Raw genomic sequence first — 1,153,433 nt, forward strand, 5'->3', positions numbered from 1 at the left:
GTTCTCTTTTTTTTCTCACTTAAGTTTTTGCTTTTCAAAATCTGGAGAGAGTATTTTGTAATTCATACATCAAGAGAGCTATAATTTTCAATTCTTACCAAAACTCATATACAAACAGCTTTTGCAACAGTAATACAGATTTTAAACATAAGTTGTTGAAATTCTAAAGTGATTACATTTAAGATCACTATGGAGAAACATTAATCAAAATATCTTAAAGGACAAAAACTTATTCTGCAGTTTTAAACACATTGTTCCAATTGGGGTGGATAATTTTTAGGGAACAGAATACCAGCAGAGAATAGGGAATTCTAAAATCTGGCTAGGAGATCTTATAGTTCAGGAGTGGGGTGAGGGGTGGGGGGGGATTTTAAGGATAATAAAGAAGTAAACTTAATGACTAGCTGGTGCTTCTCTGAGTTACAACAAAATTTATTTCTGTACTCAGCTTCAGTTAGTCAGTTCTTGTTAAATTTCTTTTGATTATCATGTCAATAGAAAGGTACCTTTCTTTTCACAGTAGAAATTTTTGAAATTTCTTTTGAAATGCTTTCATAAATGATCCAAACATCTTTTGGAATAGAGGGTTTTATTGCATAGCCTATTGTGAAAAATGCGGAAGATTCTCATCTTTCTTTTGTCTTCTGAAACATATTTCAGTTTTCTGGGGAAGTTGCACAAACGTATCCATACCCTCAAGTAAAAATCATCTGGCCTGCTGCAATATCATCAGGATTTTTGGGGTCCCCTTGTGGATATTGTAAAGGGCAGTTAGAGAGTCCTCCTTCTGTTGAGGCTAATGTATCAGTTGCCTCTATGACTGCCCATCTTTCACTTGGGGAGAGCAAAGTCACCAGTAAATCAGTTATGTATTTTCAGTCATTAAAATGATCTATTGTTGCTCCTGGATTCTCTTCAGACCTAGGGACATTATTTCTCCAAGTAGAGAGAACAAAGGAAGAAAAAGTTTTGTACCTCACATTAAAATCACATTATCCTGACAAGACAAAGGGAAGTTTTTAGTAAATCTTCCAGTTTAAGTTAAATTTAGCCAAAATTCCCTCCTGAGGGACCATTTAGCTTACAACTGGTGGGAGGCTATCAACGTCATTTGAGACTAAAATGAACAATACTGGGAGGGAGAGAAGGGGCTTCATCTGGAGGTCTCCTCTCTTCTTAGCTATGAAATAAAAAATTTTAATCTGTTACAAAAATTCTCATATAATTTACAGCAAAATTTCTAAATCCACAATAGACACCATTTCAAAAGTTATTCCTAAATCAATTCCTTCTTCACTTTAATTTGCAAAACTCCCACATATGAAAATGAAAATTTCTAACATTTCTTACAAACTTATTTTTCTTTTGTTAATCCAGTCCTTACGTTTCCAAACTTGACCACATCTTCTTGAAAGCTCAGGGTATCCAGAGTAGCTTACAAGTGTGTAAAACACAGAGGTTCTGAGAGTCACCCAGTCACAGAGAAACACACAAACAGAACCACAGGTTAAGGGACAAAATAAACAGAAAACATTCATAATTGTGCGACAGTGGTTTCAGGAAAGGGTTAGTTTGATTTTAAACATAGATAACGCGACAAAAGTGTTAAAAAAAAAAAAAGACAGGGGTGATTTGAGTTTATACCTTCAGAGTCACCTCTATGCCAAGATGAGCTGCCACAGGAGGACTCTGGGAATCAGTCAGCCACATCTTGGCAAGAACCAGCTGAGACTGGATAATTTATATTTGTAGGAGACTCAGCTAGCGATGCTGCGTGACTTCCCTCCACCAGCATTCATCTACAGGGCAATAAAAGGCAAAGAAGGAGCACAGTCAAGGTTGGGGCTTGTGCCTTCCCTCCCTAACTACCTTGTGTTTAACTACTTCATTATGACTTGCCCTGGGACTAGTTTTGTAAACCATTCTTTGCATTTTCAGCTCTCAGAGCAGCGCCTAGCACACAGTAGGTGTTTAAGACGTGCTCGTTGGATAGCAACCCTCCCCGTATCTTTCTGTAAGTGTAATAAACTAGCTCCGCGTTCCCTGCCTTGGAAGTCAACTAGGGTCAGAATGCGTATCCTGAGCACCTACTACGTGCCAAGCCTGCGGCGAGCGCCCCAGGCACCTACTACGTGCCAAGCCCGCGGTAAGCACCCCGAGCCCCTACTGCGTGCCAAGCCCGCGGTAAGCGCCCCGAGCCCCTACTACGTGCCAAGCCCGCGGTAAGCGCCCCGAGCCCCTACTGCGTGCCAAGCCCGCGGTAGGCGCCCCGAGCCCCTACTGCGTGCCAAGCCCGCGGTAAGCACCCCGAGCCCCTACTGTGCCAAGCCCGCGGTAAGCGCCCCGAGCCCCTACTACGTGCCAAGCCCGCGGTAGGCGCCCCGAGCCCCTACTGCGTGCCAAGCCCGCGGTAAGCGCCCCGAGCCCCTACTGTGCCAAGCCCGCGGTAGGCGCCCCGAGCCCCTACTGCGTGCCAAGCCCGCGGTAGGCGCCCCGAGCCCCTACTGTGCCAAGCCCGCGGTAAGCGCCCCGAGCCCCTACTACGTGCCAAGCCCGGGACAAGCGCCCCGAGCCCCTACTGTGCCAAGCCCGCGGTAAGCGCTTGGGAGACAAAAGCAAAAAAAAAAAAAAAATCCTCCAAACAGCCTGCTGCACGCTTGCGGGGAAGTCGAGAGCCTCGGAGAGAGCTCCAGAGACGAGGGACATTCACGGTGGGGGGCCGCAGAGCGAGCGAACCAAAGGCTCTGGCGCTCTGCGCGGGGATGCAGGGATCTCCGCCGCCGCAGCCAAGCGTTCAAGTTCCGCGCCGCCGGGGGCGGAGCCTCGCAGTCCCGGGCCATGACACGCCCTCCGTGGAGAAGTTTGTCCCTCGGAAGCCGCCGTACAGAGGCAGGTGCTTAAGGGGCCGGGCTGTAATTGGCGCCCGGATCCCAGAAAGCCGAGGCTCTTCTCGCGATAGGTGGACTCGGGAGGAGAGGAGGGAGATCTGAGCGGCGCCCCGGCGGCTGGCAGCGGGCTCCGGCTGTGTGGGTGAGCGCCTTGGGCACAGCCCCGCGGGCGGGCGGTGGTGGGCGATGCTGCACCCTGGGCCCGGCCCAGCCAGCTCGAGCCAGCCCAGGGGGCCCGTAGATGTGGAGGAAACAGCACCATGCCTCCCTCCTCCTCCCTCGCGGCTGTGCTGGGGTCCCCGCTGCCCCGAGCCTGGGCAGGGGCTCGGTCCTCCGGGCACCCAGGGGTCCCTGAATCTCCAAACCTGGGCAGGGGCTCGGTCCTCCGGGCACCCAGGGGTCCCTGAATCTCCAAACCTGGGCAGGGGCTCGGTCCTCCTGGCACCGAGGGGGTCCCCGAATCTCCAACCTGGGCAGGGGCTCGGTCTTCTCGGCACCGAGGGGTCCCTCAATCTCTAACCTGGGCAGGGGCTCGGTCCTCGGCACCGAGAGCCCCGCATCCCCAAACCTGGGCAGGGGCTCGGTCCTCCGGGCACCCAGGGGTCCCTGAATCTCCAAACCTGGGCAGGGGCTCGGTCCTCCGGGCACCCAGGGGTCCCTGAATCTCCAAACCTGGGCAGGGGCTCGGTCCTCCTGGCACCGAGGGGGTCCCCGAATCTCCAACCTGGGCAGGGGCTCGGTCTTCTCGGCACCGAGGGGTCCCTCAATCTCTAACCTGGACAGGGGCTCGGTCCTCGGCACCGAGAGCCCCGCATCCCCAAACCTGGGCAGGGGCTCGGTCCTCCCGGCACCGAGGGGTCCCTGAATCTCCAGCCTGGGCAGGGGCTCGGTCCTCCTGGCATCCAGGGGTCCCCGAATCTCCAACCTGGGCAGGGGCTCGGTCTTCCCGGCACCGAGGGGTCCCTGAATCTCCAACCTGGGCAGGGGCTCGGTCCTCCTGGCATCCAGGGGTCCCCGAATCTCCAACCTGGGCAGGGGCTCGGTCTTCCTGGCACCGAGGGGTCCCTGAATCTCTAACCTGGGCAGGGGCTCGGTCCTCGGCACCGAGAGCCCCGCATCCCCAAACCTGGGCAGGGGCTCGGTCTTCCCGGCACCGAGGGGTCCCTGAATCTCCAACCTGGGCAGGGGCTCGGTCCTCCCGGCACCGAGGGGTCCCTGAATCTCCAGCCTGGGCAGGGGCTCGGTCCTCCGGGCACCCAGGGGTCCCTGAATCTCCAAACCTGGGCAGGGGCTCGGTCCTCCTGGCACCGAGGGGGTCCCTGAATCTCCAACCTGGGCAGGGGCTCGGTCCTCGGCACCGAGAGCCCCGCATCCCCAAACCTGGGCAGGGGCTCGGTCCTCCCGGCACCGAGGGGTCCCTGAATCTCCAGCCTGGGCAGGGGCTCGGTCCTCCTGGCATCCAGGGGTCCCCGAATCTCCAACCTGGGCAGGGGCTCGGTCTTCCCGGCACCGAGGGGTCCCTGAATCTCCAACCTGGGCAGGGGCTCGGTCCTCCCGGCACCGAGGGGTCCCTGAATCTCCAGCCTGGGCAGGGGCTCGGTCCTCCTGGCATCCAGGGGTCCCCGAATCTCCAACCTGGGCAGGGGCTCGGTCTTCCCGGCACCGAGGGGTCCCTGAATCTCCAACCTGGGCAGGGGCTCGGTCCTCCCGGCACCGAGGGGTCCCAGAATCTCCAGCCTGGGCAGGGGTTCAGTCCTCCTGGCATCCAGGGGTCCCCGAATCTCCAACCTGGGCAGGGGCTCGGTCCTCCCGGCACCGAGGGGTCCCGGAATCTCCAACCTTGGGCAGGGACTTGGTCCTCCCGGCACCGAGAGCCCCGCATCCCCAAAGCTGGGCAGGGGCTTGGTCCTCCTGGCACCGAGAGCCCCGCATCCCCAAACCTGGGCAGGGGCTCGGTCTTCCTGGCACCGAGGATTCCTCCGGGGGTCCCTGCATCCTAGGCAGTAACTCCATGATTCCCGCACCTTGCCCTGATGGACCTTCCGGCCCCAGCTCAGGGTCGGGATCTCTCCTCTCAGTATGCCGACTCAGCCCTTGACCCCAGGCAGTAGCACCTAATGGTCATCGTCTGTACAGTCTGTTCCGTTTAGGCTTCGTGATTTAAGTGGGTAGAGACACCCCCTTGCAACCAGGAAGATCAGGGTTTGTTTGAATCTTGTCCTAGGTGCTGCAGATGTGTTGGAGACTGAGAAACCCACTAATGCCCCTGAGCTTCAGTTTTCACATCTGTAAAATGGGCATCATAGTAGCACTACCTCCCAGAATTGTGAGGTAGCAAAAAAGAGTAACTCCAGCTGATGCTTGGAACAGAGCTTTTTGCATGCTTGTTGAGCCACTGAATTGTAAAAATCTTGGGGGGCCTTGATACATGTGATCTACTGTTATAGCCAAGTAATCTTTCCCAGACTGCTTAAAAGTTTCCCCTTTCCTTCTACATCCACCTTAGCCTTTGTATAAAGAAAAGAGCATTTGCCAGCTCTCTTGCTTTCATTTCATTGGGCCACCAGGCTCAAACTCAACACTCTTTCCTGTGTCACTATCTGAATCTTGGAAAGTCTCTTCACAACATTTAATATGAAGGTCCTTAACCTTTTTCCATGGAAGGAACTCTTTTAGAAGTCTGGTGAAGCCTATGAGTCTCTTCTTAGAATAATGCTTTTATATACATAAAATACTTCATTAAACTAATTAGAAGTAGGACTACAAAGGAAATCAGTTATATTGAAAATAGTTCCCAAAATATATATGTGAAAAAACCAAGTGGATGTAACACCCCCTATCGCCCCTTTTTTCATTGATTGGGAGATTTCCTTTGGTATGATTGATCAGAAGGGAGCTACTTAAACTAGCTCCTCTTTTGTTAGATAGTACTAACCCTAAGTTATGAATGACTCCCTTTTATCTGGTTTCCTAAGGCTAACAAAGCATTTTTCTGACAAAAACCTTGAGAAGTGTCTAGTTTAAGTATTGTTAGCTATGTTTTACAGATCGCAATAAAAGACCTTTGAAGCTATCTAGTTCAGTCATTCCTGACAAAGAATTGCCTCTTAATTGAAAAGTACTCATTCTGCCTAATGGGGGATAGATACCCTTCATGGATGAGGTAGTCTGTTCCTCTAATTGTGAAGTTTTTCCTTACAGACTGACTTTACAGTTCTGCAGTTAATAACACCTGTAGCCTGAAGTTCTGACTTCTGGGGCCAAGCAGTGAAGTCAAATTATTTTCCCACATGATGTTTTATCATGCCCTTCTTAAGTTCTCTTTTCTAGATGGTTCCTTTAGTACTTGAATTAATGTTTCTTCCTTCTACTGTCCTGCTTGTCCTCTTCTAAGTGTGTTCCATTTCTTTAGGTCCATCCTAAAAATTGGTATCCAGAACTGAAAATTGTATTCTAGATGTGGTCTGATTGGGGGATGGTATGATGGAACTGTTACCTGTCTTTTTCTTAATGTGGCCTAGGATGCTACATCATACAGCTGACTCACAGAGTTGACAGTCCACTAAAGTCCAGAGATTGTTTTCATGGTCACTTTTGCCTGGCTATAGCTCCCTTATATTTTTGAAGTTGATTTTTTTTAACCCAAGTGTAAAATTTTACATTTATTCCTGTTAAATTCAATTTTATTCACTTCAGCCCATTTAAGTCTGAGAAGATCTTTTTGGATCTTAATTCTTTCATACAGTCTAGTAATCCTTTCTTCCAGCTTCACACCATCTATAAATTTGACCATCCTGATTGAAGTACAGTCATGTAAGGGAAAGAGCACTGGGACTTTTTAAGTCAGTGGCAGCATCTCCTAACTTTATTCCTTAGTAGTTCTGTGATCCTGGGTGAGGAAAGTGTATTGGAGACTTTCCTCTAACTTAATACCAAGTAGTTAATAATTACTTTTTTGGTTCTGATTATTCAACCATTTTTGAATTCACCTCTCTGTGTTATTTTCCAACCCACATCTCTATTTCGTCTATGTAGCATGAGAAAAGACTGTTAAATACTTGGCTGAAATGTAAAACTGCTCTATCTTGATTGTTTTCCTGATAACTAAGTCTGTTACTCCTGTTGAAAAGGAATTGAAGATGTCTTTTAAAAAATTTTAATATTTTATTTTTCCCCAGTTACATGTAAAAACAATTTTTAACATTCCTTTTAAAAATTTGGGTTCCAGATTGTCTCCCTCCCTTCCCCCCATTTAGAAAGTAAGCAATTCGATATACATGTGTAGTCATGTAAAACATATCCATACTGGTCATGTTGTGAGAGAAAACAGACAAGAAAAAATCCTCAAGAAAAGTAAAGTAAAAAAAAGGATGCTTCAGTCTGTATTCAGACTCCATCAGTTTTGTCTTGACTGCCTTGTTATCTTTGTTTTTAGTGTTAACTGCTTCCCTTTTTAAATGCTCACAAACCTTGCCAGTGTGTAATTTGTAGACTCTATACCCTTCTCATTTTTGGAAAATCTTGACTTTCTTGGCTCTTACCCAGTCTTGTGACATTTGGTCTTGTTCTCCAGAATTGTTCAAAACTTATGCACTGTGGTTCAGATGTGTCTGTTCTTTCACTATTCTAGCATATAGTTTATCCTGGCCTGGAAACTTGAACATATTGAAGTCAGCTAGAGGCTTTCTGATAGTTTATTAATCAGCAAGCATTTAAATGACAACTGTGCTAGGCATTGAACACACAAAGGCAAAAATAGAAAAGTTCTTGCCCTTTAGGATCTCATATTCTGACAGGAAGAGACCATGTGTGTATATAGGCATACACAGACACACGTATATGATGTTAGTTTTGGGACAGAGTGCACCATTTTCATTTTAATCTTCTGAATCCAAATACGGAAACAGGCTTAGAGACATTGATTTGCCTTAGGTTGTAGCTTATAAACTATCCTTTCATTTCTTCTTCTTCTTCTCTTCTGCATCTTTTGTTTGTCCTGACTCAACCTCTGCTGCTTGTTTTCTTCCCTTTACTAACCAAGTTCAAGTGCTTATTGTTTTGTACCCTGAAATCCCTTGTCCTTTGCCTTATGATGTTCTTGCCTTGTCATTTGCCAGCCTTGGCTAATTCTTTCTGTCCACCTCCGTTGCTTTTATTCAGATATTGCTGATGCTGGTGGAAGAAATCACACAGCGTTGCCAGTTGAGTCTACTGCAAATTTATGTTACCCCGTCTCAACTGGTTTTTGCTAAGATGTAGCTGACTAATTTAAAAAGCCCTACTGTGGTACCTCATCTTGGCATGGAGGCCACCCTGGATTCTTGAAGGCTATACCTGTTCACACTCTGGAAGTAGAGAGAGACTCATTTTCAGTAGGTGGCCACTTGTTGATGAATTTTATGGCAACCAATAAAACAAAAAAAAAAAGCAGAGAAATACAAAATTTTTAACTGGCAGAGTAGTGAGAAATGGGATAGAGAGCAAAGAATCACAGTTTCTTCATAGTTTAGAAACATTACTTTAGCTATTAGAATTCTAATGTGAGATGCTTGTCCAGGATCTGGGCATAGATTTACAGATCCATTCAGTCATGGTTGGAAGAGGAAACTTAGAGGTCATCTTTGTTCAACCTCGTTTTATGGATGAGCAAAAACAGAGCATTCAAGTCTGAATTTGAACCAAGATCCCTGCCACCACATCCATCATATTATTTGTACTTTGTCTAGAAGACAAATGGAAAGATGGGTCACAGGCTTTCTTTGGAGTGGCAACAAACAGATTTAGCAAAGTTACTTTTAATTTGCGGCCAAGGGGAACAAGAAACTTAATTTTATGGCATCTTTGTTATTTTGTATTGTAGGGTCCATGGTAAGCATTTGTAAAAAATGCCATCAGCCTATCAGCAAACATTTAATAATCTACTGTGTGCTGAGCTTATGTGCTAAGCACTGAGCATACAAAGACAAAAAACAGTTCTTATTTTCATGGATTTCTTCCCCTCCTTCACTCTATGATCCTGTCATATGGGTGTATTTGTTCTCACATGTGGACCTGAATCTCATCTCTGCCTTTGGGCTATCTTCTATCCGTGTCTAGAATGTACTGTCGTTTTACCTGTGCCTTATAGGCAGCTTCTCTTTCTTAAAGACACAGCTCAAACAAACCCTTCCGTTTGAAGGCTTTCCTGATCCTCACAATTGTTTGTGCCCTCCCCCCAACTACCTTGTATTTAACTACTTCGTAATTATGTATTTATTCCTCTTATTTACTTGTGTAGCCCAGTGAGACAAAATGTACTCATGCAGGTATTTACAAAATAGATACGAAGTGATTTTGGAGGAAAGTCACTAGTAGCTGAGGGATGTAAGGAAAGCCTGATGTAGAAGGTGGTGATTATGCTGAAACTAAGGATTGCAGGAAACGGAGCAGATTCTGAGAGAGAGAGAGAGAGAGAGAGATGAGGAGAGAGTACATTGCAGGCCTGGGGACAGCCAGTGTAAAAGCAGGAGATTGAATGCCATATATTGAGGAGCAGCAAGAAGGCTGGTTTCCCTGGAATGTACTATGTGTGTGTGGTTGTTCAGTCATTTTTAGTTGCGTTCGACTCTTCATGACCCCATTGGGGTTTTCTTGGCAAAGACAGTAGATTGGTTTGCCATTTCCTTCTCTAGCTCATTTTACAGATGAGGCAGTTGAGGCATACAGGGTTAAGTGACTTGCCTAGAGTCACACAAGTACTAAATGTCTGAGGCCAGATTTGAATTCAAGCAGATGAGTCTTCCTGACTCCATGCCTAACGCTCTCTCCATAGTGCCACCTATTTGCTCCTGTATGACCTAGCTGCCCAATATGTGTAGAGGAGGGTTATATCCAGTAAGTCAGTTGGAGCCAGGTTACAAAGAGCTTTAAATGCCAAGCAGAGTGGCTGATCTTTATTCCTGAAAGTAATAAAAAGCCACTAGATTTCATGGTTTAGGGGAATGAGCTCATTAAATTTGCACTTTAGAAAAATCAGTTTAGAGGCTGGGTAGAGGATGGATTGAAGTAAGTAGAGGCACCATGAGAATAACTGTACCACCCTCTGTTTTAGAGGAAGAATAGGTAGAGAAATTCTCTGAAGAACTGATCAAGACTCCAGGTTAAATCAACATACTTTAATATCAGGATGGCTAGTGGAAAACATGGTTGTGCTTAAAAAATGAAAGAGGCCAAGAAGGCTTGTAGACTGCACAGAAAGCTTATGAGTATATGTCTTCAATACCAATGTGACATTTAAAACTGGATGTTCAGGAACCATCTCAGATTTGAATATGTAAACTAGAGCTTATTCTCTTTCCCTCCCTTCTTCATGCAGCAGCCTTACAGCATCACTGTTCTAGTTTCCCAGGTTTGGAACCTCACAGTCATCCTTGACTCTTTACCCCACATAGCCAGTTGTTTGCAAAATCTTGCTATTTCTACTTCCACAACATCTCTTGCATCTAAAACCTCCTTATTCACAGAGCTAACACCTTAGGCCATGGCCTCATCTATTCTCACCTAATTTATTGCAACAGGCTCCTAAATGATCTCCCTTTAAGTCAATTTTCCTTAGGCACAAATTTCACTATCACTCTCCATAACAGCAGGGACCCCAGCATATACCAGAGGGCCTGCTGTACAGGTTCTTAGATCTGCTTTTCTAAAAGGAAAGGCAACTTTTGGGGAGTCAACAATCACTTTAATCAAGCACATATATCATTCACTTAGTTCAGGGGGAAAAGTCAACACCCTGAACTTCAGAGAAAATACAAACAGAGAAATAAAGACCAACCAACAGGGCTTCCAAATGTCTGACTGCAAGTAATACATACATCACAGGTCAACAGACAGATCCAACTGTCCGACCATTGCATACATACATAGTTAACAGAGAGAGAAGTATCAACATCTGCTTTTTCAAAGCCGGGGCTCCTTAGCGGCTCCTCTGGCCAAACAAACACCTCCAAAGAGTAAGCCCCAAAGTCAAACCTCACCTCCGAGTATTTATACACTTTTCAGAGCTGCAGGGCAGGCCCCTGTGACCCAGTGCCTCAGTAGAAATTAACAAAACGTACTGAGGCCTCTTAATGGCCAGGGAAGATCTCCACCCCCCCCACCCCATTAACCTTACATTAAGATTATACTCTCCTGCTGAATAAACTCCCTGGGGAGCCTCTAGGAAAAATATAAATTCCCCCATTTAGCTTTGAAAACCTTTCATAATTTGGCCCCCACCTATTCTCCCCCCATTATATATGACTTCCATGTTTCATTCTGTGATCCTGCTAAATTGGTGTCTCTTCTTACCAGTGGTACTGAATCTTATCTCTGCCTTTATACTACCTTTTCCTCATTCCTAGAATGTAGTCGGTTCATATATTCCTCACAGACAGCCAAGCAACCCCTAATGTCTGAAGCCTTTCCTGATCCTCATAATTACTTGTGCCCTTCTCCCTAACTATCTTGTATTTAACTGCTTTGTACTTATTTGTGATTTATTCTGTGTTGATGCAGCTCAAGTACCATCTTCTACATGAAGCCTTTCCTTCTCATTTCAATAGCTTGTGTTCTCCTTCCCAGACTACATTGTGTCTAATTACTTTGTATTTATTCATATTCTCTTTATATTTATTTTTATGTAATAATATATGTATATGTACATATATATTTGTTGTCCTTTACAATGGAATGTAAGCTTGAGAGTATGGATTATTTATTTCTTTACGTTTATAAGCACAATCCATAGCACAGTGTGTTCTGTGTAGTAGGTACTTAATAAATAATAAATGGTTATTGATTGAGAAAAGAATTTGGAGGCACTGGACATAATTGAGCACCAAATAAGGTTAATGAAATTGAATTGGTTATATTTTAATAGACATCAGGTGACTACTAGTGTGGGAGTCCATTTAAAAATTTCCCAGTACATATCAACCCTTTCTCAGCAGGGGGGAGTTATACCCTTACATGTGGGTGCTCTGTCCAAAGAAATATAATTTTTGGTCACTTATATTTTGTAAGATATTATGGGGTTTGGGGGCTAGATAAAAAAAAAATTCTTATTTGATTTTTTGTCAAAAAATTGGAAGAATTAACTCTTTATCTTGCTCGCTTTTCATTTATGATTTCTTGAAATATAACTCTGCAATAACAGATTTTTAAAAAGAACATTGTATTTCAAATGGAGTTACCTGTCTGTGCCTTTAAACCCAAATCACCATGGCTTTCATTTAATGACCAATAGTACTTCCCAACCCAAGTCTTTCCTGCTCATTGTTTGGGTTTTGATGGCTCAGAGTGAGTGTAAATAGCAGTTGTTTTCTGGCCAGAAATTCTGAAGGTCTTCCCTTCCTAAACTGATTCTTTTGTTATGGCAAAGTGGGCCATCTTTTGTCTCAGTTCTTACCTAGCCCTTAATCATTGAATGGGCTTTGCCTCAGACAGACTGAGACCTGGGAAAGACCTTAGATTAAAAAGGCCAAAGTCACCCACTACATCTTTGGCTAACTATCTTGGCTTTTGCCTTGCCGCTGGACTCCTATGACTCTGGAGGGGAAGGAGTGAGGCAGATGACTTTGCACAACCCTGCCTCACTTAAATCAGATTCGTGTGCAAGTTAAAACATTACCCTTTTGATGTCATTGGTCCCCTTTGAGAATGAAGGATGAACAGTGTGACCTTTAAAGAGATTTGAGAGACATAATTTCTGGTTAATTTAATACTTTCATTAATAATGCCAGCATTTTAATAAAAGGATGATCGTTTGACCATTTCTCTCTTAGATCAAAGACAGTCATGGCTGGCAGGTTCAAGGAAGGCTTAAATGCCCTTTTGGAAGAGGAGTGTTCTTGAGCTTTGATTGGCTAATTATTGATAAGAGAATGAATATTACAGTGAGGGGCTGGACCTGAACTTTGATCAAGTCATTCACCTATTAAGTTAACCCCAGCCTTTGGCAATCTATTCTAAGAATTTGTTACACAATTTATCACATAATTTGTCACACCTGGGTGGGGTTTGAACAAGAAAATTAGTCCAGTCTTATCAGCAATGTCCTTCAACAGATTAAATTTTTAAAGTCAGTACTTTAGAAAAAAGGGGGAAACTGTATCTCCCCAAATTATTGGTTATTCAACAGCAATAGCTATGTATATATATTTGACCAACCAATTTCTTAGATCAAAGATCAGTATTGAACCAAATGAGAAGAGAGATTATAGAAATAAGAACGTGGGGCATGCAAGTATGGTAACTCTACCCCGAGTTACTTAAAATGGGAGCAAGCACACAGCCTTGGTTTATCCATTGGGAGTTTTTTTTAGCATAACATTTTCAGCCATGTTGTCAGATACTTTTAATGAGGATGAACACAGCATCAAGGTCAGCTACTGCACTGATGGTAAATTCTTCAGCTTGAAAAGGCTACAGTAGAAGACCAAAATGGAGGGAGTGTTGGTGCATGATTTTCTGTTTGCAGATGATGGAGCCTCTGAAGCTGAGATGCAACAGAGTATGGATCAGTTCTCTGCTGCCTGTGCTAATTTTGGCCTAATAATTAACACCAAGAAAACACAGATGCTCCATCAGCCACCTCCACACCATCCATATGTGGAACCATCAGTTACAGCAAATGGAGATGTTTTGAATGCTGTGGATAAGTTCATTTACCTTTGTAGTGTACTTTCCAGGGATGTGCACATTGATAATGAGGCTGATGCATGCATTGCCAGAGCTAGCTCAGTGTTTGGGAGGCTCTGAGGGAAAGTGTGGGGGAGAAGAGATGTTAGACTGACTACCAAACTGAAGTTCTACAAGACATTGTGCTGTCCTCATTGTTGTATGACTGTGAAACCTGGACAGTAAACCAGTGTCATACTAGGAAACTGAATCGCTTCCATATGAATTGTCTTCGGAAGATTCTGAAAATCACCTGGCAGGATAAGATACCAGACACTGAGGTCCTTTCTCAAACTAAACTGTTGAGCATTCAGACTCTGCTTCAGAGAGCGCAACTCTGATGGGCTGGCCACGTTGTTCTGATACAAAATGTACACTTGCCAAAAATACTTGTTTTATGGAGAACTCACACAGGACAAGTGTTCACATGGTGGTCAGTAGAAGTGATAGAGTGTCACTCTCAAGGTCTCTCTTAATAACTTCAGAATTGAATGTGTAACATGGGAAACAGTGATACAGGACTGCCCAGGATGGTGTGCCTTCATCAGAGAAGGTGCTGTGCTCTATGAGCAGAGTTAAAGTAGCTCAAAAGAAATGCAGGATGCACAAATTTAGAGAATCCACCCCAAACATTCACATGAACTATTTGTACCTGACCTGTGGTAGAACATTCTGAGCTTGTATTAGTCTGATCAGCCACAGTTTGACACTGAAACTTGACTCTAACATAGTGATGTCATTTTGATCCCCTTCATGGATGAAGGACAACAACCAACCAACTTAAACAAATAATTGATGAAACAGAATGGGAAATGGATGGAAGAAACTTTGAGAGATCTCTCTATTTCCCAAAGTTTAACAGGTGTAAATCAGTTGTAACAGTGAGGATCCTAAAAGATTCTAATCTCCTTGCCAAGCAAAAACATATGACAGCCAAGGGCAATGTAATTTTGGGAAAAAACTCTTTAAAAATAATATGTATGGATTTTATAAATTGCTACTTTTTGGTTTTATGTCAGATTTAATTTTGAATAGATTCCCCCTTTCACTTCCCCTGCCCAGGAGTTCTTCCCTTACAAGAAAAATTTTAAAAGGGAGGAATAAAAGGTAAGAGTTTAGCAAAACTAGTCTAAATAATGATTTGTCTGTCAGTGTATGTCCTCTTTTATGTCCATAGTCACCCACATCTTCAGTGAAGGAAAAGAGCTGCATTTCTTTACCTCTTGGTCATTATAATCACATGGAATATCACCTTATTTATAAAATCTAAGGGAACAAATCTGTTAGAGGAGAAAGTATAATTGTCTTGCTGAATAAACAGTCATGCACTTACTATGGCTTCTGAGAAAAAAGGAGTTGAAAAAGTTTGTAGGATACTTACAAAGCTTGTGTATGTAATAGGACACATATCATTGAGAGTGAAACTGAGAAGTAGCACATTCATACTCAACCAATAACATTTCCAAAAACAAAGCTAAGTAGAGGGGTGAAAAGGGAGATTTATTTCATTAATAGTAATTTTATTTATTAATTTTATTAATTATTGTTTCTCCTATAATCTAGGTTAACCTTTTAATAACTGTTGAGAAACAGTGATTAAAAAAGGGGAGAATAAGGGATTTGCATGAAGTGTCAGCCAGAAAGCATGAAATCATATTAGGGTAATTTAATTGTGCTCTAAACTAAATCACTCTTTCATGTGTCCCCAAGAGGTGTGCATGAAACCATGCCATGAATTCTATTCCTTTCTCTCATTGAGCTTCTTTCTTTGATCAGTTTTCTACTTACTAAAATGCCTGAATCATAGGAATATTGTGATGAATGCTGGAGTAGTTTTTGAGAACCTTGGAATATCGGAATATTTTGAAGCTGTCCAAAGGCAGTGCATATTCTTTTCATTTCTATATAAATCTTGTGGTGTTTATGAAGGATGTCCTTTACTTTTCTTTTATCTTTTTTGTAGGACAGAAAGTGACCATGGAAAACCTTGAGGAGGAAAATACTGCTGTCCTTTCTTGCCTGAGGACTTTGGAAAACTTTCTTTCAAAACCAGATGTGGAGGAAGGATCTAACCTGAATGTGCAGTACCAGCAGAGCATTCAAGTGAGTATATGTGGGAATTGTGGGACCATGCAGTTGAAGAATTCAATACTGCTTCAGGGTCAGCCTTACTAAAGGCTAGGCCTCTGTGCCCTGGAGTCTACGTAGTCAAGAGAGTTGTAGGAGCCCTGTGTCAGTCCTACAGAGACCGTTTTAACTCTGTGGCTATATTAATTGGAGAGTATGGGGGCTGTGTTTAGAAAGGGAAGGAAGCAATGCCAGTACCTTATCCTAGTCCTCACTGCTTCATGTGTTTTTTAATTTTCTTTTCTTCAGTTAACAAAATCTGTTTTCTCTCCTTCCTCCCTTTCTACCAGTTGAAAACAAAACAAAAGACCCTTGTAATAGATAGAGTCAAGCAAAACAGGTTCCTGCATTGTCCTTGTCTAAAAAAATGCCCTAAAATATTTGCACCTTGGCTTTTCTCACCTTCACTAGGAGTTGGGCAGCATGCTTATTATTCAGAATCTTTCAAAGTTGTTCTGACTCTGCTCCCTTCTCTCTCATTCAAGGCTTCCTAGGTTTCTCTGTAACATCCCTCACATTATTTCTTATACTAATAGTATTTTATGTGGTATAATTTGTTCCGCCATTCCCCCATGAGAACGCCCTTAATTTCCAGGTCTTTGCCACCGTAAGATGAGCTACTGTAGATATTCTGTACATACGGGTGCTTTTCTTCTTTCCTTGATCTCTTGCCTTGTAGTGGCATTACTAGGTGAAAGGGTATGCACAGTTTGTTAACTTTTGGGCATGTTCCAAATTGCGTTGTAGAATGCTGGATCAGTTCATAGCTATACCAACAGTGCATTAGTAGCCTGTTTTCCTGAAACCCCTCCAACACTTGTCATTTTCCTTTTTGGTCAGCTTTACCAATGTGATTGGTGTGAAGTGGAATCTCAGAGTTACTTAGTGATTTGGGTAACTTTTTCATATGGGTTGGATTTCTTCCCTTGAAAACTGCTTATTTGTATTCTTTGCCCATTTATCATTTGCAGAATGACTCCTTTTCTTATAAAATTGAAATTGCTTCCTTCTGTATCTTTGAAATTGGAACCTAGGAATTGGGAATTTGCTGCAAAGGTTTTTTTCCCAGTTAGCTGGGAATTTTAGCTACATTGGTTGTATTAATGTGAAATCTTTTCAGTTTTATGTAGTCAGAGTTGCGCATTTTATCTTAAGTGATCTTCTCTGTTTTGTTTGGTCATGAACTATTCCTCCATACGTAGATCAAAAAGCTTATACGTTACTGTAATAGCCTCCTGTGTCCCAGGCATACAAGGAAAGGCAAAACAAAGTGTATGGGAAAGGAGCTCCCAATCTAATGGGGAAGACAATAATGCAAATTACTGTGTACAAACAAGCTATATAGAAGATAATTAGGAAATAATCAACGGAGGGAAAACACTAGAATTAAGGAGTACCTGGAAGGGCTTCTTGTGGAAGTTGGGTTTTTATCTGGGACTTGAAGGAGGCCAGGGAAGCCAGGAGATGGAGATAAGAAGGGGGAGCATTCCAGTCATGGGGGACAGGCCTGGAATTGGGAGATGAAATATCTTGTGTGCCGCCTCCAGACTGATTGAAAATAAAACAAAAGACTAAAAAATCCTGTCACAGGAACTTCTCTTCAGAAGCTCCAGTACCTACAGAATAAGTTCAGACTCACAAGCCTGTTATTCAGGACTTTTCACTGTCTGGCTTCCACCTTGTTTGAACAATCATCCCTTTCCAACATGGACCTTCCCCTTTAGCCAGAACAATGGTCTCACAGTCCGTAGCATGTGCTATGTAGGATGAGTTTCCTTAGGTTGTATTAATCACCTTTCTCACATTCCTGACCGGCAGCTGCTTGAGCCCTTCAGTGATGGCAAGGTCACTTAGAAGTCAGCATGTTTGTTGTCATATAGCCCTATTATTAGAAGGTTTTTCCTCATAAATATCCAAGCCTGGCATCCCTGTAGCTCTTACCCTTTGGTCCTAGTTCAAGCCTCCAGAGCGACATAAAATAAATCGTATTTCCTCTTGTGCATGACAGCATTTGAGATATTTGATGGTAGCTGTTGTGCAGATTTCCTTTTCTTTCCTGCTCTCTACCTTTTCTGTAGGCTTGCCATCTTCAGGCTTTCATCTCTTTCATCATGTGATGTGAAATGATTTTGAGTCCTCTCATCATCCTAATCGTTTTTCTCTGGCCAAACAGAGTAGGTCTAATTCCTCTTTCACACAGCCCCCCTGCAAACACTTGAAAATATTTATCATGTGCCCTGTAATTCTTCTTTTCTCGAGGTTAAACATGCCTGTTATTTCATCTAGTTCTACAACTTTTTTTGTTAAAATTTTCTCTGTCATCCTCTGAAAGATAACACAGATTCACGTCTTTAGAGCTGGGAGTGTCCTTAAAGGTTATTTGACCCAGCTCAGTCTTTACAGAAAAAGAAATAAATTCAAAAAGATGAAATGTCTTGCTAAGGTCATATAGGTAGTAATTCGCAGTACCAGGATCCAAAACTAGACCCTTTGACGCTGAGTAAAGTGCTTTATCCACTACTCCATGCTGTCCTTCTGAAGGGTTTTTTTCCTCTCTTTTGTTAAGGACACAGTCACAGTCTGAACCCTAGTACTTTACATGCTTAGGTTTAATCCCAGTGAGAAGAGGGGGAATGGTAGGGGATGAAAAATACCTTTTTTCATGAAGGAGATGAGTTACTGTCCCTCTCTCATAGGTATCTTGTACCCTCAAGGTCTGTACATTGAACTTCATTGTAGTCTTTTTGTTTTTGGTTGTAGGAAGCACTTCTGGATTAAATGATGTATCTGGTGAAATATTTATTTTTAGGAAGACCTGAATTCAAGTCCTGCCTGGGACATTTACTACCTGTGTGACTTTGAACAAGTCGCTTCTGTTAGCCTTAGTTTATTCACCTCTAAATTGAGGATAATAATAGAATTTACCTCCTAGGGTTCCTGTGAGAATAAAATTAAATATTATATGTAAGGCATTTATTTTGTCTTAAACTTAAAGAACTATTATAAGGATAGCTATGCAAATATTTCACTTCTCCATGGAGAAAGCTGAGAATTGTTCTTCCATTTAGCTGCAGCTTCTTTTCGTCTGGTTTCATTTATTTTTGTTTTTTATTTTTAAATAATACTTTATTTTCCCCCCAGTTATATGTAAAGACAATTTATAGCATTCATTTTTATAAGATTTTGTGTTTCAAAGTTTTCTCCCATCCTCCCCTTTCCTTTTCCTAGGATGGTAAGCAGTTTGATGTAGGTTATACATGTGCAATCTTGTAAAATATATTTCCATATTAATCACAGTTGTGAAAGAAGAAACAGACCAAAAGGAAAAAAGCCACACAAAAAGTAATTGAAAACAGTGTGCTTCAGTCTGTATTCAGAGCTCATCAGTTCTTTATCTAGATGTGGATAGCATTTTCATGTTAAACATTTCCACATTAGTCATGTTGTGAAAGAAGAAACAGAACAAAAGGGGGAATACAGGAAAAAAACAAAGAACATGAAAATAGTATGCTTCAATCTGCATTCAGACTCCATCAGTTCTTTCTCTGGATGGTGGGTAGCATTTTCCAACACGAGTCGTTTGCAGTTGTCTTAGATCATTGTGTTACTGAGAAGTCATTCGTACTCGATCACCTACGTTGTTGCTGTGTACAGTGTTTTCCTGGTTCTGCTCATTTCACTTTGTATTAATTCATAGAGTCTTTCCAGATTTTCTGAAATCTGCCTGCTCATCATTTCTTATTGCACAAAAGAATAGTATTCCATTATGTTCCTATACTGTAATTTGTTCAGCCATTTCCCAGTTGATGGGCATTCCCTCAATTTCCAGTTTTTTACCACTCTGAGAAGAGCTGTTACAAATATCTTTGCACATATGGGTCCTTTTTCCTTTTTAATGATCTCTTTGGGATACAGACCTAGTAGTGGTATTGCTGAATCAAAGGGAATGCACAGTTTGCTTGCCCTTTGGGCATAGTTCCAAATTGTTCTTCAGTATGGTTGAATTGGTTCACAACTCTACCAACAGTCGTTAGTATCCCAATTTTCCCATATTCTCTCTCATATTTATTATTTTCTTTTTTTGTCACCTCAGTCAATCTCATAGGTGTGATGTAGTATCTCAGAGTTGCTTTAATTTGTATTTCTCTAACCAAAAGTGATTTAGAGCAATTTTTTATATGATTTCATCAGGAGTATTATGTTTGATTCTGAGCACTACATTTTAGGAAGGATATTGATAAGCTGGAAAGTGTCCTGGGGAGGATAACCAAGATGGTGAAGGGTTGTGAGTCCATGTCATATGAGGATTGATTGAGAGAAGTGGGGATCTTTGACCTGAATCAGAGAAGACTTTGGGGGATGAGGACTCTCTTCAGGTACCCAAAGGGATGTATGTTGAACAGGGATTACACTTCGAAACTTCTTCCAGAGGGCAGAAACAAGAGTGACCGGTAGAAGATTAAGAGTCAAATTTAGGCCTAATGTCAGGAAAAACCTTGTAACCCTTAGAGCTGTCCAAAAGTGGAATAGGATGCCCAAAGGAATGAAGAGTTCCTTGCTCCTTGCAGGTCTTTGGGAGTTGGAGTAGAATGGGGAAACAAGTTTGATATAGTAGGATTTTCTTTCATGTATCAGTTGGACTAGATGACCTGTGAGGTCACTTTCAACTTTCACATTCTGTCATTCTGTGTTTTTGTGCTGTCCACAGTTGGAGGAAAGAGCTGAGCAGATCCGTTCGAAATCTCACCTTATCCAAGTAGAACGGGAGAAGATACAGATGGAGTTGAGCCATAAGCGGGCTCGAATTGAACTTGAGAAGGCAGCAGCAACCAATGCCAGGAATTATGAGGTGGGTATGAGCTAGAGGCTAAACCATATCTAGACAAACCTCTCGAGAGAATTAGGTTCTTGTGTGATACCTGCCAAATTAAATAAGTGCCCAGTCAGCTGAAAAATCCCACAGTGACATGACAGCCTGTAGCCAGAGGAGCGTTGGGTCTGGAACGCTTAGGCATTCTTCCTCTGGGCCAATTATTTAAATGGCTTAGGTAATTGGAAATGCTTCAGATCCTTGACAGTGATGGGTTGGAATGGTGACAATTCCAGCACCCGCATGAGAGGAAATGAAGCCTAAATGATGACTTCGGAAGTTTTTGTGTTGAATGTGCTTGTGGTTTTACTGAGCTATATTGCTTAAGTAAGCAGCCGTGTCTAGGATTTGACCTCCTGGCATTCTTCCTTTCTCTGAGAAAATAATAGAAGTACTGGCAGATACTGAGCATGTAATAGAGGAATTGAGAGAGGTAGATGCCTATAAAGGAAACTTCTCCCTCCCCCCCGCCCCCGTCCCATCCATGGACAAACTGCACAGACTAGGTAGGGTCTTGTATTTTGCCTGAGTGGTGACAGAACCCTGCAGAGGAATAGCCTGGGCTATGATTCCTCAGCTCCTCTGAGGTGATGTGGCATAATCCTCCTTTACTATGTAAATCCCTGACCTGATTTGCTTTGATTAGCAGAGCAATTTGCTATGCGTTTTTCAATAAGTGCTAATCAATTTTAGCAGAAATGTCAGGGTTTAAAGCTGAGAATTGGATTACAAAGCCTTGGTCTCTTCCCTCTGCCTCCCAAGCCCCCTTTCTCTGAGGAAGCTTTTGCTGTCCTTTCTAGAGTGAATGTCCTTACCTTTTTTCTTGCTTGGTCGCTATGAAAACAGTGGAGATAGTCTCAGTGTGATATTAATTTGATTTTTTTTTTTTAAACCCAGATGATGAGGTTCCCTGGTAATGATTTGTTATGGATTTCAGTTAGTGTGAATTGGGATCAACTGTGAGTCCTAGACTAGGGAGTGTTATGCCTTTGTGTCATTCCCCTGGCAGGGTCTTGCTTTCAGAGAAGTTTTAGCGTCAAATGGATTTTCCTGGCACTTTGGTTCAATTTTAGCAGTTAAGCTGTGAGTTTGCTAGTTGAGTGCCTACTGGGAGGGTTCAGTGTTGGAGTCTGGAGAGTGGGACTGAAGAGCTTGACAGCTGTTCTTGCAGTCTTTTTCCGATGGGGGGGAGTGGAAAAGGGACTGGACTGGAAATTAAGAAACCTGAGGTTTTGTCTTTTCTCTCCAACTTTCCAGTTAGTTATGTGATGTTTCCCAAATCACCTAATCTTACAGTCTGTTTTCCTCCTCTAAAAAACACCAGATTTTTTTATAGATAAACTTTTATTGATGAATTTTTTTTTACATCATCAAAATTTCCTCTCTTCTTCTTCCTACAGAGTATTCCCATATAACAAATATTTTTTAAAGATTAAAAAAAAGGAAAGGAAAAGAAAAAATCAGCAAAAATACCTTATTGATGCATTGAAAAAGTTTGAAAATAATGTGTGACGTAATATAATATGGACATCCCACCTCTGTGAAAGGGCAGTGTGGAGGTGTCTTCTCATATCTCTTCTTTAGAGAAATACTTGTTTTTTGTGATTTTTCATTATTCACTTTTGGTTTTTTTTCAGTGGTGGTTCTTTCCTTTTACGCTGTTGTTGTCATTGTATATATTGTTTTCTTGGTTCTTACTTCATCATCATCGTCACTTCATAATGCATCAGTTCATATAGGTCTTTCCATGTTTCTCTCTATTCATCACACACATCATTTCTTACAGCACAGTAATATTTTGTTACAATTCATGCACCACAGTTTGTTTGGCCACTTCCTAATCTGTTTTTAATTCTTCACTATCACAGAAAGTGCTGCTATAGTGACTTGTTTCTCCTTTGTTGTACACTGGGACACAGACTTAGCCCACCCTATTTCTCCATTAGACTTTATTTTGTGGAACTGAATGGAAGTTATTGTTTCTCATTTATAGAGAGAGGCTGACCGCAACCAGGAGCTCCTGACCCGTATCAAACAGCTGCAGGAGAGGGAGGTGGAAGCAGAGAATAAAATGAAGGAACAGACTGAAATCAATAGATCATGTAAACAGGATCTGGACATGGCAAACAAGAAGCTCCAGGAGAAAGAGAACAAGTTAGCTGAAGCGAATCAGGTGAGTCTTTGAAAAGCATCAGAGATGTTGCAATTGAAGGAAACTTAGGGATTATATAGTTCATTTTACAGAGAAGTTGAAGCCAGGACAGATTAATTTACTTTCTGATGGTTACACAGAACCGAGGGTCCCTCTGATCTTTTTTTCTTTGGGTTGGGGGTGGAGGCTTCCATTTCTTCTGTTCACCTGTGATAACTTACAGCACCAAGGACTCTAAAACTAGAGCAGACACTACATTCATACTTAAGTGGTTCATCATCATGTTATTTTGCAAGAAGGAGCTGAGGCTGAGGCCTGTTTTCATTGATGTCCATGATTATTGATTCTGAAGGGAGATAAAGGGGGAAAAAAAATCAAGGAAAGAAGAAGGGGATGGCAAGCCATCCATGTTCCTGCTGGCTCTTTTCTTTATGGCTGTTTGGATGCTACCTAAAGGTTATTTTAGTTTTGGCACAGAAAGAGAGTATGTTGAGCATTCATTTTTCCGAGTGATTGTTAGTGTAAGAAGAACAGGACTGGAACTGGGGGGCGTGATATTGGCTTGGTATGGATGAATGAGCTCTAGCTCTGCTTTTGTAGTGGACACTATTGATTGTTAGTTACTTTCTTTGGAATTCTAAAACAGTCTTATGATGATCATTGGGTAGAGAAACTGGTTCCTTGCGTAGGGAGCCACTTCATTCTCCTGTTGCATATTCTGATTGAGAAGAATGCTTTTGACCCTGCCAGTGAGAGAGGAAGTCATAAAAATGTGAAGTCAAGTGACAGATTGAAAATGATGGGCCTTTCTTGATTGCCTCTTGTTTTGGGGGCAGGAATGGGTCTGCCTGGCCTTTTGGATGAGTGACTTCGCCTTTGTTTATCAGTGTTTGATATCACCACGTTCTGCCGTAGGATTTACTTAACCTGATGGACTTGGCATTTTGTTCGTCTTTTTCTCTCCCTCTTTCTTTTGGATCCAGACCATCACTGAGTTAAAGGGGAAAATTTCTGAGTTGCAGTGGAATATAATGAACCAGGAGATGCAAGTGAAGAACTTGGAATCTCAGAAGCAGGAGCTGATGGAGCAGTTAGATGTCCAACACAAGTGAGTACAGCACAAGTGCAGCCCTTTCAGGGAAAAAACCCAACAACCCAAAACCTGTTGCCTCTTTGTAGAGGGAACTTCTTTCATGGATTTTGCTTTCTTTTGGTTAAAGAAGCTTCACTTTTTTCTAGCTCTGCTTGGAATAGGTCTATGAAATTTTGGATGCTACCATTGTATCGAAATTATTGTAAGTTGTTTTTCCATTCTAACTCACATATACAGATGATTCCTTCCCCAACTGTTATAAATGAGCAAAGCCCACATGATTTATTGAAATGAGGTTATGGAAATCTTATAGTATATTCATAGGAAAAGCTTAAAGTTAGATTATTATTATTTATTGTATTAATGATAACTAATCTTAAACTTAATCTTCTGTTGTCCTGATTAATAAGTAGCTTCATAGACTAAAATGTAATATAGTTATATAGTAGGCTTGAAGTTTTTTTCATTATGAAGATTCCACAAGTGTGAGAACTCAGTAAAATGATAGAATGGAAGTAAGCAATTCAGCAAGCATTTGTTAAACACTGTGTCAGGCACAGTGCTAAGTGCTGAGGATACAAAGAAAGGCAAGAACAAAAAAAGTCCCTGCTCTCAAGCAATGTATATTCTAAGAGAAGAGACAGCTTGGGGCTTTAGAGATTATTGGATCTAGTTCAGCCCCTCAGAAAGGGGAAGGGACTTGTCCATTGTCTGGAAGACAGGAGAGGGCAGTTGTGTGCCTTGAACAAGTTTGCAAATGTTCTTATTCCCTTTTTTTCCACATTAAGGCATGCACAGTTTTACTTCTTAAGTTTACTTCAGTTTAGATAAACAGCAGTAGAAGCACAACCAAATTAGTTATAGTACAGTCACAAATTAGTGATTGTAATGTCTCTTTTTATCAGTGGATTTGCAACCCATTAAAGAGCCATCAAAATTAAGGTGCTTTTGTTTTATTATTTCATTATTATAATTATTTAATTATTATAATATTAATTATTAAAACTATTATATTAATACAATACATTATTATATAATAATAATAATAAATTGTTTTATTAAGTGGAAAGAAGATTTGACAATTGATCTGCCATTGATAATTGATAATTAATAATTTAAAATTATTTTCAGTTTACTGAAGCCCCTTTTCTGTTACTGTTTTTAAAAAATTTGGATAGCATCCTTCAAGGGTATACTTGTGGACTAACTGGCAAATGTTGAGTAGCTGCTGATTCTACGTAACTCAACATTGCTAAACAGAATTTTAGCATGTCAAGATTGTAGTTATATTTCACATCTAAATTACCTGAAGCCCTTTATAATTCCATTCATTCTAGAATTCAAAAGCCCTTGTGGTTTCTTGCAAATTTTCACATTTGTGAATGCGTTGCTTTAACATCCCGTTAGAGGACCAGTGTTTCAGAGTGAGTGACCTTTAAGAGACGTCTGTAATTTGTTCATTAAAATTTTCTTCTGGGTGGTGAAACCTGAAAGGAATTGAAAAGCTTTTTTATTAGTCTGCAAAACTCAAGAACTACCTCATTTAAAGAAGCTGCATTCCTATTTGTTTACTTCATTAAAACCTGTGTATTACTACGTTACAAATTGGTTTTACTGAAGAGCGTTTTGTTCTTTATTTGTCTTTACTCACTGTAAGTGGAGTAGAGGATGCCACTAAAGAAATTTGAGATCAATAAAGATGGACTTGGCAGATGATGAGAACCATGGATAACTTATGTGCTTCACTGGTCCTGGAGATGTGAAGAGGATAAGGAAGTCCTGAGCACACTAGGAATTCTTCAAGGGATTACGGGAAGACAGGGCAAATGTCGTGCAGTGTCGACAGGGAGGGGTGGGTCAGCATCGATGGGAGGAATGTATGCACACATTGCCAGGGTTATAGATTGTTTTACTGTTTGGGTTTTTGCCATAATGTCATAACCTTAGCCTCATGTGTTTTTACTATCAATCTCAAGCCAAAGTAATTTATGAAGATATTTTATGCCAATTCAATCTGGTGACAGTTCAGTGTGTGTGTGTGTGTGTGTGTGTATATAATGTATATATGTACATACATGTATACATACATACTTGTGTGTATATATACACACATATCTATATATGTATATATACATATATATAGCTGTATATATGTACACACATATACATACATATCTGCATGTATATATGCACACACACGTACATATATGTACATGTATATCTGTGTATGTATATATACATACACATATCTGTGTATGTATGTACATGCATATATACATACACATATCTCTGTATATATGCACATATAACTATATATGTACACACATATATGTATACATATACATGTGTATGTCTATATGTAAACACACATGCATATATACATGCATATGTATGTGTGTGTATGTGTATATATATATATATATACATATATATATATATGAAATGTTCATGGAGAATCCTTTCGTTGACAATATTGACATGGAAGTATTGGACTCATCTTCTAGGATATAGCATCGTAGGTATATTTGAATAACAAATATTTTTGAGAAATGATTTCAACTTTAATGTCATTGACTCACAAACCAGTAATGAAGTTTTGGATTTTATTATATAAGTAGTTCATCGGAAAAGTGTTTTGTTTTGAAATTGAATTGATTCAATGTTATCTCTTTTTGTATTTTGTTATGGTCATTAATAAACTCAATAGCAAGAAAACTCATTATGCAGACTTCTAATTTTACAGTCAAAACTACTGATTATTCTTTTTTTGCACAAAATAGAATGGGCTCTGAAATACATTTGAGAATTTCCTGTTGCTTTTAATTAGGTTGACTGATGAATGTCATCACCAATAAATAGACTGAGGTGTGAGGGTCTTGGCACATTTTTGTAATTGAGAGGATCACATGGTCCTGTACGCACCACGTCATAGCATTGAGGCCAAGTTGTGAATGATAAGGTTGGTTTGTAAGAGAACTTCGAAGGATGCTGCAGATAATATCTTCATCTATGCTGATTCTGGAGCTGTGGATCTGGAGACTTAAAAGCAAATAGGACAGTTTCTATACAAGACAGTTTTTCTTCCCTTTGTGGTCAAGATTAATGCCAATGTCTCCTAGATATTATTTTTCCTCTGTTGAACCTAATAATCAGTTTGATAACAGCAGAAGTATGGGACAGCCAAGTGGTGCAGTGGATAGAGTGCTGGGGCTGGAGTTCAAATGTGGCCTCAGATGCTTACCAGCTTGTGTGACTCTGGGCAAGTCATGTCACCCTGTTTGCCTCAGTTCCTCATCTGTAAAATGAGCTGGAGGAGGAAATGGCAAACCAGTCCAGATTCTTTGCCAAGAAAACCCCAAATGGGGTCACAAAGAGTCAGATGTGACTAAGATGACTGAATAGCAACACGGTGGAAATTAGGGACCAGGTCTACCCTCAGTCTGGACGTAGTAGCCTGGAATGCTGTTTGTGGTGGGTGTGGGATTATATGATCCTCTCAACTAAGGAGGAGAAAGCTACTGTTTTCTGTGATGCTTCTTCATGCCAATTAGAGCTATCCCCTTTGACGTATCAGTGTGGCTTGATTCTGTTTTGTTCTCGACTTGCCTTCATTTGACACAGTGATGATATTGTTCATGTTCCTCCATCTCCAGGCAAGAGCATGTTCTTGCTTGTGCGATTGATATTTATTTAGGATACTGTCTTATGTTGCAGTGCCAGGGAAGTGTGCCAGTATATAAGCTCCTTCAGGATTTACCATTCTACCTTATAGACTTCCTACACTGTAGCTTCTGATCAGGGTGTCCATTTTACTGTGAAACATTTCAAAGATTGGGCGCACTGCCAGCACATTTGCTAGGTCTTCTATCTCTGTCATCTGGTGTCATCTTCAGGCATCTGGTATTTATTAAACACTGGAATGAGCTATTGAAACAGCAGCTCCAGCATCATACCTTGATTATTGGGGTTGGGGGTCTCCTTTTCCAGAAGTTGCATTTGTGATGGATGAACTAGTGCTGTGCTTGGAAGGGAGATTGCTTTCTATTTCAGTGGTTTCTGGGATGTGTCGTTTAAGAAGGCTACCCCTATGAGGATGAACTACTTTTAGGTTTGATTTTTTCTGTTTCTCCATCTCTGGTGTGAAGTCACCTGGCCCTTTAAGTTCCCAAGGCTGTTGGGTTCAGGGTCTGTCGGGATCTGAGAGAAGATGCTAGTCAATAATGTGCCAGGAACTGTACTAAATGTTGGGTGTACAAAGAGAAGCAAAAGATAGTTCCTGTCCTTGAGGAGCTCACAGTCTGATAGAACGTGGTAGTGGTCTGACTTGCCTAACGTGTTGCCTCCTATCTCACCCTTGGAGGGCCCTGCTGTTTCAGCTAGGCTAGCTTGTCTGCCCTGTCATTGGCCATTGGTGGAGATGGCAGACTCTTTCTCCATAGGAATTGTTTGTGCAGATTATGGCTGTAAAGGCAGGACCACAGTTAGGGTATGCCTATCTGCATGTTGGTTGCTGTTGGTGCTTATGAGAAAGGTGGGCCTCTGCTCCACAATGATTTTTCTTCTCTGTGGCTGTGAGTGCTGGGCTAGAAGCAGATGTGGTGGTTTAGGGCTGGGTTGCTGCTCTTTCAAGGATTTTGAGCTCAGGGGGTTGGTCATCTTCATCAGAATCTGAAGTGAGATAGTGATCAAGGTGGTGGTGGTGATGGTGGTGGTTTGATTTACCTGGCACTTGCTCTTTACCTTAGGATACTTTGCTATTTCACTGTGGTTTTCTTGCCTGTCTTGCGTGTGTATTTTTACTAAGTTCTTCATCCATTGGACTGTATTAGTTTTCTTCTAAGGGCAGAGTTGTTTCAAGATCAATTAAGTGGTAGAAAGTCCCCTGGAAGATTTTTTTGGACCTTTCCACCAATGGGGTAGCATGTGGTAGCACCAGCATTTATTTTATGTAGCATAGAATAGTTTTCCTTTAGAAAGGCAAGGAAGCTTCCTTGGGATTTGGTTGATATAAAAGTATAAAATTCCTGCCCTTTCTGAAGTCTGGTGGAATTTCTATCGTAAGTTGTTGTTTTGTGTTGCTGCCCTGACAAATGTGAAGGTTGGGGGAGTAGCATCTATTTTTTAATAATTATATCCTTTTAAATTCTTTAGTGTTACTTGCTACTTTTATTGTGTGTTATGGTTGATGAGTAGTATTTCATTACATTCTTAACCCAAGGCTGAATCTTTGCACTGAGCTTAGGCCATTGCTTAGAAGATGTGGCATTTGATAGCCAGAGACAATTATTGATAAAGGCTATTTCTTTTCATTGTTTTATTCCTTGAAAGATTTCTTATTGTCCAGCTATGGCTTGAGTAATCATTGTAAAGTATACAGATTAACTAATAACATGCTGTAAGTAGAATTTTTGGCATTAAAACGTGTGCATTTATAAACTATTAAAAAAGTATTTTTTTGTACCCAGTAACTGCTGCTTACTGTACTTGCCCTTAGTCCTGACTGCCAAAGATGTACAAATCTTATTAATATACTTCCATTGAATGGACTTTCATAGTTGGGATTATGCTTCATTTGTGAAATTTCCCCATATATTCGTATGTTAACTCTCTTGTCTATTCAACAGAAAATGGCAGGAAGCCAGCCAGAGAATCCTGGAGCTCCAAGAAAGCCAGTGTCTTATAGCTGACAGTGAAAAGAAAATCAAAGTGAGTAGTATGTTGGTTTCTTCCTCCCTACAAGTTAGATAGAGGTGTTTTTGTTTTATAGACATTTCAAATGGTGGATTTGGTATTTCTGAAGGCAGAATGTGTTTGGGGATGGGAAGGTGTGGATACTCTTTAACTAATTAGTTCTGTGTTAGATTGGGTCATCTCAAATCTGTGGTCCCTGGCATTAGGTTAATTGCAATTCCCTTAAATGTGTTAAGTAACTCTTTGCTTAGACAAATATGTAATCGATTAACATGTCTTTTTGAAGGGAAAAAAATGGATGAGTTTTAATTTTATGGAATGCATGAATTTTGAGTCTGTGGCTGCTGAGTTAAAGATCTGGCTAATGAGGTTAATTTGACTAATGAGGCCATATTTGCAGTCTTTGACGGACCATTTCTCTTTGCTTTACTAATAATCACATATTATACCTCTAACCCTATTAAGGTATCTAGAAATAAGTGGGTTAGGTGTCTGTAGCCGCATCAAGATAGAGACATCCCCATTGTTTAAAAAAAATGAGTCAAAATTTCTATCCTTGTTTTGAGTCAGTAGCACTATGTGATTTTATGAAAGACAGCAAATTTCATTGTTATTGGAAAAGGAATTTGCAGGCCTTCAGTGCTCCCATGTTCCATCTCTTTTGGGTCTCTGCTCTTCTTAGGAATTGGAGCAGAAGCTTTCTCTGCAGGAGCAGGATGCTGCCATTGTGAAGAACATGAAGTCAGAACTTGTACGTTTCCCAAAGATGGAGAGGGAAGTGAAGCAGCTAAGGGAGGAAAATGTCTACCTGAGGTAAAGGGGGAAGAAAAAAAGGGTCTGTTGTTCACAGAAACTCAAGAGCCTTTTGTTTCTCAAATTATTGTTTAAATTTCCTAGAATCCCAGGTAGGACCTCTGAGGTCACCTAGTCTTATGGACACCAGATTAGGAGATCCTCTTCAACACCCTACTTAAGTGTTTAAGTGTGGTGTCTGCTTGAAGATTTCCAGTGATAAGAAGCTCATTACCTTGGGAGGCAGAACATGTCACTTTTAGACAGCTCTAGTCATTAAGGACTGAAATCTGCCTCTCTTAATATCCTATTCGTTCTTCCTAATTCTGTTCTCTGGGGTCAAGAAAAACTAGTCTAATTTTCTTCCACATCATAGCCCTTCAAATACCTGAAGACAGCTATCATGTCCTCCCTGAGACTCCCCCCACCCCATTCCCCCTAGGCCAAACCTTTGAGTCATCCTCGATTTTTCCCTCTCTCTATCACCCGTATCTAATCAGTTGTCGAGTCTATTAGATTATGTCTTCCTAGCATCTTGAATCTTTTCCCCTTTCTCTATTCACCAATCTACACCCTAGTTCAGGTCCTGAATTGTACTTTATGTAGGATAGACACTTAAATGCTTGTTGAATTGAATTAGTATGTTCTTTCTTCTAGTGTCTTTCTTCTCTAATTCATCTTCACTGCTGCAAAAAAAAACCTTCTTAAGGCACAGGGAGAGAAGATAGAATAAAATAAGGCATCCCACTGCCCTGCTCTGTGATGAGGCAGAAACATCTAATTCTGACGTTAGAAATACTCTTCAGTCTGACTGTTTTCTTAATTCTTTTCATATTTATTCCTTTCTTGACAAATTCTGCATTCTGACCCAGATGGCTTCCTTGCAGTTCCCTGAACCTTACATTCAGATTCCTCCTTTTGCCTTCATGATACATGCTGGCTCCTGTCTCTGAATGTTCGTTCCCCATCATCCTCAGCTTTGCCTCTTGGAATGGCTTGTGGCCTTCTAGTCTCCTAGGTGCCTTCTCCCGTGTGCACCTTCTGGTGCCTCCATCTCCAGTTGGCACTGCTTGTCTTTTCTCATCTGTATATATGAGTTACGTCCTCTCCAGTAGATGTAAGCTCCTTGAAGCCAAGTTTCATTTTTGTACCCCTAGCACCAGGTATAATGCCTTCTACCTTGTAGGTGCTTAGTGCATGTTTCTTGAATTAGAATCTGTTCCTTCATTCAGGTAATGATAAAAGTATGAACCAAGCAAGACCAAGGCCATAATACAGTGGCACTCCACTAGAGGAAATCACGTTGATTTTATTTACTTTGTTGTCATTCTGTATTACATTCACCGTGCTTCAAGTAAATACAAGTCTTCCTGTTTTTCTCTTCTTTTTTCCTTTCCTTATCTAGTAATATTATGTTACATTCATGATCATTGATTTAATCAATTTTTCTGTAGTCACTAGGCAAACATTCTTGTTTTCAAACTTTTTATTACCATGAGTAATGCTGCTAATAACCTTGTTGTATTGGAGACTTTTCTTTTTGTCAGTAACCTATTTGGGATGTAGTTCCAGAAATGGGATTTTGGTTGTGTTCAAAGGTACAAACAATTGAATAACTTTATTGCGTAATTCCAAATTGTTTTCCTGAGTAGTTGAAACAATTTGTAGATCCATCATCAATGAATAGTATGCCTATAACCCATCCATCAATGAATTTTCCTACGTTTCTGTAATTTTTATTATTTTGAGTGTGAGCTGAGTTACAGGATCTAGATTTAAAGATGGAGGGGACTTAGAGAACATTTAGTTGAATTGTCTCATTTTGTAGATGAGGATACTGAGGCCTGTGGAGGTTAAGTGATTTGCCCAGAAGTCACTTAAGTAATAGTAAGGTCATAGAAATAGTAAGTGCCAGACCTGGGATTTGAGTCCAGGTTCTCCAGTAGGATAGTTTTAATGTGCATTTTTCCAAATATTTGTGATTTTTAAACATTTTAAAAAGGTGTTTATCTTTATTTTGTAGTTCTTTTAAAAGCTCTTTTGTTCATGTCCTTTGACTACTTGTCTATTGGAGAATTGCTACTGAATTTAAAAGTTTGTGTTAGTTTCTTATAGATTTTTGGTGTTTGGCTTTTAATAAGGTTATTAAATACAGCAATTGTTTTTGTCAATCCAGTATTCTTGTTCTAACTTCACTGATTTTATTTGTGCAAAAGGTTTTTTAAAGTTGTTTTATCACAAATGTCTATTTTTGTCTTTTGTGACTTTGTGTTTCTGTTGTCTGCTTATAAACTTTTCTCTTATAATTATGGACAATATATTTCAATGTTTTATCAATTTCAGATTGATAGGAGATGTGAAAGATGCTGACAGCCTATTTTCCAAAATACTTTCCAGCTTCCCCAGCAGTTCTTTAAAATGCATAGTATCTTGGAGTATTTTTATTTCCTTTGCTCCAGAATTTGTTTTGAGGCATTATTTTATATTTTTTTTGAAGGGAAATTTGAGAGAGCTCAGGCAAGTCCCTGCCTTTACTATCCCATTTTATGTATATGTATATTTGTCAGAAACAAGCTATGAATGATATGAAAGTTATCAGACCCTCCTAGAATAGCAAAACTTTGATAGGGAGAGTTAGTTTTCTAGACTAGGATGAGACCAAGTGTCCTCTGGCTTGGTCGACACTGTGCATTTGCTGATCAAGCCTAGGAGCTGGTTCAGGACAAAGGATTGGTTGCTTTATAAATTGTTGGTTGTTCTTTCCCTGCTGCCACCAGAGAAATGAAAGAGAACAATGGCTTGTTGAAAGAAGAAGTAGAAGGACTTCAGAGAAAATTGGAACGTCATGAGAAGCTACAGGAGGACATGGTGGCCTTGGAGTTGGAGAAGGAGGTGAGGCCTGATGTCTAGTGAATATTGTTTCGTTACCTACCTGTCTCAGCTTTCTTGAAGGATCTTAGGACCTTAAGTCCAGTTTGATTTATTTATTCAAACTGGCCATTTTCACTTTTTTTCCCCTCTTAAACTTCAATCTTTATTGTAATATCTCTTCTAATAGTGAGAATAGGAGAATGCAAAATATTTGTTCTTTGGAAGAGCTTTTTCCCCCATAATAACATACATGGACCATACAGACCTTCGGACTGTACCTTCTTTTGTAATGCACATCCAGATTTCTGTTTGAGGATAGATGAGTCTCAGTTTGAAAATCTTCAGCTTGAAGAGACCCTTGTTACTGTACATCTGCAGTGTGTGTCCATGGTAGATCTACTCATGGATGGGCTTGATCAGCTCTCCATGCAGCTACAGAGCAGAAGTGTTACAGAAGATCTTCTTCATCATCTTTTATTTTTCCACTTTGTTGGTGAAACTCTAAATTTTTATTAATGTCTTTTGTTTTTTATATCCTTGTGGTATTTTCCATCATCTGCACTAGATAACCTTCCTAGAGAGTCATCCCATAGAACAATTAGTATTTTTTTAAAGACAGAAAGAAAAGATGAATAACATGGAAAAAGTCTGAAAACAAGTGCTATGTGTGACACTTGTGGGCCTCCCACCTCCATGAAGCCTGGGCTGGAAGTGTCCTCTTTGTATCTCGCTTCTTTCAAGTCATGATTGATCTTTATAATTTTGCTGTGTTACCTAGTGATGTATCAAGTGGGGAAGGGACTGGAACTCATCCTGCTTCCATCCTGGTTCTTTTTTCTTTTTGATGATGTTTCTATTAAGACTATTCACTTTTGATAAGACCAGTTATGTAAAGTTTCTTGAGATCAGGGGCCTAATGCAGTTGAAGGGCACGTACGAAATAACTGATGAATAGATTTACTTATTTTATTTTTTTAGTTTGATTATTAAAAATCTCAGTCTCCAACAAGATGGCTAAATCATTACAATACTTACTTGGCGGCTGTAAGGGGAAGAACATGTTTCTATTACCGTTTCTTCTGGGCCTAGGAATTAGAATCATACAGTGAATTCCTCAGGTCAAGAGACAAAGAAAGAAGCTGATGGGGCTGAGTTTTCTTTTTGGGTGAGCTGAGAGGAGGTAGTGAGGAGGCAAGCTTGTGATTTCATCAATTGGGTAGAGCTCCTACTAGGAACTTCTCTACTAGTAGAGATTGTACACTTTATACACCTGCCATGCAACCTGCAGAGAGAGTTGTGGGGGTGGGGAGGGACATTGAGAGGTTAAGGGTTTTGTCCAGATAGCTCAGTAGGCTTTGAACGACTTGATCTTCTTGTGCTGAGGCCCGTTCTCTTTGCTCCACTATGCTGCCTCTAGGGGGGCAGCCTTTGCTCATGGTTTTGAATTCTTTGTTTGGTTCATTGTTTTGCACTAAGGGTCTAAGGCTACTTCATGTTACTTTTTGCATTTTGGGGTGTATATTTTCAGTGATAGGACTAGATAAGAATGAACTAGGGAGACATGCATTGGAACTATAGCAGTTGAGGAAGAAAGCAAAGTGTTTTCAGAAGAGTCTTACTTACAATTTTTACATTTTTCTAAAGAGGTAGAAGATTATAAAAAAAAATAAGGAACACTTCATTTACTCTCATATCTTAGAATCCATTGAATCCTTAGATTCAAGGAGCAGTTGTGATTTGGCCTTGAATGTCATTGTGAATCAACGCCCATCATGCTTTAATCATGAGACTACAAAAGATTTTGAATTTTAAGGGAGATTTCCTGAAATTTGAGATTGAAAGAAACAGTTTTAATACATTATGATTTCTTTGATTTTTTCCTTTTTAATTTTTTTAAAAATTAATTTGCTTTCCATTTTCTACAGTCACTTCCATAATTTCTTTGACTTTTTAGAAACTACTGGAAAAACTGAAAAGCTGGGAGACACTGGACCAAACCATGGGCTTAAATATCAGGTATGTCATAAATGTGTGTAAATTGTCCCCTCGTTCAGTTTTCACAGCTGTGATATCAGGCTTAAACAACGTTTCTTTTAAAGAACTATCCCTTGATTTCTCTGAATCAGTTTATCTTAAGGATCTGTCTTGATTTTAACTGATTTGTGTGTGGTGAGTTAATCATGACCTTTAAAGACAAACTCAGTTTGAAGTATCAGAATATTATATCTTTGAGGACATGAAGGTCCAAATTAAAGGGTTTGGTACTAGCAGAAGGGTAATAAATTCTATTTTGAAGCCTTTTTCATTAGTTTAAGGACAGAATTTGTAGCTTATGATATTAGATAGAGTAAATGTATTTTAACCCTTCAGCATATATTGACTTTGATTTGTTTGTGATCTCAGAATGTGGCTACTCCAGTGGTACAGATTTTTGAGACACATTCATACTTCCTCTTCTTATGTGATGATTATCTAAGTCTTCCCATAATTTTTTCACAATGAGTCCACCCAGCATGTTTGTTGCCTTCCTATGGTTCTCTTGACATTGCACTCTTCCGGTTCAAAATGAGCATATCCTTGATAACTTGGGAAAATAGGATTTATTAACAGTGTGGTCTAGTGTAAGTAGTACCAGATTGACATTCAGAGGATCTGGTACAGATCTCAGTTTTGCCATTGTCAGGCAAGCCATTTAACTGATCTGGGCTTCAGCTGCCTCATCTTTAAAATTAGGGACCTGGAATGGATGATTTCTTAAGGTCTCTTCTCATTTTAATCTATGATTCTGTGTTCTGAGATTCTAAAAATTTGATCCTTTGATAAAGATTCCTAATTTAATATCTGTCTGCTTAATCTTTTGACCATACCTTTGTTTTCATCATAGTAAGGAGTTCCTGGTAAAACAATCTTCCTCTGCTAATGCAGATGTCCATTAATTGCTAATTATGGTCTTAGAAAGTTGCCTGAGGTCAGGTGACTTGCCCAGGTTCACATAACCAGGGTGTGTGTCAGAGGGAGGACTTGAACCCACATTCCCTTGACTCCAAGGTCATGTCTCAATCCACTGCACAGCACTGCTTCTCTTTAAGGAGTGCTTAAGAAGAAGTTGAAGAATTCAGAAAGATGAAAAGATAGTTTTGTGCACAAATGCTGGCAGAAGGACTTAAGAAAGCTTTCTATTGTTTCTTCCTAAAGTTGGAAAAGATAAGTATGAGGAGGAAAGACTGGAAGGGAATTTAATGACTGACTCTAAGACTAAGGGAAGGGAGCATTTGGAAATAGTGTGTAGGTTTGGTATAGTGAAACTTGAGGCTTCATAAATAAATTTGAGATTCCACAGAGATTCTAGTGCTGCTATACTCAAGCCAAAATACAGTAAGTGCCCAAATAACTCCTTATCAACATGAAAAAGATGAGTTTCAGTTTAATTTTTAGTTATTTCTGTAGGTTAAAAATTAATTATTTGTTTTAAAAATTTGAAGCCCATTTGCTTTATATTTATAAATTGTCCCTTCAATTATTGTCTCCCCTTTTCCACTTGACCTGTTTTGTTCTTTCCCTCCCATTGGGCCCAAGACATGCTAGCAGAAGAGCCGTTTTGATGCATTCCAGTCTTCCCCTTTAGAAGAAAACAGGTTTTACTACTCAGAATTTGTCCCAGCAAAGTTTCTCTGTCAGCTTTTGGTAGAGAAGCTTTTACTTCCTGCTGTTCAGGTTTAATGAGGTAATTTCACAGTGGGGGGAAATGGAACCAAGTGACTTTTCCTGCTGAAGTCTAATAACATCTTCATTTAAAATCAGAATATTCACTACAAAGTGTTAGCAAGGTATTTGATTATACCACATTGTTTAGTGTTGTTAAAGGGTTCTTTTTTTTTTTTTTACATATATACAGAAAAGGTAATTGCTCTCAAGAAAATCATTTTTTCTTTGTGATTATAACGAGTGGAGTTGGGCTGAGTTTTTAGGCCTGCCTTTTATGGCTTGAAGAACATTTTTTTTTTCCCTCCAGGTCTGGTAAAAATATAATTGGAAATTGTTGACGTAAGCAGGGCCCTGTAGTAATCCCCTTTGCCAACTTCAGCCAGCCTGTTTGCCAGCTCATAAGTTGATGATAGGCAGGATGGGGTCACAGCAGATTGGGCACTGCTGGATGGCACATCTTTTGATGTTTATCCTGGAGTCAGTGTGATATGAGCTGTACCTCTTTATAAGTAAGAGAGAGGGGAAGAAGCAGCAGCTCTGAAACTTTCCATTGCTTCCTGTTTCTATTTCTATCTACCTGTTGCTCCAGGGCTCTCTAGGGGAGAGTTGTTCATCTTCCTCTAGTGGTTCTACAACTCTTTCCGTTACTTGTAGGTGCCACAGCCTTACTGCTGCCTCATTTCTAATTTCATAAGCCCTCATCTGAATATCATACTGAATGGCTTTTGCCATATATACTGTTGTCTAAATCTTTCTGGAGAGGCTGGACTTAACGTTTTCAGTTAGTCATGTGAACATCAAGAGGCATGGAGTGTTTAAAGGGCTTTTTTATTTTTGCATGCTTGTTGGATTTTAAGACAGGCAGGGATGTGGAAGTCTTTTATACTGTTCTACACAATCTATCCCAAGATTGAGAATTTTCCTTAAAGAGTTGTCCTTTACTTAAAGAGTAATTTAATTATGCTATCCAACTGCTGGCTCTGGAATCAGCTTCCATTTCAACCAGTTTTATTGGCTTCATTTCCCTCTGCAACTTTAAAATGCTTCTTGGTTGTTTTTTTTTTTTGCCTTTAAAAGTTACAGAGGACAAACTAGGATGCTATTTTTTTAAAACTTCACCTGAAAAACCCAAGATTGTGTTGTGTGAATCCCAACAGAGCTGTAATCTTCAGAGAGTTCCCCTTTTCCAGATTTATTAGCCAATCAGAAAGCATCTCTTCTCTTCCCAGCGATTCCTTAGGCTAATCATAAGCATCCATGATTTCTCTAGAATGAAGGGGATTAAATGTTCACTTGTATAATCAGTCAAGCTTCTGCTGGAATGGGAGAGTACCTGGTATGTGCTAAAGGGCCAACAAACTGCATAGAACAAGCAGAGCACATAGAGCAGAACTGAACTTCTGTCCCAAATGCAGACTAACATGTCTACGTTTATTTATTTCACATCCATAGTGTGTGTTCCCCAAGTCACTTTCACTTTCTTGGGTTGTTCTTTCTTTACTTGGTGTTCTTTCACTTGGTGATCTCATCTATTTCCATTGTTCATGTCATCTTTGTGCCAAAGATTCCCAGATCTAGATATCTAACCCTGATAGCTAGTTGGTAGTGTTCAAGGGTCTGTCTAGTTCATCCATCATGTTCAAAGCTACTCGTTATCTTTCTCCCCAAACTTGCTCCCCTTCTAAACTTCCTTATTACTTGTGAAGGCGCTAATATCCTTCCAGTAAGCCAGGTTTAGAACCTGGTTATCATCCAAAGCTCCTCACTCTTCACTCCTCCCTCCCCTCCCCCATCATCACTTCTGACATAATCTCTTGTAGTAGCTTCCCACTTGGTTTCCCTTCTTCAGATCTCTTCATACTCCAATCCATCCTTTATACAGCTGCCAAAGTGATTTTCCTTAAGTGAATGTGGGACCATATTAACTTTCCTCTGTCACTCCACTCTGCTCCTTATAATAAACTCTAATTGATCCAGTACCCATTACTCTATTTGATCCTAAATCAGTGAAATAGTCATCCTCATTTGATTAGCCAGCCTAATCAGATATGATCAGATGTCCATAATTGGTCTTTTAGAATGTTGAGGCTCATATTTATCAAGAACAGATTATAACAAGGAAAAGGCAGTATTTGACTAGATTTTCTGACTCGGATGCCTGCTCTTTTTTCACTACTATTTTATATTTGTATAGGTCTTTTCAATTTACAGTTTGCTTGTTTGAAGGAAAGATTATACATAGTGTATTAATTAAACTGATTCTAGAACATTGAAGGTTTTTTAGGGAAATGTTTTATGAAATTGTTTGAGACTCTTGAATGGCATGCTAAGGAGTTCAGATAAATTTTTTTAAGATTAAAAATTTATTAAGATGTATAATAGACTTATTGAGATGACACTTAATCTTGGCTATAGGGGGCAACAGATTTCAAAGCAGAAATGCAGATGTCTCAAAGCAGGAGAAGAACTAGCTTAGGAAAGTGTCTTTTTGACCAGATTTTTAAATTTTACTACTGGGAAGTGATCCCTTCCTATCAGCTTTTGCTTTGAATTCTTGCCGTTTTTTCCTATTCTTTTTGTTTCAAAGCTAGATCTTCCTTGTTGTCCTGAACTGCTTCAGAGATGTTTACTTGTTAAGTTGAAGACAAGTACCTTTTGGTCACGTTTGTGTGTGTGTATGCGCACGCGTGCGTGCATTTTGAGTTTAGAGTTGTATTAAGGGCTTACTATGTGTTAGGTACTGGCCTAGGATTCGGAAATATGCTAAAAGTCTGACTATTCCTATTCTCAAAGGGCTTACATTCTAGTGGAGATAGATCTTTAGGGAAACCTTTTAGGGAAGCTTTTAGCATTGGACAGAATGGATAGAAGAACAGAGAAAGAAAAAATATATAACAAGGGAACCAGTTAGGAAGCATTAAAGTAGCATTGGGAATGAGAAAGGAATGAATAGATATGACAGGAATAGGGTATTAAGAGCTCTAAGAGGCACTTATTGCTGTGATTTCTATTTTGAAAACATTTATCAATTTTCTCTGGGTCAAACACAGCCTGCTAAGGCAGCAGAACAGGATTCGTAAAATGTTTTGTAAAGATTTTGTCAGTTCTGAGTATGTAATAAACACATGCTTGGAACAGCTTTGAATTTTGTTTGGTTTCTGAATATCTTAGCTTTTATGCTGTGAAATTGCCTTATGAAAACAAAACAGAATAACTCCTAGACTTTAGCTGCCTTATTTTAGGGCCTGGTTACACAATTTCTGAACCCACCTAATTTAGCTTTGCAGTGTGATTGTGTGAAGCTCTGTCTTTCCACTAGGTGGCAAACTTCCCTTTGTAATTTTGAAATCTAGCCTCTCCACTTTGGACTGTTGCAGCCTTTGAAGGGTTATGGGCATCACCAAACTAAAATTGTTCGTTGATATTTTTGTTTTATATGCATTTTAATGCCAGATCCAAGAATTCACTCCCACTGGACCAGTACTGCTTCAGTAATGAGAATCTTACACTTGGTTTCCTGTTCCTGTCTGGGAAACTGTGGATCTAAAACCTGTTCCTTTACCTCATCTGCCAATAGACATGTTGTGCCTTGTGCATTTTATTCCTCCTAAGCAACCCTTTCTTGGATTGTTTTTTGAATCATTATTGTGACTCTAGCTGAGACTTAAATTAATTTGACAAATAAGCACCTTCTTTGTGGAAGGGATTATTTTAAAGTAGTCCATTTGAGAATGAAGGTGAAGTCAAGGTCCTGAATTTTGGATGTCTCATGATAGGACATTTTCCAGGCAGAGCTGCAGTGTGGTGGAGTGGGTTTAAAGTCAGAGCCTGGACTCTGATTCCAGCTGTGTCACTTATTTTAGTCAGTCAGTAAACATTTATTAAATGCCTACTACGCTCCAGGCACTGTCTAAGCACAGGGGATTCAAGAAGAGTCAAAAGACAGTCCCCGCCCTCAAGGAGTTTGGAGCCAAATGCTACAATTGAATAATTGTAATTAAATAATGAATCCAAGCTTTTGTTTGGGTTAATGATACTCTAACATGATGATAATTAATGATAATCTAAACCTTTATGATCTTGGACAAATCATTTAATCCCTCTGGACTTTGAACTGGATGACCTCTAAGGTGTGTTCTACGGTCCACTTGAGTTTTGGCCGTATTGCTGCTTACGTGATGACAGAGAGGCCTGTGCCCGGGACAGTCTCACTAAGAGTTGGGGACCGGGGCCCATCTTTGTAGGCTCAGAAGCTGTCTGTTGTTTATGAAGACAAATATCCAAATTTATAGAAAACGGAGGTATACAGTATTCTAATTTATGAATTTACAGTGGAGAGTATGTGGAGATGCAGCGCCAAGTGCCAATTATCTGTATAAGGTAGTCTGTTCTGATAAGTTAACTCAGGAGACCAAATTAAAAAGTTAGAAGGTTGCTTAGTGAACGTAGAATAATAGCTTGGTGAATTGCCCTTCCCTCCCCTCAAGAAATGGTAGTGTTTCCAGCACTTGAGTCCATACAGTAATGGAGCTGTAGCTTGGTGTTTCCCGGACCTGCTCAGCAGCATGCTTGTAGGGGACATTTTCCTTTTGGTTGTTATTTTTTCAGCTCATTTTGTACTGATTCATTTTGGCTTCAGCTAAAATCTTATCACCAGATACAGGGCTTGTTTTCTTTGGAAAATGGGTGAATTTTAGCGCTCTGTACATTTTGTAAGAAAATTGACTTTTTTTGGCTTTAAACTCACAGCATAATCTGTAAAGTCTGGACAAATTATCAGGATAATAGTGCAGAGTGGCCAAAACATGGCTCTTAAGGATGAAGAAGGTGTTTGTACAGGGAAGAGGTAGCTATCTAGTTCTCATTTTCTTAACCAGATAGAATGTGCCAAGTTCAGTGCTGAGTGATTGGAGAAATTCCTGGGACTTTTGCAGATTTGAATCTGCTTTGTTCATGCTCTTTTTTACATATTCCTTGGGACTTGGGTATGTTCTCTGTGGAAGGCATAGAGAAACTGTAGTATTAGGACAATCTCGTGGCTTGTTGGGGGATACACACTGAAAGACAAGGCTGTTAGATATCTGCTCCTTGCCTTCTATCACCAACTCATGCTTTTATCTTTCTACTTTTATCCAGTCAGACAGCTAATCTGAGGAGATATGGTGATGCAGTGGAAAGAGACATGGCCCTGGTGGCAGAAATCCTTGTCTTCCTGGTGCCTGGGACTTGCCAGCCCTGATAAATATTACTCATTTTTGAAAGTCCTTGTGGGGACAGATAATAGCGCCAGAAAGGAACTAGAAAGCATCCGTAGGAGTGATAACATCCTAGGCAAGAAACTGAAGATCTTAGAAAAATGGGTGTTTTTTAGGGCTTTCACAAAAGAAAGTAAATGTGGTAAGTGTAATGTTAATAGAATAGGAAGCTCTTCCCTGCCCATTAATAGGCTTACACTTGGAGCTTAGACTGGGAAGAGCTTGCCCAAGGAGGAGAGAGAGAGAGAGACTGAGAGCAAACATAATCAGGGAGTGAGAGCAGGCAGAGCAGAGAGACAGAAGCAAGCTGTGAGGGAGGGAGGGAGGAATTTGTCTAGGGGAGCTTGTTTTGTGGGGAGACCTGACAGAAAGAAGGTTTTTAAGATGTCAGTGTTCCCTGGATTAGTGATATGTACCCTGTGAAGTTTTACTTCCTGGTATTCTAATGATGTCCCAAATAAATATTTTGGTTTTGCCTTTGAGGAAGAGAGTGTATTATATTTTTGCGAATTACTCTGGAAATATGCTTGCATGTTCATAGTGGCTGCATTGGCGTTATGGTGAGCAGCTGGCTAAAATGATGCCGTGAGAAATCAGGAGTTGGAGCTCTGGACCAGGTATATGAAGATTGCGCTCTTGGCTACGAATGGATTCCATCTAACAAGGACCATGAAAAATGTATTTGCCTAGTGGCTTGTACATCTCATCTAGAGGACTTTAGGTTGAAAATGAATAGAGAAAGAGAAAACTAACTGCATGCTTAATCTGTTTGGATACAACAGAGAGTAAGAACTATGTAGCATCTGAAGAAAAATATCAGTGGAAAGATACAGAAATTTGCCAGAGACAGTATCAAGGAAGAGGTATAGTAATAATAACTTGTGGCCTCAGGGCTGTCTACATGATTTCTCAGACTATGTATGATAAACGGAACTAGAGATCTCAATACAAGGAAATGGATTTGATTTCATATATATCATGTACATCCCTGAGACTTATTGGACTCTGATTTATGACTGTCACATAAAGAACAGACCAGATAAAAAGCATTGTATAGTACAAAGATCCAGGCCTGTGAAGACATCCTCGAAATGGAGGAAGAAATGAAGGCAGAATTGGTGATATCATTTTGGGAATGTTCTGTTGGCCAGAAGGAGGAAATAGAGGATGAGCTCTGGAAGCTGAGAGTAAAACAGTAAAGGGTGTGATGGAGTAGTAATAGGGGGATTTCATATTTCTTCTGTCTGCTGAAAACAGAGGAGTTGAAAGTTTTTTGAATTGTCTCTAGGAACTTTCATATCTACTAAGGCAATAATGACCTTCCCTCTCAGAACTCACCTAGCCGTTTGTTTTGTTATTTTGTTATACGTATAGGTATTTGTATTGGAGCCTTATCCCCCTACTAAACAATAAAGTCTTTGGGAAACATGGGCTATGTCTTTTCTAAACTGTATATTTTCTTAGAACCTAGCACAAGTTCTAAGATAGAGTAGATGCTTAATAACCACATAATGTTATGTTTAATATCAATTGTTGTTGATGGTGATAATTTCATTCTTCAAAAAGTAGAGGAAGTGAGGAAAACTGCTCTTTTTGACACAATTCTGACTAATAAGCAAGAACTGGTTGCCCATCTAGGTAATGGCAGGACTCTTAGGAGAGAGTTTCCATACAATTTTAAAGTTTATGATAACAAAGGAAGAGTCTGGTATATGTCCTAAACATTGTCCTGTTGAAATGAAGATGGATACCCAAAGAATGGCAATGGATTGGTGACAGCTTGGAGGGAGGTCTGTTATGGAATGTCACAAAGCTTTGTCTGTTGACCTGTGGTAGTCAACATTTTTATCTTGCTCCAAATAGTAAAAGTAGGAGCAGTGAATGGAATTTGCAGATGTAAATTTTAGGTTCCTAACTTTTTCATGATTTCTCTCTGAGAAATGGAATTGGCTGCTGTGGGAGGTACTGTCTTCCTTCTTAGTGTAGAGCTTCAGGCCGAGACTTGAATGAACACTTGTTGGGATATCATAGCAGAGATTCCTGATAAGGTATGGGTGGGCCTTGATGATCTTTGAAGTCCTTTCCAGCCTTGACATTCTGTGATTCTAATTTGAAACATACTGGGGCTGGTGCAGCAAGCTTGTTGTCTTGGTTAGCTTAGACCTGTCAGGGGAAATGCAGATTTGATAGGAATCTGGGCCAACACTGATGGACCATTTTTGCTGGCTATGAAACCTGCCAGCTGTAGGCAGCCCACACCAAACTGCTGACCTGACTCTGAGAGCCAAAGATGGAAACCTGTGACTGCTGACCTGGTTTTCTTCCTAAAAACATCTGTGGACTGGCCAGCTGACAAATGTTGGGAACTAGTTTCCCCTGATATGTCAGGCCAATTAAGAAGGACAGTGAAGGGGTTGCATAATTTCTTTCTAAGGAAGGATTTAATTGACCATTCTAGATGTTTTTATTATGCTAGTTATCACTGTTATCATTTGTAATTAGTTAGGCATTGGAGTTGATCAATATGGCAAGCAGCATTGGTGCTTGAGAAAGGTGAATGTGCATTGTCAGGTGTCTTGTCATATATTTAATTAGTTAATTTTCTTTTGGAGATATGTTGTAGGAAGAAAAATGTTTTATTTTTGAGTTTTTGTGATGAACCTGGGCTCTTGTAGAGGACTGATTATTTAGTGTCTTTTTGTTTTCTACCATCTTCATTTCGGTCATTCCAAAATACTTGTATGCAAAGTCATTTCTCCCAGTTATTGGGAGTCATTTTGAATTGAAAGAATTTTGGAGCTTGAAAATCATCATCCCTTCATTTATAAATAAGTAAACCAAGGCCCTAGGGAATTATAACCCCATAGCCAAACAGTTAGTTTGGTGCCAAAAGTACAGGAAAACCCAGGTTTCTCAACTTCTAGTATGCTAGAGTTTTTTGTTTCATGCCAAACTGTTTCTTATTGAACAGATTATGAGAAGGAATTGAGTCCCCAACTTCTTTCAAGGGCCAGGTCAAATGTCACCTCTGACACGTGGTTTATTTTGATTCCCCAGTTTTTAGTACCCTCCCTCTCTGAAATTACTTGGCATTGATTTTATATACAGTTAATTTGTATTGTCTCTTGCCCCTCCCTCCACCCCCAATAGAATGTCACCATCTTTTTCATTTTTGTCTTTGTAGCTCTACCACTATCATAGTGTGAAACTCAGTTTTTAATAAATGCTTGTCCAATGAATGAATGATACTGTATTCAATGACATCTAAGTTTTCTCAGTTCTTAGATACTGGGAACAAATGGATACTTCTAGATTTTGTCTTAGGTTGATCTGATGTGACCGAACTAGGCAAAAACCAGATGTTTTTATATGCCAACATATTTGAAAGGATTTTCTGGCTTCTGCCATAGCAGTGGGTCTACTTTTATTTTCCAGTTTTGCTCACAGCCTTGACCCTTGTAAGTAAGCTTTTGTGTGTGTGTGTGTGTGTGTGTGTGGTTTTAAATTAAGCTAGTTTTGTATTTTTACAGTTAATATTTTATAGCCTACAACGGTGATGTATGGGTTGTATCTTTTAACTTGTCTAGGTGCCAAGAGATTCCTCGTGTTAAATGAGATGCTTCAGAACATGAAGCAGAAAACAAATAGACACAAAAGCATTATGACAATTGTCACACTTTTATGTGTAGCATGGCCCAGGAGGAAAGGGTGATCTCCCCCACCCCTTTTTCTGTAAAACACATTTGAATTTCTGGAATCTTTGATAGACTTCAGAAACGAGAGGTAGATTTGGTCAGTGATTTGTGGATGAAGCGGTGTCACTGACAGGATCTTCTTCTTTTCTCATGTCCCCAATCACAGCTAGATTCACTAGAGACAAAAACCATACAACTGGAAAGTAAATTGCATTCTTGCCCTGGGTTAGCTCCAGGCAGGTTGGTTTTCTCAGACCATCAAGTTTGTCTGGGGATGTTGCTGCATGATCTTACCTGCCATTTTTTTTTTTTTTTTTGGCAGCAGCCCATGTGGCGATTGCAAAGTTCAGGAGAACATAAAAGACATTTTTATGAAGAGAGAATGCTTCTCCTAAGGGTCTCAAGAGCATGTATTGTGAGAGTGCTGCAGTGTTTTCTTAGATCTTGCTGGAGTAGACTTTTTCAATGAAATCCATCCTTGAACTTCTGTTGTAAATTATTTATTTATTTATAGCCAGTGAAAACTTACCTCTTCTCTTCCCCCTTCCCTCACACCCCTTTGAGAAAGAAAATAAAGTAAAATCTATGTTGGAAACATAGAAAATACCTTTCTACACTGACAGCATTGAAGAAAACGGCTTGTTCTGTCCTCCTTTACCTCTGGTAGTGTATTTCATCCTGAGTCCTCTGGAGTTGTGGTTGGTTATCGCGTTGATCAGCGTTCTTAAGTCTTTTATAATTATTCTTTATAATGTTGTTGTTTACATTATTGTTCTGGTTCTGTTTACTTTATCCTGTATCCTTTCATACAGATCTTTCTAGTTTCTCTGAAATCATCTCCTTCATCATATCTTATAGCAAAATAAATTTCATCACATATTCCGTAACTTCTTCAGCCATTTTTCAATTGATAGAGACATCCTCAGTTTTCAGTTTTTTTTGCCATTACAAATGAGCTGATATAAATATTTTTGTACATCCTTAGAGTTCATTTGACTTAGGATTAATCTATTCTTTAATATACCCTGCCCTCCTCTCTTCTTCCTTTTCCTTCCTGTTTGTGAATAAAATGTATTTCTGTACCCAGTTGGTTATATGCGTGTGTGTGTGTGTGTGTGTGTGTGTGTGTGTGTGCGTATTCTTTCCACCTCTGACCAGTTCAGATGAGAGTTAGATTCACTTGTACCTGTTATCCCCACCCTTTGCTCCTTGTTGGTATATAGATGCTTATTAGTGTTCCCTGATTATGTGAGTTTTTCTTTCCCTTTCTCCTCTCTTTCCATTCTTCCTTTAAGATCATTAAGAAACAGAAGAACTATTCCCAGGCACTTTACTTAATTGAACTTCCCCCTATGACCCTTAATGAGGATGGGGTTCATGGGACAGATGTAGTATCAACTCCTCATATTAGAATGTAAACAGATTATCCTTGTTTAGTCTCTTAGGATTCTTCACTTACATTGACCTTTTTATTTTCTCTTGACTTCTGTTTTTGCTAATCAAAGATTCTGTGTAGTTGTGGTATTTTAATCAGTAATGCTTGGAAGTCCTTTATTACATTAAGGGTTCGTCTCTTTCTCTCCACTCCCACACCCCTACCCCTTCATTCCACGCCTGTAATATTATACTGAGTTTTGCTGGGTAAGATATTGCTGTCTATAAGCCTATTTTCTTTGCCTTCTGTAACATCTTATTTCAAGCTCTGCCCTCATTTATTGTGATGGCTGCCAAATCTTGTGTAATCCTGATTGTGGTTCCTTGGGTACTTGAATTTTTTCTCTCTTACTGCTTCTAATGTTTTTTCTTTTACTTGAAAGCTCTGGATTTTGGCTATGATGTTACTAGGAGTTTTCATTTTGGGATTTGTTTCAGGAAATGTTATTATCACTGTTCAGTTGTTTTTCAGTTATGTCTCAGTGTTCATGACCTCATTTGGAGTTTTCTTGGCAAAGATATTGGAGTGACTCATATTATAGATGAGGAAACTGAGGCAAACAGGTTGAAGTGACTTGCTGGGGGTCACATGGCTACTAAGTGTCAGAGGCCAGATTTGAACTCAGGAAGATAAATTTTTTTTGACTCCCGACTTGACATTATCCACTATGTTACCTAGCTGCCATTTAGCAAATGACTAGTAAATTATTTTTATTTTTCCTTTCCCTTTTGGTTCTGAGAGAGCTTGCAGTTTTAAGTTTTTCCAAATATATACTATCTAGGATTTGTTTGTTTTTTTTTTGTCATGACTTTCATGTGGTCTAATGATTCTTAAATGTTTTCTCTTTGATCCATATTCCATGTGAGTTGTTTTTAGTATGAAATACCTTAGATTTTCTTTGATTTTTTTCAGTCTTTTGACTTTGTTTTTAATATTTTTAATTGTTTTATAGAATTGTTAACTTCTTTTTGAACCCTTCTTATTTTCAGGGAGTGTGTTTCTTGGGTAAGGTTTTGTACCTCTTATACCAAGCTGTTAATTCCCTGCTTAGTTCCCTGTTTAGAGGCTTTTTCCTCTAGTGTTCTTGTTTCATTGATAAACACATTTTTAAGGCTCTGTTCTTCTTAAACTCTTGCTTCACCTCTTCCACATGTTCCGTGATTTGTCTCCTTGCTGTGTTTTTGTTTGGGGCTTTTCCTATAAATGTTCTGGAGTCATTTTCTTTTTCCGGTTTTATGTCTTCAGCAGCTTCATCACCATAACAGCGTTTAACAGTGGGATTCTTTTCTGGTTTTTTCATTCTGCCAACCTAGTCCCTGACTTCTAATTTGAGTTGGAGACTAGGCTCTGTGGACTTCTGGAGGGAAAGTTTGATCTGGTCCTTTTTGCTGCTGTCTTGCGTATTGAATATATAGTGTTTCAGGATCTCAGGAACAATTCAGGCTGGGAACCTGCAGGTTCTGTGATCCCAGAGTGTTCTGATTCACTGTAAAGTTTGATGGGTGCCCCTCTTGTCTGAGTTCTGTAAATTCCTATCCTGACTTTGGGTCTGAGCAACAGTAGACTGTCCCTCATCTCTGCTGTTATCAGCCAGTTGCCGAGTTCTGCTAGTTCAAAGCGAGAGAACTGTAGATTTCCTTTTATTTTGGGATTCCTTCCCTACTTATACCAATACAGGCTTCAGAACTGAGCCAGAAGCTGGAACTGAGACCCTGTTCTGCCCCTGGGATCTGAATCCCACAGCAGCTGCTTGCTTCTCAGTCTGTTTCTCTCTCTTCCAGTATACTGACTAGGGCCTGGCTTAGAATAAAGTCTCCTCTCTAGATCTGTGACCTGGAACTGGAAACTGGGCAGGAAGGGAAGATAATAAGCATTTATATAGTGCCTACTATGGACCAGGTACTATGCCTATACTTATCTCATTTGATCCTCACAGCAGTCCTGCAAAGTAGGTGCTGTTATTATCCTCATTTTAGTTATTGAAACTGAGACAGACAGAAGTTAAGTGACTGACCCAGGGCCACACAGCTAGGGAGTATATGAAGCTGCTTCCATTTGGCCCCTGTTTTTGTCAGAGATCCTGATCTTTATCTGGACCCTTCTCTTGTCCTTATACACAGCCTTTCCCTTGTGTTGGAATGCTGTTTGGGACCCATTCCTGTCCAGACTCCTTATCCAGTGTTGAGACTTCAGTCTCTGTCTCAGATAATTCACTGTGACTTTGTCTTGGATTTCCCATCAGAATTTGGTCTGGTGCATTTTCTATGTCTGTTTCTCTGTCATATTGGCTCTTCCTCCCCTAGCTTAAGCAGAGAGAGACTTATTATTGCTGTGGGATGGATTCTTTGGCCCCTTCAGAACCTTTTCCAGAAAGGTTCTGTCTGTGTGTGCACCTCTCCCCAACCCCCACAAAAAACAAACAAAACAAAGAAAACCAACTAGATTTGATTCCTGCTCTGACATCATCTCTGTTTCTGAGGAAGTCAGCTAAACTTGCATCCTTGCTTCCTCATCTGTGAAATAAGGTTATTAATACTTGCCTGTCTGCTTCCCAGGTTGTTGTGAGAAAGTCCTTAAAGACTACAAATGTCGTATTTTGCTATTACTGTTATTCTCATTGATGACTCAAAGATCTGCTCATTCAACAACCCTTATTCTCAGCTGTAAAAAATAAAACCCACTTTTTGTGGCAGCATATATTCCAAATACTATCTTTCATTGAAGTCTTGCCTTGTAAATACTTTCCCTTTCATTTAATTTCTTTTTCTTCCTTTTCCTGATGCTTTCCTTGTATCTCTTACCTCCTTCCTCCCCTCTAATTTAACTGTTCTGTTTAATTCAGGATGTCTGGCTGTGCATACTGTACCCAGCCTTTGAAATCATCAGACTTGCTTAAATAATAAATCGAATTTCTAGCAGCTTGTCTTTCTAAGTGGTTCCTTTAATATTGTCACTGAGATGATCATACCCAAGCCCATGTGCTCTGTCCACCTGTTCATCTGATTTTCTCCCCAGTCACAGGATAAGAAGACTGAAGTCTCCCATTTCTACAAATTCAGTTCCACCTTCTGTGGGAGGTAATGTATATGTAATATATATGTATATATATAATGTATTCATATATGTATATGTAATATATCTATAATATACACATATACATGTATGGATATGTGTATATTATATAGTATATGTTTTATTGTATATTACATTTTCTATATATCATATAACATTTTACATTTATATATATATTACACATGTACACACACGCACATACACACACACACACACACACACACACACACACACACACACACACACACACACACACACGATGGTAGTACCCTCCTTAAGCCTGGCAGCAGTAAGGGTTAAAGTGCAGCCTGTGTTCTAACCAGTGTTAAGAAGTGCTGTTAAGTACCCCTGTTTAGTGAATGAACGCTTCTGGTGAATACTGTGTGGGCCGAGTCTTTTTGAAATGAAGGTATTGGAGAAATGATTATTTCACCCCATCAAGACACGTGCCCTTTTTGGTTCCTCTACTTTATAATAAATGGACCACATTATCCTAAGCCTAACAAGCTGAGGCAATTCTAAACAATCTCCAATAGAAACTGAAAAAGCAGATTGAGTAGGATGGAAAGCAGGGCCAACTAAGAGACATAGTCAGAATTAATGAGCAATCAAAGATTTTTCTTTCTCTTTTTAAAAGTTAAAGTGGCTTAATGATAAATTTGTTGTCCTTGCTCCTAGGCACTTTGTGGTTTTAAGAGATCTGGGCACTTTTCTTTTAAGATTTCACTAAATATGATGCCTTGGCTCTTTTTTTGGTTATGGAGTTGAGGTAGTCCAGTGATTCTTAATTATTTTTCCCTCAATCTTTTTTTTTTTTTGTCATGAGAAACCTTGTATTTTCTTCTATTTTTTCAATGTTTTTGCTTTGTATTACTCTTTCTTGTTGTCTCATGGAGTCATTGGAGTCTGTTGCTTGAATAAGGTTTTGTCCCTCTTTTGCCCATTTTTTACTTCACTTTCCAGTTCTTTCTTCCATAGCTCTTTTCACTGTTCCAATTTTTTTCTCGTGGTCTCATTTAATTTATAAAAACCTTTTAATCTCTTAATATGTTTTTTTTACTTCCTTCTTCCAGGCAGTCTAATTAAATGTATCCCCAAGCTGTGTTTTCCCTTGAAACTCTGCTTTGTTTTGGAATCATTCTCTTTTTCTGGGTTTGTGTCTTGAGCATCCATGTCAACACAATAACTTTTTATAGTGGTATTTTTATTTTGTTTGATCATTCTTCCATTCTGTTTTCTGATTTTGTGTTAGGGCAAGACTGATCCCTTTTAGAGTGAAGGTCTGGGCTGGTCCTTCTCCTGCTGCATTCTGGGAACATTGAATGTTGTGTTTGTTATCCTGTGTTTTCAGGAGCAGCTCAAGCTGGGAAACTGTAAGCTTTTAGTGCTTTCAAAGTAGTCTGATCCAGGGCAAAGTCTAATCAGCTGCCTGAGCTCTGCAAATTCCTGGCCTAGTCTGAACAACAGGGTTTTTGGCTTCTCTAGGCTTCTCTTTGCCAGACTCAGCCACTGCTAGCTTTTGGAAAACTATGCTAGCTTAGAATTATAGGATTATAGGCTCCTTTTTGGTGTGGGATTACTTTCCTGGTTATTCTGCATAGGCTTCAGACTTGCCTAGGAGCTGCATTCCAGACTGTGCTCTTGTCCTTGGTTCAGAGTCACTTACATTCTTCAGAACTTCCTCCTGACTTGGCACACAGACAAACCCTTTTCCCCCTTCCTCCCCAACCAGATAGTAACAGAACCAGCAGTTGGCATCTATACTCAAGTACCCTGCACAAGTTTATGCTGTTGTGTGTTATATTGGAATCTTGACTTGCTCTTGTGCACAGCCTCTCCCTGTATTGGAATGCTTTGCCTAGCATTATTGGGAATGCTGTGTTCTAAGGTTCTGTAGAACTTTCTTTGTCCCTTTGCTGCCTTGGGTTGGAAAAGTGACTTGTTATGATTTTTTCTTAAGAGTTGCTGATCACAAGTCAGTCCGGTACAGTTTCTGGATTTCTGTGTAGGAGTTGTAGGGTAGACCCCTGCTGTACTTTTTCTTTATACTTCACCACTTTGGCTCTACCTCCTTTATCCTTGAAATATAAAATATGTGAAAAAATTTTCTCATCTGTAGTCGCAGTTATATTGTTGGTGTCTTCCCACCACTTCCAGGATAATTGTTTTCATGCAAACACCTTTTCTCTTTTGTTCACTCTTTTTTCTTGATTTCAAAATTTAAATATAATTTATATATTTAAAAAATAATTTTTAAAAAGACATTCATATATGAGAGATTTATAACAGGATGTTAAAGAAAATTTATTTATGTTGGGAATGGCATTTCTTTTCCACAAGGTTGATAGCAGTTGATATTTCTTTTTATTTCACTAAAGTAGTTAATTTTATTCTGGATGGGTCTCCCCAGAATGGGAACTTTGATGTTCTTATTGACCACTGTCTAAATATCCAATTTCTTCATGTTCAATTCAGATTCTTAATGTAATTGTTAATGAATATTTATGCATAAATTTTATGTACAATATTAACAAGGAGATTATAATAACATCGCAGACATATATTATGATGCCATTGGATTTATACCAGGAACTGAGAGTTTGTTCAGTATTAAGGAAACTATAAATGTAATTGACCACATTAAGAGCAAAATTAAATGAAAAATAAAGAACAACCAAAATCACAGCTGTATATCCAAAGAGGAAGAAAAACTTTCGATAAGAAACAGTTTCCGCTCCCATGAACAGCATTGGAACATGTAGGAATAGATGGATCTTTCCTTAATGTGGTAGGAGTATTTATCTAAAGCCAAGAGTTAGCCTTGTTTGTAACGAAGATACAGTATAGACTTTTCCTCTCTAAAAATGTTTTAAACTCTTTTTTGTTATTGAGGGTTCATCTTTTCTTCATGTGTGGTTAAACTGAGATTTGCAGGGTAGGTCACCCCAGGCTGCATCCTCATCTCCACTGCTCTTCTGAACACATTCTTACCTACATGTTCTAGTGGGTCTAGAACAGCACTTCTTTCTTGAACTGTGGTCACGACCCTATAAGTTGCAAAAAATTTGACAAACAGTAAAAGATTTCTGAATGCATAGTGACAGAAAATCAATTAAAAATCAAATACATAATGAATCCCACGTGTTTTTGGCAATACTTGCCTGTGTTGTGTTGCATCATGCAACTTCACTGCTGACTTGGTTCTGAACACAGAGCATGCTTACCTTGCATTGCACATACCCTCAGGCCATGCAGCGCTCCTACAAATGCTGGAAAAAGTTTAAGAAGGCTAGTCTAGAATAGTATTATGTTTTTTGAATGACATTTCCTTTGTATTTGAAGGTTGTTCTCCTGATAGTTTGTAAAACTTGTTCTTGAATTGTATTGTTAAATTTAATTACTATTATGTTTTGAGTTTGCAGCCTTGGGTTATTTTATGGAAATGATCTGTGGATTCTTTCAGTTGGAGTTTCATTTTCTTTATTCGGATGTTTTCATCTTTTATTATTTTCTTTATTATGGTTTTAAGGTTTTTTGTGCTGTCATCTTTTGGGAAACCTATGTTCTTTTGGTTGTCTCTGTGCATTCCATTCTGTCTTTGAGATCAGTATTGTTTTGCTTGCATAGTGAGCATATTTTCTCTCACTGTTTTTTTTTGTTTTTGCTTCTCTTATAGATTGTCCTTCACATCTGTGTATTTGCATTTCCAAATGAATGTTCTTTTGTTTCTTTCTTGAGGCTTGCCATTGCAGATTCCTGTTTTTCTGTTTAAAGTCTCTGAGTCTTCTTCTTCCTGAGATTTTTGTTAATTTCATTCTTTTTTCTCCCATCTTATTTTCCCTATCACTCGCTTTCTGACATTGTTCCCCTCTGAGTGTGGTTTCCTCGGGGATTGAATTTAGAGTGTTGGCTTTCTTCTATGTTCAGAGATTCATAGCTGACTAGTTGAAGTCTCAGCCTCACCTGACTTTTGTGTGGTTAGAATCAGTCCCAGCTGGATGCTGTGGTCTTTCCCTCAGGCTTGATGGAGGGCTGTACTCTCCCTTGCCCCCAGCCTTCACTTTCCCCGCTAGTATTCTGTTCTGGTGTCTTGTCCTGTTCCCTCTGTGTTTTAGTTATCTGGCCCAGGGTTGTGGACCCACCTAGCTTGCTTCTTGGGCCTGTGGGCACTTGGCTGCATTTCTGTAGCCTGGGGGTGGGATCTCCATATCACAGGAGAGGGAGAAGGGGACAGGAGGAAGGGAGTGAGTTTTGTTGTAGGCTTGTGTCTTGTTTTTGGGTCTGGTAGTGTAGTCTCGCTGCCAGTATTGTGGCAAATAGGGAAAAGAGGCTGAGGGAGATCAGGGCCAGCAAGTGCCAATTCATGGGCTTTTTTTTTTTTTTTTAAACCTTTTGGATTCTGGGTGTCCTAGACCATGAAGACATCTGAAATTGCTTTATCTTTGGCTCATAATTTCTGTTTTGGAGAAGTTTGAGAGGTTGTGGGGATCAGAGAAAATGTCTAGTCCTCCATCTTGTTTTTCATGTGACTTACAAGTCTGCCTTGTAAGCCTTTTCTTATGAGGGGTAAAGGAATAAATGAGGGATAAGGTAAGAATGTTATTGTAATACATTACTATGTGATATAAGCCTAGAAATGGTAGCGACGGCTGTAACACTAGAAAAAGAAGTTGAAGGGATAAGCAGAATCTGAGAAGCAAATATATTGCTTTTGCAGGTGATGTAATTTACTTACAGAATCCTAGAGAGTCAATTAAAAAATTAACTGAAACAATAACTTCAGCAAAGCTGCACTTTTAAAAATAAACCCACATAAATCATTAACATGTCTGTGTGTTACCAACAAAACCCAGCAGAAAGAACTAGAAAGAGAAATTCCATTTAAAATATCTACAGACTATGTAAAATACTTGAGAGACTGGCTGACAAGACACTCTTAGGAAATGTATGAATATAATTATAAAACACTTTTTTACATGATTAAGAAAAATAAATAATTGGAGAAATATTAGGTGCTCATGGATAGGCTGAACCAATATAATAAAAATGACCTAAATTAACTTATTTAGTGCAAACTACAAAAGAATTAGTTTATGGAACTAGAAAAATACTATTGAAATTTATCTTCAGAAATAAAAAATTTTCAGTCTCAGGTGAAAAAATGAAGAAAAATTGGACAGGAAAGGGGCCTAAGAGTACTTATCTCAAACTTCATTATTGTGCAGTAATCATCAAAACATCAGATCATCAAAACAACTTGATATTGGTTAAGAAATAAAGAAACTGATAAGCAGAACTGATTAGGTATGCATTATATAGAAGGAAATTAGTCCACCCACATCTCACCTGTATGTATACCACGACAAGCTTCACATGTGAACAGAACTTAAAACATAAAGGGTGACATCGTAAACAAATTAGAGGAACAAGGAAGAAATTACCTATCAGATCCATTGATAACTAAATAAACTAAATTGATAACTAAATAAAGGAGTAAAAAGGATCACAGAAGGTAAAAGGGATCAATTTGATTACATAAAAGTAAAAATAATGCAGCTAACATTAGAAGAGAAGTAGATGAGTGGGGCAAAAATCTGCATGAGATCATCTCTTATTTCTACGATATGTAGGGACCTGATTAAAATTAGTAAGAATGAGTGATTCTTCAGTTGATAATGGTTAAATAATATGGATGGCCTGTTTTTAGAGAAGTATATGCTATCAGTAGTTATATGGAAAAAGTTCTGTGAAAAAATCAATAGCTATGAAAAGCCAAGTCACTAATAATCAGAGAAATGAAAATTAGTGTAACTCTGAAGTGTTCCCTCTCTTAGATTGGCAAAGTTGACACCAAAGAAAAATGACATCCTGGCAGGGCTGTGGGAAAAGAGGTACCTTAATGTACTTGAGCTGTGAAATGTGATCCAACCATTCTGAAAAGAAATTTGGAAGTACACCCAGAAATTTACTCAACTCTGCATACCCTTTGACCCAGTGATACTACTGTTAGGTCTCTATCTCAAAGAGATTAAAGAAAGAGGAAAAAGATCCATATGTAAAATATATGTGTGTTTTGGGGGCATGTGTAGACATGTATGTATACTCAGACTCCTTCTTCTCCCCCCGCCATATACATATTTTATAGGATCTCTCTTTGTGGTGGCGAAGAACTGGAAGCCAGTGGGATCTTTATCACTTGAGGAGTAGATAAACAAATTATGAAACATCATTGTGCTGGGATACTATTTTATTTTCAGGAATGACAAATGGGATTGTTCTAGAGAAACCTTGGAAGACTTTTATGAATTGATTCATATTGAAGTTATCAGAATCAAGAGAGAACAATTTATAAATGATAAAAATATTGTAAAGACTAACATCATTGAAAGACTTAAGAACTCTCATCAACTCAATAACCAGTCATGATTTTGGAGGACTTATGAAGAAACATTCTGCTCACATTCTGACAGAAAGGTGGTAGAGTCAGGGACTATGAGACATCAATTTGTTTTGTTTGACTCTGCCTGTGTCTTACAAAGGTTTTGTTTTCCTTCTTTTTTATTGGGGTGAGGGTGTGATGGGAGGAAGTTAGATTTTCAGTAATTTAAAAAAATTAACAAAAAATTCTTAATGTAAAATGTCCTTGGAAGAGAATTGCCCAAGCAGTTTTTTGATGTTTCATGTAAGAAATATTTATATGTCAGAGTTGTCACTTTTATTCAGAAAAAAAGAGTTATAATTGTGTCTTGAAGGGGTTGAGGGACACGGATGTTGAGACTTCTGGGAAGGACCTGAAAAATAATTTTGAGGTCATTTAAAAACTTACTTAAAGATGTTAAAATAATTTTGTTCTCAGGGGAAGTTGGGTCTCAAGTGAAATAGAAATTCTCAAGGTTTATAGGACTCAGTTTTGTAAACTTCCAATCTTTATTCTTATCCTTCATGGAAGCATACTTTGTGTTGCTTTGCATTAGAGGGAAAACTAGGAAAAATAAGTGTGAGGAACCAGGAGGCAGATTTTGCTTCAACATAAAGATCTTTAATGCCTGGAGCTGACCAGCAGGGATATATGTTGTGTCATTAAGTAGTAAACACCCTGTCACTGCAGATATTCCAGTGAAGCATACTTAGAAACACCTTCAAGAGTGTGATGGAAGCAACAATTTCACTGTGTAGAAGCTTGGAATAGATGATTTCTAAAGTTCCTTATAACTCTGAAAAATCTATTTTTAAAATTCTCCATAATCAGTGCCTCCATTTTTACAGAATTTCAAATTTCATTTTTTTAACTTTAACTTTTTTCTTTGGCTTCTTCTTTTTTTAAACTTATCAGCTGGTATACCCGCTATTTCTTGCAATCTCTGGCAAAGGGTTTCTCCCTTTCTAATTGCTTCTTTCTTTTCAGAATAGACTGAATTAGTGAGCAGATTGTATCTCAAGGAGTCTCTGATAATTATGTTTCCATACTTGATACCCATTTTATCATTGGTTTCCTGTTTTCCTTAGAGAAAGCCTTCTAGGGTAAAATTCCAAGTAGGTAGAATATTTAGGGCTTGATATTGTCTGTGACCTGGACAAGTACTGTTTTCCCTAAAGGTGTGTTTCCTGGGAACCTGTCAGTCAGCTGTTGTTGCTGTTTGTTTCAGTCGTGTTTGACTCTTTGTGACCCCATCTGGGGATTTCTTGGCGAAGATCCTGGAGTGTTTTGCCATTTTCTTCTTCAGCTCCTTTTACAGATGAGGAAACTAAGGCAAACGGAGTTATATGACTTGCCCAGGGTCACACAGTAAATATCTGAGGATGGATTTGAACTCATGAAGATGAATCTTCCTGATTCCAAGGCCAGTACTCTATCTATTGTAGCATCACCTAGCTATTATTTTTTAAGTACATGACCTGGCATTTCTGAATCTACTGAGATGCAGATCAAAAGCTTTTAATTAGTTGGCATAGTAACCTGAATTGAGATATGTAGCACTTTATTTTACCCTGTGATAGTCTTACATTTTGAATTTTCTTTGTGGAATGTGACTTCCCTGGGTTTTTGGGAAGTGGTCAGAGAGTTTCATTGCTTGTTTGAGGGGTAATTCAGAGCCTTTGAAACTGAATTATGTTATCAAGGCTTAAGTTCTTTTCTACCTTTGGTCTAATCACTGTAATTTCTCTAAGGGCTCAGTACAGTGGCATTACACTTTTGGTCATTCTAATATTTGGTTGTCAAAATTCAGGAATAGGCAGAAACTAAATCCTCAGTTCTTGATTCTTCAAAAACTTCAATAATATCCTGTTTGATGTTCCTCAATACTGTAGAGAAGCTAAAGGCAGGAATTTTGGTTTGTTTTTTTTGTGGTAGATCCCTTGTTACATGTAAATGGCTCAAACTAGAGAGTTCACTCTTGTGTGAAGCAGGCAACCTTTGGAGCATAGCCCTTTTCAGAGAGCTGCATCAAGAAAAACAGGTTTGTGTTACTGGAGGAAAAGTGAAATTATCATTTAAATAGCTGAAACTAATCAGTAAAGGGCTTTTAATGCATCTATCAGTGGACTCAAATGATCCCATTTTATTCAGGCTTTTATTTTCTGACATTTCTGTAATCATCCTTGAGGTAAAGTTCTGAACTTTTTATAATCAGGAAAAACTATTTACATTTGAGTGTCTGAGAGGAAAATATATACAGAGATGTCTACCGACTTACCTGAAAGTTACATTGTTGTGACTAAGACTGTTTCTGTAATGCTTTATGGACAGTTGTTATCTTTGTGGCATTCACTAATATTTCTTTTTTTAATTAATTTTTATTTTTTTCACTCAGGAAAAATGTACTCACTCTCTTATGGCACCTTTTCCCCCAAAATGAGAACAAAAGGAAAACAAAAACCCTGTTACAAGCATATGGTTAAACAAAACCTATTTCCACGTTGGCTGTGTCCCAAAGACACCACACACACACACACACACACACACACACACACACAGACACACACACACACACACACACACACACACACACACACACACACACACACACACCACACTGCATTCTAAGGCCTTTACCTCTCCATCAAGTGGTAATGGCATCATTAGTCCTATAGAATTACCCAATTAATGAACAGTTTCTTAGATTCCTAGATTTTTGTTTTTGTACCTCATTAGTTTGTTTTCCTTAATTGAGCCTCCTTCTATTTCCTCCTTGTCCCTTCCTTTTTTCCCCTTGTTACGTGAAATGTAGTGTGCGTATTCTTCCATCCTTTGACCAGTTTAGAAGATGGTGAGGTTCTGGTGTCAGCCACTCCCCACTTCTTCCGTCTTGTTTGTGTGGATGTTTACTCTCATTGTTCACTGATTATGTGGTACGATTTTCCCTAACTGTCCTTCCCTTTCCCCTCTTCGTGTATTCCTCTTGCCCTCTCTTTCCTTTCTGTACTGAGACATCACAGAACCAGACTTGTCTAATTGTGCTCTTTTATGTACCCGGTGATGACAGAGTTCATGAGACAGCTACATCAGCTTCCCGTATTAGAACGTACGTGTTTATCTTTGTTTAGTCACTTGGGAGTGTTCCTTTGTGTTAACTCTTTAAAAATTCTTGGTTCTCTATTTTTAATGTTCTTTTCTGTTTAAGTTTTGAGTTCCAAATTCTCTCCTTCCCTTCCATTGCCTCCTCTATCCACTGTGAAGACAAATATGATACCAGTTACCCATGAAATCATGTAAAATATAGCTCCATGTTAACCATATTTAAAAATCAGCAAAAGTAAAATGAGAAAATTATATTCTAACTTGGACTGGAAGTTCATCAGTTCTCTCTCTGGAAGTGGATTGCATTTTGTATCATGTGTCCTTTGGAATTGTCTTAGATCATTGTATTGGGCAGAGGTAACCAAGCCTTTGCCAGTTAATTATCATTATAACAGGGTTGTTACTGTGCACAGTGATTGCCTGGTTCTTCTCATTTCTCTGCATCAGTTCATGTAAATCTTACCCTAGTTTTTCAAACACCACTCCCTTCCTCATTTCGTTTAGCACAGTCGTCCTCCACCACAATCATACTCCACAACTTGTTCAGCCATTCATTCTCCAGTTGGTGGGCATTCCTGTTAATTTCCAATTCACTTCCACCACAAAAAGAGCTGTAATCAATATTTCTTTTTCTTTCATCTCTTTGGGATACAGATGTAGTGGTGATATTGCTGGGGTTTTTTACAGCCTTTTGTGCATAGTTCCAAATTGTTTTCTGGAATGGCTGGAGCAGATCACAACCTATTTTTCCCTTATCCTCTCCAGCATTTGTCATTTCTGATAAATGCAAGGTGATATCTCAGAGTTTTTTCAATTTGCATTTCTACACTCAATGGTGATTTGGAGCATTTTTTCATAAGATTGTAGATGGCTTTGATTTCTTCTTCTGAAAACTGCCTGTTCATATCCTTTGATTGTTTATCATTTGGGGAATGACTTTTATTTTTATAAATTTGACTCAGTTCTGTACTCAGTATATATTTGAGAAATGAGGTTTTTATCAGAGAGACGCTGTAAAAATCTTGATATTATTTGTCTGTGGTACCTTTTAGCAAAATGTATTTTCCCTGATTATCTCTTTTAATTAGTCTATTTTAGCTTTTACTTTGAGATCACGATCGCTACACCTGCCTTTTTTACTTAAGCTGAAGCATATTAGATTCTGCTCTAGTCCTTTATTTTAATTTCTGTGTGTCTTTCTGTTTCAGGGGTCTTTTGTAAGCAACATATTGTTGGATTCTGGTTTCTAATCCATTGTGCTGTTTGCTATCCTTATTTAGATGAGCTAATCCCAATCACATTCACAGATAGGATTACTGTATATTTCCCTCAATTCTATTATCTTCTGTTTCTCTCTCTCTCTCTCTTCCCCCCTCCCTCCCTTCCATTCTTCCATTATCAAAAGACTGTTTGCTTTCTAACTACTGCCTCCCTTAATGTGTTCTCCCTTTCTTTATCCTTTGCCTTTTCTCTTATCACCTTCCCCTCCTATTTCCCTATGGAGTAAGTTACATTTCTATACACAACTGGGTGTTTTATATATATATATATATATATATATATATATATATATATATATATATATATATATATATATAGATAGATATATAGATATATAGCTATAGATAGATAGATATAGATATAGATATATAGATATATATGTATATATACTTCTTTGAACCAATTTTGATGAGAGTTGAGGTTCAAGTGTTGACTGTCATCTTCTCCTCTTCCTTGTAAAAACTCTTCCTCACGCACCTCTTTTATGTGAGAAAAATTTCTCCATTCTACCTCAAGCATGTGAAGACTTCCCCTGGCTGAATGGGTAGATGAGAACAGTTTGTTCCAAAGGCCATGAAAGTGACTGAAGCAGGTCCTGTGGAGCGCTTCAAGCTTGCGCAGACATCAAAGACACCAAGGACATCCACTGTTTCCTGGGCCATTGCCAGTGGTCCTGATTATCTTGTCCCTGAAGTTTGAGGATTCTGAGAGTGAGGCTGATGATTATGCGCAGCTCTGCCTCACTTTGCTCCAATTCCTGTGCAGGTCCAAACATTACCCCGTGACACCAATTGTCTCTTTTGAAATGAAGGGCAAATGACAACACTTTTCCCTACCTCTTAAATTTGCTTAGGCTAGAAAAATATCTCACCCTATGAAATTTAGTTGAATTTGTCCCCTAGCTCTCTCTCTGTCTCTGTCTCTGTCTCTGTGTGTGTGTGTGTGTGTGTGTGTGTGTTAGAGTCTTTTTTGTTTTCTGGGAAATCAGATGAGCCACTTAGGGGATATTGCACTTCAGCTCGGTCTTCAAGGAAAGCTACAGTTTTTCAGAAGTAGAGTTAAAGAGGAGATGCATTTCAGTAATGGGAACAGTAGTCTTTGCGAGGGATAAGGAACGGGAGATGAAATATTGCATATGTGAAACAAATGGGAGATCAGTTTGGCTGGACCATAGAATGCATGTATAATAACACTGAAATGATAGATTGGAGCTGGATGGGGAATGAGTTTAAATACCAAACAAAGGAAATAATATTTTATTTTTAGAGCAATAGGGAGCCACTAGAGCCGCTATTGCTACTTAAAAAATTTTTTAGATGCTCTTTTATTTTTTTTTAACTATATTGTTGCTTCCCTCTTTCTTCCCTCTTCCTGCTTCCTCACCCGCTCTTTCCCCATCCCTTCCTTTTAGTAGAATCCTCTGCAATAAAAAGTTTAGTCAAACTAAAGAATACAGTACATTGTACCATACAGTACAGCCATCTCCTCCAGTGTATGACTTGTTATATACCTATAGACTACCACCTCTCTTCTGAGAATTGATAGTTTGGTTTGAACTCTAATTCTATAGTAGAAGCTGTTTCTTGTCTGCCTTCTTCTTGCTTGATGATTTTGGCTCCCATGGATTGATCATAGCCAAAAGGTCAGACGTGTGCAGGTGAATTCTGCCTCTGTTGTGTAGGGACAGGTCTATATTAGGATTTCCTCACACTGATTACCATTAGTTTTAGCAAAAACACTAGCTAGAGCTTGGGTATGGTCTTAACTGCCATGTGATTATTTCCCTTGTAGTTAGGCATTAATGTATTTGAACAGTGGTGTTTGATACCATTTTTAGCTCTACTATTTTGGGTATTTCAGGGTATAATTTCATTGGAGTGAGCTAAGTTGAGAGATATAGGAATCCTTGTTTTTGTTGGTAAGGTGTCGGTATTGAACCTAGAAGGTGAGGGTTTGGGCCAGTTTTGATGTCAGTGACCAAATGGTCTCAGAGCAAAGGATGTCAGTAGAAGTCATGTTGTCACTGCTTTGCTGCAGAGTTCTTTTGTACCCTAGACTTTCTCTCTTACCCCATGCCTGCTGCTTATTGGTATATTCTTACTACTTCCCATGTTCATTTGTTAGAATAAAAGTTATGATGATAGGAAGTAGCTTGGTAAATCAATTTATGTCATGTCACAGCAGAACTATGCTACTAGTCTATCAAGTCAGCAACGTAGACTTTGTCAGGACATGAGCCAAAGACAGTAACTTTCCAAGAGCCTATAAACTCATTGACCTGCCGTGTGTTCTTCCTCATTAGTTTTGAGAATTGCTACCCATTGCCATTTGTGAAAACTGTTGTATCTTGCCCAGATCTACATGGAGCTTCTACCCCGTGCTTCTCCTGGACATCCTGGAATAATAGGGGTTTAAATTACAGCATGCCGTTTTTGAAAAGTTGGCTCTGCCCAGTTTTCATAGTGTTCCTGAGAAAGCCAAATTGGAGCTGGATGAGGGCTTTGCTAAAACCTTGAACTTATATGTGGTATATATAACAGACCCTGAAGAGGCAGTAGGTGAACTAGTTTGCTCAGAGTACAGGTTTTTCTCTATTCCAGAGGTCCAAGAAATGACCATATGAGGCATTAGTACTTTTAATTTTAGCAGCTGGCTTTGCAAAAACATTTAGAATTAGGAAATAGCCACTTTAGCTGTGTATAACCCTGGCACTCAGGATTCCTTACTCTGGGGTACTTAGGGTGTGAAGCATCTGTGTATGCTCAGTATTGTTTGGATCAGTGACCAGGAACAGTTCTTCTTCTGGAACAGAGGAATTTTATACAGGAATGCTAATTGAAAAATACAGTTTGGTTGTTCCTTGACTTGGGCTGGGATTTTTTCACCATGCTCAGCCTTTCTTGTCCTCTACAGTGTTCTCCCCTATCAGAAAGTCTCCCCTTACCTGATACTGTTCTGTCCCCTGAGCATGTTCTTCTCTCAGGAAAGGTATGCATTACAGTCCACCTAGGGCAGTAATGGTGCTGGTATGCAATTCTGGCCTTGCAGGGATGGTTTATAGACTTATTAATACACAACTGTCTACCACATTGGGTCTATTAAGAAAGAAATCGTGAGGAGTGCAAGATATCTTGTGATGGGAGAGAGAAGTCACTGGGCAGAATTACATAAACTAAGGCCTTTGGAATGGACTTTTCGATTTTGAATGAAAGAGCAGCCTGAAGCTTACATTAGGTAGGCCAATGGAAGTAACTGCTGTAGACTTTTGTTGGATACGTAATGTCAGATAGAAATTATATGGTCTAGTCTCAGCTGATGCCAAAGTGTCTGTCTTTATGGACACTGGATTCTCATTAATCCATAACTTGAACCAGTCACATAGATAGCATTTGTACCTGATTTTGGGGGAATTCCAGGCTCTTCTCCTGTGGATAGCTGACTGACCTAAGCATTGCTTAGTGCCAGTCAGTTGTGAGTATAATTGTGGCCAGACATGTCTCTATAGGTGAGAATGGTTCATCTTCACCAGAGTAGCTTTCAAACCTCTATTGTGATGGATCTTTTTATTTCTTTGTTTTTTCATTGGGTCTGAGAGTGTGGGAAGACATTGTAACATCATGTCCAATTTTGGCACAGCTTTTGCTAAATTTACCCATGTGTGGTTCTTTGTGTCTGTCTTCCATTATCCATACTGCTAAACTTGTCATCTAGTCTGCCCAGATGGTGTGTTAGTTGAATAAGGGCACTGGTTGATAATTTTATGTGCTGTATATGCTTTGATGTTAATTGGTTATGTGAGAGAACTGAAAATGTTTGCAACTAAATCTCTTTGATGCAGATAGCCATTTAATTACTTATTACTTATATCAGCGAATCAGTGACCCTTTTAATTATTTTTAAATATGTAGCAAAATATTCTTAAAATTCCACTAATACTAAAACTAGTTTGATGGTATTAAAGAGATTAAGTCTTAGGCCATAATTTCAAAAATTGAATTTATTAGTCTTTTGTTTTCATATCACCAACAGTTTAGTACCCTTGCCTTCTCAGAACACCTGTCTTTTAGAAAAAAGACTAAAAAAGAGGTAAAAAAACCCCAGTTCAGCAAAAATAATTTGATATTTTATGCAATGTTCCACACACATAGTTCTCTTTCCTTCTCCACTATCTCTTCACAGAAGGAAAGTGCTTTCTCATGTTTCTTCTTTGGGGCCATGCTTATTTATGGTAATTTTACAAAATTTATTTTCAAGTTTTTGTCATTGTTCACTGTTATAGTCGTTGCATATGTTGTTTTCCTGTTTCTTTACTTGGTGTCAGTTCATATAAAGCATTTCACGCTTCTCTGTATTCATCATACTCATTTTGTCTTAGAACATAATACGAGTAATATTTCAGTGCCATAATTTGTTTAGCCATCTCTTTGATCATTGGGGTGTGACAAGAATCCAGGGAGTGCATTTTGTTTAGTCTGGGGATTCCTGGATGAGCTGAGCTCTGAGAAGTCAAGAGTGTAGGGGACAAGGAGTGTGGCGGGTTGGAGTTTTCTGTAGAAGGTGGTGGAGACAGAAGGTGTGTACCCTGAAGTTCTGTAGCATAGTAAAAATACGGCCAGAGGGTATTATGGTGGGTCTGGTTTGCCTAGAAACAATGAACTTTCTGTTCTTAGGAGCATGAAGTTGAACCCTTGAGTAAAGTAGGAAGTTAGACTGGAGTGCATTTTGGTGGATCTGGGGGAATTCTCTTTCTTTTCTTAAAACAATCCTTCCCTCTTTCCCTCCCTCCCTTCCTTCTTTCCTGTTACATTTAGAACAGTTTTTCTTTGGGAGAGTCTGATTCTATTTCACCCAGACTGTAGGTGGATTAGTCATTCACTGACCAGATCCCACCCCTGATCTGCAAGGAAGCTTTGACCTGCCTTGGTTCATTTCTCCTTAGGCATCCTAGTGGCCTTCCACTATTGTGGGTTGCCCATATGAGTGCTAGGCTTAATACAAACACCCAGTTGTCTTAGCTCTGCTGCAGTTCAGAATTTCCGAATTCATGTGCTTCACCAGTCTCAGCCTCTCTGGTAGCAGTGATAAAAGCATTACGGGCATTCTCACTGATCTGATATTATGTCCTCAATGGGAGGAGGGAGAGGAGGAAGAATACTCCTTGAATTGAAATGGGAGTTTTGTGCTCTCCATTCTTTTCCCACCCCTGCCCCTATCACGTTTGTAGATAGGTTTCTTTTTCTTATTTTCTCCTTCTGTAAAATGAACCTGATAAAGGAATAGTGAGAACTAGCTGTTAAAGGAGAGTGTTTTATTGATGACAGTTTCCTTTAACTCTTGTTGACTTGATAAAGACCTCAGCATATATATCAACGTTTACAATCTTCTGATGTTTTTAACCTAAAATACTGTGGGAGAATTTGAGAAGCTTTTCAAATGAAATAGAATTTTAAAAAGATTATCAGTAGCATTTACAAATTGGTATATTAGTGCTACCTTTCTTGTTAACTAAAGAGTTCTAGTAATGGTAATTAAAAAATAAATTTCACAGCTGAGCTGTTCATGGCACCCACAGAAAGATTCTGTATAGCATGAAGTTTTACAAGTTCTTCACACTCAAAGAGGAGGGTAGAGTAGCGTGTTTAAAGTTGACTTGACAAACCATTCAGTTTGTGGCCAGTCCCTTGCTTATTTCTGGAGGAAGAGTGGCCATAAAGTTGATTGTTCTCTTTTCCTTCTCCCCTACTTTTTTGCTTTATGTGCATTCTAGCCTAAGGCAATAGCACCTTTAATTTTCACAGGCTGATGATATTTTATATGATAATAATAATGTGTTATTATTCATTATTATTATTTTTAAGCAATTGGATCTCTGTCTTGCCCAAGCCTGAAGTATAGGGGCTATTCTTGGGCCTGATTCCACTATCGATCAGTACTGGAGCTTTGACCTTTCCAATGTGGACCAGTTTGCCCCTTCCTTTGACAACTTGGCAACTTGCCTTCCTCTCTTCCCTGTACTGATGTTGACCGTAACAAGGACACCTGATGTACATAGTTCTCTGCAGCACAGAACTCCTGAGTTCAAGAGATCACCAGTTTCAACTTCTTTGATAGTGGGAGTTACAGGCATGCACGACCATGCCTGGCTCTATTCTTCTTAATTGTCTAATCTAATGGCCTTTTCTCAGTTCTCATCCTTTTTGACCTCTGTGCAGTCTTTGACAATGTCCATCACCCTCTTTTTCTTGATACTCTGTTTGTTCTTTTTTAGATTTCCTTGACTCTATTTTGTTTTCCTTCTATATTCCTGACATCTTTTCAGTCTTTTTCCCCCATTCTTTGTTTAATTCATGCTTTCTAGCAGCAGATGTTCCCCAATGCTCTGTCTTTAGCCATCTTTTTTTCTTCCTCTTTATATTTCATTGGTGATCTCATCAGCTTCCATGGATTCAGGTTTCATCTCTGTGTTGATTATTCCCAGATTGGCTTGTCTAGCCCAGACCCTTCTCTTGACTTTTAGTCTTGAATCTCCAGTTGCCATCTTGGACTGGATGGCCTTTAGACTTTTTACACCCAACATATCCAAAATAGAATTCATTATCTTTCCCTCAAACCTTCCCCTCTTCCCAGTTTTCCTTTTACTGTGAAGGGAACCACTCTCTATCCAGTCACCCAGTATTGCAGCCTAAATGTCACTCTCAACTCCTCTCACTTTCTCAAGGTGCCAGTCTTATTGTTTCTGCCTTTGCAATGTCTCTCGTATATTTCCCCTTCTTTCTTCTAACACTGCTAGTTCACATGTGAACTATTATGATAGCCTGATGGTTTATCTCTCTGCCTCACTCTCACATCCCAAGTTGCCTTTTGAACAACTCAAAGTGGATGTTATATAGGCATCTCAAATTCAGCATGTCCAAAGCAGAGTACAATACTGGGCCCCACTAACTCTACCCTCCTCTGAACTTGTCTCATTGCTGTCTGTGGGGCCACTCTCTTCCCGTTTACCAGGTTTGTAAACTTAGTGTCATCCTTAACTCTTTACTCTTACTCACACCTCATATTCAATTTGTTGCTAAACCTTGTCGTTACTATACCTTAATATTATCTCTCATATACATCTCTTCTCTCCACTCACACAGCCACCACCCTCATATTCTTATAAAGACTGTTTTTTTAGATATTAATTTTTAAACATTTTGAAATTAAATGCTATCCCCTACCTCTGAACTTCTCAGTTCATAATGCTTCCATATGAAAGAGTTAATCTCCAGAGTTTGATTTGAGGCTTTTTTAAAAAAGTTATTTGGAGAGGAATGTTAGGAGAGTTTAGCCGAATGGCTACCTCTTATCCACCATCTTGGCTTTGCCTGTAAAAGGGAAGTTCTACAGTGGAGGGCAAGCCACCAGTCAAGCTTGTGGAGCAGGGGAGTCTTTGCAGATGATCTCTCACTCATATAGTCTTCATATCTATTGGCTGAGGATCCACCTGGTGAACATTTGAATAGGTTCCACTGAATCATAGATTGGTAGCACTTTAATTTTTGGCTGCAGAGATGCTGTCTTATCAGGTTACAGGGTTGCTATTGTTTTCATTGATGGAGGAAGCACCCACCTACATTGATGAAATTACAGATCTTCTTGTAATAGCTGGAAATAGAAAGATCAAAGGTAAGTAGGCCCTGCCCTCCAGGAGCTTACGTTTTACTGGGGAGGATATTAGATCTGCACAGAGAAATAGAAAGGGAAATGGCATACATCATTATTTCTACTATTGACCATGGTTTATTCATTATGTTTTATGTAATAGAAACATTGAAGACTTACTGAGTGAATTTCAAGCATCCATAACTGCTAAGGGTGTAAAGGGGAAAGTTATACTAATTGTTCTGCTTTCTGTCCCTAGTTTAATGTTCACTTCTGGTGGAAAAAATAATAGTTTCATGATATAGTTCAGTACCTTCAGTAAAATGAATCTTTGTGTGAAGAAATATCATTATCTATTTTTTGGATCAATAATTCCATCTTTTTTATTGGTAGCATGTTTGCTCTTATTAATCTTTTCTTCTGAAGAATGATCATGGAATATATTACTGATTGATGTTCATATTTTGGGTCTTTCTAAGCTTAATTTTAATTTGATAAATGATATTATTACAGCATTTCTGGAGTAACTCAAAGGGTTTGACCAGCATTAAAATGATCTAGATTAGAATAACTCTGGTGTACATAAAAAGGTGAGTAAAATTGAGGAGTTCTACTTTGCCATAATTTTTTGTGCCTGTTAGCACTTGAACTTATTATTGGATTCTCCTGTGTCTTTCTAGACTGTAGGTAAGCTTCTTTAAAAAGGAGGATGCCCACAATTTCCAACAGTCAGAATAAACAATTCCTTGGAAAACCCTGCCTTGTAGATGACAGGACAGCACTGTGTTTCTTTTTATGTTCAACTGGTGATGAAGGGCATATAAACTTATTCTTCTTCTGCACTTTCATATTTGGTAGAAAGGTGTAGGAAATAGAGAAGAAAGCTGAATAGAGTGAGTGAGATATTGTACTTTTCCACAAAGTAAGAACCATCAGACAACGCTTGGGGGATTGTGTCTGTGAAATTTGCAAAGGTTCATGTTTTGAAAGCTGAGAGAGAAGGTGAAGAGGACTCAGTGAATCTGTATATTCAACAAATACTTGAAATCAATTAGTTTTCAGTTGTAATTTTGAAAGTGCTGACCTGAGGTACTACAATGAAGCATTTGGGGCTCCTGTTTAAATGAAAAGGATTTCGGAGTAACTGGTGTATATGTTAACAGCATGTTAAAAAAAGCCAAACTTTCTCAGCAGCAGTTTGATAAAACCTATAAATAATCGAAGTGTAGCTAAATCACTTAATGACAGAACAATAGGAGTGTCATGGTGTCTTATGGATTGAGAGTTATGAATATTTTCATTATCTATCTGGTGGCCTGTCTTATTGACTTAGACCTGCTTGTGATTACTGTTGGTCAGTCCTTCCTCCCTCCCTCCCTCCCTCCCTCCCTGCCTCCCTCCCTCCCTCCCTCCCTCCCTTCCTTCCTCCCTTCCTTCCTTCCTTCCTTCCTTCCTTCCTTCCTTCCTTCCTTCCTTCCTTCCTTCCTTCCTTCCTTCCTTCCTTCCTTCCTTCCTTCCTCCCTTCCTCCCTCTCCTTCTCTCCCTTCTTCCCTTTGTTCAAAATTATATGAAATCTTCTAAGTAATTTGCAGTGAGATCCATTTTTGTCTTTGCTGAGGAATATTAGTAGTGGAAAACCTCCATTGATAGAAATTGTGGTTGCTCGCATTGGAATTTGGCCATTTGATTACAGCAGATGGTTGATACTCTCCTTAGCCTTCAATCATTTGTGCAAATGAGGCCAGACAGTGAGATTTTTTTTTTCTTTTTAAAATTTAATTTATTTGTTTTCCGTTTTCAACAGTCACTTCTATAAGTTTTGAATTTTCTCCCCCTTCTTTCCCCCTCCCTCTCCGAGACGGCATGCAATCTTGTATGGGTTCTGTACATACATTCTCATTAAACACATTTTCACATTAGTCATGTTGCATGGAAGAATTAAAATGAATGGGAGAAACCATGAGAAAAACTAAAACAAAACGTAACACGAGAGAATAGTCTGCTTCATTCTACATTCTGATTCCGTAGTTCTTTCTCTGAATATGGATGGCATTTTGCATCAAGAGTCCTCTGGGAAAGTTTTAGTGGACAGTGAGATTCTTAACAAAGGTAGGAGATTTGATTTTAAGTTCTGGTATTTCAGTTCTTGAAGCTCTTGATAAACCAACCAGAGAAAATCTTTGCTCATGTTGGAAGGTAAAAAGATGAATAGAGTTTTTTTCTGGAGTTAATTCTTTTTCTCTTGGTAATTTTTCAAGGCAGGGTGGTGCATCTCTGTAAGTTGACTCTTAGGATCAGAACTTTTCAGTCTTAGCATGCATCTGTGACCTCCTATGTTCAGTAGTTCCTGGAATGACTCAGATTTTAAGCCATCATGGCCACACAGTGCTCTTTTCCAGGGAAGTCTGCCCAGCGTCCTAGAGTCCTTCCTCACTTTCTTTTGAACATCATAAGAGTACTATTGGAACACTCTCTCCATTCATTCCTTTCTCCTTATGACTTGTCTACCTTCTTTGTGTACTCTCCAGGATTCTGTTCTGGGTCTTCTTATCTCTCTATTCTATTTTTCTTAGTGATCTCATTTGCTTCCATAGATTCAGTTATCATCTCCATGCATATGATTCTTAGTTCTATTTTTCCCATCCTAACCTTTCTCCTGATCCATAGTTTCACATTGCCAGCTGCCTATTTGACATCTTGAGCGGGATGTCATATAGACGTCTTAGACTCAGTATGTCCAACACTGAACTCCTTATCTTTTTCCTCAAATTCTCTCCTCTTCCAGACTTCCCTCTTACTGTTTAGGCTACCACCATCCTCCCAGTCAGCCAAGGTCAAACCTAAATGTCATCTTCATGTCCTCACAGGCTTTCAGCCCCCATATCTACTCTGTCAACACTTGTTAATTTTACTTTTATAACATCTTGTATACATTTCCCTTTCTCTCCTCCACTCAGCCATTGCTCTGGTGCTTACCTTCCATCACTTCATTCCATGGACTATTGTAATGGCCTTCTTGTTGGTCTCTCTGCCCCAAATCTCTTTCTACTCCAATCTTTCCTCCACTCAGCTCTAATGTTAATCTTCCTTATATTCAGATCTGACCATGGTATTCCCCTACTCAATAAATTGCAGTGGCTCCCTATCACCTACAGGATCAAAACTAAAATCCTGTTTCCCATTCAAAGCCCTTCTTTCTCTATGCTTACCCCCAACTTTTCTAGTCTTCTTACACCTCAATCTCTGACTTGTGCTTTGAGATCCCATTTCACTGACCTTCCTTGGCTATTTCTTGCACGTAGGACGCCATCTCCCAACTCTCAGCATTTTCACTGTCTGGCTTTGTTTTAAAGCCCAAGTCTCTCTCCCCCCTCATCTCACCCCCTTCTGGCTTCTTTGGCTTCCTTTGACTCACAGCTGCAAGATACCTTTCCTGCCACTTCTGAATGCATGTGCCTTCTCTTGGTTGGTCTCCTGTTCCTCTTGTGTTGATCTTCTTTGTACCTGTTCCTTTGCATGTGAGCTCCTTGAGAACCAGGACTGTTTGTCTGTGTTGACCTTTCTTTATTCCCAGTACATGGTATAATGTCTGGCACGTAATAAGTGCTTAACCACTGCTTATTGACTGACTAACAATGCTGCTTCTCAATGCTCTCTCTCCTAGGCTCATCTCCTTGTCCATCTATGTTATCTGTCCCAGACACAAATATTGTTTGATATGCTTTACAGTTTATGTCTATTAATATGTGTGTAGAAATCTGTGCCCTGGATAAAAGGGCTGTACTCAATATGCCAGCACATTTGGAAAATACAACAATGGCCACTGGATTGGGAAAGATCAGTTTATGTCGTAATTCTAAAGAAGGGCTATACCAAGTAATGTTCAAATTACTTAACAACTGCACTCCTTTCACACGCCAGCAAGGTTTTGCTTATGATAGGTAGGTTTCAGCAACATGTGAACCGAGAATTACCAGAAGAGCAGGATTATTTTTGAAGAGGCAGAGCAACGAGATCTGAAATTGCCAACGTTCACTGGGTTATGGAGAAAGCAAAGGAGTTCAGAAAAATGTTTCTGCTTCATTGACTACTCTAAAGCCTTTGGCTTTGTAGCTCACAATAAAATTTGGCAAGACCTCAAAGAGCTGATCATCTCAGATCGTCTTACTTGTTGCATGTGGGCCAAGAAGCAACAGTCAGAACTGAACATGGAACAGTTGATTGGTTTAAGATTGGAAAAGGAGTACGCCAAAGCTGTATGTTGTCACCTCAGTCATTTAACTTACGTGCAGAGATATGAAATGCCAGGCCGGATAAATCAGCAGTTGGAATTAAAGTTGCCGGCAGAAATATCAACAGTCTCACATGTAGACAATATCATTCTGATGGCAGAAAGTGAAGAGGAATTAAGAAGCCTCTTGATGAGAGTGAAAGGAAACTGTAAAAACTGGCTTGAAGCTTAACCCCCAAAAACCCTAAGATCTTGGCAACTGTTCTTATTACTCATGGTAAATAGAGGAGAAGAAATGGAAGCAGTGTCCGATTTTATATTCTTGGGCTCAAAGATCACTGCAGATGGCAAGTGCAGCCATGAAATTAAAAGGTGCTTGTTCCTTGGAGGGAAAGCTGTGGCATATCTGGACAACATACAGAATGTCACCTTACTGACAGAGTTCCAAATATAAAAGCTATGGTTTTTCCGGTAGCAATGTATGGCTTTAAGAGTTGGACTATAAAGAAAGCTGAGTGCTGCATGACTGACAGGTTGAAATTGTGCTGGAAAAGAGTCCCTTTGGACAGCAAATAGATCAAATCAGTCAATACTTAAATTCATTCAGACTCTTTACTGGAAGGTCAAATACTGAAGCTGAAGCTTAAGTACCCTGATCAGATAAATGAGAAGATGGGACCCACTGGAAAAGACCCTGATGTTGGGAAAGATTGAAGGCAAAAGAAAAAGGGAATGTCAAGGGATGATATGTGTCATGGAAACAACAAGCATGAACTTGGACAGACTTTGAGAGATAGTGGACACTAGAAGGGGCAGGAGTGCTGTGGTCCATGAAGTCTTGAAAGTTGGACATGACTGAACAACAACATCAGCAACAGTGATAAATGAACAGACATTTGAGTGATTCCAGATCTTTTCCAGGAGACTCTGCAGTGTATTGAGGCTTGATTGATCAGTGCGATATCATCTGCAAACAGTCTTAGAGTGTTTTAAATTCTTTGTAAGTATGTGTATATATATGTGCACACAATTACATATTATTTTGCACACATATGGATTTTTGAAGTTGCTTGTGACTTAGAGTGGTTGGGGAGAATATTTTTCTAGTCATTATTTCCTCTTAACTAGAAAGGGGGATTTATCTCATTTAGTGAATTCCTGAAGCTGCAGTTTTTTCCTTCCTTCTTTTCTTCTCTTTTCTCTTTCTACTGTAGGTGGTCATTTCTTTCTTTCTTTTTTTTTAATTTAATTTTATTATTATTATTTTTTAATGTTTTACAATCACTGCCATAAAATTAAGATTTTATCCCCCCCACACCTACCCCCCACTACCCCCCTCCCTCCCCACGACAGCATACAATTCTGTATAGGTTCCACATATACTTTTCTATTGAGTACGTTTTCGCTATAGTCATGTTATGTAGTCGAACTAAAATAAATGGAAGAAATCATATAACAAATCAAAACATGATACACAAAAACACACGCACACAAACAGGATCTGCTACATTAGATGGTCATTTCTTGAAAAATCAAGAGAAACAAGTCTGCCTTGTTGGGGAACAAAGTTTTATGGCCAAGTAGAATCATAAGTTTCAGAGCTTGAAGGGACATTAAAGGTCTTCCAGTCCAACCCCTCAGTTTACAGGAGTGAAACTGAGGCTCAGAGGCTAAGTGACTTGCTTAAGGTCATACAGCTTAAAATGAGCAAAGTCAGGATTAGAATTTAGGTCTTCTAATTACAAAACCAATGTTCTTCCCATTGCACTGCCAAGTGGATTCCTGGCATCTGGGTAATGAATTGAGTGATAGAAACTAGGCATATATAAGACTCATGTCTGTTTATTGTGATTATGGCCAAGTCACTTTCCTATTTCAGTTTTCTCATTTCCCCTTATCTCACACAGCTGTTTCTTTTGAATGCTTGGAGTGTTGCGAGAAAGGTTGTTACCTTTCATTGTTAAGCTCTGGAAAAAATCCATCTAGTACCAAGCTTGGGGATGGTATTTATATACAGCAGTACTGGTTTGGTGGGAGAAAGTAGGCTTGAAATTTCCTTTAGTCTCAGAGTGGTTGGCTTGGATGGAGCTAGAAAAGAGATTTAGATAGATCTACATTTGATGTTCAAAGGTAGTTACTGTTCCTTAGCTCTTCCCTGTTTAGAAAGGCCATTTTTGTTGTGGGCACAACAGAACCATCAGAGACTGATACTTAGTAGAGAGTTTAATGAGGAAATACCCATAGAACAACTTTTTTTTTTTTTATATTAACATTCAAGCCTGGAATTTGAGAACTCTGCTGCTTATTTTGTTTTATCTATTATCCTGGGTAAGGAGGAGGTTGTGGATCTCTCTCCATTCCTTTGTCAGATTGCTTGGTTGGAGCCTGTGGATGGTTTGGAAGTATATTGTGTTCCATCTTGTGTGGCCCAAGTCCATCCAACCTACTAAATGATGCTGCCCAGTTGGTGCCTATATGCCCTGGCCCCAAGCTTTAGACGGTTCCTTTGGTAAGTTGCCTGTCAATTTAGCATCCACCAAGCTTAGCACATGTGCAGGCAGCATGAGGCCCATTGCTGGCTAGTATCTAATTTGGAAATGATGGCTCCCAGCCGAACTTTGGCAGTGACAGCCGTCCTGGCCTTCTGGAGAGATGACCTGTTGGTTGTTTTTGATGGAGCACCTGTCACCTCATTGGCTGGTGCTTGGTAGTGCCCGGCAGCTCATTTCGTTTCTCTGGAAGGTAGCAGAAGAGCTACAATTACTTGGAGAGAAAGCATTTAACTTCTGAGGAGGAAACACAATGCTATCTGTTCATGGAGGTGGCTGAGTTAGAAGATTAGCAATTAATTTTTTATTCTTTGTAAATTACTCTTCATTTTCATGGAACCAAACAGTCCTCCTACAGCTAGGAAGGAAGAGGCCTCTAACCTCATTTGATTTTGCACATCAGGATGTTCAAATTCGTTTTGGGTCAGCTGGATTAGTAGGTACATGTGAAAAATAAATATGCACATATCATCCTGGATCAGTGTTTACTCCCTCTTCCTGGATTTTTCTCTACTCTTAGTTACTGAGATTTGTTATTTTTTCTTCTAGTTCACTCTTTTTAAATTGGGCATATTAAATTTGTAAAGGGTGACTTCCCCAATGTATATGTAATGTATGTGGGCTGCCAGAGGTTGTTTTCAAATTTCAGTCACAACAAATGAAAAATTTCATTTTATATTACCTTTTAAATAAAATTGCATATGCAATATGGAAAAAATTCTATAATTAGACTGAGTTGTACATTTTGTGTGAGGGAGGAATCCCATGGCTTACTTGATGTTAAAAATGCTCATTGTTCTCTGTGAGTGCTTTGAAACAGTTTTAAGAATATTATAGTACCCACTCAACTTGGAGAGTTATAAAAAAAAAAAATTTCCTTTTTCTTCTAGCCCTCACAAATGTTCTCTTTTGCCTAGGAGTCACATCTATGAGTCTGGACCCTATTATGCCTACAGCTCTTAAGTAACTTTTTGTTTCTTTATTTACTTTGGGTGTTTTGATTGTTTTCTAGAACCTGATTGCAATATGATTCATCAGTTAGGTATCTCTAAAACTCAAATGTAGTACTCCTGAAAATGAAATAAATTGCAGTGGAAGTTACTTGCCAGAGTCCTAAAGTCAGTTAATTAATGAGATGGAACTTAGACCCAGGTCTTCTGATTGAGTCTGCACTACTAGTAGGACTTGGAGAAGACTTTGGTAGTATGGCATCTTAATCGTCATTTTTAAGTTTATTTGGCAGACATTTCATCACAAATTTACCTTCAATATTGTATGAGACTCATTACATGGAATATCCTTTTCTTGATGACTAGAAAGTTCTCAGAACAAGGGCGCCTTTACAGTTGTCTATGTCCCCTTCACTGTTGTCCCTCCATAAGCTCAGTGACTAGACCTGATTGTTTCTCTGGCTGGTTTTCAAGGCTGTCTAGGAGTAGAGTGGTTTGTTTCTTTTACGTAGGGTTACCCAGTTACTTTAGGCCCTATGGGCCAGGGTCATATTCTTCCCATTGCTACAAAAAGACTGTATAATTCTCTCCAATATGAACAATAAGCCTTGTATCTGTTTGTACAGTAATGAGCTGCTTTTGTTTCCATCAGAAATGTATGCCAGTGTCTGGAGCGTTTCCATTTACTGACAACCCTTGCCAAATTAATTTTATTTAATTATCTCCCAGGGCTAAGCTTGAATACATTTTGTGTTAAATTCTCCGTTTCTCCCTCTTCTGAACGAAATAGACTTAATATCCTTGTTAAAATCTGATTAAAACTAAAATTGAGTTTTTTGAAGTCTGATTATCCCATGAAATGGAATTTTTAAACCTAATTACGAATGGATTTGCATATATTTTTCAGCACCATTGAAAAGAAAGTCGAAATAAATTTATTAATGAAATCCTTTTCTGTTGTCGTCTTGGGACATGACGTGAGTGTATGGGAATGGGGAAGGGAGAAGAAGAAAACCTTTCTCCACCCTCCTCTTTTTCTCTCTCTTCTCTCTCCTCCTCCTCTCTCTCTCCTTTCTTTTCACTTTCAGTTTCTGAGGATTCTGACTTCAGATTCATTTTCCTTCCTTTTGCTCCCACTCCCTCAGTTTCGGTAATTGGGTAATTTGGAGAATTCTTCTTAGGACTGCCCTATATTGCTAATGTCTTTTCATGTGCTCAGATTTCCTGATTTTTGAGAACAAGTATGAGGAGAAATTACACTTGACTTCAGCCTTTAGTATCCTCTCCTGTATTTTGGTGAAGATACTATAGATTGGAATTATAATGAATGAGGCTTTTGAGTCCTGGATAGTTCTAAGATTTTGTTTTTATAGCATTTCACTCTAGATTTAGAATTAGAAGAATGAATGACTCCTAACTCTCCTGTACATACTCTGATGTTGAGCATGGCACTTAAGAGATAGCTTTTTGGTACAGTAGAAAGCATTGCATTTAGAGCCAGAGGACCTTTATTCAAGTCTTGACTCTGTACTTACTGTCTTTCTGCTAGTTGACCTTTCTGGCCTCAGTTTCCTCATTTAAAAAATAAGGTTGTTAGATTAGATGACCTCTGAAGTCTTGTCAAACTCTCAATCTGTTAAAACATGAAATGTGACCTTTCTAAAACTCAGTTTTCTTATCTGCAGAATAGGGATGAATAATATCTACACTATATATCTCAGACTTTTCATGAGAAAGTATTAAATCTCATATAAAATGCTGTAGAAATGTGAGTTACTATTAAAAAAAGCTTTACTCACCGTGGCCTCCATGAAATATGGAAAAATGGTACTGATCCAAGAGGAAAGATTTTCTGTGCTGCATGCCGATTCCTGTAGTCAGTGTGCTGTGCAGTGCTGGGGGCTGCCTGCTGGTGATGCTCGGGCTTACCTCTAGGGTTTTTACTACATTACTTAGATTCTTTGAGTCTTAGCTTGCTTTCCATGAAATGAATCATGTTTGTTCAGTCATTTTTCAGTTGCATCTGAGTCTTTGTGATCCCATTTGAGGTTTTCTTTGCAGAGATGCTGGTGTGGCTTGCCATTTCCTTTTGTAGTTCATTTTACAGAGGAGGAAACTTAGGCAAACAGGGATAAATGACTTGCCCAAGGCCACACACCTATTAGGTGTCTGAGGCCATTCTTGAACTCAGGAAGAGTTGTGCTGACTTCAGGTCCTGCACACTATCCTGTGGGCCACCTAGCTTCCCAGTATTTTCTAGAGGTCTGCACCAAAATAAATTTCTGCCTCCTTTTCCAAAAGGCTTTATATTTTCGTATAGTTTTATCCAAATGAGAAAACTCATATCCTCATTTGCATGAAGTGAAATTATGAAAAAGCATTTATTAAGCACTTACTGTGTATAAATCACTGGTCTGGGAATACAAAAAGAAAAGCATGATTCTTGGGAATCCTACATTTTTATCAGATGAGGCAACACATGGGAGGTCTTGACTGTGGGGCAGTTGAAGGTGTGCGTGGTCTGTAGGATGCAGTGCCCAGCTACATGCCAATACATCTTCTTTAGTGCCATTTCTATGGGTAAAAGCATATCTTTTTCGCATTGTGAAATGATTTTTTGAAGCCAAAGACTTTGGTGGCAAGGAATTTCTTTTCTGAGTCTTCAGTAGCAGTGTGTGCTGGGGAGTTGGTGATGTAGCTTCTCAGAGGCAGTTGCCAGGTCACATATCCACAAATGATGGCTGCTCACATGCACTGGAGGCAACACTGGTGGTCTGGGAGATTGGGGGCTCAAGGTCCTGGGCTGCCTCCTCTAAGGTCTGAAGGCAGTTTTAGGTTTGCTGCATCTGGCATGTGCCATCTCCTGTCCCTCCTATCCCTGGCATTGCTGCTTCCCACTGGGTTGATTTGTTTGTCTATCTGTTTGATGGTTGACTGGTTGTTGGTATTCTTGGTGGAAGAGATGGGGGGCCATCATCTCCCCAGAGGATGCTATCCTGAATGGTAGCTTTGGTAATGGTCTGACGGTACGACTGGTGAACTGGGATGCCTTGCTATTTCAAGGGCTATTGGGAATATGCAGCCATACATTTTGTAATCTAGTGAGAGAGAAGAACAGTAGCAGTGGACAGTCCACAAGCAATTCTTAAAAACCTAGTCTGTGCAAGGTATATGCTGAGGATACACAGGCAAATATGCAAATAGCATCTAGTGGGAAGGGTCGCATTAGCAAATAAGCATGTGCCTAGGCTTTCTAGTAAAAGGCAGAATTTTTTAAAGCTATAATAATCCTTGCCCTCTGTGTAATGCAGATGTTTTGAGTCTCTAGAAGAGAGCATTTTGTAAATGTGAGATGGTATTAGACAGGTTACTCACCTAATTCTAGCATTAGACTTTAAATGACAAAGAAAATCTAGCTACTCAGATCTCAAATCATGTTTTTTTTTATCCTCTTCAGATACAATGTAAACTTTTTATATTAGACTTCCTTTATTTCCATATTTTCCTTGGTGTTTTCTTGATAGAGGTTGGTTGGTGAAGCTTCTGTGATCGCATCATGAGGTTGCCCCATTCTCTTTTAATGAGCTACTTAGAATCAGGATTATAAGGATGAGAGGCTAACTTTAGCTGGAAGAAAATAATACAACAGTCCACTTGTGGGAGACAGTATCTGTCAGAGAAGAGTCCAGTTTGGCTGTCTATTAGGAGAGGTGAAGTACAGATTTCCTATTAACAGGATCCATCCAAGAGTCACTGTCGTAGCCTTCTCCGTGGGAGTAGCTTGTTTCTGAAAGATCCTTTACTAGTGCAGCTAGACGCAGATGTAAGAAAATCTTAATATTGATTTGTAAGCTCATATTTGTATATAACTTATGGTTTTGAATTACACAGTTGTCTTCCTTCCTTCCTTCCCTCCTTTCCTCTTTTCTTCCCCTTTCCACTCCCTTCTTCCCTCCTTCCCACTCCCTTCTTCCCTCCTTCCCTTTCTCCCTCTATCTCTTTTTTCCTTTCTGCATTTGTCACCAGTTTCTTTGGGTATCCTTACTACTTTTCAGTTGTCATCTAATTTTAATATAATTTTTTAGGTATATATATGCTTCATAAATAAATATATATCTGTGACCTTATGCTTTCTTCTTACTGTCATAGTTGAGAATAATTATCATGTAACTTTACACAGTGTATTTCAAACCCAGTTCAACAAAAATGATCAGTCTCTAGGTGCAGAGCATCAGTGCTAGTCACTGGAGGGAAGGGAAGAAAAGGAGAGATACTAAGATGGACATGTTGCTCCCGCCTTCCTGTACCCGTTTGATATGCAGTTTGGATGTATCACGTAGATGCATGCTGGTTCTTCTGTTAGAATGTAGCATTCTCCTTCTTGAGGAAAGGGACTGTTTCCCTTTTGTTTTTGTCTCGCTGGTGCCTGCCATGGGGCCTGGCACATAATGGGCACATATTAGTCTTATTGCTTGATTTAAAAAGTCACAGTCCCTGGTCTTAAGTAAGGAGGGGCAGCAAACACAAATACAAATAGTACAAAATGGAGCACAAGTGCATAAGAGAGGGGTGATGAGAGAACAATGGAGGGAGAAATCATTTATTTCTGACTGTTAGGAAGGAAGGAGAAGGAGGCATTTGAGCTAAGCATTAAAGGATGGGTGGGATTTAAAAAATGTTTTTTATTATGAATTTGAAAATATCAATAAATGTGAACATCATTAATATTCAAAGAACATGAATATGTTCTTTATTAATATGCAAAGAGCAGAAAATAAATGGATATGAAACTCAATTTCTGTTATGTAGTTTCTTTTCAGTTGTATATTGAGTTGAATATTAAAGTAACAAAACTTCGCTTGCCTAGATCCCCTTCTTCAACTTGCTTCTGTCTTCTGTGTGTATTTACATGTTTTATTGATGTTCATTTCTTTTTTTATTTATCACTGTCTCTGCCAACTGACTCTGCTGATCCACATATTCTCCCTTAGAAATCATGTCATAACAAATAAATATATTCACGTAAAACAAGTTTTGTGATATCTAACGTGTACCTATGTTCCATCACTTTTCTTCTAAGAGGAGGGAAGTATACTTATTATCAGTCTTATGAAATCATGACTGGTCATTTCATTGATCAGTCCTTCAGTCTTTCAAGATTGTCTTTTATGTTGTAGTGATGGCAGAAATTGTTCTGGTGGTTCCGTTCACCCCACTCTGAATTAGCTCATACAAATCTGTTAGCTTTTTTGGAATTTCCCTTTTGTCTTCTTTTGCACTGCATGGTTATTTCATTTACATCTGCTTGGCATATGTATATATATATATATTTTTAACAGTTATTCCCCTAAAGATGGCCCCTCACTTTGTTTCCATTTTTTTGCTACCAAAAAAAGGCTGCTATAAATATTTTTTGTGCATGTGGCTCTTTTTCCTTTATCTTTCATTTCTTTTGGACACATTGGATCATTGGGTCAAAGGCTGTTCACAGTCTAGGCACTTTTGGGGTATGGATTCCTAATTGCTTTCTGGTACATGTAGACCAATTTACAGCACTGTTGGCAGTGCTTTACAGATGGTGCCTGTATTCCCATAACCCTTCCAGTGATTGCTGATTTCCCTTTTTGTTACCTTTGCCAGTCTGATGTACATGTGAGGTGGAATCTCAAAATTGCTGTAATTTGCTTTTCTCTTATTACAATGAAATTGGAGCATTGTAAAAAATGTGTTTGTTGATAGCTTGTATTTCTTTTTAAAAAATCTGTTTATAGCCTTTTGTGGAGTGTTTTTATATAATTGTATCAGTTCCCTATGTATTTTGATTATTAGATATTTATTCAAAAAATTTGCTGCAGATATTTCCCCCACAGTTAACTATTTCCTTTCTTATTTAAATTACATTGATTTTATTTGTATAAAATCTTTCTGTTTTATATAATAAATTTGCCTGTTTTATTTCCCATTATCCTTTGTATCCCTTGTTTAGTCAAGTACTCCTCTCTGTCTACGTATTTGTGAAACTTCTTGTTCTCAGATTTGTTTTGATTTGACCTTATATGTTTAGACCGTATATCTGCGTAGTGTTTATTGTAGTATGTTGTGTAAGATGTCAGTTTAAACTTAATTCCTCTCAGATTGCTTTCTAGGTTTTCCAGAATTTTTTTTTTTTATATCAGGGAGTCCTTGCTCTAGTGGTTGGTATGCTTATATTTATTGAACACTATAATACTAGGTTCACTTACTTCTATGTCTTATCTGTTCCGCTTTAGTGTTTTTAAAAAATACCAGCAAATATTGCTTTGTTGTATATTTTGAGATCTAGCCCTCTAAGGTCCCTTACATTGAAATTTTTTTCCCATTATTTCCATTGAAATTCTGGAGGTTTTTTTTTTGAAGATAAGTTTTATTATTATTTTGGTTTCTTTAATAAAGTTTGATAAAGTAATCCTTTAGAAATTTGATTGCTGTGCATTGAATCTGTAAATTATTTTAGTTAATGTTTTCATTTTTCTTAGCGTAGCCAAGCTGTGAGAAGTTAATATACTTCCAGTTATTTAAACATGTGTTTACTAATGTAAAGAATGCTTTGTAATTATAGTTATATAATTCTCAAGTATATATCTGGTAAGCAGACTCTCAAATATTTTCTACATTCTGTAGTTATTTTTTAAAATAAATGTTACTGATACCTTTTGTTTTTCCATCACCTAAATTTTTTTGTATATCTATCTACCCTCCTCCCCACTCTCAGAGAGAAAACCCATACATATTTACACACATACAAACACAGAGTTATTTTTAATGGATTTTTTTCTTGCTGAATTTCATTGTTATTATACAGAATGTTAAAATATTTTGTGACTTTTTAATATCCTGCTACTTAATGTGAGGTTATTATTTCAATTAATTTTTTAGTTGAATTGCTAGTTTTCTGAAGTAAACTATCATGTCATCTATGAAAAATGATAATTTTATTTCTTCTTTCCTTCTGCTTTTTTCCTCCAGTTTCTTTATGGGGTCTTATTGCTACAGCTGAGGCAGCTGGGTAGCTCAGTGAATAGAGTGCTGGGCCTGGAGTCAGGAGACCTGAATTTAAATTTGGCCTCGGACACTTAATAGGGGTGTGACCCTGGTGAAGTCACTTAATCTCTGTCTGCCTTAATCCATTGGAGAAAAAAATGGCAAAGTACTCTGGTGTCTTTGCCAAGGAAACCCCACGGACAGGATGGTCTATGGGGTCACAAAGAGTTGGACACGACTGAATGATTCGCTACAGTTGCTGTGGCTAGCTTCTTTGTAAGCTTATTTGATTGGCCTCTAGCATTTATTTCTCCATTCCAGATATTTCTAGCTCTTATTTTCAAATAGACACTGTTTATCATGTTAAGGAAAGGCCCCTTTCTTTCTAGTGTTTGAATGTTTGTAAGAGAAATGGGCAGTCTCTTTTGTCAAAAGATTTATTTGCAGTATTGATATATTCCAATAATGTTTATTATTGTTTTATATGGTTTATTATATTACTATTTTTCCTTATATTGATTCCTGGTATTTATATTTAACCTGATCATGATATATGATTCTTTTAGAATGTTGCCTTAGTCTATTTGCTAATATTAAATTATATATGGATAGATAGGTATTCATTAGAGGTATTTCTTCATAGTTTTCTTTCTTTGCATCATCTCTCATGGGTTTCAATATCAAGACCTTATTTTTCCCATGGAAGAAGTTTTATAGACTTCCTATTTCTGGATTATTTCCAGAAATTCATATAGTATTAGAATTAACTATTTTTTGTATATTTGCTAGAATTTACTTGTAAATTCCTCTTCCCATGTCTCTGCCTCTACCCCCATCCTTAATGGTTTATTCAATTTATAGAGTAAGTTATTTAAATTCTGTATTTCTTTTTGCTTTAATCTGTGTATTTTGTAGTCTTGTAAAAAAAAAATAAACAAAGCAGACATAAGCCAAAAGATATTTTGCCAGTCTAAAAAGGAGAAACAAGGTCAGATTGCTCTGAATGCTGTTTCCATTGTGCAAAGGACAGCTCTATACTTTTATAGTAAGTGTTATCCCAACTATAGGGAAATTACAGTTACAACTAGAATATTCTGTGGAGTTTTGGTAATATCCAAGAACTGAGATGAGGGACAGTTTCTGGTACATTTTAATTCATAGATAATTTCTATAGGAGATGTTGCCACAAGCTCATTTTTGGCAATGCAACTTTTTGTTCAACATGGATCGTCTTCCTTTCTCCATCTCCCATCTTGTCCAAGATTAGAGAATGAATCACTTGTCACTTTGACAAGGACTCTTGACATTTCTACACCTGAAGTTTCATCAAGGACTTGGGGATGGGAGTGGGGGAAGTTTTTAGAACCTGAATAACACTGCAGCCAGGATTCCATCACTTGTACACTGAGTCTCAGTATCATTTGATAAACCCAGAATCATTTATCCACAAACTGAAAAAACTCCCAGAGTTTCTTTTCACTGATGAAAGTAGTCACTATTTTAAATGGAAAGGCCTTAATCCATCCTGAGAATTTACAGACAACAACTCAGAACACATTCAAAGTCCTTCATAGCCTGGTTCTTTCCTGCCTTTAGAGACTGGTACTTTATTTCCTTCTATAAGCTGTGATTCATCTTCACTGTACTGCTTATCGTTCCTCACACATCAGTGCTGGCCTTTTGCTTTATTCCCATTTTCATCATCATCTTCCGACTTTATCCTCATCCACTTCTGACTTTAAGATCCTCTATTGCTTCCTCATCACCTCCATTTGTTCTTTGTGCTTCAGGGTAGAGGTTGGCATCACCAACTTGAACAAAGGCCTCCAATGGGTTTCAGTTATAGGGTGGGTAGCCAGCTTCCCAAAATAATACATAAGCACCTAAAACTCCACAGCAGAACAAGTGGAGGGATTTAAAACCCCAGCATTCCCTTTGTTTATGAACCTCAGTTGTGTCTGATGATAACAACAGTAAAATTCATCAAAAAACATTCACGGTTCTAGATGATCAGAGGAATTTGAAAGGAGCGTGGTTGCAGAAATATCAAAATTACTTTGTCAGTGCTAGGCCTGGAAGTCATAGCCTGGCCTATTATTGGTATGATGGGATAAAACTTTTTGTTTGATGTTAGGCAAACGTCATAAATACTTTTTGGAACAGCCAGTTCATGCATCAGAACTATATGCAGTCAAAGGATCTTACAGTCAGGCCCATCATCTAACTGGTGGGAAACTTTCCTGCTTAAAAGGAAAGCAGCACAATGGGGAAACTAAATCAAGAGGATCCTGCCATTACCTTCAAAAGAATGTTATGCATTCTAATAGATTACATTATTCATTGCTAAAATAAGGAACTTGAATTTTATTCTGTAGACAGTATAGAGTAATTTTGCAGATGAGTGACATCAGTTTAATTGAACTGTTGAATTGTAAGAATGATAAGAAGGGTGAAGGTGACACAGTGGGTACAGTGCTGGGCCTGGGTGAGAAAGACTCATCATTCTGAATTCAAATCTGGCCTCAGACACTTACTGTGTGACCTTGAGCAAGTCACTTCACCCTGTTGCCTCAGTTTCCTCATCTGTAAAATGAACTGGAGAAGGAAATGGTAAACTACTCCAGTATCTCTGTCAAGAAAAACCCCAGTGGGGTCAAGAAGAGTCTAACATGACTGAAAATGATTGAACAACGACACCAAATGAAGGATGAAGGAAACTTGAAAATGCAGGTAGTTTAAAAAGACAGAAGCAACAAATACTATTACAGTGAATTGGGAATGTAAGGTAGGGCAGATTGAGTTGACTGATAGGCCCTGTGAGCCTTCAGAGAACATTTTTCTTCAGTTAAATGTTACATCAAATGATGAGGATCTTGTAAGAGTTTTGTTAATGTGAGACAGAAAGAGTGCTGCTCAGTTATTGCTGTTTCCTTCCTCAGAAAGTATTGATTCACTCTCTTCTAAGCCACTGTTTATGACTTTTGAGTCCTGGTTTTTCTCTAATCTCTCTCTGCCATGTTCTGTTTATGTGGAATATGCACATATTCTGATCTGTAACACTTAGTTCCAAGAACTCCTGATCCCTCATCTTAGCTGAGCAGCTGGATGCATTAGAGTGAAGCCTCCCATATTGTCAGGTAGTATGTCTGACATGGAGCCAACAGATGTGTGAGAAACCATTTTGTTGTTCCATTGCTTTGTTTCCTGTTTGAATGTCTTTTCCCCAATATAGTTGAGCCCTCTTTTTGTACTTTCTACTTCTTTTGTCTTCATTGAAAGTCTCCAATACAATGATGATCACAGCAGAACTATTTATCGTATTTGTTGAAGTGTTTTTACCTTAAAACAAAGTGATGGTCTTCTGTGGTAGCAGGCCAGAAGATTTGAAATTTCAGAGAACTATATGAATAAAAGGTACTCTTCTAGTTGAAATAGACATTTTATATATGGTATTGTGCTTGGGACCCCAAAATACTGACACCCTGGGTCCTGCCCAAATGAATTCGATTCAAGCCTTCTTTTAACCAAAGAAAAACAAGGTTTATTTAAGATTTACCATATTGGGTTGACTCCTAAGAAGCTTCACCATTTGTGATGCTTGTATTGACAAATGGGCTAAAGAGAATATGAATTAGATTCAATCTGAGCTGTGTTGAATGTGAGTACCTTCATGGAACCAAGATGGAGTTTATATACAGAAAGACTGTGAGAGGGATCTAGGGGTGGTCCAGTAGTCTGGAAGGAGGGGTCTAGGAAGGGTCTTGAGGAGGAGTCTAAGGAGGATCTCCTTAGATGGGACTGGGATGAGTAGAGGTCAGAACCAAATGAGTGAGAGAGTGGGATTTTGATGTGATCAAGGGTGGGAAACTGCTGAAGGCAGTTGGGAGGTAACCGGCAATGGTGGACTAGGCTAGGTTAAGGGCATTTTGCTGGAATCAAGGATGGAAAGCAGCCACAGGCAATTGGACAAAGAGATAATGAAAGGCTTATGGCCTCAAGTGAATCCCAGATCAAGTGCGAAGATTCAATTCAAGGGGGTTCCCAGAATTTCCCCTTCAGTATCTTCTTGACCAAAATTGCTGACTTGATCATTTGGTTTAATGCTGGAAACATTACCTGTGATGTAACTCGCCTTTTTTTTTTTAATGAGTAATTTTTATTCCATATCCATAGATTAAAAGATGACTCTTCCATATACTGTGTCATTCTTTCACGTAGGTGTGATTTTTAGTTCCTTATGGACTGGCTTCAGGGTAATTAGTGGTTTCTTTTTCAAGTATCTGACAGCTCCTTGAAAAAATATTTTCTCTCCCTTTCCTTCTTCCTTTTGTATATTCATGTCCCCCTTTTCAGGAATCCTTTGAATATGATGGGCCTCTGAGCTTGAGCTGTAAAGAAACTGTCCTATGATGTATACCCTTCTCTAGGAAGGGAAAGGGAAAGCCTGTTCTAAATGGGAAACAGACCATCCAGCTGAGTGCAAGGCCAGGAATCTGGGCTTGGATTATACCTTTTCTTTGCCAATAATATAATGTTCTAAAATCTCGACCTGGCTCAGCTACTTGGCAAAGTTTCTTGGTAAATGCCATCAAAGTTTGAACTCCAGAGGGATGGAACCAACCAGTGAAAGCAGCTGTGTTCTGGTAACAGAGCCAGACCTCCTGCTTTGGGGGCTTCTGGGACTTTGCCTGTTGTCCTGGTGTCACAGCTGAATCAATTCTGAGAAATAGAGAAACTAGTGAGGAGGTTCAGTTTTGAAGTAGCCAATTTCACCTCAGCTCTAAGTTCTTGGGAGTTTAACTGGTAAATTCTCAGGGGTTAGGAGGAAAATGAGGTGTTTGTTTTTAATTGAGCAGGAACACTACAGGGTCCATATCTCTTATGAGTAGAGAAGATTGAAAAGAGTTGCTTATATTTAAGGCAAAATTGTCAGAATTTTTTTATTGGTCAGTAAGATAATAGAGAACACAAGCTTCCTGAGGAAGAAAAAGACCAAGATATTCTTTTTATAGCAACAGAAAATATTTGAGAACTTCCACCTGGTTAGATATTGTTGGGATTACCAGAAAAAAAAAATGTGTGGACTTCTGACCCCAGGTACCTTTAAAATTTCAAATTGCAAATGTTTGGGCTTAAAAAATACCCTCAGTAAATGTATATGATAAATGTGCATTAGTTGATGAAAAACCAGGTTACTTTTGTAGATTTTCTGCCCTGATTTGGTTGGACTAAGATCAATAAGAACGAGAAAATATTACATAAATATTGAGTTTTAGTAGTTTTTACTGTCTTGAGGTATCTGTCTCCCTTTGGCCTCTTCTTAGTCTAATAGCTGGAGGTTTTTGAATTTATAACCCTGTAAAACCTACCTCCCACTTTGGCAGGTTTTGAAAGTAATTGAAACTTTATATTAGTTCAACCAAAGTAGCTTGTGATCAGGGTGTTTATGACAACAATCCCTTCCTTATCTTAATCCTATACAAACCTGTGGCACAACTTCTTGAGAAGTTATAATTACTTTTGGCTGATCAGAGCCAGGGATTTCATGAAGGTAGTGAAGCTTCTCAGGCTTTTTGGAGAGCAGAACTGGTAGCCAAAGAATAGTAATTGCTAAAATGCTCCCATTTATGTCGTTAATGAGATTATACTCCTGCGCTTGTACTTTCTGTGAAAAAGTGACTGAGTTATCTTTTCTTTTTTGGCTTTTGTGGAAAGTTGGGATCATCTCCACTGGACTGAGGAAGACTTGATGTTCTCTTCGTGTTCAGGGACTTCGGTATTTATTATGCCGGTGAGGTTCCCATACTCTGAGGAATCTTAGATGAGATTGGAAGATGGGAGTACTTAGGTTTATTAACAGTAGAAAGACCAGAAATTAAAAATGCCTTGAAGAAATAGGCTGCATCATTTGACTCAGTATATTAAAAAAAAATCAATAAGGCGAAGAGACTAGAAATAGGATAAAAATTTTTATTTCAAAGTAAAATTTTTAAAAAATATTTTTTGCGTTAGTTGACATGCCTAGTTCTTCTGCGGTTAGATACATGTATAGTCATGTTGTACCTCTTTACAAAAATAATTTGGTTCCTCTTTCAGTTGAGATCTCCAAATTCTTTGTAAATTTATTAATTCTTGGGCTACAACCAACCTTTTTTGGTCTAACATCTTGAAGAATCTGAAATATTATCATGTAACCATTAAATCCTTGAAATTATATAGAGTCTAACAGACCAGAAGAAAAACTTCACAGAATTAATATGATTGGAAAACTTGTCAAGATTTGATCACTCATCATCGTTTTGAGCTATGTTTATGTTGTAGAAAGTTGATTTTCTAGGTGATGAAACAGAAGATGAAAACCATCGTTATGGGATAAAGAGTTTTCAAAAGGCTAAACATAATTCAGCCTCTGGAATGTTCTGTTCCTAGAACACGATCAGTTTTATCATTTTTACTACTGTTTGGGGATAGAAGTGTAACTATTGTTGGATAATGACCACATGCTAGCTTTCGTTTCTCAGGGCTTAAATAATGGATTTCAATTTAGTTATCTCTATCTTTATGCTGTACTCCTTCCATTCAAGCTTCTACATTTGAACCACAATGCTATGTCTGATCCTGAGCCCGATTACTTTCACAGGTGAGAAAGGGAGAATTCTGGGAGTAGAATGAAGCTTGTTCTCTGAGTCTGGGCCACTGTGGATACTAGAAATTTTTCTTACCACATTTTGTTTGCTGGAGAGAAATGGAATAAGGACGTGAGTTCCTATTCCATTGAACCAGTGACCGTTATTCCTCCCTTCCCCAAAACCACCTTATTTCTTGGAATATTGGCACAGATGTAGAAGGTAAAACTTTTATTGTGGCTGTTTTGAGAAAGGTCTGCTCTTTAATAAAAGACATTCTTCAAATGTCTGCTCGTTGTCTTAAAAAATAAGCATATGAACAGATCCTTTGGATTTATGTAACTTTTTATATGTAAAGTGCTCTTGGTTCTGCTCCTAACATTTGGATTGGTTCTTCTCAGTCTCCTTTGCTGTCTCATCAGCAGCTTGATGGTGCAGAGGCTAGAGTGCTGGATTTGTAGTTACGAAACCCTGGGTTTGAATCCTGCCTCAGACATGCACTGCTGTGTGATCCTGGACAAGTCACTTCACCTCTCTTAGATAACTTATCAGTAAAATGGAGGTAGTAATTGCACCTACACCATCAGTTTGCTGTGCTGATCAAATGAAATAACACATATAAAGTTGCTTTGCATACTTTAAAGTGCTTTATAAATATATAAGCTGCTATTATTAGGGCTCTGTCCTGAGCTCTCTTTTATTCTCCCTTCAGATAATAATAACAATTTTCATAGGTTCACTTGTCGTCTCCATGTTGATTACTTCCAGACTTACATAACCAGCCTTAGTTTCTTATAACCTCTAGTGTCATATCACAATACTGTCTTTTGTATATATTTTTGTTTTTGTGAGGAAAAGGTAACTTTACATTTTTCTTTTTTTAATTTTGAACTTGACAAACATCAACAAACATGAACATTTTCATATACAAAGAAGAGTTGAGAAAGGATTTATATAAAACCTTGTATCTCACTCATGTACTGCTTTTATTTAAGTATATATTACCTTGAACATAGTAGTAGGAAAATTGCCCTATGTGGCTTTTTCTCTTTCTTCATTTCCTTTTGCTCTCGTCTTGCTTTGAAATCTTCTTTGCTCCTTGTGCTCCTTCTCTTCTGGGTGTCAGTTGTCCAAAGAAGCTTTGATTCCCCTCTTTCTGAGGGAGGAGTAGTAGCGTCTCTAAGTACCAGATTCATTCTAATGTTCCCATCTTCCTTTATAGAATATCTCTATTTTCCCATGGGAGCATTCATCAGTGGTACCCCCTCCCACCACTGAAACAGATTTCTCCATTTTTTAATCTCTTCCTTGGTCTCCTTTTCCATTCTACTGTAGGAGACTTCTTCCTGAGAGAGTACAGGAGTTATTTTCCCTTCATATTAGCCCTTGACTTAATTAGGGTACATCTCATGTTCCCCCCTGTCTTCTTCCTACCCTTCTCCTTTTTATGCAGTCTCCCATTTTGTAATTTAGTCCCACAATACCTTCCCCCCGCAAAAAACCGTACCCATATTTCAAGTCACAAATCAAGTACTATCTCCATGAAGTTTTCCCTAATCTCCCCAAGTTGAAAATGATCTTTCCTTCCTGGGGAAGACAGAAGATCAGAGGTTTAAGTGAATTGTCACACGTAGGTTGTTAAGTGTGAAAGTCAAGTTTTGAATTCAGATTTCTGGATTTTCAGACCTTTCCCCTTTGTACTACATCATGCTCTTTATCCCTATAAACTTCCCTTCTGTCATGCATCAATTGATTTGTGTCATAAAAACAATTACACGTAACAAGAAATCATGAAAATGATTAGTTATCAAATTGATCAGACCTAGGTTAAAGATAAAGAATTCAAGGGCCCAAAGTTTAGTATGTAAGACTGTTAGAGCTGGAAAAGATCTTTAAGATTATATGCTTTAGTCTACTGAATTTGCAGACGAGGAACTTGACTTGCCCAAGATCAGTCACAATCTAGGTAGTGGAATTTTGTGTTTAGTTGTTCAGTCATGTGCAACTCCTTGTGACCCCGTGGACCGTAGCATGCCAGTGCTGTCAGTGAGATTTTCTTGGTAAACATACTGGAACATGGTTTGACAGTTCCTTTTCCAATGGATTAAGGCAAACAGAGGTTAAATGACTTACCCAGGATCACACAGCTAATAAATGTCTGAGTTTGGATTTGAATTCAGGCTTTCCTGATTTCAGTTCCAGTGCTCTATCCACTGGGCCATTTAGGTGCCTCCAAGTGGTAAAATAGCCTCTGCTAAAATCTAAGCCTCTGGGCCCTGATTAGCTCAGAGTGAACAGCAATATTTCCCTTTTGCCCAGAAACCCTGAGAATTTTTCCCTCCCAGATTGATTTTTTTTAAAAAACTAGGTAAAGAGACTATTCTCTGCCTCATTACTTACCTATTCTTAGTTATTGAAAGGCTGTTGCCTCAGTCAAACAGATCTGTTAATGACCTTTAGCTTAAAAAGGCCAAGGTCTCCCACTGCACGCATGGCCATCTCTAGTCATCCAGATCTCACCAGAAAGTGAGGTTGGTGATTCTCTATAGCCCCCCCTCCCTTCAATCCAATTCACTTGTATGTCATGGCCTCCCTTTCCTAATGGCATGGTCCTCTTTGATAATGAAGGATGAACAACAAAAACAACAATTTCTATTTTAATTTATAGTAGTTTTCTGAAAACCTAACTGCTTTTATGCATAGTGGCCAATACAGAGTTGTACATCTCGTCATGTGAGCGTTTGACCACTTGTGAGGCTGGTCAGCGGGAGACTGAATGGAGTGGAAGTCGATCTCAGTGCCGTCATTTGGGTCCAGTTCTTTTGGGATGGGAACATAATGTGACATGATGTGTTCATGATATGCCATGTCCTTTCCCCAGGCTTGTGAATTACATACCCAAGCCTGTTTCTCCTTGCTGAATAAGTGTAAAACATTCATTCATATCTCAAATTTGTTGAATATTGTTCACGAATGAGTCTTTCTTGACGTTACTTTTATTTGCCCTTCACTTTGAACATTTAAAGTGATCAGTTTTTCCAAAATGGAAAATAAACAAGGAGTAAAAATTATGGCATTTGTTTTACAGGTTCTGAGAGCTTTTTTTAGCTCAAACAGTTCAAAGAGTGCATCTTGCTAATCAGAGAAATGTTCTAGCATCCCTGGGGTGGTCATAGTGGTTTAATAAGAACTCAGGCTGCTTTGAAGTCGTTTTAATCCTTCCTGAGCTAAAGTAAGCGAGTGAGTTTGAAGGCAGCAACTGTAAATTTGAAATTTCTTCATTTTATTTACTTGTGTCTGGGGATCCATATAATTCGTGTTTCTGAAGCACTTAAGCTGAGTTCTGGGCTTTTGGACAGTTGCTTGAGAATGGGGCTTTGATTAGAAACTTAACTCCCTTCCCTGGCGCTAAAACTTGCCAGGCCTGTTGTACCCAGAGGTTATGATACATATGGCACCTGTTTTTAATGGCAAGAGTGTGAGACATTAGTAGTGACTGGCTTCTCTTTGCCTTGCTTATAGGAATGGTAGTACTAAATTCAAATCTTTAAAGGGTTAAACACCAATTCTTCTGCCATATTATGCTTCCTGAATGGATATCTCCCATGATATTGTTCCCCTGATTAAATGTGCTCTATGTTCCCAGTCACCTAAAATATAGAGCTCAAATATCTTGCTCAAAAACATTCAAAGCCATTCACCACTTGACACCACACCAGCTTTCAAGAGAAAGTCAGCTACTCTATGTCCTGGGAAGATTCTTCATCCTTTCTAAACTCCTTGCATTTTGTTCATCTTGTTCCATATTTCTAGCTTATTATTCCTGACTCATTTTCCCCCCTTGAAACCCACCTATATTTTAAGACTCAGATCAGTTACCATCTCTACGAAGAAAAAGACTTGAGATAACAACTCCAGCTACATTATTTAGAATCATAGCAAGAGAAATGGTTTATGTACTATTGAAATTGAGGTAGCTGAACGATGTATTTAAGGAAGTGAACGGGAAACTTGACTAAGTAGAAGAAGTGGTAGAAAATCTCAGAAATCATTGGATTCCCAGATAAATAGAGTGGCTTGGGAGAATGAGAAAATACAGTAAAAGGTAAGCCTCTTGAAGGCAGAAACGATATTTTGTTTTTATTTTTATCCCCTCAGTACCATATACGTAGTAAACTTAATATGCTGTAATTCTATATTTTTTGTGGAATTAAACCTTTGAGCAATATTTTTTAAAATGGCAAAATTTAAAAAGGACTTCTGTGGTAGGAATAACATTTGTTTAAGGTATTTGTCACATTGGATAGGTTAGTTTTTCCTAAATTGCAAGGAAGCTATCCCTAAGACTTGTTTGAACAAGGGGACTGGAGTGACAGCTACTGATGTTGCTTTCTGATTGCTTAAGGCCAAAAAATCCAAATCTAGTGGAGTTGAAGTCCCTCAGATTTGATGAATAGTCCGTTTCCATTCAAGCCAACTTCTGTCCATACATGGTTCTTTGTCAATAAGGAAAGTTTCACTCACTTGAATCAGTTCTGTATCCTTGCTAAATATCCTTTCTATTCCATTGTTAAGCAAATTTCCCTGTTATTAAATGTTAGATCATCAATGAGCATTTCATTTCATTCTAATACTGGCCTAAACCATTAGACTAACTCAGAATCAGGCCTACCCCTTAACAAGTTCAGATTTCTCTAAACAAAAGAAAGTGGCAGAGGACTGAACTAGACCAGACAATTTCAGAATTATTGTACTTAGAGAAAAGTACAAAGAAACAGAGTTTGACTATCATGTTTCAAGAAATCATGCAAAAAAGATTCTCCAGAAACACTGACATGAAATCAGAATGAATATTGATGGAATCACTACAATGCCATCAGAGAAAATCTCCAAATTTTACTCAACCAAAAGTACAATCACAAGTTCAAAGCATCATAGTCATAGACCTAGAAGGACCTCATAGTCCACTGCGTCCAACCTTTTCATTTTACAGATGAGAAAACTGAGGCTTAGTGATGAAAAAAATGAAGTTATTTTAAGGATGAGGGGATTTGGGTGTATTTTTAGCAAGCAAGTTATGAGAGAGCTTAAAAGTGGAGAGTATTGTAGTTACAGCTACAAAGTTGTGCTTTGTACAGGGGTTTGGTCTGGGTGTTTCTTGAGTGGTATTTGCTGTGTCAAAGCATAGTGTTCAGTCGTGCATAAAAATATATATGAATAATAAATAACTCTTTGCAGAACTGTGAATTGGTTCAGTTCTAAGGAATGAGATTCTTGAGAGGCATCTTCTACCCCACCCTTTCCTCCATGGTTTGCATAATTTTCTTCTGGAGTAACACAGTAATAGGAAATAGTACTTTTTTCACTGTTTCTCTTTATTTCTTCCACAGTATATTGCTTTCCCAATTCCATTATTTTCCTTCTCTTTCTAGCAACAAAACAATCTTTGGCCTCTTGGTGGGTGCCTTGTTGTGGGCTGCCTGGTAACATCATCATTTCCCTCCTATACTTGGAGCTGGTCTTCTTTTCTTCTGAAAAACTTGCTTATTTTAGACTTCTTAAAGGGCACTGAGGTGCGTACTTTCTGTTCAACTTAGTCTTCCTGTACAGTGATCTCCTGGGACCTGGCTCCACCCTCCATTGGCACCAGTGTCAGGCCAACAGTGAGGTCAAAGCTGTTTGGCTCTGCGCTATGTCCCTTCCTAGAGTACCTGCAAGCTTCTGGCAGTCTTCTTGTTTAGCCTTGGACTGGATGAGGTAGTTTCTTGGTGTTTCCCTTTGGTTTTAGTAATTCTTCTTTCATCTGGTGTCCATCTTTGGGGTACTTGTCAGGGGAGTTGGGTTTTGTTAGGACCCTACGTGTAATTATCATAACCAAAAGTCCCTGAAATAGACTCTTGATTAGTCTGATCCAATCCTTTTTTACCCCCCTTAGGAGGTCTCCATTAGAAGGGCAGCATTATAGTTCCTGTCTGGCCAGCTAAGGTTCTATCCTAGACTGTCTTAGACTTCTCTCATGAAACCTATAGGTTTTTTGTCTTTGGAAAAGCAATAACTGAGAGAAGAGTTGGTGGTTTCTGGGTTTTTTTTTTTTTTTGGTTTAATTAGTTTGTAGGTGATGGTTGTTTCATTTATTTAAAAAAGGAGTCCTCTCAATCTGATATCTCTCTGCCCCAATGAAACTAGCACTTTTTGCTTTAGCCAAGAGCAGTGACATCTACTATTAGCAACCTCAAAATAGTTGCTGATTAGTTGGATTGAAATTGGTTTTAACTCAAAATAAATCACTGGGTTTGACTCTCTACAAGTTCTTTTCTATTCTCTATGCAGCTGAGTTTCAGTCAAATTCAGCTGTAGCCTGAACATTTTTTTTTCCCTTTTAAACCTACAAGTTTGAGTTAAAAGCCTTTGAAGCTCACGCCAAAGTTTTAGTGGCAGATGTCACAGCTTGGGCCATAGCTAGAACTGTTACTTTCCTGTCACTTTTGGAATTTTAGGGGTCCAAGACCCTGAATACTTCTTCATTCTTATTTCCACATTTTAATTTGCACTGTGGAAGTTTTTGAATGGACTAATTTTTCCGCATGTAGTCTTGTTTTATTTTGAGATTACAGTAATTCTTGGCATTTCTCTTTAAAGCAGTTAAAGACATTTAGTTAGTCCTTGAAGTCATCTCAGTAAATAGGCCTCAAAGAGCAGTAACTGCACAAGAGGACGTGAGGTTTTGGGAAGATATATTCTCTTCCTTCTGGTTGGAGGCATTTGTTATGTGATGGAGGCCCACTGCTTCCTAGTCTTCATTTTCCATGCTGTATTCTTCCTGTCCCTAGCTTGACTGCCTGTGGGCTCTGCTCTTCTAAAAAGTTATAGGGGAACATACTTTTGATCAGTGTGGGGGTAGGACCGATTGAAAGGAGGTGATTTGGTGTCCATATTTTACTTTCTAGGGAACTACTTTCTTCTGTTTTAAAAATGAATAGCATGCCCTGTCCTGTCTCCTTTTAATCCCTCACCCCAATAAAAAAAGAAAATCCTCATTCAAAATTGTCATTTTTTGGTTCTTAGCCAGAAAAGCATGTGCTTCTCTGGAAAAATTTTTTTTTGCCTGTTTTTCTTACTTGGTGAATAAGAAGGGAAGAGAAAATGGAAACTGCTGTTGGTCTAGATTTGAAGTTTGTAGTTAGAATCACTATCCTGTCTGCTTGAGAATGATGTCATAGATTTCTTTGTTGTGTAGGAAGTTCTGTTAACCATGACCTTGAGAGAGACTGTTTTTGATCTTCATTGAAATTAGATGATATTGCTTTGAGCAGTGTGATTTGTGTGTGTGTGTGTGTGTGTGTGTGTGTTTGTGTGTATATACATATATATATGTCTATGAAGTAGAGAGACTGGCATCCTTCTCACCTTCCCTCCAACTCTCTACTTCATTCCAAGAAAGACTAAACCTTATTTGTCCAGATCAAATGCAAGAAACCTTTATTAAGCTTCTACTGTATACAGAGCATTGTGTGATAGATGTTTAGAGTGATAAGAAGTTGATGTAAGATTTGGTTCCTGCCCTCAAGGAGCTTCTAGCTTAGTATGTATTTAAAATGTGGAGTATTCCATGGTAACACTATGTAGTTAAGTGCACTATGTGCACGCAGTGTTCTCTGAGGTGTGAGGGGCAGGGTTGATACTAAGCAGAGGACTTGGGATGGGAATCAGCGCAATCTCATGGAGAAGCTGACATTTTAGCAAGCAGGCTTTCCAGAGATAAGGAACAGTCTTACCTAACAAAAGTGCTGTAGAGGTGTTAGAACACGATGTGTATTTTGGTATCAGATAGTTGTCTAGTTTGGCTCAGTCTTACTTAGAGTCTGTGAAGATGACAGTTTCGAGAAGAGGCTATACGTAATGCTGTGGTAGCACCAGGTTGTTCAGGGCCTTGCATGCGAGACAGAAACAGCTTTACTTAGTGCAGTGCAAAAGGAGATACTAATAATTTTTGAGGAGAGAAATAATGTGGTGAATTCTGTGCCTAAGAAAAATTATTTTGTAGCCTGTGAAAGATGGTTTGGAAAAGGTAAGAGTAGAGTAGGCAATTCTTATACACTCCTTGGGTTGTGTTCACATTTAAAAGTATTTTTTCTATCAGAGTATTCATTCTGCAAGTCCATAAACTTATTCATGAACTTTATTACCATTACTCAGGAGTAGAATCTGAACTATGAGTAGCTAATGTAGTCAGCTACCTATGTGTAAAATGCCAGGGTTTGCAATGAAGGTCACTTTATAATAGTACTTTTTTACAAATACATTTTTTAATGTCAAAATATTCCACAGTAGGTAGACAATTATTTTTAGCTCCATTCAACAAACATTTATTAAAATGTTGAAGATGCAGGGCCTTTTAGTAAAGTCCTACTCACATCTTGTCATGAACTTGATTATAGGTTTCAAAGGCTGTGGGAGTAAAATATAAGCTTTTGTGGGTCTTATCAAGGTGGAAAACTTTTGACTATGGGCTCAATAATGACATGTATTTTTTTTTTTATTTGAGGACCAGCCTAGCTAAGTCCATAGAGTGGCACATTATGAGAAATGATAAATTTCTTTTTGTCCACAGGAACTCATAATATATCTGGCTGAGTCATAGAGGGCTTGGGATAAGACTTAGCAAAGGAAATGAAATTTCAGTTTCTTACTGTGTTGGTTTGTACAGGGCACCGTGCCAGCTGTTGGTATACAAATAGGAGATAACATACTGCTCCTGGTTCCAGGTGATGGCCTTTTGTCAGTCTTTATCCTTTTTATTTCTCCTTTGCAGTTGACACTGTTGACAACCCTCTCCTGGATGAGCTCTTTCTTTTGGATTTTCATGACACTTTTCTCTCCTGGTTCTCATCCTACCCATCTTCCTACTCCTTCACTGTCCCCATTGCTGGTTCATTTTCCATAGTATGGCCCCTAACTGTGAGTGTCATCTTTCATGGTTTTTCTCTTCTCCACTGGAACTCCTTTTTCATTTCCCATGATCTTATTTGTCATTTCTATGTGGATGACTCAAGAGTTCTACCCATCCAACTCCAGATCCTCCTTGGAGCTCCAGTGTCTTGTCACCAAGTGCCTATTGGATATTTCTAGTTGGAAGTCCCAGAGAGACCTCAGACCTAGCATATTCTGAGATCCAAGTCCAGAATAAGATAAAGGTCTAGAACGAAACTCGATGTCTTTTCCCCCAAACCTGCCTCTCTTCGGATCTTCCCAGTTGTTGTTGAGTGCCTTATCTTCCAGAATGGTAAGGTCACTATTCTACACTCCTCCATCTCTCTCACTCCACATATGCAGTCTTTTGCTACACTGGGCCATTTCTCTCTTAACAACTTTTCTTGAATGAATCCCTTTCTTTCTCTTCACAGAGCTATCATCTTTCTTCAGACTCTCATCACTTCTCACTTCGTTTATTTCAGTGGCTTCTTAATTAGCCTCTCTGCCTCAAGTCTCTACCCACTCCATCCCCCCTTCCCCTATAGCTGCTAAATTGAATTTTGTTTTTAAACCATAGTTCTGACTGTATGTCATTTTGCTGCTGAATAGAATGCAGCGGCTCCTTATTGTCTCCAGAATCAAGTATAAACTCCTGTTTAGATTTTTTTTATTAAATTCCTTTATTTGTTTTCAGTGTTCTACAATCACTTCCATATATCTTAGGTTTTTTTCCCTCCCTCCCTCCCTGAGATGGTATACAATCTTATATAGGTTCTACGCATACAACCTGTTTAGATTTTTAAACCCCTATTTTTTTAGTCTGATTATTCATCATTTCTTGCTTCTGCAAACTGATCTGTAATCCATGCTTTCCTGACCTGTTCCTCTTTTGTCATCAAGTGGTTAAGTTGTGTCCAAATCTTTGTGGCCCGCTGGACCACAACACATCCATGGGCTTTTCTTGGCAAAGATACTGGAGTGTTCTGCCATTTTCTTCTCCAGTCGATTAAGGCAAACAAAGGTTAATTGACTTGCCTAGGGTCACCCTGCTTGTCAGTGTCTGAGGCCAGATTTGAACACAGGTCTTCCTGACTCTAGGCCCTGAGCTCTGTCCTTGGAGCTACCTCACTGACTATTGAAACTGCCTCTTCCCTATGTGATCTGTCTTCCTTTAAGAGAGCTGAAGTGCTATCTTCTACATCACCCTCCCTATGTTATCTTTGTCTACTTTAGATTTATTTTTTCATACTTTTTATTTTTAAATCACATACATTTTCTAATGTTTTTCTTCTCCTTATCCCTAGTGAGCCATCCATATAATAAAGAGTAAAAAGAGAGATGGGAAAAAAAAACCTAAGTAAAAATAGCAAACGCTCTGATGTTACACGCTGTCCCACATCCAGAGCCCCTACCTCTGCAGAGAAGGGGAGGAAGCTCTCTTCTGACCTATCTCATCTTTGTGACGCTGCTTGTTCATTTTAATATCATATCATTTGTTGGGTTTTGATTTTGTTGTCATTGTGTGTGTGGTCTTCCTGATTCTGTCGACTTCACCTTTGCCAGTTCGTGTAAGGCTTTCCATTTTTTTCTGTTTGCATTATAGTCTTTATTTCTCACAATAGAGAAATATAGTCATTATATTCATTTACTATAATTTTATTAGCGATTCCTGAATTGATGGGAGACTTTTGTTTCTGGTTCTTTGCTATTACCACAAGCACTGCTTATAAATAGTTTTGCATATGGGGCCTCTCTGCCATTAACTTTCTTGGGTATATCCTTAGCATGAGAATCTGTGGGTCAGAGAACTTGAACATTTATTCATTTTGTTTGTATATTTCCATTTTCCAGAATGGCTGGATCAATTCATAGTTCTTCCACTGATGCATTAGCGGTTCTTGTCTTCCCTGTTACTTCTGCAGCATTGACAGTTGACATTTTGTGCCATCTTTCCCACTTTTCTGGGTGTAAGATAAAGCCTTAAGGTTATTTTGCTTTTTATTTTTACTGTTAGTGGTTTATAACATTCTTTCATATTTTTATTCATAGTTTGGAATTCATGTTTTGAGGACGGTTTGTCAGTTTCCTTTGACTCCTTATCTGTTAGGGATTGGATTCTGTGCTGATGTATTTCTGTTTGTTGTTTACCGGATAAATAGCCCTTTTGAAGTATTTACTGGAAAGATATTTATCCACTTGACCACTTCTCTTCTAGTTACATTTTGTTTATGTAAAAGATTTTTAATTTTGTATAATCAGAATTGTCTACTTTATTCTTTGCAATCACATCTAACCTTTGGTTAAGAATTTATCCCTAAGATCTGTTTATCTCCCATTTTTTATGGTATGAGCTTTAATATTCATATTGCATATTCTTTTTTTGAATTTTTTGTGGAATATGGTCTAAGGTGTTGATCTAAACCTATTTTCTCACGTATTGCTTTCCAAGTTTTTCTAGCAACCCTTCTTCTTTAGTAATTTCCATTTTCAGGTTCATCAAACATTTGATTATATAGTTGAGTTATTTCTTATTCTTCCCTGTTTAATTGGTTTCAATGAACAATTTTCTTATTTTTTAACCAGTACCAAGTAGTTTTGATGATTACTATTTTAGGATATAATGTGAGGTTTGGAAATGCTGTTCCCCATTCTTTCTTGTCTTTTTTGATGATTTCCCTTTGTAATCTTGGTATTTCATTCTTCCAAGTGAGTTTTGTTCTTGTTTTGCCTAGCTTTATAATGCATTGCTTTGGTAGTTTTAGTGGCATAGCACTACGTCCATACATGAGTGTCAGTTATGTTCTCATTGTTATTATATTTTCTTGGCTTAGCTGTGATGAGCACTGGTTATGTCTCCAATTATTTAGAACGTCCTTTGTTTCTTTAACCAGTGTTTTGTAATTATTTCTATTCAGGTATGAAGTGTGCTTTGGTATATTGATTCCAAGAGATTTTATACATTTCGTAGTTATTTTGAATGAAACTTCCTTTTCTGTTATTGCTTTTTGTATTTTGTTAATCCTATATGAAATCTGTTGATTTTTCTGTATTTATTTTGTAAGTTATAACTTACTGAAACTGTTAAATGTCTCAATTTATCTTCTGACTCCCTAGGATTTTAATTGTAAAGTACTTAGCATAGTGCCTGGCACATATTAAGCACTATGTGAATATTAGCTATTATTGTTATACTCCATGTCATGTCATCAGCAGGATCATTTCTCTTCCTCTGTTTTCATGCTTTTAACTGCTTTCCCTTGCCTTACTCATTGCCAGCATTTCTACCACTGTATCAAGTAACAGTGATAAAAGGGGATATCCTTGCTTTTCTTGTGAATTTACTAGGAAAGTTTCTATTATTCGGTAATTTAATATGCTATAATCTTTTGGTTGCAGGTGGATACTTTATTTTGATATTAAACCAAATTCCTCTGTGCCTATAATTTAAAAAAATCATGAATGAATGTACTTTGTTAAAGGTTTTCTATATCTCTTAATATAATGTACTTTTGAGTATTTTCATTTTCATTATTTTTTTTAATGGTGATCCATCCTTTCATAAATGATACAAATCCAACTTGATAATGAATGATTTTTTAAAGATAAATTTTGTAATATTTTTGCTGGGATTTTATTGAATAGTTTTTGTATTTATAGTCATTATATTATTAATGGTATTGGTCTATATTTCACTTTGATTTATCCTTCCTGTATTTAAGTAGTAAAGCTATATTTGTCCTATAGAGCTTTGGTAAAATGAGCTATTTCTTAGTTTTTAAGAACACTGTATGTATCATGAAATAATTTACAGATACATTCTATAAAAGTTTGATCAAATTATCCCGCAAACGTCTAGTTTTTTACTTCCTTCCCTTTTAGTAGTTCCTTTACAGTCTTCTCTAAGACTGGATTATTTAAGATCTCCATTTGATGCTCTGTTCGTTTGTAGACTTTATATTTTCATAGATAATTACCTATTTATTTTGAATATTTTCCTTGACGTATAACCACAGATGTTTCTTTTTTTATTTCTGTTGGGTTTGTTGTGATTTTACTTTTTTTATTTTGTTAATTTGATTTTCATCTCTTTTTAAAATTAGATTTTTTGTTATACTTTTCAAAGTACCAGCTTTTAGTTTTGATAATCATTTCTGTAATCTTCTTGGCTTCCGATTCTCTAATTTCAAGATTTTCTCTTTTGTTCTTAATTGTGATTTGTTGTTTATTTGTTATTTTTCTAATTTTTAAAATTACCTATTTAATTCATTAATTCTTTTGTGTTATTTCATGTTGTTAGGGATAGAATTTTTCTTCTGTGAGCTATTTTAGCTCTTTTTAGAAAATGTGGAATGTCATTACACCATTTTTGTAGCTGCTGTTTCTGGGATTTATTCAATGATTCACTCCTTGTTCAGGATTTTACTTTTGTCTCCACTTATATCTTTTCTGGTTCTTCTGGAATTGGCGACTATTTTTATTGCATTATATTTAATGAAGGAGGTACTTGTTATTTATGTTTTTTATATTAATTTTGAAAATTCTTTGTGCCCTAATATATTGACTATTTCTTCATAGGTGCCATATAGCATAGAGAAAGATGTATATTCTCTAATGGTCTCGTTGAATTCTAAATTGTCCAGTAGTTTATTCAGTTCTATATTTTCCTTTAAATTTATCTTCCTATTGGATTTTTCCAGCTCTGAGAGAGATACTGGACAGCCATTTGAATTCTTTGAGCAAAGGAATGCTATGGTCAGAGCAGTGGATTAAGAAGATTATAATTGTATTTAGTATTCACAACTTTTCCACTTTGAGATCTTCTAGGTTTTTGATTTGTCATGATCTTGTGATATCACCTCTTGACCAAAAGACTAGGCTGTGAAAGTATTCATCTTATATGGGATGGAGCATTTTCTGGAATGTCAGGAATTTGGCTAAAGAAGCAAAAACTTTACAGATAAATTTCATTTGCTGGCTTTTTTTTGCTTGGGTAGGGAAAGCTCTTCCAAAGTGAAACTTTACTTTGTGCTTAACCTAGACAGAGAAAAAGTTCTATAATTTTAGGACAGAGTGGAGCTGTGTGACCTTGGGCAAGTCACTTAATCTCTGTTTGCCTTAGTTTCCTCATTTGTAAAAGGGGTGTAATAATGTACAAACTACCTGTAGTTTGTTGTAAGCATACAATGAGATTATCTTCCCAAAGCCCTTCTCAGACCCTAAAGCACTGTATAAATGTTAGCTATTGCTGTCATTATTAATAATAATAATTTATGTCTGCAAGTAGTTATAGGAATTCTGAAGAGGGTTTCTTGCACAGTAGTCCCTACCTTAATATATGGGTGAGTTATTTAAACCTTTAATGAATTTTGTCTTCTAATAGTCATCTGTTGGGCTTTAATCAACTGTTCCAATGCAGTACAAAATATATGAATAATTTTTATTTGAAAATATTTTATTAGTAGGATATTTTCTAAAAAACCTGCAGAATTTAGTGTAGTGAATATAAATCATAATCCCATGCAATCATTTGAAGAAGTAAGTTATTTTTAAATTTAGTCAACACAATTACTAATTTGTACTGACTCTCTATGAATGTCAAATAATTAAAGGAACACTTTTCAGTATTCTGTTACCTGCTGATTTAGTGTTACTGATTATCCAATCCAAGTAATACTCAATGCAATAAAATAATAAAGTAGATATGGCAGAAAATAAAAGTACCTATTTTTAGCTCTCAAAACAAGCATGTAATTTTTTTCACAAACCTCTGTAGGAGTTCAGAGGAGGTAGATGTAAAATTGGGAGTGGATTGTATTTACTCAAAAATATTGATTTCAGAATTATTTATAAGATAGGTGAAGAGAGCCATTGCTTTGTTTAGTATCAGTAAGAGCTTCATCAAACTGAAAATAATTTGAAATTGGACATTGCTGGCATCTCATGTGCCCTGGAATTAAGAACAATTGGGAGGAACCCAATTGAGTCTCACAGCTCTCTTTTATAAATCACTGAGATGGGTGGCTGATTCTCAGTCATCTGGAGACAGTCTCTGTGTGAAGCTCAGTCAGTTTAGCCACAAGCCATACTTGTACCATAAGAGCAGGTGTCTCAAATAATGTTCCGTGCCTTGGAATCTCATCAGGTTATTCAATAATTGTTCATATTGATCATTGACTTCTCTGATTACTCTCTGCCCCCAATGATTTAAAATCTATGGCTCAGATGCAACATTCAAATCAACATGTTGTTGAATACCGACTTGAATGGTGCATTGATTTTGATGGGTATGCCTGATGACTTTGTGGCTGATAAAGTAAAAAAATTTGTATTGTAATCATGATTGGATTCATAATTATGCCTGTAGATAAATTTACTTGGTTTTATTGTGCTTTTGAGGCTACACAAATGTTGAAATAATCTCTTTTTAAGAGATAAAATTATGTTCAATATTGCTTGAGTGAATATGTGTGCACTTTTAAAACCTGCTTAGGATACGTAAAGGTTTTGTTGCTAATCTTCTCAAAATATGTTTGAAATTCCTTTCAGGGAGTTTCTTTTAAAATCATTTTACGAGCTAGGTAGGAAAATGTCATTATTTATCATTTAAAAGTATAAAATGATATTTAAAATTTCCATTTCTGGAATGCGGTAGTTCATTTTCGAAAGCTGAAAGGCTATTTATAAAGAATATAAATGGAATTAAACAAAAACCTAAGTGACATTTCATCATGTAGTAGACAAATGATTTTTTAATTTCCAATTTTCTTGATTATGGGGTTGTAGAGTTAGATCTGAAATCTTATTTGATTAAATTTCATAACCATGCATTAAGCTCTTACTTTTTTGTAGAGTATTGTGTGTGTGAAGGTATACGTGTGAAATATGTGTGTATATATACATATATATCATAATACAAAATTAAGCATAAGAAGTACAAATATCATATGATAAGAGGCCTTAGGAAGGAAAGTTCATTGATCTGGATCTTGAAATGTGGGTAGGGTTTGTTTGTTTTTTGGGTTTTTTTTGGTGGGGGGAGGATAGATCAGGAATGATATGCTTGTAATAGGGAATAGCCTAAGCCAAATGCCAGGGGGTTGGAAAGGGTAGGGGGTCTTCCAGGGACTGAGAGTTTGTGCAGTGTAAAGTGGTGAAGGATTGGGAATGTTTTAGGGTAAGCCAGATGAACTTTATCTTTTAGGTAAATGGGAACATGTAGCATGATGTCAGGGGAATGACATCATGAGAGGTGTCCATTTAGGAAACTTAATTTGGCAGAAGAATGTGGAGTGGATTAGAAGGGGAAGAAGTTGGAGTTGGAAAGATCTGTTAGGAAGTTGTTATGATGGTTTAGGATCTGCACTTGATTGGATATAATAGAAGAAAGGGACAAATCTGAGAGATTTCTGGGGTAAGATTTTTAAAAAGTTATTGTTCATTTGCGAATTTTAATGAATAAACAGAAATAAATAGCCTACTACTAGAATGATTTATATTTAAAATATTTTGTCTATATAAAGTTTCAATTTTAAAATAATTTTAGTATGTTTATTTGCTTTTGTTTTTGTCATTTCATATATGTTTCTGCATATTTATTTACATATTTTTATGAATTTTATTTTATTATTATTTTTTAATGTTTTACAATCACTGCCATAATATTAAGATTTTATCCCCCCCATACCTATGCCCCGCTACCCCCCTTCCTCCCCATGACCTCATACAATTCTGTATAGGTTGTACATACACTTTCCTATTGAGTACATTTTCACTATAGTCATGCTGTGTAGTAGAACTAAAATAAATGGAAGAAATCATAACAAATCAAAATATGATACACAAAAACACACACACACACAAACATGGCCTGCTACATTCTGTGAATGACTTCCATATTTCTTTCTCTGAGTGTGGAAGGCATTTTGCCTTAGAAAACCACCATTGGGATTTTTTTTTTAATAAGTTCTTGCATTATTATGAAATTCCAAGTCTACCAGAAAAAACTCTTGTACACTGTGGTCATTGCTGTGCACAGAGTTCTCCTAGTTCTGCTCCTTTCACTCAGCATCAGATCATATAAGTCCTTCCAGGCCTCTCTGAAGTCTTCTTGTTCATCATTTCTTATGGCGCAATAGTACTCCATTACATTCATATACCATAATTTATTCAGCCATTCCCCAATTGATGGGCATCCCCTTGACTTCCAGTTTTTGGCAACTACAAAGAGTGCTGCTATAAATATTTTTGTACATGTGGGACCCTTTCCCATTTTTATGATCTCTTGGGGATACAGTCCTAGTAGCGATATTGCTGGGTCAAAGGGTACACACATTTTTGTAGCCCTTTGGGCATAGTTCCAAATTGCTCTCCATAATGGTTGGATGAGCTCGCAGCTCCACCAACAATGAATTAGTGTTCCAGCTCTCCCACATCCTCTCCAGCATTTATCATTTTCTTGTTCTGTCATGTTTGCCAATCTTATAGGTGTGATGTGGTACCTCAGAGTTGTTTTGATTTGCATCTCTCTAATCAATAGTGATTTAGAGCATTTTTTCATATGATTATAGATATGTTTAATTTCTTTCTCTGAAAATTGCCTGTTCATATCCTTTGACCATTTATCAATTGAGGAATGACTTGTATGGTTATACATATGAGTCACTTCTCTATATATTCTAGAAATGAGGCCTTTATCCCTGAGCTTAGCTGTATGTTTCTGTATATTAATCATTTTTTTGATGGTACAGAATTTTAAAATTACAATATTAGGTGTCAGAACTTCTTTGACAGTTCTTCAGTTATTGAATACTTAGGTTTGTTTTCAGTTTTTTTCCTGTTATTTAAAAAAAGCAGCAATGAATGTTTTTGTTAAAACAAGTCTTTTCCCTCCTATTGCTAAGATATTTGATAAAGTCATTAATAGTGAAAAAACATTGTATCTAAAGTTATCTTCGGTTTTATAGCACTTATTGTTCATTGCCAAATTACTCTTCAAAAACACTGGATATATTTGCATTTTTAAAATCAGAGTAGTAGAGTGATTCCCCTCCTGCTCCATATCCTTGCTAATAGATGATGATTCAAAATTATCTTAATTAGTATGTCTCTTATTATTGCAGTGACTCTCATTTCTTCATGAGTTGGTCATAGTTTGTGTCTCTTTTTTTTTATATCCATTGACCTTTTGTCTATTCAGATGAGTCTTATGGATTCGTATCAGTTCCTTAGATTCTGGATGTCAGAATTTTATCTGACATTTATTATAAAGATTTTACCTTAATTTATTTTAAGTATTTTAGTTTTCATTTTGCAAAATCTTTTTGCTTTTATATAATCATGTCTATGTATTTTATCTTTTTAAAAGTAAAATTATACCTTTTCAATTAACAAAATATTTCTTGATCCCAAAATGAAACAAGAAGAAAACCAAATCATTTCTTACTAATATGAATAATTAGGAAATACAAACTCCCATGTTGACCATGTCCAAAAATGTCTCATTTTTCATGTTTAGGCCATTCCCTCTCTGTCAAAGGAGGTGAGTAGTAAGTATCCTTCATCATTACTCCACTGGAATCATGGTGGATCATTTCATTGATTAGAGTTTTTATGCCTTTCAAAATTATTCATATACAATGTTTTCCTCAAGGTATCATTGTTTTCCTAGTCTTCCCACTTCACTCTTTATTGGTTTCAACTAGTCTTCTGATGTTTCTCTGGAACAGTTCCTTCTATTGTTTCTTATGACATAATAGTGTTTTTTTACATTTACATACTTTGTTCAGCCATTCCCCAATTGCTGGATTAATCTCCTCTCTCATTTCCAGGTCCCTGCTATTACAAAAACAACTGTCATTATGAATATTTTTGTACATATTGGACTTTTTTCTTTTTTCTTTGACTTCTTTGGGTTGTGGGCCAATGGTGGCATTGTTTTAGTGTGTACAATTAATACCTTTTGGGGTGTTGTTGCAAATTTTTTTTCTTAAATGCCTTGATCAGTTTATAGTTCCACCAGCAATATCAGTGGACCTTTTTTCTCCACAACCCCTCTAACATTTGTCATTTTCCTTTATTGTCAACTTTACTAGTCTGATGTGTGTAGGTGGAATCTCAGAGTTGCTTTAATTTGCATTTTAAAAAACATTAGTGATTTGAAGCATAAGTTTTTTCATAAGTCATGTATGGAAACCTCATGTGTTATATAAGCTTCTTGTAGCATTGTATTTAGTGTGAGGTCCTGATCTAAAATTAATTTCTTCCAGACTACTGTCCAGTTTTCTTGTCAATTCAAAAAATATTTCTTTTTTTCAATCAGTAGAAATCCATATTTTCTTCTTCCTACCGTCAACTCCCTTCCGTTGACTTGAGAACAAAAGAAAAATAAAACCCCTCCTACAAACGTACAGGTAGAACAAATGTCTGCGTTGGCTGCATTTTTAAAAATGTCTCTTACAGCCCTCGGAGTCCCTCATCTTTCTGTCAGAATGTAGGCAGCTTTTTTCATCACCCGTCCCCTGGAATCATGGCTGTTCATCAGAGTTCTTGAGTCTTTGGGTGTTATTTATCCTTAGCATATTGCCGTCATAAACATTTCTTCCTGCTTCTGTTTGTTTTACTCTACATCAGTTCACTTAAGACTTCTCGTGTTTCTCTGAAAACATCTCTTTCGTCATAATACTGTTTCATCATCATCATCATCACCACATCCACTCCCCCATACCCCCCCTTATTTATCCATTCCTCAGTTTATACGCATCCTTTCAGACTCCCATTCTTTGCCATCTAAAAAAGAACTACAAATATTTTTATATATCTTTAGAATTTGTTTTACTTAGCACAAACTCTTCCCTTAATCTACTTTCTGTTTAATTCTCCATTCCCCTTATTTCCCTTTGTCTCTTATTTCCTTGTTGAGTGCAGTCTTCCTGTACTTCATGATGTGCATGCATATATGCATGTGTGTGTGTGTGTTCTTCCTTTTTTTGACCAGTTCAGATGAGAGTGAGGTTTCTGTGTTAGCTCCCTCCCCAGCCCCTCACTTCCCCTTGTTTGTATAGTTATCTCCTTGACTGTACAATGATTACGTGAGAGAGTTTTTTCTGATCTTCCCTTCTCCCCCTATTGTGTTTCTCTTTCCATTCTTAAGATCTTTAAGACCTAATACAACCCTCTCCATGCGTTGACTAAATTCCCCCTATGAGCCCTGATGATGATACAGTTCAGAGAGGACATGTATTGTCATCTCCCCATAAAAGAATGCAGACAGTTTTTCCTTGGTTAGCTCCTTATGATTGCTCATTCATGTTTATCTTTTAATGTTCTTCTGTTTGTCTTTCAAAGTTTTCATACAACTTTGATCTTTCCATCAGGAATGCTTAGAAGTCCTCTATGTCATTAAAGATAATTTTTTTTTTCCTCTGTAGGATTATAGTGAGTTTTGCTGGGTAGATAGTTTTGACCATAAACTCATATTCTTTCCTTTTTGGAATTCCATATTCCAAGCTCCCTGCTCCTTTCATATGATGACTGCTAAATTGTGTGTGATTCTCATTGTGGTTCCTCAGTTCTTTGACCTGAAGCAGGTCTTAGGATTCTAATGCTCTTTCCACTCTGCCCCAACTGTAGTATGGTAAAATGGACATGTGCGACATGAAAGTGCTAGACTTTTGTCATGAGCCCACCTCTTTCCACTTTGAAAGCTTTCCAAAACTCTCATTGTCTCGGATGGTAGGAGTATCTATTCGTAGACAGTGTCTTGAATGTTGGCATTTACCCTCCTGTGCTTTGGATTTTTAGGAGAAGTCTAAATGTAGTGTATGTGGTACAAATAACAAGATGAGGGACCTAGTGAGTCTCTATTAGCCAGACTATAACTGTAGGCTTCTTAGCCCCATGAGCCTCCTCAAGGAAAAGATTAGCACATTACCTTTCGCCCCTTAAGCATCTCCTTGAGGCAGGACAGAAGCAGAAGTATTAATTTGAAACATTTGTTTTTAAACTTCCTACAGTTCTGAGTGTGGAAGGCTCAGATTTTGTGGGTTAAAAGCAGAGTTATGTGAGATTTATTTTATTTAGGCCAGATTTAATATGGATATTTTGTATTTATTCTGAATGTAGAATAGAAGGTGGCATCTGAAAAGTTTTTATTTTAGGAAATTTCAGCTGGCCAAGTATCTTTTCACAGTCCTTGTTCTATAATATTTTAATAATATTGAATCCTGAGAATGGACAAGTACCATTGAGCAGTATTATAGTATTTAGTGCTGGAAGGGGAGCCTTAGTGTTCATTTTAGGATCACAGATTAATCCTGAGAGGGGGCTTAGACATTATCTAATCTCATTTCATCATTTAAATATTTAGAGGCAGCGGGTGGCACAGCAGGTAGAGCAGTAGGTCTGAAATTTGGAAGACCTGTCTTCACATCTCTTAGACAGGACACTTAGTAGCTGTGTGGCAGCCTCAGTTTTCTCAGTGATAAAATGGGGTAATAATACCACCAAGCATGAGGTTGTTTGAGAATCAAATATGGTATTTGTCAAAAATGCTTAGCACAGTGCCTAGCACATAATGGGCTCTACAGAAATGCTCCTTCCCTTCTCTTTCCCTAAATATGAGGAAACTGAAGTGTAGAGAAATGAAAAATAACCCCATTTCATTTCTTTGCCTCTTTACTTTGCCTTCTGATCTCATTCAACTGAAATTACCCTATCTAGAGCTACCAGTAATCTCCTAATTGTCAAATCCAGTGGCCTTTTCTCAGCCCTCCTCCTTGCCTTCTCTGCAGCCTTTGATCCTCTTGTTTATTCTCTTTAGATGGCAGGTTCTGCTGTTTCTTCTCTGTCTCCTTTGTTATTGTCGTTTTTGTTTTTTCTCCATCTTAGAAGAGGGCCAATGACATTATGAGGGTGATGTCTAGACTTGATCATGACTTGGATTTAAAGTAAGACAGAGCCATTGACGTCCAGTGGCAGGACAAAAATCAAGTCAACTGGCCATGGCCAAGGATGCCGGGGTGTGACCTTGGCCTCTCTGAGTTAAGGTCTTTCTCAGGCCTCAGTTTGTCTTGGGATCTTCCTCTAAGTTGTGCCTGCTGAATGTGGGTATCTCCTAAGGGTCCATCCTTGTAATCTAGTATGTAGTTTGGCTTATAGAAATAATGTAACATACTTTCTGCCTCATTATTAAGTGGTATAATGAAATGTTAAACTCTTGAATTTCAAGAGTTATGATTGGCTGATGAAATAACTAGCTGTCACTTTTCTTGTAAGAAATTGAAATTAAACATGTGAAGTAAAAATGTGTAATCTGCTTTATGCTTATTACTAAGATTTAAGGTGAGGGTGAGCTGTATGCCTTGCAGCCTCTAACTGAAGCAGAGTAATTCAGATGGGCAAACTATTAAATGCATTTTTCACCTCATTTAAGCAGTTTTGGGTATTTTTTCTTCCTTATTAAATTGTTACATTTCAGATTATCTTTACTTCAAAGGGAACTGGAGTGCTTTGGTTAACAGTCATTTTTGCCTCTTAACTACATTACTGTAGTTTGGAGCTTTGCTGCTCTAATTTGTACCCTAGGGCAAAAACCATGTTTCTGAATTGTTATCAGATATGTCTGACTGTTTGGCCAATGCTCTTTGGACTCCCTCAAAGAAGAATTTATTTGGAAGTTATTATAGGTGATATTCATCTTTATACTAAAAAAATTTTTTTTAAGTTAATTTGGGTATGGAGAAATATTCACATTTTCAAAACTGTCTAGTGTGTCTATTTGTCTTTCACTTTGTCCTTTCTGTTTTTCAAAGTCTGGATAAATACTACCAAGCACAGGTAAAATAAAGACTCTGTCATGGTAGCATAGATTTTATTCCATGAGCCTTGATTTTAATGCATCAGACATTCTTTAGGTGCCTGATACTCTTCGTTATCCCTTTTTGAGGTGTTCTTGGAAAAGAAGCTGGAGTGGTTTGGGATTTCCTTCTCCTCCTCATTTTTTCAGGAAACTGAGGCAAACAGGGTTAAATGACTTGTCCAAGATCACAGAGCTACTGACTTTGAACTCTTCCTCACTCCAGGCCTGGCGCTCTTCTACTGTACCTCCTGACGCTAGGTGTACCACCTAGCAGACAGAAAAAAGTGGAGATGTCCTTACCCTTGACAAGCCTATATCAGAGTGATACATCAGGTACACTGAGAAGCAAATACAAGTTTCGTTGAGTAGGAGAAAAGAGTACACCTGGAGAAGGAAAATGGATCAGGAAAAGCTGAAACCACATGATAGGCAGTTTTTATTTTCTTAATATGAAAGACATGATCCACTATTACGAGGGATGGGAGTGTGTTTGTTATCAGTATTTGAGGAGAGAAGAGAAGACTTTAAGAGCTGCTGCATGGAGTTTGATAATTGGGAAGGAATGAAAGGTTTGCTGTGTAGCAAAGAGGGCCTGGTTGAGAGTAAATGTTGTTCATCCTTGGTATTTGAAGAGGACCAAAATAACTTCATGATGTTGGTGTCAAGGTGTACAGTGTGTTCGGTTGTGGCTGATCATACCAGCATGAGCTCAGAAGGCTCTGCCACAGATAGGACACAAATAGTTTGTTTGAACATTTGGGATGGAGATGACTCCATCTCATCTCATGTTTCTTTTGAACTTTGTCCACAGAGCATTGCACCATTTTTAATGCAAGCACACTGTGCTGGGGGGGTCCTGTGCCAGTATCTCCTGTCCCCAATTGATACTAAAGTTCTTCAGAGAGGCCTTGAGAGTGTCCTCCTATTGTTTCTTCTAACCTCTGAATGAGTTCTTCATAAAATAGTCTTTTAGATTTAGCCTTCAGACAGCATGATCAGCTAATTTGAGTTTATAGGAGAGTTTGAATGGTTGGCAGTTAAGCTTGAGAGAGGGCCTCGGTGTCTTGTATCTTATTTTGCCAGGTAATCTTCATAATCTTCCTAAAACAATTCAAATGGAAGCAACTGAGTTTCTTGGCACGTTGCTGGTATGTTTTCTAAGTTTCACAGGCATCCAACAATGAAGTTAACACAAAGACAGCCTAATACTAATACTACTTTTTTGTCCCACACTTTCTTTCGGAGCCTCCCAAACACTGAGCTAGCTCTGTCAATGCATGCATTAGCTTCATCTTCTATGTCGATATGCTGGGAAAGTATGCTGCCAAGTGAACTTATTCACAGTATTCAGAATTTTTCCATTTGTTGTAACCAATGGTTCTAGGTATGGGTAGTGCAGTTCCGGCTGGTGGGGGACCTCTGTTTTCTTGGTGTTAATTGTCAGGCCAAAATTAGCACAAGTGCCAGAGAATTGATCCATACTCTCCTGCATCTCAGTCTCAGAGACTGCATTGAGTGCACAACCATCTGTGAACAGAAAGCTGTGTACCAACTCTCCTTCCATTTTTGTTTTGACTTGTAGTCTATTCAAGTTAAATAATTTACCATCAGTGTGGTAGCTCACCTTGATGCTTGTCCTCAGTGGAGGCTTTTTAAAATATTGCTGAAAACATCATGCTATAAAAGCATGGGAACAAGCACACAGCCCTGCTTTATTCTGTTGGTGACTGGAAAAGCACGAGAAGATCATCCATTATCCACTACCCATCCATGCAAGCATGCCATCATGAAATTGTGGTCAAAACTGATGAACTTCTCTGGGCAATCAGATTTTGCCATGATCTTCCTCAGGCTGTCACAACTGATGGTATGAACGGTCTTGTTCAAGTGTATACAGAACTGTTCTGCTCCTGGCATTTCTCTTGGAGTTGTTGGGCAGCAAACATGATGTCTGAAGTCATACTGACTCTCGGGCAGATGACCATCTTCTAAATGAAGGATCAGTCTATTGAGAAGGCCTCTTTCAATGATATTGCTAGCCATGACTCAGAGAAAGGCGCCTTTCTGATTGTCACAGCACAACCTGTAAATCAAAACTTTGTCATGCAACAGTGAGGGTCTGACTGAGATTAAATAGAATAATTATAGTGACACAGTCTGTGTGGAACTAGACAAATGTAGAGATTTATATAGGTTTAGAGTTTTTCAAATACTTGAAATAGTATCAGGATAAGGGAGCAAGGGATTCAGTGATAGAAGACGGTATATAGTTGATCTGATCAAAATTGTAAAGGAAAGAAATAAAACCAGAATAGGCATAATGGAATAGGGGGACATTGAAAGATGGGAGGCTATAGAGAGGATAAATAAAAGCATTAGCAGGGGATTGAGAAAGAGGGAAAAAGAAGAAATTCATGATTAGAGAAAGAATTCTAAAGCTTAGGAAGTTGGTAGTGGCATTTATGAAGGATGTTAAGATCTAAAACATGAACATTCCTGTTGTCATGGGAGCTGTGTAGACTGATTAATGGGAGATGAGAATGTTTGAAGGTTCATTGATGTTTATATTGAAGTCTCTGAGTAAGAACAGGGGTTGAGATAGTGAGCAAGTCTTATGAGCCGGTTATTAAAGTCTTGGCAAAGGGAAGGAAAATGGCTGGAATGAATGAGAATTGTGCTCTCATTCTCAAAAACACAGTGGAGCCTAGGACAAGACAAAAGAGAGATCAGATTAGTGAATATTTGGTGAGCAGGTCCCTAGGGCCCTCTCTTAACTTGAACTTAAACCAGTCCCTTTTTGTCTTATCCTAACACAGCTATTGATGACAATTCACTGAGAAGATACTCTATATATGGAATGCTCAGTGGTTCCCAAGAGTGATAAAGTGGTAGTGTTTTTCTTACATAATTTGGTGGAGTGAATTTAGATAGTACCTCCAAGTATCAGAGTACATTTCAAGGCAAGAAGAACTCCAACTCTATTCTGCAAAAAGGAGAATTGCAACTGCCACCAGTTTAATAACGAGGACAGAAGAATTGTTTGTGGGTTCTAATTCTCTCTTCCTAAAGACACCTACACACACCTAGGTGATTGATATCATAGTGGGTGTTTGCTTTGTATATAAACTTCACTATATAGAATATACTTCCCATCTACCCTTCTCCTGCTGGAATGACACACTTATACTTCCTAGGTTCTGATTTGTGTGGTACAGTCATAGATTGTCAGAAAGAGCTGTGATCGGACTTTGTCTTGTTAGTCCACGTGTTGATTATGTTGTAAATTAAGGGTATCTTCGTTCTGCCTTGATGCTAGAGAGGGGATTCAGTTAGCTAAAGGTCAGGCAAAACCTGTGTACTTCTCAAACAAGAGTGGGGAATCAAAGATTATAGCTGGAAGGAACAGGTCTCTCAGACTGCCTTTAATTTCCATCCTTTCCTTTCTTGGGAATTAAATTCCCAGGGTCACAGTTCTTCAGAGTGTCTTGTATTGCTTCCATTCTTTTGGGATTTTAATTTCCTTTCCTTCTTCTTATGACCTGAAAGTCATATTTACATTACGGATGATTATATTTACTGAATGGCATTGAAAATAATACATAAAGCATTGAACTCCAGAAGTTTGAGTAAGCTGACTCAAAGTCCTGAAAGCTTCATTTTTCAGCAGTTGTAGAGATTCCTGACTACACTTTTTATTAAGGATGTAGATTTGCCCTTGGGCCATTTGTAGAAGACTATTCTTTCATATCAAAGTCACAATGTTACCCACCCAGATTTTTGTAAGAATGGCATTTACTTCCTGACTGATTGCCATGGAAAACTATGCTCCCTGAACTGGTCAGAATTTTATGGCCAAAATTATCTCAATCTTCTCTTTCTGATCTCTGATGTGCCTCTATAGTATCTCTATGTAATAATAATCTCTTTCATCTAAAACAGTAACTTCCACCATAATGCAAGTTCATTGTCCACAGTAGGCAATAAACTTTTATTTAGCACTTCTGTGCTACACACTGGAAATACAAATAAAAAAAGATAGCTCCTGTCCTCAAAGAGCTTACAATCTAATAGGGGAAAGCAAAAATATATAGTGATGCTGAAAAATGGGGTGGAGGGAAGAGTTAGAGAAGTTCCAAAGTAGTACATTCAGGTGAGAAATGAGAAGATATCTGAGCTGAAGTCTCTCCTTAAATGGAAATTTGGAGTTCATGGTCCCACTCTCAATCATAGAGGCAAGAAGGTAGTGATGAAGTAGAATACCAAGACTGAAGAGAACTTGAAGGAGGATGAGGTTATCCCAATAATGAACTTCTTAGTGTGTATGGGAGAATTCACTTAGAGAAGTCCCATAGTAGCATAGCCAGAAAAGAAATGTGGCATGTCTCATGTATTCTTCCTCCTGATGTCTTTCTAGTTTTAAGTGTTTTAAGTGTCGTGTTGTAGCATAACATTTAATGATCTTAAGCATCTCCTTTACTCTAAAAGTTTTAAGCAATTCAACACCAGTTCCCTTAATTTGTTTTTCTCTGAGTCATAAAAATGGTATTAAATAAAGGGGGTAAAATCTAACAACTGTGCCTAAAGGCTGACCAAGCCAGATGTTATAGTGTGATGTGACCTTTTCTATTCTTCATATTCTGGCTTAATTAGGCACAATGAAGAAACATAAAATTATGAGGATTTTTATGATCATTTTATGTGATTATTAACTGTTTACATTTCTTCCTTTGACAAATGGAAATTATTACACTTATAGATATGCTTCAGTTCCATATATATATATGTATATAAATTGGGTAATAGACCTTTATGCAGTATGCTTCAGATATTTTCCCCAATGTGTTTCCTTCTAAATTTTTTATCCAGTGTCCTTTACACAGACCCTTGGAATTCCAGTTAGTAGATTTTCTTTGAAATCCTGTTTCTGCTACTTCTTAGCTGTATATCCTTGGACAAATCACTCAACTTTTCTACCTTAGTTTGTAGGTTTGCTGTGATGCTCAGCTTATAATGAACATAATTCATTTCATAAATCTTAAAATCCTGTGTAAATATCAGTGCTATTATTTTATATCATGGCCAGTATCACTGTTTCTGTTTCAAAACCCCTAAGCATGGTATAATCAACTTAATTACTTATTCGTTCTTTGGTAGTTGTACTTAATTATCTTTCTGATCTTTCTTTTCCTTAGAGTGTTTCCAAGTCAAATATTCTGCCTGCATATGTCTATTTTGCAGGAATTCTCAAATGTCTCTTTTTTTGAGGGGGAATGTCCATCTTTTTATTGGTGATTTGGTTCAGTTTTTCATTTTGGATTACATCTTGAGCTCCTTTGCTTTTTGGAATATACTGTTCCTTTCTGTGATTTCTTATGACTGTAGAATAATCTTGAGTTATTTGAATTTTTAAATTTTATATTTAAAGTTCATCTGACTATTTACAAAACTTGTTGGTTTTCATTCAATTTGTGAAATTTAGTGACTGTATTACTAAATTTTTTTTTTACTGGAGGTGATTCTCTGTATTAGTGCTTTGTTTTTTAAATTGAGAGGGTTATCCTCCTGCATCTAGTTTTTGAGGCAAATCACTTTGGTTTGTATATAATGTATATGTTCTCTTAATATTCCTGACTTTTACTTCTTTAATGCCATGTGTTTTTTTTTTCTACATTAGTGTTTTTTTTTTAGGTCAACTTCCTTCTGTTAAAAGGCTTACAATTATTTTTAATAGTTTTTTAATTTTTTCCCCAGTTATACGTCAAGAATATTTTTAGCATTCATTTTAACAAGATTTTGAATTCCAAATTTTTCTCCCTCTCTCCCTCCCTTCCCCTTTTCTGAAAGTGATAGGCAGTGTGATATAGTTTTATACCTATGCTATCATGTAAAAATTATTTCCATTTTAGTCACAGTTGTGTCAGAAGAAAGATTTTAAAAAATGAGAAAGAATAATGTAAATGAAAAAATATTCTTAAGTCTGCATTCAGAATCTATCAATTCTTTTTTTGGATATGAATAGAATTTTTCTTCGTTAGTCCTTTTTATTGATCTTGGATCATTGTATTGCTGAGAAGAGCTGACTCATTCATCGTTGATCATCACACAATGTTGCTGGTACTGTGTACAATGTTTTTTCCTGTTTCTGCTCATTTCACTTTGTTTCAGTTTGTACAAGTCTTTCCAGAATTTTGTGAAATCTGCCTGTTTGTTATTTCTTATTGCACAATAAAATTCCATTATATTCATATACCACAGCTTGTGTATATTGGTATATTCCCCAAATAATGGGCATCCCCTCAATTTCTAATATTTTTGCCACCATGAAAAGGGCTGCTATATATATATTTTTTCACATGTAGGTCCTTTTCCCTTTTTTTATGATATCTTTAGGATATAGACCTAGTAGTGGTCTTTCTAGACCAAAGGGTATACACAGTTTAGTTGCCTTCTAGGCATAATTCCAAATTATTCCCCAGAATAATTAGATCAGTTCACAACTCCATCAGCAGTACATCAATGTCCCAATTTTACCACATCTTCTCCAACACTTCTCATTTTCCTTTTTTGTCACATTAGCCAATCTGATAGGTGTGAATGGTGTCTCAGAGTTGTTTTAATTTTCATTTCTCTAATCAAAAGTGATTTAAGGCACTTATTCATATACTTATAGATAGCTTTGATTTTTTCTGAAAACTGCCTCTTAATATCCTTTGATCATTTATCAATTGGCGAATGGCTTGTATTCTTATAAATTTGGCTCAGTTCTCTGGGTATTTTAGGAATGAGGCCTTTATCAGAGATACTTGCTGTAAAGATTGTTTCCCAGCTTTCTGCTTTCCTTTTGTATTAGTGTTCTTGTGTTTCAAGTTTGTCAGCACCCGCTAGGTCATCATTTTGGCTGCCCTCATCTAGGGAAGAAGCTCCTGTGTAGAAGGGACCAGCCATCTCTACCATTTATCCACCAATTGCTACATAAAAGCCAAACAAGCCAATGTAGTTTGAGTAGCAAGGCACCCTGAGAAAGAGACAGAAGACGTGTTCAGGCAAGTCAGACTGCTCCCACCACCATCACTACATTGACACCTATCTCCTCCCAGGTCCTGATGGTCATCACCCAGGACCCTTATCCCAAGAATCCTGCAAATAGGAAGGCTTTTATCCTGGGAAGCAACCTTGAGTCAATGCAGCCTGGCAACTATACCTACAAGTGTTAAATCTGAAGCTACTGAAGACTTGGATATGAAAGTTCTTGTCCTCAAAGTCCTTGGTGCTACCAAATAGTTCAACATATGAAATGGATAGGACTTCGCCAGTGGTTATGACATCGTAGAAGGGCATTACCATCCTATTTGCTATTGTTCCCTAAAGAACATGGGACTTTCCATCTGACTTGCAGCTGAAACATTGTGTGTTTTGTTTTCTTCTTTAGAGTAGAAGGTCCTTTTCTGTTTGTATCTCTTGTGAATAGTACAGTACTTTATGTATATTCAACACTTAAAAATGCCTTTATTCATAATGATCTGTTAATGTCTCTTATTACTTCAGAGAGAATCTACGTCTTTGGGTCAGTTTTTATGAACCTGTTAATTAAATTTTTTAAAAGCTGCATTGAAACATCTAAATTTTAACTTCAAATTCTTAATTTCTTCCTTAATGAATTTCATTTCTCTTTTGGAACAGTCTGGAGTTTCTTATTGTTGATTCATACTCTCTGAAAGTCCATAGGATTTGCTATTTCTTTTAAAATTGGTCCACTTTTTTTTTTTTTACAAGTAATGTTTATTAAGGGAGCTTTGTATTCTCTTTGAAGATTTACTACTCCTTCTGCCTTTTGATTTTAAGATTCTCTGTTGATTCATCTGTTTGTGTTTTTGACTGTTATTAGGAAGTTTTCTTTTGAAATATTTAGTGTTTTAACTTTTTAAAAAATATTTTCCTGTAATTAATTTTCTAGCTTTCTCCCTTTCCCCAGAATTGGTAGCCTCCTTACATATTTGGGGATATAGGGTAAACTCTCCTAGATCTTACCTTGAGAGCCCTCTGTGGGAAATTATACTAGTCGCTACTGGTTTTCAGTATTCTTTCCTTCTGGCCTAGAACAGCCATGCGTGTCACCTCAACCTCAGTTTTCTGTTTCTCCTTCCTTTCTAATGGATGGGCAGAATAATTTTTTGTCAGTTCTTGAAGGGTGAGACAAAGGAAAAATCTGTGTCACTGGTGTCTCTGCAATGGATTGTGGGGGATGTATCCGGTCCTTGTCAGAATGGAACATGTCTTCAACTCTCTTGTCTCCCCCTTTTTCTAGACATGGTTGTATGTATTGGTTCAAGGGAAGATGTGCCAATAGAGTCTCTGTAGTCGTGGGTATACTCCAGTGGCCCCTTCTAACTGTCCTTGATTTGTGTCCCTTCCAAGTGGTGTGGAATCTTGGGGGGGAGGGCTGCTAAGGATTAGACTTCTTTGGCTTTAATTCATCAAGATTTTACCTTTTCAGTATTCTCTTTTCTTTGACTTTTGAATTTAGCGATGATTTTTCTATATCTGTCACATAATTCCTCTTTGCTCTTGGAGGGTTGGAGTGTTAAAGGGACATGGGGAAAGTGGCTACTTTCCTATCTTGCTGGTCCTGTGACACCAAAACCTCTTAACATTATTGTTGGTGATGTTTATTAGTAATATGTTTACACTGAAACAAGAAAATCCGTGTTATAAACGGTGTAAATATATTTAGGGAAATCTTTTTTAAATATGACCCTGATGAAGATTATTATCCATAAGTGTGATCATGCATGATTGGGTAGAGGTGTGTCTTTCTGTCCTTTTTTGCTTTATCTTTTTCTGTTTGTTTTTGTATTTTTGCTTTTACCTGGTCTCTGATTTGGTCTATGGAACAAATGGTGTCAGTGAGGTTGAAACTTAAAGACTTCAGACTGTGCATGTATACTCTTCAGTGTGCTTTGGTGGTAAAACTGAAATTTCCAATGAGAAGTACTTGATTCCTAAAATCAGTCTAAACAACTTTCTGATTTTCAAGTAGTTTTATCCTCTTATGCTGGATGTCTGACTCCTGCAGTGTTCTTCTTTGATCTGTGTATCATTCGGCTCTTTGCCTCCATTTGCAAATGATGTACCTTCAGTTGAGTGTTATACTTTTATATATCCCTATATCTGACTCAGTTTATTGGTTCTTCCTAAGGTACAGAGGGGAGATGCTAATATAGGTGGTACTTCTTATAGAGATGTATGTCATCTAGATTGGTGAATATGATGTATACCCCAATAACTAGTTATAAATTAAACACTTTCAGTGTTCAAAAGACAATATATTGTGTCATGCTATTTGGAAGATAGGGTATATACTGAGAAATTAGGGGTTTTGAAGAATCAGAAGAACTTGTCAGGTAAATCATAGATTTAGAACTAGAAGAGACCATAGAGGTCATCTAACCCATTTTCTTCATTTTCTAAATGAGGAATTGCAACTTAGGGAGTGATTAAGTGATTTAGCAGAGGTTACACAGATAGTAAATAGTGAAGCTCTTTACTCTAAATCCAGCCCTCTTTCCACAGTTCCATGCTACACATTGGAGAGGGGAAAGAGAAGGAGAGAGTGACATAAGCAAAGGCATCTGAATAGAGGAGCACAAGATGTGCAGAGGAGAGAACCAAGGATCCTAGTTGTTTGGAGCATGGTCTCCTTGGAATGGAATTGTGTGGAAAAAGACAGGAATGACAAAGGGATGCCAGAAACCATTTCTTTATTAATATGACAAACTCCTTTTCTGATGGCTGCCTGCTGGTTTTCTTTTTTTTCCTTCCTTTTTTTTTTGCCTATGATTTCCCAGTGGTCCATAGCTTTGCTGCATTGCTTGAAGCCTTGTTGTAGTGTGGAACATGGCTGGAATACTTTGTGCCCTCATGAAATTCATGGCTTTGTAGGAATAGGCTAGAGTAGGTTCATTTAAAGGTCATAAATAAATGTTGTTTAATGTGCAAAAGTTTTTGTGTTTTCAGTAGGGTACATGTGACCTAGTTCATGAAAGACTTTTGAAATCACTTTAAGGCATATTTTATAGTTCTTGACACTTATGGTTGACAGCGATTCCCCTGTAAACATCATATTTGAGTTTTTAACCTTTTCTTTTTGTGTTGTGTTTATCCCACAGGACCCCTGATGATCTGTCCAACTACATTGTGTCCCTGCAACAGAGGGAGATTGAATTGGCAGAAAAGAGCACCAGCAGTACAAGCAGGTAGGGATGATGATGCGAATTGCCGTGAGCCTAATTCTTGGTTGTAAATGACACTCTCACTCCAAGATATTCTCAGAGACTTTCTAAAAGGAAGGTTGTCCTCTTTCTACCTTAGGACTAACCAAAATTTATGCTCTTACAAGACCATGGTCTTGCTTCTACTCTGTCTCTGATTTGGCCTGTGGTACAAATGGCATCAATGAAGTTAAAATTTAGAGTTCATTCCGTGGACATGCTGTTTGATGTCCTTTGATGGTAAAACCCAGATTTCCATTGAGAATTACTTGATCCCTAAAATCAGCTTAAAAAGTTTTTTTGATTTTCCAGTAGTTTTGTCCTCTTATGCTGGATGTCTGATTCCTACAGTGTGTTCTTCTTTGAGTTGTACCTTCCAACTCTTTGTGGTAGTGTAATTCCCATCTCTTCTCTCTCATGACATGAGTATTGAAACTCTTCATGAAAGAAATGTATTGGTTTAAGAGCTAAAGAAAGCCTAGTAATCATCTTGTCCATAGTTGATCCAGTGATGGGAAGGGAGAGAAAATGCTGAGCCTGGTTGTGGCTCATTGATTCTCATGTTGCACTCCCCATTGTCCCTGAGAGATGGCTTTTCTATACTTTATTAGTAGTTGGAAGGAAATTTTTTGTTGTGGTAGTGGTAGTGCTGCTGCTGGCTGCAAAAACAGGCGTTTAGAAACATCTGGTCCCACCACATGTAATTCCATCCATGTAGTTTTGAAATGTCAGATGATAATGATTGCTTTTTGACTTCTAATGAAATTTGCATTGTTGTCAGTGACCTGAAATCAAAGCTTGAACATCTTGACAAATTATTCCGTTCATTTACTTGCACTTGAAAATAAACTAGATATTAGTAAAATGAATGATTTTCTATTTTTTTTTCTTCTGTCAGTCAGTTTTCATTCTGTTATTTCCCTCTATGGCTTATTTAGACAAAATGGAAGTAGGATGGCAAATCTCTGAAAAAGAGTGTGAGAAAAAAGTAGATACTCCCTTTATTATCTCCTTCCCATGTACCATTGTTGTATTTTGATAGCAATAGTTTGATCTAGAACTCAGGCTAGAAGAACCCTAATCTTTGAGGAAATACAGTATAGGGGAAAAAGCCTTGATGTGGAAAGATAGAAATTCTTTCCATGATACTGCCATTGATAACTGTTGTTTTGGGTAATACACTTAACAGTTGGATTTCTGTGTTGCCAACTATCAAATGGCAGTCAACTTAGAGCATCATAGTCATGTCAGTAAAGTACTCTGAGGGTTTCAAAAGAAAGATATGCTCCAACTGATGCTTTCTTACTTCATAGCAGTTACTTGGAGGCAGATAACTAGGTAGCCCAGTGGATGGAGTATTGGTCCTGCAGTCAGGAAGACCTGAGTCAAATCCGGCCTTGGTTACTAACTAGCTGTGTGAGAGCCATTTCATGTCATTAGCTGTTAACTTAGGTGCTACGGTGTGAGAGCATAAGAGCAAAAATGAGCATCTTTCTCTCATTTTACAGATGAAGAAATGGAAGTCTAGATGGGTCAAATGACCAATCTAGGTCATAGTAGGAAGAATGAAACTTGTGCTCTCAAACTTCAGATGCGTTGTGCTTGGTACTATACCATTCTCTTCCCCCAAGCTTATTGATAAACTGTTGCATCATTGGAGAGTTCAGTTTTCCTGTGATCTTAGGGAATTACTGGGATTGTTGGAAATCAGAAACTTTGCTTCCTTGTTAGTACAGTTCTGGCTAGATTTTTTGCTCAAAGACCAAGCCTTAAGCCCAATTCACTGTGGAGCTCATAGATTGGACAACAGGTCCATGCCCTCCTAGCACAGAGTGAATGTAAATACTACGTAGTAACTGTTTCTCTTTTGCCCAGGAGCACAGAGGGTTTTCCTCTCCCAATTTGATTTTTTTTTTTTAATTAAAAGGGTCATCCCTTGATTAACTGCTTAAAGAAGCCTATTCATTGAATAGGTGTATCTCACTCAAACTGAGAATCTGTTAAGACTTTAATCTAAAATGGCCAGGGTCTCCCATTGCATCTTGGACCATCTCCAGTCATCCTGATGAATATCTGGCCACTGGACCCAGATGGCTCTAGAGGAGAAGGTGAGCTTGGTGACCTTGCACAGCCCTCCATCACTCAAATCAAAGTCAGCTGCAAGTCATGTCATCATCTTGATGTCATGGCCCTCTTGGAGAACGAAGGACACACACAGCAACAATCCAATCTCCTTTACTATCTACCTCTTTAAATGTAACCTTTCAGCAGGGATTCTCTGCATCCCCATGACTGTGAAATGTCCTCATGGTTATATTTATTGTTTTAATGGATTTTTTTTTTCTTTTTGGCCCACAGACTTATTTCTTTTAGGTTTAGCATGATACCTTATAGGGTAAGAACTAGTTTGTTAGGATGATCTATAAATATCCCTATTGTGTCATCTAATTGATACCTACCTTTTTTCTTTATTTTAACAGCATTAAATTTAGGTGGAGTTCTCTCTTTTGTCTTGCTTGTTTTTTCATCCAAATTTGTATTGCCTTTTTGTGGAACTGAATAGGTATTCCCTAACAAAGTCCATAGTTGTGATTAGGCAAGAGTCTTAAGAAATAAACTTCTTCTAGAAAGGTAGTAGAAAAGAGCAGTTTTGGTATACATTCTTTCTTCTCAACCCTCTCCTTCCCTGCTTTCCTCTTCCCCACTTCTGTAGACTGTGCATCATCAGCTCTCTACAGACTTGCTGTGGAGATTGCTTGGGGCTATTTAGCTAAAGAAGAGAGAAATTCGTGCTCCTAATATCATATTGCTTCACTATGGAATACATACGCATGCAGATCTGCTCTCTGCACTTTAGCATTGTTTCTTGCTCACCTTCAAAGGTCTTTTTATAATGTTGCCTTTAAGAACTCCTGTAGTTATGCTTTTGTATTGTGCTTGTCTCTATATTGACAGCGTCTCTGTATTGACAGCGTCTCTATATTGACAGCTGCTAAACATAGATTTTCATATATATATATATATATGGAGTAATAATATTAACCTCCAAAACAGTAAACTTTCTGATTTAAAACAAAAACCAGCAGCAACATTTCAGTATTAAAGCTAAGCCTTTGTTTGTATTTTGGAAAATCTTCAAAAGGTAAAAAGATGTATGCTGCTGTTCTTATTGAGATAAAGACTGTGGAAAGTGTCAGGTTTTGAATTCCTTATTAAATAGCTTAAGTCATCCTCTGTTGCTCAACCGGTTTATATACACTAGTTGAGCTATTTGGATCCTTGAATATTGCTAGTGTGTTTTAGACAGAGGTAGAGGCGGAGAGATATGGCTCCTTTCTTTCTTTCCACATGACAGGAGCAAAAAGAGAAAATGAGTAAAATCAATCTCAGTCTTCTGGGTAAAATCGTGGAAAATGCTATTAATAGCACGTGATGGATTGCACCAAAGTTTGCATTCTGTGACTGCAAGTTGCATGAATGGAGCACCAAGTGGCAAGAGCAACGGGAGGTATTGCTGAATGAGGGAGCAACCCAAAGAGTGATAATCATGAAAGGGAGGACAACGGAGCTGTCCTTAGACAAGTGTGCAGCCCTGCCTTACAGGGTGTGAGAAATTGGTGTTCCTTTGGAAGACTGCTGAGTATGAAATGAAGGGAGACTAGTTTAATGATCAGTTCTATTAAAGTGGCTTTGATTACCTTCTTCTGAAGATCCTCCCAGGATATATTCCAAAACAGTGACCTAATATCTTAATAGCTTACCTACTTCTATGCATTCTTTGTTCTGAGGATCAGTTTTTATGACTATGACTTGGATTTATTAACAGCTAACCCAGAGAGGCTAAGTTACTTACCTGAGGTGTTACTGCTAACAGGTATCTGAGTCAGGTAAGACCTTCTTGATTCCATATTTAGTGCTCTGTCTCTTATACTATCTAACTGGAGTCTATCTTTTTGTCCATGAAGGAGTCTGTGTGCTGCCATTAACATCATTTTTTAAAAAAGACACATAAAATAAAAATGATGTATATGAAATGCCATTAATGTATATTCATATTAATAATATGCCCCAAAAGGAAAAAAGGTCAAGAGTGAGATAACGTCAAATTAATTCCATTGAATGAATACTAGATTTCTTTTCATATTGAGGTTGTCTGAGGTCTTTACAATCAGTCTTTCATTTTGTTAGTTCAGGGTGGGAGTGGATGGAATAAGACACAAAAGGAAATAAAGGAAAAGAAGTAGCTGGTATTGAATACTTTGAGTAATTTGTGCACTTTTCCAGACTTTACCATATATTTTTTCTATAGAATAAGATTGTGGATATGCTCAATATGTCCCCCTCAAATTATTCTCTAAAAAATTAGGTCCACCTTGTTATTAATTTTCTTTTTGCTGAAGATCAGAAATCAGATAAAAATAAAGCTACTTATTGCATTCTTGTAAATCTCTTAGGTTCAACAGAAGCAGGAATTATAGATTGACATCAAAACTATTTGTAATGGCTAAGAAATAGAATGGTAGGTCAGTGGAATAGGTTAGGTAGTAAATGACTACAGTAATCTACTGTTTGATAAACTCAAAGACTCCAGCTTCTGGAATAAGAACTCATTATTTGACAGAAATTGCTGAGAAAACTGGAAAATAATATGGCAGAAACTAGGCATAGACCAGTGTCTCACATCATATACTAAGATAAGGTTGAAATGAATACATGATTTTGATATAACAGATGATACTAGAAGAAAATTAGAGCAAGGAATATTTTACTTGTCAGATCTATGGAGAATGGAAGAATTTATGACCAAACAGGAGATAGAGAACTTTGTGAAATGAAAAATGGATAATTTTGATTACATTAAATTAAAAAAATTTTTCCACAAACAAAAGCAGTGCAACCAAGATCCGAAGGAAAGCAAAAAGCTGGGAAACAGTTTTTACAGCAAATGTTTCTGATAAAGGCCTTATTCCTAAAATATGTGGAGAACTAAGTCAAATTTATAAAAATACAAGAATGGTCAAAGGAAATGAACAGGTAGATTTCACAGGAAGAAATTAAAGCTATCTGTAGTCATATGGAAAAGTGCTTTAAATCATTATTGATTAGAGAATGTGTAGTACCTCACACCTATCAGATTGGCTAATATGACAAAACAGAAAAATGATAAATGTTGGAGAAGAAATGGGGAAATTGGAGCACTAATGGTACAGTCACAAGTTGGTGGAGTTGTGAACTGATCCAACCATTCTGGAAAGCAATTTGGAAAGTGTGCATACCCTTTGATCCAGTATTACTACTATTACTGTGTCGATATCCCAAAGAAATAAAAATGGGAAAAGGAACCACATGTACAAAAATATTTATAGCAGTTCTTTTTATGGTGACCAAAAATTGAAAATTGAGGGGATGCCCACCAATTGGGTCATGGCTGAACAAGTTGTGGTATATTAATGTAATGAAATACTATTGTGCTATATGAAATGATGAGCAGACTTCAGAAAAACCTAGAAAGATGTACATGAAGTGATGCTGAATGAAGTGGGCAGAACCAAGTGAATATTGTACACACAGCAACAGCAACATTGTGGGATGATTAACTATGATTAGAAGGAACTTAGCTCTTCTCAGCAATGCAAGGATCTAAGACAACTCCAAAAGGCTTATAGTGGAAAATCCAGAGAAAGACCTTTGGAGTCTAAATGCAGATCCAAACACATCATTTGCTCTTTTTTGTTTTGTTTTCTTTCTTCTTTCTCATGGTTCCTCTCCTTGGTTCTAATTCTTCTTTACAACATAACTAATGTGAGAATATATTTCATAGGACTATATATGTAGAGCCTATATCAGATTTCATGCTCTCTTGGGGAGGGGGAAGGGAAGGGTGTGGGAGAACATCTAGAACTCAACATCTTACGGAAGTGAATGCTGAAAAATTAAATAATCAACTAAAAAAAAAAGAAATGATGAGCAGGCAGATTCCAGAAAAACTTGAACTTACATGAACTGATGCTGAGTGAAGTGAGCAGAACCAGGGGAACATTGTACGTAGCAAAAGCAAAATTGTGGGATGATTAACTGTGATTAGAAGAGACATAACTCTGCTCAGCAGTATAATGATCTAAGACAAGTCCAAAAGACTAATGCTAGAAAATGCTAATCACATCCAGAGGAACTGTGGAGTCTGCATGTAGATCAGAGCAGACTATGTTCACTTTTTTGTTTGTTTTTACTTTGTTCTGGCTTTTCCCTTTTGTTCTGATCTTTCTTTCGCAACACGAGTAATGGGGAAATAGGTTTAGCACAGTTGCACAAATATAACCTGTATCAGATTGCCTACTGTCTTTGAGAAAAGGCGAGGGAAGGGGAAGAGGGAGAAAAATGTGTAACCCCAAACTCTCTTTCACATGTAATTCGAATAAAAATAATGTACTGTGTTTTTTTATACACACATATATTTAATTTCTTTTAAATACTCAAATAATCTTTGCCAACAAGCATGACTTACATTTCCCTTTTTTGCTGTTGTGGTCTTCTATCCTGCCTCTCTGCTGATGAATTTCAGCTAACATTCACATGACTTTAAAGTTAGCAAGATAATTTATATAGATTTTCTTATTGGGCCCGACAACAACTCTGGGAGATAGATTTGCTTATTGTTCCCATTTCACAGATGAAGAAACCAAAGCTGAGGCTCTTGCCTAGATCAAGGCAGCACAGCGGACAAGAGTCCTAGATTTAGGCCGAGGAATATACAAATTCCAATCCTGCCCCAGACCCTTGGTAGTCATGCAGTCCTCGACAAGTCACTGATGTTCTCTCAGACTCAGACTCCTGCTTTGTAAAGTGGAAACAACAGTAGCAACTCTCTCCCAGGATTGTTGTGAGGGTCATAAGGTTGATTATTTGTAAAGAGCTTTGCAAACCTTAAAGTGGTAGCTGTATTATTATAATTTTATTTGTTTTCATTATTCTACAGTCACTTCCATATATTTTAGATTTTCCCCCCTCCCTCCACTTCTTCCCCCCCAACTCCCTCCCCAAGATGGCGTGCAATTTTATATAGATTCTACATGTACATTCCTATTAAATACATTTTCACCTTAGTCATGTTGAATAGAAGAATTAAAATGAGTGGGAGAAACCATAAAATAAAGCAAAAGAAAACAAAACAAAAACACTAAAGTAAATGGTCTGCTTCATTCTGCGTTTCAGTTACATAGTTCTTTCTCTGATTGTGGAAGGAATTTTACCTCAAGAGTCTGTTGGGAATTTTTTAAGTCCTTGCATTGCAGTGAAGTGCTAAGTCTACCAGAAAAATTCCTCATACACTGTGGTGGTTGCTGTGTACAAACTTCTCCTGGTTCTGCTCCTTCCACTCAGCATCAGTTCTTATAAGTCCTTCCAGGCCTCTCTGAAGTCCTCCTGCTCATCATTTCTTATAGCACAATAGTATTTCGTTACATTCATATACCACAACTTGTTAAGCCATTCCCCAGTTGATGGGCGTCCCCTTGATTTCCAGTTCTTGGCTGCTATAAATGTTTTTGTACATGTGGGACCTTTTCCCATTTTTGCGATCTGTTTGGGATACAGTCCTCGAAGTGATATTGCTGGGTCAAATGGTATGCATATTTTTGTAACCCTTTGGGCATAGTTCCAAATTGTTTTCCCTAATGACTGAATCAGCTCACAACTCCACCAACAATGAATTAGTGTTCCAACTCTCCCATATCTTTTCCAACATTTATCACCTTCCTCTTTTGTTATGTTAGCCAATCTGATAGGTGTGATATGGTACATCAGAGTTGTTTTGATTTGCATCTCTCTAATCAATAGTGATTTAGAGCATTTTTTCATAAGATTATAGATAGCTTTAATTTCTTTCTCTGAAAACTGCCTGTTCATATCCTTTGACCATTTATCAATTGAGGAATGACTTGTAAAAAATAATATACTGTTAAGAAAAAAAAGAATTACAGATTGAACTGGAGAATTCAGTGCTGAATTGAAGGCTAGCAACATGGAAAGAAGGCTCATTACTTGGTAGGTTAGGGTAGTTCCATGGAACATTGTGGGTAGGTATCCTAAATAGTTTTCATGATAGAGGTTACATATAAAGGTGGAAATATGCAATATAGTTCTGAAACTGGTTTAAGAAGCAGTTTGTGTTGCAGACTTTGAAAGTGAGAGAACTTTGTGTCATTATAACTTCTCCTTTATATTTATAAATGTTTGCCAGTGTGTAGTTTTCAAACCTCCATAAGCTGAATTTTGTTCATTAAGTAGGCTAGTAGTCAGAATATTTTAGCCTTCCTAAATGGTGGCTTTGTGGCCTAGTTTTGGCTCTGTCCTAGGCCCATCTGTGTGGTATAGACAGAATTGTGCATTCATGTTATGTTGTAAAGACTTCTTCCAAAGAGCCTGATAACGTCCAACTCTCAGATATCCTTGGTGAAAGTACAATGATAATCTTAAAAACTCCTCATAAAATAATTCTTTGCATTTTCTCCCAAGCTAAATCTTTTAGTAGAGCTAAGAAGAAAAATAGATTAGGTTGAGTTATGGCTTTGAATAATTTCATGAATCAGCCTAAGTCCAATAAGCATTTATTAATAAGTACCTCTTGTGTAGAAGGCACTGTACTTGGCATTGGGAGTACAACAACAAAATGAAAAAATGCCTGTCCTCAAGGATGTACTGGGGGGGAGTAAATCATTTATATAGAAATGTACAGTACATACAGTAATTTGAGGAGATACTGAGCACTAATTGAGGTATCAGGAAAGATTTTTACCTAGAAAATGGCACTTGGCCCTTTTATGAACCTTTTATGAACTCACCAAGGTAAGCAGTGAGAAGGGAGTGTGGTTCATTTTCAGCACAGGGAACAACATACACACCACCAAAGAAAGAAGCGATGGAATGCTGAGGCCCAAGTGTAAGGGGAAGAAATAGCTAATAGGCCAATTTGGATGGAATGTAGAGTGCTTAAAGAAGAGTAATTTGTAATAAGTCTGGAAAAGTAGACCAGAGCCTAATTGTGAAGATCACTATGACAGCTAGGTGATGTAGTGGATAAAGTGCTGGATCTGGAGCCTGAAAGACTCATCTTTGTGAGTTTAAAATCTGGTCTCAGATACTTATTAGGTGTGTCACTTATTAGGCAAGTCACATAACTCTATTTGCCTCACTTTCCTCATCTGTAAAATTAACTGGAGAAGGAAATGGCAAACCACTGTAATAGCTTTGCTAAGAAACTCAACTGGGGTCATGAAGAGTCAGACATGACTGAGAAGGACTGAACAACAGTAACTAAGGCTCTATAAACCTTGTTTATAGTTTGTCTTAGAAGCAGTTAGGAGCCAGTGAAGATTACAGAGCAGAGGGAATGACTTGATTTGTGCTTTAGGATGAATATTCAGGCAATTGTGTGGAAGTTAGATGTGAAAGTGGAGAGACTGGAAGTTGGGAGGCTTTTGCAATCATCCAGATGAAAACTAGTGGTGGTCTGAAGAAGAGTAGTTGCCTTGTGAGAGGATAAAAGGAGGTGAAAAAAAGAGATGTGGACATAGAAACAACAAGGTTGATAGCTGTTTGGATGTGAGTGCTCAATGGGAGGAGAGAATGGAGGATGTCTTTGACATTATGAATGTAGATGATCAGTGGGATGCTAGTGTCTTTCGGGTAGGTAACAGAGTGGATAGAGTGCCTGGCATGAAGTCAGGAAGATTGATTTTCCTGAGTTCAATTCTGGTCTCAGACAGACTAGCTGTGTGACTCCGGGCAAGTCACTTAACCCTGTTTACCTCAGTTTCCTCATCTGTAAAATGAGCTAGAAATGGCAAACCACTCCAGTATCTCTGCCAAGAAAACCTCAAATGGTGTCACAGGGAGACATACATAATTGAAGAACAAGGGGAACAATGAACAAATTATTGTCTTTTTATTTGTGTCTAGTGTGTTTTGGAGATGTATTGAAATCATTTATGCATGATAATTTGAGAAGGGACAGTAGTAAATTGGTGAATCTGGAATGGATTTCCATAGCTTTTTGGATTGTAAGAGTTAGAGTTGAGTAATGAATGCATTCCAAGCATGGGGGGAACCGTCCCTGAAAATTCATGGATGTGGAGCTGAGAAATTATATATATGAGAAGCAGCAAGTAACCCAGTCTGGCTGAATCATGAAGTGCTTTTTGTTGTGCACATACTGATTTTGAGATTCCTCCAGGACATCCGTTTGTTGATGTAAAATAGGCAGCTGGTGGTGTGGACCTGGAGCTGAGGAGAGGGAGATTATATCTGGAAAATTAGAACACTAGGATAGAGGGTATAATTTTGAACACTTGTCTGTGCTTGCACAGTTTCAATTTTGATTGACATTTGTATAGTGATGTAGACTGCACCTTGTGCTGATAAATCAAAGAAATATACAAGGATATTATGAAGGAAAACCCTAACTTAATAATTATATGACTATATAACAACTGTGTATCCTTGGAAATAAGTCAACTAAAAAAGACTATTGCAGGTTGGATTAGAAAAATCACCTCTACTATATGTTGCCTTCATGGTAGGGACACAGACACATTTTAAATGAGAAGCTCGATAAAATTTATTACAATTTAGTTGAATCTAAAACAGCAGTTGCAGACATGATTTTAAATAAGGTAGAAGTCATAATAGATGGCAACATGAGAGACAGATAGAGAAGCTATATTATGATTAAAGGCTCCGTAGACAGTGGCATATTATTTGTATTAAATTTATACACATGGAATGGCATAGCATCTACGTACCTAAAGGTAAATGCAAAAAGACCCAGGTAATAAGATACTGAGTAGGCAGCTTTAATGTTCCTGTCAGTATTTGATAGAACCTGTATAATAGAAAGATATGGAAAGAAGGAATTATCTACTTTAACAAGATGTTGAAATAACTGGATTTAGGAGGTATTTGGAGGTAATCAGATCAGTATCTTAGAGTATACTTATTTTTCACTCATAAATAAATTTGGATAGATTTTTCTTTATAAATTTTGGGTTAATCTTATTATTTTGAACCATCAATTTCCAATTTTATTTTTCTGCTCTTTCATATTCTGCAAGCCATCCCCTGTAGCAATGACCAGAACAGAAAGAGGAAATTAATTCAGCAACATGTCATCTGAGACTTGATAGTATATGAATGTTACATACAATAAACCCTCCACTTCTAGGTGGGAGTATCAGAGAAGCCTTAAGTGAAGAGATGTGGGTTTTTGAATGGAGTTTTAAAGGAAACATGATTCTAAGTGAATAGTGGATAAGAGAAAAATTGATTTAGAACTGGAAGGGATTTTTGAGGTCATCTAGTAAAACTCCCTAATTTTATATATGGGAAAACTGAGACCCAGAGAAGAGTGGTAATTAGCCTTCTATTGGCAGAAGCAGTAAGTGTCAGATCTAGGAATTGATTTAATGTGCAGGCCTAATTACATTACACTGGGACTTTCTTGTGCTTATTTGCAAAGTTACAGGTGGGTTATATAAATATTGTAGACTGAAAGGGGGACTAAAAATGATGTGCTAAATTATGAGTGGTTTAAAGACAAAATGAAACAAAAAGTAACATTTAGAGAAGACAATGGTGATAACGATTTACCAAACTATATATGATATGCCACTTAAGTAGTCCTATCAGGTCAATTTATATCTCATATCATATTAACAAAAGGAAATATTTATAATCTTAATTAAATATGTACTTTTAAAAATTAACAGTTAGGAAATGAATAAACCAAAATAAGCACAGAAGTGGAAATTTTGAAAGTTAAATGTGAACTAAACAAATTGAAATTTAAAAAATTATACCAATAAAAAATAGAAATTTTAAAAAAGGAACCCTAAATTTCTTAAACTCTTTGTTAATTTAACAAAAAAAGAAGAAAACCACACTACAAAAACTTACTTAAAAAATGGGAACAAGGAAGTCATAGTTCACTAATGCTTCTAGCTTTGGTATAGAGGTGAGGAAGGCATTTATTATTATTATATATACTATTATGCTCAGTTATATACTTAAACAATAAAAATTTAAATAAAATCACTGAATATCTACTCATATATTCTCATGGAGCTGTGATCTCATTGTTTCTGATGTGTTCTCAGTTCAGATACCAATTCAGTTGCCAACCCATCCGAGCCTGTTAGTCCTATGCCATTTTGTCCATGTCTTTCTCCCAAGGTTTTGAGGACTTGGTTTTCTGCTTCCTAATACCATGTGTGTACCTATGGAGGCCTTGGGCTGCCTGTTACCTTTCCCCTTGCCTTGTGATGAGCCCATTTTTGTTATACGTATTCCCTTGCTATGTTTTTTGCTTGTTCTTCTAAAGGTCCTCGTTCGTTAAGTGTTGCTGCCTATTCACACCTACCACCTGCCTCTCAATTTCTTATTTGTGATGCTCATTTTTATCTTTTTGGACACTATTGTGTTCCATGTCTACTAGTCATACAGCACTGGTGGAGTTTTAATATTAAAGAGATAGACTTTGATTTTTGGGAAAAGTTTAGTGTCACTAAATTTTTAGTTTCCTAAAGGCAGCATCACTTTTTCTCCTCCTGTTTAATTCTTCGCCCTTTTTATTGTACATTTGTACTCCCTGTGTAGGTAGGCATTCAGACAGACAAGTGCTATAGGCTGTGAATCCCATTGCATGTTATCATTGGAGCAGTAGGTATTCTTTATATGCATGTTCCTCCCTATTTTGATAGGGTAGACTCAAATGCTTACCGATTTCTTCTAGAAGTCTGCATAATTTTTAAGGACTTGATGCAATCTGCATGATGTTATTTACAAAGAAAAGCTTTTGGAGACTTTACCATCCATGGGAATTCACTCCTGTTAGGAATTTGGTAACATGCTGCATCATAAGGATTCCTGAGACATTTTTCACAGGAGTTGTTTTTCTTTACTGTGCTGTTGTCTTTGTAAAATTTGTTCTTCTAATTCTGTTCACTTCATTTCTGTCTCAGTTTATATTACTCAAGTATCAGAAATCACCTTTCATCATTTTTATGTCACAGTATTATTCACTGAGATTTATATACACTATGTTAGGCATTTCCTAGTTGGTTAAGAGGCAGTTTAAGGCACCTCCCCTCACTTAGTTTCTTGTCCAGTTTCTTCTTCCTTTTCCTTGTTTATTTTGCTTGTGACTGTTACTACCTCTTTTAAACATTCTCCTCAGTACTACTTGCTTCCCTGTTGTGTTTGATGTATTTTAACATCAGATTCTTCATGTGTGTGCTTACACGTGTGGGTATGTATTCCACTCTTCTTTGTGTGTTGTAGATGAGAGAGGTTCATCTGATGCCCATTCTCCCAACTCTTCCTTAGTATTTCTTCCCTTAATATAACGTGGCCCTAACTACCTTGAGTCAGTCTTTATCTGTGTACAGTTTGGGTAGGCCTCATTTCTTGGCTTGTGTGTGCGAGTGAAGTTCGTCTCTTCATCTGAGCAGAATGAGACTGAGATCACTTGGTGCTAGTGAAGCAAAATATGGAACTTGTGTTCATTTTAGGAGTCTCTGTAGCATATGTTATCACCAAATCAATAAATGTTCATTTTTTATTTAAGCTTAAAAAATTAGTAGGCATTTATTTTCTCTTTTTCCCTTCCTCTACTCCCTAGAAAGTAAAATGAAAATCAGGCAACAAATATGCTTAGTCAAGCAGAACGTATTCCTACACTGGCAGATACATCCTTGTTAGAATTATGAGTTCCTTGAGAACAGGTAGTTTTATTCTTTGTATTTGTGCCTATAGCACTTATTACTGTGCCTGGTAGATAGCAGGAGCTCAGTAATCTCTTGTTGATAATTGGTGGGAATTGCCACTATGGGATAGGGTCATCACCATCATCAGTCTGTGTAATGCTTACTGTGTGCCAGGCACTGTGCTCAGCACTTGACAATTATGAACTGATTGGGAAGTGCTATTTTATACTGTGCCCATTTTACAGATGATGAAACCGATGCACACAGAGGCTAATTGACTTGCCTAGGATCACATCACTGCTAAATGTCTGAAGTTAGATATGAACTTCTTGACTCCAGAACTGATAGCATTCTACCCACTGTCCTACATAGCAATTTCCAGTACTCCTATCTCTCAGTGAGCTTATATTCCATTGAAAGAGACAAGATGTACATCAATAACTACTTACAAAATGAATACATTCTTGTATTTATTAATATGAATACTATATATGTTTATAATTAAGACTGTAGTTAAGTGAGTCTGAATGTTTTTCATTTGCTATAGATTCAGAATTAGACTGATGCATTCAGTAGATTTAATGCGTTAATGTGAGTGCAAGGATGGTTAGAAATTAGGAAAACTGTTACCATAATAAATTGTATTAGTAATAAAAAGAAAAAATTTATTTCATTTCCAATAACAGCAGAATATTTTTTGATTAGTTTCAACCCTTTTTTATGTTAAAAACACTAAAAAGCAGAGGAGTAAAAGAATCCTTTTCTAATATGGTAAAAAGAAATCTTTTAAAAAAAATAAGAGATGTGTAATTGAGTAATGCTATGAACTAAAGAGTAAAAGCTAGTCCTCAGGTGATATGTAGTCCGAGTACATGAATGGCCATTTTTAAAAAAATTAATTTATTTAACTTTTAACATTAATTTTCACAAAATTTTGGGTTCCAAATTTTCTACCCATTTGTCCCCTACCCCCACCCCAAAACACCAAGCATCCTAATTGCCCCTATCACCAATCTGCCCTCTCTTCTATCATCCCTTCCTTCCCTTGTCCCCATCTTCTCTTTTGTCCTGTAGGGCCAGATAACTTTCTACACTCCTTTACCTGTATTTCTTATTTCCTAGTAGCAAGAACAATACTCGACAGTTGTTCCTAAAACTTTGAATTCCAACCTCTCTTCATCCCTCCCTCCCCACCCATCCCTTTGGAAGGCAAGCAATTCAATGTAGGCCATATCTGTGTAGTTTTGCAAATGACTTCCATAATAGTCGTGTTGTGTAAGACTAACTGTATTTCCCTCCCTCCTATCCTGCCCCCCATTGCTTCTATTCTCTCTTTTGATCCTGTCCCTCCCCAAGAGTGTTGACTTCAAATTGCTCCCTCCTCCCATTGCCCTCCCTTCCATCCTCTCCTCCACCCTACTTATCCCCTTCTCCCCCACTTTCCTGTATTGTAAGATAGGTTTTCATACCAAAATGAGTGTGCATTTTATTCCTTCTTTTAGTCGAATGTGATGAGAGTAGACTTCATGTTTTTCTCTCACCTCCCTTCTTTTTCCCTCCACTAAAAAGTCTTTTGCTTGCCTCTTTTATGAGAGATAATTTGCCCCATTCCATTTCTCCCTTTCTCCTCCCAATATATTTTTCTCTCACCCCTTAAGTTCATTTTTTAAAGATATGATCCCATCCTATTTCATTCACTCTGTGCTGTGTGTGTGTGTGTGTGTGTGTGTGTATGTAATCCCACCTACTACCCAGATACTGAAAAGTTTCAAGAGTTACAAATATTTTCTTTCCATGTAGGAATGTAAACAGTTCAACTTTAGTAAGTCCCTTATGACGGCTTTTTGCTGTTTACCTTTTCATGCTTCTCTTCATTCTTGTGTTTGAAAGTCAAATTTTCTTTTCAGCTCTGGTCTTTTCATCAAGAATGCTTGAAAGTCCCCAATTTCATTGAAAGACCATTTTTTCCCCAGAAGTATTATACTCAGTTTTGCTGGGTAGGTGATTCTTGGTTTTAGTCCTGGTTCCTTTGACTTCTGGAATATGATATTCCACGCCCTTCTATCCCTTAATGTAGAAGCTGCTAGATCTTGTGTTATCCTGATTGTATTTCCACAATACTTGAATTGTTTCTTTCTAGCTGCTTGCAATATTTTCTCCTTGACCAGGGAACTCTGGAATTTGGCCACAATGTTCCTAGGAGTTTCTCTTTTTGGATCTCTTTCAGGCGGTGATCTGTGGATTCCTTGAATACTTATTTTGCTCTCTGGTTCTAGAATCTCAGGGCAGTTTTCCTTGATAATTTCATGAAAGATGATGTCTAGGCTCTTTTTTTGATCATGGCTTTCAGGTAGTCCCATAATTTTTAAATTATCTCTCCTGGATCTATTTTCCAGGTCAGTTGTTTTTCCCATGAGATATTTCACATTATCTTCCATTTTTTCATTCTTTTGGGTTTTTTTTGTTTTGGTTTTGATTTCTTGGTTTCTCATAAAGTCATTAGCCTCCATGTGTTCCATTCTAATTTTGAAAGAACTATTTTCTTCAGTGAGCTTTTGAACCTCCTTTTCCATTTGGCTAATTCTGCTTTTGAAAGCATTCTTCTCCTCATTGGCTTTTTGACCCTCTTTTGCCATTTGAGTTAGCCTATTTTTCAAGGTGTTATTTTCTTCAGCATTCTTTTGGGTCTCCTTTAGCAAGGTGTTGACCTGTTTTTCATGCTTTTCTTTCATCTCTCTCATTTCTCTTCCCAGTTTTTCCTCCACCTCTCTAACTTGATTTTCAAAATCCTTTTTGAGCTCTTCCATGGCCTGAGCCCATGGTATATTTATTTTGGATGTGTGGGATACAGAAGCCTTGACTTCTGTGTCTTTGCCTGATGGTAAGCACTGTTCTTCCTCATCAGAAAGGAAGGGAGGAATTATCTGTTCACCAAGAAAGTAACCTTCTATAGTCTTATTTTTTTTCCCTTTTCTGGGCATTTTCCCAGACAGTGACATGACTTCTGAGTTTTCTTTCCACCCCCACCTTGCCTCCAGATCTGCCCAGACTGCACTTGGCGTCTGAGATTCAAATGCTGCTTCCCAGCTTCAGGGCTTTGGGTGGGGGTAGGGCTGCTATTCAGTGTGAGATTAAGTTCAGGTGCTCAGGTAGGGGCAGGGCCACCTCACGGGGCTCAGTTCCCTCTGGGGGTTTATGCAGAGACCTTCAACAATGGATCCCAGCTCCTGCCTGCTTGGGGAGCCCTGGTCTGCTGCTGCCTCCTGAGGGGGCCTGAGTTATGGGGGCACCCCATTCCCCTCTCGACCATCCAAAGAGACCCTCTCACCAACCCTTGTCACCTGTGGGTGGAGGGACCTGCGTGACCACTGGAGATCCCGTCCCTGAAGCCTTCTTGGATCTGCTCCTCTTGGTGCCACGCGGCCAAGGCAGGGCTAGGCTCTGCTCTGGGTCTGGTGCACGACGGACCTTTCGCGTCAGGTTTTCAGGGCTCTCTGGAACAGAAATCTCGTCCACTCCATTGTTCTGTGGCTTCTGCTGCTCCAGAATTTGTTGGGAGTTCTTCTTTACAGATATTTTATGGGCCGTGGGTTCGGAGCTAGCGTATGTGTGTCTTTCTACTCTGCCATCTTGGCTCCTCCCCTCCATGAATGGCTATTTTTAAAGGAAGAAATACACATTATCAATGTATACCTATCACAATTGCAGTCTGTGGGAGAACTTGTATGAAGTCATATGAAACACCAAATCCAGAAGCAATAGAATATCATGAATAAATAAATATATGTGCATATGCAGATATTTACGCATGTGTATGTATATATGTGTATGTATACTTATATCGTAAAACACATTTATAATATATACATCTGTGTACATGTATACACATTTATATATACTCCACACATACACAGTGTAATAATATATAAATGTTTATGTTTGTGCTAGCTTCATTTTGGTTGTTCCTGGTATGGGAACTAGCTTTCATGTGCTCTGAGGACATATCCCCTAAGGACTGGCTTTTGATTGTTAGCTTATAGTGTTTCTCAATTACAAATATCTCTTGACTCTTTAGAGATTTCTTTTTATCATTTTAGAAAAGGATTCTCTTATTCCTCTGCTTTTTAGTGTTTTTAAACAAACATGGGTTGAAACTAATTAAAAAAGTCTCCATTTATTGGAAATGAAATAATTTTTTCTTTTTATTACTAATACAATTTATTATGCTAAAGTTTTCCTACTTTCCGACCATCCTTACATTCACAGCAAAAATGTACATTGATGGTTTTTAAATCTACTTAATGCATCAGAGTAATTCTAATTTATTGCACAAATTATTTATGCCTTTGTAAATATAGGAGTTATTTGAGATGTAGAGAGGTTTTTCTACTTGCTCAGAGTCAAATAACTAGTAAGTCAGAGGTGGAATTTTTTTCTAATATGTTTCTAATTCTAAACCAAATACAGTATCCAGTATGCCATGCTGATTCAGAGTTTAAATGAAAATAACACTGATTGGCATCCCAAGTCCTCTAAATGTAAGGACCAATCCTAGCTCCACCACCCAGCAGGAGACGGCAGTATTTTGGTAATTATTTTGTTTTTGGAATTAGATGATGAGTAGTGTTTAAGTGCTGAATTCTGCTTACTTTCGAATGACTTCGAGTGAGCATAAAATACATACTTTTCATGTATTCATTCCTCAACTCTAAAATGAAGGTGTTGAAATAGACGATCTTCCAGGTCTCTTTCAGCTGTGTTCTTTTTATCCTAATAATTATATACTCTTCCCTCTTTTCAATAAAGAAGTGTGGTAATAGGGTCAGAAAATTACCTATAGTTTCATTGACATCTTGTTTTGCTTAATTGATTTATTTATATATACCTACAAGCAAATGTTATTGCTAATTGGTAGCAGTTTACAAAACAGAAAACTTCCATAAAACATTTTGTAAAAGTGAACTTTGAGTGATATAAGAAATTAAATTTCATTCATCAAATTGATATAAATAATTATAGGTGGAAAAAATTCAGTCTGTTGGTTGTTGAAAAAAAGGACACATTCACAGATTGACTTTATTATTTTATAAAATGACATAGAATTAAAATATAAAATTTATAAAATTTTTCATATCCTTTGACCAAGAAAGTCCAACTCTGTTTATTTTGTGAGGAGTTGTTTAACGGGAAGATGAGACCCAGCACTAGAAAATTTTCATTAATGAATGTTTATAATAGCAAAAAGTTGGAAGCAGACTTTGCTCAATGATTGGAAAATGGTTGAATACTGTGATATGGGAATGTATTAAATTTAAGGAATGAGGCATTCTTCAAGAATTCAAGAAAATATGAGGAGACTTTACATGAAATAATGCCGAGTAAAGGAAGGGGAATCCAAATGAACAGTCCCTCCGACTACAGGCACTGTCAGTGCCTGATATTGGTCCTACAGTCAGTTGTAATGGATTTTTGTTTGTTTGCTTTGTTAAACTAATTTCACAGACAGTTTTCTTTTTTAGTTTGTATTTGTTTTATTAAAACCAATCAGTTAAAATAAGAAGATAAAGAAAAAACAAAGAATAACAGGTAGCCTGAGTGCTACGCTGGTATTTCTGGAACTTTAAAAATTCTAGGAGAACTGTTTTGGTTTGTTGAGGCTACTGCCTAATCAATTCTGGAGAATTTCTGATGGGCCATGGACAGTCATCTCACATGGTAAAGATTTGATGAGTTGTAATCTGCATTATTAGAGGAGCTACATTCATGGGTGATAAGTAAAGTTCATTCATCTATTGAAGTTTGTGGCTCTAATATGATTAGTCTTGTTAAAAGCACACTCCAAAAATATTGTGGTTGGAAGTTTAAGGTAGAAGATTTTTAGGACCTCTTGGACACAGAGCAGAGATCTTATAGAATAGTAATGAGTGAAAGGAAATGGGAGCTATTTATCTCAAGCATTGTTCTATCATGTACATGTCATAAACTACAAACCCTGATCTTTGCGTATGTTGCTTTTTCTTTATCCTTCTTGGGAGAGTGTGATGAGCATCTATCACTAATATAAATAGTGCCTGTCATTCTGTTAATCTTCCTTAAATTTGGATAGGAATTAAAGTATAATGGAGAGGCAAATAAAAAATTCAATAGTTGTTTTATCTTATTTGACTTGCAAGTGGATAATATGTCTTATGGACATATGGACAAGGATATTTGTGAATCAAAATGTGGCAGACAGAGAGTACCCTCTGTTTTGTACCCTTTGAGGGGTTTACACAGACTTTTAGGATATTTTCTCAACTATTCTTAGGCTTTCCAAATGAAATCTAATGATTAGGAAACCATGAGGAAACATCAGAGACATAGGAATACTGATTTAGTAGAAAATTATTAGTGATATCGATCTTATAATCAGGTAACTCTGTATGTGCCCTGTGTAGGATTGTAGTGTGTTAGAAATCTCTCCAGTTTTTAATGGTTGATTTCAGTGTCCAAGATCACGTGTGATTGAGATCCAAGGGGAATCCTATTCTTTTGATGCCTAGGCCAGTGGTCTTTCTGCTCAGCCTATTCAAAGCAATTATTATCCATTGTACTTAGCAGGGAATGCTCAACCCAAAGATTTGATCCCTACCTTCTCAGTTACTTTGACTGTACTAGTTTTCTTTCCCCCTCCCAGCCTTTTTTTCCCCATGGTCACAGTTCTTATCGTGTAGTTGGTGCTTAATAAATTCTGTTGGCTTGGTAATATTAATTTACCAGCATCTTTGCTAGCTGATTATGTGCTGGTAGTAAAGAGATAAAGAGGTGTGTGTGTGTGCGCGTGCGCATGTCCTTCATCACCGAAGAAGACCATGCCAACAGAGAAATGATGACATGCCTTGCACTTGACTTTGTTTTGAGTGAGTGAGGGCTGTGCACTTCTCCTCCATAGCCGTCTGAATCCAGTGACCATATGTTCATCAAGATGACTGGAGATGACCCAGGATGAGGCATTTGGGGTTAAGTGACTTGTCCAAGGTCACACAGCTAGTGAGTGTCAAGTGTCTGGGGTGAGATTTGAACTCAGGTCCTTCTGACTCCTGCACGGGTGCTCTATTCACTGCAAAACCTAGCTGCCCCAAAGAGATAAAGGTAGGGAAGGAAACAAGCATCTATTACGTCTCTACTCTATGCCAGCCTTACAAATATAATCTCATTTAATCCTCACAGCAGCCCTGGTGCTCTTATTGTCCCTATTTTCAAGTTGAGGAAACTGAGGCAGACAGAGGTTAAATAGCTTATCCAAGGACACAAGGCTAGTACATTTTTGAGGCTGGATTTGAACTCAGTTCTTCTTGACTTTGGGCCTAGCGCTATATAGTTACCCCTTAAATGAAAGGAGATAGAGAATGTGCAGACCTTGGGATGCTGATGAGTAAGTATTTATATAATGCCTACCTTGTGCCAGGCCTGGTGCTAAGTACTTTTTCTTTTAAACAAATATCTCTTTTGTTCCTCACAATTTAAGCCTGAGCAGTAGGAGCTATTATTGTCCTCATTTTACAGTTGAGGAAACTGGGGCAAACAGAGGTTAACAGATTGCTCAGGTCACAGAGCTGCCAATGTCTGAAGCAGGATTTGAACTCAAGTTTTAATGATTCCAGACCTAGTGTTCTAACCACTGTGCTACCAACTGCCTTATACCAAGTCTGACTGGTTTTATATTAGTGGTTGCTAATTCAGTTTTATTCTCTTCTTCCTAAATCCTTGAAATTGGTGTGAAATTTATATGGCAATTCAAACATTTACTAAGGACTTACTTTGTGCCAAGCACTGTTTTACATGCTAGGGATACATAAGAAGGCAAAAGCCAGCCCCTACCCTCAAGGAGCTCATGGTTTAATGAGTGAGAAAACATGCAGATAACTAGGTACCGACATATATACAGGGTGAAGTCAAGATAATTCCAGGGGGAAGCATTAAGGGGAACAGGGAAAAACTTCTTGCACAAGGTGGAATTTGATCTGAGACTTGACAGAAACAAAGAAGTCGAGATGAGGGAGTCAGCCTAGTCCTGGAGTCAGCCAAGGAAAATGTATGCAGGAGATATGGAGTGTCTTGTTCAAGTAACAGGTAGGAGACCAGTGTCCTTTTGATCATAGAGTATATTGAGGAAGTAATGTATAAAAAGATTGGAAAGTCATTGGGGGGCTAGCTCGTTTTCTTTAAAAGTCAAACAGAAGGTTTTATATTTGATCCAGCGACTTGTGTGGGAGCCACTCCATGTCCTTTACATAGATCACATTGATAGCTGACTGGAAGTGGGGAGACATTTAAGATAAGGAAAGCAAGCAAAAGGAGTGTGGCTGTGAAGTGATGAGAGCCTGCAATGTGGTGGTCGTAGTGCCGGAAGAGAGAAGAGACTGTTGTGAAGGTGGAGTAGAGATGACTTCACCACAGATTGGGAATGATGGTGGAGAGGGAGAGGGTAATGCACAGAGGGTGACACCTTGGTTGGGGTCCTTAGTGACTGAGAGAAGGGTAATGTTCTTCACAGTAATAGGAAAGCTGTGAAGAGGGAAAGATAATGAATTCAGGCTTGTACTTTGAATTTATTGTGTATGGGACATCCAGTTCGAAATGTCCCTTCATCATCTGTAGCTCACTCCATTCTGCATCTGCTGTTCTGCTTGATTTCAAATCCAAGAACAAGATGCCTTTCCCAGGTTAAGCTTTGTCATTTCCAATCTCATTACCATGCTGCTAACTTGAGCCTTGATTGATACTACCTCCTTCCCTCTCCTCTCCCCTCTAATTGGAAGACTGAAGGGTAGAGAGCCAAATTTGTCCCAGTTCCTTCCTTTCTAGAGGGCAGAAACTGCTCACTTCACTGCATCTGCTCTGCCTGATTTCAGCTCCACGGAATATGATGCCCCCTGTGTTGGGCACCTCCTGGTCTCTTGTTCCCCCCACTGCTTTGTGCCTCTTTTTGTGTATAGATTGTAAGCTCCTTGAGGGCAGAGACTACCTTTTTTATTTTTTGTATCCCTAGCACTTAACACCATGCTTGGCACATAGTAGGTGCTTAATAAATGTTTATTCTGTTGGATAAACAGATCTGAGACATAGAGATGATAATTCAATCCATCAGAATCTGATAGAACAACCAAATTAAATAGTATAGAGGGAGAAGAGAGCTAAGATAAGAACCTTGGGGACCACACATAGTCAACAAGAGACCTGGATACAGGATCAGTAAAGGAGGCTTGGTTTTCAGTGTGATTTCCATCCATTACCTCATTTCATCTTCATAACCATATGTTAAGTATTATACTCATTCTATAGATTATTCCCTCCTAGTACTTCTGCTATGATTGGTTCTATCTTATATCTTACTTCAGATTTGATTGTGACCTGTCTCTGTGCCACATTGCTATACTCTCTCTAATTGTTCTTCAACACAAATTGATGTACCTGAAGTACTGGTCTTTCTATGTTATTCTCCTCATATCAAAACTACAGTGATTCTCTCTTGCTCCTAAGACAAAATACAAATTTTTCTGTTTGACTTTTAAGGTCTTGACAGTTTGGCTCCCTCCTCATCTCCAGGCCTGTTATACATTCCTCTCTTTAATGCAGTTTTCTTTCCAGTTGGAATGACTTGCTCTTTGTACATGCCATTCTGTATTTCATCTTTGGGGCTTTTGACATGCTCTCTCCCCATGAATTCCTTCTCAGTGATGCTTCTTAGAGTCACCAGCTTCCTCCAAGGTCAGTTCAACTGCTCCTCTTTCAGAAGCAAAGTTATCAAGTTGTGAGATCCCTTTCCCTGGAACTTACTTTGTATAATTGTCTATGTACATGTTCTCTCCAATTAAATGCCAACTTCTTGAGTTCTGGGACTCTTATTTATTTTTTGGTATCCTCATTGCTAAGCTCATAGTAGATTATTTGAATCAAATCCTGCTTTGTCCAGTGGTTACCTAAAAAGGGGGTTTGTTAAATAGTATGGGCAGCCAGGTTATCTATTGTATATGGAGACTGGAATGTCATAGCATGTATGTCCACTATTGATGATAAATTATGGTTACTTCAATAATTATCTGAACTAGTGTAGGTTTATTTTAGAGTTCTCCCTCTCTTACAGAGTACTGTTGTACCCCTCATCGAGTACCTAGCTTCCTCTAAAGCCCCAGGTCTCTCAGATCAGACTTGTAAACCATTTACATTTTCAGTTTCAGATTCTGGCACCTATTTCACTTGGTATTTCTTTTGCAATATTAATTCTTACACTCAAGTGTAGTCTTTCTTTGTTTCTTAGAAAACCAATGAATATTATTCCCCTTGCAGTTCTGTGACCCTTGATGAGGAGACTGATTTTGTGAAGATCTCCTATTTTAAATAAACTCTTTTCCTGTTGAACTTAGACTACCTCTTTAAGATGAACTTGACTTCCATTTGTGCTTATCTCCCACCGGGTCTCATGCTTCTCTTAACATATTATAAAGTGTAGAAACAGTAAGGTCCCTTGGGTCTTCATCCATGTCTGATCTGCTTTCTGTTTAATTTGACATAAACATAATTGGACATGCTGTGTCTAAGAGAACCTGTGTCTAAATGGTTGTCTGACTGAATATCTCATTGATGAACCTTCATGGCTCCCAGATTCCACAACCATGTCAAAGTCCATTTAGAATGAGCTTTAGGAATTCTCTTTGCCAGCCTGTGATGGTTTCAAACTAGGAGGTTGCCAATTTTACAAGTTGAGTTTCCCAGTGTTTCTTTTTGGATCATCTTTGTATACTGACCACTAACTATGTGTATCAGATGTTGATCTACACAGAATCCTGTATCAGGAAGGAACTGCCTAAAGTCATAACTGGTCCTTCTCTTTTTTCCATGGTATACTGCATTAAAATAATCCTAAACAAATAAGTTACTCTTGCCAGAAAAATTGATCTGTGGCATTTCTTAAGAACACATTCTAGATTCTTACCATTTCTTGTTTCCAACTTCCCTGTAAACTTTTAGGTTGTTCTTTTTTTTGCACTTCCTACTGAAAGGCAACAGCTGTCAGTCCTTCCATTAAAGCCTTATTTAATTTCTTCTTCTGTTCAAGTTATTATTCTAGGTCTTTGACTCATGTTGATGTGAGACATAGTCTCTATCTGTAAACAGCTTATACTCCTGGAATGACTGATAAGATAAATCACTATACGTTAAATTTTTAAGAAAGCTACAAAATAATAACATCATTCAGAGGCTGGAAAGCTTACGTTGTTTTTGAGGAGCAAAAAAGGCTTCATTTCATGAAGCAGATAGTATTTTATCAAGAACTTGTGGGATATAACTGATTGTGCATTTTGGAGAGTAGTAAAATGTTTAGTTCCTTCTCTTGTCCACTCGTTAGTATTTGTGATTTAGATATGTTGTCACTGTTGGTAGTGGTAGGAGTATCATTTATAAGAACCTGGTATTTTACCTTCTTCCTCATAATTGTGTACATGTCCCATGTACAGTCACATTTATATAGCGTGGTAAAGAATACAAAATGCATTAGTTATCATGTCAGAAATGTAGGAATGGAAGGGACCTTAGAGTTCATCTAGTCTAGCTCTCTCACTTTATAGACTGGTAAACATAGGTTGAATAAATTCCCCAAGATCACTCAGATAGTAAGTGGCACAGCCAGGATTGGAAGCCACGTTTTTGATGGCAGGTCCAGTACTCATTTCTACTATGCTTCTCCCAAAAAACCATACTATCATATTTGAAAGTATAGATAAATTGACCATGCCTGGGATTCTAGCTACCTAGAATGGATCCTGGCAGATTGTATTTGACCACTGTGATCAGGAAATTAGATAAGGGAAGGAGGAGCTGGCATTCAAGCTGGGGTCTAGAACCTCAGAGAATATGAGGAAGAACAGCCCTAGTGAACCATATAGCTTTTTCTTTCTTTTGATCCTAATGACAATTTTTCATTTTATTCTACCTTCTTGGTGAAGTTACTCTTATGTGTATTAAATATGTCAGAATCAATATTCATGTTTATTGTCTGAAAGGATAACAGTACAGGCATCCCAACTGATTTTCACAACAGTCTTGTCAGCTCGGTATTACAAATATTCATACCTCAGTTTTATTGTTAAGGTAACTAAGGCCCAGAGAAAGTGTGATTTGCCCACAGTCCCAAACTTAGGCATTCTCACATGTGGGATTCAAACGCAGTTCTCTTTTGAATCCACGTTTAACAATGTTTTTAGTGTATTCCCTTGCCTCTCTGTGATCAAACAGAGCTCTTTGGAACTGGTTGGAAGGACTGTGTTAAGCCTAAACTGTTTGGAAGGAATTGAATTACTGACTTGAGTGTTATTTTTAAAAAATTGATAAATGATCTTTCAACATAGCTTATAAATCATGACAAACCCACAATTTGCTCTCCTCATTATCCCAATATAGGGCCTTAAGTCAGTTCAACAAAACAGCATGAAGGAGAGATTCCTTCCATGTTCTTTAAAGGCATATTGGGTTAGTGTTTTCTCTTACTATCTGTTAGTTTTAGAGGCTTGCATTTTTGCTTATGCAATATCTTCCATTGCTAAGGTGGAGCAAGTGGGGGAAACATAGTAGTAGCTTGCACAAAAGCTATATTTGCCTTTAGGTTCTGTTTCGTTTTTTTCTAGGCAGAAATGGGGAGCCCCTTTATTAAAGTGATCAAAGAGTCAATGCCCAGACCTGTGGTGCTTGTACTTTGCACCCCTGAATGGTAGTGATTGAGAGCAAAAGAATGGGTATGGTTGGTTTCTGTTTGCATAGTTTTTGGCTCTGTCCCTGTCGTGGAGAAGCAAGGTCCCAAAGCCATCCATATACTGACTGGTTTCAGGCTGCAGCAAATTGCTGTTATGAAGCTTTTAGCACAATACCTCACCAGAGAATAAACTTTTGTGCTTTGCTGCATAGTTATATGATGACTTATCTGATTTCATTTCATTTAGCAACACCTGGAAAAGCCATGTTCATGTTTGTGACTGTGCTAGACCTGAAATGACAATAACGTGATCTGATTTAACAGTTAATATGTCATGTGCAGAACAAGTAAACAGAGGCTTTTGTGGAAATATCCCTACCTGTAAATTTCCCTGAGCATTATTAATGCTGTAACATTTATCTTCCCCTAATTTTGATGCTTGAAGCAAGATTGCCAGTTGGATTTTAGAGTATTGTGTAGTCTCTATGCCTAGCATATCCCTAGTGTTTTAAGTGGAGTTAAGTTTCACATATTTCACTGAGATTTGGCTAATTACTAGTGATCTTATAGTTGAAATTACAGAATTCTCTCTAGATAAGTTCAGGATGGGGATATCAAAGTCATAGAATTCTATCCAAAATCTATATGACTGTGACCTGAGGTAGCAAAAATGCCACAGTTGAGAAGGTATGGAGCATTACGTTTTGAAGGGGAAGAAAAAGTTAGTCTATTACTCAGTGTAGATCAAAATAAAAGACTGGAATGATCAGTAAGAGGCAATGATGAGAGTACTGACTTTGGAGTCAGAGAATCTGAGTTGGAATTCCATTTCTGTCTCATATTATATTGGATAAGTAAGTTAGTGGGGCCCTTTCTCCTTCAACTTCAGTTTCCACATGTTGAAAATGAGCGATTTGAACAATATGACTTCTGTGGCTTTCTCCATCTCTAAATTATAATATCTGTGTTACTGAGAATAAGAAATCCTATTTACATAGACCAAGCATTTTCCTCACCATAACCTTGTGGTTTAGATAATTAATATATTGTCCCTATTTTGCAAATGAGGAAATCAAGTATTAGAGATACTAAATGCCTTGGCCACAGTCATACCCTGTTAAATAGTTGGTCTTGGATTTGAACCTAAGTCTTCTGACTCCATATTCTGTGCTTTTTACTCCTTGATACATCTTCTTTAGTTTGCAGTGTGGCCTCTTATCACAAGGGTTATTGGATGGGTTTGGGCATGAATTGCTGAGGTGTTGTCTTAGGTGGTTTTCATCTGTCTTGTGTTTAATAGGATAGAAGGATCATTGCCACTACTTGGATGTCCTAACTGTCCCTGACAGAAGAACGTCAGGAAGGCATTGGTTCCTTAGATCATAGCTGAGAGATGGGATCAGAGAGACAATACAGTGGAGTGGGAGGAGCCTGATCACCTTGGCTTTGACTTACCTTGTAAAGTCCTTGGTGTCTCTCAGCTTCAGTTTCTTTATCTACCTCTCAGGTGCCCCTAAAACTCTCACCACATCTCTTGTTCTACTAAGTAGAAGGCCCCAGTTGTTAACTAATGGTTGTCAGCAATTTGCATTGTTTCAGTGGAGTGTACCATAGGGGATCCTCATGAAGAAACCCGTGTTTCTTAGCACCAATCCTTCATAGAGATCCACAGTCAGCCCCCTCAGAAAATAGCAGGTATTTATTTGTTGCTAAGTCTGTGTATTCACAGACTCATAGGAATCACAGAGTTGGAGCAGCCATGTAATCTAATCAGTACCTCAATAAGAAAGACTTCTCTGATGTATGTGAAGAGTTGTCAAACAATCATTGATTGAACTTCTGGTAAAGTGGCACGTCATCTCATCTTTGATAATTGTGATTTTAGGAAGTTTTTCTAGACATCAGACCTAAATCTATTTTTTTTTTCCTACTCTGACATACTTGTCTTAGTTCTGTTTCTGGGGCCAAGTATATGGTAGTTCCTCAGATACTTAAATATAGTTTTCATGGTCCACTTACATATTTTCTTCAGGTTAAATATCCCCAGTTTTTTCAGCTGATCCTCAAATGGAATGATCTCAAGTTTCTTCAACATCCTAATTATTCTTTACACCCTCCATTTTACCAGTGACTTTCCTATAATGTTCTGTAGAACTGACCCCATGTTCCAGATAGATTCTGATTTGACCAAGGCACACTGCAGTAGGCAAGCCACTGTGTATTGAACTCAGAGTTTCTGTTTCTTCATATATTAGTAAGAATATTAATATTTGATTCAAGTGTGACAATGTATAGTAAAGTGCTTTGTAATTGTGAAGCATTATATGAATATATATTGCTATTTTAATTATGGAATCTCTGAGGGAAACTTATATTCTGTTGTGAAATGTTAAAATGTAGGATGAACTTGTAAGAATAAGATTGTTCTGAGATGGCCACGAATGAAAGTTGAACCCAGTACTCAGATGCATCAAGACAGTGTAATTTTCTTGAGTTTCAGATGCTATCACCTTACAGTGCTAATAGCGCAAGCACAAGACTTTGGCTGTAGAAGGATGATGACATTCCATTGTGCCATGATTGGATTCTGGCACGTGACGATTAATGTCTCGTATTTACTTAGGTATTTTCGTTCCTGATTGTATCGTGACTGTTTTTTCTCCTCCTCTCCATGATGTTAGTGAAGTTTATTTCTTCTTCAGTTTTAGCTTAAAAGTTTTTATTTTTAAAAACAAAAACAGTAAGCTAAAACTACCAAAAAAAACACTAACTCAGCACTAGGTTGTGAGAGGCATGCATATAATTTTGGATTAAGGAGCCTCTAGGCTCTTCATTTCTTGGCTGTCCAAGAGAGAACAGCAACGGCAGATGGAATTTTAGCAGTTGTGTTGCAATGACCGAGTTTGGACATAAGATGGTGCCTTCAGCCTTTGAAGTCATTTCCTTCTGCTCATCCCTTCCCAAGCTCCTTCCCGTAGTCCTCTCTATCCAGTGCTTTCATCAGGATTATAAATTTTGTGGCCAATTAGAGAGAGAAAATGAGAGTGAGTTGGAGAGTTGCTAATGAAAGAAAGCAACTTAATAGCTAAGAACTTCTTGAGGTGAATGGGTCTTTCTCAGATATATTTGGTTAGGAATTTTTTGTTACCTTCCTTAAACAGTTGCTGTCAGGCTTTTCAAAACCCTTGAAGCAGCTCTGGCTAAAAGAAAGGAGTTTGTTCTTCGTTGGCAGGACTGAAAGATGTACTGAAAGATGAAATTTTAAAGCCCAGAAGGAGTCATGGCACTTGAGCAATGGAGAGCTCACTACATGAGTTCAGGTGTGTCTTTGTTGGTCACCTATAGGAATTCCCAGCTCTGTTTTGGTTAAGGTTTGCTTTTTTGGATTTTCATTCTGCCTTTTCCTTCTGTTACAAAGGGACAGTAATAATATATTGGAAAACACTGAGCTAGGGAATCTTGAGACCCAGAATGTAGGATAAGATCTAGTCCTGGGATGTTCTTTAGAGATGACCTAATCCAAACTGCTTCATTTAATAGAGGACAACCTTGAATAGAAAGGTTCAGCTACTACCTTAGGTCATGCGGGTAGTATTTTGTATAGCCATGTTTTAGGTCCAGCTCTGTTTTGTGTTCTTTCTTGGTGACTTTGGACAAATCCCCTTTATCTGTGCCTTTTCCTTTTCATATGGTGGGGACCTGATTCTATGTAGGATGAAAATGGTGTAAGTAGCAGACTGATAATAATACCATTTTGACTATAAAGTAATAAGACTTATGTTCAGGTAGTTTATGGAAGATACTTGTTACTTTTATGTATGGATTCATTATTATTTAGGCATCATGATGCATTGGAGTTTTTTTTTTTTAACTTAGCAACTAATAGAGTTCATAGAATGGTCTTGGGATGTGCTGAGAAATGATTTCAGATATCTTCACTTCTGCTACTGTAACAGTGTGATGTAGCAAAAAGAAGACTGTACGTAGGAATCAGGAGGACCTGTATTCTAGTCCTGACTTGTCATCTTGCAATTTTTGCAAATCACTCCCCGTCTCTGGACATCAGCTTCTATAACTTTAAATTGAAAACAGGTTATTCTTAACAGCTCTAATTCAAATGAATGAATTTTCTAATTGAATTCTCTTAAGCAAGTGCATTTCATATTGCCTAATGTGCACCAGTAGCTAGGAATACCAAGCTGAAAACTGATGTAGTCTCTGCTTTAAAGGCAATAACAAATTAACAGAAATTCTGGGACTCTACGAAGTCCTTATTGTAATGGAGTCCTAGCTAGATCCTTATCTTTTTTCTATTGTCCTTACCATGTGTCCAAATCTCCAATTTCCTTTATGAAGAAACAGTTTGGCTCTTAAATTCTCAAAACTCTGAGTGGGGTATTTTAAAAATTTTTTATGAATCTACCTTTACGTCAGTAGCTTTTTCATAGACTGATAGAATTGTATTGCATCAATATTGATGCAAGCTTCTTGATTGTCATGTAGTTCAAACACTTCAATTTACAGGTGAAGAAATTGAGGCCCAGAGAAGTTAGGTGAATGACTTGCCATGGGACCACAGGTAGTAAGTAGCCCAGCCAAGTTTTGGACCCAATTTCTCTGATCCCAGGCCCAGCAGCCTTTTCGCTGTATACTTTTTTCCTCTGAAACTGAGAAAAGTTTCTAAAGTCCATCTGGTTAGAGGTACTTGTCTGTGAAAGGAATATAGTGCCATCTCCTGGTGACTTTGTGTGACCAACTACCCAGTTGGAAATATACTGTTTATTTAAATAACAACTATACCTTTTTTGGATATAACTTTTTTGAAAATTTGATATAATTTTAAGCAAGTTGCTATGTCCATTCTTTGGGAGCTAGGTTATCCTTAGGAGATGCTACCCCGATGCCTGCCCTTTCCCCTCATTGTGTTTATACAAATGAGATGAAATTATACTGAACCTTTGTGGTAGCCCTAGGAAGGGAAAGGATATTACGGAAAAGCAGCCTCAGGGCTGCTTTTGAAGGAGAGAGGTCACCACTTGTCTTGCTGACATGAAACAAAGTAGAATGCTACTTAGGGTGTGCATGAAATCGAGAAATCTTTTTTTTTTTTTAGTCATTAGCTGATAAAGTAAACATGCTAATACCTGCTTTTATGCATCAGTGCCTGTTTGCCACTGCTATGGGGACTCTAGGTAACCCTTCTGTTTTTTTAAAAAAAATTAATTTATTTGTTTTCAGTTTTCAACAATCACTTACATAAATTTTTCCCCCTTCCTCCCTGAAATGGCACATAATCTTATGGGTTCCACATATACATTCTTAATAAAATTGGCTCGGTGGGCTTTGTCTTTTGAGGAACTGACATTTGAGATTGACTATTTGGTGAGGATGATTTCTAATGACTGTGGTTTAGAGATTTAGAGCCAGAAGGCATCTTAATGAAACCATTTAGTCCAATCCCCCACCTTCCCTTATTTCACAGGTGAAAAAACTGAGACTCAGAATGATCATGTGACTTGCCTATCACACACTAGATGAAGTAAAGACATGATATGAATCTTTCTCCTCTGTTTGCAAATCCACAACTGTTTCAACACTGGCTCTTGCTGTTTCATTTGTGGTTCCTTTCTACTGTAACAAGTTATTTCTTGACCTTGACCACAGATTTCTCTAGTTGATTGGTATTTATTTCTTAAGACTTAAGATAGAGTCCTTTAAGTGGGATTTTTTTTTTTTTGTAATCCCCTAGGTTGCTCAGCCGCCTAATTTTACAAATAAAGAAACAAAAGTTCAGATGACTTGTCTGCCCAATGTTAGAATGGGAATTAAATCTAGGTCTTCTGATCCCAAGTTCAGTATTATTTCTTTATAGTCTCAAAGAAAAAGCTAGTAAATATGTTTCTTCAAGTTAAAATAATTGTTATCTTGCTTATCTACCACATTGTTGGCTTTAGCCTGATTTTCATGGTCTAGAATGAAAATTCAGTTCATGATTTTCTAGCTTTTGTGCTACATACATTTTTAGAGGTCGTCATTCAGTGGAAAGTCTTGTAACATTTTTCCTGGTGGGGTCATTATCAAGAATGATTTTTCTGGCTTTTCTTAATATAGCAAGAAATGTACGTTGTGATTTGGCAAATCCAAGGGAGTTTGGATTGGAATCCTAGGTTTTCTCGACCTCATAGTTCATTGGAGCTTGGGATCTTCTTTCAGCAAGATGTGATTCTGTTAATATTTCATACCCATAGTTTGCTTGCATATATTGAATTTCTATTTTAAAATTATATTTACATATTCATAAGAATTCTAAATAAGTTTTTATTGTTAAGGGAAGTGGAAGTAGATAAAAGGATAAAATAAAAAATTGCTTTTTTATTCAAACAGTGGAAAAATTCAAATTCCCAGGAGTGAAATCAACTTTCAAATGATTGTTTATTTTCTTCTGATGCTACTATTGTTTATGAAAAGTGATCTGGAAAGTGTTCATTTTTAGAACAGTCATTCGAACAGTCTTTGGTGCTTAAGAAATTGTTTGATGATACACACATACCCATAATTGGAAAACATAATACTTAATAATCCAAACAAGATTGTTTTTCAGTTTACATTTATGTAGTTGTGTGTGTCTGTCATTGGAGTTTCTGGACACCTCCTCTCATTTGGAGTTCTGAATCTGACTTTCATCTTGTGAGCTGGGGAGTTAAATCGACACTTGTTGTTTTCCTGGTGCCTCGCCATTGACTATATCGAGGCTTGTTTATTCACTAAATGTTTTAGTGCCTTCTGTGCGTAGGTTATTGGGGTAGACATTTTTAGTGATGCAGAAATGATATTATCTCTGTCTTCTGGAAACTTATCATTTGTAAGGAAATACTTCCTAATAAAACTCAACATTCAGTAAGGAAGTTGACATGCTAATAATAAAACTGAATAGAACTGTGTCCAGCTCTCAAGTCAAAGAGAGTCATGCCAAAATGTATTCATTACTTTCCTATAATGATGTTACTTAAATCTTTTATTTTTACTTTTTTTTGTTGGTTTTAAATTCTTTTTTTAAATGAATTTATTTGTTTTCAGATTTCTACAATCACTTCCATGTATCTTAGATTTTGCCCCTCTCCCTTCCCTTCCTTTTCCCTTCCTGCCCTCCCTCCGCGAGACAGCATGCAATCTTATGTAGGTTCTACACATGCATTCTTATTAAATACATTTTCACCTTAGTCATGTTGCATAGAAGAATTAAAATGAGAGAAACCATAAAACAGAACAGAACATAACACAACAGAATAGTCTGCTTCATTCTGTGATCCAGTTCCATAGTTCTTTCCCTGAATGTGGAAGGCATTTTTCCCTAAAGAGTCCATTGGGAATTTTTTAGGTGTTTGCATTGCTGTGAAGGACTAAGTCTACCAGAAAAATTTCTTGCACACTGTGGGTGTTGCTATGTACAAAGTTCTCCTGGTTCTGCTCCTTTCACTCCGCATCAGATCATATAAGTCCTTCCAGGCCTCTCTGAAGTCTTCCTGTTCATCATTTCTTATAGAACAATAGTATTCCATTGCATTCATATACCACAGCTTGTAAAGCCATTCTCCAGTTGATGGGCAACCCCTTGATTTCCAATTTCTGGCCACCACAAAGAGTGTTGCTATAAATATTTTTGTACATGTGGGACCCTTTCCCATTTTTATGATCTCTTGGGGATACAGTCCTAGAAGGGATATTGCTGGGTCAAAGAACTTATTCACATTTTTGTAGCCCTTTGGGCATAGTTCCAAATTGCTCTCCAGAATGGTTGGATCAGCTCACAGCTCCACCAACAATGAATTAGTGTTCCAACTCTCCCACATCTTCTCCAACATTTATTATCTTCCTGTTTTGTCATGTTAGCCAATCTGATAGGTGTGATGTGGTACCTCAGAGTTGTTTTGATTTGCATCTCTCTAATCAATAGTGATTTAGAGCATTTTTTTATATGACTATAGATAACTTTAGTTTCTTCCTCTGAAAATTGCCTGTTCATATCCTTTAACCATTTATCAGTTGGGGAATGACTTGTATTCTTGTACAATTGACTCAGTTTTCTATATATTTTAGAAATGAGACCTTTATCACAGATGCTAGTTGCAAAAATTCTTTCCCATTTTTCTACTTCCCTCCTAATCGTGGTTACATTGGGTTTGTTTGTGCCAGAACTTTTCAATTTAATGTAATCAAAATTATCCGTTTTGAACTTCATAATGTTCTCTGTCTTTTGTTTGGTCATAAATTTCTCCATAAATCTGACAAATACACTTCCTTGCTCCCTTGATTTGTTTATAGTATCAGTCTTTATACCTAGGTCATGTATCCATTTGAACTTTATTCTTGTGTATGGTATAAGGCATTGGTCTACATCCAGTTTCTGCCACACTGTCATCCAGTTTTCCCAGCAATTTTGGTCAAACAATGAGTTCTTATCCCAGAAGTTGGGGTCCTTGGGTTCATCAAACAATCACTTGCTATATTCATTAACTACTGTGTCTTGTGTACCTAAGCTGTTCTACTGGTCTGCTTCTCTGTTTCTTAGCCAGTACCAAGTGGTTTTGATGATTGCTGCTTTATAATACAATTTGAGATCTAGTAGGGCTACGCCACCTTCCCTAGCATTTCTTTTCATTAGTTCCCTTGATATTCTGGACATTTTGTTCTTCCAGATGAATTTTGATATTATTTTTTCTAGCTCTAGAAAATAATTATCTGGTAGTTTGATTGGTATGGCACTGAACAAGTCAAATAATTTAGGTAGAATTGTCATTTTTATTATATTAGCACGACCTACCTGTGAGCAACTGATGTTTTTCCACTTACTTAAATCTGACTTTATTTGTGTGCAAAGTGTCTTGTAGTTGTGTTCATATAGTCCCTGGGTTTGTTTTGGCAGGTAGACTCCCAGATATTTCATAGTGTCTACCATAGCTTTAAATGGGGTTTCTCTATCTCTTGCTGTTGGGCTTTGTTAGTAGTATATAGAAATGCAGATGATTTATGTGGGTTTATTTTGTAATCTGCAGCTTTTCCAAAGTTGTTTGTTATTTCAAGTAGTTTTTTACTTGATGCTCTGGGATTCTCTAAGTATATCATCATATTATCTGCAAAGAGTGATAATTTAGTTTCTTCCTTGCCTATTCTAATTCCTTCAATTTATTTTTCTGCTCTTATTGCTAAAGCTAACATTTCTAGTACCATACTAAATAACAGTGGTGATAATGGACATCCTTGTTTCACCCCTGATCTTATTTGGAAATGCATCTAGCTTATCGCCATTACATATAATGCTTGCTGATGGTTTTAGATAGATACTACTTATTATTTCATGGAAGCCTCCATTTATTCCTATGCTTTCCAGTGTTTTCAATAGGAACGGGTGTTGTGTTTTGTCAAAAGCTTTTTCTGCATCTATTGAGATAATCATATAGTTTCTATCAGTTTTATTGTTGATATGATCAATAATACTGATAGTTTTCCTAATTTGGAAGCAGCCCTGCATTCCTGGTATAAATCCTACCTGATCATCATGTATTATTCTTGTGATAAGTTGCTGTATTTTTTTTCTTACATCTTATTTAAAATTTTTGCATCTATATTCTTTAGAGAAATTGGTCTATAATTTTCTTTCTCTGTTTTGGCTTTTCCTGGTTTAAGAATCAGAACCATATTTGTATCATAAAAGAATTTCGTAGGACTCCTTCTTCACCAATTTTTCCAAATTGTCTATATAGTATTGGAATTAACTATTCTTTAAATTCGCTTGTAAATCCATCTGGCCCTGGAGATTTTTTTCCTAGGGGGTTCATTGATGGTTTGTTCAATTTTTTTTTTTTCTGACATGGAGTTATTTAAGTATTCAACTTCCTCTTCTATTAATCTGGGCAAGTTATATTTTTTAAAAATATTCATCCATCTCATTTAGATTGTCAAATTTATGGGCATACAGTTGGGCAAAGTAATTTCTAAATATTGTTTTAATTTCCTCCTCATTGGAGGTGAGTTCACCCTTTTCATTTTAGATATTGGTAATTTGATTTTTTCTTTTTTTAAATCAAATTGACCAAAGGTTTATCAGTTTTATTGGTTTTTTCATAAAACCAACTCTTAGTTTTATTTATTAGTTCAGTAGTTTTCTTAATTTCAATTTCATTAATCTCTCCTTTGGTTTTCAGTATTTCTAATTTCGTATTTACTTGGGGGATTTTCAGTTTGTTCTTTTTCTAGCTTTTTCAGCTGAATGCCCAATTCATTGATCTCCCCTTTCTCTATTTTATTGATATAGGCATTCAGTGATATAAAACTGCCCCTAAGAACTGCTTTTGCAGTATCCCATAAGTTTTGGTAGGTTGTCTCATTATTGTCATTCTCTTGAATGAAGTTGTTGGTTGGTTCTATGATTTGTTGTTTAACCCACTCATTCTTTAGGATTATATTATTTAATTTTCAGTTAATTTTTGCTTTATCTTTCCATGGCCTTTTATTATATATAATTTTTATTGCATTATGATCTGAGAAGGATGTATTGACTATCTCTGCCTTTCTGCACTGGACTGTGAGGTTTTTATGTCCTAATATATGGTCAGTTTTTATATATGTGCCACATACTGTGGGAGAAAAATATATATTCCTTTCTATCCCCATTCAATTTTCTGCAAAGATCAATCTGTCTATTTTATCTGTCCATCTACTTTGTCCAGAGTTTTATTCATCTCCTTAACTTCTTTCTTGTTTATTTTGAGGTTAAATTTATCAAGTTCAGAGAGGGCAAAGTTGTTGTCCCCCACTAGCATAGTTTTGCTGTCTATCTCTTCCTGTAATTCCCATAACGATGTTACTTAAATTTTGTAGGAAACTTTCTCTAGTGATTGAAAATGTTGTTTAGTAAAAAATTCTTAACATGCATTAAGAAAGAATAGAGACTATTAAGCTACCAAAGAATTATTTTATAGAGCTAGAAAAAAATATTAACAAAATTCATCTGGAAGAGCAAAATATCAATAATATCACAGAAATCTATGAAAACAAGGGCCAAGGAAGGCAGCCTAGCAGTTCCAGATTTTAAGCTATACATAGTTAGGGTACTAAGTCACATTTATAGAAATAAGAACCATTTCATAGTTCATAAATAGTCAAAGGATATGAACAGGCAGTTTTCAGACAAAGAAATCAAAGCTATCTCTAATCAGGTGAAAAGAATGCTTTAATCAATAGTGATTAGAGAAATAAATGCAAAATGAAGCAACTCTGAAATATCAGTGCACATCTATCAGAGTAGCTAACATGACAGAAAAAGGAAATGCCAAATGCTAGAAGGGGTGTGGAAAAATTGGGACACTAATGTACTATTGGCAAAATTGTGAATTAGTCCAGTCATTCTGGATTTGGAACTAAGTTCAAAGGACTATAAAACTGTACGTACTTTTTGACCCGGCAATACCACTACTAGTTCTGTATCCCAGAGAGAACAAAGAATTTTTTTGTAATGGCAAACTACTGGAAATCAATATAAAACCTCCCAGAACAATTGCAGAGAAACCAAAATATCATATAAGAAGTTGAAAAAGGATCTTTGAAGATAGGGTTAAAAATTTAGTGGAAACCAAATGGATGAATGAACAAATCAAAGACATCGTATAAAAACATTTATGACCCAGCTAATGCACACCTTGGGGGGGGAAATATATACCACTACACACCTTAATTAACATAAGAGGGAAAGAACTAGTTGAGGAATTGGGCATAAAACTTTTTTTTTTTTAAAAACACCTAGAAATCAAAAATACTTCTATATGCACCAAAACAGAAATCTAATAAAAGCAAAAAAAAAAAAATTAAAATTAAAAAATTAATTAAAGGAAAGGAGGCTATAGAAAAATATTTTAATGACTATTGATGCAAAAATGGCAGATACAAACTTAGGAAAAAGAATACAACAAGATATTTTTGAAAGTATACACTATGACTCGGTTACATTTATTCCAGAAAGGCAAGCTTGTTTCATACAATAAGGTAAAGTAAAGCATTGTACAATTATAATAAAGTATTATGAAGCATTAACAAGAAAAAAGTACAAACTATAATATTATATATAAAGAAGCTGAAAAATCTTGATAAAATTCATCACTCATTATGTTTAAAAAAAAAAAACAAAACACAGCACTATAAAGCACAGGAATAAATGGACCTTTACTTCCAGTGGGAAGTTGTATCTATCTAATGCCAAGAGACAACATTATATGTAATGAAGATAAATTAAGGTCTTTTCCAATAAAATCAGGGGCAAAACAAGGTTGTATGATGTCACCATTACATTGGATATTTCCCTAGAAATAATAGCCACAGAAAGATGACATGGAAAAAACTCATGGAAAAAATAGGAAAAGAAGAAACAAAAATATTGCTTTCTTATAGTTGACATTGATGGTCAAGAATTCAGCAAAATTAAATAAAAATTGATTTTAAATTATTTTTGCAAAGTTAAATAAAGAAAATAAATATAATTTAAAGTAAAATAAATTCACATTATCAGCATTTTAATATCAACAAAACCCAGCAGGTAGAGATAGAAAAAGGAATTCCATTAAGCACACACACACACACACACACACACACACACACACACACGAAATATTTCTTTACATTTTTACGTCAAACATACAGAAGAAAACAAACCTGGAAGCCTAGTGTTTAATAAATCAAATGAAGCTACTGGGGGTGGGGTGGGTCAGAACACACTATTTGACAAAAGCTGCACAACGGTCTGTAAGAAATCAGGCTTAGACCAATACCTCATAGCACATACCAAGAAAAGCTCATTCCACCACACACACATACACATACAAAAGGATTGGACTGATTCAGAGTTCTAACTCTACACTCATGTGTCTGTCTTTGCCACACACGCTCTCACATAGATATACATTATATATACATATACACATATTAATATGCCTATCTTCACCATATGAAAGAACATATTAAATCATTGTGCAAAGTTTTAAAGACTTGCATACACATCAGTTAATGCTGACATCATCATCTCAGCTTTTTTGGTGAAAGTCAGACAGAAGTGGTCTCAGGACAAGGGACAATGCTTTATTTTTTTATAGTTCATTTTCTATGAACTACTAATAGGTAAATAAAATTAATGCATTTTGAGAATGAAAAAAAGATGATTGGAAGATAAACTTCTCTTCTTTCTTTGTATTCACTAAAAGCATCCATGGAATAAATTCTGTATGCAGTGAACAAAAGGGATTGTAGTTCATCCTGTTCCACATGATTTTAACTTTCTTGCAGTAGGTGTCTAAATTTTAAAAGATTTTCATGATGAGATTAGGAATGAGCATTACACATGGGGACACCTAATAAAAATGTTATTCTTATTTTTTATGGATAAACATCATGCTAAATGGTTGTGGGAAACAGTTCTGTCTATAATGATAATGTAGCACCATAAACTAATGCAATTTATTTGTTCAATTATCAAGGATATTTTGAAGTTTGTATCTTCAGTATAGGAATGAGTCATTTATTAGTTTACAAACTATTTCAAGCTTCTGGTCTAGCCTTGTGACCATGATGTTCTAGGCATCCACTGTCACTAAATCTTTGCAGTTTCCAACATTTCCCTGAACAATTTGCATCAATCAATAAGTTACTTAGTGCACTGTCACCCACAACATTCCCAAATTGGGTCCAAAATAGATTAAAATATAATGGGGAAATATTTAACAATAAATAAAATACAACAGAACACAAGCAGTGTTAAAATATGGCTTTCTAGGTTGGCTAGGTTGGTTTCTATGGCTCACGTTTTCTGTATCTGTATATGTCAAAGGAAGGACTAAAGCCCAAGTCTTCCTGCATCCATAGTCAACTTTGTACTCAATATGCGATGCTGCTTTTCCTAAAGATTCTCTTCCTATAAAATTTCTACTGTCACTGACATGATCCTGAATTGCTATCATGAACACTTTCATTTCAATAAACAAATCCACATGACTCAACCATTTTTTATACTTTAGTGTCAAAATATTGTTGATTAAGTTTATGTGGATTTTACAGAGCACCTTTTGATTCTGCTTCTGACATTTTATACATACAGTGTCATATACTTTTGTTAGATTTTACTACTACTTTAATAAGGGAAGTATGTTCCAAAATAATTTCTGTAAACTTTTATTGATTTATAAAGTGTTCGAAGAATATCCTTCAATGTCTATATACTTTTTGGAGAGAAATTGTTCATTGTTCCAGAGCAGCTTTCTGAAGATGAGTACTGTATCTTGTCAGTTTTGTACACGGTTTTCTCATTTGTTTTACTATTCTAAAAACTATTACTGCAAGGGCAGAAATTGAATGAGTCAATCAGACAATCAACTTTCTCCACTTAAAGTAAGAAACAATATAGAGGTGGTTGTACAATGGATAAAAGGTTGGGGCTGCAGACAGGAAGATCTAAGTCCAAATGGAAATCAGTCAACTTTGGTTTGATCATTCCTTCCCTCCCCTGCTCTCACTAAGAGAACTTTATGAGGAGAGAACTCTATTGAATCAATCAATCAAGGCAACAAACTACTGTATGCCTAATCATTATGTGTGGGTCCTCAATAAAATATCAAGCCAGTTCAGAACTCAAGGTGATTCAAGTATCTGACAGCTAGAAGGGAACCATTCCAGCAAAGCCTCTGAGAAAAAATTCCAGGGGTGGAGGTTGGAGGAGAGGACACATTGAGCCTTGGTCTGCTCCTCTTCACCCTTGAGTAGAAGAAGACCTTGTGAAGTTTGCAGTTAGGAAATTTCCACTTCTCATTTGCATACTTAAAATTTCCCCCAAACAGGGGTGACTAGTGGCAGTGAACCATGGAAAAATCAGACACAATGAAAAGTCAGCTTCAAAACTCTACAAGGAGACTAGAAGAAAGCTAATCTATATCTAAGAAAATCTGGGGGAGGGATCCATGTATCAGCAAGGACCCTGGCATACACAGGAGGGCCTGCTGCACAGGTTCTTACATCTGCTTTTCTAAAAGGAAAGCAACTTCTGAAGGGTCAGCAATCTACTTTAATCAAGCACATATATCATTCACTTACTTTAGGGGAAAAGGCACCCTGAACTTCAGTGAAAATACAAACAGAAATTTTAAGTAGAAATTACAAACAGAAGGACCAACGGACAGGGCTTCCAAGTGTCTGACCATAGACATCATCCATCATTACTAGTAAGAGAAACACCAACATCTGGGTTTTGAAAGCCAAGGGACTTCTTAAAATGGCTGCCCAGAGTCTCATCTGGCACCGGAACCTTCTTCCAAAAAATAAGCCCCAAAGCAAAACCTCACCTCAGAGTATATATACTCTTTTGAGGATTGGAGGGCACAACCCTTGTGATCCTGTGATAAATGCAGCCATTTATCACAGTGAAAAACTCGCAGCTCACGGGTATCCTTTTGCTGCTCTTCCTTTTCTCCTTTTTGTGGATTGTAAGGTTAATGTAAGATTATTGATGGGTGGGGGAAAGAGTGATAAATGTGCCTTAAATTTGAGCCCTTACTACCTTATATTTTGTATGTACTTCTTGGAAAGTATGCCTCTGATTTAGGGAGTGAAGATGTTTCTTCAGGTTAGGCTTGCATAACATACCAGGGGCCATCTCCAGCTGTTCTGAGCTTTATCTGGCCACTAGACCCAGAGAGCTCTGGAGGAAAAAGTGAGGCTGGTGACCTTGCACAGCCCTTTCTCACTGTAATCCAATTCAATGACTGATATAAGTCATGGCCTAATCTTCCAGATGTCATGGTCCTCTTTGAGAATGAAAGACAGACAACCACAGCAGCAGCATCACCAACATGATAACATACCACCTTAGTGAAAACTCGTCTCTAAATGTCTGACTAGCTAATCGTTATCAGCTGATAATCAAATGGAGGAAACACAATCAAATGTGTAGAATTAGGGGGTTTAAGAACCTAGGGGACTACTAAAAATTACCCTCCTAAAGGATGCTATCTTAAGTCTTAAGAAATGAATACCAATCAACTAGAGAAGTCTGTGGTCAAGATCAAGAAATATTACAGTAGAAAACCTATAAATCAAATGAAGAGGGCTCCTGAGCATTAGCCACAGAAACAAACATCCAGCTCCTCAGGAAATATCCCAAGAACCCTAAAGGTGGGGTATAGCAGTTATGCTCTGCCAGTGAACAAGAGAGTTGGCAAATAACTCATTGTGTGCTTCACTTATGTTTAGATTGATATAGTTAATTATTGATCCCTCTGACAGTGCCCTTCCCCTTCATTTGGATGTCAGCAAGTCTCCCAACAGTCTCAGAATTTAGATGTTAGGCCATTTGGTGCATATGTTTAATTTTAATATTACTTTATTGTTCATCTTAACTATTAGCAAGATGTAGTTTCCCTGCTTATCCCTTTTAACTAGGTCTTGGTTTTGCTTTTGCTTTGTTTGAGATCATGGTTGGTACCCCTTCCTTTTCTTTTTACTTCAGTTGAATCATAATACATTCTGCTCTAGCCCCTTATTTTAACTCTCTGTGTGTGTGTGTATTTTATAAGCAACTCATTATTGAATTGTGGTTTTTAGTCCATTCTCTTGTTTAAGTGCATTTTATGGGTGGGATCATCCCATTTACATTTATGATTTTTAACTGTGTATTTGTCTCCATCCTATTTTTTTTCTATTTATCCTTCTTCCACATTTTATCCTGTTCCTCCTCTAAAGTCTATTTTGCTTCTGACCATTGCATTCTTTTATTTGCCTTCCCTTTTATTTTTTTCCCACCTCTCCCCTTATTCTCTTTCCTTCCTACTTCCCTGTTGGGTAAGATTTTTATTATTGCCAATTGAGTATATATATGTGTGTGTGTGTGTGTGTGTGTGTGTGTGTGTGTGTGTGTGTCTATATATATATGTAAATATATATATATATAAATATATATATGATTTTCCCTCATTGACCCAATTTAGATATAAATTAGGTTCAAGTATTGCTACCACCTCCAGCATTTCACCCTTCCTTGTGTGCCTCTTTTATGTGAAATAATTTTCCTCATTCTTTCTCTTCCTTCCCCATATTCCCAGGGCATTCTTCTTTCTTGCTTATTTTTTATTAGATTTCACATGCTCAAGTCTAATTTTTACAGAGTTGTTTTCTTCAGTGAGCTTTTGTGCCTTTTTTTCATTTGAACATTTCTACTTTTTGAGGAGTTATGACCATCAGTAATTTTTTGTGCCTCTTTTACCAAACTGTTGTCATTTCATAATTTTTTACCTTTGCTTTCATTTCTTCACCTATTCCTCCACCCCTCTTATTTGATTTTGAAAATATTTTTTTAAGGTCTTTCTGGAATTCTTGTTGGGCTTGTGTCCAGTTTACAGGTTTTTTCCTTTGAGGCTTTGCTTGTAGCTGTTTTGACTTCATTGTCTTCTTCTGAGTTTGTGTTTTGATCTTCTCTGTAACTATAGTAGCTTTTTTCATGGCCAGGTTTGCTCACTTTTTCACCCTGATTCTTGATTTGGAACTTTTTTGGTAATGTAAGGTTTCGTTCTTGGCATGATGGGATTGGGAGGGTTACTGTTTCACTTTCAGACTTTTTAGTATTTCTGTTTTCAGATCTAGTTCTGGGGCTTTGGAAGTTTTTGGTGCTTCCAACTTTGTGTGATCTGAAAAGTGGTATGGTCACTGTTCTCCTAGTCTGCACTGTGGTCCTTATCCAGGAAGGGCCCCTCCCTGATTTTGTGGGATAGCAACTGATACCTTTCTTCAGTGCTCCTCCTCCTTTGGCAGAAATGATGTTGGTACTGTTTCTTAAAGTCCCTGATCCTCTGGAGCTGGAGGTGACACTGCCCTTCAGGTCTTTCACTCCCTAAGATGCACTTCTCCGCCCTTGAACTATGAGCCAGAAGTGGGTATTGGCCAAATACCTTCTTAACAAAAAGTGCTTCTTTCTGCCCAGCAGCATTTGGTCCTGTATCCATCACTAGCCCAATGGTATCCAATAATCTCTTTCTGATCAGTTTCCATATCCCCTTACAGTCTTTGGCTTGAGAATTCCTGACGCTGTTGTTTCTGTCACCACTATTTAATTCTAGCCTTGGTCTCCCACCACATCCAGGGCAATCTCCAGTCAGCCTGATCTGTATCTGGCCACTGGACCCAGTTGACTCCAGAGGAGAGAGTGAGGCTGGTGACTTTGCACAACACTGCCTCACTTCAGTCCAATTCACTTGCATGTCAAGACATTACCTTCCTGATGCTATAGTCTTCTTCAAGGTGGAAGGACTAACAACAAGGAGCAGCTACCACCTACCCCACCACTGGTTTTTCATCCATGTGGATGCAGCACCAGCATTTTCCCCTGCCATAGATCTCTCTGAACTTTAATGTTGTCTTAGGCTGGAAGAATGTCTCACTCTGACCTTTTATTGGCTCTGCCACTCCAGAATTCAGTTTCAAGTATTATTTTAAAGTTGTTCGGAAGAGAATGTTGGGAGAGCTCTGCCAGGGCATCATATTGGTCAAGTATATTTTTTATTAATAAGATAATGTTTGATTCTGATTTCTAATACTTTCTGCTATGCTCTTCTACTTTGTGGAAAAAAGTTTATTCTTTTCACATTAATGTTTACCACTGGTCTTATATTTACTTTCATCTTGTTAGCAGGAAGCATTTATTAAGCATTTAGTATCTGCCGCTCACTGTGCTAAGCACTAGAAATTCAAAGAAAAGTCAAAGCATGATCTCTGCCTTCTTCAATAGCTCACATTCCAATTTTAGAGAAAGCATGCAAGCAACTATCTGCTTATTTATGTATAGGCTCTCATTTACTTTGTGTATATATGTCTGTCTGTCTGTCTACATCTAGATAGATATAGACATAGAGATATCGAAATTGAAATATCTTATCTATTAGATATAGATTGTGTGGATATAAATATCTCATAAACGACATTGCTGTATGTGTGTTTGTGTAGATTTATATAAGCCCATACACAGATATAAAATCTACATATAAATCTTTGTGTGGATGAGCGATCATTTCAGAGGGAACACGCTAGCCGTGGTTGGAAGTGGTGATGTAGGGGAGTGGTAAGAGCATAAATGGCCTCTTGGAGAAAGAAGCCTAATTTGATCTGGGTCTTGGAGGAAACCAGGGAAATCCGGAGACAGGGGAGTTCTTTTGTCCTTTCCCTGTAACACCGCTCTTCATCAAGAAGAAAAAGGTGAAAAAGGAGTTTGCTTAATATTAGTAATTTATAATTGAAATAGTCTTTTTTATTCTGTTGCCTTCTTTTCCTCTCCTTGTTCTGTCTCTGTTTCTTTTTCCTTTCAATCCCCTCTTCTTGTGCTACCCTTTGCCTTTCCTTGCTCCTTTTCCTAGTAAGCTTTTCTTCTTAATGGGTCCTCTCCCCACTCACCCCCTTTTCTACCTATCTCCTTTTTGAGTTCAGTGTATTTCTTTACTAAAATCTTTTTGTGTTTGTATGTGTGTATTAGTTTATGTGAATTTGCTCAGCTTTTTTTTTGTTAGGTTCAGATGAATTTAAGATTAATGAGATTCCCATTTCTCCCTTTCCTCCATGTTTTTATACCTTTAAACTTGTGGATACCTATAATGGCAAAATGTTACATTTGCTCTCCTTTCTCTTGTTTTTCTTTCCAGCATATTTTTTTCTTTTCTCCTCATTTTTTTCTATCTCCTGGCACCATTAAACAATAGCATGTTCATCCCCTCTTTAGTATTTTTTAAGACTGGAACTCGTTCTGTCTTATTTAAAATTCTCTATTACCCGTAAAGATATTCAAATTATAAGAAGCCTTGCTTTCTTCTCCTCCTGTTAGCATGCAAACAATTTATGCTTATGTAGTTCCTTCCAAAAGATCAAATGTCTTTACCCATTTTTGTGTATGTTGACTTTTTGTATTTGCATTTTAAATACCCTGCTTCTTTCTGGCCTTTTTATTAGACTGTTGTTAAGTCTTCTGTTTCATTAAAGGGCCTGAGGCTGAGTTCTTTCTTAGCCTCTGTATTCTTGGAGGTTTGAGCAGGCAAGAATGGGGAATTGAGTTGTGATATAGTGTCCTGACCTTGCTTTGATTTTCTGCTTTTCTGCCAGCTCAAACTTATCTTAAAAGACTATAATGTCACTATAGTATTCATGCCCCAAATCTACTAGTTCAGTTTTTATTTAAACCATCATCAATAAAATCTTTTCTTTTCTTCCCATATTGGAAAACTTGTCTAACCTGGCCCTTGCTTTCATGAGCCAGACTAAACCTTCATCATTCGTTTCCAAATATAACTTAATTAATTTGGGCTTGATCTAGGATGACCACTTGCCTGGAGAAGAAATGTTTCAAACTCAAGTCAAGTATGGTAATGCTGATAGCAGTATTGAAGATAGAAAATGTCAGTCATAGAGTGAGGGAGAGTAGAGTTTGAGATTTATTATGAGAGAAAAAAAATAGGAGAGATAAAATGAACCCTTTTTCTGTTAGGGTGCATATTCGCTGAACGCACCATTTTTGTTTGGTTAGGATTGTGGGCTGCCATGGAAGGCTGAATCAGAAGCTGCTTTAGGATTATAGTGTAGAGAAAGATGAGCATGTTGTTGGCCTTATTTTTCAAGCTGGGAGGAACCTAGGAATAGACCAGTAACCCAGCTTCTAAGCTAAGCACTATGCATTCCATCTCCTTTGTTCTCTCAATTATCTGAGAAAACTTGACTGAATGCAAGTGAAGTAACTGACACAGGGGCTTTTCCTTAATGGCCCAACTCAGGCTTCTGCCTTGTCTAAACCTTTATTTCAGAATCACATTAATAGAATGTTCAACAGGGAAAGGGTTCTAGAGGTCATTTTATCTAATTTTATCAAAGAGGAAGTAGAGATGCATGAGCACAAGCAAGTGGTAGGTGGACACACAGCCAATTCAGGGCAAGGCCAGGAGTATATTATAGTATATACTTTCCCGCATAGTCCTAGGATTGTTGACACAAGCTAGAAGGAACCCTAGAGATCTAGCCCAACCCCCTTCTTTTACTAGGCAAGAAACTGTTATGTGACTTCTTCAAGGTTATCCAGTTAGTAAATGGTGGATGTGGAGCTTGAATCTGTCTCTGACTTCAAATTCAGAACTCTTTGCATGGTACTATGTTACGATTCTGTCAGATTATTTACATTTATTGACAGAGTTGCCCCTCTTCATTGCAAGGGTGTAGAAAATAGGAAGAAAACATGGCAGATGTCATCTTGGTTCTCCACGACATTAAGAGCATAACTTCCCCAAATTCCCCTAACTCTGCAGAAATGCATGTTTTAGTAAACAATAGGAGAAGAACATTTTTAAAGTCATTTGGTAACTTTATTAGATTAGAACAAAATGACTTTCTATTCAGCTGTGAACTACTATAGCCTCTGGCTCAGTGTAATGAATGAATGGAGAAAAGCACACTTATTGATTCCCAGTGTACAAGTGGAAAGAAGAATTTCTCTAATTCCATAGTATGATTTTATTGTATTTTCTTCCCATGTTTTGTGAAATAGAAATGCTCTCCTGCTCCAGATTCCTGTATTCCAGGAGGTGCCACCATGCCTGAGGCAAAGGGGAAAAGTCAGCCAGCAAATGTGATGGCCACCCTACTGCCCACTGGCTGTTGTCTTTCACATAAACACCTTTACTGTGATGGAGCCACAAGGCCATAGCAATGGCAATTAGCAGAACTCTTGCCAGGACTTCGAGAATTTCAGTTGGTAGCCTTTGTAAAGCAATAACAATGAACCAAAAGAATCAGATACTACTGATTAGACATCATCTAGCCTGATTGATTTTTGAGATTTTTAAATCAGAGTGATGGTTGTCTCTTGTACAGTATGACAGTTTAAACTTCTGTGTCCTTCTAGTAGAACTTGGATGCTCTAAGACTATTCATAGGAGAACTCTAGCATAAACACTTGGTTTGTGATATGGCATCACCCTTTTGCTGTGTGCCTAGACCTCGTTGGAGCTTATTGCCATGACTAGTATCTGTAGATTTTATCTAATTCTGCCAAGGAGGAAATGGAGATCCACGAGCACAACTAATGGGTCAAAGAACACAACACCATCACCATTATGTCTAGCTCCTTTTCACTATTTAGCTTGTCAGAATATTTATTTTTCCATTTAACAAGTGTTGGTTTTCTCTTCCAGGAAATTCTTTCCCCACCATCAAACAAAGGAAAAAGAAAAGAAATGGAAAAAAAAAATCCTTTTAACAAATACACAAAGTAAAACAAAATATTTCCACATTAGCCATATCAACAATATGTCTCATGTTGTACGTATCTTGAGTCTGTTACCACTTTGCCAGACAGTTGTGGATAGTGTATATCACTCTTTCTCCTCTGCAATCATGATTGGACATTGTTAAAAATTTTAAGACTTTTATAGTTGTTTGTGTTTACAATGTTGTTATTGCTATAGAAGTTGTTTTGTAATTTTGATTCTGCCCATTTGATTTGAAGTCTATTCATATAAATCTTCCCAGCTTTCTTTGGCACCATTTTTTTCATTATTTCTTATGATGCAATAGTATTTCATTATATTCGTATAACATAATTTTTTTCAGCCATTCCCCAATTGATGGACAGCCTCTTAGGTTCCAGTTCTTTATTAACATAACAATAATGACTATAAACATTTTTATAAATATGTATCCTTTTTCTGCTTCATCCTTTTGGCCTAGTTTCTTGGTCATAAGATATGCATAGTTTGGTAACTTTTTGGCCAGTTTCATTAACCACTGTTTTCCTTAGTTTTCTCAATTGTAAAAGAATGATAATACCAGTACTTGCCTTCCAGGGATATTGCAAGGATCAAACTTGATAGTATTTATAAAACACAGTAACTCCTGACACATAATAGGCCCTTAATATATACTTGCTTCTTTCTTAGTGAAGGGGAGTTGATGTGGGAATGAAGACATGATTTCATGTTTGGAAATTAGCTTTTCAGTGATGGCAAAAAAAAAAAAATCCAAGTGGAGCCATCCTTATGGTAGTTCATAATGTGGGAGTATGATATGTGATGAGGCCTACAGATAGATTTGGGATTTATTTGTTACAATGTAATATGAAGGTGAATAATCTTGCCAAAGGAGTAAATGTAGGTAGATAAGAGTAGGGTTTTCGGTCAGAGCCTTGCTCTCTATCTGCAGTGAGGGAATAGGTTGAAGAAGAGGAGCCAGCAAAGGAGTCGGTGTAAGAGTAGTTAGACTTTGGGAGAGTCAGAAAAGTGCCATGGAAACTGAGAGAGGAATGTGTTGCAAGAAGAAAGTAAGCACTGATGGTGGAAGGTGCCATTTGTAATCTTCAGGACATCATATTTCATGGGATTGAGAATATACTGTTTAGATAGAGATTGGTATGAAAGGTGTATTGGGGGGTATTTGAGTTGAGTTTTAGAAGATGCCACGGTTTTTTAAGATATGGAGGTTGGGAGGGAGGGCATCTAAGACACAGGAAACAGCTGGTACATAGGAATGAAAACAATTAATGGAATGTTTTATGGGAGGAAAAACAACTAGAACAGTATGGCTGAAGATTGAATACACAGAGAAGAATAATTTGTCAGATGACTGGAAAGAAAGGAAGGGTTCAGGTTTGGGGAGATTTAAATGCCCAAAAGAGGACTTCATATTTCATCCTTGTGTTAATAGAGAACCACTGGAGTTTATTGGGTGGCGAGTGTGAGTGATAGAGTCAGATCTTAGATTTAGAAAAATCAATTTGATGTCTTTGTCGAGGATGGATTGAAGTAGGGGAGAGATTTGAGAAAAGGAGACTTAAGTAGCGGGCTATTGTAATAGTCCAGGCAAAAGGTAATGTAGGCCTGAGCTAGTGTGGAGATTGTTTGAGTAGAGAGAAAACGATGTTTCTGGGAAATTTTGAGGACACAGAAATGACAGTATTTGGCAACTCATTGGATCTTGGGGTTTCTGGGAAGAAAGAGTTACTGATGACACTAATGTTGCACATCTGGGTGTCTGGTGGTGTTACCCTTCAGTAATGATGTTCAGAAGAAGGGTGGGGGGGAGTATTTTAAGGGCAAAAGATAACGTTTGGGATATGTTGAGATTGAAAAGTATTTTTAATATTCACTTTAGAGCTCAGCAGAGAATTTGTGTGTGTGTGTGCCTGATAGTCATTTTTATGCAGATAGTAATTGTGAGGAAGTCTGCAAAGAAAAGACAAAAGAAAGCCAGAAGAGAGGCTTTGAATATACCTTCAGTTAAGTGCCTGTGATACTGATGAAGATCAAGTACAGGAGACTGAAGGAATAGGAAGAAAGAGGGAGAGAGGGAGCATAAGGGAGAGAGAGACAGAGACAGGTGGGAAGATTGCAAGATTTCCCCAGGTCAAGTAGATGATCTTTTTTCTTAACTCTTATTGTTGTCAGTTTCTCTATAAAGTATGAATCTGCTTTCATGTGAAAATGCATGAGTCTTTAATGATTTTGGATATTTTACTATAGGTTCCAACATTTTTGCCATCCTTTCACCCACAATAGGCTGCCCACATCCCATCAGGAATACCTAGTATCTTGTGACCAAGCATGACTTCCTTCCCCTTTCCATTCTCTTCTCAGAGAGAGAGGATTGAGAATGAATGAGTATTGTGGTTCATCCTAAACATTATTCTGGACAAAAAGTCCCTTTCTGTAGTGTGGGTTGGTACTTAAGAAGCAAGCATAATTTGTTTCTAAGAAGGAAACTTGGCTTCACTTTCAAATTTTATAATCTGGGTGAGCCATATGGGAAGTTCATTTGATAGGATGCCATCGTTGAACCCAATTTTCATTGTTTCCCTATGGTAAGCCTTGAATGTTAGAGATTATAGAAAATAATTTTCTCTCTGTTTTGCAGAAACATCTTAAAGTTCTCAGAATACCCAGGTTTATGGTCGTAGGTGTTAAAAACAACAGCAACAAAGCTAGCATTGATGTAGTGCTTTAAGGGTTACAAAGGGCTGGACATATTATCTCACCTGTTCATCATGGCAGCCCTGTGAGGTAGACGGTAGATCTGGTATTCTCATTTTTATTTTGAAGAAACTAAGACTTTGAGAGGTTAAGTGACTTGTCTAGTATCACACAGCTAGTAAGTGTCAGATTCAGGTCTTCCTGACTTGAAGTCCATTACTCTTACCCACTGTGTCGCCATACTTCCTCTGGTGCTTTCAGAAGAACCAGATTCTGTTTCCTATTTGAGGTAAAGAGAAAACTGTTCCTTTCACTCTTGTAAGTAAGCCTACCACATTAACTAAGGACATGGTAGATGAGTTGTGAGAATAAAAATTAGAATTCTTGAGACCATTTCATTTAACTGAGTGTCTCCTGTATGCTCAGTACTGAAGACAGAAAGCCACAAATTAGATCACTCCTGCCTTCACGAAACTTACATTCTTTTTCTTTACGTGTGTGTGGGGAGCCTATCTTCTTCTTGGAACAAATAACATATACACGGATAAATAATGTATTCAAAATTTATACAGAATAAATTTAAAAAGCAATTTTAGAGTGAAAGGATCTGAGAAAACTAAAAACTAGGGATACCAGGAAAGAAGGTGACCCGTTTGAAGCAAGCTTGAGATTCTAAGAGATAAGGATAGACCAGCAAATTCCCTTTATCTCTATCCATTGGACAAAGTTTTCAGCGTTGGCAAGCCACTGCTGCGCCTTCCTTTATCTCTAAGAAATTATAAGACATGCAAGATTTGTCACTTCACGCTAGTATTTATAATTTTAACACTTTACCGTGTATTCTTACTTTGAATTAATTTCTAAACTAAATAGCCATTTCCTTAATCGATATTTCTCCACAAATGGAATTTACAGTAACTGTGACTCTGTGATGTGTAAGATTGGGATTTATTGTATACATGACGTAGTTTTCTTAATACAAAAACATTTATTTTAAAGATCCCTTATTTCATTTCCCAGCTGGATGCTTCCCTTTTCCCCTACTCTGTTTGTCAGGAGTGATGCTATATATGTAACCCCCTGTTTTTTTGAAGTTGATTACTCTTGTTCACTTTTTCAACATGAGGCTGATGTTCGGTTACTCAGGATAGAAGAATATTGGGAGGTACATGGAAGATGGGAGAAATTATTTTAGATGGGTGCTGGTGTTTGATATTCTTTTTCCCTTCAGAGTTCCTTTTTGGGAAAAATGGGTAGAATGTACATTGAAACATTCACTAGCTTCATTGATCAACACTGTGGGGCTGGATGAGTTTCAGCACAAATATTTCAGGCTACCATTTTGTAAGCACATTTCAGAAAATAAGTTTGATGAGCTTTGGAAACCATGCCAGGCAAATGTAAGTGCTTAATGTTCCTTGTGGGGGAGGGGGAGTACTATGTAGTGATGGAGAAATGGTACTTTGGATTTTAAAGTGGTTTAAATTTCTTTCTGTTTTGAAATCATAAGCTCCTTGTCTCTTTCTACTATAAAATTCAGAGACGTTTAGAACTCCTTCATTTTTTATGCTCTGCTAATTTTATTGTAATTTCATATTTTCTTGCTAAAAATGTTATAAATTTTATTACTTTTAAACTAGTTTTAATAGAACTAGTCATAAAAAAGGCAAAAAACCCATGAGGGACTGTGAATTGTAGTAATGTACCTCACAACATGATCCTTAACAGTTGTCTCTTGAAACTTTCCTGAAAAGTATGCTACTGAAGATGCCTCTGGGGTATAGAAATGATTATAAAGCAAATTTTTATCAAGCACCTACTGTATGTAAGACACTGGTGAATATTATGAGAGGTAACAGTCCTATTTAGAGCACTTCAGTCAGCTGATAAGCATTTATTAAGCATCTGTTATGTGCCAGGCAATACCCTAGTCACTGTGAGTACAAAGAATGAAACAATTTCTACTCTGAGGAGTCTGACCATAAGCAGACAACATTTTAAAGCAATTTATGTTAAGTGGCATGTGATTGATACAGACTTGATGTAAGTGCTCTAGTAGTTAAGGGGAGGACTTTGTCACTTTGTTACGAATGCGGAAAGTTTCCTAGAGGAGGTATATATACATAGATTTCTCACTGCATGCATTTTTTTTTTTTTAAAGTTCTGCCTTTTCCTTTCTAGTGTCCTCTGTCTCCTAAACATAAAGTATGGTTGTGGGCAGGTTTGAGGGACATGGTTGAAGGTGATGTAAGTAGAAACTGCATGGGCAGTGGAGGAAGAATTTTATGCCTTTTTCCCCCCTCTCTCACCTCAATTACTGTTTCATAGTTTACTAAAAACTATTTGTTTGATCATGGTGAATACTGCTACTACAATTTATTTGATAGTTTCATGAATTTTCATTCTCCTTGGTGTGAATGCTTCCTCTAAAAGTACAAATCATGTTATCTAGGGTTTTTTTTTTAAATCTTTGCAATTCATGTCCATGTCTTCCTGTACATTTTTCTTTTGGAGGGGTAAGGCATGGCAATTGGGATTAAGTGACTTGCCCAAGGTCACGCAGCTAGTAAGTGTCAAGTGTCTGAGACCAGATTGAACTCAGGTCCTCCTGACTCCAGGCTTATACTCTATTTACTGCGCCACCTAGCTTCCCCAATTCTGGTAGGCAGAGACCTGTGGAAGGGCAAGCCCTTCCAGCTTGGAGACAGTGCCGCATGTTGAGGAACAGGACCCCTGAAGCCCACTCCCCTCATCCCAAGACCACAGAACCTAAACATCAGCCTTGGCAGTCCTGGGTCCTCAGCTCCAAAGCCTACCCTGCTAAGTGAGGTCAGACCATCTTAGTGCACATAACTGCTTCCTGGCCATGATACTGTGGTGGGAGAGGAAGCACTCTGCTCTTCTATCCTCTAAGACACCACCCCTTTGCTTTGGGGTGACAGGCCTAGGCTTTGCTTATCCTTTGAGATCTGCCTTAGTCCTCCCAAAAAAGGGAGCAGAGGCTGGCTGGGTTGAGGGGACTTCATGCTGTTCCCCTGGTAAAACATCCTCAGGTATTGGAAGCTGTATGTTTCAGAGTGAATGTCAGCAGCCTCTCCTCTAGACATAATTTCACCTCACCCCTCTGTGTCTCCTGCCTCACCCCCATGTCTCTGAAGGAAAGGGATGTCCATTCTTAGATCTGGTTTGAGGTCCCCTTGCATAGCCCAGAGGGAGTGGTCATGGTGACTTCCGGGCCAGGGGAAAGGATGGAGAGAGGGAATTGGGGGACTGGGGAAATGAAACAATCGACTAGAAAAAAGAGGAGAGAGAGAAAAAAAGAAGTCCTATTTTCTTCCACCCCTTATAGTCCATCATGTCCTACACCATCATCTCTCTATCTCAGAACCCAGAGAATCAAAAAGTCTTCATCCTCATGTTTGCGTAGTAAATTCTTTACAAGGAGATTGCCCAGTGTGCTGGAGGCCTTCATCAGGCTCTGCTGCTTTTGGTTGGTATACCACTGGCTGTCCATTGGTATTTCCTTGATTCTGCCACATATTCTACCAGCCTTTTTTAGTGATTCATTTATCTTCTATGTCTTTGCAATGCTAACAGCCTGTTCTTGGCTCCCTTGTATGTCCCTTTGGGCTTCATTGAGAAGTTCTGGATCATTTGAAACATTGTACTGTTTCTCAGAGGTCATACAAATGGCTCTCTTTTTATTTAGTACTAATCTAAGTATATTGCCCTTCCATGGTGTTTGTCCAAGGTAGATGTCCTGAGAAATCAGCTGTATGCACTTATATACTGTTCTGCATCCAGTAGGTTTTTCTGCTATCTGTAGTTAGACCACACTCTGATGTATAGCAGATCTTATTTAGGAGGCTTGACAGGTACTCTTTGTCTTGATGCTATCAGTACAATGGGTAAGTAGATAAAACTGGAGAACTAATTCCCACCTCATTTAGAATTCTCTTAAAAAAAATTTATTTGTTTTCCGTTTTCAACAATCACTTCAATAAATTTTAAATTTTTCTCCCCCTCCCCATGATGGCATGCAATCTTATATGGGTTCTACACATACATTCTTATTAAACACATTTTCACATTAGTCATATTGCATAGAAGAGTTAAAACAAATGGAGAAACCATGAGGAAAACCAAACCAAAACAAAATATATGGAAATGTTTTAGGTCCTTGCATTGCTGTGAAGGGCTAAGTTTGTTAGAAACAGTCCTCCAACACTGTGGCTGTTACTGTGTATAGTGTTCTCCTGGTTCTGCTCATTCCACTCAGCATCAGTTCATGTAAGTCTTTCCAGCTTTTTGTGAAGTCCACCTGTTCATTCTTTCTTTTAGCACAATAGTATTCCATTACATTCGCATACCACAATTTATTCAGCCATTCCCCAATTGATGGGCATCCCCTCGATTTCCAATTCGAAAAAGAGCTGCTATAAATATTTTTGTACATGTGGGTCCTTTTCCCATTTTTATGATCTCTTTGGTATTACAGGGTCCAAGGGTATGCACATTTTTGTAGCCCTTTGCGTATAGTTTCAAATTACTCTCCAGAATGATTGGAGCAGCTCACAGCTCAGCCAGCAGTGAATTAGTGTTCCAATTCTCCCACATCTCCAACATTTATCATCTTCTTGTTTTGTCATGTTAGCCAATCTGAAAGGTGTGATGTGGTACCTTAGAGTTGTTTTGATTTGCATCTGTCTAATCAATAGTGATTTAGAGCATTTTTTCATATGACCATAGATAACTTTAATTTCTTCCTCTGAAAACTGACTGTACATATTCTTTGACCATTTATCAATTGGGGAATGATTTATATTCTTGTAAATTTGACTCAGTTCTCTGTATATTTTATAAATGAAGCCTTTATCACAGATACCAGCTGTATAAATTCTTTCCCAGTTTTCTGCTTGCCTCCTAATCTTGGCTGCATTGGCTCTGCAAAAACTTTTCAATTTAATATAATGAAAATTGCCCATTTTGCATTTCATAATGTTTTCTACCTCTTGTTTGGTTATAAAGTTCTCCATTCTCCATAAATCTGACAAATTATTCCTGGCTCCCCTAATTTGTTTATAGTATCAGCCTTTATACCCAAATTGTGAACCCATTTGGACTTTATTCTGGTATATGGTGTCAGGCACTGGTCTGTGCCCGGTTTCTGCCACACTATTTTCCAGTCTTCCTAACAGTTTTTGTCAGACAGTGAGCTCTTATCCCAGAAGCTGGGGTCCTTGGATTTACCAAACAGTAGACTGCTATAATCATTGACTACTGTGTCTTATGTGCTAGCCTATTCCACTGGTCTGCCCCTCTATTTCTTAGCCGGTACCAAGTGGTTTTGATGATTGATGCTTTGTAATACGATTGGAGATCTAGTAGGGCTTGGCCACCTTCCCTAGCATTTCTTTTCATTAATTCCCTTGATATTCTGGATTTTTTGTTCTTGCAGATGAATTTTGATATAATTTTTTTCTAGCTCTAGAAAACAATTTTGGTAGTTTGATTGGTATGGCTCTGTTCTTTAGAACTCTTTGGTGGATATTCTTCCTAACTGTGGCAATGTTGGTGAACATACATTTCTTTTCTGTTTTATGCCTAGCTTATCATTTGTAATTAGAGGGTCGTTGAACAAAGTTCTCTCTGTCACATCTTTCCAGGATCTCATATGACTTAAACATGACATCAACACTAGAAGGAGGGAGAGAAGTTTTGTCAATGTTTTTCAATACCAAATTAAATGCTTTTTTAGTCAAATTATGATAAAATAGTGATAGCTTTTAATCAGTTGTGAAATAAAAAAAAAGATGTAGTCTGCTAAAGAATGTCATTTTGGTCTTGTATTCTGCCGTGTATTTATTTTTTATTTTTATTTTTTTTTAATTATAAAGATGAAAGTAAGCCTATGGATTGTTTATTATTGATATATTTTTAAAATCCTCTTTTTTGGTATCATAACAATATCTACTTATCTTCAAATGTTTGGTGTCCTTCACTTTTTCAAATTTTTTAAGAATTTAAGCCATAGCGATCTTGAAATTGTGTTGCCTGAGACATTGAACTTACCTGTATGTACTTATTCTAGTTCATCTTATTTTTCTTTTCTGTGTGTGTATGTGCTGTTTTTCCTTGTTGAACAACATATTAGGGACCATCAATTAACATTTATTAAGTACCTATTATGAGCCAGTCACTGTTAGATGTTAGAGTCCGCATGTGTTCTTTTCACTGTCATTGATGGAGAGAACATTTTGTTGTTTTAATCTTAATGGGTCTTTAAAAATGTTCATTTGTTTGTTTTCCTCACAGTTTCATCCTTAAATTATCTTGAGTATAATCTAATTTAATTGAGCCTTCACTGAATTTTTTGTAGATGTTTGTTTTTCACTTAACTGCTCACTGTTTTTATAAGATACTATTCACAATCTTCTATACTCCTTTCCTGAAAGATGAGTTTGAATTCTAAACTAGTATTGCCCTTTGCTGTCATATCTCTTCCTAGCAAGGAAGTCAGTGTTTGCTGGTTAAGCAAAGACTCTTTATTAGTTAAAAGACTTTTATTTTCCTCATTCTGACATTTGATGTATATTAATAATACGTTACCATTTAGAAGTTTTAATTGTCATATTTTGCTTTAGTGTTGTCTTCTCTTCCCCCCTCTACTAGAGGACTGCCCATTGTAACAAATAAGAAAAAATAAAGTTGGCAAAATCAATAATCAACTGAACTTGACAGTATACCTAGTATTCTGTATCCAGAACAAGGTCCCCAACTTTGCAAAGAAAGGGAGGAGATACATTTCTTATTTCCTTTCTGGGTTCAAGCTTGGTCATTCTAATTTATTGGTTGCACTTTAATAGAAAATCATCATAATTTATGTTAATTTTGTGTTATATCATAACTGTGTGTCCATTTTACCCCCTTTTAAGGTAGCAGTTAAATTATCAGTTAAATTAATCAATTAAAATATTTTAGTAGGCTACAATCAAATTGGGGATTACAATAACTACCATTTATATAGTCTTTAAAGTTTACAATTCACTTTACATACCTTATCTCATTGGTTATTATCTCCTTATTATACTGTGAGCTCATTGAGGGCAAGGCAAAGCTCATTTTTGGTTTTCTTTATATTTTCGTTGCTTAATTATCACAGTGTCTGGCAGTTAGTTAAGTGCTTAATAAACACTTTTTTAACTTGAAAGGTAAAATTAGAATTGTTTTAATTACATACAGTATCATAATTTCATCTCTGTTCTTCTAATTTCGTATAGATTTTGACACATACTCTGATGAGTTGATGGTTTGAATATACAGTCAAATTTAGGCAGCACAAAGTGGCACAATGAATAGAGTGCTAGATCTGAATTAAAATCCAGCCTCAGACCCTCCCCAGCTGTGTGACCCAGGGCAAGTCACTTACCTTCTGTTTGCTTCAATTTCCTCAGCTGTAAAATGGGATAGTAATAACATCTGTCTCCCAGGATTTTTGTGAGGATAAAATAATATAATGTTTGTAAAGTATTCTGCAAACCTTAAAATGATGTTATTATTATTAATGTAAGCTATTATTATTGTTATTATTATACATGGCCAACTCATGTCATTAGGAAATAGCTCCTATATAGGTGACTCCTGTATAGACTACTCCAAGATAGCTCCTATCTTTTAGGAAAAAAATCAGATTTTGGGGTGGTTTTTGTTGTGAACAATGCCTCCTGTCTCCATTGTTTAAGAAATATTCGTGATATATGGGTCTTAAGATTCTGTGATGTATTCAAACCTTTGGACCTTTTTTGATCTTTTATCCTGAATCATAATTTGCACCATTTTTTCCTATGCTTCCCTATGCCCATATTTGCACTGAAGTATTATACCGAAGTAGATCTTTATTTAATTTAGAAGATCCTATCAAGTATCTTGTAGTATTTCTCTGCCTTGTTATCCTTTCCAGCAGATGTTGTTGTGTAACATCCCCTTTCCCCTTGTCTGTATCTTTGCTGCTCTCATTGCAAAATAGATAGTTTGGGGCTCCATGGCAACATCTTATATTTCTTTGACAGTATATCACCATGCACATAAGATATATCTTACCATAGTCTAAGAATAACAAGATACTTTATAAGCAAGTGTTACTGCATAGTTAAATGCCGTTTTCAATGAGATCTTCAAAGTAGAATCATAAATATTTGATTAGATGGAAGAATGGAAAAAGTCCCAAATACATGTGTCTGTCCCATTACAGGATACATAGAGATCTCAAACATCCTTTAGTCTAAGTTAGGATGGTCATCCTGGACTTAGAAATTAAGAATAAAGGAGAAGGGACAAAAACATGCCCCAAATGTACCAGGATATTTAGAGTAGCACACTTTCTGGGAGTTATGAACTAGAAATAAAGTGAATGCTCATCAGTAGTAGAAAGGCAGAAAAAAACATAACCTATGAATGAATGTCTGACAGTCAGCATGGTGTTGTGGAAAGAAGACTGAAGTGAGTGAACATGATTGGATTGTTTATTGTGAAGTAGAAATGAATATGGGGAATATCAAGAAGCAAGATATGAAGAGATATAGAGAATTAAATGAACAGATCCAGAAGGACAAAAAGGAGGAAGGAAGAAAGAAGGAAATATAATTCTGAGAAATGAAAAACAGAAAGGAGTAATGCTTCCAAAGAACAGACAACAAAACACACATACTTCTCATGGAGAGAAGTGAGTGAATTCTAGGACAGAATATTGTACACATTGGCAGATAATCAGTGGATTGCATGTTTTTCATATAACTATTAATTGTTCCTGTGATTTTATCTTTGACTTACTTGTTATTTTGCATTTTATTAAGTCTCCATTTGCGATTGTGTTTTTTGTTTGTGGTCCCTGAACCAAAGACTATTTCTAACATGTTATGATTTTTAAAAAATGCAGTTTTATTTCTGTCTTTTCACATTTGTTTTCTATATCTTTATGCACTAATTCATACTAATTTTTTGGCAAAAGTTCCAAGTGGTGTTGATAAATATACATATTCTTTTGCAGTCCCATTTATGAAGACACCACACATCTTTTAGTTCTAGTTTCTCCATTAGATTTTTAGATGAAGTTTCCATTTTTAAATGTCTTTCTGTTAATGTTCTCCAGGACTGAAAGTGAATTGTTGAAATCTCTTATTACTATTTTAATACTGTCTATATTCTTTTAGCTCAATTAATGTTTCCTTAATGAATTTAGATTGTAAGGTATTTGGAGCATATACATTTAAGGCTGATATTGGTTTGTTATCTCTGATTTCAGCATAATGTAGCTTCCTTCTTTATCCCTTTTGAATTTTTGAATGTGTGTTTTTGCTTTCTAAGACAACATGATTGCAGCTTCTGCTTTCTTAAAAATTACTTGATGTCTAGTACATTTTTTAGATGAAATCTTTTTGTTTCATTGTTTTGCTTTGCCTTAAAGGGAAGAAACAGAAATAACTATAATGTTAAAAAAGAAATCAAAGTTTACTTTTAGAAATAAAATATTATTAAGGAGAGTAACTAAATTTAAAAAAAGTTTTCATTTGTAATATTTATACTTAGTGTGTCCTTATGATGCAACCTACTAAAACTGTAAGAAGCCTATAACTTTGCAGAGAAGACAATTGTCTTTGTACTGGAAAGAATATATCCAATTTGTTAGAAAAGGAAGTTAGTTTTATGGTTGCATCTGTATCTGTCTGTACCATACAGGTGTAGGGTAGCCTATGCATTCAAGTTTATGGTTTTCATAATAAATTATAATGAAAACAGGCACTTGACATTCCACTGGACAAAAGATTATATTGGAATGCTGAAAATCTTTGTTAAGTTTTGAGTTCATTAGGAAAGAATTGACTAAGGATATGAAATCAAGTGATAAATATCCCAAAAAGTTACCCTCGAAAATAAAAATCATGTGTTTGGCCAGTAGGTTTTAAATTGTACTTTTAATTGTTTCTTATGTCAGTATTTTGAGTAAAATGTAAAGCTAAATATGATATAAAGACTGTATATTTGAAGGATTACACAGTTCTTAAAAGATTTTTCCTTGTCTTACAGATCTAACTGTAAAATAATGCAGATTCTTGTACAGCACATGTATTTTGAGTATAGTTATTTTCTATATTTAATTTTTAAAAATTTCTTGCAAATAAAAAAATAATGTATCCTGCTGTCAATGTTTAGGTATAGGAAAATACCACTTTTGATAATAGAAGTTAGTGGAAACAATATGATCGGTCTACTTAGAAGTTTGTTTTGTATGCAGCATTTCACAAATGACTCAATTATGTTAAGTGAAAAGTACATATGCCTTTTTTGTGTATTACAATCTATGTAATTTGTGGGTGATAGAGAAGTGTACTTTATCTGCAGTGAGCTAAGTTATCTCAAGGCTATACTGTAGTACAAATAAGAGCCTTCCTGAACAAAGTGTCAGAGAGATGACCTTTTCCCAAATGGTAATTAAGGATGCCACTGAGAGACTAAAAAATGTTGTAGACACTTTATTAAAGGACAGCAAAGTATAACTTTTGACCAGCCTGTATAGCTGTGTTAAAAAGATCATTCCCTCTTCATTTAGACTGTGATAAAGCCTAAGGATGGTGTGGTATAGTGGAAAGGCTATGACATTGGGAGTTTGGAGAGTTGAGTTCACATCTCAGCTCTGCCAACAGCAATATGAACTTTGACAGTCAGTCTGTCCGCAAGCATTTAAGAGTTTCTTATGTTCCATGCATTTACTGTGGAAGGGAAAGGTTGTATAAAATGATCTTTTAAATCCCTTTGTGTTCTAATGTTCTAGAATAGATCCAGTGATTTGTTGCACTCATGTGGCTAGGTGGATTAAGATAAGTTGGTCAAGGAGCCTTCTCCATTTTTCTCCTACCAGGCCACTTCACACCATGGAACCTAGGCCTCATTGCAATGATTGTCCATTAATAAAAAAAGACAGGTGGTGATTGAGCAAAGAACTTAAATACATTCCTCCAAGGCAAAACACTGCCTTTGCTTCATGCCTTGGTGCAGTCACTCCAGGATAATGAATATTATCTCCTTCCCAGAACATTGTAGCCGCCAGGTATCTGTTGCTAAGGTTTTAATCTCTGATCTAGTACTCCACTGAAGGAAAAGTTTAGGTAGCTTTGAATAGGGAAATTTTCATACTGGTTTCAAGAGGGTGATAATGAGGCACACTGTTTTATTTGTCAGCTAAGGTTCAAAAGGGGCAATGTGACTGAATTATCATTTTGGTTCAACATTTAAAAATTTCTACTGTGCACAGGGAAATAATCCCTGACTCTTTGGACCTTACATCCTGTTGTGTTTGGGGGCTAAAGGGCAGGTGAAGTATGTACAAAGTGATATCAAGAGGGAAGGTGAACTAACAATTAACAATTTGGAACATCAGTAGGGGTCATAGGTAGGAGGTGATTCCTGAGCTGTGGCTTTGAAGGATGCTTAGGATCCAAAGACATAGAAATGAGGAGTTCATTGCAAACATGGCCAACTGACCACTTTAGCAAAGGCATGCCAATGGAGATAGAATATTGTATACAAAATAGAGCTGGCAGGCTAGTTTGATTGTGAAATAGAATTCATGAAGGACAGTAATGTAAAATAAACCTGTAAAGGTGGGCAGGCAAGAGACAGATTGTGATGGCCAGACCGAGGATTCTGTTTTTCCACCGTAGAGCCACTGGAGAGTAGCATGGGTTAGAGCTATATTTTAGGAGCATCAATTGGGAAGCAGGACACAGAGAGGGGAGAAAATGAGGGCAAAAATATCAATTAGGAGGTTGTGATAAACCTCTGAGAGAGAGGGGAGGAGTGCCTCAATGGGGCCATGAGGTGGGAGACAATCTTCTGAGTTGGTCTGACCAAGTCTAGGAAAATTGATTTCAGTGCGAGGAACAACAGTAACTAACTGACCCAAGCCCCTTACAAAGTCAGTTAAATATGAAGGGTAGGATGGTCTATGCTGTCATTAATCATCACAAGTCCACACTTTGTGCTAGATTGTACATCCTTGCCCCTCCCACTAGTCCCAATGCATAATCTTAGAGGAACATCATTCATAGCATAACAAGAAACAGCTGATAGTCAATTGTTTTGAGGTTTTGTAAAGCAATTTATAGCTATCATTTCATTTGATCCTCACACCAACCTTTTGAGAGGTTATTTTTTTTTTCCCATTCAGCAGAGGAGGAGTCTCAGAGTCAGCAAAGTTAAATGACTTGTCCAGGTTCACATGGCTAGTAAATTTTTGAGGAAGGATTCAAACTCAAGGCTTCTTCATTCTAAGTCCAACACTTTCCATTTCAGTGTTTCTCAAAACTATTTATGACATCGATAATATGACCATGGTCGTTGTACAATCTCTCAGTTCTTTAGGCAATTTTTTAAGTATATAGGGTGCAGAGAAGGTCCTGAATTGAGATTGGTAGACAACGTTTCCTCACCTGGGAGTTCTAAAGCAATAAAATCGTGGACCTAGTTCTTATTCTTATCCCTGTCTTTATGTGATATTTTAACTTTTCCAAAGTATTTTCTTATAAGTGCTCTTCCATATTATACTTATTTCCATTATTTGTGTATATACCATGTCCTTTACAACTAGTTCCATTCAGCCAAGTATTGTATCCAATCAAAATAGTATATCTAATCAATCATAACACAGTATTCTACATATATTTGGCACTTAATAAATGTCTATTTAATGAATTCACGTATTTCATCTCTTCTTATCAGCTCAATGAATGCAGTAGCTTCTTTGAATTTAGGAAAGCAAGCAAAAGACTGTCACTGGTTCATATCTCCTGTTTTCAGATCAGAAAAAAAAGCAATTATTTTTAAACACACAAGAAGAAATGGATTTGTGGTTACCTCAGAGAAGAGGAATGTGGGAGGAACAAAGACTTGCAGTGCCATGCTCTGACCAAGGGCTCTACCCGAGGGTTTCTGCCTAGATGTAAGGAAATTATTCAGCACAACTCCTCATGGTAAAGATGTTCAGACAAACTGCTGATCTGGATCAGATGTGCTGGCAGAGAGTTCATCAGGATTCCTGCACAGTTTCTACTGCTGGGATAAAGTCTTTGGTGTGAAATGGTTTGTCCTTCATGGACACCTCAGGCTGGGGATCTGCAAACTTTCAGTGATCCCAAAGTGTGATTCAGAGTAAAGTCTGATTGCTGCCCCCCTGATCTGAGCTCTGTAAATTCCTGGCCTGGGTTTCAATATGGGCAGCATTAGAGTATAGTTCATGTCTGCCACTATCAGCTACTTTTAAAGCTGTCAATTGAGGATGACAGAACTGTAGATTTCCTTTTGTTGTGTGATTCCTTGCCTAATATTCCTTAATAGGCTTTAGACTGAGCTTGAAACTGGAGCTTAGCCTTTGCTCAACTCCTGGGGTCTGAGCCATGCAGGAGCTGGGCCTGTTTCACAGTCTGCTTCTCTTTTCTCATATACTGATCAGGGCCTGCCCTAGAAGAGAGTGTTGCCCCTCTATTTGTGGCTCATAAGGGAGTAGGGAGCCACAAAGTTTCCAGTAGGCACATTTTCCTGCTGAGGGGCCCAGTCGGGGCCTTGGACCTCACTTTGTTCTAGTACACAACCTTTCGCTTGTGCTGGGCCCACTCCTGGCCTTACTCAGTGATCCTAGATTGCTCTGTCTCCCTCAGCTGACCTGGGCTAGACCAATGAATCATTGTGGCTTTGTCCATGATGTCCCCATCAGAATTTAGTCTGGTGTGCCTTCTAATACGTTTGGAGGAGTTTGGGCTGGTGGTGGGTAGAGCACTGTACTGCTCCCTTCTATTGCTGTCTTAGCTACATAGAGACTCATCACTGCTAAATGATGAATATTTTTGTGACCTTAACCTTTCTGCATTAAGGTTTTATCTATATGTCCAGCCACTTTGCAATATAGTTTAGTGAAACTGAGTATTCTGTGCACAGTTTTAAAAACATAGAACAGATCTGATTTTTGACCCCTAAACTTATCAGTTCTGTGTTCCTCAAGAAGTCAGCTAAACTTCCATACTTTTTTTCCCATCTGTGAAATAAGGTTATTGCCTTTCTCCTTCATGGGGTTGTTGTGAAGAAAGTACTAAATGCTTTATACAAATGTGAGATATGGTTATTACTATAATCTTGGTGATATCATTCTGCAGCCTTTTTTCTTACCTGTAAAAAACAGAATCCAGCTTTCAAAATCTACTTCTCTTTTTGGGGTATCATCTGTTCTGAAAGTTCTTTCACTCAAACTCTCGTCTAGTAAATCCTTTCCATTTCTTTTACTTTCTTTTCCTTCCTTTTCCTGCTGCTTTCTCTGTATCTTCTCTTTCCTTTCCTGCCACCACCCACTCCAGTTTGTCAGTTCTGTTTAATTTTGGTTGTCTGACTGTGCATATGCTAGCCAGTCTTTGAAATTATCAAGCTTGCTTAAATAATAAATTGAGTTTCTAACAACTTGCCTTTCTAAATGGTGCCTTCAGTATTGTCACTGAAATAATCATACCCAAGCCCATATGCTCTGACCAAAATCTCACATTTCTACAAATCCAGTTCCACCCTCTGTGGGGGCACTGTGTGCATGTATGTGTATTTATTACACATTTATTGTATATTATTATTTCATTGAGTCAGGACAGATGCCCTCTTTGGTCCCTCTACTCTTATTTTATAGTAAATTGACCATATTATATTCAGACTAGTAAGCTGAAGTAATTCTAAACTATCTCCAGTATAAATTGAAAAAAGTAGTTTGGGTGGGATGGAAAGCACACAGACTAACTTAGAGAGTCAGAATTAATCAGCAAAAAGTTTTTTTTATTTTAAATTTGAAGGTGGCTTAATGGTAAATTTGTTGCCCTTGTTCCTAAGCTTCCCAGGATTGAATTATTTTAATTTGCTCTCTTATATGCTATTTGAGTTTAAATGGCTGGTTCCAGGTAGGAAAATTAGTATTTGTATCCTGGCTCAATGCCTGGGACTTGGGTTTCAGCTCTTGGAGGCTCTATGAGGTCTACACTATGGGTTTAAAATTACCAATTTCGTTTTATGCCTTGAGATAATAGATTACAAGTTAGACCCAGAATACAGTGGCATCTCTAGTGCCAAGTGTCAACATAAGAGAACCCTATTGATCTCTGCTGATTGCAGGCCCAGTCTACTCATAGAACCTATAATATAATTGACATTGCAGTTGCCATGGCCTAGAGCCAGCCTTTTTTATTGAAATTAAATTTTTTTCAACTGGTCCTCCAATAACTCATCATATCAGCTACACAACAATAAGACAATGTCAAAAAACATTATCCATTAAGGAACCCATGATTAAATGGTTCCCGTTAGGATGGTTCGAATAATGTAAAAGTAGTTTGCAATTCTTTCTAAAACGTCTGCTTTCTCGAAATAGCCTTCACACTATTCTGCTTTCCATGAATTTGCCTTTGATTAATTGTTTATTCAAATGGAGCCCTCTGCTTTTAATGACTATGACTTCTGGAAGCAAAGTTTCAACAGTGTAACTCTTAAAATTATATTTGTGGATTTGGCAGTCAAAGTGACTGCCAGTGTGTGAGCAGAACTCTTTAGAATTAGAAGTCTCTTAGAGCCCGCAGATGATTTGAATCTGCAGATGACAAATGCAAAAATATAAAATAATTAGTCTGGGATCAGAGAACTATAAAGAGTATATGCAAAACTGGACAATCGTCTAGGACACTGAAAACCAAATTGGTTTGGAAGTAATTTGAGAAAATGGCTTTAGCAGTCACCACAGTTTTTTGCTGTGGAAAGCTCAAGCCAATTCTTTTACTCCAGCTCGATACTGCATTTCTTATTAAATGACCAGTGAAAGCCTTTCATGCTTGCAGTTGAAAACGTGGTAAATATTTCTACGTATTTGTCCCTGATGAAAGGAGTATGGGAATGGGGTATAGGATGCTGGGTTATCCTTTTGGAAGGTATGTTTCTTATTTTCTTTGAATATTGCTATAAGTGTTCTTGACTCTGATACATCCTTTTGTCCTGTTTTCTTCCTATGACTCTTCCTGAGCCATTTTTGTTTCTTTTTTTTGATAGTACCAGACAGTTAGGGACCCTTGTAGGTCTTTAGACCCTTGATTTAAGCATCTAGCTATATCTAGGACTGCACTATATTTTATATCAACAAGTAATTAGAATCACTGAAGGGAGGTCTTGAAAAGATTCTTTTCATGAAGTAGCTTTAAATGTTCCCTTCACATTTATATTCATTCTTCCCTTGAGATGAAGTCCTCAAATGTGCTTTTTTAACCAGATCATTACTCAAATCGACTTCTTTATTATGTATTCTATGTTTTAATTTACAGTTGTTTGAGATACCCTATTAGATGCACAGTAATACAATTTATCAGCTGATTTCTCTGACACTGTTGAGTTATGATTATTTATTTTGAGGTCTCTGGTTTCTAATGAAGCCAGAAACAAAATGGAGCAACTAAGGGTCAGAATACTTGTTTTGCCAAGGTAGATTATTCAGTATGCTGCTGATTACAAGATTTAAGAAGGACTTGACTGATTATTTTATTTTGTTACTTCCTTGCAGCAGTAATTTATTAAGCCCTTGTATTGTTTTTGTTTTTTTTTAATATGTAAGTGTTCCATACAATTGATCTGCAAAAGGGAGGTATATAATGAAGATTATGCCTTTCTTGAAATGGCATACATAAGTATAGCATTTATCAACAGTAACCCTTGTGGAATCCTTGAAGTTTTAATGCATATGTTTCTTCTCACAAGATGCTCTAGGCTGTCTTACAGCATCTATAGAAGACTTCAGATTACTAAGCCAGGTGATAAAGTAGATATTTTTTACTGGTTTCTGACATCTTTGCAATGAGTTCTGGTGAGACAAAGTAGAAAAAGGAGCAGTTTGATCAGATGATTTCTCGGGGTTTTGGGGGATTTTCCATAAATAACTTCAAATCTGCCACCATAAGAAAAGGACAAATTGTCAGATATTCTGACTCAGACCAGGCTTCTGCAACATAGGTTCGATATTGGAACAAAAGGAGTGAGTTCTAGGTCCTTCAGCAGTTCACAAAAGGAACTTTGCTTAGGTAGAACAGTCGAAGGATATTCAATATTAATATGTATTGAGGACACACTGAGTTGATTCTGAGGAGTGTGACTTCTTTGTCTGTGTTTTCTCTGGTCTGCTAAGCAGAAAGTGCCCGGAGCTTCTTGTGGACTTTCATTTTCAGATGTCAAAGAAATGATATCAGTAGTCTGAGACTTCAGTCCCTTGAGCTGACTCAGTTTAGAGAGTGGTATCAACACATTTTAAGGGAAAGCAAGCCCAACTTGCTTGGGGGTAGGGGTCAGGATATCGCTCCTACTGCATTAGCAGCCAGTGAGTGAATCTACTGTTATGTAACTGCCCTTGGACCTAGGAGGATAGGAAAGGCTGATAATTAATCATCTCTCAATTGCTGCTCTTCAACATTTCTGTGTCATCATTGAGAAGAAATACTAGACATCAAAACAGAAATTTTTGAAGTGTCTCCAGATTACTGAACTAGTTCCATAATTTGTTGCACTAAAAGATTTGTTAAGAACAGCTTCTTGGTGCAGAAAACCCCCAAATTATCGACAGCTTCTTTATCATAAATATGCATTTTATGGTAAAATCCTTTTAAAAAATATATGCTCAAAAGGGTTCTAATGAGATTTATGTCCGTCAGCATGGATTGGACCATTGTTATTAACTCCAGAGCCTCCTTATTAGAGATATCATTCTATAGATGGTCAGAATTTCTGGGGTCTGGGTTCAGATATGGAGAAGTTAGGAGATCAGTGACACCAAGTGGTAGGTGGCTTAAGAGAGTTTCTTGGCTTTCATTCTTTTTCTTTTGTTGAATTTGGTGATTAAGGTATTTATTTGTAGAGTTAGTAGTAAAACTGCCAGATCTGCTGGGATAAGCCTTACTGTTCCCTCTATAACTCCCACCGTAGGGTTTACACTGACTGAGGTTGTCTTTAAGGCATTATGTTATGTTCATTAGAGCAGTATTTTTGTATAGTTTTCCATTCCAACTTCAGCACGCCGGTATTTTGTGTAACAAATAATTTCTTAGCCTTATTAACAATACTACTTGAAAATGGTAGTGGTTCTCTCCAAATCTCTTGCCACAGGAGGACAATAACAAGATTATAGTGGTATATAGTGAGTGATCCTTTTTTCATCTAAAACTGTAGATGGAGTGTTAATTTCCTTATAGTTCCATATTCATATCAATAGTTTATGTTCTGGCATAGAGCTTTTTTTTGAGATAAAGGATGTAATACTTTAAAGTGGTGGCTAGGATAGGGTGCTGGACCTGCAATCAGAAGGATCCGATTTAGCCTCAGACAGACTGTAACTAATGCCTACTTCCTAAGGTCATTGTTTGAGCCACAAAATTCCAGTCTAGAGCTCTGAGTGTATTCAATTTATTGGGACTACCAGTTGGCCCAAATTAATTGGGTTCAAACTCTTCCTCACAATCAGGGTCCTCTCCCCTTGGGTGCTCCCTATTTTTATACACTTGGGTGAGCATTAAAAATAGGCATTACAATTCACTGTTTGACCATTTGCAGAAGTGGGAAAATCTTATGGTCAGCTCAGGGAAATGTCCATCTATCATAACTATTTTGTCAACAGACCTTTCACAGTCATCCACTTCAGGTTATCTCAGCAAGGGCTTCCCAAAGGTCCTAAACCCTTTCAACAATGTCTCAGTGGCTTCCACAGATCATGAGACCCTAGTGTTTAACTTACAGTGTGCTAAGGTCCAAGGAAGTTGTGGGTTTGAAGCAAAGGTCACAAGGGAGTGAATTGTAGTGAATCATAGGGATAAGGGGTATTGCATCAGTAATTTATCACTTATAGTGTGTTACAGAGTAGGGGATGGGGGACAGTGCAACAATTATATTCCTATTATCTTTCTAACTAACATTATTATTCTAACTGATAATTGTCAATACATGGTAGATTAATAATTAGTAACTCTTAACCTAATAACATTTACATAGGTAACTAACTTAAATTTGATCCTTTTCTGCTTTATTCACTAACACGACTGGTACTCATCAAATGACAGTAAACTCAATAAATACTGATTAATTTGAGTAAGGGACATGATAATTATCATAATTGTAAGAATAAATGATATTATATTTGTAAAACACTTTGCAAACCTTAAAATGCTACTATAGATGCTAGTTATTATTTATTATTATTGATTGCTATTAATAATAGTGACGTGAAAGAATCCAATTAAACTCTTTTGAAGAGATCACTTTACAAAACTGAAGCTGCTGAGTTCTGGGCATGTCTTCTATTTATTTATATCATTACCAGGTTCCTACCCCATTTGGACTTCTCATGAATTTTTTGTTTTGTTCAGACACCACTCCTTGACAGTCTCTTTAACAAATCAAAATTCTCTACTCAACGACTTCTTTATCTATCCCTTAGTATTAACAACATTGGCACAATATAGTTATCTTTTTTATCAGTTTTAGAGCTGAGCATGAAACTTAGGCCTTTTGACTTCTAGAGGATAGGGAAAGGAAAACTGAAAAAAATAAAAAGCAAGGGGAGGACATGTGACATACTAACTTTTAAGATCTTGACAAAATTCCTTTTTGGATTCACCGTGTGGTAAATGTCAGCAGGCATGGCTATAGTTTAAAAGGTCTCAATTGCCTACTTTCTTAGGACTGACGCTTTAACTTTTCTTTTTTAATATATATTTTGAGGTGGTTGAAGTTATTTTTTTTGGAATTTCAGAGTTGAGCAAATGTCAGAATTCATTCTTGATATTATTTCCTTTGTTTACTTACAAAAATTAGCAATAAAAAGACCCAGAAAAGCATTCAATAGAAATAAATTCAAGAATTCAAGCCAACATTCAAATAATTTCTGGAGGACTTACAGTTTTCATCTACTTAGCATTTTAATGTTGTTTCTTGTCAATTTGGGTGAGAAGATTAGCAGTTAATCATATTCCCTGTTTGGAAACATTTGGAAATCTTGAACTGGCTGCACAACCAATAAGGAATTTCTTACTTTTGTTATGATTTGTAGCTGAGATGAGCTAACCAAACCGGCCCCTTGGCTGAGATTTATTGCTAGTCCATAAATAGTCAAACTGAAAATCTATTGCATTTTTTCCCCCTTATGAATACAAGCAGAATTTTATTGAACAAACTTTAGGAGAGAAAAATCTCAATTCTTTTTATAAGGAGTCTTAAGTGCAAGGAGGAATTATGCTTGTGCTATCACTTCCTCCTAATGAAGAAATCCCTGAGTGGAATAAATGAGGGATTATTGTTGATGGCTGTTGAGAGAAAACTCAGTTTTCAGGGAGGTCTGGCTGGTCATATAAAGGGGTGTCAGCATATGGCTGCAGCACCCATATCCTGGAAGGTAGTAAGGTGTACTGCTTGGGAAACTCTAACCTAGGAAATTATGAGTTAGAAGAGAAAATTAATATGGGAATATAATGAAAAACATTATGACATGCAAATGTTTTGTCTCCGTACCCTGGGCCTTTGGAAAGCAATTCTGTGGAGTAAAATCTTATAGCTTCTACCAGAGTGAGGAGGCCTGAGGCAGATGCCTGGAGATGGATTGTATGTTTCTTGTCTGAAGAACAGTTTAGCTAAATTCAGAAAGACTCATAAGTAACTGATTGACAAAATTGGTGTGTGTGTGTGTGTGTGTAGCATTAAGAATTCAAAACTATGTGTTGTAATCTCTTGAAGTATCTACCTTTCAGCCTCAGCTCAATATAATACATCATTATACTGGACCTTCCAGTCAGGTAGCTGATCTTGAGTTCTCAGTTACCTTTTAGTGCTTAATTACCTGAAAAATTCTTCTTATTTTTAAGTATAAATCATTTTGAAAGGAAGCACTAGATATTCAGCAGCATTGTTGCCTAGTGCTGGTGTTAGGTCGCGTAAGAAACGCGTTATCTTGCTTGTATTCTTACTGTAGCATGGACAAATTGGAAACTGTCTTTAACGTCCTCTCCCAGGGTTTGATTTTTGTGTGATTTTTGAGGGGACACTTCAGCCAACAACATGATGTTCCCACGTAGCATAAATAATTATTTGCCCTGATAATTAAAGATTTAATTTAATTTTTTAATTATAAGAATTATTAATTATATTTCCTTGACACAACAGCCATTTTCCACAAAAAACCTCAAAACAACCCAAATATAATTCTTGTACTAAATACATTCTCTGAAAAATAGTTTTTTATTTGTTAACAGAAAGGATTAGTGTGTCTTTGACTTTCATAATATGGTACTAACGTTGGTGATGGCATTTGACTTGAGTTTGTTGTCATTCCACAGTGACTTTATATCACTGTAGTTCCTCTGCATACATTGCCTCTTAGGTTCTGCTGTCTTCACCGTATCTTTTTATGAGTCTTCCCATGTTTCTCCAAAATCTTAATATTCAATGCCTTTGCTGTATATGTGTGTGTGTGTGTGTGTGTGTGTGTATTGCTTGTTTTATACTTATTTTGATATTAGTGATAGAGAATCCTCAAAGTTATCTTTTATCTTTCAAGAAGTCTTATGATTTTGGCATATCTATCTGAGATACCTTGACAGGGATCAAAGTGAACTTTGTGAAAACTCAACACATTTTGGTAATTAATGAATTAGAAATAGTGACTTCTTACATTCTTTACTTTTTCAATTAATTTGACACTGATAAAATCAGGTCTAATATAGAATATCATTTGTGGATATTGTTGACTTAGAAGAGCTTGTGTTCCCCAGAGCAAAGGTCTAACAATGTACCACAAGAAACTGATAAAGAATAACAGAGAGAATCAGCTATAAATTCCTCCACCCAGCCCAGGACTGTATAGAAAATGTACTAGAATCTTATACAAGTAAGGAGCAGAGAAAAGATAAAGGTGAAAGGCAAAGGGTAAAACATCCCAGTCTCACAAAAGCAGACAGGATCAGGCCAGTATCTAGGAAAGTTATACCTGATCCACTACCCAGATAACCAGTGCCCAAACCCACATCCAGAAAACCTGGGCCCAAATGGCGGCAAGAGGCAAGACCAGGAAATTCATTCCAAAAATAGTACATAATCCTAGCTACTGAACTTCGAATCAAGAAAGCTCTATACAGACCACCATCTAGAATTAAAGGAACAGAGTTTGAACTAAACAGAACATCCTACATTCATAATTGAGCGTAGAGATATGTTAAACAGAAGGAAATACCAACACATTGAAGAAATTCCTTGGACTAAGAGGAAAAACCCAGGTATGAGAGTTACTGTACAAGAACTACATGTAGAGCCTCAGAAATAAGAAGGTCCTGATCTCAAGTACTACAGGGATATCTGGACAAAATGAAAAAAGAAATACAAAATAGAATCACTAGGGAAGAAAAAAAGTTGCAGAGAATTAATACTTTAGGATAGAGGGTGGCAAACCTTTACCCAAGAATTACCTAAAAATGAGAAGGGACCAATCAGAAGACAACATGACATGACAAGAAATATTAAAACAAAATCATAACATTAAAAGGCAAAAGAAAAATTGTAAGGTATAGATTAATAAAAACTAATGAGCTAGAAAAGAGGTCGAGAGAGGGTCTTAGAATATCATCAGTCTGTATAAAAATAATGATCAGAAACAAACAAAAACTTGAATGCTGTATTTCAGGAAATTAAAATTGAGAATTGATCAGTACTCTTAGAGGGTAAAAGAATAGAAAAAAATATATAAGGAATACACTAGTCAGGAATTCATAAAATGAAAACTCTCAGTTATTTAAGAACTAAATTCTCAACCATTCACCTTAAGGAAAAAAATATTGCACATAGTCAAAAATAAAGTTTGCAAGTATCAAGGAATCACAGTGAGGATAATGCAAAACTTGGCAGCTACAAATATGTAGGATAAGAGAGCTTGGAATATGATCTTCCAGAAGACAAAAGAGATAGAGTTATAACCTCTCCAGTAAAACTAGTTTTAAACTCTTTAAAAAAAAGGATCTTTAATAAAATAGGAGATTTTTAAAGCATATCTAATTAAAAGGCGAGACCCAGTTACTTTAAAGTGGAAATGTAAGAGACAAGAGAAACAAAAAAGGTAGACAAATTTGGTTAAATGGAAGGGTTTATATGAAGATAAATTGTTTAATTGAGAATAGTTGTTGTTTAGTTTCTGTCACGTCCAATTCTTTATGATGCTTTACAGGCAGAATGAAATATCTTCAGGAATCATTTAAAAACTAAGAGAGACAGAGGGTCTAGGGTTGCTTTTGTTCTGTTTTGATAATCTTAGGAGAAGGGAATTCGAAGGATCAGAGACTCTTCTGGGGAAGAAATTCAATATTCCAAATGATAGAGCTGCATCATGTGAAGCATAAACATACGTGCAGAGGAATAGCCAAAAAGCATCCATTTCATTTAAACCAGATATAAAAATGGGGTTTATCTATTCTTAACGCTTTTCCCATAAGGTTGTTGCCTTACTCTCTGAAATTATACAGTTGGTTCTGATCTACCAAATTGGGTGACCCAGTCATAGGTTTGTTTTGGTTGGAAAAGAGACCTCAGAACATTCTATGAAATCTATCGTTTACTCAAAGGTAGTAATGAGAGGAGAATAAGCCATCATTAAAAAAAAAAAAATTGGAGCTACCCACCTAATGCTCCTTATTCCTGATACTGTGTGTGTGTGTGTGTGTGTGTGTGTACATGCATCTACCCACCCACATCTGTGTATGGGGCCTGTCCATCCAGTGTTTATGCTTGTTTCAGGGGAATTAACCTGCATGTGTATATCATGAATCAGTGAAGACTTTAGGATTTTTTTTTTCTTGACTTAATGGTATGTCAGTGTTAGAGTTGTACAATCTTAGGTTGAATGAATGCAATCAGAAGAGTCATTGTGCTCCACTTTCTCAGGTCCTGGTTTCATTCTTTGTGTTTGTATTCCTAGCACTAGAATGGTGCATCACAAATTGTAGGTACACAATAAATACTTGTTTGATTGGGGTTCTCTCTGACAGTTTTACTCCTCATCACCTGTTTCCCATTTTGACATATGGGGACATTTCTGTTCTGTTTATCTTTTAATGAAGGGCAACAGCCAGGGGCACTGACTTTTTCTATGTAACTAAAAGCTTTCACCAGACAAGCAAAGGGGTGCTGACTAATTGGAGTTTTTATTTATTTTTGGGTCTTAAATGGTAAACAGATTTGATTCCTCTGTGGGAGCAGATTGCAAGGCATTTGCCTGATTGATTTGTTTCTTGCAGGGACACACAGCTTGGGGGAATCTATTGATTTGGCACCTTCTGCCAAACCCACTCTGAAGTGGTCTTAATTGCCTCAAGGCTAGCTTTCCTGCACCAACTTTTCTCAGAAATCTTGTCTCAGAATGTTAGTTTAGTGAAGATTTCTCTTGCTAGCACATCGCGGCTCTGGTGCCCATGCCCTAGAGTAGTTTTCAGAACTATTCATAGAATGGGCAGTTTCTAAAAGAATTCAGCATACGATCTTTCACTCTGTTCCTACAGCCTTGAATAACTTTGCCAGTAAGTTTTTGTTCTGAAAGTGCCCGCTCTTATAGTGGTTTGCATTTATTTCTAGGTTACATTGGTTACATTTGGTTATATGTTGTTTAGTTAAGGGTTCCTAAAATTTTTTTGAAAGGAGCTACTTGACATTTTCCAATTACTTTAAATTCTCTTTTTGGGGTTTGGTAGTACAGTTGTGCTGACAGTAATGTATGTACACTAACAGGGTGTATGTTATTTTTCTGCTTCTGCCTATAACTCTGATCCATGCTAGGCGTTCTGGCAGACTACAGAGAGGATATGACATTGGAAATCAGTTTAGAAACTTACAAGGTAAGGCTTTATTGTCTACCCAAAGATCCCAGTTTACCAATTGTGTACCACTAACACAGATTGAATTACCAGTAAAGAGTTGAGTCCAGTGTCTTTGAGATAACTCAAATGGAAGACACTTTCCTCAATCCCTCTTTCTTTTTTTTTTAATTGTTGAGGGGAAGGTGTTATTTTACTTTTTAGAATTTTCCACAGATTCAACTAACAATTGCATGTTCTTTGACAGCTTACTTCCTATGTGTCACAGTTGGTCTACTGCCTATCACCAGCTCCCCCAGTAGTATACTAGATGCTCTCCTGGGCAAGACAGAAGCAGGAATAAGTCATTAAGTACTAGGTCAATTTTAACTCTCAGTTTAGTTTATCATTGCCAGATCCTGGAGCAAGAATCAGGCATGACTCTGCTGCCAGACTGCAAGACCAGACCAACTGACTTTGTTATCCTTTCTGGTTTTCACATTCCTTTGTGTTGGCACTTAGTACCCTGATCTTAGGCGTGAGTTTGGTTGGACTGGTCCTGTTCATTGTTCCTTCAGTGAACAAGGTTTGGCAGTGAGTGTAGAAACTAAATTAATTTTGATCTAAGGTAAAGGGGCAAGGGCATATATTTCAGGCAGAGGCTTCATTACCTTGCTACTACACTCTCTGCCTTTTATTACTTCATCATCTTTTTCGTTATTGGGCTGTGTTGAATTCCAAATGGATAACATGGCATTGATTACGGTGAAGACTGTTTCTTACCCCCAGTTTTTCATTAGTTTTGTGACCTTCCTCTTATTCCCTAGGATGTAACCCTGTGGGGGAATCTCATCCTTCTAAGTTAAGGGTTCTACTTTTTTATTTAATGGCTTCAACACATGTTCATTTACAAACTGAACTCAAAAATATTTTGGGAGAAAAGCTTTTTTTGAGTTTCACAGTATACCTTTACATTCAATCATTTAATCAGCATTTATTAAGTGCCTTTTATGTGCCTAGCACTGTGTTAATTGACAGAAGTAAATTTTTAAGCTCTTATCTTTAATCTGTTCCTCCCCCTTCCCCTTTTGGTTCTTCCTTTGCCACATAATTGATCATACGTGGTTGGCTTTGCTTTTGCTGTTTTGAGTCTTGAGTTCCAGTTACAGCTTTATGCATCCTACTGTGCTTCACAGACAATCTAGTTTGGCAAAAAAAAAAACAGTTATTGGAGTGCCATAATCTGCAGTTTAATCTCTTGCCCCTTTACCCCATGTTGTGCTGATAGACATTTTCCCCAGAATAGCAAGAAGATAAATGAATTTGCTAATGAGCTTCCTGCTTGGAAGAAGGAAGCTATGCCAACTCCCACATTGAGGAAGCTCTGAGCAGGAGGGTAACTGCTCCTTGGCATTGCCTGTAATAAACGGCATGTGGTTTGTTTACAGCTTTTCTATGATTCCTGTCGTGCTCTTGTCAGTGTTTTGTAGAGATGCGTCTTACAGTGTCTCTAAGGAATAGAGTGGTTGGGGACTTCTGCCATGATATTAAGTATCCAGTCTGAGGAGAGTCTGACCCCAGGCTTAGGAGCAAACACAATTAAACCATTTTTCCTCAGTTCTTCTACTTCATATTGAAGGATTTATCATTTTTGACTACACAGCAAGCCTGTATTTGATTTGAGAGTAGTGCAAGCTTAATAAATTTTAAGGAGCAAGTTTGGTAGGCGATTTTCTTCAAAGCTGGTGGCAGGTTCAAGGTTTAATTGGTTCCCTGCTTTATTAAATGTGTTGCATTTTTCTGAAAGCACATTTGGTTTAATTCCATAAATATTTGTTAAATACCTACTATGTGCAATTCATTGTGCTTGATGGTAGGGATACAAAGACTAAAAAAAAAATTGGTTCTTGGTCTAATAGAGCTTACCTTCTTCTGGGGAGATACCTGTACAAAGTTAAGTTAGAAGGTAATTTGAAGAGAGAGCTCAAATCTAGTGGTGTCTAGGGAAGTAAGGAACTGGAAGAGTCATTCTTGCATGAATTGTGAGGTGACCTCTGAAGTCCCCTTCAGCTGGAAGATTCTATTTTGCATAGTCCTTAAAGGCACTCACAAAAGCAAACTGTTATTATTATAAATAATTATACAGTGGAATTTCTCCTGACTTAGTTTTCCTCACCAGAATCTACGCTGATAGGTATGGCATCATATTCTTTCTGTTTTGTACAATTTCTTTTTTGGCTTATTCTCAAAAGGCCATGGATGTGGCCTTTTCTTTTTCTTTTCTTTTCTTTCTTCTCAGTTTTGCACTATGTAACATGCTATTGACCACAGCTTGAAAACTCCAGCCACAACCAGGACGATGCCCTCATGACACCGAGCCACAAAATATGTTCTAAGTGATAGTTGGTATGGCAGTTCATTGTTAGTCACAGCACATGAAATTTGAGTATTGAAAACCTTGACTCCGGAAGGAAAGTCACCTTTTAGTTTCTGGACCTTGTCTAGATTGTAGGTCTCCCAAATATCTTTCTTTTGTTTTTTCCAACCGCCCCTTTTTAGTTTGCATGTCTTTGTTTTTTTTATTATGTTTCTTGTAAGCAACAGATTGTGGGGTTTTGTTTTATTATCTGTTCCCATTCTTTTTTGCTTTATTGGATTGTTTAATTCATCCATCTTTTTCCCATTCACATTAATATTATGAGTTAGCTTTATACTTCCTTCCATTTGTCTCTAATATTGTTTTTCATTTCTAAATTAGAATTTTTTTTGCCCTCTCATTGCGAATAATACTATGGTGGTTCAGTACTTATGCCTCTTTAGTTATTTTGTTTAATTGTTTTAAAGTAGTTTTTTCCACCAGCTCAAGAGGTGAAGGCAAGGAAGAGCATTCCAAGTGAGGGCCAGGCCTAGAGCTGACAGATGACATCACATATATTGCTTTGGAAGAGCAAGGACACAGTTTGTTTGGAGTGTAGGCTGTATGAAGGATAGTGATACACAGTAATCTTGGAAAAGTAGACTGGAACCAGATTGTGAAGGACTTTAAGATTTACACAGGGGGGTTTGTATAACTTTTGTGTATCTCTAGGATATTTTGTTCTAGAGATGAAAGAAAACTATTAAAGCTTCTTGAGCAGGGGAATTACATGGTTAAGCTTACATTTTAGGAATATCCCCTTTTCAGGGGGATAGATTCATGGAGGATAGATTGAAAAGGGGAGAGTCTAGAGGCAAAGAGCCCAACTAGGGCATTATGACAGTAGTCCTACTGAGAAATCATGAAGCCTGAACTAGGAAGGCAGCTGTTTTAGTGGAGCATAGGGGACAGATGGGAAGGAAGTTGTGGATGTAGAACGGCCAAGACCTGTAAGCTGGTTGTATGTGAGGTGTTAGGAAGAGGAATTAAGGGTGGCTCTAAAGTTGTTAATACTGGTGAGCAGAGGGATGGTGATGCTCTCAACAGAAAAAGGGAAGCTAAGGTGAAGGCAGGATTTTGGAATTGTTGTGAATTCTTTTTTGGAGTTGTTGAGTTTGAGATGATTGATGAACATGTCATTGGTGCTGTTCATTAGAAAACGGGTCAAGTGGACCTTGAGTTCAGAAAACTGACTGGAGCAGGATCTATGGTTCTTGAAATTGCCTGTATAGAAATCATAGTTGTATTCCTGGGAGCTGTTGAGATTGCTGATTGCCGGGAGAAGAAGTTGTTTATTCAGTTCTATAAATGCTTATGCACAGCCTGCTCTGTGCCAGGTACTGAAGCTTACAGTCTACTGTACATGCACATAGGTAAGTAAATACAAATTATGATAGTCATACAGTTATTTCAAGTGGCATAGAGTACTGATTACTGAGGTCAGAGTGGCCTTAAGGAGGAGGTGGCACCTTAGTTGTGTTTTTAGGAAGATTGTTATTCTGCTAGATGTATGTATAAAGAGAGCACACTCAACATGGAGGGTGACATGGACAAGATTGTGGAGATGGATGATATCATGATTGATAAAGGAGAGTTTGTAATGGAAAATACTTCAAAATAAGACAGAACACAGTAAAAATTGCTCACATTTTCGAGGTCATTTAGGGCCTGTAAAGTGCTTTACATATTAACTTATTCCATCCTCACCCAGTGAGGTAGGTTAAATCAGTCAGGTAATACTAAGTGTCTGAACTAGATTTTGAACTTGGGTCTTTGACTCTAAGCCTTCACACTGCAGCTGGGTTGTATAGGAGTTCATGTGCTAGGCTGCAGATTTGACTTTTAACTAAAAGCTACAGGGAATCTCTTTTGAAACAAGCAAGTGACACAATCTGATTTGTGTTTTAGTAATATTATTTTGGCAGCTATTTGGAGGATGGATCAGAGAAGGGAAAGACTGGAAACAGGGAAATCGGTTGGGAGGCTGTTTTTATAGTTGAAGTGATGGGTTCTTTATTTAGAATGGTAGTGTTCTGAACACAGAACAGGATGGATGGGAAAAATGATGTGGAAATAGAAACAAGACTTAGCAACTTGATTAGATGTGGTGGTAAGGTAGAGGAGGAGAGAAAAGTCGAGACAAGAAAATTTTACAGCTGTGAGGTTATACCTGGCTCCAGGAAAACTAGAGGGAGAAGGTAAGAGGACATTAATCATGCAACAAAAACATCTTTTCTTCTAACAAGTACCAGCTGCAGTTCAAAGCCAGATGATCTGTAGGAGGTCAGTTTAACTAGTTAAATTCTTGATTTGACCATTCTGTAAAACTGACCTTATTTAACATGGGTTTGGATGAATACAATCACAGTCCAGCCCTGTTGTCCCATCTTGCTCACTTCTCCATGCTGTTGTCTAAGTTCTCCACAAAGGGTCTCTTTGGTATGACAGTATTTTTCTTTGAGCTTGCTGCATTCATGGGTGGCAGTGTAGCTAGGACTCAAGCTGACTTTCTCTTATCCCTCACCCTTCTTATATGATCAACCTATCTTCTCTTCCTTGATAATATCCCTTTTGCTACTTAAATTATTCATATCATATAAGTGCCTGTTAAGATCCTAGAAGTGTACTTTATGAAGGCCCTTTCCCTTTTTTCGTTTTGATCCTCCAGTTCAGATTATTGCAGCTCTTGTCATTGGTCCCTGCCTCAGCTTGCTTCCTACTCCAGTCAATGCTCCAGATATCTGCCAAAGTTATTTTTCTTAAGGACAGATCTGAACATACCACTCTCCTCAGTAAGATCCAGTTGTGTTCTATTGTTTCTAAGACAAAATATAAATTCCTTGTTTAATTTTTAAAGCCCTTTGCAACCAGGACTCAGCCTCTGCTTCTGTCCTCAGTGCACCTCATTCCCATTCTCGGTGTCCTCTGACCTCTGTCTTTTACACGGCTCTCACTCTCCCATCTTTGGACATTTGAACCAGCTGACCCTCATGCCTGGAATCCAGTTCCTTTTCATAGAATCTTTTTCTCCTTTTAAGACGTAGTTTGAGGTCCACTTTCTATATGATTCTTTTTCTCAGCACCTTCGATTACCAATGAATGCCCTTATTTCCTGATGATTGCCTTTTATTTAACTATCTTGTATTTATTGTCTCCTTATTCATTCTGAATATTCTTATAGATGTGCTTGTTGCCATCCTTACTAGAATGCAAGCTCTTTGACAACAGGTATATTTTATGCTGTGTATTTGTGTGCCTAGTTTAGGAGCTCAGTAAATTCTTGTTGATTCATTGTTTATGGGAGTTGCCAGTATGAGACAGTGCTGTTGTCATCGTTGTAGTTGTTGTCGACGTCGTCGTCATCATCATCATCATCATCTATGGTATGCTTATTGTGTGCCAGGCACTGTGCTAAGCACTTTACAATTGTTATCTTATTTGATCCTCATGATAACCCTGGTAGGTAGGTGTTATTATCTCTATTTTACAGAAGAGGAAACTGAGGCAAGTAGAGATTAAGTGATTTGTCCAGGGTCACACAACTATTAAGTGTCTGAGGCTGGCTTTGAACTCAGGTCTTCCTGACTCCAGGCTTGGCATTCCATCCATTGCACCAGATAGAGAGTTTAGGCACAGTGTTTTAATCACAAACTAATGTTTCCATTGACTGCAACAGATGTGACGTATACATATATATGGTTAGTATTTGTGAACTTTTTCTGTAGCTCTTCTAGGTAATGGTCTGTTTTAGGAACATCTGGATGAACAAGATGGAATGTGTTGGAGGAATCCTCCTTCCTTGGGTGTGATACTTTAAGTGCAAAGTAAAGGATTTACTCTTTGTCCTCTTGACTCTTTCCATGGTTTTGGACTATACATTTGATAACTTTTTTCAGCCTTTACATTGATTCAACTTATTTCATATGTTCTTCCCTCCCCCCATTATCGCCTTTCTATCATTTGATTTATGCTATCCTTTTAGATTTCCCAGTTTTTCTGCATAAATGTTAAGTTATAACCTCTCTAACGACATTAAATAATGTCTGCTTTCCTTTTCAATTTTCTCATGCATCATGAGAAATGAAATTTCAACACATTTTATTTCATTTTGTATATCTTTGAATAGTTTTCAAAATCTCTAAACTCACTTATCTTTCCTTTTTCTTCAACCCCATCTTTTTCATTTACTTCATTTCCGTTTTGGCATTAGGGAAAGAGAATACATAGCTTCCAATGTTGATATTAGGTATTGTTCCATTGAATAATGGGCAGGCTAATGATTGTGCTGTGTTCTTGCTTCAGTGCTTTCATTACTGACAGGTTTTGTCTTTGTAGTTAGTTTTTAAGGTGCTATCACCCTAGGATTTGAACTTTATGTCTTTCTTGGCACTCTTATCCTGGCCCTAATACTTTGTACAATTACTTGGTTTGGATGAAAATTACTAATTTCTTCCTTAATTTCCTTTGGTCTTTTGAGAAATTGTCTTTTAAGTGAAACATTATAAAAGAAGGAATGTCTTTTTTAAAAAAAATGTTTTATCGATTTTTTTTCATTTTTGTATGTCTGTCAATTCTTATGGTTAATTTTTTTCATATATGAAACACACAAAGTTTCACAGAGGAGGCATAATGTTCTTATGTCAAAACAGTTTTTCCTCTAACCCTTGTTTCATATGATGTGAATAGAAATTCCATGAGAATTTTGATGCTAGCAACATTTATCCTTTAAGTATTTAAAATTAAACTGTATAAAAATTCTCCTGTGGTCATTTTTCAGTATAAAAATCAGCTATTTCATTTTTTTTAAACAAAATGTTCTTGGCTTTATTTTATTTTTGTAGTATTCCACATTTCTAGATGAATATTTATCATTATTACCGATATATTTCAAGCACATAAGTGTTTCATGTCCAAATTTTGAAAAGGGTGGCCTAGAATGAACTAACTATAGGGAGCAGTTCTTCCTGATACTGATTGATAAATGCTTCTGTTAAATCAGGGTTTCTTAAGTTGGGCTCTGTGGAATTATTTTTTTTTAAAAAGCTCATTTTGATAATTTTATTTCAGTGTAAGCAATCTTTTACAATCCTATACATTTTTATTTTAAATACATTATTAGAAGGTATATGTTGACTTCCTCATTCAGATGGTGTCATGGCACAACAGAAGTTAAAAACCCTCATGTTAAACCAGTCACAAATATGGTCATATAATTTTTTGTGATGAGATCAAGTTACCAGGTTCAGAATAACTATCCATGTTGCTGGAAGAATTCGCAGGTGTTGTTGCAGAGTGAGAGTTAAAGATTGCAGAGGACTTGGAAATGAGATACAGGATTGTACAATGATCCAATTTAGAAGAAAGGGGAAGTAAATGAAATTACTAAACTATAGATAACTTTTGCTAAAATTCCGAAGTGTGTAATCGAATATTTAGAAAATGATATTGTGACCATGAAGAACCAGAATGAATGACCCTTCAAAAATATATTGTTCTCATGCTCTATTAGCTTTATTTTCTTTTGTCTCAACAATGCTAAAATAGTAGATAAAGACAGTGTTGAACCCATGTTTACCAGGACTTTAGTAAATCAGTTGATAAAATCTTTCTTGCTATGTTACATGTGCTCTGAATTGTTTAATTGGCTTGTCCCAAACATTAAATTGTTAATGGTTCATTAGCATTAAAAGGATGGCCCTGATGGAGTGCCTTAGTGATTTCTGCTTGACCCTGTGTGACTGAACATTTCTGTCAATGACTTGAACAAAGTTGTAATCCAGTAAGATAAGATTTATTTTGAAGCATAAATGTAAAATCTTACACCAGTTTAGAAAGTCATCTTGGCAGTAAAAGGTGGGAGAGAGACGCCTAGACAGAAGTTCATTGAAAAATGAATTGAGATTTTTAGTCAGCTGCAAGATCTATGAACGGCAATGGCAACTAAGAAAACATGTGATTCAGACTGTATTAGGAGAGGTATAATGTTGGTACTACTGTATTTTGCTTAGGTAAGACCATTTCTAGATATAGTTATTTATTTGTAAGTGCAGCATTTTTTGAATTTTATGGACAAGCCAATGAGAATCCGTACCAGGACAACTAGAATGGCAACACCATTCTACCACATGATGGTTTGTGGCAGGAATTCAAGGTATTTAACCTGCAGAAGAGAGAACTTTAGAAAGGTATAACATTTTCCTTCAAGTATTTGAGGCTCTGCAATTTGAAGGAAGGTATAGACTTGTTTTGTTTTGCCCTGAAGTGCAGATATATGAGAAATTGGTAGAAGTTTGAAAGAGCAGTTATTTGGCATAATTTAAGAAGGAACTGTTTTGTTTTGTTTTGTTTTCCAGGTGTGGGTTGGACTAGATGGCCTTCAGTGTCTTTCATGTCTTTGATTCTGTGCATATGTAATCTTCAAAGTCCAAATATCAGGATTGTTTTTATGTAGCATGTATTACGTTAGTGGCTCACACAGAAACTATGGTCTAAAAGAGGAGATTATGGTTGCCAGTAATGGGATATTTGATTTGAGAAAATATCAGAATGGATGCAAGGGAATAATTATCATATCCTGTGGGATGTGAATCTTAATTCCTTAATTACATATTTAGCAGATCGTTCAAAATAGTAGTTGCAATGATAATATTCGATTAATGAGTTTAAAAATATGTATATTATTGTAACTTTCTTAGTTTTATTTAAAGAGTTCTAAATATAGATCCATGAAAACATAGAAGCACATAAAACTATTTGGATCCATATAGTTGCACTGAGCCATATGGTAAATTTCATTTCTACCCAAAATTTGATTTTAGAGAAACTACTTTTTCTCTAAAAGTGCAAAAATGAGAAAGTATACAATTCCTTTGGGTTTTCCAAAGGTCTCTCTGCTTACATTTCCACATAAATTTTGCCATATGGCTCTCATGGTCAGTAATTAAGTTTGATTTCTGGATATTTTATTATAGATCCTGTTGGTGGGATAATCCTTTTTCATATAGTCTCCCTTTCTTCACCTTTAAGTGAAATGATCAAACACATTAGCACACTGTTGCCTTTGTTATTCTAGATCTCTAAAGTGATGAGTTTCTCATGAACTGAAAAAGAGAAAACCTAGAGACAAACACACAAACAAAAAAACACCAAAAAACAACCCCCCCCCTCAACCCAACCCAAAAACAAAACCAAAAAAATCATGAAAACACAAATCCTGGATTACTTTGAAAAACAGGCCTTCCTGGTAATCAAGTGTTTACAGAGGGATTCTTTGTTCAAACCCTTTCTAGCGCTCTGTATGTTTAAACAAAGAGCTTTTTAGACTTAAACACAGCTGTTCATTTGAAAATAAAAAATCAAATTAAGCGGAACCAGCTTTTGAAAGTTAATGCCCTATAGCAACTGAAACAAAGGAAGAAAAATACTGTGTTGTAAATTTCACTTAAATAACTTTTATTTTAAATACAGTTTTAAAGTAAAAAGTGTCGTTTGAAAGCAGCTCATCTCCTTCTCTATCCCCCAATAGAACATCTGTGCTCATTCTGATGAAGATGAATGACATGAATTAAACCAAAACCATTGAAATGCTCCTTTTACCATAATTACACCTTGTTCGTTTTGGAGACACAATACAGGGATGAAATGCCAATTAAGCCTGGTATGTTAATGAGATTGAGGCTGAATAGTGGATTAGAATGGACACAAATCCCACCGGAATTGATTTGATATAATCCCTGAAGTTTGTTCGGTTTTAATAGAAATGTTATCATACATATGAAAATTTCTGTGCTTGAGTTTTTATTTTAAAATGATCCGTTTTGGGAATTTTGGTCATCAAGTTTTAAAATAGGTGTGTTCTGAACACCTGGTTGCTAGTAGGAAAAGTCTTATGGAGATAATTGGCTCTCTCTCTCTCTCTCTCTCTCTCTCTCTCTCTCTCTCTCTCTTTCTCTCTCTTTCTCTCTTTCTCTTCTCTTTCTCTTTCTCTTTCTCTTTCTCTTTCTCTTTCTCTTTCTCTTTCTCTTTCTCTTTCTCTTTCTCTCTCTTTCACTCCTTCTCATTTCTTCAGAATAGAAAGTTCCACTCTCTGAAACTTTAATTTTTAGAACACTAACATGGAGATGCCAGAAGGGCTTGACTCCAGCATGGTTGGGGAAAGTAGCCAAGACGTGGCATCCTGAGATCAGGTTTTAACTCAGTTTGAAACTTACTGTGTAACCACTGGCTAGTCACTTCAGCAGTCTACACTTTAAATACAGATAATAAGTGGGCATGGAAGATCATAGCATGTTAGAGTTGGAAGGGGCATGAGAGATAAGCTCCTCCAATTCCCTGAATTGAATCATGAATCTTCTTACTGAAAGCCTTATGAAGTGCGGTGATATGGAACATTACATAGTGATTATTGGTTATACCAACACTAGAAATTGGTTTTGCTTACTTCTACATCAATATTCTTTTACCAGTGCCACATTGTTTCCCTAATTGAAATTAAGATATTTATTCTGGCTCTCCCAGGGGTCCCAAGAACTTTCTATAAAGTGTGTTGGAAACACCATAAACCTTATACAGTGATTTCTAGTGATTTATCTGTAAAATCTTTATGTTAACTCTATCACACAAGCTTGTTATGAGGTTTAAGTGAAATTAAAATGTAAATTTAGGATGGGATTGATCCCCACATTGTTTTAATCGCAGAATTCGCTGGCACTTCATTTGAATCAATCAGTTTAATAGTATAATAATCAGTTTGCTACTTTACATTTAGAAATGGAAGCAAGATGAGAATAAGTCCTTAATCCATTTAAAAGGAATATAATATGTTGATAATTGGACCAAGTCAGTTGAAGCCATGCCGGAAATATTTTTGGTTTGGTCAGAAAAATCAGACTTCAGACTGTGTATAAAAGTGCCAAGATAGTTTGGAAGCAATTTGGATTCCTGAGCAGCAGTTTTCCTTTCTTTCTGCTCTGCCTCCCCATTGACTACTTGATGGCCTTGGGAACTCTGAAAGATCAGAATACCTGAAGTTCTCAGCAGGTTGTTGGCAGATTTGATTTTTTCTTATGAGAACTGCCTGGTCCTGTTCCTTGACCATTTATCAATTAAAAAATGACTTATTTTTATAAATTTGACTAGTTCCCTATGCATTTGAGAAATGTGACCTTTATTAGAGAAACTTGGTGTGAAATTTTTTGTTATTACTTCATTGTCCATGATACCTTTTATTAAAATATAATTTCCTTAATTATCTTTTTAAATTAGGTTCAATTTTACTTTTGCTTTGAGGTTATGATTATGCTCGTGCCTTTTTTTTACTTTAGCTGAAGCGTATTAGATTCTGTTCCAGACCTTTAACTCTGTATGTGTCATTCCGTTTCAGGTGTCTCTAGTATGTAGTATATTTCTGGAATATGGTTTCTAATCCATTCTTCTGTCTGCTTCTGTTTTATGGGTCAGTTCCTCCCATTGACATTCACAATTATTATCTTTAACTGGTATGTCTCTCCATTCTGTTTTCTTCAGTTTATCCTTCTTTCTTTTTTATCCTGTCTGCTCAAAAATCTGTTTTGCTTCTAATCACTTCCTCCATTAATCCACCATCACTTTTATTATCCCTATTCTCTCATCTCTTATCCCCTTCCCCTTCTATTTCCCTATTAGGTAAGATATATTTCTATACCCAAGTGAGTATGTGTATATGTATTTTATATATGTATATAATATATTCATATGGACGGATATTCTTCCCTCCTTGACCCAGTTCTGATGAGTGAAGTTCAAAATTTCCTACTCCAGTTTTTACCTCGATTATGCAAGCTCTTTCTTTTTTATGTAAGAAAAATGTTCACATTGTAACTCTCCCTTTTCCCTTCTCCCAGTGAACCTCACTTTCTCACCGCTATATTTTGTTTTGGAGATCATTCCAATGAACTCACACCCATACCCTTTGTCTTTATTGGTTTCTTTTAAACTGCCTTAATAATGATAAAGTTCTTAAGGAATTGGAAGTAGTTTAAATTTATTGAATCCTCATGATTACTCTTTCCTGTTTATTTTTTTATGTTTCTCTTGAGTTTTCTATTTAAATGTCAAATTTTCTATTTATCTGGTTTTTTTGTTTGTTTGTTTGTTTGTTTTGTTTTCCATCAGGTATGCTTGGAAGTCTTTTTTTCATTAGCATCTATTTTTTGTCCTGAAGGATTGGACTCAGTTTTGCTGGGTTGGTTATTCTTGATTATAATCCTAACTCCTTTGTCTTCTGGAATTTCATATTCTAAGCCCTTTGTTCCTTTTGTGTGGAAACTGCTAAAACTTTTGTGATCCTAACTGTAACTCCATGATGTTTGAATGGTTTCTTTTTGGCTACTTGCAATATTTTCTCATTGATCTGGTAGCTCTGGAATTTGACTGGAGTTTTCATTTTAGGATCTCTTTCAGGAGGTGATTGATGAATTCTTTCAGTTTTTATTTTGCTCTCTAGGTATGAGATATCAGAGTAGTTTTCCTTGATAATTTCTTGAAATATGATGTCTTGACTTTTTTTTTTATCTTGGCTTTTAGGTAGTCCAGTAATTCTTAAATTATCTCTCAATGATCTGTTTTCCAGGTGACTTGTTTTTCTGATGAGATGTTTCACATTTTTTTCTATGTTTTCATTTTTTTTTTTTACTTTATTTGTGATGTCTCATTAAGTTATTTGCTTCCTCATGTCCAATTCTAATTTTTAAAGAATAATTTTCTTTACTGAGCTTTTTTAACCTCTTTTTTCATTTGGTCAGTTCTACCTTTTAAGGAGTTCTTTTTTTGTTAAATTTTGGTGTCTCTTTTACCATTAGGCCAATTCTGTTTTTTAAGTTTTTGTGACTTTTTTTCCCCTTACTAAGCTGTTAGTTCTCTTTTCATAATTTTCTTGTATCACTTTCATTTCTTTTCCCAATTTTTCCTCTACCACTCTTATCTCTTGCTTTAACTCCTCCAGGAATTCTTTCTGGCATTGGGTCCAATTAGCATTTTTTCTTTCAGGCTTTACTTGTAACTGGTATTGTCTTCTTCTGAATTTATATCTTGCTCTTCCCTGTCACAATAGTAGCACTTTATGTTCAAGATTGTTCTCTTCTTCCCTCCCTTCCTTCCTTCTTTCCTCTTTCCATCATCTCTTCCTCACTTTCTTGTTTGCTCATTTTCACACTTTTCACTTTCAACTTTATGTTAAAGTTGGGCTCTGCTTAACTGAGGGTAGGGAGGTACTATGCCAAACTTCAGACTTTTGGTGCTGCTTTTCTCTTGAGCCAGTCTGGGGGGCTCTACAAGTTTTTGGTGTGTCCAAGATAATATTATTTTGGGATAAATGTGATTACTGCTTTCCTGGTCTGTACTCTGGTTTTTATCAAGGAAAAGCTCCAGCTTCTCTGCAGTCACACGTACTAATGTTCCTCTTAGCCCTGGAATGTGACTAGGGTCCCTGCTCCCTTGTGACAGATCACAAGCTTTCAGCTCTACCCTGGAATTTCTATCCAGTGCTGCCTATGGGCAGTGTAAGCTGTACCCAGTACCAGAAGAGGGACCCCTTTAATTCCTTTCTTGTCAGTTGTCCAACTCCCTAACTATCTCTAGGCTGAGAGCTCTCAAAGGTACTCCTGCTGTCTCCAAGTTCTAAGGCTGGTCTTCCTACCACTGTCTGGCCTTTACCCAGCCTTTGTCCACCCTGGTGTTATAGACCTCTTCCTTAGAACTCTTGAATTGTCTTAGGCTTGATAATTGTCTCCCTCTGTGCTTTCTTTCCCCTTTGCTCTGCCACTCCAAAATTTGATTTGAGGCATTATTTTAAAGTTGTTTGGAGGGAATATTGGGAGAGTTCAGCTGGGTTCTGGCCTGTTCTCTATCGTCTTGTCTCCACCTCTGATGAATTAGTTTTCATTCATCAGCCTGTTATAAATAAGAGTTGAGGACATAGCCCTAAAAGGCAAAGATACATAAAATAGATTATGAAAAGCTCAAGTTTTATAAAAAGATAAGATATTTCTAATGCCTATTTTTTTCTATTCCCAAGTAAAATGTGGACCAACAGTAATTATGCATCAAAGAATGTATACCTCTGAGTACATAGGAACAAGGAGTTGGTTGTGGAAAAACTTAATGGTATGATACGGTAAATGGGCATGACATATACTCTTTAAATTTTTTAGTGTTTTAGTTTGGAACTAGAAATATTGCTTTCAGGCAGGGTCCATTTAAAATATCTATTCCTGTTGTCCCTTTGGCTGCATACTTTTACTGTGTGTGAACTGGAGTTCCCAGCTTAAGAGTTCCAGCAAGGGCTGCTGCAGTTAAAGTATTCTTTTCTTGTTTTGTTGAAAAGATGCTAGTGCCTTCTCTGATATCACCTAATAGTGCAGGATGATGGTATTTTTTTTCTCCCTCTGTGCTTTAGATTCTGATGTGGTAATCATCTGTTTGTTCTAAGTTGGTTTTATGGGAGCTGTCCCTGAAAGATAACCCCTTAGTTCTGAATCTTGTGGGAGACCAAGAAAGTCTCATGATATTTCATTGGATCATTCCTGTGTTAAGTATCTTGTCATTGGGATAGCTTTGTCAGGCAGAGATGTTAAGGTAGCTATACAAGCTATCAAGGTGCAGCTTTGTGTTCCTGAGTTTGATTCATCCAAGAATCTAGTCTTTGACTTCAGATATAACATATGTTCTTTGATTTTGTTGTTCCCTCCTGTGGTTTAAAGATTGTTCCTGGAACAGTCATTCATCTTGTTATTTAGAAAAATGGTAATGTCATTTCCCTGCTTAAGGTTGCAGCCTCAGAGGAAGAATTCCGGTGCTGGGATTTTAATAATACAAAGTAGCTTTCATTGTTACTGTGGGCTTGGTACTTAGTGACATCTTGACCATCTGTATTACTTAACTGAAATGAACTCTAAGCTGAAAGCCCTGGCTCCTTGACAGCTAGCAAAAGACGGTGATATAGGGATGGCAGTGATTTATATAAACTGAGCAAATTGTGGCTCACTTGTATATGGATAATTAAAGTGGGGATTCAGGAGTACCACCTTTAATATAAAAGCTGTTAAGGATGTCAGAATGAGACATGTAAGTATAAAACAGTTATGTTTGGGGGTTAAGAATATAACGAAGAATATGTTCATTTAAACCATAGATTTGGCTTCGAGGGGGATCTGGGGATGCACTCAGTGTCCCTGACATTACATTCTTTCTAATTTACATTTCTAGTCATTCCTTTGGAGACAGAGGGCTTTTCTTTGAGTGTAGCCATGAATGAACTATCTGTTTTTTGATTAGTATTGCTTCTTGTTGAGGAGTTTATCCTTAAGTACCCATTGTTCTGCAGAAGAAGAGGGAGCCGTGACTAGAGCCTAAGGACTTAGTTATGAAAGGTACAGCTTGCAGCAGGTTCCATGAAGGCCCTTTTCATTGTAATTCTTTTAAATATTCCATTTTAAATTTTAGAATTTTCTATTCTTCCTGGAGTGTAGGCATTCTTTTTTTGGTATTTGACACAGCTGACTAGCTCTTCTTTTTTTATATTCATTCTCCTCCTCCCCTACATAGTGTAGTTTTTTGATGCTTTTCTGACCTTTCTAGTCTCTTATGTCATTTACTAGCTCTTTGCTTTCCACCTGTTCCTTAAACATTGCCAGTCCTCAAAGTTTGATCGTTGTTCCATCTCCTTTTTTCCTTATATAATCTTTCTGATCCTTTCTGTTCCTATGCCTTCATCAATTGCCTGCATACAGCTAACTCGAAAGCTCCAGCTAACTCCAGCTTTAAAGGTAGTACTACTGTTATTTTTGTTATTGTTATATCTTGGTAGATATAAAAGGTCATAACACAAACAAATGAGAAGAACGGAGAAAGTGATAACTTCCACAATTATGGATAAAGGAATAGTTTTTGAATAATTAAGGGATAGAAAAATGATGCTTTTTATTTTGGGCCAAGGTGAATTGAAGGAACTAAAGGATTGTCTTGGTGAAGATGATCAGTAGACAGTTATTGTTCAGTTGTTCAGTTGTGTCTGACTCTTGGTGACGCTATAGACTGTAGCATCCCGTTTGTCCTCCTCTATCTCTCCAAGTCTGCCCAAGTTCCTGTTCATTGTTTCTGTGACACCATCTATCCATCTCATCCTCTGCTGTGCCTTTTTCATTTTTGCTTTCAGTCTTTCTCAACATCAGGATCTCTTCCCAATGAGCCCTCCCTTTATTATGAGGCCAGAGTATTTAAGCTTCAGCTTCAATATTTGACCTTCCAGTGAACATATGAAATTAATATTTTTAAGTATTGACTGATTTTTATCTACCTGCTGTCCAAGGGACTCTCAAAAGTCTTTTCCAGCACCACAATTTGAAAGCATCAATTCTGCAGTGCTCAGCTTTCCTCATGGTCCAACTCTCAAAGCCATACTTTGCTACTGGAAAAATCATAACATTGACTATCTACATCTTTGTTGGCAAGGTGATGTCCCTGCTTTTTAGTATGCTGTCCAGATTTGTCATAGCTTTCCTTACAGGGAGAAAGCATCTTTTATTTCATGCTGCAGTTACTGTTTACAATGATCTTTAGAGCCCAAGCATATAAAGTCTGACACTCCTTCCATTTCTTCTCCCTCTATACCAAGACTTGAGGCGGGGACATTACTTAAAAGGCTGTTGAAATAACTCAATCGTGAGGTGATGAGATTCCAAACTAGGACCACAGCTGCATGGTTAAGCAGATTCACATTAGAGATTTAGTTAAGGTAGAAACCATGAGACTTGACAACAGATTAGAAGTGCTTTTCTTTTAAATTTGTTGTGAGCCTTTTGATTTGTTGCTTTTCTAGATTTTTTTGTTCTTTAAAATTCTTGAGTGTCCCAGTTTTCCTGTGTAATGTCTTGATTCCTCACAAAAAATAAGGGTGCAGGTTGTATTATTTCTGGGAATTAAAAAAAAATAAGTGGAGAACTATTAAAATAAAGTATTGACTCCTTTTCCGAGTCCTTGACAGTCTTGACCCAGACTGCCTTTCCAGCCTTATCATACATTACTCCCCATCCTATCTTCTCTGTTTCAAAAAAACTGGATTGCTCTCCACTCCCTGTTTTGTCTTTTCCACTTGCATGTGTTTTTTTTTTTTCATAACATTTCTTTTTCTTTGTAGCCCAGTTACAATTCTACCTCTTAGTGGAAGCTTTGTCTGAAACTTTCTCTCTTCTCACATTTTTTTGTGACATGTTGTTTGGGCCTCTCGGCTGTACTTAACTAGCTCCCCCTTGTGTTTTAGTTATTTATGTGCATTTCTTTTCTTTCTGCTATTAGATTGTAAGCTCTTTGAAAGAAGGGACTTTATTATATTTTTTGTGCCTTGTACATGGTGGCTTAATAATCCTTGTTGATTTGTATTGTTGAGTTAAGTGTTTTATAGTGAAAGTGCAGTGCTTTTGGTCACTGGTAACTCAGACAGGGTGTAACTTTCCAACCTTGACTAGGATACACACATATTTTGTTCTGATCCAGTCTATGAAATACAGTTTAAATATTTTTTCTACTTCAGAATTCAAGGTGGTTTTAATGCTCTTATAAAAATAAGGGACACTGCATTTTCATTCACATGTTTCATCTTCCAAGTTTGGTGTGAACATAAGAGGTATAATTTATAGCAAGCTTGAATCTGCCGTCGAACAGCTTAGGCCAATTGCTGCCCTATTCAGCAGTTTTATGCTATTATCTACGGTATCTTTGTCCTTACTCACTGAAAATGGGGGAGGTGATTTCTTTTTGTTTCCATAGACAGGTTTCTGGTAATCAGACCTCTACAACTTAATAATAGATAGTACTGTTAGACTATAAAGCTGCGATCATTACTTATCTGACTAGTGGTCTTTTTTTTCCTCCTAAGCAATTGAAGCTAGGAATTTTTATTACCTGGTGATTCTGAGATACTAGCTGGTTATTCAGTTCTAATTTCTGTTGTTTGGTGGCTCTTGACTCATAACAACCCAGACCACATGGAGTAGTGTTTTCCATCTTTCTCAACCTATCTCATCCTTCAAGGGTCTCAGTGAAGGCAGAGTTTGCACAAATGTTAGAAACAGCTCGTGCAGTATTAGGGACTTATTGGAGGGATGAAGTCAGTCAACTCTTAATGGGCTGCTCAAGAATACTGTGAAACTGACCCATAAAATTGTCATTCTATATTACAAACATGAAGCTTTCATATGACTTTCAGACTTAGTTTAATTGTGATTTCCCTTTGGCCACAGCAGTCTACTTTTTGATTTATACTTGAGGTTTTGTGGTGCAGTTGCTTCTTTGCCTCTGACTTATTCCTTTGGGGAAAAGTTGCAAAGTAATTGGGAGTTTTCATTGGGATTCAGAAATCCTTAGTTTCTGACCATCTTTACTATGATAGATCCATTTGAACTTGGTTGAGGCATCTTGTAAACACTGGCACAATGTGATAATAGGCCTCAGTAAGATGCTTATTTTTCCAAACAGTTCAGGGGACAAAACATTGTTCTTATGTTATTTCAAATGAAATGGCGTTTTCTTAGAAATGGGAAATGTGGTGGTACAGGAGAGGGAAAAGGGGAATCGTAAGGCTCAGAGAAGAGTCCAAGAGCTGGCATGTCGGGGCATCTGGTCCTTGGTATGGGGGTGAGTTGATAGTAACACAAAGGAGTCCAGGAGACAACGTGTGGTTATAGAGCCAGGTACATAATATCTGGATGAAGGTACTAAGGAGACACAGGTGAGGCCAGTAAGTATTGCAGGAGGTTGTAGGCAGATACTGGAACATAGGGAGAGAGAATTTAGGAGAAGCAATTAGGACTGAGTGATGTTAGGTTGAAATCAGGATAGTCTAGAGTTGAGCTAAGTGGAGTAGAATTAGAAAACATAGTTAGAGGAAGTATGTAAATACTTGGTCCGTGCCAGGAATGCTGATTTATAAACCTTGTCCCCTATCCTTGTCTTGCCATCAGCCATACCTACTGTGGTCCTATTTTCCCAGTGTTCCCATTCAGATCTGCCAGTGCCTTGTGCTGTGCTCTTTGGCAGACCTGATACAAAATTAATAGATTTGCCTTTGTCTTCATCTTCTTTCTTATTCACTCCTTCTGTCTTCTGGCCTTTACTGTGTCTTCCTTCTGACTATGCTGTTTTCTTCACCAGCCTTTTCAATACTGACTTCAATTGCATACTGTCTCTAACCTCCTTCCTGGGGGGCCCTGCCTTCCTCTCCCATTGGTGGTTGTGGGGAATAGTCCTCAGTCTTCACCATTCCCACCTCCAGATAATCCTTTGGTCGTCTTCACTTCTCAACTTGTCCTGCCAAGTTCAAATTCCTACAGTCCAGATCCTTGTGGTTGGTGTCCATCAGCTCTGAGGACATTCTTCTTTATTGCTCCCTGATTTCAGTGCCTGGTTCACAGCTTTTTCTCTTCATTATCCCTATGTACTCCTCCATTCTACCAAAGTTGCACATAGAGTTTGCTTAACAATATGTTGCCATCAACCACCAGCGTTCCACTTCTGTGTTCACGTTTTCTGTTATTATCTTTTATTATTCCACTGAGGGTGGAAAATAGTGTTTGTAGGAATTTTATTTCAAAATGTATTTTTAAGTTTTTATTTTTAATTTTTTTCAATTAACTGTTCATTTCCTCTCCCTCCTACCTCTCACTTTGGAGAAAAAATTCCCAGGAAAACAAAACTCATATCAAATATACCTACTCAAACAAAATCAATTTCCATGTTGTCCATCGATGTCCAAAAATATGTGTCATTACATATGTCTAATCTTTCCCTTCTCTGTCACAAGTTGGGAAATTTGCATCTCCGTGGTCTTCTGGAATCTTGATTAGTCTTTGCTTGGATCAGAGTTCTTAAGTCTTTCAGAACCTTTGTTGTAGCAGGAATGTTGTTATGGCTTGTTCTGCTTCTATTCACTTGACTCTGCAGTGGTTTCTTTGAAACCATCTCATGCCTTTCAACATTTTCATCAACAAAAGCAAAAGAACAAATCATGCAATTAATTGGAGATATATAAATAAGAAAACTAATAAAAATTTAAAAACTGTAGGTAAAGATCAAAATAAATATTCTGAAAACTAAAGAACGGAATAACAAAATCGAGAAGTGAATATTTATTAAGCACCGACTTTGTGTGCTAGGAGTACAGAGGATTGCTAAGGTGAAACCAGAAATGTTTTAACCCCTAAGTGATTTATGTCCAAGCAGAGCGGATAAGGTAGATACATAGGTCCCTAAGATGCCGATTCAGTGCATGGGGAGTGCTTATGAGCAGTACAAATCATGTACTATAGGAACTTACATGAGGAGATCCCAAGGACTAGGGCTGTGTTCTGGAAAAAACACAGTATTTAAATTGAACAGTGAAGAAGAGATACAGTTTTAACAAGTGAAAATGTGGGTAGAAATCATTCCAGGTGGAGGGAATAGTAAGAATATTAAAGGCAGTCATTCATGGCTTTTTTTGTTTTTTAATTTCAGAAAAATGAAGTTCTTCAGTTTTGCTGGAGTAGAGAGAAGTTACACACCATATTGTAGAAGACCCTTGAATACCAGTTTAGTGAACAATTTATATTTTTAAAAGGAGGTGACATGATTGAAGTTGTGGTTTAGAAATCTATATCTGGCAGCAGTGTACAGTGATTTCTAAAGGAGGAACTAGTAGGCCTTTTAAAAGTTTTGACACCCATTAGTCATGAATGGAAGATGCCAAGTCTGTATATTCTTCAGATTCAAGTTAGAGAAATGAACCTAACATACTGAATGATCTTTTTTCCAAGTGGCAAGTATAAAATAACTTTACAGAAAACCAACAATTCCATCTTGACTTTAAAGTTTGATTATTTAGGTCAAGGCTTCTACAGTGGTGGCTGATGGTAGAGAGACATTTCTACTTCTTGCTTGACCTTTCGGTGTCATTCTCATTGTGGTCAGAATCTAGATATGTCTTTGGAAATAACTTTTGTTGTATAGAAAGGCAGCTTCAATTTTATATTGACTCTTTTATTATTCTTAAGTGAAGATATTTCTATTGGTGCATTAAAAATTCTGTTAATTAGATGATATTTCTAGCGCCTTCATGACAGAATATTTTCCTGTTAAAGGGGAGAGAGTTCGAAAGGTAGAAGAGGAGTTGAAAACAAATTGGCAGTTTTCCTCCCCCCTCCTTTTTCCTTTGCTGTTGGGGAAAGTAGTTAATTAGGTGATTTTTCTCTTTCTCTGACATGTGCAAATGAGACTGTGCTAATAACTGAGCTATTACGTAAATGATAACAATTTTAAATACAAATGGCAGCTTGTCAGACCTAAGATTGAGGTAAATTCTGTGGAGAATCTAAGTGCAGAGGACTCTGACATGGTAGAGCCTAGAAGGGTGGTCAAAACCAGAACCAGTCTTTTCCTCAGATATCTGCTGCTGTAACTTATTGGGATTTTCCTGTGGTTAAGATGGTAGCAGGCAAAGAAGCATTTGCTTCTTTTCCCCTAAGTCCTTCAGGGCCAAATTAATTATTTAAAAATTATAATAAAAACAGAATGACTTGCCAAGATGAAATTATAATTTCTACCAGGGGCTCGAGGCTAAGGCAAGCTTAGTTTCTAAATGGGAAGTTATCTTTCTTCCAGGGCAGTGTTCTGAAAGATAGAATCATCTTTTCATGTCTACACCTGAAAACTTGTGTGATGGGAATGCCTTTGGCCTTTTTTTTTTTTTTCCATTCCTATATTTTATTTATTTTATTTTTTTTTATTTTTTTTTTTAGCATTTATTTTATTTTTTTTTATTTTGTAATGTTTAACATTCACTGCTATACAATTGCGATTTTATCCCTCCCCACCTACTCCCCACTACCCCCCTCCCTCCCCACGACTGCATACAATTCTGTATAGATTCTACATATACTTTCCTATTGAGTATATTTTCACTATAGTCATGCTATGTAGTCAGACTAAGATAAATGAAAGAAATCATATAACAAATCAAAACATGATACACAAACACATACACATACACAAACATGATCTGCTACAATATGTGAGTGACTTCCATATTTCTCTCTCTGAGTGTGGCAGGCATTATTGCCTTGAGATCCTCCATTGGGATTTTTTTTTTTTTTTTTTTTTGGTAAGAAGTTCTTGTGTTGTGTTATTACAAAAATCTAAGTCTACCAGAAAAAACTCTCACACACTGTGGTTGTTGCTGTGCTTAAAGTTCTCCTGGTTCTGCTCCTTTCACTCAGCATCAGGTCATATAAGTCCTTCCAGGCCTCTCTGAAGTCTTCTTGTTCATCAATTCTTATGGCACAATAGTACTCCATTACATTCATATACCATAATTTATTCAGCCATTTCCCAATTGATGGACATCCCCTTGACTTCCAGTTTTTGGCAACTACATAGAGTGCTGCTATAAATATTTTTGTACATGTGGGACCCTTTCCCATTTTTATGATCTCTTGGGGATATAGTCCTAGTAGCGATATTGCTGGGTCAAAGGGTATGCACATTTTTGTAGCCCTTTGGGCATAGTTCCAAATTGCTCTCCAGAATGGTTGGATGCGCTCGCAGCTCCACCAACAATGAATTAGTGTGGCCTTTTTTTTTTTATTCTAGATGCTAAATTATTTAGCACCTACTGTTTGCCCAACATTGTGCTCATTGGCACAGAAGATAAAAAAGAACCACACATCAGTTTTCTGTCTTGCTGGGGATTATAGTTTTGTGAGATGAAATGTATTAAAAGCTGAGTAACACAGTAAACCAGTAACATAGACAAGAAATATCATAGATATTTTACTCCTTTTCAGTTATGTGTAGGTGAATACTGCAGCTTTGTGTTCTTGGGTCATAGGTGTCCAGAATGAAATCAGACCAGGCAGCTCCTAGGATAGGGCAGAAGCGAGCGGATGTTGTTACACAAGATCCCTTACCGTACTCATGTTGACTGTATGATCAAGCGCTTTGCATGAGTAATTGCTTTTTGCAGCCAAAGTCAGCAGACTTCCATGATGTTGGTAGGAGAGTTCCCCTTGAACAATGTCAGATAGAATTTTGGAAGGAAGGAAATTGGGTCTTCTGACAGAGAATAGTGGGATTTGGACATTTCCTAGCCAGTAATGTTTAGTTCCTTTCAGGTTCCTGCCAGGCCTAATTATGACAGAATATAAGTGCTCAGAAGATTGGTACCTGTCACTCTTTAAAATCTAAAATGAGATTTCATTTTGAAATAATAAAGAAGAACCTCAGTTTGAACATTTGCAGCTGGGAGATGGGAGAGATTAGAAATCTTCATTATCTGTGGAACACAAAAGAAGGCACAATGGAGAGGAATAAAAGGAATGTTGAATATTAATGAAAAAACCCAGAATATCTTTCTGTAGGAAAGATTCCTGTTGTTCAGAAACTAAGAAATAAAGTATATTCTACTGTTGTGCAGTTCTTGAGAAAGTGAGGAAAGATGAAGGGAGCTAATTTGGGGTTGAGAATTATTGTGTCTTCACTTGGAGGGGTTTACAGTTCTAGAATCTTCATACTCTGTACAGTATACCTCATTTATCTGCCTTCTTTTCTCCCCTCTTTTCTTCTTTTTCCCTTGTTTAATAGATATTACTTTAACTTCTCAACTACTAAGTATTTTTTGGGTAGCTTATTTATCCCACTACCACAATCAATGATCTCAATTTTTTTTTTTTTAAAAAAAAAGATTTCTCTGTACCTATCTAAATAGTTTGGCAAAGCTTCTTCTCATTTGAGCCTTATCTGAAAATGTATGCCTCTTCCTACATTTTAGGTTTATCACCTCTCTGTCAGGAGATTGTTCTCGTGATTTATCATTACAGTTCTAGAGTCTTAATAAGTTGGGTTTTTCCTATGATGTTATCACTGTGTCATTTCCTTCTCCACCTCATTTTACAGAGGAGCAAACTGAGACAAAGAGAGTTAAGTGATTGCCCATGATCACACAGCTAGTGAGTGTCTGAGGTTGAATTTGAACTCAGGAAGAAGAGTCTTCCTAACTTCTGACCTGGTACTCTATCTTCAGTACCACCTAACTTCCCCACAGTTTGTTTAGCCATTCGCTAATAAGATAACAGCCCCTTAGTTTTCAATTTTGGGCTGTCATAAAAACAAGAGCTATAATTATAAAAAATCTGCTTTTTACCGAATTACAAGTGATTTCTTTTTTAAAAAATTCAATTTTATTTTCAGTTCTATATTCTTTCCTTTCTCTTCTCCAATTGAGAAAGCAAAAAAAAAATAAAATCTGTTATATCCATGAATGATCATGCCAGACAAATGGCTACTTTGGTTATACCTTCTCTTCCTTCCCCTTGTCCTCCAAATATGCCTCAGTCTGCAGTCAGAGTCCATTACCTCTGTATCTGGAGGTAAGTAGCATGCTTATATCATGAGTCTGCTAGAATTGTGCTTGGTCCTTTTGTTGATCAGAGTTCTCAAATATTTCACAATTGTATTTTTACCATATTAATGTTATTTTATAAATTGTTCTCTTGGATCTCCTCACTTCATTTTGTATTAGGTAATAGAAGTTTTCTCAGTATTATTCAGTAACCCTGAATAAATTAATTTAGGCTATCTGATTATATTTATTATGTGGGCTCAAGCTATCATATATAAGCAAATAATTTTTCTTCAATAATTTATATCTGTATTTGTATAGTGAGTGTTTTGTAATTGTGTTCATATGGTTCCTGAGTACATCTGGGCAGGTAGATTCCCAAATCATTTATACTTTCTTTGTGTATTTCAAATTAAATTTTCCTATCTGTGCCTTACTGCTAAATTTTGTGGGCAGTATACAGAAATGCTATTGATTTATGTGCATTTATTTTAAATCCTGTAACTTTGCTGAAGTCATTAATTCTTTCAGTTGGTTTTTAGTTAACTCCAGAATTCTCTAAGTCAACCATCAAATCATTTGCAAAAGTGATAATTTTCTTTTTTCTTTGTCCCTGCTTATTGTTTCAATTTGTTTTTCTTGTGTTACTGCTGTAACTGTCATTTCTAGTGCAATATTTAATAGTAATGCTGCTAAGGAACATCCTTGCTTTACACCTGACCTTATTAGAAAGGCTTCTATCTTGTTCCCATTACAGATAATGCTTGCTTTTTGTTTTAGATTTATATTACTTATCATTTTAAGGAACTTTCTGTTTGTTCCTATGCATTCTAGTGGTTTTTTTTTTTTTGAAACAGGTTTGACTATTATATCTTGTCAGAAACCTTTTCTGCTATTAATATGGTCAGTTATATTTATAATTTTCCTAATATTTAACCAGTCCTGTATTTCTGGTATAAATCCAGTCTGGTTTTCATATGTAATCTTTATGATGTCTTCATCTTTACAGTGTAGCTCCTGTGGCAATAATTAAAAAAAAAAGATTCCAAAAAAAGAACATTTTGCATCACTATTCATTAGGAGAAGGGAAGATAATTAACATTTATATTAGTGCTACATGGTGGCATTGTGCTAAGGAGTTTACAAATATGAGTATCAGATGAGTTAGACAGTTATTATCCCCATTGTACAAGCTGAGCAAATTGAGGAACATAGAGATTAAGTGTTTTGCTAAGGTCTTACAGCTTTTATGCATCAAAAGGTGGATTTGAACGAATGTCTTCTGAGTTACAGTCAGAGCTCTTTTTGCTGTAGCACATAGTTGCCAGTAGGGCTCCTGATACGTAGTTCCTTTCTCTCTTTTCATTCTCAGTTGTTTAGTTATCAAGACCACAGGAATTTTGTGGACTTCCTGATTTTCCTATCTTTTCAAATAATCTATTTAGTATTAGAGTTAATTGTTCTTTAAATGTTTGATGGGATTCAGTAATAAGTCACCCTGAGCCTGTGTTTTTTGTTTTTCTTTTTCTTTTCTCTAAGAAGATGATTTGTGGCTTGCTTTATTTCTTTATCTGGGATGAGATTATTTATTTTCTGAAGTTGGACTATTTACGTCCTCATTTTCTGTTTCTTTTAATCAGGGCAATTTATAAAATTTAGTAAATGTTCATCCATTTAATTTATGTTGTTAGTTTTGTTGGCATTTAACTGAGTAAAAAAGGCCATAATAATTTTTAAAAATTTCTTCATTGCTTGTAAATACACATTTGTAATTTTTATATGTTTTATATTATTTTCAGCAATAGTCAATTCTTTATTTCATTGTTTCCTCCTCCCCTTGCCTGCAAAGTTCCTAATTTTTCCCCCCAATTTATTTATTTATTTAACTTTTTTAACATTCATTTTCACAGAATTTTGGGTTCCAAATTTTCTCCCCCCTTATCCCCTCCCCCCACCCCAAAACACCGAGCATTCTAATTGCCCCCATCACCAATCTGCTCTCTCCTCTATCATCCCTCTCTGCCATTGTCTCCATCCTCTCCTCTGTCCTGTAGGGCCAAATAACTTTCTAAACCCCTTTACCTGTATTTCTTTCCTAATTTTATTTATTAGTTCAATGCCATTTTTACTTTAATTTTTTGCTAATCTGTCCTTAGAGGTTCAGCATTTGTATTTTGTTGTTTAATTGGATGTTTTATATTTGTTGTTTTTTTAGGTTTTACTTATTGCATGCTCAATTTGCTGATCTAGTCTTCTTTAAAAATAAAATGTATATTTTATTATTTTTTATATTTTAAATAGAAATATATTTAATTTAAATATTTAATTTAATTTATTTAGCATATTTATTTTTATTTATAAATTAAATTATAAATAAAAATTTAATTTAAGCTTTATATTTTCAATAAACTAAATTTATTAAAATATAAATTTCCTCTTATACTTTGGTTGTATCCCCAAAATTTTTGGTGTGTCATGTCTTTGTTGTCATTATCTTTTAATGACATTGTTGATTCTTTCTATAATTTGTTATTTTACCCACCCATTCTGTATGATTTCTATTTCGTTTCCAATTATTTTTAATCTCTTCTTCAAAGATGTTTCATTGACTATAATTTTGTTGTATTTTGCTTTGTAAAGTATTTGTTTAGTATTTTTGCCCTTCTGCATTTGTTTGTGAGAGTTTTATGCTATAATATGTGGTCAGTTTTTGTTAATTGCTATGTACATCTTAGAAATATGTATACTCCATTTCTTTCTCTTACATTGTTTCTCCAGAAGTCTAGAGTATCTAGGGATTTCTTTTCATTTCTTTAACAATATTTTATTTTTTCTAGTTATGTGTAAAAACACATTTCAACATTGATTGAATAACTTTGAGTTTCAGATTTTCTCCCTCCTTCCTTTACTTCTCCCTTCCTTAAGATGGGAAGCAGTTTGAAATAGGTTATATATGTTGCAGTCATATAAAATATAATTCCATATCAGTCATGTTGTGAAAGAAGACAAAGACCAAAAGAAAAAAAAAACACAAAAAGTAAAGAAAATGAAAATGGCTTTGATCTGCATTCACATTCCATCAGTTCTTTTCTCTGGATGTGAATAGCAGTTTTCCTTATGAGACTTTGCAATTGTCTTGGATCATGTATTTCTGGGAATAGCTAAGTAATTTATAGGTGATCATTCTACAGTATTGCTGTTACAGTGTACAGTGTTCTCCTAGTTCTGCTTATTTTCAGTTCCAGTTGTCTTGGACTGGAAGATTTGTTGCAACCTGGTTTTTTTTTGCTGATTTTGCCTTCCCAGAATTATTTTGAGGTGTCATTTTATAGTTGTTGGAGGTGAATTTGGGAGAGTTTCTATGATTTTAACTTTATTCTGCCACCTTGGCTCTTGGGAAGTCTAGACTTTTCCAAAATTCTCTATAGCCCCTTCATTTTTTTAGATCTCCCCCATAATATCTGTTTCTCCATATTACTTACTTAAATTCATCTTTAGATGCTATACCATCTTTAATGTATATTTTGCATCAGTTAGCATTGCTTTTCTATGGTATCTTTCAGAAAAATGTAATTTCTCCATTTTATGAGGCACATTTGCTTGTGTGTATACATTTCTCCATGTTTTGACCAGTTTATAGGAGTGTGAGGTTCAAGTATTGCTTACTTCCCCCTCACCTCCTTCTCCTTTTCTACGGACCTCTATTTGAGCACCCTGGTAATGTGAGATAATTTTCCCCATCTTCTCTCTTGCTCTGTTCTTTCTCCTTTCTACACTTGTGCATTCTTCTTTTTATTCTCTCTTCTATTTCTTCTTATTAAATGCTCTGAACAGAACGGATTCACCTCCATATCTTTTTTTTATTTAATTACTTAAATACTATTTGAAGATATTAAAGTTATGAAGGAAAACTGTTTTCTCCTCACCTTATTAGATTTTTAGCTTATATAGTTTCTTCTAATTGGCCAATTAAATTTCTCTAGCTTTCTCTAAAATTTTGTGTTTGTATCTCATAGTTCCTAATCAGCTTCAGCCTTTTTGAATTAGAACTATTTGATTGTCCTCTACCACACTGGCATCAAATAGAAATAAATCCCTGCAGGTTCACATATTGCCTTTGAAAACCACGAATTACTATTACCTATGTGTTTTTTTTGTTAAACATTTCTCAATTATACTAGTTCAGACTGTTTTGGGGGCTACAAATTCAACACCTCTGCTCTGTTGTGTTAAAATTCCATTTCCTTCTGATTATACTCACCTTTACAAGAGTTATTATTTTTGCTTGTAAAGTCTATTCCCCTTTTACTCCTCTTTTGTCACAAATTGGCTTTTATTAGTTTTCAAGCTTGATTTTAGCCTCCTGAAATGTAAAGTCTTATATTTTGCTGCCTTTACAGAGTTTGCAGTGTTTCTTGATTAATTCAGTTCCATTCATCCCTTTTTTAGATTATGTTCAAGGGTTCTTTTTTCCCATCTTGCCAATAAGTTTAATAGTGCCTGTTATAATGTACCATTTTCTGCTGAATAAAGTTTATACTGGCCTAGGGGGAGATGATATAAGAGACAGCATTGTAGGTTTTGAACATTAATCACGTCCTCCTTGAATTAGGCTAGCAAATACCTGTTTTGGACTTAACTATGAGGTCAGATGATCCTGTGTACTTACTGGAAAAAAATCATGCTTTTAACCAGAAGGGATAGTTTTTCCATTGTAATACAGAGTAAAACCACGCATCTAACCATTCCTTTATGTTTTTTCATACACTTTGAATTTTCAACATGCTAATTGACTTGTAACCTGCCACATATATTTAAGTTTCTCAACTCAGTGAACTCCTCTTTTAGTGACTGTAGCTTGCATTCTACTTTAGCTATTCTGTCCTCTGAAGGTCCCTGGCTGGTATAGCCTTGGTGTATGAAGCTATCCTGAAGGCTCTTCAAGTACAATGAACCTTTTGGATTTCTCGCTGTTTGTATCTAATGAAAAAATGGTTATCATAAAAACCTCAGGAGGAATGCTAAAAAATGTAATAAAATTTCACACTGTTTAATGCTTATCACCCCTGGGTATCTAGAAGCATTTCAACTAACCAAATATGAATATGAATTCTGTCTTAAGAAATGAATATATTTCATGAGTAAACTCTCCATCGGTGACATGTATCCATGGAATAAGAGAAAACAGAAAAATATCACTGCTTTGTCCTTCTGAGGTACATTTATCTGTGATTTTCTGTTCCTTTATTATGTTTTTTCTTTCAAAATTAAAAAAGTTACTATTTGTTTTTTTCTCTATTGATGAAGTTTTAAAAGAAATATGAAATCTTCCTCAGAAATATTTTAAATGTCAACTAATTCACACATTGTCCTTGTTTACAGATCCTGCATCTTAAATCCTTCACCTCTTTCCCACAAGGTGGATAACATTACTTCATTATGTATTCTCTGCTTCACATAGTTGATCATTTCATTGATCAGAGTCATTAAGTTTTTTAGAGTTGTTTATCTTTATAATGTTATTGCTGTTGTATAAATTATACTCCTGGGTCCACTCACTTTACTCTGCATCAGTTCATACTACCAGGAGCATAATCTGATCTTAAACTTAATTGAACAAGCTCATAATGAATTCCCAAAGGGAAAAAAAAATCAGGTTTCACAAGTGAATTTGATCAAACATTCAAAAAACATTTAATTTCATTATTACACAAACTGCTTAAAAAATAGGGTAAAGAAATCCTCTCAAATTCTTTCCATGCTGTATACTTTCTCTTGATATTTGAATGAGACAGTCAAAATGGAGAAATAAAATGGTAGACAAATAAAAGTAATGATTATTGGCACAAATTTTTTTTAAAAATTGTAGGTATGAAATTACACCAAAATATGCAAAAGATCATATACTATGAACAGGAATGTAAGTTTGGTTCAATATTAGGAAAACTACAAGTGTAACAGACTGTATTAATCTGTACAACAAAATCAGTATGTCAGTACATGGAGGAAAAGATTTGAACTCAATATGCCATTGATTTTTATAAAAGCTCCAGAAATCATAGGAATAAATCGACTTTTCCTTAATGTGGTAGATGGTATATATATCCAAAACCAAGGGGACAACATTCCGTCTAAGAGACATAGAAGTAAATAAAGGCCCTTTCTATAAGAACAATGGTAAAAGCATGGAATTATCTTTGAATTGAAAATGATATCCCAGAAATAGTTACAAGTTCCTTAAAACCTAAAATAAGTTGGTAGGTTGTAAGAGAAGATGTTGCTCTCTTTCTTGGATTCAAATTACCATACATACATGTACTACATCCTGAAGAATTATCCACCTCTAAAGTCTTATTGCTTACGAAGTTCTATATTTTTTTTCCTCCACATCATATCTACTTCTTCTCTACATCTACTGATACCACCTAAGTATAGATTTTCATTTCCAGTTCCTTAACCATGGCAAAATGCTTTTAATTTACTCTTTTCTCCTTCCCCCCATCTTTTATTTTATTTTATTCTTCAAGTAACAAGAATTTTCTTTCTCTCCCTCCACACCTCAATTTAAATGAGAAAAAAAAGCTCTCAATAAATGTGTGTAGTGAAATAAAATTGAGCGCCTTATTGTTCATATATAAAAAATTCTCATTTTCATGTTGAATTCATTATCATTCTTTCATGAGTTGATAACAGATCATCAGTCCTCAGGAATGATCTCTGCTCATTTTATTGATAGGCCTTCCTATTCTTTTAAAGTTACTTGTGTTTATAGTTTTATTTTTCTATAAATTGTTGTCTTCCTACATTGACTGCATCAGTTCATATAAGTCTCTACAAGTTTTTCTTATGGAGCAATGGTGTTCCACCACATTCACATAACAAAATTTGTGCAGCCTTTCCCCAATCGACATGCTCATCTCTTCCCCAGTTCCTGCTTCTTTGCTCTTTCACATAAAAACGCTGCTGTTGATATTTTTGTAAGTTTTTCTTCTTTTCCTTGTATCTCATTGGTATTCTGGCTTATTTGTGATATTCTGGATTAAAGTTTATATGCTCTTTATTGAATTAGGGGATATAGTTCTAAGTTGCTTTCTATAATGGCTGGTCCAATTCACAACTCCACTAACAATGCTTTAGCGTGCCCCATATCCTGTATCCCCTCTAACATTTATCGTTCTTTCATTTTGTCATCATTTCCTAGTTTGGTCTGAGTGAAACCATGGAGTTGTTTCTCTAATCATTAGTGATTTGAACATTTTTATAGGTGTTGAAAGGTTGGTTTTCTTCCTTTGAGAACTGTCTGTTCACATCCCTCTATGACTTATCTTTTGGGGACTGGCTCTTACTCTTATTAATTTGAATCAATTCAATACACATATACATATGAGATGAGATATTTTTGAGAGAAACTTGCTGCTCACTCTCTCCCACCCATTTACTATTTCCCTTCTAGTTTTAGCTGCGTTGGTTTTGTTTTAGAAAACTTCAATTTTATTTAATCAGAATTGTTTCTTTTATCTTCTTTTCCTTCTGTTATTTTGTTTTTTCATGAATACCTTCCTTACTGATGTGTCTGAAAGGTCATTTCTTTTTTGCTTCTCTGTTTAAATCTTAGTACCATAATATTTAAATAATTAATATAATAGTTACAATAATTAGTAATATTTAAATTAATATTTAATGTTTAAATATTAGTACCAAATTTAATATTAGTACCATTAGGTACTAATATTAGGATGTACTATGAGGCCTTTCCCTAGAAATTGATGTCTTTGAACTTTAGACTTGTATGTTCCAAAATACTTACATTGTGTACTCAGTCTATTCCAATCATCATACACTTGCCGGTCGATCTTAACCTTTGATGTCCATCTAGTATTGTTAAAATGAAAATGTCTCCTTCTGTGATTTGAAATACATATATTTGTATGCCACGTATTTCATATTGGTGAATCTGTGAACCCGAAGTGGTTTTCAGATGCTTATTTGATGCCCTTGCATTCAAAGTAGAAGGATCTATGTAGTCTTATGACATGTTTTTATCTAGATTGCTTCAAAGTCTAGAGAAATGTGGTTTAAAGGAAAGAGTATTGAACTAGTTAGGAGTCAGCATAATCTTCTGTCCTGCTGATAATGAGCTGAATGACCTTCAGCAAATCATTTGGGGGTTTGGGGGTAAGAGGGAGAGCAGGTGTGGATAAGGGGAAAGAAACAAGTACTTACTAAGCACTGTTTTAAATGCTTTACAAATATTATTTAATTTGAATTCCACAACAACCCTGTGATCCTCATTTTATATTTAAGGAAATTGAAACAGATTAGAGGTTCAGTGACTTGCCCAGGTTCATATAGTAAGTGTCTGAGTTTGGGTTTGGATGGGGTTATCTTATCTACTAGACTACCTAGCTGCCTCATATTTTACTTTCAGATCCCTTAGCTTTCCTATTTTTGAAATAATGAAGTTGCACTTCACTGTATGATGTATAAAAGGTTATTTGAAACTTTAAAATTCTGTGATAGTATAATTATCTCTATTTCTTTTAATTCAGCAGCTTCTAACAAAAATTTTTTTTATAAAGAAAAGCAGTATTTGAAGGACAGACTGAAATACAAAAATAAAGAAGAGTAAGTTTCACCCAGAGTGGCAGAGGGTTCAGGGATCTGGTCCTCTGGCCAGGAAGACTTGCCTTCGAGTGCTCCCTCCCACACAGCCTGTCTTGGTGAGCCCAAACAAGTTGGTTAGCTGCTCTTTACTGTCTTTACCCTGGGCAGCACTCTGTGAATGGTCAGTGCAGAGTGTGTGCAAGGCTGCATTACTAGAGGGAATTCCTCATGTTGGATTTACCTGTATCAAATGAGATCACAGAAGGATCCCTTCATTCTCTTCTCTAGTCATTCCATTTGAAAAATAAGATAATGATGCAAATACTTTTTGCTACATAATCAACATGAAAAATATAAAAAAGATACAAAGTGAAATGATGGGTTTGTAAGCATGAAGCATTCTGTAGATGTTAGGTATTCTTATTTTTATGGGAGCACACCTTTCTGATGACCTTAACTCCTATGCCAGAGGGACTGGATGTTTCATCTACCCCACATTTCAATGGCCTACCTTCTTTTCATTTTGCTTTTTCCATCCTAACTGATTTGTGTCTTTTGGATTAGGAGAAAATCACTTGTTCAGGAAAATGAAATGAGGTGTGAATCCAGTCATTTGTCCTCCATGTTGAATATCCATTGGAGTCCAGTTATTAACTCTTAAGGGCGCCATCTAAGAGGAGGGATGAGCCCATTACTATCGGAAAGCAAGTCTTTAAGTTCTATAAAAACTTTTCCATTAGGGTAAAATTAGTTATGAGGGAGAGCGCAAAACTGTAGTACAAACGTAACAAAATAATTTTCAGTGTACCATCGGTGACATCCCTTCCTCATTTGAAGAATTTACTATGGTTGCTCTTGATTATTCAAGGGCTTATTATCCAGCTTGTGAATTACCCAATTAGGAAACCTTGTTCATTTTTCTTTTCCTTTGCAATTCCATTGAAGGATATGAAAGGGAGCAATACTAGTCATATCAACTAATTAGCTTGCCCTGAAGGTTTTGGGAAACAAACTTTTGGTTCAAATTATAGTCATGTCAGTTCAGCAGCATTAAGTGCTGAATGCAAGGTACATTATATTGTATATAAAAAGAGAAAAATGAGTGTGCCTGTCCTTGAGGATTTTACATTCTACAAGGTATATGCATACAACATTTATGTATATAAGTCAGTACAAAGTATGTACAAGTTTATTAAAAAAAATTCAAAAGGAATTCAAAATGTGGGAAGTTTGGGTGTGTGGGAATTAGGTTACACCATTTCACATCCTTTTTGAAATGTATCTTGAACTAAACTTTGAAGTAGCCAGGGAGTGTTAGACACAATTGAAGTGAAAATACATTCTAAACATGGGGAGCATTTCCTCAAATGCTCAGAGATGTGAAATGACCTGTTAGCATTCTGTTCCCTATACACAATGTTCCAGCAGGTCATTTTGACTCTTTATGGATTTAATTTATCCTTTTAAAAATAGCTTCCACTGGAACAATTTGAGAAAGTAAAGATTCCATATCTTTTTAATTTCCTAGAGTGGGTGGTTTGAAAAGTGTTTTCCTATCCGTGTTTTAAAATTTGGCCTGGGTTTTCGGAATATCTTCTAAGTCCTTTTCTCCTTTAAAATTTGGGAATTCAGTCAGTTAAGCCTATCCCTTGCTGTCAGCTCTCCATTACATATTGGTATGTATCTTGTATGGGTGCAGTTATTTTTATTTTGTATTTTCCACGGAGAAACCAAAATCCTTCCTTTTTTTTTTTATTCGTTTTAAAACTTAAATACAAAACAAGAAAAGGAAAAAAAGAACATTTTCGTGCATACAGCAGAACGCAGGAGAGGATTCAATGTAAAAAAAAAAAATTTCCATTTTAAGAAAACCTATCTCATAAATACTACATATTGTTTTCAAAGCTACCCAACTTTTCTTCTTTTCCTTCTAGGTTTTCTTTTGTTCTCTACTGTGTGTTTTTTACTTTATTTTTTTCCTCCCCCTCTACCTTTGCTCCCCACCCTGAAGACTATAATTAAATATGAGTCTCTCTCTCTATAGATATATACTCGTACATATACGTAAAACTATACTGTGTGCATTTCTACTTGTCAGTTCTTTCTTTGAAGATGGATAACATCTTCCTTCATTAGTTCAAGTCTTTCCATGTTTTTCTAAATCAACCAACTCATCATTTTCTTCACCACAGCAATATTCCAACACAAATATATCTGGTCTGAGAGATTCTCTATGTTTAAAGTTTGTTCCCAATTTTCTGCATTTTTTCTCTTCTTGGCTACATTGATTTTATTTATGCAAGAATTTTAAATTTTAAATAGTCAAAATTATCCATTTTATACTTCAACAGTACTCTCACCTTATAATGCAGTTTAAGATCTGATACTGCTGAATCTTCTTCCTTCACATCCCCCACCATTTCTTTGAAATTCCTGACCCTTTGTTCTTCTAAATGAACTTCTTCTTCTTATTTGTTTTTATTATTTTTTCTAACTCAGATAATTTTTTTAGTAATTTAATTCAAATGGCATTGAATAAGTGGATTGATTAGGTAAAACTGTTTTTTAGAAAATTATATCGACTTTACCCATGAGCAGTAAATATTATTCCAGTTATTTAAGTCTGACTTTATTTGTATAAAAAGCATTTTATGTTTATGTTCTTGTAGTTACTATGCCTCTTTTGGCAGATATACTCTCAGGTATTTTATACTATCTAGTTATTTTAAATGATCTAAAACAATATTGAATAATATTGGTGACATTGTATAGTTTCCCTATTTTTCTCTTTTTATATTAGATCTATTTTAGCTTTAATTTTGTCTGAGATCATGATTACTACCCCTGCTTTTTTTTTAACCTAATAATTTCTACTCCAGCCCTTTCTTTTATCTTTGTGTACATTTCTCATTTCTATCGTGTTTCTTGAAAGCAACATAATGTTGAATTTAAATTTTTAATCTGCTGTTTCCATTTTATGGGTAAATTCATCCCATTCACATTCTAACTTATAATTACTTTTTATGTATTTCCCTCCTTCCTATTTTCCTCACTTTCCTTCTCACTCTATTTAATCTATCCCACCTTACTCCTCTAATTTGCTTCTACCTGCTACCTTACCCCTCTCCTATTCCTTAACCTACCCACCCCTCCAAGAGTCTCCCCCTTGTCTTCTCCCTTCACCCTGTCCCCTAGTCCTCTTTTTTTCTTTCTGAATTTAGACGACTTTTATACCACTACCCCCTCTCTCTCCATATTATTCCTTTTTTACCCCATTTCTGATGAGAGTAAGGTTCTATCACTACCTGTTCCCCCTCACTTGCTTCTTATGTATCAGTTCTTCCTTTTGTGGCTCATTTGTATGAGATAATTATTGCTTTTTATCTCTCTCTATACAGCTTTCTTTTTTTAGAATCATCCCATCATATACAGCTCATCCTAAGCCTTTCTTCCAAACTACCCAAATAATGATGACAGTCACAAGAGTACTGATAACATTTTTACATATAAGAAGTAAACGATTTGACTTTGTTAAGTTCCTTTTAATTAGTTTGTCTTATATTTCTCCTGGAAGTTATATGTTGAATTTTCCATTTAGTTCAGCTGTTTTTGTCACAAATACCTGAAAGTCTTTCAGTTCATTAAATGTCTTTTTTAAATTTAGGATTATACTTAACTTTGCTGAGTAAGTTACCCTTGATTGTAACTCTAAGCTCTTTTGCTCTACAAAATATAGCATTCCAAGACCTAATAGTAGCTGCTAGATCTTGTATAATCTTATTGTTGTTCCATGGGGTATAGATTCTGGGAGCCCCCTTGAATTCTCTTTGAATCTTCCCACTTAATCTGGCCTTTGCTTGAGGTCATAATATTTCTTTGCCCAAATCTCTGTTGCCTCAGATTGCCTCCACATGCTTCCTACCCTTGATCCTATTAAATCCCATTCTCTTGGTTCCTGGGGTCTGACTCCTAGTCACTCCAGTCCCATCAAGATCCTCCTTAGATTCCTTTTCAAGACCCTCCCGGAACCCTCTTCACCCTGGACTACTTGGCCACCTCTAGATCCCTTCCACAGTCTTTCTGTATGTAAGATCTGTCTTTCCTTCATTAAAGGGTTCAGAGTTATTCTGGCCTGTTTGTCAATGTACAACTATCACAAATGCTCAGATTCCTTAAGAATCTACCCAATATCGCAGATTTTTAATAAACTTGGTTTTTCTTTGGCTAAAAGAAGGCTTAGGTTGAATTCATTAGGGCAGGACACAGAATGGGGGTCAACAGCTCTGTGATATTGAATTTTTTTTTCTTTTTGCTTGCAGTGTTTTTTCCTTATCCTGGGAACTTTAAAACTTAGCCATGATATTCCTGTAAGTTTTTCTTCTGAGATCTTTTTCAGTTTCTGCTTTGCCTTCTTGTTCTAGCACTTCAGGGCAATTTTCCTTGATGAGTTTTTGTAATATTGTGTCAAGATTTTTTTTTAATCATAAATTTTAGGTAGTCTGACTATTCTTATATTATTTCTCTTCATTGTGTTCTCCAAATCATTTGTTTTTCTGATGAGATATTGTACTTCCTATTTTTTCATTCTTTTGATTTTATTTTATTATTTCTTGGTGTCTTAGAACACCATTAGCTTCCCATTGCCCAATTCCAGTTTTCAAGGAATTATTTTCTTCCTAAGTTTTTGATTCTCTCAAGTCAGTTGACTTTCTTTTCATAGTTTTCTTGACTTTTCTTGGATTGCGCTCTCTCTCTCTCTCTCTCTCTCTCTCTCTCTCTCTCTCTCTCTCTCTGTCTCTCTGTCTTTTTTTCTAACTTTTACTCCATTGCCATTTTTAAAGTTCTTCCAAAAACTCTTTGTGCTTGGGATCGCTTGATGTTTCTCATTGAAAAAGGAGTGGCTCTTTTTGGCTCCATTATCTTTCCCTGAATAGGAACCCAGATCTCTATTCCCATAATCACTATCTGTGGTTGGGTTCTTCCTCTTTTGCTTACTCATTTTTATTTTTACTTTGTTTTGTTTTGTTTTATTTGTAGCAGCTATTAATATCATTGAGTTCTAATCCTGAGGCACTGGGAATGATACCCAAAGCCTCTGGTCCTTCATAGTGTTATTTCCTGGGCTCTGTCCCAGGGCCCAGCCTTGGACACTCCTCTGCACCTGCCATAGGTGGGGCCCATAAGAAGTAAACAGTACTGTCTTGCAAATGATCTTAGAGCTCTCTTCAGTCACTGCGGTGGCTGCAAATTACAGCTCTCCTCTCTGCCCTAGAACTGAAACCAGGGTCCTTGCCCCTCTGCTACAGCACTCACCAGTGGGTGCTAGCTCCTTCTTGTCCACAGTGGCAGCCCTGGAGGACATCAGATCAGCACAGCAGTGCTTGGTGTTCCTTGATTGTGGAAAGTCTTTCAGTTTTCTCCTGGTTGGTTAGTTGTTGTCCTTCATCCTCGAAGAGGACCAAACTGACATCACCATGATAAAGTGTATCTGACTGTGGCTGATTAGACCAATACGACCTCGGAATACACCACCACAGGTTGGGCACAGATAGTCCATGTTAATATTTGGGGTGGATATCCCAAATTTGTGCATCCTGCATTTAAACTCTGTGCTGTCTCAATTCTGCTTTCCTCAAAGAGCACAGCACCCTTTCTGATGTGGGCGTTATCATGCTGAGTAGTCCTATGTCAGTGTCTCCCATGTGGCATAGTGAAGTCCAAAGTTCTTGAGAGAGACCTTGAGAATGTCCTTGTATCGTTTCTTCTGGCCACCATGTGATTTCCTGCCCCATGTGAGTTCTCCATAAAACAGGTTTTTTGGCAAGTGTACATTTTGCATTCGAACAATACGGCCAGGCCATCGGAGTGGTGCTCTCTGAAGCATAGTTTGAATGCTTGGCAGTTTAACTTGAACAAGGGCTTCAGTGTCTGGTACCTTATCCTGCCAGGTGATCTTCAGACTCTTCCTAAGACAGTTCAAATGGAAACGATTCCGTTTCCTGGCATGGCGCTGGATTCAGTCCATGTTTCACAAGCATATAACAATGAGATTAGCACAACGGCTCTGTAGACCTTCAGTTTGGTAGTCAGTCTAATACCTCTTCTCTTCCAAACTTTTCGTCTGAGCCTCTCAAACACTGAGCTAACTTTGACAACACGTGCATCAACCTCATTGTCAATGTGTACATCCCTCTGAAGTACTCTACCAAGGTAAGTGAACTTGTCCACAGCATTCACTACTTTTCCATTTGTTGTAAGTGATGGTTCCATGTGTGGATGGCGTGGTGGTGGCTGATGGAGCACCTGTGTTTTCTTGGTGTTAACTCTTAGGCCAGAATTTGCACTGGCAACAGAGAATTCATCCATACTTTGTTGGTGAGGTGAAAATTCCTGAGACTGAGGTTTACTCCCAACCCCAGCTGCCCCCAGGCCTTGTTGTTTGTTGATTCTGCTGAGGTGGCCTGGAGGTATTTGCACTTCACTCAGGTGGAACCTCTGCCTCTAGAGGTGGGATCTTTTCAAGTTGTTTTAGGAGGGCAACGGCTTTACGCAGTTCTTGTTTATTTCTGCGGCTCTAGGTTCACTCTGAGGTGATCTTGTTTCTTTTTTTGTGGGGGAAATTTGGAGAACCAAAAGTTTTCTGACCTACTCTGCCATGTTATGAGAATCCTCTTCAACCAGGATCCTTCCTGAGAGCATTTGTTCCTAAGATCTTTTATTTCCTACCCAGCTGTATTCTTTTGGACTTTGTCACCATGCCTTAATAATTTTACCATTCTGCAGGATCACTTCAACCTTGGAACGCCCAACTCCTCAATATCCCAAACCCCTTGCCTTTATGTTTGACTTTGCTCTTGGTGTACCCTGCCTCTCTTTCCATCAATACATGTTCTTGATATCTTCTATTCTGATTTTTGCAGTCAAAAGTCATTCTTGGTAATTTGCAGCAGTCTATTTATACTCATCATGCACCTTTTGCCGGCATTTTTGGCTAGCTACTTCTTTAATTCTTATGAAATAGTCATTTTCCACAGTTTGTAATTATGTAGCATAATTGAGAGAATACTAGTGTTTAGAAGTTGGTCTTTCAAGACAACAAGCAGCTAGACAGCATTGGAATCATTTCATAGTTAACCAGATTTGATCCAGTTTGGCCTTCTCCTGTTCAACTGTGAATTCAGGTCATTGTCCATCTGTGATTCTTGACTAAGACTTGACATGATGGGGTAGCTCAATGGTTTGTGCATACAGTCATACATAATAGTTTGGCAATAAGGTTTTTTCCCTCCATTTTGTGATTTTAGTGTTTAGGGCAAGGCTGATATCTTTCACATGAAAATGATTAAATTGTGGAAACCTGTTAGTGTTGTGGAACTTAATGCAGTTAGTATAAAAATATATGTAAAGAGGATCATTTGGCAAACTTCAGCATTATCATTAGGGAAATCTTTTTATAAAAATGATGTTCAGGGTATCCACTATATGAAATATATAGTGGAATGATATAAGGAATATATAGTGGAAAGATATATGGAATATATCTTTGGGCAGCTTGTTTCCTGTCTTAATATTGATGTTTAAATGATTGTTTAACACTGTTAGCTCTATAGTCACATGACACCTCGCAGTAGGATCTTGCATGAATTTTGTATGTATGTAGGATTCGAAGTTCTCTTTTGTTCTGCCTAGTAAAATGTTTTTGAATTCCACAGTTGATAGATACAACAGTATCAGCTGTTCTCTATGTTTCTTAGCCATTTGTGTGATGCAAGAGATGATCTGCTATCAAAAATCATATTCAAATGCCTGACCCTTCCTTAGATTTCATCAAGGACATCCTTAGTGCATGCATAAATCAGTCACATAAAAGTTGGCTTAGGGGTCAGTAGATGCTAATGCATTCTTTATTTCCACTCTCCCGTCCTCCCATTTTTTTTTTTTTGACCTCTGGGTGGTTGAAATGGAGGGATCTTCATTTGGGATCTTCTGCATTATTTTAGAGTTTTCCCTCCTTTTGAGATATCTCCAAAGTTGTTAGTAAACAATTCTAATAGTCCTTTTTAAATAATCATCTTCATTATGAATATTGTTTATGTGTATTTTGTCAGGTCCAGTTTCCTTTGCCTGTTGCATTTTCTTCAAGATGTGTAATGTACATTATATATCAGGTACTGAAGAAGTAGGGTCTAAATGTGGTCAACATTTCTATTCATTGCTTATTCTTTTGGAGACTATCACCTCTTTAATAAGTCAGGTTCTGGTTACTGTAACTGCAGACAGTGTTGGGGTCCACATCTTAATCCTTTTTCCTAATTTAGCATTGATTTTGACTTCTGTTCTACCCAGTCAATCTGACAGCACACTTAGCCAGTTGGTTCTAAAATTATTCCTGTATTGTTAACCAGTCATTTCTGTTGAGATATGATAATTTTCTATATTTTTATTGCTTTTCAGTACTCTTCATGTCCAGAACTTTCATTCTTGAAAAAAATATTTATGGTATATAGATGTGAAGTTTCTGAGTAGTTGTTGATTCTGAACAACATTTTCATCATTCCTCCCTGTGTTAACCTATACAGTTAACCTATACCTCCATGTCATTGCATATATTGACTTTGTTTGGGGGAGCTTTTAAAGTTATTTAGGTAATTTCACTACTTTGGTCTTTGGAACAGAAATTGGTGCATCAATGCCAGTTACCTTCATGGTCATTCCTGTTGTTCATTACAAACACTGCAAAAGCAAGGTGACCAAGTGTTTTATGAAATGATCATATCTATATCCTGGTATAGCAGGAATATACCTGTGCAGAAAACTTTCTGAGGAGCAAGAAGCAGCCAGAGCCAAGGGGAGCTTTGGTGAAAGGATGATGAAAGCAGAGGTAGAAAGCCTGAGTGGCAGTAAGGCTGGAGATTTCTGTTGCTTGTCCAACTCCTGTTCTTAGGGTTTCTCATATCTAGGTGTGGAAAGCTATTCTTGCTCTTGTGCTTCTCTTTCCAAAAGTCTCCTCTGGGGCATGAGAGAGAAGGGAGAGTCAGAACTTGAGCTTCCTAAGGTCTCGTGAGTTAAAGGTCTGCTTCTTTGCTCCTCTGAGAAGGGATAAAGATCCTTCCCTAATTCTGGCCCCTGGATGGCAGGCAGTTCCTTTATTATCAATAGTGGTGGTCTCAGCTCATGAGCAACAGGGCAGGAGAAGTAGGATTTGCATGTGTGTGAACCTTGTGATGCGTACATCCCTGCCTACAAACTCTACAGGGCCCAAGCCTCTGTTCCTCCTCAAGGTTGCAGCTGGGCTTTCCTCTTGGGACCACAACGTGTCCCTGCTTCTCTTCTTGTCCTTAAATCATGATACCTGGGACCAATGTATTTGAATGAGCCTTTATTGTTTCTCAGCAGTCAGCTTTCAACAGCCTGGTTAAAAGACTGGTGAACTAGGTGTCAGAGGACCTGCCTTCTGCTCCCTGCTGCCACACTCACTTAGGCTCTCTGTTTCCTCCCCTGGAAAACATGGAGGTTGGGCAAGATTGCCTTGAAGTTCCCTTCTAGATTCATCTGTATATAGGCTGTGAAATTTGTGCTCCATTTCATCCCATCTCAGCTCAACCTTTTTTTCAACATAGAATTAGCCTTTCTGTGTGACAGCTCATCTCTTCTAGAACATCAATTTCTTTTCTCTAAAATTAAATTGTTGGGTTCATTCATACTGTTGTCTCTAATGTTCTGTCATTCTGCGTTCTAGGTTTGGGGGATGTAAGGTTGGCTGTGAGTCCTCTTTTTAGATACCACCAAAAGCCATAGGTTTGCTTTAAAGGTCATGGTGATGCCTCAGGCAGCAGTCTGCTTGGATTTCAAGTCTGAAGAAACAACTAATCTTAATAGTTAGTTTAAGTAGGAATAACTGTCTTCTTCTCTGTGGGAATGGCCTTGTGATGCTTGAGGTTTCTTCCCATCAAGTCTGGAGACTAATTTCCACCATCCCTGAGAGCAACTTTCATGTCACTTGTCCTGAGTGTGATTTGTGGTATTTTTCCTTAGGATCAAAATTCCCAGTTACTTCTGTTATGAAATGTCTTTTCTTCTTGTGTTTTGGCATATGACGAAACTAATTCCTAAAGTAGCTAGCTGCTTTATTTACTTATATCAGGGAAAACTGTATAAGCTGAAACTGTACCAAAAACTATGTGATTCTTAGCATCCCCATCCTCTTTTTTAGTGATTTTGCTACTGAGACTGAGGTATTTGTGAAATAGGCCAATGCTAAGTAATATTACCTAAGCCCACCCATGAGACTATATCCTTAGCTTAACTTGTCTTCGTAATGTGCATGATGTTTGTGTTAGGTTTGTCTTTTAGAGTTTAGGAAATAGAATACACACATACACATACATGCATGTGTGCTCTCTCTTACAACATGTATACAAATACATGTATGCAAACACATATAATATCATAATTACATATGTAGTAAGCACTTCTTTCTAATGATAATGTCATTGCCTATCTTTAAAAAGTCATTATTTTGCTAAGCCATGTAGCAAATCCACATGTAATCCACAAAGTCTGTCTTCTCCTTTCTCCTGCATCCTGTGACTTGGTTATAAGCACCACTCTAACAGATAAGCTTTTTCAAATAACAGAAGAGCTAAAGAGCAAACAACACAAGTTAATAAATCAACCAAGAAATATTTATTGAGCACCTGTTATGTGCCAGGCAAATAAGGAGGTGATTTTGGTTCACCCAAATGTTATGATCTTGTAGACCTTCTCCAGTCTGGCACCCGTCCAGTTTTCTAGTCTCAAGTCTCATTATACTTTAGTCAAACTGTTCTGCATGCATGTTGATATTTCAGCACATCTTGTGTTTTTTCACCTCTCTGCCTCTCCTCACATCCCAAGTGCCTGGCTTATAGTAGACACTTAATACATGTTTATTGACTTCCCTCCCCTCCATCTTCACCTGTGAAAATCTTAACCTGTCAACTTAGATAACCTGTATCCTTTGAAATCTTCCCTTATATTCCAAAACCAGAATTGAGCTCTCACCTTAAAGGCATTTTTATGGTGCATATCAAATTATATTTTGAATTATAGCTCTGTACTTTCAGAACAACTGTAGAACTTCAGATTCTCTTCTAATTTGCTGTCTCTTGAGGTAGGAGAAGCGGGGCACCTCTTAGAATACACAAACCTTTGTCAAAAAATATTTTAAAGTATTTTTACCATTGGTGTTACAGAAAAATCAAAATGTCTGAAACAAGAGACAGAAGAAAAAGCATTGAAACCTTTTGAGGGACCTCATTTTGTTATATTTTTGGAATGATCCACAAAGAATTTGATACAATGTCTTTCACAACGGAGGTTACTCAAAAAGATTATTTTTTTGTTGTCTTGACCTATTAAACTGGGGAGAACGGAGCCCCCTGGCAGGAGAAAAGAGACAGCATCACCTGGAGCACAGCAGAGAGTCAAAGAAGCAGAAGAATACCTTTACTTTTATGACACAGCTACATAGACAGTCTTTCAGGAAATATTTTCATTAAAGAAAATATGTTGACTGTGTCTTTGTAATTAGTGACTCCAGACAGATCTTTCAGTCAGAAATGAACGATGTGGGTAAAGAATGAGCAGAGGAGAGCAGGAGCCTGATCCGTGTGCCTGGACAAACGGTCTGCAGCTCTTCTCACAAGACCCTCCTGAATTCTGTAAACAGTATGGATCAATGGCACTAGATTTAAAGAGATAGTTGGTCAGGGAACAGGTTCTGAACCAAAAATAAATATAATGTTGGACATTGAGTTAATAATTGGAAGTAAAGGGAGACGTCTTAGGAAAAGAAAAGATTATGAGAAAGCATAGGAAATAATAGTGGCCACTAGGCCATACTACCCTCTGTTCAAAATGCATATAATTCCATTCCATAGACAGTCATGAAGTCATTGCTATTACATAGAAAGCTGTGACTGGTGTTGTGGGGAGACACAGGTCAGTAATACAAGTGTCCTTGCCTTCAGGGAGCTTTTACTCTAAAATCAATAACTCCTTTATTCTTTTTTCATTGTCACATATTACAACTGATTCCTATGTCATCTAATGAGACTCTTGGCCATATCTTCCTATCAATTTCCCTTGAACATGGGGGTGCCCTAAATGTATGTGGGGCTCAGCAGAGCCCATGGGCTGTCCATCTTATTGATTTTGCTACTTATCCAATCTTCCTTCTTTTCTGGCTCTGTTGGATATTATGTATCCTGCTCTTGATGCACATTTTTTGGTAGAATCCTTTAGGCTAATTGGGCCTACAACACATCCCCCTTTTGCCCATTGCACAGCCTGCAAATGTAATTCTTTAGAGATTGTGGTACATTTTCATAACCATGTTACATCCACAGAATCATACTAGTGTTTAAAAGATGGATCTTCGTTTCAGAGAGATTGGGGGTCATTTAAAAACACTCTACAGTTTCTCAAATGTAATTCTCTCCTCCCAAAGTTAACTTTGTTGAATTATCCTTTTAGTATAAATACTAAACAAAGCATAAAAACGGAGAAAAAAGTTTGCTCTCGTAGTTTGCCACTAATACAGAGAGTGTCTCACCCAGAGTCCAAATCAGAAATCATGAGCTTTTCCAGATTCTTCTGTTAGCAGACGACATTATATCAACTATATCAAATCCTGGAACACTTCAGTCTTTCCTAAATGAGATAGGTATTTACTTTAAAAGTTCAGCATAACTCTCCATATAAAAAACAAGTTGATAAAGTTGCACTAGCATTGTAAATTCTAAGCAGAGCAGAAATTGAGAACTAGCTTATTGGAAATGTAGCTCCTTGGAGCCTTTGATGATATTAAACAGTGCCGATATTGTGAATCTATGACATAAACCATAGTGCTAGACTTATCCAGAATTCTTTAAAGTGTGATATCCAGCTGTCTTCAAAGAACTTTCTTCTAAATACATGAATCAATCAATCAGTTGACATACATTTATTGAGCATTTACTTAGCTTCAAGCAAAATTTCTTGTTCTTCAGGAAGTCCCATTCTAAAGTGTGGGATAGCATAGATAATTATGTATATACAAGATAGAAATAGTGTAAACAGAAAGTAATTTGGGGAAGGAGAGTAAATTGACTGGGAAAAGGCCTTCTACAAAGATGGATTTGAGCTGAATTTTAAAGCAAGTCTGGGAGACCAATCACATGTCTGACTAGACACAAGGAGAGAGCATTGCAGGTGGACTCAGCTCTCATTGCCAAGGCACAGACTTGGGAGACCAGAATAGATGTATTTGGAAGTATGTAAAAGGAAGTAAAATGAAAGAAGACTGTATAGGTAGGAAAAGGTCAGGTTTTGAAGGACCTGCTCCAAAAGATGCCAGTTGAATTTAGTCTTGAAGGAAGCCAGAGATTCCTAGAAGGAGAGAGAAGGAGAAAATGAATCAAGGCCTAGGGCACAATGCACAGAGCAGATGGATGAATCATCCTGAGCAAGGACATAGATAAGGCTAGGCATTAGAGATCATGAAGAGGAGCCACTGCTCTGGTTGCTATTACATCGCTGACTGAGAAAGCCACTCTCAGGTTTCTGGTCTTTGAAAAAGGAAAAAAGAATGGTAAAAAGTGGTCTAGAACTTGGTGTCCAAGGGCACTTTCAAGCTACTTGAGCTAACTTCTTGTCATATCTTTCAGCAAAAGATAACTGTTGATGAATAACATGAAGGACATTGCGCTCTCTCTCTGTCTCTGTCTCTCTCTCTCTTCCCCCTCTCTCTCTGTTTCCCTCCCCCTCACGTTTGTCTCTGTCTCTCACACACATACACACACATATACACACACCTTCTATCACTTTAGTCTCACAATAACCTCTGTAGTGTTTTCTTTCTGGGAATCTTAAGGGATTGGACAGGTGGGGTTGCCTTGAGCTTTTGGTGCAAACCTGCACTGATTACATTCCCTCCTGCAATTTTAGGGATCCAAGCCCCTACTTCCATTTTATCACTTAATATTCATATTAACTTTTATAAAAGGAATATTTATTTTAACAATATCACAAGAACAAACACACAGACATTCCTTCCAACACCTGGTGGAAAGTTCCCTCATATCCCTTGGACTCATCATACGTGATGGGGATTAGGCTTACGGTTTAGCTCATTTCCTTTATAGCATTAGTTCCACCAAGCTCCAAGTCCAAAGCCACCGGGGCTTATGAAAGCAGCTAGGTGCTATAGTGGAGACAGCATTAAACCTGGAGTCAGGAAGACCTGAGTTCAAATTAGACTTGAGGCATATACTAGCTATGTGACTTTGCACAATTTACTTGACTTCTGTTTGCTTCATTTTCCTCATCTGTAAAATGGGGATAATAGCACCTGCCTCCTAGAATTGTGAAGATAAAGTGAGAAAATATTTGTAAAGCAGTTTAAATGCTCAGTATTGTTATTAATAATAAGAATTTCCGATTTGCAGACTTGCTAAGTATTTGTGACTGGAAACCTATGTGAAAGTCCTAATTGAGGAAGAAGCGTTCATTAACTGAGACTAATTAATTTGCCTATTTTCCAAAATAACTAGCAGCAAAAGAGGCATTGTAAATTAAATCAACTAAGCCATCTAATATACTCAGGTTGGTATATTATGTGTCCTCATTTTATACCTGGCTATTTCTGCCGAACATGACATTGGACCTCCAAGGTCCATGCTGGAGAAGAGCAAAAAGGCTCGGCTCCTGAGCTCTGTGGGACAGTGTCTTCACTGCAGTCTTGGTGATCTTTGACCCTGTAAACCTGACCCCCTGAATTGTTCTAAAAATGATAATTAATCAGCACTACCATTGCCTGCAGAAAGAAAGTGCCATTCAGCTATCCGGTGGTTCCACGGACCATCTTTGTGCCTTCCCTTCCATGGTCACTTGTTTGGATGCATTATCTCTCTTCACTGTTCATTTGTTCAGTCAGGTCTGACTCTGTGTAATCCTATGGACCACACTGTCTATGGGGTTTCCTTAGCAAAGATATTGGAGTGCTTTGCCATTTCCCTCTCCAGTCTCTCCTTATTACTTATAAGATTCTTAAGGGCAGAGACTGCCTTGCTGTTGTATTTTTGTCCTCAGCCTTTATCCTAGTCCTTGGAGCAAAGTAAGTTCATCAACAGGCATTTATTCAGCACCTATTATGTGCTGAGAATATTAAAAAAAGGCAAAAATCAGTCCCTACTGTTGAGGAATTCACAGTCCAAAGGGGGGCCATACCATGCAAACAACTAAGTACAAATAAGCCATATGCAGGATAAATAGGAAATAATTAACAGAAGAAAGGCACTTGGATTAAGAAAGGTTGGGGGAGATTTTTACCTCAGACTGGGAGGAAGCCAGGGAGGGAGGCCAGGAGGTGGAGATGAGAAGGGACAGCATTGCAGGGATGGGGAGCTGTCATTGAAGATTCCAAGTGTGGAGACCAGTGTCACCAAATCTCAGAGAACTTGGGGGCATTTACTGAACCCTGAAATAAATGCCTGGAGTGGAACCAGCAGTAAGTTAAACCTGATTTGATTTCGAGCCTTTATTCTGAAATTATGGATCTATCAGTCTTCACTTCAAAAAAAAAAACCAGCATAAAAATAAATCTAAACCTTTTTTTTTTTTTTTTTGCCATACTGTTAGAGCTAAGTCTGTCAGATATCTCAAGGTTGGGATGATGCTGGGATTTGGGGATAAAGACTGGTTATTGCAAATGGTATTAAATGAAATTGATGTATGGGGTGCATTGATGGAGGTGATAGTATCAAACATCAATTCATGGTGAACAAATAAGCTGATATGTATCAGGGGAACAAGAGGAGAAACACAGGCCATTAGTGAATAACCTTCCAACTTCAAGCCAGAACTGTGTCTCCAGTTGATTCATGTTATGCCTGCTGTGTGTGTATGTCCAAGGGTCTCAAAGAGGAGTTTACCATCCTTTGTCCAAGGTTACTTAAATTCCAGCACCATTAAACAGGAAGTAAGCTGTGCAGGTATTTGTAGTTGTGAGGTAAATTGTGTCTCTCTTTTTCTAAGAAAGTTATTACAGCAGAGAAAAATTAACCATTGAGTAGAGAATAAGAAGGGATGGAACTAACCTTACAATGGTTCAGAAAATCTGTTCTTTTCTCTCCTGTTCCACTGGCTGAGCTTCATTTCCTGTGTCTTAATCTGCTTTCCAGCAGATGGGCCAATCTGAGGTATCAGCAAGGCAGCAGCACTCACTGAAATGGACAGTATCACTACCCTCACTGTTATTTTTTTGCTTGTTTAGGGAAAGAACACGTGATGGTCTGTGTGTGAGAGAGATATGTGGCATACACAAGCATACTCATCTCTATTCTGAGAAAAAAAATTAGCATTTCAGAAGTACCCATGGATAGTGAAGTAACTGTGTAAAAATGAAAGGTGATTTTCTTGAGAATTTAATCTTAAGCTTTTTTCTCTTGACTGCTCTGGTTCCTCAGAAAGAGGACTGTGTCATCTTCCTTTCTCACTCATTCCTCTCCGTACCCACCTACCCACCTTCTCTGTACAGGCTGCTTCTTCTTATAATACAGATCTGAGCTTTACCTCATTAGGTAGGCCAGGTGACTGATTCATTTCAATAAAACATTTATTGAACAGCTGATTCTTCATATTTGTGAGCCAACGTGACTGTATTTGACATTGTCGACTCCTTCCTCTGGTTTCTTTCACTTAATGAAAGTTGTGGCTCCTGTGTCGTCCAAGTCTGTTCAGAGCCACAGCTTTTAAGAACTTTTTTCTGCCTCCAGAGACCTGTGCAGAGAGATTTTGATTGGCCAGGTCAGTATATTCCTATGACAGCTTTCTTTATTAATGTACCCAGTAGAAATTTTCTTAAAGAATTTTTTAAATAAACTTCCCACACTATGAGTTTTCAGTCATTTTGGAGGCTCACTGTTTCTTCATTACTTATAGTTAAATATTAAGTGAAATTTAGAGTGTGACATTGGTGCTATTATTGTCCAGTTACTCAGGCAGACACTGAATTCTTATTGATGCCTTTTCCTTTTTTGTTTGTTCATTTATTCAGTCAGTTCTTAAGTTGTATAAGCTGTCCATTAAAATGGAATTATTATTTCATTCAACAAGTATTTTTTTAAATGCCTGCTACATACCAGGCACTTTGCTAGGCACAATAGGTACAAGCAGAGAATGGAACCATCCCTGCTCTCAAAAAGCTTGCATTCTATATGTGTATGTGTGTGTAGAATGTTTTCTTATTCACACATACATATACAAACATATACATGTATGTACCTATGTATACACACACACAGAAAACATAAGGAGAATGTATTGTCATTATGTCATTTTTTTCAGTTCTTTCTGACTCTTTGTGACCTCATATGGGATTTTCTTGGCAAAGATACTGGAGTAGTTTTCCATTTCCTTCTCTAGCTCATTTTACAGATGAGGAAACTGAGGCAGATAGGAATCAGTGACATGCCCAGGGTCTCACATCTAGTAAATGTCTGAGATCAGATTTGAACTTGGGTCTTCCTGACTCCAGGCCCACCTGCACTACCTGCACTATTTTTGGATAAAAATGACTAATATATTGGAAACCAAAGCCCAGGATATAGGGAAATATAATAAGAGTACCTAATTACTTTGGATGAATTCAAGTCATTAAGCTCAGATGAATTACAGTTTTGGGATATTAAGATAATTGACAGATGGGATTGTGTTTTTACTCAGTGATCCATGACAAATTAGGGAAGGCAGGAGAGGTACTCGAAGATGAGAAAAGTACAAAAATTTTGATTTTCACAAAAGGGAAGAAACTAGATTCTTTAAAGTATAATCTGATGAAGTTCATTTCACTTCTTGGCTAAATGCTATTAAATTATTACAGGGATGATCACTATGCATCTAGGTCAGGGAATATTGATCAGTAAAAGCCAGCATGGCTTCACCAAGAAGAGACTATGCAAAAAGAACCTCATTTCTTTTTTTTTTTTTTTGACAAGATTACTATGTCAGGTCAATGTATTTTATGAAAAATTTAAAATTTAGAGTCTTTCATGCTTCTTGTTTGACTAAGAAGATTCTATAGCTAGTTGAATTCTAAACTAATTGTATGACCAGACCTAAAGATTATACATTGATAGTTCAGTGTTTGTTTGGAAAGAGATTTATAGTAGAGTGTCCCATAGATATACGGTTGGCCTACTGCTGTAGGCCAACAGTTTTTATCAATGACTTGGATAACTGTATACATGCCACGCCTATCAGATATGCAGAGAAAGTAAGTTAGAGGGCATAGCTAACACTTGAATGATAGTCAGGACCCACAGTTAGCCCTTGTTTGAGAGAAAATGGACTTTTCCTGCCTGGGTCCTGAGCATAGGGTGGAAGCTGTGGAGAGTCATATTGAAACTTGTTTTAAGAAACCCTTCCTATCAATGAAAGCTGTCCAAAAAATAGAGTGGATATATTGCTTCAGAAGTTAGTGATTACCCTCTTCATTTGAATATTTTAAGTGGTCAGTGCTTTGAGGGCTTTTAAAAGCAAGACCACTTTTCCAGGTATTTTGGAGAGACAGGGTTCCCCTACCCCCATTCTTGATTATAATCTGTAGTCTTAGATGTTCCTGGTACTGGAAAGTTTTACAATTCATTAATATCTCTAACATCTTTTTATTTCTTCTTATTTTTCTTGTTAACATTTTGGTTCAGACCCCAAACAGTATTTGCCTGAGTTTCTGCAAATAGCTTCATAACTACTTTTCCTTCTTTAGTCTCCACACTAGATCCAGCCTACACAGTAGCACCAGATGAATCTTGGAATCAATTCATTTTTACCTCCCTGCTGAGAAACTTTCAACTGGTTGCCTATTGTATAATTTCCAAACTCTTCAGCCTGGCACAATCTGGTCCCAGCCTACCTTTTCATTCCTATCTCCTCCTACTTCCGAACATATTCTCTCAGATTCAACCAATCTCACTGTTTCCCTAGGCCTTTTTACTTATGAATCTTTGCATATTGTCTTTTACCTTGGCTGGAAAGCTGACTCACTTCTCCTTTGCCTATTTATTCAAATCCTACACATCCTTTAAGGTTCATCATAAAATGTGCCACTTTCTGTTAGACTTTGCTCCATTATGCCAGTCCCTGGTTACCTCCCCTTCCTCTGAATTCTTAAGTATTTACTGGATGCATATATATAACCTATATCAAATGCTTACAGTCTTAGGGAGGAGAAAGAGGTGAGGGACAGAGGGAGAAAGAAAATTTGGAACCTAAAAAAATGAATCTTAAAAATTGTCTTTGTATGTAAATGAGAACAAATAAAATATTTTTTAAAAAGTATTTACTATATGTTATTTATTTGGTGCTTATTATATAGTGTCTTAAATTGTCAATTATCTTATCTCCCCAGCTAGACTGGAAGCTCCTTAAGTACTTAGTGTGGCTCTTGGAGGTACTCAATATTTATTAAATTAGCTGTCAAAATTTGTTTTTAGCATTCTGTTTGAAAAATGTTACGTAAGACTCACTATGAAAGCAGTATGTCTGAGACTTCCCTCGTCCTGGAGACAGCAAAAGTCATTTCTGGTTATTGTGTTAAGAAAACAGCTCTTCTTTAAGGGTGACCGACTGTTACTTTGCCCAAGTGACATCTACATGAAGCTTTTCTTGAACTCCTCAGCTGCTAGCATCTTTCCCCTAAAACATTTACTTTGTATTTGTCTTGTATCCATTCGTTTCCGTAAAGCTTATCTCCTCTGAAAGATTGCAAGCATCTTGAGGGGGAACACTGATTTTGTTTTTGCATTTATTTTTTATCTCCCACTCCCTAACAGCCTGTTTAGCACACAGTAGGGACTTAGTGTTTGTTGATTGACTGATTATTTCTTCAAATTTTGAGGAATCTTTTTCCATTCTAAATTTGGTTTCTGGGATTATACCACACATAAGTGATCTGTATCCTCTCATCATTCTAGCTCCCATAGTTTATTCTGCAAATTGAACCTTGAAAAGCTTGAACCCTCAGTGATTTTCCACCTGTCCACCTGTTGAAGATGGACAATAACATTGGGGGAGTTTATTTAGCACCTCTCCATGTTGTGTAAGCAGAGAAGTGCTCTCAGCAATTCATACAAGCTCTAACCCTGCCTTTTAAAGGTCACTTCTGTCTGAGTCAGTTCTTAAAGTTCAAGAGGAAATAAACTGCTTAGAGTTGGCATTTTTCAAGTCAAGTGTCAACTTTCCAAGCCTCTGTGCCCGAAGTGTGGAGGGAAAGAGATTAATAAGTGAGTTGCACTGTTGACATAGTGATTGGTGAGCAGATGCTTCATTTGACTTTTCTTTCTGGGGGTGGGGAGGTGGGAAAGCGGAAGAATGCAGACTAACTTCTTAAAATATATTTTGTTTTCTTTATTTTAATCTAACTTCTTTCTTTTCCTTTGCATTATATAAGCACATATAAACTATTTAGAATTGTTTAGTAGTCTCATGACAGCGTTAAGAGAGCTTGTCAACATCAGTTAAGTAGGACTCTTGATTTACTTTGTTACGGTCTCCACCTCCCTTGCTCCCTACTTCACAGGGAGCCCTGTCACAAGGTGAGAGTACAATGGGACTCCAGAAGTCAGTTGAATGCAGAGTCCCCAAGAAAGTGCCACACCTAACTGCATATTGACTTTTCGTCTTTGGGTAGAAGACAGAAAAATCAATAAGGAAATAAACAGGAAGAATGGGCTTTATTAATCAGGTACCGCACAGGCAGCTGGAAGTATTATAATGGAACACAGGTGTCGATCGAAAAGAGTGTTGAGCAAAGACAATCTACTCTTTCTTAGCGAAGTGCTATTATTGATTGTGGGCAATCTTGGGTACAGCAGCATCAAAGCTGCTAATTGGGCTATTGGGTAACTCCAAAGAGCAAGATGTGGGTGAGATCATTCTGGCTCATCTTTTAACTGCTTACTTCTCTTAGCGTGCTATCTCAGTATAGTGCTACTGATAGGAGCACCATATTTTCTTGCTCTTTTCCTCCTTATCCATCTATGTATCATCCACCACTTTTTTTATTCTTCGTCCAAAGTAATATGCTTCTATAGTTTCTCTTTTTATTTTGAGAAGGACTTATAAATCAGTTCTTTAATTAGGTTGATGTTTATCTCATGGGTTTAAAAAATCAAACCTTGGTCAAAAATTGTATCAGATTTCTCCATTGCTTTTCAGTATGTACCAGTATCCAAGCAGATGACACCTCTTTTGTCCAGCCAGTCCTGTCCCTTCCCTTTGATCAAACAGACCATCCTTCTTTCCATTTATTTCATCTTACATAGTCTGCCTCCCTCCCTCCCTAGATATCACCCCACCAGAAATGGTAGTTGTCCTTTCCACCAGAAGTATCATTTCTTCAGTGACCAGCTCATGCATTTCCTGCTCTTTGAAGCCTTTTGTTACTAGTCTAGTGTGCATCAAACACTTTTTTTTCCTCCAGACTCTGAGTTTTATAATGGAAAGATCAGTGGATGAGTGTGAGTCAGGAGAGTAGGGTTTTCATTCCATTTTTATTTCTTAGCACTTGTGAGATCTTGAGCTGGTCTTCAGCTCTCTGATCCTCATTTTCCTTCCCTGGAAAATAGATATGATAATGCTAGCATTACCTATACAGAATTCTTGTGAGGCAAGTGGTAACCTTAATATCAAGTGGTAAATAGTAAGCATCAGTTACCCTTAATCACCTTCCCTGACATTTCTTTTTTTTATTTTTTTTATTTTTTAATGTTTAACAATCACTGCCATACAATTGAGATTTTATCCCCCCCACACCTACCCCCCACTACCCCCCTCCCTCCCCACGACTGCATACAATTCTGTATAGGTTCTACATATACTTTCCTATTGAGTATATTTTCATTATAGTCATGCTATGTAGTCAGACTAAAATAAATGAAAGAAATCATATAACAAATCAAAACATGATACACAAACACATACACATACACAAACATGATCTGCTACATTTTGTGAATGACTTCCATATTTCTTTCTCTGAGTGTGGAAGGCATTTTGCCTTGAGAACCACCTTTGGGATTTTTTTTTTTTTATAAGAAGTTTTTGCATTATTACAAAATTCCAAGTCTTGCAGAAAAAACTCTCGCACCCTGTGGTCGTTGCTGTGCACAAAGTTCTCCTGGTTCTGCTCCTTTCACTCAGCATCAGGTCATATAAATCCTTCCAGGCCTCTCTGAAGTCTTCTTGTTCATCATTTCTTATGGCACAATAGTACTCCATTACATTCATATACCATAATTTATTCAGCCATTCCCCAATTGATGGACATCCCCTTGACTTCCAGTTTTTGGCAACTACATAGAGTGCTGCTATAAATATTTTTGTACATGTGGGACCCTTTCCCATTTTTATGATCTCTTGGGGATATAGTCCTAGTAGCGATATTGCTGGGTCAAAGGGTATGCACATTTTTGTAGCCCTTTGGGCATAGTTCCAAATTGCTCTCCAGAATGGTTGGATGCGCTCACAGCTCCACCAACAATGAATTAGTGTTCCAACTCTCCCACATCCTCTCCAGCATTTATCATTTTCTTGTTCTGTCATGTTTGCCAATCTTATAGGTGTGATGTGGTACCTCAGAGTTGTTTTGATTTGCATCTCTCTAATCAATAGTGATTTAGAACATTTTTTCATATGATTATAGATATCTTTAATTTCTTCCTCTGAAAATTGCCTGTTCATATCCTTTGACCATTTATCAATTGGGGAATGACTTGTATGATTATACATATGAGTCAGTTCTCTATGTATTCTAGAAATGAGGTCTTTATCTCCGAGCTTAGCTGTAAAAATTCTTTCCCAATTAACTACATCCCTCCAGATTTTGGTTGCATTGGGTTTGGTTGTGCAAAAACTTCTCAGTTTAATGTAATCAAAGTTATCCATTTTGCATTTCATAATGCTTTCTATCTCTCCTTTAGTAAAGAATTCTTCCCTTCTCCATAGATCTGATAAATACACTATTCCTTGCTTCTCCAGTTCTTCCCTGACATTTCTGTAGCAGTTGTCATATTTTCTTGCACTAAAACTCCCTTGAACATCTTTTCCATTGGGGTTGATGGTATTGCTCTCTCTTGAAATTTCAAACCTCTCTGAAAGGTCTTTTTCTGTCTCCTTCTACAGTTCTCTCTTCTTACTCCCTCTTTCGACCACTATGCATTTAATAAGGCTCTGTCATCAACCTTCTTTTCTTTTCCCTCTATACTTTTTCTCTCAGCCTAATTACTTTCATGAATTTTACCATCATGACCATGACTGAGTCCCAGAATAGTATCTCTAGTATTTACCCCTCTTATAAACTCCAGTGATAAATTATCAGTTATGGGATTATCAGGTACAGAAATATCAGTATTAGACATATCTATAGTTTTTCTTTTTGTTATTTCAAACAAATGATATATAATAAATAATCAATCATCTCTCTCCGCTTTCCTTACCCCAAAAGTCTTCCTCCCATTTCTTTGCCTCTTTTAACTGTACCATCTTTCTTTTAGTTACCCAGCCTCCAAATCATGGAATTATCTTTGTTTCTGTTTTATCAAGTCATTCACCTTATTCTATAGAGTATCCCTTCACAATATCTGTCACACCCATCTCCTTTTAGTTCCATTAACAGTTCACTGTTTTCACGAATTTGCAGATTCATGAATGATATATAATCAGCTATTCCCTAAATATGTTCTGTACTGTCTCATTTTCTTTCTTTTGCTCATGTTATTCTCTCTTCCTAGAATATTCTTTCTCCAAAATGTATCCTGTCAAATAGTCAATCAGCAAATACTGATTATGTACCTAGCATGTACCTGTCGGATTGCTGGGGTCTAGGGACTCAAACAGAAGATGAGACAGTCCTTTGCCCACAAGGAGGTTGCTGTCTACCTGGGCCCTACAGTATATATTGGGGGCAACTAGGTGGTGTAGTGGATAGAGCACCAGTCCAGGACTCAGGAGGACCTGAGTTTAAATCTCACCTCAGACACTTGACATTTACTAGCTGTGTGACCTTGGACAAGTCACTTAACCCCAATTGCCTCATCCTGGGTCATCTCCAGTCATTCTGATGAATATCTGGTCACTGGTTTCAGATGGCTCTGGAGAAGAAATGAGGCTGGTGACCTGCACAGCCCTTCCTCACTCAAAACAAAGTCATGTGCCAGTCTTGTCACCATGTCTCTGATGGCATGGTCTTCTTTGGCAACGAAGGTGAACACACACAGCATATATTAAAAAGTGATTCCTGGGTAACGGAGTTTGGTGTAAGAGGTTACAGGGATTGAATGGAGCCATATTCAGTAGATTGTTGGGCCCTTTCTAGTAGCAACAGCCCTACTGACTTCACTGTTGTTTCCTGAGCGGGAAGTCAAAGCAGATAGATTGTGCAGCAAGATGCGTGTTCTCACCAGGCCCTGGTGTCTGAAGTAGAAGCTGTTTGGCTTTAAGCATTGTCTGAGAGTCTGGGGCCAGCTAGAAATGGAGAAGGAAGATGAGAATTGGCTCATTTTCCTTCCATTCCCGAGCAGCTTTACCAAAGGGCTGGTCCCATTTGTCAAGGCCTGGCCTAAGGAAGTGTGCTGCCTTTTTTTCCTTCTCTTTTAACAGAAGAACAGTCATAAATTTAGAGTTGCTGAGAGCCTTTGAGGGTACCCAGTCCCCATTTTACAGAAGGTGGTTTGTGGCAGAGCCAGGATGTGAATCCAAGTTCTCTTCGTCTAAATTTAGTACACTGCACTTTGTACGTAACCCTCTTATTCCATTAACCACATTCCACTTTGTATTATTCTGTGTAAACTCCATGAACCAGAGGCTTTATGTCACTCATTTTAACTTAACTCCTACCCTCTCCCAGTGGCCTTCCCCAACCTCTCTTAATTATAGTGCCTTCCCTCTTTTACTTACTTTCTATTTATCCTGCATATAGAGTTTGTTTGTACATAGTTGTTAGCTTGTTGTCTCTCCCTTTACATCATAAGCTCCTTGAGGGCAGGGGCTTTTTACTCTTTTTGTAACTCTAGCATTTAGCACATTGCCGTGTACATAGTAGGTGCTTAATAAATGTTTATTGACTTAGATTACTTTATAATGAAATGAGCAAAGGAGTAAAAATGATGAGACTTGAGTTCTAGTTCTGGCCCTTAGAGTTTCCAGATGGGTCACCTTCTCAGATCCTCAGATTTCTCACAAGTTAAGTGGTAGTTATTTCTACAGGGTTGTTATAAGGAAATTTTTTTTTTTTGTAAAACTTAAAACAGCAAATAAATTTAAATATTATTTGTAGAGAATTTGTCTTTTTCATGGTTCTCTTCCCCCTTTTAATAAGTATTTATTGAAAAATGTAAAGGCCTCATTTCTAGATATATAGAGAACTGAGTCAGATTTTTAAGAATACAAGTCATTCCCCTTAGTTGATAAATTATCACACGATTTGAATAAGCACTTTTCAGATGAAGAAATCAAAGCTATCTATAGTCATATAAAAATGCTTTAAATCACTGTTGATTAGAGAAATTCAACTTAAATAACTCTGAGGTACCACCTCACACCTATCAGATGATATGACAGAAAAGGAAAATGATAAATCTTGGAGGGAATGTTGGAAAATTTGGACACTAATGAACTATTGGTGGAGTTGTGAACTGATTCTGCCATTGTGGAGAACAGTTTGGAAATATTCCTCAAAAGCTATCAAACTGTGTATACTCTTTTATCCAGCATTACCACTACTAGGTCTCTATCCCAAGGAGATCAATAAAAAGGGGAAAGGACCTATTTGTATATTTATAGCAACTCTTTTTGTATGGGCAAAGAATTGGAAATTGAGGAGATGCCCATCAATTGGGAAATGATTGAACAAGCTGTAATATATGACTATAATGGAATATTAGTGATGAGCAGCTGGATTTCAGAAAAACCTGGAAAGACTTATATGATGCTGAGTGAACTGAGCAAAACCAGGAGAACGTTGTACATAGTAACAGGGAAGCCTTAGTTATTCTCAGCAATGCAATGATGGAAGACGTTTCCAAAGAACTCATGATGAAAAATGCTGTGCACCTCCAGAGAAAAAACTGATGGATGTTGAATGCAGATCGAAGCATACTAATTTTTACTTTTTGTTTGTGTATATGTTTCCCCTCCTTTGAGTCTCTATCTTCTTTTATAGTATGCCTAATATGGAAATACACTTTGCATGATTGCATATGTATAACCCTTATCAAATTGCTTTAAGTCTTAAGGAGGGAGGAAGGAGAAAATATAAAGCTGAAAATAAGAAAAAGAATGTGAAAAATTGTTTTTACATGCAATTAGAGGGAAATAAAATATTAAAAAAATTAAAATTTCATTTGACTCCGAGCATTGGAGATACACGTAATTGGCATTATTGGGTTGTGGTATATCACCAGTAATAATTTGTGTGTGAAAAGTGGCATAAAAGTTTTATTATATAAATTATAGGTGTATATCTAAAAATGAAGTGGTAGCAATTCATAGTAATAATGAAAGATGGCATATATTAGCATCAAGAGTACTATACTGGTCATGTTAAAAATGACTAGAGAAATGTTCCAGTACATTGAGTGATGCTCTAGGAAGAATTCTAGCATCATAGATTTAGAGCTGTGAAGGACCCCTAAAGCTATTCCAACCCTTTCATTTTACAAATGAGGAAACTGAGGTATAGTGATGTAAAATGACTTGCTAGGGATCACACCTAAGATTTGAGATTTGAAATTAAAGTTTTCCAAGTGTAATGAATAACAAATGAAATGGTTTTAAACTATAGTTATATTAAAAAAAACTTGTTTTTGTCTTGAAGACTGAAAAGGGTCAGCTTACAGTTCTTTCATGTGTTATAAGTGGTTAAAAATCATTATTAATTAATTAATTATTAGTGATACCTTATTATCACATTTGTTTCAGGAAGTGAAAATTCAATCTTTTTTTTTCCCCTCAGTGAAAGTTTCTCAAACTGGAATAGCATAGAGATTGAGTGTTGTTTCAAATGCCTGATTTCTCTATTAAATATTCATTTGCAGGAGACTTCTTGTCACATCATGATGATGTTTTTAAAAATTTAGAAACATTGATATAGTGAGATTGATGGTATGATGCTTTGAATTTAGTCACTTCAACGGTTCTTTCATATTTGGGGAGGTTATTGTATCTTATTGTTGGCATTTTCGTTGATTTGTGAGATGAACAGTTTTGGAGGCAAGAGCTAGAAAGGCCAAGTTGTGTGATGCAATGTAAAAACTTTTGGATTTGGAGTCAGAAGATCTGCCTGTGTTTAGAACTTGCCTTCAACCCTTGCCTTTTTGACCTTGAGCTTAACTTAACTTCTTTCCCTCAGTCTTCTCAACTGTAAAACATGGAAGTTGGACAAGATGGCCTTAAGTTTTCTTCTGTTTCTAAATCAATGACCTCTGAACATTTAGAGGCCTGATTGGCACCTGGTAGGAATGAGGCAAGAATTACAGATGTATAACTTAAAGTTGCTATTCAATGACAGAAATGAATACTGTTTATTCATTGTTTAAACATTCAACCCCATTTCGCACCCCTGCCCTTTTCAGTGAACTTTAGTGGTCCCCTATTATGTCTAGTATCAACTATTAAATTTGATCACATCTTGTCTTCTAAAGCTTTCATTACATGGCTTCTGACTTTTTACGACTCGTTATATGTGACTTCCCTGCAAAGACTCTGTAATTAAGTAAATACTAGCCTCCTTGCTAGTTCTTGAACACAATATTTTCTCTCCCAACTTATGCCTTTTCAGTGACTCTTCTCTATGCCCGTAATTCTCTCCTTTCTCATCTTCATCTCCTGACTTTGTTGGCTTCCTTCTGGTTCTGGTTAAAATATCAACTTCTGCAAGAAGCCTTTCACTATTCCCCATGTGTTAGTGCTTCCTCTCTAAGATTGTTTACCATTTCCTCAGTCTATATGTTGTTTATACATAATTTTTGCATATTGTCTATTCTATTAGGCTGTGATTTTCTTCAGTACATGGACTACTTTTTATCTTTTTTTCTTTGTATGCCTAGCACTTAGCAACATTGCCTAGCACTTAGTATGTGTTTAATAAATGCTTTTACCTTGTGCTGTCTTGGCATTTATTATTCCTTTACTGTATATATATAATTTATTTACTTATTCCCAAGACAAGTTGAGGCTACCATTGAAATGAACTTTATCTTTTCTAATTGTGTATCTGGAACAAAAAAGTGATTGGCCAATTATACAAAATTAGATGATGAAAGAGAATAAGAAGGTATAACCAATTCCTATTTTGTTTCCATCTTCTTTGGTAAGAGAGTTATTCTTCAGAAGGAAAAAGGTAGAATGAATTTAGCTAAGAGGAAATTGAAAAGATAGAAAGAGAGGACCTAGCAGCTCTAAATTATTTCACCTCTTTCTTACCAAATAAAATACATCCTAATGTAATCATTGAACTGTAATGTTTGTGAAATTGTGGAGAGTGAAAGACAGAGGACTGAAGGAAAAAAAAAAACACCAAAACCAAATTACATTTTTCAGTAAAAGAAAGGAAGTAGATTGTGGAAACTATAGATATAGATCAGTGAACTTGATCTTGATACCTGACAAAATTCCAAAATGCATTATTCATTCAATGACCTCCAACCACCTATGGAAGTTAATCACTAGGAGCAAGTGTGAGTTCATTAAGAATAGATAATTCCAGATTAAATTTATTTTTAAAAATTATATTAATAAAGGGAAGTAGGTCCACATTATAGATGTAACATTTAGATTTTTTGGAAGGCATATCACAAAGTATCTTGTAGTATTCAGTAGGTGAATGATAAAAGCATTTATTAAACACTATTTATACCAATAGATAAGTAAGACAGTTTTTGCCTTCTGGGAGCTCACATTTTAGTGGATGCGACAACACATAGTGATGGTTTTAACTGTAAGTTAGAGGAAAAGTCCCATGGTCCTTAGGATACAGTGAAAATGTTGTCATTTCCACTGATAAAATCACATGTGTTTGTGATGTACAACCTTAAAGTTCCTTTTAGGTATAAAATTTTGCTTATTAATATGACAGATATATAACATAACAATCTCATGCTTCACTAATCAATCAGTGTCCAAAATAAAGGAGTAATATTTCTGGTGTATTCCGACTTGGTCCCATCATATCCGAACTATTATGTTTATTCCTCAATGCCACAATATAGAAAGAATATTGGCAAACTTGCACATTCAGAGGAGAGTACCCAGGGCATGAGAAGGCTAGTAAAATGGTGATAGAGAAGCTTTTTTAAATCTGATGAAGGGAATAATAGATATCTTTCAGTATTTGAAAGAATATCTTCTGGTAGAAGGATTAAGGCGCAGATACAAGGTGAGTGAGGCAGACTTTGGTTCAATGTAAGAGAAAACTTACTAATAATTAGAAAAGTCTAAAACTAAAATGAGTTACTTCAGAAGGTAGTGAGTGGGGTTCTCATAACTACAGGTCTCACGTAGATGGCTGTTGTGGAGAAGATTCCTATTCAGGTCTGGCTTTAATGATTTCAAGATGATTCCTGGAGCCTTGTCAAATTTTGTGATCCTCAAAGTTGGAAACAAGCAAATAGATATGTGGAACCAGTTCTCAGAAAAATATCAACCTACTGCCATCTGCTTCTCTATAAATTCAAACTTACTGACATTCAAATCTTCCCTGCTGGGTTTACCCTCTGCATCCTTTTTCAAGACCCTGAAGAATATAGACATCTTGCCTTTTTGTACAAAACTGGAAAAAAATGAAACTTAGTTATGTTTTGAAGTAAACACTATGCAGAATTTAGATTATGTTAATAACTCCACAGTGCCCATTTTTGTTTCAAAAATAACTAAATATATACAATACCCTTTTTGCTCTTCAGGTTCACAGAGAGACAGAGGTTGATGGAAAATGCTTTGGAGCATCAGTAGTTGTTATGAGGTTTGAAGATTTGATTCCGTAGGAATGAGTCAATGAGAGATATAGAAGGCTGTTCTCAGAGAGGTGAAGCTCTGTGGCAAAATGGCACTGAGAAAATCTGCAAGTTTGTCCCCTGTTATGTTGGACAATAACAATATTCTATAGTAATCAGTTCTGTGTGAATAGGGTCATTTCATACTGCCTATTATGATCTTTGTGAACCAGAAATGAGACATGATTCATGTCACTTACCTGTCATTAAATTCTGTAGATATCTTTAAATTATTTATCATGCCAACATTATCCAGCCTCGTTCCTTGCTTGAATTCTATTAAAATAATTGTTTTCTGTTTAAGTGCAAAGAATCTTACCAGTGCATGGGACATGTCTGTTGCTCTTGGAGTTTTCTTTTAATTTTCGTTTTTGGCTTTTGTTTTTCTTCTGTGTATATAGTGTGGTGAAACACTCCCTCTTCTCCTTAAATATATATTATCATTGATATCTGGGATGTCTGTTTAGTTCAACAGAAATCTATCATCATCATTATTATTTGTTGTTGTTTGATATTTTCAGATTCTTTGTGACCCCAAGCCAGATTTGAACTGAGGAAGATAAGTCTTCCAGGCCTTGTGCTCTATGCAGTTCACTACCTAGCTGCACATCTATTGTTAGTGCTAATAATTAAGATCATATTTAAAAAACACTAAATTTTGCCCATTATTTTTCTTTTTTTATAAATAGTATTTCATTTTCCCCCACTTATATGTAAAAATAGTTTTCAACATTTAGTTTTCATAAGATTTTGAATTCTAAATTTTTCCTCCTCCCTCCTCCATAAGATGGCAAGCAATCTGATATAGATTATACATGTGTAATCATGGTAAACAAAAGGGAAATACCTTGAAAATGAAACCCACAACCAAGAAAGGTATGCTTCCATTTGCATTCAGTTTCCATATTTCTTCTTCTGGATATGGATGACATTTTCCATCATGAGTCTTTCAGAATTGTCTTGGATTGTTGCATTGTTGAAAAGAGATAAGTCATTCATAGTTGATCATCACACATTGTTGCTATTACTATGTAGAGTGTTCTCCTAATTCTACTCATTTCGCTCTGCATCAGTTCATGTAAGTCATTCCAGGTTTTTCTGAAGTCTTCCTGTTCATCATTTCATAGAGAACAATAGTATTCCATGACATTCCTATACCACAACTTGTTCTGTCATTCCCCAGTTGATGGACATCCCCTCAATTTCCAATTTGTGGCCACCACAAAAAGGGCTGCTATAAATATTTTTGTACATGAGGGTCCTTTTCCCTTTTTTATGATCTCTTTGGGATAGAAACCTAGTAGTGGTATTGCTGGATCAAAGGGTATGTACTGTTTGGTTGCCAAATTTTTTTGCCCTTTCTTTAAGACAACTCAGTGAGGTATAGATAGTACCCAACACGTACAAAGCACCATGTTCTTTACTATAGTGGCAGTGCTGAAATAAGAAAAAGTCCCCACCACAGAGGATCTTATAAAATAATAATAAGAATGAAAACACGATTGTGACTTACATGTATTTCCTCTTTACCTGTTTTGTGTCGTGGACCTCTTTAGCATTCTGGTAAAGACTTGATCCCTTCTCATGGGCTAAATTCACAGAATAAAACACATGGCATTTTAAAGGAGATGAATCATTTTGACATCCAGTTTTTAAAAATTACAACAATACAACTAATTTCATGGATCTCTTGAAATCTGTCTGTGGACATTTGTGAATCCAAGGTGTAGAATCCTAATCTACTTTCATCTTTTTCAACCCTCTTGAGTACAGTTGTTCTGATCTCCACCTTACCTATGGGAAACCTGATGCTCAGGAAGGTAAAAATCTTTACCCCCAAACCCCAAGATAGTTCTGCCAGTGTCTGGACTCAAGCTCTACTTCAGACTCCAGCTAGCCCTCTTTCTAGTATGCCCTGGTAACCCATCAGACCTTTGGAAAGGCAACCATGACAATAGATAAGTGCTAGGTGTTTGAATATTAAGATACACAGGACCCAGGCTTCTGTGAGGGAGCTAACAGTCTAATGTCTTGGGGGACATGGATGAGTATAGGTTGTCAACCTTATTTCAAAAGCTATAGGATAGGAGTCCAAACTCCTTTGTGAGAGGAGAATTAGGAATGGAATTGTGAAGAGAATGAACTCTTCAAAAACAAAATCTTTTATCCATATAGCCAACTCTCAATTATCTTACCAGGGAAATTCTATCTGGAGATGTGGGAGAAGATTAAATCCTTATGAAACTCAATGCTACTTCATATTTTGCATATGGCTTTTGTTCCTGTTTACATATTAATTTAGAAGTCATAATAGCACTAATCAACATAAGGTTTTGCAAAGCACTTCCCTTACATTTTCTCATTCGTTCATAATAAGCTAAAATTCATATTGTATTCTTCAGGTTTGCAGATGATTTCCACATATGATCTTATTTAATCCCCTCAGTCTTGTGAAGTAGATATCATCATCATCATCATCATCATCATCATCCCTGTTATGCAGCAGAAGAAACTGACGCTCGGAGAGGTTAGGAGACTTGCCCAGAATCACCACAAAAAAGACATGTTTGAGGCAGAACTTTCCATCCACATCTTCCGAACTCCATTTCTGGCTTTCTGTCAGTTATGCCATGCTGCCTGCCTCTCATCATCATGGAGAATTGTTTGTTAGGTTGCTTTTTCCTGATTTCCTCAACTGCTGCTGTGGCAGTGTTCATCATCCTTTGGGCACTGGCCATCATCCTTTGGATACTGCCCTACAAATCTTTATTGGGTTACATACTGGTAAATATTGGGTTTTAATTTTACAGATTTCATGGGCATATCCTTTCTTCTGAAGATGTTTGGTTTATGATTCCATCTTAATGCAATCTTTTCTTTCGTCTCTGTGTCTGTTTTTTTGAGCTTCTGAACCTCAAACCGTATGGATAAATTTTAGAGCAGAGCTCAGAGTAAAGTGAAGATAAAAGGAGATGAAAGCTAGAATCGAGGATACCTTCCAGTAATGTGAAAATCTGCTCCTCTAGAGTGATTACTGGTTGGTAACTGATCAGGTAAATTGGATTATTCATTAGGGATGAGATTGAATTGAAATTGCAAAGGGTAATTTTCCTTTTCTCACTTCAAGGTCAGATGAGAGTATTTACTGTATAACTTCTGTTTATCTGGGAATGCAAATTGAATTTGGTGGTTCAAAATGATGAGATGTTAGAAAAATAAAACTTATCAGAAGCAACATGGAGAGAAATTATTGAGTGGAACTGGACAGTGTGATTTCAACGTTTTGCACACTGCCCTTTCCTTTGATTGGTAATTATTTCAGTCTTTGCTTTTTACATTTTCACTTTTGTTTTTGCTGTTTTGATATTTTTTTAATTTGGCATATTTTTCACAGGACACACTTAGAGGCATTTGGTATCTGTTTTGTATGGCATAAATACAGATAGCAGCACTCGATCCTAAGAATTTTGTAGGGGTATTTTCATGTTCCTCACCTAAAGTTTGACCAAGCTCTTGAGAATTTCAGAGCCTCCATTAATGGTGAAAAGGATGCTAAGGAATGACATTAATTCTACTCTTAATTTCTTAATTTACTTTTTGTGGATCCCTTGCTTTGCTCTTTGCTGTAGTAGAATTTTAAGTGGCAATTGACATTGAGATTAGCTCAAAGTCCACCCACTCCATATTTTTTTAAAAATAATTTTTAATTGACTTTTTCTAAACATCACTATAATATCTCATCTCTCCCTCTCTGAAAGGCATTTCATGTGAGAAAGTGTTTTGGTTTTTTTGAGAGGAAAAAATATTAGCATACCTAATAAATACATTGAGAAAGTCTCAAAAAAATGTGTAATTTGTAACACCTGACAGTGTTTTCTAATATTTCTTCATTTGTATCCGGCTTGATCTTGATAGTTTTATTGTGTTTGATTTTTCTGGTGTGTTATACTTTCCATTTGCAATACTTTGTGATAATTGCTGTGCATATTGTTTTCTTAGCTCTGCTTACTTCACACTGTATCATTTCATATAGATTTTCCCCTGTTTTTCTGTATTCTTAGTGCACATCATTTCTTATAGCAAAGTAGTATTCCATTACATTTATGTATTACAATTTGTTTAGCCATTCCACACTCAATGGGCATTTATTTTGTTTATAAGTCTTAGCTATCACAAAAAGTGCTGCTATATGGGGAATTTTTTCCTTGTCAGTGTCTTTCTTGGGATATATACCTAGTGAAAGAGTCTCTTGTGCAAAGGATATGGGGCATTTTAGTCACTTAATTGCTTAATTCCAAATTGCTTTCCAGAATGTCAAATTTCACAACTTTGTCAACAGTGTATTCGTATGTCCATCTTTCCACCATCCCACCAACATTGACTACTGCCACTTTTTGTCATTTTTGCCAATTTGTGTGTTTTATTCCAATTTCATTTCTATTAAATATTAGTGTGGAGCATGAGTATCCTTGCTTCACTGCCAAATTTATTATAAAAGGTTTTTTAGTATATCCCCACTGCATATAGTCCTAGCTTTTGATTTTAGTGATATGCTTTTTAAAATACGAAAAAAATCTTGGAGCGGAACCAAGATGATACAATAGAAGGATGGACCTACTCTTAGCTCTACCCCTAAGACCTAAAAAATATCTGTAAAAATGACTCTAAACAAATTCTAGAGTAGCAGAAGCAACAAAACAAGAGAGTGGAAGAGATTTCCAGCCCAAGACAGCCTGGAATCCTGACAGGAAAGGTCTGTCACACTGGACGTGGAGTGGAGCACAGCCTAGCTTTAGCTACACAGTGCACCAGGGACAGGACTGGAGCAGGTGGAATCTTGCACAGCAGCTACTGTTCCCATATTTCTCAACCCATAAACGCTAAAGACAGTTTCAAACATCAATGAGAAAGCTCTTTAACCTGGGTGAGAAGGAAGCAGAGTCTGGCCCTAGCCTTGCACCCAGGGCAGCAGAAGTCACTGTGGCACAGCATCCATTTTTGGAGCCCTCTGCCTAAAGACCCTGGGGGAAATGAACCACTGATCTGAACCAGATCCAGGGTGAGGAGGAGCACTGCCATGGTGGTGCTGGAGGGGGTTCTGGATAGGGAACCCTACTCACAGATCCTGGGCAGAAAAGCTAGTGGTTGCTCCCAGATCAGAGTGCAGGCCAGGAGAGGAGTACATTTATCTCCCTTGATTGTGCCACCTTGGAGGAACTGAGAACTTGCAGGTCCCTGGAGTATACCTTCCTCTTGACAAAGGACTCAAAAGTCAAGTAATGGGTGGGAAAATGCCCAAAAAGGGAAAAAAGATAAGACTATAGAAGGTTCATTTTTTGGTGAACAGGTATTTTCTTCCATCCTTTTGGATGAGGAAGAACAATACATATCATCAGAAGAAGACATAAAAGTCAAGGCTTCTGTATCCAAAACCTCCAAAATAAATATGCAATGGCCTCAGGACATTGAAGAGCTCAAAAAGGATTTTGAAAATCAAGTAAGAGAGGTGGAGGAAAAATTAGAAAGAGAAATGAGAGTGATGCAAGATAATCATGAAAAGCAAGTCAACAGCTTGTTAAAGGAGACTCAAAAAATGCTGCAGAAAATAACACCTTTAAAAATACAGTAACCCAAAAGGCAAAAGTGGTCCAAAAAGCCATTGAGGAGAAAAATGCTTTAAAAAGCAGAATTAGCCAAATGGAAAAAGAGGTTTAAAAGCTCACTGAAGAAAGTAGTTCTTTAAAAATGAGAATGGAACAGATGGAGGCTAATGACTTTATGAGAAATTAAGAAATCACAAAACAAAAGCAAAAGAATGAAAAATTGAAGACAATGTGAAATATCTCAGTGGAAAAAAAACTGACCTGGAAAATAGATCCATGAGAGACAATTTAAAAATTATGGAGCTACCTGAAAGCTATCTATGATGAAAAAAAGAGCCTAGACATCATTTTTTCATGAAATTATTAAGGAAAACTGCCCTGATATTCTAGAGCCAGATAATATTCAAATAAATATTGAAAGAATCCACCAATCATCTCCTGAAAGAGATCTGAAAAGAAAAACTCCTAGGAATATTGTAGTCAGATTCCAGAATTCCCAGATCAAGGAGAAAATATTGGAAGCAGCCCGAAAAAAGCAATTTGACCCCAATTGATAAATGGTCAAAGGATATGAACGGGCAGTTTTCAGAGGAAGAAATTGAAGATATCTATAATCATATAAAAAGAAAATGCTCTAAATCACTTTTGATTAGAGAGATGCAAATCAAAACAACTCTGAGGTACCACATCACACCTATAAGATTGGCAAACATGACCGAACAGGAAAATGATAAATGTTGGAGAGGATATGGGAGAGTTGGAACACTAATTCATTGTTAGTGGAGCAGTGAACTCATCCAACCATTCTGGAGAGCAATTTGGAACTATGCCCAAAGGGCTACAAAAATGTGTATACCCTTTGACCCAGCAATATCCCTTCTAGAACTGTATCCCTAAGAGATCATAAAAATGGGAAAGAGTCCCACATGTATAAAAATATTTATAGCAGCACTCTTTGTAGTTGCCAAAAACTGGAAATCAAGGGGATGCCCATCAATTGGATAATGGCTGAATAAATTATGAATGTATATGAATGTAATAGAGTACTATTGTGCCATAAGAAATGATGAACAAGAAGATTTCAGAGAGGCCTGGAAAGACTTATATGACCTGAAGCTGAGTGAAAGGAGCAGAACCAGGAGAACTTTGTGTACAGCAACGACCACAGTGTGCGAGAGTTTTTTCTGGTAGACTTGGAACTTCATAATAATGCAGGAACTTAAAAAAAAAATTCCCAATGATTTTCTAAGGCAAAACGCATTCCACACTCAAAGAAAGAAGTATGGAATTATTCGCAGAATGCAGCAGATCATGTGTGTGTGTGTGTGTGTGTGTGTGTGTGTGTTTTGATTTGTTATATGATTTCTTCCATTTATTTTAGTTCATCTACACAGCATTACTATAGTGAAAGCGTATTCAGTAGGAAAGTATATGTAGGTCCTATATAGAATTGTATGCCATCTTGGGGAGGGAGGGGGGTGATAGATAGGTATGGGAGGGTAAAAATCTAAGTTTTTATGGTAGTGATTGTAGAACATTAAAAATAAATAAATAAAAGAAAAAAGAAAAAGAAAAAACAATTTGAGTATTGTGGAAATACAGTCAGGATAACACAGGATCTGGCAGCTTGTACATTGAGAGATTGAAGGGCTTTGAGTATGATAATCCAGAAGTCAAAGGAACTAGGATTAAAACCAAGAATTACATATCCAGCAAAACTGAGTATAATACTTAAGGGGAAAAAATTGGCATTCAGTGAAATAGAGGACTTTCAAGCATTTTTGATGAAAAGACCAGCGCTGAATTGTAAATTTGACTTTCAAACACAAGAATCAAGAGAAGCATGAAAAGGTAATCAGGAAAGAGAAATCATAAGGGACTTACTAAAGTTGAACTGTTGACATTCCTATATGGATAGATAATATTTGTAACTCTTGAGATTTTCATCAGTATTTGGGTATTTGGAGGGATTGCATACATAGACAGAGGGTACAGCGTGAGTTGAATAGGAAGTGATGCTATCTAAAAAATAAAATTAAGGGGTGAGAGAGGAATATATTGGTAGGAGAAAGGGAGAAATGGAATGGTGCAAATCATCCTGCATAAAAGAGGCAAGAAAAAGCTTTTTCAATCGAGGGGGGAAAGGGGGAGATGAGAGGGAAAAATTGAAACTTACTCTCATCACATTTGAATTAAGGAAGGAATAACATGAACAATCAATTTGGTATGAAAGTCTATCTTACAGTACAGGAAAGCAGGGAGAAGGAGATTAGTGGGGTGTAGGGGGGATGATAGAAGGGAGGGCAAATGGGAGGAGGGAGTAATTAGAAGTAAACACTTTTCCAGAGGGTCAAGAGAGAATAGAATAAATGGGGGACAGGATAGGATGGAGGGAAATATCATTAGTCTTTCACGACATAACTATTATGGGAGTCTTTTGCATAACTTCTCATGTGTAGCCTTTATTGAAATGCTTTCCTTCACAGTGGGGATGTGTGGGGAGAAAGGAAGAGAGAGAAGTTGGAACTCAAAGTTTTAGGAATGAATGTTGAAAATTGTTTTTGCATGCAACTGGGAAATAAGAAATACAGGTAATGGGGTATAGAAATCTATCTTGCTCTGCAAGAAAAGAGAGAAAATGGGGATAAGGAAAGGGAGAAGTGTGATAGAAGGGAGTGCAAATTGGGGGAAGGGGTATTCAGAATGCACAGGGTTTTGGGGTGGGGGGAGAGGAGAGATGGGGAGAAAATTTGGAACAAAATCTTGTGGAAATGAGTGTTGAAAACTAAAATAATTTTTTTAAAAAAAATCTCTATACTTTTTAGTATTTTAAGATAAAAAGTGTTGTGTTTTGTCAAATACTTTTTTTGGATTTCTTGAGATGATTAAAACTCAAATCATCAAAACCCATATGCTCATTCTTTTCCTAATGTTGATCTGTTCTTGCATCCCTGGTAAAAACCCACTTGATCATCATGAGTACTTTCTTGGTTAAATCATTTTAGTATGTTTGATAAAATTTTTGGTTATATTGTAAAAATAATTTTTCATTAATGATATTCATCTGTAATTTACGTGTTTTCTCCTGTGGTTTAAATATTAGGACTACATATGTCTCGTAAATGGATTCCTGCAGGGTTCTGCCTTTCCCATTTTCTGAGACTTTTTGTGAAGCATTTGATGCTAAGGCACTTGGAGTGCTTAAGTTTATTACTGATATTGGTTTTTACCTATATTTTCTTTCATCACAATTCTTTGTTTATCCTTTTTGGATCTTTTGAAAGTTTGGTTTTTCTTTTCTGATAGTTCAATGGAAACTTCTTTTTTTTTGGATTCACTTGATGTGTAAGAAATTCTTTATCCATCCCATTTTATTTTGTGTATGTCTTTGTTTTTTAAATGTTTCTTATAAGCAACAGATTGTAGTGTTTTGTTTTCCTAGCCAATCTGTCACATTTTTCCTTTTATTGGATTATTTAATCCATTTACATTTAAAGTTATGAGTTATATTTTCCCCATCCGTTTCTAAAAAAAATTTTTCCCCTGGAGTTATGATTTTTCCCTCTCCTCTACTGTAAAACTCGTATAATGTTTGTTTAGTTACTTTACTTTCATCTTTTTTTTTTTTAAGGTGGCCCTGTTCCCACTGGGCTGCTAGGTGCACAGTGAATAGAATGTTAGGTCTAGAGTAAGGAAAACTCTCTTCCTGATTTCAAATCTAGCCTCAGACACTTACTAGCTGTGTGATCCTGGGCGAGTCATTTGACCCTGTTGGCCTCAGTTTCCTTATCCATGAAATAAGTTGGGGAAGGAAATGACAAATCACTCTAGTATTTTTGCCAAGAAAACCCCACATGGGGTCATAAAGACTTAGACTTGACTAAAAATTGCACCACCACCACCACAACGACTGGTTCTCACTTGTGAACAAAGGAGAGAATACAATAAATGGAGAGCAGGATAAGATAGAGGGAAATATGGGTAGTCTTTCACAACTGTTATGGAAGTGTTTTGCATGACTGTGCATGTATAACCTATATCAAATTGCCTTCTCAATGAGGGTGGATGGGAAGGGGGAAAGGAAGAGAAGTGGAACTCAAACGTTTCAAAATGAATGTTAAAAATTGTTTTTACATGTAACTAGGAAATAAGATCTATAGGCAATAGATTATAGAAATCTATTTTGCCCTACAGGAAATAGAAGGGAAAATAAGAGGAGGGACGATAGAAGGGAGGGCTGATTGGAGGAAAGGGGAATCAGAATATACGTTATCCTGGAGAGATGAGAAGAACATTTGAAATTCAAAATTTTGTGGAAGTGAATGTTGAAAACTGAAAATAAATAAAATTTTAAAAACTATACTTTTACTGTGGCCCTCCATCTGAGACCACTATTTTCTGCACCTGGCCCACCCCTGGCTACTTACCACTCCTTAATTCCATCCAGATCTTCCCACAGTCTTTTTTTGTATTTTTATCAGTCTTATCCTCATCAGATTTACAGATTTACTAGGAATCTTGCCCTCCTAACAGGTGTTATAATAAAACCTCTCTACTCTGACTGAATGAAGATTTGAGTGGTTGAATTCTTTTGAGACAGACCCCTTTGCCTTTTGAGGTTCCCAGCACCAAAACCCACAACACCCAAGGTCTATTAAAAGCATGAACCAAAGGCTGATCTAGTCTTAGAATGAAAGGAAATGTCCCTCTTTGAGATGTGCATTTTCCTAGCTAATTTCATATTCAGAATTCATTCCATTAAAACTTGCTACGTTTAAGGCTTGAGGTGAATTGATGTGAGGAAGAGAAATAATGTTGCTTAGTTGTAGAAATGTATACTTGAGTTATGACTGGCACCAACAAAGGGCCCATTAATAGAGACGTAGCCATAAGTAGTACTATGAGAATTCAGTGATCAGCAGAGTCCAAGGTAAAATAACCTGAAACTGAATAAGCCATAACACTGGGGTTTGTGTGTGTGGGCTCAGTAAAGTACTTAAATAAATCTAGGTTAACCCGTGGTGTTCCATGGCTTGGAGGCTACCATGTGTTGGACAGAGAAGAACATGACACTTGAAGAACTCAGTCTGTAATTTAATAGTTAAAGAACTCTATCTGGGCTAATGACCTCTTTGTACTGTTATCAGTTATTATTTGTTATAATCAATATTATATATTTGTTAATATAGCTAATATTTATAGTTAAAATTTCTTCTCAAATATTAACTGTATCTTGTGGACTTTAAGGAGAATAAAGTAAACCAGTATATCATAGAAAGGGTCATTGAGTTACAAAGATACAATTTTATTGGTTTAGTGAAGAAAATTTGTTATAATTTATTTATAATTTCTTTTTAAATTATAGTCATAGATTTCCAGAAAGCTTTTGTTTTGTTTAAGGGCCAACTTTTAATAAGGTTTGCTTAACTAATCTAAGACTCTCAGTGAGTCTGTTGTAGAGGTCTGAGACATCACAAGCTTGGCCTTGGATAATGGGATCTTTTGCTGCTTACCAAAAGTAGTCCATGTTTCAGCCGTGCAGTTTCCTGAAACTTGTTACTGTTTTCTCCCTCTCATACCACTCTTTATACTGCTTCATCTGCTACAATGTCATTCACATCAGTTTTATTCATCTGCCTGATTCCCTGCGTTATAAAGCCTTCCATGGTTTTCTTAGTCAAATTATCTTTCTCTGCTGTAATTTTCTGTAAGACTTCATTTACATCACTCGTAAAGTTTTGAAATCGATAAGGTCCATATCAAGAGAAGCAGTCCCCATAAAGAAAAGGTCTTTGGGGAATCCTTGATAATTTTTATGAGTGTAAGGGGGTCTTGAGATGAAAAAATTTGAGAAATTGTTAATGCAAACTATTATTTTCTAAAATTAAAGCCTGGAAAATAATGCAAATACTACATTTCTGTAACTTCCACATTTTGCAAAGGAGTAAGGTAGGGTTGTCTTCTCATTAGGTCTTTTGGTCACACCAGTTCTTTTTAATTATGCAACATTGATTTTTTATTGCTTTGTGGTTCTTTTCATTTGCTTTGTTGCAGTCATTGTGTACAGTGTTGACTCTTCTCACTTCACTCATGAGATCATGTAAATCTTTCCAAGTTTCTTGGTATTCCCATTTTTTTTAAAGGCTTGTAATAATATTCCTTGTTATGAACATACCACAGTTTGTTTAGCTATTCTCCTATAGATGCACATCTACTTGGTTTTTAGCAAAAATTGCTATTGTAAATATTTTGGTGTATAATGGAGATTTTCTCTTTATCCATGACCACTTTGGATTATATACCAAGTAGCGCAATCACTAGATCAAAGAGTCTAAACAATTTTGTCTGTTTATTTTCATAGTTCAAGTTGTTTTCCAAAATGATGGTACCAATTTATAGCTCCATCCATAATCCCCTAGTGTGTCTGTCTTCCTACAATCCCTCTAGCTGTGGCCATTCCCACAATTTTTCATCTTTGCCTATTTCCAGCATGTGATGTAAAACACCAGTGTTATTTAGATTAGCATTTCTCTTATAATTCTTTCATATGATTTGTTAATAGATAAAATTCTTCTTTTGACAACTCTTTGTTCTTTATTTACCTTTATCTGTTGGGGAGTGATATTTTTTTTCTGCTTGATTTGCTAACACCTTAGGTCAGGCCTTCATTAACTCTTACCTGGATTATTGTTTATTTTCCATTGTTTCTTGCCTCCCCAATTCATAACACACATAGCTTTTAAAGAGATTTTCTTTAGGTATAGTTCTATCCATGTGACTCCTCTACTCCTTAAATTTTATTTGTTCCTGTGGTCTCTAGGATCAAATATAAATCATGTATTTTAAAAGCCCTTTACATTTTGGCTCCAGCATGTCTTTCCAGGCTTCTGTGTCACTCTTCTGCCTGCCATACTGTGGTGGAGCCCAACTTCCTTGTTTCTCAAACATGCTTTTTTTTGTCTCCCATCACCTTGCATTTGCTTTCCTAGCCTCTCATACCAGGAATGTACTGCTTATTCTTCCCCCTAACCTAAGGTGAATACAGAATCCCTTATTTTTTTCAAGTCTTGTTCAAGCACTGCCTTCTATGTGAAACCTTTCTGATGGCTTCAATTGTTAGTGCCTTCTCTTCCAAAACTACCTCTGTTTATTTTATATCTATTTTGTATATTGTTTCCCCTGATAGAATGTAAGTTTTTTGAGACCAGGAATGGTGTCAGTTTTGTCTTTATAGCCCCAGCTTCTCATGCAGTAATTTGTACAGTCTACTTCTTAATAAATGCTTTTTGGTTGATTGATTCTTTCCCCAGTGCTGTGAAGAAATTTTTTTGACGACATAGCTTGAGATATTTCTCATCTTATCTGGGCATGACCTTATTAGGACATGCACTCTGTGGGTTAGGAGTTGTGAGGCAAAAGGATTGAATGTTTCATGACATTGTTTCCCTCTTGTGGTAGAGTATAATTGGTTAATATGTTATCAGTATACAACAAAGTGTCTTCTCCGTTACTTTGCTGGTAAAGCAACACACTGAAACTGCAGCAGATATCTGCCTGAGAGATGAAGTTTTGACTTCTTCGTTTCTTTTTATTGCTCTTTCCCTTAGGCTTTCACCCCCTAAAATGAAGGAGAAGGAAACAACTACCTCTCTCTTTCATCTTTGAGTCTTTGTGGAATATTACTATTTGGACCAAATCAAATGTGTGCTCAGACTTTTTATAAAATGAGGTTTGAGTAAATCCTGCCCTTCCACTAGATTTTCTGGGAAGAACCTCTGACTGATTCGGTGAAGGGCTATACGATTTAGGTTACAACGTTGTAGTGGAGTAACACACAGGAATCCCTTGTTTCTCTTTTCGATTTAGTTATTGTATGACACTGACTTCATCTCTTTCACCTTGTGTAGTGTCCAGTGTAGCCCCAAGTGCAGACCTGGCCAGGATTTGATTGTGGTTATGGCTTCTGCTTCACTTTGATAGAATACATGTCATATTGATTATGCCCATTGTCTTAGTCTGCTAGGTTTCTATTGCAATGAATGAATTTCTAAGTCTCTAGTCCCATTTTACCTACAAATTCTCCATCTTTTTCTTTCCCCTGATGTTGCATTGTGTGTGTGTGTGTGTGTGTGTGTGTGTGTGTGTGTGTGTTTTCCTAGTTCATTCTCTTTGGTTGCTATTTTCTCTTAGTGATGTAGGCAGGACAGAAGATTTGGGAATTGGGAGGAATCCCAAAAAGGAAAAGTGAAACTTTGTGGTTCACATAAGGGAAGAGTATAATGCAGCAATTCTTTCCAGGATGTCATTAAAATGTTTCCTACAGCCTTTGAATTCACTGTTTCCTTTCATTGTTCCTTCAAAGAAGAGTCTTAGAAACAAAGTTTTCTCATGAAGATTACATTAAAGAGAACTTCGAAGTACAAAGATGAATTCTCAAAAGCTCAGACTTTACTCCATTCAGTATGTGGCAACTCAGATAAGTCCTTGATCAATAAGTACACTCAGCTTTTTCTTTAAGAACTAAGATTTATTTTTGAACTCTTAAAGGTTCATGGAAATGTCACTGACCGTAGAGTTCAACTTAAGCATGGAAAAGGGGATTTAATTTTTTATGAGTTTGTTTTCTCTCTTTTCCCTTTCTAACAAAGGTTTGGTTTGACTAGTGACTACATGTTCAGCACAGCGAAATCATGGCTGGTGGCACAGTGGATTAATGCGCTAAGATTTGGTTGCCAACATTTCTTTGAGTGGCCAAAAAATGTTTATGTAAACATTCATCCTTGTGGTGCTTCAGGATCATCTTAGAGTTAACAGAATATGCTGCCACGTTCACATGGTGTTCCTGGGATAGGAGAGAGTCAGTTATTGATAGGAGGGTTGAACGATCAATTAAGGATTCACTTAAGAGGACTGCTAAGAAAGACACATGTAGAACAAGTATCATCAAAAAGCATCTTTATAGAAGCTAAATAATCATCATCCTATTCTCATATTCTTTTTCCATGTCTAGGTTGAATTTTTCTGCCCTGTGAAAGTTTCCATTTGGTGGAAGGTGTGTGTGTGTGTGTGTGTGTGTGTGTGTGTGTGTGTGTGTGTGTGTGTGTGTGTGTGTGTGCGCGTGCGCGCACACATGCTTGTTTGTGTGCGTGAGCACTGGCCTGCTCATGTACAAGTGTATGTAGGATAACATGATCAAACCAAGATATGGCTTATATAGGAAAATAAATATCTTAGCTGGGTATTGGCAAGTAGGCTGTCTGGTCCCATGGTTGCCAACCTTTGCTTCAGAATTAGATGAGGAAAAAAGACAGTGTGAGGTGTAGAACACTATTGTAGCTCCCTAGACAACTACGTGCTTGAATTTGCTCTGTTTTGTTCTGCCCTGTTCCTCCTTCCTCCCCTGACTTAATGCTTTTGCTTTGCTATAGATTCAAATCTTAAGGGTCCAGTCCCAGCATGATAACTTGGCTAGCTTTCCTGATTGTTCCCTTTGCTTTGAGAATGTTACTTTACTTTTCTAACCCATTACTGTATGCTTTCATAGATTATTCTATCTGTAGTAGTTCCAAAAGAAGTAACCCCAACCTTTTTTTTTTCTAAATAGCATCTTAGAAGTATGCATCCTTTAGTACTTCCCCAGTGTGACTTGTAACTGTGCAACACAAGTGAGGAGCAATTTGTTTAGCCAAATTCAAAATTTTATAGTGTATTAAGCAATGTAAATTGGATAGTATGCTATCTGAGAAGAAAAGTGAAATTGTATACAGTTGGCCTTGTTTGTGTAATGGCAGGTAATGGTGGTGTGGTCTGTCATTTACTGAATAATTTTCCCCCCTGAATTTATCAGTTTTCTTTTGGTTTGTTATATGGGCTTGCTTATTTAACGTTGTCAGACTCCTAAAACAATGGGATTGGGAAAAGCAATATTATTAGGAGTAATTAGGAGTAGCATCAGCAGCTACTAATTAGTAGTTAGCTGATATGGATTGTTATTAACTATATGATATGTGATTTAGGTGATCTCTGAATAATATAATGGGGATTAATGATATCAAGATGGGCTTTTTAAGAATAACATTTAATTTTTTCCCCAATAATAAGTAAAGATAATTTTTAGTATTCATTTTCCACAAGATTTTGAATTCCAAGTTCCCAGCCCTCCTTCCTTCTTTCCTAAAATAGCTTGATATAGGTTATATATGTGCAATCATGTAAAACATATTTCCATATTAGTCATAGTTGTAACAGAAGAAACAAACCAAAATTTAAAAAACCATGAAGAAAGTATGAAAATAGTATGCTTTGATCTGCATTCAGAGTCTATCAGGTCTTCATACAATTATCATCATACAGTGTTGATGTTACTATGTTAACATCCTCCTGGTTCTATTCATTTCATTTTGCATCCATTCATATAAGTCTTTCTAGGTTTTTCTGAAATTTGCCTGCTCATTAATTCTTATTTCTCAATAGTATTCCATCACATTCATGTACCATAATTGTTCAGCCGTTCCCTAATTGATGGGCATGTCCTCAATTTCCAATTCTTTACCACCACAAAAAGAGCTGCTATTAATATTTTTATTCATATAGGTCCTTTTCCCTTTTTTTGTGATCTCTTTGGGATACTTACCTAGTAGTGGTATTTATGAATCAAAGGGTATGCACAGTTTTGTTGCCCTTTGGGCACAGTTCCACATTGCTCTCCAGAATGGTTAGATCAGTTCACAAGTCCATCATCAGCACATTAGTGTCCCAATTTTCCCACATCCTCTCCAATGTTTATCATTTTCCTTTGCTGTCACATTAGCCAGTCTGATAGGTGTGAAGTATTACATCAGTTATTTCAATTTTCATTTCTCTAATCAAAAGCGATTCAGAACATTTCTTCTTCATATGACAGTAGATAGCTTTGATTTCTCAGAAAACTGCCTCTTTATATTCTTTGATCATTTATCAGTTGACTTTGTTCTTAAAAATTTGGCTCAGTTCTCTATACATTTTAGAAATGAGGACTTTATTAGAGATATTTATGGTAAAGACTATTTCCCAGCTTTCTGTTTTCCTTCTAATCTTGGTTAAATTGGTTTAGTTTGTGCAAAATTTTTTTAGTTTAACAGTCAAAATTATCTACTTTACATTTCCTGATGCTCTCTCTCTTGTTTCCTTATAATTTCTTCCCTTCTCCATAGATCTGATGTGTCGAATATTCCTTGCTCTTCTAATTTGCTTATGATATGACCCTTTATGTCTAAATTGTGTACCTATTTTGACCTTATCTTGATATACATACATTGTAAGATGTTGGCCTATACCTAGTTTGTATTGAATTGTTTCTAGTTTTCCCAGCAGTTTTTTTTTAAGATGGGCTTTTCATAATAATGTTCTACCCTGTGAAGTTGATTAGGATATTATATGGGCTCCATGTTTGTTTGTGATACTTGGTCAAATAGGTTTTCTTCAGATATCTTCAGATTTAAATTTCTTTAGATTTAGTAACCATAGAGATTCTCTATGTTATCCCCTTGGTTTTAGATTTAGATTTCTTTAGATTTAGTAACCATAGAGATTCTCTATGTTATTCCCTTAGTTTTGGATTTAGATTTCTTTAGATTTAGTAACCATAGAGACTCTCTATGTTATCCCCTTCATGTTCATCCTTCGTTGCCGAAGAAGACCATGCTATCAGAGAAATGATATGACTTGCACTTGACTTTGTTTTGAGTGAAGGAGGGCTGTGTAGGTCACCAGCCTCACTTCTCCTCCAGAGCCATCTGAATCCAGTGTTATCCCCTTATTTTTACAAAAAAGACAAAACAGTTAAAATCTAGAGAGATAATTGCCCAAGTCTGCTTCTTAATGATTCTGTAGGACATTTTAGCTTTTCTGCTCTACTGCATGCGAATATCTAGTGTGTCTAGGAGGCTGTTTAAAAAAACAAACAAAACCAAATACTGTCACCATTTGTTTCACATGTTTTACTTGAAAATCCATGGAGATATGTACATATTTTGTTTTTCTCTTTGAAGTATCTTAAAGTTGCTTCCATTTGTTGTTTTCCGCATTTTGTAAGACTTTGTTTTGGGGCAGGGAATGGTTATGTAATTTGTGAGAGGCCAGTTATCCTTTTCAATCAATACCTTACCATCTCTGACCATGTATTGGGCCACACGGTGGTCTTTGTATACATAACTAATAAAAGATATCCAGAGAATTGGTGTCATTTTTCTAATTAAATTACCCATTTCTGAACAGTCATTTAAAGTGCTTGTGAACTTCCCCACCTTAATTTAATGATGAAAAGAGCTGATTTCACAGTTCTTGATTATTTAATTGGTCTATGAATAGTTTGAAATTGAACTGGAACTCAAAATATCCTTTTAATTTGCCTGTTTCAAATACATATTTGTGTATATATTTTAGGTTTTATGTGTCTTTATGAGAGTGACAGAGACAGAATAGATAGGAACTAGCTGACTGGGCATTTTTTTACTTAGTTTTAGTGTTTGTCTTCCCAAGAGAAACAAAGTGAAGTTTAACATCTTGGCACATGGAATCCAGGCATCACATCATAGTTCTCTGGGATTCTGAATCTCCGTTAATGCTGGTCTGAAGAATGTTGTTAAAAGTATATGTTAGAACATGCTGATTTGTCTAGAAATGGATGTTACACACACACACTCACACACAGATTTTGTTAGTATAATAGAGTACTTGGTTTGTCAAATCCTTTTTTTGTCTTTGGCTTATTGAGTACCTTGATATCTTTTCTTGATCATTTTCTTAGTCTTTTGTAGCAAAGGAACGAGCATGTGGGAATTTTAAGCTTAAAGAAGAGATACTGAATTTTACTTACATATATTTAATAGCATTATATTAGCACAATAGATCTCTTCATTGGTGCTTTCTGTGAATGTCATTCAACTTTATTTGTTGGAAATGAATGGGCCCAATTCAGTGTTTTCCCCCTTTTAATCTTTCTGCTTTGGCTGTGCTCAGGACTCTTATCCCTCACTCATCTCTTCTGATAGTTTTTCTTCAGTTGAGGACATCATTCATCTATATCACTTTTAGCCCTAAAAGCTTTTCCTTTCTTTTAGAATGCATAGGACGTTGAGAGTACAGGAACTATGTGGATGGTAATGTTAAATTACTGCCATCCAAAGCTGCACATCTGGGGCTATCTGTGATTCAAGTATGAAGTATTTTGTTTGGTAATTTAGCTTATTCAACTCTCCTTTTCTTATCATTTGATTTTTTTTTCTTTCCTTGCATACTTTTGATGTGAAAATCCCCCTCATATTTTCTGAGATTGGACAGGGTGTTGTTTGAATGTGTAGTTTGAAATTGAGAAACTCCTGAAAGGAGTTAAGTAGCTATTCATAAGTAAGTAAATTGAATGAAAAAATATGCACATGCGAATCTATTTTAGGGTATGGTTATGGATAATGCTGTTTCTAAACCAAGAAAGCTCCCATTTCATCCCTTGCTTGGTATCTCTGGAACTGCTGCTGACATCACCCAGCTTTCCATACCTTGACCTGAACAGCATTCTTCCTGTCTCCATGATGGCAGGATGGGGAGATGTGAGCCAAAGGTCATCTTTAAATTTTTAAAAAATATCTTCTGGTTTTCTTATAGTGCTCGGATATTGGAAAAGATGCGTCAGCAGCTACTTGAAGATTTACTTAAGGTCCAAGGTGAATTGTTGGAAGAGAGGAAGAAGCGGGAATATAATGAAGACCTGGTTCGACGTCTTCAGAAGCGCGTTTTCCTTTTGACAAAGGTACTACTTCAAGCTGGTGACTGAATGATTTTTTTCCCCAACCCTTTCTGAATTTCCTTTAGATACAAGAATGAGACCTTATCGTGCCATACCATACCTGTGTTTGAAGGGACCTCAGAATTCATCTAATCTGTCTTCTAAGTAGGAATCCCTTATATGCTCAACTAGCTTCTGTTCACATCCCATTGGTGAAGAACTCACTCTATCCCAAGGCATTCAGTTCACTTTTGGACAGCTCTTCCTATTCGGATTTATTTATACAGAGTTTAAAAAAAAAGCCCCATTTCTGAATCTTCAACCCATTGTTCCTACTTCTACTTTGTGAGGATAAACAAAATGTATCTATTCACTCCTCATCACATCTTTGTAATACTTCAGAACTATGTTATTTCCTTCTACATCTTCTCTTAAAAAAATTCTTCACTTAAAACTCTAAAAGAAGAACATTTCTATACTCAGAGCATAATTTCAAAGGATTATTTATGAAACTACAACTCTCCATACTACTAGATTCTTTGAAAATGTATATAATGAGTTCCACATGTCAATTTCCAAATTGTTCTACTTATCTATTCTTTCTTCTAAACTTTTTTTAAAAAAGTGTCATAATGCCCCCCTTTGACATCACTAATGTTGCTGTTTTGCAACTTTTCCCATCCCCCTGAGAAAGAGATGTAAAAAACCCCTTGTAATAAATAAGAATTCTCAAGAAAACCCAATTCACGTACCAATTATATTTGAAAATGTGTATCCCTTTCTGCACGTTGTGTCCATCTTAGCTAGGTGACTCAGTGAATGGAACTCTGGGCTAGGAATCAGCAAGGTCCAAATTCAAATTTGTCTCTAGACAGTTCTCAGCTGTGTGATCCTTTGTAAGTCACTTGTCTGCCTCAGTTTCCTGAGCTGTAAAATGTGGATAATTACAGTAATTACCTGACACAGCTCAGTACTTGGCTCCTGGTAGACTCTTAACAAATACCCTTCCCTTTATTTCAGGACATGGGTCCTCTGGAGCTGTGATGGATAATGGTCTTGATTGAAGTGCTTAAGTTTTCCCTTACAGTGTTGCTAGTCTTATATAAATTGTTTGGCTGGTGCTGCTCCCTTCCTTCTATATCAGTTTACATGACCCAGATCATCTGGGAAAAACCAAACCAAACCAATAACGCTCCCTCTTCTGGCTTGGAATGCTCTTCTCATCTGGGCTTTATGGCTTCCTTTAAGTTCCAGCTAAAATCACTGCCTTCTATAGGAAGCTTTTTCCAGTCGCTTCAGTTGATTTATTTCTTTTTTGTCCCATATATAGTTTGTATATAGTTGTTTGGATATCATTTCCCCCCTTAGATCTTTAGCTTCCTGAGGGCAGGGCCTCTCTTTTGCCTTTCTTCATGTTCCCAGCAATTAGTATAGTGCCTGGAACATAAGAGGTGTTTAATTTAATAAGTGTTTGTTGACTTGATGACTGAAATGATCTCTTCTTCAGTACTTTCTTACAGCACCATAATATTCCATGATATTCATATATGATTTGTTTAGTTGTGTAAAGTTGTCCCAGAGGCAATCTAAGGCACCTTCGGTTCTAGGTTTTTTTCTTCTTTTCTTTCCTTTTAATCTCCCCTTTCAAGATTAAGAAGATTTTTTTTTTTTGCTTGCAGTATCCTCTGTCTTAAACTTCTCTCACCACCTCTACTTGTTTCCCTATTGAATGTCATGTATTTCTATATCAAACTCTGAATATGTTCACCTCCTTCCAATTGTTTCCTCAAGAGCTTTTTTTTGTTTTTAATCTTTGCCTTTATATATTTTAGATATTCATGTGATCTTGGGGGAAAACATTTTCTACCCTTACAACTGGCAGTTGTTTCTGAGCTGTGCTTCTTTGTTGTGTGTTGGGGGGGAAATCTTTAGATTTTCAGTAATTGTTGACGCTTGTTTGCAGTTTCTTGCTTTTGTTTCCTGATCACTGGTTTAAGTTCCATGACTGATGCTTGGCACCAGGACTGGCTGCGTTATTGATTGAGTAGTTGGCCCTGGCTGGTCTCACTTTTGGTTTCCTGGATTCTTGTGCTGAACTCCAATTCCCAGCATTAGGGTCTCCTGGATATTTAAGTGACTAGAGCATTTGCAGAGAAAGTTTTAGGAGTGGGTTTGTTAATATCCTTCAGATATAGTGCTCTTGTGCCTCTGAATGCTCTCTTGTTCATTCTCCTTTGTTGGATCTCCCTCCACATCACACCCACTAACTTTGAGTGTCCTTCTGGCCTTGCCTCTCTTCTCTTCTTGCACTATCTTTAGTGATCTCATCAGCTCCTGTTGGTTCAGTTAGCCCTCCGGTTTGAATTCTCAGATCGTTTTATCCAGCCATAATCTCTCCCTTTACCTCCAGGCCTGCATCACCACCTGCCTATTATACATGTCATGCTGGATATGGATACCCTGTAAACATTTCAAACTCATCGTTTTCAAAACAGAACTCAGTATCTTTCATCCTAGCTTTCTCCCTTCCCCAACTTTCTTATTATGGTCCAACACATTGCCAGGCTCCAGATCGCCCAGTCTTGCTTTCTCATTGCCATCCTTGTATTCTCTCTTGTCCTTCGTCCCACCTAACTTGATGTTGCTGAATCTTCTTGTTTCTTCTTTCAGAGCTCCTTTTGTGTGTGTCTTCTTTTCTTCACTTTGACCATTGCCACCCTGATCAGTTCACGTCTGGATCATTATGGTGGACCTTTCATTGTTCTCCCTAACGTGTCTTCCTACTTGGCTTCTCTCCGTACCCTCTGTGATCCAGCTCCTTTGCCTTCTTGCCCCTCCCTCTCTCCCAGTTCTGGGCCTTTTCACTAGCTGTCTCTCATGCCTGGATTACTCTTCCGTCCCCACTTCCACTTCCTGGCTTCCTATACTTCCTTTAAGACTCAGCTTAGATCCCAGCTTCTGCAGGAGGTCTTTGCTAGTTTGCCTTCTTTTCTACCTTTGCTACTTTCTTCCTTCTGACGGAGCAGGCATACGATGGGCATTTATTAAGTCTTTGTTGACGGACTGATTGATCTCTCCTTTGCCCTCCACATTTCCTTATCTTGCATCATACTTTTCTGTGTACATGTTGTATGTCTCCATTTTCCTTACTTGCTTCTTAAGGTCAGGGTATATGTAACTTTTATCTTTGTTGTTTCATTGTCTAGCATATTGCCTTTTTATGTAGGAATAGTTACTGTATTTGTGTTTTCACTGGTTTAGAAAATTCCCAGATACAGAAATGCACTCTGCTTATGCACTTTAGGACCTTCTCCGTAACTTGCTTTTTTGGAGAGCTTCTTAGAATATTGAGAATTTAGGTGACTTGTGTGGGGTCACAGAGTTAGTATGTGCCAAAAATGGGGCTTGAAGCCAGATCTTTCTAGCTTTCAGGCTAGCTGTCTTATCTGCTATGCTATGCTGCTTCTTTTACATAATCATAGCTTAATATTTTTTTTGCTTATTGAATTTACTTGATGGGTGAATGCTCTTACCAACACGTTATATATCCTGAATTTAACCTTTCTCTTAGTTTTTTTTGCCTTATCTTCTCCAGTATGGAGGACTATTACATTTTCATGAGAAAACTGAAGCCAAACTATTGTTAAATAGTTCTTTGTTTTATTGTCATTATCCCTGAGAAAGTTTTTTCGTTTTCTTAACTCTGATACTTAAATCAAATAAACCTTTTGTTGAGCTTAATATTTGTTGCAAACTTCATTTCTGGTCTATCTGTTCCTTGACATTTTTATGGAACCAGGACATTTTTGTGTTTGTTTTGGTATTTTTTCTGCTTTTTGAGTCTTTTCTACTTTCAAAACAAAAAACAAACAAAACTGCTAAGTTCAGTGAGTTCCCAGTGTATCCATATTGGTTTCTTTAGACATTTTTTCCATTTTACTTTTTTTAATTGATCACATTTATATCATAAGTATTCCATTTTTGAAAGCCTTACATCTTTTTAGAAATTTTTTTATTTTCTTAAATATTTCCCAATTATATGTAAATTTTTTCTAGCAGTTGATTTTTATAATTTTGAAATCTAAATTCTCTCCCTCCCTTTCCCCCTCCCCAAGAAGGCAAGCAATTTGATATTGATTATACCTGTGAAGTCATGCAGAATGCATTTCCACATTAGCCACGTTACAGAAGAAAACACAAAAATAAAACAATAAATTAATAAAGTTTTAGAGCAGTATGCTTCAATCTGCATCTCTCAGGTCTGATCAGGTCTCTCTCTAGAGAGCATGTTTCAGCATGGGTCCTTTGGAATTGTCTCTCCATCCTTTCAGTATTGCTGTCATAGTTGGTGTGCACAGTGTTCTTCTGGTTCTGCTTACTCCACTTTGAGCCTTCCCAGGTTTTTCTGAAGCTGTCCTGCTTATTCTTTTTTATAATGTAATAGTATTCCATAGTAATCATATGCCTCCATTTGATGGGCATTCCCTCAGTTTTCAGTTCTTTGCTAACAAAAAGAGAGCTTCTGTAAATATTTTTATACAAATAGATCCTTTTCCCTTTCATCTCTTTGAGATACATACCTAGTAGTGTTATTTCTAGGTCAAAGAGTATGCACAGTTTTATAACCCTTTGGTTGTAGTTCCAAATTGTTCTTCAGAATGGTTAGACTACTTCACAACTCCACCAACAGTGCAGTAGCGTCCCAGTTTTTGCACATCCCCTCTAGCATTTGTTTTCTGTCATATCAGCCAATTAAATAGGCTTAGAGTTGCTTTAATTTGCATTTCTCTGATCAGTAGAGCATTTTTTTAATTTGACTATTGATAGCTTTGATGTCTTCATCTGAAAACTGCCTATTCATATCCTTTGATCGTTTATCAGTTGGGGAAGGACTCTTATTTGTATAAATTTGGTTCAGTTCCATATATATTTGAGAAATGAGGCCTTCATCAGAGAAACCTGCTTTAAATTTTTTTTTTTCTGTTTCCTGTTTTCCTTCTAATCTTGGCTACCTTAGTTTTTTTCCTGCAAAAAATTTTTAATTTCATGGAATCAGAATTATCTATTTTATCTCTCATAAACCTCTACCTCTAGTTTGGTCCTAAACTCTTCTCTTATCCCAATATATAAACAGGAACATTTTTCCATGCTCCCTTAATTTAGTTATAATATCATTCTTTAAATCATATAGCCATTTTGACATTATCTTCTTATATAGTATGAAATTTACCTATTCTAAGTTTCTGCCAAACTGCTTTCCATTTTTCCCAGCACCTTTTCTCAAATGTTGAATTCTTACCTTCAAGCTTGGGTCTTTAGGTTTATCAAACATTAGATTACTGTGGTTATTTACTGCCAGACTATTCCGCTCATCCACCACTGTATTTCTTAGCCAGTTCCAAATTATTTTGATGGTTACCACTTTGTAATATAGTTTGAAATCTTCCAGACTGACTTCTTTAACACTGAAAAATGATTTCCTTGATATTCTTGACCTTTTGTACTTCCAGATGAATTTTATTACTATATTTTCTTGCTCTCTAAAATAATTCTTTGGTAGTTTGATTAGTACAGCACTGAATAAGTAAATTAACTTAAGTAGAACTGCCTTAAATTTCCCTTTACTCCAGCTTCCTCTTTTTACCATTAACTTATAGGACTCTGCCTATCCTTTCTACAATCTCTCTGAAATGCACTATTGCAAAAAGCAGGATTGCAATTAAAAGCCCAGTCAATGTCCACTGCCTTATCCTTAATGAATTCTGTGATATCTTAGTAAAGTCTTCTCAGTGTTTTTGTTACTTTTCCTTTGGTCACCATTTCTTCCTTATCATTCAGAATGAATTTGAGGATAGCTGCTCCTCTTATTGCTTCCTTTACCATATAAAAGATGAAACTATAGTGGAGCCAAATCAAAAATTTCTCATTTTCTCTGCTATTATTCGAGGCCTGATTGTCAGCGAATACTCCTTAAGCAATACTTTTTAGAAACTCCTTGGTATCTGTTATCTAGTCTATAATTATCTTCAGGGCAAAGTGGTCTTAGAAAAACACTGGAATGTTCATTTAGCCTTTCTTCCAGTTCTAGCCTTTACTTATAGAATCGGTACCATTAGGACCCTGGATTCCATGTACCATGACTTTCTTGTGCATGGAATTATTTTTCCTTTTAGTATGCATTGGGTTGAACTGTTATTATTCAATAAGTTCAGATTAGATTTGAGTAAGCCTCAGGCCTGGGTTATAGAGATGAAAATTGTAACCTGTTCAAGATGCTCTTGGGAACTGAATTTTCCTCTGATGGGGCAAAATATTTTCCTGCTTCTGGCTCCATCTGCAGGGGTTGACTACAGCATCTTGATTTGCTTTAATTGTTCTGTGCCCAGTTCTGCAGTTTTGGGTCTCTGCTGAGTTGAAGAGGCTCTGATGTCTGGCATGATAAGCAGGGCTTGCTGGAGTGTAAATTAGTATTTTGTAAGAGGTTGTTATTTAAAATATTGCCTTGGATAAAGTACCGGAAAGTAAGCCAAAAACTGTACCTGTGTGCTCCTTATAAGATGAGACCTTCCGATTCCTGAATTGAAACTACTTTGGTTCTTGACATGGTCTCTGGGCTTTTGGCAAAGATGAAGTGCTACATGAACTGCTACTGATAATGGTCAACATTTGCCTTTTTTTAAGTATGGAAAACAGAAGTGAGGGGCTATTCTGGATGCTAATGATTTTGCAGAAAAGTCCCATCTCATCAAATGAAGCGTTGGTTTTTACCTCCATTTTTACTTTAGACAGGGCCTTCCCAAAAAGTGACTACTGATATTGGATCCAGGGATTGGAAGCTGATCTTTTCAAAGAACTGAAGCTTTGGACTATAACCTAAGGCCAGACTTTTTCTTTTTAGTTAAATAACAAATTTGATTATACATACATTTGTATGTACATATATGTATCACATATTAAACTGTAGTTTCCGTTTTGGTGAGGCTTTGCAGAAAAGCTGATTTGTCTCAGGAGAAGGAAGTATTTTGGAAGTTTTATTTAAAATATAGAAATGACATGGCTTTCTACCTCAGTAAAATTCATAGTTGTTTAAAGCAACCATGTGTTCTAAAGCAAAACTGAGTGAGTGTGTGAGAAAATCAATGCCTTGCAACCTCCTTCAGTAAAATGACCATTATCTCATTATTACCTTCTGGAATACAGACTTCTTAGGTAAGAAGAATTGGGGATGAGATTCTTTCCTTTTCTCCTTTCACATGGAATCATTTGAAATTAAGCTGTTGTAGGGTTAAATTGGCTTACTTTCTCTCTTAGTTGTTTTTGGTTTTTTAATCAATTTTATCATTTTTCAAAAAGTCATATTTTGTTTAGCTAGAAGGGATTTCAGTGTTCATTGAATGTAGAGCCCTTACTTTTCAGAAGGTAGAAGTGAGATCCAAAGGTTAAAGTAATTTACAGAAAGTTGGTTCTGTGTGAGTGAGTAGCAGATTATTGTTGAGAATTCAGGTATATTGGGTCTCAATCTAGGGCTTTTCCCTCTTAAATCATGAGGTTTTCTTGCACAATTTGAGCTTGGTTTTAACGGATTTCTTATGAGATCATGGAATCTTAGCTTTATAGATCTAATCCATTTTGCAAATGAAGAAGCTGAGGCTTAAATTTCTTTCCTTGTCCTTTTTTATCATTCTGCCTCAGCAGTCATGGCATAGTAGATTATTTTTGCTTGACAGTCTCAAGGTTGAAGATATTTAGAGAGAAACCTGGGAAGAAATCCCTAGTTTTCTTAGGAATGCTGCCTCCTGTTTACCCTGGATATAGTACATGCCAGTGGTTTCCACAGTGCTTTTTATCTGAGTGGAATGGGGATTTTAACGAAAAATTTTACAATAATAGATTTGTGTTCATGCATACCAGATGCATAGTGGTAGATTTGTCCTCCAAAACAAGCTCCTACTTTATTGATCTTATCCTAACTACCCTAAAACATAAATCCAATGACTAATTCAAAAAAGCTGTCTGACTAGTTAGATCCATTTCAGTTTTCAAATTCTATGGTTTTATGATTCTCTGAGTTTGGTTTTGCAAATAGTTGAATGCCTTGATCTTCCTAATTTCTAGTGTCAGAAAACTGCTTTCAGCACCAAATGAGATGCAATCTGCAACTAATTAGAAATCTTTTGTGGGCTTAAAGAAAAGTGACAGTTTTTGTCATTCCTGTCCCAGGTTCACTGTATAAGCTATTGAATTTTCTAGATATATCATTTGGGCTGTTTGTCTTTCATTCCTGCTTGAAGAGTTTCTGTCCTAGTGCACTACTGTAACTCCAAAGGCAGAAAATTTCCATTCTTCTGTTCCTTGGCTCAGGTCAATTGATTATTGTAGTTTTTGGTTTAAATCTGGCTTCACTCAGATGGGGACTTTATATTGGGAGTATTGGTTTGAGTTAGAGATTAAATCAGTATTGATTAACCAGCACTGGCTGATTATTTATTCAGATTGTCCCTAGAAGGCATATTTGAGAAAGATCAATAGCAATTGTAGGAGGAACTCTCTGGGGCTCCGAACTGCTGGGATCCATCGAGTAGAATGGTGTGGTGTGATGAAACTGTTCATTAAGCTTACTATATTGAGACTGCATGGGTTGATTTGCCTCCTGATTGCTTGGTACATGTGTCAGTTTCCAACTAAAGGCTTCTAAACTAATCCAGCCATGTCATGTGGGCATAAGGGGCATTGTATACTGTATGGTGCAACTCCACAGTTCTTTCACCCCACTACTTAGAAAAATTTCGAAGTTTGGTGTCTTCTCACTTGAGAATTTAATCACTACTTGTCACCTCCCTCACCTCACAGAATGTAGACATTGATCCTTTCCACAATGTGGCAATCAAAGTTCCACCCAGTGTGCTTAGAGTCTCACTGTGCCTGAATAACTTATGCTGATTTGTGCTCCCTCCCTCTGTATTTTCATCTTAAGATCTTATTTGCATGCTTGACATTTAAATATACTGTGTTTGGAATGTGCAATTTTATTTTGAGACCTTTATTAAGTAGCTCCAGTCTAAGGGTTTAATTGTTACTGATAGCTAAGAGTATAATTACCTTGGTAAAATATCATGACTATATTAAGCAAATGGAAATTGGCTTCTGGAATTGGGTGAACACAAACCATTTTCCTATTTGATCTGAGCTATTTCAAGAGTGCTACTAATATTCAGCAATACAATTGCAGAATTCTGTTATTATTTTTAGAAAAATATATAAGAACTAACTTCCACTGAGAAAAAAATTATTATGCAAACAAAACAACTTAAAATTCACTAAACGCAAACTTCTACGAACAGAAGCATTTCTGGTATAACCAAGCCCATTTAATCAGAAGAAATTTCAATGTCAAAATAATCTGACTGAAATGGTACCTTATTTGTATAAATTAGTAGGGCAGAAATAGATTCAACATTGTACTTATTCATAGCGTTAGTATTTCATTGTAACTTGAAGCAACTTAATGTGATAAACATGTTGATTGATAAATTACCATGATCTGGACAGATTTAGAAAGGAGAAAATTACCCGAAGTATTGATTAAGTTTACATACTTGGAATTAATTCACAGACTGGGTCTTTGAAAAGGGTTATAAATCATTATAAAAAACATTACATGGTCAAGGATGGAATCTAATATTAGCTAGTGGGGTTGGGTAATGACAGCTATTTAAGAAACAACCAAGTAGCTGGGAAAATAGGTAGAATTAGTAGCTTAAATTGGTAAATTAAAAGGGATTAATTCTCCTAACATGCTGTAAGACTAGTTCAAACCCTCATTACTTCTCTTCTGAACTACTGGAGTAATCTCATAATTGATATATTTCTACCTGTGATATTTACTTCATGCTATCTATCTTGTACCTAACTGCTCCATTCATCTTTTAAAAGCAAAAATCGTGTAATTATGATATTCTTCTACTCAAAATTCCTTCATTGTTTCCCTTTCCTGAGTTTACAATCCTTCGCTTCTTCATTTAGCAGTACCAACCTTTCTTTTCATCCATATCCCTTTGTGTGTGTTCCATATTCTAATATTTTGCTGCTCTCTGTTACCCAAATTTGTCCCCCCCCCCTTTTTTTTGTACCCATGCTAATCCTTTCCTCTCTAACACATACTCACACACAGAGATCTTCAAGCATGCTGACCGCTTCTCAGCTATCTTGTACAAGCTACCCCGATTCTACTGCTCCATCAAGTCTGTCAATTTTCTATTTCTAATGTGCTGTAGTTAATCCTATACTTAAAGGGCCAATGCAAGGATGAGCTCTTCTATTAATCCTTCCTTTGATTTTCCTTTAGAGTTTGGATCTCTCGTGTCATCTTGTTATACTTTCTCTGTACGCTTATATTAAAATTTGTATTCTGGATATTTGCCTTTCATCTTTTAGATTAGAGCCCAGTTTTAGTTTTTGTGTTTGTACCCATCACCTGACAAAGGTCATTGTGCATAGAATGCATTTGTCAAGTCCATAAATATTTATTAAGAGGAACAGTCTGACTAAGGAAACTTTTGGAAAGAGAAGTAGTCACATTATGAATAAGAAGACTGCTAACTTAAAGTATTTATAATCTAAAGTTATATATATATATATATATAAGTACTGTAACGATACCTATATCTATAAAGTCCTTATAAACTAAAGAGTGCATTGCTTTGTTCAACCTTTACTTAAGAGTGAAGGGAAAGGTTCCACAATATTACAGGTGATTTATTTGCATATGATCAAAAAGCCTTCAAGGAATTTACTTAAGAGTAAGTCATTGAGGTTTAAAGAATAATCTCATATCAAGATCTGTCCTACATGATTGAGCTTCTTAAAGGGGAATAGAGACAATTACACATAGAGACATTTACAGATGAAGGACTTTATAAACTAGCCTTACTAGAGATTCTGCTGGAGCTCTTAACAATGGTGATTAGTTTTCCCAGTTTGCACACCTGCCCATTTCATAAATACTCTACCAGAGGAGTAACTGTGCATCATTGAATTAACGGTATGCATTGACCATACTGTGTCAATGTCTGTTCCACTCTATTAAGTTTTTAAAAAGAATTAGTTTTAATTATTGAGCAGGATATGGTGCTCAAGCATGGATTCCCAACCCTTGTTTTTGCAGTCCCTCAACATGTGACATGAGAGTTTTGTGGGGCATGATACAAGTGGAAAAAATTTTAGCTATAGAGTTGGAGGACTTCTGCTCAAATCATCTCTCAGCAGCTTAGTGCCTGCGTGATCATAGGCAAGTCACTTCACCTCCAGAGTCCTTCCTCAAGGAGCTTACATTTTATTGTGAGAGGCAATATTTATGTCCATATAAGATAAGCAATTATAATTTATTTATCAAGTAAAAATAGGTGGTTTCAGGGTTGTGGGACGTACCTGTTCCTACAGGGTTCTGGAGAGGCCTCATGGAAGAGGAAGATGCATTTTTGTTGAGCTCTGAAGTGAGCTGGGAATCCTAAGAGCTGAGGTGAGAAAGTGATGTATTCCAGGCATGGTGAGACAGCTCAGAAACATAAGGAAGGGGGAAGAAACACTTTAAAACTCAGTTCTCTCCAAAACAAATGAAAAAACCCCATGTACCATGTAATCAGTCAGTCAGTAAATATTTATTCATCACCTACTGTGTGCCAGGTGCTGTGCTAAGTACTGGGAAGACAGAGGCAAAAGGCAGTCCCTGTGGTTGGGAAGAAACATCCTTTCTCACATTTGTATGTATCGTTTGTAGGTTACAGAACACTTCCTTCATCATTTCTTTGTGAGGCCTGTAGTTCCAGTATCATTACTCTTCTTTTACAGGGAATGGAAATGGGGTTCAGAGAAGTTGTGACTTTGTCAAGGGCATAAAAGTCGTGATAGAACCAGTGATGGATCCAAGGTCACCTTCCGACTGTGTCTAAGATTCTTTACGTTGCCTTTTGTTGCAATCAGAGTGCTGTCATTGTTGCAGAGTGTAATGCATTATAAAAACAGGCAGTTTTAGATGCTTGGTTCAGGCACTCTTAGGGAAGCTCAGCTGCAGCTGATTTTATAGGCACAGAGAAGCTGGCCTTTCACCTCTTGAAGAGGAGATTCGATGGAGTTTTTCATTTATTTGTTAAAATTGTTTTACACTAAGCTTAACTGTTAACAAAATTTTTTTTCAAATGGGAAAAATCCTCCACAAAACAGAAGTCAGAGCCTTGCTCCAGACACTTAGTCTTTAGTTTTAGAACCAAGTGAACCATTCATTCTTTAATCTAGACAGCTTGACCAGATCTCTCTCCGACTGTCACTGGGTCATTTATTCAGTGTGCTGATAAAATTGAGGGGTTTAGGATAGGACTAGAGAGGCAACCAGGAGGGTAGGAACTATTATCTTTTATGACACTGAGAAAATGTAATGTTTATGAAGTATATATCAGCTATGTTTGCCAGCTGCTTAGAATTAAATTGGCTCTGAAAAATTGCCTTAATATCTGCAGTTCAATTTAATGGGTGGAAAGTACCATAATATCTCAAAAGAGGATTCGTTAAACAAAATATCAATGGCAGAGCAATTGGAAACTTGATCCAGGTGGTTTTCTTGTAAACAGTGAAGTTTAAAGTTGCAATTTGATATTTTAATAAAATCAAGTGCTGGGCTATTTTTCTTTTTGGTGACTTTGTCTGGGCTTCTACCTATAGCAGAAGAATTTGGGGGGCTACTGTTTCTTTTTAGTTCATTTTTTTGGGGAACTGTTGGTAGAAACAGGACTGTTACACAGATGTCTTTATTCAGTGAGCATTTATTTAACATTTACTGTACACAAGTTTGCTATTAAGGGGAATACAATGATGAAGATCACAATCCAGTGGCAAAAATCATGAGATCTATCTAAACACAATTTTAAGATCAAAATAAGTATCTTAAAAGATGAACAAAATGCTATAGTGTTCAAAGGAGGGGGAAATGGTTTCTAATTCGGGTGAATAAGATGGCATGTTTCCCCATGCACTGGAATTACTGGTACACTTCTGGTACAGTTTTTGGCCCAGCACTGTTGGGATTAGTTCCAGTGATGAGGAAGATAGAATGAGGGAGAAGAAGATGAGAAGAGGAGGGAGGAGGTGGAAGGAGAGGGACATGTGACATCATAGTTGGGTGGGTGTAAAAGCATGCACCCTGACATACACAGGAGGGCCTGCTATACAAGTTCTTAGACGTGCTTTTCTAAAAGGAAAGCTTGAATGGTCAACAATCACTTTAATTAAGCACATGTATCATTCACTTAGTTTAGGGGGAAAGTCAGCATCCTGAACTGCAGAGAAAATACAGAAAAAATAAAGACCAACAGACAGGGCTTCCAACTGTCTGACCATAAGTAGTACATACATTACAGATCAACAGACAGATCCATCTATCTGACCATACATACATAGTTACCAGAGAGAGAAACACCAACATCTGGGTTTTCCAAGCCTGGGGGTTTGTAGCAGCTGCTGAGAGTCTCATCTGACTGAAAAAACACTTCCTAAGCCCCAAAGTAAAACTGCACCTTAGCATATTTATACACTTTGTAGAGTCAGAGGGCATCACAGCCCTTGAGAACCAGTGCCTCATTAACAAAAAGTATGGGCCTTCCTACAAATCTCCCCAGGCCCAGTAATAGGTGAGGAAGATCTTCTTTAATATCATTATTCAATCATAGCCACTTGATTATACTAAAACAAAAAATGCATTATCAACACTATGGGGCATGATACAGTGGAAAAAGGCTTAGCTCTAGAGTTGAAGGACTTTTGCTCAATCATCTCTCTGTAACTTAGTGCCTACATGATCACAGCATGTGATCCCATAGGTTTCATTTCCTCATCTGTAACATAAAGGGATTGGATTCAATGACCTCTGAAGGCTCTTCTAGGCTCGATCTCTGATCATTGTTGTCATTTTGTGGTCCTTTGTCCTTCATTTTCTAAGAGGACTCATGACATTCAGAGCATGATGTTTGGACTTGTAATTGAATTGGATTTAAGTGAGGCAGGGCTGTGCAAAGTCATCAGCCTCACTCTGTTCTGCGGTCTTATGAGTCCAATGGTCAGACATAGATCAGGAAAACTGGAGATTACCCCAGATGCAGTAGGAGATCTTTTTAAGCTAAGACCTTTCCCAGGTTGCAGTTTGTATGATCATAAGGAGGAAGGAGAGTGTTGTTATTGTGTACCAGAGTTAGAAGATTTCTGCTGGCTATGCCCCCTCTGATTTTGGCTGGCACACAGTGAGGGACATCTTCCTTTCCCTTTTCCAAGTCTTTAGCAGGCAGTCACAGGCATCTTCCACTCTTTTTTGGGGGAGCCTCTAGGGGGGAGTTTTCAGGATCCTGGAGAAAGAATCAGAACAGCTAGTTTTGAGGTGGTATTCTCCCAGTAGCTGTGCCTAGGAAGATCACTGAATATTTTGCAAAGCTCAAGTCTCATTTATGCTATTTTTAAAAATCCCATGTAACTTTCAGTCTATAAGTGTTGGCATTAGTGTTGAATAGAGCAGCAACATCATATATTTTCTTCCAAATGATCACATTTTTGAGTTCCTTGATTTAAAAGGACAGTGGTCTAATTTACCCTTTCTCTAGATGACTTGTAGCTTGTAAAGATTTCCTTTAAAAAGTGGCACTCAGGACTGACGATAATACTTTTGATATTATCTGACCAATGATGTCATTTTATATGTTCCAATAAATTGCATTTATAATGTTCCAATAAATTGCATTTATAATTAGTTTTTAAAAAGAAAGTTCTTCCATGTACCTATATCTTGTGCTTTCATACTGTTCTGAGTGACTCTGATTATCTTAGCTCCTGTTATGTAAGTAGTTTGATAACAAGCTACTGAATTTCTAAGAGACCTGTTTCACTGAGTAGAGGCAAACCCCTATTGTATTTTAAATAAAGCATCAGATGAACGTGTTACTTCTTTTAAATGTGCTCATGTGTAGACATTAGAGATTATATGACTTAGAGAAAACAGTAAGTATTTAATTCTTTTACAAATCATTTCTTAGGGTTTTTCAGGTTAGAGAATATTCCACTATGGAATAGAATTGTTTGCCAGGCTTTTTGTTCATGGTCATATGGGGTTTTGTTTTGTTTTTTTTAATTCACTTTAGCTAATGTACTAAAAAAGCCCGTTGAAAAAAATATAGAAAGTAAAAATGGAATACTTGGATTTGGATGGTTTATATAACAAAGGTAGACTATTATTTACTACCCCGAAAGAATTTAAGTTAGCAAGCATTTATTAAGCACCTGATATGTCAAGGCACTGTGCATGATGCTGGGATTTTTTTTTTTTTTTTGAACAGGAATAGTCTGAATGTGAGATTTCATTGGTGGTGTCAACTCCCTGTTCTGATGAGCAGACTTCTTAAGTTAGAAAGTAGCCTGAGGGCACTGAGGACATAATTACTTTGCTAGTAGTCACACAGATACTAATGTGTTGAAGACAGGACTTGAATAAAGATTTGGATTTCAAGACTTTTTTTCTACACTGTGTAGAGTTTCAAAGATAGTTTTTTTCACTGGTTAAGTCCTTATCCTAACACCTTCTTCCAACTAACCTCCTTCCTTCCTCCACCTAGCCAAAGAGTTAGCTTACTATTACAATTCAGTTTACTCCTTGATTAACTAAAATGTGAGATGAAATCCAGCTTAATGCTTTATAAGTGCTAACTGGTCTAAATTAGATTGAGATGTTCATAAGGACTTAGAAGAATTCTTAGTCCTCCTGTTTGAAAGGGAAGCAGATTATCCCTGTGTTTCAAACCTACCTCCATTTAATATCTGCCTTTTATATATTCAACATACCTTCATCTTTCATAACCTTAATTTTTTTCTTTTCATGTAGAAAATTGTGTTCATTCTGCATATAAACATGTATTTAAAACAAATCCTGTCAGTTTACTCCTACAAATAGGCACTTAGCATGCAGGTTGCCCTTACAATTTGAGCATGAGTTAATTAATTTTTTAAAGTTCTTTTCAGTGTATCTCGAATTAAAAAGAGAGCATAACTCATCAAAATGGTTGAGATTTAAAACATCATACATGTACTGTATCTAGGAGAGTAAGAGTATTGGAGCCTATTTTCTGGCATGAAACTATTCACTTTATGGCCACCTTGATAATAGGAATCTTGCTTTTCCGAGTTACTGAGTTTCTTTTGTCAAGTGTTCTCATTGGATTAAAGTGACTGTTGATATAGCACTGACTTGGTTCCTTTTTAAGATAAGGAAAGTCAGATTTGAGCATCAGCACATTCCCTTGATTATGCCAGTGTGAGATTCAAAGGTTATAGGCTCCTGATAATCCTATGCTTCTGACTAGGAGCCTGCAATTCAAATACTATCCTCATGGATTTATGTCATTTCTAAATTTTCTCACATAACTGAGGATGATATTGGTTCCCTTATAAGGTCATGCAGTTCTTGACTTGTTAAATATATGTGTGGCCTCTCCAAGGAACCTCATTTGAAGTGTGAGCTAAATTCAATCAAACACTAAAAAATACCTGTGATGTTTAACTTGGGTCTTCAGATGATGTAGAAGAATCTCCCTCTATGGCTAAAATTAATGTGAAAACTGGCTGGGTTTTTTCATCCAGATAGAGGACATCATGGAGCATTTCCATTCATTTCTGAATACAGACCAAAGTAGAAGGTAATTTTTGAGCCCTAAAACAACTCATTGTTTGCATCATAATCACATTAGTTTTTTTAACCACTCTTTTTGCATATAATTACTTGAGATCATGATAGAGACTCATAGGCTCTTAGATTTAGAATTCACCCTCTCTCCCCTTTATTTTACAGATGAGAATACCTAGAACTTAAACATTACATTAGTGAATTGCCTGTATAACACATAATTATTAACAGTAGTAGAACTTAAAACCAACACAAATCTAATGTTCTTTGCAGTATGCAAACTTGAGTTTGGGAGTCTTGAAGGATGACTGAGATTATATTTTTGCAGCTGTCTCCTTGACCCGAAGGCAGGTGAAATGATTGCCCTTTGGATCACAGTGACTTAGAGCCTTCCATAATTCTTCAAGTCAGACCCCACAAATACACTATTTTTCCATGAAGTTGACTTCTGTGGGCTCAGACCTATTGATATATGATTTGAGAACGATCAGTGCAAGGCATTGTGCTGAACACCAAGTTTATAAAGAACTGCGTCTTGGATTTCCTGTTTAGTAGCTAAGTGATCATTGTCAAATCACCTTCCATCTCTGAGCCAGAGCTTTCTTGGTTGTAAAATTGAGTTTATAATATGTATTTCTTCTACCTCATGATGTTGTTAAGCTTAAATAATATAATATATGTAAAACAGTGTAAAAATGTATGCTATTCCTAGTAATTTTATTGGTAGTGGTAATAGCAATACAGAATATCAGCTCTTGTCATCTGTGGCCCCATGGTGTCTGAGCTTCACAGTGCAGTAAGCTCAAGGTTCAGGGAACGGGAAAGAAAGGGAGGGGAAGAGAGGGAAAGGAAAGTAGCCAGTAAAACCCAAGTCAACTGGGCATCTTTTGGCCATCCAGATTTACCTTCTTTGGAGAGGAGAAGGAAGGGGAGGGGGAGACAGACAGGAGAGGAGGAGCTGAGTCTACTCATAGGGTTGTGTTTGTCCTTCATTGCCAAAGAAGACCATGCCATCAGAGAAATGATGACATGACTTGCACTTGACTTTGTTTTGAGTGAAGGAGGCATTACCTTACCCAAAGTGAGTACCTGCATAGACCTTGGCCTAAAGGGGCCAAGGTCTCCCAGGGCATCCTGGGTCATTTCCAGTCATCCTGAGGAATATCAGGTCACTGGATAGATGGCTCTGGAGGAGAAGTGAGGCTGGTGATCTGCACAGCCCTCCCTCACTCAAAACAAAGTCAAGTGCAAGTCATGTCATCATTTCTCTGATGGCGTGGTCTTCTTCGGCAATGAAGGATGAACACAGTTCTTGTTTGTGTGCTGTCAATTTGCTTTTTTTTTTTTTTTTGGAGCACTACATGACACTGTATAAAAACTAATTAAACACACAGATGAGCCATTAATAACCCATTGCTCTTGATACCTCTATCCTTCCTCCCCAATCATACACATCCCTTTCGTTTTTCTTATATAGTATGTGTTTTGTACTGGTTTCCAACTTGCTTGTGTCCACTAGAAATTTTGTCTTTGCTCTTTAGGTGCCCTGTAGCCTTAATTCTTTGGAAACTAATATTTCAAGACCCATAAAGCATATAGCACCACCAGGGGCATATAATTGTTAAAGAGATTGGCCTTTTTTTTTTCCACAGAAAAGTCTGGGGTCATTAAAAGAACTGCATAATTTCCCAGGGGCAATCTAGCCTACTCTCTTTATATTTAGTTCTTGGCTCTGCTTATTGTCCATGTGGGATATCTCCTGAAGAGATATAGATATTAACACACTAATGAATATGTACTATGAGTTTTTTGGTCAATTGCCTATAATAATCTAGACACTAGTCATTCGTTATTAACTTGTATTTAGACCAGCTTTTGTGAGTAATTAGAAGTTTCATTGAGAGGCTCTGCAGTGTCCTTGGTCTCTTTTAGTCAATGCTATTTTATCTAAGCTGGAAACATCTGGTGAATTGTACCGTAAAGAACATCCCTCTTTGCTATGCATATATACCTGGACATCTTACATCATGGTTGCAAGCAGTCCTGGCGAGCTTTTATGTTTCCCATTATATTAACAACCAGAGATCATCGACTAAGATCCCTACTGTTATGTTTTTGATTCCTGCATTCATTCTTTTAATGCAGGAAATATCTATTAAGCTACTACTTTGTGTCATGCACTGTGTTAGGGAATCTGAAAGGGATTGTACCTGTGATTTCATTGAAATGGAATCTCTATGATAAGTAAACTTACACGAGCATACTTTCTCTTCACCTTATAGCCTTAGAGAAATGCCTAGAGTATGACTAGTAACCTCCTTGGAGTCATACAACTAGGATGTATCAGAGGCGGAATTTGCACCCGGATCTTCTTGGCTCTGATGTCAGTTCTTTATCCATTGCAACATGATGATTCTAAGGCACAGGGAGTACAAAGACAAAAGTGAAATAAGCCATACTGTCATACAGTTTCCATATAATAACCCTTTATTAGAAAAGTACCTTTAAGGCAGCCTTTTGGTCTACCAAATTAAGCATTTTTTTTATAGCTAAAACAAAAATACATGAAACTTTCAATCAATTGCAAGACTGCGAAGATGTGCTCTATTGAATATGAAATGTGAAAATGCCTGTACCCTTTACCTTTGTTGAAGATGTAAGCCACTAGTTAAGCCAAAGCCTTTTGAACAGCCAACCTGGCTGACATAAAGCCCAGGCATCTTATTCGTAAGATAATTCTTCTTACCCATTCTTTCCTTTATGGATCCATCTCCTTACCAGAGGCTGCTTGGCTCTTAAATATATGTGTATTGGACTTTATTATTAGAATTCTAAGCCCCTAGCAGGTTAGTTGCAGCAAATTAGACAAGTACTGCTATAGACAAGTACTTTTCACAACATTTGAAATGACAATTGACACTTTGACCAGTAAGAGACATAAAAGTGTCTGTCTGCCACAGGAATCCCAAAGCCTCAGCATTCTAGAGCCACTGCTTCTAGAGGCTTTCGCGTCTCAGTGACCTCTGTGTGTCAGGCACTGATCAGTGTAACAGCTAGGGGCTGTAAACCTCTTCAGGATGACTTAGGAAGAATGTTGCCAATTTTCAGTGTGGAGTACTGGACTTGGAGTCAGAAGAGATCTGTTGAGTGTACACATACTCTGATGCATATAAAATATGTGGCTAGGTGCAAGTTATTTAACTTTTTTGAGCCTCAATTTCCTCATTTTTAAAATGGCAATATTAACAGTTCCTGTCTCATCAGTTGTGAGGATCAAATGGGATAAACATTTACAGATAACTTGTAACTTCCTGGATAAATCTAGTCTCTTTTTCTTCTTACTTCTTGTAGTTGCTAAATTGTGACCTCATATTTAGATGGCATTTTTGTTGCTCTGTGATCCTTAAAATATAGCCATTACATGTTCTAAATACGTTGAGTGTCTAGATTAAATGTTTTTAACTATATTTATGTGTGTGTTATACACTCATATACATATATATGTGTGTATAATATACACATACATATGCATTTTTAAGTGCCAAAAGATCCTAATATTCATTTAAAAAGCAACATCCCAAAATAGACTATTCTTCCAGGTACTGTTAAGAACTATTGCTAGAGGAAGTGACTTTGTAAGAGCTTGCTCAGCTTGTGATTTCTAATAGAACATTTGTTCTACTTAGTAAGATTGCCCTCTTTTTTTCACAGATAAGCAAGGATCCTTTCAGCTTTAAAATTTAATTTTCAGGTGTTAATGTATCGTCTTTTCAGGCTACCTTTCTAGGCTGACATTTCTATTATATCCATTTAAGAAAAAAGTTCCACCTATTTTGTTATTGGAAAATGCCATTTGCAAAGTTATTAGAAAGCCAACCTTGTCAGAAATATTATTGCATTATCCCTTTGCTAGGACAGCTGGAACTGGTTTGTGGAAAAAAAAAAATCGAGAGAGAAAAGCAATTTCAGGAAATATAACGAAATCAAATCAAAACAAAATGCCTTTTATCCCTCTCCAATGTGAAGATGTTGATTAAGACAGGGTTTGTGGGGTTTTGGAAGAGATGCTTGTGGACTGCCTCTGGCAGTGGTTTAAAAAAAAAAAGAAAATTAGGAAGAAAGAAAGAGTGACGTGAGGCAAGAACGTGTTGATGCTGTGACCTTTGTCTTTATGAAGTATAAAAAGAGGGCTCCTTTTACTAATACTTAGTATGCCCCATTGCAATTTTCCTTCTCCAAAGTGTACACATTCTCCCACTGACCCCTTCTCCTCCAAGTTCTGTTTTTAGTAAAAGCCCTGGAAAGAGTGCATGCAGCCTTCTAAAAAGTGAGTTTTAAAAACTCTTTGGAGTACACTCTTTGAATTCCTGGGTTTTCCAGTTGTTACTTGTTAATACCTGCACATTAAATGCAGTCTTGTTGTGAACTACTGGTTCTCAGAGTGGAATTTTTCCTCTCTGTTCCTTTTGACCATCCACAAAATAGCTTCTTCAATTTTTGTCATGCCTAGAATTTGTGTGACTAGAAACTCTCCATAACAGCTTAGGAAGAATGTTACTGTTAGTACCAAGTGGGAAGAATATAAGGCATATGTGATGGTCTTAATAAATACGTATTGATTGATTGATTGACTTAGAGTCAGATATGTTTTTCAAGTCTACCTCTGACACTTACTAGTTCTGTGACCATGGGTAAATCATTCAACCTTTCTGAGCCTCAGTTTCCACAGCTGTAAAATGGCTCTTGTGAATCTCACATACTTTTACAAATACAATTATTAAATAGTAGTATAAAGGAAGAGGAAGGTAACAAACATTTAGTAAGTGCCTACTGTGTTCCAGGCATTATGTTAATCTGTGTGTGTGTGTGTGTGTGTGTATAATGCTAATGATATTAAAGATCGTTCCCCACCTATTAATGGGCCTATGCATTAAGGGGAGTTTGATTAGGGGAGATTTGTAGGAAGGCCCACACCTTTTGTTAATAAAGCACTTTGTTAATAAAGCCCTCTGGCTCTGAAAAATGTGTAAGTATTCTGAGGTGAGGTTTTACTTTGGGGCCTTAGTTTGTGTACCAGATGAGACTTTTGGAAGCCACTAAGCAGCCCCCAGTTTTGAAAACCCAGATGTTGGTGCTTCTCTCTTTAATAACTATGTAGTATGGTCAGATAGTTGGATCTGTCTGTTGATCTGGGATTTTATGTACTGCTTATGGTAAGGCAGCTGGAAGCACTGTATGTGTTGATCTTTATTTCTCTGTATTTTCTCTGAAGTTCAGGGTGCTGACTTTTCCCCCTGAACTAAGTAAATGATACAAGCCCTTGGTTAAAGTGATTGTTGACCCCTGGAATGCAAATCTAAGAACCTGTGATACCAGGCTCTCCTGTATATGTTGGGGTCCTTGGTTTTACAATATGTTGCTTCATAGTATAAAAGTATACTCAGTTTTTCAGTTGCAGTGGAGGCTGTGGGAATGAATTGTTTACATGTTTCTTAGGGAACAAAAAATGTATTCTTAGTGCCTTAATGTCGTTAAGGGTCATATAGAGAAAGGCCCTAGAAATGTTATTTTTTTTTTCTTCATGACCTATGGAGAAGCCAGAAATGAGAGACAGGAGATTATACTAAGTAAGGAGCAGGAAAGGGAGGAAAATAACTGTTATACAATAATGATAATTATTATATTAATGATGATAGCTAACATTTATAAATCACATACTATGCGCCAGGCACATGCTAAGCATTTATCAGTGTCATCTTATTTGATCCTCACAATGTTGCTGGAAGGTAGCTACTACTATTATCCCTGTTTTAAAGTTAAGAAAACCGAGGCAAACAGAGATTAGGAGACTTGCTCAAGTTCACAGGGCTAAGAAGTGTCTGATACCAGATTTGAACTCAGGTCTACCAAGCTGGGAACTTTATCCAGTGTACGACATAGCTTCTTCTATAGAGGTGTACCAGGTAAAGAATATATGGACATGGTAGAAGAGGTGAACTGAATTGGCATCTCTTGAATCTCACTTTAATATGAATAGGGTATAGGAAAGTTGTACACAGTTTCATACACCCAGCCACACACCTGATGATTGAGATATAACAAATATATTAAACTCAACAAGGAAATTGGCAGAGACTGAGAAAGGGAGGGTAAATTGTAAGAGAGAGGGCAGGAAAAGGAATAGTCATATGGAAAAGAAAACGTCAGCAAGGTTGAGTGTGAAAGAGAAAGGAGAAAAAGAGTGAAAATCTGTGAATTTAACTGGTACAAGGGAAGGAGATGAGGGCCAGTGGGATGGAATTGGCTTCTTTCATTTATACATTAGAAGTGTTAGGCAAAGTCCCCTCTCTTTTGCTGCTTTTTTGTGAAGAGATATTGGGATAACAGAGGAAAAAAATATACAAGAACAGAGTAGAGAGAAATATACAATTAACAGTCATAACCTTAAATGTGAATGGGGCAGAATCACCCATAAAATTGGAGAGGTATCAGAATCGACTACAAAGTTAAGTCTGAGTAAGTTTTTTACTCGAAAGCACTATATAAACATTGTTTATTATTATTATTATTATTGCTAGTATTATATTTCTATTTATCATTCTTTCTATCTAAGTGTTCTCATGGAGGAGGACAAATGCTAGTGAACCTTTTAAAAACTCACTGTGGGGCAGCTAGGGGGTGCAGTGCATAGAGCACTAGCCCTGGAGTCAGGAGGCCCTAAATCTGGCATCAGACACTTGACCCTTCCTAGCTATGTGATCCTGGGCAAGTCACTTTGTTTTGCAAACAAAACAAAACAAAACAAAAACTCACTAATGCCATCTGATGATGTCATTTCCAAGGGCAACACTAGACAGAAGCAGACCTCCTCTTGCTAGGTTAAATTACACATATTTTGAACTTGAGACAAGAAATAGTAAAATGATAGCAAAACCTTTTTGGAATGTACTTTTCCCAAAGGTTCTGTTGCCCTAGTAGAAAATATTCATTTCACTGATCTTCTCAAAACCATGTCCTAACCATTGAAAACATATGCAATAAGCTGACTAATAAAGATATTAGAATTTTTACTGGAAAATAAAATTTACAACTTCAAAATCTTAATTATTCCCACTTACCAAGGCCTTATCCCAGTGAAAGTGAAAAGCACAATATTTTCTGTGACAATGAGCATGAATCTTGGAGAGAAAACTAGAGGTAGAATTGATGAGCCTCCTGTTGACTGCTGTCTTTTATAATGGTGATCGTAGACTGGAGAGTTTCTGGGCCCAACTTTTCCTTTTACCCAATAAAAAATAAAACTTAGAGAGGGAAAATAACTTGCCCAAGCCAGATAGAATACAGTTCTTTCCACTGGAACAGGATAAGATGCCAACTTATATGGCATTATAACAGGGAGTACAGAGCGTCTGGCTGGTGATCCTGCGTGATTGGTTCTGGGTTGTTTCTATTAATGTCTCTCCTTGTGCCCCATGAGTATTTTGCTCCTCCTAAATCCAGGCCATTGTTCCTTCTCCTCTTCCCTCATACACACAATTGCCCTGTTCTGGACTGAAGAATTATATTCTTTTCCCTTGGTTGAGGCCTTTCCCCTTGTTATGTAAACTTCTAGGAAATTCAAATATTTGGATAACCTTGGTCCTGAAGGAAGACTGCAGGTGAAAATTGATGGTCACACTCAAACAGCTTTCTATAAAAAAACCTGCTTCTGCAGTGTTGGTGCTAAAAATAACTTTAGAATTTTGTTGTTTTTGATTTGTCTCCAAACTACTTAGAGTGATTTTTTTTTTCAAAGTATGTAAAAGACATAGTACCAGCCTCCTTTTGGATGTTACTGACCAATCCCATTTGTTCTGTGAAATGGTAAAAAGATTTAGCTGTATGGACTCTTGAAGTACGAAAATGATATTTTTTATTTGATTTGGTTTCTTACTTCCAGTTATAACTCTGGGTACTGTTACTCCTCATAGAATTTTCGACCCAAAAACATCCTTGGAGAGAACATCTTGCTGAAGGTCTGAGATTTGATCAGGGTTATTGGATCATAGCAATTTAGATCTAGATCTAGGTCATATGGCTAGTTTGCAGTGCAAACAGGATTATAATCCAGTTTTTCTGATTCCTAGTCCAAATTCTTTCACTCCTAAATTAATGAGGTAAATTATTTTAATTTCTCTCCTGTTAAAGTTAGACCCTATGTATCCTAAATTCATGGAAGTTTTCTGTAACATAAAGCTACTCCTCCCCTGCACTTCATGTCTGAAATCTGCAGCTTGCCACAGATTCAGTGTCTGAACACTATCTGGGCTTAACTGGATTGTCAGCTTTACTTGACTAAGGTCATTCATAAAGTGTTGGCTATAGAGGTTTAGGGTAAGTCTTTCCACCTCCATAAAATCTGTGGGCCCTGCACTCAAATTTGCTTTTCTCTGGGCCCTTGATGTACTAGCATAAATAAAAAAATAGAATGAACTGAGTAGTGGCAAAAGCATGTAGCTCACTTGAGAAAGTTGAATCAGACAAATGCTTATCTTCACACTTGTAAGTAGCTACTTGAGAATTTCCTGCCTTCTGCTTGTCTCTGTAGCCTTCCTGCTGAGCTTTGGTTTGACTCTGTTAGTCCATTTGGTTTACTTTATGTCGGACCATGTTCATTTTCCTCAGACCTGATTGATTGCCCGTAGCCACTAATAGTCTTCCTTCTAAACGTTCCTCCCCTCCCAAGTCCCATTCCCCATTATGTTCCCCCACCCTACCCCCATTCAGAGTTCTGCATTGTTGACACCACTTTGTAAGGAGATGGGACTAGTGGTGAATAAAGTCTAGGCAGCACTTTTAATCTCTTCCACAATATTAACTTTAAAAAAAATGTTTAACAAAAACCTTCTAAAGCACATTATTTCTGTGCCATAATAGATTGAGTTTTTGCTTACTAATTATCATGATTTATTAGCTTTTCTGTTAATTTGGTAGCTCATGACCATGGTAGAATTGGGTTGCACAGAAGTTTATTGTTAAACTATACCATGGATTTTTGCTGTTTAGAATGCAACTTATTCACTTTTCAAAAGGCATAGGACCATTGATTTAGAGAGGAATATGACCTCTGAAGTCATTAAAGTACCTTCATTTTATAATTGAGGAAACTAAGTGAGTTCGTTAGGGTCACACAGCTAATGAATTCCTGAAGTAGAATTCAAACCCATTTCTTCCTGATTTCATGTCTAACATTCTGTCCACTGTTCACCCTACAGTTATCCCTCAGGTATTAAGAATGTAACACCCACCAGATCTGGAAAATCTGAGTAAAATTTTTTGGCCTTCTCTTTGTACTGGAGAAGCCTGAATTTTTTTTTTCTCTTATGTGGTGTTTACGATACCTTATTATAAAATTTGGGTATATTTATGGTATTAAAAGATAAAATATGTTGATATTACATCATACTATACATATATTTTATGCATTTCTGAGTTTCTAAACTTTTTCTGTTATCTGCTGGCCTTTTGAATATCATCTGCTGCTTCTGAAAAATTCCCCCAAAGACATTTCTTATGTCTGCTTGTGATATGTCAAAACCTCAATGGTAAAAGTTGTGAAAGGGATAACTGTACTTCTCAATGAGAACTGTTATCTGAGTAGGCTTAAAGGAGTGCTATATCGTAGAAAAAGTGTTTGCCTTGAAACCAGGGAAAACCTGGATTTGAATTCAGCCTTTGATGTCCATTAGCTGTGTGACTCTTGGCAAGGCACTTAATATCTCAGTGTATCAGTTTTGTTATTTATAAACTGGGGCTCATAATTCCATAGTACCTATGCCATACAGTTGTTGTGAAAATACACACACACACACACACACACACACACATATAAAATGCACTAAGATTTTTGGAATGCCCTCTATAAATTATATTCCAAAACTAAAAATGCTATATAAAACCTATGGTTATTTTAAGGATTAAATGAGATAATATGTGTAAAACACTTTAGAGACCTTAAAGTTTTAAGTAAATATTAATCATTATTATTATTGTGGGTAAAGGCTAGGCTTTTCTTTTTCTTCCTTTCCTCTAAAAAACAAAACACTGAAAAAGCTTTATCTAAAACCTAAAGAAAGCAGTTGAAAAGAAGTAGATGAAGCCTTTCTTCATGTAATTTCATTAAAATTTCCTGGGAATTTGTGTTTGGCTGCAGGTCCTCCTCTTCCCAATTCCCTAAATTCATTCACATAGAAAAGAGTGGGTAGGTTGGTTGGAAGAGCCTGAGGAGAAGGCATTTGGTGGGCAGGCCATCTGGACTAGTCAACATTTTCTGCATGCTCAACTATTTCGGGGGTGCTGTAAACATTTGAGTTTCTCCTTAAGGCCTTCCCAATCTGTTGACATCCCTTATTTATGTCCCTCTTTACTCAGTTAGCTTTTTGAGATTGGAGGGTGTGGTGTGAGTCCTAAAACTGGTTGTTTTATGTAATTTAGTTTAACCATTTTTCTCATGAAATCCTCATGGAACATTAAATCCAGTACAAGAGTAGCAACACTAGCTATTGTAATGGTTATTAAGTAGCTATAAAATGTGGGTATATACATTTACAGACTCAATGTAAACACAATGGAAGGTATTAAATGTCATCTGTCATCAGTGGAAATAGTAAAATATAAGGCCTGTTGTTTAGATTTAAGTCTTATTTGTTAACTGATCATATAAGCAACCACCAATAAAACTCCCAAGTGAGAGAATAAATGCCACCAAGCCAAAGCAATAATGAATGCAGTACATCTAGAAATAAGCTAGTCTACTTTCCTCTTAAGGGATTGACACTAAATAACAAGCTTAATTATGGGGAAAAGAGGGAAAAACAGCAGGTCATTTTGCAATTCTCATGTTTTTCCTTGTGTTAAAGGCTTATCAGATCAGAAATTAGAAAGTTAGTTTCTTAACTAAGTGTGGGGCTTTATGTTCTCAGGAAGACCAGACTGACTTGTGTCAGCTTCTTCTGACTACAAGAGTAATATAGCAAGGCGGACCTGTGGCCTTGGACAAGGTGTAAATTGTAGGACAAGAAGGAAGAAGCAGGATGTTGTCATGACTTTTGTGTCCCCTAGCTCTGGAATGGCAAAATTGTAACCCTTGTGCTTTTGCTCATTTTCGTACATAATGAATGAATGAACTTTAAATAAGAAGGAATCATGTAGTGGAAAGAGTTAGAAGTAACCCTGCTAAGTGCAGCCCCCAGCACTTAGTTACAACTTACTAGTTGTGAGATCCTTGACGAATTGCTTGCCCTCATCTATAAAATTTAAGGCATAGTCCAACTGAAATTTCTGATATTCCTTCTAGATCCAAAGTAGTTTGTCTGTATATATAGTATATACAGTAATGTAAGTGAAATAGTCCTGCAATGCATCTGTTCTCCAGTTCTTGTCAGGGGAAAACAATGATGAAACTTTCTACTTTTGAAAGAAAAGTGAGGAGCTCAGGAAAATTTTACAGATGCTGTTTGAATCAGTTGCTGTGGCTGTTAGTTTCGCTTACCTGCTTTTTTTGCCCTTACCGGAGGATTTAGTGGTATGTATGTGATGGGGGGAACGTATGTGTGGAAATACAGGAATAAATGCAAGTTTAAAAGCAAAATTCTATGATCCCTGCCTTACTTTTTATATTCACTAAAACTTTGTGCAACTGAGGCAGGTTATAAGTATTTGCTGTGGATAATAATATTTTAGGCACAGTGTTAAAGTATTTTAATGAGGTTTTCTCTGCCCGCCCACCCCCTCAATAGTACATACTTTCTTGATTCTTATGTTGTCTGTCTTTCTAAGCTGACAATGCTCCTTGGGTTTAAAGAAAACATTGATTTGCATTTTTACTTTGCTTCTGGCTAGCATTTGTTACATATTTTTAAGTCTCTTTCCTCCTTCTACCAAAGATATACACACAAAACAGCAAAGACGCCCCCTCCCAAAGTTTTCCTATTTATTATTTTATGTGTAGATTCTCTCTTTCCCTCCCTTTCCCTCGTCTCCTCTTTTTTTACTCAAGTTTCTGCCTTGCCCTTTTTTTGTGTTGAAGTAACCTAAAAGGAATACAGTAGTTCAAGGTGACTTGTATGCATTCAAGTTGTTTTTTCCCGTCTCTTTCAGTGGCCCCTGCTTAATTCAGTCTCAGATGAATTCAGTTATTTTTTTTCCTCTTAACCATTCCTGCATAATTAGTGGACACCTTAATTGAACTGTCCACATTGATGCATTGATGTATTTTGAAGAAGCTCATATAGTTCAGTGCTCATCAGTTTGAAGAAGTAGGCCCATGCTCCCCCTCAAGCTGCTTCTCCATCCTCCTGTAGACATTTCTTTGTGGTGGTTTTCATTGTTTTGTCTCTGATACCTGTTAGCTATGTGACCCTGAGTACTGTTCAAAGAATCAAAAGATCATACTTTTAGATCATTGACAGGACCATAGAGGTTAATTAGACCAGTTGTCTTATTTCTGAGATGAAGAAATTGAAACCTGATTTGCAGAACTCAGATTCAAACTCAGGTTCTCTCACTTTAAATTCTGTTTCTTTACTGTTCTGTGCTGCCTGCCAAGTTATTAAACTTTCTGGATTTCAGTTTCCTCATCTGTGGAATGGGAATAATAATACCTATTTACCTCACCTGGATTGTTGTGAATATCAAATGAGATTTATATGAATAGAATTAATTGGCATACTCAACATAATATACAAATATTAGCTATCATCATAGTTTATTTCATTTATGAAGCCTTACATATTTTCTTGGACCATTTTCAAGAGCTAACACTAATTTTTTTTAATCTTTTTTTAATAGATTTTTTTTCTCAGAAGACAAAAAAATAATAATTTTTTTTAAAAAAGGGATACGAATATATTTTTCTTCCAAGAGGAATTTCCAGTGTCTCCTGCCTGAAAAGGGAAAAATGTTTTCCCCTGGCTCTCCTCTCCTGTCTCCCTAACTACTGCCTCCATTTCTCTTAATATAAAAAATATCTAACAGTCTAGTTCACCAAGCATTTATTAAATTTGTGCTTTATGCTAGGCACAGGGTTCTGGGAATGCAAAGCTACGATGACAAAATAATCCTTTCCTTGATGAAACTTACTTTCTATTGAGAAAATTCAACAGGCATATAGATAAGTATCTATGTTCTAATTTAAGAGAATTCTACAAACTGAAGGGATTAAAAAAACTTCCCTTAGGAGATGGCGTATGAACTGAGCCTTAAATGAAACTAGTATTTCTCAGAGGTACCTTTGAGGGGACAGTGCATTCTGGCATGGGTCACAGCGGGGTCTGAGCTGATGCGAAAGCACAGTGGTGGGACGTGGTGTGTTGAGTTCAGGGAATACCATGTACAATAGTTTAGCATGAATACATTTATGAAAGAGAGTAATGCATAATAAGCCTTGAAGGTAAGGTAAGCTAGAGTTGGATTGTAAAGTGCTTTAAAAGCCAAACTGATGAGTGTTGTATTTTATTGTGGATGTAATAAGTGATTTCTAAAGTTTTTTGATGGAGAGGTTGACATAGTCATACTTATGTGTTAGGAAGATTTTTTTGGGGGGGAGGGGCATCTGTGCTCAAGATGAAATTGAGAAGGGAGGGACTAGAAATGAGGAGTCCAATTAGGAGATTGTTGCAATAATCCAGATGAGATCTGATGAGTGCCTGTACCAAAGACATGATTAAGAGTTCTTGTGGAGGTAAAAATGACAAGACAGCTACCAGTAAGACTTGGGGGTGGGGGGAGGGAGAGGGAGAGAGAGAGAGAGGGGGAGGAGAGAGAAGGGGAGGGAGGGAGGGAGGGAGAGAGGATGGTTCTGGGTTTGTAAACTGGACTGTTGTGATAATTTTTGCTTATGCTAAAGTCATACTGTAATAGATCACCCTGTAGACTATGTGAGTGGCCAGTTTAGCAAGCCAGAAAAACCCTCATGTTTCCTAAGCATGTGGGATTAGCTAGCACAAAGGAATGACTTATTGAACATTGCTTCCCACCCAACCCCATCCTACCCGCAGCAGTCTGTGATCAAGCCAAACAGGCATTCTCTCTGTGACTCTGTATCCATTCTTTTTCACTGACTATCCCTCATACCAAGAATACACTCCTTCCTCATGGCTCAAGCACCATTTTCTACATGAAACTTTTTCTGATTCCTCTAGCTACTAATACTCTCCCTTCCTATCTACCTTATATTTATTTGTATTCTCTATATTTGTTCTATGTATAACTGAGAGTCCCAGTGACATCATTAGCTCTCGTGGCTTCAGTTATCATCTCTGTGCTGATGACTTCCTGATCTACTTGTGCAGCCCTAGTATTTCTGCTGACCTAGAAGCACAAATCTTAACATCTTGAATGGACATCCCATAGATAGCTTAAAATTGGCGTGTTCAAAATTGAACTTAACTTTTCCCCAAGCCCTCCAAACTTTGTTCTTGTTGTTGAAAGTATCATCACCATCATCATCATCCTCTCAGCCATCCAGGCTCACAACCTAGACCTCATGCTTCACTTTTTACTCTTTCTTACCCACCATGTCCAGTCAACTGTGAAGTCCTGTCTACCTGCATAATTAATAACTATTAGTTATAAATGTTATAAATAGCATTCCTATAACAATATAGCATTTTAAGGCTTACAAAGTACTTTATCTCGTTATCACAACTACCTTGGTAAGTAGGTGCTATTGTTATCCTCATCTCATAGATGAGGAAATTGAGACAGAAGTGAAGTGAATTGCACAGGGTCACACAGCTCTTAAAGAGCCTGAGGTCATATTTTCCCGACTCTTGAGCCAGTACTCTATCAGTGTGCCACATAGCTGTCTGATTACTGTGTATAGCACAGTGTCCTTTCTGTAGTAAGCACTATTTTTTTATAAAAACGTTCCTGGTGATGGTAAAATTTACTTGCAGCTCAGAACTGTGCTCACAGTGCCTTTTCCTCCAGGTCATGCCAGCTCACCATGGGTTTCACCAAAGATTCACATCCTGAGTCACCTTCCCTTCTCCTTTCATGTTTCTCTTGGTAATTTTATCAGTTCCTCTGGATTCAATTATCACCTCTATGCAGATGATTCTCAGATCTCTTTATCTAGCCCTAACCTCTCTGTTGACCTCCAGCTTCTAATCTCCAGTTGCCTATTGGACATCTCAAACTGCATGTATTGTTGACATCTTAAAATCAACATTTCCAAAAACTGGATTCATTATCTTTCCTGCCTCCAGCCTTCCCTTCTTCCTGGCTTCTCTGTTATCATTGAGCCATCATCATCAGTCAGTGAGGCCACAACCTAGATGTCATCTTTGCTTCCTCGCTTTCTCTAGAGCTCCCACATCCGGTTTCTAAATTCTGTCCGTTCTCCCTTTGTGTGTAGGCCCCTCAGATCTCTGTCTCAAGCCTCTCCCCATTCCAGGCTGCCCTTTACTCAGCTGTCACATTGATTTTCTGATTATATAACTATCTCACCAACCCCCATCCCCATATTCCCCTTACTCAGTAAACTCTTGTGGATCTTCATTACCTCCTGGATCAATTATAAAATCCTCTGTTTGGTTTTCAAAGCTATGTGTCACCTGGTCCCTTCCTACCTTTCCAGTCTTCTTACACCCCTGCTCCCCTTGATGTATTCCACAATTCTTTGATTGTAGAATCACTGATCTTCTTGCTATTCTTTCATGTGCATTTTCACTGGCTGTCCTCCATGCCTGGAATGCTCTCCCACCACCTCTCTGCCTGCTATCTCCACTAGGTTTCTTCAGGTCTCACCTAAAGTCTCCCCTGTTTCAAGAACCCTTTGCCAGCCCTCCTTAATCTTACTGCCTTCTGTGTGAGGCTACCTTATTTACCCTGTCTGTACCTTGTACATAGTTGTCTGCATATTTTCTCCTCTGTTAGACTGTTAACTCCTTAAAAGCAGGGACTGGCTTTTGGCCTGAGCATTTGGAACATCGCTTTGGTTTCTGTGTGGAGGGTGAAATGCAGCGGCAATAAGCCTGAGACAGGGAAGCCCATTGGGCTATTGTAGCTGTCAAAGAAAGGGCCTCTGTTAGGGTGATGCTTTTGTGACACTGTGAGGGGGTGGGGAGCTTTGTGAGATATTTTTTTTGGAGGTAGAAATGGCAAGCTACAGAACATGTTCTTTATTAAAGACAACATCTCTGACATATTTGCCACTATAGGCTAAATAAGTGAAATCCAAATGGTAAACTAAAGGATGTTGCTAAGTACATAATCCTAGGACAAGAGTAAGCCCTCAAAGCTCCCAATGAGGATTCAGTGTGTTTCAACATGTAGATTTTCATTCAGAGAACAATTTAAATTTTTTGGTAGTCTCTCATCAGCAATGTCAGATCCTCGACAGGATTAGCTCCTGGGCGGTCTCAGTTAACTTTTCTTCTAGGAGGTGCTCGCTACCACTTAAAGCACTGCCCTTGGATACTCCCCAGGACTGGTGCCTGCAGGTGTAGGAAGAGACAACCCTTGTTTTGGAAGATCCCCTTAGAAACCTAGACTCTCCATAGTTGTTCTTTTGCTCTCTCTAAATTACCCAATTCAAAATATAGACAAGCCTTTTTTTCCTGGTTAGCAAGGCTCCCTAATAGGCTTTTATGTAGGGCTTTATCCAAAGCTTTTTGAAAGCCTCTAAATAAATGATATCTAGTAGTTAGCCTTCATTGGAGGTTTTTATTAGCCTTCTTTTATAGAAATAGAGCTAATTCCAGAATGATGATTTATCCTTGTATAAGCCATCCTCATTTAGCCACCTGTAAGCTCCTTAAAGGAGTAGTACTTTATAAATGGGAAGTACTCTGTTAATAATGAGAAGTGTGTGTATGTATATACATATATATATATATAAAAGATGATACTCTGTGGTAGGGAGTGGGACTGACCTGGCTTTCATGGTATTTATTCTTTCTTACTTCCCTCCTTCTTACCCTCTGCTATCCCCATACTGAGGATAAAATTTCTTACCCTGATCCTCACAGCATAGCTTGTCAAGAGCCACAGCATTCTTTTTTAAAAGCTGACTGCAGAGTATTTAACTCCCTTTAGTCCTCTGACAAAGGATGGCTCCTAATGTAAAGTGCTGTGCCCCTTAGAGCTGCTTGATAAGTGTAACTACTTTGCTCTAATGAGCTGCAGTTTAAAGAGGACCTGTAATTAATCCTTTTCTTAAAATGGCACATGTAGCTTTGACTCATCTAGAATCTGGAAGCTTGATCTTTAGTACTAACACTTGAAGTTGATCCTCTTTCAGCCAGAGGATGCCTCATTCTCCCTCCCCACATCATTTTGTATAGTACTTCAGAATTTCCCTCTTCTATAGTTTTAATTTAAATGAGTCTTTTACTTTTCCCCATCTATTTTCTCCCAATCCTTTGTTCCTTTGGTTTGGAAGATGGGGAGTAGAATGTAGAAAGGAAAGAGAGATCTGGAAGGTGAACCTCAAAGCCAAATAATGGCAGGGTGTTGATGAAAGTGAATGAAGTTTCCTTCCCTGGCTTCCCTAAAGTCCTGTTCAAATGATCTAATGACAACTTTGGTAATGCCAGGTGGCAGCCACGAGGGTAATTTTAAATATCGACAAATGTCCAAATATTGTTTCCTAAGTCAGTTTATTCCATTATCTTCTGTCTGTTCTGGTCTAGTGAAGATCCATATAGTCAGTGTTGACGGACCTCTGAAGAAGATCCAGTGCGGACATTGTCGGACCAGATTGCTGTATGGGTTTGCAGAGGATTACAGTTAATTAAAGAGTTCTTTGCTTTCATTTCCTTGTATCTGCCAGCTATTTACATGCTAATGTAGGGCCTGCCAGGGAGAATAAGAAAGGTGTCAGCAGTAGGCTTATTATCATATCAGGAAACAGTTGAAAAATGAGATGACTATTATTTTGTATATTTATATTGCAGCTATGTATATGAAAAAATGTCTAGATTAAAAAAATTTGAAAGTCAGTGCAGTAATTTTTTTTGCATATTTCCTGAAGTGTATGATGTGACTGAATAGAATTCTCTCCATTAAGGTTACATCTTACACTGCATAATTTAATGCATTATACATGGTAATATCTTAGCATAAGCAATTTTATAAATAAAGAGAATGAAGAGGGTAGAAAAAAACTTTCTAAGTGAAAGGCTTTCTTCAGGAGATGGGAAAATTGTCCTTTTTGGAAGAAAATTTCAGTTTCACTGTTTTAGGTAGGTATAGACACTTCTTTTTGGAGCTACTGGTTCATACTTTCTCAAGAAGAGAAGTAATTGACTTTATATTCAGTTCACTTCAACAAATATGTAATATTCACCTTTGTCAATACATTGTGCTGGGGGTACAAAAATGAGTCGCTATGCAGTCCTCCATTAAGGAATTTAAGACTCTAATGAGGTAGTATGTGGAATGAAACAGAGAACATTATATATAATCCAAGTTGTATTAAAGAGGTCTAACCGAAGTGGTATGAGAATTTGAGGAGGGGAAAAACTCCCACAACTTTAATCTAAAGATGATCCCAAAGACTCCATGGATTTGGTGGGCACCTGAGCTAGAGTCTGAACGGAAGATTCTAGCAGGTTGTAGGGATGTGAGGGAGGGTGTGCCGAATGATCCAAGGGGAAGGACAAAACCAGGGCCTGGCTGGTAGTGCCATTGGCCTGGAATAGAGAATAGAAGAAGCCTAGAAAGTTAGATCAGACCTTGAATGCCTAAATCAAGGATTAGTAAGGAATGGGCAGCCAGTGCATTGGAAAATCTGGTTTGGCAGTGATATGAAGGTTGGATCATAACTTGTAAGGCAACAGAGTATGGTAGCAAGAACGTTGGCCTTGGAATTTAGGAGGACTGGATTCAAATTCTGCCTCTGACACTTGCTAGTGGCTTGACTCTTGGCAAGCATCAATCAAGTGAAACCCACCCTGTAAAATGTAAACGAGTCCAAGCTGGGTTGAAAGCAGAAAAGTTTTATGAGGGGGAAAATCAGGGACTAGTGTTGAGGACCCCAGTACAACATACAGAGGAACCCACAGCCCATGAGAGGTAGGGGAGATTTATGCTTGAAAACCAAGAAGGGGGGAAGTTCTCAGAGGAGTTGGGGGAATAAAAGGACAATCTTTCTCAGAACAGGTGGACATCGAAGCAGGATGTTTTGCAGGAACAGTTGATTGCAAGGCTGGTTTGGGCCAGTTTAGGGCTGGAAGCAACAGCTCAGTAAAGTCAGCCATCGAGCACCACCCAAGGCATCTGGAAGTGAGCAAGACTTTGGCACCTTTTAGCAAACAGACTTCCTCTATGTCCAGTGCATCTTCCTGGTAAGGTAGCTCATAGAAAACAGACCTGTTAGTCTCAGAGGTTGTTCCACACAGGTCACTTAATGTTAATGAGCCTAAGTTTCCTCATCTGTAAGAAAGAGATATTAATAGTACCTATCTCACAGGATCAAATGAGGTAATGTATATAAATCAGTTTGCAAGCCTTAGATTTCTATATAAATGTCAGCTGTTATTATATCAGAGTAAACACAGCAGAGGCAGGGAGATGAGATAGGAGTATACAAAAGTAGTTCAAGGGAAAGCTGATGTGGGCCTGAACAAGACTGATGGCTCTGGAAATGAAAATTCTGATTAAGTAGTGCAGTAATGGATTATATGATCCCCAGAGAAGCTGTAGAGTCTTAGACCAGGAAGACATCATGGAGTCCAACCCCTTGGGTTTTTGTTGTTCATTTGTTTAGTCATGTTTGACTCTTCCTGACCCCGTGGACCATAGCATGCCAGGCCCTTCTGTTCTCCATTATCTTTCTAAGTCTGTCCAAGTTCATGTTCATTGTTTCTATGACACTCCCTATCCATCTCGCCCTCTGCTGTCCCCTTCTCCTTTTGCCTTCAATCTTTCCCAACATCAGGGTCTTTTCCTAGTCCCATCTTCTCATTACGTGGCCAAAGTATTGACGCTTCAGCTCCGGTACTTGTCCTTCCAATGACTAGTCTGATTTGATTTCTTTAAATATTGGCTGATTTGATCTCCTTGCTGTCCAAGGAACTCTCAAAAGTCTTCTCTAGCCCCATAATTGAAAGTGTTGATTCTTTGGCACTAAACTATCTCAACTGTCACAGCCATACATTATTACTGGAAAAACCTTCGCTTTGACTGTACGGACCCTTGTTGGCAAGGTGATGTCTCTGCCTTTTGGTATGCTATCCAGATTGGCCATAGCTTTCTTTCTAGGGAGCAAGTGTCTTTTAATTTCATGAGTGCAGATACCATCTGTGGTGATCTCAACACTGCTTCCATTTTTTCTCCCTCTATTTGCCAGGAAGTGATGGGACTAGTTGCCGTGATCTTCGTTGTTGTTGTTTTTAATGTTAAGCTTTAAGCCAGCTTTTGCAATCTCCTCTTTCACCCTCATCAAGAGGCTTCTTAATTCTTAATTTTCTGCTATCAGAGTATCATCTGCACATCCAAGATTGCAGATATTTCTACCAGCAACCGTAAAGTCTTCAGTTTGCGGATGGTGAAACTAAATCTCAGTGAGATCTGCCTAGCAGAAACCGTGGACAATAAGCCAGAAATCTTAGATAATAAAGCTTAGTAAATATATTTCCTGTTGTACCAAGCCTCCTAAATATCTTCTCCAGAGCTTCTAAAGCTTTTCAGAATTCTATACAATTTCATTTCAAATGTGGGATAGAAAGATCTTATAAATGGTTTCAACTTTTTTATTCAGCATTAGAGGCTAGTAGGATTCAGGAGACTACAGTTCCAATTCAGTGCCTTCCTTTGAATTTTGTCACCTTCGGGATATTCCTTAATGGATCTCATCGTTGTTTACCAATAGAACATCTCTTTATAACTCTTTCACTGAGGAGCAAGAGTAAATGAGATTATACCAGCCAATGCTTTGACAACTTCAGAAGGGAGTCATTCATTTAACTAAAGATATTCTTGACTTTATTTAAGGAAGCATAAAATCTTAGGCTAGGCAAATCAATGAGTAATTGAATTTAAGTATTTTCTTAATTTCTTTGGAAGCAATTAACACATGATAAAGTGTTTTTTACTGATCACAGCATAGGTACTTAGGCATTAAGAAACAAAAATGTGATGCTCAGAAATTAAAAATTATGCTTCCTGTATAATTGGAGGCTTCCAAAGGATAAGATCTGGTCAGCTAGGTGGTACAGTGGATAGAGCACTGAGCTTGGAGTCAGGAAGATCTGAGTTCAAATGTGGCCTGAGACACTGAGCTGTGTGACTCTGGGCAAATCATTTAATCCTTTTTGCCTCAGTTTCCTTATTTGCAAAATGAACTGGAGAAATTACTTTGCCAGGAAAACCCCAGATATGGTCATGAACAGCTGGACACAACTGAAAAATGACTAAATAACAAAAAAGGCTAATAAGATCTAAGGAACAGCGGGGTGGGAAGAATACTATTGGAGTAGTTTGGAGTGATTTTTTGGGCAGGTGAATCTGTCAATCAGTCAGGGGTATCCCCAATTCTTGATGATTTCTTCTGTTCTATTCTGACTCCTGACTTAGATCTAATTCATTTTTTGTGCTATTGTTTTCTTCTTGGATTGTTCTTTCCTTTAAAGTTTGGAAACGTAAGTAATTTAGCTATATTTTGTAAGATGAGCAACTGACTTAAATATTTAAATTGAATAAATATTAAATATTTCATTAATTAAATATTTCATTATGATAGTTTGTGACCCCTGTGACAGAATATAGTGGTTTCCTTACCCAGATCTCTTGTATTTGAATATTATAATTCATTTATAATACTATTTAATATTATAAATCATTATCTAATACTCCTTTCATATTTTTTGCTAACCAAGTTTCCTGAGATTTTGTTTAAATTTCAGAGATCTGGAGTTAGGGGGAATGAGGTGTTTGGATAGATTGCTGGGTCTGGAGTTCAAATTTAGCCTCAGACACTTACTAGCTTTGTGACTATCAGCAAGTAATTTAACTTCTGTTTGTTTCAATTGTCTCAGCTGTAAAATTGAGATTATAATAGCACCTAACTCACAGGATTATTGGGAGGATGAAATGAGATACTTGTAAAGTACTTGGCACATAGGCTCTCTATAATAGTTGTTGTCTGCAAGAGGTAGATACTTTAATCAAGGGCTTTTTTTATTCTGAACACTTAAAGTGGACTAGACGTTGAATGTAAAAGTTTGTTGGCAGGTAACTTAGGATCAATGTAAAAAACAAAATTTTCTTGTGAGTTAATAAATTAAATCCACTTTGAAGATTCAAGATGTTCATTCTTTCACTTGATAGAACTGCCAACTGATGAGAGCTATGATTAATTTTGAAAATCTTCCTTTAGCATGTACCTCTTTTAAAAAAAAATCCTGAACCAGCTAAAAATAGATTTTAGCCCACCTTGAGATGAAACTTCATCTCAAGCAGGCAAACCATATTCACAGACACTTTGGGCATCAGGGTGGAGTCATACTTTAAAGAAAGAGTGTTCTGAAATTTCAAGGTGAATGTGATTTTTGGAGGTCAAAAATCTTTTTTTCATTACTGATTATCATCACTGAAGTTGCTCTAAGGACTTATGTTAGACTGAACTTTGAAAATACAAGTGCATCTAGCTATTGTGATTACTGCTTGAATAAGGAAAATTTTTCTAATGACAGTCTGACCTTTTGGTGGATTTAATAACATTTGATTTATGGGGATTTGTGTGTAGAGAGGAGGAAAGTACAAACATTTTCACTGTTGAATGGATTGTCCTCAGTAGACCAAGGCTTTACAGAAAAGGAGCCCAATGCTAGTTAAGAATTTGGATGACCTTTCAGTTCTAGTTCTAGTCTTGTATGAAGGAAATACTTAGATTGTGTTTGTCCTTCGTTCTCGAAGAGGACCATGACATCAAGATGATGACATGACTTGCAGTTGACTTTGATTTGGGTGAGGGAGAGCTGTGCAAGGCTCACTTTCTTCTCCTGAACCATCTGTAGCCAGTGGCCTGATATTCTTCAGGATGACTGGAGATGGTCCAGGATGCAATGTGAGACCCTGGCCCTTTCAGGCTAAGGTCTTAACACATTCTCACTTTGAGATATATGCATTTAATGAATAGGCTTCTTAAAAAAAACAAACAAACTGGAAGAAGACCCTCAGGGTTCCTGGGTAAAAGAGAAACAATTAATATTTAGTAATTACATTCACTCTGTGCTAGGTGGGTGGGGAGCTGTTGTCCAGTCTATGAGCTCCAGAGTGAATTGGGTTTAAGGCTTGATCTTTGAACAAGAAATGTAGCCAGTAAACCCAAAGGAAGAAAGGAAGCTTTTGGCCATGGAGTGTACCTTCACCTTGGTAGAACATCAGAGGAGGGTACAGGGCATGACAGCTTCAGGCTTGATGGAGCCTTCTGGAGCCTTTCACTCTTAGACTTTGTCTCTATCAGTAGTCCTATAACAGAATTGTTTCAGAATAAATGGGCTTTCTGCTTCCCTTTTGAATGGCTCCTGTAGGTTGTGTTTCTCTTCATTTCAATGTGCTAAGAATAGCAAGTAGTGGCTCTGCTTCGTGAGGTGGGTTAGCACTAGGGCATGGAGCAAAGGCATGGAAGAAGTCTTTCATTAGCTTGTCAGAGTTATTGGGCTGTCATTGGAAGCATAATTTTGTGTCTCATGGAACAATGAGTTAAAAAAGTAGTTTGGTTGTCCCAAGATTAAAAGCGTGATTTAGACAAGGATTGTGCAAAGGTTGTGATATAGAGGTCTCAGTTTGGGGGGGAAATATTCTCAAGATGAGTTGAAAATAATAAGATGATTGAGAGTAGTTTATGTGGTACACAAATTATATAGAACTTCAGTTTTTTTTAATTGCTCCCCTGCTACAGGTCTTTATTGCCTCTCATCTGCTCTATTCCAGTTGCTTTCTGGCTAAGTCTCCTTGCCATCCACCCTTTATTTAGCTCTTAAAGTGATCTTCTAAAGCTCTGATCATGGTATTTTCCCCTACTCCCTCTGCTACTCCTCTAACTCAGTAAACTCTCGCTATTGCCTGTCACCTCCAGGATCAAATAGAAAATGGTTATTTTGGCTTTTAAGCTCATCATCAGCTCATCCCTTGCATTTACCTTATCAGTATTCTTATCTTTGACTTACCTCCATGTAATGAAGCCTCCTTGCTTTCTAAATACATAAATTACTCCATTTCTTGACTCTGTCAATGTTGACTGGCTGTCCCTCATGCCTGGAGTCTTCTCCCTCTTCACCTCAATTTCCTGCTTTCTTTGTAAACTCAGCTCAAATCCCATCTTTTGCAAGAAGCCTTTCCCTGTCCCTTTCAAATGTAAATACCTTCCTTCTGCTGATTATCACCACACTATCCTGTCTATGCCTTGCTTCCATGTTGTCTTCTCCATTATATTGCTACTTCCCCAAAAGAAGGAAAAAAATTTTTTGATCTTTCTATGCATTCCCAGCACTTATCATGGTGCCTGGTGCATAATAATCATTTAATAGATGTTTGTTTTCTTGACTTGACTCACCAAATAGCCATGCTGGTAAGAGTCTCTGAGAAAAACTTCCAGGAACTCATTTCAGAATCACTTCCCATAAGAAGTAATTTTTTTGAAACTCATAGTGCCTTTGCCTCAGTCTTCCAACTTAAAGAATGACCAAGTCATAAGTTCATATATTTAGAACTTGAAGACTCCTTAGGGAATATCTACTTGAATCCCCTTATTTTTATATGTCAGCAGATGTGGAGTGGTGAAATGACTGGCCCTACCTACTACACAGGTAGTAAGCAGCAGAGCTAGAGCTCAGCCCATATGACCCTACATAGAACAAGGCTCCAGAACATTGTGTCCTATATCTATCACCCCGTTCTATGCTTGTTTGTATGACTTTTTGTTGGATACTTAGGGCAGTGGGAGCGCATAAGGTGTAGAAGCTTAGTCTCTTCCTTGTCTTATTTTCCATGCTTGACATTTAGCATTTCTATTGTACTGTGTAACATCCTTGTGCTTACTGTCTGTTAGTTTGCTCATTGCTATTTCTTTGGTGAGAAAAAAAGATAATTTGTGTCAGCTGGCCCAAGTTCTGAAGCAGGTGTGTAGTAGACGCAATCATGGATATTCACTGCTTTGAGGTTTTTAATATGCTAGCCGTCTATAGCTATATGCGATATGAAAATTAACAGTCCCCTAAGACTTGAAAATGAAGATGAGCTGGTAATGTGGTAAGGATGAGGGAGAAAGATTGTCCAAGTAACTAACTGTTATGTAAACGGAACTTGTGAGAAAGTTAAGAGGATTTCCAGCACGTTGGGTGTTACCACAAGGTAAAATTATGAAAAAACATGAAGAAGAGTCAAACAAGTTAAGCAGGTTGAAATCTGCAACCATTAAAATATTTTTCATTTTTTTGTATTTGTACCTCCAGTACTGAATACCAGACCTGGTGTAGAGCAGGTTCTTAATAAATGCTTGTGGATTGATTGCATAGCTGGAAGGAGCATCTAAATTAATGAAATCATAAATCCATTTGAATAGAGGAGAATATCTTCCTTGAAAGCAGTACTATATCAAAATCAATATGAAATCATTGCCCTTTTTCAGGAATGAAGAAAAATGGGCCTATATGTTATACAACTTAGGGGAAAACAACTGACTCATTTAAACAATCTGTTGAGGCCTCCAGATGGGAAATGGATAAACCAAAAGACATCTAATTGAAATATCAACATTTTCTAAGTCATTTTAACAGACGTGAATCATTTGCAACCTTGAGATCAAAAGAGCTCAGCAAACATTTGAACCCACCAAGCTACCTTCTTCTGAACTTCTCTAGAAGGTACCCTTTCCTCTTGGGACCCCATTTAAGGAAATCACTCTGACCAACCATCTCTTCATTTTCTACCAGGCGTCACTCTTCTTAGAGTTTTTAGTTTTGATCTTTACCAAATACTGTTTTTCCCTCTACAGTTCCCACACCTCCAGACCAGCTTCCTTTTCCTTTTATACATCATCTTTCTCATCACTTATATTTTTGATTCAGAGGTTAGTCAAGGGTATAGCACTTAATAGGCACTTCACTGTAACTGACTGACCTTTTTTTTTTTTTTTTCTGAGAGATATAGCTTTCAGGACCAACACAAGTTTAGGATATAAAGTCTTATGGTAGAATATCAGAGGCGATTCAGAACACCTTATCTCACAAAGTAGTGAGAAACCTATTAAAAACACTGGAAAGCACAGGAATGAATGGAGCCTTTCTTAAAGTGATAAGTAGCAGCTACCTAAAACCAGGGCAAGAAGTATCTGTAAAGTGCTTGCCAGTAAAATCAGGGTGAAGCAAGGATGTTCTAGCATCACCCCTATTATTCAGTATCGTACTAGAATTGCTAGCTATAGCAATAAGAAAAGAAAAATAATTGAAGGAATAAAAATAGACAATAAGGAAACAAAACTGTCACTTTGCAGATGATATGATATTCTTAGAGAACCTTGCAGAAGTAACTAAAAAACTAGTTGAAACAATTAACTTTAGCAAAGTTGTAGGATATAAAATAAACCCACATAATTCTTCAGCATTTCTATATATTACCAACAGAACCTAACAGGAAGAAATAGAAAGAGAAATTCTATTTAAAATAACTGCATACAGAATAAAATACTTAGGAACCTACCTGCCAAGACACACAGGAACTATATGGACAGAATTACAAAACACTTCTCACATAAAAACAGATCTAAACAATCAGAGAAATAATAGCTGTTTATTGGTAAGCTAAGCCAATATAACAATAACAAAAATAACAATAATACCTAAATTGATTTATTTTGTCAATACCATACTAAGCAAATGATTAAAGGACTATTATAGAACTAGAAAAAAGTAATAAAATTTATCTGGAGGAACAAGAGTTCAAGAATATCAAAGAAATCAGTGAAAAAAAAGTGAAGGAAGGTAGCCTAAAATCAAAAGATTTCAAACTACATTACAAAACAATAATCATCAGAACAATCTAGTATTGACTACAGAATAGAGTGCTCGATCAGTAGACTAGGTTAGGTATACAATGTACAAGAGTAAATGAACATAGCAACCTGCTATCAGGGTAAACAAAAAAGCTGTTGAAGCAACTCTGGCAGAAACCAGGCATATGTGAGTGAATATGTCGCACCATATTCATGGGTACATGATTTAGATATAAAGGGTGCTATCATAAGAAAATTAAGGGAATATGGAAAAATTACTTGTCAGACCTATGGAGAAAGGGAGATGTGGATGAGGGAAGAGTTTGTGATGAAACAGAGAAAATGATAGGAAGTAAAACAAAATTTTGATTACATGCAATCAAAAAAGGTTTTGCACAAATGAAATTAATGCAACCAAAATTAAAAGAAAAGCAGGAAACCAGGGGAAAATTATATGAAAGTCCTCATTTCTCAGATATATAGAGGACAGACCCAAATTTATTTAAGAAAAAGTACATTTTCCAGTTGATTCCCCAGTTAATAAATGGTCCAAGAATATGAATAGGAAATTTTCAAATGAAGACATCAGAGTCATATGAAAAAATGCTCTAAATAAGTTACTGATGATTGAAATGCAAATTGAAACAATTCTAAGATACTGCCTTATACCTGTCAGATTGGCTAACATGACACATAAGGAAAATGACAAATGCTGGAGGGGATGTGGAAAACCGGGGATACTAATGCATTGTTGGTGGAGTTGTAAACTGATCTCATGATTCTGGATAACCATTTGGAACTATACCCAAATGGCTACAAAACTGCACATTCTTTGACTCAGCAATACCACTGCTAGGTCTTTATCCCAAAGAGATCACGGAAATTGAGAGAGTGCTCATAAATTGGGGAAGGACTGAACAAGTTGTGGTATGTGATTGTGATGGATTAGAATAGAGTAGATTCTGTTGTGTTAGAAGAAATGACAGTCAGGATGATTAAGAAAAACCTGAGAAACTTGTATGAGCTCATGCAACGTAATGTAAGCAGAACCAGGAGAATGTTGTACCCTGTAATGGCAATATTTTAAGGATGATTAACTGTGAAAGACTTAGCTACTCTAATCAAAACAATAAACCAAGAGAATTTCAAAGTGCCCATGCTGAAAAATGCTGTTCTAGAGAGAGAAATAATGAATTCTGACTGCAGGTTGATGCATGTGTTATTTACTTGATTTATTTTTCCTTCTTTCCTTCCTTCCTTCCTTCCTTCCTTCCTTCCTTCCTTCCTTCCTTCCTTCCTTCCTTCCTTCCTTCCTTCCTTCCTTCCTTCCTTCTTTCCTTCCTTCCTTCCTTCCTTCCTTCCTTCCTTCCTTCCTTCCTTCCTTCCTTCTTTCCTTCCTTCCATTCTTTCTTTCATCTGTTTTCTTTTGCAACACAGTTAATATGGAAATATATTTTGCATGATTTCACATATATAATTGGTATCACAATTCTTGCCTTCTCAAAGAAGGGGGAGGAATGGAGGGAAGAAGAAAATTTGGAACTCAAAATTAAAAAAAATATTTAAAAATTTATATGTTATTGAGAAATAAAGCAATAAAATATATTTAAAACCAAAGAAATGTTTCATATGTTATGTGTTTAAAATATGTGAAATTGAATTGATTTTTTTTTAAAAAAAAGGAAAGAGTTAATGACTAGATAAGAGAAAAAATAGCAGCAAAATGGACCAGTTAATTGAATCAATCTGAAAATATATGCAGTGTTGTACGAGTACTTGGAAGAGAATAAGATGGAAGAAGACTGGAAATATAGGAGGGTACCAGGTTATGAAAGCTTGAAAAGTCAAACAGAATTTTCTAGTTGATCCAATAGTAGGTGATGTGGTCAGACTTGTACTTTAGGAAGATCACTTGGATAGCTAAGTAGAGAATGGGCTAAAGTGAGGAGACAGTTTACAAAAGTTAAGGCCTGCACCATGGTGTTTGCAGTGTCAGACAAGAGGAGGGGATATATTTGAGAGATGTTAAGAGGATAGAATCATCAACAAGACTTGGAACCAGATTGGATAGGGGGGAGGCATCATAAAGATGCCTCATAAAGAGGGAGGCATCAAGAATGTCATCTAACTTCTGAGCCTAGGTGATAGAGGGTGGTGATTGTGGAGGAGGAGTTAAATGTCAATTTGATTTTAATGTTGATGTGACTATGGTTTTCATTTCATCAGAATTTTTATTAGAATTTTTGCTTTTCAGATCCTTAAACCTTGCTTTCATCTATTTTTGTTAAATTTTACTCAGGATCTGATTTTGTGATTATCTGTACATTCCAAAGTGAGGTAGGGGTGGGGGTGGGTGGGAGACTTTCAAAATGGTTCCAATTTATATCCAAATCTTCCAACAATGAAAGTATTTATTTAGCACTTAATAGCAGTTCCATAGTTGGGCTTAATTTTACAATTTTACGAATAGACCTTTCTCAAAACAGCATTCTATAAAATGGGAACAAGTATAAACTTCAATTTTAGTCTTGACTTCTCTGTACTTTGATGCTTTAATCAGAATCCTGATCTGGAAAAATAAATGGTCTTTTCAACCGTGTCTTTGTACCATGACCCTTTCTCTTCCCCAAACATGAGGGGAAACATACTGTCAACGAACATCTATCTCATCTTAGTTTTTTGAACTCTGGTACCCCTGTTTATCTGCCTTCTTGTTATCTCCTCAATAGGTGCAAGCCTTCAGACCTTCTCTTGGTTCATCTCCCTTAGTTTTGTTTGTCCCAACTGCCTCTGTTTCTTCCAGCACAGTGACTAATGGAGCAGATAGTACCACTTTTCTTTCAGTTCCTCTGATCTGAGGGACGTTTTAACTGCTATCCCTGTCTTGCTTGACTCCCTTCCCTCTCCATACCATAACATCTATAACTTCTGTTTTGACAATCCTAGTGGAGGAGATGCTGCCTTGGAGGGTTTATGTAACCCTATTTTTCTGACTTCAAAGCATGATTTTTTTTTTGTGTCATCCAAGAAAATATTACATATGATAAAGAACCTTTTAATTTGGGGCTTGTTCTTTTTATAAAAATTATTTTTTCAGTCAGTAAAAATCTGACTTCTCCTCCTCCTCACCCCCCAAGTTGAGAGCAAAAATAAAACCTCATTAGAAACTGCATAATTTACCAAAACAAATTTCTGCATTGATGATGTCAAAAATATCTTTCATTGTGTACTCTGAGTCTTTATCTCTCTGTCAAAAAGTGGGTGGCATGTTTCTTCATTAGTTCTCAGGAGTCATAGTTGGTCATTACATTGATCTCAGTTCTGAATTTTTTCAGTTGTTTGCCTTTACCATGTTGTTTTCACTGTAGTAATTGTTCTCCTGTTTACTCTCCATCTGTCCATATGTCTTCCCCAATATCTCTGAAACTACCCCTGTGATAATTTCTTGCAGCATAATAGTATTTCATCACATTTACTACAATAAGATGTTTAGCTATTCTCTAATTTATGAATACCCCCTCAGATTCCCATTCTTTGCCACCTCAAAAAGAGATATAATTATTTTGTATATTCTTAGAGACTGTTTTGCTTGGATGTGTTCCTTTTTTTATATAGTCTTCCTCTAATTCCCCCTTTTCACCTCTTTTCCTCCTATTTTCCTATTAAGTGAAATGTATTTCTATACCCAGTGTATGTATGTGTGTGTGTGTGCATGCATATATCCTTCAGTCCTTTGGCCAGTTGAGATGAGAGTAAGATTCAGATCTCAGCTGCTCCCCTCTCTGCTTTGTGAAATAAATTTTCCTAACCTTTCTTTTCCTTCCCACCTTCGTCCCCTGCCTATTCTCTTTTTCAGTGTTTTTTTTTTTATTTTCAGTGCTCCACAGTCACTTCCATATAACCTAGAGATTTTTTTTCTCTCCCTCCTTCTCCATCCCCACTTCCTTCCCTCTCCCTCCCCGAGACAGCATACAATTCCTTATAGGGTCTACACATACATTCCCACTAAATACACCCTCACCTTAGTCATGTTGCATAGAAGAATTAAAATGAATGGGAGAAATGATAAAACAAACCAAAAAGTAATACAAAAGAAAATGATCTGCTACATTCTGTGATTGAATTCCACAGTTCTTTCTCTAGATGTGGAAGGCATTTTGCCTTAAAGGACCATTGGGAATTTTTTAATTCCTTGCATTGCAGTGAAGTTCTAAGTCTACCAGAAAAAATCCTCACACACTGTGGTCATTGCTGTGTACAAAATTCTCCTGGTTCTGTTCCTTTCACTCAGCATCAGATCATATAAGTCTTTCCAGGCCTCTCTGAAGTCTTCCTGTTCATCATTTCTTATCTCACAATAGTACTCCATTACATTCATATACCACAATTTATTCAGCCATTCCTCAATTGATGGGCATCCCCTCGATTTCTAGTTCTTGGCCACCACAAAGAGTGCTGCTATAAATATTTTTGTACATGTGAGACTCTTTCCCATTTTTATGATCTCTTGGGGATACAGTCCTAGAAGTGGTATTGCTGGGTCAAAGGGTATGCACATTTTTGTAGCCCTTTGGGCATAGTTCCAAATTGCTCTCCAGAATGGTTGGATCAGCTCACAGCTCCACCAACAATGAATTAGCGTTCCAACTCTCCCACATCATCTTCAACACTTATCATTTTCCTGTTCTGTCATGTTTGCCAATCTGACAGGTATGATGTGGTACCTCAGAGTTGTTTTGATTTGCATCTCTCTAATCAATAGTGATTTAGAGCATTTTTTCATGTGATTATAGATAACTTTAATTTCTTCCTCTGAAAACTGCCTGTTCATATCCTTTGACCATTTATCAATTGGGGAATGACTTGTATTCTTATACATTTGACTCAGTTCTCTATATATTTTAGAAATGAGGCCTTTATCACAGACACTAGTTGCAAAAATTCTTTCCCAGTTGCCTATTTTCTTCTTTATGTCCTGTATTCTTCTTCTACTTTCTTTCCATTCTCCTCTTGGGAGAATCACTTCCAGGCCTTGTCTGGTCTCCCTTTATGAGCTCTGATGAATGTTTTCAGAGGGAACACATGTATCTCTCTCCTCCCCCAGGCACCCCCTTCCCCATTTGAACTGAACAACTTTATTCTTGTTTAGATCCTTTGCCTTCTGGTTATTGTGTTCTGATCTCTCCACTCCTTTATAATGGTAGATGGCTTTTGAGTTCTTTTGTCTGCTTGTGATACTTTCTCTTTGACTTGAAAATTCTGATTTTTGGGTATGGCATTCCTGGGAGTTTTCATTTTGTGGTTTCTATCAGTCAGAGACTTTTTCTGTTTCTACTTTGCTCTCTGGTTCTAAGAGATCTGAGCAGTTTTCTTTTAAGATTTCTTGAAATATTTTTGTCATGGCATTCAGGTAGTCCAGTAGTTCTCAAATTCTCTTCAATTTATTTTCTGTGTTGGTTTTCACTCTGGAATACTTTTTGTTTCTTTGGTATTTTCAGTCTTTTGACTTTGTTTTATTATTTCTTGTTCTCTCATGGAGTCATTGGCTTTTCTAATTTTCAGGGAGTCGGTTGCTTGGGCAAGGTTTTGTACTTCTTGTATCCAACTGTTAATTCCCTTTCCAATTCTTTATCCTATAGTTCTCATTTTCAATTTTTCCTCTAGCAAAAAATGTTTTTACTCTTTTTTTAAACTTTTGCTTACTTTCTTCTCATTCTACTTAAATGTATGCTTAAGTTTTTCCTGCCTGCTTTCCTTCCTTCCTTCCTTCCTTCCTTCCTTCCTTCCTTCCTTCCTTCCTTCCTTCCTTCCTTCCTTCCTTCCTTCCTTCCTTCCTTCCTTCCTTCCTTCCTTCCTTCCTTTTCTTCCTACTTCTTCTAGGTTTGTGTCTTGAACACCACTCTCACAGTAATGACTGTTTATGGTGGAATTCTTTTTTTTTTGTTGTCCTTTTTTACTTTCTGATTTGGAACTTGATATTAGAGCCTGGCTCTTCAGTCCTTTGGGGGCAACATCCTTTTATTGAGTGTTACATTATTTCAGAATCTTAGGAAGCAGACTGGGGACTTACAAAGTTTTTTATTGATTCCAAAGTGTTCTCAACTAGAGAAAAGTCTATCTTCATCCCTCTTCCAGGCTTTGAGCTTTCCAAGTCCTGACCTGCATTTGCATCTGAGCAATAGTATAATGCTGTTGCACTCAGACCTTATCTGGCAGCTGAGAAAGCTCTGCTGGTGCAGTGACAGAACCAAAGGCTCCCCTTTGCCCTGATATTCCTGTCCTGGTTATTACAACCATGTTTCAGATTGGGTTAGAAGCTGGACCTGAGATGGTGTTCTATTCCTGTGGTCTGAGCCAAAGTGCTGCTGTTTGCTTTGAACTTGCTCCCTTCTTGGTACGCTGGCACCCCAGGGCACAGGCCTTTCACAGTCTACCCTCTGTCTATGGCCCATCATTGTTTATTGAGTGCCAGCACTGCTGGTTGGCCTTGGTTCTGTACCCTGTTCACTGGGCTGAGTCCTTGACTTAATATTTTATTGCACAGTCTCTCCCTGCTTCCCGGAGTGCCCTGTCTGCATCGCATACCTGACCGGACATTATCCCTTGTGTCTTCCAGCTGCTCTGTGTGTCTCCCAGTGCCATCCGGGGCCAGACTAATGAGTCACCGTGACTTTTTCTGGATTCTTACCATTAGGATTCAATTTCATCATTTTCTATTTAGTATTTTATTTCTCTGCAGTTACATGCAAAACCAATTTTTAACGTTGTTTTAGAAACTTTGAGTTACCAATTCTCTCTTCCTCCTTCCTTCCCCTTCCCCAGTTGGATAAAGATTCTACTTATGTCGTCAGTTTTGTATCATTTTCTAGATCTCTCTGGACAAGTTTGCTTTGTGGGGAAGGGATGCAGTATACTTTTTCCTGCTCCTCTGCTGTCTTGTCTCTTCCCTGGAGCCTCATTTTGAGAAACAAATTGTGTCTCAGAATTTTCTCTTATATAGGCAACAGAGCAACCTCCAGGCAGTATCAAAAATTAGTTACAATGTTCTTGGCAGGAGATACTTTTCATTACATTTTCCATAAATTGGGCTCTGTTTCCTCTTTGTCTTTCAATCCATTTTAGTCATATACTTAATGCCTGACTTGGGACTTTTTTTTTAATAAAATGATTTTACTTGTGTAGTTTTTGCTATAGAAGGTAGCAGTGCAAGGAGTTACAAAATGGTAGAAGAATTGACTTGCCTCATACGCTATCATTGCCCTGGGAGTATAGTGGAATCTGTTGATCCTGGTGGGACTAGTCTCAGACAAGTCTTGTTTGTTTGGTATCAGCATCTTTCCCATTTTCCTTATTGTCAAGGACACTTGAGGTAGGCTGGTCAGAAACAGAGTGGAGAAGTGTTCACTGGATAAATTGTTGAGTGCACTAACCTTTTCCATTATTCTTCTAGATTGTAGATATACAACCCCTTTTTTAAAAAATTAAGAATCTAAGACACATACAAGTAATATAAACTGCCTAAATCAGAGTCAATGTTTTCCTACCTTTTATTCAGTTTCATCTACCCTCACCCTTCCATATTGCCTCTTAAATTTCTAATTAACTTAAAATTCAACAGTTTCTCAATTCACTGAACATATTACAATATTTCCTTTCATTTCTTCTCATTTCATCCTTGTGTGGAATGACAGGCAGATGAGCCAGTAAACCTCTTCTGCTTTACCTCTTACTAAATGTGAAAACTTAAATATCTCCCAAAAGGAATTAACATTAATCACTAATTAACTTTTCTTGACTTTTATGTCTTTGCCTGCTAGTAAGCATTGTTCTTCCTCATCTGAAAGGATGGGAGGAGATATCTGTTCACCAAGAAAGTAACCTGCTATGGTCTTATTTTTTTTCCCTTTTTAGAGCATTTTCCCAACCAGTTACTTGACTTTTGGGTCCTTTATCAAGAGTAGGGTATACTCTGGGAATCTGTAAAATCTCAGTTCCTCCAAGGTGGTACAGTCAAGCATGTACGCTGGTCTGGGAGCAGGCGGAGATTTTTGTGCCCAGAATCTTAGCAGAGTTTCCTCTCCACAGCCACCTGGCCTCCAGTTCCACCAAGCCAGCACTGAGGGGTATGGGATTCAGTCAAGCTGTGGGGGCAGGGCCGCCATTCAGTGCCAGACAAAGACCAGCTCCCTCAGGGCCTCTGCATAGGGCCAAGGTAATAATTAGCTCCTCAGTGCCCCAAGGGGTTTTACAATCAATCAATGGATGTGGGCTGCTGTAGAGGTTGAGGTAGGAACGTCTGCTACCTGGAGCTACAGGAAGGCCCTTCTCCCTTCCTGGCCAGCTGAAAAAACCCCTCAGTGACCTTTGGTGCCTGTGGGTTGAGGGATCTGTGAACCTGCTGCTTCTTGACTGGGTATTCCACCTCCAAGGGCTGTTCGTGGCCAAGGCTGGGCTGGGCTCCGTTCTGAGTGGTGCAACTGACGTTTCCCTTGGGCCTTTCAGGTCACCCTCGGCTGGAAATCTCCTCCATTCTGTTGTTCTCCACTTCTGCTGCTCCAAAATTTGTTGAGAGTCCCTCTCTACAGGTATTTTATGGACTGTGTGGGGAGAGCCTGCGTTTGTGTGTCTTTCTACTCTGCCATCTTGGCTCCGCCCCTAATTAACATTTCTTTTAAAGAAAAAGGGAGTTTTATTTTCTCCTAACTTATATTATGGTCCTTTTTTAAAATCTATATTCTTTGCTTCCTTGTGTTGGGAACATTTTCACTGGTCTTTCCACTGATATTTCACTTATATTCCATGTATGAACTCCCATCAAATAACTAATATAGATTTCCCAGAACAATTCTTTCCTAACAGTACCTGGTTGGTAAGCTGGTAGAACCATGGCAGGAGTGTGGAATATACCATTTGTCTGTATATCTTTTTTTGCTCAAATTGTTTATAAAGGGCTTTACCAAGTTGAATCAGGTTCATTTCTTTATTCTGCCTCCTTTTCACTCCCTCTTCTTTCCTGGTTTTACTCTATCTGCATGTATCTGTCAGTTTTACTCTGCTGCTATTCTGATTGTCAACAGCACATTCTTTTTATTTCTTTTGTCTATGGAAGCCATCTTTTTAATTTTTGGCTTTGAAAGAACTGGTCTTTTAATCATCTCTTTGAAGAATGGGGGAAAATTTTCTAACTTCCTCAACCCCCATGAACATTTGACAAAAGAATAAATGTTTCGTTCTCTATGTTCATTTTCTGCCTTTTAGTATATTGTGAGGATGCCACCCCAAAATCTCTTGTGATGTCACTGATTTTTAATGGTGGACCAAAAAAGCATTGATACTGATGAATTGCATAATACTGGTGAAAATGGAAAGTCCTGTACTATTTTAATGCTTGCTAAAGCCTTTCCTCATAAGAGCTTTGAGAAAGTTAATATAAATGTATCGTTGTAAACTTGACACGTGCTCAATATGGAACAGTAAAAGGGAATTGAACATGAAATTGCACATCTTTATTCCACAGGGACTGGATTTGGGCCCACTCCTACTTTTTAAAATTTGTGTCCTTTGCAATAAGTACAATGCTTAGCATTGTAGTAAGTGTTTAATAAGTGGTCTTCCTTATTTCTTTCCCTTCAGTCCTCTTTTCCCTCTGTCCCTTCTTTTCTTCCTGGTGATTTTTTTAGGTCTCTTTTTTTCCAGGGAATCTGATGGCTCTTAAATTGCTTCTCTTCTGTTTTGTTAAGTTAGTAATTTATGATAGGATATATCTTAATTTTAAAACTTAAAATTACTCTTTCAATTTACAATCAAATATTTTTTTTTCCTTCTTCGTAATACCTCCTCTCCCCCCGGGGGGAAGAACCCAAACCTTTGTAGCAGATATGCAAAATCAAGCACAACAAATTCCTACAATGAGTATATTCAAAATAAGTATATCATTCTGCATCTTGTATCATTTCCTCTTTGTTGGGAGGTATATGCCATACTTCATAATAGTCCTCTGGAATCATGGCTGGTCAAGTGTGTTGATCGGAGTTCTGAAGTTTTTTAAAAAGTTTCTCTCTTCAGTGTTGTTATGAGTGTATAAATTGTTCTCTTGGTTTTGCTCTCCTCACTCTCTGTCATTTATATGAGCCTCCTCAAACTTGTCTGAAAAAATCCCTTTCCTTATTTTTTATATCATAATAGTATTCTATTACATTCATATAGCATATTTCATTCACCCATTCCCATAAGGGATTTATGTATCTAGTACTTTGCCCCTAGCAAAAGAGCTTATATAAATATATTTGTATATATTTGCTCTTTTCATCTTTTGTTGATGCCTTTGGAGTCTAGGCCTACTGGTAATATTGAAGGTTTTACATGATTTAATAAGTTGTAGCACCTAGTTCCATACTGCTTTCCAGAATGGCCATACCCATGCATTGCTCCACCAACCATCAGTGTGTGTACTTTGTTGTAGCAGCTCTATCATTTTCTTTTTTGTTTGCTGTGCCATTCTCATGGTTGTGAGGTAGAATTTGGGAATTGACTTTGTTTGATTCAGAGCATTTTTTCTTGTGGCTATTTATAACCCGGATTTATTTTTTCCCTTTGAAAACTGCTTGTTCATATCATTTAGGGTTTTCTCTTAATCCTACAAGTTTGTACCAGTTCTGGATATGTTTTAGATAGATACTACCTCTCATATTAAGAAGAGATTTATTCTTTTAATATTTTTTTATTTAATTTTATTTATTATTTTCAAAAACAAAAATAGATGTTTATGTCAAAAAGTTATTCTTTTATTGATTATATTATGTAATTTTTGTTGTTTTTTTTTATCATTTTCTATTATTTTTATAGATTTCCAATATTGAAGTAACCCTGCATTCCTATGATAAATTGTACCTTGTCATAGTGTATAATCTTTTTTTTTTTTGAGGGAGGAAGGCAGGGCAATTAGGGTTGTGACTTGCCCAGGGTCACACAGTTAGTAAATGTCAAATGTATGAGGCTAGATTTTTGAACTCAGGAGCTTCTAACTCTAGGGCAGGTACTCTATTCACTGTGCCACCTAGCTGCCCCAATACTGTACAGCCTTTTTTATCTATTTTGTAATATTTTATTTTAAGAATTTTCATCCTTGTTCAATAGAGATATTGGTCTCTAGTTTCCTTTCTCTGTTTTGATTCTTTCTGACTAGGAATCAAAAATCATATTTATATCATAAAAAGAATTTGGTAGGACCCCTACCTTCTTTTGCCAGAAATGTATTTAATATTGGAATGAATTGGTCTTTGAATGTTTGATTTAATTTTCTTCTAAATCTGTCCTTGTCATCAAAATATTTTGTCATTTGAAACATCATGTTTCATTTGTTCAGTTTATTTTTCTAAGAGTAGGTCTTTTAAATTCTCTTATTTCTTTTCGTCTTCGCATTTCACATATTTCTAAATAATATTCATATTATTTAGTTGGTTTTATTGGCAGATGTTTGCTAACAAAGGTTCTAGTTATTTATTTCTAATTTGTCTTTCCTCCTTTTCATTTTTGTTATTGCTAAATTAGTTTTCCTTCCCCCCAGTCAAATCAGCTAATTTTTTTGAACTCATAGTTTTAATAATGTATTATTATTATTATTTCCTTTCAAATCAGTTAACCTCTCCTTTAATTTTCAGAATGTCTGTTTTTGTGGCTAACTGAGATTTTTAGATTTGTTTGTTTCCAGTATTTTTATTAGTTAGTTGTAGGTTCAACTTATCAACCTGTTCTTTTATTGATTAAAGTGTTTAGTGATGTATATTTTCCCATAGGTACTGTTTGACTACATTCCAAAAGATTTGAAATGTTGTCTCATTGTCATAGTCTTTAATGAAATTATGTTGATATAATTTATTCTGTGATACTCCCCTTCTCCCTAGTTTTTCAGGATTTGTTTATTTATTCAATTAATTTTTATTCTACAGTGGCCCTTTATTTTTATTGAATTTCAATCAATTAAAGATATGTTTAGTATTTCTGCTTTACCTCATATATTTTTGAAGTTTTTATACCTTAATATATGCTCGGTTTTTGTATTGGTGCAAGCACCACGACTGAGCAGTAAGTGTATTCCTTTCCATTATAAGTCAGTAACCTCTAGAGATCTATCACATCTAAATTTTCAAAATTTCTTGTTAAGGGGGGGCAGAATTAAGATGGCAGAGTAGAAAGATGCATATGCTCTAGCTCTTTCCCCACAGCCCATAAAATACCTGTAAAAAATGACTCTCCATAAATTCTAGAGGAGCAGAAGCCACAGAGCAAGGGAGTGAAAGAGATTTCCAGCCAAAGGTAACCTGGAAGACTGACAGGAAAGGTCTGTCCTCCGGAATGCTGAGTGGAGCCCAGCCCTGGCCGAGTGACACTGACACTGGGAGGAACAGGACCGGAACAGGCCTGTGGGGCAGAATTCCCAGCAGGGAGGGTCTCAGATCCCTCAACCCATAGGCACCAAAGAAAGCTTCAAAGGCCAGTTAGAGGGCTTTCCCAGCTGGGAGAGAGGGGAGCAGGGGCCCCCCAGCATGGGCCCCAGGCAGCAGCCATGGTAGCCAGGGCAGCATCCATCTGTGAAGCACTGACCTAAAGCCCCTGGGGGAATTTAGCAGCTGATCAGTACCTCAGCCCTGAGTGGTGGCCCCATCCCCCCCCAAAGCCCCTGGAGAAGTTGAGTAGCTGATCTGAATCTCGCCCTGAGCAAGGTCCTGAGTGAGGAGGAACACTAGGATCCTCCTGTTGACAAAGGATTCAGAAGTCAAATAACTGGTTGGGAAAATGGCCAAAAAAAGGGAAAAAAAATGAGACCATAGAAGGTTACTTTCTTGGTGAACAGGTATTTCCTTCCATCCTTTTGGATGAGGAAGAACAATGCATAGTGTCAAAGGAAGTCAAGGCTTCTGCATCCAGTACCTCCAAAATGAATATGCAAATAGGCTCAGGCCATGGAATGGCTTGAAAAGCGAGTCAACAGCTTGCTAAAGGAGACCCCAAAAAATGCTGAAGAAAATAACACCTTTAAAAACAGGCTAACTCAATTGGAAAAAGAGGTCCAAAAAGGCAATGAGGAGAAGAAGGCTTTAAAAAGCAGAATTAGCCAAATGGAAAAGGAGGTTCAAAAGCTCACTGAAGAAAATAGTTCTTTAAAAAAGAGAGTAGAGCTGAGGGAAGCTAATGACTTTATGATAAACCAGTAAGTTACATAACAAAACCAAAAGAATGAAAAAATAGAAGATAATGTGAAATATCTCATTGGAAAAACAACTGACCTGGAAAATACATCCAGGAGAGACAATTTAAAAAGTTATGGGACTAAATGAAAGGCATGATCAAAAAAAGAGCCTAGACATTATCTTCCATGAAAGTTGCCTGAAAATGTGTTTGCTGTCCCAAGTCTCAGTGATGCTGTTGGAGACACCTCCTGGTCTTTGTGATTCCTCACCAGTTCATTTGCAGGATCTGGATAAGTCCCCAAGAAAACTCTGGGGATTATCTTCATCAAGGGAGTTGATAAGAATCCCAAAGGGCTCAAACTTATTTCTGACATTATCTGAGAGAAAATGGGCATTGATATCAACGTGCTGTTAGGCGCCAACATTGCCAGTGAGGTGGCTGCTGAGAAGTTTTGTGAGACCGTGATTGACAGTAAGGTCCTGGAGAATGTATTTCTCTTCAAGGAACTCCTCCAAACCCCAAATTTCGAAATCACTGTTATAGATGATGCTGACACCATGGATCTGTATGGGGCACTCAACAACATCATGGCAATGGGAGCCATCTTCTGTGCTGGACTCTGCTCTGGGGACAGCACCAAGGCCTCCATCATGTGCCTGGGAGTCATGAAAATGTTCACCTTTGCCAGGATCTTTTACAAGGGGCAGGTGTGCACAGCCACCTTCCTGGAGAGCTACGGCGTGGCCGACCTGATCACCATGTACCGGAGAGTAGCTGAGGCATGTGTCAAGACTGGAAAGACCATCCAGGAACTGGAGAAAGACATGCTAAATGGCTAGAAGATCCAGGGACCCCCACTTCGGCAGAAGTGTACCGCATCCTCAAGCAGAAGCGAATCCTGGATAAGCTTCCCTTGTTTACTGGATAAGTTTCCCTTGTCTATCAGATCTGCTACAATGGTTGATCAGACCTGCTATGATGGTATGGTTGACAAGTCCAGCAGATGCTGTCCTGCCTCCAGAGCCACCTGGAGCATTTCTAACAGGGGTGACATTGCCTTGTGCCAGGCAGCCTGTGACTTTCCAGGTGAACCACGGGCTTGGACAGCAATGATGGTGAAGGCCAGATGCTCCTTGCCTGTTGCTTTATTCCAAATGTGATTGTTGGTGTATTTCTCTAGCTTCATTCTTTTCTAGCCCAGGTGGAGCTAGATGGTGGATGGTCCCCTGCTGGATGGATTTGGAACTCATTTCATTGGCCAAGATGTGGGTGTTTATAACACCATCATGCAAATGTTGCACAGCTATCCCTCTGTGTGTGTGTGTGTATGTGTGTGTGTGTGTCTGTCTGTCTCTTTATCTATCTGTCCATCTTCTGTGTGTGTGTGCCTCCAAAACGCACTCACATGTATTTTTGGATTCTGCACAGTTTATCCTCAGAGAGTAGAGTTTGTTTTGATTCAGACTAATTTCTTACTGTAGCTACACTCCCTATCATTCCTTCCTTTCCCATCATTTCTACAATCTCCTTTTTGCCCCATTGACCTTAAATGTATTTCTCTATCCAGATGTTTGTATATATGTATGTGTGCGTATGTGCACATAGTATCCTTCTTTGAGCAGTTTAGATAAAAATAAAGTTTGGGTTTCATATACCTTACTTTTTTTTTTTAGTGTTTTCTTTGCCTCCCATATTTATTTGAGATAACCCCTCCCCTTTCTCTTGCTTCTGCCCCAGAGTATTTTTTCCATCCCTTTCTTTTCTTCCTTTAACATCATCAAAACACAGTAAATCCACTCTTAGTTTAGGAATGAAGTAGGGGTGGTGGTGGGAAGAGTCATTATTATACGTATGTCTCCTCCTAGACCTAATGTCTAGGAGGGTTCAAAGGCCTGCACCTGTACATATATCTCAAACTCTTTATTCATTTTTCAAAGAAAAGCTACTGCTTCAGATAGTTTGAGCTGAATCCATGTCCTGAGAATTAAGGTGTTTTTTTTCTTTTTAAACTAAAATTGGGGTTTAGTTATCTCTGTTTCAGTAACACTTGGGAAATTATATCTGCCCTGGCTCTCCCATGCCCTCCCTCCAACTCCTTCTCTATTGAAATTTCCCTTTCTTCTACTTTGGAAAATTGTGGTAATATTTAGGGGTAAGAGGAGAAAGAGGAAATGCATTACATCCATAAGTATATTTTCTTTCAATTTTTTTATTTTGAGATTAAACACCAAAAAGAAGCAGAACCCACAAAGTGGATTATTTTTGAACTGTGAATCTATATTTCATACCACTTTTTAAAAAAGCATCTAATAAGTTACACACATTACTTTTTAAATTGTCCTACTTAGGACGATGAAGCCAAGATGGCAGAGCAAAGGCAAACACTCTCCTGAGCTCTCCCAAATTTCCATTTAAACAGCTGCAAAATGACACCTCAGAATGAATTCTGGAGTGGCAGAATCCATAAAAGAATGAATTGAAATAATTTTCCAGTCCAAGACAACTTAGAAGGTTGGCAGTAAAGGTCTCTTTTACCAGAATGAGAGTCTAACACAGGCAACTCCTCACCAAGCCAGAAGCAGGCCTTAGTGGCAACTAAATTGAACTCCAGAGATCACAGCCCATGAGCAGTAAGGTGGTAGGGAAACTGGCTAGAAGGAGATTCCAGGGGGTCTGTTGACAGACACTGGGCACAGGACTCTGTTACATTGCCCATATATGGATACAGGTCACAGCTCCCACGTGAGGAGGAGCAATAGCACACTAGGGTTTGTGGCTGCAGAGGCAGAGGCCCAGGTCACACTTCAAGTGAGGAAAAGAAGGAGTGCTTCTGGTGGCTGATGGACCAGAGCACAGGCCAGAAGAGTGGTATATGTATCTCTCATTAGATCATACCTTGTTGGAAGCATTGACAACTTACAGACATCCGGAAGTAGCTCTAAAAATAAGTGCAGCAAAACACTTGGAGGGCGAAGAGTTCATGACTTTACCCTTCAGTCAGTGGGGCAGAACTTATGAAGGAGGTGCAACTACTAAGTTCGATTGTGTCTTGTAGGATGAGGAGATTTCCCAAGATGAGTTTCCTGTGGTCATGTGGAAGAAGTCCAAATTGTACAGCTGGGGTGAGACTTCATGATCTGTTCTTTGCATAATAACTGCATTAAGGCCTGAGATATTTTATATACAATATATGTAAGAAATCACTTTGTAGACCTTAAAGTCCTGTATAAGTGTAAATTATTATTGTTACTATAGTAGATTTAATAATGAGGTCATGAATCCTGAAATCAGTCTTAAATAAAGGTTAGAGATTGCAATAAGATGCCCACACACATAGGAGAAGTGGGAGATCATCACTTTGAATTGTTTGCCTCTACAGAGATTTGTTTTTGAGGGCTTTTTTGCAAAGAGAATAATTGGAGAGTGAAACAGTTTCAAGGGAGTATTTACCTGGGAGTATTTTACATCCTTACTTTGGGTAATGTTCACCCCCTCTCTACTGTCACATTGCATTCCGAGCCTGGGAACACTTCAAGCAGGGATCGTTTTTCAATTAAAAAAAATACAGGAGTTTCCCTCCCATTTTGTGCTTTTGTGACCAATTCAATAAGCCTACTATAGCAGTCCTTCCACTTCCGTTCACTTCTCTCCATTCTGTTCTTGTACATGGCAGCTTTAGTTCTCCCTTTCCTCCTTTTTGGTACTTAGCCTCTGTGTGACACAGTTTTTATTTAAATAAATAATACATGTTGAATGGTAATGGTGAAATGGGCTGGGATAAGAGTGTTGCTGTTGGTCAAGGTAACCTTCCATTTCCCATTTTTCTCTAAGCTCCATTAATGAACCAACTCTGAGGACCTTTCAACTGAAGGAAAAAAAATTATGCCTCAGGCACTATCTTTCCTCCTCACAATACCCTACAAAGTATTTATTTCTTCATACTGCTTCTCAGACTATATGCGATAGGTTATTGTCAATGTCAAATGAAAGAGTAGGGAACTGCTTAGATCTTTGAGTTCCATGGAAATGTTGAATGATCTGCAGCATAGTAGCAGGTCTTGAATCCCTGGGCAGATTCCATTTCTATGTATTTTATTTTTTAAAGGTGTAATTCATTTGCATATTAGTAGGTTCTGGCCACCTCTTACTATTTGATGTGTGAATCTCTTTATGACCATGTATGTATCACTTTTGAAGTACAAGTATGTTGAGCTCCTTGCAGGCTTCTCTTTTTCAGCTCAGTGCCTGGGCCTGTAGTCAAGAAGCAATTCTATGTGATTTTGAAATAAAAGGTGCTGAGTCTCCTGGGCTACTACAGCACCTGCAGGGCCTGACTGCCTCTTCTCTGATCTTGGTCTTGGTTAATAACAGAACAGAATGGGGCAGGATTTCCTCTGCAGAGAGACCATCAGTATAGCAGTGTGAGAGCTCCTATGGATGTTACAAGACAAAAACCACCATCATTTCCCTTTAGCATAGAAGGGTGAAGAAACACCTTCTGAAAGATGAGAGAAATAGAGTTTTGTTTTATTTTGCTCCAAGCAACCAATGGGTAAAATTTGTGGGGAGGTAAATTTTGGTTCAGTCTATCCAACAGTGGAATAAATTGCCTACTGAGATAATGAGCTCTGAACAGGGAGATATTGATACATCTCCCTGCCAGGTGCTCTAGAGAGTATTTTTGTAATGGGCACAGCTTTGGGATAAATGACTTTTGAGATCTCTTTCAGTTCTGAGATTCTGCGTCCTTCCCTCCAGAGGCCATGTATAATTTTAAGTGTGGTTGAAGAGGATTATTATATGTTTTGGCAAAACCAAATACATTGGCCCTCCTAGTACCAGTGCAATAGAGGTCCATCAGTGGCCTGAAACACTATCCTTTTCTCTCTCTTTAGGACAATTTATGCTCAAAGCTTTTTATTTTTCCTTAACAGCTATATCTCAGTATCATGCCCCTCTCCCATTGCATCCTTTCCTTTAAGAAATAAAAGCAGTTAAGTAAAATGAGTCAGAAAAATCATGCATGTTTGACAAAGTGTGCACCATTTCCTAGCCTTAGTAAATTACATATCCAGTGAGAGGAGGGACCTGTCTTGTCTGTTTTCCTGTACATTACAGTTGATCAGAGTTTATCTTCCTTTAAGTGTTGCTTTGCTTTATAAAAATATTTATTTTTCTCCTGGTTATTTTTGCTTCTCTCACACTGTATACAAATCTCTCTGTCCTTCTCTGAATTCCTCATTTGTCTTTTCTTGCCCTGCAATAATTTTGAGTTATTTGCTTTCTCACATTTAATTCAGATGTTGATGGACAATCACTTCTCAGTTTTTATTCCCTACCATAAAAGGTGGTGCCATGGATTTTTTTTTTTTGGTAATGAGATCTTTCTTTGTCTTTTTTTAATTTTATTTTATTTGTTTTCAGCGTTCTACAATCACTCCCTCCCTCTCCCTGCCTCCCCCTACCTCCGCCTCTCTCCCTGAGACAGCATACAATTTTATATAGGTTCTACACATACATTCCTATTGAATACATTTTCACTTTAGTCACGTTGCATAGAAGAATTAAAATGAATGGGAGAAGTCATAAAACAAACCAAACATAATACAAAAGAAAATGATCTACTACATTCTGCGATCGAATTCCATACTTTTTCTCTGATGTGGAAGGCATTTTGCCTTCAGTCCATTGGGAATTTTTTAAGTCCTTGCATTGCAGTGAAGTACTAAGTCTACCAGAATAAATCCTTGCACACTGTGGTTGTTGCTGTGTACAAAATTCTCCTGGTTCTGCTTCTTTCTCTAAGCATCAGTTCATATAAGTCTTCAGGAAAGGCTTCTTTAAGAAGGTGCAATTTTAGCTAAAATTTTAAGAAGATTAGGGAAATCAGAAGATGGAGATGAAAGCAGAGAGACTTCTAGGCATGGTGGACAGTCAGTGCACAATCAGGAGATGGATTGTGTGTTGTGTGAGAAGCAGTAAGCAAGCTAATGTCCCTGGATTGCAGAGTACATGGTGAGGAGTAAGGAATAAGAAGCCTGGAAAGGTAGGAAGGAGTCAGGTTATTAATGGCTTTAGAAGCCAAATAAAACATTTTATATTTGATCCTTGAGGAAATAAGGAGCTTCCAGATTTTTTTTTTTTTTGCGTTCATTTATTGTATTTATTTATTTATTTTTAGATTTCGACATTCATTTCCACAAAATTTTGAGTTCCAATTTTCCTTCCCATCTCTCCCCTCCCCCCCACCCCATAATACCTTGCATTCTGATTACCCCTTCCCTCAATGTACCCTCCCTTCTATCATACCCCCACCCTTCCCTTATCCCTATCTTCTCTCTTTTCTTGTAGGGCAAGATAAATTCCTATACCTCATTACCTGTGTTTCATATTTCCCAGTTATATGCAATAATAATTCTCAACATTCATTTCTAATACTTTGAATTCCAACTTCTCTCCCTGCCTCCTTCCCCTACCCATACCCACTCAGAAGGCAAGAAATTCAATACAGACTAAATATGTGTTGTTTTGCAAAAGACTTCCATAATAATCATGTTGTGTAATACTAACTATATTGCCCTCTATCCAACCCTGTCCCCCCTTTTTTTCTCTCTCATTTGACCTTGTCCCTTCCCAAAAGTGTTTACTTCTAGTTCCTCCCTTCTCCCATTTGCCCTCCCTTCTATAATCCCCCTCACCCCACTTGTCCCCTTCTGCCCTACCCTTCTGTAGTGCAAGATAGATTTTCATACCAAATTTAGTGAGCATGTCATTCCCTCCTTAGGAGCGTCCAGATTTTACAGAATGACGATGTGGGGGTTGATAATAATGGCCTGAACTTTAAGAAAATCAGTGTGATGAGTGGAGGGCAGACGGGAATGGAGAGAGGCTTGAGGCAGAGAGATCAACCCTCAGGCTGCTGCAATAGTATAGGAATTAGGTAAGAAGACAGAATGGACAGGGCTTGCTGCTAATTGGATATGGGGGCTTCAGAGACAGTAAGGAGTAGAAGGTGACTTCCAGATCATGAACCCCACTGACTGATGAGGGAAGGGCTTGTGGCATGAAAGATAATGAATCTGGTTTTGGAAATGTTGGTTTTATGATATCTACAAGATGTCCAGTTTGATGTCCAATAGACAACTGGAGATTAGAGACTGGAGGTCAGCATAGAGGTTAGGGCTAGATAAATAGATCTGAGAATCGTCTGTATAGAGGTGATAACTGCATCACCAAGGGAAATATAGAGGAAGAAGAGGAGGTAGTCCAGAATGTGAATCTTTTGGTGAAATCCATGGTTGACTGGCATGGTCTAGAGGAAATGGCAATGTGATCACAGTTCTGAACTGTAAGTAAATTTTGCCATCTTCAGAAATATATTCAATAACATATTTTTCAATAGTGTCAGTAGTAGTACAGGAAGAAAACTACACTGCACATAGTTACCAGCTATGTGGCACAGTGGATAGCGGGTTGGACCTGGTGTCAAGGAGACCAGATTTCAAATGCATTAGGAGCTATCAACTCAGTTAAATGACTTGAGCAAGACATGTAACTTCTCTCTGCTTCATTTTCCTCATGTGTAATGGGTGTAATGATAGCACCTGCCTGCCAGGGTTGTTGTGAGAATCAAATGAGATAAAATTAAAGCCTTTTTGTAAATCTAAAGCATCATATAAATTTAACTATTATTATTTTTTTATTGTTGTTTTTATTAGATGTATTCTTGTCTGTCATATAAAGTAGAAGTTCCTTTTCCAGCCATTTAAGTTCCTTTTCTATGTGGCTCTCACTTTTGCAGGTTCATATCCCATTTTTCTTGTTTGCATTCCAACCACATTAAACTATTGACTCTTCTTCACTCTTATTTTGCACCCTGGTGCTTCTAGGACTGCAGTATACTCCTTCCTCATCTTGCCCTGCTAAAATCCTTCCCTTTGTTCACAATTCCGATTAGGAGTTATATTTTGTGCATAATCTCTCCCTTTCCAAATTGTCTTTTTAGCACTTAGATTTCTTCCTTGGTTCACATCTCATTTAGGTACACAGTGTAGCTCCCTCCCAGCTCACTTTGGTTAGATTTTAAGTTCTTTGAGGCCAAGAACTAGTGATGTTCATCTTTATATATCACCAGCATTCTCAACCCAAGAGGGAGGTATAAATGATTGAGTGCTTGAAACATGCCTTCTAATGTACCTTCTATCTGCTTGGCATGTACCTTTTATGTGCCTCGTTGTTTTCGTGTTTTCTCCCCCATTTCAGTTTATACATGTTGCCATGTTCTGTGCCATTGAATTTCCAGAATTTTGCACAGTGCTGTCCTGGCATATAGTAACCGCTCAATAAATGCCTACTGACTGTTTCTAATCAGATTGGGGACATGATACATGTCTATAAAAAAAATGTCAGCAACAGTAGGAGAGTATTTTAAGACTTCCAATCTGTAGGACCTGTCATGTGGATTTTCTTCGTAGTCATAGTCCCTTCATATAATAAGTGGTCATATTCAGTTTCTACCTGTCATTAAAGAGGCTGATTTCTCACTTTTGGAAAACTTCACTGACTTTCCAATTTTTTTTTTGGTAACGTATGCTCTTTTCGACGTAGTGGCATTAAGTATCCTCAGGCTCTCTTTGTCATGGTGTAAAAATGACCACTTTTCTTAGTCATCCAGCTTTACATTTTTAAGTTTTTCTGTCAGCCCAACTCAAAATTGAAATCTGAGAAGTAAATATCACACATAAAGCTTGTCAAATTTCTGTTTGCCATATTTGTTTGGTCCTCAACACTGGACATTTGAAATTATGCAAATGATGTTTCAAATCAGGTATAAAGTACTAGATCAGATGGCTTTTACAATCTACAAACTAAGGTCTGTGGTCTTTGAACTTTCCAAGAATGTAGAGTCATGGGGGAGTAGGGAAAATATGGGTTGGAACGACTTTCTATTGGTAATAATTGTTGACATAAGTTTTTCCTTTTCTCCCTGGATAGCCCATAGTATCACAGAATAGGAAACTGGAAAGGAACTCAGAGATCATCTATTCCAACCAAAGCCTTAAAAAGTCTTGTCTTTTACAAGGCTATCTCTTATGTAAAAGATATCTTACAGGGTATCTTATGTACCTTTAAAAAGTCTTCTGGAGTTTGTTAAGAAGCCACGGGGAGGTGAAACATCTCTTTAGGTAGTCTATTCCACTTTTGTCTAGTTTTAATTGTTTGAGAATTTTCCATGTATCAGATGTGAATTTTCCTCTTCACAGCTTTCACCCATTGTTCCTGGTTGTGTCTTTCATTTTCTTTTTAAAAAAAATTTCTGAGCTTAACGACTCCTTTCCCCAAAGAAGATTTCCGTATTCATAGAAAAACTAAAAATGAAGATTATATATGAACTTATGAACCTTCATTTCATACTACTTCATTAAATATATTTAATTTCATACATTAATTTTAAAATTTCCCAGTTGGAATGAGACATCCATTTTTGGATGTTACCAATGTGGAAGTTTATTTTTCTTGAATACATATGATGCAAGAGTTTTCTTTTTCTTTTTTGTGGAGGGGAGGTTGGAGGTAGGCAGGGAAAAAAAATTTTAAACCTGCCCTTTTTGTCTGTGCTTCCTTTGGAACTTCTTTCTATTTCTTCCTAACTGTTTTTTTTTTTTCAATGGATCAGTGACCCTCTCTTTTTGTTTTGCTTTAATATTGCTAACTTCTTCTAGCCACCTACCACCCAATTACAAATAGAAGGGGGGAAAATCTCTTCTAAAAAATAAATCAAACAAAGGAATCCTCACAGTGACCATATCCAAAAAATATAAATGTCTCTTTCTATACATCATCAACTTTCAGGAGGTAGGAAACATGCTTCATTATAGCTCCTCTCATGCCATTGTTGGTTGTTGCATGTTATTTTCAAAGTTATTTTTCATTACTATGTTGTTATCCTTGTATAGCTTGATCTTTTGGCTCTGTTTCCTTCACTCCTCATCTCTTCATGTAAGCTAAGGTTTCCTTTATTTCTTTTGAAATAAATGTTTTTATTTTTGTTAATAATTCAGGTTAATTTATTTTTAAAATAATAATTTATTTCCCCCAATTACATGTAAAATAATTTTAACTTTTTTTTAGAGTTTTGAGTTCTAAATTCTATTTTTTCCTCCTTCCTCTAGCCCTCCCTAAGATGGTAAGCAGTATGACATAAGTAGTACAGGTACAATCATATAAAACATATTTCCATATTAGTCATTTTGTGGAAGAAAACATGAACCAGAAAAAATTGAAAGAGATCAAATATAAAAAATACTAGGCTTCAGTCTATATTCAAGCTCCATCACTTCTTTTCTCTGGAGGCAAAGAGCTTTTGTCATCACGAGTCCTTTGGAATTGTCTTGGATCATTGTATTGCTGAGAAGAGCTAAGTCGTTCACAGTTGTTTATCATACAATCTTGCTGTTACTGTATGCAGTGTTCTCCTGGTTCTTTCTCATTTCACTCTGTATCAGTTCATGTAAGTCTTTCCAGGGTTTTCTGAAATCATACTGCTCATTATTTCTTATAGCACAGTAATATTTAATTACAATCATAAACCACAGCTTGTTCATTCACCAATTGATGGACATTCCCTCAGTTCCAGATTTGGTCACCACAAAAGAACTGCTGTAAATATTTTTTGTACAAATAGGTCGTCTTCCTTGCCTCCCTCCCCCCTTTAAAAGACTCTTCGTGATGCAGATCTAGTGGTAGTATTGCTGGTCAAAAGGTATAGTCTTTGGACATAGTTCCAGATTCTCATCCAGAATGGTTGAATCAGGACATGCCTCCAACAGTATATTAATGTCCCAGTTTTTCCCATATCCTCCATTTGTCATTTTCCTTTTTTGTCATAATAGCCAATTTGATAGGTGTGGAGTGGTACATCAGAGTTGGTTTAATTTGCATTTCTTTAATTAATATGATTTAGAGCATTTCTTCGTATTATTGTAGATAGTTTTGATTTCTTCATCTGAAAACTACTTATTCATATCCTTTGACCATTTTTCAATTGGGGAATGACTTGGATTCTTATACATTTGATTCAGTTCTCTATATATTTGAGAAATGAGGCCTTTATCAGAAATACTTGCTATAAAATTTTTTTTCCTAATTGTCTGCTTTCCAACCCAGTTTCCAACCCAAGATTTTCTGAAGTGATTTCATCCTTTCTTATGGGGCAATAATAAACCATTTCATTCATATAATACCGTTTTCTTCAGCCACTCCCCAAGATTGTAGTTTTTTCTTTTTCTTTTTTCCCTTTTAATATTTCCATCAGACTTGGAAAGTTTCTTTTGCTTTGTACTTTTCCTTCTATTACCCTTCCTCCTAGTGACTCCTCCCCTGATTCCTAATTATTTATTTTCCTGTTGCATTTTATTTCTACACTAAATTATATATCTATGTTCAACCCTCCTTTATCCATTTCATATAATGCTTTACAGTTTGCAGAATGCCTTACCATTTATCATCTCGTTTGGTCCTTCCAATAACTCCAGGAGATAGGTGCTGTGATTGTAAGTATTTTACAGATGAAGAATCTTAGCTTAAGAGACATTAAAGGTCTTGCCCAGGGTCACACTGTTTAGAAGTGTCAGAAGCTGGTCTCCCAAGTCCAGCATTCTCTCTCCCGGGCCATCTGACTTCCTGAAATATATGCTGTAATATATTTGGAGATGGAGAAGATAGCACAGAGAAGGAACTTTTGGTAACGTCCAAGGAAAATGAGTTTACAAAGCAAATGTTAAAAAAACATTGTACTGTATTTTATAGTATAATACTCAGGGATTCATTGTGGAAGTCAGATGTCAAGAAAATATCAATTGAAATACAAGAAAATGGTTTTTAGTGAAAAAAAAATGGAAACATTAATAGTACTCCTTTTATGTGCCAACGGTCATAGTGTTTTCCATTCTCAGTCTTATTAAAAAGCTTTTTGGAACTGAGCTTGACACTTAGACTCCATTAAACAAAGCATAATTAAAATATTTTCATACTTGTTAAACCTCTTGGGATGAAGCACTCCCCCATCTCCTCCCACTCATGAAGTTCAGAGCTCTGAGTCTTTATGGCCCTCTCTGACTTCTCAGGCCGACTTTAGAGACCTCGGTTCCCTTGAGCCAGGGCTTCCCATTCTCAGTGTCTTTATACTTGTCCTTTCCATTTCTGTGGCCTTCTAAGACCTCTACCTTGTCACTTACTGAATACTTTTCTCTCAAAGGGGCCTTCCTGAGTCCTCAGGAGTGTAGGCTTCTCTGGCCTGTGGCTGCCTCTGCTGGGAGGCTCAACTGTTTTTTTGTTTTGCTTCTTAGCTTTGCTGACATGCTCCTTCCTCCTCACCTTTGGGGTACTCGATTTTTTACATGTAGTTCTTAGGTAGATGAAATGACTTATTATAGTTTCTCATGAGGTTTATTGATAATTATTTAATCTGATGTCTGTTTCAGGTTTTTGTTGGATTAGGTATGAGGGAGCTGGGCTGTTTGCTTCCAGATTCAGGAAGCAGTCCCTTAGGTATTCTGGTGACAAGTAGAACAAATATAATTTCCCTACCCATTGCCAACCCTTCGCGTTTTTTATGTTACCCCCCTTATTATCCTTTCTGTGGCATGTGGTGAAGGCTCTTCCTATTCCTGAATGCTGTTCTCCGAATAGTCCGTAGTTTATTGATGGCCTCCCTAGAACATGGTGTCCAGAATTGAACACAGCCCTGCATTTATGGTCTGACACAGGGAGAGGACCCCTTACCCACTCCTGGGAAGTAAGCACTGAATAAATGTTATCTGAATTGGGCAGAAAGCTCTCAGATTGGGCAAGTAAATGAAAGGTTCTCAGGCCTTGCTTGTCATTCCCTTGCTGTATCTGTGCAAGTCCCATCATCAGTCAAGTGAACTCCGTAAAGTATGATGTGTTTATGTAGTGGTTCTGTGAAGACGTATTTGTGTGTGTGTGTATTTTTTTCTGTAAGAGTGTGACATTTATGTCTTACTACCTGAGATGATAGGTCTCTTGAAGGCAGAGACCTTTTCATAAGTGGCTCTCAACTTATTTACTACTATTGCTCAGTACTGTCCCCAGGAATATTGACTGGCTTATGTGGCATCTATACCATTAGCCAAGAAAGAGTGAGTTGCTGATATTAGAATGGTTAAGGCTGGCTCAGAAGGAATACTGTGGGAGTGCATTATACAAGTAAAATAAATGAAATGGAATTTGTAATAGAGCAGCATGAAATCTAAGTAATATTGCTTCAGGAAATCTCAATTGATTCTCACTTTTTTTTTTTTTTACAATAGGTGTTGTAGAGCTTTTATCAGGAAGTAGAAATTGCATGAACATAACTTGCCTGGTGAGAAGTATAGCACAGCCTGCTCCTTCTGCCTCTGCATCCTTTCCACCCCCTCCAGCTAAAATGTACAGGTGGGACCACTGCCGAGAGAACAGTCACATCCTCGGCATTAGAGCAGTGAATCAGTGGGAAACTGATCCGTCTGAAGACATGAGGAGAAAAGATACATTCCTTACAGCTGGCAGTAAGGGTAAGGGTAAAGGTCTGTTGAGTCAAACAGTATGAAGAGAGCAGAAATTTCCTCTCGTGCTGTGACTGGCATTTACCTTTACTTGGTTCTCATTTACCATCGCTGTCTTTGTGAAGAAGAGTTTTTCCTGGGGGAGAATGGTGTGACTGAGATTAAGGCGAAAGGATGGCATAAAGGAAATTAGAGATTATTTACTTCAGAGACTAAGCTTTTGGCCAGGAAAACATTCTATTCATCCAGTGCATTGAAACTGCTGAATAATTAATAATAGCAATAATCATTTACATAGAACCTACTATGTGTAGGGCACTGTGCTGAGAGTTTGACTCACTCTTCATGCACTTTTACTAACCAAGCCCAGGGCTAGATTCCTAGAGAAGAGAGTGCCTTTACTTTCTCACTCTCTTCTCATCTCCCTACTGACCCCCTCATTATCCAGCTTGAAACTATTCCCTCCGTAATCATAATTGCCAAGTCTAGTGACCCTTCCTCAGTCTTCATGCAGCCTTGGACAGTGTTGATCACCTTCTCCCTGTTTTGGAACCGCACCCTCTCCTGGTTCTCTGATCTGTGTTACCTGTACTCAGTCAACTTTGCTGGATCCTTATTCAGTTTACACCCACTTACCGCAGGTCAGCCATATAAAGAAGGCTCTCTCCTGGGCCCTTTTCTCTTCTCCTTTTGTACCATTTAACTTGGGATTGTCATTAGCTTCTATGGATTTAATTACTATTTCTATGCTGATGCTTTCCACATATACTTGTACATCCCTAATATCTCTGTTTTCTGTTTTCTAGTCTACAGCTGCCTTTCAGATATTTCAAAGTGGATGTCCAGTAGATATCGTAAATGCAGCATGTCCAAAATTTAATTCATTTTATTTTCCCTTAACCCTTCTCTGCTTTCTTACTTTCCTATTTCTTATTCCCCATATTTTATCTGTTGCTAAGGTCTGTTGATTTCGTTTTTGCAACATCTCTTGAATCTGCTCCCTTCCCTCCTTTGATACAGGTAGAGGCCCGTGTTACCTCATGCGTTGTCATTAGTCTGCCTGTCCTAAGTCCCTCACCACTCCAGTTCATCCTTCCTTCAGCTGCCACAGTGATTTCCTTGAAGCACAGGTCCAAGTATGTTGCAGTCTTATTCAGTAAGGTCCAATGACCCCCTTTCATCTCTAGGATCAATCACAAAATCCTCTGTCTGGCATTCAAAGCCCTTTATAACCTAGCTCCCTCCTACCTTTCCATTCCTCTACAGGAGTTCTTCCTCTACTCTTAATTCTAGTGCCTTCTCCGTCTTAATTATTTCCTATGTGTCCTGTATATACCTTGTTTTATATGTAGTTGTTTGCATGTTGTCTATCCCACTAGATTGTGAGCTCCTTGAGAGTAGACCCTGTTAGTCCTCTCTTTGTATCTCCAGCACTTAGCATGATACTTAGCAGATTCTAGGTGCTTACTAAAAGTTTATTGAAAGAATGAGTGAGTTTTTACAAATCTTATCTCATTTGATCCTCAAAATTACCCTGGAAAGTGGGTTCTATGATTATCTCAATTTTATAGTTGAGGAAACTGCTGCATGTAGGTTGCTGACTTGCCTGAGGTCACACAACTGGGGTTTGAATTCAGGTCTTACTGAGTCCAGAACTGATGTTTTTCCCGCTAAAACCTCTCTTGAAATTGGAGCAACTTAAGTATGGTGTTTTAAAGTATTAGGACAATTGAAAAAAACAGATCAGGAATGAAGACAGTAAGTTGCTTTGGCCATATCTAAATAATAGCTGACATTTATACCACTGTTTTACTTTACACTTTTGTTGTATCCCTTTTGAGATATACTTAACAATTCTGGGAAGTAAGACTTACAGGTTCTATTAGCCCATTTTATAGCTGCAGTGAACTGACTTATTTATCTATATTCACATAGCCAGTAACTGCCAAAGGTGGAATTTTAACTCATATCTTTTGACTGTATAATCTACCACTCTTTCTCCTTCTCAGGAGTCATGTTCTTCTTTCCTGCAATAGAATATGAGCATCTTGTGACCATCAGCCCTATTTTTGCCTCTTTATTTCTTCCGTTACTTAGCAAAATGCCTACCACAGAAAAAGTGCTCAGTAAATTACTGACAGATTCATTCTTTCCCTTTTTATTTTTCCCACTCTTAATTTTTTTTTTAATTAGTTGGGTTTAAGTGACTTTGCATAGGGTCATCCAGGTAGCTAATAAGTGTCTGAGACTGCTTTTGAACTCAAGTTGTGCTGACTCTAAGACCAGTGTTCTATCCACTGTGCCACCTAACTGCACCTTTTATAATAATAATATAACTCTTGTACAGTTAACATCATGGTGTATCATAAAAATGTGGAAAGTCAGGAGACCTAGGTTCAGTTTCCATCTTTTCCACATTCTAATCTTGAGAAGTACAAGCCTAGAAGTTCTTCTGTTTCCTCAGATGTAAAATGAAGATAATAATATTTGTACTATCTGCCACTCAAGGTTGTTTTGAGTAATAAATTAGATAATTAATGCCGAGTGTTTTTTAACCTTAATCATAATTTAAATATCAGTTATTATTATTAAATGAATTAAGGAACAAGATAGTAGAAAGCCAAAGGATGCATCTGGTAGCAGTACATCCGCAGTTTGTAAAAAACCAAGATGGTGAGAAACTTTGGGAGAGGTAGTAGAAGGTAGTAAAACCTGTGAAGGAAGAAAGAGAAGAAATATTATGGTAGCCTAGTGGATGGGGGAGGATGGTGGCATTGCATATATTAGTAAATATTCTTACATCTCCATTAGCATAAATTTTTTGATGATGATTCTTATTCCTCGAGATTGTTTTAATTAGAATCTATGTACGCTCTCTCCCTGTGCCTCCGTGATGACTATTATACATTCACACACAGGGCAGCTAGGTGGTGCAGTGGATAGAACACCAGTGCAGGAGTCAGGAGTACCTGAGTTCAAATCTCACCTCAGACACTTGACACTCACTAGCTGTGTGACCTTGGGTGTTCTGAGCTACCCGACCCTTCTTACCTTTCGCAGGTCTTCAGTGGCCAACCGGATGAACATATTGAGAGAAGAGACTTTCCAGAGTCAAACAAGGGTTAGGCTTTATTCAGGGTCTTAGTTACGTATCCATATGCAGGGTGAGTTCTTCCTCAGAAGAGAGGAATCCTTCTCCTCCCAAGGGGCAAGGATCATACAGCAAGAGATGGGAGCGGAAGAGAGGAGGGACCCTCTTCCCTCTAAGGGCCCCGCAGCAAGAAGAGCCCCTAGAGGGGACCCCACATCCAGAAGAGGGCCTTCAGGCTTTCCTGTCCCTACTTAAGCTCTCCTGCCGCATAGTTTGCACGTGAATACCGTGCGTGCTCTCAGCCCCTAGCTAATCAACAACAGGTGTGCTCAGACCACTGACCAATCTCAAGGGTGGGATGCTCTCCCCAGCAAGTTTCCCACTGGGAAGAGGTGGAAATGCACGAGATAGCCCGTGTTTCACACCTCAATCCCCAGCTGTTCCCTGGGGGGCCTTGTGAGAACTCTGAGGTTTAGAGGTCCTCACTTTTACCTGCCCGAGACTGTGCACGTGAAAACTGAGCTTACACCCCCAACACTTGGGCAAGTCATTTAACCCCAATTGCCTCATCCTGGGTCATCTCCAGTCATCCTGCTGAATATCTGGTCACTGGATTCAGATGGCTCTGGAGGAGAAGTGAGGCTGGTGACGTGTACAGCCCACCCTCACTCTAAACAAAGTCAAGTGCAAGTCATGTCATCATTTCTCTGATGGCATGGTCTTCCTTGGCAACGAAGGACGAACACACACACACACACACACACACACACACACACACACATGCACACACATGACCCAAACACCTTAAACCATGTTAAACTAAAATAAAAGTTTCAGTACCTAAAAGTTACATTCCATTTCTTAGGAAGTCAAACGTATGGAAACTATCCTATAGGACTCATTTTCTTTCTTTCTTTTTTTTAATTAATTTATTTATTTATTTATTTATGTATTCATTCATTCATTCATTTATTTATTTAACATTCATTTTAACAAAATTTTGGGTTCCAAATTTTCTCCCCTTTTATCCCCTCCCCCCCCAAACACCAAGCATTCTAATTGCCCCTATGACCAATCTTCTCTCTCTTCTATCATCCCTCTTTGCCCTTGTCTCCACTTTCTCTTTTGTCCTGTAGGGCCAGATAACTTTCTATACCCCTTTACCTGTATTTCTTATTTCCTAATGGCAAGAACATTACTCGACAGTTGTTCCTAACACTTTGAGTTCCAACTTCTTTACCTCCCTCCCTCCCCACCCCTTCCCTTTGGAAGGCAAGCAATTCAATATAGGCCAAATCTGTGTAGTTTTGCAAATGACTTCCATAATAGTTGTGTTGTATAAGACTGACTATATTTCCCTCCATCCTATCCTGTCCCCCATTACTTCTATTCTCTTTTGATCCTGTCCCTCCCTATGAGTGTCGACCTCAAATTGCTCCCTCCTCCCCATGCCCTCCCTTCCATCATCCCCCCCACCCTGCTTATCCCCTTATCCCCCACTTTCCTGTATTGTAAGATAGGTTTTCATACCAAAATGAGTGTGCATTTTATTCCTTCCTTTTGTGGAATGTGATGAGAGTAAACTTCATGTTTTTCTCTCACCTCCCCTCTTTATCCCTCCACTAATGAGTCTTTTGCTTGCCTCTTTTACGAGAGATAATTTGCCCCATTCCATTTCTCCCTTTCTCCTCCCAATATATTTCTCTCTCACTGCTTGATTTCATTTTTTTTTTTAAGATATGATCCCATCCTCTTCAATTCACTCTGTGCACTCTGTCTCCATGTATGTGTGCGTGTGTGCATGTGTGTGTGTGTAATCCCACCCAGTACCCAGATACTGAAAAGTTTCAAGAGTTACAAATATTGTCTTTCCATGTAGGAATGTAAACAGTTCAACTTTAGTAAGTCCCTTATGACTTCTCTTTGCTGTTCACCTTTTCATGATTCTCTTCATTCTTGTGTTTGAAAGTCCAGTTTTCTTTTCAGCTCTGGTCTTTTCATCAAGAATGCTTGAAAGTCCTCAATTTCATTGAAAGACCAATTTTTCCCCTGAAGTATTATACTCAGTTTTGCTGGGTAGGTGATTCTTGGTTTTAGTCCTAGTTCCTTTGACTTCTAGAATATCCTATTCCATGCCCTTCGATCCCTTAATGTAGAAGCTGCTAGATCTTGTGTTATCCTGATTGTATTTCCAAAATACTCAAATTGTTTCTTTCTAGCTACTTGCAATATTTTCTCCTTGACCTGGGAACTCTGGAATTTGGCCACAATGTTCCTAGGAGTTTCTCTTTTTGGATCTCTTTCCTGCGGTGTTCTGTGGATTCCTTGAATATTTATTTTGCCCTCTGGTTCTAGAATCTCAGGGCAGTTTTCCTTGATAATTTCATGAAAGATGATGTCTAGGCTCTTTTTTTGATCATGGCTTTCAGGTAGTCCCATAATTTTTAAATTGTCTCTCCTGGATCTATTTTCCAGGTCACTTGTTTTTCCCATGAGATATTTCACATTATCTTCCATTTTTTCATTCTTTTGGTTTTGTTTTGTGATTTCTTGGTTTCTCATAAAGTCATTAGCCTCCATCTATTCCATTCTAATTTTGAAAGAACTATTTTCTTCAGTGAGCTTTTGAATCTCCTTTTCCATTTGGCTAATTCTGCTTTTGAAAGCATTCTTCTCCTCATTGGCTTTTTGAACCTCTTTTGCCAATTGATTTAGCCTATTTTTCAAGGTGTTATTTTCTTCAGCATTTTTTTGGGTCTCCTTTAGCAGGGTGCTGACCTGCTGTTCATGCTTTGACTGCATGTCTCTCATTTCTCTTTCCAGCTTTTCCTCCACCTCTCTCAGTTGATTTTCAAAATTCTTTTTGAGCTCTTCCATGGCCTGAGCCCATTGAGTGGGCTGGGATACAGAAGCCTTGACTTCTGTGTCTTTGTCTGATGGTAAGCATTGTTCTTCCTTATCAGAAAGGAAGGGAGGAAATGCCTGTTCACCAAGAAAGTAACCTTCTATAGTCTTATTTCTTTTCCCTTTTCTGGGCATTTTCCCAGCCAGTGACTTGACCTCTGAATATTCTCCTCACATCCACCTTGCCTCCTGATCCTCCCAGCCAGTGTTTGGGCTCTGAGATTCAAATGCTGCTTCCCAGCCTCAGGGCTTCCGCGGGGGCGGGGCTGCTATTCAGTGTGAGATTAAGTTCAGGTGCTCAAGTCAGGGCAGGGCCTCACCGCCTCTCAGGCTCAGTTCCCTCAGGGGGTTTATGCAGAGACCTTCAACAATGGATTCAGGCTCCTGCCTGCTTGGGGAGCCCTGGTCTGCTCCCGCCTCAGCTGCTGCCTCCCGAAGGGGCCTGAGTTATGGGGGCACCCCACCCTCCTCTCGACCCGCCAAAAAGACCCTCTCACCAACCCCCGTCACCTGTGGGTGGAGGGACCCGTGCAGCCGCTGGAGATCCCGTCTCTGAAGCCCGCTCAGATCTTCTCCTCTTCGTGCCGTGGCCGCGACAGGGCTGGGCTGGGCTCCACATCCGCAGCGCGATGGACCTTTTGCGAGAGGTTTGCAGGTCCCTCTGGAACAGAAATCTGCTTCGATCCACTGTTCTGTGGCCTCTACTGCTCCAGAATTCGCCGTGGGTTCCTTTTTACAGATGTTCTATGGGTTGTGGGTTCGGAGCTATGTGTATGTGCGTCTTTCTACTCCTCCATCTTGGCTCCGCCCCCTAGGACTCATTTTCTTGTTCTGTATAGTTATTTGGAGACAACTAGAGTAGGCAGTGAGGTGGCTCAGTGGAGACAGAGTATTGAGCCTGCAGCCAGGAAGACCTGACTTTAAATCTATCCTTAGACACTTTCTAGCTGTGTGATCCTGGGCAAGTCACTTAACTTCTTTTTGTCTTAATTTGCTGGAAAAGGAAATGGCAAATCACTCCAGTATGTTTTCCAAGAAAACCTCATGGACAGTATGATCCATGGGGACATAAAGAATGAGACACAACTGAACACAACCCAGTTGTTTTTGTTCAATCATTTCAGTCAAATCAGACTCTTTGTGATTCTATTTGGGATTTTCGTGGCAAAGGTGCTGGAGTGAGTTGCCATTTCCTTCTCCTTCTCATTTTACAGATGATGAATTGGAAGCAAACAGGGAGGAGTGACTTGCCCAGAATCACACTGGTAGTGTTTGAGACTGCATTTGAACTTGGGTCTTCCTAGTTGCAGGCCTAGCACTCTATCTACTAAGCCACATAGCTGCCCTACATAGTTGTGTAGATGCTAACAATTTTAAAGAAATGGGTGATTTATTTTCTTACTTGTTTAGCAGAGTTGACTAAGCAGATTCTCACTAGGCATCAGAATCATCTATTGTCAATTACTAAGTTTACTGAACTCTGTCTAATAAGGTTTTCTTTTCATATTGTTTTCATTCTGTCTTTTCATCAGTTAATATTGATTGCCCTCTTCCCTTCTAATTAGTCAAAATTAAGGAGGTTTGAGTACCCAGAAAATAGCCAGTTCCTGGATGACAAAGAGATTCCCTTTGTAGTTGATGTCCTGAGAAGTTTTTTCCTCAGATTTCTATTTAAAATGAATTTTCCATATTTAAAGCATGTCATGTGATCAAGATTTGTTTTCTTATATATAATAAAAACTAATTTTTAAGCCTCCTTTGCTCATTTGTAATTGGATGGGGTGGGGAGTGGTAAGAGGAGGGTAGGTGAGAATATAATGAGTTACTATTCTGTTGCTATTCTAGAAATGTAAAGGTAACCTGCCTTGAAATATGAATGAAGTCAATCTTAAGAGGTTTCCATTTGGCTTGAGCTAGAGTATGCTGGGGTCAGCAGTTCTGAAGTTGGCCTTAAGTCTTATTCCACAAAGAACTGTTTCCACTTCAGGTTCTTCTGGGATGTCTCCACAGGAAGTGCAAACTGACATTGGGGTGGTCACATTCCTAAGAAATCAGACTCATTTAAGACTTTTTGAGAAGAAATTCTAGCCTGTGTATTTGGAATCAGGACTGACTGTTGTGTGTCTCAGCATTACCTTCGGGTCCTTTTTGATGGTTATTTTTTGTTTGTATGTTGCCAGTCTTTATCCAGCCATCTTGCCAGTTTAATCTTCCTAAAATATTGTTTTGTGCTTGTCATTACTCCTTTGTATGTGCTTCTGAAAGAAGGTGGAGAGAATCCCACAACTTTTCTGACAGGGTCTGCTACAGATTTGTGTTACACAACCTCAATTTAATTCTTACTGCTGATAGACAATCCTATTGTATCTCCCTTGTCACGTCACTATTCTGTTTTCTTCAGTAGCGCCTCCTCACATCTCCTGTGGCGCAGCAGAGAGCCCTGCCCCATTTTGTAAGTGGCACTAAATAATCCTCAGCCATCGTGAGCTTCCTTTGCTCTCTTCCTCATACTGGCACTTGGGGGCTTAGTGTCACTTTCTGCTCTCTCACATGAAGTAGCCTTGCTCCTTATTCCTTTACCTGCACAAATGATCCCATTCTATGCTGTCTCCCCACTCTATCCCTTATTTTCAATCTCTCCCTATTTACTGATTCCTTCTCTGCTTTCTCCAAACACGGCAATATTTCCCCTTCGATCTCCACTATCATAGTCTATCTCTTTTCCTCTTTGTGGCTAGACTGAATTCCCATGTGTAGAATTTCAGTTCCCACTCACTCAACTTCAGTTACATATGGAAATGGTCATACCATCAACTTTGCCATTATCTACAAAGATTCCCTTTCCACAACCATGAATTCTAAAATTCCTTACTTTGATCATAATTTCATCATTCCATCTTTCCTCATGCACTACAACCTCTACCAGGAGAGTGTACTGTCAAGAAAAACTAGAGAAAAGAGCATCAAGGATGATCAGCCGAGCCAGAAGCTGTGGAAAGCCTGAGGAAAATGGGGATCAAGAGAAAGCCCTGGGATTTGCTTGATAACTTTGGAGAGAGCAATTTTGGTGGAATGATGAAGTCAAGCTGCATTGTAAAGGGTTAGGGGGTTAGGAAGTAGCAAGAGGGTATTTGATCCTGGATATGATAGGGAGCCACTGGAGTTTGATGAGTTGGGTGGTGACATGCTCAGAATTGTGACTTTGATGGCAGACTGGAAATGGGAGAAATTTGTCACATGCAGGCCAATAAGCAAGTTATTTCAGTCATCTGTGTGAGAGGAGACTAAAAATTGTACCAAGTTTGTTGCATGATCAAAGGAGAGAAGAGGACATATTGAAGAGCTATTGAGAAGGTAAAATCGATAGGCCTGTATATGATAGTGGATTGGATATGTAGGGGAGAGAGAGACAGAGAGAGACAGAGACAGAGAGAGTGTGTATTTCCTTGTTTGCTAATTTCTTGAGTCCCTGCTTCTGGACTGGAATAGGCCCTGTTTGGCCAGTCAGTCAATAGCATTTACTAAGTGGTTGCAGTGTGCATGGTTCTGTGTTAACCCCTGGGGTTACAGGTGCAAATAGAAAGAGAGGCTGTCCTTGCTCACAAGAAACTTACAGTCCAATAGGGAAAGGCAACACAAAAAGAGAGAACAGAAAGGTGGGGAAGAGGATGTAGTGATGGTAGAGAAAGTCGAGTGGAGATGAATCAGCCATGCAGCTTGGAGAAGGGTGAAAAGAGCTTTGAATTGTACCTCTTTTTTAAATGAGAGGTTCTGGGAGGAACCCAATAATTCTAAGATTAGGCTTCCGAGGCAGAGAGTGTTTGCATATTTCTACTCTCTACCGCAGTACCAAGATTTTGCGTCCTTTTCTTCTGTTCCATTGTGGATGTTGAACTTAATCGGTCTGTGTGTTCTCTGTATACAATATCAAAAGTGGAATTAGTTTCACCCTTTGCTGGAGCTTTGTCAGGTTCTAGTTATATGCTAGAGATTATACTGATCACAGGCTTCCTTCAAGGCCCCTTGGTACCTAAATATCCACTTCCCCCTTCTCCCTCACCCCACCTGCTTCTCAGTGTTAAATATGCTAAATTCCTTCAGCTAATTCCCCAATGGTATGTGCTTCAGTTCCATTGCCATATTGACTGTTTTGAGTGACAGTGTGCTAGGGAGATGGCAACCAGTACAAGCTATTCATTAGAATTTGAACTCACTTGGCTGTGGCCCGTTGGAAGGGCCATGGAGGCCAGAACCATGTCATTGCACAGAGAAAAAGTGGCAGGCAGTACTCACCTCAACTCTGAGCCATATCAAGAGAAAAGACCACCTCAATGACTGAAAGTAGGTTTCAGAGGATCTTCTAGAAGGCCTCAGACCCACAAGATCACCAGGATCTGACTAGGAACTTGCAGGACCTTGGTGAACTTCAGTCCTTATGGATATGACTTGGTTTCAGCTTTCCTTGGCATGCACCCTCTCAGGGCACCTTCTAGCTATAAGCCATTTACTGAAGTATGTGCTCACTTCTCCCTGATTTGACCCCTTTGTCTTGTACAGCCCTTGGAAGGAAGGGAGAAGTTACTGCTGTTTCTTTATACTCCTTTTCATCTGTTACTTTAATTATCGCTGGTTTGAAACTTTGTTATAACATATGTGAGAGAGCTGGGCTTTTCTGCATGCATTTGCCTTGTAGCCACCAGTGATTTTTGTATGTAGTAAGAAACTGTTTGTGTCAGTAAGGCAGAATGCCACACTAAAAGCTGTCTTCCAAAAAGTTATCTCCCATATATACACAAAAATTATTCAAGATTCAATTAAAAATAGAACAACAGAGAGCCTTGTTCAGCTATTTTTAGATGATCGAAATCTGAAAATAAATGCTTGCCAATTGTGCATTCTGCCATCATCTAGCAGATCTATTGCAGAGTCTTAGGAGAACAAAGATTTGCTCCAGATGGTAACGTGTTCTAGGTCTTTTGCCTTCTGGATCCAATGCATGTTACCTCTATACCTTGGAATCACTGCAGCTTCTTGGAAGAGATCTCTAAGCACTAAAAAGAATTTGACCCTTCCGTTCACACATAAAAAGCAGACTGATAAAGGATGCCTTGTATCTTGACAATGACATGAGGTTGGCTTAGTGGCGCATCGAGCTCATCTATCAGCATATTTGTATATCTGGCATAAATCATGCCAGTGGATATTGGTTCTTGTCCAGAATCCAACAGGAGGAGGGTAGTAGACTTGACTCCCCGAAGGAAGTCATGGCGCCCTTTTAATGACTCCACATGTCTCTCAGACACAATGTCTTATGTTTTTATTACTAGTCAGTGTTTCCATTCACAAGCATTTATTAAGTTCCTCCTCAGTGTCAGCCATTGTACTGGATACTGTTCATAGAAAAAGAAAATCAAAAAGTTCTTTTCTTTCAAAGAACTTATATTTTGTCAGAAAATATAGCACATGCATATTTAGGTATATACTATGTAAATACAGTGTAATTTAGGGAAAAAATGCATTGTGGTTGTGAGCAGGAGGCAAAATATAACCAATGAACCACTCCAAAGAATAACAGGAGTATAAGATGTCATTAAGGAATATTATGATAGGAAGAGAAAATAGGCCAGGTGTGTGTTGAGGGTCAGGGAAAATGGGTAAACAGTCAGAGTGCGCCATTGGTGCCCTTGCAATGTTGGGGAAAAGGGAGAAAGCCTTATGGTGTACTATAAAGACCCTCTGGGATGATCTTTTAGGAGGACATGGATGAGAACTTCACAGGATGAGCAGTCATCAGTGGAATGCAATCTGCATCAATGGGGGACCTCCCAGTTGATGAGATTACAGATCCACTTGAAAATGTAGTCATTTTGAGAGTATGGATAATAGCAACTGAGTGATTGGTCAATGCTTCATGTAGAATGTGACCCTTGAAGTTAGTTAGGAAGAAACAAGGAGTTCTAAGTGAAGAAGGTGTGGATGGAATATATTCCAAGCATGTGGACAGGCAGTGCAAAAGCACAGAGATTGAAGATGGAGAATCATATGTAAAGACCATGAGGAAGGTCAGTCTTGCTGTTGCACCACAGCATCCAGGAGCATGTCTTTGGGCTGAGTTTGCATCAGGCTTTGAAGGGCTTTAAAAGCCAAACAATTGAGTTTATATTTGATCATAATGACAAGAGGGAGCTATTGGAATTTATCGAGTAAGGGAAGTTTGACATGGTCTGATGTGGTCATCAGAAAATCACCTTAACAGCTGAATGGAGGATGTATTGGAGTAGGGATAGATTGTGTGGCAAGAAGAAAAATTAAAGTGCTTTTGGAGTAGCAGGAAAGAAGACTGTCATACCAGTCTTCTTCCTGGGGTCTTGCAAGTTATGAGTTCTGTGCTATACTTACCAAACAGTTCAACATGAATGTCACACTGATGGCAATAGAGAGGCCCATGCTGAGTGTCCTCAGGCTTCCACACTCAGCAGAAGAAGCATGTAAAGGATATCATCAAAGATATGTCCAGTCAAAAAAGAAATGTTTTCATATGACATGATTGATGGATAACTTGTGGACAGACAGCACACCACTGATGGATAACTTGTGCATAGACAGTGCTTCAGTTGTGAGCACAATGTCCGTAAAGTATCTGTAAAGAAGAAAGGTTCCCTGGGAACTTTTGGAAAGACACGGACAGGAACTGCACAGGACTGGTAGGTGTACCTGGGTTACAATCGGTATCACTGGAGATACCTTCCCTCTCAATGAAAAATCCATTTGGTCATTTGAGTTGTTTCTTCAACTAAATAGTCATCTCAAGGGCAGGTTCCATTTTTCATGTATGCTCATGGCCTGCATCACCTGCATCACATTAGTCCTGTGTCCTGGGTCTCTCGTCTGTGCAGTCAGGTAGTGAATTGATATGAATGTGACTTGACATTTCCAGTGTCTGTATTTCAGGAGTTCCTTGTATTCTTTTCATTTTTATACTGTATGGTAATAAATCCCAGGGTCAAATTTGATGATCCAGCCACTTAGTCTTTTCAGACCAAGGCAGGTGGAATCAATATTTTTCTAAATGCACCTGTTAGAGCATAGGCTCTGTGGTCAGTAATGGACTAGGTAGTTGGGGGCCCTTACTCTCCGATTGGTCTCTGCCTGTTCGTTACACGGGATCCTCACCTTTCTCGGACAAGCTGGCACATGCCACTGTAGGACTAGTGTTATGTCTGTAACACTTCATTAAATCTTGTAAAAGAGTATATTTTCATACCTCCAAAAAATAGTGAAGGGTAGTGATTGTCTTTTTATCCTCTTTCAATCCAGTATGATTAATTTCCTATTTTTTTCCCTCCACATGCACCTTGATTTAAGGCTTGAGGTAATGTAAAAACACTGCACTAGGATACTGAGGAGGTGGGTTTGAGAGTCCTAGCTCACTGCTTTCTAGCTGTATAATCTTGGGGAAGTCATTTTGAGCCTTGCCTGTAAAATGGAGATTATATTTTGCTTCTCTACTTCATAAACTTACGAGGATCAAATCAGAGAATATATGAAAATACTTACTTAATGGTAAGACCATGCAAAATTTAATTTCCCATTTTCTACCTTCATGCCTTTACTTAAGCTTTGTGCTACTTGGAATCCTGTCTTCTCTTATGCCTTCTATGTCTGTCTCCTTCAGCATATTTAAAATTCAGACCATATTACCCTTATGCAGCAGGCTTTTCTCCTTTCCCGTAGCCTTCATTTGTCTCTTTCTGTTCTGAATTTCTGTGACAATTATAAAACACAGAATTTAGTACTTAGACAACTCCTGTCTCATATTATATTGTAATTGTTTTATGTGAATCTTGCCTCTCCAAAAATCATGTAAGCTCTTGTAAGGACGAGCCATATCTCATGTTTCTTCGATATCCCCCTATAATGTCTAAAATAGTGCTGGACATGCATTAACTTCTCACTAAGGAACTGATTCTCATTGTATATAATTGTGCTTGTTCTTTTCGTGGGTTATAACAGATGAACAAGCTTAGAATATTTTTGGGCAAAGACAGACTCCTAAAGAAATATTTCTAGCTAATGTCACTATTTAGTTTTTTTTTAAGCAACAGCAAGAGTTGACTCCATAAAATGATCTGATGATTTGTGGGTAGATTATTCAGCTTGTGGGTCTGGAGCATTTTTCATTGTGGGGAAGCAAACTGTCAACCAGGATGCTTGTGTACTGATTTCCTTCAGAATCAATACGAAGATATTAAATTTGGACAGTTGCTAATATTAACTTTAGCAAATTTGAACAAGATATACAAACTATAAAAAAATGAACCAAATGATATAGTCCAAAACCAGACAACTTCTTTTTGGATTATCTGCCCTTGTGGATTATAGGCCCTGTGCTCTTACGGGTCATTTGTTCCTTGATTTTCCCACTGTCAGTGTGAACAGTATCTTTTTCATTTGTTTTCTTCCTGACCTGGGATTCCATTAGTATTTGGAAATCTTTGGGAAGAGATTTTCTTGGCCATTTCAGATCAGCCTCTGTTTTTCAATTGAATGTCTTAGGGAGCTTTTCAGGGCACTTGAATAATTAAATGACTTGCCCAGGATCATGTAGTCGTTCTCCCTGAAAGCTCAAACCCAGGTCTTCCTCACTTTAAGGTCAACTCCATCCATTAAAGGATGTACTACAGAGAGTATGAGAAGACATGGAGAGCTTGTATTTTTTTGGTGGTGAAGGGATTACTGCACCAGTAAAGTCACAGTCCTTTTGGAGTCTCTGATGTCACTGTAACTTGAATAAATGTAGACATAAACATAGATTATTTGCAATGAGAATCGTGGTTCTTTATTATTTGCACGCAGCTTTCTCAACAAATGGTCGTTCTTTCATGTGTGGACTGAATCTTGGTTTTTCAAAAGCTTTTCTCATTAAAGAAAAGGAAATTGGAGTTTAAGTGATATTGGAAAAAGAAGAGACCACTGGACTAATATTATAAGAGGAGGTGAAAGAGGCTATTATAAGTGAGACAGGAAAAGATCCTAGAGTTCTCCTGGAAGAAAATATTAGGTGAATTTTTTCTTCCCTCAGATGAACTCTAAATATATGGGATATCTTACTCCACTTTTTCTGTTTAACAGTTAATATTATTGATGTAAATATTAGATATTTACAAGGTCTATTTGGTCATGTTTCCTCTTAGATCAGAATTCTCCCAACCAAAAACAAACAAAAAATATTCATTCAGCCTCCACTAAAAGACAAATACAGATAGATACTCTGTAATACAGAGCTTACTACCTCCTGAGGTAGCCATTTCACTTCAAACCTCTTTTAAGTATTAAAGTTTTAATTTCTATCAAGCCTAGACTTTCTTCTCTGCTATTTCCATTCATTGCTCCTAATTTTGCAATTCCAAACTATCCCTCTTCCACATAATAGCCTTCTGTTATTTGATGACAGATAATGTCTCCCAAATCTTTGATTTGGGTTATAAATTCCCAGTTTCTTCTTTTAATCCCCTCATGGTACATCTTCAGACCCCTCACCATGTTGGTTGTTTTCTACAGGTGTTTCTGCTTGTCAGTGTCTTTCCTAATGTGTGATAATCAAAACCAATCATGATTTACTACCTGTTGTATGACTTGGGTGGTGTACAGTTTGGGTGTGATGGCACACACTTACAATCTCAGCTGCCAGTGAGGCTTAGGCTGGTGTGTCTTTTGAACTCAGAAGCTCTGAGCACAGTGGACTAAGGTCATCCACATTAAATTCAGTGTCAATCGAAGTAGGGAGTCATCAGATTACTTAAGGAGGGGAAATCAGCCCTGGAAAAAGTTCCCCTGATGATTATATTAGTGAGATTGGGCATTGAGTAACTATTATGCTTTTAGGTATGAGAGAGAGAGGAACAGAAGGAGACAGACAGACACACATATAGAAGCGGGGAGGGAGAGGATACAACAGAAAGTGAGGGTGGGAGATGATATGTTTAAATGTTTGAGTTTAATGAGGAAATTAACATAAAGATCAAGCAGTATATGGGAGGGATAATAAATAGACAGGAGCTTTGAAGGTCTAACATCTGTCTAGAATACCTGAAAGATGAAGTTGTATTAGAACATAATCTCTCTGACCCCGAAAGAAAGGTTTGTTTATCCAAGGACACTTGGATGGGCAGGCCATTCTTTATGAAGATTGATACTCTCTTGGAATTGATGCTAGTGCTGGAAAGTTGTCATCAGGGTGCCATTTCATTGTAAACTTCAGTTGTCTGTCTGAGTTCAGTAGCATTAATAATGAAGCCTTCAGTCGACTGTCACAGAGACTTTTCTCCCCCAACAACCTCATGCTCAGTTCTCATATTGCCTCAAATACCTGGGTGAGAAGCTCAGGTAGAAAGTTTTTGAAGCCTCTGGGTTTTCATAATACATATTACAGTTTATGGCTTCTGAAAAGTGAAAAGTTTTCCCCCTTATTACAATAGTGGAGTTTTGATAAAGTGTTATTGAAGGGAAATAAATCCTATTCTGAAATGAAAAAGAAGAGTGGGAGAGAGTAGAGGGTTAAGGGGAAAAATGGAATCATAGGATTTTAGCATTGGAAAGGGCCTTAGAAGTTCTTTCAGTCCTCTCATTTTACTGATGAAATTAGGTTAAAAAATGGGGGTGAGGAGAAATTCAGACTTGATAGCTTTGAGGGAAAGTGAAACCCTCTTATTGATTGATTTACTTTTTCTAAAGAAGAATGCAGGTTTTTATGAAGATGTTTTCCAGTTTTCTAGTTGTGCATCTGGTAAACCTCAGGGATGTCTATGTTGAATACTAGGAATTGTTATTCCAAAAAATATACATGTTTTTGATCACTAGAAGGCCCTTAAGTTTGATTTTCATGACTTTTTTGTTTTTGTTTTTTTAACAAACTGGGAACTTGTATTTTTATATACAGACACAGATAAATACCTTTCCTCTTTGTGCCTCAGTGCCTTCTCACAAAACAAAATCATGGATTTAGACTAGAATCTAACTGGAAAGATAGGTTAGGCCCCCAGGAATGGGGAACGTGTGGCCTCAATGTTAGAATATCTATAAAAACCTTTTCAGCCATTCAGAATATTATATACATACATACATACATACATACATGCATGCAATAATACATACAAATATCTACTCCCATGTTACCACATTACTCTTCCTTGTGTCCTCTGGAATCTGACCACTTTGACCTTTCTGTTTTTCACATGACCTTCCACCTCCTCTCTCTGTGCCTTTGCAGGGGCTCTCCCTCATGCCTCAGAAGCACTTTCTTCTCTCCTCTGCTGCTTAGAGTCTCTGGTTTTCTTTCAGCTTCTTCCCACATCAAGCCCCTCCTATGTCTCCTTCCCAAATGCCAGGGCTTTCCTCACCCCAAGGTTATTGTGTGTATCTTTTATATCTGGTTTGTGTTTGTCGCATGCGTATATGCTTATTCCTGTATTTATATCTATATTATCTTCTCCAGTAAAATAAAAGCTTTTTGATGTCAAGGTATGTATCACTTCCTTGTTTTATCAGCTAAGAAGCATTATCATGTGTTAGCAGCGTCTTAAGGGCTGGTGATAGAGAAATCTATTATAGTAGTGAGGCCTAGTAGAGATCACTTACTGTAAATTTGTAGCCAACGTAGTTGTATGACTTTCTCCAGAAGAAAGGAACAGGACCAAAGAAGACCGATGGTTGATATCTTGGTAACGATGGGGGGCAGAGAATAAAGAGTAGTTGTCTGAGAGTTGATGAGTTGAAGAACTAGGAGGTTTGGGTGTTCAAGGGATGATCAGTATATCTTTTGAAGCCTTGAAATATAAAGGCATCCATGGAAACAAGGTGTTCAACTCTGAGAAATGAGGAAAAGTGACCTGGGGCATAGGAGGTAGTTGCAATAATCACCTGGACTAGGTGGAAGATATTGCCTCAGACAGACTGAGACCTGGGAAACACCTTAATTTAGAAAAGCCAAGGTCACCCATGCATCTCAGGCCAGAGCCAACCATCTTGACTTTTGTCTTAATGAATGTGGAGGAGAGAGTGCACAGCCCCGCCTCACTAAAATCTAGTTCACTTGCTAGTCAGGACATTAACCTGGTGATGTCACTGGTCCTCTTTGATAGTGACAGAGGAGCAGCTCCAATGTAGTGAGAGGTAAAATGTAGGAGGGTTGAAAAGTGGGAGGGGCGGGTTATAAAGGGCTTTGAATGCCAAAGCAGAGGCTTTTGGAATTGAGTCCTGCCAAGTGATAACTACTGGAGTTTATTCATTAGGAAATGTGTGGTGCAGAGTGTGATGTGGTCAGACCTGTGCTTGAGAAGATCCCTTTGGCACCTTAGCAGAGGATGGATTGTAGTGGGGAGAGGAGTGTGGCAGGGAGACCAGCCTGCAGGCTATTGAAATAGTTCATCTGTAAGATTTGAAAGGTTGTGAGGATTGAAGAAAATGTCCAGTTGATCGTCTAATTGGTCATATTACCTGGAAGTTAGATCTTTTGCATATTTAAAAAAAAGTTTCAATGACCATTTTTCTTTTTTTTTCCTTAAAAAAAGTCAGTAACTATTATCATTCCAACCCTTACCTTAAGTGGGAAAAAAAAATGGGAATAACTCAGTCGCTGTAACAAATAAGCATAGCCAAGCAAAACAAATTTACCCATTTGCCAAGAACAAAAATATGTTTCTAATTTTGTATCCTTGAGTGCATCACCCCTCATCAGGCATCATGATTGATTATTACTTTGAACAAAGGTCCTGTTTCAGAGTTGTTTTTCTTTTTCAAATTGTTGTTATTGTAAAAATTGTTATCATTTCTTTCTGTAACAGTTCATACAGATTTTTCTAGGTTCTGTGAAACTGTTCCTTTCATCATTTCTTATGATACAATCATATTCTACTATGTTTATTTACCATAGCTATTTCAAGATTCCAAATTAATGGATACCCATTTTGTTTCCAGTTATTTTGTGCAGCAAAATGTACTACTGTAAATATTTTTGTTCACATGGGTCCTTTTCCTCCTCTGTTTCTTTCGAGTATAGGCCTAGGAATATTATCACTAGTTTGAAGAATATGTCCAGTTTCGTTGTTAAGTTCAAATTCGGCCTTGGACACTTACTAGCTGTGTTATCCTGGGCAAGTCACTCTGTTTGCCTCAGTTTCCTCATCTCCAAAAAAACAAATGAGCTGGAGAGTGATATGGCAAACCACTCCAGTGTCTTTGCCAGGAAAACTTCAAATGGAGTCTTGAAGAATCTGATACAACTGAAAAATGACTGAAAAACAAAAGCAGTTTGGTTCTGTAGTGCCAGATTGCTTTCCAGGATGGCTGGGCAAATTTAGAGCTTCACCAGTACCATACTATTGTGATTCCCTTCCCTGGACTTCTCCAGCTGTTTTCATTTTTTTTTTTTTTGTCATCTTTGCCGGTGTGATAAGTGGAAGGTGCATCTTCAGAAATTTTTTAATTTAATAAAAAATACAAATGTTTTCATTAACATTTATTAGTGACAATAGAGCATTTTTTCATATGGCTATTGATTGCTTTGACTTCTTCCTTTGAGAACTGTCTTTCAACATTTATATGTTGGGGAATTACTATCATTTTTATATATTTTAATCAGTTTCTTTTATGTCATATAGCAGACCTTTTTGAGAAAAAAAGGTACAAATTCTTTTTCTAATTATCTTTTTTCTAATTCTTTAATCACTAATTTTGTTTGTGCTAAAGTTTTGCTTTACATAATCCAAGTTGTCCCTCTTAATGATCACTTCTATCCCTTTTTTCAGCATGAACTCTTCCCATGTTCATAGTTGTGAAAGACATTTTCTTTCATGCTTCTCTAATTTGTAGAGGATGTGACTTTATATCTTGGTTATTTTTTTCATTTGGAACTAATTGTGGTATATGATATCAGAACTTGGTCTAAACCTAATTTCTGCTGGTACGCTTTTTAGTTTTCCAAGAAATGTTTTGAGTAGTGACTCCTGACCTAAGTATGTGTAGTCTTTCACAGTACTGTGTATACTCATTGCTCCATTCATTTGCTTTTTTTATGACAGCAATTAACATTCTTACTAGTCTTTGTTAGATCTGTTGCATTTCTGGCCAGGAATCTGTCATCTCTTTATTTTAAGCGATTGTCCAAAAATCTAAATTCCATTCTCAATCACCATCTTCTAAGCCATCTGTTCTCTTCCCAAATTAATATTTCTCTTCTGCATGCCTTGACTTAATGGCCAACAGTGAGGAAATCACATTCTGCGCCCCTTTGGATTTCATTTTCTTTCCTAAGACTTCATAATCATTCGCAGTTACTTTTAGATTTCTTCTGATTCTGTGCTTGCCCATTTGGGTAGTTGTAATCATTTTTGATAAATCTTGGGAGATTCTCTGTTAAGTCTTGGATACATATCCTGGGAAGAGAACAGAACTCTCTAATGTTGTTATCAGTTCAACAAATAGCTACCTTAATTCCTGTCAGCAGGAAATCACCCAAATAGTACTGCTCTACTCTTCTTCCAGTCACCTTTATTGAATGATCTCTCACCTAATAACTTATATGGCTTTACTTTATCATTCTTTGGAGGACAAGCAGCTTTTTCCTTCTTAGAGCTTCCAGTTTCTTTCTCTGCCTGAAAAACCTTCCAGTTATTATAAGTTCTTCGTTGTACCGTTCCCCCCTTTTTACCCTCTTTCTCTTCTGTGTAATGGTTGCACTCCAAAATCCTGGAAAGGATTACATTTCTTCCTTCTAGTTGTGATCTCTCTGCCCCCTGCTCCCCTACTCTTCCTGTTTCCTTTGCCAATACTTAATTCTACCTAACAGCCTGGAGTATGGAAAAGAATGAGACTTATTCTGCACTGTGCTAATTCCTCATTCCTAATGATTCAAATGAGAATGTTTTCCCTGATTCTCTTAGTGTTCATAGAGAAAGGCAAAGCTTGAATCCTTTCCAGTTATTTTTTTTGCTGAAACACCTTAGCCCACATAAACAGTCATAAGAAATGAATTTTTTTAAAGTGCCACTTGCTAGACTCATTGACTTTTTTGGGGGGTAGGGGGATTGTTGGTGATTGTGGTAAATGGAGGTAAGTCACTGTGGTTTAGTATGCTTAGAGTTTGCCCACCACATTTTCTGCCATTTGCCTGTAAAATGGCAGTTTGAAATTAAATGAAGCTCCTTAAATGGTGCTTGAAATGACTAGAGTTTCCTTTTATTTAGTGGTTGTTGCATCATATCACTTTATGTCATCACCATTTAGATGAAAGAATCTTTAGCTTGTTTTTACCGAAGCAGCACAGGCTGACATGAGAAGAAAGATTCTGATTCATCTTGTGCAGGATCTAGTGATTGGCTCAGATATGTTTTTAGTTTGGTTATTAACAGGAGGTATTTTTAATACAGTCAACTTTCAGCTACTCCCTTTGTTTATTAACTGAGGAAGATTTATCATCACTCAACTCTAATGTATTGAATACTTACTTTGTGCCCAGTCTCGTGCCTGCCAGTTTTGTTAATAAAAGAGAAGAGGAAAGGATGATCCCTACCTTATAGTCTCCTTAGGTTAGACCTGCACGCAGGCTACAGAGAGCAAACCAGACTATTTTTTGACTTTGTGAAAAGACTTTGCAAATCTTGTGAAAATGTAGATGAGCTTTGTAGAAATATAAAGGAATATCACCCTCCTCATTTTTATTGCTATTCAGCAGTTGGATTGACCATATGTTTTAGCCATTTTATGTTTTGTACTCTGGGAGTACAAACATATTTTCATAAAGATATGATTAGGAAGGCAAATCTGCTGACCAAAGGAAAAAAACAACATTGTGTCCTCCAAAATCCCATCATAACTCATTGAGGGTTGTCTATCAGCTTAGATAACCCAAGAGTTCCTTGAATTTGTATGAAAATATCCCTTAACTATAAATTGTTGGTTAAGAAATCTGGCTTGAATTGTATGAAGTTTATTTTGTATATTGTATCAGTAGTGTGTACATATATATTTGAATACCTGTGTTTTGATATTCAGCTATATTTATTTATCAGGAGAGAAAGAAGAATGAATTCTTCCTGTTTAGTAACTCCTTTCCTCTTGGTTGCAGACCTGCATTGTGAAGATCCCTAGTTCTCTGCTACAGTTGTTTTTACAGAGGCATGCAGTCTAGTTTGAAGCATTAGTTTCATTTGTTGGCCCAGCTGATTGGCTGTTATGAATGCTTGTTATCACAAAATGATGTTAAGAGAATCTCCTCTGGGGGAGGGATCTCAGTACAGTCCAACTTAGAACCTCCCTGGATTTATTTATTTTTTTAAAACAACCCAGTGGCATTTGTTATCATTTCCAGTAATGAGATGCAACGTTGTTTTATAATGGAGGACAGTTCTCATTTTCTGCAGTTAGATATGGAAAAAATTATTATTTTTATCATTCAGGGATTCAGCTTTCCAGTCAAATCTGTCTCTAGTTTAGTGTTTTCGCAGTAGGCCTTAGTTTTATATTTGTGTAATGAATACATGGAGAAAACTTGGAGAAGTCATAGACATGGACTGTAGGAGTTGATGTAGGTCCTAATGGGACTCCCCTTTTCAGATTATTTGCTTTTTGCAAAATATCCTTAAAAATAATAGACAGGTGGTGCCATGTCTGTGCAGTTTTCAGTAGCCTTTCCACCATGATTCACACTCTGCTATGTCTAAGGGAGAGGTAATTTTAAGTAGTAGCAGTAGCAGGAGTAAATTAAATCAGCAAACATTTATAAAGTATTTATTGTGTGCCAGACACGGTACTAAGTGCTGGGGTTACAAACGCAAGCAAAATTATATTCCAATGGGGTGAGGGGAGGTGGGCGGGAGGAGAGAGAGAGATACCCCGTAAGTGTTAGATAGGATTTCAAATCAAATCTTCCTAACTCTAGGTTTAGTGTCCTATCCACTGTGCCATGGCAGTGGTTTCTGTTCATTGCATCCGACTCTTTGTGTCTGCTTGGATGATACTGTCCTTAGGGCTTTCTTGGCAAAGATACTAGAGGGGTTTGCCATTTCATTCTCTAGCTTTTTTTTTTTTCTTCCATTCTCCCATTTATTTATTTATTCATTCATTCATTCATTCATTTATTTATTTTTGTTTAGTTTTTGTTTTCCATTCAGGCTTGAGTTAAGTGACTTGTCCAGGGTCACACAGCTAGTAAGGGTCTAAGGTCATATTTGAGCTCTGGTTTTTCTGACTCTAGGTCCTGCTTTCTATCAGCTGCACCACCTAGCTGGCCATGGCATGGGACCTGCATACATTTTTTTTTTGTCATTTTATTAATAGCTCTTGTTTTATATCCTCTACATTTTTCCATTATATTCCTACTGGGGGGCGGATAAGTGGCGCAGTGGATAGAGCACCAGTGCAGGAGTCAGGAGGACCTGAGTTCAAATCTCACCTTAGACACTTGACACTCACTAGCTGTGTGATCTTCGACAAGTCACTTAACCCCAATTGCCTCATCCTGGGTCACCTCCAGTCATTCTGATGAATATCTGGTCACTGGATTCAGATGGTTCTGGAGGAGAAATGAGGCTGCTGACCTGCACAGCCCTCCCTCCCTCAAAACAAAGTCAAGTGCAAGTCATGCCATCATTTCTCTGATGGCATGGTCTTCTTCAGCAAAGAAGGACACACACACACACACGACCCAAACACTTTAAACCATGGTAAACTAAAATAAAAGTTTCAATACCTAAAAGTTACATTCCATTTCTTAGGAAATGTAACACATAGCCACTATCCTATAGAACTCATTTTCTTGTTCTGTATAGTTATTTGGAGGCAACTAGAATATGCAGCAAGGTGGCTCAGTGCAGATAGAGTATTGAGCCTATAGCCAGGAAGACCTGACTTTAAATCCATCCTTAGACACTTTCTAGCTCTGTGATCCTGGGCAAGTCACTTAATTTCTTTTTGCCTTAATTTGCTGGAAAAGGAAATGACAAATCACTCCAGTATGTTTTCCAAGAAAACCTCATGGACAGTGTGCTCCATGGGGCCACAAAGAATGGGACACAGCTGAACACACCCCAGCCAAGGTCTTCTCTACCTAGCAATTTTCTGAGTCGTTTCTGGGCAATTCGGTCTCTGCTTTGAGTCAAGTAGGTGTTTGGTTTGGAGTTTAACATCAGGGACATTGATGTATCAATGTTAGTTTCTCTTTCCACTTCATAACTGGGCAAGATTGGTCCTGTTCTCTGAGGAGGACCATCTCAGTGAGCAGGTCCCTTCATCAGTACACGTAGTTCATAAGATGTTGTTCTGACAGTCAGTGTTCCCTCTGTAGCTGAGGCCTTAGCTGAACTGCTTCTTTATTCATTCCTTCCTTCTGTTCTCAACAAGAATCAATGCTCTAGCACCACCAGGATAGATGAGGAGCCGGGAGGAGGCTGGAGACACAGGCACAAGTCATTTCAAAAGCAATTTAACTTCCTGTGCAGGGATACAGAGCTACCTCATTCATTCATCTGACTCACCACTGCCGTCCTAACTCTTTTTAGAGTCCAAGCATGGTGAAAAAACCTGCCCACCAATCTTGCCAAGCACTCACTCACAGTGATCCCAAAGGCCTTCTTGTACTCCTAAATGGGCTTCCATATGATTGGTCTCTTGGACCTGCCCTGTCAGTTTCTCTAGGGAACACTGAAAATTGTTTAATTATATTAAAATGAAATTGGTTTTGGTTTATCTCTTTTAGCATTTTGAAATGTGGTATACGTGTCATGGGATAGTGGATAGAGGCCTGGACTTGGAGGTAGAAAAGTTCTAAGTTTGAACCCTAACACAAAACACTGCAAGAGCCTGAATTTAAGAATGCATTGAAGGACCAATCTGTATCAGTTGACACAGTGCATTTTTTAAAAAGAAATCTGTAAAGCAAAGAAAATGGAGAAAGTGGGATGAACATTTTTGTTTCAAAGTGAAATAATATAATAATTAAATTGAAACAATTAAACAGTATAATTATAATTATGAAACTTTTGTTACACTTAAATAATGTATAAGATTATTATATTAAAATAAATTATAATAAATAATGTAATATACTTGTAATTATTTCTATTTAAAGCACAGATAAATAGAAGTATTTAGTACTGAATATATTTCTTTGTAATAGCTTATTTAGGAATCACATTTTGAATCCTTTTTGTGCAGTATTTACCACAACAAGTTTTTTTTTTTTTTTTTTGTAAATGCAGCATATTTCTATGGTCTCATTCTGACACTTTGTTCTGTCACAAGTGTAATGAAATGTGACTGGAGGAGAGTCTATGTAACTGTGGTGATTGTAACTTCTGACTTAGACAGTCTCCAGTAAGCTCCTCACTCATTTACTGAGGTTAGCCTAGAACCCTCAGCTCCTTTTTGGGATGACATAAAAGAAGGGTTAGATAATGGTGATGGTAAGGTAAAGGCAAAAGAAGGGAGGAGAAAAGGAAAGAGAAGGGAAAGCAAGATAAGAAGTTAAGGATTTTTGTAAATAAATGTTTGGTGGCTATCACCATTTAGTCCTGTTATTTCTGGGTTCAAATGGATTTTTTTAACCTTCAGTATTAATGTAATTCAGTAGCTTCTTACCATTTAAAAAGAATTAGCTTTGACTATAACAAAGAGACCATAGCCCAGGCTTTCTGTTGTGCAGTCTTTGTGTAATAAAATCCTGAGCCCCATAGTCATGGGGCCTATAAAGTGACTACCACACCAGTCTTGGCCTTTCTGGGGTTTCTGGAATTTGTCTCCCCTTGCCTTAGCAAGAAGATAGGCACAGAGTTGGCCCTGCAAGCTATGAGTTTTTGCTTTTTCCAGTTTTCTCCCAAGTTTTGTTTAATAACCCTATTTTCTTTAACCTTTTGTGTACCTTTGCTGATAAAAAAAAAAATCTCTTTACAAGCATAGTGCAGCATCTCACCTCAGCTATGTGAAAATGATGCTGTCAACCTACCGTCACAAGGGCATGTCATCTGAGTTGTGTTTCTGGTAGTGAGGATGGATTTTCAAGTGGGAGGAAACTTGCCTTGTAAAATGTCTGGCTGGGATGAAATGTCTTCAGTTATGGAACAGAGATAAATGAATTGATTCAGATAGGGTTATAATTCATGACCCCAGTGCTCCAACCAACCAGCCATATATTCATTGTTATGAGTGCCATGGGGTGCCTATCTTATCAATAGACTGAGGAGATCATCATCATTTGTCAGAAGGAAAGTCTTAAAGCAAGTAAGAAATATAATAGTGTCATGAACTTCTACCAGGAAGAGCAGGATGAGAATTTACCTTTTTAAACTTTGTTCTTTATGTTGTATTGTTTCTCCTTACTGATCAGTTCCCTAAAGAGAGATGTGTTAGAAAAGGATTTGTAAATATTTGTGTTCACAAAACTAAACTTCCTTCCTTCCTTCCTTCCTTCCTTCCTTCCTTCCTTCCTTCCTTCCTTCCTTCCTTCCTTCCTTCCTTCCTTCTTTCTTTCCTTCCCATTCTTTTTCTTTGTCATTCTTTCTTCCTGAAGGTTAAAAAGTGAATATAAAGTTATGGATGGAGTAAGAAGTGTAAGGGGACCCAGACTTGTTGAGATTGATTGTGAGGGAGAAGTGTAATGGTTAGGTTAGAAAGGGTTTATGAGAGAGAGAGAGAGAGAGAGAGAGAGAGAGAGAGAACTGAAGGCAAGGCTCATGTCAAGCTAAGCCACCACCTGTAGAGTGAGACAAATTGTGACTCCCTTTTGAAAAGGCATTTGGTTTGAGTGGGCGTAAAGGAGAGAATGAATCAGATATCTCAGCTCAAATGAAGTGATGAAGCGAGGTGGGAGTTTATTAGAATGAAAACAAATTAGAGTTTAGTCAAATTTTCATTGTGGAACAGAGGAAATGCTGATCTACTCTTAGTCTTTGCAGCTCCTTTTGGAGCTTAATGGAGGTAGAGGGCCTCAGCAGTGACATTTACGATTGATTGAGTGCTAGCAGTTCTATTAGAAACCAGGTATACTTGCTGGGATGGCTCCTTCTGAACATCCTAACTAGGCTTGTTTTTTAATAGTCATGCCTTCCCCTTCTTTACCCACAGTGTTCACTGAATCTGTAGGAACTTCAAACATGATGGAATTGTTTCTTCATTCTTTTCTCTTATTCTTCTCTTTCTATTCAGGAGCTACATATCAGTCAGTCAGTGAGTCAACAAGCATATGTCAAGCACCTGAAATATGCCCAATAGCTCTCGAAGTGCTTACATTTTGATTGGGGGTTATAATGTATACATGGTGGCCAAGGAAGTCTCGGTGGTCACAGGGATTGTTAGTGGATCCATATTTTGTCATACCTTTTCCAGCTGCAGTAGAGATATTAATTTGATGATTTTTCCCAGAGCAAGATCAGAAAGTGGGCCCTGCCAATAGAGTAGACTGAAAGGGGCCCATTCTGGGTAAGACTTCAGTGTCTTGGTGTGTGACTGGATAGGATGTAAAGAACAAGCTCGATTAGCAAGAAAGCTTAGCTCCAATTTATACATTTCCCTGTTACTCGTGTGAAAAGCTTAAGGCTTTGATGAAACCACAGAACTGCTTGTGTGGTATTCCTACTAGTATGGCCATGAGCAAATCTTTTTTTTTTTTAAATTTAAATTTTTATTTCCAAATTCTCTCCTTTCCTCCACCCTTCTCCTACCCATTGAAAAGGCAAGAAATACAGTACTTATATAATATGAAGTCATACAAAACATTTTCATGTTAGCCATGTTAGGGGAAGGGGCAAGGCTAGAAAAATAAAGAAAGTGGTAGAAAAATACTTCAGCTTCTACTCATCTCTCTCTGGAGGTGGACAACACATTTCATCTTGAGTTCTTTGGGATTTTCATGGCTCATTTTATTGATCTGTGAGTAGCTAAATCTTTCACAGTTCATCATTGCTGTAGTGTTGCGGTTACCATATACAGTGTTCTGGTTCCAATTCACTTTGCTTCACTTCAGTTCACAGAAGTCTTCCCAGGTTTTTCTGAAACCATCCCCTTCATCCTTTCTTACCAGCACAATAGTATTCCATCATAATCATATACCACAACTTCTTTAGCCGTTCCTTAATTGATAAACATCCCCTCAGTTTCCAGTTCTTTGCATGGGTGAGTCTTTTACATTTTAAGGCCTTAATTTCCTCATCAATAAAATGAGATTAGACCAGATGTTTTCTGAGGTCTCTTCCAGCATTCAGTCTGTGATCCTATTCTTATCCTTTGAAGTTAAAAAATTTTATGACATATACCTCTATCTATCATGTTCTAAATTTATAAATTTGCTTAATCCTCCCCCACGCCCCTTTGGATAGCTTTTGTTCTCTCACTACTGTTCATCATTTTTTCCCCTAACCTTCCTAAATTAATCACTTCTTTTACAGAGGTTTGAAACTCTTTAGCCCTCTATGATATCCATCATTTAACACAGTGCAGGGCACCATTAGGTACTTAATAAATACTTATTGATGAATTGAAGCCATAATATGGTTTTTTAAAATTTTTGATAGCTCCATCCAATATGTTATTGATGTAATATTAGTCAAGCTCATTATTATCATCTAGTGAGGGAAAAAATATTTATATAGAACAGGTTTTGAGAAATACTGCCCCCTGGATTGATATTACTGCAGCATGATTACCTGTTTCCTTAGACTGTATAATGTTTGCACACATATAAGCAGAACTACCCTCTGTTTCCTGGGTAACTAACCCTGCATCCATCTTTCTCCATATATATTCCTCTGCTTTCTGGTGCATACCCTAAGTTATTCTTGCTGGCTCACATTTTTTTCCTTCTCTTGTTGCCATCTCTCTTCTCTCTTTGTCTTTCTCTGCACCTTTCCCCTTCTTTCTCTTTCTTTTCTTACACATATCTTTGTATATTTGTGTGTGTGTGTGTGTGTGTCTGTGCCTGTGCATTGGTACCTTCTTGTATTTATACTTAAAAATGCAGTGCAAGTTATTTTCACATCAAGACTGAATGATGAGAAGGAGGAAGATGCTGATGCTGATGGTCGTGGGTGGTGGTGATGGTCATCCTTTTTATTACTGTTATCCAGGCAGTTTTTTCCAATTATAGCTCCCAACATTTAGCCGGGTTAATATGTACACAATGCTCATGCTATTTAAAGTCTAGTGGCTCGTCATGACTGATTCACAGATAGCATTCATCTGAGCGAGGCGTTTGTAGCATGGTTATATTTGATATTGGGGATATGCCTCACTGTTAGTTTGGGCTTGTCATGATATCAATACGTTGTGTGCAGTACGCATTAAGTAGTAATTACCCCTCTGCTCCCTGTATGCCACCTTTTAGTGTACAGGAATATTTATTGCCATGTTTCATGTAGATTTATGGTGCTATATAAATATTGATTTCTCAGACAAACACTTGGATGAGAAGCCTCCACTAGTACATATAACCTTCTCTTCCCTCTTTCCTCTCTGACTCAGACCTGTCACTCGTCTGGGGACTTGTCATCCTCCTCGCTCCAGAACATTTTTCCTCCCTTTCTGTAAGTTTGCTTATTAACACAGAATCACAGAATCCTGGAACTGGAAAGGCCCTCTAGAGACTAGTCCGGCCCTTCCTTCATCCCCCATTCAAAACTATACTAAGCTAAGCCATCCTGATTAGAGGGTGCCAGGCTTTAGAAGTCTCTTATTGTTCAGACTCTCCCTTCCCCCCTTTTTATTTGAATCCCTGTTCCTAAATTAATTTCAGAGATACTCCTTTGCATTCCCAAATCCCTAGACTAAGTCTTCCTCTATTCTTTCTTTCCCCAGTTTACATTATATTTGCACTAAACCTCTTCAAAAAATGATTCAGTAGGATTTTGTATCCCAGAATGTTAGAATTGGAAGAAACTTTAGACATTGTTCAGTCCTAGTATCTCATTTTACAGAGGAAAAATTGACAACAGAGAGGGGAGGTGACATCTGACATCTTATAATTTATACCAGGCTCCTTACTCAGTCCTTTTCATGCTGTGGGATTGGCTCTCGAAACTTAAGATCCATAATAGTCATAGCTCACAGTTGTACAATGTGTTGTAGTTTGCAAAACATTCTCCTCACAGCTGTGATACTGATGTATAAGTAGTGCAGGTATTAACGTTCTCATTTAACAGAGGAGGACACTGAGGCTCTGAGAGCACACATGCCACATGAACCCTCAGGGGTGGAATTAGGACTAGCATGGCAGTCTCATGACTTCCAGGCTGTCTTTCTCCTCCCTGCATCATGTGCATTCATGTGCAAAACCTATCTTTGGTTTCTGGCACCTTCAAGCACCTGCTGGCATCTTGACTGTACCTTGTGCACAACAGGTTCTGAATTTATGCTGATGAAGATGAGAACTTGCTAAATAGCAAGTTATATAGTCAGTTCTTGTTTCAAGGATGGATTATTCGGGCACCTTCTTTGGTATCCGTCTTTAGCTACTTTATGACTCATTGGCACTTTCAGGTAGGGATGGGAGGGAAATTGGAAAGCAAGGCGAGGTAGAAGAAATGATGCTTAAATATATTGATTTCATGCATGATGTAGTGGAAAGACAGTGGACTGGGCACATTTGAAGACCTGCTGTGTGACCTTGGGCAAATCCCTTCCCCTCTCTGGGCCTTAGTTTCTTCATTTTGGATATGGAGGATTGGGTTGAATGATCTGAGATGTTTTTTTCTAATGCTCATAGTGAATATTTGTATTCTGTATCTCGTATCATGTGACCTTTGTTTCCAGAAAATAAAAATGGATTCTTCATTGTAAAAATCAGAGCAGTTGAACACCGTCAGAGCAGTATAACAATGTACAGAGCATTTTCTAGATTTAAAAAAACCCCAGTCTTTTCTGACTACTAGGATATTATTGTGAGGCCTTGGATATCTTAGAGACTACATTGCAGTTTATGAAGAAGAAATGAAATTCTGAGAAAAGGTTGTTTTCTGTTTTTTAAATTTGTATTTATTTGTTTATGTTTACATTTTTATTACAGAACCGGAGAGCAAGTTTTTGATTCAAGTTTGTAGTCAGTGTGTGTGTGCGTGTGTGTGTGTGTGCATGTGTGTGTGTGTGTGTGTGTGTAACCACACATGCATTACATTTTCATAGAGTTATTTTGTAAGACATTTTAAAATTGAAGTCATTGTAGAAGTGCTTTAGGGAGACCACCAGTGCCTGAGCGAGGACTCTTGGAAAGTTAGGAATGAAATATATGTACTGTGGAGACATGGGGAGAAAAAAGGGAAAGTGGGATCAGGAAGGTCAGGTTTTCATAGTGAGAAGAGGTCTATTCCAGGCAGATTTTCTCTGTGTGAGGCAGCGTACAGTGGTACATGAATGTAGGACGTGAGGCTAAGGAGATGAGTTTGAATCAGGCTGTAGACACATTTACTGATCGTTTGACTGTGCAAGTGCTTCCTCATCTGTGAAATGGAGTTGCACCTGGCTTCAGAGTCCCTTCCAGTTAGAAATCCTTAATCCTATTTACTCTTGAGTGGAAGGTGTGCCTGCATGCAGTCTAAAAGAATAGGTGGGAAAAATGGGACTTGTGATTATTTTACCTGATAATTGTCTATGGGCCTACTCCCTGAGCCTGTCCCCAACCTAACACAGGGACCCTTCCAGAGGCAGTGGCTCGGCTGTCTTTTATAGGGGTCTGCCCCAGACTGAAATGGCACCATCTGATAGCCTAAGCCTGTTATTCAACATAGCCTTCCTATAGATTTTTCTGCTTCCACTTTAATTTTTCTGTTCTCAATCATTGGACTAGTTTAATTCTGATGCATCCCCTTACACAATCCTACAGCTGATTTCCTCATAACTAACACAATCTATTAATATTCTCTCTTTCAGTTACTGCTCATTAAGCAAAAGGCAAGTCTTACCTCCAGGAGTAGGGTTGCTTCTATGGAATGGAAAATATTATTATGATTTGTACTTCCCCAAGCAAATCTTAGATTCTGCGCTGCGCAGGAGCAAAGAAAATGAAAGCAAGGCCTTGCGTGTTTGTTTTTAGATTAAGAGTAGAAGTTTGCTCATGTGGAAATAGAAGGGATTTCACCATGACAAGAATCTGTCATTAAAAAGCCATTATCAAATCATCTTGCAGACTTCTTGGTTTTTTATTGTTAATGACAAAACAATCTCTTAAAAAGAAAAAAAGAGAAGGAAAATTTTATTTTTATTTCTGTTTAATATTTTTCTACTTTGAAAGCCATGTAGTGTTGAAGACTTAACAGAATAGAACTTTAGTGAAGTGAGGCAGTTTAGAGATTTATTGATCAATAAAAGAGACAATTACAGCTTGTTTATGAAAGGAAAAACCCCTTTGGCCCTTTGAGCAACATCGAGGCTCTAATAATGATAACTCTGGTGACCAGCTTGAAGCTATAAAAGTCAATAGGAAGATATAGGAATTCAATAAAATTGTGACACTAGATAAACCTTACTCCAGGAACAAATTTTCCACAGAAGGTGACTTGTTTCAGTTAGATTTGTAACTTTAATTTCTCACTTATTGGATTGTTTTGTCATCAACTAATTATAAAGTTTATGGTATGGTGACAATTCCATGTCTGCTGACATGAGAGCAAGCCCCATGAATCAGTAGGCCTCAACTTGGAAAGCAGCTTTCCCCAAATGTGGATTTGTGATATTTCAGGGTCTTCCTGGTTTCTCAGGATAATTCCATGAATTCTGCCAACCAGAAGGATTTGCTTCACTTACATGTAAGAAATAGGTGCCCTTGGCTTTTCTTTTTTTTTTTTAGGAAAGGTATAGGCATAAAAGTTCTAATCACAAAAATAATGATAGAATGTCCCCAAACTTCCCAAAGCTTGGACCTCATTATTCTAAGAGGCTGAAGAGTCGAACAGTTTTTCTAACTCTTTAAGGGTGGTGACTGCGTTCTGCTCTTTTCTTACAATGAAAGTTTTAGAGGCGGAAGAGTCTTTAGAGACTCCTTAGAGACTGTTTGTTCATTTTACAGAGATGTGAAAGGAATTATCCTACTTAGTTTATAGCCGAACTAGATCAGCTTTTTCTTATCTTTTTTTCCAGAAAACTTTTTGAGGGTCGGAGCTGTTTGCTCATTAAATAGAAATGGAATATAGATTCTATCATCATTACCTCGTCACCACAGCCTCTTCTTCCCACACTTTCTTTGCTAATATTCTAGCATTGTGGTAGTTGTGAAAATAAAGTTCATGACTCTGGCTCTATGTTTGCTTCTCTTTTTTCTCAGAGGGATAGCTTCAAGGTAAGGATTGAGTTTTCAGTACTTGCTGTATTAAAGTTCAGCATTTTGTGGGTAGTAGATTTAATAAGTTGGTGATGGAGACAGCTAGCCATTTGGATTGGCCCTTAAGTTTATTTGTTAACCTGAAATCTAATATGTTATAAGCACGGTTTTTCTGGAACCAGAGTTCATGGTTGCTTTGAAAATGCGATTTTCTAAGCCAATTGGAAACCATTTCCCTTGCAGATGTTGCCCTGATAGGAAGTTAGAGAAGGTGTAGAAAAATGAGCAAAAAAGCCATGGCCTTAGATTGAGAAATGTGCAGTTATTCTTTGGGCCCCATTGAAAGCAGGTGAGCTCCACATGGTATTCATGAAGACATGAATTTGTATTATAGCTTAATACTGTTTCCCCACCAACCCTTAAAGCAGATTCGATTCATATGACCTTGGCTAAGAAGCCTAGAAACACTGATGTTAATCAAGAAACATATTAAGCAACTGCTATGTATCAGGCATAGTCCTAGTTTCATGGAATATAAAGACAAAGGATAAATTCCTATTCTCACCAAGCAAATACACATGTAATAAATACAGAATAAATAAAAGGAGATACAGGCTACAGGGCACTTTGAGAAGGAGATTGTTGTTGTGTTCGTCCCTCGTTGCTGAAGAAGACCGTGCCATCAGAGAAATCATGACGTGACTTGCACTTGACTTTGTTTTGAGTGAGGGAGGCATTACCCACCCAAAGTTAGTACCTGCATGGACCTTGGCCTAAAGGGGCCAAGGTTTCCCAGTGCATCCTGGGTCATCTCTAGTTATCCTGAGGAATATCTATCTGGTCACTGGATTCAGATGGCTCTGGAGGACAAGTGAGGCTGGTGACCTTGCACAGCCCTCCCTCACTCAAAACAAAGTGCAGTGCAAGTCATGTCATCATTTCTCTGATGGCATGGTCTTCTTCTGCAATGAAGGATGAACAGAAGTTATGAATAGACCCAGCTCCACCTCTCCTGTCTGTCTCCCCCTCCCCTTCCTTCTCCTCTCCAATTTGGATGGCCAAAAGATGCCCAGTTGACTTGGGTTTTACTGGCTAGTTTTCTTCCCCTCACTTCCCCTTCCCTCCCCTCCCTTCTCTTCCTTTCCCTTTCCCTTCCCCTTCCATTAAACCTACTGTACTCTGAAGCTCAGACACCATAAGCCCCCTGCCCCCTGCCTAAAGGCTCTCTTCTGGACCCTCCTAGCTTCAGAGTGATTATCAATAGTAACTATTAATAGTAATAGTATAAATAGCTGCTGTTTCTCTCCCAGCCTGAGGTCTTTCTTTTCTTTGCCTTATTAAAGGGGCCATGCCCTGATTACTTCTTTTAAACAGGCCTGTTCAGTGAATGAGTGTTACCTCACCCTAAGTGAGTACCTGCAAAGACCTTGCCCTAAAGGGCTCACGGTCTCCCCATGCATCCTGGGTCATCTCCAGTCATCCTGAGGAATATCAGGTCACTGGATTCAGATGGCTCTGGAGGAGAAGTGTGGCTGGTGACCTTGCACAGCCCTCTGTCATTCAAAACAAAGTTAAGAAGGAGATTACTAACAGTTGGCAGGATCAGGAAAGAGTTAATGTAGAAGGTCCTGTGTGAATTGAGTCTTGAAGGAAAAGATAATTTCCCAAGGAGGGATAGAGAGGATTGCATTCCAAGGTGAGGAAGCAGGGGGAGAATGGCATGTTATGTGTAAGGAATGGACAGAAGGTCACTTTGACTGGATTACTGATTGCAGAATTTCACTGGGCCTGTAATGTCAGTGGGGCTGTAAAGATAGGCTAGAGTCAGATGGTAAGGTCTTTAAAAACCAAAAAAAAAATTAAGATTTCATTCTAGAGGCAATAGGAGAAACCTCTGGAGATTATTAAGTAATTATTATTAAGTAGCTGATATGATCAGCTCTTATGTCAAGAAAAAATTAAAAGTGTTGATTTGGCAAGACTTTATAACATGAGTTAGAGTGGGGAGAGACATGAGGCAGGGCTATCAATTAAGAGAACATCGCAGTAATTTAGACAAGAGATGATGAGGGTCTGGGCTACCATAGTGTCTGTGTGAGTAGAGAGAAATAGGATACAGATTGTGATCTTTGGAGACTGGAGGAATGATGGTGCCTTCAGCAGAATTCACGAGGTTTGAAATAGGAGAGGGTTTTAGCAGAAAGGTTGAGTTTGAGATATTGCCAGGACATCCAGCTTGAAATATCCAATAGACATTTGGTGGTACAGCACCAAAGCTCTGGGGAGTGTCTGTTGTTCATTTGTTTTTCGGTTGTGTCTGACTTTTCATGACCCTATTTGAGATTTTCTTGGCAAAGATACTGGAGTAGTTTGCCATTTCCTTCCGCTCATTTTACAGTTGAGGAACTGAGACAAAATGGATTAAGTGACTTGCCCAGGGTCACACAGCTAGTAAGTGTCTGAGGCCAAATTTTAACCCAAGAAGATGAGTCTTCCTGACCCCAGACCTAGTGCATTATCCACTGTACCTCCTAGTTGCCCCAGGAGAGTCTAGGGCTGAATTTATAGATCTGGGAGTCATCTATATAGAGATTATAATTAAACCTATGGGAGTTTGTATGATTATCAAGAAAGATGGAATGGAAAGAAGAGTGCCCAGGATAGTGCCATGGGAACACATTTAATTAGGGGTTGGATATGAATTGAAAGAGATGGATGATGGAGGCTGCAGTCCATTAGAAACATCTGAGGGGTTGCCATCAACAGCACATATAGAGAAGTCCTTAGCCGAGTAAAGGATCATTTCAGTAGAGATTAACTAAGAGAGAAGGATTTTGAGGAGAAAGGGACGGGGAAGAGAGAGAGAACTGAAGGTGAATGGCCTCCATTTTCTTTATTTTTCTGTTTTTTTTTAATGTTCCCTCCCCAAATTTATTAACTTATTTGTTTTCAGTTTTCAACAATCACTTCCATAAGTTCCAAATTTTCTGCCTCTCCCTCCCCACGACAGGGAAATTACCTGGAATTTGAACAGGAGTTGAGGAGGAGAGAAAACTGGTGAGCTAGGTGCTGAAGTCTTTGAGCATGAATGGAGGATGACCCAAGAGTGTTGTGTATAGCCCTTGTCATCATCTGAATAAAGTAGAAAATTTTAATTGAGTGCATTTCAAAAGAAGGTCACTGAAGGATCATGGTAAAGGAAAGGTGGCAGTGGAGAAGAAGGACCAATGGGTTTGTGTTGGGTGGGTGAAAAGTTAGGATGAGTTGCCTTGCTCTTCTCAGATGTGTCTGGTGGAGGAGGCTATTACGAAGTGCTGAGGCGAGATATCCAGTTGGCAGAGGAACCATTGTACCAGACTTTGGTCTGATCTGCTCTGGCCTGTTCTGTCTCCGATAGGGTTTGGAACTTGGATCCTGTAGGTAGTCCTCTAAGTATTTTACACTGTAATGAACTGCAAACCTAATGGTGAGCTTTATCTTCCATCATAAGGGGAAATGGTGCTTGATTTGGACTGCTGTCCATTAGCTTCAAAAGCCTCAAGCCTCTTCAGTGACTCAAGGGTACAACTCAGATAGTAGGAAAGATAACTTTTTGATTCCAACTTATAAACTCAATTGGAAGAATGAGTCAGCAAGGCCTATTGAACAGGGCTGGTAGTAGAGTGATGACTTTGTCATACTTTCATGCTTTTTTCCATACTTTTGTCATACCTTCCTGCATTGAGCTTTTGTCATGTATAAGAAGGAACTTTTACCTTGAGGGAGAGATTGCTTATGGATTAATATGTTTTCTGTTTGTAAAGGTTTGATAAAAACATTGCTATTCTTAGGATAGCCTGCTCCACAATGAAGGATCCAGGTAAACCAGAGGACCCTTTTAATTTTTTAATGTGCAATTTCCTTTTGGTTGTGAATTTGAAAACCTTTCATGACACTGGTTCATGACACTCCATGTCATTTCTCATGTGGCAACCTGTCTCCATGCATTTTTTTCATGCAGCGGGATGATATTTAAGTTTCTTATATGTTCTCTCTTCTTTATTGCAGTTCTTCCTTTTTTAAAATTATAACTGTCTCTTATTTAAAAATGGTGCATCATTTTGATATCTTCATTTTCTCTTTCAGCTCCAGATTATGCTAATAATTTGTTAATTTAGTCTCATTTCATATGAATGAAGGGTTTAAGTGCTTACTGTGCTAAGCATGGAGTTCAGAAATACAAAAGTTAGACAGTCCCTGTCCTTCAGGAATTTAAATTCCCAAAAGGGGGGAGAGACCACAAATATAGAGGAGAGTGCTGTCCATGGAAAAGAGTTTTATCTACCTGAGTGTGATAATGTAGCTGTGCTTTGGCACATCATTTTTCAAAGGCAATAATAATGTTAACTTTATTATATTTCTCAGAATAAGAAGTGAAGGGGGAGGGATTTAGCTTGGTAATTCACAGGCAGGATATAAAACACCCAGGGTAAATATGAGGATACCTGGTCTCAGGGAGTGCAGAACTGACTAGCTTAGCTCCTTCTGGTCTTGGTCACTGGTGGTGTTGGTTATAGCAATAGTAGTAAAAGAATAGAAAATGGAAAATGGTCGGAATGAAGGTGTGGGTACAGGGTTCCAGGAAGTACATTGAATATCATCTGTAGAAATTATTCTTTTACTCCCAAGGGCTTTTAGACACAATTCTGAACTTATATTTGAAGGGCTTTGGTTCCCCCTCTATCTTGACTGTTGATATCCCAAATAATTTTGGGATAATGGTTATCCTCTTTTGCAGTTATTATTTTGGCTCTTCATTGATGTTGATTGTAGCTCTTAGAAACTGCAAGCGAAAGAATGAAATGTTCCAAATGACTTTAGGAAATCAAAGGATATTTGACATGGACCATAATTTTTTCACATATCACTGCTTTAAATTGGTGGGATATATCATTCCATAAAACAAAGGGCTGGTGGGGTTTGAAAGGATTCCTCCATCCTTTTTTTGAAAGATAAGTACTGAATAAAGTCTACCTTCTTATTGTCAATCCTATTCATACAGTTCACTATTTTCTCCTCTTGTTAGACATTTGGTTTATTTACTTCCAAGTCCCCTTCCCTTGCGATCATTTCATCCCATTTTTGCCCAAAGCTTCTTCCTAGGACTTTACCATCTTGTCATTTCCATCTTTTCCTTTAGGGTCTTTTCCAATTGTTTTGCTTCTTTTACATTCCATTTCTTCAGAGGGTTACCTGAGGTTCAGATAAGTCAAACAACATGCCCCTTGTTGTATAACTGTTAAATTCAAGTCATCTTGATTCCGTATCTACCATACCAGTTTATCTCCTGTAGTTCCACAATAGCCTTTTAATAATGACAGTGGTAGAGTTCCAATCCACTTGTTTTTCTCTGCCTACAGGAGCGAGACGTAATGAGATCTATCTTGGATTCCTTTCAAAATGATATGTCAACATTAGAGCATTCTCCCCAGTTGGCCCTCCAAGTCCATGAGGACATGGTGCAGAGTTTGCATGCTAATTGTGCTGAAATGGAGGTAAGTGAACCTTAGAATTAGCCTACTCTATAAAGGGACTTTTTGGATGAATAAGGATGACTGTCCCCATTTACTCTGGTTCTTGGCATGAGTAAGTACACTTACTACCACTGAAAAGCACTCTGTATTTTGTATCTTGGTCTTGTATTCTAAAAGACACCCAATTTTTTTTTTCAGTATGACCTGAGAAGATAATAAAGTGAGTGAATCCTGCATCAAGTCCAGTTTAGAACACTAGGCATTTCTCTGTGGTGTCTAGGTTTTGAAAGAAAATAAATTGAGCATGAGAGCTTAGGGAGTCATTCCATTGCAAAAGCATTTGATACTGTTTTGGAACAATCCCCTTATCAGTGTATGTGGGAAATGTCCTTTAGTACCCCTCTTTACTGCAAGGGTCTGATTTGCCATCTTAAAAAAAAGTCTTTACTCTTTTTTTCCCTTAGATTTTGATAAACACTGAAGAAGCTAGAGCTCTTAAACTTTGTCTTGGGAAAAACTGAAGTGATTTGTTGTAGAAACTCTTACTGCTTTCAGTACACAATTCAGTATTAATAACAATAATGCACAGTTTCAACACAGTTGATTGATTATTTTGTATACAGGTTTTCATTTTGAAAAACAAGCACTGCAATTAAAAGTATTAGAATAAAATCTATTAATTTATTAAAATTAAATTAAAATATTAAAATTAAAGCTCTTAGAATGAAAAACATGACTTCATCAAGATGATTTTTAATTCATAAATTTATATCTCTTTGTCATACAATGTTTCTTACTTCTTATCAAAACTTCAAATGCTTCCTATGCTATCTCTTCTTCCAGTATTCATGGAGCTTCTGGGCGAGGTATTGATTGATAAAAGTGAAATAGTAGAGAAAATAGAAAAACAGGGAGTCTGGCTTCTCTGTATCTTTGGTGAGACTCTGGAGCCCAATTGTCAAGGGTGTCCTATATAGCACTGACAGCCCTTCATAGAGCAAAGTGTCGATGCAGTGCTGGAGAGAAGGACCATACTTCTAAATGCATGAATTGCAGTCAGGATAAGGGACAGTTTCATATTAGTTCAGTGAAATTAAGCATTTATTTACCTACTGTGTGCATGGTACATGAATAAGTTTGTGAGCTACTGGTAACACAAGGATATAGAAAGACAAGGTTTTCATCCTCAAGCTGGAGTAATAAGATGTGTACATACGTAACTATAACATAACATACGATAAATGCAAAGGAGAGAGTCTGTGAAAGTACTTTCCAAGGACTGAGGAAGGACAAATCCTTTCTGAGTGACGGGATCAGATAAGTCATTGCTGATAACATGAATTGGATCTTGAAGGTGGGGTAGTATTTCAGTAGGCAGAAATGGGAATAGGAGAGTGGGTAGCAGAGTCCATCCTTGATATGCACAGTAGAGGAGCAAAAGTACAGAGATGGGAGAGACCATCATGAAAATAGGAGATGGGGAATAAGGCAGTTAGCATGAATATGGAGCATGGGAAAGAGTAATGTGGGATCAGTCATAGTAGGTTGGAACAGTGCTATGAAGAAGGAAATGTTTAACGCAGTGATAACAAGTTTCTACTTTTCAGCAAGGAGGTGATGTTTTTAGAACAGCCAGTAAGCAAAATGATGCTGGACAAATGTGAAAAGCAGACTGGAATGTAGACCAGGCAGGGGCAGAAGCCTGTAGCAAAAGCAGTTGGAAGGATGAGAGCAGTAGTGAGAACTTGAATGGGAATGGTTGGAGTGCAAAGGAGGGGACATCTTTAACAAAGAACGGTACAGTCAGTGGGACTTGGCAAGAGACTGAATGTGGGAAATGAGAGCCAGAAACCTCCCTCATAGATGACCTGGACATTGGGAGCCTTGGGAACTGAAAAATGATAGTATGTTCAGCAGAAATGGGAAAATAGGGAGGAAGGCAGGAGTGACTGGGGAGGGGAAGCGAAAGGGAAGATGCGTTCAGTTTTGGACATGTTAATGAGGTCTATGAGGTCAGCGTTATCTTGAATTTAAAATCTTATTGGAATATCCAGGTGAAAATATTTAGTAGACATTTAGAAATGGGGATCTAGAACTGGAGGATGTATCAGGTTTGGAGATATAAATTTGACCTACTGTCAATAGCAATTAGTTATTGAAAGATGGAAGAGGATGAGATTGCAAAAGAAGAGGGTATAGGAAGAGCACAGAAGGTCAAGGGACATGGCCTTTTGGTACATTCAGTATATAGTGGGGAGGGAGGGAGGGGAAGAAGGAGAACCAACAGTGAGTGGGGAGAGAAGATACTAGGAGAAGTATGGGTTCAGTGTCTCAGAAGTCAAGGGAGAATACAGTATGAAGAAGGAAGGAGTGGTCCATACTGTGCAATACTTCAGCAAAGTCAAGGATAATAGGGATTGAAAAAGGTCTTTGGAGAATAGTAAAGACCTTGAGGAAAGCAATCTCAGTAGAGTGGTTAGCTTAAGAACGCCCTTTGCAATGGGCTGAGGACTTCATGGAAGTGAAGAGGGTGATTATTCTGTCCAGATGTTTGAAGAAGGGAAGAAGGATCAGTGAAAGATGTTTTAGGGTATTTTTAAGTGTGAGAGAAACCTGAGTGGGTTTTCAGCATAAAGTGAGAAAGCCAATAGAGGATGTCTGTTTAGGCAAATGAGGAAAAGGATGGGTAGGAAGTGCCCAGTTGTTCTGGACTGACCAGATCATGGTTCAGCTCAGGCTTTTGATCTTTCCTATTCCTTCCTCTGCCCTTCTTTTAGCTACAGAGTCTAAAAGTGATGATTCTGTTGGTTATTTAGGATATTGTATAGATTTAGTTTTTCTGTGTTGTTCTCCTGCAAGAATGAGCTCCACTCTTCTCCAGGAGCATAGTTTTAGATCATGACATAGAGAATGTCTGATGATGGAGAGAAGGCTGATTCCAGTGTTTCAGGGGCCCAAGAGAAGAGTGCTCTTCCCACTGCATCTTGCAGCCTCTGTTTTGATGGCACAGTTCTCAAAGGCTGCAGAAGATGCCTGTGATTTTGAGAGATGTGTTTTTGTCTGCTACGAAAGTGATGTTAAATCATCCAGCCTTATCTTAAAGTAGAGCAGAAGGAATCATGGACAGTTTTCTGCACATAATAGGTATTTAATAAATGTTGAATTTTTTGAAATGCCTCATTTTGCAACTAAAAGGGAAATTGGGGCCTGGTTGAAGGTTGATAACAAAGACAGCAGTCTTGGGCTGATGCACTGAATTACTGGGCTTGTTAATATTCGATCAGAGGTGTTTGTTCTTCATACTTTATAGCTTTATGTGCATTTGTTATTGGTTAATTCTGCAGAAGGATGAGACAGCAATCAGTCCTCAATTCTTTCCCCCCTGTCTTCATCCTTCACTTCTCCTTCTATTTTACCTACTCTTTTTTTGCTTCTGCTTTTTGCCATTTGTTATAAATGTTGGATTACAAGCATGTTGATATAATTACCAATTCACCTCACCGTAATTTTTTCATCATCTTGCCTCTGTGAATTTTGAATTTCCCAAGGATGAAATAACTCTTGGTTAAAGAGCTTTCAACCACTTTTTTTTTTTTTAAAGGGGAATTTTGCGTAGTGGCTCCGTTGTTCTAACTCCAGTGACCTTTCCACTGCAATACTGGATGGAGAACTTTAAGACTTATAAAGGCATCACATGTATCTTTATGCATTGATAATTTGCCATTACGTTATGTCAGTTCAATTTAGCAAAATGTATTGATTGATGCAAAGTAGCAAAGGCAGAGTCTCTGCCTCCAAGGACCTGAACATTCAGTTCATTCCTGTGTACTTGCTCATCATCTGAAGAGTTGTGGTATTGCACAGTCCAGACAACATTTTTGTAGGGCTCATGATATCCCAGTGCTGGGAACTTACTTAAAATGGACTCTCTGAAACAGAATCACTTTTAACTGGGCTAAGTTCTGACTAGGATGTGCTCAGAAGAAGGCCATGATTTGGGCCCTAAATGTAAGCCCTCCTCATAGTTTAAGTCATACCTTATTTCAAACTCTATGTCAGTCTTCTCATTTTCAGCTTGGTTTTCCTAGGAAAGAGAATTAGACAGAGTACATGATGAAACCAGATGAATTGGATCATGTCAAAAGTTGTGATCCTATAATCAACTTCTGGTTTTCATTTTGACAGTAGAATATTTGTCATCAGCCTTGTGGGTAATGTGCCAAACTACCTTGATAGTTTATTTTCCTCAGTGTCCCTCTTTGGGGTACAGTGTCCATGTAAAAGGGGGAAAACATAAGCAGTACCCCCAGACTTAGAAACAGCTGATGCCACGGTAATTACTGAGCTCGGACTTTGAATGTAGGATTTGAAAGGTTGACTCCAGCTGCACAAAGTGAAATCATCATAAATATAAGTGCATTAATAGCTATTTTATTACAACACATTTGGCTCCATATGAAACATTAATGAAGAGAGATTTTCAGGGAAGATTCAGCCTGACACCTTCAGTAGTCCCCAGCATTTCTTACATTGAGAGATTTATATGGTCTGTACTCACCATATGTGCCTTTATCAGTTGATTATGAGACTGACAGTTTTGTCACATCAAATACCATATGTTCTGATTTTTTTATACACTAGGAGAATTAGGGACTCTGTCAGTGACCTCAAAACACACTCACCAAATATTACCACCTGATCAGCACCTAGAAGAGTTGTACAACTGCTGATTCAGAGTGCCGACACTGCCAGTGCTTGTAAAAGGCCTCATAAACGGGGGTCTTTGTGCAGCCAGGTGCTCAGCTGTCACCTTCTGTATTTAACATGCTTAACATTTACGTGTAAAGGTAGTAAAAATGTTTGTCCAGCTTGCTTATAACTTTCCTTTGCTTGTCTCCTCTGCCTCTTTGACCATTCTCTTTATTCTTCTCCTAAAGTCTATCGTTACTTCTTCCTTTGTCATTTTCTTTCCTTGCTGCAAACATTTCCCCCACCTCCCACCTTAATTTCTCTCCCCTACTCTATTTTATCTCACATAGAAAAAAGAAACCTTATTCATGGTGTCATATTTGGAATGTCAGAGGACTGAGTAGTTGCTCTGATGAAAATGATATTTAAACCAAACATACTTAAAAATGAATTTTCAAATTACACGCTAATTTTTTTCAAGATGGCATACTGATGTCAACCTCTGGGTGTAGAAGGACATATATGTTATTGTATTTGAAATGGATTTTTGAAATTTATTCCTCATTTTATAGATGAGGAAACTGAGTCCTGAAGAGGGCAAGTGACTTGAATGAAGTCATGTGAAGATTCTGTGGCAGAACTTGGACTAGAAACCATGCCTCTTAATCCATTTCTTAGATATGACAAATATCTGGTGACATCAGAGGAAACTGTGTAGTTTCAGTGATTATTCTTCTCCAAAGTTCTCCATACTCCTCGTTTTCCTACTATCTGAGAATACTTCCCTAAAGTTTTCTTTTCTTGATACTGCTATGTACAGTAACATCTCAGCTGAGACTGGAGGCAAGAGACAGTACTTCATCTCTGAAGGTAATGCAGATATACTTAATGCATCGGTTCCTCACTCACTGAAGCAGTCAGAGAACTGTTTCCTCTTGAGAGAGCAGATACGTTACCTGTACACCTTGCCTCTTCTGTGCTACACAGTAGTTTGGCAAATCTGAGTCCCCCTAGTACCATATCACTGCTCACCCCCACCCCTTTCCACTTCCTTTGTCTCCAAAGCCAAGGTCACATTTAGCATGTTCTCCCTAGGAGAGTGACTTGGCTTTTGACCTGTTTTGTGGTTCTTGAGTTTCCTCATACTTGCAGGATGATGGCAGTGCAGTGTTTTGAGTCATCAGTGAAGTTGCTGTGATTTGAAATTAGGGCATTTTTCTGTGCTGATATTGAAATTATAGATAGCTTGAGTCTCACTGGATGTTGAATCCTGTCGCCTTGCCAGTTTTATTGTGGAGTGTTTTGCATTATCATGGCTATGTTCATTCAGCCATCCTGTGCATTCTATACTAATCCTAAAGCAAGTAGCACAACTTTTCACTGGGTCAGAAGAGCCCAGTAAATAAAAAAGGGAATATTCTCCTACAGATTCCTGCACCTCCCCACACTGCCCAGGTGACTGTAGATCCTGAGCTTTCCTACTACAACCATCCCAGCTCCAGCTTCCAGGAACTCCTCCTGCCTCCCTGTGATTTCTGTTCCTGGTCCTTAGCTGCTGCCCTTGCTCCAAGGTTGCTATTTCTTTTTTTTTCCCCATTTAATTAAATCTTTATTCAAAGAAATGATTTATAAAAACTTACAAATCTGAGAACTCAACTATCCCTGAAGGATAATGGGATATTCCGTTTTAAACATATACACAGAGCAGAGCTATTAGGTGTTATTCCTTTCCCTCTCCCCACTTACTTCATTTTTGGTTCCTACTTTGTCCCCTGAGCCATTCAAGGTTGCCATTTCTGTAGGGCCACTTATGTTGGGATTCTCCACCACCATCTGCTTAAGTTGTCTTTGGCTTCCAGGGCTCCTTCCTTCTCAAAAGATGGGTTATTGTTTATTACACTACTGGCTATTCTACTGACTATTCTACATCTTTGGCTCTTTCCTTAGTCAGGCCTAAGGCACACAAAGGGTGATCTAGGTACCCCCTCTAGAGGAAGTTCACCCAGGCTCTTTAGATATCTAGGTTGCTGCTTATATTTTACTTTCCCATGATGCCTTAGGCAGTTAGTACAGGGGCCATGCAAATTAGCCAGAAGCTTCCAAGGTGTATAAGCACCTGGCCACACTGGAGAAGGTTTATATGGAAAGGAGAGAAGGATCTGGCAACATTTGACTTGTGTTTCTGCCTCTAGCCCCAGGCCTTTGCCTTCATTACAGAGAAGTTTATGGTTTTCACTAATTCTAATGATAATTCTAGTCACAAACACTCATTTCACAGATGAGTAAACTGAGGAAATGTAAGGCAAGTCAGCCTCATTAGTTGAGTCCACACTCCATATCAGGTCCTCTGAAGGTCTCTTTTCTGACATTATTCCAGGGTAGGCAAAGATCCTTCCTCACTCTACCACTGACTGAATTTATATCTTATCTTCCTACTGGTTTCCTCTAAAAGACCCATTCTCCTACCCTGTTGTATCTTGGAGTCATCAGCTTTTCCAACCCAGTAGCTTTGGGGGTGGGGAGATGACTGAGAAAACTCAATGATGATTCAAGTCATATATAACTGTAAGCAGACAAAATCATATGTGTTAGTCTTCATGGGGCAGCCAGAACATACTCATGTATTTTCTGAAGGCATTAAGGGGGAGATCCTGCATTTGAATAGAATTCTTTAATAGGATTTCTTGGAGGGGTATTTTGTTGTTTCATCATTCAGTCATGTCCAACTGTTTGTGACCCTGTGGACCATAGCATGCTGATACTGTGCATGGAGTTTTCTTGGCAAAGAGAGTGGAGTGGTTTGCCATTTCCTTCTCTAGTGGATCAACACAGACAGGTTAAGTGACTTGTCCAGGGTCACACAGCTAGTAAGTGTCTCAGGATAAATTTGAACTCAAGTCTTCCTGTCTTCAGGCCCAGCGCTTTGTCCACTGAACCACCTACCTGCCTCCTACACAGAGGTCAAGGACTTGTCCAAGGTCACATAGCTTATAAGTATCTAAGGCCAGATTTGAACTCTGGGCTTCCTGACTCCAAGCCCAGCACTCCACCTACCGTCCACACCACCATCTAGCTGCCCTTCTTTAGTGAGAATTCTAGTTGGGGTGCTATACCAGCACAAAGAAAGAAAATGCCTTTGCCACAAACATTGGCTAATGTATTTGACCCAAATTCTGTTGTCTTTCAGTGTTTTCTTAATTTACTTTATTGCCAATTTTGATTCTGCCCTCCTCTCTACCTGCCCACCCCTTCCCATTTCATGTCTGCCTATATGGAGTCTGAATTCTTTGTGTTTGTTGTTTCTTATGGCATAATAATATTCTATTATATTTATAAATTAGTTTGTTCAACTTTTCCTTATTTGTTATGGCCCTTTAATTTTTCTTTGCCCTGTATTCTCCCACTTGCATTTCTTCTACAACCTACTTCCTATTCAAATCCTCATTTGATGCTTCAATGCTTATTTTATGTGGTGTCTTTTAAGACATTATCATAAAGAGTTAAAAATTGTGTGTTGTAGCATTTCATAAGCAGCCCCTCCAAAGTAACAAACAGCTCAATTCTTTGGGGAGCCTTGATGGGCCCGTGAACACTACCTGCCTGGGTTGGGAAGATGCAGGAAGCAGAAGATGAATTGGCCCAGACTTTCTTTAGAGAGTTTGAAATTGGGTTATTTTCTGTACGGCGTTTGGGAAGAAGAGATAACTAATGTGTGTTTACAGTTCATTTCCGTTTGCCACAATAGGACAGAAGATTCCACGTGGGCTTGACTCTTTTCATGTGGAAGAGTCTGCCTGTATCTGGAGATAGGGCATTCAGAGTTGTGTTTCCCAGAAGGGTGGCTTGGGGGGTAGGGGAAGGCTAGGCAACGTGCTCAACAGCATTCCCCGTAGCTGCAATGTGCCCGCTGCCCACCAGATGGCAGCAGACAAACCCTGTGTGAGCTCCTCTTTCCTCTTACATAGGAGACAATGCATCAGTACTTTCTCACCGGCTAGAAATACTTGAGGGGTGGGGGGGAGGAGAGCCCTACACTCCCCTGGGCAGAAGAGGTTTGATTTTGTTTTTGTTTTGTTACAGTGGCCACAGATGGACACAAACGAAAACCAGAGTGAGCTTCTAATCTTCGCCCTCACCTGCACCCAGCTCGAGGGGCACTAGGTGTGATGGAGAGGGCTTGGGGCAGGTTCTGTCTGGACACTTCCTACTTTATAATTTTCCCTCTTCTTTTCATAGAATCCTAAGAGTGTGGGAGCCAGGGAACTTAGGAATTGTGTGTGTGGTCCAAACCCATCATTTTACAAGAGGGGCAGGGAGGTCTCTGAAGGGGAGGTCTACCCACGGTCAGCTATGGTGTAGTCAGTGACAGAGAAGGAAGATTCAAATGAAGATGTCTGTCTTTCTGGGTCCTTTTCCTTAGGAATCTCCTATGGGAATCATCATCTCTTATCCCGATCTCTCATGCCTGGGTGGGGGCAGCTTCTAATGGAGAAAGAAGTTTATTATCCTCTGTGCTTTCTCTCTCTCAAATACTGAAAAATGTTTATTGTAGGTGAAGCAGGCTATTTGGATGCAGTTTAGATGATTCCAGTTTTGTTGGTAACATTCAAAGCATCATGACGACAGCAGGTTGTGCATAGGTCTTTTCTCTGTCAGGCTGTACCATTGTGTTGACTTTGGCCATATTAGTATCATACAGATTCTTTTCCACGTGCTTGATCTGATGCTTGTTGGCCTTTGCATCCACAATGAAGATGAGGGTTTGGTTGTCTTTATTCTTCTTCGTAGAAGACTCATTGGTCAAGGTGAAACTTCATGACATAGTAATCAAGCTTGTTTCTCCTAGGGGTACTTTGGGTAATTTGAGCTTCTTTTGAAGTCAGTTTGGGTCACTGGAAGGTGGAAAACGGTCAGATTTTTTAGTGGCCCTTCATAACTGTTTTCTTGATCTCCAAGGCCTTGGACTTGACCTCTGTCTTGGAGGAGTGAGGACATTTGCTTCCTTCTTCAACTTTGGCATCATCTTGGGGAAAGACTATACCTTTTCAAAAAAACATTTTTTAAGAACCTTTTATGTTCCCAGTACTAAAGAAGAACAGAAAGGAGATGGAGCAGTTACTTTCATGGAAGCTATAAGCTGAGAGGGATATTTGGCAGAGGCACATGTATAAACAGTCATTATTCATATTAGAAAATAAGTATAAAAAAAGCCAGGGAAGGAAAAAGGGGAGAAGATCATTTTCAACTGGAGGTATTCATTGGCAATCCTTTGTGGGGGAGATCTAGGAAGGCTTCATGGAAAAGGTGATATTAAGCTAAATTTTGAAGGGATCACTGGGATTCTAATATCTAGAGACTAGGACAGGTTGGGAGTGGAGCACATTCCATGAACAAGGCATGGAATGATTAAATGCGCTTATTAAATTCCTTTTATGTCTAGCACTGTGGTGTCATAGGGAACCAAGCGAAGCGCTGAATTTGGATCCCAGCTTCTGTAGTGTAAAAGAATATGCGCCTCACTTAACTTCTCAGTTTCTTCACTTTTGAAAAGAGACTGTAATATTAACATTGTCTCACAGGAATATTTAATCAGTCATTCAACCAGCATTTGGGAAGTATTAACTAACAAAGTAAAAGAAAAATCAGCAAAACTAACCAGCACTTTGGCAGTACATGTCATGATCCATATTTATATTGCTGTACCTGTGGAAAGAAACGGGAAAAATGAAATTCTCTCGTCTCCTTTTCAGGATCGTGCTTGATCAATGTGATTATACAGTATTCAATTTCAGTTGGTTTTTTTTTAAATTTACAATGTGCTTATTTTGTAGACGGTTTTTACTAGTTCTCTTTTCTTCAGTTCATATGTCTTCCTTTCTTTCTCTGAAGAAAACTTTATATTCATAATGTCTCATAGGACAATATTATTTTATTACATTCAGTTACCACAGTTCATTTAGTCTTCTCAGTCAATAGGGAATCTCCTTTGTTTCCACTTCATTGCTACCATAAAAAGTGCTCTGATAAATGTTTTGATAAATATATAAGCTCTTTCTTTCCATGTTTCACCTCCTTTGGGTAATGTCTAGTATTGTAGAGTTGCACATTTTAGTCACGTTTTCATCAAAGTTCCAAATTGATTTACAGAATGGGTGCTCTAACTCACAACTTCAACAATAATGGATTAATGCGCATTCTTTTCCATGGCCACTCCAACATTGACTGTACTCATTTTTTTTGATCTTTGTCATTTTTCTGGGTTTGAGAAGACATCTCAGAATTGTTCTAGTTGCATTTTTTTTTTATTACTATTTTTAGGCAGTCTTTCTTGTGGTTATTATTTCTCTTCTTTCTATCTATTTTATTTCTATCTTTCTCTTCTTGTTACTTTGTGAAAACTTTCTATCTTTTAATCCCTTACCTGTTGAGGCTTGGTTTTTGGTCCTATGTATTTGCATTAGGTCTCTATATCTTGGATAGCAGACAGATATCAGATATATTAATGCAAACTCCCCCCCCCCCCCCCCCCCCCGTGAACAGGTGGCATTCGTCTTTTTAGTCTGTAAAAAAAGATTCAGTTTCTTTTCATCAAAATCATTATTGTATCTGTTCTCATGACCTCTTATGACCTCTATCCCTTGGTTTGTTTAAAAAAGAAAGGGTTTGTTTTTTTTTTTAAACAAAAAATAGTTGTGAGAGGTATGTTATATCTCTTTTTGTGATGTAACCATTAATATTCTGGTCCTATATTCATTTTGAACTTTTGATCTTATACTGCATTTTGATATAGTATAAGATTTTAGTCTAAATCTAATTTCTGGAGTCAGCTGCTTCTCCCCCAAGCTTGAGCATGAAGTTCCAAGTGAATGTGAAGACGTGGATTGAGAAAAACAGATCCTTCTTTGTCCCCCCCCAGTCTGCAACAAGCTCGTGCATCAGAACCAGCCTAAAATCGTGTTTGTTGGAGGCCCAAATCAAAAAAAGGATTACCACATGGAGGAAGAGAAGAGCTCTTTTTCCAGATTGAAGGTCACATGGTTCATAAGATCTTGGAGCAAGGTCAGCACCAAGATGTGCTCATCTGCCAGGGGGAGATATTTCTCCTGCCTGCTGGTATTCCCCATTCCCTGCAGAGGTTTGCCAACACTGTGGGGCAGGTCATGGAGTGAGAAAGACAGAAGACAGAGGTAGATGGGCTCAGATACTATGTTGGAGACACAACAAATGTCCTTTTGGAGAAGTGGTTCTACTATCAGGATCTCGGCACACAACTCGCACCAATCATCCGGGAGGTTTTCAACTCTGAACAGTCCAAGACAGGAAAACCTCACCCAGACCAGCTGCTCCAAGAGCTACCCTTCCCCCTGGGCACAAGGGCTGTCATAGAGCCACTGGCCCTTCAGCGATGATTGGCCAACCATTCTGTGGAGCTACAGGCAGGGAGTACCCTCAGCCTATTTGGAGACATGTATGAGACACAGGTGACAGTCTATGGATCTGGCAGCAGCAGAGGTCCTAAACTGGATGTGGACGTGTGATTTTGGCAGCCAGAAGGGTCTTCAGTGGTGACCATTGGAGGACAGAACCTAAGCCTGGCACAAGATGATGGCCTCTTTGTGCCCACTGGGAGTGAGCTCAGGATTGTGTGACTTTGGCAGTGACCCAAGAACCCACTGAAGTAAACCCTTATAAGAATGAATGACCTTGGTGCCATCTTCAGTGAATAAACATGTCACATAAAAAAGCGCTTATTTGACTTCCCCCCCCCCCCCACAAATAAATCTAATTCCTGCCAAACTTTCCAGTTCAATTTTTTTTGCCATGTTGATTTTTTTTGTGCAAATTTATTTTTTATTCTGAACTTAAGTACTAAATAAAATGAGCATTTTCATATACAAAATAGAACCGAAAAAGATGATCACATGATAATTTCTATTACATATAATTTGTTTTTCCTTTTAAATATAGTAATTTTATCACTTAATGTTAAAAAATGTCCAGCTTCTCTGTTTTTCCTTCTGCCTTGTGTTCTCTTCTATGCATTAAAAATACTTATATGACCTTTTATTTCTTCTCTCTCTCTTTCTCTCTCTCTCTGTCCTCTGTCCTTTGCTTTTAAGGGGAAATCCTATTAGTTCTTCCCAATTGAAAAATAAAAATAGCAAAACACTTGTATAGTGGAGCAAAACAAATTCTCACATTGGCTCCATCAGAGGGTACACATCTCATTTTGCACCCTGTGTCCATCTCCTCTATTTGAAGAGATGGGTAGCATGTGGAGAGGCAGGTAAGTGGCACAATATATGGAGTCAGGAAAACCAGAGTTCCAATTTTGCCTTAAACGTTTACTATCCATGTGACCTGGGTAAGTCATTTAACCTCTGTCTGTCTCAGTTTTCACATCTGTGTAGTGGGGATCATAGCACCTCCAAGAGTTGTGAGAATAGAATGAAATAATACTTGTAAATTGGTTTGGAAACTTTAAAGTGCTGTATAAATTCTAGATATTATTATCAGTTCTTCAGAGTCATGGCTGGTCATTGCATTGATCAGAGATCTTAAGTGTTAAGTTACTCCTCTGTTTCTGTGCACCTTACTCTGTATCAGTTCGTATGAGTCTTCCCAGATTTCTTTGAAACTATACCTTTGTTATGGCACAACGATGTTCCATGAAATTCATAAAGTACAATTTGTTCAGTCAGTCCGCAATTGATGGGCTCCCTTTGGTTTCTACATATTTACTATGACAGAAAAGTATTCTATAAACATTTTTGTTCATATTTATGTTTTCTTTCTCCTTGGTCTCTTTTGGGTATAGGGTAGTACTGATGCCATAGCTGAGCCAAAAGGTATGAGCAGTCTAATAACTTTTGAAGGTAAACTAGCTTTTATGGCTAGTTTAATTCCGTTTTCTTGAGATTGGATGGTTTATGGTCTCTATTTCATATTCTATTAATGTGTGCTATGCTTTTTCAAGAATGATGTAGGTAGCCAAAGCAGTTTTGATGGGCATTCAGAAATGGCTATTTCACATGATTTCTTCATAAACTTATAAGTAACACTCCACTGGTTTTACAGAGATTTTTAAAAAATGCATATAGTAAATGCCCATCTTTTTATTTCTTTCTAGGGACAAAGGAAAAATGTGGCATTAGTGGGAAAACATAAATTGAAGAAACAAAATTGCTTATTGTTTATTACTTATTGATGTTGGATATCAATTTATGGTGCTGAAGTACAGTAAAATATATTAGAAGCACTGAATAAAAGGGTCACTGTGGACTTTCTTCATCTTGGGTAACCTCCTGAGAACCCTTATAGAATGTAGTTTTACTTCTCTACTAAGTATTAGTTTGGGCATTGGCCTAGAAAAGCATCTCTAAATGTGTTAAAAATTAAACAGCCTGTGTAGAGAAATTAGTTCTTGGGTTTGCTTTTTTAGGCATCCAAGCATCTGTGAGCAAATATTGCTAATTTCTAAAACTGTCTGCAAATAAAGGAAATGTAGCTCAAGTTTGGATAATTTTCATACAAAAACACAGCAGTGTATGCAGAGAATAGATTGTAAGCTGGAGAAAATGTTGTGTGTGCCAGTATAACCAAAGATTTGTGTGAAAGTGTCAGATATTGGAGTTCCAAGAATTAGTAAGAATCTTATGAAAAGTGTATGTTTTAGGCTGTTTGAGGAAATTCTTCAGTGATCTGAAAGTTGCATGTGCTCAGTATTGACATGGTTGTTGAAGCCTGGGAAAAGTTATTGCAGATTTGTGTGTATCTGGTTGATTGAAGTTTCCAGGTTTGGAGACAGAACTTCTGTTGTTCGGTAATTTATGTAATAACATAGAACCAAGATTCTGGGTAAAGATGGATAGGTGAATGAATGAATAAATGAATGAATTTAGCCAAGGAGTTCATGGCTGTGGACCTAGAAAAAGGTCTACAGCATAGAGGAGATTTATGTTTATTCCATCCAAGCAGTGATGATGATTTCAGTGACTCTGGTGGGATATAATTTTTTTGGGGTGTCATTATGTAGGAGGAATGCACCAGCATCAAAATTTGAGCACTAACTACCTGATTGTCTAGCACTTTTTAGCATGTTTCCCTTGCCTAATGACAGGGTGGTTATGGGTTGGGGAGATAATACAAAAGTCAAGATTAAAGTCTAAAAATGGAAGGAAAATGATGGTGGTTAGTGGATTCAGGGCCTGGCACATCATCTTTTGTTGCATGGTCACAGTGTTGTCAGTTAAATATTTTTAAGCAAATTCTTTGTACTTGGCATTGTGGGAATATAAAGACATAAAAAATTGTCTCTGCCTTCAGGGAAGTTTACATCCTAGTTGCTGGGGAGGTAAGACGTACACCTTTGAAGACCAGATAATATCAGAGAGTTTTTTTTTACATCAGGAATTCAGAAAGTAAGTGTAGATGAGAGAGAAAACAGTTTAGAGAAAGCATCCAGTAAGGACAGAGTGCTTCATACAAGTCCTTGAACCAGACTTTAAAGGATGGGTCAGATCTGGTTAGAATAGGCAGATCAGTTGACTGATTTCTTTTCCACCAATGTTCAGCAGCAGAGCATAGATATAAAGGTGAGGAACAGTGGGAGATCCAAGGCTAAGGCTTGGTTGGATGTAATATAATGATATAATAAGGGAACTGGGGATTCAGGAGATGATAACCAGAGAATTCCGAAGAATATATGAGGAGAGACTGAATCCAGAAGCATATTTAGAAACTAAATGTTCTCTGTTTTATTTTACCAGTAACTAGAGTTTTGGGTCAATCCTTCAAAGCCCTACTAAACAACTATCCTGCCTCTTCTAGAAAACCAGATGCCGTACAGGCCTGAATTGTAGTCTAGTTCTTCTTTTCTTATTTTAAAGTTAGTCTATTTCATAGAGTGAAAAAAGACTAATTTCAACTCTGCCTTCTGTAGGAGGCCTTTCCTGGGCCCCCCAGCTTATAGTGTCTTTCCCTTTGAGGTTACTTTCCTTCTTGTGTGTGTGTGTGTGTGTGTGTGTGTGTGTGTATGTTTTAGATACCTAATAATATACATGTGGTCTCTTCCATTAGAATGTGAGCTCCTTTTTTTTTTAAAGTTATTTGTTTTCAGTTTTCAATAATCACTTTCATATGTTTTAAATTTTTTCCCCCTCCCTCTCCCTTCCTTCCCCAAGACAGCATGCAATGTTATATGGTTTCTACACATACATTCTTATTAAACACATTTTCACATTAGTCACGTTGCATAGAAGAATTAAAATGAATGGGAGAAACCATGAGAAAAAAACAAAACATAACAAAAGAGAAAATAGTCTTTTTCATTCTGTGTTCTGACTCTACAGTTCTTTCTCTGGAGGTGGATGGCATTTTGCCTCAAGAGTCCCTTGGGCATTGCTGTGAAGGGCTAAATCTATCAGATAGAGTCCTCTCCCACTGTGGCTATTACTGTATGTATTGTTATCCTGGGTCTGCTCATGTCATTCAGCATCAGTTCATATAAATCTTTTCAGGTTTTTCTGAAGTCTTCCTGTTCATCATTTCTTATAGAATAATAGTATTCCATTACATTCATACACCACAACTTGTTCAGCCATTCTGCAAATGATGGGCATCCCCTCGATTTCCAATTCTTAGCCTCCACAAAAAGTTCTACTATAAATATTTTTGTATATGTGGGACCTTTCCCCATTTGTATGATCTCTTTGGGATAAAGGCCTGGAAGTGAAGTTGTTGGGTCAAAGGGTGTGCACACTTTTATAGACCTTTGGGCACAGCTCCAAATTGCTCTCTAGAATGACTGGATTAGCTGGAATGTGAGCTTCTGAAGGCAGGCACTCTTTTTGACTTTCTTTGTATGCCCAGGGCTTAGCACACTCCCTGACATGTAGTGATGCTTATTAAATGCTTGTTGAGTAACCAATTTATTGCTAACTGAAAGTGTTAGCCACTGTCAAAGAGATCCAGTTCAGAGACCAAGCTGCAGCGTAATGACCAGTAGATAGTGAAGTCCACGACATTGTGTTGGTTACATTAAGCCCATGAGGTTGGGCTAACCCTCCATGCAGAAAAAAATAAAGTGTTTACACCTCATATCTAGATTGTGACATTCATTTGGATTGACAACTTAGAGACCTCATCACACACACACACACACACACACGTACGTACGTACGTACAGAAAGATATACAAATATCTTGGACAACTGGAGCAAATAGACCAGGAATGGGCAATAGAATTTTAAAGAGAAGCTGGATTATCTGCAGGGTGATCCCCCCACCTTCACCCAGAAACAAACGTCTCCTTTTTGAATACCATTTGTCTCCCAGTGGTACTGTGGGCTGCTAGTAATGGCACACTACAACTTCAGAAGAATAGAAAATGAGGATCCCTCTCATGGTGATGGAAAGGCGCCAGGTGGGCATGAACAGCACACAAAACATAACTAATGAGGGGCTAAGAGTAAGAACTGGAGTAAAAGATATCAAGAATTTGTCCCCAAGGATCAAAAAAGATAACAGATTGGTTACAGAGAAGAAATAAAAGATAATCAACAGACTTGCCATGAGCTCTCCTTGTATTCTCACAATGTCAGGAAAAAGCAAGGCAGTCGATCTTATGAGGTGACCTTATGGTAGGGCATGAAAAAGGGTCATACCTGCTGGACAGGTGTGCCTAGATTGTGATCTGAGTCTTCTAAGGGAATTGTTTCTCTCTGTGAGATTGCAGACGCATTTCAGTATTTCAGTACATTTTATTGCTGTTTTTTCTTAATTAAAAATTATGTATTGATGCTTTTGCATTTAAAATTTTGGGCATTAAAATGTTTTATCAATGCTTTCTGTTTTTATGTCACAGCCATTTCTGGAGAAGGAGTGGGGAGAGCTCCATACCTGTCTTCTCTACCTGTTGAATCCACCCTTATTTTGTTATGTGGTAACTGAACCTGACAGTGCTTAGTTCTTCCAGACAGTTTCTGATGGCTGCATTTGGCAGAGGCAGCGTGAGAAGGGATGTCTAGAGTTGTTTGGCAGAGGTGACTATTTTACCTTGTCACATTATTCCTCCTCCATTCCCTGCACCTGGTGCTTCAGTTGCTCAGGCCTCTTTTTCTACTCTTGTGGTCATTGTCTGAATCAGAGGTGTCCAATGCTCCTGAGGATGGCTGGAATGAGATTAACATGCATTTGAGAAATATTGAAGACAGTAGATAAAATACAGTGAAACATAGATGACATTACATTTTAAAACTCAGTCCCTATGCTTCCCATGGAACTTTTTATGTAGGATGGATGATGAGCCCCAGTTTGTATTTGAATTTGACATCCCTGGCATAAAGTGTTCTTCTGTTTCTGCTTATTGTAATCTACATCAGTTCGTAAAAATCCTTTTGTGTTTCTCTATTCTACATTGGTCCTTTATTGTTGTACAATAATAATCCACTTAACTCTCCCCGTGTTTAATTTCTTTTTTTATTATAAATTTAAGTCAACAAGTATGAACATTAGCGTATACAAAGAAAACAAAAGGAATTATATCTGAATCTGAACTTCATATAGTAATAGACTTCAGTAAAGTACACATCAAATTTAACATGGAAGTTATTGGATTGTCCTGTTTGTCCAGGCCCTCTTCTGAAATTTTTTTTCTCTTTGAATTTTTTTCCCCTTAGTACTGTGGAAAGTGTTCTGGCTCTGGAATCAGAAGTCTTGGATTTGAATCCTGCCTCTTAACATTACCTGTGGGAACTTGACCAAGTTACACAACTTTCTCAGACCTCTGTTTCATTTTCTCCAAAATGAGTAAATTGGACAAGACAGCCATTTAGGTCCCTTCCATTTCTAGATCTGTTAGCCTAAGCTCCTACATAGTCTATTGATGTTCTTTACCTGTTAGCCACCCCCACCCCCATAGAAACCCTTCCCTGTGACCAATAACTATGACCAAGAAGAGCAATCCAGTGCATGAACCAGATCTGTAAATCTGTGTCTCCTTCTTCGCCCCTGGTCCCTCCTCTCTCTTCCAAGAGGTGTTTGACATATTTAGTCATCAGTTACTGAAGTATCCAGTGCTTTTTCCACCGTCCCAGGCTACCTCTCTACATGTCAGACCAGGCACTGTGGGCTCCTGATACTTTATGAGATGAAGGTTTTGTATGGGGTTTGCCAGGGAGGCAGATTCTTTGCCATAGTTATCCCTTGGGTTTCAGAACAGTTGCTTTGCTTTGCTTTCAGGTATGGGCATCCCTTTTTGTCTTCTTTGCTTAGATCGGTCTTTCTGGTGGTCCAGGTCATTTCCCATCTTTTCCATTTCCTGCTGTTGTTTACAGGTAGCTACCTTCCGTAGCAAAAGCACCAAAGGTTTGCTGTATCCCAAAGTTGCAGCACATACATAGCATGCATAACCAGAAGTCTTTCTCATGAATAGGGATCCATTCTAAAGGTCCTTGGGCGTACTGCACTTTCTTACCACTGCTCTCAAAACTGAGCTTGCCCCTTCCACTTCTTTAGTTAGGCACATCAGCTGCTATTGTGGAATCAAGGAAGTAGTTTCACTGTCATGTCTCTGTCCCCACCCCAGACCCCATATGTCCTTTCTGACCCATGAGATTCATTTAGAAGTGCATATGCACTTCTTTTTTCACTGTCCTCTTCCCTGTTGGAGAGAGGTGGAGACTGGGTAGGGAGTCACTAGGCTGAATTGGGGACAGCTGAGCTTTGCAGCCTTTTAAGTTAGTCCTGATTTCTTAATTAGTTCACCAGGGAGTAAAACAGCATGCAGTCACAGACCATTCACCCCCACACCATAGGACTTGATCAAAGCAAGCAAATATCATGACAGTTCTTTGACCAGATGTATTTTCAGTGTTTGAAGCTGAAAAATCTAAAACTCAGGAATTCTGGGGGCTTTCTGTGTCATGTATCTTTGAAATCATTGGAAGTGTATGTTTTTTCTAGGGAAGCATTTTGTTATTTTGGTCTCTGTGTTCAGTGATATCATCCAGATATTCCTCCCTGGATGAAGCAGTGCAACAGGACAACTTGGCATGGTTGGGACTTGGCTAGTTCCTTTTTGATTTGGTAAAATCTTTGCCTTTTCTGATTACTGACTGTAACATTTTAGGTATCACAACTACCAGATACTTAGAGAATTTCTAAAGCCACTAAAAGCAGCCTTTTAGAACTTTATTAGTTGAGCATCAGTTATTGATATACTATAAAGTCTATGTAACTTTATAATAACTCTTTCTTTGAAAGTTTCTTAGAATCTTCTAGACAACTGATCCATCACTTACCACTGAAAAGCTCTCTCTCTTTGGGGAGAGAGCTGATTTTCCAGCTGTGCTGAATGGTCAGTACAAAGCCAATAATTAATTTCTGAGCCCCTTACAAGTCACTTATTTTGTTCCATTGTTTAAAGAGCCAAAGGGAGGTTGTCTTGTTTTCTGCCATGGGTTACAAACAAACAAACTAACCCCCAGCATATAGCCCCAGTAGATTCAGATTATTGAGATGAATTAAGTTTCAAGTAATTTGAATTAATATCCCCTCTTCCTTCTTTACTTCCTCTTAAGAGAGTCCTGATCCAGGGTGGGCTGAGAAGTAAAGAATTTCATTCTGCAGGTTTAAATTCAAGCAGAGTATGATTGATTGACAGTAGGGTTCTTTTTTCTTCTTTGCCCTTCTGTCATCCCTTACAACTCTAACCTAATGAGATTAAGTTAATGTCAGTTCCCTGATGCATTCAGCATCCATCCATGGAAAGCCATCGAAGCCGTCGGCTCCTAAATCAGGTATTGGACTATAAGTCACCTATTTACTACTTACCCAGGAATTGCTGACCAGGTTTGCACATGAGGTAAGCCAGCTGTTGGCTTTGGGAGCCACTTCTGCAGGTGTAGGGGAGAGTATTTTGTTCATTTGAACTAGTTTATTCTCTATAGAGAAAGAAAGAATTGAAGAAGTGAAAAAAGCTGCCTCGGCCTCTTTGTTTGGAGCAGAAGTGGAGGGGATATTGCAGGGGGCAGGTTAAGATATCCTGCTTTAGCAAACCTGGTGGGCATGGAGAATTATAAAGATCTATTCAGTTCTTTCAAAGCCATTACATTTTATCCATTTTGTTTAATCAGTCAATTCTAATGTGAAACATGCTTTGATTCTGGCAAAAGCTTTTCAGTAAAAACAAACTGGAAGTGTTGTGATTGGGAAAATCCCAGTCATCCCTCTGGAGCGAAGTTTGTACAATTTTGCTCTGATTATATTTATTCCATTTAATAAAGCTGGCTGGAGAACTCAGCAGAATTTGTGTCATGAATTCTACTTTGTTGACTTAGAAATAAATATTCAGTATATGCCACATTGGTTCACGTATCAGGCTGATTTGTTTTTTCAATTTATATAATTAAAACAGATTATGACTGTGTTAGCTGTATGACTATGGTGGAAAATCCTAATTTGAGATTCAAGTAGTTCTAAAATAATTTCTCATTGGAAAATTTTTTTAAATTAAAAAATGTTTTAAATTACTTTCCTCTCCTCCATGACTATGGTGAAGACTACAGCAATAATTTCCATACTATTCCATTGAACGTGTAAGTTTTACTTTTTGATGGAATGTGAGCTTGAAAGAAATTTGGATGTTTTGCAGGTTCATCATCTCCACTAAAAAAAGTGAATTCTCTGATGTCCACCAAATATTCCCCTTAACTTCATGTGGCATACCTACCTTAGAACATCTACACCTCCCTAATTGATGAATTTCTTCTAAAGCCTCCATTTTGTGAAGGAACCAAGGTGGACCTGCCTTCATTTTCCTCCTGATCCTGTTTCTGACTTTCTGGACTTAAAAAATCATACCCCCAGGCCAGTACCTTCAAATTGCCTCCTCCACACACACACACACACACACACACACACACACACACACACAACTTTTTTGCCTTACTTTAGTAGAATGCCATAAAGGCAGGGGCGTTTCTTTCTTTCTGCTTGTGTTTGTGTCCCCTAGTACTTAGCAGAGTAATAAGAGCTTATTAAATTCTCCTTCTCTCCCTCCCTCTCTCCTTCATTCCAAGGTGTGTGTGTATGTGTGCGTGTATGTATGCATGTATGCACAACATTGTTCTAGGTTCTGAAGGAGGAAGGTGTACAGATTTATAAGACAGGCTCTGATTTCAAGGTGATTACTGAGCAGAAATGGCACGTATGCACATTAGTATAGCAACTCATGTCTCTGTCATCCCTCTACTCAATAAACTCCAGTGACACCCTGTCACTTCTAGGATCATCCTATCAACACCCTCTCCCTTTCTTCCCCCTCCCAATCTGCAGGTTCTAAGGTAAAACCTCATAGTTGCTTTGATTTTAATTTTTCTTACTACTGATTTAGAGTTTTTTGTACCTAAGAATACTTTCCAGGTCTTCTTTTGAGAACTGTTTGTTCATATTCTTGGACCTTGACTTTTGGTCATATCCATTTCTGAATTGTTTATATAGCTTAGAATATTTTACAGTATTTTGGGTTTTGGCCATGAAAAAATGTGTTGAATGAATGTCGACATAGGAATACTGGCATTTCCTTGGTTCTTTTAAAATTTTGAAAGTGAATGCTTAGGTAGGGCAAGTATAAAGTAGAACGATATTGTTTCTAAAACTGGATTCTTCCCTGGAGTCTTATCCCTTGGAGTTGCATTTGTTTGTACCCAAATGTTTAATGTTTTTCCATATACTTGTATATAGAATAGAAAGGGGCGAATAAGGTGAAGACTGATTATCCTATAGCTTCGGTGGAGATTATAATAGACAAGATGGTAACATGCTGTCCTTCATCTCCATAAATGAGAGAGCACAGTGGAATGGCTTTTATTTGTGGCTAGAGGGTACGTTGTCGGTGCCTTTGATAGAAATGAGAAAGTCTGGAAGAATGGAAGATTTAGAGAGAAAGATAATAAGTTAAATTTTGGACAGTTGAGCTTGAGATGTTTGTGGGACATCCAGTGTAAAATACCCAGTAGGCAGTTGGTGATGTTTTATAGAAGAGTCATTTTGTATATGAGTTGTAGAATTATCTGCTTTATTAAATATGTTTAGTTGTACAAAGCTAGGAGATATGTGATTGGGTATGAAACCCCCCTCCTCATCCTGAAGAGAAGTAAAATAGAAATAATGTTGGGTCTTGAGTCAGTTCAGGCCTGAAATTGGATTTTACCTTTAACATTCACTAGCTCTGCAATTTACTTAATTTCTCTGAGCTTCATTTATGAAATGGGGAAAATGATCTTATAATATCTACCTAACAAGGTTTTTTGAGGCTCAAGCAATATAATAGATCAAAGCACATATAAATGCCAGCTATTAATAGCTTGTCAGAGTAAATAAATCCAGTAACCATTCATTCCATCTCCCACTCCTTACTTAGCCATGCTTTCAGGTGGAAGAATGGTGTTAACCAGTCTGAGTGTTTCAGAGACTTTAGGTTATAATTTCATGTTAATTTGGTAGAAGGATGAGAGACTCTGTCCTGTTCATCCCTGGTTACCCTTCTTTGCCCTTAGTTTTCCAGTTCACTTGTAAAAGAGACCCATTACTGAAAAAGATGGCTCTTGTGCACTTTGTGATGACACCTACAGAGTCACTGGTTGAGTAGGAAGCCTCTGGAGAGTTGTGCTTGCTTGTCCTGTTGAAAGATTTCTGTCTGTCATTCTGTCATTTCATTCTGTCATGCTCTGTCTTCTAGTCCCCTTCAAGGAAACTCGATTCCCCTTTGACTTTTATGTGATTAATTGAAATTGCCCCATTACTACCAAACCCTTTTCTTACCTCTGCCTAAATAAAGTGAAACAACTGATGAGCTGAATTCTAGGCCCGGGGTGCCACGAGGCAGCTCTGTGATATCGGACAAGTTATTTCAAGTCTCTGAACATCATTCTCCATCTTTATATGAAGAGGGTGACAGTGTGATTTCCAAAGTTGTTTCCAACTCCAGGTTTTTGTAGTTCTACCACAAGTCCCACCAGCTGACTCAGTCTCAAAGAACACTAATACATATATAGTCATCCCCAACCTCTAGGTTTTTTCCACTTATATCCTCAAGTTGCTGATAGTTGGCAGGGGTGTTATATCATCAGGTATTAACTTCTCACTTTGGGATAAAAATAGCAAGGCTGAAGTTTGAGCCCACTGTCTGTATAGTGTGAATTTCAGATAAACTGGGGGCTTGGTATTTAAGTACATACCAGTCCACATGTGGTCTGTTTTCAAATTTCATTCAGGTGGAAAACAAATAGTCCCCAAACGATAAAAGCTGCTAAGTGTATTGTGTGAAGCAAAAAGTCCCTGAGTAGGAGTGGAGACATTTTTTTTTTCCATTTCTTTCTATGCCTATTTGAAGTGCAGGAGTCTGTACCAGTAGGAATAGCTTTCGGGAATCCAGAGGGAAACTGGATAAGAGGAGCATTCTGGAGTAGGTACCTTCTGTACAAATTATTCACTTCTTATTGGTTATAAAAAATTTTCTGAATTACAGGAAGATTAGAACATCTAGGAAGTCATTTTGAATATTTAGATAATATTGATGAAAAGAATTGGAATTATTTAACCAATGGGTCCCCTTTTATTTTCCAAACTGTACTATCAGAAGTCATCAGTAGTCTCCTAACTGCCCAGTCCAGTGTATTCATCATCCATGACTTCTCTGCAATATTTGAAGTTCTCTCCTCCCTTGATCTCTGTGGTACTATGCTAGCTGCTCCTCCCTCTCACTGGCACCTCCTCTTTCCTGCCCCAGCTCTTCAGTTTATATTCTTCTTTCCTCTGGAGAACTCATCCATGTTCAACTATCCTACCATGTGTATGATCTCCAATTCTCTTTTTTCCCTCTAAGCTTCTTTATGAAGCTATAGCCCTACATCTCTGATCTCTAACTTAGTATTCCCATACGTTAATAATAACAACAATAGTGCCTGGCATTTATGCAGTGACTACTATGTGCCAGGCCTTGCGATGAGCACTTTATAAACACTTCTTTTGATCCTCACAACAATCCTGGGAAGTAGATTCTATTATTTTCTCCATTTTATTGTTGAGAAAACAGAAGTGACTTACCCAGTGTTACATAGCTGGTAAGCATGTGAGGCCAGATTTGAACTCCGATCTTGCTGACTCTAGGCCCAGTCCTCTATCCACTGTTCCACCTACCTTTTAGATATCATACCGCTACTCGAACTGAACATAGCAGAAAACAATTTCAACATTCTTGTGGACATCAGCTTCCTGTCTTCACCTTCCTATATCCATCAGTGTTATTATAATCATGTCTTTCATCAAGGCTTAAAATCTGTAAAGCACCTTTTGACTTATCTCGGTTCTTGGAATCCTATGGTCAGTTTTTATTAATTCCTTCTACTCTTCCTTCCTTCCTAATGTCTCTTCCATCATGCCCTCTGTTTTCACTCCCACTTACCTAGTTCAGGCCCTGATTTCTCATGCCAATGTCATCACAGTCACTGTTTTCCAGTTATTCTTCTATAGCGATGTCATATTAATCTTTTTTTAAATTGTCATAGCTCTGCATAAAAATTTTCAGTGACTCCCTATTACCTATAGAACAAAGTCTCAACTCCTTAGCTTTGTATTCAGGTCCCTGCCCTGAATGTTCCAGTGGACATTCCTGCTTCCATATCTTTTCTCATGCTATTCTCCATGATTAGAATACTCTCTGCCCTTCTCACTGCCTATCTGAGTTCCACCTTTCCTTCAAAGTCCTGTTCAACTGCACATTGTGGAGAAATGTTAACCCTTCTGTGGCTGCTCTAACCTATACTGATCTCTACTTTTATCTCATTTGTTTTTGCTACTTAGCATATGTTACCCCCTCGGCATCTCTTGTGCCATGTACATTTGGACCAGTTTAGTTACTATATTATGTCTTTTTAATTTATATATGTCTCTTGTCTTTCTGATCAGTCAACTTAGGGAAGGTATTGTTCCTCCTTCTACTCTTATGTCCTTTAAAGTGGTGGGCACACAGTCGGCATTCACTTGAGCCAAATGAAAGAATGAGTAAAATTTGTGTTACCTGTGTATACAGACTTCAAGATAGTGTGCTGCCATTGAGAAACCATGGGATTTGAAATCTGGAGATCCAGACCCAATGTCTTCTCTATAATTTAATAGCTGTAATATTGGGCAAATCCCTTAAATTCTTTGAACTTCAGTTTCCTCAGTTGTAAAAGGAGCATGATAACTACTTCCTTACCTTTCTCACAAGGTTACTATAATAATCAAGTAAGGTAATGGATATTAAGGACTCTATAACTGTAAAATCCTATATAAATTAGACTACCTTACTCCATGACTCGTGTCTTGACCACTAGATAGGACCAGGGAATTGCTGTCTGCATTGATGCTGTGCATATATGTTGCTGCTTCCTCCTCCCTCCATCATTCCTCTTTTCCTGCCAGACACACCCATTTTCTACCATTTGCCTATAATCAAATCAAAATTACCATTACCACTGTGAAAAGGATAGAAAATTCTATTATATAATGGTTCCACTCGAAATCCTTGTGATTCCAAATCACGGGCTGCAAATATCAGAGCTCCCATCCCTGACCACTGTGTCCTACCCATCCATTTCAGTCCTGTCTGCCCCATGTTCCACTTGTACTCTACCCTACTCTTTCATTGTTTCAGAAATGACTGTGCATAAATTTTCTATTTAATTTTCTGTGGACATAGTGTTCCTTTTCCCAACTCATTCCCCCCAATTATTTGCTTCTTGAGGGATTTTTCATTTTTATATTTGTATCCCTAGCACCTACCTAGCACAGTGCCTTGTCTGGAGTTGGTGCTTAACAAATGATGATAAACTGGATTGAAATATGAGCTATAATTATCATTAGAACCTTCTTTATCAGCAGTATTTTTCTTAGGAGTAACTATTTAGCTAATTTTTTGTCCTTTGAATAAAGGAGTAGAGTTTTCCAGAAATGGCCAAAGCATCAACATCCAGAACCCTTCTGTATTTGTCCAAGGATAATTATTTGCTCTGTGTGTGTGTGTGTGTGTGTGTGTGTATGCATATTTTTTTTTTCTTCTGTAATTCATGCCAAACAATGGACCCTCCTGTAAGTAGTCACTTTCCATCCACCATTTCTAGACCAACTGGCTTGCAGTTTTGCCATACGTTAGAGGCTGTCTGTGGCCACCAGACTAGTAAACTGCAATGTCCAATGCAAGCCCATGGTGCACCGTATGTTTTCTTCCTCTGACAGGACTATATGAGATGCATAGGAGAAGCATCCTGGATGGCTTGAGGTTTCCTCTTCCACCTCGTATGACGCCACCATGGAGAAAACACAGTCTTCATGTTTCTTAGAGTGGCAGCATGATTCAGTAGAAGGAGTGCTGAAGCGTGGAGGATTGATTTCTAGTTGAGATTTTACCATTAACTTTCTTTGTGTTTTGGACAAATCATTTAACCTCTTTCAATCTCACTTTTCCTCATCTGCAAAATGAGACGATTAGACTAAATTATCTTATTGGATTAAATCATCTTAGCTTCTTGTGCTAACAGTCTTACTATTCTATTCCCCTGTTTCTTTCAGCACCTCACCATATAAAGGTAAGCATTTTCACCTTCAAATGTGCCCATGCATGTTTTGTTGTCACAGAAGAAAAGACATTTGTAGCATATTTGAACAGATATTTATTTAAGGTGCCCTTAAGGAATTTTTATCTTGAACCTTTTGGACAATGATCATGAATCCTCAAGGGGTTCCCACTAAATGGGAAATGTCATAATTTTATTCAGTCATTTCTAAATTTTTAGGCTTCCCCTTGGTTTCCAGTTTTCTCCTGCAGAAGAAGAGGTATTGCAAATATTTTTGTACTTAGGGATACCTTGCTTCTTTATGTTATCTCCTTGGGGATATGCCTAGTTGTGGTATAGATGGCTCAACACACATGCACAGTTTAGTGATTTTGGGGGCTTAGTTGCTAATTACTTTCCAGATTGGCTGGATCAATTTGCAACTTCACCAGTAGTGTACTGTTATGCCTTTCCAACCACAGCCTCTCCAACAGTTGACATTTTCTCTTTTTCTCATCTTTGCCAATCTGATGCGTGTAAAGTGAAAACTCAAGAGTCATTTTAATTTTCATTCCTCTAATTATTAGTGATTTGAAGTATTTTTATATGATTTTAATAGCTCCAATTTCTTTATGAAAATTTCCTGTTCATGTCCTTTGACCCTTTATCCTTTGGAGATTTGTGTAGCCTTTCTAACCCGCATCACAACTCTTGCACCATCACCTCACAGCTTTATCTTAAATCTCTGGAGTCGTGTTGTTCTCCTTAGAGACCACAAATAAACATCTTATTAGATCCATACTTAATCTGCTTTTTTTTTTTTTTAAACTCAATACTCTCTAGCTCAAGTATTTTCCCAGGGACCTTCTTTCAGCTTTTAGACTGAGTAATATTATCTGTTCAGGATTCAAATTTCACATTTCTTTTCCTTCCACCCAGAATTTTAGGCCAAACCAGAAGATAATGAACCTTATTTGAGTGTGATCTCACAAGCCTGTTTGGAGAAGGCAGCCCTTATATTAGCATATAGCACCAGTAAGAGAAAACAATGGCTAATCTCTTGGCTGACTCTTTGGCTCACAGTACATCTCTGACATCATTCTATTATCTGGTTAGCACCATTTTCTTCTTTACCAGTTTAAAATCTTTCTATCCCTCAGGGTTTAACACTAGGCTTATTTTCTCTGTGATGCCATCCCTACTGGAGTTTCTTTTCCTTCTTTAGGACAAGACACCATTAAAGAATTCCTTAGGTACTATTATCTAATTGCTTTATGGAAGCTAGATATTTTATTCTAGGACCTTCACCCCACTAGAGTATAAGCTCGTTGGGAGCTGATACTGTACTGGCTGCTTGTGTTTAGTAAATGTAGAGTGGGTCTGTGGTTTCATCCATGTAAGAGATAGGGCTGGGAAAGACCTGGAATAACATGTGGAGCCACTTGTTAACTACAAGTTCTCATCCCTTCGTATGTTCTAGCCCTTGGATATGTGTGTAGTAATCCTCCCATAGATATCAGGGCTGGCAGAAACAGACCCCTGTCTCATTTGACACCCAGTTTCCTCCCCATTGTCCGTTGCATCTTTTGAATGGCTCAAGCAGAGTTGTGATTTTTTATGGGAGAAATATGCTGCTGGTGGGCAGTGCTGAACTGTGTGATTTTCTGCTTAGCAGGCAGCACCATAATTTGAATGAACATACCAAGGAAATCAGGCATAAATCAGGTGCTTTGTCAGCTCCTTTTTCTTATATCACTGCAGAGTTTAGCAAGAAAGAAACTTAAACAGATGCTTTCTGTAGTTATGAATAGCTCTTACAAATCACTGGATTTCCAGTAACAGATGAAAACACACCAGCACCTGAGCCTCCCTTCTCTACCTGATAGACATGATGCTCCACCCCTGAGCTAAGAATTCCTGTCTCAATTCAAGGACATTTCTTTGAGCCTGGGGTATTGTGACCCTTAACTCAGTATACACCCTCTTTCTTAAATGTAAGCTTTCTCTTTGCCAAATGTAAGCTTTCTCTTTCCCATAAACCGAATGAGCATGCACATTGTTGTGTTACGGACTCCTTATCCTGGCTGTCCTTTCACATCAAAGTGGGAAAAGGAGCAGGATCTATCAAACACTTGTTCACAACGTGCCAAGCACTGTACTAAGCACTTTAAAAGTATTTTCTAATCCTGAAGTTTTAAGTTTCTATCAGTTTGTTGTCTGGGCCTAAGCAGAGTACTATCTCCAATTTGGGAGCTTTCTTCTAAGCACATATCACAGACACAAAAAGTGTTAGTGTTGAAAGAGATTTGAGAAATCATTTTGTCTCAGTGCAGCCTCTTCATTTTGCAACATGTTCAGGCCAAGAACTTCCAGTGACTTACTGGAGGTCCTGTGGTGTTTTGCCCTGCCTTGCAGTCTAGTGCTCTTTCCATCGTTCTGTTTGTACCCCTCATTTGGATACTGTTTTGACCTTGATTTTATTTTGAGCTCTTTTTGCTTTCTTTGTATCTCCAGCGTTTCACATAGTGCCTGGCACATACGTGCTTAATGAGTATTTATTGGATGACCGAGTATAAGCTCCATGTGAAGATTTCCCATGGTAGACTGTGTGGGTGTAGTGACAAACCAAAGAACTATTATGTTTTCGCATCAATCCTCGCAATCAAACTCGTTTCTTGTGAGCCCAGAGCAAAAGGCAAGGCTTATGGGTTATGTGCTACTTTGTTGATCATTTTTGTTTACTCATGTATTTGTTGTAGCTGGAGCAGGAATAGTTTCATTTTTGTCATTGTATCCCCAGTGCCTTGAACAGTGCCTTATATATGAAAGGCTCTTCATAGCTCTTATTGAATTCAATTTTGTGCTTTCATTATCAAACAAATAGCCTTTATAGTTCTACAGTTGAAGAAACAGTATAGCTACCACCATCTGGGAGCTTAGAGTAAATTGTTAAAAAGATCAAAAATCCTCCCATGCAGATGTTTATTCAGGTATTAGATAAAGGCTTAGCATTGACTATATAGATATATCATATGCATATTAGTGTGATTTCCAAATTCATTGTATATATTATGTGTGTTTCATGGCCATTTTTCTTTAGAGTTTATAGAAATAAGGGGAAGTAGCACTTGGCACAGTGTCTGGCACATAGTAGGTGCTTAAATCAGTGCCTGTTGACTGGCAGCTTTATGGCAAATCAAAGAAAGAATTCTGAAGAATGTATCTTTGATCACACTCATCAGACTGATCATACAGTTGCTGTCGTCCTTAAGAAACACTTTTCTTTTTCCTCATTTTCTGTCCCACTTGGTTTCACCTTGTGTTCTCATCTCCGTTGCTTCTTTCTCCCCTCCGTTGCTTCTTTCTCCCCTCTGTCTCTCCTCAGAGATGTGTAGATAACATGACTGATGAGTCTGAAAGAAGAATTGCTTTTGAGGGGAGGGGCATGGGTGGGTAGGTTAGTGCTAAGGTTGCTCTAGAAGAGTAGTCAGCCTTGGACTCAAACACTGATCAGCCCACATGGCAGTGAAAGCCACCGAATCAGATTTCTCCAAATGGGTCACAGACTCTGATGAGCAGGTCTTTTAGAGCCCTAAATGGTGTTGCTCACATCAAAACTTATTTAGCCATTTATTTGTACAGTGCCTGTGACTTTATTTTAGACCTCTCTGGGCTGTTAGTTCAGGTGATGAAAACATGACACTAGTAAACCTAGCTTTGGTTTTGAATGCTAAATGGTAGTATAAAGAAAAGCTTTTTTTTTTTTTTAATTAAAAAGACTGTCAGCTACATCTGAACCCCTCTCTATGCAGCTCACAAATACGCCTACTGGCTATCTAATTAAATTAAATTCAATAAACGTTCATTAAGTATTAACTATACGTAACACTATGCAAGGAGTTGGGGTGGGGGTGCTGTATATTACGTGTACAAATAAATGTAATGGAAAATTGAGGAAAGAGAAAACCCTATCTGGAGTGATCAGGAAAGGCTTCATAAAGGAAGTATCACTTGTAAGTCTTGAGAAAAGACACAAGGATTTAAGTGGGTAGATTTGTGGAAGGAATGAACTTGTGAATGATGGAGGTTAGAGATGAAGTATTGAATTCTGGAAATAGATTAATAATCCAATTTGACTAGATCATAGTGTGCAAAAGTGAATATTAAATGAGATTGAAAGGAACCAGATTGTTGGGGGCTTTAAATGCCAGGTTAATTTTTTGTTTGCTTTATACTGTGGGCAGAAAGAAGTCACTAATGATTTTTGAGTAGATTTGATACAACAGATATGCCTTAGGAGGTTTCTTTCAGCAGCTATGTGGAGGATGGATCTCAGAGGGAGAAACTGGAGACAGAGAAGCTATTACCAGAGTCCTGATAATAGTCAGTGAGGGCCTGAACTAGGATGATGGGTATGTGATTAGAGAAAAGAAATCAGATCTAAGAGATGGAGTGGAAGTAGAATTGACCAGGCTTGGCTAGATTAGTTGTAGGGGATGATGGAGAGATAAGAGTCAAAGCTAACTCCATAGTTAGCATTGTGGGTGCTTAGGAGGCTGTGGATGTCCTGCACAGACATAGGAAAGTTTCAATTAGTGGTTGGTTTGAGAGGGAAAGAGGGAAGGAAGAAGAGAGATGCTGTACTTTAAACATGTTGAGTGTGGTATACTCGTGGGATATCCAGGAGGAAATAGCCATTAGGCAGCTGACAGTTTATGATTACAGTGCAAGAGAGATTAGGACTAGGGATATGGATTTTGGAGTAAGCTACATGAAGATAATTATTGAACCCTTCGGAGATTAATAAGTGTTGATTGATTGATGAAAACTTTTAAGAGACAGTGTAGAGAAGGAAAAAGAAGAGGGCCCAGATGAGACTCCATAGAAATATCCACACTAAAAGAACAGGAGATAGTGGATGATACAGAAAGGAGAATGAGAATAGTTAAAACAAGTAGGATCAGGAGATTGTAATGTCTTGGAAGCCCTTAGAGAAAAGCGTATTCAGGAGTATGGGGTTACCAGCAGTGCCCAAAGGCCATACAAGGAGGAAGGGGATTGGGAAGATGTCATCATATTTAGCAGGCGAATATGTTGGTAGTCTTGGAGAGAGTAGTTACCTTTGAGTGATGAGACGTGAAGTCCAGTTAGAAAAATCAGAAGTGTGTGGGCAACAAGGGAGTAGAGGGAAAGATTATAGGCATTTCCCCCTAGGAGTATGGTAGTGAAAGGCAGGTGAGATAAAGCACTAAAAGCTGAAAGCATGATGAAATGAAGGATATTTTTAAAGAATGGGATAGAGAGTTTTTGACTATAGTAGGAGTGAGAGAGGAATGTGAGGAGTCAGGAAAAGGGTGAGAGATGGAGAGAAGAGAAGAGGGACAAGGTGGGGTGGGGAGATTGAGTAGGGGATGTGCGTGGTGATCAGGATCCCAGTTTGTGATCTGACAATGCACAAATGACAATTGAACCTTTGTTTCTATGATCCTTTGTTTTATTCTTTGCCCTTTGGCCAAGGAATTCAAGGGCCAATACTAGTGTATAATTGAATTGGTCATAGAGGTCCTAGCCACTACTGTAGAGGGCACTGTAGAGGGTAAAGTTGAACCTTACTAATGAATTAAGAGAAGACCGAGGTATTGAATGACTGGAGATTTTGCAATGATGAAGAAGAGTAGGTTTATGAGAGGAATGAGGCAGAAGTGAGGAAGGAAATGTGGATAGGTGATTTTTATCAGGAAGGGAAATTTCAAAGTTCAGAATACTGGAGGTCATATAGTTATGGATGATGGTGAGAACTAAGGTATGACCAGGTATTACTAGTAATAAGGTATTACTGTAACTGAGGTGGAGTAAAACTGTGTGCCGTTCCAGTATGGAACTAAACACTGGGGCCAAGAGTTAGGAGATATCTAGGATTCAGCAGTGCATCAATCTGCCTCCCCACCTCCACCCCCATCCCAATGCCTGGAATGATTTCCTTCCCTCTTTACTCTGACTTTTGGAATCACTCACTCCATTCTCGACTCAACTCAAGTGTCAGCCCCGCTGCTTGAAAACTTATGGCTCCACATCCCCATTGGTAGCATTCCCTCTAACAATACATTTTTTACATTTGTATTTCTTGTTTTCCTTCAGGAGAATCTAAACTTCCTGAGAGTTAGGGCTGTTTTTATTTTTGTTTTTGTATCTCCACCACCAGCCATAGTGTCTGGCACATAAAAGGAACTTAATAAGTATTTGGTGAATTAGACTGAATAGACTCAGGGAATCTTCAAAGTTGGAATAACTGAATTTACCTCCTGTTTGAACATTTATATTGATCATGAACTCAGTCTGTGCATTCCGTTTGTACATTTGTAGACAGGCAATTAGAAGATTCTTCCTTATACTGAATAAAAAAGTTCATATCCACAACTTCTATCCATTGACTGCAGTTCTCTTCTCTAGGTTCAAGAAGAATAGGAGCATAGAGGTTAGAATTGGCAGGGATCGTAGAGATCATCTAATTTAATCCACCTCATTTTACACATGACTAGTGCTCTTTCTTCCTAAAGGAGAAACCATTCAAATCCCTCTGATGACAGGCTTTCCACAGGGCCATCACTTGCTCCTTTTCCATCTGAAAATTGGGCGCTGCTGCTGGAATTCCCCCTGGGATTTGATAGGCCAGTTTTGGCCTTATCTTGCTTGGTCCTGGGCCTCATTGACTTTTCCCTGATATCTCCATCCATGTGTATACTTTTATTCTTTCTTCTTCACTTTTCCAGCCCCCTCTCCCACCCCACACCCAGGTTCTTAGCTTTCCATCTCCCTTTTATCCATTATTTTCCATCATTAAAACATCAGTTCCTTGAAGAAGGTACTGTCTAACATACTTTTCTTTGTGTCAGTATTTAGCACAATACTTGGCACTTAATACATGCTTTGTCTATCATAGTGTGGTATTGCTATCCTGTTATGGCATACCTGTAGTTCAGGAACTACAGAATTGCACTCTCCCTCCTTCTCTCTGTTAACCAGAATCCTGTTTGTATTTTGAGCTCTAATGCAGTCCTTTTCTACTCTGTGAAGCTATCCCTGACTACTCCAGGCATTCTCTGAGTGTTACAGCTAGTACTATGCAGTTTAATATTTAATTGTTTCATTTATATTAGTTTGTGAAAGAATTGCCTCAGTTTACAAGATCAAGTTCTAGATCATATAATCATTCATTAAATCTTTATTGAGGTGAAACCTTTGAGCTAGGCGAGGGTACACAGAGAGTCATGGAAAGGTTGGGCTTGTGTCGAAAGCAATATGACAATATCCTCCCTGCTAAGGAATTGAAATTTGCTGCAAAAAAGGAAACTAAAATATACAGAGAATGCTGAGTGCATAGGAAAGATTCTGTGCAAAGTGCTAGGAAGTTTAGAATCTCTCCTAGTTTTAAAATGGGTGCACTATCAAAATTTTGTTGATTGATGGAAAAAATGTAAACTTCTCTTGTGTGTGGGAATTCGGAGGGGAGAGGGAAAAAGAACCTTTATGAACCTTCTCAACTACTTCACCCCTTCTCTTTTAAGTGAAGAGACTAATGTAGCTGAGGTAGAGGCACACTTTAAATAAATTTTTTGTTATTGTTATAAGGAGCCACTCAGGACAGTTGCTGTGCTGGCAAATAACATTATCGTAAATATGCTTTGAAATTTGCTACCTTGCACATCTGTCACTAAATAAAATAGAATAGAAACGATGATTCATTCATTCATTAAGCATCTATTGCGTCTTTATTATGTACCAGGAACTGGATCAGCTGCTGGGAATACGAAGACAAAGCAAGGAATCCTGCCCTCTAAGGCGTTTCCATTTTATTTAGGGAAAATAATGTTTACACAGAAAAGTAAATGTAAAATTAATGCCAAGTTCATATAAAGGTATTTCCCAGAAAAGGTGCTTGTGACTAAGGGAATTAGGATAGAAGAATGGACTTCTTGTAGAAGGTCACATTTGAGAAGAACTTTAAACAAAGCTAGGGATTTTGTGAGATGGAGGACAGAGGTGTCCATTCCTAGTATTGGGAATAGCCAATTTGTGTTGTATTTGTTCAGTCCTGTCTGAATCTTCCTGATCCCATTGGAAATACTGGAGTGGTTTGCCTTTTCCTTCTCTAGCTCATTTCACAGATGAGGAAACTGAGGCAAACAGGGCTAGTGACTTACTTAGGATCACACACCTATTAAGTGTCTCAGGCCAGATCTGAACTCAGAAAGATGAGTCTTCCTGACTCCAGGCCTGGAATAGTACCCACTGCTCCACCTAACTGTCCCATAGGTGTATGGAGTGTTCAGGGATGATTAGTACTTCTGATGTGAGACTTGCTGAGCCATTCTTCAGGGCTGCTCTTCCACCTTTGGTGTCTACTTGTCACCAGCTCTCTCCTTTGGCTCCCCAAATCTGTAACATGCCTAGTAGCCACACCCCAGTAAAACCATCTCAGCAGATGGGCTCAGGCAGTTTGAGGGTAACTGACAGACCCCAGGCCTGTCAACGAATTAGGAGGATGTCTACCCCAAGCATGTGAAGACATCCCCTGGTAGAATGGCAGATGAATGAAAATAGTCTGTTCAATGGTTGTGAAGGGGGCTGAAGCAGGATTGCTTAGAGCTCGGTCAGACATTGAAGACACTGAAGCCATCTACTGCAGAGTGGGCCATCACCACTTGTTCTAACTTTGGCCCTGCCACTAGAGTTTGATGAATCTGGAAAAGAGAGTGAGGCTGATGACTTGGTGCAGTTTGGCCAAACTCAAATTCAATTCTTCCAAAACAAAGGAGGAACAACAAAATTATTCAGTGCAGATGCCTAGACATTGAAAATGGAGTAATGTGTGAGCATCAGCAAGTGGATCGATTTGGCTGAACCATAGAGATCATGGAGAGAATAATGTGTGAGAAGGCCAGAAAAGCAGAAGGAGGCTAGGTTGTCAGAAGCTTAAAATTCCAAGCAGAAGAATTTGCATTTTGTCCCAGAAGTGATAGGTAGCCATTTGAGGTTACTAGGGATGGCACAGTCAGACCTATGATTTAGGAAAATCACTTTGGCAGCTCTGTAGAGGATGAGGCAGAGTGAGGAAAGACTGATTAGGAGGCCATTGCAATGATCCTTGTTAGAATTTATGAAAACCTGAACTAGGGTGGGGGGCTGTGTGATTGGAAAGGAGGGAATATATGTTAGATATGATAAATAGAAAAAAATTCTAAAATTTTTCAAATGATTGGAAGACTGTGTTGATGTTGAGGTTGTGAGCCTGAGTGACTGGAAGGATTGTTGTGCCCTCAGTGGTAATAGAAAAGTTCTAAATAATGGTGTAGGTGGCTTTTAGGGGGGAAATTAATAACTTCTGTACTTCCGTCTTGGACATATTGAGTTTAAGATGTTTAGAGGGCACTTTAAAATATATAATAGGCCATTGATATTACGGGGTTAGAGCTCAGGAAACAGACTAGAACTGTGTGTGTGTGTGTGTGTGTGTGTGTGTGTGTGTGTGTGTGTGTGTGTGTGATCTGTATAGAGATGATAATTCAACATTGAAACCATGTGAACTGATGACTTGTCAGGTGAGTATAGAGAGAAAAAAGGCCCAGGACAGAACCTCCAGTCAGTGGATTTGACATAGATGAAAATCCAGCAGGGGAGAATGAAAGGACAGACAGGTAGAGAGAGCAGTGTTGGGAAAGCCTAGAGAGGAGAAGGTGGTAAATCATATGAGATGCTGCAGAAAGGAAAAAAAAGCTGAGGATTGAGGAGAGGCCACTATTAGATCTGGCGGTTAGAGATCATTGGTCACTTTGGAGAGAGCAGTTTCAGTTGAATGATGAGGTTGAAAGCTAGACTGTAGATAGGCTTGGAAAGAAGATAAATAGAGGAACTGAGGGTAGTTTTGTTTTGTTTCCCCAAGAAGTTTGGATGAGAGAGATAGAATAATAGCTATTGGGTGTGGTATGATTTAATGAGAATTTTTTAAGGGTTGGTGGAAACATGACTGTGTTTGTAAACCATGTGATGAGAGAGAAAAAAGTCCTGAATGAGTCCGAGGCTGATGGTTTCATTTTTTTTCTTTCTGGATTTTTATAGACCCATTTCTGACCTATCTTGTATTTTCCGTGTCTCTCCTCCCTTTTGTGGCCCTCCTAAGGATCCCTCCACTTCCTTTCCTGTCTCCCTAACTCCCTGCCCTCTGGCTTCTGACATGATCACTCTACCCAAGTCCAGAGTTACTCATGTTCTATTAATTGCCGAATCCAATGGGCTTTGCTTAGTTCTTTTCCTTCTTAACCTCTCTGAAGCCTTTGACTCTCTTAATCACTTTCTTCTCCTTGATACTCTCCTTTCTAGGTTTTCGTGGCCCTTGTTCTCCAGCCTGTTGAATAGTTCCTTCTTAGTCTCTTTTGCTGCATCTTCATCCACAACATGCCTTCCAGCTATTGGTTATGCTATGAAACTGTCCTGATCCCTCTCCTCTTCTCTCTTTCTCCTTTCTTCTCTCCTCTATACTGTTTAATTTGGTGATCTCATCAGATCTTATGGATTCAGTTATCATTTCTGGGCTCATGATTCTCAAATCTGCTTATTTATCTCTTGGCTCAACTGCTGATCCTCTGGTCCTACTTATCCACATGCCTATTGCACATCTTGAACTGGATGTCTCATAGACATCATAAATCCAACAGATCCAAAACTGAACTCATTACCTTTCCATTCAATCTCTTTCCTATTCCTGACTTCCCTATTATAGTATAGGACACTGCCATCTTTCCAGATACCCAGGCACACAGCCTCAGTGTCATCCTCGAATCTCTCTCCCCAAAATGAATCCAATGTATTGCCAAGATCTATCCGTTTTACGTTCTTAACATCTTTCTAACATGCCCCCTTCATTTCTCTGACGCTGCCATCACCCTGGTGCAGACCTCCATCACCTCACACTCAAGTGGTTGGCTTCCCTTCCATGAGTCCCAAATTACTCCACTGTCAAAGTGATCTTCTGACCATATCATCTCTCTACTCAAAAATCTCCAATGGCTCCCTATTACCTCCAGGGTAAAATGCAGATCCTCTGTTGCTGTTCAGAGTCCTTCACAACTGGTTTTCTCACCCAACTTTTTCATACCTTATGCCCTCCTGGCCCATGCCTCCAACATAGGCATTCTTTGCTCCTCTGTGTCACTGCTCTCCTTGCTGTTCCTGGAACAGTAGACTTCATCTCTCCACTCTGAAAATTTCTCCTGACTATCCCCCATGCCTCGAATGCTCTTTCTCCTCATCTGTCCCTTGTGGCTTTGCTGGCTCTCTTCAATCCCAGCTAAGGGCTTTTCTGATCCCCCTAAATTCTAATGCCTTTCCTCTGTTGATTCTTTCTAATTTATCCTGTGTATAACTTGTTTGTAAATCCTCATTGTTTATTGTTGTCTCCCCCATTACACTATGAGCTCCTTGAGGGCCAGGATTGTCTTTCACCTTTCTTTGTGTCCGACCCCTACACTTCCAGGTGATTGTCACCTAATAAATGTGTATTGGCTGACTAGGACAGTGTGGATGAGGGCAGATAGCCACTGCCCCAGAAATCTGGCTGGTGACTTTAAGGAGGAATTCCAGGCCTTGCTTTGCTTTATCATTCTGCTTCTGCCTTCATCCTCTTTCTTTCTTCTTTCCCCTTCTGCCTTGTTGTTCTTCTACCCTTTCTTCTACCTCTTCTTCTCTTGTTCCTCTACTTTTTCTTCCATCCTCCCTCCCTTCTCTTTCTCTTCTCTTTTCCTCATCTCCTTATCTCTTCCTTTCCACAACTCTTACTTTTTCACTCTCCTTTTTAAATTTCTCTTTCCTTTTTCTTATCCTTTTCCTTTTTTTCCTGTGCCCTTCCTTCACCATTTCTTTCTTGTCTGTTCCTCTCTGTCCTTTCTCCTTTCCCCTTCCCTTTGCTTCATTCCCCATTCTCTTCTCTTCCTCCTGTTTATTTCCTTCCTTCCTCTTATCCACTCCTCTCCTCTTTTCCCTTCCCTTCCATTCTAAATCTTGATCCCAATTTGACAGGGGTCCATAACTCCCAGGTGTTTTCTCTGCATCCTCAGTAATTAGGACTGTGATTCCAGCATCTCAGTTGCAGTTCTTCAAGTATCAAAACATGTATTTAGTATCTGAGTTCCCATGCACCGCTCAAATCCCTTCCACCCCTTAGTTTGCCAGATGCCTGTGTACCTCACACTTGTGGGGAGGGAGCATTTTGTTACTACATTTAAAATACAACAGGCCTTTACTTGTCTTGTAATTAGCATCCTGGCTTCTTCATACTACTACTTGTGTCTGAAATTTATACTGCTTTCATTTGAAGTTTAGCCCCCTTTCTACCTGGTCCTGTTTGACTTAAAGAATTTTCTGTGATGAAGTATTTTTTTTGGTCTTTTGTTTTCTCACAATGTGATCAGGATAGACTTGGAGACTACTTTACACAGCAATTTTCTCATCAGGACATCAGAATATTGAAAACTTCCAACTTGCCAGTTGCTTCAGGAGTTATATATTTACAGTAAATTCTAGCTAGAGTATTTGGTATAGTACCAAAATCCTTAAAGCGTCCAACAGGAACTGGACATCCTACTGGCTTTGAGCCATGAGTTGCTTGAAAATTAGTAGGGAGTGATTGATTCCCTGGTGTGTGGTGATTCTTCCATAGCTAATCCCAGGAGTGCTAGGTTACCACTGGATGCACTTACTGTCTGTCTTGAATGCTCCTGGACAGATTATTACGTTTATGGAGAAGCTGATATTGCCAGACAGTAGTAGTATGTTGCCTTGTATTAACTTGCATGTGAGTTGAGGGGGAAATGTTTCTTTTTTCAGGTGGCTTTTTCCACATGTACCTGTTTGAAGAAGGGGTTGGAAATAGTGTAAATCAAACACACTGATTCTAATCAATATGCAAACATTTATTGAGTGTCTTCTTTGTGCAAGGAACTATGGGGGATAGTTTCTCATCTAAAATACTTCACTGTTTAGTTATGAAGCTGACATATAAGCAACAGAAAAGAATGATGTGACAAGTAAGTAGTTTGGAGAGACAGATCACTATGGGTCGGATTGGTTAAAGAAATCTTTATGTAGGAATAGGGATTTGGACCACAGCTTGATAGATGAGTAACAATTAGAATACAGAGAATAGGTCATTCCTGGTAGAGGGAAGAATGTGAAAAAGGTAGGAATTGGCATTGGCATTGAATTAATATTAATATGTGGACCACTTTGAGTAGAGCAAAAAATTCACAAAGGGGGACGTAGTGTGTCCCTCACTTTTTCTCCTCCACATAGCTGTAATTTTTAGCAAGTTCACATTAGATTAGAAGATGCTCTTCTGTGTCTTCTGACTGACATACAGTGGTACTTTTGTTTCCTCTGATGAGCAGACTATACTTTTATTAATGTAGCCTATGACGGTATTTGTGATTTTAACAGCCACATCATACTATTGTCAGCTTATATTAAGCTTTTTATTAAGCTCATACTTTTTTGCCAACATGAATTGATGTGCAGCCAGCTTTTTCCTATTCTTAATTAATTTTCTCAAGCTAAATCTAAATTCAGGAGTTTAAATTTATCCCTGTTAAATTTCACCTTTCTGATTTTATTCTTGTGTGTCAGCCCATGGAGGTAATTTTAAATCTATGGTAATTGTGATTACTTTATTCTTGTGAAATCTGCATGTTTGATGATGCATCCTTTCTATGTCTTCTTCTAATGTCCACTAATGTGACAGGGTGGGGAAAAGTTTTATGGTTTTCCATTAAAGATTTCTCCCTAGGCTTCACTTTAGCCTTTAATTAAAATCTTCAGATACAATTATTTGACCAGCTATTACTCTACCTGACATTTAGCTTATATTCCAGAAACTCTGTAAAGATATTATGTGGGAAGAATGGGAGACCTGTATCATTCTGTAGTTAGGGCCTAGTTACCCAGGTTCTCAGATTAGAAACATAAACCTGAGTAGATCAGGTGTGACTGTGCACTGGAGGGCTGATGTCTCTAACCTGTATAAATAATCCGTGACTCCACATTAAGCGATGACTGAGCTAACTCTGGGAATCTTCCTATTGCCAGCTGGCTCCCTGCTCCAAGGGCTACTCTCTTATCCCCTCCCAGTTCTTTAAGTCTTCCACATGCCTCCTTTTAAATTTTCCAAGTTATTGTATTAGAAACCATATCTTAATGACTAAAGTGCCTAGAAAACCAGGGTTTGAATCCCACCTCAGATGCTTTAATAGATCTGATACTTTAGGCAAGTCATTTAAGTTCTTGAAGCGTCAAGTTTTCACAGTTGTAAAATGTGGGCAGTGACTTCCTGTTTCTCTGTTGTAATGAGAATCAGATGAGATACTGCTTTTAAAGCAGGCTGAACACTTCAAGTGTGTTTGTCCTTTGCTGCCAAAGAAGACCATGCCATCAGAGAAATGATGACATAACTTTGCACTTGACTTTGTTTTTTTGAGTGAGGGAGGACTGTGCAGGTCACCAGCCTCACTTCTCCTCCAGAGCCATCTGAATCCGGTGACCAGATATTCATCAGGATGACTGGAGATGACCCAGGATGAGGCAACTGAGGTTAAGTGACTTGCCCAAAGGTCACACAGCTAGTGAGTGTCAAGTGTCTGAGGTGAGATTTGAACTCAGGTCCTCCTCACGCCTGCACTGGTCCTCTATCCACTGCACCACCTAGCTGCTGTGGTGCATTCGGTGCTATCTAATCCAATCTACTATCCAATTCACAAATTCCCTCGTAATATCCCTGGCAAATGACAAGCAAACACCACTTAAACAAGTAAGGTGGTTGGCGATTTAGCATTTTATGAATAGCTTACTCTACTACTGGACATTACTGATAGTTTTTTTTTCTGTGAATTGATTTGTTAATATAAACCATTTATAATAGATAGAAACTATATACAATATGATATAATGAACATTTCCGTATTAGGCCTAATATACCTTTCTGTTTTCCTCTCCATGACAGCCCTTTCTTCAGATTGGATGAAGATGGCTGTCCTATCGAACCTAAAGGTCTTTTCTTCTACAAGCTCTTCAGTTTCTTTATGCATAATTCCCCTAGTCTTAACTGCACATTTCTTTCACTTCATTTGCTTAGTGCCATTGTTTTAACTAAGGTAAATTCAGCTCATCTTTACTTTATAAGGAATAATGAGAAACTGTTTAGTGTGTTGCCTAAACCAAAGTGTACTATATCTGTGACAACCCCTTGATGCAACAATTTTATGATCTTGTCTCAAAAGAATTTGAATGTTTAGCATGACTTTTTCTTAGCTTGTTATCTTGTTTCTTAGCTTTTCTTAGCTTCTTGCTGGATTTTAGTGATTTCTTCTTTATTTTCTAAGTGCTCATTTATTCATTCAGTAAGCATTGAGTTCCTGCTAGGTTTGAGGTATTGTGCTAGGCAACATATAATAATTCAATCTGGAATTTTCCTCAAGATTGCTTCCATTCATATATCATCTGTTAAACAACTATTACCTTATGGTGGGAAAATGCGAGGTGCTTTGGGAGATACAAAAACAATTTCCTGCCTTTGTAGAATGGTTTGGGACAAAGGCAGAGACAGACACATAGAGACCTATCGTGACTATAGCAGAAAAGACTGAGCATGAAAGAGAGACCAAGTGCTTCAAGATCTGAGGAAGTCACAGCTCTCTTGAAAACTCCTAACTGTTAGTGTTAGTACGTTCTTCGGGTTCTAACAGTCACATTTGACTTTATGCCATCTCTTCTCTTGTTTCCTTCAACTATTATTTCTGTCATTTATTTTTGTTAATTTTTCAAGTTTATATATTGTCTCTGCAACTAAATTGTAAGGTCTTTGACTCCTTTTGTGTCTTTGACTCCTTCGTGTTCCGTAAAACAACAGCATGGCCTTTTGTACGTAGTGGGTACTCAATAAATACCTATTTGCTGAATTTGAAAGAGGGAACACTTCTAGGAAATAAGTATGGTACTCCTTAATTTTGTAATAATGATTAAAAGAAGAACCTTACATACGGACTCCCTTTCAAATGAAGGGAAAGAAAAAGCCCACACCAGGAAATTAAATGGAGATTGTTTTGGTAAAGTAACATTTAAATTCCCCAATTTAAATGTGCTTTACTCATTTTGCATTACCAGTTAGGTTATTAAATTCAATTCCTCTGGTGCCTGGAATGTGAGTGAATAGAGTTGCCATGGGAACGGCAACTTTCTGTATACAGTGACTTTTGCAAGTTGTGCTTAAAAAGCAAAAACCATTCATCAGACTTGCCAATGGAGAGCTGTTGCTGGGCGGAAAATCTCTGCTACTCCCAGATTCCCTGTTCTAGAGGCAGAACAGGTGGGCTCACCTTTCTAATGTGTACAGGTGTATGACTTTCAAAAGCATACGGTATTTTGGTGTACTCAGTGTTTGTGTGTATAATTATTCAATTTCACTACTCCAAGCTGTTGGTATTGAGTTTTAATTGCACACCTATTTTGTGACCGCTCCTGAATGTGGAGCAGTGAATTGAATTACTGCAGGTTCAGCAGGGTGCACTTAGATCTGTTCATTGTAGAGTGATGGGGGGAAAAGGTTAGAAAGATACTGTTCACTAAGGGTTGTGGAGCTTAATTATTCCCTGTGAGTGACTCTCTCCCTTGAATGACTCGTTCATCATGTAGCTCCATTGGCTGCCATTCCCTTTCTGCAGGTTTGGGTCTGTTGATGTGAACAATTTAGCCACCTGTCTTATAATGAACAGATTGTAATGAGTTGATTCATTAAGCTCCTGTGCCTTAATAATCCTCCCTGACCAGGCTCTGGTCTCTAAATCTGAGCTTCTTGTCCATGTGACTGCCACCCACATACTGCTTAGCTGGCAACAGTGTTTTTGATCTTTGTGATTCACACCACAATATCAGCTGCTGTGTCTCTTCCCCTCCCCTCTACACCCCCCTCCATGTTTGATTTTGAGGGTTTGAAATATTCCCCAGTCAATCACAAGTATTGTGTTGAGAAGAGTGTTTAAGGAAAAGCATTACCTCAAAGGGCACAAGAACGCAAGCTGAATAACTCAGAAATGTCTTTCTGGTTTTTGTATCACTTGTCATGATTACAGCCATGTAATTCGACAGATTTGGTCAACCCTCTTTCTGCATTACAACCTTGAAGAGATGTGACCAAGGTTGCTAATAGGCTTCTCACCATGTTGACCTTCACATTTGTGGTTGACAAAGGTGATGTTTGTTTTCATATATCCAAAAAAGAAAGCTTTAAAACAGTCTGTAGGGAGCAGATTTTGGCTGCTGACCCAACTCCGTTTCATTCTCCAGTTCATGTAAGGGGCTTCTTCTTTGGGGTCCTTATTCCTTACTGTTTTCCTCTGTGTTTCACTAATGGTCACCACTTCCGTAATTCCTGGGTTAGGAATTATGGAATCCCTGGAATTAGGGATCTTAGTATATTTTTCAGTCTCTGAAACTAAATGGGAAGCTTCTTGGAGGCCAGGACTGTGCCTTCTCCCTACTCTGCTCCCACTTCCCTCACCCTATTCTTGTAGTGAGTAGTTTTCTAAATGTTTTGTCAATGCCCCCTTTGGTTCCTTGTACTTGTTACATTAGTCATTTGAGTGTAGAACAGAAGGGAATTTTCTATGACGAAAGACGGGTGGAACCAGCCCCTCTTTATCACTGCGTTCCCATGCTGTGATGTGACTGCTGATACACATGAGTAAAAAATGAAAGAGAAATTCTGTGTGATTTACACTGGTGAAGAGTGATGGGTTTGTGGAATGTTAAAATGAAACTTTCCTTTATTTTTGTAAAGGAAGCCCTTTGGATCAGAGAAACTAGGTTCTAGAAGTTTTATATATATACATAAACCTTTCCCTCTCACCTGAACATTTCCTTATATTCTGTGGTGGTTGGCAGGGTTTCAGAAACATTCTGATTAAGGGAGATGTTTATTAAGTTCAAAGCCTAATTTCTCCTTCCTAATTAAAAACGTGTGTCTGTCACGCAGTTGTTGATTAATTTACATTTTCTAGCACTCTAGCTGGAATATTGCTGTCAACTCTTTTGACTGGTGGCATCTTGCTGCTGAACAGATCTGTAGTCTAGAATTCAGAATCACCTTGAGAGTAAGGAGGGCTAGGATGACCTCAGTAGAATTTGCCCCTTGAGTCTATTTAAGAAGACAGTGCTATTAGTTGTTTCTTCTGATTCTTTACCACTTTCACATTCAGGAAGTATGATTTTGTTTAAAATTAATTTTTATTGTCTTCCTTACCTTACTCTGTGTGTGTTTGCATACACAGAGTTTTAGAAGTAAATAGAGTTTACTGTGTGTGTTTCAAGTTATGAGACAGGATTTCTGTTGTGGCATAAAAACTAACTCTGGAGGCAAATAGAAATGGAGACTACTTGCAGTTTTTTATAAGACTGTCAGTCACTTAAAAAACAGGTGTATGTGTGTGTGTTTTTTACTTCCTGGGAGAAAACTACATACATATAGCATGGGTCCAAAGCTGGGGTTAGTGAATCTAGCTGTTTAGCATTTGCTTATTAATGAATTTGTAAATATTTCTTTGGAATTAAACACTTCCCCCCCCACAGATTTCATTGGATTATGCCTTGAAATGACATTGCCTAGTTCTGTAAAACATCTGAGAATGAAGTGTCACAGTTATTGTGTTCTCTTGCTGCTAGCACAAGAAGTTGTAGGTTCAAAACCTCTTCATGCAGTGATAAGCCTCCTAGACATACTTAAGGACTTATTCCAACACATTCATTTTCTTCTAGTCCACCCTAGAAAAAACTATTTCTCACTTTGTATTACCTTTCTGTTTATTTTTTTTCCCTGACTGCCTTGGTGTTGATATAATTCTCCTTGATTAAATATTTGTGTAAAATTTACTCTCAGGTGCCGGTGAATTTACAGACAGTCCCCTTGATGCTCTGGCATCAAACCTTGTGGAAATGTTATTTTTTCTTCGTTCTTGAATTTTTCCTTGAATGTGCCTTGTTCTCATTGCACTTTTCTATCCAGACTCAACATCTCCAGCCATGTTTACCGAAAGTATTTAATTTCCTCACAGTCAGTTCTAGGCTTATGCTAACACCACCTCCATCTTGTCAGAGCTCAAAGTGTTTTAATAACATGCTATTGTGGCAGCTTTTTCCTAGCCAAGAACAGCAACTTTCTTGGTGCTTCTGCTTGAGAGTTGAGGCTGAGGCCAGCGGGACTGTGTATAATTGCAATGTTTGCTTAGAGGATTTCGGTCTTATATTCACCAGACTACATGTGGAAGTCTTGGATGAGTAGTTTGGGATTTGTTTGTTTGTTTTATTTGGTATTATTTCAGTGAGATTTCCTTTTGTAGCTAATATTTTTCTTTTTTATTGTTCTGTACGGTTTATACAGTTCTTGTCTGCTTTTCCTTACAGTGCTTAGGAAACCTGGCTCATACAGGGCAGAGATGTAGCTGTGAGATTTTTATGAATATACAAGTATAGTAAAAGTATTTATTTATTTGTATGAGAGAAACATTCTACTTGGATTTTGTTTTCTGTTAATCTTTTCAAAAGTTATATGAAATGATTTACTTAACCAAATAACTCCTCTTGGTAAGCATTTATTGAGGCCTTTTATGTACGAAGCACTATATTGTGTGGATACTGGGATGAATGAAGCACAATCCTAGGCTTCATGCAGCTTACAGTCCAGTAAGAATGATAAGACATGTGCAGAAATTACTATTACAGAGTATGTCTTAATAAGTATTACCAGAGGGTTGGAAAACAAAATACCCATTACGTTAAAGGTACTCTACAATGGCACAAGGAAACAAATAGGAATAAACCATTATGACATTTTTCAGAGGTTTTGTTTCAGTTAACCACACAGAGGTATTTACTACATGTTTTTATGTGTCTAGTATATGAGGAGGTGAGGAAAGTACTTCCCAGCCCCAGATTTCTTCTTCCTTCCATTCCTTCCCTGAAGAATTTCCATGCATCAGGATTCCACCTGTATCCCATCCCCACCAGTAAAGCATCATCTTCCTTTTCCTTCATAATCTCTGAGACTTCCCATTTGTATCTGTTTCTTCCCCAACACATATTGTGGGATCACATTGATGCCTCTCTGTTGGTGGTGACACTCTTTGAAGGAATTTCTTTTCCTTTGAGAAGGCTTGTCTTTCTCCCATTTGACACTAACACTTCCTCTTCAAGGGGACACGATGGCACACATTGCCACTTTTTTCATATGGTCACCTGGGTGTCTGTGAAAGCTTAGTCAGTGGTGGTGATCATGAACTTGCCTGACCTTTGACATCTTCTGTCATGCTAAGCAGTAGACAGCTCAGGACTATAATTCTGTTCATCTCTTCTCTTTCCAAGTCAAGCATCTGAAAGTAGCCATCTGTGCTTATTGTCTCCACTTCCTTTTGCTCATTCCTCAGCGCTTTAACATGCTGGATTTTGTCTTCCTCGCTCACCTGAAATTGCTCCCTTCAGCATTGTCAGTGATCCCTTAATTACAGAATCTAATGGTCCTTTCTCAGTCCTCAGCCTCCTTGACCTCTCCACTGCATTTGACATGATTAACTACTTTCTGCAGCAGGGTACTCTCTCTTCTCTGGGTTTTCATGCACTTTTCTTTCCTGGTTCTTCTTCTCTTTGTCTGCTACTTCTCAGTCTTCTTTGCTGTATCATTTTCCATATCATACCCCAAACTGTGGATGAATTCTGAGATTCTACCCTCAACATTCTCTTCCTACTCTCTTTGTAACCTCATGTATTGCCAAGGCAATATTCACAGCACTGATGGCAACTATGAATATGCCAGCAGTTGCAAAGTATAACAGACTCTCCATATAGAGGACAGAAGAAAAATATTTATTCAGACATCAGAAAGCCAAATCCATCATAGTAACCAAGAAGTCAATACACATTAGCACTACAGGGGACAACGCCATTCCCAAGTCTTCTTCACCTGGCCACTCTGCCCCACTACCCCCACCCCCTTGGGACCTTCCCACAAACAAACACAATACTGGCTGCCTGCCTGCCTGTGTCCTCTCTTTCCTCCTCTCTAACTGGTCTCACCAACTTCCTCCCAGTTCTGCTCTACCCTCCAGTTCCACCCATTCAGCAAAGCTGTTCCCACCACATGTGACTTAGGCTTCTATGTGATTTAAATGAGTCACATGGGTCTATTAATGGGTGGGAAAAATCTTCAAATTAAGCAAAAACACATTAACAATATACCTCATCAGCTCCCATGGGCTTAGTTATCATCTCTGTGCTGAGGATTCACTGATTGCACATCATCCACTATCAGCCGAACATTTCTAATTGGTTATCTCATAGACAACTCCACACGTCCAAAACTGAACTAATTATCTTTCCTTCCCTATTCTACCCCTTCTCTTACTTACCTTTTTCCCCTTAATTGCAGTATCCTTCTTACAGTTTTCCAGGTTGGTAACTTTGGCATCCAGACATCTAGTCAGTTGCCAGATCCTGGCATTTCTATCTCCACAACATCTCTTGTATCTGGCCTCTTTTCTTTATTCACACAGTTACCACTCTTCTACCATTCAGGCTCTCCTCACCTCTCACTCGAACTATTATAGTGATTTCCTAATTGGTTTACCCATTCAATTCATCTTCCAAATGGCTTCCAAAGTGGCTTTCCTTAGCTGACGATCTCATTATGTCACTCCTCTACTCAGTGAACTCCAGTGGCAGTTGCCTTTGACCTCTAGGATAAAATATAAATTTCTCTGTTCTGGTTTCAAAGACCTTTCCATGAAAAATATTATTATTCCCACTTGACATATGAGAAAGTTAAGGCTTTCTCATATGTCAAGAGTAAGGCAAGAGTAGTGACTTGGCCATGGTCAAGTGTGAGAGCCAGGACTTGAACCTAGGTATTTTTTATCTCATCTCCATTCAACCACATTGTCGCTTGAGTTCTGATTCAATTATAATTAAATGGTGCTACTCTACTTTGTCAGGAATGCTAAAGATTATGGGAAGGTCTAGTCAACAAGTATGAGGCCATACAGCAGCTTACAGATAATGACTTGCTCTTTCTTTAACCCTGTCCTCTTCTTTTCTTGAAGGTTCAACTATCCCAAGCCCTAGAAGAATTGGGGAATCAGAGAGAAAGAGCTGAAATGGTAAGTGTGCATACACTTCTGCATGGTACTGGTATGATAAACCTTTGTTCCTCAGTATATCCATCCAGTCCTGCTCAGTGATTGCTGCTTCTTGAGGGAGTGTTGCCACCTTGTCCAAACAGGTCAAAAGATTTGTTTGCTTACCTCCCTCTCTTCTTATTTAGCGAAAAATTTGCACTTTGACAAGATTATTTTTGCTTTCTTTCATCCTCAGTCTTTGTTCCTTCTATTTGTTTGTCTTTGGTTTGAAAGGATTAATGAGAGCAGCATATTTCCTTCATAATATGTCTTCTTACTCCACTTTTTTTTTTTACTTTTCCAATTACATGTAAAGATAGTTTTCAGTTATGACATTAGCTAATCTGATAGGTGTGAGGTGGTGCCTGACAGTTGTTTTAATTTGCATTTCTCTAATTAGTAGTATTTAGAGCATTTTTTCATATGACTTCATCCGAAAACTGCCTGTTCATGTCTTTTGACCATTTATCAATTGAGGAATGACTTGTATTCTTATAAATTTGACTTAGTTCTCTATATATTTTAGAAATGAGGCCTTTATCAGAAATACTTGTAAAAATTGTTTCCCAGCCTTCTGTTTTCCTTCTAATCTTGTTTGCTTTGGTTTTGTTTGTGCAAAACCATTTTAATTTAATGTAATCAAAATTATCCATTTTGTATTTCATAATGTTCTCTACCTCTCTTTTGGTTATAAATTTTTCCCTTCTCCATAGATTGATCTGACAGGTAAACTATTCCTTGGTCTCCTAATTTGCTTCTGGTATCACCCTTTCCATATCTATCATGTACCCATTTTGACCTTATTTTGACATACGGTATGAGATGCTAATCTATGCCTAGTTTCTGCCACACTCTTTTCCAGTTTTCCCAGAAGTTTTTGTCAAATAATTAGTTCTTATCCCAGAAGCCGAAGTCTTTGGCTTCATTGCACTGTCATTGACTGTGGCCATACTGTGTCTTGTGCACCCAATCTATTCTGCTAGCCCAGCATCCTGTTGCTCAGCCACTACCAGATAGTTCACTTGCTCTCTTTGTGTAAGCTGAGGATATCACAAGAGGCTTCAAGCAAGCTTAGAGGCCGAGCTTTACCAGTCTGCTTTGATCTGCCTTTTTAAATATCTGAGCTGCGTTGAGTGTTTGGTCCCAGTCCTCACATTTTAAATGCGTATATGTAACATCGCATTTTCTTGGGGAAAATACCCTGAACCAGTTCCGTTGATTCTATTACAACTTGTCATCTCTGCATTCAGTTCTGGTTTTAGCCGCTTAGGCATTCCTCTACAATAAGTGAAATGGCTGCAGTCACAGGAAGCAGTGCAGGTGAATACAGGAATCTGTTTGTCAGCAGACTTTGCATAGTTGTTCCCACGCCTTCCTCCAGCCATCCACCTCATGCTTCTAAACTGCCGAGGAGGAGAGAGTGAGGCTGGTTACTATGCAGCCCTCCTTCATGTAAATTCAGTTCACTTGCAAGTCCTGGCATCACCTCCCTGATGTCATGGTCCCTTTAGAGAACGAAGGACAAATAGCAATGTGAACCGCTGACACCTGGGAAGTGGAAAGTTTCTGACAGGTGTTCATGTATCTACTCCCATACTCTGAAACCAAATTTAGACAATTATTGAATTAACTCGGATCTCAAATTGGCTATACCTTTGCTTCTCTCATTTACCATAGTTAACTGGGGTGTGGGTGTTTGATAAAATTTAGAAATAAGGACAGTTTTAGACAGAGAGCCCCCTCTGTCTCAGCTAGGTTTCTGTCCTGTGACTTCCTCATTTCTGGATTCTGACTGTAAGTAATTCATTCTTTAGCAGGCTTCGAGGCCTTATAAGTGTAGAGCTCATTTTCTATTGACTTTAAGGAGCTGGGGAGGGATGTGTTTTTTGAAGACTGCTGCATCCATTTGAAAAGAAACCCTGGGGAGATCCCAGTGTTGTGTATGTCAACATGCATCTCTTCCTGAATGTTGACCTGAATTGAAACATGCCCAAGGGCCTTGTTTCCTGTAATGTGCACAAGGCCAAGAAGAATTAGAAATGAATTTGTTCTAACCACATGAAAAGAATGTGGAGTGTGGTTAGAAGCATTTCAGAAATTGCCCCTAAAGATGTCCTTGAGTCTGAAATCCCCAGCCTCCTAAAGAGGCCTTCCATGGCGTCCAATCAGCTGAGTTTTAGTTTTAGAGAAGAAGAAATCCGCAACTCTTTTGATACTGTTTCTTTGGGCAGGGGGTCAAGAGTTAGAGGGCAAAGGCTGCTGGCATTATGCCTTGTCTTTTTTGGATAGCACAGAGTCAGCACCACCAATGCATCCTTGGGTGGCTAAGTTGTGATTTGAAGAGGCCCTTGACTCTGTCTCTGTGGATTGCACATTAAGCTCTAATCAGTTGGATGTATTGGGTTATGTGTTGGATTTATTAGGACATGTTTTTGAGTCTAGTGGAATCAGCTTGTATTGCTTTATGACTCTCATGTATAATTGCTGTCCCATCCAGGCTCTGCCGGCCCCTCATGACTCGGCCTAATAGTGTGATCAAGTATCTTCTGACATATCACTGAGTATGCTGTCCTGGAAGTTAAATATCGAATATGTGGAGGGGAGTGGAGAGAGATAGTTCCTGTAGCCAAGGCCCTCATTATAGGCAGAGAAGTTGTTGAATATAAAGATAAAGGGTCTTGCCAGGGTTAAATGGTGAGCTAAATGACAGAATCGGCTTAGGACTTAGGTTTGATTCTTGCTCCAGTTTTTCTTCCCTCTTCTGCCCTGCTCTCTTCCCTATCCTCACCTTTAGTGGTATAGATTTGGTGAAACAATGAAGTGCAAATAGGATACAAGACAGTACATCCCAACAGCATTTATTAAGTGCCTACTTGGTGCAGAGTGAACTCCTAGAAACCAGAAGAAATAACAAGCTGAATTAAGTCTCATGAAGGCTACAGGGTAGTAGAGGTCAGATAAGACACCAACACAAATAGCTCTAGAAGCCAATGTTATGTGTAAAGTGCATTACGTGTTCCTTTCTCAGGCCATCTCTCTTCTAGAGCATTTAATGTGTGATTGCAGGATATGGCCTCAGTCCATTTCCCCTTTCACTCAATGGCTACTCTCCTTGTCCTTGGTTTCTGTCTTCAAGACTCAGATTTCAGGTGTCAAAACCTTGTTCCACCTATTGTTGTCCAGATCAGAATTTCTACTTTATCTCCTTGATTTTTCCCCCTTAATTCCTTATTACTTTGATGCTAAGCTGGAGTGATTGAGGAGACTTAGAAAGGCTGCTTCTTGTTCTGAGTTCTGACTGATGCAGCTCCGTCCTATGAATGGGCCTTCTGTGCTGTTATAAGTGAAATAGAATGAACGCCTGTCATGCACTAGCACACAGCACTAGGTCTGCAGTCAGTTTCTGGAGGGAACACAGTAACTTTGTGTGACAACTCTGCCTCTTTGTGTTCCCAAGAGTAGGATTGAGAAGATAGATATGGAGTCCGTAGCTTTATCAGACCCATTCCCAAATGTGGACTCTAGACGTGATCTCTTTGTTAATTCATCCCTCTTAGAGTGTTCCTTTGTTCAGAGTCCTCTCTGCAAATATATTTTCTGTTTGTGGAAGAGTAGTCAGGAATCAGAGTCAATAAGTATTTATTAAGTGCCTACTGTGGGCCAGGCCCTGTGCTAAGGGATGGAATACAAAGAAAAGAATAAGACCGTCTCTGCCCTCAAGGAATTCAGTCTAATGGGAAGGACAGTCCTTAAGAGGGAGGTGGAGAAGTAACCCATGGGGGATCATGATGAAGTCCAGCAGGGATTGGGGGGGTGGGGTGAAGGAGATGGTGGTGAAACGGGGTGGGGGAGCGATGATGAAGGGGGGTGGTGAAGGGGTGATGGTGAAGGGGGGTGGTGAAGGGGTGATGGTGAAGGGGGATGGTGAAGGGGGGTGATGAAGGGGTAGTGGTGAAGGGGGGTGGTGAAGGGGGGTGGTGAAGGGGGATGGTGAAGGGGTGGTGAGAGTTTCTAAGTTAATTCCATCTTGCAGAAAAATGAGTTTCTAGAGATCATGAAATCCAGGAAAACAGCTGGTTAGAAAGTGATGACAATCCATAATACTCTACAATGATCCATGTTACCTCTGTGTGCATCTATATTTCTTGAGCATCCCCAGCTAAATTTTCTTCTTGAGGGTGGGGAACTGTGCCTTTCATTTCTGTTCCATCTCCCCTTGGTACTCTGTGGAGTGTATGTTGTTCAGTGAATGTAGAATTATAGTATTAAAGCTGGAAGAACCATGGAGATTATCTAGTCCAACTGGTTTACTTAGCAGAGGAGGAAGTGAAGGTGTAGACAGACTTTTTCAAAGTTATACATTAGTGGTAGAGCTGGGTGCTATCCTTCTTCTACCTGGAATGTTTGTTCTCCTTGCACATCTCTGCCTTCTGGCTTCCTGCAGTGCTTGATTTCAATCCTGCCTTCTGCAAAAGGTTTTTCCCAGTGCCTCTCCTTGCACCCTTCCCCAACTGCTGGTGTCTTCCATATGAGATTACCTTCCACCTCATCTCTCTCTCTTTCTATCTGTCCATCTATCTATGTATATTTCTATATATTTACATCTCTCTATATACCTATATATGTGTATACATGTATATAGTCTTGGGTTGTTTTTTGTTTTTTTTGCAGTTTGTCTCCTATAAGGGCAGAGACCATGTTTCCATCTTTCTTTAAATGCCCTTCACTTATTAGTACAGTGTCTGACAGTAAAGTGCGTAACTGCTTTCCCACCCATTGCTTTCCTGGACTTCAAGAGCTCTAGAAACTCTGTATCCTGCAAGATGAAATCCACTCTGAATCAGCTTCTTTTTTTGTGTTGTCTTCCCCTCTTAGACGGTGAGTTAGTTCCCTTAGTGCAGGGACTGTCTCATGCCTTTCATTATATCTTTTTTACTTAGCACAGTGTCTGGCACATGGGAAGTGCTTATTAAATGTTTATTGATTCTGACTCTTAACTACTTGCTGATTGACTAAAACCTCGGTCTTCTGATTTCTAGTCCATATAGTAAGCTTAATTTGTACAAAGGCAGGTAAAGAGTTTGGAGAAAATTGTAGCAGCTCATATTTCCCGTTGTTGTTGAATCACTGACAAGAAATGACACGATAACCCAGTACCTTAACCTGACTTGTTCTTTACTGTTCTTGGTAACTAAGAGGTTTAACTTTAGTAGAACGGGTTCCTTGGGCAAGTAATCATTCACCATCTGTTATGGGGATCATTCATTTTAGAGTTTTCCATGAGACAATCCATCTTATGGCCCTCAGGAAGACTCTTGATCTTTGCAATGAATGAATGATGAAGGAAAAAAGTTATCACTTACTTTGTACTAAGTGCTGAGCTTTTCTATTTCCATAAATGGAAAAGTAAGCTAGGCACGTTAATATGCCTTTCTAAGTTTTCTCCCTACTCAAAGTACACCCCCCCTACACACACACATGCACACACAATGAGGAGTTGACCCATATTATTAGACACTCCCCATGCCAAGTTGAATAGCAATTATGATAAAATATAGGGAGATGGGAGATCCTCACTAAGGAGTGTTGTCTAGCTAGGAGGACATGACCAGGATCATGATGAAAAAATGACCCCTCCCTTCCACTTTCCTACAAGCCCTTGCTACTTCAGTTCAGTTCCCCAACGTAGTAGCTAGACCAGATATTGGAGGTCAAAAATCTGGGACGAACAGCCCACTTCATCATAGTGTTTCCTTATTACGTATGCAAGACCCACTAGGTTGTTGTGACTGGCTCTCCACCTATCTCTGTGTTGAGGCAAATTCTTTAAATTTCCTGATTCCCATGTTCTTGTGTTCTTTCCTTTCTGAAAAGATCATGTTTACTTTTTTTTTTTTTTGACATGCTGTGTGCTCCAGTAGAATGTTTGTCAACTCAGTGGGGATAATGACGATTTTGGCTGTTTTTTTGTTTCTTTGTTTTGTTCTATGTTTCTCTAGCATCCAGAACAGTACCTTGCATAGTAGGAGCTTAGTCAGTATTTTGTTGTGTTAAGTATCTACTTCTCTTATAGTGCCATCCCTTCCATCCTATGATTCAATTATTATTTTTCTGGCCAAAAAAAAAAAGTCCGTTTACTGCTTGGGGGAGAAAGTAGAAATTTAAACAGCTTTCGCTAATTACTGTCGACAAGACAAAGGCAGTTTGACTTTCCAGTATTAATTAGCAAACCCATACTAATTAGCTTGTATAAACGCAATTCATGCTTCTTTTCTTAAACGCAATTAATATCACAACTGAAGATGTCGCTAGGCTTTGTGGCTGTATCATTAACATACTTCACCCTAATTAGATATGGCCAGTAGTGGCTGGAGAAATGAGTTTGTGATTACAACCATAAAAAATCTTCTAATACTTTACATCCTTCAGGGTGTGTGAACCTAGAATTTATTTTCTAATTTAAGAGAAATTACATCCATCACGATACTGCATAATTAGAATAGTATAATTCTTATCCTTCTTTCCCCTTCTTCAGTCTATTTCTTTGTTTGTTTATTTAATTGATTTCCTTTATTTGCTGCCATTGAGACACATGATATTGGTCTGACCAGGTTCAGGAATAAAAGAGCTGTAATTGGGAAGTTGGAACTTTGCTTGACTCATTGTGAAATGTGCATTTTACACTAAAATATGTATTTTGGAACTTTAAGGTTTATAAAATATATTACTCTGGGATAAGTAGTGCAACCATCGTAACTACCGTCATCCTCATTTTATAGATAAAGAAGCTAACTCAGTGAGATGAAGAGATTGGCTTGCTTTTACAGAGTACGTGCCAGCTGGGGGATTAAAACCAAAGTTTAACATTCTTTCAGATAGACCATGCTGTGAGTTAGTACTGGTATTGATCGTTATTTATATGTGTGTGTGTGTGTGTGTGTGTGTGTGTGTGTATGTATGTGTATATAGTAAACATATATATGCCTCATCTGAAATGGATCTTATCACCCTCTAACAGCACGGACCTCCTTAGTCAAAATAACAACAGTAACCACAACAAAAAACAGCATTTATACAGCACCTGAAAGTGAGTTAAGTCCTTTCCTAATGACAACCCTCCAAGTGGATAAATTTAAAAAAAAAACTTTAAAAAATCTTCTGGACTTATAATTAATATTTACTTTAATATTTGCAGAGCATTTTAGATGTATTTCATTTAATCCTTACAACAAGCCTGTTATCCACGCTGCTATGATCTCCATTTTTTAAATGAGGAAGTGAGGCTCACTGAACTAGTGGTCTGTTTAGGGTTACATAGATAGTGTCCGACGCAGGATTAAAATCCAGTTCTTAACCAAATGAAGTCTATCCACCAGGCCATACTGCCATCTAAACAAGTCATAGAAGCTTATCCAAATCCAAAAGTTTAAGCTGTCAGATTTTTGCATCATACTCAGAGGAAATGATTAAGTGAACCAGGAAGAACAGATGAAAAGGTAAAACCCAAATCAAAAAACATTTTATAAAATCTATAAGATCTTTTGTTGTTGTCGTTCAATTGTTTTAATTATGTCTTGATCAAGATCGCAGTGAAATGAATTAGAGACCACAGAGTTAAGTTGCAATCAAGTGAAGCAGTTTAGAATTTCTTTGAATGATTGCTGGGTTCTTCTTAAAACAAACCATGGCTTTGTATCCTTGGATCTTGATGTTATATGCTGAATTATATGTACATAGATGTTATAAGATCTTATTTGAGGCACTGAGTTGGTACAATGGATAGAATTCTGGGCCTGGATTCAGGAAGATTCATCTTCCTGTACTCACATCTGATCTTAGAAACTTACTCATTATGTGACCCTGGGCAAGTCATTTAACCCTTTTTCCCTCCATTTCTTCATCTGTTAAATGAATTGGAGAAGGAAATGGCAAACCACTCTAGTATCTTTGCCAAGAAAACCCAAATGGGGTCACAAGGAGCCCGACACAACTGAAACAATTGAACAACAAAGGATTTAGAGATTTTATAAAACATTTTCTGAGTTTTTTCAAAGAAATTTTCCTTAGAATCTCTTTTCTAGCTTTATTTTTTTTTTTAAACAAAGTGAGATAGTGTTGCTAGCATCTTTGACAGAAAAGCAAAATGAAACCTAAGCATTCAATGATTTTTCTCAGTTCACCCAAGAAAAGCCTTGAGAGTGCTAGGATTAGATCCCTGGTGCCTAAGCTTCACATATAATTTTCTTTATATCAGAATACATGACTTTCCTCTAGTCAAGTACTTCCAAAAGCTAGAGATACAGTCATGGGATTGGAAGGATTATTCTCTGTGTAGGTCTTCTTTCAAGCGAAACTGCCCCAGTCTAATCTCAAAAGCAGATAGAAAAAGAGTCTTCTTTCCTCAGTCCCTGTTCCTATTCCCCATAATTACTGTGTGCACTTGGCCATGGGAGGACTTTCCTTACTGTGGTTCAGAATCCCAGATGGAATCCTGCTCATTTCCACCCCCAAGCCATTTTAATCCAAGTGACATAATGTTAATGGCAACATTAAGGGTTACCTTTCAAGGGTAAAAAAAACCAAAGACCATTTTTGTAGTGGAAGGGAAAATGGATTTTTGAACACCATGAAGAAGTCAGCCTTAGGTCCTGAAGTATGGATGTTTGTGTGCACGGTTCTGTATATGGTTTGTTAGGGATTTGTGGTGTCAGCCGTCAAATATGCCCTGCCCACTACCTTCTTATATCTAGTTCCTTATAATCTGATGATCCTTGGTGTCCAGCACAATTACCTTGATGTGATAGGGTGCCTGCATATAGAAAAGAAGCTTCGGTAGCGAGAACTAAGTTGTGTGTTTTAGTGTAAGAACAGTTTCTTGGTTGTCTTCCCTTTTCTTCCTATAAATCATAATGAAAGATGTGCCTTAAATGATGGGTTGTATTAATAGCATTAACTCATCTTTATAGTATTTTAAATTGTTCTGAATATTCACAATAACCCTGTGAGATACTGTCAGCGTTGTTATTCCCATTTTACAGATGAGGAAATTGAGGCCAAGAGCTTCAGTCACTTTCCCAAGGGCACACAATTAGAAAGTAAAAGAGTTGGGATATGACCGTAGTTCTTTTCCCTCCAAGTCATATATTCTTTTCACTACATCATGTTGCATAGACTGAAAAATACTAAGGAAGGATCAATACTGGCACAGTACGTACTTCCTCTGCACATAGATGAGAACAAAATCCCGGTGTTGATTAGATTACCAGGTGACTCCACTGAAAGAAAAATAAAATTCCGGTATTTAGAGCTTAAGGGACTGAATAGTTGTGTGTATCTAAAGAAAAAAAAATTTTTTTCTGTACTACTTGAATTTAGCCTGCAAGGACTGTTTGTTTCAAACCACAGATTCCCTCAGAAGAGACTGGGCAATGAGACAAAACTACAGATTGATTTTGTAAAGCATAGGATCAGTCCATAGAGTTGACAGCTGCTACCCATTGTCTTCTGACATGGAAGTCCAAACCACAAACTGCCTGTCAGCCCACAGAAGCAGAATCCTAGTGGCTCATTAAAATTGGAAGTAACAAATGATAGTGATAAGCATTGCTACCAAACACACCTTGCAGTGCCTGAGTTGGCTAAGTTACTAGGGATTCTTCATGCCTACAGGTAACAGAGAGATGCCATTCTGTTGTCGTGCTGTCTCTTTACCCAGCCTCTTCCTGTATACAGGGGAGAAAGATTGCAGTTATCTCATCTGTTTTTTCTACCTATCTCCTCACTTGGCCTGTTCTTGTCTGCTTGGATGGAGAGAAATGCCATTTGTTCCATCCTGCTCCCTTTACAGGTTGCCTGTTTCCTGCTTACAGAGAGAGCAGTCACCTTACATCAAGAGGACTCCAACCTGAGACCAAACCCATAGAGATATTGGTAGCTCATGGATCATGATTAACAACCTCCCACCCAGTTCTACCCTACCCATCCCAGTGATTCTGGATCACCAACTGCCATATATTTAAATCCATTCTCTGGTCCCCACTGTCAGCTTCCTTATTCCTATCTCTCTTAACCTTAACCTGCCTACCAATCTCCCATTCTAAAGCTGCCTCCTCCTTCAGCTCTTTGTGATCATTACTCCATAAATAAGAAGTTTGCTTCCAGTTTCAGTCTTTTTCTTTCCCTTGCTTATCTTTGGCTCTCACTGAGCCCTGGCTCCCTTCTGATAAAGTGGCTTCCCTGGGGACCCTTTCTAGCACTGATTGCACTTTGACTCATTCCTCCCACTTACTAGTTGAGGTGGGGGTGTCAGAATATCCTTACCTCTCATTGCCACTTCCAAATCGAGTCAGACTCTTCTTGACCCCATCTGGGGTTTTCTTGACAGGGCTACTAGAGTGGTTTCCTAGTTTCTTCTCTAGCTCATTTTTTTTTTCCACACTGTCAGAGCATAATATTTATTCAATGATTATTTCCTCTCTTGAAAAACAAACTAGTGTAGACTGAGTTCTACCCAGAATCCTTTCTGTTCAAAAGGAAAAAGCAGCATTGTGAGATAATATATATGCATACTCAACAACTGATAGGAAATTGATAAATAACAAAGCCATTTCTTTTCTTTTTTCTCAGTCTCAAATAACAAGCAACATCCTAGAAAGGAAGCAAAGCTGGTATGGCTTAGGTGTGTTTTATTTTCTCTAACCCAGTTGACAAAGCAGGAGACCTTCATTTAGATGCCACACTTGCCTTTGACAATGCATTTTTCTCCCCAGCTGATGATGCCAAAATAACTACACACTTAAAAAAATCAAAAGTAAACACAACAAAACTGTATTGATCAAGCAAGGTTTGAGTGAAGGAATTGAAAGGACTCCTCCAGTCTGCCTCTTCATGGAGGTGAGAGGTCCACAGGTGGTGTGTATTGCATAGATTTGTGGACTTCATCAGTGTATTGAGCTGTTGTGTTAATTTTTTCCCCTTCTCTTAAAAATACTATTTGTTATAGTGGATGACTCTCAGAAATGGGGAAGAATACTTGGGATTACCATGGTTATGTAATTAAAACTTACTTTTGAAAGTGGACTTTACTGCGCTCAGTAATTTAGGGGATGCCAAAAAAAGTGACCTTATTGCTGACCTCCAGAAAGAAAAAGGGGTTTGCTTTTTTAAAAACTATGAGGCAGAAGAAAAAAAAAATCTTTCTAAAATTTGTATCGACATCTTTTATTTTTAGATCGCCTCCATTTCTAATTGTATCATTCTTTCCTCCTCTCAGTAAGCTATCCTTTGTAGCAACCAATAGAAAAATAAGAATGTTTAGGGAAAAAAGCAGTTCAGAAAACCAGCCACACATGAACCAGATCCCATAGTACATACATTATTTGCATTGTTCAGCACTCATTGTTAGCCACCTCTGTAAAGTTGGCAAGGAGATGAATTTATTCACCCTCTTCTCTGCAGACAAACTTCTTGATCATTGTGATCAGTTGTACTCTGGCTGGTTGCATCGTTTTGGTCTTACTGTTCACATCGCTGCAATTATTGTGTGTGATCATTTCCTAGTTTGCTTCCCTCCTTTGTATCTGTGCATGTAAGCCTTCCCTTGTTTCTCTGGATTCTTGATGGTCATCATTTTACAAGGCAATAATATCCTATAAAATTCAGATACTACATTTTATTTAGCTATTTCTCAGTCAGTAAATATCTATTTTGTTTCTAGTTATTTCTTACCATACAAAGTGCTACTGTAAATATATTTGTATATATGGAATCTGCCTATCTGTCTGATTTTGGTGTATGTTAGGGAAAGGTTTTTTTTTTTTTTTTTACTCCCCGGAGAGCCACCAAAAAGTTGTGTGACCCCAAATAATTCAATTCCTTTCTCTTTTCTCTTCAGTAAAATGAGAGTATTAGATTATTTTTTAACATTTACCAGCACTGACAGTCTATGAAAGTACCTTCTAAACCTTAATATTTCTTTCCTCATTCTCTACCCCCAACTAATCTTCCAGAAAGATCTGCATTTTAAGATGGTAAAATTTTAGCTCTCTGGATAAGGGATATATTTTTTATTTTGCCTGGGGAAAGAAGGATTTGCTGTCGTCCTTAAATTAATCCCACTTATGGCCAAATGATGACAAGCCAGGGTCATGGGATAGAAGTTCTGCCTGAAGTCTTAATCTGTCTCCATCCAAACAAGACTCCTTATTCTAATACATTTTTTCAAGTCAAAATGCAGAAGTTTCTGAAATCAGAGTGCTTAAGAGTCCAGAAAGATATTTTAGGAACAGGTAAGGATAGAAAAAGCTGCAGCCGTTTAGGCAACCATTTGGTCTCTCCAGCTAACTAGGGTAATAAGACAGTGAAAAAGAGAATCAATATTGACAAAGAAGGAACAAAATCATTACTTTTTTCAGACAATATAATAGTTTACATAGATAATCCTAGATTATTTAAAGTTAAAATTAGTTTAAACAATAACTTTAGCAAACTTTAGCAAAGTAGGACATAAAATAAACACATACAAATTTATCAGTACCTTTGTGTATTACCAGTACCATCCAGCAGAAAAAGATATAAGGCTGAATTCCATTTAATACAAATACAGAATTATCAAATATTTGAGAGTCTTAAAACACATAAGAGCTATATGAGTATAGCCACTAATTAATGTTTATGAAAATAAAGACAGACTTCAATAATTGGAGAAATATTAGCTACACCTGAGTAAGCTGAACCATTATAACGAAAATGACAACATTATGTACAATATTTATTCAGTACCATACCAATTAAACTATGAAAAGTCTACCTTTTAGAACTAGAAAAATAATAATTATGTTCATCTTCTGGAAAGAAAAAAGAAGTCAGGAATCTTAATGCAAATAAAGAAAAATGTGAGCAAAGGGCTACTTAATAGTACCCAACCTCACACCATACAACAAAGCAGTTATCATCAGAATGATCTGTAACTGGTTAAAAATTCAAGTGGACACACAGCATACCGAAGCAAATGGACCTGATAGCCTAGCGTTGGACGAATCCAAAGCTACAAGGGTAAGGAGCTAGTGTTTGACAAAAGGAATGGAATTTATTTGTTGAGGAATGGCATTATGTCTTCTATGCTTGTATTCGTGCCTAAATTTCTTGAATACACAGCCCTCCTTGGGGATACTTGATGCAAAGTTTTATTCCTTATTTTAGTTGCATTTGTTCATATGAGCACTTTTCACTTTCATGTAATTGAAGTTTTCTGTTTTATATGATCCCGTGGCCCTTAAATCTCTTGTGATTGCCTCTCTCCTTTTGTTGTTTAAGAATTCATGTTGTAATTATGTCAAGCTCTCTAAAATACTCTTTTGGTAACCTGCCAGGTGAAACAATGACTTAAGTGTTAGACTTTAAGGAAGGCCTGAGTTCAAATCCTGTCTCAGACAGTCCCTAAGAATGTGACCCTAGGCAAGCCATTTAAACTCTCCCTGCCTGAGTTTTCTTACTTGTAAAAGGGGATAAAAAGACCTAGCTCATAGGATTATTGTGAGGATTTGGCGACATAATACATGTACAGTGCTTCGTAAACCTTAAACACTACATAAATGCTAGCTATTGTAGCACTAAACTTTCTGCCTAATTTAGACAATTTCATTTTTATTATGTTGGCATGACCCATCCATGAGAATAAAATATTCCTCCAAGACACTGAATATCACAGTTTTAAGCAGAGTTACTCAGTTACTCCCTGTCATTTGGAAATAAAAATTTCCCTCTGTAAGGTAGCTGGGTTTTTGGGTTTTTTTTAAAGAAATTTTTAGGAAGTTTTCCTTCCATCAAACCTACTGTAGAGTGTCACAGCACTTTCTTCTTGTTTCCATTCTCTTCAGTTTTTTTTTTTCTTCTACATTAGATGAATCCATAGATCATATAGTTACCATACTTGAAAATGTTATGTAGCTGGAAAGATAAGGATAGATTGATGTTTGGACCTATGCTTTCATTACTATGGGGAACACTACGATGAGGGAACTCTCTCCACCAATGCATATCAGCCCCTTTTCTGTAACTTAGAGGTTTAGAGAGTTGATTCAGGTGCTAAGAGGTTAAGGGACTTGTCCAGGGTCGCATAATTTGGATGTGTCAGGGGCAGCACTTGCGCCCAAGTCTTTTTGGTTCTATGTGCATGCTACCATGCTGATTCTTTGAGTCTAGAGGACTAATTAATATACTGGGGGACTAACTTCTGATCCAGAGCTAAGTATTCTAGTTGGACAATAGTTGGAAATAAAGCTTGGTAGGAAGGAGTCAGAATTGGCTGGGTATAATAAACAAGGTACAATTACATATTATAACAAAACTCTTGCTAAAGCTATTATGATAATTGCTAGGTGGGGATTTTTTATTATTATGCACTTGACAGACATCAATAAATGTGAATATGTCTTTATACAAAATATAGGAAAAGAAGATTGTTTATGGCACTGTAATTTTATAGTACTTACAGCTTCTTTATAAAAAAAAGTATGTTAATTTAACCCAGTTCCACTGTGCCATCTTGTGAACATTTGCTCTCTTTTGTGAAATCTTAATGGTTTATTCAGTCTTTTCTTCTTTTTCTATCACTGTTACTATTTCTCCATTCACCATTATAAATCCCTTCCCAATAAAATATTTCCTCTGGCAAATAAGTTAAGAGAAAGCAAATATTAATACATTCATCACATCTGAAAATGTATGCCTTGTTCTGCGCCTTTAGTTCATCACCTCCTTGCTATAAAATGGGAAGCATGATTCATCATCTGTCAAAAATAAATAAAAATAAATTATTCATCACCCTTCTGGAGTTGTAATTGGTCGTTAAATTGATCATAGTTCTTCTGTCTTTCATAGTTTTCCTTTACCATATTGCAATCACTGTATGAATTGTTCTCCTGGTTATGTTCATATCATTGAATCCATTCATATAAAGTCTCCAGGTTTATATGAAGCCACTTTTTTCATTATTTCTTACAGAGTAGTTCCATTAAATTCATATGCCTCAGTTTGTTTTGCCATTCCCCAGCTGAGGGTGCTGACTTTTTTTTTCTAGTATCTAGCAGTGAAATAAAGTGATGCTACAAATACTTTTGTTTATATGAATATTTTGTATTATCTCTTTGAGTAATATGCCTAGTGACGTTATTGTTGAGTCAAAGGTATGCACATGTTCATGATATTTGTGGCGTAGTACAGAATACCTTTCCTGAATGTTCAGATTAGTTCTTCCTACTCTTCTCCTGGATAATCTTTGGTGTCTGGGTCCTGACAGTAATCTTTCCTGGTTCTCTTCTGCTTCTTTGACCGCCCCTCTCAGTCTTCTTTGCTGGGTCTTCTTCCAGGTTATGCAGACTAATAATGGGGGCACCCCAGTGTTCTCTCTTCGACCCATTTCTTTTCTTTCTCTAATTTATCTCATTAGGTGATCTCATCAACTCCCATCAATTCAGGTATCAAGTCTGTGCTAATGTTTCCCATATTTATCTATTTAAGCCCTTTCCTCTCTGCTGAACTCTAGTCTCACATCACCAGTTGCCTTTTGGATGTCTCAAACTACATTTCCCATCAACATTGAAATGTTAATATACCTAAAACAGAGCTCAACATCTTCTCCCCACAAACCTTCCCCTCTTCCCGACCTCCTTATTGATGTTAAATACCCAGGCTAAAACCTTGGTATTATCCTCAGGCCCTCTCACACCCACCCCACATATCCAGTATGTTGGTAAATCTTACTGTTTCTAGATTCATAACAGCTTTTAGATACGTCCTCTTCTCTCTACTAATGTAGCAGCCATCCTGTTGCAGGCCCTTATCACCTCTCGTCTGGATTATTTTAACAGCCTTTGTTTGTCTCTCTGACTCAGGTCTTTCCCTACTCCTGTCCTCCATCTGCTCCGCTTTCAAAGTGATTTTCCCAAAGCATAAGTCCAATCCTCTCACCACTCATCTCTCATCATTTTTTGGAATTTCAAGCACTTCACAACCTGGTCCCTTCCTACCTGGCCAGTGTTCTTACATTTTCCCGTCCCATATATATTCCACAATCCAGCAACTTTTTGTTTTTCACACATCTCTTGCCTATATATACATATATGCATCTACCTCTACATATACATATACACTGGATTTGTCTGTCTGTCTGCCTTCCTTCCCTTTCTCTGTTGCTTGCCATTCCTAGAATGCTGGCTTCATAAATTTCACCCTCTGGCTTCTTTGGCTTCCTTCAAGGCTCCTCTCAAATTCCACTTTTTGCAGGCAGCTTTTCATTCTGAGATTATTTCCCATTTTTGCTGTATATATCTTGTATGTACACTTTTAAAAATGTCATCTCTCTCATGAGAATATGAAATCCTTGTGAGAAGAAACTTTGTGTGTGCCTTTCTTTGTATCTACAACACTTAACATAGTGGCAGGCATATATTAAGGGTGGAAAAATGTTTGTTGACTGAATGACCGGAGTTGAGTTGGCCTACCCATGAGTAAGTGATACTTGTCTGATTTTTTTTAAAGTCCGTATTTGGTATTTTATTTATATAATTCCCATGCATATTTTGTTAGGTACATCCCTAGATATTTTATACATTCTATAGCCATCTTGAATGGAATTTATTTTTCTATCTCTACCTGCTATGTTTTGCTGCTAATACACAGAAAGACTTTTGAGTTTTATTTTATGCCTAATTATTTTACTGGTTATTATTTCAATTAATTCCTAGTGGATTTTCTAGCATTTCCTATATAAACCATCATATTATCTGCAAAATGCACTAATTATGTTTTTTCTTTCCCTTCGTTGACCCTTCCAACTGATTTTACTTCCCTTATTTCAATAGGTATCAATACATTAATGAAAATATCAAGTAATAATGATAATAGTGAACATTTGCTTTACCCCCGATCCTATTAGAAAGGCCTCTAGCATTTCTCCATTATAGATAAGGCTAGCTTCTGGTTTTTAGTAAGATTTTATTTTCCACATTAATTTAGAAAACTTCTTACTATTTCTATGCTTGGTAATGTTTTTAGACATAAATGAATGTTACCCTTTGTTTTTTAAAAAAAGCTTTTTTCTTCATATAATTAATCATTATTTCTATCATTATCATGATCTCTTATGTTATGGTTTTTCTAATATTTAAGTGACCCCACGTTTCTAGAACAGATTCAGCCTGATCATAGTTTATAATGTTTTTCATATGTTATAAGCTCTTTGCTAATATTTTATTCAGAGTTTTTTTTCACTGATATATATTTAGGCTGTTTGTCTATAGTTTTTTTTATTGAGTTTATTTCTCTATGGTGTAGGTATCAGGAACATATATTTCAAAGGAGTGTATTTGGTAGAATCTCCTCTTTCCCTATTTTTGCTGACAGTTCATCTAATTTGGGAATTTATTGTTTATTCAATTTTTGATAGTATTCTTTTATTAAAGACATATTGTCATGTCCTAAGTCCTTTTTCTCCCTTGGGAGTATTGCCCCCCCTTCCCCCTGTCCCGCTGCCAAAGACTTGTTTATACTTTTTATTTTTTCATCTATTTATTTGTTCATTTAAATAGTTTATATTTTCTAACTATTCATCCATTTCATTTAATTTACTTATTGGCATATAACTGAGCCAGTTCTGACTAATAATTTTGCTTATTTTCTCTTCATTTATTCTGAGCACTCTTTTTTCATATTTTCTCAAAAGTCAGTTTTCCTTTTTTTCTAGGTTAGCTAAAAGTTCATCGATTTCATTTTTTAAGAGCCAGCTTTTAGTTTTACCAGTTCAGTAAGTTTATTTTTTATCTCATTTATTTTAAGAGTTTCCATTTCTGTTATTAATTTTATATTTCTAGTTTCCTATAGTTGCACACTCAGTTCAGTAATCTGTATGGTGCATGTATAGTAAGTGTTTATATTATTCCCTTATTTATAGCTCCTTTGAGTCTAGTGTACTTTTCTTTCCTATCTCATTTAACCATATCTTGTTTTGCTTTTATCTTGCCTGAGATCATAACTGCTATCCTGTCTTTTTCAGTTAACTTCTAATGTAATAAATGCTGCTTTAACCCCTTTCATGATGCTGCTTTGTATGTTTTTGTGTTTCACAATGTGTGACTTGTAAACAGCCTGTTGTGGAATTCTGCTTTTGATCCATTCTGGTCCTCTTTTTCTTTTACCAGTGAAGTAATTCTATTTCCATTTATAATTATAAAGGTTAATTTTGTATTCCTATCTGTTATATAATCTTATCACACGTACACAGCCATTGATCATCACTCTCCCATTTCCAAGGAATGGGGTTTTGGAGAAAGCATGAATCTGATCAACATTAATTTCCTGTAATTGAAGTAATCTATTCCTACTCATTTCTTCCCTTACTCTCTTGACCAAATCCTGACCTTGATCTCCAGACTTTATACTTTGTTTCATAATTTCTTATTGATCCACCCTCTGAAGTTAACATTTTTGCATTTGTTATTATCTCTCTCTTTTCCCCCCTCCTGCCCTACTGCTCTCTCTCTTAACTCCCATCCCTGTTTGCCTGTTACTTTATTGAATTTAATATATTTATACAACAAACTCTTTGTATCTCTGGAGATAAACACACACACACATATATGTATGTGTGTGTGTGTATATGTACTATACATATGTGTGTGTATATGTGTGTGTGTATTCAACCTTCCTTTGTGTTGTTCAAATAATAGAGAGGATCAAGAGATGACTGGTGCCTATTCAGCTTTTTAGAAAGATATTTTTAAATATTTGAAGGAAATGCCAAATTTCAGTTAGAGATGTGTGAAAATAAAAATAATATTTTTTCCCATCCAAGTTTGTAGAAAATTTTTCTGTGGACAAAAGGTCCATTGACACCAGGTTTAAAACCCTTTCCTTAAAGATCTCTTCATTATAGGAAGCTCCAGTTCACTTCTGGATTCTCTTTTGTGTGAGCCAGCTATTTTTGGAATGGTGGTGGGCATCTTATGTCTATGGCTTCTTTTAAGTCCCAGCTAACATCCCACCTTCTACAGCAAGCCTTCCTTAGCCCCTCTTATTACAATGTGTTCTCTTTACTCATTATTTCCAATTTATCCAACATATGGTTTTTTTGTACATATTTGTTTGCATGTTGTCCTCCCCCATTAGATTATAAATTTTTTCCTCTTTTTGTATCTCTACTCTAGTGCTTACCACAGTGCCTGTCACACAGTGGGTATTTAATAATTGTTGGTTGATTGATCATTAGTTATGTGTATCAAAGAACAAGAATATTCTTCAGTTTACACATTTACTAAGAGTCTGCTGTATGTAGAACACTGTTTAAGATGCTAGATAATAATTTACATATTTTTTGTCACTTATTACCCTGATTTTATAGAGGAAGAAATTGTTGTGTCAAGAAGTGAAATACTATCCTCATAATCACATAACTAATGAGTGTCAGAGGTGGACATTGCCACTCTGTTGTTTTAGAAATCAGGGTACAGTTTGTCTGCATAGTTTAAATCCCCAGTCATCAGTGTATCATGCCTCTGTTCCTGGCTTATGATATGTCAGTGGCAACCCATGTTTCCTGACTGCACATCCTGTACTCTTTCCATTATATTCTGCTTCTTCACTGTTGAACACACAGAGTTGATGATCTCTGACCCTTTTCAAAACATTGGCAAGACATCAGTGTGAACCTGGCTTAGTTAATTGGTTGGGTTTCACCAAGTGGAAAGTAACTGCTGAAAATTGCCTGGAAGGGTAAGGTAGAATTGAGGTAGATATTGTGTAGCCTAATTTATCCACAGAGACCAAAAGATCAGAAAGGAAACCTTTCTTTCTGACCTCTGGGTAAATAATGAATGGATTTTTCTCCTCCCTTTTGAGAGAGTCACTTAATTGAGGCTGACAAGGCTTTGTCGTATTATAGGCTCTGGCTTGTCAAGAGAATTTTTCCTTCAATATGAATTTTTCATTAACCTCTAAAGACTGTTGGTATTAAATAAAGCTGCTTCTAAACTCTAGCCAAATGGTATTGCCTCTGATGCTAAGCTCAGCTGCTGAAATTTCCTTAATCCACGCCATGTTTCCCTTCCTCAGTTGTTGCACACCAGTCTTCATGGTTCTTGAGATCATAGTTCAACTCTCCATTTGTTTTCTCTTTCACCTCCTAACTGTGATAGATTCTAATAGCGGGTTTAAAATTTAGCATCATAGGCAAGATTGACTTAGGGAGAACGGATACAAATTTTAGCAGAAAGCTAGACTCGGTCTACTCGTCTCAGTTACAGGGAATGAGTTTAATCAAGTTAGTGACACTGCACTACATTGCTTTGCAGTTCTCTTCTAGTAAGGCTTACCTTATAAAGAATTTTTAAAAGAGGAAGAAAAAACATCTGTAAAGCTAACCAATATACACATCCAAAAAGTCTGACATTGTTTCCACTGTTCTGTACTAACCTCTGCAAAGAAGTCAAGGAGGTCTCTTCTCCTTTCTCTTTGAAGTCAAGCAACAACATCAGCAAAATAAATGAAATGACATGATGTGAATTATGATGACAAAGCTTGGTCCCCCTGTACTTTTAGGAGAAACTGGCAAACCACCATGAAGGTGGAGAGTTGATAGGGAGGGGAAATAACGTTCACAGAACGTTTGAGGTATTCAGCTCAGTTACCTACATTTTCTATGACTTCTGGTTCTCCACAGTAAGAAGTAATGAGTGAATGAATAAAAAAACACTTATTTAGTTCTTAGTATGTGGGAAGCACAATGATAAACCTCGGGAATATAGAAATAAGACAGTCCCTCCTTTTAAGGATGGCTCACTCTAATTGGGGGACATAATGTATGGAAGCTTAGTTTAGCAGTTCAGCTGCAGAATTGATGCAAAGCCCTGGAGATCCTAAGGGTATAGACACGATGAAGATAACTAGGACCAGAAGTTCTTAGGATTCATTGGGGCACTTTTTTGCTGGTAAATGTTTAACAATGCACGTGCTTTCGGGGGAGTATACATGACATACTTTTCAGTTTAGTCAGTATTATAAACATTTTCTCCATTATTTTCTTAAATCTAGACCATCAGCAAAACAATAACTCAAATCCTGATTTGTGACATTTGCCAGCTTCTGAGGTGTAAATGCAAATGCTGAAAATTTGACGTTAAGCTCCCAGCTGATGTAAACTGGCTCTTGCACACCATTGCATTAGGGTGTCTGCCCATCAGGTCCCAAAGGAAGGGCACAAATGGCCCAGCACCATTTGTAGTTGGCTGAGTGGTTAGAGTAGAGCTAGGATCCTAGGATTCTGGAATCCCTTTGACAGTGGTGGGATGGAAGAGGTGGTCACTGTCCAGATTAGAGGGGAAAAGGGTAATATGACATAGGTGGAATGGGAAGGGGACAGAAGTCCTGCCTGGCCACAAGATACTAAGGTATCTTAGGTGTACTAAGTACACCTAAGGAGATGTGGGCAGGCTGTTGTGGGTGAAATAATGGCAAAAATGTTGAAACTCTTACAGTAAAATATCCAAAATCATTAAAAATTCATTCTTTATAAATTAAAGATTCATACTTTATAAAGAGATTGACAGTGGTAAGAGTCAAGACAAAAGATCATCTACCCCACTCCCCCCCATGCACATACACACCTATTCTGGTTATCCTTAGACTGACTCCATAAAATGTGAAGAGCTGTTTCATTGCTGCAGCGATTTCTCCTGCAGAATTTCAAGCACTTTAAGTTCTTCCCCATGTGTTTTCTCTCTGTTTTTGCGTTTAATTCATCTAATCTATCTAATTAGCTAACAACATTTGTTTATAGCCTTCTGTCAGGTCCTGAGTTAAGTACTGGACTTACAAATACAAAGAAACAGTACTTTTGAATGTCTGACTCATTTCACTTGCATATACATCCATGATGGAATATTTTTAATTGGGATTTTGTTTATAACTTGTTTGATTTCTTTTCCTCTAAGATTAGTTTAAATTCTCTATAACTTCTCTCATGAATTTAGGCATTTTGTAGTATTGAAACTATCCATTTCATTTATCAGTTTTGTTAGTTTATAATTGGGCAAAACAGTATCTAATATTTTTCTTTATTCTTCATCTTTTGCGAATTCTCCTTTTTAAGTTTAATTTTGGTATTTTGATATTCTTCCTTCTCTGTCTTTTAAAAATCAGTTTATCTAACAGCTTGTCCATCAACTCTTTAAAACTTCTCTTTTTTGTTCATCAGTTTTAATTTTTTTCAATTGTTTTATCTCTTGATTTTTAGAAATTCCATTTGACTCCTTATTTGATTTTTTCTTTGTTGTTTTTTGGTTTTAGTTGCTTGTTAAATTTATTGGTATTTTTCTCTTATTGATTATTGTTAGAGACCTGACTTTTCTCCTTTTTTTGCCTGATTCCCAAAAGTTATACTTTTTTGTTCCATTGGTGTCATTTTCTTTGATAAAATTATTTATCATTTCTCCAATTTTTTCTTTGACTCAAACATTCTTCAGAATCATATGACTTTATCTCCATTTGATTTTGAATCCTTTCTTCATATGCTATTTAATTATAGTTTTATTGTGCTGTGTTTAGCTACAGATATTTCTGCTAGTCTGAATTCATTCATTCTTTTAAGGCCATGGTCAGTTTTTGTAATGGTTCTTTTCACAGCTTTAGTGCCTTGCAAATAAAGGAACTCAACTAATAACACATTTAAATGTTTTTATCATAAATTCATCTTAGCAAATTAAATAGAATACCAATTTTGTTGATTGATTAGCCAGGGTTAGAGCCTGAGGAAGGATTTCAAACCAAGAAAAAGAAATAACCTTTGAGCATCTTCATTAAAAGTTGATCAGGAATGTGATGGTTTTAGTATCTATTGATTTTCTCCACTTCCTGTCATATAAGTAGGAAGAAAGGAAGGAAACAAGCAGTTATTAAGGGACTGAGATGTGACAGGCACTGTGCTAAGAGTCTTACAAACATTATCTCATTTTGTATTCATAGCAACCCTGAGAGGTAGGTGCTGTTATGATCCCCATTTTACAGTTGAGGAAACTTGAGATAGATAGAGGTTAAGTGGCTTACCCAGTACCATACAGCCAGTAAGTGTCTGAGTTTCTATTGGACCTCGAATCTTCCTGACTCCAGGCCTAACACTGTATCCACTGTGTCACCTAGCTTAGTTGCTGACCTAGCTTCCTGGTGGTCTCAGGCCAGCTTGAGTGGCCTTCTGGTTATGTTTGGGCAAAAAAGAGTCAGTAGAAGATCAAGCCCTTTAGACTTTGGAGATGCCTCCAGGTCCAGGACATACCACGCCTTGTCTATTGAACAGATGCATTTTTGTGTGGAGAGGAGAGGTCTACTTCCTTTGGAACTAAGCGCTTTATCTTTGTGGAGTATCCTTTCTATGTTGTGGCTAAGTCAGCTCCCAATACTTAAACCTTTGAAATACTTATCAGTGTCTCATTTCAATCCAGTATTGAACATAAACTTCTAGAAGATCAGCCTTAATAAGGCCAGCCCTCAGCAATATGAATATGAAAAATTCAGAGAAACATGAGATTAGCCTGAAATGATACAGGGTGAAGTAAAGAGTTCCATAAAAACATACGCACAATGATTACATAATATAAGCAGAAAGAACATTGAAAACGGATCCAGATTCTGAATGATTGTATAAATATATACTATACCCAGAGAACAGTTAGTGAAAAATACCTTCCTCCCCTTAACACAAAGAATGGAAATCACAGGGGCAGAATGATGCCTGTATACTTTTCAGAAGTCATCATTGTACTGATTTTTGATTGACTATTTTTCCTTTGTTATAAGAGAGAAATTTTAGGTGTAGGGGTTGGGACAGTATTTTAAGAAATAACTATGATGTCAAGCAAAAAAACCTTATTAAGATTTATTTTCAAAATAGGAAGTTCATTACGAGAAGGAGTTAGGACAGGGGGAAGCAAGAAGAGAAGTGAAAAGATCAGAGAATTCCTTTTATATGCCATATTTGTAATTTTAAATACAGAAGCCTAGGAAAAACTTATATCTGTGTGTATGCATACATATAGATGTGTGTGTACATGCACACACACACATACACATACACATACATACACACATCCATCCATCCATCCATCTATCTATATCTGTATCTACATCTATATCTATATATTCCTGTTACCTTTAAAATTATTCTGGGGGATGCAAGGTATCAGACATAATCCTTGACACCAAGAAGTTTATAGTCTATAGTAGCTTATAGTAGAAGAGAGAAAATGTGTATGTGTGTAAATGTGATACAGTAGTAATATGTCTCCCTTTGTTAAATGCTAAATGAATGGTATAGATAAGAGCAAAGAAGAGATTGCCATGGACTTCTTCATGGAGAAGGTATAAATTAACCTGGATTCTTATAAACAGAAAAGGAACAGGAAAGTATTTCAGATTGGAGAAATAGAGTGAACAAAGGTGTGGAGCCAGGAATTGGAAGGCAGATTCAGCACAAACCAATTTTAGCTGAGGCAAACAAGTGAATGTCTTCTTTGTGCCATCCTGTGAGGGAAATGATCATTTATATTAGGAGTCCAGTAAGATTATCACATCAAGAAATGCTTCATTCAATTTTCTGATTACTATGCTTATCTTTCTTCTTAGCTTGGCCCATCACAGATGACTGGGATAAAGCTGGGAAACCAGTACTCTAGATAATTCCAAGAGACAAGAATGGAAGGGATGAGGACTGGCAGCTTACATCAATTTCAACCTGGCTCTATCAGGAAAACATTCATTTAGATACCCTTTTCCCCATCTCTGCTGAAGGCTAGGATGATGTTTGTTGTTAAATTTCATGGAGAGTGTTGGTTGTTTGTCCTTCCTCCCCAAGAGGAGGAGGAAAAGGTCTGGGAAGAATCCAAGATTGGCATTTGGTGATAGAGAGCAGGTAAACACAGTGTATCCCTCATTTCTCAGTAGCATTGGCCTCGAGTGCTACTGCCACCTATTTGCTGATGTGTCTCAATAAATCACCATCTCTTGGGATAAAAAATTAAAAGGTTTTGAAATAAGGGGCTTGGTGGGCAGGAAAGCAGGATGGATTACCAGAGGAAGCTTTGGAAGGATGAGGACCTCACCAATTTTCTTATTTTGTTATTTAACAGCAGTGACAGGTTAATTATAATGGTGCAGTGAGTTATTTAGTAGCAGGTTAATTCCTATTCTGATAGGAAGCAGTCCCCAATTTACTTCTCTTGTAAGTTGGTTGTTTAGAATTTTTCCCCATAGAAACAGTGTTATAATGGTGATTTAGATCCCCAGGCCAGTCAGCAACTTTACTTAACCCTTAATATATCTAAGATAACCAATAATACTGTGGAATCTAAATACTTCATAAGATAGTACTATTGTTATTTTATTTTGGAGGCAATTAGGGGTAAGTGACTTGCCCAGGATCACACAGCTAGTAAGTATCTGAGACTGGATTTATACCCAGGGCCTCCAGACTCCAGACCCGGTTCTCTATCCACTGTGCCACCTCGCTGCCCCACGGTAGTATTGATTATGGGAAAATACATTCTGGACACTGAAATCCAGAGATGATTCTACATAGCTTAGTTCCCATCATCCTAGTTTTTTTCCAAGGGACTGCCATTGTCACCATTCTTTGCATCTGAGTAGACTTTATTTCCTTCCATGGTCCACTGCACAACCGGAAGCTTTGGGTCTTTATGACTCCTCTGTGACTGAAGGATACCCAAAGCCCTTTTGAGTCAATGGTCAAGAAAAAGTCATCAGTTCATTCCTTCAGCATTCATGTATTAAGCTGCACAGAATGAGATGTATTGGGAGTACAAAAAAGAGGCAAAGGGGTTTTGCTTTTCTGCAGCAAGAAGGAGATATGGCATAAAAAATATTGCCTTTTAAGCCCTCATGTTCCTTTTTACCTTAAAACTCTATACGGAGGGACAAAAATGCATACGTGCTGCAATTAAACAAATATTTAAATGCTTACTACGAGATCATTTGCAGGAATTGCTGATGTTTAGTTTGGAGAAGACTTTGGGAGACGTGGTCACCATGATCAAGTATTTGAATGACTGTCGTGGAGAAGAGCGATTATTTTTGTTCCCGTTTGGTCCCAGAAGACAATACTAGAGTGGCAGTTACAAAGATCAGATTTAGGCTTCATGTAAGGAAAAAACTTCTAAATACTTAGAACTAGCCAAAGGCAGAATTGACTGCTTCACGAGACAGCAGGGTCCCTCTCAATGAAAGACTGCAAGACAAGGCCAGACATCCTTATTAAGGGTGCTCTGGAAACAAACACAAGCAAATTTCCAGTCTCTACCCTCCAGGAGCTTACTTTCTAATGGAGGAAAACAATGCCCAAGGTGGAGCTAAAATGGGGAGGGGAGGGCATCCTCCCTAGAGAGTTTGAGGAGTTGATGTTAATATTTGGAAAGTGATAAGCACAGAAGCAAAGGCTGCATGACTGCTGCGGGGGATCTGTTGTTTCAGAACTGATCAGACTCGATGTCTTTGGTGGTCTCTTCCTTCTCCGAGTTTCTATGATCAGTGCCTTGTTGAGGTAGCAAGGAGCCTAGGCAGGCGTGGATTCACCCATGCTGTGATTGTACATGTCTAACCTATGTCAGATTGCTTGCTGTCTTGAGGAGGGGGGAGGAGAAGAATTTGGAACTCAAAATTCTACAAAAATGAATGTTCAAAACTATCTTTACATGTCATGGGAAAGAGTAAAGTACTAATACTATTAAAAGGAACTATAAAGAAAAAGCAGAGTGATGCTGTGATGTTAGAAAGAGTGTCTACCATGCGTCATGCCCAAGTGCTGGCTGGCAAAGACAGAAGGGGCAATAGTGTCCCTATTCCTTGGGCCATAAAACACACAATGATGATATTTATAGATGAGTATCAGAGATAAGTTGATGGGTTAAGGTTAGTTTTACATTATTATTTTTAATTTCTGTATTTTAAGTCAGATTTCTCTCTTTAAGAAGTTTCCTTCTTTTGATAAGTACAATGTGTCTCAAACATGTTAGTGCATTTTAATCTAAGAATAATAATAATGATAGGTTTTCTGTAGTGTCTACTATGTGCCGGGCACTGTGCTAAGAGCCCTTTAAAGTTATTATCTGTATTGATCTTCACAACAGACTTGAGAGCTAGAGGCTGGTATTATTCCAATTTTATAGATTACCCATTTTACTGAGATTCAGTGACTTGGCCAGGGTCACACGGCTAGTAAGTGTCCAAGGTCAGATCTGAACCCAGATCTTCGTGCCTCCAACTCTGGCTCTCTATCGATTGTTGCCACCAAACTTATTGGATCTGCTTCTTCCAACTAGCACCTGTCAGATCCAAAGCTGCTTTTCTGAATTAAAGCTTAAAACTCTCCAAAGACTTTAGTGACACCCAGTATCCATTGAATACCTAGTACGTACAGAGATTCTATAGTAGGTGCCGAGAGAGATACAAAAGAAATAGAAGACATTTTTCCTAGCCTACGCTACTGTTTCACTTCTAGGTTTCTAATTTAGTTGATACAATATGTGCAACAGGTGATTGAGTCTAAATATTATTGTTATTTAGTTTTTTATAACATGATTGTAATGTAGGAACACATGAGGCTGGCATAGTGGGCCTGCAGGTTTTCTGTACCTTATTAGCATCACCACATGGCTGTCTTCTTTGTACTTTCAGAATCCTGATGTTATCAGTTTTTTCAGGAGTGATCATATACTGGAAAATCAGTTCTCATTAACCCAATCAGAAGAGACTGACTCATAAGCCACATTGCTAATTTATTTAAGTCATTAGTAAGAGATAAAATTTTTTATAACCACCTACTAGGTCATGCCCCTGACAATATTCAGTACCTAGAATAATGAGATAGTTTGATGGACAGGTCAAAGGGAGTTGGATAATCTTAAGGGATTTGGCAGCTTAGTTCTATTGAAATACCTACATTCCATCAGGATGTACACCTTTCTAGTAACCGGAATGCGTATATTGGCCACAGGGACAGCCAGGATAGAGCCCTGAGTCTGGCCTCAGGAAGTCTTCAATTCAAATCTGGCCCCATTCATTTACTAGCTGTGAGAATCTGGGCCAGTCACTTACCCTCTGCCTCTGTTTCCTCAGCTGGAAATGGTGATAAATAATAGAATCTGCCTCCCTGTTGTGAGGTCAAAGGAAGTAATATCTCTTAAAGCATTTAGCAAATTGCCTGCTATGTTGTAGGCCTTCAGTAAAACAGTTGGTCTCTTTTGCCTTGAGAAGTACAACCGTTTTTTTCTCCAACTCTTCTTTTTCCTGTATTCACATTTACTGCCACTCTCCTATTTTCATAGGATGACAGTATCATAGATTTAGAGCTAGAAAGCACTTTAATAGGCTGTCACGTCCAACCCCCTCATTTTACAGTTGAGGAAATGAGGCTGAGAAAGATTAAGTGATTTGCCTAGGGTCACATAGCGAGTGTTTGAAGCCAGATTCGAAATCAGATTTTCATCTACCCAAGCCCAGCACTCTATCTATTCCTAGCTGTGCCCTTGACATTGTCTTCATTATAACACACATTTTCTAACATGATATAAATGAAAAATTAACATGATTTTTAGTGACTACATTAGGTTGGCTAGTCATAAAAAGGGGCACTTTAGTCCCAACGCTCCATGTCCCGTTGTAGGATATTATGTCTGAGAGATGGTACAACTAGGACATCTACTAATGTAGGGCCCTAGTTTGCTATACTGCTTCTGTCCAGTCAGTTACTACTCAGACTGATAAAGTAGCTTGTGGTTCTGGTGGTTTCCAATATGTGTTCCTTTTATTTGTGTCTATGTTAAAAACTCTGTTGTCTACTAATAGGTTATCAGACGTGTGTGGTTTCTGGGGTGACACTTTATTTATGACCACACTGCCTTTGAATCCTCAGTCTAGGGATGATTTGCATAGGGAGTGATCTGTAGTGAGCTCTGGCTCAAATTTAGGAACTAACTGGATATTGGTAAAATTACAGAAGATATCATTTGTTAATTTTATTTCTAGGTTTTACCATCCTTCATTCTGATGATTAAGGGGATGAAGACTTATCTTTATTAATATCTCCAAGGCCTAATTCCTTCAGGCTATTTTTTTCTAGAATAGCTATTCCCTCCCTTTTATAATAGTTCTCTAGGTCTGATTTATAAAAATACCTTTCCCCATTGGTTGTAGAGCCCTCTCTAATCTAACAGTATTTTGGGCAACATTGGCCTTAGAGCATGCTGCTGAATGTGAGCCAGTCCTTCACTTCTGCTTTAAGAGCCAAGTCTGTGATTCTCACAAAAGAACCTTATGGGGGCCCATTTCTTGGAATTTGCCTGGAGAGTCAGAGGTGTAGAAGAAAATAGTTTTAAAGTAATGTACAGTCTTCCTTGCACTTTTTCCTTGTCCTCCTACATTTATTATGTACTGATTGAAATTTAAAAGGGACCCAGGAAACCACTGAGCTAGCCACTTACAGTTAAGAAATAATAAATGCCTTATTTATTACCAATATTCACTGTTGACTCCAGAAATAACCAGCTTTAGAGTTATTGGCTTCTTTGTATACAACAGATACAAGCATATATTCAGGACTTGCTTAGTTGCTGTGGGAAATAGAATCCTTCCCTATGCCAAGAGCAGTGTTACAGATGCAAATGTATGAATATATAATAGTGAGAGAGTGCCCCTACTACTGTTCCCTTAAATGAGGTTATAGAAAGGGGGGAAATGCAAGTGGCAAATCCATTTTAAGATATCAGTGGATGGCTTTACCATGGACTGAGGCAGGGAGAACGCTGCCAGGGATAGAAGTAGTTTGTAAAAAGCCAAGATAAATAAGTAGCGAGCTCTGTCGAGTCTGAATGAAAAGGTGGACCCAGAGGTTGTGTTAGCCTGCCAGTCTCAAAGCAATTCAGAGAACTCTTTAAATACAGAAATATTTAAATTGCTGGAAAACTCTGACTTGAAAAGAGGCAGCCTGCTTGAAGGCAAGAATGGAGAGAAGTGCCCTTACAGGATCTTCATGACCAGCTTTAGACACAAAATACACAGCACTTCCCCTCAGCACTCCAGACATCAGGCTTACTGGTTACAGTGGCTACCGGCCATCATTGCAAGGGAGAATTCCCAACAGGCTTCATTTTCCTTCCTTTCTCTTCTCACTAACAAGTTACAGCCTCCTAAAGGAGCCTTGTTATTCTATCATGTCAGCATTAGAAATCCTGTTAAAGGTTTTTCAGAAGAAAAAAAAAAAGACTTATACTGTCATAGGGATAGCCTAACAGCACCCCTTGTAGTGCACCTGTTGTATGTTGTAGTATAATTGGAGGTCCACAGTAACTGTTAATTGATTGACTGGGGGAAACACCCAAAGCTTAAAGTGTTGGAAATAAGCCAGCCTTTACATTGCTAGTGATAGTTTCTACTGACTAGATGTACAGTTCATAACTGATTTACTGTTGTTATATGCATGCTTTTCTGGCCACTGCCACCCTCAGATGCACCCCATCCACTGCCAATAGACTGTGAGGTCTGTGAGAAAAGGGAGATATGCCATTTTAAGTGCAGGGCAAAGACACTCAAAAATATTTTTGATGGATTGCAGAAGGAATAAATGAGAGCTGAGTCTGCTAGGTTCCACAGAGTCCTTACTCAGATCTGTGTCTCACACCTACCTTTCCCTTCATCAGTCCACATCTACTTCCCTCAACCTGCTGCTGAAGACCAAAATACCATTACTCCCAGGCAAACAGTACAAAATTAATTTTGTGCCTCCTTTTACCCAAAGGAAACAAATCCTTATTGCTATTGTCTTAACACTTGTTAAAAGGAACTATGAAATCTCCTAACGTACTACACTTTTACACTGTATAGAAGATGCAATCAAATTTTCCTTCAGGATCCTATTTGTTAGAAGAATATTTAAGCTTTCAGCCTGTTAAAAGCTCTATATATTCGTAGATGCAGAGCCCAGGATTCTTGGTTGATATGATCCATTTTTTTGGGTGTGTGTTTAAAATACTTATCATTATACATTGATGAGAATTTAAAAATGAAAAAATGAATTGGATCACATCTGCCTAGAATCCCACGCTCCATTCACACTGAGTGGTTGGTTAGGACTATGTCTAGATCCTTTAACTGGTTAAAAACAGGATCCAGAAGGAAATTGTTATTTATCTTTGAAGTGGGTAGTATGTATCTATATTATGATCACATGTGAGTACAGTATAATATTAATTTAAATGTATACACACGCCTTACACATAACCTCTCACATTAAGCCTCTTCTCAGATACAGTTGGCTCTGTGGTCTTTTGGCTCCTGCTGCTGCTAAAGAGAGCAATTTTTCAAGTTTATACCAAATGTCGCTCTATTTCATTTCCAAATATAATCTCCTGGAGAGTAGGTTCACTCTCTCCATTTCCAGTCTCTAAAGTTAATACATGAATTTATATTCCTTTCTCTCTCTCGCTCTCCTAAATTAAGAGATGTAATTACTAGTCGCGGTTGCTACAAACGAATAAAGCACTGAGGGAGAAGAGGCTGATAGCGCCGGACGCCTGCAGCAGCCTTCCTTCTCCTCCCTTTCTCTCTGAAAGTCTGTTTGTGAGGCAGGTTCTTTTTTTTTTTTGTTGTTGCCATTAGTAGCTTCTCTTACTAGGAAAGTTGGAAGAAACTAATTACAAAATTATTTTTTGCCCATCAAGTAATGATGATTTGCAAACTACCTCAGCAGTAGAGTATGAAGCTTTTTGGAAAGTTCTGCTTATGCAGGCCTGATTTCCTAGGCAACAAAGCTATTATTACTCCTCCTAATAAGCTTCTATCTAAATAATTACAAGGTGTTCATAAAGGGTACGTCTACAATTGAGATATCCCGTCTGTGAAGAAGGAAGGGAGCGAAGAGAATGTCATTGAAGAGAATTGTCTCTTTTAGAGAGCATCCTGAGTTCTTGGCATAACCCTAGGGTCTGGAGAGTGTTGTGTTAGACAAGGTGAACATTTTCTATAAGACTGGCTTTCCCATCTTAAACACCGAAGCTGCAAACCCTGATTAGTTCAATAAAACGTTTGTCTAATCTTTATGTCTACTCTGAAGACAGGATTGACAAAATAAAAATTTAAATATTTAAAAGATGCTATGAAGCAAACATTTTCATTCAGAATTTCTGCTTCCTGAGTGAGTTGCAGCAATGTTCTTCAGAATATGGATAGACCTGGGAAAGGCGAAATGCAGAAATATGAACCAAGGCTCTTCCTTTGGCATATTCTGAATTATCTACAGGAGGAATCTCTCGCCACATTCTCAAAACACTACAAATACCAAAGCATAATTTTCTGTGTGTTCAGTAAACATAAAGATTGACATCATGGGCATGCTTATCCTAGTCTCAGCACTTACCACAGCCCTTTGCATGTAGTAAGGAGTTGATAAATGATTCATTTAATTGAGTTAAAATGGTTTAGTGCAAAGAGCAATAAACTTGGAGCCAGAAAATTTGGATTTTCACTTGGGCTTTAACCTTCAGTTTATTTATGTATTGGGGATACTGCAATTCATATTTCCAACTCAGTGTCACTGTAGTGAAAAAAAATTTATTAACTATGAAGTTTTATGAAATAAGAGCTATAATTATGAATATTTTTGCTATGGTTTCTGCAACAGTAAGGTTGTGTTCTATACACCATTGTTGTATTAATCATCATTCAGTTAGTAAACATTAAATGCCTATGTATGCCAGACACAGGAACATAAATATACAAAGACCATTAGTGTATTGAATGACAGAACAGTTATGTTAAGGGAGTTGACTGAAACTGTAGCTTCTCAAATGTATCATAGTGGCTCGTAAATTACTAGCAGAGCACCTTGCCATATTCCTCTCCGATATGAGTGTTATCCCATCTGTTGTTGCTTGAATGACCAAAAATAGGAGACAGAAGCTTGTTAAAACTATGGGGGGGAAGTAAGGGAGGACAGATGAACAGCAAAGCACACAAATTCCAAGGGCTTATGTGTAGGGTGCTGAATATGAGCATCAGTAGCCACATAGTTACCTGATTTTGGAGCAGTCATTGAGCCCTGTCAGAAGTGATGAAATGGAGATAATGTGGAAGATAATAATCACAGTTATAATAACCAATATTCCTTGACCTCTGGAGTAAGCATGTGAAACAGCTAAGATCCCGTGATGAAACCAAAAGGCCCAACATGGGTACTATCCACATAAAGACAAACAAAATGTCAACAAAAAGCCTCAGACAAGTGATTGTCATGCAGGTGTCTTTACAAAAATGGAGTGGATTGTCATTCCACTAGAATTACAGACAGTGCTTCCCTCAGGAGACTGGATCTGTTGTGGAATTCAGGTTTTCAGAGGAAGGGTAGAACCTATGCAACATGTCACCACAAGGTTCCCCCCTCTCCTGCCCAGTCTAACTCTTCCCCTTTTTTCTTATTTTGGAATAGATTTATTTTAGATATATTTACAACCTGTTTCTACTACTATCCTCTACTCCAGTGAATTAACAACAGCAAAATGAAAAACAAAACCCTTATCATAAACATATATAATCCAACAAAACAAGTTCTCACATTGGTCATGCTCAAATGTATGTCTTTCTGCTTTTTAAGTTTTCCCTTCTGGAAGGATGTGAGTACATACCATTTTTCAGATATAGACTACTGGATTCCTAGTTTGTTATCACATTGATTAGAGTTCTAAAGTCTTTCTGAGATGTTTTTCTTTATAATGTTGTCATTGGATAAGTTCTTCTAGTTTTTCTCCTTTTACTCTGTAGAAATCTTCTCATTGCCCTCTGAAATTATCTGTTTTTATCAGTTCTTATGGCACAGTATTATTCTCTTACACACATATGCGTGCACATATACATATCTGTATGTGTGTATGTATGTATAGATAGATATGGTGTGTGTGTGTGTGTGTGTTTGTGTGTAGCATAATTAATTTAGCCATTCTCCAATAGGACAGCCCCTTATTTTCCAATTTTTGGCTACTCCAAAAAAAGAGCTGCTGTAAATACTGTTGGTAACATAAGTCCTTGTCCTCCTTCTTTGATCTGTTTGCAGTGCAGGTCTAGCAGTGGCATAGCTGGGTCACAGGGTACGCACAGTTCAGGAACTTTGGGGCCATAGTTTTAAATTTCTTTCCAGAATTGCTGGACCAGTTCAGTGCTCCATCATCATTGCACTAAAATGGCCTGTTTTCTTGTAACCCCACAAGGATTTGTCATTTTCCTTGTTTTGGCACTTGTGTCAGTCTGATGGATATCAAATGGAATCTCAAAGTTGTTTAAATTTGCATTTCTCTGTTAATGATTCACATCATTTTTTTTAACATGGTTTTTGAGAACTTGCATTTCTTCCTTAGTAAAATGTCTACTCCTACCTTTTAATCATTTGTCTATGGAGGAATGGCTCTTAGTTTTATGAACTTGAATAATTTCTTTATTTATCTGGTATGTGAGACTCTTATCAGTGAAACATTAGATATGTTTGTACAAAAGTTTTTTAAATTTTATTTAATGAGAATCATTCATTATATCTTGAGCAATCCTCTCTATTACTTATTTAGTTATGAACTCTTTTCCTATCTATAGATCTGAAGCCTAATTTCTTCCTGGCTCTTTTAATTTGTTTTTAATGTGACTCTTTATATCTAGGTAAAGTATCCACTTGGAACTTATCTTGATGTATGATGTGAGGTGTTAGTCTCAGTCTAATTTCTGCCAGACTGCTGTCTGTTTTTCCTAACAGCTTTTGTTAAATGCTCATAGCACTATGAATTACAAAAACATACTACCTACAAAATACCTAGAAAGATAATATCCAGTAGCAAGAATTATACACCTGAAGCTCTCTATTCTTTATAAACTAAGATAAAATATCTCCATATTATGAATACAAACCTCAAAATGCCTTTCAGAATTCAACAAATAATTTGTACTAGAACTAGAGCATCATCCCAGACAAACCTGTTTCCTCACAGTTACCCATAAAAATTCAAGAACAGTTTTGCTAGATGTTGCTGTGCTGAATACTCATAAGCTCCAAACTCCTTGTAATGAAAAGCTCTCAAAATAGAGAGATCTTGTATAATAAATCAAACCTGCATGGGAATTGGATGAAGTACAAATCATCCCTGTCATACTTTCTGCTGTTAATGTATCTCAGTGATGTTGTCAGTCAGTCTACAGGAGCTAAGCTTGCTTCACTACTTTTGTTCAATTACAAAAAGGTAACCCCTCATCCACCTGTGCAAATAGTACACCAAATATAAAAAATAAAAGAACTGTAGTAGAACAGGAACTTGTTTTTGGCCTATCTGAATCTGACCTCCATTGATTATCACGAGAACAAGAATAACAGACATCAGTGGCTCATATTTTTATGACAGTCCTATGACCTAGCTTAACTCAAAATGTGAATAGATGGAAGTAGTTTTTCTTCAAATCCTAGTTGGAGGCATGTGAGAATGGTTACTCCCTGCATCTTCCAAAAGTTATATAGATGTGAAAGTGTGAGCTTTTGTAGCTGTACAAAAAATGAATTAATTTTGTCACTGGCATTTTAAAGATGGGGAAAGGGAAGGAGAAGAATTTGAATTTGTCAGATCAGATTTGAGATCTGGTTTTTAGAATCTTTGTTTCTCTGTATATAGCAATGTGATTTCCTGTGGGTCCCTCCCTCCCCCCCGAAATGTGAGTTAAATGTATTCTCCAGGATCCCACAGAACAGGGTTTGGGACATTTGGGACATTGATTTGGAGTGCTTTTTGAACTTGTCTCTTCTTTGCTTGAGTGTGGGCTGAAAGTAATTACCAGAATTTTAACTTCCTTCTTTGATATTTTCTCTTTTAGCTAGATATAGAGCTGAAAATCCTGAAGTCTCAGACTGGTACAGTTGATCAGAGCTTCTTTGTGTCCAATGATGAGTTGAATGCCCTCAGGTGAGTACCAGAAAATCCCACGAGGTTTAGAGGGAGTGTGGCAACACAATTGTTCTTGGACATTGTCATGTGCTCCATTCTAGAAAAACTGTTCCTCCCTCCCATCTTCCTTCTGACCTTCCTCACCCCTAAGCTTAAGAAACTCATTTGCCTTGGTTTTACTTTTCTATTTCAGAAATGCAGTTAAAACCTGCTTAATTCTCTTCCTATCCCTTATCTGATTATAATCTCTTTTCATTCCACCCTTCCTTGAACATTCTAGTCCTTAACTACCAAACTCCATTCTAAGGAAAAGGAGAAATGCCCTTCTATGAAGTCACTAGCTGGGTCTCCTGCTTTAAAGGGAGAGGAGATTTAAAGCATTCCTTTGTCTCCAAGTACTTATTCCCTTGCCTGAACTGCTTAAGGTGGTGAAAGGACTCTACCCTGAGGCCAAAGCCCTGTGGACCTTGACAACCTATACCTTCCCTTAATGATGAACAAACTATCCCCTGGTCATAACCTTCCCATCCTACATCTTGAATAGTTGTACTATATCTGTCTTTTCTTTTGTGAATAAACTTCCTCAGAAAGCCATCTACACTCAGTGCTTCTACTTCTCACTCTCTTCTAAACCCCCTTTAGTCTGTTTGCCAGCTTCATCATTCAGCTGAAATCATTCTATCCAAAGTTCCCAGTGATTCTTAATTGCCAAATAGCCTCTTCTTGGTCCTCATTCTTTTTGTGACCTCTCCTTGGTGCACTGGATAAAGCACTGGACTTGGAGTCAGGAAGACCAGAGTTCACATCTGGTCTCAGATATTTACTAGCGGTATGACTTTGGGCAAGTCACTTAACCTGTTTGTCTTAGTGTTCCCAACCAACCAACCTCCCAGGACTGCTGTGAGGATCAAGTGAAGAGTGCTTAGTAGAGTGCCTGTTTAATAAATGCTTGTTTCCTTCCTTTGACATTGTCCATTCTGTTTTCTTGAATTATCTCTTCTCTTCTTACCTTTATGACTTTTCCCTCTCAGTCTCCTTTGTTGGTCATGTCTACCAACAAAACATGAGGATGTCCCCATGGCTATATCCTGAACCCTCTTCGGTTCTCTTTCTATACTATCATACTTGGTGACCTCATCAACTTCCATGGATTTAGTTATCATCTTTATGAGAGGATTCCCAGATAGATTTATCCCACCTTAACCTTGTATCTCATAGCCTGTTATATATCTTGAACTATATATCCTGTAGGCATCTCAAACTCACAGTGTTCAAAGGAGAACTCTCACATTAGTGTTACTGTCAGCTCCTTACTGGCATTTATTCCACATATCCAATCTGTTTCTAAGTCTTGTTTTTCCCGTCACAATATTCTTTGTACATATCCCCTTTTCTCTATTCCTACAACCATAATCCTCATGCAGGCCCTCATCATTTCACACCTAGACTGTCATACTAGCCTTCTGGTTGGTCTCTAAACTTTGTCTCTTGCCACTTTAGTCCATTCCCCACTCAGTGAGTGCCCAAGTAATCTTCTAAATGTAGGTCTCATCATTTTTGCTTTTACTGTTTACTGAAGACATATATTAGATTCTCATCTTCCTGCCTGGGAAACAGTTACTTGGCCTAAATATTTTTGGCCGATAAGCAGAATAATAGTTCACATCTGTGTAGCTGTTTGATAGTTTCCAAATTATTTGTATGCATTAACTTCCTTCAAAGATTTGAAACCTGTGAAAGAGGGATTAGACTTCTTTTCCTTGATCCCAAAGGTCAAAAGCAGGACTGATTACAACAAAGTAGATTTTAGCTCACTATAAAGATGCACACTTAACTGTCTGCTATCTCATGGACTGGAAGTTCCCTCCAAGATGTGTGCTGCAATGCATCCATGACTGCCTGTCCTCTATAGTTCTTTGTCTTCCCATAAATTCTCCACATCAGTTATATTTTTTCACTCCTTGAAACAACATAAGGAAATCCTTCCTAAGAACTCAAGCTATCCAAGGGTAAAATAGGTGCCCTGGCAATCACCCTTTCTCTCTCTCATCTTCTCTTTTCACTATCTGCTGGTTCCTTCCCTACAGTGACAAACAGGGCCAAGTTACCCCATCCTTAAAATTAAACTTCTCTGGACAGCATTACCTTTTATTCTATATCTCTCTTCTTTTTCACAGCCAAACTCCTGGAAAATCTCCTTGATACCTCTACTTTCTCTCCTCTCATATGCTTCTTAACTTTCTTTAGTGTGACTTTTTTAAAAAATTATTTTATTTGTTTTCAGTTTTCTACAATCACTTCCATATATCTTAGATTTTTTTCCTTCCTTCCCCCTCCTTCCCCTCTCCCCACTCCCTCCCCTAGATGATGTGCAATCTTATATAGGTTCTACACATACATTCTTATTAAATACATTTTCACCTTAGTCATGTTGCATAGAAGAATTAAAATGAATATATAGTCTGGCTTTTAATGTCATCACAAGTGAAACTAAAAAAAAGTCTCACGATCATGTCATCTTCTTGTTCAGTAAAATACAGTGGCTCCCTGTTTCCTCAAAGATCAAATAGAAAATCCTCTTTAGCATTTATAACTCTTCATGACTTGGCTCCATCCTGCCTTCCACATCCTCTTGCCTTTTTCTTCTGTTCAAAGCAGTGTAGAATATTCTATCTCTCAGCTCTAGGACTTTTTATTGATTCTCCCCCATACCTGAAATGCTCTCCCTCTTTTCTTCCATCTTCTGCTTCCCAGGATTTTTTCAAGACTCAACTCAAATCCCGTCTTCTAGACAAGGTCTTTCTTAATTTCTATCCCTTTGTTTCTCAGAAGGACTTCCCTCTAAGATGAGAGAGAGAGAGAGAGAGAGAGAGAGAGAGAGAGAGAGAGAGAGAGAGAGAAATGAGCATTTAGTATGTACTGCCAGGCATCTTGCTAAGTACTGGAGCTACAAATGCAAATAGAAAGTCCTAACATTCAAGAAGTTTAGATTCTAATGGGGCAATAGAGCATACAAAATGAAGATGGGAAAGGTGAGGAGGGAAGGAGGAAATGGTAAGGTAGAGAGTAAGTGAGAAGTGGAGTCAGGAGTGAAGTGAACCTGGCCTGGGCACAGTATGGAACATGCACTGATTAGAATAGGGCCACATGGCAGAAGCATCTCCAGGGTGTGAATGCTGCTGGCAAGGAGGTAGAAAAGTCTGGAGAGTGATGAATGGAACCAGGTCATCTCCACTGTTGGAATGTTTGAGCTCTCTCAAGGCAGGGACCACGTTTTTGCCTTTTCTTTGGATCCCCAGCATTTGAAACAGTGCTTGGCACAAAGTGCTTAATGAATGCTTGTTGAATGATTGACCAAAACTGCCCTCTCCATTGTTACCAGTGATCTCTTGTACCCAATGATCTTTTCTTAGTCCCCATACTTCTTGACTCATTTGCTACATTTGACACTCTTTGCTGCCCTTTTCTCCTGAATACTCTCTCTCGTCTGGGTTTTCATGAAAGCACTTTCTCCTGGCTCTCCTTCAACCTGGCTTACCATTCATTCTCAGTTTCTTTCTTTTTTTTTTCGAGGTAAGAGAAGAAAGTGATTTATTCAATTCTTGCGAGAAAGGGGCATCCCCTCACCACGACAGGACTGATAGAGGGAGGCAACTTGCAAAGGGGAAAATACCATTGTATACCCTAATGCAGAGAATCCCACCTCCCTACTATCCCACCTCTCCGTTGGCTGGGAGGTGGACTTCCAATCTAAGTGCAAAAACCTAGACAAACCCTGGGAAATATTCACCTATCCCAACACACTTTCTTATCTAACTGCTGATGTGGCTATTCTATAACTAAAGTAAAAAGGGAAGGGGAGGGGGAGAAAGGACAGCTGGCAGTGTTGGTTTGGCAACAGTATAACATCAAAGGAGAGATCTGAGCAACTTCCAAGTTTCTGCTACAGTCCATAGCACTACCACAAAGAGAAGGAAGGGGCCCCAACTGCCCAAAGTCCCGGACTCCTGGAAATCAGGTATCCAGAAACAGAGGCCTTATGGACAAGAAAATTTATTTAGAAAGTATAATATTCCCCATATTTTTTATTATGAAAAATCTTCACAATATCCTTATTTCACTCCCTCCCTCCCTTCCTCCCTTCCTTCCTTCCTTCCTTCCTTCCTTCCTCCCTTCCTTCTTTCCTTCCTTCCTTCCTGCCTGCCTTCCTTCCTGCCTTCCTTCCCTCCCTCCCTCCCTCCCTCCCTTCCTCCCTCCCTTCCTTGCTTTTTTCCCCAAACCATAAACTCAGTGCATTCTGAAGTCAATACATTGCACAACAATAGGTCCCTGCCCAAACTCCACTTAATGGCTCTTTTTGGGACCCTCCTGGCTTCAGAGTGATTATTAATACTAATGGTTGCTCTATCCCTCCCAGCTTCATTTACTTATTTTTCTCTTTTGCTCATTAAAGGGACTATTCCCTGATTGCTTCTTTTTTATTATTCATTCATTCATTTATTTATTTATTATTTTTTAAATGTTCTACAGTCACTACCAAAAAGCTTTTATTTTTACCCACTGCCTACCCCCCCACCCCCTCCCTCCCCAAGACGCCATACACTTCTATATACGATCTACATATACTTTCCTATTGAATATGTTTTCACTGTAGTCATGCTGTATAGATGAACTAAAATAAATGGAAGAAATCATATAACAAATCAAAACATAATACACACGCACACGCACACATACACACACACACGCACACGCACACGCACATGCACACATACACAACATCTGCTACATTCTGCAAATGAATTCCGTAGTTCTTTCTCTGAGTGTGGAAGGTGTTTTGCCGTAGAAAACCAGTGGGAATTATTATTATTTTTTTTTAAGTTCTTGCATTATTACGAAGTTCCAAGTCTACCAGAAAAAACTCTCGCACACTATGATCGTTGCTGTGCACAAAGTTCTCCTGGTTCTGCTCCTTTCACTCAGCATCAGATCATATAAGTCCTTCCAGGCCTCTCTGAAGTCCTCTTGTTCATCATTTCTTATATTTCAATAGTATTCCATTACATTCATATACCACAACTTATTCAGCCATTCCCCTACTCATGGGCATCCCCTTGATTTCCAGTTTTTGGCCACTACAAAGAGTGGTGCTATAAATATTTTTGTACATGTGGGACCCTTTGCCATTTTTATGATCTCTTGGGTATACAGTCCTAGAAGGGATATTGCTGAGTCAAAGGGTATGCACATTTTTGTAGCCCTTTGGGCATAGTTCCAAACTGCTCTCCAGAATGGTTGGATCAGCTCAAAGCTCCACCAACAATGAATTGTGTTCCAACTCTCCCACATCCTCTCCAATAGTTATCATCTTCCTGTTCTGTCATGTTAGCCAATCTGATAGGTGTGATGTGGTACCTCAGAGTTGTTTTGATTTGCATCTCTCTAATCAGTAGTGATTTGGAGCATTTTTTCATTTGATTATAGATAGCTTTCATTTCTTCCTCTGAAAACTGCGTGTTCATATACTTTGACCATTTATCAATTGAGGAACATTCTCAGTTTCTTTTGAGGAATAATTATTCCCATCATAACCCTTGTTTTGTGTGTTTCCCAAGCTTCTGTCCTCAGCTCCCTGTGCATTTCTCCTGTATTAGTACAACATGTTCCTAAGAGGCCTTCTTGTCTCATGTTTCCCACTCAAGTCAATCCCAAATAGTGCTGCTAAGGTGATTTTCCTTAATTATAATGCTGACTCTCTCTCTGCTTTGCTCAAGGAGCCTCCCTCTGTTCTTTCCCCTGTTTAGCTTTTAAAGTCCTTCACAACCTTTTCCTGACCTATCTTTCTAGACTCATTGGCCCGTGCCACACTCTGCAGTTCAGTCAGACTGCTCTTCTCTCTCTCTCTGTTGCTCACACACAGTACTTCATTTCTCATCTCTGTGCCTTTGCCCTGGCTATCTTACGTACCTAGAATACAGTGCCTGCTCCCCTTTGCCTAATAGAACACAGGCCTAGTGCTGTACTACCTGGCTGCCCTGTGTTAGAATTGAATAAGTAGATCTGAGAATCATCAGAATTAGAAATAATAATTGAACCATGGGAGTTGAGATCACCAAGTAAAAAAGTATCGAGGTAGAAGAGAATAGGACCAGAATCTATATAAAAGAAATACAAATAAATTCAAAGAACAATACAAGAAAAATTGGGTGGAGCAGAGGATACTAACAGGACAAGAAAGACTTGATGTAGAAAGTGTGCATTGAACAGAATTTTAAACAGAGCAAGTGATTGATTCTGAGAGGAGAGGTGGAGCAGGAGTACGTTCCTGGTGTGCAAAGCCACCTCCGTGTTAGACGGACTAGAGTGATGACAATAATCGCCATAGCTTTTACCCTTAGATAGTTCTCTAGGATGTACAGAGTGCCCTGCATTTGTTTTTTCTTTTGATCCTCACAACAATTCCGTGAAGTACTTACTACAGTATTACCTCCATTTTATATTTGAGAAAACTTGGACTCAGAGAAATTTAGTGAGTTATCCACAGTAACTCATTTAACACAGCTCACAAGCATCAGAATTAAGATTCATATCTGGAGTTGTCATGCTTTCAAGTCTCACAGTATTACATTTTACTCTATTGATTTTCATTTAAAAAGAATAATAGTTGTTTTTGTATACCCTCAAAAAACTTTATCTGTGTCTATCCTAAAGAATCCTGGCCTCTTTTATACCTACCTGAATCCACTAGTTAGCATTCCATACTTTCAGAAGAGTCTTATGGGAGTCAGTCTCTTCTTATCTTAGTTCCCGCTATGGTTATGCATGTACTGAGAACCAGAAAGAATCTTAAAGAACATTGAGTCCAACTTCAGTTTACAGATGATGGAATAAAAATCCCAAAATGTAAATTGACTTGCCCAAGGTCATTATGGGTAACAGGTGGCAGGGCCAGGATTTGAATCCTGGTCCTCTGACTCCAGATCAACTGCTCTTCCTACTGCCTCATACCGCCTTTCTTTTTTAAAGATAAAGAAATTGGCTCCTTCTCTCTACCTTCACAATCCTGGGTCTATACCTACCCAAAGAATGTTTGCCTTTCTTAAACTATCACAGTCCACTGTCTTACCATGCTGCATCAGTACTTTCTGATGGGTCTTTGAGGAGGCACACTCTTCTAATCTTAGTTCCTTCTTTGTTGAGTATTCTGCTTCTCTATTAATAAAGTCAATATGCTGTTGGCTAATTTCTGGAATTTGAGGAAGCTCTAGGAGTAGTTTACCAGTCTTCCTCTTTCACATCCTGGTTGATATAGCCAAAATACTTTTTCTCTGTAGAAGTTTCAGTCTCTCTGCTTCACCTCCAAGATTCATTACTTGGTATTTATTTTCATTGAGCAGCATTTACTGCCCATTAACTATTGCAGAAGCAGCTGGATTTCTTTGTTTTCCATGATTCCATGTTTTCATGTAGATAAGAGCTTAAACAGGAAATCTGTTTTAGTAAGAATGCTTGGAATTCTTTCATTAAAGGTCAGTTTTTCCCCTTGTACAATTATATTTCATCTTGCAGGGTAGATTTTTCTTTGCTATAAGTCCTTGTCTTTTGGAATATCATATTCCAAAATTTTCTCTCCTTTAAAGTTGTTGTTATCAATTATTGTGTAATCCTGACCATGTTTCTTTCTTGTTGTTTGTCACATTTTTATCTTTGACCTGTTCTACGACATTCCTGGGAATTTTCACTTTGGGGTTTCTTTCAGAAGATCACTAACAAATTTATTCCACTTTCACTTTTTCCCTTGTATTCTAGTAAATCTGGGCAGCTTTCATTTATGATTCCTGAAAATATGATGGCAGCTAGATGGTGCACTGGATAGAGTGCTAGGCCTCGAGTCAGAAAGACTCATCTTCCTGAGTTCAAATCTGACCTCAGACACTTATTAGCTGTCTGACCCTAGGCCTGTTTGCCTAAGTTTTCTCATCTGTAAAGTGAACTGTAAAAGGAAACTGCAATCCATTTTGTCGACAAACCGAAGATGGGGTCCTGAAGAGTTAGAAACAACTGAGTAACAACCGTAGGAACAAGAAATTACGATGAATGGACTTTTTTTCCTTTTTTTTTTTTTTTTTGGTCGTACTTTTTAGAGAGTAAAGCTGTTCTAAGCTTATCTTTCTTTGATATCTTGTGAGAATTAGTTGCTTTGTACAGTTGGTACCTTACATTCCCTCCCCCCTTTTTTTGGTCTAATATTTCTTGTCTCATGAAATCATTGATTTGCTTAGTTTTTCTACTTTTTTTGAAGAAAACTTATTTGTTCTCTTTCCAGTTCTTTCTTCTAGAGCTACCATTTCACTCATTTCATTTTTTAGATCTCTGGCATTATTATTTCTAGGGTCTCTTTCATTTCTTGTGACCAAGCTGTTTTTCTCTTTGTTTGTACTTGTAGAGTTACATTCTCCTCTTTCTTCATTTCTGTCTACTACTTTTTGTAGTCTCTTAAATCAAAAATGTTTCTTCTTGGTGTTCGGTGTTTTCTTTTCATTCCTAACTCTAGCCATAATTCACCTTTGTGCCATATCCAAGCTCAGTCCCTGGTCTCACTCTTTAGTGGTGTAGTCACACCCTCTTTGGTTCTGATTGTGCTTTTGCAAGTTCTTTCCATATTTCTGTGCTCTTATGTCTGCTCATATATCTGTGGGTCCCTTGTCATAGTCCTGTAGGCATAAGAGAGTGGTTGGTTCTCCTTTGACTGGGTCCTGCTTCCAGCTTCCATCCCCCTTAGGGTCTCTCTAGTCAAGCCATTTCTGCCAGATTTCACTTCCCCCCCTCTTCTCCCTACCACCATCACCATATCCTGTCAAGTCAGGGCACTGCCATGGGCTTGCATTCCCCAGACCCTTCCTAGTCACACTTGTTTACCAGAGCTTTTCTTGGCTTTCCTGGCAGGACCACACTTCAGGTGCTTCCCAACACTGTGATGGGCCAGTTTTTTGTATAGTCTTACATTAGGGGAAGTAGCTTACTGATTTTTCTCTTGGAATTTCTTGATCCTTATTGAATCTGGTGCCTTCTTTCGGTTATTACTGGAGTATATGGGTGAGAGCTGGGCTCCTCTACAACACATCACACTCATTGTAACCTGACATCTAGCACCATCTTATTATTGACTTTCTTTTAGTGTGTGTGTATGTATATATGTGTATAGATATAAACATATACATATATGTAGTGTGTATATGTGTGCATATGTATCTATATCTATAAAATCAGTGGAATCTCTGAGTCATAGCATATGGATATTTTCATCACTTTCTTAGCGTAATTTCAGATTGCCTTCTCTGATGGATGGACCATTGCACAATGTGCTAGTGTGCCTTTCCCCAACCCCCCAGTGGTGACTCTTCTCTTCTGTCACTTTTGGCCGTTGGCTGGATGTGAGATTAAATCTCTAAGGTGTTTTGGTTTTCATTTCTCTCGTTAATGATTGGGTGACAGTCTTTCAGATTAGCCCTCAAGTGTGGCCCTTCAACTGAAACCAGACTTCACAGAACAGATCCCCTTAATAAGAGGACTTGGACTCGTAATAACAACTTGGCCTGTGACAAGACACTGCACCCAAGGGCCTGAAAGGTTTCCTTACCCCTGACCTAGTCCAATTCCCTCATTTTACAGATGAGAAAACTGAGGCCTGCACAAGCAAAATAACTGATTTAAGGTCACGGGCCTAGTTATTTAAACAGAGGGAACTAAAACATAGATTCTTTGTTCTTTCCGGCAAGCGAAGGTTTTGGATATAATGTCGTGAAATGTTGACAGTGTTGCCCGAGTGCAGCAGCATGTGAGATGGAGACAGAGGGAGAGGAAGAAGAGAGTAAAGAAAGGGAGGGAGGAGGGGCATCTATTCTCTAGTAGTTCAAGTAAGAAAATATTGTGTGGGGGGTGGAAAGGGAGCTCTTCTCTTGATGTTGGAGCAGTTCAGTCTTTGAACAAGCTTTTTGCCCTATGTCTTTATTTCCTTATCCTTTATGCCGGTGATCTCTCTCAAAAGTTAATTTTCCCCACTCATTATTACTTTGACAGTTCCTTAATTTCCTGCTTGATTACTGTGGAAGAGAAGTATATGGGCCATCCTCTGTTAGACATCAGCTTCAGTCTTCTTTAGCTGGTGCAGTTCAAATTCTGCCTCAGACCCCTACTGGCTGTGCAGCCCTTTGCTAATTACCTGAGCTCTCTGCGTCTTAGTGTTTCAGCATCTGTTAAATGGGGGATATGAATAGCACCTGCCTCACAGGGTTCTTGTGAAGATCTGATGAGTTAATAATAACAGTAAGAGGATTTATATAGTGTTTCAAGTTTATGTAGCCTGTATATAGTTTATATGATGTTTAAAGTGCCTTAAAATGTTCTCTTATTTTATTCCCCCCCCCCAAAAGAAAACCTGACAGACGGGTGTTACTATAGCCACGTTTTACATATAATGAAACTGAGACTAAGAGACTGGCCCAAAAGTCACACAGTTATAAGGACTCAGATCTTCCTGACTGCAGGTCTAACGTTATAGTTCCTCGGCACTGGCCAGCTTCCATGGCCTTCACAAACCTTAAAGTGTTACCAAAACTTCTAGCTATTATTGTTGATATTATTATATTTTTTTACTCCAGTGGAAATAGAAGCCTTTGAATCGACTTCTCTAAATACTAAATATTCTCTTTTTGTTTCCTATATGAACAGAGAAAGGATTGAAGAAGAAATGCTGGTAAATTTAGAACACGGTGATAAAATGCAATAGCTTGACCCTACAGCATGGTGCAAACTCTTGTTCTTATACAGGCCTTTCAGTAACAGTGATTGTGCTTGTGCTGTGAATGGTGCTTAAAATAGAGCTTTTTCTATTTAAATGGTCTGTGTTTTGTGGGTTTGTTTCAACAAGATTCCAACTTTGTTTTCCTCCTCTTCTTTCCATGTGGGAGTTTACATGACTTCTTAAAAGTCTGTCACAGAAGTTTCCCTTAGTCAAATCTTTGGGCTGTATAGAAACACATCGCTTATCTCTTCAATGATTAACACCTGATTGACATCAAACTGTCATAGACAATTTAGTTTCATTTGTTCTTCAACAAGTGTGAGCACAAAAGAGTAAATAGCTCTTAACAGGTAGATATATAGGTTAGCAAATTTATTTATGTTTAAATATATACAGATATGCATAGGTTGTACATTCATATGTATGTAGATTCACAAATATACATATATGCATATGTATATTTCAAAGCTTTGTTAGAACTTTTTCGTTTTCAGAGGGCTCAAAGCCACAGCTGTGGAAGAAGTCTTAGTGTTTAATTAATAGGAATTCAGGTCAACATTTGTTTAACTTGCTTTGCTGAGAAATCACTGGTGTGTCATCTCCAGGCAATATCAGCATTTCCGCTTTGGCAGCTGGTCAGAGAAGGGGGCACAAGGAAAATGCTGAATGTGTTTAACTTGAGTTGTGGTTAGGCAGAAAATAGAAATTATTCAATCTGTTTTGTTGGAGCTTAGTTGATTCTGCTAAAGTCCAGATGGAATCTTGCCTTCAGAATTCGGCATTGTTCTCTTGGGTCCCTTATTATTTCCTCCTTTCTCTGTAGCTGAACAAAGCTGGGGAAAATCACAAGATCTGGCTGATGAGATCCACTGCAAATTTATGTTCCATAATCTCAACTGGGCCCTCACTATGGGAAGGCAATTCACCTCCTCACTTACCACAGCAGCTCCGTTCACCTCTCCTCAAGCCTCCCATGGCTGCCCCTATCATCCCCTTCCCCTTAGTGGAGAACTGTGCCTCCTATTTACTGAAAAAAATGGGGACTGTTCTCTGAGAGCTTCCTCTTCCACCTCACTTCTTCTCATCTCACATCACCTCAGTGCCTTCTGCCACTTTCTCATTCAGGCCTACCTCATATAAAGCAGTGACTCTTTTCCTTACCAAGGCATGTGCACAAGTATCCCATTCCATCCTGTCTTCCCCAGCAAATTTCCCCCTCTGTCATCTTCACCCTCTCATTTATCTTCAATCTCTCCTTGTCTGCTCAGTGCTTCCCTGCTGCTTACAAACATGCCCATTTTTCCCTCATCCTGAAAAAATAAAAGCCTCACTTGATCCATCCATCCCCCATTAGCTATTGTCCTATATTTCTTCCCCGTTTTATGTACCAAAGGAATATCAAAGTTCTTGATAAAGTCCTCTACTGTAGATTCCTTTTAACTATCTATAGTCTCCCTTCATCATTTGACTAAAACTACTCCTTCAGTGTTCTCAGTGACCTCTTGTCAAATCTAATGGTCTTTTTTCAATCCTCAGTCTTCTCGACTTTTCTGTAACCTTTGATGCTATCTTCTTTCTAGGTTTTAGTGAGGCACAGCGGTTAGAATGCTGGGCCTGGAATCAAGAAGACCTGTGTTCAGATTTGGCCTCAAATACTTACTAGCTATGTGACCCTGGGCAAGTCACTTAACCCCTCTTTGCCTTAGTTTCCTCATCTGTAAAATGGGCTAGAGAAAGAAATGGCAAGCTACTCTAGTATCTTTTCCAAAAAAACCCAAATGGGATCACCATGACTTATATATATGACTGAAATGACTTAATAACAACAACTTTCTCCTGTTTCTCCCCTACCTATTATAAATATCCTTCTCAGTCTCCTTTGCTTGATCTTTACCCAGGTCACATCATCTGCCTGTGAGCATCCCTCAGGAGTTTGTCCTGAACCCTATTTTCTTCTTTGTATATACTGTTTCACTTGGTGATTTCTTCAGGTTCAATTATAATCTCTATGCTGATGATTCTCAAATCCAGTTTATCCACTTAGGATCATAACCTTTCTACTAACTTCCATTCTTGCATCTTTACCTAGTAAACATCTCAAAGTGCATGTCCCATAGACATGATAAACTCAACATGTACAAAGCAGAGCTCATTATCTTTCCACCCTCAAACACTTCCCTTTCATGAACTTTGCTATTACTATTGAAGGTTACACCATCCTCCCAGGCAACCAAACTCACCTCCCACCTGGTAGGCTTTAATAAGTGTTTTCTGAATTGAATTGAATTGAACCTTGATTACTCACTCTTCCTTACCACTCTCTTCTCACTCCTTCATATCTAATCTCTTGCCAAGGACTATCTATTTTACCTTTGTAGCATCTCTCAAATATTCCCTCTTCTCTGCTCTGACACTGCCACCATCTTGGTTCAGGCCTTCACATCACCTCAGACTAAACACCTAGCCGACTGTAGTGGTCTGCTGCTTGACCTCCCTGCCTCCATCCTCTGCTCAGCTGTCAGGGTGATCTTCCTAAAGCACATGTCTAACAGTGCACCTCCACTGGCTCCCTGTTAACTCCAGGATCTAATCTAACATTCAGAGCAGTTCACAGGTTGGCCTCCTCCTTTTCCATTCTTTTTATGTGTTACCCTTCCTGCTTTTGCCACGTTGATATACTCTTTAACACAGTGACACTGGCCTCCTTGCCATTCCTTGAACAACGCACTTTATCTCCAGACTCTGGGAATTTTCACTAGCTTTTCCCCATTCTTAGAATACTCTTTCTGCCTCCTTAGAATACTGATTTCTGCCTCCTGACTTCTTTTAGGTCCCAGCCAAAGTTCCACCTTGATCTTCTTTAATGTTTGTGCCTTCCCTTTGTGGATTATTTCCAGTGTATCCCGTAAAGAGCTTGTTTGTACATATTATTTGCATGCTGTCCCCCTGCATTGGCTTGTGAACTCCTCAAGATCAGGGATGATCTTTTGTCTTTGCATCCCCCACAAATAGCACAGTGCTTTGCACGTGGTAGGTGCTTAGTAAATTCTTATTGACTGGCTGACTATAGTTGGTCGCTGGTTGTTTGGTTGTTGTCCTTTATGTTCAAAGAGGACCCAAATGGCATCATCATGTTAGGGACAAGATACAGTGTGTTTGACTATGGCTGATCAGTGAATACAAGCTCTGAAGGCTCTGCCACAGGTTGGGCACAAATAGTCAACATGAATATTTGGAGTGGAGATCTCTGAATTTGCACTTCTCATTTCTTTTGAGCTAGTGCAATTTTGTTTTGTTTGTAGAGCACAGTGCCTTCTTTGATGTGAGACCTGCCATGCTGGGTGGTCCTGTGCCATTGTCTCCCAAGTCTTACAGTCAATTTCAGATTTCTTCAGAGAGACCTCGAGAGTATCTTGTATCACTTCTCTGACCTGACTATAATAACTTATGGGGACCACCACTTTGGGCATCATCTTGAAGTTGAGGGCTAAGATGATTTGTTAGACCAGATCAGATACTATTAATATGAAAAGGTACATTTAAATTCCCAAATAACTAAGAGAAAGAATTCTGTCTAGAATTCTTCAAAGAAAACAACAATGACATAATGGCCTTATGTGGTTAATAGGCTGTTTTACATGGTAAGTTAGAAACAGGGTTATGTGACTAACCTGCCAGTTCTTTGCTTAACCTGCTGTTGAAAACATTTTCTTGTCTTAGAAAATGAGAGGATGAGAGAATTCTTCAGAATTCCATCCACATCCTTGAATGTGAATGTTTAAAAATGTTTTATTAATTGGCTTCTCTTGCAGAAGTCAGTTGTTAATGGTTCACTAGCTTCTAATCAATCCCTGGGGAAAAAAAAGCATCATCCTTTTCCCATCACTATTTTGTCTTGTCAGGTTAGGAAATTTGCATGAAAAATTTCCTTTGATTTTCTTTATAGTATGCATTTTAAGTGGTCAGTCCCCCAGTTCTAGAGCATTCCAATTCTATTCACTATGACTTCTCATATCACAGTTTCTATCAGAAGCTATGAGGGATATATTTTAGTCAAACCCTTCCAGTTAGCTCTCAGAAGCATGAGACTGCCCTAGATGTGTTAGGTGGTACAAAATCTCCTCTGTCCCTCATCCTCTAGTTGACTATAGATCTGCTATTAAGAATCAAGATGTTTTAGGCAGCCTCTTTTAGACACTAGGTTTTTTGGGCTTTTTTTTTTTTTTTTACCTTTTTACTTTATGTTCCTGTTTGTTTCAAGTTCATTTCTGAAAACATGCCAGTAGACAAGCAAATGCTTGCCACTACAAAAATCAAGGCCATCCATTTTAATTTCCCCCAATCAGGATTCATATTCTGAGAGTAAGACAAAGGTAGAGAGACAGAGACAGTAGAAAAGAGAGACCCACCCACCCATATTCACCCTATTATTCTCCTGTATCCCCTTTATCTGATTAATCTCATTTGCTGTATTCATCCACAGTGCTTTGGTTGGTGCTACTTACAGGAGTTAATCAGACTTTTTTTTTAACCATAATGATAATGTCAAAGTGTTCCTTTTTAACAAATAAATAAGTAAATTTTCAAAGGCAAAAAACTTTACTAAAGACTTAAGTGGCAACAACTGAAGGACCTTCTCAACTGGAACAAATCTGAACTTTTTCATTTCTCCTGTCAAGTAGCAACTCTAGTAAATCCTAAATGTTGTCTGTGGATTTAGCGAATGGCTAGAGTTACAGTAATTCAAAAGAAATTCATGTCCTTGCCAGTGCCTATTAGTCACACTTGTTGGAAATCTCCCTGCTCAGCTCAGAACATAGATATACTGCCATCTGGATCCTTCTGCAGAGTCTTTTTTCCATTCCCATTGAAGAGTTCCCACACAGTGCCATCTTTCTTCCAGTGAAGGGCGATGGGAACAACAGGGTTTTGTGCTTGCCAGGGGAGATGAAGATGCTTTAGAGGCCCAGCATGCCTTGCAGATGCCACACCTGTTTGAAACATCTGTACCTCTGCCAACGTGTGATAACCAGCCCAAGTAGAGAAGACAGGTTTCCAACCAGGAAGCCTAAATTGATGTGGCTCAGGTGAGGGAATAAAAGAAGGAGCCATATTTGAGAAATATGAAAGGGAGTAGAAGACCTTTGTATATTAAACCTGCTACCTGGGACTTCCCTTTCTGTGGGTCGTTTTAACTTCTGGCTAGCTAGAAAACGCTCTACAGTGTTCTCAGGGATATTATCAAGATTTTTGAGTTTTCAGTCCTTTGTCTAAAAAGTGGATTTATCCTGCTTCAAAACCATCTTACCTTATCTTTACAGTAGTAGTACTTTGGCTTATTCACATAAGGATGCAGTCTCTTTCATTGTAACCCGCATTAACCCAATCCTGGTTCTCCAACATCATGTCATAAACCCCATTGCATTTAGCAAAGATCAGAAAGGAGTGCCCAGCTGAAGATGAGGAATAGGAGAGGTCTACCTCCCTCTAATGGGCCAGAAGCTTATTTCTTCATGGACAGCACTTTGTTGACCAAGAAAAGCAGGCCTTGGTGATAATTCTGTCTGCTGTCACAAGACTTGCTTTTCTCTTTGCTCCCTGTTGTTATTTCTCAGCCCTTTTTGAACTAGTTTGTGTGTCTGGCAGTGGGGGCTGGGCAGGTGAGTGGGAACATTGGTATCATCAGAGTGAAAGGAGTGATTCCAGTCTAGACAGAATTGTAGCAGCAATAATAATAGTGATGATGGCAGCTGGCATTTATACCGTGTTATTGTTTACCTCTCATTTGTGCCTCACAAATACCAGATTAGATAGGAAGTGAAAGTATGGATGTCCCCATTTTATAGATGAAAAAACTGAAGTTCAGAGACTCAAGATGACATGCCTTGTATGTGTTAGAGCCCGGATCAGAAAGTAGACCTTTGGATGACAAAGGTCATGCCAGGGCTTATGCTATACCACATGGCTGCAGCGGAAGGATGGCGAGAAAACATCGAATCAGCAGCTTGGTGCGAGAATAGTCACATCACCTCTCTGTCATAGCCTTGGCTGTCATTTGGATGAGGATGTGGCCAGTGGGAACAAAAGCACATTGGCAGGGGTGAATGGGGATGGGGAGCAGGTTCCTGCTAAGTACATTGCATGTAATAGGTACTGAATAAAAATTGATTGAATGATAAATCACATATGGCCTACCTGTTGCTAGAATAGAATTCATAAGGTTCAAACAACAGTGAGTTTAAAAAGGCCTTGAGAGATGATCTAGGTTATTTTCCCATGACCTAGTCAAGACTACATATACTTCAGTCATTCTAGAGTGATAATTCTATCTACCTTCCTCTTCTTTTTCTTCCTCTTCTCTCTTCTCTTTTACTCTCATTTCCCTGTTTCACCCTTCTTCCCCCCTTCTCACCTTATAAGTAGTATGTATATTGAAATCCAGTACTTTCTCTTATTAATTTCTTTTGGAACTTAAATCTCATGGGCCTTTTGCCAGTATCTTACATAAATCCATCCTGCCTGTTTGTCTTTTCTTGTCCCCAGAGAAGATAAAGATCCCTAAGCTGTTGTCCAATGACTCTTCCAGTGAGATAAATAAATCTTATTGCTTCTATCAGTGTGCATTCCGAAAGGGAGGAATTTTTCTTTCCTTTTTAAGTTATCAAATGTAATGGGAGCTTTAATGATCTCTCGCTGCGCATCTTCCTTGCTGATTAGGAAACTGGCTTACAAAGAGGTTATAACTTGTCTAATTATCATTTACTCATTCAGGTCATGTTCTTTCCAATGATACCTTCTTGGTTTTATTTTATTTTGTTTTTTAAACAAAATGACATAAACCAAGTCTCTCAACCAAAATAAATAAGCAGTAAAGTTTTTCTTTGAGAGAAGATGCCCTAAAAGTTTTTCTAGGCATCTGTAAGCATCATGCATCAGAGACTAAAACAAACCAACTCTATTCAGGGAACACATTCCTGTCTTTTTCCTGTCATAGTAGAGATGAAACATCAGGCTTGGCAAAGCAAAGATATCAAGTTGTTTTTGTTTTGTTTTTTAAAATCTGTAAACCTTAAAAATGCCAAGACCAGTATGCTGTTTTCATCCCCTTGTGTGTTGGGCCAAAGGCCTCAGTTACTGGTACAGAGCGATGTGAAGCTGCCATAAGCGATCCAAGCATCAAACGTTTTGGCTCATGGGGAGCTGAAGCTGTCAAGGTTTTGCTTTCTTGTTCAGGATATAAACCCAAGGGATGTTGGCTCAAGGGAATTGCCAAGTGAGTACTAGGCATTTCAAATTTGATGGAAGAGTTTGCAGCCAAGCTGTTGACATCTCTTTTCACAAACACATTGCTAATCTTTTCAAATCTTTCCATGGGGCTGAATAAAAAGATAGGCCAAGGTTTATTCTTATCAACTAGCCTAAGTTAGAATGTGCCCTATCTGAACTTTATGAGGTTGAAAGCACTATTAACTTCAACAGTCAAGACAGAAATGTCCACCCAATCATGTCTTCGCATGATGAACTCACAAGTAATTGGAATGTGCTATAGCTGGTTATGATTGGTGTTGGCCTGTTATCCAATTCCCAGTTAAGGATAGTGGACTACCAAGAGGAAGCCAGGCCAAGCAATAGGCAGAGGTGGCTGTATTCTTGTGATGTCAGGTAAACCTGAAGTGGTAATTAATAAAATGCCCCATCACAGTTCTGCCTTTCATGAGCATTGTTGGCAACAGAGTGGGGAAAAATCATAGAACCTTTTTGATAATATCCAGACCAGCTCTCATGTTATACCCCATTCCTAACCCTTTCTTTCCCAGTTTCCTCCCCTGCCCCAAAATGATTCCTCTCAGCTCTGTTGATGAGGGTCACTTAAATGGTAGACATTGAGGAATCCATTCTTTTTGCCCATTTTAGGTCTTTATGTTCATGTTTATGTTAACCTTTTTCTTGTGTAGCTTAAGACTTCCTGTGGGCAGCTAGGTGGTGCAGTGGATAGAGCACCAGTGCAGGAGTCAGGAGGACCTGAGTTCAAATCTCACCTCAGATACTTGACACTCACTAGCTGTGTGACCTTGGGCAAGTCACTTAACCCCAGGTGCCTCATCCTGGGTCATCTCTAGTCATCCTGATGAATATCTGGTCACTGGATTCAGATGGCTCTGGAGGAGAAGTGAGACTGGTGACCTGCACAGCCCTCCCTCCCTCAAAACAAAGTCAAGTGCAAGTCATGTCATTATTTCTCTGATGGCGTGGTCTTCTTCGGCAATGAAGGACAAACATACACACACACACACACACACACACACACACACACACACACACAAGACTTCCTGTGACTATTCTTCTTGAAATCACTTTGAATCTTAGGCAGTTGAACAGAGCTTTTAAAAAATTCATCCCTCCCCTTCCCCAATTTATCCATTTTCTTTCAAAATACTTATAATGTAACTTGATTGATGACAAATGTATCTAAAAGGTATTTATTTCAGTTAGATTTCCTTTTTTCTCCCTAGCTCCCTGTTCCCTCCCCATTAAAGAGTTTGCATAATATATGAAATAACTTTTAAGATAATTTTAATTTGTGACGCCTCCAGTGTTCAAGAATCTCAAGATTTATTTACAGTCAAAATAACTTTAAAAAAATTTATTATATTTAATCATTTGAAACCAAGCTATAGACATTAGACTTTTATACATACATGTACACTCGTCTATACGTGTACACACCCACATCCAAGTGAAGTGAAAATTGGTCAGAAAGAAGGAAGAAAAACTTTAAAAAATATTTTTCCTTTGGGATAAAGAAATAATGAATATGAGGAATTTCAAGAAAATTGGGAAGCCTTGTTTGAACTGACACAAGGTGAAATTAGGAGAGATAATATAAAAGTTAATGGATTACCCAAAATCCATAATTTTAAAAAAAGGCCTAGACATCATATTTCAAGAAATTATAAACGAAAACTGTCTTGACATCTTAGACCCATAGAGCATGTGGAAATTGAAAGAATCCACTAGTCACTTCCTGAAAGAAACCTCAAAATGAAAACTCATAAGAATATTATTGCTAAAATCCAGAGTTCCCTGGTAAGGAAAACATACTGCTAGCAGTCAGAAAGACAGAATTCAAATACCATGGAACCACAGTCAGAATCACGCAAGATTTAGGAGCTACCACTTTAAAGAGGTAGAGGGCTTAGAATAGTGTATTCAGGAGGGCAAAGGAGCTAACATTATAACCAAGAATATCCTATCCAGCAAAACCGAGTATAATTCATCAGTGGAAAAAACAGATATTTAATTAAATACATGCCTTTAAGCGTTTCTGATGATAAGACAGACTGAATCAAACACAAAGCTCAAGAGAAGCAAAAAAAAAAAAGGAAAATATGAAAAAGAAACAGTAAGGAACTTAACAAGGTTAAACCGTTTGTATTTTGCATGGGAAGATGATTCATGTAATTTCTAAGAACTTTATCATCACTAGGACACTTAGAAATTTCTGAGTTCTTTTAGAGAGCATGAGTGTAAGTCTACTATATTAGTATGGAATAAAAGGGTAAGATAAAAGGATATACTGGGGAAAGGGGGATGAGAGAGGAAGAAGAGTGAAAACTCACATAAATGAGGCATGCAAGGAAGAGTTTATACAATAGAGGGGAGAACAGGGAGAACAGGGCTTGAACCTCGTGGTAAAATATACATACAAACACAGTTGGATACAAAAATCTTCTTACTAAAGGATGTTGGTGGTTAGAAGCAAAACACTTTGAGAAAGGGACAGTGTAAAGCAAAGGATAAACGTAAGAAATTAAGATGGAAGGGAATACAGTTAGCAATCGTAACTGTGAATGTGAATGAAACAAATTCACCCATAAAACAGAAGATGTTAACATAATGGATTAGAAACTAGAATCCAGCAATATGTTGTTTACAAGAAACACTTGAAACAAAGATATTCATTGTTAATATAAGGAGCAGGAGCAGAATCCATTATGCTTCAGCTGAAGAAAAAAATGGTAGGGGTAGCAGTCATGATTTCAGAAAAAGTAAAAGCAAAAATAGACCAAATTAAAAGAGGTAATCAGCGAAACTACATTTTGCTAAAAGTTGCCAATGAATTAATATCAATATTGAGCATACATACAACAAATGGTTTAGCATCCAAAATCTTGAAGGAAACGTCAAATGAGTTATGAGAGGAAATAAAAACTATACTAATAGTGGATCTCAATTTACCCATGAGACCTGGATTAATCTAACCATAAAATAAAGAAGTTAAGAAAAGGAATAGAATTTTTAAAAGGTCAGCTGTGATAGACTTCTGAAAAATATTGAATGGGAATGAAAAGGAACATACATTTTCTCAGCTGTTCATGAATACCTTCACAACAAATGATCATGTATTTAGGCAGAGAAAGTTACAAACAAATGAATTACATATTAATGAAGTTAATAACTTTTTTAACACACACATACACATACACACATAAAAATCCCTGGAAATCACTTTGGGAGAACTAGATTTAGGATACTACTTTACACTGAATACCAAAATAAGCTTTAATTAGATATGTAACCTAAACATAAAAAGTCATATTAATTTTTAAAAAATAGATGAGAATGAGATCAGTTAACTTTTTGGAGCCATTCCTAGAGATTTCTCAACCTAGACATAGATGTGACTAACAATAATGATACTTACGTTATGCTTCAAAGTTTGTAAAGTGCTTTACAAACATGATCTCATTTTATATTTATAAGAACCCTGGGACGTAGATGTTATTATTTATCTCTGTTTTTCACGTGAGGAAACTGAGGCAGAGTTGAAGTGACTTTCCAGGGGGTCATACGTCTAGTCGTTATGTGTCTGAGGTTGGATTTGATCTTTGGTCTTCCTGACTCCAGGAATAACAATAATAATTATGATTATTTCATTATCATTTATTGTAATTATTAGAATGGATATTTATATATAACACAAAATTAATGTTATTTATTACAATTATTATTAATTTTAACCACAATATCAAAAAATGTTAACACTAATAAGAGAAATGCAAATTGAAACAACTCTAAGGTTTCACCTCATATGCAGCAAATTGGAAAAGATGACAAAAGCCTAGAATCCTCAGTGTGGATGGGTTTGTGGAAAGGGAGGCACATTAATACATGATGTGAGATTTGTAAATTGAACCAACCTGTCTGGAAAATAGATTAGAATTATGCGAATAATAAAGTGACCTGATACTCTCTGAGAGATTCTGCTACTAGACAGAACCCAAAGAAGTCAAAGACAGAATGATAGGTTCCATACTCACCAAAATATTCACTGCAGCATTTTTTTTCTGTAGTATCAAAGAATTAGGGGGAAAAGTAGAATCTTAATTGTTTGAGGGATAGCTAAATAAATTGTATGGAATATTACTGGATCCTAATCAGTATCAAATATATAAGAATTTGGAGGACTATAGAGAAGGCTTGTATGAATGGAGGTGAAATGAACTAAAGCATATCCAGCACCATAGTGTACCACAGTACCTACAACAGTATGAATGAAAAGCATACGTAATTGAATTTTTTAATGATTTTAAATAACCAGGCCCCTAAGAAGACTTGAGAAAATGAAATTCTCTCCCTCCACTACAAAAGTGAGGAGTTAATTAGTGCACAGTATTGTATGTAATGTTGGACACAGTTGATATGTTGTCTAGTTTTATTGAGCTGCGTTTTTAATCGTTTCTTAATCTTTGTTACAAGGGATGGGTCGCTGGGTTTATGTTCAGAAGTAGTGTATTTGGAAATAAATGTGATGGGAAAACAAAAGCTGTACTTCAGCCTGCTCTGACATTTAGAGGGCTGCCAAACAAATCTACCTGCTCTTCTCCGTGATAAGCTTGCATGCCACTGAAAACTGTTTTCATCTCTCTCCTTAATCTGTACATTTTAAGTATAAGCAGATCTTTGAAGAGATGGTTTTCTAGCCCTTTGCTATCCTGTTTCTCCTGGGTACACCAAACATTTTCTTCTTCTAGCATATAATTTCAAAAGATGCAATTTCATGGGAGTATTATTTCCTATAATCTTGACACAGTGTTTCTAAGATTCTTCTCAGTAACAATTCATTTTATGATTGTAGTCAACTTAGACACCACCAACCCTCTTTCTGATGCCATCCCTTACTCCTGATCTTTTAGACATAAAATGTTATAAATCTTACAGAATTACAGTTGTTAATTATTCACTTCATTATTCATTATTCTTTGTCTTTAAATCACAGCGTCAGCCCTTTTGGCCTCCTTTGGAAAGGTTGAGCATATTGCACCCTGATTGGGATTTAGAGAGAGAGAAAGAGAGTGTGTGTGCCAGTGTGTGTGTCCAGTCGTTTTACTTTTTCTGTTCCAATTCCTGGTGTTTTGCATAGTATTTGGCACATAGAAAGTGTTTCATAAATACTTTTTGATGTATTCATTCATTTGAACTTTACTAGCACTTTTCTTGTCTAATCTTATGTCTGATCTCCCTTCACCCACAGATTAAAGGTTGAGGAGCTGGTGATGGAGCGAAGTCAGTTAGAAGAGGAGAAGAGAAACCTTGAGATGCAGCTTGAGAAGTTGACTCTTCAGGTGAGAGGCCTCACAGCCCTAACCAGGCTCAAAGTTTGACCTTAATGTGTTAGCACCCTTCCATACTCATTGCTCCTTTCTGTTTCTTCCCATATTTAAACATCCACGGTCCTGATGCTGCATCTAGGTTTGTTTTCCATTCTCGGAACCATCCCACAGGCATTTCTTCAACTACCTCTTGTCCTCTGAACTCCTGTTATAGTTTGGTGTGTCATGCCACCAATGGTTTAAAGTAGGTATGAGGGGTAATTTGCTAGTACCTCCTCTGAGTGAGAGCCAGGCAGGAAAACGTTTCTCCATCTCTAAAACAAACTTCCATTGTGCTTGTAACAGTTTTCTCTCCCTTCATTTAATGGATTTTTCTTTCTCATCTCCTTCCTGCTAATAGCTAAAGAAGATGCTCTATGGCTAGTGACACTGTATGCCTGGAAGTTCCTTTTACAACGAAAAACTCTGGGTAGAAATTAATTAGGTGATGTTTTTTGTGTGGTCTTTGGTTTGTTTTTAATCAAACACTCCTTCTGTTGGCACTGTTTGAAATGGAGAACTCAGACTCACTAGCTATTTGCATTGTTTTCATTTTTCTTTCTTTTTCATTTTCCCTTTTGCGTGAATAACCTGCAGGTTTGAAACTACCCAGATTTCAGACAGGCCATTGATTTTTGTCTTGACACCTATTAGAGGCAAATCAAATCTCTTTTTTATTACCGATTCTTAGAGATGGGAAAAGTGACAACTTTGATAAAGCAGGAAGCCGAGAGCTGCTGAACGCATCAGCTGTGCCATGTTTAGCACAAGGGCCTGTCATCCAGCTCTTCTTTAATTGGGCTTCAGTGATCAGAAGCTTGGGACTTGGCGAGTAGATTTGCTGGCCTCTAGTACATGCCATTTCCAAATGGTAACTGTGTAGTACTCATCTCGGGGAACCATAGCCAAGTCCCTACTGAAATAATAGTGTGATAGCTTCTCAGTCTTTCCTTAGGGGAGTGCTAAAGGGAAGACCACACCCACATAGCATTCAATTTGATTTATTTCTTTTCTAAGACCTTCCATGGGTATAGGCCCTGTTAAATATATTCCCCATCTACGAATACAAGATGGAAGATGGGTCATGTTCTTGAGGTCTTTTGATGCCCAGTCTCTCTAAAGAGTCTTCTCTTCTTGTTTTAGAATTCATCCTGTAACTTCTATAGAGGATAAGTTATTTCTTTGGTGTTGGGAATTCCTTTGTTATGGGTTAAATAGTCCCAATGCTGTAAAATATTGAATCTTCCCTTATAAACCAGGTGAATTGATATAAGCAACAATATTCAATTTCAAATTCAAGAATTTAGGATTCCTGCATGAGAGGAGAATGAGTTCCTGTGTTCAATTATGAACTATTAAAGCCTTAATATAGGGTCTGACCTCTAGATGTTGCCATATTTAGTTCATTTGAAGAGATCCCTACTTAATATAGTTTATGGCATGTTTCCAAATCAGTATTTAATTGCAGCTAAAGATGTGACCAGAAAAATCATAGTTTGAGTTATTCTAAAAGTGTACTAATATTGCTAGTGACAAGGACAGAGTCCTTTGACAATAATCAACCTTTGAACACCCACAGTATGCAGTGTCCTGGACTTGGGGATTTAGTGTAATATGGTGGTGAGAAAACTTGAGTTTTCAGTCAGAGGATCTGAATTCAAATACTCTTCTGCTGCTTATTATTTGTGTGGTCATGAACAAGGCACCTCCCCACTTTAGGCCTTAGTGTTCTCTTTTGTGTAACGAAGGAGTTAGACTAGGTTCCTTTCCACTTCTCAGTCCTGTGATTCAATGACCTGGGCTTCATTCAGAGCATATGAAATGTAGACATTGTTGCCTCAGGACGCTAAATACTCTGATGCGGAGAGCTAGGGTACACACACACCGTCAGAGGCACAATTTATTGAAGACACATCCCTAGATAAGTAAATTTTCCTTCCCAAATAATTCTGGAGTACTTTATCTGGGTGCCTCCTTTGCCCCCATCAAACCCTACTATGTATTATACTTTTCTGTGTTTGTGTTGGACATCAAAATCCTTACTTCTGTCATCAGTAGGTTGAGCTGTTTGAAGGGAGAGACCATTTTGTTTTTGTCTTTGTATTTCTGGTACCATTGTAGGTCAGTCTTAATGAATGTTTGTTAAGTTGAGTTGTAGTCCGGTATCCACTGCATATGTTAAACTGTGTTTATATAAAAAGTATAAATCAGCATAGCTTCAGAGATCAAGTATGAGCGAAATAGCATAGGATTGTGAAGTTGGCTTCACTAGAGGTAAAGTCATGCTCAGGATCTTATGCTACCAGTGACTACCTGTTGAGACCTTTGATACATCATTTCATTTGTATAAACTTCAATTTCTTTATCTGTAAAATGGATATACTAATATTTGGATTTTCTTCCTTAAAAAGGTTATCAGGGTCAAAAAAATAAGATATATTATCTGTTTTGTGAAGCAAGTACCATATAAATGTTCATCATCATCATCATCATCTGTAAATAAATATGTTAGTACCTGTTTTAGAGGCTTGTTCTGGGGAGTAAGTGGAATTATGGTTATGGAAGCACTTTATAGTGCTACGTAAAAAGCAAGTTTCTTTTATAAACAGTTTTATTTTAATGTCAATAGTAATTATTAGAGAGAAAACATGATGAAGTATTCAGAAAGACCTGGGTTTGACTCCTACCTCTGTACACACTGACCTTGTTTTCCTAACCCCCTAAGAATAGAAATTGTAGATGACTTGTTGATGTACTTCAGTTGAAGGAGTTTTATTAAATAGAAGTACAAACTTTAAAAAAAAATTTAATTTGTTAAACATGTACTTGTTTATAGAACTATGTTAGACATAGAGAAAATCTGGATTTGGAGCTAGAGAACCTGAATTCTGTTCCTGCTTCTCTCATGTAGTATTTGAGGCTCTCTGAGCATCAGCTCCCATCAGTTAATTGAGGAGAATGTACCTCATTCCCATGGGCAGCCCTAGTGCAAGGGTCAGCAACCTTATATTTCTTTACTGTTATGATCAGGACTAAATTGTGCATGTGGACACTACTGAAAGTCCTGTGGCACAGGAAAAAGAAAAAATTAAAAGAAAGCAAAAAAAAAAGCATGCATATGTGCAGGAAACCAGGGATAAGTGACAGGGTAGAGAAGGGCATTTGTAGAATGCCTCCAGCAAGAGTTAATATTCTCCCCTCCCCCTTATGAATTTGTTTTGCAGACTGTACTTTTTCGTTATTTTTTTTACAAGGGAGGATTTTTATTTGTGGAGGAGTAGTATGTAGGGAAATTAAGTTTGTAATGATGGTGATGAAGGAAGGAAGAAAAAGGAGAACATCGATGAAACATTAAAAAACACAGAGAAGAGGGTAAAAGGGAATTCCAAAGGAGGCAGAGAAGTGGGACTATGTTCATATTGTCATGTGAAATTTAATATACATGTTAAAAAAGCTATAATAGAGATTCATGTTTTCCTATACAGTTCTTTTCCTGTTCTTTTTGTTTATCACAATATTCATATTTATTAAATTAAAAAGAAAAAATGTTTAAAAGGTCAAATAAGCATTCTCAGAATAAAAGAGAAACTGGTGAGCTTCACCATGATTGGAGCTAGCTAAGGCTAAAGAGAAAATTCCCATGTACTTATGATTTAGGTTAGATGACCTATGTCTTTTCTGTTACTGTCATTCTATAACAAAGTGCTGTTATCTACGTTGTTCTTATGGGAAAAGAGAGAGGATCTCCCAGCACCTGTATGTTCACTTGGCCATCATCAGAGTCACGTACGTCTTTTTCTGTATGGAGCATGAGGAATGAGGACAGGCCTTAGAAGATGTTTTCCAGGAGTCCTTGTATGCCCAGACAAGATGCTGAGCTACTTGTGTCCCAGGCCTGCAATATATCAGTAGAGTGGTCTGTCATGAGTTCATAACACATGGTCATACTTTCTAAGATAATTATCCAGTCACCCCTTCACTGGCACATGTGCTGGAGAAGCCTTAGGAACCTGTACTCAAGGTAGAGATATTTCCACCTGTATAATAAATAATTCTCACAAATGATTCTCAAATTGTCTTCCATTTTGAAAATTTGGAGTTCTTTATAATCCAGTTCCATGCTTAGACTTGCCTTAGCACAGATGAATGCTAGTGAAAAATTTTCACCCCTACAGTCTCATATATCTTATCTATATATGGTGCTTTCAAAATGGGAGGGTTTTCCCAGGACTTCATTCATTTTGAAACAAAAACAAAGGAAGAAACATTCTTTGAATGAACTTTTCCTATCATTGGACTCCATTTTAATAATAAAAAAAGTAACTAGTTGAAGTTCAAAATTAGCATCCCTTTCAAGCAGCTTGAGTCTACAGATATATTGTTAAAAATTGTTAAAGACTAGCTAGCTTATCATTTTAAAGCTGGTTGATAAGGGGCATTTGAATATGCTTTCCTCCTTCCCCTTTGAAGGGGGATAGAATCAGACCTGTAATTTCATTGGAAGGTTGGTGAGGAACTACCAGTGTAGAAACTCCATTTACCAATGCATATCAGCAACTCATCCCGAACTTGGAGATGCTAACACAGGTATTATATGTTAGAGAAAGGATTTGGGCATATGTCCTCCTGATTCCAAGGCTAGCCCTCTCTGTAATATGCAGTGCTGCCTTTCAAAGATTTGGCATTATTTTTCATTTTCAAAAATAGTCAGTGAGGTTTAAATGCATTAGGTTCTGTAAGTGAGTAGTGAATTGTCTTTATTTCTTCCTAAATTATCTAGATGCACTATGATATTTCTAAATGTTCAAAGTAGTTTGTGAGTACTTAAGTGATAATGTGAAATACATTATAAAAGTCAATGCATCTGGCCCCCAAAAGAGATCTAAGAAAGCATCCCTTTCCTCTCCTTTGCAGAGGTGGGAGGTCTAGAAGTTTAGAACATTTTCAAGTTTTTTCATTGTATTGATCACTTTTCCTGATTATTTTTTCTCTTCTTCCTCTTTTTTTTTTCTTAAGAAAAATGACATGTTCAGTGGCTCTGTAGGAAGGGAAGGATACAGAGGGAAATTTAGGCAATGTGATAAGAAAGGATACCAATTAAATTTTATTTTAAAAAGTCAGCGCATCATAGATATACAGAGTAACCAGAGAGGAGATCTTTATAGGTTAATAATAAATGAAGGATGTTGCCACAGAAAACCTCTCTTAAAATTTAGGGTACAGTCTAACCACCTTCTATGCACATGGGCCTTGAAGAAAGTGCTTAAAGTACATCAGAAAGGCACATCAGAAAGGCACATGTGTAAACATTCTCCCAATTGGTGGCCTGGAAAGTTCTTTTTCCCCCCTTTATGGAGGCTTCATAGATCTCTTAGATTTTGCTTTGATTTGGGCTCCAAATGTCAGTGCTTTTGGAATCCAAGGCTGTCCATTCTCTCTTTAAGTCATGCTCTTGGGAGGATTCTGGGAAGATGGTGGAGTAGGTCATAAAATCCCAAGCTCTCCAAATTTCTTCCACAAACAAGACAAAACATAGCCTCAGAGTGAATGTAGAGAAGCAAAAATAAAATAAAAATTTGGAGTAAAACAGTTGCTCTCTTAAGATATTGAGACTCAAACCTCAGGAAAGATTCAACCTCCAAGGGCAGAGGTTTGGCCTGTTTGAAGTGCCTACATCTGCAGGCTGACTCCTCTGAATCAGCAAGCAAGCCCTGAGAGCAACAGAGTTGTGAAGCTGCCTCAGCCTTAGAAATTTGCACCTCAAAAGTAGTGTGTGTGTGTGTGTGTGTGTGTGTGTGTGTGTGTGTGTGTGTGTGTGTGTGTGTGTGTGTGTGTGTGTGTGGTGGGGTGGCTGAGTAGGGGAAGACTGAAGATGCTCTGCTGTCTCAGGACACCAGGTCCATCAGTGCTGATTATACAAGGTCCCAAGCTGCAGGCAAGAAGGAACTATTAGACAACCAGTGAGTGTGGTAGCAGGGGATGGAGACCCTGCTGGTTGTGGGCACTTACAGGAGAGTGGAATTCCTGGTTTTGGTTCCAGTGCAGAAGGGGAGAGCTTATGTTTATAACTGTGGAAGGGGCCTCATGAAACAAGAGCAGTTGCTTCTGTGGGACAGTGTGGCTGGGGGTCCTAGCCGTGGGGAAGGGTTGAAGAGGAGTCCCTGAGGTTGGGCCACTTCACAGAGCTCAGAAAATAACAGTAAGAAGGATCTGAGACAATCTGACTACAGTTATAAGCTGCTAAAAATAAAATAAAATACAAATAAAAATATGTAAACAAAGGAGAAAGGAGCCTACCAAAGACTGCTACAAAGGGGATAGAGAAGATCTGGGTTCATATATGGAGGAAGATAGTGAAGTAAAAAAAAAAAGCCACTCCTTCCCCAAAGAGAAATATCAAATGATCACAAGCCCCAAAAGAATTCTTGGAAGAATTTAAAGAGAATTTTCAAAATCAAATATGAGAAATAAAGGAAAAATTAGGGAAAAAATAAGAGCAATCCAAGAATATTGTGAAAAGAGAGTCAATGAATTGGAAAAAGAGATCCTGGAACCTTAAGAAAGAAAATAACTCCTTCCAAGATAGAATTGGGCAAGGGAAACCTAATGGCATTATAAGACACCAAAAAATAATAAAATCAAAATAATGAAAAAAAGAGAAGAGAATATGAAACCTCATCAAGAAAAACAACTGATCTGGAGAACAGGTCAAGGAGAAACAATATAAAAATTGTTGGACAACCTGAAAGTTAAAATCAAAAAAAGATTCTTGTTACAACAAAGAGCAAAAGAGTTAGGATTATGACCAAAAATAACTTACCTAGCAAAGCTGAGTATAATCATGAATGAGAAGAAAAATGGACATTTAACGAACTGAAAGACTTCCAGGTATCTGTGACAAAAAGATCAGAACTCAGTGGAAAAGTCAACATATAAAATCTAGGAGAATTATAAGGTAAAAATCAAAGACCAATTATAAAGGACTTAATGAGGTCATACTGTTTACTTCTTATATGTAAAAATGTTATTAGTATTCTTAAGACTATCATTATTCCTTGGGTAGTTTGAAAGAAAGGCTGGGGCTGAGTTGAGTATGTCGGGGTGATTATAAAAAACAGAATTGGGAAGAGGCATGAAAGGAAGAACTGACACAGAGGAAGCCGCTGAGTGGAAGGCGGGTATTCTTATAAGATCTGTTAAAGGGACAACATACAAGTATAGAAGGGCATAAAAAGTCTTCTAAATTTAGAAAGAAATAAGAGGGTTGAGGGGAGGGACTTTTAAGTGGGTATGTAAATTAAGATCTAGAAGGGTGGGGGTAGGGATTGGGTAGAATAAGGAATAAGAGGGTAAGGGGAGAGGAAAAATATGTGGATTAGGGAGGTTATAGTTAGAGGTAAACTAGATTTAGGGTAAAATAGGGTATTGAATATAAATGAATAGGGTAAAAAGAGAAGCTGAGGACAATAGTGAAGAAAAATAGAGTGGAGGGAAATATTAAAATAATGATTATAACTTTGAATGTGAATGGGATGAATTCACTTATAAAATGAAAATAGCAGAATGGGTTAAAAATCAGAATCTAACAATATATTGTTTACAAGAAACATTTAAAAATGAGTTAAAAATAAGTTAATAAAATGAAAATGAAAAAATAAAAATGAGTTAAAAAAATTAAAATAAGGGGCTGGAATAAAATTTATTATGCTTCAGCTGATATAAAAAAGTAGGGATATCAGTTATGATTTCAAAGTAAACTATAAAATAGATTTAATAAAGAGATAAGCAAAGAAACTAGATTATAATAAAAGCAACCATAGAGGATGAAGCAATGTCAGTACTAATCCCATATACACCAAATAGTATAGCATTTAAATTTTTCAAAGAAAAGTTAAACAATTTACAGGTAGAAAACAGACAATAGTACTATAATAGTGGGAGACTTTAATCTTACCTTCTCAGAACTAGATAAATCTAACCAAAAAATAAATAAGAAGTCAAAAAAGTAAATAGATTTTAGACAAGTTAGACATGATGGATATTCAGAGAGAATTGAATGGGAATAGAAAGTAATATACCTTTTTTTTCTCAGAGGTTCATGGTACCTTTGCAAATACTGACCATATATTAGGGCATAAAAATGTTGTAGTTAGAATCAGAAAAGCAGAAATATTGAATGCATCCTTTTCAGAACAAAATGCAATAAAAATTATACTTAATAAAGGGCCACAGAAACATAGAATAAAAACTAAGTGGAGATTAAACAACCTAATCTTAAAGAACGAGTGTACTAAAAATCAAATCATAGAAACAGCGTATTGTTTCATTGAAGAGGACGGCAGTAGCGAGACGACAAATCACAACATCTACCAGATACAGCAAAAGCAGCGATCAAATGAAAATTTACATCTCTAAATGCTTACATCAAAAAACAGAGAAAGAGCACACCAATGAACTGTGTATGCAATGAAAAAAACAGAAAAGAACAAACTAAAAATCCCCAGTTAAGCACTGATAAATTGGGAATCCTAAAAATTAGAGGTGTAATTAATAAAATTGAGTCTAAGAAAATCATTGAATTAATAAATAAAACTAGGAATTGATTTTATGGGGAAAATAATAAAATAGATAAACCATTGGTTAACACAACTTTTTAAAAGAGAAGAAAAAAATCATTATTATTAAAAATGAAAAAAGTGAATATACCACTAACAAAAATGAAATCAAAACAATTATAAGGAGTTATTTTGCCCAATTATACACCAATAAATTTAACAACTTAAGTGAAATGGAAGACTATTTACAAAAAATATAAATAGCCTAGGTTAGCAAAAGAGGAAACAGAGTATCTAAGTAGACCTTTTTCAGAAAAAGAAGTTGAATAGGCCATAAAATGAGCTTCCTAAGAAAAAAGCACCAGGACTAGATGGGTTAAAAGTGAATTATATCAAATATTTAAAGGCCAACTAATTCAAATATTAAATAAATTATTTGGAATAATAGGCAAAGAAGGGGCTCTCCCAAACTCCTTTTCTGAAACAAATATGATATTGCTACCTAAACCAGGAAGAGTGAAAACAGGAAAAGAAAATTGTGTACCAGTTTCATTAATCAATGTGAATGCAAAAATCCTAAATAAAATTCTAGCTGGGGCATTACAACAATATAGTACAAAGACTGTATATTGTGACCAAGTGGGATTTCTATCCAGAATGGTTTAATGTAAGGAAAACTTAATATAATTTATTATATCAATGGTAAAGGTAACAAAAATCATATGATTATGTCAACAGATGGAGAGAAAGCTTTTGATAAAGTACAACATTCATTCCTTTTAAAAAACACTTGAAAGTATAGCTATAAATAGATTTTTTCTTAGGTGATAAGCATATTGACCTAAAAGCATTAGTAAGCATTATTTGTTATGGGGATAATCTAGAAGCCTTCCCAGTAAGATCAGGTATGAAACAAGGATGCCCACTGTCACCAAGATTATTCAGAATTGGGCTGGAAATCCTAGCAATAACAATGAGAAGAAAAAGAAATAGAAGGAATCACAGTGGGCAATGAGGTAATAAAAGTATCTCTATCTGTTTTTGCAAACAATACAATAATATACTTGGAAAATCCTAAAGTCAACTAAGAAGTCAATTGAAATAATTAATAATTTTAGTAAAGTAGCAGAATATAAAGTAAACCCACAGAAATCATCAGCATTCCTATATATCACCAACAAAACCCTGCAAGAAGAGATAACAAGAGATACCCCATTTAAAAACACTCTTGACAGTATAAAATATCTGGGAGTACATCTGCCAGAAACAAACCCAGGAACTATATGAACAAAATTATATATAAAAAAAACCCTGCAACTTTTTATACAAATAAAGTCAGATTTAAGTCATTGAAAAAATATTAATTGTTCCTGAGTAGGCAGGGCCAATATAATAAAAGTGACAATTTTACCTAAATTAATCTATATGATGCCATCCCCATTAAGTTGAGAAAAAAATTATTTTACTGTTAGAGAAATAGCAACAAAATTAATTTGGAAGAACAAAAAGTCAAGCATATCAAAGAAACTAATGGAAAAAAAAATAAAGGAAAGAGTTTGTGTTTGATGTGGTTTTTGTTGTTTTTTTATTTTTTAGCAGCACCAGATCTTAAACTATATTATAAGGTAGTAATTATAAAAACCATCTGGTACTGGCTAAGAAATAGAAAGGTAGATCAGTGGAACAGAGTAGACATAAAATTTACAGCAACAAATGAATATAGTAACCTTGTATTTTTTAAGTGTAAAAACTTAAATTTTGGGGATAAGAATTCATTATTTGGTAAAAATCATTGGGAAAGCTGGAAAGCAGTCTGGCAGAAATTGGGCATAGATAAACATACCATTTACAAGAAAAAGTCAAAATGGATATATGATCTAGATATAAAAGGAGATATTACAAGAAATCTGAAGAACATGGAACATATTACTTATGAAACTTAAGGATAGGCAAATAATTTATGAATAAATGAGATAGAGAACATTGTGCAGTATAAAATGGATAATTTCAGTTATGTTAAATTAAAAAGTTTTTGTACAAATGAAACCAATGTTGCCAAGATCAGAGGGAAAGCAAAAAATTGAAGGGGGGAGAGGGAGCATTTTATAACAGTTTCTCAGATAAACTTGTCATATGTCAAATATGTAAAGAACTATATCAAATCTGTAAAAATACAAGTTATTCCTTATAAATGGTCAAAGGATATGAACAGGCAGCTTTCTGAAGAAGAAATCAAAACAATTTTTGATGTGATGAACTGAAAAATGTTCAAAATCATTATAGATTAGAGAAATGCAAATTAATACAACCTTTTACACCTATCAGATTGGCTAAAATGATAGGGGGGAAAGTGACAAATGTTGGAGGGAATGTGGAAAAATTGAACACTAATTTGTTGTTAGTAGAACTGTGAACTAACTCATTTTAGAGAGCAATCTGGAATTATGCCCGAAGAGTTACTGAATTGCCTATACCCTCTGACCCAGCAATACCACTATTAGGTCTATTTCCCAAGATACTTAGGGAAAAAGGAAAAAGCACCTATATGCTTTAAAATATTTGTGATGGCAAAGAACTGGAAACTGAGGGGATGCCTATCAGGTGGGGAATGACTAAACAAGTTATGGTACATGATCGTGATGGAATACTGCTGTGCTATAAGAAATGATGAGCTCAATGATTTTAGAAAAACATGGAAAGACTTGCATGAAATATTGACGAGCTCAATGAACAGAACAGAAAGAACGTTGTATGCATTACAGCAATATTGTTTTAAGAACATCTGTGAATGACTAAGTCATTTTGACTATTATAAATACCCAAGTTAACTACAAAGGACCTATGAAGAAAGATGCTATCCGTCATGCAGAGAAAGAACTGATAAATAGAAGTGTTTATTTGGTATGGTTTTACATATGTATACATATTTGTCTCTTATAGTAGCCATCTCTAGGGCGGGGTGGGGGAGAGAAGGGAGGAGAAAAAAGAAAGTTACATGATAACTTTATCATATATTGAAAAGGAAAAGTCAATTGTGCATGATATATTTGCAATTTCATGTGCAGTCCTTTTTAAAAAATTCTCCTTTGTTATGGAAATGCTTGTTTTATTTCCTAAATTCAGAATTTTTTTTTAAAAAGTCACGCTCTCTGAAGCCACTGCCATCCTTGGGTGACTATCTTTCCACATCTATCTGCAGGCACTTCCTCTGTCCTCGGTCACTACTGCTCCGATGGCCACTGCTACTGCCTCTGGTGGACTCTTCTACTGACTGCTGTTGCTGTGGGACCTCTGGGGCCTCTGGACCTCCCAAGTTCATGCCTAGTCACTCCCTTCTTGGAATACTCATTCACCTAAAATCATGAAAGAATGAATTCAAAAGAACAAAGGCATCATGTGTTCATGATGGCCAGTTCGGGGAATACATCCAACTTTTCCTCCCCACCCTTTCTTACTCAATAAAGTCCTGTCTTACTTGCTGCCAGGGAGGACAAGAGCTGAGATTGCACCTTTTGTGTTCATACTCAGTTTCTACTCAACATCTAAGTCATCAGTTCTTTCAGCTAAAAGATCTTTTAATTATCACACAGTTAATAGCCTCTCAGTCATGAATGGCTATAAATGCTGCCAGTGGTCTCCATGCAGGATTGATATCCACTGGGAATATTTGAGCATGCTCTGTATAACCCACCAGCAAGGGCAAATCTAAGCATGCTCCCTCTGTTAACATTAAGAGAGGTATGAATGGTGTGAAGAGACTACAAAGAAGACAAACTCTAGCTTTCTGAATGGTGATGTCCATTGTTCTCTATCTTCTGTTATAGTTCAAGTCCCAGTTGCTCCAATAAGATTAGTGTTTGGAATTGTGATGAACTATCAAGGAAAAAGAAATGTAATGAGTTATCTTTGCAAATGTTTCAACTCTTAAGAAGTGTCAGGAGGCCAGAGCAATTTCACCAATAATGGAAAGATGGCAGAAATTGCCCTCTGAATGGCCAAAGACTTCAGACTAATAGAAAGAATAATTCAGATCAACACCAGTCACCCATTTGTGTGGATGGTGGATGTTTGTGTTATATACAGAAGGAATAGATCCTTGGCTTTCTTTGTGGAAAGTTCCCCCAGACCCTCTTGTTCCCTGCCTTTACTGACAGAGACTCCCCTGACCGTTAGTCCAAAACCCAGAAATGTTCTTTACTGAGATAAACTCATGAGAGACTATCATAATTTAGCATCACAGCATAGTGGAACGAATACTGCATTCAGAAGCTGGAGCCCTGGATTCTGGCCTTCTACCGGTACACACAAACACTTAAAAATTGTGTAACTTACCCTGAGCAGCCATTTCACAAATGTGTGTTGCATTGTATTGTATTGGCTATGGGCTAAATTTCTGTATATCTCAGTTGCTTCAGTTGTAAAAGAAGACAACAAATTGACTACCTATTAAGAGTTTTGAGGTATCTTCCATTTCTAAGAGTCTAAGTATTAGCATTAGAATCCTAAAAGGGTAGGGCAGGAGTTTGACAGCTAACACTATGGAGCCACATATCGTTATGGAAGTGTAGATATTAACAAGAAAAGAAAAACATTTCAAACTTCATTAAATAAAAATGAGGCTAATCGAGCAGCAAGGTAGAGAAAACCATATAATCTCTGTCAGAAGTCAACCAGTGTCTAAAATAGTTCTTTCCTCTTCAACATCATCAACAGTTAAATTATCCAGCCTTTGTTTCAAGATTTATAGAGATGGAAAACTAGTTACCTCTCCAAGCATCTGGTTCCATTTTTGAATAGTTTTGATTATTAAGAAATTATTCTTCATATCGAGAGGTAGCCTTCCTCTTAGACACTTTCATCCATTGTTCCTAGTTTTGCCTCAGGCTCAGCAAAATATGCCTAATCCTTTTTTCTGTAGAAGAGCTTCAGATACTTGTTTTTGAAACAAGCCGTCTTATTTTCCCTAAGTCTTTTCTCCTACCAGCTCTACGCCCCTTATTTCTTGAGCCAGTCCTTGATTGGCTTGGTTTTGAATCCCTTCTCCACAGCCTTCCTTGGAGTAGAAGGCTTTTCTTCTTTAAGATTAAGCTGCCTTGGAGCCCAATCAGCCTAAGGCTCTTTTATTTAGAGATGGAAGTACTGCACTTACAAGTAGATGGGATACTCAGAGGAAACCCCACTCTTATGTGTATAATGTTTGTTGAATTGAATCGAATTAATGGTTAATTAAAGCCTCTCCTTGTGGTTGACATGCTTGGATATATGCCTGGTCTAATTTGTTGGGTCTTAAGCAGTCAAAATATTGAAATTCTGTACTTTCTCCATCCCTCCCCATTCATGCCTCTATTTTTGATGCACAGCCTATAGTCTCCTAGTTAATTCCCAACAGGCCTAGTCTGTTGCCAGTAATAAACCAGTTTATTTTAGGAGAGAAGAATGATGGTAGTGGGCAGGACCTGGTAGTTTATGGGAATTTAAGGCTTCTGATTGGCTAGAGAGCCTATGCTGTTTCAACACCCCTTTTGGATTACTCCTGTGATTTATATTTCTTGAATCTGATATTACCATGTGAAGACATGAAGATATCGACGCTGTTTCCCAGATGCCTACTGCACGGCTAAATTCTTTCCTCTCCTTATTCAGAGCAGAGCCTTTTGCTTAAATGTCTCAGGGCTGTTTCCATATACTGATTCCCCTCTCTTTGCCTTCTAGAAATCTTCCATTTTTCCTTCCCCCTCCCCAACTCCCCAAAACCACCTCCTTCATATCCTTTTTGCCTTAACTGTTGACATCAAGTTGCAGGCTGCATTGATTTTCCTTCCAGCATAAAGACCAAAGCTTGGATATTGCTTATTGCTTACAGCTTTCCTGCTCATATAAACTCTTGCACACAAAGAGACCCCTAAATACTGCCTTGTCATGAAGAGATCTCTGAGAACTCATATTGCACACCCTGTCTATCCCCAGTGCGTGCGTGCGCACACACACACAGAAAACATTTGATGGGCTTGAGTGATGAATATAGGTTTTGCTTTTAAACAAAATAGGCATTCTACAATAGTTCTTAATTGAAACCGCAAGCCATTCCATCCAACTGATTAGGTGGTAGAGAGGTTTTAGACCTGGGGTAGATGCAGAGAGAATAAGAATTCATTTCCTAGATGGATCCTGCTTTCCTCATTTAATGCACAGTTGTCCTCCTAACTCCTGCAATGACTCCTCTTAGAAAACAATCCTTTCTTCCTTATTTTTACCTTCACCTTGATTTGTCAAGCTAGTTTTAACTCAGACTTGCAGATAGATTACAAATGTATTAGCTCCCCAAATAGGCCCTTTACCACTATTCATTCAAACTTGCAGTGGAATCTCTTTATAAGAGAGATTTCTAGGGATATGATGAACATTGACACTATACCCCATACAGAGTTATACTAAAGGGGTGGTAGTTTTGGCCAGTGGTGAATCTGAATCTACACAATAAGGTTAAATATTGTTCCTGGCATTTCAGGTACTAGGAAACTAAAGAAACACAGTGCTGCTAGTGGGTCATTTCCATTGTATTTAGGCTAAAAGTTCTTGTTCTAACATACTGTGACTACTTTAGGCCCAACTCTAATTTCCATGGAATCCCTAATGATTGGCATGCTGGCTTTGGCTTATTATGTTGGCTGAAACTTCCTTTTTTAATTCTTCTCCTTTCCCCTCCCCAGCCCACCATCTTTTTCTATGAAAACTGCAGAAGTCCAAACCTAAGACAAAGGAGGTTGATCAAATCAGTGTGCAACTTGCTTACTGTTCCTGTTCGGGTAAAGCAGGAGGGACTTCTGAAGAGTGCTCAATTAGCATTTATTACGGTCAGGAGCTGTGTGTTTACAGGCAACCAGAGCGGATGGTGAAGTGTTCCTTATGCAAATACCCTCTCCTGCTTTTCCTGCTCTCCTCAGCTCTTCGAGCTGAAGGAGAAGAGATTCTTCAAGTTTGGCTGCTTCAAGGAAGATTGATTAAAATCAGCTGCAGTTTGACTTAATTGGCAACATATGCTTGGAGAGGGAGCTTGACTAGTTAGAACTTTTTGTAATTAGTTCACAGCTGGTTGGTGAGAAAAACAAAACCCTAGTTAGAGTTTAGAGATGCTGGTTTGTATGTGAGAAAAGAGAGGGACAGAACTTTTTTTTTTTAATTTATAAAACAAAAAGGCACATCTCCTGTAATCATGTACAGAGAGTTGCAGGTTTAGTTTACTTGGACAGAGAACTATGCATCGTGCCAGCCAGACTGGGGCATTATGTCTCTAAGCCCAGCCCTAGAAAATAGTTGAGTATTTGCATAGTGACATACAGGATAAAATGCTAATTTTGTTTTTGCCTTTGCAGAGCTAAAAGATGGGAACATTCATGGTCTTAGCTGCTGGAGACTGATGTTGAGCTTATAGGAGAGTTCAGTTCCCTCCTCATCATTCTGTTTTAGACTGTCCAAAGAGAGAGAATCCCAATTCTGCTGTTCAGACATATTAAGTGCCTACCCTAGGGGCTGGGTGAAATAGAGAGTTCAGATATGTTGAGGTCCTTACCCTCAAGGACTTTATAAACCAGGTGGCTTCTAATTCCACATCTGTAGTATGGTTCATCCACATGATGCTTTCCCCAAAACCCTCAAATAGGAGGCTGGAAGGGTAACATTCTCCTGTACAGCTTATCTGGAATAGGACCCCTTAAAGAATAAAATGATGAGCAATTACAGTGGTTCATGAAGTTGAGGGTTTTTTTTTTCCTAACTCCAAATCCCATTTTTGACAATGTGCCTTGTTTTCACCCTCTTTCTGTTTCAATGAGCATTCTCTGAATGAATCCTTACCACATAATGGCTCCCTCCTTTGTGAATTACTTTCTATCCCCTTCCCTATTGACAGGCTTTTGGGAGAGTATTTCTGGCAAGAAGATTTGGAAACTTGGTTCGGCAAGAAAACCTGAAAACCAGCCTTGATTTCATGCAGTAGATATTGAAGTTGCTTCTCTTTAGCATGCTTTCCATGTAGGTGGCCTTTAGTAAGCAAGCAGTAAATGGGAAAGAGAACTAAAGAAAGATAATACTGGAGGTAGTTAAATTCTCTTAGGAATAATAAATGAAGTTTTTATACTCATATTAAACTAAGAGATGCGGTCAACCTTTCTAACCCCTGAAATGTGTGGCACCAACACCGCGGGCCATTCTTCAGCTGCCCTTTGTGCCCACTCCTCCTGTCACCACCCACACATTATGCATGCTCTTTGCCTTTTCCTTCTTCCTCTATACTTTGCTCATTTATCCCCTCACTTCATTTTTTTTTTTACAAGTGGAAGTAAATGGAACATTTCAGACTTCTCAAGATCAAATTCTGCAGTGCCCATGAGATTTGCTCCCCATTATTTTCCCTTACCCCCTGTAGTGCCTTTCCCATTACTACCACCATCACTGTCTCTGATTTATCTGTGTTCTAGGCACAGAGACACATTGAAGTTGTAAGCAGGAGCCTTTAGACTCTATGGCCAAGCTGTTGAGAAGTTGGCATCATCACCCTCTTGGCACTGACATATGAAAGACAACCGTATTGCCATTACAGTTCTCCCTTCTCACCCTCAGTGACCTCTCTGTTCTTGTCTCTCTGTATTATTATCTTCCCCATGTTAAGTTCTGCTGGGCAATGTTGTGTCTTCAATACACCAAGAAAACAGCTGAAGAATAAGTCCAAAGAATAAAGCCTACTTGGCCATTTTCTTAAGTACTTCCAAACGCCTTATAACATCCTCTGGCATCTCAGAACTTTTGCTTTCTTAACCTTCTTCTCTCATAGGTAATGCCCTGAGGAGCCTCCCTCATCTGTGTCACAAGCTCCACGATTCCTGATTTCTTGTTGGTGTCTGTCGGAGGCTGCTCTCTGACCTGGCCATCAACTTTTATACCTAGCAATTGGAGCTAGATTTTGAACTCTAGAACCAGGATAGCCTCCTTTGGGAAATAGAATAGCCACAATGTCACTTAATAAGAATTGGTTCATGACCTACAGTTTGAGCAAAATCAGGTATGGACTATCATGTTCAGAGCCTTGTGCTAGTTAGTCACAGGAAGGATAGGAACGATGTCAGCAGGTTAAGACACGCTCATCAAAGCAAGGAGAAAGTATATGAAATGTGGTAGGGGAAGATAGTAAGCATGGGGTCCAATTTGGCTGTAATATGGAAGACATGGGGAAGTAGTAGGAGGCCATGCGGAATCATGAAAGACCCCGATCTTAGGGATGGTCAGTTGTTTCCAGTTGTGCTCAATTCTTTGTCATCCCATTTGGGGTTTTCTTGGCAAAGATACTGGAGAAGTTTGCCATTTCCTTCTCTAACTCATTTTACAGATGAGGAAACTGAGGCAAACAGGGTGAAGTGACTCACCCAGGACCACATAGCTAGTAAGTATCTGAGACCAAATTTGAACTCAGGAAAATGAGTCTCCCTGACTCCAGGCCTGGCACTCTATCCACTGCACTACCCAGATGTATCCTAGAACAACTGTGCCTCCCTTTCACCAGCCTCCAATTTCCCAAGTTATTGTTTGATGATATTCTCCCTTTTCATTGGAAGGGAGATGATTAAAAAATCTTCTAGTGGGAAACACTGAACCTTTTCCTAGAATACCCAACTATTTCAGTCATTCTTTCTTTAAGCAGTTTCCTGTCCTTTGTCCTGAAACATGTATACAGCAAAAACAAAAGAAGTCAAGATAGAAGCCTGGTTTGCTTGTCTCACAGTTTCCCTTTGGAAACTATGTAGTCACGTGCCAGGCCTCACTTTGCTGACGTTGTCACCACAGCCTTACAGATTATTTAGTAGGAAGTGAGCTATTTTTTTTCAATGTACAGTCCAGTTTGGATCACTGCTTATGAAAGAGATGAAAATATTCGACACTGTGACATTTCTTAAATGCACCTTTTTTGGAAACCGAGTGGGTAGAAAATTGCTGGGTTCCCCAAGAACTGAAAACCTACAGTGCCCGTGATGATTGCCTTAGCTGCCATCCTTCTGCGTCATGAGGTTGGCATTATCTTCTAATCTTAGAGTCTTAGGTTATAGAGCAGATATTGAGAAGCCTTCTAGTCCCATTCCCTGGGTCTTCATTTAATATTTTGTGGGTGTTCTCAGAGGTGTGGTCCTTAACTAAGGGGATGGAATCTTACAGAATATAAAAACAACTTTGCCTCTGCCCTCAGGGGATTTTATACTACGAGAAAGTCTGCCCATTCGAGTGTACAGTCCAAAGTACCCCACTTGGTAACAGCTTGTTAACTTTCTCTGCTCTGCCTTGTACTTGTTTGTTTAATACTGCCTGGAGAGGCAAGCATTTTGCTCAACTGGAGTAGGTTATTCTCTCATCACTTTTCCCCCCTGGGATTCAACTCAAAATTGATATCTGTTGGTTACTACCAGTTGCAGAGACACAGCTGTGACTCTGGCCTTGGTGATGACCAACAGAGATAATTCCCCATACTTCCAATCTCAGGAAGCACCCAGAGAAAGGTAACCAGGATTTTGAATGGCCTTGGAGATAATGCCATGTGAAAACAGATTGAGGTAGCTCCTGAATGACATCCTTCAGCGCCTCCTCCTTTGCTCCAGTCTCTGATGAAGATGTGAGCCTTTTTTGCCTTGATCTGATTTCCTCCCTTGATAACCTTCTGTCCTTCATCTTCAGTCTTTCCTTCTATACTGCCTACTTGCTTACTGCCCACAAGCATGCCTAAGCAATCCCCATACTTCAAAAACCTTTACCTGGCTCTATCATCTCCTCAACATACTATCTTATATCACATCTCCATTTTATAGCCAAGATGGTGGGGAAAAGTCATATATGTTCATTTGTTCAGCTTCCTTATTTCCAGCTCACTTTTCAATCTCTTTTAAAGTAGCTTCTAGCCCTATTACTCCACCCTTCCTTCCAGATATTCCTTCCTCCCTTGGTTTTCATGAAATTGTTCTTTCCTGGTTCTCCTCCTTCCTGTCTGGCCACTCTTTATCATCTTTGGTTCATTCTCCTTGTCCCATTTCTAGTCATGCATTTCTGTAAAGGCCTTGGTCTGGACCCTTTTCTCTCTATACCTTCTCTTTGTGTAAAGAGATCCATTCTGCATGTTAGAGCATGGCTCATTAACTTTCTCCACTCTGCCTTGCACTTCTTTTTATAATACTGCCTGGAGAAGCATGTATTTTACTGAGTTTTATGGGCTATAAACTTATCCTAGAAGGAAATGGTGATAGAGCTCAGTTCCTCTTCCTCAGGGTCAGCATTGAGGGAGAAACATAACTGCCTCTTATCACTTCCTATGTGTTCAGTGATTCATCTCTATTCACGTTTCTCCCAAATCTAAATATTCCCCTCTCATTTTTTTTTTTGTCTGAGTTCCCATCCCACCTCAGCAGTTACCTCCCAGGAATCTTCACCTGGATGACCTATTGGTCTGGGTTCACAATCTCAGCTTTGTCCTCCACTATTTCCTCTTCCTCATCTCCTCTTTCCAGTTTGTTACCAGGTCTAGCAGGGACCATCTGGAGTCATCCTGACCTACATCTTGCCACTCCAGATGGCTCTGGAGGAGAAACTGAGACTGATGATCTTTCACAGCCTTCCCTTCCCTTCAACTCAATTCACTTGTAAACCATAGCATCACCTTCTTGATGTCATGGTCCTCTTTGCGAATGAAGGACAAGCAACAAATAGGCCTGGCTTTCTACCTGCCCAGCATCATTTCTCACATATATTTCTTTCTCTCTCAGTACACCACCACCATTACAGTCCAGTCCTCCATCAGCTTTTGACAAGAGTCTAGAATGACCTCCGAGTGAATCTTGTTCTCCTCTTCCCTCTCCAGGCTGTAGCCCACAGAACCCCTTGATTCTGGGCCCATTTAGCCTCCTCCTGCCCTGGTATTTGGCGGGTCAGGATTCTTTCCAGGCCCTACATCCTGAGCTCCCAGAGATGCAGTTTACTTTTTATGAGTCAAATATAGAATACATCATGTTCACAATGAGGGCATTTTAATTAAATATAAACATATCAGCAGCAGAGAATTTCCTCATAAACCTTGAACCTGCTCTCCCACAATTTTCAGTAGGAAAAGGAGACCTTTGTAAGGATCGTGTGTGGCCAGGACCCTTGCATGAAGGGATGCATCCGCAGGGAACTTGAGTGACCAGGGCACATGTGCAGAAGGGCCGCTCATGCATGATGCTGTCAGGCTGCTCGTGATTTTGACTGCTGTCATCACACTACTCTCCACCGGAACCTGCTCTTCCAGACATTTCTCTCTGCTGCTCCCTCCTAGTCTTTGCTTTCTGTTGCATCTGGCTATCAGTTCTATCTGTTTGCAGGGTCACCTTCTATCCTAAAGCAGCATTCGCTAGGGATTCTGTGGTCGGTTCCATTTTTCTAGCTCTCTTGAGCCCCCTCCACCTTGCCAGAAGGGGCTGTAGTTAATTAACCTCCTGTGCAGCTCTCTCAGCCTGCTTCCTTCCATGCCTCATCTGTTGTTCTCAGTTGAGATTCTCTCAGTTACCTGTGACTGTTTTCCGTGTGAGGGAGGTGTTGTCCTTTGGCATCCTCACAGCAGCAGAGGACTGACTACATTCTTCCTTGGACATCATTCTCAAACATCCATTAATAAGCTCTATCCTCTTCAGGCACTCAGTTCCAAGAAGTCCAGAAGGTGAGGTGAGATGCACCTTCTCATCTTCTGAACTCTTCTCAACCCTGACCCTAATTTCACAGCATAATTCTCCCCAGGTCTCTTCATTCAAGCGTCATCTAACACATGGTCTACAACCCACTTAAATATTTACTGTACTTCTGAATGAGGTGAAACTTCCCAGACTTCTGTTCCTTCAAAGGGCATAAGAGATTGAGAAACAAGATGACGTAGAAGCTGTTTTATCCTCCCCCCAAGGCCTCCCTCTCCTGGGCAGAACCACTAGTATGCTGATTAGAGAGTTCTGAAAGTCTCTTCCATGTGAACAGTAGCTATGGTGCCAACTCTTTGATTAGGAGGGAGATGTGAACCTTTCTGTCACTTTCCCCACAACGTATCATGGTCTGGTCTCTTCCTCTGATCCTTTGCAAATCTGTTTTCAATTCAGTTGCTAAAATAATCTTAGAACACACGACTCATCTTGCTACTCTTGTCCTCAAGAAGCTGCAGTGGCTCCCAAAGGCTCCTTCCACACACTCTTTGAATTTGGCCTTTCAGCCCTGTCCTTCATCCCTTTGCACCCAGCTGTTCCCTCTCCCTGACATTCATTTCCTCCTTCCCTCTACCTCCTCGAACCCTCAGCTTCTTTCAGGCCTGCTCCTACAAGAATCCTTTGTTGGTGCCATCCTGTTGTTAGGGAGGCTTCCTCCTCAGGCTTGGTAGTTATCTGTTTTGTTTACATTTCGTCATTACCGTCACCATGGAAGCTCCTGGTGTCTAAAGTTGTTTTTGATTTCTTTTATTCTCACTGGGCCTAGCACAGTGCCTTCTTCATAGCAGGGATTTAATAAATGCTTCTAGAATTGGGCCAGAGCTATTTTAATCTGAAGAAGGAAAGATTTAGGAGAGATCCTATCTATTTAAATATTTCCAGACAAGCTGTAATGCGGATAAAGGGATCAGACTTGTTCTGCTTGGTCCCAAGGAAAGTGTGAGGTGGGGCAGAACAAAGAATAAGGGGTGAAAGTGGCCATAAGCTTACAGTTTGATGGGAGGGAAAGCTTTGTGACCATTGGATCTGCCCAACAAGTGGATCAGCCCATCCCATGAGGTTAGTGAACTTCTCGCTAGAAGTCTTTGTGGAAAGACTGGATGACCACTTGTCAAGGATGCTGTGAGTGGACTATGCTTTACTTATGGGTCAGAGTAGAGATCTTCTAGTGTCTTTTACAGCTCTTGGACTCTTCGATAGTCTCTGTGCCTTACTGGTCTGTTGTGAAACTGTTTCCAAACTAGTTGGGAAGCCCTGCTTTAATTCTCAAAAGGGTGAAGCTGTCCTCTCTTTGTGTCCTTCTGGGTAGTTATTCCACCCCCAAGAATCAGAACCTTAGAGGTGCATTTCACCCTGACCCCAATGCCAGTAGTACTTTGGATGAATTCTTTCACATGTGCTGTACAGGGACCTTTTTTTTAGATAAAGTTGCTCTTTATAGGAAGGTGAACTCAGTAGGCCTTTGTATTCACATCCTAACCTACAACGAGGAACTAAGGGGGAATGCCTCAGGAGGAGGAAAGGAGGTTAGATTTCTATCCTTCTCCAATGAGTTATAAGAGAAGCACTCACTGAGAGGAGAAAGGTTAGCATGGCTAAGGTTCAGTTTGCATTTCATAACCCAGAGTGATGGGTACATTCTTTCATCCCTTAGTAGCTATTGAGTGGATTAAGTGGTAACCATATAATTCATTACCATAAAGAAACAGTTGTTATTCAGTCGTTTCTGACTCTTTGTGACCCCATTGGGGTTTTCTTGGCAGAGATACTAGAGTGGTTTGCCATTTCCTTCTCCAGCTCCCTTTACAGATGAAGAAATTGAGGCAAACAGGGTTAAGTAATTTGCCCAAGGTCACACAGGTATTAAGTGTCTGAGGCTAGATCTGAGCTCTGGAAGATGAATTTTCCTGACTCCAAAGCCTGGCATTTTATCCACTGTACCACCTAGCTTCCCTAAAGAAACAGTACTCATATAAATCTCCAGGCTTCTTTACTTTATATTTTATAAAAGAAAGGAGGGGCAATGAACTGGGAAGCAGGCGACTTAGTTTGTAGTCCTGACTTTGCTTTGAATTTGCTGTGTAATTTGGGCAAGTTATATCCTTCCTAGTTTTCCAGTTACCGCATTTAACTCTATATCTGTTGGCACCAAAGTTCTGATTGTAACTAGATCTAGCCAGTTGCCATCACCATGATGCAGCTTCTCTCTTCTTGCCAATTTCCCCTTTAGATTTCTGGTGGAGAGAGACTGGATGCTGGTAGATATGCATCCTCCCTACTCTCCCCAGACACTGTCAATATATGATTCCCCTCTTGATAATGTAGTTCATATTTTTGTCAGCACCTCACTGCTCCCCAACCCAGCATGAAGTGATGCTGTGGCTTTGAGAAGATGAAAGATGACACTGTAATGACTTGCAGAAGGTTAGGGGACTAGCCCCACCCCCATCCTCACTATATTATTGAAAAGAACACTCTAAATGTCCTTCATTCTCATAGGCAAGGAGAAATAGAACTTGCAATATCATCAGCTATAAGAATGAAGAGGAAATGAGTGGTCAAGGCCTTGCTGTTCTTGGGGCTGTGCTGAGGGGTTCTTTCAAAAGGCCAGAAGAGTCAAGATACATTTTGGACTCATCTGTTTTGCCTAATGTAATATGTAAAATAAAAGCTTAATGACAAAAGAAAAAAAACACAACAAAACTCATCCAAGGTGGTGCTCAGGCTGCTCATGTTTATTAACGCCAAGACTAAAAAAAGAACAGTGATGCACATTTATATAGCAAAATTTCCAGAGGCACTGATTTTATTTCATATGAAAAGGATGATGCACATTGAATATTAAACTCATGAGCCTCCTAGTGTTGCTGTTCAGGACTCAACCCTACATTCCAGCTCATATACTGTGACTCTGGAAACCTTCAAATGTGTGCCTTCTTGGTAGTGATAATGCCCAGGGATTTGTGGCATTCTCACAAACACTGTGATTGGCATTTGCTGTGCTTCCACTGGGACCTTTCCAGTCTCTAGAGGAATCTTCCCCATCAGTCCCTTGGTTGACTAAACCAGTCTGTGGGAAGATAATAGTCCTCCCCATAACCTTCCTGTGCCCTTACACCCTGACACATTCCCTGCAAGTTGGGCTTCCTAAGGAAGCAAGAATGCATAGGAAGATAATATGAAGCTGAATTTTAGGAAGTCACAGCACAATATCAAAGTCAAAGTGTGTTCTGACAACATAGCAGGTAGCATGATGTCTAATCAAATTGTGAAATAGGCATTTTCGGGACCCCAATATCTCATCTTTAGGTATTTTTCCCACTTTCAGTGCTGTCTCCTTTTCCTCCTGTGGGCCATCATTCCTTCCTGCTATCAGGGTCTGCTCTCCCAAGCACTGACCTGACCATGCCTATCTCCCTGCCTCACCATTAAAACTTACCTCCCCTGTACCTCGTTGTTGCCACAGTAAGTGCAGCTGTGTTGTGGTGGTGATTAAGAAATAGTTTCCTTCAGTAGTCCTGAGGATAACAGTGTCCTCTCCCTTCCTCTTGGCAAGTAGCAGATAAAAGCGAGAAGTAAAACCTCTGCTGATGTTCATAAGGCAGGCTCTATTCTATTGCCAGTGTAGAAGTGATTCTCTTGAAAAGAGGGTAAGATAATGGGCCATCTAATCTCTTCTTTGTTGGAGCAGGAAGGTTTCCTAGATTGCTTATTTCTGGTTGTACTTGTATGTTCTTCTTGGTATTTTGTGTGTACCTTTGGCTCTCTTGTGGACTGTGCTATTCTGTGATCTTCCTTGAGTGAGGTTGTAGGTACAGATAATATGGTAGGAATGGCGACTACAACTACAAACCACTGTTAACAGAAATAAAGACAGACCTAATTGGAAAAATATTAATTGCATATGGGTAGGACAAGTTCATATAATAAAAATGAGAATACTAAATTAATTTATTTATTCAGTGCCACACCAATCAAAACACCTAAAGATGACATTATAGCTCCAGAAAAAAATAACAGATTTCACATGGAGGTGAACAGGGTCAAGAATCTCCAGGGATATAATGAAAAGAAGTAGAAAAAAAAAGGTTCTAGCAGTGTTCAACCTCAAATTATACTAGAAAGCAGTAACTTGGTGCTGATTAGGAAAGAGATCTGTCAGTCGAAGAGATTCATCAGTGAATCAATAAACATTGCAGTATTGCATCACTGTGCAAAACTCTGGAGATACAAAAAGCAACAAAAGTCCTTGCTTTTAGTCCTAAGTTTCAAAGAGCTTACAATCTAATGGGGGAGATAAGCAAATAAATATATACGAATAAGCTATATACAGGGAAAAATAGTAAATAATTGAAAGAGGGAAAGCACTGGAATGAGTAAGGCTGGTAAAGCTTTCCTGAAGATGAGATTTTCGCTAGGACTGAAAGAAAGCCAGGGAAGCAAGCTGGCAGAAATGAGGAGGGAGAGAATTACAGGAATGAGGAACAGCATGGGGCTGTGTCACTGGGTCAGAAAGTACATAGCAGGGTGTAAGACGTAAGAAGGGAAGGTGGTGGCAGGTGGGTGGGTGATCAGGGTGTGAAGAGCTTTGAATACCAAGGTGATATGGAGCCACCGGAGTTTATTGAGTGGTAGGGTGACATGGTCAGATCTACACTTGAGGAAAATCACTTTGGTGGCTGAATGGTGAATGAATTGGAGTGGAGAAACAAACTGACCAGCAGGGTTTTGTAAAAATTGAGACATGAGGTGATGAGAGCATGCACCCGGGTAGTCAGAATATAATAGGAGAAAGGGAGGCATAATTGAGAGATCTTGCAGAGGTAAAATCAACAGGCCTTGGTAACAAATTGGATATGGGAGTGTGTGAGAGATAGTGAGGAGTCAAGGGTGACTTCTAGGTTGTGAGTCTGAGGCACTGAGAGGATGGCGTTACCCTTGGCAGAAGGAAGTTGCCATGGGGATAGGGTAGGGGAGTGGTTTAGGAGGAAAGTTCTCTTTTGGATATGTTAAGTTTAAGATGTCTATTGGACATCAAGTTCAAGATATCTGAGAAGCAGTTAGAGGTGCAAGATTGTGGGTCAGCAGAGAGTTATGACAGGATAGGAAGCTTTGAGAAGCATTAGCATAATGATTATTAATGGTACATAATAATGGTACATATTAATGATACATACATAATGGTAATTAAATCCATGGGAACTGGTGAGATCACCAAGGAAAGTAGTATAGAGGGAGAGGAGGGCCAGAACGCTTTGGGATACCTGTGGTTAGAAGGCATGGCCTGGATAAGGATCCAGCAAAAGAGACTGAGGAGGAATAGTCTGATAGAATGTTAACCCATAAAGAACAGTCTCCAAAAAACTTAGAGAGAAGAGAATATCAGGAAGAGAGTAATCAGAAATGCCAGAGGCTGCAGTGTGGTCAAGAGGAAAAAGCATTGGAAAAAAAGCCATTGAATTTGGCCATCAAGGGATCCTGGGTAATTTTGGAGAGCGGTTTCAGTGAAATGAGGATGTCAGTAGCTGAATTGTAAGAGGTTAAGACGTGAGTGAGAGGGAGAAAGTGGAGGCACCTGTCGTCAGAAGCCTTTTCAAGGAATTTACCCACAAGGGCAGAAGAGATAGAGGACAAAAGTTAGTGGTGCTAGATGAATCAAGTGAAGGTTTGTTATTTTTTTCAGGATAGGGATGTTTGTTGACTGTGCAGGCATACCTTGTTTTATTGCACTTTGCTTTAGTGTTCTTTGCAGATATTGTTTTTAACAGATAGCAGGTTTGTGGCAACCTTGCATTGAGCAAGTGTATTGGCTCCATTTTTCTAACAGAATGCATTCCCATCACCTTTGTGCCACATTTTAGTCATTCTTACAGTACTTCAAACTTTTTCACTATTATTGTCTATGATCACTGATCTCTGGTGTTATTGTTGTAATTGTTTGGGGGCACCATGAACTGTGCCCATATGATACAGTGAACTTAATCGATAAATGTTGTCCATTCCATGGACAAGCCATTCCCTCTCCCTCTTCCTCTCCTCAGGCGTCTCTATTCTCTAAGATGCAACAGTATTGAAATTAGTCCAGCTGTTAACCCCACAATGTCCTCCATGTGTTCAAATGAAAGGAAGAGTCAATAGAGGCAGCAAACCTCATTGTCATCTTATTTGGAGAAATTGCCAAAGCCATCCCAGCCTTCACCAGCCACCACCCCAACATCCTAACCATTCAGTAGCCAGCAGCATCAAGGCAAGACCCTCTACCAGCACAAAGATTATGATTTGCTGAAGGTTCATGTAATGGCTAGCATTATTTTAGAATAAAGTATTTTTAAATTAAGCTATGTACATTTTTAGATATAATACTATTGAACGTTTAATAGACTACAACATAATGTAAACATAACTTTTATGTGTATTGGGAAACCAAAAAGTTCATGTAACTCACTTTATTGCAATATTTGCTTTATCATGGTGATCCAGAAGTATGCCGTGGAAAAGTAGTCAAGTAGATAGGGAGAGATTGAAGATGAAAGATAGTGGGAATGGTGGAGAGTTTTTTGGAAGATATGGGATGGAATGGAATCTGGAATTAGTGCAAGAAACCTAGGTAAGGAGTAAGGAAGTCTACCTCTTTGTGTGAGACCGATGAAGGAGTTGAAAATGGCAGAAAGCAGAGTGAAAGATGAGGAAGAGGGGAGAAGAAGGAGTCCATGGTGAATGGCCTCAGTTTTTTTCTGTAAAACATAAGGCAGAGTTCTCAGTTTAAAAAGTTGAAGAGAGGGGGAGCTTTGAGGAGAAAGAAAAGGTTTAAAATAGCCACTCTAGAGACTGGGATAGTGAGTTGTCAAGGAAAATGTAGCAAAAGGAAGGTCCAGATGAAGTTGTTTGATATAATTATAATGACAATCATTGAAATCTGACTTCTCCCTGATGGGAGGCTTCCTGGTCACCCTTCCCAGCACTGGCTGCTTCTTATTCCTCTTGGCTCATTAGTGGGGACAGGAGAGTTGGAATACGCCTTGCTCACCACAGCCACTTTCAGGTTCTCCCACTACCCGCATCAATAAGTAAATTTTATTCCTTTGAGGTCATTTTTCGTCTCTACCACCCTATCAGATTTGGGTAACTGTTGTCTATAGACCTCCAACTCACTCTTCTTCCTTCTTCAATGAGTTTGGTACATGGTTCACAAATTTTCTCTCCTTTCTGACTACCCTTCAGGATTTCAACATACATATTGTCTCTCTCTCAAACCCCTTAACCACTCAGTTCCTCAGCCAACTCACTTCCCATGAGCTACTCCTCCATCCTACCTCAGACCCCCACAAATTTTACAGCCTTAATCTTACCATTACCCACAAATGCCTCACATCGTATTCATGAAATCTGAAATCCCCATATCTGTCCATATGATACTGCTTTACCCTCTCCCTTTGCCTGCCTTTACCAAATCCTACTCTTCATCCAACTGCCACATCCAACTTTTTGGCCCCTCACTACTCATTCAGGCCATCTCCCTTTCACTCGTCATTCTCTCCTCTTTCCCCCTTCTTGACCCTTTGGTGAACCCATTAAACTCCACACTGTCCTCTCCCAGTGACCCTTTATCGTATTGATGTTGTGCTCTGCCAAGCCTCTGACTTGAATTACTCCCACCCTCTTCCGCCTTCATTCATAGACATGTTACTCAGCTTAGGTGGAGAAAATCACATGACCTTTTGGACTTCATAACACAGAGAAGCAAATATATTTTGTACTCTAATATTCAGTAAACCCAAAGACCTCAGTTACTGAGGTTAAAGACTCACCATTTGGCACAGACTGCCAGGAAATTGGACAGCCGTATGACAGGTTAGATCTAGACCAATATCTCATACCTCATATCAAGATGAATCCCAAATGGATACATGAGCTGGATAAGAAAATTACATCTTAAATTAGAGAAAAATGAGGGGAATACCTAACAGATCTATGAATAGGAGGAAGGTTAATTACAAAACAAAACAAGGTACAGAGAAAATCAGAGGAGATAAAATGGATCATTTTTATTATATAAAATTAAAAAGCTTTTCTGAAAAAATCCAATAAAACTAAGATTAAAAGGAAAACAATTAACTGGGGAAAATCTTTGCAACATGTTTCTCTAATAAAGGAAATTCATTTCCAAGAGATATAAAGAATTGATTCAAATAAAAGTAACAGTCATTCTCCATTTGATAAAAGGCAGGGTGTGAACAGGCAGTTCTCAATGGAAGAAACTCCATAGTCATGTGAAAAAATGCTCCATAACACTAATAATTTGAGAAATGCAAATTGAAGCAATTCTGAGGTTCTATTTCACACATATTAGATTGGCAGAGATGACAAAAAATAAAGAAAACTATAAATGTTGGCGGGACTATAGGAAAATGGGCACATTGATGCATTGTTGGTGGACCTGTGGATGAGCACAACCATTCTACAGAGCATGGACAGGGTAAATGATTTGTCCAGGGTCATGTTGTCAGCATTTGTCAGAGGTGGGACTTGAACTCAGGTCTTATTGGCTTCCTGGCTAATTTTGTATTTACTATGCTATGCTCCCTCTCATTAATAGAACTGCAACATATTACCTACAAGGAATTGTGTGCAAGAAGCCCAATGTCATCAATAAAAGATTTGTAACTAGAAAAGGAAGTGGTATATTCATATAGCAAGAGCCCAAAGTAAGAAAGACTCAGTATACAAAGTTGATACCTACATAACATTGAGACTTAAAGGAAGGCCTTCAGTTTGGTGAATGTAGCATCACCTCTTTAAGATTGATGGGAGGATAGGACCAAAAGTCTAATAGAAGGAGGAACCATTGGCAGGTTCTAATTGGTGCATTTATTCACATTGGTGAGATCACGAATCTATTGAAATATTTGTACTGTTTATAGTTATGTAAGGCTGGTGTTCAAATCCCACTTCAGTCACTTACCATTTCATGTAACATTGGATAATTTTACTTTTCTGGGCCCCGTTTTCCTTGTAAATAGAATAAAGGGGTTGCCCTGGAAGGCCTCTAATTCCGTTACAGTTATAAATCTCAAATCCAGTGTTTTGACAAATATGGGCACTCAGGAAGTTTGTGTCTTTTCTGTTGCAATGGAGTGTTTGCACTTAAAGTTTATGCTTCTTGTGTTCGTCTTGCTTTATGATTTAGGTACCTATACCCCATATGCTTCTTCAATAAAAGTTCCAAGCGAAGTCTTGTGAAAACAGAAAACGTATTACAGGAAGACTGTATTATACCATTGTCCCATAATCATGGATTATGGTACATGGGGATGAGATGACTGGTTGCTTCTGGTTATGATGGGGGTGGGTAGTATATATTGAACACATCTTGTTCTTTTCACCCATATCTTGTCCTCAGAATAGTATAGGAACCGTTTGGATCCAAGGTATTGTATTAAACAGGAGTTAGCAGTTTCTCCTCAAACCTTTCTAGACCTCCCACATTAGACCACATCAATGAGACAGCCACAAGTCAGAATGTGTGTGTGGCTCTTTGCACGTCACACATGGGTACCTCATATCCAGGGATTTCTCATGAAGCATTACTTCTTTATGAAGCCTGCTATCCTGTTTGTCTCCATCAGATGTGCTGTGATGATGCCAGTTATTGAAGTAGATGGTTCTGGATGTTGTATCACTCTCTCATTTGAAGTCACTCCCCTCTCTGCTGTAGGCATCCTCCGGCTTCCATAGTTCTTCCTTACATTTCCTTTGAGTTTTTGCTTTAACAAAAGCACCTTGTTCCCTGTCTCACTCTCATATAAAGCATTGACTTTCCTCTTTCATAAAAAAAGAGCATCCATAGTGAGTTCTCTTTACCTTGGCAAAATGAGACAATTGAACTTGGAGTATGAAGTGAGAGCAGAGATAAGACTTTCCATTCTGTTTTCTCAGGCAATGCAGAATTGAAGCTTTACTTCTGGATTTCTGGCACCTACTGGCAAATAATTGAATTCATGGATGAGTAGGTGTCAGGGAGGAGAGGAAGGGGCTTTTCTTTCTTTTTTAAACAGTATACTCTTCATTTCCCAACATTATAAGAGTGAGAAATGTATGCATGATACAGAGGGAGTTCTGTTAGAGATATAGGTGGGAAGCTAATTAAAATGTCACATTGTCCATGAGGGTGAGGAGATAGAAAGGACCAGTTCTTTTTTTGGTTCAAGGGCTTGTCTGTGCTTCTACGAACTGTATAATCTGTTGTAGTTGGAAATTTGCATTTCAGGGTTAGAAGTAAGGATACTTAAGAAGTCAAACACAGATTTCTCATCAGGACAACAGAAAAGTGATTAGAATTGACTCTCCTCCTCCTCTTGAACTCTGACTGATAGAGCTGCTTGGCAAGAAGCTTCTGTAAGCTCCTCCACATTGTTCTCTTTGGATGTTTTTGCTGTCAGAAGCAGTGATTGTATGGTCTTTGGACGATATAAGGCAACCATCTGACACAATGAGAGCGTAGGTGTGTGGAGCCATGGTGGAAGATGAATGACAGGATTTGCTTGTGCTAAAAACAACACCTTTCTTTTGGTACAGCTAATTACAAAGAACCTGGCATGAGGAAATGTTCCTCAGGAGATCCAAAGAGTTATCATTGAGTGTAATACAATAAAATGATTTTCTAAATTGAGCTGCACACTGGAGGAAACTTCCTAATAGTGTCAGAGAATCTATGAAATGTGTAGAATGTGGTGCCATTGGGTTTGATCAGTTCTGTCACAGTCTTGGAAAACATACTGTAAGGTCAACGTTGTTGCAAATTCCAAGAATGAAATTGATATGACTCTGATTAGGACTCTATTGCCTGTCCTCTACTCTTGGGAAATGGGATGGCTTCCTCTGTGCCCTTCTACCCTCTCCCCCCCATTGTAATGGGCCAACCCATTTCCATCTAGAAAAGCCAGATGTCAACTGGCCTGAGAAATGACTAAATTTTTCAGATTCTCAGCAACTTTTGCAACTCACTTACACATTTTCTTGATTAAGCAAGAGCAACAGAGAGAACTCTAGATCTAAACATCAACTGAGACACCCTGAAAGTATATGAACTTCAGTCTTTAATGAGGAACAGATTGGCCCCTGTATGATGGGATATGTATTCTGTCAGGGAAAAACATTGGGCTTCAGAACTTCTCCCCCTAACCCGCTCTGAGCTTGGTGTTTCTAAACTTTCTGTTGGATTTTTCAGAACACAATAGGAAGTGTGCCATCTTATTCTCAGTGTGATGCTGAAATAAGGAGGAGACTCTTCAGATATACAATGATCATTGAAATAACCTGAGGACCTTCCCTGACACTTGGCATCTGATCACCAAGAGTTCAATTTTCTTATTAAGCCACAGCATTCCTTTCTTAGTATACTATAATTCCATTGCTACTCCTAAGCCTATCTTCAGCAATTAGACAAATTAGACAATTGGTCTTTTTTTTCCTCCAAGAATGGGGAGGCTATTCAGTATGCATTCCTCTTGTATGTGATGTCCAAATGTAATAACAGATCAGAGCGTCAGGCCATTCATTAGTCAGGAAAAATGGATGAGCTTGTTAAGACTGTTTCTCTTCTCCAGATTGTTTCTGGCAAGGGCCTGGCCAGTCTGCTGAGACTCACCGGATTCCTGTCCCTTCCTTCACTGTGAGGGATTTAGACCGTTGTCTGTTGTTTGCTGTCTGTCCTGGGCCTGACATAGTGTTAAGTTAGCTCAAGCTGTTTGCCTTTCCATAGCTATTGCCCAACCACTGAGTGCTCCAGCACTACCGGGAGACCTGATTGACAGTTCCTGATGGTAGAGCAGATTATATTTGCTGAGTGACTGTGACAGACGAAAGGGAGATAAAATGGTTCCCAGACCTCAGCCCAGTTTGGCTATCTGTGTATTTGTATATCTGCGTGTCTTTTTTTTCCTTCCTTCTCCCAGGCAAACATCAATTTTTGTCTTTTTTTTTTCTCCTGGAGGTAGAGAGTGTATTTAGTATGGATCTCCCTTGTATGTGATGTCCAGATGTAATAACATATCAGAGTCAGGCCATCCATTAGGATAAATAGATGAGCTTGTTATCAAAGAATTGTGCTTATGCAGCTATGCAACGAATCCATAAAGATTTTCAGTGTGGCCTGTAATTTGTATATTCTTTGCTCTTCCCTCGTCCGCACCTTCCCTCCCATGCCCTTCCCCCTCCTCCCCAGTTCTGACGAAAGCTCCTGCACTTCAGCCGCTCCCTTGGGCTGGGTAATCAGCAGATGCAATCTAGGTCTGAGCAGCCTCACACAGGCCTAGCATGCAAAGCAGCCCGGTGGCATTGAGATGAGCCGGGGGACTGCACAAATAATGGGGCAAGGGAAGTGCTTGTGAGAGAAAACACAGCAGCAGGGGAAATATGCTGGAATGAGGTTTAGCCGAGATCAGATTCCGTATTATTAAAATGGGCCTGTCAATGATCAGAGGTTGTCTCTCTGTTTTAATGACTGATTTAGTCTTCTCCGAGCCATCAGAAAAGGAGTTAAATGAGAATGTATGGCAACCATCTTTCCCTGAACTGTTCAGCAGCCTTTTCCTTTCAACAAATCACCTCCTGAAGGACTCTGAATAGAAGTCAGCTTGACTAATTATTAAAGTCCATGTAATAGGCTGCAAGTCCTTTATCTGCTGATTAAAGCTTAAGTTCCGGTGTGCGTTAATGAGTGGGCTTGGGCAGGACATGATGGACATTGGGTTTGGATTAAGTCAGTTTCAGGAGTTCGGGGATTGTTGCGCTTGCTCTAATAAAGTACGGTAACCTGAAGGTTAGAGCCTAGTGACTGATGACAAGCAGCAGAGCTCAGTCTGTTTCTTTAGCTTTCCTCTTTGTCTAGGTCTCCTGTATGAATAGCCCTCCACTGTGTCAATACCTCTCCTTTTTAAAACATTAAGTTAATATTTTGTGGCTGCTCTTTTCTGATGCTTCATCAGTAGATGCTTTCTAGTGACAAGGTTAGCCTTAAAGGGGAAAGGAGGAAGAATCATAATAGAATCACTGCTATGCTGCAGCCTGGAATGAGAGAAGGTCTGTGGGCTGACTTTATTTGACTGGGTGAGCCATCCTTCTCTCTCTCATACACACCCCAGACTCACTTTCCATCTTCCTGGTCCCCACAGCAGGCCTGTCAAAGTGCTTGTGAGATGGCACTGCCGCAAGGTGATGTCACAGAGTCATTCGCCCACAGGGGTAGCCGAATCGAAATATAGCCACCTAATCATAGAATGAGATGATTTTTCCCCTCTCTCTGACACCTGGCCACTTCTGTCTCAGTTTCTTCAGACCAATTATTGTATTCACTTAGCAGTTGAAACCTACTGGTGAGTTTAGGCTGTTTTTTCAGGGCACTTTTGTGTGAGACGTTAATTTCCATCCCTTGTTCATTATGCAGATTTGAACAATAGCCTCTCTATCAAACAGGTGTTTTCTCTTGCTGTCTGTTCCCCATTTCCTCAGCAGGCAGCCCCATCTTCCCTTTATCATACTGCCAGGGTTGGAAGTGCTCTAAAAGGAGTAAGAAGGTTGGGTGTGGGAGTAGGCTAGTGGCAGTGGTCTCCTCTCAGTCCCTCCTAGCTGGTTCAGCTTAAGTAGGGGAGAGCAGAACAGTGATACTGATTAAGAACATTCATACCTCTCACTAGGCACCTGACTTCCAAGGGGAGTAAATTCCAAGTTTGATAGGGAAAAGACTTGGGTATGGAGGAGGTTCTGCTATGGCCTAAGGTCACTGTGTGGTGCTTGCAAGCTGAATCATTCTGAAATAGAGTTGCACTGCCTTAGATAGTACAGGTAGTTCCAGATTTGTTTGTTTCTTGTGAAAGCAACATGGCATGATGAAAAGTGCATTGAATTTTGGATTAAAAGACCTGGGTTTGAAGTCAGTTTTGCTACATAATACCTAAATGATCTTTGATCAGGCCCATATACTTCTCTGGGCACCATCTCTGTTGAATAAGGTTGACCAAGATGATCTAAGATCTAGGTCTGTATCTTACCTGTAGTCTTGTGGATGTCTTAGCTAGAAGGTAGCCTTACAGTAGAACCTTTTAATAATGTTGGTGTTGGAAAATGAGCTTCACCTTCCCTAATCTTTTCATCCTCTGCCTTCCCCAAGAAGCCTGTGTTGTTATATTGTACTCCTCTCCTGCTATTTTCCCTTTTGACCCAGGACTGGAATGACCTGCAATTTCTCTAGGGACATGTGGCCTAACATGCCTCATCTTCCAAAGAAAGGGGTGCAAAGATCTTCCACTAGCAGGTCCTTTGGCTCTAGTTGCCCAGACTGGGTTTTTGATAATACACAAAATATGAAGGAAAATAGAGCTTAAGATAGAATACGTTATTTATGATCAAGTAGTTTTATGGATTGTTACCTTAGTGGCCAACCTATTGGTGATGAATCTCTCCATACTTATCTGCGTTGCCTTTTGGGTATCAGACTCATTCTTTTGCCAAGACCATATTAGAAACTTTTCCATTTTGGTAGAAGCTGCCAGGGTTTATATTCTGCTTGTAAAGCTGTTAGGAGCCCAGGGTCACCTCCACACTAGGATGAGGCATCAGAGGAAGATTCTTTTAAAGTGATGAATGTGTTTTTTAAATTCTAAAAATAAGCAAGAATATAAAATCCAAGTTTGCCGTTTTGAACCCATACCAGAAAAGAAGCCAAAAAGATAGAGAAAACCATAAATAACAACAAAACAACAGAAAAAGAAATGTGATATGGGGAAAAATAGTGTGAAAGAAAGTCTCTTGCAGATTTTTCAACAGATACGTTCAACAGATATGTTCAAAAAAAAGAAAAAGGATGCATGTTCACTTTGACCCATTTTTTTCACTCTTACCCTTTCTAAAGCTGGGGCTAAGTTTTGCATTATCTGATCAAACCTGAGATTCCTAATTTCTGAAATAAAAGATTTGGATTAAATGATCTTTAAATTGTATTCTAGCCCTAATTTTTGGTGACTTTGTTAAGGGATAAACGAGCTGAATCAGACTGCTTCCTGGGTAAGAAGTGCAAGGGGGGAGGGAGAGAAGAATTGTAACTGAAAGATATTTCTTTGTTCTGAAGGCCTCTTTGAGCTCATAGCTCATGTCACTCTCTCCACTTCCCAGTGTTAGTCAATCCCAACCTCAGCTCTATTACAAGTGAGTACTCAGGTAAGGTTTGGGCTGCGCCCTGGTCCCAATACCATCTCCTCCTTTTGCCATCATTGGTATTGGGTGAGTGGGACTCCAGCCCTGGACCCTCTCTAGGACTGAATTTGGAAGCTTCCTTGCATCAACTGTGGATGCAGTAACTTAACTACCTTGTGTCATTAAACCATTTGAGAAAACAACGACTTAACCCTCTCTTACCACCCAACACCCTCTTTCCTGTTCATGGCCAAACTCCTTGAAAAAAGTTATCTCTGCTTATTATTTCTGCTTCCTTACCTCTTGTTTACTCATTTCTCGGTCCCTTCAAGTTTGGTCTTTACTTTACCAAAACCGTTCTTTCCATGTTTATCAAGAACCTCTTAATCCTTAAATCTAGTAGCTTCTTGAAATATTTGCATCTTTTTGGTACTACTGACCACCTCTTCCTCCTGGACACTCCCTCCTCCCTTCTTTTAGTGATACTTCTCCCTCCTTATTCTTCTCCTATCTTTCAGCATTGCTCTTCAGTTTTGTGTGCTGGATAATTACCAGTTTCACACTCCTAATCATAGATTCCCCCCACTGTATCCTCAGTCCCCTTTTCTCTGTATTTCATCTTCCTTGGTGATTTTATCAGCTCCCATGTGTTTAACTTTATCTCTATGCATTGACTCCAAATCCCAGTCAATTTCTGCCTGTTCATGGCTAGATATCTATGCCTGCAAGTTCTGTTGGCATCTCAGACTTAGCATATTTAAAACAGAATCGGTCATCCAAATGCACTCCTCTTCTCAACTTCTCTGTTTCTTTTGAGGACACCACCACCCTTTCTGGCAGCCAGCTTCACAACCTTGGAGTCATCCTTGACTATTCCCTCTTCCTTATACCCCAGGTCCAATCAGTTGTCATGCCTTGCAGGTTCTACATCCTTCTCTCTATTCATGTAGTCAGTCCTTGCTAAAGCCCTCATCACTTCTCTCCTCCACTTTTTAATTGTTACTAATAGGTCTCTTGCCTCTTTTCTCTCTCTCCCCCCAATCCATCTCCCACATAGCTATCAAAAGAATCTCACTAATGCAGAAATCTGACCATATTGCTCCTCTGCTCATATTTTTATCAGTGGATCACCCTTGCTTTTAGAATGAACTATAAATGTTTCAGTCTTTTAACATTTAAAACATTTCACAATATAAATTCATTCTGCATTTCCAGACTGAACTTCATATTGCTCCCCTTCACATACTCTGTTCCACCTAAACTGAACTGCTTGCTACTCACAGACCTGGGAGTTTCATCACCCATTTCCATGCTTTCGCACACTCTGCCACCCATTCCTGGCATCTCTGCCTCTTGTAATCATAAGTTTCTTCAAGGTTCAGCTCAGCCCTGCTGTTTTGGGAGGCTTTCCCTGATCTCTTCCTTCCCTGATCTCTTCCCACCCCACCCCCAGTCACTGCTCAGTGCATTTTCCAGTGGGTGTATGTTCTTACTGTGTACACGTATTCCCCCAGGAGAATGAAATGTCCTTTTTGACATTTTTGACATTTTGACATAAAATGACATTTTATTTTTATCTTTGTACCCTCAGCCTCTAGCACAGTGCCTTGTATGTTGTGATTACATGTTTATTGAATTGAATTGGTGACACAGTGGACAGAGCCCTGGCCTTGGAATCAGGAAGGCTCATTTTCATGAGCTCAGATCCAGGCTCAGACACTTCCTAGCTGTGTGACCTTGAGCAAGTCACTTATTTGATTGAGTTCTTCATCTTTAAAACAAGCTGGAGAAGAACATGGTAAACCACTCCACTATCTGCCAAGAAAATCCCAAAGTGGGTCACAGAGAATTAGAGGCAACTGAGAAAACTGAGCGATGACGGTCCCCTTCCCCTGGTCACGTTTCAGCCCTTCATTGCATTTTCCAAGATCAGTTTTCTGAACAAGAATACCGTGAAGATATATTACCTTCAGAAGTGCCAGTGATGGTTACATGTAGGCCTGACTTTTTGGTTTGAACTTCTGGAGAATTAAGTTTGTAAGCCTTAGTGTCACTGTAATTGTGGATGCACAATACTTGAACCACTCACTAAGCCTCTTCGTCCAGTTAAACAGTGGAAAAATACTCAGTTGTCAAGACTAAGGGCAGTGTTCTTGTTCATTCTGCCCACTTTTTTGATATTCAGTGGTTTTCCTCTACTCTCCCTCTGCTCTTTTGAAAACATCATACATTCACAGGCAGAACCTTCTGACCTTGACCGAGTAACAGATAAAAGGACAGAGGCGGGAGACAGAGATTAAAAGCCAAAGTGTTCCCTCTTTGGTGCATTTCCGGCACTCATTCACTCCATGTTCTGTTTGAGGTGTCGGTGAAGACAGTGGGAAGTGGAGCAGCTGGTCGAGGTTAGAACTTGGGGGTGCAATCGTCCTCTTACACCTGCTGTACTTTATCCCTGACCTTTCCCCTAAGAACAGGGTGGGCAAAGATTGAGTTCTGAATCAAGCTAACTTAGCTTCTAGGAAAAATAAAGCAATTTGAATCTGGGATCACAGAAAGAAATTCAGTAAGTCATATTTTCGTCTTTACCAAGTCTTACTTTGATGTCTCTGAATGCATGGAGTTGACCGTGGATTCTTGACAGCTTTGTCACGAAGGCTGAAGTGGTTGTTCCTTCCAAGGTATGAAAGCAGGACCAGCAGCAAAGACTGCATGTTGGGCATCCAAGGATCAAGTCATTACCAGTCACAAAGTAGGGGCTATAGCAATTCATGAAGACAGGATTGTAATGTGTGTCACTCAAAGCAGTTTCCAATAATGCAAAGATGCAATCAATATTAAAGCAGAGGCTTTCCACAAAAACCTGGTGAGGAACTCTCTTCATCAAGCCCTGGTTTACTAGGTTACCAGGCAATAGTGAGTTTTTATTTGGAATCATGACAGAGGCCAGATTGATTTTCCTAGCGCCTGTTTCTCCTGGGTAAAAGTCACCAAATTTACATTGCCTTCCTCCAAAAGAAGATCCGCCTGGTTAAAGCTGTGTGCCTGTGGATTGGCTGGTCAACTGTCTCTTTAAGTGCCTGCTGAGTTAGCTGTGTGTGCTTGTAGTGAGCTATGAGATAGGAGCATAATAAATCATTTATTAAAGCCCTGACAGCTAAATGGGAGATTGTGGACTGTGCATGCAGAGTATTTATTTTGCCAAGAGAGCTTTGGACAGAAGGAATGAAAAGTTACCCGGGCATTCAAATGAAGAGAAACCTCTGACTATGGAGATAAATGAAAATTGGAAATAGGAATACCCCACCTACTGCCCCATTTGCTATACCATTGTGTGTGTTAGACTGATTTGCAATCGGCATTCCTTCACTTTAGCATCTCTCTCTTAACCCTCAGGGAGACCAGGAGGGAACTTCTCCTGAGGACCTTTCAAAGAGTTATAAAGACAGTTCTGAAATAGTTGCAGGGAGTACCTAAATTAAATGTGAGTGAGTGTTTAAGAGGCTGAAAAAGGCTTGTTGAACAGCTGGGCAGTGATGCCTGTCATTAGTACATTTACCAGAGTTCCTTTGGGCAACCTTCCCTACTCTTCCCACCCCAAGCCTGGCCACCCAACTTCCCCATGACATGTATTTCACCTTCAGATGAAAATCAGGGCCTTCAGGACAAAGCTCAGAACAGTTTTTAGGTAGTTTTGATCAGTTAGCAAATACTAAGCATTGCCCCCAAAGTGCACACTCCAGTCCCATGATCTTGGAGTCTCTTTTAAAGTTTGTTGCTGCTTTCAAGGAATTCACACGGTGACAACAGACTCAAGGCAGGTAGACATAAAATGAATGAATGATATATACAGTGATTAAACTTGTCTCAGTCATCAGGAGCAAGTATTTATTCAGCATCTGCTCTGCCAATCCTGTGACAATGCCTCTATGAGGCATACAAAGAAATAGTCTCTCTTTGTTCCTTCCCTCTGTCACCTATGATCAGTTACAAGTCCTGTCTATGTGTTATCCCAATCCCTCTCAAATCCAACACCTCCTTGCTACTCCCATAGTGTCCTATCACCTGAGTAAGAGACACCTCACTGGCCTTGTAGTCTTTCTCCCCCTGCAAGTCGTCTTTCAGAGTTGTCCAAATATCTTTTTAATATATGCTTATAATTACATCATTGATGAAGCGTCAGTGGATCCCCATTGTCTCACAAATAAAATTCCCTTGTCTTTACACTGGTTCTCAAAGCTCTCCTCTGACTGACTTCATCCTTACTTCATACTAACCTCTTTCATATGCCTTCCTAAACTATTTATCAATCCTAACTTTCTGCCGTGAAACCTTTGCAAATTCCTAAAGAGAGCTTTCCCCATCCACCCTCCTCCTACATGCTGGTGTCTCCCCCTACAGAGACCTTGTATCTATTTTGTATATTTTTGGTGTAAACTTGTATTTATACATCTTTTCTCTTCCAATAGAATGTAAGCTCCTTAAAAGTAAGGATTGTTTTATTTCTTTCTTTGTATCCCCAGTCTAGCACAGTGCCTGGCACTTAGTAAATGCTTGCTTGTATGTAAGAGAACAGCAGTTTATGACCCATGCTAAATGCCAAGTGGATGGTACAGTCACTCCTTGCTCTAGGAGGTTAGAGATTAGAGCCATCTTTGTGTCTGTCCCCAAGGAGGTAGGATTTGAAAAACATGGGATTCACTTAAGCAAAGAGGAGCTAGTGGAGGTGGAGGTGGGAGTAAAAGTGCTGTTGTTTTCCCATCTTTTGCTCAAAGCAGCCTCAGGATGGTGCTGTGCCCAGTAGGATTTTCTGGGGGCTCCATAGGAAACTCAGTGGGTACATTGAAATCAGCTTGTATGCCTTTTCCTCTCTCCAAGCTATACTTTTCTCCCAGAGGAGGAGTATTGATTTAGTTTTGATGCTGGGTGATTTATAAATATGCATGAGGATTTGAGGTTATTTAACTGTGCTTTTTAATTCGCCTTGCATTGCTGACTCTCTCTAGCGAGGTGGGCTTTTTTTGGATTTTTTTGTTTTGTTTTGTTTTGTTTTTTGTATGCAGGGCAGACACCAGAGTGGCAGCCCTCTCTTTGCTTGCTGGGACCTTTCCCGTGTCTGTTAGGCCTAAGTCTGCAGCAACTTCACAGACAGAGGGGGCTGAAGCCCTGAACTTTCCCTTAAGGGGGTAAATGAAGTCATAGCTCTTGGGAAGATAAGGAAAAGCTTCACTGGGTGGCAAGGGTGGAGGAAATTGAAATTTCAGTTCATTGAGCAAAGGAGCAACACAGCCATTTGAGCTTACCTAGAAATTAAATGAAGCAGGAAATCCAAAAAGAGGAGAGGAGCAGCACCCTTACTCCACCCTTCTCCTAAGAGCCAAGGGAAGGCCTCATGCTATGTTCTGTTGAGGGAAATTAAATTCTTAAGCTATCTCAGCCAGGATGATGGAGGACTTAGGTTTCCTCCCCATTAAGATCTGCTCCTCATCCTATGCAATGAAGACTTTGCCCGAGTTCAGTGCTTGCTAACTAAGCTTGAGAGCCCCCTGCAAAGGAATGCCATTTAGTGACAGAGTTTGCCCCATAGAGTTCCTTGCTCAATTCCCTGGCATCTCTATCCTCATCCCCAATAAAAACAACTTCCCTCTCCCACCCAAATATGGAACCATGTGTTGGGCATTTACTAAAACTGGAATTTACTGGCATACTCACGTGCCTGTCACCATACTAGGTAGGCCCGGGAGATACAAAGACAGAAAGGAACCTGTCCCTGTCCTCAGGAAGCTTGCTTGTTACTCCTAAGAGCTGGTCCCCTTGGCTCCCTTGTCAGGAAGTGAACAGCTTGGATGACATTCCTTCTTTTGTTTCACTTAGAAGACAGACAGGATCCAGTAGTCAAACCCTCCTTCCTTAGAGGATCTCAGTTTAAGAAGTGCTTAACAATCTGACATGCAGCATAAGGGTTTCATCAGCCATGTGGGACAGCCCAATCACCAAATTTCATACTCTCGTCCTCATGATTTCTGCCCCTCATTTCTTCTTCCCAGCCCTTCCTTGGTTTTACTTACTACTTGTTGCATGTTTTTTTATGTCATTTAAAGCAGAGTGACTAAAATTTTCTTGTGTTTAACAGCATCCGTTAAAAGAAAACGTCAGGTATTTTACTCCCTTGGAGAGTGAAATATTTTTGTTTACTCAATAATTGCAATAGCACATCAAAGGAATGTTTGAAAAAGGGTTTGGTTTTTTTTAAATTTTTTTAAGATTCTTGTCAGTGTCTCAACAATTCCTTCAGCTGTGAATCAAACAAGGCAACAAATTTTTAGTAGAAGATTATAGCCATTTTTCCCCTTTCTTCCTCAAAGCTGTCATCCTCCAACAGATTTCAGCAAAGTTTATATTACAATCAGTCCCATCTGCTAGCCCTTTAATGCTACCAGCTCCCTCTGGGTAGCTTTCCTTCATGTTAGCTGATGGTCTATTTCCCTGTTCCTGCCTAGGATGCCTTAATCCCCTTCCTCTCCAAAGGCAGGGGCTTGGATTTCTTTCAAGAACCCTTTGGGCCCCTTTCTACTCCTGAAGTTTATATGGCTCTCCACATTCCCAGGATGATCATAGGACTTTGGAACTAGAAATTATCTAGTCCAACCTTCTCAGGTAGATAAAGAAGCCAAGGCCCAGAAGAATGCCTTTTCTCTGACCTCAGAATCTCTGTAGCCTCTGACATTGTTGAGCCCTCTTTCCTCTAGGTTTTTGGACACCACTCTGTCCTGGTTTTCCTCCCGCCTCTCTGACTGCTCCTTCTCTGTCTCTTTTGCTGGATCCTCCTCCAGATCATGCCCTATAATCTTAGGTGTTCCTCAGGCTTCTGCCTGAGCCCTCTACTCCCTCTATTCTACTTCACTTGGTGATCTCATCAGCTCCCATGCATTTAAAATCTACCTTTCCTGACAAAATTTCTCTGCTGACCTTCACTTTCTTAAACTGCCTTTTAGACATCTCAAATTATATCTTAAACCCACTGTGTCCAAAACAAAACTCATTATTTCCCTCTCCACCCTCACAACTGTTTCCTGCTTCCACCTTCCCTATTACTATAGAATACAACGCTGTCTTTCCAGATCTTCAGGCTCGTTACCTAAGAGTCATCCTGGATTCCTCACTCTCTTTCTCAGCCCTACCCTTCACCTCCATATACAAACTGCTGTTGCCAAGCCCTGGCAATTTCACCTTTGCAACTTCTCTCCAATGTGCCTCTTTTTCTCCACTGATACTGCCACCTCTCTAGTGTAGGCCCTCATCACCTGATGCCTAGACTATTGTAATAGTCCACTGGTAGGTCTTCCTGCCTCAAGGCTTTCCCCACTCCAATTCATCTTCCACCAACCACTAAAGTGATTTTTCTGATTTTCCTAGGAGGCCCAGGTCTGATCATGTCTCTCCCCTACTCAGTAAGCTCCAATGTCTTCCTGTTCCTCCAGAAGCAAATATAAAATGCCCTGTTTGGTGTTTAAAGCCATGCCATTGCATGTCCCTGTCTCTGTCCCTTCTCTCCAGTTTCCCCCCAACAGCATTTAGATCAGCACTTCCTCTGCTGGGAAGTTCACAGTACTCAATTGCCTATGGCTCCAGACACCACTTCTTCTGACTTCCCTATCCAAAACACTCCTCCCTAGCTACCATTCCCCTATCATATTGTCTTCCCATATTAGCTTCTTTCCATAAGCTCCTTGAATTCAGGGATTTGTCTTTCTTCTTTTTATTTGTACACTCATTATTTAGTAGTGTTTAATCAATATTAGTCCATTCATTTGTACTCCTGGTGACATTTCTTGCAAAGACTGAACTTTTCTGCTATCTTTTACCCATCATTCCCCTTTAGTTCCACATCTAACAGTTCATTTTAATAACTTTAAAATTTTGCAAAGCATTTTCCTCCTGTCACACATTTCCTGCTTAGGTACTCAATGAGATAAATAAGGCTAGTTCTCCTGCCCATAGAGCTCTCTGTTTTTTAAAAACCTTACACCTTTGTAGGGGGGAGGTAAGTCATACACAAAAATGAATCCTCTATACCACTTACTACCTATGTGACATTGGACATCACTTAAGCTTTCTGGTTTTCAGTTTTCCATCTGTAAATTGAGAGGGTTGGACTACGTGGCCTGAGATCCCTTCTAATTTTAAGTCTGTGACATGTGGATCTCATAATCCATGAACCACAGCCAAAAACTTACTGGTAGTGGTGGTCCCTCATTCTCCAAGAGGACCAGCAGAAGCACAAGGATGATGTCTTGATTTGCACGTGAATTGGATTTAAGTGAGGCAAACTAGGAAGAAAGTAGAAGAGGCACTTGTGGTCAGCCACAAAGTCCATGCTAAAAAGCTCATGTATGTCACTTCCTCCCCTGTCCCTCATCCCAACTCAAAGCCTATTTATTCTCACTTAACACACAATTAGAAGAAGCTTGGATATTTGGTTTCCCAGACCATAGCAGATTTAGAAGTCTGTTAGAATGTTCAACAGGCAGGTACATCAGCAGCAATGAGAGAAAAGACAGCTAAAGTAGTGTTTCTACTCCATAGCAGCCCATAGAGGTGCACATCAGGCAAAGATCAATCACTTGGACAACTTGCCTTGATCTTGATGACTGTATTAGTGAAATCCCTCCTTGCACCAGGTCACCAGACCCTCCCTCCTCTCTGCTGCTCAGAAGTCCTAATTTTCTTCCTCTTTGCTTTTGAGAGCCAGTGAGCCTTCAGTATGCCAGCTCTACTTCAGATTCTTGGAAGACTCAGTCTCTTACCTGCTTAGCCTTTCTTTTTATCCTTGTATGTTAATCTGAGGGTAGCACTTTCTAGGGTATATTTAATTTAAACGTTAAACGTGTGGTTTAATGATTGCAAGTTGATTGCACATTTAAATATAGAGCACCATTATTTCTCTTTTCATCTGTAGAAAATCATATAATGCCTCTGGCCTTCTAACCACCACCAATCTCCACCCCTCTCCCCCCATCCTCCCTCAGGGTAATGCCCTTGTTTGTTCATTGTTCTTGTTGGAGCTGAAATTGTACTTCTAGTTCAAACATTTATATGTAAATAGAAAGACAGAAAAAGAAGAGATTTACTACAGCGTTCAGTACATTTCTCACCATGACAGCAGCATTTCTTCCTCAGTTTTTTGTTTTGGTTCCCGAGCATGCTCCTGGCAGCGGTTGGGATGAACAGGTGCACTGTGGTTGTCTCTCGGTTTATTGCCTTTGTTTCTTTCTGGCAATACCTTTTGGTAAATGATATACCCCTTGGTGAGGAGAGTGTCTCTTGGCTCTCCCAGGCATGGTTATTTAACATAAAAATGGAAGTTGGATTGGGTGCTTGTACTGTCAGTATCCCAGGGGATCTGTTTGGGTTGGTGTTTAATTTTGGTTCTGTTTTCTCTTCCTTTATTTGGCTTTTTCAGTGGTTCCATAAAACCTGAAGAGAGCACATGTGTTCATATGAATATAAAGAAATTTCACTTTCACTAATTGAGTGACTCAGTTAAACAGCCCTTGAGAGAAATTTACAGTCCAGGAGTCTTCAAGTGAAACAATTGAGGAAATAGCACTTAAGCCATTCTGTTAGTTAAACTTTTCCCAGGCCTTTCCAATGAATTTCTTGCCTTTTACACAGCCCTAGGAGACTTTGCTGATCAGTCCCTAAGGAAAACCATGAGGCATCTAGGCAACCATTTGATATTAGAGCATTTTCGTAACTACGAAAGGAATTTGCTAAAAAGCATTGGAATACGTTGTGCTTCCCCTTTGGTTTACAAACTACCTTCAGTGATATAGTTCCTAGCAGTCCCAGTCAGTTTCCTTGGTTGGGTTTTCCCATTGACAAGTCAGTGGGCAAATAACCCTTTAGCCTGCTGGTATGCATTTGGGAGAATGGGCTACCCAGTTCAGAGCTGAACAGAATCTAAAGTGGGAGGCAAGCCAATACCTTCAGTATCCCTTCAATCACATTCAAGATAATCTCATTGTAAGCAGTCAGCTATTTGACTGCAGGAAGACTGACTGGTTTTCATAAATTTGAACATTTTTCACAATGTCCTTGCATAAGAAAAGCAAAGATTTCCCATCACAAAAATAGTCTGTAAGTTTAGGATACCGATCTATAGATTTACATTCAATTATCAATATTTCAAGATGGCATCAGCAGTCCATTGAGTGTTCTGGACTGATTCTTCTATTTGGGCATTCACACACGCGCACACACGCACACACACACACACACACACACACAAAATAGGATAAACTTGCCTTCAGAAATTGATTTAGGCCACCTGTGTACAGTTCTATTCTGAATCTTTCCCAGGCTGGCCTACATGAGAAGTTTTTAGTGCCATAAAGCTTTAGTCTGGGGAACTTGGTGGGGGGACAGAAAAAATTGACAGCAACTGGTACCTTTTACCTGGTGGAAGAAAAGAACGTCCAAACCCCAGAGTATTTAAAGATGCAGCAGGGTCCTGGAAGTGAGGCCACTGGAGAGGGAAGAGGATTTAAAAGTTCATGCATGAGTCCTTTGTGCTTCCTGTCAGGTTAAATAAGGTAAGCCAGAGAGATTGGTAAAGTCATTACATTGTAAGCACTTACTAATTATGTATTTCCTGATTGAAAGGCATCCTCAGAATTAAACCTAGTTCATATAAACCCAGAACCTCAGTTCTGGCTTACAGGTTATCTCAGACCAGAGCTCTCTGAGCCAATGACTCTCTAGGACTTTTATGTTAGTAATTTTGTTCTGTTAAACTACCCATAAATTAATCAGTAAACATTTATTAAGCCCCTACTATGTGCCAGCCACTGTGCTAAGCATTGGGGAAAGCAAAAGAGGCAAAAGATAGCCCTTCTCCCAAGGAGCCTCCGGTCTAATGAAGGAGGCAACACGCTAACAAATATATATGAGACAAGTTATATACAGCGTGAATAGGAAAGAATTAAAGGAGAAAAAGCACTGGAATGAAGAGGGATTGGGAAAAGGCTCCAGGTTCTCTTGGTTAGTAATGATTGCGAATGGAGCTCCATATTCATGTCACCATGAGTACTGCTTTCACTGTTGTTATCGTCATGGAGCCATCAAGATTGTCGTTATTGTCCTTGAGATGTGATGGAATTCGGGGGAGTGGGGAAGTGCACACCATTCTTTTCCTTAAAGATTTGGGCTGAAAGCTGATGAGCTGCTCATCAAAGCCTTTTGTTCTTGGTCTTGTTCTTGAACTTAGCTGATGCAGCACACCAATTGTTTGGTTTTCCTTAGCACATTTTCATCTCTACTCCTATAAAGGAGCCCTGATAACTTGAAAAGTAGGTACCCAGGGTGCCTCTTAGTATCTTTTTGCAGATATCTTTTTGCTACTTTAAGCACCAGGTTCCCTAGTCAGCATCACTCTTTTCAGGAGTGAATCATATGCTATATTTTGTTGAGCAGCAACCACACCTGGCAGCAATCAGTCAAAATCCAGAGCATTCCAGACTTCGTAGTATCTGAATCATTAGAATTTCAAGGTCAGCAGAGTTCCTGTGAGAAAGAACCTCCAGAAAGCCATGTTGAAGGTCACCACCACTGCAACCCTCCTCCTCCTCAGATATTGAATTCTTATTACAGTGCTTCCTTGAGGCCCTGTTGCTGGTTCTAGCAAAATCTTCTGCAGCTGCTACTTGTCCAAACTGTGGGTTTCAGTAGTCTTTTCAGTACAGAAACTCAGTGCCATCTCTCCTCTGGATGGAATTGTATGTATGTTCACATCAGATATCTTGGCTGAATTTTCCTTTATGGGAAATTTAGTCTGACTGTTTCTCTCTCCTGGTACAGTAGGAGGCAGTTGGACCTAGAGTAAGAAGATTGAGGTTATTCTTTTATTGTTTGGAAATGATAGAGTGGAAAGAGAACTGGATTTAGAGTTTATGGGGATGTGTTCAGATTGGGTTCAATCAGACATTACCTATAAGATTGAGGCTAAGTCATTTCACTCATTTGGGCCTCAGTTTCCTCATATGTAAAAGGAGGGGATTAGACTGGGCCATGTCAGCATTTTCTTCCATCTCTAAAGCATACAATCCTTTGATTAATTACTGATGTCAGCATTGGGATTCAGTGTTGGCATCACAGACTTAGAAGACTTTAAGACGGTTGTTACCCAAGGTGAGTAATGGTACATGACTGGTTGCTAATAAAGTATGATGATTTCACATATTTCTCCAATACACTGTTTCCTAGAGGAGACTAGGTTGTGTACAGAAAGTATCACAAGCTTCTAAAATGTAGTCCTTACTTGCCAAGTTCTTCAATAAACACTTTATTCCTCTCTAGGGCAATATAAAACATGGTTAAATCTCACTGCTAATTAGGCCAAGGTTGAAGGTTTGATCCTTTTATAGACAAGTTAACTTTGCACCAAATGGGGGGTAGTGGGGGAGAGAGGGGAGACTGCTTAAAGACAACAGATCATACCCTTAATGCTAAATTCTAGACTTATAAATGGTTACAAGGAGTACCCATCACAAATACTTTAGAAAACTGCTCCAAGTACATACCCTTCTGATAACTTATCCATAGCCTCATCTTTGGATTGGCAAAATAGTATCTTTATAGGTAATTGTTAGGAACTGCTTACATAAAAGCAATATCCTTGTCAATTATACACAGTACATACTTATTCCCATATTGCATACCCCAAACTTTGTATATTTCCCCACTCTTTTTTTCTTATCAGATAGTTCAGTCTTTTTTGCCTTTTTATGTCTATTCACTATTTTTCAAAACAGTTTTAGCTCTGTCGCTCAGGAGAGCCCAAGGGAATTCAGAATTTTACCAGATGAACAAAAAACAAGTAACACGTCAGACATGTGGATCAGTTACTAGCGTAACTCACTAATAATAAAGTAGTTGACATTTATCAAGCCCTACTATGTGCCAAGCATTGTGCTAGACCTTAGAATCCAAAAAAAAAAAAAAAGATCCACTCCTCAAGGAGCATATGCCTTTTTGGGGGACATTTGCATAGTATTTTAAGATTTATAAAGCCATTTATCTCACTCAATGCCCACAATTATTCTCTGAGTTAGGTACTGTTTTACAGATAAGGAAACTGAGGCCCAGAGAAGTGAAATGACTTGTACAAGGCCATTCAGCTGATCAGTGTTATAAGCAGAATTCAAACCTAATGATTCATGAATCTGAGTTCACCACCTTCTTACTTCCCAAATGTTGCCTCTCTCGTTTTTTTATAGTGTGGGCAAATAAGACCTTTGTATTGTTGTATGTCAAATGAAATGTTTGTTCATGTTGTTCTTCCTGATATTACAGTGAACTGTAGGGACCCAAGTTTATGCCTTCCTTTCGAACTAGGCTGAGAGATAAACTCTGAGTCCAAGGTGCTACTGTTTTCTGAGCTGGTGTGAGCTCAAACCCTCATTCCCCCAGAGAAGTCTGATATGCTTGCCAGGAGCAACCATTGGCTGTGTAACTTAACTAATGGGTATGGGTATGACCCATTGAATCTTGCCCCATTTTGAAAAGAAAAACCATTTTTCCTCAGCCTTTCTCTTTTTCATAGGTGCACATAGGATTGATATGTGAAAGTTGCAGCAAGGCAGATTTTAACTAAATAGAAGGAAGATCTTATTCACATAACTGCCCACTGATGGGATGGAACTATGTTGCAAAATCATGTCTTCCCTAGAAATGGCCAAGCAGAAGCTGGCTCTCTACTTATCTAGGTATGCTGCACAAAGGATTCCTGCAACTGATTTGAATGTTGGACAAATCTATGGTCTCAGTCCCAGGACCCTATCCCTGGGTAGCCTAACAGTCCTTTTCTTTAAGGGAACATATAACCCAGTTGCTAGCACCAGTAAATTAGTGATATAGGCTTAAAACACATGTGAAATTTGAGTTTCAGATCCCTGAACTAGCTGACATCTAAAGTCTCATGAAACTGATAAATGCTTATCATCCATTAAAAAGCTCCTACAGTGTCTCATTTTGGCCTAGAGATGATCCTGAGTTCTTGAAGGCTGTACTAGTGGCATACAAACTCTGCCAGGTCATACCAAGATAGAAAGGTTTTAGATGGAAGCCTACAGTGAAGTATACAGCTAATACTCAAGGATCAAGTGAACCAAGTATGGAGAGGTTCAAAAATCTGAACTGTTGTCATGATTGTTTTTCCAGCCATTGCTACTCACAAAGAAAATCTCTTGAAACATGGATGAGTTTTAAATAATAGAATGTAAATATTAAGATCAGTCATACTGAAGAAGTAATCAATCCTCTCAGTACTGATTTGTCTTTTAGTCATTTCAGTTGTGTCCTTTTCTTCCTGACTCCATTTGGAATTTTCTTGGCAGGAATTCTGAAATGCTTCACCATTTCCTTCTCCAGCTCATTTTACAGATAAAGAAACTGAGGTAAACAGGGCTAAAGTGACTTGCCCAGGATCATACAACTAGTAAGTGTCTGAGGCTACCTTTAAACTCAGATCCTCCTCATTTCAGGCCTGGTGCTCTATCTGCTGTACTACCTAGCTGCCTTCTCAGTACTGATAGTGGTTCTGATTGAGTTTCTTAGAGAATGATGCCACTGCCATGGTTTTTGAAATGGTTTAGTCACTAGTTAAGTTAGCATTCAGATTTCCCATTAGCTGGCCCTGTTGGTTAGCTAAGTGTTAGTGGATGAGGGCAGCTTCCTTGCTTGCCTCTGTCCTCTGCCCCAAGAGGATCTGAGCCAGTGAAATAGTCAGTGTTTCATAGGCTTGGTGGGTGTTGGTAGCAGTTTCAAGTGGATCTAGGATGACAAAAGAGTTCTCATGGAATCAGTAGAATCTGGATCAGAAAAAAGGATATGTGAATGACAGGGAACCAAACCATACAGCTGAGTAGGCCTGAGGAAAATAACTAGCTCCTGCCTTAAAGAAAGAAGGTGTGACTTTTTTCCTACTCAGGAAGGAAAAGGAGAGCTTATTGGCACTTTGAAAGCATCACTACAGCCTTTCCTGCATTACCAGAAAGAGGGATGGTGCCAAGTAATGTTTTTGTTTAATGTCAGAGCTGTACATGGTCTAAGAAATAATCTGATGGCATCTCTTCCTGTGGAACTGACCTCCAGGATACTAGGTATTCCAGGGACCAAGGCAGACTCTTTGCCCACCGTGCCCTCCCCAGTGGCAGCCTAATAGCCATCTTCTTCAAGTCCAGTTCAAGGCCTTGGTTAAACATTTATTATTTCAAAACATGATGCTTAAAAATTAAACCTGTCTTTCCCCAAACTCTGAATATTAAATCATTCTTTCCTTTATGTCACCTAATAGCAGAGATGAATAAGGGTTTCTAAAGTTTTATAGGTTTTTTTCTCCAGGTACTTAAAACCAGGTGGATTTGACTAGAATAATATGATGTCTCTTTATCACACTGGATTTTTTCAGAGATTTCTGGCAAACCCATAAAGATCCAAGTGAATCCCACACAGCATTGCCAACCTTGTATTTAAAAGCAGGCAATGGAAGGGATGTGATTTAGAAGAGAGAACAGAAGAAAGTCAGAAGTGCAGTTTTCCAACAAGGCCCGGTGGTTTTTGTTTGTTTTGGTTTTTTCCAGGTGACATGAATTAGAAAAGAAAATGGAAATGAGCAAAATAATGTTTGCAGATCAAATTGATCTAAAAAGAGGAAAATGTCTCTAATCTCTAACAGTGCACATTTGTCTTTAGAGTGAGAACAAATGCCCTCTTTTACTTCTTCTCTCTCCGTATGGGAACCCGGATTCCCAGCAGTCTGAATGCAGAAAGTAAATGCCATTGGGATAGTAGGTTAAATTTTAGGCAGGTTGGACAAGGGGCTGTTTGATAATCTCCATAGAATGTGGTTAAATATAATTAGGAGGCAGTGACATCTAGTACCATGGGCTGCAATGGGGATGCCTTACAAAGACATCTCTTAGCAAGACCCCCTGTCTTCTTGGTGCCTCACTTTTCTCCATTACAGTTCTGAAGGTCATACAGCTACTACGTAGAACTGAAACGCAGAGAGGCTAATTGTGTTTCCCAAGCTCACCTCACTTTCCTGGGCCTCAGTTTCTTCATTTTTAAGATGAAAGGGTCAATTTTAGCTTTACTTCTGGTGCCAAAGTCAGTAGGCTCATGTTCTTTCTACTACTGTCATCATTCAGCTTTGCAGTGAGTGCAGTGACTTGGAGTTGCTTGGATTAAGCACCCTGCAAGGTGATCCAAAGAGCATTTGTCATTTGCGATCTAATTCTTTTTTTTCATCCAGATAAGAAGTGTATGTGGACAGTAGTCAAAACTGTGAAATGAACTAGCTTCTAAAGAAAGGAGAAAAAGAAGAATCATAGGATCTTAGAGTGTTAGAGCAAAAAGGTCCCTTCCAACATTCTCTCTGTCTGTTCTTATCCCCACATTTTACAGATGAGGACGCTAAGTCTCAGAAGTTCAAATCAATTTGCCTGGTACATAACTCCATAGTGCCCGAACTGAGGCAGGAATCCAGTATTGATTACCATTAAGTATTGAGCACCACACAGCGCTCTTTGAGGAACAGAAGACAGAAAAGAATAAAAAAGAACAGAGCACATAGATAAGCATATTAAATCCTGCCTGTTGTCCCAGGATCATTTCTCCTGACTGTTCCAGACAAATGGATGGAAAGGGTTATTGTAGCTGTTGCGTTTATTGAATATCTGGAGCTCTACTTCTGAAAGGTTTTCCTGTAACTCACTACGGTGATTGAAAAACTTTAACTGAGCACCACTAGAGGGCACAAAATAGTCACCAGGCCTTTAACCTTTACCTTTTTCTTTTCTTTCTTTGAAGAATTGTTGGGAAGAAGGGAAGGTTAAAAAGAGGGGGGCAGGGAGCCTGGGGCTGAAAAAAGAATACATGCAGAATACATTTCCTCTGCCTTTGGGAACTTAAAAGCAAACAGGTAGTGGAGAGGCTTTGAAAATGCCATCACCGGTTTCTTTGAATGTCTCACAGGCCTTCTTGTCTGGTATCAGTTTGGTCACCTCGGGCTGTGTTCATGGAGCCCTCCCCAAGAAAGTGGAACACAGAAGCCAAGGAGCTGTGGCCAGCAGACCTGTTGCTATCTAGCCAGCATGCTGGCAACGTTACATGCCAATAGTGTCAGTGGTTGAGCACTCAGAGAGAGGGAGAGAGTTTTCATCTCTTTCCTATGATGCAGACAGATTCTGCCTTCATATTCACAGACTAAGACAAGGTAGGGAGCTACATTTTCTGATAGAAAAAGCTTCGAGTGAAATGAGAAGGGTTTTGTTTTAGTCCCAGATGTGGCACTAACTAGCTGGGTGACTTTGTGGGGAAGTTACTTTCTCTGGCTTCATCCTCCCCATCTGCAATTTGGTATTAATCTTAGTTCTACCTACCTCATGGGTATGGGGCAAGGATAAATTATTCCTCTTGGCCATCATTATTTTTGTTATTATTCATGAGCTATCCAAATAAAAGAGACTTTTTATTTGAAATGTTCAAAATCCTCCATAATTTAAATCCAACTTTCTCAAACTTATTATTACAACCAGACTAGACAACTCGATGCCCTTTAATCTTGGCCTGCTATACGTACATACATATACATACGTATGTATGTGTATATATATACATATACATATACGTATATGTGTATGTGTGTCTGTGTGTGTATATAGATATGTGTGTGTGTATATATATATATATATATAGTGTTTCCTCTGGAATTATCTCCCCTAATCTTTTCTTTTTGCCATACTTCCATTCATTCAAGGCTCTCCTCAGGTATTACCTTATTTCCTGAAGTCTTCCATGATCTGCCCTTGTTACAAGTGGCCCCTTTCTTGACCCTCTCTCTGCTTGAACCTTTCCTGTGCACTTAGCATATTGCATTTCATAGTTGAGTTTGTCCTACCTCCTGCTAGATTGCAAACTCCCTGAATCACTGTGTATTTTATAAATTGCTTATATTTAGTTACCTATTAACATGTTAGCTCCTCCTCCCTCTGCCCCAAGTGGAATGTAGGCTCCTTGAAGGCAGGCACTATCTCAGCTTTGTATTTGTTTTGCCAGTACTTAATGTAATACCTGGTATGAAGTATATGCTTGTTGACTTGATTGGTTGAATTGAATGGAAGAAATATAAATTGTTTTCTGTGTACTGGCTCAGAGGACAATTGTATTATTGTGGGTGATTTGGCTTCAGGGCTTTGGGAAGATTTAGTTTGATAGTACATTGGATGGCCAAAATCTGTAGTGGGCCACAGGATCTGAGCAAGCATTTTCATAAACTATGTTAATAAGAAAACTAGAATATGATGAAAAATATCAGCCCCTTCCTCTGCCCACCATGTTTCATTGGTCCATTTACCATGCCAGGATTTTCAGCTTTCAAAACAGCCTAAGTTGCTTATAAGTTCATATCATTTTTATTGAGCATGAACAAAATTCAATATACCCTAGCATTTGGTTAGATCCAGGCTCTCTCTAAAATGTCTAGACAGTTATTCGTGTCCCAGAGCATCTTTTTTTATAGCAACTGTTTGAGAAGAGAGCCAGGCTTTAGAGTTTGGTAGTCATAATTCTACAAATATGTCTATACACAGAGTAAATTTGTATCCTCCTTAACCTATTGACAGCCCCATAGCTAATGCTATCCTTGAGCTCCTGTTTTTGAAGGAAGCTTCTTATGTCTGGGGAACTGGCCCATTCCAAGGACTGTGCACAGGTCACAGGGGCTGAGCAAAAGGACTGGGAGCAGATGCGTGACCATGACAGACAAGGGCGGTGTTCTCTCTCTTTGAGGGCAGTAATCAGGCACATTGAGATTTGCCTGACTGGTTTTGTGTTCTGTGTACAAAATACCTCTGGGAGGAAAATGTTCCATCTGAATCTGCGCTTCAGGGAAGTATCCATCTAGATCACTAGTGACCCCCATGACTGGTATTGCTCTGGCCTCCTAAGCCTGTAGGAATAAATTAACTCTGCCACGTGGCCTCCATCTTTGAAAGGATGGACTGCACATGAATTTATCATAAAGTGCTGGGCAATTTAGAACTCATTCACTGGCATTTCACTGCTTACCACCTGAGGCTTAGGGACTCATCTGATTTTATTTACAGGAGGTTTTTTCACATGGAGAATATTATGGTAGTGCTTCATTTTCCAGAGGACTAACTCCTGACAATCAATATTACTCGATCAACAAATTTTTATTGAACAGCTACAATGTAAAAGACCTTGTGAAGAGGAAATAACAACAAAAAATCTAATTTGTAGTTAATACTCTCAAGAAGCTTATAGATAGCAGTCAGTCAGTTAACTAGCATTATTAAACACCACAGCCAGGCAGCGTGCTAAGCGCTGGGTGCACAAAGAAAGGCCAAAGAGAGTCCCTTGTTCTTAAGGATGTTACAGTCCAATGAAGGAGACAACATGCAAACCACAATATGCAGACAAAACACATTCAGGATCATCTAGAGATGTCAACAGAGGGAAGGAACTAACTAACATTCAAAGGGATTGGGGAAAGTCTTTTTTTTAATTAAATTATTTTATTTCTTTTCAGTGTTCGACAATCACTTCCATATATCTTAGATATTTTTCCCCTTCCTCCCCACTCCCTTCCTGAGATAGTGTACAATCTTGTATAGGTTCTCCCCATACATTTCTGTTAAATACATGTTACATAGAAGAATTAAAATGAATAGGAGAAACCATTAAACAAAACAAAACATAATACCCAAGAAAATGGTCTGTTTCTATCTGCAATCCAATTCCATAGTTCTTTCTCTGGATGTGGAAGGCGTTTTGCCTCAAGAGTCCACTGGAAATTTTTAAGTCCTTGCATTGCAATGAAGGACTAAGTCTACCAGAAAAATTCCTTGCACACTGTGGTTGTTGCTGTGTACAAAGTTCACCTGGTTCTGCTCCTTTCACTCAGCATCAGTTCATATAAGTCTTTCCAGGCTTCTCTGAAGTCTTCCTGTTCATCGTTTCTCATAGCACAATAGAATTCCATTACATTCATATACCACAACTTATTCAGCCATTCCCCAATTGATGGGCATCCCCTTGATTTCCAGTTTGGGGCCACTACAAAGAGAGCTGCTATAAATATTTTTATACATATGGGACCCTTTCCCGTTTCTGTGATTTCTTTGTGACAGAGTCCCAGAAGCGATATTGCTGGGTCAAAGGATATGCATATTTCTGTAGCCCTTTGGGTATAGTTCCAAATTGTTCTCCAGAATGGTTAAATCAGCTCACAACTCCACCAACAATGAATTAGTGTTCCAACTCTCCCACATCTTCTCCAACATTTGTCATCTTCCTGTTTTGTCATGTTAGCCAATCTGAGTTGTTTTGAATTGCATCTCTCTAATCAATAGTGATTTAGAATGTTTTTTCATATGATTATGGATAGCTTTAATTTCTTCCTCCGAAAACTCCCTTTTCATATCCTTTGACCATTTATCAATTGGGGAATGACGTATTCTTATACATTTGACTCAGTTTTCTATATATTTTAGAAATGAGGTCTTTATCACAGACACTAGTTGCAAAAATTCTTTGGAAAAAACTTCTTGCTGAAGGCTTCTTTAGCTAAGACCTTAGGGAAGCCAGGAGGTACAGATGAAGAGAGAAAGAGAATGTTTCAACTTGGTAGGATTATCAATAAAAATACCCAGAGTCAGAAGGTAGAATGTGTGAGGAATAGTGAGTGTTGGTGGATTACAGAGTATGTGGGAAAGGGTGTAAGTTGTAAGAAGATTGGAAGGATAGGAAGAGGGACCAAGTCAAAAAGGGCTTTGATCATCAAATAAGAAATTTTGTATTGATCTTGGAAGTGATAGGGAGACACTGGGTTTTTTGACTTGAATGGAGGCCAGGGAGTAGTGCTCAAATTTTAACTTTAGGAAGATAACATGAGCATCTAAGTGAAGGAGAAACTAGAATGGAGAGAAAATTGAGGCAGGCAAGATCTACCAGCAGGCTATTTCAGTGGTCCAGGTAAGAGGCAGTGAGGGCCTGTACCAGCATGGTGGCAGTGTCAAAAGAGAGAAATGGGCTTATAAAAGAAATATTAAAAAATTAGAAAGGACAGGACTTGGTAACTTATTGAATATGGGAAATAGCAGAGAGTTAGGAGTCGTAAATGACATGTGGATTGCAAACCTAAGTGATTGGGAAGATGATGGTACCCTCTAATATATTAGGGAAATTAGTAAATGGGGAACATTTGGGGGAAATGATAATGAGTTGAATTTTGGACATTTTGAATTTGACATCTATGAGACATCAAGTTTGACATGTCCAGTGGGCAGTTGACCAGGCCAGAATGGAGTTCAGGAAAAAAAGGTGAAGACTTGACAAAGAAATCTAAAAACTATCAGCATAGAGATAAAAGCTGAATCTATGGGAGCTAATGAGATCACAAAATGAAACAGTATGAAAAGGGAATACATGAGGGCCCAGGACTGAACCGTGGGCAATGGTTAATGGGAGTGACCTAGATGAAGACGTAGCAAAGGAGTCTAAGAAGAAATGATTAGACAAGGAGGAAAACAATTTCACAAAAACCCAGACAAAAAAGAATATCAAGAAGAAGAGGCTGATCAACTATAGCAGTGGTTGCAGAGAAGTGAAGGATAAGTTTTGAGAAAATGTTATTAAATTTGATCATTATGAAATTATCGATAACCTTGGAGAAAGCAGTTTCAGTTGATTGATGAGCCAGACTGCAGAGAGTTAAGAGGAGAATAAGGGGAAAGGAAGTAGACTCCAATCATATACAGCCTTCTGAAAGAGTTTAACTTTTAAAAAGAGAAGACAGAGACACAAGAGAGAAGAGACATGCAGAGAAAACATATATAGGATGCTAGCTAGCAGGATAAATAGATCAGGTGAGTGTTTTTGAGGATGAGGGAGAAATGGACATATTTGTAGACATCAGGAAAACAGTCAGTAGACAAAGAAAGATTGAAAATAAATGAGAAAGTAAGAGTGATATGGGGGCAGTTTTGCTGGAGAGGACAGAGTGGAATGGGTAAAGTTGTGTACCTACAAGGGCTGCCTCTTCAAGTGAAACAGGGATGAAGGAAGAGAAAATGACAGAAGATATCTTAGTGATGTAAAATGAAGAAGAGAGAAGAAGAGAGAGCTCTTAGTGAATGACCTCAATTTTTTTCAGTGAAATATGAGACAAGGTTCTCAGCTGAAAGTAGGTTGAGGGCAAGGGAAATTTGAGGAGAGATGAAAAAGCCTGGAAGTGCCACTGTGGTGAGTGGGTTACTGAGTCATTTACAGAGGCGTAGAAAGAATACTTTGGCACAATAAGGGCCTAGTTGAGGTTAAGTAACATCCATTATTACTAGACCCAGTCAACAGTTTTTCATGACTTTTTCCAGGTTTGTTTTATAGCATTTGAGTAGGCACTGAGGCAATAAATGGTGGAGTCATCCAGAACTGAGGCCTGTAGGGCAAGATCTTCAGTAGAATGAGGGGGGCAAGGGACTTGAGAGAAGACAATGCAAAGTTCAACTGGTTCTCCAAGGTTTCAAGATATTGAAGGGATGAGAATATAGCCAGAGCAGGGGTGATGGCCTGGGAAAAAACTGGGAGGTAGAAGGATAAGGCTAGGGGCAGAGGGTATACTGAAGATGAAAAACAGATTTGGGGTTTGGAAGGCAGAAGAAGAGGTGCAATGACAAAATATTGTGATTAGATAAAGGAATTTCAGAGTTCATGAACATGAAAGTGGTATACAGTGGGTGATATAGGATAATATTAAGGGTATCACCATCTCTGTATGTGGGTGAGGTAAGGTTGAGGAGGTAATAGGAAACTAAAAAACTGAGGAACTAGGAGGTTGGGGTGTTAGCAAGGATATCATGATATAGATTGAAGTCCCTTAATATGAAGGAAGGAATTGTAAAAGACAGAAAGACTAAGCCAGACCCTGAACTCACTGAGGAAAAGAGCAGAGGATTCTGGAGGTAGTAGACCGTAGGCACGAGAATCTTGATTGTGCAATAAATATGAATTGTATGAATATCAAAGGAAAAGAGTTTACTTAGTGATGGTGGTAGAGGGAGACTGGAAGTGGCAACGGAGAGCAAGGAGTATTTCAGTTCTCCCAGCAAGGCCAGTGGGGATAGGGAAAGCATGAGTGAAAGTATAATCAATGCTAGAAAGACTGGAGAGAGGGAAGGGCTCAATAATTGAAGACAGTAGGAGTGGGAAAGGAAAAGGTAATTACATAGTAAGTGGATAATACAGAAAATAAGCACTCTAGAAATTAATAGGATGGTGAGATCACTATATGCTGCAAGTATGCTGATTAGGATTCATGGAAGAAGAGATATTTGGATTGAATCTTGAATAAGATGGTTAGTATATAAGTAGGCAGAGAAAAGAAAGGAGCCTTAGTTATCCAGAATGCTGACTCTCAGTATTATCTAGACAACTTTGGAGATTCCTTCCAGATCTAAATCTTTGATTTTATGATCTTACAGAATATAGCTAAGAAGTCAAGCATAAGGTAAAAATTCAAGGAAAGTGGCCATCACAGAAGCTATAATCTTTACTCGATGTGAGGAATGCCAAAGAGCCACACTGACTCAGAGTTGTGGATAAAAGTAAACTTCCAATTGAACAAGCTTGGTTATTTCTCAGCTAGTACATATTGGAAGGGAGAGAAATGGTTGTGCTAGAGTTACGTGCAGCCCTGGGGTCTTACCTTATTCTGAATTTCTCTTGTCTTCTGCTGTAATAAAGTATGCTCCAGAGACTCCCAGGATGAACCCCAACATTAAATAGTCCCCAAATCCAGTGCTTGTGGACCTGATTCTTGTGTTTACTTTTTATACTTGTTCTTCCTCTTCTGCATTCTAGTAAGGAAGTATATAATACCTTTAAAAAGGATTTTTATCAAAATAATTAATATAAAAAGTTTTAGTACTTTAAATAGCTTCAGTTATCTTGGCAGTTCATTTATATGGAACACAAATTGTAACAGAACACATGATCTTTTGATTCTTTTTTAATGGTGATCCTCTTAATTGGTCTTGAAAAATGAAATAACAGCATAGCCCAAAGAAAGGCATCCTGGTCGAGATCTTTTTGTAATGGTGCCATTAAAACTTTATAACCGAATTGTTGCGGAGCTCCCATTTGATCCTGTATCGTTTTCTCCCTCCTGTTCTATGCAGCTTAACTCCGTGTCCTGGTCACCTTACAGGACATCCTTCATGGCTTAAGACCAACTCTGGCCATTCTGTCCAGTTCATCGTTCTTCCATGCTCTACCTGCCATGCCCTTTGAACACCTGAAGTTTCCTTTGCCTATACCACTACCAGCCCATGCTTCTGACCACATTGAATTCCTGCCCATGTGGCTCCTGTGGGTATTCAAGTAAACTAGAAACACGTATGTTTTGTCCATCTTGCCACTGGCTCCATTTGTATTGTAACTCCCATTCCGTCTGCAACCTTCCTTTCCACCGAAACAGCAAGGATAAGCCTGTCTATTTGGCCAGGGGTACAATAGATAACTGATCTGAAGAAGGGCCTTGCCTCTTACTAGGGCTGGGCAGCAAGCTCTGCCCAATCAAGGCATACCACAGCCCCCACCCTATTCCTATCCTGCAAACCCCCAGCCACGAGCTCTGTCCAGTCCTGAAAGTCCCCCATACCTAACTCCCCTCCTGCCGAAATTGAAACTTATAGAAGCTTTGTCTCTTTGTTTCTTTGGGGACTCTCCATGCTTTGCTGACAAACTCAGTAAACCTTCTTTGGTTCCTAAATTTCTGGTTTAGTTTCCGTTCTGGTTCAGATTCTGTTTTGTTCTAGCACCTACAATTTTACCCACATTCCCTGCTGCTCAGCTCTATGTTATTGTGTGTCCAACGCTCTCCCAGCTCTGCGGACTTCATTTCATAGCTTCCTTCTTTCATTTCTCCTCCTTTCTCCTACCTCATTCAAATTCTTGCCATCCACTCAACCTCTTTACAAGAAGGGATTCCCCACTTATAACACTGTTACTGCAAAACATTTCCTCTTTTAACATTGTTCCAACTGATTATGGTTTTGTGGAGCTAATGGACGAATTTAGACTGGATATGCTTGTTTGGGATCTTTTGACTCTTTTAAATTTTATAAATTTAACCTTCAGGTGTGTAAGTTGCCACTGGTGACACCTAGGATTTCTCTCTTCCTCTTCCAGGGTCACTATGACCACAGCAAAACAAAAGTGCTCCACTTGAGTATGAACCCAACCAGCCTTGCTAAGGAACGCCTCAAGATGGAGCAGCAGCAGCTGCAGGAGGAGTGCCAGCACCTCCAGGAGATGGTCCGGGTCCTGGAAGGAGGAGGCTCCATTACCAACAAATCAGAAGTGGTTGGATGCCTGCAGCCTTCACAGGAGATTTCAGGTACATCCCTCAGTACTGTCTCTCTGCTGACTCTATGGTGCAAAACCTTTTGGCCTTTGGAGAAGGCGGCAAGACCCCAGGGATGTTGGCTCAAGAGTATTATTGCTAACAATCTTGAAAGGGCTGGGGTCCAAGGTGAAGAAGACTGTAATGAAACTTGATGGCAAATGGACTTTTTCCTAAATTGTAACAGAATGCATACTGACCTAGAGGGAGTTGTGATCGACTGTGTAATGTTAACAACAGCCTGAAAAAGGTGATATTTTCCTTATGGCATTGAGGCCCAGAAAATAAGGAATAACTCAGACAACTAGTAGAGAAACAAGTGGCTGGAATCTTTTCAGACTCCCTTAAAACAAATTAATATCGTTTATCAGTTTATATGTGCCCCATTAATCATTACGAAATCCAATACTCCATGAAAATGGAGAACATATTTCATTTGACCGAGAACATTTTACAGAATCCAGAGAGAGTCCCTTGCAGTTGAATATGTCGATGATTCAGTAACAAGAGAGGGAAAGAAAGAGTTACCATTTTAATAGAGTAACAGAGAGGTCAGTGCCTCTCCTGCACACTCTCCAATTCTGTAAATCAAGGTAACAATCTCTGGAACGTGTGACTTGTCACCTCATACACAGAGGGGTGTCCAGCTAGAGTTGATTCACACCCCCCAAACCCGGGAGATTTTTACAATTGCAAGTTCTATCCTGAGAACATTCACTTTGCAACTGCAGAGAAAAACAGATCAATCAATAGGAAGGAATGAAAGGGCTCCGGGAATCAGACTGTCCCTATGCCAATGTTCACAGCCAACGCCTTTGGTAGAGGGTACTTTGGATGCTACTTGCTCCTGTTTCTGGCATTGCCTCTGACTGATCCCCAGCTGCAGCCTCGGGGTGCCCAAGGAGGGGACTTTATTTCTGAGAAAAGTGCTCCAAGGAAAGATCAAGAGTGTTCAGAAATGAGAAGAAAGATTTTCTTTAGACCTTTTGGTAGTACTTTCTTTCTAGTCATTTCATTTCCTTGCTGTGCCCTGCCTTCCCCATTGTAAGAGGGGACATATGGAAGATAAAAAGGTTTCTTTGGAGAATTGTAGGTTCAGTTTTCCTCCCCTCCTCCTCACCTCTCCCTCCCCCCCACCATAAAATAACACCTTGGCTTGTGTGGAACATTATACTTTGCAAAGTAATTTCACATCTATAATCCCCACAACATATATGTGAATTTGGTGGTGATTGGTAGAGATAAATAGAGCCCAAAGAACTGGCAGAGACTTGGGAGATCATCTCATTCTAGTCCCAGTTTCCTCTTAGTGCAGGGACCCTCTGTATGATATTCATGATAGCCTCAATTTTGACATGTAAAGCAACTAAAGGCTCACTTCTGTATGAGACAGCCTGGTGGATTATCAGCTTTAGTTGTTAAAAAGTTCCTCCTTATGTTCAATTGAATTCTGCCTCCTTTTGGTTTTTTTAGTTATATTTGTAATCAGCCAGCATTTATTTTTCCTCCCTTCCACCCACCTCTTTTTATTAGAAAAAAGGAAAAGAACAATGAGACCCTTTTTTAAAAACAGATATTCATTCAAACAAAGGAAGTTTTCACCTTGGCCATGTCCAAAAAATGTGCATCTCATTTTTCATTTTGAGTCTATTAAGTCCGTTTCTCTGTTAAGAAGTGGGTAATATGTTTCATCCTTTTTCCTTGGGGGTAGGGGGAGGAAAAAGAACACGCATTTCTGTAGCATCTACTGTACACCAAGCGACAATTATTGTCTCATTTGACCCTCACCACAGCCCTGAGAGATGGTTGTTGTTATTAGCCCCATTTGACAGTCGAGGAAACTGAGGCAGACAGCAAAAAAGGAATAGCTAGTAACCCAGTTTGACCAGAACATAGTTTGTGAAAAGGGTCAGTAACAAATAACACTGGAAAGTAGTTGGAATCTAGACTGTAGAGGGTAAAGGTTGTTATTGTTGTTGAGTTGTTTTGGTTGTGTCTGACTCTTCATGACCTCTTTTATGATTTTCTTCACAAAGATACTGGAGTGGTTTGCCATTTCTTCTCCAGCACATTTTATGGATGAGGAAGCTGAGGCAAACAGGGTGAAGTGACTTGCTCAGGTTCACACAACTATTCGGTGCCTGAGACCAGATTTGAATACAGGAAGATGAGTCGTCCTGTCTCCAGAATAGATTACCTCAATAACAAAAACAATCAAAGTCATATGATTACATCAGTAGATGCAGAAGAAACTTTTGACAAATTACAACATCCATTTCTAAGTACAGTACCTGGCACATAGTAGACATTTACTAAAAATTTTATTAATTGCTTGAGTCTTTTTTTTAGATAGTAACCAACACAGTAATAAATGGATGGTTCTTTAGTATAGCAAATAATATATATTGAAAATCATGGCTAGGATTTTCTGTGATGAATAAATGTGAGATGCCTTTATGATGAGATCAAGGTAAAGCATGAATGCCATTGGTCACCACTCCTGTTTGGTGTGATATGTTTCTAGAGGTGCTTTTTATAGTAATGAAATGAGAAAAAGAAATAGAGTAAGCATATGCATGAAGGAAACAAAATTATTACATTTTACAGATGAATAATGGTTTATTTAGAGAACCCAAGAGAAGCAAGTAAAATTAATTAAACAATAACTTCAGCAAGGTAGCTGGATATTATATAAACACACAAAACCATCATCAGCCTTTCTACATATTACCAACAAAACCCAGCAGGGAGAGTTAGAAAAAAAATCCCGTTGAAATTAACTACAGAATATATAAAATATCTGGGAGTTCAGCTACCAAGACACACACAAAAGACAATGTGAATATAACCATAAAACACTCTTTACTGACATAAAGACAAAGCTAAGGAATCAGAGAGATATCCATTGCATCTGGTCAGCCTATGCCAGTGTAATAAAAAGGACAATATTACTTAAATGAATGAATGGGTTCAGTGCTATTCCAATCAATTACCAAAAGCTTGCTTTACTGCACAGAATAACTATCATCATCATAATAAAGTTCATCTGGAATCAATTATAGGTCAAAACTCTAAACTGAAATAATGTATAGAAAAGTGGGAATAAAGGTGGCCTTATTAAGTGGCATGTGCGGGAGACTGAAGCTTCGCTGCCTTAAACTTGAGAGTCCTGAGTGACAATATGCGAAGCCAATTGGTTGTCTATACTGAGTCCAGCACAGTATGGTGATCCCTCAAAAGCAGATGGCCGCCAGGCTGTCTAAGGACATTTTTGGTTAAAAATAGCATTAGTTAAAGCCCCCATGCCAAGCGGCAGGGAGTTTGAGCCCATGAGTTGTCGTTGTACTTCTAGCCTGGATGAAGGGAGGAGGAAGAGAGCCAGCTTAGCAGAACAAGATCTCAAAATGGACTATAAAGCAGTAATTATTCAAACTATTTGCTACTGGTTAAAAAATGAAAAAGCTGATCACTTTAGATCAGATTAGGCTGACAATATCCACAAACAAATAAAGCATAGTGCTTGATGAACCTTGGGACTCCAGTTACTGAAAAAGGGACTCATTCTTCAACAAAAAACTTGAAACCTGTCTGACAAATTAGATTTAGACCAATTCTCACACCACTACAGCAAGTTTCAAATGAATACAGGCCACACATTAATTCCTGGAGCAAGGAAGGAGATACCATTTACAACTGTGTATAGAAGACTTCTTGATCAAACATGAGATAGAGAAAACTGACCAAAAAAATGGACAGTTTTCATTGTAAGTAATTGAGAAGTCTCTGCAGAAATAAAATCAATGTAGCTTAAATTATAAAGGAAATAATTTACCGGGGGTTTGGAGGGAGGATCCGTGTAGCACATTTCTGTGTTCAATAGAGTTCTGATAGCTAAGATATATAGGGAATTGATACAAATACTAATAAGAATAGCCATTCTCCAATAGCTAAATGATCAAAACAGATGAACAAGATGTTTTCAAGAGAAGAAAAGCAAACTATCTACAATAATATGAAAAAAGTTCCAAATCATTAATAATAAGAGAAATATGAACTTTTAAAGCTCTATGGCCTCTCATGTCTATTAGATTTGAAAAGATGACCAAAAAAAAAAAAGAAAATGACAGCTGTTAGAAAGCTTGTATGAAAACAAGCATGTTCTTGCCCTATTAGTAGAGCTGGAAAGCAATTTGATTCTGTACACAAACAGTCCCTATATTGTGCATACTCTTTGCCCCATCAATTCCACTGTCCAAGCTTGCACTTCAAAAAGATTGGAAAGGAGGGAAAGGATCCACATGGACTAATATAGTTTTTTTTTTTAATGTTAATGTATTTTTTTATTATTTTATTTGTTTTGAGTGTTCTACAATCACTTCCATATAACTTAGATTTTTTTCCCCCTCCTTCCCTGCTCCCTCCTCCCTCCCTCCCTGAGACAGCATACAATTTTATATAGGTTCTACACATACATTTCAATTAAATATATTTTCACCTTAGTCATGTTGCATAGAAGAATTAAAATGAATGAGAGAAATCATGTAACAAACCAAAACGTAATACACACACACCAGAAAAGTGATCTGCTACATTCTGTGATCGAATTCCATAGTTCTTTCTCTGGATGTGGAAGGCATTTTGCCTTAAGAAACCATTGGGAATTTTTTAAGTCCTTGCATTGCAATGAAATACTAAGTCTGCCAGAAAAAAATCCTCATACATTGTGGTTGTTACTGTGTACAAAGTTCTCCTGGTTCTGCCCCTTTCGCTCAGCATCAGTTCATATAAGTCTTTCCGAGACTCTCTGAAGTCTTCTTGTTCACCATTTCTTATAGCACAATAGTATAAAATATTTGGGAGTCTACCTGCCAAAACAAACCCAGGGACTATATGAACACAATTACAAAACACTTTTCGTACAAACAAAGTCAGATCTAAGTAAGTATATTGTTTGTTGTAGCCAAGAATTGTAAACATCATGGGTGTCCATCAGCTGGTAAGGGCTAAACATATTATGGTATGTTTATGTGAATATAAAGGAATATTGGTATGTCATTAGAAATGACAGAAGGAACAGATTCAACGAAACCTGGAAAAATTTGTACAAACTGATTCACAGTAAAGTGTGGAGAGCCAAGAGAACAATTTATACAGTGACTACACACTGTAAAGAATAATAACTTTGAAAGATTTGAGAACTATCATCCATGCCATGACAAATTTGGCAGAGAACTGAGGATTAATCGTGCTTCCTACTTTCTGATGGTGATGAACTATAGGTGCAGAATGAGACTTGCACATTCAGCCATGGCCAATGGAGCGATTGTTTTTCATGATTGTGTTTACTACAGTATAGGGTTTTTGTTTTTCTTAGGGGGTAATGATAATGATACTAAAAAAAACAGGCATGAATCTTTTTTTTTTAAGTGAAAAGAAGATGGCTGAAGGGAGTTGAGAAAGCTCTGTCAGAACAATGTTGAAATTACAAAATACTATGTTTAATTTAAGCTATTAAAAAAGCAAACTGTACATAATGGGAAAAAAGACTGCATGACAAGTTCATAATAAAAATGAACATTTATTGTTTTTAAAGATACTGCAATAACTGTAATCCAAATGAGAGGTTATCAGGGTCCCAATTAAGATGGTCGTTATGCACGCAGAGTTAAGAGGATGGCTGTGAGAGATGGTGCCGAAGTGGCGTGCATCTTTCTTGTCCTCTCTTTCTATCTAAGCCCCACCCATTCTTGAAGTTCTCATTTAAGTCTCACTTTCGCCTTGAAGCCTTCTCTGACTATCCAGTACATTATGAAAGTTTCTCATATACTTGGTAGTTAAAAGAACTGTACAGGTGGGTAAAAGGGGAGGGGGAAAGATGGGGTGGGATGAGATTGTTTTTATTCTAAAGAAGGAAAGTTGGTGGGGGCATCATACCTGACTTCGAGCATGTGGAAAGCTGCCATGTAGAAGAAAGTACCGACGTGTTCTTTGGGGCTCCAGAAGGCAACCCATTGAGTGGAAGTTCCTGGGAGGAAGCTTTCGGTTCAACGTAAAAAGAGCATTTACGGCTCTTGTATTACAGATTGTCTTGTGAAGTAAGGAATTTCCTCCTCACTGAAAATATCGCAGCAGAGTCTACATAGCCACGTGTTACTTATGTTGTAAATGGGATTTACGTATGAAGGAGAAGACTAGTTGAAGTTACTGCTGAGGTCCCTTCTGGGCTAGCTGTTCTAGATTGTCTTTCTGTATCTATGCATGTTTCCTTCTCCTCCTAAGGTGACTATCATCTCCTTCAGGTCAGAATGATAATAAAACAGTAATAACTTACCTTTACGTAACACTTTAAAATTCCCACAATGCCCTCTGAGGTAGGTAATGGGAATACTATACCCATCATACAGATGAACAAACTGTGGTTTCAAGCACAGAAATGATTTGTCCAGGATCATCTAGCTATCTGTTTTCAACTTTCTACTCCAGTGCTCAGTCCTCTCTCTTATACTTTATAACTGCCAGAGTGCCCTGCAGGTTGCTTTGCACATCTATGTTTAATAAGTATGTTGATTAATTGATCTACCTCTCCTGATCATCTAGTTAAAAAGGAGTCTGTCAGAAACAAGTAGATGGTGACTGTGATAGGGTCAAGATTAAATCAAGGTGCAGATAGTTTCCCCTCTAGCAAATCTGATCCATGAACTTGCATGGCTTTAGCCCCACAGGGACTCTCTAGCAAAGCTGTGGGGTATGGGAGGCCTTTAGCCCCAGAATTGTTCTTTTATTACATCTGCCTAATGTGAGTTTCAGTCATCCCATGGTGGGTTCTGAGGATAATAATTACACCAAGCAGCAAAGGCTTTAAGGACAGTGATGTTGATGATGCTGATAATAATGTGTTGGCCATTACAGAAGGCTTTTGTCAGTCCTGCCTCCAGCGCGTTCCCTCTGACCATGACTCTGACTGCTGGGGAGGAAATAAGGAAATTATTATTGTGGACACTAAAGCTCATTAAGTGTGACTCTATTAAAAATCAAGGTTAAGCTGGACTTTAAATCTCTCTGAGCAGAACCACTGGCGGCTACAGTGTGTGCTGGCAAGTTGCCATGGAGTTCAGTGGCCCTTTTCCTTCATTTATGTGATAATCATCTCTATTAAAAGTCATAATGCAGCTCGATCAAAGGAAGCATTCTGGCAGCCTGCACAGTGACCAGGTTGCCCCCACTTCTGTAGACAGAAGATGGCAGATGGGACTGGTATTGATGGGACAGGCTGTTGCTGGGCCTGTTATTAGAAAGAACTCGATCTTTATGACTTACTTTTTCCTCTTCTCATGACAACTCAGGTCTGGATTCTGTCACTGAAGCTCTTAGAGCAAGGTCAGGCAGCTACCCCTGGGAGCACGTTAAATCTTTTTGTCCATGAATCTTGCAGAGACGGGAGAACAGACCAGAGCAAGCTGAAGGAAGCTTACCCTAAAACAGCAAGTGCCGTCTCTAGCCCTTCTGTCCCCTTTCCTGGGCCATCTTCCTTTTTTGCTTTCTTTCACAACCTCACCTTAATTATTGTCCCCCTCTTGTGTCTGTAACAGGAGTTTTTGGTTCTTCCTTCTCTTAACCTCCCACCATTTTCCTCTCTCCATTCCTTGCACATGCCCCTTCTGGAAGAGCCTTTTCCCTATTTTTTTTCCAGTGTTCCATTTTCTTCTCTCTGGGGGATTTGCTGCAGTAGCATTTAGTCTGAATGATGGTTTTTGTTTATTTGTTTCTGACTGGAGGGGGAGGAGAGGGGCTGGATAGCCTGACCTCATCATGTGAAGTCACTATCAATCTGTCTCTCTGCTTTCTAGTGGATGGCAAGTGCTCTTTCTCCTTTATTCCTGGGATGCCAGGCCAGAAGAAATAAAGCTTCTTTCTCTGGAGTAGTAATGTCTAGAGGCCAATTAATGGCATTCATCATGAGAATGGAGCGCTGACTGTATCCAGTACCACCTATTAACAGAAGCAAAGTAACTGACACTTACAGGTTGCCCTGCTCCACACACATCTTGAGAGTTAAGTTCTCTTTTGGAAATATGGCATCTCTAGCTCTTGGAATCTCAGCTTCTTCACCTGTGAAATGAAGGTTTGGGGCTATTATTACTTCTCAGGGTCTTTCCCATTTTCACTCCTGTGATCCTTTAATTCTAATTATCATCAACTTTCCATAACACTTCATGGATCACTGAACGTGAAGTTTGGCTTTCTTTAGAGATAAAGTATTAATAGCATCAGAGGAGGAATGCCTTCAATGACCTTGGAGAACTAAGAGTCATAGGGATAATAGAAAGATCATCAAAATATGGAATCAAGAGACCCAGGATGTAGTCCCTATCAATCCTTCTCTAGAACTTGGACAAGTTAGGATACTTTGTTCCTTATTTTTCCATCAGAAGGATGTCTCTTTCCTGCGTAACGTAGAGTGATCCTGGATAAAGTACAGAAAGGAAAAATGGGTGGTTGGTCATGGGCTGTGGGGAAGAGGACAATCCAACCTCCATAGAAACACCTGACTCACCAATCATCACCCAAGATAAAAAGCCCCTCTCCTTTGCTGAGGGATGGTGGATATTTTTGTTCACACTGCAGGAATGGGGATCAGAATTGCCTTCCCTACCCCAGGCCCATGACCTCTCTCACCAATGAGAAAAGGAGTCTTTGCTTCCTTCCCTACAGCAGCCTTTTCAGACAGCCTGCTGAGAGGTCTGCTAATTGGACGGAGTCTTGCCAAATGTGATGAGAGACTGCAGGTCAGTCAGACTATGTCTATTCTCAAAGTCTCACTGCATAGCCAGTTAATTTGCAGGGGAGCTTGAAGAGGGGGAGATAAGGGTGGAGCTTTCACTTGTTTCCTGGCCTTCTCATAATTGTACTCTGAAGGTTAAGCAGGAAATCATTGTTTGGTAATTTTTCTTTTCCTCTTGTAAAAAGAATTAAGTAAACAGCTCTGCACAAAGGAAGGCTCCTTTGACTTGTACAAATCAAAATTCTCTGTTTTCACCATGGATTCTTGAACTGTGCCAAGCTATTTCTGAGAAGGTTCCTCCTGACAGCCACCCTGCTGTGGTTAGGTTGAGCGATGGAGATTATTAATTGGCATTTAATTAGGCAATTCATTAATATTAAAATAATCTAATCTTGCCAGAGTAGCAAGGTGGAGGTGATCAAGTTTGTCACACTGTATGACTTGATGCTAGCACAGGTTATTCCCACGGGTATGTCTCAGATGGGAAAGGAAAGTGAGGTTTGCTTCCTGGCTTTAACCTTTTCTGTGCATTAGCCCTTTGTGCTCCAACAATTAAACACTATCCCCCGAGTTGGAAAATAGGTAGGTGTCCGGATGATGAGGGTCATTGCCCTCAAGTCAGTATCTTAGGTCATGCCTACCTGACCCGGATCTTGGAAACAGTTCCCAGAGGATCCAGTTGTTTAGCACCTGAGTGCTGCCTTGGGCCCTGGTCCCACTCCCTGGGTCCCTTGAGCTATCCTGAAGAAGTAGGTAGGCAGTAGGTGCTCTCACTGTCCTTCCTCTTCTCCCACTGAGCCGTGATTTAAGCTGCCTGTTCAAACAGTTTACATCACAGAGTAGCCTTTGATTAGAAATGATGTGCCATAAGGCCCGTAGTTGTACACAATTGAAAATGCTCTTTCATTCATCAACAGGAAGGAGAAGAAAGGCTTGTGCTGATGTCTCTAATTTGGGCAGACAGAAATTCTCTGACACTTAAAAAAAAAAAAAAAAAACCAAAAAACCCCAGCATGCCATTTGCAATGGAACACTTTGTCAGGGGAAAGCCTCAGATCTTGGCTCCGTGTATTGTCATTGCATTGTTCCTCCTGAAAATCAAAGCTTGGATCTTTGTGAGCAGCTGAGCCCCAAGAATCCATTTACTTTCCATAGAGTTATGTATGGTTTATAATCTATATTATTCAGCGTGGCTGAGGATCCATTTGGAGATAGATCAGCAGTGTCTTGCTGATGTAATTGAAAAGTGGAAAGAATCCACAGCATTTCCACATCCCAATAAGAGCAAAGGCGACAGCCTCAGGAAAGAGCATCTTCTGTATTTTGTGGGAGTGGCTGGTGATCAGGCCTTGTGATTTCTCCTTTGTAAGGTATTCCCAGTGTGGAGACTAGCCTTGGACACGACAGATTATCATACTGTCAGAAGGCAGAGGTTGGTTCGGTGTTCTCTGAACAGAGGCAGAAGGTCACAAATATGTATTGTCTGGGCCTCTCTTTCCTCCTTCACTTCCTTTTGAATCTGGACCGCCCTCCAGGACAGTATGTGGAAGACAATAACATTTATTGAAATCATCATGTACTTTCTTTAAGGTTCTGACAGAAGACTTGACAGGGTCAGGTAGCAAAGAGAAATTTGAGTCACCTGCGGATTTCACTTAGCCATGCTACCCTACTATTGACACAGGATGACTCAAAGGAGCACACAGACGGAAAAAGTGGATGTGTCACCACAAGTGGGAGGGCCTAGAGCTTAAGTAGCTCCATTTTCTACATTTCCCATCTCTTTAATGTGCCACATCTGCTTTTTAGAAGTTGATATAAAAACTGGCACTCCCTCTGAAGTTCCTCTCTTTTTCTCTGCTCTGTGTCTTTTTCCTATGGACTTTTCTGTGTGCATGTTGTATTCTTCTCCCCACCCTCGATGAAGTACCTTGAGGGCAGGGAAAGTTTCATTTTTGTCTAAAGCCAGTGCTTAGAACACAGTAAGGGATTTATAAATGCTTGTGAAACGAATAAATGAATGATCCCTGAACAGCCACAAGTAATGCCTATTCATGATATTTTACTTTTTAAAAAATCATCTTTGCTATTCTGATCAGGGACTAGGTGCAGTTCAATAAAACATGACCATGCCTTTTGATGGAGAGCCTGGCCAAATATTCCAGAGCACAGGCCTGGGGACTTGATAAGTTTGTGTTTAAAGAGGAACCGCACATTGATGACATTGCACACAGTCTGACTTTCCTATGCAGATCTGACACCAACGAGGTCCGCAGGATGATGGGTGGCCTGTCCAAGGCCCAGGCTGACACACTGAAACATGAGGCCTTAATGCAGAGCTGAAGGTGTTCTCTCTGAATTGTCTCACTTGGGTGCAGTGTCCTGCTGTTCAGTAGGCTTTCAGCAGCCGCCAAGTGCTGTGTATCAGTGACGACACCTCACTGTTCTGAATATTCACCTTCAAGGAAGATTTCATTTCTGCTGAAAACTCCACTGATTCCTAGAGTGGGGAAGAGGGGATGGTGCTTGCTCTTGTGATCCAGTCATTTCTGGAAGTCCCAAGGCAGGTCATTGTAAAATGGACTGTCCATGGAGAGTCCTATTTGTCTTTTCAGTCATGCTCAGTATAAACATGAGCTGAGTAGAAACCATTGAATAGTAATGATTAGTATAACTTGTGCTTTTAAATTTCTGACTGCTTTCCTCACAACAACCCACTGAAGTAATTAATGTGATTATTATACCCATTTCATAGATGAAGCAACCGAGGGTCACAGAGGTCGAAGGACTTAGCTAAGGCCACACATTATCACCATCATCATCATTGTCATAGCTAACATTTATGTAACATTTATTGTGTACCAAGTTAGATATTTACGGACCAAAACCCTATGGTGCATCCCAACTACTCAGTGCTGATGGAGCCACATGATCCTAGAGAGATGGGCTGAGCACTTCCATAGTGTTCTCAACAGACCATCCTCAATCAATGCTGAGGTCATTGACCGTTTACCTCAGGTTGAAGTCAGTCCCTCCTTAGCTGAACTTCCAACTGAAGAAGAGGTTTTGAGCGCCATGAGGCTCCTTTCATGTGCCAATGCACCTGATTCTACTCCAGCTGAGATTTATAAGGTAGGGGGACCACTGCTCATACAAAAGCTGACTGAAGTTTTCCAGGTTATATGCAAGAGGAGGTTATCCCCCAGGAGTTCAAGGATGCCTCCATTGTCCATCTCTATAAAGGTAAAGGGAATAGATTGTCCTGCGACAATCACAGGGGGGTCTCTCTCTTAGTCATTGCTGGAAAGATTCTAGCTAGAGTCCTCCTTAATAGGCTGATCCTTCACCTGGAAGATGGTCATCTACCTGAGAGCCAGTGTGGCTTCAGAAAGGGCCAAGGAACAGTAGATATGATGTTTGCTGCCAGACAACTCCAGGAGAAATGCCAGGAGCAGAACAGAGGTCTGTACACAATGTTTGTAGATCTAACCAAGGCCTTTGACATTGTTAGTCACGAGGGCTTATGGAAAATTATGTCAAAATTTGGTTGCCTGGAGAAGTTCATCAATATTATACATCACTTTCATGATGGCATGTTTGCGTTGGTTCTGGATAATGGACAGTGTTCTCGTGCCTTCCTAGTCACCAACGGAGTGAAACAGGACTGTGTACTTGCTCTCCTACTTTTTAGCATGATATTTTCAGCCATGTTGATAAATGCTTTCAATGAGGATGAACACAGCATCAAGGTCAACTACCATACTGGTGGTAAGTTCTTCAATTTGAAAAGGCTACAAGCCAAGACCAAAGTGGTGGGAGTGTTGGTGCATGATTTTCTGTTTGCATATCATTGTGCACTCAGTGTAGCCTCTGAAGCTGAGATGCAACAAAGTATGGATCAATTCTCTGCTTCCTGTGCTAATTTTGGCCTAAATAATTAACACCAAGAAAACACAGGTGCTCTATCAGCCTGGGACCACCATACCATCCATACATGGAACCCTCAGTTACAACAAATGGAGAAGTTTTGAATGCCGTGGATAAGTTCACTTACCTTGGTAGTGTACTTTCCAGGGATGTACACATTGACGATGAGGTTGATGCAGGCATTACCAGAGCTACCTCAGTGTTTGAGAGGCTCCAAAGAAAAGTTTGGGAGAGGAGAGATATTAGACTGACTACCAAACTGAAGGTCTACAAAGCTGTTGTCCTGACCTCATTGTTATATGCTTGTGAAACATGGACAGTCTACCTGTGCCATGGCAGGAAACTGAATTGCTTCTATTTGAACTCTCTTAGGAAGATTCTGAGGATCATCTGGCAGGATAAGGTACCAGACACTGAAGTCCTTACTCGAGCTGAACTGCCAAGCATTCAAACTATGCTTCAGAGAGCACAACTCCAATGGGCTGGCCACGTTGTTCGAATGCAAAATGTACACTTGCCAAAAAGACTATTTTACAGAAAATTTGCATGAGGCAGGCAATCACAAGGTGGCCAGAAGAAACAATACAAGGACACTCTCAAGGTCTCTCTCAAGAACTTTGGATTTGACTGTGCAACATGGGAGACACTGGCACAGGACTACTCAGTATGACATGCCCACATCAGAAAGGGTGCTGTGCTCTTTGAGCAAAGCAGAATTGAGACAGCACAAAATAAATACAAGTTGTGCAAATTTGGGTTATCCATCCCAAATATTCACATGGACCATCTGTGTCCAATCTGTGGTAGAGCATTCTGAATTCATATTGGTCTGATCAGCCACAGTCAGAGACACTGAAATTTCACTTTATCATGGTGATATCATTTTGGTCCTCTTTGAAGACAAAGGACAACAGCCAACCACCAAGTTAGCACAGTAACACATACACACACATAGTAGAGGATGTTACATGAAATTGCAGGTATATATTACAGCTTGTTTTTTAAGTATGCAGTAAGATCAACTTGTAGTTTTCCGTACCATCCTGCTTGTCTGTCCTTCTTTATGGATTTCCTTCTATTCTCTTGTCTGAATTTTGAAAAAGGATGCATTAATTGTCATCTTTGCTTTCTTTCTCCCTTTTTTCCTTTCTTCCTTTATCTTTTTCTTTATTTTTTTCTTTCTTTTACTTCTTCCCTTTATCCCTTTCTTCATTTTTCTTTTCCTTTCTTTCTTTCTCTATCTTAATTCTTTCCTTTCCTTCCCTATCCCTGATTACTCTCCCAATATCCTTTCCCCATCCCTTTGGAGAGAAAGAAAAAAGAAAATTTATACCCTTATAACAAATATGTATTACCAAGAAAAATCAAAATTCCATATCGGTTATGTCCAAAAATTTATTACATAGCACTTTGAGATTTACAAAGGCCTTTCCTCACAGTAACCCAATAAAATATGTAGTGAGGCAACTAGGTGGTACAGGGGGTAAGAGTAGTGAACTTGGAATCAGGAAAGCCTGAATTCAGATGTGGCTTAGATACTCATTAGCTGTATGACCCTGAGCGAATCACTTCGCCTCTGTTTTCCTCAGTTTCCTCAACTGTAGAATGTAGAAAATAACAGCACCTGCCTCTCAAGATTGTTGTGAGATCAAATGAAGTGATATTTATAAAGCACTTAACATAGAACATGGTATGTGGTAGGTACTGTAAAAATGCTTATTGCCTTTCCCAATGCAAATATTACCCCCATTGTATATATGAGGAAACAAAGGCTCAGGCAGGTTAAGTGACTTGCCCAAAGTCACACACTTTGTGTATATGTCAGTCAGTTCATTATAGAATGAGATTCAAATCTAGGTTTCCTGTATCCAAGTAGATTACTCTCTCTGATCTGTCATGCCGCCTTAAAATCCCATGCTTGAGAGGGACACATGAGATTGTGTAGTACAGAGTGGGGAACCTGAGACCTCAGGACCACATGTGACCCTCTAGGTCCTCAAGTGTAGCCCTTCGAATCCAAACTGCACAAAACAAATCCCCGCTTAATAAAAGGATTTATTCTGTGAAACTCAGATTCAGTCAAAAGGCTGCACCCAAGGACCTAGAAGGCCGTGTGGGGCCTTGAGGTCACAGGTTCCTCACCCCTTGTCTAATCTAGTTCCCTTGCTCAGTGCCTGATCACCCTATGTAATATCCCCTGTGGTGGTCATCCAGACTTTGCTTTAATTTCCCTAATAACATGGAGATTACCAACTCGAAAGGTCTTCCAATGTACTTTTAAATAGCTCAAACTTTTAGGAAAGTCTTTGTCCTACTGAACCAAAATCTTTCTCCTGGTACTTCTTCCCTACTGCACCTAGTACTGCCCTTTGGAGCTTCATAGAAGAATTTGTTTTTCCATGTGGTCACTGTTTATCTCTTTGGAGATGACCATCATGACCCCTTACCCTTAAGTCTTCTCTGTCCCTGGGCCAGCCATCCCCTGTTCCTTCTGTTGATCCACAAATTACTTGACTTTTGACCCATTCAGGTCACTTTTGCCACGATGCCCTCACATTTTCAGTACTCTGGTTATTTAAGCATCTATAATTCCATCATTGTGAGCGCTCCTCCCTCAGATGCAGCTCACAGATTTACACATTCTTTAAGAATTGTTGTGGCTGAAGTATTCGTGGCTGCATCTATCCTGGTGACGAGGCAGTCTAGGCCTGTACTTTTGAGTCATTTCTAGTTTGGCAAGACTTGCCAACCTTGTACACTGCTGACATTGCTTTGAAAAGCCCTTCCTCTACACCCTGAATAAAATTTCAGAGGAGGAATTTGGGGAAGACTTTTTTCAATATCTTTCCTAAAATTTTCTACCCAGTTTGCTCCTAGTGAGAGCAGCATTGACCACTTTTATGAAATGTGGCTTGTCATGAAAGTCAAAGATGAACCTGTAAAACAGAGCTGGATGATACCATTCTATATTCTAGAGATAACATTCCTCAGTTCTCTCTATAAAGGCTTTCTTCTTCTTTTTTCTTACCTAGACAGAGCTTTTAAAATCTACTTTATGTCATAATTTTTCATAAGCTTCAAATGATATGAGGCTTAAATCTAATAATTGTGCCATACTTTTGTATGTATTCTTGCCTTTTTATCTTCATTTTTATCTTTCGCACATGTCTTTTGTCATATTAACCATATCTGAGAGTTTCCTTTGTAGCCACATCAATCTCTCTAGTCTCCGCTTCTTTTCTTCTTTATAAAGATAAAACTCACTTGTGTTGTCAACATTTTATTTTTTAGTCTCCTTTCCCTCTTGAGACATATTTCTCTTTATGATCAAAGGATTATTTGACTTGGAGCTTAAAGGTACCTTAGAAATAATCTAGGCCCAACCCATTCCCCCTTTTAAAAATTGCAGATGAGGAAAATGAAACCTAGAGAAATTGTGACCTACTCATAGTTACTTATTTAAATGTCATGACCATCTGGAATATATTGTAAATTCTTTGATAGAAGAATTTTTTTCCTATACCTGTATCTCCATTGCATAGCATAGTGTCTTAAACATAGTAATTGCTTAGTAAATGTTTATTGAACTTAACAAATTAATAAGGATGAGTACTACAAAATAATGATAATTTTTTTGCCAGGTGGCACATGGATAGAGTGCCAGACCTGGATTCAGGAAGGTTCATCTTTCTGAGTTTAAATCTGGCTTCAGACATTTACTAACTGTGTGACCCTGGACAAGTCACTGTTTGCCTCAATTCCTCATCTGTATGATGAGATGGAGAAGGAAGTAGCAAACCACTTTAACATCTCTGCCAAGAAAACCCCAAGTTGTCACAGGGAGTTGTACACAGCTGAAAAATAGCTCAATAACAAAATAACAAATTTCTATGTACTTTTTAAAGTGCTTTGTAATATGTTAAATCATCTAATTTTCACACTTACCCTTTGAAATTGGTTGAACAGCTTTTTTGTTGTTTTTTCAGTCATTTGCAGTTGTCTGTGACTCTTCTTGACCCCATTTGAGGTTTCCTTGGCAGAGATACTGGAGTGGTTTGCCATTTCATTCTCTAGCTCATTTGACAGATGAGGAAATTGAGACAAACAGGGTTAAGTGACTTGCCCAGGGTCACACAGCTAGGAAGTGTCTGAGGCCAGATTTGAACTCAAGATGAGTGTTTTGAGGACACCAGGCCCAGCACTCTGTGCACTATGGCACTATCTAGCTGCCCCAAAACAACTTTAGCTCCTAGAATCTTGAAGAAGGAAGGGCTTTTAGAAGTCATCTGTATCAGTGTGTCAAATTCATTCAGAAATGGGGATCAGTAATCCATACCTAAAGATCCTTGTTGGCCACATGCTGACTTAGATTAAAAGTGTGATATTACCTATGTTTGATCGAATTTTTATTTATTTTTGTTAAATATTCCTCAAATCCATTTTAATTTGCTTTGGGCTGTCCTAGGAATGTTGTGGACCATATGTGGCCCACAGGCTGCATATCAGAGACATCTGATCTAAATCAGGGCTTCTTAATTTTGGGGGTCATGATCCCCTGTTGCCTTCTATTAAAGCCTATGTAGACTCCTTCTCAAAATTTTCTAAGTAATTGAAGGAAATACTAGATTTCAGTTACAGGTTAGTGTGTGTGCGTGTGTATGTGTATGTATGTATGTATGTATATTTGCCCATGGACCCCAGGCTATAGTTACTGTATATGTCTTGATTTTTAAAAGGTAAGGGAATTGAGATACAGAAAGATTGTCATTTTCTTAGGGTCACATAACTTGTTATTGGCAAAACCAAGAGTAGCGCGCTGGTTGCCTGCCTTCTCATCCAGTGCTCTTTCCTTTTTTATCATGCTGAAGAACTTGATTAATTTCATAATAATTTTATATAAATGTATCTTTTCATTCTAAAATGAATGTGTCATTGTACATTGAGATCGACACACTGACACTTTTCAGAATACATCTGTCTGGTTAGATCGTCTGGTTCATCATCAAGGCCTTTTTAGGTTAGACACAGCAGTTTCAAGTAGGAAAGAGTCAAGTAAAGCTCCTACTTAGGAGCTACCAGTGTATGGTGCTGAGGAATGGAGCAGAAAAGTGAAGCCATATATTGGCTGTCCTGGGTACTTGTCACTTTAGAAACAGCTCCATGGACCACTGCCTCTCATCATCACAGGTAGTAGCCTTGGCCCATCTCGCCCCTTTGGATGAATGTAAAAATCCAGTTACCTTCCCACATTCCATCATTATGAAACCCAACTAATAGTTTTTCTTTGTCGGATTTCAAACCGCAGAGGAAAGGGCTTCTCTGGTAAGTGAAGGAAGAGTTTTAGTTCTTTCTAATTAGAATCTCTCTATTTCCTTCATGCTTCTGGGCAGCTCAGATTCAATGTCCAGAATAGCAATACTCTATCTTGAGAGTATTCTTATTATTCTACAAAAATCCAGGTCTGTGGAGTTCTACCCTAAGCTCCACGAAGTCAGGGAACTTTGAATCTCCACCAGTGCTTAGCACAGTGCTCTACACAGAGGAGCCAGTCAATGTTTGTAGAATAAAATTGAATATAAAAATTCAGGTAGAAGTGAAAAGTTGCTTTGGAAAAGTGGGCCTATATATAGCTTTATAGCTATATATAGGGGGCCTATATATAGCTATCTATCTATCTATCTATCTATCTATCTATCTATCTATCTATCTATCTATCTATCTATATATGTATAGCTATTGCCACAGCCAATTATATATATATATAATATATGTATAGCTATTGCCCTAGCCAGTGAATCACATTTACATCCACCCTCCCTGATAGTTTCATATTCTTGTCTTATACATCTGAACACGTGCCAGAAGCAAACATTCTGTGTATTCCTTTCTTTGTACCTTTGTCTAGAACCCTCTACTGGGTACTCTGAGTGATAAGAAGGAAAAGGATACTGACCTCAAAGTTCGCCTTCTTACTGGAGCATATACCTCATTTCTTGCTTAACCATATCTACACTAGGGAACAAATGGAGAGGTAAATGATACCTTGCCACAAACTGGTTGGACTTAGGCCTTTGCGGACCTATTTTTCTGAAGCTTGGGATTCTCTGAGAGAGATGACAGAAAAGATCTCAATATATTAGAAGACCATTGAGAGAATGAATTTGGTCTCAGACCAAATAATTGCTTCTTCATCGTTTGTTATATTAAGGAAGAGGGTCTGTTCTCTTCTTAGCCCATTCCTGTGTCCAAACATCATAATATAGAGTGAAGTCCTTTTTCAGAAAGTTTATTATACTTATCTGCCTAAAATAAAAGTGTGCATGTGAGTGTGTGTGTGTGTGTGTGTGTGTGAGAGAGAGAGAGAGAGAGAGAGAGGGAGAGAGAGAGAGAGAGAGAGAGAGAGAGAGAGAACAAAGAGTTTCTTTCTTACTGCTTACAATGGGTTATAACAATGAAAACTGGTTGGCAGCTTAATTACTGCATGTCCTTGGCTGTTCTCTTTCCACATTGTTTGTTTATTCTGTGTCAGGTAATAAAGGGCAATACCATCACTTAGGTGTTTAATTGGTGTGTTACAGAAATCATGTAATTTAATAATCTGGTTTGGAGATGGAGATGGAGAGCATTAGAGGTGGGCTAGACAGGGGTGTCATCTCACTCTGTATCACAGCCTCAGTATTTGACTTTCACAGGAGCTGGATCCTGCAAAATTGGCCAATACCACTTTTAGACTTTTTCAAGGTCTGGAAGCAGCCTTCTATAGGAACCTTGGGTAGGTTCCTTTCCGTAGCTGGATTCCCCTCGATGTATTCAATATGTCATACATTTCGGAGAGTGAAGGATGACTGACAGTGGTTTGTCCCTTGTTGGAAACTCACTATTACCCTGATGTTACTGTTTCATCTGGTATTGCTTCGCTTTCACCACTTTTGCTGTTTCGGGCGTCTCAGGACTAAGTCCTGCTGATTGGAAACCTAGGTATTTGGAAATTTTTGCCCCTAATGTGAATATCATTTTGCATTTTTGAACAAGTAGACCAGGCACAGCTTCTTAACAGCCTATGGACTTCGGAGTATAACGTGACAGTATGAAAAGGGGTTTGGGGATTCTTGCAGAAATTTAGCCCACCCCAAGGACCAAAATATTGACTTCTTAGAACAAAACCATTCATCATGGGGCTAACAAAGTATCCCGTTGCATGACTTTCTTGATGGGATCTAAGCAAAAAAAAAAAAAAAAGCTAATAGAAACCCTTTTCTTACAGAAATTCAGAGGCACTTAATTTCTTTGGATTCTCTCAAGTTTTATGCCTTTCACTGTCAAATTTTGCTTTTCCTTTTAGTGTTATCTTGAACGCAGAATTATTATGTTGCCCTGTGATTCTTTTCCACTTGAGGTTTCTGAGGATCTGCTCTTGCATTCTAGGACGCTTTCTTCCTCCTCCTCCTTCTCAGCTTTGGCCTTTCAGCGTCTGGTCTCCATAGGCCTTTGTTCACATCTTCATGCTGTTTGTCTATTTCCACATCGCTCCTTTCACTTTCCTGTTTACCTTCACAAACCTCTGGCTTCCTCGCTTCAAACCACAACGCCTGATGTTCTTCTCCTTCCTCCTGCTGTTCCGCTGGAGCTGTTGGGATTAATGCTTTCTCTGAGCTCTACTTTTGTTTTGTTTTGTTTTTTTCTTAAAATGTAATCCCTGTCTGCTAAGGTTTGAGCCCTGCTTTCATCTTGCCCATGTGACACTGTACTTTGTTCTCTGTTTTTGCCAAGTGTACAACATTCCTGGCCTAAAGACTGTTCATTAGCACATCTGTGTCTGTCTCATTGAAACAGCTGAAATGAGTATCCTTATAAAGTGTGATTCACTTTTTCCCCTTTCTTTTACTTTCCATCGTGTCTGTAAACTCCAGTGGATAACTAAAGTCAAGTGCCCAATGATGGGATTTCTCTACAATTCCAATTAAACCATTAATTGACGTTGGTGTTCTTTAGTACCTGACACTTAGCACAAGCAAACAACAAGACAAGAACTGCAGAGCACATAGCCTTAACAAAGCACCGAAGACATTTGCCTTGGTCATTGACCCAAGTTTTGGGGAGCATTCAGTCACAGATCAGATAGCAGTATGGCACAGCAGCTGGTCAGAAAGTAGGGCATTCAGAAGACATCAGTGTTGAGATGAACAAGGTGAAGGGAGCATTCTCAGCTGTTGTAAGAGGGAGATTCAGTTCTTTTTTTTTTTTCTTGACTTTTTTTTTTTTAATTAAATTTATTTATTTAACTTTTAACATTCATTTTCACAAAATATTGGGTTACAAATTTTCTCCCCTTTTATCCCCTCCCCCCCCCCAAACACCAAGCATTCTAATTGCCCCTATGACCAATCTGCTCTCTCTTCTATCATCCCTCTCTGCCCTTGTCTCCATCTTCTCTTTTGTCCTGTAGGGCCAGATAGCTTTCTATACCCCTTTACCTGTATTTCTTATTTCCTAGTGGCAAGAACATTACTCGACAGTTGATCCTAACACTTTGAGTTCCAACTTCTTTACCTCCCTCCCTCTCCACCCCTTCCCTTTGGAAGGCAAGCAATTCAATATAGGCCAAATCTGTGTAGTTTTGCAAATGACTTCCATAATAGTTGTGTTGTATAGGACTAACTATATTTCCCTCCATCCTATCCTGTCCCCCATTACTTCTATTCTCTTTTGATCCTATCCCTCCCCATGAGTGTCAACCTCAAATTGCACTCTCCTCCCCATGCCCTCCCTTCTATCATCCCCCCCACCCTGCTTGTCCCCTTATCCCCCACTTTCCTGTATTGTGAGATAGGTTTTCCTACCAAAATGAGTGTGCATTTTATTCTTTCCGTTAGTGGAATGTGATGAGAGTAGACTTCATGTTTTTCTCTCACCTCCCCTCTTTGTCCCTCCACTAATGAGTCTTTTGCTTGCCTCTTTTATGAGAGATAATTTGCCCCATTCCATTTCTCCCTTTCTCCTCCCAATATATTTCTCTCTCACTGCTTGATTTCATTTTTTTTTTTAAGATATGATCCCATCCTCTTCAATTCACTCTGTGCACTCTGTCTCTATGTATGTGTGTGTGTGTGCATGTGTGTGTGTGTAATCCCACCCAGTACCCAGATACTGAAATGTTTCAAGAGTCACAAATATTGTCTTTCCATGTAGGAATGTAAACAGTTCAGCTTTAGTAAGTCCCTTATGACTTCTCTTTGCTGTTCACCTTTTCATGGTTCTCTTCATTCTTGTGTTTGAAAGTCAAATTTTCTTTTCAGCTCTGGTCTTTTCATCAAGAATACTTGAAAATCCTCTATTTCATTGAAAGACCAATTTTTCCCCTGAAGTATTATACTCAGTTTTGCTGGGTAGGTGATTCTTGGTTTTAGTCCTAGTTCCTTTGACTTCTAGAATATCCTATTCCATGCCCTTCGATCCCTTGATGTAGAGGCTGCTAGATCTTGTGTTATCCTGATTGTATTTCCACAATACTTGAATTGTTTCTTTCTAGCTGCTTGCAATATTTTCTCCTTGACCTGGGAACTCTGGAATTTGGCCACAATGTTCCTAGGAGTTTCTCTTTTTGGATCTCTTTCAGGTGGTGTTCTGTGGATTCCTTGAATATTTATTTTGTCCTCTGGTTCTAGAATCTCAGGGCAGTTTTCCTTGATAATTTCATGAAAGATGATGTCTAGGCTCTTCTTTTGATCATGGCTTTCAGGTAGTCCCATAATTTTTAAATTGTCTCTCCTGGATCTATTTTCCAGGTCAGTTGTTTTTCCAGTGAGATATTTCACATTATCTTCCATTTTTCTATTCTTCTCTCTTTGTTCTGTGATTTCTTGGTTTTGCATAAAGTCATTAGCCTCCATCTGTGCCATTCTAATTTTGAAAGAACTATTTTCTTCAGTGAGCTTTTGAATCTCCTTTTCCATTTGGCTAATTCTGCTTTTGAAAGCATTCTTCTCCTCATTGGCTTTTTGAACCTCTTTTGCCAATTGAGTTAGGCTAGTTTTCAAGGTGTTAATTTCTTCAACATTTTTTTGGGTCTCCTTTAGCAGGGAGCTGATCTGCTGTTCATGCTTTGACTTCATGTCTCTCATTTCTCTTCCCAGCTTTTCCTCTACCTCTCTAACTTGATTTTCAAAATTCTTTTTGAGCTCTTCCATGGCCTGAGCCCATTGGGTGGGCTGGGACACAGAAGCCTTGATTTCTGTGTCTTTGTCTGATGGTAAGCATTGTTCTTCCTCATCAGAAAGGAAGGGAGGAAATGTCTGTTCACCAAGAAAGTAACCTTCTATAGTCTTATTTCTTTTCCCTTTTCTGGGCATTTTCCCAGCCAGTGACTTGACCTCTGAATATTCTCCTCACACCCACCTCACCTCCTGATCCTCCCAGCCAGTGTTTGGGGTCTGAGATTCAAATGCTGCTTCCAGCCTTAGGGCTTTTGGCGGGGGCAGGGCTGCTATTCAGTGTGAGATTAAGTTCAGGTGGTCAGGTCGGGGCAGGGCCGCCTCTTAGGCTCAGTTCCCTCAGGGGGTTTATGCACAGACCTTCCACAATGGATCCAGGCTCCTGCCCCCTTGGGGAGCCCCTGTCTGCAGCCGCCTCTCAGCTTCTACCTCCCGGGGCGGGGGGGGGCCTGAGTTATGGGGGCACCCCACTCCCCTCTCAACCCGCCAAAGAGACTCTCTCACCGACCCCCATCACCTGTGGGTGGAGGGACTTGTGCGGCCGCTGGAGATCCCGTCCCTGAAGCCTGCTCGGATCTGTATCTCTCGGTGCCGCGGCTGCGGCAGGATTGCACTCAGCTCCCAGTCCCGGTGCCCGGTCTGCAGCGTGAAGGACTCCCCGCGAGAGGTTTGCAGGTCTCTCCAGAACAGAAATCTCCCTTGCTCCAATGTTCCGTGGCCTCTGGGTGCAGAATTCACCGTGAGTTACTTCCCTGTAGCCGTTCTATGGGTTGTGGGTTCAGAGATATGTGTATGTGCGTCTTTCTACTCCACCATCTTGGCTCCGCTGAGATTCAGTTCTTGATCAGGGCCATTGTTGGCCAAGAAGAGGGAAACCCACTGTAGTATTTATTCCATATAATAGAGGAAAATTAATGTACTGTTTTCCTCTTTTTCCTCCAGGAAAGATCTTGCCAACTACAAAGCATCATGGCATCTGGGTAGGAAAGAAAAATTCCCTTTTATCTTAAGAGTCCACAGCTGGGGACTTATATTTAAGGAGATGGTGTAGAACAGTGATATCAGATTCAAATTGAAATGGATTCCCGTGGGCTGCTTGTAGATTAGAAAACCACAAGTTAACATTGTCTGTGTTGTATTGTATTTTTATTTGTTTTGTTTACAATTTTCCAGTTACATTTTAATCTGATTCAGTTTGTACTCTGGAATTTTATGGGCTGCTTATATCCCCCACAGGTAGTGAGTCTGACACCTTTACTCTAGAAGCCTCTATTATTTAGTGAATTGAAAGATGCTGATGGGGAGAGAGACCATAGAGTTGGAACTAGAACATCTGGACCTTAGAGGTCATGTAGTATAATTGGAAGGAAAAGTTGGCCAGACTAACTGTTGGCTGCCCTACCGGGATATGAATAAATAGAGGAATTCAGACATGGAAAATAAATGAAAGGCAAACCTGTTATGGCAAAAGTAGTCTCTACCTAACCTTCCTCTGCAAAACACATATACTCTGCTTTCTCTGTCTCCTAAAGGTGTATTATGCCTCTCATTTTATTAAGTAAGGGTGAAAGCTGATAAAAGAAATTTTTTGGCTTTCTGTGAGTCACTTGGGACAACCAACACTTCCTGAAAGGGATTTTAAATTGTGGATGGTGACAGCTCTTTCCATGTTATCAGATGCTACAGGTTATCCCAGGTGGTGCTTAGATTCTTCTAGTCAGGGGTAACTCACTATCTTACAAGTGGTCCTAGTCAATTGTTTAAAAGTTCTGATTATTAGAAAGTTCTTCCATATATTTAAGTGAAATCTGTTTCTGTATAAGTTCTGTCCTTTTGGTCGTAGTACTGCTGTCTGAAGCCACACAGAATGCCTATGACCTCGTTCATATAACTATTTTTAAAATAAAGATAGATACTGTGATTTTTCAGGGCCCCCACAACATGCACAGATGCACATATGCACAAACTTGCCTAAATCTTCTATTTTCCTTTGGATGGTCTCAGTCTGCCAGGCTTTAAGGATCAACCCAGGTTCAGTTTCCCCCCAATTTTCGTTTTTCAAACTTTGCCATAACTTTGATGACAATGAGATTTTGCTTTCAAGGGGAGATTGTACTTTTACTGTAGACTATCTGTTTGTGACATGATTACAGAGGTAAGATGTAGACAACTCTCCCTCGGTCACTCGAGTCAACAGGCATTTTTAAGCATGGACCATGTGCCAGGCACCAATTAAGTGAGGATACAGAAAGTTTAAAAAAAAACAAAACCCATCCCTGCTCTCAAGAAGTTAACAGTGTAATGGGGGAGATAACATACTAACAACTATTTACAAAAAGGATATATACAATAAAATTACCTGTCTCTTCTCATTCTTCCTCTTCTTCTTCTTCTTCTCCTCTCCCTCCCTCCCTCTCTTTCTGTCTTACTCTCTCTCCCTCTCTCTCTCCCTTTTTCTCTCCCTCTCTCTCTCCCTCTCTCTCTCCCTTTCTCTCTCTCTCTCTCTCTCTCTCTCTCTCTCTCTCTCTCTCTCTCTCTCTCTCTCTCTCCTCTCTCCCTCTCTCCCTCTCTCCTCTCTCCCTCTCTCCCTCTCTCTCCCTTCTTCCCACCATTCTTTCTTTCTCTGTTCTCTCTTTCTCTCCTGGCAGGCCTGTTTGACCCCAGTAAATGAATAGCTCTGGTTCCAAAGAAACAGATCTATTGATTTCTTGAAAGAAGATTTTTTCCCTTCAGGGTCAAGTTGAGGTTACATAATAAAATCTTTCTAAAATCCTGTTTTAAAATGAAGCTTTTCCTCTGGGATCTGCATTATTATACAGAAAATCTCATTTGGAATGTACATATTTGTACTTTGGAAGCCTTAAACTTAATTTGAGAACCAAAGAAACTTAGAAGCAGCATGTGCATAATTACTTTAGGATGGTAAGGCTTTCGTTTGTGTAGCTACTCCACGGATGCTGATCTTATGGACTCAGTAGATGATCTTCAAGAAATTCTTTGGCCAAAAAATTCATGTCCAACCTCTCTGAACTTAGTCCAGTCCTTAATCACTAGACCCATCTATGAAGCCACTCCAGAGTCTGTATTCCATCAGCATCATCTTTGAGACCCCAGAGTCCCATCTGTACCATGATAAGGCATCAGAAAAGTGTTTAAGTGGAAGAAATTATACTTTAGGTGTTCATGTATATATATGTCTACATACATACATGTATGCATATACATTCCTTACACATATACATTATATGTAGAGATATATATATATATATATGAATATAACCTGCATCTCAATGATATTTTGGTCTTCACAATTACCCTTTCCTGAGAGCTTTGTTTTGTGCTCAAGGGAACCTGTGCTTCTCTTTAATCCATGTGGCAATGGCATGGTAAGCTGAAACTCTCTCTCCTGTCTATATATCTCTGTTTATTTGCTTAGATAGTTGCCCATTTTTATATATATATATATATATATAAAATCTCATTTGATCTTTACAGCAATCCTGGACAGTAGAACTATCTTTATCCCTATTTTACAGTTGAAGAAACTGAGGCAGATAAAGGTTAAGTGACTTGTCCTGCTTACCCACACAACTAATAAGTCTGAGGCAGGATTTGAACCCAGACCTTCCTTATTCTAGGTCCTGAACTCTATCTACGGCACCACTTAGCCACTGCTAATTTCTTATTTGTTCTTACCTATCACACATGTGTCAGAAGCATTATAACCCAGATGATTTCTCTTTAGTGATTGTACAGTGTGAGTTATAAATGTCCTGCAAAGGGTCCCTGACCAATACCAGATCTTCCCTTGAATTGCAATCTGAACCTTTCCTCACAATGCATTTGCACTTCACTATATGCCTCTCAAATAACAAGTTAGTTTGTCAGTAAGTCAGCCCCAGGAGTTCAGGGAATGCTTACTAAATTAACTGAGGGAGCTAGGTTGCCTTATGCTGAAATAGACTAAGACTGGATGAAGCATTTTATAGGCTAAGTGGGTGACAGGGGCTTTGTGCTCTGCCCAGCTGGGTGGTACTGTGTTTAGACCTCTGGGAGCTGCAGTTCTGTACCATAAGTCTGGGACTTCAAAAGTCTTTGAAAAACTGGAAAGATAGCAACCCAAAAGGACCACCATGATTACAGTCAGGGCAAGTTTAAGAAAGGGACAAAATGTTGGCAGTGTTGCAGATTTCCCTTATTCCATATACAAAAGATCCCCAGAATCACATTCCCTGTTGTTCTAACATTATCTTCTTCACCAACAACTCCTAAGAGTCTTAGTTTTTTAATCTACAAATCTAGTCAGAGTGTGATCTATGAGGATAAGGTTCACAGGCTCTGGCTCTTGTTTTCCATCTGTTTCAGACTTGTGGATCGACGGGAGACAACCAATGGTCCAGAATTGTGGAAAAGAGAAAGTAAACAAGATAGGACCATAAATCAAGATTTTACTGGGTTTTTCTTAGAGGGAAATAAAATAAAGAATACAAATTGTGAAGTTGGGTTCCCAGCAAAATGTTGGAATGTATAAGTATCAAAAGAGTTGAGAGAAACCAAGTAGGAAAAATGAGGGGGGGAGTGGGAGGGAGATGGAGAGAGAATAAACAGTTTGACTTTATTGGGTTTATAAAGAACTATTATGAAGTTGAACTTTTATGGACATTTTTTTCCTAATAGGAGAAGGAATAAAAAACTTATGTGCATGTTTTTAAATATCTTTTTAATTTTAAAAAACCTGTGAGAAGCAAATGAAATAATATATATGAAAGAGCTCTGAAAACTTTTTAAAGGCCTACATAAAGGCAACTAGGTGGTGCAATGGATAGAGCACTGGGCTGGGAGTCAGGAAGTCATCTGTCTGAGTTCAAACCTGGCCTCAGACACTTACTAGCTGTGTCACTTAACCCTGTTTGCCTCAGTTTCCTCATCTGTAAAATGAGCTGGAGAAGGAAATGGCAAACCATTCCAGTGTCTCTGCCAAGAAAACCATGAATGGGGTCACATTAAGTTGGACAGGACTTAAAAACAACAACAATAAATAATTGTGAGGTATTACTGTCACCTCTCAGAGGCTTTTACCTCTAAGAAACATTTCTCCTACCCTCTGGTTCCCCAGTACCTGCAAGATTTCATTGTGGCCTGAAGTTTAGGCACACAAATCCTTGAATAGTGCTGAACCCCCTTTGACTGATCTTGTCTCCATAAGTGAAGCTGATTGTTGAAGCCAGAGATTTTGTGGGAAGTGGGGATAAAATTGACAAAATTAAGAAAAGGCTAATTAGATTAGTATTGCTGGGGCATGCCTAGGTGGGTCATAGGATCATAAATTTCAAGCCAGAAGAAATTTTAGAGATTGTGCAGACCAGGTATTTTTAACCTAGGGTTCATCAACTTGTTTTAAAAAAAAGTTAGATGACTTTATTTCAGTATAATTGATTTCCTTTGTAATTGTAAATATTTTATTTTACACATTTAAAAACATTATGCTGAGAGAGGGTCCAGAGGTGTCAGGAGAATATCAAAAGTATTCCAAAATAGAGAAAAAGTTAAAACCCCCTGATCTGGGCTAATTCCTCTGAAGCCTAGATAGGGGAGGTGATGGTGCCATCAGATGGTGCCCTTAACTCCACATCCAAAACTATACCATGCTGTATAGTCAGGGTAAATAACATTACTGGAGAAGTCGTTAAAACCTTATTGCTGAAGAAACTGAATGTCCAGGAGATATAAATCTTCAGCTTCAGTTGATGGAAGCAAACTCTAAGTAGCTTTTCCATCGTCTCCTCAGCACAGCTGTGGGAAGCATGTGAGGACAGTCTGTAGTATCTATTCATTCACCCCTATTGTATAAGGAGCCGTCTTGAAGAAGTCTTCCGTTACCTTCCTGTCTGCATCTGAACATCCACAAATGGATTATCACCTCACTGAAATTGAGTCCCTGGTGCTAAATTGGTTGAGTAAAAGTTGCCAAGTTCTTTCTAAAGCAGTTACGCCCATCAGACACACAGGCCCCCATCAGTGACAGACAGCTGATGTTATTTCCTTTTGTGGTGACAAAAATGACAAAAACACTAGCCTGGGAATCAGGAGACCTGGGTTCTTGACTGGCCACTAATGGGCAGGGCTGTGTGACCTTGGGGAAGTTATTTATCCTCTCTGGACCTCAATTTTCTCGTCTGAAAAACAAAGAGAGTTTAATTAAATTATCTCTAAGACCCTTTCCATCTCTGAACTTCAATGATTCTGCCTATAATCTCATTAATATTCAGGGTGTCAGTGATACCATCCTAACCCTGAAACTCTTTTGGTTTTGTCTTTATATACTCAGCCCCTAATTCAGTGAGCCCTGCACATACTAGGTACTTAATTTTTATAGAAAACTGGTAGGCATTTATGAACCTATTATACATTTTTGGCATTTAGAAAAACTGAGCAAATGTTTATTCAACCCCACCTTCCCCCATTCACCAGACTGTTGAAACTCTGGAGCATTTCCAATATTTTCCTCAGTGAAGAATTCTAGGGAGAAAGAAACCAAAATAGCAGAGTTAGAGAAAGCTTCTGAGTGCACCTCTCCCACAACAACCTAGAAAATACTCCGAAACAAATTCTGAAAGGGAAAGTCAAGACAAAGTCATAGTGAGTCATTTTTCCAGTCCAGTGCAGCTTGGGAAGACAAAGCAATCTGCAAATATTGATTAGGGGCTAGCCAACAGTATAGAAGGGCAATGGGAGCAGTGGCAGGAAACCTTCCAGTGCATGGGGACAGTAAGGGGGCTGAGACTGAACACCAGGGGAGGAAGACAACCCATTGGGGGACCCTGAGAACAAGAAGGGGTACCATCAGGCAGCTCTGTTGCCCATTACCCAGTTCTGTATCATAGACCCAGAGCAGAGAGGAGTGAGTGTGAGCAAATGTGGAGCCCCAGCTGGGAACTGAACATAGAACAAATTCCATAAACTTCAGGCTCTGAGCCCAGGAGCACAGTGCCAACTTGGTTTAACCTTTAGCCTGGAGCATAGCTTACAACGCAATAAGCAGGCAGCTGAACAGGACCGAAGAGGAGCCAGTAGTTCATTTAGTCTGGACCTCCAGAACCTCCCAGCAGGCCAGTAGTGACTGAATCTAGCATCAGTCTACCGAAACTCGACTATCTACAAGCCAACAGGGTCAGTTGCAGAGCTCAGATCAGGAGGGCTCTCTGAACACACCCCTGCCGGTATCACACCATGTTAGAAGTGCCAGCATACCTTGGAGATATTGCAGGTTCAGTTCCAGACCATCACAATAGAGTGAATAACTCAACAAAGTGAGTCACATTGCTAAAAAATGCTAACCATCATCAGAGCCTTCAGCAAGGCATAATCTTTTTGCTGGTGGAGAGTCTTGCCTTGATGTTGATGGCAGCTGACAGACCAGGCAACTGACGGACCCAAGTTGGGGTGGTTGTAGCCATTTCTTAAAATAAGACAATGAAGTTTGCCACATCAACTGCCTCTTCCTTTAACTTGAACACTTAGAGGTCACTACAGGGTTATTCATTGGCCTAATTTCAATATTGTTGTGTTTCAGATAATAAGGAAGCCAGAGGAGAAGGGGAGAGATAAGGAATAGCTGGTCTGTGGAGCAATCAGAACCCACATGACATCCATTAAGTTCGTCTTGTGTGGGCACAATTCATGGTGTCCCAAACAATTACAATTGTACCATCAAGGATCACTGATCACAGGTCATCATAACAGATATAATGATAATAATGAAAAAGTTTGAAATATTGTGAGAATTACCAAAATATGACACAAAGACACAATGTGAGCACATGCTGTTGGAAAAATGATGCCAATAGACTTGCTTGACACGGGGTTTCCACAAACCTTTGCTTTGTAAAAACTGCAGTATCTGCAGAGAACAAAATAGTAAAGCACAATAAAATGAGGTATGCCTATACTGAGAACTTGCAGGCCCTTAAACTGAGCTCTGACAACAGCAGAAGGATAGAAAAGGACAGAGGCTCAAACTCTTTGTCCCCTCACACCCTCCAAAGTGAACAGAGTCCAGCCCTAACTTAAAGCCCACAGTCAAGATGTAGACTAGAAGCATGAGCAAACAAAGAGAAATCAACTGTAAAGAGCTACTCGGGTGATAGGGAAGACCAAGGCACGCAGAAAACATTTACAGGCAAGACCTCAAAGAAAAGTGCAGACCTAGGAGAGTTTAAGAAAACACTTTTTTAAAAAAAGATTTTAAAAACCAGTTAAGAATAGTAGAGGAAAGAATGGGAAAAGGAGCAAGCGCTAGGGAAGAAATATTTTAAAAGTGATTTAACAGTTTGAAAGAATTCTCAATCTTGGACTTGATGCCAGTTTTCAGTGCTTATGACGCCTTTATTCAATCATTTTCCCTGCATCAAGACTGAGGCCCAGTGTTATCTATCCATCAAGCTTTCCTTGCATTTTGAGTGGAGATTCATTGGCATCCTAGAATCCAGTGACCTGATAGAGTTAAGGCATAAACATAGTTCTAGTTCTGACTCTGACTCTAGCTAGCTTTGCACCGTGGGAATGTCATCTAACCTCCATAGACCTCAATTTATTCCTTTGTTAGATAGAGACAATATCTGCCCAATCCACTGCAAAGGTCTGTTATCAGTCAGTCAACAAGCTTTTATTAAATCTTACTGTGTTCCAGGCACTGTGCTTAATCCCTGATGATACAAACACAAGACAGTACCTACTGTCAAAGAACTTACCTTCTGACAGGTGAGAGGGAAGAGAGGAAAGGAGATAAGCATTTATTTAGTACCTGCTATGTAGCAGCTCTGTGCTTTTGTTTTACAAATATTATCTCATTTGATCCTATAACAACCCAAGGAGATAGGTGCAATTATGATCCCCATTTTATGGGTGGGGAGACTGAGAGCTTAAGAAACTTGCTCAGGGTCACATCACTGGTCAAAATCTGAATCTGGACACAGGTCTTCCTGAGATGGCCCAGTGCTCTATCCTCTGCACCACCAGTTGTCTCTAATGACAGACAGCAACCCAAAGAAGAAGGATCTGAAGAAGGAAGAGATGAAGGCCAGGATCGAGAAACAAAGATTGAGAACAGTAGAGTACGGCCTGGTGAGAAATGAAGAGATGGCTAGTCTGGGCTTTCTTTAAATGGGTATTTGAGTCGTCCAGTCAGAGGAAGGGACCGTAGGAACAGAAGACATTTCCTAGGTGTACATTCCAGGGCTAAGGTGATCTATGAAGATGTTTCTGGAGCATGCTGGGAAAATCCTGAGTGCCGCCTAGTGAGAAACAAAGAGATGGCTCTCCTAGACCACAGTGTGTGACAGTGCTTTGGAGATTAGAAAAATATTCTGCCTGTTGTAAATCATTATAGTAGTTGCTATTTGTGTTGTCTATGTGTTTGAAGCCCTGTTTTAACCAACTGAGAGTAATTTTATACCCCTCTTTAGGAAGGAACAGATCAGTGTTCAATGTTTAGCCTGAATGAACCATTCCGTGCTAAGAACTGTATAGTAACTGCCATTTCAGGGGTTTCATTAGGAAATATAGCTGGAAAGCAAGTCATGGAGAGAATACAGGGAAAAGCTGCCTACTTTTGAGACCCTTTCCCAAGGATATGAAGACCAGCTGAGTCACCTGAGGGCTTGTGCTATGCCACGGCTCTATGTTTACTTAGATGCCACACAGTATAGCACATTTGTAGGTTTACTTCTTTAAAATATGTCTAATTCAACCTGTTCTTCTCTGAAAGGCCTCTCAATGATATTCAGTTTTGGATTTACTGTGTCTTCTTTTCAAATTGCTAGGTGGTTCATTCATTCTCATTAAGCACCATGAATATGATCCTGTCCTCAGTATTGGAGGAGAGCAGTGCTGCAGAGAACTGTAATCCAGTTTGATATTGACTACAAAAGCTGTGATGAGTTGTGTCTGATTTAGTTAGATAGATTTCTTTTTCTGTTGAGAATTAGGAGCAGTGGCCTGAAATAGGATTGAGTGGGATATCTAGTTTTGCTATGATGAACTCATCCCAAGGCCAAAGGACTTGTTAAGAAGTCTTCTGGATGCACTGTGTTCTGCTAGGTTACTCAGAATCCTCTAAGGTGATAAAATATAATCATCGCAGCTGAACTATTTGTCATATTTTTATCCAGTAGCATAAAATATGCTTGTTCCTTTGGGGTTTTACACCATCACAATTAAGGGGTGCTGAATTCGGGTAAGTCTCTAAGCTATTACAGAATCAGCATTATGTACAGCCAGAGTAGGTAATCACACTTAGAAGGTATGACTTAAAGAAGTTGAGAAGACTCACTGCTTCATGAAATTCTCCACTCTCCACTCTCCACTTAATAGCTTACATTCTATCTTAGATGAAGTCATTCTCTTTATCTTAAGGAATTAATCATCATTAAAATGTAAAATTCCTGGAAGGGATAACAGTTTCAACTTTGTCAGTCATATATAGCAAAGTATTTCTGAGGAGGGCTTGATAATGGACTGAGATTTAGAGTGAACACATCAAAATATTGGGTTTTTAAGAGGACACAACAGAGGGCAAGAAATGACAGAGAAAGAGGAAACCAGTATAATGGAAAGAGCCTTGGGTTTAAAGTCAGAAGTCTGTGCTTCACATCCATGGCCTTGGGCCTGTTAACCTCTTTGGGGCTAAATTGCATCTGTAAAATGAGGGGATTGGAGATGTTTTCTGGATTACTTCCTGGTTCTCTGTTTATGATGCTTACCCACGGAAGCCCTCTGGACAAATATGATTGACTTCACAATTTTCTCATTAGTTTTCTTTTATGTTGTTCTTCAGCTTCTGCTCTGCCACTCTGAATCCACAATATTTGTTAATCCTAGTTTAGTAGTAGAAATGTGATTTAGGCCAAGCATTGGACAAGAAGGTTCTGTTTGTCTATTCTAGAGTAATCAAAGCAAGTGGCCGCCATGTGGAGGCAGTGAGTAGGAGAAAGGAGAAGACTATCTTTCTTAATTAGCATAGCAGTGGAATGGGAGAGCTCGAAGGTGGTCCAAATACCACACATACAGGGAACCTTCTCAACGTGTCTCAGAAAATGGAGTTTCAAACATTACTGGTAGGATGCATATTGCTTTATGGGTTTTCAGCTGAGACTATTTTAATTGAACAGTACACTTGGGGAAATGTTAAGCAGAGTCCATTTTAATCCATTTTCACTATGTGTATGCAATGTATAATTTTGAAAAATGTACTCAAGGATCCTCTTCAAACTTACATTTCAGTATTGGCTACAAGGAACCTTTGCATACCTGCACATTTCAGTTTGCGTAATGGCAGAACAACCTTTTCTCTGCTACTGAAAATGCATCCTCCCAAAGATGTTGAAGTTCATGAGCCTGCAGAATCTTTGAGAGCGTTGGTGGGAGACTAATAGCCAGGTTGAATCACTACCTTTTCCACTTCCTCCCATCTAGGAGGAATATGGAGGCCCAGAGAAGGGGCAGCATTGGAGGTAGATGACCCAGGGGATAAGAAGGATATTATTACTGTTCATCTCTAGGGTGTAAAACATTTGATATATTCCAGCTCATAGAGAGAAATTCACTTTTCTTAGAGTCCCTGGGAGAACAACGGCAGCAAGGAGGAGTTTGATTAAAATGTTCTTTATGCAAAGATGGGCTCAGTGTGTATAGAATTGAAATGCAATCCTTATTTTTCCCTTCTACTCATAGTCATACAGTGAGTCTCTTTCCCTTCTGGAGCCCAGGGATTTTGGGATTCGGATTACCAACTCAACCCAGTTAATGTCCTTATTAATGTTTACTCTTTCTAGCACTGGGCTAGTTTCTATGAGATAGACAGAAGAAACAGAAGACATACTCCTGCCCTGAAGTGGCTTGTGGTATAGGTGAGACAAGAGTGAGTGGCATAAGATTATATAAATATAGCTAAGTGCTTAATTGTATTGTATAGCTAGGGTGACTAGAAGGCTCTGATTTTTAAGTATAAAAGTAGACTTTTGATATATCCTTTGTCAGATTTTGTCTCCTGGTTTTTTGTTCAGAAAATGCAATCATTGTAGCTGTAGCACATAAGTGATATAAGGAGTTCATAGAAGAGAGAAATCAGTGAAGAAAGGAGCTCCTAAAGGAGCTGAGATGCCTAAGAATTTGGTAAGCCAACACAGAGAGGAAGGGTGATGAGGAATAATATAGCAAAGACAGAGGCCAAAATGAAGATGACCCACTTATGAGACAGTGACGAGACTACCCTGGTGACAGCAGAAGTGCATATTGAGGGACAATAAAAAAATAAGTTTAGATAGGTAAGCTTGACCCAGATTGTAGAGGGTCTGAAAAACCAGATGAAGAAGTTTAGATTTGAGACAGTAAATGTATGTCTGGAAACCTCTGGTGGCATTTCTGAACGGCTTCCTCTTCTCCATAGGAAGTGTGCCCTCCTTAAAGATATTTTTGTAAGAGACTCATGTAAGCTCAAGAACAGAAGAATGGGTATGTGGCTTTATCACATCTTATATCATTAGGAAATAGCAAGCTATTAACATCCGACTTGGACTGAGTGTCCTCGGAACAGTCAGAGACCTGAAGTGGTGTCCTGTCAGCTCCAAAGTCACAGCATCTCAGAGTGGAAACGGTTTTGAGAAGTCACACCTAACCAAGAATCCTGACTCCACCTCCAAGATTTTTTTTCTGGTGGAGAGGGGGGAGAGCCATACCCCTGGCACTGCAGCAGCCCATCCCACCTCTAGTCAGCTCTAATTGGCAGTAAGTTTTCCCTTACATCAAACCTAATTCTGCACAGCCATTTGAGATTTCCATGCTCTGGGGCCAACCACAAGTATAATCCCTTTGCCACATGGCAGTCCTTCAAATGACAGGATAACCAAAGAAGCTACTGTGAGTTTAGGCTTCATGAAGAGAGCTTCTATGTCCAGAACAAGAGAGATAATATACCCTCTTCCTAGTCAGACCATGTTTATGGTATGTTTATTGGTGTCATTATATCCCCTAAATGTGTTCTGTCCTGGCTACCACATTTCTGGAAAGATGCAGACAGGCTAGGGTGTGTCCATAAAAGGGGAACCAAGATAATAAGAAAATCGGTGCCCATCTCATACAATTTCATTGAGGATATTCAGAGGGAATTTGTGTTTCTCATATAGATTGGATCTCTGGCTACGTGAGAATGTCCCAGAAAGATCAGCCAGGATGGCAAGAGGTTTGGAGCATATGCCTGCCATATGTGAATTGTGCCAAATGACTGGAGGTGTTTAGCCTAGAGAAGAACAGGCTTTGAACATGAAAGCCATTTTCAAGTATTTGAAGGAAGGATTCCCATGGGGAAGAAGGCTTAGACTTTTTTTACCTGACCCCACAGCATAGAACAATGGGTAAAAGCTAAAATGAGTCGGGTTTAGACTTGATGTAGGGGAAAGCTGCCTCACTGTTAAAGCTCTCCAAAAATAGCATGGGGTGCATTAAGAAGTAGTGGTGTCCTTCTCCATGGAGGCCTTCTAGCAGAGGCATGGCTGGGGGGATACTTGTTTGAGATGTGGGGAAGGAATTCTTGTTTTGGCCCTGGTTTCTTTAAATCAGAGGAGTCAGACACACAGCCCACAACCCTCCCAAGTGTAGCCCAAACCAGATTAAAATGTAATTGAGAAATATTCAGTAAAATAAAAAAAAAAACATAAAACATAGATAACATTACATTTCAAAATTATGTTAGTATGACATCCTTGGGGATAGTTTGGTGGGTCCCATTTCTATTTGAGTTTGACACCACTGCTTTAGATGACCTTTGAGCATCCTTCCAGCTCTCAGAGGCTATAATTTGGATGAAGATTGGTGTCATTATATCCCTTAAGGTTTCTTTTCTCCAGGCTCAACATCCCTAGTTCCGTCACCCAGTTAACATACGGCAGGCACTATCCTGGTTGCTCCCTTATAAACACACTTACCTGGCTAGAGGTCTCAGTCTACAGGTGGAAGCAGCTATAACACTTCCAGTCAATGGTCATCTGTCAATAAATGGAGTGGTAAAGCCATAAGCTGCAAGTAAGCTCACAGGCAGGACCTGCTGTTCTCAACCAGAGAACAAGTATTATCTCCCACTAACCTTCAAGGTGATAGATAAATCACTGGCACAAAAACTGGGAACCCTTTGTAAGCTGATTTGGTAGCTTAAACACCTTGATTCTGCTCTCCTGCTCAGGATGTATTTCACTAAGCAGCAGGGCTTTGATAGAACCATCTCAGAGGCTGACATTTTACTGCTTAGAGCCTTGATAGAAATATTCAATAAAATCCTGTAGAGATTTAAAGGACAGTGTTTAGAACTCCACTATGGAACCAGGGATCTTGGCTGGAAAGACAGGATTGGCTAAGAGAAGGAGGTGAGCAACCAGCCTACTTGCCGTGTTGGACTAGTCGATATTGGTAGGGTGATGGAAGGCACTAGGGTATGAGAAGAGAATCAGGGTTAAATGTGTTATCATTGGAAAATATAAAGCTTTCAACGTTTATTACTTAAGAGTTGTGAAAGTCACGTTTGGCAGATTCAAACAAAGCAGTGACCAGAAGCCCAAGTATACAGGCAGAAAGGTTAGGGCCCATTCAGTTTCACAAAATAAAGCAAACCTCCAAGTGAGGTGCTCAGAGAGCTCATGAAGTTCACCCCTACTGGAGCCATGAATTCTCCTCTAAAATATTTCCCAAAAGTGGTCATCAGGTCTTTGTTCAAAGACCTCAGTTTGTAGAGGACTCATTTGCTGAAGCAGCTTCCTTCTCTTTGGAGCAGTTCTCAAAGTGAGGAGGCTTTTCCCTATGTTTGGAGATGGTCAGAATAAGTTTGCTACCTCATCAATATGATAATAACTGTATCCTATTTGCCCCTAGGCATTCCCTTCTTCATGCTAAACATTCCTAGGTAATTCTGCTGATCTGTGTATAATATACCCCACATCCTCTTACGCAGCCTCCTCTGAACACAAGCTCATGGATCTAGAGCTTAATTAGCATAGAGATCACCTAGTTCAGCCTCTTCATTTTACAGATGAGGAAAAACTCCCTAAGAGATTAATGACTTTTACCTAAAGCCCATAGTTAATGACCAAGGTAGAATTCAAACCCAGAATGTGACTCCAAAGCCAGTGCTCTTTCTGCTGTACCACATGTGGCAGCTTGTCATTGTGGTTCCCCCATACACCATGTATAACCTGATCAGAGAAGAAATGCCCTTCTATTCTTACCTCCCTCATTCAGGACACTATGTTTCTCTTAGGCAGCCTAAGCCTTTTTGAGCCTCCTGTCACATTGTTAACACATATTGAGCTGAAAATCCACTAAAACTCCCATGTCTTTGAAAAATGGCCATAGTTGTGGACTACTAGCGAAAGCCTTTGAAGCCCTTTAGATCTATTTAGTTGGTCCTTCTTCTTGTATATGTTCCTAGGTTGAAAAAGGGACTTCATCCAATTCAAACAGGGAGGATCTACCCAGGACCCTTTAGTGTGTGGATTGAAATTGTCTGTGGGTTTGGTGTTCTTGGGAAGTTCCATGGGGTCAGATCCCGGTGTTTCTGGTTTAGATTTCTCCCTGATGCCACTATTTTCTCTCTCATTAGAAATTTTCATTCTCTTGAGTCCTTAGCTCTTTCAGGATAGGGGCTGGCCTCTGTGACATTGACAGATAGGTCAGGGTCCTCTTCTGGGCGTATGCCTATTTTATTTTCATTGTTTACGTATAAAATCTGAAGAAAATGGCATTTAGACATCTCTACGGCCCTCCATTCCCCACACCAGACTCTCCAAAGCCAGAATTCTACCATAAAACTGTGCCTCCAGGGTACTTGGGTAGCAGCTTTAGATTCTGAGACAGGTTCTTTTATACAGATGGAGCTAATCTGCTTTTAATTTATTCACTTTTCACCTCTGGGACTTCTTCCTAGGAGAGATTTTCCCAGACTTGCTTCATTTATTCTCTTTGTCTTACTCTGCCTGGGGCAAGCCTAAAGATTCCCTACTACTTACAGTTCTTGCTCTTTAGTTCCTTCTGTTACTGCCAAGATTTTCTTCTTGGTTCCCCAAAAGAGTTAACTTTAGTCTGTTTTCTTCCCACCCCTGTCCCTTTTCTCTCATTCCTTGGCCGTTCCCTTACTAGGGAGCATTCTCTCTGTAGGCCATTCAGGTTGTTGAAGCATTTCTATCTTCTTCTTCCCTAATCTGCTCCTATCTGAAGAATTCATTACATTTCAAATCCAAGGCCTCGCTGCATACATTAGCAGGTTTTAATAGACTGCCACGACTCAGAAAGGAGAAAAAGAGAGAGAAGATTTAAAACTCTTGTCTTGCCGAAAGCAGACAGATTGACTCAAAAATGATTCAGTCAATAAAAGATGAGTTTTGAAAAGGCTTCCCTCTACTCAAAGGCTCGTATTCCAGGGAATTTGGTTTCTCTAAGCCCACTGTTAGAAATTAATAATACATACAGCGTGTAAAATGGATTTAGCTCTGTACAGCCTTACACAAACATATCTTTGACTTGCTAAATGTGACATGACTACTAGGATTTTCCAGCCCTCATCCCAGTGGTTTGTCATTTCTCCCAACAATGTGACCCCTGTGGAATTTTTCAGTACATCAAAAAAATTTTCTGTATAAAGTGTGCTGTCCTGCCTGTTGGCATTTCATCCTTCCTCCATCTTCTCACACAACAAACATCCTGATTAGCCCAATCCTGTGACATGACTGTAACTAGAAGCAACCTAATGTTCAGGTTCAGCAACATTAAACAGCTCACGTTTCCTTTTATATTTCAAGGGCCAGAACTGGTTACCATGTCTGTCCCTTAATAGCCAGAGCTTACTGCCTATCACTCCTTTCCTTCCCATGTCCTGAAAAACCATGCTGTGGAAGGACTTCTAGTCAGAATCTCTGCTAGAACAGAAGCAGGCTGCCCTACTCCCCTATAACGACTCCATCAAACACCAGAAATTCTCAACAGACCAAGTAATGATCCAGAAATAAAGGGACACACTAGGTTAGCATGGAGAAAGAAGAGGACAGAACTTAGTATTTCTCATCAACGGCACGTGTAAGAAGAATTTTCAAATATGGAGCAAGAGGAGGAAGATTGGGCATCTGAGGAACCTCGGGTGGGGGTGGGGCAGAAGAGGTAATAATCTCTAGTGAAAGAAACTTCCTGATCCTAAAATGGGGATTAAAAGGAAATAACAGAATATATAGGGATATCTGTCAGTGGAGTGACAGGTGAACAAATTGTGGTTTGATGAATATAGTGGAATAGTGTTGCTCTGTAAAAAAAAAAAAGATTAGAAGTGATTTCAGGGAATGCTGGTGAGTATGAAAGGCTGGAGCATGAAGTGGGCCAAGAAGGAGAGCAGTGTACACAAGGATAAAGGCACTGTAAAAAAGAAAAACACCTTTGAAAGCTTCGTTCTGATCAGAGCAAGGATCAGAGGACTTAAGAGGAATAATGCTATCTATTATATCTATCTGTTCCTAACAAAGAAGCAACTCAAGGTTCTGCTTTTTTTAACTTGGCCACTGTGTGGAATTGTTTGGCTTGATTAGGCTTATTTGTTATGAGGGGTTTTTTCTTTCTGTTTTTTGTTATTGTTGGAGACAGGGAGAGGAGGTCAAGTAAGGTTATCAATACTGATGCCAACATAAAAAAAGAGAGGCATTGAAAAAACATTTGTTAATTCATTGTAGAGAACAGAAGGAAGTTCAAAAGAAACTACAGACAAGCAGGACAGATTTGGAAGTCATGTGTGGATTTTAATGTATACTTTTTTAAAAAGTGGTATGAAATAGAGATTCAGTTTCATATGTAATTCTCATTTAGCGTATGTATCTTTTAAAACTATATTTTATTTTTGTCAATTAGTAAGCATTTATTGTCACTTCCTCTGAACTTCCCTTCCTGCTGGAGAAAAAAGAAAAGTCAAGTCTTTGTCACAAACATGCATAGTCAAGGAAAGCCACTGACACGTTAGCGATGTTCAGAAATGTGTGTCTTAGCCTGCATCATCCTGTTGGCTGCCTTTCAGGAGGTGGTAGCACTCTTCCTCAGTGATCCTCTGGCATCATCATTGGTCATTGAATCAGAGTTCTGGAATGCAGAGTCTTCTCTTTTACAGTGTGGTTGTTATTACATAAATCATTCTCACTTCACTCTGTCAGTTCATACAAATCTTCCCAGGTTTCTTTGAAATTGTGCTGTTGTTTCTTAGGGCATGATTGTATTCTGTTACATTCATGTACCACAATTTGTTTGGCCATTCCTCAAGTAGGGAGAGGTATCCTCTTAGTTTCCAGTTCTTTACTACTGTTAAAAAAAAAAAAAAAGCTGCAGTAATTTTTTTTTTTTTTTTACACATCGGTCCCTATCCTCTTTCTTTGATTGTCTTTGTGGTATAGACCTAGAAGTGGTATCACTGGGTCAGTGAAGGGCATGCACAGTTGAACAACATTTTCGACGTCCCAGATTGCTTTCCAGAATGGTCATATACCTTCACACCTTCACCAGTACTGCATTACGGTGCTGCCACAACACCCACAACATTTCCCACTTTTCTTTTTTGTCAGCTTTACCAATCTCTTGGACGTAAAATAAGACAGGGTACGGCAGGGGAAGGTTTATTAAGCAGTTACTTTTTGCCTGGTATTCTGCTAATACCATTTGTACAAATACAAATGGAAAAAACCCAACGATCTTTGCCCTCAAGGAAATTATGTCCTAATGGTAAGGGAGGGTGGGAACTAACAAACAGAAGGGAGCTGAAGAAGTTGGGAGAGGGGAACAACCTTGGTGCCTGCAATGGAGGTACCCAGTTTAGGGTCATAGTTTTGACCCTAGGGTCAGAAACAGGGCTGGAGACAGAATGAAAGTGGGCTTGGTCTACTCCACAAAGGGAGGCCCCAGGAGGAACTAACCAATGGGAGAAGGGTATGAGTCTTACCGAGGGATATTCCAGATTGAGAAGGTGTCAGGAATGGTTAGATGTTTCCAGGGCATGGCTTGCCCTTAGCTAAGTATCTGTTGGGGCTCCAAAAGTCTACTTCGAAAATAATGAGTGTTGAAAGCCTGCCAGAGTTGCCAGGATACTCAAGTCCTAAACATGTATATATGGAAATGTCTTATTTTGGGGGGAGGAGTTATTTAAGTTCAAAAAAAATTTTTAAGTCATATTGTTTATACCTTCCAAATCTAGTATGTAAGAGAAGTATTGGTCCTGTTTTCTGTACTCTATGGTTTCTAGCACTCTACAAGTGTTGAGCAGGCAGCAACGGATCATGAATGTAAAATACTCACTGTAGACTGAGGGCTATTCAACCTAAGAGTCTTCTGATCGCTTTGTTTCATGAGGTTCCACCAAATACCAACAGCCAATCTTGCTACTTCCATGAATGAATCTTTAACAGCTTTGCCAATAATGACAGTGATAACTTCCATTTAATGTTGTTTTAGATGTTGCTTTAAAGATTACTTAGCTCCCTGCTCATGTAAGCAGAACCATAACTAGGATGGGTGAGCTGGACTTTGCCTATGTACAGCAAATTTAGATAGCACTGACAGAATTTTCAGGCCTTCATCACTATAGAAATAATAAGAGCTAGTTAGCAAGAATAATTAGTCACAAAAGGAAACCACCAGATGGTGAGAACGAGTTGTTCCTCTGTCCCACCCTGCTTTCTCTCCAATCCTACCCCCACCCCCACCCTCTTATTTGGCAGACTTTCTAATAGTGGTCTTGTACTGGTGTCCAGGGTCTCTTCTTCTCCTCCTTTGCTGGCTCTTGCCTCTCTCCTCCCTGCCTCCCCATTAGGGTGAACTAATTGTCACTAGCATGAGACACAAAAATGATTAGTTATTGCTCTGATAAAATCAGGCAATGCTGATTTTGTTTGCAGTATTACCTCTGTGTATGTGCCTTAGGAGAGAAAGACAAATAGAACTTTAATAAATTAAATGTTGCTAGGCTCTTGAGTTTGGGGGATTTTTTCCTTTCAATGCAGTTTTGTGTGGCCTTGCTAAGCTTTTATCACATTTTTCAGTCTCAAATCTAGGGGTAGCTCACGTAGCTTCTGAATGAGTACAAGCTGGGTTTTGTTCTCAGACACCCATCCCTGTGCAGTGACAGTCCCACAGCTCTGCCCTCTTATTAACTTCATCAATTCTCAAGATCTCATACACTGAGATCCAGGGGGAAAAAAAAAACTCATGGAGGTAGCGCTCTGTGGTGGCCTTCCTGAAGGTGACTTTGAAGACACAATGGCTCCTGAAGGTGGGATACCTGTAGATTATTACCATTAGTTTTCTGAGTCTTCTAGAAGCCATTTGGTGAAAATGTGTTGTTTTTCTCATCCTAAAGATATAATCTAGATGCTTTTTTGAGAGCCTGCAGGTTTCTAGTTTTTAGTAGTCTCCTACTTGTCAAAATCCTCTCCTGACTTGGAACATAGGGACAGTTAAGACTACGTGATATCAGACATGTTTCCAAAGAATTTCAAATGGTGCCCTCCCTTTTCTCAGTCCATTCCAGCTGCGCTGATCTCCCTCTCTTCTGCTCAGGGCACCACATGTTGTCTGCTTCCAGAGCCCTCTGCCTAGTGTAGTGATGGTGTTTTTTTCTAATGGAGTTTCATTTATTTTTTTGATGGAATGGGAATGATCACCATCCGTTTGGGATTTAACTTGTTCCCGTTTTCCTTTGGTTGGAAGAGGGAGTTTTCCCAGTGAATATTATGTCACATTAGCCCCTGGCTGTTGCACTGGGATACTTCCACCCACTAATCTGGTGGGGTATAATTGCCGGTGTCTTTTCAAATCATTTTTGTAAAAGGTGACAAACTGCTTGCTAGAGTGAGACGTTAATAACACAGAGATGCCCCTTGTTTGAAAGCCGGCACTGAGCTTACCCAGTGCAGTTGTCTGAGAGTCAGAATTGTAATGGGAAGATGGGAAGACTGGAGCTGTTCATTTGCATATAATTCCAGGGCTTGTGTGTCATCTTTTGTGTAAACCATACAATTTCCGGCACAGCAGGGTAACATGGGCTCATAATAGAGAGAGACAGGAACATAGAGCCTCCTGTGCCAATCAGGGTTAAAGACATGTCATCTGCTAAGGGGTAACTGAAGGTTTGGGTTAGAGTGGTACAGAATCATCACTGTCTTGTTAAAGCAAGACTGGCTGGGAAACTGAGTCTCCTGTGCCTCTTTTTATTGAAAATCTTAACTGGACACTGCAAAGAGGAAAAGCAAGGGAGCAGGAGTCTTAATGACAATCCCACTTGGCAAAGTTACTGCATCTCCTCAGGCAACCAGCTGAGTTCTCAGACTAACCCCCTTGGGAGTAGGCAGTGCAATCTTGCCCATAGAAATCTGGGACAGTGGTTCTTAACGAGAAGACTGGCCATGCCTCTATCTGATCCCTCTAAATCCAATAAAACAGGACTCTCCATGCTGAAGTAGGACCAAGTTCCATCTCTCTATTGACTTATGGTTTAGAGAGGGGTTAGGAGTCTATGGACGGCCCTGACTTTTGGGATCAGTCCACTGATTTCTCCCTTTTTACTTCTTTCTCTTTCATAAACTAGACATGGCGTTTCTGAATGGCCAGTCAGGACCTAGTGATAAACTTAACAATTAGAGTTGCAATGCCCAGCTTCCACAATTTCTAATAAAATTGCATAAATATTTAATGCCTATTTATTAAATATTTAAAAATGTAAAACTGAAATAGTTTAGAAGTTAGCAGGTCATGAATAATTCAAACACTGGAAACGTGGTTTCGGCCCTGGAGCTGAGCAAAGCTGATGCGTTGCATTGCCCAGTCATGGGCTTGTCTCCTGTCAAGTCTTAGAAGGCTTGGCAAGAGTCCCAAGGAAAACATGCTTGTTAAGAGCTAGCCTGTATTTATGACAGACCAGGTAGAAGAAGATGTTGTCAGGGAAAACTGCCCATTCCTTTAACTAGGGTTTTGTTGACAGAAGAGAATGACTTCTTCCCTCTTCTTCTATCACCTTCTCCCGAAAGCCAAGTATTCCTGGAAGTGGGGAACCAAAATGGGATGGAGGAATTGGGCCTTCTATTTTTGGTTATTTTCAAGCCTCTTATCCAGTGAACTGGAATATTTTAAAGTGCTCTTGATTATAATTTAATCTTTGCATATATTATAAAATCCTCTTGTGTCTCAGGACAGTCCTTCATTAGCTTAAACTCTGGCTGTACCTTTTGGCAGAGACCTTACCAGCTACTCCTTTTTCACCAGGGACCTTCAGGCTACCTTTTGCTCTGTCCTAACTGCTTGTCCTCATAATCACTTACATATGGAGTTTATCTGATTAAAAGGAAGGGAAATGCAGTTCTTAATCTGAGTGAGCTTCTCCATGGTAACTCATCCACAAATAAATTGTATATTAGTTCAAGACAGGATAAGAATTTGCCCGGTATTGGAAGTGTTTAATGATGAGTTCGATACTGTCAGTTCTTGCATTCCCTCCTTCCCTGGCAGGAAAAGTACTTGTTTTGTTCATACTTTGGGGCCTGGTTTCTACTTGTAGTGTCTGGGGTGTATTGATGATTCTAGGGCAGTTATAGACATGCAGATAGTGTATAAGATTGGGAAGGATTTTGGCTCCTTCTAGCTACTGCTGATTTAGCATTCCATGTCAAGTGTCATCATAGTTATTAATATTAGCTTAAAGAAGAAAGTCAAAATAGTTCTTAGTTGTGTGGCAGGAGGAAGAGAGAGAAGCAGGGGTGTTCTGATAAATGTTTAACAACCAGGTGACCGAAGGAAAAATGTGCACATGACACACTTTTGAGCTTAATCTGCATTATTAACATTTTCCCTTCACTTTCATAAGTTTAGACAATCAACAAAATAGTAAATCAAGCCCAGATTTATAGTGTTTGCCAGTTTCCAAGATGTAAATGCTCACCCTGAAAACAACATCTGGCTCTCTTGAGGAAGTACAAGCTGGCTCCAGCTTGGATAGAAGGAAGCAGTTGTGATTACATAGAGCTGTCCATCAGCTGAAATCAGGTACCCTCCGATAGCAGATGGGAAGAGGATCATTCAGTCTACCTTTATGAAAACATGGAAACCCTGCCTATTCAAAACACTGGCAGTTTGTTACGGTTCAAGGATTATAGGGCTTTATAAGATAAAGAGGAATAGAACCTTCTAGTAGTCGGCTTGAAGTCCTGATATTGCTGGAGGAGATGTTGTTCATGAAGATGGTGAAGTTCTGACCCTTTTTGATCTAGCCTTGATTTATGTCTGAGAAGGAGTGCCCCCATTAGCAGTCTTGGATCTGCTGTGTGCAGGGCAAGCCTTTGGGTTTGGAACCTGAGTCTAGTCAGCCTGTTCACCTTTAGTGGTAGTGAGAAAACCATACCTCTATCTTGATCTTCATGATTTGAACATTGCTAGGGAAAAGATATAATTTAGGCCTGGTTAATTCTCTAACTCAAGAGGCATAAAGTAGCAATTATTTCTTGAATACTTACTAGTCAGTTTAACTAAAATTCATTAATTTAGTTAAACGAATACCCATTAAGCTCCTAGTTAGGTGCAAGACACAATGGTAGAGCATGCAAAAATAAGAAGGATCCATTTCTTTCATCACAAAGCTTACTTACATTCTTTTGTTGGGATATAACACATACACATGGTAGGTAGGGAGTGGTGGAGGAAAAGAAGAACCCCTGCCAAAGTGCTCTAAGAACATTTGAGGAATGATGAGGGAAGAGAAGGGGAGGGAAATAGTGAAGGTGATGGGCAATAAGCAGCATCTAACCAAGCCTCAAAAAAAGAAGAATCTGAAAGACAAAGGTGATGAGACATTTCTTTCCAGAAATGTGTTATTGCTCATGCAAATGTGTGAAGGGGAAAGGGCATGCCACGTTTGAAGAAATAGTCCAGTTTGGTTGGAGTATAAAGTATATGAAGGAGGGCCACAAGAAATAAAGCTGAAAAGGCAGGTTGGAACAGAGATGGAATCTTCAGCAGCAGGCCACAGTACTTGTGTTTTTTCCTAGACACAAGGTAGGGAGTGGTGGAGGAAATATATACTATGTATATATATATATATATATATATACTGTATATATATATACTGTATATATATACACACACACACACACACACACACACACACACAATAACCTCCTATACAATAGGAGGTTATTGAAGGATTTTAAGCAAGGAAATGACATGACTCGTCAGTCCCCGACCATGGAAGATTATTTTGGGAACTATCCAAAGGCCAGACCAGAGAATGCCAAGGCTATTTGTCATAGTCCAGCCAATAGGTAAGGAGTGCAGAACTAATGGAAGTAAAGAGACAGATGTGAGAACTGCTTTGAAGATAACATTAACAGGACCTAGAAACTGATTGAATGGAGATGGTGATGGAAGAGGTGAGGAGGATTGGAATTGACCTGGGTGACTAGCAGGATAATGATTCTCTCAACAGAATAGGGAACCTTATAAAAAAAAAAAAAAAAAGGATTGACCCCACCTATCAGTTTGGCTAATATGACAAAAAGGGAAATGACAGATGTTGAAGAAGATGTAGGAAAATTAAAACACTAATGCACTGTTGGTGAAGTTGAAGTTGTATACTGATTCAACCATTCTGGAAAGCAAAGGGCTATAAAATCATGCATACCCTTTGACCAAGCAGTACCATTGCTAGGGAGATTAAAAGCAACAAGGAAAAGAACCTATAAATGCAAAAATAGTTATAGCAGCTCTTTTAGTGGTGTTAAAGAATTGGATGTTGAGGGAATGTCTGTCAATTGGACAATAACTGAACAAGTTGTTATATATGATTGCTGCATTATATGATCCAGACAAGCCAAGTCAACAAGCATTTATTTGGTATTTACTATGTGCTAGGCATGGTAGGCACTGTGCTAAGTGCTGGGAATACAGTAACAAGCTGAAAGAAAGCCCTTGTTCTCAAAGAAATTCCGTTCTGGCAGAAGGAACAGTAATAAAAGTGATCTGAAAAGTTGTATGGGATTGGGGGATGAAGTTGAGAGGAGCCCTTTGAACAGTCAGGAGTGTATCCTGGAGAAGAATAGAAATTCTGGGAGGAACAAACCAGTCAAAGGGAGAAGCTGCAGGAACAGCGTGAGTGGTCTAGAGTTGGGGTAAGCTTCCAGGGGGAAGTGATTTCTAATGGCACCTACTTTGCTGAGCCATTGTGAGGATCAAATGACATAATAGTTGTAAAGAGTGCTTAGCCCTGTATCAGGCAGATAATAGGCACAATGGAAATGCTTGTCCCCTTCCCATGATAGACAGAATCTTGTGAAGAGTCAGTTGTGCAGCCTGGAGAGACAATAAGAGATTCAGTGACCGATGAAGTTATGGATAGTCCAGAAAATATCCCCAGAAGAAGTGGGACATTCAAAATGCATGGGTTAAAGAAGGGAAAAGTCTATGTGCACTCTGTGGTTGAATTGAGATATCCATGTTCAGGAGAGTCAAAGGAACTGTCCTTTGTGCATGAGTTTGAAAGGACTCCTAGCTCCTTTGGAAACAGAAGGATCAAATGAACTGAGTTCAGGCCCTCCCTGTACTCCTTCTCTTGTGACTTGCTCAGTTCTGGTGCTGTTTGGTTTAGAAGCAGGATGCTGAATATTTCCATTTCATGTATTCTTAATTTCTTTTTAAAACCTAAGTCCTTTAAACTGGATAGTTTGCTTCTTTTATTGAAGACTGGGAGTATGCCAAGTTGGAAAACAAAACCAATTGTGATTCATGCTGAGGAATAACGTAGTTTTTTTAGTAGTAGTGAACATTGATCCTTGAGGGAGAAAAAAACACAAATTCCAACATTAGTTTACTGTATTTTGTTCATTTTCAGAAAGAAAAATGAGTCTGTCCTGAGTACCCAAAGGGAGATTTCAGCTGTTACAAACTACTAAAAGGAGAGGAGAGATAAGGGACTTAGACTGACATCCTGTCTAATGGTTTGACCACTCAACTGTTAGAAAGATCTTAGTCTCTCTCTCTGTCTCTCCTCCCTCTTTCCCTCCCTCCTCTGTCTCTCTTTTCTCTGCTTCTTTCTCTCCTTATTCTGTCCTTCTCCCCTCAATCTCTTTGCTTCTCAAATTATAATATCTGCATATTGTGAAGGAAAAAAATAAACATTTTCTAACTCAACAATTTAACTAGTTTAGCTTAATGCTAGTCTAAATGAAGTGATATAGCAATCACCGTTTTTATTTCTGTTGAATGTCAAAACCAGCATTGCTATGATGTCCTCATTTCATCAGTCGCTACCACTTGTTTTCAGATAAATTGCATCTATTTCAAAGCTCCAGCCAATTCAACATATGTTTCTGGAGAAGCCTTTATCAACCATAGCAAGAATAGGCATGGGTGGGAGAAAAGGACATTGGGAAGAGTTTGTCCTCAATCAGGGATGTTTCCATCCTGTGTGTGCTCCTGTAAAGCTGAAGTTGTATGTTATTGGACACCTCTACTTCACCATCCTTCCATCTGTAGGCCCAGATGAAATCATGAATATTTTTGCCTTCTATTATGCATTTAAAGCCAATTACCTTTTGCAACATAGACCCTTGTATCAAAATGATGGAAAGCTGCTTTATAGCTACCCTTTCAAGGCAGATTTTAATCTTTAAATACATATCTGCTTTTTGTATTGTCTGTATGAGCTCAACGCTAAAGAGTAAAAGGGTTTTTTTGGAAGAGAGAAAGTGGAGGACAAAGAAATGTCCTTATTTCCTCATTCCCTCTATTTTTTTTTAATCTCTAAAAGGACCCAGAATGGAGAATCACTATTTCAAAGTGCACATTAGCAGTCATTGGTTCGATTAAAAAAGGGTGGAACTGTGGTCCTGCTTTTAGTGAGTTGCTAGGCACTGGGGGTCTGCTGTCCCCAGTGTGAGTGTCTGTTTTAAAATGAATTAGAAAGATGGAGATGGAAAGACCCTTTTCACCCCCTCATTGTCCTCCTACCCTTTTTGACAGAGAACTGATAAGAAGGAAACTGATGCACTGGAATAGTTGAGGAACATGCAATTTTTGCAAAAATAAAGGCACAGTCTGGGACTGTTGGCCAGTCAGGCTGCCTGCTATAAGTTAAGAGTAGAATAAAGTGGAGATTGAGAAAGCTTTGTTCATTTCTGTGTGTGTGTGTGTGTGTGTGTGTGTGTGTGTGTGTGTGTGTGTGTGTGTGTGTGTGTGTGTGTGTGTGTGTTCATCTCTCTGTCTCCCCGACATTCCACATTTCCTTCTAGTATAAAACCATTCTATAAATTTCAGCTTATGAATTGTATCTCTGGAAATCTGTGGTCATAAGTGCTCCTTTATCATGACATCTTTTTTCTCAGGGGTAAAACTGCCCTCTTCTCCCACAAGCCTTTATATAATACAACATGATTTTTTAAAACACTATATCTTTTTAAAAGAACATCTCACAACTTCTTCCAGAGATTCCAGGAGGGGCCAGGTGAGTCAGCCAGTCAGTATATATTCATTAAGTGCCTACTCTGTGCTGGTTGCTGTGCCAAACGCTGGAGATGCAAAGAAAGTCCCTGCTTTTAAGAAGCTCACAATCTGGTAGTCACAACAGCATGCAAACAAACTATCTCCAGAATCAGTTGGAAACAGTCAGCAGAGGGAAGGCACTAGAGTTCAGAGGGGCTTGGAAAAGCTTCTTGCAGATGTGGAATATTATCTGGATCATGAAGAAACCAGAAGGTGAAGATGAGGAGGGTGAGCATACCAGGCAACAGGGACAGCCAGAAACAATGCCCAGAGTTGGAAGAGTCCTGTGTGAATAATGACAAGGTGGTCAGTGTGACTAAATCAAAGCGTATGCAATGGGGTATAAGAAGTAAGAATACTGGAAAGCGGGGTGTGGGGTGGGGCAGGTGTCAGGTGGAAGCAGGTCAGAGACAACTTGAGCATCCTGCCCTGGGTACGTGGCAAGGTGAAGCCAGGTCGGACATTGGAGGCACGGAAAGGCAAAGAGTTGGCAGTATTTATCTGGAGTCAGAAACACAGTGCAGGTGGGTATTTCAGTTCACATCAGCAAGCACTTATTAAGCACCTACTGTGTGCCAGGCACTGCATTAAGTGCTGGAAGCTCTATTTTCCAAGCATGAAAAAATAATTAAGGAAATATTATGAAACTAAAACATTATAGATGCTAATGAGGTCACAGGTTGGTTTTCCCCCCAAGTCTCCTTATAGCCAAAAGAGTCCAACCCTTTCCCCTCCACTTACCAAACTCCCACTCCCAAAAGTCTTGTGGCCATGCTGGCACAAAGTCTTCTTTTATTTCTAACAAAGTCCTATTGGGGAAGTAGTCTAACAGAACAAGTGGTGGATTTGGAGTCAGGAAACAGGGGTTTGGGTCCTATCTCTGCAACTCACTAGTCAGGTGACCCAGGGCAAGTCATTTGAGCTCCCTAGACCCCAGTTTTCCCCCTCTGTGAAATAAAAGGATTAAATTAGATGATTGCTGAGGTCCCTTCCAGTCCTTAACCATTTCTAATTCAAGTAGTAGAGTAATGGCCAAAATTAAGGCAGCCAGAGCTGCTCTCACTTTCCCCTTCCCCCCCGCCAAAAAAAAAAAAAAATCCAAGGTTTCTGTAATACCTAAAGACTGGATGGTAAGACTTTTAACCATCAAGCCTTGGCACCTCAGCCTGTGTTAGATTTGTTCCAGTTTTGTTATGATGAGCAGTTGCTCAGAATTCTGTGCTACTGTTTTTATGCCCTCAGTCACTTTTGATTTCTATCTTTGTTTGTAAACATTTGTATGACTTATGATTCTTGAAGTACTCAAGATAGTAAAAACAGTTTTTGAATTAAGACCTGATTCCCCTTTTCTGTCTCCTCCTCTTCTTATTTCTTCTTCACCTTCCACTAAGAATCCTACAGGTGCGAGGGACTTTTGATAGTTCACCTGACTCAACCCTCTCATATTGTAGATGAGAAATCTGAGGCCTGGAGAAAGTGAGTAGGACCTAGCAAAAGTGGGATGAGAGCCCTTGGGTTCCTTTAACTAGTTCCAGGGACTGGCTGCCATCAAGCCACCCTCCACGGAAGAATACTTTTCTGGGGTTACTAGGAAGTGTGGTAGTCCAAGACAATGAGCCCAGAATCCTTGTTTTACAACCAAGGTTATCACAGCCATGAAAGGGTGCTTTCCTGGTTAACTTCCTTCTTCCTGTTATAAGAAACTCTGGGACCCCCTCTGTTGCCCTTGCCTATAAGAAACATCTTCTGTTTAAAATTATTAGGAATTCTGCCCTTTCTGTGAAATGACTCCCCAAAAGGGGAAAGGGAAGACTAACAAATTATTTAAAAAAACTAACAGGGAAGTAAGTATAATAACAGTCACTGAAATCTGCATTCCACTTTGAAGTTGTATAGGAAACAAAGTATGTCACATCTGTTTTGTCATTTGAACTTCAACAACCACCTTGCTGAGGTAGGTATAATGGGCATTATTATCCCTCTTTACAGATGAGAAACCTAAGACTTAGAGAAATTGTATGATTAACCCACAATCAAATAGCCGGTGAGGGTCAGAGATAGAATTTGAACCCAGACCTCCCTGACTCTAAGGCCAAAACACATTAGCTCTCATGAGCTGGTTCTTAGCAGGTTGTGTAGGGTGTGTGGGGTAAGAGGGAGATAGATTCTTCTTATCAAAAATTACTACTGATACTGATACCCCAACTTTATCAATAGTTTCTAAATTTTTCCCAAAGAATTTTATTTGATCCTGGAGAGAAGAACTAAGACCAAAGGACAGAAATTATAGGTCAGTCAGATTTTTGTTTTGTGGTAGAAAATACTTCATAAACAGTTGTCATTCTGGCATTTCAGTCATGTCCAGTTGGATCCATCTGAAGTTTTCTTGGCAAAGATACTGGAGTGTTTGCCATTTATTTCTCCAGCTCATTTTACAGAGGAGGAAACTAACTGAAGACAGGGTTAAGTGACCTGTCCAGGGTCCCACAGTTAGTGACAAAGGCCAGGTTTGAATTCGGGTCTTCTTGACTCCAGGCCTGATGCCCCATCCTTTGCACCACCTAGGTCTATCCAAAAGTGAGATGGGCTGAATTGTGAGACAGTGAGTTCCTTATCATTAGAAGTCTTCAAATGCAAGATTGGGGGATGGTGAAAAGGGAATTCTTGCTCTGGTATAGGTTGGACTAGATGTGACCACTGAGGTTCTTTGTTGTAAAGGGGATTCTGAGTCAGCTATGACGTAGACTCAAAGCCTCTAACCCCTCTAACTCAGATTCTGTGAACTAACATCTCCACAACCCAGATCCCATGGTCTCTACTGTTATTTAAAACTTTATGCTATATGTATCATTTACACTACTCGGAATTTAGAGCACACCATCCCTCTTGATCATTTCTTTTAATTATACCTTATTAGGTATCCATTGCCAAGCTTTCCAGATTTAACCACCTTGCTTTGCCATCCTGACAGAGTTGATTTACAGGCCTTTTAAGCTTTCAGGGTTCAGCTATGAAGAAAGCTACTTATTATGTGTGGTTTTTCAGTTCCATGAGCATTTAGTAAGGCCCTCTTTATAGCAGTCTTGGCTTTTCTTCTTGGGAAACTGACAGTCTTACAATGAGAGGTGTGAAATGGTGCTCCATTCTGGCTTGTTATTGCCTCTCCTTCTGTTTCACCAAGTGTTTGAAAATCAAACCCTGAGAGAGGAGGAGCCAAGATGGAGGAGTAGAAAGATACACATATGCTAGCTCCGAACCCACAGCCCATAAAATATCTGTAAAGAAGAACTCCCAACAAATTCTGGAGCAGCAGAAGCCACAGAACAACGGAGTGGAGGAGATTTCTGTTCCAGAGAGCCCTGAAAAACTGACCCGAAAGGTCTGTCGTGCACCAGACCCAGAGCAGAACCCAGCCCTGCCTTGGCCACGTGGCACCGAGAGGAGCAGATCCGAGCAGGCTTCAGGGACCAGCAGGTTCCTCCACCCACAGGCGCCGGAGGTAAGTGAGAGAGTCTTTCTGGCTCACCAGGAGGGGAATGGGGTGTCTCCATGGCTCAGGCCCCCTCGGAAGACAGCAGTGGAGGCGGCAGCAGACTGGGGCTCCCAAAGCAGGCAGGAGCTCAGATCCATTGTTGAAGGTCTCCACATAAACTCCCTGAGGGAACTGAGCCCAGTATGGTGGCCCTGCCCCCACCTGAGCACCTGAACTTAATCTCACACTGAATAGCAGCTCTGCCCCCACCCAAAGCCCTGAGGCTGGGAAGCAGCATTTGAATCTCAGACCCCAAGCACTGGCTGGGCAGATCTGGAGGTGTGGTGAGTGTGGAGAGGACACTCAGAAGTCAAGTCACTGGCTGGGAAAATGCCCAGAAAAGGGAAAAAAACCAAGACTATAGAAGGTTACTTTCTTGGTGAACAGGCATTTCCTCCCTCCCTTTCTGAGGAGGAAGAACAATGCTCACCATCAGGGAAAGACACAGAAGTCAAGGCTTCTGTATCCCAGCCCATCCTATGGGCTCAGGCCATGGAAGAGCTCAAAAAGAATTTTAAAAATCAACTGAGAGAGGTGGAGGAAAAGCTGGGAAGAGAAATGAGAGAGATGTCACGAAAAGCAGGTCAACACCTTGCTAAAGGAGACCCAAAAAAATGCTGAAGAAAGTAACACCTTGAAAAATAGGCTAACTCAATTGGCAAAAGAGGGTCAAAAAGCCAATGAGGAGAAGAATGCTTTAAAAAGCAGAATTAGCCAAATGGAAAAGGAGGTTCAAAAGCTCAGTGAAGAAAATAGTTCTTTCAAAATTAGAATGGAACAGATGGAGGCTAATGACTTTATGAGAAACCAAGAAATCACAAAACAAAACCAAAAGAATGAAAAAATGGAAGATAATGTGAAATATCTCATTGGAAAAACAACTGGCCTGGAAAATAGATCCAGGAGAGACAACTTAAAAATTATAGGACTACCTGAAAGCCTTGATCAAAAAAAGAGCCTAGACATCATCTTTCATGAAATTATCAAGGAAAACTGCCCTAATGTTCTAGAACCAGAGGGCAAAATAAATATTGAAAGAATCCACCAATCACCACCTGAAAAAGATCCAAAAAGAGAAACTCCTAGGAACATTGTGGCCAAATTCCAGAGTTCCCAGGTCAAGGAGAAAATATTACAAGCAGCTAGAAAGAAACAATTCAAGTATTGTGGAAATACAATCAGGATAACACAAGATCTAGCAGCTTCTACATTAAGGGATCAAAGGGTGAGGAATAGGATATTCCGCAAGTCAAAGGAACTAGGACTAAAACCAAGAATCACCTACCCAGCAAAACTGAGTATAATACTTCAGGGGAAAATTTGGTCTTTCAATGAAATAGAGGACTTTCAAGCATTCTTGATGAATAGACCAGAGCTGAAAAGAAAATTTGACTTTCAAACACAAGAATGAAGAGAAGCATGAAAAGATAAACAGCAAAGAGAAGTCATAAGGGACTTACTAAAGTAGAACTGTTTACATTCCTATATGGAAAGACAGTATTTGTAACTCTTGAAACTTTTCAGTATGTAGGTAGTTGGTGGGATTACACATACACGCACACACACACACACAGACAAAGAGCACAGAGTGAATTGAATAGGATGGGATCATATCTTTAAAAAATGAAATTAAGCGGTGAGAGAAATATATTGGGATGAGAAAGGGAGAAATGGAATGGGGCAAATTATCTCTCATAAAAGAGGGCAAGCAAAAGATTTCAAGTGGAGGGGAAAAGAGGGAAGGTGAGATAAAAACGTGAAGTTTACTCTCATCACATTCGACTAAAGGAAGGAAATAAAATGCACACTCATTCTGGTATGAAAACCTATCTTACAATACAGGAAAGCGGGGAGAAGGGGATAAGCAGGGTGGGGGGGATGATGGAAGGGAGGGCAATGGGAGGAGGGAGCAATTTGAAGTCAACACTTGGGGAGGGACAGGATCCAAAGAGAGAATAGAAGCAATGGGGGGCAGGATAGGATGGAGGGAAATATAGTTAGTCTTACACAACACGACTATTATGGAAGTCATTTGCAAAACTACACAGATATGGCCTATATTGAATGCTTGCCTTACCAAAAGGAATGGGTGGGGAGGGAGGGATGAAGAGAAATTGGAACTCAAAGTTTTAGGAACAACTGTTGAGTATTGTTCTTGCTACTAGGAAATAAGAAATACAGGCAATGGGGTACAGAAAGTTATCTGGCCCTACAGGACAAAAGAGAAGATAAGGACAAGGGAAGGGAGGGATGATAGAAGAGAGGGCAGATTGGTGATAGGGGCAATTAGAATGCTCAGTGTTTTGGGGTGGGGTGAGGGGAAAAATGGGGAGAAAATTTGGAATCCAAAATTTTGTGAAAATGAATGTTAAAAGTTAAATAAATAAGTTTTAAAAAAGATCAAACCCTGATTCTAAATGTCCAGTTGGGCAAAGAATGCCCATCAGGATATTCCTAGTTACTGTTTCTTAAAGAAGATTGACATGACTGCATTTTAACTATAGACATATATATACTATATATAAATGTGTATGTGTGTGTGACAGATTGTACATATATACATATATATGTGATAAATCCCCTACGTATGGATACTGTTCCCTTCATGTGTCCTTTCATGTGTACTTTCACTGACAGAAACCATCATATGAACAGGTAAAAATGACCCAAAGTGAAACCTAGGGTTTTGGGGGGGTTTCTGTTTTATTTTGTTTATTTTTAGCAGTTTTGAATGAATGAAACAATAAGAAATGGGGACTGCCTGTCTTCCAAAGAGGGGAAGCAGGTGTTCTATTCACCTTGACCTGGGATTGTGCTAATAGCGCAGTGTCTGGGTAGTTTTTCCCAAGACCTTTGTTTGTTTGCTTAGTTTGGTCCAACATCCAAGAGGAATTTTGTCAATGTTTTCGGACTAACTAATATCTAGGCTGACTTCAGATCTATGTTTCTCACCCAAGAGATCAGCCACTCCCATGCCTCTATATCCTTTTAATTTCCTGATTCAAGAAGAAAGACAGCCCTGGCCCTCCTAGCATCAGGCTCCCATCTACTCTGAAACTCTGGCTGTATGAAAGCAACCAAGTGGAAAGCAGTGACATTTTAAATGTGAAAAAAACCCATCTTTTATTTATTTAATTCAAACCAACATGTGAATTATTCATTAAAGTTTATGTAAGTGATTGAAATACAAGAAATTTGAAATGGGAAGAGTAATATCTTAACAAGGAAGTTGATAATTCAAAAGCATTGTCTTTTTTCCACCCCATATTAAAGTGATTTTTGTCATAGGTTTGCTTCCTCAGTCCTTTTCATTAAATGCTGGCTAGTTTGAATATAGGTTAGCTTGATGCCTTGTCCTCCTGTCTAGCCAAATATCTTTTCACTAACCATCATCTTTCCCTTTTGACTTTGACCGCCGGACAGTTATAAGGGGAACCTAATGGTCATCTGGCCCAGGTCCTGTTTTGTTTGTAGGAGCCTCTCTGCCTAATCTCCTTTCAAGATCTGGAACTCAGATTCCCTCACCTTCATAATCTAGCCCCCCTCTACCTTTCCAATAGCCTTTCTCCTTATGCTCTCCATGTCCTCTTTGATCTGAAGATACTGGCTTCTTTTCCAATCTAGGATCAGGTCCCTCCATCCCTCAGTTCTGGGCATGTTCACTGACTGTCCCTCATGCCTGGAGCTCTACCTCCTCTTCTCTGTCTCCCAGCTTCCCTGGCTTCCTTCAAGTTCCAATTTCTCATAATTCTAGTGCCTTTCTTCTGTTAGTTGTTTCCTACTTATCGTTGTTTGCTTGTTATCTCCCAATTGAGATTATGGCCTTCTTGAGGGCAGGGACTGTCTTTTGCCTTTCTATAACCAGTACTTAGCAGAGTTCATGGCACATAGTAGACATTTAACAAATGCTTATTGACTGACAGACTTCTCTCTTCAGTTCTGTGCTGAAGTCTCCCTTCTCCTCTTAAATGACAGTCAACAGAGCTTGGATTCTTTCAGTCTTATGGCATTGCCTCCCCTATCTTTCTGTAGATACAACATGTCCATTCAAAGTTGGACAGTCTCCACAAGCAGGCCACAAAAGTTCCCAGTAAACTCAGCTTCTAGACAACTTCTAGGGTTACAGGCTCCTCCCACACCTTGCCTTTTTATTCTTCTATCAAAGTAAGAAAAGGACTGATCATTTTCCCAGTTTTCTTGAGACTCATGTGATCTAGAGTACATAGAATCTAGGTGCAATTCTGACGGATACCATCCTTAATTTGATAATTAAGATACCAAATCTTAATTTGCCACCCCCCCAAATTCTTAACTTCTAGATTATGAGGTTTCAAGCTTTTGTTTTAAAATATGACAATTCTTGTACAGTAAAGGAAATTGGACAATACCTTAGACCAAGAAGTTTCCCATTCTAATTTGGGCATAGAATGCTTTTGGTTTTGGAATACATGGAAAGAATCCATAATTTCTGGTCACTATAGATAAATAGATACAATATGAGAGTGTCACCATAGAGAGGATAATCCTCAGGAAGAGGTCAGCTGAGGAGGGGCAGGGCAGTTACAGCATGAGAAAGGTAGGGATGCCTTGCCGTTCTTAGGCCTGGGAGGCTAGAGGGAGCAGGTGCTCCATGGAGAGCTAGATCCCTGGATCAGGAGTTTCAAACACTCTGGGTGGAGGCCAGCAGCACTTCTAAGAATAACCTGGACCAGGTTAAAATGTAATTAGGAAGTATCTAACAAAATAAATAAAAATACAGTAGAAATTGCAGGCATCTCTGTATGTGTTTGCATTTGATGTCACTGGTCTAGGTCCCACTCTGTTCCATTCTCAGTGGGGTATTAAGGACACTAGGGGCTTCACTTCCCTCTGTGTTTCTAGTTCCCTCACACCTGTGTTTCCTTCCAATTGACTTGCTTTCCCCATGGCCAAACCCCCTCTCAGGGTGTTGTCTGAGATATCAATGACCTATCAAAAATCTGTTGCAGAAGCTTTATTTTTTTTTTAATTCAGTAAAAATATTTTGGCAGCAAAACACTACATTAGAAAGGCAGTAGGAATACGGACCTAGGAATCTGGAGACTTCCACTTCTACCACAGACTTTCTCTGTGACCTTGGTCACAGGGTCACCTCCTCCTTGGCATCTCATCTTCCTCATCTTTAAAATGAGAGTTTTGGATCATCTGATTCAAAAGATTTGGTCTCTGAATTCCCATATAACTCTGAGATTCTGTGATTCTCAGGGATGTTGTTAGCAGTAAAAGGACATATTACCATTCTTAGGTCTATACTAACTATTATCCTCAAATGTTTAGATTACTTTTTCCTAAAAAGGAAATGTCACCATTGTATCCATTCACAATATAATGTGATAAGGTCCTTTGCCTAGGAACAAAAACCTCTAAGCGTACGTTTGTCCCATTATCTTGGAATCGGGTGCCCTGTTTTTCAAGACAGGGCACAGGGAGAAGCCATGACTTGATTCCCCTGGAAACCCTGACTAGTGACAGAATATTGTGACATGAGAATTTGTGTAACCTCTTTTACAAAAGTTGTCTCACCCTATCCTTTCATGTCCTTTCCACATGCAGAAACTAACATGCCATTTGAATTCTGGTGTGCTGAGAAAACAGCTGGGGGATTCAGTTTCTCTGCAGACATTGAACCAGTTCATAAACTTGGACCCTATCTACTTCAAGAGTTTATGAAATGCATAAACGATAGCATTTTTATATCCATGGGAAAAGGGGGATATTTACTTTTCCAAGGTCAGACTGCATTTATTACCAAAATTTAATTTTTTCCCCATTGGACATCTGAGATATATTAAAGGCAATGCAATCTCTGACAGTGGTGAAATATTACCTCTGAGATGTGGTCAGTGAATTTTTACTTTTGCACATAGGTTTTTATCCTTTTAACAGTTCCATCTTAGGAGTGTGTGGCTGAGAGAAGCCAGGAAGAATATTGGGGTCAGAGCTGCCAATTAACCTTCTGATTTTGTAGTCTGATTACTCGATTAATCAAGGGCCCTGAACCAGAGGCCATGATGGAGAGACATTTTGGCTGTGGAATAACAATGTCTAGAAAGACTCTTTGGGAGCCAGTGTGATGAGTGGGGAGGCCAAGCAGAGGTGGGCAGGTGGTACACAAATGTCTGTACTTCCTACACAAGTGAAGGAAACTTGAGCAGTGGGGCTCTCAAGACTGATGGACAGGCTTTTAGAGAATACTGTTTGTCTTCTCATAGCACTGTTTGATATAGCGTGTAGTTCCATGAGTATCAGGGAACAGGAAAAATACACAGTCCTGTGTAATCTCATTCATTCAACCTTCACTAATTCAGAATTTCTGCTTATTCTGCCTGGGATACAGGTTCCCTCTGTACTCTCTGTGAAGAACAAGTTTGAGATGCAAATTGAGAATGAAAATGACACTATTGGGGATATCTTTAATCTCCTTAGGAGATCACATTTTTAAAGGCTTCTGCATATGACTTTTAAGTATCCATGATTTCAGATAGAGGTGTTCTTTCCATTGACGCAGATAACACCATCTTCCTGACTTCAATCAATAATTTAACATGTTGTATTCAGAAACTTTTTATCACTTAGTGACCAACATTCTGGGGTTTCCAATTTTCCAATTTTCCCTATTGTAATCCTTAAATAAAGAAAGATACTAAGGCCTAGTAAAGCTTTTGAAGTGACCCTCAAAAATCCAAGGTCGCTTCTGTGCTATATAACCTGGTATCAGAGTAGGACTTATGTGGAAATCCAGTACATTATATTCATGTAAATAGTGCTTCTAATTACAAAAGAATTTTATCTTCCTGAAATGCTTTCTTATTCATCAAAATTTACATGCTATTCAAAGCCCAACCCTGACTACATTAATTTACATTGATCTCTTTCCTGACACAGGATGTGGAAACTTTATTATACATTCTAGCTCATGATTGTATACACTGTCTTACACTGTTATACAAATGTGTGTGTGTGTGTGTGTGTGTGTGTGTTGCTTTTTCAGCTGTGTTGGAAGGTTCTCAGGAGCTGATTTTGTATCTTATAAACTTCTATTTTCTCCAAAATGTGTAGGACTAGGCACACTCTAGATACTTAGAAGATATTTTTTGAATTAAATAATCTAAGGTCTAAGTGCAGCTTGAACTGCATTGCTAATAGAGTTATTGAGTGTGTACTTGAGGAGAATAAAACTCATTTTGTTCAAACATATTCCTCTTTGAGATTTGTCACTTTTTTAGACTATCCTTTCCTCAATGGGACTGAATAGCTAGAGTTTCATTGTCATTTCAACCCTAAAATAATCTGCTCCTTTCTGAGCAAATCTGAACTTTCTGACCAAACCTCTTAGTGTAAGCTGATAATCACCTTCTCTGTTCTGTGGAAAGAGAGTAACAGTTAACATGGACTTGTCGAAAGAGATCTATCCTGAAAGCTAGGAGACCCTGGAGTCCATGCCTAGTGAGTTCATTCCTTCTTCAGGCCTGTTTGTTCATCTTTACAGATGAAAGACTTAGACTAGTTGCTTTTTAAGGTCTTGAGGAAGTCACTGAAACTTTCTGAGGCCAAGTTTCCACACTGGTAAAAATGGAAGTTCTAGTATTGATTGGTAAATCAGAAAGACCATCAAGATCTGAGTTCTAGTTCTTGCGTTACTACTTTCCAAAGGAGGATGCAGATTTCAAGGAGGCTGCTTAGTGAGCAAGGATTCTTACCCTAGGATCCATGAACTTGAAGGGGGAAAAGAATAAAATCATTATTTTTGTTATTATTCAGTCATGTCTGATTCTTTGTGACCCCTTTTTGGGGGTTTTCTTGGCAGAAATACTGGAATGGTTTGCTATTTCCTTCTCCAGCTCATTTTACAGATGAGGAAACTACTGCAAACAGGGTTAAGTGACTTGCCCAAGGTAATACAGCAAGTAAGTGTCTGAGGTCAGGTGTGAACTCAGGTATTCCTGACTTCCAGGCCCAACACTCTATCTATCTACTGTACCACTTAGCTGCCCCTAAATGATCTCTAAATGAAATGTAATGTTCCCTTCAATTATTTAAAAATTTTATTCTGAAAAGGGGGCCATAGGTTTTACCCATCTATGGCACATAAAAAGGTTAAGAACCCCTATAATAGAGCTCAACACTAAAAGAGATCAGGGTACAGGAGTAGTACTTGCTAATCATGCAACCTTGGGTAAATTATTTAACCTCTTAGCCTCACTTTCATGTTCTGTAAAATGGAGGTGAAAGAATCATAAACACAGAGCTAGAAAAGACCTTAAAACTATCCCAGCTCCCTCATTCTGCAAATGAAGAAACTAAGGTCACAAAAGGTGAATGACTTGCCCAAGAACATAAGCAAGAACTGCCAGGGGTGAGATTTGAATACAAAGCTTTTGACTCCACATCTAGGGGTTCTAGCCACTGTACCACATATGTGTTTATCCCTGCCCTGCCAAGCCCACAGGACTGTTGGAAGGATTAGGTAACTAATATGAAAAAATTTCAGAAACTTTGAAATATGTAAAACTAACATATTATTATAATATTGTGATGTCATGGGACCATAGTTTTAGGACTGGGAGGGCCTTCGATGTCATTTTAGTCCAGACACCTCAGGTTCAGAAACTGAGACCCAGAGGTTAAGTGACTCACCTCCAGCCCCTTTTGGCTCTGTGATTCTCTCTGATGCCATATGGAGAAAAACTGATGCCATATGAGATAAGTAGGAGAGACACATTTAATCAATCCATTATCTGAATGATGTGCCCCTCTGGCCTCCTCTCTCATCAAGGCTGGGATAATATGACCCAGCCAGCTGTGTTGGGCAGAATGTGCCCCATACATGGAGCCGTTCTAGGGATGCTAAGATGTGATATTTTGAGTACATTCGTCTCATATTCTCATAGAGCACATCCTGCACCCCAGAGAGCCCTCTGATCTGGGCTCACTGATAATTGATAGCCTTCTGTGGCAGTGGCCTTCCAGAGAGAAAATCCCAGCTACTACAGGAAGGAACACCCCAGTGTGAATGAATACAATTTAGCAGTTTGGCCATCCTGGACAGTACTGTTGATAAAGCAGGTTGATTTGGAAGGCATCTTCAGTGTGTTTAAGTAAAGCCAGTTGCGCTAATTAATGGGGGGATAAATCGAGGCTTAATTACTCGGAAGGCACCTTGGGTGAAAGATTCATGGTAATTGTTGTGTATCCTCTTGATGGATTCCTGCAGCTGGCAGCTCCTTTTACAGAAGTAAAACATGCTGTGTGTTCTTGGTGTATCAGGGTCTCTCTTCTAGACCAAGACCCTTCCACAGAGAAGGAAGCAACTGCAATCTGACTGGTCCTTACTTTCTTTGGAGTAGCTTTTAGACTGTCTACATGAGGGTTTCTCCACACGTAGGTATGTTGTCAGATGGCTTGTTGGCAGAGAGAATTCCTTGTAGAGTAATTCCCTAAACCAGAAGTAATCCACATGTCTATAACACTTTTCATTTACAAAGCATATACATTATCAATAATGCGCATGAAAAGCTCTGTTCTTGTACTCACAAGCTCTCCAAAATAATAGAATGCTTTCACTATGTAATACATTGCATAACATACTTGTAAGCCTTTAGTTAACCTGACACGTTGTTCCCATAGTAATGGATTTCATTGATATGAAAAGACTGGACCAAAGGTACAATCCGAATTTCACATACTTAAAATTTTCTCAGTGACCAATGTGCATGCCTCATCTCATTTAATCCTCACAACCTTGTGAGATAAGTAGTTGTGGTGTTACCATTCCCATTCTATATAGGAAGAAACTAAAGGCTGAAAAATTTAATTCCAAAGACAGCTAAATTCCAGGGCCAGATGTTTCAACTTTACTTTAAAAAAGTCTCTTCTCTTCTGATTTGCCTTCTTGAAATCCATTTCCCAGTATGTGTTGGAATGCATGCTGCCTACACATGCCTTTCATGTGTTAACCCAGCTAGGTGGCTTTTGACTAAGGTCAGTCTGCAGTAACCACAGAGTTGACCCTTTTGATGATACTAACAGAAACCTGGCAAGAAACTCTGGGTCTGGCTGTCATCCAATCTATAAGTCTGATATGCATTTTTTACACAGTAAGAAATTTTAGGGTGGAATTATCTCAAACTTGGAAGTCATGTATTGCTAATGAGAAGTGAATCCTGCCTTCACAGTTTACCAGTCCTGAACAGTACTGTTGATAAAACAGGATGAAGCATCTTCACTGTGTGTATGTAAACTGGCAGTGACAGTCATTCACCTACGTCCCTACCCCAATATAACATTTTGAAATTTTAAACTTTAAAGATGAGGAAATCAAAGCTTGAAGTGATAAAATCACCTCCCAGAGCAAGCTATTGGTAATCCCAGGACTGGAACCCAGGCTTCCTGCCTCCTAGCCTAGAGCTGTATGGAGAAGCTGAATTGTTCTTAGATAGAAACCCTCTTGATCTAGTGATGTCTCATGCATTCTCACTTTGTAGATCTGAAAAAGAAGTTGGAAAGTTCAGAACTAAGAAATCAACGCCTAAAGGAGGTTTTCCAGACCAAGATTCAAGAATTCCGAAAGGTCTGCTACACCCTGACAGGCTACCGGATAGATCTCACCACGGAGAACCAGTATCGCCTGACCTCTATGTATGCAGAGCACAAATCAGACTGTCTCATCTTTAAGGTAAGTTTCTATTTCTATTTCAAAACCTTCCCACTTCACTCTCTGCTATGCTGTTAATCTTTGATAAAGTTGATGACACGTGCTTTCCGTTCTAATTGGTAGGAAAAATCAAGTCATTAGCCCTTGATAAATGAGTGCTTTTCTGCTGAGGATGTCCCCAGGTTCTGAATAAAGAGTGCCACAAAAAAAAGTGCTTGCTTTTTCCATCTAGCCAAGTGTACTAATTTTATTTGTGTACCAGTACCCAAAGGGACCCTGCTCCATGCTTTTGCCTCTCATAGTTTCTTGTCCAGTGGAATTTCTTCATTCAGTTTCCTCCCACTTCTCAGCCAGCTACTGATTTTCCTCCGGGGTGGTATATGTTTTGCCCTGTCCTACATCCATATTTTTTGCTTATCTTTTTCAAGAAGAGCTTCCCTCAGTCCCACCCAAGTGACAAAGTGATAACCCTAATCTGGTGGACAGCTTGTCACCTGGTGAGCTAAAATTAGCTATTTAAAATGCTGTACTTGGCCAAAAAATATGGAAGGATTGTAAAAGTTACACAGGAAAAGAAAAGGTTGATATCAATTCAGCAATAAACGATCCAAATGATTATTCTATTACACCTTAAAGAATTCCAAAGAATTCTGTTTGGTTCTCTTTTGGTGAAGACATTCTTTAACCTGATGGAATTGTATACGTTTAGATGTTTGGGTTAGATAGCTTGGTTTCTGGGCAGAGATTATTGTAGGGAAATGAAGACTTTATGGGATTGAATATGGTCCCAGTAAACATATTTAGAGATTCTTTTAAATTATTGAAGTAATTGAAAGTAGTTCCCTCCTCTCTTTAGAATATGATGCCCTCTTGAATATCACATTGGAAACTGGGATTGGAAATGGACTTTGTAACTCCCAGGAGTGGCTATCCCTAACTCTGGTATTACACAGCATTGCATTAAATTAAGAGTTAGCATACAGAGAGCACTTCAGTGCTGAAGGGATTGGTCATTTATTTGGCATACTTGCTCCCTATACTGATGCAGGTCACATCTCCTGCTTTACTTAGCAAGCAGTTTTCAAGTGTAACTGTTTCTGAAAAATCCCTTGCCCCACAGCCAGCCATATGATGAACTTATGTAACCTTAGTTAGGCAGGGCCTTGGGCCACAAAAGCCCATCACTGAGTCTGTCCTGGAAACTTTGCCAGCTTGGTATGATTTGCAAGAGTTGAGGCTTCACTGGCATAGCCTTCAAGAACAAAGGTCATGTTACAGTTAGACACAGAAATCAGACTCTTAGTGGAGGATAGAGGAGAACCCTCACCTTCAACTGGGATCGAAGTTTTGTTCAGTTCAAGTCAACAAACGTATTGAGCACATACTGTGTACAAGGAAGTATGAGTTATTATTGGAGAGATGCAAAGTTTAGAGGTTGTATGTTTCCTTCCCTTATGGAGTTTATATTCTGTTGGGCCTATGTGACACCTCCCTAAACCTCGATTTACTTTAGTCCTGGAAGGACCTGAGATTTCATTCCCATGGACACTCCCTCCACTGAGACATCACCACTGTTCCATGCCCTGGAAGATACACTTGTTTAGGTCACTTTTTTCCCAGGAAATGTGTTACTCTTGTGATGTCTTTACCCTTCTGCCACTTAGCATCTGCAGCACGCCAGGCTGATCCGGAGGCAGCAGACAGAAGTATACCACCAGGCCAGTATTTCTAGCTCCAAATGACACATGATAAATCCGAGAAATGCAATCATATGGTACAATTTGAGGAACAAGGAGGGCTGTTACTAACGGGTGGAATATCGGGGAAGGATTCAGCATGGCATCTGAGCTGCTTGGAAACAAGGAAGAGCTGCCTGATTATCAGGATTGTGAAAGTTTAGAATGGGTTATGAAGGAGCATGTAAGCAGGAGAGTATACAAGATGATCTTTGGAAATCTAGACTGGATCTCAGCTTCTGTATTTGATTGAATTATTTGATGCACCCTTGACACAAAAATCAAGCTTTGGATTGTATTATTTGGTGCTGTTCAAGTTGAAGTTCCAGGTTGCCAAGCTGCCCTCTCTTCTCTCTATGCCCTCTCCATCCCAGCCAGACTTAGAACTTCAGAACCCCCTCTCTTGTTCAGCTCAAAGTCATAACAAAAATCATTAAAAATGAATTACTCCATCCAGCTAAACTGGAGGAGCATCCTCATGCTGAGCCAATGAATTGAGCCTGAGCATCCCAGCCAATGCTCCCTGCTATTTACAGCACAATTGGGAACCCTTGTCTTCTTCATTGCAACAACTGCGATTAGCCCTTGAATTATCCTTGCTTTGGTTTGAGGCTTTCTGGGCCATGGCATGAAAGGGGATAGAGAGCAACTCAAGGCTAAAGACAGTCCCCATTTTATTTCCCTCTCTGCTCAACAGTGACATGAATGAGGGTAGAGGCCAATGAATCATACTAGTGATAAGGAAGCTAAGTTACTCTTCTTTGGTGTTATTGGCTGATCTGATACTTCAGGCCCAGGATTGAAATGAAATGAGGCCCTCTAGCAGTTATCCAAAAAATGTTTACTTTGACATGATATGGAAAAGATCCTCAGCAAGGATATAACATTGCTTCAGCTAGATACAGCCCCCTCTTGTCTCTGTTCAGAAATGTGTCTGGTCATCTAGCTCTTTAGATTCCTGTGGGCCACATCATGAGTTGGAAAACCACAAGTTAACATTATCTGCATTATATTTGTATTTATTTTGTTAAATCTTTCCCAGTTACATTTTAATGTGGTTTAGTCACACATGAGTTTTATGATCCAAGTAGCTTAATAGTTGCAAATTTGTAGTAGGACAGTACCTCTGTCCTATACAACTAGGAAGCTTGAACCTTATCCCCCTCAACCCATCAAGGCTCAAGGACAGCTTCCCTGCCTTTTGGGACAAAAAACTAATTCATCCTGCATTGTATCTGTTGTTCCTAAAGCACTCAGCATCTAAACAGTAAGAACAAGATATGTGATACGGTGTCAGCCACTACCTTACTCCATACCCTAATTTCCCACTCTTACGAAGTTTAGTCTTGCCCACATTCTGAAAGCAATCCTGAATGGCATGTACCCTGAGAACCATTGGCCTTTGGTTTTATATAAACCCCTTGTTGCTGGCATCCTCTGCCTGTTACTTCTTGACTGTGTTTTGACCCCTTTTTGCCCTAGCCTTTTCCCTGGGTGCTGAAATCTTTGTTTCTAGGTCTGTTTATCTCCCAGATAGACCTTGCCTGTTTATACCCCTGGTACCTACCTCTTCCTTTTCTTAGCTGACTGCCCTCGGCTTGACCTTTGCTGACTCACCACCAGCTCCTTCTATCTAGCTGTATATCTGCTCTTTGTTTCCCTAACTTACTTCTGGACTTGCTGCCCACATCTTGAGTTAACAAATAAAAATGTCTCTGAGACACCATAAGTGTGAATGGGTTAGTACCAACAGATGAATCATAGGAACTTTACATTTTGGGACATTTTTAAAGACTCAGAGAGGAAAAGAAACTTTGGTAATGTGGCCATGAGGTAGTGAGACAGTACTGTATCTGAAAATACAGAACAAATCCTATACTTCCAGGCTAGTAGTACTTAGATAAGAAACTTGTTTGGAATCTGGGAAACCAGGTTGGGAGTTTAGGGGGGAGTTAAAGAGAAGAGATAGGGAGCTTAAGATCCCTTTCCTCCTGAGTCTAGTACCACTTAGATCCTTCTAATTGCTTACACTTTTTATAGCACTTTTTATACTTTACAGACTTCTTCATATCTACCTTTGTGAGGCAGGTAGTGTTAAGCTCTCAGACAAGGAAACTGAAGTATGGAAAGCTGAAATGACATGTCTGCAGTTACCTGACCTACTATACTAACTGCATATGTTATATAATCCATTCTCAGATGATCTCTTGACCTTCTAAGCAAAAAGAACCATCTTGTCTTGTATAGGAGGAGATAATACAGGTGTGATGGCAGTAAACCATCAGGTCCCCTATTCTGCAGTGGCTGAAACATATTCCATGGAGGCCTGAATCTGTACCCTGACCAATTCCATGGAGAATTGTGATCAGCTCAGAAGCAATTGGGCCTTCAAATGATGCAGCAAAGGGTTGTTCCCCATCCCACTCCATGACTGAACTTTGGGCCACATGATTCTACTTAAGTGATTAGGGCAGAGGCTTAGCCCTTAGTGGGATGAACTCTAGCTAGTTTAGCCTGACAGGCCTGTGCTTTTATATTCCCCATTATACTAATAAAAACTTTTGTTTCTATACCACTGTTCTAATGAAGCTCTTGCATTTCCACAAACATTATATGACTGATTTTTATAGCAACTTTTTGAAAGTAAAAAAGATTGGAATTCTTTTCCAGATTACCCATGGTCACACATCGGTATTACTCCTCTTTTCTCAGACCCTAAAATTCCCCACGTCTATGATACCTCATCCTCCAAGAGCTTTCTGTATCACACCATAAAATGAGAAAGAGTCTAGAGCTCAAATCCAGAATTCTGGCCCTCTGAGCTTGCACATCCCTATTTTCCAGAGCTGGGAAGATCAGGTAGACTGTTTGTTCAGGGTCCAGAAACCAATTAGGCTCTTAGTAAAATGAATGGGACTGAGAGAGTCCCTAGATTTCAACTAGGTCTAATTCGGTTCTTGTATAACAAGAGTCACCAATTCTTTTCCTAATAGATTTAAAAAAAAATTTCCCTAAGGTTTTATTTTTGCCATTTCTTGACTAGAAAGAAATTTTAAATTGCTGACAGGGGAGAGACACATGGTAGCAATAGTCTTGTTGGTGATAACCAGGTATATAGCCAAAGAATCTGTAAGTAGATCGAGACATCATGGGATTAAAGCTGATGTTCTTCCCACTGTGTCACATTTCCCCATCTTCAGAGGAATACAGAGGAATTTCAATCTGGGAAAAGAGAAAGCCTGATTTGTTGGCCACACTCTTCTAGGGACATTTGTGCAGCTGCTCAGGACAGATGATAGCATCCCCTTGTTTTGGTGATTCCCACCAGGGTCATTACTCTCCAGTCCCAAACTCTAGGTTGGATCTGCCCCATGGAATGTAATCCTCATGAAGGCAAGGACTGTTTGATCTTTATCTTTGCACACCCCCCCCTCCCCCCCCAGCTCCTTGAATAGTGCCCCTTCTGTAGTCTTAATTGTTGTGTTTGTCCTTCGTTCTCCAAGAGGACCATGCCATCAGGGAAATGATGACATGACTTGTAGTTGATTTTGATTTGAGGGAGGGAAGACTGTGCAAAGTTACCAGCCTTACTTCTCCTCCAGAGCCATCTAGGTCCAGTGACCAGATATTCATCAGGATGACTGGAGATGGCCCAGGATGCAATGGGAAACGCTGACCATTGTAGGCTAAGGTCTTATCACATTCTCACTTTGAGTGAGATACACCCATTCAATGAATAGGCTTCTTTAAGTAGTTACTTAAGGGATGGTCCTTTAATTAAAAAAAAAAAAATCAAACTGGGAGGGGAAGACCCTTAGGGTTCCTGGGGAAAGGAGAAACAATTACTATTTAGTATTTACATTCACTCTGTGCTAGGTGGGTGGTTCCCTTTGTTCTCCTAGAGGACCATGACATTAAGATGATGACTTGACTTGTAGCTGACTGTGATTTGAGTGAGGCAGCGCTGTGCAAGGTCACTAGGCCTCATTTTGTCTTCAGAGCCATCTGGGTCCAGTGGCCAGATATTCATCAGGAGACAGTCTTAATTGATGTTTGTAGAATGACTAACCAAAACCTTATCTTAAAAGAGGAGAATGAATCACTGACAGTTTTGGAATCTGTAGATGTTTTGGTTAGGTTTGCACCCCTGGTTAAGCCTTCTGCCCTCCTTCATCACAGTTGATTCCCCTGCATGAACTCAAGGGTTTTTCGTAACAAAAAAGAAATCCTCTTCCCCTCAGCAAAGACCCTGGAGCCAAACCCAGTGCTGTCTTCTGGAAGGAGTAAAATTCCCTACAAAAGTACCTTGAGTCTGGTTTCTCCTTTATTATTTGTTTCCTTGTCAATTGTCTCCCCCTAAGCCTGAGGCCACTGAAGCTTGTCATTCAGAATACCTGCAGAAAGAGTGCTGCTCTTTCTCCCCTTGCTAAATATCAAGCTGATGCCAAGTCTTAGAGCTAGATGCTGGCTTCATGCTGAGGTTATGTGTTTATGCAGAAATCTCTAAGAAGCAAATGACTGGGAGGATGTAGGCGCATTTCATTAACCTGAAGAGGTCAGAAAGCAGGGAGGCTATTTATATTTATTTCCCTCTCAAAATTTATAGAACTAGCTTCATGTAATTAGGCCAGAAGAATTCACTAGCTCCTGCCAAGCCTTTCTAGCATGTTCAGAAGTTAGGCATGTATGAAGAAATCTTAAGGTCACGAAAAACCAAAAAACCAAAGTCTGCACAGTATCATGCTCAATAAATCAAGTCCTTTAGAAATTCCGGAGATGATTGCTAAACATCAGAGTGCCACTGTTCTTTGATGTAGAAGAAAGATTACTGAATTTGGAGCCAAATTCCAGCTTTGGCTCTTCCTTTTTGATTTGGGGCACCCCTCTCTGAGCTTCACTTTCCTCATGTGTAAGATGACAGGGTTGGATTACTTAGCTCTCTGAAGTCCCTTTTCTAGCTCTAAAGCTGTGATCCTAGGGTAGGGCCTGGTTTCAATGGTCTTAACGTGACAAGTGACCAACAAATCTAGGAGTGCATGCTGAACTCATCAGGAAACCCGAAAGATGAAGATCAGAGCACTGTTTCAGCATGACAGATGACATCACAATAAGCCACAAATGAGTGGTAGCCTAAGATTTGTGGAGTGCCCTGACATAGCTATGCCACCTGTCTCCCGCCATAGTTTTCCCTTGAAATGATGTGAAGTCATCGTTCTGCCAGAATTGTTCATTGGTAGCCAGTCAAAAAGACTTTCTTGGAGTCCTCGAGGCTGCTAAGTTAATGGAACTTTAGAAAACTCTTTCATACATGTACCTAAAATACACACATACCCATATCATTTGTAACATAAGATGTGAAGATAGGTAGACAGCACAGAAATGTTAAAATTCAGAACAAAACACAAAGCTGCTGTGTCCAAGTTTCATCTTTTCCAAGATGCTCACAGAGGGTCGTGGCAGAAGCAGTTTGTCTTGAGGGTTCACCAGCCCCAAAGGAGTACCTGGGAAGAGAAGCCACCAACTACATCAGTTACCTGGGTTAATCAAGAAAATTAAACCAGCAGCAAACGGTAATCAATTCCTACCCCTGCAGCTCTGGAAGAGAGATCCCCAGTGGTATGCAGCAAACTGCACCCTTTCCTTTACATGGCTCTGGCTTGAGTGTGTTTTTATTAGTAAGACATCATTCTTCCTGGGTGTTTTTAGTTCATTTTGACTGAAGGCTATTGCCCTTCTCCTTCAATCCAGACTGTCCAGCATCTGCAAGTGTGAGCATGAAAGGAAATGAGAAGACATAACCAAAGTACTTAACCTTGCACAAGCTGCTAGGATACCAGCATCATCCCTCAACATGCTTCCAAACTTTTTAAAACAAAACTAAAATATAAGGCAAGATATACTTGCCAAATCAAAATTTTCCTTCAGTTATGTCTGTTTTTTCTTCTCTGTGTATAAGCCTACCTTTATTTCTTTCCTTTTCCTCCTCTCCCCACAAATCTTCAAAGAAAAGTCACGATGCCACTGCAAGAGTGCTGTACTTTCACAAGACATCTTGTGTACGCGCACACACACAGTCAGAAACCACAATGGACCTCATCAGTAGACCAGGCAGAGCAGTGAGCTGCCAGACAGAGAAGACTGGCCCTGCATTGTCTCCTGCAGCTTGTTAATTACCTGTGGCTTTGTTTTTCTATTTCACTTTACATTTTCTAGTACAACATTCTGGGGATTTAATCTCTGCCCAGCTCTGGGAGACACCGCTGTCTGCATCTTAACATGACATCTCAGATCAAATGGGATGGATTTAGAATTGCAGAAAAGGTCAAGGAACCCTTTTCTTTTTCTTTTCCCTTAGTGTTATAATCAAGGACTCTGGAACTAGAACCTGTCAACCAGTCTGTTGGGGTTACATAGGCTGAGGAATCTACTGGGGGAAAACGTCTCTTGCAGGTCTCTCCTGTCTCTCTTGCTTTCTTACTGTTGCTCTAATACTACAGTTAAGTGTCAGGTAGGCATCTCACATGCTCCAATCATCTCCTCTTTCCTCTTTTTTCTCTGCTCAGTTTAATTTTTTTCTCTCGGTCTTAACCAAAGTTTATCCTAGGGCTTTTTAAAAAACTATTTGGGATGAGAGAGAATCAATATATAGCAAACCAGAAAAAAAGTCTGTTCTCCTTACAACCCTCCTAATATGTGCATTCCAGGTATGATAGGGCTATGACCTCTAATGATTTAGACAGGCAAATGAGAGAGAACATACCATCCCAGTCCTCAGCTACTGGTTTTTAGTACAAGCAGCGATCATCCAGTTAAGACGCATATGACACTACCACCACCCCAGTGTAGGCCCATGTTTTCATTGACCTAAACTATTTCAATAGCTTCTCGCCTCCTCTCTACCTTCCAGTCTGGGCTGTCTTCATACTACTTCTACATGCTTAGAAATCTTCAGTGGATCCCTATTACTTACCAAACAAAGTTCAATCCCCTTTGTCCACAGTGACAAGGCCCTCCATAATCAAAGACCATTTTGCCTTTCTTGCCACCTCCTTGCCTTTGCTAATGATATTCCCTTTTCCTGAAATGTGTTCCGTCTTCCCTTTTACAGTTGTGAATTTCTAGCCGACCTTTAAAGCCCAGCTTATATGCTGTTTGATCCTTGAAGACTTACTGATAACAACCTTTCCCTTAAACTTCACAAAGCTCTTTATTTTATACTTCTCAGCTTCACTTATGGACATATGTTTATTGGGCCTCTCCCCTTAGGCCTAGCACGGTTACTTGAACTCAGGAAGTATTTTAGTTACACAATTAGCAAGCATTGTTAAATGTCTACTGTATTCCTGACACCATTCTGTGTCACTGAGGAAACAATGAGAAAAACAATATACAAGGAACGTATATTCTCTCTTGGGAGACGACAGGTACATAAACATGTACAAAATTAATTCATGGTAATTGGGGAGTCAGGAATGGTTTTCTGTAGGACGAAGCATGTGAGCAGAGCTTTGAAGGACACTAGGAATCCTAAGACATGAAGGTCAAAAAGAACTCAGTCCAGGAATGGCAAGTGGCCTTTTTATAGAAACACATAAAGGGGGAATGGCACATGTGAAAAGCAGCAAGAAGGTTGGTTTGACTCGACCATGAACTGTGGGAAGAGGAGTAAAGTGTAACGCTGGAATGCTGGAATATTGGGGCCAGGTTCTGAAGGGCTCTAAATTCCAGAAGATTTTGTATTGGATCCTAGAGGAAGAAGGGAACTGGTAGAATTTACTGAATAGGAGGATGATTTCTGGGCTTTGGCAACTTTATGAAGGATAGATTGTTAAATGTAGAGATTTGTGGTAGGAAGACCTGTTAGAAGGCAGTTATGACCAGGGAAAGCCAAAACAGAAAATGAAATGTATAAACTAATTTCCCTAATAAATATTGATGCAATTTTTTAAATACAATACTAGCAAGAAAATTACAACAATATATCACAAAAATCATACAATATGATCAAATCAGATTTATACCAGGACTGCAAGGCAATTAAGAATAATTGACCATATCAATAATATAATGAACAAAACTCATATAATTATTTCAATAGATAACAAAAAAAGCTTTTAAAAAATATATCCCATTCTTGTTTAAAAAAAAACAACTAGAAAGCATAGAAACAAATGGAGGTTTTCTTAAAATGATAAGTAGTATCTAAAACCAAGTGTAAACATTATCCATAAGGGGAATAAACTAGAAACCTTAACAATAAGATCAGGGGTGAAGTAAGGATGACCATTATCACCATTGTTTTTCAGTATTGTCCTAGAAATGCTAACTATAGCAATAAGACAAGAAAAAGAAATTAAAAGAATAAGCATAAGCAATGAGGACACAAAATATCCCTTTTTTGCAGAGGATATGTGTGTTTGTCCTTCATTGCCAAAGAAGACCATGCCATCAGAGTAATGATGACATGACTTGCACTTGACTTTGTTTTGAGTGAGGGAGGGCTGTGCAGGTCACCAGTCTCACTTCTCCTCCAGAGCCATCTGAATCCAGTGACCAGATATTCATTAGGGTGACTGGAGATGACCCAGGATGAGGCAATTGGGGTTAAGTGACTTGCCTAAGGTCGTATAGCTAGTGAGTGTCAAGTGTCTGAGGTGAGATTTGAATTCAGTTCCTCCTGACTCCTGCACTGGTGCTCTATCCACTGCACCACCTAGCTACCCCCTGCAGAAGATATGATGGTTTACTTACAGAACCCTAGAAGTTCAACTAAAAAACTAGTCAAAATAATTAACAACTTTAGCTAAGTGTGAGTGATATAAACAAATTAGTGAAGTATGGAAGAAATTGCCTGTCAGGTCAATAGGTACAAGAGTTCATGACCAAACAAAAGATAGAGAGGTTCACAGGAAGCAAAATGGATAATTTTGATTTCATAAAGTTAAAAACTTTTTGCGCAAACAAAACCAATGCAGCTAAAATTAGAAGAGAAACAGGAAACTAAGAAAATATGTACCAAATTTCTCTGATAAAAATCTTATTTGTCAAATAATGTAGGAAACTGAGCCAAATTTATAAGAACAAGATGCCAGTCCCCAAATGATAAATGTTCAAGTGTTATGAATTTCTTCAGAGGAAGAAATCAAAGCTATCAATAATCATGTGAAGAAATGCCCTAAATCACTAAAAATTAGAGAAATGCAAATTAAAATAACTCTGGGATGCCATGTCACACCTATCAGATTGGCTAACATGGCAAAAAAAGAAAATGACGTGGGGAAAATAAGCACACTAATGTACTGTTGTTAGTACTGTGAACTAGTCCAACCATTCTGGAAAGAGATTTAGAACTGTGCCCTCAAAGGTATTAAACCTAGCAATATTGCTCTTAGGCCTATACCACATAAATATCACGGGATAAGGACCCATATATACAAAAATATCTATAGCAGTCCTTTTTGAGGTGACAAAGAATCGGGAACTGAGGGAATACCCCTCAAGGAGGGAATGGCCAGACAGGTTGTAATATGTAATTGTGATGGATACTATTGTACTAAAAGAAATGATGAAGGAAGTAGTTTCCAAAAAACCTGGGAAGACTTGTGTGAACTGATGCAAAGTAGAATGAGCAGGACCAGTAGAATGTTATACATAGGAGCAGCAATATATTGTACTAATAACGGATAGTGAATGACTGAGCTATTCTAATCAATGCAGCGATCTGCCAAAGTTTCCAAGGATTCCTGATGAAACATGAGAGGGAACAGAGGGGGAACTAATAGGCTCAGAGTGCAGGCTGAAGCATATATTTTTTTCTCTCTCTTTCTTTCTCTTGTTTGTTTTTTCCTGGAACATGGCTAATGCAGAAAATTTGTTTAGAATGACTTCATATTTGTAATAGGTTTTGTATTTCTTGCTTTCTCAATGGTTGGTTGAGGAAGTTGTGGATTGCATAGGGGGAGAGAGAAATTCAGTAACTGAAAATAAAATGAAACTGAATTTAAAATACAGAAATAAACAAAATAAATTGACATGTTGATTACATAATAAGTATAAACCTGGAGATTGATTGATGTAAACAATCGCATTACCCCTCCAAGGGAAAAAAAATACCTTTGACATATGGTGAAATCAGAATGATCCTATATATGCTCCAAAAACAAATAAATTTCACTTCATTAAAGGGTGATAGCCCAGGTGAGAAGTAGTGAGGGTATAAATTAAAGTAGTGGCTTGTGTGAGTGGAGAAAAGTTTAGTACACTTTTATTGAGTTGAATTGTTGCTGTTTCCCGTTCTCTGAACTTGGTCTTTTCTCTGCTGACTTTCCACTGCTTTCCTTTTGCTTATTCAACCTCTTTCAGTCAGTATGTGTAACCTGAAACTGATTTGTGCTACTGGTTATCTAATCGGAGCCACAGATACAGAATATGTAATGTTAAACTTAAATAAAACAAACCTAACTTCAAATGCTCCAAAAAAGGCAAAAAAATAATATTGAACCAGTTGGACTATGGATTATAGCCCATTGTCCAAGATGTCCCATGAGCATCCATTGCATTCCATGATAATACAAATTCCCTTAATGTGAACTAACTCATGACTTTTGAGCCCCAGAAAAGCACAGCAGCATTACAGAATCTCAGAGTGAGAAGAGACTTCTGAGACCATCTAATCCATACAATACTTGACTAATAATCCCTTCTTCAAAATCCCCCAGCCCCCAGAAATGGGCAGTAAGCCTCTGCTAGAAGCCTTCTGAGAGGGAAGCCTCACTTCCTGAGGCAGCTCTTTCTACTCTGGGGCAGCTCCAATTAAGATTAAGGTTTTCCTTTCTCCTCTACATCTACCTCTCTGTAACATTGACCTAATTTTGTCCTGAAGGCCAAATAGAACATGCTTAAATCCTACTTCTAGGTAATAGCTCTTCATATACCAAACAAATACTCTCAAGTCTAGTCTCTTTGTCCTCGATGCCTCTCAAATTGAAGGGAAGCATTTTCCCAGGCTTTTTTTGTCTCCATTTTCCCCACAACTTTGGTCCCTAATACAACCCTCTATATTCTAATGAAGGACTCTAGGGATGTTAATCCTCTCAAACTTCTGGTTACCATATTAGCTCCAAAAGAATGATGATAGGCAAGGGGAGGTGTTGGAGGAACTGTTTTCTTAAATCATGATGTAACAGAAAAAGCAGCCTCAGAGTAGGAAGAAGATCTGAGATCTAATTGTAACTAACTGTAACCAGCTTTCCTCATCTATCAGACATAGATAAAATACCTACCTTACCTGACTTGTAAGGCTTTTGTGAAGAAAAATCCAATTCTGTATATTTGACTATATACTATAAAGCACTCATTCATGTTTTAATTATCTTTGGTTACTACTCATTGAGGAAACAGAAGGATCGGGATTGTCCTTTGCCAAGATGAGAAAGAGGCACAGAGATCAGGATCCCAAGGAAACACTGGTCTCTGTTTTTAAGCTAAGGAGAGAATCATGGAGCGCCAGCTGTTATGAACTTGTCTTCTTGTTGACTCACTGTCTGCAAACTCTTTCCCACTTAGGCTCTTTACCATGATGCAAAAGTCTCCTGCTTCTAAGTGTTGTGGCACATCCCCAAGCTGGTTCCCAGTTGGTAGGCTGTAAATGACTCAGAATATCCAGCTTTATGGTCCTCCAGCAAAAGACATATGCTACTTGAACAAGGCTTAGGCTTAGAGGAAGATGGCTGCTCCATTGACTTGGTTCCCCTCCACTTTTTTTTGGTTGTTGTTGAAGCAGCAGTATGGTGTGATGGAAAGGGCATTGGATTGGATCCTCATCTCTAGTTTGAGACTCAGCTTATGACCTTGGATGATTTAATTCAATAGATATTTGTTGTGTCTAGTGTATGTGGAGCAATGTTAGGCAATGGAGGAGACAGAAAATTTAGATAAAGCGTTTACCCTGTCCATGGAGCCTATAGCCTAGCAGAAGGCTAAGAAGTCACTTCTGTGATCTTTGTCTCTGGCTCGGTGATTTACAAGGTCTCTTTTAGCATTTACCTTCTGTGCTTCTCTGGAGGTCCCTGACTCCCCCTGCCATTTGTATGTGTTTGTTTTCTGTATCGTCTGTCACGCTGGGCATCCTCAATCACTCCATAGTTTCTTGTATTCTTGAGTGCCCTTGACATGGACTGCCTGCCTTACTTTCCTGATGTCAGGCAGGGCTGTAGGCGTTGATGGCCAGGTTGAGGCATGCGCTGGTGAAGGGCCTGATGCAGTAGCAGTTTCACCCCGGCTCATTCCTTTGTGTGTCCAAACCCCTTCGCTTCCACCAGGCACTGGCTGGCAACTTTGCTGATGGCCTTGTCACCAAGAACATCCTGTATGGATGTCAGCAGTCAAAGGAAAGCCTTCTGCCTCTCCCAGAGCCTGTCTCTTTCAGTGCTGTCATAACAATAAGTAACCTAATTACCAACATGCCCTGCTTGGCCCAATGGTAGTTCAGAATGTGCTGTGCACGTGTGCTCTGAGTTTACAGAGTGGATTTTCATCTGGATAGGTGTCCCAAGTCCTTCTCTATAGATGCTGAGCTAGATAGGAGAGTAAAGATCTAGCTTCAGATCCTAGCCTTTAGGCAAGTCATTTCACTTCTCTGAACCTCAGTTTCCTTCTCTGTAAAATGAAAAAAGTCAGTTAGCCTCTGAATTTCCAGCTCCACATCTGTGTCCTAAAGTAGTATCTGAGGTGATTGTAGTGGCACATCAGCTGGATTTGAGAAAGGCGTATGTCAGAAACCTAGGCCTAGGAGGAGATATCATCTGGGTTCTCTGAACCCCAAGATGAGGAAGGCCCACATACTGGGTGGCACCTATTGCTATATGGTGTCCCTAACCTCCCCTTGCCAGAGGTTCCAGTGGGCATGGTGCCTGAGTGAATGCCTGTAGGTGACCACCTCAGCTTGCTTCTCTCCTTCTCTGCCCTCATGTTTCCAAGGAAAGGGATGAATGAAGACTTGGCACACTGTTCAGAAAGATTACTGATCCTTCCTCTAATCGATATCCCAGCTGCCAGAATGGAAAATCATTCTCTGAACAAGTGGTCTTCTTGCTAGTCAGGAAGTTGAATAAAGTCAGTAGCATTCCTTGCGCTTTTTTTTTGTAAATGAATGGTCATTATCTTTTCCTTCTAGACATTTTAAGTTAAAAGCAAAAACAAACTTCACATTTTCTTTAATGATGTTCATCCCTCCAGCAGCCCTACCTGTGGTTCAAGGCTTGTACTGCCAGTATAATAGCTCAGTTATTTAGTCCCATTTCACAGATGTGAAATGAGGGGCCTATGGAGTTTCAATGACCTGAACCAGGCAGCATGGGGCTAGAAATGGAATTTAAAACAGGAACAAAAACTATTGAATTTTGAATCCCTTTCCTCATTTCTGAACTGAACACTCTTTTTTCTTATTTCAATCATCTTTACATATAATGGGGAAACCAAACTCTAAAAGCACAAGCCCTCTAGGAAGTAATAGCTCTGCCCAGATTTGACAAGATCCAGTCATCTGAAAATAGCTCCCAGAGCTACATTCTGGTGCTGTTCTGCTGAAGCAGAACTTCTCTTAACCTGGGTTCTGAGAAATTTTTTAAATATTGTGGTAATTATTTTTTAATGTAATTGGATTCCTTTGTAATCTATGTATTTTATTTTGTGCATGTAAAAACATTCTTCTGAGGTGTCTGTAGGCTTCACCAGACTTCCCAAAAAAGGTTAAGAATCCTGATCTAGAGACTATGCAGACACTCCATCCCCTTTTGTTGCACTCAGGTAGAGATCTGAATAAGCTCCTCAGATTGTCCGGTATCATCAGCAACTGATGATAACATTCAGCATCTAAATAGATAATCAGGTGGGAGTCTATCTTGCATATTTTGCTAAAGTTGTTCATGTACTTCAAACTCTGGAGGTAGACCTATAGAATCGTAGAATCCTGGAATTTAAAAAAGACCCTAGAAAAAGTATGATCCAACCCCCTCATTTTATAGACGAGCAGATTGAGACCCTGATTTGGGGAAGTGACTTGCCCAAGATGACACAGCTAATTAATAGCAGAGTCATGTCTAAAACTCACTTCTTATGATTCCTAGTAGATAATGTTTCCATTGTTGTATGTGAGCTATCATGAACCATAATTTCCTCCCTTGATTATTGACAATCACAGTAGCTCTCTTCTACTGATCTGCTGGGACAAGGCATGATCCTGCCTAGTAACACAAGAGCTGTACATGTTTCAATACCAGGTGGAAGCTGTCAACACCAGGAAGGGACCAAGGCAAGTGTAGATAGCTCAGAGTTAGAAATCAGCTCCTGCCTTGTGCTCAGGCATTTGCCTGTCTCAGCCTGGGAGGTAGGTATAAGGAAGCTTTCATTACTGAATGCTCTTAGAGGTTGACTGAGCTGATTTTATGACTAGTGATGAAGATTATTTAAAAATTGGGTATATTATGATGGGTCCATATGTCTCTGTTGTGAACACAGTAAACAAATACTGGGCTCATCCCCTGCTTGAAACAGAAGGGACAGAATCAGTGTCCTCCCTAATGCTAGGCCTTGTGGTAGGGGGAGATGTGAAGCATCATTTGGAGTTGATTCCTGGTTGTGCCTTTGTTAAAACAATATCAATCCCAACATTCCAGTTTCATCTCACTGAGTGAGAATTTTGCCGTCTCTTAGAGTCAGTTCACTGTCAATATAGTCTCCTCTTGCATCTCAGCATTTTTTCCGTCTTCAGAGAAACTGTGATGTTTTCTCCCGTGCCCCTTGGACAAGACAGGTCGGGCAGTTGAAGCAAGTTACATCTCTCTTCTGGGAAGTAAGAAAAAACTGGAACCAAGTTCTGTGAAACTTGTTCCTCAACTGTCCATGTTGACTTTGTCTTTAATTATAGGCTTCTAAAGACTTCGTGTTAGATTTTATTTGTTTGCAAAGTATCACTGAACTAGACACATACAAGTGCTTATTAACATCTCTTGTTTAGTGATAATGCGATAATGATACCAAGTTCTCTGCTGGTAATAAATTCCCTTGTTAGACCTACTTATTGATTAGTTGGTTAACACATAGTCCTTGAGGACCTAACGAGGTGCCTGGAGCCGTGAAAAGCACTGCATTGTAAAGCCATTACCATGTCCTCCAAAAATTTACAGTTCAGTTGGGGAGAAAAAAAATAACATACCTGGAAGAGTAGGGAACAGTGTAAGACGGTGTAATCAGTGCTAATTTGTGTGGTTCAGATTGCAAGCAATGTAAAAGTTCATGCAAGGGAAGCTACCTGAGCACCAGCTAGTGTGATTCAGAAAAACTTTGTGGATATAAAGTGGCATTTGTAACATGTCTTCAAGAATGAAGAAAGCATTGTTATTTAAGTGAACGAGAGATCCCATGTAGGAAAGAATATCTGGCACTAGTGAGGCATTAGTCATAATTCATGACTGGAATATGGCAATGGAAGGACATTATTTCCTAAGAGGTATGAAGGGGCAAGTGACATAGCATTATATATCAAGAAGAGCTGATATAAGAGGAAATTGGAGGGGCAAACATGATAGACAGTATTTGGATGAAGATCAGAGAAATAGAATCAGTATTGTGGTAAGCATAGATCAGTCAGTTAGTGCTTATTAAGTGCTTACTGCCTTCTAGTTTGGTGCAGTAGATAGAGTGTCCAGCCTGGAGTCAGGAAGACTCATCTTCCTGAATTCAAATCTGGCCTCAGACACTTCCTAGCCTTGTGACCCTGGGCAAGTCACTTAACCCTGTTTGCGTCTGTTTCCTCATGAGTAAAATGAGCTGGAGAAGAAAATGGCAAGCTACTCTGCCAAGAAAACCCCAGATGGGGTCACAGAGATTCAGGCATGATTGAAGTAACTGAACAATAACATACTGTGTTCTAGGTCAGTGTTTCTCAGTGTGGTTTTTGGATCTCTGGGAAACCCTAAGACCCTTTTAGAAGGTCTACAAGGTCAAAACTATTTTCATAATAATACTAACACATTATTTGCCTATGAAAATCCTCTGTTTTCCAACTTCATGTCTCTGTGAGACTGGATTTTCTTGCTGTACTTCATTCAGAATAGCATACAACAAATTGAATGCAGAAGCAAAAATAACAATCCAACTTTTATTAAGCCAGACCTCAAAGAGATATGAAAAAAACATGTAAAACACTACTGCTTTCCTCACTTTGGGGGGAAAATATAGTTATTTTCATAAAATGTTTTTATATTAATATATAGAGGGTTTATTATTATTATCTTAAATGAATTAAGAAATACAAATTTTAAATTTTTATCCATTTAAATTTCTGTAAGGTAAATATTGATTTGTATAACACATAAAAGCTCATTGGATGTCCTCAAGAATATTTAAGAAAAAAGAGTCCTGAGACCAAAAGACTTGAGAACTGCTGTTCTAGATCCTTTGTTAGGTTCTAGAGAGATTAAAAAAAAGAAAAACGGTCTTTATTGGCAAGGTGATTATATTCTCCTGGGGAAGGGATAGATAGTGAGACTTAACCAAAGTTATACCAGCAAGTAGCAAGACAGGAAATTCACATTCATAATGGCCAACTCGCAACAAAGGAAAAAATATACCTGACGAAGCATCAAGAGATGTGTTTTTGTTCTAGCTTTCAGTAATTAGCTTTATGATCTTGGTCAAGTCAGTCCCCCAGTCTGGGTCTCTGTTTGCTTGTCTAAAAATGAGGGGATTGGACCAGATTTTTCTCTAAGATCATTTTTCAGCTCCAGAATTCTGTGATTCTATAATTTTAACTCCCATTTGCCCCTTCAAGATTTGAGGGAGAGACACATGCACAACTTCAAGGAAGCATTTAAAAGAGGTTCCCACTTGGGGAGGAAAAATGTACACACACATTGCTACATACAAAATATATTACAAACAAATATAAGGTATTTTGGTGGTGGAAAGGCCCTCATAACAGGAGTGATTGGGGAAAATTTAGGGTTGAAGGCGGTATTTGAGCTGCAGTTTGAAAGAAACAGGACATCCTAAAAGGTAGGAGTAAAGAGGCAGTGTATTTTAGGCATGATGAACAACCAGTACAAAGTTGTGGAGGCAGGAGATCGAGTGTTATATGTGAGAGACAGCAGGAAAGCCAGACTGGCCAAAAACCATAGTGCAGGAAGGAGAGGAATAATGTGTAATATGACCAGAAATGTAGAATACAGTCAGTTTGTGAAAAGTCAAAGGAATTTATTTTTGCTCCTTGAGAGTAATAGGGAATCACTGGTGTTTCTTGAGGAGGAATTAACATGGTCAGACTTATACTAGAAGGAGACTGGCAAGATTTGCAACTGATTGTGTGAAGTAGGAGAGAAGAAAGCGATAAGGTTAATGCTGATGTTCAAAGTTGGTGATTCCCTAGATAGAGACAGGAAACTTTGAAAGAGAGGTGGATTTGGGAACAAAAAATAGATTTTGTTAGGGATATGTTGATTCTGAGGTGTTTATGCGCTACTTAGTCTGAAATCACCATGTGGTAGTGGGTGATGTGGGACTGGAGCTCTGGGTTTCTAGATCTGGGGGCAGTGTGAATAGAGCAGATAAAGTCAGCAAGTAAGAGAGCATACAGAAGCCTCAGGACAGAGGCCTGGGCTGCACCTGCAAGTGAGGACCATGACATGGAGACTGTAATGGAGCAGTCAGGCAAGTAGGAGAGCCAAAGGAGGATAACAATATGAAAACTGTAGAGGAGTGTAGAGGCAGAGATCATCAACAACCTTTTCTAAGACTTTGGCTTAGAAAAGAGGGCGAGATTTAGGACAGCAACTTGAGGGATGGCAGGGTATAGTGAGGGCTTTGTTCTTTAGAATGAGTGAGATGGGCATTTTTGTAGATAGTAAAATTTGAAAGAAAAGAAACCAGTAAACAGAATGAGTGGATTGGGGGAACAATCTGCTGAAGAAGAAAGGAGGGGATGGGATCAAGATAAATGTAAGAGGGGGTTAACCTTGGTGAGAAGAAGTACCAGCCTTTCATCAGAGACTAAAGGAGAAGAAAATTGAGGACAATGTCAAGGGATTTTAAAATGGAGTGAAAGAGAAAAGAGAGTTATTCTTAGATTATACAGCCAGAAGGAAAATGGGGTCAAACAGCTGACATAAAGGCATGATCTCATAGTGTTGGGGAACTATAAACTATCTGTACATGTGCTGGAGCTCTGCACTAAAATCAGTAGTTCAAGAAATGATAGATATGAAGATGGAGAAGCATGGGAGTAAAAAAATCGGAGTTGGAGAATTGGAAGTACCTTGGTAGCCATCTTGTCCAACTAGTACTTGAAAGGAATATGGACTGATGCAAAAGGGAGGCAAATCGAACTAGGAAGGCAATATATGCAATAAATACAACAGTGTAGAGGCAGAGACAAGATGGCGGAGTAAAAGCAGGGACTTGCTTGATCTCTCCCCCAAACTCCTCCAAATACCTATAAAAAAAATGACTCTAAACAGATTCTAGAGTGCCAAACCCACAGAAGTGATGGAGTGAAACAAGTCTCCAGACCAAGACAGCCTGGAAAGTCAACTGGAAGGATATATAACACTGGGCTGGGAGTGGAGCACAGTCCAGCATGGGCCACACTGACCCAGATGAGGTGGAGCAGGCCTCAGGGGACTGAATCACTGATGTGACAGTTTCTATACATTTTGGACCACAGACACCAGAGACAGCATAGAAGACCAGTAGGAAAACTCTGTCAGACCAGAGTGAGAGAGGAGCATGGTCTGCCCCCTGCCCTGGGACAATGGAGGTGGTGGTGGTGGTGGTGGCAGCAACAGCAGTAGCAGTAGCAGTACTTGCTATGGGAGAATTGAGCAGCTGATCAGAGTGTGATTTCAGGGATCTCTTTGCTAGCACTGAGGCAGGATTATCTTGCTTTGCCCTACTTGGATCTGAGTCACAGTCCTGGCTGGTGGTCCTGGGGTAAGGAGGAGCACTGATGTGGTGGAGCTTGTGGTATAGTGGAGAGGCAATCCTCTTCACAGTTCCAAGACAGAAAAAAGTGCTTGTGGTGACCACAGAGCAGAGCACAGGCCAGGAAAGAAGGAAACACCTCTCCTTTGATCATACCACCTTGGAAGAACTGAAAATTTATAGGTCCCTAGCAGTATCTCTAAAAATGGGTACACAAAACCCCTGAAGTTTGGGGCAGTACACCACCCCTCCCCAACTGGAAGCAGAGTTGACTTGACAAAGAGTTAGAAAGTCAAGTATTTGGCTAGGAAAATGAGCAGACAGCTAAAAAAACCCTCAGATTACAGAATCTTACTTTGGTGACAAAGATCAAAACATAACAACCAGAAGAAAACAACAAAATCAAAGCTCCTCCATCTAAAGCCTCATAGAAAAATATGAATTGGTTGCAGGCCATTGAAGAGCTCAAAAAGGATTCATCATATCTATCATTTCTTGAACTACTGATTTTAGTACATAGCTCTAGCATACGTATGGATACTGGCCTTCTGTGCTATCTCTGGTGTTTGTGGGCCACATCTGCCAAGTAAGAGATGTAAAGGAAAAATTGGGAAGAAAAATGAGAGTGATGCAAGAAAATCATGAAAATGAGTCAACAGCTTGCGAAAGGAGACCCGGAAAATATTGAAGAAAACAACACCTTAAAAAATAGACTAACTGAAATGGCAAAAGAAGTCCAAAAAAGCCAGTGAGGAGAAGAATGCCATAAAAAGCAGAATTGGCCAAATGAGAAAGGAGGTCCAAAAAGTCACTGAAGAAAATAATTCCTAAAAAATGCCAGTGTAAATGGACAGCACAACAAAATAAAATCGAATGATGCATAATTGTTTAAATATTTTTATTCTTAATTTACCACTAAACAAAAAAGCATTCCTTTATATAATATAGAACAGATGAATATTATACATTTTTGCAATATTATTGCAATCCCTCTTCTCTCTTCCAACTCCCCCTCCCCAATTTTTAAAAATAGGAAAAACAAAACCCTTTTTAACAGATCTACATATAAGCGCAACATGTCTGTATATTGACTGTGTCTGAAAACATGCCTCATTTTGTGCTCTGAAACCATCTGTCTGGAGGTAGATGAACATGCTTTATCACTGATGCCTTGGAGTTGTGATTGCTCATTTCATTGATCAGATTTCTACAGATTCTACAGAGGATTGCCTCTCCACTATACCAAGCTCCACCACACCAGTGCTCCTCCTTACCCCAGGACCACCAGCCAGGACTGTGACCCAGATCCAAGTAGGGCAAAGCAAGATGATCCTGCCTCAGTGCCAGCAAAGAGATCCCTGCAATCACACGCTGATCAGCTGCTCAATTCCCCCATAGCAACTACTGCTGCTGCTACTGCTGTTGCTGCCACCACCACCACCACCACCTCCTGTTGACAAATGTCTTAAGTCTTTCAAACTTGTTTTTCTTTACAGCATTATTGGTGTGTGTGTGTGTGTGTGTGTGTGTGTGTGTGTGTGTGTGTGTGTGTGTGTGTATTTCTTATTCTGCTGACTTTATCCTACGTAGATTCATATAAGACTTCCAAGGTCTCTCTGAAGCCATCCCTTTTGTCGTTTCTTATGACCCAATACATATTCCATTATATTCATACACTATAATTTGTTCAGCCACTCCCCAATTGACAGGCACCCCGTTTAATGTTTATATGCTGCAACAAACAACACAGATCTACTATTTTTCTTAAACATTTTTTGTAAATATTTACCTTTTCCTTATTTCTTTGATCTCTTTGAAGTAGATACCTAATGGTAGCATCACTTCATCAAGTCATATGATAGTTTAGTGACTTTGGGAATGTTGTTCCAAATTGTTTTCCACTTTGGGTAGACCAATTCACAGCTCCACCAGCAGTGCATTAGTGTACCTGTTTTCCTGCAACCCCTTCAATAACTGTCATTTTTCATTTTTGCCAATATAATGCACATGAAGTTGTATCAGCAAGGACCCTGACGTACATAGGAGGGCCTGCTGTACAGGTTCTTAGATCTACATTTTTAAAAGGAAAGCAACTTTTGAGGGGTCAATAATCTACTTTAATCAAGGATATATATCATTCACTTAAATCAGGGGGAAAAGTTAGCACTCTGAACTTCAGAGAAAATACAAACAGAAAAATAAAGACCGACAGACAGGGCTTCCAACTGTCTGACCATAAGCAGTACCAGAGGGAGAAGCATCAATATCTGGGTTTCAAAGTTGAGGGCCTCCTTAGTGACCATCCAGAGTCTCATCTGGCCAAACAAACACTTCTGATGAGTAAACCTCAAAATAAAACCTCACCTCAGAGTATTTATACATTTTCTATAGCCAGAGGGCACAATTCTCTGACCCAATGCCTCAGTAGAAATTAACAAAAGGTATTAAGGCCTATTAACGTGTGGGGAAGATCTTTAACTCTTCCCCCCGCCCCCATTAACATATCAGTGGAGCCTTAGAGTTGCCTTAATTTATATTTTTTCTAAATACTAATGGTTTGGAACATTTTCTCATGACTATTGATAGCTTGACTTTCTTCCTTTTAAAATTTCCTGTTCATATCCTTTGACCATCTTTTGAACAATGTTTCTTATTCTTATATTTTTTAGTCAGCTCCCCATGTATCTGGGATATCAAACCTTCATCAGAGAAATGTGCTGCAAAATAATGAAGCAAAGTTGTAATGACCAAACTTGGCCCAAAGAAGAGATATGAAAAGGCATCTCCTCCCATTTATTGACAAAAGTGGGGGATTGTGGAGACATTTAATGTCAGACATTTTTGATATGTTGGTTAGTTTTGCTAAACTGGGTGGGTTTTTTTAGCCTTTTTTATTCTTTGTAATAAAGGATGGTTTGTCTGGGACAGGAAGAGTGGAAGGACCCATTGAGAAATATAAGTAATATGAAAACAAATGATATCAATAAAATTTTATTTTTAAAATAGCAGTTTATAGATTGTCAATTTGCTTCAGTGATCTTTTAGTTCTTTAAAAGGCAAAAGAAGTGGAGAAACTGATACTCTGAAACTGATTTGGACTGACAAAGCAGAATAAGTTACCATAGTAGAAATGCTAGGAGCTTTAGCAGAAAGTTGTCCCTCCCACTTTCAAATTTAAGATAGATAAGGAAATCAAATCTGGACATGCTTTGGCATTTGTTAGTTTGAGGAGAGCAAATTTCAGTGAGTTCAGAGAAAAAAATTAGTATGATCTCATGGCTATGATTTTTCTTAGAGGTCAGTAAAAATAAAGATGGAATTATTTCCCCATCCAAGTTCATAGAATCTCTGAAATTTATCCACAGATCCCTTGGGATTCCATGGTCCTCAGATTAAGAATGCCTGCTATGGGAGAAGTTGATTGAAGATAGATGGGATGATCCCAAGGGAAAAAAAAACCTGATGACACAAAGCATTCTGATGAGGGGGTAATGAGGAAAGAAATGTAAAGAGACAAATCTAACTTTACAGAGAACTCACTGCCCAGCTCAATGTGTATTAAAACAGAAGAAAGGGCAGTTCTATTACACACGTAGATATATTGAAAGCACTGGATGCATCAGAAGCTCACTATTTCCTATAAATGCCTCTTCCCTGTTTTTTGTATGTTAAAATGTTTATATTTCTTGACATTTAAGTTTGAGGGAGAGGATTAGCAGGAAGGCCAGGGAGCTGAGGGTGAACACTGACAGGTTTCACGAGCCCTATAAGAATGTCAAGAACGTGTCACAGTCTCTTGAGTCTTGTCTGGTAATGCTCAGCATAGTCATAAAGATATTTTAGCCTGTGTGAGAAAAGAGCATTGCAGAAGCAGATACAATGATGATAGGTGACAGAGAGAAGGCAGAACCACTCAGTACTTATTTTTATTCTGCTTTCTCTGCTGAGGAAAATAATCTCACTGGGAAGTATAGAAAAAAAATGTTTGCTGTGAAATTGGAATCCAAGATAGATGAAAAGCATAAGACCTGCCCCTTAATAAATTCAAATTATTGTCTCAGAGTACTGAAAAAAATATGCAGTTATACTTGCCGATCTGTTGTATGTGATTTGGGGAAAATTGTGGAGTTTGGAAGAAATGCCACTGGATTGGAGCTGGGCAAATTTCCCAGAAAGGAAAAAAATGGTTTTTTCACAAACTTTGTGGCCTTAATTCTATTCCTAATAAAATTCTAAAACATTTTTTAAAGATCAGTTTGTAAGCACCTGGGAAAATGATGAGTTTCATGAGCCAACAAGGGTTCATGAAAGCAAGTCATGCCAAAACATGCCATTTTCATCTTGAACAGGGTTTGTTGACCAGAAGATGAGGGGAATGTTATAGACATAGTATTCAGTCACTTTTAATAATATATGTATAATAATATAACAGTATTTTAAAGCTTACAAAACATTTTACAAATATTAGCTTATTTTAGAACCATACCAACACTGGGAAGTAGGTACTATTATTATCCCCATCTTATAAATGAAGAAACTGAGTCAGAGAGGTTATTAAGTGATTTGCCCAGAGTCACACAAGCTAGGAAGTATCTGAGGCTGGATTTGAACTCAGACCTTCTGGCACTTTATCTACTTTACCACTTAGTTGTTTATGTTCTTATGGACATATTGAAGATCTGGGGATGGATAATAATGGTACAGTTATAGTCAGAATTGGTTGAGTGACCAAATCAAAGCTTTCTTCAAATATTTTAAGGGTATTACATGGAAGATATATTAAACTTGTTGTACTTAACTCTGGAGGGCAAAAGTAGGAACAACTGGTGGAAATTGCAGAAAGAAGTTTCTGCTTGATAGAAGGAAAAACCCCTAATAATTAAAGCTGACCCCAAGAGCACTGAGCTTCCTCTAACTGGAGCTGGTTTCCCATCATGGGAGTTTTTCAAGCAGAGACCCTGGATGCCCACTTGTTGCAGTGGTTGGAGAGAATATTTCAGCTTTCTGCTTCGATACAGTTTTGCAGAATGGACCTTTTTTCATTTCCCTAGTTGTTAATGTTCTCTCGCTCCGCAAATTATGTTCCCCCACCCCCACCTCCCTGTAGAATGTTAAGTCCTTGAAAATAAGGACTCCTTTTTAACCTAGCACAGGGGTGGAGAACCAGAAGCCTCCAGGCCCCTCCACCTCCCAGAACAACAGGTACATAGAAGATATTTAAATGTTTGTTGGATTGGATTGAATTGGATTAGAGTACATGGTTTTGGAGATACCTACTGACTCAGATTCTAAATCATACTGTAAACTGATTGCTCTTTTCTTGGTCCGGGAGCAAATGCCAAATAGTTCTTTGACTCCAGGCAGGTGATGGCTGTACCCTCCTCCTTTCTTGCCTTTTGGCATTTGACCCTAGTCTGCTGACATCTATGTGGGAATGAAGACTCATAAAAGAAACAGGTCCCTTTTGGAAAGAAAACTCATTAAAGAAACAGGTCCCTTTTGGAAAGAAAACTAAGCCTGTCTTCCCATACCCCCTTTAGAACTAGAGCTTCATTCTGGCAGAGGCTGACCACCATTTATGAAGCCCAGCTGGGCAGGATGGGAGCTGCAACAAGCAGGATAATAACCAGGGTCTGATGGATCGAGAATCTCAGTACATTCCCAAAGAGTGACCTTTTAGCCTTATCCTACTTACTTGCAAAGTACAAAATAGTAAATTAATTTGGGGGTAGTTTTCAGGAAGACAGCATCCCAGAAATGAACTCCCAGTGCTTCCAAGAATGACTGTACTAGGTAGTTTGTGCTAAAGCTCTCATCTCCTCTTAATTTGTCTGGGTCTCAGCCCTAGTTATACCTTACTGTGCTACAGTACAGGTGACAAAGTTCTAATGTAGTATTTCCCAGTGATCAAGCAGAAACTGGGCAGGAAATATTCATGCCGCCATCACAGAAGACACTATTCAGCTATTTATCCAGGAGGCCCTAAATTCTGAAAAGTGGTAAACATCTTTCCCTGCCTCAATCTTTTCCCTTAAGGGAGTAATCTTTTCCCATTTTTCTCCTAAGAACACTGCATTCATTCTAAAACTTCTTCTAGTTCTTAATCCTAACCTTGGGCAAATCACTTCACCTTTGTGGGACTCAATTTTGTCATCTACAAAATGGCTTAGACTAGATGTCTTCTACAACCCTGTCTATAGTCCTTTGATCCTATGACCCATATGTCACTGTTGTTCAAAACCTTTAATACCTCCCCTATTGCCTATGGTGTGTTCATCCTTCGTTGCCAAAGAAAACCATGCCATCAGAGAAATAATGACATGACTTGCACTTGACATTGTTTTGAGTGAGGGAGGGCTGTGCAGGTCACCAGCCTGACTTCTCCTCCAGAGCCATCTGAATCCAGTGGCCAGATATTCATCAGGATGACTGGAGGCCCTATTGTGTATAGAATAAAATCTAATCACCCTCTCCAAGGATTCAAACCTACTTCTCAGATTTTTCTTCTGTATAAGATTTGTTCTGCCCAAGCTGGTCGACTTGTTGTTCCCCAAGTCAAGAAAGTGTAAAAAGTATAAAAAAGCCTTTATGCTTTCCTGCTGTTATTCTTTGCTCATGACACTGTAATGGCAATCAAATTAGGATCTTTTGCTGTTTTTGTTTTACTACAAGTGCCTCTGAATAATTTGATTAAGGAGGTTCTTTCCCACCCATTGTAGGGCCTGGGAAGATTTGTAGGAAGGTCCTTTTGTTGATGAGGCACTGGTTCTCAAGGGATAGGATGCCCTCTGGCTCTAAAATATGTATAAAGACTCTGAGGTGTGGGTTTTATTTGGAGACTTACTGACTGGAAGTGTTTGTTTGACCAGATGAGGACTCTGGAAAGCCTCTAAGGATCCCCCCGGCTTTGAGAACCCAGATGTTGGTGCTTCCCTCTCTAGTAACTATGGTCAGACAGTTGGACTGTCTGTTGAATTATGGTCAGGCAGAGGAAGCCATGTCTGTTGATCTTTCATTTGTCTGCATTTTCTTTGAATTTCAGGGTGCTGACTCCCCTGAACTAGGTTAATGATATATGTACTTGGATAAAGGAATAATACATGTGCTTGATTAAAGTGATTGTTAACCCCTCAAAAGTTGTCTTTCCTTTTATGAGAAGCAGATCTAAGAACCTGTGATAGCAAGCCCCCCTGTGTATGTTGGGGTGCTTACTGTTACAGACACATAGAGTGATCTTCCCCTCTTTTCTTTGCCTGTTTACATTCTCCCTATCCATGAAACCCTAAATCAAATTCCACTTAATAACATTATAGACTCTGACTTCTAAATTCTCTTTCAACCATTTAGTCTAATATCTTAGCCATTATTGTAATCCCTGTTTTCTTGAGAAATGGTTAGCCAGAGCTATATCCTTTGAGCTATAAAGCTCTTACTTATTTTGAACTGAAATCTTCCCCCATTACCTTTCACCATTCATCTGATTTTTGCCCATTGGAGGCACTTAAACATAAACCTCCCTGGAAGAGGAGATTTATGAGAGCATTTTAAATACTTGAAGACAACCATCATCACTCCTCATGTCTTCCCCAGAGGACATTTCTCTAATTCCTTCAAGTATTCTTCATATTGTAGTTTCCCAATGCCTTACCTTCAATAGGACTCCCTCTATTTTGTGTATATCCATCTTAAAATGAGACGCCCCAAACTGAATATGATGATTTTAACTATTTCATATAAATTTATATTTATTGACTTTATTTTTTGCTACATGTATTTTAGATGTCCTTCACATCTTCCTCCTTAGAGTGTAATCTCATTGCAAGTAGGTATTGTTTCATTCTTTGTTTTTGTATCTCCAGAACCTAGCACAGTGCCCCACACATGGTAGATGCTTCATAAACAATTGGTGATTCATTGGTTGGGGTGGTTTTAGTGTACTAGAATTCAGTGGAATTTCTTAATTAAATTCAGGCTTTTACCTTTCTTACTGTCATATTCCTCCGTTTGACCTTTGTTTCTACTCAGTAAAGGTCATTTTGAATCCTAATTCTGTCTAAATATATTAGCCATTTGATCCAGCTTTTAGTCAGCCACAGATTTAATAAGTATCACTTCTAGGTGGACATTCAAGTCATGAAAAAAATTTTCAACTGTCAGGCTTTTCATAATGACATCCAGTTCACACTGATTCCTTACTCTGAACCACTAGAGCACTGGGATTCTTTACCATTTGCTTGGCAATTAACATGTATTTCCCAGTGTAGTTAGCTTGTCTTTTCATGTTTATATAATATGGCATCAGCGTAATGAGATGAATTTGTATGTCTGTCCCCTGGACTCTTGTGTTACTTTGTAGCACATCTCACAGATCTCCTAATACATTTTAAGTTTCTTGATACATTAAGCAACCATTTATGAACTGTCTACTATGTACAAGACACTGTACTAAGCACTGGAGGAGCTATGAAGAAAAAAGGATGGCCCTTGCCCTCAAGAGCTTGTCTTTTTGTAGGGGAGAGAAAATATATAAAAGAAATGCTATGGGGCATTGTTGTACACCTAGATAGCTCTCAGGTCTGTCACCTAGGCAAAGAGAAGGAAAATCCAAATTCAAAAAGGGGTGGTAAAGGGAGATGGAAGAGTCCTATGCAGATAGGAACCAGGTTTATGAGTTGCATGCTGCTTCAATTTTGTGACCTTCAGTATTTTCTTTAGATTATAGGTTCTTTGCCTGAGGTCTAGAAACACTTTTGTTTGTTTGTTTAAAGAAGTATTTGATAACTGTATTTACTACAATTGATTTCCATTACATTCCTATGTATTTTGTTTTATGCATTTAAAATTTTATGCATTAATTGGAAAAATAGATTAATAGTTCTTCCCCAGACTGCCAAAGGGGTCCATTATATACACAAAAAGGTTCAGAACCACTGCTTTAAAAAAAGACTTCTGAGAGTTTTCAGTTGCTTTGAAGATAGTTTGGGGAGTTTATTTTGTTTTTAAAATATGTTTCTGCTATCAAGCAAGTCATAGCATGATCCCAGGTCAGGCTGTATACCACCTGTCAACTCACAAGCCTTGAATTTGCCCATACACCTCTCTAGTGCCATCCCACACCAGTCTAGGCCTACAGTTTGAAAGGAGACTTGCCCCCAGGAGAAGGCTTCATCTGTCAACCTCAGTGTTCCAGTATAGTTTTCCCTTAGATAGGATATAGGATTGTCAGAAGTATCAAGGAAAATAAGGCTGTGTGTGTGTGTGTGTTATGGGTTTTGTTTGCTTGTACTTTGGGTGGGATTGTGTATTCTCCTTTGGTAACAAAGGCCATGCATTTTAGTCAATACCTTGTTTCTCCTCAAACCTGTGCATATCTTGTATTCTCCCTCCTCCTGATCATTATCACCTATTAGACTTTCTACATTTGATTCCTGTTGTACTCCTAGCTCCCCAAGCCCCTCTAATATAGAAGCAACAAAGTTATACAATCTGCTTGCCAGTATAAGGGAAGGAAATTTCGGTCAGTTTTATGTAGCCCTAAGAAAGATTACTTAGGAAATAATTGGCCATTGAGGGATACATGAGAAGAAAAATTCATAGCTTCCTTGTCTCCTCTAGCACTAATCCTTCATTCTGTAACCTACATGAGTTTCTTCCTCTGATTATCATTATAATTACCTAATTGAAAGCCCTAAGCTACAAATATTTTGAAACCCTGAGACCTTTTTGTGCTCCATTAAATTCAGCAACAATTCAACAAGTGCCTACTATATCCAAGGCACTGTGCCATGCTCTAGGAATGCAAAGACCAAAACAGCCTTCCTTCATGGAGCTTACGTTTCGTTGGGTGATACATGTTGAACGCAGATCGTACAAGGTCATTTGAGCCAAGAGAGAGCAGTAAAAGAAGAGAGATAAAGAAAGCCTTTATGTATGAGGTCACACATGGTCTATGCTGTGAAAAGAGATAAGGATTCTGGGAGAAGTAGGTGAGGAGGTTGTATATTTCAGGCATGGCCCAGAGCTGGAAGATGGAGTTCTGCGTTGAGGAAATAACTACTAGAACAGCTTGACTGGAATTTGAATAAATAAAGGAGAGTAATAATTCTAGAATGGTAGATGGGAAGGCAGATTGTAGGGATGTTATCCTCATGGCAAAAGGAAGCCACTAATTTTTTTGATCTAAGGGATTGATATGCTGTACCTTTTGCATTATAAATATTATTTTGGTAGCTGAATAGAGAATGGAGAGCCGGGAAAGACTAGAACTGAGTTAAGAGATGAAAGGGACCTTTATTGTGGCAGGTCAGGCAAGAGGAGGTGATAAAGCCCTAAACCAACATGTTGGCTGTATGTGTGAAAAGGAGACAGATACCTGAAATGTTGTGGAAATTAAAGAGATAAAACAGGGTGGGCAGGTGGTGGAGAGGGCATGAAGAAAAGGAGAAAGTCAAGCATGACTCTGAGGTTGTGAATCTAAGTAACTAGAAGAACAATGGTGCCCTTAATAGAAATAGGGATATTTGTTGGAGGTAGGAAAAGATGGTTTCCTTTTGGACAGGTTGAGTTTGAGGTGCTGATAGGACATACAGGTGGAAATGTCCATTAAGCAGTTGGAGATATGGGACTAAAGCTCAGAAGAAAACTGGACTCACAGAAACCTGGCAGAGTTAATAGAATCATCAAAGGAGCAAGTATAAAGGGGAGAGAAGAGGGCTTAGGACTTATTCTGAGGGGACATACATGGTAGAATATGAGAGATGATGATGTAGCAAATGATGGATGGTTTCCAGCAAAGGAGGTTGAGTAGAATTGCTCAAAAAGGGAGGAAAAGACCCAGAAAAGAAGTGGTGTGATGAGAGCCAAGAGAGGAGAGTGTACCTGGGATTGTACAGTATCAATGGTATCAAAAGCTACAGAGGTCAAGTAGAATGAGGACTTTGGACTTAAAGGTTAAGGACTGTGTGTTATTTTGAAGTGAACATTTTTCAATGAGTAGTTATATTGGAAAACAGATTTCAAGAATTTGAGAAGTAAATGGAATGTGTGGAACGGGAGGCCATAAGTGTAATCAGTGTTTTCTGCTGAGTTGAGTGTGGAAGAAAGAAGAGCTGGAGGATGAGAGCTTGGCAAAATAGCAGGGTCTATGGAAGGATTATTTGCAGATAGAGGAAACTTGGGCTGATCTGTAGACAATAGATTGGCCACTAGATAATGAGAGTTTGAAGATGAGAAGGCAAAGGAATGACCAAATACCTCAGAAGAGATAGGAGGAGGAGGGGTCCAGGGAATCAGGAAAGGCATTGAGCCCCACCATTGTGTCAAGGATGATGAAAGGATAAGTACTTCATATTAAAAAAGAGTGGACAAGAAGGCAGTGTTTCCCAGGGGAAACTTCAAGTTTCTGTGAGGGCAAGAAGGTGGAAAGAATATAGGAGGAAGATTTTAGTATTTGTTGTTCAGTCACTTCAGTCATGTCTGACTCTCTTTGTGACCCCATTTGAGGTTTTTTTGGCAAAGATATTGTAGTTGCCATTTCCTTCTCCATCTCATTTTAGAGATGAGGAAACTGAGGCAAACAGAGACAGGTGACTTGCCCAGGGTCACACAGCTAGTAGGTGTCTGAGGGTGGATTTTAACTCTGGTCCTCCTGACTCCATGCCTCCTGACTCACTGCACCAGTTGGCTGCCCCCCAAGAGGAAGTGTGGGATGAAATAAAATATTGTAATATATAGAGCCTGTTCTCCCTTCAGTGCCCTGGTAGCCTTTATCATCAGTAGTCATCAGTGCAGAAGTACCCTCAGGAACTGTTCCATTCATTTAAAGAACTAATCATGATTAGAGGAACCAACCTTCCCAAACCTCCCTTCCCCCAAATAGCATTCCCCAGGGAAATACTAACAAACTTCAATAATGATGATTTGCATTTTCCTGTTTCCAAGTAGAGTTCACAGAGGAATGGGGAGTGGAGAGGGATGTAAATAGGCAACAAATTGACCAACTTCCCCAAGGCACCCCAAGATGGTGAAGGAATAGCCGGTGCCTGTCTGAACTCTTCCATCTCAAGAGGGACTGAAATTTTAATCATTGCATTAATTTTTCAGGAACCATTGTGCAAATTTGTAGCACCATCTGGTATCAATTATGAATACAAGAAAGGGAATTGCTGGCAGACTCAGGCTGGGAAACTTGTATTTTGAAGCACTTCATGTCAGGTTTCTTAATTGTATGATTGTAGTTCTTTCAAAATCAGCAACTTTCCCCATTATTGTGCTGCTTCAAAATCTTGCTAATCTGCTCTGTCCCAGCAAGAATTATGTGTAGAGACTTTGGGCATGGATTTGAGTTTTGGTTTTTCCTGTCTATTTTATCTCATTTCCTTTGTTTGTTATGTTGAGGGTGGTGTCTGGGTCGGAATGGGACCCCAAAGCTACTACAGAGCCTCTCCTCACATGTGTTCATGACCCTAGCTCATGCTGCCATTACTTCTCCCTTGGAGTAGTCTGATCTCCCAACTTCAAGTCTCTCCCCATTCCAACCCATCCTCTAATCTACTACCAAGGAGACTTTCCTAATGTGTAGATTTGACCATGTCACCACCACCACCACCCCTGCCTCACCCTGGTTTCTGTGAGCTGCAGGAGCCCCTTGTTACCTGTGGCATCAAAAATAAAGTCCTCAGTTTGTTTTTAAAGCTCTTTCTAACATAGCCCCTTCCTGTCATTTCCTGTTTACTCATACCTCTCCCCTTCAGTCATCCTACCATCCAGCTACACTGGCCTACCAACAGCTCCTCAAACCCAGCGTTCCCCTGTATCTAGAATGAACCTGCACCGTTTAGTTTCTCTGGCATCCTTCACAGCTCAGCACAAAACCGCCTTCTGCAAGAAATCTTTTGCAGACCCTCCATTCCTGCTCCCTTCCCTCTGAAGTTATCTTTCATCCACTCTTAATTTATTTTGTTTGTCCTTAGATATTCATTCCATTCGAATGTGAGCTCTTTGCTAGCAGAGACTGAGTGCTGCATACCCAACACTTGGCACAGTGGCCAACATATGCCAAGTGCTTCATAAATGCTAGTTGACTGACTGACTGTTCCCGCCTCAGTCCCTCAGGCAGCCCCCAAAATGGCACCTGCCTTTGTAGACTTGCTGCCCTTTGTGCTCAGCAACAAAACCCAGACCACTGGCAGCCCTGTTCCATTGCACATTCTCCCTGAGAGGATGTCCTGAAACAGCCAAGATGCTTTCCTGCTGTGCTGCTGGCCTCCTCCTTTCTCTGATGCAGGTGGGATGGGGGTACACCCCAAACTGATTCTGTGGATGACAGAAGCGGGTGCTGGAGCAGCAGGCTGTAGGCAGTTGCTGAGGGGCTTTTCACCTGTTCACCTCCAGCCTGCCAGTAGCCGGTATCTATAGACATTTTCGGAAGACATCTACACAGCAATCCACATATTATTCAGTCTCACTGCAGCTATCTTGTTATCACCCCCAATTAAGTGTTTCTTCAGAGACCTCTGATGTGGGAATGGGCTCAGAAATTATGCATGATAGGATGAATACCAAATTCCCCAGGACCCCGTAAACCTTTCTCCATGTTTCGTTAGCTCAGTCATCTGAGCTGGTGAAGAAATCTGGACAGACAAGCAACTCAACTTTGTGTACGTGCCAGGGTTTGGTTTGGGGTTTTGACAGAGGAGCAGACTCCCACATTTGTTAACTTGGGCTAATTCTGGCAAAGGTTTCCAAAAGAAAAAAGCCTTTAAAGTGGACAGAGAGTTGCACTAGGAGTTAAGAAACCTAAATTCTAGCTCTGACCCTGCCATACTGAATGATCCTGGACAAATTAATGTTATAAATTTCCTGAGTCTTCTCTACAAAATAGGGAAGCTGGACTAGATAATCTCCTAGGGCCATTTTTGGCTTTAATGTTTCGATTCTACTCTTATAGGGTGGGACAACCTTTTCTCCTCAAGTGGAGAAACGGCCATGCCTCGTGGGCCACTGGCCTTCTAAGTGCTCAAGTTCCACTTTTCTCCTTCACTGCCCATCTCTGGAAGTTTGCAAAACAGAGACTTTTCTCTTTCAGCCACCAGACAAATCATAAGGCCAGAAGTAAATGGAAGGACCTTATTGAAATCCAGTCCAACCATTTCATTTTAAAGAGGAGGAAAGAAAATGAGGTCAAGAGAAAGGAAGTGACTTCATTCTTTCTCTGGTTTTAGACCCAACATATTAAGCTTACAAGTAGACAGGGGTTTTCATAGGGCTGTTTCTTGTGTCTAGTGCAAAAGGTTAGGACTTCAAATGGACAGATATTCTGCACCTACCAAGACTTCTTAATTTTTCAGCCCCTCTTCACTAGGGGTACAATCAGTGGTGCATATCTTCAGTTGACATTGACTTATAGTCTTACTTTTGTGATGGTAGACTGAGAACAGGAACCTTGTCATCTTACCTAAGACTAACAGCAGATAACAATACCTCTTCCCTCCATCACCCCTATAGAGCATCCTTAAACAACCAAATATACTTGGACAGACTAGAAATATCTGCCACAAGATACATGGTGCCTGGTGCCACATCAGTCTTTGAAGACTGATCTAATAGCCTTTTTTCTTTTTTGGAAGATGACAATGAGATCATACCATCACAAAACAAGAGCTTGAAGGGGCCTTATAGACACATCACTCCCCTTCATAGACTATAGTCCAGTCATCTGGCCTGTATGCTGTTTCCTGAATTCAACACTCCATCTCCAGTCTCTTTGCTTTGGTATGCACTGACTCTCTCCCATACCAAGAATATATTCCTTCCTTATCTCTTAGAATCCCTCACTTCCTTCAAGGCTCAGATCATATGCCTTCTCTACAGGGAGCCTCTCCTAATCTCCTTAGTTGCGAAGGTTCCCACCATCCCCAAAGTATCACATATATACTTAAAAAAACAGCAAGTAATACCCTGCAAGTAGAATGTAATAACTTCTTTGAATTCAGGGACTGCTTTTCATTTTGTCTTTTTATCCCCAGCACCTAGAACAGGGATTTGCACTTAATAAATGCTGGTTGTATTGTATGGGCCGCATCTAATTCAACCCTTTTATTTTACAGTTGAGGAACCTAAGGCTCAGAAATGTGAAGTGAATGGCCCAGGTTTATACTAGAGCATTGTTGTATTTGAAACCAAATTCTTCTGACTCCAAATCTCAGATTCTTTCTCTCTCATGTTGCTCCTCTGCTCTCAAACATGAAGGTTCTACCAGTTATTTGAGTTCCGGGAACAGAGGGGACAGCGACATTCTTGGTGCTCGACATTTCTCCCAGTTTGTTTGTTGTATCACGCTCTTCTGTGTCCCTGGCAGGGAGGCCTTCATTTTCTTTTAATGATTCAGATTCTCTAGAGAGCAGTAAGTGCTAGGAGTTTTTGTTTGCATTCATATGAAAAAGTTGTTTGTTGTCGGTGCCAGATTTAGTCAGTTTAGGGTCTTCATTTAGAACCCATTTCGGGCCCAGTGCGGTGAGAGTTGTGGATATGTGCAAAGAAGATGGGATCCCTGCCCTCCTGGAATCTCTAGTGTAGTTAGAGAGTTAAGGACCCAAGCACATTAAATTTTAAGAGAACAGTTTGCAAAGGCATAGAACTGGCTGCTAAGCGGTGAGAGGTGCATTTGGGAAGAATGGAGGCACAATCCAAAGCAAGTTTATTGAACACCTGAACAAGAGGAGAAAATGACTTGCTTTATTGATAATTTTATCATTTGAAAGATGATACCATTCTTTTCTGGCCCTGATTCTCACCAAGAGGGAGGGATTGATTCCTGTGGTGGGAAAAATGAGAACCTTAAGGGAAGGTAACTATTCTGTGATAAAATGTATAATGGAGGAGAGGGAGAATGAGCATGGGAAGCAGTACAGACTAAATGTGGGGAGAGTGGATTTCAGATGACTTGGATTTGCATGATATTCTGTAAGGAAACTGAGTCTAGGAGTGATGAGAAACTCATAAAAATGAATATCTGAAGGCCCAAAAGGGAGCCTAGTTCCAGTGAAGAGGAAGAAGGGGAGTTGCCTAATGATCTCTCTTTCAAGATATTTACTTCTAGAATCTAGGAATGATGGAGGATTCACTGATAAATTTAGACCTTAATTTTTTTTTTCAATTAAAAAGCATTTATTTTCTCTCCCTCCCACCTTCTCCTGGATTTGGTAAGGTATAAGGGGAGGGAGATACTTCTTAACAAATATGACTTAGCAAAGCAAAATCATTTAGATTTTTAAAAAATACATTCAGAAGAGACAAGCAAAGGTAGATAAGAGAAAATAAAGGCAAAAGCATGGTATAGGCTCTGTGAGAAGAGTGACAAAAATATTAAAAGTCAGAATTGACTGAAGCTCAAAGAAAATTAGGGACAACCGAAAAGAGTAGGTTTTTGGGGTTTTTTTTAAGTTCTATTATAGAAATAAAGATCAAAGAGGGGATTGGACAACTGGTGAGGGTGGATAGGTGATGGTAACAAACAATTGAGAGAAGGCAGAGCTTCTCAAAGCTTATTTTGCATCTTTCTTCTCTGCCAAGAAGACTTATCTTTGAACTGGAAAATGAAGAGAAATGCTCATAGAGAGTTGATATTTAAGATAAGTAAGAAGAAAATAAAATAGTATCTAACTATCCTTTGTAAAGGCAAGTCCCCAAATCCAGAGGAGCTACATCTGAGAGTGTTAAAAAAAAATGATTGATAAGATTATTGAACCCCTGTCACTGATCTTTGAAAGATCATGGAGGCCCAAGAGAATCATTAAAGAAACAAAAACAACTAATAGCTTTAGTAAAGCATCAGGATACAAAATAAATCCACAAAAATCATCCACTTGTCGAAATAGAAATAACAAAATCCAAGAGGAAATAATAGGGAAATCCCATTCAAAATAATTACAAAATGCCCCAAATATGTCTGGGGATCAAGCTATAACACATTCAAGACTTAGGTAGATACAGTTATAAAGTTGTAAATAAAAAAAAAAAAGAATGACTGGATTAAGGTAGTCGTTGTTCACAGCTGGGTTGAACACTAGTGTAATATCAATGATGGTACTACTGAAATTAATTTATAGATTTAGTACTATACCATTTGTACTATTAAGGGGGTACTTAGTAGGACTAAACCAAAAATAATAGCAAAAATGGCTTATGGGAAGAAAAAGTCTAGAATTTCAAGGGGAAAATACGGGGGGAGGACTGAGTGGAAATGAAAATGGAATAGCACTTTCAGACCCAAAATTACACAGAAAGAATCATCAAAAGTATTTAGCCCTAGTAAAAGATGATGATGATGATGATGAAGTAGGTCAGTAGAACAAGCCAGATAAGCAAGGAAGGGTTAGGTGAAGGATAGTTAGCCTGAAAAAAAGATTTGTGGGGGCTTTCTTCAGATATTTTGAGGGTAGTCACATGGAAAGGGGATCAGAATTATTGTGCCCCTATGTCAAAAGTAGGGGTAAAAGCTGCAAAGAGGAAGTTTTAGGCTTGAGGTAAGGGAAAAACTTCCAAATAAATCAGAGCTATCTCAAAAGTGGAATTGCCTGCCTCAGGAGGTAGTGGGTTCTCCTTTGCTGGAAGTCTTCAAGCCAAGACTGGATGACGGCTTGTCAACCATGTTTACAGTAAACTCATTACTGCTACAGGTTGTATTATAGTTGGTCTCTGAGCGTCTCTTATGATGTGGCATTTTACAGACTATAAAGTCAAAGATTTTTGACTTTAAACACAGAGAGATCACTGTGGACTTGAATAGTTGAAGTTGTAGGATGCTAGCTGGCTTCTGTAATGCAGGTAGGATTAAGATGAGCAGCTACTTATTTACAGAGCATTCCCTGGTGAAGACTAGTAGGGAACAAAAGGTGTGGAGGCATAGATGACCATGGTTTGTGTGAGGAACGGGAAGAGGTTGACCTGACTAAACCTTTGTGGACAGTTTCATGTTGGAGAGTAGCAAGATACATGTTTGGTTAAGTCAGATTATGGAAAAAGATAGGCCATGAAAGAAAGCAACTAACTAGAATATCCATCCTTTTCATTCGCCATAAAAAGCAGCACGTCCAGTCTGTAGCATTGCCCGTATGCAGGTGACCCAGCAGTATCTTACTGCAGTGGTAGCGTGGGCCAGCACAGAAATTTTGCATGGTGGTGGTTAAATTTGGCTCGAGGGGAAAAACAGAATGAACAGCAAACTCCTGGTGACTTTTTTTTTGTCTTCAAAAATGATTTTTCAGACAGGAAGGGGGTTGAAGGCAGGGTTAGAAATAGCTGTATGCCTGTTTCCAGTTGAGCAGGTTTTGCAGATGTGCACTGGGATAATTGAAGGTTTGCTGCTCCGTCCTACATAGCTTTGCTGGAGGAGAAAACATGGTCTGCCTGTCCCAGCTATGGACAAAATCTTTTGTTGCTAGCGTGGGCGGAAAACGCTACCTGGCTCTATGCATTGCCATTTGTGTTGGGGGGTGGGGAGGGCAGGTGAGTGAAGGCAAAGAATATATTGTTTCCAGATTGTCTTATCCCAAAGGGGCAGCATGTATGTTATGAGGTTGGCATGGAGCCCCTTCCCACCTCCATGTCCTCCTCTCAAGATCAAAAAAATAAATGTTCCCAAAGCCATTAGAACTTTGGAAAGGTTTCATCTAGTTCTCCATCCTTGACTAAGTGAAACCTGTTGTTGAGCTGTGCAGGTAGAAGTTATTTTGCAAAGGGACTATGTGGGCAAGTATATGTTCATTGCTCTTGTTTTCCTTTTGGAGTTTACATGGCATCTCTCACTACTTTCTCCCCAGCCCTTTCTTTCATCTTGATAACATCCCAGGGAAGGAAAGCATTTGATTCCAAGAATGAGATTTTAAGGTTCAGAGGAGACAGATAGTCACATAGCCAACATATCACTGATCTGGGATTAGAACTTAGGAACTTTGGATTCCCTGTGCGATGCAGTAAACTTTGTTGTAGCTTTTTTCCTTCATCTCCTTGAGACCCTTCTTATTCCTAACTGCCTCATATCGATCTAGTAAATATAGATCCATTAGTCAGAAGCAACTGCCTGGTCCTCAGAGAGGGATTCAAAGTAGTGACTTGCCTCATCAGAATTCCCCAGTGAGCTGAAAAAACAGTCGCTATCTCAGCAGCCACAGTGACTTAGAGGCAAGGCTGTGGACTCTCAAGGCCCAGCCAACCATGCATTCCTGTAATTCTTGTTTTCCAAGTGAGCAGGGCTTTTTGAACTATCAAAGCTATGAGTCCAGCCCTATGAAATGTTCTGCATCAGGAGACCTGGAATGACTCAAAAGGTTTTGCTGAGCTAACTTCAGCAGAGGGTACTGGGTGGGGCCAGTGTTCAGGTATAAATACAATTTTTGCAGTGTAATCATTTTTTAATTAACTCATATAGCCCCTTGTTTTTTCCCCTTTCTCTTCTTTCCCTTCCAGAATGTCAAAGTGCCTTCCAACTGGGCATTGTTATGTCACTTTTATTTACATGAATAGTAAAAAACATCTGTCTAGGGGTGAGAAACCAGTGGAGGTCCTATCTTGCCATTTTAGAGACAAATGTATAGCATATGTGCCAAAGAAAAGTGGAGATCAGATATAGAAAAGACGTTTCAAAAGGTTTTTGAAAACTATAACTAAAAAATCTTCAAAGGGTCCAAAGGTTTATAATGTTGCCTTTCAAGTAATTTCAGCTTTCGTTAAGGAAAGGAGAGACTCCAAGAGGTAGCTGTATGTATGTATGTATGTGTGAATGTGTCTTTATTTCAGTTAGGTGGTGCTATGGATAGAGTGCTAGGCCTGGAGTCAAGAAGAATCATTTTTGGAGTTCAAATATGGCCTCAGACACTTACTAGCTGTGTGACCCTGGGCAAGTCACCTAACTCTGTTTGCCTGTTTCCTCATCTGTAAAATGAGTTGAAGAAGGAAATGGCAAATTACACTAGCATCTTTGTCCAGAAAACCCCAAACAGGGTCACAAAGAAATGATTGAAACCAGTAAACAGCAATAACAATGTGTACATATATGTACATAGAAATAAATGGATAGATAAGTGGGGAGGTGGGGAGAGAGAGAGAGGGGGGAGGGAGAGAGGAGAGAGAGAGAGAGAGAAAGAGAGAGAGAGAGAGAGAGAGAGAGAGAGAGAGAGAGAGAAAGAGGGGGGAGGGAGAGAGGAGAGAGAGAGAGAGAGAAAGAGGGGGGAGGGAGAGAGGAGAGAGAGAGAGAGGGGGGAGGGAGAGAGGAGAGAGAGAGAGGGGGGGGGGGAGAGAGGAGAGAGAGAGAGAGAGAGAGAGAGAGAGAGAGAGACAGAGAGAGAGACAGAGAGAGAGGTGGGGGAGGGAGAGAGGAGAGAGAGAGAGAGAGAGAGAGAGAGAGAGAGAGGCTGGACCAACTTTAGAAAATCCAAAGAAATGAGGATGGGTGTAGGAAGGAAATGAAAATTTGAAAAATGAAGCTGCTGCAAAGGACAAAGAATCTGAGTCAGCATCTTGGTTAGTGAACTATATCTTTATTCATGCTTCAGAGCTTGTTTTATTTTAGTTGGCTGGAACACAGCTCCTGTCTCCTCAAATGAGGGATTGGGCCAGACCCAGAATGTTTTGGTTAACAATATTCTGAGGTAGATGATGGCTGATACTATTTAGGTATACCCTCACCCCCATCAAAGCCAAAAAAAAAAGAACACCTATATTTTCAAATCAGATGAATTACCAAGTGACTCACACTAGAATTGATTTTTTTTAAAAAAGCACTCTTTTCAGAAGCAGACATGATTTGCTTTTGAAAAACCTGATATACAATATAGCCAGACTTCCGTGAACATAAAACAACTTTTAGAGAAGAATTAGGTATAAGTCCAACCTATTTTAGATTGTTTCTATAGTAAGGGCTTAATAAGTGCTTGTTGACTGACTGACTGATCAAAGGAGTCCAACCTTTTTGCCTTTAAAATGCACATTTGCATGGATCTGAAGGGTAGCATTGTTGTATACATCTAGTTAATAAATATTTACTGTGCAAGGAATTATGACGGTTACAAACAACTATAAGAATGGATTCCTGCCCTTAAGAATCTAACAGTCTAGTTGAAGAGATAGGACATAAACATTTTGTTGTTGTTGTACAGTCGTTTCTGACTCTTTGTGACCCCATTTGGGGTTTTCTTGGCAAAGATACTGGAGTGGTTTGCCATTTCCTTCATTATTTCATTTTTCAGATGAGGAAACTGAGGCAAATCGGGTTAAGTGACTTGCCCAAGGTCACACAGCTAGTAAGTGTCTGAGGCCAGATTTGAACTCAGGAAGATTTGTCTCCCTGACTTCAGACTCTGGTGTTCTAGCCACTCTGCCACCTAGCTGCCTTTTATTTAACAGCAATGTTTAAAAACAGCCTAAAAACTATCACAAGATAGTGTGTAATAGGGATAAAATTAGTGGTTGTACATAACAAATATTATAAATTAAAGGAAAGGTGACATTACTGTGAACTAAAATGGTGCCACGGAAGAGGTGAAAGTTGAGCAGGGCTCTAAAGGACAGCAAGATTTAACTAAGTAGAGAGGAAGGATGGATACCACGTTTTGGAGAACAAAATAATTCTGCTTACATGTCAGTTTTATCATCAAAGTATCTTGGAATTTTACTAGGGATTCTTAACCTATGAATTTAAAAAATTTTTGATAATTGTGTTTTAATATAATTGATTTTTTTGTAAGCTTATGTTTTTCATACGTTATGGAAAGTGGTCAGTAGGTTTTATCAGACTGCCAAAGCATTGCATAACACACAAAAAGTTAAAAACTCATGCTTTAATCCCTAAATTACCACCACCACTATTCTCCCTCTGTTTTTCTCTCTGTGTCTCTGTGTATGTCTCTCTCATACATATCCGCACATGTGTACATACCCACAAACAGCTACTGATGTGCTTTACTCTACCTTTCTGATTTCCTGTTTCATTTTTAGTATTTCCAAACCTTTAGCCCATGTCTTTGAAGACTAGCCCATCGATCAGCTCCATGGGGGGTCCCATTTAGGAATACAAAAGAGCACCTTCAGCAACACAGGAGGTCAGAAGATTCTTTCAGTGAGAAATGTTGTATGTTCCCAATAGTCTCTGGGATAGCCTTTTCTAAAATAGTAAAGGATAGTAGCCATAACCTGTACTCCTGGAAAATGTACTTCAAGCACTAGAATACTGGAAATTTGTCTGGCCTGTGCCCCTGGACATCATCCTGACTGAAGCAAGTCTTTGAAAATCTGGGTTGTTAGGACTGAGAATGAAGGTGGGGTGCAAAACCAATTGAAAGTACAGTGGCCAAGCAGAGGGGCAGAAAGGTGTCATTTCTGTGATTGGCTACTTGGCTTGAATTATTATGTGGGGAGGGTGGGAAGAAAGTACTATGTCAGTTAATATTCTCAGTTCTCTTCAGGTGGCTGTGAGATTATTCCAAACTCCTTATTAACAATAGTAATATCTTATTAAGGTTTGCATGGTACTTTACATGCATTTTTTCATTTAGTCTTCACAACAACCTTTGGAGTTGTATACTGCAGCTCTTATTACTTCCATTTTGCAGATGAAGAAACTGATTCTCAAAATGATTTCTGTTTTGTCCATGATCACATAGTTAGTTACTATGTGAAGCAGGATTCAAATCCAAGTCCAAATCCAAATGCAAGTCTTGGATCCAAGTTCCTAAAAGTCACAATACTCCTTTCATCATGCCGCATTGCTGCTTTTCTTTTAAAAATCAGAGCCGCCTGAGAGAAATGTCAGTTAACCTCCTAATTCTTTATTTCTCTTTAATTTCTTTTCAACATTTTCCCATTTTAGTTTAATTAGTTTAGTATTACAGAAATATCATCTCATAGAGCCACATTCATTAGAACTATAAAAGACCTCCGAAACTGCACCCACTTCATAGATGAGAAAACTTGTCCATCTAAGAGGAGTGACTCCTCAGGGCAGAGCTATCGGCAAGACCCAGATCTCCTGACTTCCAGGTTTGCCAAGTCAGTTGAGCTTACCCTTGCCCTAACTTGAGGATACAGAAATTAGTATCATTATTGGCACACACCCTCCCACGGAGGGAAGATCCTAGTTTAATTATTAACTGTTAAAAATGCATGGTGGGGCTCTGCCTAAGTATTCTTGGGAATTGGGCTGTTTCTCTTAGCTTCCCTGGCCTTGCCAACACCTGTCAACAGTAAAAGCTCATCACACTTATCCCCATGGCTCCTCCTCCTTGTCTGCTCAGCAGCCATAACCTATTGTAAGAGCAAGAAGGGCCTGCTGTACAGGTCCTTAGATCTGCTTTTCTAAAAGGAAAGCAACTTTTGAGGGGTCAACAATCTGCTTTAATCAAACACAAATACCATTCACTTAGTTCAGGGGAAAAAGTCAGTTCTCTGAACTTCAGAGAAAATACAAAAGAGAATTAAAAACCAATAAACAGGGCTTCCAACTTTCTGATTGTAAGCAATACATACATCACAGATCAATAGACAGATCCAACTATCTGACTATACGTACATAGTTACCAAAGAGGGAAGCACCAACATCTGGGTTTTCAAAGCTGGGGGCTCCTTAAAGGCTGCCCAGAGTCTCTTCTGGCCAAACAAAGACTTCCAGTGAGTAAGCCCCAGAGTAAAACTTCACCTCGGAGTAATTGTACACTTTTCAGAGTCAGAGGGCATCACAGAACCAGTGCCTCATTAGAAATTAACAAAAGGTGTGGGGCTCCCCTAATCAAGTTTCCCTTAATGGGCAAGTCCATCAATGGGTGGGAAAGATCTTTAACTCTCTAACATTACACTTGTAGCAAACATGATACTTGCCACACCTTGTGGGAGAGCAGTTTCTAATTCATTTCAACAAACATTTTGCTAAATACCTTCTGTGTGTGCTCAGCACTGCAGATACAGAGATGAAAAAGGAAATCCACTTGTGACTCCATGCCCTCAAGGATCTTCAAATCTAATAGGGGCTATAAGGCATACAGAAAAATAGGTAGAATATACTGATACAAAAGTGAGGTCCCAAGTCATTCTCTAGCAAAATCTTTTCAACTCGAGGAGGATGGGAATAGGAGGAGAAATCAGAGTTCAAGGCAAGTGTCATGGAGGGAATGGCTCATGAACTGGGAAAGAGGAGGATTTAAGCAGATGATGCTGATGAAGATAATGATGTAGGTGAAGGAATAAGGTGCATGGGATAGCCCACCTGAAGGCTTAGGTGCAGAAGAGAGCTTGGAACTTTCTCGCTCCCAGTATATAAATTAAGAGATTTCCAGAGAGCGGGCTAGCAGTTACTATCATGCAGTGGGAAGTGCTGGGCTCAGCCTCAGAGTTTTCAAACCATGGCTGTGCCTCTTGCTACTTTTGTGCAGCCTGGGCTGAGCCACCCAGTTCTCTTCCGTCTTTCAGTCTGTGACTCTGATCGTCTTTTTGCTTTGTTTTAGTGATGTGTTTTGTTACATTATAAGCGTTTACCTCTACTCCATGAGAAGTCTCTTTTAACAAAAGTAAAACATTAAGTAAAAAAAATTATAGCTAGATGGCACAGTGGATAGAATGCCATGCCTGGAGTCAGGGAGTCTTATTTTCCTGTGTTCAGATCTACTAGCTGTGTGACCCTGAGCAGGTCACTTAACCCTGTTTGCCTCATCTGTAAAATGAGAAGGATATGGCAAACCACTCCAGGTTTTTTTTGCTAACAAAACCCCAGATGGGGTCACAAAGATTTGTATGTGACTGAAATGACTCAGCAGCAAGAAAAACAAAGAATACAGTTACCGTAGCTGAAAATGCATGCAATATCCCACATTGGTAGCACTCTTATTCTATTTTAAAATTGTTTTTATTAGCAAATATTATTCCCCTCCACCTCCCACACCATTTGAAAGAAAAAGAAAAGAATGCATTCCTTTCAACAAATATGCACAGTCAAGCAACACAAATTCCCTCTTCTCTGCTCATCTCAACCAGCTTTCTAGTTGGGTTGTTGTCAGGCTTCTACAAAGGTTCTTACTCATCTCTTTAACACCTTGACTTGGAGCTTTCCCGTTAGGGGAAATCGAGTCTTAGGTTCTAGTCTGAAATGCTACCGATAGTATGAGTTTGCCTACCTGTTCTTAAGTATGTGCAGTGACTTTCTTATGCGGGACACTGAATATTGAGACCAAGGTCAACAGTAATATGTCAGGCCAGTATTGTATACTTCCTTAGACTAAAGAAACTGAATGGATTATTTAGCAGGATCCTCCAGAATTCTCCCTAGAATGTGATTGGAAAAAGTTATAAATCCATTCCTGAGACCTGATTCTGAGGAACTAGCTAGAGAATGAGGTATACTAGCTCATGGCAATTTTTTTGCGTCTGGTCAACAATCCAGTGAACAGACGCTGAGGTGAGTGATGGGTTTTCATTTAAGGAATGTTTCTCCTCCCTTTGGCACGTCTCATCCCTTTTTCGTCCATGTTCCCTGATCGACATGTAATCTTCTTCATTACTGTGTGGTCATAATCTCCTCCTTTTTGTCTGCACAGCTGGGCAGAAGAGAACCAACTGCCAATTTGTATCCAGAATAAAGGTTCTGACCCTGTTGGTTTTCTTTGGCTCCAATTGGCTTCTCCGCAGTGGAGGAAATAGACCAGAAATTATGAACGGAGTTGGAAAGGAATTTAAGACCTGAAATTGCCTGCCTAGATGAGTTTGTTTGATTTCTTTGTACACTCTTTATGATCATGGTAGTCAGCAAGCACAGGAAAGAGGGCCTGCTAAACCCACTAGGGGCATGTTAGTTGGAGGCCAGGCAATTTTGAAGTTGACTCACTACCATTCTTTAAAGACCAATTACACATATAGCCCTCAAATATGACTTTCAGAGGCTTAGCAAAGGTCAAAGTACTTAAGACAGGATAGAATTCTGCTTTAAGCAAAGCCATTTGAAGATTGGAGATGAAGGGCTCATTTAGACATTTATTTATTCAATCAAACATGTTTTAAGCATTTAGTATTTGCAGGGAATTCTGAAGTGAAGTAGAGAATACAACTATCCAGCCCCTGACTCCTAGAAACTTATCATCTTTTAGGGAACATGGTACAAATATAGAAATAACTATAAAACAAAATGAAATAAGTTAAGTGCTGCTGTGGTGAAGGGACAGAAAAATGGAATTTAGTCAGATTTCTGGCAGGGCTGGTGGAGTGAGGAGAGTGGGACAGGAGAGTGATGGACTGGCCAAAAAGGCATAAAGGTAGCTAAGTCTGGAAGTAGGCACAGGTCTTCATCAAGTAGAGAGAGAAGAAGAAGGCATTCCAGGAATGGGAATAACATAAGTAGGTTGAGGAAACCTTGTACCTGCCTAGGAACTGATGAACAGTCCAGCTGAGCTTTGGGATTTAGGTTTAAGTTCTTTTTTTTTTTTTAGGCTAATTACATATTTGTTTCATCAAAAAGTATTTACAGCATGTAACACTTACAAGATCAATAAAAATCTGCCAAAAAATCATTTGAGGCATTGGTTTTGGTTTTTGTCATCCCTTTAGTTTCTAGATAGTATTTTTCTGGAGTTTGTGTTAGATGAAGGTTTTCAGTGATGTTGGGTTTTTTCAGTTCTCCCTAATTCCTCTTTTTCATCTTATTTGAGTAATGGTTGAAGTAATTTCTTAGGATTTTTCTTTTCTTTTTTTTTTTTTTATGGATTTGTTTCTATAAAGATTCATTAAATCTTTTCTTTTTCCTTACTGCCTCAGATCTCATACCATCCTTGTGCTCTGTCCTTCCAACTTTGCCCCAAAGCCAACTCAGTATGTAGAAAGCAGCTTTTCTACCCAATTCCCATCCCCTCCTAACATCTGCCTTTTAGATTCTGTCTGTCCCTTGCTCTGTTTTCTTTCTGTCTGCATTAGTATGTCCCCTGCAGGCCCCAAAAGTCTTCAGCTGAAAACAGGAAGAATGGTAAAAGCAAATAGTCTCACAGTCTCAGTGGGTAGGATTTGTCCTCCCTTCCTTTGGGAGGAAAAGCTAAATCTAGACTTTTACAGATCCACTGGCCCCATCATTCGTTATAGTGCAAAAGTATAAAAATAAAGGAAATAGATGATGTGATTCTTTCTCACACACACACACACCTCTTCCCCGCCCCATCCGCCCCATCCCCCCCACCCCCACCCCCGTACCTTTGTCAGGTGATGGGAAGATTTCCTCTAGTTTCTTTCTAATTTACTCTAATTGAAAAGCAGTCCCATGCCATAGCCCATTCTCCTTTCTCCTGGAGTATTAATTATTCTCACATTCTTTGATCATTGAAAGGAACTAGGCTGCTGTCTGTGTGAGAGCAGACAGCTCAGAAACTCCACTTCTCACCCAAAGCTTTTCCAACAGGGGGAACATATGTGAGAAAATCTGATGATATAAATATTTCCTTGCATCATCCCCTGGGATACTTCCCCCCCCCCCCCCCCCACCAGGGAAGGAGGGCAGGGCATCAGAAAAGCCACCTGTGGACTTTCTTTTTACCTAGTCCAGCCAGGATACAATGAAGGTCACCAGGCTTTACGCAAGGAAAACAAGGCCACATTTCCTCGGCAACTCAGGAGGGTACGGTCAAGTGAAATTTACTATGGATTGATGGTCCCCCTTTCTCTGCCTACCGCCTCCAAGATACTCTTAGTCATATAGCATATGCTTTCTGTTTTCCAGATATGGTATAAAGCAGCTTGCTCAGAATTAGTGAATTTCTGAGTGCCTTCACCCCAGCCTCTCTATCCACTTCTACTCTACAGATCTGTTCAGTTCCTTTCATAAAGCAATTTCCTGTTGAGTTCCCATTCTCCTTCACTTACTTCCCCCAGAGCTAGAGTTGTTTGACAGTCTTTAGCTATTGAAAGGGGAATGCAGAATCATGAACTTAGGACTTGAATTTTAGCTGTGGGCCATGTTGACACTCTGGGATTTGCACAAGATTTATAACTCTTAGATTAGATTTCAGTACTACCTCTGCTGCCCTTGGGTGTAGACGTGACCTTCAAGCCTTTTTTTTTTCCTTTACGCTTAAACCAGTCTTGCAAATAAGTACAGGACATTTGCTAGCCTGCTCTTGCTCCACAAAGTACACAAATAGTGGATTAAATGAAATTAGGTTCTAATGAAAGAATTCCATGCTCACTCAGCATAGATTATGACTTGATTAAGGTGAGTGGCTATATTAAGGCTATATAAGTATTTCCCTGCTACTTTTTCTGTTAGATAACTTGATCACAATAATTTCAGCTTTTCATTTCATTTCAGCAATCATTTTCTTGTGGCTCACTAATAAGAGTGTAGTTATATAGTCAGTCAACCCTTATAGAGTTCTGAGGTAAAATTAAAAGTAGTAAATGGATGAGGATAAAGAGGGGGAAAAACAAAGAGATGGAAATTAAGGATAATGAATTTTAAAAATGAAAAAGAAGAAGAAAGCCAGGTTGAAATTCTACTGTGTTCAACTTTCTAAATAGTTTGTAGCATTTGACTTCTGCCTAACTAGGATTCAGCTGGCTCATATTGACAGGTAAAATTGAGTCCCTGGGGTAACAGAATTAAGTCCTATGTGAAGAAGTCTTATGAGAAATCGTCAATACCTACTGCTCCCTGACATGTTCTATGCAAAGAAAATGTTGATATTTATTCTTTTTCCAGCCTCTCAACTTTGGATTTAGGATTTCAGTTAACTGGACCTTGACCCTGCTATATTCTACTTGATCGTAACTTGAACCATGCCATCTTTTCTCAGGAGAATTTTTCCCTTATATTCTCTTGATTATCTTTGTTCCCAGACTTGGGTTAGTTCCATCTTCCCCCTTACCTGTACCCCCAGAGGCATGTATTTGATTAGAAGGGTTCATTTTATTACAGAGCTTCTTCAGAGCAGCCTACTGATGACCTTCCCCAAGTCACTGACCGTTTTGAAGTTTCCATAATTCATGGACTTATTTTTGTTGTTATTCAGTCATTTCAGTCACATCCAACTCTTCATGATACCATGTGGGGTTTTCTTGGCAAAGATACTAGAGCAGTTCGCCACTTCCTTCTCTAGCTTGTTTTACAGAAGAAGAAAAAGAGGCAAGCAGGGCTAAGTGACATGCTCAAGGTCACATAGCTAGTAAGTATCTGAGATCAGATTTGAATTCAGGTCTTTCTGACTCCAGCCACTCTATCCACTGAGCCACTTAACTGCCCTTTTTATTTTGATGCAGTGGAAAGAACACTGGATCTGTAGTAGGCAGATCTAGTTTTGAATCCTAGCCATGCCACCTACTAAGCTATATTACCTTGGCAAGTCACTCTGCCCCTCTGTATATTAGGGATTTGAATTATAAAGGTCTCTTCCAACTCTAAACACATAATGGTCTGCTCCTGTGATCTTATGATATAGGTTTAGGGGGAGGAAAGCAGGGATCTGCTTGCTAAGTGACCTTGGACAAGTCCCTTAACCTCCCTCAGTCTCTTCATCTGTAAAATGAGAGAGTTGGACTTGAGGGCCTTTGAGGTCCCTTCTAACATCTCTAAATCCGTGATCTTATGATCCTAAGTCCTCTGAGGTGGAAGCTGCCTGATAGATATAGTAGAAAGAATCCTGTAAGAGTCAGGAGACCTGAGTTTGGGTCCTGCTTCTGGCACTAAACCAGCTAATTCTGTTATCTTGCATGAGTCATGGAATGATTCTTGGTCTCTGGTTACCTACACACCCACGCACGCATGCACGCACGCGCATACACGCACACACACTCACACATGCACTCATGCACACACACACATACACCCTTGCTGCCTTGTAAAAGGGGATAATATTATTTACACTGCCTTCCTTGGAAACTCAAATGGAATAAACTTTATAACCGTAAAGCATTACCTCTACATAAAGAATTTTCCCTGTTATCCTTTGCCTGCCTTCTTCCTTCTTCCATTGATAATTTTTGATTTCTCATGTTCCCAGGGAGCTTTTTGTTTCATAACTCATTCGTTCTTGACACTGAACAGATGGCTTCCCTGTCAATTAACCTTGTCACTTTTCCTAGCTTTACCTAGGCCCTTCTCTGAATGTTCTGAATTTCTAAACTCTGTTTCATTAGAAAATTTAAATGAAGTTAAACTGTGATTGAAGTTTACTGCTGAGCAGGAAGAGGTAATTAGATGTGAACATCAGGTAGGCAGGTGTGATCTCCCAGGGAAATGGGCTACTGAAAACCCAGTTGTACCTCCCCAAAATAAGGCAGAGCATTGGGTAACTGGCACAGCAGTTCCAGAGGTACATTGGCTACACAAAGAGCTGTGTGTGATACATTCCAAGAATACCTTAGCAAGAGTACCTAGACGTAAAGAACAGCTGCTGATGGTACTTTCTCCCTAGCCCTCCAGCCAGTTGTACAATACAAATAGAAGGATAATAAGATCTTCTCCTCTCTTGGGCCTGTCTGCCTTGCGGCAGTAGTAAATATTCTCACTCAAGCAAAAGCCCTTAGCAGACCAGGATGGCTGATGAATACATTTGTACTGGTTGGCTCTCTGCCACCTAAAACCAGCTGGTATAGTTTGGGGATGGTGGTAAGCTTGTGGATTCAGCTCTCCTTTTCTCTAAATTGAGTTGTTCTTGAGTGAGTTTCTCATCTCTAATATTTGTTTCTCAGCCATCCCAAATCTCTAAAACACCTCTTTGTAACATGTAGATTTTACCAATGTTCAACATTAGGCAGGTGTGATCAGGGTTCAAGTGGCAAATTAGAAACATGGGCCATAGAGTCTTAGAATTGGAAAATATTCTGGTCTTGTTTGTATCTGAAGTAAGGATCCCTTCTAATTTTCAGCAAGTTGTCCAGCTTCTTCTTGAAGACTTCCAGGGATATGAAAGTCATTAATTTGGGGGAAAGCCCATTCAATTTGAGATAGCTCTTCTTTATGTTGAGTTATAATATACCTTCTTATAACTTTGGTCTAAGTTCTAATCGTTGGAGCCAAGACTAATAAGTCTTTTTGTCTTGTCCATGAGAACATCCTGAGAGACTTTGTGAAATACCTTGTGGAAATTCCAATTAAACTGTCTATATTGCATTCCCCTGATTTATCAGTTTTCTACTTCCTCAGACTCATTGAAAGTGGGTCAGCAATTGAATGTGTAATTTTTTTTCCAATATCTTACCCATCTGAGAATGTCACTCTCTTTTGACCCTTTTAGTGGCTCCTAAAGGCAATAGCCTCTAGGATAAAAAACAAATTCTTCAGCCTGTCATATAAAGCCCTTGCAACTTGGTTCTAGCCTATCTTTCTAGTCTTATTGAACTATATTCTATAAGTAAGACTATATATTCTAGTCTTATTCCCCTTCACAGCCTCTACATTCCAAGCAAACTGGTCTGCTTGGTGTTCCCTGGTTTCCAAACCCTTGCAAAGAATGCCTGTAATGTGCTCTCTTTCTCACCTTTGCATCTTGGTATCCCATTTTCTTTAAAGGCTCAGATCATGTCCCATTCCTCCTGTGCAAAACATTTCCTTATTCCTTTATTTGTTCTCTCTCCCTCTTACTCAAATTTCCATGTGCATAATTATTCAATAAGCATTCAGCCAGCAATTAGTAAGTACCAGTTATGTGCAGGGCAAGAACTGGTTTTCATTTTATCTCTATGTCCAGAACCTAACACAACTGTGCATACAGGAGGTGCTTAATAAACACTGTTAGATGGAATTAGATGTAATTAACCTTGGACTGGTGACTAAAACTTGTTTAGGATTGTAAGATGCTCATTTTCTATATTCTTTATTTATCTTGGATCTTGATTACCTCTTGATTATTTTCTTCCTTTTACCATTCTGAAAAACATTTGTTTTAAAAGAACAGACAAGCAAAATGGGAATTTGAGTAGTTCTACTTTCTCTCTTCTGTTATCACTAAACAATAGGCTTACAGTATGTTTCTTATTTTTCTTCAAGTTTCCAATATAACTTATGTATTTTTTAAAAAGCTTTCCTGTCATTTTTGTCATTTTTAACCACATTGAGATTTAGTCTTAACACTCTTCTTAAAGATCCGTCCTCATTAATATCTTTGAAACATGACCTATTTTTAATTTGAACCCACCTAAGAGCTAGCTGTGCAGCCACATCTGTCTCTTTTGCCACCTCACCCTTTTCTTTTTCACCATTGTTATTTACTGTGGCATCTTTGAAATCTCTTCCATTCCTTTCTTTATTCTTATCCTGGCAGCTCACATTCCAAAATGGAAAAATAAAAAACAGTAAGCACTTGGTCTTATATTTTGGCTTGCCTAGTTTTGGTGACCAATGTGACAGCAGTTGGTCTCTAATTTAGCCATTTCATCAATATCCTATTTTACTTTTTCTTTCTCTTGAGATTATGGGATGAGGAAGGCAGTTTGTTTATACCTGGCTTTGCCATTTGGGCTAATCACTAACCTTAGTTTCCCCATCTATAAAGTGAGGGCATAGCCTAGATTGCAGATGTCCATAATTTCTTCTCAGGCTTAAGTTTTATCTCTGGGAAAGGACTGAACTGTCTTCCCTTTTCTCTTTAATTTTGAGAAGAGGGGGGAGTGAGGGAGGGAGGGAGAGAAGAAAGGAAGAAAGGAAGGAGGGAAGGAGGTAGAGCTGGCCAGAATTCTTGGTGCTGATCAGATATACTGAGTTTATCAAGCCACCATGGACCTATCCTAAATGAGTAGCAGAGATGATTTCTCTTAAAAGCAGAAACTTCGCATTGACCTTTTTAAATAAATCAGGTATAGGGGAATTTGACCAACTTTGCTATTTTGGTGGACTATACTGATACATCAAGTCATTTGTGGTCTAGGGTTTAGTGGTTTTACTCAAGGTTGCTGGCCATCAGAGTAAGCTCCTGAATGGGAACCCAGCATTCTTATGTCCTTTATCCCAACAATGACCTCTACTATAAAATCTCAACTATTATATGCTCATTCACTCAGAGTAATATCTAATTCAAAATAAAGCCCTCTCTCAAATCATCCAGAAAGGATTTTCCAATAAGTTTTGCAGGATTACTCTAAAAGGGTGCCTCTTCATATATTACGAGTGCAAACTCAATCCCCACAATAATTTATTACAAAACTGGGTAATTCAAGTGATGTTTTATTTTAAATAAATGACTGGTTATGAATTGTTCTTGTTTGTAAATTGGAAGAGACTAGAGAAAGTGAGACCAAATAGAAGAAAATCTTGTCCCTCTTCCTTTTCCATCTCTCTCTCCCCCTTTTGACAAGTAATCAGGGCCATTCACAGCACTTTGTCTGAAGAAGCAGGCTTGTTAAGTACTCCAGTCTCCTGCTGTAACAATGAGATTTCAGATAGCCAGGACCACTTTAATTTGAATTTGCCTTTTTTTAGGTCCCCTGAATTTCAAATGAAGGAGTTTTGAATATATGCTGACTTCAAAGACTCTCATTTCTTCAGCAGAGGCAGATGGAGTTTCATAGACATTGAAATCTGAATGATTCAAAATGTGTACTCAAATTCTTGAAAGCATGTTGCATCTCTTCCTCCATTGCAGAGGTGGGGGGGGGGGAGTTAAGAGTGTGTGTTATTGCATCTACTGTAATATGGTTGATGTGTTGTTGGTTTTACTAGGATACATTTTCATCTTTATTTTTAATTCTCTGTTAAAAAGAATGGCTTCATGGTCAGAAAGAGAGATATATCTGGAAATGAATGTGATATAAAAACAAATGGCATATTTTTAATTCCCCTCCCCCAAAATGAGAGGGAAAGAACATTATATACATACCTATTCTTTCCTCATCTGAAAAAAGTGAGTGTAATGAGCAGCTTGGGAAATAGAAAAATTGGAGGTCTTCAGTTAGAATACCCTTAAATTCACAATATCAGGTTTGTCTGGATAAAAAGATCTTGGAATTTTCATGTTCTGCAGTTGACTCATTTTTCATGATTTTCTTGCATCACTCTCATTTCTCTTCCCAGTTTTTCCTCTGTTTCTCTTACTTGGTTTTCAAAATCCTTTTTGAGCTCTTCCATGGCCTGAGATCAATTCATATTTTTGTTGGAGGCTTTTAATGTAGGAACTTTGGCTTTGTTGTCTTCTTCTGGTTGTATGATTTGATCTTCTTAGTCACCAAAGTAGGATTCTATAGTCTAGGTTTATTTATGCTGTTTGTTCACATTCCCAGCCAAATATTTGACTTTCTAACTCTTTTCCAAGGTAGGACTCTGCTTCTGGTGAGAGTGGGGGTGGGAGTGGGAGTGGGTATACTGTCCCAGGATTCAAGGGTTTTGTATCAGCTGCTCAATCCCCCACCTTCTCTGGGCTGGGAGTTTTGGAAGCAGCCACCACAGCTGCTGCTATGGTCAGTGCCGCCTCCTACTCCTCCATCCTGGGTCTAGGGCCAGATCCCAGCCAGACTGGGTCTCATAGTTTTCCCACATACTTTCTGTGCTGTCTTTGGCATTTGTGGGTTGCAAAGTCTGGAAACTGCCACAGCTGCCAGCACTTCAGTCCCCTGAGGCCTTCTCCAGCCCTGTCTGTGCTGGCATGACCCATGCTGGACTTTGTTCCACTCCCAGCCCAGTATGATAGATGCTTCCTGTCAACCTTCCAGGCTGTCTTGGGCTGGAGATTTGTTTCACTCTGTCAGTTTGTGGGTTCTGTAGCTCTAGAATTTGTTTAGTCATTTTTTACAGGTTTTTTGGAGGGGTTTGGGGAGAAAGCTCTAGCAAGTCCCTACTTTTACTCCACCATTTTGGCTCCACCCTTGACAAACCACTTGTCACTGCCCCTTATAGCCATGTCACTGCTAGACTTTCTTCAAATCATGCCTGGGACACCAGTAGGTCACTGGGATATTATCCAGAAACAAATCAACTCCCACTCATACTTGCTGCATAGAATTTCAGGTGCCTTGTTGTGATGACAAGCAAAATAGGATATTTTGCTGTTTTTGTTTTAGTATAATCAGGTTCCTTTGATTGAATGTTGCCTTTATCAATCAAGAGTCTTTACATGGAGTAAAATACAGAAACAAGAGTTTCTTTAACTTGAAGCAGTATATGTATTTGTATTGTTAATTTTTTTTTAATGTGATTGAAGATCTTCCCCACCCATTAATGGGCTTTCCCATTAAGTGGAGTTTGATTAGGGAAGATTTGTGGGAAGGTCCAAGCCTTTTGTTAATGAGTCACTAGTTCTCAAGGATTGTGAGACCCTTTGGCTCTATAAAAAAGTATAAATACTCTGAGTTGAGGTTTTACTTTGGGGCTTACTGACTGAACGTGTTTGTTTGGCCAGATGAGGACTCTGGGAAGCTGCTAAGGAGCCCACCAGGTTTGAAAACCCAGATGTCTGCACTTCCCTTTCTGGTAACTATGGTCAGACAGTTGGACCTGTCTGTTGAATTATGATCAGGCAGAGGAAGCCATGTCTGTTGATCTTTAATTTCTCTGTATTTTCTTTGAAGTTCAGGGTGCTGACTCCCCTGAACTAGGTGAATGATATATGTACTTGGTTAAAGGAATGATATATGTGCTTGATTAAAGTGATTGTTAACCCCTCAAAAGTTGCCTTTCCCTTTAGTAAAGCAGATAAAAGAACCTGTGATAGCAGGCCCTCCTGTGTATGTTGGGGTACTTGCTGTTACACTTCTATGTTACAGCAACTTGGCAGGTCAGGTATGTGAGTACTGGACCAATATCATGAGGTTCACCCTTAATTAGAAATAATCACTTCCTTTTATCAGAGGACCTCACTGGTATATTGACTGGACTCATCCACCTCTAGTTAGTGTACTTGTACTACTTCCTCCTACTCTTACAATTTCTCTGATACTGAACCCCCACCTGCTAAAGAACAACCCCCATCTCTACTTCAACTGTATGTTCCTTCATTTCCAGCCCCTGAACCTTAATCTTTTCTTGAAAAATATCTTATTCCATAACTGTTATCCTTTCCTTATGCCATGTGGAATTCCTGCTCCATAATTAATAAGCTTGCTTTCATATTATACTGCTTCTTGTCTTGCCCTTTCTATCTTCTGATACACACTGAAACCTAGGTCACTCTTGACAACATACATTCTTAGTGACACTTTCCAGTACTCATTAAACTTTAAATTTGTAAAGGCAGCTTATATTTTTAAATAACCTGATGCAGGCAGACTTGAAAAGATGATAGTAATTTAGAATGAAATCATTTAACCACTGTAGAATCACTATTTATATTGAATATATTAAGAGGAAGTGAATCATGGGAGTGGGGAACAGGAGAGTACCCCAACAATTTTCATGTAAAATCAAGACAAGTATTTTTTTCCTTCTCCTTAAATGTGGCCAGGTAAGCCAGGATTATTTTTTTCTTGTGTTTAAATCAACCAGTGAAGTTGTGCCAGGAGAATATTATTCTTTACCTTGATTGTAGGGGCTAACTAATTTTTCCTTCTCTGTCACATTTTAGTGACTGAGACAGCATGGTATAATAGAAAGGGCTTTGAATTAAGACAGCAAGCCTAGGTTCTACTTTCATGCTACCACCAACTATTTGTATTACCTCAAGCAAATCCTTCATTTTGTTTCTTTGAACCTGTTTCCTTATCTTGAAATTGAGAGTAGTACTTGCCCTAACTCTTTCACAGATCTCTTAAAAGAACCAAGTAAGATTCAAAAGTTTATGAAATGTTCATATAAATGCAGGATAAATTTTACCAGGTCAGATTTTTCCCAGGAGGTACTGAAATAGAAAACTAACTGAAATTAGCATTCCTTCCTACTCATCCACTCCCTCATCCCTAAAGTAAGTGGGTGAGAGGCTGTTTATCAGAAGACTATTGCTGAGCTATTACCATATTGACCATGTGGTACTCCCTAAACCGTATCCTATAGGAGAGGGGTTTTTTTCTATGTTTTTAAAAAATATTTTATTTTTTCCAATTACATGTAAAAACAATTTCAACACTTTTTAAAGTTCTGAGTTCCAAAATTTTTGCCCTCTCTTCCTCCCCTGCCTCCTCCTTGAGAAGGCAAGCAATTTGATATAGGTTCTACATGTGCAATCATTAAAACATATTTCCGTATTAGTCATGTTGCTAAAGCAAACACAGGCACCTGTCCTCCCCCCTCCCCCCACCAAAAAAAAACTCACTGGAAAAAATAAAGAAAAATGTTTAAAGTTTGCTTTGATCTGCATTCAGACTCCGTCAGTTCTTTCTTTGGAGTTACATAGCATTTTTGGTCATAAATGTTTCAGACTTGTCTTGGATCATGTATTGCTGAGAATAGCTAAGTCATTCACAGTTAACCATCATACAATATTGCTGTTACTGTGTACATGATTCTCCTGGTTCTTCTCACTTTACTATGTATCAGTTCATGTAAGTCTTTCTTGGTTTTTCTGAAAGCATCCTGCTTATCATTTCTTCTGCCACAATGATATTCCATCACAATCATATGCCACAACTTACTCAGCCATACCTGAATTGATGGGCATCCCCTAAATTTCCAATTCTTTACCACCACAAAAAGAATTACTATAAATCTTTTTGTACATATACATCCTTTTCCTTTTAAAAAAATTTCCTTGGGATACAGACCAAGCAGTGTATTGCTTAGTCAAAAGGTATGCATGGTTTTATAATCCTTCAAGCCTAGTTCTGGATTGTTTTTGTGAATGGTTAGACCAGCTCAGAGAAACTTGCTGTGAAATTTTTTATATTATTTCATTATCTATGATAACTTTTAGCAAAATGTAGTTTCCCTGATTATCTCTTTTAATTAGGTCCATTTTTGTTTTTGCTTTATCTGAGATTATGGTTGCCTTTTTTATTTCAGCTGAAGCATATGAGACTCTGCTCTAGCCCTTTATTTTAACTCTATGTGTGTTGTTCTGTTTCAGATCTGTCTCTTGTACACAACAAATTATTGTATTCTGGTTTTTAATTCATTCTGCTGTTTTCACTTTATGGATTAGCTTATCCTTTTCATATTCACAAATGTGATAACTAACTGTGTATTTCCCTCCATCCTCCTTACTTCTGTTTATCCTTCTCTCTCCCTTTTTATCCTGTCCCTCCTCAGAAGTCTGTTCTGTTTCTGACCATTGTCTCCTTTAATCTTCCCTCCTTTTTACCATTCCACGTGTGCCTTCTCCCCCTGCCCCCCCCCCCCCCACATATCTTTTATTTCCTTCCCCTCCTGTTTTCCTTCTGGGTAAGATAGATTTCCATATCCAACTGAGTGTGCATGTGTACCTGTGTGCGCGTGCATGCATGTGTGTGTGTGTGTGTGTGTGTGTGTGTAACGTATTCTTCCCTCTGAATCAATTCGAATGACAATGAGTTTAAAGCATTATGCTTCCGTTTTCAGCTCCACTATAAAAGCTCTTCCTTGCACACCTCTTTTATAGAAAAATTTCCCCATTCTACCTCTCCCTTCCCCCATCTCCTAATGTATCCCTCTTTCTCAACCCTGAATCATTTTTTTTGTGGACAACTCATACCCATGCCCTCTGTCTATTTAGATGTCTTCTAACTGCCCTAATAACGATAAAGTTCTTAGTATACTTTTATTATGTGGCATATTGCAGATTAGGCAAAGATTGTTTAGATAAGAGGTGCCCTAATGATGATAAGGCTCTTAGGAATTGTATGTGTCTTCTTTCCACATAGAAATGTAAACAGCTTCACTTTAGAGAGTGACTTATGATCACTCCTTGTGTTTACCTCTTTATGCGTCTCTTCAGTCTTTTTTTTTTTTTTTTAATATCAGATTTTTTCTTAGGCTCAGGCCTTTTCATCAGAACGCTTGGAATTACTCTATTTCATTAAATGTGTTTTTCCCCCAAAGAATCATGCTCAGTTTTGATGGGCAGGCCATTCTTGTTTGTAATCCTAGTAGCTCCTTTGGTTTCCAGAGTATCATGTTACAAACCCTCTGCTCTTTTAGCGTGGAAGCTGCTAAATCTTGTGCCATCCTTACTGTGACTCCACAGTAATTGAATTGTGTATTTCTGTCTGCTTGTAATAGTTTCTTCTTGACCTGGGAGCTCTGGAATTTGGCTGTTAGGTTCTTGGGCATGTTCATTTTGGGATCTCTTTCAGGAGGTGATTTAAATTTCTATTTTACCCTCTGGATCTAAGATTCTTAAAGCAGTTTTCCTTTATAGTTTCTTGAAACATGGTGTATAGGCTCTTTTTTTTTTCCTCTTCATGATATTCAGGTAGTCCAATAATTCTTAAATTGTCTCACTTTGATCTATTTTCCAGGTCAGTGGTTTTTCTGATGAGATATTTCATGTTTTCTTCTTCTTTTTTCATTCTTTTGACTTTGTTTTATTTTTCTTGAAATTTTTTGAGTCAATTCTAATTTTTGAAAATTTAAAAAATTTTATTTTTAAGTATTTTAATTAATTGATTTATTTTTAGTTTTCAACATTCACTTCCAGAAGATTCTGAATTCCAAATTTTATTTTTACGGATTTACTTTCTTCAGTGAATTTTTTGTGCCTTTTTACCAAGCTGTTAATTTTCTTTTCATAATTTTCTTGTATCACTCTCATTTCTTTTCTCAATTTTTCCTCTGCTACTTTTGATCTCTATCTTTACTTTGTCAGAAATTCTTGCTGGTCTTGGGTCCAATTAGCATTTTCTTTGAGGCTTTGCTTGTAACTGTTTTCACATTGTTATTTTTCTTCCAAATTTATGTTTCATTCTTTTTTGCAACCACAGTAGCTTTTTATGGTCACTTCTTTTTTCTTGTTTGCTCATTTTCCCAGCCTATTTCTTCACTTTGAACTATATATTAAAGTTAAGCTTTGTGCCCCTGTGGGTAGAGAGGCACTGTCCCAAGCTTGAGGCTTTTTGGTGCTGCTATTTTCAGAGCTAATTTTTAGAGTCTACAAGTTTTCAGTACTTCCAAGATGGTGTTATCCTGGGAGAGGTGTGGTCACTGCTTTCCTGGTCTGTGCTTGGGTCTTTTTCCCCCCCAATTTATTTATTTATTTTTAGTTTTTAACATCCATTTCCACAAGATATTGAGTTTCAAATTTTCTCCCCATCTCTCCCCTTCCCACCCTAAAATACTGTGCATTCTAATTACCCCTTCTCCCAATCTACCCTCCCTTCTATCACACCCCTCCCTTCCGTTATCCCCATCTTCTCTCTTTCTTGTAGGGAAAGATAGATATCTATACCCCATTACTTATATTTCTTATTTCCCAGTTACATGCAAAAACAATTCTCAATATTCATTCCTAAAACTTTGAGTTCCAACTTCTCTCCCTTCCTCCCTCCTCACCCATCCCCACTGAGGAGGCAAGCAATTCAATATAGGCTATATATGTGCAGTTTTGCTGAAGACTTCCATAATAGTCATGTTGTGAAAGACTAGCTCTATTTCCCTCCATCCCATCCCCCCCATTTATTCTATTCTATCTTTTGACCTTATCCTTCCCCAAAAGTGTATACTTCTAATTACCCTCCTCCTCTCATTTGCCCTCCCTTCTATCATCCCCCCCACACCCCACTCATCCCTTTCTTCCCTACTTTCCTGTACTGTAAGATAGATTTTCATACCAAATTGCGTGTGTATTTTATTTCCTCCTTAAGCCAAATGTGATGGGAGTAAGCTTCACATTTTCCCTCTCACCTCCCCTTTTTCCCTCCATTGAAAAAGCTTGTTCTTGCCTTTTTTATGAGAGATAATGCCCCGTTTCCATTTCTCCTGCTAATATATTCCTCTCTCTCCCGTTATTTTTGTTTTTTTAGATATCATCCCTTCCTATTCAACTCACTCTGTGCTCTCTTTATGTATATATTTGTCTGTGTATAATCCCTCTAACTACCCAAATACTGAGAAAAGTTTCAAGAGTTACAAATATTCTCTTTCCATGTAGGAATGTAAGCAGTTCCACTTTAGTAAGTCCCTTATGATTTCTCTTTCCTGTTAACCTTTTCGTGCTTCTCTTTATTCTTGTGTTTGAAAGTCAGATTTTCTATTCAGTTCTGGTCTTTTCATCAAGAATGCTTGAAAGTCCTCTATTTCATTGAATGACCATTATGCTCAGTTTTTCTGGGTAGGTGATTCTTGGTTTTCATCCCAATTCCTTTGACTTCTGGAATATCATATTCCAAGCCCTTCGATCCCTTAATGTAAAAGCTGCCAGATCCTGTGTTATCCTGATTGTATTTCCACAGTACTCAAATTGTTTCTTTCTGGTTGCTTGTAATATTTTCTCCTTGACCTGGGAACTCTGGAATTTGGCTATAATATTCCTAGGAGTCTTTCTTTTTGGATCTCTTTCAGGAGATGAATGGTGAATTCTTTCACCTCTGGTTCCAGAATATCAGGGCAGTTTTCCTTGATAATTTCATGAAAGATGATGTCTAGGCTCTTTTTTTGGTCATGGCTTTCAGGTAGTCCCATAATTTTTAAATTGTCTCTCCTGGATCTGTTTTCCAGGTCAGTTGTTTTTCCAGTGAGATATTTCACATTGTCTTCTATTTTTTCATTCTTTTGGTTTTGTTTTGTAATTTCTTGGTTTCTCATAAAGTCATTAGCTTCCATCTGCTCCATTCTAATTTTGAAAGAACTATTTTCTTCAGTGAGCTTTTGAACCTCCTTTTCTATTTGGCTAATTCTGCTTCTTAAAGCATTCTTCTCCTCATTGGCTTTTTGGGCCTCTTTTGCCATTTGAGTTAATTTATTTTTAAAAGTATTAATTTCTTCAGCATTTTTTTGGATCTCCTTTAGTAAGGTGTTGACTCACTTTTCATGATTTTCTTATATCACTCTCATTTCTCTACCCAATTTTTCCTCCACCTCGCTTACTTGATTTTCTTTTTTTAAATCTTTTTAAATTTTTTTATTATTTTATTTGTTTACAGTGTACTACGATCACTTCCATATGTCTTAGATTTTTTTCCCCTCCCTGCTGTTCTTCCCCCCCCACCTCCCCACTCCCTCCCTGAGATGACTTGCAATCTTATATAGATTCTACACATACATTCCTATTAAATACATTTTCACCTTAGTCATGTTGCATAGAAGAATTACAATGAATGGGAGAAATCATAAAACAAACCAAAACTTAATACAGAAGAAAATGATCTGCTTCATTCTGTGATCGAATTTCATAGTTCTTTTCTCTGGATGTGGAAGGTATTTTGCCTTAAGAGACCATTGGGAATTTTTTAAGTCCTTGCATTGCAATGGTGTACTAAATCTACTATAAAAATTCATTGCACACTGTGCTTGTTGCTGTGTACAAAGTCCTCTGCTTCTGTTCCTTTCACTCAGCATCAGTTCATATATAAGTTTTTCCAGTCTATATAAGTCTTTTCCACTTTTCACACAAATAAAGTCAGATCTAACTAAGTGGAAAAACATCAGTTGCTCATGGGTAGGCCAAGCCCAATATAATAAAAATGGCAATTCTACCTAAATTAATTTATTTAGTGCCATACCAATCAAACTATCTGATAATTATTTTCTAGAGCTGGAAAAAACAATATCAAAATTCATCTGGAAGAAAAAAAGTTCCATAATAGCAAGGGGACTAATGAAAAGAAGTGCTAGGGAAGGTGGCCTAGCTCTACCATATCTCAAATTGTGTTATAAAGCAGCAGTTATCAAAACCACTTAGTACTGGCTAAGAAACAGAAGGGTAGACAAGTGGAATATGCTAGGTACTCAAGACACAGTAGTCAGTGAATATAGCAATCTATTGTTTGACAAACCCAAGGACCCCAGCTTCTGGGATAAGAACTCACTGTTTGACAAAAATTACTGAAAAAACTGGATAAAAATGTTGCAGAAACTACATATAGACCAATGCCTGACACCGTACATAAGAATAAAGTCCAAGTGGGTACATGATCTAAGTATAAAGATTGATACTAAAAACAAATTAGTGGAGCAAGGGTAAGTGTATTTATCAGATTTATGGAGAAGGGAAGAATTTTTGACCAAAGAAGAGATAGAAAGCATTATGAAGTGCATAATGGATAATTTTGATTACATTAAACTGAAAAGTTTTTGTACAACCAAATCCAATGCAGCCAAGATTAGGAGAGAAAGAATATTTATAAATAGTGTCTGTGATAAAGGCTTCATTTCTAAAATATATAGAGAACTGAGTCAAATGTACAAAAATACAAGTCATTCCCCAATTGATAAATGGTCAAAGGATTTGAACAGGCAGTTTTCAGAGGAAAAAATTAAAGCTATCTATAATCATATGAAAAATGCTCTAAATCACTATTGATTAGAGAGATGCAAATCAGTGCAACTCTGAGGTACCACATCACACCTATCAGATTGGCTAACATGAGAAATGATGAGAAAACTGAGGCTAAGTGACTTGCCTGGAGTCATATGGTTAGTAATTGTCTGAGGCCAGATTTGAACTCATGAAAATAAATCTTCCTGATTCCTAGCCCAGTGCTCTACTCACTGCACCACCTAACTCTCTCTCTCAAGAATTATCCTTGCGCTATTCGTTGTCCTCGAGCTTCATGTACTCCTTTTTTCTCTTGGTGCATGGATTTGAGGCCAGATCAGAGAATCTGATGTTGCCCAGAACAGTGTCGAGTCTTTTTTTTTCCCTCCTTGTGCAGATGATTTGATGAAATCATTGATAGTTCCAAGAATAAGGTGTTTGGCTCACATGGAGATGGAACGTAATTACAATAGATGAAGAGCACTCTCAATAATTCTCTAAGATCCCTGAGATTAGACTGTAATCATTGTTTGTAAGCAGATGGGAATGAAGGGTAATCAGCCAGGCAGCCTTTTTATATTATTATTCTAAGAATTAATATTATGTTGCTGAAGGCGTCCAGCAACTTGGGCTTTATGCTCCTCAAGTCTCTTAGAACCTTGTCCTCCTGCAAATGAGCCTCCCATAAGAACTGATGATTAACAACCCACTTCAGTCTAATAGATATTTATTAAATATCCACTATGTCCCAAGCATCGTCGTATGTACCTGGTAAACAGAAATGAAAAATAGCCTAGTACTCACCTTCAAGGAGCTTAGAGCCTGATTAAAGATAGGTAGAAAAGGGGAGACCCAAGCAAGTGCTGGGAGAAATTTGACAGCAGAGAGGCAGAGAGGTGAAATAGGACTTGACCTGTTCCATACTTGGATTTCATAGGTGAATGTTGCTACATAAAAGAATGTTAGAATCCTAGAGGCTAAGAATTTTGCCAGAAAGAATATAGGAAGTCTTACTGGCTTTCTGAGCTCTTCTCTTCCCAGGAGGTATTACCTGATTTCATTACATTCACTTCAGTTAAATTCAACAATACAACCACTTAATGTTCAAAGCATTATGCTAGGTGCTAGGGATTTGTTGACAGGCAGCTGGGTGGTGCAGTGGATAGAGTGCCCAGCCTGGAGTCAAGAAGATTCATCTCCCTGAATTCAAATCCAGACCCAGATACTTACTAATTGTGTGACCCTGGGCAAGTCATTGTGCCCTGCTTGCCTCAGTTTCCTCATCTATAAAATATGAACTGGAGAAGAAAATGGCAAACTACTCCAGTATCTTTGCCAAAAAAATCCCCAAAGGGGTTGCAGAGTCAGATATGACTAAAGCGACTGAACAACAAAGGCACTAGAGATACAAACAAAAATTCAACCGTCCCTGCCCTGGACTCTTCTCCTGGAAGACGTGCACATGTAAATGCATAAGAAACTACAAAGCCGTTTAGGGTCACAAGAGCACTCCAAACTGGACCGGTCAGGAGAGGCCACTTCTGGGAGCAGCAGTGAGTTTGGTTGGTCCCTCTCATGAAGTGATCAGGGAAGAATTCTCATTCTGGGAACTTAACCCTTCTGCTCATCCCAATGTATTCATTTCATGGTTGGTGATTTTCTTCTACATGCAGGCCATTTAGCTAGGTTCTGTAGGGAATAGAAAGGATTATAAGACAAGTTGCCTCCCCTCAAGGAGCTCACAATCTATTAGTGGAGACAAGACGTCTAACACAAGGTCTTATGTGCTGTCTTCCAGATGGACAGTGCAAACTCTTAAATGCTATTAGAGTTTCAGGGAAGGAGAGAATACTTTGACCTAGGTGCATCAGGGAAAGCTTCATGGAATAGCTAGAGAGAGGAAGGGAGATGATTCTGGACCAGTGCAGCATGAGAATGGTGCAAAAGGAAGAAAGTGTAAGATTTTCTATTGTAGCATTAAGTTCATGTAAATGGACTATAGGGTGGGTTGTGGGACAACCACAGAGGGCTGTGAATGCTAGGAATCTGTTCTTGATCCTTTCATCAGTGTGAAACTATTGAAAGGTTTTGAACAGTGGAATGACATGATCCAAGAGTGAGTTTTTGGGAAAGGGAGATGAGATTTTGTATCTTACAGGTTTTTCCATTAGGGGTGCCCACATCAGGAAGTCAAAGCTATTCTTTCCTTCTCTGTATTCCTTTTCATGGAAGAATCTTTTCCTTTTAAGTAATTTCATATTTTTTTTCCTTCTGAGACCATGACAGTGACATGGTCAGGCAAGAAAAGGTGAGACCCATCATTCAGACCAAGCGATATTTCCCTATTGGTTTATAACAGTATTTTCCCCATGATCTGGATCCCGCTTGAAATCCTGTTCCTAATTATAAACTCAGTTGATATCTGTGAGCACAGCAAGAACATTCAGTACAGACACAAATCTAGCACCAGGCAGCAAGTGCCTTGATGTTTCTCTGATGTGAAATGAGAAGAGGAAGGAATGAAAGAGCCATGAAACCAGTCTGGCCATCTTCAGGAGAGTGGAAGGAGGGGCTTCTCTCAAGTAAGACTCGGGGGGAAAAAGGGAAAAATAGGAAATAAGACTGCTGAGATGAGAGGATGAAATGCTATTCAGCCAAGTGGATAAGAAATCTTGGATCATTATATGATTCAGAAATGTAGGCTAAGCCACTTTGCCAAAGCCTAAAAGGTGGCAACACTGTGATGTTGACGACACCTCAAAAAACCCCTTTTGTATTTCTCCACTATAAATCTAGAATTTATTCATAAAGGGCACTTGGCAACATTCCCTTTATGAACACTTATATTCTGTCCCATGTATAGTAAAGGCAACTTGGGTTTTGACTGTAAGACATTGGAAATTCTCTGCGGCAAGATTTCCAGTGTATGATGCACAGGATCAGGCAGCATCCGGAACCTTGTGCACAATGCTGAGTACCAGACTTTGAGAGAGATATTGACAGTCAGGAGTAACTCAAGAGGTGGATGACTTGGATAGTGAGAAGGCTTATGGTTTTCCAGAAAAATAGAAGACTTATGGGTAATATAATTGCTCTTTTCAAATATTTGAACGTCTGTTGTACAGAAGAGATATTCAAACATATTGTGTAGCTTCAAAGTACAGAACTAGGACCCATGCTTAGATGTTACAGGGAGGCAGATTTCAACTCTGTAGAAGACAGAATTTTGTAACGAGAGCACATTGTTAAAAAGGGAAGGGCTATCTTGTGAGATAATAGTCACTCATTTATGCTTTGCTTTTTCCAAAGTACTTTCACTACAGCTACTCTGGGAGACAGCTGATACAAGTGTTAATGTTGTGGTTCAGTTGTGCCTGAGTCTTCATGACCCCGTTTGGAGTTTTCTTGGCGAAGATACTGGAGTGGTTTGCCATTTCTTTCTCCAGCTCATTTGACAGATGAGAAACTGAGGCAAATAGGGTTCAATGACTTGGCCAAGGTCACCTGGCTAGTAAGTGTCAGAGGCCGGATTTGAACTCAGGAAGATGAGTCGTCCTGACACCAGGTTCATCTACTGTGCCACCTAGCTGCTCTTGCAAGCATTAAAACCATTTCAATTTTTACAGATTAAAAAAAAGAGAAGGCCAAAGAGATTGTTACTAGCTCATGGTTACGCAACTATAGGAAAGAGTATTAGATTTTGAATCAGAAGGTCCCAACTTTGCCATAAGGTCACCTGTGTGACCTTGGGAAAATCAAACTGGACCTCAGTTTCCTCATTTAAAAAAAGATCCTTTCTATCTCTCAAATACCAAATCCCCCAGCATTCCATGCTGCCTTTTCCAGAGAGCCCTTAGTCACTACAAATATTTAAGCAGAGGCTTGGTAGCTGCTGCCAGAGGTTTGGGTAGTCAACATTGACTTAAGATCCTACTTTGCACGTGGGCCCTAAAGGAGATACAAAGTCTAGAGACAGGAGCTTCTGCCTTCTTAGAACTTATTGCCTTGTAGAAGGAGAGATAATTCAAGTAAGGGGAGATTATCTGAAGAAACTTAAGAATGCACAAGGAACTCAGCAGCCATGTTTAAAGGATGTGTATAGAAGATGGGGGGCAGCTAGGTGGTGCCCTAGATAGAGTGCCAGGCCTGGAATCAGGAAGATTCATTTTCCTGAGTTCAAATCTGCAAGTCACTTCACCCTCTTTACCTCAGTTTCCTCATCTGTAAAAGGAGCTGGAGAAGAAAAGGGCAAACCATTTCAGTATCTTTGCCAAGAAAACCCCAAATGGAGTCGTGAAGAGTCAGACAGGACTGAAAACTACTGAATAGCAACAGAAGACAGGTAATTAGATGTATATGTCGGTGTGACACAGTCTTCTAAAAGTCATATCAGGAGTGCCAGACTTCATGTTGAGCTAAGTGAGGAAATCTAAACAGATCTTTAAAGGTAGATTGGGCAAAAGCAAAGGATCAAATAAGAGATAGGATCACTGCTCAGGATGGAGAAGACTATGCCAAATGACAACAGAAAAGGCAGTTAAATTTTTATTTGACTTCAAAGAGGATGAATTAAAGACTGGGAAGGGTGACCCCACCCCACCTCACCCCCACTCCACCATCACCTCAAGGCTAAGAAGGAGTCGAGTTAATACCCAAAATCTGTTATGAGCTAGTTTTAAAAAACAGAACATCTAACTGCCCTTCATGAGCTCAAATCACCTGGCCCAGGTGAATTACATCCTTCGGTACTAAATGGCCTGGCAGATGTGATTGTTGAGCCATTTTCAGTAAAATTTGAAAGACTGAAGACAATGAGGGAACTGTGGCAGGACTGGTGAAGAGCAAATGTACCAGTTTTCAAAAAATAAAAGAGAATGGAGTCAATCTATTGGCCACTTGCTCAACTTAGACCCTTGGCAGAGTTTTAGAACAGATCTTTAAGGAGATGGTGGTTAGGAAATATCTAGGAAAGGGTCACAGAGAACCATCATGGCCTGAACAAGAATCACTCATGCTCATATTACTTCTTTTTTTCCTTTCTTACTTTCTTTTTATCTTATTTTGACTGGATTACTAAGCTGGTGAATCAAGAGAATGTAGCAGATATTTGTTTACCTAGATTTTAGCCAAGCATTTAATGTGTATCTCATGGTATTATTTTGGAAAAGCTGTGCAGTTAGACAGTAGTAAAAATGTTGGTGTATTCATAACTGGCTGGCCAGAATCAAATAAAAATCATTAATTATTCAGTATGAACTTGGAAAGACATCTTTCCAGTGGTGGGCTCCAGGAATCTGTGTTTGTCTCTGTGTTATTTAACATTTTGATCAATGACTTGAATAAAGGCTGGCAAAGCACACTCACTAATAAGAATTGAGGATGCCTCATAGTTGAATGGGATAGCTGACACACTGGATAACAAAGTCAGGATTCAAAAAGATCTTGACAGTCTAGAACATTGAGCTAAATGGAATAAGATAAAAGTAAGTAAGGGCAGATGTAAAGTCTTATATGCCTGGGTTAAAAAATAGACCTCTAGAATACAATCTATAGCATAGTTCCTGGTTTAAGTCTCAGCTCTTTCTGCTCACTTAACTGTGTGACCTTGAACAAATCACATTGACCCCCCCCGGGCCTCAGTTTCCTTATCTGTAAAATTAGGGTTTTGAACTAGAAGATGTTTAATATCTCTTTGAGCCATAGCATTTTATGGGCTTATATTTCTAACTTCCTTAGAACAGGAGAAAATAAAGTCCTACATGAGATCTGAAGGAGTGAAGGTTGTCACTAATGTCCCAGGAAAGCCTTCAGGGAAGAGGTGGCATTAGATGGGTATTAAAATTGTGAGCAGTGATTTATTCAGTAGGTAAGGAGAAGGTGGTATTGACATTTCAGGCATAAGGAACTTGGTAAGGAAGGCCAGAACAAGGTCATGAAGGGCCCCCAGAAGCCATCTACTCCACTCATATTTTACAGATGAGGAAATCAAGGCCCAGAGTTGCTCAACATCACACAAGTAGTACATGATAGAACCTCATTCCTCTAACTCAGTCAGTACTATTTGTACTTTACCGTACCACCATTCCAATTTGGCTGGAGTATAGAATCTGTATTAGGGGAAAGCATGACAGAGAAGGGAAAATACAGTGGCACCAAATTATGGAGGCCCTTGAACATGAAGTGGAAGAATTTGATCTTTACTTCCTCAGCCATAGGGAGCTACCAGAGATTTTTGATCAGAGGAGTGAAATAACAATATCTAAGTAAGACCGTTGTAGCGGTGGTGTCAAACTCAAATACAAGGGAATTCCTATGGGCCTGATGTTGACTTAGAAAACATTAAATTAACATTATCTATGTTGTATCATTTTTATTTATTCTGTTGAACATTTTCCAATTACATTTTAATCTGATTTAGAACTCACTTGGTGGCCTGAATGAGTTTGACAACCATGGTGTGAAGGATGGATTGTAAAAGGAAGAAATTGAAGGTAGAAAGCCTTGTTAGTAGACTATAACCATCCAAACTGGTGGTATCCTACACTAGGAGGGTGGCAGTAAGAACAGAAGAAGGGCCCGAGAGGAGAGACGAGAAGTTGACCCTTTAATTCCCTTTCAGCTCTATGACTGAGTGCATTTCCTCTCTCCTAATATGTTTTCAGAGATGATCCAAAAGCTTCCTTGTTTGCAACTTTAAAAGAGAGTTCCTAGATCATGTTCCAGAATTAGAAAATTACAGATAATTTTGTGTAGAAATTACAATGAATGTCAGTAGTAGTTATTACATTGGTCTTTGAGTCAGATCTGAGTTTAGATTCTAGCTCTGCCAGTTACCACCTATATGACTCTCACCAAGACCTTTAACTACCCTAGCCTCGTTTTCCTTGTCCATAAAATGAGGGTGGTAATGCTTGTTTTACCTACATGAGAGGGGTTTTTTTTTGTTTGTTTGTTTTTGAGAATGAGCTGTCTAAACCTTAAAGGTCATGTAAATGTGAGTTTTCATCATTAGGCCACAACATTATGGTCATCGTCCAACCTGCCCCTGGACTGTAGCTCCTCCCAGATGTGCAGGCTGCTACAGTGCTGTGCATGTTTAATTGTCACTCCGTCCAGGTTAGCAGGAGGTGTGAGCTGCCAAGGAAGCTCTGCTCCATCGGGCTTCTCCCCTAGCTTCTGCGTCAGGCCTACAAATACATCAGGGACAGAGGTCATTTCCCCCATGTCCAGAGCCCATTCAGATGATTTTTTGCCTGGCAGTATATTGACAAGCATTTGTGTTCATCTGCTAATCAACTCTGTTTACTATTTATGCTTTTGAGTTGAGGTGTAGAGGTGCACATATTGACAGAGAGAAAGTGAAGGCCATATCATCTCCCACTGAACAGGTAGCAGCTGGCTCATTGCACAGTTTGTTTTCCCTGCTCCAGTTGAATTTCTAAACCCACAAGGCGGTCTGTAAGCAACCTGATTTTCTCTTAGTAATGCTAATGTTTTAAAGCTATTAAAATAATTATCCTTGTATTTTTGGTGACGTCTATATGTATGTGTGTATGTATATATGTGCCCACATCTATATAAATGCATATGTGTGTACATATACATATATATTTGTTACCTGTACATATTCAGAATAGTTCCATAATGTAGTTGGGCCTTTGCCCTGCAAAAGGTTACATTCTTCTGAAGTGGTCTAGAATATGCCTCATCATGTCTGGTTCTGGGCTTAATTATGATATTGACAAAACTTCTCATTAATATCTTTTGCCTTTGCTTTCTGTTTTCTTCCCTCCCCACCCCACAGTTCCATCCTTCCATCCCCTCCTTCATTTTCAGGACTTCATACTCCCTAAGTCCTCCTCCCTAGTAAAACCTATTGTCATGAAAGCATCAGATAGGAGTGGTTTACACCAGAAGTATAAAACACATCAATCTACAACTATCTCAAAGGGAGCTAAACCAGATTAAAATGTAATTGGAAAACATTTAACAAAATAAGCAAAAGGAAAGTGGAACATAAGTAATGTTCATATGTAGTTTTCTGAGTCAGTATGCAGCCAAAAGGGATCCTTATGTATGGATTAGTCCAGCGGTGGGGAACCTGCAGCCTTGAGGTCACGTATGGCCCTCTAAGTCCTCAAGTGTGGCCCTTTGACTGAATGTCACTTGAGGACCTAGAGGGTCACATATGGCTTTGAGGTTGCAGGTCCCCCACCCCTGTTTTAACCCCATTCTCCCTCCTGCCCCAATTCCTTCTCTGTTTCTATTTGCATGTTCAACTTTACTGATTTATTCCATAGCTTGAATTTAGGTCCTTGTACTTCCTCAGCAAAGAAAATGTACATTCTAAAAGGCTGTGTGTGTGTATGTCTTACCAGGAGTAGAAAGTATTTTTTAAAATAAGGATCCCTTCTGGGTACTTTTGTAATCATATGTATTCCATGGACACCTTGGACCCGTACCATAAATTACTTATTAAGCAACCTGTGAGTTTTTACACTAATATCAGCCATCTTTCAGGCCCTGTGTTTTGGATTCCCAATGGTAAAAGAAAGGATTTGTTCCCTCCTACCTGCCCCCACCATCCCCCCACACCTCCTTTATAATAGGGGTATAATAGGAGGGTAGTGGGATTCTGTCTTACAGGTATTGAGTCTGTTATTAGGTCTCTGTTCTTTAGCACCCCAACTGTGTCATCACTTAAACCAATTAAATCAGTTATCTCTCACTCTCTCTGTCTCTCTCTGTCTCTTTCTTTCTGTCTTTTACACACACACACACACACACACTCACACACATTCAGTCACACACACTCTTACTATAGAGGGCCCCCAAACTATGACAGTCTTATAGACTTATACATCTAGAAGAGTTAATAAAGATCATCTCATTCAACATCCTCATTTTACAGAGGAGCAAACTTAAGGCCCAAAGAACATCTGTTCGAGGTCACACAACAGATTAATAGAGCATACTTTGGCTCATGTCTTCTGTCTGCCAGTCTAGTACTTGCCCTCCAATCCTTCACTGACTCTGCTTACTCTACCCTGGCACAGCCCTGAAAAGCAGAGTTGACCCCTTGGTCAAATACAAGAATCAGAATGCTTTAATAATAGGGACAGAGCAGTCTCTTGCTCCTGCTGCTGCTGCTGCTCCTGCTCCACTTGTACTATTTTTGTTTTATTTTAGAAAATGATACCAGCAGTTCTCAACCCTTTCTAATGAGCACCCTTTTTTAGCATCAGAAAAATTTGTAGACCTCCCACACATACACACACTCACACAGTAGTGGTTAGACTGTTAATATCTTTATTAAGAAAATACATAATGATAAAAAGGAATGAGTTTAGTAATGTTTTTCAATGAACTTTTATTTGTATATTTTTAATTTTTATTGATATATTTTGTTTTTATATCACCTTAGGTTCCAAATATATTCCTCTCTCCTCTCTTCCCCTCCCCAGTGTACCATCCTTTGTAACAACAACAACAACAACAAAGTGAGGGGTGTAATAATTCAGCAAAATTAAGTCAAAACGCTTGCTAAGTTCAGTGTGTGTGTGTGTGTGTGTGTGTGTGTGTGTGTGTGTGTGTGTGTGTGTGTGTGTACGTACACACATAACAGGTTTGCACCAATAGCCTTCCCCTTGGCAAAAAAAAAGGAGAAAGGTTCATTTTCTCATCTCTTCTTGGTCATTATGAATTTGTATTTTATTAATCACAGAAGCATCCACATGTACTTGAAAAATTGTCATCTCTGTAATATATTATTTATTCAGTCTGCAGAAGATGCATTTGCTTATTTATTATACTAACACTACCTATTTTCTTAAAGTGACATAAAGATCAAAGTGACACTACTTGGTGTACACCAGGACTCAGGATTCCCTTGCAGAGGTAACATCGTGTCTGGCCAAACCAGGTCTTCAGGCCCAAGGTTCAGACCATTTATCTATTTTTATCTAATTTATATCTAATTTATCTAATTTATATCTAAATTTATTTCTGATTCAGCGCTCTGTAGAGATAGTGGTACCCATAAAAAACAGCGAGAGGTTGGGGCAAGAGGTATCCAGCTGAACTTATCAGAGAGCAGACTGAGGGATGGGCTAGCTGTGTGGACCTATAGAAATGGAAAGTCCTCGTGACCAGCTCCAATCCTTGCTTTCTCCTCCCCTGCCGCAGGAGCAAAGTCTTCAGCTCTCTCTGGCGCTGTTGAACTTCATTGCTCCTGGGGTTGCGCTCATCCCACTTCTGCTTTAGACACCACTTTGGGCGTCCAACTCTTTAGTACCATAACCTGTTCCTGAGTTACCAGCCTTGGCTTTCTCTCATGATGGATCTGTCCCTACCTGTGTAGGAATTTCCAAGCTTCTGTCCTGCCTTTGCCCCTCCAGAAAAAAACCATGAAAGCTGAGGAGGTAGCCCGGCCCACTGACTGATTCAAGAGTTGGAGGACCTAGGTTCAAATTATACTTATTATATTTACTATTTCTGTGAACTAGGGCAAGTCAGTTTACCTCCCCAGGCCTCAGTTTCCCCACCTGTAAAATAAGAAGTTGGAACTAAATGACTTCTGAATCCTTTCTAGCCCTAAATCTGAGGCCCAGTGATCCTTGCTGAAGGTTGAAGTTCACTAGAAAGCACCCAACCTTAACCCAGGAGCAAAGCTGGGGGTGAGAGGCAAGGAGAATGATACATGATAGGTCACATTTTCCAGTGACAAAAGGATATGGAGCTAGAAGAGACTTAGAAATCATTTGAATAAAGTGGTCAAGTCATCGCCTTTCTCTCCTCCTCCAGAGTCATTATTTTACAGCTTCTGGTAACATTGTGAGAAGTTTCCTGAAAGTTTATCTGACTTTCTTTTCTGATATATTTTAAATATTTTACCAAACCCGAGAGCCTATTTGATAATCTAATCCAGCCAATATTACATGCAAGTCACTGTGCACCGTGTGCTATGGGGACACAGAGACAAGACAATACAATCCCTGTCCTCAAGGAGATCATTTTCTGTTGGTATGAGCAGTGATGCAGCGTCCTCTCTGGAGCAGAGCATCCATCCTCTGGAGCATTCCCTGCACAAATGATGACTTTCTGCCTCCAGCCCACCAAGAAACATCTGGAAAGGGAAGGGTTACTTCGGAGTGACTTTTGTAGGTGCTCACTCTGTACTTCAGCTCTTCTCCCTCTTTTATGGATTAAATCAAAGCAGCCAATGGAGTTCTTCCTCTTCTTTCCTCAGCCAAAAAGGTTTTGCATCAGTGAAAGACAGACATTCAAACTTTGATGTATGTCAGTGATTTACCTTACTTCCTACCGAGCCTTTCACATCCTGGGCATTTGAGAAACATAAAGATTGGATTAAGTTGAATTTAAATATCTTAGGGAGGTTGCTATTTTATTGATTGTTATATTCTTTTACTGGAGCAAAGCAATCAGGGAAGGTAGAAGGAAAGATAATTTAAGGCTTTCTTCCCAAACTCAAATTCAACTATTAGGAAAGACCAGTGAAACAGAAAACGTGTTGAAAACTTAAGTCAACAAACTTCCATCAGCATGGAAAATCTAAAGTTGCCTTTGTCTTGAGGCAGAAAATACAACACAGAGCTCCTTATGTAAAGGCAAAGGGGAGAAAATGGAAAATATTAGATTAGAGGTTGTGATTTCTAAACCCAAAGCATTTTGGCTTTGTTGGTAACTTTGATCTTAACCACCATTCCTATATTCTCCTTGACCTCAAATAAAATGAATGTTATTTTGTAACCTTAGTAGTATTAAAATTCCCCCACCAGTTTTCTGACTTTATCCCAACAGACTAGAACGTAGAGCATCAGGGCATTTATTCTATTATTTCCAACTTTACCTTACACTATATTTGTCAGCTCAGTTTAAATTACCTTGCTCTTCCCTAGGCCTCCAGGATGTATGGGCCAAATTTCAATCAATGTCAAGCAATGAAACAGAATCAGGTAGCAAGTATATTCTATCCAAATTATACGTACTAGGAAATGCCAGACCAAGATCATAGGTCTTGCTTCATTGGAGAAACAAGGGGCATGAGAATGTGGTTATTTGCTCCATGGATTTTAAGGAATGCTAATGAGGACCTCACAGAGGTGTTCCACCTAAACTCTGAAAAAATGGAGGGAAAAACCAAATAATGAACTTATTAGAGATCATTTTTTAAAAAATTATTCACCTTGGTTCTGGCCTATCAGGCATCTTATTACCATAGCATAGACAAGAATGCATGAGAAGGACCTATTGGCCTAGAAAGTCCAGAAATCCATCTCTTTAAGTATAACACCTATGGGTATGGGCTCTGCCAAATGCTTTGGAAGGAGATATAAAAAAGCCCAGAATGCACTTAATCCTGGCAGCTGGCCATCAGTTTATGCTCTGAAACTTGGGTCTTGATAGCTGTTATCATTTTTCTCCTTCCTAGTAAGTATAAACTAGTAAGTAAGGAAGTAGCCCCTTTGCTGATGCTCTTACAGCCATCCCTAACTCTCTTTGGAATCCCACTGAATTATTTGCCTCTGTAATGGACTGTGGCATTGGATTCTGTTGGTAAATTCTATGTCTGATGGAAGGAAATGCACATTTACCAAGAGGCAAAATGGAGGGTATTTAGAGGGCTGGATCATTCAGGAAGGTCACTAGACCAAATGCCATCATAAACACCCTGAAATTGTCTAAGAATAGTTAAAAGACAAGGTGAGACCTTTCTTGTGACACATCTTAAATTTACCCTCTACTATAAAGCAAGTAATGGTGTGTTCTGCACACATCATATGTGTCAGCTAAAGTAGGAGCATCTGAATGGTCTTCCTTATGAGTTATTATTTACTGGGGATATGTGGAATATTCAGGAGGACTAGCACCTCTGGTGTGAGGGCTTGCCGAACCCTTTTCAGGGCTGCTCATCCACCTCTGGTGTCTACCTATCATCCAGCTGTCACCTGTGGCTCCAAGAAGCTGTAGCATGCACAGTGACCAGACCCCAGTAAAATCATTCAGCATATGGGCCAAACCAGGTTGAGAGTAACCAGCAGGCTTCACACCTATCAGTGAGTCAGGGGGATGTCTACCCTAAGCATGTGAAGACTTCTCCCAGCAGAATGGGAAGATGAGAACAATTGGTTCCAATGCCCATGAGGGCAGCTGAAGCCAGCATTCTGGAGGACTGAGAGCTTGGTCAGATACCAAAGATCCAAGGTCATCCACTGCATCCGGACCATCACTAGTTGTCCTGACCTTTGTCTGGCCACTGGGCTTTGATGACTGGAAGACAGAGGGAGGCCAATGACTGTGTAGACAATCCAACTCACACACAAGTCAATACATTGCCCGTTGGCACTCTTCAGAAACAAAGGACAGACAGCATTATTTACTGACCTCTGTTTTTAATCTTGCTTCAAAACAAAATCATCCATGTGTCATTTTATTTACCTTGAAATCCTTCCCTACATTATTCAGCTATAAAATATTTAGCTCTTTCCTGAAAAGATTTGAACTTGATACATATGGTGAAATAGCTATTAGCTTGTGTAGTTCAGTGTTTTCAAGAGCATTCTTTCCCTTTCTAGAGTCAACTGGGTGAGTTTCACTTTAAATATTCAAGCAATGACTCGATGTCCAGGGTTGCCAGGATTATAAGAGAGACTCAGACAGCCTTAGAAAGTGGAATTGGATGTCCATAGTCCATGCTCATTCTAATTGTGTGAAATATCCCCCCCAATATATGGAGTCTTGTTACTATCTCTGGTGTTAAGAAAGGCCTTTAGCCATCAAAACTCAAGACTAGTTCCACCTCCTCCATGGAACTTTTCTCGTTCATTCAAACTCATAATGATCTGTTCCTCTGGTAAACTCTTATAGAAGTTCTCTTCTGTACCATTTATATGTACTTAGCATAGATTGCCTTGTATTTTAGTTATTTCTGCTCATATCTCATCTTCCTTACTATATAACATACACTGCTTAAGGAGAGGGAATGAATTTTATGCTTTTTTGGTATCTCTGCACAGTCCTTAGCATTGGGTCTATATTAGGTATTCATATAGTGAACAAACTGTTATCTTTCTATTTTACCGAAAGCCTAAAAAATCTTTTAAACCCTATTTATGTGCCAGTTGATTAAATGAGCATAATTTCTACTAGCCTCTCCTTGCTATGTTGGATTTTTTTCCCCATTAACTGTATCTTCTTGTCATAGGAAAGTGACATATAATAAATAGACTATTGGACTTGCAGTCTGTAGGACTTGGGTTCAGATCTTACCTCATATATTTATTTACTAACTGTGTAACCTGAATTAAAAGAGTAAATCACTCAGCTTCTCTGAGACTCAGCTGCCATCTGTAAACTCCTGCGCTGCCCCCGTCACAGGGTTGTTGTAAGGATCAAGGAAGGTAATATTTTTAGAAGTGCATGTTTTAAAGGGTCAGCTGGGGGCACCATAGTGCCCAGAACACTGGGCCTGGAGTTAGGAAGACTTGAATTCTAACGTGGCCTCAGATATTTACTAGCAGTGGGAACCAGGGCAAGTCACTTACCCTCTGTTTGCCTCAGTTTTCTCCTCTGAAAAATGAGGATTATAACAGCACCTACTCCCCAGAGATTGTTGTAAGGATCAAATGAAATGATAATTATAAAAAGCATTTAATACAGCACCTGACCTATGGTGAGCTCTATATAAACATTAGTTGTCTTCATCATCATCATCATTATAAGTGTTACATAAATGTCAGTTGTTATTTAGGTCACGGAGGTTGACCTTCTTTACTTGGAATTTCTTTCCCCAGAGTCTCTTTTGCTTTGAAATCCTCACTTTCAACGAAATAGGTTGTATAGTAGCAGCTCCCTCAGCCCCTTCACCTGCTGTCCTGTCACCTCTCCAAGGGACTCTGTAACTCTGGTCCAAAGCACTGTGTTATGTTGACCTCTTTAAATTTTGAGAAAGTCTTTTATTTCAACTTGTTTTCTCTTAAACATTTAAAAAATCTTTTGCAAGACATTCCCTGTCAACTTGTGGTTACCAAGCTTCCCTAATAGCCTCTTGAGGAATGTTTTTCAAAGCAATTTGAAAAATTCAAATAACTTCTGTCCACTGGTTTGTTCTTAACCACTTTTAAAAAAAAAAAAAAAGAAAAAGGAAAGGAAAGCAAACCTCATGGCACTAACAGCAGCCTAACCAGACTAAAAAGACACCGTTTTCTTTTCTTGGAGTCCTGCTGATTTGTCCCTATTCCTCACACTCCCTAGTTGGTTCTTTTTTTTCCTTCCAGTTCTTTAATCATTCGTCTGTGATGTTTTGTGAACACTAAGTGTAGATTTCCTCAGCATAGATCAAAGAGACCAGTTTCTTAAAGATGAACGCAATCTGACCACATTCAGCCCTTCAGCACTGCAGGAAGCCTGATAGCCCACTGAACCCTCTGGAATTTTCTGATAGCCATTGGGCTAGAGCTTCCTGAAATTATTTCACTGTGGCATTGTTCCTTGTCCTTGCTGACTCAACTCAACAATGCTAGAAAAGGTGACTCAGGCAGTGCTGGGACAGAACCCAGTATTAATGCATTGCCTTATCCTTGTCTAGTAGCAGCATGTCGTTGTCGAAAGAGCCCCAGACACAGTTAGGAGAGCCAGCTCTGACACTTAGTGTCTGACTTGGAGCCACTTTCCCATGGTTTGTTGAAAGGAGGATGCTTTCTAAAGCGTAAAGTAATTTATAAATGTGATTTATTCCTCTGTTATCTCATTTCTTCCTCACAGACATTGAAAGTCCTTCCCAGCTTGGCTTCCTCCTACCTGTCCAGTTTCCACACACCTTACTCCCTCCTGCCTCCTCTGTGAACCAGCAGTGCTAGGACAGTTGCTCTTCCTCCAACCTTCTCCCAGCTCCCTGCCTTATTTCTGGCTGTCCCTTGTGCTTACAGTGCTTTGAACCTGACATCCCTGGCTGCCTTCGAGACTCTCCCCTAACCTCACCTTCTTCCAAAGGCCCTTCCCAATTTCCCCCACCACTAATGGGGTACAGATTCTGGGAACCTCCTTGAACTCCCCTTAAATCTTCCCACTTGTTCTGGCAGTCTCTGGAGGCCCATAAGCTTTTCATTATCACTATGCCCAAATCTCTTCCCACCCTTGATCCTAATAAAATCCCATTCTCCAGGCTAGTGGCCACTACCAATCAAGATCCTCCCTAGGTGACACCTAGAATCTTCCTACAGTCTTTCTGTATATAAGATCCATCTCACCTCCAAGAAGGCACTCAGATTCAATCTAGCTCCACTCAGTCTAGCTCAGATTCTATCTGGCCCACATGTTAATACAAGCCTTACAAATGCTTAGGCGCCTTAAGAGTCAGCCCAGTATGATGAATCTTTAATAAACTTTGTTTTACTTTGGCTGAAAGAAGGCTTTCAGAAGGACCCAGTGTGTCGGTATTTTGGGGTCCCCAGCACTCTGAACCTCAACACCACTAGTCTCTTTCCTGTGAGAGTACCTCCCATTTAACTCTCTATTTATCCTGCATGTACATGGTTGTTGCATGTTGTATCCCCTATTAAAATATGAGCTCCTTGGGTGGGGACCTCATTTTTGTCTTTCCTTGAATCCCCAGCATTTAGCATACACAGTACTCCACCCACAGCAAACATTTAACAAATGTGTGTTGGTGTTTCTAATGATGACAGCAACCTTCTGAAACAAGGATGACTCAGTATGTCACATTTCTACTCCATCACTTTCTTCTTAGAATCATAAGATCGTAGATTTGGGACTGAAGGGAACCTTCAAGATCATCAAGTTCAACCCTCTCATTATAGAAATGAGTAAACTGAGGCCCTGCAAGGTCATATAACCAAGGTCACCCATGTCTTATATGGCAGAGCTAGTATTCAAACTCAGATTAGATTAATTTGATAGTATAAAAATAATAATACATCCGGAATAAAAGGGAGAGAAGCAGATTGACTCAAGTCATTCCCATGTTGCCATTCTGAAATCCATACTAAGTTTTCTTACCAGCTTTAGGAGAGGACAAACTATGAGAGCTGACCAGGTTGGCCTACATAATTGTCTCCTAATAGGTTACTAAACGCTTCATTTTTTGGTACTCTTCATCAGAAATGCTAACATCAGTAATTTTAAGGCCTCACTTTGTTCACTTACCTTAATGAGAAACTTTGCCCTGCAAACTTAGCTGTATCTCCTTTGGCCTATTTGCTCAGCTTCCCAGGAGCTCCCCATACTCAGCTCACTACTTATACCCGGTGATCCCCTCACCTCCATTTCAGCCTTTGGCTACTGAACCAGTTAGTCACCCAAGGCCTGCAGTTTTCAATCTTCATCACACCTACATGTCAATCTCACCCAATCTGCTTTGGTAGGCATGTCTCACAATTTATTCACCTCTCAGAGCAGTTAGATTTATCAGAAAGTCTGACTTTTCCATTGGGTAATAGATGTCTTATTTAAATCTGATTTGGATACTAGCATAGATATTCAGAAGTCTGACCTACAAGAAGGTATAATCACTTAATTGTTCTATATCTCCAGGCTCACCAATAAGGGAGGGAGGGAAAAGGCAGTAGAGATTTACAAAGATGGCAATTGTGATTACCCAGGATCAACCATGCCAGTTTTCCCAGCTCCCCTTGGCTCATGTTAGAAGCAATGGTGCTAATTGATGATTGTAACTCATTACAAATGCACCCTAATTAAATTACCCACCGGTGGCAGTGAGATTAATGATGTAACCCAAGTTAAAGCACGATAAAATTAGGCTTGTCAGATTGTTCAGTTGTTGGAGGAAAAAGGTGAATGCAAAGGAAGAGGGAAAAGCTATGAAGTGCCATGAGAAGGGCAGGAACTTCTGAAACTGACTATGGAATGATCACATTTTAGACTAAATATCAATAATTATCCATTGAGTATTTCTCTAGTGTAACCAAATCTGGATTAGGTACTGTAGGGGATATAATATCTATTTCTAATATTGTAGGTTAACTTCTCATGTGTTTTTGTCATATTTCCTTAAGTAACAGATAAGCTCCCTGGGGGCAGGTACTGTGTTAAAAGTTAAATTACATGTGGGTACTGCATGCATACCTTTTTATCTTATGAGACTCTTTAGATTCCTGTCGATGTGCTCTCAGAAATCCTCCAATGAACTAGTATGATTTAAGTAACAGTTCAATGTTGGAGAAGGACATGACAAACCACTGCAGTGTCTTTGCCCAGAAAACCTCAGATGGGGTCATGAAGAGTGGGACATGACTGAAACGATTGAACAGCTTAATAGAGGAACAGAAGTGTCCCACGATGGCCCATGATTGATTCCAATATAATTCAATAAACATTTGTTAACCACCTAATATGGGCAAGGCACAGTGCTCACTACTGAAGATACAAAGATTAAAAAAAAATAGTCCTGCCATGAAGAAGCTCATATTTTCCAGGGAGAATACAGCTTATACACAGATATGTATGTATATGATCATTTGAAAAGAAGAGAGTGAGCATTAACTAGCCAACCAGGAAAGGTTTCCCGTAGGAAATGGAATATCAGCTGAAACTAAAAAGGATCTAGGGATTTCTAAAAGATGGAAGTAAGGAGAAAGCACTTCCCTGGCATATACAGCCAGGTACAGAGGGATAGTTACAGAAGAGAACAGAAATTATTATCATTTGCCTGGAATGTCAGTACATGAAGGAGAATAACACATCTGGAAAGGCAGGCTAGAGCCAGATTGTGAAGGATTTTAAATGCCAAACAGTGGAATTTACTTTTTATCCTCAGGTTCTTAAAGAGTCCCTGGAGCTTTTTGAGCAGAGAAGTGACATGATCAGACCTAGGCTTTAGGAAAAAGACTTTTGGTGGCTGAGTGGAGAGTGGACTAGAGAGGAAACAGATGAGGTTCTGTAGTCCAATCAGAAAGCTCTTACAGTAGTCCAGGTGAGAAGTGATGACTGCCTGAACTGGGATGACAAATGGAGAGGAGTCAGAGGTGAGAGATCCTGTAGAGAGAGGACAAAACTTAGTAACTAATTATCTAACAGACAGGTAGAAAAGGGAAGAATCAAGGATAACTTCAAGATTGTGAACTTGGGTAACCAATAGGATGGTGCTGCCCTAAACAGAAATCAGGTTTTGATGAAGGGGGAAAGATAATCATTTCCATTTTTGCGGATTCCTTGAATATTTATTTTGCCCTCTGGTTCTAGAATCTCAGGGCAGTTTTCCTTGATAATTTCATGGAAGATGATGTCTAGGCTCTTCTTTTGATCATGGTTTTCAGGTAGTCCTAGAATTTTTACATTGTCTCTCCTGATTCTATTTTCCAGGTCAGTTTTTCCAATAAGATATTTCACATTATCTTCCATTTTTCGAATCTTCTCGCTATGTTCTGTGATATCTGTCTTTCTCATAAAGTCCTTAGCGTCCATCTGTACCATTCCAGTTTTGAAAGATCTATTTTCTTCAGTGAGCTTTTGAATCTCCTTTTCCATTTGGCTAATTCTGCTTTTGAAAGCATTCTTCTCCTCATTGGCTTTTTGAACCTCTTTTGCCAATTGAGTTAGGCTAGTTTTCAAGGTGTTAATTTCTTCACCCTTTTTTTGGTTCTCCTTTAGCAGGGAGCTGATCTGCTTTTCATGCTTCTCTTTCATCCCTCTCATTTCTCTTCCCAGTTTTTCCTCCACCTCTCTAACTTGATTTTCAAAATTCTTTTTGAGCTCTTCCATGGCCTGAGCCCATTGGGTGGGCTGGGGCACAGAATCCTTGATTTCTGTGTCTTTGCCTGATGGTAAGCATTGTTCTTCCTCATCAGAAAGGAAGGGAGGAAGTGTCTTTTCTCCGAGAAAGTACCCTTCAATAGTTTTATTTTTTTTCCCTTTTCTGGGCATTCTCCCCAGCCAGTGGCTTGACCTCTGAATATTCTCCTCACACCCACCTCACCTCCTGATCCTCCCAGCCAGCGTTTGGGGACTGGGATTCAAATGCTGCTTCCAGCCTTAGGGCTTTTGGCGGGGGCAGGGCTGCTATTCAGTGTGAGAATTAAGTTCAGATGGTCAGGTCGGGGCAGGGCCACCTCTCAGGCACCGTTCCCTCAGGGGGTTTATGCACAGACCTTCCACAATGGATCCAGGCTCCCGCCTGCTTGGGGAGCCCCTGTCTGCAGCCGCCTCTCAGCTTCTATCTCCCGGGGGGGGGGGGGGGGCCGAGCCATGGGGACACCCCACTCCCCTCTCGACCGCCAAAGAGACTCTCTCACCGACCCTCGTCACCTGTTGGTGGGGGGGCTTGTGCCGCCGCTGGATATCCCGTCCCTGAAGCCTGCTCGGGTCTGTACCTCTTGGAGCCGCGGCCACCGCCCGGGCTGGGCTCTGCGTCTGCAGCGCGATGGACCTTTTGCGAGAGGTTTGCAGGTCCCTCTGTGGGTGGAGGGACTTGCGTGGCCGTTGGAGATCCCGTCTCCGTAGCCCGCTCGGATCTTTTCCTCACAGTGTCGCGGCCGCTGCAGGGCTGCACTCAGCTCCCAGTCCTGGCGCCCAGTCCACAGCGCGAAGGACCCCCCCCCCCCCCCCCCGCGAGAGGTTTGCAGGTCTCTCCGGAACAGAAATCTCCCTCGCTCCAATATTCCGTGGCCTCTGGGTGCAGAATTCGCCGTGAGTTACTCCCCTCTAGCCGTTCTGTGGGTTGTGGGTTCGGAGCTATGTGTATGTGCGTCTTTCTACTCCGCCCATCATTTCCATTTTTGACACATTTGAAAACATCCAATTTAAGATATCTATGCAAATGGAGATGTCTTGCTACAAACTCAGGAGAGAGATGGGCGCTATGGATATTCATCTAGGATTTATCTGCTTAGAGAAGATATTGAACCCCAGGGAGTTAATGTGGGATCTTTACATAAGAGGATGTAGATACAGAAGAGAGCCCTTGACAGAACCTCAGGGGACACTCCTGATTAGGGAAGAGGACTTAGATAACGATCTAGATCTTGCTGTAGATCTATATGACTATAGCTGGAAGGAGAATCAAGAGAGAAAGAAGATGATGAAAATCCAGGAATGAGAGAGTATCCAGGAGAAAGAGGTGATCAGTTACCAGTATTCCATGTTACAGAAAGATTGAAAAAAAAAAATGGTTGAAAATAGACCATTGGACTTAGCAATTAAGAGATACCTTTCCAAAGTAGTCTTTGAAAGAGCAGTTTCAGTTCAAAGGTGAGGTCAGAAGCCAAAACTCAAAAGAGTTGAGAAGTGAATGGAGGGAAAAGAAATGAAGACATAGAACACAAATAATTTTTTGTAGGAAGACTAGGGAGAAGGGAAGAAAAGGGAATAAGTATTTATATATGCCTACTACATTCCAGACTCTGTGCTATGTACTTTACAAATGTTATCTCCCATCTTGGCATGTTTGTAGGCCGCAGAAAAGGTACTAATAAATGGGAAGAAATTGAAGATGGAGGGAGGTGGTCATTAAGGGAGTGTCCTTCCACAGGAGATGAAAAGGGATGATATCAAGTAGAATTGGCCTTGTCAAGGAAATTGGTCGCCTCTTCATCACTCTGGAGCAAAGAAGGAAAGGAAATGGGATAATGTGTGTGGATTTTGAAACATTAAGTAGAAGTGAGGAAACACACAATACCTCTATTTCTTCAGCAAAATATGAGGTGAGACCCTCTGTTAATGAAGTAGTATAGGAAGCTTGAAGCGTGAAGGAACAACTCCTGTGGGGAGTACTAGAGAAAGTCAATCAGGGAAGAACAAAAAGATGACTGTGAAGTAGTGAGAACTCAGTTGAGATTAAGTGTATAAATTTATGGTGATCCCTGGTTGTGTGACTTCTTCCAAAGCTATTCGTCATCACGCGTGCAGAAGTTGAAATGGCAGATTGTAGAAGTGACTAATGGCAGATAAATGGCAGGGTTGGCAAACTGTAATCACTAATGGGACAAGGGCTTAGGAGATTTCATAGTTGAGGACAATAGTTGAAATAGTTCAGTTTAAGGGGTCTAAATTAGGAAGGAAGGAAATTGAGGAGAGATACAGACTCCCGTTCTGGATATCTGAGGAGAAATCATTGTGGGCTAGGCTGATCAGGGAACACTTACTAAAGAAGCAACTGCAGCCTGATCTGATGAATGGGTATACCCTGGATAAGGACAGAGAAGAGGGAGAGGAGAGGAAAAGTTATTGTAGGAATTTAGAACAAGAAGAACTAAAGCATGGAGGCAAGGAAAAGTCATAATCCATTTGTGTCCTTCTCCTTGCTTTTCATTTATGAACAGCAATATGAAGTCATTTCCAAATTAACTCAGGAAGGGAAGGTATTCCAAAGGAGATGAGTGGTCTAAGCCATAACCCTACACAACCAGCTATGGATACCTCTGGACGCTGGAGTAAAAGCCTTGACATTGGATTGCCCTCAAATCATAGATATTATAGGAAATATGCAAACAAGTCACCAATTCATAGCATTTATACAAATTTCCATTTAAAGTGTTTGCAAATGTAGAAATCAGCCCTTCCCATGAATTATTTCTGAAATGATACTGCATGGTAGAAAACACTGCAATTACTGTAGAGCATAAACATAATTGACAGTTGCTTCTTGTTGCTCCCAGTGGGTCAGAAAGAAGCCCCGGTAGTTGAATACAGCAGTGTGGTGAACAATATTATTAGGAGATCACCATGCAAAATTCATAAGGTCAGGCTTCCTCTTTCTTCCCTTCTATGCAGTAGTAACAATGGTAGCAGAAAGTACCATATTCAGCACTCTACAGAAGTCCTGGGCCCATTGTCCACCCACCCCACCCCCACCCCCCAAGTAATTTGGAGTTGATAAGATAATAAATTTCATTTTCATCGCCTCGTATCAAGCCAAAAGTGAATTATTGTCTAATTTAGAATTTCTTTTGCCCACAGCAATGCCTTCCTTAGGTCAGGGAACCCCAGAAAGGGGCAGAAATGTAAAACTTACCCATCTAGTTTAGTATTCTGCAAAGACAGCAGTGAAAGGGAACAGCATAAAAGATGGAAAAATGAAGTCGTTTTTTGGCTTTTTTATTTATTACAAAATGTGGTATGGGAAGCAAGTAAAGACAATGTTTTAATTATGTGATTTTTATCTGGGCAGAGACTCTCTTAAATGTATTGTAATCTATTTTTAATAAGTTCTTCTGACAGGCTTTGCTTTGAATAACCTCCAAAGCTGATAACCATGGCCTGCCTCTCACAAACACCACACAGTCCCTTCAGAAAGTGTGAGCCTTTTGGAATGATTGTCCTTCACTTCCCCTTCTTACATGAAAAATTCCCTGATGTTTCTGCAGAAATCTCATTTCAAAGGGTGGAAAACAATGGACTCAGTTAACATTCTGTACCTTGGGGACAAAGTCTATTGAGTTGCATAGAATGAGAATTGGGCCTGAAGTGGTTTGTCATATTGAAATTTTGGCTCCATATTGTACCACTGTCCCATTTTAGAGATTCCATATTCTCAAATTTACAGTTGTGCTGCAATTCTGACTCACTCACCTGGCAAACATGCTTACTACATTCAACATACAACTTGTTATCTTTTCTTACTGCTAAAATAGGTATTTCCTAGATGTTGACTGGCTGGGACTTGGAATTCATTTTAAGAAGTATTTACTGATCACTCTCTGCTAATGCTGTAAGAGATACAAGAGAAGAGGAAATTCTTCTTTTTGAGTATTTTTTTTTATTCTACTTGAGTTTATTTTCAGGTCTTAAGTTCTCTCACTCCACTTTCCTCTCCTTACTTCATTAAGAAAGCAAGGAAAACAAAAGCCATTACTAACATGTATAGTCAAAACAGATTCTCCCACTAGCCTGGTTAAAATAATAATAATAAGCCTCAATTTGCACTCTTCATTTCTCCATTTGGAGGTGAATAGCATATTTCATTATGAGTCTTCTGGAATTATGGTTGATTATGGTGTTGATCAGAATTATTTCAAAGTAATTTGTTTTGACAATACGGTTTTTGTTGTGTAAATTACTCTTTTCCTGGTTCTGTTCCATTCACTTTGTATCAGTTCAAACGAGTTTTCCAAGATTTCTTCATCTTTTCTTACAGCAGCAAACAGAACAAGGGATACTAATTAGTACAAAAGGAGCCCCTTTGGCTGCTTATTGACTTAGAAAATCACACATTAATATTATATATGTTCTATTATATTTTTACCTCATTAAATATTTTCCAATTATACTTTAATCTGCTTAAATTTCATTTGGAAATATTACTAGCTGCAGTTTAGCCACATTTGTTTGATGTCTCTGTTTCAGCATAATAGTATTACATTATATTCATATGTCCTAACTTGGTCATCTGTTCCTCTGTTACTGGGCATTCCCTCCATTTCCAGTTCTTTTGCCACCATGAAAATAACTGCTATGAATATTTTTGTTCATATGGGTCCTTTTCCTCCTCTGTTTGAAAATATAGACCAGCAGTATCACTGGGTCAAAGGACAATAGTTTTTTGGACATAATTTAAATTACTTTTCAGAAAAGTTGGATCAATTCCCAGTTCTACCAACAGCACATTTAATGTGCCTATTTTCCCATAGCCCCTCCAGCTTTTGTCATTTTCCTCTTTTATCATCTTTGCCAATCTGATGAGTATGAGGTGTTAGCTCACAATTCTTTTAATTTGCATTTCTCTGTAACTGGTAATGTAAAGCATTTTTATGTCACTGTTGATAACTGGAATTTCTTCTTCTGAAAACTATTTGTGTCCCTTGACCATTTATCAATCAGATAATAGCTTCAAAGAGTAAACTCCTATTTAGGTATAGGCTGAACTAGGGAACCTCTGAGATTCAGTAATTTTGTTAAATGACATTGTGTCCCTACCTATAAGAAGTTTATATATTGGTGGTGACTAAGATTATTAGAACCACACAGACTAGTAGATCGTCTAAATCCAAACCCTTCATTTTCCAGATGAGGAAACTAAGGCCTCTTAAAATCAAATGCCTTGCCAAAGGCTGTACAGCCAGTTAGTGTGAGATTGAAGATCAGAAGCTAGGTGTCCCAAATTCCAGTGAAGCGCTTTTTCTACCATCCATACGTCCGTTACCCCAACAAAGTAATTATAGACCTCTGCACGACCCAGAAAAGAAAACGCTAACTTGAATAGAATCAGGTGGCCCAGCGTTTGGTACAGAGGAGTGCTATAGAGAGCTAAAGAGAGGAGGGGATGTTGTTGGCCATGTAATGATACTGGAGGAAGCAGACTTTGAACGGTGCTTTGACAAAATGGGTAGGATTTACATAGAGATGAGTAGTAGCAGAAAAGAGCCTTTGTGAGTAGGAGGAATGGGCCAGGCAGGGAGGATCCCAAGCAGCCATAGAGCTGGAGGGGACCTCAAAGACTGTCTAGCCCAACTACCCTGTTTTACAGATCTAGAAACTAAGGTCCATTGAGCTGATCTGCCCAAGGTCATAAATGTAAAGTAGTGGCAGAATCTGGAATGGGGAGTAAAGGGAATGGGAAAGACAACTTTGTTCTGAAAACTACAGAATTTATGCCTGGACATCAACCAAATTGAGCAGAAAAAGAAACTGCCCTGTGATAGGACTTACCTATAGCTATAAATGCTCAGTGTTCAGTATATCTGTACATCTGGGAAATGAGAAGTATTGCTTATGTCAGTCTACTGTTAAGGTACATGTGTAAAGTGGTCATTGTCCTAAAGCCACTAGAGGTTCAGCACCTCCATGAACCTTATCTAAAGGGAAAAAACAACAACATGAAAACTATCCCTGGCATTCATCAGTTAAGGTTTTATTCATGGGGTCTTTGCTAGTGAAAAGCATTTGGAATTTACACTGACTCCTGGGCTCTGAACTAGTACAAGTTTCTCTCCTCCCTTATTATTTTTGGTTTATCTTTAGAAAAGGATTTGCAGTCTGAACCAGGGATGGGTATCTTTGTGGAAGTTGGTCTCTGTATACATACAAATGGCTCTGAGAGCCCCTTGCAATGAGTAACTCTTAAATTAGGCTAAGCATGCCAGGAGGCAGATCTCATATCCTAGAAAACAGGATCATTAGAAACTGATACCTAGACTTAGAATGGTGCATTGTCTTGAGTGCAGACACATACCCATCCATGCACATACCAAGGCAGGTGGGACAGAACATCTCTCCAGTTTCCTATGTCGTCCTCCCTTCACTATTTCCACTGCAGCAGTATGGAGAAAGAATGTGGATCCTTGCATGAGGTGGGGGTGGGGAGAAGGGAGGGTAGATAGTCCGGAAGTGGTGGACAAGTGTTACCACAGTTGACTGAAGATAAAGAGAACAATTGCTTCATATTTCACAACAGCCTGTCTTTAGATTTTCAAATTCTGAATCTCCAAGGCAGCCAGTCCTGATTAACTGTGCAAACTTAATTAGTTCACATCAAAGTTTGTGGAAGGCATTTCTCCAGGGAGCCTGTGTGAACAGCCTATGGTTACCAAGAGGACTAGACTCTACACTGAGGTGATGATATTAATATGGAATATTCACATCCCAGGGTTTTCAATTCCTTACTGTGCTGTAAAAAACACATATTCCAGGTTTAGCTGATGATGGTTGGTAGTGTTTTTGTAAATGATATTGAAGCAATTTTTCCCAAAGAGAAAGAAGAGAATGTAGTGTGAGGTGAGGCGCTTGCATGTGTCTTCAGAAGACTGCAGAGTCCTCTGCCGAAGGCACCTCTTACTGCATGGAGTTTTGATGCTTGTGCTTGCCAAAGCTGAAATAAACAAGCGAACATTAGAATTCATATTGGAAAGATCAGTGGAGTTGGAAAAGGAAGGACAAGGAATAGTGGAGAGATTGCCCAAGTCTGTGTCATTTATCAGTGTTTTAGTATACTGTCTTATGATCACAGCATTTTACTTACATTTTGTCTTTTGAACCTCACTTTCACCCCAAGGTGGACAGCATAAGCACAAGTATTCCCATTTTACAGATTAGGCAACTGAGGCTCTAAGAGGCTTATGACCCTTGTCTTGATCACATGGCTAATGATAAAGCTGATACTTGAACCTGAATTAAGTTTTTTAAACAATGCTATTGCACACCTCGAAATGTTTTAAATTATGAAGCAATCCTCAGAAAGCTAGGGTATAAGCTTGGAGATAAGAGTTATTGGAAAGGGAGTTCAGGATCATGTTTGTCCTTCGTTGCCTAAGAAGACCATGCCATCAGAGAAATGATGACATGACTTGCACTTGACTTTGTTTTGAGGGAGGGAGGGCTGTGCAGGTCACCAGCCTCACTTCTCCTCCAGAGCCATCTGAATCCAGTGACCTGATTTTCCTCAGGATGACTGGAGATGGCCCAGGATACACTGGGAGACCTTAGGGCTTTCAGGCCAAGGTCTTTGCAGGCACTCACTTAGGATGAGGCAACGCCCATTCATTGAATAGGCCTGTTTAAGAAGGAGCCAGGGCATGGCCCCTTTAATGAGATCAAAAAACACAAAGACATCAAGCTGGGAGAGAAACAGCAACAGTTACTATTGATAATCATTCTTCAAGCTGTGGGGTCCAGGAGCCCTAGTTATTTCAAAGGAAAGGAAGGGAACAGTATCTCTAGTCTTCTTCCTCTTGGGATGGCAGCACTCCTGTCCGAAGATTCACTTGTTTCTGCTCCTTGCCAAATAGAGCTGTGTAGAAGGGTCCCCAGGCCAAGGCAGAGAAACCAAACAGCTAGTCCTTATCCACCAGGACTCCAGACCAGGGGTGGGGATCCTATGGCCTTCAGGTTTGGGATTCAATCAGAGGGCTGCACCTGAGGACCTAGAGGACCACACAAGGCCGCAGGGCCTCCACCTCTGCTCCAGACAGATCCCACCAAAGTGGAACCTCCTCTTTCTCGGAGCCCTGCCTGCACTATTGTGGAATATGGACATTGGGCATTGATCTGGTCAGCTAGAACTAAACACAATTAGAGCTTTTCCCTTTTTCACTGTCACCTTACAACTGTCTTGTTCACTTTCTCACTGACCAGCCTTGATGATAGAAAGAAAGCAGAGCTAAGATAGTTGTACCATCTGACTGTCTAACAACAGCTAAAAAGCCAGACCTGGAGTCTCCTCTGAACGCACTTCTCACTAGCTGTGTGAACTTGGAAAGTGATGTACCATGGAAAAGGACTGAAAGAATCATTTTAGACATGAGGAAACTGAGACCAGGTATTTCTCTTGGCTGTTTCCTCCTCTCTAAAAGTGACTTGCCAAACACCATTCAGTATCAAATCCATAATTGTATGGTTTTCTGATGACTTGACCTTTAGAATCCTTAGTCTCCTCATTCTTTTTTCCTTCCTGGTTCATAGAAATGTTGGGAGATCTGGTGAGATCATATACATGAGGTCTCTTTGCAAAGTGAAACTTGTATCAGGGAAAATGGAATGAATTGGTGAATTGATCATGGTCCATTTCCATGCAAGAAGAAGCTGTTCCTTCCGTGATGTCTACTTGGGGAAGGAGCAGTTTCATCTAATGGTTAATATTTATCCTAATCCTCCCACCTTTCCTAGGCTAAGAGCCTGGCCATGGCTTTACTTTACACCCTTCCCAGTTCAATTCCACATCATCCTCCACTCGCCAGTCTTTTGCCTTCTTGACCTGTTGTTGCTAATATATTTCTAAACCCTGACTCTAGATGACTCCCGCCGTCTGTCTCCTCTGATCGTATTCACCAAACTGAAAGTTGCTGACAGTGTTCACTGCAAACTTCTGTTATCTGATCTCAGTTTGACCCTCACTCCTTTTACTCTTTCTTCACTGGTGCTCTCGTTCCCCACAACTCTATCAAAGCTTTTCTTCCCCCTGAGTATTCTACACCAACTGTGTCCCCCACCCCACTACCTCCCCTCAGTGAAGGACCTTCCCTAAGAGTTTACTGAGAAAATGGAAACCACTGACCATGAATTCCCCCCACCTTTTTTCCCCTTCTTTTTGCCTTAAAGCCCCTTTAATATTATTCTCAGTTCTCTCTTCTTATTCCAGTGTCTGATGGAGAAGTGTCCTTCCCATATTAACCAGCAAATTGCTCCCACAATCATTCTCTCTTCCTCCCTCTCCCTCCCCCTTTCCCTCTCTCTCTCTCTCTCTCTCTCTCTCTCTCTCTCTCTCTCTCTCTTTCTCTCTCTTTCTCTCTCTTTCTAATACTCAGTTTCTCCTTATCTGCAAGCTATTTTCCTGCTGCCCACAAACACACCCAAGTTTCCCCATCTTTAAAATAAAATCTTCACTTGATGCCACCATCTCTGTTGACTCTCAGCCTATTTTTCTCATCTCTTCTTCGGCCAAACTGCTAGGGGAAAAACTGTCTATGCTCATTGCTTCCTCTTCCTCTCCTTTCACTCAGATTGATCTGGCACCCAACCTTATTATTCTATTGACACTGCTCTTTGTAACAGTGGTCTCATTTAATTCCCAAATCTAATGGACTTTTCTCATTCCCTATCCTCTTGACCTCTCTGTAGCCTTTGACACTGTTGACCATCCACTCTTCCTGAGCTTCCTCTCTTCTTTGGGTTTTTATAACACTCTTCTTCTTGCTTCTCTTTTCTAACTTCTGCTTCTCAGTCTTCTTTGCTGAATCATCATCACATCTTGCCCCTTAACTACACATATAGATCAAGATCTTGACCTGAACCTTCTTTATTATCATCTCTGTGAAGATGTGTTTCCCTGATAACACACAGGAAACACTGGAGGTTTCACACTCTAGCCTCTAACAGGTTCACTTTTGATCTGGTCAGACAGACAGACAGCTTTGGAAGGGTTAGTAATCAGCTTTATTCTAGTCTAGTCTTCTCAGAAGGGTTGCTGATAATGGAAGCACTAACTCCTACAGCATTCTGTAATCACTCTTCTTGGAGGGGCTGGCAAGAAGCGGAGACAACTACCTCTATGTCTCGATGGGGTCAGTTGAGACAGGCACAGTTTGTGCACTCCCCTAAATCCCCTCAAACCTCAGTGGGGGCCAGTTGAGGCAGGAGCATGCATTCCTTTATGCATTACCCATGGTTTCCCTCCTCACTGACCTACTACTCTACTCCCACTTACTTTATAGGACTACAGACAAAGAAGGCATCTTGCCAACATTAAGCTCACAACTTTAGCAATATTGCTATTTTGTGTAAGTGTAGCGAATATTACATTATGTCATGCCTTATCTCTTGACACAGCCTCAGTAGAACTGTCTGTCACTATGATTCTGGGAATTGCTGTCTAGAATCCTTGAAATTATTCTAGGAGTTATTATCTAACACTTGGAAACTAGACATTGCCATGGCCACGGGTCCTGAGAAACTAAACTCTAAAAGGATAACCAAATCCTCCTTACTCCTCCAGGATCCTGGCCTTTATAGTCCAAACAGGTAACATCTTGGCCCTTACAGTCTACACAGGTGACACCTTTCAAGGTCCTTGAGTCAAGAAACTAAAGCATGACATTCACAATCCATAAAAACTTAACAACAACAATATAAATTGCAACAATATACATAAGCATTGTGTTGGTCATCAGGTATGCAAATACAGCATATTGCCAGAGTGGCCACATAGCCTCAAACAGACAAAAAATAACTTGCCTTTTCCCTACAAGTATGGCCACAAAGTCTAAACAAACATAGCATTCAGCATGTAGTGTAACACTCAGTATGTTAACATAACACACAGTATGTGACATAGCATTCAATATGTAACATAGCATTTCAGTATTTCACATAGCAAACTACCCCTTGTACATTCTTTGGGGACCGAAATCTTTGAGGAGTGAGCAGCCAGCTCCTCCTCACTTCGGATACTGTCCAAAGTACTACTTATACAATTGGGGGTCCCAGGCCATGGTCTTCCCTAACACAGCACATCCCCAGGGGTAGCAGAGAACACAACACACTCCACTCCTGGGTCACAGTACATCTCTGGGCCATAATAGGGTACAATCCCCTCAGTCAAAGCATAGGGTCCAAGTTCTCTTTCTGAAAGTCCTCTTGGGGTGTGTCCTTCTCCATGCTGCCATTGTAGGCTTCCACCTGGCACTCACAGGTGCACGTATGCACACATGTATGAGCCAAAAAGTCCAAGTCCTAGTACCACTCCAACCTCTGCCACAAAAGTCTGTGGGGCAGCTGGACAACAAAGCCAACAGGGTGGACTTCCAGGGGTTATGGCCCTTCCCCTATCCCACCATAGACACAACCTCTGGATCCCAAACCATCCCAGGGGGATGTAACAGGAAGGCACCCTCAGTGCTCCTGCCTTGCTGCCAAGTTTTCATCTTGACCTGTGACTGGAGCACAACAGCTCCTCCTCCTGCTGGTCCAGTGGAAGACAGCTCCCTGCTCTTGCCAGGGTCTGGACACAGGCTGCTCTCTGCTCCTATTGCATGTCTCACCTCACAGGGGAAAGAGCTGTTCCATTCTGATCTCTTCCTGCTCCTGCCTGGGTCCAGGTACAGCAAGTGCCAGGGCCCCAGGCCCCAGCTTCTGTCTCTGGCCCACACTGCCCCAACTCCAGGACAATTCATCCTCTCCGCACTTCATGTGGGGTGGGGCCTCTCCAACCTGGACTCCGGGCACAGCACACTTTTAGGACCTCCAATTTCTCAAGTTTTTATCTTTTCTCATTCCATATTCTCTCTATGAGATATTTCGTCTCTAAACATGATTTTAACTCTCTATGCAGACTTCACTTCTTGCCTAAGTTCTGGCCCCATACCTCTAAATGAATACTGGATATTTCCAGTTGGACATCTTGCTCTTGTCTTGAACTGTTCCTGTCTTTTCTGTTTTAAACAATGATACCTTCAGTTTTCTAGACACTCCCTTACCATGGCTTCTTACTGATATACACTTCTATCACTGTCCACATCCAATAAAAACCATCTAAAGTCCTATTAATTTGTTCTTTGTACTTTAATTGTTTCTTTACTTCACAGGGCCTTGCACATAATTAATGCTCAGTGAATATCTGCTTATTATGTGAAAGACATGTTTCTTAGAAAATATGCTGAGGAGCACACAAGTAGACTTTCTGAAATGGTGATAATCAGACAATGGTTCTCAAGATCTCATGTCTTTCTTAAGACATTACACGTTACCAAACCCTATTGGGCATGTTATAGTCATGTCAAATATATGTTTGGAATTCTGACTCCAGTGTCATATATTTATGAGCACCACTCCTCTAGATCCTCCATGGGCTTCAATCTTGTGTCATCTGTAGCCCACCCTTCACCTAACTTTCTTCACCTTCAACTTCACTTTCAGCTTTCTTCACCTGACATCTTCATCCATCTCTTAAGGAAGAAGAGCAGCCAGAAGCCAAAGGTCTAGTTGTAGCTCCATGCCCCTATCACTTCCCCTTTCCTATAGCACATTCTTAAAAGTACCCTCACTCTTTACCGAATGATAATTTGTGTTCCTGCATATGTAGTTCTCCTATACAGTGTTTTTACATAGTCAATCAGCAAATACTTATTAAGGGCATACTAAGTGCCAGCCACTGTGCTTAGTGCCAAGAATACAAAAAGCGGGAAAAGACAGAATAGCATGTGTATGGATGTTAAAATTCATAGGAAGGCCCTTTGTGTTAGACTTATTCAACCTGAAAAAATTACTGCCTGGTATCCTCTTAAATATATGTAGTCTTTATTAACACACTGGCCTGACCTTTTTTTCCCTTTCCTTGTTCCCTTTGCTCCAGCCCACTGCTCAATACCCTTAGCAATGCCCTAACACATTTCCCACTGCCAAGGGGCACAGAGAGGCAAGATTCCATTCATCCATCCAGCAGACATTTATTGAGTGTCTTTATATTCTAGAAACTGTTGGGATTACAAAGATGAATGATATGGTTCTAACCTCGAGAAGCTTACAACCTAGTAGCAGAGATATGGCATAGAATCACAGAATCTCAAAACTGGCAGGGGTCCTAGAAGTCACCTGGTCTAAAAATAAAGCACCTCAATAGGACTACCATTGATGCCATCCCTAACCAGTGGTCATTCAGCCTTCACCTAAAGACTGCCACTAATGGTAACCTCACCACCTTCCAGGCAGCCCTTCTGCTTCTGAAGAGATCTCATTGTCAAGAAGTTGTTTGCAAATCTGTATTTTTGCTTCTGCCCTGTGGGGCCAACTAGAAGGATGTTGATCGCTCTTTTCCATGATGCCTTTTCAAGGTGGTTTTCGTAACTACCCTCAGTCTTCTCTTCTCTTAATTAAACCTCCCAAGTTTGTCCTGTACCTGTCATGGCACAGTCCTCTTCACCCTCCTCTGGACGTAACTCCAGCTTATTGATGCTCTTTTTAATATGTGACAACCAAAAATGATTGCAGAATTGCAGATTTGACCTGACGTATATAACACATCCACATACACACATGACTACAATACAAGACAAAATAGAATAAGGACATGAGGGGTAGACTGAACATACTGTAGGATTTCAAATGGAAAAGACATGTCCTGTTAAAGCTGATTCAAAAAGGCTTCACAACAATAATCACTTTTAAACTGGAAGGACCACAGAAACATAGATCCGGGGACCCTCAGAGACCTTGTGGTGCAACCTCTGCATTGTACAAATGAGGAAACTGAGGCTCACGAAACATAAGTGAGATGCACACTGGTAGCAAGTGTCAAAGTTCTGAACTCAAGTCTTCCGACTCCAAAGCCAGTGTACTTTCTCCTATGTCACACTGCCTCCCAAGGGGTAAAGAGAATTCAGACAGACTTAGGAATGGCTAGGTGAACTAGCCCCCAGGTAAAAGGAGACATGAGCAAGGGCAAAAGAGTGGGAAAGCACAGAGGAGGACTAGGAGAAAAGACCAGAAAGATAGAGTGCTGGGAATGACAGGAGGAGTTTCAATTTAATTTAGCAGGAAACAGGGAACTAGAGATTTGAGTAGGGGAGTGATATACTCAGATATATGTTTTAGGAGAAGACCTCTTTCCATCTCAGACTGGGCCTATTTCTTTCCCAGTGGAGTAAGTGATCTGGGATCATTTGGGGCAATAGCTCAGGACTGAGCGAAATCAGAAACCTGGCACACTGAGGTAATTGACAGTGTCCTAAAACCCATTTGTGCTTTGAAAATTACAGGGTACTAGATGGTATTTATGGGTTTCCCCTTCCTAACACACTGCCTGCAACTGGATTTTCTCCCATCGCTCTGATCCTTAATAGGTTTGGAGATATTTCTGGGGATTTTCATCTTGAGTGGATAACATGTTTTTCTTTCTTACTTCCCCATCCCCACTCAGTCACTCAGCCACTCTTGATGTTCTGTCCTGGTCTCCCGAAAGCCAGAAAGGCAACCTATTTATTACTCCCTTGGGTTTTGTTTCTTTAATCTTTCTCTTAGATTAAAGTCGAGTGAAAGTTAATCCCTTGCTGCAGAGGTTGTATGCCTTTCTTCTTTGAAAGATTTTTCATTGATACCAGCTATATATAGCACCTTTTGGGATGTTAGATAATTGGTGATGGTTTAACACATGAGTTGTTTGATGCGTTTATTATCCTACAAAAAAGGTACCTAAGAAAGGCTCATCCTAATCCTAAAGATGAAAATACCATAATCAGACTGGATTCAGTCATGTAAAACAGATGTTGTGATGAACTGAATCTTATTGATAAGGGTGTGTGCTTCTAAGAGAGAGATTCTCCCTCCTCCCCTTCCTCAAAATGCAGAGGTAGGGGTTTGTATGCAGGGTGGCTTGTCCCTTTGCTCTACATCATCATCATCATCATCATCATCATCATCATCACTGACATTTAAATAGATTTGCAAAGTACTCTACAATGCATTCTCTCCCTTGATCACTTGTCATTCCCACTCTTCTAGGTTCAAATCATTTTCTCCATGGGCCTAACCACTCTGGCCCATAGCTGTCCCTCTGTCCCTCAGGCATTCTCTACACTATTCACTTTGTACTTAGCATATACTAGATACTTAACTCTTTGCATGTTTGTTGCATGTTTCTGTCTTGCCTCCCCTTTTAGATTCTAGGTTAAGGTCATATCCCTTGTGATTGGCATAGTGTCTCATAAATACTAACGGTTCGATAACATTTATGCATCATTGGGTTGATATATCATTCCAGTATATCCAACACTACCCTCACTGAAATCCTTTCCTTTCCTTCCCTTTTTCCTTTCCTTCCCTTTTTCCTTTCCTTCCCTTTTTCCTTCCCTTCCCTTCCCTTCCCTTTTACCTTCCCTTTTACCTTCCCTTCCCTTCCCTTTCCTTTTACCTTCCCTTTTACCTTCCCTTTCCTTCCCTTCCCTTCCCTTCCCTTTTACCTTCCCTTCCTTTCCCTTCCCTTCCCTTCCCTTTCCATCTTTTCCTTTCCCAGAACTTTAAACCTACTGCACTGGGAGATGCCAATGGGCCCCTGCCTAAGGGCTCTTCTGGGCCCTCCTACCTCTATAGTGATTATCAATAGTTATTTAGCAAACCTAAGCATTCTGGGAATATGCTTTTTAATTAGCTAACATTTCACGTATAATACCTACTCATATAAGGGGAATTAATTCGTTGCTATGGAGATTGAGCCAAGCCAAGACTATCCCTCAACTTATTTACTAACAAGACTACTAGAGATCTTTCCATGTACATATTCATTAGGAGTTTAAGTAGATACATTTAGTGGGTGAGGAGTTTCTCTGTAAGTCACTTCAATATATACTTCTGGCTGATGTAGGTAATGTATCTCCTATAATAGTGGTCTCAAACTCAAGTAGAAAAGGGGGGCACTAAACTGTACCTAAGGATCCTTGTAGGTCCATAAAACCATTTATTAACATTATCTATATTCTCTTGTATTTTTGTTGATTTCATTCAATATTTCCCAATTGAACTTGGGAATGTTGCAGCTGCATGTTTGACACCTCTGTCCTAGAATGTTGTTACTGAGTCATTTTTTTTAGATTACTCCATTTGGGTCATGAAGTCAACACTAGGTTGTTCTGCCGTTTCCTTCTGCAGGTCATTTTATAGATAAGGAAGCTGAGGCAAACAGGGTTAAGTGACTTGTCCAGGGTCACACAGCTAGTAGGTGTCTGAGGCCAGATTTGAACTCAGGAAGATGAATCTTTCTGACTCCAGACCCAGCACTCTATCCACTGCTCTACCTAGCTGCCCCTGTCTTGGAATATGAGTATGTATTTTCTCAGGCTCGACAAAGGGTCTTTGTTGATTATTGGTTTCTTTTCATTAATATCTTTCCTCCATTTTTGTTTTCATTTTGTTAAACTTACACAAAGTCAGACCTTTCTTGCTTCAATTTCTGTTGGGAGGTTTTGTTTGAATAGTCAAGATATCTTGGGGGAGTTTGAGCTGTTGTTTATTTCAAAACCATTTACGTGGCAAATGATTTGTGCCTGATACAAAGGTAAGTGAAATTGGAAAACTTCAGGACTCTGAATATTAGGAGAGTGGCTGTCACAGTAGCAGGCACAGGAACTGTCGTTGCTTTTGCTTCTTTTCTAACATCTAGGTAGTACAGTGGATAGAGTGATGGGCTTGGAGCCAGGAAAACCCGAGTTCAAATCCATCATCAGACACTTACTAACTATGGGATGTCTCTTCCCCAAGTCATTTAGCCTGTTTGCCTCCATTACTTCAACTAATGACAGTACCTACCTTGCAAAGTTGTTGCGAGGATCAATATTTGGAAAGGGCTTGTCCTGGTTCCTGGCACATAATAGGCACGATATAAATGTTTATTCCCTTCCCCTTTCCTTCCCTTTCTGCACAACAGTGATTTTGTTTTCAAGACTGGCTATCATTTCCCCAAAGGTACTAAGGCATCTCTAGAAGACACGTGCTGTCAGATGTATAATTGAATTTCCACCTCTTTTCTGCCCCCACAAAGTAACTGAATGGCCAACACATTATAAGGCTGATACATGAGCTACTAACTCTTAAGCCAGGAATAAAGTTCCTTTTTTTGTCATGTAATTCTCATGTTGTAGAGATGCTGGTCATACAGTGTTATCTAGTTCCTGGTTTGAATCTGTAAACAAAATCTCTGAGACTTCTGTCTCTTCTGAGGCAATGCCATTTTCCCACTGATTTGAAGAGTTCTCTTCAGTGACAGGTGACAGGGGTGGAGGAGGGTGGAGAAGGGGGGAGTAGTATTTTGAGGAGAGTTTCATGCCTCTGGGCTGGCCTGGGTTAGGCGTTGAGGGGCCAAGGGGAGAGTGTTAAGCTGAGAAGGCTGAAAATTGCCCAGTGTCAGCAGGCTCATTAATACAGACAAGGACGATACATCCTGTGGAAAGACAAGATCCTTTCATTCCATACTAAATGTATAAGGAATTATATCAATTAGCACACTAAAAAATGCACCAAAGAAATGTATCCTTTACCTTATAAAATCCCCAGCTTCCAGTATGTCTCATGGATGTTTCAAATTACTCATCTAATATTTTGCCTACTGGGATAGACTAAGAAGCCAGAAACAATTTAGTTAATGACACTTCACGCTCTCTGCTTGACCTAGTCAAAGAGAATAGCTGGGCCTTTGATATAGCAAGTTCTATCCATGCTGCGCTGGTAAAGACAGCTGAAGACCAAGGGGTTTGAGTGGGAAGGAAAAACCTGAACCCTTTTAAAACCACCTTTCCTACACGTTGGTGCGTGGTCCAGGGCCCCCATTTTGAATGTGCTTTTTTTGTGTACACAGTTGAGCCTCCTGAACTCACCCTGAGGTGATTATTTACTGGAATTGTTGAGCTTTCCCAGCCCACTGTTTTCAGAGGATGCCAGCTTTGAGGAGCCAAGTGATGATTTTAAATAAACTACAGTTGGAACAGGCTCTCTTGTTTTAAGCATCTCTGCATATTAATATATGAGAAAAAAATGGACCCTTTGCAACCATTTTATTCGCCCTATAAGATGCCATGGGAACTTTAGTTTAATCAATACATCTGGTCTTTGCCAGAGGAAAACGTAATTTAAGCAGATACAATGATCTGGATTTCTCCCGGGTTTTCTAGGTTATTTTCTATGAAGGTTTCTCCCACCTAAAGTATTTCTTTCTAGGGTTTCCTTTTGGTGTTCATTTAAACACACACACATGCAAAAACAAATTAAACAAGTTCAAAATTAGATCCTTGGGTGATAGAGGGAGGAAATAGATTTTTTTTTAATTCAGTAGCTTTGCCTGAACCCAGGAGAAGGCGCTAGGATGCATCCTAGTCTTTTTCAGTTAAACTCATTATTATTTTTCTACTCAGCTGAGTCTAGTATTAAATATGTTTTTCTAACCCTTTTTGAGAATTGAGGAGCATGAGCTGGTATTACTGACAGTGCCTAAGAATTTTCTCTTTAGCCACCTAGAGCAGGGGCCCTCAACCTTTTCATGGAGGTACTGATAGGAACCCCACATGTATATTATGAGGGAGGGAGAGGGAAAAGCTATCCAGGAGCAGCTGAGAGAGTACGGGGCATACTGAGAATGTCCAGCCCTGCCTCCATCCTGCTTGAAATGCCAACAAGTTAGGGAGAAGAGAGCCAAGGCAGGGGATTCCAAAGACCTTCCTGCTCTTCCAGAAATGGTTCCTCATTTTCATTGACCTTGCACAAGGGGGAAATGCCTTATCTGAAAAGTATGTAAAATTGCCAAGTACAACCAAAATCTGTTCTGACTTGTCTTTTCCAGGGTGCGTTTTTCCTTCTCTGGTTCATCATATCAGCCCCTGCTTCCAGCTGTCAGGTTCTGATGGTAGCCGTTGGTTGTGTTCAGTCCTTTTCAGTCACATCTGACTAGTCATGACTTGTTTTGGGATTTTCTTCTTCAGTTCATTTTACAGAAGAAGAAACTGAGGTAAACAGGGTTAAGTGGCTTGTCAAGGCTCACACAGCTCGTGAGTATCTGAGGCCAGATTTTGAACTCGTGTCTTCATGACTTCAGGTCCAGTGCCATGGCCACTGAGCCACCTAGCTATCTCTAGTAGCCATAGATCTCCCTAAAAGTTAGACCAAAAAGAGAATACAGATGAAAGGCTATGAGTGTTAAATTTATTTAAAGAATTCTATTTGGTGTCCTTCAAAATACCACCTGGTTTTCTTTTTGGTATTGGAATCTGTCCGTATTTTCTTGAGTCTGATAAGCAGAATGTCTCAGTGACATTTAGCTCCCAAGTTCAGGTTTTAATGAAAGTTGTGTCCTGAGTTCAGTCAACTCCTCACTTTGCCTTCACCTCCATTATCTGCTTCCAGATGAGTAGTGCATAGCAGAGATAGATATTGAACTGTATTTGGGCATAAAATAAACCGTAAGAAAAACCATGTTCTTTATTGTTCTAAATAAATAATTTTTTCTATGAAAACACTGAAGAATGTATGAAGGGACACACTGCTTCACACTTACAGTGTGTTTTAAAAGAAATATTCTTTATTTAGATCAAAACAAATAAGCTAAATTCAGCATAACATCCACAGGGAAAATAGCAGAGATATTCACTTCTCTATAGAATGAGTATAGTGATCACTTGACTTTGACAAAGCTCATGTCCTAATAGCTGACTTCATTCTTGGCCTCTGTACAGGTTAATACAAGCCTTTCCCATCAGGCTCAACTATCCCATTGTATTCTGTGCTGCTAAGTAGTCAGAATCTACCCTTAGATGTCCATATTATATCACATTTACACTGTTTCAACAGTAACACGAGTTCATCCAGCTTAAGTTCACTTTCTTGTTTTCTAGAACAACTCATGTTTATGCTTATTTCACTTTCCCGTCTGTCTTTTAAAGAGACTTCTAACTTAGCTTCAGAGCTGCTTTTTTACTGGAGGCAGCATGTTTGTCTCAGCTCTCCTTAATTCCCTGACCTACAATTTGGGTGAATGACTTGGCATGACCAAGCTTGTTATAGCTTTCATTTAAAAAAAAAAGGATTTGGATCCCTTTCCTTTAAAATTTATTTTTCTTTTATTCTTAAATATATTTATAATCTTTCTTTTCCCCTAACTCTACCTTACCTCCAATTCAACCAGAAAAAGAAAAACAAAACCCCATCATAAGCATGCATAGTCCAGCAACATAAATTTTCACCTTGTTGACCAAGAAAGTGTATCCCTCTCTGCATTTTAAGTTTGTTACCTCTCTGGCAGGAGAGGTGTGTTTGATGAGTCCTCTGGACTTAATGACTTATTATTTCGCTGACTAGAATTCGAAAGTCTTTCAGAGTTGTTTTTCTGTGTAGTGTTGTTGTCATTGTATAAAATGATTTCCTACTTCTGCTCACTTTGCATCAATTCAAAGAGGTCTCCCCAATTTCCTCTAAAAGTGTCCATTTCATTCCTTTGGAACAAAAATATTCCAATATATTCATATATCATTATTTGCAGAATCATTTGTAGTATAGCCCCTTAGCTTCCAATATTGGTCAAAATATTTTAATACATATAGGTCCCTTTCCTCTTTCTTTAATTTCTTTGGGTTATAGGCCTAGCAGTGACATAGCTGGGTTGAAGTTTAGCAACATTTTGAGTATGGTTCCAAATTGCTTTCCAGAACAGCTGGTCCAATTCACAGTTCCACCAACAGTGCACTAGTGTGGCTGTTTTCCCACAGACCCTCCAACATCTGTCACTTGCTCCTTTTATCATCTTTTCAATTCTGATGAGTGAGGTGAAGCTCATCATTTCTTCGATTTGCATTTCTCTAATCATCAGTGATTTGTAGCATTTTTCATCTTTTGATCATAGTTTGGATGTTGGATACCTTTCCAATAAAACCAAATGTATATTAAATGTAAAAGCCATAGATATATAAGGTAAATGAAGGTTAGACCACCTCTTACCATCTAACCAAATATATTTGCAATAATTGATGCCACGAATATCAATTAAACAAAAGTTAGAAAAAGAAAATAGGGTTGTTGTGTTGATACTCTAACCGTTTGATTAAGATATCGTGTATTATTAACTTTTCTCTCTGAGTTTTCTAGCTGTTTGGAAGCTTGGAGTCTTAATTCCCAAAATATAACTCTACTTTACAGATTAGAATCAAGATGAATGATTTGCCAAGTTTCATCATTTTTGCCATGTTTTTGGAAACAAAAACTTCAAAGGACGTATCTTTCTGTTTCAGTATTTTCAGATACTCAGACAGACACAGTGTGCACGATCAGATACCTCCCCATAAAACTGGATAAACTTGCCATTGCACCTAAAATTGTCCATATTCCCACTAAACACATGTACCTTAAGGCATGTTACCAAAATACTAATCACAAACGACCGAGTGTAGCACGCACAGAATTATAACGGAAAGAAATCATCATGGACTTTTAGTTAAGTTGCATGAAGTGTCTTTACATGAATCTGTGTGGTAACAAGTACGTTTGTAGCCATTGGATGTTCAGAATAGAGTGAACGGATGTCTATTCCTGATGCTATTGAATAGTCATGGATTTTACATATTATACACATGTATGGGTATATATGTGTGTGTATGTGTGTGTGTGGTGTGTGTGTATGTATATATATATATGTAGAGAGAGAGAGAGAGAGAGAGAGAGAGAGGGAGAGAGAGAAAGAGAGAGAGAATGCACTAATTTGGTATTTGAAGTCTCAATTCCCAAAAGGAGAACATCTTTTTAGTTCTTAGGACTAGGGATCTAATTGTCAGCGAAGCTATTACATGTTTCCAGTTAAACGATATGTGTTAACTTTGACTGGTAAATATATATAATGCAAGTTCTGAATACATACATATCTTTGCTTAGTGGCCACCTATGAGACCAAGATCATTACTATCAGGGGCACAGTTTCCATTGTTACCCAAAGCTTTGGGGGTATAAGTTAGACCAGACTTTCACTATGTCTGTTATATCCTTGTCTTGTACAAAGCAACCTTAGCATAAGATAAATGACTGTACTGGAAGTGAAGAAACTTGGTTTTCATCCTACCTATGAAATGCGGATGATAGTGTCACATGGCATGGTAAGCATTAAGAGGATAGGTTTTCATTTAACTGCATTGTACAGCTAGAACTACTCTCATTTTAGCTCTTTCAGCCCACTGAATTCCCTTGACTTTCTATACCATGTCCAAGAAAAGATTTATGCTTTTAAGGATACATGAAATTGGAAGCCAAGGGCTACACCACCAAGCTTAAACTAGGGTACTGGTAGAGTCCTTGGTCACCTAACAGACTTTCTTTTTTCATTCAGTGTAGCATATTGCTAAAGTAGTAGAGAGAAAAACTCGGACCTGACAGAGTTGTGGAGGTTAAATTTTGTTCTCTACCCTCCTCTCCTCTCAAATTATTGAAAAGGTTAAACACTGTGTGGTACATGGGACCAGCTCAGGAATAAGTTCTCCAGTTTGGGTGATTGAACTGTCCACCTTGTTTTAGCTTTTGTGACAAAGGTCACTTTGCTTCATGTGGCATGCATGCCTCTTTGCTTCTTGCATCTCTCAGGAGATTCTCCTAGTTCAGAGGAAAGTCCTAGCTCTTCTCTAAAGAATGGCAGGTTAGTAGAGTAAAATCACTTAATTCTGTATTGTCAAGTCAGCAGATATTTAGTGCCTACTCTGTGCCAGGCACTGAGCTAAGTGCTGTGTGGCAGTCAGTGAAGCTGCTATTGTAGGTATTCTGGTTCTGTGGACATATGGGAGGGAATACAAAAATGAAGAGGAAGGTGCCCAGAAGGGTCACTCTTCTGTAGGAAAGAGATCTTAAATAGAAGCTTTCCCCACATAAGTAACTGGAATGACCTACCTCTTAGGCTAGGCTGAGGTTATGAATTATAGGTACCTTTTCTTCATCCTATGCATCTAGTTAATTCTCTTAAGTTTTTTGTGAGCAGGGATTGTCTCATCCTTTGTATCTGTGTTCCTAATACCTAGCAGAGTGCCTAACATACATAGCTGGTGTTTAATTAATGCTTATTGATTGCCTGTTGGGGGACAGCTCTGGACCGGGGTCCCCCGTGAGGACCGTGAGACGCCTGAGGGTCCGAACCTGCCCCCTTGTGGGGTACTGGGATGGCCCTGGTAACAGGCTGGCTCCACCCATGGGGAGGCACTTGGGAGGAGCTCGCCCGCCCATGGGAGGTACGGGGGAGGAGACAGGGGATAATAAAAGGGGATGACCACGAGAGCTGGGGAAGAAGAAAACGCAATAAAGCTTGCTGGCTGCAACTCCTTTCGGGTGCTCTGCCTGTTTATTCCCCTCCCCCAACAGGGAGAGGGAATTCCCCTCCCCCAACCAGGAGAGGGGCCAGAGACGTCCGAAGACCGGGGATAAGTAAGTAGAAGGCGAAGGCCCGGGAGTCGCCCCGGGCAATTGCCTAATTGTGACATCTAAAAATCATATTCTTCTGGTGGTTTGGGTTTTATAATAGATGCGTTAATTGTGCTTTTCTTTCTTTCTGGGTTTCTTTATGTTTCCCAACTTCCTTTTTTCATTTTTTCCTTGAATATGAACTCACCTGTGAGATTCAGAGAAATGTTCATTAAGCCAAGGCACACAATCCTTTTCTTCCCATCAGGAAAGAAATGACCCTGAATAGAGAAAATAGGAAGTCAGACCATCAGTTATAGCTTCTCGGGCTGCCAGAGAACGGAGTTACTGCATTCTCTTCCCAGATGGGAAGAATTTAGAAATCCCAAGTTATCATTCACCAACACAGATAGACAAGTACTTAACTGGAATTAGAACTGGAACTGACTTCTAGTGAAGGACTTCTCCCCTCCATTGGAAGTCTAATATCAACTAACCTCTTGATTTCAGTCCAGTAAGTGAATAAACATGGCCAAGGTTTATTATCCCAGCTCCCAACTTCTAACCAGCAGCTGGCATGAAGGAGACTCCAGTCCCTCATTCTACATTGGCTTGCTTTTGTTTCTGTTGATTTATAATGTGTTCTCACTGGACCCTGGAATGGCATTTAACTAGATCTCTGATTCCAATTATTCCTTCTCTGATTTTCCTAGCCTTATTAGCAGTGCCAATTATTTATTTGTCCCTGAGCTTTGCTGAAACAGTTTTCTAGAGGATGTGGAAACCGTGTCTGATTTAATTTGATTGCAGTCTGTTGTCTCTTGCTTATCTCTGTGCTCTGTGTACTGTCCTGGATTGGAAGCGTTGCACTACAAGATCCCAAGGAAAAGTTCACTCAGGCCTTCCTGGAAGTAGCATTCCACTCTGGTGGCTTTCTTTCTTTGAATAACAAGTTCAAGACTTTTTTTTTTCATTCCCCTCCCCCCCCCCCCCCCAGAAAATCTCACATCTGCACTGGTAGGAAAATTATCATGAGGACTAAGGACATATTCCATGAATTTTCAAAAACTGAACAGAGAAACATCTTATTTGTATTTATGGTCATGTATACATAAATCAGACTATGGTATGATATGCCCAACACACACATACCTGAAGGCTCATTGATTTTTGTAAATTTAGGGAGCTCTACAGAGCTGTAATCCATCCATGCCTTAGCTGATAAATCCTAGGGAGTGGCCTCAGGCACATAAAGGTTCAATCAACAATCATTTATTATATTCTTACTCTATGCCAAGAACTAAGCTAGGCTCTGGGGATGCAGAGGAAAAAAAAAAGCTGTCCCCTTCCTCAGCAGGCTTACATTCTATAGGGGAAGTCAGCAAATAAGGGTCTAAAAAATAAATACAAGGTAATTTTATGGAAGATACAACTGAGGGGATCAAGAAAGGCTTCGTTAAGGAGCTGGTGTTGGATAATGAGCTTTGTAGGCAATTAGGAAGAGTAGAAGCAGAGGTAAGGGAAGAGTGCTTTCTAGGGGTAGAGACACAGATTTGGGACATGGAGAACATGTGAAGAATAGCAAGAGGCCTAGTTTGGTTGTGCAGAGAGGAATGTTTAGTAAAGCTGGGAAGCCTGTTGGATCCAGATCTTGGGGGACATTGAATAACAAATTTAGGAGTTAATATTTGGTTCTAGAGGTCATAAAGAGTTAGAAGAGTTTGCTGAGTAGGGGAATGCTATGGTCTTTCATATCTGTGTTTTAAGGATATCGCTTTGGCAGCTAAGTGGAGAATGTGTTACAGTGGGGAAAGATTTGAGGCAGGGAGACCACTTAAGAAGTTACTGCCATAGATTGCCCAGGTGCAAAGTTTTAAGGGCCTGAATTAGAGTCTTGGCTGTATGAATATGAAGGTAGAATGGACAAGATTTAGCACCTTTCTAGAGGTGTGGGGTGAGTGAGCATGAGGAGTCGAGGAGATTTGAGATTGTGAACCCAGTGGATTAGGTGAATGGTTTCCTAGGCAGAAGAAGGAAAGTTTGGAAGTGGAGTTGGCTTTTAGAGGAAAGATGATGAGTTTGATTTGGACATGTTAAGTTTGAATTGTTTATAGGGCATCCATTTGGAAATATCCAGGAGGCTTTAGTGCTATGCATCTGGAGCTCTGTAGAGAAACTAAGGTTGGGAATATAGATCTGAGTCATCTGCATAAAATAATAATTGAATCTTTGGGAACTGAAGAAGTTATGTGACTTTCCCAAAGTCACACAGCTAATGGCAAAGAGGATCTGAAGCCCAGTTTGCCTTACTCCAAGACCACCACTCAGTCCACTGTATCATGTTGCCTATGTTTCAAATTCAAATCCCTAACCATTCACCATTCGTCTCTAGGTTTTTGTTAAGTGGAAAATAGAATTTAGATAATCTTTTTAAGTTCCCTTCTCCAGTTTTGTTGTATGTACTTAAATGACATGCATAATGTTCTAATTTTCCAAGTCCATCTCAAGAGTGTGTTCCATGTTTCATATGACAGGTAACCATTGGTCTATGATATGTTGTATCCATATATTTGGCATATATGGATACGTATGATATATCCATCTGCCTAGAAACAGAAGAATGAACTTTTGGAGACCTCACCCAACTCTGCTTCAGTGGCTTTCCTTTCAGAGACGCTCTCATCAAAACCTAGCCTCCTAAAATCCTAGCACTGTTGGTCTAAGACAAGGTCAAGGAGAACACTACTTTTTCTGTGTACAAAGTTGAACATCCTTGCCTGACCTCAATTTTCAATCTGAAATATAGGCTGTGAAAGCCAAAATACTTCTGACTTTGGGGAATTTAATACAGCAGGTGGTAGCAAGTTGCCACAAGGATAACTGGCAAGTAGCAGCCAAGTTTCCATAGTGACTGTGCTTTTTGATCCTTCAATGTTGGCTCCTGCTACCCAAAAAGCAGAAGTGAAGTTGTAGGACATACACAACACCCAGCTGAGGTGTGATCTGATAAAGCAAGCAGCCCAGACAAGTAGCCCAATGTTTGAGGAACTGGTTCTTCTAATTTAACTGATTTTGGACTCTACTTTGGAGTCAGCAGAGGAAAAGAGCACCATGAAGTGGCTAGTGGAAAGCTGCAGCTGGGCTGGACAGATGCTATAGCAGTGTCTCCTTGATGGGGATTTGTGTAGTTCCTGGTGTGTAAATGAGCCATTTGGGTCTTGGGAGACATAAACCAAACCATGTAGAAGAGTTTTTCTTTTCTTTTCTTTTCTTTTTTTAATTATTTTTTAATGTTTAACAATCACTGCCATACAATTGAGATTTTATCCCCCCCACACCTACCCCCCACTACCCCCCTCCCTCCCCATGACTGCATACAATTCTGTATAGGTTCTACATATACTTTCCTATTGAGTATATTTTCACTATAGTCATGCTATGTAGTCAGACTAAAATAAATGAAAGAAATCATGTAACAAATCAAAACATCATACACAAACATGATCTGCTACATTTTGCGAATGACTTCCATATTTCTTTCTCTGAGTGTGGAAGGCATTTTGCCTTGAGAACCACCATTGGGATTTTTTTTTTTATAAGAAGTTCTTGCGTTATTACAAAATTCCAAGTCTACCAGAAAAAACTCTCACACACTGTGGTCGTTGCTGTGCACAAAGTTCTCCTGGTTCTGCTCCTTTCACTCAGCATCAGGTCATATAAGTCCTTCCAGGCCTCTCTGAAGTCTTCTTGTTCATCATTTCTTATGGCACAGTAGTACTCCATTACATTCATATACCATAATTTATTCAGCCATTCCCCAATTGATGGACATCCCCTTGACTTCCAGTTTTTGGCAACTACATAGAGTGCTGCTATAAATATTTTTGTACATGTGGGACCCTTTCCCATTTTTATGATCTCTTGGGGATATAGTCCTAGTAGCGATATTGCTGGGTCAAAGGGTATGCACATTTTTGTAGCCCTTTGGGCATAGTTCCAAATTGCTCTCCAGAATGGTTGGATGCGCTCACAGCTCCACCAACAATGAATTAGTGTTCCAACTCTCCCACATCCTCTCCAGCATTTATCATTTTCTTGTTCTGTCATGTTTGCCAATCTTATAGGTGTGATGTGGTACCTCAGAGTTGTTTTGATTTGCATCTCTCTAATCAATAGTGATTTAGAGCATTTTTTCATATGATTATAGATATCTTTAATTTCTTCCTCTGAAAATTGCCTGTTCATATCCTTTGACCATTTATCAATTGGGGAATGACTTGTATGATTATACATATGAGTCAGTTCTCTATGTATTCTAGAAATGAGGCCTTTATCCCTGAGCTTAGCTATAAAAATTCTTTCCCAGTTAACTACATCCCTCCGGATTTTGGTTGCATGGGGTTTGGTTGTGCAAAAACTTCTCAGTTTAATGTAATCAAAGTTATCCATTTTGCATTTCATAATGCTTTCTATCTCTCCTTTAGTAAAGAATTCTTCCCTTCTCCATAGATCTGATAAATACACTATTCCTCGCTTCTCCAGTTTATTCATGGTATCAGTCTTTATACCTAAATCATGTACCCATTTGGACTTTATTCTTGTGTACGGTGTCAGGTATGGGTCTATGCCTAATTTCCGCCACACTGTTATCCAGTTTTCCCAGCAATTTTTGTCAAACAATGAGTTCTTATCCCAGAAGCTGGGGTCCTTGGGTTTATCAAACAGAAGGTTGCTATATTCCTTGCCTACTACATCTTGAGTGCCAAGTCTATTCCACTTGTCTACCTCTCTGTTTCTTAGCCAATACCAAGTGGTTTTGATAATTGCTGCTTTATAGTACAGTTTGAGGTCTGGTAGCGCTAGGCCACCTTCCCAAGCCTTTCTTTTCATTAGTCCCTTTGATATTCTGGACCTTTTGTTTTTCCAAATGAATTTTGATATTATGTTATCCAGCTCTGGAAAATAATTGTCTGATAGTTTAATTGGTATGGCACTAAATAAGTATATTAATTTAGGTAGAATTGTCATTTTTATTATATTAGCACGGCCTACCCATGAGCAACTAATGTTTTTCCACTTACTTAAATCTGACTTTATTTGTGCAAAAAGTGTCTTGTAATTGTGTTCATATAATCCCTGGGTTTGTTTTGGCAGGTAAACTCCTAAGTATTTTATACTGTCTACCCTAGCTTTAAGTGGGATTTCTCTTTCTATCTCTTGCTGTTGGACTTTGTTGCTAATATATAGGAACGCAGAAGATTTGTGTGGGTTTATTTTGTAACCTGCAACTTTGCCAAAGTTGTTTATTAATTCAAGTAATTTTTTACTTGGATCTCTGGGATTCTCTAGGTAAATCATCATATCATCTGCAAAGAGTGATAACTTAGTTTCTTCTTTGGCTATTCTTATTCCTTGAATATCTTTATCTTGTCTAATTGCTACAGCTATCATTTCTAGTAGCATATTGAATAATAGTGGTGATAATGGACATCCTTGTTTCACCCCTGATCTTATTGGGAATGCATCTAGCTTATCCCCATTGCATATAATGCTTGCTGAAGGTTTTAGATAGATACTGCTTATTATTTTATGGAAAGTTCCCTTTATTCCTACGTTCTCCAGTGTTTTTAGTAGGAATGGGTGCTGTATTTTGTCAAAAGCTTTTTCTGCATCTATTGAGATAATCATGTGGTTTTTGTTAGCTTTGTTGTTGATGTGATCAATAATGCTAATAGTTTTCCTAATATTGAACCAGCCCTGTAATCCTGGTATGAATCCTACCTGATCATAATGTATTAATCTCGTGATAAGATGCTGTATTTGTTTTGCTAAAATCTTATTTAAAATTTTTGCATCTATATTCATTAGGGAAATTGGTCTATAATTTTCTTTCTCTGTTTTGTCCTTCCTGGTTTGGGTATCAAAACCATATTTGTATCATAGAAAGAATTTGGGAGGACTCCTTCTTCCCCAATTTTCAAGAATAGTGTATGTAGTATTGGAATTAACTGTTCTTTAAATGTTTGATAGAATTCACTTGTGAATCCATCTGGCCCTGGAGATTTTTTCCTAGGGAGTTCATTGATGGCTTGTTCAATTTCTTTTTCTGAGATGGGGTTGTTTAAGTATTCAACTTCCTCTTCTGTTAATCTGGGCAATTTGTATTTTTTAAAATATTCATCCATCTCGCTTAGATTATCGAATTTGTGGGCATAAAGTTGGGCAAAGTAGTTTCTAATTATTGTTTTAATTTCCTCCTCATTGGAGGTGAGTTCACCCCTTTCATTTTTAATATTAGTAATTTGATTTTCTTCTTTCTTTTTTTTAATCAGATTGACCAAAGGTTTATCAATTTTATTAGTTTTTTCATAAAACCAACTATTGGTTTTATTTATTAATTCAATAGTTTTCTTAATTTCAATTTTATTAATCTCTCCTTTGGTTTTCAGTATTTCTAATTTGGTATTTACTTGGGGATTTTCAATTTGTTCTTTTTCTAGCTTTTTCAACTGCAAGCCTAAGTCATTGATCTCCTCTTTCTCTATTTTATTTATGTAAGCATTCAAAGATATAAAACTTCCCCTAATAACTGCTTTTGCAGTATCCCATAAGTTTTGGTATGTTGTCTCACTATTGTCATTCTCTTGAATGAAATTGTTGATTGTTTCTATGATTTCTTCTTTAACCCAACCCTTCTTTAGAATTAGATTATTTAGTTTCCAATTGATTTTTGGTTTCTCTTTCCATGGCCTTTTATTACATGTAATTTTTAATGCATTATGATCTGAAAAGGATGCATTGATTATCTCTACCTTTCTGCACTGGATTGTGAGATTTTTATGTCCTAGTACATGGTCAGTTTTTGTAAATGTTCCATGTACCGCTGAGAAAAAGGTATATTCCTTTCTATTCCCATTTAATTTTCTCCAAAGATCTATCATATCTACCTTATCCAGAGTTTTATTTACCTCCTTAACCTCTTTCTTGTTTATTTTGAGGTTAGATTTATCGAGTTCAGAGAGGGGGAGGTTGAGGTCCCCCACTAGTATAGTTTTGCTATCAATTTCTTCCTTCAACTCCCCCAACCTCTCCTCTAAGAATTTGGATGCTATACCACTTGGAGCATACATGTTTAGTAATGATATTCCTTCATTGTGTATGGTGCCTTTTAGCAGGATATAGTTTCCATCCTTATCCCTTTTGATTAGATCTATTTCTGCTTTTGCTTTGTCTGAGATTAGGATTGCTACTCCTGCCTTTCTTACATGAGCTGAAGCGCAATATATTCTGCTCCATCCTTTGACCTTTATCCTATGTGTATCCCCCCGTTTCAAATGTGTTTCTTGTAAGCAGCATATTGTTGGATTATGGCTTTTAATCCATTCTGCTATCCGTCTCCGTTTTATGGGAGAGTTCATTCCATTCACATTCACAGTTATGATTATAATCTGTGTATTTCCCTCCATCCTCTTTCCCACCATTTGTGCTTTTAGCTCTCCCATCTCCCTTCCCCTCCTCAATAGTATTCACTTTTCTCCCCCTCCTCCTGCAGCCTTCCCCTCCTTCTTTTAGCCCCCCTCCCTTTTACTCCCCTTTACTCTTTTTGCTTCTTCCCTCCCTTTTAGCCACCCTCCCCTTTCTTCCCCCTTCCCCTCCTACTACCTATAGAGCTAGTTAGGATTATCTACTTAAGATTATTGTTCCCTCCTTTAAACAAATCAGATGAGAGTACCTCTCAAACAATGTTCATCTCCCTCCCCTCCTTCCCTCTACTATAGTTTTGTACTTCTTCCTGTGATGTAATTTGCCATTTTCTGCTTCCTCCTTTTCACACCTCCTATTACACTCCCTTCTCATACATAAATCATATTTTTGACATGACATCATTTACTTTATACCCGTTCCCTCTACATATATCCCTTTTATCATAATAGCTGCACAGTTCTCAAGATTAACAGGTATCATCTTCCCTTATAGGGAGGTAAACAGATTGCCCTAATTGAGTAGCAAGTTTTTGGTTTTGTTTTTTCCCCCCTGTTTACCTTTTTATGATTCTCTGGAGACCTGCGTTTGAAGATCAAATTGTCTGTTGAGTTCTGGTGTTTTGGTCAGGAAGCTCTGGAAATCCCTTATTTCGTTGAATGACTTTCTCCTTGCCCGAAATGTTATGCTGAACTTTGCTGGGTAGTTGATCCTTGGTTGAAGTCCCAACTCCTTTGCCTTATGGAATATTGGGTTCCAATTCTTTCGATCTTTTAATGTAAAAGCTGCAAGGTCCTGTGTGATCCTGACTGTATGTCCTTGATATTTGAATTGTTTCTTTCTGGCTGCTTGTAGTATTTTCTCCTTCACTTGATAGCTCTGGAATTTGGCAACGATATTTCTTGGGGTTTTGAGTTTGGGATCCCTTTCGGGAGGGGAACAGTGGATTCTTTCGATGACTATTTTGCCCTCTGAGTCTAGTACTTCTGGGCAGTTTTCCTTGATGATTTCCTGGAAGATATTGTCCAGACTCTTTTCTTCATCATGGGTTTCTGGCAGGCCAATAATTCTTAAATTTTCTCTCCTGGATCTATTTTCCAGGTCAGTTCTTTTTCCAATTAAATATTTTACATTTTCTTCTATCTTTTCATTCTTTAGATTTTGTTTGACTGATTCTTGTTGCCTCATTGAGTCACTAGTTTCTACTTGCCCAATTCTAATCTTCATCGTATTGTTTTCTTCAGTTAACTTTTGCATCTCCCTTTCCATCTGACCAATTTTTCCCTTTAAGGAGCTATTTTCTCCATTTAATTTTTGTACTTCTTTTTCCATTCGACCAATTTTCCCAGTTAGGTTTTGTGTTTCCTTTTCCATTTGATCAATTTTCCCAATTAGGTTTTGGGTTTCCTTTTCCGTTTGATTAACTCTTCCTTTTAGGGAATTATTTTCTCCAGTTAATTTTTGAACTTCCTTTTCCATTTGTTCAATTTTCCTTTTCAAAGTGATGTTCTCATCAGTGAATTCTTTTTTTATAATTTTAAAATCATTGGCCAGTTTTTTTTCCATTTCCTTCTTCAGCTGTTCCAGGTAATCTAGTTGTGCTTGCGAGAAATTCATAGTCCCTTCTGAAGTTTCAGATGAAAGTACAGTCTCAGCTCTGACCTCTTTGGTGTTTGTGTTTTGGTCCTTATCCCCATCGAAAGATTCTATTGTTTTTTCACTTTTCGTCTGCTTTTTCCGATTCATGATGTTGGCTGAGTGTTGTAGCTTCTGGTTCTTTCAGTGAGAAGGTACAGAACTTTATGTTGAGCTGATGTGTGTAGAAGCTAAAAGCAGGTTTTTGTTTTTTGTTTCCCAGATCAACCCTGGGGTTAGCTTGTTAGGTGTGTGGGAGGGGTGGTCTGGTCACAGGAGATCTCCTCAGCTCACCTGAGGCAAAGGCAAGGTCAGGGGATGGTGATCCCAGCTTCCCTATTGTCTTCCCTTTTCCCCTGGAGGGCTGGGGCACGCCTAGATGCTAATGCATGTTCCCACCCGTCCTGGGGCTCCTCTCCCAGCGCTGAGGCTTACCTGAGTCTCAGTGCGAATTTTCTCTGCCCTGGGTCCTCTGTCCTTCCGGATCGCCTCCGCCACAGTAGGAAGAATCCCCCTTTGCTATTTTCCTAGCCTCTGGTGTTATGAGACTATTTGCCCCCTTCTGCTGTTCCCGCTGATCCAGGATTTTTCTGGGGATATATTTTATGGTTCTTTCACGGTCATCAGGGAGGAGGAGAGAGCATTTACTGATCACTCTGCCATCCTGGCTCCGGAAGTTGAAGTAGGTGACTTACCGAAGTTTAGTCTTCAGGCTGAAGGTTTCAAGGGCTGCTGCGCTGATATCTGGCGCTCAGCGGCTCTCACCGGCTCGGTTTGGCTGGTCTCCTGCTCCGCTGGTTCTGCCCGCCGCTCTCGGGCTTCTCAGGTCCCTTCCGCCCCGCTGTGCTGACCACGCTGTGCTGTGTGCTGGGGGCTCACCCCCGCGGAACAGATCCTTCCCGTGGACCTTCCAGTCTAACCTGGGCTCCGAATCTGTCAAAGTCTGTCACCCACTGAATTCCGTACCTCCAAAGTTTGGTCAGATTCTCCTTTCAGAGATATCTAGAGGAGTTTGTCCAGGAGCTTAGGTGAGTCGTTGCTTTCACTCCGCCATCTTGGCTCCGCCCAGAAGAGTTTTTAAATAGGATTTTTCCTCAGGCCATATCTACTGGGAGAACATGGAAAACACTGGGGATTTCAAGGAAGAATTGTAGTCTATCAGGTATTTTCAGAGGAAAGATTGGAGAGGCAATGTCATTTTGTTGTCCCTTGGAAAAGACTCAGTTCCTTAGTCATGTTGGAGAAGAAGGTGACCAAGAGGCTCTCACAGAGTGCTGAAACGGGCAACAAGGAGATTAGAAGGCTTATAAACCATCTCCATTGGTAAAGAGAGGCAGGCTGGGCTGGGAGGCAGGAAGGCCTAGATTTAAATCCTGCCTCTGACATTGACTAGCTTTGTGACCATGGATGAGCATGGCACAGATCCTATTGGAGTCTGTTTCCTGATTTGTAAATTAGAAATAAGACCTGTAATACCTACCCTCACAGGGTTGTATTGAGATTTAAATGAAGCAATGTATATAAAGTGCTTTGCAACTCTGAATGTGCTCTAAAAATGCCAGCCATTATTATTATCATCGTTCAGAAAGCTGCCTGGGGAGTAAGAGGTATGGTGTGAAGGGAAAAAACAAAACAAAACACTGCGTTTAGAATTAGAGAATCTGGGTTCAAATTCCAACTGCTATTTATCACCTGTGTGGCCTTGGGCAAGTCACTCAATCCCTCCAGGAATCAGTTTCCCTATCTGCCAAAAATGGAAGATTTGGAGGTGACCTTTTACCTCCCTTCCAGACTAAGTCCCATGATTTGGTCCTATTTGTTCTTGGTTCTTTAGTAAGTGCTATAATCAAAAAGTTTATAAGCTAAGAATTCACCTTTGGAAATTTTGGTTAAAATATGAAAATGTGTTTTGCATGACTTCACACGTATAATTGATATCATGTTGCTTGCCTTCTCAGAGGAGAATGAGGGGAGTGGAAGGGAGAGAGAGAATTTGGAATTCAAATTTTAAAAAAATTAATTTATTTGTTTTCAACAATCACTTTCATAAGTCTTAAATTTTCTCCCCCTCCCTCCCCAAGACAGCATGCAATCTTATATGGGTTCTACACATACTTTCTTATTAAACACATTTTCACATTAGTCATGTTGCATAGATGAATTAAAATGAATGATAGAAACCATGAGAAAAACTAAAACAAAACATAATACAAGAGAAAATAGTCTGTTTCATTCTGTGTTCCAAATCCATCATTCTTTCTCTGGATGTAGATGGCATTTTGCATCATGAGTCCTTTGGAAATGTTTTAAGTCCTTGCACTGCTGTGAAGGGCTAAGTCTGTCAGAAACAGTCCTCACACACTGTGGGTGTTACGTGCACAATGTTCGCCTGGTTCTGCTCCTTTCACTCAGCATCAGTTCATATAAGTCTTTTCAGGCTTTTCTCAAGTCCTCCTGTTCGTCATTTCTTATAGCACAATAGTATTCGATTCCATTCATAAACCGCAACTTGTTCAGCCATTCCCCAACTGATGGGCATTCCCTCAATTTCCGGTTTTGGCCACCACAAAGAGAGCTGCTATAAGTATTTTTGTACATGTGGGACCTTTTCTCTTTTTTATGATCTCTTTGGGATAAAAGTTTAAATTTTTTTAAAAAATTTAAATTTTTTTCCATGTAATTGAGAAATATTTAATGAAATAATTTTTAAAATTTAACTAAGAAATTATATTTGAAGAGCCATTTTTGAAAATCTATTTATGGTAGTAATCTAACTGCCCCATCAAATCTCACCTTCTTTTCCATCAAACCAGTTTTCTCTCTGTCCTCCAAATGAGTCCTGCATTTTCCTGCCTTCAGACTTTTCCTCATGCCATTTTCTGTACCTGAAATGCCCTCCCCTCACATCTTTGCCTTGTGATTCTATCCAACCTTCCAGATATGGCTTACCACTATGCTCTTTGTTTTTCCTGCCCATTTATGACTCAAACAAGGAAAAGTTTGAAGGTAGCCAAGATCAAGGAAAGAGATTAGTGTAGGAATTCAGGAAGTAAAGAAAAGCCAGAGAAGAAGGGCTAGGAGGTGTTGTATAGGAATCTGTCACTTAATGGTAGGACACGAGAGAGAGAAAGCAGGAATCCCTATTTCCATGGCAGCCTTGTTTCATTGCATGACTTTCATTGGTTATTAATGAAGTTTGAGCACAGCCCTCCTCTACATGCAGTCATTTGGAAACACATGACTGCTTTGCTGTGGTGGTTTTTTCCCCTGTGTATATGTGTATGTTTTAATAGCCCAAGGGAATATCAAATAAGCCTAGTCTCCAATCAGGCTGAGACTCTAGGATTCACTGTCACTATCCCCGTTCCGCTACTCTGGTCTGTGTGAACAAGAGGCATCTTTAGGGAATGGTCCATCTCACTGTGGTTGCTATGGTAAAGCTTCTACTGAAGCCTGTTTGGAAGACTGGAATTGCTATTCAACAGCTGTTTCCTTCCACCCTCATGAATGCTGCACAAGTTAGGGCCGTACAGCCCGGCACCATCATCTTTACCTTGATGGGTTATGGTTAGCAACAAGTGTGCCCCCTCTCCTTCGAAATTCAGGGATCACTCAACTGGTTGAAAAGATGGAGTTTGCCACAAAGTGAAAACTGGTCGGGGAAGGGGCTTAAAGGAAGCCGGTAACTTTGAAATCAATATTGCAAATGCAGTGCAGAAGAATACAATTAGCATGTTCTGCAGGGCCTATTAATTCCTTCAAAAAGCTGTTTATTAGGCAGAAGAACTCCAGAGCCCATCCTTGGATTAAACAGGTTCAGTAATGAAATGTAAATGGTGTAATTGGGCTTGTTCTGAAAGTATTTATTCTTCACCTGCGACCTGCCTGATTGCGGTTTGACAACACGCAGGAGTGTGCATCTCCTCGTTAATGACAGCTAATTCCCCCAAGCTAATGGAGTGGGACGCCCAGGAGCCCGGTGTTGGGAACGACAGGTCATGCCTACAGCTTGGCAGTGATTGGCACCAATCCGAGCACAATGTAACTTTAATTACAGTAATTCCAAATCCAAAGCCAGCATTTAGCTGCTGGAGAGAGACTCTTAATTTTGCAAATAGATGTCATCTAATGGGCTGACCTTTCATTAGCCAAATATGGACGTAGGCAGTCCTGATGTCCTCCTCACTCCACTCTCAAACAGGTAGGGACATCAGTTCCCATCAGCTCAATGGAGGCACCAAGAGTGCTGCTTCACTGCCAGGTGAAGCATATGAATTTGTTCACAAGTGTGGCCCACGGTTGCCTCAAGGGAGATGTGGTGCCATGTAGTATTTAAATGTGGCGTTTGCATTGAGCTGTAAAATCCCTTCTCAGAGAACGCATGTAAGGAAGATGGGTTTGCTCCTGTGAAGGGTCTGCTCTGGTTCCCCCATCCTCTCTTCCCTTTCCTCCTTCAGCAAAGTTCTTCCTTCAAGATGAAAGATTCTGGATATCTCATATGCATTTCCTCTTCCTACAGAAACGCACCAAATTGAAAAGAATAAAGTGACGGAAGCTTCAGCTCTATTATAGACTCCTTCAGAGCTGGAGTCCATGGAGAAGAGGAAGTGTTGTCTAGACACACTACTGCTTTATCTGATTTGGCTCTGGCTTTTCTGGGCCTTTGCATGATACCTGAAATAATCAGTTTCTTTGAGCTAAGCATTATATATGTATGTCATAGAATCACAGAATTTTCATCCTGGAAAGGCAGTCATTCCCCAAGCATTTATCAAGCACACAGTTCCAGGAACTGTGCTAAACTCTGGGCGTCCAAAGAATGGCAGTGTGTAAATAACTTGGTCCTTCTGGGCTATCTGCAGAGAAAGTGGAAGGTGATTTCAGATGGGGAGAAAGGCATTAGCAGCAGGAGGGCCCACACGGGGTCTCCAGCAGAAAATGGGATTGGAGCCAGGAGGATTTTAGAGTCCATGGAGAGCCCAATTCCCTCATTTTACAAAAGAAGAAACTGAAACTTAGAAAGGTGGAAAGGTTGTAATAGCAGCTTGGAACTAGAACCCAGATCTCCTGACTCCTAGACTTTTTCCATATCAGCACACTAATAGTTTATGAAACCAAGATGTTCGTGGATCCATTTTTTGTAGTTAATAGATGAGGTTCAAAGGAGTCTTGTAGCTAAGTACAAGAGATTTAGCAGCCCACAAATTTTATTTGCTATGCCACCCACCCCCTTTCGAAGATGTACAGGGAAAGAATAGAAATCAATATTCATTCCATCTCACCTGGCACAGGTCATTTACTCTCACTGAGCATGCAGGTGAGTGAGTGGCTATTGAGATGAGTCGCTAAAGCTGCATCCTCACATTTAGCTAAGAGACTTTGCCTTCTAAAAGACCTAAGGAAAATAAGTGCCATATCCCCAAAACTGTCAGATGAAACAGAGAAGAAAATGGTAGCCTTGCCATTGTCCAAGGTGTCCTTAATGAAGTGTTTGATATTTGGATACATAATAGATTTAATTTCATAAAATCCTCTGTCATCTCAGTAATAGGCTCTTTTCTGGTTTAGGTTGTTTTGATTATTTGAATGCTTGTTGTTTTTTACACCCAATTAGCCCCTTCCCCTCCCCCCCATACAAACTTCCCTGATAACAAAGTAAAGCAAAAATAACCTGGAGAGGGGCCAGCTCTGTGTATATAACACTCTGTTCCCATACATCATACCTCGTAAGAAGAAGGCAGTGTCAGAGAAAGAGCTATGAAGTCGGAATGCAGAATGAAGCAGATTATTTTCTCTTTTGTTAGGTTTTGGTTTTTCTCATGGTTTCTCCCATTCGTTTTAATTATTCCATGTGACATGACTAATGTGAAAATGTGTTTAATAGCAATGTATGTGTAGAACCCATATAAGATTGCTTGCTATCTTGGGGAAGGAAGGGGAGAAAAATTGAAAACTTATGGAAGTGATTGTTGAAAACTGAAAACAAATAAATTAATTATTAAAAAAGAAGAAGAAAGGACAAACAAGCACCACAACAAAATTTTGAGAAATGAAGCCAAGGAATGGAAAATTCTGGTGGTGCCTTAAAAGGTCTCATGGACTTCAAAGAACCATGAAAAGACTCGTATAAACTGATGCCGATCGAGGTAACCAGAACTAGGAAAACAGTATACACAGCAACTATAAAAGTACAAATGAAAAGACCAGTCACTTAAAAGCCTGAACATTATATTATTAAAATGACCCCATATGAGAGAATTAAAAATCCCCTTCCCTCCGTGTTTTGCAGAGGTGGGGCACTACGGACGTGGAATACTGCACTGGACTTGTTGGATGTGCTTGTGAATTTTGCTGAACTGCTTTTTCTCCTCTATTCTGTGTTATAAGAGATGGCTGTCTAAGTAGCTGAAGGGAGGGAGCATATATTGGGAAATTAAGGTGATATAAAAATTTTAAATCAATAAAATTAATTTTTAAGAGGGTCTAATAAAAAAAAGAAGAAAGTGTTCTTTGTCATCTGACCCCTCAAACCAAGACTGGTCATTGGATTTCATCTGAATTCTTATCTTTTACTGCTCTGGTCATTGTATATATTAGTCTCCTGGTTCTGCTCTGCTTTCTCTGATTGAAATAAGTCTTCCCATGTTTCTAGATTCTTCATATTTATCATTTCTTATGGAAATGTAATATTCTTTCACATTCATGTACCATAATTTGTTCAGCTATTACCCAAGAAGTGGGATTTGGGTTTGGTTTTGTTTGAAAGGGAGACAGAGGGATAGGGAAAGGTTGGTGGGTTGGTTTTTCTGTTTTGCTTTACTGCCACAAAAAGTGCTGCTAAGACTATTTTGGTATAAACAGGACCTTTCTTCTTGTCATTGACCTCCTTGGGGTATATCCAGTGACAGGCTCTTTACAAGATTGCACTGAGGTCCTGAGAGAAACTGTAATCAGTAGGAAAGAGGAAACACAGGGGAATAGCCCCAGAGGATAACCAAATCAAAAAATGCAGCATCAGTTCAACACAAACTCACTCTGGCCAAGCCCCAGGGAAGCCATAAGTGAAGAGATGTGTTGCACTAGCTGCCCAGATGAGTGATGTGTTGACTTGTTGGATGCAAGGCTGTCTTGCCATCTAAAGAAAGTCATCCAGATTGTGGTGGTGAATATCTGTCCTGCCAGAAAGGGCCCCATCCGTAGAGGTGAGTGGCAGTATTGAAAGCTGATTGACACTCAGATCCCTAGCTCCCATCTCTCCCCTCTGCCCTGGTGAACACTTTCCTTTAGCTCATGTGGAGGAAGAAAGGCTCAGATGGCTCATCAGTGCTGAGTGGTCTAAGCTAATGATATTCAGCAGTCAGAGATGGTTTGGGTGATATGAGATAGACCATGAAGCTGTGGGCAAACAGGCTACTGTGCTGAAGTCTACGAAATAAGATTCTGAGCCAGAGCCCAAGCAGGGGCTTGAACTAGGAATGAAGAAGTGGGGAGAGGCATTTGCTAGGCATACAGTAAGAGACTGAGAAACTGAGGCTGAGAGCACACCCTCTTTCCCTCTTAATGCTTCCCCTTGGGAACATGTCAAGAAGGAAGATTTCTATCTGTCCTTTAGGAAGAGACTTCATCCTTTCTTTAAAAAAATACCATCGTCACTGGGGCTTATTTCTAAGCATCCCAAAAAGGATACATGACTCCCTCCCCACAAAGAGCAAACAAAAAGTCAACATTTGCAAGGAAATCTTCCAGCTGCATCAAAATACCATCCCTTTCTGGTCTGGGCCTGTTGTTGCTAAATTTTACGCAGTGTCATGGTAGAAATGTTCCAGCCATGGTGAATGAAGAGAATGAACATGGGTAGGGGAAGATGTCATAACAAAGGTGGGAAAGAACATTTGGTGTGGAGTTTGAAGACCTTTGTTCTGGTCTGGACTCTGCTGTTAACTTCTTATGGGCCCATAGATTAGTACCATAACCCCTCTCAACTTCTATTCCAGTATGATGCAGTGGAAATGTAGTCAGAGGTCCTGGGTTCAAATGCTACTTCTGTCAGTTATGATCTGCATGATCCTGGGCAAATCATTTCATTTTTTTGGTCTTCAGATTGCTTATCTGTGAAATCAAGGAATTGAACCAGATGGTCTCCAAGTCCACTTTCAACTCCATATCTCGGCTTGTGTGTATCAAATGAGAATAGTATTTGTCTCTGTGTTGCTAGGAAATCCTAGTGATATCATAGAACTGATAGTATTTTTTTTTAAAGGATCAAGTTAATTCAAGGTAAAATTAAATGGTGGGGACCAGAAGAGAGCTATTTCACTTAATGAACTCATCAGCTTCCAGAGGTTCAATTATCATCCCTATGTAGATGATTTTCTATATATCCAGCCCTAGTCACTCTCCCAAACTATAGTCCTGTATCACCAACTGCCTTTTGACAATTGAACTGGATGTCCAGTAGGCATCTTAAATCAATATGTCCAAAACAGAATTCATTATTTTATACCTCCCAGCCTTCAACCCTTCCTCCTTCTGAATTTTCCCACTTACTTTCAAGGGTACCACAACCCTTCCAGATGCCCAGGCTCAAAACCTCAGGGGCATCCTCAGTTCCTCACTCTCCCTCTCCCTCCATGTTCAGTGTATTACCAAAGCTTGTCATTTGTACCCTGACAGTGTCTCTCCTTTATATCCCCTCTCTCCACTCACACAGCCACCACACTGGTTCATGTCCTCATCGCCTTTTAGCGCCAGACTGCTGCACTCACCAACCTTCTCACTGAGCTCCCTGACTCAGGTAGCCCTCCCCATTCCCATCTGCCCTCCACTCAGCTGCCAAGTAGATTTTTCTAAAGCATATGTTTGACCATGTTGCCTCCATAGTTAGTGAGCTCCAGCGGTTCTCTGTTACCTCTAGGATCAAATATAAATTAACTCTGTTTGACATTTAAAGCTTCTCATCCCCTGCCTCCTTTCTCACTCTGTGACCCAGCTAGACTGGCCCACTTGCTATGCCTTGCACACAACACTCTAGCTCCCTTGTCTCTATGCATTTGCGTTGACTTGTCTCCCCTTGCAGAAATGGGCTCCCTCCTCCCCCTGCTTCTTCTCCTACCTTCTGAAGTTGGCTTTTGCTAGTGTTCCCTAGCTACTAGAGCCTCCCCTCCAAGAGTGCCTTCTTTCTATTCTATATGTGTCTGGACCTAGTTATTTACATGTTGCTCCCTCGTTAGAAGGTAAGCTGTTTGAGGGCAGGGGCTAGTCTTACCTTTCTTCGTATCTTCAGCTCTACCTGCCTGTGGTGAGTGCTTAGGAAATATTAGTTCACTGACTGACTCCCATTTCCAGGGACATCTGGCTTTTTCAACTCCTATTTTCATTCAGGATATTTTAATTTAGTTTAACAAACATTTATTAAATTTCTGCTTTGTACAAGGTACTTCAGGGGACACTGGCAATGCAAAATCAAAAGATCCTAGGGATCCTTCTGGAGTAGTTGATGGGGGAGGGAGGGGGGAATGTACCATGTATACATAGAAAGTAAATACCACACACATATGTAGTCATTTCAGGATAGAGAAAGCCCTAGTAGATGGGGGGGCGGGGAAGAGAAGACTCAGGAGAGGGCTCTGGTAGGACGTGACACATGAACTGTGCTGTCATGTGGTTGTCATCAAAGGTAATGCAGATTGAAGCTGCATTAATAAAATGATAATGCATGTATCCAAGGATGTATCTCATATAGGCTTCTCTGGTCAGATCACATCTAAAGCACTCTCTTCAGCTCTGAACTATGCAATAAGCTGGAGAGTATTGTGGTGATCAAAATATTGAGTGAAAAAATTGGTGCTATTGAACTTTAGGGAAGATTTCATCCTCATCATGATGGCTTACATTTATATAGCTCCTACTGTATACCTGTCACTGTTCTAAGCACTTTACAGTTAGTGTCTCATTGGGTAACAACCTTAAGCTGTAGGTGCTTTTATGATCCCATTTTACAGGTGAAGTAACTGAGACAGATAGATGTTAAATAACCTGCCCAAGGACATTGTGCTCATAAGTGTATGAGGTGGGATTTGAACTTTCTGGTTTTATGCCATCCTCTGCACCCCCCCGGCTGCCTTCAGGTACATGAAAGGCCATCTCCTGGAAGAGAGCATAGACATTCAGGGGAGTGCATCCATAAGATGGGTAGATGTTACAGGGAGGTACATTATGTCTCAGTATGAAGAAGAACTTCCTTACAAGCAGAGCTATCCAACAAGGAAATGGGATGATTCGGTATGAAGGGAGCTCCCCATCACTGCAAATGTGCAAGACTGGATGACTTCCTGTCAAGGATCCTACTGATGGGATTCCCGCAATGGACAGTGGCAACTGTGCTGCTGCTATTGCTACCACTGCTAATACTTCTCCTACTAGTAGTACCACCACCACCACCACCATCTGTCATCTACATAGCACTTTGCAGTATTATCTCATTTTTATTCTCACAACAACCCTGGGAGGTGGATGCTACTATTCCTCCTGTTTTACAGATAAGGAAATAGAATCACAGAGAGTCTAAATGACTTGTCCAAGGCCACACAGCTAGTAAGTGTCTGAGGTCGAAGTCAAGCTCAGATCTTCCATGACTCTATGTCCAGTGCTCTATCCACTGAACCTCATAGCTGCCACATGACCAGATAACCTCTAGTGAGCTCTTAAGATTTTGTGATTCTTGGGGGGCAGAGCCAAGATGGCGTAGTAGAAAGACGCACATACACATAGCTCCGAACCCACAACCCATAGAACAACTACAAAGAAGTAACTCACGGCGAATTCTGCACCCAGAGGCCACAGAACATTGGAGCGAGGGAGATTTCTGTTCCGGAGAGACCTGCAAACCTCTCGTAAAAGGTCCTTCGTGCTGCGGACTGGGCGCCGGGACTGGGAGCTGAGTACAGCCCTGCCGTGGCAGCGAGAGGAACAGATCTGAGCGGGCTTCAGGGACGGGATCTCCAGCGGCCGCACAAGTACCTCCACCCACAGGTGACGGGGGTCTGTGAGAGAGTCCCTTTGGTGGGTCGAGGGGGGAGTGGGGTGCCCCCATGGCTCAGGCCCCCTCGGGAGACAGAAGCTGAGGGGCAGCGGCAGACCAGGGCTCTCCAAGCAGGCAGGAGCCTGGATCCATTGTTGAAGGTCTGTGCATAAACTCCCTGAGGGAACTGAGCCTGAGAGGCAGCCCTGCCCTCACCTGAGCATCTGAATTTAATCTCACACTGAATAGCAGCCCTGCCCCCGCCAAAAGCCCTGAGGCTGGAAGCAGCATTTGAATCTCAGACCCCAAACACTGGCTGGGAGGATCAGGAGGTGAGGTGGGTGTGAGGAAAATATTCAGAGGTCAAGTCACTGGCTGGGAAAATGCCCAGAAAAGGGAAAAGAAATAAGACTATAGAAGGTTACTTTCTTGGTGAACAGGCATTTCCTCCCTTCCTTTCTGATGAGGAAGAACAATGCTTACCATCAGGCAAAGACACAGAAATCAAGGCTTCTGTGTCCCAGCCCACTCAATGGGCACAGGCCATGGAAGAGCTCAAAAAGAATTTTGAAAATCAAGTTAGAGAGGTGGAGGAAAAGCTGGGAAGAGAAATGAGAGACATGAAGTCAAAGCATGAACAGCAAATCAGCTCCCTGCTAAAGGAGACCCAAAAAAATGTTGAAGAAAATAACACCTTGAAAACTAGCCTAACTCAATTGGCAAAAGAGGTTCAAAAAGCCAATGAGGAGAAGAATGCTTTCAAAAGCAGAATTAGCCAAATGGAAAAGGAGATTCAAAAGCTCACTGAAGAAAATAGTTCTTTCAAAATTAGAATGGAACAGATGGAGGCTAATGACTTTATGAGAAACCAAGAAATCACAAAACAAAACCAAAAGAATGAAAAAATGGAAGATAATGTGAAATATCTCATTGGAAAAACAACTGACCTGGAAAATAGAGCCAGGAGAGACAATTTAAAAATTATGGGCCTACCTGAAAGCCATGATCAGAAAAAGAGCCTAGACATCATCTTTCATGAAATTATCAAGGAAAACTGCCCTGAGATTCTAGAACCAGAGGGCAAAATAAATATTCAAGGAATCCACAGAACACCGCCTGAAAGAGATCCAAAAAGAGAAACTCCTAGGAACATTGTGGCCAAATTCCAGAACTCCCAGGTGAAAGAGAAAATATTGCAAGCAGCTAGAAAGAAACAATTCAAGTATTGTGGAAATACAATCAGGATAACACAAGATCTAGCAGCTTCTACATTAAGGGATCGAAGGGCATGGAATAGGATATTCCAGAAGTCAAAGGAACTAGGACTAAAACCAAGAATCACCTACCCAGCAAAACTGAGTATAATACTTCAGGGGAAAAATTGGTCTTTCAATGAAATAGAGGATTTTCAAGCATTCTTGATGAAAAGACCAGAGCTGAAAAGAAAATTTGACTTCCAAACACAAGAATGAAGAGAACCATGAAAAGGTGAACAGCAAAGAGAAGTCATAAGGGACTTACTAAAGTTGAACTGTTTACATTCCTACATGGAAAGACAATATTTGTAACTCTTGAAACATTTCAGTATCTGGGTACTGGGTGGGATTACACACACACACATGCACACACGCACACACACATAGAGACAGAGTGCACAGAGTGAATTGAAGAGGATGGGATCATATCTTAAAAAAAATGAAATCAAGCAGTGAGAGAGAAAGATATTGGGAGGAGAAAGGGAGAATTGAATGGGGCAAATTATCTCTCATAAAAGAGGCAAGCAAAAGACTCATTAGTGGAGGGATAAAGAGGGGAGGTGAGAGAAAAACATGAAGTCTACTCTCATCACATTCCACTAAAGGAAAGAATAAAAGGCCTACTCATCTTGGTATGAAAACCTATCTTACAATACAGGAAAGTGGAGGATAAGGGGATAAGCAGAGTGGGGGGGGATGATAGAAGGGAGGGCATGGGGAGGAGAGTGCAATTTGAGGTCAACACTCATGGGGAGGGATAGGATCAAAAGAGAATAGAAGTAATGGGGGACAGGATAGGATGGAGGGAAATATAGTTAGTCCTATACAACACAACTATTATGGAAGTCATTTGCAAAACTACACAGATTTGGCCTATATTGAATTGCTTGCCTTCCAAAGGGAAGGGGTGGAGAGGGAGGGAGCTAAAGAAGTTGGAACTCAAAGTGTTAGGATCAACTGTAATGTTCTTACCACTAGGAAATAAATACAGGTAAAGGGGTATAGAAAGCTATCTGGCCCTACAGGACAAAAGAGAAGACAGAGACAAGGGCAGAGAGGGATGATAGAAGAGAGAGCAGATTGGTCATAGGGGCAATTAGAATGCTTGGCGTTTGGGGGGGGAGGGGAGAAAAGGGGAAAAATTTGTAACCCAAAATTTTGTGAAAATGAATGTTAAAAGCTAAATAAAAAAAAAAAAAGATTTTGTGATTCTTTGTTGTTTTTAATTCTTCTGTCTTTTCTGAATTTTCCTGTACTAGATTAGAACTACCCAAAGTGTGGGGACCAACTTGCCTTCTTTTTAGTTGTTTTTTTAAACCCCACTCGGTGCTTAGCACAGTCATCAACCACTGAATTCCAGGTCATCACTCTGAAGTATAAGGGAGCTATGAGGAAGGACTGGGCTAAAATAAGAGAGGTAATTTGTAGTGTTCCACTTCTTCCTATTTGGAGTATTTCTTGGATAGCTAATGGGCAGGTTCACAGTCTCTTAAGTTTTCTCTGCCCCTGCACCTTCTTTCACCTCTCTTCACTCCCCCTGCAGCCCCCAGCAGCCTCCCTTCCACCCCTCCTCCTGGCAACGTATTGAATAACCTTGCCCCTGCCTTTGCTGGTCAGCAATCAGCATGCTAAACACCACCTCAAATTGGTTTTAACAGGGAGACTTGCACCAGGGGCAATGCCAGTCGGGCTTGGTGTGACTTGTAATACTGTTGTAATACCAAAAATAGAAACAGTCCAGAATGTGGATGAGGAGAGGAGGCTGATTTTGACTTCCACCTGGGACTGTCTAGTCATCCTGTAGGTTCCAACTGGGCAGACTCAGGGATGTATGATCTGGTGGGCATGTCGAAGGTGAGGTCCCTGAACACCAGCTCTTCAGAGATGGGCAGCTGAGGTTGTCAGGGATCACAGAGATTTTCTGTTTAGGAGGAGGGAGGGAGGAGAGAAGAAGACAGTCTTTCTTTTTCCCTCAAAACACTCTATCATGTAATTCTGGAGATTAACTAGTTTCTCAGATTAATCTTGGGAAGATGGTTGTCCATTTGATGAGCTGTCCAGGCATGTTGCTTCCGTTCCACCCCTCCCGTACTCACTTTGTAGCCCATCTGCCACCAGTACTTTTTCTTCTCAAAGAAAGGTGGAGAAAGAAGTTGAAACCTTAATCATTTGTTTCTACGATTTACCCACAGATCTGGTTTTAAGAAGGGGGAGGGGAGCAGCTAGGTGGCTCATTGGATAGAGCACCAGCCCTGGAGGCGAGAGGACCTGAGCTCACATCTGACCTCAAACACTTGACACTTACTAGTTGTGTGACCCTAGGCAAGTCACTTAACCCAGATTGCCTTGCAAAAAAAAAAAAAATTGGTTTAATACTACCAACCTGCCGTTAGCTTTCTGAATTGCATATAAGTTTACATTATCAGCACTTTCCCTGGCATTCTTTATTGCCATGCCATTGCCATATCTAGACCATAGAACTCAGAGCTGGCAGATTCAGCTCAACCCTCTAATTTTATAGAAAATGAGGCCCAAGGAGCGGAAATGAGTTGAAGTAGTAAGACCGGGACCCAGGACTTTGGACTCCCTGTTCTATTTTGCAATCGAGAATCAGCTCCGAGGCATTATGATATTACACTGGCAGAAATCCCAGGCAGTGAAACTAAAATGGACTAGGCTCGAATTGATGTCTTCCTGAACATTCTTTGGTGTCTTTTTTAAAAAAGTAATGTATAGTATAGTAGCATATTGTTGTTCGTCAGTCATGTCTGATTCTTTGTGACCCCATTTGGGGTTTTCTTGGCAAAGATACTGGACTGGTTTGCCATTTCCTCCTCCAATGAGAAAACTGAGAGAAACAGGTTGAAGTGACTTGCCCAGGATCACACATCCAGTAAGTGCCCAAGGCCAGATTTGAACTCATGAAGATGAGTCTTCCTGATTTCAAGTCCAGTGCCCTATCCACTCTTTTTGGTGGGCAGGGAAGAGCAAAAGCACAGGAACTCTTCTGCTGGCACTTTGGTTCATAAGAACTAACTAGAGGTCCCACCCACCCCCAGAGCCTTTAAAAATGACTGCTACTTACCTGTCTAGGGCCTGGGACTGAAGAGCCAGAGGGATTTGTGTGGGGGTGGCTGTGATCCCAGCCCTGAGCCTCCTTTCCCTGAAACCTACTAGCACTTAATAATTATCTTTGCTTTAGCCTAGATTCCCTGGGAAGCCTTGTGTGTGAGAGTTAGTTATTTCTTGTGTTTTGGTAAGCCTATGGGGCTCTGAGAGCCCTGAACCTGTGTTTTGCCCTGATGAATAAATTAGGCCCCTGGTTTCCTTCTCAGAGCAAGCAGATGGCTCTGTAAAACAGGCTGAAGTGGCAGGTAGCATCCAGTCATTAATCCAGCTCTCTTGATTTTGCCAATCTGATCTCATTCCCTCACCATGTGACACCCATTACAGACTGACAGCAGTTTAGAAGCCTCCTACAGCATTTTCCTGAACTGAGAACTCTACCAGGAGCAGTTAGAGTAAAAAGTGATGGCCCGGCAAGTTATAGGACCAGCATGACTCACTAATCCAACCAAATCTATGTCTGGAAAGCCAGGCACTAGGAAGGCTCCATGGCAGTTCCATCCCTTCTCCCCCTCTCTGGTACTGTTATGGCCTGGAGGCTTTATCAGGGTGTAGACTCCAGTCTCCGGGCCTTTGTCTGTCAGCCCCTCCTGGACTGTCTCATTATCTCTTGTTTCCCTACCTCTGTAAAACTGCATTGCCTTTTGGGATTTTGTTTTTGTGTGCCATCATGCACATGTCTGTTGAACAAATACGGTCCCTGCCCTCATAGAGTGTTTGTGCAGAAACAGATGGCATCAGTACAGATGTCCAGATTGTTATACCAGGGTCATGGCTGGAAGCAGGGCAGGGCTTAAGGAGTCTGCAGTTACTGGATCTCGGGTATCAGGCTAGACATCGAGATCCAGGGAGCAAGGTAAGCTGGCACAGTCAGGAAGAACCAAGGTTAAAAATAGAGAGACATGGGGCAGCAAAGTCAGGGAATGGTAGAAATATACCTGGACTGGGCATCAGAAGACTCAAGTCACATAATCCCTCTGAGTCATGGCCTCCGCAGCTCTAAAAGAAAATATTTAACAATAATAATATAAACAATAAATAAAGCAAGAATAACAGCAATGACGATGATGATGATGGTAAGCTCATGTGAACATGAGCAATTTTGTTTATAAGCATAATGAAAAGAGCTCATATTTACGTAGTACTTTTCAATTTACAAAGCAATTTCCTCAGAATGATTCTTTGAAGTACATACTGTCAGCGTTGTAATCCTCATTTTACAAATGAAGACTCTAAGACAGTAAAATTGTAAGTCATCACCAGATGACAACCAGTCAGTCAACAAGCATTTATTAAGTGCTCCCTACATGCTTGGCTCTGGGCTGTATTGGCAACACAAATACCTGCAAAAAACAAAACATTCCTTGCCCTTGAGGAGCTTACAACGTGGTGAAGGAAGGTGGCGCAGACGAGGAAGGTTAGAGCACTGGGCTGAATCTAATGAGATGAAATTCAATAGGAATAAATGTCAAGTGTTACACTAGAGTAAAAACAAAAATAAACTTCACAAGTATAAGACGGAAGTGTCATAGTTAGAAAGCAGTTTGGGAAAAGATCTGGAAGTTTTAATGGACTCCAAGTTCATTAAGACTCAGAACTGAGATGAGGCAGCCAGAAATGTTAATTCAGTCCTGGGCCACATTAAGAGAAGCATGTCGTTCAGTCATTTTTCAGTCGTGTCTAACTCTTTGTAATCCCATTTGGGTCACATTTAGGGGCAAAGATATTGGAGTGATTTCCCATTTCCTTCTCCAGTTCATTTTACAGATGAGGAAACTGAGGCATATGGGGTTAAGTGACTTATCCAGGGTCACACAGCTAGCTCCTCTCTGAGACTGAATTTGAACTCAGGTCTTCCTGACTCCAGGCCTGGCCTTCTATCCTCTGCGCCACCTAGCTGCTCCTACTGTTTACATTTAGATGGTCCTTTAAGGTTTACAAAGTGCTTTCTTCACAAGTCTATGAGATAGCTCATGCAAAGATTATTAGCAGAGGATTCTACCAGTGAAGTAGGGAGCACCTGAGCTACTCTCATCTAGTATACTTGCTGAAGCAGGAAGAAGTATCCCAGCCTGGATGGGCCCAGGCCTACCAGCACCAGTAGATGATGGCATGAACTGGGGTAGCAAGTAGGTTCTGACATGGCGATGATTCTCCAGGTTGGTAAACTAAGGATACATAGCATTGGGTTGAAAGAAGAGAATGAATGAATGCATGAGCATTTAGTTAGAGCTAAGTTTGTGCAAAGTGTTGGGGAAACAGACAGTAAAATTAGATTGTACCTGTTCTCAAGAGGCTTATACTCTTAATTAGGAGAGAAAACACATATAAGGGAGTTTGGCTGCAGGGTGAATGAAGAAGTCTGGAGCAGTCAAAGGGTGTACCACTGGTGAGGCCTAGAGCCCTGTAAAGTGCATCAGCAGGTCAGATGGCAGTGCATGAGGATCTGCAGAGAACAGTGGCAAGGCAGGTAAGAAGTCCCCAGAGGACCTAAAGACACAGTGGTATGATAGAAGATAAAGCTGGGAAACCCTCTGTCTTATTAGAAGGATTGTAGTTGGTGAGTACTGCCTCATTCAGCCATGTGGTTATCTGTGTGGAAGGACAGGGGTTCCTATAGGTAACTTGCCCACCAACTGAAACTTGGGATTCCCTCCCAGAGGCGTGAGAATGGGGAATGGAGTGGTTCAGTGACCAGCCAGGAGAGGTGAAGGTGAAGGAGGTACTGACAGGAAGATGAAAGGAAAACAGAAAAGGATACTCTGGGGTACTTGCCTCTGGAAGACCACCCTGTGGTTTCTAGATTTCTAAACTTCCCAGGTGATGAAGGAGGCAGGGAGGAGCTTTCCTAGTGGGGACTCCTGCTTACTTCCCCATATAGGTATTTGTGGGTGTGTTAGTGTCATTATATAAGATTATATTATCTGAGTCTTTGTCAACTTCCTAAGACAAGATATATCTACTGAAGTTAGAGAGAACTTGTGATCTGTTTGGACAGAGGGAGTTCTACACCATGAAATCACAGATTTTGTATTTATGTGTTATGATGACAGAGTAGGGAGATAGAAGGAAGGCAGGTACCCATTTCCCCTTAGAGTTTGTGAAGGATAAGGATTTTCAGAACCTGTCTTAAAAGAGTGAGGAAGATGCTTAGAAGCAGACTTCAAGGTCCAGAATGTCAAAGCTGAGAGAAGATGAACTGGTAGTCCAGTCCTCATGTTATAAGTTCAAGTTTAAATCTCCACACCCAACTTTGCCAGGAAATCCCCAAAACACACCTTTGCCATATGGCTCAGAAGAGGGGAGAGCTTTTCGTAAAAATGCCCTTCAGATAAGCCATTTGACTGATGGTTATTGCTAGAGTTATCAGACTTGGTTGGGGAGGACTTTCCAGGCAGAAGTAACAACATGGTACAAGGAGTGCAGACACCCAGAAAAGTCAAGTGTGTGAGGAGCAGGGAGCAGGAAAACAGGTGAGGAAACTAGCCAGGAGTTTGAATTGAGTAGTCTGGAGTCAGGCCTTTATGTAGAAGCAAGTAGGAAAGCAGAGATCTTGCTCCAGGATGTGTTTGAATGTACATTTGCAGGAAGATGGCTTTGTTCTTTCCCTGGGCTAATAACCGACAGCCCTTTGTCAACTCTTTGTCTTAGGAGGTAGTGAGGTGGCTGTGGCACAGTGGATAGAACACTGGACCTGAGTTTAAATCCAGCCTCAGACTTTTGCCAGCTGTGTGACCTTGGACTTAACTCCTTAGCATCCTTAACTGTTAAGATGGAAATAATACAAGTACCTACCTTATAGAGTTGTAAGGATCCAATGAGTTACTATTGGTAAAGTGTTAGCAAGTCCCTGGAATGTAGTAGGCACTGCATAAATGCTTATTCTTTCCCCCCTTTCTAGAAGACTGAAAGGTTCTAAGAACTTATCCCAGGACTGCTTTCCATTCTGTTCTCCCATTTTTCTTTCTTTTTTTTTTTACTTTAACAGTACTTTTCCCAATTACATGTAAAAATCATTTTCAACATTCATTTTTTAAAATTTTTGAGTTCCAAATTCTCTCCCTCCTCCCCTTCCTCCCCTTTTTGAGATGGTAAGCAATTTGATACAGGTTTTAAGTGTGCAATCCAAAACATTTCCATATTAGTCATGATGCAAGAAGAAATAAATCGAAAAAACCCACGAAAAAAACAAAGTGAAAAACATCTGCCTCAATCTGCATTCCGATTCCACAGTTCTTTCTCTGGATGTGGAGAGCATTTTTCATCATGAGTCCTTGGGAATTGTCTTGGATCATCGTATTGCTGAGAAGAGCTAGATCCCTGAACAATATTGCTTTTACTGTGTAGTGCTCTGCTTCTGCTCATTTCCTATCAGTTCATGTAAGTTTGTCCAGGTTTTTCTGAAAGCATCCTGCTTGTCATTTGTTGTAGCACAGTGGTATTCCATCACAATCGTATACCACAACTTGTTCAGCCATTCCCCAATTGATGGGAATCCCCTCAATTTCCTGCTCTTTGCCACCACTGAAAGAGCTGCTATAAATATTTTTGTACAAATAAATCCTCCCCCCCCCCCGTTTTTTTTTTCTCTTTGGGATTACAGACCGAGTAGTAGTATTGCTGGGTCAAGGGGTATGCACAGTTTTGTAGCCCTTGGGGCATAAAATGCCCTCCAGAATGGTTGGATCAGTTCATAACTCTATCAGCAGTGCTTTAGTGTCCCAATTTTCCCACATCCCCTCTAACATTCAACCTTTTCCTTTTCTGTCATATTAGCCAATCTGATATGCATGAGGTGGTATCTCAGAGTTGTTTTAATTTACATTTCTCTAATCAGTATTGATTTAGAGCATTTTTTCATGTAACTATAGATAGCTTTGATTTCTTTGTCTGAAAACTGCCTAGTTATATCCTTTGATCATTTATCATTTGGAGAATGACTTATATTCTTATAAATTTGACTTAGTTCTTTATATATTTGAGAATGAGGCCTTTGTCAGAGACATTTACCATAAAATTTTTTTTCCCAACGTTCTTCTTTCTTTCTAATCTTGGTCACATTGGTTCTGTTTGTGCAAACCCTTTTTAATTTAATGTAATCAAAATTATCCATTTTTCATCTCATGATGCTCTCTATCTCTTGTTGGGCATAAATTCTTCTGTTCTCTACAGCTCTGACAGGTAAAATTCCTCGTTCTCTCAATTTACTTGTGGTATCACCCTGTTCTCGCATTTTTCGTATGGTCCACACATGTATGATTGCTATTTTCAAAGTCTAGAGTTCTCATTTTTAAGTTAAAAAAAAAAGTCAATCGAATAAGTACAAGATAAGGAAGACCTAGCCTCACTACAACTCATGTAAAAAAAGTACTTAGCAGCTTAAGAAAGCTAAGATTTCCACATGTTGCACTGATGGAAGTATAGTGTCCATGTCAAGAGAAATGAAAGTCCTATTGTACCTTGTAACTAGTCAGAACATTTCAAGAGTATTGTTTCTAGCTCTGGGCACCACATTTTAAAAGGGTTATCGACATACTCAACTTTACAAGCACAACAATCCTCAGAGGGTAGGTAGTGCGAATATTGTATCTCATTTTATACAGAAAGAAACAGGCCCAGAGAGGTTATTACTTGCTCAGTCACATAGTAACCGTCAGTGCTGGATCTGAACCCAGGTCCCCTGAGCCCCAAGTCCAATAGTTTTTCAATTCTGCCCACTGACCACATTAATGCAGTTGTATGAATGCAAGACCCATTTGAGCTTGCTGAGGACACAAGAAGTTTTAAGACCAAACACCTTTGTTGTCCTCCAAATTCCTCTTTGGTACAGAGTTCAAAGAACCCTGCAGGGGAGTTATTCATCAATTCTCCACCTAGCTGAGATTGAAGACTCAAGTTTTCCCAACTTTCTAGTCAGCCCAGCTGCATCAGAGAAAAATGCTTTTTGCTATTTTCTTTCAGTCTTTACAGCAGGAGAGTTGAATGTGCTGAGATTTCTGTTCTATCATGACTATAACTAGACAAGCTGAAGCTGTAGGTGGGTGGGATTTTATGCTCACAAGTTCATACCAATACACACACACACACACACACACACACACACACACACAGATCCCTCCCAAGCCTTTTATAGTTCAATAGCCTTAGTAGAATTATAATTATAAAAAACATCAGGCTGATATTTACAAAAGATATAGCCTAGTTATACAAGATTAAATGATAAGAGGAGCTAATAATTTGGCTTTTATGTTCACAAAGGTGTTCCCCATGCCCTCATTTCTTTCCCTTTACCTAAACCTCTGTATTCCTAAATGGATGATATTCTATCTTTAACAAGCATTTTTTCACATTAAAGGAATAGTTTTTAGCCCATCCAACAGGATATATACACAATTTTGCCTAGCATCCCAGAACGTTAGAATTGAAAGAGTGGTCTCACCCCTTTATTTTGTAGACGGGGACCCAGAAGTATAGTTTAGGTTAAATGACTTCCTCAAGGTTTCAGAGCTGGTTAATTGCCACATCACTAAGTCACTGAATTCATAGGCTCTCCACCATATCAAACTACCTCCTCTTTCCCTCTTTAGTAAGCTTAATTGTTTCTCTGAAGGCTTAAAGTCAGGCACCTTTACTTTTCCATCTCTATCCCCCAAAAATAAAAGGCCACTTATCTGACACTTGATGTTCTCCATTAATTGTCATCACCCCTTGTTTGAATTCATGGCCTTGTTTCATTGGTTGTCTGTCAGGTACTTCCCTAGATCAGTGCCTGCTTTGGGACAGCTTTCCCTCCATCTCTGGGCTATCTTAATTGGCAAACAACTGTACAGCAGTGACACAGATATAACTGCAATCATTTTTGATGTCTGGAGCTACCACTACCACTCAGTTTAGCAGGAATCAGAATATGCCTATGACTGCGTTCAGTTTCTAGAATGAACAGAGATGATTATGAGAAGTGAAGCTTCCTAGTGCCTGGCCTGAGTATAAAAGCCCTTGCTTCCTGAATGGTCCCAAGGATCTCTGTGTTTGGGGAGAGTTGCATTGAAAGACACTAACTTCCCTCTCCTTTCAGATGAATGAGAGCTTGGTGTTAGTGCCTTCCCAGGCATTCATTCTCAGATAAGCCCTATGTTCATCACAGAAGAGGAAGCTCTCTCATTTCAGCACATTCAAGAAGGAAGGAACCTGGAGAGGGAGGAGGGAAGCCCCTAGCACAGAAAAGCCTGGCCAGAACTCTGGCAGAGGAAAGGAAGTGGGAAGAGTTAGGGAGCAGAGGAGGTTAGGATGCGTGAGGGAGTTAGATACACTTCAGCAGAAAGTGATGAAGGAAGTAGCTATTTTCAATGTGCCCTGAATCCTTCAGTTCAGTGCTGGTTTGGGTCTGCCTCTGTCCCTGAGGTACAGGTTCAGACACAGATCAGAGCAAGAGGAATCAGGGGAAAGTGGAAGGGAGTCTGGCCTGGTCTAATTCCTAGCCCCTTGTCAACTCCAGAACCACCTCCCTGCTGGCTACGGTCAACCCTCAAGCAAGGCCAGGTGAGTTTAGGAGTCTGAAACTTGAACAGGATCCTCAGGAGAGATCACCTAGACTTGCTCCTCTTTCTCCAGGCATTCACTCCTTGTAGCATTTAATAGCTGACCTCAGAGAGCACAGGATTATAGGATTTAGAGTTCTGAGAGACCTTAGCTGTCACCTAATCCAAACCTCTCATTTAAACACCTCATTTTACAAATGAGCACACTGAAGGCCAGAGAGAAGTGACTTGTCCAGGGTTGTCCGGAGATAGTGTGTCTAGGATTCTGATGCAGGACCCTGCCTCCAAATCTACTGCTCTACCTTCTGTTCTACCACACTACCTGTTTCAAGGTCTTCTGTTCTATAATATTGGTCTTGAAGATGAGGATATGCTGTAACAGAGAAAAATCTGAGACATACAATAAACTGCTTTGGAGAGCATGATTTAGGGCAACACAGGGCCTAGAGTCAGGAGGAACAGATGTGGCCTCAGACACTTACTAGCTGTATGACCCTGGGCAAGTCACTTAACCCTATTTGCCTCAGTTCCCCATCTGTAAAATGAATTAGAGAAGGAAATGGCAAATCACTCCAGTGTCTTTGCCGAGAAAATCCCCAAATAGAGTCACAAAGAGTTGGACAGGATTGAAAAATGCCTGAATGACAGCAAACAAAAAAGAGCATGATAGAGAAATGTTGGGAAGAAAAAGAGGAGGGACCCAAACCATGTAGTTTTACAGTGATAGTAGCTTTGGGAAGAGAGATGAGAGTTGTGAACCAGCATTGGTGCAAGGAGAAGGTAGCATGGCTACCAAAGAGGAGCTAGCAGCAGTTGATTAGAAGGAGGAGCAGTTGTGAGTAGTTCACCCTGAAGAGGAGAGAACATTTACCAGAAGAAAATGAACAGAAGAAAGAAATTGGCAAGAAAATGGAAGGGGAGCTATGGAGAGGAGAGGAGCATACATGGGTTAGCTCCCCTTGCCCTCCAGGGTCCTCTGAAGTCTAAAGTTTTAAATGGCAGAGATTTTTTACAAGTGAAAAAAAAAAAACAAAGGCCCACCAAAGGGAAGTAATTTGCCCAGGTTCACACAGCTAAGACACTGGCAGAACCAAGACCATTCTCCTGTTTCCAAGTCCATCTTGACAGTTGAAGTCATTGCCCTTCATGTGCTTCTCAGTGAGACAAAAGCAGGCAAATCATGTTGTTATCCATTCAGCTGGCAGACTGTTCTGAGGAGAATGGCCCAACTGCTCCACATGCTTCTGGGAGCATCTGGTTTGAAGGGAGAGAGACAAGCTACAGTGACAAAATCACGCAGCCTTATGGCACCTCTCTCCCCTTCACTTGAGGAAAATAATATTATTTTTCCCACCGCAAATATTGCTCAAAGTAGAAATTAGGAAGAAGCAAAACATATTGTGTTGCCAGCAGTGCCTAGATGCTGTGCTGTGACGGTGCCTTTCCCTCCGAGGATGGCATAAGTGAGTGCTTTGGGAGTCCTGTAGTTAATGATGGGAACTCTGGTAATGATTTCTCTCCTTCTCAATCTGACCCTGTGGTGAGGAAAATCAAGTTGAAATTAAATCAAATTTCAAATGTTAAACCAACCAATTAAAAAAAAGCAATCACATGGAAACATGCATTTTTCAAAACATCGATGTTTACCCTGTCATAATTAATTTATTCAGTGAGGAAAGTTCAGTTTGTTTAGAAAAGATTGTTGGGAGCAGCCAACAGGGCTGGAGGCCCAGGTTTAATTTCATATCTCCAGAAGTAGGAGTAGGGTCTCCTTTAGTGTGGAGGCTGGAAGAAACAGACAACAAATCCACCCTCGGCCAGCAAGAATAGGAAACACTGGGCACTGTTGCTTTTTACTTGGTGGTCCTGTTGGGATACGTTTATTCAACATCTCCTTTGTGTCAGTCAAGCTGTTTGAAATCAGTCACCTTCCTCTAGGACTATGTAGAGAACAGTGGAGCTGTCGAGAGACCCTCAGTGGCTGGAGATCTCTCCTGATGGATGATCTATCCTTGGAGCAGAATTAGACAGTAACAGAGCCTGGACTAGACCCCTTTTAGAAAGAAAACAGAGAAAACAAGGTTTCCTGTGTTTGTGGACATGTCTTACCCACCTTATTAGATTACAAGCTCCTTCTAGGTCTACAGTGTCTTCTTTTGTATCCTCTACTGAACCTAGGTTGGCATTAAATACTTATCAGATGCAGTAGATGAGTAGAACTGAATTGAATTGGACTGGTGTGCTAGCAATAAAAGACCTCTTAGAGCAGAGAAAGTACTCTCTGTGCTGAGTCTGACTCAGTGACACCTGAGACAATTTTTGGTGTTCTGCTAGTCCCTATAAACTATATGTTTTTTCTATTTTCTTACTTTCATTTCCTTTCTCTCCCTCTGCCTCTTTAGTTCCTCCTCATTCTCCTATTTTACATTTCCTTTCCCATCTTTTTTCGCCTTATCTTTCTTGTTTACTATCTCATTCTTTCTTTCTCCATTTTTTCTTCCATCATCTCTCATCGCTCTTATTCTCTTTCTCTCTCTCTTTCTTCCTGTCTCTCTCCTTTCCTCCTTTCCTTTACTCTCCTCTCCTCTCTTCTCTTCTCTCCTCTGCCTGCCTTTCCCCTACCATCCTTCCCTTTCAGTCCCTTTTTCCCTGCCACTCTTTCTTTGTCCCATCTCCTTCCCTCTCAATTCCTTCCTCTCTTTGCCTCTTTCTTCCTGCCTTTCCTTGTTGGTATCACTCCAGTTTTACTCCTCTTCTCCTATAGTTCCACCTACTAAAAACATCCAGGATATTGCCTGGCCTGTTTCAGAGACTATTCTATAACTCTATTCAAATTTCTGCCCCAAACAAGTGGCGGAGCCATCACGTTGTTACCATTTTGGGTAAAGGATCTTTAGACGTGCCCACCCAAGGCAGTGTGCTTGGTGTCCTCTTCTACTTTGAAGAGAGGGAAACCCCAACTTTGTGTCCTAATGGACTTATAGACAGCCTGTGAACTCATTTAATAGGGATTTCAGAAGAGAAAAACAGGCAAATAAAAAAAATTCTCTGCTAAATGTCAGGACAATATGCTTTAGGAAGAGATGAAATCTGAATCATTTTAATGCTAATTTAATCCTGCAAGCTCTCTCTCCTTTCTCCTGCTCCCAATGGATGATGTTCTTTTCCTAGTTCTTAGATTTTATTTAAATTGCTGATTTTTTCTTTTATTTACTTAATCATCTGTTCTTTTGTCCCACTTCTTTCCCCAGTTAGTTAACTGGTTAGCTCAAAATCTTCCTCCCTCCTTTTTTCTAACTTCTTATTTTTATCAATTTTCTTTTCCCACACCTCTTTCCAAGAGGTTTTTCTTTGTTTTGTTCTTTTCATTATTTGGGAGGTGGTGATTTGAAACCATTCAGTTGAGCCATAGTCATCAACAAAATGAATTCTGTAAAGTTTTCATGTTCTCCATTTTCTTCCAACTGTATAATTCTGCACATCTTGCTTTTGCTTTTTCTCTTCTTCTTCAGCATCATCATGACTGAATGTGTGTGTGTATATGTGTAATGTATACATGTATTCATAGTAAGAACTCCTATTTCAAATTCCTGAAAATGGATTATTCTCTCTACCCTTTAGTTTATATTTTAAGGGAATTCTGGCCCTCTGTCATCATCCATTCTTTCTGGACATTCCTCCGTTGCAAGTAGGTAGGTTGACTTATGCGAATTTATTCTTTGTGCATTCAGTCTTTGATGTCAGTGGTCTCTTATTGATTTAATTTATCACAACTTTTCCATTGCCACTGTCTAAATAGGAACCCAAGGCAAAGCTGGAGCTTGAAAAGGAATAGACATGGTCATCAGACCTCCTTATCTCAGCCCCAGCATGACTCTGTTCTCAAATTCTTGTTGGTCTTAGTGCTTCTGCCTCTGCACATGATTAAAGAAAGGTGGAAAGGGGCCTGACTTGGTGTGATCTAGTGGCATGGTGGAAGGAGCATGGAACCTGACTCAGGGAGACCTAGACCAGGCTTTGCCTCTAATTTGACATATGATTATGGCCAAGTGACCTCATCTTTCCTCATCTATAAAATAAAAGAATTGAACCAGATTATCCATAGTCTTTTTTAACTCCAGTGTTCAGTGATTCCAAATAAGAAGTTCCTAAGATTTCTGAACTTGCCCTTCCAAGCCACTAAACTAAGTTCTGAACAAACTTTACTTGTCTCCTCCTTTCCCCTGCCACCCCATTTAGGACTATAACCCTTCTCTATGGGGAGGACTGACTTTAGGAGTTAGTCCTCATTGCCTATAATATAAAGTCTAAACTTCTTAGTTTGGGAATGCAACTCATCTAATAATCTGCCCCCACCTTTGCTGTCTAATTTTTTTCCCCCAACCCTAACTTTCTGCTTCAGCTAAGTTATTCTGCCCAGTGACCTCACAGTGTTTTGCCCATTCTACATCTGCATCTAAACTCAGGCTTTGAAACCTGACCTGAGTTGTTCTCTCTACCTGTCCACATCTTACCCATCTTTTAATTCAAGCTGACTTTCTCTGATCAGTCCACATTGATCTTTTCGTCGTATGAACCTCTTATAGCCACAATCACTCTTTTGGGTGAACTTAATCTTATACTGTCTTCTACTTTAACTGTGTTGTTAGTCTTATCTCCTTTACTAGATTTTCAGTATTTTAAAGGGAGAGACCATGCCTCAGAATTCTTTATGTTACCCATGGTACCCAGTGCAGTCTTAGTTACCTAGTAGGTCACCCAAAATCTTTGTGATCCGGAGTCCTTATAGTAGTGAGATCAGAGTTAAAGAATTCCTGAATTTACGAGATATAAGAAGTTGAAGTTGTAGTATATACAAAGATATGGAAGCCCATTAGAATATTTCTTAGTAGCAAAATGGAGCTGTGTCACATAGAGCACGAACTGGGGTATAGGGTTTTTCTGAGGTTCACTCATGCTTTTCCCTCTCTGGATAGACATTTACTGAGAAAATTGTGAAGGCCCCAGGCAGCAACCATCAAGTGCTTCTTCCTGAACTTCTCTTTATTAATGAATCTTATTTCTATTCACACAGTGCTCTGTTTACTGCAGACAGTGGGTAATAAACAGAGATCAAGCAGACAGAGATGATAAATTATCTGTTCAATAATTAACAAATTAGCCCCAACAGATGGAATCAAAACACAATCCTGCATGGCCCCGAGTACCCACGCAGCACTTGGTATGTCTTTCCCCTTTTAAGCAGATAAAGCAGATAGGGAAAGCATTTATTAAATGTCTACTGTGTGCTCGACATAGTGCTTTAAACCACTAGACAACATCATACCTCCCTCCTCCAATGGATACGACCTCTCCTTCATGTCTTGACCTGGTGAAATGCTAGCAGACCCACCTCAACTGGTCCCAATAGCTAGTCATCTTTGAGTGAGTTGACATTGGGAAATAGAGGTAAAGAGAGTAACAGCAAAGGGCAAGAAGTAGATGAAGGGAAAACAGTGAGGGAGGGCAGAGGAAGAATAAGACATTGAAAGTTTCTTGAAAAGATTATTAACCTTAAGTTGAACAGCTATGTTGCCTTAGCAGTGAAAGACCTCCTGAGTCACTGTAAAAGTCTTTTTAAGAGGACCTGTATTTAGTCCAGTATACCAAATCCTGGTCAAAACTGGTAAGAAACTGTAGCTACATTATAGTAACTTGGAACAGCTAGGTGGCATAGTGGATAGAGCACCAGGCTGGAGTCAGGAAGACCTGAATTCAAATCCAGCCTCAGATACTTACTAGTCATGTGACCCTGGGCAATTCACTTCACTCTTTGTCTCACTTTCTTCATCTGTAAAATGAGCTGGAGAAGGGAATGGCAAACTACTGCAGTATCTTTGCCAAGAAAACCCCAAATGGGGTCACAAAGAACATGGCTAGAACAACAACAAAATTATTATGGCCACCAAATGACCAATCTAAGGATGCTTTTACTATTTGGAGTTATCCTTGGGGAAATCTAAGAAAATTTGGTAAGAGAAATGCTTGATGGATGGTCACAAATTTCACTTCTTTCTTCTGATGATTTTGCTAGGAAAACAAAAATTCCAGAGTGGCCAATATAATATTACTTGAAAACAGAGAAGCCAAAGTACTTGCATTTAAGACAGCGTGATGTAGCCACATGGCTCTGACCAAGGGTTGAGACCTTGGTTCCTTGCAGTGTGGGTTCAACCCCTCATTGGCTGTGTAACCTTGGCAAAATTACTTCCTTTCTTGATGCCCTGGGTCCCTCATATTTACAGTGACAAGGTTGGACTCGATAATCTGTCAGGTCCTTCTAAGATCTGACATTCAGTGCCTAAGCATAAGAGATGCATCCTGCCCACCAAGTTAGCAGTGCTACAGAAGCTATTGGTTCCCCCTCTCCCAAGGTGTTCCATCAATCAGTCTTCATCTGAGTGACTTTCAGCATCCTGCTTTATAGGAAAAGAAGCCAAAACCAGTAACTGAGTCTAAAGACCCTATCCAGCGACAGACCTAGAATTGAACTTCACCCAGAGTTGTACTTAATAGCTGTGCCAGGAGTAAAAAACTGGTTTTTTCTGAGAGAACTGCCGTACAGCACTTCTTCCTGCACATCCATGCATATGCAGTCCCTCTTCTCTGTTGCCATTGACTTCATGGTCTCTCGTTCACTATTTTGGAAATCTTTCTCATGTTGAATCTTCTCCATGCGGCCAAGTCCCTGGAGCAGGACTCAGGGGAATGTGTGCATGCATGCGTATGTGCGTGTGTGCGTATATGCGTGTGCTCTTTCCATGATCAGCACTATTCAGCCTTAGAACATAGACTTGAGAGAGTCTCTCTTGTCTTTTCCTCCGTTCTTGGCACAGGCCAAGGGGGCACTTTCGGGGGTGCTTTTCTGCCGGGCAGCTCTGTCAGAACAAGCCTGCTGATGACTGATGCAGGCTTCAGACAGAGAGTATATAGAGTGGATAAATGTGCCTGACACTTTGTGATAGAGCTGGTAATTACATTTCACAATGAGTGATATTAATAGTGAAAGGAGGCTTCGGCATGCTAAATGAGAAGTGGTATGAATAAAGGCTGTTGGAAGAAGTCATTTATTAACCTGATAAATTAGGGAAAGATGGACTTTTCACTGGACTCCCTGAGGAGCTCTCCTGGATCTACTGCTGGGTAAGGCACCTGTGAGCAAGGATGTGCCAACCTGTCAGGGAGCCACAAACATAACTGTCCTCTACTCTGATGAGATGAATACCAGAGGAAGACAGTTCCATCCTCAGTGCCCACATTGAACCACACGATGGATGGAGAATCAAACTGGGAGATCGAAGTGAGCCAAATAGGGCTGGAAATCATTGAAAAGGAAAAGTAGAAGGCCAGAGTTTATCACCAGCCTGGCTTCCTGCTCTGTCTGATCTCCTGATTCCATCCATCCTCCCAGGAGTCTTGGTAATTCCCATCCATGCTGTCTCTTATAGACACCAGAGCATAGCCTTTGTAGAAATGGATAGCAACAAGTACTGTGTCTGTCAGGGATTTCTGTGCTTGCGAGCACGCTCTCATTTCTAGGGCAGCCCAGCAACTAGAGAAATGCCTTCGTCTGTACAGTCTGTATCATCTAATGGGATCTGGTCTGTGAAAATGGCCATTAGGACACAAAAGTTGGGGCTCACTCTGAAGAGCGTTGGAACAAAAAGACTACCTTGGTTGAAGTAAAAGAAAACCTTGTTACCTGTGTTTTAGCCAAAATCTTAACCTCAACTGCTGAACTAAAAATGATCACACAACATTTCTTGTCAATTTTTGTCATCTAGTATCACACTGACTACTTGCATCAGACTTGGCACTGAATGCAGTATCCAGTATATCAAGCATCCAGGTCCTCTGGGACCCTCCAATCTGAAATGGACTCCACCAACATTGGGAAATAATGATCATTCATACTGACAGTGAACTAAATGTACATGGAGAATTATAACCCAGCCTGGATTCTTACCAGCCCAGAATCATATATAAAGAGATTAACAGGGAGCCATTAGCTAAGGTACATGACTGGCCCAACTAATCCTCAGAACCTTTACCTTGGGCCTGCTTCTCCTCATGAGGTCTTGCCTTACTCCTGGAAACTACTCTAGATCCTGTTGGAGAAGGGAGCAAAACAATAGAATGGAACTGGAGCCAGAGAGACCAGACATAAGGCTGATGTTATTGGAAGGAGCTCTCCAGAAGCAGAATGATTTAATGGCATGATTACTTCTTAATACAACACTTCACAAGGTTTTTTATTAGATTTTTTTCTTCTCTTCCCTTCCAAATGCTGTAGAAACATGCTTTTTTGAAATAAGTACCTGGGGCTGTTATACTTTATACCACACAGTTTAATTAACTTTTAAATCATATAATGTCACACAGATACCTCTCAAATGCCGTCTCCCTCCGAGCAGGGTGGGCTGGGCTGGAGGAGGGTAGATTGGGTGGAATTTGGTTTTGCTCAGGAGGGTTTAGCCCCAGAGATTTTAGAAACTTGAAATTGGAAGGAGCCATAAAAGGGATATGAGTGGGACACTTCACCCAATGCAGGAATTCTCTTAACAGCATCTTAGATGAGACTTGTCTTCTTTGCAGGAGATGACCATCATTACCTCATTAGTTCATGACTGGCTTAGTGGGTTAGAACATAATTTCAACCAGGTCACAGGTTCACTGTTCCCATCTCCTTATGGAAGCTAGAAGGGAAATGGGGGGGAGGGAGGTTGGCATTTTCTTCTTCCCCAGTTTTTTTGCTTTCAGTCCATTCTTTCTTGTTGACTCTGAAAGATTAAAAGAATCCCCTTCCCTCCCTATGAAGTGTAAGAAATAGTCAGATGAATGTTTTCATGGGGATAATGCATGTCACACGGATGCATAATGAGGCATAGAATTAATCCTTAAATTATGGCCCAAGAGAAAGGCATATAGTTGGATTTAACGATGTCATAAGGCCCATTATGAGCTTAGACAAATGGTGAAGGTTGCCCACGCTGTGCGATATTCATGTGCTTTTGGGGACTTTGTTCCCCAGCCCAACTGCACTTGCCCATGAAGGCCAGCTATAGGATATAGGATATAGCTGACACCTGTATAAAGTACATCTGTCCTGTGTTGCCATGTCTCTGGCTCTTTCCCAGGCAAAGAAACTTAAAGTCCTTATGACCATCTATTCCAGAACATGAAACCTTTTCTTTTTTGTAAAGTTAATTTATTTATTTGTAGTTTTCAACATTCACTTCTGTAAGTTTTAAATTTTCTCCCTCTCCCTCCCCTCCTCCTTCCCCAAGACAACATGCAATCTGATATAGGCTCTTCATATACATTCTTATTAAACATATTTTCACATTAGTCATGTTGTATAGAAAAACTAGAACAAATGGGAGGAACCATGAGAAAGAAAAAACAAAACAAAAAGAGAATAGTCTGCTTCGCTCTGCATTCAAACTCCATAGTTCTTTCTCTGGATGTGGATGGCATTTTCCTTCATGAATCCTTTGGAATTGTTTTAGGTCCTTGTATTGTTGAGAAGAGCTAAGTCTATCAAAGTCAGTCATCACACACTGTGACTGTTACTATGTACAGTGTTCTCCTGGTTCTGTTCACTTCACTCAGAATCAGTTCTCATAAGTCTTTCCAGGTTTTTCTGAAGTCCTCTGTTCGTCATTTCTTATAGCACAATAGTATTCCATTACATTCATATACTACAACTTGTTCAGCCATTCCCCAATTGATGGGCATCCCCTTGATTTCCAATTCTTGGCCACCACAAAGAGAGCTGCTATAAATATTTTTGTACATGTGGATCCTTTTCCCATTTTTATGATTTCTTTGGAATTCAGGCCTAGAAGCAATATTGCTGGGTCAAAGAGTATGCACATTTTTATAACCCTTTGGGCATAGCATAACATGAAATCTTTAGTATAAGGTAAAGCAAAGAATAACCTTGTCCAGGCTGTTAGGCTGATTTTGAAAACCTACCAGCCCATGAGGTGTGTCACAACCTTTAGAAATTACATCCATTGTTTACTGAAGTTCTGTTCTGTATGCCAGGGCCTAACTACATGGTATACAAAAAAGTGTGAGAGTGGTCCCCTGCCCTATAAAAGCTTGTACTCCAACCAGAGTGACAAAACTTTAACATCCAAAATTAAATGCCAAGTTTTAAATAACCATTTAAGAAAGAGGTCAGAAGTTATTATATGATAATTTCCAAATTCATTATGCTCATAATAATATCTGTAGGAGTTCAGAGAAGGTAGAACCGAATTAATTGGGGAAAACTTAATGGAGGAGGTGTTGCTTGAAAGATGTGGCAGATTTAGAGAGACCAAGAGAACGGGCCAGGGCATTCCAGTGAGAGGCAGAGGGACAATAAACACAAAAAGAGGAAGGCTCAGGGGTGTGCTGGAAAGGATGTGACCTTGGATACGCAGGACCTGGATTCAGATCTAAACTCTGCCACCTTTCCTCATGAGTGAAATGAAGGAGTTGGACGAGGTTACCTCTTAGGTGTGTTCCAAAGCTCAACTTATCATGGGGAAAAGAAAGGGAATAGGCATTTATATTGGACCCACATGTGCCAGACACATCTCATCGGACCTTCACAACTGTGGGAGGTAGCTGCTGCCATCATCTCCATTTTACTTTTAAGGAAACTGTGACAAAGAGAAGTGACTTGCCCAGGGTCACGCAGATATTAAATGTCTGAGGTCAGATCTGAACTCAAATCTTTCTGACTCCAGGACTGGTGCTTTTATCTACTGTACCATGGTTTTTGAAGGACATAGGAAGCTGAAGTAGTTAGAGCACAAAAGAAGGGAACTTCTTGAAGATAAAAAGAAGAGGTAGGTTTGAGTTAGATTCTGGATGGCCTTAAGCATCAAGCTGAAAACTGAACAAAAGTATAAACAATACTGGGAAAGGAGTTAAAAGCCCTAGACCCTAAGACCTAGCTTCAGTTCTCAGATAGGCTTTCTGTCCATGTGACCCTTTGGTAATAAATGGGGCGAGGTGGGCTCTGAGATCCCTCCCATCCCAAGATTTTGTGAGCTGTCATAAGAGAGCTCCTTAAGGCTTTGAAGTAGGACCATGTCACAGGGTCATAGACTTAAGGCTGGAAGATTCTTCAGTGTTCATCAAGATGAGCAAAGGAAACCTCAGAGAGATGGAGTGACTTTCCTAACGTCATACAGGTAATAATTGGCAGAGCAGGGATTCTAACCCAGGACCTGAAACTCCAAATGCAGCATTTTTCCCCACTGTACTAAGACCTTGTCTTCTCAGCAACATAGCCATCCATATGACCATTCATTCGTAAGGAGCCAAAAGATCATTGCCAGTATGGTGGACCATAGTTGCTGACAGTCTAGAAGGTTATCTTTGATCTCTCCCCTTTTCCAAGATGGAGAAAGGAGATAAGGAGGCCTTCCCTTGAAAAAAATCTGCTTGAATTGCTTTGTGAGGTTTTTCCAACCCTAATGGTGCTTTTCATTTCATTATTATTATCATCAAACTTGCTTTATTTTAGGTCTTGCTTTATTTCTTTTAGATTCTTAATTTGGAGCCTCTGCTAATTTACTTATTTAAAAGATGAATTAAATTAATTCTAAATGATCTAATCAATTTGAATTAATTTATAAGATTAAATAAAACATATTATCTTTCTTATGTAAAAAAAGACCCAGTGTCAATAGAAAATAAACTGAATAGTTTTTCTGGTAGTTGTGATGGATTGTACCATTCCATCTGTACATGATCTTTTGGAGTTTTTTATTTTGTAATATAAACTAGAAAATCAAACAAGAGCATTTGCATATGTACTGGAAAAAGAAGATTGTTTATAAAATTGACAATATTAAATATAACTAAATATATAGGAATGTGTATATATAACCATTTAAAATTATATATGGCACATATAGAATTAATATGGCTACATATAAATTGTATATTATACATAATTATATATATATTATATATATGTATAATGTTTAATATATAATATTTACCACCGTTACTCAGTTTGTGACACCTTCTGATTTTTCTTCTCCCATCTCCTGTGTGTACGCACTACCCTATCTTACATGATTAAAGTATATAACTAGGAATCCAGTGGCCATTGAAAAAGGCTTTTCTGGATACAATCCAACCATACAGAAGTGCCTCTTTTACTTTGGTAGCCTAATTTCAAAGTTGTAACTCACTAGGCTAATTGGAGATGGCCATGGCCAGCCCATGAGGTTAAACATAGAACTCTTGGCTTTACCAGACCTGACTTCACCCCTGACCGTATTTGAGTTCCATTCTTTGTATATTCATTTTTTTTCATTGACTGAATGAAAGCCTTCTGGGCTACACATAATAAAGGTAATTTTGCATCAACTCAAGAAGACCCAGTGGTTGTTTCCTGGGTATTCTGTTCATTTTGTGGTAGTTGCTTAGCACTGATAACTGAATTACCTTCCTGAAAAATGGTGGGAATTTTAAAGGGCATATACTTAAAATCCCCAAATCTCTGCTTCAGAGAATGTGTATGAATTATGTATATTCAACAGACTTGACTCTTCCTGTGACTGAAACAGTACAATGAAATCACCAGAAACTGTCATAGAGAAATCACAGAGAAAGGTTTTTTGTTTGTTTGTTTGCTTGTTTTTTGGTCCAAAGACCACATCTATCTGAGGGAAAAGTCCTATAAGCTACCTATTCTACCCCATTGGACTTCTAACTCCTCCAGAGTTCTTCTAAATCTACTTCAGAACAGGTCATGAGGAAGGAGAAGGGTAATAGTGTTGCATTAGATAATATGGTATAAATAATTTATTTGTCATGCTGTTAACAGAAATGTAGACATCATTATACTGGAAATATGAATACTACAAAGGGTCATCCTACTTCTAACCTTGAGATTTTTGTTGTACTTAGGTAGCAAAATCCCCATCACAAAATTGAAGAATATGTAATAATTTGGTCCATAATCATGGATGAGGCTCAACACAGATGCTAACGTAGTTAAATATTTGCTTTTTATAGGAGCAAATGTAAAATTCTATACTTAGGTTCAAAAAATAAACTTCAGAAGTACATTGTCTAGTTGAATGGGGAAGACTTGGATTTACATCAGCTCATGTGACAGAGACCTCTGAGTGTTAGCAGACTGAGACTCAGTAAATCGATAGTGTGACATGATGGCAAAAATGAACGTATTCCAATGTGTTAATAAAGGCATGGCATGAAGAATGAGGGAAGTGATAGTGCTGGTGGATCCTGCCATGATCAGACCACATTGGGGTGAATATATTTTAGGAAAGATGTTGACAACCAAGAGTGTGTGCAGAGTGTGATCAGGCCAAGAATTGTAGGGGATAAAATGCCATGCATTTAACTTGAGAAGAGAAGATTTGGCATTTTGTAATCAGTCTTCAAGTAGATCTGGCATGTGGAAGAAGGATGAGACTTGTTTTGCTCATCCCTAGAAGTCAGAACTGGAAGCTGTGGATAGAAGTTGCAGAGGCAGATTTGGACTCACGAGGAAAACCTTCTTAAGGATTAAAGCTGCCAGCAAATGGAAGGGGCTGCCTTGAGAAGCAAAGAGCTCCCTGGAAGTCTTCAGGTAGAGGCTGGATAAGTATTTATTGGGACTATTTTACAGAGAATTCCTGCCCAGATAGAGGTTGAAAAAAATGACTCTTAAATTCCTTTCCAACTATGAGATTCTGCAATGCTGTGAATGCATGACCACACCTTTGCAAGGCTATGGGCCCAAAGACCAAAGGAGCCGTAAGACAGACCTAGTTGTCAGAGCTCTTCTGTGCTAGTAATAACCTATGACTTTCATGTTCTTGACAAAACAATTGATATTTCTAGCATGTTGCCTGAGATCTACATTGCATTTCTATGTAATACTTCTCCTTTTAGGCCTGGCTCTTTAGCTAAGTCTTCTAAACCCAACAAAAAAACTACTACATGGTAAAGATCAGACACTCCATTATTCTGATAACGTTGAACTTTACAAAACTAGGGAAATCATGAATGAGGGACAACAAGTAATGTTCAGTAGGGCAAGAGGAACTTGACTCAAAAAGCAGGATTCAGATCCCAGTTTGACCATTTATCAGCTGTACAGTCTTAGTCAAATTTTACCATCTCTCTGAACTTATATAAAATAAGAGGAGTAGAATAGATGTTTTTTCTAAGTTGCCTTTCAGCTCCAACATTCTATGACTCCATTTACTCTCAAGTCTGATCTTCAGGAGAAAGTGCAGAAGGCAACAAGAAACACCCTAGGGTTAGAGCAAGTACTCTCATTCTCCTTCTTTTCATTCACCCCTCTAGGCTGAAAGCCTGCTTATGTTGTGTGGAATAAGGGCAAAGAGGTCCTTTCTGACACTTTTTCCCTTAGGAGACCACTATTGCTGTAGCATAGATGGGAATGTACTGTTCTTCTTCCAGGACATTGAGGTGGGAACTCATGGTTCTGTTCTCTTAGATTCCTCTCTTAACTAACTTGGTTTCTCTGTGTTTTTCCTCACTGAAATAGGTCTTCTCTTCCTCATCAAGTGCAGAAATGCTGACATGATCCTTCCCTTCTCTGTTGGGGAAGACCAAAATTAAACTAGGGGAGTAGTGAGATAGGGGGAGGCTTGGCTAGTTAATGATAGGTCTTTGACCAATAAGAATGTAGTCTGGGCTAGGGGATTGAGAGGGGCAAGAGAGGCAGGTGGGAGCCAAGGAAAGGGGGAGCTAAAAGATGATAGGGTTGTGCCTTGATAAAACAGGAGGCAGTTGTGAAGTAATTAAGTCAGCAGAAATGGATGCCTCGGCATTGGTCACCTTTTCAAATTCTGGGCAGGTTCTGCTGCGTTTGCAGCTGAGACTTGAGAGCAAATACACTGCATGCAGCTGTGAATACCAAAATCCAAGCCAAGGGCACGGAGCTTACCCAGCTTCACTTGCCCAGGTAGGCAGAGATGTAGTAAGCAGGGCAAAATGGTAAGCCTTGATTTTTTTTTTCCTTAATGTGCATTGCATTAGGGTTTCATAGGATACCATGAAGATAGAGGAGCTAGAATTATGTTTGAAGATAGGAGGAGAATGCAAATGCATGGTTGTGCCAGTAGCTCTCTGAGTTATTTTGAGGAGTGAGGGTGCAATCCAAGAGGAGCCAAACCCAACTTGTTCAATGTGTTTTCAGAGGGTAAATTTAGGACCAGTGGGTGGAAGTTACAGGGAGGTAGATTTTGATTCAATATAAGGATGAATATTCTAACTAAAACGTTTGTTGTTAAACAACGAATGAAATTAGTAGATAGTAAACTCCTTGTCACCATAGTTTTCCTACAGAAAACTCAATGGAAGGTCCCTAAGAAGTGACAAGATAACCAAGAATATTCTAGAAGAGATTGCCCCAAATGGTAGGTTAGACTGGATAACCTCTCCTTCAGTGCCTTTAGACCCTCAGGATTCTGTGCTGCCGTAGAATAACAGCATCAGCCATCCTGGAAGCAGCTTGAAAGAATGGTCAATATTCTTTTCCAATCACAGGAGGAAACGGCATCTTGTCTGATGTCAGCAAAGACCTCACCTAGGAAAAAAGATGAAATGGGAATCCATGTGGAGCAGGAGTCCATGTAGTTTGAGAAGGATCAGCAAGTAGCCTTTTGATGAGTATCCAGAATATATTTCTGTTAAGAAAGGAATGAGCTATTATTTTGCTTGGGTTGGTTAGTGAAGTATAGGTACTTGTCCTTTGGATTAAAGAAATAAAGCATGGCTGTAGGTGTTTCAAGCGACTATGCCCTGAGATTTGGTAGGAAAAGGTATAGCTTGAAAAAATCTGGGAAATCTATACAAATTTGTGCCCTCTGAGTGCATATACGGAATGGACCTAGATAAATACAATGTATGGCAGAGGTTCCAGCTCTCTTCTAGCCGAATAGCATTTGCATTGTAGTTAACGGTAAGTAGGAGACATTAGAGCTAATACTAAGAAATTTCCAAATGTGCTTTGGAATAGCCTATTACTTTCCTAGCTTATTCATAACTGAATGGGGCTTTTGAGTGTTCCCAGGAGAATTTTTTTTTTTTTTACCCATTCTACTGATTTTCCCCAGCAGGTTATCTATTGTAACCACTCAGGTTAAGGCAAAGAGAAGGCAGGATAGAATAAATGCCTTACACAGTTATTCAGGAAATTAGATTTCTCTCCCCCCCCCCTCCCCCAGGTCACACACTCCAATGTAAAATTAACCAATATTTTAATAAACAAAATTTGAATGTTTCTTCCCCTTGGGGAGACAGGTCATGGGTCTTAAGCTTCAGCATTCATCCTGGAAGTTGGCAGCTCCCTATGTAATCTGGTGTTTTATTAAATAATTTCCATTATTTACAGTTTACTTTTTTCTTAATCATTGGTCACAGTGATTAGACCAGCAATGAAAGGGAAGAAAAACTTTAGCTCAGCTACCAAGACAGATAAGGTTTACCACACTATTCAGTGACCGTGAAGAGTCCAGGTTTTGTACTACATTGGCAACCCACCAAAATTATCTCCATGATAGAGAAGGGCAGAAAAGGGGGAAGAGGAAGAGAATCATCTTTTTAGATGGTACCCCCTTCCCTGCATCCAAAGTGAACTAATCCCCAAACCAGCAGGACATATTTTTACCCCCATCCATCCTTCGAGTTCAGTTGAAGTCCCATATCTTCCCTGGAGCGCCACCCCCACCCCCATCCCCTGCAGCCTGCAGTGATTTCTTCTACCTCTAAACTGCCATAGCATTTATCATTACCTGCCTTGTGATATCACTTGTGTAATTATTTTGGTTGATTTAGCTCGCATGATTACTTAGAGAAGTGGACTGGTATAGTGAAAAAAGAATAGACCTTGCAGTTAGGAAGACCTGGGTCCGCATCCCACCTGTGACATATATTAGCTCTATGTCCCTGGGCAAATGCCCTGAGCAGCTCACTAAGACTGGAATTGCAGAGAAGGAGCTAACTGGCCTTGGGAGAAGGAGTTTCCTCACCTGGGAATTACCTACACCAAATGAAATCACACGTCCAGCCCCAAGCCTGTTATTTCTTCATTTCTCACATGGGTAACCTGGCCCGATGGAAAAATGGTTGTCTAAGGAGTCAGCACGCCTGGATGTTCTACTCCTATCCTAAGCAGTGATGTGACCTTGGGCCAGTCCCTCCACCTTGCCTCTAAGCAGTGATAAAATCCGCTCCCTTCCAGTGACTCCCCAACTTTGTGGTGAAGTCCTTGAGGGCACAGATGGTGTCATCCCTGAACGTATTATGTCGTCTTTGTCTCCCCTGTGGTGCCCAGCCTGGGTCTTTTACTTAGTTGGTTCTCAATAAATATTTGTTTGAATGAATGGTTGAGCATAATAGAGTCAGGAAAAATGGTCCAGCCATTCTCAAGACTGAAAACTAACGAACAAACTCATGCTCAGAACAGATCCATGGATGAGATTTCTACGTGTGGTAGGTTCTTAGAAAACAGGAGAAAGAGGGGAGTTCTTCTTCCTCTCCCTGCTCTGGAGAGTGTAAAACCCTCCCATGAGTGTATATATAATGGATCTATGTATATAAAATGTATATATGTATATGTAATGTGTACGTGTATATAGAATGTGTTTATGCGTATATGGTGTATATGTGTGTATATATAATGTGTACATGTATATATAGTGTATATACATGCATGTGTATATAATATATGTATATAGTGTATACATATATTATATACATGCATGTGTATATAATATATGTATATAGTGTATACATGTATATTTAATGTGTATAATATATACATGTATATATAACATATGTTTATAAAACGTATTTACGTTGTGTATATATGTGTGTTAGCAGCCCCCTGTGGCCACCAGTACTTGCCTTCTCTTCCCTGTGCCCCTGTAACACTTAATGTCTGTGTTGTTCATTTAGCATTCACTATTTCTGGCCTGGTATTCTTATTATTAGTCGTAGCATGTCCTTCGTGTGTATCCCAGCTTCCCAGCTAGATAGTAAGCCCTTTGAGGACCTGGGCCATGTCTTGTCCCCAGCACTAATCACAGTGCCCTTCAGACAATAGGAACTCACTACATATTTGAGGAAAGTGGACGTTCCAGGCAGTGTTGTGCCCGGATGCCTCGTGTTGCTGTTGCTGTTCTGTTCAGTCGTTTTTCAGTCATTTCTGACTCTCTTTGACCCCATTTGGGGTTTTCTTGGCAGAAATATTGGAGTGATTTGCCATTTACTGCTCCAGCTCATTTTGCGGGTGAGGAAACTGAGGCAAACAGGGTGAAGTGGCTTGTGCGCCATTGTTGAATGTGTGGTATGTATGTTTTTAGGCCTAATAAGGAACTGAGCATTATGTATTTTCACATCATGGAGAGGGCCTGGCCAGAACTTCTTGGTGATTCTTCATTTTCAAGGCTCTTAATGGGGTTCATGAAAAAATGCTTATTGTGATCCAGCTAGAGTCCTCTCCTAAGGCATTAGCTGCAGGGCCAGCATGTCCCTGGAAGGCATTCCAGAACTGTATTGTAACCACACTGAATCCCAGATTTGGAGGAGGAGGAGTATCATATGCTAGGATATTAACCCCTGATGTTCCTCATTTAATCAGATGTCTTCTTGTCAGGAGCTGGAAAAAAGGTCACCTGTAGAGTTAGTTGATCCTCACCAAGCAAGCTAGGTAAAATGCTGGGCTAGTGTACATTCTAAGGAGCCCAGAGTTAGAAGGGACTTCAGGGGTCATCTAGTCAAACCTGTACCTGAACAGAATACCCTTTATAGCATCTTCAATAAAGAGTCTATAGTGTTAATGTAAGGTTAATGGTGGATGGGGGAAGAGTTAAAGATCTTCTCCACCCATTAATAGGCCTCAATACCTTTTGTTAATTTCTATTGAGGTACTGGGTCAGAGGGTCTTGCCCTCTGACCCTGAAAAGTGTATAAATACTCTGAGGTGAGGTTTTACTTGGCAGTTTATTTTTTGAAAGAAGGTTCATGTGCCAGATAAGAGTCTGGGTAGCGGCTAAGGAGCCTCCCAGCTTTGAAAGCCCAGATGTTGGTGCTTCTCTCTCTGATAACGATAAATGTATTGTCTGTGGTCAGACAGTTGGAAGCCCTGTCTGTTGGTCTTTCTGTACTTCCTACTTGTAATTTGTTTTTATTTTCTCTGAAGTTCTGGGTGCTGACTTTTTCCCCTGATCTAAGTGAATGAAAAATGTGCTTGATTAAAGTAGATTGTTGACCTCTCAAAAGACGCTTTCCTTTTAGAAAGGCAGATCTAAGAACCTGTACAGCTGGCCCTCCTGTGTATGCTGGCCTTGCTGATACAAGGTCTTTTGGCTTCCTCTTGAAAATCTCTAGAACCATAAAACATAAAAAAATACCCAAACTTCAGTTTCCCCCACAAGCTATTGGGCACATGCCCATTTGCCCTCTGGAGGAGTTCTCTCCTCCATCATGTACCTGATTCAGAAGTATCACCTCCTGATAACATGAGTCAGGTGGCTGGACTTCACTAGAAGATGAGAGTTCACTAGTCAAAAATCTGGAAGACCACCCTTCCAGATCAGGCCTCCTTCTTTGATAAGTTAGGGTACCTTTACCTTCCATCATCTGATTGTTACGCATAGCCATTCCCTGGAGAAAGTATTCAACAGAGTTTATTAACAATACCTTTTCCAGAAACAATGCTCTTTCTACCATACCAAAGTGCAGTCACCATCCCCCTCTTGAGAGTACTCAGTTTGTAAAACTCAAAGAAAAGGTTTATTGAAAGCCTGAGGAAAATAAAATAGAATTTACAACTGAGTTCAGGACTGATAAAGACACCTTCTATTGATCATCCTTTTCCCCAAAGACTCGTGCAGATCCTCAGTAATACACTGAGTAGAATTGCAAGGAGGGCCCATCCCAGTTCCTCATTGCATGGCTCTTCCTGCCATTCTGCCCAGGTCCCAGCGGGCGTTGCAGGAGAAGGTGCCAAGCATCACCCACCTGTGTATCTTTGATTTACTTCTCACTAGCCATTGGTCAAAGAAAGGTCTTTTTTGTCCTGAACCCCATTCACCCCAGCAGAGGGGTGCGGATTACACCAGACCTTCCTTCTGACTAACTTGTATGAACTGATGCCAAAGGAAACATAGTTTTCTCTTTTTTTCCCCCTTTCTGGACATTTTAGACAATTTGAACAAAACAGAATGAATTTTAAATGCAGTGACACAATGGTTTCCTCACATCTTTCTGAACTGAAGAACCTTGTTCTTAAAAACCTGTCCTCACCTGGAAGCCTTCTGTCCCTCTGATCCCTTTGGGTTCGCTTTTCTAGCTTTGTGATGTCCTTGTGAATTGTGTGGTCATAATCACCCAAGTGGCGTAACACATCCTGTCTGCCACAGCCACATTGCTTAGAAGGGAAGGAGAGGGGAAGACTGTAAGCTATCACATATCCAACTGTGATACTACATAGATACGTGCTGCAGGGAAATGGGGCAAGAATCCCACATGTGCCTCAAGCCCATTGCAGCTTTACCTGGGGTACCTGTTCTTTTTACTGTTATTTGCACAGAAAGGGGAAATCTTCTAACAAAACTCATTTGCTGAGAAGGAACTCAAAATCTCAGAGATGGAAAGAACCCCTGTTGTTCTGTCATTTTCAGTCATGTCTGACTCTCCATGACCCCATTTAGGGTTTTCTTGGCAGAGATACTGGCATGGTTTGCCATTTCCTTCTCCAGCCCATTTTACAGCTAAGAAAACTGAGATAAACAGAGTTAAGTGACTTGTTCAGGGTCACACAGTAAGCATCTGAGGCCAAATTTGAACTCAGGAAGATGACTCTTCCAAACTCCAGACCCAGCACTATTCACTGTACTACCTAACTGCAGTTCGGTAGTACTGTACCTCAGTGACCATTTAATAGAAGTTAATTATTGAATTACATAATTGAATAGGAGCATCCAGTCTCTGCTTAAGGACATCTGCTAATAAGGGGTGTCTTTAGAGGATCTCTCACTACCAAATAATCCCATTCCACTGTTAGATAGCTCTACCAAGATTTTATTTATTTATTTTTAGTTTTCAACGTTCACTTTTACAGGATTATGAGTTCAGAATTTTTCCACCTCTCTCCCTTCCCCCTTCCTCAATATGGGCATGCAATCTGATATAGACTCTTACATGTACAATCATATCAACATTTCTTTATTTATCAAGCCTGAAATCTGGCCCTCAGCAGTTTCTGCCCACTTATCCCAATTCTTCTGGGCTCAAGCAAAATAAATAAAATCCCTCTCTTCTTTCCCCTTTCCTCCCCCCCTCCCTTTTTTTTTTTTTTTTAACATAATAGTCCTTCAAATACTAGGACTTATCTTGTGGTTCTCTTTTCCCTCAAACTAAGTCACACAGAAGCAGGTCTTCTTCAGGCCAACTATGGCCAGTTCCTTTAATTAAGCCTCATATAGCACAGTCTCTGATCCTCTCACTATTCTGACCACTCTGGTCTGAATGTGCTCCACTTTGTCAGTACCCCAGACTGAACACAGTACTCTAGATATGGTTTTATGCTAGCAGATGACAGGGAAACTATCACTTTCCACATTCTGGATATTATGCCTCCTCCAATACCACAGAAAATTACATCCTCATTTTTGAATGATATGCAATATTCCTTATTCATCTTGAACTTGTTACCCTCCAAACTCCCAGGCTTTGTTTTGTTGGGTTTTTTCATATAAACTATTATCAAGTTATGCCCCAAGTCAGGCTACCTGATCTCCAAATGCGCAGAAGAACGTTTCCCCTGAGGTTTTGCCCTGGTATCGCTTAAGATTCCTTCCCCACCTCTAAACCCACCTCGGTACATCCGCTATTCAAGCTTCTCTCTTCTCTATTCATCTCCTCTTCCTTCGCTGCCCCAGTCTGAGGGCACTCTTTCTGCAATAGAGTAATTTACATGAACTGAAAAATCCGTTTGACTTCAATATTCTTAGCCTTGGGTCTCATGAAATGATGCTGTCTTACTTTGTTGAGAGCCTTCTGTCCTTCAAATCCTGCCAGAAAACATGAAAACAAAAGCTAAAAATAAACCAAAGCATGTGTAGCCCAGAGCTTTCAGCAGCCTGTGGCACCATGTGGGAGCATAAGTACATAGTAGGCACTCAGCTAACACTGGTTGATGTGGCTTGATTTGAAGTGATTCCAAGCTGCCTGAGCTGAGGCACTTTTGATGCTTTGCTGTGTTCTTTCACTGTTTAACTTCTGCCTGCCTTATTCTCCCTGGTATCCTGGGGAGTGCTATGAGCTCCTTAAGGTCAGGGATTTTATCTTATTCATTTTTGTATCCTCCTTCCCACCCACCCTCCACCTCCTGCCATCCAGCATAGTGCTTTGCACTGGTGGGCATTTAATAAATAAATACTTGTTAACTTGAAGTGAATTGAATTGACTCAGAGACTACTGTTTCTACAGGATCTACTCAAAACAAAGCCATGAATAGCTAAGGTTCTTGTCTTGCAGCCACTACAGTGCCATGATGTAAACACAATAACCTATGTTAATGTCCAACATACTTGGATGTACCCATGATTGAAAATCAGTACCTAGGAAATGGAAAAAGACAAATTTAGTTCAAAATGAAATGTTCTTTTCAAATACTTCTGTAAGAGAAGAAGAAAATTATTCTTCCTAGAACAGATATGAACCATCAGAGTCCTTAAAAAATCATTTCCAAAATAAAATCACAGAAAGATACCTGCCAGATGTGAGGAAATTATTTGTATTCCATTCTAAGGGCCAAGGAGCAAATCAAGTGCAGAATATGTTTTGAAATTTCCTTTTTAAATGAATATGGTCAATGAAAATGCAGTGCTATCAGCAGGACATGAAATCTCCTATTGCAAGATGAGGAAAATCCCATAATATTATTCAAGCCTCATGAAATGGCACTGAAAGTGGATAGCAGATTCATACAGGTATGGAATGTTGATGAAATGGAAAATGCGCTTAACACATTTTGCACATGCAAATTACATCAGACTGGAGTATTTTTGCAAAAAAGAAAACATTTCCTCCCCCTTTCAGCTTCTGTTGTATTGGTTATATTAAGGTGGGAAAGAGAAGAAGGGCGAGGGGGAGAGGGAACGAGGCTGGAGAATGTGGGACCAGATGCAGTGTGCCATTTCTGACACTTGTCTCTCTAAGGTTTAGAGTAGAGCTTTTGCTTAGGGCCCTATACAGTGACTGTTCTCCAAGGGATCTTGAGATTTGAAAGGACCTGTTACTCATTCACCTTGTGAGAAAGTGGCATGGCTTTAGTTGGGTGCCGTTCTTCTTGGGAAGCTCTTTGGTTTGGGATGGCCTCACCTCTTCCCTCCAAAGCACTCACAAAGCACATAACCTCAGAGATGGAAGGGCCTTACAAGCTGCCAGACCCAGTCTCCTTTACCCAATGAAAGACAGACTTGCTTCTACAGCAGCCTATCTCTGACAAGTGACCACTGAGCTTTTGCTTGACCCCCAAAGACGGGAAGCTCACTATTTCATAGGATAATCTATCATTTTTAGACAGCTTCATATCTTGGGGTGTCATTATTCAACTATTCACTTCGACTGAATCTGCTGAGCAGGATCAGCCTTCCTGAACATTGATAGACAGGTTCTGTGGGACTCAGATTCTAGCCAATGTCTTATATGCAGGAATTCAGAGGGAGATTCATTTTGCTTGATGTAACACAGAGCTTACCAAAGGTTTCAGACTTTGATTCATAGTCTGTCTTCAGAAGAGGTAGGTCCATGACCTCTGATGCATTTTAATGTTTCAAAAGTAATTTTTGCACAACAGCCCTATGAGGTAGGAGGAAAATGAAGCTCAATGAGACAGTGGTAGAAGGCAGGATATACACCAAGACTCCTGATCCCATTCCAACTCTTCCCACTCGATCACATTGCTTCTTGGGTGTATTTCTGCCTAGAAGAAAGTAAAAGTTCTCAACATTGAGAACATCCAATCAGTCCAACTTTGCTGATTTTCACATGTCCCAACACTATTACCATGATTTGGTATATTATCACTATTTATTTCTTAGAATTATGATATGAGAGTGATCCTTGATTGATTTCCTTAAGCAGTTTGTGTACACTTTCTCCCCAAATTAGTCATCTTTTAAAAGTTTCTTTCCAGCTGCCTTCTTTCTGATACTTCTTTACATCAGTTGACCTGTGATATCCTTAACATGTATATTCCTCCTATTTGTACAGATTGCTTCCTATCCATACCTTCTCATCCTACATAATTCTGGTTCATTTTCTGCCATAGATCCTCCACAGAAGGTCCACCCAACATGCCAGAGGATCTTCCTCTAAGTGTTTGTTGTTGTTTTTTACATTTGATGCTACCAGGACATCATGAAAGCTCCCCATCTTTTCTCCTTCACTCTCAACACATGCCACATGCCTAGATCCCTAGGTCTTCTCCCTTTATGATCCCCTTGTGCCACTTCTTGCACTTACTGAAAAGCATAATTTATTATTAGACATATACCATGCCTACTTAATAAGAGCTAACATTTACATAGCAGTTATAAAATCCTAGGATTATATATTGGTCAACTAGCAAGTATTTGTTAAATACCTACTCTGTACTTGGCACGACACTAGATATTGGAGGTTACAAAGAATGAACAATTCCCACTTGCATTGAGGTTACATTTTAATGGAAGAGACAGAAAGTACATAGAAAAGAGACATTTATATAGTATAAATATATACGAAGTAGTTAAATACAAGGTACTTTAGAAAGGAAGGAACTAGCAGCGGGGTGGGGAGCATCAGAAAAAACTTTATGTAGACTAGTCCTTGCACTTTGGCTAAAAGGAAGAGGTGAACTCTGAGCTGGAGCTAAAGAAGGAGGGCAGTTCCTAGCATGGTGGATCCTGGGCAATGGCACGTAGATAAAAGAAGGAATAAAATGAGTGAGGAACCAAGAGAGGGGAAGTTTGGCTGGATCACATAATACAGGAGGGAGGATAATGCTTAAACTAGGTTGAGGCCAGGTTGTGGAGGCTTTTCAAAGTCTAGCAGAGGAGTCTACATTTTATTCTAGAGGCAATACAAAACCACTGAGGAGATTCACATACTCAGATCTGTGCTTAAGGGAAATTGCTTTGTCAGCAATGTGTACGATGGACTAGAGCAGCAAGAGACTTGAGGCAGGGAAACCAGTGAGGAAGGTGGTATCATAATTTAGGCAAGAAGTGCTGAGGGTCTGACCTAAAGTAGAAGCTCTGTGAGTGGAGAGAATGGGTCAGATTCAAGAGATGTTGTCAAGGTAGAAACAATAAGATTTGCCTACTGATTGTATATGTGGAGTGAGGAAGAGTGGGGAGTTTGGGATAATGCCAAGATGATGGACCTAGGGAACTAGAAGGATGGTGGTGCTTTTGACAAATCAGAAAGGCTGGAAGAGGAGAGGGCTTGGGGGAATGATAACAGTTCAGTTTTGGACATGTTGAGTTCAAGATGTCACTGAGATATCCATTTTGAAATGTCCAGTAGGCAGCTGATGATGTGGAACTAAAGCTTGGGGGACAAATTAGATATATAAATCATCTGGGAGTCCTCTGCCTATGGATGGTGGTTAAACCCATGGAAGTTGATATAGTGAGACAGACAGAGAAAGAAAGACAGACAGAGAATGACAGAAAGATGGGAAATACCTGTGGTCAGGAAATGTAATATGGATGATGAGCCAATGAGAAGGAATGGTCAGACAGGTAAAAGGCAAACCAGGAAAGAGGACTGTCAGGAAAACCCAGAGAGGAAAGAATTTTCAGGGGTTGTTCAGAAGGGTCTAATGCAACAAACAGATCGAGAAGGATTCAGCCTGAGGAAAAACCTTTAGATTTGGCGATTAAGAAATCAACTCAGAACTCAAAATGTAGCAACAACATAAATAAATAAGAAATCACTACTAACTTTGGAGAGAGCAGTTTAATTGAGGGAAGTTGAAAACCAGATGGCAAAGAGCTGAGGAATGAGAGGAAAAGTGGTGGTAGTGGGAGTAAACAGCTTTTCGAGGAGTTTATCTAAGGAAGGGAGAAAAGATATAACAGTAGCTTGAGGGATGGTAGATTCTGGTGAAGGTTTTTTTTGAGGATGGAGCAACTTGGGCATATTGATAAGGGAGGTTAAAGATTCTAGAGGGAATGGGAATGGTTGAGCATATCATCTGCTAGAGAATATGGGAGAGTTTGGGATCAAGTACCTATGTAGAGGGTTGGCTTTAGTAAGGAGAAGGGCCATTTTTTTATTGGAGATTGGGGCAAGGAGGAGAGAGGGAGATGATATCAGAAGATTCTGAGATGAAGAGAATGAGAGGAGTTCATTTTTTTTTTCTGTAAAGTAAGAAGCAAGGTCCTCAGCTAAGGGAAAGGGGGAGGAGACAATGAAGGAAGCTTGAGAAGGGAAGAGAAAATTTTAATAGCTTTTAGGGAGCTTGAGATATGGGGTATTAATTAAGGAAGAATGAAAGGCCAGCCTTGCTGCATTAAAGGCCCAGTTGTGACTGGATGGTATGAATTTGCAATATGCCCCATCAGTATAGCTGTGAGATTTCTTCGTTTCATTCTTTGGCTAATGAGTAGGAATTTAGGAGACAAATGATGGGAATAATCCAAGGTTGAGATATGACAAGAGAATAGTGGTGATAGAACAAAGAGACAAAGGATCCAAGAGCAGAGGGCAGTGTAAGCTTGAAATAGCTAACTAATGAGTTGATGCTAGAGAGAATGGAAAGTGAATTCAGAGCAGGGACAATGGCCTAAGAGAGTGAGTACTGAGTGGTGGAGGGATTGGTCTTTGCTCTCATGAGAGCAAAGAAGAGGAAGGATAAGTAGAATAGTAGGAGGTTTGAGGCTGATAGGCAATCCCAGAGATTTTTACCTAGGGAAAAGGAATGCTTGTGTTTGAACATCCTTATGTATGGCCAAGGTGGTGTGAAAGTGGATGTCATGGGACTTAAGTAGGTTGAAGAAAGGGGCAGTGAGGAAGCTTGAGGGATGTGTCCATATTAAGTTCCCCCAAGTATTATGACTGGAGTTGGGGAGTTGGAAGGGACCTCAAAGGCCATCTCTTTCAACCCCAGGTCAAGTAATTTGCCCAGAGCAGCAAAGAATGCAGGATTTTAGAACAGATCTTCCTGACTCCAAGCCCAGTACCCTGATTACTATTTAACATACAAGTCTCACTTGCACCCAGCATTGCTCTTTGAGTCAATTATAATTTCAGAACTATCGTATTCTAAGATGGGAGGTTGCAATTAAATTAGGATCATTCAAATCCCTGCAAATACAATGCTGCTCCACTTTTCCTCTTGGTCAATTCCCAGATGTATGTAGTGACAAATCAATTCGATAGACTGTCCATCCAACTCTATGTCATGCTCTGGGTAATGGGCATTTTTCATCCATTTAGTTTTTCCTTATGGATTATTAGACTGCTCTGTTTTGAGTAAAAATAATTCTCTTTGATAAGTCCCTATAATAGTCTAGGACTTGATGTAAACAGCACAATGCTACCTGTAAAGTGGAGTATCCACAGTATCCCATCATCTATAAGAAATCCCTATTCATCTAAACTGTTGAACATTCCCTGTGGCAGTGGAAAACACATTTGGTGAGCTTTTATCTTCATGTTCTACGTCTCACTTAACATTCACAATCAGCATGCATTTAAGTGTCTGCTAGATGTCAGGTGCTGTTCTAGGCACTGAGAGAACAGATACAAAAGTGAAACAGTCTTTACCTTCAAATAACTTGTATTCTGCTCATCAGAGGACCATTGAATCAAGTTATCTCTGTGACTGCATTTCTCAGGCGACCTTATATACTCTTAATATGTGCGTGAGAGAATTCTTATTGGATGAAAGTCTTTAAAGCTGCATTTTGGTCCACAGTCATACTTTTTTCTTTTTAAATCAACAAACAAAAAACATAGAGTTATATATTCTTTTCACCTTTCAGCCAATTGTATGAATGTAGAGATGTGGTCTGATGTAGAGAATTTCATACATTTAGCCATTACGATCTTGATACATGTGTAGATCATCCTTCATGAAGATTACATAACAGTGTGAACATATGTGCATAGGTTGGTAGGTATTGGTGTTCTCTTAATCTCCTCTTTGGGGCAGAAATGTGCTCTGTGATTTTTTTCCCATTCAGTTCTACAAAGAACTTAATAAGATCTTCCAACTCAGCTCAACATATAACTATGAAATTGGTGGACTTCCGTTCAAAGGAGGGCACAGTGTGAATATCCCCCCACACTCACTGCAAAATGAGTCATAGGGCAAGAAATAACTGCTCAGAAGCTTCCCACCTTTATGTAGTAAGTGCTTTCCTTTCAGAAGAGGGTTGGAAGATACTGAGAACAGCAAACACCAAACGAAATCACAAGAATGAAATGATTATATCTTACTAGACAGAAAACAACCAGTGGCTGAAGCAGGAATTGTGGCATAATCAGCTGTCTTTGTACAGTCAGATAATCAACTAAATTAGAGGAAATATCAGAGAGATTGCTGGATTTAGGGTTAGAGGACCTGAGTTCAAAACCTGACTTTTTTTTTTTTTTTTGCTTCATATATCTGTGGCTGAACAATCCCCTTTTTCTCACTGGGTCTTTATTTTTTTATCCAGAAAATTGAGGGCCTAGATGATCTCTGGGGTTCCTCATAGCTCTAAATTTATGAATCTAAGCTCAAAACTAGCATCATATTAGAGAAAAGGTTATAAATGAAAAGATACTGCAAACAATTGCAGTAGCTTCATTCTTATTTTTTAGTCATATGTAGTCATAAGTAGTCATATGCTGACCTTAATTCTTACCATTTTTGCAAAAGCCTTATTGATTAAAAAAAAGGAACAGTAACCACAAGGAGACCAAAAGAGTTCTGAAACTACTTTAATTTACAGTCAATCTCTTTGCCAAGTAGAGACATGGTAGCGAAAGGCACATTAATCACCACCAGCATCAACCCAATAGTCAACACTGTCTTCTACAATGAATCCCGTGCCTCATTGTCCTATCACTAGTATTCTCTTTCCAAAATCTCATTAAAAAAATTACAGTGGAAGATGGCGGTCAGTATCAACTCATAAAACCAGGTAACCAGCGGAAATGAAAATAAGTCTATAAAATATAGTAGAAGCTCCAACCGAGTTGCTTCCTACCAAAAATATTTCTAGATGAAGTTGGCAGGAGGAGAAGAAACAGAAAATGAAACCAATTTATGAGCATTTCTGTAGTAATCCATAATCATCCTCGGTAACAAACAATCACCACTTTGGGGCCCTAATACCTCAGGCTCTGATGTGCTACATGAGAAAGTTGAAAGGAAACTTAAGCTGAAGTGATAGTGGTTGGACCAGACCAAAGATACAACAAAGCAAATTGATTCAGGAGGTGACACAATTTTGACAGCATCAAGGAATTGTTTTACAAGATATTTAAACAAGGGAATGAAAAATCTTGTGGTCCTCGTATATAGAGAAACTAAGTGCAGATAAAATCATGGCACCATCCATGATCTAATTTGAATTGACCCCTACTGACTTTGGTCAGATAATTGCCTTGGAAGAGAGCTTCCCATTATTGGAAGAAGTGAGGTTGATGGTGTCATAGAGTGTCTAGCACTTTATGAAGAACTCTTTGATAAACCATACTCATTTTCAGAATAAAGAAATCTGGTCTCCTAAGGATGAAGTGATCTGCCTGAAATCATGTAGCTTGTGGATGACATTTCTGGAACTTCACCCTCAGTCTTTAGTACTCTTCCCACTGCATCACAGCTGTCATGGGATCCGTTAGTTTAGATTTCCTATCAAAGCTCTCTCCGTAGGGCAGACTGAACATAAGTCGGTATTCTGACACTTTTAAGAGTCTGGTGAATAGTTATTTGCTCTGTTTTGTTCTTCCTTGCTTTTTTCCTTAGTATTCATGAGGAGAAATGAGAGCAGTGTAGAATAGTAATTAAAAATATCTTAAGGATATCTGCCTCCTGATGGAGGTGGGGGTTCTCTCTTAGTATCTGCTTCCATTTGGGGCAATGGCTTATCCTGGTTGTTGCTTGTTGCCACTGGATAGCTCCATAAGCATGGTAACAATTCGTGGCAGGATGAGAATCTCAATGATACTGTTTGGGATGTGCCTGAAATTGCTGGCATTTTCCCCTAGCTAATTGCCTTTTTAATCATAGTGAAATTGCTCTTATTTGCATGAATATTACAGCAGCCAAGATCAGTTTGCTGCTATCCCAAGGCTTCACTCTGTAACTTAATGGGCACACTCAAACCCTTTAGAGAGAACCAAACTTCTCCATTGCCCATTTATACACAAAAGAGCGTCTTCCGTTTTGGGTCTATTGCTGAAGAACTAAGAAATGGGAAGAACTTTAGCAGCAGAGTTCTCTAATGGAGGACTTAGACCACACTAAATACTGATGATGCTCTACGATATTTTAAAGACATCTTTTTAGAGAAATAACTTGGCCACCTCCAATGTTTTGCCAACATGGTTTCTTTCTCATAAAATCTTATTTTCTTGATTTTTTTTTTCTCTTCAGAATACAAAATTGGGGCAAGACTTGACACTGAAGAAATGAGTTCAGCACAGTTTCTCCTTTGCCTTTCTCCATTCTTGATAAAAATGATGCACTTTTGGCAGCGAGATAGTATTTTAAAAGTACATCTTAAAACACAATTGCAATCAAGAGCAGTAAAGTGTGACTAACAAAGTGTATTACAAGGAAGACCTTAACATAATCAGAGACCAGCAGACTAATCAAATCTGCGTGCACATGCTTCTGGGCCTTATTCTTATTCTTATTCCATTGTGTCTAGACCTCATCATGGAAAATGATATTGCTGAAGACTCTGGGGACTTAAACTCAGTATATTTTAGCACTTTGCACTTAGCCTCCTCACTCTCTCACTCTTCATGCCTCAGCTTCATGGTGCCCAGTTTGTAAATCAATGTATTATCACATACGCTGTGGTCTGCTCTCAATGGCTTGGATCAGCATACCTGGGGTCACTTAGTACAGATTTTCAACTGACTCTCCAAAAAAGACCAGTCCATCCATCAAAGCAGTTAAGGGCTGATCAAAGGAAATGTCTAAGTCTTGAGCAAATAAGTAAAAAAATATCATCTCTCAAGGACATATAAAAAGTAAGAACCATGGGGTTAAGCCAATAAAAGTGTCCAAGATTGTCTGAAAATGATCTTGTTCTAATCAGAGTTAAAGGAGCTGGAAAAGACTGAGGACACATGTAATAAATGTCTTGAAATAGATCAAGGATTACCATGAAAAAAAGGCAAGCAGACTTTATTCTAGAAAGCAGAGCTAATGCCATTGGACTTAAGGTACAGAAAAGCAGATTTTTAACTCAGAACCAGAATTTTTTGTGTAATGAGACACTTCACAAAGGATTGAGTGTCCTGTCTCTCAGGACATTCAAGTGAAGTCTGGATTATCATTAGTCTGGGACAAACCATTAGAATATTAGGTAGTCTGTAGGACCCCACATCTCTTCCAGCTCTAAGACTCTTTGACTTGAAACCAGGCAACCGAGGCACCATCCCCCAACAGTTGGGAGTTTCCAATGACTGATCAGAGATCTGTGTGAAATAGAGAATATGAATGGGAGGGATCCTCTTTTTTGGAATGTGAAATTTGCTACTGCTTACTCTCTTGCTTAATTACAGGCATGGCAGTTGCAAAGTTGAAATGCAGCTTAAAAAGCCTTTGTGAGTAATTAGTGTCAAAAATACAAGATCTACAAAGCTATAAACTCACAGCTTGGTTATATTACCAAGTACTAATTAAAAAAGAAAAAAGAAAATTCCCTTTCATGATCAGATTTCCAACACAGCCAAAGATTTAACAAGGAGGCAGTTTACAGATGATACAGAAGCAAAAAGGGGTTTTGAAATAGTAGGTACAGAGATGGCAAAGGAATTGGAAAGAAGCAAGCTAGAAACAACAGGAAACAAAAACAGACGGAAGCAGTAACGTGGCCCACTCGGAACAGCTGAGAGTGAAAATCCAAATTTATTTGGCTCAAGATTGAGAAGCAAATTCAGATGACAAGAAGTCATAGTGACGTAGTCCATTCTCCGTGCCTGGTGATGTGGGCCATATTTAACATTCCACAAAATAAAAACAACTCACCTTTCTCTAGAATGTTAAAATTTACAAAGCACTTTCCTCACAATCCTGTGAGGTCAGTAATACATCAGCATTCCCATTTTGCAGATGAGGAAATTCGGCCTCAGAGAGAGGAAGTGATTTGCTCAAAGTCTCAAAGTATCACAGACAATCCCTTCTAATTAAATGTACATAAAAACTAAAGGAAGGTGGTGTACGTGAAGAAATTCAAAAGAAGAAATTCCAAACTTGAGCTTGTTTTCTAAATCTTGTTCTCATCAAAAACAGCATAACTATAGTTGATGGGCCAAGCTGCTTTTAATTCAGCCAAGTAACATAGATAGTACAGGCCTTGGCATTGCAAGAAATTAATATGACTCACAGCAGTTAGATTATAAGTAAGAATTTTAATACTTCAGCATCAAAGGTGCTATGATTTTATCAGTGTGAGTCCTCTCCCCAATGCACATTGCAATGCTTCTAAACCTAAACAGGCAATTTTTTAGTTGTTATTGTTCAGTGGTTCAGTTGTATCTGACTCTGTGATTCTGAAGGTCACACTGTCCATGGGGTTTTCGTAGCACAGATATTGTAGTGCTTTGCCATTTCCTTCTCCAGTGGATTAAAGCAAACAGAGGTTAAGTGACTTGCCCAGGGTCACACAACTAGTAAATGAATGTGTGAAGTTGAATTTGAACTTGGGTCTTCCTGTCTCCAGGCCTAATACTCTGTTTACTGAGACAACTAACTGCCCCTTTTTGTAAGATACTGTGGCCAAAAACAAAAACAAAAAACCAAACTTTACTTGGTGGCTAATGAATGCGCTATGGATTCTTTCCTACCTTAACTTGGTTGGTCCTTAGATTGCAGACATAGTACATCACTAGGCTGGGACTTGAAGCCTTTACAGCTCCCTTAAGAGCTGCCAGAAATTGTATTCCACTAACATAGACTCCAGAGCCTCAGGGTCACCTCAATGGCAGGATGAGCCGTTTAGGGAGGATGATAATGGAAGAAGAAGGAGCAAGAAAAGCAGTGTGTCCTACAGCACCAAGGCCATATCTATGTCTTCAGCCTTCCTATGCTCACAGCCACCTGTAGAGTCTTTAGATTGGAAATGGGTAATAGAGATTTGTGGTGAGGCTACATTCAGTTTACAGTTGTCTTTTGCTTGGTATTTCTGGATTTAGCACAAAAGAGGAAAGTTTCTGTACTCAGTTCTATACTCAGCTGGACTTTTTGGTCCAGCTCAGTTAGTTTGGATGGGATGTCAAAGGCTTCCATCCTCGCTGGGGTCTGCCTCTGTGTTAAGCTCTTCCATTTTCTAGTCTGCAAGATAGATAAAAGACAGAGCCATAAGTGAAACTTGTCTTCCCCTTCCCTTCTCATTGCAGTGACTGAGGAGAGATTTAACTCTCTAAAATTCCATGTCATTCACCAAGATATTTTTACCACAAGAATGGTGTAATGCACCTTTCAGCCTGCAGTGCACTCGGAGGCAGCCAGCCGCCTCTGACAGACAGGCAGACGGTCACATTGCACCTTCTGATCCACAAGGATCCACAAGCACTGTGCCGGCTATATATAGAAAGCGTTCTGCTTCCCTGTGAAGTACATCCACTTCTGCTTGGGAGAAGCTTGGCAAAAACACAGCAGTCACACCCAAGCTTTCCATTCAGAGATGAGGCCGAGCTCACCTGGGCAACCACCACTGAGGGGAAGGGCAAGGGAAGGCACTAGAATTGTCAGGTTGGTGTTGGAGTTCACAGCCTTAGTCATCCTCAGAGTATCCTCAGAGGCATTGCAGTGACAAGGTGAATCTGCTTCTTCTTTAAAAGGTAGCTAGGAACCAGCACATAGGGACCACACTGAGTCATATTAACAGAAGCAATGCTGTCTTAAGCTAAAACTGTTCCAACAGTCTTCTGTCTCTGGTAGAAATGCCAACAGAAAATGTATTAGTAGTAGTAGCAGCCGCAGTAACAATAACAGTCTCATCTTAGCCATTTCCCCCCAACATGGATGATGGATTAGGCTTTGGAGGGGTAATAATGACTTGCATTAGAACCCTTTAAGTTTTACATAGTGTTTTATTCACATCAACCCTGTGATAGTGTATTATTGTTCCCATTATACAGTTGAGGAAACTAAGGTCAGTAAGGTGAAGTGTGACCTATGGTTGCACAGCTACTGAGTATCAGAAAAAGGTGGGATTTGAACTTGGTTATTGTGGCTTTAATACCAGCATTCTTACCAATGTACCACATTGCCTGTGCATGGTGGAAGAACATGGTTGTTCTCTAAGACATGTGTTTGTAAAGACTAGCTAGGAGAAGCCTGGTTAGTCCCTAGTTTCATGATATATCTAGTTTTTAATTTCAGTGCTGGGCGTGACCAGACTATATGGCATTTTTCAAAACTTTGGAAAACATGGACTCTTCCCCAGGAAAGCTTTTATTTCCTCCTGATCTCCTCCAGTCTTCTCTATTTTTATTAAAGATGCCACCATCCTCCCAGTCATTTAGATTCTTATTCTGAGGCTCATCCTTGATTCTCCCACTTGGCATACTATATCCAGTCACCTACAAAATTCTGTCAGTCTGCCCTTACAGCATCTCTCACATCCGTCCTTTTCTGTCTGTTCACGTAGCTACCACCTTTGTTTAGGCCCATATCATTTCTTACCTGGACCACAGTAATGTAATAGCCTTCTCATTGAGTTTCCTCACTCCCAGTCAGTCCCTTCTCTAATCCACCTTCCTCACGACTATCAAAATAATTTTCCTAAGGTGCAAGACTGATTGTCACTCCCTTTCTCAAAAACCTTAGTTGTTCAGTTGTGTCCAACTCTTCATGACCCCATTAGTGGTTTTCTTGTCAGGAATACTGGAGTGGTTTGCTATTTCCTTCTCCAATTCATTTCACCCATGAGGAAACAGCGGCAAACAGGGGAAGTGACTTGCACAGGGTCACACAGCTACTAAGTATCTGAGGCCAGATTTGAACTCAGGAAGATAAATCTTCCTGACACCAGACTAGGAGCTCTATTCACTGTGCCACCTAGCTGCCAAAATCTCTTGCCCATAGGATAAAAGACAATGGTAGCCTAGTAGACACTACACATTTAAAAGACCTATGCACTGCTTCACCTTGTAGCCTTATTTCTTGCCTCTCTCTTTTATGAACTTTTCATTCTTGCCAAACTAACCTACTAGCTTTTCCCTAAACCCAGCCTTCCATGTCCACCTCTGTGTGTTTGTGTCTTGTCCCTCATTCTCATATTTCCTCCTCATCTCTACCACTCAGAAACCTTATCTTTCTTCTTGGCTACAGTCAGGTGCTCCGTCCTATGGGAAGCCTCTGATCCTCCTACCCCTTGCCCCTCAGAGGTAGTGCTTTTTTTCTCCTAATTTTCTCTTATACCATACTTATCTCTGGGTGTTTATCCTGTCTCTACACTCCCTCAGCAGAACAAAAGCTTCCTGAAGGCAGGATGAATTGTAGCACAGGGGTGGGGAACCTGTGGCTTCAAGGCCACATGTCTGGATTCAGTCAGAGGACTGCACTTGAGGACCTAGAGGGCCACATGCTCAATGCCTCACACATAGTAGAATCAGTGAATAATTATTTCTCGAACTGAATTGTCACTTCTCTTCTCCCCATCCCCTCTAGTGAAATTCATCCTCAGTTTCCTCATCTGTAAAATGAGGAGTTTGGACTAAAAGTTTCCTAAGGTACCTTCTACCTTTAACTCCTGTGATCCTGTGATTCTCTCAAAGGCAAAGATTATCTCCTACGTCCTTCTCTATCCCTGAACAGCCTTATGCACAATTGATAAGGAGATCATTGAGGGTTGGAATGGTCATGACAGACTTTTATGGAAAAGGAATGAGTCTTGAAGGAGGGGTGGATTTGGATAGGCCTGGATCAGAGAGAAGAAAGGGACAGCCATCCCAGGCAGAAGGAAAAGCAAGAGCAGAGGCACAGAGACAAAATGTTCCTTTGTGACTCCAGAGCTCCGGCCCAGCCTTTGTTATCCCCAGTAGATCCATGATCTCCATGTGTTTGTTCCCTCCAGTGACACAGATTGCAGTCCATCGGTGCCCATTTACCTCTCCTTCACGTCCTCCCTTAATTCATGACATGTTTTCTATGCAGTATGCTCCAGGGCCTTCCTCCATTTCTCTTTACATGGCACACGTGACAGTGGAGCACACAGACTGGTCATGCCTGGCCCTTGCCATGTAATTATTCCTGTGGTCCTACATTTCACTGATGACCCACAGCATTATACACATTGGACATTTCAATCAATAAATTTAGAGAAGGGCCTACCTAGAACGTGTTTTACAAGCCATCCTCTTCAGAACGTGTTGTGTTAAATGCCTTGTTTCCTGTCTTCCCCAGCCCCTTTCCTACACTCAGATGCTATTAAGTGGAGTCACCAATCACCTGCTGGAGGGTGACACTCATTGGTTGATAAGTGTATATTGCATGCACATATCTTTGTTTTCCTTGCTTCAGCAGGTTAGACCCCTGCTCTGAATTCCAATGTGTCCTGGCCCTTTCACCTTGCCAGTGGACTCAAGGGGGCCATTAAGATGGATGTCAAGTCAGCAAGAGATAAAGGCTCCCTGACACTCAACAGGCTGGTCCTGCCTAACCTTGAAGGGGTCATTAAGTTTCAAATGACTTTCAGCTCCTCAGCCCCCTAGCCAAGGGACCTCCCCAGGGCCTGAAGGGATCTCCACACATCCTCTGAAAGGAACCTTCTGAATACTTCCTGGCTTATGGCACAGGGACATGACTGTCTCCTTCCCACATTACCAGTATCTCACTGAGATCCTTTTGCACACCCCGTCTTGGGATTTAAGACAGCCTGGCACTGCTAGGTCCCCTGTGGCCCTCTCGGAAGAATCATCACATTAGGACAAAGAAAGAGGTCTTAGGCAATGAGAACCAATTTTTCTCCAAGTCTCTGAAGACCAAACTAGAGACTTCAAGCGAAGCACAGGTCCGGACACAAAGTCCCTGGAACAATTCATTGATTGAAGTGAACAGGATAGTTCCCCAGCATCCAGAGCTCTGAATCCAATAGTATTAGTATAATCACACCCAAAGCAAAACTTCCTGAGTGAGTCTAGAAGTGCCCTGGCCCAGATTGTTAGAATATGATGCAGAATAAAGAACATCTGAGGTGTAAGGGGCTTTGGAGATTATCTAGTCCAATGCCTTCATTCTCAGAAGGGAAAACTGAAGCCTTCAAAGAATTGACTAACATAAGGTCATACCAGTTGTAAGTAACAAAACTGATAGTTGACCCCAGGTCATCCAATTCCCCTAACCCAGTGCTTTTTCCTCTATACCATAAGGCTTGTTTTCTGGTAAGTAGAAGACAGGCTAGATGAGATGCATCCTTTACATCTCTCTTGTTCTAGGGGTCTGGTTTTGGACTGGCTTTTAATCTGAAAGGAGTTTTAGGAATAAGGGTAGAGAGTAGCCATCAGGATGGAAGTTACCTCATTCTGTCCAGTGTCGTGGATGTCCTGTTACGTACTTCTAGAGGAGATGAGTTTTTAAAATTCAATTCTCACATATTCACATGTGCATTTACACAGAAAAATATTAACCTCAGATTGATTTCTCACCTGTCTCCTGTGATTCTGGGTCAAGCTCTTCTATCCGCCAGCAGACACCTTGTGTGCTGACTTATTTTAATCGTCATTGCAGACCATAGGTGTTCAGGCTTGCTCTAAAACAGTGCTGTCATATATCCCAAAACCAGACAGAATCTGGTACAGTGGAACCAACCTTAGATTGCCAATTACTTAGAGGGCCTCAGTTCTACTACTGGCCCTCCATTCATTCAGTTTTGCATAAGTCACTTCTCTCTCTGGGTCTCATTTTCATTCTCTGTAAACTGAGTGAATTAGACCAGATGACCCCTACAATCTCTTTCAGTTAGGACATCCTAGGACCCTCTGACTTGGGGGGATTATCTGTGCCTGCTGTCATGCACATAAACTTAGTTGGCTGCCTTTCATTAATTCAACTCATTTGCAGTCTGTGGAGTCTATAAGCAGGGCTTAGGTGAAGAGGGGAGAGGAGAATTTTACACCAACTTCAGAGGCCCTCAGGAGAGTTGCTGCAGGCACGTGGACTGGTTCCTGTGAACATCAGGTGCATCCTTCAACAGAAAATCGGCTGCCTTTCCCAAGGTCAGCTCCACCGTGGCAACTCTGCCTTGTCATCTTTAGTGTCTTTCCCTTCACAGCTCCCTCCCCTGCCTAACAATCTCTCTCTGACTCCCTCCCTGTGTCTCTCCACCTCTCTCTCTTTCTGACTTTGTCTGTCTGTCTTATCTCTCCCTGCCCCCTCTCATCTTTTCTCTCCTCTTTCTTCTCTCCTGTCTCCTCTTGAACTCTGTCTTTCTGTCTCTGTCTCTCTCTGTTTCTCTGTCTCTCTCTGTCTGTCTGTCTGTCTCTCTCTCTCTCCCTCTCTCTCTCCCTCTCTCCCTCTCTCCCTCTCTCCCTCCCTCCTCATTATGGAGGATGTTCTGTTGTACCCCCAGCAGAGGTTCTGCATAGATGCACATGGCTTCTGGGAAATAGGCTTTTGTCTGGTTGTCTTTGTTCCTAATGTATTACATGGCTGCATGGCCCAGTCGGGACAGACTTCCCCTTTTCCTTTTGTCAACAGTGCCCACCTGGATGGGTAGTTTATTAGTTTGTTGTCAGAAAGGAGCACTGAACTCATTAGTGGGACAATCCTCCACAATACAAATGCAGCTCAGAGTAGCACTCCTTGGCAGGCCTCCCAGCCATTCCCTTCACCTAGAGTTGGTAGGCGACCTGGGGACTGCCTTTCATCATCTTCGTGGCAGTTGGAGCCAGTAAAGAATTGCACATTACACCCCAACACCTCCATGCCCCATGAGGGTGGCTCAGTCAGGATGGAGTGGTGTTAGGGATAGAGAAAAGGGTGAGGTGGCCCACTAGGTTTCTTAGGAGCGCTGCTCCAGAATCCAAGGCTGGAGGAAATCTATTGTACCATTATCTCATTTGCCAACCTCTCCCAGCCATCCTACCTCTTCGCTGCTGACAAGGGAATCCCCTTGGCCATTTTAGAAACTGCAGTAGACTCATTTTCATTGGTAAATGCTTCTTGGCAATGATGAAAGGTGAATTTTTTAACAAGGAAATGAGCATTTTTAACAGCTCTAAAATGTGGTCAGGGGAATTCCTTCCTCAAAGGGGACACTTGGATATATCTGTGATATGCTGATGATACAGGCCAGAAAGTTCCCAGGCCTCCTGTTAAGTATTATTAATAGTAGTGGTGGGACCAGCTCCTTTCCCTGGGCTTCCCTCTCCTGCTTTGCTCTGTGTAGCACATGAGTACTGAATCATCCTTCCTGCTACATGGCCAGCCAGGAGGAAGGGACAGGCCTCTTTGGCAGAGCCTCTCCCAGCTCCTCACAGGGAGGTTAGGGAGGGAAAATTCTAGGTGCTGTCAGCTCCGATGAGGCCTGCAACCAGGCCACAGGCCATGACCTTGAGCTTTAAAGAGCATACCCCTCCATTCCACAAATACCTATTGAATGCTCAGAGACTATCCCAGGTGCTATGGAGGATACAGTGAAGAGGAAGACACAGTTCTCACCCTCAGAGAGCCTCCTGGGAAAGTAGAGTGCCACAGAGCACCCCAGAAACACCCTACCCTGCTAATACAGTATCATGATGATAGCTGGCATCAATATAGCGCTTACTGTTGCCAGGCATCGTGCTGAACCCTTTACAGTTATCTCATTCTGCCCTCACAACAGCCCTGTGAGGGAGGTGCTATCATTATCCCCATTTTACCCATGAGGAAACTGAGGCAAACAGGGATTAAGTGACTTGCCCAGGGTCACGCAGCTAGTATCTGAGGTCAGATTTTAACTCCATCCTTCTGTACCACCGAGCTGCCCCCTAAAATTAATTAACATCATTAATTGGTTCCAGAAAAACACTACATTTGCTGAAATAGCATTGCTCCAGTCAGCTCCTTCTGTGGTGGCAGACGCCATCAGTAAGCAATAGTGATCAGACAACTTTTGCAGTGGCCTTTCACAAAGTTCTTGCAGGGTTTTATTGTAATTAAGAGTAACTTTATTATCAGTAACAGTAACAACTCACATTTATTTAGCACTTAAAGCATTCTTCTCACAACAACCCTATGATATTCATAGTGCAAGTGATATTATCCCCATTTTACAGATGGGGAAACTGAGGCTTAGCAGGATGAAATTACTTGCCCTTGGCCATATAGCAGTAGGTGTAAGAGATAGGATTCGAACCCGCATCTCTCTGACTCAAGTCTAGCTCTCCTTCTGCTGCACCATGCTGCTCAGAGCAATGAATGATGTTCACCCAAAGAGCATTCTGATAAGGGAGAGATCACTTTATCTGGGTGATCAGATGATTGCTCCAGTTGGGTAGCCCCAGAAGATCTATGAATCTAGCACAGGGTGGGGAATCTGCAGCCTTGAGACCCCACCCCTCAAGCATCTCCACCATCTACTCATTAGACAGCCTTGGCAGAGAGATTCAACTTTCTGTGTCTCCATTTTCTTGCCCATTGGAAGGGATTCCGGGACTCAGCTCCTAACTCTAGTGCACCCAGAGCTCCGATGAGAATAGCTCACACTTCTCTAAAACTTTAGGTCTGCAAAGCACTTTACATGCCTTGTCACATTTGATCCTCACAACAGCCCAGTCAAGTAAGTGCTATTATGATCTTGGTTTTACAGATGAAAAAAATGAAGTTATCCCAATTTTACAGATTAGGAAATCAGGGCTTACCTATGGTCACACAGATAATAGGGCTCTGGGGTGGAATTCAAATCCAGGTAGTCCTGACTCCGAAGTCCATAGCTTTAGCCACATGCCTATGGGAAGGGAGATGGCAGGAGCCCAAACACAAATATGTTCTGGGTCTTTCCAGTTTTCCAAGACTGAAATAGAACTCAGATCTTCTGACTCTGAATTCCAAAGGCTCAGTATCAAAAATCCTGCTGCTTCCTGTCTTTGTAATCTGTAACTTTGTATACTTAGGAATCTGTTCTTTCCTTGTGTTCTTGAGAAGACTTCTTGGGTGTGAGTTCAAGGTTGAATTTCCCACTGTACAAGCACATCTGAGCTCCCAAATATGAGTCCTAGAAGTGTGGGTGGGACTTCCTAGAAATTCATCTTCTTGAGACCCTTCAGCATGGCAGGAATCATATGCTTTCTCTCTTCCTTTAAAGATGGTTTTTTAAGTCCTATGTCTTTATACTTGGAAGGTTGTCATGTTGCTACCAATTTGGAGGGCAAAATCACCCCTGTCCATTATAATCAACATCTATCAAAGCTATCCCTTCCCACAGCAACATGGGATATTGGGTTTCCTAGTCTTGTGCTGAGGCAAGAGTCCCATTTTTCTCTTGGTATTCAACAGTCAACAAACTGAGTACCTGCTGTATACAAAACCCTCCTCTGAGGAGGTTGAAAAGATGAATTAAATGGTGCATGAGAGTAGTTGAGGAAGTTATTTCTGTGGACTAGGGAGGTTAGGGGAGGTTGATGCTAATTAGGAAGCTAATGCTTCCTTCTTGGAGAAAATAGCATTTAAGCCAGGCCTTGAAGGAGGCATTTTGTCAGCCTGTCAACAGTTGGAGTTATTTCAGGAGGCAAAAAATGTGGGGACAGGAAAACTTAAAGCTTAAAGCATGTTTTCAGGACCCTGAGTTGCCCTGTTTGACTGAAATGTAAAGTACACAGTGGGGAATGACATAAGCTGAAGCTAGAAAGCACAGACCTGCTGACATAGCTCCTATAATCCATTCGGGTACGCTAGCCTTCAGCCCCCCAGCTCTGGCTACAAATAGAATCAGCAATCTAATTCCAGTCTTCCCACCCTGTCCCACCACATCACTGCCTTTGACTCAAGCAGCAGGTGCATCGATTGCAGCTGAGGTCCAGCATAGGAGATATTGGCAGATACTTGCTAGTATGAGAGCTCCAGGAGGGAGAACACGCTAGCCAGGCAGTAAATATCACAAGGAAAGAGAGACGGCACTCAGCCAAGAAATGAGAGACCCACCCCAACTTGTTCCCCTAACTGCTTTGTCCAGATAATGTCCACCAACCTGGTGCTAATGCTGACAATTCCTAGTGGGGGGCATTTTCTTTGAACAAGCATTGGATGTATGGATACTAGAAAGTGGAAAGCTGTGCAGACGAGATTGGCAGATGCAGGGAAGGATTTCAAGAGTGATCTGCTCCCAGTTTCTGATGAAAGCTGGGATGAGTGGCCCACGAGCACCCCTGTGCCTTGAGAATCTTTTCATTGACTTTCTCAGACAGTCTCACCCACAGAAGAGCTTAATGGAATAAAGCCTTCTTCCTGCAGGAAAGCCCCCATTGGCATTGCAAAAACTGGCAAACCTTGTCTCTGGCCTCTGGAGCTCATGGTGTTGCTCAAAAAAGAAACATGTAAAGATAGTGGTAATTTGGGGAAAGCCCTCATAAGAAATACCCTGAGAGAGATCTTGAAACTCAGAGGAAGGAGACTGCTTTCAGTGGGGCCAGATCAGATAACCAACAAGGCATCCCCAGAAACAGAAAGTCTGTGAATTTAACCACCACCTCTGCCATCCATTCACCCTGGAACATAGCATCCTTTCTCTGTGCCTCCAGTTTCTCTGCCTCTCAAAAACAGGGGTGGCTGTGCCATATGTGCAGAACCAGGATGATAGGACAAGGCATTCAGGCACCTTGGGCAGGGTTTGAAATCTCTACCTCTTGCATGTCTCAGACGGTCCACCCAAGGCTTGGAACCTTCACTATAACATTGGAAACCGACATTACCACAAAATAAATAACTAGAGGCATAAAAAACAGGATTTTAGAGCATTCCAATATGTGCATTTATAAAAAGGAATACTTTCAAATGTCCCTCAATGTGCTTCTCTCTCTGCCATGTATTGTACCCTAGGCAGCTACTTGCCTTTCCTGCCTCTAAATCTAGCTCTGTTTAATTGACTCCAATACACATACAGTAGTATATAGGCATGGTCTGTTGAACAGTGCAAAGTTGCCTGTGAGTGATCAGGTCTCTTCCTTTCCTTGTAGCTTTGACAGTTCTCAGTAGTGGGCACTCAGTAGGTGTTCAGTAAATACCTACAGCCCAGTCTTGACCAATTAATGAGGGGCTACTGGACTTGGACTTGAAAGAAAGCAAGTCAGCCCTGAATGATAATAGGCTGTAGGCACATGAGATTTTGAAAAACCTCTAAGTGAAGACTTGTATCCCAGCTGAGCTGTTTTCTTTGGCTTATGCATCAGGCTTCATACCTGCCATCCCCACATCTGAAGTAAATGTAGCAAGACACTTAAGCTTAAGGAGAACAACAGGCTGTTAGGGAAGAGGAGGAAGGAAATAACATTGATGTACACAAAGAAGGCAAGGCACTGTGCCAAGCGCTTTATAAATATCGTCTCGTTTGATGCTCATAATAGCCCTGCAGGATAAGTGCTCTTATTATCCTCATTTTACAATTGGGGAAACTGAGGCAAACAGATATTATTTTTTTTTTTAATTTGGGGAGAGTCTCACAGGTAGTAACTGTCTAAGGGCACATTTTAACTTGAGTCTTCTAGGTCTAGCACTGCATCCATTATACCTCCTAGCTGTCCTGAGCTAAAATGAATCTTACTGCAGGACTAGGCAACTAATTGTCAGTGTGAAATCCTGCCAGTGTTTGGAAGTTATGGTGCTAAGTATTTTTAAAATGGCTGAGGACAGTGACTCTCTTGCTCTCTCTGAAATAAGATGCACAGAATGATCCACCCTTTTGAAGGGCAATGTTGGCATCTCACTATTATATCTTTTACACAGGCCTGGCTTTGTTCTGTGCTGTGGTTTCAGATGATGAGGCTCCGGGTTCTTCATTTGGCATAGAAGCTGTTCAATGACAATACCAGTGAGCCTGTGGCAAGACCATGGCTAGCAGCGTTAGTGTGATTAAAGCGTTAATCTCTGAGATTAAGACACAGCCAGACCCTGGGCAGGTTGGGGAGCTGGCATCCCTTCACACATCCCTTCTCAGTCCCTCTTCCACCTTGTGGAACCCTCCTCAGGTGCCCAGTCCTCACTATGGGTCCCCTCCCCTCTGCCCATAACTCCACAGAGAAAGTAGCCTGGGACCATCAGGCAGTTAAGAGAGCATCTCCACGGTCTGGCTAAAGGCCACAGAGAAAACTGAACTGCTTCACATTTGTATTAGGTAAGGAGAGGAAACAAAACCTTGAGAAAGGGTAGTGTCAGACCCCTCCTCCTTCCCCCTAACCCTCCCATCCCAAGCCCAGCCACAGCAGGGAATACCAGGAGGCTCTGGACATTAGCCAGGAAACTGCCCACCTTCCTGGTTTGATTTCCATTGTGACAAATTGGCAGCTCAGATTCCCTGTACAGATCAGTCTGTTCTTGCCCCCTCCTGTGAGTCTTCCTTCCTTCTCTAATTCCCCCTTTCCTTTGTTTGTTCTCATAATTCATATCTTCTTTCTGGGTTTCTCAGGGGCATTCTATGCTTTATTAACATTCTGATTATAAAGTAACAAAGACTGTAGCATGTCCTGCCTCCCTCTTGGCCAAGTCCCTGCCTCTCTCTGGGCCTGAGTTTTCTTCTTCACAAACTGGAAGAGAGGGTGAAGAGCAGGGGTGACGCTGATGATCCCTACGGTCCTTTCTCAATAGCATCCTGTGATTTTATGATTGCTTCCCGCCTCCCGTTTCCATCCTCCCAGCTAGGTCAAGCTGCTAAGTTCCTTTTGGCTCTTTGGAGGAGAAAATTTTGTGATAATATCTAAATAACCCTCCCCCAACAAAAGCTTCTCCCTGAAACCAAGCACCTCTATAGGCTACAGGCTCCTTAAGAGCAAAGACCATACTTTGTTTTGTCTTCATAACCCGACACTGATCATGGTCCCTGCGCAGAGCAAACACTTAGTAAATGCTTATGGGATCAGGCTGGGTTGGAATTTTAACACTGATATCCTTTCAGTCACGCTTTCTAGCTGCTAGTAATGGAATATCACAGGCTTCAAAGAACTGAGCTGTGGAGAGGCCCATGAAGGGTGTGAGTAGGCAGCAATATATTTCCAAGGAAAAATTATATAGAAGAGGCAGCATCAGGATGTCATCAGAAGAGAATGTAGGCCCCTCCTATTAGAAGAGTAAGGATTCATTTCTATCCCTCAGTAATCAATCAACAAGCTAAATTGTCCCTACTGTGTGCAAGGCAGGCACTGGGGACACAAAGACAAAAGAAAAAACAATCTTTGCCTTCAAAAAGCTTATAGTCTAGCTGGGGGTAGGGGAGACATGTTCTTGTATGGTTGTCTGTAAACTAGATAAAAGCTGATTTTGAGGAGAAGATACCAGCCATTGAGACCATCACGAAAGACCTCATGCAGAAGATGGTGCTTGAGTTCCATTGTAATCTCAAGAGATCTAAAGGAAGGGTCCCAGCACATTGGGAGGACATGAACAGAGTTCTCTGAGATAAGGAGATGCGGATATGTCATGATCTGTAATGTTGGAGGGAGTGCTCTAACGATGCATCCAAGTAGCAGAAAGTTCCAGCTCCTCGCCCTGCTATTCCTTCTGCAAGTGACAGGTGCTGAATGACCAGTCAGGGAGCTGCTCCATCTTCTGGGCAGCCTTTCATCCTCTCTCATCCCCTCCTTATAGAGCTTTTTTGTCTCAGGGACAGGTGTTGTGCTTCAGGAGGATTCCAGTTCATTAATTTCCTGTCTCTGCCGTCAGCTTTCTACATGGCCTTTGGCAAGTGACTTAAACACTTTGAGCCTTGGGTTCTCCATCTGTAGAATATGTTGACTGTCACTCTCCCTGTGAGTCAGAGGATAAAAAAATGAGAAAGTATTTGCTATGCTGTGTGCACCTGGGAAGAAATATGATTACGATCATCTTATAATAATAGCTTACTTTTACACAGCACATTACAGTTAGCAAAGCACAGAGCTTGCCTTATCTTACTTGTTTGATCTTTGCAAAAAAACTATGAGGCAGGCAGTGCATGTTTTATTATTACCCTCATTTTACAGATGAGGAAACTGAGGCTTGGAGAGTGCAATTTGCCCATGGTCCCTTTGTCTAATAAATGTCAGAAGTGGTCTTCAAACAAACACCTCTCCTGACACCAAGCCCAGGACTCTCTTCTCTACATCATGAGTATTCCCTTTAAGACTGACTAGGGAAATCAAAAGAAAACAGATATTTTTAAGTTTTTCTGCTTGTCTCAATAGTCAGGCTTTTAGATATTACTAAAAATGATTATCACATAAATCTCTGATTCTAAGGAGGATTCTAATGTTAGAGAGTAGGAGGTGTCCTTGTTCTCTGACGGCAGTCCCTCCATTTCTCAGTGAGCTTTTATCCCTTCCTCACCGGTGAAGTGTTTCATTCCTGACATTTACCACTTCCTCCTTCAACATTTTGTTTCTTTCCCTTTCCTTTGCTGTTTTCTCTACCTTCAGACATCTCCACTGTCCTAAAAAAAGAAGAAAGATCTCCATGTGACCCTTCTGCACTTTTTATTTCCTTTTATGTATCTCTCCTTCCATTCACCATCAGACTTCTATCACAAGTGGTCTGTATCTGCTCTGGGAGCTTTCTTCTCTGCCTATTACCTACACTGTCAAATGATTCTGTATCAGAAACAAATGAAGTTTTGTCAGTGGAAGTGACGCTAAAAAGAATGCATTACCATCGACTTTGCCCACTGGCCTTTCCAACTTACAGCTGAAATGTTGTCCCCCCATTAGTATTTAAGCTCCTTGCGGGCAGGGAATGCATTGCTTTTCTATTTGTACCACTAGCACTTAGTATAATGCTTTGCACATAAGTGTTTAATAAATGCTTTTTCTTTCGTTCCTTCCTTAACTTGTGGTATAATGGAACTCAGGAGACTTACGTCCTCATCCAGCCTCAGCCACTAACTCGATTTGCCGGTTATTTTCCCATTTTAGGACTCCAGTTCCTCCTCTCGAAAAGGAGATAGGGACTAGGTGACCTCTAGGTATTCTCCAGCTCTAAAGTCCTAAGAGTCTATGATTCTTCATGTTTGCCTTTCCTCAGTCCCTTCATTTCTCCCACCGCTTGGTCCTCCCCCTCCCCAGGCCAGCAGGAACAGCTGCACGTGGATTTGAAATGGAACACCAGTGTTAAAGATGGAGAGCTGTATAAATAGAATAATAACAACGCTGGGTTTGGAATTTATCCACACTCGATGGGGGTGTCTTGCCTTGCATTCCCCACTCATCACTCATGAGTGAAAAGGTCACCCCTAGCCTAGCAAGATAAATTCCAATAACGTCGGTATAATTAGAACATGCAGTATTTAGATATTTTTTTCCTCAGTACAATTAAGCAGGGATAATTTGGTGAGCTATTTTCCCCTGTGCTGGACATGGCTCTCGCTCACATCCGTTCTTTTGAATTACTTGACAAGACCATCATCCTCAGGGGCTCTTTCTACACTCCCTTGGCCCAGTTGTTACTTGTGTAGAATGGTTCACGTCGCCCTCTCTAGGCCGTGTTCTGTGCTCTCAAATTATCTCTTCCATAAAAGCTCCTTTTGCCTCATTGTCTTGCCCTCAGCTGCATGTTGGAGAACAATGACCTGTTCAAATAATCAGCATTAGTGTGGGAGTGATGGGTAACCTTAATGTGTGACCCTTTCCCCAGAGTATTTGTATTTTGTATTGCAAAAGAAGACATCCCCATCGAGAATGTCCTAACCCTAGGGATCTACACTGCCGCCCTTCTCACCCACTTTCCTCTCTACCATAAGCTCTTCTACTACCAGTGTGTACTGTGGCATGCTTCCACTACTACCATTACATTTACTTCTCTGCCACACAGACCTGCTGCTACCTCACCTTCCTCCATCATAGCCCCTTATGTGCATCCTCTCTACCATAGTCTTTCTTTTGGGGGGAGAGTGTTTTTTGAAATTTCAGAAGTGGGGAAGGAAGTACAATTAACAAAAATGTCCCCTTCTCTGCTCTGGGATTTTTACTATTGACTCCCCTACTAATACCTGTACTCCATCCCCAACTCCTTGCAACCTCAGGACTTTAGGGAAATGAAAAATTACTCCTCGATGAAAGGTGAGATTTCCTGCTCAAATACAAGGAAACAATTCTCCAGTGGTGAGAATTTCAGGCAACTTGTGAGGTTAGTGGAAAAAGACAATTGAGGGGAAACAGCTTTTTATGATCCTACCATGGAGGCAGCCTCTCTCAGGTAACGTGGTTCCTGCTGCTGGCTTTTCAAATAGTGTTTCCCTCTGATTTTCCATTTGGGCCTCGTTTTCTTTAAGATGAAAGTTCAGGACCAAACCTTAACAACAGGGTAAAGCTCCCTCAGGGATTTCTGTAGGAGCCTGAGACACTGCTCTGAATAACAGTTCAGTTCCTCATCTGCCGCTCTGCCTAACGTCTTACTTACCTCATTTTTTTTCTTTGACCTCTGCCACAGAATGAGCAGCCATCTTCATTAAGTTGTCTGGGGTGATGTCTAAATCTTTCTTCCTGAGAGGTTACAACTATTTCAGAACCCGTCATTGTGGGAGAGAAGTTGAAATTGTTCATTCTAATATGCATCACCTTGTGCTTTGCTGCACTGAGTTTCTGTGGCAGCCGTCTTGTCTTGCCTTGTCATTTGGTCCAGCCAGAGCTCCATATAGTTGCTCATCCTCTCCTCCTGCCCTTACCCCAGCTTTGCCTAACCTCTATAGTTTTCTATTGTCTGGCATTTCAGCTGCCATGCCATGTACTTCCTCTTCTGTAGATTGAGCCAAACTCAGCCTGGTGCTGATCGCTGGAGCTCCCCGCTGCTGACCCCTCTCTGCTAGGAGAATTGGCTGCCGGCTTCCTCCCTTATGCTCCTCACTTAACTAGATTTTTTTATGCCAGGGCATAACTTTTCTCCCCAGGGTTACTAGACTTCCTTAATGGCACCTCATGAAGGACTTCATCAAAACCCTTAGAAGCAGTGGCTACTAGCCTGACTTTCTTCAAATACTATTTTGCTTAACTCTTTCAGGAAACATGGCTCTCAGGGGTTTTGTGCTCTTCTTTGTCTTTCCAATTCTTTCTGCTGTGGCCCAGTTTGCCCCCCTCTTATAAACATCTGCCTGTTACAAACTGATATTTTCCTCGGTTCATTTTTTATTTTAATTGTGGGGCAAACTGACGAATCATATGGCATCCAAGGAAGAAGAAAAATACACCCTAGCAACCAAGATGACAACATGGCAACAGCAGCTGCCATCCAGAAGAGAGAAAAATATCGTTCTGACAAACTTATTTTCCCATTTGGCTGTTTTATAGCTTGGCTGAGGGCATGGGAAATGAGTGGAACAAGAGTGAAGAAAATTGTGGAAGGTGAACAAAGTACCCCTTGCCTTTTCAGAAATGATGCTTTCAAGGCTCCTTGGAGGTGGCCAGTGTCATTGAGGAGATTGACACGTCACCTGCAGTCCAATCATTGCAGCACTCCACCTCCTCTTGACTAACATACACGATCCGCCATCAGTTGACAATGCTGACCATTCCTGAGCCTCTATAATGATCCCTCATGAAGACCTGTTCTGAATGTTGGTGGCTGTGTATTTTCCTCCATTCTTAATCTTCTTCTTGCCACCCCTCTCTCCATTCTAGGATTCCAGGATGTTTTTGTTAACATAGAGAGAACTTCATGGCTATGTTGTAGAATTGGGCTCTTTATTGAAACCATTACATATTTGTTGAATGCCTACTATATGCCCAGCATTAGGGAGGGATGTAGAGACACTTGAGATAGGATCCCTGCCCTCTAGGAGCTTGTTTGTGGTCTAGCGGAGGAGATAAGACTAAGGAGCTTGTGTTTTATTGGCAGCATGTTTCCTGACCAAGTCCCAGTGCTGGCTTTGCTTGTGCCCGAGGGCAGGTTAAACAGACTTTGCACATTGACTTTAAAAAAGTTGTGTATCAGCTTTTTAAATGAATCTCATTTAAAATGCAGCAAAGGAACATGACATCTAAGGGCACCACCCTCCTGCTAGTCACCCAAGTTTGCAACCTTGGTATTATCTTCAATCCCTCTTTCTCCCTCACCCCACACATCCAGTCAGTGGCCAAACTTTGTCCTTTCTATCTCTGTAATAACTTACATCCCCTTCCTCTCTCTTCACATGACCACCACCCTCATTCAGGACCTCATTTCCTCTCACCTGGATTACTGAAATAACCCCCATTTGGTCCTCTTTCTTTGAGTCTCACCTCACTCTAATCCATCCTCCCCAACGCTGCTGAAGTGATTTTCCTAAAGTGTAGATCTGACCATATCATTCACCTCCTCACGGAAGTCCAGTGACTTTCTACTGCCTTCAGGACCAGACTTCAGGTGCTCCTTTTGGAAAGCCACACCCCCCCCCATCTGGCCTCACCTGGTTTCAGCCTTGTTAGATCCTGTTCCAACATTCCGCCATCCAGCCAGCCTGGCTTTATTGCTGATTCCCACACTCAAAAACTTCTGTCTCCCATCTCCATGCCTTTACGCTAACTATTTACTATATATGGAATACACTTGTGTCTCCCCTCCATCTCTTAGAATAGTTTGCTTCCTTCAATACTACCCCAAATGCCTTCTAAATGAAACCTTTCCTGCTCCTCCATAGAGGATCTACTCCATGTGTTGCAGTCCTTCCCATATCTAAATATGTTAATATTTTGTATGTATCTCTCTGGCTGTCCTGTTATTCCTTGCTGTTGCTACAGGATAAGCTTATCTGTTTTTTTGGTCATCTTTATTATGACGATCATTTCTTGCATGCCATCTGTTTACCGATAGGACGCTGCAGCCTGCTTGTTCCCACTACACAGGTTTCCTTTGGGTCACCTGCACTGAGTCTTCTGAGCTTGTGATGTTCTTTAATTCATAGCCTTATTATATCATGATGCTGTGTATAAAAAAGCAGGGGGTGGGGGTGGTGTATTCTCATCCACCCTGTATTCTTCCTACTGTACATTTCTTCATCTAGCTCATTGTCTATCTGTAGTGTCTTTTGAGATGTATGTACCGATGGACTAACTTGATTGACTACCCAATATATGTCATAATTTGTGTACCATGCATTCTGCATCCACCTGATTTTTCCTAAGCATTTCACTAAGTCTTTATCTTTTGAGTAGCTTTATTTTGAAAAGTCCATATAGTATGCTAGGGAACACCACAACTAGCACAATGCAATCCCCATCCATTGGGAACCCCATGTCCACTGAACTACATGAAGAACATAGTCCATGGCAAGGGCAAAAATACTTTTTTAAGCTTTGGTTTATAATTCATATTGATAACTAAAACATCACTGAATGAGGTTTTCTCAGTGGTTGAGTCTATTGAAGAATCATGCGTGATCTTAATATACTTACAGGACATGCCTTGTTAAAGAAGACCTCATAAGGCAATATTTTGTTCTACCATATCAGCTGCTTTCTCTTCATTTACCAATGGTGCGCCCAGTGCAGTCTTAGATTCTCTTTGCATTGATTCATTGTGAGACGAAAGATGTGGGCTTCCATAGTCAATGGAAGTTTGCCTTTCCCTTTGCATATTTTCTGCAAAGATATCCTTGATACCTACATAGGATATATTCATAAAGATTTTGTGGACATGAGAAAGTAGGTACATAGCCTGGTAGTTACTGACAGCTTCTTACCAGTTACATTTCCTGGGTACTAATACTACCTGTGGTATTTACCAGTCTTTCTTCTCTGTTTGAGATGTTTCAAAAATCAATTCCTAAGCGCCTTTGCAATTGGGTCACCTCTTCTATAGATATATTTGATTAAGTCCAGCTATACTTGATGGAGTTGTCTTTAGTCACCATTTCCAGATCCTTATATATTCCAGTGGATTTGTTTATTATCTCTTTGCAGATGAATCATAAATCTATATGTCCAGCCCTAATCTGTCTCCTGAACCTCAGTTTCACATTACCACATATCTTTTGAACATTTCTTGTCCATCAGTATCTCAACTTACATGTCTTTACAGAACTAATTTGCCTTTTCCTTCTCAATTTACTCTTCTGTTTCTTTTAAGGGCACTGTCATCTTTCTATTAGCTCATGTTCTCAACTTCAGAATATTCTCTGAATTCCTCACCCCTCTCTCACATCTCTAGAAAATTTCCAAGTCTTGTCTATGCTACTTATTTTCTCTCCATAATGCCATTCACATCTATCCTCTTCTTTCAACTCATGGTCATCACTTCGTCTGGACTATTGCAATAGACTCCTTATTGGTCTTCCTGAGGACATTCTCTCCCCCTCTCCAAGCCATCATCTCCACAGCTACCAAAGTCTGACCATGTTACTTCCCACTTAAAATTCTCCAGTGGCTCCCTGTTGCCTCTAGAATAAAACACAATTTCTTCAGCCTAGCATTTAAAGTCTTGCACATTCTGACTCTACTTTTCCAGACTTACTTCACATCTCTCACCTTCACATACTCAAAAGTTTCAACCAAATTGTCATCCTTGGTGTTATCCAAATTTGGTACATCATGTCCTCTATGCCAGAAATACAGAACTTCATCACCTCCACCACTTGGAATCCTTAGCTTCCTTCAAGATGAAGCTTAGATGTCCCTTTCCATCAGAAGCTTTTCCCAATCCCTCCACAAATTGTGTGGAATAGAATGGAAATTCTAGTAGAATATAAGTTCTTGGAAAGCATGAACTTTTCCCTTTTCCATCTCTGCATTGCATCCCTAGCACAGAATCCTGTACGTAGTAGGCACCAAACAGATGTCCCTTACATTTGTTCTTAAATATAGTACATTGTACAGAAGTATTAAAGTCCAAATATGGCAGACTCTCATTGAGGGTAATGAATAATGGAGTTTTCCCACTTTGTTCTCATTTATTGTCTTCCTGTTTCATCTATCAATGTTCTGAAGATGATCTGGCTAAGTTGGATCTCGTGCCAAGCTTTCCGTAGGCTCATTTTCAACTCCATGTCTTTTGATGTTTTGTGAGACATTGCTACATGTCATCTTCTGTCATCTTCCATAATGTTTTGCAAATGAGCCTATATTTTAAACTAGAGTTACCCTTGGCTGTGCCTCCAGACTTGGCAAGGAGATCAAAAGTTTGCTGGTTGAGGTGGTTCCTGGGCTTTTTTGTCTGCTTTTCATGGCAGTTGTACAAATTGAAGGCTCATCCCAGAGGCCATTGAGACACCCAAAGATTCTAGATTGGTAAAGCCTGGATAATGTGAAATACTATAGAAATAAACATTCTTACATCAGTAAGAAAGAACTTGGATAAGAAAAGTCAGCTCTTCCTCTTGAACTGGATCAAAACCAAACCAAACCACTACACATGTTATTTTGCATTCAGTGTAGACTAGTCATGATCTTGATGGACCTAGAGATGGGAGAGACCTGAGTTCAGATTCCTGATGCTCACCAGCTGTGTGACCCTGGGCATGCCCCTTAGCTTCTCTGAGCTTACATTTCCTCCTCTATAAAATAGGAATAATAATACTTAACCAAGGTTGTTATGAAGAAACCTTAACCCACTATTCAATTCAACACAATTAGACATTTATTAAATACCTATTAAGTAAAAGGCATTATGCTAAATCCTGCTGCTAATAATCATAAAAATAGTAACAAAGCTGGCATACGCTGATTTAAAATTTATAAAGCACTTTACAATAAATTATCATGTTTGATATTCATAACAACTCTTTGGCATTTGTATTATTATTATCCCCATTTTACAGATTAGAAAATTTGAGGCTCAGAAAGGTTAAAATGATTTATCCAATGTCATATAGCTTTTAAGGGTCTGAGGTGGAATTCAAACCCAGGTCTTCCCAATTCCAAGTCCATTACTGGAAAGTCAGTGTGGGCCAGCTAGGTGGCATAGTAGATAGTGTAGTGTCCTTGGAGTCAGGAGGACCTGAGTTCAAAATCGGCATCAGACACTTACTAGCTGTGAGACTCTGGGCAAGTCATTTAATAGAAGGATGGAAAGCAGGAAGGACGGAAGGCAGGAAGGAAAGAAGGAGAAAGAGTGGGAGCCATCTGAAAGATTTTGTAATTTATTCTAGAAGGAAACGCTGTAGTGTTGGAGCTAGGAAGTAGCATGGTCATATCTGTATCAGAAGTATCAATGTGGTAGCTGTGTGGAGAATGAATCACAGAGCTGACCAGTTAGGTGACTGTTGCAATAATCTAGGCAAGAGGTGATGAGTGGAGAGAAAGCAGAAACCAATATGAATGGATGGAATCTTGAGACGTTCCCCCGGTTCTTGGGAAATGGATGGAATGTGCTTTTAGTAGCTAACTCCTATTCTCCAACAAGCCCCTCCTGAAGGCCAGTTAAACATAATGAATGGAATTGTTGGTTGTACCTTTGTTCATTTGCTAGATAGTGATTCATATCAGATTTACCTCCTTTTACTCAAACATCCTTGCTCCACCTACCCAAGTCCTACCTGTAATCTTAAAGGAAAGTAATTCATGGTACAAAAAAAATATATTTGGTAATCCCAACACCATTTACAGTAACAAGAAGTCATATCTGTATAGCACTTTAGAGTTGACAACATGCTTTCTCCAAGCATTTTGTCTGCCTTAAAATACTATATTAACATGACTTATCATCAGGGCTTTTCTCTAAGTACTTTGTCATAATTTGTTATTAGTTACATTTTCTATTAGTTACTTGCAGGCATGTCATATCCCCTACTTGACCAGTTCCAGGAGAACCAGGAGAATATCTTAGCTGAAACATCTACATCCCCAACCATAGTAGTGTATTCTGTACCCAGTAGGCATTTAATAAATGTTTGTTGAACTAAAGAGTTTATACTGGCAACCATGTGAATGCAACAACTTTCAGTCAAGGAAAGCAGGTAATAAGGATGCTTGATGTGTTCTCAACCTCTTCTGTTCTCAAATCAGAAGAAAAAATACAAATATGTACTCTTTGTTTTTCAATCTGAGGAGGTTTTGACGTGTTTTTTGGTTGGGCTCTGTTACACCATAGGTATTTTAGATGATTCTTCTTTGCACAGGATCTTTCTGGAAAACCTGTGGCTTCCCTTATCTGCCCCACTCTCAGAAAGACAGACAAGAGGTAATAGTGACAGAATAAAGACCATCCAGAATCAGGCGTTCACGAAAACAGGAACAGGACAGTCCAAAAACTAAACATGGCAGGTGGCCAAGCCCAGGCCTTTGCTTGTCCAGTGGCACCTGGTGAGTACACGTTAAAGAATTACCCACCCACTGGGCCTAACATTCCTCAGTCAAAATTAAGACAAGTTAAACGCTATTATTAGTGGTTTTAGACGACTTGGACTTGGCCCTTTGTATTGGTTCATTTGGGCTCACACTTATGTGTTCTCCCTTATGATTTTTAAGTGTTTTGAAGCTCGTTCTAAGGTTCCTTCTGATGTGATAGAGACGGCAGCCCAGTGAGAGGTCTGAAGAAGGCCATACTTTCTCTTCAGAATGGAATATTTGGGGCCTTGCCAGCTGGCAGGAGGTGTTACTTTGGTTTGTGTCTGACTTCTGTCACTTTCAAAATGAAGCCTCAGGTTCAGGATACCTTGAAGGAGATGGGGAAGGTAGCATTTATTATTGGCTTTTAGTACAAAAGCCCTTTCACCACTTTGAATACCTGCCATGTTGTGGGCTGTCAAAAGTGTATTTCTCAGTTTTTCTCAATCAAAACAGCTTTATTAGATCCTAGATACCATCCTGAAAAGCTGTCATCAGATATAGTTGGAGAATTTTTATTACTGGATGAATGGATTGCAAGATGACATCTTTGTAAGACTCTTTCCAAATGAACCTTTGCAGTTCATTTAAGGTTGTATGCCCACATCTGAAAACCAGTCCATATGCAGACAGACACATGTATGTGTATATGTATACATTTGTACATATATGTGTATGTAATAATCTCTGCAGCATGGTAATGGCTAAAATCAGATAGCTGTAGGGAAGAATCAATGGCTAACTCTTGGCTATTATCTCTTTATATTTCTGTTCTGAAGACTATTTAAAGATTCGGCAAGGCCTTTTGCCTTGAAAAGGACTAAGAACACATGAAAGTGTTTGGTAAACCTGACTTCTGGGCATAAAATATCTGATTTGTAAAATTCAAACATCGTCAGGAAAATACAAATACACTTTATCTTTTATAATCCGATCAGGACAAAAGCTGTTACTTAGTTATGAGTATGAACAAATACCCAATTCATAAGCTGGTTGATTCTTCCCAGACCCATATATTTGGATACTAGCCAAATTAACTTTTATGTGCATCACAACCATAGCCACACATCTAAGCATCAACAAGTATATACTTGGTGATGCAGGTGAAAGAGCCTTAAATTAGAGGTTAGGAGACCTGTGTTCTAGTCCTAGGACTGACACTAACTAGTTGTATAATCTTAAATAAGTGTCTTCACCTCTCTGGGTCCCAATTTTCTCCTCTATAAAATGAAGAATGTAGATACTCTCCAGCACTGGATACCGTTAAGGAGAGGCTGTATTCCTGTTTGCCCTGGATGTCTCTTCTCCAAGTAGTGGTTGAATGAGATTATCTCTGAGGTCACCTTCCACCTCTTGACTCTCAGTGATTCTGGAATTAGTTTACCTTTAAGGTCTTTTCCAGCCTTAAAATTCTAAAATTTTATGGGCATATAGGAGAGAGAACTCAGCACTTGGCTTCCTAAAACCAGCTGTGGATCCCACTTTTGGCACCATGCATCCATGGACAACCTCTCAGAACCTGTCATTCATTTCCAATGTAAAATAGGGATATTAATGCTTGCATTACCTACCTTACAGGGTTTTTGTGAGGAAGCAGCTCTGCAGACCTTACCATACTATCCAATTAAATTCAAGAAACATAATAAGTACTTATTATGGGTTTTGTTGGGCAAGAAGAATTCGAAGACAGATGAAAGTCGCATACATTCTACTGGGGAGATATGATGTGTGCACCAATAAGTACAAAACAAGGAAAACTGAGGAGAGAGAAAATGCTAACAGTGAAAGGTGATCTAGGAAGGCTTCCTGTAGGAGGTGGCACTCAAGGAAGTGAACTGAAAGGCAGAGGTGAGGAGGGAACACATTTCAGACTCAGAGAAAGGAACGGCTTACCTGAACACAGTTATCGGAGATGAAGTGTCAGGTTTGAGGAATAGCTAGCAACACAGTTTGTCTAGAACATGCAGTTTGTGAAAGGTGACAGTAAGAAATAAGACTAGAAAGCAGCTGGAATCTAGACTGTAGAGGGCAAAGGTCATTATTGTTGTTGTTCAGTCATTTTAGTCCTATCTGACTCTTGATGACCCCATTTGGAGTTTTCTTGGCAAAGACACTGGAGTGGTTTGCCATTTCCTTCTCCAGCTCATTTTACAGGTAAGGAAACTGAGGCAAACAGGGTGAAGTGACTTGCCCAGAGTCACACATCTAAGAAGTATCTGAGACCAGATTTGAACTCAGGAAGATGAGTCTTGCTGACTTCAGGGCTGGCATTCTCCCTACTGCACCACCTCGCTGCCCCTAGGAGTTTGTATTTTGTGCTTGGGGCAGCGGGGAGCCACAGCAGATTTTAAAACGAGGAGTTGACATGATCAGGCCTGTCACTTTGTGTCACACCTGTATGGCGACTGGGTTGGAGAGAGAAAATCCTGGAAGCCAGGAGACCAGTTAGGAGACTGTCTCAGTGGTCTAGGTTAGTGGTAGGGAGGCAATGAGTCAACAGTGATGGCTTGTATGAGAGAACTCACTGACCAATACCTAGATGAAGGATGCAAGCATAGAATTTAGGCTTGGCTAGAAGAGGGGCGACCTCCTCCTCAGGGACAGGGATCAAAGAGAAGAGGATGGATGTCAGTGTAAAGAAATCGTGAGGATGGAGTAGGGGAGGAGAGAGCTTGCGGTGAATGGCCTGGAGGTGAGAACATTTACTGAAGAGAGAAGAGAAGGTTTGGAAGGGCAGCTGGAGGGAGGGGTTTACAAGGTCAATCCAGGAAGAATAGAGGTTGTGCCACATAGCACCGAGGGTCCAGTTAGGACTGAGTCGCATGAATTTTTAGAGGACCCAGTTGACATAGTGATATGACTTTCTCCCATTTCATTCAGCAAGTGAGGGATATGCTTAGAGAAGGTAACTGACAGAATAAGATCAGGGAAGTCAAGGTGAGTACCAGGGGGTAATTTTGCTTATGCAAGGGCAGAGCCAGGGTACTAGACTACACTGATAGGGAAAGGTGGAGGAGCTGGAGGTTACAATAAGGTATAGAGCAAGGGGACACAGATGGACAGATAGAAAAGATTACCATCAAAGAGGAGAATTGCAGAATTCAGACTCATGAATGAAGTAGTTATGGGTGATGGTAACTATCCCTAAGGTTAGCTAAGGGAGTGAAGCTGTAGGTCATCGGAGGTGAGGATGTTGATGAGCTAAGAAATCAGAATGTTTGAGGAGCCATCATTGTGTGCACTTAATGTCCCTAGGGATGGGGGCAGGGAATGGATTGGAAAGAGGAACTGTGAGCCAGTTATTAAACTCTGAGGATGGAGGAGGAATGAGAAGTCCACAGGATTTGGACTAAATGATTCAACTAGCTAGTTGGAAGGAGCTTTAAAGGAAGAGAAAGTTGCCAGATGGTGGTGGTAGAAAGAGTGTCTAGAAGTGTCAGGCAAGAACAAGGACTGGGCAAACTCCTCCTCTTTTCCCAGCATATTAGAGAATGCAACCAACACTGGGAGAGGACAGCCAGGGATTCTATGACTTCTAGAGAGAGTCAGGTTTCTGGGAGTGCTACAAAATAGATTGGAAGTAGGTGGCGGGAGCTGGGGGACCTATGAAGAAAAAGCAGATAGGTGATGAAATAAAAATCACTAACAATGCAGTGGCAGAGGATGCAGTGGAAAGGGGAGGCACAGGAGGAAGACAGGTGGTAGGAATGACCCCTAGATGGAGATGAGAGCACAGAAAGGGGCTTTTACTCTGAGAAATGACAACTCTGAACCACTGGGATTGGGGGCACTGGAGATACAAATTTGCTAGCTGTGTATACTAGTTGGTTAGGGCCTCTACCTTCTAGGATCCTATTATGATGGAGAGCAGGATTAGCGTGGTACTCCCTCTCCAAACACTGGAGAACTCAGGGTGGTGGCAGAGAGTTCAGGTTGAAGGTCTGGGATTCCGGAGATTGGTCTTAACCCATATGTGGCACCAGCTTGTAGTCCCAAGATGGGAGAAGACACACCCCAAAGAGGTATTTGTGTATATACATTACAGGAAGGAGGAAGGGAGAATAAAGCTGACCACTCTGTGCTGCCTCAAATACAACTCACATGCAAGTCAAGACATCACCTCATGGTGTCATGGGTCTTCTAGAAAAGATGCCTATACATTTATATACACATGCACAACATCCCGAGTGGCCCATTTAAACTCACATTATGTGCAGAAGGGCCTGTTTTGAACAAGACCTTCTCTTAGTATGGCACACTAAAAGCATAAAAGGAGAGATTGCTGCCTTCTTTGCAAATGGAGCACTCCTTTCCTAGCATTGCCCTATAATGGAACTATTCATCCTTCCCATAATGCACCCAGCCAACAAAGCAAAGGGACCCACTGAGGAAGCAGCGTGCTTAAGATGCTGAACATTTGCAAAATGGTCTGTTTTTCTGCTTCTGATGTATTACTGTGTTCTGTACAAAGAGATGGTCTAGATTTACTTTGAAGAAAGTTAGGAATCCAATCTAAAATTAAGGACTCTGAAATAATCTTAATTGGCACTAGGCAGGACAAAGAATTATATCGTTGTATTTGGACTCAATGACATTGAATTACCTGAAGAGATCTGACCAGGTAATAGGGGAATATACCTACAAAATTATAGGTCTTTTTTCTTTTTTATATTAAATGTCTAATTAGAGACTTAACATTAAACATTAATGCAAACAACCATAATTTGCTTAGAATTATTTATACTTAAATTAATTTTAATCTATAGAGTATCATAAAATTTTTCAGGCGCTTCCTCGTTCCCTTCTAATATCCTCTTTACTTATAGGAGTTTTGGAGTTATTTTCCTCTTCTGAGTTTATGTCTTGGGCTTTCCTGCAATCATAATAGCTCTTTATCTCACTCTCCCAGCCTTACATCCCAGATTGGGATTGTGTTAGGGCTAGGCTCTGTGAACTTCTGGTGAGCCTGTTGTGGTCTTCTGTGGTCTTAGCCTATTTATCTGGTATCCTGCCTCTATGTTCTCCAGCTATTGCATGCTTTGTTCTTTAAGAATCACGGGAACAGCTTGGGTTAGAGACTTGCAAACTTTGAATGGGCCCCATGTAATCTGATCACTGCCCTCCTGGATTTTCCAGGATCCCAGCCTTCTTTTGGGTCTAGGCAACACAGTTATAGACTTGTCCTTGACCAGAGTTTCAGTAGGTAGTTAGTTGTTGGCTCTGAACCCTGTCAGCTTAAATGGAAGGTTTACCAATTCCAAGGAATGGCGCTGCCTGCTAACCCTCGTTCTTCCCTTTCCAGGGTCCCAAGATTTGGCTGCATTTCCCCTCTCCTGGGATAGAATGACAACACCAGAAGCCCTGCACTCAGGGCCTGAATCTGAGATCCCAATTCTGTCTCTGGAATCATAGTGACGATACCAGGATTCAGTTTTACTCTTAGAATTTTAGAACCCCTGTTCCACAGTTCCTCTCCTGGTCACTTGCCTATGGATGCAGTTCATGATCTGCTTCTGTAAATATGACTGACTTGCTAAACCCTTAGATTTTAAGCCACTGCTTGGTCTGGCCATCTTCTAAGATCTTTGTGGGACTTGCCATCAGAAAAGCATCATCTTGACTGTTGTTCCCAGTATCCTTTTTAGAAGTAGCTCTCTTACCTTCTCATCACTTCAGATTTCCCATCATTATTTTACCAAATGGATTTCATATCAGTCAGTAAATATTTAGTGTGTTCCTATGTGCTCAATGCTATACTGGTCATCTCCATATTTAGAATATAGGTAGGGAGATGTTTGTTAGTTCTTACTAAAGAGCTTTCTAAAATCAAATTAAGAAGTATATCCACCTCTGAATCTCTAAAGTATTTACTGAAGAATGGAAATGCAAATGTATTTGTGTTTGTGATATATATATGTATATATATATAATATATGTATGTGTGTATGAGCGTATATGCATGTTTGTATGTAATAGAAGGATATGTAATAGGGATATTTTCCTATGATAAGCTAGCTGGGAGGACCAAAAGGTGTACCTGGGAGCAGCACACTACCCTCTATTGACTCACCTCCTTGATGACTTTCTCCTAGTTTCAAAAGCTGTTTAGCAGAAGTATATCAAAAATTATCCTCCAGAATTTTTTCTCTAAGTAGCTCAAGTCCCCATTTCCCCCCACAGGCTCCCTCAGTCCCAAGCACTTTAAATCACTGAAATTGGTCATTCACTATCGATGCCCATATAATTTATCCACAGCATAACTCTTATAAAATGCAAGGAAACATTTAAAAGAGCAGTTCTCCCAGTTACACGCTGCAGTAGCAGTGTTGTAGCCAGGCGTGAATTTTTCTTTCCTCTCGACCCTTCCAACAAGTCTAAGGGAACAAAAAGAAAAGGAACTCCATTTTAAACCCTAGATGGAAATATCCCCAACATTTTGCTCGGGGTAAACAATGGTAAAATTAATCCAAGGACTAGATTTACTCACTCTCACTTACCGTCTATATCTGCTGCCTTGTTCCACTCTTATCTCTTCCAGTAGCTCACATCTGCTCTCCTTTCGAGCAGTTTCCTTCCACACCTCCATTCAAGCAAAGAGATTTCAGTTCCTACTCTACATTCCCTTGCTCTCAGGAGAAGCATAGAGCTGAAAGCACTCACTTCCTTCTTCCCTGTCTCACTGTCAGTTTTCCCTCTGAGCAAACGTCCCCCCAAGGTCAAAGGGTCAGGAAAAAGTATGCTCACACTGGTTCCAGTTCACCGTGTCTTCACTCCTTTTAGCTCTCCGAAGTCTCTGTGATTGCAGAGAGATCCCACAAAGAAAACGTACAGATCTCTCTCTCCTTCTACCTCCTTCCTTCCCTCTTTTCTCAGGCACATACCCATATACCCCACGTGCATGAGCAGTGGGTGTGTGGGAGTTGTGTAGGTCTCTCGGTCTCTCTCTCTCTCTCTCTCTCTCATACACACACACACACACACACACACACACACACACACTGCCTGCTTGTACTTGGGAAACTACCAGTGTGATAAAAATCGACTTGTAATAAAACGATGGGAATACTGTTCACATGACATTAGAAGGACATCACTCCTGTCCAGCATCACCAGAGCATGCTCTCATGCATGTCCAGATTGGTTGTGCTTTGCATGAACCTGGATTTGCCTATCTGTCTGTCCAGTTTGCCTCTCTCCTGAGGTGTAGTCAGCTTTGGAAGGCCAGGTACTACCCAGGCTGGAGCCTGATGGTTTAGGGACTTTTCTGGGTTTGGGTAGAACTAAGTTCTGACGCTTCTTCTGGAGGCAATACCCAACTGGCCTTTTCAAGTGTTGAACTTTACCCTTTGTTAACATAGCTCATGCCATGCATGTGGCATTTCCTTATTAGGAAAATTCTCATCAGTTCACTGTGTGAACTTCCAGTGGCAAGCCCTGGTCAGTGAATGAAGGTGGCAGGACATGTGGGCATGAATGATGGTGGCTGTCTGGTTGGAATTCCCTTATTGAACCTTATTAATATTTGAGTGTTAAAAATACATTAGCCAGCATTTTAAAAAAGTCTCAAAAATGAGTTTGGAGAATTTAATGACAGTAAAGGCTTAGAAATCTCCTGATTGTGTAAATTTAGTTGGTAAGAAAATCCAGGATTGTGAGAAAACTCTCATGAAAGGAGTTAACACATAAGTATGGTCACATTCGAGGGTGATCACACCATCACATTACTATTTCTTCCTTTCTACTTCACCATGAGGCAAGAGAGGACACAGAAATGTCGAAGGGAGCACAGCAAGGGACTTCCAACTGGCCAGAAAAGCAAGAAAGGCTAAGGCTGTCACTCTGATTAGCTCTACTAGCCTAAATGGAACGACGAAGAGAAGGTTCTAGAAATACACTCAGCAAGTGAGATACTCACACTATGAAAGCCACATGGGAAGGGAGGGCAGCAGATGGAATGGCACATTCCCATCTCCTTACTCATGCTCATTCGTGGGGCACAGCTTATTGAATAAAATGGCAAGTGGAATCACTTGCACTATTTAAATGACTTTTCCCTCTCTCTTTTCCCCCCCGGCAAGTATAGCTATGATCACTGAATGCAGTTCAATTCTTATTAGTTAAATGTGCTGTAAAGTGACTCCATTGTATTTGGAAATATGATATAAAAATATGATGTTTTGTAAAAACAAAAGATGTCCAAAGAAACCTAAAAAACCACAAATATTTCTATTTACAACATTGTGGTGAGATCCCAAAGAAGCTGAGATGTGATCTTAACCCACCAACAGAACAGTCTTGTTGGATATCAGAGTGATGAAAGACATGGGAAATAGTAAGAGACAAAAGGCACCTCTGACCATGAAGAGGGGTTTCAGTAACGCTTACTTGTCAGGGATTTAGATCCTCGAAGAATGTTATACTGCTCAAGGAAAGGTGGGAGTAGGGGTGGGGGAAGTTTATTTCTTGTCTTTGTATCTAGCCCTTAAACACAGAGCCTGGCCTGTAAGAGGGACTTAACAAATGCTTGTTGAATGGAAAATAATTACATGTAGAAAAGATCAGTGTCCTTGGTTCTAGGCCCAGCCCCATCAGTAACTCACCCATATGACCACAGGCAGGTTGTGTGACTGCGTCTGGGCCTCAGGTCTTGTCCATGTGACAGGGTTATGGGAAAGAGCGTTTGGGGAAAAGTATGGGAAAGGGTTTCAAAGAATTTAAAACTGCCATAAGGCTTTTGTTCCCTTCCTCCTCAGTTTTTTTAAAAAGATAATGACCATATGGGCAATCAGTTTGCCCTTTGCCAAGAAGCCAAAAGGAGGTAAGACCGTGGCTTCAGAGCTGGAATGCACTTTAGAAGGCATCTAGTCAAGCCACCTCATTGTACAGATGAGAAGTTTGAGACTCAGAAGGATTAAATCACTTGTCCAAGGTCATATGTGTGTTTGTCCTTTGTTGCTGAGGAAGTCCACGCCATCAGAGAAATGATGACATGACTGGCACTTGACTTTGTTCTGAGTGAGGGAGGGCTGTGCAGGTCACCAGCCTCACTTCTCCTCCAGAGCCATCTGAATCCAGTGACCAGATATTCATCAGGATGACTGGAGATGACCCAGGATGAGGCAGTTGGGGTTAAGTGACTTGCCCAAAGTCACACAGCTAGTGACTGTCAAGTATCTGAGGTGAGATTTGAACTCAGGTCCTCCTGATTCCTGCACTGGTGCTCTGTCCACTGTACCAAGATCATATAGGAAAGTAATAGAGATAGGATTTGAACCCAGGTCCAGTAGTGTGATCTGGAAAGCTAGGTGGCACAGTGGATAAGAGTGCCAGGCCCGGAGTCAGGAAGACTCATCTTCCTGAATTCAAATCTGGCCTCAGACACTCCCTGTGTGACCCTGGGCAAGTCACTTAACACTGTTTGCCTCAGCTCCTTCATCTGTAAAATGAGCTGGAGAAGGAAAATGGCAAACCACTCAGGTATCTTTGCCAAAAGGGGTCATGAAAGGTTGGACATGATTACAAAATGGCTGGACGACAATCACCAATAGTGTGGTATAGCAGAAAGATTTCTAACCTAGATATGAGGAGACCTGGGTTCCAGTCATGCCTTCCTCACCAACATACTCTGTGACCTTGAGTCAATCACTTTCTACCCCTCTGGGCCATATTCTCTTTCTTAATCTGCAAATAAGAGAGTTGAACTAGATGACTCCTAAAAGAATCCTTCCAGCTCCAGCCTTCTAAAATTCTAAATAGTCTAAGATTTGAACCAGTGGTTCTCACACACTGCAGTCCTCTTCCTCACCTCCCCCAGGTAGGATACCCAGGAGTAAAGGTGCTCCCTTTCCAGAGCAGTAAGCTACAGGAGCCAGGCGTGACCCTGAAAGAGAGCATATTTTTAAGAGCTCCAAGTGCTGGTGCAATTGCCATCTGAATGGAATGGGGTTGCCTCAAGCTCCTGCCTAATTAGTTGCATGTTGCCCAAAGATCCGAACATTAAATTTTCATGCTGCTATGAAAACAGCCACCAATCACCCTGTCTTGCCTTCATTCCTGGCTGCTGCCTGTTTTCCAGCAGCATCTGGAGCTGAGAGAAGGCTCACACCAGGGGAGGCAAGCTAGTGATCTTCAAGTGTCTGAGAACATTAAGGCAGGACCAGAGCCCAGATGAGCAGGATGGGAACATGCCAGCTGGTGCCAACCCTCGCATACAAGCCTGCTGGCAAAACCCATCCATTCGCATGGCATCTGGGCAGAGGTTCTCCTGTTTCTCCTAACTACTGCAAAGGGGCCTGCATAAATCTTTTTCTCTTCTCCTCCCCTCTCTTCCCCTTTCCCCTAGATTCCTTTATACCTCCAGCAATAGGAACTCGGTATAGCATGCTAACACCTAAAGAAACACGGCCTTGTAGCCACTAAGGCCTCCTAATAAGAGCAGAGACTTACGTGAGGCTGAAAGCTCAGGGTAATAAGTTGTTTTCCTGCTCCACTCTTAATCCCACCAAGAGTAAGTAGATGGATCTCATTAAATTCCACCTTTAAACAATAATAATAACTGAGTGGCTCAGTGGATATGCCGAGCCTAGAGTGAAGAAGACCTATATTTGTGAGTTCAAATCTGGCCTCAGACACTTATTTGTATCTTAGCTATGTAACCCTGGCCAAGTCACTTCACCCTGTTTGCCTCAGTTTCCTCATCTATAAAATGAGCTGGAGAAGGAAATTTCAAATCACTCCAGTATCTTCACCAAGAATACCCCAGATGGGATCACAAAGAGTCAGACATCACTGAAAAATGACTCAACCACAGCATCTTGGATAGAGACGGTGTTAGTTATCTGGGCACAGTGGAAGCTGAGGCCCAGGCCTCAGCAACCTCAGGATACCAGGAACGTCCCCAGGACTGTTGGAAAAACAGAAACACCACAGCTCCTGTCTGATTGTCTTCCCCCATAGAAAACACTGCCAGTATCAGAACAGCTTAATTGGGCCAGCAGGCAGTTTTCACAGCCTCTCAAAGCAAAGTCTAGAAAGGAAATCAAGCTGTGTGGAGGGAGCCCTGAACAAGTTCAAGAACCAGGCTTAGGACAACGTTTCCAAACGTTTTCTAATCTATGACCCAGCAGGACGTTCCTAGGAGCAAAGAGAAACCGTCATGTCTCTCTGTGTCTCCTTTGAGTACAGCCACCATCCCATGGAATCTTACAGAATGAACCCTCAGAAATTGTCCAATCTGTCTTCCTACCCTATGCAGGAGTCCCCTCCACCACATCCCAAAGAAATGGTCATCCAGCCTCTGCTTGCTCACACCAGTGGAATAGGAACTTACTACCTCATTACTGGATAGCTCTGATTGCTAGAAAAGTTCTTCAGATTGAGCCAAAAGCTCTTTCCCTATAACTTTCCACAGCCAGAGTTACACATATATAAATATTTGCATATGTGTGTGTATGGGTGTGTGTGTGCACAAGCTAAAGTCATATATTTGCACAGAAAGTAAATCAGAATACAAAATGCCAAGTAATTTTTAATTACAGACATGACCAAACACATTATATTCTTCAAGTGCATTGTGGCTTTGGCTTCACTAAAGACATGCAATCAATCTCTAGAGCTGGAAAGGACCCCAGGGATTATCTGGTCCAATCTGCTCATTTTTAAAATGAGGAAACTGAGATTTAAGTGACTTGCCCAAGGTCACCTGATGTGGGTAGAATTTGAATCCGGGGTATCTGATTCCAAATGCATTTCACCACAATGCACACACACCCATGTTCTCTCTCCTTTCTCCTCCCTCCTCCCACAATTCTCTCATTTCTCCTCAGCATCACTTCTGCCTCCTGCAGTAAAAGTGGACAAGGACAAATAAGAGAACTTAGGACATGAGGACACACCAAGGATATCTTTGTGATATATCTTAACATTCCCATTATTTTCCATCCAAAAAAAGTAATTCTGACTCACCAGGGAATTCTTAAGACTTCAAAGGTGAACAACAGGAGAAGAGGCTTCGTTTAGTGCTTTCCTCTTCAGACACCTAGGCATTCTTTTGCCTTAAAGCTCACTTGCGTTTGATGTTCACATTGTTGTAGATATCACCCATAGCTCAGAGACCATACTTAGCTTTAACACAAGACTCAATTTACCCACATGGGTTATTTCAACTGGTCATAGGTTTTAGAGCTGAAAAAGACCTTACAGGCCATCTAGTCTAACCTCCTCATTTTATTAAGAAAGCAAATGACAGCTGGAAAGGTTTAGTAATTTACTAAAGATCATACCCCTTGTTGAGTGATGATGGGGAGGAGGGGGGGGGATGTGCAGCCAGGTTTTCTGGATCCAAGTCTAGTGCTCTCCCTGATCCCATAGGACCATAGAACCCATCTATGTCCTCTGATGCGAAATCATCATAACATCTCAAATTCTTGTATGTGATATAAGAAGAATTGGACTTGGTTAGGAGATTGTGGTACTCATTTGACTCAGTGTGGTAGCCAGGAACAAGCAAAAGAAATTAAATGACTTAAAGTTGGTTGGGAGGCTCAAGCTTGAGGCTCCATCTCCCAGCCTGCCTAGACAAATAATCTTTACTTGAGCTAACATGAATTAGGCAGTGAGAAAGTATCTACTCAGTCCCTGAGCTACCCCTGTTACTTTTGAGATGTCAGTACCAGAAGGAACTTTGGGAAGCGGCTCATGAGTGGTGTCTGAGCATCTCCATATACTTATCTTTGCCTAGGAGGTTCAAAGTCCGGGCTAAAATAATAACAGGAATAATAACTAGCGTGTATATAGCACTTTAAGGTTTTTAAAATGCTAATATATGGATAGTAATCCATATATTCTCATTCTCACAACGCTTCTCCTATTTTACATATGAGGAAACTGAGGCAGAGGGGAATCAAATGACTTGCCCAGGGCCACATAGCTTTGAGGTAATATTTTAATTCAGGTCTTCATTACCCCAAGTCCGGCTCTCTTTGCATTAAGCAGTTATACCAAAGTACACACCATCCCCTTAGATTTTTGAAGGAGAATTCCCTAGAAAAGAACATAGCAGAGACTTGGCCACACCTAGTGAAAGGAGCCTTTGCCCACTGATGTACAATCAGGCCTCCTCCTCAGGACAGAAGCTCTTTTTGTTTTCCTGTAAGGTGTGCCAGAAGCTGGCAGACCCACTAATTCCTTCCACACAGGAATGGGCAGCCAGAATAAAGCAAAAGACTGAGTATTAAATAAGTTCCATAAATATTTCTAACCACAATCAACATGTCTTATTGGGCAATTTGTTTTTTAAAAATCACCCTCTAATTTTAAGTGAACAGCCCCTAATTATAGTGATTTACTAGCTACCTGGGAACCCGGTGATATTTGAATATGGCATAACGCTAAGGAGAGATTGATTGGTGCAGCATAATTCTACTGGAGGATTTTGATAATATCTCAGACCAGGAAAGCAGAATTTAAGAAATTAGAGTCACCATGGCGTTTCAGAAAGAGCACTGGCCTCAGAGTGGGAAGAGTTGGATTTCACTCCTGATTCTGCCCTTTACTAGTTATGTGACCTTGGGAAAAGCACTTTTTTGTTTCAGTTTCTTACTGTGTAAGTGCGAGTTGGAGTACATGATTTCTAAGATTCCTGTCAACTCTAAAATGTTCGTATTCTATGACAGATTGAATTGAATTGAACTGGAGATAGCTCCAGGTGATCGGATATAATTTGGGGATGGAAAATCCTACTTCTCCTTGCCTTGTATGAACTTACAGATAAAGTTTTTCAGTTTAATGACTGGATGCAGCAAACACAAATAGTTGCCTCAACTTTTGATACTTGAGAAATGGAAGTGTTGTTATGAAATCCCCAAATTAGTCAGCATTAAGATCTGCTTGCTAATATTCTGTATTAACCAATCTGCTATGAAGAAGAGTTTGCTTTCTAGCCCAGAATGGACAGGGTCTGAAATACCATCATTCTGGGGAGAAAGAAATAAGAACTATTCTTAACCTAGAACACAAGCCTGACTAAAGACAAGTCACCATCACAACCAGACAAAGACCAAGATCTGGAAGCCACCGTATAAACGCTTTGGGAGATGAGGTAAAGAAGGATAATAAAGGATCCATTTGTTATTCCTAACCCACTGAAATGCCAACTTTCTCCCAAACCACAGGAATGCCAACTTTCTAAGCAAACACGTGCACATTAGACATTAGCCAAAGACCATGGCTGATAATGCAATTAAGTGGCTAACAATACTGACACCAGCTTTGGTTTGGACATCAGCCTAGGCCCTGCACATATGCAAATATGATCTGGTTCAGTTCCCAGTGGAGGCTGTTGGCTGTGCCTTTGCCCTGAGGCTCCCTTGCCTCCCTAGCCACCCCCCCCCCACCCCCAACAGCTGTGCAAGGACTGGCCCTTTCTGACATTTAGAAAAAAATCTCAGAACCAAGTGCAGGAGGCAGAAATGAAAGGATTTTCTTGTTAAAAGGTCAGAGCAGTTTTTTTTATTTTTATTTAAAAATCGGTTTGTGTTGAACTATGACAAGGCTAAATGTATTAACGGGCAATATGAACACAAGAAGCTGACTGGAGAAAAGACCAAAGAACTGGTAGAAATGAGAAAAACAGACAAGGGTACAAGAACCCACCTCGCAAGTGACAACAGCAAGGATTGAGATGAGGTGCTTGGTGAGGTGAGGGAGTGTAATCATTTAAAAATCTTATTAAGGAAGTTTGTAAACTCTTTCTCTGGGGGATTTGAAAAATAGGAAAGTTCTCCATTTAACTTGGATGGTTTGGAAGCTAGCCTTGTTTGGGGAACTTGGTGATTTCCCAGGGTTTAGCCATCTGATCCTTGGTCTGATGAAGTTTAGCTAGAGGAAAATAGGATAGAAGGGTCTTGGCCAGGAGGTGGACAGGAAAGTATAGGAACAAGATGTACAAAATGGACTGCTGGGCATATAATTTTGGAGAGATACACAAATAAATAAGAGATGATCCTTGCCCTCAAGGAACATCTAATCTAGTTAAGGGAAGATGTACCTGTAAAAAAAGATAATACTGTTGTACCATGTATGCCCACAGACAAGCAAAAAGCACACACGTTAAGTTCTCTAAGAGTCTAGTGGAGAGGAAGAGGAAACTGGAATAACCAGATTGGTGTTCACTGGGGAAGAAGGAAGTGAGGTGAGCCTTAAAGGATGGGCTGGTCAGACCTGGAAGAGGGCAGACACCATTCCAGGGAAGGGCAAAGGCAAAGTACAAGGAATGCTTGAGTGACAATGAAGAGATTAGTCCAGTTTTCTCCAAACCAACTTAAGTGTCTCTCTCCAAGGTTACCAATGATCCATTAATTGCCAAATCCAGTGACCTTGTCTTACTTCTTATCCTTCTTGTCCTCTTTGCTTTTCACGTCTCATCCATTTCAGCATTTCACCCTGTTGACTATGTTGACTATGCTTACTTGTCTCCTAGATACTCTCTCCTCCTTGGGTTTTGTTTCCCTCCCATTCGTCTGACTACTCCCTAATCTCCTTTGCACAAGCATCATCTTTGTCTCACCACTACAAGTTGTTATACCTCAAGGCTCTGTCTTGGGACCTCTTCTCTTCTTTCTCCATACTCTTTCTCCACCCTACTTCCTCTATCCCTCCGTATCATCTCATCAGCTTTCATGGTTATGGAAATGTAGATTGGCTCCTTGGGTCTTGTGGAATTGACATGGGAAGAGTGCTTATTTAGGAAACAATGTGGTGGCACAGAATGTGTGCTGGATTTAGGGTCATAGAACCTAGATTCAAATTCCAGCTCCTATCACTTGTTACCTCAGTGATCTCTTAACATCAGTGAGGATCAGTTTTCTCATCTATGAGATTAAGGTATTGAACTAGATAACCTATATTAAAGGGCCCTTCCAACTCTAAATGTATGTTTCAATGGGCCAGTACAATCCAGGCCCATCAGCTGCTGTTTGGATATTTCCAATCTGATGGCCCATGGACATCTCAAATTTGACAAGTTCAAAATACCTATTATCTTTCTTTCTTATTATCTTTTCATCATAAACTGGACAAATATGAAATATCTACATACAAAAAAAGTAAGGGAAAAGACCTATAAATGAAACCTTGAATCTCTAAGATACAGCTTGGTTTTCTAAGTATATTCACACTTGATGGTACCAATACCGTCCTGCTTGTTCCATTCTGAATTTCCTTCTGCTCTTTTTTGTATGTTTTTAATGTTTCATTGGTGCTTATTTTTTTAAAAATCACTGTCATGACTCATGCCCAATAAAATACAGGCCATGCAACAAGTAAGTATAATCAAATAGATAGTCAGGCCACATCTGAAAATGTATGTCACACTCAAGCAAAAGAAATTCACACATTAGCCTTGTCTGAAAATGTCTCACTTTGCACCTCTAGTCCATTTTCTCTCTCCTAAGAGGTGGAAGCATGCTACGTCATCAATTTTCTGCGATCATGATAAGTCTCTGCCTTATTCGGAACTCTTAGGTCTTTCAAAATTATTTTCCTTTACATTGTTTTAGTCCTAATATAAACTGCTCTGGTTCTGCTCAGTTCACTCTCCATTAGCTCATACATGTCTTCCCAGATTTCTCTGTTTGCCCCTTTTATCATTTATGATGTATGATACTTTGATGCATTTATATATAATTTCTTTAGCTACTACTCAACTGATAGGCACTCTTTTAGTTTCCAGTTCTTTACTCTGACAAAAAAAATGTGACAATACTTTTGTCTGTGTGAGTCTTTTCCCTTTATCTTCCATTTCTTTAAGGCATATGCCTCATATAGATATGGTAGAGTGGAGTAGCTTTGGGGCTATGGTTCTAAATTGTTTTCTAGAATGATTGGAGCAGCTCCCAACTCCAGTAATGCATTTAGTGTGCCCAAGTTCACACACTCCAGTAAATCCCATCTTCTTTTTTGTCATCTTTGACAATCTGATGGGTGTGAGGTGGAACCTTACAGTGGCTTTAATTGGTATTTCCCTTATTATTAGTTATCTAGAACATTTTATATGGTTGTTGATTGTATTTCTTCTTTTGAAAACTGCCTGTTTTCATGACATTTGACCATTTATTATTGGACAGCTAGGTAATACAGTGGTTAGAGTGCCAGGCCTGCAGTCAAGAAGACCTGAAGTCACATCTAGCCCAAGATACTTACTAGCTGAGTGACCCTGGGCAAGTCACTCAATCCTGTTTGCCTCAGTTTCCTCATCTGTAAAATGAACCAGAGAAGGAAATGGTGAACCACTCTAGTATCTCTGCCAATAAAACCCCAAGTAGGGTCACAGAGGATCAGACATGACTCAAAAACGACTGAACAACAACAGTTTATTTTGGGGAAAAGTCTAACTCATTACCCCTTCCCCTCCCAGCACTCCCCTTTTCTGGTCTCTGAGGGTACCACCATTCATTTTTCCAGTCACTCAGATTCAAAACCTCAGAATCATCCTCAGTTCTTGCCTTCCTGTCTCTCCTGAGTTGATCCGTTGCCAAATCTTGTCACTTCCACTGCCACAGGATATCTCATACCTGTCCCATTCCCTGCATGCACGTGGCCACCATCCTCATTTAGGCCCTTGTCATCTCTTATCTGAAGTATTGTAGTAGCCTCCTAATCGAGGACTCTTCATCCAGCCTCTCTGCTTTCTAACTCCTGCTCCTACGCAGACCTACCAAATTGAAATTCTGACCTGAGTGACATGTCCCATGTTCTAGAAGGAGCTCTCTCCTCACTGTCACCTATTAGAATCTCTAGCTTCATTCACATGTCATCTTAAATATCATCTCCTCTAGCAATCATATCTTAGTTCCTCTAGTGCTAGTACTCTGTCCCTAGAAATGACTTTTTGTATATTTTCTATTTAAGTTTCTGTGTCCATGTTGTTTCCCTCTAATGGAATGTAAATCTCTTGAAGCCAAAGACTATTTTGTTTTTATCTTTGTAACCTCATAATAGATGACATATAATAGGTACTTAATAAACGTTTAATGAATTGAAGAAGTTAAAAATAAGGCTAGAAAAGTAGATTGGAACTGATTATCCAGGCCCTGGATGACTAGCTAAGAAGGACTAAGTAGGACTCTATCTTATAGGCAATCAGGAGCCACTGAAGGTTTTTGAGCAAAATAGTGACATGATGTGAGTACTGTTTTGAGAAGATTGATCTAAACATATTGCTGTTCTGTTAGAGCATTAGGCAAATGTCCCCCAAAACAGGAGGTTACTCTGGCCCTAGGACAGTTCATGCGAGGAATCCAGTCACAGAGAAGTGTTATGTGCCCACAGACAGCTATATTTTTTATAACCTTGCAGAAGTTAGAGCCTTGCATTACTAAGAGAGTCAAAAAACTGGACTCACATTTGGAGAAAAGGGAAAATCGCTTGCCTTCTTCTCCCCACCCCCAATCACTATGAGGACTCTGATGAAACCATCCTATTCCATTACCGGATAACTGCTAGAAAATTCTTCTTTATGTTAAATGAAATCGTATTCCCTGTAGCTTCTAGAATATCACCTCCCTCATTTTCAAGATAGCTCTTCACATCTATGAAGGCAGCCATCATAGAGTCATTGAATATCAGTCAGTCTTGTAAAGGCCCTTGGATAGGATAATCTAGAGGGGGAAGGTGAGTCATGTATTAAATAACTTTTTAGAAAGAAGTTCCTGGGTAATAGGAAGTAGAAGTATGGGACTAGACTCATTACAAAAATATTAGCAATGAAAGAAAATGTATGTGGGGGGTGGGGCAGAAATGTGATGAAAATGCCCTAGTGGAAGGAGAAGTATAACCCAAGCAGGGATCCACGGTCCTCACAGAAAAGCAGTGTAAAGGGGTGTTGGAGCCAAGTATGGGGCAAACCAGGGGCGCTAGCTTTCCCCTGGTTTGTCCCTTACATAGAGATACAGATCTATTTCCATGGGTGGTTTGTATATCCTATAAGTGTGCATTTGAATGTATGTTCTTTAACTGCTTTTCTTTTGTCTTTGCAACCCCACTGCCCATCCTAACTTTGGAGAACTATTTCTGGTTCCATAGTGGTATTGAGCTCACTTTCTCTTCCTAAGGGATATTCTGTATGTAATCCAACCAGGTTCGGTCCTGGGGGAGCCTGACTTTTTAATGAGAGAGAGGTTAGGCTCCCATTTCTCTCACTCTTCTGCTCATTAAACCCAACGCTGGCATCCCAGAAACAAATTATTTAAGGCTTACATGTAGAATTTCCCCAAAAGGTGGAGTGGAAAGGTACTCAGTGTACAATGTGAATCAGCTATGGGACAGGTATTTATTTCCTACACACAAAAGAAATGCCAAAACATAAACATGGCTAGTCTAACTACACACAGATTGATGCTTAAAACCATCTCATTGTAAAGTAGTTTGTGGGATTATTGATTAATAAGCATTTTACATTTCACCTTGGTTCTTGCCCAGTCTCCCTCAAAGTCCTTGTCTAGTGGCAAGGCAGTCAAGGGGCTTCAGCTCCTCCTCTTGCTAATGATTGACTTCTCTGATTCAGAACAACTTCCTGCCGCCAATCAGCCCCACTCATTAGTCTCAAGACCTTTGAACCTCTCCAATTTGAAAAGTTACCTCCAAAACCACCAATCTCCCTTGAAAATGATGTTCAGTAACCTACTTGAGAAAGGAAACAACAAAAAAAGCAGCCAATGCAAACTCATGTCCCTTAGAGGTGAGATGGAGAGGAAAAATCACAGACCATTCCCCTTACCCCCAATTTCCTTCTTGGGCAGACTCAGAGACAGAGCATACACTACCTGCCACACAGGCAGGTAGCAAGAAACTGATTTTGAAGCTCTCTCTTAACTTTCACAGCACCCTGACTCTCTGCTGCTGTCATGAAGGGGATGGGGAAGGACAGAGAGAACTGACAGATCACTTAAAGTTTCCTGTATCATGCCAAAGCACCAGGCCTTTCAGCACTGGGTCATCATAGGGCTGGGAGCAGCCTCTCCAGCACACCCAGATGCTGAATCACACAAGTGGACAGCAGGAAACAGACAGGGATCATCTACACATGCTCTGTACATGTCTGTACAACCCCACGTTATGTTAGCCCAGCACCTGGCACATAGTGCTTTCAAAGTACCTGCTGATTAAGACAGAGAGCAATATTGCTCTGTCATCGCTGATTTAGTGCTGATGTGTAAAAGATGTGGACCTTGAAGGGAAGGAACAAGTAAGTAGCTCAAGAGGGCCGTGGGCTTTGCATCTGAATCCATGTGCTTCTCAGCTCTGCCCCAGAAGCACATGCAGGGATGAGACACGTCTTGTGAGAAGAGACAAACACAGAGGAATCCTGGTCATCAGGTCTGGGTTAGAGCAAGCTGTGTCTCCATGTCACCACAGGGTCTGATTGAGGTTCCCATTTCAAACCTGGTTGGCGGTTAGACTTGAAAAACTTCTGTTGTTTTGGGGGTGCCACTGAAGCAGAACTCAACAGCTTTGCCCAAATATTTTGGCTTTCCCACCTCTCTGGGGAGAAGCCACCACTGCTGATGTGATGATCCATCCTAAAGCAGGGTTAACTCTTTGCATGGGAACATTGGCTCCCATGGTTTGCAAGAAGAATTTTTCAACTAGAGAGGTTCCATTTGGCTGGTTCTCTGTAGCCTGTATCTGTAACAACGAAGCAGAAAAAGAAAAGAGGAAAAAAAGGCTTATGTCTAAGAGCTGTGTCGCTTGCTGGCTGAGCCAACCCTGAGCATTCCCCAGGAGGCCCTATGTCTCCAGGCCATTCACCCATTTCTGGTGTTCTGCTGTCTGAGTACTCACACGTTCTCCAAGAGAGAAATAGACTTTACAACAAGTTAGAATTCTTAGAAGCAAAAATAGTATGTAAAATCTGTAAAATGAGGGGGTTGAATTCTCTAAGGACTCTTGTAAATCTAAATCCTAATAACTAATAAGGCTATCTTCATAATCTGATTCGGAAAGACCCTGTTATTTCTATGACCTCTCAGGGAGATCATTCCCTGCTATCAGCCTCACTGAAGTCATTTCAACTGAAATTTAAAAGTCAAAAAGATTTTCATCATGTCTCACCTAAGTCCCTCATCCTTCACTTTAAGTCCATTTTCTTCGGTGAGGAGGGGCTAGGCTCCCTTCTCACTCACCCTTCTACTCATTAAACCCAACACTGGCATCCTAGAAACAAATTATTTAAGGCTTACATAGGATTTCCCCAAAAGGTGGAACATACAAACATAAATTGGATATGGGACAGGTATTTATTTCCTACACACAAAAGAAATGCTAAAACATAAACAATTCTCAAAAGAACACATTGATGTTAAGACAAACTAAACAAGTGGCTGTTCTAACTACATACAGCTGGGAAATTGATTCTTAAAACCATCTCATTGTAAAGTAGTTTGCAGAGTTGTTGATTTATAATAAATTCTCTTCTTTCAGGGGATAATGTAAAATAGTGGAACTCTGCTACAATTGGGCCTCTACTTGGTCAGTTCTTTATGGACTCAAGGATACTAACTGTTACCTCTTTAGGCTTCTCTCCCATAGTCCTCTGACGTCCTCCCAGCTTTCATGGGATCTTTTGCAAGTTCCCTTCCAAATGGCCATGAGCAGATCGGGGTAGGAAATTCTGCTGGTTTGGAAAAAAGAACACTAGGAGCTTGTGAGTTTTTTTGTTTGTTCACTGTAGCTTCAGCCATTCCAAAAAGTAAATGGCCACAACTGTCATTTTTCTACTAAATATTTCCCTGCCCCCATTCTCAAACCCCTCCCTATCCCACTGCTTCTCTGTTCCCCCACCCCCATTCCCAACTCTCTGAGACTAAGTAAAGCACTTGGCTGCCATCAGCATCAGCAAATTGGGACTCTGAAAGGATAGAAACTTTATCCTTCTGTGGAGAAAAAACCAACAGCTCAGTGACTTGAGTTATTCACAGCTCTCCCCAGCATTCACTTGCCACGATTAACTTCAGATCCCACTCAGACCTACCTCTCCTGCACAGATAGATAAATAGGGTGGAACAAATAGGAAGGGTAGACCAATTCTACATTACCTGCCTCTCTTAAAAGGGCTGAGTGCTGACACACAGCTTTATCTGTAATGCAGGTCTCTGCCTTCCAAAACATAGATATAAGAGAAGGAAAGTCTTGAATAATTTACCAGTTTCCAGGGTCAAAAGGAAGACTTAGAATGTTGTCTTTCCTCTTGGGGACAGCTAATCCCAGCCCAGACCCTTGGAAGAGATGCAGTTGTCTACCTACATTTCTTTTCTCCAAAGAGAGTCAGTCAGGGATTTTGTGCTACCTCAGGCACCCCTCTTGTTTCTTTCCCTCCTCTCCTCACCCCGAGCATCCCCTGCCCATGCATAAAGAATCAGGGAACTATGTCTGATCTGACCACCAACTGAGCTGAATAACTGGACCACTTCAGGCCTAGCATGGGATGGGAGCTGCCCCTCGACACCCTCTGTGTTTTGTGGAGAGCCATGAGGATAAAAGGAGCGTGCCCACAGGGCACCGTTTACTTGTTCAGTCAGTCTGCAGTCTGGTACAGGTTACAAATGAAAAGAAGTTCCCAGATAGGTTCTGGCATATCGCAGGCAACAGACCAAAGGGCTGCCATGTGTTCTGTTCCTCCAGGGAATCTGTTGGAATCAGTCAGGGAAAGCATACTGGGATGGTCCATGGGGAAGACCCAATGCAGCTTCTACTGTCTTGTGCACACACTGTGTGTAGAACCCTATATTGGAATATTTGAGGAGGTCCAAAGAAATTTTTGAATTTGCTAATTTAATGGGGTAGATCCTATATAAGAGCAATTCAAAGGACTTTGCTTATTCTTACCTCTTTCAAAAAACTCATTCCTCTGCTTCTGTCCCGAATACCACTCAAATCTATGCCTCCTCTAATACAGATGCATGGGAGATGCTATGAAGGGGAAACCAGGCAGCCAAGACCACCAGGATCCACCAAGGTGCTACTCTTCAAAATCTTAAAGAACAGGGCTTCCACTGTCAGCCTTTCCCCACCCCTTCATCCTCCTAGTTGCAGGGTAAAAAGTAGCAGGATGTTACAGAAAGAGCACTGGGCTGGCTGTCAGGACATTTGTATCCTACTCCTAGTCCTACTATAAACTAGCTGTGTGATCTTCTCTTAGTCACTTCCAGTCATTGGGCCTCAGTTTCCTCATCTGTCAAATGAGAGGGATTGGACTCTATGACTTCTAAGGTCCCTTCCAGGGCTTACATTCTTTGATTCTACATTCTGGTCTTAGAATGTGAGATGCTATAAACTCTTCCTAGTCCCTCCCCCTGTGACAAGCCCATCTTCAGTGGTGTTATACTTTTTGCAATTAGACGTGACATTTACCAAAGGAGATAGTAAAGAGAATTAGTTCAGGATCCAAAAATCATGAAACTGGAAACATGCCAGTCCCTTGGAATCTCTGAGCTTGTCTAATCCACGCCTATCCCTAGCCTAGCCAACCATACCTTTTTGCTTTCTCCTCATCTGCTTATCCCTTCTGGGACGTTTCTACAACCATCTTGCACCAATTTATTCTGGTGTTAGCACTAGAAGGGGCTTCGGCGATTATCTTGTCCAATCCCCTCACTTTATAGAGAAGGCATCAGATCCCGTGAGGTGAATTAACTTATCCAAGGTGACATGGGGCAGTGACCATAGGATTGTAGCCTTACAGCTAGAAGGGACCTTAGTTTTGTAGATGTGGAAATAGATCCTCAGAGAGGCTAAGTGACTATTAAGTATCAGAGGTGAGACTTCAACTTGAGGTCTTCCTGACCTTAAGTCCAGCATTGTGTCAACTTTGCCATGGCAATGCCAAGACTAGAACGCAGGTTTCTCATATACTGTCAATCTGTTTATCTCCCAGCCTTCAAAATCTTTCTTAAAATCTTACCTCTAAGAAGCCTTCTCTGATTCATCAGATTCATTCACATTGTGTGTTTGCTGGGCAAGTTATTTGAATTTTCTTACCCTCACTTTCCTCACCTGTAAAATGGGGATAATAGTTTCAGAGTCATTGTGGGATGAAATGAGTTAATAATGTTAAGGGCTTTGCAAACCTTAAAGCAATATGTAAGTGTTAGCTATTATTATAATGATTCAGCAAGCATTTATTAAGTACCTATTGTGTACAAGTCAGAGTGCCAGTTATCACGAGTACAAAGATATACAAGACATAGACCTTGTCTGTGGAGCTTACAATTTAATAGGGAAGAAGACATATATTTAAATAGCCATTTATAGGACAAAATGAGAGATACTTAAGTAAAGAGCTATGAAAATTGAAAAAGCAAGAGAGATCACTGTCACCTGGAGGGGAGGGGAAGGCATCAGGGAAGGTTTCATGAAAGAGGAGATGTCTGAGTTGAGCCTTAAAGTAAGAAAGGACCTTCCAAAGACAGAAATAGGAGTCCATTGTAGATATGAAAGGAAAGCATGGACCAAGTCGCAGAGACAGGAGAGGCTAGGGCAAGAGTAGTTAGTTGGAATGAAATACAGAGTATGTAAAGCAGAGACATACAAAATAAAGCTAGACAATGTAATTTGAAACCAGATTGCGTTAGATGATGTCAGATCAGGAGCTGATACTTTATTTGGTGGTCAGAGAGGAGAACTGAAAGGGTTTGAGTTAAAGAAGGATATGATGAAGAATGGGGGGGGGGGGTAGAGGCAAAAGGAAGGGAATAAATTTGGAAGTAAATTTTTTAAAATGAATGTTAACAATAAAAATGAATTGGGGAAAAAAACATTCAAACATTTGGAAAAAATGATATGATGAAAGCAATATATTAGCAATATTGCTTGGGCTACAGTATGTATCAGAGTATAAAGGGTGGATCAGAGAGGGGATGGACCAGAGGCAAGAACATCTGTTAGGAAACAGAGGCAGTAGTCTTGTTGAGAAGAGATGAGGGCGTGAACAAGAACGGTGGCAATGGTGGCACAAAGGAGGGTGAAGATAGGAGACAGAACTTGGCATTTGATTAAATGAAGGGGAAGAAGCAAAGGTAATTCATTCCAGGGTCATGGCCCAGGTTTATGAGTGGAAAGAATGGTGGCACCCATAAAAACAGAGAAGCCAGGAAGGATGTGTTTTGGAGGGGAAATGATGAGGATGCTTTTAGATATGCTGAGGTAGAAGTGCTAAGAGGCCGTCCAGGTCAGGATGTCCAGCAGGCAGTTGGCACACAACTTTTTGGCATATCACTAGCCAACTTTGCCACCACTGCAAATCCCCTCCTCCACTCCCCAGGGTCATGTTTCAGGTAGCTGTACTCCTCTACATAGCCAGTTTAATGTGTAAAAGCTCCACTTAAGGCATGTCTAATACCCTACAAAGTGGAGGGCAGAAGGAATACTTGAATCAAAGGACAATGAGGGAAAAAGTAGAAAAATTCAATTCCATTTCAGTTCTACAAACAGTAGATGTTTATTACTAAAGAGAAGTAGGAAAACACTGGAAAGTAACCTAAGGTTTGGGTCCAAGGTCAGAGAAAGATTGGGACAATTAAATAGGAGGAAGCCATTGCTGGTGGGAGACCTTCTCTTCTCATCTCACCTTCATATGCAAATAGGAAGAAATGTGGAAAGCTGGCTAAGAGACATTTCAGAAAAGAGATTATTCTGTAAATCTGGAGGAGACTTCGAGGTGAGGGGAGATAAGGGAATCTTCCTTCTCCATTCCTTGGCTTCTTCAAGGTTGGCATTGGTGATTGTTGTTCTGTCATGCCCATAGCCCCATTTGTGGTTTTTTTGGCAAAGATACTAGGGCGGTTTTCCATTTCCTTCTCCAGTTCATTTTGTAAATGAGGAAACAGGCTAACAGAGTTAGGTGACTTGCCCAGGGTCACACAGTTAGGACGCATCGGAGGTCAGATTTCTTCCTGACTCCAGGCCTAGCGCGTCATCTGTTGCCTCACCTGTCTGCCTGGAGTTTGACCTAGGGAGAGGTAAAGTGGGTCCCCAGGGGATCAGACTAGAAGTGTTGAGACCCAGATCAAATAATCAAATACTCTTCACAATAATGGGAAGCTCTGTAATGGCCTACAGCTCCTTCTATGCACAGCTCTCTCTCTCTCCCCCTATCTCTTGCATGGATATGCAAATATACACATATATGTTCAGCAATGCTGCTTTCTCCCAAGGACCAAGGGCCCTTCCATCTAACTTCTACATGTGTTTTCTCCCCCATTAGAAGATGAGCTTCTTGCAGACAGGGACTGACTTTTCTATTTGTCTCATTATTGCTTCACACACTGCTTTGAACATAGGCAGTACTTAATAAATACTTATTCATTCAATATTTATTAAATGTGTCACACCTAAGGTGATGTAATAAATGTTGGGGGCAGAGGAAGGAGAATGATGTGAATGAAATAAATTTCCTTCCCTCAGAGAGCTCACGGTCTCGTATATAAGCTAAGCCATAAATTTAACCTATTTCAATTCATTAAAATTAAACTGCCCGCAAGGTTTACCATACTGCTAAGTAGTGAGGAAACAAAGGAAAAAATGCCAGTTTTTACCCTCAAAGAATCTCCAGTCTAGTAGCTAGGGAGAACACAAGAGAATTGCAAACAAAATGCTATTAGGTCATTGGAGAAAGAAGTTTTGATGCAGGAGATTAAGTATTTGAGCCAATAATTAAAGGTTGGGTAAGAATTGGGTAGACTGAACCGAGAAGCTTATTCCTAAACATCTATTTTAGTGAGTTACTAATCTGGGAATTCATTATCATTCCACACTCCACTAAGAGTCTCCTGGACTCCCCAACAGTCTCCAGACTTTCTGACCAAATTCCATTTATTGAGGGCCCTCTAGAGAGTGACTTCTGTACAAGGTCACTGTGCCACCTTGTGGTCGGGCCAGGAAACTACAGTCCTGTCCCATCCCGTCTCTCCCCGTTCCCACCCCCGCCCCCATGTCCTGAAGTCCTGGGGATTTCAGGTACCCTGTTCCTCACCCCATCCTTCTCCATATCCACAAAAAAAGTCTCCCAGAGCCGTAAAGCATAAAGATGCAGGCTGAGTTGATCGTCTGGTCTTCTGTTTGTATACACTCATATAATATGCATAAGCAGAAATTTTAGGGCCTCACCTAAGATCTTCTTTGCTTACTTACTTGATGAATCCAGATTTGCATGCTTACTCTGTGTGACCTTGAACAAGTCATTTCTTTTCATTGATCTCTGTAAAATGGAGCTATGATGTTGAAGCACTACCAGTTTTACGAGGTGATTGTAAGCAGAGTGCTATGGACACGTGATCATCACCATTGCTGGCATGTTCCCTGTTCCCCTGCTGTACCTTTAGCATATTCCTTCTTACCCCAGACTTGACTCAGTCACCACATCTTTGGAATCCAGTGGGCAAAGCACCCTCAAAGTGAGCCAGCATTTAGTGAGTGCCCACTCTGCAGTGTAGCAGGAAGATCACTAGATGTAGAGCCAGGACACCCGGGGGCTCACACTGTGCTTTGAGAATGTCCCGTCCCCTCTCTGAGGCTCGACTTTCTCATCTGTGATGACCTCTAAGGACCCTTCCAACTCTGAATCCTATTAGGGGTAAGGTGCTGTGCTAGACATGTGAATCATAAAGTTGGATTACGATGAGACCTGACAGGACACGTGGTTGAACCTCTTCATGTCACACTTGAGGACACTGAGGCCCAGAGAGATCTGCCTATGGTCCCAGAGATCTATTACATTGTATCACATGCAGTAAGGGGAAAAGCAAGGAAGTATAGACAAGAGCATAGGACCTGGGTTCAAAGTCTGCCTCTGCTGCATACTGTCCATGTAACCATGGACAAGTGTTCAGAACCTCAGAATGCCAGTTTCCTGGTCTGTAAAATAAGGAATTGACCTAGGTCAAGGGTAGGGAATCAGCAGCCTTGAGGCCACATGTGGCCTTCTAGGTCCTTAGGTGCGGCTTTTTGACTGACTCCAAGTTTTCTAGAACAAATCCTTTTGTTAAGGGGATTTGTTCTGTGGAGTTTAGATTCAGTCCGAGGGTCTTACTTGAGGACCTAGAGGGCCACATATGGCCCCAAGGCCACAGGTTCCCCACCCCTGATCTAGGTGATCGGCAGGGTCCACTCCAATTCTAAATCTCTCATCCTATGGTTCCTCTCAAGAAACTTTCAGTCATACTTCAGTCAGAAGATGATTAGAGCATATTAAGAAGAAAGGACGGGAAGCCTTTCACTGTGAGCCCTAAAAACACAGTCTGCCTGTAATTGTGAGTCTTCCCTGACAATAGACTGAAACAGGTATAAAGATGGAAGAAAGAATAATGAAGAGAAAAAGACAGGACTTGCAAATGAAACAGCTCAATCCTGTCCTATTTAAACAATTTATTAATAATGAAAAATGGGCAGAGGACAGCAAAAGTGACATCAAAACCAATTAAAATAATTGTGTACAAAAGTTTAATCAGTGAAAGTGTAACTGTTATAACAAGGTGACCAAAAGACTAAAAAACTATTGTGAACAAATGTCTGGCATCCTTGCCTACCAGAGAGAGGGTAACCAAAAGCAATGACAGTTTTAAAATTTTTTGTGAAGTTTTATGAAGAAAGGTAATGGAAGATTTTGAGAAATTTTTCCTCATAAAACAGAGAGAAGTAGAAGTCAAGCTAATTTAAAGGAAATTTAGCAAGATATACAATTAGGTAATCATCCTTAGGGCATTTAAGGATAAAAACTGAAAGAGGTCCACAGACAAGAAAAAAGTAGAAAAGATCTGCAAATATTTTTGTAACAGTTTCCACTATCAAGGATAGTAGAGCTACCATACTTGGACTCTGAAATCACAGTCACCACTGTATTTATAGAAGTGGTAAAAACAGGACCAAGGAAAATTAGAATGGAGGAAACACCTGAATTAGATCACATGATATAAAGGAGATTTATACTGGAGGTGGCAGAGTTGTAAGCAGATTGAGGGATCAATTCACAAGGCGTCTGAAGGAAAGAAATATATCAAAGGTATAGGGGAAAATACACTGTGTTAATACCACAAAAAAAGGCCACTACTAGAACAACACTATACAAAAATTTCATGAGCAGCATCTACATCCATACTAAGCCATCCTAATGAGGATGAAAAATAAACAAAAAAAGACTTTTGCAAGCAATGTACCATTTTGCAAATTGATTAAAAGACTCAGAGAATACAAGATTGTACTATGCTTATTGATTGCTTATTGCTAAAAAAAAAATTTTATTAGAGCAAAATGTTATCTTGAAGGACCCCTTCCAGCAAAGTATCTCACTTTCATATACCAAAACTATTCAGTATTCCTTGAAAAAAATATAACTGAGGTAACCTTGTTCAATGATGCTCTCTCTGATCACAAATATCAGAGGAGACATAAGTCAGAGAGACACGTTTCCTAAATATATTCACCACTGTGATGGAAAAAATTCGACATACAGTCTAAGTTAAAGAGGGATTCTCTATGGAAGATGAGATCCCCTAGATACTCATCTTTGCAGATGGCGTTATTCTAGTTGCATCAAGTTTTGGAACATTTCAAAGTCTCCTAGAACAAATCTGTAACCACTCAAAAGAATTTGTCCTAACCATCTACATAGGAAAGACCAAGTGGATAAAAATATCTGTAGCCCAGATTATGACATGAAGTTGGATTGGCAGCCTACATGTCCATATGATTGTATATCTATGTGACCATATGGAATAGACAATACAAGTGGTCAATGAGTTGGACCCAGAATTTACTAGGAGAGTGAACCAGGTAGGGAAATTGCCCAATTCCTTTAGTGACCCCAAACTTTTAAGATATTTTACCAGGAGTGTCATATGACTGTGAGATGTGGAACAAAAAGTTTGGAAAGAATTAAAAAATGAGTGTCCCACATAGAGCACAGAAGAGACGTCTGGTGGGTGTGCGCAAGCCCTTATGTGACAGATGAGTAATTTCAGAGAATGAGAGTAAAAGATGTCATAAGGGAAAAAGAAAATGAACTTGTCACATGTCCCGACTGACAGCCCCGAGTGCTCTGTGTTGGCTGAACCACTGGGGAGGGGCTTGCAAGAAGGCTTGCACTGGAGTGGGGCTGCAATCAGCACTGTGGGAGGGAACATCCACTCTGATGAAGTGTAAGGCCTACTGTCCGAACTGAATCAAGCAGCTGCTCGAATGCATGAAACAGACAAGGAAGAGAAGGGCATGTTTTGAGTACCATAGTATCTGAAGGAAAGAAGTGAAATAAGTCTAGAAAGGTAAATGTGGGTTAGATAGCGGAGATCCTGGAATGCCAGGCTAAGGAGTTTGGGCTTTATCCAGGGAGGAGGCCCCAGGGGAGGGGGAGGGGTGAAAGTTTGATTGGGCTTCATGCCTATGAAAGAGAAGAAAATATTGGGGTTTTCTTATGTCTCAGGACATAAATGCTCACGCAATGGGAGAGCTATGGAGCTAATCCTCTTCTGGCTCAGATCTGCATTTAGGCTTCCGAGAACATCCTGGGGCATCCTGGGATGCAGCTGTCTTCATTCAGATCTGCAGCGTTACTAGCAGTCCTAGGTTTTATCAATGAAGTGAATATTGAGTGTGGGGCAGAGGAAAACTGAGAGGCCTAGGAGTCAGGAATCCTGAAGTCTGGTGCTGGCTCAGCCGCCAACCACAGCTGTGTGACTCTGCGCAAGAAACTTTCCCATCACAGGCCCCAGCTTCCTTTGCTGACGAGTGAAGAGGCCAGGCAAGGTGATCCCCCAAGGTCCCTTCCAGTGCCAACCATCTATGAATTGAAATGAATTTCATTTCCTTTGGCTGAGCCCAGTTCCCAGGAAAGCAACCTCCTCGGAGCAGCCCAAATTTGTGTTTCTTGCCTGGATTGGCACCTGTTAATGTTTTAGCCCCTGGAAACTGCATTTTCCCTTCTTGAGGCAGTTTAGACACCCTTCCTGCCACCAGGCAACTCATTACACAGGCAAGGTTCACCCAGGGGGGGACTGTTTAGAGATCCTGGAATCGCAGAAGTTTAATAATAATGGTCCAGTTAGGCTCCACGTTGCACACCTGCTTGGCAGTGGTTAACACTACTTTGATTAGGCTGTGATCTACACAAATGATGACTCCATGGTGAGGAAAGGCAATGTTCCATCACAACAGAGAGGAAAGAAAGACATTACCTGCATACTAACATATCTCTCATCTCCCCTCTCTCCTCCCTTCTGCACCAATCCCTCTATTTGTTCATATTTCCTTATCCTTTCCTTCCCCTCCTCTCTCTGCCCTTTCCCCCCTCACCTCTTCTCCATCCTCTCTCCACTTGTCCTACCTCTTTTTTTCTGTTTCTTCACCTGTTCTCCTTCTCTCTTCCCTGTATCTTATCTCTCCTTTTCATCCCTTCTCTCCTCCGCCTTTTCCCTCCTCACCTCCCTACTACTTGCGCAAACTCTATCTCATCTCTTTCCATTTTCTCTTCTTCTATCTTCTCTCTTTACTTCTTCCTATTTTTTGTCCATGCCCTCTCCCATCTCACTTTTCTTCCAACCTTCCCTTCCCTCTCCTCCCCTTTCTTTTCTTGCTTTTTCTTCCTCTCTTTTCTGATTTCCCTACAGGCCTCTAACCCCTCAAGAACCAAGATGCAACTTCTGGAGACAGAGTTCTCGCACACTGTCCGTGAGCTCATCGACCTCCATCTGCTGCAGCAGGACAGCATCCCCGTGTTCCTCAGCTCAGTGACTCTTGACCTCTTCAGCCGCCAGACCATCACCTAAGCCGGTCTGCCCTGTTGGAACCCCAGTGCCTTAAGCCACCCAGAAGCCACAAGAGCGTTAGCCTGCTGCCCCCTGCCTCCCCTCTCCCTTGTAACCCCACCAAAGGCTTAAAATATCCCCCTTTTTCAAAGTGAATTTAAGAGGATGAGGATAGAGTGAGTGACCTTGCTTTTTCAGATGCCATTTGTCTCACCCCCCCCACTGATGTCCCAAATATCCTTGCCTGTCCGGCTTGACCTAATCCTGTCACCCTCATTTATATATATAGATACACACACACACACACACACACACACACACACACACACACACACACACACACACACACACACACACACACACACACACACACACACACACACACACACACACACACACACACACACACACACACACACACACACACACACACACACACACACACCCATCTGTCGCTTCCCCAGATATGACTGCAGAACAGTGCATGCAGCTCTCTCTAGGGCCTTCTCTCTTCTTCCGTCCTCTTTCCTAGGTTATTTCCTTGGCCCCAACAGATGGCAATCGCCCTAGAAGCTAATCGATGGCATCTGTGAGCCCATTCCTCAGGGAACACCCCATTCGGGGCAATAGAACAAGCACACCAGCAGTCCCCCTCAGAGGTTAAGCTACCTTTGGGAGCAGATCCACCACCAGGAAGCTGACCTCAGGGGCCTTTATTTCATGCTCCTCAATGAGGAGACACCTCAGCCATACCCAGTAAGTGATTGCCTTACATTCTAGTGATTTCCTTTGGCTAGCCAGGTCCTCTGCTCTCATCTCAGTGTGCCTTATAGATGAAGCCTACATCTCACTTGAGGTTTCACTCTGGCCTTCAGGTCAGACTCTTGGATAGAAGAGAGTCCATAGGACCCTGTGGACTTGTCCCCTCTGCCTTTATGTACCCCCTCCCACAATCCACCTCCTCTTCCCCTACCCCCCACTCTGGTATGATGAAGCATTTGTTTGTCACTGAATATCAATAAAGTTTTCTTCCACCCCCTACAGCTCCCATGCTGTTCAGGTGCATGTGTGTGTTCATCTTGGGTTTCTGCTTCATCTCAGTCCCTAGGCAGTATATAGCAGCTAGTGGGAAGCCTAGGGAGAGGGACTTGGGGAGGGAAGGGTAGTTGCTCTAACTAATTGAAACTCAACCAAGGTAAGTGCATTTGGGGGTGAATGGATTCTGAATGGCACATGAAGACAGTCCTACCCAGAGCACAGCTTCACTCAAAGCAGACCACCCAACTAAGATTCTCAGGGGAGTTGCTCCTGATGCCTGCCAAGGATGACGAGGTGAGGCACTGGTGAATTGAATCCTATAAAAAGGGAAATATTCCCCCACCAAGGAGGAAGTGCCTCCCTATGTCAGCACTCTCAAGAAAAAGTCCATTTCTTTCCTGTGCTAGCTATGACTCCAGAGAGCAGTCACAACCATATGATGGGTCTAGCACAGTCCACAGGTTTCTCACTTGCACAGACACAATGCCTTCTGTCATCACACCAGGATTGTTTTTTAATCTAGCTGCTTCCTTATAACCCATATTTCATTGTGACGTGAGGAGAACTCACAGCTCTTCTGTCCTCAGCAGAATTGGAGGGGGGTAGTGCCAGCTCACACTGGGATCCACTTTCTGCCTAAGCTTGATCCTTTCTCTCCCCCCATCCCTCCCTGAGAGTCATTAAAAAAAATCAGCCCGGGGGAACCATGTCTTTTTCTCTGAACCCAAGGCCAGGACTTAAGCAAGGATGAAATAGCAATGTGGAACCACCCCCATCCATGCATCTAAATTGGGTTGTTTTTGAATTAGGGTTGGCAATCTCCATGCAGTAGATCAGAAGAATCTCCATGATGGCAGGCTACTGCTACTCCCTCCCGTTATTTTCCCCAGGGTCTACTCACTGCTGCTCCTTTTCCAAAACATCCATTCCTACCATGGGTTATTTTGCAATTTCCTCATTGCTCCCCAGGGCTAGTCTCACCCTAGAGTTAAAGGCTGTAGATCTCATTTTGGTTGTGTACAACAGAGTCAGATGGCAGGACAAGGGTGCACTCTCAGGAGGCTCATAGCCCTACTGTAAACTAGAGGGGTTTGAATGGAGGGGCAGTTCTGGTTAACCCAAACCCCCAGCCCTTGGCTAATAAAGGATGGAGTTTCCTAGGAAATAGAGCCAGCAAGAAAGGAAAGTTAGCTTTGCCATTTACAGAAGTCCAAGCAAAAGATGGATCACCTGGCATTTGATGCCAGAGGAACATTGCCTGATTCATATGCACAGTGTGGCACTCTGGGCCGCCATCGTCAGTCATGGAGAAAATGAGTCGTAACGTCAGCCACACGATTTCTTCGCCAGCACAATAACGAGGCAGAGACAAGAGTTCTGTCTCCTAGCTCCTCACAAGAGAGCTCAAGTAATTAATTAATATGTTTACCATAAGCCAGGATGGGGGGTGGGGGGAGAAGGATATACAGCTACTGGGAGCAGACAAGAGATGAATACCAAAATATTTACTTGTCAAATGGTCTCTCCAGAGCACTTAGGGAAGAAACAGCCTCTGGGAGCACTGCAGATCTATGGGGGAATAGTTGACTAAGAGGGAGACATTTGGAAAAAGAATTCAGTCATGGCTGTGTGGATGTTCAGAGAGTTTGGAATGCCTGAGCTGACCAGGCCCCACCTTTTCTCTTCTCATGAATGCTCACTGAACAGCTTTTGGCAGAGTATTATGGGCCTTTTGCTTCTGCCACTCAGGGCAGTAAACATGGCATCCTGCCCAAGTTCTCTATCATGTAGATCTAAACTTGGAATCTCCAACTCAGACTTCAAATCACTTCAACCTTATTAGGAAATTGAGTAGATGTCTTTTCCTTTTGTCCAAATAAGCCTCTTGCTGCACTCGCCGTCTTTGTCCTCTTCTCAGTTGAGTTAGAGAACCATTGGCTACCACTCTCCAAACAGCAATCGTGAAAGCAACATTCTTTCCTGAGTACTGCTTAAAGCCCCACAGCTATTCATATCATGTTTGCCTCTCTGGCGAACTCCTCGTTGTTTGATTGGACAAGGTAAGTGGAGGATGAGCACTGAAGAGGATGGTCTGAATCACAAGGCAAGGCTGCTTTTTCCAGTCTTCAACTCTGGTTAGGTGACCTCCACTTCTAGGATTCAGATGCTACGGAGAAAATCCCAGATGCATAATCCATCATTTCTGTTGTTAAAGCTTCCCTCCACTAGCTTGGATAATGGATAGTTGTTGGTAGATAAAGAAGCAGGCCGTGGGGACCCACAGGTGACAGAATATAATGGACAAGTATGATAGAAGCATGGTGATGGGCTGGATGATTGCTCAAGATACCTCACAAACCTATAATTCTGACATTGCTTGATTCTGACAGCATATGCAATTGATTTTTTTTTAATCTCATGATTAGTATGTAACTAGTATTTACGGAAACTGCTACATTCAGCGCAACCCCATTTTTCCCATTTTTTTTATACCGTATCCCATTGAAATATGTCGAAATTGACCAAAGACGCGCCTCTTGGAAAATATGCTGGCTACCATTTTGTTTCAGGAGAACAGACTGAACCCTATTCCAATTGAAGCAATGTCTTGATTCCCTTTTAGGAGGGGGCCAGATTTTTATCCGAATCATTTTTGGAAAGATCCATAGGCACCCCGATGAATGCAAGAGCTAAACAATCAGCTTGGAACCAGAACCTTCCTTCTGTCTGTTAGTAATTGTTAGCAATGATAAATCTGCTGAATTCTCAACAGATGTGCAAATTCAAAACAGCTGTGCAAAGTAGTCAAGATAAGACACCTACTACACTCTGCTCCACGGATTAATTTCACTATGTAGCCAGCAAAGATATTTATGGTCATTTGAAGAATTTTTCTTATTCTTGAGACAAGTATTCGATTCATTCAGCAAGCATTTATTACCTACTCTGTTCCAGGTACATTTTCAGGTAGTGGTAATACAGAGACCTCCCAAAACAGCCCCTCCCCTCAAGGAGGTAGTGGGGGAGAGCAACATATACACAGTACAAAATGTATTCAGAATATAAAGCGATGCTACCTGTTATTTCCTAATGACATTCAGTCTCATTTGTGTTTTTCGCACAAGCCTGGAGTGCTCTCCCTCTCCTCTTATGATAAGACTTAAAGCTAGCTTGAAAGAAACTTATAGAACATCATGTCTAACCTTTCAGTGTTTTACAGGTAAGGAAAACGAGTCATAGCATGGTTAAGTGACATTTCAGGGTCAAATATCCTAGGGTTTGAATCTGGGTCTTCCTGATTTCAGGGTCAGCACATTATACCTAGCTTCATTCAAGGTGCAGCTCAAGGGAGGCCTCCCTTTCTCCATCTCCCTACTTGATTACTGCACACACACACACACACACACACACACACACACACGCACACACACACACACACACACACACAGAATTATTCTGTAGTACATTTACTTACCTGAGAACATAGTTTCCTTTCTCTCATCATCCAATAGAATGTAAGCACTTAGAAAGCAGTGGAAGTGTTTCTGTCTTTATCTCCCCTTGGGCTCTTCTGTCCACTCCTAAGGCATGACTAGGGCCCCCAGCCACACTGTCCAACAAATGATCTTGCTTCCTGCAGTGGCTGCAAACTACAGCAGTCCTCTCGGCCCTGGAACTCTCTGCTCTCCTGCAGGTGCCCACAGCTAGCAGGGTCCCCGCCCCTCTGTTACTGCACTCACCAGGTGTGTACTAGCTACTTCTCCCCAAGCCCAGCCCAGCTGTGCTTAGCATCACTCAGCAGTGGAAGGTCTCCTACTCTCTGTCATCAGAGCCTTTACTCAAAGAGATGAAAGTTTCTGAGGCTGAGGCTACCTCCCAACTCAGCTGCACCCAGGGCTTGTTTGCGGATTCTAAAGAGTTGAATTGGAGGTGTTTGCACTTCACTCAGGCCAGCCTTGGCCCCAGAGGTAGGGTCTTTCCCTGGGGACTTCTCAAGTTCTCTCAGGAGGATTGCTGCTTTATCCTGACTATTGTTTATTTCCTCTGCTCTACTTTCCCTCTGAGGTGATGCTCTGCCTTTTTTGTAGAGGAAATTTGGAGAGCCAAAAGTTTTCTGACTTACTCCACCATCTTTCCCAGAATTCTCTCAAAGGGAGCTCCTCTAAAGCTAGATGGATTTCTAATTGGTAGTACTTCAGGCAGCGTAATCATGTGAAATGAAAACTGCAGAGAATGTGTAGTATTTGGGGGTGGGGATCCATAGAAGTCATAGTAGACCAGGAAGAGACATTAGAAATTAAGCCTCAAGGAGCCTCAAGGAGGAAACTGAGTCCTGTAACTTGCCAGAGATAATCCGGTACTTAGTGGTATCTTGGATTAGAATCCAAGTTTCCTAATTCCCGGGTGAGTGTTCTCTTCCTATTACACAATGCTGTCTCCCCAGTAGACCTCCCTTTCTTGGATTAGCTTCAGCATCTGCCCAGGGTTCCAGGATCCTGTATGGTTCTTTAATCTCACAATCTCTTGCTTTCCTCTAGCTCAGAATCTGCAAGTTCTCAAACTATCATGGTTGTTGATGGAGTCCTAATGGAGCTGCCCCCAGCCCCAATAATCTAACTTCATTACAGGCCCATTGTACCTACCTATCCCCTACCCCCCACGTCCTAAGTTCTTCATATATGCCTCACTACTCACTAGGACAATAAGTGTGTTCCTGAAACTCATAGTTCTCACAAAAACAACAGGCATGGGAACCCAGCCACTGCCTCTACCAAGTCATGACCCCCAGACCCATTCCCACAGAAACAGATGTGTTCTTGTAGTCAGTCACAATCACATCATCCATTCAGCCAAAGACAGGACCACAATATCTAACTATCTATCTTTTTTTTAAGGATTCAATCATTTCTTTTTAATGATAAAATATCACATTTTCAAAATAAACATAAGAACAGATAATGAATTAATGTAAAAGCCCTGTTGATTTCAAAGGATCTTTGTTCTCAAATGAGGTAAACAAGTAAATATATTGCTTAAATTCTGACTATCTTTTATATAATCTAACCTTAGGTAACTGAATTGCTTACTTAAATATATTTGTAGTTGACATTTTACATTTTAAAATATATTCTAACGATCTATCTTGACCAGACAGGACCACAATAGCTAGCCAATTGGAGGGCAGCATGGTCAAAATGTTTAACCACCAAACCATAGATGGGACCCCTCCTCCATTACCTAATCCCTTAACAAACTCCTCCTGCCTTTTGAATATTAATCATATTCCTATATTCTATGTAAAATTCTGTTATGCAATTGCCTCTTTACCCTAGAAAAATCCATCTTGCTTTCTCTGAAGTTGCTGGTTCCTCTTGGAACTTAGCCCGCTTCATGAGAAGCATCAATCTCAGTAAATGCCTTTACTTGGATTAGAGGTGGTCTGACTCTGAATTCTTTGAGTCAGTTCTGCCACAACACATCATGAAACCTCAACAATTTTTGGCATCCCTGGGTTTAAACCTCAACAGCAGTAACCAAAGCTGGGATGCTAGAAGGGGTAGCTTTACCTGTAGGGATTGGTCATTTATAGGTCTCATACTATGTGTATCTCCTAGAAGGAGCCCTGTTAGAGCTTCCCTATCCCCAAAGATAGGATTCCTATGGAACCAGTGTGGTACAGTGGATATACCACTGGATTTACAATAAGGAAGACCCAAGTTCAAATCCTGCCTCTTGTACTCAATAGCGGTGTGACTCTGGACAAGACACTTAACCCCTCTGGACCTCCTCTGTTCCTCACCTGTAAAATGAGCTTCTATTATCTGTTCTTTAAAGTCTCTTCTAGCCTTAAATCTATGATCTGTGTTCCCTTCTCCTTCTCCATGGCTGTTTCCAGAAGGAAATAGAGGCTAAGCTTAACAGAATTTACTCTTATTCTTTGTATTTGGTATCCAGGGGGTATTTCTTTCCCCCTCCCTACGCTTTCCCCCCTGGCTACTGAGTTGGGTTTGTCAGTCTGGGCTTTGTTTGTGAATTAGGCAGTCAACTGAGACAGGAACCCCAGAGCAGAGAGGTGCCTCCCAGAGTAATGAAATGTTCAAGTAAGAACTTGACACAAAATCATTGGCTCATAAAAATGTATTGCAAGGCACCTTTTGGTGTCTGTGTGTGTGACACTCAGGAGAATTAATTCAGTTGCTGGTGGAGAATGTGGGAAATGTGAGGACTGGGGGGAGTGGTAACAAGCAGGCTGTGTAGAGACAGAAGAGGGGAGGAGCAGAGGAGGGTCAATAACTAAGAATGAAAGACATAACTGGTGACTTTCAGATTAAAGAAGATGATAAAGGAAAATGCTTTAGTCAGAGGATCACAAGTTTTCCAGTTTGGAAAGAGAAGAGTCAGAAACCCTTCTAGAAAACTTGGAATTGGAGCTATGCCCAAAAAGTTATAAAAGTATACATAGCCTTTGACTCAGTAATGCCAGTACTAGGCCTATAGCCCAAAGAGATAAAAAAAGAAAAGAAAAAGACCTATGTACAAAAATATTGGTAGCAACTCTACTTGTGGTGCAAATAATTGGAAACTGAAGGAATGCCCATCAACTGAGGAATGGTTGAACAAATTGTGGTATGTGAGTGTAATGGAGTACTATTGGGGTATAAGAAATGACAAGTAGGATGGTTTCAGAAAAACCTACAAGAACTTACATGCACTTATACAGAGTGAAGTGAACAGCACCAGGAGGACATTGTACACAGTAACAGAAATATTTTATGATGACCAACTTAGTTATTTTCAGCCATATGGTGATGTGAGACAATTCCACAGGACTCAGGATGAAAAATGTTATCTACTCCCAGAGAGATATCTGATGGAATCTGAAAGCAGATTAAAGTATCCTTTTTTTTTTTACTTTATTTTTCTTGGTTTTTTTTTTTTTTGGTTTGTTTTCTTTCACAACATATCTAATATGGAAATATGTTTTGCATGACTATGCATATATAACCTATATCTAATTGCACTGGGGAGTGGGGTAAGATGTAGAATTTGGGACTCACATTTTTTTTAACAAAACAGAAGTTAAAAATTGTTTTAAATGCAATTTGAAAAAAACATATAAAAATTTTTACTTAAAAAAAGAAAACTAGGAAAGTTGCTGGCAAACACTCCCATCCAACAAGATTCCCCATAGGGATAGTGCCATCACCTCTGTGCTCTGCACAGGGGATGTCATTCCTAACCAATAGACAATAAACTCCTTGAGGTCAGAGAATGTTTCATTCATGTTTTAAGATCATCAACACAGTGCCAGGCACATAGTCAGTAGTTAATAAATATTTGTGGAGAGGGAGGAAGGAAAGGGAGGAAGGAAAAATCTATGCACCCTTCTCAATGCCACATCCGCTCAGACCTACCCCTTTCAATTTTCTTAATATTTCAACTCAACATCCCTTTGAACAGTTTCATTAACTGAGCAAATTTGATTTTGTATTCAGTGACTTGTAAGTGCACCGAGGCAGAGGCAGATGAGATGACATTTGGACCAATACACTCTTCAAATGATCCACGGAGACAGGCTTGTCACAGACGTCGCTAGAATGACTTGAGCCCTGAGCTTTCTGGAAAACTATTCTCTGGGCTGGAGAGGCTGAAAAGGAAGTGCTAGTCTACCAGATTTCTCCCTTTCCTCCATGAAGGACCCTAGGACCTCGCAACTCAAGGTGAGACTCAAATGGATGTGAATAATAGGCTGACTTCCAGCCTTTTCTTCACCACTCCCATTGCCCTATACTTTCTAAAGTCGTTTACTGAGAGTACTGGGCCAGGACTAGGACCTTGGGCCTAGTTCCAGCTTTACCAATATCTCACTGTGTGACTCCAGAAATTTAAACTCTCCAGGCCTCGATTTCTTCCGCTATGAAATGGTTGTTAGTAATGTCTACATCAATTGGCGCCCTTCATCTAACAAGTTTTCATTAAGTAACTACTACCTACAAGTTACTCCTCTAGAAGGATCCCTCTGTCGGAGATAGGGAATCATGGCTCCTGCCCTCAAGGGTGAAATACCACAACAGCTACAAGATGTGATGAGCCCCCTAGGATTCTGAGGATCAGATCACTTCCATCTGGAATCACGAGGGATGACTTTCAGAGTAGAGGGAATTTGAGCTGGTAGGACTTTGGCAGACAGAAATGAGAGAGGACATTCCAAGTAGAGGGAACTGCATAAGCAAAGCATAGAGGTAGGAAAACGTGGGGTGTGGAGCCCAGATTAGCTAAAGGATAGAGTATGTGAAGCATGTTGTGAGGCAAGACTGGAAAAGGAGACTAGAGCCTAATTGTGGAAAGCCCTGAATGCCGAGTCTAGAATTAGATCTTTACTCTATAGGAATAGAACGGAACTCACTGATAATTTTTGATTAGAGGCTGGGTTGTTATATACAGGATAGAGGGAGGGAGGAAGACATAGAAGAGGTGATATGGGCCTGAACTGTGGCAGTTGAAGTGAAAAGGAGTTGGATGCCTGAGATATTTCAAAGAAGGAAGTTATGGGACTAGGTGACTTGAGTGTGTAAGTCAAGGTACAGGGAGAAGACAAAGCCTGGGACAATGGGGGTGTCATCCACAGAAACAGGGCAGTTGAGAGAAGGAGCTGAGAAGATGAAGACCTCAGTTTTCAGACAGTCTGAGGTTGCAGCTGAGTGAGATATTCAGGTGCCAGTGTCCAGCCATCAGTGGGAGATGGGGCAGATCTGGAGGGATCCCACTGCAGAGATCAGAGCTGGAGGTATAGATTTATCCTCAGAATCAAGTTCAAGACCACATGAATTGCTGTGGAAAGGCAAGATGCTGTTAATACTCCAGCAATGCCATGGATTTCTCTTCAGTGGGCACATTCCTCCCCTGGTGTGGATCATAAATCATTCCACCTTCTTATTTGGTGCAGCTGTGGTTGAGGCCCTCCATTCAATTCAACAAACTTTCATTAAGTTCTGAGTATGAGCTGGGCACCATGCTAGATGCCATAGTTTGGAAGACAGAAGGAAACAGTCCCTGCCCTCAAGAAACTTTGACTCAATTCACTAATTCAATTCAATAGACATTTATTGAATGCCAACTATGATCCAGACACTGTGCTAGATGCTGGGACAAAAATCAAGAAAAGGTCTCCTGGAAGAGATATATACACAGATAAGGAAATGCAAACTAATTATCAGGAGAGATGGAAAACTAATCATTGGAGGATTCAGAAAAGGATTCTAGAAGGAAGTGGCTCTTAGGTCACATCTTGAAGAAAGCTAAGAATTTTAGGAGAGGAAAGGTGAAGAGGAAGTACATTTCAGTCACCAGGGATAGACGATCCAAAAGCATAGGATTTCATGTATGTGGAACAACAGGTAGGACAGTTTGGCTGAAAGATAAAGTGTATGAGTGGGAGTAATGTGAAGTCAGTTGAGAAAAGTAGGCTGGAGTTAGATTGGGCAGGGCTTAAATGCCTATGTGAGGTAGAAACATGGAAGAGGAAGCCAGTGAAGATCCTTGAGCTTGTCAAAGCTGTGTTAGATACACTGTATTGTTGATGGTGGTCCTTTGTTTTTGAAGAGGGCCAATGATGTCACAGTGATGCCTTGACTAGCATGTGTATTGGATTTAAGTGAGGCAGAGCTGTGTGAAGTCATCATCCTCACTCTTTCATCAAAGTCCAATGATAAAACAAAAGTCAAGATGACTGGAAAAGGTCCAGGATGCATTAGATGACCTTAGGGTCTTTGGTGCCTGACTGTGCTCCATAGCACCTGCTTCAGTTCCATTGTTGTAGTAGCTGTTAAAAGGATGGATTGGCTAAAGGAGAGGTTGGAATTAGGGAGACCAGTTAAGAGTCCATTTCAACGTTCCAGAGGAGAGGTGATGAGGTCCTGAACTATGAGGGGGTGCGTGGGAGAGACATTGTGAAAGCAGAATAATGATAATGATTTAAGTCGTTTTTCAGTCATATCCAACTCATTGTGACCCCATTTGAGGTTTTCTTGGTGAAGATACTGGAGTAGATTTCCTTCTCCAGTTTACTTTACAGATGAGGAAACTGAGGCAAACAAGATTTAGTGACTTGCCCAGGGTCACAGAGCTAGTAAGTATCTAAGGCTGGATTTAAACTCAAGTCTTTCTGAATCCAGGTCCAGCGTGCTATCGGCTGAGCCACCCTAGTTATGCTCAAATGAGAATGATAATAGCTAATATTTATATAGCACTCTAAGATGGCAAAGCATGTTACCTGTATTATCTCAGTTGATCCTCACAACCCTGGGAGGTAGGTGCTATTATTACGTTCATGTATAGACTAGTGAAGGGATGACTCAGTCATGTAGGGAGGAGGTCATGAGAGGGAGGATTTGAATTCAGGTCTTCCTGGCTCCAAGGCTGACCCTCTATTTGCTGTTCTGCCTTGCTTCAATAAATTTATCCAGGTGCATTTAGAATTGACATGATGGTTCAGAGAGGGATCCACCTGATATGCTCAGGGCCCTTTTCATGGTCTCTTGCCAGCCTAGCTCATGGACTGTCCATCTATTATCTCTCGATCTTACTACAGGACCCGCCTACTTTCTTTGACAGTCCTTCATCTCTATGATGGTGTCTTTACACCACTCCTTGTGCGTAATTCATCGCAGACAATACGCTACGGCCTATTTTCACCCACCATATGTCTCTGCCTTACCCTCTGGGTAACCTGCAATTTCGATTCTTCAGAGCTTGCAGGATTCCTTGATTCACACCCATATAATACCACCAGGCGAATATCAGTGTTAAGAAGATGGGTTTTTGTTCTGAGGGGAGAAGAGGGTAATTTGAGGCTGTTTGAAAGGTGCTGCATAACTTCCCAGAAGTAATCTTGTTCACCCTCTTCCTCTTAATCAGTTCCTGAGCCAAGTTATTGTCTATGTGCACTGTCTGTCTAAGATAATATATGTACTAATAGGCCAGTTCAGTTGTTCACCTAATTGCATATCGGAGTCTGGACACCAGACATTCTTCATCCGCTTGGTTTTTCCTGTGTGGATTGTTAGGCTGAACTCTTTTGACTGGTTGTGAATCTCATTTGGAAGGCTCTGCAGTGTTCCGGGGCATGAGACAATCAGCATGGTGCTACGTACAAATGGGAGCACATGGAGGATGTTGCCAACTCTAAGGAATCCCTCTTCCATTTGAAATCTCTCCTGGGACATCCTTCACAACAATGGTGAGCCCATTTTGCCTTTCTTGCTATTAAAAACCAAAGGGTCGTTCAGCAAAGTAGCTCTGAAGCTGGGTCTTTCAAGGAGTCTCCTAGGATTGTAATACGTACATGGGGCACAGGCTGTTGGAAGAAAACCTTTGAGGTAGAATTTCACTCTAACAAATCAAGTTGCTTTATAGTCAACAAACAATATGCACAGGAGAACCTTGTTGTTTCTGTGTTTTTCACTACATTGTGTAGTAACTCACAAAACAAAAGTGATACTATTATTATTGGCATCATTAATACTGGCAATTGGTTAAGAGGATGAGGGTGAAAATAGCATCTTCATCCTTTTAACCTGATTTCTGGTTACCCACTAGGGCTATCTAGTCCCTAAAAGAATTTTTACATTCTCTGTCTCTGTCTCTGTCTCTGTCTCTGTCTCTGTCTCTGTCTCTGTCTCTCTCTCTCTCTCTCCCTCTCTCTCCTCTCTCTGTGTGTCTCTCTCTCTTCCTCTCTCTTTCTCCCTCTCTCTCTCCTCCCCTCTTTCTACATCTCCCTCCCTCTTCCTCCCTCCCTCCCCCTCTCTTTCTCACTCTCTCTCCCTCCCTTTCTCTCACCCCCCCTCTTTCTCCCCCTTTCCTTCCCTCTCTCCCTCTCCCTCTATTTCAGTCTCCAAAGAATGCTAGAAATTAGAACCTTTCTCCACCAGAGGGCAAGATAACCATCCTGCCCCAAACATCCCTACCATCCTTTCACCACCTTCCAAATAATAAGGCAGAATCCCTTTAAAAACAGCCTTCTCCCTGAAAGATCTCCTGTCAGCCACTCCTGGAAGCCTACCCCCCACCCTCACTTCCTCGTAGAATTCAGCTTCTCTATGTAATTGCTGTCTAATGTGGTTCAGTCCTCAGGTTTACACACACACACACACACACACACACACACACACACACACACACACACACACACACACACACCATCTTCATCACATATCCCAGCATTGAGGGGGATACATGCATTGCTCCAGCCCCTAGGATTTCTTGGCCCCAACAGATGAGAATAAGGTGGAGATGTGTGTTGATAGAAAGGCTTGCTGTAACAGGCCCTCCAGGATAGGCTATGTTTCTCCCTTGTCGCCTGGGCAATGCTGAGGCAAGGGACCTGGGACAGACAATATCACAGAGGTCGTGGGGTGATCTTGGCCCCAATCCAACTCTGTTAATCGATTCTGCTGTGGGGGAGTAAGGAGGGAGGGTGGGATACAGACCACAGCCAAGATGGAAAAATGAGAATTCTTTTTCTCCCTCCCCTTTCCCTTCCCCAAGACGGCAAGCAATCTGATATAGGTTATACACATACAAACATATTAAGCATAAAGTCTTAGAAAAAATATCTTGGTGAATTGTGGGTAGTGGAAAGGGCAAAACATTTGGAACCACAAGATTTGGGTTCAGATGCTAACCCTACTGTTTTTTATCTCTGCATCCTTGGGCAAAGAATTTCTTTTCTCTAGACCTTACATTCCTTTCCATCAAATGAAAAATTTGACCTAGATGAGCTCTAAGGGCCCTTCCAGTGGGAAGGAATGTTCTGCAGTCCTAAACTTGGTAAAATGACACTATTTGACATAATAACAATTTGTTTTATAACTCTTTAATAAGTTTATCAAATATTATATCACTCATGTGAGTGTATGCATAGATACATGTGTGTAAATATATATGTATGTAAATATATATATGTGTGTGTGTATACGTATACATGTATCTGTGTATTACCCCTCTATGACCCTCCTCTCTTTACCTATGTTGTAATCTCCATGATGGCAGAGATTTTCTCTTATCTAAACTGTGTACCTAGCACAGTGTCTTGGTCTTAGTCTGCTCGTAATATCTATTTTGTTGCATAGTTGGAGAAATACAATGGAGCAGTGACTAGAGGGCTGGTCTTGGACTCAGATATTCATTTATTATGCCAGGTTTGGGGCATACAAAGACAAAAAAGAAAAGTATTAACTGTTCTCAAAGAGCTTCCCTTCAACTGGGGGAAGATAATTCAGAAACACTTTAATACATTTTTAAAATCTACATTATAAATACAAAGTGATGGGGTGGGAGTCTGAGAGACTATCAACTGGGTTCAAAGTCGGGTATTTGACCACATGTGGGCAAGTCACTGAACTCAGTATCAGGGCCCCCTCCTCTACCTCGGCTCTTTATAAGTGTGAATCAGCAGGTCTCAAAGAGCGATCTGAGGACCCTTGGGGGTCCCTAAGACCCTTTTAAGAGATCTACAGGATCAAAGCTACTTTTATAATAGTAACAAGATACTATTCACCCCTTAAAATATTTCTCCCTTTTCCAACAACGTGTCTATGTGAGGCCAAATTTTCTTTATATACTTCCACCAAAACAATCTATCACTGTAGACTGAGTGCAGAAGGAGATAGGAGAATCCAGCTCTCTTCTATTAAGGCAGACATTTTGTTCGCAATAAAATAAGTAAAACAATGCCACTCTTCTCACTAAGTTTGTTTTTGTTTTATAAAATAGAGTTCTTTTTCACAAATATATGTTATTTGTGACAAATAATTGTCATTGCTATATTTAATGAAGTATTAAACATTTAAAAATTTTATCTATTTTAATTTCTAAATATTTATAGCTAAAACCCCCCATAAGCAAAAGATCTTTGGGGACCTCAATAATTTCCAAGACTGTCATGGGGCCCTGAAACCAAAATGTTTGAGAACTGATGATTTAAATAACACATATAAGAGATCTGCAGCTGGGGAGGAAGTATCTATATTAGGAGTTCCCCTACTCAGATGAAATGACAGTTTTGAGATTTTCTGGACATTCCTTCCTCCCGAAAAAAAAAGGCAAACAAATTAAAGTTCTATAACTGAACCTTGGTTTGACAGTTAAACATCTAGCAAGGCCAAATGATCTTAGAAACTACAGATTTTCACTGACCAGAACAAGGAGATACAGCAAGTATCTGTAGGACACCAGGCTGAATGAGACTTGACTCCAGGACAGTGCCCTGGAAATTGGTCTTGAAAAAAGTATATCCCAGGTAGCATATTTTTCCCATGATCTGATCCTTTATTCTCAAAGTGGAATACAAGGGGTGGGGGTGGGGGTGGGGCTGAAGGCAGGGAGAGAAGGTTTCAGTTAGTGGAGGCTTCACATAGTTTAATGTGATCATTTAACCCCCTGAGGTCTTGGGAACATTGGGACACAGAGACTTCATATCCTAGAATTTTACTCTGATTCCCCTCCCGGGTGTGAGGATCCATCCAAGCTAGACTTTAAACCCAACAGTGAGAAGACTTCATAGAGTCAGCCCAGTTCCAGGAGGGTCACACCTTGCCTTGGTTCTGTACTTTTTAACGTTTCCTCTGTTTGGTGTTCAAAGCCCTTCATGATCTGACTTCTTCCTATCTTTCCAGTCTTCTTAGACCCTACTCCCATCTCCACATTCTGTGTTTGATGGCCCCCTGGAACAAGACATTCCATGTCTAGGCTCCAGTCATTTTTGCTGGTTTTCTCCCATCTTGGGAATTCTTTCCTTCCTCAGCCCTGCCTCCTAGGTCCCCTGCCCTGCTTCAGGTGCCAGCTAAAATTCTACCTGTTATAAGAAGTTTTTTTTATGCCTCCCTTCTATTGATTACCCCCAATCCATCCTGCATAGCTTCTGTTTATTATACATAGCTGTCTGTTTGTCTTCTCCCATATTAAGCTGTGGGCTACCTGAGAGGAGGGACTAGGTTTATTTTTGTTTAGGTTTTTTTGCTGTTTTTGTTGTTTTTTGCTGTCCTTTGTCTTGCTTAATAAACGCTTCTTGACTGACCAACTGCCTTCTCCCTCTTCAAATCTTTGCATATTTACTTCTCATTGCATGAGTTGTATCTTCTCACGGGCAGAGAATGTTTCATTTTTATTCTATTTTTTAACTTATATTTGTTTATTCACTTACTTTTTATCTCCCAACCCTTAGCAATAACTTTGAAGCCTTGTAAGCATTGAACGGATTTTTATAGAACAGAATTATCCTAAAGGTGAAGCCTGGAGAGGGCAGGAGCCCTTTCACTTTCACTTAGCATAGTGCTGAACGGCGGGTGCCATGTTCAGTGAAATGTTTAAGAAATGTGCAAAAGTATTACCAATGGAGGACTGGGACAACTGTTATGTGGTTGTGCTGCTTGCACTATAGTGTGGCAGATATTGGGGCCCCTCTGGAATATTTCCAGGTTTGAACCAAGATCTCCCTGCCTCCTCTTCTGTGACCCCTTGAGTCTGCCCTCCCATCTGATTCCAACTGGCCCAGGCCTTGCCTGGCTTTCCTTCCATGTCAAGGATGAGGAAGGGCTAGATGGGAGGTGTTAAGTTAACCCTTTGTCCCTAAGAATTCTTCTCCCTGCTGTGCAGGGGGATCGGTAATTCATAGGAATCCCTTTAAATGTCAGTCTGGCACCCCTGCTCTGCCCTCCCCAGCTACGATTCCCAGGATCACACTTCAACCTTTAGTACTATTTGCCATCAGCCTCAGCTCTGATCCCTCTGTTACCCAACAGAACAGTTTTGATTGGCACCCTCTGAAGTGACAGCCTGTCTTCCTCTGATTATCAGAATTTTTCTTTCTTGAAAAGAGGAAGGGGGGAAAGGGGGGAGGGAAACCCACCAGCCTGACAGGCGTGTTGAAGCCAGAAGGACTGATAAAAGGTCTCTAGATAACATCGCTCTCCTGGGTTGATTTAATAAACCTATGGTTATAGTTTGTCAAATCCTCTTCATGCTGACTGCCAGGTAGAATTGAAATAAAATAATTTAGAGAAGGGGAGGAGAGAGGTGAAGGTATGGAGGAAGAGACAGAGATGGTCTGGTTGGAATAACAGTGACTTGATTTAAATGTCAGCGCCAGCTGGGGGCAGCTGCAGATCCATGGCTGTGCTTATTCCTGAGCTGATATAAAATCTCTTGTGAGCTTTACAGCAGACCTGGCCTGGGTCTGGGCTTGAGCCTGAGCCTAGGCTCTTCAATGAGCTGTAACTCAGAATTTTTTTGTGCCACAAACCATGTTCAGGACAAATTGTTCAAAAGGAACCCTCTGTTATGTGGAGAGACAGGGTCAGGTCACCACCAGATGTGAGACATCAACATGAGCCTGCATCTTGGAAGGCTATTACTTCAGGGTGAGCTGGGGGAGAAGTTCACTCCAGCCTGAAATCTGGCAGCTTCTTATTTTAACTAATTATTCCTACTTAACTAGATGCTAAACTCTAATTTCTTTTGATGCTGCTGAAAGATTGAAAGGTGATGTCAGCACCCTCTAACTTCAGTAGCCAGGGTCAATGCCCAGATCACCCTGTCCTAGTTACAGCTCTGTAAGTGAGCTCAGTCCTTCCAGATTGACATTTGAAGGGATTCATATAAGGCAATGATCACCTTGTATGACAGGAAGAAGGATCTAGAGAGGGACATTCTTACCCCAAATCTGTCAGCTGTTGGGGCTGGAGGTCACACGGATGCTTATATAAAGATGTGATTTGTTAGTACAGCCCTGAGGTGGAGTGGAAGACTTATGGGCCTACAAATCACTTCTTAACTCGCTAACTCATTAGAATATGCCGAATACCAAATAGTTCTTAAGCATGCTAATCACTGATTTTAAAGGATTATTGCAGTAAACCATAATTAACCGTTTATAACAGCAGTTTGGGCTTAATTAGGCTCTAGTGAGCTCCAGGGTTTCTTAGGAAATGGAGAGCCAATTGCCAGGTCACTGAACCCATGGTCTCCCTCACTTTCTCTTTGTTTCCAGCCTCTGACCCCAACACAGACTACTGGATAATCCAGCTACGGAGTCTCGCCTTCCATTTGTTCCCTTAGCCCAACGGTGTTGAAATGTCAGTATTTTCAGTGGTTTTACTCGAATACACTCTCAGCTTCATCTGACCAACACCATGAGAGACAAATGAAGTGTAAGACTCAGTTCTAGCGTGTTCTCTCTCTCTGTCTCTCTCTGTCTCTCTCTATCTCTCTCTGTCTCTCTCTGTCTCTCTCTCTGTCTCACGGTCTCTGTCTCTCTCTGCGTCTCTCTCTGTGTCTCTCTCTCTGTCTCTGTCTCTCTCTCTTTCTCTCTGTCTCTCTCTTTAAGCAAAGGAAATTCTACAAACCCTTTCATCTACTCTTACCATCACTTCAAAATGATTCTTCTTCTGTTACATCTAACTTTAAGTGGAGCATTTTTGCAGGGAGATTCCCCTCCCCACCCTTACCACCTCAGCAGAAGTGTTTTTTTTCTTTTCTTTTTCTTTTTCTTTTTTTTATTATTATTTTTTAATGTTTAACAATCACTGCCATACAATTGAGATTTTATCCCCCCCACACCTACCCCCCACAACCCCCCTCCCTCCCCACGACTGCATACAATTCTGTATAGGTTCTACATATACTTTCCTATTGAGTATATTTTCACTATAGTCATGCTATGTAGTCAGACTAAAATAAATGAAAGAAATCATATAACAAATCAAAACATGATACACAAACACATACACATACACAAACATGATCTGCTACATTTTGTGAATGACTTCCATATTTCTTTCTCTGAGTGTGGAAGGCATTTTGCCTTGAGAACCACCTTTGGGATTTTTTTTTTTATAAGAAGTTTTTGTGTTATTACAAAAATCCAAGTCTACCAGAAAAAACTCTCACACACTGTGGTCGTTGCTGTGCACAAAGTTCTCCTGGTTCTGCTCCTTTCACTCAGCATCAGGTCATATAAGTCCTTCCAGGCCTCTCTGAAGTCTTCTTGTTCATCATTTCTTATGGCACAATAGTACTCCATTACATTCATATACCATAATTTATTCAGCCATTCCCCAATTGATGGACATCCCCTTGACTTCCAGTTTTTGGCAACTACATAGAGTGCTGCTATAAATATTTTTGTACATGTGGGACCCTTTCCCATTTTTATGATCTCTTGGGGATATAGTCCTAGTAGCGATATTGCTGGGTCAAAGGGTATGCACATTTTTGTAGCCCTTTGGGCATAGTTCCAAATTGCTCTGCAGAATGGTTGGATGCGCTCGCAGCTCCACCAACAATGAATTAGTGTTCCAACTCTCCCACATCCTCTCCAGCATTTATCATTTTCTTGTTCTGTCATGTTTGCCAATCTTATAGGTGTGATGTGGTACCTCAGAGTTGTTTTGATTTGCATCTCTCTAACCGATAGTGATTTAGAGCATTTTTTCATATGATTATAGATAGCTTTAATTTCTTCCTCTGAAAATTGCCTGTTCATATCCTTTGACCATTTATCAATTGGGGAATGACTTGTATGATTATACATATGAGTCAGTTCTCTATATATTCTAGAAATGAGGCCTTTATCCCCGAGCTTAGCTGTAAAAATTCTTTCCCAATTAACTACATCCCTCCGGATTTTGGTTGCATGGGGTTTGGTTGTGCAAAAACTTCTCAGTTTAATGTAATCAAAGTTATCCATTTTGCATTTCATAATGCTTTCTATCTCTCCTTTAGTAAAGAATTCTTCCCTTCTCCATAGATCTGATAAATACACTATTCCTCGCTTCTCCAGTTTATTCATGGTATCAGTCTTTATACCTAAATCATGTACCCATTTGGACTTTATTCTTGTGTACAGTGTCAGGTACGGGTCTATGCCTAATTTCCACCACACTGTTATCCAGTTTTCCCAGCAATTTTTGTCAAACAATGAGTTCTTATCCCAGAAGCTGGGGTCCTTGGGTTTATCAAACAGAAGGTTGCTATATTCCTTGCCTACTGCATCTTGAGTGCCAAGTCTATTCCACTTGTCTACCTCTCTGTTTCTTAGCCAATACCAAGTGGTTTTGATAATTGCTGCTTTATAGTACAGTTTGAGGTCTGGTAGCGCTAGGCCACCTTCCCAAGCATTTCTTTTCATTAGTCCCTTTGATATTCTGGACCTTTTGTTTTTCCAAATGAATTTTGATATTATTTTATCCAGCTCTAGAAAATAATTGTCTGATAGTTTAATTGGTATGGCACTAAATAAGTATATTAATCTAGGTAGAATTGTCATTTTTATTATATTAGCACGGCCTACCCATGAGCAACTAATGTTTTTCCACTTACTTAAATCTGACTTTATTTGTGCAAAAAGTGTCTTGTAATTGTGTTCATATAATCCCTGGGTTTGTTTTGGCAGGTAAACTCCTAAGTATTTTATACTGTCTACCCTAGCTTTAAATGGGATTTCTCTTTCTATCTCTTGCTGTTGGATTTTGTTGCTAATATATAGGAACGCAGAAGATTTGTGTGGGTTTATTTTGTAACCTGCAACTTTGCCAAAGTTGTTTATTAATTCAAGTAATTTTTTACTTGAATCTCTGGGATTCTCTAGGTAAATCATCATATCATCTGCAAAGAGTGATAACTTAGTTTCTTCTTTGGCTATTCTTATTCCTTGAATATCTTTATCTTGTCTAATTGCTACAGCTAACATTTCTAGTACCATATTGAATAATAGTGGTGATAATGGACAACCTTGTTTCACCCCTGATCTTATTGGGAATGCATCTAGCTTATCCCCGTTGCATATAATGCTTGCTGAAGGTTTTAGATAGATACTGCTTATTATTTTATGGAAAGTTCCCTTTATTCCTACGTTCTCCAGTGTTTTTAGTAGGAATGGGTGTTGTATTTTGTCAAAAGCTTTTTCTGCATCTATTGAGATAATCATGTGGTTTTTGTTAGCTTTGTTGTTGATGTGATCGATAATGCTAATAGTTTTCCTAATATTGAACCAGCCCTGTAATCCTGGTATGAATCCTACCTGATCATAATGTATTAATCTCGTGATAAGATGCTGTATTTGTTTTGCTAAAATCTTATTTAAAATTTTTGCATCTATATTCATTAGGGAAATTGGTCTATAATTTTCTTTCTCTGTTTTGTCTCTTCCTGGTTTGGGTATCAAAACCATATTTGTATCACAGAAAGAATTTGGGAGGACTCCTTCTTCCCCAATTTTCAAAAATAGTCTATATAGTATTGGAATTAACTGTTCTTTAAATGTTTGATAGAATTCACTTGTGAATCCATCTGGCCCTGGAGATTTTTTCCTAGGGAGTTCATTGATGGCTTGTTCAATTTCTTTTTCTGAGATGGGGTTGTTTAAGTATTCAACTTCCTCTTCTGTTAATCTGGGCAATTTGTATTTTTTAAAATATTCATCCATCTCGTTTAGATTATCGAATTTGTGGGCATAAAGTTGGGCAAAGTAGTTGCTAATTATTGTTTTAATTTCCTCCTCATTGGAGGTGAGTTCACCCCTTTCATTTTTAATATTAGTAATTTGATTTTCTTCTTTCTTTTTTTTAATCAGATTGACCAAAGGTTTATCAATTTTATTAGTTTTTTCATAAAACCAACTATTGGTTTTATTTATTAATTCAATAGTTTTCTTAATTTCAATTTTATTAATCTCTCCTTTGGTTTTCAGTATTTCTAATTTGGTATTTACTTGGGGATTTTCAATTTGTTCTTTTTCTAGCTTTTTCAACTGCAAGCCTAAGTCATTGATCTCCTCTTTCTCTATTTTATTTATGTAAGCATTCAAAGATATAAAACTTCCCCTAATAACTGCTTTTGCAGTATCCCATAAGTTTTGGTATGTTGTCTCACTATTGTCATTCTCTTGAATGAAATTGTTGATTGTTTCTATGATTTCTTCTTTAACCCAACCCTTCTTTAGAATTAGATTATTTAGTTTCCAATTGATTTTTGGTTTCTCTTTCCATGGCCTTTTATTACATGTAATTTTTAATGCATTATGATCTGAAAAGGATGCATTGATTATCTCTACCTTTCTGCACTGGATTGTGAGATTTTTATGTCCTAGTACATGGTCAATTTTTGTAAATGTTCCATGTACCGCTGAGAGAAAGGTATATTCCTTTCTATTCCCATTTAATTTTCTCCAAAGATCTATCATATCTACCTTATCCAGAGTTTTATTTACCTCCTTAACCTCTTTCTTGTTTATTTTGAGGTTAGATTTATCGAGTTCAGAGAGGGGGAGGTTGAGGTCCCCCACTAGTATAGTTTTGCTATCAATTTCTTCCTTCAACTCCCCCAACCTCTCCTCTAAGAATCTGGATGCTATACCACTTGGAGCATACATGTTTAGTAATGATATTGCTTCATTGTCTATGGTGCCTTTTAGCAGGATATAGTTTCCATCCTTATCCCTTTTGATTAGATCTATTTCTGCTTTTGCTTTGTCTGAGATTAGGATTGCTACTCCTGCCTTTCTTACATGAGCTGAAGCGCAATATATTCTGCTCCATCCTTTGACCTTTATCCTATGTGTATCCCCCCGTCAGAAGATTTTTTTCTGGAAGTAAAGAACCAGAAACAAAGTAGGAGTCAATCTGCTGGGAAATTGCTGAACAGATGTGGTGGATGAATGTAATGCAATATTATTATGCTGTAAGAAATGATGGATAGGAGGAATTAGGATGCAGGGAGATAGCAAGTTTCTTGCTAGCCAAAATACAGTCCCAGAGCAAGGGGCTTTTGCTGTTGTCAGATATGTATAATAAAGCCAGGAATTCTGGTTAGGTGATAGAAAACAATGACCTTGCCTTCTTAGCTTCTCTTTTGTCTTGGAATGAATTTATTGCAATCTAAAGAAGAGAGGATCTTGAGAATGTGCTTCCTTCTCTTATGGTCACTGTGCAGGGATGCACTCGTCTCATTGATGGGGTGTATACATGTGGGGTTATTAGTGGAATAGGGAAACAAAAAGAGGGGATATATTCACAAATAACCAGTGTAAAAACAACAGGTATCTCTCTCAAAGAAACTTATGTTCTAATTTGCTCACATAGATCTAGATTTATTTTAAGGGAACCTGATCCCAAAGTGGGGGGTGAGATGATGTGTGTGCAAAAAAGAGTAGGATTTTCTCTTTCCGTCCTTACTAAAGTAAATAAACTTCAGGAAAATCTCTAAAATAAGGCTTAAACATGGTTTATGTCTAGGGGTCTTGAAAAATGTAACAAAGAGTTTCTTCTAAAGTAGGAGAACGTTGTACACAGTAACAGCACATCTTTGTGCGATATCCAATCAACTTTGATAGACTTAGCTCTTCTCAGCAATGAAATGATCTGATTTTAAGACAATTCCCAAAGATGGAAAGTGCTGTCCACATCTGGAGAAAGAACTGTAGAGTCTGAATGCAAATCTAAGCATACTATTTTCTCTGTTTTTTTCTTTCTCTTAGTTTTTCCCTTTTGTTCTGACTTTCACAACATGGCTAATGTGGAAATATGTTTAATATGATCATACATGTATAGCCTATATCAGATTGCATGCTGTCTTAGGGAGGGAAAGGAGGGAGAAAAAAATTTGGAACTCAAAATCTTATAAAAGTGAATACTGAAACCTATCTTTACATTTAATTGGAAAAAATAAAATCCTATTAAGTGGGGGAGGGAGGAAGAATTTCTTCTAGAAAAGATATCTAGTATGCGGAATAGGCATCAGGTATAGGACAGCTATTTATTTCTTCCACCTGCAGAACACAAATGACTCACAAATATGAACAGACACAAAAAAGATAAAACACATCAAATGATCATTTACATTCTTATCCTCTCCCTACCATATAAAGGGCTTTTGCAGGACTTCTCAACAAGCATTTCCCATTCACCTGAACTGACTAACTCATAAGGTCCAGCTCTTCTGGCCAGTCAAAGTATGACTTAAATAGACTTCCTTTGATTAATCAGCTAGGGAAGATTCCTTAGTGGTCCTTTCTCAGGGAATCTTTCCTCCCTCTGATTGGTTGATGTCTGAATCTTAAATTCAGGAATTCTCAATCCAAGACATAGCTGCCAAGGTAGGCTCAAACTCACCTTTTTCTTTGGATCTCAGTTTGCTGCCTTGTGCTCAAGTAAGAAAACTAAAAGACAAGAAAAAAAAAAAAACAAGTGGCCAAGGGTGGAAGCTCACCTAGGCAAGTCCCATCCATGCCATGTGCTTGTGGAGCCATTGTCACCGGAGGAGAGAGGATTACCTTCCTTCGTTTTGTTGGAAGCCCAAGGTAGAAAAAGCACTAGAAGAGTCCTAACAGAAAAAGATCCCCCAAAAGAGAGAGGGAGCCATTTTCATAGTCTTGATCTTTACTCACGCCAGTCCTCTTGACTCTCAGTGGCCAATCATTTTCAACATAGCCCCTCAATTACAGAGACCAGGAGTTTCCAAGGCCAGGTCCAACACTCTGCTCAAGGCTATGGAGATAACTGTCTCTGCAGAAGAGAAGTTTGCTGTACAGGTAGTGAGACAGGGACAGATGTAGCCTCTGTGACACCCTAGCTCTCTCCTCCCCACCCTAGTAGAAGGTAAGCTCCTTGAGGTCAGGCACTGTGGTTTCCCATCTTTCTATCCCCAGAACCCATGACAGGACCTTGCACTTAGTAGGCATTTAAGATTTACTAAACTGAATTAAATTCCTGCCACCAACTCTCTTGTGTAACCTTGAATAAGGGAGAATCTCCTCCTTTTGGGGCCTCAGATGATATTTATGTGACAAAAAAATGGACTAGACTCAGCAATAAAGACAAACATTTATTAAATACCTACTACGTGTAAGGCGCTGTGCTGGGCACTGAGGATTTAAAAGAGGGAAAAACAAGGCGATTCCTGCCCTCAGGGAATTTATATTATTTCAAGATGTAAGGACATGTGGATATACTGAATAAATACAAAGCACTTTCAGAGGCAGCAGGAGCACTAATGACCTGGGGAATCAGGAAATGTCTCATGGGAACTGAGAAAAAAAATGGAACAAGCATTTAGAAGATGCCTACTGTACGCTAGGCACTGTACAAAGATGATTTCATTTGATTCTCACAACAGGCACTCTTATTATCCTATTATTATTTTACAGTTGAGGAAACTGAGGCAGGCAGAAGGTAAATGACTAGCCCATGCTCAGGTAAGAAGTGTCCTGAGGTGGAATTTGAACTCTGTACTTCCTGACACCCAGTGATCTTCCCACTGTACCACCTTCTTGCCCTGGGTGGTACCTGAACTTTGAAAGATAGGAAGGAGTTGAAGAGGGAAATCATCCTATGCAAAGTCAAGGAGACTAAGGATGGAGTGTGCAGAATGAGGAGCACCCAGGAGGTCCCACGGAAGATCTCAGCCATCCTCTCTGACTCTATAAATGCAGGAGTTGGAATGTCACAGAACTGCTGAGCTAGATGGCCGTCCATCTCCATTCACTCCCCTCCTTCCACACAAATGGTGCTTTCTCTGGGATTCTCAGAAATTATGAGATGCATGTCTATTCAGTCCTCCCTGAAACATGGATCTCTGTTCCCTCCCAAGAGGACTATCCTTAAAGGGGTGAGGAGTCCCAGGGAAAGTCGTAGGACATCCCTGCAAACACATTTATCCAGCTGACCATTTATAAATGAACTTCAGGGACAGCCTTGATGGAGAAGACAAATTACCAGTGTTACAGCCTGAGAGAAGTGGCTGAAGGAGAGGTAACCTTGCATATATATTAATGATATAATACTAATAATATATTTTATTATATATATACTTATATATTATTATATATAACTGTTATATAAAATAGAGTATATATTATATAATATATAATCTAAGCAAAGTTGGCTTTCCTTTCACCTATATAAGCGTGAAATACACACACACACACACACACACATATAATCTACAGTTACTTCTAAGAGAGAAGTATTTCACCCACACATCTATCTAGATATCTACTTAAATACATGTGTAAGTATAATTCGGCTTTTTTGAGTGTGTCCGAGCCCTCGGGTGTTCTAGTAAAGCCTATGCACTCCTCTCAAAATAATGTTTTTAGATTCATAACATAAAACGCATAGGATTACAAAGGAAATCAATTATACTGAAATGCAGTTGTCAAAAAAAAATGTTTTTTTAATGAGTTCTTGGATCATTGCTGTTCTAGGGGATGAGCTGGGCTGATCAGGCAGCACTTTAGCTCTGTTCTCCTCCTGTAGCATCTGCCTCAGGACCATCCCTGGGGAGTCTATCAGGGGCATAATAAGGTACCACTAGGCCCATTTTCTGCAGTGCCCTCTTCTCCCTATTGGGCTTTGTCCCAAGATCAAATGAGATGACATAGGTCAAGCTGTTTGCAAACCTTAAAAAATACTAGCTAGATGTATTACTTAATTTTTTTCTTTCCCTCTCTGGGCTTCTGTCCTCCTCTGTAGAAAGGAAGGATTGAATTCAATGATCTCTCAAGTCCCTACTAGCTCTGAATCTTACGAGCCTACACACAGTGTCTCCCCAAGTTCCATCTGTCCCTTTTTTGCTTTGGGGGGTATGTGTAACTATCCCACAGTGCCCCGGGGCAGAACTAACTTCAATCCAGTGACACTGGCCTCCTGGATGTTCCATGAACAAGACGCTTTATTTTTTTCACCTTTTTTTAAAAAGTTTATTTATTTTTAGTTTTCAACATTCCCTTCTTTAAGTTTTAAATTTTCTCCCCCCCATCCCCTCCCCCCTACCCAATTTGGCATGCAATCTGATATAGACTCTATATATACATTCCTATTAAACATATTTTCACATTAGCCATGTTGTATAGAAGAATTAGAATGAATGGGAGGAACCATGAGGAAGAAAAAAACAAAACAAAGAAGAAAATAGTCTGCTTCGCCCTGCATTCAGACTCCATAGTTCTTTCTCTGGATGTGGATGGCATTTTCCTTCATGAGTCCTTTGGAATTGTTTTAGGTCCTTGCATTGTTGAGAAGAGCTAAGTCTATCAAAGTCAGTCCTCACACACTGTGGCTGTTACTGTGTACAGTGTTCTCCTGGTTCTGCTCACTTCACTCAGCATCAGTTCATGTGAGTCTTTCCAGGTTTGTCTGAAGTCCACCAGACAAGACACTTTATCTCTCTGTTCCCCATGTCTGGAACCCTCTTTCTGCTTCTCTCTGACTACTGACTTCCCTGGCTTCCTTTTAGCCCCAATTAAAATCCCACCTTCTGGAGGAAGCCCCCTCCAACCTCTCATAATTCCAGTCCCTCCCTCTGTAAATTCTTTCCTATTTGTCTTGCAAATAGCTTGCTTCCTATATATTTGTACTTCTTCATTGGATTGTAAGATTCTTGAGGGCAGGGATAGTCTTTTACCTCTTTTTGTATTCCCAGCTCTTAGTATAGTAGTAGGTGTTTAATAAATATTTACTTATTGATTAATTGAATAATTAAAGCTTTCCAAGATTTCTTACAGCACAATAACATACACTATATATGTACATACATGTACATATATGTGTGTGTACATATATAGATGTAGATATATGTACACACACATACCCCAAAAGTTGTTCAATTACTCCCTGGTTGTTAAAAAAATAGAAACAGTGGTTCCTTGTTCCTAGTGGGTTTCTATTTCTTTGCTATACAAAGTAAACTGCTATAGTTTGTTCATATTTACCTTTTCGCTCTTTCTTTGATTTTAGGGGGTACAGGTGTAGTATTATACATTATTATTATATTATGTAATATATGTATATATATTATAGGTGTATTTCTAATTCAGGAGGTATGCACAGTATAGTGACTTTTGGCATATTCCACATTTTTCCAGCATGACCAAATTCTCAGCTTCACCAATAGTACATTAGTGTACCCATTAAGTTGAAGCCTCTCCAGTATTTCTCATTTTCCTTTTTTGTCAACTTTACCAATATGATGGGTGTGAGATAAGATCTCAGAGTTGCCTTAACTTGCATTTCTCTGATTATTAATGATTTGGAGCATTTTCCCATATGGCTATAGATAGCTTAGATTCCTTTCCTTGAAAAATTGCCATTTATCGATTTGGGAATGACTCCAAACTTTCTTTTTGGACTGGTCTTTCTTCCTTCCCTTCTTGTAGAGGGCTGGCCAGAGCCAGGGATCATTCTAAGCACTCAATCATTCCTATCCTGACCTCAGGACCCTTATGTAGTCAGGGCAGATGATCAGTAATTGGTGCAGTAAAAAACCATCCTGGGTATGGAGGTAGAGATCCTCAGATGGAAATCCAACTCTCTCATGTCCTCCCTTCATGGCCTTGGGAAAGTCGTTTCTCCCTGAGTCTCAGTTTTTTCCTCTGTCAAATGAGGGCGTCAGATTGGATGAAAACCTAGATCCCTTCCAACTCTCAATTTCTACTCCTATGATCAAGCACAGGTCATGGAGTAACTGGTATTTCCAAACCTAAGAAGGCTACAAGGGTCAATTGATCATCCCCCTATCCTCCACTTGCATAAACTCTGGGCTCTTTTGACTGTCTCCAATCCTTTTTGGATCCTGAGATTATCCTACTTTTTTCGTATTTTAGTCTGGCATTGAGTTAGAAAGAGAAATGATTATTAAATAACTGACTGTTAATATCGGGGAGATCCAGAATTTTTTCCCTTCCTCATTTGGAGATTAGGTCAAAGCTTAATTCTCTGAAAAGCAGATGATGAGATGAAATAGTGAAATTGTTACCTGTAACGGGACGAGTTAGAGCCGACCCCTATCCATTTTCAGGACGCCACACTGAGAGCCTGCCTAGATAACCTAGGGGCTTGTCAGTAGGGGTGGAACTAGATGGATTCAGGAGGAAGGGTCTCGTCCTTGTTTGCAACGTGGCAGCTCTTTGTCCTGGCTCCGGATGTCCAGTGGAGAAGACACCCATATAAGGAAAGGTGATAGGTGATAGGTTCAATGTAAAAGGTGATAGGTGATAGGTTCTACGTAGGGCTTAGGAATGTACTTAGGAATGTACGTAGGTAAAACTATAAATGCATGTGATTTAGATGAATAAAACGGAGTCTTCACCATCTTTGTCTCCCGCCCCATTCATTACTCACGAGATCAAGGCCTCTTGCTGGACAAGAGCCTTGGGTCGGGGTTAGGGGTTCCCGTAAGTGGTCTAGGGGACCCCAACAGTTACCCCACTCAACTAGAGAAGACTGTTGGAAGCTCGGGATGAGCTGGGAGCCACAGTGATCAGTCCCATTCCCCAGCCCCTCTTTAGAATAGGTCTACCTCTCATTATAGTATTCATTCTTCTCATTAACTGTGAACCAATCAGAATTGATTGCACCCTCAGGAACACCCACCCTTCCAAGGGCATATAAGGGTTGAGTGGGTTCCACGAGGGGTCTTTGGCATTTGAGAGTGCCTTGGACACCTTTTATTAAATATCTGCTAACATGATTAATAAAATAATTAATACCCCAAAACTGTGTCTCTTGAACTTTTTGTATGTCACAGTTAGACAAACATGTCAATCAAAGTACCTACTATGTGCCAAATACTGTCCTAGGGGCTGAGAAGAGAAATACAAAGAATGATGCTCAGAAGGGACTTAACAGGAAAGTAAATAGGCAAAAGAAATGTAGAGATATAAAATTTTAAAATACAAAATGATTATGAGTTAGTTTAGAGGGATGGCATCAGCAACTTGGGGGGTGAAGAAAGATTTCAAGCAGAAAGTAATGACTGGACTTCATCTTAAAGAAAAAGAGGGATTCTATGAGGAGAAAGTACATACCAGGGATTAGGGAGAACCAGAGTAAAGATATGGAAATGGAAGATAAAGTGTGGTGTGTGAGGAACAGAGAGAAGACCAGTTTGACTGGATTGTAGCAAAGTAATGTAGTAATAATTTTGAAAGCTAGTTTGGGGTTAGAGTGTAAAAGGCTTTAAAAGCTAGAAAAGGTGGTTTATATTTAGCCTAGAGACAATAGGGAGCCATTGAAAGTTGTTGAGTAGGGGAGTGACATGGTCAGATTTATACTTAAGGGAAATAGCTTTGGCAGCTGTGTGGAGGACTAGAATGGGGAGAAATTTGAGACAGAGTGACCAACTAGGGGTCCTTTATAATAGTTCAGGTAAAAGGCAATGACTGTATGAGTAAAGAGAATGGAGTTGGAAGCAAAAGATGTTAGGGAGGCAGAAATGACAAGATCTGGTGACTGATTGGACATGTGATTGCCAAGTGGTTTGGAAGGAGGACCTCTGTTAGAATTCCTGTGAGCCTTACCTCCTCCCTATCCACAATGGCTCCCAGATATCAGGAGAATGGCCTTCCTCCTTGACTCACCTCCAACATGGAAGCTTCAGAATCCTCTTCTCTGTTAGAACCCTTAAACATAGTTCTGAACTCTGTATTATTGATCCCCCTCCTCTTCAGAAGGCTACTGTCCTTCAGCAAGATTGATGCCTAAACAAATGAGACCCTCTCCAGTTTCCAAATGCTCAATGCCACATGCCTGAATCCATGAGAAAAGGCAGAATGACCCCTCTGATGGTGCCCAAGGGAGGCTCCTGTTTGCTCTTCCTGGGCCAAGAAAATAAGCAGAGAGATAATAATGGGCTTCTGAGGAGAATGGGAAGGGCTGTCAAAGACATCCCTACTAAGCAATGATCCTCACAGTCAGCACATGTAACTACTCCAGCTCCTCTCACTGCTTTGACTCCCCTCTGTGAAACCATTCAAGGAAAATGGGAGAGGGGCAGGGTGATAAAGTTGGTGTAGCCATCCCAAAGGGGCATGAATGGATGAAAACCTAGATCCCTTTCAACTCTAAACTTTTATTCTTATGATCAAGCTCAGGTCATGGGGTAACTGGTATTTCCAAACCTGAGGAGGCTATAAGGGTCAATTGATCATCCCCCTATTCCCTACTTGCATAAATTCTGGGCGCTTTTGGTGTCCCCAGTCCTTTTTTGATCCTGAGATTATCCTATTTTTTTTTCTTATATTTTAATTTGGTATTGAGTTAGTAGATAGTAGACAGTAGATAGAATGCCAGGCCTGGAGTCAGGAAGATTCATCTCCCTGAGTTCAAATATGGCCTCAGACACTTCCTAACTGGGTGATCTTGGGCAAGTCACTTCACCCTGTTTGCCTCAGTTCCTCATGAGTAAAATGAGCTGGAGAAGGAAATGGCAAACTGCTCCAGTATCTCTCCCAAGAAAACCCCAAATGGGGCCAAGAAGAGTTGGACATGACTGAAAAATGACTGAACAAGTTGTCCTGTACCTGATCTCTACCACTGGACACCCTTTCTGTGGGGAATTGTGCTCACCTGGTACAATTCCGATAGGCAGAAAGTGAAGTTTATAACTTCAAAGAATTTTATATGGAAGAAATTTTAGAGATCATCCAATCCAAGAGTTCTTAACTTGGGGTCTGTGGATAGATTTCAGAGGATTCATGAACTTGGATGGAAAAAACAATTATTTTCATGAACCTCAAGCTGAAATCTAACATTTCTCTCATTTATTTTAAAACAATCTTCTGAGAAGGGATCCGTAAGCTTTACCAAGCTGGTAGATGGGTCTATGACACAAGAAAGGCTCTTCTAATCCAGCCCCTTCATTTTACAGAAGAGACAACCTAGACCCAAGAAAAGGGGAGGAGAATTGCCCAAGGGCAAGCAGATAGTAACTGGCTGAGCCAGAATTCAGAACCAGATACTTTGATTGCAAATCTCTTACTTTTTCTACCATGTCATCATCACTTATACCCCTTCCTTGGGTTCTCTCTGTCTCTGTCTTTGTCTTTGTCTCTGTCTCTGTCTCTTTCAAACACACAGACACACACACACACACACACACACATGCCATGGAGTAGCATGAGCCTCAACCCTAGTCCAACCGAGATACCCAACAACATTCCCTATGTGTGGCAGGAACAGCCAACAGAAAGGAAGGAAGACCCAGGGTCCATTGCTGCAGGCTCCAACCTCCTGCTCCACCCCTTCTCCTGGATTCTGTCTGCTTATCTTCACCCCACTGACTTTCCTGCCATGTTCTTCTCACCGCCATGTTGATCCAAGATTCATCAGTCATTTCACACTCCTGGGCTCCCCTAGATGCTGTAATGAGAAAGCCTGCTAATGCAATCAACTTCCTTTTAATTGAATTGTTTCCCACAACTCCTGCCATGACAGTGTCCCAGGAGAATTTCCCGTAAGCTGTAGAAGGCTCTTCCATATAGGTTCTCTCTTGCTCCCATTCTCTTTGTAGAATCTTGTTCTCTATACTACACTGAACCACCAACTCTAGGTGCCAAGAAGCCAGCACCTTTGGGTGGGTAAGTGGGGCGGTAGGTAACAATCACAGTGAATTCTATCAGAAAGATCCCAGGTCCGGGAGTCAAGAAGAGCTGAATTTGAATTCTGCCTTAGATGTTTACTAGATGTATGACTTTAAACAGCACATCATCTTACTTTTCTGGGCCTCAGTTTCCTCCTCTGTAAAATGGGTATAGCAGAAGGTATGGTCAGAATCAGGAGAACAATTTGTATAAGAATTACAACATTATAGGGGCAGCGAGGTGGCACAGTAGATAGAGTATCAGACCTGGCATCAAGAGAACCTGAGTTCAAATCTGACTTCGGGCACTTACTAGCTGCATGACCCTGGGCAGGTCACTTAACCCTGTTTACCTCAGTTTTCTCATCGGTAAAATGAACTAGAGGAGGGAATGACAAACTACTTTAGTGTCTTGGCCAAAAGACACCCAAATGGGATCATGGAGACTTGGCCAACAACACATCAAAGAATTTCAAAAGACTTAGGATCTCTCATTAAGGCAGTGATCAGCCATGATGCCAAACGACTGCCTGATGATGATGAGCAGGTATGTAACTCATGTCCTGATAGAGGGATGATGGGTTCAGGACATAGAATGAGAGACTGGCTTTTGGATATGGTGATGTAGGAATTTGTTTTGTGACTTTGCATATTTATTATGAGGGTTCTGTTTTCTGGTTTTCTTTTAAGTGTGGAGTAAGTGGGAGATAGTGAATAAGTGCTTCTTAATTTTTTAAAAATAGAATAAAAAAACAAGAAAGGGGCTAGACTATAGGGTCACTAAGATCTTTGTCAGTTCTAAACCTATATGAAAATTAGCCCCTGTGCCAGTTCTGGAATGTATACCACAGATTGCCAATGCCTGCATTAGGCTATGAGAACACACTCAGCAATGATGATTATCCAACCGTATTCAAGTACTCTCAGCAAAATGACTTTCAGGAAAACCCAGCCAAAGATAAAGGAGAAGCAAGATATCCCCCATATTCTATAGGCCTTCCATGAAGGTGCTGGGATCATGGGCTCATAGTTCTAGACTTAAAAAGGAATCCCAGAGACCATTAATTCACCTCCGTCATTTTAAAAGTGAAATTTTACAGGTTGCATGACTTGTCTAAGGACACACAGGGAGTAAATATATAGCAGAATTTAAACCCAGGTCTTAGGGTTCCCAAGCCACTGTTCATTGACAGAGCTAACTTTAGGAAGCAGTGTGATACAAGGGACCTGCCTGCCTCTGACACTAATTGTGTGACCTTGAGTCAGACAAGGTCTCTTAACCCAGGCATCAGTTTCCTTATCAGTAAAATGAGGAGGCTGGAGTGTCTGACCTCAGAGGCCTCTTCCAGCTTGAATTTAGGACTTCTCTAAGTTTTTAAGGTTTCCAAAATACATTATCTCTCTAGATGCCCACAAAACTGCAAAACGGGTACTTTATTATTATTATCCCCAGTTTATAGATGAGTAAACTAAGGTTTGGAGAGAAAAGTATAACTTGCCCATTGTTGTACAGCTATTATATGTATTTGATATATATATTTTTATATCAAAGGCAATATTCATCTGACTCCAAGTCCAGCAGTCTTTTCATTACAGAGTTCAACTGGTCCATGATGATGGAGACAGATCTGAGCAGTGATAGGGGGTGCTAGATAAAGGCACTAGAGTTGGAATCAGACAGATCTGGGTTCAATTCCAAGCCATGATCATTTCTCTGCCTCAATTTCCTCATCTGAATGTTGGGAGGTTGGATTTGATGGTCTCTAAGATCCCTTTTCAACTTTTCATCTGTGATTATATAATAACATATAGTAGCAAAAGGAGGCAGCTAGATGGCTCAGTGGATAAAGCTCTGGGCCTGAGATCAGGAAGACCTGAGTTCAAATGTGGCTTTGTGATCCTGGGCAAGTCACTTAACCTCTGTTTGTCTAGGAGGCAGCTAGGTGACTCTGTGGATAGATCTCTGGGCCTGGAGTCCAGGAAGACCTGAGTCCAAATCCAACCTCAGACATTTATGGCTGCGTGACCCTGGGCAAGTCACTTAACCTCTGTTTGCCTTACTCCACTAGAGAAGGAAATGGCAAAGCCCTCCAGTATTTTTGCCAATAGTATGGTCTGACAGGTCACAAAGAGACGTTACTGAACACAAAGCACTAGCCAGGCAGCCGGTAACCCAACGATCTCTGCAGTTTGTATTCCTAAGGCACTGACCCAGACCCAAATTCTCCTCCCCCCAACTAAAGGATCCAGCTCCAGGCTTCCGTGCAGATGTCCATCGGGGGAGCCCAGCTTCCTGCCCAGCCTGGCCCAGGGTGTGTTTATTCTCATGGCCTTTTGCAGGGACCCTGGCCGCTGGTCCTGGAGCCTGCGTTAAATGTAATGAATGATCTTGTCCTCTCTGTTTGTAGCCTCTTTAGTGTAACACTATAATTAGCTTAATTACCAACAGCCTCCATGCTTTTTTTTTTTTTGCAACTTAATATGGAAATTAAATTTTGCACCAGGTTTACAGGCTGTTAACGGGGAATCGAATAATCAAGCCCCAACTCCAAGTCCTTGAAAATGAGAATTAAAAAAGGTCTGTATTTGCATATTCATGTTTTTAATTGGGTTCAGAAGGTATATTTGCAACTGATGAAAAGGATTAATTAAATCTAATTTGCATAGGCGGAGCAGTTTAACCCCTTGTGGTCCAGCTAGCCTGACTCAGCACGAGGGCACATCCATCCCCCGTACAAAGGAGGGACCTCAGGCAGCTACAGCTTTATTTCATGGTGAAAACAGCAAACACCACAGTCCAGAGTTACCAGGGGCTCCGGTCTACCCCCTCCAGGACCAGCATTGGTTGTGCCCTTCAAAGCTTTTTCATTCACCCTCCCGTCTCTTATGCTCTGCTACCTGTGGTTCCCCAGATCTCCTACAGATTAAAAAAAGAGGGTGGTGACGGTCACTGAGGGTCAGCAAATTGGGTGGTAAGGTGGGGAGGGAAGAGGGAAGAGACAAGCCCATGAGGTCTGGCCTCCTGGAGATTTGCCAGAGCAACTCTGGAGATGGTATCCTGTCCTATGCAGAGTCATCCAGCATTTATGAAGTGCCCACTTTATGCCAGGTGGGCACCTAGGTGGCGCAGTGGAAAGACCGTCAGCCCTGCAGTCAAAAAAGGATTTGAGTTCAAATGTGACCTCCTGTACTAATGAGCTATGGGACCCTAGGTAAGTCATTTCACCTTGTTTGCCTCATTTTCCTCATCAGTAAAATGAGCTGGAGAAGGAAATGGCAAACCACTCCAGTATTTCTGCCAAGAAAACCTCAAATGGGGTCCTGAAGAGCTGGACACAACTGAAACAACTCAACAACAACAAATATGTCAGGTACTGTTCTGAATGCTGAGGATACAAAAGAGGGCAACCCCCTAAACCCCTCCCCCCACAAAAGCACCTTAGGATTTACATAGCACTTTAGGGTCTACAAAATTATTTACATAATGATCTCATCTGATCATCAGAAATACCCTAGGAAGTAGGTGCTATTATTATGTCCCTTTTTAAATGGGGAAACTGAGGCAGACAGAGATGAAGTGACCAACTAATAAATGTCTCAGGCAGGATTTGAACTTGGGTCTTCCTGACTCCAAGCCCAACACTATATCCACTATGCCCACAAGTCTATGGAAATACACACACATACACACACACACACACACACACACACACACACACACACACACACACTCTCCATTCTATCCTTCTTGCTGAATTACCAAAGTCTAGTAGACAATATCTTTAGAAAGGGACATATACTGCAAATGTCAGTTCACCCCTGAGAAGACCTCATATAGAAACACCAGCCACTGTGCACATCTTGTTTTAATAAAAGTCATAATAGTGGGAGTTGTCTTGCGTTTCCAAAATGGCATCAGTGTGTCTGACTGTGGCTGATCAGACTAACATGAGCTCAGAATGCTCTACCACAGGTTGGGCTCAGATAGTCCATGTGAATATTAGGGTGGATGCTCCAAATTTGTGCATCCTACATTTCCTTTGTGCTATCTCAGTTCTGCTTTGCTCATAGAGCACAGCACCCTTTCTAATGTGGGCATGCTATGCTGAGTGGTCCTGTGCCAGTGTCTCCCATGTTTCACAGTCAGATCCAAAGTTCTTGAGAGTGTCCTTGTATCTTCTGTCCACCGTGTGATCGCCTGCCCCATGAGTTCTTCATAATAATCATAATAATAGCTAGCATTTCTATAGTACTTTGAGATTTGCAAAGAGTGCTTTACATGTATTAACTCATTTGATCCTCACAATCCTGTGAGATTGTTATTTTTCCCATCTTACATATGGGGAAACTGAGGCACTTGGCAGTTTATGTGACTCACCCAGGATCACACTGTTAGTAAGTATCTGAGGCAGCATTTGAATGGGTGTTTCTGAGTCTAGGTTCCACACTGTCTACTGCACCCCCTAGCTGCCTGAATATCTTCTTAAATTTCATTCATACCATGTTTTTTCTTTGGGTGTAGTTCCTTTGCAAGCGGAGATATATAGTCTCAGGGACATACTCCTTAAAACTTAATCACCTTATTCCATAGCCATATGTCATCCTTCACTACCCTATCAAGAGCACTCTGACTGACTGGATCCTGACCCCACCCACAGTTCCTTTATTCTTCCTCAGAATGAGCAGTGGATAAAACTTGCTAGGATTCCCCATTCTCCCAGGGACCCAGACCCAGGAGACCCTTTCCCAGGACCAAACTTACTGGGACAGATCCCAGAGAAAGGTAGCAGACTTACATATATCAGGTAAGAAAGCACAAAGATGCCCACATTACTGCTGATGGAGGCTTGCAAAAGTCATCAGACTCTTATGGCCTTTGTCAACTAAAATGCACCATTCCAAGGACTTGTCTGAGGAAGGAATCTAAAGTGAAGGGGGCATTTAAGATCAAAATCACATCGTAGGCTCAAAGACATCAGAGGTCATCAAGTCTACCCCTACTACTATCACTACTACTACTACTACTACTACTGCTGCTGCTGCTACTACTACTACTAACCTCCCCCCCCCCCCCTTTTATAGAAGAGGAAACTAGGCCCAGAGAGATTAAGCAAGGGGACTTAAGTGGTACCCAGAGGGCACAATGGATTGAGCACTGGGTCTGGAGTCAGGAAGATCTGAGTTTAAATTTTACCTTGGACAATTTCTGTGTGTTGAGGTGGCAAGTCATTTAGGTATTGCCTGCCTCAGTTTCCTCATCTGTAAAACAGGGGTAATAATAGCACCTACCTCCTAGGGTTGTTGTAAGGATCTAATGAGATAATATTTGTAAAGTGCTTTGCAACCATTAAAGCTCTTTATAGATCCTAGTTTATTACTGTTAAGCTGTTGATACTGTCCCCATCTGTAACATGGAGGTAAGACTAGCACCTACCTCCCAGGTGGTTATGAGGATTACATGAGATAATATTTGCAATGTGCTTTGGCAAACTGAAAACACTATATGGACGCTTGTTTGATGGTGGGGAGGATTATTGCTATTACTACTCTGGGAATTGCCTTGGATCACACAGCAAGTGAATGGCTGGTTGGTGTGAGATTTGCACCCAGGTCTTGATGACTCCAAGATCACCCCTCTATCCTCCACAAGGTGCTGCCTCCATGTATTGGTGCTGTGGACGGTCCTGGATAAGGCTGCCTGCCCTCATTAGAGAGGGGCAGATTTGATTAACAAGCTCGCGGCTGCTTTTGTTCCACTGAAATATACCTCTCTGTGTGCTCTGAGCGAGGTCCTTGACCATTCCTGTGGCTCCTGCTTTGTGCATCTGCATTCATGGTAATTGCCTCTTATAGCCTTAATTCTGGGGCAGGCGTGATTTTCCCTGTGTATGTGTGAACATCTCTGCTCATTCTCTGTCGCAGAGGATTTGTGCAGAGGCTAGGGGAGAGGGAGAGTACAAAGAGAAAACAGAACACACTTTTCCCTTGAGGTGCTTCTACCTTCCTTGGGGCTAAGGTGGGACCCAACAGGTACAGATAAGTAGCATAAGGACTGGGGGATCTTGGAATAGGTAAGCATGAGCTATGTTTTAAAGGAAAATAATTCTGACTGGCAGAGCTGAGGAGATACTCAAGATATTGGGAACAGCTTATACAAATGCAAGTAATGTGAAGTAAACCTGGAATGGAAACTTAGAACCAGATTGTAGGGGACTTTGAAAGCCGGGCTAAGGAATTTCTGCCTGTTTTTTCCCTAAGACTGTTGGGGAACCATAGATATTACTATTATAGAGTACTCCCCTGAATTCAACCTAAATTGATTTTCAAAGGTCAGCGTCTAAAACTTATATTTTACAAGAGTCAAGAAAGTCCCATTTGGTGACCTTTGCATTTTGGAAAGCCATCTAGTATATTCTGTGCTGGTATTGACTTGCAGGGGAGAGTAGCTTTGTACAAGTAATGCCAAAATGTCTCAATTAAAGACTGTGTATAGAGGAAAAGAAAGAGCACTGGGTTCAAAATCTGTCTCCAAAATTAACTAGCTGAGAAAAAGTTCCTTCTTTATGAGTCTCATCTGTAAAATGGGTATAGAATTTCTTCACCTGTAAAATGGGGATAATAACACCTCATGGGTTTGTCATGGGGAAAAAATCTTGGTAAACTTTCAAAAACTCTTAGGAATGTGAGTTATTATTCACCAACCTGTGACACAGGTGTGCTCAGACCCAACGCTACCATGTAGTATGGAGCAATAGAAAAATGGCACTGGGTTTGGTCTTAAAGGATCTGAGTCCAACTGGACTCAACACTTACTACCTAAAAAACCATTTGATTTCTCTGATCTGAAAAATGAGGAGGGTAGGGACAAGACCACCTAGGTCTTTTCCAGCCCTAAATCTAGGAATCTGTAAACAATCAGTCACCACCCCCACTGAAACACTGGTGAGTATCATCCCCCTTTCCCTGACCCCTGCCTTAAGTCCTAATTTCATTGTATGTTTGTTGTTTAGTCATTTTAGTCGGGTTCGACTTTCTGTGACCCCAGTTGGGGTTTTCTTGGCAAAGAAGCTGGAAGAGTTTGCTATTTCCTTCTCCAGTTCATTTTACAGATGAGGAAACTGAGGCAAATGGTGTTAAGTGACTTCCCCAGGGTCACACAGCTAGGAAGTATCTGAGGCCAGATTTGAACTCAGGAAGATAAATCTTCCTGATTCCAGACCCAGCATTCTGCCCACTATGCCCTCTAAATGCTTTAGAAAGAGATCTGTCTATCTATCTATCTATCTATCTATCTATCTATCTATCTATCTATCTCTCTGTCTATCCATCTATCTATCTATCATCTCTCTGTCTATCCATCTATCTATCATCTATCTATCATTTATCTATCTATCATCTCTCTATCCATCTATCTATCATCTATCATTTATCATCTATCTATCTATCTATCTATCTATCTATCTATCTATCTATCTATCATCTATGTATCATAGATATCATGGCATTTTCTCCTATTTGGAGACAAACCCATTCTACCGAGAGGTTATCTAGGAAAATTGTGGGAAGGCTTGCTAGGGAGGGAGGGAGTGGTTCCTTAGTGGGCTACCACCCAAACCATCTTCTTACTGCACCAGAGTCTACATCCCCAGATGCAAGCATATTGTGATGCTTACAAAGAAGAATGGAGGTAAGGAACATGACCCAAGGGCCCCTTAGGAAGGCTAGGATTAGCACTTCCATCCCTGTTCACCAACCATGCCTGACTTACCCCTCTGGGGCCCTTCCTTGCATTGCTAGATGCCAAAGGTCTGTGATCTTTTCCGCTCAGCTGGTTGGAGCATAGCATTAATGAGGTGGAGGCCCCAGGTTTAATCCCCAGTATAGGCCAATTAGCTTTGGTTGGTGCCACATCACAGACTGTGTCCTTACCCCAGCCAGTCATCTTGCAAATTCATGTCATCAGTCAGAAGGGGAGCCAGGTGAAAGTGGGGATGGCTCAGCTTAACTTATTTTCTTGACTAGAGGATATGATTCAAAGTATGTGTCTTCCTGATGTTGGGTCTGAAGTAGCCTCTCAGTGACAAAGGTCATAGACTTAGAGCTAGAAAGGACCTTAGAGACTTATTTTACAGATAGGAAAACTAAGTCACAGAGACTGGAAGTGACTGCCCAGGAAAGGAATGAAGGTTGGTCAGCTTGGGCCTCCCCCCAAAATAGAGGCTCTTAGAGGAATGCACCAACCAGAGAAGGGGGCTAGTAGCCTGGTGGATGGAAGGTCCAAAGTAAGAAGGCTGAAGGGGTGAATGGATGTTCCAGAGTGAGGAGGCCCCAGGAGCTGAATGAGGTTCCAGGGTGAGAATGCATGCATTCTTTTTTTTTTAATTTTTTATGTAAATAGTCTTTTATTTTTTCCCCCAATTTCATGTAAAAATAGTTTTCAATATTCATTTTTATAAGATTTTGAGTTTCAAATTTTTCTCTCTCCCCTCCTCCCCATGACGGCAAGCATTCTGATATAGGTTATACATGTACAATCATGTTAAACATATTTCCACATTAGTCATGTTGTCAAAGAAGAAACAGAATAAAAGGGGAAACCCACAGGAATAAAACAAAGAAAGTGACAATAGTGTGCTTCGGTCGACATTCAGACTCCATGGTTCTTTCTCTGGATGTAGATAGCATTTTCCATCATGAGTCTTTTGGACTTGTTTTGGATCATCCTATTGCTGAGAAGAGCTAAGTGTATCACAGGTGATCATTGCACAATGTCACTGTTGTTGTGTACAGGGTTCTCCTGGTTCTACTTACTTACTCAGCATCTGTTCATGTGAGTCTTTCCTGGTTTTTCTGAAATCCACCTGCTCATTGTTCCTTATAGCACAGTAGGATTCCATCATAATCATATACCACAACTTGTTCAGCCATTCTGCAATTGATGGACATCATCTTCAGTTTCCAATTCTTTGCCACCCCAAAAAGAGCTAAATGCACACATTCTTAATAAATAATATGCACTTAATAAATGCTTGTTCTTTGCCTTCCTGATTCTAAGTACAGCACTCTGTCCACCATGCTAAATATTTTAACATGGTTTGGGCAGCACTCTTGTTTTACAGAGGAAAAAAATGAGTCAGAGAGAGCTTAGGCACATGTAGCTAGTAAGTGACTGGGGTAGCATTTGAACTCACGTCTTCCTGACTCCAGGTCTAGCAAATTATCCACCATGCCCCCTAGACATGTCAGGTTAAGGATGCCACTCGGATGGAGAGAACTGGTAGCCTCACACATTCCTAAAAGCTCCTCATATCCAGAAGAATCCATTGCTTTTCTAGAGATCCACATGACACCCCAGTCTCTAGGACCTTGAGGTGTCTTCCCAGTGACTCGGCTCCAAGCCCTGTCCTTGATGTTCTAGATGACTCCCCCCAGGCAGAAATATAGATGAAAATAACGGCATTTGTCTTTCCGTGATCCCCAAGGATCTCCAGAGCTCTGACCTTGCTTCTCTTTAGAATTCCTTGGTAAGGGAGCTTGGACAAAGAAGATTGCTGCCATTTGTGTTAAAGGAGGAACTGCCCTAGAAGAGGTGAATTAACTTGTTTGAGAGCATGGGAAGCCTGAAGCTAATGAAACTGGATGAGTAGAAAAATCCTAATAAAGTAACAAGACTGTGGTTTTCTTTTTAAACAAACATAGCAGTTCTTTTATGCAAATGAGTGGTGGGACTCCTTTGAAGTCCTCACCCGAAGGTGAGGAAATAATGACCTTATCTTTTCAGAATGTATTTGTGCAGCCCTTTTTGGGAAACTTGACAGAGAGAGCTATGAACCATGTAAGCAAATCAGTTCCGTTACTTGATAGTCAAATCAAAATCAACTCTAACCTCAAAGGCCACGTTGTGCCACCCTTGAGGACATTCCAAAGACTTTGTGTATTGCACATAGTATAGGGGAACCAACTCCCTCCATCCCCAACGATCCCCTTCCCTTCCTTTCCTTCTGTCCTCTTCTCTTTCTCTGCCTTCTCTTCTCTCTCCTCCCTATCCCTCTGTCCTTCTTTCCTCCTCCTCCTTCTCCTTCTTCATCTTCTTCTCCTTCTCCTCTTCTTTTTCTTCACCTTTTTTCTTCTCTTTCTTTGTCTTCTTTCTTCTTCTCCTTCTTCTATTTCTCCTCTTCCTCCTTCTCCTTCTCCTCCTTCTCCTCTTTCTCCTTCTTCTTCTTCCTCTTTTCTCTCTCCCCTCTCTCTTCATCCCTCCTTCCCTCCCTCCCTCTCTCCATTCCTCTTCCCCTTCCTACCCCTCTCTTCTCTCTCCCTGTTACTCTCTGCCTCCCTTTCTCCTTCTCTCTTTCCTTCTTCCTCCCTCTCTCCTTTCTCTCTTCTCTCTCTCTCTCTCTCTCTCTCTCTCTCTCTCTCTCTCTCTCTCTCTCTCTCTCTCTCCCTCTCCCTCCCTCCCTCCCTCCCGCTCCCCTTCCCTCCCTCCCTCTTCCCCCATACTCTTTTCTCCTCTCCTACCACCCCCACCCTTCCCTCAGCCTTCCCTTTTCTTCCTGGCTCCCTGTCCCTCTCTGTCTTCTCCTCTCTCCCCATCCCCCTTCCCTCCCTCCCTCTGCCATGCCGCTCATCTCTCTCCTACAGCACTTAATGTCTAAAGCTCTGATTTGGCACTTAATCATGTACTGCCTGATAGAGTTAGTTATTTTTTCATATGTGGACGAGGCACGACTATGAAGTAAATATAATATCAAGATTCAAAGAGATTTCAAAAGACGGAAGCCCTGAGATGAAACTAACAAGATGAAATGTGGGGATAGGACTTGGGATTTCACTGAGATAGAGAACTTTCTGGTGGGGAAGCTGCCTCTCTGCCAATGCTGGTCAGCACCTTCTCTGCAATTAATAAATAGTCTTAAGAGAGTGGCCTGGAGCAGAGTCACAGGCCACCCCTGAAACGCCCAGACTGCTACCCAAACCATATTAGAATGTAACTGGGAAGTTTAACAAAATGAATAAAATACAATTCAAGATGTCATTCGGTTGTTTTCAGTCATTCCTGACTCTTCATGATTTCATGACATTTTCTTGGCAAAGATATTGGAGAAGTCTGCCATTTCCTTCTCCTGCTCATTTTACAGATGAGGAAGTTGAGGTAAACAGGGTGAAGTGACTTGCCTAGGGTCACACAACTAGTAAGTGTCTGAGACTGGGTTTGAACTCAGGAATTCCTGACTGCCTTCCTGGCACTCTATCCACCAGGCCATCTGACAGTTCTACAATTCAACACAGATAATGTTAACTTGTGGTTTTCTAGGTCAATATGCTGCTCACAGATATCTATCTGTCATCATCTGAGAGGTTAAATGTTACCATTACAGAGTCTGGTATTTGAACTTAGGTCTTCCAAGCCCTAAAAGTTAGCTTTCTATTCACTGTACTAGATGACCTCTGGAAATGAGATGCAAAAAACAGTAGGAAAGTAGGGAGAGAAAGCCCTGCATTTAACTTAAAAATAAATTGCACAAATATAGCTAATGTGAAAATGTTTTGCACGATTGCACATGTATAACTGATATCACATTGTTTGCCTTCTCAAGGAGAGGAGAAGGGAATGAAGGAAGGAGGTTGGAACTCAGAATTTCTAAAAACGAATGTTACAAATTTCTATTTACATGTAATTGAGAAAAATAAAATAAATTGCATAAGTACAATATGGAAGGGACTTGATTTGACAATAGCTCATTTAAAAAAAGATCCCAAAGTGGACTGCAGTCTCACCAAGATTATTTATTTCTCACCAAGCTGTAATTCTGACTTCTCTACCAGCCCCTGAGCTGGGTATCTTCATTCCCAGTTTGGGAATTGACCTTCCTTTTATGTGTTTTTTCTCCCATTGGGTAGCTAGGTGACTTTGAGGATAAGGTACTGGGTATGGAGTCAGGAAGACTTATCTTCCTGAATTCAAATCTTCCCTCAGACACTTCTTAGCTGTGTGACTCTGGGCAAGTCACTTAACCTTGTTTACCTCAGTTTCCTCATCAGTAAAATGAGCTGGAGAAGGAAATGTCAAACCATTTCAAGATCTTTGCAAAGAAAACCCCAAACGGGACCATGAAGAGTCAGACACAATTGAAAACAACTAATAGAATATGAAGTTCCTGAGAGCAGGGGCTTCCTTTTTGCTGACTTCTGTTTAGTTTGTGTTTGCTTAGGCTGGCACACAGTGAGCACTTAAATAAATCCTTGCTGACTAACTGACTGACATCCCCTTTGGACCCAGGGAGTGCAGCGACAAAAAGAAATCCCCCAGGTACCTTGATATTTATAGCAGCATTTCTTTTTTTAAAAATTTTGCAGCACTTTAAAATTAATTAATTAATTTTTAGTTTTCAACATTCATTTCCATACGATTTGGAGTTTCAAATTTTCTTCCCCTTCCTCCTCCCTCCCCAAGACCATGTGCAATCTGATAGAGGCTCTCCTTATACATTCATGTGAAATATATTTTCACATTATTCATGATGTAAAGAAAAATTAGAACCAATGGGAGGAACCTGGAGAATGAAGAAACAAAATAAAACAACAGAAGAAAAGGAGAGCAAATAGTCTGCTGCCCTCTGCACTCAGACTCCCAAATTCTTTGTGGATGTGGATAGCATTTTCCATTTTGAATCTTTGGAGTTGTCTTAGATCCCTGCGTTGTTGAGAAGAGCTAAGTTTATCAAGGTCAGTCGTTGAACAATGTGGCTGTTACTGTGTACAATGTTCTCCTGGTTCTGCTCCCCTCACTCAGCATCAGTTCATGTAAGATTTTCCAGGTTTTTCTGAAGTCTGCCTGCTCATCATTTCTTATAGCACAGTGGTATTCCATTACAATCATATACCACAACTTGTTGAGCCATTCCCCAACGGATGGATATCCCTCAATTTCCAATTCTTGGCTACCACCAGAAGAGCTGTATAGCAGCATTTCTTGTAGTAGTGATGCCTTGGGGCAAAGCAGTTGCCTTTTGACAGGGAATGGCTAAATGAGTTGTGATCCAGGAATGTAATGATTTCTTACTGTGCCATAAGAAATGATGGATATGAAGAATTCAGAGAAGCGTGAGAAGACATGTGGAATGATGCAGAGTGAAGTAAGCAGAACTAGGAAAACAATATGCATCATGACTACAACAATATAAGTGGAGGAAAATGCTACCACCAAAGAAACCAAAACAGAGTGCTATGAAATTCTAATAACCAAGCTTAACCCCCAAAGAAAATAGATGAGAATGCAGCTACCTTCATTCTTGGCAGAGGTGAGGGACTGGGTATGATACATTGTGTATCACTGGACTGTGCTTATATGTTGGTTAGTTTTTTAAATTAATTTTATTTTTTTATTCTCTTCCTCCTCTTTATTGTTGTTATAAAGGACAACTGGGGTGGGGGAGGGGAGGAGAGAGTAAACCTTTTTATATAGCCCTACTATGTGCTCAGCACTTTTACAAATATTATCTCATTTGACTATTACCACAACCCTGGGAGGTAGGGTCTGTAATTTATCCCTATTTTACACTCAAGAAAACTGAGGCAAATTGAGGGTTAAGGGACTTGCCCAAAGCACACAGTATTTGAGGCTGAATTTGAACTCAAGTCTTCCGGACTCCAGACCCAGTGTTCTATCCACCTAGCTGCCAGAGAAGGGAAAGGAGAGCTATATTTGGAAATAAAGATGCTATAAGAACAAAAAATATCAATAGAAATGAAAAATTAAAAGCCTCACATTTATATGGCATTATTTGCAAAGTACTTTGCTTACAACAGCCCTGAGGGGCAAGTACTTCACAGTTATCATCCCCATCGTGGAGAAAGGAAACAGCCCTAGAAAAACTGTAGCTATGATACTATTTAGAGTTAGAAGAACCCTTGGAGATCGTCTGATCTGACGCACTCATTTTACAGATGAGGAAATTGAAAGCCATTAATGAGAAATGACCTGTTCACGGTCACTTAGTGCATGGCAGAGACAGGGTTTAAATTTAGGCCCTGGGACTCCAAAGCCAGCTTTGCTGACAGAGTACCAGGCTGCCAAGGGCATGAGCAGTCGAAGGCCACACAGCTAATAACTAGGGGAAGCTAAGACTAGAACCCAAGTCTTCTGATGCCAAATTCATTGTTTCAGTCATTCTATTGTGCTGTCTTCCTAACAGAAGAACCAGGGAGAGAATTGTCTCCACCATATTCTATTATGGTCGGACCACACCTGCAAAACTGTGCTCAGTTCAAGGTGTCTCGTTTTTTAGAGAGACACTGATGATCTGGAATGTGTTGAAAGTAGGGCAGCCAGGATGGTGAAGCTCCCATGGGTTCAATTACTATCTCTACACCGATGACTCACAAATGTATGTATTCAGTCCTAGTATCACTAACTGCCTGCCGGACATCTCTGTTGGATATCCCATTGACATCTTTAACTCAAAATGTACCACACTGAACTCCCTCGCTTTCCCTCATATACCTACCCTTATGGGGTTTCCCATTTCTGTTGAGAGTGCCATCATCCTTCTAGTCGTCTAGGTTTACCACTTCAGAAGCACAGCTCTGAAGCATGTCACTCCCTTGTTCAGGAAATTTCCTTGGCTCCCTAATCCTTCAGAATAAGTTATATACTCCTTTCTTTAGCATTTAAAGACCTTCAAAATCTGGTTCTAGCTCATCTTTCTATACTGATTTCACATCATTTTTCATTCACATGCCACTCCTCTTCATGTATTCTATATTCTCGGGTAAATTTTGGCCTATTTGCTGTTTCCCACACATCTCCCACCTTCATGCTTTTGTCCCATGCCTGGTACACTCTGCTTCTTCACCTCTTCCTTATGGAATCTCTAGTGCCCCCTCCTCCAAGAGCACTTTTCTTATTCCCCTAATTGATAGTTCTCTCCCCAATCCTAACAAAATGAATTTGAATTAATTTTGTACTTCTCTTTGTGCCTGTTGTTTTCCTCAATAGGATGTAATCTCCTTAAGGACGGGAGAGGTTTCATTTTTGTCTTTTTATCCTTAGCAAGTAGGGCAGTATTTAGCATATCATAGATGCTTAAAAATTCCAGTTCAATTAAATTGAAGCCTTGTCTCTTATTTCCTTTTCACCTCACTTATCCCATCAGTTGTTAATTTTACCTATTCCCATGATTCCCATCCCTTTCTTTCCTGCAATATTGCAATAGATTCTTAATTGGCCTCCCTGCCTCCAATTTCCCACCTCCAATCCTTCTTCCTCACAGCTGCCAAATGGATTTGATTAAAATATAATTTGATCATGCCACTGTTTTGCTAAAAAATTATCAGTGGCTCCCTATTGTCTTTAGTTATATAAAAAAATATACAAACTCCTTAGTATAGCTCTTCAAACTACCTGACTTGAAATCTGACTCCCACTTTTATTTCAAAGCTTTTTATGTTAACATTCCCTTTCACATGCTGCTAACTGGGGGAACTGGGTCCCCCAAACTTGACATTTCATCTTCTTTCCCCATACCACATAGGAATATCCTCCAACCTCGCCTCCAACTCTTGGAATCCTTAGCTTCCTCCAAAGTTCTGCTCAGGTGCCATCTCCTAAGTCAGGGGTTTTTAACCTTTTATGTGTCACGGAGCTCTCTGGCAATACGATAAGATGCGTGGAACCCTTCTCAGGATAATGTTGGTTTTTTTTGGGGGGGGGCAGTTTATGCTAAAAAAAAAAATACATAGGATTACAAAAGAAATTGATTATATTGTACTACACTAAACCAAATAGTTTTAAAAGAGTTTCTGGATCCCTGTAAGCAAACCTTCCCTGATTCCCCCACTCCTACTCCTTGCCCCATATAGGTGTTCTTTCCTTCCTCAAAGGATCTTCTACAGTATTTACTTATCTATGTACATTATGTATCTTCTCATACTAGAACATAAACACCTTCAGGGCAGGGACTGTTATTTTTAACATCTTTGTAGCTCTGGTGTTTAGCACAACACCTTGATTTCAGTCATTTAATAGACACTTATTAAGTGCCTACTCTGTGCTAGACATAGGGGCAGCTAACTGGTGCAGTGGATAGAGTACCAGACCTGGAGTCAGGAAGACTCATCTAGAGTTCAAATCCAGCTTCAGACACAAGCCGTGTGACCCTGGGCAAGTCACTTTACCCCAGTTTGTCTCAGTTTCTTCATCTGTAAAATGAGCTGGAGAAGGAAGTGGCAAACTACTCTAGTATCTTTGCCAAGAAAAGCCCAGATGAGGTCACAGAGTCAAACACAACTGGAATGACTGGTAAATGGTTTATCTCCTAAATAACCTTTCTGAAGAAGCAGAAAAGGTTGGGAGCCAAGCTGATCATATCTCAAAAGCCATTTGGGGGCAGGAAGACCTGAGTTCAAATCTAGTCTCAGACACTTATTAGCTGTGTGACCTGGGAAAGTCACTTCACCCTGTTTGCCTTAGTTTCCTCATCTGTAAAATGAGCTGGAGAAGGGAAGGGCAAAGCACTCCAATATCTTTGCCAAGAAAACCCTGAATGAGATCACAAAGAGTCGGGGATTGGACTAAAACATGTGCTAGATACTGTCAAACAGGCAGCCACGATGTTTTATGTAAAAGCCAGGTTTAGTGCAAGAGAAATGAAGATATATATGGAACCCAAAGCAGAAGTCTGCATATTTATGGCAGCAGGACCGAGGAGGGCGGAGATACCAGGAAGGGGCATGGCATAGGAGGAGGAGAGGTGCAGTAAAGGTGGGAAAGGACAAAACCCTCCTGAAGGGGAGGAGCAAGGGGATGGCAAAAGTTGAATTCTTTCCCTTGGGAACCTCTAGACTGTGAAGAAAGGAGGATTTGCTTATCTGCAGAGCATTTTGCCACAAGCGTTTTCCCAGCCTGGCACAGAGTGGCTGGCGTCTGTCTTGCCTCCCAAGGACACACAGGGGATCCAGCTTGGGGTGCAAACAGCAAATTATGGCAGCTGGGGAGGGGGTTCATCCTTGACACATTCAGGGTCTCCTGTGTGCTCCTGGTCCACTGTTTCTGGGGGAAAAAATGGTAATTCAAAAAGACGAGTTCAGGGAGCCCTTTAACAGACTTTAACAATACTGTGTTAAGGGCCAGGGATGCAAAAACAGTCAGAAGACAATCCATGCCCTCAATGAGCTCACACTGTAATGGGGGAGACATCAAGCAAACAAACATGCATGTTGTAGATGCTGGATAAATATTTGTTGAATTAAATAAAATTTAATCTGGAAAAATATTTTAAATGGTTAAAGGTATCAAGAATATTTAACCTGGAGAAAAAAAGGCTGAAGGGGCAGGATGGGGCAAGATACCTGTTCTCAGATTTTTGAAAGACTGTGATTTATAATTGTGAAGAAGTTTGCTTCTTTGTAAGTACAGCTAAGTGGCACATGGATGGTACATGAATAGAATTTGGGCTTTGGAGACTCCAAGACTTGAGTTCAAATATGACCTCAGATACTTGCTAGCTGTGTGACCTTGGACAAGTCATTTTACTTCTGCCTGCCTCGTTTTTCTCTTTTTTTTTATTTTTATTTTTTAATGTTTAACAATCACTGCCATACAATTGCGATTTTATCCCCCCCACCTACCCCCCACTACCCCCCTCCCTCCCCACGACTGCATACAATTCTGTATAGATTCTACATATACTTTCCTATTGAGTATATTTTCACTATAGTCATGCTATGTAGTCAGACTAAGATAAATGAAAGAAATCGTATAACAAATCAGAACATGATATACAAACACATACACATACACAAACATGATCTGCTACATTATGTGAGTGACTTCCATATTTCTCTCTCTGAGTGTGGAAGGCATTTTGCCTTGAGATCCACCATTGGGATTTTTTTTTTTTTGTAAGAAGTTCTTGTGTTATTACAAAAATCTAAGTCTACCAGAAAAAACTCTCACACACTGTGGTCGTTGCTGTGCATAAAGTTCTCCTGGTTCTGCTCCTTTCACTCAGCATCAGGTCATATAAGTCCTTCCAGGCCTCTCTGAAGTCTTCTTGTTCATCATTTCTTATGGCACAATAGTACTCCATTACATTCATATACCATAATTTATTCAGCCATTCCCCAATTGATGGACATCCCCTTGACTTCCAGTTTTTGGCAACTACATAGAGTGCTGCTATAAATATTTTTGTACATGTGGGACCCTTTCCCATTTTTATGATCTCTTGGGGATGTAGTCCTAGTAGCGATATTGCTGGGTCAAAGGGTATGCACATTTTTGTAGCCCTTTGGGCATAGTTCCAAATTGCTCTCCAGAATGGTTGGATGCGCTCGCAGCTCCACCAACAATGAATTAGTGTTCCAACTCTCCCACATCCTCTCCAGCATTTATCATTTTCTTGTTCTGTCATGTTTGCCAATCTTATAGGTGTGATGTGGTACCTCAGAGTTGTTTTGATTTGCATCTCTCTAACCAATAGTGATTTAGAGCATTTTTTCATATGATTATAGATAGCTTTAATTTCTTCCTCTGAAAATTGCCTGTTCATATCCTTTGACCATTTATCAATTGGGGAATGACTTGTATGATTATACATATGAGTCAGTTCTCTATAAATTCTAGAAATGACTGCCTCATTTTTCTCAACTGTATAATGAGAATAATTAATAACAAAAAGCACCTACCTCACAGGGTCATTATGAGGGTCAAAAGATATAATATTTGTAAAGCACCTGGCACATAGTAGGTACATAATAAAAGCTTCCTTTCAGAAGGCATAATTAGAAGGACAGCAGTTGGAAGTGATAGGGAGATGGATTTGGAATCAGAAGAAAGAGAATATCCTATCTCTAAGAACTTCCCAGCAGTGCAAAGGACTGCCACAGGAAGCTGCTTGCCCCTTAGCAGTAGAAATAATCAAACAGAGGTTACTTGACCATCTCTTTGTGAGACTGTGGAAGGAAAGGCTTCTTGCTCTGGGTCAGAGGCTCAGTTAGGTCATCTCTAAAATCATATGGTTCTTCTGCAGTGTCGTACGGGACCTAGCTTGTACTGGCTCAGGAGAGCCAATAGTTAAATTTTCATTGCAAGCCTTTATTCTTCCCAAATCAACAAACTCTACAAATGAGGGCTGGTTTATTTTTTTTGTTGATCGTATAGAGTTAAGAAAGTGATGGAGAAAATGTAAACAAGGCAGATTAAATTTAAAAGTGTCCTTGGCTACTTTTTTTTCCTTAGAGATCAGGTTGTTAATCGTTTACCAGCACTTTTTGGGGGGAGGGGAGACAGTTGTTAAATGTTTACCAGCACATCACTGTTTCTGTGGTGACTTGTGGACTCAGCTCCATTACTTTGTGGTCACTTCTTGTGTCCTTTCTCCCCCAACTAGATTGTAGCCTCCTTAAAAGGCAGGGACTACATCTTACACTTCTTCTTTCCCTACAGGGCTTACTAGGAGACCTTGAACACAGTATCCATTCAGTTAGGTTCCCCTGATGATGCTGATGGTAAAAAAGACTCATATACAAGGGATGCTAACTCATAGAATGATTTAGAGCTGAACGGGACATTAAAGATCCCTACCTCCCCACGTTTTACAGACGGGGAAACTGAGGCAGAGAGAGGTGAAGCAACTTAACCAGGGTCACATGGGCAATAGGTGGCAAAGCCAGAGTTTAAACGCTGGTCCTTGGATTACACTGTGCTGCTCAGCATTTTCCTTTTCTCCTCTTCTGTGTTCCTTCTCTGGCTTCAAGTCAACTCAAGTCAACTGACATCTATTAGGTACCAACTATGCTAAGTGTTGGAGTTACATACATATTTTAAAAAACCCTACATAGTCCTTGCCCCTCAAAAGAACTTACATTCTATAGGATGAATACAACACAGAGATTAGTGATAGGAGGTAAAGCGGTGCAGTAGAAGGAGCACTGAGTCATACGGGCTGAAATGAAGCATTATATTAGATTATCTGTCAGGTGCCATCTTGATCTATGATTCTATGAGCAAGTAAATAGACAATTTATGCAAAGTAGTTTTGGGGGGCAGGGAGTGGAACTGGTGGCTGTCACCATGAGAATGAAGAGCAGTAGGGTATAGCACATAGGGCACTGGACTTGAATTTAGGAAGATCTGAGTTCAAATCCTGCTGCAGTCATTTGCAAGCCTTGAGAGTCTGGGCAAGTCAATTAACCTCACTGTGCCTCCGATTCCTCTTACATAAAATGGCAGGGATGGGTTACACGGCTTTCTAAGGGTCCTTCCAGCCCTAAATCTATGCTCTTCTGTACCCCATGATTCTTTGTCCATTGACCCAGATCCAGGGGGTGCTCACATTCTCATTCCCTAAGGAGCCTTGTCTTACCATCCCTTCCCTTTGCTCCGTCAGGGCTGTGCAGCCTAGTTGATCGCTCTCAGGGGTTCCTGTATTTTGACCAGCAGAAGCACAGCTGCTTCTCCTCCACCCCTTTCCATGTGTCTCATCTCGGAGCTGAACTCGAACTCTGGCCAGCTCCACTATTTGCCTGAGCACATCAGCCAGTGCGGCTGCTTTGGTCCCATGCCCAGTTTTCTCTTGCCTGCCTATAAATAGTCAATTGTCTCTTCTGCAGAGAACAGCGTGAGGCTGTGACACCCCAGCTGTCCTCTCCCCCAAACTCTACCCGCCCCCACCCCCACCCCGTCCCGTGACAAAGGCTGAACCCTGGGATGTGGAGGCAAGAGCCAGGAAGGATGGTGGAGAAACAGAGAAGCTCATAGCCGCCTTCCCCCGCCCCCGCTCCCCATCCCTGATGCCAGTGCAAAGGGAGGCCTCCAGCGCTGATGTAATCCTTAGATGCAGTTAATGACAACACAGTTTCCTCTGTAAAATGAGGGGGCCGGACTTGTTCTGCTCTGCCCCCTAGGGCAGAACCAGAAGCGGTGGGTGGAAAGCCTCGGAGAAAGGCAGCCTCCTGGAGAGGAATAGCTTCCCAGCAGTTACAACAGTCCAGCTCTGGCTTCGACTTCGAGATGCTCTAGGTTCCTGATCATTACAGGGATGAGAAAGTGGAAAGAGCACAGAATCTGGAGGCAGAGGACCAGGTTTCAAACCCTGCCTCAGTCCACTTAAAGTCTGTGGGATTGTGGGCAAATCACTACATCCCTCTGGGCGTCACCTCTTCACCTGGAAAATGAGGGGTTGGCACCAAGAAGGTGCCTTCCATCCATCTCTTACGCGGTTATTCCAGGAGATTTTCTACCAGAGCCAGCACCATCCCTTGTGGGGGGGATTAGCTCAGCAATTTCTGTTTCAGCGGGGGTTGGGTTACAAAAGGTAGTGTGGCATAATGGAAAGACCAGTCGCGGTTTAGGCTTGAGCTCTTCCTGGGACACACACAAGACGAAACATTTCACTGCTCAGAGCCTTAGGTAATTCTCTGCGGTGATGAGAGCCTGCTAGTAAAGGAAATTTCCTCACCGAGAGTTCCTAACTAATGGACGGCATATATTATAAATGTGCATATATAAATATGTTTTTATATGCATATAACCCATGCTTTATATAGGTATATATTGTGCTTTTCCTGTATGCACTTATATGTCCTACATATGCATATGAAATATATGTATATACAATACGCTTTATATAGAGAGAGAGCTTATGCGTTGTATAGGCATATAATGTCCCTTTATGTATGCGTAAATAATATATGCTTTATATGTGTAGATATAATATGTGTGTATAATACATGCTGATGTGGGCATATATAATATGTTGTATAGGCATATGTATTATATATACAGATGTGTGTGTGTGTGTGTGTGTGATGTTGTTTAACCCACTGGTGCCAGTCTAGATGGCAATAGGTACAAGGACAGGCTAAAAGAATAGCTGGGGCCAAGAAATGAGTCCCAATCTCTGGCGTATGTTGTTTTATATGCATATGTATATGCATTTGTGTATATATAATATATGTACATATGTAATATGTATTTATGTGTGAACATATAACATGTATATACAAAAATGTACTTTAAATGCACATATAATGTATGCTTTATATAGGTATACAATATGCTTTCTCTCTATATAATATATGCTTATATATGTACATATACTATGTATATCTATAATGTGCTTTATATGTATATAAAATGGCTTTTATGTAGGCATATAATATGCCTTAATATATGTGGATATAATATATGCTTCATATATAAAAATTGCTTTAAGGTTTGCAAAGCATTTTACAAAGATCTCATTTGATCTGAGGATCATGACAACCTTGGGAAGGAGGTGCTATTATCATCCTTATTTTACAGATGAGGAAACTGAGGCAAGCGAGGTTGTGATGTGCCCAGGGTCACACAGCTAGTAAGTGTTTGAACCTGAGTCCAAATCTGGCCTTAGACATGCTTCCTGACTAGGGTCAGCGTTCTCTTCTCTTGGCCCCCTTGCTGCCCTATAGTAGCAAAATTACAGATCCAGTTTAAAAAACAGGTGGGGGAGTGGGGCAGGGAGGATGATGAATTAGATGACCTCTGAGGACCCTTTCAGCTCTGAGATTTTGTGATCTGTAATGTGATTTTGAATGTAGCAGGCAGTTACAAGAACGTTTATATTAAGTAACCCTGTGGAGAAGGAATGCGTGGATATTATAACTTTCTTTAAATGGGTGGAAAAACTGAGGATTATTGAAGTTAGGTCACTTGCTCAAGATAATGTTACAAGTCACTAATCCTCTCTGGACCTCAGTTTCTTCTTCCAAAGAAACACCTAGAAATACCATCTTGTTCCATTCTCCATTATATGGGGGTAGACTAAGACTCAGGAAGTGGGGAGTGACTTGCACATGGTCCTGTGCATACAATCATAAATTTAGAGCTAGAAGACATCCTAGAGGTTGTCTTGTTCCACTCCATTTTCCATTGGGAAAAAAACGTAAGATCAGAAGAGCTGAGTGACTTTCCCAACAACACACAGGCAGTAGTATATTCTGGACATCTGACTCCAAATCCACTCACCCTTTTCCCTCTGCTAACTGCCTCCTTGGTGTCTTGATCTCCAGTCTTGACCTCCAGCCATTGACCCTCATCCTTTGCAATTTCTTTTGCTCTTATATTGCCAAAGTCTCATAGTACAGGAAGCCCTATAAATATGCCTGATATAGTTCCTTCACTCAGGTGAGGGAAAGGTGGGGCCCTGGAAACCAAATCCAGATGGAGTTTGCTTCTGAAGCTGTGCAGCTCAAAATTCTGCCTCTGCTAGACATTTCCATGCTACTTCTCTCTCTTGAATTCCCCCCTTCCCAAAGGAATCTGGAGGAGGAGAGATCAGATGAAAGCTAAATGCTTTTGTCCCTGCTTGCCTCTTCTGCAATGACAGGTAGATGCTCAGAGTTAGATCCAAAGTTCCCTCAGAGGCACCAACGATTGAACAGTCTACTGGGTAATGAAAATACTCTGCACTTCACCATCTCTATCTTGTCTCCTTTGTCTCTTCCTTTGCCTGATGCTCCTTTTGCTAACTTGTGTACAACCTTCAGTTAGCCATGACACCCTCTTTCTATCTTAGGTTCTTTATCTGTAAAATTAAGAGGGGGTATACCGGATTAGAGATTCTTGATAGATTTCAGGAAGTCTCTGAATTTGGGTGGGGAAAAAGTACATCTTTATTTCAGTATTATTGGGCTTTTTGATAATTCTGTGCATTATCTTGAAAAGGAGACTATGAGAATATTCTGCATCTCTGATATAGATAGATAGGTAGATAGATAGATGATAGATAGATAGATAGATAGATAGATAGACAGACAGACAGACAGATAGCCAGTCCTATGAGAAAAAGCTTCACCAGACAGCCAAGGGGGTCCGTCCATGACACAAAAAAGGCTAAGACATCTTGGATTCGACTTTTAAGGTCTCTTCTAGTTTTAACATTCTATGGTTGTTCATTAACAATTGTCATTGTAACAATTGTTAATTATAATATTGTTAATATTCTGTGGTATCTCAATGCAGTGGATAGAGTGATGGGCCTGGAGTGCGGATGACCCATCTTCCTGAGTTTAAATCTGGTCTCAGATACTTTTGAACTGTGTGACCCTGGGCAAGTCATTTCACCCTGTTTGCCTTAGTTTCCTCCTCTGTAAAATGAACTGGAGAAGGAAATGGCAAACCACTCTAGTATCTTTGCCAAGAAAACCCCAAACAGGGTCATGAAGAATTGGACAAGACTGAAATAACTGAACAACATACCCCAGAGATTGGGACCTCATTTCTTGGCCCCAGCTATTCTTTTAGCCTGTCCTTGTACCTATTGCCATGTAGGTTGGCACCAGTGAGTTAAACAACATACTAGAAACCAAAGACAGCCATTCTAATCCCATTACTTCTATTGAACTGGCTGGCCACCTTATTAGCCAAGTCTCTTAACATCTCTGGTCTCCTCATCTGTCATATGAGGATAATGAGGCCAACCAGTCTCCCCAGGGAGTCCCTAGCGAAGGACTACAGAGAGCTTGGCAACCCTTCACACACTGTGGTAATAAGCAGGGAGTCTTGCTGGGACATCACACTGAACATCTCTGTCTGAAACACAAGTCTGATACACTGGAAAGGATAGTAAAGCTGGCCAGTGACCTTCCCAGCTAAAAGGAGGGCAACAAGAGATTGGGATGCCTGGGAGAGGTGGAAAGAAAGCAACCTGAAAAGGGCACCAGGTCCTCTCCCTGCCACAAAGCAGGACTGTACCTCTGCCAGAGGTGGCCTCTCCTCCCATATGTGATGGGTGGATACCTAGGGCATGCAAGGACCAAAGCTTGGTGGCCTCTCGGATAGGGGCACATTGGAGCCCTTACCCTGGCTGTGACAGAATCATTTACTTCTGATGTTGCCCCAGCAGAGACCCCTAGGCTCCCTACCCCAGCTTTTCCCCCTCAACCCCAACTCAGTCCTAGTGGCTAGCAGAACAAGAATGAGGTTGTTCTGCCTTCCCTGTCATCCTTCACTCTGATGAGCACTCAGAAATGTAAATACATTCTGACTCTGGTTTCTAAACTCTGGTTCAGAAGCCTGCTGCTAAAAATAGCAGCTCAAAACCAGCAGCATCTTCAATCACTCTCATTGATTTGCCTTTCCCTTCCAGGCTGGCCTGGACCAGTCCAGGGCTTGAAGCCAAGAATGCTGCTTTCTCTCCCTATTCTGTGTTGGGGAGAAGGGAAGAGAGGAGAAGCATGGATGGGGAAAGAATCCGGGCTGGGAGACTTCACCCTCTTGGCTCCCCTGCCCCAAGATTCACCCAGTGTACTCCCTCTGGATTAGGGGACTCCTACCCTGGGCAGGTAGGTGGCACAGTGGATAAAGCACTGGGCTTGAAATCAGGAAGACTCATCTTCATGAGTTCAAATGTGGCCTTAGACACTTACTAGCTGTGTGACCCTGGGCAAGTCACTTCACCCAGTTTGCCTCAGTTTCCTCATCTGTAAAATGAACTAGTAAAGGAAATGAATAGCAAGCCATTCTAATATCTCCACCAAGAAAATCCCAAATGGAAAACTACTTAACTGAAAAACTACTTAACAACAACAACACCCTGGATTTATTTACCCCTTTCAAATGGGCAGGAGAATAATATGGCAATGGAAGCCAGTTCCATCCTATAAGGGGAATAATATCATTCCAGTTCCCATCGAGACAACTTCAGCATTTCAGTTTAAAAGAAGATGTTCCATCCAAGTAGAGGACTTGGTTAGTTATCGCTTCTTGTGATAAAGGATCTTCAGCTCTTGGTCAGTCATACGTTCAGTATGACTGGATGATGCAGTCAGTTCAGTCTTGGGTATGTTAGAAGCAATGTGTAGGTAGAAGAAAGGATAGTGTACCATGCTGTTTTCTGTCTCTATCAGCCTTCATCTGGAGTATTGTGTTCGGTTCTAGGCAATACATTTCAAGAGGAACACCAATGGTCAGAGGAAGGCAAATCTAAGTGAGAAGTCTTGAAACTGTGTCATCTGAGAAGCGACTGAAGGAGTGAGCCTAGAAGAGGGAAGATTGGAGTGAAGGATATGAAATTGTTTTCATATATTTGAAGGAATGCTGTATGAAAGACAGATTAGACTTATCTGTTCTTGCTCCTAGCAAGGCGAGGACCAATGGTGTTGAAAAGTTCCGGGGAATCTCAGATGTTGTCTTAATAAAAGGAATTAAGTCCTAAAAATAGGAACTAGGTGGGTAGTGCATGGAGTCTAGATAGTCAGGAAGACCCGAGTTTGAATTCTACCTCAGATACTTAACTAGTTGTGTGACCCTGAGCAAGTCACTTAACCTCTGTCTGCTTCAGTTTCCACATCTGTAAAATGGGGATAATAATAGCCTTCCTCCCAGGGTTGCTGTGAGGATCCAATGAGATAAGGTTTGTAAAGTGCTTTACAACCAGTAAAGCTCTTTGTAGGTACTATTATTATTAATTATAGCTGTCAATACTATCCTCATCTGTGAAATGGGGATAATGGTAGCATCAGTCTCTCAGGGTTGTTGTAAGGATATAAGATATTTGTAAAATGCTTGCAAACATTAAAGCGCTGTGTAAATGGTAGCTGTGGCTGCCACAAGAAAGAGTGAGCTCCCTATTACTAGGAAAGTTTGAGGTCCAGATACCCGCCTCAGAGGGCTAAGCTTACGGAATGGATTTTTGCACTTGGGAGGAAGATCAGACAAGATGGTTTTTGACGTCCCTTTTAAAAATATATAGCTAACATTTATGTGACATTTTAAGGCTTGCTAAGCATTTAAATCCCTTCTTTTTCTTGTAATTCTGGGGCACTTTGAGGGAACATGAAACAAGGCTTAAGCTAGGATCGGGAAGTCGGAGATTCTGATTCCCGTCTTTCTGTTCATTCCATACTGAGCAGATTAAGTTTCATAAAACATTACTTTCTCCACATCATTTCCTTGCTCAAGAACTTACAGGAACAACTACTTTTAGGACCGTCCAGATTCTTCTGCCTGTCATTCAAGGCTCTCTAATAATGTGGGGCCAGTCTACCTATAACCTTACCTCTTGTTACCATTCCCCAGTACAAACCCTCCATTCCAGTCAGGTAGGACTTTTCCCTCTCACTTGTCTGGATGATGTTTTTCTCTGCCTCCAGATTTTTGCTTATGCTGTTCCCTCTCCCTGGAATGCCTTCCCTCTCCTCTCCTTCTGTTCAAAATTTTCCTACCTTTCAGATTCACCTTTTCTTATAAACTTGCTCTGGTTCTACTAGACCTGTAGATCTACCATTTATGTGCTCTCTTGGCAACTGCTAAGGCATCGTATACCTTGTACTTTATGGTTTGGTGGGGTCTGCCAGAGTTCTGTGTTCTCCTGGCATAGCCTTCAGTGATAATTACCATTTATATACTGCCTACTATGTGCCAGGCACTGTGATAAGCTAATTATTAGCTCTTCGATCCTCACAACCACCCTGGAAAGGCTTTAGAGATAAGGAAACTAAGGCAAATGCAGGTTAAGTGACTTACCCAGGGTCACACGGCTAGGAAATGTCTGAGGCTGGATTGGAACTCAGGTCTTCCTGATCTATGCACTTCCTGTGTCACCTGGCTGCCTACAAGAACCCAAGATCATCTCCACACCCGAGTAAAGCATCAGAGGACGCCTATATTGCAAAATTTGATGTCTAGTTCATGACTAGAAGTCTTCCAATAATGCTGGATGGCCGCAAGTCCCGGGTGTTAATAAGGCGATTCTCGTCCAGCTACTGGTTGCAGCAGATATCCTCTGAGGTTCTGCGGTATGTTCTCTCGTTCCTTTGTCTCCCCAGCTGGACTGCAAGCTCCTTGGGGGAAGCAACCATTTCTTTTATTTCTTCTTCTGCCCACTGCCCTGGCACAGAGCTGGATACAGAGTGAGGATCATACGAGATAAGCTCATGGGCACACAGGAACATCACAGGATCAGAGATTTGGATCTGGAAGGGACTTCAGAGGCCATCTGGTCTGACTTTTCTTTTTTTATAAATGAGGAAACTGAGGCCCCAGGGGGATAGTAAGGCATCCACAATCACGTGGGGAGCTGACTGAAAACACTTCTGCTATTCATCTTTACCGTGGGATACAGAGAAGAGAGCATTGGTTCTCCAGTCAGAAGACCTGAGTTCAAACCCTTCTTCTGCCATTTAACACCTATGTGACCTTGGTCAAGTTGCTTAACCTCCCCAGGCCTCTGTTTCCTCCTTTGTAAAACAAGGAGGGGGCAGACTAGTTCTAGCTCTGGATCCATGATTCTGTGAGCCGTGGTGGTTGGTACATGAAATGTCTTTCCCAGGGAAGGAAGGCTTTCCTATCATCTTCCAAAATGAGGTTCCCTTGGCTTTTCCCCTGGGAGGGGGTTTGCTCATTTTGCTATGTCAGTGACTGATATGAGGGCGAGAAGAGAACAGGAGGGTGCAAAGCATCTCAGCGTCTGACCCCATGCTTCCCCTCACCCAGGGGAGAGAGGGAGATAGAGATACCCTCACGACTGCTAATTCTGCCCTTTCCTTCCCCAAATTTCACATCCAGGGAGCCTACAACCCCCCAACGCCTCTCCTCATCATTTTTTCCCCTGTGGAGAAAATGTGTCTAATGTCCTGGACATTCTAGATCTACTAATAAATAACTCAGTGATTCAATGTGAAGGATTCTGTGTAGGATGAGCAGAAGAAGGCATGGATGGAAGGGTAGAGATGGGTATATATTTTGGCAGGACCAAAGTGCAAAATGACCCGGGAGTTCCACTCCAACCTTTTCCCATCAGAAGTTATTCATCTAGCTGTTCATTTGATGAACTTGGAGTCCATAAGGCTTGGGTTCAAGTGCGGCCTCAGCTTCTGCTGTATGACTCTAGGGAAGTCACTTGACCACAAAGATTGGCCTCATTATCTCATCCATAAAATAAGGGTTTTGACCAAATGGATTTGAAGGTCCCTTCTAGTTCCAAATCTATGATCCTGTGATGAAACACGCTGAGGGTCCCTTAGGGAGGGGGCTCCTCCAAAGAACAGTAAGAAAATGGTCTCTACCAAAAAGTTTTATCTTGAAACCCTGGGTGGGTTTGGAAAATCCCTCTCTCCTTTGCATTTCTTTCCTTGCTCACTCCCAGAATAATTGATTTTGATGCATACTTGAGCATCGTAGGCTCTGAAGATGACTCAACATCTAGAATGCTGCGCGTGGAGTCAGGAAGACCTGAGTTCAAATCCTACCTCAGACACTTGCTATGTAGGTAAGTTACTTAACTTCTTTTGACCTCAGTTTCCTCAACTGTAATATGGGGATCATAAAAGCACCTATATCCCAGCTTTGTCCTGAAGATTCAAGGAGATAATATTTATAAAGTGCTTCACACAGTGCCTGGCAGATAGGAGGTGATTATTAAATGTTCATTCCCTTGCCCTTTCCATCCCTGGAATCAAGATCCCAAAGAAGTAACTCTCAGGCCTCCTGGAGCTTTGGCTGAAGGAGTGTTCTGTGGTTACAGTTAGCTGATAGCTTCCTTTCATATATGCCCAAGATGGGAGGAGGTTCAGAGACTTACAGGACACCCTCACCCCCTCCCCTGCGTTTTGTATTGACCATCTTCCCCATGACACAGAAATGATGCGATGCCAACTTCCCATTTCTTTCTTTGGTGAGGAGAGAGAGGAGGGGGCAGAGAGAAACTCTAGACTTGAAGTCTTCCAATAAAGCTGGATGGCCAATGGTCCAGTGTATTAATAAGGGTTGCTATTGGTTGCAGCAGACACCCTCTGAGGTCCCCCCCCAACCCCGCCCAGTGCTGAGATTCTGCAGTCTGTTCTCTCTTATTCTCTTGTCTCCCCCGCTGAACTGCAAACTCCTTGAGGATTTCCCTTTTACTTCCTCCTCTGCCCATGTGGCCTTGGCACAACGCTGGACACAGAATAAGTGCTTAGGGTCATAAGCTCATAGGCACACAGGAACATCATAGGATCAGAGATTTCTGTCTGGAAGGGACTTCAAGGGCCATCTTCTCTCCTCCCCACCTCCAATGACATGGTCAAGTCTGTAAACAGCCTGGCCCCTTCTTTACACCTCTTTACATTCCCAGAGGCATGGGAATCTGGGCTTTCCCTAGAAGAAGTTCCTTTGGGTCTTGGGCCCCAAACAGTGGAGGGATACTCAGAGAAAAAGGAGGGGGGTCTTACTGGCACTGACCTAAGTTGTGTGCTGTATGCGTATGCACATCTTACACATGTGTATTTATGAATCAATGGTGTTCAGTCCTGTCCAACTCTTCATGACCCCATTTGGGGTTCTCTTGGCAAAGATACTGGAGTGTTTTGTCATTTCCTTCTCTAGCTCATTTGACAGATGAGGAAACTGAGGCATACAGGGCTATGTGACTTGCCCAGGGTCACACAAGGAGCTAGTGTCTGAGGACAGATTTGAACTCAAGTCCTCCAGACTCCTGAGCCATCATTCTATCCACTGTGCCATCCGGCTGCCCTGTCTATATGTGTACAATGTGTATACATAGAGAAATGTGTACATGTATATATAATAATAGCTAACATACATCACAATACATTATAATATACTATAATACTGTCTCAGTGGCTGAGTTAAGTCAATCTCTCAGTGCTCTAGGCAGTTTTCTAAGACAGTAGTTTCAAAGAAGATAAACCTTGGTGGAGGGAATGATCTCATTCAGAGGCCCCCATATCAGTGAAATCACAGGTGTAGTCTCTATCTCTGTAGAGTGTATACGCATACCCATGACAAATATATACATGTAGGCACATATATGTATATATATACACATACGTACATTCTTTTCTATCATCTATATGTCTAACAGAATAATCTAATTCAAATAGAATACTTATTTTTCTTATAGAATGCCTCTAATAATAGAAGCTTCTGGGAGCTGGACCCAGAGTCAGAAACTTGCCAGCTGTGTGAGCCTGGATAAGTCACTTGATTTCTGTCTACCTCAGTTTCCTTGTTCTCAAAATGGAGATAAGAGCTCGTACTTCCCAGAGTTGTGGTGAGGATAAGGTGAGATGATAAATGTACAGTGCTTCGCAAATCTTGAAGTGCTGTATAGATCAATGCTAGCTATTGTCTGTCTCTAGGCTTCTTATAAAAGCTGCCCTCCTCCAGTAGTCTTCTCCTTCTGCTACTTACTACCCTAAGTCTCTTTCTCCCTCTCTGAGCTTTGGTTTCCTGCAGATCCCAATGATCGTCAGGGCACTTTCCAGCTCTAAATTATGTGATCCCTTTCCCTTCGCTTCCATGTGGCTTATTAACCTTTTGCGATTTTCTTGGTGTTCACAGTCAGGGGATTTCAGCTGGGTAGTTGCTGTAGGGTGCGATGGAGAGAGAAGCTACATGGTAGGAAGCAGCTGGACACCCTGCTCCGGAATCTGGGTCCGAATCGTGCATCTGATGCGTTTTATCTCAGTGACCTGGCCAAGGCTTACCATCCCTAGCTTCAGTCTGCTTATCTATAAAAGGTTAGCCTAGATCGTCTCTAAGGTCTCTTCCAGCTCTAGGTCTGAGAATTGATGAAGGACCTTGGGCTTCATCTTTCTCAGGCTCCAGAGGAGAGGGGGTTCACCTAGGATGAATTTGAGGAGATTGCAAGGGGGATGGGGATAAACGGTGGTACAGGGGTTTGCTAGAGTCAGCCTGAACTTGCGGACCCAATTGTTAAATTTGCGGTATGAGCATCTACACCTCTGTCAGCAAACACCACAAATCAGCGCTTGGTTTATTGTTTCATTGATTTCTAAACTTGAGCAAGTGATGGGAAAAATGTTAATGATGCGAATTAAAAGCACGTGCTGGATACTCCTCTCCTTTCCCTGGTCCCCTCCCTGCCCAGCCTGGTTGTTAAAAATCTACCAGCATGTCCTTGGGTGACCTGAGGTAGGTGGAAAAGAGACCCTGGGAAGAAGAGGGAGCAGGTTCCTGATCTTTAAGGACATTTTGGGGTGAAAGAAGAATCAAACTGAGGCAAATTATCACAGCCCCTCAACTTTCTCCAGCCTGAGGCCTCCTGATGAGGTGAGAGGGGAATATGGATTTCAGGGGGCTTCTTGGCGCATGCCAGGGAACATTTGCACTAGCTTCCTAGGCAGCCTGGGGTCCTGGGGAGGGGGGAGGAGTGAAGAGGGCAGCTGCCAGGGCAGAGGCTGGGAAAGATAGCAAGGAATGGTCTTCCATTCCTACCTAACCACATATATCTCCTGGAGTCCTCTGCTGAAATGTCTTTTTCTTTTGTGTAGACATATATGTGCATGTTGCCTCTCCTGGATATAAACTTCTTGAAGGCAGAGAATGTTTCACTCATCCCCTCACCCCCCATTTTCCCCATTCTCAAACTAGCTTCTGCTAGTACACATCTTCTTCCCACTGGCCATGGCACCACAGACAAAGTTTGGATTTTCAGTATACATGGATGGATGCTGAAGAGGGGTCATTCATGTTAATGCTAGCTCCCAGATTGAGTCAGTTGGGAGATCCTGTTCCTTTTGGAGGTCAAGCAAAATGTGGTGAGTCCCTTCCCTCAGGACAAATCCTTTCCTTCTCCTTCCCCATACCTCCTACAGCGACTGTGCCCTTTGCCCTTCTCTCCCCAAAGACTGGCCTCTTTCCCACCCATCAGAAGTCACTTTTCTCAAGTCCTAATCCCATGGTTCAGGAGGAAAGATAGGAGACTGCCCAAGCTTTCCTTTTCCCTACCCTCATGGGAAGACGACACTTAAAGGATTTGAAGTCTGCCTTGGAGAAACACGCTTGGGTGTCTTGTCCTTCAGGGCTCAAAACTTAGGTGGGGCCTGACCCATGAAAACAGGCACAAATACGGGGAAGAGCATTGGATCACAGGCCCAATCCTCTTCACTCTTGGGGTAGGCAAAAGAGACTCCGAAGAAAGGGCTTCCTTTTCACCTCCTCTTCCTCCAAGTTAAGGTAAGGATTATGGTCCGTATATTGGAATGGAAAGAGTTTTTGACTTCAACTGAGGCCAGAGACCAAGGTTTTTATCCTGCCTCTGATGCACTCCCACTCCATCCCTGCAGTTACACTCTCCCCTTTCTGTGTAGTGTTTCCCCATTAAAATTTCCTCCTTGAGGGCAGGGACTGTCTTTTGTGCATGTATTTGTGTCAGTGCTTAGCATGGTGCGTGGCTCATAGCAAACACTTATTCATCTCTCTTTCTCTCTTGTCTCATACACACGCACAGACACGCATGACCCTGTTTGACCTCATACCCAGAGACATTCAGGGAAGCTGTTGGGATGATCCTCCAGTCTATCGTTCTAAAATCACTTCAGTGACATGTTACCTGGAGGCTGGAGAATGGATAGTATAGGTGATGACCTATAGGCCAAAGCCAAGGGGGGAGAATTGGTGAAAATAATGCAGATTATGCAAAGCAGCTCCTCCTGGGGCTCTTTGCAATGTTTCCCTTAGCAGAACAGATTCAGGGTCCAGCATGGTCAGTAGCAACAGGAATCAGAGATCTGGGTTCGAATCTTGTCTTTGCCACCTGTATGATTCCTGGAGCACCACAGTTTTCTAATCTGTAATGAGGTTAGACTGGATGATCTCTAAGGTGTCTTGTAGTCCTAAGTGAGCTCTAAAGTGCTATTGAAATGTGAGTCAAATGGGGTAGGAGTGGGGGCAGTAAACTCTCACCTAGCTCTTCCCTGTCTCTAGAGCCATGATTAGCCTGTTGCACCTGGGGTCCTGCCTCATTGGGAAATGATCATTTCTAGGGCCCCATTAGAATAACATTTTCAGCTGGTCCCTCCCCTGATGTGTGCCACCAGCATCCAAGTCAGGCAGGTTCTAGAGGGGAGGAAACATTATATCCTGGGAGGAATGCCCAGGTATTTTCAGGGGTGGAAGTTAGGGAAGGCAGGGTTCTTAATTGATCAACACTCCTTCTGGCTTTAGGTTCTTTTGGTCAGATGGGGGCCACAGTATCAGCCCCTCCTCCAATTGCCCATTCTCCAACACCCCTTCCTCCAACACACTCCATTCTGTCTGGCTTTCACACCCTCTTAAGCACACCCATTCTTTCTCACACCCATCGTCTCCCACCCACATTCGCACTCATGCCTTTACTTACTTTCCATCTCACATCCTCTAGACCTCACACACACTCACATTCTGAAGTATCTTCTCTCAAAATCACACGGACACGCTTCTGCCTGATTTTTCCTGCTCTTACCCCACACCATACACTTTTTCACCCACACACAGATTCTCTCAAGTTCCCTAAGACAAAAAGGAAGAAAACTTTGACTTTTTTCCTTTTCCTATAACCAACCTCATTCCCAAAGAAATAGGTCCCCCCCTCCCCCCAACAAACAGGAAAATAAAAGACCTTTTTCTAAAATCCATGATTAAAACCTGATACAAACAGGTAAATTCTGTATGGGTTTGTTTTTTAGTAGATGTACTTTTTTTCTCTTTCTTGTTTTACAGCAAACATTGCAAATATAGAAATATTTTTTTCTCTGTACAATAGAACGACTACAGATTACAATGTGGGGTAGGGTTAGGCCAAACAGGAGCTGGGGCTGGCTTCTAGCCACAAGCTCTTGGCCCTGGCCATGCCCTCCCCCCTCCCCCAAAATGCCAACAGATGCTACTTCTCAGCTGACCTCAGAGTCCCACCTGAAGGATTCCCCACCCCACTGATTCAAGGCTCTCCCCAAACATCTGCTGCTCCGTCCGGCTTCTCCGATTCCTTTCCTATTTGTTTTCCCCATTTTTGGTTGACTCTGGAGGAGGGAGGAGGAGAACGGTGGAGACGACTGGACACAGAGAATCCACAAAAAAACCACAGACTGAGAAATCATGCGATGCAACAGCAGACTGGCCAGATCATGAACCTCTCCCTCTCACACTCACTATTTTTATATCTTTTTTAAAGTACTTTTTCTTTAAAAAAAAGAAAAAAGAAAAAGAGAAAAAGAAAACTCCCCACCCACCCCCACCCCTGAGCCACAGTTTTCCGAAGTCCCTTGTGTATTTGTGTATGTGTATGTTTGTGTGTGTGCGTGTGTATGTGTGTGTGTGTGTGTGAGTGTGTGTTCGGATTCAGTGCAACGCTCCCAAAGGTGACATCATCTCTGGATATGTTATGTTACCATCCATCATATTTTCTTTATTTTGTTGTTGTCAATTACCCCTTCCCTCCCTTCTCTTGTCACCTGCTGAGGATCAGGGTGATGGGGGAAATGAGGAGCATGATCCTTTTTTTAAAATTGTGTGTGTGTGTGTGTGTGTGTGTTTTGTTTTTAAAGACAGTTTCTGGGTTAAAAATAGCTGCTGTGGATTTCGGTTCCTTTTGGTCCAATGAGCATCACGAGTTTTAGAAGGCAGAGGGGAGGCTAGAGGAAGGGGAAATGGAGGAGTGTGGGGAGGACGGAGGAGGACTCAGGACTTGTGCTGTGCAGACACACCCTTCCAGTAGTCTAAGATGTCATGGAGATCCTCGTCTTTGGCAAACTGGACCTTTTTTCGCAGGGCATGGCCGGCTGCCATGTATTCCTCCTCATCTTTATGGCGCTTACGGTTCAGTCTGAAGCGCTCCCAGATGCTCTGAGAGGGCTTGCAGGTGTACTCAGGGCTGGAGGAATAACTCAGGTTGTGGTACTGGGGAGAGAGCTGGGAGTAGGCCAGGTCCCTGGGCCGGGGTCTGGTCAGAGGTTCCAGGATGGAAGGCTTGCGGCCAGCCAGGCTGTCATGGGGAGGGGCTTGCTCCCCCTGGTGAGAGCCCGGGTACGAGTGGCGGTGCTCACCATACTGCCGGATCTTCTCAGCTTCAGCCCGGAGGATGGCAGCTGCCGGTGTCACAGTGAGGATGGTGTCAGCCGTGGGCGACGTCTTCTCTATATATTTCGCCTCTGACTTGTGGGCAGAGGATCCCTCGGAGCGGAAGGAACGGGGACTTCGGACCGAGCCGCTGGATGATGTGCTGGAGCGCTTGGGGGGCCCCTCCATGCTGTGGTGCCGCTGCAGCGGGTGGCTGTAGCTGTCCTTATAGACGGGGGACAGGAAGCCATGCTTGCTGGGAATCTGTTCCGACAGGAGGACTAACTGGGGCTCAGCCGTGGACACAGCTCCAGACTTGACTCCCTGGAAGGAGGTAGACTCAGACTTGAGGGCATCGATGCAGTTGTTGATAATCTGGTTGACCTTGTCCACCTCCTTGGCGATTGTGGAGATCTCAGCCACAGAACTCTGACTATCCGGTGGCAGGGCTAGCTCGCAGTCTCGCCTCTCTTGCTGCTCTCCTGTCCGAACTTCCATGTAGTTACCCTTAGTGGTCTTGGGGGTCTCGCTGCTTTCTATGAGCTTATATTGCTCCACTTCACCTGCAGAGGGAAGGTAGGGAATGCGGGTCACAGTCTCACCCCCCAGCATGGGCCCCTGGGACAGCTGGGCGATGCCCGGTGTCTCCAACTCAGGCCCATATTTGAGTTCAATGATGGTCTTCTTCATGCCCCCTGCTGTCTTCTTGTGCTTCTCCTCCTGCTGCCTCCGCTTCCGCAGGCAGTAGTAGACAGCGCCGAGAACAATCACCATCCCGAAGAGGCAGCCGAGAATGGTCATGATGTAGTGGGTTGCAGTGGAGGAACTGGGGACGGGCCCAGGCGATGGTGGGGGCTTAGTAGGACAGATGGTGAGGCAGGTGTGGTTGTAACGCAGTGGGTGGCCCAGGGAGACCACACAGTAGGTGTAGTTGGTGTGGGTGATGAGGTTAGACAGCTCGATCTCCTCACGCTCTTTGTGCAAGTTGGTGATATCAGAGGAGAACCCATTTTCGAACTGAGCTAGGACATACATCTTCCTGAAGGGAGAGGGCAACTGAACACCAAGTGTGGCAGAGTTGTGGGTCAGGTGCTTCACCCAGATGTTGGGCCGCATCTCTGACTTGGTGGCAGGAGTGTGGAAGGCTGTGAGGGGTGTGGTGCCATCTCCTGAGAAACACTCATCCTCAGCACATGGGCCCTCTGGTGGGGGAGTAGTGGGGGGGTAGCGGGCAGGGATGAAGCGGGATCCCACAGTGTACGAACCATCAGTGCAGAGGCTGGACAGCATGCTCAGGGCATTTCGGTAGCTGGTCCGGCCTTGGCCAAGCAAGAAGTATCCAGAGTAGTCAGGCGGCGACTCACACTGCATACGGTCATAGGTGCGTGTCATGTTGGTAAAGTCCGCCAGCCATTTGAGGAACCCTAAGAGCTCACAGGAGCAGTAGAAGGGGTTGCTATAAAGCTCACAGATGGAGAGCTTGGTCAGCCCGGTGAAGGTACCACTGTCTAGTCTCTGGATGCGGTTCATGGACAGGTCAATGTTCATGATGTTAGGGCACTCCCAGAAGGCAGTGGGGGTGACTGTCTCGATGAGGTTGGCCTGGAGGTAGAGGTACTCCAACTTGCTCAAGCCTCGGAGAATCCCCTCGGTGAGGTTCCTCAGGCGGTTATAGCCCAGCTGTAGCACCTGCAGGTTGAACTGCCCCGAGAAGGCCCCATCCTCAATGTAGGTGATTTCATTCTTGGTCAGGTTGAGGTACGTCAGGTTCCCAAAGCGACTGAGGGAGGCATATTGTACGCTCTTGATTTTGTTCTCGTTGAGTCTCAGGTCCACTATGGTGTTGTTGATTTGCTGGGGGATGGATTCATAAGGGGGCTGGTTCTGGCTACAGATGGCCAACCACACGAAACCCTTGTCACCTTCGATGAGCCAACAGTCAGCCCGCACCAGCCCACCAGTGTACAGTAGGGAAGCGGCTGCCACACACACGCACAGCACCCCCCACTTGCAACCTGCCATCTGGAAGCACCACCCAGAGGTGAATTCCCGGGGAGGTTGCTAGAAAGGGGTGAGGAGGTGGGGGAGTGGGGTGCCAGCCACTGAAGGAAGCTCTGAATTTAAATGGTCACCTCTTGCATGGTCCTAAGGGTGACAAGGTGTGTTAAGGGTTAAGAGTAGGGTGGCTCTCTGTCCAGCCTGTGGGGATAGGGGGCTGGGTAGAAGCCAGGGGAGGGGGGAGAGGTGGGAAGCTCAGTGATGTCCTGTCCCGTCAGGCATGGTCTCAGACTGGGCTGAGGGCTGCAGTGTTCAGTGGGGAAAACCCTCCCTGGGGATGTCTCCAGTTACTTTCTACCACTTCTTGTCTTCCTGTTGATGCCCATGTCCAGCTCAGCTTGGACTTCTTCCTCCATCTGCCTAGCTTCCTGGCTCTCCCCCCTCAGCTCTTCTTTGTGTCAGTCGCTTCTCCTGAAATAAATAAAACAGACAGAATTATATGCCTGTTAATCAGCCAACCGAACCAATGAGGATTTTTGAATGTTTACGAGACCCCAGTCCTGTGTTAAGTGCTGACAGGCAAACAAACAATGGACCCATTCCCTTCCCTCCAAGGGATCAGAGATTCATAGATTTAGAACTAGAAGAGATCTTACAGGTCATCAGGTTTACAGAAGAGGAAACTGAGGCAGAGAAAAGTTAAGTATCTTGTCCAGAATCACACAGCTAGCAAATATTTGAGGCAGAATTTGACTCTATGTCCCCTCCAATTATAGTTCCAATGCCTTACCCATTGGGGTGAAAGGGCATACATAAATAGAAAACACATAATAATGCATATTGTTTTATAATAAATGTTAAATGATTGGTACAGACAGGAAATGTACAAGTTCAGAGGACAAAGGGATCATTTTGAAGTGAGGTAGTCAAGAAAGGGGACTAGAAAGAGGAAAAAGGTGTGAAGTATAGAGGTGGATATTAGGGTAAGGGAACTAGTATGAGCCTTTGGTCCAAGTTGGAGCACTGCAAAATCTAGATAGGAGGGTGTGGAAGGTGTGTTCCCATATGCAGGATGCAGATATCTGGCCCCACAAATGACCACCAATGGTTCGTAGTGGGATGTTAGAGCTGTCACTAGATGCAGGGCTTACGTGACTGAGGAAGTCTTGGGCTTCAGTTTCTTCATGAAGGTATACCATGAAGGTATTGGGCCAGATGGCTTTTGAAGACCCTTCATACTCTAAATCCATGACCCTGTCTGCAATGGCCATGGTACTGAGTAAGGAAGATAAGTTTTGTGGTAGGACAGACTGAGGGAGAAGCACTTTGTGGTTGGAAAGATTGTTGAGGTCTCTCATCTGTCCTTGAAGACCATCCAATTCAATCCAAAACAAGCATTTATTAAATGCCTGCTCTATACAGACAGAGAAACAAAGGTAAAATGTAAACCAGTCCCCACTCTCAAGGAATTTCTATTCCATAGGGAGTCACATTCCCAAAGCTTCCCCAAACCAATCCCCCCCTTCATCAGGGAATGCTTGTCCCAGTAACCATCATCCTTCCACCACAATCCTAGTATGTAGTACACAGGCAAAACCAGAGACTTCATTTTGAGCCCCTATAAGGTAAGCAGGGGGCAGGTTGGTGTGCTCATTAATTTTCCAGCAGATTTGTATAACTCTACCAATATGCCTTGATGAGAAGGTGTGGGCCTTTTTTGGTGAGTGCCTTATTATCCAAATGACTAGGCACCTGGGAATCACCTTCAGACAGGCCTATCACCACAACCAGTATCACCAACAGTATCACTGCCTTCATGTTATAAAGTCACTACCTTCCTCCTTGACCACCTCAAGGTCTCCATCATCATCATCATCGCTAATAATACCCTTCATTGTACTTACCAAATCACCATCTTTATTAAAACCATTCCTATCACTACATGAGATCAACACTTTCACTATTACTGCCATCATGGCGGTCTTCACCATTGTCATTCCCATTGCTATCAATCACTGCTGAAATGAGCAGTTTCAAAATGACCAGAAACTTTTGTGACCAGACAAAAGTTTCCATGGAAAAGATCAGAGCAGGAGCTCAATGTGAGTTCTCAGTAGGACATGGAATGTCAGTGAAACCAATAAGCAAGGGAAACCCTAGCCTGTATTAAGAGAGGAAGCAATAATACTCGTATGGCAATAATAAGAGTCAACATTTTATGGCACATAAGTTTGGAAAGCACTTTACATGTACTATCCTATTTCGCTTCATTCTTTTTTATTACTCTTTTCTCCCCAATTTATGAATTTATTTATTTTTGGTTTTCAACATTCCCACCCGTAAGATTTCAATTTTCTCCCTCTCGCTTCTCCCTCCCTCCCCACGGCAGCATGCACTCTTCCATGGGTTCTACACATACATTTCTAGTAAGCACTTTTTCACATTTAGTCTTATTTGATTCTTACAATGACCCTGTGAACTAGGTGTTATTACGGGGATTATGATGGGGATATTAGGTAGGTTGAGTTAAGTGATTTTTGCAGCATCACAAGATCTGAGCCCAGGACTTGAACACATAGCTTTCTGATTCTAGGAAGGAGGTAAAAGCCCTGATGAACTCTGGTCAGGTCAGATCAAATCTGGAATACCATCTTCAGTCCTACACACCACATCTCAGAGAGGTTATTGATAAACCAGAATGCAACCACAAGAGAGTAACCAGATGGTAAGAAGACTGGAGAGCAGGTCATTCCAGGGTTGATGAGCCTTTATTTGGATAATTAGGCACTCACCAAGCAAGCCATCTTAGCTGCCTGAAAGGAACTAGCAATTAAACATGTGGATTCAGATATCTATGTACAAAGTATGATTGACGAGCAAGAGAATCTACAAATTCAAATACAAGGAGAGAAACTGGACTTAGTCAGCATCTTGGAGATTTAAAAGCAGAAAACTCAGGCCTGGACTATGCTGGTAGAGTAGACCTTGGGTAAAAGAAACAGGATGGATAAAAGGGGATGGGATAGGGATATAGTAAAATACTGTATATTAAAAAGATAAACTCAGGGAAATGCAGGAATAGGAGGAGAGGGTAACCATTGCATAAAACATCTGGGAGAAGATGAACAGATGGACAAACAGAATTAATTCTGTCAACAGTTATATTATTATGGACCACCTGGACAGAAGAAAAGGTGGGGGGTGGAATCCATCGAAGCCTCAGTTTCTTTATCTGTAAAATGTTTATGATCCTAATTATAATCACTACAGGGTTGTCATGAAGATCAAATAGTGTAATGTATGTAAAGTGCTTTTTAAATATAAAAATTTCTATATAAATATCTTATACATAACAAAACTGGGATTAGGGCTTTAGTGTCTGTCTCCCTAGATTCTAGCTGAATTTACTGGCTCCTTGTACATATCCAGAGTCAAGAGAGGGATGTCATGTGATTTCTATCCTGCAGAAAAATAATTGTGGGATGAATGCTACTTAGAAGAATAAGATCTTATACCATATACCCCAATGAGTTCCAAGGGGATAAATGATTTAAGTTAAAAAGGCCATGTAATTCTTAAAAACTGGAGAAAATTTGAAGGAAATATCTCTCACTACTATGCCTAAGGGGAGAACTCTCAAGCAGAAGAGATCACAAATCAGACAACAGACCATTTAAATTATATGAAATGAGAGTGGTTTCTTCTTAACACTTTTATTTAAAATTTTGAGTTCCAAATTCTATCCTTCCCTCCTCCCTCCCTGAGATAGCAACCAATCAGATATGTTATACATGTGCAATTCTATAAAACATTTCCATTTTGTACAAGAAGACTTGGATAAAAGAAAAAAATGAGAGAAAGAAAGTAAAAAATAACATGCTTCAGTCTCTATTCAATCAATCTATTCTTGCTCTGGAGGCAGGGAATGGGAAAGTTTTTGCATGAACAAAGTCAATGCAGCTAACAGAAGAAAAAAGGACCTTGATTGGAAAAAAAATCTTTGCATCAAATCTCTTTGATTCAAGATATATAAGGAATTCACATAAATATATAAGACCAAGAGTCAAATATACAAGATCAATGGATAAGTGGTCATTCTGCAAAAGAATTAATAATCACATAAAAATGTCTCCAAATCACTTACAATAAAAACAAATGCAAATTAAAACAAGGTTTTACTTGAGGTTTCACTTTATGCCTATAAATTTGACAGAGATGATAAAGTCAGAAATAATGTAGAGGGGCTGTACAAAAATGGGCATTCTGAAGCTGTGAACTAATCCAAGCATTACTGAAAAGAACTTACAATTATGCGAAAAAAGGGACTAAAATGTCCATATCCTTAGGACACCTTTCCCCTACTAGACATTTTCCAAAGAATTAATGAATTCAAAAGCATTTTTTTAACCACTTACTATATGTAGGGGATTAAAGACATAAAAGTCCTATGTATGCGAAAATATTTATAGCAGCATTTTTTTTACGTGGTAGCAAATAACTGGAAACAAAGTATATGGATAGCTCATCATCTGTGGGATGCATCACTGTAGTACGTGAATATTATTATACCATAAGAAACAATGAATATGAGCAGTTCAGAGAAACATGATAAGATTTAAGTGAATGGACACAGAGTGAAATAAACAAAAAAGGGAGAGGAATAAGCATTTATATTGCACCTACTATATGCCAGGTTCTGTGCTAAGTCAATAGCAGGAAAAAACATACAAAATGATTACAACAATATACATGAAGAAACAAAAAAATGAAACTTAGTGCTGTGTAATTGTAATGAGCAAGCTTGGCCCCTGAGAAGAAACCAATAAAACTGGCTTCCCCAGTTTTGCTGAAGAGATTGGGTGCTTATGGGAATAGAATGATGGACAGAGTGATGCACTAGTTCATTTTGTTGAACTTTTTAAAAAATGAACAATAATAAGGGGAAACTTTTTGGGTAGAGGAGGATTATATCCAGAAATGGATGTGATGGAAAAGCATAAGGCATCAATAGGACTTAAAAACAGAAATATGAGGTTCATGAATCTGTGTGATGGGTTCCACATATTCTCTAGTTTTACCAGGCTTCAAAGTCATCTAACCCATCCTTCTGTTCTCAGAAATGAATTGCATTAAGCCATCTCCTTAGAGATGAATACAGGTGTACCCTGCCTAATATCATTAATTGGATGTGTAAAAATAGGAGATTTGATAAAATAACATTATGGGGGAAAGTAAAAATCTGTGGGAATTAAGCTATAAATATTATAAAAGTTAAAGTCATGATGAAGATACCATACAAATAAAATATATCTATTTTAAAAGGCAATTACAAAGTGAGATTAGGCTAATATTACACAATGGCATTGGTCAGGTAATTAGTAGTATTTTAACTATGTAAACATGATATAAGTGTGAACCTTGTTACTATGTGAATCTCCTTCAGTGACTATCACATAGTAGATATTCAATAAATATCTAACAATGGAAAAAAAGACACTGGGCAGGAACATGTTATATGAAAATGCATGTAGCCTGTGTTTAAGGATTCCAAGAGAAAGAGATCCTAGGACCCTTGAATCTGTTTGACATTTTTAATCAATGACTTGAAGACTCAAATATCAAATGGTAATTTTCCTTGATTTGAGAGTTCACTCTGATGATCAGATTGTGACCCATTCATGCCTACCTATCTGAAATGACTCTTGCCCCTTTCCCCCAATAAGACTGCAACCTTCATGTCATCCTCAGTATCCCTCACCCCCTATAATCAAGCTGTTGCCAAAGCCTGTTGATTTTACCTTTGTAACATCCGCCCTTCTCTCCTCTGACACTGCCGTCACTTTAGTGCATGCCCTCTTCACCTCATACCATGATTATTATAATAACCTGTGGGTGATTCTTCTTGCCTTAAGTCTCTCCCCACTCCAATCGATCTTCCATTCAATCATCAAAGTGATTTACCTAAAGCACGAGTCTCACCAGGTCAACCCCCTATTCAATAAACTGTAATGACTCCCTATCAAATACAAATACAGGATCAAATAGAAAATCCTGTTTGGCATTCAAAGCCCTCCACAACCTAGTCTCCCATCCCATTTCACCCCTCCAGTCTTCTTAGACCTTATTCCCCAACATATACTTCAGTCCAGTGACACAGGCCTCTTGACTGTTTAGTGAAGAAGACAGTCCATCTCTGCTTATCTCCCATGTCGGAAATATTCTCCTTCCTCATCTCCTCCATCTACAGGCTTCCTTGACTTCCTTCATCTAAATCTCATCTTCTACTGGAAGCCTTTCCCTAACCTTCATTCTAGTGCCTTGCCTCTCACTTATTTCCCACTTGTTTTCTTATAGTTTGTTTGCACACATTTGTTTGCTTACCGTCTTCCCAACTAAATTGTGAGCTCCTTGAAGGCAGGAACTGTCTTTTACCTTTTCCTTTTTTTTTCCCCTAATGATTAAGTATAGGGCATGGCACAGAATAAATGTGCTCAATAAATATTTACTGACTGAGGGCATTCAGGGAGTCCTGAATTCTCCCCAGGAAATACTCTTGGTGTATTGGAGTGCATTTTTCACTTTCTCCTGACATTGAGAAGATACCAACCCTTTGGCTACCCACCTCTCATCCCTTCTCTTTGCATTGTGACCAGGCTATCTTCTCTACCTAACATCCATTTCCTTGATGGTATCTTTTGCTCATGTTCTTCATTGTAATTCCTCATTGATTAACTGTTGTAGCCTATTTGCACCCACATGTTGCTCTCCATTGGCCCTCTGTGTAATATTCGTTTTCAATTCTTTGGAGATTGTAATGTTTCATGCCTCACAACTGTACAGAAATGCCAATAAAATGTTGGTATTAAAAATTGCTCCATAGGAGACTTGGGGTTATTAAAGGAGCTTTGTAGTTTCCAGAAGGCAATCTATCCCAATATCCTACTTTTGTTCAACTCTGGGCCCAATTCAGCCATCTGTATTATTTGTCCCATATGTAAATATCTACAGACAAGGCCTAAAAGGTTGTTCATCTAAATGGATGCTTATGATCTGGGAAATAGTTATTCATCAATCACTTGGTCTTTTCCTGTGTCAAGTCAACTTCTTTGAGTGACCAGGGATCTCTTTCAGGGGGATTCTGCAATTTTCTGGGCTTGATGTCATCAGAAAAATGTCATCCATAAACACAAGCATCTGGAGGGTCTCACCATCCACAGTGAATCCCTCTTCAACTTAGAACTCTGCATTGGATCTCCTCCATCAGGGGTGAACACTTTTGGTGAACACCTATCTCCCTGTTTCATGTCTCACCTGATATTCGTAATCTGAATCGCTGAATATGATTATTTCTATTGTTATATCTTTCAAATAATCTTGAATGATTTTGCTGTACAGATAGGAGACATCCTCCTGAAAAAAGAGCCTGTAAGGTAGTATTGTGAATTACTGAATTAAATGATTTTTTTTTGGTGGCATACAAAAAATAAGCACCAAGGGATCTTATATTCCTTACATTTTTTAGTCAATCCATTGCTGAATGTCATTTCTACAAATGCTCTCAAATCAAGGATGCCCTAAATTCACCTAACGGGTAACACTCAAAGATTTTGTATAGATGGAACAGGCATATAAGTCAATGACTTTCTCTAGCTTTTCTTTTCTGATATTAAGAAAGTATAAGACTTTTCCTCCCATATCCTTGGTAACTTTCACTTTCAGATATCTTATGTATCTTATCTTTCAATGTGCTCACAATTGTGTCACTTCCAACATGGATCTCGTGTACATACATAAGGTTCAATATGTTGATTTTCCCATTTTTGTACCCTTCACTGTCATTTTTACCTTTACTAAAAGCATTGGTTGGTAGAGTCCAACTGTGATTGTTTCATTATGAAGAGTTTATCATGTTTACAGATCTTTTCCATTTTCTGTTCTTTGTTGGCCTCTTTCAGTCTTCATCCTTAAATGCCCTTGTTAAGCCCATGCTTAATTGCATGCTTTGCCAAGTTTTCTTCAAACTCCTTTTACCCTTCACTGCTTTTTTCTGCTTTAGGAGACAATAATTCTCAAGATCATATGTCCTTCTTCTTTGTAAGATTTTACAAATGAGTTGATATTGTAGTTTAGTGTTGCCTTTGGCAACAATCTCTCTCCATTTGTCAAGTAAGTCAAATGTTAGCTAACTAAATGTCCTTTTAAAAAATCTCCTTATTGTGGGAAATCATTTACATTAGTTAAACTCTGCATAAAATTATTATAATTGGTGTCAGTGTCATTTCTATTTCCCATTTTCGATTTTTGATGGCCAATTACTTAAATAGTTCAAGATTGAGTTGCTTCAGCTGTGTACAGTATCTTTTTCTTGTTACTCTTCTTCCTTTTTACTAATTTTGATCTTAGCTCTGACAAGCTGATGATCTGACTGTACACAGACAGCTGATCCAGGGATAATTCCCACATCAATAACAATGCATTTTTCCTGTCTGTTAAAATACAGTTTACTTGGTTTCACATGCTATTATTTGGTTCCTACCATGCCTCCCAATTCCTTTTTCAAAGTGTTCCTAAAATACAGGTTCAGTGTAATCTGTAAACCTTTGGTTTCTCTCTCAGATCTTCATATTACATAAAGCTAGCAGAAATAGTTGGCATTTTGGATGACAAGGGGCAGGATCCGTAAAGATCTCTATGGGTTAGTTAGTTAGTTAGAATGATGGGTTTAGTCTAATAAGGTGAAATTAAAGAGAAACAAATGTAAAGTGTCAAAGTTGGGGTCAAAAAATCAATTTCACAAGAACAAGAAGACAGAAGCACATCCAGACAGCAGTTTTTCTGAAAAAGATCGTAAGGTTTTGAGTGGACTTGCAAGCTCAGTATCATCCAACAACGTGGTATGATAATTAAAAAAGTTAATGTCATCCTAGACTGAATTAAAAGAGACACAGTGTTCAGAACATTATCATTATGAGGCATGGTGTCTGAAACTCATTATCTTTCTGCCTACTCTTCCTGATTTCCGTATTTCTGTCTAGGGCACCATCATTTTTCCAATGACCTACGTTTGCAACCTCAATGTCATGTTCAACATTTCAGTCTTACTCACCCTTCTACATACAAAGAGATGCCAAGTCTTGTTGATTCCACCTCCTCAATTTCTCTCACCTTTGTTTCCTTCTCCATAGTCATATCCTAACCACCCTATTTCTAGCCTTCCCCCACTCTCACCTGCCCTACCGCAATAGCCTCTTAATCATTCTCCTTGTATCCAGCCTGTTCCCCTCTCCAGTTCTTCCTCCAAACAGCTGACACACTCATAGTTCCACTCTACAGGTCTGACCATGCCATTCCTCTGCTAAAGAAGCTTCAAGTAGCTTCCCATGGACTCTAAGATAAAACACAAACTCCTCCATTTGTCATTTAAGGACTTTTGCAATCTGGCTGCTGCCTGCCTTTCCTGATTACACATTACTCCCCCTCATTTCCACTACTTTCCAGCTGAACTGGTTTATTCGCAACTCCTGGTTTTACAAAATTACAGTCTATCTCTAGACCTTTGTTCAGACTGTCTCTCCACTTATAATGGGATGCCCAGGTCCCTCCAAAAATCAGCTCCTTCAAAATACCTTTCCTGAATGACTTTGTATGTATTTTGTAAATATGCTGCATTTATTTATCTGTGAAGATGTTGAATCCTCCCAGTAGAATGGAAACTCCTTAAAGGCAGGGGATGTCTCATTTTTATGTGTATGTCTAGTGCCTATTACAGTACCTGACACATAGCAGTCACTTAAGAGATACTTATTGGTTGATTAAGATTGATTGAAAATGAGAAGTAAGAGTAATATACTCTGCCATAGTCAGAGCACAAGAGGAGTACACAGTTCTGGTCTCTACATTTTAGAAGGCCACTGCTAAGATGTAGAGCATTCAGAATGACTGAACGTATTATGGTAGGTAAATGTGCTGTAAGAATGTGTGATAATAAGCACTGTCATGCTGTAAGAGATGATTTCAGAAAAATCTGGGAAGACTTGTATGATCTGATGCAAAGTGAAGTGAGCAGAACCAGGAGAACATTGCAAACAATAACAACATTATAAAGAAAAATAACTTTGAAAGTTGTAGGAATACTGATCAAAGTACTGACCAACCAGGATTCCAGAAGACTGATGCTGGAGAATGCTACTTACTTCCTGACAAAGAGGGGATGGATTTAAGATGTAGAATGAGACATATTTTTGCATGAGGATAATATGAGAATTTTTTTGGATTGGTGACGAGTATTTGTTACATGTATTTTGTTTTTTTCTTTTTCAGTGAAGGAGAGGTGGGAGAGAGAAAAAAATAAATACTTGTTAACTGAAAAAAACTTTTTAAGATGAAGAGCATTCAAATGAGGATGCTCTAGATGATGAGAGGACAGGACACATCTCCTTTGTAAGATGCAGATCTAGGGACGTTATTCTTCATAGTGCTTGTGGAGAAGACAGCCCCTCCCAGAGAACTCTATGTGAGTTTGAAAGGCGGTGATATCACAAGGCAAAGACTGTATAAGGCAGCAAGTTTAAAAAGCAGTATTGTGATAGGTGAGGGGACGAGTGAATGGAAGTGATGAAATGTGGAGCTATAGGCCAGATGTAGAGTCAGAGAAAACAAAATTGGGATGGCCCTCATTGTGTCCTGAGTCCTGGCATCCCACCTCAGCCAGCACAATGACAGCAGAACTGAGGCAAGTACTCTAAACTGCTCCAAGGATAATGAAAGAAAGCCGTTATGAGACCAGATCCATGGTATCATCAGCATAGGAAACTCTCCCTCCAAACCCCCTTTCCTAGTTCAGATATGTACCTGTTCTGAAGCTTATAGTCACAGAGACTTGCCTAGATCAGGACTGTCAAATTCAAATAGAAATAAGGGTCATTAAACCATACATATGGATCCTGCAGGCCACTTGGAAAGTCCATGTTTATATACTCCTTTGTTTTATTAATTTATTTTATTAATTGTCTTCCAAAATACATATTTAACTGGTTTAGGCTTATTTGCCCAGGGCCACACACCATAATGATGACGATGACGGCTCATGCTTCTATAATGCTTGTTATGTAGTAGGTACTGTGCTAAGTGCTTCATAATTATCTCATTTGATCCTCAATACAACCCTGGGAGGTGGGTGCTATTATTATTCCCATTGTCTAGATAAGGAAACTGAGGCAAACAGGTTCAATGACTCACTCAGGCAGAATGTGTATGAGATGGGATTTGTACCCACACCTCCCTTACTTTGAGACTGGCTCTCCATCCCCTCCAACATGTTGTTGCCATGGTGTAGGTGTCACCATCATTATCGTCACCCCAACAAAAAACAGCAGCAGCAGTTAAGTGGCCCAGTGGATAGCGCACCAGGCCCAGAGTCAAGAAGAGTTCAAATCCAGCCTCGGGTACTGTGTGACCCTGGGCAAGTCACTTAACCTCTGTTTGCTTGTTTCCTCATCTGTAACATGGAGATAACCTCCCAGGGTTGTTGTGAGGATCAAATGAGATAATTATTATAATGTTTGATATTGCAATATTATAGCATAATATTGTAATATATAATTAATATAACAATTAATAACTGTAATATCTAACACAATGCTGGACACATAGTAAGCATTTTATAAATGTTGGCTGTTACTATTACTACTGCTGGCAATAATGATAATAATGGAGTTGGAGGAAAAGGAGGAAGAAGAAAGAGGAGAAGATGAAGGAAAAAAAGGGAATGAACTGGTGATTTCATGAGTAGAAGAAACTCGTGAAAGAGGAAACTTCCTCTGATAATGAAGATGGGCCTTTCTGTACAACTCAGAGTCTTAGAGAGTTGCCTGGGGCAGTGGTGTCAAACTCTAAGAGAAAAGGAGGCCGCTAACCTGTACATGAGGATCCCTGAAGGCCGCATATTGACTTTTACTTATTTTGTTAAGTTTTTCCCGGTTATATTTTAATCTGGGTCTTGGTCTCACTCAGAGTGGTTGCTACTGGCTGCCTGTTTGACTACCTCTGCCTACATCTGGATCACATAACTAGTGTATCTCTAAGGCAGGACTTGAAACCAGGTCTTCTTGGATCCAAAGTCACATCTCCATATGCACTACACCATGCAGTCTCTCCATGGATGGTGATGATGGTTATAAAAAAAAAATTATCTTCATTGGGCAAGGAAGAACAAAGAATGAGCCTATTGTATGGAATTAATCGAGTCTGTTTCCTCCCTTTTCACATTACATTTTTCTCCACTGCTACACACGCTGCATATGTTAGCTGATTTCTTTCCAGCAAGCAGAAGTAAAAAAAAGAAAAAAAGGCCTCTTATCAAGAGCCAGGTTTAATTCCAGCTCATTAAAGCCAGCAATTTGCCAGATATTTGCTTTTGCTAAATACGAAGCAGATACTTGTGTTAAGGGGACAGTGGAGGCCACAGCTGAGGGGCTAATTGTCCTTTTAAGGAGGGGAAGAGAATGACTCTTCCTGGGTCCTAATTGGGGTACTGGGGAGAAAGAGAACTAGATCCTTGATGTGGCCTGCCTCAAGCCCCAAATGCCTTCTGGTAGTCAGGGGGACAAAGACTCTCAGGGAAGGCAAATAGGATCAAATTCAACAGGAGGAAATGAGTGATCTTCCCCTGAAGCTGCTGGGAGTGAATTGAGAACAGGCCCAGAGGAGTGAGAATTCCCTCAGAGAATCCCGTTCTCTCACCTCTCTGGCTTCTCCCTCTCTATCTCTTTTCTTGGCTCTTTGTCCTTTATCGCCACCCTTACCCTTTAAGCATGGCATGATTCCCAAAGGGCCTGTTTTCTGTCCTTCCTTTTCTCTCTTTAAATGTCCTCTTATAGTGATCTCATCTACTCCCATAGCTTCAATTATCACCTCTATGCAGATGACTCCCAGATCCATAGATTGAGCGCAATCTCTCCACTGAGCTCATCTTGAATTGATAGCTGCCTGCTAGACAGCTCCCCCTGGATGCTACACTCACACCTCAAATTCAACATGTCCTAAACTGAACTCATCAGTTCTTCCCTTCCTTACTTGTACTGATGGCATCATTATTCCTGAGTCACTTAGCTTATAACCTTAAAGTCATTTTTAGTCTTCTCTCCCCTCCTCACATCCAGTTACCAAGCCCTGTTGAGCCTCTATCACCATCGGATTTTTCACATCCCTTCTCTTCTCTCTTTTCCTACTCGTACAGTTCTAATTCAGACCCTCATCATTATTTGTCTGGACAGTTGGTCCTGTTGACAGAGATACTGGAGTGGTTCACCATTTCCTTCTCCAGGTCATTTTACAGATGAGAAAACTGAGGCAAACAGGGTGATGTGACTTGCCCAGGGTCACACAGCTAGTAAGTGTCTGAGGCCAGATTTGAACTCAGAAAGGTGAGTCTTCTTATTTCCAGGATCTTTTATCTTATCTCTGTCCACTGTGCCACCTGTTACCCTGTTTAAATAAGGTTACAATGTACATCATAAAATCTGTCTCATTTTATCCTCACAACAACCCTGGGAGTTAGGTGCTACTATTATCACCCCCATTTTATAGATGGAGAAAATAAGGCAGAGAGAAATTAAAGAGACTTGCCCAAGGTTACATAACGAGTGTCCGAGGTTGGATTTGAACTAAGGTCTTCCTGACTCCAGGATCAATTTCTTATCTTGGGCACCATCTAGCTACCTCTGTTTTTACAGAGACTGAAGTTAGATTCAGTGATCTCAGAATTCTCTGTCAGCTCTGAGATTCTCAGGTTCTATGCTCTTGCCTTTGTCTCCTTTACAGACCTCCCACCATCTGTAGTACCCTGAGCATGGCACATGGAAGGAGTTTTTACCAAGGCTCACGGAAGGAAGAATGAGAATAGTATAATGCAGACAGTATTGGTTAGGGAGTCAGGAAGACTTGTCATTGCTTGCTGTGTGAGCTTGCCGCTTCCACCTCTGGACCTCAATGTTATCGTCCAGAATGGAAGTAGGGGTGGGGGGTGGGGGCCTGGCCTAGCTGATCTCTAAGGTCCCTTACAGCTCTGACATGTGAACCTGTGGATGGTAGGGACCACATCCACACAGGAGGAATTTTATAGAGAGAGAACAGACACTGGTTCTTGCTTGGAAGAATTCTTTGCAACCACATAGAACATGTTTTAATAGAATCAAAGATTGATAGACCCAGAAGGGAGTTTGGCACCTGATTTTACAGATGAGGAAACAAAGGTCTACAAAGATTAGGAAGGTTCCTCAAAGTCATATAGCTAGTTAAGTGCAGAACTGGGGCTAGAACCCAGGTCTCTTTAATTCCTCAATAATAATAACTCTAATGATAATAATATTGTATCTTAGGCTATTCTCTAAATCAGGGGTTTTCATTGCAAATGGATTTCAAGAAGCCTGTGAACCCAATTGGATGGGGAAAAATGATGTCTATTTCAGTATGATTACTTTCTTTTGAAATTCTATATATTTTATGCATTATAAACATTTCTTCTGAGAAGGGGTCCCTGGGCTTCACTAGACTGCCAAAGGGTCCATGACATAAAAAATGTGAAGAACTTCTGCTCTAAGTATAGTCTATACCTATGAAGGGGGCCGGGGGAGGTCTGTCTGAAAAATCAATTGAATGATGGGAGATTACAGAAGCACAAAGCCAGCTGGGAGGGACACGGATCCATAAAATCATTGATTCAGAGCTCGCAGGGACCTTAGAGACCTCTGGGGCCTGCCCAGCTAATTTTATAGATGAGGAAACTGAGACTGAGGGAGACTGAATTTTGCCCAGGGTCACATAGCTAATATACGTCCCAGGCAATATTTGAACCCGTTTGCCTTACTCCAAGACTAACATTCCATTGACTGTGCTTGCCACCTTGCTGCTTCAGATGATGACCAACAAGGTTAAGCGGTTTGCCCAAGGTCAGAGGTAGAATCTAAACTCAGAGTCTCTGACTCCAGAACTCGTAAGCTTTCTACAAGATGCTAATAACAAATGACACGAACTACATCTCCTCCTTTCCTCCTTAAATCACAGTGTCTTCCCTTTCTTTTGCGTACTGACTCATCTTTCTATATGCTCCCCCTCAGGTATTTTCTCTCTTTTTCCTCCCTTTCTCCCCTTTCTGTTTGTACCCACTTCCCCTCAAGTGTCGGGTCCCATCCACCTCCCCTCACCCTTTCCCGGTGTTTTTTTTTCCCCTAAGGCACCTTAGTAAGTGGAGGGATAACCAGGTGGGGCCAGTTACAATCACTTACTTGGTGAGATAAGCTTAATCAGGCAGAGGAAGAGGTTGGGGGAGGGGGAAAGAAATGAGCTAAGAGACACCCAGTGTGAAAATCTAGCTGGGCTATTTGTTTTCTGGAAATAATCTGAAAAGACAGCACCAAAATGGTCAGTAAATGCTTAGTAATGCTGAAGTTTTCCCTATGGCTTGGCAGCTCATCTCTCTAACTGAGGTGGTATTCATCTAACAGATACATCCAGCTCTATTTGACAGATAAGGAAACTGAGGCTCATAGAGGCTAAACCTCACTGAAGGCCCCTATTTCAGTTAATGGTTTGAGGTCTTCTAATTCAGTCCCATAATTTTCTAGATGAGGAAACTGAGGTACAAGTTTCAGTCCTCAGCTACAGTTTCTTCTTCCCATATCTTTCCACTAGGTGGTGTAGTGCTGGACCTGGAGTTAAGAATTTTGCCTCAGACAATTAATAGCTGTTTGACCCCTGAGCAAATCATCTAACCTCTTTCAGCCTCAGTTTCCTTATCTGCAAAACAGAGGTAATAATCACATCTACCTCTCCCAGACCTGGGGTGAGGATCAAATGAGTTATTACATCAGATGCTTTGCATACCTTAAAATGCAGGCTATTATAAGCATTGTCAATCTGTGCTGCCTGAAGGCTGGAGAGCAGGTCTCCCAGGAGCATCATCTGGGGACTGCCGCACCCCACCCAGGAAGAGCCCTCCCCACAACTCCCCAGGAGGCTAAAATAGACGGACCAGGCATTAGGGCTCAGGCACTGGGACATTGGCACTAATGCTGATTGCTAATTAGTTAGAGGCAAGGTCAGCTCTGATGATTGGGAAAGGGGGGTGGGGAATCCTGGATTGGCAGAGGAAGCAAGTCAAGGCTAAGAACCACCCCCACAAGAAGGAGACGTGGTTATTAATTATCTTCCTCAGCAGTGGCTTCTTTCCCTAGCCCTTCCCTTTTATCTGAACACTTTTTTGGTTGCTTCAATTTCCTTTATCTGGTCTATATGTAAATAAGCCTATGAAGAATCTGCAGGCTTCTGGGAGAATTCCTCAGAGGCCCTTTCCCTTCCCCCACCTCTCCCTTCAGGCTCAGAAATATGGCGCTTCAGTATTGATCTCTCAAGCCAAAGCCTGTGGAAAAACCAAAATCCAGCGTAAATAATAATGATCCCAGGGTAAATAATATCAATGCTAATAACCACCCACATTTCTAAAGCAATTTAAGGTTTGCCAAGGGCTTCCCTTAAAGTGACTCAGGGGAGGGCCAGAGTGTAACTGATCAAATGTCATTTTATGGATGAGGAAACTGAGGCTTAGAAAACAGCTAGTTATCTGATAGAGTGGGAAATCCCTTTCACTTAAGAAGGTTTCTAAACTAAATTCCCTCAGAATGAGTTGTCTGAGGTCCATGGAGGTGAGTTGACTCAATAGGTCCTTAAAGTTTGGAAATGATTTCCAAACCCAAGTCTTCTTAAGAAACAAATCCAGCATTCTAGCCATTATGCCATGCTCTTTCCTAATGGAACTCGGAGGTGTTGATCCAAATCAGGACTAGAATTCAGGACTTCTTAGATCCAAGACCAGAGATCTTTCCATACTGCCGAGTAGATAAATGAGGTGAATGGTCTCTTAATCATATCTACTTAAACCCTCTTCAAACTCTCTCCTGGTAAATTCTGGGTTAACAGTTCACTAATAATATTAATGAAACATTTCTCTCTCTCTCTCTCTCTCTCTCTCTCTCTCTCTCTCTCTCTATGTGTGTGTGTGTGTGTGTGTGTATGTATACACATATAAACATATGTACTATATATGTACATATATTTATCTACTTACGTACCTATCTGTCCCCAAAGTTTGGTACAGACCTGTGATTTATTCCACTGATTATGTGGATAAACAAACTCCACAGAGCAGCAAATTTATCTGTAACTTTTAGTCTTAGAGACTGCCTGGGATGTCAAGGGGTAAAGTGACTTGTCCAGGGTCACACAGCTAATATGCGCCAGAGGCAGAATTTGAACTGAGGTCTTCCTGACTCTAAGGCTAGTTTGTTATATGGTAATCAATTATCTTATTCATTAATATCATTTTAGCATGGGCTTTAGTGGCTAGGTGGTACAGTGGATAGAGTACCAAGTTAGGAATAAGGAAGGATTGCATTTAAGTCTTAACCTCTGCCTGCTTCAGTTTCCTCAGCTACAAAATAGGGATAATGATGGCACTTACGTCCCAGGGTTGTTATAAGGATAAAAGGAAGGAATATTTTCAAGGCACAAGGCCTGGCATATAGTAAGTACTTCATAAATACTTGTTTTCTCCCTTCCTCCCTCCTTCCTTCCCTTCCTTTCCATCCATCCATCTTTCCTTCTATCCCTCCTCCTCCCATCCTTCTTTCTTCCCTCCCTCCCTCCTTTCCTTCCTTCCCCCTTCCTTTCCTTTCATCCATCCCATCCATTCGTCGATCCATCCTTCTTTCCTTCCTCCCATCCTTCCTTTCTTCTTTTCTTCTTCTCCCCTGGAACTACACACAACATTTCAAAATGATGACAGGCATCTTCCTTGGAAGGCAGATATGAGTGAAAATGCAGACAAGGAGAAATAGCTTTAGAGTTGTTGGGCGATTTGCCCAAGATCACCCAGCAAGTTAATAATAAACAGAGGGCTCTCTGTACCAAAAGTGAAGTTAGACAGGTGTGCCCCTTCTGTGTTTGAAAATGATACCCTCTGTATATAACTGCACACTGGAGTCTTTGAGACCCCATTACAACACACTGGAGTTAGCAAATCACATCATAATGTCATGTAAATCACGATTTTCTGACATTTAAAAAAATTTGGTCTTTATTAAAAAAAATTAAAAAGGATCCCTTATTGTATCTCTCTGTATGTCATACCCTAGGTAAGTGCCACTTTGTCTGACCCCCTAGTACCAGCTTTGGTGAGGGGACTGAATTAAAACACTTCACCTAATTTAAAATTTACTAAACACTACCATTCATTTATTCATTCATTTTCATTCAATCACTTCCCACACCCTCAGCTTTGTAATAACTTGGTATAATAACTAAGTGCAATGGGGAAGCAAAGGTGCATAGTACCTGCTCCCTAGCTGATCACGGTTTGGTAAGAGAACACATGCGCATGTGCGTGCGTACACACATACACACACACACACACACACACACACACACACAACTATAACCATAACTCACATTGGCATAGCACCTTAAGACTTACAAATAGCTTACACACAAGAACTCTGATATTGGTAGGGCAAGTACTATTATCTGCATTTTACAAATGGGGAAACTGACTTCAAGAAGTTAAATGATTCTTTCAAGGTCAAGCTGCTAAGAATGAATGAAAAAGCATGTATTAAGCTCTTCTTTCATGCCAAGTAAGGTGCTAGTACTAGGGACACAAATGCAAAAAAGCAAGACAGATCCTATTCCAACAGAAGAAGGCTGGGAGGGATTAGATCAGAGAGGAAAAGGGGATGGTGATTGGGGTCATTTGGGTAATAGAGTGTGCGCTTTCTAGGAACAGCAGTGTTGATTTGATTACTCTTCTCAGAGGTGAGGAAGAAAAGGTGGGGAAGGGTGAAATGGAATGACATGCAGATGGTCAGGCAACAGCAGAGTGGGGCTGGGTGTGAATCCTCATCAGTGGAAGCCCAGAGTCAGGGCTGAAGCAGGAGGACAGAGCACAGAAGCACGTCAGCATGGTCCTACCTCCTAATCCAGTGCAACTTCACCATAGCTACCTCCTAATTTTATATTTTCAAGGTGTCTAGGAGCACAGTGACTGAAGAACTGGTCTTGGAGTCAGGAAGACCCGAGTTCAAATCCATACTCAGACACTAGTTGTGGGACTCTGGGCAAGTCACTTAACTCCTTGTCTCTCTCAGAACAGTAACAACATCTACCTCTCAGGGTTATTGTGAAGATCAAATGAGATGTTTGTAAAGCAGTTTACAAACTGAAAGTGCTCTACAGATGCTTACAAATTTTATAGTGACAATTATAGCAGAAATGCTGTGGAATAGGAGATGCAGTGGGGCTTGGAGTCAGGAAGACCTGGGTTGAAATCCTGCTACTGACCCCATATTAGTTGTGTGATCCTGAGTAAGTCACTTAAATACTCAATCCCCCAAGCAATGAATCAAGTTTAGGAGTTGCAGAGAATGCAGCCCTTTGGGAGGAGTTCCTTATGCCAATGAAACTATGGGTCTGATTTTTAGTGGAAAAGAAAAGGTCAGTTATTTTTTCAACAAGGTAGTGCCTGATTAAATGTAAAACAGCAGAACACAGTGTCACGAGAATTACGAAGATGGGGATCAATCCTGGATGAAAAGCAAGGATGGTTTCTTGGGTGAAGGGCCATTTTAGTTGAGTTCAACCCGGTCAGGTTTCAATAGGGAAGGAGAAGGAGAAGGCAGAGGAAAGAGTATGAATGTAGGCAGAGAAGTAATAGATGGTAAGACACAAAGGGGACAAATGGGGGGAGATCCGTTTGGCTGAAATGCTGGGCTAATCTTGAATGATATGGGTGAGGGTTCCATGCTATCTGCCACGTATCTCACAGAGGCAGGCTATCTATCTGGTACAGACCAAAGAGTTTGCATCTTTTCTCCCGTATATTTCTTTCCACAGGACCAATGTAATAGATGTCTGCTTGTTAACATTTGGATTTAGTGGTGGTGATTGTGGAGGTCCCAATAACACTCCCTTTGCATGGCAGAAGGCCAGCTGAGCTTATATCAAGGATATTGACGTTTGCAACTCATTTGCCCTGAGATGGTTTAAATTAGGAGGAAAAAGAAATAATGATTTGGAATAGATTTTTTTTCCCCTCTGGAAACTTCATAAAAAACTGTTTTGATCTGGGGGTTGGGTATGTCTGTCTTTGCTTTAAAGAGACAGGGTAGTGGAGGAGAGCCTGAGAAAGACTGTCCTCTGCTGAGCCTCTAGGGTTCAGGAGCTCTTGAGGACCCAGTCTGGGACTCTAGCCCTATCCCTGGTTCTTCCTTATTGCATGACTGTGGCACATTGCTTAACTTCAGTTGGCCTGAGAAGCAAATGACCTTGATGCTGAAAGGGTCACTGAGATGGTAACCATGGGCAGGACCAAGAAAAACCCTTCGTAGAGTGCTTGGGGGAACCTCCATGGTGAGGCGCAATGGTTGCGGATTACTCCAATTTGACTTGGGAGCCACGAATATGAACTCCCACCCTGAATGTGATACCTGGAAAGTATTCTGAGCTAATATTATCATCATCATGCAAGAATATTTAGGCTCCTGCTTTCAATTGACAATAGACACTCTCTTAGAAAACTCAAGGCTGATAGTGGGAAGAGACCAAGAGGCACCATTACTGACTGGCTTTTAGGCTCTTTCTCTCTGTCTCTCTTTCCTTCTTCTCTCTCTCTCTCCGTTCTCTTTCTTCCTCCTCTCTTTTCTCTTTCTTCTTCCTCTCTCTTCTTTTCTCTTTCCTCTTCTTCCTCCTTTCTCTTTTCTCTTCTTCTCTCTCTTTCTCTTCTTCTCTCCCCCCCCCCCCCCCCCCCCCAACCAGGCTCTGCTTCTAACTTTCTGGACTTCAATATCATGCCTCTCCTGCACTTTTCCCTTGGAACCCCCCTGAGAAGTCTCCTCACCCTGGAACACCTGTCTCTCTGCTAAGCCCAGTTCTCCCACTGTTGAGTTCTTCCTGGCCTTCTCATCTTGGAGAGGTCTCCAGGCCACCCATTCTCCTCCCACTTGTGCTCTTACTTTTCAGCTTCCTGGTTTTTTTGGTATGTTCTCTTACCCCAGTAGGATGAAAGCTCCTTGAGGATAGGACCTACTATCTTTTTGCTTATGTCTGTATCCCTAGCACTTAGCACATACTGTATGTACTTAATAAGCTCTTTTTACACATATACCTTTCCCTGCTCAGTTCCTGGTAGGAGTGACCAGGCTAACAATCCTAAAAGAGGGTTTCATTACGGCACTCCTCATCTCAAAAGTTTAGAATGGCTCCTCATTGTCCAATGCATCAAGTCCAAACTCCTCAGCTTGTCATTCACAGTCCCTCCTAGCCTGAATCCCGTCTACCCATCATGCTCTGGGCACTCCTGCTATTCCATCTTGGTTCCCTTGGGTTCCTCCCCTCCAGCCACACCATAATCCCCTCCTTCCTTCAGCTCATCCTGAAAGATACTCTTTGCCTACAATGATTCTCCTCCTCCTAGACACCTATAACACTTAATTAACAATAATATTTTAGGAGTGTTGGCTTCCTTGTATTACATCATGATTTGTATCATTTTGAGAGTTGGAGAAGACCTTTGGGACCATCTAGTTCAACCATCTTATGGTACTGATGAAGAAAGAGAAACCTAAAGAAATTAAGTGACTCACTATCATTCAGATAGTGAGTGACAGAGGCAGAAGCCTTTCCACTCAAAATTGTCAGGATCTTTGGGGCTGGGATAACACTTTATGGGGTTCCAACTTCTCTTGTGCCTACTACTAGTGGCACAGTTAATGGAGTGCTGGGCCTAGAATCAGGAAGACCTGAGTTCAAATCCACACTCTGATATGTACTAGCTGTGTGAAGTTGGGCAAGTCACTTGATCTGCCTCAATTTCCTCAACTGAAAAGTAGGGATGATATCACTTCTCTCCCAGAGTTGTTGTGAGGGTTAAATGAGGCAATAATTGCAAAGTGCTTAGCACAGTGCCTGGCACACAGTAAGCGCTAGGTAAATGTTAGCTATTATTTTTATTACCTGGGACACAGTAGGTACTTAATAAATGCTGTGTCCTTCCTTGTTTCCCCTACTGACCAGCATGATCCAGCACAGGGCTAGACACGTAGAAGGTGCTCCATGAACATGAATGAATGAACGAATATCAACAAGAGTCATTGGATGATGTCCCCTCCATCTCCTCCTGACCCCCTAGACCTTTCCTTCCCTCTGTGTGACCTGACAACAGTTGTTGTGCACTTTTGGGGGTTCCTGTCCTAATGCTCTGAAGGAGGAAGAAGTAAGGAGCTAGAATTGCTCCTCCACGAGCCAAGTTGACCCAGGCTTGGTTGGCTGTTGTTGGGCATTCTCCTGGGACCGGCTACCAGCAGGAGGTGCCAGAGAGTTAATTTCAATCTGCACTCTTTAATCCTTAAGGAATCATGAACATCATACCACTAACTTAACAAGAGACCTTGGGAAAGTCATTTCCCTGTTCTGGTCCTCAGTTTCCCAGTATGCAAAATGAGGCTAGACTAGATGATAGCACGAAGACTAGCATACTGGAAAGAGTTTGGGCTTACCCACTGTGTGATTCCCTGTGTGTGACTTTAGGTAAGTCATCCCATTTCCCTGGGCCTCGGCTTCCCTATCTGTAAACTAAAGAGTTTGGACTTGGCCTCTAAAGTCCCCTCCATCTTCAGTTCTATGATCTTCAGATTAGAAGCCCTAGGTTCAAGGCATGGCTCTGTCACTGTGTGGGAGCTGTGAGACATTACACAAGTCCCTACCTCAGTTTCCTCATCTGCAAAATGATTTTTGAAGTCACAATTCAAGTTCTCTAGAATCTACAAAGGTCCCTTCCCCTGGAAGGAAGGGTGGAATTGTCCTGGGAGTCATAAGTGACCACATCTTATCATAAAGGTCAAGGTCAGATGGGTGGGTTCCCTGAACATCCACAAGCCATAAGGAGGAGGACTAGCTATCCAGCGAGCCTGATAGGGCCCTTAAAACAAGAAAAAAGAAAAATGAATTTCTATTATTAATTGTGTTGTTGTTGTGAATAAGTGGAATAATATGGATGTCTTTTGCAAGACCTAAAATGATAGATGGTAATACCAACCCTTTCCTAAATTTGGCTATTTGGCAAATAAAACATGGTCAAGGATCAGGAAGGAAACAGAATGGCCTCTGAGTAGCCAAAATAGACTTCAAAAAGCCTATATATTAACTACAGGTAGCTATACGGTACAGAGGATAGTGCTGGGCTTGAAGACCTGAACTCATATTTGGCCTCAAATGCTTCCAAGGTGTGTGACCTAGACAAGTCTGTTCAGCTCAGTTTCCTCAATTGTAAAATTAAGACAATAATAGCACCTACCTCTCAGGGCTATGAAAATCAAACGTACTGGTGAAATGCTTAGCACATAGTAGGTGCTTCGTAAATGCTTCTTTCTTGCTATGTACTCACAAGAGAATCTTGAAGGGGCTCAACTCTGATTCTGTTTACTTTTACTTTACAAACAGTTGTAAGAAGTTTGATTATTTGGTTTTCCAACTCACTGACAAACAGATTTAGAAGTGGGGATAAAAGTTCTTTGGGCAACAGAAAACTATTGTGCTATAAGAAATGATGAACAGGTGAACTTCAGAAAAACCTGGAAAGACTTATATGAACTGATGCTGAGTGAAATGAACAGAACCAGGAGAATGTTATGCACAGTAACAGCCACAGTGAGCAAGGACTGTTTCTGATAGACTTAGCCCTTCTCAGCAATGTAAGGACCTAAAACATTTCCAAAGCACTCATGATGCAAAATGCCATCCACATCCAGAGAAAGAACTGAGGTCAGAATATAAAATGAAGCAGACTGTTTTCTCTTTTGTTATGTGTTGTTTTTCTCATGGTTTCTCCACTTTAATTCTTCTATGCAACATGACTAATGTGAAAATGTGTTTAATAGGAATGCATGTGTAGAACCCATATAAGATTGTATGCCATCTTGAGGAAGGAGGTGGGGAGGGAGGGGGAGAAAATTTGGAACTTATGGAAGTGGTTGTTGAAAACTGAAAACAAATTAATAAATTTGGGGGAAAAATAAAACAGAATTTCTAGAGGCAGATATGCTAACAGAACCAAGAAGTGACTGGTGAAAACCTGGCAGCAAAGGAGCACATAGGAAAACCAGAAAAAGCAGATGAAGAAGTAAAAAAGCATAGCAATTCGGGCTCATTAGTGCGAGGGCAAACAGCCCCTCTGTCACCTCATTCACTGTGGAGATAAAACTATAGGCACGTGCAGGTCCTAATGATCTCCTTAAGATACTTAGCATACTTCAGTATACTGTTATTAGCATACTAATATCTACATACCTTTAGTATTAACTATATTAATATTAACTATATTAATAATATTAACTATATTAATAATTTTATTGTTCAGTCATTTCAGTTGTGTCCAATTCTTCATGACTCCATTTGGGGTTTTCTTGGCAAAGATACTGGAGTCGTTTGCCATTTTCTCCTCCAGCTCATTTTACAGATGAGGAAACTGAGGCAAACAGAGTTAAGTGACTTGCCCAGGTTCACACAGTGACCTGAGTGAAGCGTCTGAGACCAGATTTGAACTCAGAAAGATGAGTCTTCCTGACTCCAGGCCTGGTGCTCTATCCACTGTGCAAATTAGTTGCCCTTATATATGGTATATTAATTGTACTTTTGACATCTACCTTTTGGGAGGAATATTGGACTTGGGGGTCAGGGAACCTGGGTTTGAATGAAGTTCCTTTCTCAATCTGGGCCTTATTTTTAAAGGCAGCTGGGTAGTACAGTGCTGCAGTACCCTGCTTGGAGGATTCTGAATTTCAACACACACATACACACACACACACACACACACACACACACACACACACACACATTTAAGTAGCTCTCTGACTCTGAGCAAGTCACTTAACCTCTCTATGTCTCAGTCTCCTCTAATGTAAAATGAAGGGGCTACATTCAGTGGTCTCCAAGGTACTTTCTAGCTCTACACCTATGAGTCTTCAAATAATCATGTCTATATACCACTTCCCCAGATCAAACATGCTATCACATGTGGTACCTCATGTGATCTTCACAACAGCCCAGCTGGATAGGCCAATTAAGTCATTCAGACTAAGATGAAATGTCTCCAGTTTACAAAAGAGGAAAAGGCCTTACAGTGATGAAGTGACTATGTTGTTAAGGGGAAAGCAAAAGAGTGGAAGTCAGAAGACCTGAATTCAAACTCTGGCACTGTGACTTATCTCTCTGACCCATGGACCTTTCTCGGGTTCAGTTCCCTTATTTGTAAAATAAAGTAGCTGAATTAGATTTCTTCTAAATGTTATGAACTCTGGCCTTGCCCACAACCATTTGGCTAGTCAATGTTAGAAGACAGTAAGAGTCTAAATCTCCGGAATCCATCCTGCATGATTTCCACTGCAGGGTCCCAGTATGAAACCCATGATACATTTTAGTTTATTTTTATAAGCTTTGAAAAGCAGAATAATATGGAAATCATGAACCAGCTAAAGAGTTGGTCTCAGAATCAAGAAAAGCTCATTTCAAATCCTCCCTCTGACCCACAGTGCCTAAGTCACTTGAGTCAGGAAGACCTGAGTTCAAATCTTGTCTTAGACAGTAGTTGCATGACCCTGTCTCTAAGACAGTAATTACAGACAGAAGCAGATCTGCCCTGGTTGAGGGAGTTCCCCTGACATTCTCACAGCAATGAAATTGCAGATCCTCTCCCCCTTCCCCCCAAATTTTCTTGATCCCTTTTGTCTTTACAGCACAAAATTTCTGAAAATACACCCTCTCCATCCCTTAACTTGACCCTCCCATATAATCCAAAACATCCAACACAGTAATTGATTGCATCTGACACTACATACACATTCTATTCAACTGTCCCTCACTTTTATACTGACAGGAGGGAAATATATTTTTAATCTGTTTTCCAAGACAGTAACTGAGTTTAAACCTGTAATACATTTTACAATGGTACATCTTTTTTAAAGAGCTAAAGCTTAAAGGTATGATTTGCCTTCTGCAAATCATAATGACTAATATTTATATTATGGTGTTTGACATGCAGGATTTCATTTGATTCTTACAGCAATCCTATGAAGTACGTGTGCTAACCATTCTCATTTTCCAGAAGATGAAACTGAAGCTTAGACAGGTGAAATGACCTGCCCATGGTCACTCAGCTAGCTAGATGTCTAAGGGTAGATTCTGACCTCAGTCTTGCTGACTCCATGTCCTGTACTCTACCCATGACAGCCTGATCCCGGGTTTTATCATACAACAGAAGGGCAGTTTCTAGCATGCTAAGCCACTACATCAGAAGAAAAAAGTGATCAAGAAGCAAAGGCAGTCTTTGGTTTTTTAAACAATTCAATGTAGCTCTTTGCTGATGGTTCTGGATGGTCATTTTTGATCAAAACTTTTCTGGAGATCAGAATGCTGGTTGTAATCTCTACTAATCTAGTTTATTCCATCTCTAATACCCAAAGCCTCTGCTTTTCTCCCCAAAGTGGATTTATTTCCTTTTCATCTCACAGTAGCAAGAGCAGAGAAGTGCTTCTAGCTCAACCCATTCATTCACTTGACAGATTAGGAAATTGAGGTCCAGAGAGGAGAAAGTATTTTGGCTAAGGGGGCCATGCAGGTTCTGTAGGCCCTCAATCCCAACTTCAGCCATCAATGAATGATCCAGAGACCCTTCTAAGTTTGGGGGAGCCTAGAGGACAAGAGAGCAATAGGAGAGGCCCAATGAGTCTTCCTCCTTCCCTGTCCTTCACCTCAGGCCTGAGGCTTAGGAGAACAGTGCTCCATAGGGATGGTTCTACTATTTGAGAGGGGAAAAAAAGCCCACAGAGTCCAAATGAATAAGAAAGAAGCTAATCTTAATAATTTCTTATTGAAATGAAAATTAAAACAACTCTGCGGTACCACCTCACACCTATCAAATTGGCTAATAAGACATCAAAAAAAGGAAAATGTTGGATGTTAGAGGGGATGTGGGAAAACTGGGATACTAATACACTGTTTGTGGAGTTGTGAACTGATCCAACCACTCTGGAAAGCAATTTGTAACTATGGTCAAAGGGCTATAAAACTGTGCGTACCTTAGCATCCAGCAATACAATACCATTCCTAGGTCTATATTCCAAAGACATCCAAAAAAGGGGAAAAGGAGCTATTTGTACAAAAATATTTATAGTAGCTTGTTTTGTGGTGGCTAAGAATTGGAAATCAAAGGGATGCCCACCAATTGGGGAATGGCTAAACAAGGTGTGGTATATGATTGTAATGAAAATTATTGTGCTGTAAGAAATGACAAGCAGGATGATTTCAGACAAGCCTGAAAAGATGTACAAGAACTGACGTATGGTGAAGTGAACGGAACCAGAACACGGTACAGAGTAAAAGCAACATTGTTGCATGAAGAACTGGGGATGACTTAGTTCTTCTCAGTAATACAGTGAATCAAAACAATATCAAAGGACTGATGGCAAAGCATGCTATCCGCCTCCAGAGAAATAACTGATAATGTTGGAATATAGACTGACGCATGCTATTTTTTACTTTTTCTCTTCATGTTTTTCTTTTGAATCTTCTCGTACAAAATACTGATATGGAAATATTTTACATAATTATACATGATAACCTATATCTGATTGCTTACATCTCAGGGAGGGGGCAAGGGAAGGAGGAAGGGAGGGATAGAATTTGGAACTCAAAACTTTAAGTACAAATGTTAATAAACAATCAAAACTCTCTTGTCCACCTCCCCCTCTGGAGGAGTCAAGTTTATTGTTAATAATCTGCTGCTAAAAGGGTAACATCTGCTTTGGACAAACAGTAATGAGATTGAAACCCCAGGTGGAGGGAGACTCTGCAGTAATAAATGACTCGCTGGATGTCTAAATAGTTTTAATTTTTTTGTTGGCAGAAACGGCGTGCTCCCACCTCAGGCAGCCCTTTTGCTGGCTCCCTTTGTTTAATGACTGCTATTCATTTCCAGACTGGCAGATGGACTTGGGGCCAGCAGAGGGAAGTGGGAATGAGCAGCCAATGAAGGAGCAGGGGAGGAGGGGAAGGGTCCAGGAAGCAAGCATGAGGTGAGGTTCCTGGTCACCAGAGGAGCCCCTGGGCTTTCTCTATTTTTAAGTGAGGTACTGTCTCAGAGGGTACTGGAGCCCAGAAAAGAGGTACTGCCTAGCCTAGGAGCCACAGGAGCATTGTAGTGAACAATATGGAGGGGGAAGGATGGCTGGAGAAGGGGGTGTTCCCCCATTTAGGATCCGGCATTCCATGGCACTGCCCTATCCAGTAAACTCCAATGGCTCCCTACTGCTTCTAGGATAAAATATAATTCCACTTGGCTCTTAAAGGCCTGCATATACCAGATCCAATCAATATTACCAGCCTCCTTATAGGTCCCCAAAATCTTGGTACATTAAAATTGCACTAAGTCTTTTGGGACAGCTGTACATTGCTTCCCCTCTCGTACTCTACAATTCAGCCAAACTGGCCATCTTTCTGTTTCTCACATACAGTTCTACATCTCCAGCCATGTGAACGGGTATAAGGGAAAGCCAGGTGGTGCAAATATGATATCAAAGTAACACTTTGTAACAACAACAAAGAAGTATCCTTTGGCATCAAAAGACCCTGGTTGGAAACCAGATTTTGCCATTTACTACTTGTCTGAACTTGGACTAATCGCTTAGATTTAGTTTCCTCATCAAGAGGATGGGAAGATTGGATTTGACTTTAGAGAAGAGGAAAGGTACCTCCTCTTTTTGGTTGGAAGGGTGAACTATAGGCATATGGGGTGAGGGACTATGTGTGTGGAACATTGTACACTCTTTTAGCTGCGAACACTGATTGTTTTGCCAAACTGATTTCTGATGTTATAAAGGAAAGCACTCTTGGCAGAAGGGCAAGTCTGAAGATGGTTATGATTTCAAAAGAAAAGCCTTCAATAAAACTTAAAGGGAAAAGAAGGGAATAAGGATTTTGGACTGGAAGCCCTCTAAGGTTCAGATCTAGAGATGTGAGTTGGGGAGGAGTGAAGGGTAAACACATGGAAAGATTAGGAAGACAATCTCCCTACTGAGGTTACTCAATGCACTTTGACACTGGACCCAGGGAGTTCAACGCAACTGAGGCTCTGAGTCTGAGGCAGAGAAGTGGACAAATAAATGATAGAGAAGCTGACGGGTGCCTGGTCTTCAGTTCCACAATCCCCCTTACCCCCTGCTTTGTGCTCTCCCATGCAAATTCCCATGTTTGGTTTAACTTTTCTTGTGGGTGGAGAGGAATAAGGGACTCCAATGCCCCTAGAGTAGAAATCTGCCCCAGGAAATGCCCTCCCTTCTTCTGCCAAGAGGTTGTAAGAACATGATCTGTAATCAGAGGTCTTGGGTTCTGAGATAGATTCTGCTGCTGTTTATGTGATCTAAAAATCCCCCTGCCTCTTACACTTCCTCCTATGTAAGAAGAGCCAGGAAGGGCTGGATCTCTAAGATTCCTTTCAGTTTTAGATTCTCCCCTGCCAAACAGGGCAGGGGAGGGTGCCTCTGAGGCTCATCAGGTCCTCTCCACCACCTCAACTTGGGTACAACCTTTGGCTCATCCCAGTGAGGAGAAATGGGCTGTTGGGGGAAGGGGAGAAGAGGCAGGAAATAATCAGAAAGTTGGGAGTCTAGGGTGATACAGATAGTAATCTCTTCTAATCTCCTGCTCAAAATAACCCAAAGTCAAGTAAAGGAGGGATTACAGGGCCTAAAGAACTGTTATCAGAGGCTGCCTCGGACTTGGGCTGTTGGGGAGGGAGGGAGATGTGAGAGCTCCTTGAGAATGCCTTGTCTGTAAGCCTAGTGCGCATCCCTTCCTTCCTTTCCCTCCCCTGGCCTTTCCCACCCTTCCTTCTTGGATGGGGCAATGGCTTAGCTCGCTTAGGGACCCCTTCCTTCCTTGCTTGTGCCAGCGTGGGAACTTGTCTATCTGGGCAATGATATATTCAAGGTCTGGTTTCACATGTATGCAGGTGTAGAAACCCAAATCTGCTTGTATATAAATATATGTAACTCTGAGAGCATGTGTACATGTTCATGTATGCAAGTCTGCACGTGTAAGTATATAAAATTGTGAGAATACAAACAGGAGTGCATGCAGGAGTGTAATTATATGTCTGTGGATGCAAAGTTTCACCTGAAAGTTTCCATTTCCTCCTAACTTACCTGCTTGTTCTCCATTCTGCTTCCCTCCCCACTATTTTCACTCCTCCTATGTGCCAATCTAGGAATATGTGCCTGTGATGCCAGTAGTCTTGTGCCAGACAGACCCACCAAGCTGGCTTCTTCAGTAGGATAGGCAGGGGAGGAAAGGGGCTGTGAGCACCCAGGGAGAAGACGGGAGCACAGGGATGGGAGTAGACTCATTCACTTTAATGGATTGGCCCCTAATTCCACTGCTGAGGGAGAACTTGCCAGTTTAATATGCTCTGGCATGTGGGTTCTATCAAAGACCTGGCAGCCTCCCCACCCCCTAGATGAAGCCACTGAAGAGGACCCCAACTCTTCACCTTTGTTTTCATTTATCTCCAGTAACCCAAGGGGACCTGGTAATTTCATTGAGAGGAAGGATCTGAGAGACCGGAGTGGGAGGAAAGGAAGAGACGGTATTTTCCATTCCTCCAGTGGGCCACCCTGCCCTCCCCAGAAGTGGGGTCCAGCAGGGAAGGGGCGGCTCTCTAGCTTGTGCTGGGGGCAGACAATCTTCGCTGGCTATTCACTCAACACTCACTGTTACAGGCCTGGAATGGCAGTTCCAGTCTTGTATATCGTTGAACCTGCTGAGAATCTGGGCATATGGCCATAGCAATCACGAGTGTTGTCCTGACTCTGACACCCTAATGTGGACCTGTCTAGGGGAAGGTGAACAGTATGTGCTATGGTGAAGGGAGACAATGCAATGCCCCTCATCTGGGTTGAGTTCTCCTCCTCCTCCTCCTCGTACAGCCATAGCATGTTAACACTAGAAAGGACCCTAACAGTCATCTAGTCCAAATCCCTCATTTTACTGAGTTGGAAACTCGGACTTAGAGAGAGGAAATAATTGGTCCAAGGTCACACAGTGAGTTAGTGGCAGAACCAGGACTACATCTCAGATCTCTTGACTCACAGGCTGGCAATATTTCCATTCTGGCCCTTAATATTTCTGGAACCCTGTGTAGGTCAACTTCAAAGATGGCATGAGTGAAAACACTGCGGCTGCTTGGAGTGAATGAGTTTTGGATTCCAGCTTCTTTGCTTCCAAGTCCATTAGAATTGGTTTCATCAGTTGCCACAGTAAAAGTTTTCGAAGCTCAGCTCAAATAGTATGTCCTGAAGGAACTCTTCTCTGATCATTCCAGCTAGAGCTCATATGTACCTCAGAGTATTTTCTGAGGGTTGGGGGGGGAGGGCAACATTAGTATAGTAGAAACAGAACTGGTTCTGTAGCCAATGGGCATGGGTTCACATCTCATTCCTGACTTCTATCTCTATTGACCTTGGGCAAGTCACTGAGACTCCCTTAACCCCATTTTCTTGATTTGTAAAATGAGGGATTGAATTAAATCTTAACCCCACATGGATTGATTTCAGGGGGCATGTGAACTTTGATGAGCAATGAATTACATCTTCATTTCAACATTAATTGGTGTCCTTTGTAATCTATGTATTTTATTTTATGCTTTTAAAAATATTATTCCCAGAAGTCTGTAGATTTTTGGCCTACATGACTACTAAAAGGGTCTGTGACACAAAAGGGTTAAGAAAGCCTTGGATTAGATGGTCTCTCACATCCTTTCTAACTCTAGTTCCATAAACATATGAACCTATGGATTAATGAATGACTGAGTTAAATGCACTGGTTGATGTTGAATGGACAGTTCCCTTGCCCAGTAGGTAGTCCTGATGGGGTCTAAACTTTCTCACCTATACAATGGGAGGAGTCATACTAGAACTATATAAAAGTATAGGGCTGCACGAGGAAAATGTGTCCTAAACCCCAAAATGCTCTGCATATGTCAGTTCCTGTTCATGTTCTCCATGATGCCTCAGTCTCAGGATGTTCCTAACAGTGTTCTGCATGGAAGGGGCTTGTGTCCCTTTTTTCCAGACTTTATCATATATTACTGTGTATTACAGTTCTGTGTATAAGCATCTCATCACTTTACTAGACTGAGTTACAGAAGGGCCAGAAATGAGTCTTACCTACACTTTGTATCTCCTTCGTTGCCTAAACAAGTGCTCTGTAGACAGCAGGAAATAAATGTTTGTTGAAGGAATGTTAAAGTAAATGCTTAATAAATGGCGCTTATTAATGAAAAGATGCTACCTCTCCATTGTTTATGTCTTTTATGCTTATTCCCACCTCCACTTCTTTACTTGTATTGGTCCTCTTGCATGAGATGCCCTCCTCATACTCAATCGCATCGTTCATGACCAAGATCTACCCCACGTCCCCCAGGAAGTCGTCCTGATTGTCTCCAGAACTCTATATGGTGAATGTTTACAGCTTTGGACAGCTGTGCCATTCCAGTCATCACGTTGTTACTCTACTGCCTGGTAGTTTAATTTAATGTTTTTGTGTCTGCTCATTCTCCCTCTCCAGTTGGCCTGTGGCATCCTTCAGAGCCTTATGAAGGAGGGAACATGTTACACTTTCTCTGTAATACCTGAAGTATGTTTCCCTCCTGAACTGGCAGAGGTGGGGGGACTACAGGTGTATAATGTTGCTTATGCTGTCAGACTTGCTCAATGTGTTGGTTAATTATATTGAATTGCTTTTTTTTTTGGTTGTTTTCTTTCCTCCTTAGGAAATAGGGAAGGTGCATATTTAAAAATACAAAAGATGCCCATAAATTTCTTTTTACAATCCCTGAAGTGCAAGACACAGAATTTGGCACATAGTAGGTGCTCAGTACTTGATAACATGAACTAGTAGGTGGAACAGTAGGTGCTCTTTAGTGAAATGTACTGGAATGTGAAAGTCTTAGATTCCAAATTCACTTTCATTTCATCCTAGACTGTTAGACCTGGAAGGTGCTTCAAAGATCATCTAGCCTAGGGGTACAGGTAGCATGAGCTAAGAATGGTTTTCACATTTTAAAATGCAATCAAAATTTATTTAAACATGCAAAAATCATTCTTAGCTCATGGCCTGAGGTCAATCTTGGGACACAGTCTGCCCACCCCTGATCTAGTCCAATTTCTCCCTTTATAGGAAAGGAAACTAAAGTTCAGAGGACATAGGATTACAGGTTTAGCATGGGAAGGGACCTTAGAGGTTATATAGCTCAGTCCTATCACATGTTCATTTAATAGATAAGACCTTATCTATTAAGTGAGTGGTTCAAGGTCACATGGATAGGAAATAGGAGATCCAGGATGTGAATACTGATTCAAATCCAGTGTTCTTAGGGTAAGAGGTTGGCCCAAGACTACATGGCTACTTTGTGGCAGACTTCTGTTCATTTTTTAATAATTTTTAACATCTAAGCTCCAGCTTCTGTCCTTCCTACTCCTTGGCCAACTCTCTAGGTCAGTTCCTAATCATTATTCACTTGCATTATTGCAGTAGTCTCCTGGTTCCAGTCTTTTTTCCTCTCTAATCCATTCTCCAGATAACTATCAAAATAATCCTCAGTTTACTCAACTGTAAGATAAGTGGGCTGGATTTGATGGAATCTAAAGTCCTCTCTTTCTGGGTACGCAGGTGGACTTTAGTCAGAAAGACCTGAGTTCGCATCCAACCTTACACGGTTACTAGCTGTATGACCCTAGGCAAGTCACATACCCCTATTTGCCCCAGTTTCTTCATCTGTAAAATGAACTGGAGAAGGAAATGGCAAACCACTCCAGTATCTTTGCCAAGAAAACCCCAAATGGGGTCATCGTCAGACATAACTGAAAACAACTGAACAACAGCGAAGGTTCCTTCCAACTATGATTCTATGAAAAGAACCTTTTTGCAAATTAATAATTCACTGCACCTTCACAAATCATCTTTTGAATAAATATATTTTCATAGATTTAATTTTCTTAGAGAAGGGTATGCCTTTATAGATAGGTAGGTGCCAAAATGATCTGCCTGTTGTTGGGAAGATCCTGGCCAGCAGCAGAGATTGGGGAGGAGGGATGATAGAAACTGGAAAAGTATGGTGGTAGGAAGAGAGGAAGAAGGGTTTCTGTTCCCAGCGAGGCAGCTGTATTATTAATATTGCTACTGATGTCAATATTATAGGGATTAGAGAATGGACCTGGTATAGGGAACTCCTGGATAAGGCACCTGCTCTGTAATTTCTAGGTTTAGAGAGTTATTAGAGCACTGGGATTTAGTGACCTCCGTATATGTCAGAGGCATTGAATCCAGGTCTTTCAGGCTTCAAGGCCAACCCTTTGGCTTTTGCATTGTTATTAAGAACAATAGGGGAAGCTAGGTGGTGCAGTGAATACAGCACCGGCTCAAGAGTCAGGAGTCAGACACTTGACACTTATTAGCTGTGTGACCTTGGGCAAGTCACTTAATGACAACTGCCTTGCCTTTCTCCCTCAAAAAAAAAAAAAAGAAAAAGAAGAAAAACATTTTTATCTGCTGAAGTCATCCTTAGATGTCTCAGGTGATATGGGGATTCCTGTGGCTTCTCTAAATTGAAATCCTTAAAATGGAAACTCTGTCAGGTATTCCTTAACTGAAAAGGTTTGAATACAGGCTCAAAGTGGTCCCAGGACTGTCCCAGCTAGTTGGAGAAGTTCATCTTATATAAGATCATAGATCTAACATCCTCCTTTGACAGATGAGGAAACTGAGACTCAAATGGGGCTATTGCCCAAAGGTAGTAAGTGGAAGAATTGGTATTCAAACCAATGTCCTCTAATTCCAAATCAATTCTTTTTTCCACAATGCCATTCTGCCCCAACATCATTTATTTATTTTCTTTTGTGCGAGGCATTGTGCTAGAAATACAAAACAAAAAATAGTATCTAGCCTTAATGAGCTTCCATTCTGGGCTGGTGGTGGTGGTGGTGAATTTTTTGGCAAAAGCAACTCTCAGAGCTTGTCTACCTGGTCATAAAGGGATTGCAATCTATGTCAGGAGTAAGAGGACCCACATCGATAATAAAACACTGGCTCTTGGAAGTACTAAAGTCATGATGACACCTTACATTTACTCAGTCCTTTTAACTTTTCAAGATGTTCCTCCTACCTCTATGATCTCATTTGATATTGCACAAAACCCTAAGAGAAATTCACAACCACTGAAGATTCTTCAGCCCAATAATCTGCGCAAGAAAAACCAAATAAATGGATGGAGAATGCCAGCTGTACAGACTCTGATATTACAGTTGGCTGGGCAGCCCATTGGGCTGGGTCATCAGTTCTTATATCTTGGACAGACACTGTAGATGTGTAGGGAGTGGGAGGAATGGGAGGAAAAGAAAAGGATGAGTTTTATTGGTGAAATTATGCTGGGTTTTCAACCACACTATCTCCCTAAAACAAAAGCCCATCCCCTTTTTAAAAAAAAAAAATCACCAATATTTTTCCAGCAGCGTTATATGATTATGAATCACATTCTCAGAAGACTGAAAGCACAAAGTCACTCAAGGGGTAATGGAGAGATGCATGCTAAGTACAAATAGTTTGCAACATGTTAACAATGACGAACTGAACATAACAAGAAATAGTGTGAAAATACATGTGTACATATGTGTGTACATATGGAGAGGGACAGAGACAGCAAGACAGGCTAGGTTATCAATAGTGAAAGATCCTAGATGGATAGAATGACCTTGTGCTAAAGGGGAACCCAGGTAATTTTTTGGGGGACTTTTTAAAAAATACATGTAATGTTAAAAGATCTAAAGCAAGGGTTCTTAACCTGGGGTTCATTCATCTAAATGTACATACATACAGATAGATACAGATTCACTGAAATTTGTTTCCTTTATAACCCTATGTGTTTCACTTTACCCATTTAAAAACATTCTTCTGAGAAGGGGTTTTTCATAGATTTTACCAGTCTGTTCAAGGCATCTATGTTACAAAAAAAGATTAGAAACTCTTGACCTAGAGGAAAGCTAGCAAGAAGCTAGCTGGAACGGTGGACCCCTCAGGAGGATTTATTGGAGGATGTGGACAAAAGTCACACAAGGAGAGAAGACTTGATAGCTTCAGGGGTGCACCATTGCAAGAGGTAATTAATGGGTGCAAACACTAGCTGCCTTGTGTCTTTATATCCCCAGCGCCTACCACAATGCCTGCCACCTGGTAGGTGTTATAATGATTGCGTTTTTCATTGATGAAACCACTGATTCATTAAAGGATTGAAATAAGATCTCATCTGATTCTCATCTCAGCACTACAATGTCGGCTGAGCAGACACAGGACAGTCATTAGGTCCCAGAAGTGATTTGCTCTAGGTCATAGAGTAGTTACTCCCTGAGTAAATTCATTTCTAGTCTGAGGACCATTTTGATCCCCTAACCAAGCCTTCTAGAGAAGATCTAGATCCCCACTCGAGGCTCCTCTTACCTTTTCTCCATTAGTCATTCTTCTCTGAGTTTTAGATGCCTCAGTCATAAAATAAGAGGACTGGACTCTATGACCTCTAAGGTCTTTTCAGTTCTAAAAATTCCCTGATACCATGACCTCCAGGATTCCTGGCCAAATCTTCTTCCTCACAGGCTTCTTGAATGAACAGCTGTCATTCATGTTCCCTCAACCTTGCTTTCCCACCTCAATCCCACGCTCACTGAGCTTCCTTAGGACAAGGAAGGCATCAGTGTGTTTGTGTCCCGAAACTGGCTTCCTTCTGTCACATTAACTTTCCAGCTTGCGTCGCTCTTGATGAAATAAAGAAATATGACGGTTCCAGACTTTTAAACTTCTTATGACCTGATCTGCATAATAGGCATTGCTGCTCTGAGGTGGAGGAGGATCTGTCTAAAAATATTGTTTCTCTCCTCAATCACTCAGCCCTAACGGGAGTCACCAATTGGCCCTGGGGCCAGGGGCCAGGCTGGGGTTTTTGCTGATGGAATGAACTTTACCAAGCATCATTGCACAGCCAAGTGAGAGAATTAGGCTGCTGGCCAATATTGTTTGGGTGGAGGAACTGGTTAAAAGTTATAGATCAATAGCTTTTTTGCCATTTCAATGTTTTGCCAATAGATCATGTTTATTGCTAATGTTTCTGTGTTCTCTCCAGGGGCCGGCTCCCACCCACATGGTGAACTGAAATGGATCCTGAAATGAAGACATAGTAGGAGAGGCCCAGAGCCACTAAAAACACAACACCACATGAGCCAAGGGAAGTCAAGGCTCTGATTCTCAGCAGTATCCCTGGTCTTAGCAAGGCAGGGGGGTGAGAGACAGAACAGTAGAGAAGGAAGCAGATAACTGGGAGTTAAATTTTGAGTTTGAGAATCGACTTTGTCAGGAACTCGAGTGACTTTTGGTGAGTCTCATTACCTTTGGAGGTCTCAGTTTACTCATTTGGCAAAGGAGTATAGAAGGTGAAAAGTCCATAGGATTTGGAGTTTTTGAATTCTGGCTACTGGTTATGAGTTGTGTGACCTTGGATCAAATAATTGACCTGAGTCTCTTTCCTCATGTATAAAATAAGGTAGCTGGACTAAGTTATTTCTAAGGTCCCTTCCAACTCGAGAACCCTACGGCCCCATCTTGCTTATCACATAGAAATATTATGAGGATGAAATAAGATCATAGCTGAAAGTGCTATATAAATGTCAAGTGGAAAAACAATATTGCTAAGGCATGAAGCCTTACCTGAGCCTTCAAGCCAGAAGTCAGCTCTTCCTTCTCTGAAGTATCTGTTACAAGCTAGAGAGAAAGTAGGTGTTGGGAGGGGACTTTTTGCTTCGGCATCAGGAGAGCTTTGTTCAAATCTTACCATTAACACTTCTTAGTAGCAGGGCCACAGGCAAGTTAACCTCCATGGGAACAGTGTTGGATTTAGAATGAAAGGGCCTCTCTTCAAATCCTGCTTTGCCATTTATTAACTATGTAATGTTAAGCAAGTCACCTAACCTCTCTGGGTGTCAGTTTCCTCACCTATAAAATGGGGCCAATATCTAAAGGGCCCAAGATTCAATGAGCTGATGTATGAAAAGCATTTTGAGAATCTTAAAGATCTATCAATTAGTATGATTATTATTTCTACAAGTTATCTAGGAAATTTATGTTTAGAAAAGGAACCAGAGATCCAGAATGAGGATGAACAACCCTAGTTGTAAAAGATCATAGCAAAACAAGCAGAAGAAAACCACTGGAAAATTGGGTAGATACTCTATGGAGGGAAGATGAGATCAGGAACTGCAGAGCACAAAAGGAAGGGTTGTAATCAGCACTGGTAGAGTGACTTCCCACACCAATGAATCATTATATGGACTAGATGGACTTAAAGAAGAGTCAGTAAGTGCCTTCTGAATGAATTGTTCCCAGATTTTGGCTCTTGGATTTAAGATTTATTTGGATTTAGCCCAACTATAAAATGTGGCCTGAATGCTATTTCAACAGCCTTTCCTAGCCCTCTGCCCTTCTTTTAGGCCCTAATGGGGTGATGCTCCCCAGACAGTTAGCCCTGTCCCCAAAAGGTGCAGGGGAGGGAAGCACTTTGTGGCATAGTAGGTAGAGCGTTGAGCCTGGAGTCAGGAAGTCCTGAATTCAAACCCAGCCTGGCAAGTCACTTAAACTCCTATTGGCCTCAGTTTCCTCAATGGTAAAATAGAGAAATTAAAGGCATCTGCCTCACAGGGTTGTTGTGAAGATAAAATGATGTATTTGCAAAAGTGCTTAGCACAATGCCTGCACATAGTAGGTACTATATAAATGTTTATTCTTTCCCCCTTCCTTCCCCTAGAAAAAAAGAGGACTAGACTTGGAGTCTTGAATCCTGGCTCTGACACTATGACTATAAGCAAGTCACTTGATTTCTCTTAGCCTGTTTCCTCACCTGGAAAATGGGTATAGTAATACTGCTATTACCTACTTACAGGCCTGTTGAGAAAAATTATTTTTAAAATTTAAAACTACTGTTGTTATAATTATTAGGGTGAGCTGACATTAGCCAGACAACTGGAAGTTTCATCAGCTATCCTTTTCTCTTTCCCAAGTTCCAAGCCCACAGAAATACTCCATCTCCCAGAGGGACTCTCTCTAAGGATGATGAATGCTCTTTAAAATGTTTGATCCCATATCCCCTGAGTTTGAAACTAGGACTCAGGGGAGACTGTCCCCTGGGTTCTGCTCTCAGGTAAGGGAAAGAAGAGGGAGGAGAGGCTCAAGACTGGGAGCTCCCCTGCCAGGCTCCCAAAGCAATCCATCACCTCCCTCCCCTGGCTGCCTCTCCCTCTTCATTTTTATCCATAAAACCTTGGCTTGATGCTCTCGGCAAGCCAGAGGGGTTGGCACACCGGGCAGTGCTGACTCGACAGAAAAGACCTTGATGAAAGGGCTGCCTGGGTGCTTCTCTGTGGTCCCAGGCGCCAGGGGGCTGGGGCTGGCCAGGAACACTGACCTTGGCTGACCCTGACCTTGCCCCTTGGGACTGGCAGGAGAATGGGAGGGGCTTGGAGGTGGCCAGATGGAGGAGAGATGGGGGAAAAGCCTGGCAGATGGAGGATCCCAGGGGAGCAGGAAAGGGGAGTGACCTCATAGGGAAGACATCTCTCAACTGCCACCTCTCCCCACCAACCCCAGTGATTAAAGGTCCCCCTATCTTTCTATCAGGCACTTTGGTGATGAAAGCCTGAGAGGAAGGGACTTGTGGCCTGCCACAACTGATACCCAGGCAGGGGAGACACCTTGTGTATAGTGGAAATGAGGTGGGAATTAGCCCTGGATCCCAACTCTGCTAGCACTAGCTGTTTGAACTCCCCTAAGTCATTCCCTCACAACCATCTTATGGAGGAAGAAAACTGAGCTTCTGTCCCAGGTCACTTGGCTGGTCAGGGATAGAGTTGTCACTAGACTCCAAGCTTCTTTACTCCTGAGATAGCGACTCTTTCTATCCCATCCTGCCAAATTTCCTTACTCAGACACTCCCCCCCCCAACACCTATCCCCTCATTAGATTCTGGGGAGAGCCAGGACATTGGGAAGAATTTCCAGGTGGTGGTCATGGGTGCTTCAAGGCTTTGGAAAGGCCCTTGTGATGTTACAAAACAGTGGGGCTCAAGCTCAGCTGTCTCCAAGTAACTAATCCTTTCCCTTCCTCCTTTCACAACAAGTCACTGGGTGAATGACCTGGGATCTCTACTTTCCATTGTGGCAACACAGAAAGCTCCCTGTGTTCTAGTATCAGCTCCTCCATCAACCTGCTGTGTGATCTTGGGCAAGTCCTCTCTGGTCTCTGGGCCTTGGCTTGTTCATCTGTGAAATGGGGATAACAACTGTCCTGCTTATCTCAGAAACTTGTTTTGAAGGACACAACCAGATAACAAATAATCAGTGCAGCACATAGCTGCCTTTAAACCTGACTGTGGGTAGCCTTGCTAGTATTACCATGTTTGTGATTATCTTGGGCTTTGGGAGATAAGTTGGTGAGAGTTAGTTTGGAATGGCTAAGAAGAGGTCTGGTAGTGCATTCATTTGTGTGAATCCAGTGTATTGGGAGAACGGAGAAGATACAGCCCTGAGACTATCCTAGGAGGGTTGAGAGTGGGTCAGCTATGGTTTCTAAAGTCTCTTGTTTTTCATTGGTGGATATTTATTAGAGGATTGGATTTTATTTGTCAAAAAAGGTAAGAAATCTTCCAGGCCCAGGGCCAAAGCTCCTTCCATCCACAGAGCTCTGGGGCCCAGCTTTGCTGTTAATTATGGACCAAAATATTTAATAGCCTGTTCTACTTCCACAGGGCATCTTTTTTAAATTAAAAAATATGATCTATGTAGTCTGTTAGAGAGAGAAATCATTGTGCAATGGCTTTTGGCCCAGGCATTGGCAGGGGGATATGGCAGGCCCAGAGAAGGGTGAAACTTTGGGTAGCCATGGGGGAAAGAAGGAAGCCAGAGAGGCTTTGGGGAAATTTTGTGTTCCTCTCATCCCTCCCCCAGTGCCTAGGTAGGAGAACACACTTTAACCACCCTGGACCTTAAGGAGGGGAAGGAGACTAGAAAATTCCCAGGGCTCTATCATGCTATAAAATTAAGGGATGAAATCTAGACTCCAACAGAATGACTGATGATGAGGCAGCCGCTAAGTGGCACACTGAATAGAGCACTTGACCTGTCGTCAAGACTTGGGTTCAAATCTGGCCTCAGACAATGTGACCCAATGGAAGTCATTTTGTCTCTGCTACCTGTAAAGCATTTAACAAATGTTGGGCCCTTTATAAATGATAGGGATGCTGATGCTGATGTGATATCAGAGAGATGCAGAACAAGGCAGATGTTAGAAGAGGACTGGTATGGAAGTTTGTTTTGTTTGACTTCCTTGATAAAAGAGAAGGTTCTCTTGAGAGGAAGGGCACTGGGAAATAACAAGCAAATGTAAAGGGCAGGAATAGAAAACAAAAAAAAAAGGAAAACTCCTTTGAATAAATGAGGAGGTTGGGCCAAATGATATCCCAAGTTCCTTCCATCTCTAAGATTGATGACTGTGTCTGGCATCTTCTGACTGATGATTGGGAAGTTCTTTCCTTGGGGCACCCTGAGCCCTTTCTGCCTCACTCCAAAAAACTGCTGCTTTGTGACCCTAAAGGGAAATAATTAAAATAACAACTGATACATATGGGGCAGCCCTTTTAGGTTTGCAAAACACTTTAACACGACCTCACTGGAGGCCTCACAATGACCATGAGCATGGAACCAGAAAAGAAAACAGGTCTCAACTTACTCAAATAAACACAGCTGGGAAGTGGAAGAATTCAAAGCCAGGTCTCCAGGTCCGACTCTTTCCCCACTATACCTAGTCTAGTGTTGTCCAGTGCTCAGGCTATGTTGACTCAAGGTCACTGCAGACAAGTAAAACAGAAGGTAAAACTCTGAAGCCAGGGACGTTTCTTCAGTCTTGTCCTTCCCCCAACTCAAGGTTCAAGGTCCTTTCTTTAACAGAGGAAAGCGATCTAAGGAGCTCATCTGCATTGAAGTGGCAGGAATTGATGTAGGATCATGGGATGATAGACTTAGACCTTAAGAGACCACCTAGTTCACCCCTCCTTATTTTTACAGATGAAGAAAACTTAGACTCAGAAGTTACATGATTTGGCCCAAATCACCCAGCAAAGAAGCAGAAATGGCATTTGAACACGAGTCTTAGAACTCCAGGTCCAGTACACATCTACTATCACATTGTCTGTTTCCCTTTCTGGGGTTATTTGCACTTTAAACTAGGACACAGAAAGAGATTTAACCCATGGACAAGAAGGGTGGAATTTCAGGCATCAAAGGGGGAGGATATTTTGTTTTTATTGTGGAGACTTCCTATTAAATAAGATGATGGCAGTGACCCTCTGTGTAATACCAGTCTGGACTACTGACACCTTGTTCTCAACATCCTTATCTGCACAGGAGGTTAAGACATGGGGCCTGAGGATCAAATGAGAGATTTTTTTTTCTGGGAACCCTCAGGTTTGGGCCCTCCAAGGTCTTACCCTCCAACACACATGGGCTGAAAACTGGGCCAAAGTAGATGAATCATCACTTCCACAGCAGGTCCCATTCCTCTAAAGTCCATCAGGGAGTTGGAATGCCTCTGGTATACTCTCCTGATCACCTCTGCATATCTGAATGCTATGCCTTCTACCCTGATCCACTCTAGGGAGTCTTCCCTTCACCTCTACATCACTTAGCTATTGTCTGCATCAGCTAATGGTACAGTGGGTGCAGTGCTAGGTTTGGAGTCAGGAGGCCCTGAGTTCAAATCCATCCTCATACATTACTAAGTCCATGAGAGTAGACGAATCACTTAACTTTTACCTGCTTCAGTTTCCTTAATGATAAAATGGGGTTTAATAATAACATCTACTTTCCAGAGTTGTGAGGATCAAATGAGATCCTTGTACATTGCTTAGCATAGTGCCTAACACATAGTAGGCACTTCGTAAATGCTTCCTTCCTCCCTCTCTCTTTCTCTTGGCTTTTAATATGAATGCTACCTTTATGCTTTTCAGTCACTTCAGCCGTGTCTGACTCTCTGTGATCCCACTTGGAGTTTCCTTGGCAAAGACATTGGAGTGGTTTCTCCATCTCATCTTACAGATGAGGAAATTGAGGCAAACAGGATTCAGTGACTTATCCAAGATCACACAGCTAGTAAATGTCTAAGGCCAGATTTGAATTCAAGAAGATGAGTTTTCCTGACTCCAGGTCCCAGCACTCTGTGCACTGCTCCACCTAGCCACCCCAAATACTACCCAGCACTGCTAATTACCATGTCAGACATGTGTCTCATATCCTCAGCTCAACTGTGAGCTCTTTGAGGGAAGGGCCTGTACATCTTTCCTCCGCAGCCCCTAACGTAGAGCTTAGCACTACAATCGTTGGCAGGAAAGAGGTAGGGGGTATCTCTTGCTTTTGGCTTCCCTTTGTGACTCCATCAGATGCTCCTTTTTAAGTAAGGCCCAAAGTCTTTTAGGCCTTAAACGGTAAAAATCCCAGGACAGGAATTCATTGCAAGGCATGAGGAAGAAGGGAGGTAGGAAGAGTTCTGAGCGTGGGAAGTGTATTCCTTTGAAGAAGCCCTAAGCTCTGTCCTGTCTCTTCTCTGTACTCTTTATCCTCAGGCCTTGAGAAGGCTCCCACTCTGCTTCAATCTAAAGAAAGGATCCTAGGTCTTGCAGTCAGAGAACAGAAATGGAATTTTGATTTGCCTCTGGCAGCTCTGTTACCTTAGGCAGGTCACACAACCTCTCCAGGCCTCAGTTTCTCTATAAATGAGGCTTATATTGTCTGAACTATAGTAGATAGTCTTTAGGATACCTCCTAGTTCTATTAGTGTATGATAAGTTTAGGACAGGAGTTCTTAAAATAGGATCTGTGACCTTTTATTTTTTGGGGGAGAGAAGGCAAGGCAATTAGGGTTAAGTGACTTGCCCAGGTTCACACAGCTAGTGTTAAGTGTCTTAAGGCCAGATTTGAACTTTTTGAAAAGGGATCCATAGGTTTTACTAGACTTCAAAAATAAGTTGATGACATCAAAAAGGCTTAAGAATCTCTGATCTAAGAGCTGTGGAGTTGTCCCCTCACTACGTGGTAATTAGTCCACATCAGGGGGCTGAGCTCTAAGTCTTGGCCTCAGCCATTGTCTCTGTCAGCTGGGGTGAGCAAGGCTTCACGTAATGAACTAGATGCCTAGCCTTCCCACACCTGTACTCTCCATACAATGTTCTCTAGCTGCCCATTGTTGGATTTAGGGTGATCATTACAAGCCAGGGGTCCCTTTCAAAGCTGTGTGTCATTTCCTTCTTTGTCTATGCAATGCTTTTTGCTTGTGGCCTGCATGGGATTAAACGCCCATCGATAGTTCACAATGATGTTGGTGATTTAAGGTTAGCTTTGATGGGTTGCCTGGATGTGCACTGGGGGTTCTGGCCTCTGAGCCCCCAATGATGAGTAATGGTCCTAACCTTTGCACAAGGTCTCGGAACCCGGACATACACTCAGACCAGATTTATCACACTGACATTTATAGAGATATTTTGGCTGTGAGCTTTTTTGGAAGGGGACTCTGCTTTCTCCAGTATTTGCCAAGTACCTGGGGCTTGAAGGGGAGAAGGGACAATGAGTTTGGAGGCTAATGAATGAACCTGAAGGGCAATTAAAAAGGGGGCTTCATGGTATACTGGAAAGTCAGAAGACTTGGGTTCTAATACTGGCTTTCCCACTAAGCTTGCTGTGTGATGTTGGACATATTACTTTACCCAAGCTAGGTAGCTAGGTGGTGCAGTAAACAGAGCACTGGTCCTGGAGTCAGGAGGACCTGAGTTCAAATCCATCCTCAGGAACTTGACCCTTACTAGCTATGTGACCTTGGGCAAGTCACTTAACCCTGACTGCCTCGCCAAAAAAAAAAAAAATCACTTTACTTTCCTGGAATTCAATTTCATCATCTGTCCCATGATGGGGGTTGTCCTGGGAGGTCTTTAAGGATACTTCTTGCCCCAACTCTCTAGGATTCCACAAGAACAGAGTCTAAAAGAACTTAATCATATAAAAATGAAACATATGGGGACAGAGACCAGACCTGTGATATTCAGAAGGGCCTTTAAAGTAAGAAAACTCCCTCTACTCATGCAGACCTGCCCTTTGTAACTTAATGAGTTGCCTGGAGCACTGAAAGGTAATGTGGGTGTCCAGGCTCACACAGTTAATGTATCTGAAGTGGAACTTGAACCTAGGTCTTCCTGGCTTTGAGACCAGCTCTCTCTTCACTGTTACCTTCCATAAGAATGACAAATATCATTATTACATGAGATGCTGTGCCATGGTTGCTATGGATTATAGTAATAGGAATAATTTTCTTGCTAAGATCACATACCAGAAATTAGCCTTCAAATTTAAATTCATGAAGGAAATAAGAGAGCACTCTAAGCCCGCACCTAAGGACAGTTTAGAAATTAGCCATGAGAGAATGTAGAGAGAACCATAATAACTGATCAATGAATCTTGGCCAACACACCAGTCATTTGCTAAAAACCAATACTGAAATAGTAAAGACATCCCCCATACTTACACACACACACACACACACACACACACACACACACGTCAGCAGGTGCCAAACTTTGGAAGAGGGAAGAGGGAAGAACACATATATGTGGTATCATCTCAGCTACTGGGGTTTCATTTAAACCCAATAAATGACTTAAGAGAACGTGGGAAGCAATCTGCTTTTAGTGACAATTCCAAAATGGGACTTTGTATCACTGCAAACCTCAGTGGGTTAGCAGGGGATGGTGGGAAGAGAACTAGATTTGGAGTCAGAGGACCTGCTTTCGAATTTTGTCTCTGTCACTCATGAACTACCATATCATTGGAAACAAACCCACAAGTATTTATTAAGTACCTACTGCTATGCATTAGTGATGTGATGACATGGTGTAAAACAAAGCTCTTCTTAGACTCAAGAAGCAAACATTTATCAGATGAAGCAATGGGTACGTACACATGCACACAGAGGGAGAGAGAGGGAGGGAGGGAAAGAGAGAGAAGGAGGGAGAAAGGGGGAGAAGAAGAGGGACAGGGAGGGAGAGAGAAATTGGGAGAGAGAGAAGGAGAGGGAGAGGGAGAGAGAGGAAGAGAGGGAGGGAGAGAAGGAGAGAGAGAGAGGGAAGGAGGCTGAGAGAAAAGGAGGGAGAAATTGGGAGAGGGAGAAGGAGAGGGAGAGGGAAAGAGGGAGGGAGAGGGAGGGAAAGAGGGAGAGAGAGGGGGGAGAGAGAGGAGGGAGAAATGGGGGAGAGGGAGGAGAGAGAGGAAGGGAGGGAGAGGGAGAGGGAGAGGGAGAGGGAGAGGGAGAGGGAGAGGGAGAGGGAGAGGGAGGGAGGGAGGGAGGGAGGGAGAGAGAGAGAGAGAGAGAGAGAGAGAGAGAGAGAGAGAGAGAGAGAGAGAGAGAGAGAGAGAGAGAGAGCGAGCACGCGCAGCTGGGGTCTCAGCAAAGTCCTCATGTTGGAGATGGCACTTGAGGCTGAGTTTTGAAGGGAATTGAAGCCTACAAAAGGCCAAAGCGAGAAGAGCACACAGGAACAGCCTATGAAAAGGCATGGAGATGGAAGACAGAAGATGGGAGATGGAATATTTTATAGGACAATTTAGCTAGAATACCAAGTTAAGAAGGAGAGGACTGTACAAGTCTTCAAAGGTAATGTGAAACCAGACTGTGAAAGTACCAAATGTTAAAGAGAAATTTGTCCATTACCTTAGAGATGATAGATAGCCTCTGGAACTGAGCATGGGAATGATGTGGTCAGATTTTCTGTGCTCTACTATGAATATCACTTTGGCAGCTGTGCAGAGGATGGAATGGAGAGGGGGGAAAGTGGAAGCAGGAAAATCAGTTAGGAGACTCACAATAGCCTAGGGGAGGGAGGATGAGTGCTTGAGCTAGGGTGGTGGTTACGTGAAGAGGGAAGAATGGGATAGATGCTAGAGATTTAATGGAAGTAGGATCAATAAGACTTAGGAACTGATTGGATCTAGAGTATGAAGAAAAGTGAAGATAACTCTGAGGTCATTGAATCTTAACACTCTCATTTGACAGATGAATAAACTAAGAGCAATTAAGGGACTTGCCTAAAGAACTATAGCTAGTAAGTATCTGTGGAAGGATATGAACCCAACTCATCCCGACTCCTGGTCCACCAGTTTATCACTAAACTGCCTAGATTTTTGTTATACCACCAGGATTTCTAATCCATTAAAAGATTTTCCAACAGGGCCAAAATAGTTTTGAGTTTCTCTGGACAGGGAAGGTGAAACACTACCATAAATATGGATACTATAACTTCATAAAACATTTTTTTCTAGGACTCATAGAGTTCAGAAATTTTTCATGTGTATGAATCATTGTTTCTTCTTCCAACGTGCCAGGAAAATTAGGTTTATCACGGCCATTTAAGAGGAGGGGAAACATCTTGCAAGAGTCTGTGAATCAGAGAGGGTCAATGCTGTGGCCAAGTTCAGAACCCAAGTCTCCAGCCCTAGGCTTTCTGCTGGGACAATGATTCCCAACCTGTTTGGAGGCGCCATGTCTGATTTGTTTCCTTCCATCACAACTTTCACCCCTTAAAGTGCTAGAGAAGTGTGAGTTATAGAAATAGCAATTACTCTTTTGTTTTGGTGATAGAGTTTTTGTATTGTGTTATTGTTATTACAGCTCTCCGCAGAAGTACTGGTCAGGACCCAGATTACCTTATTAGATGTGTTCAAGCTGTGTGTAGACGGGTTGGAGTGAATTGCTTCATAAAACCAAAGATGCTTTTGTAAATCCCAAGTTAACCTTTAAGTGAATCCAGATTTTCAACATACTGAGTCTTCTTTAAGTGGGTTGGGACCTCAACCCACAGTTTACAATAAAGAATCCCCAAATAAGAAAGATTACAGCAGACTGGACAGTATTTTCTTTGGTGAATTCCAGGCCAGCCCCCTGTCATAAGTAGGGATGTCAGAGACGGGGATGAAAATTGGGAAGGCAGACATGGGCTCTCTGCTCTTGGTCCTCTGGGTTGCCAGAAGCTACCAGATGGAATTCAATTACAGTGGGTTTAACCCTGGCTGGATTTGACCCCAGCAGCTTGAACTGGAGTCCCAGAGACCCCTGATCTCCTGCCCCAAACTAACTCTCTCCCTCTCCCCTTACCTGGAACTCTCTTCCGCCTTATATCCATTCATCTCTTAGCTTCCTTCACATTTCAGCTTAAGCCTCATTTTATGAAACCATTCCCAATCCTCCTTCATTTTACTGTCCTTCTCCAAGACGACCCTCAAGTTATCCTGGCACTATCTCATTTATACAGTTGTTGGCTGGTGTGTCCCCCATTAGACTGTGAGCTCCTTGAGGGACTGTCTTTGCCTTTCTTTGTAACCCCAGCATTTAGTATAGTGCCTGGTACACAGAGGTACTTAATAAATGCTAATTGACTATCACACACACCCTGCCCTGTTCAGTCCTGTTCTGATATCTATTTTTCAAATAGCTGTTATCTACTGGAGCATCCAGGTGGCAGCATAGGAGGTAGAGGGCCAGGGCCTGGGGTCAGGAAGACTCAAATCTTCCTGAGTTCAAATCTCCCCTCAGACACTTACTAGCTATGTGACCCTGAGCAAGTCACTTCATCCTGTTTGCCTCAGTTTCCTCATCTGTAAAATAAGCTGAAGAAGGAAATGGCAAACCACTCCAGAATCTCTGCCAAGAAAACCCAAAATAGGGTCATGAAGAGTAAGACAAAACTGAAAACTGAACAACAATATAAAACATGTACTCAAGTTTTCTGACGCCATGGCCTGCTCTTTTTCTACTACAGCACATTCTTTATATAGAAGAAAGTCACTGTCCTTCGGAGCTCTGTATGCAGCTGAGGAACTGACAGATACACTCACAACTGCCATGAAAAGAGGCATATGTCAAATGTACCATATAGACAATCAATGCTGGAGAAATTCAGAAGGGCAAGAGGGGACAGTGTGGACAGGAACGCTCAGAGAAAGCTTTATTCAGGAGGCAGCATTTGGGCTGGGTCTTAAGAGATGACCAGGAATTGGAAAGAAAAGGGAAGGTACTCCGAGAGGGGGTAAGGGTGGAGGCAAAGGCAGTGAATATGAGATTGTAGACTTAAAGCTGGAAGGGATCTTGAAGACTACAACTCTTTCATTTAGAGAAGAGGAGACCGAGGCACAGAGGAGAAAAGTGATTTATTCATAGTCACCTTCTAGTAACTGCAGTGAGATTTGAACCCAAGGCTTCCTAAATCTAAGCCAAATATTATATCTGCCATACCATACTGCCTCCCATGCTAGAGCATGGAAATGTACCAAGCATGTTTGTGGGATAGAACCTATATAACTCTGGATGGAGCCATGGGTAGTCTGAGTGGAATAGTGGGAGATTCAGTTGGAAAGGTGGGCTGAGGCCAGATGGTGTGAGCCTTTGAATGTCAGGCTTTTCTGCATCTTACAGTCTCAGCAGCTGTTCCTGCCCTTCTCTCCTCTCTACCCCCCCCCCCCAACTCTATAAATTCTCTTCATCTTTCAGAGTACATAAAAAAATCAATCTAATTACACAGCAAACATTAATTACAGCTGAAAGACCATTGAATGGGATTGATCTGGAAGAGAGTGCTACTCCCTAGTTAGTCACTGAGACTGGTTGAATACCATGGGGCCAGGGAGGGAGAAGCAGCAGGGAAGGGAAGGAAGTGTTTTCTGCATTTGAACTGTAGGCTCAGGCACCTTAGCCTAGGAGCTGTGGGTGACTACCTGGAAAGCGTAGGAGGCAGGCCAAGAGGCAGATGGGGGTGAGGTGGGATAGGGGTGGGAGGAAAGATGGATGGAGGTGGGTGGAAACAGAGGCTGCTTTTTGTCCTAAGCCTAGATTTTTTCTAGAGTCAGAACCATTTTGTTGACATAAGGCCTGTCTTTGGCAATACAGGGACGTTGATCCTACTGGCTCCTTCCATTTTAGAGCCCTTGTGGGCTCTTGTGTTCCTTATCCCTAATGTTCCCCTAAGAATGCCTAGGGACACCCCCTAATCAGAACTGATTTCCACAGCCTGTGTCTTCTGGACCTGTCATCCCATATCACCTAAACGTGGGGATCTTAACATTTTTTTGTGCATAAAGGACCTCTTTGACAAACTGGTTCAGCCTATGAACCCTTTCTTAGAATGATTTTTTTAAAAAAAAAATCATAATTGAAGAATTATAAAATTGTGTATAGACTTTGACTCAGCAATACCAATATTAGGTCTATTTCCCAAGGTGATCAGGGAAAAAGAAAAAGAACTTATAGGTTCTAAAATATTTATAGCAGCTTTCTTTGTAGTGGCAAAGAACTGGAAATTGAGAAGATGCCCATTAACTGAAAAATGGCTAAACAAGTTGTGGTATATGAGTATGATGGAATACTACTGTGCTGTAAGAAATGATGAACAGGTTGATTTTTAGAAAAATATGGAAAGACTTGCATGGAATAATGAAAAGTGAAATGAGCAGAACCACAAGAACATCGCATACAGAAACAGCAATATTGTTCAAAGAGTAGCTGTGAATGGCCTTAAATTGCCTATAAAGGAAGATGTTATCCACCTCCCGCAAAGGAACTGATATATGATACGTGAACCAATATATTGTATGATTTCTCATACATATATTTCAAATGTTAGCCTTCTCTAGTGCAGGGTTGGTAGGAAAACTGCTCAGAACTCAAAATGTCACCAAAAAAACACCTTAAAAATTTAAAAAGCAAGATCAGTCTCTGTCCCTGTTATATATATAAAACTAAAAAAAAATCATAATTGAAGGAAATGCTAAATTTGAGCTAGGGGTAAAGAAAATAATGATATAATTTTCTAAAGTTTACAGACTCCCTGAAATCTTTGTACGGAACCCTCCCCCCCTGATCAATGGACCTCAGGTTAAGAATTCTTGTTTTAAACTTTTAGCAAAATGGTATAGTGGAAAAAGCATTGAATTTGAAATAAGAGAACCTGAGTTCAAATCCTGAATCTGTTCCTTACTAGCCATGTAACTTTTGGCAAATCACTTCACCTTTTAGGGGATTTACTTTCTCATCTGGAAAATAAGGAGTTGAGGCTAGATGATCTCGAAGGTTCCCTCCAGCTCTAAATCCTATGAAAACTCATTTCCCAAGAAAGGAGATGATGCTTCCAATTCACAGGAGGTGCTTAAGACTGAGAACAGCTTCTACCTCAGCCCTTGGGCAAACTTCAGCAGAAAATTACTTTTTATTTCAAAAGAATGAAGTTCTTAATAGCAGGATTTTCAAGTATTAGTAACATGCTGGTGGGGAGATATTTAGGGACTTAGTAAGGCCTCTCAAGTTGTGTCCACTTTTACAGACTATGTGGACACTGTGACTCAATCCAGCCAGTTCTTCTCCTGCCAAAGCTATATATTTCCAATCTTCTGTGGACTCCAGGTTCATAGGAAAGGGTGACAGAAGGTACATCATCCAAATGCGGAAGAGCGATTTGTCTAAGGTTATGGAGGTAATAAGCATCAGAGGCTATGAAAAGGAAACCAAAAAGAGGCTAAGGGACATGGGTGAGATTACATGGCAGAGTGATTGGGTATCAGTCATTTATACCTCAATATGAATTGGGCAAAACAGATCCTGTCAGAGGGAACAAGGTTCTCTTAGACCCTGTTTCCCAAATGAGCCTGGAAGAGTAGGCCGGATATAAAACAAGGCTCAAATAAGGAAACTAGAAAGAAGTGTCTATAGGATTGTGGATTTAGTGCTAGAAGGGACTGAAGAGTTTATCTAGTCTAATCCCCTTTCTTTAAAGATGAGGAAACTGAGGCCAGAGAGGTGAAATAATTTGCCTCAGGTCTTCTGAATCTAATAGAATTAGCTCTTTTCCTACTGTACCATGCAGTCTTGGTTGTTTCCTGACACGTCAGGCCACCTCCCCATCCCCCAGGGAGTTAGGAAAATCAAACCTAGTCCTTCAATCTCTCAACTCTGCCCCAAAAGGCCCCTCACAATCCAACTGTGCTGAGACAAGGGGGAGTGCAGCCCCACTTGGCATGCACTTTTAAGTCAAAGGAGCTTGTGAATAAATAATAATTCCCTATTCCCAGAACTACAATCTATATTTAATTAAGGGAAGGAATAAAAATAAGCAAGTCAGAGGGAGGAGAAATAGAGATATTAGAAGACAGGGCACAATCCATGCTGAGAGTGCAGCCCCTGCAGCGTAGTTCCACAGTGATACTAAGAACTTCAGGGTTGTTGCATCCTCTCTGGGGAAGGCAGAAAAGTTCCTGTGGCATCCCTGGGCAAAGTCTGTAAGGACTTGGGCACTTTGGTTCCATTCTGCCTCATAGAAAGGGACGAATAACACAGGTTAGCCCCTACCCAGTTTCAGGAAAATGTGTTTAGTCCTTGAAAGACTCTTACATTATAATATTTATATAAATATATATAGTTACCCCCAACAAGAATAAAAGTCCTTTTCTCTTTCAAGAAATTGGACCCTTTGGAGGTTTCTCTCACCAAAGGCTAACTCTGCTTAGGCTGTGGCACTATCTTGTCATCCCGGCAACCTTCTAGTTATTCCAAGACAGAGTGGAAACAACTCCCTTCATTGGTGGAATACGTTCTCAATCAGTACCCTGGAGAGTTCCACAGTAATCTACACAATTTACTCTTGATTTTTCTAGGACACAGCCCTTCCGTTGCTTATGCTGTTGTCATATAGCTAGGGCAGCTAGGTAACACAGTGCATGGAATACCAAGCCTGGAGTCAGAAAGACTCATCTTCCTGAGTTCAAATCTGGTGTCAGACACTTACTAGCTGTGTGACTCTGGGCAAATCACTTCAATTTATTTGCCTCAGTTTCTTCCATCTGTAAAATGAGCCAGAGAGGAAATGGCAAGCCATTCCAGTATATTTGGCAAGAAAACCCCAGATGGGGTCACAAGGAGTCCAACATAACTGAAAAAATGAACAAGTCATCCAGCCTGTCCTCAACCAAGATCGGTTTTTTCCCCCTAAGTGAAATGGCTCAATTTCCCTGGACAGATAGTCCTTCATTCTGGGGAGACAATGGCAGGAGGTAAAAGATATAGGCAGAATGATGAATGAGCTGTGGGAATGATGTTTGCCAAACTTCCAGTCCAAGGGCCTGTTACTTATCTATCCTGGACAGAAAGACCTACAGCTTTCCCCTCTCCCAAAGGGTGTGGGGTAGGGAGAGAAAAGCTCTTATTGTGGGACATAACTCTGGCTCCTGATGGTTACTGCTTTCTTGATTGACTCATATATTAACTCTGCAGGAGGATTGTGGGACTGTAGGAGAACTCACTGTGGAGCCTGGACTATCTTTGGATGTTCAATAATTTGGGATGGGTAAGTTGCCTTTCTTCCTAGGAGCAGGATAGAAGAGCAGCCTTCTGGAGGCCTTCAACTAAGATCACTATTTCTCATGGGCTGAAAGGCAGAAAGACTGGAATTCTTGAGTGCCAAATGAGGAATCTATGCCAAATGGTTAGGAAATGGTTAAAGGGCTTGTTAGCCTTATGTAGGCCTAGGGGATGTACCTGAGTCTGGGCTCAACTTTCTGAGCCATCCCAGGTGGGGTTCTCTGAGTGCCTTCTACTGAATGTCATCCTGGTAAGAATACTGGACTTGAAATCAGGGGACTGGGGGCCAAATTGTGGTTAGGACACCTGCTGACTATGCTTTCTCATCTATAAAATTGGGATAATAATACCTTGGCTCTGTTTCACAAGATTGTTGTGCTTTGTAAACCTTAAATTGCTATCTAAATGTAATTTATTATTTTTACATATTACAAGGTTTGAGAAAGAAAAAAAGTCCTCAGTCCATATGCTCCATGTTATAAATAGAACCTCGAGTTTTAGGCTTAAAAGGGCCAAGTTGGGAGAAATGGTGTGTGAGCTCAGCCACAGATTCATTTTGATGTTTGTCATGGATTCAGATGCCTGGCACCAGTCACCCTCCTCCTTGTCCTACTTCCCCCTTCCCTCCCCATCCCTGAAACCTGGGGATAAGGAAAGAGACAGGGATCGTTTAGAAGGATAGGAAAAGGACAGGTACTGGTTGCAAAGAGGTATGGAGAGTAAGATTTACTAAATCCCAAACCCCTCCCAGTTCAAGGAGTTCTTCCTAACCTCTGGTCACTCACAACATAAGCCATATGTCCACATATACTCCTTCCTTCTATACCTTCAACTAACACACCTACACTCTCCCTTCCTCTCATTTAACACAGAATACATATATTCTATGTGTGTGTGTGTGTGTGTGTGTGTGTGTGTGTGTGTGTGTGTGTGTTTGTGTGATACAGTTAATATTTGGAACCAGGCTAATACCCAACAATAGACTGAGGGGCTGGATTCCGTTCCATTGCCAATGTAAATTAAGACACCCAATTAGGGTGTGAAAACACTTTCTATTCCATGATTGTATCTTTTGTGACTGACTTAGTAAATTAAACTCTCCACATCTGAAGAGGGAGGATATTCTTGTGTTTTGGTTGACACTGATTGCACCAGCGCTTACCAATTTCCCTCCTCTGAACTCCAAAAGCACTTAAGTCTATCCCACACAATTTAACACATACGGTTTGGGATGGTGAGCTGCTATTTTGCATGCATATATTTTGTCTCCCCATCTAGACTATGAACTTCTTGAGAGCAAGGTCAGTGTCTACTGCATCATCCTTCGTATCCCCCACAATGCTTGACACAATACTAGATATACAACAGAAGTGCAGGAAGAACTTGGTAAAAAAAAAAAAAAGAATTAACTGAATATTGAACACAAGTGGTACAGCAGAGAGAATGTTGGCCTAGAGTCAGGAAGATCCGAGTTCAAATGCATTCAGACACTTAATAGTCCAAGGTCATCACCTTGGACAAGTCACTTGACCTTTTTGCCTAAGTTTACTCATCTGTAAAATGGGAATAATAACTATAGCACCTACCTCCTGAGGTCATTGTTAGGCTCAGATGAGATAATATTTGTAAACTGCTCAGCCTGGCACATAGTCGGTACTATAAAAATATTAGCTATTATTGTTGTTGGGCAACTAAGTGGCACAGCAGATAGAGTGCCTGGCCTGGAGTCAGGAAGACCCATTGCTGTGAGTTCAAATCTGTCCTTAAACACTTGCTGACTGTGTGACCCCAGGGAAGTCACTTAACCCTATTTACGTCAGTTTCCTCATCTGTAAAATAAGCTGGAGAAAGAAATGGCAAATCACTCCAGTATCTTTGCCAAGAAAACTTCAAATGAAGTCAAGAAGAGTCAGACATGACTGAAATGTTGATCCTTCTCTCTTCTACAGTTCCACAGTTATATCATTGACACCACCCTCCAGAGGAAAAGTGATTGGCCAACTGATATGAGGGAGTCCAGGAAGCCACACCGAGTCCAAGTATAATGAGTTAAGTACTATTTCCCTCAAGGGTTCAGATTCAGGATTGACTCAGTGGCTTGCCACTGTAGATAATGGGGTGGAGGGATCTAGGGTCTAGTTCAGTGATTCACACTGGTAGTCTTATTTACATGGACTTGAAGAAGTCCTAGAAGGGAAGGGGATGGATTTTGTTTTAAAGTGACTTCTTAATAACATCTTGTACTCTGTTTTTTGGGTGAGTGCTTGATCCACTTCTGTAAGTTGGGGGCACAGACCGTGGGCATAGATTCATGGAGTGCTGTACACTCTCTTCTCCTTCTATCTGTCAGCAACTGTGAATCCTGGAGCCTGTTTCCTTAGCCTACAACCATAAAACTCAACCAATCTCATTAAACATTCCTTCAAAACCTGCTAATTTCCCAATTTCAGTTAATGGCACCACCATTTTATTATTTACCCAGACTTGAAATCTCAGTCCAATAAGATTCTTTTCTTTCTCTCCACATCTACTGAGTTGCTAAGTCATGCGAATCTATCTCTGCAATACCTCACAAATTCACCCACCTCTTTTTCATCCACTAGCTCTCTCATCTCTAGCTCAGACTACTTCCAGACTGGTTCCTAATTTCCATTATTATACAAAATAGACTCAAAGATCGAGAGTTGGAAGGGATCTCAGAAGCCATTTAGTCTAATCTCCTTATTTTACAGATGAGGAAGCAGGGGTCCAGGAAGATGAGGCAAACTGCCTAACATCAAACACTGTTGTTTGTCCATCATTCTTGAAGAGAACCACTGACATCATGGAGTGATGTCTTGACTTGGGAATGAACTGAATTTAAGTGAGACACAGTTGCACATAGTGTTTAGCTCCACTTTCTCCTCTACGTCATGGAAGTCCAGTGCCAAGACAGGGTAAGACAAAGTTAGGATGATGGCCCAGGATGCAGTGGATGACCTTGGTGTCTTCAATGTCTGATTAAGTGCTAAGTGTTCCACAGCACATGCTTCAGCCACCTTCACAGCCATTGGAACGAATTGTTCTCTGGGAAAGGAGACATCCCTTTAGCTTATCAAAGAGTTTCAGACCTGTCAGTTACCCTCAATCTGTTTAGCCCATTTGCTGAGGTTTTACTGGGGTGTGACTGCTGTGCATGCTACCACTTCTTGGGGCCACTGGTGAGAGTGCCAGAAAGACCCCAAATGTGGATGAGCACCCCTAAAAAGGACCCGCGTACGAGCTAGCCCTCCTTGAACACTCCATATACTCCTATAAATCATACACATAAGCACCAGAAGTGAGAGTTGAACCTATAACCTCTGTCTCCAGAGCCGGTGGTATTTCCACTGGATCAGTCCAACCTGCCAAACAGTAGCCAGAGTAATAACTGTGGTCATGTCATTCCCCTGCTGAAACTCTTCAATGACTCCTGGTTACTTGCTGAATAAAGTCTTGGGTCTTGGCTTGACATTCAGAGCCCTCCCCAATCAGGGTCTAGTCTACCTTTCTAGCTTTATCTTTCACTATTCCCATTCACAAACTCTGTGTGCAGCTGAATAGGTCTATTCACATAGTATTGCTGTAACAGGTTTTGGGCTTTCATCCTCTCCACCTTTGTTCAAACCTTGGATGCCCTCCTTCCCTATTTCTACCTATCAAAGTTCTTCCTCTCTTCAAAGGCCTGGCTCAAATACATGTTCTATGAAGTCTTCCTTGATTTCCTCCCACCCCCAAGAGCATGTGAATTCTTCATCCCTCTGAGCTCTCATAGCACGTTTGGGGGACTTCTACACTGGCACTTATATTCTAGTCATTTATCTCTTTGTCTCATATTCCCTATTAAATTATAAAAAGATTTGAGAGTAAGGACCATGTCTTACTTCTTTTCCATATTCTCCATAGTACATAGATTGCACATAACACTTAATAAAAGTTTGTAAAGCAAATGAATGATTTCCCTCTCTGTGTACAGCTAGTCTAATGGGAACAAGACTCAGGGAAGCCAGCCTTGGACAACAGGATGGCTGGAACAGCAGAGGGAAGAAAACCAAGGCTGGGACTGTAGCTTCTGCACTCACGTGGAGAATGATATGATCACATGGGATCAATCATTCCAGCCCCTTCCCTAGGCCACTGCTGTATATAGCGATGAGAGCAGGAAGGGAAATAGAGAGAGATCAGAGACATTATTCCCCTCCTCCCCACTTCCATGTAATAATGAATACATTATGTAGGGCTGGCAGGGCTTCTGGGGCTTGGCTTGTGTCCATTTCCATAAATCTTGGGAAAGAGATGGCTTCAGTGCTTGTGATGAGCAGTATAAATTTACCCTCTCCATCCCCATCCACTGAACAAATATCTCCAGTACATACACACAGTGCCTGGAAGTCGTTGGTCAGATGGCAAAGCCTCCCTGCCCCCTTTTAGGTCTTAGGGAAACAGCTTGAGTGAGGGGGGGGGTTAATTGAGAGACTTATCTGGGAAGGGCTCCAGGTTGGCTGGTGGCTCACATGGGGAAATCTTCAGATATGTCAGCTGAGATTTATTTTTGTATTGAGATGGCCAAGTGGCAGGAGGAATCCTGGGACATCCAGGGGAAGGAGACAAAAGGATGGATGATGTTTGGGAATCAGTGACCATCTATGTGTCCCCTTTTAAGAGTTCAGTGACTCCTCAACTTAAAATAGTTCTTCTTTTGCCTATCATACAATGCCTGGAATTCTACCCTTAGAGATAGGTTTGTTTGGGTCTTGAAGGATTTTAGATTCCCAGAGTTCCTTGTTCTTGTTTTTATGCTTCAAATAATTTACTTGTTAACCTTTAAAAGGTTTAGAAGAGCCCTAAAAAGTAGGAAATTTTAATATTATGTCCATTTTACAAGTTAGAAAACTGAGGCTTCAATGAGATTAAGTATATTGTCCTGGATCATATTTACTAGTAAGTGTCAGATGTAGGATTCAAAGTCAGGTCTTTTGACTCTAAAATTAAAAAATGTCCTGTTTCTCCCTCTGTACTACAGTATCTCTTCTGGTAGGCTTGTTGAGAAAGATTTCCCTTGAGAGCTCAGGTTCAGGTTCAGTGCTAATTGGCTTGCACTGAGTGCTTGTGAAAGGAGGCATAGAGGGAGATGATTTTTAACCTAGTGGAAGGCAGAGAGATAGACTGGCCACTGGGAGGCCTAAAAGATCAGACCCCCATACAGACATCTGATCTCTTCTTCCCATCTTTGAACTACACCTTGTTGAAAGTGCATGCAGAGACATGATCAGATAGGTTAAGGATTCCTCTCCAGAAGAGCCATACCCATACTTAGGGGGGAAAAAAGAACTTATTCCTGTTTTTGTTCACTTCACAAGACTCAGCGACCATGCTATGAGATAAGAACTTTCTCTTATAGGGTTGTACAGTTTTAGAGCCATAAGGTAACTTAGAGGACATCAAGTCTAACCTCCTCATCTGATGGATGAGGAAACTGAGGCACAGATTTTACATGACCTTTTCAGGTCCATATGGCTAGTAAGTATCTAAAGTCCTGACTCCCAAGTCCACACCTTATTCTCTATGTCACTCTTGACTCTCCAGGACAATGCAAAGAGTTCTATACAAAGGTGAGTTTTTATCATTATTTATGCTCCTTTTTGCCTCTGGGTCTTGGTTCATGCTATGCACAGCCACCACCACCACTGTGCACTTTGTAACATCCTCCCCTACATTTCAGCCCCTCATCGTTGTCCTTTCAGGTCCAGCTCAGCCAAGAAGTTCCAGTGACCTCAGCTCTGACAAGGAGCATTCATCCTCCTTGGAACTCTAGCCTGAATTTTCAGTACTCCTATGGCTTCCAGTATCTATCATTGCCTTTAAAGTGTAACCATATACTTGGTATGTGCTTGGCTCTTGAGTTAGCAAACGGACTTTAAATTCTCTGAGGTCAGGGTCAGTATCTTATATTGATCTGTGTCCTCCTGGAAGGATACTATGCACAGATGCTCATGACACAGGATCTTTGAAGTTCTGAGGTGGAAGAGACTTTTGAAATCACCTGGTCCAACCCATACCTGAAGAGGAGTCCCCCAAACACATGGCCACCCAACCTTCCTTTGAAGATCTTCAGTGCGGTGGGAAGGAAGGTCCCTATAACTCCAGGTACCCCATTTCAACATTTTACTTGCTGATTGAAGAAACACTATTTACTTTTCCTGCACTCATTTCCAGGGTCCCAAATCCAAAGTGTCAAACTGGTTAATCTGAGATGTTAATTCCAGCTAATGTGCTAATGACATTTTAACTGGGGCTTAGGGGAAGGGCAGGAAGGTTTTCCCATCTGACCAGAGGCTTTACTTGAACTGTGCATATTAGAGATGTTTATTCAGTGGGGAAGCGAGGATTGGGGCACTTCACTGCTCATCAAATTTTACTCAGGTGTCTGATTATCTACAAGAAGGCAGTGGGCAAAGCAGAGAGTGTGACATCATAATATTGATCATTTTCATGTCTATTGTACTTTAAGTACTTTCCTGGGGAGGCTAGAGCCAGGAAAGGAATCAAGGTCACCCTACGTGACCTTGACTTAAGCTTCTTTCTTTCTCTGGGCCTGTTTTCTCACCTGTGAACTTTCTGTATGTCCCTGGAGTCCATCGGCAGCCACGTGAAGCCCATGAGCTCCTTCTCCGAATAAGATTTTTTAAATAATTGAAGGAAATGCTAAATTTCAATTCAAGGTGAGTGAAAATTAAAATGTAATTTTACCTCAGGTCAAGAACGTCTGTACCAGATGAGCTCTAAAATACAGTGGGTAGTATGTAAGTTACCTTCCCATTCATTCGTTCATTTCATGGTCATTTATCATTATTGTTATCAAAGCTCCCACCATGCACCAGGCACTATAGATACAAAGAAACAAAATAGCTCCTTCTCTCAAAGAGCTTCAATTACATTGGAGGCAGGGACAAAATGCATGCAGATAGGTCAACATAAAAACCACTGTACGTACACACACACACACACACACACACACACACACACACACACACACAGACACACACCATACAGTGTGTCCCAAAAGTCGGAGAACAGTTTTAAGCCTTTTAACTTCAGAAGTATAAATGGCTACAAACTTATAATAAAAAAATCATTTGGTAGCTTAATTACTAACATTTCTTTTGCCTTTTTAAATTCTGTGAAAGAATAAATTTTTCATTTTCATTTGAACAACAAAGTGCACCCTGCTGTTACACATTGCCTAAGTGACAGTTTTCTGGAAGATGCTTTCCCACACTCACGGATTGGTACAGGCAGGTCGTGTAGGCAGTTCTCCTGCTTGGCTGCCTCAGTCAGCTGATCTGTCACCATCACTTTTTCTTAAGAGATTACATTAATACTGGTATGTATGCATCAAAACCTTATTCTTTAGATGATCTGAAGGCTAGGAACACAATCATCCCTTTCAGGCACTGAGCAGAGGCTGATGAAAGTTTTTATAAAGTTCAAAAATTGACTAACCAGAAATATTTCAAAGTCTTAAATAATTAACCTTTCAAATAATTTTTGGGGGGTAAATTTATACCAGTTAAGAGGTACAAGTGGATAGAGCACTGGGCCTAACATCAGGAAGACCCGAGTTCAAATCCAACCTCAGACACTTAACTAGCTGTGTGACCCTGGGCAAATCACTTTACCCCTATCTGCCTTAGTTCTTCATCTGTAAAGTGGGGACACACTGGAGAAGGAAATGACAAACTACTCCAGTATCTTTGCCAAGAAAACCCCACGGAGTTATGTAGAGTCAGACACAACTGAACAACAACATGCTTCTTAAGATGTAAAGCTTAAAATTGCCCTAAGACTTTGGGGACTCGCTTTTTCATACATACATATATGTAAATAAACACACACACATATGATTTTGCCCTAATCTATATTTACGCATTTGCATGTATGTACACACATGACTTTCACAGTACAATATAATATGTGCATACACATGTAAAGTATGTACACACATGTATATGTGTATATATGGGACCAGCTGATAGTGTACATATACACGCACTGTATATTTACACACGTGTGTATATGCAGATATGTAAATATGCATGTGTATATACACACATGTGCATATGTACACAAATCAAGAAGAGAGAGGGACAGAGAAGAAATGGTCATTTGAGTCAGGTAGGTTACTAACAACTACGGGAGGTAGGGCAGAAAATTTCTTCTTTAGGTTCCAGCCCTGTTTTTCCTGATTATACTGACTAGAGCAGTCTAGGAAACCAAGCCTTGGGGAAGTTCAGGTCCCTGCTGCTCCCTTCCCTGTTTTCTAAAACTCATAAACTGTACCCCCTTTGGGCACAAAATGGCTAGACTCCTCATGACTCTCTCAGAGGGGAGGGGGGACGTGGCAGTGGTGGTCTCTCACCACCAATCACAGAATTTAAGAACTCGAAGGCTCCTTGGGACTTGTCTCCTTCAATTAATCCCCTCATTTTGTAGAGGATACAGACTTGAGGAAGCCAAATGACTTCCCCAAGGTTTCACTACTAGTAAGGGGAAAAGCTAGGATTCAAACCTAGGTCTTTTAACCACAGAGTCAATTCTTTTTCCTCCACAGCACAGTTTTCCTCTATGTGGAGATTTCATCCATGTCTTTACCCCTTGTCCTTCACCCTTTGAGGTCTGCGCTGGGACCCAGAGACAAGACCACCTTCCTGTCACGTACTAGAAGACCAGGAACCTAACTGCATCCAAAATGAATTATCAGAAAGAAACCTAAGCTTTTTAACGTTCTTCCCAGAGGCTGTGTTTTTCCTCCCCACTCTTTTTCCCCTTCTCTCCTTTTTTCTCCATTCTTCTTCCCTGCCCTCCCTTAGGTCCCCCAATTCAGCTGCCAATCAATCTCTGCTTTTGGCTTCTTGCCTCCCCTTCAAGGGCCCTCTCCCTCCTTCCAGCCTCTCTGACCCACTTTAGTTGTAGAATTTATAGTGACAGCTATAGCTCACCAGGGTGGAGGTGGGGAGAAGGAGCCTAGGAAGGGAGTCACCCAGGAACAGTCACCTCAAGATGGGGAGGGAGTAAGAGGGGTGTATAAAGGTGAGCCATGAAAATGTGTGGGGACAAACTTATAAGTGAGAAATCAAGAAGAGAAAGGAAAGAGGAACTCGATGAGGAAAGGGAAAGAGAAGAAAATCCTGAGAAACTGAGACAAGCAGGGAAGCATCAAGATCAAGAGAAGAGAGGAAGCAATGGTGGCCAGAGAGGGGAAAATTGGAGGTGGGGTCATGGGACAGTCATAAATTAGTAGGCAAAGACAGTCATGCAATATTCACCCAACTAGAAAGGGACCTTAGAGATCATTTAGTCCAACCCTACAATTTTACAAAGGAAGAAACTGAATCACAGAGAAAGAAAATAACTTTTCTCAAGGCAACTCAAGTACTTAAAGTCATAAAGGTTATGGCCTGAGAAAGGTGAGCTAGTTGTAGTAGGGATGGGGTAGAGGAGGGGGAAAATGTTGAGTGGGGTACAGTTGACCTTCAGCAAAGGCTCCCCTGGGTTCTGTTGAAAGAAGCTGGAAAGGAGGGGGAGGGAGGGGAAAAAAATCTAAGATATATGGAAGTGACTGTAGAACACTGAAAACCAATAACTTAATTGAAAAAATCTGAAATAAAAAAGAAAGAAGCTGGAATCTAGGTGGGACTTGGTCTGATTCAGACATAGAAAATAGCTCACCAGGGAACAGGGAGAGGAGACAGGACAGGCTGAGGAATGAAGAGTGAGGAAGGAAGAAAGGAGAGGGAGGAAGAAAGAGAAGGAAAGGGCAAAAAAGGAACAGAAAAAAATGGAGCTCACCACCAAAGTACCATCAAATGGTTCAAAATCAGCATTTATCAAGTGCCTACTGTGTGTCAGGCACTGTACTAAGCACTGGGCATTATAAGAAACTGATATAATTTTATAAGTAGAAGTGACATTAAAGAAAGGACATTATCTACCTTGCCACTGCATCCTAAGGACCAAGGGACCCTTCCATTTTAATTGCAACTGAAACCTTCCGTATATGTTTTCTTTTCCATTACAATGTTGGCTTCTTGAAAGCAGGGACTGCCTTACTTTTGTCTTATGTTCCCCAACACTCAGCATAGTAAACAATAAATGCTTTTTGCTTTCCTTCCTCCCTTCTTTTCATCTCTCTTTTCTTCCTTCCATCTTTCCTTTCTCCCCTTCATCTTTCCTTCCCTCCCTCTGCCTCTTTCGTCCTTTACTATTTCCTCTTATCTGATTAAGTCCCTAGAGATGTCATATAAAACCTAGGACAAAACTAAAAACCCCAATTCATAGATCACAGATGCAGAGACAGACGGGATCTTAGAGATCATCACCCAGTCCAGGGTCCCTCATTTTACAGATGAGCAAATAGGGGCTCAGGAAGATTTAGTAACAGCTCCAACTCACCCAAAGTCACCCAGGTAAGTAAACACCCCCAAAGTGGGGTTCAATCTCTAGTTCCCTTCACTGGACAACATTGCTTCCAGATTGCCAAATTCAGGAGAAGGAAAGAGATCACCAGCCATAGCCACTGGTCACAAGAAGTAAGTCGGGCAAGGCAAAGACCTCTTTGGGTGGGCTCCAGTTCAGTCTGGATCATCTGGGTCCTGCCAAGGACAGCACTTGACTTTTGTGGGGAAAACCTACTGAGAGAGAAGTGGACATGATGAGGATTGTTTATCCTGCTGGGGGAGATTGGAAAGGTTGTGGAAAAAGGAGGAATCATTGGCTCTATCAGTTCTCTCCTGGATTCTCCCATTCCAGGATCCAGTAGATGAAGTAGGAGGGTGGAAGGCAGGAGCTGTGTCCTCCTCTCCCTAACCTATAGCCCTAATGCCTCTGGGCCCAGGACAGATGGCAGTCCTGAAGTCAGTGTTGGCCTTTGCCAATACAAATAACTTAGACCATTCACTGCCAGAAGGAACTCTGCCCTACTTTGACAGTACCCTTGCTATGGAGCTACCTCTTCCCAGTCCAATCCTGTTCTTTGCAGCCTGGAGTGTGGAATCAATTTGCCATACCCCAGAGATCAAAGAAAGAAACAAAGGCCCAAAAATATTTACACCAGATCTTTCAGGGGAAGGCAAGGAACTGGAAACTAAGAGGGTACCCATTAATTGGAAAATGGTTAGACAAATTATGATATATGAATGTTATGAAATACCATTGAACCATAAGACAGATCAAAAGATAGGGTTTCAGAGAAACCTAGGAAGACTTGCCTGAACTGATGCAGAGCAAAGTGAGCAGAACCAGAAAAACAATGTATATACAATAACACCACCACTGCAAAGACAAACAACTTTGAAAGACTTAAAACTTTGGATCAACATGTGACCAACCACAGTCCCAGAATCCTAATGAGTACTCTCCTGACTGAAAGATGATGGACTCGATGCACAACGAGACATACATTTCTGGACACAGCCAATGTGGGGATTTGTTTTCTTGGACCATACGTATTTATTACAAAGATTTTCTTTTCCTTTTCCCCTATTCAGTAGTGGAAAGAGGTAGGAAGAAGAGAAAGTAAATGCTTGTTAATTTTTTAAGATTTAATTTTAAAAACCTCTCTCACTAAAATATTGAAACATTTGCTATAAGTGTTCAAACAGAGCTATCAGCTGCACATTCCATAGTGGAAATGGACTTCGCTGGGCTACCCACACACTTTCTTCGGCATCTGCATTTGTGAGCTGTTTGACATGAAGATTGCATTTAGTTGTGGCCATGACAGAACAAGAATCCTGGCCCATAAGAGAATCCCATCCCTCACACCTATGGCCCTTGGCTTCATTAGCATCAGGCTCTAACTCCTAAGCTAACCTTCCACTGATTATCACAATTAGCCAGACTCAGTCTCAATACCACCCACCCCCAACACAGGCGCGCGTGCGCGGGCGCGCACACACACACACACACACACACACACACACACACACACACACACACGAGACACAGTGCTCAGGACAGGGCCATCCTGGAAAGAATTTAGTGGCCTCTAAGGTCCTTTCCATCTCTGGTCCTATGACGCCCTAAATTGGTCCCAAAGGATAGGGGGTGGGAAGACTGAAGCTCAGGAGGGGAACTGTGGACCCTTCAGTGTGAGGAGCTTGGGAGAGGGAGGGGGGAGACTGTTGTACTGGGCTCTGCCTCTGACCTGTTGGGTCACTGCTCCCTTTGAAGCTGCTAATTCAAAGCAGCCTGAGCCAGGCACACACATGCACGCAGCCTGCTATGTGAAGGAAGACTTCAAAAGGTCTGGGGCTCCAGGAGCCCAGCAAGTAACCTTTCACTCATTAGCCAGAGCCGTTTTTTCCCTGTGCTGACAGCTTATTTTTGGATTGCTTGAAACACCACCACGGCCGAAATGTCACCAAGGACTAATAAATAACACATTTCCTCAAAAAGCACAGCTTTGCCTAGGGACTGAGAAGGGATTAGTTTGGGTGCAGGGCTGAGGGATGATGGGGCAACAAGGTGTGCTCTGGATACTGGGCTTTGGCAGGAGAGATGAGACATCATTGTTACCAGTCTGTAAGTTTCATCAGGGCAGGGAAAACATGCTGGACTTGGATTTAGAAGCCGTGGACCAATTCAATTCAACAGGTGTTTATTAAGCAACTACTGTATGTCACAAACTATGACAAAAAATTAAATTGCTTTTCCACCCCGTCTTTCACCCTGAGAACTGCTCCCTAGTGTGGACCATTTAATGAGCTGCTTCACTGTCCCCAGATTTCCCTTCACTGGCTGCTTGGCCAGGCATACTCCTCAATCCCCTGCTTTTCTGCTCCTCGTTACACGTTGTCTTCCCCTATTACAATGTAAGCTCCTTTGAGAGCAAGAACTGTCCTTTTTTTTTCCTTTGGCATTTGTATCCATAGAGCTTAGCCCAATGCCTGACATAGTAAGCACCTAATAAATTCTCTATCTATCCATCCACCCATCCATTCATCCATCGATCCATCCATCTATGCATCCATCCATCCATCCATTCATCTCTGCCTTCAAGGAACTAATTCTATTGGTTCTTCTCCTTACAAACTAAATGATTCTCAGTAAAGTCATTTTATCTTTCTGAGCCTCAGTTTCTGCAAAGACAAAATGGGGATGATAATACTTGCCTGACCTTCTTCACTGAACTGTTGGGAGGAGAGTGTTCTATATACAAATTGTTAAAGCTGTAATGGGCACAGTGGTCTCTCCACACCCATCCTGCTTTGCTTCTCTTAAAATTTCCTCTTGTCTTGCTTAGGTCACTGGAAATGACTTGGGTTCCCAACATCCTCATGGAGTAGAATCATATAATGCAAGCACTAGAAGGAGTCTTAGCGATAATCCTGTCCACTCCTCTCATTTTGCAGATGAGGAAAATGAGGCCCAGAGAAATGAAATGACTTGCCCAAAGTCATACAACTACTTTGGGGGCAGAGTTAAGGATGAGGACTCAGGTCTCTTTTGATTCCCAGCTTGAGGTTCTTCTAACTACATTTTCTCGCTGTTGGAGAAAGTAACCACCTCCTCCCACTCCAGCAAAACTGGTCTTCTAGAAAGAATCTGCTAAATTAATTTCCTCTGAGGCAGAACTCAGACATAATGTACTGCCTGTCTCAAGGGGATTTTGAGCCTCCAATTTGTATTCTCTCTAGCTCACTGGGTAGGGTGGAGGCTTTGTGGCTGTGGCTGTGGCTGGGTCGTTTCAATCATGTCCAACTCTTTGTGAACCCATTGGGGATTTTCTGGAGTGGTTTGCTATTTATTTCCTTGTTCAGTTCATTTTACAGGTAAGGGAACTGAGGCAAACAGGGTTAAGTGACTTGCCCAGGGTTACACAGCTAGTATCTGAGACCAGATATGAAGACTCATCTTCTTGACTTCAGGCCCTCTATCTACTACACCACCTTAGCGCTCCTATTTCATGGAGAAGAGCACTGAAACCCAAAAGGGCACATTTATTAGAGGAGGTGAGGCAGAAAGGGTAATGGAACATACAGCCTCAATCCAAAGGAATTAATTTCTAAAGGTGAGAATTTCAGGTCTCCATGGTACCATTAGATGTATGAGGCAAAAAACCCTCGCAAAAACAAAAAAAGACATGTTTTAAATTTTTTTTTTAGGGTAGGAGCTTCTATTTCATGTAGAAAGCTTACTCTTTTCCAAGAGCAGGAAAGAGTCCACCTACATGTAAGGTGAACCCCTTCCTGAGCTAGCAAAACTCTGGACAAACCACAGACTGAAATAATCCCAGGGACAGAAAAACAGAAGGTAGGGGTCTGGGGAGAGAGGAGCGGATCAGGTGAAGACAAAGGCAGAAGCTGAGGTGGTTGAAGGCTTGAGGCAGGGAGGGGTTAAGCACTTCCCATTATCAGCAGCTTATAGGGGCTATTCTTAGAGAAGCTCCACTTCCAACAGGAGGCCCTGCCCCAGGCTGGACGATTAAAAGACACATTATCTCTAAGGATTTGTGATATGAAGAGTCCAATTACTGCAGCAGGGCTGAGGCTAGGGCTGGGTTAGGCAGAGTCAGTACCAGGGATGGATTATGGTTCCCTCCCCGTCTCTGTCATGGAATAAAAGCCGGAAGCAAAGAGGAGGATGGTGGGGTTCTCTTCTCCCAAAGTCAGCATGGTACAGTGGGAAGAGTAAAGACTGAGGAATCAGAAGACCTGGGATCAGGCTCTCACCCTGCCACCAACCTCTTCTTGGCAAGTCACCGCTCTCCGGCTCTCCAGTCTTCTTTTCTATACTGGAACTGGAATAATGTCTGCTTCAAAAGGTGGTGATGAGAAATGTAATAAATTCACATATATGTGAGGGGCAGCTAAGTGGTGCTGTGGATAGTGTGTCAGGTCTGGAGTCAGGGGGACCTGAGTTCAAATCTAACCTCAGACACTTACTAGCTGTGTGAGCCTGGGCAAGTCACTTAACCCCATTTGCCTCGGTTTCCTCATCTATAAAATGAACTGGCGAAGGAAATGGAGAACGACTCCAGTATCTTTGCCAAGGAAACCCCCAATTGGGGTGTTGAAGTGTCGGACAAGACTAATTAACTTAATAACGTAACAGAAACAACTTCACATACATGAAAGGTTTTTGTATTTTCTCATCTAAAACCTTCAGCTGCCTCCAGTTGAAAGAGTCCTAGTCCAACACTCTTCAGTTGTGACACTAGCTATGTGACCATAGACAAGTCATGTTAACCTGGCTGAACCTCAGTTTCCTCATCTGTAAAATTACACGTGCCTTAGCTTCCACACGGAGAAGGTGTGAGGAAAATACTTTATAAAAATGTCACATAAATGTGAATAATTTTTATTATTATTAGGGTTGCTATTTTAAACATTGTTATCTATTTTATACCACCTTCATTTTGCAATATATAACCCTCCTTCCTTTATAACAAAAAATAAAAAAGAGAAAAAAACCACATTTGCAAAACTAGCCAACAGAGCAACCAAGTCCAAAAGGATATGTACTAGTGCATGTCCTTTGTACTCTAACCTCAGAAGGAAAGAAAGGGTGAAGGTCAAGTTTGGTCATTATAATTGTGAATTATGACCATGTTAATAATAACCATGATGATGGTAATGATAAAAGCTAAAGCCAGGACCTAGATGATCTTATCCCTGCTGAGTAGGTGGGGAAGAAGGGGAGCTATTTTTGAGGTAACTGGCTTTCTGGTACTAAAATTAATACAATAACAACATAGAGTTTTAAGCTCTTTCTTCACAACTACTGTTAGTAGGTAAGATTATGAATACTGATTCCAAGGAATACACAAGATCGTTAGAGAAAAACTGACTGCAGGGATGTTATCACCTTCTATAAGGTATGAGGTCTTCCAGGAGCCACATTCAGTGGTCCCTTATTGCCTTGGAGATAATATACAAACACAAAAAATATACAAACCTTTAAGAGCCTCCACAATCTGGTTCCAAGTTGCCTTTCCAGCGGACCATCTTCCATCCAAACTGGGCCATAAGCTAGTTGCTGCATGTATCTTGTCTTTCTCTACCATTGCCTTCATGCGAGCTCTCCTCCCAGGCCTGGGACAGACTCCTTTTGCATCTCTACTGATAATAATTTCCCTTTTTTCAAAGTTTAGCTCAGGGACCACCTCCTCCATAAAGCCTTCTTGGGTCCCTGCCCACCCCCATATCAACTGAAAGTGACCTCTCACTTCTTGCATTTTCCTAGTCTTCTGTCTGGGTTACTTTGTCTCCGCATACATTTTACTTTGATATAGACAGATAGATATACATGTATGTGTATGAATATAATAGGTAGAATACAACGTACAAAAATAATGTCTATGTATATTTTTGCATACACACACATATATCTGTATGCACATACACATATATACATATATAATGTGTACATTATATGCATATATAAACATCCTATCTCTCTCTCTCTCTATATATATATATACATACACACACACACCTGTATGTACACATATATAGGTATGTATGTGAGAGGATATATATGTATGTGTATGTGTATGTGTGTGTATATATATATATATAGAGAGAGAGAGAGAGAGAGAGAGAGAGAGAGATAGAGAGAGAGAGAGAGAGAGAGAGATAGAGAGAGAGAGAGAGAGAGAGAGACGGAGGGAGGGAGGGAGGGAGGGAGGGAGAAAGAGAGAATGTTGTGTTCCACCTATTAGAAGAGCAGCTAGGTGGTGCAGTGGATAGAGTGCTGGATCTGGAGTCAGGAAGATAGCTGGGTGATCCTGGGCAAGTCACTGAACCCTGTTTGCCTCAGTTTCCTCATCTGTCAAATGAGCTGGAAAAGGAAGTGGCAAGCCACTCCAATATCTGTGCCACGAAAACCCCAAGTGAGGTCAAGAAGAGTTGGATATGATTGAAATGACTCAGCAATGTCAATAAAAGCCTATTAGAAACCTGTCAGCTCCTTGAGGGTAGGGACTTTCCTGGTCCAGAGCCTGAAATACTGAGTGTTAAATTTAAGTGTTCATTGAATAAATGAATGAGTGACTCTCTTGATTTCTCTTTACTTGACTACTATAGAGAAACTTCTGCCCTGATGCCCCTGACTCCTTCCCTAGTACCACCATTTCAGTATGCAGCCCAGCCTTGCTTTACCTCATCACACCTGAACTCACGGCCCAGATCACCCGGCCCCCTGCTCATGCTTTTCCTCCTCTTTGCCTGGGTATTTTTCTCCCTCTCTTTTCCACTTTCTAGCTCACCTGTAATTTCCCCCATGGGAATTGTAGTAAGCACCTTTATGTTAGGGATTCTCTTGTTTTCTTGCCTTTGTAAGCCTAATGCTTAATAAGTATTTAATGAATACTCACTCCATTCATCTCATCTGTCTATCTATGTATCTATCTGACTTCCTGTCCATTCATCCATCTACATACCTATCTGTCTATCCATCCATCCATCCATGAATCTGTATACTATTCTTAGTGAACAGGGAAAGTTCTACAGGGAAAAATCATGATTGCCAGGTTGCTGGAGAGAAAAAATGTTCTTGTGCTCACAGAAGTGGGTTTCCTGGGATCTTGGCTAGTCAAAAAGATGCCTTCTAAAGCATAACTGCCCACTCTCTGCCCTTTTGATTAGGGCATGGGACAGGCATGACAATCACTGAGGACCACAGATGCCTTGGCACACTGGAGAAGAGAGGTGGTCAGGGAAGGGGCAAGAGAGAAGCAGGGAAAAGGTGCATTCTCTCGGAGGCCGTGGGAGGAAGACAAGACAGCTTGACCCATTTGGCACTAGGCAGCTCTGACTTTGGCCCCTAGGGAGTATGTGTTCAAGAGATGCTAAGGAGAATCCAGGGCTCAGAACAGCATTGCTCCCTCACACAGGTCAGGCCATGAAACACGTCTGAGGAAGCCTTTAGTTTGGCTGGTTCAGAGCCAAAGAAGTGACAATATAAATGTTCCTAATTTTGTGATTCAATAGAAAAAAGCAGACCTGGAGTCAGGAGACAGGTTTGAGCCCTTATACTTAATACGTGTGAATCAATGGACCCTTCTGGACCTCAGTTTCTTTACCTGTCAAGTAGGGCTTTTAAAACACTTATACCAACTATCTCCTTTGTGTGCTATAATATTCAGTTCAGTTGTTTTTCAGTCATGTCTGGCTCTTCATAAGCCCTCCTTTTAGGGTTTTCTTGGCAGAGATATCAGAGCGGTTTGCAATTTTCTTCTCCACTTCATTTTACAGATGAGGAAACTGAGGCAAACAGGGTGAAGTGACTTGCCCAGGGTCACACAACTAGTAGGTGTCTGAGGCTGGATTTGATCTCAGATCTTTCAGACTCCAGGTCCAGCACTCTATCCACTTCACCACCTAAAGTACAATTGTGAGTTATTATGGTTTGTACCAGGCTTCTGTGGCTCAATCGTAGATGGAGCCTAATCAGAGAAGTAGCAGTAAAAGACACTAGATTTCGATGATGGGTTCGAATTCTGGCACTATGCCTTACTGAACTGCCTGTGAAAAAGTGATCTGTCAGGAGAGGCTAAGGTGCGTAAGGAAAAGGACTGAATTTAGAGTCATAAGACCTGAATTCAAATCCCCACTTACTTATCTGAGTGACCTTGGGAAAGTTACTTGACTCTTTGGGACTTAGTTTCCTCATCTGAAAAATGAAAGAGTTGGGCTAGATGACTTCTAAGATCTCTTTCAGCTCTAGATGTACAATCCTAAGTTGATTCCAGCTCAAAATGTATCACTGTAAGTTGGTTGTTGTTATCCTTTGTCTTCAAAGAGCACCAAAATGACATCACCATGATAAAGTGAAATTTCATTGTGGCTGATCAGACCAATATGAGCTCGGAATGCTCTACCACAGGCTGGCCACAGATAGTCCAGATGAATATTTGTATACTCTAAGTACAAGCCCAAGAAAAGTGCTAGGAGCTGCTTTCTGGGCACAGTAGCTAACCTGTGCCTAGAGCTAGTGACACCTGACTTTCTTTGCATTCTGGGAAATGGAAGAGCACAAGCCAGTTGACCAAAATGGTACAAACTCTCCTGTGCCATTTGATCTTATTTCCAGGGCCTAGCTGTCTCCATTTCAGACCCTTTAATGTGTAAGCTTCAGGAGACTCTTATTTTTTCCTTCTATAAATTGTTTTTGTTGTCTTTTTAAAATGCAGAAAAGGAACTTCACAAAGCCAAGTGGTAGAGTGGATAGGAAGCTTGGCCTGGAGTTAGGAAGATGCATCTTCCTGAGTTCAAATCTGGCCTCAGACAGTTAGTTACTAGCTGTGCGATCCTGGGCAAGTCCCTGAATCCTCTTTGCCTCAGTTTCATTATCTGTAAAATGAGCTGCAGGAAGGAAGTGGCAAACCACTCTAGTATCTTTGCCAAGAAAACCCCAAATAGAGTCACGGAGAGTCAAATACAACTGAAAATGACTAAACAAGAAAACTCTGAATTAAAGTTCTCACAGCTTTTTCTCCATTTTTTAAATCCCACCCCTGTTTAATTTTACCTATTCTTAAAAAAACTGACCACCTTTTAGAATTCAATCTTTTGCTGATCAAAAAAAAGGTGGGTGGAGGAACAGGCCCTTTTCACTTGGTGTCAACAATATGATTTTAATTTTTTTTTTCTTTCCAAATGAAGATTTGCTTTCTCTCTACTTCTTCCCTAGCCCCCATGGAAGAAGCAAGAAAAACAAAATCCCTTATCACAAACATGTATAGTCAAGCAAAACAAATTCCCACATTGGCCATATGTATATTAAAAAAAATATGTGTCAGTTTGTACTTTGAGTCCATCACCTATCAGGAGGTATTTCTCTATTTCCTGGTGAGTCCTCTGGAATCCTGCATGGATACACACTCCTATTATTCATCCCTATACACTACCTAGCAGTGGGCAAGATGTACCATTACCAAGGCCTGAGGTACGTGGGGGCTGGAGTCTCATGGGTATAGAAAGAAGGGAAAGAGATGGAGAGGTATGATTGGAGCTGGAAATCATGAGTCCCAGAGCTAGGAGAAATTAAGCACCTAGTAAACCTAGGAGACAGGGAGGGGGAAGGGAGTTGAGGATGGGAAGTAGAAACAGCGTGGAGCTGTTAGAACCCATGCAAGGAAGGATGCTGCTACAGCCCTCTCCTTAGGGGGACGGTATTTGGGTTGCAAAAGCAGCGACAAAAGTGAAACATGACCCAAGTTAGGAGACTCTAAGATACTTAGACACAGGAAACTCTTCCCCCTTTCACCTCCTCACAGGGCCTCTGGCTGTCCCTAACTACTCCTTCCTCATCTTTTACCAGGAACCCTGAGGATCTTCCCCTCCCAGTTTGATTTTTTGACGATTTTTTTTTCTTTAATTAAAAGGGCCCGTGTCCTTGAGTAACACTTAAAGAAGCGTATTCATTGAATGGGTGTATCTCACTCAAAGTGGGAATGCTATAGGACCTTAGCCTGAAAGGGCCAGGGTCTCACATTGCATTCTGGGCCATCTCCAATTGTCCTGATGAATATCAGGCCGCTGGACCCAGATGGCTCAGGAGGAGAAAGTGAGGTTGGTGGCCTTGCTCAGCCCTCCCTCACTCAAATCAAAGTCAACCGCAAGTCATGTCATCATCTTGATGTCATGGTCCTCTTGCAGAATGAAGGACACACCCAGCCCTCCTGAGAACTGAAAAAATGGAGAGAGATCAATGGTGATCAATTGTCACCATTGTCACCATTGATCTCTCTCCTTCCTGACTGCCCATTGAACTTAACTGTATGAATCAGAAATTCCCTTGCTTAACTGCCTTTGCCAGGATAAGCAACATCATGTAGCATAACTGATTTGACTCCTGTCTGATTGTTTCACTTGTATAGCTAGGAGGCAGCTAAGTGGTACAGTGGGTGTGCTGAACTTGGGCTGGAGAAGTCCTGAGTTCGAATTCTGCTTCAGATACTAGTGGTGTGCCCTTAGGCAAATTGCTAAATTTCTGAGCCTCAGTTTCTCCATCTGTAAAATGGTAATAACAGCACCTATCTCACAGGGTTACTGTGAGGATCACATGAGATAGCATATGGAGAGTGCTTTGTAAACCATAAAACTCTATATAAGTGCTAGCTATCACCACTACCACCATCACCATCATCATCATTATATCTTGCTACCACAAAAATTTGAAGTCACTTGAAGATAGGAAACACATCTTAGACTTCTCTATACACCTTCCAAGCAACGCTAGGTTTTTATTGTTATTGTTCAGTCCTATCCGACTCTTTGTGATCCCATTTAGGGTTTTCTTGGCAAAGATACTGGAGTGGTTTGCCATTTCTTTCTCTGGCTCATTTTACAGATGAGGAAACTGAGGCAAACAGGCTGAAATGACTTATCCAGGGTCACACAGCTAGTGCCTGAAGCCAACTTTGAACTTCGATCTTCCTGCCATCTGCCCCAATGCCACCCAGCAGCCCAGTGCTAGGTAAGAAACCTAATAAGTAATTCTGGAAAAGCAACAGATTGGAATGAAACAGAAAAGACTGGAATATTCTAATATTCAAAGAATCCTCGCATGTTACTGCTAGGAGGGGACTTTAAAAATCATAGAGCTGGAATTTAGAGGTCCACTCTTCTCCTTTAACAGATGAAGAAACTGAGAATGAGAAAGGCTCAGTTACTTACCCAGGGTTACATGGCTAACGAGTGTCTATGGTGGGATTTGAATTTTCATCTTTTTGACCTCAAGCCCAGTACTTTACTCACTTTATCATTAATGCCCTCATTTTACAAAAGATGAAATTAAGGAACAGGAAGAAGAAGTCACTTTATATGTTATTGTACATCTATCTACCTACTTGTGACTTATAATTAATATTACTTTCCAGTTTATACTTAAGTATTATTTTCCTTTCCAGAAGACTTCATTTTCAGGGTATACTCTCCATTCAGGAGGAGGCCTACTTTTGGACCATTATGGTAGGGCTGGGACTAGAACCCAGGTGGAGCCATCTGTGAACTGAATGACTGACATGTTTCATTCATAGTCGCAGGATGCACTGCCAATGAAAACACGCATCTCCATTAATGATAGGGTAATGTTCAAGGCTTGTACTTATCTATGGTTTAGAACAGATTATAGTGGAATAGAGTAGTTTAGATTTGAATGGAACAGAACATTCCCTTCCACAATTTCTGTCCCCTGGTCATGTGCTGTCAACCTGGTCCAGGGCCAAGAAGCCAGTACTAGGTTGTTTCCTTTGCCCGTAATAAGAGGAGATGGGTAAGGTTTGATGGTGGAGACATAAGAATTAGGGAAGTCCTACATAGATAGATACATAGATAGATAGATAGACAGACAGAGAGATAGATAGATAGACAGACAGACATATACACACATATATATGCGTGTGCAGTGCCTAGGTATTCCCTAGTGGGTGGTGTAATTGTCTTATTTCCTCTTTATTACCACTCTGATCCCTTCACCTCCAGGGGTTCGGAGAAGAAACCCTTCTGGTAACTTAGAAGCTTCTAGGACAGGGCTTCCATCCCATCTCCTTCCCTGTGCTCAATCTGAGCTGTGGCCACACTGGCCATGTTCCCACAATGGCATACAGAAGGGGTGTTTGGAGACATGGAAATTTTAAAACCAGAAGATTCTACTTCTCAAAATTGAAAAAAAGTTGCTTGCATCTTTGGGAATGAGATCCAAGGAACTGGCCTTGGTGGCCTGTCTCTAGGTGGTAGACAAGGTCAAGGCTGGAGATGGGGATAACTGAACTGGGCATGCCGATCTTTCCAGGTCTCTCCCACTCGGTTTCCTTTGTCCTCTCACCAAGCTCATTAGGACTGCTGAAATGACTGACTTTCACTTGCTGCTGAACCGGTTGCCGTAGATACCCAGTTGACACTGGAGAGACCTAGCAGTAATGATGCGACAGCCCTTGTGGACAGTGGAAGGCTAATTAGGCATGGACTGTCAGCCTGTAACTGCTGAGGGTATTACTGACTAGGTTCACCCTGTGTCCTGATCCCCAGTGCTTGCTCCTAGGTACTGGGCTTGGGTCTATGGGGCTATCTCCTGTCTCTTTTGTTATGTCCTTCTGTACCATTTCATGTATCTGTGTGTCTCTGTCTTTGTCTCTTTTTCTCTCTCTGTCTTCCTCCCTCTGGCCAACTCAGCATCTTTCCTTGGACTGTTTGCTCTGCAGATTTCCATTGAGACTATTCAGAGAGATGCCAGAAAGAGCTGGTGTCAGCTCCCTTGCCCTGTCCCATACCCTATTACCTTGGCCTACAAGCCATTTTACCTACCCCTTAAGGCTGCTTCCACTGCCCCTCTTCCCTATCTCCAGACTTGGCCTGCCAGAGTTGACCTGAAGCAAAACCAATTCATGCTGTGGATTCTCACAGGATTTGAGGTTTCATGGCAGACCTGAAACATTGGGGCTGCCCCAGATCTGGCCCAGTGTTCCTGAGGACCCAGGTCCAGATAGGCCCTGAGGAGTGGGCTGGGCTTTCCTCTAAATGCACATGTGGCATAAAATATTTCAGGAGATGGGCTGAGGAGAAGGAAAGGAGGATCAAGCAAGAGTCTCCCATTGGGATGGGGAGTCACAGACAGAGGGACATTAGAGTAAAATATAAGGAATGGGTGGGAAATTGTGGCCACTAAGTAATGGAAGAAGGGACCAAGCCAGAAAAGAATTCCAAGGCCCTAAGCCCATCTGGATAAAAGGCATAATGTATCATGCTCCAATGGAAAGACCTCTAGATGTACTTCTTTGCAGAGATGGGGGGGCTATAGGTGAGGCATATGGCATATAATGTCAAACTCAGTTTATATGTTGCTTAATTTTGCTGAAATGCTCCCCCCATCCACCTTTTCTCTCTCTCTCTTTTTTTTTTCATTACAAGAAGTAACTGGCTGGGGTAAGGGAGAGATGAACTGAAGGTAATGTACAAACAGAAAGCAAATATAGTAATAAAAACTGAGGCTCCTCAGCTCAGCTCAACCATCAAAGTGCTATGCAACCTTGGGCAAGTCACTTCTCTCTGGGGCTAATTTCCTCCTTTGTCACATAAAGAGGTTGGAGTATGATCTCTAAGATTTATTTTTGGTTCTAACAGAAAAGGCAAGTGAATGAGAAGCAGAAGGGGCTGGCTGGAGAATTCCCAACTAGGAGGTTAATCAAGCACTAAGTAGACTTTGAGGAAAAAAAAGCCAACAATAAGGCAGCCCACGCGGAGCAAACTGCTCCCCTCCAGGGTCTCTTTGACTGTGTGACCCAGATGGCATCACTACAGTGTTTGGAAAGCTTTGGACACTCTCTGGGCTCAGAGGGGGGAGAGGGGAACTTGAGGATGGCCAGGAATGGGGTGGAGAGATTCCTGAGGATCCTAGGGACTGGACCATGCCAAGGAGTGAGTGGGGCATGAATGTTCCCAGGGATTCGCCAATTCTAAGCTGAAAAAGAACAAATGGTTCAGGTTATGAACATCCCTGAGTCCTCACTGAAATATCATTTTTGAGGGACCATGAAGACCAATCCAGCTCTGGGCCCCCAGAAATGCAGCTCTCCACAGGGTGAACTTGGTTTCGTGGCAAATTTCCTTCCCAGATCTCTCTTTCTGGCTCTCTGGAAATTGCCCAGGGAGAGAGTATAGTGCTGAAGTAATCATACTTGAATCAGAGGTAAGAGATGTGAGCTCTGGTCTCAGCTTTGCCAGTAACCCTGCGATGTCAGGTGAATCATTCCTCTTCTCTGGGTTTCAGTATTTTTTTTTAATCTGCAAAAGTGGGGAAGAAGTTTATACCTGCCCCCACATCATGAAGTCATTGGGAGAATCAAATGACATAATGTATTCGAAAGGCCTTTGAAAAACATGTATATGGAAATATATTTTGCATGACTATACATGTATAACCTATGTCAAACTGCTTGCCTTTTCAATAGGCATGAGGTGGGGGAGAGAATCTAGAACTCAGAAAATTCTTTTAAAATGTTAAAATTGTTTTTACATATAATTAGGGAAAAATAAAATACTAAATTTAGAATTGAAAACAAAGAAATACATATATCAAGTTCTATATAGAAATAAGATGGTATAAGCTTCCATAAGGACCTTTGGGGCAGCTAGGTGGAGCAGTGGATAGGGTACTGGATCTGAACCCAGGATGACCTGAGTTCAAATCTGGCCTCCAACACTAGCAAGTCACTTAACCTGTTTGCCTCAGTTTCCTCATCTGTAAAATGAGCTGGAGAAAATGAATGGCAAAGCACTATCTTTACCAAGAAAACCCCAAATGGGGTCAGGAAGAGTCAGACACAATTGAAAACAACTCAACAATAACCACAAAAAGAAACTTTGACCTCAGTTGCCTCCTCAGAAAAACCAAGGTTAAAGTCCAAGGATCAGACTAGATGATTTCTAAGGGTCTTTCCAGCTCTCAATCCTAAGGATCTATCACTAAGAGCATAAGCGCAAACAAAAATTCAAATGCACCCTATGGTCTATACTGCACCTCAACCCATCCAGTCCCAGCCTAGGATAAGGTGAGACCAAACAACTTTTGGTAAGGGACCGGTTTTCTCCTTTGAGGCTACAGGGCATCAAATGAAGAGAGAGCACTCCTACTTAACCTTGCCCACTGGTCCAGTGATGGCCCCTCTTTCCAAGGCTCTCCTCAATTTTGGAGGAGCTAATAGTACTCCCACTGGTCCCAGAAGATCACCATATTGTGTAGTCCAGGATGGACAAAGAAAGCACTGTACAAAAGATTCAGAAGGTCTGGCTTCAGAAGGTTCTTTGCTCTTTCTCATTAATTTGTTGTGTGATCCCCCCAAGCAAGTTATTTCACTTTTTGAGGCTCAGTTTACCCATCCGTAAAAACAAGTATGCAATATAATTCCTGCCCTCCCTTCTTTACAGAATTGTGAAGAGAAAAAATACTTTGTAAATCATAAAACAAGAGTGGCAATGATTTGTTGCTGTTGTAATAGAAGGCATACCATGCCAAAGGCCCCTGGCTGCTCAGTCTCTAAAAAGCCAGGGTAGTAAAGGAGGAGGGAGTGAGATCCACAGCAGAGGGGAAGGGTGCTAGACCCAAGAGAAAAGCTCTGGAGCCTCCTGCATCACTGCGGTGGCCCAGTTCCAATCTGTCTCCCAAGATACAGGCTGGCCTTCTCATGGTGAAGCCCTGCCTGAGAGGCAGGACCTCTTGTCCTCCAAAGTGTTGGGAAAAGTCCAGAGGAGAGACTTGGCAGGTGAACTCGGGTCCAGACCTCATGAGGCTCAGGTTTTCAAAGTGACCTGACTCTATACAGCATTCTCCTTGGTGTTAAAGAGAACTGGCCAGGTAAAGAAGCCACAAGAAGGGAAGCCCATTGTGTTTGGAAACAATGGTTGCCAATTCTGGAGAGAGACCACTAGTGCAAGGCAGACTGATCTCCCTGTTTTGATGCAGGGGCATGTGCCTGCTCAATCAGAACTTCCCTCTCTTGGCCCATCTGGACAAAGGGCTGGTATATCTTATTTTCGTTCAATTCAAAATATAAAATCTTGACTTTACATATTTGTCAAGAATTCTAGGATCATCATTTTAGGGATGGAAGGGGACTTAAGAGATCATATGGTAGAAACGGATCAATTAATAGGAAATGAAGGTCGAGAGAAGGGAATTGACTAGCCTAAGGTCACCTAGGAAGAAACAAAACTGAACCCAGATGTTCAGCCTCCAAATTTATTGGTCTATGATACGGTGAAGCGTTGTTCAGTCATTTCAGTTGTGACTATTTGTGACCCGGCAGAGATACCAGAGTGGTTTCCCATTTTCTTCTCCAGCTCATTTGACAGATGAAGAAACTGAGGCAAATTGGGTGAAGTGACTTGTTCAGAGTCATCCAGCTAGTAAATGTCTGAGGTTAGATTTGAACTCAGGAAGAGTAGTGTTTCTGACTCCCAGCCTCACACTCTAGTCATTGCACCACGCAGGTGCCCACTGTGAAGTACACAGTCTCTAACTTCAGGGATTCTGGAGTAGAAGGCATGATGTGTTACTCAGTGGCAGCTGTCAGTAGACGCTGATGGAACTAGCCAGCTATGGCAGACATGATAAATAATGCTAGGTGTTAACAATAGTAACATAAGATCCCAGGGGGTAAGGACTGTTTTGCTTTTTTGTCTCTGCATCATCAGTGCCTATTATAGTGGCTGCCACAGAGTGAGTGCTTAATATTTTATTTGTTTGGTTTTTATTTATTTTTAACAGTCCTTAAAAAAATGAGTCCTGTAAATTCTTGTTGGCTGATGGATTGATTTATGTAACAACTTTATAGTATACTAAGTGATCTACATATGTGAATGTATTGGAGTCTGGGAAGGTGGGAGTGTTATTATCCCCATTTTACAAATGATAAAAACAGACAAAAAATGTAGAGGTTCAGTGATTTGCCCAAGGCAACAAAGCTATTAAGTGTCAAGGACAGGATTTGAACACGGGATTTCTGTGTCCAATATCCAGTTCTCATTCTACGCTATCACTATTTTACCCCTGTCTCCTTCAAATAAGAGGAAGAAAATCACAACTAAATGCCAGGAGAGCCCTAGGGAGTGACATTCGTATAGTATACTACAGTAGTTCTCAAGCTTTTTGATTTCTGGACCTTTTACACTTTAAAAAATGATCAAGGATGATCACTGTTTCTGTGGGTTGTACTGATCAATATTTACTATATCACAAATGAAAGCATCTTAGTGTTATTGTGAAAATAGTTTTGACCTCAAGGACCCCCTGAAAGGATCCCGAGGACCATTCTTTGAGCATTTTTGGTCTAGAGGAAACTGAAGAATAAATAATCCCTTCCCATCTGAAGAAGTCCCTCATGATCTGTGGCAGCTCTTGGTAGTAACTCTCAGATATGTTGTGAATAAGGCTGGTATTGCCTGGACCGGTTCATTAGCTGACAGAAGACCAGGTAACATACAAGGGACCATAAGACCAAGGGAGGAGTCAGCTGGGTCACCAATCCACAGAAAATAGAGTGAGAGACTGAGGAGAAGAAATGGCCCCCCAAGGCATTCTGAGAGATAGAAAGGTAGGTGGATGGGTGGGTGGTTGAGTGGATGGATGGATGAGTGGGTGGGTGGGTGGGTGGAGGGAGGACAGGGAGGGATAGATCTACATACCTATGTAGAGAGGCAATACAGCCAAGAAGAGAGGTAAAAACCAGGGATGGGGAGCAATACCGATTCCTTTTTGTCTGGGGATCTTTCTTTGCCGTATCTACACAACTGCAAAATGGACAACTAGGTGAGAAACTACTAGCGTAGAAGTGTCCGGCAGACCATCAGGATGATGCCCTTAAATTCCTTCTTCACCACAGTTCTTAACTCAGTCATTTGGGAGATATTTTTCCCTCCATGGGAGCATTTAATTTTGTAACAGAATCCACTAGAACCTACGATTCACTTTACATGCATATGCTTGCTTTAAATTGAGATCTGGAACATGCATGTTCCTTAAAGAAATGAAAAGGAGGAAGGAAACAAGAATTTATTAAGCACTATATGCTAGGTTCCGTACTAAGCACTTTATAAGTATTATCTCATTTGATCTTCACATCAACTATGTGAGGTATGTGTTGCTATTATCACCACTTTAAGTTGAGGAAACTGAGGCAAAGGTTATGTGACTTGCCCAGGGTCACACAGCTAGTAAGTGTCTAAAGCCAGATTTGAAAGTAGGTCTTCCTGACTCCAGTCTCAATGGAGTCACTATACCTCTCACTATACCACCTAGTTGGCTAAAAGAAGGAGTCACTTTTCATCCAGATTTATTTCTTTTTCCATGACTCAGATCCATTTTGCATCCTGACTTCCCAGGGGAGGAGAAATGGGCAAGGGCTTAGATAGCAAATTCTTCCTCTCTGAAGTCTTTTCCAGATCCCCCAATGCTTCTCCAAGTCATGATGTCAGGATGGAACCTTCATGCCCTTCTCTTACCTTTGCCCATTCCTACCTGTTCTCAGGGATTCTCCTTTGGAATGATCTAACTTGGGGCATGGACTTGATTCCCAGTCTGATCATTCACTCAGCAGATGGTAAGCTTCTTATCTGTCACTTGCCCCCAAACACAAACCCTTTCAGCTCCAGAGGTGTATACCTGCTTCCCTCTTGACCACACTTGGTTCCGCCTTTGCCACATCTGCTTGTGGACTGATTGCTTCTTTGAGAGGCAGCACCCCTCTCCCTTACTGAGAGATCACAAAATAAATCATCCCTTACCTGGAAGCCGGGGGCTGCCTGATGAATTGGAGCATCTGAGATGAGCGGTCTGGTATATATTTCTCCTCTGACGTCATGAAGAGAGTCTACTCATCTCTCATTGCTGACAGACAGAGTGGTTCCAGGATTTGTGGGGAAGGATCAGGCATGGAGACCAATACTCGAACTGCAGAGAAAGAGAAAGGAAGTTCTGTAAGGGGGATGGGAAGAAAACAATGCCAATAACAGCTCAGTCATCCAAGAGAGACCCTAATTATCAAAACAGGCCATCCTTTGGGTTGACAGAGAGATCAACCAGGAAAGGATGAGAAAGAAAATAGGACATAGCTCCCAAACAGATCCAACCATCATTGGAATTAATCATTTGAAAAGCCAATCAATCAGTGGGGTAGAGTGGAATCAGAGAAAGACCCTGCAGACTAGAAAAGCAGAACCAGCCCAACAGAACTGGGATAGAGCCTTACTAATTTTTTCCTTCCTGTAAACTTTTACAATATCATTCATTTAGTATTTACCTTATCTTGTGTGGCATATTCATTCTTTTTTAAGGGGTATAACTCAAACTAGACTGCAGACTCCTTATTCTTGTCGTTCAGTTGTTTCAGTTATGTTCAACTCTTTGTGACCCCACTTGGGGTTCTCTTGACAGAGACACTGGAGTGATTTGCTGTTTCCTTCTCCAGTTCATTTTATAGATGAGGAAACTGAGACAAACAGGATTAAGTGACTTGCTCAGGGTCACACAGCTAATAAGTGTCTGAAGCCAGATTTGAACTCAGAAAAATGACTCTTCCAGACTCTACTCACTGTGCCACCTTGCTGCCAGGCTCCTTGGGAACAGGGCTTTTTGTGCATTATACTTTGTATCTTCCACAGCATATAGCACCTGAGGGCAATGTGTGATAGGAGAAAGAGCTCAAACCTAAATTTGGATCCAGACTCTACTACTTACTGGGGGACTATGGGCAAGTTACTTTACCTCTCTGGGCCTCAGTTTCCTCATGTGTAAATTTGAGATGATAATACTTGTGTTACTTACCTCAGAGGAAACTGAGGCAGGTGCTTTATAAACCATAAAATACTAGAAAAATATGAGTTATAATAATAATGACAATAAGTTTTTATTGATAGATGTCAATTAGAAAGGCATATATACTAAATACTGCAGACCAAGGGGAGATCAGGAGTCAGGGATGGCTCTTGCTACCTATGAAATCAATGACAGATAAGAATGAGTATGTGGAGAGAATATCTTGCTTCCTAATCCTTCCCCCACAGAATTTCCTTATTTTTTAGCTTTCTAGAGATGGAAACTACACATACAGGAGATTGACCCTTGTTCAGAAAGAATGGATGAATGAAAAAGCATTTATTAAGTGCTTAGTAGTATTAAGTGCAAAGGACTGTGCTCAGCCTGGGAGCTACAGATAGAAAAGCAAAACAGTCCCTTCCTACTCACAAAGAACTCATCCTAATAAGGAGAGACAGTAATATATATGTGAGACAGGATGAAAGACAAGATAGCCCCCTACCCCAATGCCACTATGACACAGAAGGTGAAGCCTTCATGGGTACAAGGAACAAACTTGAATTTAAAGGAAAAACATCTTTCTAGGACTGGTATAGATCCCAAAGATAAGCTAGAAAACCTGAGCCTCTATTTCCTTAGGAACAATAGGCCTGCCTAGGGAGAGCTTGTACCCAGCAGGGAAGGAGAACAGAAAAGGTAATGGGGTGTGGTGAAATCTCTTCACCAGAATGACTGATGGGATACCAGGCCAGAGGCTGAGATAGACTTGCACGGGGAAGGGGTGGGGGAGCGACACAGCAGCATTCTGGGAACCATCTAGTCAGGCAGAAGAGATGGGGCGATACACAACGTGGGGACAGGAGTCAGACGGAGGGGCAGGCACAGAGGAGATACTCATGATTCTTCTTTCCAATCTGCACTCGGGTGAGGGATGTATTTGGTTTTTAAGTGAACAATCGCACCCTTTGATTTATATGTGGGTTGGGAGCACATTTGGGGAAGGCAGACATCACTGCTAATGATGGGCTTCTTGGTAGGATCCAGGAAAATCTCTTCCATCTCCCAGTACTTATCACCAGGAAAAACAAACACAGATACAACCTATAGCTGGCAGAGGCCATACACACACACACACACACACACACACACACACACACACACACACACACACACACACACACACACACACACACACACAGAGAGGCACATACACAGATGTAGTCACACAGACACACACAGGTACCATCATATTAGATGGAATGCATGCCCCAATACTCAGTGTTCTGAGCTTATATGGACTAAGTTCCCTCACATCATATGTCTCTTATTTGTTTTGCCCTACCCAGAGTTCCTGTGAACTCAAAATACAGTTTCTATCTAATTCTCCATAGATGTGAGTAAAGGGGTCCCTACGCAAGCATGCAAAGTAACAATGCATCTCTGGTATGGGACAGCATTTATTTAACCCCATAGAAACTATAAAGCAATAAAAAGTACTCATAGAACCACAAATAGTATTATCTTTCTAATATTAGTTATTATTATTATGAGAACCACCTTTACTCCCAGTGACCTATAAAGGACTCTAATTCTAGAGTCCTACCCCAAAGGCTTGGAACTCTCTCCTAATAGAAATGAGCTTGGGAGTTGCTAAAGGGCCCATTGGACTGGCATCATTCAAATAATGTATAGAATTAGGAGAGTGCAAAGCCCACTTTTTCTTCGTCTATAATATATGTAGATTTTTCAATCCAGAAACTCTTTGATACCCCTCCATAAAGCTGGGGTTCAGGAACTCTTACCACTCAAACTCAGTTCTCCTCTCCCCATGGTTTCAATCTCTTGGACTGAAAGGTTATAATATTGTCTCTCTAAGCCTTAGACCAGAAGCTCTCCCATATCTCGCTGGAACATGATGTTATGACCTCCCCTGGGCCCATATTGTTCACATACCCCACTACTGCCACTTGCCATCATTTCTCAGGCCAATTGGGTGAGAACTTATATAACTAGGATCATAGATCTAAAACCAGAAGAGATCTCAGAAGCCACTTAGTCCAATTCTCAGAATTGGATTCTCCTCTTCAAAGGAAACTGAGGTGGAAGGAAGTAAAGCAACTTGACCAAGGTCATACAAGTGATAAGTGCCTCCTACAAATGAACCTCCACTCAAAGGCAGTTTCTAGTAGTTCCTAGAAAATGTGGAGAGTCTATGTATATACAAGGGCTTCTCCCTTCACTATACCCACCCTGCATCGCTGGTGAACTCTTAAGCAGGAAGAAAGGAAATAAACATTTATTAAGTGCTAAATATTTTACAAATTTTAATTTTGTAATTTTAATTAAATGAGTTACCAGTCATTTAATCCTTTCTTCCTGCTTCCTCTCTTTCTCTCTCTTTTCCCTCCCTCCCTGCCCCCCTCTAGCGAGATGGATAAAGGCCTGTGGAGTCCCCATTAAAGACCCAGTACAAAGGAATAACTGATTCACAACATCCAGAACCAAATAAACCTTCCTCAAAAACTAATACTTTATCATTCATCCTCAATGACATCTGAACAGACCAAAATTACCCAGCAAATGTCCTCCACCTCCCAATGAGATGCCCCTCATCATGCTCATACCCTTCATAGGAAAATATCAAAGTCCCACAAAAGGCTCACCTCCCTACAGATTCATCAAGTTGATCAGAAAACACACTGATACATACCCAAAGATAGCTGCCAACAGTGATACACAAACACGGATACATAGACACAGACATATATATGTCATGCAGAGGCAAACATAGGAATCCATACAACAGTCACATAGAGAGAGGCCTTGCCCCTTTAAAGAACAAGACAGCTTTCTTCTCATGGCGAGACATGGGAACTTGAGATGTTTTTCAAATTTCAGTGTATTTCTTCCCTTTCGACCCTCCCTCTCAAATCCTTGAGATTAACTTAAATAACTCTTTATGTCTCTACAGTTAGAAAACTGTCACAAAGAGTGACAGAATACGCCTTGAGCTCTGACTGGTTGAGGCAAAGGCTGGGAAAATGATTCCAAGGGGAAGGCTGAAGCCCTCTCATTCCTGCCTTTGTTAATCACTTAGAGACAATGGAGAGTAGTAGAGAGAATACCTGACTTGGAATCAGAAAGCTTTGGGTTCAAATCCCACTGGGAATATTGTGTTCGCCTGGGCAAGTATCTTAATTGCTCCACGTCTCAGTTTCGTCATCTGTAAAGGGTTGGATTGGACAGGCTCAAAGTTTGCTTTCTGCTCTGTATCTATGATCAATGAGTCATTCATTCAACAAGTCTATGCCAACTGTCTGTGTACCCAGTACTGTGAGGAGAAGAGATAGTAGCTGTCCTCTGTGGCTTGCTGTAGGGAGGTGAGGCTCAAAACACACACCAAGTACAATTCATCATAATAAGGGACAAATAAAAAGTACCAGAGAGATTCTGGGATGAGTAAGGTCCATGAAGGCTGGAGTAGGCAAGGAGGGTGTCAAGAAGTCTGACACTCTATCTGTCATTGAAGGAAGGGTATTTTTGAACCTTTACCACCAAACAACCTGGTGTAGCAGAGTAATGGACTTGGGATTGGAAAGACTTGGGTTTGAATACTGCCTAAAGCATTGACTAGCACTCTGACCCTGAGCAAGTTACTCTTATCTTCTCTGGGCCTCAGTTTCCTCATCTGTAAAAGAAGTGGTTGGACTTGATGACATCTTAGGGCCTCTTCTTGTTCTAAATCTGTGATCCTACAAGTACTGACATGGTCTCTCTTAGCTGCCTGTTAAATGCCATGAGGCCATCTCCAGAGAGTAGATCAAACACAGTTCAGTTATAATGACAGCCTCTTATGTGTGTACAGATATTTAGAATTTTAAAAAGCATTTTCATATAAAGTAGAACTGGATTTAGCATCACAGAATTTATGCGTGAACAAGACCTCAGAAGCCATGGAGTCCAACTCAAATACCAAAAGAGTCAAGGACTAGAATTTGAATCTGTGTAACACTGGGTAGGTCACTTACCTTCTCTGGGCCTCAGTGTCCTCATTTTTAAAACAAGGGTGTTGGAAAACAGTTGAACTCAAATGCTGTGAAATTGGAATGATCAAGATAGCAAAAGGTATCTTCTCTATTTCTTTGCAGAAGTGAGGAGCTATGGGTGTTGAATACTACATATTATACCAGACTCTTTCTTAGTTGAATTACTCCTAGTTATAAGGAATGGCTCACAATGTTGGAGAGGAAGTGGGAAAACTGGGACACTAATGCACTGTTGGTGGAGTTGTGAACTGATCCAACTAGTCTGGAGAATAATTTGGAACTATGCTCAAAGGGCAACCAAACTATGCATATCCTTGATCCAGCAATACCACTGCTAGGTCTGTATCCCAAAGAGATTATTAAAAAGGGAAAAGGACCTACATGTGCAAAAATATTTATAGCAGTTCTTTATGTGGTGGCAAAAAATTAGAAATTGAGGGGATACCCATCAGTTGGGGAAGGACTGAATAAGTTGTGGCATATGAGTGGAATACTATTGTGCAGGCACTTTTCTGAAAAACTTGTAAAGATTTATATGAACTGACACAAAATGAAATAAACAGAACCAGGAGAACATTGCCCAGAGTAAAAGTAATACTGTGTGATGATCAACCGTGAATGACTTAGCTCTTCTCAGCAATGCAATGATCCAAAACAATTACAAAGGACTTATGATGGAAAATGCTGTCCACCTCCAGAGAAAGAACTGATGGAGCCTGAATGCAGAGCGAAGCAGACTATTTTCACTCTATTATTTTTTTTTTTTGTAGTTTGTTCCTTTTGGTCTGTTTTCTTCTTTCACAACTATGACTAATATGGAAATATGTTTTACATGATTGCACATATATAAGCCATATCAAACTGCTTACCATTTTAGAAAGACGGGAGGGGGAGAGGAGAAAAATGTAGAACTCAAAATTTTGTAAAAATGAATGTTAAAAATTGTCTCTACATATAAGTGGAAAAAATAATATACTATTAAAAAAAGGAATGGCTCCCTGTGAAGGGGTGGGGAGGTAATATATTGGGAAATATAGATGAAAATAAAAAAATTTAAATAAGGGAGGTGGACTAGATTATCTCTAACATCCTCTCCTGCTCTAAAGCATTGACCATACAATCCTATAATTTTACCTGATTCCCACAATAGCCTCGTGAAGTGGACAGATGGGGATTGAGTCCATTTTATAGAAGAACTTTACAACCATAGAGTGTTAAGAGCTGGGAAGGACCTTGGACACCACTTAGCTGAGCCCCACTCAATGAAACCGAGCACAAAAGAAATGACTCTCCCAAGGTTTATGTAGAGCTGAGATGAGGAATAAAGTCTCAATTCCGAATTCTTCCTACTATGTCATGTTACCTTACTATGTCAGTTTATCTGCTGTAAGTTCAGTGGGTGGTGGTGGGAGGAAAAGAAAAAGGTTTAGAACCACTGGTATGAGGAGGGATATAAGGGGTTAGTGAGGGATGAATGGTAGAATGTCAAAACCCAGCAGTGAGGGTCCAATTCTGTGTACCATGAAAGTAACTAGGTGGTGCAGTGGATAAAGTACCAGTACAGGAGTCAGGAAGATCTGAGTTCAATCTCACCTCAGACACTTGACACTCACTAGCTGTGTGACCCTGGGCAAGTCACTTAACCCCAACTGCCTCATCCTGGGTCATCTCCAGTCATCTTGATGAATATCTGGTCACTGGATTCAGATGTCTCTGGAGGAGAAGTGAGGCTGGTAACCTGCACAGCCCTCCCTCACTCAAAACAAAGTCAAGTGCAAGTCATGTCATTATTTATCTGATGGCATGGTCTTCTTCAGCAATGAAGGACCAACACACCACACCATGAAAGTAGGGGAGGTGACATTAGCTCTATGAATGAGCTTGACTGGGGAGAAGTGAGGAAGCATCCTCATTACTTGCTTCTTTTCTTTTTTGTTTTAAGACTGGGCGTATCCTCATCCCACCCGTGTTGGAAGTGCAGGGCTATTCATGAACCTGTCACCAACTGACCGGCTCAGTTTCCAATCTAGGCTGGTTTGCTCCTGCTTAGGCCCAGGGCTTCACTCATATTGATGCTAAACTTAGTGTAGACAACTGATGGGCATGTAGGCTGGAACTCCCAAGTGAATTTCTCAAATATCAGGTGGAGGCAGCATGACTAGACAACAGTTCATAAGAAAAAGGTCTGACAATTTTAGTGGGTTGTAAGTTTTCTATGATGTGACAGTGCAATTCACAAAATTAATGCAATTCCAAGACAGCATTAACAAAAGTACAATGTTCAGAACATGGGAAGCGATCATTCTGTTGAATTCTGCCCTGATCAGACCAAACCTGAGACTTTTGTTGAATTCTGGGCACAGTCATTTGGGAAGAACAAAGATAAGACAAAAAATTTCTGAAAAGGATGACTAAAATGCCAAGAGGGCTGGAGGCCAAGACATAAGTTCAGTCAAAGGAACTAAGGGTGTTTAGCCTGGAGAAAAGATGACTTAGTGGACACATAATAACTTCCTTCAAAAACATGAAGGGCTATGCTGTGAGAAAGAATCAGTGTTATTCTGCTTGTTCCCAGAGGGCAGAAATAAAAGGAAGAGGTGGTAAGAGGCAAAGGTAGGTGTGATCTAAGGGAAAATTTCCTGGTAATTATGGGTAATCCAAAGTGAAATGGGCTTCCTTCAGAGACAGTGAGCTCTCCCTAGCAATAGGTCTAGCAGAGGATGCATGGTCACAAATAAGGTATATTGTAGATGGGATTCTGGTTCACATAAAGGTTGTATTTGACAGCCTTGGAGGTCCCTGCCAACTGAGATTTTATGGCTGTGTCATCTTGACTTTCTTTCTTCCCTGATAAACTCACAAATAGGTACCAAGGAGACTAGGATTTTCTAGCATTAAAATGTTTATTAAAATTTATTAAATAATAAAATTAACTAATCAATAATATTAACTAAAATCGTAGATTTAAAGTTGGAAAGAAAATCTGAGGTCATTGAGTACAATCTGCAGAGAGATATTAAGTGACTTGCCCAGTGTCACCAGGCAAGTGTCTAAGAGCAGGATTTGAACTCAGGCCTTCTGACTGCAAGTTCTGGGCCGTCTATGTACAATGTACCACGCTGCCTCTTGTGCGACACTGTAACACCGAGAATGTGTCTTCTCCACAGCTCCCCAGGAACCAAGCAGTCCTGTTACATCCAAGGCTCAGGGTTTCAGAGAACCAAGGAGCACTCAGACGGTTCTTGGGCAGCCAAGTCAGGGCTCCCTCCACAGCAGCACTGCTGCTTCCAAGCTGGAAAAGGGAAGCTAAAAGGAACCGCAGCAAACGAACCTGCGCGCGTGAACAAGTGTGTGCAAATAGACTGAGTGACATGTAATTACTTAAAATTGTTAGTTAGCAGGGGATGTAAATAACCCCAAAAATACGCAGGGAAGGGGAAAAGATGTTAATAAATTAGAGGTAATTACTTAACAGCTAATGGAAATAATAATGGTCCGATTTGAATATGCTAATATCACGGAACCTGTCTGAAAAGGTAATGGAAATACAAATAGGGCGAATTGAAATGGTGTCTCCAAGCAGTCAGGAGGCAGGGAGGCGGGAGGAAAGAGCTCCGCGTTATCGCCCTGAATGGAAACCTTCTTAGTCCGGCTTCCCATAGGCTGGAGGACTGGAAGCCTCGGGGAAGGACTGAGAGTCCAGCCAATCAATCGAGGGCCTTTGGATCTGAAGAAGATTTGCAGACTGGAGAAGGGAATGGGACGTGCCTAGCTTTGGAAATCCGTGCCTTCTTAGGAAGGAGAAGGAAAAGGATCATCGGAGTTGAATTGCAACCTTTTCTTCCCCAGCTTTTCGGATTCGGAGGCTCGCCTCTCCATCCTGGGCTGGTCAGGGCTCTGACACCCTCCCCCCCCCTTTGCACCACTAGGTCACGTTCAGTCCTTTAATAAATGGATGTGCATTTCTTAAGTGCTCACTAATGCTGGGAGGTAGGATTTGTGGGGCATTGTAATATTTTACTTGTTATCTCCTTAAGCTCCGAGCTAGTCAACAGAGGTAGAAATAAAGAAAGGAAATCATTCCTAGTCTCAAGGATGAATGAATGAAAAATACTTAAAAGTGACAGGAACTGGGCTAGGCACTGGAAGTAAAAACAAAGGAAAGAAACAATTCAGTCTCAAGGATTAATGAAATGAATGAATGAAAAGTACTTAAAGGTGATAAGAACTGGACCAGGCACTGGAGGTAAAAGCAAAGGAAGGAAACAATTCCTAGTCTCAAGGATGGATGGATGGATGGATGGATGGATGGATGGATGGATGGATGGATGAATGAAAAAGCACTTAAGATGACAGGCCCTGAGGTAGGCACTGGAAGTACAAATACAAAAGTAAAGCAGTTCCTGCTGTGGAGCAGCTTCCATTCTAATACAACCCTAATCATTGTTGTTCAGTATTGTTTGACTCTTGGTGACCCCATTTGAGGTTTTGTAAGCAGAGATACTGGAGTGGCTTGCCATTTCCTTATCCACATCATTTTTTTTTTTACAGATGAGGAAACTGAGGCAAACAAGGTGAAGCGACTTGCCCAAGGTCACACAGCTAATAAGTGTCTGAGGCCAGATTTGAACTCAGGAAGATGAATCTTCCTGACCACAGGCCTGGCACTCTATCCACTTCACCACCCAGCTGCCCCAATATAATCCTAGGCTTTTCTGATTATTGGTCCCCTTAGTGGGAAGATTTTCCCCTGCCTCCCCTCTATTAATTCTTCCTTCAATGTCTAGCTCTCATTTCATATTCTTCAGGAAACTTCCCAGATTTGTCCTGGTTAGAGACCTAGACCTAAAGAAACAAAGACTTGGGTTCAAATCTTTCCTAAGATACTAGCAGTGCAACCTGGGCAAATCATTTAATATCTCTGGCCTTCAGTTCACAGAATGGGAATGAAGCCACAGGGCCCCAAGTATGCGGGAAACTTGTAGAGGTCAGTCAGGCAATGCATTACATTTTAGTTAATCTAGCTTCCTTTCCCACCCCAGGTCACATCATAGGATTTTAGAAAGGATCTTTATAGACTGCTTAAGTCAACTCTTTAATTTTTTAGATAAGGGAATTGAGAAGGAACTGATCCAATGTTAAGAAGAGGTGGGTTGGGGCAAGGAAAAAGAACTCATGGGAGATTAAGGTTGGACCACAGATGAGACAGTTAGGTAGACTGAGCACCAGGCTGGGAATCAAGAAGACTCCTCTTTCTGAGTCTAAATCTGGCTTCAGACACTTACTAGCAGCATTGACCCAGAGCAACTCACTTAATCCAATTTGTCTCAGTTTCCTCATCTGTAAAGTAAGCTGGAGAAGGAAATGGCAAACCACTCCATTATCTCTGCTACAAAAGCCCCAAATGGCATCCTGGAGAGTTGAACACAACTGAAAAACAACATTAATGAGGGGATCCAGCACAAGGGGGAAGTATGAAAGAAGAGTCTGACAATGAAGGGATGAGAGATGAAGCCTCGGGTCTCAGTTTCTCCATCTATAAAAGTTGAACTAGATGGTCTCTGAGGTCCCTTCCAGCCCTGTAAATCTATGAGACTGAATCTAAGCACAGACAAGATTCAAACACAGGTCCTTTCTTCAACTGTAAAAGGCCAGACTCGAACAAGAAGGTCTTTAAGGTTGTTTTTAGTCCTAAAACTCATCACCCTAAGACCATAATTATCTGAGGTGAGGGCCTTAAAACAGAGTAAGGATCAAGACTTGGTTGTTGGATATTGAAAGAACTTCGACTTGGCTCTCAAAGAAATCTTTCCCCAACCCTCCTCCACTTCTGAGTCTCAGTTTTTTCATCTATAAGTTGAAATGAGTAATTGTTTTTTACAGTGACCTGGCAAGAATCTCCAAGTGCTGCCCAGACTCCAATATGCCTTGCTTTGAGGTTAGAAGAAACCAGAGTTCAAAGAGTCAAAAAGCCCTAGGAGGAGACTAAAGAGAGGAATCAGGTAAAGGAGGGGGAAAGGCAAAGGGAACAAATCAACAAAATGAAGGGACAAAGAAAACAGGAAAGGGAGGAAAGGGAAGAGAGCATACAAGAAAGCTGGAGAGATGGTAGCAGAGGGGGTAGATACAGAGAACGGATGTGGCACAGAAAGAAGATAGAGCGCTTACAGGCTTGACAAACCCCAAGTGGTAGCAATTACATGAGTCTGCTGGGCTAGAAAATCTGCTTCAGGTCATCAGATTCATGTCGTTCCAATTAAGATAAGAGCCATCTCTCCCTTCCCACCCAAGGGTTGGAACCCATATAAGACAGGCAGGAGATAATACAGCATCCTGGGCTGGTGTCAGCCAGGGTTCAAAATGCCCCTCATGGAGTGGGAGGGAGAATCAAAAGCAGTCCTCCATCCCCAGAAGCCATGTCTGCTCTCTAGACCCCTATGGGCTGGAGTACCGGAAGGGGAGAAGTGAGGAAAGGTCAAAGAGCAATGCAAGAAACCTCCCCCTCAGTCCTGCTGGGATGGAAGGCTGGGATAAGGGGCCTTTGTGCATAGAATGCCCTCATCCCCACCTGGGCAGGATGGAGTACACAGGCTCTTGGCTCCTCCGGGACACTGGCTTGGAAGTGTTCCTCGTACTTCAATTTCACCAACAATGTCTACGATCCTCTTAGCCTTGGTGTACTGGGCCTATGTCCACAATGGATACCTGTACTCCAGAAGTTTCCAGGCTCTAGTGGCATCACACACCCAGACAACTTGCTCTTGTTAACGCTACCCACAGTCACACAGATACTCTATTAATATGCTTTCAAAGGCAAGTGCATTTGCTTTTGTTATGATTCATCGAATCACAGGGTCATAGAGATGAAAAGACCCTTAGAGGTCATCTACCTCCTCTTCCCTCACTTTATTGTGGAGGAAGCTGAGGCCCACAGAGGTTAAATGACCATGTAGCAAGTTGCAAAGGCAGATTTGAACCCAGCATCCCTCGCTCCAAATCAAGCACTCTTTTCACTGTACCACTGTGTGGCTTTCTGGATAGGTTCACATTGGCTGAAACTAATCTGGAGATGGGGGGTGGGGAAAGGATGAAAGCTAGGGTTTGAGGGAAGGTTAAGCCCTCATCCAGGCCCACTGAGGATGAGAAGACTTCCTGGAGGAGGAGGGATTTCCTTAGACCAAGAAGCTCTTAAATCATTACATTGTCATCAGAGTGATACCCTCCCTGAGAAGTGGGGTCAAAGAGCCTGCCACTCTGACCTGCTCTGGAAATCTGATTGAACCAAGCATGAGACACACATGAGACACTATTCTGATTATACAAGTTGAGAAGTTCCTTGACCTGCTCCATATTTTTCTACTTAAAGAAATTCTGATTTCTCACCAGAGTAGGAGAGAAGGGATTTTTCTGATATCACTAGAATTCCTTTCCAAGGTCCCTGACTTTGGATCTACGGGTCCCTGACTGTATCTACGGGTGCCTTTTCATCAATTTAACCCTATCCATAAGGAAATAAGTTCTTGATAGATCATAAATCAAACTCCTTCTCCCTCATGGTCTGTTTAGGAGACCCCACTGGGGAGAGAATGGGACAGGGCTTCATGGTGTCAAATTTTCCATTTAATCAGTGAAGAAAGACACTGTTAAAAGGAAGTTCTGACCATAACTTTTTCCAATGTCCTGGAAGAAAGGGAATAAGCATTTATAAAGCACCCACTATGTGCCAGGAACCATGTTAAGTGCTTTATAAATACAATTCTATTTGATTCTCACAAAAAGGTAGATACTATTATCATGCCCATTTTACTGGTGAGGAAACTGAGGCAAACAGAAGTTAAGTGACTTGCCCATGGTCACACAGCTAGCAAATATCTGAGGCAGAGGCTGGATTTAAAATCAGATCTTCCTGGCTCCAAGGAAGCTAAGTGGCTCAGTAGATAGTGTGTCAGTCTTTAAATAAGGAAGAATCATCTTCCTGTGTTCAAATCTGACCTCAGACACTTACTGTGTGCCCCTAGGCAAGTCATTTCACGCTATTTGCCTCAGTTTTCTTATCTGGAAAATGAGCTGAAGAAATGAAAAACTACTTCTGTATCTTTGCCAAGAAAACCCCCCAAACAGGGTCACTGAGAAATGACTGACCAACTTCCTGACTCCAGGCCCAGCACTTTATCAACTATACCCTGCTCTGCAGAAAAGGCTCAGAGCCTGGTTCAGACTCTGCCAACTCACCAGGTGCTGTGACCTTGGGAAAGGCCCACAGTCCATCTGAGCCTGTTTTCCCACTTACTAAATGCTGATACTAATAGCCACACTACCTACCCCACAGGGTGGATGGGATAATGGATGTGAAAACGCTTTGGAAAGTATAAAGTGCTACCCACGTATGAGTTATTATTAGAGTTATGATCTCGCCTGTAAACTAATCCCTGCAATACAGAAACCAATAGACAAGCCCTATGTTAAGTGTGATCTGAGTTAAAGTCTAAGAGTGGAGGGGACAAAGAATAATCCTGGGGATGGAGAAGGGGTCTTTAGTCAGGCAGTGGAGAACTATTTAGAAAGCACCTACTATGTGCTAAACACTGTGTTAAGAACTGGTGATACAAAAGAGGCAAAAGATAGTCCTTGACCTCAAAGAGCTCATGATCTGACGGAGGAAACAAGAAACAAATATTTTAAAAGCAACATTTAGGATAAATAGGGCATAATTAAGAGAGGGAAGGTGCTAGAATTGAGAGGAGTTGGGAAAGGCTTCCAATAGATGCGATTTTAATTGATACTAAAAGGAAGCCAGTAGGCAGTGATGAGGAGGGATAACCTTCTGGGCAGACATGCAGAAAAACTGCCTGGAGTGGGGAGGAGGGGTGTCGCAAGAGTAGACAAATAGATTGATTGGTCATCTAGCTCACTCCCTCATCTTACAAAAGAGGAAACTGAGGTTCAGAATAGTGGAGGGAATTGTATATATCTAGGAAGTGTCGGAAGCCGGATTTGAACTCAGGAAGATGAGACTTGTTGACTCCAGGGTTGGTGTTCTATACACTATAGCACCACCTAGCCACCCCACAGAGTCAGAAGAGCTGAGTTCAAATCCAAGTTTGACTACTTAGTAGTTGTGTGATTTTGGGCAAGTCAACCTCACCTGTAAAACAAGACAGTTGTACTAGATAACTTTTCAGGTCCCTTCAGACTCTAAATCTATGATCTATGTTTGAGAAGGGTAACTAGGTGGTACAGTGGATAGAATGCTGGGCCTGGAGTCAGGAAGACTCATTTTCCTGAGTTCAAATTTGCCCTCAGACACTTACTAGCTGGGTGACCCTGGGCAAGTCATTTGACCCTGTTTATCTCAGTTTCCACATCTGTAAAATGATCTGGAGAAGGAAATGGAAAACCACTCTAGTATCTTTGCCAAGAAGACCTCATAAGGGGTGAGGGAGAGTCAGATACTAGCAAAACAACCAACCAACAAAATGTATGAGAAGACTGGACTAGCCTCTGAAGTCCCTTCCAGCCCTTGATCTCATGATTTTTCCTCCATACTATGTTGCCACTCATAACTGCTACACAGAAGGCATTTCTACATTTCTGATGTAGAGGTGGGGTTTAAGGATGAGGCACAACCTATGGAATATGGGAGAGGACCAAGGACATGGATGGAAAGGAAAATGCAACAACACAGTTCTACACTCAACTCAGTAAAACTTGACCTTGTCTGGACACTGGGTGCCCAATCCTGCCACTGAGGGAGAAATTCTGACCAATGGACACTTACAAGATACAGACATCAGTCTAAGTCTTGGTGCAATTTTTTTAAGAGCTCTTAATCTAGAGCTCTGAAATCCCAATCTAGCACTTAACCAGCTTGGTGACCCTGGTCAAATTAGTTAGCTTCTCAGAATCTCAATTTCTGTAAAATGGGAATAATAAAGCTCGCTTTACCTACTTTACAGGATCTTGTGAGGAAACTGATATGTGTACCTGAAGAAAGTCTTACTTGTACCAGTGTCCATACACTTACATTTTAACTGCCTTTCTTTGATATAAGGGAGGGCTTTATGGGGGGAGGAATTTGAGATTAGAAAGTGACTGGTATATCAAGTCAAAAAAATAACAATAAAACATTTAAAACTCCTAAAATATTACAGAAATATGACTTATTAGTTTAAAAATAATGTTATCTCAAGAAATACTGAAGACACACCATACTGGCTACCCCACTCTGGCACAAACCAGAGATGGCATAAACCCCCCCATCCCAGAGCCCAAGAGTCATAGAAAATGAAAAGGCTCATGGATAAAAGTCACAGGCTCAAGAATGGTGAACAGATTACACAGCGGGGCAGCTTTTTTGACTTTCCAGAGCCCTTTAGCATCCATGATCTCAGCCTGCGGAACCTTCCTGGTTTAGAAAGTACAACAATGGGCTAAGAGTCTCCAGACTTAAGGTCTTCTAGTCCTGGCTGGGTCTAGTGACAAGACCTTGGACAAGTCCTTTCCCTCGTTCTGATCTTCAGATTCCTCCTCCTGTATCAAATACTGAAGGCAGATCAAATAATCCCTAGAATCCCTTCCAGCCCTAATAGTCTGTGATTGTATGGAGGGCTGGTCTTCCTGATGAAGAAACTGAGAGGAGGGGAGGAGAGGGGCTGGAGGAGACCAGAGTTCTAGTGACTCAGGGAGTAGGAACCGAGAACAGGACTCAGATCTCCTGCCTCATATTTAGAGACAGGAATGGAGCACAGGAATGCCTGAACCCCTTTTTGCAGATTGACGGCAAGGGAGACTGAGGCTCGAAGTGACCTACCTGGAGTCCACAGCTAGAAGCGGGGGCAGACCTCGTCTTCCCACTCAGTGCTTGGCCCCCAGCCCCACCCACTCACCCATGACTTGCCTTGGGCTGAAGGAGACTCGCTCCCTCCCACAGTGGCAGACACCTCCCTGGCAGGAGAGCCCGGAGCGAGCCTGGCTTGGGCTCTCCTGCCGGGGAAGCCATTAGCCGTGCCTCCCCACTCAGGTTGGCCGCGGCGGGCGGCAGAGCTGAGGAGTTACGGTGAGTAATCCTGCCCAGTCATCACTCGGCCCTGGCAGAGGAGGGGGCGGCTTGGGGGGAGGGGAGGGGGGGGGCTGCAGAGAACTAGCCCTCTCCCCTTCTGGGCCGGGCGGGAGAAACTCATGGAATTGCAAATACCCGAGCAAAAGGGAGAAAGAGCCCAAACTTGACATTTGCATTTCAAACACTTGTATCAGCAAAACAAATAACAGTAATTAAACCATTTGCATATTTTGTTAAATGATTGTTTAGCGAGGTGGGGAGAGGGTGTGCGAGCCCAAGGAAAGCGCTGATGCCAGCAGCCCGGCTAGGCGGAACAGCTGTTCCAGGCTCCCAGGTCTGGCGGGGCTTGGCTAAAATGGTGTGGATTCTGATTGGTGGGGGTGGGGGGTGGGGGGTGGAGGGGGAGAAGGAAACGAAGGGGCCACAGCCGCTGCCCCCACCGGGCCGAGGGATACGGTCAGCCTCACATCCAGAGCTGGGGGCGGGGGGTCTTGGAGGTCCAGCCCCCTCATTTATTTTATTTTTTTAACAAATGAGTAAACTAAATCTCAAGGAATTTAGGTGACTTGGCCTCGGTCACACAGAGTGAGGGACTTGGGATTTGAACCCAGGTCCTAAGGCTTCCCCAGAAAGGCTTTCTCTTTGGCCCAGAGAGGGAAATGACTCAACTAAGGAAAGTAATAGAAATAGAATTTGAATCCAGAATAAGGTTTTTTTATACCAGTTTCCCAATATACCGCTCCCCTCCCTGCAACACCCTTGATTCCTTACCTGTAGCAAAGAAAAATTGTCAAGTCAAGGCTAAAAAACTACAGGAAGCTTTAATTTGACAGAGTAAGTTCCATTCTGCTCCCCTAACCCCCTCTCACCACAAACTGCCTCCCTTTCCTTCCCATCAGGAGGACTCTGCATCTCCACTTCTCAACTGCCTCTACCCTGCCCCATTTCCACGGGACATTGTGTTCATCTGGCCAATCCATGCCCCGCTCCCATGAATCTAGATATTCCCTCTAAAAAGGTTAGTCTTCTAGGGAGAAATGGCACTTTTCATAGACAATCCCTGAAAGGAGGGACTGTTTCATCCTGTGTACTTGTATCTCAGGCATGATACCTGGCACATGGTAGGTGCTTAACAAAAACCTGCTGACTGATATTAAAGAACAAAAAAATCATTAAGAGCCAAAGACCTGAATTTCTGATGGAAGAGTGTGTGACTCAACTGCAAAGGAATCTGACCAACTTCCTTCAGATTATCTTTGGGAGGCCAGCTTTGGGGCAAGTGCCTTAGTTGGTGTTATTTACATTCCACTCTTTGTGATCTGATTTGAGGTGTTGTTGGCAAAGATACTAAAGTGGTTTACCTTTTCCTTCTCCAGCTCATTTTTTTTTTACAGATAAGGAAACTAAAGCAGAGTTAAGTGACTTGCCCAGGGTCATATGGCTAGTAAGTGTTTGAGGCTTAATTTGAACTCAGGTTTTCTTGACTCCAGAAGTGACTTACCCAGGGTCAAAAAGGTAGAAGTGTCAGATGGGATCTGAACCCATGCAACTCAGAGTTACAAGGGATCGACCTGATATTTCCTCGAGAGCATCCCTGACAGGTGTCATCCAGGCTCTCCTCCCCAACTGTCCTCTGGGAAAGTCTCACCCTGTTCATCTCCCCAGACAAACTGTAGTTTCTTTTAGAGACTCTAGAGGCCCACTAGTAGAACCCCTGATCAGATCGTTTCTACCCTCCATTTCCTACCTGCCCAGCTACTAATTCCAGGACCATCTTGGGCCTGAGTGTACCCAAGTAACCTCCTTAGGACTTGGGGGTGGTGGTGAGCGAGAGGATTTTCCCCTGGCTATTGGGGGGGTCTTCCAAAAATCTACTCCATTGCAGAAGTGGTACTTTAGAAGTTGAAATAAAATGATGGTAATAGCTAGCAGTTACGCAGGCTTTAAGGCTTGTAAAGCTCTTTAAACAAACTTGGGAGAGGCAGGTGCTATTATAATTGCCATTTTGCAGATGAAGAAACTGAGGCTAACAGCAATGAAGTGACTGACCCATGGTAATACAGTTTGTAAATATCTGAGGCTGGATTTGAACCCAGGACTTCCTGACTACAGACCCATTACACACACACATACACACACACACACACACACACACACACACACACACACACACACACTTTGCATTTATTCTGTATTTTGAGTATATGTATCCTTGAAGATGTTGATTACAGGATACTCTCCCCTAGTAGGATGGAAACCACTCCATGACAGGAATTACTAATATTTTTTGCACAGCGTGGGCCACATTATGTATTATTGTTTAGTCATTTTATAGTCATGTCTGACTCTTCCTGACCCCATAGAGCTCTGGGTCAAGTGACTTTGAGTCAGTTTTCCAGTCCTGTCCCTGACAAAGATACTGGGGTGGTTTGCCATTTCCTTCTCTCGCTCATTTTTTACAAATAAGGAAACTGAGGCAACTAGGGGTTAAGTGACTAAGCTAGTAAGTGTTTGAGGACTGATTTGAGCTCATGAATGATTCCAGGTCTGGTTCTCTATCCACTTCGACACCTAGCCACCCCAGGAAGCAGGTCCCTTCTGCCTTTTAAATCCTAAGTGAAAGGCTGTTTTGTGGAAGAGGGATTACATTTGCTTTCTTTGACCCCATAAACCAAAACTTGGAGCAACAGGTAGAATTTCCTGGGAAGATTTCAGCTCAATATAAAAACTTAATAATCAGTAGTTCCTTAACAGAAATAGAATGGGTGTCTATGCAAGTGTTCACACACAGACTGGATGTTGTCATAAAGATTCTGTAGAAGTAATGCAGACATTAGACAAAGGCAGCATGAAACCCAGGGCTTTTCAGGTCGATCCCTTGTAACTCTGAGTTGCATGGGTTCAGATCCCATCTGACACTTCTACCTTTTTGACCCTGGGTAAGTCACTTCTGGAGTCAAGAAAACCTGAGTTCAAATTAAGCCTCAAACACTTACTAGCCATATGACCCTGGGCAAGTCACTTAACTCTGCTTTAGTTTCCTTATCTGTAAAAAAAAAAATGAGCTGGAGAAGGAAAAGGTAAACCACTTTAGTATCTTTGCCAACAACACCTCAAATCAGATCACAAAGAGTGGAATGTAAATAACACCAACTAAGGCACTTGCCCCAAAGCTGACTTCCCAAAGATAATCTGAAGGAAGTTGGTCAGATTCCTTTGCAGTTGAGTCACAGAGCATAGAATTTCTGAAAGTTACAGAATCCTGATGCTTACTACTCAGGTGACCTTGAGCAAGTTACTTAATCTCATGGGTCTCAGTTTCCTCATCTGTAAAATGAGATTTGGATGAAATGGCTTCTGAAGTTTCTTCCAGTTTTCTATAGCCAGCATTTCTACAGTACTTTAAGGTTTGTGAAGCACTTTTATGCGTGTTATATCGTTGATCCTCACAACAACCCTGTGAAATAGGTGCCCGTCTCCATTTTATAGATGAGGAAACTGAGGCTTTGAGCCCAGAAAGAAGAATAGGCAACAAATTGAGGAAACCTCCACTTCAATCTCATCCAGGGCTTCCTTTTTCTGGGGACATGCCAGGGAATTTCTTGTCCTAAATCTTATCTCTAAATCTTCCAAGCCCAGAGCTCAGTGACAGGCCTAGGCAGCAAGTAGCCAGGGAAAAGGGGGTGTGAAAACCCAAGCCAGGAAAGACAGGGAATCCCTATCCCGTCCCTGCCTGCAGGGGAAAAGACAACATTTCTCAACTGTGAGAGAAGGACCTGAACCAGTGCCAAGGGCACGCTTTTCTGTGATAATCAGAACAAAGGACCTGACTGAAATTCTCCTGGACTCATCTCCCTGAAGCCTGAGGCAGCACCTTTTCAGATGGTAGAGGAGATTTTCGCCTCTAGGTGACACACTGGGAAAATCAGGCAAGGAGAGCCAGAAGGGAAAAGGAGGGCAGGAGGGCCGGGTCACCCAAGGAGGGAACACCATGCCAGTTACATGACCTACAGAGACAAAGAATTCTGGGACCTTGGACCTTCTACAAGCGAAAGGCCAATTATACTCCAGGTAGTCATGGGTAATTTCTATGAGACTTGTGGGCATATGCACATATTTATAAAAACTATGAAAGACAAGATTAGCCTTGGTACCCCCTCCCACCTCTTTCCCTCTCTGCTGTTGCTAGAATCTTCCTCAGCTGCCCTTCTAGTGCATTATAACAGGGGCCCTCTGAAGACACAATACTTTAACACAAAGGAGTGGCTCTCATGTCGGAATTCTAGACACTGTGCCAGGCCAATAGATAGGATATTCATAAATGGGGTGGGGCACTCTTCAAATCCCTGTATAAGACAGTCAAGCAAAAGCAATCAATCAATCAATAAGCATTTGTTAATTAGCTGGGGAGCCAGGGCTACCAAGACAAAACAAAGAGAGGCCCCGTCCTTAGGAAGCTTGCTTTTAATTGGAGACAAAAACATCATAAGTTCAAATCTGGCCTCAAACATTTACTAGCTGTGTGACCCTGGGCAAGTCACTTGACCCTGTTTTCCTGAGATTTCTCATCTGTAAAATACTCTGGAGAAGGAAATGGCAAATCACTCCAGTATCTTTGCCAAGAGAGAGTCGGGATATGGCTGAAAAAACAACGTAAAACACATAAGTACCTGTGTAAACTCGAGCAAATCCCAACCTCCCTGGGCCTCAGTTTCCACATCTGTAAAATGAATGGGTTAGATTAGAATGCCTCTGAAGTTCTTCCCAGTTCTAGATCTGTGACTCTATGAAATAAATATTATATATATTTACAAGATAAATACAGACAGGGGTATGCTGGTAAATGTTTAACAATCAACTTTCTAGAAAAAAACTGAAGGTGCAACACATTCATTTTAAAAATTAATCTATTAACTATTTCTCTGTTAACATTTTCTTCATCACTTTCTTAAGTCTAGAAATCAACAAAACAATAAATCAAACCCTGATTTGTAGTATTTGTCTATTTCTGAGGTGCAAATACAGGGATAATTAATAATACAAATTTGAGCTGTATATATAAGATATACATAGTATAATTTGGGGAAGGGAGTAAAAAAGGGGGGTGTTGGGAAAAACCTGGTGTAAGAGGCAACGTGAGTTGGGCTCTGAAAGGAGCTAGAGATTCTAAAAGACACAGGTGGGAAAGGAACAAGTGCATTCCAGGCCAGAAAGAAAACCTATACTAAAGTATGATGAGGGGAGATGAATCAGGATGTACAGGGAAGAACAAATCGGCCAGTTCAGATGGTAGAGTCAAGTGAGGTGTTTTGTTTTGTTTTTAAAAGATGAAGGAGAATTGGGCATGTTCGTAGGCAGCAGAGGAGTCAGGAGATAAGGAGATTGAAGATTAGAGAAAGGGAGAAGGGGCCAATCCAGGGAACTGTCTGCCAGAGATGATATCAAGGTCCAAGGAGTAAGTAGAGTTAACCTTGAAAAGGAGATGGATCACCTATCTCTTCATCAGAGACTGGAGTAAAAGAGGAGAAAATGGTGGATGGGGTGCGATAACAAGGGATTTTGAGATATGGAAGATGGGAGAAGAAGCAATCTTTGGTAATCACATTCTATTTTCTTGGTAAAGTATGAAGCAAGGTCACTTGCTGAAGAACCCATTTGCTCATCCTTTCTATGCCCCCAGAGAGGTAGCATTATATAGTGCAATGGTTCTCAAAGGGTGGTCCAGAGACCTTTGAGATGCTTTCAGGAGTCTGTAAGGTCAACATTATTTTCATAATAATATGACATTTTAATTTATAATTTGCCACGTATCAAGAGATATAATCCACATAAAGCAAAAGCTTTTTGGGAGGTCCTCAATAATTTTTAAGAGTATAAAAGCATCCATCCTGAGACCAAAAAGTTTGAGAAGGACCACTATAATGAATAGAAAAGTTGGTCTCAGAGCCTGGGTTCAGGTCTTATCTCTGATATATAATGGCTGTGTGACCCTGTGGGGGCAAGTTACTTTACCTCTTAGGCAAATCTCTGAGACTGAGTTGCAGAGAAGGTGGTATTGGTAGAGAAAGTATTGTCATCTCTAAGGTCCCTATATCCATGAAAGTATAGATGTGGTCCCTGCTCCTATCTCTCCATGCTCATAACATTTCAACACAGTGACTGTCATCATGGGTCATCATAGAACAGTGTGCTCTTGGGTTTAAGCAGAACTTATATCCATATTTAAAATATTAGCGTTCTTCTGGCCTCCCAGGAGCATAGAAAAGGCCCTGAGCATCCTGGCACCCACCGAGCTCACAGGCTTTCTACCTAGTTGAACTCTCTTACTTTATAGATGAGGAAGCTGAAGACCAGGGAAGTTGATTTAACTAAAGGACATATAGCTAATAAGCATCACAGAGAGGATTTGAACCCAGGTCCTCTAACTCCGAATTTAGCTTCCTTTCCACTGCACCCCTCTGTCTCTCTCAGTAGATGGAGGGAGAGTTAAGAAAATCCCTTCTGCAGGAATATGAGAAGACCCTAGTTATGGAGATACCACCTAACCGCACCCCAGCTTAGTCTATCCTAGTGGCCACACCTTCCAAGAGACCTGTTCCCAGATTTTCCAGAACTGGTTTTGGGGGACCTCACCTACCCACACCCCAGCTTAGCCTATTGTGGTGGCCACACCTTACTAGAGCCATGTCCCTGGAACTGGTTTGAAATTTCCAAGGCTCATAGTTTTGCTCTATCTCTGGCTCTTTGCCAGATCATTTGCTTTTAGAAAGAGATCTCCTGCAGCCCTCATCTGCCTCCAAGAGCATCAGTGATTCAGTGTTCCTGGGCTCCAGTGGCCAAAGTTAACCACCTCCTGTTACTTCATGAACTACGAATCACAGGAACATCGATCTCAGGCTGGAAAAGCACCTCAGAGGCCATCTAGTTCAACTGTCTCATTTTACAGATGAGGAAACTGAGACCCAGGGGATTAAGTTGCCCACGGTCATAAGGGCAGTAAGCATCATGAGCAGTTTTATAACTCCAGAGTCAGTGCTCTTCCTTCATGTTGTCAGTCATGTCCGACTCTTTGTGACCTTGTATGGAATTTTCTTGATCAAGATACTGGAGTGGTTTGCCATTTCCTTCTCCAGTGCATTAAGGCAGAGATTAAGTGACTTGACAAGAGTCACGCAGCTAGTAATTGTCTGAGGCCAGATTCGAACTCACATTTTCCTGACTCCATGCCTGGTGCTCTATCCACTGAGCCACCTAGCTGCCTTCCTTCCACTGTACCAGGAGCCAAGCAGCCTTTGCCGGCTGCCCTAGGGTAGGAGGAAAGTCATCAAGGGACGTGAATTTGGTCATGATGTCAGCTGGACAAGTGAGATTTCAGTTAAATCACCATCCACCTAAAATCTTCCTCCTTTTTCCATTGTGTAAGTGATTAGGGGTCTTTTTTATCCTGCAGGCAATAATTCAGTAGAACATAAGCCCCTTAAGAGCCGGAGTTATTATTATTTTTTAAAAATCCCTAGTGCCTAGCACAATGTTGCATGTAGTAGGCAGTTAATAATATTTGTTGAATTGAAATCATGACTCAGTAGGCCCCTGGAAATTGTACTTGCCTATATTTGGCATAAATGGGTAAATGACTCTCATGTGTATATTATGTCTTCCTGGTAAGAACATAACGCCCCTGAAGATATTATTATTAATAATATTAACAACAAATAGAATTTATATCATGCCGAATATGTGCCAGGTACTGTGTTAAGTACTTTACAGATATTATCTCATTTGTTCCTCATAACAACCCTGGGAGGCAGGTGTTATTATTATCCCTATTTTATAGTTGAAGAAATTGAGGCAAACAGAAGTTAAGTGACTTGCCCAAGGTCACACTGCTTGAAAGTGTCAGAGGCTAAAATCTGAATTTAGATCTTCATGACTGCAGGCCTAGGGCTCTATCCACTTCACCACCTAGTTTCTTTTTGTTTCTACTAATGGCACTGTACCTATCACTGGTTTGAAACCTAAACTGTCTTTCACTCATCCTCCCTCATCCTCCCCACCCGCATCCAGTTTGTCCCAAAGTCCTGTCCATTCTACCTTCGTCGTCTCTCGTCTCTCTCCCTCTTTTCCATTTCCATTGTTACAGCTCTGGATGAAACCCTTAACATCTTTCATCTGGACAATTTCAGTGGCCCCCTAACTGATCTCTCCATCTCTAGTGTACTGATCTGTGGTCCAATCCACAGAACGACCAGATTAAGTTCCTTCAATATCAGTGCTGACTTGTGCCATGTCAGCCATCCTCCCATCGATCAAAAGAGAATCATCATCCCCCCCCCCCCCCCCCCCCACCAAACACTTTCCTGCTTTCTTCATCATTAAGTCCAAGTTCTTTAGCCTGGCATTTCATGTCTTTTACAATCTGGCTCCATCTGCTTCTCTAGAAGCTTTTCAAATGAATGTAATGTAACTTTTAGCCACATCTCCCACTGCTCTTCTTAAATTCACTCTATACCCTGGACAAATTAGACTACTCACTGTTTCCTAAACCCAGCCCCGCCCCCCAATTCCCATCCTGTTCCCTGGCTTTGCTCCCTCCCCCCCATCTCTACCTTGTAGTCCTTCACTTTATTTTCCAAAATATAGGGTTGAACATAGAGGAGGTACCTATTGATGGAAATAAATGGAAGAGGCATAGGAAGGAGGAGCTAGAAAAAGACATCAATATGGTAGGAAGGGGGGAGAGAGGGAGATGGAAAGAAAAAGATGTCTGCCCGCTTTCCCTCTTCTCCCTTTATTGTTATTCTCACTTATTAACACAGAATCTCACACATTCATAAACTTACATCTCTCCACAGGGTGTCCCTTACACACTTTCAAATGTACTGTCATACATTCTTATGCACGGACACCGACACAGCAGATCAACTTGAAACTCCTTTTTTTTTTCTTTTGATAATACATGATCAGTGATATCCAAGTTCCAGGCAATGAGAACTCAAAGACATTGGTTATGGATTCCTTTATACGTGGGCAGCTAGGTGGCACAGTGGATAGATCACTGAGCCTGGAGTCAGGAAGACCCATCTTCCTGAGTTCAAATGCCATCTCAGACACTTACTGGCCTTGGGCAAGTCACTTAACTCTGTTTACCTCAGTTTCCTCATCTGTAAAATGAGCTGGAGAAGGAAATGACAAACCACTGCAGTATCTTTGCCAAGAAAACCCAAAAGAGGTCATGAAGATTCAGACACGACTGAAATGAAATGACTGAACAACAAACAAAAACCTTTATACACACTCCACGCAGATGTTGTCACATCCTATCCCCGAAGCTAACCCACCTGTACACACCCTTTCTCTCCTGTGCTTTCTTTCCTCCTAACTCCCAGCATATATTTCTGGAGAAGCAGTTGGTACTTTGTCCCTGATGGGATCATCTTGTGAGGGCCCTGCCTCCCTCCCAGGCCAGCAGAGAGGAGATATTGAGGAGGAGGGGGAAGGAAACAAGCAGCCAAGAGCCCAGAGCACTGAGATTACAACAAGTAGCATCTGAGCAGTAGTAGCTCAAGGCTGCCATTCCTGGCCAGGTGCCCTGACCAGCTAGGATGGTACTGCCTTTCCTGTTCCTGACTTTCTGGACTTCAAAATCATGCCTCCACTGATGCCTCTCCCTACCTTGAACCAAGGTCTTCCTAATCCCAAGGCCAACTCTTTATTCACAAGGCTGTTGTCTCTCACCTATAAAAGAGATAATAATACTCGAACTGCTTAATTTTATGGTTGGTCTCCCCATCTCAATTCTCTCCCTACTGCAGTTCAGCCTGAACTCAATTATCAAAGTGTTCTTCCTAAAGCTTGGCTCTGACCACATCGCAATCTCTCTTCCCAATTCAATAAACTCTCATATGGTTCCCTATTACTTCCAGGATCAAATATATGGTCCTGAGTTTGGCTTTTAAATTCTTTCATTACATGACTCCTTCCTAACTTTCCAGTCTTGTACATCTTACTTCCCTCTACATACTCTTCAGTCTGGTGACACTGGCCTCCTAGCTATTCCTTGAACAAGGTCCTCCTCTCAGCTAAGTATTTTCATTGGCAGTCCCTCATGCCTGGAATTCACTCCCTCCTCATCTCTGCCTCCTGGCTTCCCTCAAGTCTTAGCCAACATTCTGTCTTCTGGAAGAAGCCCACCCTGATCCCCCTTAAGGCTATGGCCTTCCCTCCGTCTTTAAACTCCAATGTATTCTGTCTCTAACTTGTTAGTATGTAGTTGTCTGCATGTTTTCTCCCCCATTAGACTGTGATCTCTTTGAGGGCAGGGACCATCTTTTGCCTCTCTTTGTATCCCCTAGTTCTCAGCACAGTGCCTGGAAAAGAGTAGGCACTTAACAAATGCTTACTGACTAACTTGACCCTTAGGGGTTGTGAGAAAATACCATAGAAATGCGAGTTATTATTATCATAAGAACATAGAGGATGATCACTCATCTCTTCATAGGCTCATAGGATTTGGGGCTGGAGGGACACTAAAGGCAATCCAGCTTAACCCCCTCGATTTACAGAGGAGGAAACCAAAGTCCGCAGAGGTGAAAGGGCTTGTTCAGTGTCACACATATAGTCATATAACACACACGGAATTTAAACTCCGCCCTTCTGATTCTGAATCCAATTCAATTCTGTAACCCCAGAACATATCTAGAAGGGATCTTAGAACTGAACTTTTACCACCTCCTCGTTTTACAGATGAAGAACCTATGACACAGAAAAGAGAAATGACTTACCCAAGGTCACAGTTAGGGGGTGGCAGTATTAGGACTAAAACCCAGGTCTTCTGACTGTTCCGAGCTCTTCCAGGATGTCTCCTATGTTCAAGGGTGTTTGCTAGGCTCGAAATCTTATCTTTAATGCAGCAATTACTATGTATCTCCCCGTAGCCTATGGGACAATTAGTATGTATCTCTAAGATCTCAGGAGGAGAGCTTTCAGTTTGGAGATCTTCCAGTCCATCACCCCCACACACGCATGCCCCAGCCAGCACAGCTGCCTGCAGGGAGTGCCCTGAACGGAATGTACCTGCTTTGGGTACCCTGTCCAGTGCCCAGGCCAGAGCCAGGCTCCTTTCTTTCCTGAAAGATGATCAAGCTGGCCTAGGGCAACCTCGTCAAGCCAGGAGACCCAGAGCAGCTAGATTCACTCTCTGGGTCACCTGAACGCAGTTAGGATGCGGAAGATGTCAGCAGTCAGGTTTCACTTACCTGACCAATGAAGGTCAGGGGGAGGATACAACAGTAATGGATCCAGAAGGTGTGACAATGATGGTACAAACTCATACCACCAAACTGGGGGGAGGCTGTCAGGGAACCCGGGAGCCCATCCCTGTTTGAATTATAGCAACTGAAAACTGGAAGAAACTTTAAATACTATCCAGGCTAAGCCTCCACATTTTACAGATATGCACACTAAAGCCCAGAGAGGAATACTGGCTTACTAGTCTAGATTACACAGTAAGCTAGAGGCAGAATTGGGCCTAGAACCTAGCCCCCCATCTCCCAGCTTTAAAATACAAGCTCTCTGAAGTCAGGGATTGTCTTATTTGCCTTTGTTTGTATCTTCGGTGCTTAGCAAAATGTCTGACACATAGAAACACTTAATCAATGCTATAATCGTCATTATAATAATTTATACGGAGCTTTAAGATATGTTGGGATAAGTAGGTGGTGCAGCTGATGGAGTACTGGACCTGAAGTCAGGACCTCTTCCTGATTTCAAACCTAGCCTCACACACACGCATTAGCTGTGTCACCCTAGGCAAGTTACTTAACCCTGTTTACCTCAGTTTCCTCATCTGGAAAATGAGCTGGAGAAGGAACTGGCAAACAGTCAGACATGACTAAAATGACTCAACAACAGATAACAACATGCAGCGTGTGCAGAACGCTTTACATGTGTTAACTCATTGAATCCTCACAAGAAACCTGTGAGGAGGGTACTCCTATTATCCACAGTCTACAAGTGAATTATGAAGGAAGCCAGAGAAGTGAGGGTGAGGAAAGAAAGCATTCTGGGAACCGGAGACAGTTCCTGCAAAGGCAAGGAATAGAAGAGACTTAAGAATTTCCTTCTGAGTCTGAACATGCTTTGATACCTCTAGGGAAGGGGCAACACATTAAAGTACCAAGATGGACCTTTACTGACACCCAGTAGGCCATGAGGGAATAGGATCCTGGGATTCTAAAAAGCAAATCTGAAGCTGGAGTTAGAGCAAACCCAGTTGGTAAATCACAATGGACAGTTTTGGGCAAGGGGTAGGGTTTGGAAGGAGCGGGCATAGGTGGACACTTGATGTTGGGTCCTAAAGGACAAAGTGTCTATTTTACACTGATAACTTTGCAGTGCTGGGCCTGGTGTCAGGAAGATCTGAGTTCAATTCCAGCCTCAGACACTTACTAGCTGTGTGACCCTGGCCAAGTCATTTCATTTTGTTACCCTTAGTTTTCTCATCTGTAAAATGAGCTGCCAAAGGAAATGGTAAATCTCTCCAATGTCTTTGCCAAGAAAACCCCAAATGGGGTCATAAAGAGTCGGACATGACTGAACAAAACAACAAACAGCTGCTTGGAGGCCGGTGTATTCTTGTGTCTTGAATATGTATACATCTGTGGGTGTGTGTATGTTGTAAGCCCATCTGTGTGGGCAATGTTGTTCCAAATCCTCTGGATAGGGAGCCAAATTCAGATGGAATATCAGCTGTTACAGGGAAGGGCAAGGTGCCCAGAGCATCAGGGAGGGGCAGGTGTAGATGCAGTCTGGGTAGAAGGAGCATAGAGGAGGGAAGGAAATGGCAAAATCTCCATGGAACGGAACTCAGAGTTCCAGGGTTTATAGGAAGTGGAAAAGTTGGGATAGTTGGGGTGGGGGTGGGAATGAGATGATGGTGGGGTATAGGATGGGAGAGAAGTTAGGACAAAGAACTACTGTGTGGGATGCAGATAACCTGGGATGGGGATTGTGGTGTGTTAAGATGTGCTGGGACTGATTCCATGTCTGTAATAGTATTCACATCTGTCCTGTTCTCTCAATCCCCACTACCACTACAAGTATTCATTACTACATACTGTTAGGAGCAGTTAGGTGACTCAGTGGATAGAGCCCTGGGTCTGGAGTGAAGGAGACCTATCTTCATGAGTTCAAATCCAGCCTCAGACATTTATTTACTATCTGTATGACCCTGGGCAAGTCACTTCACCCTGTTTGCCTCAGTTTCCTCATTTGTAAAATGAGCTAGAGGAGGAAATGGCAAACCACTCCAGTATCTTTGCCAAGAAGACCCCCAAATGTGGTCACAAAGAGTTGGAAACACAACCTAAAAGTGAATTAATAATACTCAAACTATTGCATTAGTCCCTAAGAGAGTTTTGTGCCTTCATTATCACCCCTCCAAACCACCCTCCATTGCCAGACCAGTCTTCCTGATGCAAAGATGTGTCCTGTCATTTCTCTGCTCAAAAAAAATTCTTCAGTGGTTCCCTCTCTCTTGTGCTTACATCTTGCATCACCAACTGCCTCCTGGTCATTTCAGACTAGCTGTCCCAGAGACATCTGAAACCCAGTGCATCTAACACAGAATTCATTATCTTTCCCCCAAACTCTCTCCTCCCTCAAACTTGCCTATTTCTGTCAAAGGTATGCCCATCTTTCCAGTGTCCAAATCTGTAATCTCAGCATTAACCTCAACTCCTCATTCTCACTCACTCCACATATCCAATTAGCTGCCAGATCTTGCCATTTCTACCTTTCTAACATCTCTAACATCTGTCCCCTTCGTTCTACTCACCCAGCCACCTTCTCAGTTCAGGCCCTCATCACCTTTCTTCTAGATTATTTCAAAAGCCTCCGAATTGGTCTCTCTGCCTCAAGTGTTTCACCGCTCCAGTCCATCTTACACACTGCTGACAAAGTCATTTTCCTTAAGCACGGATCTCACCACGTGACACTCAACCAACTCCACTGGCTTCCTATTGCCTCTAGGATAAAATATAAACTCTTCTGTTTATCTTTTAAAGCCTACAGAATCTGGCCCAATCTGTCTTTCTAGCTTTATTGGACAATTGCTTTTTTCCTTCTCTTTCACTGTGATCCAGCCAGACTGACTCTCTTGCTCCTTACCCATAATACTTCATCTCCTATCTCCGTGCCTTTGCACTGGCTGTGTCCCATGCTTGGAATGCACTTCCTTCTTCCCTCCACAGACTTCTCCTCAGTTTAAAGGCTAGCTTCTGTAAGAAATCTTTCCTACTCCATCCCACCCCACAACTTCTAGTGCTTTTCCTTACAAACCACCATGTATTTAACTGCTTTGTAAATTGTCCATTTGTACCATATCACACCAATGTTGTCCTTGGAGTTTTCTCAGCAAAGATACCGGAGTGATTTGCCATTTCCTTCTCCAGTGGAATAAGGCAAACAGAGATTAAGTGACATGCCCAGGGTCACACAGCCAGTAAGTGTCTGAGGCCAGATTTCAACTCAAGTCTTCCTGACTCCAGGCCCAATGCAGCTACCTAGCTACCTCCATATTTATGTATACCTGTATTTATTAACATTATATTTATTCATATTTATTAACTTATCAACTTTATATATATGATGTGTATTTTTTCATGTACTCTTCATTACCCCTATGAGAATGCAAGTAGAGATTCTTTCCATCTTTGTATCCCCACCACCTACCACAGTGGGCAACTGGGCCTTGCCTCGTGCTGTTCTCTTTACTTCCTCTCATTTGCTGAATTCCTGCCCATCCTTTAGAGCTCAATTCCAATGTCACCTCCTCTAGGAATCTCTCAGTCGGTATCCGCCTCGTGTCCCCCCAGACCTCCAAAGGTGCCTTGTCTTTATATATCTCAAATGCACTCATCTGTTATTTTGGACGAGATATTTGGTTGTTGGGTTTGTTTTTTGAAGGGGTGGGGTTAAGTGACTTGCCCAGGATCATACAGCTAGTAAGTGTCTGAGGCCATTTTTTTAACTCAGGTCCTTCCTGACTCCAGGGCTGGCACTCTATCCTCTGAGCCACTTAGCTGCCCCTAGATATATATTAACAATGTCCTTGTATCTCTTGAAACTTCTGTGGGGCAGGAACCATATCTTAAAGTCTTGTCTGAATTTTGCCTGTCCTCCATTACCTAATAATGTAATGTACACAATGGTTATTTAGTTGTTTAATCAGCAAGTATTTAGTAAGCACCTGCTATTTGCCATGTATCGTACCATGCTAGGCCAAGGATACAATGGCAAAAATGAAACCATCTCTGCCCTCAAAGAGCTTACAGTCTATCAAGAGAGACAATACATACACATATAAACATATATGCACAAATATAAGGGGATAAAGGGACCAGACCTCTGATTTCATTGGTATACAGAACTCCCAGGTGAGGAAACTCCCTCTACCAAGGTAGGTTAGCACCTTCTCTGCCACTTAAGAGTCTTACAAGGCAGCTAGGTGGTGCAACAGAAAGAAAGCTAGACTGGAGTTCAAATCTTGCCTCAGTCACTCCCTGGATATGTCACTTTATCTAGCTAAGCCTCAGTCCCTTTATCTGTAAAAAACAAAACAAAACAAACAAACAAAAAAGGATAATAATACTACAGAAGTCAAGGGGCTGCGGTGAAGCTTAAGTAAAATAACAGAAGGTGTTCTGCAAACCTTAAAGTACCATAGAAATGCTATCTCTTATTATTAAAGAACTAGGTCAAACAGTGAGAAGATGAGTGACTTGCTCAGGGTTACTTCCATAGTAGATATCAGAGGTGGGGCTCAAACCTAAATCTTCTTGGCTACCAGGTCAGCCCTCTATCCACTAGGCTAAGCTGCCTCTCATATGCATGTATGTATACATGTGTGCATATATTACATGTGTATAGATGCCCCTCTGTGTGGGTATATATGCATGTGTGTACACATGTATGTGTACACTTATACACATGCCTATATATCACAGCATATGTGTGTGTATATATATACACATAGTATACATGTGTATGTGTATAGTTATAAAGACCTTTTAAATATAAACAGAAGATCTTATTCTAGAGGCAAAAGAGAACCACTGGAATTTATTGAGCACTGAAGTGACATGATCAGACCTCCACTCTAGAAAATCATTTTGGCAGCTGAGTGATAGATGTTTTGGAGAAGAGAGAATCTTGAGGCTGGGAGCTAATGCAGTGTTCCGGTCCATAGCATTCAGTAGGGTGGTGACCATGAGAAGAGAACAAGCTGTGTGACCCTGGGCAAGTCACTTAACCCTGTTTGCCTTAGTTTCCTCATCTGTAAAATGTGCTGGACAAGGAAATGGCAAACGATTCCAGTAACTGTGTCAAGAAAACCCCAACAAATGGGGTCATGAAGAGTTGATATGACTGAAAATTATTCAACAACAAGAAATCACACATACACACACACACGTGTTGTTGAAGCAGCGAGTGCAAAAGAGGTTGTTGTTGTTTGCCCTTCATTCTCGAAGACAAAGATGACATCTGCGAGGTGATACCATGACATGCAAATGAATTGGATTTGAGTGAGGAAGGGTTGTGCAAAGTCACCAGCCTCACTTTCTCCTCTGGAGCCATCTGGGTCCAGTAGCCAGATACATATTGGAAAGACTGGAGATGGTCCAGGGTGCAATGGGAGACCTTGCAGGTCTTTCGACTGAGGCAACTCCCATTCAGGGATTAAGGCTAGGTTAAAAAAGTGAAGCAAAGAATGGCCCCTTTAGCCTAGTCCAAAAAAAAAAAAAAATCCAACTGGGAGAGGAAGACCCTCAGGGTTTCTGGCCAAAAGGGATATAATTCCTATTTGGGTTCACTCAGAGTCAATCAGGACCCAAACAATGACCAGGCTGGAGAGGTATGGAAAGATGACTGGATTTGGAGTGCAAGCGTCTTGGTTCAAATCCTGCCTCAATCACTTTCCTACCTGCATGACTTGGAGCAAGTAATTTCTTTCAGGATTTCAGTTTCCTCATCTGCAAAATGAGAGGGTTAGACTAAAATGAACCCATCTACAGGAAGCCTTTCCCAATCCCCTTGAATTCTAATATCTTTCTTGTACTGATTATCCACATAGCTTGTTCACTGATTCCTTTGTGTGCTGTTTCCCCCATTAGACTGAGCACTCTGAAAGCAGGGACTGCCTTTGCCTTTCTTTATAAATAACTAATACAAACAAGATAATAGATGAGCGCATTTGAGATACATAAAGACAAGGGGCCTTTTGAGGCTGAGGAGGGTGGGGCGCAAGGCTAAGAGATTCCTGGAGGAGCTGAGCTCTAGCGGAGGGTCAGGCATTTGACATCAAGAGCTGCCCACTGTGGGCTAGCCGGCCTCTGTGGTGGGTGGTGGGGATACCAAAATGGAAACAATCTCCACTTTCATTCTTGCAGGGGCAACAAAAGATGGCCTCATTTCGTCTTTGAATGGACATTGCCTCAGACAAACAGAGGCCCGGGCAAGACCTTAATTTAGAAAGGCCAAGGTCGTCCACTGCATTCTGGAAGACTGAGAGAGAGGCTGACAACCTTTTTCCGACTCTGCCTCACTTAAATCCAATTCATACGCCACTCAAGGCATCATACTGTGATGTCACTGCTCCTCTTCAAGAAGTAAGAACAAGTAACAAAATCCCCAGCACTTAGCATAGTGCCTCACAGACCGTGGATGTTTAATAAATGTTTATCGACTGGCTGACCAAAGGGATACAGAGGCAGAAAGGTTTCCAAGGCTTCGAAATGAATGAGCCAAATTGAGTTATTAGCTTCTTGGAAGCTAATGTGCAAATGTCAGACAATCAGTCCTTCTATGGGGCCCTGCCTCTCCCTGCCAGGCTCTGGGAAAGGCTATAGGAACTTTGGGCTTAACCCAGGGAAGAGGGGGGAAGGCAGGTGGGGCTGGTGAGGAGGGTAGGGTGTGGACAGAGCAGAGGCCCTTAGGGAGAGTTCAGTGGTGAAAATCCTCACTGTGAGAGAGGGAAGATATTGTTTTTGTCACCTACACCCTAATTTTTTCACCTCTGGACTGACTTTGGAATCTCTCACATGGCCCAGGGCTATGCACAGGGTATGAATATCATGAACTATTAAAAGCTCTGTCCTTTATTGGGGGTCTGTGTGGGAAGTTGAGGAGTGAAGTGTGGGATTTAAGGATTTCAGTCCTGCTACAGTACCCCAAATCCCTCCATCTATCTTGCATTCTCTGAGCCTGATGGGGAAATCTGGTCAGTTTCTGATGTGGGCACGGTCCCTTGGGGAGCTGTGGGCAACTTTGCTTTCTGGGGAACCCAGGAGAGAACATAAGCTCTTTCAAGGCAATGATTGTTTTTTAATTTTGCTTCTGTAACCTCGGAGCCTAGCACAGTGCAGTGTATATAGTATGTAATGAATAAATGTGAATTATTAATAAATTGATAAACACTGGTTGGATTGGCCTGGATTGGGTCAGGCTCGATGAGAAGGGGAACCTGGTACTATGCTCCTGTGACTACTAGGTCTGAGAAAGAGCTAGTGCCCAACCCAATCTCCAAATCTGGTTCCCCAAATAACAATAAAGCCAACTAATAGTTCATGTGCTGAGGTTTACAAAGAAACTTCCTTAAAGCTGTACGAGGTAAGTAGGACAAGTTACTATGATGTTATTATCCCCATTTTATTAATGGAAAAACTGAGGCTCCAAGAAGTTAAGCTGCCTGCTCATAGCCACAGAACTGGAAGTGTTGGGAGTCATGCTTTGTGTCCAGCCTTGTGATTCCAAGTCTGAAATTCTTTCCTTTGCATTATTCACTCACTTATTCATTCAACAAACATATATTAAGCACTTACACATGTAAAGCATGGATATTGCTAATGTCCAACAAGGCATCAGAGGGTTCAGTTTGACACAGGCCAACACCTTCCTCCTACTTACCAGGGCCAAAAGAAGAGATTGTCACGGGCCCCATTTTCCACCCCAACAGAAAAGTAGGATTCCTGAGCTAGAAAAACCCTTGAGGTCACCAAAACCATCCCCCTGCCTCCAGTCGAGATCACCCCCTCATCCATTCAAGACCAGTGAAAACTTGTTCCATTGGAAGAGATTTCCAGACCCGCAAACATTCTGCCCCTTCCACTTGGGAACAATGAATTACTTTTGGTGTCTGACAAATGGCATAGCATTGAGGCCTAGGGCTGGTAATGCCCCAGTGATCCCAATATTCTCTCCTTAGCTAGGTCTATATGCAGGTATATAACATGAGAGAATCCTATAATGATATGCCTTTATTAAGCACCTTTACTGATTCCTCTCAGGTGCTAATAATTACCCTCCCCCTCTCCTTCCCCCTCCCCGCCAATTATCTGTTATTAGTATTCAGGGGGCTATTTTGTGTATCCTTATCTTCCTGGATAGAATGTTAGTTTCTGGAAGTCCAGGATCATTTCTTTTTGGTTTATTTTACCCTCAGGGCTTTGGCAATGTCTAGTATACAGTAGGTGCTTCATAAATACTGAGTTATTGATTGACCTGCAACATGCAGGGCACTTTTAAGGGATAGAAATACAAAAGCAAATAGTCCTACCCTGGGCAGCTTACATTCCACTTGTGAGATGTAATGTAATAGTCAACATTGCATGGCACCCTATACAAATGTTCTATCCTTTGATCCTCACAATAAGCCTGTGAAATAAGGACTATTACCATCCCCATTTCACAGGTGACAAAACTAAGATTGAACAGGGCTAAGTTGACTAGTTCATGGTCACAGAGTTAATCATTATCTGAAGAAGGATTTGATGTCAGATGTTTTTTTATTCCAAATTCAGCAAAATATCCACCTTGCCACCTAGCTATCTCAATATATATACAGGTAAGTAAATGTAGTGTTACACTATATACCATAACACAAAGTAACTTCAAGAGGAAGAGGGTATTATCAACTTGGTGGGTAGGGAGAGATCAGGAAAGGTTTTTAAGTAAGAGGTGACACCTGACATATCATCACATCCAACAATCTCATTTTATAGATGAAACTGAGGTCCACATAGATTAAGTGACATACCATAGGTTCTAGGATCCCACAGTTCAGGGGAACCACAAATAGAGTTACCATTTTTAAAAAAATTCAGTTCACTGTGTATGAGCAAAATGGTAGGGCTGGATGTAAGGAAGCTTTTTTTCCTTCTCTGAAACCCTGATAAAGAGGAGAATGAGTTAATGGAGGCTGACAATCTCCCAGCCCACTGCTTCAGCTTTTAAAGGTCTCCTGGTGAGCCGATGACTCAGAGCCCAAGGCAACAAACCATATCTAAATCATTGCTTTGGGCAGGAGGGTCTGGGTTCAAGCTGGGAAAATGGAGAGGGCCCTGCAATGAGAGGTACTTTCTCCAGAGGGGGTCCATATTGCCACCACTTAAATTTGGTAAAGAACTGAGCTTTAAGCAAAGATTTTCCCTGAGTCACCCCTAGAGTAATCAGACAGGGCTAGGGGGGAAACCTGCTCCGTTGGCAACTTTGGGGCAGAGAAGAAGGCAGTGCCTCAGTGGCCCAAGTCTGTGGAAACTCTATTTAGTTGTCTGGCATCCTGTGCAATTGCCTCACCCACCTAATGGAGGCTATCTTGCCCCTACTCCATGATACACATTCTCAGGCCAGCCTAGATGATCTCATCTCTCAGCTCCATGAAGTGAATCTGGGGGCACATAAATAAGCAGGGCCTGGAACTAGGGAGGGCACACATTTGTAGTCTCATTGCAGTCCTAGATTGCCAATACATCTCAACATAATAAAATTGAGCTTCCTGACTTAATGCAGCAAAATGGTAAAAATTTCAGAGTTTGAAGTGACCTGAGAGAGCATCTGGTCCAGCCCATACCTGAACAGAGTTCCTGTCTATGATCTATAACAAAAGGCCACTTAAACACTCTCAGTGCCAAGGAACTCACTACTTCCCATGCCAACCCATTCCATTTGGACAGCTCTGGTCATTCACAAGTTTTCCCTCATATTCAGCCAAAAACTGCCCCCTTATAGTTTCAGCCTATAACTCCTAGTTCTGGCTTCTGATGCCAGGCAGAATCAATCTATTTATCAAGCACCTACTATGTGCAAGGCACAGTGCTAGGTACCCAGGATATAAATTCAAAGAATGAAACAATTCCCATCCTCAAGGAGATTACATTCGAATAGGAGAGACAAGTACATTTTATATACATTTATATATGCAATATTTGTATTTATTTATACATGTATATATTTCATAAACTATATATCTCATAATAGATACATATATGTGTATCTCATAAAATATAAACTAAGTGAATACACACTAATGTGAGAGGGAGAGCACTGGCAGTTTGAGAGGAGAGTAGTAAAGGCTTCATGTAAAAGATGCTTCCTATGTTGCATCTTATAGGAAGAGAAAGGACTCTATAAGATGGAGGTAAGAGAACATTCCAGGTGTCGGGCACAGTCACTGCAAACACTTAGAGATGGAAGATGAGTTATGTCTGAGGAACAGAGAACAATCTGAATTCTTTTCCCTGTGATAACCCTCTGAATATTTGAAAACATCTATTTGTTCAACCCCAAATCTCTTCTCCAGGCTCAATATCCTGAGTTTCTTCAATTCGTCTTAACTTGACATAGTGGTTCAAGGCCCCTCACCATTCTTGTCACCTGCTTTTGGCAGTGTTCAGCTTGTCAATGTGCTCTTCCCAGAAATGGACAAAATATTTAAGGTCAGCATTCTTAACCTGGGCTCCACAGACACCCAACGGGGTCAGAAGTTAGCCTTCGGTGGGAGCCAATGAACTTGGACAGGAAAAAAATGCATCTTTATTTCAATATGATTGGTTTCCGTCATAATTGTATGTATTTTATTTTATGCTTTAAGACTATTATGAAAAGGGGTCTATAAAACTTCATCAGACTGCCAAAAAAAAAAGTTAAGAACCTTTGCTTTTGATCAGGAAAGAATGCATCAAGACCAGCCCCAAACAGAAAAATCCCTGATCGAAAAACTGATTGAGTGTTGTAAATCCTTCCCAAGCAGAAAAAGGAAGTTGTGGGTTGCTGGGGAGAGAGGGGCAAGGAGAATAATCCCTGTTCTCTTAGGGACCAATTCTTCCTGTTTACTCAGTAGATGAGGAAACTCAACTCTCCTGGTCCATTTCAACGGCTAAATGACTCCTCTACACTTAGCTTGATAAGGTGGGCTGTGCTTCCCTCTTCCCATAATTTATTTTCAACCAAACTGGTAGTTTAAGATGAATAAACACATCAAAATTACCGGTAAGCTGCTGGAGCCCAAACAGTTCCTCTAAGCAGAGAGAGACTTCCCTTCCTATTTAAGAGGGTGAGTCCCAGGGTCTTTTATTCAGACCTTCCCCTCAGGTTCCATTGTGACAGGAAGGAAGATCTACATTAATATACTCTTACTAGGTTGTTCTACTGGCCTAGGTCATTATGTCCCTTTGCCTCTGGGATGGAAGGCTAGGAAAGTGTCTAGGTAGGAAAAACACTGGTACCCTAGAACAAGGGTGGGTGGGAGTATTGATCTGAGGTCTGGTTCCTGCACTGGGAAGAAAAGGGCAGCCTACATCTCAGGTGAGAAAGATGGAACTGGAAGAAAAAGGCAAAGGGAATAAGCATTTTATAGTATCTGTTATGTGCCAGGCACTGTGCTAAGAGCTTTACAAATATCTCGTTTGATCCTCACAAGAGCCTGAGTATGCTGTTATTAATCCCATTTTACAGTTGAGGAAACTGGGACAGAGGCAAAGTGACTTGGCTGGAGTCACACAGCTAGTTAGTGTCTGAGATCAGATTTGAACTCAGGTTTTCTAGACTCCAGGCTCAGGGCTCTATCCACTGTGCCCCCTAGCTCCCTGAGAAGTAGGGAAAGCACTCATTCATCAGGCTAGATAGTTAAGAAGTGATAGAATGGAAAGGCGGTATGGTGAGAAATGGGAGTTGAAAGGGGGGCATGGAAACTGAGGACACCCAGGTCTTGATTAAGCCTCTCTACTGTTTGTATGTAGGTTAGCACATCATAAATGTCTGCAGCTAATGCTGTTAAATACAACTGACAAGGGCAGATGCCAGGATAGGAGCTTCAGCCAAAGACCCCAGGACAATACCCCTATGTACAGTGATGTTTCATGCCCATACTAGTCTGAAATCATCTAGTCTTTTAAAAATCCATGGCTCATCTATGAACTCTCTGAAATTCACTGGGAAGTTGTCTTACCGCCCAAGTATTCAGCAGTCCAGCAATACCTTCAAACCTAGAATGTTTTACTCTCCCCTCCCTCTAACTTTCTCCTTCCTTCCTTCCTTTCTTCCTTCCTTCCTTCCTTCCCTCTCTTCACCTCTTTCTCTCCCTCCTCTCTCTCTCTCTTTCCTTCCCTCCCCCTTTCCTCTCCCTGTCTCTTACATACAACTGAGAGTAGAGAAATGTTGGGTTCAGATCCTCTCTTTGACACTTACTGGTTGTACACATTGAAATCATTCTATCCCCAAGCTTCCTCACCTGCAAAATAAAAGGACTGACCTAGTTCTAGGTATGACATTCTATAGTTCCAAGACCTAAGTAGTCTCCCTCAGTCTCTAGTACCTCCCCACCTAAAATTACACTGTCTTTATTTTGCATATTCTTTTACATAGTATGTATATATTATGTATATTCTTCCCAATAGAATGTAATCTCCTTGAGAGCAGACAGACTACGTACTTCATTTTTGTCTTTGTGCCTAAGATAGCACCTAAGCATAAATGCTTGTGGATTGATTAATTAGATCAGTCCTTTTTCTACCATAGCCATATCTAGCACCCTGTTCATTGCTACACTTTGTCTTCAGTGATTTAATTGAAGGAATTAAAAATGCTTAATGTGAAAAATAGAACACTTGGGGATCGCAGAATTATGGATTCAGAGCTGGAAGGAACCTCAGAAGCAAATTAACCCAACCTCCCTCTTCTACCAGTAAGAAAACTGGGCTACAAGGAGGTTAAGTAATTTCTCCAACTCACTGTGGTAGTAAATAACCTTGAAGCCAGGTCCCCTGGGTTGTGGCAGGTTTTCCACTAGACCATTTTGGGGACATGAGAGCTGTCTTCAAGTATTTGAATGGCTATCACATTGGAAGAGGGATTAGCCTTTGCCTGGTTGGCTCTAGAGGGCAAAATGAAAACTGAGGGGTAGCAGTTGTATAGAAATAGATTTCAGCTTGAAGATTTCCTTAATTAAAATTTTTCCAAAGTGGAATGGGTTGTCTCAGGAGGTAGTTATTTCCCCAATTGGACTGCAAGCATTTATTATTATTTTCTAGACACTGTACTAAGTAGTGAGGATACAAGGAGACCCAAAATGAATCCCTTCTCTCATGGAGTTCACATTCTACTAGGGAGACAATGTATAGTAGGTACATTACCAAACATATTCAGAGTCAATGGAAGGCAATTTTAGAGAAGGCATTAGCCGCGAGGGGGACTGGGAAAGACCTGACAAAATGACATCACTGAAAAAGCTTTGAGCAGAGTCTTGAAGAAGAGAGGAGGAGGTGAAGAAGGTGATAAGCTCCTAGATGGCAGGGATTGTCTTTCTTTTTTCATATTTATATCCCCAACACTTAGCACAGTGCCTGGCACATAGTAGGAGCTTTAAAACTATGTATAGACTATTTATTGACCACATGAGTTGGTTGGTTAGTTGTTGTCCTATGCTCTCGAAGAGGACCAAAATGATACCACTATACTAGAGTCCAGTTTCAATGTGCCTAACCATTGCTGATCAGACCAATATGAGATCCATGATGGGGGGAGGTGGGGTTTGAATTAGGTAACTCCAAACGGTTGAGAGTCTGTGGTTTCCGTGCCTCTAAAAATGTTGCTTAGACCTCCACGTGTACCCCAGGAGTGAGAAATACCAGAAAATAGAAGATAGAAAGGCAGGCTTACACTAATGGCCTTCTGGATGGAGCCATAAGGTCCTCCTGCCTTCGAGAATCTAGACAGAATACCAGGACCTTGCCTTCCCTTCCTACCCATGCTCCCGTTCACCAGATGGCCACATCTGCATTCTTTCCCTGGTTCATGCTGGGAACAGCGGCTGAGAGTCACGTGATGCCCAGCCCGTTCCAGCTGGGCTCCCTGCTCTCCTCCAAGATGGGACTGGAGGTGCAGACGTTCTTTCAATTACCAGACCCTTTTGCTCCCCGAGCCTGCAGTGCTTATTTGCCAATATGGAGCTCAAATATCATTTGCTTAATTTCTACCCTGTGCACACAAGCCAGCTCGATTTCTTGTTAACAAAAGGCCTGGCTTCCTTGAGGTGAGCTCTGAACTCCGAGCCCTCGGGCTTTGCAATGCTCCCCATGAAATATTTACACACTTGTCAAAGCCTAGTAATGATTTCCACCCCTGGCCCTGCTTTTTCTCCCCCTTGGGTTATTTAATTTTTTTTTTTTTTAGTCCTTCCATTAATTCTATATCTGAAGGTAAATGCCAGGATTTTCTGATTGACTTGTGTTTGGGGTTCCAGCTTCCAAAGCCTTAAGTTGGAGGATGGAGGTGGTGAGAGAGGGATCATGGAAAGGCCTGTTCCAAGATTCCAAAAGAATTTGAGAATCATTTTCCTCAGGGAAAAGGTGTGTGTGTGTGTGTGTGTGTGTGTGTGTGTGTGTGTGTGTGTGTGTGTGTGTGTGTGTGTGTTGCAAGGGGGGTGTCAGAAATGGAATATCAGGGAGTATGGTAGAAGGAACACAATTCTGTTGTCAAGAAGCCCGGCTGGCTCAACCAATGGCTTACAGTGTGGCTCTAGGCAAGTCCTTTGACCTCTCTGGGTGTCAGGAGCATAAAAAAAGATACCCACAGCCTACCTCCTTCACTGGGTTATAGTGAGGAATGAGCAAGATAATGGATGAGAAAGTACTTTGGAAAGCATAAAGCCCTCTACAGATATGAGGCACTGTTATTACTATTATTTTTATGTTCGTAAAGGGATGGCATATAGTCCTCCGTTGCCAAAATGAAATGAGCTTCAGCAGCTGCAGTAGAAATGACTTAGGTAAGACATAAAGAATGTCCTGGCCCAGGCTCATGAGGCACTGTGAAATCTCTGTCCCCAGAGAAAGAAAAATAGGAGAAAGAAAGGATGGAAAAGGAAGGATCAGGAAGAAGAAAAGAAAAATCTTATCTACATCTTCAAAGTTCTGGGAGCAATCTTGGCTTGGAGACGGGGGATGGACTAAATGACCTCCAGGGGTCCTTCCATTTTGATGATTTTCATGACTGTGTAGGAAGTGGTTCACCTGCTGGCTCCTCTCTGCCTTGCGGCTCAGATGGGGCTCTGCAGACCTAGCGATAAAGAGTTCTTATTAAATTTATTCCCACCTTAAAAGCTTTAAAACAGCAAGCCATGATTCTCTTATGTGCTCTCCAGCCCTGGGGGAGGCAGCTGCCGGATGGAGGAGCTAGCCAGCGTGGGTCTGGATGTCTCACCACGATGGAGCTGACCCTCTCTGGGGAGGAGAGGGGTGCTAAGTGCCTGATGAGAATGCCATTTGAGCTTCAATGTCTCCCCTCATGCTGCATGACCTGGACTCCCCACTCCTACATTTGGGGAAGAGCCCTTCACTTCCATGACTCCCCTTTAGAGAGATATTTTTAAGTTGGGGAGATGGGTCATAAGAATGGGAAGGGTCTTTAGAAAATGAATTCAAATCTCTCTCATTAAATCAGGAAAACCCGAAGCCCAGAGAAAGGTACTGACTTGCCCAAGGTTACAGGATTGGTAAGTGACCTAGGGAAGTCTGTTGGTTCCCATTTCAAAGAAGGGAGGTGATGATAACTGGATAGGTTGAGTCGGTTTTCTTCAGGTGAGCAAAGTCAATCCCCCCAAAGCCAGGCCATGGGACAGAGTTTTCAAAGTTTCTAGTCTCACACTGTAGTTTCTTTTCTTTATACCTGTTAGAAATGGGGACACCAAACTTGAAAGGCAGAAAGCTACGCATGGAAGGCAGAAGCATGTAGCTGTCCGTGACTGACAGCTGCTCCCTGTGCTCAAAAGGGCGGTCAAAATGTTCTCCTGAAGTTGGTCATCAGGGCAGTAGGTGTGAAGTGGCCAGTCCCTGGGTATTTGTGATGGACTGTGGAGTAATTATTGAGTACATGTAGAGAACAAGCAGAATCCTGTTGTGTGGATTTGAGAGGAAGGAGTGACGGGGGATGAGTAACAGCTGTATGGAAGTAGAGATAATGTAAGTCTGGTTGCAGCTGAAGTCGCTGTTCCCATCATTCCAGGCCCTAGCAACCATCCTGTGCCCCAGAGCTTGGGTCAACAGCCCAATAGATGTTTATTTCAATATTATCCCACTGCCCAGGGACACTCACGGCAACCAAAGGGCTTTCCCTTCCTCACTGAGTCTCATTTACCTCATCTGTAAAATGCGGATTAAAAAAGATACCTCCACCCTACCTATTTCAGTGGGTTGTAGTGAGGCCTACCCATATTATGAGGCTCAGCTGAGGTCTTATCTCCTCCATGAAATCTTTCTTAAAAATCCCATTTTGCAGTAGTCTCTCTTTCCTCTAAATTGCTGGACCAAGTACTTACTGACTGGATCTTTCATTTGATATCTCAACAATTCAATTAAATTTAATAAATAATCCTACTATATTCAAGAGTTTATCTGGGTATGGGGAATACAGAAATACATACAGCTCAGCTGCTGCTCTCAGAAAGTTTACCATTTAATGAGAAAGGTTACTGGCTGACCTTCCTTCCTTCTTTCTTTCCTTCCTTTCTTTTTCTTTCTTTCATTATGGACCCTTCTCAGAATAATGTCTATAAATGCATAAAATAAAATACAAAGGATTTCAAAGGGAATTAGTTCTATTGAAATAGTTATGAATCTTTTTAAAGAAACAAGTTTATAGAACCCAAGTTGAGAATGCCTGATCTAACAGGAAGAAAAAGACACGTACAGAGGAGGACAGACAAAAATGAAGAAAAGGCATAAGGAAAATGGTATAAGAAATATGAGGGGACAAAGAAAACTTTTTACTGAGAATATGGGGAGGAGTAATCAGAAAACTTCATGAAGAATCAGTTGGTCCTTGAAGGAAGGGAGGAGCAATAGATGAGATGGGGGAGTCCATTTCAACACAGGACAAGACTAGAAAGGGGTATGAAAAATAGAACAGTGTGGCTGAAATCTAGAGAAGCCTGGAAAGGTAGGTTGGAATCAAATGATGGAGAGCCTTGAATGCCAAAATCAGGAGTTTCTACTTTATTTGGGAAGAAAGCCACTGAAAGCACATTAGGAAAAGTACTCGGGCAACAGCGTAACTGATGGATTAGAGAGAAGAGAGAACGGAGGCAGGAAGACTCATTAGAAGGATATTCAATTCAGCAAACATTTATTAAGTTCCTATGATGCGTAATATTGCAATAGTCTAGATGGGAAGAAATGAGAATTGGATGGCGGTTGAGTGCATGGGAAGTGGGAAATGGATATGAGAGTTATTGCAGAAGCAGAATCATTAAAAGCTGAAAATTAGAAGGTGCCATGGTGAAAGAGAGGTTCAAAGATGACTTTGAGATTATAATCTAGGGTGGAAACACCAGGAGAAATAAAGGATTTAGGGCAGGGGGCAGTATTTACCATTTTGTTGTCAGGTTTTTGGGTCAAGTTTTTAAAATACATAGGTCTTCTGTCTCCAATCACATTATAAATTCTTTGTGGGGAGGGACCTAATGCTATTTCTTTTTTTCTATGTGGCCCTATATCAATGCAATCCCTTCTTTACACAGAAAACCACAGAAGACATTCAGTATATTTTCGTTAATAGGCACCTAGATGCTACAGTGGATATAGTACTGCGTCTGAAATCAGGAAGAATCATCTCCCTGAATTCCAATTGAACCTTAGAACTTACCAGCTGTGTGACCTTGGCCTGTTTGCCTCAGTTCCCTCATCTGTAAAATGAGCTTGAGAAGAAAATGGCAAACCACTCCAGTATCTCTGCCAAGAAAACCCTAAATGGGGTCAAGAAGAGTTAGACACAACTGAAAATAACTAAACAAAATTTTTATTGATTCATATAAGATCAAAGATCTAGAGCTAAAGGGACTTCAGAGGACAATTAGTGCAAATACCCTCATTTTAAAGATGATAAAACAGACTCGGGGAGGTTAAGGGATTTGCTCAAAATCATACAGGTATCAAATTGCAGAGGCAGCGCTGAACTCAGGTCTTCTGACCCCCAAGCCAATGAATGCTCCTTCCACTAAATGCCATGCTACTTTCCATGACTACACTACTTCATTATGCAATAATTGGTTGCTGCTTACGTCCGTGTCTCACCATGTTCTGACTTCTGGTAACTCAGAATTTCACTAATCCCTGCAGACTCTGCTTCCATAACCCCTACTTAGTTAACTGGTCTCATTGAAAAGTGGAACTACCCAACTACATTGAGGATCCTCAAGGGCCATGGGTGAGAAAGGGATTTCAAGAGGTCAGCTTTAAGATCAACTTTCAAACATTCCAGTCTCTAAGCCAGATTTTTCCAAGCTACCAGTAGAGAGGTACTTGTAATTGATTCTTAGAGCTCTACATAATTTCCCCCCTCTCCAGTATCCATTCTCTTAACTGCTTTAATGATGAGTCGTTGCTGTGGTTATTCAATCATTTCAGTCATTCCCAACTCTTCATGACCTCATTTTGGATTTTCTTGGCAGAGATCCTAGAGAAATTTGCCATTTCCTTGTTCAGCTCATTTTACAGATGAGGAACTGGGGCAAACAGGAATACATGACTGGCCTAAGGTCACACAACTACGAAGTGTCTGAGGTCAGATTTGAACTCAGAAAGATGAGTCTTCCTGACTCCAGGCCCAGCACTCTATCCACTGGGCCACCTAGCTGCCCTTAATTCCCTTAAGGGAATATCAATTAGGATGAGAGGCAAATATCAGTTTGGTCTGGCTCACAGTTATGGAGCTAGACCTTAAAAAGGAGACAGGTCAGATCTTTACTGGGTGTTTTTGGCCAAAGGCCACATCAAAGCTTCCAGAATGAAGACCAGAGAATGAAGACCATGTTCTCATGTTTCTCTGAAAAAGTTAAATATTCAGAGAGAACAGAGCTATTATGTATGTGTTTTTCAATGTATTAAGACTTAACATAGCTGTTCTTGGGAGAAGTGGGATGAGAAACAACCATCAGAAAAATGTATCAAAATTATGATTGGCATCTACATTGATGGGGGAAAAAGAGGCTCTACAAGTCATGCCTATGTCTATGTTAGATAATAACCTTTCTCTCCTGGAAGGTTAGAATTGGCTTAGAATTAGGCTATGGAACTTCCAGTATGGTTCTAGATGCATAGGGCAGAATAGAAAGCAACATGAGAATTCCCTAACTGATTCTTGAACTTGCAAATACAGGTTCATTGAACAAGAGAGTCTAAGGGTATTATTGGCATCTGGGCATTGGGTTTGAACAGGAACTGAAGAGCCAACAAGAAGTCTTGTCTGAGCTGGGAAATGTGAAGAGTAATAATAACTGACATTTATACAGTGTTCTAAACTTTGCAAAACATTTTTCTAACATTATCATTCACTTCCCAGCCAATTCTAAGTCATTAGGGTTGCATTCTGGTCATCACTGCTACCCCCTCCCAACTAGAAAATTGGGATCTACCCCCATAGGCACCCTGGGCTTTGATAGGTTAGCCCTGGCCTTATCTTGCCCTCAACAACACTTCTGGGTCATCTCCAGCCAGGGTACCCATATATTCCCTTTCCTCTTTCCATCTCCTCTTTAGGTGTTGTCTTTTCCCATTAGAATGTAAATTCTTTATGGACAGAGGCTATCCTGATTACTCATATTTGCATCCCCAGCACTTAGCACAGTATCTAACACATGTTTTTGCTCTTGTTTTTTGATCAGTCATGCCCTACTCTATGTGACTCCATGGACATTGTCCGTAGGGTTTTCCTAGCAAAGATACTGGAGTGGTTTGACATTTCCTTCTCCAGTGTGGCCCCACTTGACAGATGAGGAACTAAGGCATATAGAGGTTATGTGACTTGCCCAGGGCCACACAACTAATAAGTGTATTGAGGCATGATTTAAAGTCATTTGGAGGGGAAATTGGGAGAGCCTTTTCTCTATCATCTTATATTTAGGACCATAGATCAGAGATGGAAGGCAATTTATGAGTTCAGTCTAGTCCAATTTCCCATTTTATAGATGAGAAAACTGAAACCCAAAGAAGCAAGAATGACTTGCTTAAAGTTAAACTGGTAGTAAGTGGCAAAGCCAAAATTCACACTTGGGCTCTGTGACTCCAAATTCCATGATCTTTCCCTGTAACATGCAACCCTCCTGTTTCTTTTATACCCAGCACAGTGCTAGGCATAAAGTAAATATTCAGTGGAGACTTGTCGAGTAATCTTGGAATACTTCCCTCATTGGCCCTTCCTTATGTTTTCATAAGGTCAGGTGAGCAACCAAAGCTTCCCACTAGCCCCCATTTCATTTCCCTCCACCATGCTACCCCATCCCATCCTATTCTAATCCTCCCTTTGTTACATCATAGCCTGTTGCCATGGGAACCCTGCCAACTGAGCCCACTGACTATGCCAGAGGATTAAGGTGGGAAAGGCATGGGCCCGCCTGGGTTTCACCGCAAATGTCTTTGATAATTAGCCAAAATGGCAAAGAAAATGAGGAAAACCACAAGACACAAGAGTACAAATCCATTTCAGACAAATGATATTTCCACCTGTTCCCCAGGGTGAAAGCCAATCTGTACAAAGCTCTTCTTTCCTTGAGTATAAACTAAAGACTCAGAGAATTAAAAGTTGGAAGCAGGAAGTGCTTTGTTTTTCCAGAGGCTAGCAGTGCTGTCATCTTTCTGGGTGTTTTATGTTTTGTTTTGTTTCTACAACACAGCAGAATAAGAGGATATGGATCAGGAGGGATAAGGATATGAGCAATTAATATACGGAGACTCAGCAAGGTTAGATCATTTAGCTCAGTGGGTTAACATGAGTTTGTCATGGAAACGGCTTTGGACCTCAGTCTGTCCATCTGGGAAAATGGGAGCAGCGCAGCATGGGAGGAAGGAGACTTGGACTTTGGTCCTCAGTGGCCTGAACTCTGAGTCAGTTTCACAAGACACCCCATTTGTGGAGACACTGCCCTAAACCTGGTCTGTGCATATACACCAGAAATAAGAAGCCTCTCAATCATCCATACAGGAGTCATGGCTTAGAAAATCCCAAATAGCAGATAATCCAGAACCACTTAATATCAGCTTGTAGAATGGAGTATCTGATTTCTTTTAAATAGAAGATTCAATTTGCCTGATAATACTTTTTTCCTTAGGTGCCTCCAAAACTACGTTTCTTGAGAACACAGCAATCCAGCAGCAGTGGGGAGTCGGCATGGAAACCAGCTAGATGGCAGAGGTAAGTCAGCCTTTGCCATGGAGAGCCCACATGTGGATACTCAGGAGTGGACTATGCTAGAAGGCTGTCTTCTTTTTACTAACCCGCTGGTGTTTCTCACTTAACCCAGCTCAGAGGGGGAGAGAGCCATATAGAACTCAGGAACAGTTCACAGTGTACTCTCCTATTATGACTCCCCCTTCTCTCCCTTTCCCAAACCACATACCTAAGTATTCACACAATCAAATATCCGTCTCCTTTCTACAGCACTGCAGGGAGGGGGAAGAGAGAGAATAGCAATCCATCATTTTCCTCTAAACACATAGACCTAGTTACTGGAAAGGTGTGTGGGAGGCCAGTGGTGTGGGAGGACCCCAGGCCCAAGTCAAAGAACCATCCCCTCCCCCAAAAGGATAACAAAGGGTATGAGTCTCAGGTATACATGGAAATATGTGGGTACGCAGATGCTTGCATTATCAACAGGTGCATCCAAACAACTGTGTACATAAGGTATATACATACAGTTGAATGTGCATTTGGATGGAAATGCGTAAACAGAAATGTGTTGGTTTCCTCTTCAGGTTAGTCTGAAGGATTCTCTGACCCTAGGATCCTTTTCTAATGTATTTGTCCTATTCTCTTGCCCCAGCACCTGCTAGGAATTCCTTCCAAGGGTAATGGGACACATGTCCAGAATCTAGGGAAAACCTGTCTTGTTAGTACTGGGAGGTTGAAAGGAGAAGGAAAGATTGAAGAGGAATCAGCTTGCTGGGGCTTTGAGGGTCTGGAACTCCCCTGTAGAAAAATAATACAATGCCCTGAATGGTGCTTCTCTAAGAAGGCTTGGTCTGGGGAACAAGGAGTGAGTGATGACGAGGAGATGGCTCAAGAGATAGATTCTAGCCTTGGAAGCCCTGAAATCTAGAAGGCACTCTTTCTTCCTTACCCTTCCCCCATCCAAGCAAAAGAAGCTGAAACGCTGGCAAGGGGGTCATTGGCCCTGTGAATTTCCTGTTTATGACTCTGTATCTCATCTATACAATGAGAAACAGAAGAATCTAATGTAATGCAATTTTCCATGTTTAGTGCATTATTACAGTGGCTGCCCCTGCTGATTGCTTCCTATTTTTCTTTGCTGTCTCTCTCCATGAGGCTTGCTCTACAGCACAGGGCTGGGGGAGCTCTAGAGTGAGCCCATGGTATGGACCTCAGGGCCTGCTTCCCTTGCCAGTTCTCTGACATCTTGGATGCCCACCGCCCTCTGGGCATGGATGGGCTGAGGGGGAGGGAAGGAATACAAGGATGAAGAGAATCACTGTGACAGAGGCAGGGAGGTGTGGGTGATAACAGAGATGGTCTGGCTCTAATGAGTTCTCATGTCCAGCCGGGGGATGGAGTCTGCAGAACATGGAGGCTTTTTGTTTACCTGGCTTGGGACCTAATTGTTAAGCCCTGACCCTGCGGGCAGAAAAAGCTCGCCACCAGTAAACAAGCCTGTGTGGCTCTCCCTTGGGATTCATTTCCCTGCCAAGAAGCCTGGTAGGAGCCCTTATTGTCTTAACTTATTACACAGGCAGCAGAGAGAGAGCCTAGTGACAATGGTAATGTGGTGGTAACTGGGGAGATGTTGAGGAGGGATCAGAAAAATGACCCTTCCCAGGAATGCATCCCCAACAATCCTGGACAGCCTCTTCCCTTCCCTCTCCCCCAAGCCCCAGAGATTGTTAATTGCTATTAATTGAAATACCTCTGAGAGGCAGCCTGAGGACAAATGAAAGGCAGAATCTTGGCTGGGGAGTGGGCACAGCCTGGCTCCTGAGACCCTACCATGCCCTGTTTCTTGAGTTAGGGTCAGGGAGAGAAGAAGGGCTTTGGGGGAAATTGGGATATTTTCTCCAATTCAATGCAAGAGGTTTGTCTTCCACAACATGGGGAGGGGATGCGATTACACACACACACATACACACACTACTCAGTGACATCCTTGATTGATAGAGCCATAAACAGAGTCACAAATAGCCATTTTGGCACCTGGGGCAAGATGAAAACAAATTCAGGTGAGGGCAGAGTGCTCAGGAAGAGGCCTTGTACCTCAGGACATGATGGAAGAGGTCCCAGGGACATGACTCCATGGTGGAAAAGACACCCTAGGACACTGATAAACTGCTGCTAAAAAGATGCCAGAGAAGGGAGGCTTTAGGGTAGGAACTCTCCTGAGATGCCCCTGCTGGGTGGAAACAGCCTGCCATCTGTTATCTTCCTGTTTTAACTAATTACTCTTTCAAACAACAACAAAATCTTGCTAACTAGGCACTAAGCTTAGTTGTTTCTACCCACTGAAGGCTGTCAGTGCCTTCTAAATTTTAGCACCCCGATACAGAGCCCCAGTCACCCCTCCCTAGTTTTGGCTCTGCTGTTGATTGAAGGTCAGATGGGATCGTTTTAGGGATTATTATTCACTCCTGTCAGGGCAAAGCCAGGAACTAAGGGAGAAAAACTCCAAGATATTTGGTAACCATGGTGAGATACATGCCCACTGCACTTTCTCCTCCAGTGTAATCCCCCCCCCCCCAATGTAAACACCTTGAGAGCATAGATCTTTTCTTATTTAAAGTTTATCCCACCCACCCCTTAGCACCTACCACAGCACTCTAAACAATAAGAGCTTAATCAGTGTTTGTTGTAGCTGCACACATTGTCACCCACACACACAGACTACATCTGAGCCACTATAAGAGAAGGTGAGATATAAATCCAAGGCCTCATTATTCTGAACATATGCATATAGTATTCCTGTAAGAGACACTATTTGGGGTTTGTGCCTAGGAGCTATTTTTTCCCAATTTAAAAGCCAAGTTCTGTCTTTCTTATTCTTCATCTTACATGCATAGAACATGCTCAGTGCTAGGCTTCAACAGGAGCAGTAATACAGAAGTGGACTTTAAATATCTCACTGATTTCATACCTTTTCCCCCAACTTCTTCTCAAACACCCTAGAGGTAGCAGTCCGCACCCAGGACTAATGGTCTGTGAAGTTTCATTTTTCAAAGTTAAACATTCCTTATGCTCCCCCACGCTGGCTCTTTAGACACAGATTGGTAAACCCATGTCTAGGACCAGGACAGCTCCTCTGGAGATGAGAGGAGCTTAACTGATTTGCACAACTCCCTTTTTTTTTTACCCAACACACTATGGCGACATACGAATTATATGGGCTCTGATATCTTGTGCAGCAAATAGCAGCCCAGAGTGAGAGGGGTTGAACACCCCTTGAAGTGAGGGGGGAGTAAGAATGTGCAGGGATTGATTAAAAGGAGGTGACTAAAACTGGAAATGATGACAAGACAGAAAGACTTAAGAAAGTGAGCATAATTTGTCTTTGGTCCACCAGCCCCTCCTGCCCTTTTAATCCCTTTGGTCTGTTCAGGGTTCTGCTTCTCTTCTTCCTCTAGCAAGCTACTCTCAGAAAAGGATCTGCTATCAGTCCTCTACACACTCTAGTGAATGTAAGACCCAACGTGGATTCCCTTTCTGGAGGTAATTTGCATTTTAAATGTCTTCTAACCAAGGAATGCAAGGTCTTTTAATTCCTAGTTTAAAAACATTTCAAATGCTGAAAGTATGGTAGAAACAATTTCTGACATAGAGACTAGGCTAGTTTTTCCTTAAAAATTACTGAAACCATGCTTGAGAGTTGATTGACTCAGGAGACAAAGGCTTAGCTATAGACAGCTTCCTGCTGGCCATCATGCCAGAAGTAGTCAGCAGCAGATCCTCCCTCGGGCTTCTGACCAGAAGACCAGTACGGCCAACATGGAGGCAGAGATGGAACATACAAGTAAATCACTGCTACACTCTTTGTATGCTACAACAAAGTTAATCTTCTTTTGTCAATTGTTAGTGAGGGGAGAGAGGGGTGTCCACAAGTGATTCACAAGTGTCCTCATTATGAATAGGAATATGAATACCCAAACTATCCAAGGGCAGCTAGAGGCTGCAGTGGATAGAGCTTGGAATTCATCTTCATGAGTTCAAATCCTGCGTCAGACTCTTACTAGCTACATGACTCTGAACAAGTCACTTAATCCTATTTAACTCAGTTTCCTCATCTGTAAAGTGAGCTAGAGAAGAAAACTGTAAGCCATTCTAATATCTTTGCCAAGAAAACCCCAACTAGTCATGGAGCATAGGATATGACTGACAACAACTGAACAACAATCTATCCAAACCAAGCCTGATCTGCAAAACATTTAGGAAAAAGCCTTTCCTTAGAAGGAAATCATACACATAATGCTGCAATTCTATTCTAGTTCTAAGTGGGTTCCCAAGCTAACAAGTGGAGGCCACTGGACAAGATAATCTGGAGATTCTATTTATTTGAGATATATTTGATGATATGGGGAAGAATCTGGGAAACCAAATAGGAATGTGAACTGCAAGAGTGAAAGTCAGCAATCGGAGGGAATCTGAGTATTCAGGCACCAAGAGCCATGTGTGGGGTATGTTTGACCTCCATACTCAAGGAACCCTGGTGGTGTTGCTACATCTGGTCCCATTCAAAAGAAGAGTCTAAGGAAAAACCGCTGGCATTTTCTCCCCCACTAATCATGTCTATTCAAGCTGCCACAAAGAGAATGCATATGTCACTTTCTTGAAAAAGCTCTTCTTACAAGCTCCTTCTGCTTTCCCTGAATCTGCCTGAGTGTCAGAGAACACAGTAGATAGGTATGATTGGGTAATGTGGCATTCTGGGTGCTGTGCTAGGAGGGGGGTAGTAGTGGGGAGGGGGTAGAAGGTAGAGTAAAGACCAGAATAGGAAAGCAACAATAGAAAGCCAAGGAAGCTGGGAAGTGTCAGGATAGAAAGACTTGTCACTGAGCTTGAAAGGGGTGTGTATGGGGAATGGGGAAATCTAGATAAATATGAGATGACTTGGCTTAAAAATCAAATTAAGTGAGAGAACCAGATGGGTACCAATAAAAGATGAAGGGTAAAGAAAGAGGGCCAAATCATTTGAATCACTTACAGAATTTTCGAGGTAGGAGAGGCTTTAGAGATACTCTACCACCATTACCTTATTCCAGCTGAAGCCTTGAGAGGTGAAGTGATTTTTTTGAAGTCACATAGAAGTTATTGGCAGAGATGTAATTATAACCCAGGTCTCCTGACTCCCTGTCCAATGGTCTTTCCATGCTTATCCATGGTGTCTCAGGGTTACCAGCTGTCCTCAAAAGCAATGACAATGGAGAGTTTGCTTTTGGTCCTGCCTTGGGAGGATTATTGTATGACCTTACAAGTCCCTTACCTTCTCTGTCCCCTTTGCTTCTCCACCTCTAAAATGGACAAAGTGGCACATAAGCTTTGGCACCTTCAAGTGACACCTGACAAAAGAAAATGAAGGCATTCTGCTTTCAAAGGATGGGAAATAGATGGTGAGGTCAGAAGATTAAATGCAGTCATGAAAATAAAATGACTAGCTCTTCAAGTCCTACATTCTGACCCCCACTCAAGGCAACGATTGTACCTTTCCAGATGGTACCTCCTAAGAGCATGAGAGAGCAGATTTACAACTAGATTCACTGGGTTGCCTTTACCACAGATGATCTGAACACACGCCCAGCAGTAGCCACCAATCAATCCACCCCCACTCAGGGAAATGGGGTGAGGGAATTCCTGCTCTTCTCCGTCCCTGACCCCACTCCACCTATATCTTTGTTGTTGTTCAGTCATTTTCAGTCATGTCTGACTCTTTATGATCCCATCTGGGGTTTTCTTTACAAAGATACTGGGATGGTTTGCCATTTCCTTTTCTAACTCATTTTATAGACGAATAACTGAGGCAGAGTTAAGTGACTTGTCCAGGATCACACAGCTAGTAAGTATCTGAGGCGAAATTTGAATTCAGGTCTTCTTGACTTCAGACCCATCATTCTATCCATGTGCCATCTTGCATCCCCTATATCTATACTCCCCCACTCACATCATAATATACTGAATTAGAATACTAAATGAGAAGTCAAATTCCAGGGTTCTAGTCTCAGGCTTGTTGCTGATCACTTGTGATCTTGAACAAGTTCCTTCTTCTCTCTGGATCTCAGTTTCCTCATATACAAAGTGGGGGCAAAAGGAGAATTATATAACATGATTGATAAGGTTTATTAAAGCTCTCATATTCCAGGACAGGACATCATTAATTAATAGCTATGAGGTGTGACTATAAAATAATGCAATCTTTAACTTTTCACAAACATTCTGGAACTTTCATGGTCAAATGAGTACTTTTCAAAACAGACTTCTTTGGAGGTCAGGTATTTATTCTAACAATTCTGCCCTTGCTCAGATCCCCTTGTTTGGGGATCATCTTGGGAAGTCACACAAGAGATTACGTACTAGTCACAAATAATTTTTGCTCTCAACTGGAATCCTCCAGCTTGGTTAACCAAGTCATTTACCAGACTTGGCTCTGAGTGACATTTGTGTATTTCCTTAAAAATAAAAACATCCAGAGAAGACTGACCACTTTAGAGGACATTTCAAAGAAGATGCTTCAGCCTCTGAAGTAGTTCCCAGAACAGGGCTCAAAACATCTTAGTCACCGTACCACTGCTGGAATCTGTGTAGCCTCCCAAGGGGGCTACTTTGAAGGAGATACTGACTTTGAAGGAGATACTTCATATTTGGATGGATGAATTTTAGTTTGCTTATGAAAATACCAGTTATGTTACTTTGTAATCATATCTCAGATACTACATATATATATATACTTATACACATGCATATGTACAGAGATACCTATCCTCTTCATTCTCCCACTTGTATTGTCACTACTACTCTGTATTCTTCAGGGGCAAATTGACATATCTAAAAAGGGGAGTGGGAAAACCTAGATCATTTTCACTTTTATTGGCCACAGTACTTACTAGACAGTAAAATGTTGCCCTAGGTCATCCTACTGGGCAATCAGCACTACGGATAGTAGCCTCTCTACCATCTTGTACTTGAGAGGATGCCTAGCCAGAGGAGGAATTGAGAATGGTGAATTTGTACAGCCCTCCCTGACTTAAATCCAATTCACTTGCATTTCATGGCATCACCTCCCTGATGTCATGATCCTCTTCAAGAACAAAGGACAACAACGATCTGAACAAGTCTGGTCTTAGCACTTCATCAGAGAAGGAAACAAGGTTATGAGTTTCTCTGTGAAAAATGCAGGGTTCTTGGTCTCTGATCCATTAGCAAGCCTGGATAGATACTTGAACTGACTCTGCAACCGTAACGACTGCCTCAATTTCTCCATGCTTGCCCTTGTCCATAGAATGACCTCCATCCTGCCTCCCAAACCATACTTCTCCTCCTACTTTTTCCTTTGGGTTGCAGCTCAGGGCTAGCTCCTCCAGAACATAATTCTGGGTTCACCCTGCCTCCTCCCAATTTTCTGTTCTATAACTACCAGCTGCAGTCCTGAACTATCATTTCCCCTCCAGCCATTTGGCCAATGATTGTATTTTCCCTGTTCATTTTTAACGATCACGTTGCTCCCTTTCATCATTCCTACTAGATAGGCCAGGAACTATTTATTTTTAAATATGTATCCTAAGTGCCTGTGACATTGCAATGTAATCTGTGGATGCTTAGTACTAGCAGTCAATGAAGCAATCAACAAACACTATTTAATAAGTATCCTGAACTAAGTTAATAGCATGTAAGGGTAGGCAGAGGAGAGAGTGGTAAGAAGGGGGAAGCTGAAGATGGTGGAGGAATTTGAGGTCTTAAGAGAAAGACAATAAAAAATGCTATTTCTTAGGACTGGGAGGATACATCATTAGCAGGTTTAGATTTGTATCTCTGGATACTGTGTCATCCTAAGGCAACACCTTGTTGAATCCTGACTCATTTACAGCTACTTTGTCAAACTCAATCTTAGCACTACTCAATCACCACCAAGCCTGCTAATGTCACTATTCTCCAGGGCAGAGGGTCTAGGGAAATGCAAGAAAAACACAGGAAGCAAGAGTAGCTTGGCCACCTTGCAATATGTCTGAGCCCTCTTCAGTGCCAAGCATCAATTGTCCATGTTCCATCCAACAGGTTTCCCTCAGGGATGGATGATAACACCGAACTTCTTACATTCTTCACATTCCTACTGGCACCCTGGAAAAGTTGCCTGACTTGTTTCCCCTTAAAGTCTCATTGCGTCCCTGAAAGATAGGTGTATTACGATGTAGAGGATACTGTCCATTACCCCATTCTGGGTTGGCATAAAGGGTTATTTGTTACATAATGGTCATTTTAAAAGCCCAATGGATAATCAATAGCATTTAGGGATCTCAACAGGAAGACTCACCAACAAACAATAGTCCTGAATTACAGCTATGCTTATTAGCAATATTTTATCCCCAGTGACTTGGAGCCAATGTCACAGTGAGACATAAGAGCCTTTATACAAAGACTGTAGCTGGCATACAGGTGCGGGGGTGGGGGGGTGGAGGGAGAGTAAAGGAGAAAGCTCATGCCTCTTCTCACTCAGTAGGGCTGTCATCTGCCCTCTCTGGCTTCAGTAAAAGACAATAAGGTGTGGGGAAGATCAACACTGGATTTGGGGTTAAAAATAATCCCTGCTCTGTCACTAGCCATTCAACCTTGGGAAAGTCACAGTTTCATAGGTTTAGAGGTAGGAAGGTTAATAGTGCTCTTCTAGTCTAACTTCATTTTATAAATGAGGAAACTGAGACACAAAGCGTTTGAAACAAAGATACTGCCATCCTTCCAATCGCTAACATGTTTGCTACCTTGGAAGTTATTCTCTTCTAAGCCTCCTTACCCACCTATCCAACACGTTGCCAATTCTTGTGGCTTCTGCCTCCAGACACTCTCTTATGTTCACTCCCTTCTTTCCACTTAAACCAGAACCATCTAATTCAGGCCTCTCTCCCCTCTTGCCTAGATTACTGGCTGTTTGGCCTCCTAATTGGTCTCCCTGCCTCATATCTCCCCTGTCCAGGCCATCCTACATAGGGCTGCCAAAGTGACATTCCTCAAGCAGAGATCTGACTATGTCACTTCTCTGCTCCAGAAACTCCACTTGTTCCCTCTCATTTGGAGAATCAAATACAATCTCCTTTCATTCCTAAAGTCCTTCAAACCTGGCTTCAACCTAACTTTTCAGCTTCATTACATAGCAGTCCCCTTCACGCACACAATCGTCTAACTGGCCTTCTCATTGTTCTTCATGCATATGGCATTCCACTGCCAATTTCCTATCGTTGGGAAGCTTTGCCCAGGATTTATCAAGCTGCCCCCTCCCTCCAAACTGGAATGTACTCCCTCTTCACTTCTGTCTTTTTTATTTCAACTGCCGATGAAATTTCAATCCTTTGTTTCAACTGATGGTGAGTGAAGTGAGCAGAACCAGAAGAACACTGTACACAATAACAACAACGTTGTAAGAATGATCAAGTGTGAAAGACTTGGTTCCTCTGAGCAAGACAGTAGTCCAAGACAGTGATCCAAGACGGTTCCAAAGGACTCATGGGGAAAGACGCTATCTGCCTCCAATGAGAGAACTGATGAACTGAGTATGGATTGAAGAATACTGTTCTCACTTTCTTTTTCTTGCTTTTTTTTGCAATATGATTAATATGGAAATATGTTTCGCATGATTACATGTGTATAATTAATACATTGCTTGCCTTCTCAATGTTTGGGGGAGAGGATGTAGGGAGGGAAAGAATTCTGAACTCAAATTTTTTTAAAATGCTTAAAACAAATAAACAAAAATTTTGGAGAATGTTATAAGTAAATCATATTTAAAAAAAAATTCTTCATCTCCTTCAAAACTCAGCTCATATGCCATCTCTTACATGAGGCCTTTCTTAATTCCCTTAGATGCTCCTGCCTTCTCCTTCCCCACAAAATAATTACCTTTCATTTACTCAGTATATACTTAATACAGTCTTAGCCAGTACACATGTTGAGTCCCCCAAAGAGAATGTAAATAACCTGAGAGTAAAAATTATTTAATTTTTGTGTTTGCATCTCTAGCACCTAACATAGTGCTAATGTCATATGGTAGGCACTTAACGATTGTTCATGGATCGATTCCTCAAGGTCACACAACTAGTAAAAGCCAGAATCCCAACCCAGGTCTTCTGACTCCAAATTCCAGTGCTGCTTCCATGGCACCATCTTTTCACATTTCATCTAAGCCTCAATTTCCCTCATCTGTAATGATGAGAATAATACTTGCACTGCTTACCTTATAAAATAGATAATTTATGGAATGTACTATGCAAATATGTAGTATTATAAGCATATGCTAAATCTTGCTGAGAGCAGGGAATGCCAGAGAAATAATATGGTGAATAGGGAAACTACCCTGAGAGGATTTCTATATGGATGAAGGGAACTTTTCCCTTGAATATTAGGATCTCCCTTATTCTTATCCCAGATTCCTCCCCAGTCTCCTTACTAGGTCCAGGTGCCAGTGGAGTTCCTGTCGCTGTTCCTAGATCTTGCTTCCTAGACCAGCTGTGTACCCAATTCTTCAACTTATTAGCATCTGGATTTGAGGCAGGTAGCTCAGTGGATAGGGCAGATAGGTGGCAAAGTGGATAGAAGGCAGAGCATGTAATCAGGAAGACTCATTTTCTTGAATTTAAATCTTACCTCAGACACTTACTATCTGTGTGACCCTGGGTAAGTCACTTAATCCTATTTGTCTCAGTTTCCTCATCTGTAAAATGAGAAGGAAATGGAAAGCCACTCTAGTGTCTTTGCAAAGAAAAACTAATTAGAGTCAGATACAACTGAAAAAATGATTCAACAACAAAAGCTCAGAGGATAGAGTGCTAGACCTGGAGTTAGGAAGATCTGAGTTCAAATCTTACCTCTGACACTTCCTAGCTGTTTGACCCTGGTCCAGTCTGTGTCTCTGTCAAATCTCTGCCTTCCTCAGTTTCCTTATTTGTAAAATGGAGATAATGATAACATCTATTTCCCAAGAAGTTGTACTGAGAGCAAATTAAAAAGCATTTGTGAAGCCTTAAAGACCTATATAAATGCTGTCTATTATTAACAATGACGCTGAATGCATCATTGATGCTGGGTACACTCCAGAGCAACTTGATCAATATGTTCAGAGCTCAGAAAGGCTGGATGGCCCAGTTCTGCCTGACACCTGCTTCTTATCCCAAGCCTAGACTCTAGGTCAGATTTGAAACCTGCCCCTATGAGCCTACTTGATGAACATTCTGATTTTTTTAACCTTTCTGGTCTCTTCTCCCTGGATATCTCTCAGGGCACACTGACCTTTTTTTTTTTAATGGGATCTGTGATTTTATCAGTATAGATAGCGAGGAACTTTCTCTACCAATGCAGCTTGTTGGCTGCTTTGCAATTCATAATCTTGGAGAGTGGACTAGGGGGTACTAAGATGATAAATGTCTTGCCCAGAGTCACATAACCACGACGTGTCAGAGGAGAGATTTGAACCCAGAACTTCCTCACTTCAAGGCTGGCTCTGGACCCACAATGCCATGCTGTCTCACAAAGCATAATACTTAGAAAATCATGGTAAAAACCAAAGTCCCATGTGAAATGGACAATTGGATTCAGTGTCTCAAACATTAAGCCTGAAATACACATTTGTATATATCATTCTACAAGGCACCATGACTACAAAGATGGAAGTAAACCCAATTTAGGGTCAAGGGACCAGGACAGAAACTCAATGTCATTTGGACCAAGAAAGGAATTCTGGTCACTGGATTCATGGTAGGAGTTTCCTACAATTAATGGAATCTCCCTGTGTATGCGTTAGTCCATAAATAGAAAAATGTCCATTTGCAGATACATGCTTGCAAATTACCTAACTGTGCCAAAATCCAGGAGAACCTTTTAGAGACCTTCAAAAACCAAGTGATTTTAACAGAGAGGAGGAGAAAGGGGGAGGGGGGAGAATGCTATCAGCAATGCCAAGGGTCAAGTTACTTCTGACTTATGATAAATGCATTCCAAAGTACTTGTGTTACACAGACTTTGACAAACTTTCTTTGATGACTTTGAAAAAAGGATTGAAGCAGAAGAACTAGTTCCCACTTGGATAAGACATTTTTTAAAAAAATTCTGCTGTATGGAGTACTGGGGAGAGGGGTGGGGGGTGGCAACCAGGTGGCACTATAGATATAGCAGCAGTGGGTCTGCAATCAGGAAGACTCATCTTCCTGAGTTCAAATCTGACCTTAGATACTCTAGGTGGATGACCCCAGGTAAGTCACTTCACACTGTTTGCCTCAGTTTCCTCATCTGTAAAATACACTAGAAAAGGAAATGGTGAGCTACTCCAGTATCTTTGCCAAGAAAACCCCAAATAGGGTCATGAAGAATTGGACATGACTGAAAACAATAGATAGCCTTAAAACCAGGACTACCTGGGGTCAAGTCCCAACTCTGACGCATGGTAGCTGAGTGACCCTGGATAAGCCACTAAAATGCTCAGTGCTCTAGGCAACTCTCTAAAACCATAAATCATCTGCTGGGCAGGTGGTGGCCTGCGTTGGTAGAGGGAATTCCTCACTGAATAATTCCTTATCCTATTGAAATAACTGGTCTAGTCCCTGGCATTCTTCTTCCTTCTGGCTAGGGTTAAAAATCACCCTGAATAGTTCTCTAAGGAATAAGAGTTCTCAGCATTTGGATGTCGTTCTATGTGTGTTAGGTGGATTTCTGGTCTGAATTCAAGAGGAGAACCAGAAGTCATTCTTTTCAAACAGCCTAGCAAATCAGAGTTTTAAAAAGCACTCCTTCAATGATTCCATTCGGGTGTAGGACAGAAAGTCTCTATGCCCTTCTGAGATATCCAACTAGCCATTACTCATACACCACATTACACACCCTCCAAATCACCTTGGGCTTTTATCCAGGATGTTTTCTATACCTGGAATGCCCTCTTCCTTGATTTCCACCTTGTAGATTCCTAGCCTGAGCTCATGCCACCTCCTTTCCTGATCTCTCCCCCCTCCACTCCTAGTGCCTCTCTCCAAACGACTACACTGTATGCTGTTCCCCTTTCTTGAATCCCTATCCCTTTATCATTTCATGATAAAGCCTCAGACTTGGACAATTCTGAATCATGTAATCACTCTGGGTCTACTACAAATTTGTTACATAACCTCAACTGGGCCCTCACTGCTACCAGGCAACCCTAATGAATCTTTTGTCATCCCTCCTCAAATCTCCCATGGGTCCCCTCCTCCTACCCTCTCAGCCAAGAACCTTGTTTCCTATTTTATCAACAAAACTGAAGTTCTCCCCTCTTCCCCATCTCATATCACTCATATATCTTCTACTACTCCCTTCTCCTTCATTCCTGTCTCATGTGATGAGGTGAACTTACTCCTGACCAAAGATAACTCTTCTATCTGCTCAAGAGATCTCATTCCATCCTGTCTCCTCCAACAGATTGGTCCTTCTGCTATCCCCCTTCTATCATTTATTTTCAGTCTCTTCTTGTCAATTGGCTTATTCCCTACTGCCTACAAAAAGGTCCATGGATTCTTCCATTCCTGCTAACTACTGGCCTACATCTCTTCTGTTCTTTTTACCTAAACTCCTCAAAAAGTCATCTACAATAGATGCCTCCACTTTCTCTCCTCTCACTCTCTTCTTAACCCTTTACAACCTGGCTTCTAACCTTATCATTCTACTAAAACTTCTCTCTCCAAAGTTAGGAGAGATCTAGTGCCAGATCTAGTGGCCTTTTCTCAATCCTTACTTTCCTTGACCTCTCAGCAGCCTTTGAAACCATTGATCACTCCTCCTTGAATATCAAGGACAGGGCTGGGGAATCTGAGTAACAGAGGCCACATGTGACCCTGTAGGTCCTCAAGTGTGGTCCTTTGACTGAATCCAAACTTCACAGAATAAATTTGTTACCTAGATGTCCCTAGGTTATCAGAATACAACTCTCTCTCTCTCTCTCTCTCTCTCTCTCTCTCTCTCTCTCTCTCTCTCTCTCTCTCTCTCTCTCTCTTTCTCTCTCTCTCTCTCTCTCTCAATTCTTCTGTCCATCTGATTCTTCCTTCTCTGTTTCCTCTGAAGGATCCTCTTCTAGATCATATACTCTAACCATAGGTGTCCCTCAGGGTCATGTCTTGCTCTCTTTTCTCTTCTCCTTCTATACAATTTCATTTGGTATTCTCATCAGCCCCCATGGATTTAATTAGCATCTCTATGCTGAAGATTCTCAAATCTACCAGTCCTGCCCCAACCTCTCTGCTGATCTCCCACTCTTGCATCTCCAACTAACTTTCAGACATCTTGAATTAGATCCAAAATGGAACTCATTATCTTTCCCCCTAAACTCTTCCCTTGTCCCCTACCTTCTTTATTACTGTAAAAGGCAGAACCATCCTCCTAGTTCCTCATATTTGCATCCTGGAAAACATCTTTGATTCGTCACTCTCTCTTAATCCTCATATCCAACCTGTTGCCCAAGTCTATAGATTTCACCTTTGCATCATCTCTCGAACACTCCCCCTTCTCTCTTTTAAAACTATCAACAATTGGAGCTTCGAGCCGATCCGACCATTCTGGAGAGCAATTTGGAACTATGCCCAAAAGGCTACAAAAATGTGCATACCCTTTGACCCAGCAATATCGCTTCTAGGACTGTATCCCAGAGATCATAAAAAGGAGAAAGGGTCCCACATGTACAAAAACATTTATAGCAGCTCTCTTTGTGGTGGCCAAGAACTGGAAATCAAGGGGATACCCATCCACTGGGGAATGGCTGAACAAGTTGTGGTAGATAGATGTAATGGAATACTATTGTGCTATAAGAAATGATGAACAGGAAGACTTCAGAGAGGTCTGAAAAGTTCTTATATGAACTGATGCTAAATGAAAGGAGCAGAACCAGGAGATCATTGTACATAATAACAACCACAGTGTATGAGGCAATTTTCTGGTAGACCTAGCCCTTCACAGCAATGCAAGGACCTAAAACATTCCCAAAGGACTCGAGGCAAAATGCCATCCCCATCCAGAGAAAGAACTATGGAATTGGAACGCAAAATGAAGCAGAATATTTTCTCTTGTGTTATGTTTTGTTTTTTTCTCATGCTTTCTCCCATTTGTTTTAATTCTTCTATGCAACATGACTAATGTGAAAATGTGTTTAATAAGAATATATGTGTAGAACCCATATACGATTGCATGCTGTCTTGGGGAGGGAAGGGGAGAAAATCTAAGACTTATGGAAGTGATTGTAGAAAACTGAAAACAAATAAATATAGGTGAAAAAAATTAAAACAAAACAAAAAGAAATAAAACTGCCACCATTCTGGTGCAGGCCTCTATCTCCTCATGAATGGACTGTAACAATAGCCTGCTAGTGGGGTCTGTCTGCCTCAAGCATCTTCCCGCTCTAGTCTATCCTCCATTTAGCTACTAATCTGAATTTTCTTGAAGCAAAGGTTTGACCATGTCAACTCCCTGCTCCATAAACTGCAGTGGTTTTCACCTCCAGAATCAAATTCAAAATCCTCTGACTGGCATTCAGAGCCCTCCATAATCTAGCCCCGTCCTACCTTTCCAGTCTTCATACGTCTTAATCCCTACCATGTACTCTTCAATCCAGTGGCACTAGTCTCCTTTCTGTTCCATGAATGAGATACTCTTCCATCTCTCCACTCCATGCATTTTCTCTGGCTGTTCCCGATACCTAGAACACTCTCGTTCCACGGCTCTATCTGCTGGATTCCCTAGCTTCCTTCAAGTTCCCACTGACATCCTATTTTTAGTCTTTCCTAACCCCTTTTAATTTCAGTATTATTCCTCTCTTAAATATTTTCTATTAATCCTAAACATACCTTGTTTGTACAGAAAACTCCTTGAGGTCAGGAGCTGTCTTTTGCCTCTTTTTTGTATCCCTCACTCTAAGCACAGTGCCTAACAAGTGTTTACTGACTGATGGAATGACTTTGTATGGAATTTGTTATAATAATTTATATCCACTTACATACATACATATTTATGTACGCATACATATATGTGTACATACAAATGTGTGTGTATATGTCTCTCTGTGTGTGCGTGTGTGTATAAAATTTCCCCTGATAGAATGTATGTTTCATGAGGAAGTGGTTATTTGGTTTTATTTTGTTTTTTGTCTTTTTATCCTTAGCACCTACCATGGTACTTGGCACACAGTAGACACTTAATAAATGCCTGTTAATTGTTTCATTGGTTTTGACCAAAAAAATTCATATTATGGCCAAACTGTCCTCTCTGAACTTGGCTGGGCTCATCTTTGGATAATCGTTAGAAAATTAAAAAAAAAATAACAAATCCTTAGATAGCTTTAGAGAAATGAAGGTCACCTCTACCCCATATTGACATAACATATTTAGTAGAGAAAAAAGTTCTATTGTGCTGAAAATGACTTATGGTCCACCTGTCCTGCCCTAGGAGACATCAGTGGAATTAGTCAGTGGACATGTGAGTGCCTACCTAACCACCTGGGGGGTATGCGTGTGTGCATATACGTGTGCGTGTGTGTGTGTGTTGTGTGTGTATGTGTTAGGGCTAGGGGAGGTTCTAGAAGTGCAGTGCATAGTAGGGATACACACTGAAAAATGATGTACAATCTGCTCTCAAGGAATTTATGGTCTATCCTCCCTGTTAGATGTACTAACAAGCAACGATTTAACCATTCAGATTTTTACAAACTTAGAATAGTGAGCCATGCGTTGGGGCAGAGAGGGAGGGCAGCTGGTTCAGAGAGTAGGTCACTGGTTTGCAGAAAGGCTCAGCTGGAAAGGCTTGTTGCAGGAGACAATCCTCCTTATTACATGCAAGGATAGTCCAAGGGTAGAAGATGGGACAGCTGCTTGTAGACAGTGTAGACCAAGGCAAGAAAGCATACCAGAATAAAACAGAAGGTCCTTGAGTGAATAAAACCAGTGTCCTTACACCAGCTACCTCTTATTCTTCTGGACACGGATTTGACAAGGACCTGCCATAAAACAGGTCTGTACTCTGACTAACACCATGGTAGGATCAAGTCTCAACATGATATGGTGGACAGACAACTGTCCTTTGAGCCAGGGAGAACTGGGTTCAGGTCCAACCCCTGAAACAGACCAGCTACAATCTTCAGTTACTCCATCTGTAAAATGGGGATAATAAAGCATCTGCTTCACAGGGTTGGTATGAGGTTCAAATGAAATTACATAGGTAAAGAGCTTTACAAACCTTATAGAGCTATATGAATACTTGTTGTTCAGGTCTCTCAGCTATGCCCGACTCTTTGTGACCCCATGTGGGATTTTCTTTGGCAGAGACACTGGAGTGGTTTGCCATTTCCTTCTCCAGCTCATTTTACAGATGAGGAAACTGAGGCACACAGGGTTAAATGACATGCCTAGGGTCACACAGCTAGTGAGTGTCTGAGACTGGATTTGAACTCAGGAAAAATGAGTCTTCCTGACTCCAGGCCTTTTACTCTACTCACTAGCTGTCCCAATATAAATGCTAGGCGCTATTATTGTATCAGGGCAACTTAACTCTCAGTATCCTAGGCAATCTGCTATAGAAAGACTATAAGAGGAAGGGAAGAGAGAGAAAGAGCATTCACGAAGCACCTGCTACATTACAGGCACTGAACTTTACAAATATCATCGCATTTAATCCTCACAACAATCTTCTGAGGGAGGTACTTTTTTACAGTTTGTGGAAACTAAGGCAGAATTTAAGTGACTTGCTCAGGGTCATAAAGCTAGTAAGTATCAGAGGCAGTATTTGAATTCAAAACCTCCTGACTCCAGTCCACTAGCTGCCAACATGCATTGGGAGAGGGAGTTTCCCCCTCCAGGGGTTCCCTAAGCTAGTGAAATCACAGGTCTAGTTCCTATCCTGTACCTTAGGATCATTGATTTCTAACTGGAAGAGACCTTGCAGACCATTTAGTCCATTTAGGCTTTCGACAGAGAAAACGAGACCCAGGAAGGTGAGCACATAACTTGCTCAAGGTCACACGGGATACTTTGGGTAGCAGCTGCTATAGAGACTAAAAAGAATTTGACTAACAACCCCAATAAGTCCCAGCTCACCCTTCTAGAATGGTTTATGTTTTGACGGGCACTCTCCTTAACAAAATTGTGAGGTTGGTAGATGAGATAATGACACAGATAATCATTCAGAGGTTGTCTTTCTATAACTTATTACAGACAGGAAACCTGGAGAAATCCCTTAGAGGTGCCCTAGAGAGGTTCCTAGCAGCCTATTTATTTATATGGGTTCAAGAGATATTAATAAAACAACCCCTAAGACTTAGGTAGAAAGATAAAAGGACACCTTCTGTAATATTCAACCTGACATGTCCTCCCCTTACCCACCGCCTACCTTCAGATAGAGACAGCACAGATAACAACTGTCACCCCACACAAAGGAAAACCTTCCAGACACAAAATGAGTGCAGGTTTTTCCTTTCCTGCTCTATCTCCCCCACCTTGCCACATCTTCTGGGTTTTTTGCTAGTTTGTTTTTTGGTGGGTTGTTTTTTTTTTTGGAGGCAATTGGGTTAAATGACCTGCCCAGGGTCACACAGCTAGTAAATATCTGAGATCAGTTTTGAACCCAGGTCCTCCTGACTCCAGAGCTGGTACCTTATCCACTGCACCATCTAGCTGCCCCCTTGCTGCACCTTCTGCATCAACTACTGGACTCAAAGGGTTTCTGAGACCCTCCCATAAGCCCTTTTTTTCCCCCAAGTAGGTAATGGGCCCCCAGCTTCACTCTGCATTTACAATTTCTAGTTGTACTTATCCAAGACAAAGAATTCACCTGAGGACCCATCAATCTCTGCTCTTAAGGGTACCATCACTAATCCTGGTCAATCTTGATGCTGAACCAAGGGGGAATAACATTCATAAAAATCAACTGTCTGGGAAACAAAATATAAGAAGTCCAATTTCACAAACCACTTCTACTTCCTGGGCCCCAATTTCCTCCCATGGGTATGGGAACGGTATAATCTGATCAACCCACCTCATCATGTTGGGAGGACCAAATGAGATCACAGACATGGAAGGGACTTTAGAATATCTAATCCAACCCCTTCATTTTACAGTAGAGGAAACTGAGGTTCAAGAAGGGAGACAAAGGAGCACAGGATCATAGAGTTAGAACTGGAAAGAGACCTTAGAAGTCATATAGTTTGCTTCATTTAAGAGACTGGTGAGTGGCACAGCAAGTTATGGGGCAGAGCAAGAATTGGAAGTCAGGTCCTCCAACCCCAGCACTTTCCACTGTTCGGAGTCACCTAAATAATTATGGACATGAAAGAACTTTGAAAGGTATAAAGCCGTATGAAAATATAATTCAATTAAATAAACATTTATTAAGTACCTAGTATGTATTTTCTGACTCTTCATGACGCCATTTGGGGTTTTCTTGACAGAGCTACTGAAGTGGTGTGCCCTTTCCTTCTCCAGTTCATTGTACAGATGAAGACACTGATGCAAATAGGTGGTTAGGTGACTTGCCCAGGGTCACAGAACTACTGAATGTCTGAAACCAGATTGCAGTTCCCACAGATGAATCTTCCTGACTCCAGCTCCAGTGATCTATCCACTGAGCCACCAAGCTGCCTACCTACAGGCTGGGGATAAAGAACTGACCTTGAAATTAGGAAGATCTGTGTTCATATTCTGTTTCTGATATATATTGTCTGTGCTACTTCAGGGAAGTCACTTGAACTCAGTATCCCAGGCAATCCTCTAAGACTTTTAAATTGCAAAGCAGATGTTAATCTGGATTGGTGCAGGGATTTTCCTCCTCATGAGTTCCCTATAGCGGGGCAGCTAGGCGGATAAAGCACTAGGACCTGAATTCAAATTTGGTCTCAGATACTTACTAGTTGTATGATCCTCAGCAAGTCACTTAACCGCAGTTGCCTTTATAAAAAAAAAAAAAAAAGCTCCAAGGCAACTGGAGTTAAGTGACTTGCTTAGGACCACACAGCTAGTAAGTGTCTGAGATCCAGTCTAAAAATAGATGAGCAAGGCACTATGCTAATGACTGGAGATACAAAAATGAAGCAGTCCCTGTCTTCAAGACACTTACATTCATCTGTAATGCAAGGGCTTGTTGTTGGCAGTAGTTTAGGCAGCATGGCAGAGTGGATAGGGAACTGGCCTTGAAGGCAGGAAGGCTTGGCTTCATACTAACACATACTGACTTTGTGATTGTGGGTAGATCTCTAAGATTTACCTATCCCTCACTTGCTCAGGCCTGGTCTACCTATTTGCCTGCCTGCATTGGCTTAGACCTTTTCTGATCTCTGACAGAAATTCTGACCTTGGGCAGGAAATATTCAAGGAGTTCGTGGCTCATAGAGGCCTTTGAGTCAACATAAAATTCTGTTCTTCCTGCTTGTGCTGATGAAGCCAAGAAGTGCTGACCTGCATTGGTAAAGGGTGTTTCCTCACCTAGAAGTTCCCTATACCAATTAAATCACAATTCTAGACTAGTAGTGTTAGCAGCAGTATGGACTTCTTTGCCAACTTCAGGATGTCATAGAGGACGATTGCTATCCACTATAGGTTGGACTAACTGATAAAAGTTAATGCCTCTATGATTCCATGGACCCTGCTCTCTCTACTCAACAACTATTAATAACCCTAACATGCTCTTCAGCTGTCCTCAAGCCTTTCCTAATTTGATGAGCATGGAAAACATCCATCTCCAAATTCCTGTTAGTCTTATGAATGGATACACTATTCAGAGCCATAGCTACCACCCAAGGAGGCTATATCAGGGATAGAGAGTCACAAAATAAGAGTTCTAGGATATACTGAATTGAGGGGGCATTTCAGGGGCAATGGGCAAAGGAAACCTGGATTGAATATTGTGCAGCTCTACATACTGTTTGCACTACAGCCGGCAAGAACATCTCCCACTTGAAAGTAACTTCACAGTATAGAGGAAAGGGAGAGAAAGAAAAGGAAGAAAAAAGAATGGCAAAGAGATGAACCAGTAGGGGGGAGATTAACATTAGCTACCCTTAACATCAACCATAGAGGTCTGGCTCAAGTTAAAACTTGAAAAACAAACAGAAATTTGAAACAGTGTTATCATTCAATTAGCACCACTGATGACCAGCAATTATCAGCACTTCAAGTGTGTAAGCACCCCTCTAGCAGACCAGTTAATGAGCAGCCCCCCGTTGGGTCTTCCAAAGATTTAATCATTAACCAGACCTTTCCAGCTAGTGCTAAGATTAGCCAATTAATGCTGACATTAGCCAGAGTTTATCCATTAGGCACTAGACTCAATGTCAGATCTGAAAGTACCTTAGAGATCACCATGTGCTCATTTTAGAATGGGAAACCGAGCCCTAGAAAAGTAAAAGCTTACCCAGGATTTTACAGATAGTGGTAAAACAAAGATTTTGTTTGTATTCTATATATTGTGTAGACTCTAACATAGCATATTCATCTTGCAATTCCATAATGAACTTGTACTGTAATATTGTGTATTATGGTTCTTTTATTTATTGTCTTAGCCCCCACTAGACTGTTTTCCCTAGTGCCTAGTACAATGTTCTGCATGCGGTAGGCACTGAATAAGTGTGCACAGAATGAACAGATATAATATTTGTAACAGGGGAGAGACAGGGACTGGACCTGTGACTTCATTGGTAAAGAGTATGCCTCAGGAATGAAATTCTTGAGTAGATCTTGGCGAATGACGGTCTTACTGAGTTGTCTTAGAGAACCTAGATGTTGTGATTTGTTTATGGTCACCAGCCAGTATGTATTGTAGGTGGGACTAAAACCCATGTCTTCTTGACTTCCAAAGCCAGTGATCTAGTCCATGTGAAGTCATACTAGCATCCAGGGCTATATAGGGGCTATAGTGACTGAAATGTCCTGACCCTTCAGAAAACTTGGCTTATCCAATACTGACACTTTGACTATAGATAGTGGAGCTGAGATCAAGAAAGGGAGATGTATGTCAGTGGATGGAAAAATGGCAGCAGTTTCAGGACCTCCCATCTGCAATTACTAGGTATACAAATGAGTTCACAGTAACAGAAGGAAGTGTTCCCAGAATGAATCATTCCCATTCACATCACAGGGGCAACAGCTGCTTTGCTACCTGTCCTGTCCCTCCCCCGCTTTGGCCTGGTCTACCTATTTGCTTCCCTGTGTTGGCTCAGACCCTTCCATTCTCTGAGAGCAATTCTGGCCTTGGGCAGGAAATATCCAGGGAGACTGTGGCTCATAGAGCCTTTGAGTCAGCATCAAATTCTATTCTGCCTGCTGGTACTGATGGGTCACTTGGGGATGATTTATCCTTTTCTGGGGGGAAAGGGGAGAGGGGAAGAGGAGGTAGGTGGTAGTCAGAAACTGAATTTAAATGTGAATGATGTTTCTTCTTCTTTAACTGCCTCCCCACCCCCACCACCCTTTGGTGAAGAAGAAAGAAAAAGTAACTGGGTCAAAAAGGCAATAGTCAGTATTTGCATGGGACCATGTGGGTGGAATGCCAGGCAGTGGTGTCTATTCCTGAATTGACAGGATTATGATACTGATTTTAAAATTAACCTGTGGGCTCAGCCAAGGGCATTGGAAACTGAGTGGATTACAAAGCCAGTTAGGGATGTCATGGAGAAAATGGGTGCCATTTTGGTATCTGCAAGCAGCTCCAGAACCTAAGGAATTATAGTGAAAGCTATTCAAGATGTGTCAAGGTCTTGGGGAGAGGCAGGATGGACAGAATGCTAGAATTAGGAGTCAAGAGGACCTGAGTTCAAATCCTGCCTCAGACACTTTCTAGCTGTGTGACCCTGTGTGTCAAGTCATTTAACCTATCTCAGCCTTGCTTTCTTCCTCTATAAAATGGGGATGATAATAATGTACCTCACAAGTCTGGTGGGAGGATCAAATGAGTTCATATGGGTAAAGTGCTTTGAAAATCTTATAGCATTAAATAAATCTGTTAGCTTAGACTAAAGAAAAAGTTGAAAGACAGTGTGTTGTCTTGACTAGAAGGCTGGCCTTGGAGAAATCTTGGGATGACCTGGGTTCAAGTGTTGATTCTGACAGATATTAACTGAATAACCATTGATAAGTTATTGTAGTTATAACACTACAAATGACACGAACTGCTGATCTCTATCAGTGAAGGAAATTTCTTATACCAGTGAAGTCGAAGATCCAAAGTCCCTGTCCCTCCTCCCCCGCCAAAAAAAGATAAGATTTTTTTCCCCTATTAAATTCCATTCTGATGCCTTATAATAATGAAAAGATGACCCTGGTTGCTATGCCAACAAATGGCGATCTCTGGATAATCCTACAAAGCTGGAAAAGAGTTCAGTCATGGGCCAAGATCAATCAGTCACCCAACAAGCATTTACCAAGCACCTACTGTGTGCTCAGAAACTGAAGCTAGGCAGTAGGAATACACAGAAAAGGAATGAAACTTCTCTCGATTAGTTAGATTCTGTGTCCATTGTTGACAGATCAACCTCATCAAACTCAAGAGAGGTTCGTTTACTGTCAGAAGGTTAGGTGACATGGAGAATAATGATAGATTTATTTCAGCCCCTGAAACTGATGAGGATAAGCTACTAAGGCATGGGGGGACTGGGATCTGCTTCGACAGACAGAGCACCTACATCAGTGAAACTGCATTTTGAAGAAGGAAAGGATAAAGGATAGATTTAGCAAGTTATATAGCTGATCAGAAGCTGTTCTGGTCAGAAACTTCCATGTTTCCTGACCTTCTGCATCTGCTGAATTATTTATGTATTTCTTCTGTCCTTGTAAATGTATTCTTTGCTAGACTTAACCTGTCTCAGCCGTGAGAAGGAATTCGGGGAACTGGGAAGAGGAAAGATGGAGACAGAAGCTGAAAGCTTTGAATCAGGGGACAATGGACCCCACCTGAGCTCCTAAAGTATCCAGTAGGCTAATGATTATATAGGGAGCAAGCCGAGCATTCAATTTCTTATTTGGGACAGACCTCAGGAAAGGTTGGAGAGCATTTCCTTATAGTGTTCCATGACCGTTCTTCAGATTCCTTACCTAGATCCTGACCTTTAGTCAGTCAACTAGTATTTAAGTGCCTACTATGTGCCAGACACTATGCTTAATACACAGTGCTAAGTTATTCAGACTCTCTGCTTGTGTCTCTGAATTTTATTTCTCAGTCACAGGATCACAGCTCTCTCTAGATGAACTGCAGAGTTAGCACTTACATAGTGTAGTACCTACTAGGTGCCAGATACTATGCTAAGCACTTAAAAGTATTATCTCATTTAAACCTCACTACAACCCTGGGAGGTAGGTGCTAAAAGTATTATTGTTATTGTTATTAAAGTTGGGGAAACTGAGGCATGCAGAGGTTAAGTGACTTGCTCAGGTTCATACATACAGTAAGTGTCTGGGGCTGGATTTGAACTCAGTCTTCCTGGCTCCGAGTCCAGTATTCTGTATACTGCACCACCTAGAGGCCATCTCGTCCACTTCACTCATTTTACAGAGGAAGATAAAGGAGCCCAGGAAAATTAAGTGACTTACTCAAAGTCACATAGGTAGTAAACATCAGAGCAGAATTTGAACTCAAGGCCTCTGGCTTCAGGGTCAGGGCTCCTTCCATTGCACTATGCTGTCTCTCTAGTCTTTGAGCCAGAGATCCTAATCCTGATTCCAGCTACTTGACCTACTAGACTTGACCCCTGACCTTTACAGACAAGTTAATTAACATCTCAGTATTCTAATATCTTCTAGCATCCTACCTGTTTTGCTTCCTCTCCCCTCATTCCTGATTGGCATGCCCTGTTCCAATGCTACATAATTTCAAGAAGGATGATGTAAGGGCTAGAAGTCAGGAATCCTGAGTGCTAGTCTCACCTGTCACTCATTCATTGGGTGTCCTTGAACCTAGCCTCTATAGGCTTCAACTTGCCAATCTAAAATTTGAGATTGAAGTAAGTGATCCTTCCAGTCCCTTCCAGCTCTGAGACTCATTTACTCTATGCATCCATATCCATGTTTTCCAGTGACTTGGCCTCATAACACTAGGGCTTTAAACATATTGCTAAAAGCCATGAAAGATGGTCCAGGGAGCTTAGGTTTATGGGGTACTCCATAGGATAAACATGGACAAAGGGACTTTCAGAGAAAAATAAGCTGATTTTCCTATCACCTCAAATTGATTTATTGATACACAATTTAATGGTTTTGGGAGGTAAATATTGCTTTGTACAGTTTTTCTTGCTGAACTTCTACCCACATACTCACAAGGCACAGAGTAAAAGGGTCATACAAGGGCTGCAGCAGAGTGCCCCAAGGCTCTGTGCTGGCCTTTGGCACTATTTAACATTTTTATCAATGATTTGGGAAATGATATATAGGAGAGACAGACAGGAGAGATAGGATCCCAAAAGATCTTGACAGGCTAGAACGTTGGGCTGAATCTAACAAGACGAAATTCAATATACTTACACTTGGATTTCAAAAAAAATGAGCTCATTTGATCCTCACAGTCATCCTATGAGGTAAGTGCTATAATTTTTTCCATTTTACAATTGAGGAAACTGAGGCAGACAAAGGTTAAGTGACTCGTCCAGTGTCACATAGCTAGGAAGTATCTGAGGCTGGATTTTGAACTCCAGTCTTCCTGACTCTGGACTCAAGGTTCTATCCATTGTAGCACCTAGCTGTGGCAGTGAGTTCACCGCTCACCTAGAGGTTTTTAAACAGAGACGAGATAATTATTTGTAATTATCAGTCAGGTCAATAGCGTTAAGGGATTCTTTTCAGGTACTGGTTGGAGCAGGTGACTGCCAAGGCCTCTTCCCACTCTAAATTTCTGTGATCCCAGGTGCCACAGGATACAGAAATTGGGAAACACTAACCTACTGAGAGGAGCTCATTCTTCAGATCAACTTAATTCAAAGCACTTCAATGTTTCTTGAGTGCCCATCAAGAGCAATGGGTGCTGGACACATAAAGATAAAGATGAAGCAGTCCTTGACTTCAGGAAGCTTATGCTCTATAGGGGAATACAGCATTTATGAGTAAATGCAAGGTAATTTCAAGCAATTTGGAGGATCAGGAAAGGCTTTGGCTAGAAGGTTCTACTTGAGTTTAGCCTTGAAAAAGCTAGGGATCCTAAGAAGGAGGGTTGAAGAAGGAATGCATTCTAGGCATGGGGACTAGTGCATGAAAAAGCATGGAGGGAAGAGTTCAGGAAAACAGTTTGGCTGGAATGTGGTGATGAAGGAGAATAAGAATTGTCTGAAGGTGGCTAGGAACCATACTGTAGAGCATTTTACTCCCCAGGGACACTAGGAAGCCTTAACTGGCAGGCAGCTTTTCATATGGTGTGATGTCCTTTATTTCCTAATACATCTCTTACACATTCATCATATGGGATGAAAGTAAACCATTATTAAGTAAATCATTGGAGATTCCTTTCAGTTAACCCAAAGGCAGATTGGTACCATGGACAGATTGCTGGAGTCAGGAAGACTTTGAATTTAAATCCTACTGTAGACACTTAGTAACTGTATGACTTTGGGCAAGTCACCTAAACTCCTTGAGTCTCAGTTTCTTCATTTATAACATGAGGGAGTTGGACTAGACCCAGGGTTCTTACCCATTTTTGTGTGACATAGTTTCCCACAGCATGGTTTCCCTGATGCATGCTTTTCAGTCCAGTGACACTGGAAGCCTAGAAGGACTATGGGAGGGAGCCCCACTTCACAATCTTATTGTGGGCCAGCCAGCCCCACTGATAGCAATGGAACCAGATTCAAGCCTGCTCCTCAAGATTTCTTGTGGCAGGGATCTGACCATTTCTGAAAGCAGCAAATTCTATGGTTGGGACAGTTCTACTGATCAGGAAGTTTCTAATATAGAGCTAAAAAGAATCATTATATTGCAGGACAGCTATGTGGCTCAACAGTCCTGAAGTCTGTGAGACCTGAGTTCAAATCTGTCCTCAGATACTTATTAGCCGTGTGAGCCTGGGCAAGTCACTTAACCTATGTTTGTTTCAGGTTCCTCAACTGCAAATAATAATACCTACCTCACACTGTTGCTGTGAGAGATGAGATAATGTTTGTAAAGCAGTTAGCACCTGGCCTAGTGGGTGCTTAAACTCATTTCCTTCCCTAAAAATCTGTCTCTTTGTTAACTTCCACCTGTTGGTCCTAGTTCCTTTCCTGCAGAACCACATGGAACAAGACAGTATCTCTTTGCTCCAAGAGAGTCCTTCAAATATGTGAAGACAGATGTCATGTCTTCATATCCCTGAATTAGACACCAGATGCCATGTCCCCTCCCCATCCTAAAACCAGACACCAGATGTCATGCCTTTCCATCTCAAGCCAGACACCAGATGCTACATCCCTGTCCCCCATCCCAAACCTGACAGGATAACTTGAGTGTCCTATTCAGGCTCCAGGGAGTGGGACAGGAAAGACTCTCACAGACTGTCAAGAGAGCTAAGACCTTATTGACAGACCTCTCTGGGCTCCCTGTAGCAGGATGCAGTTTGCACCAGCTGATCACCAGATCCTAGGAGTAGAGTATGGGGCTGGAGGAGGTATCTGCAGGGGTTATAGGAAGCATGGCATGGAGACAAGAGTCTAGGTGTCTAGGTCAGGCATGGAGTCCAAAGACTTTGTGGACCAAAGAGGTCCCTCTGTTGATTTTGGAGTGTGTGAGAGGAAAAGCATGTTTAGCTTTTGTTTTAAAAATGCAGAGTAGCCATAGAGAGATGAGGGCCAATGGGTATGGAATGTTGGATAAGATGTTGGATACAATCCCTTTATCCACTGGTACTGCATAAGCATTTGTCTTCATCATAGGGTTTTTAGGATAGATAAGATCATATAAAGCATCATGGAAGCCACCAACTTCACTACCCTCCTTTTATAGGTGAGGAAACTGAAACTGGGAGAGGTTAAGGCTAGGAGCACAGGGTCCAAATGAAGATTTTAATAGACCACTGGACTACAGTCAGGAGGCCCTAGATTCAAATCTTGCCTTAGACACTAGTTGTATGAACTAGGCAAGTTACTCAATCATTCTGTATCTCAATTTCCTCATTTATTAAATTGGGAGGGCATTTGAATATGATGACCTACAAAGCCCCAAGCTCTATATCTATGATGCCAGAGAGGGTATCCTCTAAATCCTATCCTATCAAAGGCCCAGAGGCATAACAGGAAATGACTGTTAGATTTAAAAAAAACCCCAAAGAACATCAATAAAACTTCAAAAATAAATGAGTAAAATCCAAGTAAACCATAAAAAAATTGTGAAGGCTGTTTGCTGATTTGTAAATGTCACTTTTGCCAATTCAGTGACCAGCTACAAACCTGACTTTCTGCTCCAAATATGGATGGGAGCAATAGAGTTTTGTTTTCCTAGTTCGTTTGACCCACAGATTTGATTTCCAGCTGGCCAGACCTAGGGCTATGAATTCACACTCAGAATGCCTCCAGAAATCAATGCCAACATTTCAAAGAAAATCTTCCCAAGGTCAAAAAGGGCTCAGGAGTCCTCTCACCCTCTCCTCAAAAACACAATCAACCCAATTCAACTCAATCACCAACCTACAAGAAGGCCACGAACCAACATCTATCACTCTCTGTAAGTTTAGGGACTTCCTTCACATCCATCTGGCAAAGAGAACAGTTCATAACAAAAAAACAACAGACTTCATAGGATTAGGATATCAAAAGACCAGAGACCTAGAGTTGGAAGGGATCTCAGAGGCAAATAAGCTCCAAGCCTCTCATTTTATAGACGAGGAAACTAAAGCATGGGTAGTTTAAGGTGACTTGGCTAGCATCCCACCAATAGAAAGTGGCAGAGCCAGAATTTGAATTTGGGTACTATGACTCCAAGTTCAGGGCACTTGCTGTACCATGGTTTTGGCATGGGGATGGAGGAAGGAGTCAAAATTAGTCAGATTACTCAGATTTCTACGGCATTCTGTCAGTACTCCAAGTATCATGCACTCAAAGATTCAGAATCAGATGGGACTTTGGAGATCCAATCCATACCAGAATAAAGGTTTCCTCTACAACATACCCAACCAGTGGTCATCTGGCCTATTCTCAGAGGAGAAACCCACTATTTTCTAAGGCAACCTTTTATATTTTGAGATAGCTTCAACTGTTTGGAAGTTTTCCCTTATATTAAGCCTACATCTGCTTCCTTTATCCAAGGCTCCTAGGTCTGCCCTCTGGGATCAAGCTGAAGACAGCCCTTCATGAATATATCATGCAGTACTATCATGTTCCCCACCCTCACCCAAGTCTTCCCTTTTCTAAACTAAATCTTTCCAGCTTCTCCAATGATATGGAATAATTTCAAGACCTCCCATTAGCCTAATTGCCTTCTTTCAGATGCTGTCCAGCTTATCAATACCCATCCTCAAATGTGGTGCCTAGAACTGAATTCAGTATTCCAGATGTGGCCTGGCCAGAGAAGGGTCCAGATAGACTACCCCCTCCTTAGACCTGGAGACCAAATATCTTGATGCAGCCAAACATTGCATTCTATTTTTTTTTTTTTGCTTCCATCCTACACTGTTGATATAGATGAAGCCCAATGGATACACATGGGCAGCTAGGTGGTTCAGTGGATAGAGCATTACACCTGAAGCTAGGAAGACTCATCTTCCTGAGTTCAAATCTGTCCTCAGACGCTTAGTAGCTTATCACTGTAGGCAAGTCACTTCACCCTGTTTGCTTCATTTTCCTCATCTGTAAAATGAGCTGGAGAAGGAAATGGCAAACCACTCCAGTGTCTATGCCAAGAAAATCCCCAAATGGGGTGATGAAGAGTCAGACATGACTGAAAGACGAATGAACAACAACAGGGATATATATGATCAACCCAAATCTGAGAGCTTTTTCAGATCAACTGATGGCCAGCCATACTTTTCCTTATTTGTCAGTGCATGGCACATGGTAGGCAATGAGAAAATACTAGTTGACTGACTGAAATTGATTTTTTTGAGCCTGTGTAAGACTTTGCCTTCATTCATTCTTCAAATTTTATCTTGTTAGATTTGACCCATGGATGAAATGATTATGATTATGGTGAGTTGAGAACATTAACTGCCCTACCTTGGGCAGAGAAAGAACTCCAGTAAATGTCTGGCTAAGAAGCCCCCATTTCTACTCAATGCCAGTGTCTATTTCTCAGACCACTCATCTATTTCTTCTTTCCATCCAGGTGGTTTGTAGTAGTCTTCAAATGACAGTATCCCTTTGGTTTTTGCTTCTATTGACCTACACTCACTCAAATGCTCTTGACAGTGCTTCTCTCACCCCACCCCACTCCAGTTCCTGTATCTCCTCAGTGAGTATATCTTAACAAATGATCTATCACACACACACACACACACACACACACACACACACACACACACACACACGTCTAAGGTATATCTTTCCAAAGTTATATTCCAATCTTAGATCCTATCTCACCAAGTCTGTTATTCCCCATGTTATATTTAAGGAAACTGAGTCTCAGGGAGATTAAGTAACTTGCCAACAGACACATAACTAATACATATCAGAAACAGGCTTTAAACACAGGTCTCCCTCCATTCACAGACCCATGATCTTCCCTCTAAGCCTCTGGTCTCTTGCCATACAACTTTCTTACCATAAACTGTTTTTCCCAGAAAATGGAGTGGGACTGAGTTACAATATCAGAAATAAAGGCAGCCCTGGAAAGTGCCTAAAACTTCATAAGCACAAGTGGCAAACAGTCATTTTGTGCTTTTGCTAAATACTATGTCCCTGGTACCTTTACAGGCTCATTATTTAAAGCAGAGGCTTTTAGACTTTGTTGTATCCAAAATTCCTTGAAGAATCTGGTAAGGCAAATGGACCCTTTTCAGAAATTTTTTGAAATTAATAATCAAAGGAGGTGCTAAGTTTCAGGTAAAGGCCAATGAAAATAAATGTGTAATTTTCCCCATATAAATTCATTAAATTTATCTATGGACTCCAGATTAAAAACTCCAGATTTAAAGGGATTTCCAATCCTTGGGAGGAATAAAACCTGCATACTCTATGAATTCCTTCTCTTTCTGCCTTAACCCCACACCTATAGTTCCAAGTATGGTTTTATATCTTTCTCAGAAACAGATACTGTCAAGGGAAATGGACCCGAAGAAAATGCTATTCTCTCCTCTCTCCCTGAGGAGAACAGGTGACTCATGGGGTCTCCCCTAACACCTTGGAGTTTCAGTTCCACAGGTGACCTGCTAAGTAAGTCACAAAGCCCAATCCTTAATGAATCAGGAAGTGGGAGGGGGGAATTCCCAGGGAAAATTGTGCCAGGGGAGGGAGAGACAGCAGCAGAGAGGTGAATCACTAAATGCTACCGACTGACAGTACCATGCTTCACCTCCCCCTTTTTCCCTACCTCAAAGCCAGCAGAGTATAAAACCGAAAATTCTTCTAAAATGGCCTTTTCTGCTCATACGCAGGCAATTATAGGAGTGTGTAAGCACATTTCCGGGTTCAGTGTTCTTCAGTGTTGCAGCAAACTAGTAATTCTGTTACTTGGTCTAAATAATAAAACTATTTCTCAAGCTAAATACCAAACAGTCACTTGGGTTAAATAAAATTGGAGAGCAGGTTGAGTCTCCTCCGGCAATTCTGCATTTCTCTCAAGTCCATTGAGACTTTATCTCTTAGGGCTGTGCTGTCTGGGGGGAAATATCTGGAAATTTTATTGGGTAGAATTGGCTATCCCAGGAGGGAACAAGGAATAAGTATAGGGGAATGAGCCTGGTTTTCAGGTGTTTACATCCCCCAGGGGACTTGACCCAAATCACCTCCCCCTTCAGCACTGTCAGCTGTGGCTTGTTTGGGAAGTCTGACTGGGAGATGAGCAGTAACTCTGCTTCCCCAGACACCAGACACCAGCCGGATTGGCAGAAACACCTCCCACATTTGGGATACTTTCCCAGAGAACCCAAGGAGGGATTTCCTCCCTTCTTTCTACCCCCAACTTCAACCCACTCACACGTAGTTCTCTTCTCAATTGTTCCACTCTTTGCCAGTGGCTTTTCTCTAGTATCTGTGGCCTGAGGGACCTGGAGAGAACATTTAAGGAAAGAAAAGATAGGCTATACAAAGGGGTAGAGAACCTGTGGCCTTGTGGTCTCATGTGGCCCTCTAGGTCCTCAAGTGTGTCTTTTTGACTCAATCAGTCAAATCAGCCTTGAGGCCACAGGTTCCCACCCCCAAGGGTCTTGTGGGTTTCCTCACTCCTGAATGCCAACCTAAGGCCCCCAGAATTCAGTGAAGTAACAAGACTCTAGGCCTAATCTGGGTTTCTATTTTTGGTTCTGCTTTTAGCAAGCTGCTTAAGGTTGTTGAACAAGTCACTAGCTTCTTTGAGTTTCAGGTCCCTGGTCTAGGAAGATCAAATGTGATAATATACAAAAAGTACCTTGCAAATATTTAAATGTTATAAAAATGTTAGCTATTTATTCAATCATTCCTTCATTCATTCATCCATTGTGGGCAGTCTACGATTTTACTGGTAGACATAACTTCAGGTTAGGAAACGCCATCCACCAACATTCATCAACACCTCTACAACCAGGAGTTTCAGAAATGGAGAACCAAGAATCGATAGTGGGAACTCAGGAAAATAAGTTATACCTTTATTTTTACTAACCTTTGGTTTCCATTTTAATCCCATATATTTTACTTTATATATTTAAAAATATTCTCCGAGGCTTCACCAGACTGCCAAACAAGACCATAAGACAAAAAAAGTTGAAAAGGTCTGTCTTAGGTGCCTCAGGCACTGAAGCTGAAATTTGCCCAGGGTCAGACAATCACTATGTTTCAGAGACAGAAATTGTACCCTGCTCTCAGAGGCTGGATCTCCATCCACTATGCCAATGTGGATAAAATAGAAACAATGATCCCTGACCTACGTATCTCACAGCTGTTGGGAAAATGAAATGAAATAATGAAAGGACTGTACTATTATTATTGTCATGGAGGAAGGATGGGTACAGTGGAAAGGACACAGTATTTGGAATATAGGGCCTGAGTTCAAATACCAGGTCTACACTAGCTATATGATCTTGAGCAAAAAAAAAAAAAAAAAAATCAGTCTTTGCCTCAGTTTCCTTACCTGTAAAATAGAATTGCATTGGATGACCTCTAGGGTACCTTCCAGCTCTTAAACAATTAGCCTGGGGTGTTTAAAGTCCCATTCTGACTTTAAATCCATGGTTATCTTACCCCTTCAGGCCCTGTGAATGGATAGGAAACTGTGTATTCTTTTCAGACAGACAGTACTGCAAAGGTTTTTTGGTGATGATCAGTTCTATATGAAAAACTCTCCAGGCTGAAGGTTCAAATTCCAAATAATTTCAGACCTGAGGTCATGCCAAAGTAGTATAATGGCTCTGGAGTCAGAGGACCTGGGTCCAAATACTACCTCTGATACTACCTGACTGATTCTGGGTTGTAATTTTTCCATCTATTAAATGAAAGGGTGAGACTCCCAGCTCTCCACCTAGTATCACTTCAGCAGAAGATTTGGAGAACCAGACAGCTCCTTCCCCATGAATATGAACAAAATAGAATTACAAAACTGGGGGGAACTGAGAGGATCCTCAGGAGATCAGCAAGCCATTTCCCCCTCCCCAACATGGGACTTTTTTCCTGATTAAACCATGTCTCTTTTTCTTAACTATCTACATGGAGTAATTCTTGCCATAAAGACCATTTCAGGCCCAAGGCAGAAAAATCTTGAGCTCTCAAAACTCTCATTTACAGAACAAAGATAGGAATGCAGAGATGGGTGATAACTGATGATATCCCAATGCATGGGTGATTGAATTAAATCCTAAGGGCTCAGCTCCAACAGACTGAAATGAGTGCCTTGACTGGCTACATAAGTCCTTTTTGGTGCAGAGAACATTTGAGATGCCCCTGGGAATGTCAGCAGAGTAACTCTTAAGTTTAAACAACATGCTCCCAGCCGGGGGAAGCAGTGTTGATTATTCACAGAGCTCAGAGACCAGGTGCTAGGCTTTGCTGACCCCACTAAAGCCTGAGTCCCTCCCCCAAGGTGTTCACAGGCAAAACCACTGATAAATTAATTAGAAATGCCTTCATGCCCCACATTTCTCTGGGCTTCTCTGCGTGGGGGGTAGGGGGGAGGGAGAGGTGTGTCTTTCTATCTGTATACATGGGCTTGTCGTGTGTGTGTGTGTGTGTGTGTGTGTGTGTGTGTGTGTGTGTATTTTCTCACCAGCTTTTTTTTTTCACGCCTGCTACTGTTTGGCAGGGAAGTTTTCAAGCTTGCAGCCCACTTGTGTTTTGATCTCTAACTTTTTTATTTAAATCGTAGCAATATTAGGATCTCTGATGCGTTGGTTTTTTTCCTTTCTGAAAAATCTCTCTCTTGTGTAATCACGTTTTCCACATTTCACATGCTCAGCCTCTCTGAGTACTTTATAATGAGGAAAAACTGAAATAAACACACTGAAAATGAAGGCTTTCTTTTAAGTCCTCTTCCTGCCTCCCTACTCCTCCACCTCACCCCAAGGGGGGAATTTCAGTTCCAAGAACCAACCCAAAATGAGATCATCTTATTGCATCTAGTGATTTGTCTCTAAGGCGGGAAATGATCGGCACAGGTGGAGATAATTTTAGGTTCCAAAGCTCAGACTGAAAAAGAACACCTGAAATCTTCACAAGCATCCCTCATTCTAAGTGATTTTGGTCAAGTTACTTCATCTTCTCGACATTTTTCTCATCTGTAAAATGGACAAGACTTTCTCTGAGGTCCTTTTCAGCTCTAAGTCTATGATCTTCTGTAACTGGAAAATGTATCTGGAATTTGGAAATTCCCAAAGTGAAAAAAAAATCAAGGAATTAATTCACATCAGAGAATCTGAATCCTCAAGCCAAAATACCTCCATGCGTTAGACAAAGAATCTGATATTGTCACCCAGCTCTATTAGCTTTATTAGATTGAAAAGTTCTATTATTTATTTATTAGATTGGGAAGCTTTATAGCTCTATTAAATTGAGAATATACATAATTACTATTACTATTTATGTATCAGATAGGGCTCTATAGCTCTATTAGATTGAGAGTATCCATAATTACTATTACTATTTCAGTATTAGATTGAGAAGCTCTATGGCTCTATTAGATTGGTAATATTCATAATTATTTTAGTCCTGGAAAGGGGTTGTAGGAAGGTCACAGCATCTTAACTTAAAAGTTAGAAGGAACCTCAGAGGATTTCTAGTCCAGATTTCTCTTTTGGCACATCAGGAACCTGAAGTTCAAGGACCCTAAATGACTTGTTCAATATTGCACAAGTAGTACGTGGAAGAGCTAGGATCTGAACTCAAGTCCTTTGTGCATGCCCCCCACCTGCCTCCCCACCCCATTCCAACTCCCTCCACTCTATACCTTAGCTGCTTCACAGAATTTCATCAAATACAGCAGCAAAGGAAAGATAAAATTGCTGAGCAAGGAATTCAATACCTAGAAGCATCCCAGTACGATACATAACCCACCAAAGAGCTTTTTGCCATCCTAAGCCTCTGGGTTTTCAAGTTGGTCTTTTCATTACTTTTCAGCAAAGAAGGCATCTGCTTTTATTATGGATATCAACAGGAAAATAGCATTTGTTTTACTGAAATCCACTTATAAACAGATCTGGCTGGAACAGATCTATGTGATGTGAAAGCAATGACAACGTGTATTTTAATCCTGGGTTATGGGAACAGCCTCTTGCCATCGCCAGATAGTTTACCCTCAACAGTCTTCAACAAACCCCTGTCTCTCACGGGATCTCACCCAAATGCCAGTGCTGAGGACCAAAGAGAACAGGGGCTGATGCTCTCAGTGAGAGTCCTCTGGTCTCTTCACCACCCATTAGCTTCACTTACACAATCACAGTGCAGATTGCCTGTCCCCCCTCTCTGTGCAGAGCTAATTCAGCACAGTGTCCTATACAAAGAGACTCTCAATGAATAAAGATTTGGAGGTTTTTACAAAATAAACCAAAAAGGAATATGAGACTAAGAGAGACCTCAGAAATTAGTCCAATGTGGTCATTTGACAAAAATGGAAACTGAGGCCCATAACGGGGAAGACATCTGCGTGAGTTCACATAGTCAGTGACAGAAACAGATTGGACCCAAGCTACTCATGACATCATGTCCAGGTCTTTTTTCTCCCACTATGCTGGTAGTTTTTGCCTTCTAGGAAACCACACACGCAGGACTGGCTTTATCTTTGGGCAGAATTAAGTAGCCAAAAATACCTCTCTTACACAGTTGGCTAATGCCTTTAAGAAGAGACAAAAAGCTTTTTATTCTGAATTCAGTTGAGAAACCAAAAGGCACCCTAGGAGAGAGACCACAGAAACTTGAACTTATTTACACTAAAGTAGAAATGACTGATATAAAATCCTTACCTGGGAGCAGGTTTTGATAAGAAGAACAGAATATGGAGGTCACTGTTGACCTGAAGATATTTTTGCGGGAAGGGTCCTGCAAAAGGCAGAAAGAGCAAATTTTAGGAGCAAATTCTCCCAATTCACAATCTAGCCAAGGGCCAGGCAGATATCAATAACATAACTACACAAGGAACTTGCAGGGCTACTCTATGCAGCTTCTTTACCAGTGCAGACATATATCTTTCTTGAGAATGAACTTCACTTCCAAGTATCCCTAGAAAGGGAAATTCTACAATGCCTCTCTATCAACAGGGTCTAACCATTCTCCCTTGGCAAGCAATGCTCCTTAAGACATAACTTAAAACTTCCAATCTCTTGGCAGAAAGGTGGTCAACTCTTGGAGCAGAATGTGACATACACTGTCAGCCATGGGAAATGAATTTTATTTCTCAAAACAAATTTTATTTATTAAGCAAAACAACTCTACTTTGTTATGAGGAAAGGTTTGACACAGGGGAAAGGAAGTCTTTGAAGAATGAGAGCAATATTTTTAAAAACAGTAATAAAACTTTTTCATTAAAGAAAAATTACGATTAAATAAAATGAACCCACTTCACCTTCTCGTGATATCATGAGGGAGAAGGAGTTGGAGAAGAAGGCATTCAAATTGTTGGGCTGGTGGGTTTTGGGGAGAATGTAGACAAGAATCTCACAGGATGGGCAGGCATGGATTGCAAAATCTACACTGTTAGAGGGAACCCCTGAATCAGTGAGATCAGAAATGCATTTCGGTCTCGAGACCTACTCTAAAGCTCTGATGACACAGTTTAAACCTATCCCTCTTCAGAGTACAGAAAAGCTTATCCTCATGTAGCAAAGCACACAAATCGCACAATTTATAATTAATAGATCGTAATTCATGTTGGAGCTGGAAGGGACCCTAATTAAAAGACATCTGGTCCAAGCCCTTCATTTTACAGTTAAGGCAACTGAGGACTAGAGATAAGAAAGGTAAATTGTCCAGCATCACATAGCTAATTATTAGCTAACCTATACTTGATTGTCACAGCAGGAGTCAAATCTGTGAATACAGATTTCAACATGGGTAGCATTGGATGCTCTTGGTTCCAGTGTTGAGACTTCCAATTCGTGACCACTGATTCTCCTGGGCAGTGCATGGACCACTGAAGTCAGAAAACCTGGATTTTGAGCTCTGCCACTGACTCATTGTATGACTGGGCATGGCATTTCCCCTCTCTTAGCTTCTGGCTTTAATTTTCATCTCCATAAAAACAAGGGTGTGTGCGGAAGTGGGTTGAGGGGAATGGAATCCAGATAATCTCTAAGGTGCCCCCCTCCACTTTCTAGTTCTGTTGCTCTCAGTTCTTAGATGAAGAGCCAAAAATACGAATTCAAAGGACAATGCTACAAACTCATAGGAAACCGTAGCAAAAGCCACATCCAGGAATAAAGACTTACTTAATTCTATTTAAATTCATACAGTATTTAGTAAGTGCTTACTATGTGCCAGGCACATAGGACACTACCCCAAACCTCAGCTGTCAAAACAATGACAATAATGAAACTGTCCCTGCTCTCAAAAAGCTTATCCTAAGTATGGGGTTTCATGTTCATCACTCACTTGTAACGTGAACGGGAGAGGGAAGGGAGGATGATGGAGTGAAGTCTCTGGATAGGAAGGAAAATCTCCTTGAAGTCTGTTTTAAAACTCTTCCTGGAGAAAGTAGTCTTTAAGGAATCTAGGTCTCTGTGCCACATTGTAATTGGCACTGGTGGCATTTGGTTTGTATGACGAGACTATACAATTCTTGCAGATAGGATCTCTTCCTCTAGCACAGAACATGGCATGAAAGCAGGCCTAGATCTCCATCTGTAAAATGGGTACAGAACCTTTTGCCTTCCCTACTTCACAGGATTACTTCTTAGGGAAGCACAATGTAAACTGAAAAGGACTATATTGAGTAAGTTCTCATCATTATTACTATAGAACCATCTATCTAGGGAGTGGGTGGCAGCTGAAGGTGACAGGATTGGCGGAACCCCAGCTCTTTGCTCCCAAGCTTCCAGCTCCCGTCACTGCAGTGACGGGGCATTTCACCCTGAGCCAGCACTGAGCCACATCCTGCAACGCTATTTGGCTTTTTTTTCTGTTTTGATTGCTCCGGATGATTAAAGATTATAGCTGCTGTGGAGGGCTATGTGATGAATTCCGACCCAGCAGAGTGACATTTTCTCAAAGTGTTGTTCTTAAAAAGTATTCCTTTTGATTACCCTGGGGAGAGTGACAGGGGAGGTAAGGCTTCTTCCTTGGGTCTTGACCCTTATAGACGCCTGCTCTCTGATGTGTGTTTAATAAAGTTTGCAGGAGGGTGCATATGTGTGTGTGTGTGTGTGTGTGTGTGTGTGTGTGCATGTGTGTGTGTGTGAGTGAGAAAGTATGTTAGCGTATATGTGTGTGAGTGTGAGAGAAAGTGTGTGTGTGTGTGTGTGTGTGTGTTTAATACATTTAACTAGAAGGACCTAATGACTAAGTGGTTCCTCATTTTTATTCTGCTTGAAATAAAACTAAAAGCTTACCGTAAATGTAAGAGAACAGCCTGCCTGACAGTGATTTCCCAGGCACTCACATCTCAGTGATGCCAGAATTCTGATTTATCTGAACTTTCCCAAAGAGCCTTAAGCAATAGTGGAAGCAGGCAACTGTCAAGGGAGCAGCTGCACAGGGCACAAGGCCAGAAGAGGGGTCAGCTCCATGGCTAGGCTTTCACCATGATCCTCCTTTCAAACCTCAAAGGCCTGAAGCATGGCTTCCGATTCCTTAGAATGTTAGGTAGTGGCAAAGGCATGTTGACTGGCTACACGTCTGGTCATTTAGCCTTGGGTTGGGGGTGGTGGTGAGGGAATTTGTTTCCCAAGGTTTGGTCTTAATTACTTATTTTTGGTTTCGTTTTAAATCCAGGTAGAAGAAGGGGCGAGGCGGGTAAAGGGGAGATAGATTGGATGTGTCTAGGCTAGATAGGATGCAGAAATTGCTACTTACTCCTTTAAACCTTTAAGGTATGTGATAGGTCACATTTACCTCTACTATAAAAGAAATGGTTGGGACTGGACCAGTGTTTCCTGACTTCTGATGCCAAGCAAATTTTTCCTGCTCTGCAGATCATTTTTCTACCCCAAGTCTTCAAATCTCAGAACCATGAAATACAAAAATCTCCTTCTTCTTACTTCTTGTTTGTCTTATGCCTGATTCCCTGTTGTGTCCCATTCCCAGGCCCTGCTCTCTGAATTCTAGAGAGCTGTAGCCTAGAGAGAGGAGTCATTCATGATAAAGAATTTAACTTTATTCTCAGTCCTCAATATGGTTTAGCTTAAGAAACATTGGACTCCTCCTACATGGCATTCCAACACCCATCTTCATGACTTTGCCAAGGCTGTTCCCCTATGCCTAGAATGCACTGTCTTCATTTTTGCTTCTTAGAACCTCTAATTCTGTCAACGTTTGGCTTTGGTTCCATGTATGTGAAGCCTTTCCTGATACCTGCAGCTACTGTTGCACAATGAATTACTCTGTATATATTTCATATTTGCCTCTACATATTCATGTTATTTTCCCCAACAGAATGAGGTCCTGAAAGGTAGGAACTATTTCTCTTTTTTTTTAATTCCCAGTGCCTAACACTGGATGGGCACATGGTGCCATAGTGGCTGGCAAGTAGTATGTATTTAGTAAATGTTTATTAATTAACTGATCTATAAGGATCTTTCCAGCTTTATATAGCACAAAATAGCTCTTTCTGGCTACCCCTGGCCTCCTCTTCTTTTCCCTATTCTATCCATCCATCTACCCATTTATCCACCCATCCATCCATCTATCTTCCCATCCACCTATATGTCCATCCATTCACCCATCCACCTATCCATTCATTCATCTTCCACTCACACACTCATCCACCTGCCCATCCATCCATCTATCCATCCATTCAACAAATATTAAGTGCCTACTACATGCAAAGCACTCTAATTCAGCCTCATTTTTAAGAACTGTGGCAAATTGGATTCAAGAAGTCAAAAGGCTCCTATTGTAGATAATGGCTTTAACTCTAGGCTCCCTTTTCCTTTTTCAGTAGGTAAAGGTAGAGGGATAGTACCCCCTTCCCTATACCCCAGAGGAGTCTCCCTATCCCCTAGTAACCCATGCAGATTTGTCCAATATTTCTTTGAACTTCTTGGAATTCAGTACTCTCCTAGTGGTAAGGGATCTGGAAAACCTCATCTACTGTCCTGGGGTGGGGAAGCAAGGAAAGGAATAGGAGGAATGATAGGATAAGAAGAGAGAGGGGAGTAAAACGATAGCCCTTCCACAATTCTTTCTTCCATTTTCCCACACTTATCTCCCATTAGTCTCTAACAGAATCATACTGCTCTGCTCACTGATACTCTTCAAAGTTCAATACTTTCCTGTCTCCAGGACCTCTAATCTCCCAGTTCTCTGCTTAGAATGGTCTGCACATCCTTCCTGTCTACTTGAATCCCATCCATCTCTTTTTCAGCTCAAATCTTACCTCCTACAGAAAGCTTTCCTTGACTATACTAAACATGGTGATTTCTCCCTCCTCAAAGGTCCTATAACATTTATTTATTATTTATTCAGCGCTATTGTTCAATCACAGGGCAGCTAGATAGTGTAGTAAATAAGAGTTCCAGGCCTGGAGTCAAGAAGACTCATCTTCCTGAGTTCAAATCTGGCCTCAGACACTTGCTAGCTGTATGATCCTGGGCAAGTCACTTAACTCTGTTTGCCTCAGTTCCTAATCTATAAAATAAGCTGGAGAAGGAAATGGCAAACCACTTTAGTATCTTTGCCAAGAAAGATAAAAAGAGTCATGAAGAGTCAGAAACGACTGAAAAATGACTGAATACATTGTTCAAGCATCTAGGTCATGCTTGGTGTTCACAAAGGAAAGGCCCTGGGGTGGACAAAGAGGACATTTAAGGGACAATGCGTATAAAGGAGGGAGGGGGAACAGGATGAGGTATGTAACTGCTACAAAGGGAACATAGCAAAGTCAAATGTAAGTCTGTAATGGCAACCAAGTTTCTGCTTGGGAATCCTTCATTTGAAAACAAGAAGAGGATTTACGAATCAGTGTAGGAAAGTGAAATGAAAGAACTGGGGTGGGGTGAGATGGGGATGAGACACTGGAGCTAAGAGGGCTGTAACAGTATAGGTCAGAAGCTGGAGAGGTGGACTCATTCTCAAGAGATTCAGATTCCAGACCTGCTCCAATCACTTTGCTTTACAACCTTCCATTTACATATTGATCATTCCTGCCTTCTACGGGTACCAGGGATAAGAAATGGGTGGGAGAGAGAGGGAGTGGAAGAACTCTGAACTTGTACAAAGAATGGTTTTCTAGAGACCCAAGGGAATGTCGCTAGCAAAGCTGTTGGATGTCCCACAGCCTGCCTGTTAAACTCTGACAATACTGTTTTCCTTTATAAAATGACAGAGAAATATATAGAGAACTGACCCAAATGTATAATCATACAAGTCATTCCCCAATTGATAAATGGTCAAAGGATATGAACAGGCAATTTTCAGAGGAAGAAATTAAAGCTATCTATAATCATATGAAAAAATGCTCTAAATCACTATTGGTTAGAGAGATGCAAATCAAAACAACTCTGAGGTACCACATCACACCTATAAGATTGGCAAACATGACAGAACAAGAAAATGATAAATGCTGGAGAGGATGTGGGAGAGTTGGAACACTAATTCATTGTTGGTGGAGCTGTGAGCGCATCCAACCATTCTGGAGAGCAATTTGGAACTATGCCCAAAGGGCTACAAAAATGTGCATACCCTTTGACCCAGCAATATCGCTACTAGGACTATATCCCCAAGAGATCATAAAAATGGGAAAGGGTCCCACATGTACAAAAATATTTATAGCAGCACTCTATGTAGTTGCCAAAAACTGGAAGTCAAGGGGATGTCCATCAATTGGGGAATGGCTGAATAAATTATGGTATATGAATGTAATGGAGTACTATTGTGCCATAAGAAATGATGAACAAGAAGACTTCAGAGAGGCCTGGAAGGACTTATATGACCTGATGCTGAGTGAAAGGAGCAGAACCAGGAGAACTTTATGCACAGCAACAACCACAGTGTGTGAGAGTTTTTTCTGGTAGACTTAGATTTTTGTAATAACACAAGAACTTCTGAAAAAAAAAAAAAATCCCAATGGTGGACCTCAAGGCAAAAAGCCTTCCACACTCAGAGAGAGAAATATGGAAGTCACTCACATAATGTAGCAGATCATGTTTGTGTATGTGTATCTGTTTGTGTATCATGTTCTGATTTGTTATACGGATTCTTTCATTTATCTTAGTCTGACTACATAGCATGACGATAGTGAAAATATACTCAATAGGAAAGTATATGTAGAATCTATACAGAATTGTATGCAGTCGTGGGGAGGGAGGGAGGTAGTGGGGGGTGGGTGGGGAGGGATAAAATCGCAATTGTATGGCAGTGATTGTTAAACATTAAAAAAAATAAAAAAATTAATAAAAAAAAAAAAATAAAATAAAATGACAGAGAACAGAGACCCCCCCTTAGGAAATAATCAGAAAGAAAAGTGGTGGAATTTAAGTAGCTTGACCTCTCTGAGCTTTCTCTTCTCTAAAGCAGGACGTTATAGTGGGTAGTGCTGAACTTGGGTTTGAATCCTGCCTCAGCAGTGTGACCCTGGGCAAGTCACTTAAACTCTCTGAGCTTATTTCTTCATCTGATTGATTTTGATGACCTCTGAGTTCCCTTCTAGCTCTAAAGCTATGATCCTCTGATGCCCTCTTGCCTCCAAGAAAAGTCCCAGTCATTTGGAGTGACTGGGGAAAGAGATTTGGATTGAGTCTCAGAGAACATGCTTCTTGTTCTATCACCAACTTCACTGTGTACCTTTGGGCAAGTCACTTTCCCATTTCTTTCTTTGTAGTAAGAGGGGGTTGTAAAAATAAGATGTCTTTCACCTCAAAAGGAATCTTTAAAAAAAATCATTCTAGGATTTAAAGTGTCTCCCCAGACACTTTTTTTTTAATAGACCCAAAGTGAAGGTCTCTCTCTTCTGCTCTTTGCTGTAGAGGACTGCACATCAGGACAAGAAAGGGTCTAACATTAGTTAACAATGAAATAATTCTTCTCGTTGGGTACAAGCAGGATAAGTGGCTAGGAAAAACTGTAGAGGGGGAAATGGAGAGAAGGTTTAAAGACGATGTCCAGGGAGAAAGCCGATGACAACATGCATTGTGTTCTTGATGTCACTACTATAATATGCCACATTTTTCACCACTGTAGAACTGCTATGTACAAGGCCGGCCACACAGGTATGCGGAAGGGTAGGTGGACAAAAATAGCAAATAGAGAGGCCTCTGTCATGGTTCTCTAATTACGGTATCTGCTCTGTTCAGCAGAGCCAGCTGGCATCTCACTATTCATAACCCATAACTCCCAACATTAGCAACCCAGGGACATTCTAGAAGCTTAGCCATTCTGCTTATCTAACCAACAGTATAATGGAAAGAGCACTGGATGGTTAAGATTTAGGGTCTAGTCCTACCTTTGACAGGGGAAAAGATTGACCACTTATAGACCACTGTGAATCCTTTCATATGTTTTTACATATAGAATAAAGGCTGTCCTGTACCTGATATGTGAATTGTTACCTTGTGTGCTTATATGGGATCTGGGATCCTTTTATCCAAAGACCTAGAGACTTGCTGTTTTTAAACTGTATGCTGAGATCCTCAAGACCAAACTTCAGGTGGGGACAAAAAAATGAGAGTACAACCATATTGTCTGAGACTCCATCTAAATCTCTTTCCCTACTCATTCCTAAATGACTGGGACTTTTCATAGAGGCAGAAGGGCATCAGAGGATTGTATAGCTTTAAAGCTAGAAGGATCATCAAAATTAATCCTCTTGTGTTGCAGATAAGGAAACAGACCAGAAAGTGACTTGACCAAAGTCACACAGCTAGTAAGTATATGAGCCAGGACTCAAGAATACAGTGATTTGGAAGGTAGGGTAACACCCAAGACTGGACCTGATTTCATTCAGTTAAGAACCTAGGATGCTGGACTGTGGGTGAAATCTTAGGCAGAAGTCCAAGTCTACAATGTCATAGACTAGTTGTCTAGCTTTGGGTAAATCAAGTCCCCTTTTTGAACCTCAGTTTTCTCACCTGTAAAATGAGGGGTTAGCTTTCTTCCAGCTTTTAACATTCTGAGATTTTTTTTTCTAGGAGTTAGCTCCACACTATCAGCAACTACATCAATCTGTCTCAAATGCAAGGACCAGGTAGCAAATGAGTCTTTCTTTGGTTAGGAGAAGCATCCATGGAAACCAGCAAGAGAATTCATGAATTAGTGAAAGTAAAGTGAAATATCTCAGGAAGAACAACATGGCAGGGGGAGTGTTAAAAGATGCACAATAAAATTTATCCGGTGCTCCCTGGTAACATTACTGACTACTTCTGGTTCATGCTATGAAATTTATGACCCCTTCACTTGGACCCTGAGATATATCTGCAAGCTTGTCATTCACTGGTATATTTCATTTAACCACTCACCATTTAAATATACATGTATATATAGTTCTATACATCTACTGGTGTATCTACAGGACCTTTCTGTCCCTTTTCTACAGAGAAATATGAACACAAAAAGACTATGCACCTATGGTAATAAATTTCCTTCAAGCCAACAGCATCTGAAATAACCCATGCAGAAACCCATCTTCTGCTTCCATTCAGTGTTAACCACAGTAAAGATTTTAGAGGATGGATCCAAATGGGGAGAAGTGAGGGTCACAGTGTCCTGCATAAGCTTCAGAGCTAGAAAGAAACTTAGGGATTATCTTGTCCAACACTCTCATTTTTAGAGACAAGGAAACTGAGGCATTCAGAAGGAAGCAACTCAACCAAGGTAATGAATAGGAGAGTCAGCTTAGAACCCAGGCTGTAAAGTTAATGCCAACTCCTCTACATCATGTTGCCTCCCATAGTAGGAGCTTAAAATGCAGATGAATTGGATTAATTTATTCCTGGCATCTATTCCATCCACTTTACCCAGAAGAGTTGGGAGAAAAAATTCACCAAAATTTATAAGAGCTGGGGGAAGCGGGAGGGGGGGAGGGCAGTTTGCACATTGCAACAAAGTATCTAAAACCTTCATCTCTATCACTTTCATCCCTTTTGTCCCTAATATTTTTTTCAATTAGAGGCAAACCCACTGGGGACATCTGGGGTCCCAACATTCCATGGTCCATGATAAGGGAAAAGTATCCAAGTCAATCAAAGCTGTCCCTCCACCAGCTCCAGGCTATGAGAACATTTTCGCTAGATGAGGCATTCTTCTAGGGATTCTGAGAATGTCACTCTGTCCTTTTTCTTTTGCAGGTACAGAGAATCCAGCTTTGAGTAAGATTTACAAAAATTATTGGGCTTTCTCTAGAAGTAAGTCCTTCTGCCTTTCTTCCTTCCCACATTTTGTTCTCCTAGATCGAGACCAAAGACCCAATGCCTTCTCCAACTGTCTCTACCCTCATCTCTCCCTGCTCCTTCTCTTTCCACATTCTGCCTGCTCTGTGAGTCTAAGACTGGCTATTTCTGTTGATAGAGATACCTTTTACTTCATGTCCATGCTGAGCTTTTCCAGAGTCACGAATCTCCTTATTCCTTATTCCCAAGCTGCTGTATCATCCTGAAGTCTACATTTAGCTACATTGCCAACCGGTGGATATTAAACTGAAAAGGGTCTCAATTTTGAGTCAGGGTACCTAGGGGGAGAGATTGATGAGATGAGTACCTAATAGGTTTTTATTGAAATAGCCCTATCATAGCCTTTCTTGCCTGCTTAAAAAAGTACTGAAGTTTTCATGCTTTCCTAGGTGAATTTCTATCTTCTTATGCAAGAATACTGAGCTGAGAGTAAAGACTCCAGGGTTCTATTATCATCTTCTCTCACTAACTCACTCTGTGATCTTGGACAAGTCACTTAGCCTCTTGTAGTCTCAGTTTCTCTATCTGTCAAATAGGGTATGGATTCATCTCAAAAATATTATGAGAGTCAAACAAGAAACTGCTGTGTAAGAGGAGTCAAAAGGCCAGTTCTAGTCCCTTTTCTGTATTTTACTCAGTTAACTTAGGGAACATTGTATTGACCCTCGGAGGCTCAGTTTCCTCATCTGTAAAATGGAGATGATACCTGCTTCACTGGAGTGTTATGAGAAAAGAGCGTTGTAAGATTTAAAGGGATACAAATGTGAATGGGCTATTATTTGTAAAGTATAAACCTAAATGTAAAGAATTAACAAACCCAACAAAATCACTGACTTTATCCTACCTCTTTATGTAGGATTGCAAGAGCCCCCAGGTCAAGCTAGCAATTGGCCTTTTGAGGTTGTCTGGGCTGTCTCAGAATGAAGCAGAGGGAAGAAGCTGGTTTCCTTGGTACCTATCACTCAGCCCCAGAGGTTTCCTAGAGGATGGTTTCCTCTCCCTCAAATCTGATCGGGTTCCTGGTCCACTAAGAGCCCTAGAAAAGGGGCTGGCCCGACTTAAGCCGAGAATGTAGCTAACGTACCTATCCCAAACTCCAGCCCCCAGAAGCCAGAACCTAAGCTTACTTAGGTACCTGGCCCCTTCTATCCCCAGTACTTTTTTCTACACACTCCTCCTCCCCACCTAAGGCACAGGGAGGAAATCTGACTAGCAGCTAATACTCTCTAGCTTTAAGGGAAGATTCAAGCACTGGACAGCGTTTGTTAGACGAACTGCTTTAGCTCACTGGGGCTGACCCAGCAGCACACCGGGCCTGAGAACCGCCACGTCCCCTGACTCATAGAGGAGAGAGAGAGGGCTTGTCCTTGGCTCCCCAAGCAGAGCCCATTTTCTCCTCACCCCCACCCCTACCCTAGCACAGAGTTCGAGGTCAGAGGACACGCGCCGCGCCTCGGAAAAGTGGAGGTGAGGTGGGGTGGGGGCGGGACCCACCAGCGTAGCCCCCCAGCCTAGTCCTCGGAAGTGGATGCAAACCAACTTACGCGCTGCGAGGCCACTGCCTCCCTTCTCCTCCTCCTCCTCTTCCAGAGGGCATACGCAGGCTCCAAGTCTAGACAGGCAGGGCGCTCCGGGCCTGGCTCCGGCGTCTCCCCCAGTCCCCCGCGGCTGACGGTCGCTCCGTCCCCAGCAGGACGACGTGTCCTGCGCTCGTTCACTCGCTCCTTTTCCCTCGACGCGAGCGAGGAGAGAGCTGCCGCTCAGCCCCCGGGCTCCCACGCGAGTCGGTGACTGTGGATAACAAACCAGACTGTTGGTTTATCTGGAGGAGTGGTCATCCCCTCCCACCTCGGCGCCTGGAAGCCAAGGGGCAAGTCCGACCGCAAAGTTCCTCCAAACTTAGTTTTTAGGGACAGCGGGAGAGAGAGGCAGAGTTTTGCTTTCCCCCTCGGACTCCGAGGCTCGAGCAAGGAGCCCATGGTACCTTATGCCCAGGTGAAACACTTGAAGGTAAAGGGGACTGGGAAGGGGATGGAGGGAGCTTAGACTAGGCTACCGGCTTTCCTTTCCTAAGATTCAGCCCCGAATTCCTCTCTCCCATCCCCATCTCCGGCCACTATTCCCATCTCGGTCCCTGTCCAACCCTCCTCCGCTCCCCCAGGTGCCAGTACAGCTGGGCTAGGTCTCCTTACCTCCGGAGCCGGCTAGCTGCGAGCCGCCACTGCCACGGCTCCGCCGCCTCTTTCTCTCTCTCTCTCTCTCTCTCTCTCTCTCTCCCGTCCTTCAGTCTCTAACTTTGCTCTCGGTATTGAAATTCCTCCCCTGCTTCTCCCATCGATCTGAGAGCACGGCCCCTCCCCTCCCCTCTCAGGCAAAGAGAATTCGCATTCTCTCTCCTTTCCTCTCCTCTCTTCTGTCTGTACATCTGTCTTTCCTCTCTCCAGTCTATATCCACTGAGCGATCTCCCGGTCCCACAGCTGTGGGGGCGTCTATGAGCGGGGTGGGGGTGGGGAGAGGGTTGGGCTAGAAGATCTATTAGCATTAAAAGAAGGGTTTCCTCAGGGCTCTAGTCCCCCATCTACCGCCCCCACTCCTCCCCTGCCGAATACTTAGACTGAAGGAGGGGGGAGGGCGGAGTAGGAAGGGTAAGCAGTAGGAAGGGTAAGCAACCAAGTAATCTGTCTTATTGAGCTATTCTCTCAGTTTGTCCCAAGGCAGTTTCTTTGGGGAGGTAAGGTAGGAGATGCGGTAGGGGGATTTGGGGAGGGAGGGACAAGTTAAACTGTTTTCTGTTACCTAGTGGCACTAAGAATGGGACTCTGTGCCCGGGTGGGGGACCTCAATAAATATGGACTAGATTGTCTAAGTGCTCCCCTTCTCTCATCCAGACAACACACACACACACGCACACACACACACACACACACACACACACACCCCTGCCTTTCTTTTCTATGACAGAGCGTTTATTAAGCGCTTACTATATGCCAGGGAGGGGATCCTCGGGGATTTCCCCTCTCTCTTGGACTCTTGGACTACCAGACCATTTATTTGTCCAGGAGCAGGAGGATGAGGATTGGGAATGAGAATACATGTGGGAAAGTAGGTGTTTTCAGCACAAGGGGCCCCTCGAACCTGCTCCCAGCTGTTTTGTTTTGTTTTTTTTAACCACCACTGAATTTATTCGATGGACATGCTGAGAGCTCGGATTCTGTACAAGGTGTTGGGAAGGAGGGAGAAAGGGGAAGATAGGGGGAGACGCAGAGATAAACATGACTGCCCTCAAAGAGTTTATACTCTATGCTGTAGGGCATTTATTTATATCTTCCCAATCCCACAGCCCTACCAACCCTAGTTATGGTAGCTAAGGATGCAAAGTCAGACCTCTGGTTCTGTCCCCTCCCCCCAAGTCTGTCCTGGGTCAGCGCTGTCTCGATTTCTTTGTAAGTCTCTTCTCTCCCCCACCCTCCTTCCTGCCTCGTTCCATCACCAGCACTGATTCCCCTTTTCCTCTGTACCCACTGCACGCTCCCTTCCTCTTTCTACAAAGCAGCTGGCCAATTCACGCAGCATACAAAAGAGTTGACTCAATTCAAAGGCAGCAAATCAAGATAAATCCTATAGTGTATGAGGAAGAGAGAGAGAATATGAATGAATCCCCCACAAGAAAACTAATTCCTGTATTGACTGGCCCATCCCCAAAACATGGACTGCTTCAGCACCCTAAATACTTGATGAGATCACCTAATATGATCCAGTTCTGGGTTCAGATATGAGTTGGATCAAGGCCGAGTTCCCTCCAGGGGCTAATTTTGTCTGAGATAGTGGGCTAGGTTCTTCATCTCATAATCTGGGAAAGGTAATCTCTAGGAAGATTGAAGAAAGGATACATCACAGTGTATTTCCTCATCCCCTCTTCATTTTACCGTGGGGAACTCAGTTCACAATGAACAGAAAGAATATCCTTGAAACTATAATGAAACCACCAGAAGTCAGTAGTCTGGAGAACAATGTGAAAGGGAAGATGGCACAAACCCACCAATTTTCCCTGATACCAGTGAGGTTCTATGGGTTCCTTATGGATAAGCACTTGAGATTGTTTTTTAGCATCAGAACCTGAAAATAACTACCTAGTTTGCCCTCAAAGCTGCCTCCTTGAGCTACTCATTACTCAGTTGCTAGCAAGGGGAAGGGTCCCCAGAGATAGAGTCCAGGGGGTCCCCACCCACGGTCAGCAGGTCCCTAAGAACTGAGAAGGAAAGACCAACTGGTCTTTGGAAACTCTCTTGGGGGAGAATAGGTCTTGGCTCCAGGGCCTAATAAGTCTCTAAGAGGTCTCTTTCTGCTTTCTACACAACCAAGAAAGTTCATCTCAAGAAGAAAGAGAAAAGGAAAAAAGTTGATATTTCTAGAGGAACTAGCTTTCAAATGCTCTTTTTTTTTCTCCTCTGGGGTCCCAGCCCCATGAGCACTGGCTTCCTAGAGGAGGGCAGAACCCAAATTCTGATAGCTTTAATAAGAATAGGGTGAAGGGGGTTGAAAAAATGGTGAATGATGATAAAGGAATTGAATTTTCTATAGTAGTGAACGGCTGGCCTTCCTTGTTTTCTTGTCTTCCTGGCCTCCCACTGTATCTTACAAAAGGCTCCAAAGGGCTTTTAGAGTTTTCTGGTTCTCCTCTCCTTCAGCCAAAGAATTCCCAACTCCACCTGCTTTGAACCCTCCCCCCCACCCCCCACCTTGCTGGGTCTTCCCTTTTGCTATCTCCTCTACATTCGCACAGGGAGCAAAAAAAAAAAAAAAGAATAAAAAGTGATATAGGGCTTCTATTTGTCTGGCAGTGGGTTAGAGCTCTTACTTCTTCCCCCCTTTTACCTCCCCTCATCTTGAAGCCCTGAAGACCCTAAAGTTATACTGAGGGTAAGGTCTCAAGGACCCCCAGATTTTAGGATTTCACTGGATCTGCTTAATTACTGAGCCCCACCTCAGTCTTTGATTTATACTCCCTCTTTTATGAACAGAGCCTTCAGGAGAAGAAATCAGAGCTTCCAGGCCTGGGCTGGGGCTGCTGGGCTGAGGTGAGGGTAATCCATCTCTCTGGGAGTCTTGGGAGAGAGAACCTTACCTCCACCCTACCCTCCCACCTAGAAGCAGGGCACAGAGTTTCTGAAGGTTATCTCTTTTCTGAAGGAAAGACCCCTAGCTTAAGGTAGAAGGAAGTTCCAAGAGTTACAGGCTTCTCTGGGCCTATTCTCAACAAGCTAATAGAATCCCTGGAGAAGGAGGAGGGTTACTAGCTGGTATCAACTAGTTCTGTGGAGTTAACATCATCCAGGAGGGGGCGGCCTACAGTGGAGAAGTCCTACTCAAAATTGAGCCGCATATGAGGAAGGAGATCTAATTGGGTCTTACCTTTCTAATACCTCTGCCAACTCTTAGGCTGAACAGTTCCTTCCAATCCAAGTGCTCCTCCTTACCCAGAAAATTACAATCTGACTTCCTAAAAATGTTGTCACTTCCTCAGTGCCATCTCCTGTCCCCTTTTCTTCCCTTCCGTCATGCCCCTGCCTCCCAATGGCTCTTTTAATTGGCATCCTCCATGCTGATCATTAATTCTGTTACAGAGAAGGTGGCGCTATAGCCACATCTGTCAGGCACATTAAAGCAGTTATACACCCCCCACACTTCCGTCCCCCTCCTTCCTGCTCCAAACCCCTATGATAAACTTAGGGAAGGAAAAAAACCACTGTTCCTCCTCAACTCAGATAAATAGGATGGTGTGGGGATGCTTGGGAGAGGAAGGTAGGGACACTAGCAACCCCCACACACCTTTAGCCCTCCAAAAATTTCATACGAGTTAGAGTGAGGGTAGAGAAGATAATAGAGATGTCCCACAACAGGGAGACAAGACCATACCAGGCTGTTGTGTAAAGGAGAGGGAGCAGAGCTCTCTAGGGAGGAGGAAGCTTGGGGGAAAGGACTATTGCAGCTCAGACAAGTGAACCACCAACAATACACTGGGGGATTTATTTTTAAAAGCCGAGAAAACTGGAATAAATCCCCTGAGGCGCTATGATGGCACCATCCTCCGGGGGGGGGAGACCCGAGGCTTTGGGTCTACTGCAGAGGCAACTGGGTCCTTCTTCCCAGATTCCAGAAGCTGCCCCTTCCTAAGAGTTTCTCCTATCCCCTTAGTCCCCCTCAGCCTCTGTGCTCTCTCACCAACACTCACAGACATGTTTCTTATTCCCTTCTCCCATCCCCAGGTCTCCTAGGTCCCCAACAGTTTCTTTGGTAATTTGCCCCCCCCAATTCCCCTCAAAATCTTTGGGTAGCCGCAACTCAATGGAACAGGAGGTGGGAGTATGTGGGTGGAAGGAATCGGGGGCGGGAGGGGGAGGCAGTAATTGGTCCGCAAGAAACTTCCGTCCCTGCTGCTCGGGCAAACAGCTGTAGCGGAGCAGAGAAGTGGCGGCAGCTCCCAACTGGCCACCCCTCATTCACCTAATCCTTCACATCCCCGCCTCCCAATGATCCAAAGACCTGCGTAGGGGATCCTGGACAGGGGCGTCGGTTTGATCCAGGCCCAGGCGACACTGAGACCCTTCCATAGCGACAAATCGCTGGGCCAGTAGCGAAGCGCTATATAGTCCAGTTCAGGGTTAGGAAAAGTTTGGGGTTGGGAGAACGACAGTGAGCTGAAAAGGGGTAACAGCAAGAGAAAAAGAGATGGGGGAAGGGTAAAGAGAGTGAAAGAATGGGGACTAGGGAAAAGAGAAGGGACAAAGTAGCAGGCAGGGGAATAGGGAAGGTTAGGAGGAAGAATTGGTGGAGTTAAGTAAGAGGAATTTTTTAGGGGGTGGGGGAAAGAGGTGAACGCTGAAGGAGTTTGTGACCACCAGATCCCGGCCCGGCTTCCCCAAGCAGTCTGAAAGAACCAGTCAGGTCACAGGCTCCTATTAATAGCCCAGAGCTCGTTCTTCACACTTCGGCGATGCAGCCTTTGGGGCTAACGTTGCCCTAAACTGGGACTCAGAGCCCCCAAGAACAATCAGTCTCAGCATCCCTCAGGAGGACCTCCTTAATTATGCTTGGGGATGGGGGGCACCACTTCCCTCCAACCCCCTTCTTTCCCCCACATCCTTCCCGGGTAGCTCGATCCCAAAGCATCTTTTCTGCTCTGGGGGGGTGGGGGGGCGGGGAAGGGTGGGTGAAGGGGATTGTATGTGTGTGTGAATGTGAATGTGAATGTGTGTGTGTGAGAGAGAGAGAGAGAGAGAGAGAGAGAGAGAGAGAGAGAGAGAGAGAGAGAGAGAGAGCACGCGGGGAGGGTGAGGAGGTGGGAGAGGTGGGGGGGGGGGCGGGGGGAGAGATAGGTAGCCCGGATTGGTTCGGGTTCTCCACAGACAAGACAGGGAACAGGAGATCCGAGACCCTCCAGGCCGGTACCGCCTCCTTCCCCCCCCCCCCCACTTCCCCGAGCCTGGGGATCCATAGGACCATGAAAGTTTGGGACTCTGCTGCTCCCTAGGGTTCCTCGAAGGGTATGGGGTCCCCTGGCCTTAGGGGATAGGTCTCGGGGCGCTGCTGGGGGAAATTGGTCTGGTTAGAGTTCACCATCCTCTAACTTCGGATACTCACACCCCCAAAGGGAGGGAGCCCCGGAGCTGGAGAGGGAAACCACGAAGGGAAGCAGGCACAACGAAGGAACAGAACCGCAGCAACGAGAAAGAAGGCTGAGGCGAAGCTAAAGCTTTAGGGGACGAAGAGTCAGGGTCCTGAGCTATGTGGGGGGGAGGGGGGGCGGTGACGGCAGCGAAGGGGCATCCCCTCATTTCTTCCAGTTCTCCCTTTACGAATCCCCCCAAATCAAAGCGACGCTTCCCCCTGAGGTGGGGTTCTGCCGGTCTGCCTTACTGCAGCAAGGAAAGGGACCCTTTCACCTTAAAACACTCCCCCCTCTCATCCTGTCCCAGCCCCCAGCCCCTCTCGCCTACCTGAACCCGGGGTGTCCTGGGGCGGGCTACAGGAGGGGGTGGGGTACAGCTCCCGGAGAGCGCGCGCTGAGATCCCCAGTAGAGGCAGCGGGCAGGGGTGGCAGGTGGCGGCGGCGGTGGTGGCTGCTGCTACGGCTTCCTCCTCCTCTTCCTCCTCCCCAAGCTCCGATGGCAGGTTCCTCCAAGACAAATCTCCCTCCCCCCCCCTCCCCTCCCGGGGCCGGGCTGGGCTTGGCCTGAGACTGGGAGAGAGAGAGAGGAGAGGAGAGGAGAGGAAACCCGGCTGCAGCTCCAGACTGCGTCAAGAGCCAAGGAGAGACCCGGGAAGCCGCGGGGAGGTGGCGGCCACCGAGGCAAACGAGGCGGCTCCCAGTGCGCCGAGAGCCCGGTCCGGCAGCCGCGGAGCCGCCCCGGGCCCGAGCGTTCCGAGAGGCGTCGCCGGCGTTCCGGAGGGGCCCGCGGGTTCGGGCTCGGGCTCAGGCTCCGGCGCAGCGGCGGCGGCGGCGGCGGCGGCGGCAGCGCGGGGATAGTAGCACATTCTTTCTGTGCGTGATCAAAGGTTTAATGTAGAAGCCCGTGCTGGGAGGGAGGGGGGAGGAAGGAGAGGGAGGAGGACGTGGAAGGAGAGGGGGGTGTAGCTTCCCAAACGTCGGGTGGACCTGGGTGCGTCCCACTGGGCTTAGGTTTAGGGTATTGTGGTTTTTTTTTCCTAAAGGGTGGGGTTAGGAGGTGAAGTTGGAAAAGGGAGGATGGTGAAGGGGGGAGGTGGAGGGTTGTCTGGGAAGTAGAGAGCTCCTCCCCCTCCCCTTCCCCCGAGTATCTTTCTCTCAGACACCCCTTTTCACTCCCCGGACCCTCTCTTCTCCCAAACCCTCCTGGACGCCGCTGGGCGGCGAAGGAGGGGGACACGGGGCTCCATTTCATTTGGGGGCACGCTCCAGATTCTGGTGACTTTGGACACCATGTTGGGGATTTCGATAGGAGGAGGGGAGACTGGGGTACGAAGACCATTTGCACCTATGGGGCTTGTGTGATACAGAAGCACCGACCGAGTGAGTACACGTGCACTCGAGGACACATACACACACACACACACATATACATATCCCTTACCCACAGTGGACATCATAGAAGTTGGCTCGAAGTAATTCTTTATAACGTATGTGTCCGTATATGTATATCGCAGGTACGTGTGTCTATGTACAGGGTTCACCCTTCTGAGATTTGGTTCGAAGGCTTACCGAGGTTTCTCCTAGCCGTCTAGGATGAAACTATCTCAGGTACCCCTTTCAGGGAGATTTTTTTTTAATTCACTTCACTGTTATCAACTCACGTCTAACTACGGTTCCCTCCCTATATTCAATATGTCACAGCCCAAATCCAGACAAAATGTAAGGAGGGGAGCTGGCAGAACATTCCCAGGCTTCTTGGCCCCAGTGGTAGCGGTTGGAGGGATCTGAGCAGATTCCGAGAAATATCCTCTAAGCGGATTCCTCCTGAGCCTCCCTCGAACTCCTCACCCCCATCCTTGAGTCTCCCCAAGGGCCCAGTGAGCACAAACCACCGGCCAAAGGGACTTTATCTTGAAACACTCAGTTGCCTCACCTGACTTAGTGATCCAGGCCTCAACCTCAGGGCAAAGGCATCTCCCCTTCCTCTCTTCCCCTTCCCCCTATACTTTACTTTTTTTTTTTTTTTAAATTCAATCCAGGCTCAAGAGCACCCCACCCTGCCCAAGCTCGGTTCTGCAGCGTTTTTATACACCGGCCGAGGTCCTTAGCTCAGGGGAAAGACTGGGGCCGTCGTCCCTTTCTTCTCTTTCTCCGTTTCCGTTTTTCTCCTTTTGGACTCTCCTGGGTCCCCCAACCCCCAGGTTCTGCAAGGGAAACCTAGGCCGCGCAAACTTCCCCACCCCAAACCGGGTTTCCTTTGAGCTGTGCACTGCTGAGGACGGAATCGGCGGGTCCCCTAGCGGCGCTCTGCGCGGGAATTGGGAGCAGCGATCCCCGATCAGGTGGGGACTGCGGAGCTGGGTGGAAAGGGTGGATAAAGGTTCTCACTCTCCCCACCCTTAGAAGATTTGGGGGTCTAAAATCAGGAGAAGGTGAGATACAGAACTGACACTTCCAGTTAGAAGGAGCAAGCCAAGGCACTCCTGGACCATGAAGCCAATCCTATAAAATCATCCCCATCTGCAGCCTATAAACTCCCTCCTAGTCTGCGGCTCCTCTGAGCACTGTCCCTTGGTCCAGCCCCTGAGTTCTCCTCCCTTTTCCTTCTCCTCTGCCTCTCCCGTCCCTCTCCTTTCCCTTCTCTCTCTGCTCCCCTATCCCACCCAGCAGACAGAATCCAAAGCCAAAAAAATGTCCTTCCAGAGAGAGAAGAAAGGGAAAATTCAGGCTTGAAACTGTATAGATTCGGAGAAAAAGGACCCAAGCAAGAGGAGGGAAAAGATTTCTTCCCTCTTCAGAAACTCATGGTTTCATGGAGAAGCAGAGGGCCAGATAAGGAGAACAGTCATTGCTTCAATTAGAGGAAATCTCAGAGGCTCTCTGACCCCACAGACCCCCTTTTATGGGCCACCAGCAGAAGATTCACATCAAGGCTCTCTAGAGGGAGAGGAGATTGAGAACACTCGGGTTTTATTCATTAAATCTTGGTGGAAAAGAATGTTTCCTGTCTTCCTCTCTCTACTCCATTTCTAATATCTCCAGTAGTTAGGTGGGCCTGTGAAGGCAAAGGGATATTTATTTAGGTTCCCAATTTTGGGGGGCAAGGGCAAACTAGGGCAGCTTTCTGCAGTCTAAGAACTCTTGCTTAGCTTAGCTATAAGTTCTTTCTTTGAACAGGACCTAGCTCAAGGAGTCTCACTGGCTGCAGGAAGGGAAGGGAGAAGCAGGTAGAAATGGTATTTGTCCTTTAAGGGACCAAAGTGTCCTACAGGAGTAGGACAGACACTGCAGTAAGGGATAGCAAGGGTCTGGGATTTCCCAGGACAGTCTGCACTATACTGTACCTACAGGAGCTATAGGGTACAGCTGGCAGTGTTTCTTCTTCAAAATCATAAGCCCAACAGGAACCCTGAGCCAGTCTACCACTGCTATGCCTTGAAATGAGGGAAAACCTACTGCTGGATGCTCCTTATAACCCTTTTATCATTTGGGAAAATTAATGACCTAGAGGCCATATGCTTTTTTAAAAAAATGGGTATCTGAATCGTACTCCCCACGCCAGCCCTAAACTTGACACCAGAAACCTCTTAAACGCAGGCGTCTACGTATCCACAGTACTGAGAAAGGATGCTGCTTTAAGCAGCTCTGGTGAGAATGAGTGGATGGTTATAATCATCTCTCTCAGCTAAGTAAAACAAAGCACAGTCTTGATAGCTCTCTCTTCCCCTCCCTGTGCTCTCTTCCCCCCCCCCCCCACTCCCTCTGTCTGTCTCTGTCACTGTCTCTCTCTCTCTCTTTTTCTCTCACAGATACACACTCATCCACTGAGAACTCCTACGCAGGCACACAGGCACCCAAACTCAGGCTTTTTCACAGACACAGGAATACACACAAACACCCACGCCCCACATATACCTTCACACACCCCTCTTTTTTGCAGCCCTAGACCCAACTGTGGAGTCTTCTTTTTACACAGACTAAAGGCACAGGCTGTGATATGCCAACAATGCTGGAATAACAGCTCATTTGTATATAGCAGGTGAGGGGTTGCAGAGTGATATTTCTTATTACGCTGTGAGGTAAGTATTATATCATTGTTCCCATTTTACAGATTGAGGGAACAGGCTCATTGAGATTGAGTGATTTGTCCAGAGCTGTCAGGAAATATTTATTAAGAAGCTACAATGTGCCAGACTCTGTGCTAGGCCCTGGGAATGCATAGACAAAAATGCAATGGTTCCTACCCTCAGTGAGCTTACATTCTCTGTGGGGAAACGATATCCACAAATAAATGCATCTATAAAATAAATAAGAAGTAATATTTAGGGAGGAGGTAGAAGGCACTAAAATGTAGTTTGCAGAAAAGTAGCATGGCATAGTGGGAAGAGCACCGGCTTTGTACTCAAAGGACCTGGATTCGAATTCCATCTTACATACTCAATAGCTGGTCAATAAGCAATTATTAAATGTCTATTATATGAGGGAACTATGCTGGGGATACAAAAAGAGGCAGGTGATAATTCCTGCCCTTAAGGAGCTTATAATCAAATCTAACAGCTGTGTAACCCTAAGCAAGTTATTCACCTGATGCCCAGAGGGGCATCAAACTACTAGATAGCTTCTAACATCTCTTCCTATTCTAAATAAATGATGCACAGAGGGGACAGTAGATGGAGTCCCAGGCCTGGAGTCAGGAAGACTCATTATCTTGAGTTCAAATCTGGCCACTTACTAGCTATGTGACCTTGGACAAGTCACTCCACCCTGTTTGCCTCAGTTTCCCCATCTGTCAAATAAGGTGGAGAAGGAGATGGCAACACTCCAGTATCTTTGCCAAGAACATTCCAAATGGGGTTATGGAGAGTCAGACACAAATGAAGTGATTGAATGACAGGAAGTATCTGAGCAAGTGAGTAGGGGAGGCCAAAACCAACAGTTACAGAATGGGAGCATCAGTTCTGGTGGGAATGGTTCTCTGAAGAGATCCTCAAGTTTCTTCCTCATTCTGACTCCTTATCTTCAGAGATGAGGAAGACTGAGGCTCAGGGAAGGGACAGGATTTTGTTCGAGGTCATAGAGCTAGTCAGTGGAAGTGTCAGGATTGGAACACAAGTCTTCTGAATCCTAATCCATTCGATGTTCTTTCCATTATATCACACTGCTTCACAACCAGCTAATTCTGGAGCACCAAAGAAAAAGAGAAGGAAAAATGAAGTTGGTTATACTAAGTTTGTTATTTCTGGTTCATGAACCATACTTCCAGCTCTGACTGCATTCTGATTGCATGTCACTAGAGCTCCATTTGGGCACACTGAATCAGTCTCTCAACTCTCTGTCTCTATCTTTGCCCTTATCTCTCTTGTACACACACACACACACACACACACACACACACACACACACACACACACACACACACACACACACTCTCTCTCTCTCTCTCTCTCTCTCTCTCTCTCTCTCTCTCTCTCAGGACCAAATGAAGGAGACAGAAAGGGACAGCTATGCTCTAGAGAGAGCAGAACTATTAGCTGCTCTTAGCCAAACAACAGTGGGGTCACTGAGATTTAAAGAAACTCAACCTAATCCCTCACCTCTGCTCCTCCATTTCCCCTCATTTCTGCCCCGCACATATGCCCCAGGTCTCTAAGATACAATCCAGGAGAAATTAGAAGAAAGCCTGTTTGTAGAGGGACCAGAGAGCTTCAGGAATATGGACCATTGAAAAATAGGTCTACTTACTATCCATGGCAGCATCCATGCCTTGACTTCGGTTTCCCTCTGCAAAGAATAGGTTGATTTTATCCCCAAGCCCCAGGGCCTTCTGGGAAAGTAGATTTAAGGGGCAATGTAAAGCAATATTCCTGGCATGTAGCCATAATCTCCTATGAAGCCCCAGGCCCCTACCACAGAAGGATATATCAGTTCTCATTCTTTCTCTGACACCAGACTTAGCTGACCTCTGGGATACCTACCCCAGAAAACTCCTGGCCCAGATATGAGGGAGAAAGATGTGTCTTCCTTTCCTTCATTCATTTGAGACATAGATGAGGATGAAAACATTTAAAGAATGGAGGGGAAAAATCCAAGTAGAACACAATTAGGTACCAAAACACAGAACTGCCAACCTTACAAAGCCCTGGAGAGCTGAAAAATTCTTTTTTCACTTGAGTGGAAAGAATCTTGTATTTGGAGTTAGAAGGCCTGGGTTAAAATCCCAGTTCCACTACTTACTACATTTGTTACTTTGAGCAAACCACTTAATTTATTTGACTTCAGTAAAATGACACAGGTCAGGGGGTGGGGGGAAAAGGGTTAGACTAGATGAGAAGCAGCTGGTGGTTCAGTGGATAGAGCACTGGGTCTCAGTCAGGAAGACCTGAGTTCAAATCCAACTTTAGACATGTCCTAGCTAGGTGACCCTGGGCAAGTCACTTAACCTCTGATTGCCTAACAGAATGGATCCACTGGAGAAGGAAATGGCAAACCACTCCAGGATCTTTGCCAAGAAAATGGAAATGACTGAACCGCAATTAGACTGGATGACCTCAAAGGACCCATGCAGCTCTAAATCTGTGATTCTATGCTCTTGCCTTGACCCACCTCTGAGTCACTGGTCTGTAGCAAATTCACATTATTTCCCTTCCTGCACTCTACATTCTTGCCAAATTGACCTGCTTGTTCTTCTCCAAACTTGGCATTGACACTCCCTTATTAGTGCCTTTGCAGAGATGGTTCCACATACCTGGAATGCACTTCCTCCTCACGTCCACCTCTTAGAATTCTTAGCTTCCTTTAATGCTCAGCTAAGGTGCCACCTCCTGCAGGAAGCCTCCCCTGATCTCTGGCCCCACCCCAAATATGGTTATTAGTGTTATACTCTTCAGATTAATTTGTATTTGTTTATTTACTTATTTTCATGCCTGTGTCTCCATCTACCCACCCATCTCACTGAAGGTAAGCTCTTTGAAGACAAAGACTTTTTCATTTTGTCCTTGCATCTCTAGCATCTAGTAGGCTACCTTGGGTGTAATAGAAAATGAATGCTTCTTGAATTGAATTGAACATAATAAAGTTGAAAGGGATCTCAAGGGACCTAGTCCATCCTGTATCACAGCATTAATGACAAATAATCATTCGCTTTCTTCTGAGGCGATCCCCTCACCTCTTTTAGAGATTTCTAATCACCAAGAAATAGTTTCTTAGATGGAACTGAAATTTACCTCTCTGAAGATTTCATTCTTCTTAATTCTGCCCTCCTGGATCAAATAAAACAAATCTAATCTGTCCTCTCCATGACATCCCTTCAAACACTTGAAGGCGGCTATTTTTTATTCTCCCTCAAGTCTTAACTTCTTCTTTCTTAACATCTGTCAGTTTCTTCGATCAATTCTCATATGGCACGGCTTTACAGCTTCTGACTTGAAAATATTTCCAGGCTTACTTTAGCCCACTGAAAGAGCTAGGAAAACTGACACCCCCTTGGGTCCAATTAACATTTCACCTACAAAATCTGAATGAGGAACCTGGGGCAGATTGAAATGAATGAGCAGGGCAAAAAAAGTCCTTTCCTTAGTGACATCATTATAAGGAGAAAGATTGGAGATTAAGTAATTGATCTCAAAAGACTTTTTTATCAGGAAACTAGGGAACACAGTTCTGGAATTTAGAGATTCATTAGATCTTTATCTTCATCATCATTAATAAATTATTAGTGAATACCCACTGCAAATATAATTTCACTAAGGATTTTAAGGAATTACAACACCGGCTTCTAGACCCAAAGGGTAAAAGAAAAGTGGAATTCAGTAGTCTAAACACTAAAGTATAGATATGTCTAAAGGAATTTAATAGTCTAAAGAAAAAGTATGAATCCAGCACACAGAGATAGACTCTTAGAATATTAATACTGGGAAAGGACTTAGAGATTATTTAATTCAATTACCTCATTTTACAGATGACTTGCCTGAGTTCAAATTTAGCCTCTGACAATTACTAGCTCTGTGATCCTGGTCAAGTGACTTGACCTCTATATGCTTCAGTTTGGTGGGTACATCATCAATTTATGCCTACTTCCTGATCCAGAACTGTTCCCCTTTGATTCTTGAATCCTGTCTCATGAATCTCTTGTGACTGATTCTGATATGTGGACCTGGCCTGAATTAGTGACAAGTCAGAGAAGGGAATCTGATAGCCTGTCAAAAATCCAGCCATCCCAAAGAAATGACATAGTTGGGCCATTGCCCCAAGCCTTGTGCTTTGGGGATTCCACAAGGCTTGCTCTTGGGCAATGACTCAGGGAGGCAGCCAGATGTGAAGAAAAGGAAATAGCTCCAACTCGGTGCTAAAATAGACCTGAAACAAACAAATAGGTTTCCCAGATTTGCACATTATAAATGACCACATAAAATATACTACTTATCACTTACAGTATGTGAAATGCAGAGTAAAGCATCTATGAGGAGATTTTACTTAACTCTGCAATTTGGCAAAGATGTTTGGTCTATGTGGGAAGGGCTATGGGTCAACTAACACACTGAAGTTTGTGTAGAGCTGTGAAATGGTCCAGCTATTCTAGATTTTGCATATGAATTATGTAAGAAAAGTGATTTGGATTTAGCAGTAACCGTTCTGGGCATGTACTCCAAGGAAGTTAAAAAAAAGAAAAAGAAACATTTACTCTGTACTAAAATATTCATAGCAGCACTCAAAGCAAGGTCTATTGATTGGGATATGGCTGGGAAAAAGTATAGTCTATGAATGTAACAGAATAAAATGTAACAGAATAAAATAAAAAAAGTATAGTCTATGAATGTAACAGAATAACATGTAACAGAATAAAATAAAAAAAGTATAGTCTATGAATGTAACAGAATAATGCAACAAAAAATGACAAATGTCAAGAAACTTGGGAAGATTTGTTTGAACTGATATGGAGCAAAACAGACAGAACCAAAAGGAAATTATTTACAAGGACTCCAACAGTGTAAATGAAAGATCAGCAAGGAGTATTTGATCTCTGAGCAATGGAATGAACAATGAAAATGCTTAAGAGATAAAGCTATACATGTCTTCCTTCACAGTAGAGAGATGCCAGACTACCAGGATAGAATATTATATACTTTGCCAGAAAAGGTTTCTGTAGCAGACGTCTTTACGTAATTGATTTTCTTTGTCATGCGGAATGGTTCAGTCTGGAGTTTAGGAAGGTGGTTGGTGGTAATAACTGTCATGTAAAAATAAAAGACATGAATAAAACTTATTTTTAAGGGAAAAAAAAAACAACAGACTTGAGACTCTTTTGTATACAATTGGTTCATAAGTCTTCCTATGTGACTGAGGCACAAGCTCTTTGATTCTACCTGTACCTATATCCCTGCTCCATAACATCTTTTCGAGGCTGAATATATTTGGTGTTCATTGAAACCTGGTGTTACTGGTGTAAAAATGTGATGGAGAGAGGACATTCCCTCCAAGCAGCTTCCTCAGGAGTAGCAGAAAGACCAGTTGGGTGGGGTGGACAGAACAGGGGAGACTGGAATAAGGACTCACAGTTTTATAGTACTTGAACACTTTTTTTTCTTAGTACTTACAAAGTATTCTTTTCACAATAGCTTCAAGAAGTCAGTAGTATGAGTATTATCATTCCCATTTTACAAATGAGGAAGCTAAAACTCAAAAAAATTTAAATAAAGCAACCTATTTAAGGTCACGCATAACCGTCACAGCTGGAATCTGAACCCAGGTCTTCAGACAAGTCCGAAGTACTTTTCGCTAGACTTTAGGAAACCTAAGCTCAGTGTGTGTTACAAGAAAATAGGGATATGCTGATTTTTATTTGTCTGTCAGAGAGATTTTATGCATTTCTTGGGAAGACTTTCTAAGGAAAGTGGATACCCATGACTAGGAGAATGACAAATTGTGGTACATGGATATAATGAAATATCACAATGATGAATATGATGAATAAAGAGAAACTTGGGAAGCTTCCCATCCATATGAATGGATGCGGAGCTGAATAAGCAGGAACACGAGGCATGAGATAATGACCATAATAATAAGGGCAACTAGCTGTCCCAGTGGATGGAGAACAGGGCTTGGAATGGAGAAGATTCATCTGAATGAGTTCAAATATAGCTTCAGACACTTACTAGCTGTGTGACTCTGGGCAAGTCCCTTAACCTTGTTTGCTTTAGTTTCCTCATCTATAAGATAAGCCAGAGAAGGAAATGGCAAACCACTCCAGTATCTTTGCCAAGAAAATTTCAAATGGGATCAGAGAGTCGGACAGGATTGAAATGAATGAACAACGCAGTAATGTAAAAGAAAGCAAGATTGTTGCTCAGAGTTCTTAACTATACAGGGATCAATCATAAGGTCAGAGTGCTGATGGTGAAATATGTCTGCCACCTTTACCATGAGAGGTGATGGACTACAAGTGCAGAATGAAACATACATTTTTAGTTAATGGTTAATATGTTTTCTTTGCTTTGATTATTTGTTACAAGGGAAGGTAAAAAAGTGATAGTGATGTTAAGAAAAATAAAAGTGCACTCATAAAAACATCTTTTCGAAGGAACCTCCTACAGGATAGGGCTCTCTACCTGATTGCCTTCAGGCATCATGTGCCCCAATCCTGTAGCAGTGCATCCATCCACAAATAAAGCCAATGGGGCTTAGAGAAAGATTTTAAGAAGAGTCCTTTATTTTTAAGCTCAACCTCTCTGTTCCAGATCCCTGCAAAGCTCAGAGTGTAATTTCCTGCAGGTTACCCACACAAATGGACACTAATAGCTTAGACCTGCAGTTTTCAAACTCAAATAGAAATGGGTCTACTACTCCATACCCCGCAGGCCACATATTGACTTAGTTTTAAAATGTAGCGTTTCTTGTTGTTCTTCAGTGGCTTCAATCGTGTCTGACTCTCTCTGACCCCATTTGGGGTTTTCTTGGCAAAGATACTGGAGTGGTTTACTATTTCCTTCTCTAGCTCATTTGACAGATGAGGAAACTGAGGTAAACAGGGTGAAGTGACTTGCCCAGGATCACACAGATAGGAAGTGTGCGAGGTCATATTTGCACTCAGGTCTTCCTGGCTCCAGGCCCTGTGCTCTATCCACTGCACCACCTAGCTGCACCCCTCCACCCCCGCAATGTAATATTATCTATGTTTTGTTGTAATTTTATTTCTTTTGATAAAATTTTCCCAGTGACATTTTAGTCTGGTTGAAGTCTCACTCAAGAGTGTTGCGCAGAGACACAAGGCCAATACACCAGTGTTTGATGCCTCTGGATCAGACCTTGCCCACATTAGTCACAGGTGTCCTAGAAACCCAAAGTTGATCTTTATGTAAGGGCAACGGGAAAGAAGGCTGATGGTGAAAGAGTTACCTCTGATAGCTAACTTGCTTACGTGCTATTGTCTATACATGACTTCTTATTATGTGATCCTACTGTTCTCATCACATTGTAACTCCAAGTACTTATGTTTTGTGGATGTGCAGGTGCTGCCCTGATATTTGCAGACAATAGATCCCACATGTAATTTTTTTTGGTTCTTTAAAATAAAGGAGGCTGATTCTCATACCCTGCAGGAAATGGTTCCTGAAGGAAAATGTGGTGACTATAGTGACACAAGAGCATGATTTTCTAGACCCTTGCAAAGTAAGGTAGGGGTAGGGAAGAATAGTTACGTGGCTCCAACTCTCCCGTCGCAACTCTGTGACCTTAGATAAATGACCCATCTTTGCCCCAAATTCCTCTCAACTGGGAACCATTGCTCTTTTCAATTGCAAGATAAGGTAGAAAAGACTAAGTGGTTGGAGTTGTTTGGAAGAAAGTAGCTGTAGAAATGGAAGACCTACTGGTTCCCTAGCAACCATGCTGTCCCGATCCACAAACCAAGCATGGAATGACTTAACCCTTTCATGCCAGGAATCTTTGTCCCCCTCCCCATGAAACCATCTTGCTGATTAGTAGTTGTTTGAGTCACCCACTACATGTAGGACCAAGTGTGCTTTACTCCTCCCCAAGACCATCTCACCCACTGGGAGTAACTCTCATACCTTTCCAGTTGAGGAATCATAATCCAATCAACACTATCTTGGCTCTCAGCAAAGGTGTGTCAATTTCCGGTTGCTCCAGACTCACTGTCCTGTGTAATGTTATTAGACACATTAGCTCTCTTTGGCCACTACTCCCTAATAAGTATTATCTGCACCTAAAAGAATGTAAGTTCTTTGAGGACAGGCACTGATTTTGCTTTTCTATTTGTATCCCCAGCACTTGACATCTCAATGAATGCTTTTTACAAATGAATTTTGTTATTATTTTATCTGTAAAGTATCCCTTTGACGGAGTAGCTAGCTGGAGCAGTGAATAGAGTGCTAGACCTGATGTCAGGAAGACTTAAGTTCAAATCTGACTTCAGACACTGACTAGCTGTGTGACCCTGGGCAAGTCACTTCACCCTGTTTGCCTCAGTTTCCTCATCTGTCAAATGAGTTGGGAAAGGAAATGAGAAACCACCGCAGCATCTTTGCCAAGAAAATCCCAAATGGGGCACAAAGTGTTGGACATGACTGAAACAACTGAACAGCAGTCCCTTGGATAATTTTATTGGTATAGAATTAAAATTGTAAATTAACTTTTGTAATGTTATCATTTTTATTATATTGCTATGGCCTGATCATGAGCATCGAATATTTCTCCAACTATTTAAATTGTTCTTTGTTTGCACTTTATAACTGAATCTATACAAGTATTTTGCGTACTTTAGTAAATTGAACCCCAGATACTTTGTGCATTCTGTAGTTATTCGGAATGGGATTTCCCTTTCTATTATTTCCTCTTAGATTTTGATTGTTTATTGTCTATTTTGCAACCTGCAACTTTACTGAGGCTATCATCTCAACTAATATGTTTGGTGATTCCCTAGGATTTCCTAAATAAGTCATCATATCCTTAGCAAATAGTGATAGTTCTGTCTCCTCTTTATTTATCTTTCTAGCTTTGCTTTCTTTTGTCTTGTGCCATTTGTCTTTTGTTTTTTTACTTTATGCTTTGTCTTATTACTATATCTAGAATTTCCAGAGCTATATCAAATAAGTGTGCAGAGTAGATATCCTTGCCTTACTTCCCTATTTAATGGGAAAGATTCTAGTGTGTCCCTACTGCAATATGATGCTTGCCTTTGGTTTGAGTAGATACTTTTAATGATGTTTTTTAAAAAGATTCCTCTATGCCTATACTTTGTAGCGTTTTTAGTGTAAATAAGTGTTGTATTTTGTCAAAGGCTTTTTCTGCATCTATTAAGATAATGATGTGATTTGGGCTACTTTTTTAAAAATATGATTAATTATGTTGATTGTTTTCCTAATATTGAACCATCCATGCCTCATTGGCATAAATTTAAGCTGGGTATGATGGATGATTTCTTGAATGAATTGCTACAGTCTATTTGACAGGATTTCATTGAAAAATTTATTAATGATAATGGTCTATAATTTCATTCTGTGCTTTATCTTTCCCCAGTTTAGGTATTAAGACTATGTTTGTATCATAAAATGAATCTGGTAGCATTCTTTATCAGTTTTGGGGAATGATTTACATATGGCTGGTATTAATTTTTCTTTATAAGGTTGGTAGAATTTTCTTATGCATTTATCAGGACCAGGAGATATTTTTCATGGTAGTTCCTTTTCAGCTAGTTCAATTTTCTTTTCTGCTGTTGAATTAATTAAGATCTCTATTTGATCTTCTGTTAGTTTTAGTATTTTATATTTTTGAAGATATTCCCCTATTAATTTCTTAGGTTGCTTAACATATAACTGGGCATACAAAGTTCTCTTTTCATATCTTCTCATTGAATTGTGATTTCACTTTGTTTATTTGCTATTTTGTTGATTTTATTTTTTGTCCCAATTTTTTCATAAAATTGACTAACATTTATAAATGTTATGATTTTTCAAACAATCAGTTTTTAATTCCATTTATATTTTAATAGTGTTTTCTTCCAGTTTATTTATTTTTCTTCTAATTTTTAAATATTCCCTCCTTTTTCTGTAAGTTTATTTGTTGGCTTTTTAATTTTAAAAAATGCACATTCAGTTCATTGATAATCTTTTTTTTCCTATTAGGTATCATACAGGTGAATGAACACTCCCTTTGGAGTTGAAGAACTGGAGTTCAAATTCTACTTTCCTCTGTCACCTTGGGCAAGTCACTTGATTCCTATAGATCTCAGTTTCCTCATCTGTAAAACAAGGGGGTTGAGCCAGATGGTCTCTGAAGTCCCCTCCAGCTCTAGAGATAATATTCTCATTTTATAGATGAGGAAGTCAAGGCTTAGAAGGAGAAAGAGTTTTGACCAAATTCCCACAGTTTAAACAATAGAACTGAGATTTAAACAGAGAGAGGTCTTTTACTTACTGATCTAATGGATACCATGCTTCCTCCCCAGCAGCTGTTTACCTGAGCTCTGCTCATCTACACATCCATCATACACACACACACATATACAGATACAGACACACAGAGAGACACACGCACACACACTCTTTCTAGCTTTTGAACACTCAAACCCTCTTGCCCCTCACTAATGAATAGATGGTTTGTTTTTTTTTTTCACATCTCAGTGGTTCAACCTAATATTTCCCCTAATTCTATGACCTTCTGTCACACACATCCATGCTTGGGGTTTTATGAACAACTTTTTGTTATTCCTTTTGGGGTTTTCTTGGCAAAGATCCTGGAGTGGTTTGCCATTTCCTTCTCCAGGTCATTTTACAGATGAGGAAACTGAGGCAAACCAGGTGAAGTGATTTGCCCAGACTCACACAGCTAGTAAGTGTCTGAGGCCAAATTTGAACTCAGGAGGATGAGCTCCTCTGACTCCAGGCCTGGCACTCTATCCACTGTATCACCTAGCTGCTTGGGGCTTTATAAGATCATGGCAGAGAAGGCCTCTTCAGAAGTAAGGCTACTAGGCAGAGTTATCAAGAAAGCTCCCACCTCCATATGGAAAAAATGCTGAAAGTGCTTGCCTCTGCCTTATGAGTCTGATACCTAACTCAGTGCTCAGTTGTGCTCTAGGGAGGTCTTAGAATCTTAGCATCAGAAGGACAGCAAAGTACAGCCTCCCACACCCTGGAGGAATTCTATCCCGGACATACGCAGCAGGTGACCAGTCAGCATCTACTTAGACATTTCCAGTGATTGGGAGTTCTCTATTTATGGAGAGCCAACTGCAGAGCCAGGAATATCTGAGTTCAAATCCTGCCTGCCCACATGACTCTGAACAAATCACTTATCTCAATATTCTGGGCAGTTGTATAAGATCAGAAATTGCAAAAATAGCTAGATGGCACAGTGGATAGAGCACTGGTCCTGAAGTCAAGAGAACCTGAGTTCAAATCTGCCCTCAGATACTTTCTAGCTGTGTGACCATGGTCAAGTCACTTAACTCTAGTTGCCTCACCTCCAAAAAAACATTGCATAGAGGGTGCTAACCTGAATTGGTAGAGAGAGGTCCCTATGACAATAAAATCATAGATCATCTCACTGTCCCTTTCTTAAACTGAGCTGAAATTTGTGACCTTTACCCATCAGTCCTAGTTTCTAACTCAGGAGCTAAAAAAACTAGAGTAAGTCTTACTCCCTCTTGAATATGGCAGCTTTTCAGATTAAAGTAAAGAAAACTGGGTTTGAATCCCAGCTTTACTATTTGCTGTGTTACCTAATGCAAATTATTTAGCCTCTCTGGGTCTTAGTTACTGGAATGTAAAATACTTAATAATAGCTACCACTTATATGGCATTGTGAGTTTTGTAAAGTGCTTTGCAAATATATATTTTTATCCCACAACAATCCTCAGAGGTAGGTGCTATTATTATCTCCATTTTTACAGATGAGGAAACTGAGGCAAATAGGGGAAGTGACTGGTAAGTATCCAATGTTTGATTTGAACTTGGCCCTTTCTGACTCCAGGTCTATCACTATCCACTGTACCACCTACGTATGGATCATTTTTTTTGTACTTTCATCCCTAGTGCCTAGCACAGGGGCTTAATGAATGCTTGTTGATTGGTTAGGAAAATGAGGGAGTTAATAGGATATCTACTGATATCTGAAAGGGACTAATTCATCTAATTCAGGGGTTTTGAACCTGGGATCCATAGACCCCTTGATTTTAGTCCATTCTCCTTATTCTACCAATATAAGTAAGCTAAGGTCAAGAAGGGTAAAATAACTTGTTCAAGATTGTAATCAACAATTCCAACCAATTCTTCTGACTTCAAGTCCAGCATGGCATCAGCTCCCATGATTTCTAAGATCTTTTCCAATTCTAAATCCCTGACCAGATAATATGGGAAGACAGTTATCATTTCTTTAGTAGAAGCCACCCTACTCCCATTTGTACAATCCCATATCCCTGTTCCTGCATTCTCTTCTATTTTTTTTCTTTCCTTTAGTAAGAAAGTAAGGTTCTTACACTGAGGTGCATAAACTTCTTTAAAAAAAATTTTTTTTGGAAGGGAAAAGGACCCACATGTACAAAAATTATTTATAGCAGCTCATTTGGTGGTGGCAAAGAATTGGAAATTGAGGGGATACTACCTGCCCATCAATTGGAGAATGCCTGAACAAGTTATAGTATATGAATGCAATGAAATACTATTTTTCCCTAAGAAATAATGACTTCAGAAAAACCTGGAAGGACTTACATGAACTGATGCTGAGTGAAATGAGCAGAACCAGGAGAACATTGTACACAGTAACAGCCACATCGTGTGATGACCAACTCTGATAGACTTAGCTCTTCTCAGCAATGCCATGATCTAACACAATTCCAAAAGACTCATATGATGGAAAATGCTGTCCTCATCCATAGAAAGAACTATGGAGTCTGAATGTAGATTGATGCAGACGATTTTCCTTTTTTTTTTGTTTTTTCTTTCTCTTGGTTTTCTGATTCTTCTTTCAAACCATGACTAATGTGGAAATATATTTAATATGATTGTACATGTTTAATCTATATCAAATTGCATGCCTTCTTGGTGAGGGGCAATGGGAGGGAGGGGGAAAATTTAGAACTCAAAATCTTATAAAAGTAAATGTTGAAAACTGAAAATAAATAAATCAATTTAAAATTTTTTATTTTCTAACTATATTTCCATAGAATTGTTTTGCTTTATTATCCAGTGTATTTTATTTTAGGCATTAAAAAAATTATTCTGAGAAGGGCTCCAAAGGGTTCCCCAGACTGCCAAAGGGGTCCGTAGCCAAAAAAAAAAAAAAAGGTTAAGAACCTCTGACTTAGTGCCCCTTTGTGGAACAAAAGGTGAACCAGAGGAAGATATTCAGCTTTAGCCCTCGATTCCCCCAGAAGGGTTAGCAGTGTCCCAATAAGTTTCTCTACCGGCATCAGTAGTTTCACCTTTCCACCTAGCTCTGAGCCAGAACAAGCAAAAACTGTTTTGTAAACCAAACAGCTCTTCCCAAGGATCCCCAGCTGAGGAAGGAGGATCTATTTTGACAGTGAAGGATGAGCAGCCAGTAGACAGCCCTAGCCTGGAGGGTTGGGAGGCTGCCGATTGTTTCTCCTCCATCTCTTCACAATTCTTACCTGAGGAAAAAGGGCAAAAGTAAATTTTTGAATCTCTCCCAGAATGGGAAACAGCCAAGTCACAGGGACGTGGTTTTTCTCCAGGAAAGTTTGATGGGACTGGGGGTGAGGAGGGCCCAGACACCATGGCAAATAAACCCTCCCTGGGCAGAACTGTAGAGTCAATGTTTTCTCTAGCTGTCCTCACGTCTTCTTCATGTCCCACCTCCACACCCAACATGCCCTTCCCTCCTCATGGGTAGGCCAAAGCAAAGCTGGAAGGGACCTTAGAGCTCATCTGATCCACCCTCTCTTCATTTGAAATGAAGGAAACTGAATCCCAGAAAGACAAATGTCTTGGCCAAGGCCATATAACTAGCTAGTGACAGAGCCTAGAACCTTGGGGACTTGAAAAAGGATCCTAGCTGTAGATTGTCTTAATAAACATTCAGTTCAATAAGGAAGACTCAGGATCAACCCTTCCCTCCCCCCCTTCCAAATGGTCAAGTCCCTAAAGGGACTTGTGCTCAGGGTTTTTCTTTCCCTGATATCTCTGGCATTCGTCCCCCCTTTCCCACAGGGACCTATCATATCATGATTCCTTAGAAGATCTTGTCTTCAAGACCTTATCTGATGAGTAATATGATACCGCCACCCCCCAAAAAAAGCTACAAAGCATGAGGTAGAAATAAATTGTTCTCTGGTAGGGCAGTTAGCTTGATAACTCTCATGAACCTTCACAATCTCTTTTGCATTAGAGTGATATATCCAACAGGCATGTGGTAATACCTTGGAACCTTGAAAAACATCTTGACTGTGGAGTGTCTCAATAAATGCACCTCTCCAGGCTCTCCTATGAAGTCCTTGGACTTACTCCACCAGGTCACAGCAACCTTCTTACCTTGCAAAGTCACTTCCTCACAGAACCTCCATTTTAAGGAGACTGCCCAGGCTGGCCATGTCTCCATCCCTCACCAGGAGCCTTGCTTGACTCTCTGAACATTCTCTTCTGTGCTCCCCCTTCCCTTTTTCAGCCTCCTTTTATGGGTTGTCTTCCCCCATCAGAATGTCAGCTTTTCCAGGGAAAGGACTGTCTTTCTTTTTGCTTGTATTTGTATCTCCAGCATTTAGTACAATACCTGGCGTGTAGTAGGGGCTTAATACATACTTATTGACTAAGTGATATTCAGGTCAACATATATCCAGTGCCTCCTACATTCAAGGCACTGTCCTCAGTGGTAGGGATATAATGATGACAACAACATACTTCTGCTCTCAAGATACTTACATTCTTCTCCATTTAACTACAGAATATACACCGATATGTCTAAACAAGGTAGAGAATCTGGGGGTCGAAGGAGAGACACAGACAAAGTGTACTTAGGAAAATCTGAGGAGGGGAAGAGGATCCTTATCTGCTGTAGGATAGGGAAAGGATGGAAGTGGTACCTGAGATTAACTTGGAAGGAAAAGACAGATTTAAAAAGACAGCGATGAGGAAATGCATTCAGAAACAAGTGACAGTCTCTACAAATACACGGAAGTGGGAAACAGGATGTCGTCAGAAAACCATCTGGCATTTCAATTTGGCCAGTGTATGGAGCATGTAGAAAAGATCAGTGTAGCATAAAACTGGAAATAAAGGTTGGAGCTAGACTGTGGAGGGTCCTGGATGCCACATCACAGAGCTTGACTGTCTTTCAAGAGCTTTGGTTGTTGCTATTATCCAAAAGCAGTGATTCTTAATCTTTTCTTTGTGTGTCTCATAGACCTCTTAGGCAATCTGGTCAAACCTGTGGACGTCTTCTCTGAATAATATTTTAAATGCGTGAAATGAAATACATAGGAAACCAATTTTATTGAAATATAATTATAGATATAGGCATAGCATATGTACATATGTACATATATGTGTGTGTATACATACATATGTATACTCACCATGCATATGTACATACAGTGGATAGAGCACCAGGCCTGGAGTCAAGAAGACTCCTCTTCCTGAGTCCAGATCTGGCCTCAGACACTAGGTGTGTGACCCTGGGCAAGTCACTTCACCCTGTTTGCCTCAGTTTCCTTATCTGTCAAATGAGCTAGAGAAGGAAATGAAAAACCACTCCAGAATCTTTGCCAAGAAAACCCCAAATGGGGTCAAGGAGAGTTGGACACAACTGAAAAAATGACTGAACGACAACCTACACACTGTCCTTTGTATTATAGTCAGTCATTCAATAAGCAATTATTAAGTACCTACTATGTACCCAAAAGTTATGTAGATTAATCTTGGTGCCTTGAGCCTTGAAAAAGATACTACCTGCAGAGTGTCTCAATAAATAGTCAGTCCAACAATTATTAAGTGCTTAAGTGTGCTAAACATATAGTGAAAATGCAGTGAAAAACACTATCTTGCCTGGCCTCCCAGGGTTTACATTCTACTATAGACAGATATAATAGGAATACAGATAAGAATAACACAAGGGAGGATGTTACTGAAGTGTCAAAATATATGTCATATTAAAGTAAAAGTTCCTCAGGTAGTAGTTTGTTGTTATTCCTGGATGCACCAGGGTTTAAGGATTTGATAGGATTAAGGTACAAATCACAAATTTTTCTGGGCCTCAGTTTCCTTCCCTGTAAAATGGTTGGGGATTGGACCAGATGGTCACTGGGGTCCCTTTCTAACTCTAGATTTATGATTCTATCTATGAGCCCACAGCCTTACGTGTATGACCTTGGGCAAGTCAGTTATGTTCCCTTATCCTCAATTTCCTCTTCTTTAAAATGATAGGGACAGGCTGGGTTTCTTCTGAAGTTACTATTAATTTTATTTTTTTAGGTCTAATTTATTTCTTTTGTTACATTTTAAGTTTCGATCTGTCTCCCTCTCCACCCAGCACTGGAGAAGGCCACCATTTGACACAGATATATACATATATATGCCTATATATACATAGTATATACTATATATCGTATAAGCTATATATATCCATCTATCCATCTATATGCTATGCATACTTCTATTAACCAGTTTTATATATACATAGAATATACTATATATCATCTAAACTGTATATAGTATCTATCTATAGACTATGCATGCATCTATTAACCAGTTTTATGTATATACATATGTAGTATATACTATATGTCATATAAACTATATACGATATTTATCTATCCATCCATCTGTATACTATGTATACCTCTATTAACCAGTTTTCTATATATGTAGTATATGCTATATGTCATATAAACTATGTACAATATCTATCTATCTAACATCTATCATCTATCTATCTCGCTGTCTATCTATCTCTCTGTCTGTCTCTCTATCTCTAGCTATCTCTCTCTCTCTCTCTATCTATCTGTCTATCTGTCTATCTATCTGTCTGTCTATCTATCTATCTATCTATCTATCTATCTATCTATCTATCTATCTATCTATCTATCGACAATGCATACTTATGTTAACCAGTTCCTGCTCTGGAGGTGGACAGCACCTTCCGTCATCACTTCCTTGGTACTTGCTTTGAGTATTTATGATACTCACAAGAACTTGGTTGTTCATAGTTATTCACTGAACAATATTGCTGTTATTTTTATACGATGTTCTCTTGGTTTTGCTCATTTCACTTTGTATCATTTCAGGCAAGTTTATCCATGTTTCTCTAACATCAATCCCCTTATCATTTCTTATAGCACAGTAGTATTCACTTTAGTTCTAAACCTAGAACCTCGTTTGTGATTCCTGTCTTTTCAGTGCTTACAGTCTCATCACGCAGACAAGGGATAGTGAGAGAAACCAACATGGAAACAGAAATTCTCATGTCCTGGTGGACCGACGCTACCGCACACCAACAGCCAATCACAGAATCAGAGAGCTTGGTCTTGGGGAGAATCTTTTGAAATCATCTAGTTACCAAACCGCTTGCCTTCCCAAGGAGAGGGGAGAAGAGGGAGGGAGGGAGAGAATTTAGAACTAGAATTTTTAAAAATGTTAAAATTTGTTTTTACATATAATTGAAAAAATATAAAAATTAAAAATCGTTAGTCCTAAGAACTCTGATCAACACAATGAGCAGCCACAATTCTAGAAGACTGATGATGAAGCACGATCCCCTCCTCCCTTCAGAGAAATACGATGGACTTGGTGCAGAATGAAGCATATGTTTTTGGATATGGTTGATGTGGGAATTCATTTTGATTTACTATGCATATTTGTTACAAGAGTTGTGGTTGTTCTCCCCCCGCCCCCATTGGGGAAGGTAGGGAGTTAGGTGAGAGGGAGAGAACAGATTTTTGTTAACTGAAAAAATTTAAATTTGAGCTTAAAAAATCAGCTAGTCAAACCTTATTTTATGGAGGAAGAAACCAAGAGCCACAGCTATTGAAATATTGAGACCAGGCGTTAGAACAGGGGTGCTTAAACTTTTAGCCAAAGGACCCCTTCTCAGAAGAATAAGAGAGGGTATATTAATAGGAACAAATTAATTTAAAAAATACTTGTTTAAAAAATGTTAAACAATTAAAAAGTTTTTTTTTAAAAAATCATAATCGAAGGAAAGGAGGAAAATTTAAGTTAGAAATTAGAGAAAATTAAAATGTGATTTTTTTTTCCCTATCCAAATTCACGGGCCCCCTTTGCATGTGCTTACAGAGTGTGACACCAACACTGAAGTTTCATGGGACACACTAGTGACAAATTATGCACGTCTGTATACAGATGTGAGAAGCGATTACAAGATGGTAGAATTGGGTTCCGTTCTGTGGGAGGAACTTCTGAATGAGTCCAAGACATCTGGGAAATGAAATGCAGGTGATATTCTTGGGATCAAGATTTTTCTAACCTCCTTTTCTTTTACCCTAAAAGCTGACTACCTGCCTCTGAAGGACTCTAATGCTTTCCCCTCTAAGCAGGTTCCAAGCTACACTCTTCAGTAATTTAGAATTAGGAGTCCTTAATTCACCACCACCCCCTAAGACTTTGTCTCTGATTTTTTTCCAGGTGCTAATGAGCCTAAAACCAAACCAAAGGTCCTCAAGATTTTTGTCCTCTGTCTGAGGCTCTGTGCAGAAAGGGACCTGACCTAGAGCTTAGGGGAAAGAAAGAAAGACCCACTGAGAGGAATGAGTTGGCTAAGCCCTTTATGGGCTTTTGGATATGCTCCTTCATCTTGAAAAGGATTGAAGGATTTAATAACTATAGATTTCTATCCACCGGTCATATCCCTATTCCTGGATGACAAGATAAAGATAGCTTTAAAAAGACAATAGAAGCAAAACATAATGGGATTCTCTCAGGAAGAAATGTTATATATGTGTAGGATTTTGGTATTCACTTAATAGAATTTTTAAATTTGGGTCAAGCAAACAGCTGCCAAAACAATCTTCCTAATGAATGGATCTGACCTTGTTACCCTTTGCCCAAAAGACATTCGGTGGTTTCCTATTGCCTCTAGGATAGGGTTTTTAATCTTGGGTCTTTGAACTTAAAAGTGTGTGTGTGTGTGTGTGTGTGTGTGTGTATGTATTCGGTTCAATTGTTTTCTAGTCATGTCTGACCCATTTGGGATTTTCTTGGAAAACATATTGGACTAGTTTGACATTTCCTTCTCCAGCTCATTTTACAGATGAGGAAACTGAGACAAACAGGGTGACGTGACTTGCCCAGGGTCACACAGCTAGTGAGTGTCTGAGGTCAGATTTGAATTCAGGAACTTCTTCCTGATTGCAGGCTCAGCACTTTATCTATTACACCACCAAGCCTACACTAGGGTACGGATACACAAGAGTTATAAAACTAACTGTTCCACATGAGGAACAAACTGATGAGCTTGGCCTTGACGCTTAGCCTACTGAGCTAACTAGCCATAGCATCATGGTATAGCAGAAGTGGTAAATGTGGCAGGAGCCGAGCCAGGGTGGGTCAGTTCCACAAAACAAGTGCCTTCTCTTAACAACGCTTCTCTTGGAAACAGTTCCTGAGGTCCCATCTATTTAGATTTGGGGCCTTTGCTGGAAGAATAGTCCTTTTAATGCAACCCGACTCCCTAGTTGTTAATGAGGGATAGCTCCCTGCTCCCATCTACCTCATCCACCTCTCACCCAACACATGCACACCCACCCTTATCTCTGGATGCTCCCTAAACCAGCAGTATTCATTAACTTCACACAGGCAGCCGCTCTGCAAGGAGAGGAGGACACGCCGGCTGCACACAATACTGCAATATTATTTTAGGGATGAGGCCAAGTAAACATTAGCAGATGGAGGGAAAGTTGGTACAGCAAGATGTGTGTTAAGTTGGAAGCCCATACGTATGCCAGCCAGGAGGGAAGGGGAAAGGACTAAGGGAGAAGTCAGAAACAGGGTCAGTCTCCCAGGTTGACCAAATAGAATTATAGAACCACAGAGCTGGAAGGAAATTTAGAGGTCTTCTAGTCCATTATTTTACAGAAGAGGAAACCAAACCTCAGAGAGGGGCATTGTTGTTCGTCTTTCATTCTTGACGACCAGTGACATCTGGAGGGTGATGTGTTGACTTGAAGTGAATTGGATTTTGGTGAGGGAGGGCTGTGCAAAGTCATCAGCCTCACTTTCTCCTCGAGAGTCATGAGTTCAGAGGCAAGATATAAATCAGGAAGACTGACCATGGTCCCACTCAGAGAGGGGCAGTGATTTGCCTAAAGTCACACAGTAAGTTAGTGATGAAGCTAGAATGAGAACTCAGGTCTTTTGACTCATTCTCTAGTGGTCTTTGTATTACTGAAAGATTCTAGACTAGGGAGAGTTTTCATTTTGTAGTGCTAAGCACACAATGCTTCCCTCAGGTCTTTCCCCACTTCAATCTGTCCCTCACTCAGCTGCCAACATCCATCCCCACCTCTTTTTCAAAAAACTTCAGTGACTCTGTTACTTCTGGGATCAAATGTAAAATACTCCCTTTGACTTTCAGACTTCATAAACTGGCCCCTTTCTACCTTTCCAGTCTTCTTACACCTTATACTCCAGCCCCCAAATACCTCCCAAATCTCCAGTGGTATATTGATATTGGCCTCCTTGCTGTTCCTTGGACTTGACCCTCCATCGTCCTACTCCAGGCATTTTCATTGGCTGTCCCCCTTGCCTGGCATGCTCTCTCCTCATCTCTACCTCCTGGCTTTCCTGAATTCTTTTAAGTCCCAGCTAAAGTCTTACTTTCTTTCCTTAATCCTTGTGCCTTCCCTCTGAGCACACCTCCAATGTATCCTGTCTACAGCTTATTTGTACATGACATTATTTCATATTGTTTCTTTCCTAAGATTGAGTCCCTTGAGAACAACTGTGTTTTTGCTTTTATTTATCTCTCCAAGCCTTTAGCACAGTGCCTGCCACTTAGTAGTCACTTGTTGAATACTAGATGTCTAGACTATGATTCTTGGTATCTCCAGCACTCAGCACAATCTCTGGAACATAGTAGGCACTTAAGAAATGGCAATTGACTGAGTGATGGACAGTGCAGCTTGGTGACACAGAAGAGAGAATGCCAGCCCTGGAGTCTGGAGGACCTGAATTCAAATGTGTCCTCAGGCAGTTGCTAGCTGTGTGACCCTGGGCAAGTCACTTAACTCTGCTTGCTCCTCATCTGTAAAATGAGCTGGAGAAGGAAATGGAAGTATCTTTGCCAAGAAAACTCCAAATGAAGTCACAAGAGAGTCTGATACACCTAAAAACAATTGGATAACTACTTACCTGAATTCTATTTACCCTGGTATCTTAGTATCATCACTATAATAACAGCACTTTAAAGTTTGCAAAAATACATTATCTCATTTGAAATTCATCTCCTGTAAGATAGGTGCTATATTCTTCCTCATTTTGCTGGTGAGAAAACTGAGGCTGCAAGGTCACATAGTTAGGCAGTTCCAGTTGAACTCAAGTCTTCCTGAATCCAAGTCCAGAGTTCCATCCAACATGACGCACAGAATCATGGAATCTCAATGTTGTAAGGTAGGAGAGAGATGGCGTGGGATAGGGAGGAAAGAGCACTTGTTCTAGAGTCAAAGAACCTGAGTTCAAATCATGCATCTGACCCTTACTTCCTGAGTGAGCCTAGGTACATATTTAACCTCCCTGGGCTTCATTTTCTCATCTATAAAATGAAGGCATAGGACTCGACCTCTGTAATTCCCTATAACTCTTAACTTTGAACTTATGAGCTTGTCATCTACTCCAATTCATATCTGAACAGGAATCCCCTTTATGATATTCCCAAGAAGTGGTCCTATATTTGGAAGAAGCTCTCTCTCCCATTCATATCTATCTATTGAAGTCTTTCCATTTTTTTTCAAATACTACCTCTTTCATGATGCTTTCTCACAAGGAAACAATCTGAATCTTCGAATTTTCATAGTACTCTGCCTGGTTCTCTTCTCCTTCTACCACATTCTCCCTGGTACCAGAATTCATTTGTGTATATGTCATATCTCACCTTGGAGAGACAACATGGCCCAGTGGATGGTGAAGGGATCAGAAAGGCCTGGGCTCAAGTAGCAGCCTAGGGTAGTGGTTATAGAAAACTGGCCTTAGTCAGGCAGACCTGGATTCAAGTTCCACCAAGATACACACCCTGTCTGTGTGGCTGTGGGCTAGTCACTGTAATACTTAGTGACCCAGGTGATCCTCTGAGATTAGAAATAACAGAGAAAGTGTCAACCTGAGTGAGAAGAGGAAGTTTCCACTAGGAGCTCCTTCCACTGATTAAATCACAGGTCAGGTGAAACAAAATGTTTTTGTTGTGCAGTCATTTTTTAGACATGCTACTCCTCGTGACCCCATTTGGGGTTTTCTTGGCATATATATTTGAGTGGTTTGCCATTTTCTTCTCCAGCTCATTTTACAGATGAGGAAACTGAGGCAAACAGGGTTAAGTCATTTGGCCAACATCATAGACCTAGTAAGTGGCAGGGGTCAGATTTGAACTCAGGAAGATGAGTTCCTTCCAGGCTTGGCACCCTTTTGGGGTGATATTCTTGGCAAAGATACTGGAGTGGTTTGCCATTTCTTTCTCCAGCTCATTTTACAGATGAGGAAACTGAAGCAAGAGGAGTTAAGTGACTTGCTCAAGCTCACACAGCTAGGAGGTATCTAAGGCCAGATTTAAACTCAGAAAGTTGAGTCTTCCTGGCTCCACATTCAGCACTCTATTCGCTGTGCTACCTAGTGCTCCCAAACAAAACATAACAAAAAACCAAAGCTCCTCTTAAATTCTTTATGTCCCTGGCCTTCAACATAGTTCCTGGCACACAGTAGGTGCTTAATGCATGTTTATTGAAACTCAAATCCTGCCTCAGCCACTTTCAAGCTGTGTGACCCTGGGCAAGTCATTCAATTGTTGTCTGTTTCAGTTTCTAGTCTCTTAACCTCAGTTTCCTTCTCTGTAAAATGAGGGTAATAATAGCACCTCACCCAATCTGTTCTGATTTTGCAAAACCTTAATGATTAGGAAGTTTTGCCTTACCTCAAGTTCAATGTTTCCTCCTGCAGCTTTTCCTGTTACAACTAGTTCTGCCTTCTGGGGCCACACAGAACAAATCTAATCCCTCTTCCCAGTGACAGGGAAGGTCCTGAGCAAGGTGGAGACAAATCATTTTTCCTCTTGGTTTAGTAGAGACAAGTTCGGAATTTTTCAGCAGGGATATTTATTAGGAAATTTTAAAAAAGAAAGCAAATACAAAATCACTGGGACAAAGAAATTTATAGAATGATAATTTCTAAACAGAATTTTAGCATCATGCCAAAGTGGCTGGAGGAATTTATTAGGTGCTGAACTGTTAGAGTCTCCTAATAATCATAACATTTCAAGATTTGCAAAGTATTTTACAAATGTTATCTCATTTGATCCATATGATAACTGTGGGAGGTAGGTGCTATTATTATCCCCATTATAACAGAGAAGGAAACTGAGGTGGAGAGACTAGACACTGAAACAGAGAGCAGTTGAATGATTTGCCCAGGGTCACACAGCTAGAAAGTGGGTGAGGCAGGATTTGAACTGACTCCAAGATGAATAGTGTTTACTGTGCTACCCAGCTACTGGGGCAGCTAGGTTGGGAAACAGATAGAGTACCAGGCCTGAACTCAGGAGGACTCATCTTTCTGAGCTCAAATCTGGCCCCACACATTTATTAGTTGTGTGACTCTGGGCAAATCACTTAACTCATTCTGCTTCAGTTTTCTCATCTGTAAAATGAGCTGGAGAAGGAAATAGAAAACTACTTTATCTCTGCCAAGAAAACCCCAAATAGAGTCACAAAGAGTCAGACATGACTGAAAATCACTGAATAACAACGAAGCTACTGGTCATCCCAGCTTTAACTCTGTCTGAAGAACAGCAAGCATAGCCCAAACTTCTGGAACTTCAGGAGTGACCCTTCCTCTTTTCACTCCTGTGGCTCCCCCTTTGCTCCAGGTGAGAGTCTCTAGCAGCACAGTATAGTGAGTAGAGTGCTGGCCTTGGAGTCTAGAAGAGCTGGATTCAAACCTAACCTGAGATATTTTAGTAGCTATGTGACTCTGGGCCTCAGTTTCCTTACCTGTAAAATGAGGGGGTTGGGCTTAATGGCTTACTTTTAAGGTCTCATCTGGATCTGTCCCCTCTATCCTTAGTGGGATGGATCAAGGCAAGAGCACAGTGGTAAGTTGGATATTAAAAGACCTTCAATGAGGGAATAAACTCTTTTTAGTAAATCTACCAAGGTTGACTTCAGGCACTCATTGAGCATTTGCTCCTGGAAATCCTACCTGTCCTTTAAGACTCAGCTTAACTTCCACCTCCTCCAGGAAGCTCTCCCAGATCTTCCCAACAGCAAGATCTTTCCCCTATCTAACTTCAGTACTTTGTCAGTTCTTTTTTTTTGTTAGTAGTTAGTACCCATTTTTTTTGATCATTCAACAAATATTTATTAAACCCTATTATGTATAGAGAGAAAATGTGGTACAAAAGATAAAGGGTAGGTCTTGGAGTCAGAAGGACCAAGTTTCAAGTCCCACACATGTTGGCTGTGTCATTGTAACAGCAAAGATTCTGACATACACAGGAGGGCCTCTTGTACAGGTTCTTTGATCTGCTTTTGTAAAACAAAAGGCAACTTTTGAGAGGTCAATAATCTATTTCAAACAAGCACATATATCATTCACTTAGTTCAGGGGAAAAAGTCAGCACCCCGAACTTCAGAGAAAATATAGAGAAATAAAGACCAACAGACAAGGCTTCCAACCGTCTGACCATAAGCAATACATAGTCACCAGAGACAAAAGCACTAACATCTGGGTTTTCAAAACTGGGGGGCTCCTCAGCAGCTACCCAGAGTCTTCTCTGGCTAAATAAACACTTCCAATGAGTAAGCCTCTAGGATCTTTTCCTTTTAATGGACCTGTGATTTCCTTGGTGTGAGCAAATCAACTCTTAACAACAGAGATGGATACTTTCTTTACAATTGATAGTCTTTGAGAATTACTTACCGGTACTAAGAGGTTGCTAATTATCCAAGGTAAAAGCTAAGCTCAAACCCACAAATTGCCTTTGAGGCCAGCTTACCACCTCAAGCTGCCTCTAGGCATTGATGAGTCTAATTTGCTTTAGGGAAATTGTGTGGTATTTAGAAAGGGTGTTGGAATTGAGGTCCAAAGAACTGGGCAATCACTACAATCATTTTGGAAAGCAATTTGGAACTATGCCAATAAAAACCCAAAAATGTCCATAACCTTTGACTCGGAGATTCCATTCCTGGAGGTCATTGATAAAAAGAAAGTCTCCATATACACCAGAATATTTATAGCAACACTTTTTGTGATAGGAAATGGGGTGGGGAGGGAGTAGATGTCCTTTGACCAGGGAGCAGAAAATCAAATTGTGGTATATGAGAGTAATATGCTATAAGAAAGGGTGTATAGGATGCATTCAGAGAAGAGTGGGAAAAGCTAGATGACGATGCAGTGAAGTAAACAGAGCCAAGAAAACATGAATATAATCTTAACAGAAAAAACAACCACATGCACAAATAAAAAATAAATGTTGAAAAATTTTAAAGAACAGCATGACTCAAAAAAGAGATATGAGAGGACAAGCCCTTTGCAGAAGTGGGAGCTCCTCAAATGTTGTATACATAGCACATATGTTCAAGTTTTCCAGTGTATTTATTTAGTTGTGCTGATTTTACTCTTTCTCTTTTGTCTTTAAGAAAATACTATTTGTGGTTATATAGGATAGCTCTTGGGAGGAGATGGAGGAGAGATATAGGGAAATTATGATGATATAAAAAGGCAAGGGCAGCTAGGTGTTTCAGTGGTTAGAGCACTGGGTCTGGAGTCAGGAAGATTCGTCTTCCCGAGTTCAAAATCTGACCTCAGACACTTACTAGCTGTGTGACCCTGGGCAAGTCGCTTTAACTCTGTGTGCCTCAGTTTCCTCATCTGTAAAATGATCTGGAGAAGGAAATGGCAAAGCCCCTACAGGATCTTTGCCAAGAAAACCCCAAATGGGACCACAAAGAGTCAGATATGACTGAAACAACTGAACAATAACAACAAAAGACAAAAAAAATGAATAAAAATTTTTTCTACAAAAGAAAACTAGGCTAGAACCCCAACTGCCCTGATTAAGTTTCTCTGAACTTCAATTTTCTCATCACTCAAATGGGAGATAACAGTGTTGTCTGAAAACTTTAAAGCCTCAATCCATATAAGCTGTGGTTTGTGTTCCTGTCTTACCTCTCATATTAGATTCCATACACTCTGAGGGTAGGGAGCCTATATATTCTTTGTATCTCCTCTGTATTCCTGTTGTATCTGTCTAGTAGAATGTAAACCCTCACTCAAGGGTAGACAATATAGTGTTTTTCATCTGTGTATCCCTACCACCCACCACAGGATCTTGCACAACCTAGGCACTTAATAATTGTTGGACTGAATATTTGTTGAATATTTTTTCAAGGTTCGAGTGGCCAGGGTTACATTACATAACTTTTGGGTACTTAGTAGGTGCTTAATAATTGCTTATTGAATGACTGACTATAATACAAAGGAAAGTGTGTAGGTTGTTGTTTAGTCATTTTTTCAGTTGGGTCTGACTCTATGATCCCATTTGGGGTTTTCTTGGCAAAGATACTGGAGGGGTTTGCCATTTCCTTCTCCAGCTCATTTTACAGATGAAGAACAGAGGAAAACAGTGAAGTGACTTGCGCTGGGTTACACAGCTGAGGCTGGATTTGAACTCAGGTCCTCCTGACTCCAGGTCCGGCACTCAATCTACCACTAAGCCTCTGGCACTCAGTAGGTTTTTTAAAATAAACATTTGTTTAATGAATGATCTGCCTTCCAGCTGGCTGTGATGTGGAACAAATTCAGCTCCCTGAACCCTCCCTCTCATCGATTTTGAATGCAAACCTTAGAGCACATATTCCTATTTATTGGCCACATCTGTCCAGGAGACGGAAAGCCAATAGAGCTGCATGAGATTCCTTCTGGCTGCAGAGCCTTGGAGAGCACGAACCCACAAACCAATAAGCAGAGGAGAGACGTGACTAATGGGTTCGACTGGGACTCTGGCCTCCTGGGCCCTATTTTCAACTCTGCCATAGAACCCCAATAGGACCCGAGAGGATTGCTTCCTGTGTCCTAGGCCACCCATTAAGGAATGGAGATATTACCAGGATGAGAGGATGGGAGGTTTAATAAATGTCTGGGAAATGTTTCATAATCTTCAGAAGTTAGTGGAAAAGGAAGAGCCAGAGGCTACATCAGCTCTGGATCAGACAAAGAAAGATACAGAAAGAGTGGATGGGTACCAGAAAGTCCCATTGCCTTGAAATATCTCTCCATTGGCCCCAAATTCTGCTCTTCAAGAATTCTACCCTTAGAATTATTCCTTTGGTTTCAAAAGATTAAAATAGGACAACATGCCTTTTTGTCCCCTCTCTACAGGTGCTACCCAACTTTCAGGGTCCTGCTCAATTTCTTCCTGAAATCCTCCTAAAATTTCACCCCAGTCCCATCCCCAAACTCTCTTTAGGGAGGGCCTGTACCCCTTATACACAGCCTAATGTTAGTCATCTTTTCAATATGTCTCCATTTCATCTCTCCAAATTGATTTTTAATTCCTAAAGATCACGATTGAGTCCTGCCCTTCTAGGAATCTCCCACAGGGATAGTATATGGTCTGACACTCTATAGAGGGTCTGGCGCGTAATGCCTGCTGAGTGAAAACCTGTTGACTGATTCTTCATGAGTCCCTTATCACAAAGCAGATTGATTCATCAAAGATCCTATTCCTAAAACACTTTTAAGTTTTGCCAAGTACTTTCCTCATAGCATCCCTTGGAGATGAGTAAGGCAAATATTATTGAGTCCCATTTTACAGACAAGAAAACTGAGCATCTGAAATGACCAGTATCACATACCTAGTAAGCACAGAGATAAGAACATTGTCTGACTCTCAGGGCAGTGCTCTTTCTACTACTGTGTATCACATACCTATCTTTTTCTGAGAAAAGAGCTATAACTAGCATTTTTGATGACAAGTGAGGTTCGGGGACAAAGACAGTTGGGTAGGAGCAAAAGGTAAGCTCAGGAGAGGAATGACATGGAGATGGGCCCTTAGGACAGCAGATCATCCCTAACAGGCTGTTGGGGGAAGACAAAGCAAGGTGCAGGGACAGTGGCAGACAGGTAGTGGTGGGTGGGGGAAGAGGCATATCTCAGAGAGGAAGACTACCTCACCTTTTACCCAACCTCTTTCCAGGTCAGTACTGAGACAAAACCCCTTTTACCTCATGCTAGGTATAGCATATTTCTGGGAGGAACAACCCAGGAAAGACTTGGAAGCAGGATACGTTGATGGCATGACAAATGAGTGTTATCCCCAGTCGGGAAGGGGAGAATGGATGGAAGTCAGGGGTATCAGAAAGAAAAAAGCCTTAAAAACAAGGTCAGAGACTTTACCATTTTAGTGGGGGAGGGTGTGTGGCCCTGAGTCAGCTTTGTCTCCAGCTCAAAGGACACAGAGTTGTGGACATCCAACAGTCCTTCAGCTAATAGCAGTGGTCGAAGATTTGGAGGCAGCCAGACAATCGGTACATTAACACTAAGGACAGTTATTCCATCCCACATGCAGGTGCCTTTTCTGATGCAGCCATTCCTCTGGGGGCCCTGAACATTTATAGATTGCTGATTTCAGAACCAGTAAATAAAAGGACACCTTTCCTTGAGTGAGTGTTCCTGCATCAAACAGCCAGGCCATCTCTTTTTTCTTCCTTAAAAAAAAATCTTCCTCGTCAAATAAGAATCTAGCCCAACACGGTGGGAAAATTTAGGATCTGGGGGAGGGGAGAATCAAATACAGTGGCCTTGGCTTCCCACAAGTAACAGGGTCTCTGAAAACACGAGTTACAGCCCTTCACAAGGTTATTTTCAACCAGCAGTGACAAAGCAGACATCCTGCGTCAGAGATGGCAGGCTCTAATGGAAAGGGCCCTGGTTTGTGAATCTGGAGACCCGGGTTCTGCCTCTGCTACTAACTGGCTGCAGGCAAGCCACTTAGCTTCCACCTCGGTTTTCCCATTTTTAAAGTAGAAATAACAATGTCCTATCTCACGAGACTGGTTGTGAGGCTCAACTGAAATAATTGTTCCCATTTATATTAGCATTTTACAGGTACAAAGCATTTTATAGATATTATCTTTATTTATTATTTTTGGTGAGGCAGTGGGGGTGAAGTGACTTGCCCAAGGTCACACAGCTAGTAAGTGTCAAGTATTTGGTCCGAGGACGGATTTGAACTCAGATCCTCCTGATTCCATTGTGCTCTATCCATTGTGTCACCTAGCTGCCCTCTAGATATTATCTTTACATACATTTTATTATATACATTATGTTTTACATACATTATTTTTACGACTAATCCCAGCTGTGCCCTTAACTATGCAAATAACTTAAACCCTGTCTAAGTCAGTTTCCTAATGGGGATCATTTTATTCTCCTTACCTCACAGAGTTGTTAATCCACAAACATTTATTATGATACACTTACCCGGTGCAAAGCAGAGGAAAGGGGAAAATAAATATGACAGAATCCCTGCCCTCAGGCAACTTGTATTCTAATTGGATGATATAAATAACACACATGAAAAAAATGGGGGGAGGAGTCAGTACCAAATGCTACAATGTAGCTTTGAAGTGCCCAAGAGTTCATTCCTTCCTTCATGGATCCAACATTTACCGAACAGCTGACACATGAAAGGCCTCAGAGATACAAAAATGAGTCACTCATATTTTTTTTAAATGACAGAATTTAGCATCAGATTTCTCCTTATGCAGTTAGCAAATTCAATTCAATCCAACCCAACAAGCATTTATTAAGCACCCATCTGGTTTTTGTGTTAGGCCCTGAGATTACCAAGGCAATAGACAGACAGACAGACAGACAGACAGACAGATAGATAGATAGATAGATAGATAGATAGATAGATAGATTAGATACATAGATACATAGATATCGATAGATAGACAGAAAGATAGATATAGTATATACGTATAGACATAGATATAATAGTCCACTGCCCTCAAGGAGTTTATACTCCATTTCCAGGAGAATTTTGGTACTTCTATTGGGAATCATTTCCAAATATATGGAGCTCAGAGAAAGGCAGGTACCGTGTAGACAGGGGGAGTTTGGGAAACTTCCTTGGCAGAAAGCTGGGCTCACCTAAAAGAGAAGAATCAATTCCAATGAGAACCCATAGATGAACCATTCCATGATTCTAACTAAATTCCTCAACAATATCTGGATACTCTTTTCCTTGCTATTAGCCTAGCCACACAGCTTTATTTAAATAAAATAATCCCCAGACTCAAAACATTCTGGAAGGAATGGATTGCAAGGTTTGAATCAAGGTGCCTTCTCTCTGTTTTTCTGAAAAGCTGAATCAACTCTTTGTCAAAGGAACTTCCCCATGTGGGCCAATCGAAGGCCACAGAGCTGGCTTTGTGAATGTTTTGGGCTCCCTGGCCCCCGTTGGGCAGTCTGGTGAAGCCTGTGGACCCCTTCTCAGAATATTGATTTCAGGTTCATAAAATAAAATACAATGGATTGAGGAGGTAATCAGTTGTACTGAAATATAGTTATAAAACTATTTTAAGACAAATTTACAGTCTCCAAGTTAAGAAATCCCTGCTGTAAAGCTAGTTTTGAGAAGAGAAGAAGGAGACATGCCAGATATAGAGAGGAATATGAGCAAAGATGGGGAGGTAGGAGGGTACTGAGGGGCGACTGCTACAGCTGAAGTGGAGGTTACATGTTGGGGTGGAGTTGGTGAGATCTCAGTCATGCTGTATCTATCTCTGTACTCCAGCAGGCTATTTATTAGATTTCCTCCGAGGACAGTACCCATAGTTCTCTCTCAGCTTGATCCTTCTTAATCTTGTCTAATCCGATTGGCACGGGGCTTGTAAATAAAAGCCTAGGCATCGGCTCATATTCATAGCTGCCTGGACGTGGCACCACACTCTGCCAATCTGGTTGCTTTGGTTGCCTTTTTTATTGGCATTTGGTGTCTTGGAATGGCAGGGGGTCTAACATCATGGGCTTTTGGCATTTCCGACTTTAACCATCCGGGACCTGTGCTGGGAACTGTCTCCAGATTTATCAAGCGTCCGAGAAAATAGCTGCTTGTGTCTGCCAAGTTCATAATCCTATCACCGAGCCCCATAAAACCAACCCTCCGTGCCCATTCACTCTTGCATCATTCATCTTGGGCATTAGCAAGTGTGAGAGGTAGGCCAAGAACCATGAAAATAATAATAACTCACATATTTATAGCACTTTCCTCCACTGAAGTCCTCCTTGGATGCCTCATTAAGGTGTGGAGGTGACCCTGGGTTCTAGAAATCTTTGCCAAAAGAGTGAAGGCTACAGGAGGTCCTACCAAGCTGAGAAGTACAGACCCAAAGACAAACTATGTTTCTGTCCATTTTAAGAACAACCTAATTAAGGCTTGGGGGGCTCTCCACCAGGGTAGTTATAGGATAATCATTTTTTTTTCTTCCACAGCAATTTATAAAGACTGTCTCCTAAGGCACAGAAAAGATGTGATTTATTTCGCGGGAGGGAGAATACCTCTCTCCCCCGACCCCTTACGCATGCTCTCTCCCTCTCCCACACAATCAGTTCATTAACAAGCATTTATTCTGGGTATATAAAGACAAAAATGAAGCAGTCTCTGCCCTCCAGGAGCTTATATTTACTGTTCCATCCCTTACTTGGAAGAGCCTGGAGAGCCTGCAAGATACCATGCTCTGCTCCCAAATTTGGAGGATGCACGGATGTTCTGTAATTGGGTCTGGTTCACTAAGAACCTTTTGGATTGACTGCGTAGCCAGGATTGGGGTGTATTCAAAAGGTCAGTCAGGGCCAGTCTCTTTTCTCAGGTCCTACACCATCTGGCTGCTGTTGGAGGAGTTCCTCCCCCTCCTCCCCTCAACCCTGCCTACTGAAGCCCAGAGGGCATAACTCTGATGCTTCTTTTGACCTTTCATTCTAGGCTTTCCTGCTTTTAAGTGAAGGATATTGGAGATGGCTGTGACCTTGGAAGCTTTGAAAGATCGGGAAAGTGAGCCACTTTTAGTCTAGGAGTAAAGAGAATTCTGAGATTTTCCAGTAGTCTGACCATAAATAACAAAGGATGAGTGACTGGCCCTGGCTTTTGAATGTACCCCAGTTCTGGCTATGCAGCCTTTCAAAAGGGCTCTTAACCACGTGGCTAGTGGACCAGAACCCATTACAGGATGTCTATGCATACTCCAAATCAAAGAGCACTGAGGGCATCATACCTTTTGGGAGGCAGGCTTCCCAGCATCTTCCACATAGGGGATCACAACAGCCCTGTCTCTTCCCCCTTTGTACTTACAAAACCATGTATCTTTGACATATATGTGTGTGTCTATATTTCAGAATATCTGTATCTAGAGAGAGATATATCTATATATCTAAAAAACAAAACCAAAAATACAGCCTATTTTAGGATCTTGTCACCATGAAAGTGCTATGGAAACCTTAAAATGCTATATATAGTTGTAGACATAAATAAAATTATATCCCAAAATAAATAGAGATATAGAGATTTGCATCTCTGTATATAAATTAGGTAGTATAAAGGATAGAGCACTGGGCCTGGAGTCAAAAAAGACCTGAGTTCAAATGTGACCTCAGTCACTTACTAGCTATGTTGCCCTGGGAGAATCACTTAACCTGCCTGCCTCAGTTTCCTCATCTGTTTGCCTCATCTTCATCTGACTCTGGCAGAGAAATCTTCATGGGGGAGCTGAGATATGAGCTATATAATTCAAATGAAAAGTTTCTATAGGAAAAAATGTTGCATGTCAGTGTGGTTAAAAAGATACATGATTCATCCTTAGTTCCTTAGTGTGTAAATGACCTTAAAAAGTCATTTTTTATCTGGAGATAGCTAGGTAGCACAGTGGGGAAGACCACTGGAATTAGAAACACCTGACTCAAATCCTGTCTCAGATGCTAGCTAAGTGATCCTGGACAAGCCCCTTAACCTCTGTTTGCCTCAGTTTCCTCTGCTATAAAATAGGGATTATAATAGTACCTACTGAAGATCGCATGACACATTATATATAACACTTTGAAAACCTTAACATTAACATGCTATATAAATGTTAGCTATTATTATAATCTTTTCTAATCTTGACATAAGAATCCATCCCCATTGAATGGATATTTTACTTACTGAATAAAAAATAAAAATATTATTCATGCATTCCAGGTGTCTCCCCTTGACTTGCTTGGCAGACTTCCCATATGGTTATTGTGGGTAATAATTGGGTATTTTCAATAACCTCATACAGGTATTGTCTAGAGAAGGAGTGTGACATTGGAAGATGATAGAGAGAGGCTCTGAGCCTCCAGGCAAGGTAGGACAGTGGGCTGGGCAAATGTACCAGGAAGACTGGCCATGGGGTGAATGCAGCTTTGCATACACCATGAAGTACAAGGTCATTACGTAACTGTAAATGACAGAATTTCAGAGTTAGTAAGGACATCAGAGGCCATCCTGACTCCAGGCCCAGTCCAATCCACACCAGAGCAAGCATCTCTTCTACAACATGTCAGACAAGTGGCATCCAGGCTTGACTTAAGACTTTCAGTTACAAGGAATCCACTACCTTGACAAGCAGCTGATTCCACTTTTGAATGACTCTACTTGTTAGGAAATTTGTTCCGGATATCTGGCTGGAATATGGTTCCTAATTCCAACCTTTAGGATCAACAGAATGAGTCTAATCCTCCTTCTATATGACAGCCCATAAAATACTTGAAGACAGGTATTGTGTACCCTCTTCTTCATGTTAACCAACCTTTTCCTCTCACTAGTTCTCATGTGGCATAAACCAGAACATTTCACCATCAGGCAATCAGTCAAAAAACATTTATTAAGTACCACCTGTGGGCCTGGCACTGTGCTAAGTGCCTGGGATACAAAAAGAGGCAAAAGACAACCTCTGTTCTCAAGGAGCTCACAATATAATGGGAGTGACACAAAACAAGCGAACACATACAAAAATACTATATATATATGTATATATACACATATATATTACTATACAATACATATATATGTATATTACTATATAATACTATATACGAGCAGAGGGAAGGTACCAGAACTAAGAGGGGGTCAGAAAAAGGTTTCCCATAAAAGATGAGATTTTAGCTGAACTTAAAGGAAGCCAGGGAGAGTATTCCAGGCAGACAAGACAGCCAGAGAAAATGCCCGGAGCTGAGAGATGGAGTGTCATATTTGTGAAATAACCAGGAGACCAGTGTCACTGGATAGAAAGAGTACAAGGCAGGGTATAAGGTGTAAGAAGACTGGAAAGGTAGGAGGGGGCTAACTTGGGAAGAACTTTAAACATCAAGCAGAACTTTGTATTTGATTTTGGAGGTGATAGGAGACCACTGGAGTTTATTAAGTTTACTGAGGCGCAATGTCACTTAACTCTCTGAATCTCTTTGTCCTCATCTGTAAAATGAGAGGGTTAGATCAGATCAGAGGTTCCCAAACTTATTTGACCTACTGCTCCCTTTTTAAAAAATTACTCAGAGCCCCCATAGAAATTGACTTTCTTTAATTCTTTAACAATTTTTTGGAAATTTGTATAATTTTAAAAAAATATTTTTAAAAAATGATGCATCTTAAATTTAATAATTTATTATAAATGTATAAGGTTTTTCCTGCATTAAAATTTTGATGACACAATATTGTGTCATGTAACTGTATAGTATTCTTTGTAAACAATATGTACACACACGTATTCCTGCCAATGCATGCTAGACTCCTTGACAATGCCTACACACTCTCCTGCCAACACTTACTTGTTAAGATCTGTCAGCGAACTTGACTAATGAACAGCTATTACTTGCATTTTGTGTGTTTATTTGGAAAATAATGCAACCACTATGACATTAATTCTGTCATACAACTGATGACACATGTATGAACAGTTTTTCAAAATTTTCTTCTCTTCTTTCCTTATTCTTCCACCACCCCCTAAATTTTATTCAGTGCCCCCCAATTACACCTGAGGCTACTACTGCCTCCCTTAGATCACTCCAGTGCCACTCCAGGGGTGGTATGGCCCATTTTGGGGACCTCTGGATAAGATGTTCTCTAAGGTCTCTTCCAGATCTAAATCTATGATACAGAGATCTTATCATCCTGGTTCCTCTCCTCTGGACAGTCTCCATATTCTCCATGTCCATTTAAAAATTTGGCACCCAGAAATTAGTACAACATTTCAGATATGCTCTGACCAGGATTCTGTAACGTTTCAATGTCCCTCTTAAAAACTAGGGACTAATTCATCTACATCTCCCCATTCTACTTTGTCTGTAGTTTGTTGACAGTGATATACCTCAAATCTCAGCAGTTCCAGAATAATCCTGGTTTTTTATTTTATCACCATCATCATTATTTCTTATAACAAGCATCTTTTTCTCTCTGTCTCCTACCTCTCCCTCAATTTAAAAGAAAAGAAAAAGAAAATCCTAGTAACAAATATGCATAGTCAAGCAAAGCAAATTCCCACAATGGCCATGTTCAAAAAATGTGGGTGTACGAAAATATTTATAGCAGTTTGTTTTAGAGTAGCAAAAAACCTGGAAATTAAAGGGGTGCCCATCACATGGATAATGGCTAAACAAATTATGGTGTATGAATATAATGGAATATCTTTGTGCTGTTAAGTGTCCTGGTTTTAATGAGTCAAATTCCTCTGGGATTGTTAGCCTCTAATTGAGATAACGACACTGGAGAAATCAGAATTTGAATCAGTAGATGTCCGGAAGAAGACAAGTTTGAAACACAGCACGCTTTGGTTGTTAGTTTGGGAGGGGGTTCCCAGAAGGGGTTTCATTAACAGCAGAACCCTGGAGGCCTAGGAGGACAGGGGCAGAAGAGTTGTACCGACAGAGAGGGAGGATCATGTCAAAAACACACCTTTCTTGTTTCTACCTAGGGAAGGCCTAGACTCAAGCCCATACCCAAGAAAGGGACAGAACATTGAAGGGGAAAGGAGATAGAGAAGGAGAGAGGAGTACTGAAAAAATTTGCTGCTTCTCCCTCCACTACCACAAGCCCCTGTTCCCACGACCTCAGCTGGTAATATGTTAATTGATCAACCATTCAACAAACATTTTCTAAGTGCCTACTATGTGTTAGGTTCTATGTTAGATGCTAGGAATACATGAAGAAAAATGACAGTCACTACCCTCAAAGAATTTAGATTCTATTGGAAGAAAAACATAAAACATGTAAGTATATCTAAGAGGGAGCGATGCAGGGGGAAATCTAGGTAAAAATAAAGTATATCAACAAGACCTATTTAAAAAATAAATATAAGGTCATTTCCCAAAATCTGGGAGATACTGGCTTCTGGGGGAATTAGACAAAGTTTTATTTTGGAGGCAATGTTTAAACTGAGTTTTAAAGGAAACTATAGGTATGTTATGATCTCAATAGGTTGTTTATGGGCTAGCCTGAGAACTCAACCACTATAAATACTAACATTTTTCCTATGGGAAAAAGTATCCAAAGTTCTGAATGAGCCATTTCAAAATGAACTTTTGGAACATAACCTATTTCTAAATTGTCGGCTGACCATACAGCATAAAGGACCTCTGTCATGGACAGATGCAAATATCTGGGTCCAGCTGGTGGAATCAGCATGTAGGCACTTAAAGAATAAAGCTTAGACGCTACTAGGCTAACCCTCAGGAAGAACTGTCTGGCTCTGGGGAGACAAAGCCACTGATTCACTGTTTGGTAGAGCTGTGAAATGGTCTAAATATTCTGGAAAACAATTTGGAATAATTAGAGAAAAGTTACTAAGCTGTTCCTACCCTTTGATACAGTGATCCCACTATTAGATTCATACTCAGTATAATCAAGGGTATTAAAGGAGGTCAGAGACAGAAAGAAGGGTCCTATATATACACCCAAATATTCAGAGAAACACTATTTGTAGTAACAGAAAGCTGGAAACAAATTCTGTGCTTTTTGATTGGAAAGTGGCTGAACAAATTGTCATATAGGAACATAATGGAATATTATTGTGCTTGCTAAAGAATGACAAATATTCAATTCAACAAGCCTTTATTAAGCACCAACTTAACCAGTTTAAGCAAAGTACTCAGCTGGGTGTGTGTGTGTGTGTGTGTGTGTGTGTGTGTGTGTGTGTGTGTGTGTGTGTGTGTGTGTGTGTGTTTGTCCTTCATTGCTGAACAAGACCATGCCATCAGAGAAATAATGATGAGTTGCACTTGACTTTGTTTTGAGTGAGGGGTGCTGAGGATACAAAGACAAAGGAGACAGTCCCTTCCTGCTTATGGATGGGGCTTAAAGGAAAATCCTAGGGCAAATAAAATTGACTCACATTTGCACTAAAGTATGGATGACTGATATTCGAGTTGTAGGTTGTTAAGGTTGGACCATTACACTCAAATTAATAGAATATAATAGAAGCAAAAGTGAGATGTAGATAAAATATTCTAGGTAAATTTCATAGGAAAGAATCAGGGAAGGCCTGAATAAAGTATGGAAACAGGAGATGGCATATTGAACCTAGTCTGGCTGGAAAATAGATTTTAAGAATGGTGGTATAAGTGAAATAAGGTTATAAAGGCAGGACAGCCTGGTGGCACAGTGGATAGAGTGCCAGACCTGGGGTCAGTCAGAAGACTCATCTTCCTGAGTTCAAATCTGATCTTAGATACGTCCTAGCTTTGTGACCCTGGGCAAGTCACTTAACCCTATTTGCCTCAATTTCCTCATCTGTAAAATGAGATGGAGAAGGAAATGGAGAACCATTCCAGTATCTCTGCCAAGGAAACCCCAAATGGGATGACAAAGAATTGGACAAAACTAAAAACAACAGAATGTAACAATAGAATATGGAAGATCTTAATTAGGTGGCAAAGACAACTATTTTATCCTGTAGGAAATGGGGAGGCATTGAAGGCTGTTGAACAGGAGAGTAATAGTCAGACTTGTGAATTACGAATGTTAATTAGGAATGTCTGAAAGATGGAGTGAAGAGAGTGAAGAGAGGGGAGACTAGAGATGAGGTTCAATTAGGAGTATAATATTGAAAGACAGCACAGCATAGTGAATTAATGAATTGATTGAACCTGGGTTATAGCCATGTGAAAGAAGAACAGGATTTGGAAACAAGAAATATTATGAAGATGGAATCAACAGGGTCATTTAACAGAAATGATTTAACAAACCAAATGGTGTCCCATTCCTTAGCAGAGAATATCCATATGTGTCAGATTTCCCAGTTTTCTGTCTAGGGTGAGCCCTTTCAATAAAAATTATTATGTTGTGTTTTAACACAGCAAACAAACACACAAAATGTCCCCAAAGGGCACTCCCTGAAAACCATCTGCCAAAACAATATAAAAGATTGTTTGCCACCTATAGGATCTATAACCATATACCTTTGTGATTTGGGGTGGGGGTGGCACAAGACTTGGGATTCTGTTGGCATAAGGGATTCCCAGCATGGGGACACCCTCTACCAGTGCAGAATAGGACCCACTCTCCAATTTGCCTGGTTCCCTGAAAGTTAAGTAACTTGTCCAGGGGCACATGGGTGTTCCATGTTATAGGTGAGACTTGAATCTGGATTATTTCTTGACCAGAAGGCATACTCTTTCCCCACTACACCATTCTGCCCCTCTTTGTAGTTTTGTCATTTAATCATTTTCAGCTGTGTCCAACTCTTAGTGATCCCATTTGGGGTTTTCTTGGCAGAGACACTGGAGTGGTTTGCCATTTCCTTCTCCTACTCCTTCTACACATGAGGAAACAGAGGCAAACAGGGTTAAGTGACTTGCCCAGAGTCACACAGCTAGGATGTGTCTAAGACCAGATTTGAACTCAGGATGATGAGTCTCTGATTCCAGGCCTGGCACTCTGTGCACTATGGAGCCATCTAGCTGCTCAAAGAACCTGAAGACGAGAGAGAGGAAATGACTTGTAATTTCTGCATTGTCTGTACAAAGAACAGATCCCATGTTTTAAGTTTAACGTGGCTGTATCAATGTCTCTACCATCACCGACTTGAGCTTTTTTGTCACTTGATATCATCTCCCATTTACATATTTGTAGACAGCATGTATATATTTTTCTTTTAGATAAACTGTCCTCGCTTTTCATCATTTCTTACAAGTTTTCCTAGATTTTTTTTTGAAAGCAGAGCAGATTCTCCTCCATGGGCCTGAGAGGCTGAGGAGCAGGACAGGACTTATCTGAAGAAAGCCATCAGAAGATGTGATCTCAGGGGCTTGAGGAAGGTCCCCTCCTC

General features: G+C 40.1%; 2 protein-coding genes, 1 long non-coding RNA gene and 2 pseudogenes across 7 annotated transcripts; 3 read left to right on the forward strand and 2 right to left on the reverse strand.

Annotated features, from left to right (window-relative positions):
- Positions 1-2,895: 2,895 nt before the first annotated feature.
- Positions 2,896-855,318, forward strand: MAD1L1 (mitotic arrest deficient 1 like 1). 2 transcript variants are annotated; one of them, XM_072597719.1, is made up of 18 exons: positions 2,896-3,030; positions 15,550-15,689; positions 20,422-20,562; positions 22,577-22,756; positions 23,719-23,843; positions 29,453-29,534; positions 30,202-30,332; positions 33,089-33,203; positions 35,137-35,198; positions 123,157-123,243; positions 282,410-282,554; positions 391,661-391,795; positions 441,243-441,299; positions 477,261-477,349; positions 500,671-500,761; positions 562,557-562,764; positions 627,325-627,515; positions 854,138-855,318. In XM_072597719.1, exons 2-18 carry the CDS (start codon positions 15,564-15,566, stop codon positions 854,294-854,296), a joined length of 2,124 nt encoding a protein of 707 aa, XP_072453820.1. In that variant the 5' UTR covers positions 2,896-3,030; positions 15,550-15,563; the 3' UTR covers positions 854,297-855,318. The 2 variants fall into 2 exon arrangements, with proteins under 2 accessions (XP_072453820.1, XP_072453821.1); XM_072597720.1 differs by lacking the exon at positions 854,138-855,318 and adding an exon at positions 750,182-750,396.
- LOC140497137 (glycerol-3-phosphate dehydrogenase 1-like protein pseudogene) lies at positions 337,851-345,650 on the forward strand (annotated as a pseudogene).
- LOC140497138 (3-hydroxyanthranilate 3,4-dioxygenase pseudogene) lies at positions 402,981-412,904 on the forward strand (annotated as a pseudogene).
- On the reverse strand, positions 841,797-859,002 carry LOC140497140 (uncharacterized). Of its 2 annotated transcripts, none has more exons than XR_011964544.1 (4): positions 858,789-859,002; positions 846,445-846,536; positions 844,051-844,155; positions 841,797-843,170 (listed from the first exon to the last, which is right to left on the reverse strand). It is a non-coding gene; the product is annotated as an uncharacterized lncRNA (long non-coding RNA). The 2 variants fall into 2 exon arrangements; XR_011964543.1 differs by having other exon boundaries at positions 844,051-844,158; positions 858,789-858,979.
- A 62,143-nt stretch (positions 859,003-921,145) lies between these two features.
- On the reverse strand, positions 921,146-1,110,724 carry ELFN1 (extracellular leucine rich repeat and fibronectin type III domain containing 1). 3 transcript variants are annotated; one of them, XM_072597722.1, is made up of 5 exons: positions 1,110,234-1,110,724; positions 1,103,780-1,104,026; positions 1,092,666-1,092,741; positions 1,007,516-1,007,681; positions 921,146-925,010 (listed from the first exon to the last, which is right to left on the reverse strand). In XM_072597722.1, exon 5 carries the CDS (start codon positions 924,561-924,563, stop codon positions 922,164-922,166), a length of 2,400 nt encoding a protein of 799 aa, XP_072453823.1. In that variant the 5' UTR covers positions 924,564-925,010; positions 1,007,516-1,007,681; positions 1,092,666-1,092,741; positions 1,103,780-1,104,026; positions 1,110,234-1,110,724; the 3' UTR covers positions 921,146-922,163. The 3 variants fall into 3 exon arrangements, with proteins under 3 accessions (XP_072453823.1, XP_072453825.1, XP_072453824.1); XM_072597724.1 differs by lacking the exons at positions 1,092,666-1,092,741; positions 1,103,780-1,104,026; positions 1,110,234-1,110,724 and adding an exon at positions 1,087,616-1,091,584; XM_072597723.1 differs by lacking the exons at positions 1,092,666-1,092,741; positions 1,103,780-1,104,026; positions 1,110,234-1,110,724 and adding an exon at positions 1,034,432-1,034,517.
- Positions 1,110,725-1,153,433: the final 42,709 nt, after the last annotated feature.

The sequence above is a fragment of the Notamacropus eugenii genome, chromosome 3 (genome assembly GCF_028372415.1).
Source record: "Notamacropus eugenii isolate mMacEug1 chromosome 3, mMacEug1.pri_v2, whole genome shotgun sequence".
Taxonomy (NCBI): Eukaryota; Metazoa; Chordata; class Mammalia; order Diprotodontia; family Macropodidae; genus Notamacropus; species Notamacropus eugenii.

Bases quoted from the DNA above. Each gene is read 5' to 3' on its own strand.
- MAD1L1 (XM_072597719.1), top strand. From the start codon at position 15,564: ATGGAAAACCTTGAGGAGGAAAATACTGCTGTCCTTTCTTGCCTGAGG. The intron at 15,690-20,421 runs GTGAGTATATGT...TGCTGTCCACAG, and splicing joins AGTACCAGCAGAGCATTCAA to TTGGAGGAAAGAGCTGAGCA. The intron at 123,244-282,409 runs GTAGGGATGATG...GTTTTCTTATAG, and splicing joins AGCACCAGCAGTACAAGCAG to TGCTCGGATATTGGAAAAGA.
- ELFN1 (XM_072597722.1), bottom strand. From the start codon at position 924,563: ATGGCAGGTTGCAAGTGGGGGGTGCTGTGCGTGTGTGTGGCAGCCGCT.